General features: G+C 40.8%; 3 protein-coding genes and 1 non-coding gene across 23 annotated transcripts; 2 read left to right on the top strand and 2 right to left on the bottom strand.

The window, feature by feature from the left end:
* Positions 1-138,592: 138,592 nt before the first annotated feature.
* Positions 138,593-310,259, bottom strand: LOC125463097 (guanine nucleotide-binding protein G(i) subunit alpha-1). Of its 4 annotated transcripts, none has more exons than XM_059654601.1 (9): positions 310,185-310,259; positions 160,352-160,394; positions 160,099-160,240; positions 150,113-150,270; positions 148,653-148,781; positions 147,432-147,561; positions 142,834-142,987; positions 141,519-141,717; positions 138,593-140,634 (listed from the first exon to the last, which is right to left on the bottom strand). In XM_059654601.1, the coding sequence occupies exons 2-8, from the start codon at positions 160,354-160,356 to the stop codon at positions 141,527-141,529; spliced, it is 909 nt and encodes a 302-aa protein (XP_059510584.1). In that variant the 5' UTR covers positions 160,357-160,394; positions 310,185-310,259; the 3' UTR covers positions 138,593-140,634; positions 141,519-141,526. The 4 variants fall into 4 exon arrangements, with proteins under 4 accessions (XP_059510584.1, XP_048409778.1, XP_059510583.1 ...); XM_048553821.2 differs by lacking the exon at positions 310,185-310,259 and adding an exon at positions 262,928-262,947; XM_059654600.1 differs by lacking the exon at positions 310,185-310,259 and adding an exon at positions 206,423-206,526.
* A 144,728-nt stretch (positions 310,260-454,987) lies between these two features.
* LOC125463094 (membrane-associated guanylate kinase, WW and PDZ domain-containing protein 2) lies at positions 454,988-1,000,341 on the top strand. 16 transcript variants are annotated; one of them, XM_059654591.1, is made up of 26 exons: positions 456,077-456,190; positions 471,619-471,669; positions 666,262-666,378; positions 687,892-687,995; positions 791,770-791,889; positions 836,511-836,774; positions 854,590-854,800; positions 855,067-855,146; positions 855,431-855,469; positions 890,237-890,294; positions 890,785-890,906; positions 891,236-891,361; positions 891,770-891,952; positions 898,582-899,214; positions 912,125-912,156; positions 921,719-921,908; positions 922,514-922,555; positions 930,599-930,691; positions 937,391-937,585; positions 941,380-941,625; positions 959,824-960,006; positions 960,156-960,321; positions 966,745-966,943; positions 974,434-974,577; positions 989,970-990,108; positions 998,299-1,000,341. In XM_059654591.1, the coding sequence occupies exons 4-26, from the start codon at positions 687,902-687,904 to the stop codon at positions 999,102-999,104; spliced, it is 4,365 nt and encodes a 1,454-aa protein (XP_059510574.1). In that variant the 5' UTR covers positions 456,077-456,190; positions 471,619-471,669; positions 666,262-666,378; positions 687,892-687,901; the 3' UTR covers positions 999,105-1,000,341. The 16 variants fall into 16 exon arrangements, 15 of the variants coding, with proteins under 15 accessions (XP_059510580.1, XP_059510578.1, XP_059510577.1 ...); XM_059654590.1 differs by having other exon boundaries at positions 471,619-471,678; XM_059654597.1 differs by lacking the exons at positions 471,619-471,669; positions 687,892-687,995 and adding an exon at positions 990,794-990,904 and having other exon boundaries at positions 454,990-456,190; positions 998,299-998,414.
* Positions 512,922-513,024, top strand: LOC125463448 (U6 spliceosomal RNA). Its single transcript, XR_007249822.1, has one exon. It is a non-coding gene; the product is annotated as a U6 spliceosomal RNA (small nuclear RNA).
* Positions 1,000,342-1,028,325: 27,984 nt separating the features above from the next.
* On the bottom strand, positions 1,028,326-1,142,268 carry LOC125463267 (protein PHTF2-like). Of its 2 annotated transcripts, none has more exons than XM_048554325.2 (18): positions 1,142,072-1,142,268; positions 1,107,199-1,107,277; positions 1,095,917-1,095,973; positions 1,090,445-1,090,514; positions 1,075,742-1,075,900; positions 1,073,927-1,074,092; positions 1,072,999-1,073,157; positions 1,066,674-1,066,863; positions 1,058,589-1,058,756; positions 1,058,044-1,058,256; positions 1,055,520-1,055,648; positions 1,051,087-1,051,356; positions 1,048,311-1,048,442; positions 1,039,621-1,039,707; positions 1,035,107-1,035,262; positions 1,033,960-1,034,055; positions 1,031,445-1,031,570; positions 1,028,326-1,029,128 (listed from the first exon to the last, which is right to left on the bottom strand). In XM_048554325.2, exons 2-18 carry the CDS (start codon positions 1,107,241-1,107,243, stop codon positions 1,029,108-1,029,110), a joined length of 2,244 nt encoding a protein of 747 aa, XP_048410282.1. In that variant the 5' UTR covers positions 1,107,244-1,107,277; positions 1,142,072-1,142,268; the 3' UTR covers positions 1,028,326-1,029,107. The 2 variants fall into 2 exon arrangements, with proteins under 2 accessions (XP_048410282.1, XP_059510567.1); XM_059654584.1 differs by having other exon boundaries at positions 1,142,080-1,142,268.
* Between the last annotated feature and the right edge of the window lie 439 nt (positions 1,142,269-1,142,707).

Here is a 1,142,707-nt window from a genome sequence, read left to right as displayed (position 1 = left end):
CTAGCCTACATTGACTTGTCATTGTTTTGCTCATCCTCCTCTTCATCAAAGCAGCACAAATATAAAGGGATGTCTCTGATAAAATCCAGTGTGTTACCAAGGATGGATTAACACAAAGAGCTGGGCCACTTTTACCAGCATGACATGAACAAGAGCATTTAAAAAATACATACATAAAATGTTCACAGCAATCTCCAGGATATAATTCCTATTCTGAGGAATTTCTTTCAGTTGCTTTCTTTGATCAAGTGACTACATTCTCTAATTGATATTTTTTTCAAGATTCTAAAGAGAATTTTATTCAAATGAATTCATTCAAAATAAATCCAAGCTAAAGCTGGTTCTAAGAATTGTTAAAATTGTTCTTATTCATTATGGGTTTCGATCAAATTCCAGCGGAATGTATTAAAGTTAGAAATAACCTGCATTTATGCTGTAGCTTTTACTACTTATGATCATTCCAAATCACTTCACAACTAACAAAGTAGTTTTATAGTATAATTGCTTTTGTAATGTAGGGAAATATGCTACTGGAACCCGGAAACTAATAAGTGACTGTTGCAATATGTTAAGCAGAATCAGGGACCCTTCCTTTTAATTTTAGAATAATAACTTTTGATTATCTAGTGCATGTGCAGAAAATTGCCAAAAGAACACCCACCAGTTCGATAAGAAATATTAGAGTTAGAGCAAGAGTAATACTTCACTGAGGTTGAGTGGTCCATGATAAATATTAATGAGAGAAATGGTTGAATCTTTTTGCTGTATCTGATTTTAAATTGTTCTTTTGTGCAATAAATATATATTCTTTTGTTAAAAATATATTGGCAACCTAATGTGAATGTTAAGTGACTGACAGCCATGGCAGCTAAATTGTATAGCTACAAAATATCAAACCATGTTTCACTCTAGATTCTAACTTGTCCAGTATTACCATTAGCTGGAATCATAACAACATCATGGTTCATGCCAAAACATCAATTGTCTGTATTGTGCAAGGATTAAAAATAAAACCCTTTTGTTTTCAAATTGCAAATGTTGTTGAATCAATATTGCCCAAGTCAAGTTAAAAGTCAAAATAGATGACTCAAGTCTCAATAGACACAAGCCCAATTTACTGATGAAAACATCGATAACTCCAATGTCTTATATAATTAGATAGTTATATAAACCCATAATGATTAAGAACAATTTTAACAATTCTTAGAACCAGCTTTAGCTTGGATTTATTTTGCATGAATTTATTTGAATAAAATTCTCTTTACCACGAAAAGAAATTATGGTAAGTACTAAAATTGGTAATCTTATGCCTTGATTTTTCTATTCACGGCATGTAAGAAAGTAACTTTTAAATCATGAAAGATTAAATCTGCTAATGATTGGTACATTTTTCTTGGAAAAAAAAGACGTTAGACTGGAAATTGTGAGGGTACCAGTGGCCCTGATGAAAGACTGGAAAATCAGGACACACATTGTCTCAATAAGATCCCCATCTAGATCTTGTGCCAATCTAGGAGCTAATGATGCTGGTTCGGCTTCAATCCTTTGATGGGATGAGATGACCCTGTAGAGTTCAATTGTTTGATTGATTCGTGTTTGCTATGTTACTTGGTTCTCTAATCTTTGAAACTGTACTTGATTCTTAAGCCTGTGGGTGACATTTGTTGCGACTCACTGAGGTAGTGATCTAGAAGTCGAACCCTGCTATTCCCAGAGTCATCACAAAAGTTAAAGATTTGATAAAATAAACAAAGTTCTACAATCTACCTAAGTTTCAGACATAGATTGATAGAAAGCATGGACCAAGTTTCTGGACTGAACAAGAATGGCTATTTATTTCAAGTAATTAGACTCTAGTTGCAGATAAACAGATATAAACCATAGGTATATAATGCAACTAATTAAAATTCTAATTGCTTTATAAATTCCCTCTACGCACTTACTGACATACAAACAAATGGAGTTAAATAGGTTATGAACAGAGGAAAATGACTGGAAAGACAGTTTAATAATCTTTGTTCCAGATTCAGAGGTTGAAATGATCTTTATGACTATTCTGCTGGCTAGCACATTGCTTCAAACATCATTCTCTGGTTTCTTCCACTGTTTGGTGAGGGATACAAGATAACTAGTTCCATTATAAAAAGTCTAATTTGTTGGCATCCAGAAGGTCTGTGCCATTGGTAATGGGTCACTAACCCATTAATTAATCAATTCTTGTTGCCAGCAAAAGCTGCAAATGAGCACCTGTTGGCAACCACGCTTTCGAATACTGATTTTGAAAAGAGCTCTTTGCATTTCAATTCCCATTTTTTAAAAAGACACAGTCCTTTCACACTGGAGAGCTAAGGAAATAGAGAAGCCTCTGATGAAAGACCTGAAGCTCTGGCTGACACCATGTTTGTGGAAAATGACTTATGCAATATTTTAAAATTTATGAATAAACCTGTTGACTTCTGGATGATATGGACATCTCTATAATCCCCTCCATGATGGCAAGAGGCCAACAGGCAGTCCAGCCTGGCCCTCCCTTCTGATTTCATGACTTCCAGTGTTGCCTAGTTTGCACCTGCAGACGCCATAAAATTCAAGATTATTAATTTTCTCCAAAGATGCTACCAAACCCTGTTTGTGCATTTGCAGCATTTTCTGTTTCAGAGCATAGGCAATTTTTAAATTAAAAAATACACACTGTAACTTTTTGCTGGGCAAGAAAATATTCCATTCTACTGGCAATGTGCGGAATTATAAACAACAATAGTGGAAGAATTATTTCAATCACAAGATAATACAGTGAAAGATGCTTCTACAGCCTGGTATGGGCAGGTATTGATTTCTTCCACATGTTTCCATTTGAATGTAGACAGATGCAAATCCACATAATTGTGTATCCTTGTGACTTAATCACAGTTTAACAGAAATGACCATGTATTGCATATATTACACATACTGCTGTGCATCAAAGAGCATTGGCCAAATCAACTAACCATTCACATGAATTGAAGGTCAGCCATGAGGAGCTTTAGAAAGCAAACAATTGCCAATTGTTAAACTTACAATCCAGACAAGTTGTGGAGTCATCTTCCTATTCTACAGGAGAAATTAACTGTCATACCCATGATGATAATAATTGTGCTAATTTTCTGTTAACTTATTCATTCCCCGGTTATTCAAAAACAGGCTTGTGCCACTAATTCTGAATACTGACTTAATGTCTATGAGAAAAATATTACCTTTTAAAATAATTCCTTCTTAAGGTGGGAGTCACTGACCAAACCACATTTATTGCCCAACCCTAGTTGTCCTTAAGGATATAGTTGTGAGCCCCTTCTTGAACCACTGTTGTTGGTTTGGTGATGGTGCTTTTACAGTTCAAACAGGTAGCAAATTCCAACATCATGGTGCAGTGACAGTGAAGGCACAGGAATGTACGTCTACATAGGGTTGGTGGAAAATTTGCTGATATTTCTGTTTATCTGCTACTGTTGTTGTGGCCTGACTGAAGTATTGCTAAAGAAGCCTTGGTAACTGCTGCAGTGCATCAGGTAAATAGTATGAGCTGTAACTATAGTATACTTGTGGTGAAGGTGGCCTGGACGCTTAATGGATAAAATGCCAATTATAGCAACTGCTTTGTCCTAAATGATGCTGAACCTCTTGAGCGTTGTTAGGGCTGTGGTCATCCAAGCAGAGAACATTCCATTATCTCTGACTTGTTAGGGTTGTTTTAATTGTTTATTATTGGGTAAATTTAAAAAAAACACAGGTTACGTTTTTCATCAGTTGTTATTTACAGTTATTTAAATCTTGAGTCATTGTCTTTTTGACACTTCAGGGTTTTGACTCTGCTAATACATGACTGATTAGACCAGTTCTTGGTCCTACATAACCTGCCATGCAATACATAAATTGACTTTCCATAAGATTGAGGATTCATTTCTCTGCTCCAAATGCCATGAGGGACAAAGCTATAAGCCAAATCAAGTACTGCAGTATAAAAGCCTCAGTGTGCGTTTATCGTCTATCAAATTCCTGTTTGATAATGATGGAGAAGCAGTAGCCATGGTTTACACTTTTTAAATTAGTGTCAAGGTGTGGAAATGATTCCATTGCTGGACTAGGATCCAATGATAGTTGGTGAAAAAAGGGTGAAAAGTGGTGCCACTTGAATAAACAACAAAGGTGGGGTTGGTTCTATGTCATGAGGAACATTAAAACTGTCATTAAACATTTTGGAGCACCATTTTGAAACAGTATACAATATTTGGATGTTTTGCAACTGCAGTTTTTCAACTTTTTTTAAACTGCAGCTGTCTTTAAAATTGTTCTAGCAATGCTGGCTAAGGAATAAACGTTGGCTAGGGCACTGGTGAGAAGTCCTCTGTTATTTTCTGAAACAGTACCATGGGATCCATTACTACTGGACAGAACAGGGGGATCCTCAGGTTTGCATCTTATTCAGGATATTGCCTTGTTAGAATTAGACTTAAAAAAGGACCAACTCTGAGCGATGCTATCTAAACTTTGCCATTTATGTTAGTTTGTAATGTAAAATGATGAATCCACGCAAGTAACACATGTCGTTTGAATGCAGTTTCTCCAGTTATTTTCTCTTCTTACCCTGGTTTCACCACAGAAATGAGGTGGAAAATAGTGACCTGCTTCTCAGCCTTCACTCATGCGTGTCTGAACAGATCTCTGGAAGCTGCATGAGAGCAATCTAATGGTGATTGCCCCATTAATTTTATATGTCCTCCATGCCACAGCAGTGAATAAGTACTAAGTAAGGTGAAAAACTGTGGCTGCAAACATTTAGCCATTGCATATTGCTGTAGAATAGTGGTCCAAAATATTTTATGATGGTTTTACTTTTCTCATGACTTGTTATTTGTTATTTATCCAACTGACATCACTCTTAACCCTGTACTTAATGAACACGATTGACCAGGTAAGTATCAGGCATTGCATTCTGGATTCAATTTGATGAGTCAAACTACCAGTCTGAAAGCAAAACTCACTATGTTCATATACTAGAGTTAAAATACAACAAAAGAAAGAAGAAATTGGAATAATTTGGCTTCATTGGAAAACATGATTATTTAGCTACTAAGCAGTAACTATTCCATTATAGCAACATCCCATAAACACACCCTTGGCAAAGTCAAATTCAGCAAAATAGATTATCTTATGGACAATTCTCCAGTCCAGGAGGAAAAACATCAAGAAAAATCTTTGAGAGAATAGCATGGACTGATGTGTTACAGCTTCCACTCATCTTCAAGACCCAGTGACTGCTATAATTGTAAAACTAAAAAATTCTGGATTTGTGGAAGCTTGTCCCTCCCATTCAGGCTGCATCTATTATTCCAACTCTTTTAAAAAAAAACAAGGCTTCAGAAGATCTTACGGGCTTTGAAGCAGACTGCCTGGCATTTCTGTCTCAAGCTTTTTTCTAAAAAAGAAGCAGGACCAATACATCTCTTAAAGCCATAGTAGCATCACAGTTGAAACTAGTTTCATCATATTTAGTCATACTTCTCAAAACTGCATAAGCGTAACCACATTCATTGTCGAATGGGGTAACCATTTTGCAAGCTTCCTTCCTGGAATGTTCAATGCATTACTCATTAACTCATTGCTATTTTTTATTTTAATAATGCTTGCTTAGGGCTTGGAGGCTGGTCAATGCAGATTAACTAGGTTACATCATGGGATGAAAATCATTTTATGAATTAAGATTGAGCAATTTTGGCCTACATACAACAGTGCTTAGATGAATTATTGAAATGTATAAAATTCTGAGAGAACCCAACAAGGAGAGGATGTTTACCCAAATGGAGTGATCTAGAACTAGTGTAAATGTTTCAAAATAAAGGATCTCCCACTCAGATGGAGATGAGTGGTATTCCTTCCCTCAGGAAGTCTTTAATCTCTGGAATTTGCTCCCACAGGGAACAGTGGAAGCTGGATCATCAAATATAATCAAGGCTGAGTTAGACAGGTTTTTGCAAGGGAATCAAGGTTTTTAGGGCAGGCAACACAGTAGGGTTCAGGCAATAATCAGATCAACAATTATCTTATTGAACAGCAGAGCAAGTTCAATGGGCTGAAAGACCTGTTCCTTCTCCTGTTTCCAATATTCTTGTTTACTTCCCAATTTGGGATGAACAGTTACTTCATATGCAGCTGGATTTGTTTGAGATAATAAAGAAACAGCTCCAAATGTTGTAAATCATAAACAAAACAAGAAAGGGCTGGAAATACGCTAAAAAGGAGTGTGATTACTTATGCCTGAAATGTTGTTTCCCTCTTCCTTTTATAATTTTTTTTTGACACCCCCATATGATTTTGAAGACTTGAATCAGACTCTTCTATTCATCTTTTGTTCTTTGCTCTAATGAGACAATTAAGTGAAATCTCTTAACTACAGTTCATCTTGAAATTTTTGTATGTTTTATTCATTATAAGGATCACTACTGGACATAATTTCCCCCCTCAATGCTGAATCTAATCAAATATTCATTCTATTTGATAGGGTAATTGTTGTCAAATTGTATGGTATTTGATTAATTTGGCCAAGTAAATATGCAATATTTTGTCTTATGGTGCCATCCTCTGTGTAATCACACTTACTGTTGAGAATCATTAGCATACTGTACTGTTTATAAAGCTATTTTTCAAATGGCACAGCTTCGCAGTAACATTAGAAAGACAATAATTATTCTGTAGAAAATAATGACAATTGACATCAGTGATGATGTAGTACTTTCAATATAATTTAATTAAATATATAAAATATGATTCTGGTACATTCTTGAGCAATAAGGAGCAAAACAATGCTGGTACATCAAGATTGAATGAGTTGTGACTCAAAGTTTTAAAGGTAAAGCATCAATGAAATAATATGTACCTTTTATTTCTCATTGTCATCTTGTTATAGGACTATCACTGAGTAGTCAAGTAATTGAATAAACGTGACTTTTTATAATTTAACTACAATGCAGTAGCAATACAAGTTGAAAGGAGCAGCAGATAATAATGGGAAAGTATATAATTTATTTTCTGGCTGAAATTGAACATTTATCTCAAGGCTTCATACAGCATTCATTATCATTATCTCATAACTTTCCATCTAAGCTTTGACTACTTTGTGCAAAGTGAATGTTATTGACCAAATCGCAACACGACTTTGCATTGGGACTTGCTCCTATTTATGTTTCTACTAAGTGTGCCATAAACATTTAAGAGAGTGTCAGGGTAAACAGTTTTGGATATCTAGGAGCATCAATAGCAAAAATAATTTAACTAGTCAATTTGTATTCCATTATCAGCTTTGCCCTACAATGTTTACACAATATGATCTGACTGTTTTACACTAAATATCACATACATTCATATGCTTTTTGTACATTTGCAACAGTTTCTTTTAACTGCTGGTGAAATGAAAGGGGCTGTATATTTAAGAAGACGTTATTGCCAGAATTTTGCTCTGACAAGGTAAAAGCGTTCAAAGCTTTACAGATTTTCACTTCAGTGACACGATGACATGTTCCAACATAACTGACATTTTCTTCTCCCGGATAGTTACAAAAAATGTCTGACTGAAATAATTTCCAATACTACATTTTACACTAAATCTGTCCAAATATGACATATACCTCACACTGATTTATTTTTATTGTACAGTTTAATACTTCACAAGCAGTGCATCAGCTATTAAAATAACAATATGAAGTGGAAATTAGTTTGTTTCCTATAATTTAAAATTCATCTGACCAGCAAATGGATTATAAAGTTAAGCGCCATTATCTTAGTGATGATTATGGTTTTCCTTAATGTGCAACATAGAAACCCCTGCTCTGCTATAATTTTGTTTTCAGTCAATCCTGGAGGAAGCCTCCACACAATGTATTTTAGCTGTTCATCAAATGCTGCATATGTTGCTACCCTTCAGTGCCTGCTAAGCCACACACAGTAGCTGCAGTAGCAGAAGATCATAGCCAACAGAAAATCAAAAGCTATTGACAAACTACTGCAGCAGGACTGACAAAAGACACTTCTGGTGGTGAATTTTTACTGGTTGATGATTATTGGCTTGATTGAAGGGTAATTTTACAAATGGAGTAGAAGTGTTATTTTGGCAATCAACCTTTTTGGTGTGAATAATAGAAAGAAGCAAATAGGTAACAATTAAGCCATTGGAGAGAACTCTTATAGAATCCCTACAATGTGGAAGCAGGGCATTCAGTCCATTAGGTCCACGCTGACCCTCCAAAGAGCATCCCATCCAGACCTATCCCATTCCTGTAACCCTGCATTTCCCTTGGCTAACCCAGCTAGCCTGCACATTGAGCAGTTTAGATGGCCACCTAACCTGCACATCTCTGGATTGCAGGAAGAAACCAGAGCACACGGAGGAAACCCATGCAGACACAGAGAGAATGTGCAAACTCCACACAGTCATCCAAGGGTGGAATTGAACCCAGGTCCTTCATGCTGTGAAACGGCAGCGCCAACCACTGAGCCACTGTGCTGCTCAGTCTGGGTTGGTGGGGTGGGGGTGGGGTACTGAAGGGGTATGGTATGTGAAATTCATTAAGCTATTTTTTTGAAGCAGCTTCTTGAAACAAAATAAGTATGTACTTGTGTTTATTTCAGCATTTATTAGTATTCTAATAAATCTAAAAGCATTAATCAGTACAACATCTTCCAGTCATTATCTGTTTGCACATACTAATATTTGTATCCCCTAAATTAAGAGTTTCTTGTTTATATACCCTCCAGTTTTCTGTCATTCTGTCATGCAGCACCAATTGTTTGGGTTAATTCCATCAAAAATAATATTTTTGAATCAAGTGATTGTGAAATGAATGTTTGATACTGACAGTATTAACACTAACTAAGTAACATAAGTCTCTGTGTTATTTCTTGAAGTGTTGCACCTGGATCAACATTTCCAATGCTTTATACACAAGTGGCGAATTTTAAGACAGCCAGTACTGTGTAGGACGGGAATTATTTTGCAAGTAGATAAAACATTCATAATATGGACTTCTTAATGACCAAGCCAACAATGTGGACAGTAAGTTATTTGATGGTGTGCAATCATGGAAAACATGAGGTCAATCATGCTTGGACAGTCAGAATGCAAGTTATTCTGCAGAGAAACACGAGCTGAAGGTCTCAAATCATGCTAAAGTGCATGAAACAATCCTCAATGTCTTTATTTGTTACAGCAACGGGGAGGGCAGAAAACACAACTCGCAGCAGGGAATCAAAATCAAGAGATTAGCATAAGTTACTTTCAACATGTAACTGCTCTGGGTGTGTGCTGGATTGTTAGAGAAAAGAGGAAGCTTTTCTCAGAATGTTCCAGGATCTAATTGGGACACAGCCCAATTTGGATGTGATCCACGCAAGTTTCTGAACTTATTACACAGTTGATCTTTACAGTGAGGTTCCAACTTTGTGTTCATATGAATGACTTATACACTCCAACTGTTCCAATCCACTTATCGTTCATGTTCCCTTTTGTGTTTCTATCCTCTGGCTCTGTTGAACCACTGCTACCCCCTATCTTGTTTGAGAATGGTGGTGTTCTTGGATTGTTGCAGTGAAGCTCTGCAATGTAGCCCAGACAAAGATGTCCCTTGTTACTGTGGCAAGCTGTACCGTTTATAAGCGAAGCTGACCAAAGCAGCCATGTCCTGGAGTGGGAGAAATGGGGAATGAGAAGAATCCTCTGAGGATGAAGATGAGGCTGAGCATCAAGAGAATGTTCAGGAGGGCCATCCATGAGAGGAGAAGGGAACAATGTTTTGGAGAGACTAAGAAGCCAAAGACTACCTTATTGCTACTTGCAAGCTTCTGCAAGTCTTCTGAGGCAGGTCTTCTGCCTCATGTTAACAAGCCTCTGAGACTACAGACCTCCAGTGTATCTTCCTTTTCTATCTGCAGAAACATGCCAATGATATCCTCACGAACTTATGCTCCCGAGTCTCATCTACATGCCAAGATGAAGTTCTCTGAGGCAGTAAAGGGTTTAACTGAACGCCTTCCCAGTTCTTGCTTTGAAACTTCACAAGCTTTGTCCTCAGAGATAGAGCAGTCACTGAGAGATTTGGGACGCGGCTCCTTCCTTCTGGAAGTTCCCTGGGTGCACTGGAGTAAAAAGGGAATTAGTTGGAGAAAATGGATGAAAGCTTGTACAGAATAGGAATGTGTTAGTGCTAATGATAATCAGAGAGGAGAACAGCAGAATGGAGTTTCCCAGGCTGGTTGTCCATTATGAGTGATCATGATCTTCCCACACAAATGAATGACTTGCTCCTCGAGAGGAATGAGGAGGCTGATGTCCCCACTCCTCCCACATCAGTTTTGAGCCTCTCAACACAGTTACAAATTCATTTGTACTGAAATAAGAGAAACAGAAGGATTGAGTACAATGGAAATGGAAACAACATCAGTTAGCGACCATGCATGATCATGAGAGGTGGTGAGGCATGTCCAGAGAGTGAGGGACAGATTATACAGGTTGAGGTGAACATGGGCCTTTGATGGACGCAATACATGTGATGATGAGCATTGTAGTCGATTGGTCTTGGTGAGATGTGAGTGCAGTGGCCGTGTTAGAGTGAGTGATGACCCTGTGAGTATATGGCCACTGAAAGAAGGTCGAGCCACCAACCCATGCAGAGGTTAGGAGGTCATTGATATTTTTGCACAGCTGGCTGTCCCCTTTCAAGTTAAAGCCTATGGTGATTCCTGCTGTTTTTTCTAGCCTGGTGACCTGGCTGTCATGGTGTGGCCTCCTAATACCTAGGGATGAAGACTGTGTTTCTGTCCATTGCCCTGCCCACCGGTGCCTCAAAAGCTTTAAAACACAAAAGAACTGCAGATGCTGTAAATCAGGAGCAAAATCGGAAGTTGCTGGCCTGGCAGCGTCTGTGAAGAAAAAATCAGAGTTCATGGTTGGGGTCTAGTGACCCTTCCTCAGGCCTGATGGTAGCTGGGAAAACGTTGGTTTGTATGCAGAAAAATGGGAGGGGGATGGGATAGGGATTAAACAATAGGATAAAGGATAGAACCCAAAGAAAGAGAAGAGCAGTTGGATAGACCAAGGAGTTGATAACAATCTGGCTGGGAGGGTGAATAGTTGTTAATGGGAACTGTTAGTGACTAACAGCGTGTAGCGTGTAATGGCAGGCTATGCGATAATAAGGCCTGATGGGTGGGGTAGGGATGTAGGACATGGAAGAGTTTAAGCCCTAAAATTATTGAACGCGATATTTAGTCTGGGGGCTGCAGGGTCCCAAAACAGAAAATGAGGAGTTGTTTTTCCAGCTTGCGTTGAGCTTTGCTGGAAAACAGCTGCAAACCAGATGTTGGCCAACAGGGTGGTGTGTTAAAGTGACTGGCAAGAGAAAGCTCAGGGTCTTTTTTTGCGAGCAGAACGTAAATGTTCTGCAAAGCGATCACCCAGTCTACGCTTCATTTCCCCAGTATAGAGGAGACCACATTGTGAACAGCGAATGCAGTAGACTAGGTTCTTGGAAGTGCAGGTTAAGTGTTGCTTCACCTGGAAAGTGTGTTTGGGCCCTTGGATACTGAGGACATAAATGGACAGGTGTTACACCTTCACCGGTTACAGGGAGAAGTACCATATGGCTGCGGGGAGGTTTTGGGGGTAAAGGAAGTGTGAACCAGGATGCCCCGCAGGGAACGGTCCTGCAGAAGGTGGGCAAGCGAGGGGAGGGCAATATGAGTCAGGTGGTATTTCAACAATTCCTTGTTCCAGTCCTATTCCAGCCCCCACCCACAATTTTTTTCTCCGATACATCGATGATATCATCGCTTCTGCTTCCGTTCTTGTCCACAATTGGAAAAGTTCATATATTTCACTTCCAATTTCCACCCTGCCCTCGCTTTCACTCGGTCTATCTCTGACTCCTCCACTCCCTTCCTCAACATCTCTGTTTCCATTTCTGGAGATAGACTGGCCACTAATATCCACTAAGAGCCCACTGACTCTCACAGCTATCTGAACTGTACATCCTTACACTCTGCTTCCTGTAAAGACTCCATCCCATTCTTTCAGTTCCTCCATCTCCATTGTATATGTTTCAATAAGACCAACTTCAACAAGGGAGCTTCCGAAGTATCCACCTTCTTCCTCAACCTAGGAGTCCCCAGCTCCGTTGTCAACAGGGTCTTCAACGAGGTCCAACCCATCTGCTGCACTTCTGCCCTCACGCAACAGCGATAGGGTTCCCCTTCTCCTTAGCTACCATCCTACCAGCATCCACATCCAGGAGGTCATCAGACACCATTTTACTCCACCTCTAGCAAGATGCCACCACCAGACACATATTCCTCTCTCCTCCCTTGTCCGCCTTCCGAAGGAACCGTTCCCTCCAGGACATGCTCGTCCACACTTCCTTCAACCCCAACACCTCCCCACAGCCCTATAGCACCTTCCCCTGTAACTGGCAAAGTTGCAAGACCTGCCCATTTACCTCCTCCATCCCTAGTATCCAAGGGCCCAAACACTTCACCTGAACTTTCCAGAATCTAGTCCGCTGCATTCGCTGCTCACATTGTAGTCTCCTGTACATTGGGGAAATGAAACATAGACCGGGTGATAGCTTCACAGAACATCCACGATCTGCTTGCAAAAATGATGCTGAGCTTCCAGTTGCCTTTCCACTTTAACACACCACCCTGTTCCCCAGCCAACATCCCTGTCTCTGGCTTGCTGCTGTCTTCCAGCTAAGTTCAGCGTAAGCTGGAAGAACAACACCTCAATTTTTGTTTTGGAACCCTGCAGCTCCCCAGACTCAATATCGAGTTCAATTATTTTAGGCCCTAAATTCTATCATACACTAGCTCCTTACCCCATACACCAGGCCTTGCTATCATATAGAGACAATAATAATTGCTGATACTGGAGTCAGAGATAATACAGTGTGGAGCTGGAGGAACACAACAGGCCAGGAAGTATCAGAGGAGCAGGAAAGTTGACATTTCAGGTTGGTATCCTCCTTCTAACCTGATATGTCAACTTTCCTGCTCCTCAGATGCTGCTGGCCTGCTGTGTCCCTTCAGTTCCACACTGTGTTATCTCTTGTAATCACATACTTACCATTACACACCACACATTGTTAGCCTCTAATAGACCCCAATAACAGCTATTCACTCTCCTGGTCAGATTGTTATCAACTCCTTGGTCTATCCAACTGCGCCTCCCTCTCTTTGGGTTCTATCCTTTATCCTATCGTTTACTCCCAACCCATCCCCCTTGCTATTTTCTGCACATAAACCAACATTTTCCTAGCTATGGAGAGATAGTCGGAACTGCCGATGCTGGACAATCTGAGATAAGGTGTAGAGCTGGATGAACACAACAGGCCAAGCAGCATCAGAGGAGTAGGAAGGCTGGCATTTTGGGTCTGGACCAATATTCTTCATTTCTGAAACGTCAGCTTTCCTGCTCCTCTGATGCTACCTGGCCTGCTGTGTTCATCTAGCTCTACACTTTGTGAGGTCATTTTCCTGGCAAACATCAGATCTGAGAACGGGTTACCGGACCCAAAACGTTAACTCTGACTATTTTCTTCACAGATGCTGCCAAACCTGCTGAGCATTTCCTGCTCCTAAGATGCTGCTTGGCCTGCTGTGTTCATCCAGCTCTACACTTTGTTATCTCGAGCATTTCCAGCAATTTCTGTTTTTGGGCATCAGTAGCTTTTTCTCTTCAGTGAGAGCTAGCTCATTTTACTTCTGTGCCAACTGTTGAGATTTTATGGGAAACCAGCTCAGTGTGAGAGAGAGTTCCTGGGTTGAAGCATCCCTTAACTATGGCACCAGAACATTGGAACCTGAAAGGTCCAGGCATCAGGAAAACGTTTCATCTCACTTACCAAGTGGCTTGCACAGCATTTCACTTGCATAAATAATGAGCTGAGAAGCATATGTGATCATACAAGAAACTTGGTTTAGGCCATGGAGGATGTGATGCCATACAACTCATTCCCTGCCGTTCTTTAAATGGGAAGAACTTCACCACAGTCAGTTTACATATTTATTTATTGCAAAGTTTGCAAGGTCACTACCTTATGAGTCTGGACTCAAGACTGACTGATTAAGAAGGCAAAACCAAGAATTGTCTTACAGTTACACAAACACTGCTGGACATGGTCATCATAGATATATCAGGCTCTGATTCTCATAGTTAGGCAACTTAAAAATAATCTAGATGTGATAATGGGAACTGCAGATGCTGGAGAATCCAAGATAACAAAGTGTGAAGCTGGATGAACACAGCAGGCCAAGCAGCATCTCAGGAGCACGGGTGTTCATCCAGCTTCACACTTTGTTATCTTAAAAATAATCTATCTTCTTTGTGTGTTCATGTTCATTTTCTCTCAAGACTATCTCTCATTCTGAAGTATTCTAACTCCATCCAAACTGTGAAATTAATGCTCAGTGATATAAAACTCTGTGACATAATCACAAGATTGCTCCAGGGTTCTAAAGACCTCAAACACACATTTTTATTGGAAAAAAAGTACAATGTTGTACAATGGTGACACTTTCGGCAGCTCTCTCCACAATGCCATTGAACCACTTCTTAAACAAATGACTTGTCAGGATACAGTGCAAATGCAAAGCAGCTATTTATAGTGCAAATAGCTAACCTTCAGTGTTGCAGTCATTTTTAAAGTTCAGTTTATTTTCAAAAAGGCAACAGACATTTTGAGGGAGAACCAAGATCACCAGGGCCAAAATATCCCACCCACCTGCAATATAATAGTCTAAAAACAATCGTGTTTAGAAATGCAAGATGATAAAATGTGAGGCTGGATGAACACAGCAGGCCAAGCAGCATCTCAGGAGCACAAAAGCTGACGTTTCGGGCCTAGACCCTTCATCAGAGAGGGGGATGGGGAGAGGGAACTGGAATAAATAGGGAGAGAGGGGGAGGCGGACCGAAGATGGAGAGTAAAGAAGATAGGTGGAGAGAGTGTAGGTGGGGAGGTAGGGAGGGGATAGGTCAGTCCAGGGAAGACGGACAGGTCAAGGAGGTGCGATGAGGTTAGTAGGTATCTGGGGGTGCGGCTTGGGGTGGGAGGAAGAGATGGGTGAGAGGAAGAACCGGTTAGGGAGGCAGAGACAGGTGGGACTGGTTTTGGGATGCAGTGGGTGGGGGGGAAGAGCTGGGCTGGTTGTGTGGTGCAGTGGGGGGAGGAACTGGGCAGTTCCCATTATCTCTGATACGTGTTTAGAAATGCATCCATTCATTAAGATAAGAAAATGACAGATCTATCTGATATAAAAAAAGGAGAACGAAGTTTGGTGATAGATTGCTTCACTATTAAACCCATAAATGGACTTGCTTGATTTTCAGATTGGAATATTTCTGATCCGAAGAATGCAGGCTTGAAGGAGGGAGGGGATTTTGGTAGGTGGACAGGGTAGTTTGGTGGTACTTGCCCAACAATGATAAACAGCCTTTTACATTTGTGTATGTCCAGTGGGGACAGATTGGAGATTCTGTCAAGATCTCTGTGCTGTCAGAAAGGCATCTCAGACATCCATTTTAAGGCAAAAGGGGCACATGGTCTTGATCTTCATTTAGAACCCCTTCCACCATAGCCATTAGTATATGTGAGCTACAGCTGCAGTCTCAGGCCATCCTGTAGAGTGGTTTGGTACCTGACACTTCTATATTTTCAAAAAGGACAATACTCTTCAGAGGGTGCCTCAAGTTGCAAGTGCCCCATTGTATCTCATAGACATTTACAGGAAAGATGGAGACCATTTGGTCCTTCATGGTCATGCTGGTCAACAAAGATCCAACTACAAATATCAAATATTCCAACTCTTGGACGTAACGCTGGAGGCTGTGGCATTGCAAGTGAACATCTAAATTCTACCTAAAAGTTTCAAGAGTTTCTGACTTTACCATCTTCTCAAGCTGTGAGTTCTGTCCTCCTGCCACTCTCAGGGTGAAAATAATTCTCCCCAACTCTTAGCTTTCTATCTCTTATATCTATGTCGCCTAGTTATTGACCTCTGTACTAATGTAAAAAATGCCTTCCTAGCCACCCCATTATGTCCCTCATAATCTTATACACCTCTAGCAGGTCCCCTCTCAACCTTCATTGCTCCAAGGAAACAGTCCTAGTCTATCCAATCATTTCTAATAGCTTAACCACCCCCCCCAGCCTAGGCAGGTTCCTGGCCAATTACCTATCATGTGGACATAATAAGTTTTATACAGTTCTAATGTTATGTAGTTTTCTCGTGTATAGTGCACCTTGGCTAGTACAAGCAAGTATCCCATATGGATCTTAACTACCTCACCTACCTGCTTTGCAGCCTTCAGAGATCTATGGATGTGCACACCAACGTTACTATGAGCTTCAGTATTTTCCAGGGCCCTACTTGTCACAGTGTAATCTCTTACTCAATAAGCCCACTCAAAGTGCATTACCCTCACACTTTTCAAGGTTGAATTCTATTTGCACCAACAGTCATTCTGCCAAAACATGTATTCCATCAACGCGAATTGGCTGTAACATGATTAACTAATAGGGGAACGCTATTTCTAAAACACGAACTTGTGTTGGCTATAACACAACTGGTGCATGGAGGAGTATGTGTCAACATCGCATGATTGTTTCACGGTCTTCGTTGTGAATATGTATAACGTTAGCACCGAAAGAGTCTCCGTACCTGCATCATGCAATCATTTTGCCATGAAGGGCTTTCTCTGAGAGGTACAGTACAACCTCCTTCCTCATCAAGTCATTCTGCACTTTTTTTCAATGTAAAGTGTTAAATTTACTTTTATTTCATTATTAAATATTCAATGTATTCAAATTGTGGTGTCCTTTGTGTTAGGCTTTTGAGTGAAATTTGAGCAATTTTGAGTGATTCTTTTTGGTCGTCCGACCCTAACCCTACTTTTCCCATGGGCCCCGTTATTTCTATCACATTATAGAAGAACCGGCTGTACTCTGCCCAGCTAACAGGTCTGTTGATATCCCCATGCAGTTCATGTATATCTTCCCTACTATTTACCATCTGACCAATTTCTATGTCTTCTGTAAATGTCTTCATCATACATTTAAGTTCAATTATCAATGAAACAAACTTCCAGTCATAGAGACATCTCTCTACCATCTCTCACTGCTCCCTTCCTCTCGAGCAATTTTAAATTCAACATGTCACTTTTCCTTGAATTCCATGGCATCTCACTTTCATGACCAGTTCACCATGGGGTACCTTATCAAAAGTCTCGCTAATACCCATGTAGACGACGTCAAATGCATTACCCTCATCAACACTCCTAGTTACCTCTGCAAAAAGTTCAAACAAATTGAACAAACATGACGTCCTGTCAAAAAAATCAGTTCTGACCATCCCTGCTTAACCCATGTCTCTCCAAGTGCAGATATTTTCTGTCTTTCAGAATTTGTTCTAATAACTTCTAGATAAGATAACTTCTAGATAGAGCTAGTTAACAAGTGAATATTGCAGGAATTTGGGAAATTTTAGTCAGTATTATTTTGTTAATAAAATTAAGTTGAACCATAAGCCAAATTCTATGTCCCTTTGTCCAACTCATCCACAAGAACATTCTGATAAAGTGTTTTTGGTATATAAACTAGTCAAACTGTCCAAAGCACAGACAACAAGATGCCATGTCCTTCAAGTGGGCACTAAATGGCTTGGTTTGATGTTTGTGCTTACTTCATAGCAAATGACCTACCAGTGACTGGTCAAGTGTCATCATGGCATTAGTTGCCCACTTCAGGGCCTCAGTGGTGACAGGGTGACAAGGCTGCCCAAGAGACTTTTCAACTTAGACATAATCCGGGAAGAGGTGGGAAACCAGTGGGGTCATCAGCTAGCATTCACCTGCACAATTAAATACCCCAGCTCCAAACTCGGCTCAGGTGGTGGGCTTAATGACTACCTTCAATGTTTAGTCTCATTTCTTGTTTTAGTCAATGTCCTGTGTAATTTTGTTTTCATTTCTGAAAGTATTTTGACAAAGAGTTGGCTAGGGAATAAGTTACATTGGAGTGAAAGTTTTAGTTTGAAAATTCCAAAGCAGAAATATTTGGTATAAACCTCAAAGAATTATTTGAAGCCAAGCAAATATAAACTCAGTTTTGTGAATAACCAAGGAAGAGGCTATTGAGAATTCAGGACTGCCAACTGAAAGAAATATTGAAGATAAACACATAGATTTGATGGAGAAGGGAACTCTTTCTCTGTTGTTCGAAAGCTGTAAAGTGATGTAGTTGAAATAGGTGGAATTTTTTTCTGTTGTGTATTTCAAATTATATTATCTGTAAATAATTTGACTTGTTCTAGATTATCTAAATTTCTTTTACGTAATACACTTCTGTCCTATTGTTAGAAATGGATCTTCAGCATAGCATGCTCATGTTTCAATGAAAGATCACCATGTTAAATGAAAACACAAAATATGATCTATCGAGCCAGATTTCAGTCTGGGATCTGACCGACTGAGTAGTAAAGTTTTAGAGTAGATTTGTAACTTGGGTGTTGAGGTTGGTTGGCTCACCAAGCTGGTTTCTTGTTTTGCAGATGTTTCATTACCATGCTCGGTAACATCCTCAATGCAGCTTCTGATGAAGCGTCGGTGTGTTTTTCCACCTGGTTTTTAAAATCTGGAGTCCGTTGTGATGGATCACCTCATTTGCGGTTTTCCTTCATAGTGGAACGTATATGGGGTCGAGTTCATTGTTTATCAACAGTATGCTTCATGGAGTTCCAGGCTTCTAGGAATTCCTGTGCCTGTCTCTGCTTAGCTTGTCCCAGGATTTTGGTGTTGTCCCTGTCGAAGCGGTGGTTCTCCTTGTCCATGTGGATTGAGATGAGTGAGTATTGGTCGTGTCTTTTTGTAGCCAGTTAGTGTTCATGTCCCCTTGTTGTTTATTTCCTTCCTGTTTGTCCAAAGTAGTGTTTCTCACAGTCTCTGCAGGGGGTCTTGTAGATGACATTGGTCCTGTCCTTGGCAGGGAGTGGGTCTTTAGTTCGGGTGAGCAGTTGTGTAGAGTTGACGTGGGCTTGTGTGCCACTCTGATGCCCAGGAGTCTTGTGATGAGTTCTGATGTGTTCCTGATGTGAGGTAGTGTGATGAGTGTGTCGGGGTGTGTAGTAGCTTCCCGATGCTGTTAGTGTAGGCATCTTCTGACCCAGTTTTTTGGATATCCATTATCCTTGAAAACCTGGAAGAGGTATTCTTCTTCCCCTTGGCATAGTTCCGTGTTGCTGCAGTGTGTTGTTCCCCTTTTAAATAGTGTTTGCACGCAGCTTCGTTTGTGTGTGCTGGGATGGTTACTGTTGAAGTTCAGTAGTAGTAGTAATATCAGCGTAATAATATCCACTGACATCATAATACACCGCCAATTGTGTTTTATAGAATCCCTGCAGTGTAGGAGTAGGCCATTTGGCCCATCAAGGCCACACTGCCCCTTTGAAAATTATCCCAAAAAGGCCCCACCCCCTTACCCTGTAACCCTGCATTTCCTGTGGATAATCCACCTAACCTACACATCCCTGTAACACTATTGGCAATTTAGCATGGCCATACCACCAAACCTGCACAACTTTGGACAGTGGGAACAAACTGGAGCATCCAGAAGAAACCCACAGAGACTCAGGGAGAATCACAAACTCCACGCAGATAGTTGCCCAAGCATGAAATCAAGCCTAGATCTTTGGTACTGTGTGGCAGTAATGCTAACTACTGAGTCACTGTGCCACATGGTTTAGATCGTGAAGACTAATTCATTTAATATAAATACTTGTACCAGTACAATAGGTCATCAAGCCCATTCTTTTTGATTGTGCTCACGCCCATGTTGTTTTCATTCTTTGTTCTGAGATCTCCCTCTCTCTTCTAAAATATATCTGGTCAGTTCATGGACCTAGTTATAGCTTTTGTGGCAGTGATGACTTTTTGCTGAATCAATTAGCAAGTGGTTACTCATTTAACAAGTTTATTTTCATTTGCTAAACTAGTTCCGCCTAATTTTGCTAGATGTTGAGAAAGAGAGAAAAAACAAATTGTTCCATTGTAATACATTCCTCTGGTAACGCCAATGCACCCAGCTGGTAGTCAACATCATTATTTTAATCAGCCCTGACTCCAACTCAAGTTCCATATTTCATATATTTATCAACTGTTGAGTTAAGACTTGTTATAAATTAACTTTTATTTCCTCTTACCTGTTGCCTTATATAATCTTAATTAATTTATGTGCAGATAATATGTATATCACTTAATGTTTTATATTCATATATGACATTTTTCCTGATTCATCCTTTCTCTACACGGAAACTTCAAGCTTCTTTCCTCATGAATGGTCTGTCCCTTTCACACACACGTCTCATTAATTTTCTGTGACTACTTTCCATTATGTGTACTTTTCTTTTAAAGACCAAAAACTAAACTAGTAAGATAAACCCTTTATGATTTGATCAGTCCATTATATAATACCACAACATAATGTACTTTTATGACCAGGTGAGGAGGGGTGAGTTGGGTCACCTCTTCTTATGCAGCATTTCAATTAAAATGTAGTTTACTAGCTCACCAGCACCAAAACATAAGAAGCCAATAACAAGGTGACTTGTAAGAAAAAGCATCTCTATTGACTGCAGTTTAAAAGAGTATCTTTGAGATGTTAGGCTTTTACTTGAGGTCATGGTTTTAAATGATGTCGTCTATCTTCATCAGTACAGAATATTCCAGATATCTCTGACAGATGGAGTAAAACGAGAGAAAGTGTGAAGTTGTTCACTTTAACAGGAAAAGAATAGTATCACTTAAATGAAGAACGACTGCAGAATTCTGAGTGCAGAGGGATTTTGGTATTCTGGTGTATGGGTCATAAAAAACTAGGATGCAGGCACAGTGTATAATCAAGAAGGTTAATGGATACTATCCCATTAGGAATTAGGAATAGATTGTTATATTAAGAATTAGGGTATTATTCTTCAGTTATGTAGGGCATTGGTGACCCCACATTTCAAACACTGCGCAATTTTTGTCTCCTTATTTCGGGAAGGGTGTAAATGCACAAGATGCAGCTCAGAAGAGGTTTGCTAGAATGATACCTGGAATGAATAGTTTGTATTATGAGGGTATATTTGACAGGCTGGTCTTGTTTCCAGTAAAGTTTGGAAGAATGAAGGATATTTTAATTGAAGAACATAAAGCCTTGAATTGTCTTGATGTGGGAAGGATGTTCCTCTAGTGGGAGACTGCAGCACTAGGGGGACACAATTTTAAAATTAGATCTCACGCTTTCAGGACAGAGGGGAACTTTGTTTTGCTTTCACAGGGTTGCGCAACTTTGGAACTCTGTCTCAAGATGGTGGAGACAAGTAATTGAATACTTTTAAAACAGATGTAATTAGATCCTTGTTAGGCATGGGAATCGAGGGTTGTTAGGGCAGTTGGGGTTGTGGATTTTGAAAAACAGACGAAGCATGTTCTTATTGAGAGTAGTGGAGCAGACTCAAGGACTGAATAGCCTACTTCTGCTCCTATTTCACATGTTCAAATCTTTTAGTTCTTGGTGAATGGATGTTTCTCCACTGTTCTTTTTCAATGGGTTGTGTGCTTTAAGAGATTCAGAGAAAACATGACAGAGCAAGCCTTCTCCTTTTCCAGTTACAGATTCATCTCCCTCCTTCCACTTGAAATACAGCTCGACTATGCATTGCCATTTCTGGGTTCACTCGATTTAAAGTGGGCCAACTTATAAAAGGGTATCTGGTTTAAAAAATAGCTGGGTAACATGTGGCCAGCTGATTACCAAGGCTATTTTAAGCCAGTGAATTTTGTTTTAAAACCATTTTAGCACATGAAGATCCAAGTTATTAAAATCAGATGATGAAAATTGAAAATTGATAGTTTATGTTTTGCCACTATCATGATACTCTGTAGACAATAGGCAATTACTGGTATACTTCAACACTGTAGTACTAATACTGTGATAGCCACAAAAACTTACTATACTGTAAAGAAATAAAAATATTTATTTGTATGTAATTTTGTCAGTGCTTTAAAAGCTATAATCTTTTTGTGTGGTAGATAATTTTTTTATCATAATTTCTAATTGCTAAGTGATCATTTGTGCAATTTTGTATTATCTTTTGGCAGTCTAATTTGTAGCCACTATCATTTCTATCCCTTGCAATTACAAAATGCAAGCTGAGTCTTTCTGAAAATATGGGAATATGGTTAACATAATTTGTAAATAATGAGACGCATACTATCAATCTTTACAAATATATTTAAAGAATGCTATTGATGGGGAGCTCTTCAGTCCAGTAGATGTATTCATTTTTATATATCATTTAATATCATTATGAAATGTTTCTTAATATTGACTTTTATATCAAAGTAATACATCTAGAGACTGATTGTGAAGACAGTATTTTGAAGCTGTTTGTTGCTAAGCAACAGAAATTACAGTTGCTGATGATCAGTGTATCTGTTCACTGAGGCTGACCTAACAAACCAAGTTGCAGTGAACCAAATGCAGCTCTAACACTGGGGAGACTCCCTCATGTTTTATTGGTAGTGAAGAGGTACTTTTAGAAAAATTTGCTTTTTGAATATTTACCTCAGGCAGTTGGATTAGTCATTTATTAAATATTATATGGAGAATAGACCCTTGAAATATTCAAAGCTTGAAAGCTTATGTATTGCAGACCACTGCCTAAATTTTGTAAAATACTATCTTCTGCAATACTAGATCTTCGGGCAACTTGGCAGCCGGGATGGGTTTTTAAATGATGTCATCTATCTTCATCAGTACAGAATATTCCAGATATCTCTGACAGATGGAGTAAAACGAGAGAAAGTGTGAAGTTGTTCACTTTAACAGGAAAAGAATAGTATCTTTTAAATGTAGAATGACTGCAGAAAAGATCACCCACTTGAGTGTAAGGATCTTTTTTACCACTTCAGACAATCAACCAATCAAAAAGAAGTTACACAGAAATTAATGGAGCTGGTTATTCCTTTTATGCACTGGTCTGTACTCCTAGAATTATTACAAAGCAGAAAGAGGTTCTTCAGCCCATCATACCTGCACCAGTTCTATTTGCTACTGCCAATCTCCTGCCTTTTTCAACAACTCTGCGACCCATTTCTATTCACATAATCATCCATTGTCCTCTTAAGTGCTTCAATTGAACCTGGCCCCACTACATTTCCAGGCAGAGTACTCTGTGTAAGGAAAATACATCAAATGAGAATATGAAAAAGATAATGAAAGGTAAAAGTCATAACAAAAAATAGAATTCATTCTTCTTTTTGAAAATTAAACACTTGCATATTTATATTTCAATGACATTGACATACTTCAACATCTCTTGTCTGTTTCAATATGGCCCCGTTTATTTTCCTCATTATACAAGTACAGTCAATTTCATGTGTTTCAAGCCTAAAAGAGAATTACGCTTACTCTGTTCAAACATTCATCAGAGATCAATTGTCGGATGTTCAGCTCTGACATTTTTCTTTTACATCTCAACAACTGGCACAAAACACAAAGTTTTTTCAAATGTCAACACAGTGTGGGGCTAAAGGAACACAGCAGGTCAGGCAGCATCAGAGAAGCAGGAAAGTCAACATTTCGGCTTAGGACCCTTCTTCAGAACTCCACACTGTGTTCACTCAGACTTCAGCATTTGCAGTTCTTAGTATCTTCGAAGCTTTTTCAAATGCACTCCTTATATGTGAATATCCTGCCAGATTCCTCAGATTACATGATGGCTGAAGCAGACTGATTAGAAAGGCAAAATCAGAAATGAGAATAGGCTGATGGCTTTATTTTTAAATAAAAATCGAGAAACTACAGATGCAGTGAATCAGAAACAAAAAGAGAAATTGCTGGAAAAGTTCAACAGTTCTGGCAGCATCTGTGGGGTGTTATCACAGTTAACATTTCAGGTTGAGTGACTCTTCCTCAGGCTTTGTTTTTAACCCTTGCTCATTGGAGGAAACTAGATAGGAGTTCTGCCTGATGTAAGTTGGGTTTTGATATTATCTCAGTATAATGCAAAGTTCATTTGGTTCAAAGGAGACTTATCAATTTATGGGAAGTGCAACAAACTCAGAAAATGAGGGATTAGTTGGGAAATCCAAAGAACTGGAAAGAATATACAACAAGTTGCAAAGAAAGAACTGTGGAGCTCCTCTTGAATAATTGAATTTAGCACTACCATTGTTAATGCCTGGTCTATGCTGGCAAAGAAACAGACTGTTTGCAATGTGCACAATTTTGATAGTGCAGGATCTGGATCAACTTTTATTCCTTGCAGATCTATTTGGTGAAGTTTGCAGAGCTTCTGGCACTTTCAAGAATTATTAACTGTACGTTTGACCTAATTGCTCCCAGTTAAAAAGTGACAATCCACATGTCACTTTCTGTAATCACTGAAACAGGTGCAAAATACACACTTGCTCTAGGTGTTGTTATGTACACTGCACCTACTGTAACAAAACAAAATAAGTTACATGTATTCTCAGGTTATTCCTCGGAGCAATACCTTGACCAATCACGTGAATGTAACCAGTTTTAATTTAAATAAAGCTGGGCAGTTAGCTGTCAGTCATCTTCTAACTAGTGCATAACATATGTCGGTACATTAATCAATCAGAGTCCATTTGCCACCCAATCAATACGTTCCCTCCTTATTCTGATATTGTTGAGAATACCCTGATGACTACAAGACTAAAAAGCTTGGACAAAATGTGTCTTTTGTAAACAATACTCATTTTATTTATCACCGAATGGCTAACTATTAATTTCTAAAAACAGCCAAATGATTATCAGTTCCATATAAGCCATTCAAACATGTGAATGTACAAATTATGTGCAAATTTGGCCCCTTGCACCTGCTGTGCCACTCAATCAGATAATGACTGACGTGATTATGCCTCTACTCTAATTTTCAGTGTAACCCCCAAAACCTTTTGACACCTTTGTCAATCGAGAATCTATGTAACACCACCTTAAAAGTATTGAGACTATAAATTCATTGCTTTGTGGTGGAGAGAATTTCACAGACAAATTACACTTTGAGTGAAAACAAGTTCTCCTCACCTCTGTCTCGAGTCCTAAATTTTAAACTGCTTTCCCTAGTTCTAGTCTATTTTGGAAAAGCACTGTCCCAGCATCAAATCTGTAAAGAGATAGTAGGAGCTGCAGATGCTGGAGAATCTGAGATAACAAGGTGTAGAGCTGGATGAACACAGCAGGGCAAGCAGCATCAGAGGAGCAGGAAAGCTGACATTTCGGGTCAACTCTTCTTCAGAAATGGGGGAAGGGAAGGGGATTATGAAATAAATAAGGAGAGGGGGGCGGCGGATAGAGGATGGATAAAGGAGAAGATAGGTGGAGAGGAGACAGACAGGTCAAGGAGGCGAGGTTGGAGCCAGTCAAGGTGAGTGTCAGTGAGGAGTTAGAGAGGGGATAGGTCAGTCCGGGGAGGATGGACAAGTCAGGGAGATAAGATGAGGCTAGTAGATAGGAGATGGGGGAAGGCTTGAGATGGGAGGAGTGGATGGGTAGGAGGACAGGTTAGGGAGGCAGGTACGATCTGGGCTGGTTTTGGGATGCAGTGGGGGGAGGGGAGATTTTGAAGCTTGTGAAATCTACATCGATACCATTTCCCAAGCAAAATATGAGATACTGTTCCTGCAACCTTTGGGTGGTATCATTGTGGCAATGCAGGAGACGCAGGATGGACATGTCGTCCAAGGAGTGGGAGGGGGATTCTAAATGTCGCGACTGGGAGGTGCAGTTGCTTATTGCGAATGGAGCGTAGGTGTTCTGCAGTGCGGTCCCCAAGCCTCCACTTGGTTTCTCTGACGTAGAGGAGGCCATGACAGGTACAGTGGCAGTATCGCACATTGGCAGATGTGCAGGTGAGCATCTGCTTGATGTGGAAAGTCTTCTTGGGGCCTGGGAAGGGGGTCGTGGGGGAGGTGCAGGGGCAGGTGTAGGACTTCCTGCGGTTGCAGGGGAAGGTGCTGGGTGTGGTGGGGCTGGAGGGGAGTGTGGAGCAGACAAGGGAGTCACGGAGAGAGTAGTCCCTCCGGAAAGCAAATAAGGGTGGGGAGGGAAAAATGTCTTTGGTGGTGGGGTTGGAATGCAGATGTTGGAAGTGTTGGAGGATGATGCGTTGGTTCCAGAAGTTGGTGGGGTGAAATGTGAGGATGAGGGAAATTCTGTTTTGGTTGTTATTGCGGGGAAAGGGTGTGTGGGATGAGTTGTGGGAAATGCAAGAGACCCGGTCGAGAGCATTTTCAACCACTGAGGAGAAGTTACAGTCCTTGAAAAACGAGGACATCTGGGATGTCTGGGAGTGGAATGCCTCATCTTGGGAGCAGATGCGGTGGAGACGAAGGAATTGGGAATAGGGGATGGCCTTTATGCAGGAAGATGAGTGGGAGGTGGTGTATTCTAGGTATCTGTGGGAGTCGGTAGACTTGAAATGGATATCAGTTTCCAGGTGGTTGCCAGAGATGGAAACAGAGAGGTCCAGGAAGGAGATGATCAGAGATGATCCAGGTAAACATAATGTTGGGGTGGGAGGTTTCAGTGAATTGGATGAACTGTTCGAGCTCCTTGTGGGAGCACGAAGTGGCGCTGATACAGTCATCGATGTAACGGAGGAAGAGGTGCGGTTTAGAGCCTGTGTCGCCTCAGAGGAGGGATTAGATCAACTTTTATTCCTTTTAACTCCAACAGATTCAGACCCAGCGTGTCCTCATAAAATAATGCTTTCATCTCAGAAAAAAGTTGTGAACCTTCTCTGAACTGCTTCTAATATGATTAAATCTAATCTTGAACAATGAGACAAAAGCTGTGGACAGAAGTAGCTCTCCAGGTGCCCTGTATGATTCAAACTGAAATTCCTTATTTTTATGTTTCATTATCCTTGCAAAAAATGACAATGGCAGGATCATAGCTGTGTCTGAGCTTTCCTGCACTGTAGCCTCACTCAGGCACTTCCAGGAGTTAGGAGTATTGATGTGAAGTAAGAATTCCTAAGGCAAATTTTCTCTCATTAACCTAGGATGATTTTGGCTAATTGCTGCACTTTCAAAGCAACCATTATTGAGATAATTGCTCAGTCAAAACAGAATGGGGATGTTCCATATGTGTTTGATGGTATTCCTCACTGGAAGAAGGCTTTGAATCACAAAACGTGCCTGAAGCTATGGCTGAGTTTGGAACGAATGATATAATATGCTGTAAATTTACCTGTTCATTAATATATTGGAGTACTGCATGCTTTGTTTAGAGTTCATTTCCAGTGGTGGATGCTTCCTGCCTTCCCAGGTTGGACTCTGTTGATCCTGGCATTATTTCATTAGAAGCTGTGTCTCCTGGGCAATGCTGAAAAGTCACAACAGTGGGGAAAGGAAGAACAAATACAATATCTTTTTCATTTATATCCCATTGTCCATGATCTCAGGATGTTTCAATGTGTTTGAGAGCAAATAGAAAAAACAATTTTACGATGAAACAGCTAATGAAGTGCCATTGCCATGTCACAACATAGGAAACATGGCAGCCAATTTATGCATATACAAGCTCTCACAAGCAGCAACTGAGGACCTACCTAATCTATTTTACTGATATAGTTTCAGAAGAATTGGGCAGGGAAACAGGAGAACTTCTGTGGTCTTCCTCATCAAGTACTGTGAAATATTTAACTTTGACTCAAGAGACAAGGCAGGGCATTATTTTAACACTTTGTCCAAAATGTGGTATATCTGAGGTGCAAAATTCTGTCAGTACTTACTTGAACTGACAGCTTTGAGTGTGTGCTCAAGTCTTTAGAATGGGGAATTGAGATACGGAACTTACCCGGTTTAAAGTTGTCTGTTTGCTCACCATTCTGAAAATGGAGAGAACGTAAGGTGAGACACTTAGTTCATTGTTGTAAAAGGTGATTTGGTTTGAGCACAGTTCAGAATCAATGGAATGACAAAAAATTTATGATGAGGGCTATGGATATGTTTAATTGGAAGAAATTCCTACACATGAATTTTGAAGAAATATATTGATACACCAACAAAATAGAAAGGAGATGCTGGGGGAATGTTGTCCAAAAGTGATAATCTCATTATTCATGGTTTCCCCCCTAACTCTAGCATAATCAATAGTGTTGTCCAAGTTATTGGATTGGTGCTATTCTGATTGCCCTTGCCAATTAGATTGAACTGGATCTGCACTGCTGATCTGACAGAAGCATTATTTTTTGCTCCAAGGTCATTAGAAAATAAAGTTTTACAGCACAGGATAAGGCCCTTCAAACCATTGTGTCCACATCAGTCCACAAACTCCTATCTAATTATGTCCCATTTTCCAGCACTTGGCCCATAGCCTGTATGCTAACGTGCTTCAAATAGTTATCTAATGCTTCTCAAATGTTGTGTTCATTCCAACCCATATTATTACCCTTGCAGGCAGTGTTTACCAATACCTACCATCCACTGGGTGAAAACATTCTTCCTTAAATCCCCTCTAAACTTCCTGCCCCTTTCCATAAATTTATGCCCCCTTGTTATTGATCCCTCTGCCAAAGGGAAAATGTTCTTCTTATCTACCCTAGTCAATGCTTACAGGAGCAGGTGACCATTTGTTGAAATGACTCATGAAACACTGTTTTCAAAAGCTTCAGCATATTTTAGAATGCTGTTTTCTAGTACTGGCTCTTGAAGTTGACTGAGCATATGATGTAGGAACAGAAGTAGGCCATTCAGTCCATCAAATCTGTTTTGCCATTCAATGAGACAGTGGCTGCTGTGACCATCCTCAACTCCACTTTTTGGCCTTTTCCTCATAGCCTTGATTCCCTTGCTGATTAAAAATGTGTCTATCTCAGTTTTGAATGGCACCAAATTATGAAAATGTTCATAGATACTGAGATTCTGCAAATTATTTACTTCTGAGCAGCCTCACCAAGCATACCAAAGGTATACATTTCCAGTAAACGATCCTTTCCCCCACTTAGAAGACATTGAGGTCAATTGTAGCAGCCACCTCTGACACAGTGGTTTCTCCTCAGAAGAAAGAAGTGATTTTTTTTTCTGAGATTCTAGCAGAAATGTGTTGTTGGTACATAGTAAAATAGAGCTTGGGTGTGATCAAGGAGTATTTACTCATGAAATGGGGCTTTTGAAATGGAAAGAACTTCACTCTCAAATATTAACACCTTCATCTCCTGCTCTTGCTTCCTATATTCTTATGTTGCCTCGTGAGTAAAAGATAGAAAAATCCAGTTGAGTCCAGCCAGCATATTGAAAGGTTAAAGGGGATAAAAATGTAGGAATGAAAGACAATCTGAAATTGAGGAACTAATGCTCTCCTGATCTTAATTCTCACCAAAATCTAAAGAAATAAGAATAATCTTATTTGGTTCCTTATATCTAACTAATAAGTATCTCTAACATCCGAGCAGACTTCTCTTTCTCACCCGAACATATGCTGGAGATTAATATCTTGAATGAATTATTGTTTTCTGTATTTTCATTTCTTGATGTAGGTGCTGGTGAATCAGTGAAAAGCAAAATAGACCAACATATGGATTAAGTAGTGGAAATAGATCTAATTCCAGAACTCAATAAAAGCATGTTCTATATTGCTTTCCAATATATGTAGTTAATAGGACCTTTATAAAAGCTCTTGATCATATGAAGATTTCATTAAGGTATTATTGATCAAAAAACAATTTGCAATCTTCGATCAAAATTCCAATCACTCGTGGTATATATGGAGTGGAAACGTAAAAGAATGGCACACCACAGAGAACAAGATTTCATGAAAATTGCCATAGCATAAAGAAATACTCTAGTCAATAGACAGTGTTTTGAAGTTCTGCTAGTGTAAAAGCAACACATGCATTTCTGTAGCGTTAAAATTGGCTACAGAGGGCAAATGGGAAAAAAGTAGACATGACTCAGAGAGGGATGAAAGATGGAATATGTTTAAGGGCAAGTGGGTTGCATGGCTTTGTGCTTAAAAGGCAGTAGATTTAAGAGTGCACAGTTATATGTTCAAGGAAGTGTCAGCTGTGTCACCTGTGTTCCTGGAGTAGCATCAGTTTGAGGATGCAGTCCCCCTGCATGAATGGTGCATTCCTCTTAGTGTCCAACTGCAATCAAGGTCCGGGCTGACTGTGTCTGGTGCCATGACTGTCTTCACCTGGAATGAGGACAGCTCTTCCCCACCAGCATCTCTAGATCCCTTTCTCTAAAGTTAAGTGCCAGCGTCTCTCTTCACAACATCTCCAGGACAAAATAATGGAGCAGCAGATTATGAAGGGCAGTTCCTAGCTTAAAGTGGTGTGCATTTGGAGTTTAGATATAGTGCCAGCAATATGGCTGGTGCAAATTCCCTCACCACGAACACTTCTACCTGATCAAACAAGGAGGGCACTGTTGAGGCTGGATGCATCATTAATGTGGTGAGCAGTGGAAGATTGTGAGAGAAATGTTGTCATGGACTGTGGATCGATCAGAGTTTTACAGAACAGCATTTAGTTTGATTAGATGCACTCCACTTTCCGTGGATTTATGAAGTTGTTACCTACATACGATTCATGAAATTCCCCAAAGATAACCTTAGCCAAAAAATGGGAAAATTCAGCTGTCTGTTTCAAATTGTGCAGGTTGTAGATTTAATAATCCACACTACTATCATAACCTCTTTGATTCTGTTTTATTTAAATAAACAGAATCAAAAGTTCATGATTCATCTCACTAATTAGCTGTGAAAATTCGCTCCTTCTGTTGATTAATGGGCTCACTTTATTCACATCATGTAAATTGTCTTTCACTTCCCAAAATCATCACCTCGTCACAAAAATGTCATTGCATTGGCTGTGCAAAGTGGTTTTCTTTTTGCGTGTTTCTTCAGAGGCTCCTCAATCTCTGAAATAACCAGAATCCTACTTTAAATATTCAGAGTGCAGGATAGACTTTTGAAAACATGAAGTGAATTGTAGGATTCTCCTGAGAAGTGTCAAATTCAGAGACATGTGTACAGTCAGCTGAAGAACAGGACTCAGCTCTGGAGAATCTACTTTACATTTATTGTGTACTTTTCCAAATAAGATCACAATGTTTCCTTTTTTGGGAGATACTAATTTCCTCTTCTAGTAAGCAGTGAAATATTTTTCATTCACATTGCCGAAACAGTCAAAGTATAATGTTTTCTGCAGATGTTCTCCTTTAAGCTAAAATGAAAATACATTTTATTGGTTTCTCAAAAAATACCAAAGTTTCTTATCCAAAGGATAATTTTATTACTTTTTTTGTCACTTTATTTTGTTTTAAAATAAATAAATTGCTAAATGGTTCAAAATTGCGCTCAGAATAATTGAGAGATAGCAAGAACAACCAATGCTGGAGTCAGAGTCAATACAGTGCAGAGGTGGAGGAAAACAGCAGGTCAGGCTGCATCAGCGGAGCAGGAGATTTGATGTTTCGGGTGGGGACCCCTCATCAGGAGTAGTGATGAAGTCATGTATTGAGTGCGAGTTAGACAAACATTAGAGTCACAATCTTACTGCACTTGCTATCCAGGTTCCACTGATTTACAGAAGCTGTTACATGTGAACAAACCAGTTATGAGCCATCTTGAGGTGAATTAGCTTGCAAAATTCCCACAGATGTGTGAAAATTATTTGTGTGAAATGCAATGGTTGGCAGCCGTGTAATATTTATTTTCGCCCATATTGTTACAGGATATTGAACATTCCACACCTCGCTCTGTGGAGCAAGTGAAGCTTGAGTTTATTCCCGTTTCTATGATAATGTTCAGCAGCAATGTATTTATCACATCTGGTTTTCAAAGACTGATTCACAGAACCTGTTTAGTTTGATTGACTCCATTGATGAAGGCAGTTTGCCAACAGAACTTTTAGAAATAATTGGTCAGTTTTGGAATAATCCAAGACTTTAAGCCTGCTTTGAGAGACCCACCAGAGTATCAGTACAATGATTCTGCCTCCTAGAAAGTGGCACAGATCTTCTTCATTCAAGACACATAACATGGAAATATACCCCTACCAGCATCTTAATAAAGAATAGTTCATTAATGAGACGCTTATTTGAAATCAGAACCGTTGAACATTTGTATGAAATTAACTTATCTGTTCTCTATAAATTACCGGCTTAAAGTACTTAATGTCAAGCAAATAAATAAATATAAATGCAGAATCTGATTTTATTTTGTTTTGTAAAATAATAGAATGCCATTATATAATGAGGATATTCCTTAACCCTATAATTTTTAACAATTGCAGGGTTTAGGGAGAAATACGTCAGTTAAAAATAGACAGTATCACAATGACTGGTCCCCCTTTGTATCACACACCTGCTACCTTAAATTATTTGATGAGATCCACAACGTCTATGTTCGATCAGAACAAGATGTCCTGCGGTCAAGAGTAAAGGCAAAAGGAATAATCGAGGTTCAGTTTACATTCAAGGATTTACTGTTCAGGAATTCATCAATGTGATAAAGTGAATTACTCGGGTGATCCATTGTTAGATCGATCCGAGTTTTACAGAACAGCATTTAGTTTGATTAGATGCACTCCACTTCAGTGGATTTATGAAGTTGTTCCCTATGTACAAATCATTTCTGAGCCACCTTGAGGTGAATCAACTTGCAATATTCACTGGCATAAAGTATTCATTTTCTGCAGAAGCCACAAATGTGGTTTGCTCCTAAGATGCTGATGGGCCTACTGTGTTCGTCCAGCTCTACACTTTGTTTATTCGGATTCTCCAGCATCAGCAGTTCCCATTATCTCTGACTCAGCATGTTCCTGCTTGGAGTCTGTTACCCACAAACATTTCCTACTATACGATGTCAAACTGATTACTGCAGATGTTGAAAGTGCCTTCAATAAACAATGAGCATGGATTCTTCATTATTGATCTTCAAATAATTGTAGCTTTGCATTAACTATTACAAAAGCTAGTCAATCACATCACAGCGACTATTACTGATGTGAAACTTAGTTTTGCCTGAAATTTAGATCAGCCAAATAATGAAGTGGAGAGGTGATGGATTTCAAGTTTTTACCTAACTAGTTCCCTGGAGATTTGCCTGAGAAAAGGGGCAAAGTAAGTCAACACTTCTGAACAGAAAAACAGCACGATGCCATTAGTCACAGAAAATTCTGTAACCCATACAGCAGGGAGCCAAGTAATGTAAAGACACATGGAGGTGAGTGCCTGACATGGTGGAAGACTGAATTGTTGGGAAAGATCATTACTGCAAAACTGCATCTTGTCAACGCTTAAGAAAAATAGCTTAACTGTGACAGAATCCTTGGAAATTTCAGACTGGGGATTTTATACTTTAAAGTTGAAAAAATATTTCATGCTCAACTGTGGCATATTGGATCAGATGGCACCATAATATGGGATGGCACAATGTCTCTGTGGTTAACACTGCTGCCTCACAGCACCAGGGACCTAGGTTCAATTCCAACCTTGGGTGACTGCCGATGTGGAGTTTACACATTCTCCCTGTGTCTGTGTGGGTTTCTTCTGGGTGCTGTGATTTCCTCCCATCGTCCAAAGATGCATCAGATGGGTTGGTTGGCCCTGGGAAGTGCAGGGCTACAGGGATGGGTGGGATGCTCTTTCGAGGGTCAATGTAGCTTTGATGGACCACATGGCCTGCTTCCACACCATAGGGATTCTATGATAATTGTGTCTATGTCCTCAGTAACCCCTCTGGCATAAATCTGACAGGATCAGATTGATTGCCCCCATTAAAAGCAACAAAAAGTAAAATTGAGTGGTGATATTAAAGCAGGTACCTGATTAAGTCCTTGTTGTATAGCTTAGGTTAAACTGACCCCTGCATTCTGAGACTGAAGATTGTGAGTGAAAGTCCCCCTTAGGATCCTAGGGACATGTGGTGTGAATTTCAGTGGGGGTTCTCCTGATCAATTACGTTGTTTGTCCAGTGTATGCACAAAATGGATCTTCTGGCAGTGGTGGCAGATGATTGGCAGAATCACAAGGAAAAATCTCCATTTATTAGGCAAATGTTTCAGTGTAATATTGAGAGAAATGTCAAATGTGTTATGTTTTTGAAGAAATGTGAAACTTAGCCCTTCGCTAGTGAATAAAAATAAAATCTAATGGAGCTCTTGGAAGAAAAGCAATCACTTTTTCTGGTTTCCGGGCCCACATTTCTCCTTCAACCAACACCACAATGCAACTAGTCATTTATGTAAGATAGCAAGCTGCAGAGCTGGATGAACACTGCAGGCCAAGCAGCATCTGATGCTGCTTGGTCTGCTGTGTTCATCAAGCTCTACACCTTGTTATCTCAAATTCTCCAGCATCGGCAATTCCTACCATCTCTAGCCATTTATATAAGTTGCTTTCCTTACCTGCCTCTTTACTTGCACTTTATATAAGCTCTCAAAGATACAAAACTCTCCAACCCACATTATACCCATGTCAAGACGTCTTTTCCTGTCATTTGTGCCAACTCAACATGCATGAGTTGAAAATTCCCTGTAACACATTTCTGAATTTCTTGGTCTTATCCACAAAGTCTGCCATGATTCAGCTTCATTTGGGAACATGCAACCTTTGTTCTTCCAACTTTCCTCCAGCCATACAACAATATCAAAACTCTAGAACTGTCTGCTTAAACGTCTCTGTCTAGTGACATCACTCGTCTCCTTTCCAAATTCCTATTTGAATGTTGACAGCATCTTCAATCACCTCAGCCTAACTCATTAACCTTCGCGTCGCTGGAGCCACATTTTTTGTGGTGCACTTTTAATGATGGCTGTTTCAAACAAATTTGCCAGTGGAAGGATGGTTGGGAGTTTAATAATTTACAACAGAGAAAGGAGGTCCGAGATGCTTATCGAATGATCAAGTTGTAGAACATCAGCGTGTGACATTACCAGGAAACAACTCAGTATTTTGTTTGTCTATCTGATTAAGTGTGTAATTTATTACAGAATGATCTAAAAATAAGCTTAATGCATGGCAGGGCAGCCTGCCTGAGATAAAGGTCCAACCTGTGACATATGGGGAGTTGTGGGCACTTCACATGCCCTAAATAAACACATGTGCAAGAAGTGATACGAACTGTAAAAACCTGAGTTCTGGGTTTTGAGGATCGAGTGACGTATGGAAATATTGTGGTACATCTGTGAAGCTAAGAGTTACATGAGCAGTGAATTTAAGGAGGTGATCATACAAAGGTAAGGTGATTGCAGGCTGAGAGGGAATAGTGGCTACTGATCATTCTAAAAATACCATGCAAATAATGCACGAGTCCCCTGAGTCTATCTCACCCAGTAATTAGTTTTCTGTATCAACACTGGCAAAGGTAAATGGTCAGTGGGAGCAAGAGTGAAAGGGCAATAGTAGCAGAAGATTTGATAAAGGAACAAACAAGCATTTAGCTGTCTGTCTGGAGACATGATTCCAAGATAGTATGCTGCCTCCCTAATTCCAGGGTCAAAGATGCTATTGAGTGGCCGCAGGGTACTATGTGGGAGAGTAAACAGTCAGAGGTTTTGGCATCAACAACAAAAGCTAAATGAGGGATGGTGTGCTGAAAGCAGACTTTAGAAAGCTAGGAAAGAGATTGAAAACTAAGACTCCTAAAGAGGATTGCTCCCATAACCATGTGCTTGTGATTATAGGAAAATAAAATTTGAGCAAGTGCACACCAATAGCACCAAAACGGTACAAAATAAAATTCTGGAATGTGTACAAGATGGTTTTCTAGAACAGTGTGGAACTAACTAGGAGCAGCCTATTTTATATCCATTTTTAACTAGCAAGTACTTAGCAGATTCAGCTCATCACTTGTTCCAAACTACCTTCAGGATGGAAATCAAGCATCACCATCTCAGGGCATGGCTCCATTGGCACCAGTGACAAGTATCCCATGTACACAGACCTTGGCATCCAATATATGCCAGCCTCCAAAAACCCTCATGACACTATCAGTTCCATTTGTACTATGCTTCTGTCCTTCAGTGCTGCACCTTGGGCTGTACTGGCAGCCATTATTGTAACGCTGCACACAGGAACACAAATGCAGCTCATCGACCAGAACAAGCTACATCGCTGGGTTGTTTGTTCACTTTCATAGCTTGCACATTGCCTTGTCTTAACTCTTTGCATTTTTCCCCTAAGGCAGAGATACCAGGCTCATATTAGTGAAGTCTTGCTGTGCCATTTACCACAGAGCCAAAGCCTGTCATGGTTGTCAGCAAACCTCAATCAAATCAAACATATAGCCTTCACTCCAGGGCTCCTGGCACAGTAAGTCAAGCGCAGTCCCTAATACCATTCCAGGCCCTACTAAGGATGGTCATTGTCAGGATCGTCTCCTCATCAGGGTGATAAGTTGAATAATAAACAGTACACCAGCCTTGAGCCTTGACTGTTTTAGCCCTAGTGAGGGCTGTTTTCCATATGGAATGGAAAAGACAAAGATGTTTTGGGAGAAAAACTGGGTGGCAAAGTTATTACTGGTGGTGCATGTGGTGAGGTCCCAGATGAGTGAGTAGATAACACAGAGTGTACATACTGGCGGTGTTAGGAATGGTGTCAGTGAAGGTGAGTGGGGAAGATGTTGCAGGTAGTAGTGAGAGGGATAGTGCACATGCCTTGTAAGGAGGTTGGTACAATAGCAGAGATAGTGACAGTCTGAGCTGTCAGAGAGAAGATGATGACATTTATGCTAGCAGTGTAGAAAAGAATATTCATGGTCATTGCAGCTGACCTGGGTGGCAATCTCAGACCAGATTGCCATGGACTAGTGTCATGGTCTTCTCTGCTGGTCCTGGGAAAGAAGAAGCCCCAGCTCTGGATCCACCTGGATATCCAGGCCCATGCCTGCAAAGCAAGGTGCCAATTTTCCCTTCTCTGCCATGTCTGGGGCAAATGGCAGGAACACTGCAAGGCAGCTCTGCTTGAACGTGTTTGTCCGAGTGCACAACAACAGCCTTTTAGGGATGGTGCAGCTTGATGGACGCCGGTGAATTCTGGGATATCTGCTAAATGCTGAGCAGTTCCATACTTGACATGTTCTAAGGTGAGGTGGAATGTGAGAGATGCCGCTGGAGTGGAGTAGGTAATTAATGAGGTGCGTTTGCCAGAATATGTTGAGAAACCTGCAAAAACGTTTGATGAGAAACCTATTAAAAACTCCATGGAGCTTGGGCTTCGCCTGAAGAAAATAAGATTCAGCATCGGGTCACTGATCAAATTGTGCTCCCTAAAACTGGTAAGGGACTCTAGTCCCACATGATGGCACTGTTCAGCTCTGTAGAAAAAGCAAGTGCGCCTTAAGTACGCAAAACAAATTTCACATAACAATTACCATTTATTTATTCTTAGAATCCTGTTCCTCAAAGCATAAAATAATTTGAATATTTGATTTATGTTCATTGTTTCAGTTGTTTTCTACACCTCATAGAGCAGTTGATATGTGAGACAAAATGCAAACGAAAATCATTTCAAATTTGTTTTAGGAGAAACAAGGAAAAACCTCTGATGAAGGGTCCAGGCCCGAAACGTCAGCTTTTGTGCTCCTGAGATGCTGCTTGGCCTGCTGTGTTCATCCAGCCTCACATTTTATTATCTTGGAATCTCCAGCATCTGCAGTTCCCATTATCCCAGGAAAAACTTGTTGCTCAGCTTTAGAAGGCAAGGGTCAAGTAATTCATAGGTGTAGATGTTTCAGGCTAGAGCAGCATTTATTGCACATCTCTAATTGCCCTGGAGAAGATGATGTTTGTTGAATGTGGACCTTGCCTGAAAGGAAGTTCACCTTTGAGAATTCCTCGCGATGTTGCGACTACCTGGTAGTTACTCTGCTGCTGGCCTGCAAGCTACACATACAGTCGATTTGGTATAATATCTGCTTCATAAATTGTAATGAATTTTACTGTTTTAAGTAAACTAACCCATGGAGCTAATCAATTCCTGACCAGCAGTTGATCATTAAACTATTATTACTAACCTGACGTGATGAGCTGTCTTAAGAGCTACTGCAGTCCTTGCAGATTGTTGAGGGATTCATAATACTGTGATTCCTGAATATACTGGATTTTCAGTATTTTGTTCCAGAGACAGTGAAGGAGCATTGATATAATTCCAAGAAGGGATGGTGCGCGGTTTAGTGGTGAACTGAAATGTGTTGGCGTTTCCATGTATTTGCAGCTGTTGTTCTTCAAGTTGTTAGAGGTCCATGGGTTTCAAGATGATGCTGAAGGAAGCTTGGTGAATTGTTGAAGTACATCTTTCAGATAGGATGCACAGCTGCCATTGTGTGTTTTGCCTCTCTTTCATGCCCAACCCAATGCTGGGCAGGAGCAAAGCACTCTTGAGTCTGCAGCCTTGCTTATTGGCTGATTATGGTGATTATCATTGGAATGATGCAATATTGAAAAAGGCAATACACCCCATCATGTTGGCTATCCATCTATCTCCACTCCCCTGCATACCTCTGTAATTTTGTGCCTTTAAATTATTTAGCCAGTTCCTTTGTTAAAGGTATAGAATCTGGTTTCATCAAACTGTCAGGCAGTACTAACCTATCGTGGAAATTATTTTTTTCCTCATGTCATCTCTGACTAATTTTCTAATAACTTTAAATCTGTGTCCTCTGGTTACCAATGCTTCTGTCATTTACTATTTTTTCTTATTGTTTAGTAAATGCAAATTTCCAGAGCCAGGTGATCACCTCCTTGTCTGCTGAGTTGAAGTTGACTGGTCCTCCATTTACAGGAGATACTCAGTAATGTGCCTCATTGTTTACATCTCTCCACAAGTGCTTAAGGGATTTTATTGAGGCCTCAGTGGTGGAGGTTATGTAGGATCCTGGTTTGTCCTGAACCTATTTAGCAGGCACCACTCTGTTTGTGATAGATCCAAGCCAACAATTCAACAGAATTCAGTTTGTTAGTGACTTCCTGTATTTCCCATTCCTTGAATCAGAGGTTGTTTGCTGGGAGATTTTTCTCAGAATTGTTGCTCAGTATAGGATGTCAAGTTACATGGTGGGTTAACAGGTCATCATACAATGGTATGTAAGGTCCAGCCCAAATGGTTTCTACCAGGTGATGGGGGAGATAATGGGAATTGCAGATGTTGGAGAATCCAAGACAACAAAATGTGAGGCTGGATGAACACAGCAGGCCAAGCAGCATCTCAGGAGCTGATGAAGGGTCTAGGCCCGAAACGTCAGCTTTTGTGCTCCTGAGATGCTGCTTGGCCTGCTGTGTTCATCCAGCCTCACATTTTGTTGTCTTGGTTTCTACCAGGTCATAGGTTTTCATAAGTTGGTGCAGATATGTATGGGGGAGTGATCTTTGCAAGAACAGGAAGGCAAATGTGGGGAGCTGATGCTTCCAGTACAAATGGAATTGTTGCATTTACCAAACATCAACATGGTGTCTGTGAGTTGTGCCCTATGCCAGGCAGTATTTGGCTGCTGAGTATGATAGGGGAAATGCTGAGGTCAGCAGTGGCCTTCACAGACTCAACAAGATTGGAAAAATCCAGACTGTCTCTAATTTTGATCTTTGCTGCCAATTTTTTCTGATGCTCTCAGAAAAACAAAATCCCACTTAGAGTCATTCCCAAATACCTTGGGTCAGGGTCTGCCTTTGTCTGCATGTCTGGCCATCTGTGAAGATATGCAATTTTTTTAGCACTGGTTTGTGCAAGTGGTATACACTGAATGTGCCTTTAGAGAGATTCACCACATGAGACACCAAGGTGGCTTTTATCAGGGAACACTCCCCTGCTCAACGTCTAGTTCCTCAACTGGGGAGACTTGCCAAGGACAGCAGCCTGCCTGCAACTATCTGGCTATCCCAGCAGAAATGGACTCAGATCTTTAAATGGCCCTCAGTTAGCAGCAGGCAGGAATGCCAACCATGGAATCTCCTACCTAGGACTTAATTCAGCAGGAGGTAAGAAGGCAGCAAAGTTTATGATTGTCAAATTTTCACCTAATTAAATGCTCTTCCTGCCTTTAAATACACCTCCAGCAGAAGCAGACGGTTCTGACCAATCGGTCATTCATTGACTCCATTACTAAATGCTGCTCAGTAAAGGATGTATGTAAATTGGAATACGATAAGTACTGTTACTCCTGGAATTTGTTGCCCATCAACAGCTCCATTGCAATGCACAGTTTCAATCATTCAATTGTCTGATTAGTGCTTAAAGCTTGAACCTCTTGAGAACACAGAAGAGCAATTCTCAGCAGACATGCCTTTCCCAAACATTTACAAAAACAAACTTGCTAACTCCTTTATTATTAGTTAACAATGAGCTTGTCATCACCAACGACCGATGTCTGTATTTTGACTATAATATTCTCATCACCAAAAGTCAAAAACACATTTCCTGTACATACTTACTTTCAAATTTTGACATATGTTGACAATTTCAAATTTTGCAACAGAAATAGTAATAAGCAAAGGAACTAATGAAAGGAAGTCCCAGCTGAGTTACCAAGTGAAGCTTGAATAGCTGTTGTTTCCATGAATATGCAGAAGGTTTTAAAGAAGAAATATCTGGTGTGTAGGCCCCTACCTTTTATTCAACCAATTTACATCTGGCAACTAAATTTTCAGCCTCAGTGATTATTTTCATCAAGTCAGTATTGATTACTGGCAGTATCACTCTGAGAATAAGTTGCAGCTAGGTTAGAGGGCAATATCTTTACAATAACATCAATGAAAAATTATATTTATGTACCATCTTTAATGTAGCAAAACACACCAAAGTGCTTCCCAGAAGCATTATTGAACATAATTTGACACCGAGCCATATGTGGAGATATGGAGATACAGACCGAAAGCCTAATGAAAGAGGTGGCTTTAAGACGTGTTTGAACAGAAAATTAATCCGACAGATTTAGGAAGTAAACTTCAGAGCTTCAGAAATAATCAGCTGAAAGTATATTGTAACATGTAATTTTTTCGAACATCGCAACAATGACTACACTTTAAAGCATCAAAATCATCACTGAAACCCCTACTATCAACATCCCAGGGGTTATCATTGACTAGAAACTGAACTGGATTAGCCAGATAAATACTGTGATTACAGGAGCATGTGAGAGGGTGGGAATTCTTCAGTGAGCAAATCATTGCCTCACTCCTAAATGCCTGTCCAACACAGACAAGTATCCGCCTAGCCGAACTCGTCCTCACCCTCAACAACTTCTCTTTCAATTCGTCCCGCTTCCTACAGACTAAGGGGGTGGCCATGGGCACCCGCATGGGCCCCAGCTATGCCTGCCTCTTTGTAGGTTACGTGGAACAGTCCCTCTTCCGCACCTACACAGGCCCCAAACCCCATCTCTTCCTCCGTTACATTGATGACTGTATCGGCACCGCCTCTTGCTCCGCAGAGGAGCTCGAACAGTTCATCCACTTCACCAACACCTTCCACCCCAACCTTCAGTTCACCTGGGCCATCTCCAGCACATCCCTCACCTTCCTGGATCTCTCAGTCTCCATCTCAGGCAACCAGCTTGTAACTAATGTCCATTTCAAGCCCACCGACTCTCACAGCTACCTAGAATACACCTCCTCCCACCCACCCTCCTGCAAAAATTCCATCCCCTATTCCCAATTCCACCGCCTCCGCCGCATCTGCTCCCACGATGAGGCATTCCACTCCCGCACATCCCAGATGTCCAAGTTCTTCAAGGACCGCAACTTTCCCCCCACAGTGGTCGAGAACGCCCTTGACCGCGTCTCCCGCATTTCCCGCAACACATCCCTCACACCCCGCCCCCGCCACAACCGCCCAAAGAGGATCCTCCTCGTTCTCACACACCACCCCACCAACCTCCGGATACAACGCATCATCCTCCGACACTTCCGCCATCTACAATCCGACCCCACCACCCAAGACATTTTTCCATCCCCACCCCTGTCTGCTTTCCGGAGAGACCACACTCTCCACGACTCCCTTGTTCGCTCCACACTGCCCTCCAACCTCACCACACCCGGCACCTTCCCCTGCAACTGCAGGAAATGCTACACTTGCCCCCACACCTCCTCCCTCACCCCTATCCCAGGCCCCACGATGACTTTCTACATTAAGCAGATGTTCACCTGCACATCTGCCAATGTGGTATACTGCATCCACTGTACCCGGTGTGGCTTCCTCTACATTGGGGAAACCAAGCTGAGGCTTGGGGACCGCTTTGCAGAATACCTCCGCTCGGTTCGCAATAAACAACTGCACCTCCCAGTCGCAAACCATTTCCACTCCCCCTCCCATTCTTTAGATGACATGTCCATCATGGGCCTCCTGCAGTGCCACAATGATGCCACCCGAAGGTTGCAGGAACAGCAACTCATATTCCGCTTGGGAACCCTGCAGCCCAATGGTATCAATGTGGACTTCACCAGCTTCAAAATCTTCCCTTCCTCCACCGCATCCCGAAACCAGCCCAGTTCGTCCCCTCCCCCCACTGCACCACACAACCAGCCCAGCTCTTCCCCTCCACCCACTGCATCCCAAAACCAGTCCAACCTGTCTCTGCCTCCCTAACCTGTTCTTCCTCTCACCCATCCCTTCCTTCCACCCCAAGCCGCACCCCCATCTCCTACCTACTAACCTCATCCCAACTCCTTGACCTGTCCGTCTTCCCTGGACTGACCTATCCCCTCCCTACCTCCCCACCTATACTCTCCTCTCCTCTCCATCTTCGGTTCGCCTCCCCCTCTCTCCCTATTTATTCCAGAACCCTCACCCCATCCCCCTCTCTGATGAAGGGTCCAGGCCCGAAACGTCAGCTTTTGTGCTCCTGAGATGCTGCTGGGCCTGCTGTGTTTATCCAGCCTCACGCTTTATTGTCTTGGATTCTCCAGCATCTGCAGTTCCCATTATCACAGGCAAGTATAAGTCATTATGTGATGCAATACAGCCTAATTGCACGAATGAGTGCAGCTTCAATGATACTCAAGAAGCTCAACACCATCTACGACAAAACAAATGGTTGACTGACACCTTATGCACCACATTGAATATTCACTCACCTTACCAAAGCGGCAGCAGGGCATACCATCAACAAAATACACTGCAGCAATTCGCCAATGCTCTTGTGACAGCACCTTCCAAACCCACGACTTCTGCCACCTAGAAAGACAAAGGCAGCAGATACTTACAAATACTGCCACCTGCAAGCTCCCCTTCAGACCACCATCTGACTTGGAACTATATTGTTATTTCTTTCACTGTTGCCAGGTCAAAAGCCAGGAACTTTATTCCTAACAATTCTGTGGGCATACCAATGCCTCAAGCATTGTTGCAATTTGAGGAAGCAGTTTAATATCTGCAGGGCAATTAGGGATGGCTAATAAATACTGGCTTAGCCAGTGATGACCACATCCATGAATGGATTAAAAATAAGCTACTTAATTTACTGTAAAACTCCATAAAATGTCAAGAAATCATAGAAAGTGTTGTATTAATGCGGACTTGTTCCCTACATTATTTCTCTTTTAGCTTGAGGTAAATATGAAAGTAAAGTTTACTATTGGCAATAATAGTGGGCATCTGTTCATGTGATAGCCCTTCTATTTGTTATTTTGTTAGAGTTACGAAGTTGTTTAAACAATACCCTATCATACAAGTTGCAGAAATCCATGTACAGCCATAAATATGATTGCAAAATCTAGATAGATGGTTACTATAGCATTATGCAAACATGATGTGGAGGTGCCGGTGTTGGACTGGCTTGGACAAGGTCAGAAATCACACGAGACCAGATTATAATCCAACAGGTTTGTTTGAAAACTCAAGCTTTCGGAGCGTAGCCCCTTCGTCAGGTGAAGTGAGAAAGAAGCACACAGAACACAGAATTTATAAAATCAAAGGGTCACACAACTGATAAATAAGTATTCAACAAACGTAAGATGCTGATAAATCTTTAATCAGTTAGAAGGTTTTAAGTGATTAATATATGTACGTAGGTAACAAGGTGTTGAGCTGGATGAACACAGCAGACCAAGCAGCATCGGAGGAGCCGGAAAGCTGATGTTTTGGGCCTAGACCCTTCTTCAGAAATGGGGGAGGGAAGGGGGTTCTGAAATAAATAGGGAGAGAGGGGGAGGCAGATGGAAGATGGATAGAGGAGAAGATAGGTGGAGAGGAGACAGACAGGTCAAAGAGGCAGGGATGGAGCCAGTAAAGGTAAGTGTAGGTGGGGAGGTAGGGAGGAGATAGGTCAGTCCAGGGAGGACGGACAGATCAAGGGGGAGAGATGACGTTAGTAGATAGGAAATGGAGGTGGGGCTTGAGGTGGGGGGTGGGGATAGGAGAGAGGAAAGTCAGGTTAGGGAGGCGGGGACGGGATGGTTTTGGGATGCGGTAGGGGGGAGGGGAGATTTTGAAGCTTGTGAAGTTGAAGTGGGAGGAGGGGATAGATGGGAGGAAGGACAGGACGAGCTGGGCTGGTTTTGGGATGCAGCAGGGGGAGTGGCGTTTTGAAGCCTCATCACTTCAGGTGACCTCCCACCCACAGCCTCCAACCTCATCATTACCAAACTCCGCACCGCCCGCTTCTATCTCCTTCCCAAAATCCACAAACCTGACTGCTCTGGCCAACCCATTGGCTCCACCTGCTCCTGCCCCACCGAACACCTCTCCACCTATCAGGACTCCATCTTCTCCTCCTTGGTCCAGGAACTCCCAACCTATGTCAGTGACACCACCCACACCTTCTAACTCCTCCAGAATTTTCAATTCCCGGGTCCCCAACACCTCATCTTTACCATGGATGTCCACCTGCATTCCCCATACAGATGGCCCTCAGGCCCTCCATTTCTTCCTCTCCCACAGGCCTGACCAGTCCCCCTCCACAGATACCCTCATCCGCATAGCTGAATTCGTCCTCACCCTCCATAACTTCTCTTTCAATTCCTCTCACTTCCTATAGACAAAGGGGGCGGCCATGGGTACCCGCCTGGGCCCAAGCTATTCCTGCCTCTTTGTAGGTTACGTGGAACAATTCATCTTCCATACCTACACAGGCCCTAAACCCCACCTCTTCCTCCCTTACATTGATGACTGTATCAGTGACACCTCGTGCTCCCACGAGGAGCTCGAACACTTCATCCACTTCACCAACACCTTCCACCCAACCTTAAGTTCACCTGGACAATCTCTAACACCTTCTTCTCCTTCCTGGACCTCTCTGTCTCCATCTCTGGGAACCACCTAGAAACCAATATCCATTTCAAGCCTACCAACTCCCACAACTACCTAGAATACATCTCCTCCAACCCATCTTCCTGCAAAAAAATGCCATCCCCTATTCCCAGTTCCTTTGCCTCCGCCACATCTGCTCCCAGGATGAGGCATTCCACTCCCGTACATGTCAGATGTCCTTGTTTTTCAAGAACCGCAGCTTCCCCGCTCAGTGGTTGAGAACGCCCTGGAAAATGTCTCCCGCATTTCGCGCAACTCATCCCACACACCCCCTCCCCACAATGAAAACCAAAACAAACTTCCCCTCATCCTCACGTACCATCCGACCAACCTCCAGATCCAACGCATCATCCTCCGACACTTCCGCCATCTGCAATCTGACCCCACTACCAAAGACATTTTTCCCTCCCCACCCTTATCCACCTTCCAGAGGGACCACTCTCTTCATGACTCCACTCTCCCCTCCGCACTCCCCTTCAACCCCACCACACCCGGCACTTTCCCCTGCAACCGCAGGAAGTGCTACACCTGCCCCTACACCTCCCCCCTCACCCCCATCCCAGGCCCCAAGAAGACTTTCCACATCAAGCAGATGTTCACCTGCACATCTGCTAATGTGCTATACTGCATCCGCTGTTCCTGTTGTGGCATCGTCTACATTGGGGAAACCAAGCAGAGGCTTGGGGACCACTTTACAGAACCCCTACGCTCGGTTCGCTTGGTGTAACAAAGTGTGTGTGTGTATGTATGTGCGTGTGTGAGAGTGTATAGTGTGGTGGGGCCACCTGCAGTGCGACATGAACCCCAGATCCTCGTTGATGCCCTCCTCATGGGTACGGAACTTGGCTACCAGTCTCTGCTTGGCCTCTCCACGTTGTTGTGTATCCCAAGTCCACCTTGGAGGATGTTTATCCGAAGCTCCGAGGTGGAATCTCCTTGACCGCTGAAGTGCTACCCCAATGGGAAGGAACATCCCTGTCTGGCAGTTGTTGCGCGGCGCCCATTCATCCATTATTGTAGCATGTGCATGGTCTCACCAATACACCATGGGGCAGATTGCCTGCAGCGATGAGCATCTGCCATGCACGTGGAGCGTGGTGTTCCCACATGTGATGGTAGTGCCCATGGCGAAGATCTGACATGTCTTGCAGAGGTTGCCATGACAGGGATGTAGAATGTTGTGGTTGATGTTGTCCTGAAGGCTGGGTAGTTTGCTGCAAACAAAGGTCTGTTTATGGTTTGGTGGTTGTTTGAAGATGAGAAGTGGAGGTGTGTGGTGGATCTTGGTGAAGTGCTCGCATCATGGGTATGTTGAAGACTGCGAAGGACATGACATAGTTTTTATGCTCCCAGAATGTACTGAACGACGAAGAGTGCCTTACTGATCATATTTCATGTCTGTGTCTGAGGAGTTCATTATAGTTTTTCACTGTGGCACGTCAGAACTGGCAATCAATGAGTTGAGTATCATATCCTGTTCCTGTGAGGGCATCCTTCAACACCTGCAGGTGACCATCGCATTCCGCCTCATCCAAACTGGTCCTGTGTATGTATAGGTCTTGTCCGTAGGGGATAGCTGTCTCAACAGCCAAGAACACTACAGACACTACTTTCCGATTCAACCAAAGAGCAAACCAGTCAAGACTTTTGATCCAGTCCTTCAGAATGCCCTACACATTTTCATCCTACAAGCTTCCTGCGTAGGGGACGTCTACTGCCTTCCAAAGATACACAAAGCCAACACATCTGGACATCCCACCATATCATGCAATGGGAGCCTGTGTGAGAATCTCTTTGGCATCTTGAAACCCATTGCACAGGGAACCCCCAGCTTCTGTGGCGACACTACAGACTTCCTTCAGAAGCTCAGCACCCACCAACCAGTTGAACCAGGAACATTCCTCATCACAATGAATATTTTGGCACGCTACGCCAGCATCTTCAATAATGACGACATCATGGCAACAGCCTCAGTACTCAATACCACTAATTGCCAATTTCCAGACACCGACCTACAACTCATCTGCTTCATCCTCAACTACAACGTCTTCACCTTCGACAACCAATTCTCCAACCAGATACATGGAACAGCCATGGGGACCAGATTTTCACCTCAATATGCTAACATTTTCTTGCACAAGTTTGAATAAGACTTCTTTGCTGCACAGAATCTTCAATCAACGCTATATACTGGATACATTGACAACATTTTCTTCCTTTGGACTCATGGTGAGGAATCATTGAAACAAATACATAGTGATATCAACAAGTTTCATCCCACCAACAGACTTACATGGAATACTCTTTAGAATCAGCCTCGCTCTTGGAGACACACATCTCCATCAGGGACGGACACCTCAGTACATCACTCTACTGCAAGCTCACAGATAACCTCATGATGTTGCATTTCTCTAGCTTCCACCCTAAACATGTTAAGACAACCATCCCCTACAGACAAGCCCTATGCATACACAGGATCAGCTTGAATGAGGAGGAACACGATGGACACCTTACGGTGTTGAAGGAACACCCTCATAGGAACAGGATACGACACTCAACTCATCAATAGCCAGCTCCAATATGCCACAGTGAAAAACTGTAATGACTTCCTCAGAAGACAGACACAGGATATGACAGATAAAGTACCCTTTGTTGTCCAGTATTGCGTAGAAGCAGAAAAACTGTGCGATGTTCTTCACAACCTTCAACACATTATCGATGATGATAAGCACCTCAGCAAGATCCTCCCCATGCCTCCACTTCTCACCTTCTAACAAACGCCAACTCTTAAACAGACCATTGTTCTCAGCAAACTATCCAGCCTTCAGGGCAACATCAACCATAACATTATACAACTCTGTCCTGGTAGCCTTTGCAAAACATGTCAGATCTTTGATATGGGCACTACCATCACACATGAGAACACCACCCACCATGTGCATGGCAGATGCTCGTGTGACTCGGCTAACGTTGTCTAATTCATACGCTGCAGGCATAGATGCCCCGAGGCATGGTATGTTGGCAAAATCATGCAGACACTATGACAATGGATGAATGGACACTGTGCAACAATTGCCAAAGAGGGATGTTTCCTCCCGGTGGAGGAACACTTCAACAGTCAAGAAGATTCTGCCTCGGATCTTCCAAGGTAGAATTACCAATACACAACAAAGCAGAGTCCCTGAGGGAAGGCTGATAGCCAAGTTCGGCACCCATGAGGACAGCTTCAACCAGGATCTGGGGTTCATGTTGGTCTACAGACAACTCTACCATGCTACACACTCTCACACCCATACTTGCTCACATTCGCATTCACACACACTCTCTCTTAGTCTCTCTCTCTCTGTCTCTCTCTCTCTCCCCCCACACACCCCCCCATGCACACGCACACGCATTCTTTCTCCGCCCCGTACACACCACAAACACACACACACACACATACACACACACACGCGCATATATCTATGGTTTGAAGTTTTATTTGCAGACACATTCTATTTTGTTCAAAAAGCACATGATTTATAGACAGTCAGTCAATGTGGCATTTTATAAATTCATATTTCAGAAATAAAATCAGCCTGACTCTAAACCAAAACACAAACAGATTCTAAGCTAGGCCTCACACTTTACATGCATTGTCTGACCTAAGATGTCACCTCTTCTTTACACTGATTAAACCTTCAGCTCTCTCAGAGAAATGACTTGTAAGAAATTTGGGGATTTACATATACATATTAATCAATTAAAACCATCTAACTAGTTAAAGACTGATCAGCACCTTGGGTTTGTTTGATACATCCTTTTATGGCCCTTTTATCTTTAACTTTTAAATTGTGTGTTCTGTGTTCTTCTTTCTCACTTCACCTGATGAAGGTGCTGAGCTCTGAAATCTTCTGTTTTCAAATAAACCTGTTGGACTATAACCTTGTGTCGCATGATTTCTGACATTATACAAACAATTTACCCTATGAAAAAGAGCAAGTACACAAAGTAACCTGGCCTGCCTCCATCCCTCAGATTTACCCAATGCCAGTGCTTGGGCTGAATGTGGCAAAAGCAGTTCGTTGCAGATATGTCTGACTAAGACAATAGAAAATTTAAGGCTGATATTTCCTCTGAAGATGGGAAACAGAGCCTGAGACCATTTTTAGATTTTAGCTATCACTGACTTGTCATTTTCACTGAGGAACACACTATTTCTCACAAGATCTGTCCAATTGTAGGTGGCAAGTGTAGTCTTAAAGCTAGAAATGACAAAGAGAGCATTTCCAGCCTGAAGGGTATGTCACTGAGAGGGCACTTCAACATATATAGGTCCCAACTTACTGACTTTGTAAAACATTAATTCTAAAAAAGCCAAGCTAGAGCTGTCAGTGGTGATGGTGTTGAGGGTGTGTTTCAGGACAATGCAGGTATGTCTGCCAAAAGTTGAGCTGCTATCCAACAGGTTGTAAAACCAGAGGCCCAGTCAATTTCCGGTCAGGCCTTTAACAAGGCTCCCAATGAAGCTTATTGGCTGTATGCCACACAACTGCAGCTAGAACCTTCCCTCCTCTAAAATGGTTGCCATCAGAGACAATGTACAAAAGCCAACACACTGAGTACTTCGAGTATTTTCAGGCCAAGACCAACTCTTTTCCTGAAATCATTCAGCCTGAAAATTTTGTCCCTCATCTCTTAGTCAGAAACTGTGTGTTTGAGCCCTTACTGAAGTGACTCAGTTCTCTTTTAAGCAAAATGAGTATTGAGGGAATACTACAATGTTGGAGTACGTAATATTTTCAGTATAGCGTTAGCATTGCCATCCTGTCTGATGTTTCAGCTGAACACAAATACATTTAAGACTTGAGAGAGAGGGGAGCACAAATTTCTACTGGTGGTTTTGCCAATGTTACATCCCCAGTTAATGAAAATTAAAAATCGCATTAATTTGTTCATTTAGCCCCTGCTGTATCAGGGATATCACTGGTGCATAACAGGGCCATATTTTGCTCACACATCTATGGTCACTATAATTTTAAAAATAATTTCTACAAATGCACTTTCAAATATGTTACTGTGGAAGATTTCATATAAATTCAAACATCATTATATATTAAACCCTATGTTCTATCTTGCTGTTAGTGTCTGTCCTAAGCTTACACAGATATTGTTGAATTTATTGTAACCTATCCAAAATGATTGAGTTCTTTACAAGGTAAAGGGGAAAGACTGACGTGCAAATTATCTGTTATTACTTTCATAGGATGGTCTCATTCTCATGATTTCTTCAACTCCCTCTAATTTTACTTGCATTCTCTCGCATTATTCTCACAGCAAACACATATCCAATCTCAATGTCATCATGCAAGAGGGCTGAGGCTTTCAGATCTATCTATTAGTTAAATATATTGGAACCGTAATGCTCCCTTACATCTGTCATTAAGATGAAGCCTGAGCTCAATCATGATTGTTCCAAATGGAATTGCAAAGCAATAAACAAAAAAAATGAAATTGGAAATATATTACAAGTCAGCAGTGAGTTAAAATGTATCAAATGAATTTATTAATTCTGCTATTTCAAGTTCTGCTTTTAGTTTTAGGCGTTAAGAGCATTTTTATATCCAATAAGCCAGTGTTTTACATCAGTCTTCACAGTGGAGGATACCATAAATATCCCAAAGATAGCAGAAAAACAAGATGCTAGTGAGAGAAAAGATCTTGCCTGAGTCTCTATTGTAAGGGACAAGGTATTTGACAAATTAATGGGACTAAACATAGACAAGTCACCAGAAACTGATGGCCTGTATCCAAGGGTTTTAAAGGAATGATTTTAGAGGCGCTGGCTAAAATATTTCAAAACTCACTGGATTTGTAAGGTTACAGCAGATTGGAAAATTTTCTAATGTGATTTCCTGCTCAAGAAGGGAGACAGGCAGAAAGCAGGAAACTATAGACCTGAGATAACAAGGTGTAGAGCTGGATGAACACAGCAGATCAAGCAGCATCAGAGGAGCAGGAAAGCTGATGTTTCGGGCCCACTTCCTTCTTCAGAAAATTTTCCGGCCTGCTGTGGTCATCCAGCTCTACACCTTGTTATCTCAGATTCTTCAGCATCTGCAGTTCCTACTATCTCTGTAACTATAGACATGTTAGCTTAACATCTGTCATTGGGAAAATACAAGAGTCCACTATGAAGGTAGAAAAAGCATAACATTTTGAAAGCTTACTGCAATCAGACAAAACCAAAATGGTTTGTGAAAGGGGAATCATGCTTGACAAATTTGCTGGAGTTCTTTGAGGATATGAAAAGCAGAGTTGATAAGGGGGAATATTTAAGTACATCTGGATTTCCAGAAAGTATTCAATATGGTATCACATAAAAGGTTATTACATAATGTATGAATTCATGGTGTTGGGGCTAATATATCAGCATGAATTGAGGATTGGTTAATACACAGAAGATGGTTGGGATTAATGGATCTTTTTCAGGTTAAAAAGGCATAGCTGGTAGATAGCCACAAAGATCAATACTAGGACTTTAATTTATTACTATCTATAGTAATGACTTGAATGAGGGGGAAGAGACTAATGTATCCAAATTTGCTGATGATACAAAAATAGATGGGAGGGCATGTTGTGATAAGAGCACAAGGAATCTGCAAGGGGATAATATATGCATAAACACACACATATATATAGATTGAATGAGTGAATGAATAAAGATTTGGCAGATGAAGTTTAAAGTAAGAATGCGATAGGAAGAATCAAAAGGCAGACTATTATTTAAAAGGTGAAGGACTCCTAAAGGTGCAGAGCAGAGACACCTGAGCATTCTTGTCCATGAAACACAAAACGTTAGACTGCAGATTCAGGAATGAAGAAGGAAAATGGAATTTTGGCCATTGTTGCTAAGGGGTTACAGTTTAAAAACAAGAAAGTCTTGTTACAACTGTACAGAATGCTGGTGAGGTCATACCTGGAGTACAGTTTTGGTATTTAAAAAAGGATATGCTAACATTGGAGGTTCAAAAGAGCTCAAATATGGTGCAACGGAAGGCTGATTCCTATATGGGAGGGATTGACCTATCAAAAAGTGGTTAATCCAATTAAGCCTTTATTCATTAGAATTTGAAGAATAAGGGAAATCTTATTGACATATACAAGATTCTGAGAGAAAGTTTGACAGGGTGGATGTTGAGAAGGTATTTCTATGACAGAGGGAATCTTTACTAGGGGATACGGTTACAGGATAAAACAACACGAATTTAAAACTGAAATGCAATGGAATTCCTTCTCCCAGAGGGTAGTGAATGTCTGGAATTCTCTACCCCAGAGAGTGGTGCAGGTTGGATCACTGAAAGTATTTAAAGAGGAGGTAAGACGACTTTGGAAATATTAGAGAATTGATGGCTATTTTGAGATGGTGTGAGATAGGAGTTAGGCCTGATGCAGATCAGTCAGGATGTTTTTAAATGTGGAGCAGGTTTGAGGGGCTGATTGGCCTGCTCTTGCTCTTAGTTCTTCAGTTCCCACAACTATTCATGATTTGCATTCTGGAACTATTGATATTACCTGAGGCAATTGTCTTATTTCCTTAATACAATGTTTTTTATTTCCATTTTCTCTGAATAATCGATGTTGAAGGACAGAGGTCAGACAGAAAGAAATAGATTCACTGTTTCAAAGGGGTCACGTGTGTTCTACTTTCTGCTGCTTTGAGTGGATTCAACTTAGTATTAGTTGACAGTAAAAAATGTTGTGAACGCGAGCTCAACATTGTTTAGACATTGTATCTTAATTGTTTCCCTTGGGCACCTTCCCATTTCTAAGGACATACAGGATGTATGTGCCATTGTCCTGCAATATGATCACAATGCTTAAAGGGTACTAGAATAATGGTCAGATGTTCTGCTAAATACTTTATCCTTCTTAAGTCATATAAAATGCAGTTATGTGTGCCTTCATTCATGATGCAAGCTACAATGGAGAGAAACACAGAGTTGTACTCATGTTTACTCTTACATTCAATTGGTAAAAGATGTAACATGACTAAAAAACAGAATATTCAATATTATTTATCATACATTTATGTATCTAGCAGTAACAGCAACCAAGTGGCTCACACAGGGAAAGGGTGTGAATATATGATAGAGCTAAAGGCATTACATTTGGAATAAAAACCGATAGAACTACGGATGTTGTAAACGATAGAAACAAAAACAGACATTGCTGGAAAAGCTCAGCAAATCTGGCAGCATTGATGAAGAGAAATCGGAGTTAATGTTTCAGGTCCAGTGGCCCTTCCTCAGAACTGACAGTAGCGAGGAAAATGTCACTTTTTTATGCAGAAGATAGGGTGGGAGGAGGAGTAAAGGAATAAACGATAGGTGGGAATAAAGCTCATTAGAGAGAAGAACAGTTGGATCAACAAAGGAGTTGACAACAATCTGGCAAGGAGGGTGAATAGCTGTTAATGGAAACTGTGGGTAACAATAAGTAGTGTGTGATGGCAGACCAGGTGATAACAAGGCATAAGATAACAAAGTGTGAAGCTGGATGAACACAGCAGGACAAGCAGCATCTCAGGAGCACAAAAGCTGACGTTTCGGGCCTAGACCCTTCATCAGAGAGGGGGATGGGGTGAGGGTTCTGGAATAAATAGGGAGAGAGGGGGAGGCGGACCGAAGATGGAGAGAAAAGAAGATAGGTGGAGAGGAGAGTATAGGTGGGGAGGTAGGGAGGGGATAGGTCAGTCCAGGGAAGACGGACAGGTCAAGGAGGTGGGATGAGGTGGTAGGGAGGAAATGGAGGTGCGGCTTGGGGTGGGAGGAAGGGATGAGTGAGAGGAAGAACAGGTTAGGGAAGCAGAGACAGGCTGGGTTGGTTTTGGGATGCAGTGGGGGGAGGGGAAGAACTGGGCTGGTTTTGGGATGTAGTAGGGGGAAGGGGAGATTTTGAAGCTTGTGAAGTTCACATTGATACCATTGGGCTGCAGGGTTCCCAAGCGGAATATGAGTTGCTGTTCCTGCAACCTTCGGGTGGCATCATTGTGGCACTGCAGGAGGCCCATAATGGACATGTCATCTGAGGAACGGGAGGGGGAGTTAAAATGGTTCGGGACTGGGAGGTGCAGTTGTTTGTTGCGAACTGAGCGGAGGTGTTCTGCAAAGCAGTCCCCAAGCCTCCACTTGGTTTCCCCAATGTAGAGGAAGCCACACCAGGTGCAATGGATACAACGTACCACATTGGCAGAAGTGCAGGTGAACATCTGTTTGAAATAGAAGGTCATCCTGCGGCCTGGGATGGCAGTGAGGGAGGAGGTGTGGGGGCAAGTGTAGCACTTCCTGCGGTTGCAAGGGAAGGTGCCGGGTGTGGTGGGGTTGGAGGGGAGTGTGGACCAGACAAGGGAGTCACGGAGAGAGTGGTCTCTCCGGAAGGCAGACAAGGGTGGGGATGGAAAAATGGCTTGGGCAGTGGGGTCGGATTGTACATGGCGGTGTATTCTAGGTAGCTGTGGGAGTCAGTGGGCTTGAAATAGACATCAGTTTCTAGCTGGTTACCTGAGATGGAGGAGCCATCTGACTCCCACTGACTCCCACAGTTACCTAGAATACACCTCTTCCCACCCACCCTCCTGCAAAAATTCAACTCCCCTATTCCCAATTCCTCTGCCTCCACCACATCTGCTCCAAGATGAGGCATTCCACTCCCGCACATCCCAGATGTCCACATTCTTCCAGGACCGCAACTTTTCCCCCGCAGTGGTCAAGAACGCCCTTGACCGCGTCTCCCGCATTTCGCGCAACACATTCCTCACACTCCGCCCCCACCACAACCTCCCCAGAGGATGCCCCTCGTCCTCACATGCCACCCCACCAACCACCGGATACAATGTACCATCCTCCGGTACTTCCGCCTGGTGCTGTGGGGCTGTGTGGGAGTGATGAGAGTGAAGGAAGAATGGAGTAGAGTGCCCCAGAGGGATAGTCCCTGCGGAAGGTGAACAAGGGAGGGGAGAGGAATACATGTTTAATTGGAGGTGGCGGAATTAATGTCTGATGATCTTCTGGATGTAGAAGTTGGTGGGATGGTAGGTAAGGACAAGGGGAACCCTATTGCTGTTGTAGGTGGGGAGTGATGGGGCAGAAGTGCAAGCGATCTGTCGGACCCGGTTGAGGGCCTGTCGACAACGGTACTGGGGAGTCCTCATTTGAGGAAGAAGGTGGACATTTCAGAGGCTGCCCTGTTGAAGTTGACTTCATAAGAACATATGCAGCAGAGATGGCGGAACTGGCAGAATGGAATGGAGTCTTTACAGGAAGCAGGGTGCAATTATGTATTTTCTAGGTAACTGTGGGAGTCAGTGGGTTTAAAGTAGATATTATTGGCCAGTTTATCCTCAGAAATAGAAACAGACATTTTAAGGAAGTGAGGGAAGGAGTCAGAGACTGACCAGGTGAAAGTGAGGGTTGGGTGGAATTGGAAGTGAAACTGATGAACCTTTCCAATTCTGGATGAGAGAAGGAAGCAGCACCGATGGTATCATCGATTTATCAGGAAAGAATTGCGGGCGGAGGTTGGAATAGAATGACAACAAGGAGTGCTGCACGTATCCCACAAAGAGACGGGCATAACTGGGGCCCATGCACGTGCCCATGGCCACCCCTCTTAACTGAAGAAAATGAGAGGAGTTGAAAGATAAGTTGCTGAGGGTGAGGACAAGCTCAGCCAAGCAGTGGAAGGTTGTGGTAGGCGGGGACGGTTTAGGCCTGTGTTCCAGGAAGAAGCAAAGAGCCCCAAGAACATCACGGTGGGAGATGGATATGTAAAGTGATTGTATGTCATTGGTAAAGAGGAAGCAGTCGGACCCTGCAAACTGGATATTCCAAAACTGTGTAAAGCATCAGGGGAGTCATGGATAGAAGTAGGCAGGGGCTGGACCAGGGGAGAAAAGACCAAGTTGAGGTAGGAAGAGGTGAGTTCTGTGGGACAAGAGCAAGTTGAAACAATGGATCTTACTGGGCAATCCTCTGTGGATTTTCAGAAGGAGGTGGAAGCGAGCTGTGTGGGCCCAGACATCAGCTTGGAGGCAGTGGGGCGAGATCACCAGATGAAATGAGGTCAGTGACTGTAGTTGATACAATAGCCTGATATGCCATGGTGGGGTCAAGGCCTGGGGGAAGGTAGGAGGAGAAATCTGAGAGCTGGCACTCAGCTTCTGCAATATAGAGTTGAGTATGCCAGACTACAACTGCACCACCTTTATCAGCAGGCTAAATAACAAAGTCAGGGTTGGATTTAAGCGCACAGAGTGCAATCAGATCAGAGGGAGATAGGTTAGATTGGATGAGGGGGAGCAGAGACACTGAGGCGACCAATGTCATGTCTACAATTCCCAATGAACAGATTGAGTGCACGTAAAAGGCCAGAGGGAGAGGTCCAGGTGGAGGAAGAGTATTGGAGCTGGGAGAAGAGGTTTTTTGAAAGGGGAGGGGACTCTTCCCTACTGCTGAGTGAAGCTTACATGAATTTAAATTACAAAAGTATGTGCTTGGTTTACAACTGATGACAGAAGCACTTTCTAAAATATATACTGTTCTGTTTCTGCTGTACTCACTGTGCTATGTGTTTTAAAACTCCCTTCTTACGTTTTGCCAAAATAGGAAAAATAGTACAAACAAGGATCAAATCAAACATTGAAAATGTACATTGGAAGCAAAAAATGGTTATAAAAGCCAAGAGGAAATCAGTGAGGGATAGTGAAGTAACAGAAACTAGAGTTACAGACAGAGGCACCATATTATCTCAGATTCTCCAGCATCGGCAGTTCCTACTATCTCTGTAACAGTTGAGAAAGTAAATTCATTCATGGATGAAAAGAGCCATTTCTTCTATTAGAAAATGAAGGAATGACAGAGACATAAGATACTTTGCCTTGACTTTCACAGAAGAGTGTGTAGAGAGACGTTGGAGGAAATGATAAAGTTAAGAGAACTGAACTAAGAAGTAAATTGGAAAATTTGTGAAATTTAAAGTGGAAAAGAAAATTGCTTGCAAGCATCCTGAAATGCTGAAAAATCATCATGGAGGAACTAACATAGCTTCCATGTGGTTTTTATTTTTGTGTCTTTAAAAATTGTGGGCTGCAAGGAAGATGAACTGTTTTGAAAAGCAGGATTTTATCAAGATGGCTACATCATTTCACAGCAAGAAATTTGATGCCTATTGTGGGCGTGCATTCCTGCAATGTAGGTATCAAGGAGTTGTTTAGAAGTGAAGCTGTTTATTTTATAGCTAACTGAGCAAATGGGAACTGGAAACAAGTTGCAAAAACACAGAGGCAGAGACAGAGAGAAAGACACAGAAGCGGTGTTGTTCTGCTCCTTGGCAGAAGCTCCCTATTTTCTGTAGTAGAAAATTTAATTTAAACTTGAAGACAATCAGTTACCTTTTAAGCAATAACTGCTGTGACCTGAGAGATTTGATTTGATAAATTGGAGACATTTTCTAAGTGAATCAATGCCCTATTATTACAAGCCGGTGGAAGCTTCCAGAGAAAGACAGCTGGCCACCAAGCTCTAGACTATCCAATTTGGATCATCTCAACATCAGAATTCAGAGCAAAGGCCACTGAACTGAACTTCCAGTTCCTTCTTTATTTCTGTGTGTGTAAAAAGGGAGTTTAAAAGCTAATGAGAGTTTTATTAGTAATGTTATGTGTCAATGGTTTATATCAATATTACATTTGTTTGACACAAATAAAGAGTTCATGATATGATATATTGAATGACAAAGAATACTGTACGTATAGAATTTCAAAAGGTGTTTCGATAAGAAGCTAGCTATAACTTTAGAAGAACTAAGGTCGGTGGTAACAAAATAGGACAGAAAGCACAGCAGTGGTTAATGAAAAAAGTTTAGACTTAAAATTGGTATCCATAGAGTTTGACCTTCTCACCTTTTAATAGGTGTGTAAGTAATCTATAGGGCACATGATATAAATCAAAAATATTGTTGCTGACAAAAATTAGATACATGAGATAAACATCAGGGTTGCCCTAAGGAACATCAGATTGAATAGATTTGTGTAATATTGAGTAGAATTGAACAAATTAAATTTGAAATGGAGTTTGAATGAGGTAATATATACAAAATAAAAAAAGAAGAAAACCAGAGATGTAAAGGCATTGATACACAAATCTTTAAAAATGGGAAGGCAAGATGATAAAACTATTTTTAAACAGTAGAACATGGGATCCTTGCTTTTTTGTAATAAACAGGAATAAACTATAGAAAAGCCAGTGAGTAATGTTAAATCTATGCAAAAAAAATCTAGTTTGGTGTATTTGTCTTCAGTTTTGGATACCCTACTTTAGGAAATGTGATATGGCTATGAAGAAGGTAAAGAGGTAGTGGTATCACATGCAACAGGATTTAGTAAAAATCAAAGACTAGAAATCCTGGAACTTTCCAAAAATGAGGTTAATGGAAAATCTGGTAAATTTAGGAGGATTGATCAGAAATGAAAAGTGTAAACTGTTTGGTTTGTAAGGATGTAAAGGACAAATGATATTGTCCATAAAAGAATCTGTCCTCATTAGTTCTTGTTCCATTGTTGTGGAAATGAGCTTGAATGTTCTCTGGAACAGTTTCAGCTCTGGTTCATTGTCCTGCAGTGCCCTGAGAAAGATGGATTTTTCTTCTTCTTGCAAGCTTGATTGCCACAATTTCACTTTTATCTTTGTAGAACTGAATGCATGAAAGTCCAAAACTTTTCAATAGTATCCACAACCACAATTTTTTTTATGTGCTGTATCTCCATAATATAACTCCTTGAAGAAAAGGTGAAAAAGGTTCACTTCAGAACTTGCTTCACGGACTACAATGGTAAGGATTTGTACGCCGCTGACCTTGCACACTGAAATTAATTAGAATGGGTCTTAGCATTTTTTGCAACAATTATAATTTACAGTTTTAAATCTTACAATATAATCCATCTCTGGAAAACAACTTTCATGATATACTTACATAATATTTTCCATATGATCATCATTTTAACTTGAGTTTGGAAGCTATGTAAATCATGGCCAGGTGGCCAAAAAAAAAATGGGAGACTCCAGTTTAGGAATGGCTAACATTCAAATGCTTGTACTTACAAATGGGATCCCATACAGGGTTCTAATTTTAAAGATCCAACATACAAATGTTTTCTGTACTTACAAATTATATTGACCTGCATTGTGTTCTGACTTGTGAAATCAATCTATGAATAAGGATGGGATCCATTCACAGCGTGGGTACTGCCTATATTTAACTTTGAACTCTGCTGTATATCTAGGATATTATTTAATTATTTAAATCAACTGGACAATGGATGAAGTAGAGTTCTACAGCAGCATTAACATCACCAACTGCTCCTATAGCAAAATTTGAAATGTCATAAGAAAGGCTACATGGAAGCAAGTCATTCCTTTCTCTTTGTTGCTGAGAAAAAGCAGGAGACAAAATTTTAAGCTCATGTGGTGATCATCAGAGGTTCTTCTTTCCTGCTTCTTTCTGACTTGATGCAATCACTCGCAGTGCCAGTTCAGAGTGAGCCCGCACCTGTCCAGCTGTTGCAGTGAGTCAACAGGGTGGCTTCAACTGCACAGAGAATTGTAATATCTGTGTTATCATTTATCTTTAGCAACATGGAAGGAGTTCAGTTGGATATGCGGAAAAATTCTTAAAATACCGTCATAACTCATTTATGACTGAAATTCACAGGGTAGAATTATTCCCAGTCCCGTCCTTTGCCAACAAATTGAATTTTAAATGGTCCTAAACTCATAAACTACTTGGGTATCAATTATATATTCCTTCTTCTTTTCCCAGAATTCACTATCTTTCTTCCTAGTAAACAATTTGTTACTCCTAAATGACTCTCCTCTCTGCCAACATTAAGACCGCTGTCATACTCAGGCTGAATGCAGCAAAAATGCATTCAACTCAGACCGCTGCTTCTCCATTGTATCCTTTCCTGCCTTCAAGGGAGTATCACTACTCTTTTAATTATATTAACTGATGGGCCTTCTGAATTATAGATACAGTTACAGAAGATATGCCAGTGTTGAAGTTATGTTACAGAAGTAAGCAGACATTGTGACAGAGAGAAAATTGAATCAGCGGTTGAATTGAATCAGTCCAAATTGAATCAGTCCAAAAATGTGCAGGCTAGGTGGATTGGCCATGCTAAATTGCCCTTAGTGTTCAGGAGTGTGTGGGTTATAGGGGAATGGGTCTGGGTAGGATGCTGCAAGGGGCGGTGTAGACTTGTTGGGCCGAAGGGCCTGTTTCCACATTGTAGGGAATCTAATCTAATCTAATCTGGTTCATCTCAAGGATTAAAAAGACACAGTTTGCAAACATTTTGACTAAAACTGAGCCAGTGGAGAGAGTGTAAATGTTGTAATGGAGGTTGAAGCACAGCCATGAAGGCTGACTGCTGGGGAGGAGTTTAGAAAAAGGTGAGAAGAACCTGAAAGCTCAGCTGCTGAGAAGAGCACCAAGAGAAGAAGAGGCCAATGAATTGGGTACCTTCTCGCCTCAATATCTCCCTCTACAGGAAGTATGGGGTACTCTTGAGACACACCAGGCAATGTTTAACACAGGGCTGAGCATGTCAGCACAAACCCATCATCTTCAGAGATTGAATACTGTCTTATGCAATGGTCTTGGATGGTGGACATCAGGATTGGGATATATCACTCAAAGATTTCCTAAGCCTTACGATGATGGCTGATCTGCTCAAAACATGGTTAAAACACATCATTGTTTCCATTCGGGTAACCTTATTAACAGCAGTCACAGATTGAGATTCTTTGTGGAGTAATTTTTTTTGCAATAACTAAGAGCTTTTGCTTGGGTTTCCATTCTCCATCTCAACCATAGTCTAACATATTGATTATCAAAGTAATTTGAAGACCCTTTGAATGGGTATAAGGAAAAATTGTCATATGTTACTGTGGTAGCCTTTTAACTTCCTACCTGTGCTTAAAATGAAAATTATACATTATTGGGAATAAAAATCATGTCCTTTCTCAGAAGGGCAGCTGATAAACTGCCAAGTTGGTTTTATGCTAAGGCTGCTGGTTGAAAATTTACTCTAATTTGTCAAGAAAATAATTGAAAATGATAAAGTAGACTGTGAGCAGGGAAGACCCTGTTTGAAATCCGAATGTAGTTATAAATATGCAGAATGAGGTAACTTCAGTTGCATAAACGAGATGAAGGCACAATCCTAGCTGGAAGAAAAGGTGATGAATGAATCAGAAATGACAAAAACCATTCTTTACCGGAAGCCCTGTACAGCCTTGTGTAGTCTATCAATTGTATGCGTACAGCTCCTTGTGCTACTATTTTTGGACTAACACAATCTGAAAGTAAAACAAAGCCAGGGGTGTGTGATATACATGTAATCGCGAACTCTTTTTATTTATCTCCACAAATTAGGTAGCTTGCCATTAGAACATGAACCATCTAAGAATATCTACAAAATGTACCTTGTCCCTCACTGGAAGGAAGTTGCAAGACTAATTGAGAATCATTGAAAGCTTGCCTGTAAAGCTATTACTTCAATGTCACTTGTATTGGCTGCAGCTGCAGTGGGCAGGATGTGTGTGTCAGGCAAATAACTTCTCAAAGTCTGTGAATAACAGGAAAAAGGACATTAGGAGGTCTTAGACAATGTTTCAAGAATAACTTGAAGCAAACTCGTAAAGCACGAAATTCATTCAGAAAACTGGATTACTTATTCAGAGGTAATGCACTATGTCATGAAGAATGACGTCATACATTTCAAAGCAAACAATATTAAGAGCAGTTGAAAGACATCATCACAGAACCTGAAGTCAGCAACTGTTGACAAGTGTTACATTTGGGTTACCAATATGCTTCTGATATTGGTTTCCAGATCTTCTGAAACAAGTACTGCTGATTATAATGCTTTCCAAACTTTGTACACTGTTGTAATTTTCATTTAAAGTGAGTTCCAGACAGTAATATTAGCAACTTACCCTTAATTTTTATTTTCGCTTCTGTATAAGTCTATCTTGTTTCAAAGTAATGGTAACGTAATGGTCGTATTACAGCACTAGCAATTGAAAGGCCTGTTCCAATTGTCCAAAGGCAGCTGGATAATTCAAATTCAATTAATCAAAATTAATCTTTTAATCAAGATTACCCACATGGAAGCAGATCATCCATCATTGTAAATCTTCAGAAATTGAACTGGACCAGTGACAAAGGTATTGTGGCTACAAGAGCACGTCACATGTTAGGAAGTCAGTAGTGAGTAATTCACCACTTGCCCCCCCAGTGCCTGTGTACCAACTGTGAGGCATAGATCAGGAGTGTGATGGATTACTCTGCTCTGGCCTGGATGAGTGCAGCTGTAATAATACTCAAGAAAACCAACAACCAGCTATGACGAAGCAGATCATTTGATTGGCACCCAATACACCAACTTCAACATTCACTTGCTTCGCACAGTGTCACCGGTATAAACCATCTATAAGGTGCATTACATAACACACCAAGGGGAACTTGCTGAACGTGGTGTTCCTACCCATCTGTAACTTCTGTCCTTCTGACAGTACAGGGTCTGGATTTGAATGGTGTTGTTAGAGATAGTGCACAAGATTTGGGAAGAGAGAAAGTGAGTTACTCACTGCAGGATTTGGATTGGGTGTTGGAGCCACAGTATTTATATAGTTAATCCAGTTTCATTTCTACCTGTGGATGTGTAGCCAATGCTGGCATTTAATTCACTGTATACTGAAGAAGTCCATCGCAAAATTTATGTCAATCGTCAACCCTCAGGCTAATTACACAACACAAGACTTAGACCCACTATAAGAGTGGCAAGCTTTGATCTGTATCTAATTTAGGACACTGCTAAGTTTGAACTTAGTGGGCAAGAGAAGGCGATATAAACCAAGAGGTAGTGGTGACTTTCTAAGAAAAAAAATTGCATTATTGGGAATTCAAGAAAGAAGGCTAAATAGCATAAAGACAATTACTGAGTTTGTCTACCAAACAGGTTTGCAAATACTGCAGAACCTGCAAAGGATATGTTTTAAAACAAAGTAAATTAGGGAATGCATTGCCCAAAGTTTGAAAGGTTAGAATATTGAGAAACTATTTCCAATGTTTGAGCCATCTGGAATAAAGATAAACTGATAAAAGTTAAATGTAATTGATACAGAGAGTATGAGAAATATCAAGTAATTTCAAAAGATTAGATGATTTTCAAAAAGCTCAATAAAAAACTAAATGATTATTGGTGAGCTTAAGAAATCCTACAGAGTGTGAAGATAGATAAGTCCCCTGGGCCAGATGGGATTTATCCTAGGATCCTCTGGGAAGCCAGGGAGGAGATTGCCGAGCCTTTGGCATTGATCTTTAGCTCATCACTGTCTACAGGAATAGTGCCAGATGACTGGGGGATAGTAAATGTGGTTCCCCTGTTCAAGAAGGGGAGTAGAGACAACCCTGGTAATTATAGACCAGTGAGCCTTACCTCAGTTGTTGGTAAAGTGTTGGAAAAGGTTATAAGGGATAGGATTTATAATCATCTAGAAAAGAATAAATTGATTAGGGATAGTCAGCATGGTTTTGTGAAGGGTAGGTCGTGCCTCACAAACCTTATTGAGTTCTTTGAGAAGGTGACCAAACAGGTAGATGAGAGTAAACTGGTTGATGTGGTGTATATGGATTTCAGCAAGGTGTTCGATAAGGTTCCCCACAGCAGGCTATTGCACAAATTGCGGAGGAATGGGATTGTGGGAGATATAGCAGTTTGGATCAGAAATTGGCTTTCTGAAAGAAGACAGAGGGTGGTAGTTGATGGGAAATGTTCATCCTGGAGACCAGTTACTAGTGGTGTAGCGCAAGGGTCAGTGTTGGGTCCACTGCTGTTTGTCATTTTTATAAATGACCTGGATGAGGGCGTAGAGGATGGGTTAGTAAATTTGCAGACGACACTAAGGTCGATGGAGTTGTGGGTAGTGATGAAGGACGCTGTAGGTTGCAGAGAGACATAGATAAGCTGCAGAGCTGGGCTGAGAGGTGGCAAGTGGAGTTTAATGCAGACAAATGTGAGGTGATGCACTTTGGTAGGAGTAACCGGAATGCAAAGTACTGGGCTAATGGTAAGATTCTCAGTAGTGTAGATGAGCAGAGAGATCTCGGTGTCCATGTACACAGATCCTTGAAAGTTGCCACTCAGGTTGACAGGGCTGTTAAGAAGGCATACAGTGTTTTAGCTTTTATTAATAGAGGGATCCGAGTTCCGGAACCAAGAGGTTATGCTGCAGCTGTACAAAACTCTGCTGTGGCTGCACTTGGAGTATTGTGTACAGTTCTGGTCACCGCATTATAAGAAGGATGTGGAAGCTTTGGAAAGGGTGCAGAGGAGATTTACTGGGATGTTGCCTGGTATGGAGGGAAGGTCTTACGAGGAAAGGCTGAGGGACTTGAGGCTGTTTTTGTTAGAGAGAAGGTGGCTGAGAGGTGACTTAATTGAGACATATAAAATAATCAGAGGGTTAGATAGGGTGGATAGGGAGAGCCTTTTTCCTAAGATGGTGACGGCGAGCATGAGGGGGCATAGCTTTAAATTGAGGAGTGAAAGATATAGGACAGATGTCAGAGGTAGTTTCTTTACTCAGAGAGTAGTAAGGGAATGGAACGCTTTGCCTGCAACGGTAGTAGATTTAAGTCATCATTGGACAAGCATATGGACGTACATGGAATAGTGTAGGTTAGACGGGCTTCAGATCGGTATGACCGGTCGGCACAACATCGAGGGCCGAAGGGCCTGTACTGTGCTGTAATGTTCTATGTTCTATGTTCTATGTTAATATAAGACAGTTGAATTGAGGGTGATTTTACAGAAATTACAGAAATCACCCTGAGAGTAGTAATTTCATTTCATTGTGTACCAACAGCATGCAGTCAATTTCCACACTTGCTGAATTTACCATGAAGAACTCTTCTTCTCAATCTCTCCCCTCGCCTAAGGCATGACAACCCTCAGCTTAAAGCAGCCCCAGTTGTTTCTCTGTAATGAAAGAGCAACCCTATTGGTTGGTAGCCCTATGGTGAGTTTACCTTGGCAAGTTTATACTGATGAAAAGCACAGTTACAAAGAGAGCTGTAAGTTTGACAGATGGCTGCAGATGCTGGAATCCAAGGTAGACAAAAGGAGGCTGGAAGAATACGGTAGGTCAGGCAACAGCTGGATCAAAACAGCAGTCAATGCTTCAGGTATTATCCTTCTTCAGGAATACCTGAAACATTGTTCAGAGATAGTAGGAACTGCAGAAGCTGAAGAATCTGAGATAACAAGGCTTGGGGACCACTTTGCAGAACATCTACGCTCGGTTCGCACTAAATAACTGCACCTCCCATTCATGAACCATTTCAACTCTCCCTCCCATTCCTTAGATGCATTGTCCATCCTGGACCTCCTGCAGTGCCACAATGATGCTACCCATAGGTTGCAGAAACAGCAACTCATATTCCGCTTGGGAACCCTGCAGCCCAATGGTATCAATGTAGATTTCACAAGCTTCAAAATCTCCCCTCCCTCCCCCACTGCATCCCAAAACCAGCCCAGCTCATCCCCGCCTCCCTAGCCTGTACTTCCTCCCACCTATCCCCTCCCCCCACCCCCATCTCCTAACTACTAACCTCATCCCACCCCCTTGACCTGTCTATCCTCCCTGGACTGACCTATCTACTGTCACCTCCCCACTTACACTCACCTTTACTGGCTCCATCCCCACCTCTTTGGCCTGTCAGCCCCCTCTCCACCTATCTTCTCCTCTATCCATCTTCTATCCGCCTCCCCCTCTCTCCCTATATATTTCAGATCCCCTTTCCCCTCCCCCATTTCTGAAGCAGGGTCTAGGCCCAAAACATCAGCCTTCCTGCTCCTCTGATGCTGATTGGCCTGCTGTATTCATCCAGCTCTACACCTTGTTGTACCTGAAACATTCATTGCTCATTTTCTCCAGCTGCCACCTGGCCTCCTGTTGTCGTTCTTAAAGTTTAGTTCCTCTGTTGAAATGAAAGCATGTTATAATGATGTAACAATGATGAATACGGTATGGCTCAGCTGCACTTTGACCTTCAGAAGTAGCATGGAACAAATGTATAAGGGACCTGTCGGCCTCTAAATGTATTTGGAGTGCCCTCCTAGCCCTGGTGTTTATGGGAAATCACGAATCAGCATTTCTGATGATAGAAAACTCTATGAATAATAGGAACTATTGCCCCTCTTTTTTTGTCCCATATTTTGAAAAGATTGTCTTTATCTATATAAAGGCTGTACCTTTTTATTTTACTTTAATTTTGATTATGGTCTGAATTGGGATAAGTGGCAGTTTTACAACAAAAGACTTAGAATTGTTGAGCTTTTAAAAAACAAGTTATTGAAACTCATTATGTGTGGTGTTTAAACTTCTGCGTTATTCAAGCAACGAGGGAAGATGTTTGTAGATGGCCAAGTTCCATGTACTAAGTGAGATTCGGCTAGCTGTTTGACCACTTGTCATGACCAGTTGCCAAAGGCCATCAGGCTGCTAACAACCATCTCATTGGCCACACAGGAACCAATCAGCTTGTGAGTGTGAAAAATACTGGCAGAAGACTTTGGACTGCTGAAAGTGTAGATGGTGTGTCTCCTTCTCCAGTAAAATACCAAAAACCTAAAGAAAGGTTGTTTATTTTGTCCCAATAAGTCAAAGATTTTAAAATTGAAGAAGCAGTAGCACTGTGCCTCCTTTGAAGCAGAAAGAGAAGAGAGAGATCAGATAATTTGAAGGGCTCAGGAAATGAACACCCTATAAAATTTTGGAAGTGGCGGTACTGAACTGTTTCCCAGTATTTTTTCCTTCCACCCATAACATCTTTTTCTTTAGCTGTCTGCATGTGTGGGATTTGGACGGGGCTAATAGTTTAGAAGAGGATAGATCATGTTAACTGTTCATGGTTATTTACCTGTGGTTGGAATCTATTTGCCATTTTTTAAAAATCATAGAATGTGGGCACCATTGTTTGGGCCAGCGTTTATTGCCCACCCCTAATTGCCATTGAGAAAGTAGCGGTCAGCTGTCTTCTTAAACAGCTGATATCCATTTAAAATATGTTCACCCACAATGCCATTAGGGAGGAAATTCCAGGATTTTGACCCAGTCATACCGAACAAACAGTGATATACTTCAAAGTCTGAACGGTGAGTGTTTTGGAGGGGAACTTGCAGGGGTGATGTTTCCAGCTATTTGTTCCCTTTGTCCTTCTCAATAGTGCGGTCACGTGTTTGGAAGGTGCTACCTGAGGAGTGTTGGTGAATTTCTGCATTGCATGTTTTAAATGGTGTACATCACTGCTATTGATCATTGGTGGTGGAAGAAGCGGGTGTTTGTGGATGTGGTGGCAATCAAGCGTGTCGTTCTGTTCTAGGTGGTGCCAAGCTTTTTGAATGTGGTTGGAGCTGCACCAGAGTATTCCATTCAGTTCCTTACTTGTAGTTAATAGACTGACTTTGGGGAGTCAGGTGGTGAGTTACTCACAGCAGGATTCCTAGCCTCTGACCTGCTGTTATAGGCACAGTATTCGTATGACAGTTCAGTTTTTGTTTAATGCTAACTTCAGAATGTTGGTACTTGCAAATTTGATTATGATAATACCATGGAATGTCAATGGCCAATGACTGGGTTCTCATTTCATTGGAAATGGCCAGTGCTTGCCACTTGCATGAACATCACCAGCCACTTATCAGCCCAATCCGAATATTGTCTCAGTCTGTCTGCATTTGGAAATGGATTGCTTAGTATCCGACTCAATTTGTTTGCAGCTGTTCCCATTGTCTGTCTACCAATATATATCTTTCCAAGTGATGTAACTAGTTTATTTGTTACATCTTTGCATTTCGTTTTGAATAGTGCTGCAGCTTGGAATCTGAACACTATTCGGTTTTGATAGCCGTTAAAAACAATTCTAACTGTAGTCATAGCTTTCCAACATTTCTGCTGAAACAAACTTTTACTTCTGATGTTGCTAATCTCAGAAGATTTTTGATTTTTGTTTAAATTCTGCCATAATTTACACTGCGCAGCAAAATTTTCCACTGACTTGTCAATAACTTGAAAGCTTTATCTTTCCCCAGTCTTTGAACAGTACTGGAAATTTAATTCTGAATTTATTATTTTGTTCTTGTCATTGATTTTGTCTACTTTATAAATTAATTTCCTAGCTGTATATGTCACTTTGCATAATAAGACTCATTCTTAGTTCTGGATGATATATTGCATCTCAAAGATCTGCCTGCTTTTGTATTTCAGAAGTTGACTCCCTTTTTGATCTTCAATGGGATCGCTTCTGTAGCATGGAGTCGAATTAATGAAGCTTGCAATGTTACTTGATTGAGCTATTCTACTTCATCAGGAAGTTAAAGACTCAGTACTGTTTTCAAAGCTTGACTTATCTCACCAACTGTACTGTTTTATTCAACATCAATTCTTGAGTAGACTGGAGGTAGTCTGAAAGACTTTCCTCTAAAATTCTGATACAACTGTATCCCTGATTGAGACCAAAAGATGTGGGAGCGGAAGTAAACTGCTCAGCCTATTGAATCTGCTCCATCATTCAATGAAATCATGGCTGATCTGATAATCCTCAGCTCCATTTTCCTGCTTTATCCCCGTAATGCTTGATACCATCATCAATCTAAAATTAAGTCATCCTTTAGTAAACTGCATGTGCAATTTTCTGCCTAAGGGCGAAGAAGCCAATGCCTTCACCAGTTTTCTGCTTCTTTCAGTTAAATTTGGCTAACTTAAATTATTTCACTTCCTAACTGCACTGCAGGTGTTATTCCATCACAGGAACTCCAGCAATTCAAAAGGGCAGCCCCTTATCACCTTCTCCAGGGCAATTAGGGATTGGCAATTCATACTGTGAACAAATAAAAGAAACAAATGACTAACGCCTCTTCTGATGACAATGCAACAAAATGAGTTGAAATATGATGAGAAGCAGAAAGATGTTTACAGAAGATTTTAGATTACACGAGGAACATTTGAGAAATCTGCAAATAATGTCGCTGAGTTCTGCTGTGTGAGTTTGCAGAAATCCTATGAACCAGGAATAATGTTTAACACAAAGATTTCCTTTCAATCACCCTATTTAGAATTTCTGAAAACTCACCACCAACCATTTGCAATTTCCACAAAGGGAGATTGTAATCCTAGCTCCAATGGCTTAGATAAATCAGTCACTGACAATTTATTACTTTTCTCCACATTTTAGGTTAGCAGGAATGATCACAAGGTCATTAGTTTGGAGAGAAGTTTTCAAAAAGTCATAAACTACAAGAGTAACTCTTAGTGTATAACCTTTTCTTCCTTTGGACTCACAGTGAGGAATCACTGAAGCAAATACATAGTGATATCAACAAGTTTCACCTCACCAACAGACTTATCATGGGCTTCACTTTAGAATCAGTCTCATTCTTGGACACACGCATCTCCATCAAGGGCAGACACCTCAGTACCTCACTCTACCCCAAGCTCACAGATAACCTCATAATGCTGTACTTCTCTAGTTTCCACCCTAAACATATTAAAACAGCCATCCCCTACGGAGAAGCACTGCACATACAAAGGATTTGTTTGGATGAGGAGGACAATGACGGACGCCTGAAGGTATTGAAGGACGCCTCATAGGAACAGGATATGATGTTCAACTCATCGATCACCAGTTCCGGCATGCCACAGCGAAAAACTGCGATGACCCCCTCAGAAGGCAGACATGGGATACGACTGATAGGGTGCCCTTCGTCACCCAGTATTTCCCGGGAGCAGAGGAATTACGCCATGCTCTTAGCAGCCTTCAACACATTATTAATGACAATGACCACCTCACCAAGATCTTCCTAGTGCCTTCACTTCGCACCTTCAAACAGACCATTGTTCACAGCTAACTACCCAGCCTTCAGGACAACATGAGCCACAACACCACACAACCCTGTCCTGGTAACCTTTGCAAGACATGTCAGATCTTCAACATGGATACGACCATCACACATAGGAACACCACCCACCATGTGCACAGCAGAGACTCATGTGACTCGGCCAATGTTGTCTAATTCATACGCTGCGGGCAAGGATGCCCCGAGGCATGGTATATTGATGAGATGATGCTGACCCTATGACAAAGAATGAACGGACACTGCAAAACAATCACCAGACAGGAATGTTCCCTCCTAGTGGGGGTTCACTTCAGCGGTCAAGAACATTTGCCTCAGCTCTTTGGATAAATATTATCCAAGCTGGACTGCGTGATACAGAACAACACAGAGTCGCTGAGCAGAGATTGATAGCCAAGTTCCGTACCCATGAGAACAGCCTCAATCAGGATCTGGGGTTCATGTTGCACTATAGATGACCCCACCACACTATACAGCCTCACACGCACAGGCACACAAACTCAAACTCACACTCTCGGGCGCAGACTCACACACTCACACGTACACATAAATGTAGGGAGTGAATTTGTGTTTGCAGATTTGCAATTGCAGGGACATTCTATTTTTTTCAAAAAGCACACAATTTGTATAGAGTCAAACAGTGTGGCATTTCATAAATTCTTACTTTGGTAATAAAACCAGTCTGACTCCACACCTAAAATGCATTGTCTGACCTGAGAATGTCACCTCTGGTACATATATAAAACATTTAGTTATCTCAGGGCAGTGACTTGAAAGAAATTCTAGGATCTGCACGTTAATCAATCAAAAACTGCATCTCCTTTCTAACTGATTAAAGATTTAACAGCCTTCTTAGGTTTGTTCAATACATTTGCATCATTTCTATGACCATTTGATCGCTTACTTATAAATTCTGTGTCTGATGCCACTTCTCTCACTAACGCCTGAAGGAGGAGCATGGCTCAGGAAGCATGTGTTTTCAAATTAACCTGTTGGACTATAACCTGGTGTTGTGTGATTTTTGACCTTGTTCACCCCAGCCCAATGCCATCACCTCCATGAATTAGTCTTTGGCTGTTATCTGAACCTTCATATCCATTCACTGCTCTAAATTCACTCCACAGTTACTGTTTGTCATTTGTCAGTTCTGTGTACAACATCAACAATTTCATGAACTATATTGGGGAGATCATTGTCTTTGTATGAGCATGTTGTTTTTAGTGTTTTAACTATACTTTCTGCTTTCTGTTTATTTTAAATTATGCAATTTTGAACCAGGAATCCAAGATACTGCCCTGTGATCATTGCGAGTAATATAAAATGCAGAGTAAAATAAGAGATGACTATCCTCGAGTAAGTTGGCAAAAAGAGATAGCAAATGGGGGCAAGTATATTTTACTATTTGTGCGAGACTCCTTCCTTAACTCCTAGAAAAAAATCTCACTATTTTGCATTGGTGAGTGGGTTAGTTAATTAGAGAGGCACATTTAGGCCAGATTCCATGTCAAGTCAGGCCCGGGATGGTTGGGCAGTGGGGCACAGTCAGGCCTAGTTGGGGAGATAGTCAGATCTGGTTGGCGGTTGTCAGGACATGGGAGTTAGTCAAGTCTGATCAGGAAGGAGGTTGAGTGGTGGTTTAGATAGATTTGCATAGGAGAGCTGTTGTGTTATCAGAGTTTAATATAATCTGGGAGTAGTCAAGTCAGAGGCATTGACTGGATGTCAGGTAGGTATTTGGGGGGAGTCTTTGTGTCAGTTTGGCAGTCTGTTCATGGCATCAGCATGATGAGGTGGTAACTAGGACATCAGGAGGGTGTCATAGGAGGTTAGCCTGGATGGGAGGAGAGATTGGGATAGGTCAAATCAAGGTCTTGGTTGGGGGCAGGGTTGAAGGAGGCATTTGAGCAGATCAGGGGGTATACTTGGTGAATCAAGAAGGTGCGGTCGACGGAAGTGACAGTAATTAACCTTGAGTTATAGAACATAGAACATAGAACATTACAGCACAGTACAGGCCCTTCGGCCCTCGATGTTGTGCCGACCTGTCATACCAATCTGAAGTCCATCTAACCTACACTATTCCATGTACGTCCATATGCTCATCCAATGACGACTTAAATATACCTAAAGTTGGCAAATCTACTACCGTTGCAGGCAAAGCGTTCCATTCCCTTACTACTCTCTGAGTAAAGAAACTACCTCTGACATCTGTCCTATATCTTTCACCCCTCAATTTAAAGCTATGCCCCCTCGTGCTCGCCGTCACCATCCTAGGAAAAAGGCTCTCCCTATCCACTCTATCTAACCCTCTGATTATTTTGTATGTCTCAATTAAGTCATCTCTCAACCTTCTCCTCTCTAACGAAAACAGCCTCAAGTCCCTCAGCCTTTCCTCATAAGACCTTCCCTCCATACCAGGTAACATCCTAGTAAATCTCCTCTGCACCCTTTCCAAAACTTCCACATCCTTCTTATAATGCGGTGACCAGAACTGTACACAATACTCCAAGTGCGGCCGCACCAGAGTTTTGTACAGCTTCACCATAACCTCTTGGTTCCGGAACTCGATCCCTCTATTAATAAAAGCTAAAACACTGTACGCCTTCTTAACAGCCCTGTCAACCTGGGTGGCAACTTTCAAGGATCTGTGTATATGGACACCGAGATCTGTCTGCTCATCTACACTACCAAGAATCTTACTATTAGCCCAGTACTTTGCATTCCGGTTACTCCTACCAAAGTGCATCACCTCAGACTTATCCGCATTAAATTCCATGACATTCTCATCGTCACCTTTGCCAAGACTAGTTTTTGAATTCCAGATTCCACAGTGTGCTCCTGGCCTTTGAACTATTAGCCCAGTGTCACTATAGTTGTATAGACTTGCACAGTTAAAATGTTTAGTTCATAATCTTTACATCTTTGCTTGTTTTGCTTTGTTTTCAATAAAATGGTTCTTTGTTTGTTACTTAAGGAATGTGGTTGAGTTGCTTCTAATATTGATTCTGTATACAGTCTGACACATGCCTAGCAGTATCATCTCACTTTGTAAATTCAATCATTTGTGATAGCCAGTGGGGTAAGAGAGACAAGGAAAGGAATTGGTTCATGTCTCCTAACTCGGATGTACCGCCTAGCCGAACTCGTCCTCACCCGCAACAACTTCTCTTTCGATTCCTCTCACTTCCTACAGACTAAGGGGGTGGCCATGGGCACCCGCATGGGCCCCAGCTATGCCTGCCTCTTTCTAGGTTACGTGGAATAGTCCCTCTTTCGCACCTACACAGGCCCCAAACCCCACCTCTTCCTCCGTTACATTGATGACTGTATCGGCGCCGCCTCTTGCTCCCCAGAGGAGCTCAAACAGTATTAAATTTTAAATTGTCTAAACTGTAAGACAGTTATCCTGGTGAGTACCAGAGAACTATTGGATATCTTCAACTGTAGCTCAGACTAACAGACTGTAGCAGAACGTCCCAGGGAATGGGAAATTGTCCACTGGCAGTTCAAATTGACCAGGAAATGCCAATGGAAGTCAATACATCAGGGTCATCTATCTCATGTCTCTGACAATGTAGAGGTCAGAATTACTGGGCCATAATAATACTGGTATTATTCTGATCTCTGCGGGGTTCTTTTTCACAAGAGTACATTCGAGATACAAGCCTGCAGCAAGCTTTAATCTGAGACATATGCCAAATTGTGTTGGAATAAATGAATTTTTTTATCACTGCGCTGTATGACAGTAAGGCTCCTTTGTGTCTCCATTTTTTTCACCAGACTCCAACACATTTGAAGATGTTGTGAGTTTGTCTGAGACTCAATTTCAGTGTTTCAACCTGCATCAAGATATGGTGGAGATTTATTCGCATATGACTTGCACTACAAATACGCTGAATATTGAGTATGCATTTGATTTAATGAACAAAGAAATCAGAAAGACAGTAGTTTAGCCTAATTGCTTTTATTTCTGCTTTCCATTATGCCTCTCCTAATTAAAATTAATAATCATAAAATGCATAAATTGCAAGTATTTATTACTGTGCAATCACAACTTTACAGTGGACTGTTGAAAGTTTGCATATATTGTACATTATACTATATGCTTTTAAAACAAATTCTAAACAATTTTAGATCCACACAGGCCAGGCAGTTTAAAAACCTTTTTTTTTCATGATTCACTGTCACTTTGTAGATAAGATTGATCTGCACTTACAAGTTTTCACTGGCCACGAGGGACACTCAGGTCACGTCCTGTATTTTGATTACATCCTCTTCCACCTGTAGTGGTTTGAACAATGTCAGTCAGACTAGAACAGTGTCAGAATATGAGCTCCCTGATTGGGTGTTAACCTGGTCCAATCAGAGAGTCCTGGCTGATAAGTATAAACAGGAGTGTGAGGGGTTCTGCTCACTCTTTGAGCTGGCTCTGACATAGGTGGACTACTGTTATGTACTATGCACATGTGAATAAAGGGTGACTTGGTGACAGACTACCAGCCTACATGGAGTTATTTCACCCCAGGTCTTGTTTGGATGCATTTGCTCTGAGTGGAACTGATCTGTTTTCTACTATTAACATCTACTATTAACATCCATTCTCCAGCTCATTCACTTCTCTACTTTCACAAGCAGTTCCATTTTAGTTTGCTCTGAACATCTTCACCATCTGTTCCACTTGCTCCTCCTACCCGTTTGTTGATAGCATAAAAACTAGCACTTTTCCAGCCCTCTTCCATTCCAAAGGAGTCATATTGGACTTGAAATGTTAACTCTTTCTCTCGCCACAGATTCTGTCAGAACTGCTGGGTTTCTCCAGCATTTTCTGTTTAGATTTATTCCGATCTTTATTTATTTCATTCTTTCTCAGTTTGACAGTTGGAAGTGATATCTTTCATCTGTGATGTGTGAAAGTTATCATACAGGTTTAAATCAAAATGGAACCCAATGGTTTCTTTACACTTGACTAGGTCGACTGATTTTTAAAAATGTTAAATTTGGCTCAGGCTATCTCAGTTTATCAGGTTGGTTTCACTGGCCAAACTGTGGTTAGTGATTGCATTTTAAGTCATTGTTTCCTTTTTGAAATCCTTTCAATCCATCAGACTCCCACGTATGAAAATCATATGGTGAAATTTGAAAATCAATTTTACCGACTTACTGCCAATGTAAAACACGGAGCTGCATGACTGAATCCATAATTGACATCTATTCATATAAAGGGTACAACTACGAGGTTAAAAAGAAAATGTTTCCATGAAAATCGAGATAAACTACATCTAGAGACTTCAAAACTGAATTGTTGACAGAAAGTGTCAATCTTTAATCAACTGGCAAGACTCAAACCAGAAATTTCAGGTTTAAAACTCCTCTTATTATTTTCAATTGAATACACTTACACCGTTTGCTTGGTCATTTTCTGAGTGGTAGCCACTGAACAATAGGGTACCACAGGGATTAGTGCTTGGACATCTGCAATTCATAATTCATATTAATGCTTTAGCATGGTGCACACTTGGAGGGATGGTGAGCTGTGAGGAGAATGCAGAGATGCAGAGTTGAGTGAGTGACAAATGTACAGCAGATGGATGCGAGTGTGGATAACTATGAGGTTATCCACTTTGGTAACAAAAACGGTAAGATGGATTATTATCTGAATGATGATAGTTTGGGAAAAGAGGATGTACAACAAAGTACAGGGTAGGCCATTCAGGATTGAGATGACAAGTAATTTCTTCATCCAAAAAGTGGTGGACCTGTGAAACTTCCTTTCACAGAGAGCAGTCAAGGCTAAAACAGTGAATATTGTCAAGAAGTAGTAGATATTCTAAACAGGCCAAAGGGTATGTGGCTAGAGCAGGAACAGGGACAGAATAGAATGACTAGCCATGATCATATTGAACGGCAGAGCAGGCTTGAAGGATTGAATAGCTTAGTCCCATTTCTATTTTCTACGTTTCTGTGTAGATATTCACTAGTAGCAACAAAGGTACACATTTCCAAAACCAAACCACATAAAGGTATTTTAAACATAAATGTTTTATTTTAGGCTCTATTTGTAAACAGTTACCAAATTCACAGATGAAGTTATTTTGTTTGCAGTAGATAGTAAATCACTAGTCAAATAAATTGTTGTTAGACCTGTTTAAAATTGTGACATTCTACTGAATTTTCTTTGCAAAACCCTACCTTTAGCTTATGCCAATGTTATTGATCCCTTAAGTGTCACCTTAGCTTTATAAGTCATTTTCAACAAAAAAGAAATTAACATTGAAACTTGTTATTAACCAGCTGGTGACAATAAAAAGTCTTGTAGCAAACACTTCTTTTTTTTAACCTAAATATCAGTTGAATAAAATGTTTTAAAACATAAGTGTAAATAATTTTGAAATCTGCATTCACTTTTTCCTGGCAAAGTTTCAGTAGTTAAAGGAAGGTGCACTATTGGGAGGCATGTGCTTTCTTCACACATCTAATCTACTACCTTCCATGATGAAGATCAGATAGGCTATATAACAGATGGCTGATCCAATAATGCACAGTTTACACCCTCTTAGAGTAATCGGACTGAGGTTACGATTGCTGCAGAGGATTGAAAAAAAAATTATTTTTCATTTCTGACACTCCAACATCATGCACAAACCCACAGTAATGCTTTTGTGAGGTAGTGACAAGTTATGACATAAATTGTATTGTCAGGTTAACGACATACCTGTCAATAAAGAAAGTATCTCTTTAATCAGAAAATGAGTTCAACTTTTCTAAAGCCATTTACATTGTGAAGCATCATGGAAAAGAAACTGTGTAAAATCCAATTTATACCTAGCCAATTTCATCTTGTCACAATCAGAAGAAAATGCAGTTTTTCCCCTTTCTTAAGGGAACTGATTTAATATGATCTCCAATGTAAGTCTATTTTCCCTCAGCGAGTAGGACTCGTGTTACTGCTGTGATACTATTGCAGTATCACCCATTTCACAAGGCCTGTGGGTTTTATGTTTCAGCACTTGATTAAATTACTATGGTGAATGTTGAGATTATGATAACAGAGATGAAATACATTCTATTCATAGATTTTTTTTAGCATTTGGAAGCATTACTGGCCATTCTAAACTCTGGTGGAATAAACACAGTGCACAGTATAATCATAGAAATTACAGCTCAGACAAAGGGCACTTTACCCAAAGTACTGGTAGCTCTTCTACTGCACAGTTAAACATACTCCCAACCCTTTCAACATCTATTTCTTTGTTTTCAAACCATTCACCCAATCTCATTTATATATTAAACAGAATACACAGCACCAAAAGAGGCCATTCAGCCCACCATTTCCATACTGGTGGTTATGCGCCATTCAAACTTATTTCTAGAACATCAATGTATATATAAATAATGTCATTCGGACCAAATAATATGCTATAGGATCTGGTTTAAAAGCTAACAGTGATAAAGCATTGCATGTTTCGAAAAGTTGCTACATGAAAAATTCTTGTAGCTTTCATCCATTTTCCTCTAATGCATTTATACCGTTTGTTGCTGATTGGGACATGGGTCATGGTAAATTTTGCTATTTAACTTCTAAAAACACTTGTCTAACTTAAAACCTACATTAAACTCCACGTTCATTTTCTCCAAGCAGTTGAAAAATACCTTAATTTTAGCTTTTCTTCATGTTATAAGCTATAATTTCTGGCATAATTCTAGGGAATCATGGCTATAGCTCTTGCTCTCTTTATATAATAAGGTGCCTGGAATAGGCTATTTCAACTGCAGTCTAACCAATGCTTTGCACTGACTTAATGTCACTTCTCACTTTTTTATATTCAGTTTAAATGGAGCATTCAAAAGAGAAAATAAATGAAAATGTTTTGCAATTTATCTTCTTTTGAACGATGGTACAGATATTTTTCATAAATCAAAGTTCAGGAGGATAGGTTGTGATTGGAGCTGGAGAAAATGGAAGGCAATGGATTGCTTCTGTCAACCAGCAAGAACACTCTTCCAGTTTCAGCTAAAGGTGAAATCATAAGCCTTCCATGTGAATGCAGGTCCCAGGCAGGCAGCAGTCTAGAATAGTAAACATCTGGTTGGACTTTTCCCATTTGGAGTCAAAGTGTTTTACTGAGTAAGTTCCCAGCACCTAGCCCACCAAGGCTCACAGTGACGTTTCACACTGACGGTCTACTGTTGCCACTAAAAACATGTATAGAAAAGGAAGCTGACAACCTACTTAGCTGACAGAGGCCTGGAGGTCTACATGGACAAAATGGGTCAAATGACCCCCATCTATCATTTCTATGGATCTAGATGCCTGTGGGGAGGAGGGAATTGCTTTATTCTGCCAACATCCAAAAGAACCCATGACAGCGGACCCAGCCAACTTGGGCTGAGACCGTGGCCCACATCAGTGCTGTGCCTTGGGTAAAACACAGTGCACAACAGTGCAGGATTGTTAGTGATTTTCTGCGCTCCCCTGGATTGAGTGCCACCATCTATTCTCCACTACCTCACACTCACAGGCCACTCCTGACTCTAACTCTGCCAGTGCACATATCTTCCACCAAGCGTCATGGGACTATACACTCACCATTGCATGCAGCATGTTCACTGAATGGTTCTCACCTACTTCATCCTCCTAAACTACCATTAAACTATCCTTTTCCTCCTGTTCCCACTTTGTCTCCACACTCTTTGATCCCTTTCACCCTAAAACTCATATGTAATTTATTCCTGAAAACATTCAATGTTTTGACTTCAACCACTTCCTGTGTCAGAGAAATCCGCAGGTTCATCATTTTCTTGGTGATGAAATTTCTCCTGATCTCAATCCTAAATCGTCTATTCAATATCCTTAAATCATAACTCCAGATTCTGGACTCTCTGGCCATCAGGAACATCTTGATTCATTCTTGTTATTTTATTCTCAAATTTCACACTATTGTTCACACCACTCAATGGAGGGGAAACTTCTGCCCAATACGGCTACAGGGATACGTCACGAATCTTTTAATAGTTGGATGTTAACCTTCCAGGATGGCTCTGCTATAATGAAGAACTAAACATTAACCCAGAGCAAAGAGAAAGAAAAGTATGTTGGAAGCATTAAAAAAGGCAGAATAGAATCAATTTTTCACTGAGTATCTTTATTTATTAATGATAAAACATCACAGATGAGGAAATAAGCAAGTTGTGGATAGTTGGAGGTAGGAGACCATTTGATCAAGCCTCAAATATATCCATTCAAAATTTTTTGACCATTCCAATTTCAAATTAAACCCATAAAGAACAAGTGTTGGTATTTTAACACTCAGTATCAATGGAAAGAATGGGTAAATGTTTAAAACATCTTCTTTCTTTTTGTTAGTTTAATGGTGAGCAGTAGCAGAGATCATCAAAGTCCATAATTTCCCATCAATAATTTGAGGCCAATTTTAATTGTAAGGAGCCATTTCTGTTTAAATGCTACATTTGTGTCAGGTAGATGATAAATTTTATTTCTGAGTCACAAAACCCAAAGTCTTGACCAGCTGAAAGATCAAAAAGTCACACTTTATTGTTCAGCCAAAAATAGATTTGATAAATATGCTCTCTTGCTCTGCAAGCTTAAAATATACAAGAGATGCTTTCAGCTATATTTAGCACCAAACCAGCGCAAGTATGTAAACTCTACGAATGAAAGTTCTTCCTGAGACTTCTCATCAATCCACTCCTGCTAGTTTTAACAATATGCAGAATGATTATCTCTTTATGAAAAGTACATTTTGTATTAAGACAATATCTAAATTTATGTAATTTCTGGCATTGCCACTAATATTACTCAGCCATTCAATTGATAATAAATGTTACACAGAAATAACTTTTACTGGATTATATGTTTGTTGTATAATTGTTTCTTGAACAATGAGATAACATTAACCAAGGACAATATAATTCCGATTAATGTGCGATCGTGTGGATTTGATTACTAGCTATCCCAGCCTCTCAAGTCCATTTCCCAGCATTCCACGAATACACTTCACTAATCTATTTTTGGCTGAACAATAAAATGCGACTTTTTTGATCTTTCAGCTGGCCAAGATTTTGGGTTTGTGACTCAGAAGTGAGCCTCTCAATCTCCATTCAAAAGAATAAAATGGAAGATTTATTGGCAGGCTGAAATTAAAAGAGAGGGTGCAAAATATAGAAAGAAAGCAAAGAAGGGTAAAAAGAGTACAGTGGGATCAGAAGATGGAAGGCATAAGAAATTTGCAGAAACACAGCATGTGTGAGACAGTTCAGTGCAGAAAAAAAGGTTAAAAGCCCTTTAGAGAGGGAAATATAAAGGTAGATAGATTGCCAAAACCAATGGATAATCAGAACAATTAGAGGGAAGATTTAGACTTTTGGGAATAAAATAGAGAAATAGGAGACGGGCTTAAATTTACTTTTTTTAACATGAGCACTCCTCTGATACATTAATGAGTTTTTGAAAGAAAGAAAGAATCATGATGTGACAATGACGTGATCACTATAGTGGCCTCTTGCTTGTGGCAATGGACTATTTCATCTTAAAGATGTTTGTTATTCATTTTTTGCTGACATTCTGTTTCTGGGGTTTTTTTTTACAGTATTCATAGTAGAGCTTATGTCAAGCAAGTATCTCATTAATGTAACCTACTCCTGGGCTTTGGGGATATAATACTGCCAAACAAGTGCCCCAGGAGATCTCTGACAGCAACCTGTTTATTAATCCTTATGATCTTAGCAAGCATTTTGTCACTGCTGAGGAAGTACAGATTACCAAATGTCATAGCTCTAGGAAACTGTGTATTCAAACAACAGCTCCTTAATATAACATTCATTGTTAAGGATCTGAAGATCAGCCATGCACCAAGCACACACTGCAGCAGTCTATTTATTTTCAGAGAATTAACTCTATGAGTATCAAGTGATATTAAAACAGTAGTCTGTAATTCTATCACATTGTTATCTGTACTAGACAGAGAAGAGGTCACTTGACCCTCTAAGCCTGCTCCACCATTCAAATGATCATGACCATTGCCACCAAATTATTTTTAAAATGGAGTCAATTTTTACTTTCACCACTGACTCAGTAAAATCCTCAGCCATTGTCCTGTCTGTTCATCATCACGTTGATAATAATGGAATGGAAGTAAAAGATGAAAAGTTTAAAAACAATCAAATTAACACCAGAGCTACAAGGAAGAATGTTACCCCCAACAATTCTACAAATTGTCTTTTATAAGGTGGTGGCACAGCACAAGCAATTTTGACAACTACGGAGGAAGGAGCTAGGATTTTAAAAGACAATTGCTGCAGGAGAATAACACAATAGGATGTAGAACTACTATTAGCAGATTTTATTGCATAATTAAAGAATGTGTACCATTCCTACAAAGGATAATGATTGCATCAATTTCATCTGAAACCGGAATGATTTGTCCTTTTATACAAAATCAAGGATATTGTGCTTTCAACAACAAAAGTTCAGATGAAATGTGAATATTACTCCATGCATGTTTCCAGAGCTAGTCTAGTTTATTCATTGTGAAGGAGCTCTTGGTACATAAATTGTCATTATTGAGAGCTCACTGTTGTTTATATCCTATTTCAGAATTTATAGCCTTAAATAGCTGAATTGAGCAGACATCCTAATTTTATTTTTAACCTAGGAAATCATCAAGCTACTATAAAAGAGTTTTACCCAGTACTTATCATGACCAACTTTGAATCCAAGGTACTAAAAATGTAGGACATTTACAACTTTCTCCAACTTAAGCTGTCCCAAAATATTTTCAAACCTTACCACAAATACCCTCAAGGCAATGAAATAGCCTTTAATCTCCAGAAGTATTACTTCTCCCAGTCTATGCTGCATCCAAACCAACAGAAATGTTTTGTCAAAAAAGAAAAGATTAAAGTAATGCTCTACTGCTTTACAGGATGAGGTGTTGGAAGCAAACAATACACCCAATAGCTGTAAGCAGTCACCAGGTTTTTGTATTTGTCTCTTGTATGCTTCATAAACAACTCAGCAAGATCTCAGAAGTATGCCGAATACAGAATTACTGACAGAGCTTTCTAAAATGTACAAGCTGAAATAATCTAGAACAAACAAGGCAAAAAAACCAAAAACGTAACACTCATCATACAGACATTTGAGTATATTTGCCACTGACTATTTTTACTGACATTGCTCAACAAAATATCCAATAACAGTAATGACAAAACACTAACTACCCCAACATGGATGGAGGAGCCCTCCAAATCTGAAGAACCAGTGAGAATAGGATGTCAGAGAGCATTAAACAGGCGGTTTACACCCAGATTAGAATTCATTAACAATTTTTCCTGCTTCTCCTTCTATCTTATTCTGTAATTCACCACCCACCTCCCCCCCTCCCCCATCAATAAACTCATTTATCTTGTTACAATTGGAACATACTCACGGGATGAAGAGAGAAGCTGAAACATTCTGGAAAAGTTTTATTTAAACAAAAGAAAATTTTAAAATTGTAGAAAACCTACAAATTGATAAAATTGAGACACTAAACAAGACTTGTCAAATATATTATCTATGCAGCCGCTATATGTATTGTAATTATACATTGCCGCTACAAACTCCTGCTTGATGCAACATTGTTTGTTTTTTATTTGAGGGCAAGCAGTCGATTTACAGCAAGGCGGGGGTAACAGAAAAAGTAATGCTCTACAGAATTCGATGATTGATGGGTGTGTAGAGGGCTATAGGAGCACAAGCACTCAGTGGCAAACAAGTTCAGAATTTTTGTATTAATCTATGCATTAAGCTTGGAATTCTGAATTTACAAACAATTTAAAATCCACTTATGTCAGCTTTATAAAATGACAGCTTATCCATAACCCTTCAAAATAGAGAATTCCACAGGCTAACAACTATTTGAGTGAAGAAATCTTTTCTCATCTTGATCTCAATTATCAATTGTTTATCTTGAGTTATATGTCCCATATATTGGATTCACCAGCCATTATCTACTCTGTCAAGAGAGATGGCAAGACTGCAGATGCTGGAGTCAGAGATAACACAGTATGGATCTGGAGTAACACAGCATCAGAGGAGCGAGAAAGTTGACAACTCAGGTTGGGCACCTTCTTCAGAAATGGAGAGGGGGGAAGGAGCTGGGAAATAAATAGAGAGAGGAGAGGTGGGACTGTGATAGGTGAGTGCCAGCAGGTAATGATGGGGAATGGTCAGTGGAATGGGAGTGGTGGGGGTGGTGCTGGAAAATGGGTGGAAGAGAAGATGGACAAGTTGTGTCAGTTTCAGGACACGAGTCTGAGCGGGAGGCTTGGGCATGGGATGAGGCTGGGGATGGGGAGATTTTAAAACCGGTGAATTCCATGTTTAGACCATTGGGCTGTTGGCTGCTGAGGTGGATTATGAGGTGTAGCTCCTCCAGTTTTCAGGTAGTGTCATTGTGATACCGGAGGAGGCCCAGGATGTACATGTCGCCCTGAAAGTGGGAGGGGGAGTTGTATGACTGTACTCGTGTCACCTCATGCTCCCATGAGGAGCTTGAACAGTCCTCAACATTATTAACAACATTCACCCCAATCTCAAATTCACCTGGACCACCTCTGATATCTCCGTCTCCTTCTTGGACCTCTCCGGCTCCATCTCTGGTGACCACCTCAAAACTGACATCTAGTTCAAGCTCACCAATGCCCACAGCTACCTAGACTACACCTCCTCTCACCTTCCCGCAAGAATGTGATCCCCTACTCCCAATTCCTCCGGCCTCTGCCGCATCTGCTTCTAAGATGTGGTGTTCCACTCCCAAACATCCCACATGTTCTCCTATTTCAAGGACCGTAGCCTCCAGTGATCAAAAATGCCCTCAACCACATCTCTTGCATTCCCTGCACTTCTGCCCTCACACCCCCTCCCACCAACAAAAGTAAAGACAGGATCCCCCTTGTCCTCACTTTTTACCCCATCAACCTCCGTATCCAACATTTCATTCTCCACCACTTCCGCTGCCTACAATCCAACCCCAGGACAAAACAGATATTTCCTTCCACCTCCCCCACCATCTACCTTCTGTAGGGATCACTCTCTCCGCCACTCCCTTATCTGCTCCACACTCCCCACTGACCCCACCAACCCCGGCACCTTTCCCAGTGCTACACCTGCCCCTACACCTCTCCCCTCACCTCCATTCAAGGCACAAAACAAACCTCCTCCATTAGGCAGGGGTTCACCTGCACATCCATCAATGTCACCTACTGCATCCGCTGCTCCCGATGTGGCCTCCTCCACATCGGAGAGAGGAGGCGTAGACTCAGAGACCATTTTGTAGAGCATCTGCGCTCTATACATGACTAACAACAACATGTTCTGGTCGCCAACCATTTCAACTCCCCCTTCCACTCCCTGGGTGACATGACCATCCTGGGCCTCCTCTAGTGTCACAATGACACCACCCACAAACTGGAGGAGCAGAACATCATATTCTGCCTCAGCAGTCTGCAGCCCAGTGGCCTAAACATGGAATTCACCAATTTTAGAATTTCTCTACCCTCGGCCTTATCCCACGTCCAAGCATCCCTCTCATCCATGCCTCCTTGACCTGACTTAACCTCTTTTATTCCACCTATGCACTCCACCCATCCCAATGACCAATCCCTGCCACTCCCCACCTGCACTCACCCATCACAGTCCTACCTACCTTGCCCAGTTCCGCCCCTCCTCTCTCTATTTGTTTCCCAGTTCCCTTACCCCTCCCTTGAATAAGTGAAGAAAGGTCCTGACCCGAAACATCAACTTTCCTGCTCCTTTGATGCTGCCTGGCTTGCTGTGTTCCTCCAGCTCCACACTGTGTTGTTGCCTACTCTGTCAAATCCCTCTAAAATTTTGACTGTTTAAATGGAATCACCTCTCATTCTATCAGAGAGAATAGGAACTGCAGATGCTGGAGAATCCGAGATAACAAGGTTAGAGCTGGATGAACACAGCAGGCCAAGCAGTATCTTAGGAGCAGGAAAGCTGACGTTTTGGGATGAAGGGCCTCGGCTTTTCTGATAAGTTCCAGAGAATATAGACCAAATTTACTCAGTTCCTCATCATGGACCAACTCTTTCATTACAGGAACTAATGTAGTGATCCTTTGCTGTGTTGCCTTCAATGTAAGAATGTCTTATCTGGAGATGAAATCTGCACCTACTACTTCATGTATGGTCTCACCAAAATCTTGTAGAAGAATATATGAACCTTTAAGTACACAGATTAAAAATAAACATAGACCATTTGGTCCCTTAAGCCTGATACACCATTTGATAAAATACTGAATGTGGCCTCAAATTCACTTTCCTGTTTTCCCTCCAATAACACTTAACTTATTTGCAAATCAAGTATCTATTTAACTCCACTCTGAATATAGTCAATGATCCAGCCTTCACTGCTCTCTGAGGAAGCTCACAGGCTGGCAACCCTGGAACATTTTTTCTTTTTAACTTGTATCACTAGTCTCACCCATAGTGGAAACATCCTCACAACATCCACCCTGCTAAGTCCCATGAGGACCTTACATGTTTAAATAGGTCACTTCTCATTCCTGTAAATTTCAACAAGTATTGGCACAACATTTTCCAACTTTCCTCATAAGAGGACTCCTTCATTTAAAGATAGTTGAGTGGACCTTCCTGTTGCAATCTTACTCTTTTCTTTCAGTAAAGAAACCAACAGTGTACAGGGTACTCAAGATATGGTCTCATTAAGGCCCTGTACAACTGTAGCAAAATTTCCCTGCTTTTAAATTACATTGCCCATTTATTAAACACCAACATTAATCACTTACAGTATTTCTATGCCTTCTACAACATTTTTTGATTCATGTTTCAGGATCCCCAAATGCTTCTGTAGCACAAAGTTTTGCAATTATTAGTTATTTAAATAGTGTACTACTCTTCTATTCTCCCCAGTGAAGTGGATAAGTTCATATTTTCCCAAATTATTCACCATCTGCCAAATTGTGTCCACTCACTTAACCTACCAGTATCCATCTGTAAGCTCTTTATGTCTTCTTGACAATTTACTTTCCTAGCTCTCTCTGAACGATCTGCAAATTTAACCATGAAAGATTTGGTCACTTCATTCAAATCACCGACATGGATTGCGAATATTCAGGCCACGGCACTGAAACCTGTGGCACTCCACCAGTCACATCCTGCCAACCTAAACATAAACCATCTATACCCTCTTCTCTGCTGCCTGTTAGCTCACAAATCTTATATCCATGCTAATATGTTTCCCCCAATGCCATGAACTCTCAGTTTGTGAATTAATCTTTGAAGCGGCACTCTATCTGTCTTTTGGAAATACAAGTACATTAGATGTGCAGATTCCCTCTTTCCGCATTGCTTGTTAATTTCCCAAAGTGCTCTAATAAATCAAACATGAATTTCTTTTCACAAAACCATATTGACTCTCTTGGATCACATTGCGATATTCTAAATGCCCTGCTGCAACCTCCTTACATGCCAACTCTTTTAATTTTGCGAGATGCTTCTGTTTCAACTTGGACTTTTTAGGTGTTTGGCAACTTGAGGAAACCCTGACATCAGCATATCCACAGAATTAAATTGGAGGGATGCTGCACCTCTCAGCACCCATAAGACCATAAGACCATACAACATAGGAGCATAAATTAGGCCATTCAGCCCATTAAGTCTGCTCCACCATTCAATCTTGGCTGATAAGTTCCTTAACCCCATTCTCTTGTTTTCTCCCTGTAACCCTTGATCCCCAATATAATCAAGAACCGATTATTCTCAGTCTTAAACGTACTCAATGACCTGGCCTCCACAGCCATCTGTGGCAGAGAATGTCGCATATCCACTACTCTCTGGCTGAAGAAGTTTCTCCTTATCTCCATTCTAAATGGTCTTCTCTTTACTCTAAGGCTGTGCCCTCGGGTCCTAAACTCTTCTACCAGTGGAAGCATCTTCCCAACATCCACTCAGTCCAGGCCATTCAGTATTCTATAAGTTTCAATTTGATCCCCTCTCATCCGTCTAAACTCCAATGAGTATAGTCCCAGAGTCCTCAAACGTTCCTCATATGTTAAGCATTCCATTCCTGGGGTCATTCTCGTAAACGTCCTCTGAACCTGCTCCAGGGCCAGTACATCCTTCCTGAGATATGGGGCCTAAAACTGCACACAGTACTCCAAATGTGGCCTGACCGGAGCCTTATAAAGCCTCAGTAGTACATCCCTGCTTGTATATTCAAGTCCTCTCAAAATAAATTCCAACATTGTATTTGCCTTCCTGACTACTGACCCAACCTGTAAGTTTACCTTGAGAGAATCCTGGACTAGAACTCCCAAGTCTCTTTGCACTTCAGACTTCTGAATTTTCTCCCCATTTAGAAAATAGTCCAAACTTATATTCTTCTTACAAAGTGCATGGCCTCACACTTTCCATGTTATACTCCATCTACCATTTCTTTGCCCACTCTGCTAACCTGTTCAAATCCTTCTGCAGGCTCACCACCTGCTCAATACTATCTGCCCCTCCACCTATCTTTGTATTGTCTGCAAACTTAGCCAGAATGACTATAGTTCCTTCATCTAGATCAGTAATGAATATTGTGGCCCCACCATTGATCCTTGCAGAACACCATTTGTCACCGGCTGCCATCCTGAGAAAGACCCCCCCTTTTCCCCGCTCTCTGCTTTCATGACAATATGGAAATAAATGGGTGACATTGTCAGGTTCACAGTAATAACAAATAACCCAGAGCGACTGAGAACATGAAATGGGACACCTGCAGAGCATGAACTCTTATTTGTTGAAAAGTATAAGAGATGTAAGAGCTAAGATGGTCAGTGGCAAGTGAACTGTGAAAGATTGTAATGGAATGTGAGAATTAAAACTATAAATTGTTCCTCTGATTGTGTTGGGACAAGACATTGGTGTATTTTTACAAATGGATGTCTAGCAAATGCTTGTAAGTTAAGTCTATAATAGCCATAGTGGTTCTTACATTACCACAACAAACCCTCCAGTCCCCGATAGAGCTCCTGAACTATGGGCAGTGTTCACACCCACCCCCTTTGCAAGCAGTGTTCACCACCCACCATCAAACAGCCCCATATTCCAGGTTTACTTTGAGAACTGCCACGAGTGGATCCTTCCAGTACATTCCAAAACTGATGTACATTTCATTAGTTTGATCATGGACAGCATGGCAATTAAATTATGCATCAATTAGTGCAACTGGAGACAATTCTTATCTTGCAAATAGGGAAGAATTAGCACTCATTCCAACAGAGTGATACTATTCCACGGGAAGAGGACATGAGAGTGAAACCAATTTGTTTCCAGAATTGGTGATATATGTGTGACTTTAGCTTAGGTGAATTCTCTCTCTCTCTCTCTCTCTCTCTCTCTCTCTCTCTCTCTCTCTCTAGCTATCTTAGGTACACCAGTTAATATTGAGAACCTGACATTTGTGCAAAATAATTGAGGTAGGTGTCAAGCAGTCAATTTCAGGATGTACGAAGCAAAATGTCCACTGTCTGGTGATTCAAATTGGAGTCTGTTTCAGAGCTTCCCAAATGTCTTCCTACTGCAACCTCTATATTGAAGGTTGAAAATTGTTGCAATCTGTATGTGAGAACTGTGAGAAGGGTGGCAGACGAGTGAGAGCAAGGGGGTTTCTGCATAAGTTGGAAATTCTCAGTTCGTGCAGCATGCCCTTGTTAAAATTCAAAGCAGAGATCTACAGCGGCCATTATTACCATGGAACTTACATCAAAATTTCACCTTGTACCACCACTTGGGGTCCTGCCCTATTTTAGGAAACCCTTGTCTAATTTGTACAGATGTTGCAGTCTTATCGAGTAGACAACTAATGCTCTTGGCTAACCTATAGATGGTCAGGGAAAGAACAGGCGCAATATGACCCACAATCTGTCTATCTGTCAGTATACAGAAAAAATGAACAGATGTGGAAAACTAATTTTGTTTTTCATTTTGGAAGCCTGGGTTTCTCAGCTTTATTGAAATCTGGCAATTCAGATAAATCATTCCTGTGGATATGGTTTGGATGCGGAGCCTGAAAGTGATAAAGGAAACATGTCTTTATCCATTTTTTCTGATTATAAGAAGCTGGATTGCTAGGAACTAATTACAAGCAGCCTAAAAATAGGTTATCATTTTCCTATAATTTTCTTGTGACAGTCCCAGTTAGGTCATATGCAGCTGTGTTCTGAAAAGATATTTGTATTTATGCACAAAATCAACATAAAAAGCAATGATCCAATACCTAATTTATTCCGACACACTCCAATGAATAAATATTCCCATATTATTTGGAGTTTTCTAATTTTTCAGCATGACTTACAAATTCAATACTCATTAATCACAATTTTAGTCTCATTAATGTGAATGGTTGAATAGTAGGTAGTGCATGCCAAATATATGACTTGCCTTCCTTTCCTTTGCAGAGTGGCCCAGCACAACAACTTTAAAATTCTAGTCCTGTTTTGAAATCCTCTCCTTATCTTACACAACCGAAATATTGAATCGCCTTCAATCCCACAATCCACCCTCCCACATTCTTTCTCTAGGCATCTTGCATTCTCCAGTTTCCATGTCCTATTACTGGTTTCCAGAGCTACACCTGCCTTGGTTGTAGATGTGGAATTCCCTTCCTCAAATGTTCTGTCTGTCCACCTCCCTTTTCATCTTAAAGTTCCTCCTTTAAAGTCGACCAACCTAATCAAGCTTATCATCACCCATTCTACAGCTCATCCCTGGCTCTGCATCAATTTCTTTCCTTAATCTTCAGTGAAGTCCTATGAGACATTTTATAATGCTAAATGTGCCATAGAAATACAAGTTACTGATGTTAATGGTTTTGCTGTAAAGATAAAGATGCTGCCATAATTTCTTAGAATTTTAGTTGAAAGGCCATGTATAAAACAGGGTGAAAGATAGAAATGTGCAGATTACCCAGGAGCATGACGGATATTTTAAATGCTTTACAATCAATCTGCTCAGTGATGTTATTAAACCTCTCTGGAGCAGGTGGAATTTGAACCGGGTCACCTGACTCAGAAGTGGGGACACTCCACTGTGCCATAAGAATCCTCTCAATCACATGAATGTCTGAGATATTGATTAATTCGACAGCTTGTTTCTAACAAGGCGTGGGGTCCAACTTAGTTTTGTGTCGCAGGTAGTGTTCAATGCAGGTTGGCTCTCTCCAATAGTTTTGAATGTGACAAGGACTTGTTTGAAGGAAATCAGTGCAACTGTTGCTCAAGTTAAAATTTAGTTAAATTACAAGACTTGTAACTTCACAGTTGTCATGAGAGGAAATGGGCTAGATCCTCTGATCCACGGCGATGATGCACTTATCCTTTCTGACAGAACAGACCTTTATGGCTTACCTTTTTTTTTGCATTTCCACGTTGGACCTTGAGTTTTGACTGGAATAAGAAAGTTTTGGTGCAGCCATCCAGGGAAAATACTGGCAAAGTGAAGCACAGAGAAGTTACACCCTACCGAGCACATCCCTTTACGACATCAACTACCATATTCAAGTAAGATTTCAAAGATCCCATGCCTTCCACTGAGTGAGTTACTGAGTGCCATAGTCTGAGTGAGTGGATAGGTGAATGAGTAAGTGATATGCTGGGTGAAATGAGTAAGTGGATGGATGAGCCAGTAAGTGTTGTAAATGGTTGGGATAGGTCGCTGATTGAGTGGGTGAAGGAGTGGGCAATGGGATGGAAGTAGTTATGTCAGCAAGGTGGCCTCTTTTGATCAAGAGCTGAGGGGTTGAGGTGAGGTAACATTGCAGTCAAGTTAGGGAGTTGGGAAATCAGGTCTAGTGCTTGTTAAATGGTTCAAGTTAGGTTGGAGGTTTGGGTAATCAGATAGGGTAGGGGGGAGATAGTAGGAACTGCAGATGCTGGAGAATCTGAAGAAGGGCCTAGGCCTTCCTGCTCCTCTGTTGCTGCTTGGCCTGGTGTGTTCATCCAGCTCTACACCTTGTTATCTAGGGTAGTGAGGAGTCGTATTGAAGGCTATCACCAAGTTTACATATTATGAATCTGCTCGAAGGGAAGGTTGGTTGGTTCAGGAGGGTTTTAAGGGTTTGTAGCTAAGTGTGGGGGTGATGGTGATGTGTTAGGCTATAGTATCAATCTTTGAGTTACATCAGTGATTAAGTGATATAAAATGTTGCATTTACCAGGCCAGTGTCTCCAACATTGAGATCAGTTTAAGAGACAATCACAAAGTGCACCACATCCATAAACAATCATGTCCTCCATCACTGACGCACAGTAGCAGCAGTGTACACCATCCAGAGGACAGAGTCATAGGCTCATGCAGCATGGAAGTGCTCCCTTCAGTCCCAATAATCTACGCCAACCAAGTTCCCAAACTAAACTAGTCCCACCTGCCTGCATCTGGCCCATGTCCCTCCAAACCTTTCCTGTTCATGTACTTATCCAAATGTCTTTTAAATGCTGTAACTGTACCTATATCCACCATTTCCTCTGGAAGTTCTTTATGTTCGAGAACCACTCTCTGTGTAAAAAAAGTTACCCCTCATGCCCTTTAAAAAATTTTCCCCTCACACCTTAAAAATATGCCCCCTAGTTTTGAAATCCTGCACACTTGGGAAAAGATTCTTACTATTCACCTCATCCATATCCCTCATGAATTTATAAACCTATATAAAGGTACCTTTCAACCTCCTCGGCTCCAGTAAAAAAAAGGTCCCACCATATCCAGCCTATTTTATTAATTCCAATTTAATAACACTCTTCCTATAGCAGGGTGACGAGTTATGTTCCAAACTACAGGCATTTTTTGGGCTTTTCCCTTTGAAGAATACACAATGACAGGGGTTAAAATGCTAATTTCAATGAAACTGGAGTAAGCTAGCGGGTCTGTTCTCTGAATTGACTGAACATTTTTGTGCATATCAGCCTTCAAGCATTTATATGTGAAAGTCATGGTCAAAGAACTATTCCCTAGTCACCTCTGTATCACATCTACAGACCCGCTACTATTCTGAATGCTACAAGATAGTTAGCTAGTAACCAGACATTGGAACTACTAAATCGGCCAATCTGCAAAGCAAGGATCATGAAATCGTCTGCTAATTACCAACAGTGACATCACTGGTAACCTCCATTGGGCACAACATTCAGCCACTTCATGAACAATTCAAAAACAAGAGGTTGTTAAAAAAAACTTTTCAACTTTTGGACTGGCCTCTTATTTCCAATCCTGTGTATGTCTGTTGCGTTATTAGTTCTTCACATGATTAGTAATGAATAAACACTTTTTCTTTAAGTCAAGAAAGCCTGGTTAAATTAGTTCCCTTTTAAACATACGTTCATTTGGCTCTTGGAGAAAGGTGTCCACAGGGAAAGCTTATATTTTCAATTAACCTTGTTGCAGCCAGCTAACAAGGTAGATGAATAAAGAAAAGGAGCCTGGGAGCACTGTAGTGTGGAATTGTAACAAATTAGGAAAACTTGTCTGCGGTCTTGACAATATGTTGAAACTCCATATCTTTGAGCCTTATTTCTATAACTGCAAGGGCACCACACTCTTCACTGAACATGTGAAATAAATCACTAAAAAGTGAATTCAAAAGTTGAGCTATGATGGTTTCAGTCACTGTTTTGACTGCAATGCGATGATACAGCAAGGACTTTCAAATTAACCTAAAACCTGTGTCTTTCCTAAGCACCCATCATTCTGTAGTTACATCCTGCTTTTACTTTCAAATATCTCTGATTTACATAACTTATGCAGCTGTGGAAATGGGAACGTTTATTTTCCATCCTACTTTATAAACAGAAATAACACAGTTGATGCTTTCAAATGGCATACTTCAATAATTTGTCACAAAACTAATTTAAATTTCAATCTGCGTGAAAAATTGGAAGGATATAAATAAATATTTGATCTATGAAGTCAGGGATATTTTTGCATTCAGTGTTAATCCTTTGTGGTATTTAAATAAATTTTCATTTCACAATAGTAATAGTGGGACTGTTGTACTGCACACTGGAAACTATCGTATGTCACAAGTTGAAGTCTTTTTTCCTTCAGATGTGGGAGCTGCTGAGCAGAGAATCACTCATGCAGTTCATACGGTCAGGGCCCAGGAATTTGGGGGAGCGCATACGGTGAAAATCATGTATTTCAGAGATCTGGCAACAGAGAATCCAATGACTTTCATGTCTGCAGTATTTAATCTGTTGCTACAAAAAAAGTGAAACACAAAGAAAATAGTAGGATATAAATGCCACCAGACCCCACCCCACACTGGGGTAAATTAAAATATATGATTTTGCTACCAAAAATGCACTACTGTTTAAGTGTAATGTATGGTGTGGAACATTGGCATAGAGACCAGAAACACCCCATGTGTTCAATGGTTCAATTTTCTAGGTTATTAAAGTTATCAAATGATATAAGGATACAGCAGAAAAGTAAATTTGAAGTAAAAAAATTAGCCATGGTTTTACTACATGGCAGACTCGAGGGGGGCTAAAGCTTATTTATGTTTCCTTTCTCACATGGCTGCATATTATACTCTTGGTTGTCCTCATAGAATATGAATTTATTAGGGATCAGAGTAAAGGCCATACAATCAGTTTCCACATCCCTGGATCAGGCTAAGATAGATCATTCATAATCCTTGGTTTTGATCATCAACTGTTGATTCTGGCTAGCAACTATGCAGGCTTTGAGTATAGACAGGAATCAGCTTTGTTACAATGGCAGACCCCATTCCCAGAATCACACACAAAGAATTATAAATTGGTGAGGTAACACGTGGGAACTGGTACATGTGCTACCATAATGAACATTTTGAAAAAAGGAGAAGAAAAATTGGAGGAGAGAAGCACTCATAGCAATTTATTTCCACTTGTATTTTTTACAAAAAAAACAAGTGTTTAAGTCACCTTACTTCAGCACTATTTTAATAACAAATTGTATATATTAAACAAAGAAAAAAATAAGACAAAGTCCATCTTAGTTCAATTCATAGTGGAGCATAAAATTCTTTGAGGGTAAAACATCCTAAATAAAGTAAAGAAACATAATAAATCAGTCTTCATACTCACAGCCCTACTGAATTAAAAGTAAAACTAAGTCAAATCTTCCCCAAGCAACACGTCCTTATTGCTGTGTTGATGGCATTGGAAAATTATTATGCACGTGCCTTTTGGGCTAAGTTTTGTTTTTAAGCAGTTTTTCACTAAGTTTGTGCAGTAAATCTATAATTTGAGGAAAACAAGCACACAATCTAAAAGAACCCACCAGCATTTGAAGACCTGATTTGGTTTGTACTGCCACCCAATAGCAATAGAAAGATAAAAGGACTTGCATTTATGTAATATCTTTTCATGAACATCAGACGCGCCTGAAACATTTTACAGCCATTGTGATAGTTTTCAAACTGCAGTCATTGTTCCATTGTCAGAAATAAGGTAATCAGTTTGCTCACAGCAAGCTCCCACAGATAGGGCTGTGATAATGGCAAGGTATTCTGATTTTTGAGAGTTTAGAGGATACACAGTGGCTAGCACTGCTGCTTCATAGCACCAGGGACTTGGGTTCAATTCCAGCCTTGGTAGACTGTCTGCTATGGAATTTCCACATACATCCTCTGTCTGTGTGGATTTCCTCCTACAGTCCAAAGCTGTGCAGGTTGGGTGGATTGGTCAGGCTAAAAGTAAGTTCTATAGTGTCCACTAATGTGTGGATTAGCCATGTGTGGTTATGGGGTGAGATGTTCTTTGGAGGGTCAGTACAGACTCAATGGGCCAAATGGCCTAATTCTGGACTGTAGGGATTCTGTGACTTTAATATTGGTAAGGGCACCATAGATAACTCCCCTGCTCAGCTTTAAAGTAGTTCCATGGAATCGTTTGCATCCATTTAATAAGCAGAAAAGGCCTTGGTTTAACACTTCATCCAAAACCCAGCATCTTCTGTACTTCATGTGATTATCAGCTTTGATGCTGCATTCAGGTTTGTAAAATGCTACTTGACCCCACAGTCTTCTGAATCATGTAAGAATGCTAACAGCTGACATCATGAAGAAATAGTGAGGCAACAAGATGGAATGATTTCCCAAAGAACTGGAATTAGTTCAGGAAGACCTGGATGGATTACAAAGGGCTTAATTATGTCTTCCTCTGAAGATAATTCACCTCAGCAAATAAACTAGTAGTACAATATCATGGCATTGATGGCATTGCCATGTCCGATGTTACAATTTAAGTTATAATACCCTCATTTAAGCACTCCTCTGCAGTCTTCTGCATCTACCTGTTTTTGTCAAACATGCTTCAGGGAAAGGGGTCCACTTCTCGGGCAACCTTTCATTTTACTAGGTTAAGAGTACTTGGGCTGATCAGCAACTGGTTAAACTTGGCTATATTGTTATACAGCACCTTATTGATATTAGAGATAAACAAAAGTGTAGTTTCTATATAGACAGCTTACCAATGGCAGCACTAGCTAGCTACAGAGTACATTTGCTATTAACTATTCTGAGCACAAATGTAGCCACACCTTGGCTGATGTGACATTCAAGGTTTTCCAAATAGCTGCAAAAAAAACCTGTTAAATGGCTCTACCCCAACAAGCTGCTCGGTGGTGATTTTGTCACTGTTGGATACCTAGCTTCTCTCTTTCATTTGCTGCTGTCAGGCGTCACCTTAGGCTTTATTTAGATTTCTGCAAACACATTACAACATGCAGCAGTTAATGCTTTATCACAGAGCTCCTAGGATTTCCATAAGCAACAAAATAACTTAATTCCCCAATCGCCCTGCAATATAAATCTGAAAGATGGAAGAGTAAAAGAATCTCCCATTGCTATCTAAATGTGAGTACCATGCTGTAATGAAACTCAAATTTAAAATTATTCGCCATTGTTCATAAATGACCGTAAGCATCTCTCTCCAGTTGATTCAATATCTTAAGAGGTTCAATGCACCTCAAGCGTTAAACAGTTTAGGATTGTTGCAGTTAAATCTATTCTAAAATGTAACTTGTTTTAAATCAAATGTACTCGACAATTTAAGTTATTTCTCATCTGAAATTTATCTTCCTGATTTTAAACCAAAAGGAAATGGAATTTGAGCTCAGAGGTTTTATTACTCAGATGCTTAATGCCTTTAATGTTCTAATTCATCATTTTGCACAGCTATCGATCACAGTTCGGAAATGAACAACTACAGTAATCCACCATGGTTGGGTCACAAGTGAAATAAATTACTATTATTATACCTAACCCAAGGGGCTGTGTTTGCCTCAATTATATTAGTTCCAATCAGGTTAACACTAACAAATTGGGATCAAGAGAAAGCAATGTAAATTCATTACAGGAAACACAGTTAGCACTACAGCTAACTACAAAGTTATCAAAGTCAAGCTCACATAACGTGTTAAAATAATTGCCGAATCTTTACTAAAAGAGCATATTGAATAATCTTCTCAATAAGAGAAATTAGAGAGCTAGTCCTTACAATTTTAGATCTGTTTAAATGGTTAATTTTAGTAAATTAACTACATACATAGAATTTACAGAATAAAAACTAGCCATTTGGCCCAGCTGGTTCCGCAGCAGCCAATGAATACTCATAAAGTGTTAATATTTTACCTCCTGTCGTTTCCACAAATGCATGGTCAGATGGAGATCACATCCAGACAACAGCATAAACAGTCTCTTGGGCCAGAGAATGAGCTTTTGCCAACATTATGACTAATACAGATCAACATTTACTTCTGCTGTCCACATCAATTACAGTCAACTTCTCTCTCTCTTTTGTGCAATACCTAAGTCCCACACTATTAAACAATGCTAACAAGATAGCCGCTGCAGAGTAGGAAGTGTTTGGGTGCCTGGCCGATCTGCTTCTACTACCAGACCTGCAGCATGCGTTCATATCTTTTTGTTTCCAGTATTAAGTTTACCTTACCTTCTTTTGGTGGCTTCAGGTAATGAAGCAGTCTCTGAAGGGCTGCTGCAGCAGATGATGCAGTGTGGGTCTGGCTGTGTCCTGGTGGGCCTGGAATTCCAATGACTGGCCTGGGACTCCTTTTCAGTGGCTTTAGAAGTGATTTTCATCAGTTGTTCTGAGTGTCCTTGTGGTGGCTACAGCATCAGTCTTGAACTCCTTCGACATTTCTTCAGCATTGTGGGATCTAACCCAGGATTCCAGCAGTGGGGGTGGGGTTCAGATCCTCCAGCCCTGAGTATTGAAATGGGCTAATTTCTCATTTTTTAATTTTACTATCGTGGAAAACGTGCCATTCTAAACTTTTAATTGTTCATTTTTCTAAATTATCGCTGTGATTTTGTACTGTTGAAGGTTTGTAATGCTGGAATTTTTATTTCTCTATTTTTCTAGTTTTTTTTGCTATCAATTTGTTTTCAAGAACCTGTATCTAGGTACCTTTTTACCTAAAATGGCTCAGCAAATGATGACTGTAAACTTTTCACTGTATTCATATGAGTACATGTGGCAATAAAGCTTCAATTCAATGATTAAATATAGTAATTAAATTAGTAAATTAATTAAATTAAATTTGTAGTGCCTTTGCTTAAATGTGTAAATGTGTACTTTTCTTTATAAAGTACAATGAAGATTGAGGATAATTTTGAAAGTTTCTACAGATTATCAAAGGACTAGTTAAAGTGGGGGGGGGGGGTGCTGTTGTGTAGCAGTGATAATGTCCCTACCATTGAGTCAGGAGGACTTGGTTAAAATCACACCTGTTCCAAAGGTGTGTAGTAACATTGCTGAGCAGGTTGATTAGAAAATAGGTTTCAAAGAGTTAGTTAATAAAACCTTCAATGTTCTTCTTCAAAACGTCAAATCTAGTGCATATCTATTACGTATATTTCTGACGTTTTTCTATCAAAATCTTGTACTGTGGTGAGATACATACAATTTGTGTTGCTTTAGTACTGTACTTAACTGAGATTGTGAGGTCAAAGTGGAATCTCCATAGTCCCAGAGGACCACAGGAGCAAGATGATTGGTGTTGTAAACTTGAGGTTCACCACGTCTTAGGCATCACCGCAAAGATGGGATCTTCATGTGACCTCTCAGCCAATTGGAGAATTGAACCTGTGCTGTTGATGCCATCATGCATTGCAAATACAGACTCATCAAATCCAAGAACCATCTGGAAACTAATTTACTTTCTTACCCATGGCCTGTGCATTATTTTCTAAATGATTGAGTTCTCTGTCTGTTTAGAAAATCCCTTCTAAAACTTGTAAACACCACAAAGGATAATTAGTTGATTGTCAATAATTCCAATCCTAACCAACATCTTCTGTATACAATACGTCTTATAAGCCAACTAATAGAGTCCCCAAAAAATTTCACATCTGAGATACCAATAAAATAGTAAATAACATTATCAAACAAATGCTGAATAAATTTGTATCAAATGTTGTTTTTATATTAATATAACAGAGTAACACCTCTAACAACATCATCAAATGAGCTTTAGTTCTACAGTACCGTTAACATTGTAAGATGTTTGACAGAAGCATTATGTCATAATGATAATAAAATATGGCCAGTTACGTTTTCAAATTCCATGGTTTGAATTAAATGGTTTGAAATAAAACATTGACTGAAACAGCCATAGCATTCATCTGACCACAGTTTGGCCAAGTCATGAAACAAGCATGAGATAAGCAAAGACAGTCTGTACAAAAATTAATATTTTTTAAAGGCTCTGAAACAAATCCAGCCAGCCAAGCATGAAGAAACTCTCAGCTCTTATTTTGATTTACAACTTTATACAAATTTTCACATATTGGAGGTGGGAACTCATGAACAGTTAACAAACTAAAGAAACATCATAAAAACTGAAAGAAATGTGGGCGCGGTAAATCAGAAATAAAAACAGAAGTTGCTAGAAGAACTCAGCCATTCTGAGGAAGGGCCATCGGACCTGAAACGTTAACTTTGATTTCTTTCCACAGATGCTGTCAGACCTACTGAACCTTACCAGAAACTTCTGTTTTTGTGCTAATGAAACATAACTTCTGCTGACATAATATGCAAAGCAGACTAGTAATTCAGGCGAGTGTTTTGTCAGAGCAGAGGAATTGGATTTTTGACTGCAGAACTGCAAAGCTCTCTCTCTATTTTGGTATCTCAAGGACGAAATGTGCCTGGTCACAGAATTTGATTAAAGCTATATATCAGATCAAACAAAAATTCGAAGGCCAGTTGAAATATTTGCTGCTCCTGAGGATAGAAAGCAAAACTTATATAGCTAACCTTACAGCTCCTAAGGACATACTAAAGATGTTAAATTCTCTGCTCTTTTCACCTTCCTTTTGAGCTAGACAAAGTCCATTTTCAATTTAAACCTGTGTCCATATGCATGACATGGTTCTTTTATCACTGGCAGATCACAAGCTGTTCTTTCACTGAGGAAAACCTCGTGATTGGCTCTTGTTAATGCAATAAACATTGGGTAATTACATTTTAATAGAGGGAGGTATAGCCTCATACTAAAAGTAACTTCAACCTTTGTGATCAGAGATAATGGGAACTGAAGATGCTGGAGAATCCAAGATGATACAATGTGAGGCTGGATGAACACAGCAGGCCAAGCAGCATCTCAGGAGCACAAAAACTGATGTTTCGGGCCTAGACCCTTCATCAGAGAGGGTGATGAAGGGTCTCTGATGAAGGGTCTCGGCCCGAAACATCAGCTTTTGTGCTCCTGAGATGCTGCTTGGCCTGCTGTGTTCATCCAGCCTCACATTGTACCATCTAACTTCAACCTTTGTTGTGGCCAATGAAGGGGGATGAGAAGAGGGAAATGAATTCATCACTCTTTGATTGCTTTAACAGTTACAAAAAAAATACACTAAACCATATAAGGAGAAATGGGGATAGGTGACAAAAATTATGGTCCAAGTGGTAGAAGGCTAGGAGTAGAGAAAGAGGTAAGTACAGAGGTTCATCAAGGTAGGGAAAAATAGGAAGAGACTTATATGAATGTATAAAACTTTGTATTATAACACCATTCACTACAGCACTAACAATGTCCTGTATATTATTTCATCTACCACAGAGGCTGATAATTGGCTCAGTGGCTACCTTATTCTGCATTATCAGAATAAAGCTTTCTGGACAAATTTGAAACAAGACACTTTCTAATGTAATATTCAGCATGTTTCATATTACAGGTTACACCCTGGTGCTTCCCCCTAAGTACATATATGTTATTTTTTAAAAATGCATTTATTTCTGGCTAAGCCAGAGTTTATTGCCTATCCCTAATTGCCCTTGAGAAGGTGTTGGTGAGCTGCCCTCTTGAATTTGCTGGAGCCCTTGGATTGTAAGGTGACACATTATGCTGTTATCAAGGAAGTTTCAGGACTTTTACTCAACAGCAGCAAAGAAATGATGATTCAGTTTCAAATCAAGATGGTAAGTGGTTTTGAGATGAACTTGCAGGTGGTTGCAGTCATGGGCTTGCAAGGTACACACTGTTGATCTGCATCAATGATGGTGGGAGTGAGTGTGGAAAGTGATTGATAGGGTACCAATCAAGCGAGCTACTTTGTCCTGGATGGTACCAGATTTTGTAAGTGTTGTTAGATTTGTACTCTCTAGTCAAACGGAGACTATTCTGTCATGCACATGGCTTATGCCCCATTGTTGGTGGACAGGCATTGGGGAAACAGGGGGTGAATTATTAATTGCAGGATTCCTAATGTCTGACCTCCTTTTGTAGCCATTGTATTTATATAGTTGTTCTGGCTCAGTTTCTGGTACATGGTGACAACCAGGAAATTGATTTTATGGAAATGTGATTCTTCTGTCACGTGAGCTGCCTCTGGAGGTAAGGCAAATACTAATATTTATCTCACAGTGTACTGAAGAGGCCCATGAATTACTGAACTGGCCCAGTTCAATTTCTGGTGAAGCAGGATGTTGATAATGGGGGAATGCAGTGATGGACATACGATTGAAAATCAAGGACTGATGGTTAGATTCATTCTTGTTGGAGATAGTCATTGCCAACTTTATGCAATGAATGTTAGCTGTTATCAACCCAAGCCAGGATATTGTTCAGGTTTTGTTGCAGATGAATGTCAGCTACTTTAGTATCTGAGGTATCACGAACAGTAATGAACATCAGCAAAATCCACATTTTTGACCAAATGACACAGTTTTCAGTACCATTTGAAGCACCTCAGAGTCTGAAGCAGTCCATATAGCCCAAAAGGACTTGAAAATCCTAGTTCAAGACTCTCCTAAGGTTAACATGCAGGTTCAGTTGGCAATAAGAAAGACAAATATAATGTTAGCATTCATTTCAAGCACGCTCAAATACGAGAGCAGAAATGTACTGTTGAGGATGTATATGGCTCTGGTCAGACTGCATTTAGAATATTGTGACCAGTTTTACACATGTTTCTAAGGAAGGATGTGCTCACATTGGAGGGAGTCCAGAGGAGATTTACAGGAATGTTTCCTGGGGATGAAGGGTTTGTCATATGAGGAGTAATTGAGTGCTCTGAGTCTGTACTCAATGGAATTTAGAAGGATGAAGGGGATCTCTCTGAAACTCACATAATACTCAGAGGCCTGGATAGTGTGGACATGGGGAAGATATTTCCTCCAGGGGAGACCAGGACCAGAGGGCACAGCTTCAGAATAAAGGGACAACCTTTTAGAATTTAAGTGAGGAGGAATTTCTTCAGCCAGAGAGTGGTTAATCTGTGGAACTCATTGCAGCAGGAGGCTGTGGAATCATTGAGTATATTTGCAACAGAGGTTCTTGGTTGCTAAGAAAATCAAAGGTTACAGGTAGAGGGCAAGCGAATGGGATTGAGAAATATATCAGCCAAGATTGAATGACAGAGCAGACTTGATGGGCTTCATTCTGCTCTTCTGCCTCTGGGCTTACAATCTTGTGGTTCATATGCAGCAAGACCTGGAAAGTATCTAACTTTGGGCTGACAAGTGGCAAGTAGCATCTGTGCCACACAAGTGCCAGGCAATCTGCAGAAAATCTAATCATCGCCCTTGACACTCAATGTCATAACCAGCACAGAATCCCCCACTATCATCATTCTGAGGCTTACAATTGAGCAAAACTTAAACTGGACTAGCCATATGAATACAGTGGCTGCAAGAGCAGGTCAGAGACTGGGAATTCTGAAGTGAGGAACTCACTTTCCATGTCCCCAAAGCCTGTCCACCAAAGGCACAAGTCAGGAGTGATGGATGACCTACCACTTGTCTTGTTGGGTGTAGCCACTCAAGAAGCTTGACACTGTTCAGGAAAAGATGGCCTGCTTGATTGGCATCACATCCACAAGCATCCAATCCCTCCACTATCAATGCTCAGTAGCAGCAACGTGTAACTTTTTAACAATGCACTGCTGAAATTCATCAGGGCTCCTTAGACAGCAGTTTCCAAACCACAATCGCTCCCATCAAACAGGAGAAAAGCAACAAATGCATGGAAACACCATCACCTGCAAGTCCCCTCCAAGACCCTTACCATCTTGACTTGGAAATATATCATGCTCATTCAATGTCATTGGATAATAATCTTAGAAGTCCTTTCTTAATGGCATTGTGGGTTGATCTACATCAAATGGATTACATCAGTTTAAGAAGGCAGCTCATCACCACCTTCTGAAGGATAACAAGGGATAGAAATAAATGTTGGACCAGCCAGTGATGCCCTCACACCCTCTAGTAAATAAAAAAAAAAGCATGGATCTAGGACTGTACATTGAAGAATCCTGCAGCAATGTCTTGGAAATGAGAAAATTGACCTCCGAAAAACACAGTCATCCTCCTTTGTAGTAGGTGTGATTTCAAACAATGAAGAGTTTTCCCTCAATTCCTGGTGTTTCCATTTTTTTAAAATTTCATTCATAGGGTGCAGGTGCCTCTGGCTAGGCTGGCATTTGTTTCCCATCCCATTTTCCCAGAGGGCAGTTCAGAGTCAACCACATTGGGGTAGGTCTGGAGTTATATGGAGGCTAGACCAGGAAAAGAGTGGCATAATTCCTTCCCTAAAGGACATTCATGAACCAGATGGGTGTTTCTGAAAATTGACAATGATTTAATGGTCATCATTAGATCCTAAATTCCAGATGCTTTATTGAATTCAAATTTTTCCATCTGCCATGGCAGGATTTGAACTCATATCCCTGAACATTCACTGAGTTCCTGGACTAATGGTCTACTGATAAAACTACTAGGCCATTGTCTCCCTTATATGCTGCTTGCTAGGGCTCCTTGATACCATATTGGTGAAATGCCACCTTGATGTGAAGAGTAGTCACTCTTCCCTTGCTTGTGGAATTCAACTCTTTTGTCCATGTTCAAATAAATTTTGAAATGAATTTGAGGAGCTGAGTGGCCCAGGTAGAATCCAAAGCATGCATTAGTGAGCAGGTAGCTGCTGAGTAAGTGTTGCTTCTAAGGTGTTGGAGTAGGTCTGTAGGTTGTAGGTGTTGAGGTTAGTTGGTTTGCCGAGCTGCTTTGTTGTTCTGCAGACATTTCAGCACTGTTGATAATGACTCCTTCCATCATTTTGTTAATGATCAACAGTAGGCTGATGGGTAGTAAGTGGGTTGGATTTGTCCTGATGTTTGTAGACAAAACATACATAAGCAATTTCCCACATTGTTGAGTCAATGTCAGTGTTGTAATTTTACTGGAACAGCTTGGCTTGGGCACAGCTAGTTCTGGGACACGGGTCTTCAATATTATTGCCAAAATATTGAACCATAGCCTTGTCAGTATCCAGTAGCTCCAGCTATGTTTTGATAACACATTAACTCATTGAAGACTGATATCTGTCATGTTGGGATCCCAAGTGGAGGTGAAGGTGAATCGTCCACTCAGCAGTTCTGACTGAAGATGGCTGCAAATGCATCAGTATTGATTTCTGTACTGATGTGCTACGGTCCCCACCATTGGGCCCAGGAACATTTCTGGAACATGCTCCTTCTCCTAGTTGTTTACTTGTCCAGCACCATTCATAGCTGGGTGTGAAGGACTACCGAGCTTAGATCTGATCCATTAGTTGAAGGATTGCTTAGGGCTGTATATTGCATGTTGCTGCCTCTGTTTGGAACTCCAATAGTTCAGCTGCATAACTTCACCAGTTTGACATCTCACTTTCCACTCTATTTTTGGACACCTTCCGGGTGGTTTCCCCAAAGGTAACAGAAAATGCAGAGGCTGCCTTCTGAATCTTGCCGGGAACTGAGGTGTCCTTGTACTTCTTGCACTGGTGTTAATGTATCATACCTGGTACTGCAGCTTCTAGCCAATACAAACTACTTTCTAGTATGACTTTTGATGTTTGCGTTATTTTAGGCGTGAGAGGTCTTTTAGTTCATTTATGGCATCATATGTGCCTGATCTAGCTATCGTCCTTATCAACAACACATCACTCTATCTATTGATCTGCATGGAAACACCCTCTGAACAGTCTGATTTGCGAAGCCGTACACACTTGTTCTCTGTGGTTTTGAAATAGTAAAATTAAATATTGTGAGCGCAATGTATTGGGAAAGTAATGGCTGCAACACCATCAGTGAGCAGAGCGTTTGAAAACACCACTTCCCAGAAACCAATACCAAAGCTCCCTGCTATCAATACAAGTCTGTCAAGCCTAATCATAGTTAATGGTGTTAGTAATGCTGAAAGGATTATTAAAATTAGTTCACTTTTAGTATGTCTCGCCATTTGATAATGATTCATAAGATGAATTGCAAAAATTTTTCACTGCTGAAGAGCAGAAAAAAAGCTTGAAAATTTTCTGAGGATTACAAAGTAAACAACTCCTTGCTTTGCCAGAGAGAAATGTTTAGAACATAGAACATAGAACATTACAGCACAGTACAGGCCCTTCGTCCTTCGATGTTGTGCCGACCTGTCATACCAATCTGAAGCCCATCTAACCTACACTATTCCATGTACATCCATGTAAATTTTTGAGGACTTTGTTGCTGACAAACGTTAATTACATCAATCCAAGGTTTAACTTTAATAAGGAATGCTCTCCACATGGAGTTATATCTGCTCTATCCAAGTGCAAATGAACAATCTGTTACTTTTTTTCTTCCAGTGAAATTTCACTGCTTTTAGTCACTATAGAGTAGAAAATTTACTGTAATGTCTGCAAGATATGTAAATATCTTGATGGACTGCAGATGCCAGTTACATAATCGTGTACATGTAAACTAGTGGAGGATTGAGTGGCCTGCTTGAATTAACATTTTCAAGCTGTATGCCTCAGCAGTTTACATATCCTAACATTAAAGTAAAAGAAATCGGCTGATGCTGTACAGGCATAATGCAAAAACCCAGGTAATGCTCTGGGGACGCAGGTTTGAATCACACCACAGCAGATGGTGATACTTATAAATTTTAAAAATCTGGAATTAGAAGTCTAATGATGACTATGAAGCATTTGTTGTTTGTTTAAAAAAAAGTCTAGTTCACTGTTGTCCTTTAGGGAAGCGAATCTGCCATCCTTACCTGATCTGACCTACATGTGACTCCAGACCCACAGCAATGTGGCAGCCTCTTAAATGGCCTCTGAAATGAACAAACAAGCCCCTCAGTTATATCTAACCCTTGAGATGTCTCAACAAACTGCCTGTTACCACTACTCAGTAGTTCAGCCACTGGAAATAACAAAGGCAATCTCCATACAGTGTGGAGCTGGAGCAACACAGCAGACCAGGCAGCATCATAGGAACAGGAATGCTGACCTTTCAGGTCAGGACCCTTCTTCAGAAATGGGGAGGGGAAGGGACTGGGTCTGTTTACGTAGGACCTGTAAATTCCTCCTTACTAACATCAGGGGGTGATGGCAAAATTAGGAGAACACTTTCACATACAAAGCAAACATCAAACTTCATAAATGGAGGCATGTGGTACAAGAGTGTTAATGACTGTTGTTAGGCCCCATCCAGCCTCTCTCGATCATCTGCCAAACTCTATGGACCAGCCCAATGTCTTGGCTTATGACACCACATTTGTACTTTAAATACAATGTAAGTCAGCAGTAAACTGCCTAGGTAACAAAGTGTGAAGCTGGATGAACACAGCAGGCCAAGCGGCATCTCAGGAGCACAAAAGCTGACGTTTCGGGCCTAGACCCTTCATCAGAGAGGGGGATGGGGAGAGGGAACTGGAATAAATAGGGAGAGAGGGGGAGGCGGACCGAAGATGGAGAGTAAAGAAGATAGGTGGAGAGGAGAGTATAGGTGGGGAGGTAGGGAGGGGATAGGTCAGTCCAGGGAAGACAGACAGGTCAAGGAGGTGGGATGAGGTTAGTAGGTAGGAAATGGAGGTGCAGCTTGAGGTGGGAGGAAGGGATGGGTGAGAGGAAGAACAGGTTAGGGAGGCAGAGACAGGCTGGGCTGCTTTTGGGATGCAGTGGGGGGAGGGGACGAACTGGGCTGGTTTTGGGATGCAGTGGGGGAAGGGGAGATTTTGAAGCTTGTGAAGTCCACATTGATACCATTGGGCTGCAGGATTCCCAAGCAGAATATGAATTACTGTTCTTGCAACCTTCAGGTGGCATCATTGTGGCACTACAGGAGGCCCATGATGGACATGTCGTCTGAGGAATGAGAGGGGGAGTTAAAATGGTTCGCAACTGGGAGGTGCAGTTAAACTGCCTAGGGATGCTTTAGAAGAGCCTACAAATCATTATTTTCATGTAAAATGAGACCCAAGGCTGATTAACAGGGCATATCTATTTACAGACCGTTGTGCTGTGCATGTATATGTGGACACAATACTAGACACTATGTCATGGAAAATTACATCACGGTTCTGCAACATCACGTAAATAGACTCTTTCCTGATTCAGGTACGTGCCGAGGCAATTTTGCCAAAACCGTCAGCAAAAGGTTTTTGGCAAAAGATTTCAAGGTTTTTTTCAATAGAATCGCCACGGCATAGAAACAAACCATTCAATCCATCAAGCCCACACTATCCCTCTGAACAGCATCCTTCCCAAACCCAATCCCCTACTCTGTAACCCTACATTTACCATGGTTAACCCAACGAGCCTGCACATCATGGGCAATTTAGTGTAGCTGATCCACCCAACCTGTGTGTGTTTATAACTGTGGGAGGAAACCAGAGCAAACCCATGTAAACAAGGGGAGACTGCACAAACTCCACATAAATAGACAGCAATAGGGTGGAATCAAACCCGGGTCACTGGCACTGTGAGGCAGCAGTGCCGATTACTGAGCCACTATTTCACCCACAAGTAGGAATAGGCAATAAGAAAGAAAAAAGACTACCAATTACATAGCGCCATTCAGATGGATGTGGTGAGAAGTTAGTGAGCTGACAGGTGGGTAGAGTCGTAGTCAAGTGTTCAGAACTAGAGATGGTTAGTTGGGATTGGTCAGGAGCATAGTTGAAAGACCAATGTGAGTTATTGGGGTCAGTTCTGTACATATCCAAGAGTTAGACCATTCTCTGTCTGAAGTTTCAGACTCTAGTTCAGAGTCAAAGACTTTTATGGAGGGTCGCAAAAAATTGGCCTTTGGAAGTTAAAATTTAGCAAGAAAATCCCACAGCCTATTGGGCCTTTTGTGGGGTTCCTGTCTAATAAAATCTTGACACTCATAGATTGGGGTCTAAATATAATGCTATTAGCAGCACTAAAAACAAAAGTTCTTCATATTTTGACATTCTGTGAAATCAGTTCTGTGAATATATTCTGTAAAATATGTATAACACAGCCTTTAAAATACTTCACTGGGAGATGGAAGTATAAAGAGTCTTATTGCTGTGTACTCTACATACACAGAGTAGAGGACTTCTACTTTTCTGCTAAAAATAATCAACATAAAAGAAACATTTGACCCTTGTGAGAACACAGTGGTATCTCCCTCCAGGCTGCTCCACTGATGATTTGCTTCAATCTGACACTTGTATCTGCTCTGGTCTCAAGGCTATTGGTTGAGTTATAATGTTTCATTTGTTAGTCAAGGTCAGCCAGCCGACTGTTATGTCTGAGACAAGTGTAAACATTTCTACCTCATTTTTCCATAGACTATTTCTGACATGCTTTCTTAGTTGCCTCTTTTCTTCCTATTTGTTTATCTCTTTTTTTTCTCTACTTATTTACCCATACTGTACTTGAATGGTATATATTTGTATTATGTTCCTTGGTAAGGATAGACACAAAAACTCACTTTAACATTTTCCAACAAACTTTGCTATTTGTTAATATTTTTCTGAATGGTAACTTTTCAAAATTGTTTGCAGCTATTTCACATAATGTGGCACAGGAAAATAATTATTGAAGGTGTGTTTGGCGAACTTTATGGTTTTTAAAATATAATTGTGAATGTATGCATTTTGAACAAGATGGCAGTGGATTAGCAGGCCTCTGTGCGGACTCCTGAGCCTTGGGCTTCTCTCCTCTCATCTGCTGTCTTTTTATTCTTATAACTTCTGCTGTTTGACCAAACCACAGGGAAGGAACAGCAATATATTTCCAAGTCAAGATAGTGAGTGGTTGGTGGGGACTTGCAGGTGGTGGTGCTCCCATGTATCTGCTGCCCTTGTCCTTCTAGATGGAAGTGGTCATGGGTTTGGATGTGGAGTTTAATGATCGGTGAATTTCTACAGTGCTTCTTGTAGATAGTACACACTGCTACTACAGTGGTGGAGGAAGTGGATGTTTGTGGATGTGACTCCAATCAGACATGCTGTTTTGTGCTGGATGGTGTCAAACTTCTTGAGTGTTGCTGGAGTTGCACCCATCCAAGTGAGAGGGGAGTGCTACATCACACTCTTGATTTGTGCCTTGTAGATAGTGGGCAGACTCTGGGGAGTCAGGAGGTGAGTTACTCGCTGCAATATTCCTACCTTCTGATGCTCATGTAGCCACTGCTTTTATGTGGTGAGTCCAGTTGACTTTCTGGTCAACGGTAACAGCCAGGATGTTGATAAGGGGAGTTTCAGTAATAGTAACACCATTGAATGTCAAGGGGCAGTGGTTAGATTGTTTCTTGTTGGAGATGGTCATGGTCTAGTATTTGTTTACTGCAAATGTTACAACACTTGCCAGTCCAATCCTGGATATTGTCCAGATCTTATTGCACTTAAACATGGACTGCTTCAGTATCTGAGGAGTCTTAAATGATGCTGAACATTGTGCAATGATTGGTGAGCATCCTCATTTATGACTTTATCATGGAAGGAAGGTCATTGATGAAGCACCTAAAAGTGTTTGGGCCTAGTTTGCTACCCTGAACTCCTGCAGAGATGTCCTGGAGTTGAGATGACAAACCAGGACCATCTTCCATGTGCCAGGTATGACTCCAAAACCCATTGATTCCAGTTTTGCTAGGGCTCCTTGATGCCATGCTCAGTCGAATTCTGCCTTGATGTCAAAGGCTATCACTCTCACCTCATCTCTGAAATTCAGCTCTTTTGTCCATATTTGAACTAAGGCTGTAATGAGGTCAGGAGCTGAGTGGCCATGGTGGACCCCAAAACTGGGCATCACTGAGCAGGTTATTTCTGAGTAGGTGCTGCTTGATAGCACTGTTGATATCACCTTCTCCATCACTTTATTGATGATCAAGAGTAGGCTAATGGGGTAGTAACTGGTCAGTTTAGATTTAACTTTAAGTTTAGATCTAATTTTTATTACAGGATGTATCTGGGTAAATTTCCATTCTGTTGGGTAGATGCCAGCGTTAAAACTGTACTGGAATAGCTTGGCTAGGGGAACAACAAGTTTTGGAGCACAAGTCTTCAATACTGTTGCTGGAATGTTGTCAGAGCCCAAGTGGATCAGATCAGTAGTTTCATCAGATTGACACTTCATTTTTGGGCTTGCCTGGAACTTCTCCTGACAATCCCTCCTACATCCCCCATTGAACTAGGATTGATCTCTTGGTTTGATCATAATGGTTGAGCGGAGGATTTACTGGATCGTGAGGTAGAAGATTGTGCTGGAGTACAGTTCTGTTGCTATTGATAGCACGGTGCTTTATGGGTGCCCAGTCTTGAGTTGCTGATCTGTTCAAAGCCTGTCCCATTTAGCACATGGTGATATTGCAACACAGCACGATGGAAATTATTCTCAACGCGAAGGTGGGTCTTCATCTCCACAAAACCCATGTGGTGGTCACTCTTACTGATACTGTCATAGGCAGATGCATCCCTAGCCGTGATTGGTGAGAATGAGGTCAAGTACATTCTTCCCTCTTGTTGGTACCCTCACCACCTGCTGTGAGCAAATCCCATACACATACAAACAGACACACAAAGAAACAAGACAAGACATAAATATTATGGATGGGGAAGGAACAAATAATCAGTGAAGCATAGTGTTGGCACTACCTGGATTACAGGCATTGATGAGGTGTTTTCCTTCAGTTATCTTTGACTGTGAGGGGGACACAAAGTTATGGACAGACCAATCCTGAAACTTTCATTCCCAATTAAGGATTCACCCTTTCATTGTCTCAAAAGGTAGATATCACTATATCATTTCAAGAAGGGATTTTGCAGAGAGAGAGTAGGGAGCCGCTGGCTGTTTGAAATGTTCTGTTACTTCTCCACTCAAAGAAGGAAGAGAACAAGAGAGATGTTTTAACCCTTCACAGGCTGGCTGTTCCTGCTGTACTGTCTAATTACAAAACTGTAGCCATTCATCCAGGAACCAATCCACAAGTTGTCACTATGCTTTGTACTCCTGAACACACTTACAACTGGTCCTGGCTGAAAAAAAAATGGATAGTCTGTCACAGGGCAGAATTGCCCTAAATGCAGAGTGAGGGAGCTGAGTGTCCAACATTCTCCCATATTGTCTGTATAAGACTTGAAAATACTATACGCAATGAGTTCTGGCACTCAGGTTTTTTCAATTGTAAATATTTTTCACAGTCCCTTGGTTTAAGGCAATATCTTTGTTCATTTTAACATCCACAGCCCACAAAGAACATGGTTTTCAAAAAGTGAGTAGGTTTATTAGATGTTGCATCCTTGTCATGATGCATGAACTTAAACATTCAAGAACTGAATGGCTGCTATGTGCCTGGAACTCGCTGGATATGCCAGAATGTTAATCTTTATGTGTGTAATTGCTGCTGAGACAGAAATACCTCAACATCTTCAATACGAGATAGATAAACCCTCAGGTCCTGGTTGGGTCTATCTCAGAATATTGAGGGAGGCAAGAGAACAAGTTGCTGGAGCATTGACAGACATCTTTGTATCCTCTTTGGTTGAGGATGATGTCCCATTCTTTAAAAATGATAACAGGGATAATTACAGGTCTGTGACCCTCATTTCCGTGGTTACTGGGAAAGATTCTCAGGGGCAAGATATGTAAGTGTTTAGAAGCAAATAAACTGCATGGATTTGTGTAGTTGAGGCCATGCCTCACTAACTTGATTGAGCTTTTTAAGGAGGTCATGAAGATGCTTGATGAGGGAGAAGCTGTTGATGTTGTCCTACATGGACATCAGTAAAGCCTTTGACAAGGTCCCTGAAAGCAGACTGATACAAAATGTGAAGTCTCATGGTATCAGGATGAGCTGGAAAAGTGGATAGAAAACTGGCTTAGTCATGGGAGACTGAGGATAGTGGTGGAAGGATGCTTTTCAGAATGGAAGGCCATGACTAATGGTGTTCCACAGGGGCCAGTGCTGGGACCTCTGCTATTCGTGATCAAAATAAATGTTTTGGAGGAAAACATAGCTGGTGTAATTAGTAAGATTGCAGATGATACAAAGATTGATGGAGTTGTGGACGATGAGAAGGATTGTCAGAGGATACAGCAGAATATAGATCAGTTGGAGGCATGGGCAGAAAATGTCACATGAAGTTTAATCCAGACAAATGTGACATGATGCATTTTGGAAGGACATGTAAGGTAGCAGAATGGCAGAACCCTTAGGAGTACTGATATGCAGAGAGACCTGGGTGCGCAGATCCACAAGTTACTGAAGGTGGCAGCAGAAAAGGCCTATGGCATGCTTGCCTTCATTGAAAGGAGCATAGAGTATAAGGATAGGCAAGTTCTGCTGCAGCTTTATTGAAGTTTAGTTAAGCCATGCTTGGAATATTGTGAATAGTTCTGGTCAACACACTACCAGAAGGGGCGTGGATGCTTTGGAGAGGGTACAGAAAAGGTTTACCAGGATGTTGCCTTCATTTAGTTATGAAGAAAGGTTGGAAAGACTGAGATAACACATTGTGGAGCTGGAGGAACACGGTAGGCCAGGCAGCATCAGAGGAACAGAAAAGCTGTCATTTCGGGTCGGAACCCTTGTTATGACTGGAATGCAAGAGGTTGACATGTGAACTCATAGAACTTATTAAGATTGTGAAATGGATAGAATGGTAAATATGATGCTTCTTCCTAGGGTGGAGGGGTCATTTACTAGGGTAATAGCACAGCAGGACTGACAACATCCGAGGTGGAAGAATATCAATGTTTTGGGCTGAAACCCTCCATCAGGGTCCTGACAAAGGGTTTCAGCCTGAAACTTTGACTTTCCTGCTCCTTGGATGCTGTCTGACCTCTTCTGCTTTTCCAGCTCCACATTTGTTTGAAACTGGCTTCCAATCTCGGCAGTCCTTATTGTCTTCAATTACTAAGGGACACAGGTTGGAGAGAGGAGTTTAAAAGGGATGTGCGAGGCAAGTTTTATACACAAAGGCTGATGAATGCCTGGAACATGCTGCCAGAGGAGGTGGTGGAAGCAGACATAATAGCAGCGTTCAAGAAGAACATGGATGAAGACATGAATAAGAAGGGAATATAGGGATACAGACCCTGTAAGTGGAGACAGTTTAAATATGGAAGGGCAAAATGTGTTGGAGCAGACATGGAGGGCCAAAGGGCATGTTCCTGTGCTGTATTGTTGTTTGTTCTTTGTACAGTAAACTGAGAAAAGACAGCGCATCTGAGACCAAGTTCTTCATCTTCATGAATGACAGCTTAATGTGGCCCCTTCTCTTCCATTGTGCAATCTTAATGTTAACACATATTCAATAAAATTAAAGATCCTATTATAAAACTTGATGGTCACCATCTCCATTGCTGTGTGGGTCGTCTTGGAGGAGGGTTGTTACACTAATTTATCAAAGAGAAGTGGCTTGAGTCTAAGGTATTTTCAAAGTAACTGCTTAACAATATTCCACCAACTATATTCTCTTAAAGCAATGTTTAGACTATTGTTAGATAATAAAATGTGAGGCTGGATGAACACAGCAGGCCAAGCAGCATCTCAGGAGCACAAAAGCTGACGTTTCGGGCCTAGACCCTTCATCAGAGAGGGGGATGGGGTGAGGGTTCTGGAATAAATAGGGAGAGAGGGGGAGGCGGACCGAAGATGGAGAGTAAAGAAGATAGGTGGAGAGAGTATAGGTGGGGAGGTAGGGAGGGGATAGGTCAGTCCAGGGAAGACGGACAGGTCAAGGAGGTGGGATGAGGTTAGTAGGTAGATGGGGGTGCAGCTTGAGGTGGGAGGAAGGGATGGGTGAGAGGAAGAACCGATTAGGGAGGCAGAGACAGGTTGGACTGGTTTTGGGATGCAGTGGGTGGGGGGGAAGAGCTGGGCTGGTTGTGTAGTGCAGTGGGGGGAGGGGACGAACTGGGCTGGCTTAGGTATGCAGTTGGGGAAGGGGAGATTTTGAAACTGGTGAAGTCCACATTGATACCATATGGCTGCAGGGTTCCCAGGCGGAATATGAGTTGCAGTTCCTGCAACCTTCGGGTGGCATCATTGTGGCACTGCAGGAGGCCCATGATGGACATGTCATCTAAAGAATGGGAGGGGGAGTGGAAATGGTTTGTGACTGGGAGGTGCAGTTGTTTGTTGCGAACTGAGCGTAGGTGTTCTGCAAAGCGGTCTCCAAGCCTCCGCTTGGTTTCCCCAAGGTACAGGAAGCCACACCGGGTACAGTGGATGCAGTATACCACATTGGCAGATGTGCAGGTGAACCTCTGCTTAATGTGGAATGTCATCTTGGGGCCTGGGATAGGGGTGAGGGAGGAGGTGTGGGGGCAAGTGTAGCATTTCCTGCGGTTGCAGGGGAAGGTGCCGGGTGTGGTGGGCTTGTTGGGCAGTGTGGAGCGAACAAGGGAGTCATGGAGAGAGTGGTCTCTCCGGAAAGCAGACAGGGGTGGGGATGGAAAAATGTCTTGGGTGGTGAGGTCGGATTGTAAATGGCGGAAGTGTCGGAGGATGATGCGTTGTATCCGGAGGTTGGAAGGGTGGTGTGTGAGAACGAGGGGGATCCTCTTTGGGCGGTTGTGGTGGGGGCGGGGTGTGAGGGATTTGTTGCGGGAAATACGGGAGACGCGATCAAGGGCGTTCTCGATCACTGTGGGGGGAAAGTTGCGGTCCTTGAAGAACTTGGACATCTGGGATGTGCGGGAGTGGAATGTCTTATCGTGGGAGCAGATGTGGCGGAGGCGGAGGAATTGGGAGTGGGGGATGGAATTTTTGCAGGAGGGTGGGTGGGAGGAGGTGTATTCTAGGTATCTGTGGGAATCCACATTAAGCAGAGGTTCACCTGCACATCTGCCAATGTGGTATACTGCATCCACTGTACCCGGTGTGGCTTCCTGTACCTTGGGGAAACCAAGCGGAGGCTTGGAGACCGCTTTGCAGAACACCTCCGCTCAGTTCACAACAAACAACTGCACCTCCCAGTCGCAAACCATTTCCACTCCCCCTCCCATTCTCTTGATGACATGTCCATCATGGGCCTCCTGCACTGCCACAATGATGCCACCCGAAGGTTGCAGGAACAGCAACTCATATTCCGCCTGGGAACCCTGCAGCCTAATGGTATCAATGTGGACTTCACCAGTATCAAAATCTCCCCTTCCCCAACTGCATCCCTAAACCAGCCCAGTTCGTCCCCTCCCCCCACTGCACCACACAACCAGCCCAGCTCTTCCCCTCCACCCACTGCATCCCAAAACCAGTCCAACCTGTCTCTGCCTCCCTAACCGGTTCTTCCTCTCGCCCATCCCTTCCTCCCACCCCAAGCCGCACCCCCATCTACCTACTAACCTCATCCCACCTCCTTGACCTGTCCGTCTTCCCTGGACTGACCTATCCCCTCCCTACCTCCCCACCTATACTCTCTCCACCTATCTTCTTTACTCTCCATCTTCAGTGCGCCTCCCCCTCTCTCCCTATTTATTCCAGTTCCCTCTCCCCATCCCCCTCTCTGATGAAGGGTCTAAGCCCGAAACGTCAGCTTTTGTGCTCCTGAGATGCTGCTTGGCCTGCTGTGTTCATCCAGCCTCACATTTTATTATCTTGGAATTCTCCAGCATCTGCAGTTCCCATTATCTTTAGACTATTGTTTCCCTCTTTAGAGACCGTGCATTATTATGTAATCTATTACAACATAATTGGTATTGCTTTCTTTTTGCATAGTCCAGTGTTAACAATTTACTATACATTTTCTCCAAGTGATTGTCTTTATACAGTATTTATATTTTTCTATATCACCCCTGAAGTCTCTGTTTCACAGGGATGACCAGTGTGACACATCTCCCATTCAAAGTTTCCTTCAAGGTTATTGAGGATCTGTTCTCTTCAAGTTTGCATTTACTGTCACAGTCATTGCTTACATAATTGAAGAATGTAAATTGTTTGCTCTTGTTTTCTTCCTGTGTGTCTGATAGTTAGTCCTTCCTACTAAATAATTTTTTCTTATTATACCAATGCACTCCTCTTTTGTCAATTAGTCCCGTTACCAGTTTCAAAGAGCTCTGGCTTCAGATGTTGCATCCTTTCAATAAATGTGTCTTCCTGATGCCATCTCAGATCTGCACTGTTTCTCCAGCTTCCAGCAGGTGAAGCTTCAAAATCTCCCCTCCCCCCACTGCATCTCAAAACCAGGCCAGGTCGTCCCCACCTCCCTAACATGTTCTTCCTCTCATCTATCCCCTCCTCCCACCTCAAACTACAGCCCCATTTCTTACCTACTAACCCCATCCCGCCCCCTTGACCTGTCCATCCTCCCTGGACTGACCTATCTCCTCCCTATTCCCCGCCTGTACTCACCTTTACCAGCTCCATCCCCGTCTCTTTGACTTGTCTGTCTCCTCTCCACCTATCTTCTCCTCTATCCATCTTATATCCACCTCCCCCCTCTCCCTATTTATTTCAGAACCCTCTTCTCCTCCCCCATTTCTGATGAAGTGTCTAGGCCCGAAACGTCAGCCTTCCTGCTCCTATGATGCTGCTTGGCCTGCTGTATTCATCCAGCTCTACATCTTGTTATCTTGGATTCTCCATCATCTGCAATTCCTATTATCTCTGATGCAAAGAAGTGTTTCCCCCTGTTCTTGTCAGCACACAAAGCAGGTGATACAATTGGAGACTGCACTTTTTTCAAAAATCTTGAAAATCCGAGCTACCGTACCAAATGCTGTGTTCCAGCCCCAACACTTGGATCTTTTGAACGATGTCAAAAAAAGGGCTCTGGAAATCATTTACTTCTAGTTGCAAACTAATAGGTCACCAATGATACTAAGGTGCCTGCATTGCTTGAAATACTGCTTTTGGAGGGGGTTGTTTGGGATGTGTAGAGGCTATCCTCCAAGGCCATATTCCTACATCCTCATTCATCCATCATTATTTTTCTGTGCTTGACTAAATTTCTGTAGCTTTCTTACAGTTGCAGTCATGTGTATGATAGTCAAGAATGTGAAAATTTCTACTTCATCAAAGAAGTTCCTGTCTTCCTGCTGTCGTTGATTAACTGGTATACTTGTCAATATTTGGGTTGTGGTTTTCTACTTTCTCTATCTTAGCATCATATTTATTTAACCTTAACTTGAAGCTTTGTACAAAAACTGAAAGAACTGTAGATGCTGTAAATCAAGAACACAAACAAAGTTGCTGAAAAAGCTCAGCAGGTCTGGCAGCATCCGTGAAGGAGAAAACAAGAGTTAACGCTTCGGGTCCAGTGAACCAGTTCTCAGGAAGGGTCACCGGACCCACAATGTTAACTCTTGTTTTTCCCTTCACAGATGCTGCGAGACCTACTAGGGTTTTCCAGAAACTTTGTTTTTGTTCTTGAAGATTTGTATTCTTTTGTGGCAATTTCTTTGGTTCAACAATGTTATTAATGGCTTATGATTCGTTTCTGTTTTAATTGCAATCCTAGGTCGTACTCAGATTTTTTTGCATCCTGAAGTAGATGAGAGTACTTCTTTCTTGATCACAATGCTGTTTGCATAATAAATTGGTTTTCTTTTCCCATTTTTTGGATTAAAATAGTTTTCTTGACTTGTCTAGTCAGTGATGTATCAGTTGCCAGTACAATTAATGTTTCAGAATCATTTTGAGCCCAATTTTTGACAAAATCAGCATTTCTTTAATTTTCAAAGGACTATGCTGATTTTCATTCTAATACCATATCTTTCCCTACCTCAATGGTTCAATGATTTGTGCAAGATATGGTATACATTATCATTTAATTAAGTAGTGCCATTAATCTCTGAAGTTTGATGATATTTTTGGTTGATGGAAGCTTCTTAACAGCCCTTCTCTTCTGTGGGGCTGCTATGCTGCTATTATACCTATTGCTTAAACGATTTGGTTTAAGAACTTGATATTAGACTTTGAGAAATCACACTTTTTATTTCCTGTTAGTTTTCTGACTATAAAGATTTTGGTACTCCTTCTGCCCTTTCGTCATGCTAAGTTATTGTTGAACTATGAATTCAAATGTTATCCATGTGACAAATAATCCTTTCTTTATTTTTCATGTTTATCAGAGTCCTCTGGAATAGTTCAGGTGTAAAAATGATGCCAAAGAGTCAAAAACTGGACAACATGATCACATTGCCCAAGTTGCCTTGCCCTGCTTGTTCTATCACATAGTGTGGTAACCTTGGGCTGTCTACTCACTGGCCCAGATTCTCTACTGGCCAGGCAGAGTTGGTAGGTGCTATCCATGACAACCCTGCAGAACCTCCTTCCAGGCAGACTCGAGAGAAACTGCCTGGGAAATTGAAGATTCTGCTGTATAATTCCTCTGTGGCTGGTCTCCTCTGAAAGTCTCCATTTAAATTAAAATATTTGGTGGTTCCAAAGAAATTAAGTAAATGATTACTTGGGAAAAGTTAAAGAATTAAATTTGTAGTCTAACTTTAGAGTATTGTTAACTGAGCCTATACTTACTTCACATAGCGCTGGCTCCACATCCTCCAAACCCTACTCTAATGCACATTTTTCCTTACCTGGAGCTCAACATCTCCATACCTGAAGCCCCACTCCACTCCGAACATAACACCCACTCTTCACTTGTTCCAGACCCAATGATCCACTACAGCCATTCTAGGCCCAAAGCCCGCTCCTTCCCTCAGGAGCCAACCGCTGTTCTCCTGCCACTAAACCCAAACCTCCTAACACCACACTGGAGACAACTGCCCCTTCACCCGCCTTTACCGACTCCAGACAAGTCCCCTCCAACTACTCCAGGCCTGCCCTCGCCCACTCCAGACAAGGCCCCTCCACCTACTCAAGGCCTGCCCTCACCCACTCCAAACAAGGCCCTTCCACCTATTCCAGGAGTGTCTTTACCCACTCCAGTCAAGACCCCTCCACCTACTCAAGGCCTGCCCTCACCCACTCCAAACAAGGCCCTTCCACCTATTCCAGGAGTGTCTTTACCCACTCCAGTCAAGACCCCTCCACCTACTCCAGGCCTGCCCTCATGCACTCCAGGCAAGCCCCCTACGCCTACTCCAGGCCTGCCTTTACCCACTCCAGACAAGGCCCCTCCACGTACTCCAGGCCTATCTTTACCCACTCCAGACAAGCCCCCTCCACCTACTCCAGGCCTGCCCTCACCCACTCCAGATTCTAGACACTTAAATTTCAGAATACAACAGCTGACTACTATAAAAAGGGGGCACTGTTTGCCTTCACCCAACTGAACTTCAAGGGAATATTATCATTATTAATTATTATTAACATCTGATTATCATAGAATCCCCTACAATGTGGAAGCAAGCCATTCGGCCCATTCAGTCCACTCCACCCCACCAAAGGGCATCCCACCCAGATTCACTATATCCCTGTAACTTTGCAATTCCCATGAATATTTCACCTAGCCTACAAATCCCTGGACACTATAGGCAATTTGACATGGCCAACCCTGCACATTTTTGTACTGTGGGAGGAATCGGAGCACCCAGCGAAAATCCACCCAGACACGGGGAGAACATGCGAACGTCACAAAGACAAGTCACCTGAGGGTGGAACCAAGATAGGCCCCTGGCACCGTGAGGCAGCAGCGCTCACCACTGAGGCACCATGACCCCTGTTTTGACTTGTTAGGATGTGAGAACGAATCTGTATTTCTGAAGGTTTCCTGATCAGAATCTCCTTGCTGAAGTATGGAGCTCTATCCTGTTGTAAGAAAGAAGGGACACAATAGCAACCTACACTGAGTTGTAGACTCAGAAAATCTGATCCATCGTATCAATTTCTCCGTGCAGTCAGCACACTTCGTGGTACAATGGTTGCAAACATCACTAGGGAGTCAATCTTCTAACTTGCTAGCACTGTTCAAAATCAGTGCCGCTGCTTAAAGTCAGCCTGTATGGTCTGCTTATACTACATAAAATCAGTCTCTAATGCTTAAATTCAGCCTGTACTGCTTAAAATCAACTGGTATTGTCCAATTGTACCACACTAAAATCAACCTGTACTGCTGAAAGCCAGTGTATTGCTTGAAGTCAGCCTGGCACTGCTTAAGATCAGACTCTAAAGTTAAAAGGCAGCCTGCACTATTAGCCTTTGCCTGCTTAGAGTAGCAGTCTACATTGCTTATGTACTGCTTACAGTCAGCCTGTACTGCCACGTGTATTGCTTAAAGTCAGCAGTAATTCTTAAAGCCAGGCTGTGCCTCTCAGACAGGAGATGCATTGTATTTGGCACAGGCTTTTGGAGTTCATTCTGATTTGCATCTGATCTCAAAATGAGGGGAAATGTCTCAAAAATGGGAAAGAGGTAACAAGGTTTCCTGCAGCAGAGGATTTGATGGAGAAGATGTAAAGTCACGGAGATTTCTGTGGTTTGAGACTGATGGCTTGAAATGTTTACCTTGGAAACTTTGCAATCATTCCACCCACTGACCACATAGCTATTGTGTTCAGGAGGAGTTAGTCAGTCATGAATCAATTCTACAGTCCACGGGCATGTAGTATAGATCTAGCTGCTATTTCTTAGAAGATAACACTGTCTTTTACCTTGTGTTAATGTAGTTACCTTGCCTCAAACTAATGTAACATGTTATCTTACAATGTGACAAGAAATTATTTGATTCAAGTATGTATCTCTTCTACAGAAGACTTATTACCAATCACTCCTTCATTCTTTTGTACTAGGAAGCCAGGTAGTTGAATATTATAACAAGGGTTGTCAGCAGTAAACCTACTCAGAGATGATCCTAGCAGAATTGAGAGCTAGCCATTGGCAACTTTTAAAGGGGACAGGAGACTTGCTAAGCAGCTGGTGAAAAGGCAATGGGAACTGACAGTCACAGAGGTAAATCTCAGGACTGCAGGAGAGCACCCTCGGAAACCTCGATACAAACCTACCTGTTTAATGATCTCTGAGGTTGGCCAACATAGTACATATATCTTAAGATGACAAATGCTACATTCTGCACTGTTTGGCCATTCATTGCTCAAATCAATGCACTCCCAAAACTCCCATTATCAGCAGTCCCTAACAATCAAGATATGTATCTTGCATATAAATCATAGCTCCTTTAGCGTTGCTCACTAGCTATTCTTAGATTCAAGGTATAATGAACAATTTACTCTAAAATATTATGGAAGAGTAAAAGGCAATAGTTACTTCTGCCACAAGGCATATTCTGCTTAAAAACTACTACAGAAGCATGTATTGTTAGTTTGATTCAAAGATCAAAATTATTCTACTTAAGAATACCAGGTAAAACTAATTTTAATCTTTGCATGACAAAGTCTGGCCCCTCAGGCTTGTGATTGTAAGGTCAGAGATCTACCCTTATCTGCAACTTTACAAGGTATATTTGTAAAAGATGTTTGAGAAAAGGTAAAGGACCAAAATGCATGGATCAGAGGTAATTATTCATTGGGGTAGAATTATCAAAGGTGCAATCTTGAAGTGGCACCTTGCCACTGACCATTGTAAATTCTGTGTCTGCCTCCTTTGATTTTGTGATACACGCCAATAACAAGTGAAGTTTGTGGCTATGACTACTAGTTTGGAAAAGCTAACCCATTATCCCTTATTATGATCCTTAACATAATTGGTATGTGATAAATAAAGCACTGCATGATCAGCTATTACTGTTTGATGCCTAAATGAGTTAAAATGGACATTTATGTATTTATGTTTCAACACCTTTCTTTTGAAAGATCACTAAATAATTGACATACCAATCTTCTAAATTTATTAAGTAGAACAACTACACTAGGGAATGAAGACAGACATTATGCATTCAATTCAAAACCTTCTCCCATCCTTCAATAGAAAGAAGATCCTCACTGATGATTGAGTGTATTTCATTGATCTCAATATCAATACAGTTCATAATTTAACTGCAACTAGACCAATGTGTGCAGTGACTTTAATTTATAACCAATCGAAAAAGTTCTGAGTTCTGTCATCAATGTTAATCAGTAATATAAGACATTATCGAGAAAAGAAGCATTCACATGAAAGGTGAAATGGTTTTTAGGGAGCAGTGACATAAAACGAAATGGATAATAGAGCATAGAATGTAGGTATACAAAATGTTTAATTTCCTTCTCATACATAAAGTTCTTCACACAATTTCCCGCCTTATCCTATCATCTCCATTGATGTCACCATGACATCTCTTACCAACTAGTTGGAAAAGTGAAAAAAAACTGAAAATACTAAATGTTCTGTACAGCCCATCCAGTTTATAGGAACAGCTAACGCAAATAGGCTGTAATCTGACTTTCGATCATGGCTTCTGTGTTCAGTGTCATCAGTCACTAGACATTTGATCTGAACAACTCACCCTACACCCATGAAGAAAGTGATCATCTAATCCTGGAAACTTGTCAACCTTTAGGTCTATAAATTTCTCTACATCTTTGCCCTGGTGATTCTGATTGTTGGAAGTTCTTCACTCCTGTTCACTTCCTGATTTTCAAGTATCTTTGGGAGGTTTTCTAAATCCTTTGATGAAGGCAGATACAATATATTGGTTAACAGCTCCACCAATTCCTTGTTTTTCATTATAAATTCCAAGCAAACAAATTAAATTGAAGGATAACTTGTCTAAGTAAACTGTCAGTTCAATATAAATTTCTTTATGGTGAAAATGCTCAATTTTAAATAGTTTAAGTGATTTTCTTTCTTGTGTTGCGTTGACATTGCAGGATGAACTCAAATTAAGTTTGCATACTGGAATCATTGAACTTATTGCTCAGTTACACATGACAGGCCTTCAACATCCACCAAACATCACAAAGCTTTTGATCATTGATGAGACTACTTTTAAAGTTAGTCACTGTTATGAGACAGAAAATCTGTCAGCCAATTTGCAGCCACAAGATTCTACAAAAAGCAATATGATAATAAAGAGATCATCTACTCCACTGATGTTGATTAGGGGATAAATATTGGTCAAAATCCTGAATACTTTCTTTACTCCTCTTTGAAGTTTTGCATAGGATCTTTCAGATCCATCTGTGAGAGGAGGTAGAGCCTTGGTTTATCACTCCATCTGAAAGACAACACCACATCGGAGTGTCAGCTTTGATCTCAGTACTCAAGTCACTGAAGTGAGACAAAGTCAAACTCTTTAACTTAGGAAGGTGTCAAATGTCCACAACTCGTGGTTTGGGAATGTGCTGCCACAGTCAGTGCAATGAAATTCTTACTGCTGGCATTGCAAAGTGGGTTACTGAGTGCGGCAAAACACTGAAATGATTTCAAGCTGGTGGAGGCATCAATAGCACCTTTTTTATATCACAGAATTATCACTAATGGTACCAGTGTCAAAGCTGTTAATGGAAAGGAGCTAATCTATTCTGTTTGCTCAGAGCAACATGAGATTTTCCAAAAACAAGTAGTAAAAAATAAATCCATTTAGAAGTTATTTCATGAAACATCTATATTTTAATATAAATGCAGCTCCATTTGGATGGTGCACTCTTGGACAAAGAAAATTGTTTCATTTGAGTGGAAATGAATCAATCCCTCTGGCAATATTTAGAAAGAACCCTGTTCAGTACATTCACTGGAAGCTATTCGTTTTAATGTAGCCACTTTTTGAATCCCAATCAGGAGTGATATTTAATGCAATTTCTGCTGAATTATGACTGTATGCACCAAAAGCTCAGAAACTCAGATAAGGAGATGGACAATGTACAAATGCCAGACTCTGTTTATTCCTGGTGAATATCAACCTCACTTCAACTTTATAAAAATGTTCTGAACTGCAGATAGGAACACTTCAAGCTAAGGATTTCAAGAAGAAAAACTAATCTCTTTGAATAAAAACAAAGGTGCTGGAAAAGCTCAGCAGGTCTGGCAGCATCTGTGGAGGAGAAAACAGAGTTAGCGTTTCGGGTCCAGTGACAGAAGTTTTGAGGAAGGGGCACCGGATCCGAAATGTTAACTCTGTTTTCTCCTCCACAGATGCTGCCAGACCCACTGAGCTTTTCCAGCAACTTTGTTTTTGTTCCTGATTTACAGCATCTGGAGTTCTTTTGTTTTTTAATCTCTTCGAAGGTCAGTGAGAGCAGCAGCAACAACAACAGAGCGAAGGAGAGCGAACCTGGGGTTGAGCATCAGTAGCAGAGTAAATACATAAGGAGTAGGGCCTGGACTGAGTCAGTTCAAATGAGATAAAGTGCTTATTTTTCATATTGTAGTCTGCTGGGAAGTGGGAGGGAGAGACCTGAGATTGGGGATGACTGAGTAGAATTGTGTGATCAGTTCCTGGATTATTGTATGTAGCTGATAAGGGGAATTGTCCTCCTGCAATATGTAGGAAATCAGGGATATTTTCAGTGTCCATGGTGATCATGCAGGAAGTATGTTCAGCTGCAGTTCCTAATTTTCCACATGGACCTGTGGATGGACTCCTGCTGGAGTATCCCTGAGGCTGACAATGTCATGGATAGTATGCTTATCTGGTCACACCACCAGTAAGGGCTACACAAACAGGGTGACCAACAGGACGATGAGTATATGTGGACAGGCAGTGCAGTAGTCCTCTGTGGCCATTCCCCTCTCAACAAGTATATTGTATTAGATGTAGACAACCAGGAGGCAGGGAGAACGCAGCAAGCCAGGCAGCATCTGCAGGAAAGGAGAAGTCAATGTTTCAGGTCGTACCTTTCTTCAGGACTGGATGTGGGGGTAGGAGGAGCTACAGATGAAGTTGGGGGGGGGGGTAGCGGAATGGTGGTGATAGGTAGACACTGGTAGTAGGTACGACCCAGTTGGTTGCTGGGAGGGATGAATCTGGTTGTTAGCTGGAATGGAAGGGGGGAACTTGGCAGATGGAATGGAAGGGAGGAGGCGTGGCTGGAAAGGGAGCCAGGGAATGGGTAGGAAAGTTATTTGAAATTAGAGAACTCAATGTTAAGTCCTCCGGGCTGTAGGGTGCCCAGGCAAAAGTTTGAAATTAGAGAACTCAATGTTAAATCCTCTGGGCTTTACTGTATTGGATATTGTTGTGGAGGCATGGCTTCTCAGCAGGGTTATTGTGGTAGGTGATTTTAACTTCCCATGTATTGACTGGGAGCTGCTTAGTGCCAGGGCATGGATGTGGAGTTTATTAAGGGTGTCCTGGATTTCTTTTAAAGCAATATGTAAATAGTCCAACTAGGTAAAGGGCTATACTAGACCTGGTACAGTGGAATGAGCCCTCTCAGGTCATTGAAGTTTCAATGGGGGATCATTTCAGGAACAGTGACCATAATTCAGTAAGTTTTAAATTACGTATGGATAGGGATTAAACGTAGACCTTCGGCGAAAGTACTTAATTGGGGTAAAGCTAGCTACAACAGTATTAAGCCGGAACTGGGGAATGAAGATTGGGGACAGCTGTTTGATGGTAAATCCATATCTGGCAAGTGGGAATCTTTTAAAGGCCAGTTGATTAGAGTTCAGGACTAACATCTTTGTAGGAAAATAAAGAATAAGAATGGCAATATTCAGGAACCTTGCATGACAAGAGAAATTATTAGCTTAGTGAAAAAAAGAAAGGAGCTATATGTAAGGTTTAGGAAACTGAATATAGACAGAGTCCGCAAGGAAAGAAAGAACTCAAACAAGGAATTAAGAGGGTTAAGAGGGACCATGAAATGTCTTTGGCAAACAGGAACAAGGAAAATCTCAAGGCATTATGGAATCCAAGGTGAGCTAGTAAGATGGATGCAGAATTGGCCGAGAGCAGAAGTGGAAGGGTGTTTTTCTGACTGGAGATCTGTAACCAGTAGTGTTTTCAAGGATCAGTGCTGGGATCCTGCTGGTTGTAAAATATATAAGTGATTTTGAGAAAAATATGTATGGCCTGATTAGTAAGTGTGCAGATGACACAAGAATTATACTTATATCAGGAAGCAAGATGGGACGTTAACATATAAAAAAAAAGAAGTTATTGGTGTTTTAAAAGGCATTAAGGTTGACAGGTGCCCAGGACCCAGAGGGATGCAAGTGAGGAAATTGCTGGGGCCTTGTACAAAATCTTTATCAGTTTTACTCATGGGAGAGTTCCCAAAGGACTGGAAAGTAGCCAATGTAGTTATTTTGTTTAAGAGGGGCACCTGCGATAATCCAGGAAATTACAAACTGGTGAGCCTTACATCAGAGGTAGGAAAACTATTGGAGAAGATTCTTAGGGATAGGGTTTACTCACATTTGGAAAACTATGGACTTATTAATAATAGGCAATATAGCTCTGTGTGGGAAAGGACATGTTTCACAAACCTGCTCAAGTCTTTTGAGGAAGCAACAAAGATGACCAATGAGGTCAGGCAGTAGATTATGTCTATATGGGCTTTAGCAAGTCTCTCATGGCAGGCTGATACAAAAGGTGAAGTCACATGGGATCCATGGTAAGCTAGTAAGGTGGGTACAGAATTCGCTTAGGTGTAGAAGACAGAGAATAGCAGTGGAAGGGTGCTTTCCTGACTGGAGATCTGTGACCAGTAATGTTTGCAGAGATCAGTATTAGGACACTACTGGTTGTAAAATATGTAAGTGTTTCTGAAGAGAATGTAGATGGCCTGATTAGTAAGTGTGCAGATGAACAAAGATTGTGAGATAGTGAGGAGGATTGCCCCAGGATACAGTAGGATATAGGTAGGCTGGAGACTTAGGAGGAGAAATGGCAGATGGAGTTTAGTCTGCACAACTGCTAGATGATGCATTTTGGAAAATTGAATGCAGCTGGGAAGGAAACAGTAAATGGCAGAACCCTTAGTAATGTCAACATAAGGAGAGATATAGGCACACAGGTCCACAGTTCTCTGAAAGCGACAACAGAGGTGGATAAAGTGGTCAGGACGGAATATGACACGCTTGCCTTCATTGATCTGGGTAAAGAGTACAAACATTGGCAAGTCATGTTGCAGCTTTACAAGTCTTCATATCAGTCACGTTTGGAATATTGTGTACAGTTCTGGTCGCCTCACTACCAGAAAGATGTGGAAGCTTTGGAGAGGGTACAGAAGTGATTTTTCAAGATATTGCTTGGTTTGGAGGATATTAACAATGAAGAGAGATTGGACTGACTTGGTTTGTTTTCCCTTGAATGTCAATGGCTGAGGGTTTGACCAGATAGAAGTTTACAAAATCATGAGAGGCATGGATAGAATGGATAGATGGAGTCTTTCTCTGGGATAGATATGTCAATTACTAGGAGGCCTAGGTTTAAAGTAAAAGGGGGGTATATTTAAAGGAGATGAGAGGGACACTTTTTTGTACATAGATGGCAGTTAAATGCCTGGAATGTGCTGCCAGAGGAGATGGTGGAGCTGTTGCAAGAGCAATGTTCAAGAGACATTTTGACAGATACATGAATAGGCAGTAGAAAGATACAGACAGCATAGAGGCAAAAGGATTTTAGTTTGGAAAGGTATCGTGATGATGCATTCTTGGTGGACTAAAGGACCTGTTCCTGTGCTGCCCTGTTCTTTGTTCTTAAAAAAATGATACTGAAGTATAGAATTGCAGAACTCCATTAAAGATGCTTACACCTTGTAAGAATCATTTAACGATAAAGCTGTCAGAAAGTTAAGGTGGGGAGGTCCTGCTCTTGAGAAAGTAAAAAGGAAGTTAGAGTATAAAAATAACACAAAAGGTTTTGTCGACAAAAAAAGTCATCTGGAACAAAATCATAAAATGCTAGGAAAAACATTAAAGTTATGTCGAATGCTATCTATTCTACAAAATCTTTAGGGTACTACTGTTTTACAACAATATATACAATCATGGATTGTTTGCATTCTGTTCACATACAGATAAATGAAACATAGGTATTACCACCATAACAACAGGTCTCTGAGACTTATTTTGCCAGCCGTGAAAACTTACTAACTCCTTCACCCTAGAGTGAGTTAATGGGATATTGCTACATTGCTGTTTACTACTTCATAACTTTAATGAAAAAATATCATCACAAATAGCTTAAAATGAATTAATTCAGTAACACACAGTTGACATAGTGATATATTGGTGTTGTACTGAATTTGCAGTACCAATGTGGTATGTTTCAATTTATATTTGAAACATAATTATAGTAAAGTTGAATAAGGTCATCTAATCTATTATTAATAATCCTCATTAATTCTTATAGAGCTTCTAACCATTTTGTAGCGAAACATTGTCAGAACTGGGGGACCATTATTCCTGGAGCTGCACTGTTCCCTAAGGTATAAAAACATTCCTTAAAGAATTTGCTGTCAGTGTCGATTTAACATTAAAAGAAAGGTCAAGACCCAACAATAATGAACCAAAAATGTGAAATCTATGCTTGAGACACATGAATTATTGGAGGTGGTGTAGTTTGATTGGAATTTTAAATCTCTGGTCTGCATTGATCTCCAGACAATTCCAATGTTTACATTCAACATACTGCGATGAAAGTTCACAAGGTATTATTATTATGAAACTTTAGTTCTAAAGTGGAAAGACGATGCACAGCATTAAGTTTGACTTGCATTTCTAATTTGCATGTGCTAAGAAGGGGACTCATGGTTTTAGCCTCATTTTAGATTAGTACCGTGAATAATTCTGCTGTATCTGAATTTTATTGATACATTCATTTTTCATGAGGGTTTACAGCCCCAAAATAGAGCTTGAGGTGAACAGTTCAGTGCATTAGGGAAAAAAGGAATAGAAAAATCTACTGTTGCTTAGCAACAGGAGTCAAATTTCACAGCGATAGAAATATTCAAGAGGTCAGGCAGTTCACACAGGTTCAATCAGGAAACAGTTGATTTTTGTTGTAGAAACTGTTGAATTGGCAGAGCTGGGGAAAATATCCTGTGTTGCATAAAATAAAAAGCTGCAGAATGCCAGTGAGTCTGTGCCCCATTTTGGGATGGAGATGAACAAGAAGCCAATGCTGAATTAGTGACCCTATTTGCATTTTGAACAAAATAGATTTTATCTCAAAAGTTTATCCTTTCAGCTAAAAAGGACAACACAAAAGAGTTATCATGATGATGGTTAAAATAGTATTAGAGATAATGGGAACTGCAGATGCTGGAGATTCCAAGATAATAAAATGTGAGGCTGGATGAACACAGCAGGCCAAGCAGCATCTCAGGAGCGCAAAAGCTGACGTTTCGGGCCTAGACCCTTCGTCAGCTTTTGTGCTCCTGAGATGCTGCTTGGCCTGCTGTGTTCATCCAGCCTCACATTTTATTATCATGATGATGGTGCTGGCTCTATGGTGTTTGGATAAGAAACTGAAACTACACTGCACACTACATATGAAAGCATATTACCCTGGGGATCCAAGGTCAGATAGCACATGTAGGATGAGCAAGAATTAACTTCCATTAAAGCTTAATTTAATTTTTTGCTAAAGTTAAATATGTGATTTCAAAGTTTTAGTTTTTCAATCCGAGATGTAACATTCCAAAGTGATCAACAAGAGTGATATTTGTTTTTGGGCATCACAGTGCACCTTCATACTGTGTCACAACCTGCTTCCTGAACAATCATTGGGTTCATGCCAGCTCAGTTCAGTTCTGGCTAAAGTTATCTATTGAATTGCCTCCATCCTTATTTGACATTTATTTGCATAATTCCACTGGAAAACACATATATGAAAATATTATCGGAAAGCATCTCTTACCCTGAGAATAACCTGGAGTGAGAAATGCTGGAATGATGTCATTGTTCTTTATAACATTTTGAATGATTAATTTTATAACTTGTTGTCTGTTAAAGTGAAATAAAACACATACATTATGGAAAAATTAATCCAGAGACTTTGTTAATGTTCAATAACCGCAAGTATATTTTTTTAACTGTCATCTTTTCACTGGGGATTTTAATACAATGATCAAATTCAAGTATTGAGCGTTTGGAAAAAATGATAGAAACAATGAACTATGGCAAATCAACACATAAGAAATGAGAAATTAGGAATTAGCAGGGAGGTTAAGACAAGGGAACTTTTCCCTCTAATGCTAATGGAGTCATGGACTAAGTTTTGTTTCTAGGAAGAGATAAGGATGCAGGTAAAGCAAGGCTAATAAATCAAAAAAAAAATTGCTGTTTCCACAGTATAAGTTTTTCTTCGAAGCTGATGATAAATAACATCTGGCTAGAAGAGGCACAAGTATCCTTTTTAAAAAATTGTTGGTAAGGCTTTCTGCAGCCCAGATGGAACAGGTCTCATTTATCTTGTGTTTTCCCTAAATATCTCTTGTCCTGACACCAACCTTCCTCGCCCCAACTTGCTGTTTCTGTTTCTACAGATATTTTTTCACAAGTTTCTAGTAAAATTGGTTCCAGCCCGAAATACTAGTCTTGCCTACTGACGTTGACATAATTGATCATTCCCATTGGTTTCCAGCCGAAGAAAATTCAGCACCATTGTAATTCACCACCTGCCTTCCCCTCCATAATTTGGAGCTTTAACAGAATTCTGAATTTATGGCAAAGCATCTGAGTTTAGCAATATTATCTAGCTTCTACAATATTGTTTTACTTGCTCTATTAAAGCACTTCGCAAAAACAATAACATTTCTGCAAGCTCAGCTGCAATTCCAGGAGTTTTCACGTTTCTCCAGATGTCAAATTAAAACTTTTCCACCAGTATCAGGTGATGCTGCAAATGATTTAGGACTTTTACCTTGCAATGAATTAGGGGAGCAATGGGGATGCTCTGTACTTGGGATTTGACCATTTCTGCACTGTTTCAGATTATCCTTTGTGTAATGATCTTGCAGCAGCATGCAATCTGTGAGAAGGTCCATGCCAGAGCCAAAATGATGTAGCATTAGGAACATAGAACCAGCATGAATGGATTTCAGCACAATGCTCAGCCTCAACTTTGTAAGGCAGAATCTTATAGGGTCTGAGCGACATGGGCTATGGAAAGTATGTGCAGAATAAGATGTAAAATCCAGCAATGCACTTCTTAACATCATGATCATTTCACCCCATTTTTAACAAAAATTGTTTCACAAACAATATGGTGAACTTCTCACAGGGCAGTGGTGAGTTCCCAACTGACAGTGAAATGTTTTTTAGGGCCCTTGGTGACAGCCCAAGCCATTCCATTAATTTTCTGGCTGCAGTCTCACCAAATATGCCTAACAAATTAGCCGTCAGGAAAAACAGAGGTGGCAGAGTGGGGGTCATTGGCCTGCAGTGCTGGGACCATGGTCTGGTGTTGTGGTCTCTACTACTGGACCTGGGAGGGGTGTGGACGTCCTCCTGCACACCGCCCCAACCAGGAGCTCAAGGACACAGAAAGCCAAGTAGCATCTGGAGGAAAGGTAATAGCTGCAACATAAACTGTTCCTTTCCTCCAGATGCTGCCTGGCTTGCTGCATTCTTCTAGTTCCTCCTGTTTGTTTACCTTTGATTCCAGCATGTCCAGTTTTTTTTGTCTCAGGTCAAGGATCCTACCCACAAAGCAGGATGTCAGTTTCTCCCTACCTGCCATGCCTGGAACAAATGTCAGGAACTTTTCTTGCCAGCTCTGATTCTGGACTGGCTGTAAAAGATTGCTGTTTTTGTTTTCTTTATTTATTCACAAATAAAGGTGTCACTGGCTAGGCAGCATTTATTGCCCATCCCTAATTGTCCAGAGGGCAGTTCAGAGTCAAGCACATTGCTGTGGGTCTGGAGTCACATGTAGGCCAGAGCAGTTAAGGGTGGCAGTTTCCTTCCTTAAAGAACATCAGTCAACCAGCTGGGTTTTTTTTACCCCTGACAACGGACAATGTGTTTATGCTCCTCATTAGATTCTTAATTCCAGATATTTTATCGAATTCAGATTCTACCATCTGCCATGGCGGGATGTGAACCCAGGTCTTTGGATTAACAGTCCAGAGGTAATACCTCTAGGCCATTGCCTCCCCTGTTGTGCACCTGGACAATTAAAGATGATTCCTGTATCGGTGATGCTGGTCATCTCTAGGATTTCCAGTGAGTGGGGAGTTGTTATAAAAAGACTGCATGGTAAGACAGGGTGGAAATTTGGATGTTATATCTGGCATTTAATATGAGTTTGGTAAGATTTGGCAAGAAAATTATTCACTGGGTGCTTCTGCTCAGATCAACATTTATTGAACACCTTATTTGCCCCTTGAAGTCAGTAGCTTACCAGTTAACAGTCAACAACATTGATGTGGGTCTGCAGTTTATAGGTAGGCCAGGCCAGGTGAAACACAACTGATTTCCTTCCATAAAGGGCATTAATAAACCAGATTTTTTTTACAATAATGGGCAATGGTTACATTGGATGCCATTAGGTTTGTTTTTAAATCCAGATTTTTACTGAATTCAAATTTCACCATCTAGCATGTGTGATTCAAACCCATGTTCCCAGAACATTAGCCCAGGTCTCTCGATTACTAGTTCAGCTACAATACCAGTACACAGCACTTAAGTTACAAAGGGTAATTCAGCGAGATTGTTATTCTCAACCCCAATTTGCCAGAAGTGAATTTCTAATGTTCAGCTCATAAACTAGCCAATTATAAATAATGTACCAAGTCAAAGCTGTTCTTAACAACTCACTCAGGTCTGGGCAGCAAGGTATCTCAGTGGTTAGCACAGCTGCCTCACAGTGCCAGGGACCCAGATTCAATTCTAACCTTGGGCAACTGTGTGGAGTTTGTACATTCTCCCTGTGTCTGCGTGGGTTTCCTCTGGGTGCTCGTTTCCTCCACAGTCCAAAAATATGAAAGGTAGGTGGATTAGCCATGCTAAATTGCCCATAGTGTCCAGGGATGTTTAGATTTGGTGGGTTAAGACCATAAGACCATAAGACATAGGAGTGGAAGTAAGGCCATTCGGCCCATCGAGTCCACTCCACCATGTAATCATGGCTGATGGGCATTTCAACTCCACTTCCCGGCACTCTCCCCATAGCCCTTAATTCCTTGTGAGATCATAAGACCATAAGTGAGGTATGTCAGGAGACAACCTTTTACCCAGGAGGTGATGACAATGGGGAATTCACTGCCTGTAAATGTGGTTGATGCAGACCACCCTCATAACATTTAAGACATATTTAGATGTAAGCTTGCAACGGCAAAGCATACTAGACAATGGACCAAGTGTTGAAAAATGGGTTTAGAATACATAGTTGGTTATATATATTGGCACAAAGTCAAAGCGCCATTTTCTGTGCTATAGACCTCTATGATCTAGAATCATCGAATTTCCAGAGTGTGGAAGCAGGTCATTCAGCCCATTGAGTCCATACCAACCCTCCAAAGAGCATCCCATTCTTTCCCTGTAATCCTGCATTTCCCATGGTTAATCCACTTAGCCTGCACAATGAGGTCACTATGGGCAATTTAGCATGGCCAATCCACCTAACTTGAGCATCTTTGGGCTGTGGAAGGAAACCAGAACACCCAAAGGAAACCCACACAGACACAGGGAGAACATGTAAACTCCAAACAGTTGCCAGAGGGTGGAATTGAACTTGGGTCCCTAGCGTTGTGGGGAGAAATGCAACCACTGAGCTACTGTGCCACCCTTAGAAGGACAGGGGCAACAGGCACATGTGAAACACTGCCACTTGCAAGTCGCCCTCCAGTCACACTTCATCCTAACTTGGACTATATCCCCGTCTCTTCACTGTTGTTGAGTCAAAATCCCAGAACATCCTTCCTATCAGTACTGCACGTCAGATGCGCGACGGCAGTTCAGGAAGGTGGCTCACTATCACCTGAAGGACACTTAAGGATGAGCAACAAATGCTGGCCTTGCTGTGGCATACGTGTTCCATGAAAAATTCATTAAAAAATAATTTGCCTTAAATAAAGATAACAAACAAGATAAATTCTAGTTAATTATAGCTTAGTTAAGTGGTGGAATATATCATTTTGTGTGGACAGTAAGAAAAAAATGTTAAAAACCCTTATACTCTAGTCTATCCTATGGTTAAGCCTATGTACTGGATCTACTCAAATTTATTTGGCATGTTGTTTGGTGAATGGCGTAAGTTTATTTCTATTTATTTGAGCGCTACATCCAGGTTTAAGTTATTTGATAGCTTATGTGTTAACACTTTTCAATATTGAAGCAATAAAGCTACTCTCACCTGACTTATACAGTGCCAAAATATTCAGAAATAATACTTTTTCAATATACTATGATTCTTTAATCCCAATTAAAAGTAAAAATTAATCTCACATCATTTTTTGTACCTATTCAACTAATATAAAAGAGTGACAATATTCTTGTAATGGGATCAAGCTCAACTGTACAGTAAAGTTTACCATAAAGATGTGAACAAAAAAACAAAAGATTAATGGTACCCTGTCCATGCCCTAACTTCCAAGAGAGATTACAATGGCATCTCGGTAGCAAGCAAATACAATATGCATTGATCAGTTACCTATTGATTTTCAACGTCCTGTAGGCTAAAATAGCATTACCAAGTCAAAGATCTGAATCTATTACTACCAGATCTGCCATAGCATAATTCAGTGAACCAATATGCTTAACTGGTTTGGGCAAATCGCTGAGGGGATCAAATTGTTCAGTTGAGCCTATTAACAGTAGGGATATGGTTAAGAGGAGAGCTAGGGCATTCAAGGAATGGCGTATCTGGGGTGGGATTTTAGAGACGAGATTGTCATGTTTCTCCCTACGTTATTGAATGGGCGAGGTTAACATCAGATATCTTGTAAGCATGGACAAGTTGGATCGAAGTGTCTGTTTCTATACTGTACGTGTCTATGACTTTATGAACAATAATAATTTTAAGTGTACATGTGAAAGGAAACCTGTCTACAAATCTACCCATCAGGACAGCTTAATCATAGAGTCAAAGTAGAATGGGTAGGGAATCTACTCATGAAAGAACAGAGAACTAAAGTAATCAAATTATAAATTACTTTTACAAAAAGATCTTTCAGCTCTGTTTCCCACAGCTAGCCCAAAACAGCCAGATAATCAATGCTGAAAGTGCAATTCAATAATGTATTGATGTTTACCAATAAAATGTTTTTGTTCTTTTTACCCTTCAGTAAAAGTTTCTAAATATTGTAAACATGTTTTGCATTTAAAGTCTGGGCTAGTGAATTGTCTCAGCCCTATATTTTATCCATGATCAAGGTTCGCCAATGGCACTTGGACAGATTCAAAGGAGATGCCACACATCCTAGCTTTAAAGGCACGAACAAAAATGTGTTTTTCAAATGAAAAGAAAGGAGAATAACAATTTTATACATAAAGCAGAATAAATTTGGTTGCACATACTGCAGAGAGAACCAGAAGTCTTGTGAAGACCCCTACAAGCAATTTTAGATGGGATTTGCTTGGTCCAGATGTATATCAGGTTTGGATTTTTTTTATGATAAATAGGCTGCCAGTCTTAAACAACCGATGAGACAAGAAGTCTGGAAACAGTATCTGAAAAGATTGCTAAAATGGCATTTCATGAATTTCAAAATTTTGCTTCGGGCGGGTGCTGTGTCATTAAAATAATTTGCCCTTGAATCTGACCTCCATTCAATTTACATTTTTAAAAAACGTTAACAGGAATGCACATCATTGCCTTGCAATATCAGCAAATATTCCATGCTGTATATGATGCTATTTGTTGTTAATGACCCTGGTCCCAGAAAATTTCAGACCTTAAATGTGGTCATACAAAATAAAGTGTCAGCAGTTAAATGGTACAATTATTGTTGGCACAGTTACAATTGCTCTGCATGTCACTAGTATTTGAGAGCTTTGTTGCTTTACTGAATTTAGGGCCTCTCCCCAAAATCATGTGGGTTTCTCTCTACAGCATCTAAGTTGTGTCACAGATATTTTATGCTGTTTCTATATTGTTGACTAATGTCAGCAACATCAACACAATAGTCAACCTGGTGCTGTGCTGCAAGAGATGGCTTTGACACAGAAGAATTAACTTTGAGAATGAATCTTTTACATGAAAATCAGGAATTCTTTGTATCATTTTCCTTGGCCAAAGTGATATTCAGGGACCAGATGCAAGCATTCTACAGTAAAATACTAACATTTTCAAGACCTGACATTTGGTGAATTTTTTGTAGAAATTTATCATATATTTGAATTAGATTCTTTCTTCTGAAGAATTTAACTGAATTTTGTGTGTGGTTTCTTCCCACTTTGTAGGTTTCTCCTTTTAAACAGTTGATATCTAGCACAACTGGCTGACTGTCTGCTAATTTTTGAAAAATGTCAGTTACTCCAGCCATACACAATTAAAATGAATCTTATCTTTTGTTCTCATTGACATTTTCTTTGGATTTTTTGGAGTCCATTTTCCTTCGCCAGATTTTGCTGACTCCAAGGGCTGAGTGATATGAATTAAGAGGTTGGGTCAGAGCAATATTATTAGAGAGTGAAAAGTAAATTGTCTAGAAGAGAACAGAATGAAACCAAGAATCCAATTTGCTCAAAAGAAGGGAGTTGTTCATTTAAATATTGAAATTAGGCTGTATGTTGTCAATTTCATTGGCACACTATTTTTAAACAACAGGTGGCTAGGTTTCTGAAAGTTGAGGAAAGCTATTAGGACAAAATGGTGAAATGCTGAATTCAAAAGGCAAGTACATCATAGAGTGGTTTCTGGGCGAGGGAAATGCTTTCTTCAGAACCTATCATCTAAACAATAAACACTGCTGAATTAGGATGCTTTTCCCAATACGACTATTGAATCTCACCCACTACTGATTTTTCTTTCTCTTCACCAACTAAATTCACCCATCTTCTTTCATAGATTTCCCAAATGAAAAGCAGCCAGCCTGCCAGGCTGCTTAAGGAAGAATGCCAAAAAACAAAATTTAATAGGGGCCACAGTTAAGTTATTCAGCACATTCAAACAGATTCATCTAATTTGGCAAAAGCTGCATCACCACCAGCAGCACCTCATTCCCCACTCTTTCGCTTAAATTCACCGTGCACAAAATAGTCTTCCAGACCAAGATGGAAGTACATATTTCAAAGACAAAAAGGAAGAGTATTAGTGACCTGCAAGAGCTACTGACAGTGTACCAAGGAGCTACTTCACTATGTCAGCTAAGACCAAGGTGGAAGGTTAGAAAGGAAGATAAAGCTCGACAAACCAGAAAGTTCTTTTAAGGGTTACCAGACATGGTGGAAAGGAGAATGGATAGATGCTAGATGTGTAGATTCAAGTATTGTGACAAATATCTAGGGATAATGCACATGATAGGAAAAAGCTAAGAAATATGAAAATGGAGACAGGTAGGAAATTGGATTAAAACAAATTCAAAAGACAACAGGATGATAAAGACAAGTTTTTAGTCGTCATGAACTGGTAACATAATAGAGGGTTCCTGAACCCTTTTAAAGATAAAGTATACACATGTAATACACTACTGTAGTGTCAGCCCAAGTCTACTGCCATAATAGTCAAATTCCAATCAAAGCAAGTGTGATTTAATCTTGTGAATGGAAGAAGTTTGAACAATGCACAAAAGCAAAGGAATGGAGCAACATTTAAAAAAGGAACATGACAAATAGATGAAATTGTCTGAGGAAAAAAGTGTTTGTTTTGTGCTAGAAGTTTTAGAAGATAAGATATAATGCTGAATCTATGTATGTTGACATTTGGGATCCTGAGAGAATTTTAGGCTGTACGCTACAAAATAGAAGCTGAGGAAATATAAAGATTGCAAAATAAAATTCAACTCATTTTCATTGAGAGATTTCATAACATTATTTGTTAGAAGCGTTTAGTGCTTTCAGTAGATTAGTTTCCAGTGTTTGAGGAGTCCAAAAGAAGCAACAGAGGTACAAATGATTGTTAGGTTAGAGTACAGGAGAAAGATTCTGTTTCGGTGTTGAGTCTGTACATGTACTGCGTGAATTACAGAAATGGAGACCAGACCAACATTCGAAAGAATTTACTTAGGGTTTAGAGGAGAGGTTGCAATGGATAACAGATGTGGGAAAATGATTGTCACGTGTGCGCATAGGGTGGTGAGGTGTGGTAGAGTGTATGGTGTGTGGGTGAATGTGTACATGGCATACACAGAGATGTGGCAGCGTGCAGGTGGGAAGGGAAATAAAAAAAGCAGACGGAGCAAGTACCTGATGATCTGTTTAAGACAAGTCAACTTGGGGCACATATTTGAAAATTGAGAATGTCAAGATGCCCAGCAGAACCAGCTGAAAATATTGAGACAATCTCTGGGGATTTAGAAAAAACAGTTTCTTGTACTTCATACGTTTAATTCCCACTTTGTAAACTCTTTCCACCATCTAATCCCATTCTCCCATTTAACATTCAATAACTCACTGGGAAAAACTGAGTTTTTTGTTCCCTTGTACTTCTCACAAACAAGATTAGACCATGGACACAAGCCCATTGCGATGGAAACAAACCAAGTTTCAACTGAGAAATGCACACTGAATCTCAAATGTATCACAAAAAATTTTAGACATCTTAAAATTTAAGAATTCAGTTTTATTAAGCTCACTTACTGACATCTATAATGGTATAGATCACATTCAAAAAGCAGTAGTGATGATCACCAAAATTTGAGTCAGTAGTTTTGTTTTTGACTTAAACTCCTTACATTTTCAGAAATAACAGAAGATGGTCTCACATTTCAATTCCACGAATTACTTTTGTATCAAATGTGACCATAGCTTGTGGATTAGCTGCTTCTATCAGAAAACGTTTCATGAAATAAGATCTGGTTGACAAGAGTTGCTCACCAGCAAGGCACAAGTATTTGGACTAATTGTAAGTAACCCTTTATCAACTATTGGTCATCCAAGTCCCAATTGCCTCTTTCAGGAAGTGCAAAGAGGAGAATTTATTTTAGAACGCTAACTAGAATAATCTAAAAAGCAATATACATACATTTGTTGGCCCAACATACAAATAAATGTCTTGGTTGCTTTATGAATGCCTTTTTTGTTACATTGTTAAATCAGAGTAAAGGTTGTAATGGTTTTTCATTCTCCTATCTGTAGGTCAAATAACCAAAAATAAACTCTACATAAATTCATCTGTACAGTTCGTACATATAACCAATAATCTTGACCCACATCACTCAAATGCCCAAAGAAATTTGTTCTTTTGGTCTCTATTCTTAGTCTGCAATATTCTTTAGGACCACCATAACAGTTTTAACAGTATAAAATCATATTGATAGTGATTGTGGTCCTGTTTCACAGAGTGCATGTATTTCTGGCCTATTTTCAATATCAATTAACTGCCAAAGTTGATTGAATGCATGCACATCTACAATAAACTAGATTATACTGAAAACTTTTTCTAGAACCAGAGCCAAAAATGTAAAGTTACTACAATTCACCAGGTGCTACCTCCCATAGTTCTCATGGATACTTTTTACTAACACAATATGGGACTACCTAAAGAGCAGGTTCAAACCAAAAACTTCCAAAAATGCAACATTTCAAATTTGCATGTAAATGAGCAAAAAAAAAATTGAATTCTAATACTACACCGAATCAAAATACAATTGTCAGAAATAGTCCATGAGGTGGTATCCTATACAGCAGAAAACATTGGAAATGGATTTGAATAAACTGTGACCTAACCTGTATACAGTCTGAACATAGCTTTAAAAAAAGCAAACCTTTTGTATCAATGTAAATTCTGGTATTAATTTCTGATATTAACAACAACGGTCCATTCTTTATTGTAATTTTCAATATTACAGAAAGGTTTTTCTTTCCCTAAGTAGAGTAGACTTTTGTGGATGTTCAAATACTCAGAAGATTTTCAACAATGCCTGAGCTACTATAGTCCTATTCAGTGATATGTCTGGTCACATTACTCTTTCCACACCAAGCACCCACAGATACTTTAAAAGTATACATCTACAAACATTAACTACTATTTACAAACAAAAGCTTATTTTATTTCAATTTAAATGTATAAAACTTTGGCACTACCTTTCAGGCAATGCACAAAGAAGACCGACAGTACTCTTTCCGCTTTACTAAGCAATCAGCTAATTGATTTAAAAAATCCCTTTTGAAATGGAGCAGTGTATAGCAATGTGGTCCCATTCATTGTAAGAGAACAAATGAGGTGATCCCAATAAAGCAGTTAGCTTAAAGTATTCATTCTACATTCTGCTAAGCAAAGCATCTCATACAATTAGAAAGGCATGCAGAATTAACAAAGGTGGAAACAGAGATGTGTTGTGTAATCAGCCATTCCTTAGGTAAGGTGGAGACCCATTTTTCTCCTTCCAAAAGGAATAGTGAAGGCCATAAAAAAAATTTGAACATGTTTTACAATAAACATAGCTAGAGTTACACGCATACAAATTAAACACTAAAAATGTTCAATGTAGACTATCCTAATTATGTAAAAAATTTACAAGACAAACATAAATACAGCTGTTACAAGTGGCAAATTGTACAGTACTGGTCCATTCAGTATATCTTCCTTTATTTATATCCAGAAGCAGAAAAATTCAAGTCTACTGAATAGATATCTTCACTCTGCAAAACAAAAGAAAGATTGCATTTTAGATCCTGTATTTAGAACAATTCAAAATCCTGCAGTCCTCTCTATAACCAAGTCATAAATATATTAAAATCCATTATCCTAACACTGACATCAATACGCTTGGTCTTGACAGAAATGTCTTCAAGAGTAACCTCAAACTAGGAACTAGTTCTCCTTGTCCGGATACAGTTTGGCTCGAGGACCTGAACTGTCGAGGGAAAGATGTGTGGGTACAACAACAGAAATGAGACTAATTGGCATCAGCTGTACCAATGGTTAAAGATGGGACTACTTTTGAACTTGAACTTGAGGTTGATAAATTTGAACGCCCCCAGCATTACATGTCGTTGCGGCATTGAGAATTCAGCATAGTTCCGGCAAGCAACTTTTCAGGTTATGTCTGGGGGAAGAATACTGCAGCCAAGTCATTGAGAGAACGAAGGTACTCATCTCTTGACATGCAACTACTTAGTTAACTCCAGGAGAATCAATCTTGCATAAGGATTTTTCTGGAGGAGGGCAGGCGGTGGTGAAAATGAATGCAAAAACGTGCCTGACGGTTATCGTGCAGGTAAACTTTAAAAGGCTAAAATAGAACAAGTGCAGCAAATCATCAGATAAAGCCAAGAATGTGACTGAATCAAGGATACCTTGAAATTAAAATGCAAGTACAGATGGTTTGTTCAAAAGTGTTAGAAAACCTTTGATTGAAAAGTTTTCCTGTAAGTAACTGAATCATGACAAAAAAACTGCAGTCATTATTTGACAAATAAAAAGATTTTTAACAATGAGTGTGATGAAAATTCAACTTGATTTTTTTGGTAAAATCAAAGCTGCTTGTCTTAGTAAATTTTGAAGAGAAACTGAGGCAACTTACCAATCCTTTTAAAAAAGGCCACAATCTTTCAAGTTATTCTTTATAATGACATCAGTAACTGCATCAAACACAAACTGCACATTTTTGGTGTCTGTGGCACAGGTGAAATGAGTGTAGATTTCCTTAGTATCTTTTCGTTTGTTTAGATCTTCAAATTGACATTGTATGTATGCTGCAGCTTCTTCATATGTATTTGATCCTGTATGAAATAAAAGCAAAGTTCTAAACACAAATTAAAGACACAGCTCACTCTCTGACACAGAACTTCCATTTATTTCAAATGTACACCATCTTTTCTTTGAAATTGCAAAGTAGTTGAGACAATATTACTTTAAAATACAGCAATAGGAAGAGCCACAGTGTAAGCATGCAACAAGTTGGATTACCAGCCTTTCAGAAAATCTTATCCCTGTAGAATAATTTACAGACACAAATGAACAGACACCACAACAGTTCACTGGAGAGTTCTGCAGCCTAACATGCAGCATTCCCATACACTGATAAGGCAATGCTTACACAGGGTGGTGACCATCCTGAGGGAGCCATGAGTTAGGATGGAGCAGCTAGACCTACAGCCTCAATTCTCCACTATGTGTTTCAAGGATGATATTAAAAATGTGGACTCCTACTTGTTAGATCAATATGTTGGAACAACACTTCTTCAGAAACCTAAATGGGCTACATTCACTTGGAAATTTCAATTCCTACAGTAAACAACAAATTTGTCAAGATTTAGAGCATTTTGCAAAGGCTCCAATTTTTCAGTTCAGTAATCTTTAATTCCAATGTTCTTTTGGCATTACAAACAGCTTACTATACAAACGACAGAGTTGGAATTTCAGGAAAAATTAGCTTCAACTGCAGGCAAGGTAGTGTGGACATCTCTCAAACTATATTGATAAAACCAGGGAATCTCCAGGTCAAACCACTCACCTCATGCCAACTGTCTTGGTTTTCAACTAAACCACCCAAATTTCTAATCAATTCAGTTCCATTATTGTATTAACTAAAAGTTTGATTAAAGTATGTTAATTTCACATAACAGTTACATTCAACATGAAGTTGCTTTTTCCTCCCATGGCGCTTTCCCTACTTTGTCCTATTTGAAGGTTAAAAGCCTTAACACGCCCACTTGCCCATGTATTCACTGATCCATTTTGTAAGCGGAGAACATTAGGCATTGAGGAAAGACTGGCACGTAGACAATGAGCAAAGACTCATGTCCATAATCATTGCTGTCAAGTTACAAGGCCAGCGGTTTTCATAAGTCATCCAAGATTTTGATCTTAAAACATTAAGAGTTCTATACTTTTACCTGCGTATTCAGGGTAGCAGATTGTAAGGGGACTTCTTTTAATCTTTTCTTCGAAGAGATCCTTCTTATTCAAGAATAGAATGATAGATGTGTCTGTAAACCACTTGTTGTTACAGATGCTGTCAAACAGTTTCATGCTCTCGTGCATTCTGTTCTGTTGAATTATACAATTATTCCATTAAGTACAATTAAATTCAAACAGTCCATTCAACTGGATTTATGGAAATAACCTAGACTACTTCACTACCACACAGAAGGAGCACTGCATTTTCACAAACGCTGTCTTCTGGTTGAGATGTTCAACTAAACTTCTGCTGTACAAGTGCTTGTACAAAATAATGTACCACTTTTTGAACAGCATAATTTTCCCATTGATCTCACTGGCATTCCCTTCTCAACCATCACCAGCTAAATTACGCCATCTGGCTACCCACCTCAATTGCTTCGGTGGGATTTTGTCCAATTTCATGTGGTACTTATCTAATAACATGGACGACATGTGAAAAGGAAATTTTTAGAAGGATTCAATTTGTAAAATTGCACAAAAAATGAAACTAATTTCTTTCCTGTCAAGCAATGAGTTAGTAATTGAAAATTAACTGAAAACGGGAAAAATTGCTAACATTTTTTTGTTAAGAAAGCATATGGTGTTTTGGCTTTCATTAGCAGGGGGATTGAGTTTAAGAGTCGTGAGATCTTGTTGCAGCTCCATAAAACTTTGGTTAGACCGCACTTGGAATACTGCTTCCAGTTGTGGTCGCCCTATTATAGGAAAGATGTGGATGCTTTGGAGGGTTCAGAGGTGGTTTACCAGGATGCTGCCTGGACTGGAGGGCTTATCTAATGAAGAGAGGTTGACTGAGCTCGGTCTCTTTTCATTGGAGAAAAGGAGGAGGAGAGGGGACCTAATTGAGGTATACAAGATAATGAGAGGCATAGATAGAGTTGATAGCCAGAGACTATTTCCCAGGGCAGAAATGGCTAACATGAGGGGTCATAGTTTTAAGCTGGTTGGAGGAAAGTATAAAGGGGAGGTCAGAGGCGGGTTCTTTACACAGAGAGTTGAGAGAGCATGGAATGCGTTGCCAGCAGCAGTTGTGGAAGCAAGGTCATTGGGGTCATTTAAGAGATTGCTGGACATGCATATGGTCACAGAAATTTGAGGGTGCATACATGAGGATGAATGGTCAGCACAACATCGTGGGCTGAAGGGCCTGTTCTGTGCTGTACTGTTCTATGTTCTATTTTAAATCTGTAACAGTGCTCAATAAGCTGGGGTCAGCTGGAGTACTCCAACACTGTGTCCCAAGCTTATCAGCAAATGAGAAGTGGATTGTTGAGTTTCCAATTTAACAAGGCTAAATAGATGTAGAAAAAGCCAGAAATAGCCAGCAGGTCTAAGAACAATTATGGAGCGCGAGAGAGCAAAAGAGAGACAGCGAGAGCGAGAGAGAGAGACACACACAGGGAGGGAGCGCGAGAGGGAGGGAGCGCGAGAGGGAGGGAGCGCGAGAGGGAGGGAGCGCGAGAGGGAGGGAGCGCGAGAGGGAGGGAGCGCGAGAGGGAGCGAGCGCGAGAGGGAGCGAGCGCGAGAGGGAGCGAGCGCGAGAGGGAGCGAGCGCGAGAGGGAGCGAGCGCGAGAGGGAGCGAGCGCGAGAGGGAGCGAGCGCGAGAGGGAGCGAGCGCGAGAGGGAGGGAGCGCGAGAGGGAGCGAGCGCGAGAGGGAGGGAGCGCGAGAGGGAGGGAGCGCGAGAGGGAGGGAGCGCGAGAGGGAGCGAGCGCGAGAGGGAGCGAGCGCGAGAGGGAGCGAGCGCGAGAGGGAGCGAGCGCGAGAGGGAGCGAGCGCGAGAGGGAGCGAGCGCGAGAGGGAGCGAGCGCGAGAGGGAGCGAGCGCGAGAGGGAGCGAGCGCGAGAGGGAGCGACATATAGTTACCATTTCAGGTCTGTGGCCTGTTATTTGCAAGCCTCAAACATTAATTCAATCCACCATGGCAGGTGCCAGAACTGAGATATTTTAAACATCGGGCCTTTACTTCCGAACAAGGTCAATCACATTCAGTTGCATGGAAGGCGGTTGGCTAAATACCCTGAAATATGCACTACAGGATCACTTGAAAGTCTTGATGCAGGAACTATCCAGAAATCGCCCAAACTGAAATTCAATTACGCCCAGTTCTGGCACCCTCTGAAAACGTGTACAAATCTGAAGTTACTGTTGCAGGTAGACAGTTCTTATTTACAGGTTTAGTTACCCAGAAGCAGCTTAAGGAAGTAAAACTTGCTGCAACTCCTGGATAACTATAAAACTGAGCCCTCTCCCCAGTGACCCACCCAGCAGTGTATTCCCCAACCTGATATGACATTAACAGCACCTCTGCCCCCTTCACTCACTAACCTCTCTTTGCAGCTTGTGAAACAGCCTTTGGGATATTTAAACCCTAAAACCGGCAGTTACTGCTAACCATTGATGGGGTGTGGTTTGGTCTCTAATGCTGACCCCATACCATGCCAGAAGGCTTCTAGATCAGATACGTTCTGATGTTTCGCACGAGACCAGAATCAGAAGCTCAGGTAAGAAATATGGAATTTCTGGCGGGGCAAATTTAAAAAAATTTGAGTGTCAATCGCCACTCTATGGAATATTTGTACTTATGCAATACAGGAACTTTAGGTTCTTACCAGATAAGATCTACTGATATAGAATTAATGATAGCTGATAGCTACTAAAATATGCAGCTTACAAAACAGATAATTATGACTTCTCACAGGGACAAGACAGAAAAAGGTGAAGACAGGCAAAGCGCCGTGAAAGTAATAAATAACAGGATATACAAATCTGTCACTTAATCATTTATACATGTCATCACATTAGGATATGCAAAAAACCAATATAAAACAAAGACGGCAGATGCTGGGAATATGAAAATAAAACAAAAAGTGCTGGTGAAATTCAGCTGGTATGGCAACATCTGTTGAAAGAAAACTGAGTGAAGACTTAAAGAGACCAGTGATCCTTTGTCAGAACTTTAGCTCTAACTCTTCAGGTACTGTCAGACCTGCTGAGTTCTCCAGTACTGTTTTTGGACTCCAAAAACAATGACTGTTTTTCAGGCCTATGTTCCAATGTCCTGTGCCTCCCTTCCATTCACTTGAGCAGGCAGACAGCACGTTGGTTTAAAAGCCCATCAAAACAGATGGCACACGATAACGTACTGCTCCCCACGTGCAACATTTAAGTGGTAGGCTTCAACATAACAATACTGGAAAAACATTACTGTGCTACAAGTTGATCTTACAACCTTCTGACTATGATTAAGCACAGTACTATTGGAACCAAATGACACTAGGAAGAGGAGAAGAAAGAAAATCAAGAGGTAAAAATCTTTGGAAAACAACTACTTTAAAAAAAGGAAAATGAAGGGAAAAACTCCATAAAAAACTACCTTTGCAAATAAAAATAATTTAGTTAAAGCCATCTAGCTTCCCTTGTGAACAGACTAAAGGTGGCAATGCAAGTCACATTGCCACAGCAAGTTTTATCACTGACATTGCCAAGAGAAATATTCAGCCATGACATGAATGAATGCCTGCCCACAAAATATTACAATCTAATACGGTTGGATACAAAACCAGCTGCATAATTTAAAGATCAGCACACATCTTCTTTGGCTTCTCAAATTTATCACGCACTCAAAATCATTCAGCAAATTGCAAAGTTTCTGTACAGTAATGCAACTACTGACAATGTTATGAGTTGACAATTTTCTCTTTAAAACTAATTTTAGATACTGGATATACCACTTCAAAAGGCAAACTATACTAAAACAGAAAAGTTACAAAACAAAAAAAATCTAAAGTGTTAACAGACATCCAATTGCTCCCTAGTTATCTGGCCCTTACAAATGATGCAGTATTCTTGTCTTATGCCTTCCTTTAACGCTGTTTTGAGCTGAATGCTAGAGGAGCATAGCAGCATCTACGCTGGCCTGTAATCTTTCCCGCACTCATCTTCTCTTGCTACCTCAGCACCGGAGAAGAACTCTCGATTATGGGGATGGAGGAGTTATCAGAGGATGTGATTCGTTAATAGTTCTATCCAGCTTTAGGGAAAAATCAATTTCCTTTAACAATGAACGAGGCACAGAAAGTCACTTGTGAATTAATGAATATTTAAGCAGTTATGGAAAGAAAAACATTTCGATATACACTACATTGTTTTTATGAATGTCTTAAATATTTATCCCCAAGTGTTAGAAATGTAAGTCCTTTTAAAGGTAAACCAGAACAACTTCAAAAGTGTTAATTGAGAGCAGGTGATGCCTGCTCAATTTTGTAATCTTGTGGTGCAGTGGCTCAGCCAGAGGCCTGGCTTCAATTTTGACCTGTTCCAAACATGTGCAAAACAGGTTGATTAGAAAATATAATTCAAAAGCTGTTTTTTGTTTCCTGTACAGTGAGGAAAATCAGGTTCTGGATAGGTAGAGGATTCAAAAGAAAAAGGGTAAAAACTGATACTTATGCTGAACACTAGTTTAGCAATAAAACAATACACACATCTGTCTATTAACAATCCTAAAGAATACAATCAATCCACTTACCATTTCCTCGTCTTCTGCAAGAACAAGATCGTAATCACTAAGTGCCACACAAAATATAATGGCAGTCACTCCTTCAAAGCAATGGATCCATTTTTTGCGCTCAGACCTCTGACCACCAACATCAAACATTCTAAGAGAAAGTTGTAATAATGAGTTTTTCCATTTGAGAGCTTTATGCCACTTAATTGCCACTGTCTTTCAAAATACAAAAGTACACATATTTGGAAAGCCTTCTTGTGTTTTTACAAGTAAATTAAACACACTAGCAGTACTTTCACCTAACAAATGGAATTGCATCACCTGAAAGAAATACAAACAAGTCCAATATCAAACCATGTTAAGAACTGTTTAAGAGACTATTTAGGGAAGGTTTTCTTCACAGTTTTGAACTTCTGTAGACTAAGGCAGTGCCGAGACTTAGGGCTATCAAAATAATACATAAAAATGAAACCTAAAGACAGATCAATAGCACATGACAACAGAAGTTAATTTAAGCAGAATGAATTCTGCTCTTCTGTTTCAAATGTATTTTCACGTTTTCTGCGCTTTAAAAAAATATTCTAATGCTCCAGGGTGGGTAGGACATTTTATTACTGCATTTCAAATCAGTCAAAATGACGGATAGAAAATGCAATATTTCAAATAATTCCTGCCTTTCATATCTTGCAACGACTTGAACATTAGGAAGATGGTGTTTTAATCACAGGATATAATTCATTACTCAAATCCCATTCCCAATCTCTCCATGCTTTTCTTTTACTATGTTACATAACTGCATTTTACAGAATCTTCATCCTATTTAAATGAAGTCCTCTATTGACAATTTTATTCTATAAGTTAAAAAAGACATTTTCTACTCTACCTGTCATTATCAAACATTATTCTCAAAGTGTTGACCGAATTTTGACTCATTTGTCTAACCACATAAGTGGTTCTTGAAACATGGAATATCGCAAATAAAAAGCATAAATTTCATAAAATATACTGCTCCTTGAATTAGAACAATACAAGAAAACACAAAATACTTACACAAATTACACTCAATTCAGTAATTTAAATTAGATTAATCTTCTTGTAAGTACATATTTTTAAAAATATTATTTGAATTATTTATCTACTTTCTGCTTACTCAATTTGAAGTTTCAGAATATCACTCAATTCAATGGTGAGAGTAGATAAATAAAACAAAATCAAAACAGTTTAAAACATTTTTGTACTTACTTAAAATGCAGGTCCTTAAAAGTGAAATGGGTCTCCACGATACCTGTTGTTTTAACTCTGGTCCTTAGAACATCTTGTTGAGTTGGAATGTAACTTGCTTGTGCTACTCTGTCCAAGTCATTCAAATAACTAAAACAAAAACAAAATGACACACCAAATACCACAATGATTTTGTTAAATCAAGTGCCTTCAATTCAAACTTCCAGTCCTTTGGAACAGCTTTGCGTTTGGTTGAAATAGAAAACTCTTACGCTCCAAAACATTTTCCCTGCTCACTTTCCAAAATGTCTGACTGCTAATGACTGCTCTTCCAACTTACTCCGATTTGATGCCCAGGTATGCATGATTTATATGTCCACTTTGACAGTAAATGCTGGTGTACTATTAATCACGCAGAGTTTTTACAGAACAGCAACGTTACAGTGTGGAAACAAGCCATTCAGCCCAACAAGACCACACCAACCCTCCGAAGATCAACCTACCCAGACCCCTCCCCCGCATCCTATCCCTGCAGCCCTGCTTTTACCATGGCCAAAACGCACCTAACCTACACATCCCTGAACACACATCCAAAGCACCTAACATGCACATTCTTGGACTGAGGAGGGAAACTGGAGCACCCAGCAGAAACCCATGCAGACACAGTCAGAAAAAATGCAAACTCCACACAGACAGTTGCCAGAGGCTGAAATTGAGCCCAGATCTCTGGCGCTGTGAAGCAGTGGTGCTAACTAATGAGCCACCATGCTGCCCCAATCAGGTCATTATTCAGAAAAACTACCCAAAGTGCTTTCTGGGTTTCACATCTGAGTAATAAACCAGTCAGATTTCCCATTATCCGGAGGCTGTGGCTATTTTTCAAAACCTCTTCCACTCTCATTAGATTTTCCAATGGCAACTCTCACCTTTCTGTTTTACATTTAAATACTTGGTTGGCAGTTGCCAAAGAAAATGCCATAGCCAACGAAAACTCAAATGTAAACTTGCTGGGTTTATGATGAAAAATGCCTATTATAAGCAAATGTGAGACACTTATATTAGGGTTACAAAAAATAGAAAATAAATATATTTCTAAAAGACGATATATCAATCAGGAGTTCTTGCATAAATATGGATATCGAGAAACAACCTGCATTTATATTGTCTCATTAATATAGTAAAACATTCCATTTCACAGAGGCACAAACGAGAATGTATGTCAAACCAAAAGGAGAAGCTACTAATGTGGGATGACTGAACGTTCAATCAAGGCTCCATGTAAAACTAAGGCCAAATAATTACACAAAGCGAAGCTAGTACAAGAACTGACTACCTACAAACAAGAGATAAAGCATCTGCAGCTTTCAGTTGTTATCAGAGGTTAGAATTCATTTCTGCCATTAAAAATGTTTTAGACATCTGTGGCAATGTCCATTATTATATTCTCTGTAATGTTAAGCACTGCAGTATACAATACTTACTATGCAGAAGAATCATTAAGTTGATACTCTCTGGACCGATTAAAACAAGCCTGAACGCCACTATCCTTCCATAGTCTCTTGATTACTCCAGCGAGCTCCACAGTCATAAACCCTTCTTCAGCTGCACCAGCCAATACGAACAACTGGCGAGCATCATCCTGAAGAAAATATTGGTATTGCATGTATTAAATCAGAATTCAAACATTTGGCAGATAGCGTAATGAACGTCCAAAGAGATTGATAAACACATTAAGGGCAAAAGAGTAACAAGGGAAAGAATAGAGCACCTTAAAGATTAACACGGTCAAGGCCATCTGTCTGTGGGACTACAGGAGATGGGTGGCATACTAAATGAATACTCTGCATCAGTATTTACAGTGGAAAAAGACATGGAAGCTCCGGAAGTTGGGAAATAAACAGGGATGTCTTGAAAAGAGATCATATTACATAAGAGGTGGTACCGGAGATCTGAAAACACAAAGGTAGATTAATCCCCAAGACTTGGGTGTTTCCCAAAGCTATGAGGGAAGCTGGGGAAGAGACTGCAAGATCCCAAGCTGAGATATTTGCATTACTGAAAGCCACGAGTGAGGTGCTGGAAGACTATAGGTTGGCTAACGTGGATACCACCATTTAAGAAAAGGTTTAGGGAAAGGCCACGGAACTATAGACTGGTGAGCCTTACATCAGTGGTGGGTAAATTGTCGGAGGCGATTCTGAGGGGCAGGATTGACATACATTTGGAAAGGCAAGAACTGATTAGGGATAGTCAACATAGCTTTGCGTGAGAAAAATCATATCCTACTAACTCAAGTGAGTTTTTTGAAGAAGTGACAACAATGATTGAAGAAGGCAAAGCAGTACATGTTGTCTATATGGACTTCAGCAAAGCATTCAACAAGGTTCCGCATGGTAAACTGGTTAGAAAGATTTGATCACATGAGATCCAGCGAGAGGTAACCAACTGGATATAAAATTAGCTTGAAGGTTGGAGACTGGGGATGGTGGCAGAGAGTTGCTTTTCAGACTGGAGGCCGGTGACCAGTGGGGAGTTGCTAGGATTGGTGCTGGGTTCACTGCTTTTTGTCATTTATATAACTGATGTGGACAAGAATATAGAAGGTATGGTAGTAAGTTTGCAGGTGACAACAAAATAGGTGTAGTGGACAGTGACAGTGACAGTGACAGTGACAAAGATTACCTCAGAGTACAATGGGACCTTGATCAGATAGGCCAATGGACCTAGGGATGGCAGATGTTGTTTAATTTAGATAAATGTTAGGGGCTGTACTTTGGCAAAATCACATCAGGGCAGGATTTATACAATTAATGGTGGTGCCTGAGGGAGTGCTGCTGAACAAAGAGACCTTGGGGTGCAGGGTGAAAGTGGAGTCACTAGTAGACAGGGTGATGAAGGCGGCATTTACTACATTTGCCTTCATTGGTCAGACATTGAGTATAGCAGTTGGGATGTCTTGTTGCAGTTGTACAGGACATTGAGGCCACTTTTAGAATACCGTGTACAATTCTGGTCACCCTACTATAGGAAGGATGTTGTTAAAAAGTTAGAGGGATCAGAAAAGATTCACAAGGATGCTGCTGGGGCTGGAGGGTTTGAGTTTTTGGTAGGGGCTGAAATAGGCTGGGGCTTTTTTCTTAGAGTATTGGAGACTGAGGGATGATCTTACAGAGGTTTATAAAATCATGAGGCATGGATACAGTGAATAGCCAAAAGGTGGTGGAGTCCAAAACTAGAGGACATAGGTTTAATGTGAATGGGGAAAGGTTTAATGAAGACCTAAGGGGTAACTATTTCAGGCAGAGGGTGGCGTGTGCATGGAAGGAGCTGCTAGAGGAAGTACATATTAATCACACTTAGATCACTGAAAAAGTGGCGGAAACGGTTACAATTACAACATTTAAAAGACATCTGGATGGGTATATGAATAGGGAAGGTTTAGAGGGATATTTGTCAAATTCTGGCAAATGGAACTAGGTCAGATTAGGATGTCCAGTCAGCATAGATGGGTTGAAACAAAGAGTCTTGTTTTGGTGCTGTACTCTTAGGATTCTTTGCTCCTTAATGAGTTAACTAGATCCTCTTTTCCAAAATTCCCATTTAATTATTTCTTTCCATTCCTTCCCTCCACAACCTGAGCAGTTCATGCGATAAAATTACTTTTGTTACCAGCCATTATCCTTTATACAAAAAAAAATGAACATTTTCCACAGTTGCCTTAAGAAACTGAAATTACAGATCAAAAGGGTTCTTTAGAAATTGAGTCAACGTGATATGGAGTTTCAAACAATTTCATCTGGTAAACCACAGGGAACTGTTCTAAATGCAACTTGCAAAAATTGTTATGTAAATATGCATGTATAAATCCAGAGAGGCAATTACTGGATCTATTGTTCACCCAGGACATGTCAAAATTGTTTGACAGGCTACATCATGCTATGTATTACACAGTAACATGTCAACAGTTTGTGAACAAATGATGATAAAGCAAAGCAATTTCTTTTCTCAACACGCAATTAAATTTAGTTGTACCAAAATGTACCTTAGCCATAAACAGCAGGCACGTTTTATGAAGAATTAGTTACACCTCAATTCTGACAATAACTTAATGGAGTCTTTCACGACAGTTTAAAGTTAAAGTTAAAGAGGATAGCAGGAAGAAAAATTAAGGAAATAAGCATAAATAAAGCTAACAATTATCTTTAGGAATTCAAGAAAGTTTGGAGGATAAGCTCAGTTACATTAAATAACGTGCTTATATATTACCGCAGCTGGTGCCTGATAAATGCTTAGTGCAGCCACTGAAAACACCAAGTAAGCTTAAATTCATTAAGGTTGGTGACTGAAAGACAGCCATTAAGAGAAGGTATTCCTGGCTGCCTTCCTTAAAAGAAATGGCAAGTTTATTCAATTTCAGCTGCTCAAGACTAGACCAGAAGCTGGTGACATTCCAACCAACGTATTTTCAAACTGATATATGAAGTTCATGGTTTCATCCAACATACCACTGTGTCACAAGAATACTGCATCATGTGATAGAATAAACAAATAAGGTCAGTTTGAAAGGGATGCAAGTTTTTAGGCATGTATTCTGATGTAGAAGCAGGAAAGAATAGTAAGAATTAGCAACAGGGGATTTAAAAAAAAAGTAGCAATTAGACTATCAACCGCATTAATTGAAAAACTTCAAGACGAAAGACAGAACACGTGAAATTTATTGAAGACAAACCAGGTAAAGTATAATAATAAAACGTACCAATGTACTAAATACAAGTAAGAGTGTATTAAGTTTCTTCAACTTATTTCATATCACTGGTGTACAGGATTGAGATTGTCCTCTGTCATCCAGTTGACCTAACCTTACAAAATATCTGACCCAAATGAACAAGCCAAAACAGAACAGTCTCAACATAGCCCAAAAAAGTCTGTTTAAAACCCTGGGTACAGTTTCAATGTCATGTCACCTGTCGAGCTCAAGGCCTCCAGATATTCTCTCTTGCATTAATGTATGCCATGATCTTTTACGCTGGTTTACGATCCAGTGTGACTAGAATGTGTTCTGCCAGCAAGAGTAGCAATTCCCACACAAGTTGAGATCAAAAATGCCTGCTGACAAAGAGTTATCCAGTTGTGGTCCTTTTGAAATGTTTTTGATCAAAACAAATATTGAATTTACGAATAATTTTAACTAGTGTACACCAACTAGTAAATGGTTCAGCACTGAAGTGAATTAAATCAAGTTACCCATAAGTAGTGGATTGGAAGTTTATTAAGAATATTCATTTCTGGCAATAAAAGCATTTCTAATTGTGCTTATAAAACTACACATTATCACAAGGAATAATGCTTTAAAACAGAAAGAAAAAAATGTATTTTTTGTTATGCTACCTAATTATAGGACCATGGGAGATTTTACATGCTATTATCCAAAAATGTTTGAATTAGACTTGAACCATTATCTAACCAGTCCAATTTCAAGTGCATTTAGGGCACTTTCCTGCAGATTGCATCCAAAATTGGCAACAAATGCCCCTTACACTATAGTCGACAAAATTATCTGCAACAATTTATAAATTAATTACAACTAACGTAACTGTTCAACTCACGTCCAAGCATTCTGTGCCAGTAATGCAATATGCTCATTTGCATTATGATTCAAGCAATCCCATTGAGCAACTAATTAAGATCTTATGTTTCGGTATTGTCATAGCAATAAGAGGTATAAAGTGTCTCTGCTTCCTCTGGGGGATTGAAGCACTTAGCTAAGCTGGCACCTTTAGTAATGCAGCTATCTATTTCTCTTCCATAACTGGAGTAATCAGGTCACAGAACAGGAAAAGAGCAAACAGAGAAGCAAAAGGGACTCAATGACAAAAACAGAAACAGCTGGAAACACTCAGCAGGTCTGGCAGCATCTGTAAAGAGAAAGCAGAGTTACCGTTTCGGGACTTCACAAGTGAAGATGGGTCCCTGGACCCTGGAGAGAAAGCAGTTAACATTTTGGGTCCATGGACCCTTCTTCACTTGTGAAGTCCGGAAACATTAACGCTGCTTTCTCTTTACAGATGCTGCCAGACCTACCAAGTTTTTCCAGCAAATTTCTGTTTATGTTTCCAATTTCTAGCATCTGCAGTTCTTTGTTTTCTTTGTTAAAAGGGCTCAAAATGTTGTCAATTTTAAAGACTGTTCACAAGCAGTTTTAGTTTATGCCGTCTATTATTAGTTCATCACAACCTTGTTTCAAGAAAATTTGCACAATATGAAACCTAATTTTAGTTAAGTGAAAGCTCAAGGTCAAGATATTGTTACCATACACACAAAAGTTTGAATCAATATATCAAATGTTCTCAATGGGTAAGGTATCATAGCCAAGCCATCGCCTGAAATGACTGACATTAATTCTTGTTTCAAAAAATGTGATGAATTTAGTGCCAAATTGAACTACTCAACTGATGTGTATTTTGAAAACACCGCTCATTCAAACAAGTTCAAACATAAAGCACATGCTGGAAGTTAACTTTTTTTTTGTAATACAGACTTAGTAAGACAAGTAAATGCATATATGGTAAATTAGTATCAGTAACAGATCAAATTTTGAATGTCAAGCAACTCTGAAATACAAGTTAAAGGAACAGGTTCTGTGACTTCAATGGGGTAACAATACAAATATTGTGATTTGAATAACAAGTACAATATATTATAGGTTAGAAGTCTCTGCAAGACAGTAATACTGATCTGTTGAGCCAGATTTTTCAAAAGTGGTAATCACATACAGATCGCCACTCTGGTCTTGTTTCTTTTCCGGCAAACAGGAAAGGGAGCTCTGCATTTGAGAGAGAAAATTCCAATCCCAATTGGGTTCTTTCAGAAATGCACAATGGTAGCACCATTCTCCCAGTGCTTTAACAAAGAATTAAAAGGGGAAAGCAAACCACACCCTCTTCACACCAATCTGCTGCTGTATTCTAATATGTAAACTTTGAAGGTGCTGTCAAACAGCAATGACATAAAGCAAGTATAATGATTGGGTGCTGGAACTGTAGGGTAACGAAAGTGTACCGTGCCAGATGGGTGGGATTTAAGGTGTCAGATGAATAGACAATACGGTGCCAGGTTGGTAGGATGCTGGTTTAGGATGCCAAATGAGTAAGGAAGGGTGCCAGGTAAGTATGGTTCCAGGGTGCAAAGTGGCAAGGCAAGTGATGCAACGTTTAAGGTAGTTAGGAGCGGAAGAGGCTAACTGTTGAGTCTGAGGTGTTTGGATGCAAAGTTTTCGGTTGGGCAGTGCAGTGGGAACAAAAGTCAGGATGGGTCTGATCTCAGAGAATCAGGTCTGGGTGCCAGGGTCTGAACGATCTGCATGAGGCATAGTTGGTTACATCAGTGCACAAGGCCAGTATGTGGCCAACTGAGTAGTGACTCACGAGTTAGGCATTGTGTGTAATAATAATACGACATTTTCTAAGCAATTATTTTGTTTTCTTTCATCTGAACCCCCTGACATCTCCAATTCAAATAGAGACTTTTGAAGGGTTACAAATGTGGAAGCAACTCTTGGAGGAAGCATAGACAGTAGCAAGGGCTCAAAATTAATGCTGGGTGGGGATTTCAATATCAACCACCAATACTGGTTCGGCGGCAGCAGCAATACTGATCAAGCTAGTCAGGTCCTGAAGGACATAGCTACTAGACTGGGTCTGCTGCAAGTGATGAGGCAATCAAGAGGGAAAAACATTTTTGAATTTATCCTTACCAATCTACTGGCTGCAGGTGCATCTCTCCATAACAATAAGAGAGACCACTGCACAATCTCTGGGGAGACAAGGTCCCACCTTCACATTGAGAATACCTTCCAAAATGTTCTGTGACACTATCATCATGGTAAATGGGGCAGATTTTGAACCTAACTAGCAACTCTATGTGCATCCATAAACAATGCAAGTCATCAACAGCTGCAAAATTGTACTCCTGCACAATCTGCAATCTCACGGTCCAGCATTTTCCCCACTCAACTATTAACATCAAGCCAGGGATTCAACCATGGTTGAATGGAGACTGCAGAAGGGCATGCCAGGAGCAGTACCAGGGATACCCAAGAATGAGGCATCAACTTGGTGAAGCTACCAAAAGGACTACTTACATGCCGAACAGCATAAGCAGTAAGTGATAGACAGAGTCAGGCAACCCCATAACCAATGGGTCAGATCCAAGCTCTACAGTTCTGCCACATCCAGTGGTAAGTGGTAGTGGGCAATTAAACAATTCACTGGAGGAGGCAGATCCACAAATATCCTTATCCTCAAGGATGGAGGAGCTCAATGCTTCAGTACAAAAGAAAAGGCTGAAGGATTTGCAGCAATCTTCAGCAAGAAGTGCCAAATGGATGATCCGTCCCAGACTCCTCCAGTGGTGCCCAGTATCACAGGCAGCATGATCAGTCAATTTTATTTACTCCATGTGATATCAAAAACACAAAGGCTATTGGCATAACAACATTGTGGCAAAGTACTGTAGTCTTCTGCTCCAGAACCTGCTGCTCCCAGGGCCAAGATCTACCAGTAGAGTTACAATACTGGTATCTATCTGACAATGTGGAAAATTGCCCAGGTATATCCCGATCAAAAACGTCAAGCTTTCCTGCACCTCTGATGCTGCTTGGTCTGCTGTGTTGATCCAGCTTCACACCATGTTGATCCAGCTTCACACCATGTTATCACCTATTTAGTTATCCCCAGTTTGGGTTCTGCCAGGACCACTCAGCTCTTTACCTCATTACAATCGGTTTGAACATGGATGAAAACAGCTGAATTTCAGAGATGAGTTGAGCTGAGGCGCAACTTTCTTCAGCTGGGACATCAATGGCCTTTCCTCCATCATTAGGTATGTTTGCCAATGGCTGCACAACATTTGCACCGTTCATGACTCCTCAGATACTGACATAGTCTGTGTTCAACTGCAACTAGATCTGCACACTATCCAAGCTTGGAGTGACAAGTGGCAAATAATACTTGCACCACACAAATGATAGGCAATGACCATTTTCAGTAAGAGACAGACAGTCTAACCATTGCCCCTTGACAGTCAATGCTGTTATCATAACTGAATCTCCCACTATCAACACTTTGAGGGTTACCATTGACCAGAAATTCAACTGGGCTTGCCACATAAACAGAGTCTCTAAAAGCAGAACAGAGATTAGGAATACTCAGCAAGTAGCTCATCTCCTGACTCCCCAGATGCTGCCCAACATCTATAAGGCACAAGTCAAGATTGCGATGGATATTGCCCACTTGCCAAGGTGTTTGAAGCTTGATGTTTGATGTCTGATACAATCCTGGAAAAAACAGTTTGCTTCACGTAGAGATACCACCACTGCATCATAAGCACCCTCCTCAAAATTTCATTGTGCAGATTATAATTCTAACTTCTTGCAAGTTAAGGTGCTCACTTCTGGTAACAGATTAGCAAAACCTCTGATGGAGTCTGACTCTAGAGTCACACAGCACAAAAGCAGACCCTTTGGCCCAAAACATCCATGGCGACCAGGTTTCCTAAACTGAACCCGTTCTACTTGCCTGCATTTGGCCTACAACCCCCTAAATCTTTCCTATCCTGCCCGAATGTCTTTTAAACAATGTAATTATACTCACCTCTATCATTTTCTCTGGCAGCTCATTCCATACGTGCACCACCTTCTCAGAAAAAGCTGCCCCTCAGGTCCCTTCTAAATCTTTCCCCACTCACCTTAAAATATGCTCTCTCCTACCCTGAAGAAAAGACTCTCGCTATTCTGCCTGTTCACCTTATCTATGAATCTTGTGATGTATAAAGATCACCCTTCAGCCTCCTATGCTCCAGAAGAAGACCCAATCTATCCAGCATCTCTCTATAACTCAAAAGAAATCTAGTACCTAGATCTGTCCAAACATACCAGCCTTGACCAAAACAGATGAATTTATACAGTTCTAGCACAATTACTTTGTTTTTATATTTTATTCCTCTATTAATAAAGTAAAGATCTAAAGCTATTAATATTTCCTATTCAACCTTCAGAACAGTGCTGTTTAAAGAAAAACAAAAAGCACAGTTTGCCTTTAATAAGTAAGCACAGTTTGCAGAGTTTACTTTAACTAAAGATGCCACTGTACAGCCCACATTTTGTTACGTTAGTTATGTAACTTACAACTAGGATTTCAACCTGTCACATTTTCACATTCGTGCATTTTAGCCAGCAAGTAAGTTTAATTCTTTGAAAAGTTTAAGCGATGGACCAGACTTTCAAATTGTTGTCAAGAACACAACACCCAGACGAATTCTCAATCCCACCTCTGCACCCCAACTGTGTCGCTCACATGGTGCCATTTTGAAATGCAAGTAGAGTAAGTGGGAAGAAGACAAATTCAGTTCCCAAATAGCAGCACCAAATGACTCCAAGAGGAGGAGATACCATACAAGAACAAGTGATTGGCAACTCCAGTAGGGGCATCTCAGTGCAATGTCAAAAAGACAAGGTGCACCAGAAGAAAGCCAGCAACACACATTCAGATATGGGAAATATAACCAAATCAGAGGTAACGTGCATCATCTAGCACAAGTCCCCCAAGGGCCTGACAATTTGCAATTCCCTAATAAAACTTCCTATTCCTCTACTTTGAAGACAACAGCTATGCGCTAGTATGCACTGCACAGTTCAGGTTCACTAATTCACTTTTAGCAATTGTAGACCCAACCTCTCCTGCCCATTATCAAGCTCCTCAAGGAACTTAATATACCATTGATTAGGTGTGAGCAGGTTCACTATTAGTTTCCTGGACATCTGCCATCCCAATCTCACTTTGAAAATTAAAATGCATCTCACATGTATCACAATACAGATGCGCACTACAGGGACCTAATTTTAAATCTTACCTATACCATTTCCAACCCCACTAGCAACTGAACATCCAGCCGTGGCTTAGGCAGAATAACTGCTTGGAAAAGTGAAAATAGATGTTCATTAATAACTTGTAGTATTTCAATTTCTCCAAAACAAATTAAAAAGTTTCATACAAATTGGTTTTATTTTTGAAATAAAAAACAGCAAGCACAAATTCAACACAAAGAATGCTGGAGAAGTGTATTTTTGAAGAAGTCATACTGAACTCGAAAAGTTAATGTTATTTCTGTCTATCAAGATCTGCTGAATTTCTACAGCATTGTGTTTGTTTCAGATTTCTAACGTACACAATATTTTTGCTTTTAAACAGAGAACATTTTAAATGCAAACTGAAATGATCAGTGAATGCGCATTTTTTTCATTTCTGCTGTAACATTAGGTTGATTAAGCTATTAATTTTGAACACTTCACAGGTTTGGCCCAAAATTAATTTGCACATTTTGCTTTTCTGTATCAAACAGGAAGCATTATTCTATTCAAGATTAATATTAAGATAGATATCACAAAAGGTAATTTCTTTTTGCTACTTACTGCTCTTGCCGGATCACCAAAGTCTATCTTCAATCTTCCCATTGCGCGAATAATCGCAATAATAGACTGAATGGTGTTGCTGTACACAACAGCTTTATATTGTTTGCATTCTTCTTCTGAATAACCAGCCTCATGTATAATCCTATTGACAAAAACATAATGTAAAATTTACAAGGGGAAACAAAGAATATGAACAGAATAAAAATTGGACATCTTTTCACCTACTTGTCCAGCAGATAAGCTGCATACTTACTTCATCTGTTTAACAATGGTACTTTTGCCAGACTCTCCTGCACCTGTAAAAGGCAGAAATACCTTCAGTTGTACATGAGCTTAATGTAATTAATTTGTTTTCTTCCCCCGTTTGCACAAGTTTTGAACTGTAATAGAGTAAAGTGAATAAACACAAGCCAAGTTGATCAAGTTGGTCACATCATCTTGGAAAATTTATAAAAAGCAAATTCACATCCAGAAGTGAATGAACAAGTATCAAACTGGAAAAAAAGATCAAAATTTTACAAGGTACTTTGTGTAAAGGAATGCAGAACTTTTGCCACATATGATTTACAAAGAGTAACACCAACGTCAAATAAAAAGCAAATGGTAAAGAGTCAATGATTATAAAAAAGATGAACATTTGCATGTTTAATCTAAAATAAACATTACTGCTGATAGGCTTTTAGATAATTCACATGGAATTTTTGCAGTTAGCACTGTCACCCAAGACAGGAGATTGTGTATTCAAGTTCCACTTTAAAACACTGCAGCACAAGGCCTTGACTAACACACAAGTGCAATACTGAAGGACTACTGCACTATCTTTAGCTGGGGTGTTCTCAAGAGCATCCCTCAACAACAATCAATTAAGATCAAGTCACATCTCCTGCTGTTCGTGGGGTTGTGTGTGCACTTATTGGCTGTCATGTTTCATGTTCTAGCACAATGACAACATTTTTTTTTAAAAAGTCCTTCCTTAGCTGTTAAGTATTTGAGATACTGCAAAGTCATAAAGGCACCGTATAAATGTAATACACTTTCTCTTGAGTTAGGGACAGGAGCAAGTACGTGATCATTAGAGATTAGTTAAAGAACTCTGGCGCTTTCCTGCGCATTTGTCCCCGTGACAGAGACAAAAGCAGGGAGCATTCGCAATAAGCACGTATTAAAAAAAATTAATGTTCTCTACCACAATTATGTTTCAATAAAGAAAATGTAATAAAAAACTAAAATCCACGCATAATACTGCAATGAGTAATGTTTTCAGCAACACGCACACCAAGTTCATGAGGAAGCATTAGATGCAATTACCATTATTCGATTGTCTCTGCAAAACTGAAAATTCAAATATTCAGGGTACTATATTTCAATACTCTCTAACCCAATTTAAGAGAAACATAGAAACTGAAGCATTCCATGCCCAATTGCAGCAAGGCTTGGACAAATTCCAGGTATGGGCTGACAAATGACAAGTAACATGCATATCACATTGTGACATGCAATGACAATCTCCAGCGAGAGAGAATTTAACCATTACTCATTGATGACCAATGGTATTGTCACTGAATCCCCAACTATCAACATCATGAGGGTTACCAGAAATTGAACTGGACTCGTGATTTGGGAATTTGAATACAAGAGCAGCAGCAATAAACTCACTTTCTGGCTCTACAAAACCTATCCACTGTCTACAAGGCACAAGTCAGGTATGTGATGGAATACATTCCAGTTGCCCAGACGAGTGCAGCACCAACTACACCAGAAACTTTGACACCATCCAAGCCAAAGCAATCTGACTGTTTGTGGATGTGGTGCCATTCCACACCTCCATCATCAAAACTCAGTGCCAACAGCGTGCACCATCTACAAAAAAATTCCCTTCAGAAATTCACTGTTCCTTAGATAGCACGTTCTAAACCCACGACCACTACCTTCAAAAAGAGAAAAGGGCAACAGATTCAAAGGAACTCCATCACTTGCAAGATTCCCCAACCCACCCAAAAAACATTCACCATTCCGAATTAGAAGCATATTGCTGTTTCTTCACTCTAAATCCTGGAGCTCCTTTCTTAACAGTATTGAGTGTGTTTAGGTACCACACGGACTGCAGCAGCTAAAAGTGGCAACTTACCATCATCTACTCAAGGGCAACTAGGGATGGAGCAATAAGTGCAGGCCCAACCAGCATTGTTTAAATCCAGTGATAAATCAAAAACAAAGCAAGGAGCAAAAATACAGCTTCTATCTGGATAGTCACAAAAACAAGCACACTGAATTGCTTACTCTATCAAACACATCAACAGTCTTCCCCTGATTCCATATTTTACATCCCACTGCTGATCTGAACAGTTGTTTCTACATTCATCCCAGGTCTGTACTATATACTTAAGTCTGCTTATAAACCGTTTAAAATTTAGAAATAAACTTAACTTTGCATTCGCTCAATTATCACCGAGATGAGTGTGCTATCTTCTCACTGCAAAGTCTATCTTGGTACAATGCCACCAAATACATCATCCCCTACACTTTCAGCATTCCAAAAGGGATTGTTCCTTCCGTATCTTTGTGTAGCATTCAAAACCTTTACCCGGAGCTTTCCATTCGAATACAGTAAGTGTAACACCTGCCTTTTTACTTCCTCCAAGGTCCAACACTACTTCCAGCTGTAAAACTTTCAATTTATTGTACTATATTCACTGCTCACATTTCTCAACTTTAAGACCAAACACAGACTGGATGACTGCACTGCAGAATACTTATGCTCAGTCTACAAGTATGACTCCAAGCTCCCAGAGACCTGTCATTTTAATTCTCCAACTTGCTCTCACACTGAGATCTCTGTTGTTGGCCTGCTTTGCTGTTCTAGTGAAGCTCAATACAGCTTGAGGAGCAGCACTTCATCATTCATTTGGGCACTTTACAACCTTCTGGATGCAAGTTCAATTTCCAGCCCATTTTATTCCAGTTTTTCTTTTTTTTTCTTTCAGAAAGCCACATACCTGCTCATTACATATCTTTGTTTCTTTACTTGCTCATTATCATTCCCTTTGACCCTGCAAGAAAAATTGTCACTCAATCGCTCCTATGTTGCACCCTATCAAATAGCTTTCATTATCATCACTTGTCACCTCTTGTTTAAAACCCACACATTGCTACTTGTTCCCAATTCTGACTAAAAAATGATATGGAGGCGCCTGTGTTAGACAAGGACAAAAGATCACACAACACCAGGTTATATAGTCCAAAAGGTTTATTTGGAAACACTACCTTTCACAGTGTTGTTCTTTCCTCAGGTGTAGTGAGAGAGGTATCAAGACACAGAATTTATAAGTAAAAGATCAAAGGATCATTCAACTGATGTAAATGTATTCAATAACCCTAAAATGGCTGGCTGACTCCCACCTGTTAATTCTTTAATCAGTTAGACAGGAGATGCAGGTTTCAATTGATCAAAAAAACAAAACAGGCTGGTTTTATTTGCAAAGCTGGAATTTATAAAATGCCCCATTGACTGACTATACCTACAAATTGTGTGCTGTTTGAACATGAAGAATGTTGATATTTCACAGGTCCTTTGTCAAAGATGGATTCATCAGAACATATGCGATTAATTCAGGGGAACTGGGAGCATGAAATGGAATCTTTACAGGAAACAGGGTGCAGGGATGTACAGTCCAGGTAACTGTGGGAGTCTGTAGACTTGTAGTGGATATTACTGGCCAGTCAATCCCCAGAAATGGAAACAGAGACACCAAGCAAGTGAAGAGAGGAGTCAGAAATAGACCAGGTGGAAGTGGCGGTAGGGTGAGAAACCAATGAACTTTTCCACTTTGCTAACAATGGTCCCTATCAGCAGCTATTCATACTCAGAGGATGACCCTTACCCACTACTTTTTCTACCCAACTGTTTTTCTCCTTCTCTGCATCTCCATCTATCGTTTGCTCCTTCCCCTCTCCCACCCTTCTCTAGTATGTATATCAATCTTTCCTCAGCGTACCGGTTCTGAACAAGGGTCACTAGACCTGAAACATTAACTCTGTTTTCTCTCCATAGATGGTGCCAGACCTGCTACATTTTTCCAGAGATGTCTGACTGTGTTTCAGATTTTTATGTATTTCAGAGAACAGTACATAAAATCTGGTCACAAAAATCCACAAATAAAACCACCCGTGCCTGCCAGAAAACAGATAAAATGCTTTGTCAGGGAGGCAGTCACAACTGCAACGGGAAAAAAAAACTGAATTCAATTATTAAAGGCAAGACAGCCAGCGAAAAATCTGCAATATGTGTAAATCTCATTTTATCTTTGAGACCACAAATTAGTTCTACACAAAGGCCCATGGAATTAATGTGGCTTTCTACCAGTTTCTTAAAAAGGTATAATTTTGTGTGAAGAGTTATTTATAGAATTCACCAAGTTTTATTTTGATTCAAGTTTTTTTTAACACAAGTGCTTCAATTATACTGCATTTAATGAATAAATATCCAGAGTGTCCTGTTCCTTAATGAAACACCTACTGAATTGTTACCACATATGTCTCTTCTTTCTAAAGCAAAGATTTTGCAACCATTATATCGCACTGCACAATTACAACATTAGCACTTTCCTTACATCTTCAATTCCTTCTTTTAACATAATTTGGGCACATCAAACAGAATGTGGTGCATAAGCACAACTGCCTGAACGTGTTTATCTGTTTGTTAATTATTTCCTTGCAGCTATGATTAACAATGGGATCAAAAAGCTATTTTTCTTGCGCAACCAAGCGCAAATTTACGTCAGGTCGACCTGCTGGAACAGAATATCAGCACAATTTTACTTTTCTGCAAGTGACATTGAAAAAAAAACACAAAATCAGATGCCCAGCCATTAGAAAAAAAAAGACACATTTAATATTACTCAGCGAAGATAAAATTTGAAAGATTGTAGAAAAAGTAATTTACTTTAAGGTTTCAGAGCGCCTCACATGGTTTCTTTATAGAACAACAGAACAATACCATGCAGAACAGGCCCTTCGGCCCTCGATGTTGCGCTAACCTGTGAACTAATCTGAGCCCTTCCCCCTACACTATCCCATCATTATCCATATGCTTATCCAAGGTCTGTTTAAGTGCCCCTAATGTGGCCGAGTTAACTCCATTGGCAGGCAGGGCGTTCCACGCCCTTACTACTCTCGGAGTAAAGAAACTGCCTCTGACATTTGTCTTAAATCTATCACCCCTCAATTTGTAGCTATTGCCCTTGTACAAGATGAAGTCATCATCCTCAGAAAAAGACTCTCACTGTCCACCCTATCTAATCCTCTGATCATCTTGTATGTCTCTATTAAATCCCCTCTTAGCCACCTTCTGTCCAATGAGAACAGACCCAAGTCCCTCAGCCTTTCTTCATACGGCCTGCGCTCCAGACCAGGCAACATCCTGGTAAATCTCCTCTGCACCTTTTCCAATGCTTCCACATCCTTCCTGTAGTGGGGCGACCAGAACTGCACGCAATATTCCAAATGAGGCCGCAATAGCATTTTGTACAGTTGCAGCGTGACATCACGGCTCCGGAACTCAATCCGTCTACCAATAAAACCTAACACACCGTAAGTCTTCTGAACAGCACTATCACCCTGGGTGGCAACTTTCAGGAATCTATGTACATGGGCATCAAGATCCCTTTGCACATCCACAAAACCAAGAATCTTTCCATTGACCCGGTATTCTGCCTTCCTATTATCCCTCCCAAAGTGAATCACCTCACATTTATCCGTATTGAACTCCATTGCCACCTTTCGGTCCAATTCTGCAGTTTATCCAAGTCTCCCTGCAACCTGCAACATTCTTCTACACTGTCCACCACTCCACTGACTTTAGTGTCATCTTCAAACTTACTAACCCAAACACCTATGCCTGTGTCCAAGTCATTTATAAAAATGGCAAACAGCAGTGGTCCCAAAACAGATCCTTGAAGCAAATCACTAGTGACCTGACTCCAGGCTGAATATTTTCCATCAACCACCACTTGTTGCCTTCTTACAGAAAGCCAGTTTCTAATCCAAACTGCTAAATTTCCCTCAATCCCATGCCTCTGTATTTTCTCCAATAGCCTACCATGTGGAACCTTATCAAAGGCTTTACTGACATCCATGTACACCACGTCAACTGCCCTCCCTCATCCACATGCTTGGTCACCTTCTCAAAAAACTCAATGAGGTTTGAAAGACATGACCTGCCCTTGATGAATCCACACTGACTATCTCCAATCAATTTGTTACTTGCTAGATGATTATAAATCCTATCTCTTATAATCCTTTCCAAAACTTTTCCTACAACAGACGTAAGGCTCACAGGTCAATAATTACCTGGGTCATCCCTACTGCCCTTCTTGAATAAGGGCACAACATTTGCAGTCCTCCAGTCCTCTGGTACTAAACCTGTAGACAATGAGGACTCAAAGATCAAGGCCAAAGGATTCGCCACCTCCTCCCTAGCTTCCCAGACAATCCTCGGAAAAATCCCATCTGGCCCAGGGGATTTATCTACGTTCACACCTTCTAGAATTGATAACACTTCCTCCTTACTAACCTTAACCCTTTCAATTCTATTAGCCCGCAACTCAGTCATCTCCTCTACAATATTCTCCTGTTCTTCAGTGAAAACAGATGAGAAATAATCATTTAGCACCTCTCCAATCTCCACAGGGTCCACACACAATTTCCCAATTCTGTCTTTGACTGGCCCTATTCCTACCCTAGTCATCCTCTTATTCCTCACATACCTATAGAAAGGTTTAGGGTTCTCCTTTATTCTACCTGCTAATGTCCGCTCATGACACCTCCTTGCTCTTCTTAACTCTCTCTTTAAATCCTTCCTGGCCAATCTGTAACTCTCCATCGCATCATCTGAACCATCTTGTCTCATCGTCACATAAGCCTCCCTCTTCTGCTTAACAAGAGATACAATTTCTTTCTGAAACCACGGTTCCCTTACCTTATCGCTTCCTGCCTGCCTGACAGGGACATACCTATCAAGGACACACAATATCTGTTCCTTAAACCAGCTCCACATTTCGACTGTCCCCATCCCCTGTATTTTGCTAACCCATTCTATGCCTCCTAAGTCTTGCCTAAATCGCATTATAATTGCCCTTCCCCCATCTATAACTCTTGCCCTGTGGCATGTTCCTATCCCTTTCCATTGCTAAAGTAAACATGACCGAATTATGGTCACTTTCTCCAAAGTGCTCTCCTTCCACTAAATCAAACACCTGGCCTGGTTCATTACCAAGTACCAGATCCAGTGTGGCCTCCCCTCTTGTCGGCCCTTCAACATACTGAGTCAGGAAACCCTCCTGCACACCCTGGACAAAAACTGATCCTTCCGACATATTAGAGTTATAGCAATTCCAGTCAATGTTAGAGAAGTTAAAGTCTCCCATAATGACCACCCTGTTCCTTTCACTACTGCCCAGAATAGTTTTGCCCATCCTCTCCTCCACATCCCTGGAACTTTGCGGAGGCCTATAAAAAACTCCCAGCAGTGTTACCTCTCCTCTCCTGTTTCTGACCTCAGCCCATACCACTTCACTAGAGGAGTCCTCATTAAAAGTTCTTTCAGCCACCGTTACACTGTCCTTGGCTAACAAAGCCACACCTCCCCCTCTTTTACCACCTTCCCTGACCTTAATGAAAGATCTAAACCCTGGAACCTGCAACATCCATTCTTGACCCTGCTCTAGCCATGTCTCCGAAATGGCCACAACATCGAAGTCCCTGGTACTCACCTACCTTATTCCGGATACTCCTGGCATTAAAGTAGGCACACTTCAATGCAGCTTGCTGTCTGCCAGCACACTCCTGTGACAGTGCAGTCCTGTAAACGTCCTCCCTATGCCCATCCTCCTGTGTACTAGAACTACGCCTCAGTTTCCCAGATAACAAAGTATGGAGCTGGATGAACACAGCAGGCCAAGCAGCATCTCAGGATAACCACTCTGTTCTCGCTCTCAGCTTCCACCCTAGTTCCCTGAAATCCTGTCTGACATCCCTATCCCTCTTTCTACGTATGTCGTTGGTGCCTATGTGGACCACGACTTGGGGCTGGTCACACTCTCCCTTCAGGACCCCAAAAGGCCTCCCTGAAAATTCAGTGTGGACATTATAGGTTTTTAAAAAAAACTTCACAGAAATCACATGACTGGTTACACTAGATTACTCTGCTGTATACCATGCCAGGGCTGTTTCAACAGTGACCAGTTTGGAAAGGTTCTTGTTTTATCTGATTCAGTTAGGTGCAAGTCTGCTAAGAACCAACTGAGTTGAATAACAGTTTGCTATGAACAAGCTGTTTGGCTGATCTCTCCCATTTCTGAAACCAAATAAAAACTCCCTATATTATTTCATAGCGAAATCTATTGATTCTTTTGAAAAAGTAAATGGAAGGACATTTCAAGATTGTATTTCTGGAGCAAGTTGTAATTGTAAGATTTCAGACACGACTGTGCATTATTAGCAAAGGTCACGTCAGAACATCAGATCAAAAGATTCTGAAAAATCCTATGCTTTATCATTTGTTTGAGAAAAAAACTAATGGCTCAAGTGTTTCTTTACTCAGAAAGCTGTTCTCTGCAAAAACTCTTTTGCCAAAAATTGCACAAGAGCCTGTCTATGTATTTTGGGGATATTTATGGGAATAAAAATTTGTGCTTCCATATTACTGGCTGCCTATTTTAACCAATTATTGAGTTTTTATTCAATAACTTTTGTTTTGATAATAAAACTATTCACATTAACAAAACTATTTGGGAAACCTAGTTGGGGGGGGGGTGGTTGTTTAAAATGTGGTATAGATAAGGTAGTAGTTCATTGTGGCAACTGGGAAGAGAGTGTTTTTATGATGTGATCTGTGAAATAATGGGACTAGAATGACGTTGCAATTGTCCTGCCTTAGGATAGCACAGCAGAAGTGCTTAGCTTATTGCACTTCCCTACAAAGATCACATATTTGATTATACCAATGTTTAAAGAGGTTGTTAATATTAAACAGTAAATTTTAATTTTCAGTGACCAACTTGAAAGTCCACCATGCAATTTAAATTTCCAACCTTTCACAGAAACAAAAAGCAAGATCACCCAAACATGACTGAGCAACTAATACTCTAAAATTACAAAAAAGATAAAACTTCATAAATGTCTTTATGTGTTCAATAACCCATATTATACATGCAGTTATGAGAAACATGCAACTTTGAATTTGGACTCCAAACTAGTGGCAAATTAGTGGTCCTCTGTGAAGAGGCTTACAAAAGTAATTAGGTCAGTCTTTCCAGAACCATGTCTTTAAACCACTATGGGTCAGAAAGGAGGGGAGTGCAATGTCTCTTAAAATGTTAATAAAGTTTCTTTATACTGCTGGGAATTATAACAAGAAAAAAAATTTAGGCATTTGCTGCAGCAGAATAAATTTTAAAAGTTTATTTTAGAAGCTTGAGCTCAGTTTAAAGGGAGACCTCAATGAAGTCAAGTAGTCGCTCCTAAAAAGATTGTTAACAGCAATTGCGGGAATATGATATTTCAGTGCAAAAGTGTAGCTTGTGAAACTTCCAGTTAGAAGCAGTTGGTTAGAACGCTGCAGATTATTAAAAGACTGAAAAAAATCTATGCTCTCAGGCTTGAGTCTGCCATGCAAAAGACTTCACACCTAAAAAAGGACAGGAACAGAGAAAAAGCAGTCAAATCTACAAATTGGAGAACAAAGGAAATTTTCTTCGGATTTTGATTAACTGTAGAAACGAATGTGTTGGGGACTTGTTTTGCCATATGTTTTGAAGTCTTTCAAACTTTCGTATCTTCAGATAACTCTTACTTTTAATCACAGGTATTTCCTCTATAACACGTGTTTGTTAACACAAATTAGCTGTAACACAATGGATGAATACTGAACACTGTTTGGATAATGCAAACTTTCCACTGTATAGTATAGTGATTTCCCTATTGTGTGAGGTTCTATAGCGTGATTTACTACAAAACAAGGTCACACAAGAAAGTAATTATTGTGTTACAGGAGAACTACCTACACTTTGTGTAATTAACTGTTATTGCCAAAACCAAAAGTTGCAACATTGCATATTTATATTCTAGTGAGAAAACATCACTTCATTTTGCTTCTGTTTATTTTAACTTATAAAGCCCGATTTCATTCTGGGATCTTACTAGCCCAGTGGCAACACTCACGAGGAACAGTATAATAAAAACAATTCTCCACAAGGCAACGGAGATAGCAAAAAACTACAGATGCTGGAGTTAAACACTGTGAAGCTGGAGGAACATAAGTCAGGCAGCAGGGGAGCTCCACAGGACTCCAGTCTTTGCAGGAAACAGTCCACAGTTATCCCCAGATTCTAATGGACTCTCATCTTCCAGTTTCATTACTTGCCAGACATTGGAGACTGGAGTGGACTTTTAAGTCCTAAAGTATCGACATTCAACAAAAAGACTCACTTTGATGATTTCTTTCCCTAGGCCTTACTAGGTCACATCCTGCACAGTCTTTAGGACAATAGGAACAGGCAAACGGGAGTAGGTCATTCAGCCTTTTGCGCCTGCACCACTATTCAATTTGATCATGGCTGACGTGTGGCCTTACTCCAAATAACTGCCTTTGGCTCATTTTCCTTAGTACCTTGCTGAACAAAAATTTATCTTAAATTTGTATCTGGTCCTGCATCCACTGCCATTTGTGGTAGGGATTCCAAACATCTACTATCCTTTGTGTGTAGAAGTGCTTCCAAACAGCTCTCCTGAATGGTCTGACCCTAATTCTCAGACTATACTCCCGAGCTCTGGAGTTCTCAACCAATGGAAACATATAATTATCTGTCCTGTTTCTTCTTGTTAATATCTTTAAAGCTTTGGTCAAACGTTCCTTAACCTAAATGCCACGGAAAAACTGGCTTAAAAATTTGTGTACTCTCTCGTCATATGACTTAACTTCTGAATCTCTCAGGTATCATTCATGTATATGGTACATCTACACGGGCTCTCTCCAAGGCCAACATATCCCTTTCTCAGGGATGGTACCCAGTACTCCAAGTGGGGTCGAAAGAGGATTCTGTATAACTGCAGTGTAATTTCTGCATCCTTGTACTCCAATCCTGTAGATATAAAGGCCAGCATTCTATTAGCTTTCTTGATTATTTGCTGCACCTGTTTGTGATATTTTAAAGATCTAAGCACCTGAACCCCCATGTCTTTTTGGGCACCCACTGTATTTAACTTCATACCATCTATAAAGTACCCTGATCCAACCTTTGATGGCCTAAGATGGATAACCTCACATTGCTTACATCTGCCATAGTTTTGCAAATGCACTTCGTGTATCAATACTCCATTTTAATTTTATGATGTTATCTACACCATCTACAATGCTGTAAAGCTTTGACATCAAATTTGGATATATGACTTTTGGTGGCCATTATCCAATTTGTTACTAAATAATAGGAATAACTGAGGCCCTAATACAAACCATCGTGGGACACCACTGATCACATCCTGCTAATTTGAGTACCTACCTGTTATCACTATTTTCTGCCACTTGCCACTCAACCACTTTTCCAACCACCTCAGGAATTTGCCATCAATACCATGGAATTCAACCTTTGTTAAGAATCTCTTTAAATGCCTCCTGGAAGTCCCCATAAATAACATCCATAAACATTGTTCTGTCTACTACCTTAGTCATCTCTTCAAAAATTCAATGAGGATTGTCAGGCATAACCTGTCACGAATCCACGTTGGTTCTTTCAGACTAACTGGGAATTTTCAAGATGTTCAGTTATCCCATCCTTGATGACAGACTCCAAAACCTTCCCTGTGACACACGTTAGGCTAACTGGTCTGTGACTCCCTGGGTTTTCCTCTTTCACCCATCTCAAAAAGCAGAGCGGTACCTGCAACTTTCTAATCCAGATGATAACTGTTTTAGCTTGGGAGTTCTGAAAGATTACATAGCTGGGGAGTCGACAGGTTGCTCTCCAACTTGCTTTAACACCCTCGATGGAAACTGTCAGGTCTCAGATTTGTCACTTGTCATAAATGTCATTTATTTCCTCATTACCTGTGCTTTAGATCACAGAATCCCTACAGTGTAGAAACAAGCCCTTCGCCCAACAAATCCACACTGACTCCGACAGCATCCCACCCAGACCCATCCCCAGTAACCCACATAATCTACACATCTCTGAACACTAAGGACAATTTAGCATGACCAATCCAGCTAGCCTGGACTGTGGAAGGAAACCAGAGGAAACGCACGCAGACATGGGGAGAATGTGCAAACTCCACACAGACAGTCACCCGAAGGTGGAATCGAATGCGGGTCCCTGGCACTGTAAAGCAGCAGTGCTAACCACTGAGCCACAATCTCTATTCCCAATCCATTAGTCATTGCCTCTCAACTTCAACCTAATCTACTCTAGATGTAATTATTCAATATGTCCGCCATTCCATCATAGTCTTTGATAATATTCTTACTTTCAGTCTTTAGAAGACCAACATTGCTCCTGCCATCTGCTCTCCTTTCATGTAATTATAACATTTCTATTGATTTTGATGTCCCTTTCAGATTTCCTTTCATAATCCCTGTTAGTAGCTCTTATAAGCTGCTATGTGGTCCTTTGCTGGTTTTTGTATCTTTCCAATTGAGTAGGATCTGGGTTTTTGTTTGGAAATTGTATAAACTCTTTTTGCTGTCCTTGGCTGTTGTGTCTGTGAAGTCGATCTTTTCCCCTTTCAGGGGTATAGGTAGCAAAGGCAATATAAAATTCACAAGCTCAGCAACCTTTTCCTTTTTGCTCATACCAGTTATAACCTGTTTCTCTTTTAGACCTCTTTTGCACACTTGGTGCTCAAAATCACAGCCAGAAAATTTGTCCGTTGAGCCCAGTTGTTCCTGTCTTGGTTTCCAAAGGTGAATATTTAGCATCTTGCTCTTGGTAGCTCTGAGTCTGGGTTCCTAAACTTTGCTGCAACCAAACCACACAGGCTTGCTGTCAGGCAGAATACATAGCAGACTAAATAACCCCTTTCCTAGTCCATTTAATTTGACTTGAGAACAGCATAGAACAAAACCACCTTGTAAAAAGTCACATTGATAACAAGGTACACCTGAAGAAAGTTTGAAAAAAGGCGGCACAAGTAGTCTCAGAGTGGACATGATACTCAGCACCCAGTATAACAGGCAGGTGCATGTTGCAACAGCCCATTTCAGTTAAGCTTTTTCCAGATATGCAAAACAATAAAATGCATTTACAGCATGAAAAAGGTCCAGTCAGTATTATATCAAGTTCATGGTCAGTTCATTTAATTATAGAATGACAGCAATATACAGGGTCACTCTCATGATTTGAAAGGAAAAAGCATGGAGAACAACTGGAATGTAACCTCAAATAATAAGTGCTGGTACTGGTAAGCTACTTAGCAAAATGGTAAAGAAATACAACTGCTCCTTCTAGAGGTCTGAGAAGCAGAAAACGCCACAAATATTGAGGTCAGATTATTCATCTATTCGCTCAACAGAAGTGAACCTTTCACATATCTCTCCATTAGACAGCAGTTGAGAAATGGTCCATGTTGGTAGTTTAGTCCACAAATACTATCTGACCTGCCAAATATTTTAGAAACTACAGTTTAGGAACACCATGACATCGGCATTACTGACACTGAAAGGCATGGTGATGATATTGTGGCAACTTGTGGCAGACTTATTTAAAATAAACGTATTAACAAAAAAATTCCTCCTTTTCATAGACCAGTAGCATTGCTTTGGAGGAAAAATTAACTGAATTTTGAAAATGTGCACCCTTCCGACACACAGAAAAGTAATTGCTTTCGAAAAAATCTACAAGGCAATATTTAAACATTACCAAACTGGAACAAAACTTTGATATCAGACATTGTTCTGGTCCGATTCTAATTCTCGACCTTGGACTGAAGTTACAAAATTCCGTGACAGTGACTGGCCTTCAGACAATGGATGATTTCCAAAATATATCTTATTCAAACTTTCTGGGCACTCACTATGCCAGTTTACAACAACCAATTTACTTGCCTAAATGTACAATACAATAGCATTTCTAACATCTCAAGAGTGTGCAACAATTCACATTTAGAAATGATTCATACAACTCAGTAGCCATTTTTCAATTTTAAACAAATAAATCCTGCAATCCCAGGAATATCCTGGAGAAATTTTCAAAATAGCTATTTTTCATTTATTACGTTTTCAGCATTCTTGGCCAGAAATAAACTTTATCAAAACGGCAGAGCAGATTTAATGGGCCATCCTACTCCTGCTCCTTTTTTTATATAATCTCACATTAGATACACAGAAATGTAATAAAAAAAAACTTTCTTTACAGCTATGTGGAGAGCTAAAGATGTTAGGCTTGTTCTGAAGGTTTGAGAAATTGCCATAGTCATAATTATGAAAGGTTTTCATAGCTTCCACTGGAGAGGGGTGGCTGGTAACTAGAAAAACACAGCTTGAAGCTACTTGAAAAGTGATTCACCAAAAAAGAGAATGGTTTGTTTTTATGATAGTGAGCTTTGACAGCCTAGAATGTACTGACTGAAAATACAATGGGGAACCTTCAGAAGAACAAAGGACTTGGGAGGGGCAAATAGATACTTGAAAGAGGAGATGGGACTAATTGGATAAAACTTTCACAATTCCAGCAGTCACCAATGAGTAAAACAACCTCTTTATAACAAAATGTTTTATTATTCACAATTCTAGTTCATTCAGTCTACAATTTTATTTTTGACAGTTGATATTAGATAAGCATTAAGTATCTTAGAACATGGGTGATTACCGATGCAGTTCATTTTGTTTACAGTTCAAATTAATATAAAAATATAAAAATTAAATTTCCACTTAACCAGTGCGACTTCAAAGACCAATGCATTAAACAAAGTGCTTCTGTATATTATCATATAGTTTCATTCCTTTAAATAAATTATGTACAGCAGTGACTAAAATATGATTGTTCTGCAAATGATAAACTCAGCTATGTTCCAGCTGCAACAGCAACTCCATTAACTGAAATAGTACCGCCTAAAATATACAAATGTCTTCCATTTTAAAATATAGGTTTCAAAAACTGACATTTGTGCACTCAGGATAAAAGGCACTTCCATCAAAATGATGAGATTTCAGGATGTACTCACAATCACCATGTTACGAAGCTCAACAATATTTTTAAGAATGATCAAGCTGACACTGAACGCTTGCCCATTAGAATGATATATTGGGAAGAAAGTCATACCTTAGCTTCTCCTCACATCCCCCACACCATGACCCCACAACCCCTTCCCCCCACTCATCAAAAAGGGGGAAACGAGACAAGTCAAAACAGATTGAACTGTGATCTCTTGCGGCTACAAAGGTAATGAGGGGCTATTGGCACCCTTGCTCAACAGCAAACTGTCCGCTGTAAATTATTTCTGTACAGCAGACATTCTTTTTCCAAAAATGCACAATATCAGCTGTACATCAGGTGCACGTCTCTGGATTTTGGTCAGTGGAGAGTGGGGAAGAAGGTTTCTCTGTTTGCGTTTGGACTTCCACCCATCTTGCCCTGTCAGGATTGATTCTTGCTCCATTGCAGGGAAAAGAACTGGCAAATAAGCTGCAGCAGTTCTGCTATAATGAGTGAACTTGCCAGTGTGACATCTCAGGTAGTGGGGGTGGGTATTTCTCTTTTATGCTTTTTCTGACTTCCCTACTGTCCTTTACTATTTTTAAATATTCTATCATAATTCATAATTATTTTTATTACATTTACAGTTTTCATAGTTTTTTTAGCTTTCGGCATATAGGATCTACACAATTAAGAGACCGCATGCCAAAACCAGCCCAGCTCTTCCCCTCCCCCCACTGCATCTCAAAACCAGCCCAGCCTGTCTCTGCCTCCCTAACCTGTTCTTCCTCTCACCCATCCCTTCCTCCCACCCCAAGCCGCACCTCCACTTCCTACCTACTAACCTCATCCCACCTCCTTGACCTGTCAGTCTTCCCTGGACTGACCTATCCCCTCCCTACCTCCCCACCCATACTCTCCTCTCCACCTATCTTCTTTTCTCTCCATCTTCGGTCCGCCTCTGCCTCTCTCCCTATTTATTCCAGAACCCTCACCCCATCCCCCTCTCTGATGAAGGGTCTAGGCTCGAAACGTCAGCTTTTGTGCTCCGGAGATGCTGCTTGGCCTGCTGCGTTCATCCAGCTTCACGCTTTATTATCTAAGAGTTCAGTCTTTTTTTTTTCCTTTCCAGTAGTCTAAAATGTATGGTTTTTAAATTTAACTGAACAAGTTAGGGGAGCCCAAGCCAGTGCATTGTACAATCTGCAGCATGTGGGGATACCAAGATGCTTCTACCAATCTGGATGACTACATTTGCAGGAAGTGCTGCCAGTTCAAACAGCTTGATCACAAAGCCTTGGAGATGTGTTGGTTGGAGTCACAGCCTCCCAACTTTTGGATGCACTTCTCTGTGGATAGCATGTTTTCTCAGATGGTCACCCCACAGACTATGGAATGTCAGGCAGAGAAGGTATGGGTGACTACCAGGCAGAGAAAAAGGCAAGACAGATAAACAGGAAAACCTTAGAGAATATCCCACTTGATAAGTGCTTTTCGGAATCGGAAAACAAGTGAAGGTTCCACGAAGAAGCACAGCATAAAAAGGGTGGCCCAACTGGACAAGGAGAGAAGAGTAAGAGTCCAAGGGAAATAGTGTTAAATGACTCAATTTACCATGAGGGGCACAGACAGGTGTTTCTGCAGCCTTGGATATGACTCCAGGATGACGCGTTGCCTTCCCTGGGGCCAGAGGTAGGGATGTAGCGGAATAGTTATAGGGCATCCTGAAGTGGAAGCGTGGCAAGTCAGCTGTTGTAGTACAACACATTGATATCAATAATACAGAAAGAACGAGGGATTGGGTCTTGCATAAAAATTCTGGGAGCTAAGTAGTAGGTTAAAAAGCAGAATCTTTAAGGTTATAACCTTTGGATTACTCCCAGTACCAAATGCTCAAGTATACAGCTAGGAATGTAGGGAATATTAATGCTCATGAGTTGTTGCAGGAGGGAGTGTTTTTGATTCCTGGATCACTGGAAGCATTTCTGTGGAAAATAGGACTAAGTGGTGTGGTCTGTACCTGAAGCAGAATGGCCCCAACCTCCTCATGGGCACATGCACAGTTGAGAAGTGTTTAAATTATTTCGGGGGGGGGGGGGGGAGGAGGAGGGTAGCGGGGTGGCACAGAGCATTAGTAGAATACAGATACAGCATACTGTAATAAGCGAACAAGAATTGAGAGCATTCAGCCATGTTGCAATTCAGGGGAACAAGGTAAGGCTGCATGGCTTCTAATTCTACAGGACTTAAAGACAAGATGTGGAATTGTGATATTGATGCCACAGAGACTTAGTTGAGGGAGGGGTAGGATTAGAAACTCAACATTCGAGAATGTAGGATCTTCGGGGGGAGGGGGGAAAAGGGGTGTAAAAGATGAATGGAGTCACGTCATGAATTAAAGAGTCAGTTGCTGCAGTTGGAGGGACAATATCTTGGAAGGGTCTTCAAACAAGGCTTTGTGAATAGAGCTTAGGAATAAATAGGGGGCATTGTTCGGGGGGGCCTAATCCAGTCAAAGCAGCCAGCAGGGAATAGTGAAGCACATATGTAGATAATTCACTAAAGGATGTAATAACAATAGTGTCAATGTATTAGGGGATTTCAATTTATCTCTGGGTTTGCAGAGGACACAAATCTGGGAAATACATTAGCTAAACTCTAATCCATAGGAACCATTCTAGAGTCTTGAAAGATGACCATGAATACATCCACTATTTCTAAGGCCACTTCCTCAAGAAGTATAGGATGTAGATTATTGGGCCCTGGGGATTAGTCAGCTTTTAACCCCATCAATTTCCTCAACACTGTTTCCCAACTAATACCAATTTCCTGTAGCTGTTCCTTCTCACTAGATCCTGCATTCCTCAACATTTTTGGCATGTTATTTGCACTATCCTTTATGAAGTCAGAACAAAAATATATTTTTAATTGGTCTGCCATCTCTTTGCTTCCCATTATAACTTCCTGTTTCAGACTTAAACTAATTGCTAGTAATTATTAACTATGCTTACTACTTCTTTTCACATTTAGTAATTCATAAGCTCATTTTTGTTAATTCAAGAGAGCCTGGCTAAACTGACAGCTTTTAAGTATATATTCATTTCGGTCAGACAGAAAGGAATCCATGTTTAAATTAACCAAGTAAGGATGAAACAAGGTGGCTGGTGAATAAAGACAGGATACCAGTTCAACCATCTCACCTAAGAGCTTAACAATTTGAGGTAACCCATTTGGAACCATAAATTGACGAATCTTACCCAGGGTCAGGTATAACAATATATAAAAATGCTTACATCCTCCTAAATTTAGATCATCTTTCAAGAGTATTTTAAACAGGGTACAACATTGTCAAGTTCACATATTCAACCATTTGAATATATAACAACCTGTTCCTGAATGACATGGAATTAAATGACTCAGACTGGTGTAGGAAGAAGGAGTTTTGATTTGTGGGACACAACACCAAAGAGAGAACTGTTTAGTCAGGTTGGGCTTCACTTAAACTGGGGCTGGGATTAGCACACTGCAACATGGAACACAAGGCCAATATCCAAGACACTAAATGTGGTAGGGGTTGGAGTGCAATTAGAAACTGACACAATATGAATGATTGCAAGAGAGACAGCATGCAGATAACAGCAGCATAAAAGATTACTTTCTCATTTATTCATTCACGGAATGTGAGTATTTCTAGCAAAGCCTGCGTTCACTGGCTATCCCTAGCTAGACCTGATGTGACGGTGAGCTCACTGTTTCAACTACAGCAGACTACATGGTGTCGGGACACTCGGTGCTGTAAGGAAGCACATTCTAGAATTCTGACGCAGCAACAGGGAAGGAATAGCAATATAGTTTGAAACCAGGATGGATGGTGGGGATTTGGAAGGGAACTTACGGGTAGTGTTCTCATGCATTTGTTGCTCATGTCTTTCTAGATGGTCTAGGTCAAAGATTTGCAAGAGGTTACTAAAGGAACCTTTGAGAGTTATTTTACTGCATCTTATAGATGATACACAATTCTGTCATTATGCAACAATGGTGGAGGGACTGAATGTTGAAGGCTGCAGATGGGGTTCCCGTCATGCAAGATGTTTTGTCTTAAAGAGAGTGTTGAGCTTTGACTGCTGTTGGAGCTGCATCCAACCTGGCAAGAATTCCCTCCCTATGGGCATCGTGGAACAACTTCCAACACGTAGACTGCTGCAGCTCAAGAAAGAAGCTCAGCACCACCTTCTCAAGGGCAATAAACAAAATGTCCACATTCCAAGAGAATAAACAAAACATGTAAAATATTCCATCACACTCTTGACCTGTACCTTGTAGATGGTGGACAGTTATTGGTTAGTCAGGAGGGGAGTTACTTGCTTTTACTCTTTAACCTTTGCCTTACTATGTAAAGTATCCATAGCAAGATAGATAAACTAATCAAGTAGCACAAAGAGTCAGAGAGATAAATGGTTTAGATCCGATCACCAGAACAAAGACATGGCCATAAGCTTGAAAAATAAATATTCCAGATTACATGACATTGAAAAGATAGCACAATGAGAAGAATTCTGATGCTAACAGAACACAAGAACATTGCGAGTAAAGATCTTGGATCAAAAAATTAGGTCGTATATTCAGTATAGGTGGAGATTAGGAACAGAAAGCAACGGAAAGCACCACTACAAGTAATTTATAGAGTTCCTGCATACTTAGTCGTAGTTGACTTTATTCTTATCACAAACTGAAACAGCCAAATGAGCAAAAGTTGGCTGAAATTCTCAGTTTGCAAAATGCTTTTCTGGCAGTTTCCTGAAGCAACACATTGAGGAATGAACCAAGGATAAAGCTGTTTTAGACCTAGATTCTATTACAAGGCATGGTTAATTAGTAACCTCATAGAAAAAGATCCACTGGGAAATAGCGATCATAATACAAATGAATCCCTCATTGTCTTTGACTGTGACACCCTCCACAATCACAAACATGAAACAAGTTTCAAGAAATTTAAATACAAAAATCTGAGGGATGAACTGGCTAAGGTTGATTGTACAAATAGATATTAAAACGCAGGGGAGAAAGAAAGTGAGAATCATTTAATGAAATAATGCCAAATGATCAACAAAAATACATTCTATTAAAAGAAAAATCCAACTGTGGTTCAGCAAGAAGGTTAAGGTTAGCATTGGTTAAAAGAATAGCGTTATAAATGTTGCGAAGAATATTAGTAAGTATGAAGATTGAGAGTGTTTTAGAAACATGGCCATGATACGGCCATGAAAACTTCAAGTATACTTGCCAGCAATATAAACAGAGATGTCAAAATATATTATAAGTGTATAAATTAAAGAAGGGTAAAAAAGTAAGGTCTGGTCCCTCAGACTCAGAGACAAGAGAAGGTATAATGAGGAAATTACAGACACAAATGTTATGTCTCTAAAATAGAAGACACAAGTAACATACCAAAAATGTTAGCTAATCTGGGGGCTAAAGAGAAAAACTAAATTAAAATCGGGGAAAGGTACTGGAGAAATCCATGGGACAAAAATCCAACAAATCCCCCAAACTTGGTGGGTCATTTCCTAAGGTTCTGAAAAGGGAGAGCTGCAGATAAAGTGGATGCACTGATAATGTTCTCCCTCCCACCCCCCCAAAATTCCCTAGACTCTAACAGTCTCAGCAAATTGGAAGTTAGCAAATATAGCTCCACCATTCAGGAAACTACTGGAATTTATTGAGGTGTTCTCGTCAATGCACTCAAAAAAAACAACATATTTGGCCAAAGTCAACATGGTTTTACAAAAGTGTTCAACAAGTTTGACAAATGTATTGGTTCTTTTTTGAGAATGCAACAGATTAAGAGGAATTCAACTGACAGGACAGGTAGCTCTTCTATAACACAATAGTTGCAATCTTGTGAGAACTCCCACTTTAGAAAATTGCGTTACAGGGAAATTGCTATAGGAGAATCACTGTATCTGTACAGCAAAAAGTTTGCGTTATCAACAATCTCATTACGGCCTATTTGTTAACAAAACTTGCATTTTGGCAGAACTTACTGCATATTTCAATTTTCAAAAGGTATCAAATAAAAAGTGCCACATGGAAAGTTAACACACAAGAGAGGGGGAGCAACATATAAAGATGGGCAGAACAGCGAAAAGCAAGGAAAGATGGCAGTTGGGGCTAGTGGAGAGTCATAAGGATCAGTTTTGGGACATCAGCTACTTAGAAACTACATCCTTGATTTAGATGCATTTCTCTTTGTCTAACTTGGCTGATGATACAAAGCTAGGTGGGATAACAAGTTGTTTCAAGGACACAACGCAGCTGCAAAAAAATTTGAACAGGTTACATGAGTGGACAATGTGACAGATGGAGTATACTGAGAGAAGTGTGACATTATCCACTTTGGTCTTAAGAATCCTTAGAACTCTCCAGCTGAGACAGTTGTGGACGCTCCGTCATTGTGTATATTTAAAGCTAAAACAGATAGCATTTTAATTTTGCATGTAATCATGGAGTATAGGAAATAGGTGAGAAATTGAAGGTTTATCCTAACGTTCAGCTATGATCATAGCAAATGGCAAATCAGGCTTCATAGGCCACATCATCTCTTGCTCCATTCCCAAGTTTACTACACTCAACCAAAAATCATCCACACTCTTTGGCTTCTATATCTTTACCAAAAAATGCACAAACTGGTGACAACTGAAGATACTCCATGACAATAAGAGCACTGAGATCACATGCTCAACGGTGTTTATATTGCTAATTTTAATAATTTGCTCATTTGACAAGGTAGCTAACATATTGGACAACACTGTTCTAGTCTAATGCTATTACATTATCTATTCCAATTATCAGTTACAATCTCAATTGCTATAACAAATACAGTACGTGTTAACAGATCTGTCTAAACTATTCCAAGACATGTTCTCTCATTACAGGAGAAATGAATAAATAAAAGACATAGCAAAGCACACATCTCAAAGCTGTCTCATTAGGTAATTCATTATGAACCTTGAAATTAGCTAGCAATGTACAGAACTACATTTCGATTGTCAGAGTCTCCCAATTTTCAACAGGCAACTCCCTTTGGAAAACTGGCTTTGAAACACAACAAATACACAGTCATAGTTTACACTAAAAATAACCTCACCAGAATCCCTGTATTATCATCCTAATTATAATATGTAATAAAAGACAAGCGATAGCACCATCAGGATGCAATATTAAAACCACAAAATTGAAAGGCATTAGTTTTAATCCATGGTATTAACAATAAGTGCATAAAGAAAGACGTTTAGATTTGCTTAGATATTCACTATTCATTGTTTTGCCAGGATAATGAATTGCGATTAAGGTCATTTCTTTTTAAATTGTGATCTGTAGAAACAAATGTTTACGAATTTATGCATAACGTATTTTCCCACTATTTACATCATGAATGCTGCAATGCTGCTTCCTGAAAACGAGAAATAATTGTTCAAGTAATAAACACACCCAAAATCTGTGATGTTTAATAGTAAATCAAACTATCATAAGAACTCAGTAAACCGAGATACTCCACGTGAAGACGACTTGCAAATAGGTTTTCCATAACGCTCTTACTCGAGATCAAACAGAGAATTAAGCTTCACTAAACGCGGAAACCTCATGAATAAATGCTTCATGTCATTGTCTGCTTACCTCCATTGTGTATTCTAAAAGTCTAAACCTTGAAGAAGATGCGCGCAAGATTTGAATTTTTAATGAAACTAAGACGTATGAGATTTCAGTTTCGGCAACCGATTTTATTATATGCCAGCAGCATGTTAGCGCAAGTTAAAAACACATCGCGCAATTGGTTAATGGTTTATAAGAAACTTTCTTAATTAACCAAAGCAGACCGAAAAAAGTAGCGATATCTTATTGTTTCATTTCCTGTACATTTTAAAATCCAAATTCTGTTTTAGCCGGCAATAAAATAAGCGGCAGCTGGTGTTATTGGGCATTCAGGACAGAAGATAAATTGCGCGCTGCTGATGCTTTTGGGCAAAACGACAATTCTGAGGAGACACAAAGAGTTAACATTTCGATCCAATATGACTCAAGTGTGATATTAAACTCGAAACATCAACTCTTCCCCTCTCCCACTGCCAGACTGCCGGATTTTTCCAGCGTTTCCCGTGTTTGTTTCATATTTCCAGCATCCTTTTCTTTTAATTAAAACGGTTTTTGTTTCGGTACTAAACAGGGGGAGGAATGAGAGAAAAAGACTGGATGGTAAGCCGTGATAGCAAGCTCTAAACCTGTAAAATACTCGAAAAAAAAACTGTGGTTATGCGGCAGGTAGCGGGGGGGGGGGGGGGGTGTGGGGAAGAGAGTGAACCCAGCATTTAAAAAAAAGTTGCTGCGATGACAGCGTGAGTTAGATGTTGCGGTCTAAGAACGGATGCGGGCAGCAGGGATAGTGAAGAGCCATTTTCGCTCCCCCCCCCATCGAGTCGGTGAGATCCAGCCTCTCCCTCCAGACCCCGACTCGCACTCACCCAGCAGCAGCAGCTTGACTTCTCTCGCCGCTTTCTCCCCGTCCTCCCGCAGGTTTCTGTCGATCATCTTGGACCTCTCGACCGCCGCTTTGTCCTCGGTACTCAGCGTGCACCCCATTTTGCTGGCTGAGCTTTCTCTCCGTGCGTTTCCAAGTGAGCAGCAGTTTCCTCTCAGAGCCCCCCGACACAAGTGGCTTCCGTTTCCCCAGAAACCAGGCAACACTTTCAAAATTAGGTGGGGAGAGAAAAAGAAGACAGAAAAAGTCGCCCGGGGATATCGGGACAAGCCTCAGGCAGCTCCTCCCTGCAGTTCGATACCCCTTACCACCCCCCGAAGCTCTAACTCATAAATTAATCAAGTGACTGATTCATTTATTTATTCTTCGCCAAACAACAACTGCCCGATCGCCATCCGCTTGCGGCGCATGCGCGGTACTACACCGTGTTGGCGCTGGGACCCGGATGTCAGACCCGCGTCGCCTGCATCGCCTCAACGGAAGCGGCTGGTAACCCATGGCAACAGCCACAAAGGCCGATTTCCGACCTGTGTAAATATGTTTTTGCTGTTGGCTGTTGGATGTTCCGTGTCACACACCCCTTCCATTCTGGCGTCTAACTCTTCACCCCATCTTTTCATCTTATTCTGTCTGTCTGTGCTAACATTCTCAGTTATCCGGCCCTGTCCCCACTTCAAGTCTTTTAATACAGATGGGCCGTACTGACTGGAGAAAAATCAACGTAGAAACACTTGCATTTCTATCACGCTTTTCACAACCACGTGACAAACTTAATTTACGCCGAAGTAGTACTTTTCGAAATGTACTGACCAATGTAGGAAACTTATGAGCAGAGCAAACTCCCACAAACAGCAATGTGATTGTTCACAGCGAAAAAAAGGCGATGTTTATAATCAGCCAGGGTAGGGGAGATAAGCATGTTTTTTAAAATAGTTCCAAAATATAGGTCATGTGACTATTAAGACGTAAGAACAGAAACAGTTTATTCATCTAACTGAATCATCTCTACCAAATAACCCTAACCCAAACAATGTAAAGTTCTTTTACATTGACCAAACAGATGGGGACTCAGTTTAACTTGGTCTGATCCAAAAGGTGACACTTCTGACAAATATAGGACTCCAGTTTGTCACTATGGTGTCTGTCTTGATTTTTGTGCTAAAAATGTGGAGTGGAACTTGAACCCAGAATCTTGCGACTATTGGTACAAGTGCTACCAAGTGAACCATAGCTCACATTATCTTTTGCATATCACAAATTAAACTCAGCAAATTAAGTAGGTTCTAACTCCAACTCCAATCCAATAACTCTCTCAGGCTAAACCAGAGAAATTGTCATAAGAGCTTTTCAGGACATCACTTGAATTATGTATTGTGCTATCTCCTCCATAAAGAATGCTTTCCTCAACAACGTAACATTATTTTCCTTCTAACCCTATTCAGCCCTTTTTTTCATCCTCTAGGCTTGACCATTCATATACTCGCTTGCTAGTCTATCATGCACTACTCTCCATAAATGTGTCCTATCCACTTACTCAGCTTCCTTCGCATTCGTTGAATGTTTCCATATTTCCCCAAAATATTAAACTTAAAGCCTTTATCATCATTTTTAACTCCTGCTATGACATATTTACTTTACCTTTGTAATAACCTCCAGCTATTTTTGCTTCCTCTGATTTCAGAAGTTCTTAAACCTCCCTTCCTTTAGCCCACCATTGTTGACACACCATTTTCCTGCCTCAATCCTACTCACACTGTACGCATGCCTGAAGAGAATATGGTAATAATGTAAAGAACTGCTGACCAGGAAAATCAATGAATAGTCGATACTCTTAAGGAACAAAATAATGTTCTTTCATAATGTTGATTGGTTCCTTGGAGAGAGTATTAAACTTACATTTTCATTTGGGGTAGCACAGTGGCTTAGTGATTAGCATTGCAGCCTCACAGTGCCAGGGACCCAGGTTCAATTCCAGCCTTGGGCAACTGTCTGTGTGGAGTTTGCACATTCTCCCAGTGTCTGCGTGGGTTTCGTCCAGGTGCTCCGGTTTCCTTCCACAGTCCAAAGATGTGCAGGCTAGATGGATTGGCCATGCTAAATTGCCCAGTGTTCAGGAGTGTGTGGGTTATAGGGGGATGGGCCTGGGTGGGATGTTCCAAGGGGGTGCTGTGGCCTTGTTGAGCCAAAGGGCTGTTTCCAAACTGTAGGGAATCTAATCTTAAAAAAAAAGTGCTGTGTTATTTTTCACACAGTAGTAAGTCCGAGTTACTTTTAAATTTTTGTTCTTGAATTTTAAATGCCATAAGAAATTAGGAAATTAACAAATCCACATAATATCTAATATTTGTTGTGTTTGAACAGAGAGAACTACTAAGGCAGAACACTGATGTGAGCAAAATAATGAATCTCATCCGAATAGAAATATACACAAAAATAAATTGTGTTTTACTAAAGACGTGGTTCAATCTGATAGGAGTCATTAGCAGTAATGATTAATATATAGCAATATATGTGAACTTAAAGTTGCTCAAATGTTTTAGGATTATATACAGCAAGAGTTCGATTACAATTTAAGTGGTAAGTATTAGAAAATATTAGGTCAAATAGTAAAAAGTAATTCATGACTTTTGAGCATGAAACTGAAAAATTCTAGGGAGCTAAAATTTGGTGTCTTCTTTACCGCTGTTGAGAAAACAAGTAACTGCTAACTACCAAATAAATCTGTAAAGTAAAATCTTAAGGCTGACAAGTCCTTAGGAGCAGAAGGCCTGCATCCTATTGTTTAAAAAGAAGTGGCAGCCCAGGTGGAAGATGTATTGGCTATTATCTGCCAAAATTCCTTAGATTCTTAAAGGGTTTAGGCAAATGAAAGCGTAGTAAATGTAACATTCAAGTAAGAACAAAAGCATAAAGGAAACTATAGGGCATTTAGATTAGCTTCTGTCATAGGAAATTTGCTTGAATCCATTAATAATGAGATTTTAGCAAGGATACTTTGAAAGTCACTCAACATTTGAGTAGAATTGCTTTCTAAAAAGGAACGTCATACGTAACTGAACTATGAGATTTTTTTTGATGAGGTAACACCCACATTGGATAGAAGGGAGCCAGTGTATGTGATATATTTAGATTTCTAAAAGGCATTTGATAATGTGCCACATCAGGTTGCTGTTCAAGATAAGATCAAATGGTGTCAAGGAAACATACTAGCATGGATAAAAGATTCATTACCAAACAGAAAATAGTGTGTGTGTGTGTTGGCAAGCCGCTACTATTAGAGTCTCACAGGGATCAGTGTTAGGGTTTCAAAAGCTTACATTAGGAAGAATTTTCCCAGCTCCTCAATGAGTCTCCTGGTCTTGGATTACCCAGAATCCTCCTCTTCTAAATGATTCAAATATGTCTTTCCCATAAGCTATTAGCATATGGTGTAAGTGCCAGACTGATGTAGCATAGTGCCATACAGCAACATGTCCACTCCCTTGATTGATTATTGCTGGCATGACAGGTTATCTTGCTTTGTGTCTGTGTGAAAAGGCAAACTATGATGGAAATAGTTTGAGTATACAAGTTCTCATTAAGTGGCAATGTGCAAAAAGGCAATGCAGGGATGCTGCAAGCATTGAAGTAGTTGCAAAGCAAATGAACTATAAGAAAGCAAACTAAGAGTCCCGAGATGTATCTTGTTCCAATGCATGAGATAGCTGCCTGTCGCATCATGGTGTTGAAGTGCTGAATGTCAAATAAATGAGTCTAAGATATGCCATTGTGATGTGGTGATGCTGTTCTTTTACCAATGCCAACCTCTTTGGATAGAGGATGCATGTTTTCACCACCCATGCAGCATACCTGAAGATGCTGGGAATGACGGTCAAACTAGAGTCACGAAAATGACATCGGCAAGTTGCAGCCACCAAGTAACTGCACTGACTTTCATACTGAGAATTGCTGCTATACTATTTTTTACTCCTGGCTGGGAAAATTGCAATGTGCATATAAATGAAGAAGGATTAAGTAATAATGAGATGTTAATATATGCAAATAAGACCCTCACCACTGGCTAATCAGATTCTCATCTAGTCATTAAATCCTCATGTGGAAAATTGACCTCTTTTTCCTCAAAATCAAGAATCTCAATTTTTCATGGTCATTTTTTTTTAAAAACAGTTATCTTGTCATTGCTCATGTCGGAACGTGGTGAATCTGGAATTATGTATGACAGAACATAAGGAGACCAAGGTGCTGAATATATTTTAGAAATAAATAGATAGATTTCAAGAGAGCAAAGGTGTAAAAGGGGTATGGGGAGACTGTGGAGTAAGGTGTTGAGATAGGTGTTAAGATCAGTTATGATCTCATTGAATGGTGGAGCAGGCTGAATGGGTCAAATGGCCTACTCCTGCTCCAATTTTCAATGTTTCTATGTATATTGAGATGACAGAACATGGGAGAGCACAGAGTTCTGTGGGAGTGTTGGGGTGAGCAGGTTACTCTCAGGGTTGGGAGGACAGCAGATTCATCAAAGGCAGTGACTAACTGTGTTGAATTCAAGTCCAGGCCACAAGATAATGATCCAGCTCTTTGATCATTACAGATTGACTCCACTAATTGTTGTGAAGCAGAAATAATGCCAGTTGAGCTTAAAATTTCACCTGCATTCCATAATTCAGAAACATATTCAAAGGTCATATAAGGCTGTTGTAGGAGGGTGGTATCCCTACCTCCCCTCGGGACTAGAAATCCCAGGTTCAAGTCCCACCTTCTGTAGAGATGTGCAAGAACAAATTAATTTTGGGTCAGTTGATAAAGAACTGTTTTCAAAGGTCATCTAGGCTGCATAAAATTCTGGAGCTGCTTTCCTCACACCTTGGACAGTAAATTTTTTGCATTGTTATCTCACACACAATGCTGCCTTTCTTGGTAAATGTTAGAGATGAGGGTGGAGGGAGAGGTCTCATTGCTCATGTCGGAAGGTGGTGAATCTGTGGAATTATGTATGACAGAAGATATGGAGACTACTGTTGCTAATGCTCCTATAATCCCTTGTAATTCACATAAGGCTTATGCAGTGTACATCTGTATAAGGTCAAATGTGTCTAAGGTTTATATCGACAGCTCAGATGCATCCTCCTTAAATTTTGGACAATGATTAAATGCTGTTTGTCTGTTGCAACTGCTGACTGACCACAATACTGAGGAGCTGCTTTATTTCTAATATTGCCGACATAGGTTCGTTGGAACCATTGCCAATGGATCCAGGCACAGCAACTATTGTTGTCTCTTTAGCGGCTGTATTACAAGGGGCCACAGAAACTGATGGAAGATCATGTGTGTCTCAAAACCCAGAACTAGCAGCAACCACCTGCAGAAGTGGAGCAGCCTCCTAATACAAAGTTTCCAGCAAAAGCTCTCTTATGCATAGAAAATGCAGAAAACTGCAGTCCTTCGTTTTAAGTGGAATCTCTTCTTTTTGCTGGAAACTTTGAGATTTCCATGTTTGGATAGGTCTGTGACTGTGTAGAGTACAAACAGAATAGGCCACATAAGCCTTTCATGCTGTTGTCTAGACAACTGGTGGCAGCAACGCGTGGATCTGATAAAGGAGGTGAATCTGAGTCACAACATTGTACTAATTAAGAAAATAAGGAAATCGGAAGGAATATCACCATCATCCTACTGCACAGCAGCACAACTGCAACAACCCAGACAGGAAACCACTTTTAATGGAACTGAGTGATGACATCAATCATTGAGTGTACTCATGTAAAAGGCAAGCCATTTGTGAAAAGCCATTTATCCCAATATTGCAAATGTAGCTATCGGTTTGTTCTTTCTTTGCTGTTACAGATGTTTAACAAAAGAAGGTTGTAAACCGATGGAAACATTTATAATATCTGTTGCTCACTCATTCAATCTTGAAAACATTTTACTCATGCACTAGTATGAGGGAGGCCTTTAGACAAGATTATAAACGTCACATGGCATTAAAGTTGGGTAACTTCTTCACCTTTATTGTTGTAGCTATATAGTTAAAGTGACAGTCAGTCACAAGGGTGATGATGTAAAGCGAGTGTATAGTTACAAATGTGAAATTATACCTGCTATGAAATGTCACCGGTGCCACCAACATCTTAAAAGGTTTTTTTTTTCTTTCCCTCCCACTAGATCTGGGACTGGCCATCATCAGATCCTATTGGTCTTGTAGTTTGAGGTGGACCACCTTGGGGGCTTTTGAGGCTACAGGGCCCAGTTATGCGGAGAGTTTTCTAGCCAGATACAGGCTCCCTAGTTTCAGCTTGAACTGTCTTAAGGCAGATGGCTGCATGCAGAACGGAAGTGAAAGGCCCAGAAACTTTTGAGTGTCCTGAGAGGACATTTCTGTGTGCAGGCCTATTGTCATCATCCTATCTCCTAGACAGAAAGACACATTTGGAGTCAGATCAACATTCCTTATTTCCCCTGCTGCTATGGACTAATTTTTAAAGTAACGGAGTGCAGGCCTGTGTGTATTGCTGGCAGATCTTGGGCATGACAGCCATCAGCCTTCCCATGGAGGTAGCCAGATGGATGAATGCCAGAGTCAGCATAGTACAGATAGTATTGCTGGTCTCTTCCAACCTTTAATCCAAATTCCTGCTGCTTATCTATCAGTTTGTGTATAATCAAGGTGGTATTAAGGGCTGACATCGTAGGCTTTCTCCTGCCTTGGACTGAGCAGGTGCATGGTCTCCAGCAGTCCTTTGAGTGCCAGTAACCTTAGCACTTCTTCCTCATCCAGCTAGAGGAACATGCCAATAGTGTGCTCACAACAATTTCATCCCACCATACTCTAGTTAATGCCCTAAGGTGTTATTATCTGACCTGATGGAGGGTGCCGAAGAAAGCCTTGCTAGTGTTTTCTTTGAAGAGTCTGTGTCTTCTTCCTCAAAGTTGGAGGATATGGTTTGTCGATGGGAGTTGGTTCCTTCGTAGTGGAGACTGTGCAGAAACCATAGAGTCGTAATTCATACTGCACAAAAACAATCCTTCGGTCCAACTTGTCCATACTGGACAAACTTTCTTATATCCCATATCCATTTAAACCTTGACAATAAAATGTGAGGCTGGATGAACACAGCAGGCCAAGCAGCATCTCAGGAGCACAAAAGCTGACGTTTCGGGCCTAGACCCTTCATCAGAGAGGGGGATGGGGAGAGGGAACTGGAATAAATAGGGAGAGAGGGGGAGGCGGACCGAAGATGGAGAGTAAAGAAGATAGGTGGACAGAGTGTAGGTGGGGAGGTAGGGAGGGGATAGGTCAGTCCAGGGAAGACGGACAGGTCAAGGAGGTGGGATGAGGTTAGTAGGTAGCTGGGGGTGCGGCTTGGGGTGGGAGGAAGGGATGGGTGAGAGGAAGAACCGGTTAGGGAGGCAGAGACAGGGTGGACTGGTTTTGGGATGCAGTGGGTGGGGGGGGGGGGGAAGAGCTGGGCTGGTTGTGTGGTGCAGTGGGGGGAGGGGACGAACTGGGCTGGTTTAGGGATGCAGTAGGGGAAGGGGAGATTTTGAAACTGGTGAAGTCCACATTGATACCATATGGCTGCAGGGTTCCCAGGCGGAATATGAGTTGCTGTTCCTGCAACCTTCGGGTGGCATCATTGTGGCAGTGCAGGAGGCCCATGATGGACATGTCATCAAGAGAATGGGAGGGGGAGTGGAAATGGTTTGTGATTGGGAGGTGCAGTTGTTTGTTGCGAACTGAGCGGAGGTGTTCTGCAAAGCGGTCTCCAAGCCTCCGCTTGGTTTCCCCAATGTAGAGGAAGCCACACCGGGTACAGTGGATGCAGTATACCACATTGGCAGATGTGCAGGTGAACCTCTGCTTAATGTGGAATGTCATCTTGGGGCCTGGGATAGGGGTGAGGGAGGAGGTGTGGGGGCAAGTGTAGCATTTCCTGCGGTTGCAGGGGAAGGTGCTGGGTGTGGTGGGCTTGGAGGGCAGTGTGGAGCGAACAAGGGAGTCACGGAGAGAGTGGTCTCTCCGGAAAGCAGACAGGGGTGGGGATGGAAAAATGTCTTGGGTGGTGAGGTCGGATTGTAAATGGCGGAAGTGTCGGAGGATGATGCGTTGTATCCGGAGGTTGGTAGGGTGGTGTGTGAGAACGAGGGGGATCCTCTTTGGGCGGTTGTGGTGGGGGCGGGGTGTGAGGGATTTGTTGCGGGAAATACGGGAGACGCGATCAAGGGCGTTCTCGATCACTGTGGGGGGAAAGTTGCGGTCCTTGAAGAACTTGGACATCTGGGATGTGCGGGAGTGGAATGTCTTATCGTGGGAGCAGATGTGGCGGAGGCGGAGGAATTGGGAATAGGGGATGGAATTTTTGCAGGAGGGTGGGTGGAAGGTTAGGAGGTGTATTCTAGGTAGCTGTGGGAATCCACATTAAGCAGAGGTTCACCTGCACATCTGCCAATGTGGTATACTGCATCCACTGTACCCGGTGTGGCTTCCTCTACATTGGGGAAACCAAGCGGAGGCTTGGGGACCGCTTTGCAGAACACCTCCGCTCAGTTCACAACAAACAACTGCACCTCCCAGTCGCAAACCATTTCCACTCCCCCTCCCATTCTTTAGATGACATGTCCATCATGGGCCTCCTGCACTGCCACAATGATGCCACCCGAAGGTTGCAGGAACAGCAACTCATATTCCGCCTGGGAACCCTGCAGCCATATGGTATCAATGTGGACTTCACCAGTTTCAAAATCTCCCCTTCCCCTACTGCATCCCTAAACCAGCCCAGTTCGTCCCCTCCCCCCACTGCACCACACAACCAGCCCAGCTCTTCCGCCCCCCCCCCCACCCACTGCATCCCAAAACCAGTCCAACCTGTCTCTGCCTCCCTAACCTGTTCTTCCTCTCACCCATCCCTTCCTCCCACCCCAAGCCGCACCCCCAGCTACCTACTAACCTCATCCCACCTCCTTGACCTGTCCGTCTTCCCTGGACTGACCTATCCCCTCCCTACCTCCCCACTTACACCCTCTCCACCTATCTTCTTTACTCTCCATCTTCAGTCCGCCTCCCCCTCTCTCCCTATTTATTCCAGTTCCCTCCCCCCATCCCCCTCTCTGATGAAGGGTCTAGGCCCGAAACGTCAGCTTTTGTGCTCCTGAGATGCTGCTTGGCCTGCTGTGTTCATCCAGCCTCACATTTTATTGTCTTGGAATTCTCCAGCATCTGCAGTTCCCATTACCTCTCCATTTAAACCTTTCCTATTTATGCACCTCTCCAAATGTCTTTTAAATGTTATAACCGTTTCTGCATCCACCATTTCCACTGGGAGTTCATTCCACATACGAACTATCTTTAGTATGAAAATGTTGCCCCTTGGGCCTTTTTTAAATCTTTTTTCGCTCATCTTAAAAATATACCATCTAGATTTGAACTCCCTACCCTAGGGAAAAGACCTTTGCTATTCAGCTTGTTTATGCCCGTCATGATTTTATAAACCTCTGTATGGCTACCCCTCAACCTCCTATGCTCCAGTGAACAGAAGTCCCAGCCTATCCTTATAACTCAAACCCTCCAGTGCCACTCTTGCCTGCAGATGATGAGAGGGAGTCAGCTCCAAAATACAAGTAGAAGCTTGGACATGTTAAGAATACATCACATTGCTGGTGATTGGAAGCACAAAGCAATACTTGGCAATGAATTTTAGTTGGTTACTGAACCATGCGGGTTTTGGCACCACCACTGAAAAATAATGGTCTCCTCCCAATAAGACATGGATTCTTTTCTCTAAGGTGAGCAGTTGTTACGTCAGACATAGCACCGCCCATCTTTGGCCACTCCGTTCTACTGTAGTCTGTTACATGGAATGAAACAAAGGCAAAGACTGAGTGAAATAAAAAGTGGCTGAAACAGCTGTTGGTAGTGGTGCAGCTGGAGGAAAGGTGGTGAAGAAGTAAGAAGTGCAGACAGCATGCAAGCTTAGTAATCGGATAGGCAGAATGGTATGGGTGAGAGTTATTGAGGGAACACGCTGCAAGCAATTGTGAGGATGGTAGACCATGAGCCTTGGTGGGAAGTGGGTGCAGTAACAAGGGATAGACAGAGTGTGAGGTAGCAGAGAGAAAATCGTAGCACTTACCCTTGTGGAGCACAGAAGGTTATTAACGTTCTTTCTGTATTACTGGATGCTCTTTGCACCATTGTCACCTTACTGACCAAGTCGGACTTCAGACGAGACTGGTAGGGTGTTGTCATCTCCTCTGGTAGTGCTGAGGAAATACTGTCCAACATATTTGTCCAGTTCTCGTCACCCAGTTATAGGAAGGATATAATTAAACTGGACAGGATTCAGAAGAGATTTACCAGAATGTTGTCACGTATGGAAGGTTTGAGTTATAAAGAAAGGCTGGATAGGATGGGACTTTTTTTTCTGCTAGAATGTCCACCACTCCCTCTACAAGGACCTCCAGTTCCCATTCAAAGTAAGGTGCCACTTGTCTCAGCTAGCCATCCCTGCAACAGTTAGTCATGCACTGTGACCTTAAACTCTAATTCTTGGCTTGCAGCATTTAAATTCATGCACAGCTGGGCTTTAAATATGGTGCCAGAAGATCCTGCCAGTGGCAAGCACTTTCACCGCTGGCCAGTACAAGATAGCATGGTAGAAGCACAATGGAGACGTAAGGCATACTTAATTGGGTGAACACCATAAAATTGTGCAAGAAAACTCCTGGAGCTCATAGAGGGAACCCCTCCATGAAATTCCCCAACATTGACAGCCAAATTTTGGGAAAGTTAATGCCAGTGATTTGGATGATAGGACTAAACGTATCATAGCTAAACATGCCGATGACACCTTGAAAGTAAGGTTTTGAAAGGGTGGAGATTCTGCAAAGGGACACAAACAGGATAAGCAAGTCAAAAAGAAATTGGCAGATGGAGTATAACAGTGGCCAGTACGAACTTGTCTACTTCAGCAGAAACAATGAGAAAGCGGTGTATTATTTAAATAGAAAGAGGTTTGCAGAACTATTTGGTACAAGACATCGCAAAATTAATATGCAGATGAACAAATGATTAGGTGCTTAACAAATGGATTATTGTTGTTTATTGAAATGGGGATGGTTACTAACATTAGGAATATTTTGCTATGGTTCTACAGCTTTGATGAGAATTGTATATACTTTTGGTTGCATTTGAAGAAAGGTATTGTGGCTTTAGGAGCAGTTTAGAGAAAAGTCACTTGACTCAACACTGGGATGAAAGGCTAATATTCACCCATTGGAGTTTAGAACAATGAGATAATCTCATCGAAACATGTAGAGCCTTGGGCAGTGTTGTAGAACAGAGGGACCTATAGGTTCAGGTACATAATTCTTTGAAGTTTGTGTCACGTAGAGGCAGGGAGGTTAAAAAAAGTGATTAGCATTCTTGCCTTCATTGCTCAGTCCTTTGAACATAGGAGTTAGGCAGTTTTTGAGGTTTTACAGCACATTGGTGAGGCCTGTTCTGGAGTACTGTGTCCAGTTCTCATCACCCAGTTATAGGAAGGATATTATTAAGCTGGACAGGATTCAGAAGAGATTTACCAGGATGTTGTCAGGTATGGAAGGTCTGAGTTATAAAGAAAGGCTGGATAGGCTGGGACATTTTTCCACCAGAGTGTAGGAGGTTGAGAGGCGACTTGATAGATGTTTATGAAATCATGGGGGGATTAGATAGGGTTAATGGTAGGTGTTTTTCCCCTAAGATGGGGGATTTCAAGATGAGGTTTTTAGCACATTTTAAGGTGAGAGGAGAGAGTTTTTAAAAATACATGAGGGGCAATTTTTTTTTTTTTACACAGAGGGTGGTTCGCACGTGGACCGAACTTCCAGAGGAAGTGGTAGATGTGGGCACAATTACAACATTTAAAAGACCTTTGGATAAATACATGAGGAGAAAAGGTTTGGAGGGATGCAGTCAGGAGCAGATGGGGGGGGGGATGGAGGTTGGGGAGAACAACTAATTTAGTTTTGGATTATGTTTGGAATGGATGGGTTGAACCAAAGGGTTTGTTTACATGCTTTATGACTCAATGACTCTGTATAAAGAACTTGAGGGAATAGATGGACAGGAACCTGGAATACACTTCTGTTGGGAGACTAAAACTAGGTGACATAATTTTAAAAAGATCTCACCTTTACAGCAGAGATAAGCAGAAATTATTTCCCTCGGAAGGTGGTTAAACTATGGAATTCTCTTCTTTAGAATGTACTGGTAGGTCTTTAAATTTATTCAAGGATGAGATAGGTAGACTGTTGATCGACAAGGTAGTCAAAGGTTATAGGGTGCAGACAGGAGTTGAAAATATGACAACAGATCAGCCATGATCTAATTGAATGGTGGAGTAGACTTGAAAGGCCACATGGCGTACTCCTATGAAGTGTTATGTTTCTTTGTAAGTCAGTGTTAGACTGTCATTTCTGTTTCCTTACATTACTGACTGGTTTGATGAGCACTTTTTTAAAAAATAGCTGGGATACTCCAACATTGAAAAAAAACAAAGAATTCATGAGGAATACGAGGGAGGAAACAATTTAAATATCTAATTTACTTATACAATTGAATAGAATAACTTTCATGAAGAAAAGACTAACTGTTCATGGTAAATATTCGTAACCAATTTTCTATTTATGCAGAAGCAGCAGCATAATGTTATCCACTAATCTGTGGAAAATAATGTTTCCAACTATCTCTTAAACTGTCAATTTGTTGTTTGTTTTTCCATTATTTAGAATCCTAAAAGAGAGAAATCTTTTAAAAGAGTTTGAAAAGACAAAGTAGTTGAAATTAATGTGCAGACAGTAAAAATATCTTCTAATGATCTGACCAGTTAAAGGGTGACAGATTTATCTTTTTACTGTTAATATTATCTATTTCATTAACAAACTGTAGTGCATGATGGATTTGAAATATGGACGCCCTGAAATTAAATGCAATCAATATGTGGTATTTCAATCAACAAGTACTATTTAAATTTCAATAAAATACATTGGATATTATTGTCAAACAATTACAATTTTGTCTCATAACCTTTGTCACAAATTTATTAGTTTAAACAAATAGCATTTTTTTAAAGTAAGGACAAGATGAGAAAGGTGGTTGTTCTAAACAATGAAATTAAATAATAACTGACAGATTTCTGCACAACAGAAATGACTTACTCAGTTTTAGTCAACATATAAACACAGTATAGTTGAAACATGATTATCTCAAAGAAAACAAGATTGTTGCATTGTTTTGATTACTAATGTATGTTGGAATGAATGAAAAATTGTCCAGAAAATAAACATTCAGCTGTATGTCATTTTAACATTTAGAAATGCTGACTGACTACAAGGATATCGTATTGCTTTGGAATGGAAATAACGTTTGTTACTGACTTTTTATAAACCTAAATAATAACAAACCTTGACATTTCTTTGTTCTGGAATGCCATTCCAAGGAAAAAATAAAAAACCCAGGCCTGTCCTTTTCTTGCGTACCCAAGAAAATAAATAACAACAAATCTGCCAAGAATCTGGAAATTATTGGATGCAAAGCAGATTAGCCATGAAAGATACAGGGTTACAGGAATAGGGTAGGAGGTTGGTCTGGATGGGATGCTCTTTGGAAAGTCTTTGTGGACTTGACGGCCAAATGGCATGCTTCCACATTGTAGGGATTCTATGATCTGCCACAATGGGATTCAAACTATATCTCCAGAACATCAGCTTGAGATTCGGAAGTACTATGCTGCCACCTTCCTATTGCCATTTTGCGTGTCCCAATGGTTCTATAGTATATAAAAGGCAATGTCATGTTTATGGCATTCTACTAGATCAATATTTTACCAATTAATACAAGCATTTACCAAGTCATGCAAAATAGCAACAGGTTTCAAATATAATTATCATCATAAAATGTATGCTGCATCACTGCTGAGTCTCAACAGAGAAGAAAAAAATGATTGCAGCTACAATGTCTTGATTGGAATGATTTGTGTACCTGAATGTTAAGCTTGAGGCTCATGAAATATCGACCCTTGAGCCTCATTATAATCAAGATAGTGAGCTGCAGACACCTAATGAGCTTTCTCAGGCAGCTCGCTAGAGAAGAGTACTCAAAGATATAACCACAGTGACACCAGGAACTAGCTACAAAGACTGCTGGAGAGAAAACGAGTGATCGAGAGTTCTGCCATTACCTGGCCCCACAATCAGAAATGATTATTTTTATCATTAATCTTGTTGCTTGTGGTCTGCAGCAGTTCCCGTAAGTGGGTCGCTTGTAGACTTGATTTCCTAGAAAAGGTACCAAATGCATGAAAACGACCTAATTTTGAAGAAAGGCATTTTAAAGATTTAGACCATGTAATTTAATATTCAGTGTGCAAACACTATTTCCTGCATTGATCCTGGCCCCTGATTTCATATCGCATTGATATGACAAGTATATTTCTGTACCATAATGCAGTACACCTCTGCCTATCATATTGAAGCCCTAACTGTCAGTTAGTAGCTGAAAAATAGACATTGTGCTACACAATTTATTGCTGACAGTTTTAAGTTACAAATCTCATCAAAATACCATGAGTTAATAATAGCTACTGAGCTTAAACTCAATGTTCATCAGTACCATTCATAGAAATTGAGTATTTTGGCAACCTACATCAGCAATGAGTCAGTATGCTCAGAAAAAGGAGGAAAGGGAGGAAATATTGTTGGCAGAAAGAAGCTGAAGTTTATGATTACCAATTGGTTCAGTTTTAAGTCATGTTTAAGGGATTGTACTTTCTAAAAAGACTGGATCTGATTTACCCAATTTCAAGTAAACTTTACATGAAAATCTGTGTATTAGGACAATAATATCCATCCCTTTATCAGGCAAATGCTCATGTTTGACACAGATCACTCACAAATTTGAGAGTTGTTCTATTTTAACATCTGAAACATCATCTAAATTCGCCCCTGCTTCCACCTGTTTTCATCTATCCATTTTCATCTTTTTTCTCTGGACTTAATTATTCCAATGCATTTTTTGACAGCATCCTGTGCTTTAACTTTTGCAAAATAGTGGGCTAAACTCTGCTGCTTAGGTTAAAGCTCATAGTCAATGTTATTCATCCCAGTCCCTGTGCTTGCTGACCTGTACAATTCCAAGTTAAGCCACACGTTAATTTTAAAGTTCTCATCCTAGTATTCAAACCCTTCCATGATCAATCACATCTCCCTTTCTCAGTGATCTTCTTTTGCCTTACAGACCCCACAGAATTCCTAGTGCTCTACCAATTGTGGCCTCTTTAGCATACCCAAATTTAGTTGCTCTGCTATTTATGATCAGACTGTCAGCTGATAAGACCTTAAGCCCCCAAATTTCCTCTGTAAATGGTTCTACCCCTCCACCTCTCCTTCCTCCTCTTAAGATCTTCATTGATACCTACCTGAACATTGCTGAATTTGTTAAAACTTTGCACTCATCAAGATAATTTTTTAGAAATGTCAAAGTGAAAGGAAAAGAATATTTATACTGAAAGAGAAGAAAGTGTTGATTTATTGGCAGGTGGACTCAGATTAGTAAATGTCTTGCCATAGATATTGCCCTAGATAATGATGACTCACAGTTAACTGACAAAAAAGGTGAAGTTAGCTTTTTTGCCTTGTTTCAATGCAATAGCACCACTAACAAGATGCTGCTTTCAAAAAGAAGTTCTACCTATCACACAGATGAGTAGTGATATCTATTTTAGTGATAGTGTAATGCTTGAGAGGGAGAAACCCAGAAGATGAAAAGGAGAGAGTATAACAGTAAAAGGAGAAACAGAGCATGAGAAACACAGCAGGAGAAGCAGAGTGGGCAATACACAGAGGGAGAAACAGAGACCAGAGAGGGTGAAAGAAAAAGGGTTTACAGAAAGAGATAAACAGAGAAGGCAAAACAGGAAGAGAGAAAAAGAGTGAAAAAGGGTGAAAAAGAGTGGGCGAAAATGAGAGGATGAGGCAGAGATGGAGAAACAGGGGGATCACAGATAGGGGATACAAAGAGATTTTAATTGGGAGTGAGCAACAAAAAGGACCAGACAGGAGAATCAGAGAGGGACAAGTTGTGAGGTAGAACCAGCAGGAGAAACAGACAGGGCAATACAGAATAATGAAACAATAGGGAAAACCAGGGAGGGAGAAAGTGTAAGGGAAAGAGAGGGGGAAACCGGAAGGAGAAACAGACATGAAGTAAAAGGGAGGGAGATAGGCAGAGCAAGAAAGAGAGTGGGTGAAAAAGAGAGGGCAGTACACAGAAGGACAAACAGACAGGGTGAAACAGAGGAGAAAACACGATGAAACTGTGAGGGAGAAATAAAGAGGCTGAAACAAGGATCTTAAATCAGAGACGATGAAACAGAAGGAAACAAAGATGGGGGAAGCAGACAGGGAGAAACAGATGCCCAAACAGAGAGGGAGAAAGGGAGAAAGAAAAAGCAAGAAACAAGGAGCAAGAGAAAGAGAGGGCGAGGAGGGAGAAAGAAAGAAAGAAGGAAAATAGTGAGTGAGAAAACCAGAGAGGGAGGTATAGACATGATGTAAAAAGGAGGAAGAAAAACAGAGAGAGAAAGTGAGAGAAAGAGAAACAGAATCAGAGATTAAAGCAAAGGTAGAGAAACAAAAGGCAGGCACACAATGGGATAAACAGAAAGAAAGAGGCTTTAGATAGACAGAGAAACTGTGAGTATTAGAGCAAAGGCAAAACAGTAATGGAGACAGAAGCAGGGCCAAATAAAAAGAAAGAAAAAGAGAGAAAGAGAGATGGGGCATCAGGGTGGAAGAAACAGGGAGGGAGAAACAAGAAAGAGAGGGAGAAATAGAGATGGATAAACATGGACAGAAGAACAGTGCAGGAGATAGAGTGAGGGAGAAAGGAAGGAGGGGAAAAAAGTGAGAACGAAACAGAGAAATAGACTATTATTTGCTTTACCCGATGTATATGCTGTTTCTAATGGCTGACTCCAAGATGTAACTTTCACACACAGACCAGGAGTTGCAGATGGCTTTAAAACTGTTTTTTCATGTATACTTTGAAGGGGTCAACACAAAAATGTCCACTGTCTGGAATATAACCCACTGAAGGTATTTTATTACAAAGTTAATTAGTTAGGTTGCTTTTCACATCTATCCCTTGAATACTCTCTTTGAAGGTTCCTAGCATCCTCCATAGTGCAACATTACAGTGGTTCATACAGGAAATCTTTCAGCAATTAGTGGGTTCCATTCTTACATATTACATTGCTTCACAATAGAAAATCTGGTATTCTCATTATTCTTCATGCTGCATGTCTGCCCCGTATATCACTCCTGCACCATGGTGACCTCACAAATAATCTTACATTTTTGGAGATTAAATGGACCAGGTTTGTCAGGAAACAATACATAAACTTTTGGCAGTGGTGGGGGGGGGTCGTGTTGCTGGCTTATCTAATATCACCCTCGCTCTGATGGCCGCCTTTGCGCATAATACATCAAGTTATGTCTCAGCCCTTGATACGCAAATACCAAATGCAACCACAACACTGAATCTTTTTATGTCTCTGGTGACATAAAGAATGGAACTGATCTCATTGCAGTAGAACACTCCATTCAGCTGAACTTTGATATACCTTGACCTTTGTGGAGAAATTGTTTTTAAAAGGTTCAAAAAAAAGGCTTTCACCACAAGTTCTTCAGGCTGTTCTCAAAGTACTGTGAGGACAAAAATGATGATGAGTCTCATTGATTGTTTTTCCAAGCGATGGCAGATTGCCTCATTGCCAGTACTTTCCGTAGACTATGCCACATTCATAGAAAGAGATCTTCTGGTGAATTGTCGTGTTTCTAACTCTCAATTCATGGCCTGCCTCAGGACTAAATGGCCAGGGAAATTTGGCAGATGGAGAGAGTCTTCCCATTAGATCCTTTCTACATGCTAAGAGCATGACCCTCTAAAAACGTTGCCCTCGCGGTGGTTGGAATGTGCCTTTACAAAGAAATTTTAAAAAGGAGATAACCATAAGATATGGGAGCAGAGTTAGATCATGCGGCCCATCAACTCTGCTTTGCCATTTAATCATGGCTGACATGTTTCTCAACCCCATTCTCCTGCCTTATCCCCATAACCCTTGATCCCATTACCAAACAAGAACCTATCTCAGTCTTAAATACACTCAATAAACTTGGCCTCCACAGCCCTCTATGGCAATGAGTTCCACAGATTAACTACCCTCTGGTTGAAGAAATTCCTCTTCATCTCAGTTCTAAAGCGTCACCCCTTCGCTCAGAGATTGTGCCCTCCAGCCCTAGTCTCTCCGACTAGAGATAACATCTTTCCCACATCCACTCTACCTAGGCCCCTTTGTATTCTGTAAGTTTCATTCAGATCCCCCTCATCCTATTAAACTCCATTCAGCACAGACCCAGAGTCCTCAACCTTTTCTCATATGAAGCCCTTCATCCCCAGGATCATTCTTATAAACCTTCTCTGGACTCCCTCCAACAAGAAAATCCTTCTTTAAATATCAGTTCAAAACTGCTCACAATATTCCAAATACGGTCTGACCAGAGCCTTATACAGCCTCAGTGGTCCACCTCTGTTCTTGTACTCTAGCCTTCTTGAAATGATTCCTAACCACTAACTGAACCTGCATGTTAACCTTAAGATAGCCCTGAGCTGGACCTCCAAGTGCCTTTGTCCTTAGATTTCTGAAGCCCTTCCCCATTTAGAAAATAGTCTACTTCTCTATTCTTCCCACCAAAGTACTTATCTGTATTCTATCTGCCACTTCTTTGCCCACTCATGCCCAAGTCCTTCTGCAGCCTTCCCACTTCCTCAAACACCATCTTTCCTCCTCCCATCTTTGTATCAACTGCAAACTTAGCTACAATGCCCTCACTTCCCACTAAACTTCACCAAATTTTTTGCTTTATCGTTCATTCATGATTTTGTTCCTGACATCCCTGTCAGCCACTGTTGTCTTATTCTCTCTTGAGTATGTTTCATCTTCCTTGGGATGAATTTCTGCTGTGCCTCGTGAATTATCCTCAGAAACTCCTGTCATTGCTGCTCCATTTTCCTGCTAGGGTCCCCTTCCAATGAACTCTGGCCAGCTCCTCCCTCATGTCTTTGTAGTTACCTTTTCTCAGTTGTAATACTGTTACGTCTGATTCCAGTTCCTCCTTCTCAAACTGCAGATTAAAAGCTAGCATATCAGAGATAGTAAGAACTGCTGATGCTGGAGTCAGAAATAACACACAGTGTGGAGCTGGAGGAACACAGCAGGCCAGGCAAGAGGAGCAGAAATGTCAACGTTTTGGGTCAGGACCCTTCTTCAGAAACAGAGGAGCAGGAAAGTTGACTTTTTGGATCAAGACACTTCTTCAGAAATGCTTTTTCTGAAGAAGGGTCCTGACCCAAAACATCAACTTTCCTGCTCCTCTACTGCCTGGCCTGCTGTGCTTCTCCAGCTCCACACTATGTTATCTCAAAATCTATCAAATCAAGGTCACTGCCCCCTAGAATTTCCTTTACCTTCAGCTCCCTAATCTTGTAGGCATTCCATAAAGTCCTTTTCTTGTAATCTGCTACCAACCTGATTTTCGCATTCCACCTGCATATTGAAGTCCTCCTGACTCTGTAATACTGCCTTCCTATCTTACCTGCCGTTTCCAAGTGCCAATTTATTTTCTTTTCCATATCCTGGCTATTGCTAGAGGCCTGTAAACAGTTCCCATCAGAGTCTTTTTGCCTTTGTGGTTTCTCAACTCTTCACAAACAGATTCTACACCCTCCAACTATCACTTCTTGCAATTGATTTAATTTAATTTCTTATTAACAAAGCAACTCATCCCATTCTACCCATCTGCCTATCCTTTTGATTGCATGTGTCTCCTTGGATATTTAAGTTCTCAGCCTGATCTCCTTGGAGCTATTTCTCTGTGAAACCCACAATATTGTGCCAATTCCAATCAGTGTTACAAGCTCATTTACCCTGTTTCAAATACTGCATTCATTTAAGTATAACACTTCAGCCCTGTGTTGATTGCCCTTCTTCTCAAAAATTGTCCCCATGTCTGCTGTGCCGGAAGTTAGATTGCTGACCTAACCGTACTCTCTGTCCTAGAAACTTTAACCTCTTCTGGGTCTTATCTCCCTTTAACCAGTACATAATCTTCCGTGCAACTGAACTCAGCACCCCACAATTCAGTTGAAAGCCCTAACCAAAGATATCTGTTTCTCCCAAACCAATCTTTGAGTCACATGTTTACCTTTTTAATCTTGTTGACCCTGTGCCAATTTGCTTGTGACTGAGGTAGTAATCTAGAAATTACTACCCTTTTGGTTATGATTTTTAATTTAGCCCCTAGCTGCTCATATTCCCTCAGCAGAACCTCTGCCCTCTTTCTATTAGAACATAGAACATAGAACATTACAGCACAGTACAGTCCAGTCCAGTCCCTTCGGTCCTCGATGTTGTGCTGACCTGTCGTACCGATCTCAAGCCCATCTAACCTACACTATTCCATGTACGTCCATATGCTTGTCCAATGACGACTTAAATGTACCTAAAGTTGGCAAATCTACTACCGTTGCAGGCAAAGCGTTCATACCCTTAATACTCTGAGTAAAGAAACTACCTCTGATATCTGTCCCTGATATCTGATTCACCCCTCAATTTAAAACTGTGCCCCCTCGTGCTCGCCGTCACCATCCTAGGAAAAGGCTCTCCCTATCCACCCTATCTAACCCTCTGATTATTTTATATGTTTCAATTAAGTCACTTCTCAACCTTCTTCTCTCCAATGAAAACAACCTCAAGTCCCTCAGCTTTTCCTCGTAAGACCTTTTCTCCATACCAGGCAACATCCTAGTAAATCTCCTCTGCACCCTTTCCAAAGCTTCCACATCCTTCTTATAATGCGGATTTATATTGTTTATACTTATATGGACCACAAGAACTGGATCTTTCCCCTCTTGCTCCAAGTTCTGCTGCAGGCCAGATGAAATATCCAGAACCTGGGAGCCAGGTAGGCGACACCCTTTGGGACCTTCAATCCTAATCGCAGAGAACAGTATCTATTCCCCTGACTACATTATGCCTGATTACAATGACATTTCTCATTTCACCCTCTTCTTGAGTGGTGCCCTGTACCATTGTGCTATTGTCAGTTTGTTCATCATCCCTGATGCCCACATTCTCATTCACAGAGGGGGGGGGGGGGGGGGAAGAATCTCAAACCTGTTAGATACGCTCAAGGGCTAAGGTTCCTTCAGCACTACCTACCTGTCTCACTGGTAGTCACACCCTCCTGTTCCCCACCACTGACTGAATTCAAGGTAGTTAATTTAATGGGTGTGATGCCTCCTAAAACACCGCATCCAAGTAATTCTCATCCTCCCTAAGGTGGCACAGATTTCACAGCTCATACTCCAGCTCATCAACTCTGATTTCCTCGAGCAACCAACACTTGCTAAAGTTGTGGTCCAAAATGGAGTCCACCAACTCCCACATACAACCCATTTCCTGGCCTGGAATTTCTATTTTAGTTACTTGATTCTTAGTTTGATTTTTAAAATTTTCATACTGATCCTTAGTTTGTAGCCTGTAAATATTTCTCATTATTATCTTCAATATGAAAGTAACACACAATAGGCAGTGAAATTAATAGCTATCACCAACAAATGAACATAGGGTTTTTCTACGATCTCACTGTTTTGTGCCAGGCCCGTGATCCTGTGCTTCAATTTATCCTGTTAAGAAAAACCTTTAAAACTATGAGCAAATAATAAAACAAGCAAGGAGCACCTCTTCCCCCTCTGCTTAAACTGCCTCTAAATTCCCTGAACTGTATACTCACTCAGGCAATGCCCCACATTGGTCATGATCGCTCCCTCCTGACTGTATGAAGCTTACTCAGATCAGAGATTTTTGTCACCCAATAGCTCCAGTTGGCAGGATTCCATGCCCTTATGGGCTCTTCCTACAGATGCACCCTGACGTAAATCAAAAGCGCAGCTGGAGGACCATCAACTCAGTAAAAATGCTTTTTGGCCTTCCTGAAACTTGCTGATCTTGAAATGCTAAGATTTGATGATGATGATCAAGTGTTACATAATGGCAACAGTAAGGGATGCACTAGAGGGTGGGCATTTGCTGCAAAAAAAAAATCAGTGGGGACACTGTCTAAGGATCTATCTGCCACAGCTTCCCACAAGATTGAAAACCTTACCTTCAGGCAGTATCCTTGACATGAAATATACAGTGTAAATATCATGGGTAATTGCAATTATATTGAGATGCTTCAGCAGAAAAATGCAAGAAGTCCTTCCATCTTTACCCACTAACTGGAGAATCATTACACAAGGAAAAATGTAAGTAATTGCTTTTTTCGTCTCCTCTCCAAATCAATTAAACCTCCATCCTCAGCTGAGATAAAATGGAAATATGCCCCTGCACAAGGGGTGAATATTTTTAACTCAAAAGAAATGTGGCAGTTGAGAGAAAGTAAGTTCTGCTGTCCATCTCCCATACCTCCTCAGCTAAAGTACATTCTTAGATTTTTCACATCCTACCTTGAAAAAATGGGTACAACACTATCAGAATCCAATATGAAAATGTCTTCCTTGTTCCAGGGAGCATGAAATTAAATGGTGCAACTTTGCCATCTGCAGGCATAGTAACACAATACACAAAAGGATCACATGATGATAACCTTTCCACTGATAGGTTCAGAGTAAGTCATCTGACATTGCTGAGAATAAAAGAGGTTAAAATAGTATCAGAGATAATGGGAACTGCAGATGCTGGAGATTCCAAGATAATAAAATGTGAGGCTGGATGAACACAGCAGGCCAAGCAGCATCTCAGGAGCACAAAAGCTGACGTTTCGGGCCTAGACCCTTCATCAGAGAGGGGGATGGGGGGAGGGAACTGGAATAAATAGGGAGAGAGGGGGAGGCGGACCGAAGATGGAGAGCAAAGAAGATAGGTGGAGAGGGTGTAGGTGGGGAGGTAGGGAGGGGATAGGTCAGTCCAGGGAAGACGGACAGGTCAAGGAGGTGGGATGAGGTTAGTAGGTAGCTGGGGGTGCGGCTGGGGGTGGGAGGAAGGGATGGGTGAGAGGAAGAACCGGTTAGGGAGGCAGAGACAGGTTGGACTGGTTTTGGGATGCAGTGGGTGGGGGGGAGGAGCTGGGCTGGTTGTGTGGTGCAGTGGGGGGAGGGGATGAACTGGGCTGGTTTAGGGATGCAGTGGGGGAAGGGGAGATTTTGAAACTGGTGAAGTCCACATTGATACCATATGGCTGCAGGGTTCCCAGGCGGAATATGAGTTGCTGTTCCTGCAACCTTCGGGTGGCATCATTGTGGCAGTGCAGGAGGCCCATGATGGACATGTCATCAAGAGAATGGGAGGGGGAGTGGAAATGGTTTGCGACTGGGAGGTGCAGTTGTTTGTTGCGAACTGAGCGGAGGTGTTCTGCAAAGCGGTCCCCAAGCCTCCGCTTGGTTTCCCCAATGTAGAGAAAGCCGCACCGGGTACAGTGGATGCAGTATACCACATTGGCAGATGTGCAGGTGAACCTCTGCTTAATGTGGAATGTCATCTTGGGGCCTGGGATGGGGGTGAGGGAGGAGGTGTGGGGACAAGTGTAGCATTTCCTGCGGTTGCAGGGGAAGGTGCCGGGTGTGGTGGGGTTGGAGGGCAGTGTGGAGCGAACAAGGGAGTCACGGAGAGAGTGGTCTCTCCGGAAAGCAGACAGGGGTGGGGATGGAAAAATGTCTTGGGTGGTGGGGTCGGATTGTAAATGGCGGAAGTGTCGGAGGATAATGCGTTGTATCCGGAGGTTGGTAGGGTGGTGTGTGAGAACGAGGGGGATCCTCTTGGGGCGGTTGTGGCGGGGGCGGGGTGTGAGGGATGTGTCGCGGGAAATGCGGGAGACGCGGTCAAGGGCGTTCTCAATCACCGTGGGGGGGAAGTTGCGGTCCTTAAAGAACTTGGACATCTGGGATGTGCGGGAGTGGAATGTCTTATCGTGGGAGCAGATGCGGCGGAGGCGGAGGAATTGGGAATAGGGGATGGAGTTTTTGCAGGAGGGTGGGTGGGAGGAGGTGTATTCTAGGTAGCTGTGGGAGTCGGTGGGCTTGAAATGGACATCAGTTACAAGCTGGTTGCCTGAGATGGAGACTGAGAGGTCCAGGAAGGTGAGGGATGTGCTGGAGATGGCCCAGGTGAACTGAAGGTTGGGGTGGAAGGTGTTGGTGAAGTGGATGAACTGTTCGAGCTCCTCTGGGGAGCAAGAGGCGGCGCCGATACAGTCATCAATGTACCGGAGGAAGAGGTGGGGTTTGGGGCCTGTGTAGGTGCGGAAGATGGACTGTTCCACGTAACCTACAAAGAGGCAGGCATAGCTGGGGCCCATGCGGGTGCCCATGGCCACCCCCTTAGTCTGTAGGAAGTGGGAGGAGTCAAAAGAGAAGTTGTTGAGTGTGAGGACGAGTTCCGCTAGGCGGATGAGAGTGTCGGTGGAGGGGGCCTGGTCGGGCCTGCGGGACAGGAAGAAGCGGAGGGCCTTGAGGCCATCTCCATGCGGAATGCAGGTGTACAGGGACTGGACGTCCATGGTGAATATGAGGTGTTGGGGGCCAGGGAATTGGAAGTCCTGGAGGAGGTGGAGGGCGTGGGTGGTGTCACGGACATAGGTGGGGAGTTCCTGGACCAAAGGGGAGAAAATGGAGTCCAGATAGGTGGAGATGAGTTCGGTGGGGCAGGAGCAGGCTGAGACGATGGGTCGACCAGGGCAGGCAGGTTTGTGGATTTTCGGAAGGAGATAGAAACGGGCCGTGCGGGGTTGGGGAACAATGAATCCACAAACATGCCTGCCCTGGTCGACCCATCGTCTCAGCCTGCTCCTGCCCCACCGAACTCATCTCCACCTATCTGGACTCCATTTTCTCCCCTTTGGTCCAGGAACTCCCCACCTATGTCCGTGACACCACCCACGCCCTCCACCTCCTCCAGGACTTCCAATTCCCTGGCCCCCAACACCTCATATTCACCATGGACGTCCAGTCCCTGTACACCTGCATTCCGCATGGAGATGGCCTCAAGGCCCTCCGCTTCTTCCTGTCCCGCAGGCCCGACCAGGCCCCCTCCACCGACACTCTCATCCGCCTAGCGGAACTCGTCCTCACACTCAACAACTTCTCTTTTGACTCCTCCCACTTCCTACAGACTAAGGGGGTGGCCATGGGCACCCGCATGGGCCCCAGCTATGCCTGCCTCTTTGTAGGTTACGTGGAACAGTCCATCTTCCGCACCTACACAGGCCCCAAACCCCACCTCTTCCTCCGGTACATTGATGACTGTATCGGCGCCGCCTCTTGCTCCCCAGAGGAGCTCGAACAGTTCATCCACTTCACCAACACCTTCCACCCCAACCTTCAGTTCACCTGGGCCATCTCCAGCACATCCCTCACCTTCCTGGACCTCTCAGTCTCCATCTCAGGCAACCAGCTTGTAACTGATGTCCATTTCAAGCCCACCGACTCCCACAGCTACCTAGAATACACCTCCTCCCACCCACCCTCCTGCAAAAACTCCATCCCCTATTCCCAATTCCTCCGCCTCCGCCGCATCTGCTCCCACGATAAGACATTCCACTCCCGCACATCCCAGATGTCCAAGTTCTTTAAGGACCGCAACTTCCCCCCCACGGTGATTGAGAACGCCCTTGACCGCGTCTCCCGCATTTCCCGCGACACATCCCTCACACCCCGCCCCCGCCACAACCGCCCCAAGAGGATCCCCCTCGTTCTCACACACCACCCTACCAACCTCCGGATACAACGCATTATCCTCCGACACTTCCGCCATTTACAATCCGACCCCACCACCCAAGACATTTTTCCATCCCCACCCCTGTCTGCTTTCCGGAGAGACCACTCTCTCCGTGACTCCCTTGTTCGCTCCACACTGCCCTCCAACCCCACCACACCCGGCACCTTCCCCTGCAACCGCAGGAAATGCTACACTTGTCCCCACACCTCCTCCCTCACCCCCATCCCAGGCCCCAAGATGACATTCCACATTAAGCAGAGGTTCACCTGCACATCTGCCAATGTGGTATACTGCATCCACTGTACCCGGTGCGGCTTTCTCTACATTGGGGAAACCAAGCGGAGGCTTGGGGACCGCTTTGCAGAACACCTCCGCTCAGTTCGCAACAAACAACTGCACCTCCCAGTCGCAAACCATTTCCACTCCCCCTCCCATTCTCTTGATGACATGTCCATCATGGGCCTCCTGCACTGCCACAATGATGCCACCCGAAGGTTGCAGGAACAGCAACTCATATTCCGCCTGGGAACCCTGCAGCCATATGGTATCAATGTGGACTTCACCAGTTTCAAAATCTCCCCTTCCCCCACTGCATCCCTAAACCAGCCCAGTTCATCCCCTCCCCCCACTGCACCACACAACCAGCCCAGCTCCTCCCCCCCACCCACTGCATCCCAAAACCAGTCCAACCTGTCTCTGCCTCCCTAACCGGTTCTTCCTCTCACCCATCCCTTCCTCCCACCCCCAGCCGCACCCCCAGCTACCTACTAACCTCATCCCACCTCCTTGACCTGTCCGTCTTCCCTGGACTGACCTATCCCCTCCCTACCTCCCCACCTACACCCTCTCCACCTATCTTCTTTGCTCTCCATCTTCGGTCCGCCTCCCCCTCTCTCCCTATTTATTCCAGTTCCCTCCCCCCATCCCCCTCTCTGATGAAGGGTCTAGGCCCGAAACGTCAGCTTTTGTGCTCCTGAGATGCTGCTTGGCCTGCTGTGTTCATCCAGCCTCACATTTTATTATCTTGCTGAGAATAAATGCTGTTTTAGTAGTTCTTCGATATGCCACATTGAGAATTGGCCTGGATAGTTTGTCAATTCTGGCTGATATTCTAACTGTTAATAAGCAGATATATGATTTAATAGATATTCTTGAGCCATGCATGTGGGTAATATCAGCACCTCTATCAGTTAGATCACCTGATTATCCCAGACTGCCACATATATTGGATAAATGACACTAATCACTTCCCATTATCATCAGTATCAATGACAAACATGCTATTTTAACCAGGTCAACTATTATTCGCCATTGTATTAGGGTCTTGGGACCAAACTCCAGTCATTGTCTTCCACGGCTATTTCTTGCCATTCTCTTCTCTGCATCTGTGTGATGGACCTCCTATGCCTTCTACAATTAGATTAGTTCTCTTCTTATTTAATTCCATCGTTAAGGAAGCAAAATCCCTTCACAGTAAGGTGCGCACGAGGATACAAATGCAGCAGGGAACTGGAGCAGAATCTTCTTGTTTCTCTTGTTTCCAGATCCCTTATCTGACTTGCACTTACCCCACCCTCAAAATCTGTGTCAAATGCACTTCAAATAGTGGTGAGGTAAAGTGGGTGGCTTATTTTTCCGCACAGAACTTTGCACCATTTGCACTTCATCTTTTTTTCAAGCATAAGTTGGGTAATGAAAGCAGAGCTGGCTAAAGTGAACTGGCAAACAAGGATAAAAGATAGATCAAAATAGATGCTGTGGCAGATATTTAATGAGATATTTCAAAATACTGAAAAATTGCAACAAGTAAGAAGAATTCCAGGGAACATGTATAGCTAGTGAAGTTTAAGGTAATGTCAAATGTAAAGGAAAAGTATAAATTGTGCAAAGATTGATGGCTTGTCAGAAGATTGGATACAATATAAAAACAACAAAGAATGATGAAAATTTGATAAAAAAGGAAAAATTAGAATATGTGAAAAAGCTAGGTAGAAGTACAAAAATAGATAACAAAAACTCCATAAATGTTTAAAAAAAAATTAACAAATTGACCAATAGTTTGATAGAAAGTGAATCTGGAGAATGGATAGCAGAAAATAAAGAGAAGGCAGATGAATTGAACAGGTATCAGTCTTTACTATAGACAATACAACTAACACCCCAGAAACAGTGATAAGTCAGGGAATAGTAGGGACAGAGGAACTCAGGAAAATTACAATCACCACAGAAGTGGTACTGAGTAAGATGTTGGAGCTGCAGGTTAGGCCCTGATGTGTCAAGTTCGTTTTCGGAGACCCTCATGGACTTGCTGCAATAACAAGACACTGACCTGTTTAGAATAACACAAATCCTTTTATTACAAAGCAAGTACAAGCTGTGGAGAATCACTGTACTTAACTCGGCACAGAGTGCATAGTCTCGCAAGTAATTCTCCCCCAGCAGCGGACAGTCTCTGCTTTTTATACTTTACAAAAGACATGATACATAAAACAATTTCACATTTTACAATGACATGATACATGAAACAATTATTACAACAGACAAGGACAGGATACCAAACAATTATTATGTCAAGAACATAAAAGACCAGGATATAGTATCGACTGCTAGTGAAGAGGCTGATAATGGCAGGAGGTGATTTCAAGTTGTTATCAGGACAGATTGTGATTTCAAGTTGCCGGTGTGTCCGGCTAGAACAACGTCAGTGACCTGGCCCCTTTGTCAGCGACAGAAGTTAAATGCTTTAGAAGTCTCACACCTTTACAAATGTTCCCCACCTAACCCTATTTGAAACAGTTCAATTCTAATTTTATTCAGTCAGGAAGCTTAAGACAGCATACCGATGTGTGGGAAGATGAGTTACAAAAGTTTTACACTGAATTCATAGCTGGGCAGGAAGCTTCAGGGCAGTGCCTGCATACCTATGTGTAGGCAGATAAAAGACTTTAATTTATAGAAATACAGAAATCAAAGGCAGATAAAAGACTTTAATCCATAGAATTATAGAAATCAATGGGATGTTATCCCATTAACATCTCAGGTGGACTTCATCCTTGGATGTTAGAAGAACTGACTACTGAGGTATTTGATGCATTGATTTTAATTTTTCAAAACTCCTTTGATTTAGGGAATGATCCCCAAAAGATAGCAATATAATTCCTTTAATTCAAAAGGTGAAGTAAACAGAAAGAAACTCCACATTACTTAGTTTAAAATTGGTCATAGGAATTATGTTAGAAACCAGTATCAAAGAAGTTATAGTAGGACACTTGTGGAAGTTCTTATCAAGATGTTCTTGTCAGGTGAAAAAGATATTTTGCACAGATGAGTAATTGGTTTCAGTGCCAATGTGATGCCAGCTATGTTACATTTTAATTCTCTCAGTGGACATGTGACGCTGGCTGGACATCATTTATTACTTTTCCAAGTTGACCTTGAGAAGTTTGTGCTGAACTACTTTCTTGAACCTGTGCAGTCCATGTGCTGTCAGTTGACCCCAAAATTCCCCAGGGAAGGAATTCTAGGATTTTGAACTAGTGACAATGAAGGAACTGCAATATATTTCCAAGTCAGGATGGTGAGTGTCTTCGAGGGGAAATTCCCTCGAACCTCCTGCCCCTCCCCCATTTCTGAAGAAGGGTCTAGGCGCGAAACATCAAGCTTTCCTGCTCCTGTGATGCTGCTTGGCCTGCAGTGTTCATCCAGCTCTACACCTTGTTATCTCTTGAATTTCTATTGCTTCTTTCATGACTTAAGGACATTTGAAAACTCTTTCGAGCCAATGAAGTACTTTTCAATGCTATCACTGTCACCATGTAAAAGCCAGCAGTTATGTGAACACAGTAAGATTTCACAAACAGCAATTAGATACTTACCAGGTCATTTTTCTGCAAGTCATTTTATTTGAGTAAGAAACACTGTCTTACTGGGATAACTTTCCAGCTCTTTATTGCAATAGTGCTTTGGAATCGTTTACATCTGAGAGGGTGTATGAATTACAAAAAACAGAGATGCTTAAAGTACTCCATAATGTCCAAAAACATTTGTGCAGAAAGTAACAGAATTGATGTTTCAGTTCAAGGACTTTTCTACAGATAAGTTGTTGGTTAAATATCTCATCTGAAAGATAGCATCTTCCTCTCTCTCAGCACAGCATTGAAGTGTGAGCTTGAATTTTGAGCTCAGTTCCGTGGAATGGGAATTGAAATCACAACCTTTTGACACAGAGATTCTTTACGAGGTTTCCTTGCACGTTCACATAAATAGTCTTCAGTACTATTGTTATACATGTAGGCTGTACATCCTAATGATTGGCAGAATGTATCAAACCTCAGATCCTGTTGACTGTTCAGGGAGTAGCATGTTGATTGTGCTCACCCAGGCTGTATTTGCAGCCTCAGAATGCTGAGTGCACTATTAGATGTAATGCTGCTATTGCATATCATTTATTATATATTCTGCTAAAAATTGTACTGAAAATCAATTTACTATTTTGGATCGAGGCCCGATACGTCAGCTTTTGTGCTCCTAAGATGCTGCTTGGCCTGCTATGTTCATCCAGCTCCACACTTTGTTATCTCTCTTACTATTTTTAATAATTGGATTTGCTACATTTGATGTACTATATCAACACACAGGACCCTATTTCATAAAAGGAGTTGATACATTAAAGAAATTAAAAGAATTAAAGGTCATGGAGAGTGCCAATATCTGCATTCTGATAGTTAAACCCTGACCAATTAGAGTCTACTTGTGTGGTTTGAGAAATAAGATCATTCGTACTGCACTCCCTTGCTAACTATGGCCAAACCCATCAGCACTCTTTTCTCATGTTGTATAACTTGGTACAAAAACAAAGTTACTGGAAAAGTTCAGCAGATCAGGAGAAAGCAGGGTTAACGTGTTGGGTCCAGTGACCCTTCCTCTTGGTGTTCATTTTTACAAGCTTGATTCTTGTGTGCCAGTCTTGATTACAGCAAGACAAAAGGCTTTGATTTCTTATCTCCTTTTAATAGTATTCAAGAATATTATCTTTTATTCTCAGGAAAGCTGAAGACAAATGTAGGGAGGTTGTACAGGACACAAGTGAAATCTCATCTGAAGACTTTTTGCACTGTTGCTCACCTTATTTTGGAAAGGTTTTAAATGCAATAGCAGCAGTTTTTTGAAGGTTTACTGGATTAATATTGGAATAGGCAGGTTGTCCTGTCAGGAAAAGTTGGACAGCTAAGGCTTCGACTGACTGATATTTAAAAGAGTAAGATGCAACCTTGTTGAACATACAAAATTTTTAGGTGTCCTGAAAGAATACATGTAGAAAGGATGTATCCTCTTTCAGATATATCTAGTGTTAAGTGTCACTGTTTAAAAATAAATAGAAATGTGGCAAGAGTTTTTCTCACAGGCATTTATGAGTCATTGAAACTCTCTTTCTGAAAGGCAAAGAAACCAGAGACTTTGAATATTTTTAAGGCAAAGGTGGCTGGATTTTGTTATGCAAGAAGGCAGGATTGCAAACTTGAAATCAGCCACGATCATTAATTAACGGGGCAGGCTTGAAAATCTAAATGGCCTACACTTGCTCCTTGTTTGTATGTCCTCTGAAAAAGCCCTGACTGTGTCCAATAGTCGGGCATTTAATGTGATCACACAAATTGTGAAATGCTGCATTTCACTTTTTAATACGCATGCTGAGATGACAAGTCACTTTTACATTCAACATCCTCTCTACGTTTGCTTCACATGCTTCCAACTTGTTAACTATCACTGGTGGATGACACAGAGACTAATTCAGCCTCTGTATCTTCCCTCAGACTCTAACCTCCCTCAGTGCAAAGAAGGCAAGATGGGGGAAATTTAGGATTATATCAGTGATAAAATCTAAAAACCCCATAGACCCAGAAGGCTACTCTCTTATGAGAGAGGGATGACTGGTGGTGTTTTAATCTTATGGTCACCAAGTCACAGGCTGGTGATGCAGCCTGTGGGACCACAGTCGCCAGAAGAGGGAAGGCTGAAGTCCCCTCCACTCCAACACAATGTTGGCCATACTTCTACCGCTATGCTTTTCTAATTAAAACCAATTTAAGAAGTGTTCTATGAGAAAATTATGCTTGGATTGTATTTTTCACCATTAACTTTAACTGAATGTAATAGACCTTATGAACAATTTCTACTTTGGTTTTTGAATTACTACTTTGATTTCTCTAATGGGTCACTCCAATGTTGACACTGAGAAATTTTATGTATCAGATTTAATATTAACCTCAGTCAAGACACCCCAAAGTCCAAATCATTGGACTTTGTATGACTATTTTCTCCAGTTCAGATTTCAGGTTCTGCAACAACTTTAAGTGTAGTGGTCATATCATTCTCTTTAAAAAGCCCTAGAAGGAAATTTTCTTTGGCGAGCGAAGTATCTAAGTGGGTTATGTGATAGTAGGATAGTAGGAAAAGTATTGTGATAGTAATGATTGTGTTTTTTTTGAGAAGGGTCTAGGCCCGAAACATCAGCTTTCCTGCTCCTGTGATGCTTCTTATCCTGCTGTGTTCATCCATCTCTACACCTTGTTATCTAAGTGGATTATGTGACTGTCAGGATTCAAAGGGAATGAGGCTGCACCATGAAGGTTTCTTTAACCCATGTCATTCTGATGGAGGTCATCAGAATAAGACACAGGAGTCAGGGATTCTTAGTATTGGATTTCTTAAATAGAGGCTGCAAGTAATTCAAAGCTTTTTAATTGTGCTAAATATCCAAGCAGTATTGTTTCTTATGCTTGTTATTGGCCATACTAAATTGCCCCATTGTGTTCAGGGTTGTGCAGGCTAGATGGGTTAGCTATGGTAAATGTGGGAATAGGGTGGGATGTGGAATCTCTTTGGAGGGTTGGTGCAGACTTGATGGGCTGAATAGCCTCTATCTGCCCTGTAAGGGTTCTATGACATCACCGTTAAGGACATCATGGTCTGTGTATTCACAATGCTGCAATTCTGCCTGCTAGTTCATCTGATATGAGTTTGCAAGCTGTACACAAATTAATTAGTTGTTTTGCTGCAATATCTGCTTTTTAACTTTTAATGTGTTCTACTGAGTTAAATAAACTAACTCAAGAAGTTCATCAATCCCAGATGAGCAACTGATTATTCAGCCATTATCATTAATATGGTATGCTGAACATTAGAAATCATTGAGCTGATAAAATCTACTATGCTTAAACAATCAGGAAGCAGGCTAACTTACAAACGAAACATGTGGGCCGTCAACAGCAGCAGAATTGTACTCCAGCACAATCTGTAACCTCATGGCCCAGAATAACCTGTATTCAAACATTACCATCAAGCCTGGGGGGAGGATCAATCCTGGTTCAATGGAGAGTGCAGGAGGGCATGCTAGGAGCAGCACCAAATATACCTAAAAATGAGATGTCAACCTAATGAAATTATCAAACAGGACCACTTGTATGCCAAACAGCATAAGCAGAGAGTGATAGACAGACATAAGTGACACCACAACTAACGGATCAGATCTAAGCTCTACAGTCCTGCCACATCCAGTTGTGAATGGTGGTGGACAATTAAACACCTAACTGGAGGAGGAGGCTCCACAAATATCCTCATCCTCAATGATCAAAGAACCAGCACATTAGTACAAAAGATGAGGCTGAAACATTTGCAGCAATTTTCAGCCAGAAGTGCCAAGTGGACAATCCATCTCAGCCTCCTCCAATGGACCCCAGCATTTCAACTACCAGTCTTCAGCTAATTTGATTCACTTCATGTGACATCAAGAAACAATTAGAGACACTGATACTACAAAGGCTACAGGTTCTGACAACATTCAGGCAATTGTACTGAAGCCTTGTGCCCCAGAACTTGCTGGTCCCCCAGCCAAGCTGTTCCAGTAAAGTTATAACACTGGCAACTACCTGACAATGTGAAAAATTACCCAGGTACATACTGTACATAAAAGCATGGCAAATCCAACCTAACCGATTACTGCCCACCAGTCTACTCTCAATCATCAGTAAAGTGATGAAAGGTGTCATCAAGAGCGCTATCAAGCAACATTTGCTCAGCAATAAGGTGCTCAGTAATCCCTAGTTTAGGTTCTGCCAGGGCCACTCAGCTCCTGACTTCATTACAGCCTTAGTTCAAACCTTGACAAAATAGCTGAATTCCAGAGGTGAGGTGACAGCCCTCGACATTAAAGCAGCATTTGACCAAGTGTGGCATCAAGGAGCCCTAGCAAACCTGAAATCAATGGATATCAGGGGGCAAACTCTCTGGTGGTTGGAGTCATACCTGACACATAGGAAGGTGATTGTGGTTGCTGGAGGTCAGTCATCTCAACTCCAGGTCTTCTCGACAGGAGTTCCTCAGGGTAGTGTCCAAAGTTCAATAATCTTTAGCTGCTTCATCAATGATCTTCATGCCGTCATAAGGCCAGAAGTGTGGATATTTGCAGATAATTGCAAAACGTTCAGCATCATTTGTGACTCCTCAGATACTGAAGCAGTCCACGTTCAAATGCATCAACATCTGGATAATATCCAGGCATGGGCGAAGTGGGAAGTAATGTTCACATCATACAAATCAGGCAGTGACCACTGCAATAAGAGACAATCCAGTCATTGCTCCGTGACATTCAATGGCATCACCATCACTGAATCTCCCACTATCAACATCCTGGGGGTTACTTTTGATCAGAAACTCAACTGGACTCACCACATAAATGTGCTGGCAACAAGAGCAGGTCAGAGGTTAGGAATACTAGCCGAGTAACTCACTTCCCAATTCCCCAAAGCCTGTCCATCATCTACAAAGCACAAGTCAGGAGTATGATGGAATACCCCTCATTTGCCTGGATGGATGCAGCTCCAACAACACTCAAGAAGCTTGACACCATCTCAGACAAAATAGCCCACTTGATTGGCACAGCACCCACAAGCTTCCATTCACTCGGTAGCAGCAGTGTGTACTGTCTACAAGATGCACTGCAGAAATTCACCAACGGTCCTCAGACAGCACCTTCCAAACCCACGACCACTTCCATCTGGAAGGACAAGGGCAGCAGATATATGGGAACACCACTGCCTCGAAGTTTGCCTCCATGCCACTCACCATGCTGACTTGGAAGCATATTGTCATTCCTTCACTGTACTGGGTCAAAATCCTGGAATTTTCTCCCTTATAGAATTGTGTGTCATCCCACAGCAGGTGGACTGCAGCAGTTCAAGAAGCTAACTCACCTCAAAGGCAACTAGGGATGAGCAATAAATACTGGCCAGCCGGTAACACCCACATCCCACAAATGAATTTTAAAAATTAGTAAAGACTAATGTAAGTCCCTTACAATCAGAAACAGAGTAAAGTTACAATGTGGAACTAAGAATTAACAATCCAATTAAATACATTTTTATTTGTTTTGGTTTCACAAAATGGATACAAACAAACAATGTCCCTAAATCATTGAGATTGACAGGGTGCAGTAAGAGTGAGAAACTGGAGGAAATCATTGTTAATAGAGAAATGGTGCTGGGGAAATTGATGGGATTGAAGGCCAATAAATGTTCAGAGCTCGATAATCTACTTTCCAGAGTACTTAAGTAAGGAGCCCCAGAAATAGTGGATGCATTGGTGCCATTTTTCAAGACGCAATAGATTCTGGAACAATCTTATGAATGGGAGGACAGCTAATGTAACACCCTATTTTTAAAAAAAGGAGGTGAACGGAAAACAGGAAACACTTTGCTTCTCCAGTTGAACTCTGTGATTGGACTGGGTCACTTCTTGTCTTGGTGCTCGTGGACATGCCTACTCTAGTTGTAGAGGTTACAGCAGAATTAGGGTAAGGGATATTGAAAAGATTTTGCTAGAGTCAGCCAAAGCTATGTACTCCCCCTGACTGGAGGTTGAAAGGCAAAGTCAACAGGTACACATTTGGTTCATACAGTAAACTTCTGAGGCATAAGTATCCCAATTGGACAGAGATTAATGGGGAAGAGATAGTGACCTCCCCATCTAAGGAAGACAAACTTAATTGTGAAAATTTATCTCAATGACAAGAATCTGATTAGCTCATCACACTTGCCATTTTTTGCGCCACTTCAGGGACGAGAAAATCTCTGCGCCAGCCAAGATGTTAGGAGTTGGAAAGGAACAGATATAAGAAGACTTCACACTGCACCAGTACAATCTAATTTGTGACACTCAAAAAATATCTTTATGGTAGTTCTTATTGCTACAGCAAGAACCCTTCCAGATTCCCATAACAGAGAAAGGCCAGAATAATTCAATGAATTGTTGGCAATTCAGTTCAGTGGTCTGACTGTTATGGAAGAAGTTGAAGTAATAATATGAGGGCTTAGTTTAACACTGTTCAGTTTCATTCCTGTTATAGTAATTATACCTCAACCAGTCAGTTTTCAAGGCCATAAGATCAAAGCAATTGACAAATGTCATGGAGGAAAATTTAAAGCCTTTTTCAAAAGATTTGGTTCTGGTTCACTGAAGAGTTGTTTAGCTAATCAGATCTGCTACAAATCCCTCTGGAATTTAATATCGAGGCAGGCCATGCTTCTGGTGCCCAAGGTTATGCATCAACCAGAAAGCAATCTATTCTCACATTAAAAGAACTCTCAGTGCTTTCACAGTTTATGCCACCAGATAGAATTGTACATTTTCTCTATATAATGGCTCTTTAGAGGAAAAAGGCAAAATAAATTACAACAGAGACTGCAGCAAGATTTTGCCTTCTAAAATTACAATGGCTGGAATTGTCCACATCTCTGCAAAAGACAGCACAACTTTAAAACAAGTTAAAGTAAGTATAAAGGATTGAGTGGTCTAAGGCACTGGATTAAGGGTCCTATCTCATATAATTAAATAGAACAATAGTTCATTGTGACTTGTATTTTTTCTGTAAAAATACAACGAGAAGCATTTGTGTTACCATACTCACATGCCATTGCAATAATAGAAGTTATATATGAAAACAATTCAAGAAAAAGTCCGTCCTGCTTAATTCACTGCTCTATTGTTGCTGAGGTCAAGGAAATGCAACACTGAAGCCACCACAAGGAATTGAGGCTGGGCCAGGCCCACCACAACACCAAAGAAGCTGCCGCAAGGAATTCCATGCCTTTGGAATCCTAGACCCTAATCCACCTCTTCGCTGAAGCTGCCTGCAAAGCAGCTCACCACTTTATAGGACCCACCAGGACCACAAGGAATGCAATGACCATCATGGAACAGCCAGATTCACACCACATTGTCCACTGCAGCAGCCTCTCAACACCTACTTCCTCCCCTGAAGCAGTCAAAAGAAAGTAAGATTAATTTTGATGTTAGGAAATAATAATGATTTAAAAAAAGGATGCAGCAGGCCTGGTGATCAGAAGCAAATGGGCCAGGAGAGCATTTCATACGCTGCCACCGCCATCTGCCACCTTTTTGGAGGTACATGTTCAAATCCCACTGCTACCAAATTCCTTGGTGTGGCTCAGTGGCTAGTACCATTGCTTCACAGTGCCAGGCAGCTGGGTTTGATTCCAGCTTTGGATGACTGTCTGTGTAGAGTTGCGCATTCCCCCTGTGTCTGTGCGGACTTCCATTGGGTGCCCTGGTTTCTTTACACACTCTAAAGATGTGCAGGTTAGGTGGATTGGCCATGATTACTGCACTGTAGCATCCACGGCTGTGCAGGCTAGGTGTGTTAATGTAGGATTCCAGGGATACTGTCGGTGTTTGGGATGTTCTTCAGAGGGTCAGTACAGACATAAAGAACCAAATGGCATCTACCTGCACTGTAGGAATTCTATGAACGTGAGATTTGGAAATCATTTTTAAAGTTGGTTAAAGAGAGGTATGGTGGCTCAGTGGTTAGCATTGCGCCTCACAGCACCAGGGTCCTAGGTTCAATTCCACCCTCAGGCAACTGTCTGTGTGGAGTTTGCACATTCTCCTCGTGCCTGTATGGATTTCCTCCAGGTGCTCTGGTTTCCTCATGGTCCAAAGATATGCAGTGTAGGTGGATTGGCCATGCTAAATTACTGATAGTGTCCAAGAATGTTTAGGTTCGGTGGCAATGCAGTGGTAGGGGAATGGGTCTGGGTGGGATGCTCTTCAGCAGGCCAGTATGGGCTTGTTGGGCTGAATAGCCTGTTTCCACACTGCAGGGAATCTATGAATTTTTAAAACATCATAGCATAAGATCTTCTTGATCATTGCATCAACGCGGGATCTCAGTGCATTCTGAGAGCTGCGATCACTGTAAGAAGGCCTGCCTCAGCTCTCCAATGCAACAACCCAGCTTTCAGCTTCACTGAAAGGCCCCTCAACCTTCATTGCCACCAACCACCATGCCACCATAATCTATCACACATTTCCTGATGCCACCCATACCTCCTCAGATTCTTTCTGCCACCACATGTCACTTTTTATTCCCCTGTGCCAGCATCATGCAAACTTATATTCTCCATACTACCTCAAAAATGGACACATATCAGTTCAAAATGATCAGGTTGGCCAATTTCTACTGATTGCACTATTTGTGGCTATTCACAGAGGCTGTTCAAATTACTTTTTAAGTGGCATATGTATTAGGCATGTTTGAAAAGCCTTGATGTATTGAAAATACTTTATAGACATATACAGTGTATAGCAATCCAAAAAATTATGCCCAATATGGACTTTTAAAAAATATATTCAATTATTTAAAATCACAGTGCTTATAGGTAGAAGACTGGGCACTCTGGATGAAGTGGTTATTTTTTGCCATAGCTGCAACAGGTTATCACTCTTAAACACATCACTTAATTGTTTTTAGTGCAAACAATAAAAACTGTGTATGTTTCTTTGCACTGACTGATTTTGTACGATTTTACATTTGTCATAAAGCATAGTTTTGGTAGAAACTAAATCCATAATGTTACTGAGAACAACAACACCTTGGTTGCCAATTGCACCCAATATAGAAACATTGCATTTTAATGCACCACTGTTACACTTTCATATTGCTTCAAAGTGTAGCTGAATTGAAGGATGAAGAATTGACAATGCCTGACTTAATGCTGACAAAAAATTCAAACATACATTTAAAATTATTGCAAAAATGTGTTGTTTTCCTTGGAACATTTCCTGAAAGTTAAGTTCTTAATGTTAAGAATTAGCAAATTTCTCTGGTTAAATAAATGAAGTGAGGGCATGGTGCTGCAACAAAATTGTACAGGTTATGTTTACTTTGTAAACAGTTGGAATGTTAACAGTAAGCCTGCCATAAAAAATATGAAGTGCTCGACAAAGAACTTCTTGGGTTTCCTAGGAAACCAATCTTGCATGGAGGAAATGGTTTTCTATAAAGCAAATAATTCTGCTTCAGGTAATATTTCTATTTATAAAACTGATAGCACAAAGCGACTGAAAATCATTCAGGCTCCGCATTGCTCAATGTAGTATTTTACCTGGAAGATTTTTTAGTGGGCTAAAGTATTTATCATAGGAGAAAATAATTTCATGTGAACAGATTAAAGGTTCTCACCCATTTAATTCAAAAGCCTGTTGGATTTCTAAATACAAAATTTTAGGATATCTTATTACAGAAAGGGATTGTATAATATTGTTTGCTCATCCAACCAGAAATGAAATGGAATGGAACCATAGAATCCTACTAATGACAACCTTCCATAAGAAAGGAAGTGCATTACTGTAATAAGCACATGAAGTCATTGCTGGATTCAGTCTGGATTCTGAAAAAACCTGCCCTGTGCACTTTTACTGTTTGCAGAATTGTCACTCAAAACATATGCGACTTTACGGGGTTTATTTGTGTCTTCACACAAGGGTTGATTTGATTGGATTTGATTTTTCATTTATAATTGCCACATGTACCTATGTACGGTGAAGACTTTTGTTCTGCATGCGGTACAGGCAGATCATAACATACAAAGATCACAGAGTGATTTAACAGAGTGAGGAATACCAAAGTTATGGCCGCAAAGAAGTTGCGCAAAAAACACGATCAATATTAGATTTGAAATTTGAGAGGTCCACTCAGCAGCCTGTAACAGCAGGGAAGAAGCTGTTCTTGAACCTGTTGGTATGTGTGTTTAAGATTTTGTATCTCCTGCCTGATAGAAGAGGTTTGATGAGATTATAACTGGAATGGGAGGGTCTTTGTTGATGTTGGCTGCCTTGCCGCAAAAATGAGAAGTGTAGATGGAGTCAATGGATAGAAGGTTGGCTTGAGTGATGGGCTGGACTGTGGTCACAATGTTCTAAAGTTTCTTACAGTCCTGCGCAGCATCAAGCCGTGATGTATCCATATAGGATGCTTTCTATGGTGCATGTGTAAAAGTTGGTGAGAGTCCTTATGGACATATTGAATTCCCATAGCCATCTGAGAAAGATGAGGCATTGTTGTACCTTCTTGGCCGTTTCATCAACATGGGATTTCAATGCATTTTGAGAGCTGTGGTAGCTGTAAAAAGGCCAGCCCCAGCTCTCCAACGCAACAACCCAGCTTTCAGCTTCACTGAAAGGCCCCTCAACCTCATTGCCACCAACCACCATGCCACCATAAGCTATTACACATTTCCTGATGCCACCCGTATCTCCTCAGATTCTTTCTGCCACCACACGTGACTTTAAATTCCCCCATGCCAGCAAAATGCAATCTTACATTCCTCCCATACTAACTCTAGGCCCTACAATTTAGCCCAAATATCCACTTAGCCAAAATAAATTAGGTACACCTCTCAAAAGCCATACAATAGCATGGGGAATTATCCCAAAATCATTGGCAAAACATGAAATCTTTGACAATCTAAGAATGCATTAAATTCAAACTTAGTATCATTGATACTTGACTAAAAATCCCCAAGAGAAAAAACCGTTGTAATCCTTTAAGGCCCTATTAAGTTTGTAAACGAGTCAAAACATCAAAGACATAATTTATTACTAATAGGCTCATAGAAGTTTCAGTACTGCTTTGATCAAGACAGGCTTGAGGTTCATAAGGAGGAGCCTTATGAAAGTGTGAAAATAGAGAAGTCCCCTGGGCCAGATGGGATGTATCCCAGGATTCTCTGGGAGACTAGGGATGAGATTGCAGAGCCTTTGGCTTTGATCTTTATGTCATCATTGTCTTTAGGAGTAGTGCCAGAAGACTGGAGGATAGCAAATGTTGTCCCCTTGTTCAAGAAGGGGAGTAGAGACAACCCTGGTAATTATAGACCAGTGAGCCTTACTTCGGTTGTGGGTAAAGTGTTGGAAAGGATGATAAGAGATAGGATTTATAATCATCTAGAAAGGAATAATTTGAGTAGGGACAGTCAACATGGTTTTTAGATGGAAGGCCTCACAAACTTTATTGAGTGCTTTGAGAAGGTGACCAGACAGGTGGATGAGGGTAAAGCGGTTGATGTGGTGTATATGGATATCAGTAAAGCGTTTAATAAGGTTCCCCATGGTAGGCTACTGCAGAAAATACAGAGACATGGGATTAAGGTGATTTAGCGGTTTGGATCAGAAATTGGCTAGCTATAAGACGACAGAGGGTGGTAGTTGATGGGAAATGTTCATCCTGGAGTTCAGTTACTAGTGGGGTACCACAAGGATCTGTTTTGGGGCCACTGCTGTTTGTCATTTTTATAAATGACCTGGATGAGGGCATACAAGGATGGGTTAGTAAATTTGCGGATGACGTTAAAGTCGGTAGAGTTGTGGCTATTGCAGAAGGATGTTGCAGGTTACAGAGGGACATAGATAAGCTGCAGAGATGGGCTGAAAGGTAGCGAATGGTGTTTAATGCAGAAAAGTGTGAGGTGATTCACTTTGGAAGGAGTAACAGGAGTAATGGGCCAATGGTAAGATTTTTGGTGGTGTGGATGAGCAGAGAGATCTTGGCGTCCATGTGCATAGATTGCTGAAAGTTGCCACCCAAGTTGATAGGGTTGTTAGGAAGGTGTACAGTGTGTTAAGTTTTATTGGTAGAGGGATAGAGTTTTGGAGTCATGTTGAGGCCATGTTGCAGCTGTACAAAACTCTGGTGCAGCCGCACTTGGAGTATTGTGTACAGTTCTGGTTGCCGCATTATTGGAAGGATGTGGAAGCATTGGAAAGGGTACAGAGGAGATTTACCAGGATGTTGCCTGGTATGGAGGGAAGGTCTTACAAGGAAAGGCTGAGGAACTTGAGGCTGTTTCGTCAGAGAGAAGAAGGTTAAGAGGCGACTTAATAGAGACATACAAGATGATCAAAGGATTAGATAGGGTGGACAATGAGAGCCTTTTTCCTCAGATGGTGATGGCTAGCACAAGGGGACATAGCTTTAAATTGAAGGGTAAGAGATATAGGACTGATGTCAGAGGTAGGTTCTTTCCTCAGAGAGTAATAAGGGTGTGAAATGCCCTGCCTGCAACAGTAGTAGACTCGCCAACTTTAAGGGCATTTAAATGGTCATTGGATGAACATATGGATAATAATGGAATAGTGTAGGTTAGATGGGCTTCAGGTTGCTTTCACAGGTCAGCGCAGCATCAAGGGCCGAAGGGCCTACACTGAGCTGTAATGTTCTATGTTCTATGTTTCATGTTCTATCTGCTGAGCTGAAGTCTTTGTAACCTAGCTAAGCATTCATAATGGAACAGCTGTCAGAAGGAAAACTTCCAGCTTCACTGACAAAACAGATATCCATTTCTACTTCAGAAAAAAATGACTATCAATCTATGGAGGGGGTGCAGGTTCACATTTTTTTTTCAACCTTCATAAGTAGGACTTCTAAAATAAAAACAGATCTATCATTCCAACTAACTCAGAGCATAAAACATGATTACAGAGGATGCTTCATTTTTTAAATTTTTATAGATGCTGTGGTCTTTTTACCATTGGAAAAACACAGTAATGAATGTGAAAAATTACATGAGGCTGGTTGATATGAGGGTCAAATTACAGTTCAGGACTGATCTGTGATGAACTCATGCATTAACTAACACATCTATATTGCAAGACAACATCTAATCATGATATTTGAAGGTGTCAAAATATTATACATATACCTTTTAAGGCTGTTCCTGATTCCTCACAGGATTTCCATATTTTTGCACAAATTTTAAAAATCTGACGTACTTTTAGAGGACCTCTAAAACCTTACCACCAGTGGTAAGTGGTATTTGGGTGGAAATCCAATTTTTGTCTCCCAGTGAGTACGTGGAATTTGACCTTAATGGGGGTGAATGTGTTTGTCACATTTCCAACAAATAAATAAATGAGAGAAAAATGGCATAGGGTTAGGAATAAAGAAGAAAATTTCCTTAGTTTCCTTAATTGCCTCAGGTTTTCCCTGAAATATCCAAATGTGTCCATTCATGCACCACAACACACATCTACACTGTTATGCCTCACTGGGCAGGGTCCACTTTTTCCAGTGACATCACAGAAGTTAAAGGTTTTATCAAAGTACACAACAACTCCCTATCAATCTGTCTTTTAGACCCAGGTTGATAGAAAGCACAGGCCAGGTATCTCTACTTAATAAGAATTGCTATTGATTATAAATAATTATGAAATGTTGACATATAATTCTACTAGTTAAAACTCCAGCTCCCTTATAAAACTCCCACTACACACACCTGTGGACAACACACAAAAATAAATAGGTGGCATGGGCTGAGGCAAAGACAGGGAAGGCAGTTCAATGGTCCATGGCCACAGACTTTGCTGCGAAGAACATTTGGTTTGTCAGGACCTGCTGCTGCGCAACCTTCTTTCTCTGAGTAATTTAAAGTGCGTGCAGGAGAAACGGAATGAATGGTTGACACTTATAAATTCTCTGACATTGGTTAAAAACCACAGCTTAAAATGCCGGAAAATAAACTGGCTTTCTTCAAGTTTGTGGTTTTCTTTTATTACAGAGAAATAAACATCAATAACTGGTCACCACGCCACAGACTAATCATTAGTTCAGTCACAAGTACTCATTGCCAGCCAAGTAGCATTTTTGTACACAACCCTTAGCTCCAGCTAGTCTGTAATAACTCTCCCACGACTTGAACAAATAGCAGTGCAAACAATACTTACAGTGAGTGTCAGGTAACTTGCTTTTTAAAAAAATACAATAATATTTTCCAGAATCCTTGGATTTTGAACAGCCCTTTTCTTATTTAAGCCCAGATTCAAATATACAGAAACATAAAAAGATATGCTGTGACATTGCCCAAATGAACATTTCAACCATAGAGTCAGAGTTATTGAATCATTACAGCATAGCAAGAGGTCATATGAGCCAACTCCCAATACAGCAATCGAGGAAATCTCATCTACCAGCTTTATCTGCAAGTTGTTCAAGTTTCTGCCCAAATCCATTTGCGATTGTGCAAATATAAAATGTTCTCTGAACCAGTGCAGGCAGTCAGCATAATAGACAATTATCCTTTATTTTAAAATATTAATTGATGTTTTTAAGCGTGGAAATCTGGTGCAGTTTTAATAAAACAGCAAAAAATGTTTGATCACAAAAAGAAGCATTTTTAATAGGAATGTGTAGTCCTTCATCTGATTTTCAGTAACTGTAGATGGCTTTAAAAGTGGTGCTTCATTGACTTAAACTAGACAGTTTAAGTAAATTTGATATTTTTGCATAAGTAAAAGCTTTCAAAATGTGCCTTTGCACCAAAAAGAAGGCTGAATTTGAAGATCCTCCTCAAATACCTGCAAACCATACAAATAGCGAGAATTTGTTATCCTCGTTGGCTAATGCAGGACTTTGGCCTACTTCTCCAGCAGTTCTTGTTTTATTTCAGATTTCCAACATATGAATTTTTTTTTATTCCAATATGCTCTTCAGCTGTTTGGTTAAGAAATTCAGGTAGTGTAGGTGGAGCTATATACACTATGTCTAGCTTGAAAAATACCAAATCTTAGATGCACCGAGTTAGAAAAGTGAAAAAAAATTACTTCATTAGATGGGCATTCCCTAACTTAGAAATAACATGCTAAAATATATGAAGAAGGTCACAGCCATGTCCCCAGAAAAAGCTGTCTGTTCCATTTGTACTAAATTGGGTTTCTTCTTCTGATTGTTAAGAGGGTAAGGATTAGAGCTGATGTACAATTCACAGCCACATTTTAGGAATGATTCAATTTGAAAAGACAACAATTTTATTCCTTCGCAGTTTTAAAGAGATGGACTTTGCTGTAAAGCTAGCAAAATGTTCACATGTCAATAAAAAAAAACATTTTTAAATAACTGTTATAGTTAGCTTGTGATGCCCTATTGTGTTTGGAAGTCAAAAGAATTGTCGGAGGAACTATCTTGACTTAATTTTAAGATATTGCATTTGTTCCAAGTAATCATTTTATTTTCAATTTGTCAGCTATTGAAGCTAGCGAGGACCTGTAATTGCTAGCTGTAACCCAAGGGCAATGAGAAAATGGAGAATAAATCAGCTTTGGTTCCCACTACTATATCTATCTAACAATTCCCACTGTGATTTTACATGTGAATGTTGAATGAGATGAAGGCAGATCAGGTTTTGTGACTATTCAGAGTGCAAATTATTGAATTCAGAGAAGGAACAATGGAAAAGATAAAGAGTCAATCAGTGGGCCAAGCGTCCTGGAGATAGATCTTGGGTTAGTAAATTGACACACTGTTTATACCAGTTCCATTCAAAGGTCCTTGCTGTTGTTTTGACTGTTCTTTTGCCCTATACTCTCCCATCATTGCATCTGTCCTATGCCAAAATTCAGTAAGAAGGATATTTACATCACTCTCAGAGATTTGCTGCCTTTCTTTCATTTGATCCTGTTGGGAAAATTTCTTCAATTTACCATGTGCTAGGTCTGCTTTAAATGTAATCCATTTTTAAATCCTCAATCTGTTAATCCTTACAAAAGAGATATTTTCATTTTCAACACCATACCTCTCAGCACTTTCAAAAGAATTGCAGTCATTTTTTTGGCTTTGCAAACGAAACACTTTCTGACATTAATTCATTCATTTTAATTTTTCATATCATTTACCACTGCCTTCTACAATGTTACATGGTTTACAATGCTTGGGATCGTGGTGGAAAATTGTGCCATGCTAATGACACATTCCATTATTAATGTGCAAATCTGTCCATGAATTTAGGGGGTTGCAAAAGACACTTGGAGTATTCAACTGCCTTGCTGCCTGAGTTATGTGTTCTGCCCTTCACACAAATAGTGGTTCTGATTTTCATTTCAAGGTCAGAAAGGTAATTTTTGATTTTTTTTAAAATTCCCAATGAACTTATACACTTTTAATGCAAAAGCATGCTTATCACAATCCTAAAGGGTGCCCTTACATCCACCAAAGGTGTCCTGGGATCAGTTCAAAAGGGTACCTTACTTCTCCAGGAGAAACTCAATCTTTAAAACTTTCCAGCACAATTTGGAATTTTGATCCTGAGAGCAGGTTAGTTTGAGAGTTGGATCAGATGAACCATGAAGAGCCAAAGTAATTTCTCAATTCCAAATGCTTTTTTGCCAAAAAGACTACCTAGCAATTCTGACTGTGTTCAAAGTTTAAAAAAAGGATTAAAACAGATAACATTTCTCTTGCTCTCAACTCCCTACTTTCCTCTATCATTATGCTCCATCCACGACATCTTAGGTCTCTGAAATTACCCCCATAGTCTTTCATACCTTCATGACCTGTGCCTCTGCCCACAACTTCCTATACACCTCGTGCCACAATGCCCATCTACTCAACCCTCATGCCCCTGCACCAACTTGATCCTATCTACCTGTCCTTGATGGTCCCCGATTTCCATTATGCCACCCTATACCCATTTCCCACAGCTCGTTATACACTATAATGTACAATCATCCTCAGAGCTCTTTACAGCCCCTGTACTAACTCAATGCCAACTTATATCACTAATCCAGCTTCATTTACCCTTCACTCTCCATGACAACTCATCTAATAATAATAATCAGGGGATAGAAAATAAAGGTACCACCTATTGAATATCATTATTGAAAATGATGCATTCACATTGCAAAACAAATATCCAATACAGTGGAACTACTTCAATAAACTCCTTATGAAAACATACATCAAACATTTCATGGAGGTGTTCAATGATTAATATAAACAATATAAGGTTAGGTTTAAAAAAAAGTGAAGTCACCATTGTCTTATCAATAGGACTGCTCTCTCATTAGGACCACCACAGCTCAGGAAAGGGAAATGGTTGAGCAGGAGTATCCTTCGTGGTAACCACAGCAAATGAAGGAATTCAAACCATGGTTTTGGTATCACACTGCATTGCAAACTAGACATCCAACCAACAGAACCATAGATCCCAAGATAAAATTATACGAAGATTGCATCCAAAGAGTGAAGCAGGTGACGCTATCCATCCAAAGGCATCACACTGTGAAAATTACAGTCTGGTCAATCAGTTGTGCAATATCAATCCTATATTGGTTTTAAATGACCAGACACTCTCGAATGCATTGTACTTCTCTTTTAACTCCACACTTTAAACAGTTTTTTTGACCTTTTTTTAAAATTTCCAATGAGCTATGCACTTTTAATGCAAAAGCATGTCTTTTCACAATCCTAAGGGATGCCTTACATCCACCAAAGGTGTCTGGGATAAGATGAAAAAGGTACCTTATATCTCCAACAGGGAAAAATGTAACACATTTTTCTATCACTCACTCCACATGAACATCCCTGCAGCCTGATGCCCTCTGCCTATTCCCCGTGGTCCTTATGCTGATTTGTGCTTCCACCCACAATTATTTCTCCCTTTAACTAACATCCCAACTTTTTAAGTATCCTGGATGAGTGCAGCTCTACATTCAGAAAGCTCAACAACATCCAGGACAAAACAGCCCACTTAATTGTCACCCATCTAATACCTTCAACATTCATTCCTTCCAATACCTTTGCATAGAGGCAGCAGTGTGTATTATCGACAAGATGCACTGCAGCAATTCAGTCTCCTTAATCAGCACCTTACAAATTCACTACATTTCAGAAAGAGAAGGCCAGATACATAAGAATGCTACCACCTGCATGTTCCCATCCAAATCACATACAATCCTAACTTGGAACTATATCACCATTCCTTAACTGAGTCAAATCCTGGAACTCCCTCCCTAACAGCCACTGACGGACCCTACTTCATGAAGGCAGCTCACCACAACATTCTCCAAGGTAATTACAGATGGCTAGTAGTTGAATGAAAAAAAACTCAAGTATCCATGTATATAGAAGAAAAGACTTAATTCAATTTCTGATATTTTTAGATTGCAAACCACATTCTATTTCCAAAAGTACTTCCATAAATTCACATTTTGAGGCTACTTAATACCCTTGACAGACTAACATTATTGACAGGTCTTGACAAGTTGGACAGTTCCCAGGTGTTTATGCACAATTTCTCCACTGTTAACACCTCTGACAAAAGGCATCTTAAACAGTACATCTTCCTGCTGGGATCCCTGATTCTTGCTGTAATGGTATCAGACAGCGTGTGTACACATGTGCACACACAAAGCCTGATCCTACCCCCCACATCCCCAGGGTATCTGGGGACCATATCTGCAGATGTTCCTTGGCTTTCAAGGGGTATCCTGGCTATCCAAAAGAAATGCATTGAGATGCAAACTGGTCTGATATCTATACTCTGGTTTCCACATTTCAGGCACTCAAATCTCCCATTTCTGGGGATTCAGCTGCTTAATTAAATGTCCACATTCTTTCTGAAACATGCATGCCTGAACTACAACCCACTCCTAATCCCATCTCTGAAAGATAACTGATTTAAAAGTTTACAAGAAAAATTTCCCATTTGCAGAAATAGGACTGAATATCTTAAGTTGTTCCATTTCTAAACTCAAGAGATTGATTTGTATTGTATTAACAATAATCATGTGATTGCTAATTACCAGATTTTATTTTCTACAGCAAGTTTAATTAGCAACTGATGTGCAAATCCAGCTAGTTTTTTTTAAATGGCATTGAAGGGTAAGATGCCATTTGTGATAATCAAATGGTGAAAGAATTTAAATTACACAAGAAGTTTTTCAGATTTGTAATTTATGGCCTCTCAATCTCCTGAGCTTGCTGACCAATTCATACATTAAAATCAATGTTGGTGATCAGTCTCATGCCTGTTGATTTCTTCTGTTAACAGTTAAACTCCCAAACTCATTTTTCATTACCTTAAGAGACAGCAGGAACTGCAGATGCTGGAGAATCTGAGATAACAAGGTGCAGAGCGAGATGAACACAGCAGGCTAAACAGCATCAAAGGAGCAGGAAGGCTGACGTTTCGGGCATAGACCATTCTTCAGAAAAAAATTACCTTACCCTTATTTTTTAAATTTCCTGTAAATTTGGGTGTCAGAACCCACAATGAATCATCAAATTCCACAGATTAATCAGCTAACTGAAGAGCAAATGCTCCAACCCCAATCATGCTCCAGGTTTAGTTCCTTTTAAATGCAGTTTGCCTTACATGGCGGCTCAGTGGTTGGCACCAGGAACCCAGGTTTGATTCCGCCTTGGCTGACTGTCAGTGTCTGTGTAGATTTGAGATAATGGGAACTACAGATGCTGGAGAATCCAAGATAACAAAGTGTGCAGCTGGATGAACACAGCAGGCCAAGCAGCATCTTAGGAGCACAAAAGCTGACGTTTCGGGCCTAGATCCTTCACCAGAAAAGGGGGATGGGGAGAGGATTCTGAAATAAATAGGGAGAGAGGGGGAGGCAGACTGAAGATGGAGGGGAAGATAGGTGGAGAGGAGAGTATGGGTGGGGAGGTAGGGAGGGGATAGGTCAGTCCGGGGAGGACAGACAGGTCAAGGGGGCAGGATGAGGTATGTAGGTAGGAAATGGAGGTGCAGCTTGAGGTGGGAGGGGGGATAGGTGAGAGGAAGAACAGGTTAGGCAGGCTGGGATGAGCTGGGGTGATTTTGGGATACAGTGGGGGGAGGGGAGATTTTGAAGCTGGTGAAATCCACATTGATGACATTGGGCTGCAGGGTTCCCAAGCGGAATATGAGTTGCTGTTCTGGCAACCTACGGTTGGCATCATTATGGCACTGCAGGAGGCCCAGGATGGACATGTCGTCTAAGGAATGGGAGGGGGAGTGGAAATGGTTCGCAACTGGGACATGCAGTTGTTTACTGCGAACCAAGCATAGGTGTTCTGCAAAGCGGTCCCCACCCTCTGCTTGGTTTCCCCAATGTAGAGGAAGCCACACCGATTACAGCAGATGCAGTATACCACATTGGCGGATGTGCAGGTGAACATCTGCTTGATATGGAAAGCCATCTTGGGGACTGGGATGGGGGTGAGGGAGGAGGTGTGGGGGCAAGTGTAGCACTTCCTGCGGTTGCAGGGGAAGATGCCGGGTGTGGTGGAGTTGGAGGGGAGTGTGGAGCGAACAAGGGAGTCACGGAGAGAGTGGTCTCTCCGGAAAGCAGACAAGGGTGCGATGGGAAAAATGTCTTTGGTGGTGGTGTCGGATTGTAGATGGCGCAAGTGTCGGAGGATGATGCATTGTATCCGGAGGTTGGTTGGTTTGTGAGGACTAGGGGGATTCTCTTGGGGCGGTTGTTGCGAGGGCGGGGTGTGAGGGATGAGGTGCAGTAAACGCGGGAGACATGGTCGATGGCATTACATTGATGACTGTTTCGGTGCTGCCTCATGCTCCCAAGAGGAGTTCAAACAGTTCATCCACTTCACCAACACCTTTCACCCCAACCTCCAGTTCACCTGGACCATCTCCAACACATCCCTTACCTTCCTGAACCTTTCTGTCTCCATCTCAGGCAACCACCTACAAACTGATGTCGATTTCATGCCCACCGACTCCCACAGCTACCTGGAATACACCTCCTCCCACCCACCTTCCTGCAAAAATTCCATCCCCTATTCCCAATTCATTCGCCTCCACCGCATCTGCTCCCAGTATGAGGCATTCCAATCCCGTACATCCCAGATGTCCTCGTTCTTCAAAGGCCTCAACGTCACCCCCGCAGTGGTCAAGAACGCCCTCGACCATGTCTCCCACATTTCCTGCAGCTCATCCCTCACACCTCGCCCTCACAACAACCGCCCCAAGAGAATCCCCCAGCCCTCACATACCACTCCACCAACCTCCGGATACAACGCATCATCCTCCGACACTTCCACCATCTACAATCCGACACCACCACCAAAGACATTTTTCCCACCGCACCCTTGTCTGCCTTCCAGAGAGACCACTCTCTCTGCGACTCCCTTGTCTGCTCCACACTCCCTTCTAAACCCACCACACCCGGCACCTTCCCCTGCAACCGCAGGAAGTGCTACCCCTGCCCCCACACCTCCTCCCTCACCCCCATCCCAGGCCCCAAGATGACTTTCCATATCAAGCAGATGTTCACCTGCACATCTGCCAATGTGGTATACTGTATCCACTGTACGCAGTGTGTCTTCCTCTGCATTGGGGAAACCAAGCGGAGGAATGGCAATGGTATCAATGTGAATTTCACCGGCTTCAAAATCTCCCCTCCCCTTACTGCATCCCAAAACCACCCTAGCTTGTCCCAGCCTGCCTAACTTGTTCTTCCTCTCACCTATCCCCTCCTCCCACCTCAAGCCGCACCCCCATTTCCTACCTACTAACCTCATCCTGCCCCCTTGACCTGTCCGTCCTCCCCGGACTGACCTATCCCCTCCCTACCACCCCAACCGTACTCTCCCCTCCACCTATCTCCTCCTCTATCCATCTTCATTCCGCCTCCCCCTCTCTCCCTATTTATTTCATAATCCTCTCCCCGTCCCCCTTTCCTGATGAAGGGTCTAGGCCCGAAACGTCAGCTTTTGTGCTCCTGAGATGCTGCTTGGCCTGCTGTGTTCATCCAGCCTCACATTTTATTATCTTGGAATTCTCCAGCATCTGCAGTTCCCATTATCTCAAATCATAGATCTTACCAGCTCAATCATGCTTAACAATCATCAGACAGGCTAATCTACAAATGAAACATACATCAACAGCCTTAAATTATGTTAGAGTGCATTAGACACTCCTCAATGTTTTAGTTATTAGAAGAGTGTGAGAGAATGCAACTTTCAGATAAGAAGACAAATGCTAATCAAAAAAATCAGTTTAACTCACTTAAGAAAGGCAAGTGGTCAGGTATGTTCCACATCAAATAGCAAACAGGCATATTTTCAGAATGTCTACAAAATTTAACACTTGCTGATTCCCTTACCACCTGCCATAGATCCAGTCTAGCAGTTATGTTCATAGATCGTAGAATCATAAAATTCCTACAGTATGGAAACAGGCCCTTCGGCCACACAAGTCCACACCAACCCTCAGAGCATCCCAACCAGCACCATCCCCCTGTAACCCATTTACTCTACACATCCCTGAGCACTGCGGGCAATTTAGCATGGCCAATCCACCTAACCTGCACATCTTTGGACTATGGGAGGAAACCGGAGCACCCGGAGGAAACCCACGCAGACACGGGGAGAATGTGCAAACTCCACACAGACAGCTGCCTGAAGGTGGAATCAAACCCAGGTTCCTGGCACTGTGATGCAGCAGAACTAACCACTGAGCCACCGTGACACCCCAAATATTTGCTTGGTCCCCTGGATTACTAGTCCAATGACATTACCATGACACCATCTGTCTCTTGTTCTTTAGGGCTTGACCAGCTCAGGCAGTAATGGTGCTACTAAACCATGTTTGGGGTGGACATTAAAGATCCCTATTCAGTGTTCATTCTGCACTCATTGCCACCCCTGGGTTTTTCCAAATGGTGTTCAGCATGGAGTAGCCCTGCTTCATCACATGATGCGAGGGAAGATGGATATCCACAGTAATCATGTTTGACCTGATGCCTTGAGATTTCATGAGGTCTTGAGTAAACATTGAGCATTCTGAGGGCAACTCACTTCCTCCTGACTGCATACCACTGTGCCACCAACTTTGCTGGGTCTTTGTGCCAGTAGGACAGGACACATTCAGGGAAAGTGATGAAATTGTCTGGGACATTGTGTGGTGGGTATGAGTATGATTATGTCAGGCTGTTGTTTGACGAGACTGTCAGACAGATTTCCCAATTTTGGCACTAGCTCCCAGATGTTGGTAAGGAGAGCTTTGTAGGTCAACAGGGCTGAGCGTGCCACCATTTTTTCAGTCGCTCAGTCAATGCCACATGATTGGTCCCGTTTCATTGCTTTTCTAACATAACTGAATGGCTTGCTGGGCCATCTCAGATGGCAGTTAAGGATCAATTGCATTGCTACGAGTTTCGAGTTACATGCAGGGCAGTCAAGATAAGGAAAGCAGTCAGTTTCCTTCCCTAAAGGGCATTTGTGAACCAGGTGGCTTCTTATGACAATTGAAAATGATTTTAGGTCATCATTAGACTGTTACTTCCAGATTTATGTGTGCTGTGGTGAATTTTGAATCCTGGTCCCAGAACTTTCCCTGGATCACTAATTCAGCAACAACATTGCTATATCATCACCACCAGACCTCATGATAGTGATAGATGCTACAGCCCTTTCTGTGAAGATGTATTATTTCCTTGGCCAGTAGAATATCCTGTACCAATTATTTCAGATGCTCACTGTCACACCTTTCCAGCTTGAGGCCAGCTACTGGTTAGATCTTTGCACTAAAGTTGAAAAAGAATGGGGGCTAAAATAACAAAAGTGTGGAGCTGGATGAACACAGCAGGCTAAGCAGCATCTCAGGAGCACAAAAGCCCGAAAGGTCTAGGCCTGAAACGTCAGCTTTTGTGCTCCTAAGATGCTGCTTGGCCTGCTGTGTTCATCCAGCTCCACACTTTGTTAATCCTAAGACCCATCTTGTTTCTAATGTGGACTCCGAGCCTAAAGCATTGATGCATTTCACCTAATGTAAGAAAAACTTCCAATAATCATTATCCATGCCAGCAAAATGTTAGCAGACAACTGATTATTTTTCAAAGTGTCAATACAATACCAAACGTTGTGATCAAAATAGCAAGAGACAGTTGAGGGGATGGTGTTGGTGAGGGAGGCGCTGATGCTAAAGTGCATTTTGAGGCTGCATAACTTGATTTAAAAACACAACTTGGATAAGGACTAAGCACTAAAATTGATACAATTTTGAGGTGCTTCAATAAGATGTTGGACATTTATTGGAGTGAAGCCACACTGACCTCTTGAAATCCTTCCACATTGATCACTGTATGGACATTTAAATCACTCTTACATAAATCCTTTGTTCATTGTTTAATTAAATAATCAATTTGACTTTAAAATAGCAGAGAAATGAGTTGCATATGAACACTTGTAAAGGCTAATCTTTCCACAGTATTGTTTCAAGTGTGCAGCCGGTCACAGAGAGTTCATAAGAATGAGATGAGTTATGACAGCATTTCAACATCCTCCAGTATTCAGCACTGTCAGAAGGCTGCACAGCATTTCCACACAGGTCTTTTCTTAGAGAACAGAGACTCATTCCTATTTCATTACATTGCTTCACTATCATTGTCAGTGTAATAGGATGTGAAGTTTTACTTCTCCCAGGCAGATATTTTGCTATCGGTTATAAGCGATTTGCTGGCAATTGCTGCTGAAACTGTTTTCTGAAAACTGATGTTAAAATCAACAATAGATTTAAAGGCATCAGTTTTAACCCAATTTCGACCAAGTGGATGTAGCTAAAATTGCTCAGGTTAATTAACCATCTGACTGGCAGCTGATTGAAATTTAAGTTTTAATATGATCAACTCAGAAGGTGACAAGGACACTTACTTAAAACTAGTGAGCTCCTTTTGTTTCTAATATATGTGTACTGGGTGCAATCAAGATTTGACAGTAATTTTAACAGATTGGCCTGACCAGGAAACAGCAGTCACTTTCCCACTAGGTTAATCCAATTGGGAAGTGGGAAACAGGTTGAAGCTGAAGAGAGTGGAAAAAGCTCATTGCATTTTATTTTTCTGTTACTTTCCTCATAGGATGGACAGCAAGAAAGCCACCCACATTGCAAACTTACTCTGTCCTCACTGCTCCTGGTGTGAGACCCCTGCTTGTTGAACCAAGCAATCACTCCAATGACTTATCAGGTCACAACTGGGGGCTCCAAGCCTGTGCAATTTTCCAATATTTGCTGCTACATTCTTTCCCAGCAACATTTAAATGAAATCCAAGATTCTACTAGACCTCAATTCCTATGCAGTGAATGAGTGTTTTTTTTTATTTTAAATTGCTGCACAATCACTGAATACTGGTCTGAGTTAAAATCAAACTGCTTCTTTGAGCCTGGAACAGGGAATATTTCCGATATATTGTATGTTAATCTAAAGGCATACTGATCAGCACATAATATTTAATAATCAAGTGCAATCAATTTATTGGTATCTCACCAAAAATGTAGCTTCTGCCCGAGTGGTCACCCAGTTTTACAGAACACCTGCATTCTGTCTGCAAAAAAAACCTGAGCTTCCAGTTTCCTGCCACTTCATCACACCACCTTGTTCCCCGGTCACAGTCTGTGTCCCAGGCTTGCTGCAGTGCTCCAGCAAGGCTCAGTGCAGTCCAGAAAAACAGCACCTCATTTCATTCTTGGGAACTCGACAGCCTCTGGGCTCAATATCGTGTTCAACAATTTTATAGCTTGAGGCGCCTTCTCCCATGTCATTTGCCTACCACCACACACCAGACTTTGTTATCATGTGGTCTACTACTACATGCAATCCTTTGTTAGCCACTAATAATCTCCATAAGCAGCTATTCATTCTCCTAAACTGTCTGTTATACACTTCCTTTGTCTGTCCAACTCTTCTTCTCTCTTTGGGCTCTATCACCACTTATTGTTTACTCCTTACCCTCACCCTACCTTCTGCATACAAAACCAACTTTTCCCTCTCTGATGAAGGGTCTCGGCCCGAAACGTCAGCTTTTGTGCCCCCGAGATGCTGCTTGGCCTGCTGTGTTCATCCAGCTTCACCCTGTGATATCTTTTTCCCTAGCTGCTATCAGTTCTAAAGAATGGTCACTGCACCCAAAATATGAACTCCAATTTCTCTCCACAGATGCTGCTAAACCTGTTGAGGTTTTCCAGCAATTTTTGTTCTTGTTTCTGATTTCCAGCACCTGCAGTTCTTTCGGTTTTCATGGTCTTATCAAATTTTGACATGATTGCATTTCAAAAACTGCTGATGAAAAATGTACGTCCTAAAATCAATGGGTGACACAGTCATTATTAGAAACTTATTAAAATGACATGCAAAGATTTAAGCAGTATTTCTGAAAATCAGACGATAGAAAACTCAGCCTCCCAATTATGCACCAGTTATTTGATTTATTTTGAAAACAAAACGCTGCCTGCTTGCTTCCTGGGAAGATGAGAACCACTTTGACTTGTAATCGCAAAGAAGGAGCCAGACACTCATTTCCATCTCTCTGAACTGTAGAAAGACAGAAAGAGCAGCATTTTTTGCTGTTAATCGCTTGCCTAAATTTCTGTATTTCATTGACTTTAATTTTAAGAGTAGTTCTGATACAGGGAAGGTGATGGGACTATTTATTATCACTAGACTATTAATCCAGAGACCCAGGTAATATCCCAGGGACACAGATTTGAATCCAATTAAAAATCTGGAATTAAGAGTCTGAGGACGACCATGAAGCCATTGTTAAGAAAATCCCATCTCATTCACTACTGTCCTTTAGGAAAGGAATCACTTGGTCTGGCCCATATGTGACTTTAGCCCCACAGAAATGTGGTTGACTCTTAACTGCCCTCTGGGCAATTAGGAATGGGCAATAACTGCTGGCCAGGCTTGTGACACCTCCATGTTAAAAAAATATTAAGAAAAGACAAGATACATGGCAGCAATTTGGAATGGTGAAATCTCCATGTTTTTGAAGAGGGAAACAAAACCAATTGGCTTCATTACACTTTGAAGAGTATCAAGTGTTTCACAATGTTATTAAATATGGCTTGCTGGTTTTTCAGTTCCTTTATCCAATTTAAAGGCTGAGACTTTCATGAGCTGACATGACTTTAAATTGCACCAAAACCACTAACTTAAAATTACCACAGGCATCCCCAGGCCAACAATGGGGGCCAAGGTGCATGAAACCAAAGTAGAATAAACATCCCAGATGTCCTCTTTTTTCAAAAACTACCACGCCCCCTCCACAGTGATCAAAAATGCCCTCGACTGTGCCTCCTGCATTTCCCGTAACTGATCCCTTACACCCCCTATTCACAATAATAACCAAAACAGAATCCCCCTCGTCCTCATGTACCACCCCACCAACTTCCAAGTCCAACGCATCATCCTCCAACACTTGCACCATCTGCTATCCAACCCTACTAACAAAGACATTTTTCCCTCCCCACCCTTATGTGCTTCCCGGAGGGATCACTCTCTCCTTGACTCCCTTGTCCACTCCACACTTCCCTCCAGCCCCACCACCCCCGGCACTTTTCCCTGCAACCAAAGCAAGTGTTACACCTGCTCCTATCCCTCCTCCCTCACCCCCATCCCAGGCCGAGGAAGACTTTTCACATCAAACAGATGTTCACTATCACATCTGTTAATGTGGTATACTGTATCCGCTGTTCCTGTTGTGGCCTCCTCTACATTTTGGAAACCAAACAAAGGATTGAGGACCGCTTTGCAGAACACCTACGCTCTGTTCACAACAAACAACTGCGCCTCCCAGTCGCGAACCATTTCAATTCCCCTCCCCCGACTCCTCGGACGATATGTCCATCCTGGGCCTCCTGCAGTGCCACAACGACGCCACCTGAAAGATGCAGGAACAGCATCTCATATTTTGCTTGGGAACCCTGTAGCCCAAGGGTATCAATGTGGATTTCACAAGCTTCAGAATTCCTCCTCCCCTGATCACATCCCAAAACCAGCCCAGCTAGCCCCCACCTCCCTAACCATTCCTCCCATCTCAAGCCCCAAACCATCCCCTACCCACTGACCTCATCCCGCCCCTCCTGACCTCTCCGTCCTCCCTGGACTGACCTATCCCCCGCCAACTCCCCAGCTACATTCACCTTCACTGGCTCTAACCCCGCCTCTTTGATTTGTCTGCTTCCTCTCACCCTACTTTCTCCTTTATCCATCTTCTATCTGCCTCCCCCATCTCCCTTTTTACTTCACAATCCCCTTCCCCTCCCCCTTTTCTGAAGAAGGGTCCTGACCCGAAACGTAAAGCTTCCCTGCTCCTCTGATGCTGCTTGGCCTGCTGTGTTCATCCAGCCTCACATCGTGTTATCTTAGAATAAACAAAGGCTAGTCTGAGCTGCAAATAACATTTTACCCAAGGGCAAGGTACCAACAAGCACCACAACCCACACCTGCCGCGGAAGTGTGAAAAGAAAGAAAGCTAATCTTATCATTCACCTTTCCACTTTTTGACTGACACCATTATAGGAATCCCCACATGTTACTGATGGAAACATTGCCTACAATTACCTACAAGCCTGGACAAAGCAAACTCAGCAGATGAAATGCAAACAAGCTCCTACTTCCAGAAGCTTTTGGCAGAGCAGCTTAAGAGGTTGCCTTATGCAGAAAGGTTGGACAGGATATTTTAGTATCTGCTGAAGCTTAGAAGAGCAAGGAGTGACTTGATTGAACATATCAGACACTAAAGAGTCCTGGCAGGTCAGATCTAGAAAGGATTAGATTAGATTCCCTACAGTGTAGGAACAGGCTCTTCAGCCCAACAAGTCCACACCACCCCTTGAAACATCCCACCCAGACCCATCCCCCTATAACCCACACACCCCTGAACACTACAGGTAATTTAGCATGGCCGATGCACCTAGCCTGCACATCTTTGGACGGTGGGAGGAAACTGGAGCCCCCAGAGGAAACCCATGCAGACACAGGGAGAATGTGCAAACTCCACACAGACAGTCACTCGAGGCTGGGATTGAACCTGAGTCCCCGGCGCCATGAGGCTACAGTGCTAACCACTGAGCCACCGTGCTGCACCAAGGAGATTAGGAAATGTTAACAGACTAGACTGAAATGTATTTACAATCAGTTCGGCCAAGATCTTATTGAATGGCTGAATAGTGGAATGGGCTCCAGAGGCCATATCTTATATTCATATGTTCAATTACTGAAACCTTCTCATATTCAAATCTTGCTGCTACATTAAAAATTAATTAATTTTAATTGGCGAGAAGTATAGCAACATACTAAAAACAATTCAAACATTTATTGTGACTAACCATGATGTTTAGAAAGAGGGAAGCTGGTCCATCCATTCTTACCTGGTCATTACAAGTGTCAGGTATGATTTATTTTACCCCAAGAAAACTATGACCATTTATATGGAAATCAATTTTGTATCCAGTAAGGATGCCGACATAACAGTAAATTTCAACCAGGAGTTCTCAGAACTGCTTTCTGATTTCTCAAGAATTTAGGTTATTGGAAAGGTCCTTGAAGCAGAGATATTGACCTTTTAAGTGAGGAAGATAAGATCCTTACTGTGAAAGACAATTAGTCAAGATACCACAGCTGCACATTTATAGTTCTGTAATGAGTATTCATTGACATAGCAAATACGCAGCTGCAATTCTAAAACTTCTCCTATTCAAGCAAAAAAAACTTTGTCTATACAGTCAGTGTCTGAATTGGCCCCTTCTGGAATATTTCTTTTCTTTGAGCAGACCAGAACCTGAGGAGGTTACAGGTACTTTCAACCCTTGGGACCATTTCAAAAAGTCATCTGAAACATCACAACCAAGCATCAAAACTGCAGGATAAACTGAAGACAGTGGACTTCGCCAAATTCAGCAGTGCCTGGAAAACAGATAGATTCCATCAATTAACCTTTGTAATTTACTGCAATCTGACAGCCCTGCCATGCTGCTGATGTTGTCAAGAATAAAGATGAAAGTGTTGGATTAATAAACCATCAGTCACTGACCTTGACAGATGTGAGACTAACAAATGCATTGTCACTACTGATATTCAGATTGGATTGGTGCTACAGATGGAAATGGAGGACTGCATTCACCTTGACAGACACTGGTGCTGTTTTAGGAACATATGAAGTAGGAACAGAGATAGACCATTTGGTCCCTTGAACTTGCTCCACCATTCAATAAAATCATGGCTGATCTGTTTGTGTTCCAAATTCCATGTTGTTATCTAACCCAAAAATTTATCATTCCCCTGCCTAACAAGACTCTATTTACTTCTGCTTTAAAGATATTTACTGGCACCACCTTCTAAGGCAGAGAGCACCAAAGTTGTGCAGTCACCTGACAGGAAAAGAAATTCTCCTTATATTTGTCCTAGAAGGGTGACCCTAATTTTGAGTCTGCAATTCCTTGTTGTGGACTGACCCACAAGAGGAAATGTCCTTCCTATATCCACATCATCAAGACCATTTAGGAGCTTATACTCTTCAATTAAGTCACCCAGCAGAAACAAACTCAGACTACCCACCCTATCTTCACGAGACAAACCAATCATTCCAGGTAGCAATAAGTAAACCTCCTTTGTGACACTTCCGATGCATTTACATCCTTCCTGCAAACAAAGAAATATACAAATTTGGAGTGAAGTTAAGCCAATGGCCCTTCAGTCCTGTTCTGCCATTCACTAAGATCATGGTTGATTTGCTAGTTTTCCTAATTCCACATTCCCAACTATCCCTGCTAACCTTTGATTTCTTTGTCTGACCAGAATCTATCTCTGCATTAAAAATGTTCAGGAAACCACGTCCACCACCTTCCGAGTGTAAGAGTTCCAAAGTCACTCAACACTCTGAGAGAAAGTAATTGCCCACATCCCTGTCTTAAAAAAAAACTCCTAAGTTTAAAACAGCAGCTCCTAGCACTGCTCACATCCTTTCCATGTCCTCCTTGCTAATAAGAAAACCAATACTGCACACAGTGACCGCAATGTAATCTCACCAATGCTCTGTATAGCTGTAGCATATCATCCTTACTTTTATGCTCAACTCCTCTCCTAATAAAGGAGAGGATCCCATTAGCCTTCTTGATTACCTGCTGCACCGACATATTATCCTTTATTGTGGCTCATGCACAAGAACACCTGCGTTACTCTGTACCTTGGAATTCCAAAATAATTCTCCTTTTAGGTAGTTTTTTTTTAATTCTTCCTGCCAAAGTGACCAATTGTATATTTTCCTATATTATATTCCAGTTTTGCCCTCTCACTCATCCCACTTATCCATCTGAAACCACTTTCCAACCTATCTTAGTGTCATCTGCAAATTTAGCCATCATGTTTTTGCTCCCTTCATCTAAGTAATTAATCTAAATTGCAAAAAGGGAAGGCCTCAGCACTGACCCTTGTGGCACACAACTCATTATATCCTGCCGATCTAATAAAGACCCATTTACACTCTGTCTTCTGCCAGCCAGCCAATCTTCTATCCATGCTAATGTATTACCCTATTATACCATCAGCATTTGTTTCCTACAACACCCTTTAAGTGGCACCTTATGAAATGAACCTGGCCCTCCAAGTATACTAATGTCCACAAGCTCCCTTGTATCCATAGTGTTCTTCTTCAAATAATTCCAACAAGTTGGTAAAACATGATTTCCCTTTGACAAAATAATGTTGACTCTTCCTAATTACCCTCAGTTTTTTAAAGTGTGTAGGTATAATTTTTAATGATCAATTCTAACACGTTGTCCATGTCAGACATCAGTTTAACTGGCCTAGAGTTTTTTGTTTTCTGGTTCCACCCTATCTTAGAATAAAGGGATTATATTTATTACTTTGCAGTCTGTTGGAACCTTTCCTGAATCAAGCAAATTTTGGAAAATTACAAAATGCAACTATCAGCTCATTAGTCCTTGTTTTAAGGCCCTAAGATGAAATCCACAGGTCCTAGAGGCTTAGCTTAGAATCGCTTCTCTGGTGATTGTAATGTCACTAAGTTTCTCTTAAGTTGAGTAGTAAGGGCGTGGAACGCCCTGCCTGCCAATGTAATTAACTCAGCCACATTAAGGACATTTAAACAGTCCTTGGATAAGCATATGGATAATGATGGGATAGTGTAGGGGGAGAGGCTTAGATTAGTTCACAGGTCGGTGCAACATCGAGGGCGGAACGGCTGTATTGTTCTATGTTCTACATTCTATGTTCTCTCCCTTCAACTACCTGACTTTTAGCTATTACTGGAATATTATTTGTATCTTCTACAATGAAGATAGAACCAAACTATTTGTTCATTTCAGCTTTCCATTTCCTTATTATCTACTATTAACTGCCTGCTGTCACCCTCTAGAGGACCGACACTTACTTTGCTTACTGTTTTCCTTTTTAAATACCTGTGGAATCTCTAACTATCTGTTTTCACATTCCTAGCTCACTTCCTCTCTTACTCAAAATTCTTTTTCCTGATTACCCTTTTAATTGTTCTTAGTCTGATCTGCCACTCATTTTTGCTGTTTTACGCCATTTCCTTGAGTTTGATGTTTTCTCAAACTTCTTTACTTAACCAAAGATGATGAAGATTCCCTTCAATTTTTTTCTTTATAGTAGGAATATACTTATTCTGAGTATTCTGATTTGTTCTCTTAATTATTTGCCACTGTTTCTGCATTTTTCTTCCCAATGTCAGGTTAGTCAGTTCATTTCAACTACCTGAGCTTTCATACCCACATAATTTACTTTATTTAAGTATAGAATATTAATCTTAGACCTAATCCTCTCCCTTTCAAACTGGATGTAAAATTCAATCACATTGTGGCTGCTGCTAGCTAGGAGTGCATTTATTGTGAGTTTATTAATTAATCTGGTTACATTATAAAATCCCAAATCTGACAAACTTACTCCTTACAAAAAAAGCTAAAGAACTGCAGATGCTAGAAATCAGAGAGAAAAATAGCAGAAATTGCTGCAGGTCTGGCAGCATCTGTGGAGAGAAGGCAGAGTTGATTGGTTTGGTGATAACAAAGTGCGGAGCTGGATGAACACAGCAGGCCAAGCAGCATCTTAGGGGCACAAAAGCTGACGTTTCGGGCCTAGACCCTTCAACCAGCATCTGCTGTTCCCATTATCTCTGATCACAATTTTAACCTCACTTTCAGGATGCCTAACCTGAAGAAGTTACCCTCCTCCCTCCGGACAAACCTCAAGGGATCTCTCTCCCAGTGCAACTCTCCTGTAATCTCTTCGGCCTTGAAACTGCTCGACCATGTCCTGAAGCAAACTAGGTCCTCTCCACCTATTTTCTCCTCTATCCATCTTCAGTCCACCTCACCCCTCTCCCTATTTATTTCAGAATCCCCTACCCATCCCCCTTTTCTGATGAAGGGTCTATGCCCGAAACGTCAGCTTTTGTGCTCCTGAGATGCTGCTTGGCCTGCTGTGTTCATCCAGCTTCACACTTTGTTATCTTGGAATCTCCAGCATCTGCAGTTCCCATTATCTCTGACTGATTTGGTGACCCTTCTTCAGAACAGATCCTTTTTCTAAAAGTACTCTGTGGTTGAAAGTGCTGCTCTAAGAGACTATGCCAAAAGCATTCTATGAACTCCTCATTCAGGCTATTCCTGTTAATCTGACTTTTCCATTTTACATGCACAACAAAATCACCCATGATTATTGCCGTCTCTTTATCAAAAGCACCAAATATTACCTTTTGTGTATTTTTTCCTACATTGTGGTTACTGTTGGGGAGGGGGGATGTGGATCACTCCCACCAGTGACTTCTTTCCTGTGTGGTTTCTCATTTGCACCCAAACTAATTGCACATCTTGGTCACCTGAGCCATGGTCATCTTTAACAAATGCACCAAGGACTTCTTTGCTTACCAGTGCTTCCCCTCCACTCTGTCATAGCTTCCTATTCTTCTTGTACCCTACTTTTCCCGGTGTTGGCTTGTTGTCCACAACCTGGAACCTACTTCCCGAACACCAGTCTCTAAATTACGTATCCAACTTGCAGAGGACTTAGGTAATAATCCAGACGTTACAAAGTTTGAACAAAAACAGAGAGAATTGTGGATCCTGTAAAGCAGGAACAAAAACAGAAGTTGATGGAAACGCTCAGCAGGTATAGCAGCACCTTTGAAGAAAAAAAAGAGTAAAGGTTTCTGGTCCGGTGACCCTTCCTGTTCCAAAGAAGGGTCACGGGGACTGAAACATTAATTCTGATTTTTCTTCACAGATGCTGCCAGACCTGCAGAGCTTTTCCAGCAACTTCTGTTACAAAGTTTGAAGTTTTGTTCTTAATTTAGTGCCAAGCACCTCATACTCTCTATACAGAGCCTCTTTCCTGATTCCACGTGTATCATTCATACTGACTGGACCATGCTGAATACCTCCCACCTCCATTGAACATTCCTTTCTACCCATGAGCAAATGCCCTGAACTCTGGCAACGCAGCCTTCTGGGCTCTCCCTTTTTGCTGCAAAGAATGGTGTTAATCCCCTCACTATATTGTTCCCTAATACAAATAGTTGTTGCTCTCTCCACTTGAATGGCTTCCTGTATCATGGTGCCTGGTTGATTTGCTCATTCAACCTGCAGCTCCTATTTTCATGCAAACAGGCTGAGAACGCCAAACCAAATGGACAATTGTAGAATTTGACACTCCTGCACTTCTGTTGTCTGGGTCTCCTTGTTTGTTTTTGTGATTAGTCACACATCTCCATTTGAAGCCATTTTCTGAACAAGGGTCCAGACCTGAAACGTCAGCTTTCCTGCTCCTCTGATGCTGCTTGGCTGTTGTGTTCATCTAGCTCTACACCTTGTTATCACCATTTGAAGGCAGATGGCACATTTCTGTAACTGCCATCCTACTAAACCTGAGCTTCTAGTGGTAGTGTTCCCCAGTCACTTCTCAAGAGTATATATGGCCATGTCGATATTACAATATTGGCAATGTAGACAATAGTTCATTGATGTCATCACTCATCATTATTGTTATGTTTATTCTCTTTCACTAAGTCAATTGAGAGGGAATTATTTAGAGCATTCCCCATGACAAAGCACAATGTCTCTCAGAAAGTCATTGACACTGTTATAGTTTAGCTTCTCATGCCTGATGTATAAAAGAAATTTTTTACCTTTGGGTTTCCGAAAAGTAAAACAGACGTCAAAGCAGTGATTGCTTGCTAAGCCAGTTCTGAAAAATAAGTTTCTAAATCTAAACATGGGACTTAAAAGACAAATAACTGTTGACCTATTCTGTGTTGATTTTGGTGTAAAAGGTAAAATGTTGTCTAGAAGTACTTCATATTTGAGAAATATATCACACAATTTTTCTTTGGAAAATGACTAATTTGGTTGAGCAAAAGGATCGATTGATAACTTCCCTGTTCTTAAGTATGCTGTGTTATTTCCAGCCACTGATGAATGAATCAATAGCAGTAGGATTACAATGTTATAAAATAAGTCCTATCTAAAAGGACTCTGTTAATGTGCATGCCAAGGATTAGATCGTGGTGATGCAATTCAGAATTTAGTATTTAGAATGTATTACATAAGTTTCCCATGAAAATGGACTTCAATGAAAAACACCAGAATTATTTTGAAAATATATTTTACCTTTGCCTTGCCTCTGGCTATTGGTGACTGATGTGTTTCACATGTAGCCAATATCCTAGCTCCTACTTCCTGCCAACAGTTTTGACAGAAAATCCATTGCCTCAGCTTGTAAAGTTATCCATATACAACTATGTTTGTTTGACATTTATCAGCAAAATCATTCAGCAGATATTGTTCAATTGCCTGGGAAAGTACATCAAGGGAGTACAGTAAGGCCTGAAATATCTCTACATGAATAAGTTGATCCAGACTGCCTACCATCAGCCTGCAATGATGTCACACTATCCAAATAACTTATGCTTTGTAATCTACAGACCAAGCTTTCAGATTCAGATCCATCCGCGGTCAGGACCAAAGCCTTGCGAGTGGTGGTAAAGCCTGGCGCGCCCATCGGAGGTCGGCAACAGCGGTCAGCAGCGAAGGTGGCTGGGAAAGCAGGCGGGTCTTAGCCCATCATGGGAAGAAATCCCAGCTTAGAGTGTCTGCTGGCCCACTACTATAGACAGAACTGTACTGTTTGACATTTTAACTTGATTTCTTTATTTTTCCAATCTTATACTAAGAAACTGTAGTGCTGAACTTTCTAATTCATATCTTTATTTTTCTACTTCTGTAACTAAGATTTTGTATTTAGGTACTTTGTACCCAAGATGGTGCTGTATCGTGACATTGTACACTTTTCACTGTAGTTTTGTATCCCTGTATTTGAGTACATGTGACAATAAAACCTAAAACTAAATCTAAATCTAAATCTAGGTTTAGTCCTGAATTGTTCAAAACAGGAACTAAACTCAGCCGAAGTGAAAGCTGACATATATACTCATTTTGGTTATCTTACTATCATTTTCAGGCACAGGTCTCAGATGCCAATTTAGATATGTGCAGGGATCACACAAGTTGGAGCAGAAATCTGCAATGTATGTAAATTTTAAAGGAATGGAGACAAATTAAAGAAATTACAAAATGCGAGAAAAATGTTGTTAAAACCTTTGACAAAACTTGGAAGACATTTTAAACCATTGACAGTCTTTTCCAACTGATGGAAGTTAGGGGAGGTCCAAGGAGTGACAGGGACAAATAATGTAAAAGAAAACAAAAAAGTATAGCTATGACTCTACAACAAGAAACAGTGCAACCCAGTACCCAGCCCTTGTTTGATAGCTGCAACAAATGCCTGTGAGAGGGATATATCTCTTTGTTGCTTCAGGACATCTTTCCAAAAAGTAAGGAATTCAGCATTTCTGGGAGGAGGTTTTTTTTTGGTGGAAGGCATCATGTAACTAGGGTTGCTATTGGGATTCTGCCAATCATGGTGGTCTCTTTGCAGAAGATACCATAATCTGTATCGTTCTGTGAAGATATTTCAAACTATCATTGTCAGAAATGTGAGATGATGACACCAAATATGGGGATATCTTTTCAGTTGTGGTAAGTCAGACCATCTTAGTTGTTTTTCACCATAACATACCAATTTTCTGGACAATGAAAGCATGACAAATGCAAGGTGTCCAATTTACACATACTTTTAACATCATTTATTCAAAATTTGAATTTTGGAATTTTGAACTTGAGATATGTGAGTTTTTGTGTGTCTAATTAGTTAATGAAAAACTTGTGGGTAGCTTTGTAGCCATAGTAATTAGTTTTAAAACAGATTGAGTGAATAGCATTGAGACTAAATGGATTTTTATTTACGTTTGGAAGTTTTGCATCTAATCAAGGTAAACAACTGAGCATGAAAATTTCTGTTAGATTATTTTGTAGTTTTTTTAAGCTTTGGAATTCAAAAAATTTTGGGAAAAATGTGTAATTTGTTTTTGTTTTTGGTGTGGGCAGTTCTTCACATGTCCTTTGATAAACAACGATATATGAAGCAGTGCTCTTGAGAAGGGGAGAGAATAGTAAAACTGGATTACCTTACAGTAGGGAGTTTAGTAATGGTGTCAAACCAAACGTATTTGGATAAAACCCTGAAGAGGCTATTTGAAGATGAGCGCATTTAAATTCAGGTGTATGAAAGCTCCAGGAAAAGCTATCAGATTTTCCAGTCTGAAAATTAACTTAAGGCTATCAAGGTATTAGAAGAAAATTTTTCTTTTGTCTCTGGTATGAATGCTATGCAAGGGGTGCTTTTGTGTACTCAAAAGGGTGTGTATTTTTTTGGGATCAATAGGATTGTATTTCTACCATGTATTTCAAAATCTTTACATGCATGTTATAGGAAAATAATTTGGTCTAGTTTACCTTATCTTCAGTTGTTTTGCTTAATAAACTTTAGCTTTGTAGTTAAAATCTGCAACATTGTGTGTTTCAGTGAGAGACCACCTTGTTAAAGCCAAACAAACAAAAATATGATCCATCACATGTGGTGGAATTTGAACTCCAAACAACACCTAGAACATCAGCCTGAGTCTATAGATTGATATTTGTTTCAGTAACTATATTTCTTACCAACACATCCAAACCTCTGTCAGTAAATATATGGGTTGTGGTTGGGCATAGGTCATCTTTAAATAACATTATCGGGTAACTTCCCTAAAATGAGGATCTCCACTGGGAAGCTCATGTGATGAGTAAAAATGATGAGCACAAAAATTATTGCACAGAACAACTGATTTCTTTCTTAAAGCTATCAAAAGAAAAGGAAAAATAGTCAAGATATGTATGAAACACATGTGTTAATATTATTATACCATAAAATAAAGTTCCATATATACGTAGTATTCCATAATTTCATATGGGCATAATTATAATTTGATGTATTTTTATTGGAAAATTTACAAGTACCAATCACAACACTTTGTTCACACTGGAGTCCTGCTTATGATATCCAAACTGGACAAAAGTTTTTAATGTCCTGGCATAGCAGCTAAGAGCCACAAGCAGATGTGAAGGGCAGGAGGAGATCATCAATGTGAAATACGGGAAGGGAGAGGGAATAGTGTTTTCTGAAACTGGGCAAACTGCCAAGATGGATGCCAATTTGAAATGGAGGTTTTTTTCTGGGGTTGGTGATGGTGGTTGTTGGGGGTGGGGAGGAAGATGTCGAGCGTCAGATTCCCTGCCAGAAATGAAGAGTGAAGATTGCTGCCTGTGATACCTGAATGAACATCCTGAAAACAACTTCTCGTTTTTTTCAACAGCAGCATCAATAAATGTGCAAGAAATAAAGGAAACACTTAACATTACAACTTTTTACTGTAAAAATGATGGAATGATGTATATTCCAGCTGTTTCATTTATGAAATGACTGTGCTCCATTGCACTTAAATATCTCCAGTATACATTAAAAGCTGGTTCCGTGTTCTCAGCTTTGTAAGTTTTTATTGGATTTCCAGGTTGACAGACAAGATAAGTTTAGTTCCAGGACTAATGAACGAAAGTCTGTTCAAAGAACTCAGCTTAAACTTTGTCAATACTAGAGATTATTTTGATGCTTGCAAGAACAGGTTTAAATGGTACTGGGCGGCACGGTGGCTCAGTGGTTAGCACTGCAGCCTCACAGCACCAGGGACCCGGGTTTGATTCCAACCTCGGGTGACTGTCTGTGTGGAGTTTGCACATTCTCCCCGTGTCAGCGTGGGGCTCCTCCGGGTGCTCCGGTTTCCTCCCATAGTCCAAAGATGTGCGGGCTAGGTGGATTGGCCATGCTAAATTGCCCATAGTGTTCAGGGGTGTGTGGGTATTAGGGGGATGAGTCTGGGTGGGATGCTTCAAGTGGCGGTGTAGACTTGTTGGGCCGAAGGGCCTGTTTCCACACTGTAGGGAATCTAATCTAATAATCTAAATTTTGCAAGATTTTCTTGGAATCTTTTATTTTTATTTTATTTTCTGGATAAGATTGGATGATGCCACTATTGACAAAATTAATTATGTTATTGTGACATTAGCAGTTTTCTTGTTGAACACACTTTTGAAATAAGAATAATGTTTCTTTATTAGATAGGTGACTCTGCAGTCATTATTCTGTACCTTGTTTTCAATACTAAGAAAAAATGTTTAGTTGTGGTAAACTTTGTTTTTTATTCCCATTTAGATTTCTGAAATATTGTTAATGCTGAGAAATTTCTGGAGTAGTCAGATAAATCAAATTAACTGCACCCTAAAACTGATTAAATAAATGTTTTCAGTCCACTAGATGTCAGTGTTTCAATTTATTTTATAAATATACCAGGTTGAATTAAATTACAAAGTGCTCCAAAATATCCGGAGGCTTTTGGCTCAAGTGTATTACTTTTAAAGGTATTTTAGATGGATCTCCAAACTGAGGTTTTTTTCATTCAAAAGAATTCTTATTGTTTTGTGAACATTTTTTCACACCAACGTATTTTGTGTCGACATGAATTAGACAATTGACCACCAATTGCTCTGTTTAAAATGAAATTCTTTGCACGTTGTTCTTTAACCCACTAACAATGAAGGAGAGTATGAATTTGTGACCCACATACATGCCAGTTACTGGCTTTTGAAATTGACAGATACTGTTTCATGCCATTTGCACCTTGTCAGCCATTCAATGAAAAACAGTTATTTTCCACTGGCATTGGAGGTTACCAAATCATTTGATGAGTTGGCAGTCAGTCCGAGATAATCAGGTCAGATCATTTAAGTAACCGGAAGGCAAAGTACTGGGCTAATGGTAAGATTCTTGGTAGTGTAGATGAGCAGAGAGATCTCGGTGTCCAGAAACACAGATCCTTGAAGGTTGCCACCCAGGTTGACAGGGCTGTTAAGAAGGCATACAGTGTTTTAGCTTTTATTAATAGAGGGATCGAGTTCCGGAACCATGAGGTTATGCTGCAGCTGTACAAAACTCTGGTGCGGCTGCACTTGGAGTATTGTATACAGTTCTGGTCACCGCATTATAAGAAGGATGTGGAAGCTTTGGAAAGGGTGCAGAGGAGATTTACTAGGATGTTGCCTGGTATGGAGGGAAGGTCTTACGAGGAAAGGCTGAGGGACTTGAGGCTGTTTTCATTAGAGAGAAGAAGGTTGAGAGGTGACTTAATTGAAACATATAAAATAATCAGAGGGTTAAATAGGGTGGATAGAGAGAGCCTTTTTCCTAGAATGGTGACGGCGAGCACGAGGGGGCACAGCTTTAAATTGAGGGGTGAAAGATATAGGACAGATGTCAGAGGTAGTTTCTTTACTCAGAGAGTAGTAAGGGAATGGAACGCTTTGCCTGCAATGGTAGTGGATTCGCCAATTTTAGGTACATTTAAGTCATCATTGGATAAGCATATGGACGTACATGGAATAGTGTAGGTTAGATGGGCTTGAGATCGGTATGACAGGTCGGCACAACATCGAGGGCCGAAGGGCCTATACTGTGCTGTAATGTTCTATGTTCTATGTTCTATGAGTTAATACCATCATTAAAATACTGGAGAGAGGAATACTACACCACAGTGTAAATCATTTGCTATCATGACTGAAATAATTCATAGTTTGGTGTAGAGCTTTGATGGACTTTCAAAGCCATCATTTTCTGTTGCAGCTCATTGAATTGACTCTGCTGCTGATTACGCTTGTCTCTGCATAGTTAGCTTTCTCAATTCTTTGTGCTGCTAAATGCTGAAAGCATGAGCTGACAATGTCACAATAATGGAAACTGGGAATCTGGGTCTTGAGTGAACAAAGCAGGAAATTGGCCATCTCCTTAACCAATTAAAATGAAGGACTGTGAAATTAGCAGTATGAGGTCTGAGAAGAAGCCTAAAATAAAACGGATGAATTCACTGTCAAACCAAGTACAGAAAGACATACAGGGGAGTGGAGGGAAAAGAAAGACTGGGTTAAGAGGGAGAGTTTTCTTTTAAAAAAGTGATTTATTCATTTTTAATTTTGTTATTTTACAAAAACCAACAACAGTTGAAAAGTAAGTTTGAAAAGGAGATATCATACACATAATAGTTATTTTTAAGTGCCAAAGGGGTACTGAGATGCAGTACCAAATAGTCAATAATTAACACATCATGTGGTTAAAAAGGTACTTGAAATGGAATGAATTAACAGAAACTTGTCACCATCCAATGCAGTTGAATAACAAGACAAATGAAGCGATGCTAGATAATAAAATGTGGGGCTGGATGAACACAGAAGGCCCAGCAGCATCCCAGGAGCACAAAAGCTGACGTTTCGGGCCTAGACCCTTCATCAGAGAGGGGGATGGGGTGAGGGTTCTGGAATAAATAGGGAGAGAGGGGGAGGCGGACCGAAGATGGAGAGAAAAGAAGATAGGTGGCTGAAGAGATTACAAGAGAGTTGCAATGGGAGAGAGATTCCCTGAGGTTGGTCCGGAGGGAGGAGGGTAGCTTCTTCAGGTTAGGCATCCCCGGAAGAGGCTTCGCAGTGAGGTTAAAATTGTATCAGTGATAATGGGAACTGCAGAAGCTGGAGAATCCAAGATAATAAAATGTGAGGCTGGATGAACACAGCAGGCCCAGCAGCATCCCAGGAGCACAAAAGCTGACGTTTCGGGCCAGTTCCCATTATCACTGATACAATTTTAACCTCACTGCGAAGCCTCTTCCAGGGATGCCTAACCTGAAGAAGTTACTCTCCTCCCTCCGGACCAACCTCAGGGAATCTCTCTCCCACTGCAACTCTCTTGTAATCTCTTCAGCCACCTATCTTCTTTTCTCTCCATCTTCGGTCCGCCTCCCCCTCTCTCCCTATTTATTCCAGAACCCTCACCCCATCCCCCTCTCTCATGAAGAGATGCTGATTTGACAAAGCTGATGGTGGAGCTGTGCAACTCGCAACAAATTTTTTAATTTTTGAATTTAATCACAAATCTGCTGCATGGCTAAAGCTGCTGTTTCATTGCTGTGTAAATAATAATGTGTCATCAGACTTATCTCAACAGCAAAATCTAGCCAAGAGAGGTTAACATTTGTCAGAGACTCTGAGTTGTAAGGTTTTGTTCCAATTATATTTACTCTCTCCCTGCTTTAAGATGAAGTGTCTATGTTTAAAATAGACAACCTAACACATCTACAACCTGCCATCCACCACCTGCTCTGAGCTATATGGGGTTTCAGGACAGAGATAGATGTGATATTGAGTCAATTTTATTTTGTGTACCTAAAAATTCAATATTAGTTAATATCTCAACTGAAGTTGCTCAAATTGCTTACACTTTCTGAAATCTGCACAGCAAATTGATTTTGTTTTAATTTACTCACACTTGCTTCTTTCTACTAATAACAAAAGAAGTAACATTTTTTAGTCATAAAGATGCATAAAAAATTGTGAATTACAAATTTCAGGGTTGTTTTGTTCAAAGGCCAAGTCACCATTACTGTCAGATAATCAAAGGAAAAATAGTACAAGTACAATCTTTAGACCTTTCTCGGTAAAACAAGTTGGAAAAAACGTGAATGAACAAGAACACACCAAGAACTGGATCAAATAGCTGTAATGCGTATTCAGCACATCATTACGCAAAATCTCTTCTCCAAAGGACGATTTCATATTGCTAACTCATAAGGCTCAGTCTTATGCTTCATTTGGCTAAATGCAAATTATGTTGAGTTTGAAGGAGTTATTCTCACCATGAGGCTGAGTGGGTTTCCTCACCAAATCATAAGAAACTTGCCACACTAATTGCTGTTCCCACCCTTGAGGCATACGTCATATTTAATTTCCAAGCCATCTGACCACATGCAATTCCAGGAAGAACTCACCACTCAGTGGATATCTGCCCCAAGACCAGCATCCCATGTGTCCACACCACCTTTGGATGCCTGTTGCTCACCTGGAGGAGCACTGGCAGCTATCCTGCTTGCTCATGTAAACAGTGAGCATGAGCACCATGTTTTTCAGAAAGAGACCTGGCAAATTTTGTTGGACAGGATGGTGCAGCAAAAAGGTGTTCTCTTCCCAGAGGACCGTCAGCGAAAGCCTCTCCACCAGACAATACAAGTTTAGTAGGAGGTTGCCACCTGAATATAGGTGGCTGGGCTGTAGAGCTGAAAGCAAGTCAATAACCTTCATTGCTCTGCCAGGGTAAGTGCCATACTCAGCTCTGTGTCACATCATGCTCATTACATTGCTGCCACTGCACCCACCTCTTATCAAGGTCCATGCCCTGACAGTTCCTCATTGCATGCAATACCTACCCTCACTCGCTTGCATGACCCTTACCCTCCCTATCACTAATGTGCACGCCACTGTGCATTAACTCTTTGAACACTTAGAACACCTCAATACAATATGCCCACATGCAGCAGCACTAACAGCCATGCTATCCATTAAAATCTTACTCTCACATCTGGTTTATATCTTTTTCAGAAGATATCCCATAACTGAGAAAGTGATGATAGATGGATAGGGAGGTTCCAGACATTGTGTTCTCATCTCCAACAAGGAGAGAATTCTTGCCTTGCAGGAGAGGACTGAGACCACTCTTTCGAGTCTGCTGAATCAGGTCCTAAAAGCTAAATAAGTGAGACTACTCATTCCATTGCAACAGTGACATTACCCAAGATGTCAGTGCCCTGCAGGGAATATCACTGGCCATAGTGCCTTCTATCTTTTCTTTACCAACACAGCACAGCACATTGGGCAGAGACTAGACTGTAACAGCAGTCCTTATTTTCCAGAGAAAGTATTTGTAACTCATCCTCTGGCAGCAGCCACCAATTCAACAGTGAAAGCACGACAGAATCCTCACCAGTGCTCACTGTGGGCTTGGATTGTGAACATCACAGACAGTGTCCCAAAGTTGGGTGAAAGACAAATGCCCTGGGTCACTGGCACCAGGAAGATGCAAATGGACCAAAGGACCAAGGTCAGGCACATGAAATTTGATTTAGACATACATGAGGTGCTGCATTCTGGTAGGTCAAACCAGGGCAGGACTCTGGAGAGTGCTGCTAAACAAAGAGACCTCTGGGAGCAGGTGCATAGTTCCTTGAAGGTGGAGTTGCAAGTAGAGAGGGTGGTGAAGGAGGCATTTGGCTTGTCTTTATTGGTCAGTGCATTGAGCATAGGAGTTGGGATGGCATGTTGCAGTTGTACAGGCCATGTTAAAGCCACTTTTAGAATATTGCATTTAGTTCTGATCTCTCTGCTTATAGGTAAGCTGTAGTTAAACTTGAGAGGATTCAGAAAAGAATTACAAGGATGTTGCCCGGATTGGAGAGTTTGAGCTATAGGGAAAAGCTGGAGAGGCTGGACTTTTATTTCCCCTGGAGCATCAGAGGCTGAGGGGTGACCTTACAGAGTTTGTAAAACCATGAGGTGGCATGGATAAAATGAACAGCCAAGATCATTTTCCTAGGGCAGGAAAGCTAGAGAGCATAAGTTTAAGGTAAAAGGGGCAAGATTTAAAAGGGACCTGAAGGACAATTTTTTCATGCAGATGTTGGTGAGGTGTGTATAGAATGAGCTGCCAGAAAAAGTGGTGGAGGCAGGTAAAATTATAACATTTAAAAGGCATGTGGATGGGTGTATGAATAGGAAGGATTTAGAAATATCCTGGCAAATGGGGACGAGGTCAGTTGAGTTGCACTGAAGGGTCTGCTTCTGCGTCGTATAACTCTATGACTCTATGACTGTCAGAGACCAGGCACCGGCTCAGCCCCGAATATCAGCTAACCCTGTAATTTCAGTGATGACAGACTTCATAGAAATGCACAGGGAGGAGCAGAAGCAGCAGACAGGTACACAGAATGCACTGGCCTTCATAGTTGAAATTTTGGAGCTTTGCAGCCAGTTCTAAAAATTGTAAGTATGGCTGCTGAGTGTGATCAGAAAAACATGAAAATGTACTACTGAGATGATGGAATTGGTATCTTATGTATACACGATAGCATGAGGAATGTCTTACAAGATACTTCATGGACATGTAGATATATTGAAGATTCTTTACAATACAGGATTGGAGATCACTTTTGAAATGATTAAAGATTTTAATTTCCCACACCTCATGAAAATCTGTGTTCAAATGGGGTCACACTTGTTCACATTTTTGCATACTTGGATTTGATTATGTGATTATTGGATCAACCAACCATTCTAAGAATTGACCCCTCTCTTAGGGTTACATTAACCTTTGCTAATAAGATAAAACAGATGGCTATTGAATCAAACAACCATTATGGAACCTTCTAACTACCCTTTCCATTAACTTCAATGGAAAGCAAATTGAGATAGTGAATGACAGAGACCAAATTCTCTTTATCTCTTTTAAAATGTTTCGCAGACGTTAACATTATCCCTTTTGTATGATGAGGAATTTACTAATATTAATTGTACTTTACAAATTTAAAAGATATCCATTGTTGTACTCCCATAATACAATTTATTGCAATACTCCACCAATATCTTTTGCATTCCTTTCAGTGTCTTTTACACTTCAATGAGAGAGCCTCTCAAGTGCCTCCATTCCAAGCTAAAATCATCAAATATCTAAACTTTCCCAAGAATGTGGATATATTAGGTTAAGCCGCGCAGTTCTTCTCTATATTCTACGTTCTCACAATGTGCAAATGGTTCAAGTATTATTCCGTAGATCTGAGAAAGGTATTATCCCATTTAAACAGCTAGAGGGCACCAGAACACGTAATGCTTGAGAATAAGAGGTTGTCATCTTACTCCCCATTTATTAGCAAGCAGAAAGCTAATCTAATCTAATTGGTCAGCACTGCAACTACGTATGTACTGTAATAATAATCCAACAAGCATATAACCCAGACTGTACATGGAAGCCTGAGATGTCATGTCAGTCTACATAGTTGTGAATAAACCTCTGGATATTAGCCTCAATATGAACCTGACTCTTTGTGCTATGTGTTAGAGGGACTAACATGCCCCACAAAGCACATCATGATGATTCTAAGTCGCCACATTATTCTGGCAGCATGTGATTACACTGTGGTGGCAGTAGCAGAAGTAAATGGGGAATAGAAGACAATGGCAGCAAGCAGGCACTAGAAGCTGGCTGCAGCATATTGGAACCACAAAAGCAGTCTAAAAAGTTGTTTGAGTTCAAAATTGAAATAAACAATCACAACAAAGTTCTACAGCCATGGCTGAAGGCTATAGTTTGACTGAAGCAAGAGACACTTGTTTAATTTATAACAACTGAGTCAAAGCTGGTTTAAGGAGTTTTAAATAATGCTGAAAACTCCAACTTTTTAAAAGCTTCCTTGAATAAAAGACAGGAAAATACAGTCTTAATACATTCTTAATATTAAAAAAGACCTAATCTATATCCATAGATCAGTTGATTCCACCATCTTGCTTCCTGAAATTAATATGAAAATATAAAATGGCAGGCATGCCATTAATCATTTTTTTGTGTAATTGCAACTTATACACACAAGACTGCAAATATTGCAATATTCCACCAATATCTTTTGCATTCCTTTCAGTGTCTTTTACACTTTGATGAGAGAGCCTCTCAAGTGCCTCCATTCTAAGCTGACATCATCAAATATATAAACTTTCCCAAGAATGTGGATGTTATATGTTAAGCCATGCAGTTCTTTATATTCTATATTCTCACAATGTGCAATAGTTCAAGTATTATTCCATAGTTCTTTGAAAGATATTAAAACAGCTAGAGGGCACTAAAACATGTAATGCAGAACCAGGAAAAAAAATTTTAAAACTAATTTTAAAGCTACAACAGGAGAAAATAAAAACATAAAGTGAAGTCAACATAGAGTAGAAAGAAGCAATATACTGCAATATAGAATTTACTCTACAAGTTTTTCCCCAAGAGCACAAAATATCAAATAAGGATGGAAAACAAAAATCTCACCATGGACTGGCATTCCTATGATATTCTAGCTTAATTTCAACTATGCAAGGCAAAGAAATAACCTTCACTTGTAATCCAATAGATCACGTACAAACTCCTTTTCACTTTTAATCACAAAGAATTCAAAAGAAATAAATTATCTAGCACTTTAAATTACAACTGCAAAAATCCAGTGAAAGCCTTCCAAGATCAGCTTAAGGTCAAAGTCAATGTAAGCTTGAGATCATGTCATACCCAACACCAATTTGACCAATTTCACCAAAATATTGACCAATGTGAAATTGATGCTGGTGCAAAGGCGCACAATAGAATTTCATTGAAGCCAATCTGGCTGAAAGATTCAGAAAACCAAACACCATATCTCCACCTACCAACAATCTTGCTGAAAGGTACTTCTGAACGAACCTACAGATTACACTATTGATGCCCTGCTAACAGAAGGGTACACATCTTATGTAATCATAGCAAGACAGCAACATCCATAGGTGTTTAATTCTGGAATTAATATTGTAGCCATCAATAAGATCAGCAAAATATCCAAGTCAAGATGTGCATTGTCTCATCCTCAAAAATAGTATTCAGCATTTCACACACGTGCAAACTATATTCCCAGAAAGATCCTTGGACTACAATGTATAAGAAATTGAAATGCTCAGAGAAACACAAAGTCCAACACAAATCTTCACAATAACATGTAAAGAAGAGCCAAACTCCCAACCAAGGCTTGCAAGCATGCCAATAAAGTCCCAAGAGCTAAGTGCAATGTTACAGTTTGTAGTGTTCAGACAGTACATGTGGTCAGTTTGATACACCACATGGGTTCCAGCAGCAAAGATGAAGACTTAATTCCATCCAAATGATTTACCCTACAAGAATGGACTGCATACATTATATGACAAAATAGATACTAATGTAAGTGCAAATATCATGGATTTTCACATGTTGCATGAGATGTACTCAGAAAATTAGCTGAATATCAAATAGACTACACATAATAAGCTAACTGCTTACCATGGGTCTGACATCCCATGCATTGGCATTATTTAGCTTAAATGCAAATGTATTGGGATGGATACTGAAATCTTTTACATTGCTAACACAGAAGAACTCTCTACCACTTTCTACATATATGCACAGATTTACAGATCATCATGATTCATTAGTTAACCAATACATCAATTCAGACATTAAAAATTCTAAACACAACATTGCTTCTATGCACGATCTGACTAATCTCTTCCCAAACTGATTTAATTCTGTTGGTAACTTTGAAGGTAGTTCATTATTGTGCCCGAAAAATGATTCACAACCCAGCACTACCTCCTTCCAAGTGCCATATTCACATTCAGGATAAGCTGAAAGTGAGAGTGGGTCCCATGGTATAAAATACCATCATTCATAAAGTTGAGCATCACATCAATGTAGTTTGAAGAAAGATGACACTTTGTTGCAAGCCTTGATTGGAAGTTTGGCTCTTCTTTACATACTATTATGATAATTTGTATTGGACTTTGTGTTTCTTTGAGCACTTCAATTTCTTATACATTTTAGCCCATTTCTGAAGAAGGGTCCCAACCCGAAACATCAACGTTCCTGCTCCTCTGACGCTACTTGGCTTGCTATGTTCCTCCAGCTCCACACTCTGTTATCTCTGATTCCAGCATCAGCAGTTCTTACTATCTCTGGCACTTTATGTGTATGTTTTTATCCAAGTTGGCTGAACAATGCACAAAAGAAATGTCCACACAAGATTCCTAACTTGGAATAGCTTAATCCCAAATTTTTAGGAACAAGTTTTTTTTAAGTTTGATGCCAAAATAAAATATTGCCCCATGCACCTTTTGCCTGAATCACTGGAACTGACAACTTTTAGAATACCATGCAGTACGTACTGTTTTCTCAGATTGTCATTTAGATTGTCTATCAGCCAGTAAACGTTCCGACAATATCCTTTTTATATCATGGAGAAGCTATCAGGTTTTCTCTGCATCACAGGCGATATTGTAGTTCTTAGAAAATCTAAACACAAGCATGACACAAATCTTCATCAGTTCATGGAAGCGGCAAGGAAATGAGACTTAGTTTCAACAGTAAAAAATATCAAAATACCCCAAGGCAAGTTAATGTCTTCAGATTAACATGTTCTTCATGTGCTATTAGACCTCATCCTATCAAAATAGAAGATATATAAAAAATTCCAACACCACGAAACAAAGGTGACTTCCAAAGATTTCTCCGTTTCTTCAACTTTATTAGCCTCATATATTCTGAATTTTGTGACCGATGCATCTCTTCTTCAGGTGTTGCTGCATGCTGACACAAAATATATGTAACAGGAATGTCATCAACGTAATTTTAAATCTCTTAAAAGATTTTTTTTTCAGGAGGTGCATTCATCAATACTATGATCTCTCTAAGCTTATCACATTGGAAGCAGATGTATTCCTGAAAGGCCTAAGAAGATGTTAATTACAAAATGTAAACCCATTGTGTTTTGTTCTAAAGTTTGGAAGACAGATCCACACAGTTCTTCCATCTAAACACTCAACCAAATATATGTGATGCATTATTGGAAAGAGGAAGAAAATGGAACAAGGGCATGATTAACTACCATGCAGATAGTTATCCCAACTTAAATGAGAGCAAAAAATCAGCATTTGAAATTTTCACACAAATAAATGGGTTTGTGAAGAGCTACCATTTTGTGTCCAGTCTAGATCATACAACATTGTCAAAAATTACAGTCAAATCGATCAAACAGCCAACACATCTCACTTGTGCCGATCAGCTGTCCATCATACAAGACAATGACTTTTGTACCAAAAATATCATGCCAGACAGTAATCAAACATGATACACATCCATACACAATGACAAACACAATGCAGAATGAAGCTACTTGGTGAGTTATGATGATCGAGTTGTATTATACATCCACCAAAGCATTTTCTTTATGTTTAAAGATAGTGTTGAGATGTGCATCTATATATATATTTATCAAAGCAGGTTTCCTATTCTTTAAGGGGAAATGGGGAGATATTGTATTTTTGCACAGATCTAAGGAAGGGATTATACCTTTAAGACAGTTAGATGGAATCACAATATGACATTCTAATGAAAGAGGCCTCCATCCTACTCTTCATTCAATTAGTCAACAGTAACTCTAATAGCAACTGACAGCTAGTTAGTCAATAGTCAATAGTCAGTTAATATGTACATAGTGTATAACTGAGTCTCTGAATAATGCATAATATATAATGCTGTAATGTCATATTAGTGTACATAGTTGGCAATAAACCCAACTCTGTGGTTTATAGATCATGGACTGACATATACAACGCTACACAAAGCTGATCACTTCCCTTGTGTCTCACATAGAGAAAGTAGATATGAAGGGGCTGGATAAAGCACTTTGAAATATGTTTTGCTTCTTCTGGCTTATCTTCCACTGTTTGGCTGTAAAATTCAGTGGCTTTAATTATTGTTACTCTAGACTGGTTAGATGTGTTTACTATTGAATCTTCTAATATTCCACAGTTTCCTTCAATTTCATGCACAGAATAAGACATTGACTATACCTGTTGCCTATTTTTCCTTCTGATACAGAATTTTACATTTTGCTACATCAAATTTCATCTTCCATTGTTCTGTGCACTTACATAATTTTCCCAACTCTATCAAGAATCACTGTGGTGTCTCTTCCAATTTCACTCACCCTCCTAGCATGGGATCACAGTTTAAAATTCAAAATTGTATATTTATTCAGTTCAAAAGTAGACCATTCAGCCTACTGAATTCTGAGGAACGGTCACCAGACCCGAAACGTTAACTCTGTTTTCTCCTTCACAGATGCTGCCAGACCTGCTGAGCTTTTCCAGCAACTTTATATTCCTTCCATTCACCCTATACTGTCTCTACATTCATCAAATATGTAAATTAACTATGCAATGTGAGCATTTGAATGCTTTGACTTTCTTATAAAGTTTTTTCATGTTAAAACTCGTGTCAAGCCGCTGAAAATAACTGAGCTAATTAGATTATAACCTTTCGGTCCCATACAGGTCAATGGATAGCAAGACTCTGTACCTGATCCACTACCATCACTATGATCCAGCATAGGTGGTGCTCTGATCTTGAAGGTCCTCCTGTAAATGCATATTGCCAGGTCCTTTTTGGCACCTTCTTTTATGACTTGGTGGTAATCGTTCTGCTGCCTCTTTGGCAGGGCATGGGTCTGGCAAGGGAGATACTTGCCCTGCCTGTCTCAGTCATCTTTCTGCTATGAAGTCTAGCAGATTCCTCTGACTAGTCCATTTTAGTACTTCTTGGTTACTGATATAGTCGCTTTGCCCATGTGATGTACAGGATATTAACTAGACAGCACATGTGAAATACTATAACCTATACGACACACTTGCTGTCCTTTATCCACATCTTGCTGGCATAGAATTGCAGTTGGTCCTACAATGGACATGTGGAATCACAGCTTCATGGCCGTGTTGGATGCCCAGACCAATGTTGCACTGCCAATACATATTGTTGTTGATCTCTACATCACCATCTCTGGAGATAAAGTTTTCTACGTAGGTATTAACCCACCAAAGTAACTCAGTCAACATTTCCAAGGGTAAAACAGGCAAAGGCCAGTTGCCAAAAATTTGCTTGCAGAAAATCCATTTGCACACATAAGAAGAGCATGCTCACCACAGTTCTGCTGAAACAGTAAAAAAGTAACAGCTCCAAGGAAATAGCCAGCCAAAGTGATTTCACAAAAAGAATCCATACTCTAACCTCAAGCAGACCTGGTTGTATGCTGCAATGACATACAACCATTTTTGAAATTGCTGCCAATGATTTTTATTTTAAAAAGATATTTTTGTTTCCATTTGACAGTCATTGCTTGTCCTACCATTTAGAATAAATCTAGGCCTGGATTATAACTACACTGGGACATATCTGAGCTAAATCATCACATTGATTGATTATTAGATGGCTTTCAGAAGAACATAGAACAGTAGCACATAGTGCAGGCCCTTTGGCCCACAATGTTGGGCTGACCTAATATCCTACTCTAAGATAAAACTACCCAATATTCCCTAAACTTTACTGTTATCCATGTGCCTATCCAAGAGTCACTTAAATGTGCCTCATGTATCTGACTCCACCATCACCACCAGCAGCGAATTCCATGCATCCACCACTCTCTGTGTAAAGAACCTACCTCTAACGTCTCCCCTATGCGTTCCTCCAATCACCTTAAAATTATTCCCCCTCGCAATTGTCACTTCCGCCCTGGGAAAAGGTCGCTGGCTACCCATTTCATCTATGCCTCTCATAATCTTTTGTTTGAAACTTACGCTGCACGTTAATTAAAAATAGATAGGTGGCTTTGATGTAATCCAGATCTCACTTAAGATATGTGACTGAATTCAAACACATTCCGTTAGAAACTAAAAGGAACAACTGAAAATCTAGAAATATGTAACAATTTTCATTTTCATAAGCCTAGCGTAAGGTATGTTTAAAAAATTGTGAAGATAGTTTTGATATAATTGAAAAACAAATGTGATGTATATTGAGACAGATTCTCACTGGTGCTTTCTTAGTATTCTGGAACAGATATGAGCTGCATTTGGCCCAGGTAGGTGCTAGTTATGAAAGCTACAATGACAGATAAAGGGAAAACTGGCTGGTTTCCATGGGAAAGCTGAACTTCATCCAGATTACTTAACAAAGCATAAATGAGACACTGTAGCTTCTAAATCTTGAAAAAGCATATTGAACACATCTGAGCCAAGAATAATTTTCTCAACATTTTTTTATATTACACTCAACAGAATAGCAAGGGGGAAATAATTTTTAAAAAAATCATGTTCCAACTTCCTCAAGCATTAAATGAATATGTGGACACAGCTGTGGACTGTACAACCATAAAGAATGGTGCTCAAAGCTAGGCCCCTTATAGTTAATGAGTCCAATTAAGACAAGATTTCAACAGTCATTCTGTATCCCCAACTGAATTTGGTCCTCATAAAATTGTCTCAGTGAGCCTGACTCTCAGAATGAAACAGCAGAAGGGCTGTACTCTTGTTGGACCTGTATACATTTTCATAGATTAGCAGCAAGAACATGGTGCTAGCCATCCATTTTACTTGCACTTTTGTGCTGGGATTTGTAGTTACTCAAGAGCCAAAATAATGCAGTTCTTTCTGGGAAACCGGATCTGTGTAAACAGAGCAAGCAATGGTGCGTCTTCCTTCTGAGCTACACAGGGTCTAAACTTGAGACTTATTAGATTGAATAATGAATTAAATTCAAAATCATGCACAGAAATTCCACATTTTTAAAAGTATATTTCCTTTGCAAGAGAGATTGTTAGGCAGCAATTAAAAGTTACCATGCGCTTTAAAGATCACTTATGTTTGAATGAGCAGGATGGCCAACCGTTTTCTAATGTGTTGTCAACTATCACATTATTACCACAAATTGTTGACCTTCTACATGAATGCCTTTTCAAGATATATTGATGAAGTGAAGTTTGTGAAGAGCAAGACATCTTGGATGTTATCCTCCTGTTCTCCAAATTTAACAATGCATGTGTATATTTTGATACTAACTGTTTGATTTACTCCTTAATAGCAGAGCACTGCTTGTGCGACTCGGGCAAAGTGAAAAATATAATGATGTGACCAAATAGGAACAGTTTAAAACATCATTATTTCCATCGTAAACTACTATTTCTATTTCCCTTATACACATTCCAGCTAGATTTTATTTGGGCAAGAGATACTGCCAATGCTGGAGAATCTGAGATAACAAGGTGTAGAGCTGGATGGACACAGCAGGTCAGGCCGCATCAGAGGAGCAGGAAAGCTGACGTTTCAGGTCGAGACCTTACTTCAAAAAAATTTCTGAAGAGGGATCTTGACCTGAAACGTTAGCTTTCCTGCTCCTCTGATGCGGTTTGGCCTGCTGTGTCCATCCAGCTCTACACCATGTTATTTTTTATTTGGGCAATATTTGTTACATCTGATTCATTTTTATTGTAGCAATTATTTCTGCAAAAAGGACATTGCTGATGATCTTAAAATTAAAACAACTGGCCTTCTCAAATGTGTGAGTTACCAATTTTTTTTAGATTTGATGCAATTTGATTTATCTCAAATACAAAAAATGTTCGTTGAAGAAATACTAAACCTGAGCAAATAGGCAGGAATCATGTTGTTGGAGATGTCAAATATTGGCAGACACACCACATATGCAAGCAGCTATGCCTCAAAGTCTTAAGGGTGTGCTCCTTGCCAAAGTCCTTGAAGGCTCCTCTCAGTCAGGGGGTCTTGACATAGCAAGCTAAGGGCAGCCTTTGATACCAGGCCAGGGGATTGGCCATGGTCAGTTGTGTGGTCAGGGTGTTAGGGTGTTCTTGGTTAGGATGTCTCCGTCTCTATAATCCAGGGTGTGGATTACAGTCAGACCTGTGGCTTCGCAGTGGCTAGTCCGAGAGTCCAAGAAATGTAGAGGCATCAGTCAGGAGTCTGGTACTCTCATGTTGGATGGCCAGTTGGGTTGTTCAAGTGATGGGCCACAGACATTCCATTTGGTCAGTCCAGAGAAGGTAGGGGACAGATGGTGATAACAGCTATCACTGTGAGGAGACTTTGGAACCTGTTTGGGGACTGTAACCTGGGCAAATGGGGTATGACAATTGTGAAGGAAGGCAACTGTATTTGTAAGGAGGTATGCAGTAAAGTGTGAATGGGAACAGGGCATTCCAGGAAAGGGAATTGTACATGGTCAGCAGCACCCTAGCTTCAAGGCAGACTGGGGGAAGAGCACATGACCTATGAGGGACCATACACCTAGAATCAATGATCTGACGACCTTAAGAGAGCAAGAACATTTGGCTCAGACCCTGCACTGTCCAGGATACAGACCTAATCCCTGGTGATCATAATGAAATGGCTAGCTGTCTGCTGTGTACCTCCCTGTCCCAGGCATTGAGGACCACATCATTCAACACCAACAGTTCCACACACAGAGGCTGGGAAACAGTAGAGATATTGTACCAAGATGGGCAACAGAACATAGTGTTCTATGGATGCCTTATGGATTTCGCTTGCACATGTTGAGCAGATTTTCAGCACAGATAACAATCCATGCTACATGCTAAATGGACAAATGTTAGGTATTTTGGTGGCACAGTGACGTTCAGAGCTAGACAGACAGATATATTGAAAAACCATTAACATTCATGGACATGTGAGTCTTATATACAGTGAGCCATCACCCATGTTACTAATAAGCTCTCAAAAGGTTTTTTTCTCATTCTTTTCCTCACACTATATCTTAGTGCTGGTTCAGGTTCCATAGCCAGATGCAAGTGCACTTTCCTCGGTTTTAACTTCCAAGAGTTGGGCAGGGACAAGCTGGGTAGAAATGGAGGGCCTGGCCACCTCTGGGATGCCCTGAGAGGCGATGTCTGATGGATGCCTCCTGGCTTTACACCGTCTGCTTTTGAGGAAGGGCACCTGGAGGGTCTCCATGCCCCTGTCACTATGTCTTTGATCATGAAACATAGTGGCTGGGGTGAAGGAATGCAGATCTGTGAGTCTATCCTGTAGAATCTGAGAGTGCTGGAGCTAGATTTACATGGCAGCCACCAAATTGTCTACGGAAGTAATCAGATGACTGCATGCTTGAGGCAGTTGTTATTCCCAGGGCAAAGCTTTACTGCTGCAGCCCCTGGGCACTGAAGGCCAATGCCTCCCATATGTCTGCTGCTCCTGTTCCTCCCTGTGGATGGTGTTATTGATTGCCAACAATGCAGGGCGCTCTCCTACCTGGGGCTGAGCAGATGCCTAGTCTCTGGCAGTCCTTCGAGTGCCAGCGGCCTGTTGCATTTCTTCCCCTGTGGTAAAGGAGACTGCTCTTCCCATCATTCATTGCTATTCATTCTGTCTTATTTCCAGTTTACAACACTTTATAGTCAACTTTACAAAACAAAAATAATTTTTAAGCTCGCCAAGGTAAAATAACAATTCTGGAATCTTCTACATTTCACCACATTGATTGGATGAAAATCTTAAGGAAACATTTAATTACAATGACCAACTTTAGTTGAGGACATTGAACTACGTATATTATGTACTTTTTGTTAGGCTAAGTTCATACCTGACATTTACTTTGTGAAGAAACTATTCTTTTTACTGTACAGAACATTCATAGCATCATGCTTTCATTAGCTAATTAGTCTGGAAATTATACATGTGATTTGAATTCTGTGATGCTCCAATGAAAGTAAGCTCAGCAAACAATTTCAAAATAAAAAAAGCTGATGTAGCCATGTCAGGAAGTCTCCTATTACTGTTTGAAACTTGACTTTTAAAAAAAATTTACACAGTGAATATTTCTTCACTATTCTTGACATTATTTGTACAACCTTTGACTCTGGGCCATGTTTGTCTTTTTAAACAAAACTGTAGGAGTGAATCATGGTTTCAGATTTCCTTGCACCTGCTAAAAGAAATTGTGGAATTATCCAAGTTTCTTTGTATTTTGTTCAGGGTCGTTTTCTTTCTGCAGAATCCAGGCAATCCAAGCACATTTGTAATTAAGCTTATTTCAACACATACAGCACAACCGACAAGCTGCCTGATGTCAGACACAACAAGATTTCAGTCCCAGCTGAGCTCTCATGAGGAATTTAATAGTGTGACTTTCAATTTTTCTGACTTTTAGTCCAAACACATCTCTCTTCCAGGGATTTTTGGAAATTTGGATTTTTTTTTTCATGTCAGAGATTGGGTCACTATTAAAGAAAGAAGGAGCAAATTGGAAATCAACATCAGAGTGAAGAATGGTGACGGTGCCAGTGAAGATGTTTGAAATACATGGGGAAATGGAGTCTGCAAAATCTGCTAGCTGAGTTAAGAGCAAGATGCAGACTGGCAGGTCTGCACTTACATCTTCATCTCAGATGCAGTAAAAATATCAAATAACTATTTTTATGCTCCTTTCAAAGCAATACTGAAATTGTTCACAGTTGATCCTTCAAAGAAAACTAATTTTTGACATGAAGTCCAATGTGGAATCTCTGATTTTTCTGCATGAGGCAAACCTGCAATGTGTACATAGAAATTAAAAGTAACTTTCACAAAGTTCTGTACAAAAGCCTGTCACTTAATTTTTAACACTGTATCAAATTAAACATACTTTAAAAGATCAAATAGGTGATTGAATCTTACTATATTTTGGTAAAGTGTTATTTCTGTCGAGTTTCATGGAAGGTTCCTCTCCAAAAGGCCATGTCAGTTTTCTCTCACTATTATCATAAACCTGTCTCGATAACTACCTGCTGCCTCTCTACAGCATCCCTCTACTCTGATTCTCATGCCTCGTCCCACTCATAGGAACCAAAAGAACTCACCATTTGCTGGATATCCTACAATAGGCCAACCTTCCTGGAGCCAATGTCATATTCAAATGCCTGTCATGCACCTGGACCTGGACATCTGATTGCATTCTGTGGCTGTCCTACACACAATTTGGTGGATGTGGTGGCAGACAAGGGGAAATTGGTGCCTTCTTTGCAGAAAGGGACCTTGACATCCTTGTGTTTAAAGTGGTGAAGAGGTGGTATGTTCCCCTTCACCAGGACTGCCAAGCGAGACCGCAACTTGCCAGCCTGGTCTGAGGTTGCCACACAGGTCATTGCAGTCTCCATGGTTTGGATAATGCCCAGCAAGGTGGAAAGAAGGTTAATGACCATCTCTGCTCTGCCAACATAAGTGCCACCATATTCTCCCTGCCACCTCACATTCACTCTATCTTTGCTCCTGTACCCACCTCCCACGCCCTATCACTCTCACACTCACTTGCAACATCTCCCCTCACTTGCTCTAACCCTAGCCAACACCCTCAGACTACTGATCCTGCTTGGCCTTTGCAATGTCCACTCACTTACTCAGGACACAACACCACTTTTCCCCACCTGCACAAACACTAACAAATGTGCCATTCAATGTCATTTCTCTCAATCCTTCCCTTTCTCTTATCACAGCATGAAAAGAGCCTATTAAGGAACTGAAAGGACCAGGATAGTTGCCTATCATTTGCACCCCCCCCCCTCCCACCCTTTATGAAGAGAGTTCTTGGTCCTCGCTCACTGACAAGGATTAGGATAGAGGTCCTGCAGAGGTGCATGTCTCAGAAACCAATTAAAAAGTCATTCTTCATTGTCATGCACTCTCAGATTTACCCCTCAATCAATGTACTTTCCACCTGCCACAACTTATAAACATCTGTCATGACACTTAGTATCTTTTGAATCTTGTAGCATGACAACTGTGATTGTGATCAAGAGTGTCACCTATAAGGTATCTCCTTCATCACCTCTGAAGAAGAACACACAATGCCTCAGAGAAAGGAATAGCAAGGCTGCTGCCACCAGCTCAGACACAAAAACATTGATAGGTATTTTATCACGATCTGCTGGGAAGCATTTCAATGCCACAGCTGGTCAAGGAAGACAGCTGACTGGCACTTAGAGGGCAGCTGAATGCGGGCACCTGCACTGTTGGCATCAGGGACTTTATGCAAATGCATAGGTAGACTCAGGAGCAACAGTCAGGGATATGGGAAGGCAGTGGACATGAGTTGGTGTCTGCCACAGAACACCAGGTCTCGGTCCACTGGATATGTGAACAGACCTGGCCTCATTGCTCTAACTATTTGCCCCAGTACTAACAGGAAGGCAACAAGGGCAAGAGATTTTGACCTCACTCTAGCTACCTCTTGTTCACAAATAGAAAGGGTGTTGCCAGAGGTCAGCCAGCAAAAACAGGACCACATTCAGACCACTCCCAGAAGTCTCCTCTGAGGTCACTCTAGAGATCGCCAGACCTTTCACCTCTATCCTGCCTGCTAGCTGCTGCTCTGTGGGAGGCCAAGCCAAGGAGGGTGCTCTTGCCTCTGGCACAGACATGCTCAATGTGCCTAGGCCCTCTAACCACAAATAACCCCAGTGTCAGCTGATCAAAGCTCCAAGGCCAAAGGGCTTCACCATGGAGCAGGCTACCTTCACCCGAGCTGTGGACAGGTACAGCACTGAGACTTAGTGTGAGGAAGAGAATGGAGAAGACCTTCTGAGGGTACATTGATGGCACAAGTGACATTTAATTGTAAATATATTCTCACATTTATAAATATGTACGTATAATTCTGATTATCATCTGTTTATGTGAGTCTCTATGTAGCTGCAAGTATAATCTTGACGGTACTGAGGTCACCCATCCTTATCCCGAGACAATATTCAATGGACCAAGGATTGAAGTCAGCAGCTGCTGCAATGTGAGCATGTAGTGGGTAAATCACTAGTGCCTGCAACTTTGGTAACATGGTCCATCTTTCCAGGGGCATTGTCATTGCATTAGTGGCTTTCGGCCATTAGTCTACATTAAATGATGAGGAAGGCTTGGCTCAAGGAGTTAGAGCACACAATTGGCTAATCATTAGAGGTTACAAGGAATGCTGACCTCACTCCTGTTTTCCCTGGATTGCCTGCATTGGAATAAGACTGACTATGACTTACTCCCCATACTGTTAGAGCTCCAACTGGATGCCAGGCCGTGCTCCTCAACTGTACAGGAGACATATTGTTCTGGAACCTTGTGGCTAATGAGTGTCTCCCTGAACAATAAGATGCTTGGGACATTGGGTGCTGGAAAATAGTGCAGGAGTCAGAGTGACATAAGAAAACACCATACAGGAATATGTCCATCCTCTTGACTGCTTTCTACCACAACCATTACAAGCTGCCTGACTTTGTGTCAGTGCTAAACAGCAAGGTAATACTGTTCTAAAGGAAAGTCATCCTGTACTGAAAATGTTAACTCTCTCCACAGATGCTGGCAGGCCTGCTGAGTTTCTCCAGCATTCTGTGTGTTTGTTTCAGATTTTCCAACACTCTGACTAATCACTGTTGACAACTATAACAAGCTGCTTGGCTTTTTGCCTGTGCTAAAAAGTTGAGATAAGACAGAAATATTATCAGCCTGTAAGGTCTGAATCAGGCAGCAAAACACAAAAAGCAAAGCAAAACAAAAATTCATAGAGCGTTCAAGTAGGTACAAAGTGAGAAACAAGTGAAGAGCCTCAGATGCGTCTTGCTCAGATGCATGGCATGGTCTCTGTGTGTATTAAAGCAGCAGGATGACAATGAAGGATATCAGTGGCTCCAAAGCGCATCATTCAGGTGGGTGACTGGGCGATGAAGTGAGGCTGGTGCATTTCCAATGTCGACCTTCACGGGCAGAGGATGCAAGCAGTCACAGCCCATGGAGCATAAACTGAGATGGTGAGGACTGCTGACCAGGATGAAGGGCAGGAGAAGCCATCAGCAAGCTGTAACTACCAGATACCTGCTCTGACTTATTTGTCAGCAATTTCACCTTCTAGTTTCTCTCCAGCCTGTGGGAGTATGGGAAATGGCATATAAATAAGGCAAATAAACAAGGATTATAACTAGATTAAAAATACATGCAAATAGGCTTCTCACCACTCACTCTCAAGATTCTCACTTCACCATTCAAAGCTGAAGTGGAAAGTCTACTTGTTTTTTTCTTGATATCAAGAAGCTCATTTTTCTGATTGTGCCGTATTTTTCCAAATGTCTCACCACTGCCATGTCGTTCAAGGGCTGGGAAAATTCAGCTCAACATTCTATTTTGATGGCTATTCATCAGAACTAGGAGCAGTTTGAAATGTATTTGCTTTCAGCAAGTGTAAGAGAGAGAGTGCAGAAAGACCATATGGCAGGCAAGAAATAGGGTGGAAGAAAGGAGAGATTAAATGACAAAACAGTAAGTGATGCAGTACAAATGAAGTGGTAACAGGATAGAGAAAAAGGCAAAAGGTGACCCTAGAGTTAGCAGTAGTGACGGAATGATGAAATACTGTCATAAAGTCAAAAAGAAGAGAAAAATGAGAGTAACACCATAACCCGCAAAGATAAAGGAAGCAAAATGGGATGACAGAGGTTAAGTTTATTGAACTCAGTGTTGAATCCAGAAGGTTATAAGGTGCCTAATTGAAAGATGAGGAGCTCTCTTTCAGGATCAAAACAGTGTGAAGCCGGAGAAACACAGCAGCTCATGCAGCATCAGAGGAGCAGGACAGATGATGTTTCAGGCTTAGACCCTTCATCAGAGTTGGGGAGGGGGAAGGGGAAGGGAGCTGGTTAATGAATAGAGGTGAAGAGGTATAGGGCTGGGGGAAGGTAGATGGGATGGCAATAGGTGGAGTCAGGTAAGGGTAGTGGGGATTGGTCAGTGGGATGAGTGGGGAAGGAGATGTACAGGTAGTGTCAGGTCAAGGAGGCTGGGATGAGAGGGAGGGTTTTGTTTTTCTTCATTCATTGATGAGATGAGGTCATCACTGGCTAGGCAGCATTCATTACCCATCCCAAATTGCCCAGAGGGTAGTTAAGAGTCAACCACATTGCTGTGGGTCTGAAGTCACACGTAGGCCAGACTAGGTAAGGATAGCAGATTTCCTTCCCTAAAGGACATTAGTAAATCAGATTTTTTTTCCAACGATCAACAATGGATTCATGGTCATCATTAGATTCTTTATTTCAGATATTTTATTGAATTCAAATTCCACCATCTGCCGTTGTAGATTCGGACCCAGGTCCCCAGAACATTATCTGGGTCCCTGGATTAACACCACAAGGCCATTTCTTCCCTTGGTTGGACATGGGACGTGGCTGGGGATGGGCCGATTTTGAAACTGGTGAATTCCATGTTTAGGCCATCAGGTTGCAGGCTCCCAAGATGGAATATAAGGTGCTACTCCTCCCATTTGTGGGTGGCGTCGTTGTGACACTGGAGAAGGCCCAGGATGTCAAGTAGGGAGTGGGAGGGGCAGTTAAAATGGTTGGCGAATGGAAGGTGTTGTTGATTATAGTGTATGGAGCGCAGGTGCTTCGCAAATCTGTCACCGAGTCTGTGCTTGGTCTCACTGATATAGCAGCCCCCACATTGGGAGCAGCAGATACGGTAGACCAGTTTGGAGGATGTACAGTTGAACCCCTGTTGGACATGGGAAGTTTGTCTTGGGCCTCAGATGGAGGTGAGGGTGGAGGTGTAGGATCCAGGTGTAGCACTTCCTGTGGTTGTATGGAAAGGTGCTGGGTGTGATGGGGTTGGTAGGGAGTGTGGAGTGGACAAGGGAGTCACAGAGAGAGTGGTCTCTACAAAAGGCAAATATGGGTGGGGAAGGAAATGTCTCTTTGGTGTTGGGGTCAGATTGCAGGTAATGGAAATGGCGGAGGATGATGCGCTGGATGTGGAGATTGGTGGGGTGGTATGTCCTTCAGGCTTCCATTGAGCGTTGATCCCCTCAGCAAACCAAGGACAAAATCTCAGCAAGATAATAAGCTGGAAAATTGAAATGAAAAGCAACTGAAACTTATTAAGACTGAAAGGAAGCGTTCCTCAAAGCAGTCACTTATTCTGCAATTGTGCTCCCCAGTGACAACCCCAGCCAACCAGTGCCAAACCTAAATACAAAGAAAGTTCACAACCAAATTATCATATTTAAAATTCCCTCCACTTACCTTCTTGGAATGGATGAATTATGCCCCTACCTTCCAACCAAAGTTAACACCTGAAAATAGTGTGTTGGATGTGTGTTTGGATAAGGAACCTAGATGAAGAAAGTAAGGACTGCAGAGGCATACAGACTTTAAACCTTCATTTAACACATCCGTTTATGTTAGGTTTTTCCAATTTGCTTTTTACTAGATTGGACCTCAGTTCTCCTTGATCGTCCTCTACAATTTTACTCAAAGTAATAGACTGATTTAGCTTCACTTATTTCCCTAATTGCCTTCATTGACTTGTATGGTTCTATGCCATAACATCATATTCATAGCACAAAAACATTATGATCAGTTCAAACGGCCTATGCTGATGTTTACACTCCTCACAAATCTTACACCATACATTATCTCAGCATGACAATGTTCATTTCTCCCTCATTTATTTATTGAACATCCTCTTAAATATATCTATGCTTTTACCTCAACTATTCTGTGTGATATTGAGTTTCATAAGTAACTACTATATGATTATCTCTCAAACACATTCTTTCTAGGATGAAAGTTTTGTTAAACCTACTTCATATTAAATCTCTTCACATTAGGAATCAAATCTTTGGCTGAATGCTGCAGTAATTCTGGTCCTTAAATTTTCTTTCTTTATTGTTTTTGAAAAGGATTTGGACATCATTGGCAAGGCCAGGTTTTGGTGTCCATCTCTAAGTGTTCTTGAATTGAATGGCTTCCTTGGCCATTTCAGAGCGCAGTTAAGGGTTAGCCACATAGCTGTCTTGTTTGTGAATGTCTCCTTTGTTTCTTGGTGAAAAGAACTGGACACAGTGTCACAGCACTGGGAACTCACAGGCAACAGTCTGTGTGGAGTTTGCAAGTTCTCCCCAGATCCGCATGGGTTTCCTCCAGGTGTTCCAGTTTCCTCCCACAGTCCAAAAATGTTCAAGTTAGGTGATTGGCTATGCTAAATAACCTGCAGTGTCCAGGGACATGCAGGTCAAGTGGGTGAACCATAATAAATGTTGGGTTACGGTGGATAGGGTAGATCTGTGAGGGATGCTCTTCAGAGGGTCAGTGCAGATGTAATGGGCCAAATGACCTCTATCTGCACTATCAGTATCCAGGTGAAGCAGACCACTGCATTGTTCATTTGACGACTGGAACAGGGTCAGGATAATCGGACTTATCCTATTGTTTAGGCTATATACTTCAACATTGTATTGATTTTGATGATAATTGCATTGCATTGATTGCATACGTGGGTCATCAAATCTATTGGGACTCTTAGGTCACTTTCAATTTTATTCTTAGTGGCTTCATTGCCATTCATGAAAGACGTCTGATTTGCATTTTTTCTTTTCATGTGCAGTACTTTATATGCACCTGCATTGAATTTTATCTACATCTTTCCTGTCTACATGCATCATTTATGAGCACATTCTTTGATTTCTAAGGTGATTCCTTCAATTACACTAGCACATCAAGTGTTCTATCAGACGCAAAATTTTTCAATTTGCATTCAGTTTCTGAATTTGCATCATTGATGTAAATTTGAAATAATAATGGGCCCAACACTGGGCCGTGAAGAATTGTATGCAATACCTCCTCACTCCCCCCTCACATTCTGATAAACCTCTTTTAACAAGAGCCCCCATTATCTGCTTTAATATTTTATCCATTATTCTGGTTTAATCCTGAATTCCCACAGATCTGAACTCGAATAAGTCATTCCAACATGACTTTGTCAAAGGCCTATTACAAGTGTAGCAATGTCACATTGGAGAGTTTGCTAATTTGGTCATCTGCTTCTTGAAGGAATCAAAGAGGTTAATTCAGCACTTTCCTACTAACTCTCTGTTGATTTGTTTACCAGATTTTTGCATAACACATACTCACAGCAGTTGATTCCATTTCCTTCTTGCAACTGGAATAAAATTAATGGGTCAATCAGAACCCATGCCTGAGTTCATGACATTTTAAACATTTTCTCATTGAACAGATTTTGGAAAGAATTGCACTTAAATGGTAGGTTTTAAAACAAAATAAAAACCGAAAGAACAGTGCATGCTGGAAATCAGAAATGATAAAAGAAATTGCTGGAAAGGCTCATCAGGTCTGGCATCTGTGGTTTTAAAGTGGAAGAAATACGACGGGACAACAAAGTTTGAAATGCCAGGTGTTTGGCATTTTTATGTCTGCAGAATTATTTGCATGGAATACATTTCCCTAACCTGTCTCATTTATATTGAAGTGGTTAAGATTCACTGGGATAGCACACTGGAAATCAAATCCCATGATCCCCAGAGTGGTCACAAAAGTTAAAAACTTTATAAGGTACAGCCAATATAAGTTATCCAATTGACTTGACTTTCAGAACCAGATTAATACAAAGCACAGATCAGGTTTCTGTACTGAACAAGAATTATTATTTATCTTAAGTAATTGGACAGTAGCTACAGCTAAACAGTTATAAACCATCAGCATTTGCTACTACTAATTAAAACACTAGCCCCTTTATGCACACACAAACAGACAGGGTAAAGTAACTTATGGCCAGAGAAGAAAAACTAGAAAAGTTTTCCTGCAATTCTTTCCAAAATCTGTTCAATGAGAAAATGTTTAAAACGTCATGAACTCAGGCATGGGTTCTGATTGACCCATTAATTTTATTCCAATTGCAAGAAGGAAATGGAATCAACTGCTGTGAGTTCAGTAATCTTTGTTCTCAGGTTCTGTTGTGATCTTTATGACGCCTGCTGTCCAGCACATTGCTTCAGTTATCTTTCTTCAGTTTCACCCACTGGTGATGAGAAACGCAAGTTAGCTGGTTTGTTTATAAAAGGTCTCTGATTTATCAGTTAAAAGTCATAGCATACAACAGGTGTTGCAGGAAAAAAAAATGAACTATTTTTCTTCCGGTCAACAGAAAGTTTTCCATGTAGGCGGCTGGGAGATCATTCCTGAGCTGGGGAACAACAAAACACTCCTCTCTCTTAGATAACAAAGTGTGGAACTGGATGAACACAGCAGGCCAAGCAGCATCTTAGGAGCACAAAAGCTGTCGTTTCAGGCCTAGACTCTTCATCAGAAAAGGGGGAGGGGAGAGGGTTCTGAAATAACTAGGGAGAGAGGGGAGGTGGATTGAAGATGGATAGAGGAGAAGAGAGGTGGAGAGGAGACAGACAAGTTAAAGTGGATTACAAGAGAACTGCACTGGGAGGGAGATCCCTGAGGTTTGTCTGGAGGGAGGAGGGTAACTTCCTCTCTCTTGTTCTCATTGTAACTAGTTCCCAGCTCTAAGTGATTCAGTTGCTTAAGAAACAATCACACGCTTGATAGCAAGCAGAAGGTCTCTGTCATTGATAACTAGTCACTAGTCCATACATCAATCAACTTCTTGTTGCCAGCAAATGCATGTTCCTTGGCTCCAAATTGTCTGCTGTGTGAATCACAATTACTGGTTGTTCAAACAGTTAATTACAAGGTTCTTGCAATGGGTCGGGGTATTTACTGCAGTCACGCTCTCAAACATTGTTTTTTACAACAACTCTCTCTCATTTCAAACCCCAGTTAAAGGCACCAGTATTACATAGATTATCTCAGTTTAGTGAGGGTACTTTGTTCATGTCTTCTCTGGCACATGCAAGCACTTAGACAAATTCTATTCTGATTTACGTGAGGAATTTGTTTTAAGTGTCTGTCAATGCTATTAATAATTTGTGATTTGTTGAAATAACAAAATTCATGCACATTATGCAGAGCGTGATTGTAATTTATGTTATAAACATAGCAAGATGTCTGATGTGGGCAAAAATATCCATATGAAAGGAATTGTCTGCCAGGTTTGATTTGTTGCAATCAATTAGTGAACAACATTTATCTTTTCAATTTTTGTTAAATTGAAGAATGTTTCAGTGATGGAAATTCACTGTATTAAATTGTGTTTACATAGCTGTTCCTCATTATTTTTACATGCAACTTTACATCAAAATTGTGATTCTGATTTTACATGATAACTTTTGGACTGTGCCAAATGTATGCATTCAGCTGCAGTGGAATTGGTGACACTAGAGAAATATCCATAAACTTTTATTTAGCCATATGATTTATGCTGAAATTCTAGATGGACAGCCAGAATAGATTAATTATTGATCATTTGGAATTTTCAACATTTTACAAAGGAAAAATCCCTTTTCTGAGCTTTGTGTTTCACAAACTATTACTGTCACTTTGCCTATCACACAGTAACACTGTGCATTTCTAATCAACAAGAACCTAGCAACAGAATAATCCACACGGCTCATTGCATCAATTCAGTCACGATCTGAGTGAATGGTTCAAAGTTCAGTTATGTACCTCAGTTTCATATCCTTTAATATCTTTACCCAACAAACATCTATCAATCTCAGTTTTAGAAATTTCAATTTATCTAACCTTAGCAGCTTTTTTGTGAAGGAAGTTCCAGATTTCCATTGTCCTTTGATGAACAATTGCTTCCTGCCTTCATCCCTGGCTCTAATTTTAAGGTTGCTCTTCCTGAGTTTAGGTCACACACACACACACACACAATCACACACACACACCCCCCCCCCCCCCAGGAACAAACAGTTTCTCATCATTTAATATTAAATATCCCTTAGTTTTCTACTCTCAATGCACACTGCACTTGTCTCTCTAACAATTGTAAAAGAAAGTTCTGTTTTCAAACTGTATGGCTTAAGTTTTTTTTCTGATTAAGTACCAGATGTAGCAACAATGATATCAATGTTACCACCCAGAAATTCATTATTCTACTCATTTTTAAATTTTGGTGGCTGAATTATACTTCTATCTACGTGACATTAAGACTGTACCCTACTTAGCCATACATGCATATATGTACAGTATATGCAAAATGATCCTGAAGAAGTCGTTTATTATTCACTTCTGTCTTAACTTGGTAGAATTAAATTAAATTAAGTTCTTCATTACTCGTTGAGAATACAATAATGAATGCTGAATCAGTGAATGCAGAAGAAGGGTTAAATATTTTTTGGGTCATTTCTTTCAATATGAGAAAGTAATGGATCAGTAGCCACATTGGGAACCATGTGGCCAGTCTTAAAATTTAAAGTATAATGCATCATAGTCTATCTCCTAACTCAATTTACACTCTACTGATATTGAATCATAGGACCGTAAACAATCAGAAACCATCAGAGGACAACATAATAGATGGTGGGATCAAATGAAGATTGGACAATGATTCCATATAGCACACCTCTCACTCATTGAAATTTGGATGAATTCTTACACCTTCTACTTCATTGATGTGTTTGTAGGAACGTACTAGGCAGAATCTTCCCAGCTGCTGAACAACATGGGTATTAGTGAGAAAGTCCCACAAACTGATTTGTGAAAATAGCCAGAAAATCTGTTTTTTGTGAGGTTGAGTGCAGGATAAATTTTGACAAGAGTAACTCCCCTGTTTTCCCTCATTGTCATATAATGGGATCTTTTACACCCAGCTGACAGAGTGAATGCAACTCTGATTTAATTCACATGTGAAAGACAGAACTTCCAATGCTGCAACATTCCAGAGATATCTGGTGCAGAACTGGGGGAGTGAGAATTGAACTCACAATCTTCTCATTCAGAGGTACAAGTCATTGTGCCTCCACTAACACAGTGATACTAAGAGTTGAATTTTTCCCGACATGGCTCCCCAATAAATTGCCACCTCCGGGGACCTTTTGCCGGGGTGAGACATAAGGCAGGTACACTACATTCTGACATTACAATTTTGTTAATGCTGGTGCCTTTGCACTGACTCATCTGTAAATAGGAGCAATCTTGCAACTTCTCCAATGTGTTGCTGGCAGTGATGCAACTTACTGCCATTAGGTCACCAGCTAAATGGGCTTCCCTGTAGCAGGACAGGAGGCAGTTGGAGGTAGCAGCTCGATACCATGAGGAGGAGCTCGGTGTAACGAAAGATAATGATCACTACTCAGGCCAATCTAACAGTGTGGTTTTCTTTCCATTCGTATAGAGTTAATACATCCTCCTGACTGGAACACTGATAATACAAACTGGCTTGGGTGCCTCACTTTGAGATGCCTTTGTGGTCCCCAGTCTGCATCTGCAGCAACCAGCTCACGTAGTACAGAAACAAGGCTCCTGAGCCAATAGCCCTATGATGGGGCTGAAGTTTTAGCTGACGTTTTTTGGTCCTTGGGGCAGGCTTCTGAAACTTAGGGCAAAATCCAACCACTGGTGTTCTTGTTTTAACACAGCCAAGAGTAATTTATAAACCAATATCCATTTAAGTCTGCCTCTCTTCTGTGTGTCATTAATCATGGATATATTGAATACTAGTGCAGCAAAGAACTGTCCATTTATAAATAGATTAAAGATGCTATTGAGCCACACTACCGATTCATCTATTTCTCACTGTATATTATCACATCAGTACAAGGAGCCGATTGAATGCCAATTGTTTTCGCTAGTGCTGCCTCTTCCCGCATAAAATACCTCAGGGGCCAAATTTTCCTCAGGTTTTGATACAGCATTGTCAGTGCAGTAAGAAGACCTTTTATGTGTACCAACATTCTAAAGGTGGACTCTTTAATTTATCATTTTGTTATTATCAAGGCATTTTTCTTGTTCAGTTTCCTATATTTTTAGTAGACAGCAAATTTCCATTTGTTCAAAATTAACCAGAAACTAAATGGATGTATTATGAGGATAATAAGCTGCTTGCTTAAAGGTAGTTGAAAATGCATGAAGACAGCAAAGAAAATTGTGCCTGACTTCTGTTTTTTTTATGCAATAAAGAATGACATGCAGTTAAAATGAAAGGAATAGCTTCTCTCTGCAATGGCACAATCCTTGAACACAACAAAAAATACACATCTATTCCCCAACTTTTCACAGTAGTTTACAAATTTCTTGTTATTAAGCAGACTATCATATTTGGGAGAGGGAGGTCACATTTTCCCACATGTCCCATTGTTTTATTTCGTGTAGGTCTCATCTGTGAGGAATGCTGTGATGCTGGCTGTGATTTATTAAATTCAATGAACTTTGCAGAGTTCAAATCCCAATGTGTTTATCTTTAATCTCTACCTCACAATCTTAGAGGGTTTACATTGCCTTGTATGCCTGTCTTGACGTACTTCGTTTTATTAAAATGGCTTCAGAGTCTTTTAAATGAAATGACAACAATCTGTACAAAACAAAACAGTCAGCAGCATTCCTGAAGTGAAATAAACTTGGTTAGCAAGGTTTGATTGTGAACAGGTTGGGGGGGGGGGGGGGGGGGGGGGGGCGCTGCGGTGGGGGTAGAAGTCATACAAAGATTTGATGGCAATTGATGCTTGGTTGAATGAAAGGTAATTTTTCAACAGTTTGTAATCATTAATTATCAATAATGGTACAATATTTTCTAGGTAGATTCAAACTTCTTAAACGTTAGTAGAAAAAGGAAACATTGAAATAAAAGAAAAAAGAGCTCATCACAAAATTAAATTCATCACCACATGCATTATTCAGAAGAATTAGGCTAGAACCGAGGCTTTCAATCTAATCAAAGCACTTTGTTCTCGACTCATGTTTAATTAACTCTATATCCTAATTTACCTAAAGGGTCTTTTGAATTATTTTCTCTGACCTTATTAACCCCAGAAACAAAATGACTATAAACAAAGATCATGTTGATTGCATTGTATGGTATAAGCATGGGTTCAATGATTGTTATCATCCTGAAAATATGATACTAGGTTTTTACAACGTGCAGCTAACATTTTGAATAAACAGCAACATATGGTTGAATATCATGATCAGAGGACTACTTTACACTGGCACAAAATGTACTGTAGTTTGGAGATTTGAACTAAGGCTTTTAGGTATTTCCTGACTATTGAAACAACCAAGGCATTTCATGGGTGATGACTTATTCCCCCATGGCTACATAGTAATGGCATTGGTAACAGAAATCCCACTCATTATTCCCACTTGAACAGACAGCATGTTAAATTATTGTAATTTAACATTTAACTTATCAATGAGCTTGGCTCACCCAGCCAAAAGTCATTAGAAGTCATTATTGAGGTTCTCATGTGTAAAGCATCAAAAAAGCTGCTGATTTTTTGAATATTTCGATGTAGTTATGTACTAAACTTCTTTTCAGATAAAGAGAGGTATATAGATTATTTCAGAGATAGTAGGAACTGCAGGTGCTGGTCTGAGATAAGAAGGTGTAGAGCTGGATGAACACAGCAGGCCAAGCAGCATCAGAGGAGCAGGAAGGCTAACGTTTCGGGCCTAGATCCTTCTTCAGAAATGGGGGAGGGGAAGGGGGTTCTGAAATAAATAGGGAGAGAGGGGGAGGCAGATAGAAGATGGACAGAGGAGAAGATAAATGGAGAGGAGACGGACAGGTCAAAGAGGCGGGGATAGAGCCAGTAATGGTGAGTGTAGTGGGGAGGTAGGGAGGAGATAGGTCAGTCCAGGAAGGAGGGACAGGTCAAGGGGGTGGGATGAGGTTAGTAGGTAGGAAATGGAGATGGGGCTTGAGGTGGGAGGAGGGGATAGGTGCGAGAAAGGACAGGTTAGGGAGGCGGGGACGAGCTGGGCTGGTTTTGGAGTGTAGTAGGGGGAGGGGAGATTTTGAAGCTTGTGAAGTCCGCATTGATACCATTGGGCTGCAGGATTCCCAAGCCGAATGTAAGGTAATTTTCCTGCAAACTTCGGGTGGCATCATTGTGGCACTGCAGGAGGCCCAGGATGGGCATGTCATCTGCAGAATGGGAGGCGTTGAAATGGTTCGCAACTGGGAGGTGCAGTTGTTTATGGCGAACCAAGCGGAGGTGTTCTGCTAGGTGGTTCCCAAGCCTCCATTTGGTTTCCTCAATGTAGAGGAGGCCACAACGGGAACAGCGGCTGCAATATACCACAGTGTGCAGGTGAACATCTGCTTGATGTGGAAAGTTTTCTTGGAGCCTGGGATGAGAGTGAGGGGGAAGGTGTGGGGGCATGTGTAGCACTTCCTGCAGTTTCAGGGGAATGTGCTGGGTGAGGTGTTTATGGATATCGGTTTCTAGGTGATTGCCAGAGATGGAGACAGGGAGGTCCAGGAAGGAGAGAGAGGCATTAGAGATGGTCCAGCTGGTCAAGCCCACCGACTCCCACAGATACCCAGAATACACCTCCTCCCACCCACCTTTGTGCAAAAATGCTAGCCCCAATACCAATTCCTTCACCTCCGCCACATCTGCTCCCAGGATGAGGCATTCCACTCTCGCATATTCTCCTCATTTTTCAAGGTCCGCAACATCCCCCCCGCAGTGGTCGAGAACGCCCTCGACTGTGTCTCCTGCATTTCCTGCAACTCATCCCTCACACCCCCTTCCTGCAATAACAACCAAAACACAATCCCACTTATCCTCAAGTACCACCCTACCAACATCCGGGTCCAACGCATCATCCTCCGACACTTCCACCATCTGCAATCCGACCCCACCACCAAAGACATTTTTCCCTCCCTACCCTCATCTGCTTTCCGGAGGGAGCACTCACTCTCTCTGTGACTCCCTTGAGGTTGTGGATGGTTTGGGAGATGAAGTTTTGGTGGTGGGAGGTGGACCTCTCTGTTTCCATCTCTGGCAACCGCCTGGAAGCTGAGATCCATTTCAAGCCCACTGATTCCCATAGCTACCTAGAATACACCTCCACCCACCCATCTTCCTGCAAAAATGCCATCCCATATTCCCAATTCCTTCGCCTTCACCGCATCTGCTCCCAAGTTGAGCCAATCCACTCCTGGACATCCCAGATGACTTCATTTTTCAAGGACCGCAACTACCCTCAACAGAAGTTGATAATGCCCTCAACCGTGTCTCTCACATTTCCCGCAACTAATCCCTCACACCCTCTCCCCACAATAACAACCAAAACAGAATCCCTCTCATCCTCACGTACAACCCCACCAACCTCCGGATCCAACGCATCATCCTCTGACATTTCTGCCATCTGCAATCTGACCCTCTACCAAGACATTTTTCCTCTCCAGCCTTATCTGCTTTCCGGAGGGATCACTCTCTCCGTGACTCCCTTGTCCATTCCACACTCCCCACCAGCCCCACCTTCCCCAGCACTTATCCCTGCAACTTCAGGAATTTCTACAACTCCCCCCTCACCCCCATCCCAGGCTCTAAGATGGCCTTCCACATCAAACAGATGTTCACCTGCGCATCTGCTAACGTGCTTTACTGCATCCACCTTTCCCGATGTGGCCTCCTCTACATCGGGGAAACCAAGCAGAGGCTTGGGGACTGCTTTGTGGAACACCTACGCTCGGGTGGCAATAAACAACTGCATCTCCCAGTCATGACCCATTTCAACACCCCCCCTTTCACGACATGTCCATCCTGGGCCTCCTGTAGTGCCACAACAATACCACCCGAATGCTACAGGAACAGAATCTCACATTTTGCTTGGGAACCCTGCAACCCAATGGTAACAATGTGTACTTCACAAGCTTCAAAATCTCCCCTCCCCTCCCACTCCTTATTTATTTCAGAATCCCCTTCCCCTCCCCCATTTCTGAAGAAAGGTCTAGACCTGAAACATCAGCTTTCCTGCTCCTCTGATGCTGCTTGGTCTGTTATGTTCGTCCAGCTCTATACCTTGGTATCTCAGATTCTCCAGCATCAGCAGTTCCTACTATCTCTGAGTGGAGTTTTATAAAGCTGCACCATAACTTGTCTATCCTTATACTCAATGTCCCTTCCAATGAAGGCAAGCATGCCATAAGCCGTTTTTTACTACCTTATGTATTTGCATTGCCACCTTCAGTGAGCTCCAGGCTTGTGCACCCAGATCTTTCTACATAATCAATATTCCAAAGGGTTCTGCCCTTCACTGTATAATTTCCACCCATACTTGGTTTTCCAAAATGCAGCACCTCACATTTATCCAGATTTAACTCCATCTGCCATTTTTCTGCCCATGACTCCAACTGATCTATATCCTGCTGTATCCTCTGACAAGATAACAAAGTGTGAAGCTGGATAAACACAGCAGGCCAAGCAGCATCTCAGGAGCAGTGGTCCTGAGATGCTGCTTGGCTTGCTGTGTTCATCCAGCTTCATACTTTATTATCTTGGATTCTCCGGCATCTGCAGTTCCCATTATCTCTGTATCCTCTGACAACCCTCCTCAATATCCGTAACTCTTCTAATCCTTGTATAGCCCACAAATTTACTAATTTGACTAGCTAGAATTAAACATTTTTGAATCTCGACATCAGCAAAACATGTTGCAATTTTCCCATATGTCTGACAGGCTGTTTTAAAAATCTCAGCATTGAACAGCAATTACCTCATTTCCATTCATTTGCATTTGAATGAAGTCCCAATGCTCCTTATTTCTATGCCACTTCTAATTCTTTTCTCATTCCCTGGGAACTCAGACAGCTCACTTTCTTGACATGTAAATGGGAGAGGATACCTAGCACCAAATATTTGCTGCAGCCATCATACAAATCCTTGTTTACAATAACATTCCTGTATATTCCATGGCCACCATCCCCCTCAACTGCTGATCCAGGGACGTCTGCATCAGTGAGCAATCAGTGAACCAGCTCTGCATGTAGGGGCACATACAAATCTCATGCATCTTATGACTTTTAGCTTGCTTTCTTAATGCTCATTCACTTTGCTGTTACTTGGTGACAGCCAGCATCCACCTTCTTTGAATTACCTGATTTCACCACTGACTTACGCATTGCCACTCTTTGTGTGGGTCAGATTGCTTTTTAAGTTCTGGGGGACTTTATGCTTAGCTACATGCTGCCATCATCCGTGGCTTGTATTGCTTTTAGCTTGGAGCAACAGGGAGGCAGCTTGTGACTGAGGCAGTACTAAACAGTCAAGGGGGGGGTGAATATTTTGCTGTCGGGCATTGTGCTACATCAATATCACATCAGCAGCATGCGCCAACAGTTTATGTGGCAAAGATACTGCCATTGTGAAAGTCAAAGGTGAACAGTCCTTAGTGGGTGAAAAAGGAAATATAATTAGTCTTAGGGAGTCACAGTCAGTCAAGGTGCTCATTCAATTACAGTGTAGGGATTGGTTGCGGTGGGCAGTATTTTCTGCAATGAGACAACGGGAGGGATTCAGTATGATGGAACTGATTGAAAAGAAGTGAGTGATGATACATGAACAGAAGAGGTGGCAAGGGATCCCCAGTGAGCAATAATTGTAGAGGACAGGATGCATTATGTAGTTTGGGAGGATGGGGTGGGTAAGAGCTGTTGTATATACATGATGCATAGCCTAGCGAGAGTTACAGCCCATTTGCCATGGTGAGATGAGTGTGCAGTGGCAGAGTTACAGTAAGTGGTGACTCTGTGAGTGTGAATAGCAGAGAGAATTGAGTGGAAACTTACTTTTGCAGAGTGAACAAGATCACTGACCATCCTCCTGAGCCACTGGGCGTCCTGCTTCATCTGGGATTGGGACTGACCACAGTTATGATTTAGGTTCTGGTTGGCTCGGCCCACGGTGATGATTGGCTTGAAACAACCCCTTCACCCAACATATCCAAGTCCTTGTCCCTGAGGAGGGGAGTTAGCTTTTCTTTCCTATGGGTCATGTCCTCAGTGATAACAGTCAAGCACCACCATGTGAGGGCCAGGTCCTAGCTTGCAGCTTCTGAGGTTGTGTGCAGCTAGGTTTTAAACATGATACCGGTGGTGTGAAGATCAGGAAGTTTTGGCAGTGGAGAGCATTTCTTGGTCTGCGGCTGTACAATTCCACAGAAAGGGAACCAGGAGCCCAGCTACACGATGAAAAAGGTGAAGAGCGGAAGATTACATGAGAAACGTTGCTCAGAGCCCTGGTAGACAGGGCATCATGAATCTCATTCCACAAACCACTCTAAATGAAAATGGGAAAATTCCACCGAACGTGCTATTTCCCAGCACTGACGTTATCAGTATTTGGGGGCCTGCTGGGTAAATATTGGTTGTCTTGGATAGGAGTCAGCCTCAGCTCAGTTGTGATGCTCTCATTTCTGAGTCAGAAATTACAGGTTGAAACCACTCTCCAGGATTTGAGATCACTAGGCTGACGCTCCCGTACAGAACTGATAGAATACTGCTGTCTTCTGGTTCAGACTTTGAAGCAAAACCATACCTGCTAGTTCAGGTAGGCGTAAAAGATCCAATGGCAGACTTTAAATAGACAACCAGACAGTTCTGGTCTCCCAGTTAACTGATGTCTCTCAGGCAATACCAGCTTAACAGATTGATTAACTTCACATTCATTTTTGATGGTGCAGAATTCTATTGTATTGTTTACTGCAGGATTAATGAAAGATAAGCATTCCTGTACCAGCTAATCAAATGAGCAAACACCCGTCAACTCTTTAAACATTTCTGCTTTTTCTGTGGCTGTTTAATTTATCACGACATTGTCTTTTCCCTGGCAGGCAAACTGGCCTTGAACCCTCCAATTTCCAGACCTTGTCATTTTGCAAAAGTGTCCCTGCCTTTGGAAGAACATAGAATTTTGAAGGCAAAGTATCACTGACATTTAGCAGCCTTTATCTGAAAGTGATAATTTTCATATTGTGAATTATTATTCTGACAACAAAACGTAAGCTTGAATCATTCAATAGCAAAAGGTTGAGTTGGCAGCATGCCCTATGCAGGATATAAAAATTACATGGAAGAGAAATTCTAGAAGACATGCACTGCCTTTTCTGCATCACTTACAGATAGATTTCTATTGAAGTCTTCATGCTTATACTTTCAGTTCCAGCCAGCCTGCTTCAAGGAGATGACAGCCTGGCTGCTTGCCAGGCTGGGTAAGAACTTAATTGTTTTGAAATGTTATATTTTTTCAACACCCATATGGTTCAAATATGTGTCAAAAGATGTGTCCAGTGTCCTGTTTCTAAGCATTCACTTGTTTTTTGTTGTCATTCACTGTCAGAGTTCTTTTGTCCTCTAAGGGCCGAATTGTCCCATTTCAAACATACATATGCAAAAATATAGATATGGTTCAGCCAATGTGAATATTTTATTTTATGATGTATCACTTTACCAAACACTTAACTCTTAGCAAAACATTTCTCAGAGATGTTGTCTTGGAGTATATTCAATAGTTAATATTTTAATTAGCTCCGTAAGGATATTATTGCTTAATTGATGAATTTTCTTTTTAGGAATTGAATATAATAACTTTCATTGCAATTTTATCATGAAAAAAACACTTCTGAAACAAAGATGCTCATTTACACACATATACATAAATATTTACATTAACTCAAACGCATATATATAAAACCCTAAAAATACATACTTTCAAATTGGCTAGTTTAGAGTTCAATTGATACCTGGATTCTAAGCTAAAGTTTCAACCTTCTTTCTAATAAAGTAAAATGTTTTGTTTCATATAAAATTCCCATTGATTTTATACAGCATCTTACACCTAGATTCATGGGGATGATATTTGAGAAGGGGGTAAACAGTGGGTAAACAGATACAGTGGGTATATAGATACAGTGGGTATATAGATACAGTGGGTATATAGATACAGTGGGTAAACAGATACAGTGGGTAAACAGATACAGTGGGTAAATAGATACAGTGGGTAAACAGATACAGTGGGTAAACAGATACAGTGGGTAAACAGATACAGTGGGTATATAGATACAGTGGGTAAACAGATACAGTGGGTAAACAGATACAGTGGGTAAACAGATACAGTGGGTATAGATACAGTTGGTAAATAGATACAGTGGGTATATAGATACAGTGGGTATATAGATACAGTGGGTAAACAGATACAGTGAGTAAATAGATACAGTGAGTAAATAGATACAGTGGGTAAATAGATACAGTGGGTAAATAGATACAGTGGGTAAATAGATACAGTGGGTATATAGATACAGTGGGTATATAGATACAGTGGGGAAACAGATACAGTGGGGAAACAGATACAGTGGGGAAACAGATACAGTTGGTAAATAGATACAGTGGGTAAACAGATACAGTGGGTAAACAGATACAGTGGGTAAACAGATACAGTGGGTATATAGATACAGTGGGTAAACAGATACAGTGGGTAAACAGATACAGTGAGTAAACAGATACAGTGAGTAAACAGATACAGTGGGTAAATAGATACAGTGGGTATATAGATACAGTTGGTAAATAGATACAGTGGGTATATAGATACAGTGGGTAAACAGATACAGTGAGTAAATAGATACAGTTGGTAAATAGATACAGTGGGTAAACAGATACAGTGGGTAAACAGATACAGTGGGTAAACAGATACAGTGGGTAAACAGATACAGTGGGTATAGATACAGTTGGTAAATAGATACAGTGGGTAAATAGATACAGTGGGTATATAGATACAGTGGGTATATAGATACAGTGGGTAAACAGATACAGTGAGTAAATAGATACAGTGAGTAAATAGATACAGTGGGTAAATAGATACAGTGGGTAAATAGATACAGTTGGTAAATAGATACAGTGGGTATATAGATACAGTGGGTATATAGATACAGTGGGGAAACAGATACAGTGGGGAAACAGATACAGTGGGGAAACAGATACAGTTGGTAAATAGATACAGTGGGTAAACAGATACAGTGGGTAAACAGATACAGTGGGTAAACAGATACAGTGGGTATATAGATACAGTGGGTATACAGATACAGTGGGTAAACAGATACAGTGAGTAAACAGATACAGTGGCTAAATAGATACAGTGGGTATATAGATACAGTTGGTAAATAGATACAGTGGGTATATAGATACAGTGGGTAAACAGATACAGTGGGTAAACAGATACAGTGAGTAAATAGATACAGTTGGTAAATAGATACAGTGGGTAAACAGATACAGTGGGTAAACAGATACAGTGGGTAAACAGATACAGTGGGTATATAGATACAGTTGGTAAATAGATACAGTTGGTAAATAGATACAGTGGGTAAATAGATACAGTGAGTAAACAGATACAGTGAGTAAACAGATACAGTGAGTAAACAGATACAGTGGGTAAACAGATACAGTGGGTAAATAGATACAGTGGGTAAACAGATACAGTGGGTAAACAGATACAGTGGGTAAACAGATACAGTGGGTATATAGATACAGTGGGTAAATAGATACAGTGGGTATATAGATACAGTGGGTAAACAGATACAGTGGGTAAACAGATACAGTGGGTATATAGATACAGTGGGTAAACAGATACAGTGGGTAAACAGATACAGTGGGTAAACAGATACAGTGGGTATATAGATACAGTGGGTAAACAGATACAGTGGGTAAACAGATACAGTGGGTAAACAGATACAGTGGGTAAACAGATACAGTGGGTATATAGATACAGTTGGTAAATAGATACAGTTGGTAAATAGATACAGTTGGTAAATAGATACAGTGGGTAAATAGATACAGTGAGTAAACAGATACAGTGAGTAAACAGATACAGTGAGTAAACAGATACAGTGGGTAAATAGATACAGTGGGTAAACAGATACAGTGGGTAAACAGATACAGTGGGTATATAGATACAGTGGGTAAATAGATACAGTGGGTATATAGATACAGTGGGTAAACAGATACAGTGGGTAAACAGATACAGTGGGTATATAGATACAGTGGGTAAACAGATACAGTGGGTAAACAGATACAGTGGGTAAACAGATACAGTGGGTATATAGATACAGTTGGTAAACAGATACAGTGGGTAAACAGATACAGTGGGTAAATAGATACAGTGGGTAAACAGATACAGTGGGTAAACAGATACAGTGGGTAAACAGATACAGTGGGTTTATAGATACAGTGGGTTTATAGATACAGTGGGTTTATAGATACAGTGGGTTTATAGATACAGTGGGTATATAGATACAGTGGGTATATAGATACAGTGGGGAAACAGATACAGTGGGGAAACAGATACAGTGGGGAAACAGATACAGTGAGTAAATAGATACAGTGAGTAAATAGATACAGTGGGTATATAGATACAGTGGGTATATAGATACAGTGGGTATATAGATACAGTGGGTAAACAGATACAGTGAGTAAATAGATACAGTGGGTATATAGATACAGTGAGTAAACAGATACAGTGGGTAAACAGATACAGTGAGTAAACAGATACAGTGGGTATATAGATACAGTTGGTAAATAGATACAGTGGGTATATAGATACAGTGGGTATATAGATACAGTGGGTATATAGATACAGTGGGTAAACAGATACAGTGGGTAAACAGATACAGTGGGTATATAGATACAGTGGGTATATAGATACAGTGGGTATATAGATACAGTGGGTATATAGATACAGTGGGTAAACAGATACAGTGGGTAAACAGATACAGTGGGTAAACAGATACAGTGGGTATATAGATACAGTGGGTAAACAGATACAGTGGGTAAATAGATACAGTGGGTAAATAGATACAGTGGGTATATAGATACAGTGGGTGCTGTTATTTATGCTAATAGGGAAGAGAGAGAGAGAAAAATATTACCTGCTGACCCGGAGCCCTATTCCACTTCCCTTCCTGAGGGGTGCCCGACACTGTTAGCCCCGAGCCCCACCTTCCTGTATCTAAGACTAGCCAAGCTGGGCTAGAGAGACTCTCCATGAACATAGGGTCACCCCAGTGTGACAGCACGGTTTTGACTGGATCTTGCTGTAGCTGGGAGTGTGCGAAGGGCCACAAGTACCAGTTACACTCAGTCTACTGGCTTCCGCTGATGTGGTTAGACACGTGGGACTGGCCTGGTGAGCACCTCGGGGTTTCTTTCTTATCTGGTGGTCCGTGCAAGCGGGTTGTTGTTTCGGACGGTGCTGGCGTTGCCCCGGTCGGTGTTTCGTGTCTCTGGATGCCTTTGGTTGTCTCTGGATGTCGAGTAGAGGCTCATGGTTAATTGTTGGTGTTCAGTGGTTGCAAGGGCTGCTTCCCTTCATAAGCGGGGCCTGCTCTTGCTCGGACTCTCAAACTCTCCTCGCAGACCCCACCTCAGAGCACACACCATGTTGGAATCAGGGCACATTGCTGGTATCACTCTCTTTCTCCTTCCTTCTCTACCTTCTCTTCTTCTTTCTTGCCATGCTGGGCTCGGGGTCTCCAGTTGTACCCAACTGCAGGATCCCCTTATCTCCCACGAAATCTGGCTGAGCTATTGATCTTCCTCTCAGGGCTGAATGAATTCCTGATCAGTGGAGTATGTGCAAATGAATGGTTTTTCAATTAAGGTGAGTGGTTTCAGAATGTCCAGTATTTCCCTTGGATGGGTATTTGTTCAGATTGAATAGGACTGTGAATGTCTATAGAGGATAAAATGTAGCACAATGGTGTGGAATGTTCAGTATTTCTGTGCCTGAGCACTGGTTGGAAATTGTATCAGAGACAATAGGAACTGCAGATACTGGAGAATCTAAGATAACAAGGTGTAGAGCTGGATGAACACAGCAGGCCATGTAGCATTTTAAGAGCAGGAAAGCTGACGTTTTGGGCCTAGACCCTTCATCTGAAATGGGGGTGGGGAAGAGGGTTCTGAAATGAATAGGGAGAGGGGGGAGGTGGATTGAAGATGGATAGAGGAGAAGATAGGTGAAGAGGAAACAGACAAAGTCAAAGAGGCAGGGATGGAACCAGAAAAGGTGAGTGTAGGTGGGGAGGTAGGGAGGGGATAGATCAGTCCAGGGAGGACGGACAGGTCAAGGGGGCGGGATGAGGTTGGCAGGTATTAAATGGGGGTGTGGCTTGAAGTGGGAAGAGTGGATAAGTAAGAGGAAGAACAGGTTAGGGAGGCAGGGATGAGCTGGGCTGATCTTGGGATTGGTGGGGGAAGGGGAGACTTTGAAGCTTGTGAAAACGACATGCATACCATTGGGTTGCAGGATTCCAAAGCAGAATATGAGTTGCTGTTCCTGCAACCTTCAGGTGGCATCGTTGAGGCACTGAAGGATGCCCAGGATGGACATGTCGTCTGAGAAATGGGAGGGGGAGTTGAAATGGTTTGCGACAGGGAGGTGCAATTTTTTATTGCGAACTAAGTGTAGGTGGTCTACAAAGCAATCCCCAAGCCTCCGCTTGGTTTCCCCGATGTAGATGAAGCCACAATGGGAACAGCGGATGCAGTATACCACATTGGCAGATGTGCAGGTGAACATCTGCTTGATGCAGAAAGTCTTCTTTCTGGGCCTCCTGCAGTGCCACAATGATGTCACCTGAAGGTGGCAGGAACAGCAACTCATATTTCGCTTGGGAACCCTGAAACTCAATGGTATCAATGTGGATTTCACAAGCTTCAAAATCTTCCCTCCCCCCTACTATATCCCAAAACCAGACCAGCTTGTCCCCGCCTCCCTAACCTGTTCTTCCTCTCACCTGTCCCCTCCTCCCACTTCAAGCTGCACCTCCATTTCCTACCTACTAACTTCATCCCACCCCCTTGATCTGTCTGTCCTACCTGGACTGACCTGCCTCATCCCGAACTCCCCACCTACACTCACCTTTACTGGCTCCATTCCTGCCTCTTTGATTGGCCTGTCTCCTCTCCATCTATCTTCTCCTCTATCCATCTTCGATCCGCATCTCCCCCCCCTCCCTATTTATTTCAGAACCTTCTCCCCCTCCCCCCTTTTTTGATGAAGGGTCTCGGCCCGAAACATCAGCTTTCCTGCTCTTAAGATGTTGTTTGGTCTTCTGTGTTCACCCAGCTCTACAACTGGTTGGAAATTGAATGGTTTTGTACCTCTGTAGACTCCAGAAGGCCCGAAGTTGCTTGCTTTCCGCAGTCTAGCTTCCATTGTTTAAGCTGTGGCACGAATGTGGGTCTTCGTTTTGTTTCTGCTAGTTAACCCCTGTTCCAGATATCTGCCCCTGAGCTTGTATATTTCCCAGTCTGCCCAGCCAGCCTTTTCCTGGCTTAGTTGCAGCTCATGGTTTCTGGAATCCCAAAAGTTCAGTGAATTTAATTCGATATAATTTTCACAATTTCTGCCTTCAGAGGGTTTTACGTCCACGTATGTCCATAAACTGATAGGGAATTTTGCCCCACCTTACATTTCATAAAAAAAAAGAGGACAACAAGCCCCCATCTGCATCAATGGACCAGAAGTTGAGAGGGTGGAGACCTTCTATTTCCTCAGGGTGATGATAACCCAAACTGTCCTGGACCTCCCACATTGATGCAACAGTCAAGAAGGCACAACAATACCTTTTCTTTCTTTTTTTTCTGAAGAAAGGTCTAGACTCGAAATGTCAGCTTTCCTGCTCCTCTGATGCTGCTTGGCCTGCTGTGTTCATCCAGCTCTACGCCTTGTTATCTCACAACAACACCTCTTCTTCCTCAAGCAGCTCAGGAAATTTGGCATATTCGTAAGGACCCTCACCAACTTCTACAGATGCACCACTGAAAACACACTGTCCAAGTGTATAATGCTCTGCCCAGGACCGTAAGAAACTACAGAAGGTGGTGTGCACAGTCCAGACCATCATGGAAGTCAACCTTCCATCCATGGACTTCATTTACACACCCCGCTGTCACTGAAAAGCTGCCAACATCATCAAAGTCCCATTCCACCCTGGTAATGATCGCCTGCACCCTCTTCTGTCAACCAGAAGATGAAGCAGCCTGAACGCAAACATGAGGTGGTTCAGGAACAGCTTCCTCCCAGTTGTCATTAGGCTGAGGAATGGACTCCCTAACCTCAAATGACACTGATCTTGCTAAGATTGGCCTCACATAGCGCAGACCCTGTGCAATGATTTTTTAATCTCTACATCCTTGTTTACTATGATCTTCCTGTACTGCTCGTAAACAAAGCTTTACATTGATTGTCATGCTAACTGAAGTACAATCAATCAACTTCCCTTTTGTATTGAATTCAATAAGGAGGAGTTACTGCCGGGTTCGTAATGGACAGATGATTGACTGTTACCTGGGTTGAATTTTGCACCTCCATCCCAACCACCAGATGACACACCATCTGCTAGGCAGAACAGCAGAGAATTACATTCACTGTTGCAGATATACATTTACTCAGGTTTCAAAATAATTCTCATCAGTCACACTTGTGGGCAGACTTGTGGCAAGTTAAGATTTTCACAAACAGAAAAGCAAATTATTGCATTTTGATTAGTAACAACTGGATCAGTCACAAATACTGTGGCTAAAAGAGCAGGCCAAATGCTGTGGAGACCATAATATTTCCTTATCTTTCTTTCTGGTCGACCTTTTCTGTAATCTTTTCAATATAACATTTCTGCACACAAAATTCTGTGGGAAGCGACCCATCTCCTAACTCCCTGAGTCTAACCACCATGTATACAGCCCAATTCTGAAGTGTGAAGAATACCACCCACCTGCTTGAATGAGCGATGCTCCACAAAACTCATGTACCTCAACACAATCCAAGACAAAGCAAACTGTGTAATTGTCACCCCAATCATCAACTTAAACATTCACCACCTCCCCCATTCTTGCACAGCAGTTCAATATGAGTCATTTACAGCAAAAAGCAAAGCGACCTGCTAATGTTCCTTCTGCAATAATCTCTATCACCTCAAAATCATGTATCATCTGGACTTGGGGAAAAACATTGCTGACTCTTCAGTGCTACTGAGTCAGAATATTAGAATTCTCTACCTTACAGCAGTATGTAATAGCTTTTACCACGCAGAATGCAGTATTTTAAAGAAAAAACTCACTGCCACCTTCTCAAAGGCAAATAGAAAACTCTATCCAAATCCTATAGATGAATTAAAACATATTGGACACAAGTGCACAACGATGGAGAGGTCTGTATGAAATAGTGGGCATATCACTGAATGTCTGGACAGTGCAACAAATCATTCTTTGAAAAATGATTACCACTAAACTGGAATACATGGTCAGAACGGTGCAGTATAAGTATGTACAGAGGTTATTTTACAATTCATTTGTTCAGAACAAACCTTTGGAGCGCAGTTATGATGTAAAACCAGTGAAATACAATTGCTTGGTTTGCACAGAGGCAAATTGGGATGTTTAAGCATGATAATCCTTTTAAGTTTTAGAATATTGCATTGCATTTTGTCTGCAGAAATGTTATGTTTATACTGAAAAGATCACAGAAAAGATTGACCAGAAAGAAGGATAAGGAAATATTGCGGTCTCCACAATATTATATTCAAATGATATAAATCTAACTTAATATTTAAAATGTGTACAAAGAAATTAAGACCAGATGTTATAAATGCAGTTTATCGAGAAAATACAACTGGCAAAGATATCAGAAACAACTTCAGTTCTTTGTATCCAAAGAGTCTTCTTCAACTTCAAAACTATTTTGGTTTTGAAGAAAAGATGTACAAGAGTCAAAACATGCTTGAAGCAGAAATTCCATCTGTCTTCCTGCAGTCATGTGATAGCAAGAATCACTACTAATTACATTTAAGTAGTTTCTGGCTAAACAATAATGAATGGTCAACATATACACTTATCACTTAGAATTCTAACTCTCTTATAAGACTCCCCCTATACATACACACAGACAGACACAACAAATGAATGTTATGGTCAGAGGAAAAGATGAGGAAGGCAGGTCAATGGTCCTTAACCATAGTCCTGGTCATCTTGTTATAGGAAGAATATTATTAAGCTGGAAAGGGTTCAGAAGAGATTTACCAGGATGTTGTCAAGAATGGAAAGTTTGAGTTATAAAGAATGGCTGGATAGACTGGGACTTTTTTCACTGGAGCATAGGGGGCTGAGTGGTGACATTATAGATGTTTATAAAATCATGGAGGGTATAGATAGGGCTAATGGAAGTTGTCTTTTCCTTGAGGATTTCAAGACGGGGGGATATTTTAAGGTGAGACAAAAGAGATTTAAAAAGGCATGAGGATCTAATTTTTTTTAGAAAGAGGATGGTTCCCATGGGGAATGAACTTCCCGAGGAGTTGGTGGATGTGCGCACAGTTACAACATTTAAGAGTCATTTGGACAAGTACATGAATAGGAAATGTTTGGAACTGAAGCAATCAGATGGGACTAGTTTAGATTGGGATTATGTTCAGCATGGACTAGTTGAACCAAAGGATCTGCTTCTGTGCTGTATAACTCTATGAATCATAGAAGCATGTACAAGCATTCACTCCCTCCACCACCGACGCTCAGTAGCAGCAGCATGTGTACTATCTACAAGATGCACTGCAGAGATTAACCAAAGATTCTCAGACAGCACATTCCAAACCCACAACCATTTCCTTCTAGAAGGACAAGGACGGCAGATGTATGGAAACACCACCACTCCAATCTCCCCTCCAAGCCACTCACCATCCTGACTTGGAAATATATCACTGTTCCTTCACTGTCACTGGGTCAAAATCCTGGAATTTCCTCCCTAATAGCATTGTGGATCAATCCACAGAAGGAAGACTGCAGCAGCCGAGAAGGCAGCTCACTATCACCTTCTCAAGTGCAGCTAGGAATGAGTAATAAATGCTGGCCAGCCAGCAATAGCCAGCAAATGAATGGAAAAAATAATTCTGTGATCCTTTTGGCTTGCCATAACTTAGTGCTCCTTGAACTTGCTTTGCCAGGAAGCACAGAGCCAATGGTTCACATTTACAAATTCTCTGACTTATTAGTTAAAAGCCACTGCTAATGGCAATTGATGAGGAGAAATTAAACTGGCTTTCTTCAGGTTTGAGGTGCTTTTAACTACAGAGGGAAGAACCTGTTTAGCATCTGGGAGCCAATCACGTAGATGTTGACAGGCAGAAGGCCGTTGTCATCAACAACTAATTACCACTTCACAGACCAATCAGCTCCATGTTGGCAGCCAATTCTCCCATTGTATACACATCCCCTATAGAATCCCTACAGTGTGGAAATAGGCCCTTTAGCCCAACAACTCCACACCAAACCTCAGAGCATCTCACCCAGACCCACCCCCCTATAACCCACTTAATCTACACACCCCTGAACACAATGGGCAATTTAGCATGGCCAATCCACCTACCCTGCTCATCTTTAGACTGTGGGAGGAAACTGGAGCACCTGGAGGAAACCCACACGGACACGGGGAGAGTCTGCAAACTCCACACAGACAGTCGCCCGAGGCTAGAATCGAATCTGGGTCTCTGGCGCTGTGAGGCAGCAGTGTTAACCACTGTGCCGCCCCCAGCTCCAGTTCATCTGTAGTAACCTCCCCCACTGCTTACACTGCTATTGTTCAAGCAGTAATAAACAAAAATTGCCCTCAGTTCACAAACTGAAGGGCCACATCAGCCAGTATGGTGCTTTTAATGAGTTCCAAATTAAGGAAGGGCAACTAATGACTCAAGAAATCCCAGATCACAAATGAAGTTGCAAGTAGCTTTCTTTACTCTAACAGGTGATGATTATTTTGTTATTGTGGACTACTTTTCTGACCACTGGAAGGTGAACTGGTTGACTTTAATGACTCCCACTGAGAGTGTCAAATGCCTAAAAGTAAACTTTGTCTCCTTTTACATTCACAACATTGTGATGAGCAATAATGGCCCATGGTCAACAAATAAAGAATTCAGCCACTTCATCAGTGATTGGTCATTGCTGATATAAAATAAATGCCACCATAGTCACAGAAGATGATAGGTCACTCTCTCGTTTTGAGAAACAATGAGTCATATATTTTACCTGAAGGTCACCAAGCACCAGGCAATGAGCAAGGTTGAGAAGTCAGTGACATCGTGATAACCTCAGCCTGTGCAGAAATTGAGCCCATGCCGTATCGCTCTGTGTTGCAAACCAGCAAAAGGATTACAGACTTAGGCCACCTATCTGGAATTTATATTAAAAGGGATACTTGAATTAAAAGGCCACAGAAAGGAAATAAAAGCAAGGAAAGACTGTTATTTTCTGAGTGTACATGACTAAAACAGTGAACCTCAGACACACATGACCTTTCATAACAGTGAAATAGCATTTTGCTGTCTCGAGTTAGTTTCACAATCCATATGTAGGCTTTAGTATAAAATAATGAGTCTGACGGGGTTGATGTTCATGCTACGCTAAACTCATCCATTCTGTTAGAGATAATGGGAACTGCAGATGCTGGAGATTCCAAGATAATAAAATGTGAGGCTGGATGAACACAGCAGGCCAAGCAGCATCTCAGGAGCACAAAAGCTGACGTTTCAGGCCTAGACCCTTCATCAGAGAGGGGGATGGGGGGAGGGAACTGGAATAAATAGGGAGAGAGGGGGAGGCGGACCGAAGATGGAGAGTAAAGAAGATAGGTGGAGAGGGTGTAGGTGGGGAGGTAGGGAGGGGATAGGTCAGTCCAGGGAAGACGGACAGGTCAAGGAGGTGGGATGAGGTTAGTAGGTAGCTGGGGGTGCGGCTTGGGGTGGGAGGAAGGGATGGGTGAGAGGAAGAACCGGTTAGGGAGGCAGAGACAGGTTGGACTGGTTTTGGGATGCAGTGGGTGGGGGGGAAGAGCTGGGCTGGTTGTGTGGTGCAGTGGGGGGAGGGGATGAACTGGGCTGGTTTAGGGATGCAGTGGGGGAAGGGGAGATTTTGAAACTGGTGAAGTCCACATTGATACCATATGGCTGCAGGGTTCCCAGGCGGAATATGAGTTGCTGTTCCTGCAACTTTCGGGTGGCATCATTGTGGCAGTGCAGGAGGCCCATGATGGACATGTCATCAAGAGAATGGGAGGGGGAGTGGAAATGGTTTGCGACTGGGAGGTGCAGTTGTTTGTTGCGAACTGAGCGGAGGTGTTCTGCAAAGCGGTCCCCAAGCCTCCGCTTGGTTTCCCCAATGTAGAGGAAGCCGCACCGGGTACAGTGGATGCAGTATACCACATTGGCAGATGTGCAGGTGAACCTCTGCTTAATGTGGAATGTCATCTTGGGGCCTGGGATGGGGGTGAGGGAGGAGGTGTGGGGACAAGTGTGGCATTTCCTGCGGTTGCAGGGGAAGGTGCCGGGTGTGGTGGGGTTGGAGGGCAGTGTGGAGCGAACAAGGGAGTCACGGAGAGAGTGGTCTCTCCGGAAAGCAGACAGGGGAGGGGATGGAAAAATGTCTTGGGTGGTGGGGTCGGATTGTAAATGGCGGAAGTGTCGGAGGATAATGCATTGTATCCGGAGGTTGGTAGGGTGGTGTGTGAGAACGAGGGGGATGCCACACTTGTCCCCACACCTCCTCCCTCACCCCCATCCCAGGCCCCAAGATGACATTCCACATTAAGCAGAGGTTCACCTGCACATCTGCCAATGTGGTATACTGCATCCACTGTACCCGGTGCGGCTTCCTCTACATTGGGGAAACCAAGCGGAAGCTTGGGGACCGCTTTGCAGTACACCTCCGCTCAGTTCGCAACAAACAACTGCACCTCCCAGTCGCAAACCATTTCCACTCCCCCTCCCATTCTCTTGATGACATGTCCATCATGGGCCTCCTGCACTGCCACAATGATGCCACCCGAAGGTTGCAGGAACAGCAACTCATATTCCGCCTGGGAACCCTGCAGCCATATGGTATCAATGTGGACTTCACCAGTTTCAAAATCTCCCCTTCCCCCACTGCATCCCTAAACCAGCCCAGTTCATCCCCTCCCCCCACTGCACCACACAACCAGCCCAGCTCTTCCCCCCCACCCACTGCATCCCAAAACCAGTCCAACCTGTCTCTGCCTCCCTAACCGGTTCTTCCTCTCACCCATCCCTTCCTCCCACCCCAAGCCGCACCCCCAGCTACCTACTAACCTCATCCCACCTCCTTGACCTGTCCGTCTTCCCTGGACTGACCTATCCCCTCCCTACCTCCCCACCTACACCCTCTCCACGTATCTTCTTTACTCTCCATCTTCGGTCCGCCTCCCCCTCTCTCCCTATTTATTCCAGTTCCCTCCCCCCATCCCCCTCTCTGATGAAGGGTCTAGGCCCGAAATGTCAGCTTTTGTGCTCCTGAGATGCTGCTTGGCCTGCTGTGTTCATCCAGCCTCACATTTTATTATCATCCATTCTGTTGATGTTACTGACCATCTTTGGGTGGAGTCATCAGCCTTCATAGGGAGCTGATGTATCCTGTAGAGCTCCCAAGAGTCCTAGTAATTATGTCAGAATGGTAAGTAGCTGTACATATTGCTATCATGCGGTAACCCACCATGTTAATTAAGAACAGAGCCACTTCCGTAAAGACTTGAGAGTGGTTATTCCGATAACTATCAGGCCCTAGATAAAGTACAGTCAAAGGAGGATCAGTCTCAATAAACTACCTCAAACAGCCCTTCCTTTGAACCACATACTGACAAAGGTGGCAAATACCACCAAGTCATAGTAGTTACAATCAGGATATTACCACATTGGCTAGGCGTAAAGACCACTTCTTGGCAGAATCTTGTACCATGATATGATGCATGAAACAAGAGCAGCTGAAGGTATGGAAAAACCTGAATAATGGACTCTGATTGTGTCCCTGGGTCTTCAAATTGTCCTGCACTTAAACACGATCAGTTCTATTTCTCCAGTCATTGGCTCACACCAGGATCCTGGCACCATTTATTTGGAAGCCTCTTTGCAATGGGCCTAAGGACATCAAAATGGTACAAAAAACTGGGAAAGTTGTATCAAACCAGATAACCACAGAAAATCCTGGAGCATTGCACTGAAACTGAAACAATTTCCTCCCTGCACCAGGAAAATTCATATTGTGAACTGTTCATGAAAAAAAATTGAATAACTCAAAAATAGGACAAGTCTAAAAGCCAGAACTAAGTTTGAATTTAGATTGAAAAGCAATGGCCACTTTTAAAACATTTTGGGTTTACTCAGGTGAATTATATTAACTTTGCCTTGGAACTCAATTCAATAGAACAAATCAATTTACCAATGTCCTTTATGTTAAAATATGTCTGCAAGTTAACTGATTAAGGACTCAGCAGAGCAATTAAAGCTGAGACAAGGCACGTGTAATTAAATACTTCAATACATTGTTCTCTATATTACAAATAAATTCTAACGAGCATCAACTAAATATTTCTAATATAATGATGAATAATTTCTGCCCCCCTCCAATTACATTAAATAATTTTTAAATGATTTCAGATAATTGCAAATTAGACATTTATTTCTCAAATAAGAGAACAAAGCGAATTTAATTTAGTACATAGGTACAAAGTTCAGAGAGGTTTTGTACAATTCCCTTGTGCTGGAAATTTTAATTGAGCCTGAAACTCTGTTTAATCTAAGATGATTACAGTCTTGACACCAAAGAAAAGCCTAGAATCATTTCCTCTTGTTTTTAAGTTAACAAATATTTTAATGAAAATGACACACTACTATGAAAAGATACAAAGCATTTTTTTTCCTGTCTCTGGATCAGAGCATATGGATCACATAAATTTGTTTTTATTATTATTCTTCCACGAGATATGAGCACTTTTTGTTCAACCCTGTTTGAAAGTCATTCAGATTTTCTGTCCAGTTGATTCCTTATGGACGGATCGATGCTATTCTATGCCAGATTTGTCTTCCAACACTGAATCAAAGAGAAGGAAAGCATATCTGCATTAGGAAAGTAGGACATAGGATCAGGTGTTGGCCTTTCAGCCTATGGAGCCTGTTGTAGTATAGTATAGATTCCAGACCAGACAAACCTGTACCTTTAAAAACATTTACGTGGCATCCTGACATATGACATTCTGGTCTAAAGGTACCAACCTACTTTCAGACACTATCAGACATCAGACTTCAGTCAGTCAGCCACATGCATATAAAGCATGGTAAGATTAGGAAGCACTTCGAACATATGAACATCGGATACAAATCCTAAGGTGAGAGGCATTAAGATAACTCTCAAGATCTTTGATCCTTTGAATACTGCTACAATGCTGGACTTTACAGGGCAGTTACTTTTTAAAATGTCCCTTTCAATTTCAATAAAAATTTGACAATCCAAAAATAGACCAGCTCAGACATGTGCCCCTGTGTCTTGGTTGCCATGGGAAAGAATCTTATACAGAAACCTACTTGAACAGAAGTCACGTGATCGTTTCACACCGACACACAATGACACATAGAAACACCGACACACAATGACACATAGAAAAGGGAAAGATGCTTCTGCAGACCAAGAAAGAATCAATGAACACTCTGCTGCACAAAGGAACAAGACAGCTATTATGTGGAAAATTCGGATGCTTGCTAGAGTTTGTGTTCTATTCGCAAGAAGGAGTAACTCTGGGCTTGTTTTTGTAAAGCTTCGCATCTTCCAAAAATGTGGTGTACTGTAAAATAACTTGTAAGATATATCTCAATTGCATGAGTGTGAAAGTACCTTTTACTTTGTTTGATGCATAAGCTTTCTGTTATGAATGTTTGATCTATGTTGATTTTAATTTGTTTTTACAGCAATAGTTGTAGAACCGGAGGTATTGAATTTTGGTTCACTTGTTTGGTCATTTGGGGAAATTTATCACTTTTTAAAATGCTGTTGGTTTCTATGGGATTGGAACAATCACAAAAATACTCATGTGTGGGAGTCTGATACTATTTCTGAAAATGAGAAAAATCATGGAAAAATTGTTTCATGAGAAAAATAGGCATTAATGTTCAGTTTACATATCATTTCAGATACTTGTCAATTATATTATAATTTATCAGCAATATTCTAGGCTCTTGTGTAATTCCATGGGATATCAGCACACAAGTGTTATATGGATCTGAAATTTGTCTCTTTGTCATTTTAGCGGATGCTTGAATTCAGTTAAAATATCCCACAATGTAATTTCTTGGCCACCGGAGATAAGCCTTAGATCACAGCAGTTGTGATCTCAAATGACTTATAACTCCATGTTTATGCAGCTCACACATTGGTACTGGGAAAGTATTAATATTTTAAAAGAATGATATATTGAGGTGCAGAATAAAAAGATTTGAAATTAAATATTATTCAGTGCTACAGGCTTTATTAATAATAGTTGATATGGAAAGTGAAGCATTTTTTAATCTCTTGAAACTTGAACTATCCTCATGAATGAATTTATATTGTTAAAACCTAACAAGGCTTTTCTATGACATTCATCTTGTGAAGTGAAGCCTGATAACAATAGAAACTGGATGAAATACAAGTGACTGTAAATGCAAAGAAATTAACTACTACATTTCAGAGAGAAAATAAGCAGAATTATTACATTTATTTATTTTACTGTGGAGTTATTCTGAATTAGATTCAGATTCCAAGAAATAAATGAGATTATAGTCCTGATAGATCTAGTTCTCAATATTTGGTGTCACAGATTTTTTAAAAATATGAAATGTACATTTGGTTGATGTTTCACTTGGAGAGTAGAGCCCCTGTACTTTGTTTCACATGAGTCCTGTATCACATCTTGCATTTATGTCAGCCACCAAATCTGTAACTTTAATAATTGATTCAAGAATTCCCAAGTGTTGTGGCTGGTGATCTAACAGACCCTGTCATCTGATGACAGGCTCCTGAAAATGACTGATCAGGAGACGAAAAAAAATGTCTTGCAATGTTTCTGGTGACATCTAGGGAACTGCTCAGGAAGGAAGACAAAATCTCTTGAAATGAACAATGAACATATATAGGTGTATTAAACAAGAAAAGAGGCACAGGGTGCTCCTCAAAAATGCAATTAAAAGAGATAGTAGGAGGAACAATCAAAACCTTGTTCAAAGTTGTGAGAAGGATATTAAAGTTGGTGAGTGAAGTAGGAAGGTAAAGTTAGGAAGAGGTTTTCAGAATGTAGGGCCTGGTAGCTGAAGAAATAGCTCTTAATTGTAAGGTGAAGAGAAGGGAGGGTGCACATGAGTCCAGAAACAAGGCCTGATTTTAAAAAAAAACTTTGCTAAGCGCCAATTTCACTGAGTTTCGTGGAGGGTTTCTCTCAATGAGCATTATCAAGTTTTCTTGTGCAGTTTTAAAATTCTCACCTCATTGGCTATGCGCCTTGCCAGCATCGCTCTCATGCAAGCTTACACTAGCAGAGTTGAGGAGAAACTTCTTCACCCAGAGAGTGGTGGATATATGGAATGCTCTGCCCCAGAAGGCAGTGGAGGCCAACTCTCTGGATGCTTTCAAAAAAGAGATAGACAGAGCTCTTAAAGATAGTGGAATCAAGGGTTATAGGGATAAGGCAGGAACAGGATACTGATTGTGGATGATCAGCCATGATCATAATAAATGGTGGTGCTGGCTCGAAGGGCCGAATGGCCTACTCCAGCACCTATTGTCTCTATTGTCTATTGGCAGAGGTGTTCTGGTGCTGGGACCTTAATGGCATTGATAATGTGAGTGCCACATTGAAACCTCAGCTGCACACCATTTGAAATACTGCCAGCCTGCTCTGAAGTAAACACCGAGATCAACGTGGTGCCCGCATTACAGCCAACATGCAGTCATGCCACAAGAAAATAAATTTCCTTCAGCTCTCTGGCAGTCTAAGTACCACCACCTTCTCTCTGCTACCCCACATTCACTCTAACTCTGCCATTGCACTCAACTCCCACCAAGCCTCTATTCAACTGCTCTCAATATTGCTTGCAGCCTCTTCCCTCAATGGCTCTCACCTATTCTATACCCCTCAGACTTCTAAATTTTCCTGCTTCTTGCTTTCTCTTTAATAACTCTGGGCACCTCACCATTTTTTTTGACTGAGGATATGATTGCCTCTTTCTGACTGTAGTCCTCCTTAATTAGACTAAGGACTGTTTGTCTTGGACTCTCAGGTATGGTTATTTGGTTGAAACACAGTTAGTGCTTGCCATGTAAATTGCTGACAAATACTGTTGGTGTGACATCAACACAGCATAATGCCACACAACCAGCATGTCCACCCCCTTGACTGGTCATAACTGGCAAACATGACATGCTACATGGCTTTCTGTTTGCACTAAAAGGCAAAGCCAAGCAGAGATACTGTAAGAAGCCAAGTACAATCAAGTGAATGAACAAGATGAAGTCAAACTAAGAGCTGTGAGATGCCACCCTGTTCCAATATGCAACATACGTCTCTCTTCCTGGGCACAGAGTTTCTGGGAAGTACAAAGTGCAGTATTGAAATGCTGAACTGCATTATAAGTGAGTCTGAGATATATCGCGGTAACCTGTGCCAACATCAACTTCTGTGGACAGAGTGTGCACGTGGTCATTACCCTTATAGCATGCCTTGAGATGTTGAAGAATACTGGCCAAGGTGGATGCCCAGAGAAGATGCCAGTGAGGCTGCTGGCCTATCTTTCAAGATTAGAATGTATGTCATCACTTTCTCTCCACTTTCTGGGAAAATACAACCTGCATATAAATGAGGTGACATTATATAACAATGAGATACTAAGTAATGAAAATTGGCCACTAATGAGATTTGCATCTAGGTGTTAAAATCTTATGCAAAAAATTGGACCTTTTCTCTCAATGCTAAAAATCTTAATTTTCTATTCCCACACATCTTCCCAACTGTCTCACAATATCTGTAAGGATAATAGGGTTGCAATGATAGGGATTTAAATTTCCAAACCTCGACCGGGACTGCCATAACATTTTGGGCTTGGATGGAGAGGAATTTGTTAAATGTGCATAAGAAAACTTTCTTATTCATTATGTGAATGTAGCTACTAGAGGAGGAGCAATATTTCACCTTTTGTTGGGAAATTAGGCAGGACAAGTGACTAAAGTGTCAGTGGGAGAGCATTTTGGAGCCAGTGATAATAATCCTATCAGTTTTGTTATGGCAAAGGAGGGCAGGACTTATATAATTAATGGCAGGGCCCTGGAGAGTGTTGCTGAACAAAGGAATGCAGGGATGCAGGTGCATAGTTCGTTGAAAGTGGAGTTGCAGCAGACAGGGTGGTGAAGGAGGTATTTAGCACACTTCCTTTCATTGGTCAGTGCGTTGAGTGTAGGAGTTGGGATATCATGTTGTGACTTCAGGTCACTTTTAGAATATTGTATTCAATTCTGGTCTCCCTGCTAAAGGAAAGACGTTGTGACACTTGAAAGTGTTCAGAAAATATTTACAAGGATGTTGCCAGGGTTGGAGGGTTTGAGCTACAGGGAGAGACTGAATAGGCTGGAGTTTTTTTTCCCTGGAGCATCAGACACCAACAGTGACTTAGAAAGGTTTATCAAATCAGGAGGGGCATGGATAGGGTGAATAGCCAAGGTCTTTTTTCCCAAGGTAGGGGAATCTAAAACTAGGGGCCATAGGTTTAAGGTGAGAGGGGAAAGATTTAAAAAGGACCTGAGGAGCAACAATTTCATTCAGAGAGTGGTGCATGTATAGAACAAGCTGCCAGATACGGTTGTGGAGGCTGTCCCAGTCACAACTTTTTAAAGGCATCGGGATGGGTACATAAATAGGAAGGGTTTAGATTCTTTGAATTCAATAAAAATCTTGAATTAAGAATCTAATGTTGACCATGAATCCATTGTCAATTGTCAGAAAAACCCATCTGGTTCACTAATGTCCATTAGGGAAGGAAACTGCCATCCTTACCTGGTTTGGCCTACAAGTGACTCCAGACCCATAGCAATGCGGTTGACTCTTAACTACCCTCTGGGCAATTAGAGATGGGCAATTAATGCTGCCGAGCCAGTGACACCCTCATCCTGTGAATGAATAAAGAAAAAAAAGGATATGGGCAAGTGCTGGCAAATGGAACTAGATCAGTTTAGGATATCTGGTTGGTGTTGATGTATTGGACCAAAAGGTATGTTTCGGTGCTGTATAACTCTATAACTCTATGATTACCCACATTGTTCACAGGCTGGGAAAATTCTGCCCCAAGAAATTAAAGGAAATGCGTATTAAGAAAGAAAGCAGAGAAAGGCCATGCATGAATGGAAATTTGACCATTTATAAAACAGACACAAAAGCAAAACATTACAGATGCCATAAATCTGAAATAAAATCAGAAAATACAGCAGATGCTGAAAGTTTGGTGCAGCTGTGTAAAAGCTAGTAAGAGTTAATATTTAGGTCAATGACCTTAGGTTCTGATGAAAGATACAATAACTTCTGGGTGCATCTGCTACATGGTCAGTGAACTGTAGATTAATATAACTGAAATAGCCTCCTTCTTAAATCATAATAATTAGAGTTAAAGTAAACCAGCCATTTAGCTTTAATTGAAACGGATTAAAGATTAATTTATTACAAGATATTACTGCAAATTTCCAAGGGAGGAAAAGAAGGTTCCTCATTCTTCATTACAGAGTCAAATAAACCACTTTGGTGGTTTCAGCACATCCTCCCTGATTTTCCTTCAACAGAACAGTATTTGGTTTTCTGTCATCATTCCATTTTGTCCTCCCCTTGATCAAAATTACCGTTTGAGGTGTTTTCCTCAAAGGCGGTTTCTTGGAGTTCTGTACCCTAAGTTTGTTCAATTTTATATAGCTTCAATTTGGAAAAGTGTCAGTTTCACACTAACGAGACAAACTGAGTGTTGATTTGCTAGAGTTTGGGATTAAGGTCAAGTATTGTCTTTCAAGTAAGGTCATCAGCTTTTCAAATGCCATAGTTACATGTCCAAAGGGCTCCCATGTTCATGTTTGTTGAGGCAGGAAACAATGTTTTGCACCTTACAAAGGCTCACTGTGTTGTTCAGGGCTAGGCCTATTCTACATTATGCTCCAGAGCTTGCCATGCTGTTAGCAAGGCTGTTATATGACTTCCAGCTATCCAACAATGAAGAAAATTGTCCAGGTATGTATTGTGCGTAAACAGCAGAAAAAATACAATCCCTCCAATTACTGCCCCATCAGTCTCTTTTTGATTGTAAATAAATTGATAGAAGGGATCATCAATAACACTATCAAGCTTAGTAACAACCTGCTCATGGACACCAGAGCAACTCACCTCCTGACCTCTTTACAACCTTCAAATATGAATAAAAGAGTTGAATTCCAGAGGTGAGGTGACAATAACAACCCTTGATATCAAGGCCACATTTATCTGAGTGTAGTATCAAAGACCCATAGCAAAAGTAGAGTCAGTGGGAATGAGAGGAAATGCCTCCCCTGGCTGGAGATGTACTGGCACAAAAGAAGACGATTGTGATTGTTGGAGATCAATCTGCTCCCAGACTTCTCTATAGGAATTCCTCAAGCTAATGTCCTATGCCCAATCATCTTCAGTTTCTTCATCAATGATGTTCCCTCCGCCTTATGAAGTTGGGATGTTCACTGATGACTGCACAATGCTCATGACTATTTGTGAAACCTCAGTCACTGACCTAGTCCGTATCCTGATGTAACAAGAATTGGTTAACTTCCAGGCTTGAGCTGGAATGTTCACTCTACACAAGTGCTAAGTAATAACCATTGCAAACTAGAGAGAATCTAACCATCAACACTTGACTTTCAATGGAATTACCATTGCTGAATTCCCTACTGTCTACATCCTAGTTACCAGTGATCTGGACCAGCCAGTTAAATACTGTGACAAGAGCAGATCAGAGGCTAGAAATTCTGCAGCGAGTAATTCATCTGTCACCGCAACATCTGCCCACAATCTATAAGGCTCAGCTCAGTAGTGTGCTCCATTTGCCTGGATGAGTGCATCTCTAACAACACATAAAATGCTTAACATCCTCCAGTACAAAGCAGCTCACTTAATTGGATACCCAATCACTACCTTCAACATTCACCCCCTTCATCACTTAAGCAGGGTGGCAGCAGTGTGTACCATCAACAAGATTCATTCCACAAACTCATCAAGACTTTCCCAACAGCGCCTTCCAAACCCATGACATCGAAAACCTAGAAGGATATAAGGCAGTACATTCATGAGAACAATACCACTTGCAAGCTTCCATCTAAGCCACACATTGTTCTCATTTGGAACTATATTGCCAGTCCATCATTGTTGCTGGGTCAAAGTCCTGGAACTCTTTTCCTTTCAATACTGTGGGTGATGCCAAACCCCAAAGACTGTAACAGTTCACAAAGGAAGCTCACCAGCACCTTGTTCAGAGCAATTAGGGATGGGCAATAAGTGCTGGCCTAGCCAGCAGTGCTCTCACAAAGATACATAATAATGAAGCATCGCAATTATAGTAACAAAAATCTTAATGTGCATTTTATGTCAACTAAATGAACAGATAATTGTATAGATCATTAAACATGAAATAAAATGCAACATTCTACACATTTAAATTTGTCGAAATTATATGAACCTCTATTCCAAGGCTGACAACTTCTTCTCTCTGTAGAGGCATAAATGGACAAAAGCAATGTTAACACTTGAAATTTTAAAAAATCCAATTTGGATCAACAAAAATATTGTATGTGGTACATTCTGTGATTTATCTGCTGTTCAACAGAAAACTGTATGGGCTTCTTTACCTATTCATATAACAACATTTAGAGCATAAGCTAAATCCTGTTGTGACCAAATTTATCTCAGTACTTGAAAGCTCATACCTAAAAGCTTTTAAAACAGATGTAGTCCTGGACAATTTCAAGCAGTCGCAAAATCAATCCTTTTCAGATCTGCTGATCTTTTTCTCATCTTGCTCTTTAATATTTGTTCCTTTCCACAGCTACTGATTACTGATAGTGGCTTGTTTGAGCACTTCTGCAGCATTAAGTGAACCAGAGAATGGCATCAACTTAACACAATATACACTTCAATAATCACAAGCAAAACAGTGGCATTTCTCAATGTCCCTATCTGCTCAGTAACCTTATTGAAATGCTGTAAGGTCTCTCACGAATGATATCATTTATCTTCAAAATTTTGTAAAGATAATACCTAAGCTTTTGTGTGACCTGGTGTATTTATGCTTCCAGTCATAAACAGTCTCGTTTTCTATAGTGGTATCATTTGCTTGAAAAAGGAAAATGCACAGCTGAGAATTGTTTGCTGCTATTATGCAATCTTTCTTGTTGAAGAACAGAACAAAGTGTTGAGGAGACGTGAAACAGACTTGTCAGCCAATGCTTTTAGTATGTGGTTTGATATATTAAAAGCGTTGCATAGAGCAGGCACTTGAGCATGATTTTCCACCACATAAGTGACATAAACCCAGAAGATATGTAACTGGGCAGATAAAACTTGGAGTGATTCATCATCCAAGACTGTAACCATTGCAGTATTAACCCACAGGGCTTTGCAGTAGATGAAGTGCCCACCTAAAGGTAGCAGAGCCTTATAATTTCTGTAAATAAGAATCTTTCTAACTTCTCCCCCCTTGATGTCCTCCATAAAATGCTACATACCTGGAAATCGTCAGGGACTAAAATCCAATCTATCTCTTTCCAAAAGCAAAAGTTGGTCGATTTTTTTTTACTGCCCATAATGAGCATTATATTGAGAAAATTACACTACCTTATTTAGTAATTTTGAGTAACTGGACTGTTGGCATTTCAATGAAGACCGAGTTACTTTCACCAGATAATCAATCAATTTGTCAGAGTGGAATTTTGCCAGAGTTAAAATCTATTCCTTTTCCGAAGGGAATAAAAACAGAATCTTTTGGAAGTGCTCAATAGGTCTACCAGCATCTATAGAGAGAAAAACGGGGCTAACGTTTCAAGTCAAATATGATTCTCCTACCAGTTCTGAATAAGTCATTTTTAACTGTAAACATTAACCATTTCTCTCTTCAACTTCCCACAGATTGAAGGTTAGCATTGCTTTACTGAAGCAAGTTGTATATAAAAGAAAATGTGGCTAAAAGTTTATGTAGTAGTAAGTCTGGCAGCGTCTGAGGAGCAGCAAATGGCTCATGTTTCGAGGTGAATATGACTTCCTCAAAACTGGAAGAAGCGTCATATTTAACTTGAAACATTGGCTCTTTTTCTTTCTCTACAGATGGAAAGTATTTAGTAAAGCTGTATGTTTTGAGATAGGTGATTGATTGAAAATGATGTAAGAGAAGTCAATGGATCTTTATGTAAATAGTGTGATAGAGAAATGGTGCAATATATTTCCTTAAAGGGTCTAATTCTGCTGGGGACTTTGTAGTCATTCAAAATTACCTAACTAGGTACTATTATTTTCTAAATGTTTAATAGACACTGGTTTTGAATAATTACATGATTTTTGGAAGTTTGTAAACTTTTGTAAATAACTGAGGTAAATAAAAATACGCAATACCAAAAGATGAAAATAAGAAATGCAATTTTTTCAACTAAACTAGGTCCTGTACAGAAGGGTGAGCTTTACTGTCTTTGCAATCAACCAACTTTCAGTCAGCACTTTCTATGTAATTTCAAATAAAAGTGATCAGTGATTGTTTCTCAGCATCACGACTGGTGGTTGCATTTAATCCGCAGCAATTATCTAGATAATTAAATCTTCATTACCAAATATACTTTCTCAATAAGCAGCATTATTATAAATGTACGTTTTATTGCATTAGGCCACAGGACAGTTTGTGAAAATGGATTTTTAGTGGATGCAAGACATTAAGGCATTGTTTCTAGGAGAACATTTTGCATATCTGAAAGAACTCTCAACTAGATTGTTACTTTAATGACTCTAAAGGGTGTTCATTAGAGCAAAGCTTTCCACAACTCCAGAATGAAACTTCTCTCTTTTGTACTTAGCTTCAGGACTAAGCACTTAAAGGAGTTGATCCAGCAACATATTAACAATATTAAGCAAGTACTTTAATCATTCTACAGGCAGCTATTCTTGACCTCAAGCTTGAATAGATTTTTTTTAAGATTTCCACTCATTCAGCCAAAAACCCTCACTACAAGGACTCTTAAAGGTTGTTAGTATCTTATATGTTTGGATCAGATTAAAACTGCCAGCATCTCATGTTGCCCAAGGGAAGATAATGTGTTCAAATTGTTGTTCTGGAGCATTTATCGTTCTTGCATTTATACAACACCAATCACATCTTTAGAATGTTACAAATCAAGCTGCAACTAATGGACTACTTTTTTTTTGCAATTCAGTCTCCACTGACAAAACAGAAGTCTCCAAAAGAACATATAGTAATAAACAAGCTGTATTTGTGATGTTGATTGAGAAGGAAGGCTATCCAAGACAAGTCATCTCTGCCTGCTTTTCTTCCAATAGTACCATGGCATCCCTTATACACATGTGTGCAGGCAAATATGAGGCACCTTTTATAGCACAGCATTTCTCTAATACTGCTCTTGAGATTTTATGTTTATGTCTGCAAACATTTGAGTTCACAGCAAGGCTGGTGCCAAATGAACCAAACTAAATTAATTACAGTGTGAAACCTACGGTGAACGGGTTCACTAGGGCAGTATCTCCCTGAAAATTAGAGATGTATGTGTTCCTTTTTGGGTTTTAGTTATAACCTGTGAGATATGAATACCTTCTTTTCTTGTATATGCATGGTTTTCTTCTACTAACAGTGCCATGCCTGTGGAAGGACATGACTGGAGTTCATCTTGAAACAGCAACATGCAATTTATCTACAGAAGCATAGTCTTCCAAGACATTGTTTCTCAGTCAACGTGAAGCGCAATTGCCTCTCAGGATATATATAATTTGGATTAATCATTGGACTTAATGCATTAACTCTGTTCCTCTTTGCATAGATACTGCCAAACCTGCTATGTTCCTCCAGCACATTCTGTTTTTCGATACTTTGCTCTTATGGAATTTGGAAATTACTTTATGATACATTAAATATACCAATAGTGTTTTTTGATTTCCTCAGTGTTCTTTTTCCTTCAGGAAGCATATATATACACCCACGTATTATATATATATATAGCATGATTCTCATTAGAAACCTTATGCTAGCTTTTAAAATATTAATGAAAATAAATACATAAGTCTCTACTACAAAGGGAAAACAAAACACAGACTGGGTGATCACTTAAAAAAAAGCTTCCAGTTGCCTGTCACTTCAACACATCATGTTCCCAAGCCAACAGTTCTACCGTGGGTCTGTTGCAGTGCTCTAGCAAGGCTCAGCACAATTTACAGAAACAGCATCCACTTGGGACCCTGCAGCCTTTATGACTCAATACTGAGTTCAATGATTTTAAGAGCTTGAACACCTCCATTTACACCACAAGTCCTGTCATAACATAGAACATAGAACATAGAACATAGAACAGTACAGCACAGAACAGGCCCTTCAGCCCACAATGTTGTGCCGACCATTGATCCTCATGGATGCACCCTCAAATTTCTGTGACCATATGCATGTCCAGCAGTCTCTTAAATGACCCCAATGACCTTGCTTCCACAACTGCTGCTGGCAACGCATTCCATGTTCTCACAACTCCATGTTCTCATAACACTAGGTGCTTTCAGCACCGCTAACCCATTTTCGCTCACTTCTCATCCCAATTATCACTTATCTAGCCTTTTGTCTTCCCTGATTTACTATCAACAACCCCATTGTCCTTCTCTGTCTCTGGGCTCTGACTCCACCTAATAGTTCACTCCTTTCCCCTAAACCCTTTGTCATCAATATAAATACAACCATTTCCCAAATGCTGACGGTTCTTAAGAATAGTCACTGGACCCAGAATATTAACTCTGATTTTTCTCCACAGATGCTGCCAGATCTGTTAAGTTTCTTTAGAAATTCCTGTTTTTATTTCAGTTCTTTATGGTGCTCAATATAATGTTAACATTAGATTTCAGCAGTTTTCAATAATACTGCTCATACAGACTTCATACCCATCACCAATGATCACCCAAGTTACTTCAACAAAGTTTGAAGATGACTATTTGGAAAAGGCTCATAAAAATTTCAGTTCTAGTTTGCTGCAGCTCTGCTATTCTTGTGAAAAAATGCAGAGGATTAATAGAGATTTATATGAAATGTAGCTGAAATTAAATTTACGAGACTTAGCACCGATAGCTGCTGATATTATCTCAGGTGCAAACTGTTAGTGATCACAGCATTCCTAACTGTGGCAGATGTAGCACAGTGTCAGTTAACTGAATGTCTGAATCCAAGGCAGCTTGCCAGTTGGTTTGGCCAACAAACCTCATTGCTACACAGTCAAATAAGGTTGCTGGGAACATGAGGACACAATTCATTCAGGTTCACAATTGAAAACAGTACACTCAAACTCTGAACGAAAGCGAATTTAATACTCGCTGCAAAGATACTGGAATAGCAATTAACTGTATTCATTTGCTAAATAAAGATACATGGTTTGAATTACACACTGTCTCTGTTATTAATTCAATGTGTTCAAGTGGAACTCCTTCTTCCAATCTTTAGTGCATCAAACTCAGGCAGTAATTAGGAACAGATCAATTAGTAAGTCCAGCAGCACTCTGAAAGCCATACCTAAATTCAATGTAAAGTTTTATGGTGCCCAGCCACAAAGCTATCTAGAAGTTCAGTGCAATAAGACCCTTTTACTCAAAAGATTCTCTTAGGTAAATCTCCTTAGCTTCAATAGCTCCTACTCCATGAAGAGAATACACAAACAGTGTAACAGAAAACATAACAAACATTCAAAGGAAGTGAAATAAAATAACACTATTTTTTCTCCTCTTTCAAACAACAACAAAATTGTCATGAAATAATTTTGATCTGCTGAGATAGAACAATGGTTATTGACTAAAGCAATTCAGTGGCAAATCATTTGTATTCACCACTGTATCAATGTTACATTCTCTTTGTAGACTAACACATTCTACATGCTGAAATATTTGCTAATAATCAAACTGTTGTTGATTTTTACTGTTTAAAAGTCGGAAATGGACTTCTTGACAACCCATTTGTTTTTAATATCCATCAGTAAATTGGAGCTTCATAATGAAACACATTTCAAATAGTAAGAAGTTACCTTGAATCAAGGCTGGAACGATTAGCTCAGAGTTAGTAGGAACTGCAAATGCTGGAGAATCTGAGATAACAAGGTGTAGAGCTGGATGAACACAGCAGGCCAAGCAGCATCAGAGGAGCAGGAAGGCTGACATCTCAGGCCTAGACCCTTCTTCATCTAGGCCCAAAATGTCAGCCTTCCTGCTCCTCTGATGCTGCTTGGCCTGCTGTGTTCATTCAGCTCTACACCTTGTTATCTTGAATTCTCTAGCATCTGCAGTTCCTCCTATCTCAGAGGGAAAAACATACTTGATCTCATTTTCACTAGTCTGCTAGCCGCAAATGCATCTGTCCATGACAGTTTTGGTAGAAGTAACCACCACATAGTCCTTGTGGAAGCAATGTCCTGTCTTCTCATTAAGGATACCATGCATCATGGTGTGTGGCACTATCACTACACTAAAATAGGTTAGATTTTGAACAGATCTATCAACTCAAGGCAAAGCATCCATGAAGCACACATCAAATTTCCTGAGCTACCTAAGGAAGAAGAGGTGTTTTGCCTTCTTGACATTTGCATCTACGTGGGAGGTCCAGGACAAGTTGTCAGTTATGATCACTCCAAGGTACTTGATGCTCTCCACCTTCTCAATCATGTGGAAGGGGGCATGTACACCTCCTTTGTTTCTGAAGTTCTGTAGTTTTGCTGACTTTGAGAGGGAGGTTGTTGTCATTTCTCCACATCATTCTCCCTTCTGTATTGTGACTCGTCATTGTGAGTTATCCATGCTACAATGGTGGTGTCTTCAGCAAACTTGTAGATGGTGTTCATTTGGAATTTGGCAACACAGTCATGGGCGTACAGGGAATACAGTAGGGGCTGAGGATGCATCCTTGGGGAGTTCCAGTGTTGAGTGTTACTGTGGAGGAGGTGCAGTCACCTATCCTCACCTATCAGAAAGCTGAGAATCCAGTTGCTTCAGCAGTGATCTTCCCTCCAACATAAGGTCAGAAGTGGGAATGTTCACCGATGATTGCACAATGGTCAGCATCTTTCGCGACTCTTCAAATACTGAATCTGTCCATGTTCAAACGCAGCAAGATCTGGAACATATCTAGACTTGGGTTGACAAGTGGTAGGTAATGTTAAAACACACAAATGCCCCCAGGCCGTGACCATCTTCAACAAGTGGGGATCTAACTATTACTTCTTGGCATTATCATTGCTGAATCCTCCATCCTGAATCAACAGTTTGGATGTGACCATTGCCCAAAAACTGAACTGGACTAGCCATATAAATACTGTGACTACAAAAGTAAGTCAGATGTTAAGAATCCTGTAGTGAGTAACTTAGCTCCTATTTCACAAAGTTTGTGCACCATCTAGAAAGCACAAATCAAGAGCACAATGGAATATTCCCCTCTTGCCTTGGTGTGCGCAGTTCCAACAACTCTCAAACAGCTTGACACCGTCCAAGACAAAGTAAGCTACTTGATCTGCATCACATCCCAAATAATCAATCCCTCCACATAAACACACATTAACAGCCATGTGTATCATTTTCAAGATGCACTGCAGAAATTCATCAAGGCTTCTTTGACATCACCTTCTATGTCAACAACCACTGCCATCTAAAAGGACAGAGGCAGCAGATATATAGGAACACCACCAGCTGCAAGTTCCCCTCCAAGTCACTCATCACCCTGATTTGGAAATATATTGTCATTCCTTCAAGTGTTGCTGGACCAAAATTCTGGAACTTACTCCCTCGCAGCTCTGTGGGTCTAGCTACACTAAATGGACTGTAGTGATTCAAGAAAGCAGCTCACTATCATATTTTCAAGGGCAACTAGGATGGGCAATGGATGCTAGGTTAATCAGCAAAGCCACATCCCCAGAATGAATAAAAAAAATTGCTCAATGCACTCAGTCAACAGATTAATTATGAAACTATTCATGATGGCACAGCATGGTGGCTCAGTGGTTAGCACTGCTGCATCATAGCACCAGGGACCCGGGTTCAATTGCAGCCTCAAGCAACTTTGTGGAGGTTGCATATTCCCCCTCTGTCTGCGTGGGTTTCCTCCGTGTGCTTCAGTTACCTCCTACAGTCCAAAAATATGCATTGGTGGATTGGCTATGCTAAATTGTACATAGTGTCCAGGGATGTATAGGCTAGGTGGATTAGCCATGGAAAATGTAGCACTACAGGGATAGGACAACGGTGTTGGTCTGGGTCGGATGCTCTTCAGAGGATCAGTGTGGTCTCGAGTGGCTGAATGGCCTGCTTCTACACTGAATGGATTCTATGATTCTATGATACACTACAGCTAGCATACAGAAATTGTTCCCTATTGAAATCTTCCATGCACACCCTGGCTAATGCAAACTTGTTCTACATTTAACCTAAACTGCGACTGAGTCAATGTGGGAAAAATGCCTAATTCCACAAGCATATTTAAAAATGTTTTGATCGGCATTATTGTATTAAGCGTGAAATGTCAGACAAAGCCACTGAATCTTTTCCCACAACTTATGTATGTTTGCAGGATTTTATAATTGATGCTTAGTGATAATCAATGATTTCTGGCAAAAATAAAAGGAAATATTGTTACAGAATAGTTATTAATGCTTCATGCAGCTTCAAAGAGACATGAGATTGTACTAAATGAAAATTTGTTCAGCCCAATTAGAAGTAATTTTACTCTAAATTACTATAATTCCAAAACTATAGGATAGTGCATCCAATTTTGCAGACAGGTTAAGAATTCATTTTCAAATCCTGGAGGGAGACAGGAATAAACAATATTCTCAGTCTGAGATAACAAAGTATGGAGCTGGATGAACACAGCAGACTAAGCAGCATCTTAGGAGCACAAAAGCTGACATTTCAGGCCTAGACCTTTCATCAGAAAAATTTTTCTGTGGAGAGAAATCAGAATTAATGTTTTGGGTCCAGTGACCCTTTTTCTGAACTGGGTTCTGAAGAATTTCTGAAGAAGGGTCACCTGACATGAAACGTTATCTCTGATTTCTCTCCACAAACGTTGTCAAACCTGTTGAGCTATTCCGGTGATTTCTGGATTTATTTTCTCTCTGTGGGAATGGGAAATGAAGGGTAGAGTTTTTCCTAGTCCCAAACCGGCTTCCAATAGTCATACATTGGGATTTTGCAAGGTAGTGCTCCCTTAATTGAACTGGAAATAACTTTACCATCTGGTTAAGAACAGTAGGTGGGCTTTCATACCTGGAGACCTAATCAGAACTGATTAGTCTTAAGGCTTTACAGCTTTATGAGGAACAGGAAGCTGCAATGGAAGACAAGTAATGCTTAGGGCAGATCAGGTCCATGCAGGACTACAGGCGTTCTCTACTTTTCTGGAAGCAGGAGCAACCATAGGTCATGCTTAGAGGTGTTCCCCAAACACCCACCTACTCAAATTGGCAGCCAAAAGCCACTGTTCATATTAGATTTAGTTTTTTTTTAAATTGGAGAGATAGAACTTCCATCTTAAAGTGTCTTACCTCAACTGGACCTTTACCTCCTGGAGGGCAATAGGGGTTTTCTAGTTGACCTCTTTAAAGAGTCTGATAGTCCATAAAAGCAAACTACCACAGCTGCTGGGGACCTGAATTAAAATCAGAAAGTGTTAGAGAAACTTGGCAGGTCTGGCAGCGTCTTGTCTCTCTGCAAAGAGTTCTCCAACCCTTTCTGTTTTTATTGGAGTCTCATGGGATACCAACAGCCCAAGGCACTGATACCAAAGTCAGTTTGAACTGGGAAGCCAGCAGACAAGTCTTGGTTAACAAGGTGTAGAGCAGGCTAAGCAGCATCAGAGGAGCAGGAAGGCTGGTGTTTCGGGTCTAGACCCTCCCGAAACATCAGCCTTCCTGCTCCTCTGATGCTGCATGGCCTGCTGTGTTCATCCAGCTCTACATCTAGTTATCTCAGATTCTCCATCATGTGCAGTTCTTACTATCTCTGAGACAAGTCTTGGTGGCAAGTTGTACCTTCTGTCAATTTTTGATCCTGGTTCCAAAGGGGCCTAAAATCTCTTCTTCCCGTTGGTGGCACAGAATTGCTGAAGCTTGCTCATTTGTTTCTTGAGTTGACAAAGGTGAAAAGCCGGCCTACAAAACCCCACTGCCACGGGAAAGTGACAGCGACAATGAACGGCTGTTTGTAGGATCTATTCCCAATTCCGGCAAGAACTCCATGTGCAGCACTGATTTTTATTTGTATATATTTTATCAGGCTCACAATAGCATGACAATCAGGGTTGGTCAAATTGAATTGTGAAAAGCAGCATCCCTGTTTAAATTGTATCAATGATAATGGGAACTGCAGATGCTGGAGAATCCAAGATAACAAAGTGTGGAGCTGGATGAACACAGCAGGCCAAGCAGCATCTCAGGAGCACAAAAGCTTACGTTTCGGGCCTAGACCCTTCATCAGAGAGGGGGATGGGGAGAGGGAACTGGAATAAATAGGGAGAGAGGGGGAGGCGGACTGAAGATGGAGAGAAAACAAGACAGGTAGAGAGGAGAGTATAGGCGAGGAGGTAGGGAGGGGATAGGTCAGTCCAGGGAAGACGGACAGATCAAGGAGGCGGGATGAGGTGGTAGGTAGGAAATGGAGGTGCAGCTTGAGGTGGGAGGAAGGGATGGGTGAGAGGAAGAACAGGTTAGGGAAGCGGAGACAGGCTGTGCTGGTTTTGGGATGCAGTGGGGGGAGGGGACGAGCTGGGCTGGTTTTGTGATGCAGTGGGGGCAGGGGAAGAACTGGACTGGTGCTGACTTGTTTCATCTCTTCAAACTGAGCTGTAACATGACCTGTGCAGCTAAACTATTCATCCAGGAAACTGAAATAACCACTGCACTGATATACAAGTCTCAGGAATATTTCACTGCTCAAAATGTCACTGAAAAAGCACCTGTCATTCTTTAAGGAGTTGAATGTTGGAGATTAACTTTATGCCAAATACAACAGAGCACATGTGTGAAGGATTTTTTTCTTTAGAGAATTATTCTAGTGCAGTTTTGTGGTGACAGATTTTAGGTGGATCAAGGGCATGCAAGTCATATTGTACAATTAATCTGTGTACATTCAGTTGTATGCTGTCAACTAATTATAATGATTGGGGTGTGCAGCCCGCTCTCAATGAACTGAGTGTGACTGTGTCCCAGCAGGGGCCTTGAAGATGTCACCGTTTATAAAGTCAGCCTACATTTGCTTAAAGCAGGGGGCATTCTGACTGAAGCAGATGGAGAGAGGTTCTCTTTCCCCTGGGGTTTGGGAGACCCCTGAGACACATGCTGAGAAAGCAGTGGGAGTTGGTAGCTATTACAAGCAAGTCAGCAATCTATCACCAAAGAATTGGATGCTGTGCCAAAAGTTGTTTAATTACCTAACACAGGCAAAGTTCAGCAATTCTCAGATCCTGTGCCTTATCAACTGCATACCAGCCACACACACTGCACTATTCCCATCACCTTCGTTAGTCATCCACTAACAATGTCAATTACCATTGCTCATTTTTCACCTTCATCAAGAGTAGGGTATTTGTCTCTCAGTAACTACCCTCTGATTTGAGATGGTGGTTGACAGATTTCTGTGAGAATGACTGGTAGTGAATATACCGATCATGGCTGCTGTCAGGATAACTGGCATTTTCCAGCATGTTGTACTACACCTAAATGCTGAGTAAGCAGTAATCTTTGCAGTTTCAGTATATCTTGCCATTGAGATGCAATGCGCACAAAGCCATGAATATACAATTGATGGCACCCTGCACCATAAGGAAGTGCAGCAACTGGCAAAGTCAAATTGTTTCTGTTTCTTTCAGTTCAAGTCCCCTCCTGGCATATAGAACATCCTACAGCTCTTTGCAGTAATGGCTGGCTACCTATGAGACATTAGCTGTGTCACTTAGTGCATTCTCTGAAATTGAGAACCATGGTCAACTTCACAGCCACTGACAGTGCCATCGTCACCCTAACCTGAGGCTGCAGAGTAAGCACCTAAGAGGTGGAAGAGTTCCTGAGTAGAAATGACAAATATCCTGTTCCTTGCATTGGAAGAGGTCAGAAAATTGTTTCTGGGAGATCAGCACTGGACAAGGCTGTCTACTCTGCATCTTCATCTCCCGCAGATGATGGCAATCTGCTGTTACAGCCTCTGTGACTTGGGGAGTAAGTGGCATGGTGAGCGCCTTCACAGTCACAAGCAACAACCTCTCCCTATGCAGCATCATGCCCTGTAGACTTTACAACTGCTATCAATCCATGCAACCATACAGCCCTTTCACAAACTCAAACTCAGTCAGTAGAAAGTAATCAGCAACTTGTTTATCATCCCATAAAAACAAAGTGTGGAGCTGGATGAACACAGCAGGCCAAGCAGCATCTCAGGAGCACAAAAGATGACGTTTCGTGCCTCGACCCTTCATCGGAGAGGGTTCTGGAATAAATAGGGAGAGAGGGGGAGTCGGATTAAAGATGGATAGAGGTGAAGATAGGTGGAGAGAAGAGTATGGGTGGTGAGGTAGGGAGGGGATAGGTCAGTCTGGGGAGGGCTGGCTGGTTTTGGGATGCAGTGGTATGCCACCAACGGGAGGGGTAGGGCATTGAGGGAGGACCGATAGTGAATGGGGAGCCCGGTGGGTTGGATACATTCACCTGAATACATAGTTTCAGCTGGAGCCCAGCTCATCCCAGCCTGCCTAACCTGTTCTTCCTCTCACCCATCCCCTCCTCCCACCTCAAGCCGCACCTCCATTTCCTACCTACTAACCTCATCCCACCTCCTTGACCTGTCCGTCTTCCCTGGACTGACCTATCCCCTCCCTACCTCCCCACCCAAACTCTCCTCTCCACCTCTATCCATCTTCAGTCCGCCTCCCCCTCTCTCCCTATTTATTTCAGAATCCTCTCCCCGTCCCCCTTTTCTGATGAAAGGTCTAGGCCCGAAACGTCAACTTTTGTGCTCCTGAGATGCTGCTGGGCCTGCTGTGTTCATCCAGCTCCACGCTTTGTTATCTTGGATTCTCCAGCATCTGCAGTTCCCATTATCTCTGTTTATCATCACATCATAGGGCTGGTGCAAGGTCCTTTGTGCTGCAAAGGTCAATCTGTGAATGGATAACTGCAGAAACAACATTCAAAATGGCAGGTTTAGCATCAAATCAATATTAAACAAATATTGATTACATTGTCTGCCTGTTCTGTATCCTTTTGGTACACATGCAAAATGATCATGTTATTGCTATAGTCAAGATGGTGTTCAGCACAAGCAATACTGGATGTACATGAAAGCAGTATAGATGCTATTTTACGGCTAAACCAGCATCTGTGGCACTGAACCACAGGTGTTATGATGCCAAATTTTGCATCCATAGCCTGTAAGAACCTATTTGCATCCCAGGACAGTCAAAATAAAAAATAACTCAGGAGAATTAAGAGCACAGTTTTATTTTAAAAGCAGTGAAATTTAATAAGTAGAGTCTGGTTGGATTTACAATTCACATGCTCGCTCAAGAATCAAAGCGTATGGTCACAAATGTTTCAACTTCATTTCATAACAATTTCTCAGTCAAATCGCTTTCAGCTTCAGAGCTGAGTTGGGGAAACTGAGTTTGACGGTCTTGTACTTTATTTCATGCTGAAGAAATTTGACTTGACAAATTAATTTAAAATCAATAATCCCACTTAGATTTTCTTTTAAAAATATCTGTAGGCGGATGCGCATCCTGCACAGTAATGATTTACCCAGTAATGCATCTTCCTCGTGAGCCTTGATTAACTTTACTGCTAGATTTGCCAAAGTCAGCTGTTTGTTGGCATATGTGTGCCATGTTTATCTGGAAAAGAATTTGTGTCAATCTGTCTTAATTTGCTCTATACAGATGAATGCATATTTAAATAAACTCTTGTTTTAGCAGACTGAAATTATAACCATTGGGACATGGCACAATCAAAATACTCTAGCAAGAATATGAGCTAATTAACCATGGAAGCTAATTGCTGCGGTACTGTACATCTTCCATCACTGCATTTTTAAAGTGCCCCAATCCTTCTGCCTCTGCTACTTCACAAAGAAATATCAAGCCAAGTCTCCATCAACAGTGCCTTCCATGCCTGCAGCACATACAACCTAGGAGGACAATTGAAGCAAAGCAGCTACAAATTCTCCTCCAATCCACACACCATCCTGACTTCAATCTTCAAGCTGTTCCTTTACTGCTATTATGCCAAAAACCCAGCATCCTCTCTTTAACACCATTATGTCTGTATCTACATTAGACCCACAACAGCACTTCAAATTATTGGTTTAAAACTTCCTCCTCAAGGGCAGGTATGAATAGGCACAAATGCAGGTCTTTCCAGTGACTGTCCCATCTTATGACAGCATAAAATAGAAAGAAAACCTTTAATGAGGCTTTACCCATTTTTATAACCCATTCTGAGGTGTGTAATTTCAATTCCATTTCAAACTTATTCAAATTTATTGCTACTTCTTATTTCCATACACTCTCCTGTATTTTATAATGGTTAGTAGAGTTGAACAAGTTTACATTCATTTTGATACATGGATATTAGTATGAGATTATTTTATATATGTTGGTTTCAGCCAGAACAGTCTGGGATGTCTCGGACAGTTTCACTGCCACCAGTCCTTTTTTTATCGGTATCAGTCTACATTTTTGATGCTTAGTGATGATGAGTATCCAGAAGATATCTTCAACAGAAGGTGGTTTTACCTTGAAAAACAGCAAACAAGCTTATCATATTTCACTTCATAGCTACTTATATTTTATCTGAATGCATGCTAGTCTCTTGTATCAGGCTCAGCTTAGAATAAGCCGCCATTACTATGACTGAAACATTCTCACACAGCTTTGGGAACTGCCACAGATCTGGACAGAACCAGGTGGATCCTCTTAGGGAGAGTTCTTTATAGATATTTTCTAATCAACCCTCTTAGAGATGTTATTATATGCCTCTGAAGTAGGTAAGTCTTGAACGCCAACCTTTTGTTTCAAAAGTAGGGACACGCAAAAGCATTCTTTATATCCTGATGAGCACGGCCTATCTCATGATGTCATTTTACTCTTTCAGGACCTAGCTTTCTTACATGACAGCTTAAGGAGTGAAGATTAGGGATTGAAGCAACTCCTGATGGAAGTTACTGAATATCTCTGCTCTTCTGACCATATTCCAAACAGGACTATTCCCTTTTCTTTTTGGTAATGAACATTTGGTCCAGTTGTCTCTTCCATTTTACAATTATCTTGCTTTGAAAAATGAGACTTTTGTGTGGCTCATGATTAGAAACTTCAAAAATTCGAGATAAATTATGTAAGAAGACCTCCCACTTAATCTGTAACATTTATAAAGACCTCAAAATAGTTTGTTAGATTATTTATCCCTGTTCCATCTCCATGCTATCAGGTTTTTCCAAATAAGAAAGCTTTATAAATAAATAAGATTTATAAAGAACGTTCAAGAATTTGGCAAGTCAGCTAAGCAGTTCAAAGAGAAACAGTTAAGGATTTCTAGTTTGAATTAATGTTTACTGATCTTCAGATCAAAAGTCAATAACTTGAACAGACACTTGCCGGTGTGGACAGACACGTTGATGTGAATAAACAACGTAAGATGCTCAAAGAAAGAAGAAAGAAAGAACTTGCATTTGAATAGGACCTTTCATTACCTTGGGATGTTCCAAACCACATTATGATCAATAAATGGCTTTTAAAATGTAGTCTCTGCTTGAATGTAAAAAATCAAAAAAAAGAAAAAAAAGAGGTTCACATGGAAACAAAGTCAGCAACAGCTGATACATGTTAACAATTTCTATAGATAACAAGGTGTAGAGCTGGATGAACACAGCAGGCCAAGCAGCATCAGAGGACAGGAGGGCTGACGTTTCGGGCCTAGACCCTTCTTCATCTATGCCTGAAACGTCAGCTTTCCTGCTCCTCTGATGCTGCTTGGCCTGCTGTGATCATCCAACTCTACACCTTGTTATCTCAGATTCTCCAGCATCTGCAGTTCCGACTATCTCTGAAACATTTTCTATAGTCAGCTTCAAGGGGTCCCCAGCATGACAAAGGTTAGTCTCCAGACAATCGATTCGCTCCATGCGATATCAACTAATATCTGATGGCACTGAATAACACAAAGTCTTGATAACATTCCAGCAATACTACTCAAGACTTGTGCCCCAGAATTCACTACTCTTCAAACCATGTTGTTTCAATACAACTATAATATTGGCAGCTAGCCAAGAATGTGGCAAATTGCCCAAATATGTGCTGTACAGAGAAGAAGATAAAAATCCAATCTGGCCAAATACTGTCCTGTTGATCTACTTACAATCAAAGATTTGTACTGACAAGTGTCAGATAACATTCACACCACATGGATGTCAAGCAATCACCACAGATGAGTCCAACCATTGTCCTTTGGCATCCATGGATTCTTTTGTTGCAACCTCAACTATCAACATCATGTGGGTTACCACTGACCTGAAACTGACTGGACTAGCCAGGTAAATCCTTCAGCGTGTAACTCACCATTTTGTGTGATTCCATAAAACCTGTCCACCATCTACATGGCACAAAGCAAGAGCACAATGGAATATTCTCCACATACCTGGATGAATGCTGCTACAAAAGCTCTCAAGAAGCTAGACACCATCTAGGATAAAGCAGCCTGCTTGATAAGCACCATATCCACAAACATTCACTCTTTCCACCACTAATATGCTTAGTAACAGTATTTGTAGCATCTATATTTACATCTTAGGGAGCACCTTCCAAACTTAGAAGCAAAACAATCTGACAGACAAGGGGCAGCAGATACATAGGAACATCACCACCAGCAAGCTACCATGTAAACTGTTCACCATCCTGGTTGGGAAATATATCACAAGCCCTTCACAATCACTTGGTTAACATTGTAGAGCTCTTTCCCTAATAGCATTGTGTGGACTTCAGCAATTCCTGAAGGTAGCTCATCACCACCTTCTTAATAGCAGTCAGGATTGGGCAATCAATGCTGGCTTACCCATTTTCCTGAATTTATTTTAATAAAGTTTGAATTCTGCTAAGAGATGAGCCCCTAGGCAGGGTCTATTCTTAAGCTATGAGAGTTATTGGCCCTAATATTTCTGTAGGTTTAGCGACAACATGTTTCCATCACAGCTATATCCAAAACTACAGTAGTAACACTACTACAGATAAAACATACTCATACACAGAGAATGAACACTATTAATGTGTTTAAAACAGCCTATTGCGAAGAATCTTGAAGGGAACAATTGTAATTTCAAACAGGTTCAATATGGATTAGCATGGTGCACAATATTACCTTAATATGCCTCACTTACAGATTTTCAATGACATTAGTCTCTCTGTTAAACGGCATAAATTCATTCTAAATCATTTTCTACACTCTGACAGCACTGTTTCATACAGAATTGCATGAAGAAATCCATTGGTTTAACTTGTCTTTTTTTTAATCAGTTTTTATTTTAAAGCATTTAATTAACTTATGATCTGAATCAACACATTGGCCATTAACAATATACTCTTATGCTGTTGACTATAACTCACCTGTGGCTTTGTGACTCAGAATATATACAACATAATTTATGCTCCTTGTATAAGTATTCTCAATGGAGTCAACAAAGAAAAATAAAACATCATGTTACATATTCATGTCCAGCTTATGCTTACAAAAGCTCTGTCACCAGTTTCCGACAGATCTATAATTGCATTTAATTTCAAATGCTTATGCGAAGTTAGTAAAACTACTGTGTGCCTCAAGCAAAAGCCAATCTAGTTCAGTGACTAATCTACTTTATTTTGTTGACATTATTTAAATATGATCAGCCACTTTCTGCATGTCAAATATAATGCATAATTTAAGGACTTGTTTTCAAAAATCCTTGAACGTTAATGGCTCCACAGTCAATAGATTCCATTACCCAATGAATTCAATGCTAATTTTCTTTTTAAAAAAGAAATACCTTACTGAATTTTTACAAAGTCAAGAATCATTTTACATTATATCTTTGTATGTTATGATGGGGCTCTGGTGAGTCCTGTAGTGGTTTAACAATGAAGGGACAATTTTCCAAACATGCATTAGAGATATACTTGTTGCTTTAAAACAATATTTTGTAACATCATTATCAAAAGGCTTTTTTCAGCATTAGTAATGAAGAGGATGACTCAATTGCAGAGTTTTTCAATGGATTGGTTGAGTGGGTGGAAAAGTGGCAAATGGTTTTTTAAGCTGGAAAAGTGCATGGTTATGCATTTAGGGAAGGTAAACAAAGCAAGGGAAGATTTTGTGAATACAGGAAATTACAAAGACCCTGGGCAGTATGTCAATAGGTCCCTAAAAGGCAGCAGAACAAGTAGATAAGGTGGTACAGAAAGCATATGGGATAATTGAATATAATTAGAAGAAAGTAATGCTGGAACTATATAAACATTGGTTAGACGGCAGTTGGATGTTCTGTGTACAGTTCTCGTCACCAACTTGCTGAAGGGCAAAATTACTGCAGATCGAGTACAGAGAAGATTTGCAAAAATGCTGCCTGGGTTCGAAGATTGCAGCTATGAGGAAAGATTGGATAAGCTAGGGTTATTTTCCTTAGAATTGAGAGGCTGAGGGGTAGCTTAATTGAGGGTAATTTAGTGGAAGTGTACAAAGTAGTAAAGGGAAGAACGGAGGGTCCATTTGAGCTGTTTTCGTTAGAGAGAAGAAGGTTAAGAGGTGACTTAATAGAGACATACAAGATGATCAGAGGATTAGATAGGGTGGACAGTGAGAGTCTTTTTCCTCGGGTGGTGATGGCTAGCACGAGGGGACATAGCTTTAAATTGAGGGGTGATAGATATAGGACAGATGTCAGAGGTGGGTTCTTTACTCAAAGAATAGTAAGGGCTTGGAATGCCCTGCCTGCAACAGTAGTAGGCTCACCAACTTTAAGGGCATTTAAATGGTCATTAGATAAACATCTAGATGATAATGGAATAGTGTAGGTTAGATGGGCTTCAGATTGGTTTCACAGGTCGGCGCAACATAGAGGGCCGACAGGCTTGCACTGTGCTGTAATGTTCTATGTTCTATTTCCCTTAGATTTAACATGGTCACATTTTAAAATAATTGGAATATTAGAGGGGACATGACAAAAAGCCTTTTCACATAGAGGATAGTAAGTGTCTTGAATTCCTTGCTTGGTTCAGTAGTTGAAGTAGAAACCCTCAACCAATTTAAAAGGAATGTGGACCCCCACTGCATATGCTGTACTTACATGGCTACAAACCTGGTTTTCCAGGCTGAAAAATGGGATTTGAATGGAATTAGAATGAGCCAGCTTTTGCTGCTGGTGCAGATATGATAGAACCTGATGGTTCTTCAGAGGATTTGAGCACATACAGCAGATGAGCAGAGATAATGGGAACTGCAGATGCTGGAGAATCCAAGATAATAAAGTGTGGAGCTGGATGAACACAGCAGGCCAAGCAGCATCTCAGGAGCACAAAAGCTGACATTTCGGGTGTAGATCTTTCATCTCTAGGTCTAGGCCCGAAAGGTCAGCTTTTGTGCTCCTGAGATGCTGCTTGGCCTGTTGTGTTCATCTAGCTTCACACTTTATTATCAGCAGATGAACATTCTGCTTTAACATGTGAATTACATCTCAGCAAAGGCATTTAATCCAATGAAATTACTGAACTATAATTTGCTTATTGATTTCTGGTGGGGTATTGATACCAGAAGAGTTTTAGAATTTTTCTGTTCATGTAATGAATTTTTTTTTGAAGATAGAAACTGTTCTGAAAATATTAATTTGTTTTGGGTGTATGAAACAGCAGAATTCTAGGAAGATACTTCTAGGTTTATAAAATGTTACATTTAAGCCTTTGTTGGATGTGCAATGAGTAAAAATGAAATATTTTATTCCTTTTGCGCTAATCTGAAATCCAAAATAAAATTAAATAGGCATATTATAATAATTAAAAAACATTTTTGAACAACCTTTGGGGTCTGGTGCCTCAGGTTCATTGCACTTTTCACTAATATTCCAGTTCAAATCTAAAACAGGTTCATTGTCATGTGTTTATCATGCAGTTTAGTCACTATTTATACCTATACACATTTTCCTGCTCATGTCATGTTGGAACTGGTCCACCTCAAATAAATTTTAGTTAGTTGCTAAAAGTCAACACAATTAGTGAGGGATAAAATCATTTCACAACTGTTAATATAAGCAGCTCCTTGCTTCAACTATTTTGATGAATTTCTTGCCTTCATGTTTTTTTATATTGCTTGAAAATATACTGACTGGGTACTTAAATTAGGCATAGAATTTAATTCCTTAATGAACCCAGTGTGAAATTTGATTAACCGATTGAAGACCTATTGGTGAATTGCATTTTGCTTTTGTTTCCTGGCCAAAATGCATCTGTCAAGATGCCAGAGGCAACTGTCTATGTTTGGTACTACCTGCCTAAACGTGACAGCCATCTAAACATTTCAAATCTTCCCTGTTTGCTTTAAAGAATGAAGAAAATTTGGCCAAAATTTATTTTTCTTTCCCAGTGTGGCTCTTTGTAAAGAGAAATCTGACGTTTTCCCTTCACCTTATTTGTTAATGTTTGTTTTGAGTTTAGAGGGATAACATATTTTAACAAAATTTTTATAAGAAGAGTTTATCACAAAATGTGTTCATCGAATAAGCTTTGCTTTACAACAAATAAATAATGTGTTTATTAAAGAAACCATGTTGATGAATCTTTTCCCTGTCTGAAATAGAGAAAGCATAAAAGTGGCCACTTTAGGGATCAAGAAAAATACTCTAATGTCATGACATGACCTTTATAGTTTTGAGACTGGAGAAAGACAGTACACACTTCCCATCTCAGTGATAACCTAAAAGTGGGGGATCATGGGATAGCCAACACTGACAATTTTTAATTGGAAGTAAGGAAATAACAACAGCAATAATAAAAATTGCCTTTTATTAATTCCAATAAAACAGAAGTTGGAGAGTTCTGTGAAGCGTGTGCAATGACCCCCTCAAGAATATTTCATCGTTCCATCCAAGCATAATACCTTGAAAGGGAAACATCTACTTCACTGGGGAGATGCTGTCAATCAATTACAGTTTGGAAAGTAAATTAAAATTATTAAATCAAACCACCATTGGTTATATAACCAGGTGGTGTGATTGACCTATGTGCTGCCTGCACACTGTAGCAAAGTTGAGTAGAGTACTTGTGGATTGGGAGGCAAGAAGTTAATATTTGCTGTTCATAACATGCTAGGTGGTGGTGTAAAGAATTGTGTGGTCCCTTTAAAAGATGATGTGCTTTTTCAGTGCTTAGAGATTTAAGTACAGGTCTGTGAGCAGCAGTTTTAAAGTTTGCAAGTATACAGAGAGCAGCCAAATTGAAACATCTACATCAAAAGGCCATACAATTAGCAGGCCAAGCAGCAGTTTTTACCAAGACAACGGGGTTTTGAATTTAGCCAATCAATTTAAACTAGGTACTTAGATACCAAAACTCAATTAAATTTAAATCAGATGGTTTTGCAAACACAGGACCAATCCTGTTGGAAGAGATTGATATGTCTTCAAGAGTATGAAAGATTGGAGCAAACGAACAAAGACAGGAGAGCCAACTGCCATCGGCCAGAATAAACAGCCCTCAGCTCTCAAGAGAGAAGTGTTGGCTCTCACAGACTCCTCTAAGTCTTAGAGAAATCTCTATCTAAATAACAAAGATACCCACACACAGCTAGTGACTATTCCTGACTGAAGAATCAAAGAAGACACAGAACATTACAGAAGACTCATAATCTGGCTGCAATTTTGAGAGACTAAAGTCAATTTCTATTTTATATAAGTGGGACATATATTTATTGGAACAGTATACCATTAGAATCTTGTTTCATTTGGGAATAGTTAGTAGTTAGAAGTGATTTATTTGGTTTGTTAATAGTTTAGTAAATTTGTTTACTCTTATAGTTAGATAAATAAATTGTTATTTGTTGATTGTAAAGCGAATGTAAGGGATTTATTTTGTTTAACCTCTAGAAGTTGTTGAAGGGTAGGTTACACCACTTTTCATACTCCTTACGCAGAATATAGGGCGATTTGCTCCTCTTTTGGTGTGTCAGTTTTAATCCTTGGGGGTGGGGTCAAGCTCTGCTTTATAACAAAATATTTAAAATAATTTTCTTCTACTTTTAAACTCCATGGTCAAAATCAAGGACATAAGGTAGCTGTGAAGTAATTTGAGCAGAAGTTAAAATTCTTTCTAACCTACTACAGTATCTACATTAATTTCAATCATCTTCCTCCTATATTCAAGGTCACAAGTTAAAAGCAGCAGATTGAGCTCAATGATGATATTGGAATCCAATCTGTACATGTAAAGAGGAACCTGTCTGCATGGGTGTGTCTCCTTGCTTCTTGTAAATTAAAAATACAATTGGCAAGATGATTAGTGTTTATTTCTTTAACAAATCATTGAAATTTTTTTATAATGTAACTTCCCAAAAAAGATTTTTAAAAAGCGTGGTTCGAAGTGAGCTGCCTTACATTCCTCAAACACAGAAATAGGTAGGCTAGCAGATAATATTCAGCCTGAATTATCCTTCAGATTGTGTGACTGAACCCAGCTCATAAATACAACTGAGTGACTTGTTCGGCTATTTCAGAGGGTAGTTAAGAGCCAGTCACATTGCTCTGGATTCGGAGTCATTTATAGATCAATCAATGAGGATGGCAGAGTTTCCTTCTGAGATATCATCAGAGAATTAGACAGATTTTTACAAAAATCTAGTAATTTTGTCATCTCCATTAATATGTAACTGGAGACTTGATATTTTATATAAATAACTGAATTTAAATTCCTCAGCTGTTATGTGAACTCAGATCTCTGGATCTTTCATCCAAGCTTCCAGATTACTGGTCCACTGACATAACCATTGTCCAGTAGAGGGTTGCAGCAGCTCGATTAAGTATTTGCTTTAAATCAAAAACAACCTTCTTTTAAAAACTTATGACATGATTTGACAGTTTATTTTTCTGAAATAATTTAATTAATGATTTCACAACACTAACGTTTATTAAGAGCACAACCACTGGTGAGGCGCTAGAAATGGACATTCCCATGGACTTCAAGACCCCAGATTAAATGAAGTCTCGAGCTAGCACTTGTCAACAGAAGGGCCAGCTCAGTAAACACCCAGGATATAGTCTCCTAATTGGCTGCCTCCACTCTCACTGGCATTTAAGTTCATTGCGAGAGTTCCCACTTTCCACCAATTTTAGCAGAATAAATGAGTGTCACTGGGGTGTTCATAATTGGATGTGCCTTCAGAGGCAGACTGTAAAAAAAACACTATCAGGAACAAAGCCAATAGCCTCCTCAGAAAGGAGGGGAAAGCCTTTCAGCAGAGTCATTTGGGCCACAGGTGTAGCTTTGAAGTTCCCCTTGACCCGCTGCAGTCCCATGGAGCTGACAGTCTTCACATATGTTAAAGATATTGGGCCAGAATGACTGCTATGTCTATCCTAATTGAGCTCTTAACAATGCACATTGGCAGACCGCCTTGATGGAGAGTAGATTCGCTTCTTAGCCCACCCCTTGGAAATGACCCTATGGTGGGAACCCATCTGTGAGCCATCTCAAAATGCTTTCTCCTCTTTTCTTGCTATACCACTCCAACATCTCCACGTCCAAGCCATGGAATCATAGGGCTATGTAAATTTACCTCCCAGCTCTTGCTATTGACTGAGGTTGACAGTCTATTATCTTGACATAAATACTGCTTCTTTTATTTTATTCAGTTTTGCAGGCTTCTGCCAAATTTACTAGCTCCATTACAAACCCTAAAAATCAAGCTGGTTTAGTATATCATGTTATTACAACAATAAAGTGGAGTAACATCTGTAGCGCCTAATGAAATGAAGACAGATAATAACTGCATGATACAGACAGAAAACTAGGTCTCTTAATTCCCATTTAGCTCCAAAAAGAGTAGTCTGATTAATAATAGAAGCCTGAGCTGCTACGGTATCACTGTTGCAAAATTGACCTTAGCTCAGCAATAATGTACAAGCATTTTTCTGTGTTACACAGACGTACATGTCAGAGAAAAAGCAGGTTGTAATCACTTACTTAAAAAGGGGCATGATCCTCTGCTCCTGGTTTGAAGCAGGTAGCACAAACAATTTGATTTTGTTCAGGGCTATAATAGACTAACATTTCTTGCAGCTCTAATTTTTTGACCCTTACCAGCCCTTTGACGCTTCTTTTATTTTCGTAGGTCATAGTGTCTATTTTCTCATTACACAAACATTGCAGAATAAATACAAAATAGCCAAGAGAAGCTTTTCAGTGTCATCAGCTTGAGCCATCAAACAGATCCTGTTTATACATTCAGTAATGATCAATGTCAAATTGCCCCTTCAGTCCCTTATAAATGTAAGTAAAAAAAATTTTGGTTTCAATTTTCTCATTCGCAGTTAAAGCAAATGAGAAAATAAGGAAACAAAGAGCTGAATGAGTTCCTGGTATCTGCTCCATCATGATTCAGGGAAAATTCACCATATTAACTTTCATTTGTCACCTCAATAATTATGAAAGTGTGACGTGGAATCACACCTCAAGGAATCCCATTGCTACAGGGACCTTCTTTGTTTAAACACCTCGTGCACCATTGTTATTGCCCAGCTGCTCATTGCTCCAAATGCTACGAACCAGGAACAACTGTACACACTGTGCTGCTCAAACCTAAGCACCAAAGAGGTGGCCCAAAAGACAGGCAAGCTCACTTCTTGCTTCTATAGATCACAGAGACATATAGCACAGGAACTCATTCGCACTGACCAGACATCCTAAACTGAGGCTGTCCCATTTGCCAGCATTTAAATCATAGCCTTCTGAACACTTCCTATTCATTAACGCTTCCAGATGCTTTTAAAATGTTGTAAATGTACTCACCTCCTCTGGCAGCTCGTCCCACAGACACATCACCATCTGTGTGAAACAGTTGGCCCTTAAGACCCTTTTAAATCTTTTTTCTCTCACTTCAAACCTATGCAACTAGTTTTGGGCTCCCCTGCCCCTCCATGCCCCTCATAATTTAATAAATCTTGATAAGGTCGCCCCCTCAGCTTCCACATGTAAACTGGGCCTTGGAAATGGTCACATAGCCAAGCCATAGCTTTCAAAGAAGTGAGGAAACAACTATCATCTCCTAAAGTGTTGGCACACTACAATACCAACGAGATCTCGTATTGACATGCTATATCTCCCTATACAGCATTGGGGCAGTATTAGCTCACGGGTGACCCATGAGAAAAGAACATCCACTAATGTATGCAACCAAAACTTTGGCTAACGTACAGCATAAATACGCCCAGATAGAGAAGGAAGGTTTGGCGGTCATATTTGGAGTCTGGAAGTTCCATAAGTACCTTTACGGACATAAATTTGTAATAAAAACAGAACACAAAACCCTGCTCGGTCTACTTAAATAGGGCAAGGCAGTGCTGCCTATAGCCTCAGATCGAACTCAGTAGTAGGCTCTAATACTAAGCACATATAATTACAAGTTGTAACACTGTCTGGGAGGCCAATTAGCAAATGCCGAAGCATTGAGCCACCTCCTACTGGCAGATACACAGACTGGGGGCGGGGTGAACACCAAAGCCAGACACAAGACTGCACTAAGCAAGAGAGACAGTTTACTCTGGGGGATGAAGTTTGGTATAGGAACCACAGGAACCACTAAGCTCAGGTAAGATGCAACAGCCCTGAACAAGCACATGGGCTATATGTAAGTTGCTAACTTACAAACATGCAGGAGCAAAGCATGGCCTTGTTGACAGCCTGTCCAAGTGTTCCCAGACCTACAGGTTTTCCCTCTCCATCACGTGTTGAAGATACCTCGGAATCTCTCCTTGGGCTTAGAGGGGGACAGATATAGTGATAATAATGACGTCAGCCAGGTAGACCTCACAGAACAGGAGTTCCCTGATTGGACCAGATTAACAGTCCCAAACAGGGAGCCCTGGCCAACAAATAAGAACACAAGATGAGATACTGTCTTCTGTAGAGTTACTTCAAAGAAAGCAGTCCTTTTCCCCACAGATGGTCACAAGAGGGCAAGCCACTAGACTCAGCCCACTTGGATGGAGGTAGCAGCAGATATTAGTGCTGTCTCCCATGTGATGAGTGACACTCAGCAGTGCAGCAAAATAGTTAGTGATCTTCTGCACTCAGAAAGGGTAAGTACCAATGTCTTCTATAAGTGCGTAAATATCTTTCCACGCATATCTCCCTTAAACTTTTCCCCTCTCACTATGAAATCGTGACCCTGAGTAATTGAGTCCCCCACTCTGGGAAAAAGCTTCCTGCTATTCACCCTCTCTATGTCTCTCATGATTTTGTAGACCTCAATCAGGTCCCCATTCAACCTCCGTCTTTCTAATGTAAATAATCCTAATCTACTCAACCTCTCTTCATAGCTCGTGCCCTCCATACCAAGCAGCACTCTGGTGAACCTCCTCTGCACCCTCTCCAATGCATCCACATCCTTCTGGTAACATGGCCATTCCCCTCACAATAAGTATACCGTTTTGGATACTGTTGGGGGGGACGGCTTACCAGGGGAAAGCAGTGTGGCACAGGTCTTTGGCACAGAGTCTGTCCCTGCTGCTCAGAAGGAAGGGAGAAGAGGAGCAGAGCAGTAGTCATTGGGGACTCCATTGTTAGGGGGACAGATAGGAGGTTCTGTGGGGACGACAGAGACTCACGGTTGGTGTGTTGCCTCCCAGGTGCCAGGGTGCATGATGTCTCTGATCGTGTTTTTGGGATCCTTAAGGGGGAGGGGGAGGGGGAGCAGCCCCAAGTCGTGGTCCACATAGGCACCAACGACATAGGTAGGAAGAGAGATGGGGATTTAAGGCAGAAATTCAGGGAGCGAGGATGGAAGCTTAGAGCTAGGACGAACAGAGTTGTTGTCCATGGTTTGTTGCCCGTGCCACGTGCTAGTGAGGCGAGGAACAGGGAGAGAGAGGAGTTGAACACGTGGCTACAGGGATGGTGCAGGAGGGAGGGTTTTGGATTCTTGGATAATTGGGGCTCTTTCTGGGTAGGTGGGACCTCTACAAGTAGGATAGTTTACACCTGAACCAGAGGGGTACCGATATCCTGGGGGGGGGGGGGGGGGTGAAATTTGCTAAGGCTATTCGGGTGGGTTTAAACTAATTCAGCAGGGGGATGGGAACCAAAATTGTAGTTTAAGTATAGAACAGGTTGAGATTTGGGAGGTCCGAAATGAAGTTTCAGGGATGCAAAATGGCACCGGCAAGCAAGAAGTTGGTTTGAAGTGTGTCTACTTCAAAGCCAGGAGCGTCCGGAATAAGGTGGGTAAACTTGCAGCATGGGTTAGTACCTGGGACTTCGATGTTATGGCCATTTCGGAGACATGGATAGAGCAGGGACAGGAATAGTTGTTGCAGGTTCCGGGATTTAGATGTTAAAGTAAGAACAGAGAAGATGGTAAAAGGGGGGGAGGTGTGGCATTGTTGGTCAAGGACAGTATTACAGTTGCAGAAAGGATATTTGGGGACTCGTCAACTGAGGTAGTATGGGCTGAGGTTAGAAACAGGAAGGGAGAGGTCACCCTGTTGGGAGTTTTCTATAGGCCTCCGAATAGTTCCAGATATGTAGAGGAAAGGATAGCAAAGATGATTCTCGATAGGAGTGAGAGAGACAGGGTAGTTGTCATGGGGGACTTCAACTTTCTAAATATTGACAGGGAACATTATAGTTCGAGTACTATAGATGGGTCAGATTTTGTCCAGTGTGTGCAGGAGGGCTTCCTGACACAGTATGTAGATAGGCCAGCAAGGGGCGAAGCCACATTAGATTTGGTACTGGGTAATGAGCACGGCCAGGTGTTAGATTTGGATGTAGGTGAGCACTTTGGTGATAGCGATCACAATTCTGTTATGTTTACTTGAGTGATGGAAAGGGATAGGTGTATACCACTGGGCAAGAGTTATAGCTGGGGGAAAGGCAATTACGATGAGATTAGGCAAGATTTAGGGTACATAGAATGGGGAAGGAAACTGCAGGGGATGGGCATATTAGAAATGTGGAGCTTATTCAAGGAAAAGCTCCTGTGTGTCCTAGAAAAGTACATACCTGTCAGACAGGGAGGAAGCTGTAGAGCGTGGGAGCCATGGTTTATGAAGGAAGTGGAATCTCTGGTCAAGAGGAAGAAGAAGGCTTATGTTAGGATGAGATGTGAAGGCTCAGTTCGGGCGCTTGAGGGTTACAAGGCAGCCAGGAAAGACCTAAAGAGAGAACTCAGAAAAGCCAGGAGGAGACATGAGAAGTTGTTGGCGGATAGGATCAGGGTAAACCCTAAGGCTTTCTATAGGTATTTAAGGAATAAAAAATGACCAAAGTAAGATTAGGGCCAATCAAGGATAGTAGTGGGAAGTTGTGTGTGGAGTCAGAGGAGATAGGGGAAGCACTAAATGAATATTTTTCAACAGTATTCACTCTAGAAAATGACAATGTTGTCAAGGAGAATACTGAGATACAGGCTACTAGACTAGGTGGGATTGAGGTTCACAAGGAAGAGGTATTAGAAATCCTACAGAGTGTGAAAATAGATAAGTCCCCTGGGCCGGATGGGATTTATCCTAGGATCCTCTGGGAAGCCAGGAAGGATATTGCCGAGCCTTTGATCTTTAACTCGTCATTATCTACAGGAATAGTGCCAGAAGACTGGAGGATAGTGAATGTGGTTTCCTCCGTTTAAGAAGGGGAGTACCGACAACCCTGGTAATTATAGACCAGTGAGCCTTACTTCAGTTATTGGTAAAGTGTTGGAAAAGGTTATAAGAGATAGGATTTATAATCATCTAGAAAAGAGTAATTTGATTAGGGATAGTCAGCACGGTTTTGTGAAGAGTAGGTCGTGCCTCACAAACCTTATTGAGTTCTTTGAGGAGGTGACCATACAGGTAGATGAGAGTAAACCGGTTGATGTGGTATATATGGGTTTCAGCAAGGCGTTCGATAAGGTTCCCCACAGTAGGCTATTGTACAAAATGTGGAGGAATGGGATTGTGGGAGATATAGCAGTTTGGATTGGAAATTGGCTTTCTGAAAGAAGACAGAGGTGGTGGTTGATGGGAAATGTTCATCCTGGAGTCCAGTTACTAGTGGTGTGCCGCAAGGGTCAGTGTTGGGTCCACTGCTGTTTGTCATTTTTATAAATGACCTGGATGAGGGCGTAGAAGGATGGGTTAGTAAATTTGCAGACGACTCTAAGGTCAGTGGAGTTGTGGATCGTGACGAAGGATGTTGTAGGTTACAGAGAGACATAGATAAGCTGCAGAGCTGGGCTGAGAGGTGGCAAATGGAGTTTAATGCAGACAAGTGTGAGGTGATGCACTTTGGTAGGAGTAACCGGAATGCAAAGTACTGGGCTAATGGTAAGATTCTTCGTAGTGTAGATGTAGAGGTTATGCTGCACCTGTACAAAACTCTGGTTCAGCCGCACTTGGAGTATTGCGTACAGTTCTGGCCACTGCATTATAAGAAGGATGTGAAAGCTTTGGAAAGGGTGCAGAGGAGATTTACTAGAATGTTGCCGGGTCTGGAGGGAAGGTCTTACGAGGAAAGGCTGAGGGACTTGAGGATGTTTTTGTTAGAGAGAAGAAGGTTGAGAGGTGACTTAATTGAGACATATAAGATAATCAGAGGGTTAGACAGGGTGGATAAGTAGAGCTTTTTTCCTAGGATGGTGACGGCGAGCACGAGGGGGCATAGCTTTAAATTGAGGGGTGAAAGATATAGGACAGATGTCAGAGGTAGTTTCTTTACTCAGAGAGTAGTAAGGGAATGGAACGCTTTGCCTGCAACGGTAGTAGATTCACCAACTTTAAGTACATTTAAGTTGTCATTGGACAAGCATATGGACGTACATGGAATAGTGTAGGTTAGATGGGCTTGAGATCGGTATGACAGGTCGGCGCAACATCGAGGGCCGAAGGGCCTGTACGGTGCTGTAATGTTCTATGTTCTATGTTCTATGTTCTATGCCACCTCACTCCCCAGTAGCCAGCACTAACTCTGCCACTGCTCACATAACTCATAGATTATAAGCCTCTGTATTGCATCATCATGTTCATTCAGGAGCTCTTACTCACCTCTCTCTTCTGCCCTCTGTGCTTCCTATTCACCTACTTGGGCACTTCTCCTGGCTTTGTATCACTACAAACTGTCCTTCCCTCCATTTACATCTCACCCAAGCTCTCCATTTGTCTAACTGCAGGAGAATCTGCCCCACATGCTGTAAGGTCCATACTGGTGTGAGTTGGGATTGATGGACATCAGGCTCCTCACTGTCAATGGGCAATCAATCCAGTGAGTTTCATTGGGCTGTGCTGTTGTCACATTATCACCTGCATTAACTCATTTTAAACCTGCACAAGTTTCTATGCAGCTTCCCCAATTAATTCCTGTTCTTCTCTTATGCAATCACAAAAAGTACCCAGTAAACCCCCACAAAGTGAGGGGAAGTGATGGTTTAGTGATTATCACTGGACTGTTTATCCTAGATAATGTTCTGGGGACCCAGGTTCAAATCCTGCCATGGCAGATAGTGACTTCGAATTCACAAAAAACCTGGAATTAAGAGTCTAATTACAACCATGTGTCCATTGCCAGTTGTCCGAAAAAACCCATCTGGTACACTTGTGTCCTTGAGGGAAGGAAACCGCCATCTTTACCTGGTCAGGCCTACATGTTACCCCAAATCTGCAAGAATGTGGTTGGCTCTTAACTGTCTCTAGGCACTTAGGGATGGATGATAAATGCTGGCCTTGCCAGTGATGTTCTTAAATCTGAGAATAAATTTAAAAAAGACACGAGTGCCAGAGACCCTCTGCTCCAGGTCCACCTCCACCTAACAGGAGGAATCCAGTGAACCCTCAAAGGCCTCTCATGCAAAGTTTTCACTTGCATCCTCCACCAGCTCAGAGTTTCAACTTGGTGGGTGCTCCAATTAGGTTCAAATCAGAGGCACAATCTGATCAGCATGCCACTGACGCATCTCTGCAACCTACTGGAGAAGAAATACCTACAGTCGCAAGCACTCAAAGGACCTCAGGCAGAGAGGTACTATTCTCAGTTATAACTGACTTGGTCAACCTACGGAGACAGGAACAGTGGGCTGATTTGCCAAAGTCTGACAGTAAGCTCAAATGTAAAACAGGATCCCATCAGAGTTCTCACTAATGCATACTGGAGCTAGCACATGTACTTGCTGTCTCCATAAACAGGTTGGCAACAGCCATTGACAGCAAGGTCTAGCACACTCAAGTAGCTGCTGGATATGAGCACAAATCTGTACTCCATTACAGTAGCCGTTGGTGCTCAGGCTGACTGCAAAACACCATGATGTTGTGATACCAAGACCTCACTCCAAGTGCCTTTCCACCATGAGGAGATAACAGACACCCACAAAGAGGAATGGCAATAAACACAGACAGCCGAAACCTTTTTTCAAGGCACTCCAGATGTGTCTGGCCTCTTGGGCTTTGTGATGCATTGTTTTATTTGATTTTTTTTGCCTCATTTTCATATTTGAAGATTGTTGTCATCCCTATTTTGTCTGCATCCAGGATATCACCCACTTTGTTTGGCTCCAACTGTGAGGAGCACAATGATGCAGCACACCCCTTCTGGGCTGTGCTTAATGGCCTCACCACTGTAGTCTAGCAACTTCAGGTTCTGCTCCATCACTACGGCCCTGGTCTAAGTGTGAGTAGCACTGTATCTGAGGGGCTCTTAAAGATACATTGCATGTGTATGAATGAGATGCTCCTTGACTCCCAGCAGCCATCCCTTTATGCACTGAGGACATTAGAAGGATGCAGGCAGCTGTGAGTTCTCCAGCATGCGAGAGACATGGCTACTCCCAGGATATCTAGCATAACTTTGATGGTCATGTATAATTTGAACATTAAGGATCTGAAAGCCTTTTCTGTTCATAAATATCATAGGCTGGTAATTGTTCTCAAAGCAACATAAGTGCACTGATATCACTGCTCTTACAGGACGTCAGCGATGGTGGAAAAACCCACTGGGGATTACTGGGTCTGATGGTGGTGAGGGACAGGGTGATGTCAAGTTGGGGGCAGGTTGGTTCCTGACAAACCGCGTCTTTTTGATCAAAGGTTTGTTTGGCCTAGTCATGCGGGAGGAATGTCAGGTAGAGCCAGAGTCCAATGAAATTGTAGTGAGGTTAGGATAGTACAATGACTGGGCTCTATGACGCTCCTCATCATGTGGAAAGGAGATGAAGTGGTGTGCCCTGGCAAAAATAGTATTGTTAACATCCCAGATGCATTCATTGTCAGAGGATTGGGAGACGCCCTACAGCCACCATTTGCTTTTTGAAATAACCCACATGCATAAAAAAGCCAGGCAGGTGTGACTGCTACCGCGATGGGATTACCACCCATTTTTTGAGAGCAAATTCTCCTCTAGCTCAGGGCACAGTTGAACGATGAAATGGGACATCCTCAATTTGTGTCTACACCATCTTTCAGAAAATTGTGAACCATGTAGATCTGCAGTCTCATCATTCTCCTCCCCTTCCTTGGGGGTTCTTGTCCTTCTGTTTTTTTTTCTCCCTGGAGACTATGTGGCAGTTATTGGAGGTTAGCTATTCTTGCTGATAGATACCAACTCTGTTTACCTGCTAGGCTTTTGTGCCATCTACTTTCTTACTAAAGGAAGGGGGATTTGGAAGTGTGATGTGTCTCAGAGTCCTCTTTAAAAAAAGCCCCTTAATGTTGAAAACCTTGGCGGTCCAACCCTGTTAAGCTTAAACATTAGGGGATAAAGAAACGTTTCCTGCCAGACATATGAACATAAGAACTAGGAGCAGGAGTAGGCCATCTGGCCCCTTGAGCCTGCCTCACCATTTAATAAGATCATGGCTGATCTTTGAGACTCAGCTCCACTTACCCACCCACTCACCATAACCTTTAATTCCTTTACTGTTCAAAAATTTATCTAGCCTTGCATTAAAAACATTCAGCGTTGTCGCTTCAAACACTTCACTGGGCAGGGAATTCCACAGATTCACAACCCTTTGGGTGAAGAAGTTCCTCCTGACCTCAGTCCTACATCTGCTTCCCTTTATTTTGAGGCAACACCGCATAGTCCTAGTTTCGCCTGCTAGCGGAAACAACCTCCCTGCCTCCACCTTATCTATTCCCTTCACAATCTTATATGTTTCTATAAGAATCCCCTCATTTTTCTGAATTCCAATGAGTACAATCCCAGTCTACTCAGTCTCTCCGCATAATCCAACCCCCTCAACTCTGAAATCAACGAAGTGAATCTCCTCTGTACCCCCTCCAGTGCTAGTATATCTCTTCTCAAGTAAGGAGACCAAAACTGCACACAGTACTCCAGGTGTGGCCGCACCAGGACTCCATACAGCTGCAGCATAGCCTCCCTGTTTTAAAACTTCATCCCTCGAGCAATGGCAGACAAAATTCCATTTGCCTTTTTAATCACCTGCGGCACCTGCAATCCCACCTTCAGTGATTCATGCACAAGCACAGCAGCATGCTGCAATTTTTTTAACCATTTAAAACGTAGTCCATTTTGCTGTTATTCTTACCAAGATGGATGACCTCACACTTAGCAACATCTGCCAGACCTATGCCCACTCATTTAGAATATCTATATCCCTCTGCAGACTTTCAGTGTCTTCTGCACACTTTGCACTACCACTCACCTTAGTGTCATCTGCAAATTTTGACACATCACGCTTAGTCCCCAACTCCAAATCATCTATGTTAATTGTAAACAATTATGGTCCCAACACTGATCCCTGAGGCACACCACTAGCCACTGACCACCAACCAGAAAAACACCCATTTACCCCTACCCTTTGCTTTCTACTGGTCAACCAATCCTCTATCCATGCCAATACATTACCTGTAATACTGTGCAAGGTTATATTCTGTAGCAGCCTTTTGTGTGGCACCTTGTCAAAAGCCTTCTGGAAATTCCACCACATCCACATGACACCCATTCTCAAACTAAAACATTGCATGCCTCCTCCCACCATATAACCACTGGCCCCAGACCCGAAAACCCCTCCCACCTGCGCAATCCCACACCCACCGTATTTCCACTGGGCACTGGCCTCACCTGACATTCTTCCCCCACCACTAGGCCCAACAAACCCTTGACTAAAATGGTACTCCTCAGGAACCCAGTTGCCCCCAACTTGATATCGTCCCCATCAGCGCATCCCAGAACACCACAGGACCTGATACTTCCCTTTCCCTGAACTAGTCTATGCACTCCTTCATTTACTTGGGATTCTGACATCCTCCTCATGTAGCACCCTATCTGCATTACTCACCTGGCAACCCAAATCACCTCATCCATCTGGCACCTTAAATGCTCACACACTCATCCAGCCTCCTAAACTCTCAAATACCTGCCATCCTAACCCCACACGTAGCCTACATACTCTTCACAGGAGCTGTCCAAGTGGCCGCCTGTGCTGCTGAACATGTAAATCACTAAATATTGCACAATTTACATGTTCAGCAGCACAGGTGGCCTCCTGAAAAATGGACCACAGTTTCTAGGAAGATCTGCGCAGACTGACTTATGGATTTTTGGATAGGTTCAGAACAGGAGGTCCCTGCTCAAGAACGTCCACAAAGCCAAGTGGATCATTTTTAATTGGAAATAGAGTTTCAGGCCTTGATCAAACTATCTGAATCAACAGCTTTATTAGTCATGTCACAATGATACCCACAACTTCAGAAGCATTTAACTTGTTATAAAGTGCTTCAAAACATCCTGAGTAGTAAAAACTGTGATATAAATGTTACTTTTTTTCAAGTTTTGTCATAATATTATTATCAAAGCTGCCATCTTATAAATATGGATGTTGAACACAAGTTAGCTGCCCTAAAGCTTCTATCTTTTTGCTACATTTGCAGCATTTCTCTCAAAAGAACTTGCTTTCAGACGTACATTTTCCAGAAGAAGAACAAAAACAGAGACAGTGAGCAGAGCCTAGTTGAGGCGCTGGGGGCATGTCTAATCTGGAGAGCTGGTAAGAAGTGCATGCTGCTTCTTTACAGGAAAGCCCATCAAACTATCATCCCAACAGTGTTAGACCTTCACCTGGAAACAACAGCCTGAAGGTGGAAGTGGTACCTACTGAGAGCTTGCTGCCAGAAAACAGTAAAACCAGCGAGCGACATGAACCCACAGGGTTCAACACGTACAGCTCAAAATGTAGGTCCAGCATGACCATTTCCAAGAATTACTGGCTTTAACTGTTTTCTTCCCCTCTGGAGCGAAACTGTTATTTTGCCACAGGATAGGCTGTAGCTATTTCCAAAAGGACAACTGCTTTAGATCTATGTGCATAAGGGACACACAACTCATGAGTAGTGGTGTTTTACAAGATGGAGGTCATGGGGAGAGAGGGATAGCAACAGCAGAGTTTAGCTTTCAGTGGGCTCCCCCTTCCCAATGTCGGGCCCCTCCCTTTAATAAGGCATAGCCCCCAATCCCCTAGCTGTCAAAAGTGACAATGGGGCCACTCAATGACAGCCGCACTTGCAAGCAAACTAATCCCAGCAGTGGCAGGATGAGGCCCTTAAATGGTCATTAATTAGCCCATTAATAAGCCATGAGTATAAAGACAGGACAGCAGTGGGGTTCAGATATACCACCATTCCATGTAATCACATGCCCATCCCATCTCCAGGTTCACTACTAGTGACGTAAGATTGTAGGCTTTTGTCTGAATTATGCTTGTATCTGATGCTGTGTGGATTGTTTTGTCCCCATCTGACATCCTGGAAATACTATCCAACCTACGAGTTCCAAATAGCATTGACGTGGTTCTGAATGTTCCTGGCTGCTTCACAAGGTTGAGAGCTGACCAAGTCAGGCAAAATGGCTGGGGCAGGTGTTGGGATGTCGTCTTGCCTGATATCTGGTGATGGGCCAGCATCCTTAATTAGACATTTCCCCCAGTAGCAGTCCTCAATTAGTCACTAAGGGTAATATAATACTTTGGGTCCCATCACTGTCTGAAGTGGCATCAGCTCCCCATCTCAACTTTGGCAGTTGGATGTTGCCATTACTCATAAAATTTAGATCCCTACCTATATTAAGGGTTATGGGGAGAGTGCGGGTAAGTGGAGTTGAAATGCCCACCAGCCATGATTAAATGGCGGAGTGGACTTGATGGCCTGAATGGCTTTACTTCCACTCCTATGTCTTACGGTCTTATGGTCTCACATCCCCTTAAACTCATACGTAATTTTCACCGTCATGCTCACTTCAGCCCCTTACCCTTTCAGCTCTTCTATATCTCCATCATATTCTCCAAAAATTCACCATTCAACCTTTCATATGATTTTGGGGGTTTGTGCCCTATCAATTGGCAGCTCTTTCACAATGATTGACACATTGGTGTCAGAGAAGCAGTGCTGTTTGAAAAGTTTTTATCAGCCATGACTCTGAAGACTTTTATCAAGAAATGTTTGTTCATTAAAGTGGCTAAGAGGTATGTTTCCAGTTTGATAAAAAAAACTGAGCTTTGTAAATGCAAGCCTTACAAGAGTAATTTCTCATCAAGTCCCTAATGGCCAACATCTAGACTATTAAAGTATCATAATTTCATACCATTTTACATCCAATGGCATATGAAAATATAAGAATATTAGTTTTGACATAAAATTGTTTAATTTCATGATATTGCATGATATGGGAACATAAAGCTTCCAAGTGTCATGATTCTATCACTACAATTAACACGAGGAAGTTACATTTTCTTTTGTTAAGCTTTAGCAGCTAGGAAATCACAAAAAGTGAAGATACAATTGACTAATTTGCAGATCTTAGAACAGCATTCCAGAATTCCTCTTGCCCCCTTCACACTTGTCATTGTAAAGCAATAGCAATAGAAATTGCTGTAATGTTACATTCCACTGAATTCAAGATTTATCCTTGAAGTTATTGTCATAATCTGATTATTCGGCTTCTAAATAATTTGTGAGGTACATCTTCTGACAAAATGTAACTCTCAGTCTTAAATGCTTTTAAGTTTCAGTGATCCAGACTTTGCTCATTAGTTGCTCCTGATTGCAATCAGATAACTTGAAAAAGATCTCAGTACAAGATTGCTCACCAAATTATCTAGCAAATGTAAATAAGGTTTGTGGCATAAACTCTGCTGCCTTCACATGCAAATGACGTTGATTCTCAAGCTGTTGGGACTTTGATAACTTGGGCCAGATTTTATCGTCAAAGTGTCTAAAACAAGCCAGGCCATTTTTTGTTACATGGTTCCATCACCCCCCTGCAGAGCCCACCCAGACTATTTGGAGCTCCATGTCGAGAAACTTGAAATAATACACTTTGGGAGGACGACTACAGATACAAGTCGTTCTGCTATAACACCTGTTTCATTAACCCAAATTGGCTATAATGCAATTGAATAGTGGACGCTGTGTGAAGCTGGATGAACACAGCAGGCGAAGCAGCATCTCAGGAGTACAAAAGCTGACGTTTCAGGCCTAGACCCTTCATCAGAGGCACAAAACATCAGCTTTTGTGCCCCTGAGATGCTGCTTGGCCTGCTGTATTCATCCAGCTTCACACTTTGTTATCTTGGATTCTCCAGCATCTGCAGTTCCCATTATCTCGAATAGTGGATGCTATTTGGATAACATGAAACTTTCTTTTGTACGGGTAGAGCGATTTCTCTATAGGGTGATTTTCTACAGCACAAGGTCACACAACTCAACTATCACGTTATAGGAGAACTATTTCTAGTCAGAACACTAGGTATGGGAACATATTGAAAAATGTAGATGAGCAGAGTGTTCTTGTTGCTTCAGTCAACACAGTATGGAGATGGAGGAACACTGCAGGTCAGACAGCATCAGAGGAGCAGGAGAGTTGATGTTTTGGGTTGGAACCCTTCATCAGGAGTCCACACTGTATTGACTCTGCAGTTCTTGCTATCTTTGAGTGATCTTGTTGCCTGCATGGACAGATCCTTAAGTGTATCATGGCAGGTTGAAAAAGGGTTTAAAAGAATGAATGACTTGTCAAGAAATAATACTTGACATTCTAATTATGCAATTTTCCACAATTTCATATTCTGATTTTCTTTTATACTGTTTAGCTTAACAATGACAAGTGTGAAGGGGGCAAGAGGAATTCTGGAATGCTCTTTTAAGATCTGCAAATTAAACAATTGTATCTTCACTTTTTGTGATTTCCTAACTGTTAAAGCTTAACAAAAGAAAATGTAACTTGCTCGTATTAATGGTAGTAATAGAATCATGACATTTGGAAGCTTTATGTTTATGCTGCCCCTAGCCTGAGGATGCAGCCCTGTCCCTCGAAGACAATTGAGCACAGTGGCCTTCTCCCAACCCAATCACAGTGAGTTGTTAGAACCTGAGGCCCTAGTTCTTGGGCACTGTACTTCCCTGTCCTGGGCCCTGAATACAGTGACAGAGTTTCAGGCATTGCTATTGGCAATGTTTCAGCCTTGGGAAGATTACTGTGTATCAAACTGGTCCTCAAGATGACCTTTTCCAGATCTATGGATTGCTGGTGGCTGGATCCTGGGCGTGCCACCTACTACTGTAAAACGGGTGGGGATGGAGTGAGTAAAAAGGGGATGCCCCAAGGGTGTGGGAGGCAGGAAAGGAGAGGATTACAAGGCTGGAGTGGAACAACAACAAAGAGGCTGCAAATCCAGGGAGGAAGAGAAGAAGAAGGCAGTAAGGGAGACAGAACAATTTTAAGCCTGTCAACAAGAGAATACTCAACTAACCAGTAGGTAGGATATAGCTGAATTCACTGAGATAATAAATTCCTTGTAAATAAATGTGGAATCTAGCTTAATACTACTTAAGGAGCTACTAAATGGGGGAAAATGTAATGGATTCTGTTGTAATAAAAACAATCAAATGTTAAACTTAAATCAGCGAGGGAGATTTCAGATGTATTAACTATGTAGTAACATTTGGTGATAATTTTCCAGCTTTATGCTTGTGATGGAAAAGCATTAGTTATGGGGGATTTCACCAGTCCGTGGAAGATATGTTTAGGATATAGGAACTTTTTGCATAATTGCTTGGAGTTTTTTTTGTTAGCTTATGCTTGTTGTCTTATGCTACTTTTAAATACTATGGTATCCAGGAAATTAATGATGTTCTTGTATGTTGTGGCTTAAAATTTGGCAGAGGTTTCATAGTTGGGGATGCTGATGAATTTTTCTAATTTTCTCTTCTGTATAAGCTTATAAATACTTAAGTCAACTTAAATGCAGACAGTAGTGTTACTATGTAACTACATTACCTAATAAATGTTAGTGCTGATGAAAGAAGTCCTAGAAACCAAAACATAGCCTCTAAAAAATCAATATCTGCTCTGAAACAAATTTTCTGAAGACCCTCGAGGAAATTATTTTAAAAAGAAGTGGAGCTACTTTTACAATTTGAACAACCAAGTTGTGAACTATTGCCTGATAAAGCTGTGATTGTAAATTGTTTCAAACTGAAACTCGAGCTTCTGATAGAGACATTCATAAATAGAGGCAGAGAGATTTAAAGTGAGGGGGTTTTGTTGAACCTTTATAACAAAAGTTAAACATATTGTGACTATGGTTTTCAATCTGGATATCAGAAGGATATGAAGGTTTTGTAGAGTAAGCCAAGAGATTAACTGGAATGGCTCGAGGGATGAGGAATGTAGAGAAACTGGGATAGTTCTCCTTGATCCAAAACAGCATGAAGTGATTTTATAGAGCGATATAAAATGATGAAGGACTTCAACAAAATTAATAGAAACCATTTCCAATGACTGAAGGATCAATAATTAAATGTCCCAGATTTAATTTCATTTAATCTTCATTTGACTGGCAAAGTGTTGGGATTTGGAATGTTCTCCCTTCCTGATATTGTGGTGAATACAGGTTCAAATTTTTATTCACAATAAATATTTGAATAAAAAGCAAGAGCTGTAAGGGTGGTTGGAAGTTGAAGGTAGTAGGATTGACTGGATTTCTCATTAGAACATATTTGATAGACTGAACGACAATGCATGCTGCAGTCTTCTGTTTTAAAGCAAACAAAGCACATTGCCAAGGCAGTGAACAGAAACCATCAAGAGTTAAGAGTGGGAGTAGGGAGTGGGGACAGCATGTTTAATAAAAAGCCCAATAGGACAAGGGCCCATGGTTACTCTCTCTGGCCTTACCTGGTACACAGAGGCTGTCAATTTCTGCCATCTGGAAGGAACATGACTTTGGCAAGTATGACCTTCAACTTGATGTGTGAGTTAGAAGAGCCATTCAGCATTGTGCAGGCCCCTTACATCTCGGCTTTGGAGTTGATATTTAGATTTTCTGCTCCTTTGTTTGGCAATCAATGGAAGTCATTCTAAGATAATAAAACGTGAGGCTGGATGAACATAGCAGGCCCAGCAGCATCTCAGGAGCACAAAAGCTGACATTTCGGGCCTAGGCCCTCAATGGAAGTCATTCTGTTGGCTTTGCCCCAAGGGCCTTCTGCTGAGCTTTTGGGCCATAAATCAATTTGGTACTCTGCTGGAATACATGGTCATTGCACATATGTTCCTAAAACATCAGTCAGCAAGGGCAATTCATCCTTCAGAGGATCACTAGCAAGACTGGCTCCTGCACCCTCCATAGGATCAAATACTGTCACTTCGCTGGGTATGTTAGCTCAGTTAGAGTCAGAACACATTCCAGCTGGCACATCATTGCCCCATTTCTGCAGCTGCCTAAGGAAGAAATACCCCAGGTTGCTGGCTCTCTGTGGACTGTCAGAAACCAGGAACCTCAATAACCACAGGCAGGCAAGAACCCCCTAACATTGTCAAAATGCACAAGCTGACACAAAAACAGCAGACAGGTTTGTCAGAAGCACTCAGGTAACTGACTTAAATGTTGAAGGGCTCCACCATAGGGACATACTGTAGATAGGGAGAAACATTTACCTATAGTGGAGGGGTCAGTATCCAGGTGGTACAGATTTAGGGTAAAGAGCAAGTAATTTAGAGGAGATTTGCAGAAAATTGATTTCATCCAGAGGGTTGTGGATATCTTGCTCATTGCTTGAAAGGATGGCAGAGGGGTAGAAGCTAAATTCTAGCTCAAGAACTATTTAGATGAGCACTTGAAACACCATAGCATACAAGGCTACAGGTCAAGTGTGAAAAGTGGGATTAGAATAAATAGATATTTAGTCGTTATGGTCACCTGAATTTGATTTGATTTATTGTTGTCACATGCACCTGAGTACAGTGAAAAGTTTTGTTTTGCATGTAGTACAGGCAGATCATAACAAACAAGGACAGACATATCATAGGGTGTTTAGACAGAGCAAGGCATATAAGGTTACGGCTGCAGAAGAGATGCTCAAAAGCAAGATGTACATTAGATTTGAAATTAGTGAGGTCCATTTTGCAGTCTAATAACAGCAGGGAAAAAGCTGCTCTTGAACATTTTGGTATGTGTATTTAAGCTTCGGTATCTTCTGCCTGATGGAACAGGTTGGGAGAATGTATTGCTGGGCTAGGAGGGTTCTTTGATGCCAGCAGCCTTTCTACAGCAACAAGAGTGTAGATGGAGTCTATGATTGGGAGATTGGCTTGTGTGGTGGTCCAGGCTGTGTACACAACTTTCTGTAGCTTCTCATGGTCCTGGGCAAAGCAGCGCCATACCAAGCTGTTATGCATCAGATAGAATGCTTTCTATTATGCATCTGTAAAGGGTTGACAAGGCACATACCTCTATTCAGTCACCCCAACCTTAATTTGACTCCAAGTGCCCCTTCCTCACCTGGAGACTGGGTGGTATCTGAAGGCACCCAGTAGGTAAAAGAAACACATACAAGCAGTCCGCTCCCACCAAGGAGTCTGTTTCAGGGCAGTCAGAGATGCACATCCATCTCCCTTCAATACCCAACCTTGTGGGTGCTCAAGCTGAGGAGGATGCACCTACATTGAGCAGGATGCTCCCAACATGCGCCTTCCATAGTCACTCATCCAAAATTCCAAGGCCAATAAACTTCATTATAAGATAGGATTCCCCCACTCCAGCTGTGAACCCTGGTACTACTAGATAATGTTAAAAAGAAAAGGGAAGAAACCTCCTAGAATCACATGCGTGGACATTCATTGTAGTTACATTATCCAATTTGTAAATATGTTCCTTTTTCTTCATTAGCTGTGTGAGCAATTGTCATTTTAACTGCAATGAGAAGAATAAAGCTGCAGAAACTAGTCATCCTTATCACACAACATTCTAACACAGTCTGAACGATAGTTATCCTTTCAATACATTGCAAACTAATGTGAAATTTTGCCATGATTAAGTAAGGGAACATCAGATGGTTTCAAGGCTTCCATCAGTCTACCACCTTAACTGTAATTAAACAACAGGAAAAGCATAGAAAGATTAAAGTGTTAAGCTGCACTTGATGTTGGATTTAAGCAGTGGATGCTGGCCTCAGGAGCATCAAAATATTTACAGTCAGTGAATGCAACTCGGTTCCATTGAACGAGATTCACAAAGACACCCTGTGTGCATTGCTTTGGCTGGTGCAGCTGTGCTGTAAGATGCTTGAAGGAATTGTTCTTTCTGAAGAATGTCCTCATTGTCTTTTTTGGTACAATGCTGCAGTTCTCATGGAACCTTCACTACCCTCATCATTATATATATAGGTGCCATTTCTAAAATTCCAATTAAACTTGACAGACAGAATCTCCCTTTAATAAATTTGTGCTGACTATTCCTGAGTAATTACTACCTTACCAAATGTTGATTATTCCTGGCCCTCAAAATTTTTTCCAATAATTTCCATATCATTGATATCAGACTAACCGGTCTGTAATTAGCTATCCCCGCCTTCTTCTTGAACAAAGGAAACATATCAGCTATTTTCTAGACATCTGACAGTTCTGTGGCCAGCAAAATATTAATATCCTCCACCAGGGCCCACCAATCTCCTCTTTTTCCTTGCACAGCAGCCTAGGATACATTTTATCAGGCCCTGGGGATTTATGCACCTTATGTCTGCCTAAACATCTATACATCCTCCTTAATAGTCTTAAGCATCCTATTAATTCAGACACTCACCATCCCAACTGAAATCCCTTGCTACAATGTCTTCCTCTTGTGTGAGTACAGGTGAGAAATAGTCATTTAAGATGTCACCTACATCCTCAGGCTCCATGCACAGATTGACCCTTTTTTCTCTAATAGATCCCACTCTTTCCCTGGTAATCCTCTTACTCTTAATATACTTATTAAAAGCCTTGGGGTTTCCTTGATCCTACTTGTTAAAGATATTACATGGTCCCTCTGTCCTCTTAAATTCTTTCTTAAGCAACCTTAGATGGCCTCATTTGAAGACGCTTCTAGAATATCCTCCATTATTACTGCAGTGATGCCTTCCTTTATCAAAAATGCAATACCCTCACCTCTCTTACACCCCCCCATTATCGTGCCTGAAGTTTCTATTCCTAGAATGTTGACCTGCTAATCCAGCCCTTCTTTCAACCCTGTCTCAATGATTATAACAATACCATATTCCCACGTGCTAATCAATGCTGGAAGTTCATCCACCTCATAAGTTACTTGCATTAATATGGATACACTTTAGCTTTCTAGACCCTGCATGCATCTTATCCCGCCCCACTTTCTCCACCTACTGAGCTGTCCTTGCATTCTTTCTGTATCTGATAGGACCTTGCTCCTGACTTTACATCCACTCTATGCCCCATCCCCCAGTCAAATTAATTTAAAAGCTTCCCAAAAGCAAAAGCAAATCTCTCAGCAAGGATATTGGACCCATTCTGTTTCAGGTGCAAACTGTCAGGCTTGTGCAGTTCCCACTTACCCCAGAAACTGTCCAAATGATCCTCCTATCCACTCAGTAGCCTCTTTGACCTGTTCTTCTGTGATATCATAGCTTTTAAATTCCATTAGGGTTCCACATTCACAAACCATGTCATCACAAACAATTACACACAAAATACTCCTATACTTCTTTGTTTAGACTGGATGACATTTCCCAGTACATGTTTATGAACCAGACCAGAACTCCTCAAACTGTGTTGACAGGGTAGCTCAAACTCTAATGATTTTCCTTATTTTAAAGGTAGATGGGAAGGATCGTGTTCCATATGTGATGCGACTGGCCAAACTACTCTATGTTAAGCAAAACACAATTTATTTAACAATGGTGTTCAAAATACAAACAAAAGAAAGAGAAGTTTAGAATAACTTAATTTTTGAAAAACTTAACTAAATAATAGATTCAGTATCTTTTCCTAACTCACTGTTCCAACATGGTACCATCCAATAAACACATCTCCTGGCTCAGGCACAGATTTTTACACGAAGTTTTCCTTTACAGAAAGAAACAACATCAAGAGACCTTTCAGAGAGAGTAGCAGCTAGGAATCATTTATTGAAGCTTCCAACTCTTCAGAGACATCAAACTACCTCTGATGCTAAAGCAAAAAAAAAATTGAAAGCCTGATCTGAGAAAGCTGGCCACTCCCATTCAAGCTGCTTTCATGGTTCCAACTTTCTTAAAAAACCAAAGACTTCACACATTGTTTACTTAAGCTGTCCTTAGTAGCCAGTTCAGCATTTCTACCTCACAACCTTTCTTTAAAAAAAGGACAAAATAATCTTTTAAAGTGACAGCATCGTCGCAACATGTCCACCAATCCACTTGCTGGTGAACCAACTCAGACATTCTGTGCAGCTATTGGATATTGATGCGTATTTACAGATATCAATAACCTGATGCATACAATTACAAATTAATAGGATTGGAAGAACTACACAAAGCAAGTTACTTTGCAAAACATGCTAAATATGGCTGTGTTGCACAAATAAGGTTGTTGTGACTTCTAAGGCTCCCTTGTTGACAGAAATATTCATTAACTGAAGCTTCATTCATGTGACTATGGGGATGCTTAATTCACAAATTTGACTAGCAAGATTTGGCACATGGCTCAGCATAAAGCTGTCCCAATTATAGGCCAATTAAAATTCCATCTGAAATGCCAGACCACAGTACATTTAGGTGTAATGACGCTTACATCATTATGCGCATAGGATAACATTTACGCTATTTGACCAGTAATCAGAACTTAAATCACACCACAACAGTTTGAATTAAGCTCAAAAATCTGGAATAAAATGTGAGTTGTTGCAAAAAATCATAAGCTGTGTGAAAGGAAACAATCCTTACCCATGCTGGCCTATATAAGCCTCCCAAAAGGTAGTGGTCTGATTGATTACCTAGAAAGCCAGTGACTCATAATGAAAGAACAAAAACAAACCAAATGGACCTGACAAATTCATCTCCAGCTTAGTTGACCTTCAACATCCTCTTTTCTAACATTGAAAATTTGAAGGGAATATCCTGCAAGCAAGTCACATCTTAACGTAGATATACACACATTAGATAAAGTACTGGACTCTATTATTCTGCTTTTTCTAAATAGCAGAAATATGTTGAGAGAGGTGCACAGGCAGAAGAGTCACTCTGAGAGTTCTCAGTCTGACTCTGAAAACAAGTCATATGGCATCAATTGATATATATCTCCTGATGATTTTCACCTATCACCTTCTCTCGGCTTTTAAAACACTTTGGATTCTATTTGGAAGAAGGAAGAAGCATTCTAGGTAATGAGTCACATTGCTAAACTTTCAGCATTGTAGGGGTCACACTTGGGGACTATATTTGGGAAAGTGGAAAGCCTGAGACCGTGGGGATTCTATTAATCGTCCCCTGAGATAGCAGGCCTCAAGCAAATTTCTCAGAGAAAGGTGAGTTAGAGATGAATAACAAATGCTCATGTTGCCAATGACACCCATATCCCAGGAAAGAAAAGTGTGAAATCTTCCCAAGCCTTGATGAAGGTGTGTTTTGGTGACGAATTCAGGAGAACTGCATGAAATGTTAAGCGAGGCCTTTCTCAAAATCAAGACCAGCAAACTGCACTTTCCAACCAAGTGTCAGAAATGGAGACAAGAGTCACTTGTAAATGGTGAGAGACTTATTTTCAGGGGTTATCATGCTCATTCGTTCCTAATTTCATTTCATTAACTACCAAGCTCCCCTTCCCCAACTTACTGAATAGAAACTAAATGCTGAGAATTCCCAAAACGAAAGTCAAACCTGGCACCTCCAGCTTGTTACTTGTTCCTCCATCTTGGGCACCTGGCACCAATGTCTCAGGCCAAGCTCTGGGTAGAAAGCCCAGTCGCTCCTGGAGTACCCTGAGAATTCTGGAGAGCACAAGTGGTTCCTCATCGGGCTTGGTGCTTACTGACCTGTCTCCTTGTGAAACTCAAAGTGCCTCATCTCCCTGTTACCTGCTCAGCACCCATGTCTGAAGTGATGGAATTGTGGTGTGTGTGTGTGTGTATATCTGGCAGATTCTGCTGGACCTGGAACTCACTAATCTAATCACAAAGGTAGCCAAATGCTCAGATGCATTGGGAAGTAGGGTCCCAGCTGTGGTTAACAGTCCAGCAACAATTGTTTCAAGTTACCCATTACCCCCCAAAAATTTCCATTGACAAGAGTGATCGAAGGCATTCCAATCCAAAACCAATACAATTCAATATTCCTAAAGAAAGCTGTCCTTTCAATGCCAGTTTCATGTACTACAGGCTTTACCATTGGTTTGTCACCGCAGCATAAATATGAAGCCCCTAATTATCAACACCATGGGGTCTTCCCCCAACTGGAGCATTTCTTCCTGAGATAGGTGTTCAAATGTGGCAGTGATGTGCTCACATGCAGCAGCTCCCATCTCTAATTAGGCTAAAACACCTTGCAAGGTGCCAGTACCTGAGCTGGTAGGGAGCTACAGATGGCAGCTTTGTTGGAGCTTCCCCTGCAGCATCCATACTTCAGAGTGGAAGGAGCACATGATTTGGTGAGGCAGATCTCAAGCCTGGCCACCATGAACATCCTGCTGGTGCCTGCAGGAAGCAGAAGAGAGAATGCATTGTGACCCGGCGTTAGAGGTTATGGCATGCTGTTGCAGGTGGAAGAAAAGGTGGTGAGGTGTCCCAATTGAGTGAGGAAGAAGCACAGAGGGCATGCAGGGTTAGTAGTGGTGGGGGCTGTTGGAGTGGGTGAGAGCTAGTGAGGGAAGGTGCTACATGAAATGGACAGAGTGCTAAAGCATGAGCCTCGGTGGGAAGTGGGTGTAGTAGCAGAGATTGAGTGTGACATCACCCTTATGGGGTAAAGAAGGCATTGACCTTCTACCTGCATTGCTGGACACTTCACCGGTCCATGTACAGTGACCTGGGTACCAACCTTGGAACAAGCTGACAAAATCTTGTGTTGTGGCCTGCTCTGCCGGTCCTGAAAGAACAAGATATCCCTTCCTCTCCACCACATCATCCAATAGGATCTCTAGATCCCTGTACACTAACCTGCTGCTTATTTCCTCTCATCTGCTAAGTCTGGGGTGATTGTCTGCAACTGTGCAGGCCAGGTCGGAACTGACAGCGCTCGACTGGGCACACAAAGGCTTTTCAAATACCATGCCAGCCCAAGGGATGCCAGTAAATGCTGCGATATCCCAGTCGTGGTGAGTACTTCTGGCACTGGATAACCTGACATAGCTGGGACCCTGCTGTCCCAGGCATCCAAGCATTTGGGAGGGTTGGGGCATTATATGGGAGTAGTTGGCAGTTAATGAAGCAAGTTTGGAATGATCGGGCCAGAAAATTTGCTGGGCATCGCAGAGAGAAACCATCATGAAACACAATCAAATGACACAGCCAAGTATGGGAAGATTCAGCCTTCAAAATGCAGAGGATCAGGAACGTAATTTACTATTTCTTCATTAGGCTGTGATGGATAGGCAATAAACACTTGTTTTGACAATGACACCCACCTCCTCTTACTGCCTGGATTAAAAAAAGCTGTATTTTTTATGATTCTGAGGACTGAGATGAGCTGAGTGTGTTTCAGGATCATGAATTTGTAGCGTCCATTAACGTGCGCAGCAGTCCAAGGAAGCAGAAGTCTTTATGTGGCTCATTATATCTTAGTCGAGGTTGCTGAATCAAGCTTGGTTTGCTGTATTGGCAACATTGCTTCTGGCATGGAATATGGACTGATCAGCAGTGTGGCTAACTCTGCGCAAGATGCTCCTCTTATGTCTCAATAAATTAGTTTCGGGTTTATGAATTCAAATTAGATTTTTACTGTCACGTGTACTCAAGTGTAGGAATACAGGCGTAAAGTGAAAAGTTACAAAGTCGCCATTTTAGTTACACAGTTACAAACTGGAATTATAAACAGCAGAAATAAAGGAACAAAGCCAAAAGAATGATAAATGTCTAGACATTAAAATCTTCTTTGAGACTTATCTACACTCAGGCACATGGGCCAAGCCACAGCCTGGAATCCTAAGCTGAGCACTTGCTGCAGTCCATTTGAACTTTGCAATATACAGAGGCTCAGAACATGGCATGTAGTTAAAAACAAGTTGAGGGTCAAGTGCCAGGTTCTCACCACATTTTATCTGAATAGTTGTAATCTATCATTTATAAAGAGATACACCATTTATTCAATATACCTGACTAAAACTATGAAGATAAAGCTGAAAGAACTGCAGGTGTTGTATATCTGAAACAAAAATAGAAATTGCTGGAAATGATCAGCAAGTCTGGCAGCATCGGTGAAGAGAAACCAGAGTTGGTGTTTTCCCATCATTCTCAGGAAAGGTCATCAGACCCAAAATGTTAACTCTGATTTCTCTTCACAGATGCTGCCAGACTTGCTGAGTTTATCCACCAATTGCTATTGTTGTTTCTGAAACTGTGACAAGTTGCTCTAACACCAACCATCGGTATTTCTGATATAATGCATGTTTAATGGATGTGACTTGGCGTTGAATAGAGGACACTGCTGGATAACACAAGTTTGCTGCTGTATAGTGATTTTCTTTCACGATTTCCTTGAAGCACAATTTTCTATAATGCAAGGTCACACAACTATCATGTTATAGGAGAAATACAATTATAACTATATTTCTAACTACAATGCTCTAACATCAAATCTGGTTGTCTTGTCCCAAGGTTCAAAGCAGGAGTCTTTCATAAAGAATGGTTTCTACCTCAGTGTGAATTATAGCTCCAATAACAAGCGGAACTTATAGATGGAAAATTAAAGTATTGTTTTCTGCTGTTCAAATCTACGTACCACCCACCCATTGTTCTCTATAACTTTCCTTGTAGAACAAGTTTAATTCCCATATTCTTTGCAAACTGTGTAATCAGAAACCAATCATCTGGAATCACAATTCCAGCACTGGAAAAACCAAAATGGTATGACAATTTTCAATTAAAAACAATCTCTTCAATTTTTAACAGCATTAGGATTAAAAGACCCGATAATAGCAGTAAACTTTGAGAAGAATACATCTTAAAATGGTACATGTTAAAATTAAGGAAAAAGGAATTTTGTTTGCCATTACAGGCTTGCTAAGAAACGTCCACAGTATTTCTCAATTGTTCAAAATGTTCCATTTTCTTCATACTAGTTGAAAAAGGAATGCTGAACAGGATCCCACAGAAACAGTCACATTCTGTTCGAATAAACATCAATATAGAGTCAGAAATCCAAGCAACTAAATTGAAAACAAATAGTTACTATTTGCTCCAGCGAACAGTGAGTAATACAAAATGCTCACTCTGTACCAAACAAAAACAAAAACAATTGGCTCTTGTCAAAACAATACTGACAGCTGGGACAGCTGAGAGATCCTTGTTTTGTAACAATGATCATTGCACATAATTGAATGAATATGTTTTCATTAACAAGGATCTTTGCATAACTGGGAAGACAGAATAACTGATTTTCGAATCACAGAATCTTAATAGCACAGAAGAAGGATTTTCAGCCAATGGTATCCATGCTGGCTATCCCAAGAAGCAATCAATCGTGCAGTCTATTAATAATTGTTTTGATTATATGTTGGACTGGATTCTCTCAGTAAAGCTACATGTTTTGGGTTATTCTAATAATTCATGGGAGACAATACAGTGAAATAGAAACATTGTTCAACTTTGTGAGGAAGCTGAATAGTTGAAAGATTAAAGCCGCATTTTAGAATGCCCTCAATCATGCTCTTCAGCTCCAGGAAACAAAATACCTCGGTGTAGAAATATCTACCCAGATGTCATATAGTTTAGCCCTGAAAATTGCAGCCAGATGATTGCAATACACGTCGGGAATCTTTTTTTTAAAAACTCTCAGAACCAGTTTTCAGATCTGGATGTTTTCAGTTTTTGGTTCAAGTCCATTTGGACACTTTGAAAAAATACTTTGCTTCACACATATGGTCCCGAGAGGACCCAAAAGTGAAAATTATTTTTCCAAAGGGTCCAAACGGACCTGTAGGCATGTGGAGTACAGCCCTTAGAATTAAAAAAAATTTTGCTTTTCGACCCATTTGGGCTCTCTCCTACCAAGCAAATTTTTTTCTCCCTCAAAAGGGTCCAAATTGTGGGTCTACAGGCCCATTCATGCCTGCATTTAAAAAGACCTTCATTTTTAGATCTTTTTTCAGTTTTTGAAGGTACAGATAATGTATATTTGACCTGTATCCTACAGTAAATACTGGTTTCAGTACTGCATCCCAAAACCAGCCCAGCTTGTCCCCTCCCCCCACTGCTTCCCAAAACCAGCCCAGCTTGTCCCCTCCCCCCACTGCTTCCCAAAACCAGCCCAGCTTGTCCCCTCCCCCCACTACTTCCCAAAACCAGCCCAGCTTGTCCCCTCCCCCCACTGCATCCCAAAACCAGCCCAGCTTGTCCCCTCCCCCCACTGCTTCCCAAAACCAGCCCAGCTCGTCCCCGCTTCCCTAACCTGTTCTTCCTCTCACCTATCCCCTCCTCCCACCTCAAGCCGTACCTCCATTTCCCACCTACTAACCTCATCCCGCCTCCTTGACCTGTCCGTCCTCCCCGGACTGACCTATCCCCTCCCCACCTCCACACCCATGCTCTCCTCTCCACCTATCTTCTCCTCTAACCATCTTCGGTCCGCCTCCCCCTCTCTCCCTATTTATTTCAGAACCCTCTTCTCATCCCCCTCTCTGATGAAGGGTCTAGGCCCGAAATGTCAGGTTTTGTGCTCCTGAGATGCTGCTTGGCCTGCTGTGTTCATCCAGCTTCACACTTTGTTACCTGGTTTCAGTAAGTTCTTTTTATCAGGACTTCCATAAATTGTAAGCCAGATGTTCAGAACAGCATTGCTACTTTCAGATTATTGGCCTAACAACTTTGAAAATTATTATTGTTTGATATTAATTCAACATTAATCATTCACAACTGTGAGTAAGAACATGTATCACAGACATCTTTTGTGACTTGGAAGGAAACCAAGTGTACTGTCTCATCCAATAAGTGCTTAAAAAAATTTCTTTTTTTTCCCCTAAAGCATGCAGAGTAGTCCCAATGCAGAATGTTATGGTCATGGACCAAAGACTGCCAAAGTTACATTATAATCTCGATATAGATAATTTTGTTTAAAAAGTTGACAAAGTGTGACACCCAGGTGGTAACTGAGAGAATAAACCCACATTTCAAGGTTTTGAACAAACAACATTAAACTTTACTATACAAAATTAAAAGAGTAACACAATTTATAACATATATCCAACTTGTACTTTAACTTTCAACTGGAATTAGCCCTATGAAAGTAAGGGTAACAGATACTCTGTAGTCAAACACCCACAGGGCACATCAAATAATAATCAACATGGATCTCACAGTTTTCTCAGCAAACCTGTCTCAGGTCAAACCAAATCTCATTAAACCGTCAATAGGAATTCCAATTCTTTCCAGCTTTAAAACTTCTTCAGAAAACATCCATATACAGACAGCCTCAAGAATGGATGATATTTCGGCAGTTAATTCTTTCATTCATGACTACACTCACCTGGATTTTGAGATCTAAACTGAGCATCTTCTCAGAGGGATAGTTTCAGCTTTTCACAGAAAGCTAGTTTCACCAAACTCATCACATTGAGTGAGCACCATATCTTGCTCAACTGCACAAAGCATATCCTATTTATGGCTCTCTTTACCCTCACTCCCTACACTGAACTGTGAGGAAACATGAGCCCTCATATCTCCCAGGGCTTTTCCAATACTTAGCTGCACCTCTTGTCTCTCCAGACTACCCCCCGAATTCCAACACATGATAGTCTGTTACAGCCACATTTCTTTTCAGGATGTAGCCTCTTCTCCCTGATCCTAATTATCTAATAGCCTCTCTTCTACTGCTTCCATCCAACTGACCAAATGAACAGTTCAGTTACCTTTGAGCTGTTCTGAATGACCTATTAATAACCTCACAATAAGCTGCCCTTGTACCTAGCTGGTTTTGAATGAGAGTACTATTTTGGAACAGTGGTATTTAGTAACTCTTTTTAACTCCCTGGTCCCTAAATGATACAATATTCACAGATTTACAGTGTGGAAGAATGTTGCAGGTTGCAGGGAGACTTGGATAACCTGCAGAATTGGGCCGAAAGGTGGCAAATGGAGTTCAATACGGATAAATGTGAGGTGATTCACTTTGGGAGGAATAATAGGAAGGCAGAATACCGGGTCAATGGAAAGATTCTTGGTAGTGTATGTGCAGAGGGATCTTGGTGTCCATGTACATAGATCCCTGAAAGTTGCCACCCAGGTTGATAGTGCTGTTAAGAAGACTTACGGTGTGTTAGGTTTTATTGGTAGAGGGATTGAGTTCCGGAGCCATGATGTCATGCTGCAACTGTACAAAATGCTAGTGCGGCCTCATTTGGAATATTGCGTACAGTTCTGGTCGCCCCATTACAGGAAGGATGTGGAAGCATTGGAAAAGGTGCAGAGGAGATTTACCAGGATGTTGCCTGGTCTGGAGTGCAGGCCCTATGAAGAAAGGCTGCGGGACTTGGGTCTGTTCTCATTGGAGAGAAGGAGGCTAAGAGGGGATTTAATAGAGACATACAAGATGATCAGAGGATTAGATAGGGTGGACAGTGAGAGTCTTTTTCCAAGGATGATGACTTCAGCTTGTACAAGGGGGCATAGCTACAAATTGAGGGGTGATAGATTTAAGACAGATGTCAGAGGCAGGCTCTTTACTCAGAGAGTGGTAAGGGCGTGGAACGCCCTGCCTGCCAATGTAGTTAACTCAGCCACATTAGGAGCATTTAAACAGTTCTTGGATAAGCATATGGATAATGATGGGATAGTGTAGGGGGAGGGGCTTAGATTATTTCACAGGTCGGCGCAACATCGAGGGCCGAAGGGCCTGTTCTGCGCTGTATTGTTCTATGTTTTATTTCTCACTTGCAATGTACAAAAAATATAAAAGGTGAGGATTTCATCATTAGAAAATAAATGTCACTTCAGTTTTGGCTAAGTACTGGCCTGCCCATTTTACAGCCTAATGAATTATGATTAGCTTTCTATGATGTCAGTAGAAGATTTGTCAACCTAAACTGTTCATAACATAGGTTCACAATATCACTGCAGATTTTGATGGGCCTCTCCTGTAATATATGATTCTAAGAAGAGATTTCAGAGCTGACCAAAAAGGCAATTAAACCTCAGCACTATGTATATCACTAAACCTTTGGGTGGACTGAAGTTAATAACAATCTTGGACGTGAAAACCTGCTAGTGCCTTAACACCATATGGAAGCTTTAGAATCTGGAGGCACACTGTTTTAAGGATTTTAATAAATATTTTTCACCAAACTGAAAATGGGAACCTTCATGAGAAGTTACAGAAATGTATTTCTTCTGTTTATAACTTGTAATATTGTAAGCACAAATAACAAGCATGTGCTTCCAATTTCAATTCACAAATCAATCATGGAAAATCATCCCCCAATATTATACTTATGAATGTCGCCTGCTTTGCAGTCAACATTCCAGTTTAATTGTGCAAACTAATGGAGATCATCATTTGAAAACACAGCATTGCTTACACGGTTACAACACGATTAATATATCTCCACATAGCAACGTTATAATAAATATAATGAGTAACTGATAAGTTAGAAAGACAGAATTGTCTGAATATGCACAAAAGTAGAAACTTTAGACGCCGTATAATTTTTCTGTACGATATTCAATATCTGTGCAGAAGCAAAATTCAACTGGTATCCAAGAGGAGGATAAACTAAATGATATCAGCTGATAACACAGTGTGCCCTCAACTAATATCCTACCAAATCTCCAGGAATAGAGAGTAAGTTGTTTGATTTAATTTCAACGTATGCCTAATAAATTATGACAGCAGTCAGGCCCTATGATGGAGAAAACAATTTTCCAAAATGCATTACAGTAGAATTAGTATGACATTTGTTTACAGCTGCACTTCCACTCAACATTGACAGAAAGAACACAGCATTTTCTTCAAACTCTACTTATAAGAAATTGCAAATTATTATCCAAAAATGCTTATAATTATTCCATAAGAGATTTAAGATTAGCAAAGTCTCTGTGGGTTTAAGTAGTTGGCTCCAAAGGTTGTATTCCTAGATTCTCCCAAAAGATGCATAAAGTAGTAACAATTTTTCCACCCTTCTGCCAGAAACCAGTTGGCACAGCAAGGCCCCATCTGTTCAGTAATGTGAAGGGAGGGAGAGCTCTTTGTGATATCCAGACTTTCCATTCTACAAAGAAAAACAAGTAACATTATAAATTATAAAATGTTAGAAAAAAAGCTGTCTGTGATAGCTCTGCTGGGGCTTGTTTTGCCTTCAGTATGAAGTCCCTACTGGAGATGTTTATTTTATTTTCTTAAATAATTGTATTCGATGATGATATGATACAAATCTGGAGCAGCTGAGTCTTGAACCCCGGTATCGTCAGAGGTAGAGTTGCTATCACTGTACCACAAGTGTCCCAAAGAATTTAGTGACCAAATCATGTAACACTCAGGGCCTGATCAAGGGTAAACATTTTTAATTAGTCTATTTGGGCATGATATACCTCTGCAGCAGGAGCATATTTGAACCTAGGTTTTCTAGGCCACAGGTAAGGACACTATACCACCACTGCACCTCAATAGCTCTGCTGAATTATTTTTAAATAACCTGTACTGACTGCTCACAGTGTTAGGGCTTCCTGAATTATAGATGAGGAAAGCTGTGATTACATTGTGACCTCAATAAGCATATGTCAGTGTTCTGCTAGGGAGGTTGTACTAAAGTTAAGTTCAAGATTAAAAATGGCAGGAGATCTCAGACCCGTGTTATGCTCCTCTTGCTCAATGTGGGAGCTCAGGCACACAGCTGATGTCGCTGACCCCTTCATGTGCAGGAAGTGTGTCTAGCTGCAGCTCTTGTTAGACCGCATGATGGCTCTGGAGCTGTGGATGGACTCACTTTGGAGCATAGGCGATGCTGAGGGTGTCGTGGATAGCACGTTTAGTGAATTGGTCACACCACAGATTAGGATTGCTGAGGGAAAAATGGAATGAGTGACCAAAAGGCAGAGAAAGAGCAGGAAGGCAGTGCAGGAGTCCCCTGCTGTCATCTCCCTCCAAAATAGGTATACTGTTTTGGATACTATTGGGGGAGATGGCTCACCAGGGGAAGGCAACAGTAGCTAGGTTCATGGCACCATGGCTGGCTACTGCTGTACAGAAGGGCGGGATAAAGAATGGAAGGGCTATAGTCATTGGGGATTCAATTGTAAGGGGAGTAGATAGGTAGATCTGTGGTCGAAAACTCCCGAATGGTATGTTGCCTCCCAGGAGCACGGGTCAGGACATTCTGAAGGGGAGGGTGAACAGCCAGCAGTCGTGGTGCATATAGGCACCAACGATATAGGTAAAAAACAAGATGAGGTCCTACAAGCAGAATTTAGGGAGTTAGGAGCAAGTTAAAAAGTAGGACGTCAAAGGTAGTAATCTCAGGATTTCTACCAGTGCCACAAGCTAGTCAGAGCAGAAATGAAAAAATAGCCAGGATGAGTGCATGGCCTGAGAGATGGTGCAAGAGAGAGGGGTTCAGATTTTTGGGACATTGGGACCAGTTCTGTGGAAGGTGGGGCTATTACAAATTGGATGGTCTACACCTGGGTCGGACTGGAACCAGTGTCCTTGGGTGTGCTTTTGCTCACGCTGTTGGGAAGGGTTTAAACTAATGTGGCAGGGGGATGGGAAACAAATATTGGACAGGTTATCGGACAGAACGGAGGTAGTAACTAAAGCCTGCAGGGAACTAGACAATGAAGTCAGTGTGACTAAAGGGAAGAGTAGGCAGACAGCAGATGATGAACACAAAGGGACAGGTGGTCTGAGGTGCATTTGTTTTAATGTGAGAAGTGTAGGAGGTACAGCAGATGAATGTAAGGCTTGGATCAGTACCTGGGAGTATGGTGTTATTGCTATTACTGAGACTTGGTTGAGAGAAGGACATGATTGGCAACTAAATGTCCCAGGATATCAATGCTTCAGAGGGGATAGAGAGGGAGGTAAAAGGGGTGGAGGAGTTGCATTACTGGTCAAAGACGTTAGCACAGTTGTACGAAGGAGGGCACTATGGAGGACTCGAGCAGTGAGGCAATATGGGCAGAACTCAGAAATAGGAAGGGTGCAGTAACAATGCTGGGGCTGTACTACAGGCCTCCCAACAGCGAGTGCGAGATAGAGGTACAAATATATAAACAGATTATGGAAAGATGTAAGAGCAACAGGGTGGTGGTGATGGGAAATTTTAATTTTCCCCACATTGTGTTATGGGTCAAGATGGAGCAGAAATTGTAAGGAACATCCAGGAGCATTTTCTGGAGCAGTATGTATGTAGTCCAACTTGGGAAGGGGCCATTCTGGACCTGGTGTTGGGGAATGAGCACGGCAAGGTGGTTGAAATTATAGTAGGGGACTACTTTGAAAATAGTGACCACAATTCTGTGAGTTTTTTGGACAAAGATGAGAGTGGTCCTGAAGGAAAAGTTCTAAACTGGGGGAAGGCCAACTATACCAAAATTCAGCAGGATCTGGGGAATGTAGATTGGGAGAAACTGTTAGAAGGTAAATCCATGTTTGATATGTGGGAGGCTTTTAAAGAGAGTTTGATTAGCGTGCAGGAGATACATTTTCCTGTGAAAATGAGGGATAGAAATGGCAAGATTAGGGAACCATGGATGACAGGTAAAATTGTGAGACTAGCTAAGAGGAAAAAGGAAGCATACATAAGCTCTAGGCAACTGAAGACAGATGAAGCTTTGGAAGAACATCGGGAATGTAGGGCAAATCTGAAATGAGGAATTAAGAGGGCTAAAAGGGGACATGAGATATCTTTAGCAAACTTGGTTAAGGAAAATCCCAAACCCTTTTATTCATATATAATGAGCAAGCGGGTAACTAGAGAAAGGATTGGCCCTCTTAAGGACAACAAAGGAAAGTTATGCGTTGAGTCAGAGAAAATGGGTGACATTCATAACGAGTACTTTGCATTGGTATTTACCGAGGAAAGGGACATGATGGATATTGAGGTTAGGGATAGATGTTTGATTACTTTAGGTCAAGTTGGCATAAGGAGGGAGAAAGTGTTGGGTATCTTAAAAGGCATTAAGGTGGACAAGTCCTCAGGTCCAGATGGGATCTATCCCAGGTTAATTAGGGCAGCAAGAGAGGAAATAGCCGGGGCCTTAACAGATATCTTTGTGGCATCTTTAAACACTGGTGAGATCTCAGAGGGCTGGAAAATTGCTAATGTTATCCCCTTGTTTAAGAAGGGTAGCTGGGATAATCCAGGTAATTATTGACCGGTGAGCCTGACAACAATGGTAGGGAAGCTGCTGGAGCAGATACTGACTGATAGGATCTATTCCCATTTGGAAGAAAATGGGCTTATCAGTGATAGACAACATGGTTTTGTGCAAGGAAGGTCAAGTCTTACCAACTTAATAGAATTCTTTGAGGACGTGACAAAGTTGATTGATGAGGGAAAAGCTGCAGATGTCATATACCTGGACTTCAGTAACGTGTTTGATAAGGTTCCCCATGGCAGGCTGATGGAGAAAGTGAAGTCGCATGGGGTCCAGGGTGAGCTCGCTAGATGGATAAAAAAACTGGCTAGGAAACAGGAGACAGAGAGTAGTAGTGGAAGGGCGCTTCTCAAATTGGAGACCCTTGACCAGTAGTGTTCCACAGGGATCTATGCTGGGACCTCTGTTGATTGTGATATACGTAAATGATATGGAGGAAGGTATAGGTGGTCTGATTCGGAAGTTTGCAGATGACACGAAGATTGGTGGAGTAGCAGATAGTGACAATAGACAATAGGTACAGGAGTAGGCCATTTGGCTGTCAGAGATTACAGCAGAATATAGATAGATTGGAGAGCTGGGCAGATAAATGGCAGATGGAGTCCAATCCGGGCAAATGCAAGGTGATGCATTTTAGAAGATCTAATTCAAGAGCAAACTATACAGTAAATGGAAAAGCCCTGGGGAAAATTGATGTACAGAGAGATTTAGGTGTTCAGGTCCATTGTTCCCTGAAGGTGGCAACCCAGGTCAATAGAGTGGTCAAGAAGATGTACGGCATGCTTTCCTTCATCGGACGGGGTATTGAGTACAAGAGTTGGCAGGTCATGTTACAGTTGCATCAGACTTTGTTTCGGCCACATTTGGAATACTGCGTACAGTTCTGGTCACCACATTACCAAAAGGATGTGGATGCTTTGGAGAGGGTGCAGAAGAGGTTCACCAGGATGTTGCCTGGTACGGAGGGTGCTAGCTATGACAGCAGGTTGAGTAGATTAGGATTATTTTCATTAGAAAGATGGAGATTGAGAGGGGATCTGATTGAGGTCTACAAAATCTTGAGGGTATAGACAAGGTGGATAGCAAGAAGCATTTTCCCAGAGTGGGGGACTCAATTACTAGGGGTCATGAGTTCAAAATGAGAGGAGGAAAGTCAATGGGAGATATGCGTGGAAAGTTCTTTACAAAGAGAGTGGTGGGTGCCTGGAACTTGTTGCCAGCGGAGGTGGTAGGCACAGACATGATAGTGTCTTTTAAGATGTATCTGGACAGGTACACGGACGGGCAGGGAGCAAAGGGATACAGACCCTATGAAAATAGATGCCCGGTATAGACAGAGGATCTCAATCGGCGCAGGCTTGGAGGGCCGAAGGGCCTGTTCCTGTGCTGTAATTTTCTTTGTTCTTTGTTCTTAGTTCTTAAACGTTATGCGACCAAACAAGTAGTCTTTGACTAGTTTGATCATGTACTGATTTCAGAATATAAAAAATTTACCAGCAGCTTTCAGAATACTGCTAGACAGATTCATACTAGTGTTTTGAATTCAACAGATATTAGCTTCTTTAAATAACTCTTTCAAAATAATATGATTTTGTAAGTACCCCTGTTACTACATGCCTAACAAAGAATTTCCTAGACTTTACAACAGTTTCAATGGATTGGAAGTAAAGAAATGTAATCCCACAAAGCAAGAAAGCAGGGAGCTATTAATACTCCCAAGAGGGACACAATCCTATGAGGATTAGGAAAACTGCACTGTGGCAGGTATTAACTGGTTATAAAAACCAAATGGACAGGAAAACATTATAGATCTTTCTAATCAATCTTCGATCATATACATCTGGAGCAGATGGGACATGAACCCAAGTCGAAGAATAGGGCCACATATGCCACAGGGAAACATTATAAGATTAGGATCAAAGAGTACCTACAAAGTTTCTATCAGTAGATGCTGAAAGTGAGCTTACTGAAACCTCAAGTTTACAGGTTCCCCCCAGCCCTTTTTTTGGGCCACTTAGGAGAAAAAAAGGGTGCATCATTTTGGGACATAGGAAATGAAACCAGACAAAGAAATAGTCCAGTTACAGTAGAAGGACATATAAGACCATAACACCATTAGACATAGGAGTGGAAGTAAGGCCATTCGGCCCATCAAGTCCACTCCGCCATTTAAATCATGGCTGATGGGCATTTCAACTCCACTTCCCTGCACTCTCCCTGTACCCCTTGATTCCTTGTGAAATCAAGAATTTATCGATCTCTGCCTTGAAGGCATCTAATGTCCCGGCCTCCACTGCACTCCGCGGCAATGAATTCCACAAGCCCACCACTCACTGGTTGAAGAAATGTCTCCTCATTTCCGTTTTAAACTTACCCCCTCTAATCCTAAGGTTGTGCCCACGGGTCCTAGTCTCCCTGCCTAACGGAAACAACTTCCCAGTGTCCACCCTTTCTAAGCCATACATTATCTTGTAAGTTTCTATTAGATCTCCCCTCAACCTTCTAAACTCCAATGAATACAATCCCAGGATCCTTAGCGGCTCATCATACGTTAAACCTACCATTCCAGGGATCATCTGTGTGAATCTCCGCTGGTCATGTTCCAGGGCCAGTATGTCCTTCCTGAGGTGTCGGGCCCAAAATTGGACACAATATTCTAAATGGGGCCTAACTAGAGCTTTATAAAGTCTCAGAAGCACAATACTGCTTCTTATATTCCAACCCTCTTGAGATAAACGACAACATTACATTCGCTTTCTTAATCACGGATTCTACCTGCAAGTTAACTTTTAGAGAACCCTGGACCAACACTCCCAGATCCCTTTGTACTTCTGCTTTATGGATTTTCTCACTGTTTAGGAAATAGTCCATGCCTATATTTTTTTTTCCAAAGTGCAAAACTTTGCATTTGCTCACGTTGAATTTCATCAGCCATTTCCTGGACCACTCTCCTAAACTGTCTAAATCTTTCTGCAGCCTCACCACCTCCTCAGTACTACCTGCCTGTCCACCTATCTTCGTATCATCGGCAAATTTGGCCAGAATGCCCCCAGTCCCTTCATCTCACCAGCATAACCATTTAGTTACAATACAATATCACCAATGTGTTGATTATTAGTTACAATGTACTGGAAATGAGGATAAAATATGATTATGTCCTTCTGACTCCCGTTCTTTTCTTGATACTATTTTCAGCAGATGCTGAAAGTGAGCTTACTGAACCCTCAAGTTTACAAGTTCCCCCTTAGTCCTTTTTTTGGGCCATTTAGGAGAAAAGAAGGGTGCGTCATTTTGGAACATAGGGAATGGTGCCAGACAAAGAAATAGTCCAGTTACAGTAGGAGGACATATCTCACCAGCATAACCATTTAGTTACAATACAATATCACCAATGTGTTGATTATTAGTTACAATGTACTGGAAATGAGGATGAAATATGATTACATCCTTCTGACTCCCGTTCTTTTCTTGATACTATTTTCCTCTCTCAGTCTGGCATGAAGGCAAGCAATAAACGCCTCATATGCTCCATATTTGTTGATTTCCTACACCTACTATTCCTCCTGTGAAAAAGATTTACTAACGTATGGATTATGTGCCACATGATGGTGTAGTGATTGTAACCAGGTCAGTCAGATGGGCATCATAGAATACGATTTCCCTGACTGGGGCTGTTAACTTTATCCAATGAGGGGAGCCCTGGCTAGCAAATAAGAACAGGAGTATCAGACTACCTGTTCATTCTGACAGCTGGCTCCGAGGCAGCTGGATCAGTGTCAAGGACTCTCAACATGTAAATAAATGGGGACTTGGTGATGGGACGCCAGCCACTGTGGAGATATTTCAGATGGTTAATGCAAAACTACATGCTTCCTTTGTAAGGAAGAGAAGGGCTACAGTAAATAGCAGAAAAGAGCTAAAGATGGGGAGAGTAACAGCCTAGAGTTTCTCAACTAATTAGGCAGAATCCCTCCAACTCATGAGAAGACACAATAGATAAAAGGTAGGAGACAGGAAATTCGGGTCAGAGTGATGGATCATATACATCCATTCATATACATTGGGATGCTAGTGACGGATTTCTCTTAAAATTAATTTTATTCACTCACCTTCAAATCCTCTAGATTACAAGTGATTGTCATCAAAATCTAGAATCAAAAACCCCTGAGAATGCTTAAAGCCATTCCTTCTCCTGAAAGTGGCACTCTAACCGAACAGTCCTGGAAAATTAGGTACTTGCACATACTCAAACTGTACATTTTGAATTCAACTCTAAAGCATCGGTCTGATAAAATTTAAATTTCAGGGCTTTCTTTTTGGCAAGATATAATAGTCTTCAAGCAACAGGATTCTTTATTTGTTTGTTAATGGGAGAGGACATCACTGGTTAGGCAGCATTTATTGTCCGTCCTAATTGCCCAGTGGGCTGTTTAAGAGTCAACCACGTTGCTGTGGGTCTGGAGTCACATGTAGGCCAGACCAGGTAAGAATGGCAGTTTCCTTCTCTAAAGGACATTAGTGAACCAGATGGGTTTTTCCTAACAATTGGCAATGGATTCATGGTTATCATTAGATTCTTAATTCCAGGTAATTTTATTGAATTCAAATTCCACCATCTGCTATGGCAGGATTCAAACCCAGGTACCCAGAATGTTATCCAGGTCTCTGCATTGCCAGTCCAGTGATAATGCAACTGGGCCATCACCTCCCCTACAGCTATTCCTAAATGACTCAACACAGAAAAGAAAATTCAGCAGATAAATTTAAGCAGTTATGAAATATAAAATATCAATTTAAAAAACGTTCAGATAATCACTTTAGGCATCACAGGTAAAGTTAATTTGTTCTTACTATTCATTTTTGGGGTGTTTAAGGCATTAAACCATTATGGCTAATGACCCTAATACACTCTCATAAAAGTTTCACCAAAATTCTCCCCATCAGGGCAAATTATGTGATCAACACTCTGTACAACATTTGGCAAAGCTTCCACCTCAAATGCAACCTTGGCAGTGGCACCACCATACCCAGTAATATAAACAGCACAACAGGATCTCTGAAACAGACACATCAAAGAAAAATCAAAGGTTTTCATACTGCAGCTTGCAGATACCCTGCTTGGAAATGTTGTTTATTTATTATCTTTGGGACTTGAAATACTACGGTGAGTAAATGTATTCTAGTGACCTAAAGGTGACCATAATTTGCAACAGTGCAGTATTAGTATTCTAAGGTTTTCAAATCCTAAGCATTTTATACTTGTGTGATTTATCCCATATACATAATTTTATTTCTGAAGAAGTGTTCCATGAACACTGTTACATTTTTGAGATTTGGAGAGCTAACAGGTAACCTTCATGAAAGAATAATCATTCACATATACAGACACAGAATTAGCGCAGAAAAATAATTATCTACTGAATTGTGTTAAGCATAGGTAAATTAGTTATATTAATCCTTGTTCTCAGGTTAGAATTTGGGTAGAGCTCATGGTCAACCTCAAACAAGTGTGGAGCATGTACTAGAGCTCTATATCAGCTAGAGTCCAGACTCTGTTAAGTTAATAACAATCGATTTGGCAAACGAAGCAAAGGGTGAATATCCATCTATTCAAAATTGCCGAAGAGCACAGAATCCTATCATACATGTTGTAAAGAACCTTGATATTGTCGTCAGCAAAATCGCTGGACACAATTGTTGTTGAAAAGCTCTTGTACAAATGTTCATTCTATCCAAAATAATATTAGGCTGTGTCTTCGTTAGCAAACCAATTCTTATCTCAAGTTGGTAGAAACAAAAAACTTTTGACAATACATTACTAAATATTAATTTAATAATATATTTATAAGTTAGCTATATACAACCTTGCTTATCAGCTAAGAAAATTACATGGATGTGAAATCACAAATGATAAGATTCAAAGAGTAATTTGAAAAAAAAGTTATGTGATTTGATGGATCACCATGGTTTTGAAGCAATGTTTAGTTGTTTGAATTAAACTAAAATGTTGATTACTCTTTTCAATGAAAGGATGAAGAATGTAAGTGATATATTAATTCATCACTGTGTCCTGATTGAAGTAGATATTGATTAACATACTTTTCAGATGTGTACATTTGGCACTGTTTAATATGTTGCTGTCATAAGGTTTTATTTTCAGCTTCACAGATGCTGTCAAATGCAACTTACTATGAGCAAGAGAAGTTACCCTTTGGGGATAGTTAAAGTGATAATATCATAAATAGGTTGCAGTTATACCATTGCTTATTACACTTTAATTCTTCAAATTCTATTGCAGCATAATCTCCAGACGTGAGGCCCAGATTAACAAGTCTTAACTGAGATGGATCATGAGGGAGATCACGGTAGTTATTATAAATGATAACAGGTAATTTCTTACAAAAGCCAGCATATAGTAAAAATAACTGCCTGAGGAACTAAGGGTAATAGAACTGCACAGTAAATGAACTGTTTTCCATCACCCTTTGTTCATATAAAAGATCTCGCCATGATGTGCTAAGGTTTTTACAGGTTTTACTGAAAGTTTATATTTAACTACTCATTAATTGGACAATATTCCTTTGCAGATAAAGTTCAGAAACTTCTCATCAACAAGTTTAATTTGATGCATTTGAGAAATGTTAAAACACAAGTTGTACAAACGTATTCTAACAGACGACATGGAATGGAGATTTCTGGCAAAATTTTGATCAGATTTGGTGACCTTTTGCTGCATGACAAGTAAATTTTTAATTAAAAAGGCCAAAACTATATCATAAATAGCATATAAATATTTTTAACTTAATATCAACTATGTCAGCATGTGTGCATGGGTACAATGTCTCATCTCATTTTTACATGGTCAACTTCCAATTTAATCCATTTGCACAGAACTGAATCTTGTAACTCCACCAACAAACCTGTTTCATTTTATTTAAACACTTATGAATTTGAATGAACTGAATCATGTTCCACTTGGTTTTCAATCTTCCTAAATGCAGTCAATAAATTCTCACAAACATTGTAAATTGCTTCCAATAAACTTGAGGATTTTATACACTAAGACAACCTCGGCATGGTAGTGATCTGTTCCGTCTAGGGAAATAACAAAGCAACCATATTTAATCAATGTAACTTTTGTAAAGTCAATAGTAGTGCTATTTGATTTTAAAATGAACACTTTACAACATTAGTTCACAAAATAAAGAAAAAAACTCAGTGAGTGCTTAAACACCTCAGCAGGTCTGGCAGCATCTGCGGAGAGGAAAATAATGTTAATATTTAATATGGCGTGACTCTTCTTCAGTACCAAAAGGTGTTGGAAATTGTATTTTTATATATACTTTTGACTGAGGCAGAAGCCCAGCATCAAAAACAAAGGGGTTGTTAATTGTGGAGAAGTAAGAAAAGAGATATAAAATAAATGTAAATGAATATGTGAAAGGGAGAGAAATGGTCCTCTCTGCCAAGTACAATGTTATCCCAGACAGACACATGTCAAGGCTGTGGAGTGAAAAGGAGGACATAATGTAAGAATAATGGAGAACAGACTTAATGTGGTCTGTTTGAGGTTTCGGGTCAAAACATTTATTCCGCTTTCTCTGCACAGATGATGCTAGATCTGCTGAGTTTTTCCAGCAATTTCTGTTTGTGATTATGTTCTAAGTCCTGTTATCATTATTTATTTATTTTGAGAGGACTTGAATATAAAAGCAGGGACGTACTACTGAGGGTCTATAAGACTCTGGTCAGGCCACATTTGAAGTATTGTGTGCAGTTTTGGGCCCCATATCTCAGGAAGGATTTACTGGCCCTGGAACGAGTTCAGAGGAGGTTCACGAGAATGGTCGCAGGAATGAAAAGCTTAACATAAGAGGAACGTTTGAGGACTGTGGGACTAAACTCATTGGAGTTTAGAAGGATGAGGAGAGATCTAATTGAAGCTTTCAGAATACTGAATGGCCTGGACAAAATAGATGTTGGGAAGATGCTTCCATTGATAGGAGAGCCTTGGGCCCGAGCGCACAGCCTTAGAGTAAAGGGAAGACCTTTTAGAATGTAGATAAGGAGAAACTTCTTCAGCCAGGGACTGGTGGATCCATGGAGTTCACTGCCACAGAAGACTGTGGAGGCCATGTCATTGAGTACATTTAAGGCTGAGATTAATAGGTTCTTGATTATCAAGGGGATCAAAGGCTATGAGGAGAAAGCAGGAGAATGGGGTTGAGGAACTTATCAGCCATGATTGAATGGTGGAGCAGAGTCGATGGGCCTAATGGCCTAATTTTTGCTCCTATGTCTTATGGTCTTATCATATCCCTTATTATAGATTCCTGTATTTTTGTTTTTACTGATTTAGGCTGACAGGTCTGTAGTTTGCTTTTACTCGCTTTCTCAAATAGTGCGGTTACATTTGCCACAATCTCCACGAACCATTTTAGATCTTACAAAATTTTGTCAGATTACCACCTAGTGCTACCTCATTCACCATGTGGGATGTAGATCATCACAACCAGGGAGTTTATCTACTTTTATGCCCCAGCAATGTATCTCCCAATTCAATGAAAAAATATGAAGGAATTATGGAAGTATTGCTCAAGTATTTTATATTGAAATCCAATAACTATTTGAAGAAGCTTTATAAAAATTATTGAAGTATGACACAATGTAAGCTACTCAAAAGCATTACACTTAGAATTGTAGGCCTCAAATTTATGACAAGACATATTCCTAATGTTAGTCACATCATAAGGGAATTTACTAAATAGATTAACAGAGTTAGTCTGTATCAGGGTTATAAAATTGAAATTAGAGCATTCCAGGCAATGGTAAATAAATAAATATGATATATTTACAAGGATTTGTCAATGTGTGGCAATGAGAACAGAGTGTTTAGATAGTTAATACATCTCCTTGATTATATAAAACACAATTTCTTTTTGAATTTCCAAAACAAATTACCTGTAAACAATAACTGGCTACATAATGGGTAAAAGTGGAAACATGTGTTTTTTTCCTGAGTTTAAAATTCGCCACAGTGACAAAACAGAATTAAGCAGTGAAGTAGCAACATATTTATCCTTTTGAATTCCCTTCTGAAAATTAATAATATTCCAATACTAACTGAACTTTAATACATTTAATCACTGAAAGCTTCAGCCAAAATTAAATGCTTCCACTTGGAAATAATTGAAGAACACTTCACCATTCTGCTGGCAGTCCTGTCTATACATTTTAGTTGATGCTTAAACTAACTTAAAATTGAGAGATTAACAAGCTGCCTACATGCACTCATTCGTCAGTCTTCTCCATGCCAGCTGTTTTTAAGCCATATCAAACCCATAGGTGGTTAGTGGGTGACATGGGCTACCCACTAATAACATGGCACATGACTTTGAGCATTTTTTTTATTGGGGATCCAGTCGGTTTCACACCCTACGTTCCTGAATGCATTGCTTTTGTAGAGGGATTGCCCCTCTGATTGGCTATGAGGCACAAGAACCTTTTCCATTTTCCTGAATAATGTCTCAAAATAAAGGGACCCTCTCTTTTCTCTTCAAGCTTCGATAGCGGACTTCTTTGCAGGTTGAACTTCCAAAAACTGCAAGACTGCTGACTGTTCTTCATCTGATAGGCTAGAAACTGCAAGATGCAAGCTATTATCCTTAATTGGTTGGTGTTCCTAGCAGTATCTCTTAGTTGACCATAGCCAGAAATGAAGTGGAGGTGCTGGTGTTGAACTGGGATGGACAAAGTCAGAAGTCACATGACACCAGGTTATAGTCCAACAGGTTTCCTTCAAATCATAACGTCTGGTGAAGTGCCAGAAAGATTGCCATTACAGTCCACCTGCACTTCCAAACATCTCAAGCCCACTATGGGTCTCCACATCAGGACTTTTAGCAACAAAATCTTCAAATCAGTTAATTCCTTCTCCACACTTGTTGCCGGCATAAATATTTGCAGTATTCCTCAGCAATCTCTGTAATGTATTGGAAAACAGAATGTTGGCCAGCCCTGGCAAGCTCTTCAGCACTGGGAGCCAGAACCATGATGGCAGCGGTATGACTTTCCACTGCAACACTCAGGCACGCAGTGGCTAATGGAGTGATTTGCCTGCCAGTTTCTCCTTGGCACAACATTGGATACTAATATAAAAATTGTCAGTCGAAAATCTCAACCACAATGGCTGGACATAATTTAAATGATTTTTTGCCTGCTGTGTTGTTTCAAAAATTAGAAAGCACCTTTAATTCCAGCTTGTGTTACATTTGATATGAGTTTCATTACCTGGCCCGAGGAACATCAAACAAGAAGTGAGAGTGAAATTAAACGAGTTTGCCTTAGGAATAAATTTTAAAAAACTTCAAGCTGAATGTTCATAATTATAGGATGCATACTGGGTTTAAGAAATGGAGTAACTAGACAACGTGCAACAAATAATTTGCCTTACATAATAACTGATTAAAAATGAGAATATTTAATATTTTACAAAACTTATTAAACATATCCATTGATATTCAGATCCTAGAAGTTCAGAACAATCTCCTGACAAACAATTATTTGATAGTACAGATCTTGAGTAACGCTGAAAAAAAGACATATTTTGATGAAGCTTTTTAACTTGCACTTATTGGGACAACTTTTGAAAAGCCAAAGTAAAAGATTGTATTAAATGTCGGAACTGATTGGTTGGCAAGTGGACTTTGATTGATAGAGACATTGCCATGGAGAATACACCAGTTAGTGATGACTGATAGTTAACTGTCAAGATCTGTTTAAGTTGTAAATGATGCAGATTGCTATTGATTGCTCAAGTTGTTGCCCTGAGTAATAAACTAAAGAGTGGCTGTAATCTATTTGACTGTGATGGAACAGACACAATGCGTATGTATGTCCTTTACGTCTGCAAAGAGCCGGGTGCTGTGTATTAGTAATGCAGCTTCCAGTGTTTACCAGCATTAATCCTTTGTACACTTACGAATGTGTCACCATTGTTACAGAATCACATTTAATGTGGGACACTGTGATGTGCATTTTGCTAACGTAGGCTTATTGTGAACAGTCAAAGGAACATGCTTTTTGATATGTACACAGCTTTTGAGATGTACAATCTACATACGGCATAACACCATCACTCATTAACACATTATCGCACTTTCTTTTGGATGTTCACAAGCAATGGACTGACTGTACTCAGCTAGCCAATGATATCAGAAGGGACAAAAGTGTCAATCATTAGATGTAGTATCAGAGATAATGGGAACTGCAGATGCTGGAGAATTCCAAGATAATAAAATGTGAGGCTGGATGAACACAGCAGGCCAAGCAGCATCTCAGGAGTGTGCTCCTGAGATGCTGCTTGGCCTGCTGTGTTCATCCAGCCTCACATTTTATAATCATTAGATGTAATTCTGTAATTGGGTAACATTTGTGACATAATCCTGACAGTACATAGAATTATTCTGATAACTCATTTCAGTCTGTCAGTCAAGCTCACAGGATGATATATTTGAGCTACATATATTAATATACAATACTCTATTCTTTGCAGACAGAAGGAACTTGCAAACATATTGCATCTGTTTCAATGCAACAAAGTAGGTGACAGCCATTCTCTGGTTCGTTATAGAAAGTGATGCCTTGACCAACCAGATTAAACTGCCTAATTTATGTTTAAACAAATATTGGCACATAATTGTCAGTCAGCATTAACTGGTATATTCTCTATGGCAACATCTCTATCAATCAGAGTTCTCTTTCCAATCAATCATCACTCTCCTGTCAGGCAGCATAAATGTTGTTTTCTCCTTATTTCGGTACATTTTGCAACCTGTCCCAATGAATCCAAGACAAAAAGTTTCAACAAAACCGATATTTCCCAGCAAAAATCTCCTGACATGTTTGAACTGTTAGGCATTTATTTATTTAATGGCAAACTCACTGCATAAGCCTCATGTTTTATATATGATGCTACGATCAGTTTGGATTTAAAAAACTCCTTTTTGATAGTCAAACACTTTTGAAAATCTTATAAGTAACATGTCAATCATCATTTGTTTCTTTAATTGGCATTACATTATTCTTAAACTTCAGATAGCTGATAGGTGAGCTGGTGCCATAGTATAATGAAAAGAAGAAACTCATTAAATATTGCAGGCAAGGTTTGAATTTTGAGTCTGAGTTGAAACTTAATATCATATGGTGAACTATCAGTATTCATGGAATCGTAGAATCCCTACAGTGTGGAAGCAGGCCCTTTGGTCAACAAGTGCACACCGACCCACAGAGCATCCCACTGAGACCCATTCCCCCAAACCCACCTAATCTACACGTCCCTGACCACTATGGGCAATTTAGCATGGCCAATCCACCTGGCCTGCACAGCCTTAGACTGTGGGAGGAAACCAGAGCACCAGGAGGTAACCCACACAGACATAGGGAGAATATGCAAACGCCACACAGACAGTCGCCCAAAGGTGGAATCGAACCCAGGTCCCTGGCGCTATGAGGCAGCAGTGCTGCCCCTCAAGTGAGTGGTGGCAGCAGAGAATGATGGTGATCAGCCTGTGGTGTTTGTGTATTAACTAGATTACTTTACACACCACTGAGCATAAAGTCAAAATGAAAAAAAAATTACAGCAAAGTACAATTTGATCAATACTATTTTTCAAACTGGAATAAAAAAAGGTGTGGAATCTTATTTGGGGAGAGGGAGGCAATGCGCTAGTGGTATTATCATGGGGCTGTTAATCTAGAGACCCACGATAATGTTCTGGGGATCTGGGTCCAAATCCCACCATTGCAGATGGTGGAAATTGAATTCAAAAAAATAATCTGGAATTAAGAAGCTAATTATGACCATGAATCCATTGTTGACTGTTGGAAAACCCATCTGGTTAACTAATGTCCTTTAGGGAACAAAACTGCCATCCTTACCTGGTCTGGCCTGCATGTGGTTCCAGACCCACAGCAATGTGGTTGACTCTTAACTGCTCTCTGGACAATTATGGATGGGCAATAAATGCTGGCCTAGTGAGCAACGCCATCATCCCGTGAATGAATGAAGAAATCTTATAAGACCCTGAATAATGTGGGCTATGGTGGGAAATGGGACAGAATCGTGCAATAAATCCAGTGAGGCCTGTCTCACTGTTGGGAGCAACTCATTGTATCTTTTATGCAACTGCCAATCATCCAAGTGAGATTGTCACAAGGCAGTGGAAAGTTGCCTTATATGAGACATTATCCCTTGTTAACAACATTCTTAATGACAAATCTCACCTCATTAATATGCAGCTTCCAATCTTACCCATCCTGCCGAGCAAACTAGTAGCCAGTAATTCTCAACATTGAGTCACAGCAAGTACCTCATGACCTCAGCTTGCCACTTGATCTAAAAGATCTCCATATTGGACACAAGGCACCAACAATTGGAGATACACTCCATTGCACAGGCCACAAGCACCTCATTTTCACAACATTAGTATTTGATATGCATCAACTCCTAAGAGCCCACACGCACATCTCTGAACCATTGATAAAATGCTTCCACACTTCAATGCTGCACCTCAGGGTACAATAGTAACTACCATTATAATGTTGCAGAAAGGACACCGTGCGCTTGGGAATACACATCCAGCTCATAAACTGCACTAGGCTACATCTTTGAGTTTTTCATTTGTTCTCTTAGCCCTCCCTCATTTTGATCCTACACCAATGCTCAAACCATCTTTCTATATCACTTAGTGACCCAGGAAAACATTTTGTACTCCTTGTGTGTGGCACTGCTAACATATAGTACACCTAAGGAGAAGTAGTGTTGATGTAGGATACATCTGATTTGTGGTGCCTAAGGTAGAGATATGAGTGAGGGAAGGCTAGCAATTCTCAGTGACAATGGTTCACCATGTAGTGGGCTTCAACTTCACTCAGCTCCCACCTACACAAATGTGATTCCAAGTAATTGCTAGGATGTGACAGCGGTCAGATCCAGCAAATCACATAAACTGGAGAAGCTAACAGGTTGAAAGTAACTGTTGAATCTCTTAACTTTGATAACTTATGGATTGGTCTGTCCAAGCATGTGAAAATTGTTCTCACCCACTCAATTCATTGGAACCAATTTTAAAACTGAATGGCGCAGGCAGCATGTCAGCACTATAATATGGAAAACGTAGAGCTTAGTAAGTCCCAGACAATATCCTAGCTACCCACGGCATCTGGATCTATCCTGAGCCATCGCCCTTGTCCTAGTGAGATGTTATTGGGATAACATCCCATTGATTTCTATACTTCTATAAATTAATGTCTTTGTCTGCCTACACATAGGTATGCAGGCACTGCCCTGAAGCTTCCTGCCCAGCTAAGAATTCAGTGTAAAACTTTTGTAACTCCTTATCTTTCCATGCATCAGTATGCAGACACTGTCTTAAGCTTCCTGCCTGAATAAAATTAGAATTAAACCGTTTCAAATAAGGTTAAGTGAGGAACATTTGTAAAGATGTGAGACTTCTAAAGCATGTAACTTCTGTCGCTGACAAAGGGGCCAGGGCACTGACGTTGTTCTAGCCGGACACATCGGCAACTTGAAATCACAATCTGTCCTGATAACAACTTGAAATCACCTCCTGCCATTATCAGCCACTTCACTAGCAATCGATACCATATCCTGGTCTTTTATGTTCTTGATGTAATAATTGTTTGGTATCCTGTCTTTGTCTGTTGTAATAATTGTTTCATGTATCATTTCATTGTAAAATGTGAAATTGTTTTATGTATCATGTCTTTTGTAAAGTATAAAAAGCGAAGACTGTCCGCTGCTTGGGGAGAATTACTTGCGAGACTCTGTACTCTGTGCCGGGTTAAGTACAGTGATTCTCCACAGCTTGTACTTGCTTCGTAATAAAAGGATTTGTGTTTTTCTAAACAGGTCAGTGTCTTGTTATTGCAGCAAGTCGGTGAGGGTCGCTGAAAATGAACCTGACACTAGTACTAGATGAAGGCAGGTCAGGATCATAAGACCATAAGATGTAGGAGCAGAAATAAACCAGCCAGGCCACAGAGTCTGCTCCACATTCTATGAGGTCATAGCAGGGCTGATAGTCCTCAAATTCATTTTCCAGTGTTTTCTCTATACCCCTTGACACCTTACTGTCTAAAAATCTGTCTGTCTCTGCCTTGAATATACTTACTGACCAAATGTCTTTGTAGAATTTGGGCTTTTTCTACAAATGTTGCTTCTCTGTTGAGATTGAGGTTTAGTGATCAGCTACTGGTATAAAATCCTGAGACAGATTTCAGAACATCTGAGATTTGTTTCCAATCTTCTTGTCTGCATATGACTGAAGCTGATCTGGTTTTGATACAGCCAGGTCTTTTGTGTCTCTCTGAGCTTGGATTTGACAGTCCTGCAGACGTTTTGGAGGTATTGTGCCCGGATCGTGCTGACTTGTCATTAAAGTAAACCTACAGAGTCAATATTTCCTTTCCAATTGTTTCAAGCCTATTTGTCTGGTTTATTTTATTTAAAAGAAACTTGATGATTTTGACATATAGGACCAAGATTTTCTAGATGAGTTGAGTATACTGTACCCGTGAAGTGCCCCTATTACCCACAATACACCGAGGTTTTTTTTCTGTACAAAGGTGACTCAAGTTTCTTTGAGAGAGATTTCTTCATAACTGTCTGTTTGAGCCTCGAGATATTGAGATGCTTCTCAAGATTCATGGTCTAGTAAGGTCAAATAAGATCAATCTTCAGCATCACTTTTTTTTGTTGCATACTATAGTGATTAGAACCAGCTAGATCTTGTTAATGAAAAGGTCCTTGATTGGGGTTGTTAATCCAGGCCAATCAGGAAAGCCCCGGCTGACCAATAAAAACAGGTGACAGCCTCTCCTCAGGCCAGGGAAATGACTGAGCTGGTTAGCCACAGTTGGTGTACTCTGCTCAAGTAAATAAAGGGTGACTTGATGACAGGATACTGGCCTCTGTGCAGTTATTTCATGCATTCACCTTGTCACTCTGCCTATTAATTATATGGTTAATTTAATGCTATTTACAAAGAACTGGAGTGCCTCCAAGACATCTTGTTGCAATTTTGGATGCATCAATCCATGTTCGTGGTTAAGAGCTCATGTTTGGCACACCTATTCTGCAAGAGGAGGTCAATGCTGTTAAATTTGCCAACTCCAGTTGTTCCAATAACCTCCTTCTAAATTCTGACGACCTGCCACAACTATTATATTGAAGTTGCCAATAATAAACTTCTCTGATTTTGGTGAAGTACTAACCAAGTTCAGCGAGAAGTAGCAAAGGCAATTAGAATGCAGATTTTTGCCTTTCATTTAACAAGCAGAGAGCAATCAATAGGCTGCCAACATTACCTAATATACACATATGAGACTGTGCACCTATGTTGTACCAGAAGCACAGCCACCTTCCCTTGAGCTGCCTTCAGAAGTTCTGAAGGCTCTAACAATGCTCATTTGTGTTTACATGTGAAGCACCATATTCAGACAATCACAACTTAGTAAGGCTGATCATGTAGCCAGGATGCCTGACAGTTGACTACCAAAGTAAATTTTCAATGACGAGTTTGAGTCTGATGTGTACATCAATGCTAGTCAAAGAAAATACTATAAGGGTACTCTGAAATCAGGAGGTAGAAGGTAGAGAGAGCTTAGTGTAACTATAATCAAGGAAAACAATACTAGGCAAATTGATGGTGTTGTATACTCACAAGTTTCCAGTCCAGATAGACTTCAACCTATATTTCTAAAAAGTTTATTAATTAACTAGTAGCTGTGTTGATGTTAATTTTACAAACTTCCATCTATTCAGGGAAGCAGCCTATTCGCAAAGGGAAGGAGACAGAAAACGAAAAAAAAGTGGGTCATTAATAATTGATAATAGGTAGCAACCTAAAAGAGATTGTAACTACAAATTTAGAAAAATGCAGGATTCTTGGGAAGATTCAGCATGATTTCGTCAAAGGGACATCATATTTAGCCAATTTATTGGCGTTCTTTGAAGGAATAATTTGCTAGACAAAGGGGAGCCTGTAGACAAGATAATAAAATGTGAGGCTGGATGAACACAGCAGGCCCAGCAGCATCTCAGGAGCACAAAAGCCTGTAAACATACCATATTCTATACAGCATTGAGATAAAATGGCACAGCAAAGCTAATGGCAGAAAATAAAAGTTCAAGGGTGTTGGGGAAGGGGCAGAAAATGATTGGCTGACTGGTAGAAAATAGACAGAACACATCAGGTTTTTGCCTGATTGGCATGATTGGCGGGATGTGACAAATGGAGTTTGAGTGAGTTTACATAAATCTAACAGAGTATAACATTGGAAAATGTCAAATTGGTCACTTTGGCAAGAAGATTGACAAAACGGAGTATTACATATGTGAAGAATGACTGCAGAATTATGAGGGATTTAGATGTCCTTGTGCAGGAGTCATTAAAATTAATATGCAGGTACAGCAAATAATCAAGACGTAAGATAAAGTAACTCGAGTGTCAGAGATCTGTTCTCTCATTAAATACAGATAACTGGTGGTGATTTAACCTGAGGGTCACCATGCCTCAGGTGAGGATGAAGTTGAGATGGTTGCATCTTCAAGGTAACCTGAGCCGGTGACAAAAATTAAACCCACACTGTTGGCATCTCTCTGTATTGAAAAACAACTGCAGCAAACCGGGCTAACCGGCTCTCTCAATCAAGATAGCTACCAGGATGCTTACATATAAGAAAGAATGTTATGTTTTAGTAATACAGCCCATTGGCGAGACCCACCTCAAATACTGTGTACAATTTTGCCCACTTATTTAAGTAAGGGTGTAAACACATTGGAGGCACTTCAGAGGAGGTTCATGAGTTTGATACGGGGACGGAGTGGATAGTCTTATCATGGTAGGTTAGACAGGTTGGGGTTGTTTCCACCGGAGTTTCAGAAGAATGAAGATTGACTTGATTGAAGTGAAAAAGATCCAGGACAGTCTTAACAAGTTTCAATGGCAAAGATGTTTCTTCTTGTGGATCAATTCAGAACTAAGGGTCAATGTTTTAAAATTAGGGGTCACCTTTTTAATACAAAGATGAAGAGAATCTTTTTCTCTCGCAGGGTTACGTGACTTAGGAACTCTTTGCCTCAGAAGGCAGTAAAGATGGGGTCATTAAGTAGAGGCAAAGTTAGTTTTGTTAGGCAAGAAAATCAATGGTCGTCAAGTGTAGATTAGAATATGGAATTTGAACTGCAGACTAGATCAGCCATGATTTTTCTGAATGGTGGCGTAGAATCAAAAGGCCAAATGATCTACTTCTGCTCCTGCATAAGTTAAAGGGCACAGATTACCCTTAGCAGTCATTTACATATCCACCAGAACCCTATCAAAGGTTATAGATGATAGTCATGCATATGTTCCCCTAAAAAGATAAAAAAGATCCAATGTAATCGTTGCTCAAGTTAAAGCTTATTCCTCTGACTGTAGATTTCTATCACAGTTCCAATAATACATGGCTATGATATTTCTTAAAAAAGAAGTTAACTAGTTGGTTACAAATGTGTCAGATATATATTAATACCTCTATGATCATGTTTGTTGTCTACAGTTAACACAGCCTAATACAAACTGGTTAGATTTTTTCTTTCACTCCTTGTGAGTGTTCAATCAGTAATAGATTTTTCAAGGCTCATAAATAATAGTATATTGCAACACATTACAATATCATTTCACATAGGACAGCTGCACAGAATCCCTGAAGGTCAGATCCACTCTCTCAATTCCTGTCTTACTAATCTTCATAATTTCAAATATTTATACACTCCTTTTAAAGCCTCTTACAGAGTTTGTTCTTGCCATTGGTTCTGGGGAGGCATTTCACTTTCTGAGCTCAAACTCTATTAAAAGAAATTCTTCCAATCTCTTCCCCCGCTTCTTTTCACAACGATCTCAATGCTGTGTCCTCAATTCTCCTTTGAAAGGCTTGATCAAGCACGTAAAAACTTTTCGTCCATCTAGTACATAATGAATAAAGTGTCAGTGAAGAGATGGAATTACCTAAGGTTTAGCTCCTTCATCTGTAACTTCTGAAATCCAAAATTCCACGTGGGGTACATTTATATTTGGCCAATCTGTTTCCTAGCAATATTCAGCATCTATCCTGGCACCATAAATGAAAAGTATGAGTGTTCATTTTTTTTGGAAACAATTGCAAAATTGCCCTATTGTTCCTTCATATTAAAAAAAAGTTCCTGAAATAATTTCTCCACACAATCTGATAATGGAGCCAGGAAATACTCTAGTTAGCTGCTCTCCTCAGTGCTGTCTTACATTAAGTCATCAATTCATTCTGAACTTACTTCTGAGATTCTGGGCGGTCTATTCAGCTAGTAACAGATTTCTCTCTAGATAGTTACATCTTCAGTTATCCTCCTGACACTATTTCATTCTTTCCTACAGTCTGCACATGTTCCCTTTGCTGATCCTCTTTCGTTCAGCTCTTTGTCACCTTTGTAACATCATTTTCACACCCTCTTTCACACAATTTCACATTTTTATGCAGTCATATTCTGTTTGCCTTTTAATCCAAAACAATGCCAAAATTACAGGATATTTGAAGATTTTGTATGCCAGCAAGGAAGCAGCTGCATCAGCTAGGGCAAAGTGAATTGACTCCATGCAGCAAACCGTTTTTTCCTGTGTTGAAGCATTTTTTGGAAAAGGAAGTTAACTTATTTGTCAAATGAATTCAAGTTCCTGAACTTCTCCAGTCCCTTCCCTATTTGTCAAATTTCTGCTGAACTTCTTGCAGATTTTTATTCTGCTTTTACATTCAGCAACAATTTACATTTCAGGCAAATTAAGAGAATACATGATTCCCATAGTTAAAAATGTTAGTTACAAGTAGGCAAGGAGGGGTGAATCAAGTCCCCGCTTATCAACCTTTTTCATTTGTCACAACAAAGATGTTATGTTATTTTTAGCACAAGGCTGCATCTATTACCAATAAAAGTGCAGTTACGAATATATATTTTATCAGCAAACCATTACAAGGTTTCCTTAAGTGTGTGACAATTCTATGGCTTTAGGAGATGTATTTTGTCCTTTTTTTTTGAATGAAGAAAGATTGAGACAGAAGTACTGAGTTGTCTGCTCCAAGCTCCATGCTTATGAGATCTTGGGTTTTTTTAAATAGGTGGAACAATAGCAGCAGCCTGAATAGGTGGGGCCAAGCTCCCACTGAACCTCCAGTTTTTACCTCCAGGAGCAGTTGCTGTGGTCTTGAAGCTGGTTGTGGAAACTCCTATTCCACTCCCTGTTAGAGCTAAAAGCAGGGGTTCTTTTCCTGTCGGTAGAGTTGCACGTGAGACAATCTATTTTACTGAATTTGCCTTTACCGAGTATATGTTTATGGGATGTTATGATATTGGATAGTTAATTAGAATTAGTTAATATATGTCAAGCATTTTGAGACAGTTACAGCTAAGCCAATTCTTTTATTATTTTTTCTGCATTTGTTGTACAGCAGGGAGGGTCAGAGTGTAATAGAGCAGTAGTGATAAGGGACTCTATAGTCAGGAGCAAAGGTAGGCATTACTGTGGCTGCAAAAGACACTCCAGGATGCTGCATTGCCTCACTGGTTCTAGGGTCAGGAATGTCTCTGAGTGGGTGCAGAATGTTTTCAAAATACAGGGCGAGGAGGCAGAGGTCGTGGTATACATTAGCGTGAATGACATTAGCAGCAAGAGTGATGACGTCCTGCAAAGGGAGTTCAGAGAGTTAGGTAGAAATTTGAAAAGCATGACTTCTAGGGTAGTCACCTTAGGATTACTCCCTGTGCCACATGCCAGTGAGCTAAGAACAGCAAGATAGGACAATTAAATATGTAGCTAAAGAGTTGGCGTAGGAGGAGGGGCTTCAGATAGTGGATCATTGGGATGACTTCCCTGGCAGGTGAGACCATTACAAGAAGAACAGGCTGCACATATGGGTCAGGAAGCTGAGGATCCAGTTGCAGATGGTGGAGCCGAGACCTGGGTTTAGGAGTTTTGAAACTAGTTTGGTTGGGACTATAGCCTATATATCATAAAAGGCGATTAAAGTTGAGTCTTTAAGTATATTCAAGACTGAGATAGACAGATTTTCAGTCAAAGGCAGGAGAATGGGGTTGAGGACAGTCAGATCAGCCACGGTCTCATTGAATGGCAGAGCAAACTTAATAGACTGAATGTCCTACTTTTGCTCCTCTATCTTATTGTGTTATGTTCTTATTGTCTTACACTCGCTAGCTCTGAGTGCTGTGAACCAGTCACCAACATAAAGGATCAGAACAAAAGAATTTCAACTAATCTGCAAAGCCAAGAACATAAAAATTGACTGTTCAAATGCCAATATCACCACTACTGATATCACCCAACGTAATGGCCATAATACTGCAATACATACTCTTCATGAATAACCCAGACACTGATCAGTACATCATTGAACATTTATCCTTTTTTTGGACTATGTTCTTGTTTTTAATTTGTGTGTATGGTCCTTGTGTTTTTAATTTCTTCCCTTGTTTAGTGACAAATAAACATTCTTTTGTTAACTCTAGAAGCCCCAGTTAAAGTGGTTCCTTTTAAAACAATTTTATTTGACTTGGAAGAAAGGCACCTAAAAAGGAAAGGTGTTACAGAGATAGTAGGAACTGCAGATGCTGGAGAATCTTATATAACAAGGTGTAGACCTGGATGAACACAACAGGACAAGCAGCATCAGAGGAGCAGGAAAGCTGCGTTTCATGCCTGGACCCTTCCATTTCTGAAGGAGGGCCTAGACCTGAAACGTCCACTTTCCTGTTCCTCTGATGCTACTTGGCCTGCTGTGTTCATCCAGCTCTAAACCTTGTTATATAAAAAGGAAAGGTAGTATTTTTAAATTAACCTTGTTGTGACCAACCAAGGGGATGGGTAAATAAAGAATTGCAGCCAGTTCTTCCCTCCACAATTAGGAGATTGACAATTTAGGAATCCTGTCTACAGCGGCAATAAATTGGGGGGCGTCGCCCTGGGACTACTTATAACATTGTACATAACCCTACCTTGTTGATGAGCCTGTTAGTGGCTATCATTAATAAAACAAGAAAAAATGAGTTTGAATCCCAATCCTAGACTTTAATTCATAGTTTAGATTAATATCACAGGGAAGCATATAAGAACTGCTGCTTCATTGCAGATGTCACCTTTTGGATGAGATGCTATGTATGCACTATCTACCTGTACAGATGATATTAAAAAACCCATTTTCTCATGAAAGTTTCCCATTCAACCAAACAGAATAGGTGATCATTCATCATGTTGCTGTTTGCTGGGACTTTTATGTAAAATGTGTTTGTCTTGTTTCACAGTATTCTCAACAGTAAACAGACTCTAAATTAATCCATCTCTTTGAAACACCGCAGGATGTCTCCAAGATGAAATGGAACATCTTTAAATTGTGGGAACGTGTTTCTGATTTAATGAGACTTTGGAAAATCCATAATAAGACTGGGGTTTCCACTGTTTAATAATGACTGTCTATAGATTTCTCTCCCACACAAGAGCTGTCATTTGTGTAGAAGATCAATTTCAGCCAGAATTATCAACACGTTGTATATGTTAATGGCTGGGAGTAATAATGAACATGAAATGAATAAAAGGACACATCTTCAGAAAGTACTTCAGTTAAAAAGCAGTTTTCCTGCCCCAAGTCAAAAACAGATCTGAAAACTCATGACATAAAAAATGTGTACCAATGTATTAACTGCTCCCTCTGATGAAGTTCAATGTTATGATTGTCTCTGCAGGAAACTGTTTGACAGACAGCAGTCTTAGGTTGTTAGGGAACAGCTCCGTATGAAATCTCTTGAAGTGTAATTGGAAAGCATCTAATCTAGAAGCTTTTACGGACAAGCCAAGGACACCACTGAGCTTGCATAAGAATGAATGTTAGACACACAGAAGTTAAAATGTTGGATCACCATGTCATGTGTTTTTTTTTTCTTTATAAATGAATAATAACACTTCTAGCAAGTAGAGATGTTTTAGAGGCCAACAACACTCAATTCTCACTGTCTGCCTTGTCCATCAATGCCACAAATATTACCATTCTTTCCACCTACCTATCAACTATTAAGGTTCAATGAGCAGAAGCTCCCTGCAAAGTTTTGCCTTCAACTCTCAAACAGTTAAGTGCTAATGCAGCTTCACCACCACCATTTCATTTTAAGAACAATGGTTCAACACCTTGAAATATTGCTTCCTGACTTCAGGTTCAGCTTTGTTTGCCACATTTAAAGCGTCATCAGCTTACTTTCTTTCACCAATTAAGCATTTACCACTTCAATATCTGTGAGTTCTGTTGTCAAATTTCAAATCATTACAGCCAAATCTTTCTAATTGGGAAGATAGTCACGTAGAAGTAATTCAACTGAATTAGAAATCTAGAGGCTTAGGCTAATTGTCTAGGAACATGGGTTCAAACCCTACTACAGCATCTGTGGACTTGGAATTAAGTTAGCAAGTTTGGAATTGAAAACTAGGCTCAATCATGGTGATCATAAAACCATTGTTGATTTCTATAAAATCCCCTATGGTTCACCAATGTCTTAATGCATTGGCCACTGTCCTTAGTGCCATGGATGAAGAATCTGCTATTGCTCCCGTGGTCATGGCAACATAGGATACAGCTTCTGGTTTGAAAAATGCCCTAGGCCTTATTGATCACCTATTACAAATTCTGTTTACAAACATTAGCATAGGCAAATTGACTGTTGCTTTTAACTTTGAAATAAAAGTGCAGACTTCAAAAATAAAACAATGACATTGAGGTGGTTTGGCATACATTTAGGACATTAAGAACACAGTGAAAATCAAGACCTTCATTCCATTTCTTTGTTCTTTTCTTTGATCCCATATTTGTTCTACTATTCTGAATAATTTTACACTGTGATTAACCAAAAGCAACCAGAAAGAATCAGACCTCAAAGACATATAATCTGTAACGCTGGTATTTGGATAATATAGAAACAATTTATTAAGAAACAGATCATAGCTTGGTATTTAATATTGAAAATCACACATCATGTTCAGCTCTTAATGAACTTGATCACTCATGGAAATTGTTGGAAATCTTCAGCATGTTTGGCAGCATGTATAGACAGAGAATCTCAATTAACATGAAATTTTCACAATTGTGGGTTGAACTTAGCATTACAACCATATGCAGCACCTGAGCCTTTGCTCACTAGCAGTGTGCTTAGCAGCACCAAATTTATGTGAGACAACCAATTAAGAGACCATCTCTACTTTCATCATCTGACTAAGGATGGCAGGAAAGGTTCTTGTGGCAGTAGGGCTAAACAGAGAGTCAGAGCACAGTGTATCTTGGAGGTAACTGCAGATATAGAGTCAGAGTCAATAGAGTGTGGAGCTGGAGGAACTCAGCAGGCCAGGAGCATCAAAAGAGCAGGAAAGTCAACGTTTTTGGGTTCACGCCCTACTTCCAGTTCCACACCGTATTGACTCTGACTTCTTAAACACCACAGTATTTAAATTGGTGCAAGACAACAGACAAAATTAGCAACAAAAATTTACTTTAAAATACATGATGCACACTTCTGAGCAAAAAAAATCCATCACCAGAATTCCACCTTTTACGAACTGGTAAGGTCATAGCTAATGACACTCTCATCTGTTCACAAAACTGGAAGAGTTTAACAAGGCAGTTATTATCCTTTTTACTGTCTCTCAAATCCTACCCACAAATTTAAACTTAACAATTGACAGTTCATTAAAATAGCATCCACTACACTGTTTCTTTATATAGTAGACCTTGAACATATTCAGCTTTAAGGAAGAACTTCCACATTTATTTATGTGAAACTCGTTATCTCAGTGACTCCATTATCTCCTGCCTCCTGTGCAGGTGAGTATTCATTTGCTTTAAAGCTGTTCTTGGATCTTTCCAGCCTTCCTCTCCCCCCACCCCTTGCAAACTCCCCTCACCATCAATTCTCTTGAGACTCATTCTCCCCACTACCTCCCTTGCAGCTTTCCCTTCTTCCCCTCCCAGCCTCCCCCCTCTCTCCCCATCTCCTTGGAATTTCTTATTTACATTCACCAATGCCTCAGTACCTGCTGCAAATTGCAGCCTCCTTCCTTCCATTGGCAGACTTAAAAGTACCACCACTGTTGTTATGTGAAGAAAGTTAGACCACTGGATTTTTGTTTGTACTTCTTGTTTGGGTTCAAAGAAAATAGATATCAACTCGTAGCCTGCATTGTGGAATATCCTTCACATACATAAATATGTGTTTCCTGATGAAACATTAAAAATGAGATGGAAAACTGTCTGCTAAGTAGCAAAAAGTGTAGCCCAACATGTTTATAATTTGCATTCTATTGTACCTCTAATCTTTATACAATCAGGAGAAGTGCAACACTGGACTGGATCAGACAAGGCTGAATAATATAAACATTCAAATTATCTTTGTAGTTTAAGTAATTACATGCAAGAGTCAGAAAATATGTTGCAGCTGTTAATGTACTTGAAATAAGCTTTTCCTGTCTCAAGAGATTAGTTCATTTGGTTCAGAATTGTAGAAGAAATAACACTATGGTGCACACTATTATTAATGTATAAATCAGCCAAAAGTTTCTGGTAAGGGAAATGTTTGATTGGGCACAACATGAATTGTCACTAGCTGTTAATGACCTGCATCACATTGCCATTAGCTTTATGAAAATGTCATCATGCACTAGCTTGTAGAGTCATAAAGTTCTGCAGCAAAGAAAAAGGCTCTTCAGTCCTTCAGGTCTGCACTGATAAAAATACAACCACCTAAAAACTGTAATCCCATTTTCTAGCACTTGGCCAAAGAATTTGAATACAAATTGCCCATTAAATTCATCACAGAAACTTAATTCCAGTCATTAATGGAATAAAAGACTTTTCAAACGACAATTGCTGTCAAATGTCAGTCAACTTGTGATCTAAACGTGAACAGATAAAAAACAAGAAGTTTCATATCTCGAGGTAACATATTTTTGTCATTTCCTCTTTTGTCTCTTGATGCAGCTTTTCATTTCTTTGTTTCTCCTTCCACACGTGATTTCAAATTGCATTTGCATTTATACACCTTCTTTTTCACCCATTCCTCTATTTGTTTGTCAGTCTATTAATCTAACTGATAAAGAAGATAAACTGTTGGTCCTATCATTCCCCCATGTCCCAGATTCTTGTTACTCTTACTGAACTGTTATCAGCTCACACTCGCAGCAATTTATACGGCAAAGAAAATATGAACTGAAGGGTACATGGAAAAGTTTAATTGGGCACAATGTGAAGTGACCTGCTCCAGCAAATTCACAGATATTATAATGCTTCAAATTGTACGTTTTCTGAATAATCTGCATTTAATTGGTCAAGATGGCTTTTCTCCATTAAATTTTATTTTTGAGTTCCTGGAATAGGTTAACAAAAGTTAGCATTTAAAGGAATGAAATTCAATATATAAAACACCCTCTTTTCCCTTCTACAATAGTAATAGATTCCCCCTTGTCTTCACCTACCATCGCACCAGCCTCTACATCCACAATATCATTAGCTGCCATTTCCGCCACCTCCAACAAGATGCTTCCACCAGACAGATATTCCCCTGCCTTGCCAGCCTTCCACAGGAACCACTCCCTCCGGGATACCCTGGTCCACTCCTCCTTCACTCCCAACACTCCCCCACAGCCTCACGGCACTTTCCCCTGCAACCTCAGAAGGTGTAACCCCGCTCCGTTTACTTCTTCCCTCCTCAGTATCCAAGGGTCCAATCACACTTTCCAGGTGAAGGAGCACTTTAACTACGCTTCACACAATCTACTCAATGGCATTCACTGTTCACAATGTGGTCTCCTCCCGATTAGGGAAGCAAAGCATGGACTGGGAAACTGCTTCCTGGAACACCTACATTTTGTTCGCTACAAAGACCGTGAGCTTCTGGTTATCTGCCATATTAACACACCATCCTATTCCCTGGCCAACATCTCTGTCTCAGTCTTGATGTAGTGCTCCAGTGAAGCTCACCGCAAGCTGGAAGAACGGCACCTCATTTTCTACTTGGGAACTCTGCAGTCTTTTGGACTCTCAAGTACAATAACTTCAGGGCTTGAGCTCTCCCATTCCTTATCACAACAACCACACATCAGGCCTTGTTATCATGTAGTCTGCCATTACAAACAAGCCATTGTTAGTCACTAACAATCCCCATTAATAGCTATTCGCCCTCCTAGCCAGATGGTCACCCACTCCTTTGACTGTCCAACTGTTCGGTCTCTTTGGGTTCTATCCCCACCTGTTGTTTACTCCTTATCCCTCCGCCTACCCTATCTTCAGCATATAAACTGACATTTTCCTAGCCACTTACAGTTCTGAGGAAGGGTCACTCAACCCAAAACACTAACTCTGATTTCTCTCCACAGATGCTGCTAGACCTGCTGAGCTTTTCCAGCAATTTCTGTTTTTGTTTCTGATTTACAGCATCCACAGTTCTTTTGGATTTTATAAAAATTGTGGGTTAGTTCTTATTTTTCACCATTTTCTACTCCTTTCCACCGTGTAAGGCAAACACCGGTTGTTTGTCTTACAATTTAAAATTTTTTCATCAACTGCATGACTACAATATTGAAACATTTCCCTGTCTCACAAGTAAATTTTTAAAAGTACAATTTTATGAACAGTCCTTAACTGAACGAGCTTGTTAAAACCTCAAGTTACGTACTGATGAGGGGTTAATTATTTTGATGTCAACATGTGAACGTCCAAATTAATTTTCCGATTCATTCCCTCATTCTTTGAAGTTTGCATCACAGATAGACAGCATGGTTAAAAAGGTGTTTGGCACGTTTGCCTTCATTGCTGAGTCCTTTGATTATAGGAGTTGGGAAGTCAAAATGAGGTTGTACAGGACAGAGATGAGGCCTCTTCTGGAAATATTGTGTCCAGTTCTGGTCACCCAGTTATAGAAAGGATACTATTAAGCTGGAGAGAGTTTAGAAGAGATTTACCAGGATGTTGCTGGATATGGAATGTTTGAGTTAAAAGCAAAGACTTGATAGGCTGGGACATTTTTCAATGGAGTGTAGGAGGTTGAGAGGTGACCTAATAGAAGTTAATAAAATAATGAGAGGTATAGGTAGAGTTGATGGTCATTGTCTTTTGCCTAGGATTGGGGATTTAAAGACTGGGGGCATGTTTTTAAGGTGAGAGTAGAGAGATTTAAATAAGGACGTAACTGATGATTTTTTCTTACACAGAGGGTGGTTCGCATGTGGAATGAACTTCTTGGTGGATGAAGGTCCAATTACAACTTTTAAAAGACATTTGGATAGGTACATGAATAGGAAAGGTTGGAAGGGACATGGGCCAGGAGCAGGCAGGCAGGGCTAATTTAACTTGGGATTGTACTTGGCCTGGACTGGTTGGACTGAAAGATCCGTTTCCATGGTATATGACTCCATGACATTTTTGGCAGAAATTATTTGAAAATCCTGCATCAACAGCAGAATAGCAGTAAACAGCTACCTTCCAGCCAAAATCTAAAAATAGTTCTATTGACCATGCAACAAAACCAAATAATTTTTGCTGTTGTTGATCACCATCAATTAGGGAAACAGGTCCTCTCTACAAAATAAATAGGAAACACATGCTTTATAAATTACAATTTTGTAGATCATGACAGACTGTGCTAACAAAGTATGTGTCATAAAGCTAATACAGACTGGTACACTGTGTTCCAGCTATACAACATTACGTGCTAAAAATATTTTAAATACTGGCACAGTAAAAGACTATAAGTAGCAGCTCCATAACCTTTGCATATAAACTGAGTTCTTGATATTTTTCTTGTGATGTTTGAAATTCATAACGCAACTCATGTAAAGCTTATAGATGACAATTGGAAGATGTGCAGCCACTGTGGTGATGTACGTCTTCAAGGACAGATGCTGCTGGATTGCCAGCTAATATATCATGAAAAAATGTTAGTAGGGGTGCTGTTCTGTGTGTTTCCACAAGGGCAATACCATAACTAAAGAATGTATTAACTGAACTGAAAAAAACAAAGACACACAAGATTTGCATACCACATTGTTAGCTTCACTGTTGTTTCATTGCGCTTATGTTTTACATACACATAATGCCCTTGAGGAAAAAAATAAAACATTTTCTCTACTTTATCCTGTCAAACATGCCCCTTCAACCCCATCACTTATAAAGCATTAGGATAAGCTGCTCTCAAAATGCACCAGCATTCAACATCCTGTCTTCAAGGGCAACAAAGCAAAACAAGGCAGAATGCTTCAGAATATCAGACAGAAAATATTTTCAAAGCTATCGTTTGGAAAATGCAGTAGTTATGTGAAAATCATATTTTCATTCTTCACTATACATTTAAAAATGTTTGGAGATTGAGCAAAACTGTGTGTTGGACATCTGGACATTTAGTCACAGCTTCATTTGTACAGAGCTGGACAAAACTAATTCCCACTTACCATCATGTATAGTGTCTACGTTTTTTCTTTTGATCACATAATAGGATTAGTACAAGCTGTTAGCGTAAAAAAACAGATCAAACCACTGCTTAAGATGAAGCTGTTGACTAAAATGAAAACATGATAATACTGTTTCTTTTTCACTATGCACATACTTGGAATTAGCTTGACAGAATATGGAGTTCTGCCTGTAATGTGCTTGATATTTATTTTTGTACATTATTACTCCAACTTCTAATTGGAGCATACTTCAAGAATTCAGTGACTATTATGTCAGATACATTGTTTCACCACCTGTAGTGTTTCCTTCCACATCTGGAATTGTGAAGTAAAAATTAAACTTGCTGATAAGTAGTCAGAATTTAGCTCAAAAATTGTTTTCATAGGTCATCAGCATACTGAGCCACTACCGATATCATTTAACATTCCAGATGGCATGAATCTTTCAACCCAAATACATTTAATTTGTGCAAACAAATGGTGCAGTACATGCTTTCTCATCCATATTGTGCCTTGTAAAATTGGAAACACTTCCGAAAAAATTTGACAAGGTACGGACAACATGGGTGCAAATGTAAAAGGTATTTCAGAGGTACTGCTCTGCAGCAGCATGTACTAAACCCGTTATGTGATCAAAAGAAAAAGCGTAGACACGATAGATGATGGTAAGTGGGAATTAGTTTTGTTCAGCTCTGCACAAATGAGGCTGTGACTAAATCCAGATGTCCAACACATAGTTTTGCTCAATCTCCAAAAGATTTAACTTTTTGATTCATTACATTTAATCAGTTAAAAATATCTTTGGGAGTATTTCCTGTCTCTATCTGTGTCATTGAAAAATATTTGATGAGCTTGCTCTCGGCTTCAGGATGTCTGCTGCCACTTAAGGAACACAACAGATAGAGAAGGGAATGCTGAGTAGAAGGAAGGAATTATGGTTGTGGAAATTACGAAAAGGAATTCCAGGAAACAGACAGATGCTGATTGGATTTGTAACGGTGAATGAAATGATCAAGAAACTAGTCAGATGTGTAAACAGTGTGGTCAGAGACAAGTAACTGAAGGAGAATTCTCAGTCAAGTACAGTGAGGTCATACAGCAATTTGAAGATGAGAATCTTCAAGTCAGGTTACTGGAACTGAGGAATCAAAGACAATATAGTGGCCACGTGGTGGACTTAGGTACAAAAAGGAAGTTGTCAATGTTTTGAATCACTGAAATTTGTTATGACTAGAGATGGGGAGACATGGGATTTGATCATTGTAACAAATTCTCAAGGCAAAGAAAATAAGGATTAGGCTTCAGCAATGATGAAAAAGAGGTATAAAACAACAATCAGACAATAACATAATCAATAAGCAGATAATGTTGTAAAGTTGGAAGAATACAGTGTTGGGTATGGAGTAAATAAAAATACTTGATTCAACAGACTTGTAGATTACACAAAGCTGGGCTTCAGAGTAATTTAGGTAGTACTGAAATTCAGGATAGGCAGTCAGAAACTATAGTAATAACTTTGGAGTTAATGGTAGTGACAGTGAAAAGGAATTTTGTCTTCTCTGCAATGTTATGACAGACAATTCAATTTTTATTGGCAATATTATTTCTAAGTAGCATGAAATGCTGAATAGGAAGTTATGAAGGATAGAGTTCTATAGAGCATAATAGAGGTCAAAGCATGACTGTGGGAAGATAAACTGTTTGAGAAGAAATAATGATTACCATGAGAGAAGCATGAGTGTAACTTTGAAAGTGTGATGTAACGGGAACCTATCATGGAGGCCAATATAGTGGTTAACAACAGATTACAAAGAGGTTGGAGAGAAAAGGGAAGGGAATAGTCTGATGAAGCGTAGGAGGTGAGTGCTTGGTTGGAGGAAAATTTTGGACAGTAAGTTGTAGCTGCATAGGTGACAACCTTTAGATAAAAAGTACATAAACTACTTATAGATAACAAAGTGTGTAGCTGGATGAACATAGCAGGCCAAGCAGCATCTCAGGAGCACACTCCTGAGATGCTGCTTGGCCTGCTGTGTTCATCCAGCTACACACTTTGCTATCTTGGATTCTCCAGCATCTGCAGTTCCCATTATCTCTGATCATAAACTACTTATAATTACGATGGGAGTATGGATGACAGTTGCAAGATGATGAGATTGAAGGAGCAGTTTTTGGACAATCTGGGTAGAAAATCAAACTCACTAGCACCCTTTGTCATGGTGTTACTGGCATCATTCATAGACTAACATGGTGTAAGATGCCCATGTGCATGCTTCCAAACAATGCCAACTGCTAGATTAATCAATGCGGCAGAGTGAACATTTGTCAGAGGTATGCAGAGCAAGCAGAATGTGACATCAATTAATATTCAACATTGATTGAAGCCAGTCAGGCCATTTTTCAGCCAAGTGCATCAGTTAACATCAAAAGCATTAAGCAGTAGGAAAAATGACCCCTTCCCTAAACGCAATATTCAACTGTAATGTCATCTAAAGTGATCATCAATGATTTACATCAAGTCCCCCAACATATTGCTGTAACCCTACATTTACAATGACTGATTCATGTAGCCTGTACATCCATTGACACTATGGAGTAATTTAGTATGGCCAGTCTGTCTAATCTGCACACCTTTGGACTGTGGGAGGAAACCGCAGCACCTAGAGGGAACACAAGCAGACACAGGAAGAATGTGCAAACTCCACTTAGACAAAGAGGAAAGGACTGTATTGCCATAAGCTGTGAAGGTAACCTTAATGACACGTTTTATACATATTATTCCATCCAGGGTAGAGCTGGAGATATTTGCAACACCTCACAGTTTTCCATTCACTGTTCAATGTAGGATGCAATTGAGATTGCTTTTATCTACTTCAGCTGTTTCTGAAGAGCTAACTTGAATGCAGTGCCAAAAACTGCAACCCAATTCTGTATTCACCAGCAGTCACACCATATATTGTCTTTTATTAACAATTTCAATGTTTATATCACCACAATACAATATAAAAAGCCGCCACAAAAAAAGGTTCCTGTATTTGGAAATCAGCAGATCACCTCTGTGATCTTGACTCATAGCAGTCAGACTTTCCACTGCAGTACTGTGTTGCAATGGAAGTTACATCAGGTGCTACAATGTGGTTCTGTCCAAAACATGTTGGCCACTATTTCCACACTGAAAGGGTTTCATACTGAATGCAAAGTTCTATGCAAAATTAGTGTGAGACTGTCTCAAGCTTCTTAACATTAACCACAAGCTTTATGGCTGGCTTTCCAGTAGAGTTTGTAGAGCATAGTGTTATGGACCAGACAAAACTGTCTTAAAGCATGTCAAAGTGGTTGCCTAGACCCCAGCCTTTTCTTGATTTAAAGGCAAGTGCCAGGCATTGCATTCCAAATGCAATTTGTACTGGTCAATATCCCCTCCCTACCTCCCCACCTACACCCTCTCCACCTATCTTCTTTGCTCTCCATCTTCGGTCCGCCTCCCCCTCTCTCCCTATTTATTCCAGTTCCCTCCCCCCATCCCCCTCTCTGATGAAGGGTCTAGGCCCGAAACGTCAGCTTTTGTGCTCCTGAGATGCTGCTTGGCCTGCTGTGTTCATCCAGCCTCACATTTTATTATCAACTGGTCAAACTGCCAGGCTTGAAGTAAACTGTACTTTATTCACACACTACAGTTACACAAACAAAAGAAAGAATAATTGTAACAAATTAACTCTTAACTTAAAACTTAACAGAATAATAGACTATTTTTACTACGAAATAGTAATTTTTCCCATATTGTAGCATTCCATAAATACACCCTTGTAAAAGGCAAATTCAGGAAAATAGATTGTCTCACATGCAATTCTCCTGTGCAGGGGGAAATAACCCCAAGGAAAACTCTTAGTGAGAGAGAATCAAGTGTTTTGTTGGAGCAGGGGAGAGATGGATTGCAGCTTCCAAAATCCAACAGCTACTAAAAGTTAAACTAAAATCCTGGTTCTGTTGGAGCTTGACCCCAACCTTTCAGGCTGCTTCCCTTGTTCCAACTTATAAAAAATATCTCAAGCCCTCACATGCTGTTTACTTTATTGGCTTGAAACTGACCACGCTTCATTTCTATCTTGACCTCTCTTCATAAAACAAAAGGACAATATATACCTCTTAAAGCCGTAGTATCATCACAATAGTCATCATTGCTTCTCTGTAGGCTGCCTCCATCTAAGTATTTAATTGGTTCATCCAGTCCATTCTGTTCTACGTTAGTAATTACATTCAATGCACAATGTAGGACCCCAAGTAAGAGGGCTATCAACTGAGACAGGCAAGTGTCTTAACCTTCCAACAAGTGTCTATAAAAATGGGAGCTACCAGCATGAGAGGAATAAGTTTACCAACCCTGCTTTGAAACCATCACCGTCCCATTAGATTAACAACAATCTATAATCAATTACCATGCCTCCAGCCATCAAGTCCTATTCTACTTTGCTCTATTCCTATACTGTTTTGTTTCATGCCTTTGTATTCTCTCTGACATTAATAAAAGCTTTTGGTTGTTCATCCTGATTTCCCCTTCTTTTGCTAGTGTTTAGTTTCTCATGTTACAAATCTGAAATACATCATCAATGTAATTTCTTTTAACATTAAATAAAAACTATATCCCTGCCTATATAAGATGATAAAATGTGAGGCTGGATGAACACAGCAGGCCAAGCAGCATCTCAGGAGCACAAAAGCTGACGTTTCGGGCCTAGACCCTTCATCAGAGAGGGGGATGGGGGGAGGGAACTGGAATAAATAGGGAGAGAGGGGGAGGCGGACCGAAGATGGAGAGCAAAGAAGATAGGTGGAGAGGGTGTAGGTGGGGAGGTAGGGAGGGGATAGGTCAGTCCAGGGAAGACGGACAGGTCAAGGAGGTGGGATGAGGTTAGTAGGTAGCTGGGGGTGCGGCTGGGGGTGGGAGGAAGGGATGGGTGAGAGGAAGAACCGGTTAGGGAGGCAGAGACAGGTTGGACTGGTTTTGGGATGCAGTGGGTGGGGGGGAAGAGCTGGGCTGGTTGTGTGGTGCAGTGGGGGGAGGGGATGAACTGGGCTGGTTTAGGGATGCAGTGGGGGAAGGGGAGATTTTGAAACTGGTGAAGTCCACATTGATACCATATGGCTGCAGGGTTCCCAGGCGGAATATGAGTTGCTGTTCCTGCAACATTCTGAATAAATTAATACCTTTTACTTCAAGTTGAACACAAGTAAATCAGCTTTGTTTCAGTTTACAATAATGTGATTCTATTGTAACTGATACGGATATCATGGAATCAGAGAATGACGCAGCAAAACAGGCAGACATTTGGCTTATTCTGTCTGTGCTGCTACTGTGGCAGAGCTACACCTCCAATTTTTCAATAGCCCTGTCAAATTCCAGAAAGCCAGTGTCAAAAGGACAATACTGGAGCCAATTGTATAATATTTACAGAGTGAAACATTACAAACTTTCACTTCCTAACTCAGTTACACCTCAATTTCAATCACTATCTATATTTATCATTTTAAAATCAACCTGCCCAGACATCGTATAACATACCGGTGAGATTGGACCTTCTTGCTCAGAATTTGGATCAGTACCACTGCATTGCAAGGCCAATCAGTGTCTGTTTCTATGTACTCAAATTAAAGTTTGATTAGTACCTTTCACCTTCATATAATTAAAAATAATTGATATACTATTAACAGCACTTTAATTTTTTTCCTTTCAAGTATTTATTCAATTCCTATTTGAATGTCATTTAGTACAATGATATTAAAAGGACAGTTTATTAAGGAGTCCAAAAGGAGAAGCTTATTTACCATCTCCAGGGCACAACCTACCCAATACAATACTATAATATTGTAGTTATGCTCCAATGCAACATCGTGTCATAGCAAATTGTGCTATTTAAGTAATGGGGCCAATGGGAAAAGTGGGGTTAGGGGCATAAAGGACACATAACAATTATATTTTCCAAAATTATTCCTCATCTGTGTAGATTCATTCTTAGAGCTGCAGTTATAATAACAGTTTATCAGACAGCTGATGCTGCAAAGAGGCAATATATTTATGAATCTGACCTTGTATTTGCAATGAAGTGACAGTTGGGCTTTAAATAGAGTTAGAGATAAAAAATAAAACTGCAGATGCTGGAATCCACATAGACAAACAGGAGGCTAGAAGAACACAGCAAGCCAGGTATCATCTGGAGGAAAGGAGTAGTCAACATTTCAGGTATTACCCTCAATTCGAAAAGCGTTCAGACACTGGAAATCCCAGCAATGGTCAGTATGCACAATAGTGTGAGCATGATCCAAGAGAGGTGAGCAGTGCAAAATTGTGTGAGATAGGCCTCACAGCCAGCAACTCTCCATGAAACTTCCCGGAAATTGACATGTTGGCAACTTTTAGCAAATTCCCTCCTCCATTTCAATGCTGCTCTGACATGACATTCCATCAGCACAGACTTCTGGATAGATTTTCAGATAAGTGAGGCAGAGGAATCTGACCTTTCTTTCCTATGTAGCCTATTGGCATTGACGTTAATTATAGGATTACAATGCATTGTGAACCTGAGTAACATTGTATTCAAAACAGTGCTGGAAAAGAGCAGGTTGTAATACAGACAACTTATGTTATAAATGATTTACATGAAGAAATTCAAAAATACTTACATTTTAAATATGTAACAAAATCTAGGTAAAAATACTACACACAAACGTGCATGTTTTAACAACACTCACTATTTTAAATGATACTTCATTTCTTAATTATACCATCAACTTAGCATTGGAGTCCAATTTTCTATTTAAATGAGGCTGCATTTTTAAATAATGCTGAATCGTGTAATAGCCAACACAAGTTCACGTTTTAGAAATAGCATCCCCCTATTCATCAATTGTGTTATAGCTAATTCACATTGCTGAAACACGCGTTATAGGAGAACCCTCTTGTACTGAAGGAGGAATATATTATTGTTAAGTAATTCCAATAGTATGATGATACACCATTTTGTAGGACTAAATGCATTTTTTATAAGACACTTGAACCTTTCTGCAGAGGTACAGTACAACCAATGTCAGGAAGACAAATTCTATTATTTATATTAGCCAGTCTAATTGTATTCAATTACAGAAAGACCTTCAATCTGCTCTGAATTTTTCTGAACCATTAATTGTCCTGTGAGTTTTTATATATTGGAGCAGATGCAGAGAACAGTCTGTGACTAAAAATACAATTCAAATGCAGCAGAATCAGAAGCACAACGAATTGTGTGCTCGCTGTGTTTGTGTCTGTGAGACTGAACTGACTTCATCCAATAAGTTATTCAAGGAATTCTGTAGAGCACACAGTGACTAACACATATTGCACTTGGAGTAGAATAGGAATCAGGGGCAGGGTGTTGAGAGCATGCAATTTTACAAAGACTGTTGTCGGCCTTTAAGGAGCTACCCTCTTACTGTTAAAAAAAATCATTGGAGTACGCAAATACTTTTATAGAATTATCCTGATTCAGATCAATTAACTCAGTACAGATCAGGGCTTGACAGGAAAATTCTTCTGTTAACTTGTTTGGTTCTGCTCTAAGCTCCATTGATTCGGAAAGGAAAGATCACAAACAAGTGGAATTAGTTTTTAGTTGCTAAAGCACATAGCAGGCACAAACATAAAGCCGTGAATGGCCTTCTTCTTTGCTATAACTGATACAGTTTCCTTAGGGTAAACATCACAATCTGATATGGCCTGAGTGCTTCCCTATCTGTTAGCCAATGTAACGTGCACCAAAAAGACTAGGATTCCTGATGAAGCAGATATCTTGAAGTTTATTAACAACATTAACTGTGTACATATACATAGTTTGGATTTTGACTACAATTATTTCGGCATATCAGTAGTTCAGAACTTTCAGGGCAAGACATCACACATCCACTTTTTTGTATCAGTCAGTTCCCTTATTCTGAAACTTAAAGATTCAGAAGCACAGATAAACACTATGACAGCTACAATCAAATGGTAAGTATATAAGTTAGGTGTGAGATGAGGAAAACAGCCTACAATAGGGCAGAAAGAGTCAAGACGGTAGGCTGCCCAACATTCAGTTCCCCATCTCTTACGAGGAAAGTATCCTAATACTGACAACCCCAGGTTGCTAACTGTGTCCATGCCCCTTGACTAGAATCAGAGGCTGCCCTTTATTTACTGTGCTGAGACTCTTTGACCTACGGTTACCGCCCTTGATGTGGCAGAGGGCTGCTGACAACCATGACAAACTTCCTGTCTTTATATTTGCACTAAACAGCAAGGTAATGCAGCAGTACTTTGAGCATGGTATCTCTGGGTGAGGGCAAGGCACAAAAAGGTGAGACAAGGCAGGAATGCTGTGTGCACCTAGGCAGGCTCAAAGAGTGTGGGCACTGAAAGAGCAAGTGAATAGATTGGAGATGCAACCTGGACCAGTCCATCAGTGCAAAGAGTCCTTGTTATAGCATTACAATGATAATTGCTGTAGTATCCCAAGGTGCAAACTGAAATGTAGAAATGTGTGGTCAGTGGACTGGAGATGCACTATGGTAGCTTTTGTAGGTTGATGCATGTCAGATGCCAATATCCATGAATGCTGGGTGCCTATGACCAGTGAGCATGGAGTGTGCACTGAAAGGTTTATGCCCAGTGTCCAACATGGAAATCTTTTGGAGTAAGTAGCAAGTTGCAGTCACAAGATACATGCTCTGATTTCCATGTTGAGGATTTTTGGCATCTTGTTTGCTTGCAGGGAATAATAGGATAGGCAACTGCATATTTTTGAGGCAAGATGTGCAGTTAATAAATTCGTATAAAGCAGTAATCCCCGTCAATAAGGCAACATACCATTGCTTAAAGAGAATATCACCTCTAGGCCTCGAACCTAGTTGAAAGATTTAGTACATTGCTCCTGATATCAAGACAGACTTCCTGGCACAATACTGCAACATTTCTAAGTGTAATCCGTGTCAATTCAGACGACTATCAGATTCTGCACATTATTTTTACACATTATGATAATAGTTTAGCAGATATACAGTACAATCGGATTTAGTCCATATGCCGTGATTGTAATTCAGCTTTGTAACTTCAATCTACAAGGTGCTATCAGTCATTGTGGAAAGATGCATCATCGAAGTATGATTGTTGTCTACTATGAAACTTGCAGCATCTGAAGCACCATCCTGGATGGTGGACCATTGATCATATTCAATTTGAATGTGTTGCCTGTGTCATTGTAAGAGCTGATCATTGCTTGTAACAAGATCATATGACTTGGACTGGACATAATGCCCTTGCAATGAACTCATCTTTTTACGAAGATCAATGTGGAAGAACAGTCTGCATGTTCAACGATCATGCTCTTCTACCATTTTCTCCCTCCTTTCTGACAATGCATCATTACTGTGCTTGGGTGGCAAAAGTATGTGCAGAAAGAACAGTCTGGATCAGTGAGCAATTTCTCGGCAGTCCTAGTTCTTCTTTGAATAATCAGAAAGAACATGGTTGCTCAGGGACATGTTGACCGTGTTCAGGATACCCACTGATAATGATCTTCGCAAACTCTCACAGCTGGACATCATCAGATGTAACTTGCTGCATCTATATTTTACTTCCTATTTAATAGTATCAGCTTGTTGGTCTAAAAGGAATACCTTTATTCTTAGCAGAAATGGGCTAAATGCATCTGGAATAATTATCTGTCACTTTGGTTTGCACTGTACTTTGAAGCTGTATCATTCAATTTCACAGATCGTTGTTGTTGTGGAGGTGAAAGGTTTTCAATGGATCATTTTCATGGTCTGTGGTCAATGTAAGCAATGAAATGCTTTCTGAATCAATGCATGTAGAACTTCTGTATACCAACAGCTAGAATGAACGTTTTCCTTTCTATGTTGCAGTACTTTGCCTGAGCTGAAAAAAGGACCTTAGTACCGAACACAATACTTTTGTCATCTTTTGACAGACACGTTCAGAGACCTTTTTGAGATACATCTACTTCTAATGTGGTTAGCGTAAAGGGATCATAACATTGAAAAACAAAGTTGTTGAATGAAAATACATTTTGGAGGGGTTGCACACATGCTGCTGATCTTTCTGCCTCATGAATGGTGTGTCTTTATGGATATTATCTCTAGTAGGAGAGGCTTTGGCTTTAAAATCTAGGATAGCTGAATAAATAAAGTTGAAGAAGCCATGGGACCTTTGTGTTGGAGTGTTGGCATTTATCATATATCTTCCATTTTGGTAGGATCAGGTCTAATACCATTTGAAGAACGCATTGATCTGAACAAATTGATTTGACTCATGTTGATTTCATACTTTTTGCTGTTGAAAAGGAGATCGTGGTTTTTTCGCTACTACCATGAGTCAATGGAGGTTTATGTCATGCTTTTGTTCAGTTTTCACAGAACTACAATGTCACCTGCAATACAGAGCTAAACCGATAGATTTCTACAACATGATCCATTTGCTGTTGAAATATATCACAGCTAACAGACAATTTAAATGATAGTCTGAGAAAGCAGTACAAAGCAAAGAGTGTTGAGAAGTTCTCAATTCCTGTGACTCTGGGGAAAGATGTATGGATAAAAGGGAAAAGGAAAGGAAAGGAAGGCTCTAGCAGAAGAAAGTGTGAGAGTTTTTGAACTTTGGAGGTTGGAAAAGAAAACTTGGAGGGAGGGAGTGGAGGGCTGCATGTTCTGCGGGGCAGAGGTTGAAGTGGGTGAGAAGGGTGGAGAGGTTGAAGTGATTGCGTACCACCCCACCAACCTCTGGATCCAACGCATCATCCTCCAACACTTCCAACATCTGCAATCTGACCCCACCACCAAAGACATTTTTCCCTCCCCACCCTAATCTGCTTTCCGGAGAGACCACTCTCCCCATGACTCCCTTGTCCGCTCCACACTCCCCTCCAACCCCACCACACCCAGCACTTTTCCCTGCAACAGCAGGAAGTGCTACACCTGCCCCACACCTCCACCCTGACCCCCATCCCAGGCCCCAAGAAGACTTTCCACATCAAGCAGATGTTCACCTGCACATCTGCTAATGTGGTATACTGCATCTGTTGTACCCATCGTGGCCTCCTCTACATTGGGGAAACCAAGCAGAGGCTTGGAGACCGCTTTGCAAAACACCTACGTTCGGTTCACAATAAACAATTGCAACTCCCAGTCGCGAACCATTTCAACGCCCCCTCCCATTCCTCAGACGACATGTCCATCATGGGCCTCCTGCAGTGCCACAACAACGTCACCCGAAGGTTGCAGGAACAGCAACTCATATTCCGCTTGGGAACCCTGCAGCCCAATGGTATCAATGTGGATTTCACGAACTTCAAAATCTCCCCTCCCCCAACCGCATCCCAAAACCAGCCCAGCTCATCCCCGCCTCCCTAACCTGTTCTTCCTCTCACCTATCCCCTCTTCCCACCTCAAGCCGCACCCCCATTTCCTACCTACTAACCTCATCCCACCCCCTTGACCTGTCCGTCCTCGCTGAGCTGACCTATCTCCTCCCTACCTCCCCACCTACATTCACCTTTACAGGCTCTATCCCCGCCTCTTTGACTTGTCTGTCTCCTCTCCACCTATGTTCTCCTCTATGCATCTCTTATCTGCCTCCCCCTCTCTCCCTATTTATTTCAGAACCCCCTTCCCCTCCCCCATTTCTGAAGAAAGGTCTAGGCCTGAAACGTTAGCCTTCCTGCTCCTATGATGCTGCTTGGCCTGCTGTGTTCATCCAGCTCTATACCTTGTTATCTCGGATTCGCCAACATCTGCAGTTCCTATTATCTCTGGTGAATCAATGAATTGAAGATACAATGACAAAGATACCTCTTGCATGATGTAAGTTTTTCTTAGGTTTTTTCCAAACCAAATGTTGTCACCCATCTCTGAAGCAGGACCAACTTAAATGTGGGCATTCTTAGGGTGATATTTGATTTGATATAAACTACAAAGCAAATAACAGCCCAGCGCAACTTGTGTACATTTGAGGTAGGGTTCCTACTGCTGCATCATAAGGGCACTTAAAAAATCCCTATTTTAGATTTTTTCTAATCAACTTGTAGGGATTGTGATTCTACACCTCTGGAGCAAATGTGATTTTAACCCAAGCCTCCTAGCATAGAGGTCAGGACATTGCCACTACATCACAATAGTCCAAAGTTTTTTTTTCTAATGCTCAGGGGCCAAAACTTTCCACTTGCTGTTAATTGTCCTGCTATTTCCCTTCAACATACTTCACTAATGTTCAATTTTTCTAGTCATTCCTTTCCTCCCTCTTTAAGCACGTGTATTTGCAGAGTCTTTTTACGTAACACAATGTATAAGTATAAAACATACGAGGACTATTTGGGATGCTGTTCTAGCAGCATCCTATATTGGGCCTTGTGCCCTCTATAAGCACATGAACATTCTTTTCAGCATGCTGACAGTTAACATTAAATTAGCTATGAGCACCTTTGCAATGCTTTCCTGTTTCTTCAACAGTCCAGTGCTAAACAGGGCTTGTCAAAAAATATCCCTCTGGGATCTTAACTTCAATAGTGAAAGAAACCGGCTGAAGGGTTATTACTAGACTCCTGCCAATGAATGAATGGCTGTATCCTGCAACATTGTATTAATTTTAAGGAATTTGCCCATTGTCAGCCTGCAACATTGTATTAATTTTAAGGAATTTGCCCATTGTCACACATACCAATTAAACTGTAGTCAGGGACTCACATCACTTGATATTGTCAAAATGGTTATGGTTCACATTTGCAGCATATAAAAGTATGATTATGCAGTCAATTACATCAACAATTTTAGGGAATTCTTAAAATTGTAATAAGAATAAGCCGGCACACTGGCATGTTTGGACTGTCAAAGGCACATTCTGAAGTACCCTAGCCTGACAAACTTGCTCAATTCACCAGTATGCAATAATGAAACATGGTGAAAGTGACAAGTCGTTTCATAAAACGGTTAAGTGATAAAATAATTAAGAGCCATTATCGCCTCCTGTACAATAAGCACCATTTCATTTTTGATGTGGTCCTTGAGTCATTCTGAAGGATGAACCACTCCTGAAATTCAATTGTAAAGAAATTTTGAGAGGACCCGCGTGGCCTTTAATACCGATGGTAGAGAATCTCTTAAGTTGAGCTATCTTTTGATGTTACTCAATCTTATTTGCTTCCATGGCTGCTGCTGATTCATCTTCTTCTTTTGATTGAAGCAGTGGGATGCCCATTGAGAAACCAGCTATAGTTTGCATAGATTAATTCAAGGGCACAAATGACATTGTGCCTTCCTGCTTAGTTAATCATAAATGTGAATATTGCATTCTAATACACTTTAAAAGAGGACAAAAAATCATTCCATGTGTATTTAAAAATAAGTCCCCTGATTAAGGGAGTTTCTAATTGGAATCACTGTTTCATACTCCAACATCCTGTGACACTGGGGTCTGAACAGTAGGCAATTCCACTGTTTCTTAATATTACTGGATACTATTCCAGAAATGATATTCATTTAATCATCTGTCACTGGATGAGAGCACAGCAATATTAAGTCTAAGTGAATGGCAATTTGTGACATTATTCAGCATAAAAAAGATTTGCTGAATTGTGTTCTGTCACTGTAGATATTTGCTAAGCTTGTAGCTGACCATGAACTGAAATATGAAATTTTCTCAAGAGTTTAAGGCTTTGGTTTGAATGAGGATTTCCTTTATAACAAACAAGAGTACATAAGAGAGACATAAAATGTTTTGGGGAAAGGTTGAAAACAGGGTGCAGCAAGTGTTATGCTAATAAGATATGGTTGTCTAAAGTTCTAAATTCTGGACAACAATTTTGGGGCAAGTTGCTGATTGTCATGATTTAAACATGTCTAGATGTGTTAACTGGGACGCTTAGCCACTGAATAAGAATGGCTTCCCTTGTAGCAGTATGCGTTGTCTCTATGGACAACACAAATGGACTGATACTCAGGACTGTACTCGTGCCCTGACCGACTTCAAGCAGCCCCTAGACATGACTGAGTAAATCCCTGACTGCAGCTCCTGATTGATGATACATAATTGCCCTGATTGCTGGTGCTGGCCTACATGGCTGAACACTTAACATTCTCCAGATTGTACTGGGTCAGATCCCTGCCCCAAGTGAACAGCCTGCATTCTGTGCTGATTGTCTGCATGACTGATGGCACTAGGACCTCGACCAACAGTGACACAACCCTTGGCTGGACTAAGGACTAGACCCCTACCAGTTTCTGACATGGCCAATTAGGTGAATGAACATACAGTGTGTTTCCCATGCAAACAGGTTAGTTAAGTGTTAGATTGATGTTAGATTGATGCCTCTGTGTGCTATTCACCAAAATGTCTCCCCACCTGAGGCGGATCCATACTGGCAAGCCTGATAAGCTGTCATACTTTTGTGTTGGTGCAAACGTGTACCTCAAAATGGCATGGTAACACTTTGGCTATAGCAAAACCTCAACATGCTAACAGGCACAGCTTGAGAAGACATTAATGTTAACTGAGTGAGCACTAACAGAGCAAACAAGCAGTCCCGAGGTACAATCTGTGAGCTGGGTCCCGGTCCGCACTCACAGTGTTCCTGCTGCAACCTCTCAATACAAGTTGCTGATGTGTCCTGCAATAGAACTGCTCTTCATAAGCAGTTTGGCATTCATGTCCTCCCATCTGATTTTAATTTGTCTTCATACCAATTTTCAGTTTTGTTTTCTTACTATTTATCTCCTTCCTTTCTTACTTACACACTCCTTTTGCTTCTTTGATACTCCCAGAACAGGAAAACATTTTTTTAACTTGCTGACTCCTACACAATATTCCAAAGCACTTCATAGCAAGTTAATTAGTTTTAGTGCTGTAGTTTCAAGGGATGTCAACCAGTACACTCGGAGGATTCTTTGCTCTTTTATGATGAAACATGATCTTTTACACCTACCAGAACAGGTAGAATTGAACTGAATGATGCAGCTTCCACCAGTACAGTACTCTCAGATTTGCATAGAAGTATCAGCCTAGACTAAATGATCAAGTCTTCAGTCAGTCCCGAGCACACAAGTTTCTAATTCATAGATATCAGTCAGTCAAAGCCTTACTTGAAGCCAATAAGTCTTCCGACTACTGTTTGGAAAAGAAACTAAGATGCATTTTAGATGTGATAAGACCAATTGTAAACCAATATGCAATTTGCTTAACATCAAATACAAAAATGAACAATATCTCCCCGTATAGCATAATGCAGTCTAGACGAATAAACAGTGACCTCATTGAAACAAATAGGATTCTTAGGGGGCTTGACAGAATAAATGTTGAGAGAATTTTCACCTCATGGGAGAGCCTAGGACCAGACGGCATAGTCTCAAAACAAAAGGACACTAATTTAAGACTGAAATGTGAAGAAATTTCTTCTCTCATATAACTGAGAGTTTTTGATATCTTTTCCACAATGAGCTGTAAGGGAAAATGTCAGGAAGATGGATGTGAGGAATGTTGGATTCGTTAAGATCCTAGTGAATGGCAGAGCAGGCATGAGAGACTGACCAGCCTATTCATATTCTTATTCTTTACAAGCTGTTGAATATTATTTGTTCCAATGCTGAAAAAGTAAAACATACCATTTTACCTTTTGAACATGTTTGATACATTTTCTTCTGCACTTTTTCTAGTGTGATAATGTCCTTCCTGAAATGTGGTGACTAGGAGAGTGTATGAAACTCCCAGTCTAACTAGTGTCTTACAGAGCACAAACATTCTTGTTTTTGCAGTCAATATCTCATCCAATGAAGGAGCATATCTCAGTTGTCTTCTAGACCAACATATCTATCTGTCTTGTTACCTCAAAGAACAATAGACCTGCTCTCCAATGTCTCTCACTTTCCCTACCATTCTCATTACCTTTCCACTTATTGTAAATTCCTTTGCTTTGTTTATCCTCTCGTATGTATAACCTCACATTGGACTGAATTCCATTTGCTACGTTTTTGTCCATTCAATCAAATCTTCCTGCAGTTGACAGTGATCCTGTTCACGATCCAACACCTGCTCAATTATTCTGTCATCTGCAAATTTTCCAAACATGCCTCTCACATTTAAGTCTAAATCGTTGAAATAAAGTGCAAACAGCAAGGGACCCTAAACTGAGCCTTGTGGCACATCATTGGAAACCTTTTTACATTTACAAAAACATCCAATAACCATTATGCTTTATTTTTTGTTAGTGAGTTAATTTTTGATCTAACTGATTAAATTCTATTGTATCACCTTGGCTTTAATTTACCTTAACAATCTACCATGTGAGACCTGGTCAAATGCCATAATAAAACCCATGTCAACAACATCCACTGCATGACTCTCATCAATCCTACTTGTTACTTCAAATGTGACACCACTGTTTGAAAGTGGAGGGAGACAAAATGTTTATAACTATAGGCCTGTAAGCCTAGCAATGGAGAAAATGCTTGAATCTATAATCAAGGAAGAAATAGCGAGACATCTGGATAGAAATTGTCTCATTGGGCAGATGCATCATGTGTTCATGAAAGGCAGGTCATGTTTAACTAATTTACTGGAATTCTTTGAGGACATTATGAGCGCAGCAGGCAATGGAGAATCAGTGAATGTGATGTAACTGGATTTCCAGAAGGCATTTGACAAGGTTACACACAAAAGGTTACTGCATCTGATAAAGATGCATAGCATTACGAGTGATGCATTAGCATGGATAGAAGATTAGTTAACTAACAGAAAGCAAAGAGTGGGGATAAAGGGGTGTTTTTCTGATTGACGATCAATGGCTAGTGGTGTGCCTCAGGGAACAGTGATCGGACCACAATTGTTTACAATTTACAAAAAAGATTTAGAGCTGGGAACCAAGTATAGTATGTCGAAGTTTGCAGGTGACACTAAGATGAGTGATACAGCAAAGTGTGCAGAGGACACTGAGAGTCTGCAGGGGGATAAAGATCGGTTAATTGAGTAGGCAAGACTGACAGATGGAGTACAATGTTGGTAAATGCAAGGCCATCCATATTGGTAAGAATAACAGCAAAATGGGCTAACATTTAACAATGAAAAATTGTAGTATGCTGCTATGCAGAGGGGCGTGTGTGGCCTTGTGCATGAATCACAAAACATAGGTTTACAGGTGCAGCAGGCAATTTGAGAAGGCAAATGGAATATTGTCCTTCATTGCTACGAGGTTGGAGTTTAAAAATACAGAGGTTATGCTGCAGCTACGTAGGGTACTCGTGAGGCCATATCTGGAGCAGTGCATACAGTTTGGTCTCCTTACTTGAAAAAGGATGTAATTGGCATTGGAAGTGGGTGCAGACAAGGTTCACTAGGTTGATTCTGAGGACAGATCAAGTAGACTAGGACTATATTCATTGGAATTTAGTACAATGAGTGAAGGTCTTATAGAAACATATATAAATATGAAGGAAATAGATTAGAAGCAAAGAGGTTGTTTCTACTGGCAGGTGAAACTAGAACAAGGGGGCATAACCTCAAAATAAGGGGGAGCAGGATTAGTAACAGTTTATTTAAATAAAGAATTCAACCGATGCAGCTGATGGGAGAGAGTCAGAATTTCGTATGGACCTATTTCAACATCTATATTGTTAAAAGATTGGAAGACAGTTGCTGCTCATTTTCAGAACTAGGAAATTACCTTATTTATGAAAAAAATATATTTTTTCAATTCCACCTTTGCATATGTTAACTTTTCAATTAGGGTTAGCAACTTTAATCCTATTTATATGCTTATTCATCATATGCTTTGTCTGCAGTAAAAGATTATAAAAAAAAGCAGACTGTTACAAACCAACAATAAATTATGATATGAAAACGTGCAAGACAATCATTACAAATCTCACCACACATGGAGATCTGAGAGAACTAAAAACTAAGATCCCTAAGCTTTGTCAGGAGCAAAGTTGCAATGCATTGCTCTCTGCAAAGTGAACAGGCAACTTGCAACCCAACAATTCCCACAGGCCAAGCACTAGTTAGTCCATTTCAGTTATGGCACAGACACACACAAACCAAATTAATGATCTGAACCACTTTAATGAGTAGATCATTCATAATAGGAAAAAAAAGTTTGCTGGTCAATAGGGTGTACCACTTGACTAGGTGTAAGACATCTGCAAAACGTGACTGTATGTGAAAGGCTTTATCCATCTATTCAGAGTCTCATCGTCCAATAGAAATGTGTGAGAAACATTCATGTGTTACTCCAAGAAGTCCTATCTACTTTCTCTTCTTCAAGTCAAGTGAGGCCACACTGAGTGAAGGAAAGGATTCTATTATTGATATTCCAAATATCCCACGAAGATAGAGGAAGCAATGGTGATCAATCAACTTCCAATAAGACTGAAGTTTTCTATTTTGGAGAGGAATATTTTCAGAAAATTTTTTTTTAAGTTAATTTGGGTCTTTGGCTCCTCCAGACAGAGCAGTAGGCTGATGCTCCAATTTCCAGCATTAATTATGTATGCCCTTTTATGGGTGAAAGATACATCCTCTGCTCTTAGTGGTTGAGAGTTCGATACTGACTGTGCCGTTGTCTCCATCAAATTGAAAAAGAGTATACTGAAAGGACTTTCTGGAATAATTCAGGATAATCTCTAAGCACATTCCCAATGGTGTCAAATGATCTTGGGACAATGGAAGGAATAACCTCCTTCCTCACAATCCATTTATCCATTTGACCCATGGGCCAAAGAATGCTACAGGGGTTTTAGAATCTAAATATATGTTCAAACAAAGATTTTTAAAATATATAACAGCATTACCCTACTTCTGATAGTCATAGAAGCTTCTGAATTATAATATCCTTTAATGGTTCCTGATGCTGATTATTGAGGCCCTTAATTATTTAAGCTCTCATCTTCTTAGGAAATGTCAAAGTGTTGTTAGGATACAATAGAGGAAATCAAAGAAACTGCAGCCAGTCAGAAGGAATAAAACAATAGCTGGAATATTTTTACCAAATTTGAATTACATTTCACCTCTTCCTATTCATTCCTTTATGTTCCTTTTATGGAGCAATTCTCTGTGAAGCTCTGTCATGGTTACCAGTATATCTTGACAAGTAACTGCTGGGAGTACAGAATGCAAACAGTTGCTATCAAAAGAGGTGTCAATGCCTCCTTCAGAGAAAAACACAGATGATGTGCAGGCTGTCCTGGCAATATTATTTTACGCATGAGGAATGCTGATAAGAGATAGTTTTAAGGTTAGCTTTAATCAAAATATTATCGCAACATAGTCAGTAAACAGAAAGTGAATTATTCTCTTTAAAATATTATTGTCAAGTGATTTCATTGAAAATAGACAAAAACTTTTAGCAGATTGTTAGCATTACTGCTGAGTGGTAGCAAGCAGCACTCCTCAGCTGTACTCGAATACATTTACAATAGTTATATTCACTGTCTTCTGCTTGTCTTTCTGACAAAAATAATGATTACATTCTTAATCATTGATAGCTTGAAGACAAATCAAAAAAGCACTTTATTAATTTCAAAATTTAATCTTTTTCTTTCAAGTTGAAAAAGGCAATAATATTCTGATTTTACAATTTAGCAGCAGTCCAGTTTGAACTTCATGTTAGGCTATTTTATTTTATAAATAAGTTATATTAAGAAACAGTACACTACAAATACGGGAGAGAATGGATGTGACTGATGGAAGTGTAGGGGACACGGAGAATACATTTAAAATCTATAAGTCAGTTGATAGACAAAGAACTTCAAGAAAGTGCTGAGTTTTATCTTAACTGTCTGCTGAACAAAAATTGAAGTAGATGATGAGGGTGTTAGAATTGAAGCGGCACCTGAAATAAACTATTTAACAGATACAAAGATCTGAAGAACTGATAAAGAAATTCAAATATATCACTGTCAATTGTAGAAAAGGAAGTAAACCAAGGCAAATGAGTGAATTTCTCCAATTCCTAAGTGAACATGCAAGTAGTATCTTAACCTGGACAAAATGCTCTGCATAAAATATGCAATACTTTATTTCAATATTGTAAAGAATGGACATTTTTCCTGGGCACTTAGTGTGCCCATATGAAACCATTTTCTGGAATGTTTTGGGTTGGCTGAAAGTCAGTGCGTGGAAGGAAAAATAGCTTTTTGTTTGAAATATATACATAGGTGCAATTTAACCTTTCATTCTACATATTCTTTTTATATCTTTCTTTGAATACAAAAATATGTTGATATGGGAATCATGACAGATATTCCTGTGCTAATTGGAGAAGGATGAGGATGGAGGGAAAAACAGCGAGCTAGACTTGATGCAGCAGAAGCAGACTGCCCACAGCTCTCATACCCATGCACCAAGATGCATAAAGCCAAGAACGACGAAACACGTGTATAAGAAGGTTCACTTCCTCAAGACTATAGAAGAGATGTTTCTAATATCTGATCTGGTGACAATATCACACAGGGTCAGTGTTATCAGGAGTAATTATTACCATTCCAAGCTGCCAATGGAGACAACACAAAAATTCAACCAATTAACTAACCAATACTTTAACTGCCAGGACATGTAACTTCTATTATTTTGAGCACAGATCCAACTGAAAAACAACAAGTACCATTTTGGCAAATACGTTACCATTCCAAGCTACAAATGGAGACAACACAAAAATTCAACCAATTAATTCATTGGTTACATTGATATTTTAAAGGCCAATAATGATTAACGTTAAAACTGAAAGCACTGCGGATACTGTAAATCAGCCAAGCTTTTCCAGCAACTTCTGTTTTTGTTAGTGATTAAAGTTTTCTGGTTTTTGTAGGCTGATGACTTTGGTGGACCCAGGTTGTGCTTTAGTCCTTCTGGTGTGAACACCAAGGCTGGTTAAAGATGTAGGTGTACAATTTCTCTGATTCTTTGGCAACTATGTCGCCTGAAAATTGGGAAAGCAATTAAGGGCCCTATAATTCCCATGAGTGATTTTAATCTGCATAACAACTGGACATATCAAATGGGAAAGTGTGACATGGAAGACAAATTTCTGGAATGCATCAGGGATTGTTTCCGACAGCTGTATGCTGCAGAATGTACTTAGGAACAAGCCATTTTACACTAAGTACGATGTAATGGAGTAGGATGATTAAGACAGCTTGGAGTTAAGGATCCTCCAAGGGCAGTAATCACAACAAACTGGAATTTCAAATTCATTTTGAGGGACTACAAATCAAGCCTCAAAACACTATCCTTGACTTAAGTAAATACAATTACAGAGATATGAAGAAAGTGTCATCTAAAGTGGGCTGGGAAAATAGATTAATGGAAAGTCAATGGAGGAGCAGTGGCAGACATTTAGGATATTTCATAAAGTGCTGTAAAAATGTATTCTGGTCAAAAAGAAGAGGTCAGTGAGAAGGCTGAACCATCTCTGGTTAACAAAGGCAATCAAGGAGAGTATCTCACCAAAACCTAAGGCAAAAAAAATGATGAAACTAGTAACAAGACAGAGGATTTGAAAACTTTTCAGAACCAACAGTGAATAATTAAAAAGCTAATAAAGTAGGAGAAAATTGATTATGACAGTGTTTTTGCATTGCTTGTCAATTTAATCAGCAAGATCTTCTACAGGAGTATAAAAAAGAGTAGCTAAAGTGATCTTTTGATTATGCCTCTGGGAAATTGATAACTGGGAATAAGAAAATGGCAGGTAATTTAAACTTATATTTTGCATCATCTTCATGGTGGAGGACACTATAAACATTGCAAAAATTACAGGTGCTAATGTAAGGAAAAGTCTTTTAGGTCCCCATCACTAGCAACAAAGAATTTGACTAATAAACAGGATTAAAGACATACAAGTCACCAGAACCTGATGATCACATCCAAAGATTTTAAAGGACCTAACTTCAGATATAGTGGAGGCAGTGACTGAAAATATTCCTGAATTCACTGGATTCTGAGAATGGTTCATGCAGATTGCAAAACTGCTAATGAGATACACCTTTCAGGAAGGGAGGGAAACAATAGGTCAATGAGCCTAACATCTGTTGGGAAAATGCTAGAATCCATTATTAAGGAAGAAATAGCATGACATTTAGAAAAAGCTTAATGCAATCAAACAGAGTGAGCATGATTTTGTGAAAGGGAACCAACATTTAACAAATATGTTTGAATTCTTTATGCATATAACAAGCAGGGAACTGCTGGATGTAAATTCTTTGGGTTTTCAGAAGGCATTCAAGAAGGAACCACATAAAAGGTCATTACACAAGTTGGAAGGTCACAGTATTGGGTATCATCAATTAGCATAGATTGAGGATTGCTGAATATAAAAAAGAGAGTTGTAATTAATGAGTCTTTTGCAGGTTGGAACGACATGACTAGTTGAATGCCACAAGAATTAATCATATGGCCTTGATTAATTACTATCTCTTTTAATGACTTGGAGGAGGGGGCAGAATGTAATGTAATGTAAATTTGCTTTTGATAGAAAAATAAGTGAAGAGTATGATGTGATGGGGACATAGGGGATGTACAAGAGTTGAGTGAGTGGGATTGAGTTAGGTTGAGTGAGTGGGCAACAACTTGGCACATGGTTTTAATGTCAGAAATTATGAGGAAGAATCAAATGGGGAGCCCATTATTTAAATGGAGAGAGACTCCAAAAGGTTCAGTGCAGAGGGATCTGGGTGGTCTTGTGCATGAAACACAAAATGTTAGAATTCAAATGCAGCAAGTACTTAAGAAGGCAAATTGAATTTTGGTCTTTATTAGTAGGGGGTTGAAGTTTTCAAAAAAGAAAATTTTGCTATAGCTGTTCAAGATGCAATCTAGAGAACTATATACCCTACATTTAAAAAAGGATACAGTGGCATTGAGGCTGTTCAAAAGAGATTCACCAGGCTGATACTCGGGATGAAAATGTTGATTATCAAGATTATTGTTGATTATCTGTATAGGCTAATAAAATGTGAGGCTGGATGAACACTTCAGGCCCAGCAGCATCTCAGGAGCACAAAAGCTGACGTTTCGGGCCTAGACCCTTCATCAGAGAGGGGGATGGGGTGAGGGTTCTGTAATAAATAGGGAGAGAGGGGGAGGCGGACCGAAGATGGAGAGAAAAGAAGATAGGTGGAGAGGGTGTTGTTCATTGGAGTTTAGAAGAATGAGGGATGATCTTCTTGAAATGTGCAATGTTTAGGGGCATTTACAAGATAGATGTTGAAAAGTTATTTCCACAAGTGGGGGTAGTTTCAAACTAAGGGAAATAGTTACAGAATAAGGGGACAAATTTAAAACAGAGATATGAAGGAATCACTTTCTCTGGGGAGAGAGGGTGGGGACAGTATGTTTCTGGAATTATCTACCCCAGAGGATTGCGCTGGGTAGAACACTGAAAGTATTTAAGAGAGGTAGATTGATTTTGAAGTATCAGGGAGTTGTTTGCTGAGCTTGCATGAAATAGTTGAGGCTGGGGCAGATCAGCCATGATCTTGTTAAAGGGTGGAACAGCTTTGAAGGGCCAAATGACTTACACTTGCTCGTATTTCTTATGTTCTTTTGATAAAAGCTAACGGGACAGAGCTTAAGCTTGCAGGATGGGTAGAGAGAGAGAGAGAGACAGACAGACAGACAGAATAAGACCCACAAGGTGCCTTGCTATGTCAGCATTTTTTCTGATTCTGCCCATGCTTTTGAGAAACAGCTTTTTAAACATAGAGTTAGCTGACTTGTCACACTATATTTTATTCTCAAAATGGGTTAATAACCCAAATATGGGCATGATTCCTGGATTCCAGCTGTAAATTGATCAGATTTGGGCTAGATTAATTATTTTCTCAGAGCTCTTTGTCTGAAGTGATTACATCTAATACCACCCAGTTTGGTCTGGATGCCCTATAAATGGATTGTGGCTCATTTATGCCCAGTTAGGGTAATTATTTTTGATTGGTCATTGCAACAAGTTGGCTTCACTTAATTGCTTTGGAAATTTGTTAGGTGCACTGTTGCAAACGTTCAGATATCATTGAACGCTGCTGGTTTAAGTTGCTTGGATATTCCCTTTAAAATTCACTGGTTCCCAGCCAGTAAATTTATAAAAATATTCTTGTTAAGAAGCATGACTTCATGATACTGTTAATCAATTAAGGCTCACATTTGTTTAGCCCAAATTGATATGTTTTCAGTATGTAGTGATCCCATGAGCTCAATAGCATTCATTCAAACATTTTCTTTTTGTCTACTGTTGAAGTGTTGTTGGACTTTGCTAACTTTTCCAATCTATGGATGTGAGTTTGCTCGCTGAGCTGGAAGGTTAGTTTTCAGACGTTTCGACACCTTTTTTTATATTTGAAAAAATATACTTTATTCATAAGATGTACAAAAAAAAATTTATACACCAACCCAGTCATGCAAGCCGCTCCCGGTTAACCAGGGGGTACATACACCAACTAAAGGAAAAAAACAAGACAAAGAAGAAAATAAAAGAAAATACCCCGGCAGTCGTCACCCCGCACAGTCCCCGTTCGCCCCCTGACCAATTGGGGAAGGCGCCAGCTGGGACCAGTTACCAGATTCTGGACGAGGGGCTTCATACGGTGGTCTTTCCCCACTGCGCCTTGGCGGCGGCTGCCCCAAGCTTTAGCGTGTCCCTCAGCACGAAGTCCTGAACCTTGGAGTGCACCAGTCTGCAACACTCGGTCGGGGTCAGTTCTTTCAGCTGGCAGACCAGCAAGCTGCGGGCAGACCAAAGAGCGTCTTTCACCGCATTGATGGTCCTCCAGGCGCAGTTGATGTTGGTCTCGGTGTGCGTCCCAGGAAACAGCCCGTAGAGCACGGAGTCCGGGGTCACGGAGCTGATCGGGACGAACCTCGACAAATACCACTGCATCCCCCTCCAGACCTCCTGCGCATAGGCACACTCCAGAAGGAGGTGATCGACAGTCTCGTCCCCCCCTCAGCCGCCTCGGGGGCAGCATGCGGTGGCGCAGAGATACCGGGCATGCATAAAGGATCTCACTGGCAGAGCCCCTCTCACCGCCAGCCAAGCAATGTCCTTGTGCTTGTTTGAAAGTTCTGGCGATGAGGCATTCTGCCAAATGACTTTGGCAGTCTGCGTGGGGAACCACACGACGGGATCCACCCTCTCCTTTTCCCGAAGGGTCTCGAGGATACTACGTGCTGACCACTGCCTGACGGCCTTGTGGTCAAAGGTGTTTCCCTTCAAAAATTTCTCCACAAAGGACAGGTGGTACGGGATGGTCCAACTACTCAGAGCATTCCGCGGCAACGAGGCCAGGCCCATCCTTCGCAATACCGGGGACAGGTAGAACCTCAGTAAGTAGTGACACTTGGTGTTTGTGTACAGAGGGTCTACACACAGCTTGATGCAGCCTCAGACAAAGGTAGCCATCAGGGCGAGGGTGGCGTTCGGTACGCCCTTTCCCCCATTTTCCAGGTCTTTGTACATGGTGTCCCTGCAGACCCAGTCCATCCTCGACCCCCAAATGAAGTGGAAGATGGCCCGGGTGACCGCAGCGGCACAGGTCCAGGGGATCGGCCAGGCCTGCACCACATACAACAGTACCGAAAGCCCCTCGCACCTGACAACCAGGTTCTTACCCGCGATGGAGAGGGACCAGAGCGTCCACCTGCCCAGATTCTGCTTCAGTTTGGTGATACACTCCTCCCAAGTCTGAGTGCATGCCCCAGCTCCACCGAACCAAACACCCAGCACCTTCAGGTAGTCTGTCCTGACGGTGAAGGGGATGAAGGAGCGGGCGTCCCAGTTCCCGAAGAACATGGCCTCGCTCTTACCCCTATTGACTGTAGCACCCGAGGCCAGTTCAGACTGGCCGCAGATGTCCAACAGCCTACTCACCGACCGACGATCGGTGCAGAAGACGGCAACATCGTCCATGTACAGGGAGGTCTTGACCTGAAGGACTCCGCTGCCTGAGATAGTCACGCACTTGAGGCTCACGTCCTTCCTGATGGGTGCGGTGAAGGGCTCCACACAGCACACGAACAAGGCAGGAGAGAGTGGGCAGCCCTCCCTGACTCCAGATCTGACGGGAAAACTGTCCGATTCCCACCCGTTGATCAAGACTGCGCTAACGACGATTGTGTAGAGCAGCCGGATCCAATTGCGGATGCCCTCCCCGAACCCCCATTTGGAGAGGATGTCCCTCATGTAAGCATGAGAGACCCTGTCGAAGGCCTTCTCCTAGTCCAGGCTGACGAGGCAGGTGTCCACCCTCCTGTCCTGCACGTAGGCGATCATATCCCTGATGAGCGCAAGGCTCTCAGCGATCTTTCTGCCCGGCACAGCACAGGTTTGGTCAGGGTGAATCATCGACTCCAGGACAGACCTGACCCGGTTGGCTATGACCTTGGCCGGGATTTTGTAGTCCACATTCAATAGTGAAATGGGACGCCAATTCTTAATTTCTTCCCTCTCCCCCTTCCTCTTGTAGATGAGGGTGATGATGCCCTTCCTCATGGACTCGCACATTTCCCCTGCCCGAAGCGCACTATTGTTCACCTCCAGCAGATCCTGGCCGACCAGGTCCCACACAGCAGAATACAGCTTGACGGGTATGCTGTTGCTCCCAGGAGTCTTATTCCTCTCCAACGACTTGAGGGCTCTGGTCAGCTCGTCCAGGGATATCGGCCGGTCCAGCCACTCCCTCGTGCCATGCCATCGTCTAAGACCTCCGTGATAGACAACAGGAACGACTCGGAGGCCGTGCTGTCCGTGGGCTTTGCGTCGTACAATCCAGCATACAAGGATCTGCTGATCCTCAAAATGTCGGGCCGAGACGACATCACCGAGCTGTCGTCCTCCTTCAGCCGGCTAAGCACAGAGCTCTCTTTGTGCACCTTCTGAAAGAAGAAACGCGAGCGCGTCTCGTCCTGCTCCAAGGAGCAAACCCTGGACCGGAAGATTATCCTGGAGGCCTCCGTGGTGAAGAGCGAGTCTTGCTGGCCCCTCACCTCGCGAGGTCTTCCGTGACATCGACCCCCATCGACTGCAGAAGGAGCAGGTTCTGCACCCTTTTCTGGAGTCGCGACAGATTTCCCCGCCTCTCTCTCGCCTTCCGAACACCCTTGAGGACAAAGAACCTCTTGATGTTCTCCTTCACCATCTCCCACCAGTCGCCCAGAGACTCAAAGGGGGGTTTCACAGTTCTCCAACCAGCATACTCCCTCTTAAGCTCCTCGACGTTCTCTGGGGTCAACAGAGTCGTGTTGAGCTTCCATGTCCCCTTGCCGGCCTGCTGGTCGTCCTGTAAGTGACAGTCGGCCAGCAGGAGGCAGTGGTCAGAGAAGAACACCGGCTCGACGCCGGTGGACCTGACTGAGAACACCCGTGACACAAACAGGAAGTCTATCCTTGAGCGGATAGACCCGTCTGGCCGCGACCAGGTGTATCTCTGCTGCGCTCCACCTGCAGGGGTGCTGAAGACGTCGAGCAGCTTGGCGTCCTTCACCGTGCCCATCAGGAATCTGGACGTGACGTCCAGTTGACTCCCCCCACCCGCTGTCCCCACGCCGGATCTTCCATCTGCATCGATGATACAGTTGAAGTCTCCGCCTCGGATGACCGGCCTGGATGTAGCCAGCAGGGGTGGAAGCCGCTGCAGGACGGCCAACCGCTCACTCCGTACCGCTGGGGCATACACGTTGGTCAGCCTCAGGGGAGCGTTCCTGTAGGTGACATCAGCCACTAGGAGGCGCCCCCCCCACCACCTCCTGAACTTGAGAGATGGTGAAGTTGCGCCCCCGCAGCAGGATAGCCAGGTCCGAGGAGCGACAGTCATTACCTCCCGACCAGAGCGAAGGCCCACAGGTCCAGGCGCCCGACCATTTCCTGTACCTGCTGAGGTGCGGTATCCCGCACTCCTGCAGAAACAGGAGGTCTGCCTCGATGGTGGTCAGGTAGGCCAGCATGGACACACATCTTGCGGTGGACTTGTCGCTGCGCACATTAATGCTCGCAACTCGTGCCCCCATTTTGGGCAGTGACTGCAGTACCCTCCCCGAGTCCAAGGGCAGCCCCTCCATCTGTCCCTTCATGCCCATTGCCCCGGCGAACTGCTGGACGCTCTCTGGGCTCAGGAAACCGTCCGTGCTGCCTTCCAAGCAGCATCCGCCCAAGGAGAGTCTGGCTCTGGGTCAGGCTGGGGACATGCTGCTTCCTGCTTCCCATCTGAAGGTTCCGGGGGGGGCCTCCAGGGCCCCAGCGGCGCGTGGCTGGGTGTCGGAGGGAGCCTCAGGACGCCTCCCGTCACCTGGAATCGGGGTGCTGCTTTCCTTCTCCCTTGAGATCTTTAGCTTCTGCTTTGAGCGGGCCTCCTCCTAATCCCCCTTGTCAGAGGAGCTCTTACAGCCCCCCTGTAGCTGTCACTTCCCGTCTGATGGTTGCAGTGCCCCGGCCCGCCGGCGCGCCTTCCTCCTCGCTTTCCGAACTGTTGTCCACTCCCCTGGGTCACCTGTCGCCTCCTCCATCGACTCCGGGTTGTTGGGTGGGGAGCGGAGCCTGCAGGGGTGCTTTGCTGGCCTCAGGTCTGTCCAGAGGGGCTGGGCCCTCCTGCACGACCTGGCCATCCTGCACATTAGCGGGGTCCTTGCAGGGCCCTGCTGCCTTCCACTCCTCCGGGGGGGCTTGCCCCGCATTGCTCCTGCCGGCGACCTGGGCGTAGGTGGTCCCCCGCGGGCATGCCCTATAGAGGTGGCCCGCTTCCCCGCAAAGGTTGCAGCTTTTTTCTTTTGGGCAATCCTTTGCAAGGTGTCCCTCCTCCCTGCAGTTCCTGCAGTTGGTGGCTTTGCAGTCGGCCGCCACGTGACCTGACCTACCACAGGAATGGCAGACTTTAGGTTGCCCTGCATAGATTAGGTAGCCCTTGCTCCCGCTGATCGCGAAGCTGGATGGTGGGTGTACGATGTTCCCATCCGAGCCCATCCTCAGCATCACCCTGACCTGCCTCTTACTGGTCCAGATCCCCAAGGGGTCCATGATGTTGGTTAGGTCCCCTTCCACCTTCACGTACCTCCCGAGGAAGGTCAGGACATCAACTGCTGGCACATGCGGGTTGTACATGTGTACAGTCACCATACGGCTCCTCTGCGCTGGCATCACGAACAGCGGGACAGCGGTCAGTACAGAGAAGGGGCCCTCACCTCCTTTCTCTTTGAAAACCTCCAGGAATCACTCGCAAAGCTTGGCACTCCTGAAGGTTATATCATAAAAACCTCCTCCAGGGAAATCCTGCAGGCAGTAAATGTCCACAGCAGTGAACCCACAACAGTCCAACAGGACCCTCTACACGAAGAAGGTGTGGTCCACAGGTGCACCTTCATCCACCTTCTTTACAGAAACGCGGATGGTGTTCCGGGCCCCCTGACCCGGGGCACGAGCACTTGCCGCAGCCATCGTTGCAGGTTGGCTGCTCTCCTGAACCAGCTTTAGGCCGAAGCCAGCATTAAGATCCATCGGTTGCAAGGGTGCACAGGCAACTCGACGTCTTCCTTCCACCTCCAACACAGTCACGGTCTCCTCTTCTTGGTCCACAAAAGAGTGGGTCTTTATTTTGTTCCGGACGTAAGCTGGTTCACTGAGCTGGAAGGTTCGTTTTCAGACGTTTCGTCACCATTCTAGGTACATCATGAGTGAGCCTCCGAGGAAGCGCTGGTGTTATGTCCCGCTTTCTATTTATCTGTTTATGATGAACATCAACTCACCACAAAACGACATGACCCACTATCACTGGATAACCGGTAGCAGCTTGCACGACTGGGTAGGTGTATAAATGTTTTATTTTTTGTACATTCTATGAATAAAGTATATTTTTTAAAAAAAAAGGTGACGAAACGTCTGAAAACTAAACTTTCAGCTCAGCGAGCAAACAAACATCCAGAAACTCAACCTGAACTACAAATCTTCTCAAAACTCGCTTTCCAATCTATCTGTTTGTATTTACAACAAATCGTCTGCTACTTGCCAAATCCTTTCAGTTGGGAGTCATTGAAGCACCTGAACTGAAACAATTAATGTTATAGAACATAGAACATAGAACATAGAACAGTACAGCACATAACAGGCCCTTCAGCCCACAATGTTGTGCCGACCATTGATTGACTCCTCTTCGGAAGATGATTAGCTAGAATAGGAAGTTCCAAATGAAAACCTGACAACTAAAAATGAATCAAATGCTATTATAACCTATGAATTGTCTGCCAAAATTAGATATATCCAACTCACAGAACTTGTTAAATTTGATTGATCTGATGTCACTTTTCCTTTAGGCTGACTAAGTCCCATTTTCAGGCATGTCCATATTTGGAATCAAGCATTCATCTTGGAACAAATTCCCTTAAATTCAAATCTGATAGGACTTCATAATTTATGGTACAAGTAATATTTTATATAAGTTTTTAAAATAATTGATATGGACCCCTTATTTATTCTCAAACATGGTCTACAGATTTATTTATTAACAAGCATGGTCTATAGACTTTTCTAGCCCCTTTATAAAACTGAACCTGTAAGTTTTAAACAAATGCATTAAATACTTCAGGTTTTTCAAAACAGATACTTTTCAATTCAAGTTACAGTGAATGGCAGAATTGGGCTAGCATCAGAGGATAGCCACAGGAGCATGGTATGTAATTAATAAAGTAAGTTTGGGATGTTAGCATGAGAGAATCTGCTCAGCCTCACAGAGTTTCCTCCATGAAACTCGGTGAAAATTATACTTTGCCAAAACGTGGTAAGTTTCAGCCCAGAACGATTAATTTTATTTATACAGTGAATTAATTGTCCATTCAGCTTCACATAGAATCATTTCCAAAAAGGAATTGTTACCTTCAAGTTTTGTCAAAGCAGATGAAGTTGCATTTAGCCCCTTTCCACTCATGTTTTACATGCAATTGCAAAATGTTTTTTTTTAACTGCTTGTTTTTGACAAAGTGCATATCATTTCTTCTTATTGTTATAAATAAAGCCTTGTAGCTTATTAGTTCATGCATGATATATACTATCCTTGTTTCTCATGTTGTTTTGGTAAAGTGACAATTACCATTGCCAATAGGGAGATGATAAGTAACATTTTTAATAACTTTTAGTGTTGAGAAAATAAAGATTTGAGAAAATAAGGTTACTACAGTTGCAATAAATGAAGCATCTTGCTTTTTTAATTTTTGATTTATATTTAGTGGCACCATATCTTTCACACAAGGAGCACATGTAAAAACATTTCACAATCAATGAGTTATTTCTGAAATGTCACTTATATCCACAAATTTCATTGCAGCATTTTTACCTCAACGTTTGAGGTAAATATCCAGCATAATCTATTATATCCTATTCAAATAGTGCCTTCTCTGTACCCTTGAAAGGGCAGGCATGTCCTATGTTTAATATCACATCTTAGGCAATGTAATCTCCAAGGGCATAGCATTTGCTGAGTGTTGCACCAAATGCAAGCCTGAAAAGTGGGCTCAATTCTGAAGTGGAAATGAACATACAACTTTAGAACTCAAAAGTGGAGTGTTTATTACAAATAACCAAATCCTTTCTAACAAAAGAGATAGTAGGCTTTCCTTCTCCTCTGATGCTGCTTGGCCTGCTGTGTTCATCCAGCTCTACACCTTGTTACCAAGTTCTAACAAAATCTAGTTTCTGCCATTCTTTTGCCTTAAGATTTGAGGTATTAAGAGTACCTCTGTCACTTGGATGGTAACCTATTAAAGTTATTGTTCCCTCATTATACATCCAACTTGATAATTTATCTCAGGGAATGGAATGGAATGAAAATTAAGTAGGTTCTGCCATGGGCAGGTGATCTCCTCAACCAAGATATGAGCCAGGTAACAAAGTTGAATATACCCTTGCTAATTTAAAACACATATCATGATTGATTTTCAATTGTCAAACTCCTCATCATGCTTAAACGGGGAATCATAGTTAGTGAATTTCCCTATTTCTGTTTCTTCATTGATTGCGATTTTCTTTTACTTCAAGGGCAAATTTGTGAAACATTAATGAATATATAGAATTAATTTCCTTGCAAGTTTCATGCTGAGTATAATCTGTAGTCATTAAGTACAGGCATTGGCTAGTTCTGTTAAATTTGCCCTTGAAGTAAAAGAATATCGTAATCAATGAAGAAACAGAAATATCCTCCGAGACTTCCACCATCTGCAATCCGACTCCACCACCAAAGACAATTTTCCCTCCCCACCCTCATCTGCTTTCTGGAGGGACCACTCTCTCCGTGACTCCCTGGTCTGCTCCACACTCCCCTCCAGCCAAACATATTTCTCTGCAACCGCAGGAAGTGCTACACCTGCCCACACACCTCCTCCCTCACCCACATCCCAGGCCCCAAGATGACTTTCCACATCAAGCAGATGTTCACCTGCACATCTGCTAATGTGGTATACTGCATCCGCTGTACCCGTTGTGGTCTCCCCTACATCGGGGAAACCAAGAGGAGGCTTGGGACCACTTTGCAGAACACCTACGCTTGGTTCACACTAAACAAGTGCAACTCCCAGTCACGAATCATTTCAACGCCCCCTCCCATTCCACAGACGACATGTCCATCCTGGGCCTCCTGCAGTGCCACAACGATGTCACCCGAAGGTTGCAGGAACAGCAACCCATATTCCGCTTGGGAACCCTGCAGCCCAATGGTATCAATGTGGACTTCACAAGCTTCAAAATCTCCCTTCACCCAACCCCATCCCAAAACCCAGCTCGTCCCCGCCTCCCTAACCTGTTCTTCCTCTCACCTATCCCCTCCTCCCACCTCAAGCCACACCCCCATTTCCTACCTACTAACCTCATCCTGCCCCCTCGACCTGTCCGTCCTCCCTGGACTGACTTACCTCCTCCCAACCTTCCCACCTACACTCACCTTTACTGGCTCCATCCCCCTCTCTTTCACTGTCTGTGTCCTCTCCACCTATCTTCTTCTCTATCCATCTTCGTTCCACCTTACCCTCTCTCCCTATTTATTTCAGAACCCCCTTCCCCTCCCCGATTTCTGAAGAAGGGTCTAGGCCCGAAATGTCAGCCTTCCTGCTTCTCTGATGCTGCTTGGCCTGCCGTGCTCATCCAGCTCTACACCTTGCTATCTCAGTTTCTAATTGCTGATTTTTTGGGGTCAGCTAATCTCTTGCCTCAATGAACACTGCAAACAAATAATTAATCAGCTGCTCTAAACAAACAGCTACATTAGTCAGGATTTATTATCGTTGATCTCAAGCCATTAGATGATGAAGTAGAATCAATAATGTTTTGTTCAGTAATCTTTTTGCAGAAACCTTTTCATCTACCCCAAATTTTCACTTTGATTATCTGCTTCATAAATTCGTGCCACCTCTAATAAATTCATTTATGCTATTAAAATGATTAACTGCTTACATGCCCTGCCAAATTTGAAAATATGAAAAGTAATAAACCAATTATAAGCAATAGTTCCCAACTCTAGCTTATTTTCCTTGACACTACTAGCCTTAGCGTGACAGGTGGCTTATCAGAAATTCCAAACAGCTGCAACGCAGTGTATCCAGGTACTAGGCACATTCCATTGTATGCTCAAGAGAACTGGTTGGAATTTTAAGAGAGCAAGTTTAATTATTAGCACACTTTCTATTGATGTCACGGGATAGAAGCTTATAGGGGTCTGAACAAGGTGCACTATAGAGACATACCCATTTCTTTCTTGAATCTGTTGATTGATACTTCTTCCACTGCACTCTGGGACAGCAAGTTCCACAGATTCACAACCTTCTGACAGAAGTTGATTTTCCTCATCTCAGTTTTGAACCTACCTCCTCTTACTCTATATCTATGACCTGTTGCTCAAGACAATCAGATTCACCCTCATTCTTCTGAACTCCAGTGAGTACAAGCCCAAGTTTGTTCCTTGTATGATAGCCCTTTCATCCTTGGAATCAATCTGGTGAACCTCCTCGGAACTGCCTCCAGTGTTACCACATCTTTCTTCAAGGAGATCAAAACTGAACACAATGCTTCAGATATATTTCACTAAAGCCTTACATAATTGTAACAACACTTCGCTACTTTTATAATCCATCCTTTTGCAATAAATGCCAAGATTCAATTTGCCTTTCTTATTGCATGTTGCATCTGCAAATTCCATTTTCTGTGATTCATACACAGACACACAGATCCCTCTGGACTAAGGCACTTTGAATCTGCTACTACTTTAAATAATAATTTGCCCTTTTATTTTTCTGGCCAAAATGGAAAACCTCACACTTATCCACATTAAACTTCATCTGCTATGATTGTGGCCCATTCTCCAAGCCTATCAATATCTACCTGTAAACTTTATTGCCTTATCACTGCCTGCTTTCCCACCTATTTCAGTATCATCTGTGAAGTTTGTTATGTTACACTCTGTGCCTGCTTGCCGATCATTTATATACATTGTAAATAGTTGAGGTCCAAGAGCAGAACCATGTGGCACCCTACTAGCTACATTTTGTCATCCAAAGAAGGAGCCATTTATCCTAACTCTCCGCTTTCTTTCAGACAGCCAATACTCTACCTTTAATCCCCTGGGATGGAACCCCCTCAATCAGTATTTTATGTGACAGCTAGTTAAATGCCTTCTGTGGCACAGTGGCTCAGTGATCAGCATTGCCGCCTTAGCGCCAGGGACCCAGGTTCGATTCAAGCCTCAGGCGACTGTCTGTGTGGAGTTTGCATATGTTCCCGGTGTCGGCGTGGGTTTCCTCTATTTGCTCTGGTTTCCTCTCATAGTGCAAAGGTGTGCTTGTTAGGTGAATTGGCCATGCTAAATTGCTCCCAGTGTCCAGGGTTGTGCAGGCTAGGTAGATTAGCCATGGGAAATGCAGGGTCACAGGGATAGGATAGAGGAGTGGGTCTGGATGGGACGCTCTTTAGAGGGGTGGTGTAGATTTAATGGGCTGAATGGCCTGCATCCACACAATAGGGATTCTATGATTCTGGAAGTCTAGATCACCATTATCCACCTTGCTGGTTACATCCTTAAAGAACAACAGCAAGTTTGTCAAGCATCCACTATGTCTGCTGCCACCTCCTCCACACAAAGCTCTTGTATGCAACTCTGTCTTCACTCTTTCAATCTGCATTTGGAACTCTAGCATATTATAATCACTCCTTCCACTCTTTAAATATATGATCATTAATCAATCCTTCCTCGATACATTATACCGAATCTAAAGTAGCCAGTTCTCTATGACAAGTTGCCCTAAGAAACAATTCCTCGCTCTATAGACCTTTCCTCGGGTTTACCCTTGACAAGTTGGTTAACCCAGTCAAAATGCATTTTAAATCAGCCATAATTACCATTGTGCCATTCTCATAAGCCATCATTATTTCCTGGTTTATATTACATCCTATTACATAAATACTCTGGGCAGGGTAGATGCAGGGAGGATATTCCTGATGGTGGGTGTGTCCAGAACCACAGGTCACAGTATGAGGATTTGGGGTTAGTACAGAGATGAGGAGGCATTTTTTCGCCCAAAGAGTGATGAACCCGTGGAATTCATTACACATGAAGTAGCTAATGCAAAAACATTGAATGTATTCAAGTGGCGACTAGATATAGCGCTTGGGGTGAATGGGAGCAATCGTTTGGGGGGGAGAAAGCAGGATTAGGCTATTGAATTGGAAGATCAGCCACAATCGTAAAGAATGGCAGAGCAGGTTCGAAGGGCTGAATGGTATCCTTCTTCTCCTATCTTCCATGTTTCTCTGTATTACAGGCCTCCCAACATCCAGCAGGTGATAGAGAAAGAGATATGTGGATAGATTACAGAAAAACGTAACAAAACTTACCCCATATTGACTGACATGCGCTTAGTGCCAGGGATTTGGAAAAAAGGAGTTTGTTAGGTGTATCCAGGTGTGTTTCTTGAAGCAATTTGTAAATAGTCCAAGTAGGGAAAGAGCCATACTAGACGTTGTACTGTGGATTAAGCCCAGTGGGAGATCAAAGTTTCAGTAGGCGAGCATTTCGGGAACAATGACCACAATAATGTTTTAAGTTACATGTGGATAAGGACAATAACAGACCTTGGGCTAACTGGGAGAAGGCTAAGTACAACAAGAATATTAGGCAGGAACAAGGGAATGTGATTGGGGGTGGCTGTTTGAGAGTAATTCCATATCTGTCATGCAGTAATCTTTCAAAGTCCGGTTGATGAGAGTTTAGGACCAGCAGGTCCTTGTCAAAATGAAGGATAAGGATGGCAAGATTCCAGAATCTTGAATGACAAGAGAAACTGTGCACTTTGTCAAAAAGAAAGAGGCAGCATACATAAGGTTTATGAAACTGAAGAAGAGACAGAGCACTTAAAGAATATGGATAAAAAGCAAGGAAGAACTTAAACAAGGTGTTAGGAGGGCCTAAAGGGGCAATGAGATGTACTTGTCAAACAGGATTAAGGAAAATCCCAAGCTGTTTCATACATATATAAAGGAGCAAGAGCGTAACTAAGGAAAAAATAGATCCACTCAAGGACAAAGGAGGGAATTTCTGTGTGCAGGAAGTGGGTGAGGTCCTTAATGAATACTTTGCACCAATACTCACTAATGACAAGTACTTGGTGGTGGTGAGTCTGGAGAGGGGTATGTTTATATTCTAGGGCATTTCAATATATAAAAAAAAGGCATTGGGTGATTTGAAAAGCATTAACGTAGACAAGTTCCAAGGACCTGATGGGATCTATCCTAGAACACTGAGGAAGATGAGGGAGAAAACTGTTGAGGCCTTGTACAAAACCTTTGTGTCCTAGGAGAGGTCCCAGAGGACTGGAGAATAGCCAATGCTGTTCTTTTTTTAAAGAAGGGCAACAAGGATAATTTGGGTAATGAGAGTCCTGTGAGCCTTACGTCAGTGGTAGGAAAATTATTTAAGATTGTTAGAGACAGAATGTAATCGAGTGGAAAAATGTGGACTTATTAGAGATAGATAGTATGGCTTTGTGCAGGGGCAGGGTGTCTCACAAACCTGATTGAGTTTTTTGAGGAAGTGACAAAGATGCTTGATGAGGGCAGGGCATGGAAAGTTTGCATGGACTTTAGCAAGGCCTTTGACAAAGGGCCTCATGTGGCAGACTGATTCAGAAAGTGAAGTCACATAGGATTCGTGGTGAGCCCATAAGGTGGATACGGAACTGGCTTAGTAATTAAGACAGAGTAGTAGTGGAAGGGTGCTTTTATGACTGGAGGTCTGTGACCAGTGGTGTTTGTAGGTATTGCAGAAAGAAAAGGAGTTGTTTGAGAGAAAAGGCGTATTTGGGTGAGTGAGAGGGAGGGAAAATGCTGTATACCTGTCAGGGCAGTGAAGATGAACAATCTTCTGTGATACTGTTGCATGTTTCTCTGATCCAGGTGGCAATCGTTGGTCCAGGCTGGCAAGGTATGCTGTCATGGTCTTTTCTGGTGGTCCTGTGGGAAGAGGACATCTCTTACCTGCAACACTCATTCACCAGGATCTCAAGGTCGCTGAACACAAAGGGCATCAATTATGGAGGTTTTCAATGATTTTTCATAGTTCTACCATATCTTTAGTAAGTTATTTCCATTTGTGGATCTCTAATTCATACTGGTTCTTAGTTGCTTTAAAGTAATTTTTTGATCTTACTGTCTCACGTGAGATCACTTCCCAGTTGTCAATGTGCTGGATGAGACCTTTGAGAGTAATTCATCTGGCACTTGTACCAAACAGTCAGCTCAGCTTAGTTGTGCTTTTATGATTAGAGCAGTTATGCTGGCATGGTTGCTTTAAGAACTTCAGCATCAGGAATTTTGCAATTAAACTTCATTAGTCATGTCAGCAAGCTTAGATTGAAGTAATTTATTTTATTTTATTTTTTAAAAAAGAATTGGCACACAAACACTATCCTCGGCAAAAATCAGATTGTTAGAATGACAGCACTGTAAATTTTCAGCTTGGCCTCCCTGTTAATATCTCTCCTGTCCTTACGGCGCTCACAAAGGTTTCTAAAAGTTAAACTGCCTTTGTATGCTATTCAGATAGGCATTGCTTTCCACAGTCTAAAGCTTTTGGTTCTCAATACTAATGTTAGCCTGCGGTTGGTTGAAAGACTACCACTATCCATTTAAAGATGATAACCACACCAAATTGCAGACAAGCTGATGCAAAATTACTCATGTTTGTTTGCATTTCATCATGTGTTGGGGTCATGAGAGCACAGTCTGTAAACAAGGGTTTACAAAGAAGCTCCTCCAGCACCTCTGATTTGTGTAAGGTGGAGGAGCACCCACAGGTTCTGAATCTGACCAGGGAAAGTGAATGGAACTTGCTAAATTGCAGATAGCCAGCACAGACATACGTTGAATGATTTCCATTTGTGCTGTAACCATTCTATATTCTGTGATGTTGACTCTGATTGAGATTATTGCAATCTGCATAAAGAAGATTGACAAATAAATATAGAGTGATAGTGCAGGGATGTATTCTTGCTTAACAGCGTTAGTATGCACAGACACTATGCCATGCCTCTTTCTGATGGTCAGCCTTCAAAACCTGGCACTTCTTTCAGATGTGGTCATCCAGACTGCCAGGAGCATCCAAGGCTTAACATATGCTGCAAGACACAGGACAAAGCTCCCCTGCTATACCATTCGTTAAAATACTCTTGCCGTAAATTTAAACAAAGCATAAAGTTGTTTATTTTTATAATGAAAACAGAAGCAAAAAGAAAAAACAACTTACCTTTTACCCACTGCAGCTTTAAAGTGGAGAAAAACAACATAGTCACTACTTATCAATTAGCTCCCTGCTTTGCGCTGAGCCATTTGCATCAGTCTTTTCAAATACTGGCAGGGTTCCTGTTGAGCTTAGCTGCTACTCCAATTGGCTTGATCTCTCTCCCTTGCTCTTATTCCACTGGTGTTAAGATTGTGAACTCCACTCTTTATGCCTTCTCATAGGGTCCTCAGCTTGCCCACTTCTATCTACAATATTTTGAAGTAACTCTGTTCTAAAAGTTCTGAATGATATCCTAAAGATGTATCAAGTCATACAGCCGCACCTTTGCCAACTTTAAAATAAATTCTGCAGTTCTTGCCTTGGCTAACAGAACCCACCTGAATCTGAGTTCCTCTCAGAAAGAACACTCACTGACAATCTAACTATTTGAACTGTAAAAATCACCTGAATTATCATCTGTATTTCTGTTTTTTAAAAAAAGTTATTCTTAATTGTAAACTCTTACTTTCTCTTTGTGATATGCTTGCATGTATAATTATGTTGGGACAAAGATCCTGGGATTTAAGCCTAAAGGGAGTTTGTTGCTGGACATTTATAAATTGGCCTTCACACAGAGAAAAACAAAATTAAAATACCTCTGCTTATGGATTGAAGGATATTGAATAAAATAAACCAGTTCAATTTATCTCTCTCCCCATTCTATAATACCCACCAATGATCTGTTACGTGGCTGGTTCAGTTAGATTTCTGGTCAATGATAAAATCAACTTCCTTTCTCCTAAGACACGGCTGGTCATGAATGCTGTTGAATATCAAGGAGAGTGGATTGACTCTCTCCAGTTACCAATGGTTATCGCCTGATAGACCTGGTATAAAAGTTAGATGCCACTTACCACATAAAAACTTAATGTACTTTAGGCCTCAATTCATGTGGACAAGAATTGATTGACTATCTGAAGAGTTACTTTTAGAACTGAACACTGCATTAATCAATAGTAAATTCCAAATTTCTGTCCTTATGTTGGAGGGAAGGTTATTGACAACACTACCAGAGATGGCTGGTTTAGTGCCAAATGACCTGAGGCTGAAATGGTTAGTCTCCAACAACCATATGGCCCTTCCTTTGCAATATGGATGATTTGAGCTTATAAAGGGGTTCCTCCTTGATACCCATGAATTTATAGTGGCTTCATTTGTTATGGAAAACTTTGGGTTGTCTTGGGGTTATGAAAGGCACTATATAAATGCATAGCTTTTATTTTGTTTTTCAAAAAATCTATCACGGATATGGGAAGGCCAGAAATTACTGCTCAAGTCTAGTTGCCCACGACAAGATGGGAGTGAGTTGCTTTCTTGAACTGCTACAGTTCATGTAGTGTAGATATACCCAGAGTGTGAATTCAGTAACCTGTCAGAATTTATGAAACAAGATAACAACTGATGAACTGTAAAATTATTTTAATACCTTTTATATTGGTGGGCAAAGAAAATTCAATAACAGCCTTAATTATACAACATTTCACTACAGAAACTAGTTGGTTTATACAGCCTATTTCCAAGATATAAACTCAATGTAGTAAGCCAACGGCAGTTAAAAAAAACGTGATTTCATGTAAAACTGTGATTCCATTTCAGCTAAGTTACAATTTGGCAAGAAATGCTACTTGCAACATGACAGTTTCGTTGGTTTATTTTGATCCATTTTACTTAATATGTCTGAAAATTAATTTCCATAATTGAGTTTCATTAATTTTAGCAGTGCCTAAAAGGTCTAAAATATTAAGCTTCATGAGCTCCTTTGGTATGCAAAGTATATATTTCCTATCGTAATCAGTATCTCAATCAGAAGTATATAAGAAAATATGTGAGAGCTAATTGTCTAAGACATTTTATAGGCTATTGAAAAACAAAAACAAGCAATTGTCATAATTTTCTATTACTTGCATAATCCTGTGTCAATCCTTCCCCACAGAATTCAACTACAATGGGATAGATTTCCACTGAGTGACTTCATTCCGTTAAGAGATTTATTTAATGATACTTTCCGATATGAAATATATCCAAATTTCTAAAATTCAAGATAATTTAGATTAAATTCAAACCATACAATCACTCTCTATATGATGAATAAGATTATTGTAATTTGCAATGATTCATGTTTTTATAAGCCTATTTGTTTCGCAAAACACAAACATTTAGACAGTGCTTTGAACTGAATTCATGTGAAATGGTGACTGCTCCACCTACACTATAGTGTTAGTAGTGAATAGTGTTATAGTAAGAGACTTATCACAGAATGATGCTGCTACTTCTCAAAGATTTTCAAATCTCATTTTCAAGTATGTCCTTTCTTCAGAATTTAATGTCATACCTTAAACCTCATCCATCAAACAGACGTTATAATCTAAAATACCAAGATTTTTACCACCTTAGGAAATCAACTAATTTAATGATATTGATAGCCTCACATATTAGATTGTTCTTTCAACTAGAAAACATTTTAGTTCAGATAACAGCTTGTAGAATAACGGCTTACATGAATATAAAAATGAATAGAGGAAAATAGCTTTTGTCTTACGCACTGGGCCCCTTGCTGTGCAAGAAAATACAAACACCTAAACATATATGACATAGGCGTAGAAATAGATGCTTCAGCCCCTTGAGCCTGCTCTGCCAATCAATAGTATCAAGACTGATATCTTCAGTTCTGAAGAAGTCATGCCGGACTTGAAATGTTAACTCTGATTCTCTGTTCTGAGATGCTGATAGACTTAATGAATTTTCCAGCATTCTCTGTTTGTTTTAATCTAGTGGTTGATCTGTTTGCCTTTTGGTTTCCACATTTTTATCTATCTGTGATAACATTTAATTAATCTGCCCAACTGAAGTCTACCTACCTCTGTCTTTAAAATATTCAAAGACCCCATTCCCACTGCTTTCTGAAACAGAGATTTCCAAAGTTGAACAACCCTCTGAAAGAAAACTATCCTCCTCATCTTTGTCCTAAATGGGCAAACCTTAATCTTATAACAACGTCCCCCTCATTCTGCACCCAGAAAAAGAACCATCTTTTCCACATTCACCTTGTTAAGACCATGCAGGATTTTGTTTCTCTTTGGGGCAGCATGGTGGCTCAGTGGTTGGCAATGCTGCCTCACAGCACTAGGGACCCAGGTTCAATCCTACTCTTGGGTGGCTGACTGTGTAGAGTTTGCACATTCTCCCCCTATCTGCGTGGGTTTCCTACAGGTGCTCTGGTTTCCTCCCACTGTCCAAAGATGTGCAGGCAAGGTGGATTGGCCATGCTAAATTGCCTGTAGTGTTCAGGGATGTGTAGATTAGGTGGGTTATAGGGGTTGGTCTGGGTGGGATGTCTGAATTCTGGTGTGGACTTGTTGGACCAAAGGGCCTGTTTCCACACTGCAGGGATTCTATATCTGGAAGTGATATCAAGCGCAACCAAACAGCTTTTCTCACCATCAAGTCAACATTTCTCTATCCTATTGCAAACTCCTTGCATCCTCTTCACAACATACTTTCCAATCTATCTTTGTCATGTTTGCAAAATGAGCTACCATGCCTTTTCCTCCCTCATTTAAATCATTGATGTCAACTGGTAAAGATTGAGGGCCTAGTCAGATGCCTATGGGGCTCTAGTCATCGTATTCTGAGATTCATTTGCATTATCTGTTTTCTGCCAAGCAGCCAGACATCTACCTGTGTTAATGCATCACACCCTAGACCATGAAATTTCATTTTCTGCAACAACCTTTGATGTCACAACTTATCAAAAGCCTCTGAAATCAAAGTGTAATATGTCTTCCAGATCCTTTTTTGCCACAGCATTTACTTCTTCAAAATCATCTAATAATTGGTTAAACATGAGCACCTTTGCACCTCTGAGCACCAGGGGCCTGGGGCTTTTCTTCCTTGGTCAACTACTGAACTATTGAAGTGAGGTGCTTGCCATCTTGGACTCCCAAATGTTGACAAAATCAGTATCAATGTCAGCAGCTGAGCAAATAGGGAAAGTGCAGGGAGCAGCTTTGCCAATGTTTCCTCTGAGACCTTTACTCTGTCTTTCTCAGAGATTGAGCATGTAGATTCTGCCAGGCCAGGCCACTTCTCCATTAGGATCATGGAAACCCACTGAAATCTGACCAGGGAGATTGTTGCTACCAACGGTTAGTCTAGTGTATAAAAAAGCACACAAACCGGGGTGAAGCAATTTAGATATGAAGAGAGGCTGGACAAACTCAGGTTGTTTCCTTTAGGGCTGGGAAGGCTGAGAAGATACCTGATTAAGGTGTATAAGAATATGAGGGGCATGGATATGGTTGATAGAAAGCAGCTGTTCCCCTTCGTTGATGAATCACTAACAAGGGGGCATAATTAGTGCAGAAGGTCTAAAGGTGGTGAGGTGTCCCAGGCGCGAGTAGGCAGTGCAGAGGACACACAGGCTTAATGGTGTGGAGGGGTTGGGGACAAACAAGAGTGATTGAGGAATGATATTGCATGTAGCAGTCAGATTGGTGGAGGATGAACCTTGGTTGGAGGTGAGTGCAGTAGCAGAGATAGAATGAGTGTGGAGTAGTAGAGAGTGTAATATTTACCATGGTGGAGCAGAGAAGGTAGCTGACCACCTTGTGGCGCTGCTGACTGTTGCTCCAGACCACAGAGATTGCACTGACCCACGTGACAACTTCAGACCGGGCTGAGAAGGTTTAGTGATGTGGCCTTCTCTGCCCTCTACACTAGTCATCCACCTGAACCTCCAGATCCATGTTGGAGAATCATAGTGCCATTTTCACATTCTCTGACATTTTCTGGATGAATATTTGTCACTGAGGCAAGGCAGCTTTGGAATTCAAGTGGTTGTCTGTGTGCACAGCAGCTGTTTAAATACTACCCAGGTGCCAAAGATACCAGTTTTTCAGCAGTTATCTAATGAGTGATGAGTTCTTTCAGGAATGGTGTGCAACTAGATGGGCTAGAATTGGGTGAAAGGGATACCATAGGAGCAGCGTAGGTAATTAATGAAGTGAGTTTGGTAAGATATCATGATAAACCTTACGGTAAGAAACCCTCCAAAACACTCATGAACCAGAAAATGTCTCATCCAGAATAGTGATAACAAAGTGTGCAGCTGGATGAACACAGCAGGCCAAGCAACATCTTAGGAGCACAAAAGCTGCAATTTCGGGCCTAGGCCTTTCATCAGAAAAGCTTTTCTGATGAAGAGTCTAGGCCCGAAACATGAGCTTTTGTGCTCCTAAGATGCTGCTTGGCCTGCTGTGTTCATCCAGCTCCATACTTGGTTATCTCGGATTCTCCAGCATCTGCAGTTCCCATTATCTCTCATCCAGACCAGTAATCGGGTCACATATTGATCTGTCTAATTTCATAGATCATATACCAATTTGCATGTTGTTCAGGTAATACTCCAGGGATTACATCTTTGAGCTTCTACTTTATAAGTTAGAGCATTTCTCCTCGTACCCACTATGCAGAACCTGTTTCCTGATTCTACCAACATTGTTGATAAAAGTTTTCATGACAGCAGTGAGTTCCACTTCCTTTCGCCCTTTGCACTTGTCCCAAACTCCAGCACCAGGACAGCAACACAGTCATCTCGGTTCATGGTCTGTGCTGCAGATGGTGTCATTCTCCCTCATTATTCTAAGTGCTACCACCTGATACAAAGAATCCAGGTAGTTTTCATCCTCTGTGACGCATTACATTGTCTGTAGTTCAGTCTTCAACTTGTACCCAAAAACTGCCTGAACTTTAAACACTTACTGCAAACATGTTTGCCATGAATTACAGTGGCATCCAGAAATTCCCACATATTGCAGCCTTGCCACATCACCTCTCAGGTCATCCTGAGTGAGTTTCTTTCATTATTTATTTGTATTATTTACTCATTTAAATTGCTTTTTTATACATTTTATTCAATCTACCATCAATGTACTATGTTAATTTTTAAGAATAAGACTTCAACTATTTAACGGATACTCAATGAACAGCTAGCTCTTTTCCTTTTTGCAGATTGAAAGCCTATTTCAAGAGGGCTAGAAAGGTATAAAAGCAAGGACATTTGCCATCTTTACGTCATAATGATCTTGTGGCTCTAGACCCATAGCAATGAGATTGACTCTTAACTACTTGCTAAAATTGCTGTGGCAATTGATTTGAGGGCAGTTAAGGATGGGCAACAAATGCTGGCCTTGCCAATGATGCCCACAACCCATGAGACAGAAAAGAAAAAAAAACTTCCTTCCTCATTCTTCAGTGAACTCTCCATTCACTAGACTGAAGATGTGCACTTAACTGTCTTAACTGCACTTAGTTGCAACTCAGAGACTTAATACAATAATAAGTCAGAGTGCATAAAATCAGCATGAAGCATCTCATTAATCTGTACATGATAGGTTTATATTATAGTACTCCTGTAGGCTATTTAATGCAATGATAATGCTACAGTACTGCTAGATACAAACAATCCATGGAAATTATTAGAATAAAAATACAGCAGAAAGTGTCATCCGGCCAGGACACATGTTGGAAGATACTGTTATGGCTACGGCTGCTCTCCACAATTTCCCCCACTCCCAGCTTACTCTCCAGAAAATCTGACCTAGCAACAAACTGGAGATTTCCATATGTCAGCAGTTTTTATTTTTCTAGAGGTTGCAGGTTTGTGGACTGTTCTTGAAGAAGCCTTTGTAAGTTGCTATACTGCATCTTTTGCAAACTGCAATCAAGTTGGGCCATGATTGAGAATGGATTTTAAAGGTAGTGTGTTGCCTGCCAATGGAAGTGCCATAATGTGAGTCAAGTTCTTTCAGTGTAGTTACAACACTGGTGTTATGGACCAGACCAGATCCCATCAAAATATTTACGAAGGTAGCCTCGACCTTAAAATTTTCTTATTTTAAAGGTAGATGTGAAGTGTGTGTTCCAGATGTGATGTGACTGGTCAAACTACTCAACATTAAGCAACCAATAGAGGAATTTAGAATAAGCTAACTATTGGAAAACTTGACACATGACCTCTCTGGTCATCCTGAATGAGCTTCTTTCATTACTTATTGATATTATTCACTTATTTAAGTTGCTTTTTATACATTTTATTCAATCTATCACCAATCTATGTATTACGTTAGATTTAAAAATAAGACGAGCTGTTTCACAGATACTCAACAAACAGCTAGCTCTTTCCCTTTTTGCAGATTGAAAGCCTACGTCGAGAGGTCTAGAAAGGTAGAAAACTTTACTGAATAATAGATACAGTACCTATGACTAAGTAACTGTTTCAACATAGTAACATCATATATAAACATCCCTTGACAGAAAAGGGAAGACACATACTCATAACATGCAGTTCTCCAATACAGGAGGGAATAAACATCAAGAGAAATCCCAGAGAAAGTAGTGCTAGGAATTATTCACTGAAGCTTCCGACTCTTTTAAGACCCCAAACAGCTTCTGACTGCTGAAACCTAAAAAAAACTAGAAAGCCTGGTCTGTGCGCGCTGGTCACACCCACTCAGGCTGTTTAAAAAAACACCCAAGGCCTCCTAAACTGTTTACTTAAACCATGGAACAAATCCAACCCAGCTAATTACCACTCATCAGTCTACTTTCGATCAACAATAAAGTGACAGAAGAGGTTAGCTTCTGAGCAACAACCTGTCCATTGATACCCAGTTTGGGTTCCACCAATGCCATTTAGCTCCTGACTTAAACATGGACAAAACAGCTGAATTCTGAAGGTGAGGTAAGAGTGACAGCCTTGATTTCAAGGCTGCATTCGACCAAGAGTAGCGTTGAGGAGCCCTGGCAAAACAGGGCGGGGGAAACTCTCTGCTGGTTGAAGTCATACCTGACACACAGGAAGGCGCTTGTGGTTATTGGAGATTGGTCATCTCAGCTCCAGGGCATCTCTGCAGGAGTTCCTTGGGGTAGTGTCCTAGGCCCAACCATCTTCAGTTGCTTCAGCAATGGCCTTCCTTCCATCATCAGATACTGAAGCAGGCCATGTTTAAATGCAAAAAGGTCTGGGAAACATCCAGGCTTGGGTTGACATGTTGCAAGTAACATTCACACTACACAAATGCCAGGCAATGACCACTTCCATAAGAGACAATCAATGGTGTCACCATCCCTAAATCCTCCACTATCAACATCCTTGGGGCTACCATTGATCAGACATACCATATAAAGAAAGTAAGGAGAAGAGAAAGTCACAGGTTCTATGCATTATATTTTGTAGGCAGCATGGTGGCTCAGTGGTTAGCACTGCTGCCTCACAGTGCCAGAGACTTGGGTTCGATTTCAGCCTCAGATGACTGTGTGGAGTTTACATATTCTCCCTGTATGGGTTTCATCCCACAGTCCAAAGATGTGCAGAGTAGATGGATTGGCCATGCGACTATAGGGATTCTATGAATACTGCAGCAAGTAACTTACTTCTTGACACACCAAAGCGTGTCCACCATCTACACACTCAGCAGTGTCATGAAACCCTCCCCACTTGCCAGAAAGATGCAGCTCCAACAACACTCAACAAGCCTGACACCATCCACAACAAAACAACCAGTTTATGTGGCACCACCACATCCACAAACATCCATCCCCTCCACCAATGGTGCTCAGAAGTAGCAGTGCATACCAAATACAAGATACACTGTAGAAATTCACCAAAGATCACTTTCTAAACCCACGACCACTTCTATCTTGACCAACAAGGTGGGAAAATTGCCACCTGAGAGTTCCCCTCCAAACCACTCACCATTTTCACTTGGAAATATGTCACCATTCCTTCACTGTCAAAGGGTCAAAATTCTAGAATTCTCTACATAAGGATATTGTGGATCAACCTGCAGCAAATAGACTGCAGCAGTTGAAGAATACAGCTCACCCCCACCTTCTCAAGGCCAACTAGGAATGGGCAAATAAATGTTGGCAAGTGAGACATCCACTGCCCACGAATGAATAAAAAAGGGTTTATATGGCGATTGATGATGTTACATTGTGACCATTATTCAAGCATTTAAAAAAAAACACGTTTTATTGAATTTAAACGTCACCATCTGCCACTGTGAAATTCAAATCAAGGTCCCTACAACATTAGCCATGGGGTTTGGTCACTGGTCCAATGACATTATCAATATTCTACCAACACCAATAAATGGTGGTAGCAATCCGTATGATCTCAAGGTCCACTGCAGCAGTGCATCCATGCTCCTTAGGAAGCATCTTCCAATCTATCGCCTTTACCATGGAAAAGATGAGGATAGATGGATGGGAAAACCACTGCCTGTAAGTTTCCCTCAATTCACACAGCATTCTAACTTGGAACTAAATCACCACTCCTTTATGGTCGCTGTATCAATATTCTGGAATTCACTTCTTAACAGCACTGCAAATGTCCCCATGCCTCGATAACTGCAGTAGTTCTAGAAGCCAATTCATCACCACCATCTCCAGGGCAATGAGAGATGAGCAAAAAAGGCTGGCTTGGCCAGCGATGCCCACATCCCATGGACTCAAAACATGTATTCCAACAATTGGTATCCTGGAAATGCTTCCAGTATGTAGAACTAGAAAGTTCTATCTATTTTTGTTTACCTGGATCAAATGGAAATTACGTAATCTGGAACCAACTAAGCATCAGGTTATTTTAGACCTGGTAACAAGTAATGAGGCAGGATTCATTACTGATCTCTTAATACAGGACACCATAGGTAAAAGTGATTGAAACATGATAGAATTTCACATTCAGTTTGAGGGTGAGAAATCTAGATCTGAAATTATTCAAACTTAAATGATGATAAAGACAAGGTACAAAGACAGAATTGGAAAAAGTGAAAAGAGAAAGAATGATAGAGAAACAGTAGCATACAGGTGGCGATATTTCATAACTCTCAAAGTGACATCAAATTGAAAGGTTGCCAATACTGCAAAAAATTGTGTTAGCTCAAAAGATTGAGATAATCTTAGAAACTGGCAAAGGATGTTTCCAAAACTTAGAATGAACCAAGAGATAGTAAGAACTGCCGATGCAAGAGTTTGAGATAACACAGTATGGAGCTGGAGGAACACAACAGGCCAGGCAGCATGCGAGGAGCAGGAGAGGGCCTGGCCCAAAACGTCAGCTTTCCTGCTCCTCTGATGCTGCCTTAGAATGAACCAAGATGTGCAGTTTAAAAACTACGAAGACAATTTTGAAAAACACTAACAGAAATAAATGTCTTATGAGCAGTAAGACAATGCTAATTTTAGAACAGACACAGTTCAATGGACAAAATTTGCCCATTCTACAGCACAGCCAAAATCTAAACATAAGAAAACATTGTTTTGAGATCACCAGTCTGGTTCATCATCTATAGAATGTGACATCAAGTTACATAAACATTTTTTCATGTCAGGCAAAATAAAACTTAAAGCTGATGATTCTCATGAACTTTACATGCAATCATATTAATGATGGGAGCCTTTCTTGTTAAAACTGTACTTACCTTAATGTTCCCCAAAAATTCACTAGTTCCCTGCAGATTTACAAAATGTACTAATCTTAGCCCTTCTCAAATCGAGAACAGCAACAAATTGTAAATTTCTTGATGGGAGCATTCACTGTTGAACTGTCAAAATAGCCCTACTTTACTCATAGATACCTGTATTGTTTATTCATTGGCTCTTTTTGTATTAACAGTCTCCCGTCATTTACAAAAGTTTTACTGACATTAGTAGCCATGACTGCCAAAGAGAGCCCTGTCATTAGCATTTTAACACTCTTTGGCCAAATATTTGTAGCTCTCCACAAACTTTAACCTGCAGCAAACACAAACTGAATTGATTGGTTGTGGGACAGAATTTAAATTGAGGGCAATTTATGTATGTCTTCAAGTGACAAACACGGGAACATAAGTAAGTGTGGACAAATATAACGTTATACAAAATGAAAAATCTTCAATTTTTGATAGTGGAAGCATGCAACATTCTTAACACACTGCTTCTTCATGTTCTAGCGGTTTCTCGAACACTAGGGGACCTTCATTTGACATCCTTAACTTAATTGATTAAAATTGAAAATGCACAAGGGAATCCATCTAGAATTCTTCCTGAAAAGGTCAACAGTTCAAACTTTTAATTAACTATTTATCCCCCTCTTCACTTCTGCTGGCTCAGTTGTTTATGATTTTGCTATTTTAATTGAAGTATTTAGGTCATTCTCACATAGATTGCATTTGTACATAACAGCGATGTCAAGGATAATAAAATCCCATTCTTATCTTGGTTACATCAACTTTTATCAGTGAAATTTAATTCGAATATTTAGCTTGTCAGCATGCCAAGAACATACAACGAAATAAAAATGTTGCATACTTTCAGCTTTTATTTAAAAAACACGCAAAATTATTATGGCTTATTTTGGTTTACCTCTCATTTACAGGAAACAAATTAATTAATAACTGAGAATTGCAGCAAAAACAAATCAAAACAAAAAAGTACATTGAATAATTCCTAATTTTTTTCAGTATTCTCTGTATTTGAATATGTAAACAGAAGAAGCATCCAACCAATATTCATAATGCGTGGTTTAATCCAACTGGAGCTTAGATGAGAGATTTAAGAATGCCTACTTTACACATAGATACCTGTATTGTTTATTCATTGGCTCTTTTTGTATTGACAGTTTCCCTTCATTTACAAAAGTCTTACTGAAATTAGTAGCCATGACTGCCAAAGAGAGCCCTAATCATCAATCAACTTTCCTGATACACTGTTCTAAATCATGACAGTTAGTACAATAGGTGGTCACGTGATGAAATAGTCCACAAAAGATTCCTAAACATCGGACATTCATTCCAGAATAAGGTAGTATGTGTTAAATGCCAGCTGAATATTAAAAAAATATTTTTGCTACTCACAAAATAGGAACTTTGAGTACCACAATAAACAGGGCTAAGTCATCCCACAAAACAAACAGATCACACCAAAGCTCATTACAGCTTTGACCCAAACATAGACAAGAGTTGAGCTTGACAGGCAGCACTTGTTCAACATTATTCCCTGCATGTTCCCCTCCAAACCATTCACCATGCTGACTTGGAAGTATATTGCCATTCATTTATTGTCAAAAATCCTGGCACTCCCTTCTGGATTTTGGGGAGGAGTCCTCAATTTCAAGGAAAGCAGCATTTTAAGAATGCAGCTCACCACCTTCTCTAGGGCAATTATGGATGGGCAATAAAGGCTGACGTAGCCAGTGACACCCACATCTCATGAATGAATAAAAAGAAAGCATTTATTCCATTAACTGGTACCTTTCCAACGTGTACAACTGGAAAGCTCTGATTTTTTTTTCTGGGTCCATCGGAAAGGATGAAAATTATGTAGCCCTCTAAGATACAGGGCCATTTTTTTTCCTGCAGAAATAGCAATAATTTAAGTTATTCCATAAAGTTTACAGTTAACATAGGTATAGCCACCAGTAAGAATCTTCAAAACAAAGCACTTTAATGGTTTTCCTAGATTTTACACTGTTTGATGATTCTAAACAACTGGGTGAAGATTGTTCAACTTTGAAGAAACACCTGGGCATAAAAAACTCACATGAAAAGAGGAAATGAATGACAGGTACACAAACTGTCTTGGATTCTTTATTTTGTTCTTCCTTTTTTTTCCTCCCAAGTCATTTACATTTCTTCAATTCTTGTCATTTTATTCTTGTAACTGTGACCACATTTCAAAGTACTTTACTATCTATACAGTGCTTGGGTTATTTTGGTCATTAAAAAAAAACTGTACAAGTACAAGCATTTCTAGGGACACTTTCTAGTATATCTGGAATATGTTTCCTTGTGTTATTTTCGAATTAATTACTTTACATGTGCCATGACTGTCTAAGTAGAAGATCAGGTATTCTCCTAACAAGGTTACTCTGCCTGTAAAAACAAAGCCAGAATCCTGCAAAGTGGCTCCCAGAAATTATATGAATATCCTTGTAAATTCATTATAGACAAATAAAGTGTTAGACTGGTATGTTTTCTTGATATTGCTCACAAAAGGGGACATTTAGAAACGGATTAACCCAGAGAGGTTTACATTGTGCTCATGGGCTTCAGTAAGGCCTCCGACAAGGTATAGTAGACTGGTTAGTAAGTTTCAGTCACAAGGGATCTAGGGAGAGATAGCCAACTGGATACAAAATTGGCTTGATAGTAAAAGACGGAGGATGGTGGTAGAGGGTTGGTACTGCATGTTCTGTGACCTGGAAGAAATGGTGTTTAATATTTATGTTCAGTGTGTTCGTTTGCAGCCCCTTTTCAGTTTTTGAACAGGCTTCTGTTGAAATTTTCATTACACCTCAGTCCTCTGCTCCTGATTTATGGCACTTGCTACAGGGAATGGCAGACAAGTCTAGGAGCTTTCTTGCGGCTTTGCTCCTGGGCCTAAGCAAGATGGCCATTAACAGGTCCAGGCAGCAAGCTGAGAAGGGGCTCATCGGTTCTGACTGCCTGCCCCTCTTCTGTAGTTATGTCCTCACTTGGGTGTCCTTGGAGAGGAAGCACACGGTGCTCACAGGTACGGTGCAGGCATTTTGTGATCAAACAGTACTATGAGAACTGAAAGGCATCATCAGTTTGAGTAATGATCTGACTTTTAAAGTTGCGTTTGCTCTCAGATTTGTGCCCAGAAAAGGGCTTGTTTTATCTTTCTTTTGTATTGATTTTGGACCCCTCTGAAGAGCCGAGGGGCTTTTATTTAAACTCTGCACCATAACTGTCCCAGGTGTACCTTGGGAAGGCCGATGTGAGGGGAGTTTTAGTTAAAATGAGTAGATTCTCTGGATTATAAAACTCTTATTATCCCTATTCCAGGAGCATTCAATAGGAACAGAGCAGAGATATTTGTTTATTTTTTTTTAAAAAAGTTTCCTTTGCTTTTGAACAAGACGAGGAAAGTTTATTTTACAATTGGACCCCTGGATTTCCCTACCCCAAGAGTGGCTGGTGCAATCAAGGGGGCCCTTTCTATTTTAACTTATTTCTATGTTCTTGTCTTTAAAGAATTGAAGGTATTTTCTTTTTGTTTTCAGAGTTGAGGAAATTTTCCCTTCTGGTTATACAGGGTAGAGGAAAGTTAACTCTGTATTTTACCGGTGCTGTCCTCATCCCAGGAGTGTCTGAGGGAGTTGGTTATGAGGGGGTCTTCGCTTTTTATTCGTTTCTACCCTTTGTTTAAAAGAGTAGAGGGTTGTTTTTAGGACTGGTGGCCTGTGACCAGCAGTATGCCTCATGCATACTGGTTCTGGGCCCACTGTTGTTTGTCATTTATGTCAATGATTTGAATAAGAATACAGGAGGTATGTTTAGTAAGTTTTCAGAGGACACTAAAATTGGGGGTATAGTGGACAGTGAAGGTGGTTATCTAGGACTACAAAGAGATCTTGATCAAAACGACCCATGGGCCTGGAAGACACAGATGGAATTTAAACAAATGCAAGGTGTTGCATTTGGCAAGGCAAACCAGTACAAGACTTATGAAGTAGTGGCAGGGCACTGGAGAGTGTTGTTGAACAGTGGGATCCAGGGTGCAGGTTCACAGACTCTTGAAAGCAGTGCTGCACATGAACATGTTGGTAAAGAACTATGATCGGCTTTACAAATATCTTTTCGTATCCTTCTGTACTGGTTGCAAACAGAATGAGCATAGGAAGCCGGGATATGATCCATTTGCAAAAATGTTTATTCTGCAGGGTAGCAGCACTACTTTATTTCTAATTAGATTTTCATAGAATCATAGAATTCCTTTGGTGTTGAAGAAAGCCACTCAGCCCATCAATTCCACACAATTCTGAACATCATCCCACCCAGACCAACCCACCGCCTCCCAGTGTCCCCATCTTATAACCCTGGATTTCCCATGGGCAATCCACCTCACCTTTGGACAGTGAGAAGAAACCAAAGCACCTGGACAGAATCCAAACAGAAGCAGGGACAATGTGCAAAGTGCACACTGACTGGCACCCGAGACTGGAATTAAACCCAGATCCCCGGCACTGGAAGGCAGCAGTGCTAAACACTGAACCACCGTGCTGGGACTATTTTGTAAAAAAATTATTTCTGAATAACATGTATATCTAAAAGAGAATCATCATTTGGCTGTACTCTCGGTGGCAATCAAAATGACTATCACTCAAATCTACAATGAAAACCAGGCCATTTAATTTTTTTTGACATATTTCTCTCTCAAACAGATAATCAGAGCATGATATGCATAACATGCAGGAGGTAGTAAGCCAATGTAGAATATAAAATCCAATTAGATAAAACATTGCAAAAAAAATTCAGCAGGGACCCACCAACATTGGAAATACTTGATATGTTGATCAAACGCATGGGCCATGCATGGCAAGGATGAATAAACAAGGTTTCTACCGGTAAGGATTCTTCAGTACATCAATAACATTATTCAAATTAGTTTGTAGACTCCAAATAATTACACATTCATTTTAGTAATTTGCAAGCCTATTAAGTCAAAAATTGTAGATCACTTCCAATATGTTAGTGTTATTTCTATATTTAGTCAGTCCTAATATGCCAAAGCTTTGATAGTATATTTTGCAGTTTCATAGAATCATACAAACAGTAGGTTACATGTTTGGGGCAACTTTTTGAAACACCTATTCAATTACATCCTCTCCCATTCCCTCGAACTCCCTTTTTTTATTAAAAAAAGTTTCAAGTAAAAATCCAACTTGGTACTGAAACTGGTTTCCGCGACTCTACAGATTCCAAACTATAATTAGGCTGCACTAAATGAAATCACCTCAACGTTTTGCCAATCGTCCTAAACGTGTTTAAATCTCTGGTCAGAAATTCTTCTATCGGTTTAAAGAGTTTCTTACTATCTATTTAATAAAGACTTTTCATAAAGTTGAACAATTTTATTTTAAGTAGCTTCTCAATCTCGACCTCTCTGGAAAAACATTCGCAGCATTTCCAGGTAACTGAAGGTCACATTCCTTTCTAAGTCATTTAGACTGAGGTAATAGTACAATGGCACAAAAGTTCCAGAAAAACACAGCGCGTACAGAATACTAAGTCAGCGGTTTCCCCTTTCGCACCAATCGAGCGGTCTGGAGCGGAGATTCGGCAGGAAATTCTGCATGTGGTTATATTACGTGACTAACAGCAATAATAAAGGGGGGGAGGCCGCAGATAAAATCAAATCGTGTAATTCCAATAAAATATCACTGACTCTTCATGCGTTAGAGACAGGCGGAAGCATCTAAACAGCTGATTTGACCCAAAGAAGTAAAACAATCGAATCGGCAGACCTAATATTACTATTAACGCTACAGCATCCGAAATCGCGCGAGGCCACACCGACCTTTCCAGTACCTTCGGCCGCAGCCGTTTAACGGTCTCGACGGAAAGCTGCGCGTGCGCTTCTGGGTTGTCGGCGGCGATTGGAGTGAGGCTGCAGCGTGAGCGTGAATGAAGTTGGTGCAACTTGGGAGCAGATTCAGTTTTGTGTGGATGGGATTGAATGTCTGTGAAGACTGTTAAATCCGGGGATAAACAACTACATACATATACACACAGACAGGGCTTCCCTGGGCTGGCCTTGCACCGACATTTGTTCTTTTTTTCCCTCTTCCATCTGGAAATTTTGTAAGAGATGAGGGAGGATCCCCGCCGTCATTCCCAGCCGGTGTCAGCTGTTTACCCCGTGAAGAGATTGAAATGCGTGTTTGCAGAGAACGACGGCGCAGGGGGTAAATACATTATCGTCCTGTGTATTTGTGACGAGTGGGTATTTTGAAAGAAACTTGCTAATTGTTGAGGCCTCCTTTTCATTCTTCGCTTCTGCCATCATCATCATTTAACCGGGCTCCATGGAAATGTCAAGGAAAGTTGCGTATTCCGCCGTCACCTCCAAGGCTCCGGGCTGTTCTGACAACTCTGCCGGGCTTGGGATCTAGTTTTGCATCAGCCCGCGTTGTCACACGATTTCCTCTTTGAAACGTTGATCTGCAAGCTGCTTACCGGAACGATGTCCAAGGTATTAAAAAAGAAAAGTCACTGGACAAGTAAAGTCCATGAAACTGTGATATGTAGAGATAAGGATGGGGAACTGAATGTGGAGATCAAAGGTGGCGCAGAGAATGGTTTGTTTTCGTATCTGGGAGAAATGAAACACAACAAAATTAACTACGAGGATGGAAAACTGCATACTGATGAGTTGTTATTGGAAGTCAATGACACAGCAGTGTCAGGGCTCACTATTAGAGATGTATTGGCTGTGATCAAGCATTGTAAGGACCCAATTCGTTTGAAGTGTGTCAAACAAGGTACAGTAATCTTCCAATAATGTTAACTACCAGTTTCGTATTAAAGCTGCATGTATTTTTCACTTGTAATGCGTAAATAACCGTTTTTGAAAGTTATGTCTGACATGGAAATTGCGTTCCCTCGAGTCTGATAAAGGGCAATAGGTGAAATAATCAAAAATGTACAAATATAAAGTTAGAAGCTGTGGTCCGAACAGGTACTGTTAAATATCCTATTTTGGAAGATCTGTCTTTGTACCGTTTTATGCCTAAAGAAATTTTATTAGAGTGTTGAGAAGTTAGGAGAAAATATTTTCTTCTATCTTCCAAACTAACAGGTCTGTTAACTATTTTAAAATTGCCACAACTTTGCAGTACATAAACGATATATGACAACATTGCAGACAAGAATTCTTAGATGATGTCAGTATTGTAGGAGTGAGTGATGAGAACACCTTTGAAGTAAATAAAACTATGTATTGAACCAAAATCCTTGTGAGGTTGCAAAACTAAAGTCTTGATTTATTTTCTGCACAAATGTCATGTGATGAATATTTGTTCTAATGACCAGCAATTGTTTTCACAATATCCTTGAAACATAATTTATTTTAGCCTGGGTGCAAAGCCATTGTTTTCTTTCTAATATGTTGCAGAATGAAAATAATGTTAATTTCTATGGAATAATTGTAATCAATGGACACTGGATAAAGTCACATATTCATTAACGGGTTGACCAGGAGTTCTAAGAATGGATAATGGTGAATTAACATCAAGACATGTATTCATGACATTATCCTGTACATTGAATAGACTGTCTATCATGTATGAAATTATGTGGATGGCAATGCTATAGAAGAGTGACAATAAATCTAAGATTATTAATTCCAAATATGACATTTTCTATTTACTGAATTCCCTAGTCCAAATGTTCAGCTTGATCCACTCATTTATATAAATAACAAAGTACTTTTCATAATTCTAAGCTTTAAATGTTTGTTCTAAAAGTTGTTTTTCAGAACAATGACCTGTTCAGTACTATAACATATATGTTCAGGCAACCTTTGCAAAAATAAATCATATTAATAAAAGTTACTTAAACTTAATTTTGAGAAATTACAGGAATGTGATTATCTGTATTGAGGATGCAAATAATGTTCTTGTGGGGTGGCCATAGGTGATTGTCAATTTTTTTTTTCAATGTATATCGGCAACATAGGAAATATTGGAGAAGTAAGAAAGCTAAGAGGAAAAAAAGGAATGAATCAGGACCACTTGGATAGTTCACCAATGTAGTTTTATAGATTTTTAAATAGCAGGTTGTATTTGACTAGTGTTCAATAATACTTTGCATAAAAATTAAAGGAAATACTGTGTATATGATTTATATGGATTTTAAGATTTTCAACAAAATACAATACGATTTGTAACAATATGACATTGAGGGGAATTAAACCACACACATGAAAAAAGTGTGTTAGACTGCCGAAGACAGTACAGGTAAAGTTAAGTTTCTCAGGCACACCATTTGGTGAATGATATTCCACAGGGCTCTGTATTGAAAGTATTGCAATGTATGTAAGCAAGCAGCACTTAGGACATGAAGCAATCACAGTGCAAATTTATTGATGACATGATACAGAAGAATGTTGAAAATTGTGATGAGGATTTTGAAAGACTGCCGGAAAACTTAGGCAGGGAATTTTGGAGATAAACTCCATGTGCCACTGAGGTAGGGAAATTCAAAGCCCCATGCGTCATTGTAAATGGGGAGAGAGAATGGGAGCATATCACAGAATAATTTGAATTTAAATGAAGCACAGCACTTAGGTTATTGAAAATGAAGCTCCAAGTTGAGAAGGACATTATAAAGCCAGATAGCATCCTTGATCTTAAATAGAAAGTGAGCTACTGACTCTGATTAGAATAAGTGATTCGAAGAAGAAAATGATTATGTTCAAAACTGAATGACCTGCTTATATTGCATAGCATTCGTAACCTGGGATTCTCTTGCTGGAAAATGTAATGAATTCTATTAGTTGTCAATTTACTGGAATTCTAAAATAATAGTTTTGCTGTCAATTACAAATGCATATTGAGTAAACACATGAAGGAGTCAGTTGTGAAAACTTCTCCTGCCTGTTAAGGAAGTGAGCAGTTTTCACTCTAAAGTCAGCACCATGTTTGTTTACACTTATTCACTACTAGCCTCAGTTTTATCAGTAATTATGGAAATGTTTCTGTGGTCTTGGAATGTTGATCATTACTCTTTTTATTTTTATGTTGTGTGTCACCTGATGCAAAAATCCATTTGGCTTTTGATAATATTTTTTTAGTAAACCTAGCCTATAGTTCTTTCTTCAGAGAATTCTTTACCTCCATTCTTCTTTCCATAAGAAGCTTCTCTTGTTCTCTACTACCTCAACCTCGGATGGTTATACAATTCCAGTATTCATCTCCATTTGAAGCCTAAGACTGTGTGGGTAACAGAAATCTTCAGCCCTCCCATGGTGAGTGAGGTACTGGGGGTTATTTAATCAGGGAGGAGGTTGGTGGGTGAGTATCTTATGAGCTTATGAGGACACGATATGAGAGATAATGGGAACTGCAGATGCTGGAGAATCCAAGATAATAAAATGTGAGGCTGGATGAACACAGCAGGCCAAGCAGCATCTCAGGAGCACAAAAGCTGACGTTTCGGGCCTAGACCCTTCATCAGAGAGGGGGATGGGGGGAGGGAACTGGAATAAATAGGGAGAGAGGGGGAGGCGGACCGAAGATGGAGAGTAAAGAAGATAGGTGGAGAGGGTGTAGGTGGGGAGGTAGGGAGGGGATAGGTCAGTCCAGGGAAGACGGACAGGTCAAGGAGGTGGGATGAGGTTAGTAGGTAGCTGGGGGTGCGGCTTGGGGTGGGAGGAAGGGATGGGTGAGAGGAAGAACCGGTTAGGGAGGCAGAGACAGGTTGGACTGGTTTTGGGATGCAGTGGGTGGGGGGGAAGAGCTGGGCTGGTTGTGTGGTGCAGTGGGGGGAGGGGATGAACTGGGCTGGTTTAGGGATGCAGTGGGGGAAGGGGAGATTTTGAAACTGGTGAAGTCCACATTGATACCATATGGCTGCAGGGTTCCCAGGCGGAATATGAGTTGCTGTTCCTGCAACCTTCGGGTGGCATCATTGTGGCAGTGCAGGAGGCCCATGATGGACATGTCATCAAGAGAATGGGAGGGGGAGTGGAAATGGTTTGCGACTGGGAGGTGCAGTTGTTTGTTGCGAACTGAGCGGAGGTGTTCTGCAAAGCGGTCCCCAAGCCTCCGCTTGGTTTCCCCAATGTAGAGGAAGCCGCACCGGGTACAGTGGATGCAGTATACCACATTGGCAGATGTGCAGGTGAACCTCTGCTTAATGTGGAATGTCATCTTGGGGCCTGGGATGGGGGTGAGGGAGGAGGTGTGGGGACAAGTGTAGCATTTCCTGCGGTTGCAGGGGAAGGTGCCGGGTGTGGTGGGGTTGGAGGGCAGTGTGGAGCGAACAAGGGAGTCACGGAGAGAGTGGTCTCTCCGGAAAGCAGACAGGGGAGGGGATGGAAAAATGTCTTGGGTGGTGGGGTCGGATTGTAAATGGCGGAAGTGTCGGAGGATAATGCGTTGTATCCGGAGGTTGGTAGGGTGGTGTGTGAGAACGAGGGGGATCCTCTTGGGGCGGTTGTGGCAGGGGCGGGGTGTGAGGGATGTGTCGCGGGAAATGCGGGAGACGCGGTCAAGGGCGTTCTCGATCACCGTGGGGGGAAAGTTGCGGTCCTTAAAGAACTTGGACATCTGGGATGTGCGGGAGTGGAATGTCTTATCGTGGGAGCAGATGCGGCGGAGGCGGAGGAATTGGGAATAGGGGATGGAATTTTTGCAGGAGGGTGGGTGGGAGGAGGTGTATTCTAGATAGCTGTGGGAGTCGGTGGGCTTGAAATGGACATCAGTTACAAGCTGGTTGCCTGAGATGGAGACTGAGAGGTCCAGGAAGGTGAGGGATGTGCTGGAGATGGCCCAGGTGAACTGAAGGTTGGGGTGGAAGGTGTTGGTGAAGTGGATGAACTGTTCGAGCTCCTCTGGGGAGCAAGAGGCGGCGCCGATACAGTCATCAATGTACTGGAGGAAGAGGTGGGGTTTGGGGCCTGTGTAGGTGCGGAAGAGGGACTGTTCCACGTAACCTACAAAGAGGCAGGCATAGCTGGGGCCCAAGCGGGTGCCCATGGCCACCCCCTTAGTCTGTAGGAAGTGATGACATGTCCATCATGGGCCTCCTGCACTGCCACAATGATGCCACCCGAAGGTTGCAGGAACAGCAACTCATATTCCGCCTGGGAACCCTGCAGCCATATGGTATCAATGTGGACTTCACCAGTTCCAAAATCTCCCCTTCCCCTACTGCATCCCTAAACCAGCCCCAGTTCATCCCCTCCCCCCACTGCACCACACAACCAGCCCAGCTCTTCCCCCCCCACCCACTGCATCCCAAAACCAGTCCAACCTGTCTCTGCCTCCCTAACCGGTTCTTCCTCTCACCCATCCCTTCCTCCCACCCCAAGCCGCACCCCCAGCTACCTACTAACCTCATCCCACCTCCTTGACCTTTCCGTCTTCCCTGGACTGACCTATCCCCTCCCTACCTCCCCACCTACACCCTCTCCACCTATCTTCTTTACTCTCCATCTTCGGTCCGCCTCCCCCTCTCTCCCTATTTATTCCAGTTCCCTCCCCCCATCCCCCTCTCTGATGAAGGGTCTAGGCCCGAAACGTCAGCTTTTGTGCTCCTGAGATGCTGCTTGGCCTGCTGTGTTCATCCAGCCTCACATTTTATTATCGAGGACACGATATGACTGGTTAATGATAGTCTAAGGGCCTTATCCGACCATTGTTGCCCATTGATGCAGCGACGGGCCTTTGCGGGGAGCGTGACAAGGAAACTTCAAGTTTGCAAGCAAACAAAGTTGTTTGTGACTTCCTAGGAAGGAACTGGGGGAATTGGGTGTCCCTTGATCAAAGGCATTCAGCGCCTGATTAAGGGACCTGGTATCAGGAAAGGGTGGAGCCACTGCAAGCCACTCCTTGTCCTTGTTGTTGAGCTCCCTTAGTTTCCTCCGTTTCGCAAGTCACTAACCCCAGTCATGCTAGCATTCACCTATAAGTTAGGGTCCAATGATAATTCTAAGCCTTGGGTGGTGACCTACTAGCTGTTTCCACCATCTTCCTGGTGGTACTATCAGTTAATAGAGCTGACCACTGGCCTTCCTGGAAAGAGGTTGCATAAAGCTCAGAAATTGGTGGCAAGGTTCTAGCTTGTGTCTTTGGCTTTCACTCTACTATATTCTCCTTTGCATGTTCACAGTTCATAGAGAAAGACCTTGGGATACAATACTATTAAGTGTATGACAGTAATATTCCAGGTTTATTTAGGAATATATGTTTGTAACTAAAAGTCTTGTCTTGCTTTGGAAGTTTTCTGGAAGGCATTTCCTTCTCTGTTACTGTCATATTTGGTAAAAAATGCCCGTGTATGCATTCCTACAGCAGTGTTATTTGTCATTTTCAGTCGCACTATACAAGAGCCAATGAGTAGAACGTATACAGAGAAAATGCAGCAGAAATTAGACCCGAAGAGAGTAATTGGTAAAAAGTCAAGGCCCTTTATCTGAATGCATATTACATTTGTAGCAAGGTGGATGAGTTGATGGCACAAATAGCTATCAAATCATAACCATTTATTTCTATTACGGAGATATGGTTACATTGTCAATGATACTGGGAAATCAACATTCAAGGGCATCCGATGTACTAGAAGAATATGTTTATTTAAAGAAAAGGTGTTGGGGTGCAATGGTGAGACGTGATATAGGTGGAACACATCATGATGTGGAATTAGTTTCTGTGGCATTAGTAATCAAAAGGGGAAGAGGTCATGAGTGGGAATCGTCTACAAACCCTAAAGAATTGCCTCGCTGTAGGACAAAGTATAAATCTGCAAATAACTGAGCTGAGTAAGAAAGGTACTACAAGCATTCCAATTACCATAGGAGATTTTAATCTGCATGTTAACTGGAGAAGCCATTTGGGCAAAGCTCATGTGGAGGACAAATTTCCAGAGTGCATCAAGGATTGTATCTTTGAGCGGTATATTGCAGAAACTATGTGCAAACTAACTATTTTACATCTAGTAATGTGTAACGAGATAGGAATAATAAGTGATTTCATAGTGAATGACCCTTTAGGGAGCAGCGATCATAACACAGTTTGAGGGAGAGAAACTCGGGTCTCAAACTGGTATCCTCAACTTAAATAAGGACATTTGCAGGGTGTGATGAAAGAGTTCTCTAAAGTGGGCTAGGGAAAAAAAACTGAGGGGAATGTCAGTACAGGCATTTAAGCAGATATTACATAATACTCAATGAAAGTTTATTCTAGTCAAAAAGAAAGACTCATCAAGAAGGATGAACGACTGGTGGTTAACAAAGGCACTCTCGGAGAGTATCTAATCAAAACATAATGCATACAAAGGAGCAAAAACTAATGGTAGACCAGAGAATTGGAATTTTTTTTTTGGAAACCAGCAGAGGATGACTAAAAACAAACTAATAAAGCAGGAGAAAATTGATTATGGAAGAACAGTGCCAAGAACAGCAAGAACTTCTATAGTAGCTAGTGCGAGTGTTGGGCTCTTGGAGGATGCAACTGGGGAACTGATAACAGGGAATTGCAGATAATTTAAACCAATATTTTGCATTGGACTTCATGCTTTGAGGACACTGGAAATACCGTAAAGATAACAGAAAGGCAGTGTGCTAATGGGAGGACAGATTTTGTAACAGTCTGCAACAAAGTGAATGACTGATAACGGGGCTAAAGGCAGACGAGTTGTCAGACCCCGATGGCCTACATCCAAGAGCTTTGAAGGAAATGGCTGCAGCCATAATGAAGGCTTTGGTTGAAATATTCCAGAAATCACTGAATTCCATGGTAGCTTTCCAATTCATTGGAATTCTCAATGTGACATCCCTGTTCAAGAAGGATGAAGATTCTCCCTTCCAAAAATGAGGTTCTAATATAGACCAAGATAATAAAATGTGAGGCTGGATGAACACAGCAGGCCCAGCAGCATCTCAGGAGCACAAAAGCTGACGTTTCGGGCCTAGACCCTTCATCAGAGAGGGGGATGGGGTGAGGGTTCTGGAATAAATAGGGAGAGAGGGGCAGGTGGACCGAAGATGGAGAGGAGAGGACAGTGTAGGTGGGGAGGTAGGGAGGGGATAGGTCAGTCCAGGGAAGACGGACAGGTCAAGGAGGTGGGATGTGATTAGTAGGTAGGAGATGGAGGTGTGGCTTGAGGTGGGAGGAACGGCTGGGTGAGAGGAAGAACAGGTTAGGGAGGCAGAGACAGGTTGGACTGGTTTTGGGATGCAGTGGGGGGAGGGGAAGAGCTGGGCTGGGAAGAACTGTCCAGGGTGTTGATAAGGTTGCACCTGGCGTACAGTATATAATTTTGGTCCCCTATTTTGTAAAGGACATACTGGCATTTGAGGCTGTTCAAAAGAGATTCACAAGGTTGTCCCCTGTGATAAAAGGATTGACTTATCAAGAATGGCTAAACAGGCTAGGCCTTGATTCATTAGAATTTAGAAGAATGAGGAATGATCTTATTGAAATATTCAAAAATCTGTGGGGAGCGGACTTGATGTTGTGGAGGTTGAGTGGGGCAGTCTTGAACTAAGTGACATCGTTGCAGAATAACTGAGATGTGAAAGAATTTATTTTCCCAAAAGGTAGTGAATGGCTAGAATTCTGCATCCCAGAGAGTTGTGGCAGCTACATCACTGAAAGTATTTAAAGAGTGGGCAGGTAGATTTTTGAAATGTCAGGGAGTTGTTTGCTACGCTGCACTGTACAAAGTTGTTAAGGCCTAGGACAGATCAGCCATAATCACCTTCAAGTTACCATTTAAGTCACTCACCATGCTGATTTGGAATTATATCGCTGCTCCTTCACTGTCACTGGGTCAAAATTCTTGAGTTCACAACCCATGAGCACTGAGGGTGGACTCATCCCAGGTCAGCCCATTATAACTATGGATCCTAACCCCGGATTATTTAAGGAAATTTTGAGTTTTTAATTATACCTGTTTTGAAAGGTGACATGTAATCAAAAGATGACTGTATTTCAATTTATTGGTTGGAAAGACATGTCTGGCCAAAATGCAGTAAGAGCAGTTACTTGGAGGAAAATCTGCAGAGCAGTAGTACTTCTTCAAAAAGGAAATGGTGAGAGTACAGGTACAGCATGAAGATGAAGGATGGGACCAACAAGTTCAGACAATCCTGTATGTGGAGATTTGTTTAAAGAAAAGAATCTAATGATAGATATTAAATGCTCAAAACACGAGAAGCACCAGAGTATTTAGAAAGTGCTGCCAGGTATAGAATCATAGAATCATAATCATACAGCATGGAAACCAGTCCATTTCGACCATAGTCCAAAACTAAACTAGTTCCACCTGCCTGCACTTGGCCCAAAACACTCCAAACATTTCTCATTCATCTACTTATCTAAATGTCTTTTAAACATTGTAACTGTACCCACACCCATCAGTTTGTCTGGAAGTTCATTCCACACACAAACCACTCTCTCTGTGTAAAAAGAATTGCCTTTCATGTCTTTTTTTTAAATCTTTCTCCTTTCACCTTAAAAATATGCCCCCAGTCTTGAAATCCCTCGTCTAAGGGAAAAGATACTGCCATTCACCTTATCTATACTGCTCATGATTTTATAAACCTCAATAAGGTCACCACTCAACCTCCTACATTCCTATGAAAAAAGTCCCAGACTATTTAGCCTCTCCTTATAACCCAAGCCCATCATTTCTGGCAATATCCTGGTAAATCTCTTCTGGACCCTCTTCAGCATAATAGCAGCCTTCGTATAAAAGGGTGATGAGAGCAGGACACAGAACTTCGGAAGAGACCTCACCAGTGCCCTGTACGTCGTCAACATAATGTCTTCGTTCCTATACTCAGAGGTATGAACAATGATGGCAAGTGTGGTAAATGCCTTCTTAGCCACCCTATCCATGTGTGATGCAAACTTCAAAGAATTATATACCTGAACCCCTCGATCTTTGTTCTACAACATGACCCAAGGCCGACCTTTTAATTGTACAAACACAATACCTCACATCTATTGTTGCTTAAAAAATAAAATAAAAAAGCACGAGTGAGTGGAGGAGAAGAAACACTCGCGCATAAAATACAGGAAAATCCAAAGACATTTTCTAGGTATATTAGGATTAGCTAACCAGAGGATAATGAGGAAAAGAGTAGGGCCTATTAGTGTCCAAAGTGGCAAACTGTGTGGGGAGCTGGAAGATCTAAGGTGAGATTTTCCCCACGTCTCCACTTCTCACCTTCAAACAACCGCCAAACCTGAAACAGACCGTTGTTTGCAACAAACTACCCATCCTTCAAGACAACATCGACCACAACACAATACAACCGTGTCACGCCAACCTCTACAAGACATATCAGATCTTGGACATGGGCACGACCATCACACATGGGAACACGACACACCACATGCACGGCAGATACTCACATGACTCGGCCAACGGTGTCTATCTTGTACCTGGCAGGCAAGGATGCCCTGAGGCACAGTATCTTGGCGAAACCAAGCAGACGCTATGATAACGGATGAATAGAAACCGCGCAACAATCGCCAAACAGGCATACTCCCCCCAAGTGGGGGAACACTTCACCCGTCAAATACATTTGGCCTTGGACCTTTGGGTAAACGTCCTCCAAGGTGGACTTCAGTATATACAACAAAGCAGTGTCCTTGAGCAGAGGCTGATAGCTAAGTTTGGTGCCCAGAAGGACAGCCTCAACCAGGATCTTGGGTTCATGTTGCACTACAGGTGACTCCACCCCACTATATATGCTCTCTCGCTCTCTCTCATGCACACGCTCCCTCTCCCATGCATATGCACACACAAATACATGTGCAAAATATTCACTCCCCTCCCCCCACGCAGTCGCTCTCCACTCGCACATGGGCTCGCTCTCCGCTCCCTCCCAGCGCGTGCGCCCGCTCTCCGCTCTCCCCCCCCCGACTCGGCACGCGTGCCTGCTGTCCGCTCTCACAGCTCTCCGCTCCCACCCAAGCCTGCGCGCTCGCTCTCTGCTCCCCCCCCTCTCCACTCCCCCCCCACCAACATGCGCTTCCTCTACCATGCAATCGCTCTCCACTCCCCCTCCCCGACCATGCGCTTGCTCTACCACACGCTCGCTCCTCACTCCCCCCGCCACACGCTCACTCTCCATTCCCCCCCTACCCACGCGCTCGCTCTCCACTCGCGCCGCCACCATGCGCTTTCTCTACCACACACTCATTCTCCACTTGCCCCCACCAACGCGCTCGCTCTCCACTCACCCCCCTCCCACCATGCGCTCGCTCTCCGCTCCCCCCCTCCACCACGTGCTCGCTCTCCACTGCCCCCCCACCACGCGCTTGCTCTCCACTCCCCCCCCACCACGTGCTCGCGCTCCACTCCCCCGACTACCACACGCTCGCTCTCCACACCCCCCCAGCACGCGCTCGCTCTCCACAGCCCCACACCGCGCGCTCGCTATCCACTCCCGCCCTCCGCTCCCCCCCTCCGCCACGCGCTCGCCCTCCGCTCCCCCCCTCCGCCACGCGCTCGCCCTCCGCTCCCCCCCTCCGCCACGCGCTCGCCCTCCGCTCCCCCCCTCCGCCACGCGCTCGCCCTCCGCTCCCCCCCTCCGCCACGCGCTCGCCCTCCGCTCCCCCCCTCTGCCACGCGCTCGCCCTCCGCTCCCCCCCTCCGCCACGCGCTCGCCCTCCGCTCCCCCCTCCGCCACGCGCCCGCCCGCCGCTCCCCCCCTCCGCCACGCGCCCGCCCTCCGCTCCCCCCCTCCGCCACGCGCCCGCCCTCCGCTCCCCCCCCCTCCGCCACGCGCCCGCCCTCCGCTCCCCCCCCTCCGCCACGCGCCCGCCCTCCGCTCCCCCCCCTCCGCCACGTGCCCGCCCTCCGCTCTCTTTCTTTCTCTCTCTATTGCATATACATCGATGGTGTGAATTTTTATTTGCAGATATGTTCTGTTCTGTTCAAAAAGCACACCATGTGTTGACAATCGGTCGTTGTGGCATTTTATAAATTCCTACTTTGTAAGTAGAACTGGTCCAACACAAACGTAATTCTAAACAAGGCCTCACACTTTACATAAGATAGTCAGAACTGCAGATGTTGAAGAATCAGAGATAACAAAGTGTGGAGCTGGATGAACATAGCAGGCCAAGCAGCATCTTAGTTCTGCAGCATCTGATGAAGAGTCAAGGCCCGAAACGTCAGCTTTTGTGCTCCTAAGATGCTGCTTGGCCTGCTGTGTTCATCCAGCTCCACACTGTTGTCTAGGATTCTTTTTCATTAAGATTGGTGTGACCAACCAAGTGAATGGCAGTGACTACAAGCATTAGTATCATGAGCGTTAATTAGGAGGGTTAATTAGGATTTTAAATCGAGCCTAGAGTTCATAATGCAGCAAGTAAAGGTATGCTGTGTATTTTCTCCAGGAAACATGTCATCTCATGGACATTACCTGCCTTCCCAAGCCAAGATGGGAAAACCAAAGATTTGTGTTTACAGCTTTGGTAAAAATTTTGGCTGATGACCTTCGTGACGTGCAATATGTGTCATTTGGGGAAATGGGGATGCAGACTTTGTTTTACTTCAAAACTTGTACACATCCAATCAATCCAATTTTATTATTGTGACAATGATGTTCATTCATTATTTATTTTCATCTGTAGTATCTGAGGTGTGTTTTTTTCCAACGTTTTCACAGATGAATCCTTTTTAAGTCTGTGGAAATGGGTATAAACAGGCATAAATGCAGGAACATTGAGATTGCATTGTTTCTCCCCCATACACATTAAAATCAATTAAAAGTTGCTATAAATTGATTGTGAAAATAGTAATGGCAGAGTGGCACAAAACTCCTTGGAAAATATTGAGTGGCTTTATTTGTGGAATAAACCATTTAACCTGTAATTTTTCTCTTTTTCGGATGTGCAGAACTGTCTGCTCTGTATATGTTCTAATACAATGGTGCACATTTACAGGAAAATTTAGGCCAATTTAAATAGTACTAATACTAAATAATAATAAATAATAATTTACATTTTAAAGTTACCAACAAGAAAAAATTAGGATAGTATATTCAATACCTTTACCCCAGGGAACAAACAAAATGACTTTTAATATATTTGTCATATGTGAAACATTTTCCTTCACTGAAAACCGTATCTCTTTATTGTTTTGTATTTTGGATTGTGAACCGAAATGGAAAAACAACTGTATTAAAAACCAAAGAATGTGGAAGAGATTGCTGCACTTCTTAAAAGCAAGTGTCGTCACTCGTTTGAAGTGTTGTTTACACTGTTGTTTGTGCAGCTAGTGGGGAGATTTAGATGATCTAGAGCCAAGGAGTGTGTGCAAAATGAGTTTCAGTCTGCAACAAGCAGCTGATTGGTCTGGTCTGTGGAATGATGACCAGTTGCCAATGACAAAGGCCTTCTGTTTACCAACATCTATTTGATTGGTTCCTAGGTGGATAAACAGCCTACGAATAAGATGGACAAAACCGTTAAACCTCTAGAAAGAAAGTTGGTGTCCTTTTCTCACCCTAAAGCCTGAAGAAAGCTGTTTATTTTCCCTCACCAGTTGCTGTCAGCTGTTGGTCTTAACAAATAAGTCAGAAACCTTTTAATTTGTGAACCAGTTGCTCCAAGCTTCCTTTAAGAGGGTGGCAAACGCTTGGGGGGAGATTGCGAGAGTGAGAGAGAAAACAATTGACAAACAGCCAGTTGTGGCAGTTTAAAAGTATCATTTCGGCAAATCATGTGGACAGAGATTATTGACTTGCCTTCCTAGTTTTGCTCTCCACACATAACACAGGTGTTTTATCTGTCTGTCTATATGTATATAGGGGAAGTTTTACAACAGGGTTGGAGTTTAACTGGTAGAGTTATATGTTCATGGTCCATAACTGTATGTCTGTGGCTAGATTGTACTTATTTGCAATAAGTAGTCATTTCTGTTAAGTACAGAAACTGGTCCATGCTCTCTCTCAACCTGAGTCTAAAAGACAGATAAATTGGAAAATTCTGCATGCTTTTACAGCATCTTTAATTTTTATGACGAAGCTGGGAAAAATAGGTCTTGATTTCCAGTGTGCTACCCCAGTGAGTAAGGTTTCATTGAAGGCACCCATTTGGGAGAGGTAATTATCCTTTGGCATAATGAAAAGACATGCTTGTACATAAATAGTGCATTAACACATTGGGACTGGAAAAGTTGGCAATCCAAATTCATTTTAAAAATGCTTGTTACTTTGACAGTGCCTGTTCTCTCAAAACTGTTATAGGATTTGTGCTGTGTGGCTGATTTACTCAACTATCATTTTCACAACGGGGTGTCTGCCAAGTGAACAATTTGATGGACCAGTTGGAAGATGAGGAATTAATGTCCAGGCCCTCTATTTCAATCCCAGGTTGGATATACATGGGCAGGTGAAATCATAGTTCCAGGAACCACACATTTAAAAAAATGGCATCTGCACTTTGGATTTTCAGTCCAGGGATGGAGTATTGTGTTGAATGATAATGTTTGCTGACATAAGTAAGCTCATGAGAATTAAGTACTTAAGGAAATGTTTATTTTCACAATGGATTAGTTGAAGAAATTTAAACATGTAGACTTTTTCTGTTACCAATGAATATTTCTTCCATTTGTGATATAATCAGTAGATACTGTCAGCGTGCCGCTTCTGAGGCTTGCCCATGGTAAGTTGGCATGAATTGACTTACAGACTGTAAAGATCCAGGATGATGATTGAGGGTATTGAGTGGCATGGGCTATAAAGGGCTATAGTGAATGGGCATTAGGTGGCACTGTCAACATAGGTCCTTTAGGTATACGTATATCGGCTTAAGGGAGTACTGAGGTTTGAGGATCTTTAGGAGTTAGCTGGATTGGCAAACAACAGCTGAGGGGCTGGAAAAGGATAGCATCATGGACTGGCAGTGAGTAGGAGGAATATTTTATATTTTAATCTTTATAAAATTTGACTGCAATACTGAAGCTGCAATGTGGCATTTCTGTCAATCTGATTTGAGAAATGGACTCCTATCGGATCATCCAACCCATCCACAATCTACTCCATCCCTGGACTGAAAATCCAAAGTGCAGATGCCATTTTTTTAAATGTGTGGTTCCTGGAACTATGATTTCACCTGCCCATGTATATCCAACCTGGGATTGAAATAGAGGGCCTGGACATTAATTCCTCATCTTCCAACTGGTGATAGTTTATTGGCAGCATTTCTGAATCCTTTGCAGGGAATCTGTCCAACAACTTTCTTCAAATCATTACAAAGATGTCTTCTACAACCCAGAAATTTCCTCTGACCCAAATTCATGCTTACAGTGAATAAGATCATTTGCATGTAATTACACTTGTATGTGTACTATTCTTCCTTGATTTTGATCATTATACTTGGATTTTTTTTCCCAATTCTGTCATTCATTTCTTTTCAATGTCTTTTGATTCTATCCATTGTTGGCACTATTGGCAGGGAACTTGAAACATAATGGGCAGTAGCCATCAAAGGTTCCAGTATTGCACCTGAACTCTGGATGTATGAGCACAACCTGGAGAGATGGGGGATATCAGTGTAAAATACAAAATATAATATTTAGACTACTGCAAGAAAGCTTTTACTCCCAGAGTTGATGTACTTGGATTACTTAAAAATTAAAATGATTACTTTCTGAGAGTTGAGAACAATATACTTTGTAGAAGGTAGGTGGAGGTTCCCTGAGAACAACTTAATTGTTTTTGAAGGTTAGACAAGAGTTCCAAAACTGGTCTTAAATTGACCATAGATGTTTCTAACATGTTTATCCTTGCTTTCCCAAGAAGTTGTATGACTGGCAGGAAGAACATATGCTACCTCTAAGGTGAACAACTTATGAACGGGACAGACTAGGTAGAATCTTAGTTTTTTTCATGTCCTTCATCTTGAACTTGTCTCTTACCTTGGATGTCACTGCTTCTTCTGGTGCTTTATCTCCTACAGGTTGTTTCTCACTTCATTTTGTGTTGACTAATATTGTCAATATTTTTTATCTATTTATGCAACTTGGTTTCATTGCATTATATTGTGAAAATTTTTATTCTGATTGTATAGTTTGTAGCAGATGCTTTTCCTTGTCTGCTTGTTAATTCAAAATGATCAATTTTAATTTGATTTCCCAATTCAAATCAATGGATATCCTTTGTTTTCAATTTTTTTCAAACATAAAACACCATATCTTTCTTATTTTTTCTATTTTTCCTCAGGTTTAGAAACAGGGACTGACATGAATTAAAGGTGGAAACAGCTTCAGAAAAGTACTTCAGGTTGTTTTCTACATTAAAGTTGTTTCATATAAATGTAAGATTTTGTTATATCTGGATGGATATATATTAAATAATCTGTGATGGAAAAACAGGAGATAATCGATACATGCACGTGGATAGGAAAGGTTTAGAGGGATATGGGTCAAATGCAGGCAAATGCAACTAGTTCAGTTTATGAAACCCGGTCGGCATGGATGAGTTCAGCCAAAGTGTCTGTTTTGTGCGGTATGACTTTATGACTCTATTCCATGTATACCTTAGAAGCAGACCATTGGGCTTAACTAATCCATGCTGGTATTAATTTTTCACTTGAACTTCTTTACTTATTTACATCTATCATTGTTATCACCCATTCCCTTCACCTTCAAGTATTCACAAAGCATCCACTTCGACCTGTATATGCTTTTCTCTTCAAACACACCCTGTGGTAGACCAAACAGTGTTCATTTATATATTGATGTTCATCAGTGCTATATGAACAAAGAGCAGGAATAGGTTACTGACCCCTTGAACCTGCTGTACCACTAAAATCATGGCTAATCTGTAGTCTCAAATTCATATTTTCCCCTACCCTTGATATACTTGCTCCCAATTGTTACCAAGAATCTGTCCACTCTGCCTGAAAACACATATAGACGGCTTCAACTGCCTTTTCAGGAAGATAGTTGCAAAGACTCATGACTCTCAGAGAAAGCGAAGTTATTTCATTTGTTTTAAATGGTTGACCCATTATTTTAAACAGTGACCTTTGCTTCAAAATTCTCCCTCAGAAGGAAACATCCTTTTTAAGTGTGCCCTGTCAGACCCCTCATTCTTAAGTATCAATTAAATTAACTCTTACTCTTCTAAATGCCAGTAGATATGTCATGGTCTGTGGCTGATGTTTCTTGATGCTTTTAAAGTTATTGAGGGCATTTTGCGAAAGAGTCCCTGTTGCCTATGATGGCAGACTGCAGCTTTTCATATAGAATCATCATAGAATCCCTACATTGTGGAAACAGGCCCTTCGGCCCAACAAGTCCATACCGACCACCCAGATCTATCCCCCTGTAACCCACCTAATTTAGGCATCCCTGAACACTATGGGTAATTTAGCACGGCCAATCCACCTAGCCTGCACATCTTTGGACCGCGGGAGGAAACCGAAGCACCTGGTGGAAACTCTCACAGACACGAGGAGAATGTGCAAACTCCACACCGACAGTCACCTGAGGGTAGAATTGAACCCGGGGCACGGGCACTGAGAGGCTAACCACTGAGCCACCGTGCCACCCCACATTGGACAGCCTCCTATGGTCCTTAAGAACCGAACAACATTCTCTGGCCACTAAGTGGCTAATTCAGGGTAAGTCACACAGCATGACTGCTTCTGAGAGTGCATGCTTGAAACCGTCTTTTCAATTTGACTTTGCGGTTCACACCCAAAATGCAAAATCCTGCTGTAGTTCTTTGTGTCACATGCAAACTACAAGGATTAGAAAGAATTCAGGATGACCAAACAGACGGAAATAATGAGTTTTGAGAAGATTTGCAGCTCAGGCTGAGGTTCTGGATGTGAGTTTGCTCACTGAGCTGGAAGGTTAGTTTTCAGACGATTCGTCACCATTCTAGGTAACATCATCAGTGAGCCTCCGACGAAGCGCTGGTGTTATGTCCCGCTTTCTATTTATCTGGTTAGGTTTCCGGGGATTGGTGATGTCATTTCCTGTTCTTTTTCTCAGGGGATGGTAGATTGGCTCCAAATCAATGTGTTTGTTGATGGAGTTCCGGTTGGAATGCCATGCTTCTGGGTCTTTCTTGTCCGCATCCCGGAAGTTGTAATTTAATCCTCTTGCTAAGACGGCTTTTTCAGTGACTGTTAATGGTCAGTCAGATAAGTTTTTTTATCCATGCTTCTGTGCTGTCTGTGTTGTTATTTTGTGTGAGTTTGTCTATTTTTTTCTGCAGGTCTAGTTTTTTCGTTTTGTGTTTGCCGTTGTCTGATGTCTATGACTTGTTGTTCTTTATCTGTCCATTCATGGTCTGTCGCGTGAGTGAGTGAAGTTTTTTGGCGCGAAATTTACCTAGAAGCATGGCATTCCAACCGGAACTCCATCAACAAACACATTGATTTGGAGCCAATCTACCATCCCCTGAGAAAAAGAACAGGGAATGACATCACCAACACAGGAAATGGCATCACCAACCCAAGGAAACCTAACCAGATAAATAGAAAGCGGGACATAACACCAGTCCTTCGTCGGAGGCTTACTGATGATGTTATCTAGAATGGTGACGAAACGTCTGAAAACTAACCTTCCAGCTCAGCGAGCAAACTCCCATCCAGACGGAAATAATTTGATCCAAATTTCATTCTTTTTGAAATATACATGTAATGAATGTACATTACGCAAACCTTGAGCAGCAAATTTCCAGGTTTATTATGTACAAATTTCAAGTGTTTCAGAATAAGAATCTGAGTATGTCATTTTATCTTGAGACTAATTAAAATTACAAGTTATTGTGTTTCCAAAAGTTCCTGAAAATTCAGCATTGTTTTACTTGTGGCTGTATGGAAGCAAGATTTTGTTTTAGCTTGTTCTTTGAGTTATGACTGATATCAATGATACGGTAGTTATTATTAAGCCATCTGTCCTGACGACAGTAAGAGCTGGATTTAAAGGGAGAAATGCCTATGATCAAAGGATAATAGGGCAACTGGTTACATGGTTTGTGTCTGGCATTTTTATAGGAAAATTTAACAGGTTAAAAGTCAATTAGACACGTTGTTTCAGAATGTTTATTTTTGTCTTTTCCCTGTTGTAAATAATGTTTCTTTGTAATTGATTTTGATTTACATTGACTTTACCAGTTGATTTTGGGTGTTAGCTAAGAAAAAACAATGCTGAGAAATACTGTCTATATTTGTGTGAAAATACAATTTTTGAAACCAATACTGGCCAGTCAAAAGTTGTAGGATGGACTTTTACACAGGTAATGTTTTTAAGAGGTTAACGTGTGTGCTTGGAATGGGACTTGGTGAAATCCAGAAAATGACTAATGCTGTTAGCAAAGTAAAATCCAGCAACACTAAGTCGTTCTTATTAACTATATGTAATTTTTGTGTTATAGCATTGTTTTATCAATATTAATTATCTAATATGTATTCAGTTTAAAACATTATGAACTTTATAGGTTTTCTCACATATGTGCCTGAAATGAATGTAATCACTATTTTAATTCACTGAATCATTCATCCCGATAGTTTGATTGTGTAATATTAACAACTTCCTTGTAATCATCTTGTTACCCTCAACACATTCAGTTTTCGACATTTTATGTCTGACTTTGTGATGCTTTTTGTTGCTAGTGATGGTGCCCCATGTTTCCACTCTTAGTGAATGTTTATTCACTTTCCAACATTTATTGTGACAGAGATAATAGGAATTGCAGATGCTGGAGAATCCAAGATAATAAAGTGTGAAGCTGGATGAACACAGCAGGCCAAGCAGCATTTCAGGAGCACAAAAGCTGAGTTTCGGGCCTAGACCCTTCATCAGAGAGGGGGATGGGTTGAGGGTTCTGGAATAAATAGGAAGAGAGGGGGAGGCGGACCGAAGATGGAGAGAAAAGAAGATAGGTGGAGAGGAGAGTATAGGTGGGGAGGTAGGGAGGGGATAGGTCAGTCCAGGGAAGACGGACAGGTCAAGGAGGTGGGATGAGGTTAGTAGGTGGGAAATTGAGGTGTGGCTTGGGGTGAGAGGAAGAACAGGTTAGGGAGACAGAGACAGGCTAGGCTGGTTGAGTGATGCAGTGGGGGGAGGGGACGAACTGGACTGGTTTTGGGATGCGGTGGGGGAAGGGGAGATTTTGAAGCTGGTGAAGCCCACATTGATACCATTGGGCTGCAGGGTTCCCAAGCGGAATATGAATTGCTGTTCCTGCAACCTTCAGGTGGCATCATTGTGGCACTGCAGGAGGCCCATGATGGACATGTCATCTAAAGAATGGGAGGGGAAGTTGAAATGGTTCGTGACTGGGAGGTGCAGTTGTTTATTCCCCTACCGCATCCCAAAACCAGTCCAGTTCGTCCCCTCCCACCACTGCATCACACAACCAGCCCAGCTCTTCCCCTCCCCCCACTGCATCCCAAAACCAGCCCTGCCTGTCTCTGCCTCCCTAACCTGTTCTTCCTCTCACCCATCCTCTCCTCCCACCCCAAGCCGCACCTCCATTTCCTACCTACCAACCTCATCCCACCTCCTTGACCTGTCCGTCTTCCCTGGACTGACCTATCCCCTCCCTACCTCCCCACCTATACTCTCCTCTCCACCTATCATCTTTTCTCTCCATCTTCGGTCCACCTCCCCCTCTCTCCCTATTTATTCCAGAACCCTCTCCCCACCCCCATCTCTGATGAAGGGTCCAGGCCCGAAACGTCAGTTTTTGTGCTCCTGAGATGCTGCTGGGCCTGCTGTGTTCATCCAGCTTCACACTTTATTATCTCCAATTGTGACACATCTTTTAACTGCAGTCTTGGAGAGATTTGTTTAAACACACATCAAGGGTCTGAACAGCACTTGTGAAGCAGCTGAAAATCACTGCTTTATTGGAATTGTTCAATCTGATATCACTGATTACATGATCACTGAAATGGGTTTTTTTACATGTGCCAGATATGCAAAAGTTTTTCTTTACATTGCCACCCCCGCCAAATCTCAAATTCCAGACCACTTTGTCCATTCCCTGCAACTCTCTTCATCCAGCAGGCCATTCTTGTGAAGATGACAACTGTATCTTGAATTTTTTCCTTGCAAAGAGGCTTTCATTTGATTGTCATCAGTGGCTTTAATTTTACACCATCTACCAAACAAAATAGAGCTATTATGAATGAATGCCTTTTGTGACGGAAATGTCTCTTGGTTAGTCATACTTGATGTAGTGCGTTACACTTTGAGCTATAGACTCTGACAACAGGCCAGTCACCTGTTCCAGGAGAAACTAGTTATGGAAACAGACGTAAGCCTTTGCCTTTGCTTTGTGTGCCTCGTATGTTACTAGACATGGGAAACTTCAAATTTCCAAGAGAAGTTGGGGAGGGAATGGAGTTATTGAATCCTACACTGCACACCAAGCTGTGGTAATCATTGAAATTTATTGAAAACGTTTGAATCATTAATCAGACTTTGTCGATTCTGCAAATGTACATACAACAATGCATGATTGAAATTATTTCTGTAACTTGATCTTGGGTCCTAGCATACATGCCTACTTGCATGGTATTAACATGCAGTTTGACAGTTATACGTAAAAGCAAACAATTTGACATGTTATTGTTTCCATGTTCTGACCAAAAATCATTGACTTGAAATGCTAACTCTGTTTTTCTCTCCACAGAATGCTAAGTGTTCAGAAATCCTTGTTTTCAACACTTTCATTTCGTATTGTACTGAAATTTTCTTGCCATATCCTATCGGTCAAAGTAGGCTATTATGTTTGTAAACATTGTAACATTTGCTTCATGTGGGATTCACACCCTCTCTTTGCCTTGCTGATCTCCTTCTTAAGAATGCCCTGCACTGTTTATACTGTTCGAGATTCATTTGAACCCAATTGACTATATCTAATGTATAGACAGCTATGTGAAATAACATAGAAAAGGCTGCTGTTACCACATGGAGATAGCCGACCGAACCTCTATCTCTATTCACAATACAAAGACCCTCAAATTAACCCCAGTGGTTCCTAATCAGACTTTTTTTGAATAACCAATCCAGACTGTAAACAAATAATCAATTCTCAACATCAACATTGTAGCTTTAACAAAAAACTTCATAATTTATTAGCATGACAGCACCTTTTAAAAAAAACTCAAGATGTTGAAGTTCTAGTTAAGAATAAAACAGAACCATGACTTAGATGTAGACAACTGGGTTCCAATGAATCTCTTGAACAGTATAAAGAATGTAGGGCATTCTTAAGAGGGAGATCAGGAAGACAAAAAGAGAGGATGTGAGATTGCCTGAGCAAATGAGGTTAAGGATAATCCAAAGAGATAACTTACACTAGGTCTGTTCTGGAGTACTGCATCCAGTTCTGGTCACTCAGTTATAGGAAAGGATATTATTAAGCTGGAGAGGGTTCTGAAGAAATTTACCAGAATGTTGCTGGGAATTGAGGGTTTGAGTTACAAGGAGAGGCTGGATAGGCTGGGATTTTTTCTTAACTGGAGCATAGGAGTTTGAGGGGTTTACTTATAGAGATTTATAAAATCATAAAGGATATAGATAAAGTGAATAGCAGATGTCTTTTCCCGAGGATGAGGGATTTCAAGAGGAGGGGAGATACTTTTAAGGCAAGAAGAGAAAGATTTAAAAAACACAAGAGGCATATTTTTTGTAGGGAGTGATTTGTGTGTGGAATGAACTTGCAGAGGAAGTGGTGGATGTGGGTACAATTACAAAGTTTAAAAGATATTTTGATAAGTACATGAATGAGAAATGTTTGGTGAGTTTTGGGCCCAGCACAGGTAGGAGGACTAGTTTAGTTTGGGATTATGTTTGGCATGGACTGGTTGGACCGAAGTGTCTGTTTCCGTGCTCTACGACTATGACTCTTTGGCAGAGCAAAATTAAACAACAAAGTAATCTAATTGGTCTTTGCTATTATTTTCAGCTCATTCGTGAAAACGGTCAGAGAAACAAACACAGTTATGTCCTAAATAAAAGAAAATAACAAAACTGGCCAGATTATTTAAACAATAGTGGGGACTGCTGAGGCTGGAGAATCTGAGATAACAAGGTGTAGAGCTGGATGAACACAGCAGGCCAAGCAGCATCAGAGGAGCAGGAAAGCTGATATTTTGGGTCTACACCCTTCAGAAAATTTCTTTTAACACTAATTGCTACTTACAGTCTAACTATCACTTTCAGTTCTCAGTTCACAGCTCTATAACTAAAACTGATACAAGAATGAAATAAGAAATAATGAAAAATCTCTAAGGGTTCTAACGCTGGCTTGAAGAAGGTGAGGGCACACTGAGTGGTGTAAAACGTGGAGAAACATTGATGCAGTGAAACTTAGCGTGTAGAATACAATTGCTGATGGTTTCTTTTTGCATTTTACATTGCAATAAATCACTTATTCTAATATCTTCCCTACTTATCAGACAATGAGTTTAAGTAATCGAATCTCATTTAATAGGGAGGTAGGGTGAGGTCAATACCTCACTTTTGCACACTTGAGGTGACATTTAGTCTGAATGATAGTGCTATTCCAAAGTGAGTTAAAGCTGCAGACATGCCATTCATAGAGTTTTACGTATAAGAAAGTCATTTATTTCATCACACTTGTATGACTCTGAAAGACCTCTCTGCCTAATTCCATTACTTTAGTTGTTCCTTTAATAAACGTATTTGTCCACTTCTCTCCTCAAAAGCTGTAATGGATCCTGTTTTTTGAAGTGTTTGTGACTTTCCCAATTATGGTATTCTTTGAAAGTTAAATAGAAACTTCCCAGACCCATCGCCTTCCTTTTGGCAACAAATTTAAGGGTTCTAGTTACCAACTAACTAACTAATAATAATAGGTTTTCCTGATTTTACCAAAATAAATATCAAAATTTCAAATTACCTCTACTTGATGTCTCGTGTATGCTTTGCAGACTAGTTAGTAAGGTTAGATCATATGGGAAAGAGGGAAAGATAGCCAATTGGATATAAAATTGGCTTGATGGCAGAAGAGAGAAGGTGGTGGTGGAGGGTTTCTTTTTGTACTGGAGACCTGTGACCACAGTAGACTGCAAGGATCAGTCTGGGTCCACTATTGCCTGTGATTTACATCAAGGATTTGAATAAGAATATAGGAGTTATGGTTAGTAAGTTTGCAGATGACATCCAAATTCATAGGATAATGGGCAGTGAAAAAGATTATCTAACAGTACAAAAAGATCTTGATCACATAGGCCAATAGGCTGAGAAGTGGCAGAAGGAGTTTAATTTAGATAAACGTGAGACGTTTTATTTCAGAAAGGCAAACCTGGGCAGGACATGCACAGCTACGGGTGGTGCCCTGGTGAGTGTTGTTAAACAGAGGGACATAGGGGTGCAGGTTCATAGTTCTTCGAAAGCGGTGTTGCATGTAGACACTGCTTTCATTTGGCACGTTTGCCTTTGTTGGTCAGGGAATTGATTATAGGAGTTGGAACATCATGTTGCGGCTTTACAATGCATTGGTGAGACCACTTCTGGAATACTGTAGACAGTGCTGGATGCCCTGCTATAGGAAGGATGTTGTTGAGTTTGAAAGGGTGCAGAAAAATATTTACAAGGTTTTTGCTGGGACTGGAGGTTTGAGTTATAAGGAGAGGCTGGATAGGCTGGGACTCTTTTCCCTTGGAGCATGAGGAGTAGAGATAATGTGAAAAGTCTTAAAGTAAATAACCTTTTCCAAGGTTAGAGGAGCCCAAAACTAAAGGGCATAGGTTTAAGATGGAAGGGGAAATACTTAAAAGTGATTGGAAGGGCAATTTTTACACACAGAGGGTAGTGCAAGGGGCAGCATTTTCCTGCAGATAGTGGAATGAACTGCTGGAGGAAGTAGTGGAGGCTGGAACAATTACAACGTTTAGAAGGCATCTGGATCGGTACATGAGTAGGAAGGGTAGAGGAACATGGGCCAAATGCTGGCAAATGTGACTGGATTAATTTAAGATATCTGGTTGGCATTGACGAGTTGGACCAAAGGGTCTATTTCCATGGTGTACACCTTCATGTCTCTATGACTCTACGTATATAATATGACCTGCCAGAGGAAGTGGCAAAGGCAGGTTCAATTACAACATTTAAATTACATGTGGAAAGCTATATGAATAGGAAAGGCTTAGAGGGATATGAACCAAAAGCAGGCAAATGAGACTTGTTAACTTTGGGATACCTGGTCAGCATGGACAAATTAGGCTAAAGGGTCTGTTTCCTTGCTGTTTTACTCTTTGACACTATGATTCCTTAATCCTTTCTGTTGTAATTAAAATAACCCTGTTTGTCTAGTCTGTTCTGTTAGTAAAAACTTCTAATCATTACAGTCATCAAGTCAGGGTCGCTAGTTTCTGTGGTGGATCTTTAGGTGACTCAGCTGGCTGATTCTCAACCTGTGCACCAGGCTGAGCACCATAACAGTGAATAACTTTTATAACCTGTGTTTGTCACTGTAAATTTCTCCTGTAGCATCTCTGATCATTAGTACCTTTCTGAAAGTAAAACAATCGATATTCTAACTGCTGTCCAAGTAGTGATCTTTATTGGTTTAGTTTATCAATAGGTTAAGGTTTTGTTGTCATGTGTACCCAAGTACAGGGGTACAAGAATACAGAGCAATGTGTACAATGTCTCTACACACAGCACTATCTTAAGTATAAAACAAAGTACTGAAACTTAGTTGCAGGAGTCAAAAAATAAAGAAATAAAGTTTAAAAAGTCAAACCATACAGTCATTTTTAAGCCATGAACTTGCTGACACACTAAGGTGGGCTTTCCCCAAGAGCGCTTGCTCTTCACTGTGCTGGGCATACTTTCACCTGCAGTAGGCTAAGACTCAATAATCTCACCAGTCACATTCACCACGGACTGCCACTGCTGATTTCCATCAAGCACACCAGGCTTCGCCACTGCTCACAAGGCTTCGGTCCTGACCACCACTTCGCCACTACTGCCAATTGCTGACCACCACCACTGCTGCTGCCGCCATACAGGCTTTTGTTGGTTCCCAGCCACTGTCGTGTTAGCACCTCACTGCAGAGTCCAGCTCTGGTACTGCTTTACACATTGATGAAGTTGCAGTTCTGCTGACCGTGACCTGCTGCCTTGTGGCTGACAGTCAAAGACCCCAGCCACTGCCATTGCAACCTCCACAACCAAGCTCTAAAGACTAAAGAACTAAAAGAAAGACAAAAAGATGAGAAAAGATGAAGAAAGAAAAGCAGTTGGAGCAGACGAGCCCTGGTGAGGATCCCTATTCTGCTGCCATATTGCTCGAAAGTGGTTAGTTGTAGCCGAATGTCACCACATTATAAAATAGCAATTATATTGTTCTCCTGTATTAAAAAACATCTTTTGATATCATATACTAATTTTTATGCAGCTTTAGTGATGTCTAATTTTGGAATTGTGGATTTGAACCCCAGAATTACTTTCCTCCTCTTTTCCTTACAGCCTTTCACTGTATCGCCAGTTTTATATAGTCAATTTTGGTAGTGTTTTTATAATGAACTGTAAATCTGTAATCTGTAAAATAATCCAAAAATCAACTTCAGGGGTAATATTATTCACATGTTTTCTTTAATCATGAGACTATTTCTTGCCTTTTTAGTCAATTTCCTATCCACATGGAATTTGTCCTAAGATGGCGGTGGAGTAGAATGCTCCGGCCAGAGCTCCTCCGCTCTGCCCGTCTATTTCTCGTTTCCTTCTATTTTTTCTCCCTTTTTGGTATTCTTCACCTCCCCTGTGGCAGGTCTCACCTTAGTGTTGCAGTGACTCTCGGTGGCTCTTGGCGGGTCTAGCCTGGTCTCACGGCAGCTTGTGAACATGTCTCATTCTGGTCTCTCAGCGGCTGTTGGCCCAGTGTCTCGGCAGCTCTTGGCTAGTCGAGGGTCTCAGCTTGGTGTGCAAGTGGGTCCTGTTTCCAAGGTACCGGGGAAGATTGAAGAGGTGTCAGCGTCAGCAACAGTGATGATAACTGTGGCGGCAGCATCAAGCACAGGCATCCCATGTCTCCTGGAGAGCAAGATAAGCAGAGGACTCATTGAAGACTGTTGAAATTTTAACTTATTCCTTTATTTTTCTTGTTTACACTAAAACTTTAATGTTAACTAGCACATAATTTCTTTATTTTTCTACTTATTCTATGAAGTCATGCTTAATTTTTTAACTCTGTTTCTCTTACTACTTGGTACAAAAAAAACTTAAGTACATAGTTACCTAAGATGGCATCTTGTGTGGCAACATTATACACTTTTCACTGTACTCCTGTACTTCTGTACTTGTGACAATAAAATCTCAATCTGAATCCCTTTTAATATTGTGGGTCTTCATTTTATCGCCAACTTATCAATCACCTTCAAAAGATCTGTCAATGGGTTATTGAGGGAATAACACAAATATAGCGAAAGGAAGTGCCAGCAAAGAGTTTTCCTGAATTTGTCAGGAATAATTGGCCTTTTATAAATTTATTGACTATCTCTAATCAGCAGTGTTTTTCATAAGAACGCAGGCTGAATGGCCAATTACTATTCATCAAACCTACCCACCATAGGGCTGAATGGTCAATTAATATTCCTAAAGTCCATCACTCAGAAAGCACAAGTCACAAGTCATCCAGGATAAAGTAGCTTCTCGATTGGCAGCACATCCACAACCTTAAGGATTCATTCCCTCCATCACAAGTCTGGTGTTTGTACCATCTACAAGATACACTGCAGCAATATGCCGAGGCTGTTTCAGCTGTGCCTTACAAACCCAAGGCCTCCACGAGAGAGCTCTGATACAATTTCACCAAATCTCAGCTGAACTCCTTCTCAAGCCGATATATCCTTTCTAAGGTACGCTACTCAGAATTATACACTGGTACACCATTTATGGTCCAGCCAGAGTTTAGTATAGCCATTGGAAAACTTCTTCTCCATGATATTCTGTTCCTTTGGTTTTAAATACCAGTAGTCCAATAGCAATTTTTTTGTACCTTCTAGCTTTTCAGGATTTGTGTTCAAGAACCCCTAAATCTCTTTTGATTGACACTGTTAGCCTTTCACCAAATTAATTCATTTTTGATCCAAAACAAATGACATTATGCATACCTTCATTAAATCAATTGTCCACATGTCGTCTGCTCACTTATCTCATCAACAGCTTTGTGATTTTACTGTCTTGTTATTAATTACTGGACTGCTCTTTGTGCCAGTAGAAATGCTTGGATATAACTTTTGATTATGTCGCCATTAATAAATAAAGCAAATCATTGAGGCTTCTGCAGGGACATTTCTCGATTATTGCTAGTAACATTCTTTCAGTTCCAATCTATTAACTCTGCTCTTAAATCTTTTGTCACCTATGCAACCATTCAACCGGATCAGTAATTTGTCTTCAGTCTTGTGAGCTTTTAATTTAAGTAGCAATCTTTTAATATGTAACTTCCTTCAATGCCATTGTATAATCTAAATAAGTTACAATTGCTGATGTACCCCTGTGTAATGCATTAGTTAGCTTTTCAAAAAAAACCTGAAAGCACATGCATGTTTACTTGAAACACTGATTTATTTCTTATTGTGACAGCTGCAAATTTTATAGATAACATCGAACAGTGACATATAATGGAGCATTTGTGTAATTTTCACCAAAAGCTCTCACGTATGTGCACCAAAGAGGAGCAACTAATAGTGTAATAGTATACGCAGTCTCGTAGAAGAGAAAATATGGTTAAGTATAAGCACAAAGAAAGTGTGGACATGAAATTTGGTATTTTCTCTTACTGCATGCATCCTTAAAATAATTAGTAACAAAATATTAATTTTTCTTTTTATAAATTTATTTTTGGGATGTGATTTCACAGAGAAAGTCTTTGGTCTTCAGAAGGCGATGAGCTGCCTTTTTTATAATTTGTTGCATCCATCCATCCATTGTGCAAGAAAGAGGGGTGGATCAGTGAGATAGTTGAGATGGTATGTGACACAGAGGGGAACTTGCAATTAGTGATATTCCAATGCTTCTGTTGTCCTTATTCTTGGTAGTATAGGTATGTAAAGGGGAAGAGAACAGCAAAAGTTAATGTGCATCCTTTAGAGGATGAGGCTGGGGAATTAATAGAGCAAAGCATAGAAATAGCAAGACATTATATATCAACACTTTGGAGCGAACGCTAATGCCGTCCTAATAGTAACAGATAATGCAAAGGCTACAGAAAGAGAGGAACTTAGAACAATCATCATCATTGAGGGAAAAAGTACTGAGCAAACTGTTGGGACTGAAAGCAGACAATCTCCAGGGACTGATGGCCTACATCCTAGGATCTTAAAGAAAGTGGAGGCAGAGATGCATTGGAGACAGTTCAAAGGCGTTTTACTAGATTTATTCCAGAGATGATGGATTTCTCTTATGAAGAGAGTGAGCAGTTTAGGCCCATTCTGTCTAGAGTTTAGAAGAATGAGAGGAGATCTTATTGAAGTCTAAAGGGATTTAACAAAGTAGACTTAGGTTGTTTCTTCCTGGGATAATCTAGAACGAGTGGTCATAGTATAACGGTAGCAGATTTAACACAGATGGGAAGAAATTACTTCCCTCAAAGGGCCATGAATCTGTGGGATTCACACCCCAATGTGCGATAAATGTTGGGACTTTGAGTAAATTTAAGAGGGAGACTGCCAGATTTTTAATTAGTAATAGTCTGAAAGGTTATGGAGAGCAGGCAGGAAAGTGGAGTTGAGGCTGAGTTGACATCAGCCATGATTGTATTGAATAGTGGAGCAGGCTTAAGCTGACTTCTCCTCCTCCTTATGCTGACATCTTCTCCTCCTTATGCAGCAGAGATGGTAGGTTTTGAAGATGCTGTCAAAAGAGCGTTGTTGAGCTATTGTATTGCTTTTCATAGACACTGTAGCCACTGTATGCCACTGGTGGAGGGAGTGAATGTTCATGGTAATTGATAGGGCTCTGATCAAGTGGGTTCTTTTATCATGAATCATGTTGTGCTTTGCATGTGTTGTTGGAGAAGTATTCATCTAGAAAAGTAGAGAGTTCTTTTATAGCATTCATGACTTGTGTCATATAAGTTTTGGATGGCTTTAGGAAAGCAGGAGGTAAGTTACTTGCCTCAGGATTCCCAGCGTGTGACCTGCTGTTATAGCCACAGTATTTATATGGATACTGTAATTACATTTCTGGTTAATATATGACTGAAAAGAGTGGGAATACTGTGACTGTAATTGATACTAATTGTGAGATATGTAAGGTTTTTAAATTTTTGGGACTTTTTTCTAAGCTAAATGGAAGGGAGTCTTAAAACTTGTTCTGAAGTCTACTGACAACAGATGTAGGTGAAGGGACTTTTTAGCATGAAAGCAAGGCCCAGGTTGTTTCCTTGGAAAACAGCTATAGGGCATTGATACTTAGAGACAATGTTAGCAGCACCTACATTTTTGTACTGTACTTTCCAAAGTCCCAGGAATGAATCCAGATTGTTGGATTATAAGCAGTTATGCTTTATACTGGCCAAATACTTAAAGACAGGGAGTCTGTCAATGATCCTGCCTAGATATCAGGCCTTTGTGACATCACATGTTGGGGTTTAAGAGGTCAAGAATTTCTCTGAAAACTCTAAAATGTCTGTCAAGGATCAAATTGGAGAATAGCGAAAAAAGTGTGTATAGTTCACTAAGCAGGAATATTGGAGGGAGCTTATGTTAGGATTGGAAAGACAAAACCTGAGAGGATTAACGCAGAGCTGGAAATTGTGCCTTCCGGGTTCTAGAAAAATTACCTTTGGGGAAAATAGCTTACTATGAAAAACAGTTCAGAGATGAAATGTTACCAGGCAAGAAAGGAAAAGAATAAAAGTAAACACTTGGAAGCCAAGCATAATTTTGATCCCATTCCAGAAGATTTGAATATGTACTTAAAGGACAGTAGTAAGTATATCAATGGTGTATCTTTTTTCAGTTATTTTAGAAGTTAGAAAGGGGGACGTTTATTCTATGGCTTAAAGTAGAAGATGTTTACAAAGATATTTATAAGGTTTTTGTGTTTTGGGATTTTTCCTTTAACTAAGGCTAGTAGGAAGGGAGTCCTAAGTCTTGTTCTGAAGTCAGTAGTACAGCTCTTTACTGGAATTTTTAAATGTTCTAAAATAATTGTTACTTTCTGTAAGGATTGTCATGTAATGCCACTAACTGACATAGGGAAATAGATAGATTCTCACTTGTTGGAAATGGTCAATACAAAAGCACATGTATAGTGTGATTGTAGTTTGCCAATTATCAGCCAAAGATTGAATGTGGGCATGGACTATTTTAGTATTTGATAAGTTGTAAATAAATCAGAATACTATGCAGTTATCATCCATTGTCCCAACTCCTGACTTCATGTTGGAGAGAAAATTATTGATAAAGAAATTGAAAATCATTCGACCTAGGATTCTTTGCCAAGCATTCTTCTTGCTCCTCGGGTGGGGACCTTTGTCAAACACTCTGTGCCAAAATGAGAGACCTGGCATCAGGAAGTGGGTGTGTGAACTGCTAAAACCCTTTTCTCTAATTCCTCTGACCTCCCTGTCTTGTGATTTTTGTCTCTTCCTGGATCTCTTCCCTTTCTTACACCAATGTGCCCCTCATTACACCTACACATACCTGAGTCCAGGGATGCAACAGATATCCTTGCTGATATTCCTGAAGCACTTGTGAGAGCAGCCACTGCTTTCAATTGTGCTGCCAGCAGTTCAGACATGCCTGCTTCAACAGGCAGGTGTTCCCCCAACAGGACGCGCTCTCCCTGGAAAGATCCAACAATGTTAGTTGAGTATCTTACATAAGGGAGATAGAGGGCTTGGTGACACGGTGCAATGAGAACAACCTCCCTCTCAAAGTTGGAAAAACTAAAGAACTAATCATTGACTCATAAATGAAGGAGGAGAACACACTCCCTTCTGCATCAACAGAACAAGTTGAGAGGGTGGAGAGCGTCAGGTTCCTTGAAGTGATAATAACCGACAACCTGTCCTGGACCTCCCACATAGCTGCACTGGTCAAGAAGGCACAACAACACCTATTCTTCCTCAGCCAGCTCAAGAAATTTGGCATGTCCATAAAAACCCTCACCAACTTCTATAGATGCACAATTTAAAGCATACTGTCCAGGTCCATAATGACCTGGTATTGCAACTGCTCTGCCCAGGACCATAAGAAATTGCTGAAGGTGGTGTGCACAGCCCAAACTATGTTGGAGCCAACCTTCCACCCATAGACTCCATTTACGTGGCTTGTTGCCGACATCATCAAAGATCCATGGCACCCTAGTAATGATCTCCTACAACCCCTTCAATTGGGCAGAAAATGCAGAAGCATGGACCAGGAGGTGCAGGAACAGCTTCCATAAGACAACTGTGTTCACACCATTGTGTTTACCTTTAAGTTTAAAACTCCAGTTTCAAAGCCAAGCTTCTCACACTCAAATTAAATTTAACATTCTGTAATGCAATTGTCACTCTTGCTGGTGAGATCCTGTTCTTTGAGACCTTTCATTAGTTCTGACTCCACATTACCAGACCTAAAATAAACTGCTGCCTAATTGATTCCAGCGTGTATTTCTCTAACAGACTGCCTTAACTACACTCAATCCTCAAGGTTACGTTTACCAATTTGCTTGATCCAATCTGTCTGAAGACTAAAATCATCCACAACTATGACGTATCTTTTTTAGAAGCCCCAATGCTTTTTTGAATTGTAATGTATCCTACAGTGCAGTTAGGAGGCTTATAATCTACTTCTACTCCTGACATTTTCCTTCTGCTATTTCAAATTTCCAGCAAAATGGATTCTACATCTTGATCTTACAAGTCAAAACAATGAGTGTGCTAATTTCACCCTTTTATTAACAGAACTACCCTCCCTCCTTTTCCTTTCTTTCTATTTTACTAGAAACCTAAATAGTCCTAAATATTCAATTCCTAGTCTTGATCATGCTGCAACTATACTTTGCAATGGCTGCCGGCTTATACGCATTTATTTATATTTCAAACATCAATTAACCTTGTTATGAGTGTCACCCACATTCATATAAAATGCTTTGAATGTTGCTTTCTTACTAGGTTTCCTTACTCTGATTCTATTTGCTGGCACTCTTACATTTGTACATTCTATTGCAGAGTACATTGCCTGAAACTTTAAAGCCCTCCAGTTCTTCTAAGTAGGATTTTAAGGTGACAACTACTGTTTACAGAGCAAATTTTATATTGAAAATCATCAAACAACTTGTCAAAAATAATTTATTTAACAGTGTAGGGATCAAGCGAGCCTCGGGCAACTGTTTGTGTAGAGTTTGCACATTCTCCCCGTGTCTGCGTGGGTTTCCTCCGGTGCTCCAGTTTCCTCCCACAGTCCAGAGATGTGCAGGCTAGGTGAATTGGCCATGCTAAACTGGCTGTAGTGTTCAGGGGTGTGTGGCTTATAGGGGGATGAGCCTCGGTGGGGTGCTCCAAGGGTTGGTGTGGACTTGTTGGGCTGAAGAGCCTGTTTCCACACTGTAGGGATTCTAATATTCTATGATTCAGAGAAAGAAAGTCAAATTGACAATCCAATTAAGTAAAAAAAGGTAAATAAATCGAGTGTTAGTTTGAGTAAAAGAATCAAGAGAAAATGGAGATTGTCTTAAGATGAACATAAAAGGTAAATGCTTAGATTGTAGTGCCTAAGTTTGCAGGAAATAAACTAGAGAATTTAGAAATAGTTAGGTGACAGTAGGATATGGGTTTGATATAGCTAAGAAGATAGCAGGAGGTAGAATCATTTTAATTGCATGGAACGCCAAAATTCAGATTCCCAAAATCAGGCTAAGTTCTCAAAATCATTTGGGGATAGGGCTTTCCCAACAGGTAATAGACAGGAACCTCTTCCTGCATGCCAAATAATGCAAATTATGCATCAGCCCCCAGCCCATTAGTATTACATTGATGGACGCAAAGACCTACTTGACAAAAATAAGAAAAGCATGTATTCACTAACCCAACAAGATAGGATTTCTTTATGAAAGCTGTAATAAATGTACACCTCTTCAGTGGTAGGAGTGCTTTATAATCAAGGCATTTCTTTGTTTAAATTTTTTCAATGTAAGGGATGCAGACTTCCCAGCTCATGAGAATTCTCATCGTAACTGCTCTTGGTAAGACACTAGTATAGTCTACTGCTAACAGTGTATGGGATGCAGATTATTTGGTCCACCCAGTATATGCACAGCTTAAATGACGGCTGGTTTTACAAGGTTTTAGCTTTGACTACTGCCAACGTGTAAGGGACGTAGACTGTGTAGCGCACTCAGCCTGCCCAAGTAAGGCAACCACACTGAGTGACACCAACAAATCTGACTGACACAGGCGTAAGGGGCTCAAAATGAGAATAGCTTAATGGAAAAGTCACAAATAAAGATGGAAATTTAGAGCAATAAATTAAACATAAAGGGCATGGCTGTTAAGGGTGCCAAAAGGATTTTGGGAAATTGAGGTAAACAATTTCTTTTGGGCCATGTCCTGAAAAGTGACAAAGGTAAGAGTGGAAGCTGTTGAGTGTGGAAAACTAAATGGGGCAATGAGTCATCAGAGATAATGGGAACTGCAGATGCTGGAGAATCCAAGATAATAAAATGTGAGGCTGGATGAACACAGCAGGCCAACCAGCATCTCAGGAGCACAAAAGCTGACGTTTCGGGCCTAGACCCTTCATCAGAGAGGGGGATGGGGTGAGGGTTCTGGAATAAATAGGGAGAGAGGGGGAGGCGGACCGAAGATGGAGAGAAAAGAAGATAGGTGGAGGGAGTATAGGTGGGGAGGTAGGGAGGGGATAGGTCAGTCCAGGGAAGACGGACAGGTCAAGGAGGTGGGATGAGGTTAGTAGGTAGATGGGGGTGCGGCTTGGGGTGGGAGGGAGGGATGGGTGAGAGGAAGAACAGGTTAGGGAGGCAGAGACAGGTTGGACTGGTTTTGGGATGCAGTGGGTGGAGGGGAAGAGCTGGGCTGGTTGTGTGATGCAGTGGGGGGAGGGGACGAACTGGGCTGGTTTAGGGATGCAGTTGGTGAAGGGGAGATTTTGAAACTGGTGAAGTCCACATTGATACCATATGGCTGCAGGGTTCCCAGGTGGAATATGAGTCGCTGTTCCTGCAACCTACGGATGGCATCATTGTGGCACTGCAGGAGGCCCATGATGGACATGTCATCTAAAGAATGGGAGGGGGAGTGGAAATGGTTTGCGACTGGGAGGTGCAGTTGTTTGTTGCGAACTGAGCGGAGGTGTTCTGCAAAGCGGTCTCCAAGCCTCCGCTTGGAGACCTCCTTGACCTGTCCGTCTTCCCTGGACTGACCTATCCCCTCCCTACCTCCCCACCTATACTCTCTCCACCTATCTTCTTTTCTCTCCATCTTCGGTCCGCCTCCCCCTCTCTCCCTATTTATTCCAGAACCCTCACCCCATCCCCCTCTCTGATGAAGGGTCTAGGCCCGAAACGTCAGCTTTTGTGCTCCTGACATGCTACTTGGCCTGCTGTGTTCATCCAGCCTCACATTTTATTATCTGGGGCAATGAGGTACACTGATAAGAGTGGAGGAGCACATGAATTGCTTTAAGTGTTGGGAAAGTCTAGGAGCGACTGGAGAAATGGATGGTTGCAATCATCAGGGAAAGCTGAGAAAGGCCCAGGGAAATCAAAATTGGGGCTACAATTACAGGCAAGATAGAAGAACACCATCCATAATGATAGGGAGAATTGAGGGTGAGCAAATCAAAAGAAACATTTCCACAAACAACTCTCCTTTCGTTGGGTCAACATAGAGTCCCTCTCTGAAAATACACAGTAGAAGTAGGTGGGATCGGAGATCTGTTTGCACGAGTTTCTGCACAAATCAAACACCAAAACGGATGTGTGAAGTGAATCAGAAACCAAAACAAAATACTGCATGAGCACACAGTGAAGGACTGTACATTGAGATGAAGACTTAATACAGCACAATCTTCCCATCCCAATGTTTGTGATAATGATGGACAATTGATCCCAGTGAAGTCATGCAGGAGTCTTCATTGGCTTGAGCATCTGAAACTCATGGACATTGGAAAGAACCCATTATGCATGCTGCTCATTCTAAGGTTAGGGGCCTATGACACTGGGAATAATAAAGTTTCTGAGTGAGCTTATGCTGCACAGATTGAAAGCATTTTTAATGCTCAAGGCTTCAAATTCCTTGTACATGACAAGGAAGACAAGCAGCCATGCAAGATAGACCTCACCACATTATAGCTGCAAGGCAGGCTTTTGCTTAAGATGAGACAGCCTGATAAGATCCCAAAGGTTGCATTGACTATGGCAAGTTCTTCAAAAGAAATTCCTGCTATTTTTGTTCACAGATCCATACTGCAGTATAAAATATTTGACTAGTAAAGTGCAGCAGATTTACTGATTTTGGTGGGTCAACGAAAGAGAAGAAGGAACAATGCCCAGCACCAACAGCAGCAGAGAATGGAAACTCGGAGGGCTCCAAAGAGCAAATGAGGAGGGGAAACTGAGTTTATAGTATTGTCAAGCTTTGTATTGTGAAATGGCCTACACAAAGCATGTAGCTGCCTGAAAATAAGTGAATGCCGATTCTGGAGACATCTTTGCAAGATTAGGGAATCTGTCACATACATCTGTTACCTTTTGCAGGAAGATCTGCTAGATTGTGCTTAGAAGGAAATACTGTCCTGTGGTGCTGAAACTTTCAGTAAAATTGAACATCCACGCCAATTTCTATTTACTGCAACTGGAAACTTGTGTTTTCTGCAAATTAGACACCGCAAGTGTCAACTTTAGGTACATTTAAGTCGTCATTGGATAAGCATATGGACGTACATGGAATAGTGTAGGTTAGATGGGCTTGAGATTGGTATGACATGTCGGCACGACACCGAGGGCCAAAGGGCCTGTACTGTGCTGTAATATTCTATGTCTAAGTAGACTCATGAGTTCACAGCTGCCCTCCTGAGGAAAGCACATCTTTTTGCAATTCACCATAGACCCAGAGAGCAAAGCCCAATGATCAGTCAGATTTACCTTCATTACTAGGTTCCCTCCTGGGTGATCAATTGCATAAATAGATTGCCCTGGCATTTTTTCAGCCAGATCCTGACAGGAAGGCATTTCACTCACCCAGTGTCCAACTTGTTCATGATTACAGGCAACAATTTGGGAGAAGTCTGCTGGATATCCAGGCAACTGTCACAACACTGATGTTCTTACACAGCTCCCAGGTGTCATGAACATTTGATCACCTGCATCAGTTCCACAGCTCACTTGATAAAGGGATACTGCCAGTTTGCATAGCTAATAACGTCAGTGCCCAACTCCTGAATTGTTGAACGGCAGTAACCTGCTCATAAATCCACCAAGGCCATCATTGAACATCACTGAAATGTGCTTCTATTGTCCGAACTGTTCAAGAGGAGCACTCCAGCACTCACTAGACCATGTCTCCAGGACATGTGCAGCTGAGCTCTATGATGGAGTGACAACCTTGCAGAAAGGATGTTGATTGATTGGCATTGTGCCTCCCTAAATAGAAGAGAAACATGGATGAATGGAGAGGTTGAGGGAGTGAAATTAATGTGTCGCTGTTGTTGAACAAGCCAGGGTAGTCATGGGAGGTGGTAGACAGCCCCAAGTAAAGGTGCTAACTTTATCAATTTGGAAGAGGACCGTTTAAAAACCAAGGGCTCTGGAAGGGATTACTGAATTGTTTTAAAAGCAGCTATGGGCACTTATTGTAAGTGCTGTTAGTTGTTTATACTAATGTTTGTTCAAAGTTTGTTCAAACAGTGAGTGAAGTTTGATGGCAGATGATCTGGCACCAGGGGATCTGTACAAAATAAGATTCTGCTGGTGATGGGTAGCTGATTCGTGTGTGGAATTGTGATCAGTTCTCAAATGACAACTTTTGCTTGCCAACAACTATGTGTTTGGCTGCCAGGTAGCCTTTCCTTAGCAGTATAAAATGTCAAAAGCCTGTAAGCTGCTGCTTTTAAATAATAGGTGAGAAACTTTATAAGTTATGGACCAATTGCTCAATGCCTCCTGAAGGGAAGTGCAAGTATCTGGATAAATGAGATCATGGTGCAGCAAGTCATGGTAAGCCAAAAGCATCATCTCAGCCAACCCTGTGGACAGAGACCAGTGAATATTCTTCCAGTTATCTTTCCATCCATAACACGGATGTGTTTTTGTCTGTGCCTGTATGGCTGAATAGGTGGAGCTTATAAGTAGTTTAGAAATTTAACTGTTAGAGTTGTGCATTTGCAGTTCATAACTGTTTATTTGTATCAAATAGCAGTTCCATTAAGTACAGAAACCTGTTGAACCTGGTCCATGTTTTCTGTTAATCTGAATTTAAAAGACTGGTGAATTGTGGAATTTTGCAAATTTTGATGAAACCTTTAACCTTGTGACATCTCCTGGAATAGCGAAACTTGATTTTCAACCTGCTACCCGAATGAGAGCTTGACACCCGAGAGAATTAAATGTTGACTAAATTTGAGACCAAATGAACTTATACTAATATGGACACACTGAGCTCGAAACCAACAGTAATTGAGAGGAATTCCTGCACATAGAATTTATGCTTTGTTATTTGGCATTCAGCGAAAGTTATTTTGTTAGCTTTGCTAGGGCCACCTGCTCAGTTTCTGGGCAGAGTATGAGTAGGGAGTTACGCTGGAATGCATCGGGGTTGTGCACACATTCAGCAAACGTCAGTCAGCAAGGGCATTCACCTATTAAGGCTCAGGATACAGATCCAGAGTTAATAAAGTTAGCCTAGACAGCGAACACTGAAAACGAGGCTGAAGAGGTACCAGAGTGTTATCGTGTTAGAAACAAAATTTTGTTGAGAAATTGGAGGCATCCTTACAGACCTGCAGATGAAGGATGGTTGGTTTTTCACCAAACAGTGATACCACACAGATAGATCTCCAGTAAGGAGAATGTTGTTAGTACTACATAAAGTTCTAATGACAAGGTTTAAAGGAATACGGAAAATGCAGCATCGATAACAGGTTTTACACAAATTTATGAACAAGGCCCTTGGAGTTTGCTTCACCATTCAATAACATCATTGCTGATCTGCTTTTAAATTCAATTCAATATTCCTATATATTCCTGGAAAATCTTTCATCCCTTTGGTAATCAAGAATCTATCAAACTCTACCTTAAAAATATCTAAAGATTCTGCACCTGTTGCCTTTTCAGGAAGAGAATTGCATGGGACTGATGTAAATTTTATTGTCAAGTGTGCTAAAGTTCAGGAATATGGAATGACAGTGAAAAGTGTACAAAGTCACCATTCTCTACTTTCATCTTAGTATACAAAAGACAGGATTAAAAATAGAACCAGGAATAAAAGAAACCACCAACAGCAAAGTAAACATTGAAATCACTCCCCTTCCTATGCCATGAGGCCTTGCCACCAGAAAAAACAAAGTCACAAAGTCCATCCTTCAGTATACAGACACTCAGGTGCCTCAAATCCCCGCATGCTGCTGCAACTGGAAAGCCACCGCCTCCGCTGTCAGGTAGCTAGGCCCAGCCATGTCCTGGAGCCATGGAGCTAATGTCTTGATTTTAAAATTCTTCCATGGCTTCACTTCTGTCTATCTTTAATAACCACCAACCCTAAAATCCTGAGATATCTGCACTTCCCTAATCCTAACCACTTACGTTTCCTCCATTTTAATCCTACCTCTATTTGGACCACTGCTTTAGTTGTTTCAGATCCTGACCCGTGGAATTCCCTCCCTAAATCTTTATCCTCCTTTAAAACATACCTACACTACATTCAATTGTGGTTTCTCTGCTGTAGGAAAGGAATTGCTAAACTTGAAAGGGTTTAGAGAAGATTTACAAGGATGTTGTCATGTTTGAAGGGTTTGAGCTATGGGGAGAGGCTGAATAGGTTGGGGCTTCTTTTCCCTGGAGCATTGGAGGCTGAGGGGTGACCTCATAGAGGTTTATAAATTCATGAGGGGCATGGATAGGGTGAGTAGCCAAGGTCTTTTTCTCATGGTAGGGGAGTGCAAAACTAGACAACATAGGTTTAAGATGAAAGGGAAAATATTTAAAAGGGACCTGACGGGCAGCTTTTTCATATAGAGGGTGGAGTGTGTATGGAGTGAGCTGCCGGAGGAGATGGTGGGAGTGGGTACAATTAGAACATTTAAAAGGCATCAGGGTCCAATAGCAGAAAATGAGGTGTTTCTTCAGCTTGAGTTGAGCTTCGCTGGAACACTGCAGCAAGCCAGAGACGCAGATGTTGGCCAAGGAACAGTGTGGTGTGTTAAAGTGGCAAGGCAACAGGTAGCCCAGGGACTTTTCTGTGAGCAGAAGGTGGATGTTCTGTGGAGCAGCCACCCAGTCTATGCTTTGTTTCCCCAATGTAGAGGAGACCACATTGTGAACTGTGAATGCAGTAGACTAGATTCTGGAAAGTGCAGGTGAAGTGCTGCTTCATCTGAAAGGTATGTTTGGGCCCTTGCATAGTGGGGAGGGAGGAGGTAAATGGGCAGGTGTTACATTTTTTCGGGTTACAGGGGAAGGTGCCGTGGGCTGTGGGGCGGTGTTGGGGGTGAAGGAAGTGTGGACCAGGATGTCCCGGAGGGAACGGTCCCTGCAGAAGGTGGACAAGGGAATATGTGTCTGGTGGTGGCATCTTGCGGGAGGTTGCAGAAATGGCATCTGATGATCTTCTGGTTGCAGATGTCGGTGGAACGATAGGTGAGGATAAGGGGAACCCTATCGCTGTTGCAGGAGGGAAGAGAAGGTGTGAGGGTGGAAGTGTGGCAGATGGGTCACCCTCGGTTGAGGGCCCTGTCGACAATGTGCTGGAGAATCCTTGGTTGAAGAAGAAGGTGAACCTTTCAGAAGCTCCCTTGTTGAAGTTGGTCCTGATTGAACATACACGACGGAGATGGAGGAACTGACCGAAGTGGATGGAGTCTTTACAGGAAGCAGAGTGTAAGGATGTACAGTCCAGGTAGCCGTGGGAGTCAGTGGGCTTGTAGTAGATATTAGTGGCCAGTTTATCCCCAGAAATGGAAACAGAAATGTTGAGAAAGGGAGGAGTCAGAGATAGACCAGGTGAAAGTGAGGACAGGGCAGACTTTGGAAGTAAAATTAATGAACTTTTCCAATTCTGCACGAGAGAGGGAAGCAGCACTGATGATATCATCAGTATATCGGAGAACGAACTGTGGGTGGGGGCCAGAATAGGACTGGAACAAGGAATGTTCCATGCACCCAGTGAAGAGACGGGCATAACTGGGGCCCATACGGGTACCCATGGCCACCCCTCTTAACTGAAGAAAATAGTTGAAAGAGAAGTTGTTGAGGGTGAGGACGAGCTCAGCCAAGCAAAGGAGGATAGTGGTGGGTGGGAATGGTTCAGTTCTGTGGTCGAGGAAGAAGCCGAATGCCCTAAAACCTTCCTAGTAAGGAATGGATGTGTAAAGGGATTGCATGTCCATGGTAAAGAGGAAGTGTCTGGAACCTGCAAACTGGATGGCTGGAAACTGCAAGTGGATGGACTTTAGTCTGGTATTGTCTCTTGGCAGCCCTGATTACGTTGTGAAGATTGTACCTATAGCTCTGTCTTGGTCAGGGTCACCCAACTTTAACGCCTCGGATCTCAACATCAGTAGGGAGTGGATCTCCCGGTTCATCCATGGTTTGCAGTTGGGGAACACTAGAATTAACTTCTTTGGCGTGCAGTCCTCTACACACTTGCTGGTGAAGTCTATGACAGTAATGGCATACTCACTTAGGTTGGCTGCTGACTTCATGAATACAGACCAGTTCACCAAATCCAAGCAGTCATGTAGGAGCCCATCCGTTACCTCAGACCAGCACTGTATGACTTTCTATACTGGATCCTCATGTCTCAGTTTCAGTTTGTAAGCTGGGAGAACGAGCACAGCCTTATGGTCTGATTACCAAAATGCTGGCAGGGGTTGGAGAATTGGGTGTATTTGATAGTTATGCAGCAATGGTTCAGGGAGTTTGGGCCTCTGGTGGGTCAGGAGCCATGTTGACAGTATCTTGGTAGCTTCTCAGGTTGGCCTGTTGAAGGCGTCAGCTATGATGAACAGGGTCTCAGGATATTCTGACTCAAGGCTATTTGTGGCAGTGTATATTTCGTCAAGTGCGCTGTTCACTTCCACATGGGCTAGGATGTAAACTACTGTCGAAGTAAACTCCTGTGGCAGGTAGTAGGGACAGCAGCTTGTTAGGTATTTGGGTCCGGGAAACAGTAACTCACCAGGGTTGTTACATCTGAGACCAAGAGGTGTTAATTAGGAGGCAGACCCCTCCACCCTTTACCTTGCCCGAGAATGCCATGCAGTGCGTCCAGGGAATTGAGAAACCCTCAGGTTGTAAGGCACAGTCAGGCGAAGCAGGAGTGAGCCATGTGTCTGTAAAACAGAGAACACAGAAGTGACTCAATTCTCTTTGGTAGATGAGTCTAGCCTTAAGTTCATCTAGCTTGGACATTTGCGAGGGGTATGCTGGGGAGGAGGGTGTTGAAACCATACTGTTTCAATCCCACCTGCAGGCTAACACTTTTCCTGAGTAAGTGGCTGCTTCTGTTTGGGTCGAGGAGTTGGTGTGGATAGTCTGCCATTCTGGAAGGTAAGTGGGTGCACTCAGTGAGGCCCTGGACACAACGTGGCCTCTGCCACTCCAAAGGGTCTTTTTCTTGATCTGGTCAGATCTGCACGAGGTCAGGTAGTGCACTGGGTCCACACCAAACAGCTGATCAACATCTGGGTTGGGCCTTAAGAAGCAGGTAAGTGGTCAGTCACTTCATTGTTATGGTCATAGTTCTAATGTCGGCAGTCAGGTCATGTCAATTCATGCATTCAGGCATTACATCGGATCAGATCCAGTCAGTCTAGTTGTTTCCAGAGGTCGAAAGATTTCCAGACCTGCAAGTAAATATAAGGAAATATTGTTACTAATTCTGACAAATGAGATTTAAAAGCTTAGAACAATGCAAAGAACAGAAGAATTCTGCAGATCCAAGGTAGAAGTATGGTCTATGTTGCAAAGAGGTAATATAAGGTGGTCATCGCAGGTTTGAGTTGAGCTGCTGAACTAACTAGGTATTGCACAAGTCAAAACCAAAAATCCCTGTGCAAAAGAGGAAACCTTAAACAGTGCAATAAATCAGGCTGAAAAGAAATCATTAAAAGTTGCATCACTGCAGTGCACAAATACCACAATGTAGGGCTGGAAACAAAAATAAAAGGACCACGAGTGAAAACTCATACATTCCAGGTGCAGAGCACCAGGAAATAACTTACCAGTGCTTTTAAAGGTGATGATCATTGGACAAAAAGAACAGAATGGGACTCATAGTGAGGCTCCAAAGCACAGAAAAGCCTCCATTACGGCTATAAAGCATTGGAAAAACCTCCAGTACATCTGCTAAGTGTGGGAGAACTTCCATCACTGTAGATTAAAAATCTTTAAAGAAGATCAAATGCTCAATCAAATTTGAAAGCTATGGCATCAGAAACAGCTTTGCCAGGAAGAGTTAATTTCAGAGATAGGCCTCATAGACACAAAATTGGATACTCTGGAGAAGACAACTCTTGAGGTGTGGAATAGCTTCTGAAGTAGATGTTAAGATAGAAGCTGAACAAATGAATACATTGCTGTACACAATTGAGAGTATAGCATGAGATGTTATTGCCTTCCAACGGACTAACAAAGCGTCAAATTCAGAGAAGAACTGAGAAAAGGGAATACTTCAACAAAGCAGAAAAAGAGTCTAAATACTTCCATTAGTCAGTGGTACACTGTATACTGAAGGAAAGGAAATGCAAGCCAAGAGGTATTGCTATTACTGTAGCAATGTAAGAATGAGACCAGAGATGGGAATCGTGGAAGATCCAGTGATACCAGACAGATTTGAGTTTGCATGCTAAAGTGCTGAAGTATCAGTTTACTATGTTCCAGTGAGCTGTTAGGCCGATAACCAACAACATCCTTGTAAGATGGGGTAGAAGAAACTACTAGCAATTTTGAATGCATTCTCAAGTAACTTGATATTTATTTGAGCCCAAAATGGAATCTCATGATTGATCTGAAGAAACTTAATCAAAGTTCCGGAGGCAAAGGAAATCATTAGACTAATTCCTTACCAAGGAATGCAGGGTGTCATGGCTACAGAACATTAAAATAAGAGCTCATAAAGGATTGAGCCATTGTAAGCATCAGTGATGAGAAACTATCAGATTTTGCTGCATTTGAAGAATGAGTTGACTTCCGAGTATATGTTTCAGGATTCGACACAGGCCAAGATCAGGACTCAGAATTAGACCATTATCTCAGGAGAGCCCGAGGCTTCCTCTGAATTGTTCAGTTGGTTAGGGCCCAAATGATGATGTTGCCCTCCCAAAAACATACTAAGATGACAAAAAAGCAGGAAGGAGGTAAAACCCCATGTTAAAACATTCATTTTGCAGAGCAAGGCAATATAATAAACGAGTTCCCGGTAGAGGGATCCAAGTACCTCACATAGAAGTGCTGGACACTGAAAGCATTACTGAAAGTTTTGGAATATAGCGTAACTACAGAACATGCTTTAAGGAGAGAATTTGGACAAGACAAAGTCCAGGAAATTGAAGATGAGGATCAGCATGGCAAACCAACATTTTTAGCTTAAGTCAGAGAATGGCTGTAGAAGTCCTGGACAGTCACACTGCAAAGTTAAAGCCTTCAACACAGAAACTAAATTAATTACCAGTGTGGCAGATTACCATGATTTATATCATTTAGATGTTCATTCGCTAAGCATCAGACTGCAAGGTCCAAGACCTTGATTTTCAAGAACAAGATCGTTCACTGTCGCACTTAGCCACAAGTTGTAAGCAGTCAAAGATATTTTACTATGTCTTGAGAACCAAGCCAGATTTATTTTAAGCTTGAATGGTTAGAAGCACGCCAAATATTGCAAAAAGAAAATGGTTAGGAATGTTGTCAAGAATTCATAAAACCTTTTATTGGCTTAGGAAAGCAGAAGCAGGAGTATCGCACTGCATCACAAAATGCCAAGTCACAATGTTTGTAGATATTTCCTAATGACATTTTCTAGCCAATATGTTTGGGATATTTGTACTTCATGAAAGCTTCAGTCATAAGATAAGAACCAACAGTGTTGGAGGTAGAATACTGGCATAGATAAAGAATTGTCTAATGGGCAGGTAACAGTGAGTGGGACAAGGGGTTATTTCACAGGTTAGAAATCCATGATCAGTGGGGCTCCAGAGGGATCAGTGCTGATACTGCAACTTCTTACAATATATATTAATAACTTGGAGGAAGGAAACAAATGTACTATAAACAAATTTGCAGATGACATAAAAATAGATGGAAAAGGAGGTTGTGTGAGGGATACTAACAGCTTACAGAGACATGTTGATAATTTAAGTAAGCAGGCAAGAAGTTAGAAACTGGAATAAAATGTGAAGTTGCCCATTTTAGAAAGGAGAACAAAAAATAACTGTTATTTAATTGGAGGAAAATCTGCAGAAAGATGCAACACAAAGGACTTGTGGGCATTTGTGTATGAAACACAGCAGCTAGCACAGAGGTGCAGCAGGTGATCAGAAGTCTATTAGAGTGTTGGTGTCTATTTCAGGGGTGTTGGAAAACCTACTATAATTGTACAAGGTACTGGAGTACCTCAATTGCAGTGCTGAGAGTTTTGGTCCCCACACTAAGGAAAGATAGCACTTATTTGGATGCAGTATTTTTTAGGGCAGAAAACAGAGCTTTAAAAAAAGACAAAGGGCAAATTTTTCACACAGAAGATGGCTTGCATATGGAATGAACCTCCTGAGGAAGTAGTGGATGCAGGCACAGTTACAACATTTAAAAGACACTTAGATAAGTACATGAATAAGAAATGTTTGGAGGGATATTGGCAAGGAGCAGGCAGATGGGACTAGTTTAGTTTGGGATTATGTTTGGTATGGACTGGTCGTATCAAAGGGCCTGTTTCTGTGCTGTGTGACTGTAAGGTTCATGAGAATAATCACTGGTATGGAGGGATTGTCTTTCTCACATGTAATTGAACAAGGTGGTCCAGAGAGAAGTCCATCCAAGTTTTTTAGCAGACAACAGTCTGGGAAAACAAGCCAGTGTGCATTCAATTTGAAGATAGTTACAAACAACCAATGAATGCGCCCAAACTGTAGTCAAGGTTGATTGTCACTTTTATCACATCATATTGACCTATTTTGTTGTAATCATCTGACTTTTGTAATTTTGTCAGTACCAGCATTTCCAGTATTCAATGCCTCAAATCCTTGAAGGCAAGTAAGTTATAATGTATTGTATAGATAACACACTGATATGTAATATAATCAAAAAGAAGCATGATTGAGGTGCCTGGGAAGTTATGGAAGTATCAAAGTGCAGGCCTTATACTCAATGAGAAGTATCAATTTGCCAAGTTTGGTATTTATGTACTTGGGTCACATCTTGCAGGGGATGAGGGGAGGTGATGGTCTAGTGGTATTATTGCTCAACTGTTAATCCAGAGGCCGAGATAACATTCTGGAGACCCAGGTTCTAATCCTGCCAATGACAGATGATGGAACTTGAATTCAAAAAAGTATCTGGAATTAAGAATCTAATGATGACCATGAATCCATTGCCAATTGTTGAAAAAACCTATCTGGTTCAGTAATGTCCTTTAGGGAAGGAAACTGCCATCCTTACTTGGCCTGGCCTACATGCAACTTTAGACCCAAAGCAATGTATTTGATTCTGAACTGCCCGATGGGCAATAAATACCTCATCCCATTAATGAATAAAACAAACCGTACCGGAAAAGTTGAGCATTTGATTGAGGTTGAAGATGCTTGAAACTGCACTAGGTATCAATGGATGTCAATTGATGTGATTTGAATGGGTCCTCCTCACAAATGATCACATTCAAGCAACCACATGTTCAAAAGTGATCAGAGCTTGGTGGGGGTGACTTTAGGAAAATAGGCAAGCTATGTAAATGTGGCAACATTAAATAATAAGTAATAAATGTGCAGTAGAATTAAATTTAGAAGTTTTTCATCAACTCAAAGGCTGCTTTGTCATTACCTTTCAAACCTGTGACTTCTACCAATCATGGGATCATCATCACCTGCAAGTTCCTCCCTAAGTCGCATACCATCCTGACTTGAAACAGCATCGCTGTTCCTTTGCTTTTCCTCAGTCAGAAGTCTAGAACTACCTTCCTAACAGCTTTCCTGTACTAAGCTGCTGTTTTAGAGGGGGTAGCCACTGAAGTCCTAGAGCTGGGAGAGCACTGCAACCCATCATCTACTGTCTGCCACCCATTACAATTAGGAATTCAATAGGGTGGCAGCAATTACCATAGCCTAGAGAGTGGGCCTTATTTTTTGCTACTGCCCAAGAAAGCCATACACTTTGCCATGGTGTACACTTGAAGGGGCAAAATGAGAAAGAGGTAAAAGATGTATTTTGAATAGAAAAACGTTTGAATAAAAACTCTATCACCTGTCATGTAATGAATGTGATAAAAATCCATACATGAACCAGTGGCATGTGAATTTAGTCTGGGTGTATGAGAGAGTTTGATGATTAACTTGTTAGTATTATTGGAACCATGATTTTCTTTAAAATACGTTTGAGAGACAGAGCTGCATGGGTGAAAATGGGGATTTTTTGCATTGGGAGAGTTTTATAAGTGTACAGAATAATGGCTAATGAGAATTAACTTGCTTTCTTTAGCAAAGAATCAGAATTTATTTTTGCTGAGACAAAAAACCCCACTTCATATGTTTTTGTTTTTCATTTTCAGAGTTCGACTTGGAAGCTAGATGTGAGAGACAGTTTCTTGTGATGATGTAAGATAGTTTAGATTGAAAACAACAAATGCTAGAGATCACAGTGGGTCAAACAGCATTTACGGAGAGAGAGCAAGTTAACATTTCGAATCTAGATCTCCAGCATTTGTCTTCTGTACAGATTCCAACATCTGCAGTAATTTGTTCCTAAGATAGTTTAGAACTGTTATCCTCAATATCAGGATTTTATTTTGAATATTCCAGAAATGTTTGGCAAGAACCCTAGGGGAATTATTTGAAGCTGAGAAAGTCAAAGCGCAGTTATGCGACTAATCAAAAAAGAGACTACCAAACTCTCAAGTCAGGAATTAAAAGCAAGAGTTAAATTAAACCTGTAGATAGAGAAAGAAATGCTTTCTGATGTTTGAGTGCTCGAAAGTAATGAAGTTTAAATAGATCAGATTTTATCTCTACTGTGTTTTGAAATCTTTCAAATTGTGTTACGTGTAAATAACTTGGTTTATTCTATTTTGCCATCTGTTTAGCATATTAAACTTCCTTCTTTTCATGAAAACCAAATTTTCAGGATTGTTACCTGATGTTTCAGTTAAAGACTTAAGTGCTAAATAAGAAAACAATATGATCTACCAAGCCTGATCTGATTTGTCCATTAACAACACTGGCTATGTTATGATCCTGGCCAGTGAATTTCTGAGAAACAGAATCTCGTGTTTCCTTTGAATTCTCCAAACCCAACTTCATTAATGCTGGACTAAGGCGCATGGTCAGTGTGAAGAAAACTTCAGCTGAGTGAGACAAAGGCTGAAACATGAATTGATTGAAGGAGACAGAGGTGCTTCAACTAAGGTTTACTGCAAGAAAGAAATGCTCCAGAACAGGAGTTCAGAGAGAGAGAGAGGATAAAAGTATGTATCAGGAAGCACACCTGCAGTGAAACCATTGACAAAGTGACGTCACGAAATATACTGTGACACAATTGAAAGAAAAGAAGGTGATTGATGATTAATAAAATGTGAGGCTGGATGAACACAGCAGGCCAAGCAGCATCTCAGGAGCACAAAAGCTGACGTTTCGGGCCTAGACCCTTCATCAGAGAGGGGGATGGGGGGAGGGAACTGGAATAAATAGGGAGAGAGGGGGAGGCGGACCGAAGATGGAGAGTAAAGAAGATGGGTGGAGAGGGTGTAGGTGGGGAGGTAGGGAGGGGATAGGTCAGTCCAGGGAAGACGGACAGGTCAAGGAGGTGGGATGAGGTTAGTAGGTAGCTGGGGGTGCGGCTTGGGGTGGGAGGAAGGGATGGGTGAGAGGAAGAACCGGTTAGGGAGGCAGAGACAGTTTGGACTGGTTTTGGGATGCAGTGGGTGGGGGGGAAGAGCTGGGCTGGTTGTGTGGTGCAGTGGGGGGAGGGGATGAACTGGGCTGGTTTAGGGATGCAGTGGGGGAAGGGGAGATTTTGAAACTGGTGAAGTCCACATTGATACCATATGGCTGCAGGGTTCCCAGGCGGAATATGATTTGCTGTTCCTGCAACCTTCGGGTGGCATCATTGTGGCAGTGCAGGAGGCCCATGATGGACATGTCATCAAGAGAATGGGAGGGGGAGTGGAAATGGTTTGCGACTGGGAGGTGCAGTTGTTTGTTGCGAACTGAGCGGAGGTGTTCTGCAAAGCGGTCCCCAAGCCTCCGCTTGGTTTCCCCAATGTAGAGGAAGCCGCACCGGGTACAGTGGATGCAGTATACCACATTGGCAGATGTGCAGGTGAACCTCTGCTTAATGTGGAATGTCATCTTGGGGCCTGGGATGGGGGTGAGGGAGGAGGTGTGGGGACAAGTGTAGACCTTTGTCCCCCTACAACCACAAGACGAACGGTCAGTCCTTAGTAAGGGGCTCACCTTTGTCCCCCTACAACCACACATCAACGAATACCAGTCACGGTCGGACATAGAGCAGTTTTTCCGCCGTCTTCGCCTGCATGCCTACTTCTTCAACCGGGAACCCAACCCTCCTTCCACTGACCCCTTCACCCGCTTCCAACACAAGTCCTCCTCCTGGACACCACCCCCAGGCCTCCTACCCTCCCTCGACCTCTTCATCTCCAACTGCCGTCGAGACATCAACCGCCTCAACCTCTCCACCCCTCTCACCCACTCCAACCTCTCCCCCGCAGAACGGGCAGCCCTCCGCTCCAACCCCAACCTCACCATCAAACCCGCAGACAAGGGTGGCGCAGTGGTAGTATGGCGTACTGACCTCTACATCGCCGAGGCCAGACGCCAACTTTCCGACACCACCTCCTACCGCCTCCTCGATCATGACCCCACACCCGAGCACCAAACCATCATCTCCAACACCATTCATGACCTCATCACCTCAGGGGACCTCCCACCCACAGCCTCCAACCTCATTGTTCCCCAACCCCGCACGGCCCGTTTCTATCTCCTTCCCAAAATCCACAAACCTGCCTGCCCCGGTCGACCCATCGTCTCAGCCTGCTCCTGCCCCACCGAACTCATCTCCACCTATCTGGACTCCATTTTCTCCCCTTTGGTCCAGGAACTCCCCACCTATGTCCGTGACACCACCCACGCCCTCCACCTCCTCCAGGACTTCCAATTCCCTGGCCCCCAACACCTCATATTCACCATGGACGTCCAGTCCCTGTACACCTGCATTCCGCATGGAGATGGCCTCAAGGCCCTCCGCTTCTTCCTGTCCCGCAGGCCCGACCAGGCCCCCTCCACCGACACTCTCATCCGCCGAGCGGAACTCGTCCTCACACTCAACAACTTCTCTTTTGACTCCTCCCACTTCCTACAGACTAAGGGGGTGGCCATGGGCACCCGCATGGGCCCCAGCTATGCCTGCCTCTTTGTAGGTTACGTGGAACAGTCCATCTTCCGCACCTACACAGGCCCCAAACCCCACCTCTTCCTCCGGTACATCGATGACTGTATCGGCGCCGCCTCTTGCTCCCCAGAGGAGCTCGAACAGTTCATCCACTTCACCAACACCTTCCACCCCAACCTTCAGTTCACCTGGGCCATCTCCAGCACATCCCTCACCTTCCTGGACCTCTCAGTCTCCATCTCAGGCAACCAGCTTGTAACTGATGTCCATTTCAAGCCCACCGACTCCCACAGCTACCTAGAATACACCTCCTCCCACCCACCCTCCTGCAAAAACTCCATCCCCTATTCCCAATTCCTCCGCCTCCGCCGCATCTGCTCCCACGATAAGACATTCCACTCCCGCACATCCCAGATGTCCAAGTTCTTTAAGGACCGCAACTTTCCCCCCACGGTGATTGAGAACGCCCTTGACCGCGTCTCCCGCATCTCCCGCGACACATCCCTCACACCCCGCCCCCGCCACAACCGCCCCAAGAGGATCCCCCTCGTTCTCACACACCACCCTACCAACCTCCAGATACAACGCATTATCCTCCGACACTTCCGCCATTTACAATCCGACCCCACCACCCAAGACATTTTTCCATCCCCTCCCCTGTCTGCTTTCCGGAGAGACCACTCTCTCCGTGACTCCCTTGTTCGCTCCACACTGCCCTCCAACCCCACCATACCCGGCACCTTCCCCTGCAACCGCAGGAAATGCTACACTTGTCCCCACACCTCCTCCCTCACCCCCATCCCAGGCCCCAAGATGACATTCCACATTAAGCAGAGGTTCACCTGCACATCTGCCAATGTGGTATACTGCATCCACTGTACCCGGTGCGGCTTTCTCTACATTGGGGAAACCAAGCGGAGGCTTGGGGACCGCTTTGCAGAACACCTCCGCTCAGTTCGTAACAAACAACTGCACCTCCCAGTCGCAAACCATTTCCACTCCCCCTCCCATTCTCTTGATGACATGTCCATCATGGGCCTCCTGCACTGCCACAATGATGCCACCCGAAGGTTGCAGGAACAGCAACTCATATTCCGCCTGGGAACCCTGCAGCCATATGGTATCAATGTGGACTTCACCAGTTTCAAAATCTCCCCTTCCCCCACTGCATCCCTAAACCAGCCCAGTTCATCCCCTCCCCCCACTGCACCACACAACCAGCCCAGCTCTTCCCCCCCACCCACTGCATCCCAAAACCAGTCCAACCTGTCTCTGCCTCCCTAACCGGTTCTTCCTCTCACCCATCCCTTCCTCCCACCCCAAGCCGCACCCCCAGCTACCTACTAACCTCATCCCACCTCCTTGACCTGTCCGTCTTCCCTGGACTGACCTATCCCCTCCCTACCTCCCCACCTACACCCTCTCCACCCATCTTCTTTACTCTCCATCTTCGGTCCGCTTCCCCCTCTCTCCCTATTTATTCCAGTTCCCTCCCCCCATCCCCCTCTCTGATGAAGGGTCTAGGCCCGAAACGTCAGCTTTTGTGCTCCTGAGATGCTGCTTGGCCTGCTGTGTTCATCCAGCCTCACATTTTATTATCTTGGAATCTCCAGCATCTGCAGTTCCCATTATCTCTGATTGATGATTAAGATTGGTGAATATTTCTAGTTTTTAAAAGTAAGGCCTTTAGATCTCCATTGTTTCTCTTCTTAAGAATAGCTGATTAATGCTGGTAATTTTCTTTTCTGAAAAGCATTCATTATTGTGAAGTATAAAGAGCAAGGAATCTACAGTCATTAATTCACAAAATAAATCAAGATGATAGTGGTAGCAGAACAAGTGTGTGTTAGTGCTGCAGTATGTGGAAGCTGCTGGGCATGAAGGTGATCCAGAACAAACATGTGTAGCAAATGTCTACAGCTTCAGGAATGGTGAATCTGAGTTGAGGAGCTGAGGTCCGAGCTGCAGGCTTCATCAAGGAAGGGGAATGGGACCTGGAGACTTTACACTAGGGTGTGGTCACACCTCAAAAAAACTAGGTAATGCAAATTCACCTGTGATCAGAGACATCGTGTAGATCCCAGGAAAATGAAAGCAAGAAGTGAGTTCCTAGAGCCATTGGGTGTCAATGTCGTTTAATATTTTTTAGGAATGATCAACCAGCTAGGGATGTTCATTCGAAATCTAGCAACTATCACATAGCTTCTTAAGAGAGCTTTTAATTAAAGGTCGACAGTGGCTTTGGAATTTGGAGCACAATATTTCAGAAGATGATGAAAAAGTTACTCTCTTCAGATGTATTAGCTCACTGCAGCCCCCAATTGCCCACAGTAGTGTCCACAAATTACTCATTCAAGTTCAGGTTGATACAAGTGGAAAACATGCCCATTTTGCATTCAAAGTGCTGACTGTAATATTGCAGCACTCTGCCCTTACTGAGAAAAAGGCTTTAGGGATTGTGAACTTTCTCAGATTACTGATCAGAGTGAAATTTCAGGTGCAAATGTCATAAACTACTACTTGTTATAGAATACTAAACAAAATGCTACTAACAATCCAGATGCGCAGACTCAGATTATTGAGGTATGACTATTTGATAGTCTATGTCCAAGGGAAAGTACAAATTGCAGGTGATATACTTTCTGGACCGACAGTACGTCAGGCTGAAGCAGGAAACTTACTGCCCAGTGAAGATGTAGAATCATTTTCTATAGTAATCACTGATGTTATTACTGGCTTTAAAGAAGTTGTTATAGGAAATTTGTGAAGACATAAACGCAGGCATAGAACGCACTAAAATCATATAATTCTTTCCAGATTTGAAGAAGAATTCATGGAGTGCACTTGGAAATTACTAAGTGTAGAGTAAGAACACAACAGTCTGTATGGTGGCCAGATATTTCAAGAGAAATAAAATATTTCGTGTCATCTTGACAAACATTACCATCAATAGTCAGGTACTCAGAGTCCCCTAGTTAGGCCTTAGCAAAGATTAGAATTAAACCCATTTGACTTCCAAGGAAATACACTCTTGATTCTATTAGATTACTTTGCCAGCCGATTAGAAGTTTCTAGACCGTACAACCATGGCTGAACCAGTGATTAAAGCATTGAATAAGATATTTTATACATAAGATTTCCTAGATGAGAGCGCTTCAGACATCTGTCCGCAATCCATATCTGAAGAGTTCAAGAGGTTCATGTCAGAGACATGTACCAGACAGCTCACAAGTCCTCCACTTTATCCACAGGCAAATGAAACAACAAAGTGCTTAAAAATAGTTATTAATGGCTAAAAAGACATATTGAGAGTTAGCCTTGTTAAGTTACAGATCAACACATCTGAGTCATGTATATTCACTGGCAGAGTTCGTCATGGGCAGAAGACTTGAACGAATTTTGGCCTAATGAGGAAACAAAAGAAATAGGATAATTTCAGACATTGAGCAATGACTGGTACCAGGTGGAAAGCTTGGATTATGGATAGAAGATCAAAAGGTACAGTCCTCAGAAAGGCAGAACAACCAGTCCTAGATGGTTTGAACATTCAGGAGGAAGGAACACTTTGGAAAAAGAGAAAGGCATTCATTCTACCTGAAGCAACAGGAGTAAGCAAGTATGATTAGCAAATATAGGACAAGGAGAACAGAACTACATCAACTATCTCACAAAATTGTAAGAGAGAATCCAGCTATGATCCCATGACATTTAATGACATTGTCATTGCTTAATCTTTCACTGTCAACATTTTGGGTATCACCACTGACCAGAAACTGAATGGCCTAGCAATTTAAATACTGTGGAGGCAAGAACAGATCAGAGGTGAAGAATTCTGCAATGTGTAACACACCTGTCTCTCCCCAGTGTGTATCCACTGTCTACAAGGCACAAATCAGGAGAATGATGGAATACTCACCACTTGCCTGGATTGGTGCAGCTCAAACAACAGTTAGTTAGCTTGACACTATCAAGAACATAACAAGCCAGTTGATTGACACCCCATCTTCAGCATTGACTCCCTTCATCATCAGTGGACAATGACAGTGGTGTGTACCATTTGCACTGCAGTACCTTATTAAGGCCTCTTCGACAGCACTTTCCATACCCATGACTTATACCAATTAGAAAGAGAAAGGCAGCAAATGCGTGGGAATATCATCAGCAAATTCCTCTGCAAATCGCATATTATCTTGATGTAGACTTATGTTGCCATTCCTTCACTGTTGCTGGGTCAAAATCTGAAACTCCCTTCTTAATAGTACTGTAGGTATACCTGCACCCCAAGAATGGCAACAGTCTAATAAGGCAGCTCACCAAGACCTCCTTGTGGTCAATTATGGATGGGTAATAAATGCCACCCTAACCAGTGAGGCCGACAACCATGAATGAATAACAACATTGAACTAATACAGTGTCAATACATTAGTGGCAAATGTTATTTAGTGTCCAAGAACAAATCACTTGTCAATAAAATATAACAAAAAATGCAGCTTTCATTGACCACCTACACATTGTATAAACCAGATTTTTAACATTTTAAGCATACATTTATCAGAATAATCAAAGTTAATATTTAGTTTCAAGATATAATTAACAGTATGCACAGTTCATTTACACTGCACCTTAAATACTGCTAATAGCATTTCGCTCAGTAATATATTCATTTAAATATTATTAACCATGCTCATTTCAGGAGATGACTACTATTTTACACTTAACCAATTTTTGTTTTACTTGGTAAAATTCTGTTTACGTATCTTGAGAGTTTCAAAATCAACAAAGGACTCTCTGATCACTAAAAGAGTTCCATCATGTTGATGTTGATGCTTTACAGTAATGGAACCATTCCACTAATGGAGTCTTTCTCAAATCTTTTGGGCTTAATATGAACAGTACTGTTAGTCACCTTGCTTTATACTTTTATGAAATTCTAATGTTTCTTGTGAACGTTTACAATAAGGAGCCAAGATATTATTACTTAACTAAGATCTGTAGATCATCGCAGAAAATGTTACTTACATACATAGGTGGAGCCAAATCAAACAGGGACTTTCTGTGCCACCTTGAAGATTTTTGGGAAATTACAGCATTGTTGAAAATGATGGCACATAAAATTGAAGGTGCAGATGAATTCACATTACCATACAAATGGGCTCATTATACATTACCATCAGGCAGAGCCATGGTTTGATCTTTGAAGCCTAGAATTACTGTTTCAAAGTAATTCTCAATGAGATCATCATTACATACACTTTAATGCTCCGTGAACCCCTGGTGAACATTGTGTTCCTGCCCTTGGGCCATTGTCCTCCGCAAACTGTACTATGTCAGCAGAATTTAGAGAGTTTCCATCAAACATTGGATGGCTGGATGAAGCTTTAAAGCAAAAGGGAGCAGAAGACATTGGTTTTATTTGTCCACCTCCAAACAGTAGTGTGACGGTTGGGGAATACATTAAACATGAAATTAGAGATGCATGTAACATGGATAATTTTACTCTGCATATAGATTGGGCAAATCTCTACAGCAATAGTACAGTGATGATGAATTCCTAGAATGTGTGCAAGAAGACTTTTTGACCAGTACATTGAGGAACTAACTAGGAAATAGGCTATCGTAGAATTGGTATTGTGCAATAAGGAGGAGTTAATTAATAATCTTGTCGTCCAAAGCCCTTAAGAGTGATTGTGACATGATAAAATTCTTCATTTGGATAGTAATTACAGTAGTCAAATCCATAACCAAGGTCCTAAATCTAAAAGCAAAACATAGAAAATATGAGGGCTGAGTTGCACTACACTGCCTGAATACATGAAAAGTTCTGAGGAAGGGTCACCAGACCCAAAATGTTAACTGTTTTTTTCCTTCGTAGATGTTGCCAGGCCTGCTGAGCTTTTCCAGCAACTTTGTTTTTGTTCCTGATGCATCCATGGTTCTTTTGGTTTTTAAATGAAAAGGCTTATTGGTAACTATGAACTGGCTGAGTTTTAAGAAACAAAATGTCTAACAGAAATAGTAGCCCAACCCTGGCTAACAGGAGAAATTAAGCACTGTATTCAATTCAAAAAGAAGTTATCTGAAGTTGTTAGAAAAAAATGGTATCCCTGATGATTGGGAGCGGTCTAGAATTCAGGAAAAGGACCAAACATTGATTGATTAAGTAGGGGAAAATAGAAAAGCTTCTAGAGGTATTTAACAAGAAAAAGAATTTTCAAGATAAATGAAAGCCCTTTACAAACGGAAAAGGGAGAATTGATTGAGAAGAACAGGGAAATGGCAAAGCAATTAAAAGTCACTTCACCTCTGTCTTCGTGGGAAAAGGAAATCAACTTCCAAGAAATGAAAGGGAAACAAGAGTCTCTTCAAAAGAATGAAATTTAGGAAATTTATATTAGTAACAGGAAAATGTTGGTGAAATTAATGAAACTGAAAGCTAACAAATCCCAGCATATTAAAGGATGTAGCATTGGAAGTAGCAAGGTATTCATTGTATTCCTCCTAAATTATGTAGATTCTAGAACATTATTGACAGATTTGAGAGTGGTAAATGTAACTTCTTTATAAAAGGAGCAAGGGAGAAAACAGGGAATTACAGGCCAGTTACCATGACATCAGTACAAGGTAAAATGGTGGAATCTAATATAAAGAACATGAGGACAGAACACTAAGAAAATGTTGATGGGATTAGACAAAGCCAATATGGATTTATGAAAGAGAAAACAAGTTTGATAAACCTTCTGGATAAACCTCAGCTTGCTTCGGCAGCACATATACTAAAATTGGAATGATAGAGAGAAGATTAGCATGGCCCGTAGGCAAGGATGACACCCAAATTCATGAAGCGGTCCATAAATTTTGGGGCAGCATGGTGGCACAGTGATCAGCACTGCTGCCTCACAGCACCAGGCACCTGGGTTCGATTCCACCCTCAGGCGACTGTCTGTGTGGTGTTTGCACATTCTCCCCGCGCCTGCGCGGGCTTCTGCCAGGTGCTCTGGTTTCCTCCCACAGTCCAAAGATTTGCAGGCTGGGGGAATTGGCCATGCTAAATTGCCCATAGTATTCAGGGATGTGCAGTTTAGGTGGGTTGCAAGGAAAGGGTAGGGGAATAGGTCTGGATGGGACGCTCTGAGGGTCAGTGTGGACTTATTGGGCCAAAGGGTCTGTTTCCACACTATAGGGATTCTGTTCATATTCTGAGGTAAGGTGGAACCAGTGAATGCAGTTTATGTGAATTTTCAAGCTTTTAATGAAATCCCATATGAGGAGTTGGTGTACAGTATTAATGCATAGAGGATTCAACTAATATACTGCCATGGATTGAGAACTGGTGATTAGAGAAGAAATGGAGTAGGAATAAAATTAATGCTAGGATTCTGGGGAGTGTTGCTGCAAAAAGAGACCTAGGGGTGCAGATGCATATTTCCTTGAAAGTGGTGTTGCAGGTAGACAAGGTGGTGGAGAAGGTGTTTGGCAAGCTTGCATTCATTGGTCAGAGCACTGAGTATAGGAGTTAGGATGTGATGTTATAGCTGTACAGGACATTAATGAAGACGCTTTTAGAGTACTGCTACAGTTCTGGTTGCCCTGCTGTAGAAAGGATATTGTTAAACTTGAGAGAGTGCAGAAAAAGATTTACAAAGATGTTGCTGGGACCAGAGGGTTCGATTAATAAGGAAAGGATGAATAATAGGCTGGGGCTTTTTTCCCTGAACATTGGATACTGAGGAGTGACCTTATAAAGGTTTATAAAATTATGAAGGGCATGGATAACCAATGTCTTTTTCCTGGGGTGGAGGCAGTCCAAATCTAGAGGGCATAGTTTTAAAGTGAGAGGGGAAAAATTATAAAGGTTCTCAGGGATAACCTTTTCGTGCAGAGGGTGGTGCATATATGGAATGACCTGTCGGAGGAAGTGGTGAAGGCAAGTACAGTTACAACATCTGATGGGTATATGAATAGAAAGGGTTTAGCAGGATATGGGCCAAATGCTGGTAAATCTAGGTCGGATTGGGTTGTCTGGTTGGTGTGGATGAGTTGGACCAAAGGGTCTGTTTCAGTGCTGTATGACTCTAAATGGGCCTTCCTTGGAATGGAAGGTTGTGACCTGTGGGGAATCATAGAAATCAATGCTTCAAACATAGCTATTCACAATGTATGTCAATGTTTTGGATGAGGGAATCACATTTAGTAATTTCAAGTTTGCTGATGGTACAAAACCGGAATTATGAGGTAGTGAAAAGGAAGTAAAAATGCTTCGATGCAATTTAGACGTCTGAAGGCCAGATGCAGTATAATATGGTTAAATGTGAAGTTATGCACTTCTGTAGGAAATCATGATAGTAGGGTATTGTTTAATTGTGGCAGATTGCGAAATATTCATGTATAAAAGATCCTAGCTGTACAACCGGACAGTAAAAGCAGGTGCAGCAAGCAGTTTAGAAGGCAACTGATATGCCAGCTTTCATTGCAAGAGATTTGGAATAAGGTGCAAGCATTTCTTCCTGTAGCTGCCGAAGGCACTTATGAGACCACACCTGGAGAATTACTTGTAATTTATGGTGCTATGACAGAAAATATACAATTTGCCAAAGAAGGTGCACAGCAAAGGTTCACCAGGTTGATTTCTAGGATTGCAGGCTTGTCATATGAGGAGAGATTGCAGTGACTGCACCTGTATTCACTAAAGTTTAGAAGGATAAGAGAGGATCTCATTGACATGTATAAAATTTTAACAGGACTGAACAGACTGGATACATGAATGATGCTTCCCTGGCTGGGGGATTTCGTGAACAAGGGGTTGCCATCTCAGATTATGGATTTGACTGTTTAGGACTGAGATGATCAACGTGTGCGAAAGGCAGTGGAACTAAGTCAGTGAATATATTTAAGAAATAAATAGATTTATAGATGCTCAAGGTATCAAGGATACAGGGAGAGAGCAGGATTATGGCTTTGTGATAGAGGATCAACCATGATTATATTGAATGGTGAAACAGGTTTGGTGGGCAATATGACATGCTATTGCCCCTATTTTCTATGCATCTGTGAAGTTATCACTGATGAATGGCAAAGCATAAACACATTCATGCTGTATTTGATTATGTTTAATCATGTATACAGTACACCAAAAAACTGAAAATAATTCTCTGTATTTGCCATAACCTAATCATCTACCTGAAACTTTAATAAAGAAACTAAATGCAAAACTTAATGTTTCTAATAATCTAAGTTATTCAGCATAACTTAGATATGCTTTGACAATTCTATGTTTGTGATCCATTTTTGAGTGTTCTGAAGTGCTGAATACCAATTGAATTGTTGGATTGTAGAACTTCCATCTCCCAGTGAAAGAAACCCTGTTCTCTGGAACAGTTTTAGCACAAGGACACCAGAACATATTATTGGGCACAGCTAGGCCTGCAAATAGGCCTGTGAAGGAGACCTGAAGGATTTTGGAGAAAGTTAAGTTGGGGATCTTTGGGCAGGGTTTTCTTTCATACCGTAGGGAAGAGGGAGTGTGTATGGGTGTGAATAAAATATGTGCAGGTAGGAAGGAATTAGTACTGTCTTGGTGAAATACCCCTGACGAGAAAAGGGCATCTCCCCAGAAATAGCACCTTCTTCGCTTGTGCTGTCTTAAGCACTTTAAAACAAAAATCCTACTCCCACCTATCCGCCCATGTCATTTGGGGTATGGTACATAGACTGTAATTTTAGAAACATAGAAAACAGATGCAGGCACTGGCCATTCGGCCCTTCGAGATTACACTACCAATAATATGATCATGGTTGATCATGCAATTTCAGTATCCCACTCCCGCTTTCTCTCCATATCCCGAAATCACTTTAGCTGCAGGGGCTATGTCCAGTTTCTCCTTGATTTCTAATGAACTGGCCCCAACAACTTTTTGTGGTAGAAACGTCTACAGATTCACAACTCTGAGTGAAGAAATGCTTCCTCATCTCAGCCTGAATGCCTTCCCCCTTATTCTTCAAATGTGACCCCTAGTTCCAGACTTGCCCAACATCAGGAACATTCTTCCTCTATCTAGCCTGTTAGCATTTTATGTTTCTCTGAGATCTCCTCTCATTCTTCTAAACTCCATTGAATACAAGCTCTGTCGATCCAGCCTTTCCTCATGTATTAGTCCTGCCATCCCGAGTATCAGTCTGGTGAAGTTTCACTGGATTGCCTCAGTAGCAAGAATGTCCTTCCTCAGACTAGGGGACCAAAACTGCATACAGTACTCCATGTGTGGCCTCTCCATGGCCCTGTGTAACTGCAGCGAGACATAACTACTCCTATACTCAAATCTTCTCACTATGAAGGTCGGCATGCCATTAGCTTTCCTCACGACCTGCTGCACCTGCAGGCCAACCTTCAGCAACCGTTTCATAACACCCAGATTGCAACTCACTTTTTTTTAAACTGCCACCATTCAGATAATAATCTGCCTTTCACTGTTTGTGACCAAAGTGGATAATCTCTCATTATTCACATTATATTGCATTTGCCAAGTATTTGTGCACTCTGTTAGCTTGTCCAATCACCCTACAGCCTCTTAGCATCCTCCTCACAGTACACACAGCCTCCAGCTTAGTGTTGTCTGCAAAATTGGAGTTAATGCATCCAATTTTGTCCAAATTATTAATGTGTATTATGAATGACTGGGGTCCTCGCACTGAACCCTGCAGTACCCCACTCATCATTGCCTGCCACTCTGAAAAGGACCGTTTATTCCACTCTCTGCTTCCTGTCTGCCAACCAGTTCTCTGTCCACATCAATACGTTACCTCCAATACCATGAGCTTTAATTTTGCTAACTAATCTCTTGTGTGGGATCTTGTCATAAGCCTTTTGAAAGTCCAGATATGTGACATCCATTAATTCACCCTTGTCCACGCTACTGGTCACATCTCGAAAAAATTCCAGAAGATTTGTCAAATGTGATTTCCCTTTAATGAATTCATGCTGACTTAGACCGATCCTTTCACTGCTTTCGAAATGTTTGGTTATTACATTCTTAATAATTCACTCCAAATCTTCCCCACTACCAACGTAAGTCTAACCAACCCAAAATTCCCCATTTCCCCCTCCCTTTTTTAAAAGTTGGGCTACATGAGCTACCCTCCAATCCATTGGAACTCTTTCAGAATCTATGGAATGGTGGAAAATGATCATCATTGCATCCACTATTTCTAGGTCCACTTTCTTAAGTATTCTGGATGTAGAGCATCAGGCCTTGGGAACATTTTAGGTTTACCCATGAAATTCCCAAATACCATTTCCTGACTAATAAGGATTTCTTTCAGTTCCTCTTTCATGCTTGACTCACTGCCCCTTTCCGAAAGGTTATTTATGTCCTTCTTAGAGAAACAGATCCAAAGTATTTGTTCAACTGATCTGCCATCTCTTAGTTTTCCATTATGAATTCATGATTCGAACTGTAAGGGACCTACATTTAACTTCACTGGTCTTTTTCTCTTCACAGACCTGTAGAAGCTTTTGTAGTCAGTTTTTATGTTTTCCGTAAGCTTACTCTTGTATCCTACTTTCACCCTTCCGAATTAAACCCTTTGTCCTCCTCTGCTGAATTTTAAATTTCTCCCAGTCCTGAGGTTACTGCTTTTTTTCTGGACAATTTGTACGCTTCCTCTTGGCTTTAACAATATCTCTGATTTCCCTTGTTAGCCATGGTTGAGTCACCTTCCCTGTTTTACTCTTACGTCAGACAGAGATGCACAGTTGTTGAAGATTATCCATGTGCTCTTAAATGTCTGCCATTGCCTATCCACTGTCAATCCCCTAAGTATCCTTGGCAAGTTTATCTTAGCCAATGCGTGTCTCACACCATCATAGTTAGCATTCTTTCAGTTAAGGACCCTAGTCTCAGATTTAAGTGTGTCGCTCTCCATCTTAATAAAGAAATTGACCATATTATAGTCATTCTTCCCCAAAGGAACTCATACCACAAGCTTGCTAATTAGTCCTCTCTAATGAAACAATTACTAGTCTAGGATGGTTTGCTCTGTAGTCGTGTCCTCAACATATTGATTGAGGAAACCATTCCTCATACATTCCAGGAAATCCCCCTCCATCGCACTACTACCAGTTTGTTTACTTCAATCAATATGTAGATTGAAGTCACTCATAATAAATGTTGTATCGTTACTGCATGTACCTCTAATTTCCTGTTTGATGTCATCCCCAACCTAACAACTACTTTTTAGTGGTCTGTACACAACTTCCAGTAATGTTTTCTTTCCCTTCAGTGTTCTGCAGCCCCACCCACACAGATTTCACATCATCTAAGCTAATGTCCTTCCTTTCTATTGTGTTAATATCCTCCTTAACCAGCAACATTACCCTCCCCCTCTCTTTTGTTTCCATCGATCTTTTCTGAAAATTGAATACACCTGGATGTTGAGTTCCCATCCTTGGTCATACTGGAGCCAGGTCTCCGTGATCCCAATTACATCATATCCATTAAAAACTGTGTAATTAGTTCATCCACCTTATTATCCTTGCATTGAGACACAGAAGCATTAGAGTTGTTTTTCTGACATTTAGTGTCCTTTCAGAATTGCGATGTTATGTGGCCCTTTTTGATTTTTCTTTTTGGTTTATCTGCCTTCCACATTCTCTTTACCTCTTACTTTTTTGTTTCTGTCTCCATTTAATTCCTTCTGACTTCATGCATTAATTCCCATCCCCCTGCCATATTAGTTTAAACTTTCCCCGACAGCACAAGCAAACACTCTCTCCTCGATGTTGATTCCAGTACTGCCAATGTGGTTTGGACTGGCCCCACCTGCCCAATACCTCAGGAGTTTGAATCCTTCCTTCCTGCACTATCCCCCCAAGCAGCGTATTCATCTTAACTATCCTGTCTCTCCTACTCTGACTAGGATGTGGCACTGTTAGAAATCCTGAAATTAATACCTCTGAGATCCTACTTTTTAGTTTAACTCCTAACTCCCAAAATTCAGCTTGTAGGACCTCATCCAATGTTTTTTTACCAATATCATGGGTGTCTATATGCACCACGACAGCTGGCAGCTCACCCTTCCCCTCCAGAATGCCTTGCAACTGCTCTGAGACATGCTTGACCCTTGCATCAGGAAGGCAACATACAATCCTGCACTCTAGTTTGCAGCCACAGAAATGCCTATCTAGTCCCCTTTATAATTGAATCCCCTGTCAGTATAGCTCTGCCACTCTTTTTCCTGTCCTCCTGAGCAGCACAACCAGCCACTGCTACCTTTCCCTGATGAGCCATCTCCCCCATCAGTATCCAGAATGGTGTATCTGTTTTGGAGGGAAATGACTGCAGAGGACTCCTCCACTGGCTTCCTACTGTACCTATGTCTGGTGGTCATCCATTCCTTATTTGCCTCAGTAATTTATATTTGTGGTGCGAGTAACTCACTGAACATGCTAACCGTGATTTCCTCAGCCTCATGGACACTCCAAAGTGAATCCGGCTGCATCTCCAGACCATCAAGCGGTCAGACAGGAGCTGGACACAATTCCTGCATGTGAAGGAATCGGGGACATTGGAAGAGTCCCTGAATTCCCACGTCACACAGGAGGAGCATGAAATGGGTCTGGAACCTCCTACCATGACTTAACCCTTAAGTTACCTGAACAACTACTGCAGCAGAGCCAAGACAAAATAATAGAAAAGAAAAACTACTTACCAGTCACCAGCCACTCCCTCACCTGCTGGCTGTGATGTCGCAGTTTAGTTTCCTTCTTCTTCTCCTTTGCTCCCGTGCCTTCAGCAGCTGCAGTAGTTTGCTTATCGATCCCATTCACAGATATGCTGAGTGAGCTGACTTCTCCCAGAATCCAGTGCCATCACTCCTCACTAGCACTCACTATTTAGGGTTGATTAATTGAACTTTAAATAAACTTGAACACAATCACTAAATGCAGTTTTGTGGTTTAAAAATAGTGTGCAGTGGAACATAGTTTCTTGAAAGTAGAGTCGCAGGTAGAAAGGATAGTGAATAAGGCATTTGGTATGCTTGCCGTTAGTGGTCAATGCATTGAATATAGGAGTTGGGAGGTCATATTGTGGCTGTACGGGACATTGGTTAGGCCACCTTTGGAATGCTGCATGCAGTTCTGATCTCCCTGCTATAGGAAGGATGTTGTGAAACTTGAAAGAGTTCAGAATAGATTTCCAAGGATGTTGCCAGGGTTGGAGGGTTTGAGCTATGGGGAGATGCTGAATACACTGGGGCTATTTTCTCTGGAGCATTGGAGACTAAGGGGTAACCTTGTAAAGTTTTATAAAATCATGAGGGTCCTGTCACCTCCTTTAATAGCATTGGTAGGATTATATTGGGGTTATTATTGTTAACGAGCTCAGATGAACCCTTCATTTGCGTATAATAGCTGTCGCTGTTTTTGATATCTGTTCATCATCTGTATTATGAGGGTTAACTTGTAGATGGTAAGGTGATGTTTTAGGTGCCAAAAACAGACCTAGCAGTAATATATAAAATTCAGGTCATACTGTGGAATGTAGCTTTGGATTTCAAAGGCTACCATTGTTACAGATCTTATCCAACATAATAAATGAATCCAAGATTGTGGAACATTTCAGGAGTTCAAATTAAATCAGGAATAAAATGTTTCTAAAAATACAATTTGTTATCTAAGTGCAACTCCTCTGCAGATTGTTAATAGCATCTTCTTAATAGAATCTTGAAAAATTGTTTGCAGGATCTGTGATTAGTTGCAAACATACAAGTTATGCTTCTTTGAAATTGGAAAGTGGTTAATTTTTCCTATCAATATGAAACTGGGCTAATATTCTTCTAAATCTTGCTTAAGCATTTGATTCAATTGTTACAATATATAGTAAATAAGCTAACGTGTGCTTACAGTTTTGTTTTAACAATGAGTACCTCGTTCAATTAGTGACATAGTCATTTTGTGTTTCCAACAATTACAAAGTTATGAGAAGTTAACACATGTACGTTAAAACAAGTAGTTGTTCTTGGAATTTTTAGAATTAAGAATGAGCATGGTTTGTGATTGGGTTTGGGTGCAATATGAATGAAGACTCTGAATGTGGAAGGACATGGCCGTAGTTTTCAGTCTGGCGAAAGGTCAAAAACCTGAAACATTAACAATTTATTCCTCAAGAGATGCTGTCAGGATTGTTGATTTTTTTTCCTATATTTCTGCCTTTATTTGAGATTGCCAGTGTTTTGCTTTTGTGCCATAGCTTCCAGTAAGATACTAAAACACTTTATTTTCTGATCATGAGCATGATCAAATTATCAGTCAAACACTGCATTTTAGTGGAGATGTCACAAAAGCTTTTCATTCTCAATAAAAACCACATCTATGACATTGGATTTGATTATTATTATGGGCAATGATTTGATTTTTGTTACTATGTTATGATCCCATCATGACAATACTGGATAAATCAAGCATCATTTAAGAACTGACTTGATAGACTAAAATTGTATACACATTAAACATAGGGAAACAAGTAGATTCAGTGAGAACAGAGCAAAACCAAAGTCCAGAAAGATATTAGACCGTGTGACCATAATTTTGGGAAAAAATAATTTTGAAGAATTTATCGAGAGATTTTACGTGTTGGTTGTGAGGATTGCAGTGTATATGCATTGAAGAACAAAGTGAATTCAAATATTTCTATAGAATTACAATCAGGTACCTTTTTATAAGAATTTTCACTGGACCCGAAATGTTGATTCTGCTTTTTCTCTACAGGTACTGCCAGACCTGCTGAGTTTTTCCAGCAATTTCTGTTTGTGTTTCCTATTAGATTTGTCAGTAACTGACTTGTATTTATGCCTGCTAGCTCTCGTCTCCCATCAGTAGAAACATCTAAATCTGTACCATTAAGCACTTCCATCATTATAAAAACACCAGTCAGGGCTCTCTCCCCCCCGCAGTGGTCGAGAATGCCCTCGACAGTGTTTCCCGCAACTCATCCCTCACACCCCGTCCCTGCAATAACAACTGAAAAAGAATCCCCCTCATCCTCACGTACTACCCCACCAACATCTGGATCCAACGCATCATCCTCCAACACTTTCGCCATCTGCAATCTGACCGCACTACCAAAGACATTTTTCTCTCCCCACCCTAATCTGCTTTCCGGAGGGACCACTCTCTCCATGACTCCTTTGTCTGCTCCACATTCCCCTCCAGCCCCACCACACCTGGCACTTTTCCCTGCAACCGCAGGAAGTGCTACACCTGTCTCCACACCACCTCGCTCACCCACATCCCAGGCCCCTAGAAGACATTCCACATCAAGCAGATGTTCACCTGCACATCTGCTAATGTGGTATACTGCATCCGCTGTACCCGTTGTGGCGTCCTCTACATCGGGGAAACCAAGCAGAGGCTTGGGGATCGCTTTGCAGAACACCTACGCTCGGTTCACACTAAACAACTGCACCTCCCAGATGCGAACCATTTCAACTCTCCTTCCCATTCCTCAGATGACATGTCCATCTTGGGCCTCCTGCAGTGCCACAACAATGCCAAACCCTGCAGCCCAATGGTATCAATGTGGATTGCACCAGCTTCAAAATCTATGCCCCCCCCCCTCCACAAACTGCATCCCAAAACCAGCCCAGCTCGTCCCCACCTCCCTAACTTGTTCTTCCTCTCACCTATGCCCTCTTCCCTCCTGAAGCAACGTCCCCATTTCCTGCCTACGAACCTCATCTTGCCCCCTAGACCAGTCTGTCCTCCCTGGACTGACCTATCTCCTCCCTACCTCCCCACCTACACTCGCCTTTACTGGTTCCATGCCCGCCTCTTTGACTTGTCTGTCTCCTCTCCATCTATCTTCTCCCCTATCCATCTTCAATCTGCCTCCCCCTCTCTCCCTATTTATTTCAGAACCCTCTTACCCTCCCCCATTTCTGATGAAGGGTCTACGCCCGAAACGTCAGCTTTCCTGCTCATAAGATGCTGCTTGGCCTGCTGTGTTCGTCCAGCTCTACACCTTGTTATCAGGGCACTCACTCTGATAGCTCTTCTCTGCAGTAAAGAACTCTAGCTTGTTCACCCTATTTCCACCAGGTGAGAAGTGGTGAACCTGCTTTCATCTTTTCAATTTTCTCAGTTGGTTGCAATAAAGATTTAAGTTTGTTTCAACACAAGGCTATGTCATCATTAAAACATTTATAGTAAAGATAGTGAACAATGAGTCAACAACACAATGTTCTTGTTGCAAGAAAGCATTTTATTACCAAAAGAAAATAATAAAGTCACAATGTCAAGCATATGACATTTACGCAGCCATTGGGACATGTATACACGCATACAAAATTAAGAGGTTAGCATCCGATACAAATGAAGGTAAAACAATTTATAGTTTAGAATCTTTTTGGCGTCTTTGAGGCATAAGTTTTTAAACTGAGACTAAAGTTGATTATTTTGTTTCGTAGGGGTCATCAGATACTGCAGTTATCTTTTAGGTTCTTGTTCCCTTGCTGTTTCTTTGTAGACTGCGATGTCATGCCAGTATTGTAAAGTGAAAGGTGGATATTTGCATCCTGATTAACCTTAACCAATTTGCCGTAGTCCCCTTTAACTCGAGCATGTTACAAAGTCAGATAGATAAAGGGGATGCAAGTCAGGAGAAGGTCCAACACGACTTTATTAAAGAAAAGCAATATTTATCAGACTCTACTATTGTACTTTAGTTAACCTCTATCAAACTCTATCAATCACTTCACAAGACTCTTCTGTAGACAGCCTTAAATCTCTAAGTAAATAGTTTCAAATCTACACTAGCTAACTAGCTATCTAGTTCTGAGACAGGCTTCTGAGGATTCACCACACCTTATTCTTTAACCTGTACAGCTATATTTGAACTGCCTGCCTGAAAAGACCCTTTCGGTAAACATGAGACAGGCATTTCCTTGGCCTTTGAAGGTTTGCTGATGTTTCACGTTCTGCAGTCATCAATTTGCACTTCCCCTCCATCTAGGGCTTGTTCTGGTCTTCAGATCATCTCTTCAAAGTGGTCTTCTGGGTCTGAACAGTCTGATGCTTGCTGTGAGATACAAGGACCTGGAGCTTCAATGCAGCTTGACTGCCAGTTGAATGTGCCCTCTAGAAACACCATTGAAGAAGGTGCAAAAGTAGAGCTGGAGCTTCAGATAGCTCCTATTATACCCCTGTTCACACTTTTTTCAAAGATTCTGTGGCCTGTGTCCAGTACTAGTATCAGGTGGAGTCAAGAAGATCCAATGAGTCAAGTACTTTCCATACTTAAAAGTTGCAGAACGTGATTTTGAATGTCCAAATGTCAAGTGCTGTCATTGTCATGCTATGTCTCTGGCTATATTACTGAGCTGGGTGCCAAAAGGTCTGTGTAGCATTCTTCTAGCGAAGCAGATTCACTAGAGGTGTCATGGTTGATTTTGAAACAATGTGGCTTTTAGCACCTGGCCAGGCAATTCCAGGCCATTCTGGTTTTGACAGGAAATTGTTCGCCCAAAATAGGTTGCACGAATGCTCTCTGTTTCAGCTCTGCAGTTTGCAAATTGCAGAGTCCAGCTAAAATTAAACTTGACTTCCAGATCTTAAGTTTTTATCTATGCCCATGAAAAGATGTTGATATTTCTGTAACAATCCTGTGTCTGCTGACTACACAGTTTTTTTGAGAGAGAGAGTTTTCCCAGCTTATGTTGAGTTTACATTTTTGATTCCATCTCTTCCTATTTATCAAAAAGTTCCTTGAAATGTTAAACCAGTCTTACGTTCTGTGTTTGCAAAGGTCACTGTGTCCTGGACCAATAATTGCAGCTAATGTTTAATTCCTAATATAAAGGTTCTCATAATAGAACTTAGAACAATACGGCTCAGAACAGGCCCTTCAGCCCTTGATGTTGTGCTGACCTGTGAACTAATCTAAGCCTCTCCCCCTACTCTATCCCATCATTATCCATATGCTTATCCAAGGACTGTTTAAATGCCCCTAATGTGGCTGAGTTAACTACATTGGCAGGCAGGGCGTTCCACACCCTTCTCACTCTCCGAGTAAAGAACCTGCCTCTGACACATGTCTTAAATCTATCACCCCTCAATTTGTAGCTATGCCCCCTTGTACAAGCTGAAGTCGTCATGCTCGGAAAAATAGTGTAAATCAAATGAGAGATGAGGACCTTACTATGCCTACCATGAGGCCCAATTGACTGATTTCGTTGCCCTTCAAATCAGATTGTCTTTAATCTAATCCATATTGGTTTCGTGAAACTTGATCAAAATATATGAGTCAGATTATCCCTGTGGTTATTTAAGTCAGTGTTTTGGTGTCTTTTTAAATTTTTTCCATCCACAGAAGTCCCCCAGTTTTTAAATCAACCAATAGAATTCAAAGATCAATAGTCTGTATTTTATATCGTGGCAACAAACATTTCCTGAGAGACACAATTCCTCCATCTGGTAGCACTCTAGTAAATCTTTTTAAAATTAGCATTAGATTTTATTGTCACATGTACTCAAGTACAGAGATACAGGAGTACAATGAAAAGCGTGCAATGTCACCATTCCTGGTGCCACCTTAGATACAAACTGGAAAAAGAAAGAAATAAAGTTCAACATTGCAGTTCTTCTTAAGTGCTTAAGCCTGCTAGGCTCATACTCTGCACAAGGGTTAGATCTCCACCACATTGGGCTCGATCTCCCTGCATCCGATGCTGCCGCAGATGCTGGGAAACTTCAGTATACTTGTTTAGAAGAGCAGTTCCACCATTTGTGACCAATTGGCCAAAATGTTGCATAAAACTGGATTATGCTATTTGACATGAGGGGTAATAATAAATTAAAATGAGATCCAAATTGACAGCAGAACACTTATTAGGAATGACATTCGGAAGGAGAGTGGGGTTAGTCGAGCTGAAAGCTAACCATTCTGCTACTCTTTGGTCACCCTCCTGTGAACTCCATCTCCCAATTCTCCTGCACCCGCCACCAATTTCTCACCTGTGCTGGGGTCTCTCCATGATCCAAAGCCTTGGGTGGTTGTAGTACCAGCAACAATTGCTGCCTTCTAAGTGGAACAAAAACAGAAAGTGCCGGAGAAACATGGTAGCATCTGTGGAAAAAAAATCCAGTGACCCTTCGCCAGAACACTGGACTCAAAATGTTAACTTCCTGTTTTTCTGTCTACAGATGCTGCCAGACCCCTAAGTTTCTGCATAACATTTTACTTTTGTTTCAGAATTCTAGCAGTTGTAGTTCTTTATTTTATTCTAGTGACTTAGGTGCTGTTCTGAGTACAAAAGAGTTGTCCTGGTCTCAGATTTACCGACATATCTCAGCAGGCAGGACTTCCATCCCCATGGATCCTTAAGTAAGACCACCAGGCTTTAAATGCTTGAGTGCCAGAAGGTACAGTGGCCTTCTCAAAAAGAGACAACATGAGGATCTCACAGCTCTCCAGCCAGTGGCTGCGGCTCCCATTGCTGTCAGATGATTCTCCCATTAACTTTGTTCTCCTTCTATAGATGCTACCAACCTGCTGAGCATTTCCAGCATTTTGTATGTTGTTTGTAACTCAGTTTCCCACTCTCAAGTACTGATCACTGTTTAGTAGTTTTAAGCTATACCTGAACATTTTTATGTCAGATCCAGATAACATTCTGGGAACCTGCGGTCGAATTCCGCTGCAGCAGATGGTGGAATTTAAATTCACTAAAATATCTGGATGACCGCGAATTTATTGTCGATTGTTGGAAAAATCCATCTGGTTCACTACTGTCCTTTAGAGAAGGAAACTGCCATCCTTACCTGGTCTGGCCTACATGAGACTCCAGACAGTTATGTGGTTAACTCTGAACTGCCCTCTGGGCAATTAGGGATGGGCAATAAATGCTGCTTGGTCAGCCCCAACTCATCCCGTGAATGAATAAAGAAAAGAATAAACTAGCAGTTGTAAGAAGTTGTTGGACAGGCTTAAAGTGGAGTTCATTTTAAAAGATGCCCATATATGATAGAATTCAGCTGTTGAATTGAATGCTTGTCAGCAGGCTGAGTAGCAGGCTAAATGAAACCAGAAGATCTAACTAACATGCCTTTTCTGCAAATAAGACAAATGCCATGCAAACTGTAAACATAATTAAGTTAGAAAGCTTTTAAGTTAATTATGTCATGTGAGGGAATCTTAAAGGTGTGAAGTTGAAAAGTATGATGGATTCTGCTGACCTGGATTCATGTTAGGGTTTATTTACAAAGGACAAAATGGAGCCCTTTTGGTGACCAATAACAGAAAAGAAGCTTACATGAGATTTCAGAATGATCAAGGAAACAAAACGTGTTTATTGTAACAAACACATTCTCTTACATATGTGAAATGTATTATCAGTTACTAGTAAGTAGATTTAAACTGTATCTCCTTTACATCCAAACATGCACAAATATGGTGGACAGGACAGATGAGATGAACAGCTTTCCGGGAATATCGCAGATGGAAAATATACAGGCAAAGGAAACAAAGCCTGTGCATCACAAAGTGAAAAAATGGTGAATTACTTTAATTCTTTCCCAGTTTTTGACAGTGAAATCATGTTGTCAGCCTGATAATTATTAATTTGGTTGCTAGTCAGTTGGATCAAGCTCTTGACTTGAGCTCAAAGTTTCTCTTTTTTGAAAACTTTTCAAAGTGTTGCTTATTTTCCTGAAATAGTTGGCTACATTAAGGATGAGCTATGAGGGAGAAACCATTGGCTTAGTAGTCCAATCAGGGGTGGGTGATTCATATATGGGTATGGGAACTTGCCCAGCAGTTGAACCAGGGAGCTAAGCTTGTAAGGACTGTGTAAATTATTCTGTAAATAAGTATGATTAATTATTTAAAAAAAGGTCATGTTTTATAAATTAATCAGCAGAGCCAATCTTTGAAGTTATTACATTGGCCATGAAGCCAAGGTTAAAGTTTTTGACGCTAGCAAATCAAATTGCAAATAAGAAAACCCAGGTAAATCCAACCTGCAAAGAAGATAGTAATCAAATGCCCTTTTGGTGCCCCTTTCATTTGATGCAAGCCCAATTCACTCACACACCCTGCATGGAAGTACTCAGCACTTCTGGGATATCCTGAGATTCCTGGTGTCAGTGCCAAGGGCTGTTGTGCCCCCAGTCAAGTGCTGAGACTCCAGAACTGCCCTGCACAATTTAAGACATTTACCCCAGACATGACAGTAAAGGGGAAATACGCAATCCACTTTGTAGATAGAGACCTGGAGGTCCATGTGGACAGGGTAGTGCAAAAGAAAGTAACCACATGGTATGTCAGCAATTTGTCACTTCATTGACGTGGTCAAGCAGACACAGGAGCAACAGGAAGGTTTATCAGGAGCAAAACTGAATTGCTGGAGAAACTCAGCAGGTTTGGCAGCATCAGTGCAGAGAAAACAGAGTAAATATTTTGAATCCAGTGACCCAATATCAGAACTGAATGCATAGTTCTTGGTTTCTTTTAGATTTGACACTGGGCAACCTGATACAAATGCTGCAGGACTGCAGCAAAGCGATTGGGATCCTGCTGTCTCCAGCATATGAGTATCTGGCTACCTCCATAGACAGATTTGTGACTGCCATGGAAAGCCAGGCCCAGCACTCTAAGTCTGCTGGATATGCACACATACCTGCACTTCAGTGTTCTAGTTATTGGTACTCAGCACTAATGTCAGATGACAGGGGGACGGGGGACAGGGGACATTGAGCCCATGTATAGGTGGCCCTCCCTATCCAGGTGACAGAGTGATACCAGTAGGTGCGAAACAAAAAAAATCAAAGAATTGCAGATGCTAGAAACCAGAAACAAAATCAGAAATTGCTGCAAAGACTCAGGTCAGGCAGCATCTGTGGACAAAAAGAAGAGTTGGCATTTTGAGTTGAGTGTCCCTTCTTCAGAGCTGACAGAGTTCTTCAGAGAATTTCTTCTAAACTGAAACAGTACTGAATGAGGGGTCACTGGACCTGCAATGTTAACTCTGCTTTCTGTCCACAGATGCTGTCTGACCTGCTGAGTTTTTCCAGTAATTTCTGATTTTGGTACCAATAGGCACTCAACTGTCAGAGGATCCATAATCTCCCCCAGAAGATTTCTGTCGAGACATTCCAGAGTTGCCTGTGCCTTTCAGCTCCACTGTATCTGTCTCCATAGGTCTGTGGGAATTTAAACAGAGGATGGTGCATATTTTGTCCTGGACTGTCTAACCACAAGTGGCTCTGGGGTCACCCAAACAAAATTCCAAGGCCATAGAACTCCATTGAAGGAAAGACCACCTGCATTTTAGCTGCAGAACCTAGGATTGCGCTGAGATGTAGTGGGAGGGAAACAAAGATGTGCCCCAGCCTGATATGCCCCATTCCCTTGATCAATTTAGCTGATAATCTATACAGTTTCCTGACTGTCTCCCTCCAGCTCTCCAGACTGATTGCAATGGATTCATAGGAGAGACCATATAGAGGTACAGAACCCCAGATGTGGACTGCCTGGAGTGGCCAACTGACCATGCTGAAGCACTTGGACTGATATCAGAGGCTGATCTTAACTTACTGTGTAAGTAACCCCTCTGACTGAAAGATGTTTTCCTGGACTTGACTGATGACTGCACCCCTTAGATTTTAAGACATGGATGTTTGCATGAAGCACGTGCAGTGTATTTGACATGTTCATGGCTGTCACATGGTACTGTTGTAACACTGTGCTTTACAGAAATGTGTCCATCCACTTGACGAATGACTGCTGACAACATCTGGAGAACTGCCTGTGTCTGTGCGAAAAGGAAAGTCAGAATAACAGTACTATGCAACTGTGGGGACAGAGCAGCAAAAGGCAAGGAAGGGATGCTATGAGCATTGACCTAGACACAGAGTGAGTGAGTGCCAGGAGAACAAGGAAGGAATCCTGAGATGTACCTTATTCGAAATCATGAGCTGGGTGCATGTCCTTGTCCATTTGGTGTCTGGCAGTAGCATTTCAATGAGAGGTGTCAGTGTGCTCCATTGATTGAAGTGCAGAACAAATAAAGTAATTGGATTAACATAGTGCCATGATGATGCGGTGAGGCTGGTATATGCTGGATGCCAGTTATTATGGATGTTGGCTTCATGCAGTCACTGTCCAGAAGTTGTTGGAGCCAGGTGTTCAAGATCAGGACCAAGCGATATTGCTTGGTAGAGAGGTGAGATTAGTTAGTAATGAAGGTGGCAATGAGTAAAAATCCAAATAGACTTGTTGCCACTCATAAGCGAGTATCTCATTTCAATATCCAAAACTTGTTTGAAAAATGAGACTTTATGATTTTCAACATAAGGAAGGTCTTTGTTGGACACCTCACCTGATTTTACCAACTTTCTCACCATGGCCCATATTGCTCAGGGGCTGGCAAAATTCTGCTCTGTATCTTTGAGAGTGGTATGTTTTCCTCAGTGATTGTCTCAATTGTAGCAAATTTTTGTCGAATCCAAAAATAAAGTTGATTTATTATTATACTTACCGTGGAAGTGTAAAACAAGGCATTTGGGCATGCACACAGCCATATGCACACCATAAGGTTACAATCAGGAATTATTTCATGCTCCTTTAAAGCAAAGCTGCACTTCTTTTAGAAAGTTTGATGCTTTAGCTGGAGTGGAAGTCCAGAAGATTCTCAGTAGTCTGTGAGACTCCTTGTAGTTGATTGAAGGTCAGGTGAATTTGAAGCTGCTACAGATTACAGTCAGTCTTCTTCCCATGTTCAAAGTAGAGATGTTTATTGGCTACGTTGTTCTCTTGCCACTGGCTTGATGTCTTTCAGACGGTATTTCATAATGACATTTGTCCCAGAACAATTTCTGCTATTTTTAAAAGCAGCTAACAAACATGGAAACCATAGCAAAAAAAACCTTTGTGACTTTTCAAAATAAAGTGGCGTGTTAGATCAGTGTCTTTTCACACTGAGAGACTGAGAGAGCCAAGGTCTTTGTGTTTGGAGTAAGAAGACTTCACAATACAATGAATGGTCAATAAAATCAATTTCATATTTGTTTAATGACACTTTACTTTCAACATTTCTTTTGTCAATGGTGAAGCAGAAAAATGAATCAGCAGGTATTTTGTAGTCTAGTTTGCTGAGGTTTATACTTCCAAAGGGTAAGTGTAAATTTTATAAGTGTCTGTGAGAGCCACCTGCCATCTAGGAGGAGGGGTACATAGGCCAGGGCCTGGCAACCAGAGAGAAGACCAGTTCCACTCTATCCAGATATAGAATAAAAGGAGCTCGGAAATAAGTTAAAATGCAAGACCTCAAAGGTAGAAATTGTGGGATTCCTCATGAGTGAAATCAGATAAAAAGAGACTAGACTATCTTGGAGAGATTGAGATTCTTGAGGCATTGGGAAATGATTGTGAGGAAGATTGGATCTGTAAAAGCTAGAGAGTAGACTTCAGTAAGACTGGAATGAATATCATTGCAGGAGCATTCTGTACTACTATGGGAGAGGATTAAACTAGAGTGGCAGGGGAACAGGAACTCAAGCAGGAAAACAAAGGAGGGAGGGAAACAAAGATGCAAATGAAAGATTGAAAAGTAAAGAACAAAGATGAAAGGTGGAAAATGTAAGGGCTACCGGAAAGGGTCATAATACTGAACAAAGTGTAAAAATGTCACAAAAGGCATACAATATCTGAATGCATGGAGCATTGCAGTAATGTAGATGAATTAACAGTGCACATACTTGTAATTGGATACAAAATGATTGTGAGCAAAGAAACATGGCTGCAGAATGACCAAGACTAAGAAGCGAATATCCAAGGATGTTCAATCTTCAGGGAGGACATGCAGAAATGAAAACTACATGGTGTGGTTAATTAAAAGCGAAATCAGTGTAATACTGAGAAGACAATGCACAGGTAATATAGATGCAGGATCAGTCTGGAAGTGAGGCTAAGAATGAAGCTAAGCAATTGTTAATAGACTTGCAAATAATAAAGACAAGGTTTGAAAAGGTATTAAACAGAAATTTGGAGATACATGCAACAAGAGTGCCACAGTCATCATAGGTTTTTTTCTTCATTCACAGGATGAGGCTGTAACTTGCAAAGCCAGCATTTATTGCTCACCTAATTGCTCAGAGGGCAGTTAGGAGTCAACCACCTTGCTTTGGATCTGCACTCACTTGGTAGCCAGACCAGGGAATGATGGCAGTTTCCTTCACAAAATGACATGTGAACTAGATGTTTTTGTCCCCTGACAATTGACTTGTGGTCATCATTCGACTGTTAATCCCATATTTTTAATGAATTCAAGTTCTACCATCTGCCATGGCAGGATTTGAGCATGGATCCCCAGAATGTTAACTGGGCCTCTGGATTAATAGTCCAGCAATACTACCACTAAGTTGTCTCCTTGTCTTAGGTGGCTTTAATCGATCTGTAGACTGGCAAAAACATATTAATAATGATTCTATGGCTGATGAATTCCTAGGGTGCGTACAAGATATTTGTTTAGTGGAATCAACTAGGGAATATGCAATCTTGGATTTATATTTGTGCATTGAGAAAGGGGTTATTGAATAATCTTGTTTTGAGATGTGCTCTAGTAAAAAGGCGATCGTCATAAATTGGAATTCTTCATTCTGGGGGAAAATTAAGTAGTTCTGTCTGAAATTAGAGTCCTAAATCTAAACAAGGAAAACTATAAAAGTATGAGGAGTGGGTTGGTTGCGGTAGAATGGGTAACTCTATTAACAGGTCTGATGCTGGATAGGCATGGCTAATATTTAAGAAACAAAGATATGCGTTACAAAGTTATGTTCTTTTTGTGCAGGAAAACACGACAGGAAGAGTGGCACAACTATGATTAATGAAGGATTATGGATAGTATTAGAACCAAAGAGAAATAATGTAAACTTGTGAGAAAAAGAACAAGCCTGAAGACTGGAAACAGTTTAGTATACAGCAACGGTAGACTAAAAGGTTGAATAAGAAGTTTAAAATAGAGTATGAGAGTAAATGTAAATGGAGTCCATCTTTACGTACCTTGTAAAAACTTACATTCAATTGTGAAAATAAAAGCTGAAATAAGATAACTAATACTGGAGAACAGGGAGATGGTACAGAAATTGAATAAATACTGTAGTATTAAATGAAGAAGGCACAAATAACTTGGCAGAAATGCTAGGGTCTATTCAGAAGGAATTGTAGAAGATTAATATTAAGTAAAAGAAAATTAAGGAGAAAATAATGCGAAACTAAAGAGAAATATTGTTAAATGAATCTACTGAAGTTGTTTGAGGATGTAACTGATATGATACAACCAGTTGACATAGAATAGAATCCTTACCGTGCGTAAAGAGGCTATTTGGCCTACCAGGTATGCACTGACTCTCAAAACAACATCTTGCCCAGACCCACCCTATCCCTGCTAACCCACATGGAGTTTTTACTATGGCTAACCAATTTGTCCTGCACTCCCCTGGACACAATGGGAATTTTTAGTATAGCCAATCCACCTAACCTGCAAATCTTTGGACTGTGGGACGAAACCGGAGCAGCACCCTGAGGAAATCCATACACAAGGTCACCCAAGGCTGGAGTCAAACTAGTTCAGTGAGGCAGCAGTGCTAATCTCTGTGCCACTGTGTTGCTGAGAGGATGGATTTGGATTTTTAAAAATCTTTTATTAAAGTCCAACCTAAGTGGTTCATGTTCAAAAGTCAAAACACATGGAATTGGTGCTACTAAACTGGCATGGATTGATTATTAATTAGCAGACAGGAGACAGAGTATGAGAATAAATCAGTTTTTTTCAGAAGAGAAGGTGGTGACAAGTGAAGTATCGTAGAGATTTATGCTTGTGCCCAAGCTATTTGAAATATATCAAAGACTTGGATAAAGGAAATCAAATGTAATCCTCCAATTTTGCTAACAGTACAAGATTAGGCGGGATTGTAAGTAGTGAGGAGGATGTATAAAGACTTTAAGATAACTTAGATAAGTTCAGTAAGCAGACGAGTACATGACGGATGCAGTGTGGATAAGCGCAAAGTTGTTCACTTCCGTAGAAAAACTAAAATGGTAGAGCGTTATTTAAATAATGATTGATTTGGAAATGTTAACTTTCACCTATATCAGTCATTGAAAGCAGGTTTGGGAGTCAAATAGTATGTTGGCCTTCATTGCAAGTGGGTTTGAATACAGAAGCAGCAAATTCTTAATGCAGCAATATAGGTCCTTGGGTGAGACCACACCTGGAGTAGTGTGTACAATTTTGGTCTCCCTATCCAAGAAAATAAATATTTGCAACAGAGGGAGTGCAGCATGGGCTGTTCAGATTGATTCCTGACATGGCAAGGTGTCAGATGAGGAGAAATTAGGTTAACTGAGCCTGTATTCACTGCAGTTAGAAGAATGAAAGGGTTTTCATTGGAACATAATATAATTCTTAATAAGGCTATAAAAACTGGATGAGGGATGATGTTTTTTCTGGCTGGAACATCCAGTAAAAAAAGATTCACAGCCTCAGGATATTTGGGACACCATTTCGGAGATGAGAAATTTCTTCACTGAAAGGATGGCAAACCTGTGGAATTCTCAGCCACAAAACAGTTGTGGAGGCCAAATCGCTGAATATATGTACAAAAGAAATAGATTTCTTGAAACTCTTTAGGACATAGGTTACAGGGAGAGAATGCGAAAGTAGATTCAGCCTGTGGCTCAGAGTGACTGTGATACCTCTCAAAAACAAAATGCAATTGCTATGACATGGCCAGTATGAAGAAAGCATTCATTCTGGAGTTTGATGAGAAAAGGCTCCCTGATGTAGTCCTCAAGTAGCATTGCTTTAGGCTGCATTCTTGGATTTTTGGATTTGAGCAAAGCCATAAATCAAAATGTCAAGCACAGTGAGGGATAGCACTTTGGAAAAGTGGGTACATGGAGCAACCTTAAAGCAGGGACTGGAGATATCGCACCAAAATGGCACAAGTCAGGTCTGATAAACTATGTTAAATCAGTCTTATGAAATATAATTAAAGTAACTAAAGGTAAAGTGAAGTAACATTAAACGGGGGACTTTAAATCAGGACTTGTTGTATTTTACTACATTAATAGAAATGTTTGTTTTATGGCTTTGTTTTGCTTTATTATGGATCTCAATTTGGAACGTTATCAACAATATAATTTGGCGAGTTTTGAGAAGATTTGTAGTTCAGGTTGAGGTTCTGGATGTGAGTTTGCTCGCTGAGCTGGAAGGTTAGTTTTCAGACGTTTCGTCACCATTCTAGTAATATCATCAGTGAGCCTCCGGTGAAGCGCTGGTGTTATGTCCCGCTTTCTATTTATCTGTTTAGGTTTCCTTGGGTTGGTGATGTCATTTCCTGTTCTTTTTCTCAGAGGATGGTAGATGGGCTCCAACATCAACAAACACATTGATTTGGAGCTCATCTACCATCCTCTGAGAAAAAGAACAGGAAATGACATCACCAACACAGGAAATGACATCACCAACCCAAGGAAACCTAAACAGATAAATAGAAAGTGGGACATAACACCAGCACTTCGCCGGAGGCTCACTGATGATGTTACCTAGAATGGTGACGAAACGTCTGAAAACTAACCTTCCAGCTCATTGAGCAAACTCACATCCAGATTATAATTTGGGCCTATATGGATGATTTACTGCTTTAACATAAAATGTTTGTTGCAAATAAATGAAAATTAATGGAAGAAAATACAAAACCCATGCAGCTGTGCCAAATTTGTTTCAGTTCATCCCATGAACAACTCATTTGATGAATTAAAATAACATTGGACTGAACATTTCTCAGAATGCTGATATGTAGATGGACCACCAGTGAAGACCAGTTCAAGTAGACACTGTAATTATGGATGTCAATGTGCTGTTTCTTTAAAGTACATTTAGGTTTGATGGCACATCATTGTGTTAGAATCTACTACTGTATTCCATTATAATCTAGCAAAATTTCTACATTGATTCAGGCACAGATCACAGCATCTTTGCTGATTTGAGAATACTCAGAACATTTTAGACTAGCTGTAGCACTGATGCCAATTTACATGACAACAGATCAAAGAAACAATTTTAAAACTGGTGCCAGAAGTACTGTGCATAGGCAGTTCCAGTGACAGGACCATTAATCTCACAGCATTCTTGCTTTTATTATACATTTGGGAGTTATAAAGTTGTTTGCAGATCACTGATGCTCTGCCTTTCATTAAGATGATCAAGATTATGTAGACAGTTGAATAAAGAACAGAGTATTTTAGGTGGAGGACATGTTATATTAACCTACTATTATATGCTTACATAAATAGCTCCCACAACTTGCAACATTTGTGTTCATTGGTTTTTCCAAAAAGTCAGCTCATAACAGTTGATTACTATATTAAGAAAAAAATTCCCCATTTGGACTTCCAGTTGTTATAGTAATCATAAATTTAAAATATTTGCGCAGATTTCCTGGTGACCAGATAGTCATTTATGCAACATAGGTGGGGGTTGAACATCGGGACCCTGTATAATCCCTGACATAGCAGACTCTGAGTGAATTGCCACGAAATTGAAGATTCCGATGGGCATTACCCTGCTCTGGAACCTTCCAAAGCAACATTTAAATGGGAAAATCTAGAGCATTCCACTGCAGTTAATTGTTATACAGGAAAATTTAGACAATTGAAAACCTAGTCTAATTGCTGGGTAACTATTAAACTGACCCCCCTCAACTCCACACTAATTCACCACCCATATTCTCCACCCCCACCCCCAACTATGCCTCACCTAGACCCTATCACCCATCAAAACCTGACCCGAGAACCTACACATTGCCTCTGGAACCTCATACCCCACCTTTCCCTTCAGGACTGAACACCTCATACTTCTTTCCCCCAGAACCTGACACATAGAACAAATGCCACACATCCCATTCCGCCAAAACCCCAAAATCTCCTTCAGCCTCAAGGAAACAACACAGTTTTCTACATTTGGTATCCGCAACCTTTTCCTCTGCCACCAGACCTCTCATGCTCCTCCTCTCTCAGGGCCTGATATCTCAGGTCTCTCCCTGTGACCCAACAGTGCTGCCTGTCTTGATGCCAAAAACTGCTGTTTTCTCCTGAGATTGGATAACCCCAATCATTTGACCAGGCTTAATGCCAGCAACGTTCTCACCTTGCATCCTGGCATCTTAACCTCACTTATCTTCCAAACATATCCTTTCACTGAATCTGCCAAAGTGATTGGCTGTACTGAAGAACATCTCAGTCATAGACTATAGTAATTACTGCTGTGAGAATGGGGATGTATTTCACCTTCCTTGGCTATCTTGCACTGTGAGGACTCTGTTACATTTCAGGCTTTCACATTTCTACAGCATCTGTGATCAGAATTTCCTGCCAGAAATGCAGAGCTTTCTTAACATGAAAAGAATACAAGTGGCAATCTAACTGATTAACATGCCTAGAAAAATCTGTTCCATTAATTCTTCCAACATGACATTTCATTTACTGTCAATATGATGTTGTTTTCTGCAATGTATAAGAAGATTGCACATCTCAAGTTTATTTTTAAGAAAGAGACATGATGCCAGCAGCTATATAATAAATCCAGATATTTTTTCCAATAGGTTTGCCTACATTGTGACTATGTAAATAGAAGCTGGATTGTATTCACATCTTAAAATCTAAATTGGTTATCATTTTCCACCTCCTAATTCATTTATCCAAATGTGACCTGAGATGTTGTGCTCAGAACTGAATGTAGTATTCCTGACCCACAATTGAGCACAGCTGAAGCGTCTTTACCATGTGTCCCAAACTCTCTAACAGACGTTTTTGTAAATGCATTTTATAATTGTGCACTAGCTTTTACTGACTTGTCTATGATACTCTAAATCTCTGAGCTTCTCAATACCTCTTAGACAGTTGACATCAGCTTTATATTACTTCTTAAAAGAAGTGACAAGCAACACAGATAAAGGGGAACTACTGTGAATGTACTATCCTTGGATTTCCAAATGGTATTTGACAAAGTGCCATGTTAAAGAGCTCTTGGAGTAAAGGAGTAATGTATTTAGCACAGTTAGCAGTGGAGTATATACATCAATAGATCAGTTTTGTTATAGAAGTTGATGCTTCTGAAGGAATTATGTTCGTGTTGCATTGAGTTCCACCCAATATGACAAAGTCACACAGTCTTTGGGTGGAGAGAGTAGAGTTCTACACAAGTACCTAATTCTTTATAGCATCTGAGAATCCTCGGTAATTATGCCTGATTAGTACGGTGGCTCAGTGGTTAGCACTACTGCCTCACAGTGCCAATGACCTGGGTTCAATTTCACGCTCAGGCAACTGTCTGTGTGAAGTTTGTGCATTCTCCCCGTGTCTGCGTGGGTATCCTTTTGGGTGCTCCGGCTCCCCTCCACAGTCCAAAGATATGCACGGTAGGTGGATTGTTCATCTCAAATTGCCCATAATGCCCAGGGATGTTTAGGTTAGGTGAGTTAGACATGAGAAATCATGGGTAGGATAATGGTTCTGGGTGGGATGCTCTTCGGAAGGGCGGTGTGGACTTGTTGGGTCGAGTGACCTGTTTGCATACTGTAGGGATTCTGATTGATTCTATGCTGCACCTACTGCTACTCCTCTGCTTAGTTTTAACAGTGTTCAGTCCACTACTACTGATAGTTAGGCATTTCCTAGACTCATCATTGTGAAAGAGGGATTGATGGCAGCAAACTGTCCAACCAAAATACGATGTAGAGTCAGTGGCAGCATCTAAAAATATGAGATTTCCAGCAAACAGGATATGACAAGTGGTGTGCCACAGGGATCAGTGCTGGAGCCTTAAATATTTACAAGGTATGTAAATAACAGTCGAATGGACTATTGGGCAGAATGACTAAATGAATCACTTGACATCCAGGTCCACTTCATTGTCAGAGTTTCACTGTTTCAATGGGGAGAAAGCTTCTGACAGTCAAGGGACTTTTCCATTGAACAAAGAAAATGATAGTTTTTGTTCATTTGCTGTAATGGAATTTTAGAGTCATACAGCATAGAAGCAGGCCCTTTGGCCCAACTCATCCATGCCGACCAGGTTTCTTAAACTGAATTAGTCCCATTTGCCTATGTTTGGCCCATATCCGTCTAAACCTTTCCTATCCATGTACCTGCGCAAATGCTGTTTGGATGTTGTAACTGTACCTGTCTCTACCACTTCTTTTGACAATTCATTACATATATACACACCTTGTCTGTGAAAATATTGCCCTCAGGTCCCTTTTAAATCTTTCTCGTCCCACCTCAAACTTGTGCTGTCTAGTTTTGGACTCTTCTACCCTAGGCAAAATGCTTTGGCTATCACCTTATGATTTCATATACCCTCATGATTTTATAAACCTCCAAAACATCACTTTTCATGACTTGATGGGCTGAATGGCCCAATTCTGTTCCTATATCTTTTGGTCTTATGGAGGATGGAACCTGTCCAAGCTGGATGGGTTGTATCTAAACAGACCAATTTTCTTGAGGTGTGATTTGCTAGTGCTGTTGGAGAGAGATTAACCTATTTTTGCAGTGTTGGAAACATAAAGGTAACATTAGCGGGGACATGAAGTTGCACGTTACTGAGAGAACCAGATACCACTAATCAGAAACAGTAAGTTGTTATATGGAACAAACAGAAGATGCTGAAGAACTCATCAGGTCTGGTAGTGTCAATAGAGAGAGAAACTGAGTTAATGTTTTGAGTCCAGCATGACAGTTCTTCAAAATACTGCTAGACCTGCTGAGTTTTTCCAAATGTGAGGTGAGAGTGATTGCCCTTGACATCAAGATAGCATTTGATGGAACTGCTTGGAGCCGTACCTAGGACAAAAGATGATGGTTGTGGTCATGAGGAGTCAACCATCTCATCCCACGATATCACTGCCGGAGTTCATCAGCATACATATTTTCTGACTAATCTGCTCAGAGATGTCACTACAAACCTCTGAAACAGGTGTGACTAAATTCTAGGCCTCTTGACCCAGAGGTGAGTTTTTCAGGATAGGGTACTAGGCTCAAGTATGTTTCATTACCTTCCTTCCAACATATGGTCAGGAGTAGATCACTGACGTTTGCATGCTATTTCGTACCATTTGTAACTTGCCAGTTCATATCCACATGCAGCAAAACCCAGACAACAATCAAGCTTGGGCTGAAAAATGGCAAGTTACATTTGTCCCGTATAAGCATGACTATTTTGACCAGGACAGAATAAACCAAAACCCCTTGACATTCAATGGCATTACCATTGATGACAATTATCAATTACCAATATCCTGGGGATACCTTTGATCAGAAATTGAACTGGACCAGTTGTATGAATACTATAGCTACACAAGCAGGTCAAAGATGGAAATTCTACAGCAGATACTCACCATTACAGATTGTGTACCATCTACAAGATGCTGCAACAACTCACCAAGGTTTCTTCATCAGCACCCTTTACCAGCCCCCATCCTTTGCTATCTAGAAGATCAAGAACAACAGATGCGTGGGAACACCACCAGTTACTATTTCCCCTTCCAATCACACTTTTCTTTCTTTGCTGCTGGATCAAAATCCCAAACTCCCTTCGTAACAGCATTGTCGGTGTACCTATACATACTACATGGACTGCAGCAATTTAAGAAGTCGGCTAGCCACCTCTTTCTGATGGACAATAAATGCTGTCCTAACCAGTGAAAACTTTATTTCATGAAAGAAACAAAATTTGAATGTGCAAATTATGGTAATAGGATCGATGATTTATGGGCAAACCACCCACTAGGAAATCCGATGCTGTAGCTGTACCAGAGACCTAACTCAAAGGACAGAAATGAATATTAAATATTTCTGGATGTAAGTGTTCAGAAACAAAAAAAAAGGGAAAGGGTGGCAGTCCTGATTAAGGAATAAAATTGTAGTGCTGCAAAGTGGAGGATATCTCCTGAAGTGAGGTAGAATCTATTTGGGTACAGCTAAAGAATGAAAAGTTCCAATTTCATTGTTTATAGGCCACCCAACTGTGGGAGAACTCCTGAGGAACAAACTTCCAATGAATTTGGAGAGAGCTGCAAGACTTCTAAATGCTTACATCGAGGACTTTTCAAAATATAGACTGGGATAATGGTATTGTAAAAGACAAGGAGGTTTAAAATTTTCTAGAGTGTGTTTGTGGAAATTTTCTACAACAGTTTGCTGCCTAATGAGAACCGAGGCAATGCTAGACCTGGTTGTAGAGAACCAAATGGGCAAATTAGATAAACAGTCAACAGTGAATCATATAGGTTCCAATGATAATTGTAGGATACTGTTGAGGTTGGCTATGAAAAAGGACAAGGAACAGTCCAGTGAAAGAATAATTAACTGAGTGAAAGTGAACTCCAATAATGGATTTTATCTAAAAAAGTTGGAATCAAACTTTAATAGGCAAAACAGTAAGTATTCACGGGATGCCTTTAAAAAAGAGACAGTTTGGGCACAATTAGGGGAAGAGAAAGATAGGGTAAACTCGATGGAAAAATATATAGCGATTAAGATGAAGGAGAAAATGTGTGCTTCTGACAGATGGCAGGTGGATATTTTAGTCAGGAATCAGGCCGAGTGAAGATGATTCAAGGGGGTAAATAAAAAGAAACCAAAGAGTATGAAGAGATTGCCAGTTCACATTAGAGCTTTACAAAAGAAAAGATCTATTAGTATATGAATAGTAAAGGAGTTCCTCAGAGAAAGATGAGCTGACTGTAGACGAGAAAAGAACTTAATGCATGAATGCAGGGAAGATGGCTGAGGAATTAAATTAATACTTGCACCTGCCTTTACCAGGGAAGAAGCTCCTATGTAGGTTCTGATGAAACAGGAGATAATTTTGACCCTTGTAATGTTTAAAACTGATAGGCTTTATTTGAAGTTGATAAAGCACCAAGATGAACAAGATGCATCTAAGGATACTGAGGGAAGTAAGAATGTAATTTCAGGTGACATGGTGATAATTTACAAGTCTTTCTTAGATTTTGTCATGCCAGGCGACTGGAGTATTGCTAATGTTTACATGATTGTTCAATAAAAAAGGATATAAAGATAAGCTCAACAGTTGTAAGCGGTTTAACTTGCATGTGGGAAAGTTCGAGTTGCAATAATTCAGGACCTAGTGACTAATCATTTCAGCAGTTGTGAGTTCATTAAGGAAAAGCAGCATAGAACTGTTGAGGGCAATACTGCTTAACCAACTTGGTGGAGTTTTTTGATAAGATAATAGTTATGATCCCAGCTGCTGCTATTACTGGAAAGTCAGCTCCCAGACTGAAACCTGGCTTGCTAGATCACGTTTGGATTTATTTGATGTGTTAGTGAAGTGGTTTGTCACTTAAACATAGGTGTACAATGCTGCATGTTTTGCTTTAACAATAAAACAGAAATTTTTGAACAAAAATTAGATAAAATGAAATTACCAAACTAATTTTTAAACATGTTGTAAAAGTATAATCCTATTAATGTCAAACACTCCTTTATAAATTGAAAAGAAAAACAACTTGAGTAGCATCCAAAAATGCCACTGAGACAGTACTGGCATCTCAGTAGATTTTAGTTGCTTGTAACCTTTAGACAAGAACTGCAGGTAGCTTCTTCCTGGAACTAAGTTACACATGGGTTTAAATTGTGTTTAGCTTTAAGCAAATGCTTCAGGGTTTTATCCCAACACTTCTGACCTAGGTCTAACGAACTCTTGACTGTAAGATAATCTAGTTTCACTGTATCCTTTCCCCCTCCAAGAACACTCGCTTATATAGCTTTCTTCATCAAGGTCTTCACAGAACTGCTCAAAATTCAAAGTAAAACCGCAAGGTCATTTTTCAACATAAAATCATTTCCTTCCATGTCAACTTGTTTCACTAATCTAACTACAATTTCTTCATTTTCTACATCATTCATTAGTCCAATTATGGATGTTGGGACTGGCTTGTAATATCCATATACGACACCAATGAATATTTGCTCCTCCATTAACTTATTTGGAAGAAAAAAACAATCATCAGCTAGGATGAGTGGCAGATTTGCTCCACTGTCTCTCAATTTTTTTTTGGTTTACTTCATAAATTTGACATTATATCTCTCCCTTTGAGAAAAGAAAATCTCAACTTCCATTGGTCTGATTAGTTTTGTCAATACGTGAAGAATTTTCATGTCCTGAGTTAACTCCCTCTTAGTGTAAGGAATCATGTTTTTAGATTGCTGGTAGAGTTTTAATTTAATTTCTTTGCATGTGATCCATTTCTGAGGATTCTATAGACCTTCTTACTACTGCAGTTGATGTTCCATGTAAGTTCTAGCAGTTGGCTTTGGAATGTCCTGTCTTATTACCATGGAAGCATGTTATTTTCTTTATATCACTTGTTTGATTCATTATTCCTTCAATTTCCTTGAGTTCCCATATAACTATCTCCCCAATCTATAACTGTGTGAGATCATAATAGGTATCTGCTGGGAGAGCTGTTTCTCCAGTTTTTGATACTTGATGCTCATATAACTGTTTTCAGCCTTACAGGAATGGCATTTCTGAATTTATCCATAATTATAATTTCCCTCAGGTTCTCAATTTTTTTCTAACTTTTTTGATCAAACTTGCTGATCCCAAAGTTTTTCTTATTCCCTTGCAAATTCTATAAATATCTGATTATGTTTACTTTTCGTAGTTCTAAATTTTAATTGATATGATTTTAATTTTAAAAATTCAGAGCATAGCTCATAAGCATTGAGCATTGCCTTTTTAAGTTTCATAAACTATAGACCTGTTCTGACAAACTTGCAAATAGAATTATATTTGTACCTGTTAAAACACATTATAACATAATGTCCAAACATTTTTCGACCATTTTGCCTGCTCAACTACTTTCTCAAATATGTTGAAGTATTTTCGACTTCAACTTCAGTGAATTTATGAACTATGCCTAAATTCTTTGTTAAATAAAATTCTTCATTGGAATCAGAATCACCTTCTGAGTTACTATGTCATCTTGCCTTCTCTAAGCTTTGTTATGGCTACCTCATATAGTCTATTTTTCCTGCCTCCTTGGAGTTCAAGCTTTATAAATTCCATCTTTTCCATTAGTTTCTGTTTTATCTCTCATCACTTTTTAAATATTTACCTGCTTTTATTTGTTCCCTCTTTTTTCTAACTGAAGTATTAGAAAATAATTATCTTCCTCTGCCTAAGTCAAGTTTTTTTTTATTTCTGACTACCTTGGTGAATTTTTGATGTAGCATTTCAACTTCAGGTTTTCCTTTTAATTATAAAGATTGCATCATCAGTTTCAGCAACCGTTCCTTCTAATATCTTCTTTTTATTTTTACCTTCAATTTATGGCTTCAAAAAATCTGCTGTAATACCTTCTACTTCCAGAAAACATGAAGCAACATTGTTGGGTTTCTGAAGACGGCTTTCAATAAACTTCACCACAATCCTTTTTAAAAGGGACAGAGATCCCTCTTAAATTCTATTAAAATCAGATACAGGCAGCTGCCATCACTTCTTATTATCCGAGCTAATGTTTACCACTGGACAAGTTCAGATCTTAGAATGAAATCTGACTTGATAGGGAATTTTTTTTTGTTTATTTTTCTATTTGTTTTTGTTTTAATGTGGTGATCACTGAAATATAAACAACCAAGGCTGCAGATTTGGTTTTAAATCAATGAAACAGAAGATTTTTACACAAAGGCAATTAAAATAAAACAAAATAAACCTATCTACATATAACACAATCTGAAAGATTTCTAATTACATGATGAAATATAATCTCACCTACTCCCCAACACCATCACTTTGCACTTAATTAAAATTCAGAGTTTCCTTCCCCCTGCAACTTTGCCTGAACTACACAATCTCAGTTTCTGTCCTGTAAGATATGAAGCCTTTGTTTTGAATACAGCAGAATTGAAACCTTTAACTTTCTCAGCTTTGAGCAGCCAATTCAGTTCCTAACCAGTCATGATCTAGAAGTTTCACAAACACATTCTTTTACTTAGGTAAATTTGTTTGTTAGGACTGTGCTTACTGCTGATCACAGTCAAGTCTCCTTCAAAGTGGACCCAAGAGCTTTTGAACTTTTTTTATATTGTTCAGTGTAGACTCTGCTAAAGCTAATGGCTTCATGTTTTCTCTGTCCTGCACAAAACTCTGTTGTAAATAAACATTCATTGACACACCAGGGGTTCCTACAATTAACTGCTGTCTGATAAATACTGATGTAAAATTATAAGACCATAAGACGTAGGAGTGGAAGTAAGGCCATTCGTCCCATCAAGTCCACTCTGCCATTTAAATCATGGCTGATGGGCATTTCAACTCCACTTCCCTGCACTCTCCCCGTACCCCTTGATTCCTTCTGAGATCGAGAATTTGTCGATCTCTGCCTTGAGGGCATCCAACGTCCCGGCCTCCACTGCACTCAGTGGCAATGAATTCCACAAGCCCACCACTCTCTGGCTGAAGATATGTCGTCTCATTTCAGTTTTAAATTTACCCCCTCTAATTTTAAGGCTGTGCCCACGGGTCCTAGTCTCTCCGCCCAACGGAAACAACTTCCTAGCGTCCACCCCTTCTAAACCATACATTATCTTGTAAGTTTCTATTAGGTCTGCCCTCAACCTTCTAAACTCTAATGAATACAATCCCAGGATCCTTAGCCGTTCATCATACGGTAAACCTACCATTCCAGGGATCATCCGTGTGAATCTCTGCTGGGCACGCTCCAGGGCTAGTATGTCCTTCCTGAGGTGTGGGGCCCAAAATTGGACACAATATTCTAAATGGGGCCTAACTAGAGCTTTATAAAGCCTCAGAAGCACATCGCTGCTCTTATATTCCAACCCTCTTGAGATAAACAACAACATTACGTTCGCTTTCTTAATTACGGACTCTACCTGCAAGTTAACCTTTAGAGAATCCTGGACCAACACTCCCAGATTCTTTTGTCCTTCTGCTTTATGAATTTTCTCACCATTTAGAAAATAGTCCATGCCTGTATTCTTTTTTCCAAAGTGCAAAACCTCACATTTACTCACATTGAGTTTCATAGCCATTTCCTGGACCACTCTCCTAAACTGTCTAAATCTTTCTGCAGCTTCCCCACCTCTTCAGTACTACCTGCCTGTCCACCTATCTTTGTATCATTGGCAAACTTTGCCAGAATGCCCCCAGTCCCTTCATCCAGATCATTAATGTATAATGGTTTCAGTAAGTTAGTTAATTCTTAAACACCTTCACAAAAATAAACCTACATTAACATGACATCAATTTAAATTCAAGCTCTTGAAATAATGTATAAATCACACAGTTCTGGTCTTTGCTATTCATCCTGCTCTTGTATACCCTCTTTTTAACTTCTCCAGTTCTATGTGCCTAATTGTCCATGCTTAAAGTTAAATGTGTTGTCCATCAGATTTGGTAGTTTCTAGAAAAATGTATAGTTCTAGTATATATCTGGTTTTCCAAAATTACTTTCAAAGGCGCTAAATGTACACATATAGCCAAATTCTTTGTTTCTTTCAATTCTTCTCCATTACTTAATACCTTCTGTATCATCCCTTTCAACTGCCTTTCATTCATGTAGCACTCCTCATTAGTTCCTTTGTCTCCTACCTTGATTGCCACAATTGCTATACCTTCTGCACTCCTTCAGCCACCATGTTATGCGCTGTCACCATGTATAACAATGCAGCCACTTTAGATTTCAACCCAAAATTTACAGCACTTGATTCACCTCCCCAGACAGTTCTCAAACTCTTCTTTAGTCAACTGCTGTTCCTTTCCCTTTATCCTATCTCAATCTTTCAACCTCAAATTTTTAAGCATAACCTAATTTCTCTCTTGTTGCGTTCCGCTGTCTTGCCCTTCTCCTCCTTAAATCCAATTTCTGACTTTACCTTTCTCATATTTCTTATCGTATACACTGTTCCCATTTGGCTCTTTATGTCACAATCATCCTTTTACGGAGTATCACATTGATTTTTGATGTGTTCAAAGCCTTGAGTTCAGCATGCAAATTTCTTCATTCTTACTTCATGCTACAATTCTATCAGGTCTCTGATCACTTTTTATCATAACTTTCAATCCTGCCAGCATTAACTGGTGACATTTGCTGATACTGCTTTGTGTCCAAGCTGCATCCCATAGGTCTCTTTCACTAGGTGGTGCTACAGACAGATTTTATTTACTAAGAGCCACTGTGTCTCTGCTGCTGGTAAATGCCATTTTGAATATGTAATCTTGATATTAAAGTACTTAATCTTTTCAATTAATTAAGCCTGCTGCTTATGTTGACTTATGTTATCCTGCCGAACTCAGGCTTTTCCTGTCAGTTACCAGTTGCAGGGTTTAAATTATTAACTTCTTACTGCAATCTCTGTATTATTGCCTTGTTGTGGCACTTTTACATTTCAAACTGCAGATTATGCTGTAGCTTAGTAGTACTAGGCAGTAAGATAAAAAAAATTGGGGGATTGGTATGAAAGGATATAGGAGGTGATGAAAGTGACAGGTAGTAAATTGAAGAGGATTAAATGGTGTGTTGGGCGACTTTAATTCTTCATTATTATTTGGGAACTTGGGGAAATTAGAACTGAAAGTGGTGGAAAAATGAATTTTAGCTTTCAATTCTATGAGGGTGACCTGTTTCAAAGGGATCAGAAAGTTTTTTTTGAATAATAAGACGAGCAATGAGAAAATAAAAGTCAATGCTTGCAACTTTATCAGTTAAGAAAAAAATGACAATGATACTTCACAGGGGTTGTGTATGGGTAAAAGATGTCACTAGGAACAAGGTTTGTTTTTATTTTCGTTTTTCTTTGCTTGTTTGTCTCCTTTAAAAAATTTGGGTTCTTTTGTTAAAAGCACATCAGTGGTTTCATGTGTATAAATTCAGTGATGCACCAATTTGCAAAATAAAACTTTTGGCCTAACAAGCCAGATTTCATTGTGAGGCTAGTCTTGTCCAGTATTAAGACTCAACTGGGAGCATAACAATAGCGTAAAGGGAAGTTGAAGGTACTGGAGGGTGGAGAGGTGACTAGTGAGTAATAGTATTTTTCCATCAGTAGGTTGATTACTTTGTTTTAAAGTTTAGAAAATTTAAAAAAAATGATTTTCTGAAGTAAGCTGATCTATCAGTACCTCCAGGAGAAAACATTAGGATTGCCAATATGCATGTACTTTTAAGAATGAAAGATTTTCAGCAGTGTTTGCTAAGATTTGCCTGATTAGTGCTGTCAAGGATCCTTCCTACAGAATCATTAACTATTTTTGATTTGTTGTTATCCGCAACTTCAGAATATAGGTGATAAGGAGGACTGTTGCAGCAGATGAGCATCATGGCTGCTGCCAAGAAGTTAGGCAAGACTTTTAAGCACTGCCTGTGGGTGCAATGAAACTGAGTGTTGAGGGAGCGATGGGCCCCACTGCTTCAGGTGGATGATGGAAAGTAACTAAGGTGATTTGAGTGCAGTCCTTACGCCCTGCAGAAACTAGCAATGCAACCCAACTTTTTTTAACCACATAATTGTTTGACTTCTTGCATAGGGAGGAAAATTAAGCAATTTTCCTGGGTAAAGAGTCTCAATCACCTTCTTGATGCTGCACTACACAGCAAAATGCCATTGCTGTCAGCTTGAACAACTCAGATGCATCAAATTAAGGGATCTTGTGACAGGAAGGATTGTCCAGGGCATAGAGTTCTGTCACAGCCTTTTTGCTAAAGCACAGACTCCTCAGAAAATGCTGGTAAAACAAGTCCAGTTGTGAAAGCTGATTTCTGAAGCTCCACCGTAGGGCTTTCTGTGAACATTTTTTCTCACACAATTGTCTTTATTAATGTTCTCGCTTTCACCCTCAAAACAGATCTACAAGTCCACGTGTGAATGTGCCACAGGGACCCTAATATATGCTCTTAAACTTCTGTATTGCTGATATTTTCTCTGGTCAACATGTTCAAATAATGATATTACACACTTCTGGGACAGGTGGGACTTGAACCTGTCTCTCCTGGTTCAGAGGCAGGGGAGGCTACAACTGTGCCACAAGAGCCCTAATATATGCTATCAGTCCTTAATCAAACAATGTCCATCTCCCTCCTTTCTTTAAAACAAAATATTTATTACATTTTTAATAATTATAATGCATTCAAAGGAACAAAATTGTTTTCGACATATTTTACAGCTCATTATAGCACAAGACATTCCTCGTTTAGGACCTCCAATAATTTCTTGGAGAAAACATTCCTCTTTGTAAAACAGTCTGGTAGTTAGGGACTTGTGTCTGGCTATTTTATTTTAGTGATTCATTTTCTGTCTAACATTTCCTTTGCACTGGCTATGTCAATCCTCAACTTTATCTCGATGATACATTTTGTTACATGAACATTATAGCAAAGAGAACTGTTGTCCACACATTATTGAATGAGTAAGTTTTTCTTAGAATGCACTTTGTCTAGAATTTCCTTCAGAATGTTGGATGCATATGATCCCATATCTTTAAGTTCCATATTTGCCAACGTTTCTGCAGCTGGGATACCTATAATCATCTTGGTTATGTTCTTGGCTTCCCAGGCCAAGAGACATTTTCCATTTTTACTCATAAAGAATATGATAAACCCAGCTGTATTTGGTAGCAATCCTGAAGATTGGAATGAGAAACATCATGATAACAAACTAATTTAATACATTTTTGCTCATCTAATGCCAGAAAGTTGATGCACATTTCTTCAAATTTAATTTTTTTTATTATTTTGTTTGCCATCAGAACTTTCTCAGTTGTAGCCTATTTCGTTATAGTTCCAATACATCATAGCTTGCGAACATAAATAAAGTTGCTAGAAAAGCTCAGCAGGACAGGCAGTGAAGGAAAAAACAGAATTAACGTTTTGAGTCCGGTGACCCTTTCTCAGTTCTGTTTTTTCTTCACAGATGCTGCCAGACCTGCTGAGCTTTTCCAGCAACTTTGTTTTTGTTCATGATTTACAGCATCCGCAGTTCTTTCGGTTTTTACATCATAACTTGTATTGTGTTTTGAGTATCTAGTTTGGCTGTCCAGCCAAGCATTTTAACTGTTCTGTTGATCTTTGATTACAAGATCATCAACTTGCCAGAACCTGGGCTAGTTTATCAGCATCTGTTTACCTAGAAATGATTATGCTTATTGATTCAAGATTATCCTGGACCTATTTTGTTTAGTGTTTAACCTTTTACATTTACAGGCCCCAAAGCTTGACTTTCAATGTCAAAACCCATTTACATTTTACCAATAAAAACATACTCACATTACGCAGAACTTACTCATAGAAAATCATCAGTATGCATCATAAAGCTGCTTGAAAATTTATTTGTGATTCCACTCAAATATTACTGGGTCTGCTTTCAGCTGTGTCCAAACTAACTTCAACAAAACACATTAAACTGTGTTATGACCAAGTGAAGAAGAATGAATTGGCAACTCTCTTTTAAACCTCTCCAGCAGATTGTAGATACTTTCTCATTAACCTGATCAGAGACATTAGTATATATCTTTGAAGCAGATGGCACTTGAACCTTGGCCTTTGGATCCAGAGGTAGAGACACTGCCACTGCACCTACTTTGTCTGCAAATGTGTGTCAATGTGTGTGACACACTTAGCCTTTTTGCTGGTATGTAGGATATCATTGCAGCATATCATTTTGTACCACAAATTCATTGAGATTTTTCTTGGAACAGGTATGAAAACTGACTCATTTACTTGTTTCTTTGGTGCATGATGTTCTTATATCTGTGATTCTAGTCATTATACCTATGTATGGCCTTTGACATTGTGAGCCATTCATCTACTTCAATCACCGCAGTTTGGAATTGTTTCTGATGTTGCATTGTTAGCTGTTCCAATATTGTTAATGTTATTTTGCAGTGGCTTCTCCTTCTGATGTATAGCATCACCTTTGGTATGCCCTGAAGTACAACCCTTGCTCTGGTTTTTTTCAGCTATATAACTTCCCTCAATTATATTATCTATAAGTGTGGAGCTAACTTTGCCTCCATTTTAGATTCACTAGCTGTTGCCATATTTTCTGATGCCTTCTTGTCATCAGATGGTGATCGAACAAGAACATTTTAGCACTCGTTGCCAACAAGATTAGAGTCTTCCTAAATGATTCAGAGCATTAATTCTGCACCCTAACTGAATCATGCTCCTCTCCCTAGAATAGTGAGATAGGACACGATTCTCATATCCCACTTGACCCCAGGCTTCGTTTGTAAAACCATGCCAATACAGTTCATCACCAAGATAACTGTTACTAACTCAGAAGTATGCTGATATTCTACCTCACTCTTACTCTATGGGGTCTTCAGACTCAAGTTTTCCATTGAATCTTGATTAGCTTGCTTAGCCTTTGCATGTGTAAACTCCACAGAACTTTGCCATTTGCACAATGCCCCAGACGCAGCCCCATCTGACTTTTAACCTAACTTCTGTAGACTGAAGATTACATGTCTCCCAGGGCATTGACTTCAAATTCTTCATTCCTATTACTTGACACGTGTTTCTGATGAAAGTTCATTGACTTATGACATTAACTCTATTTCTTTGCCCATGGATGCTACCCAACCTGCTTAATGATTCCAACATTTTTCTGGTTTTGTTCGTAGTTTATAAAATCGGTGCTTGTAATTTAAAAACTATCATTCTGGTAAATCTGTGCTTGCTCCGAAGCAGCTACTGTATATTCCTTCCTAGGGTGATGTTCTGGAGCTGTTCACAGTACTTCAGATGTGGTATATACTGGGGTTTATTTAGTTGAAGTATTACTTTTAACCCCTTGTACTTAGTCATCTAGATATAAAGATTAGCATTCCTTTGCCCTTTCTTTTAAATTATTTTCCACATCTGATTTTAACATTTTAATCTTTATAGTTGACCTCCTAAAGCTTCTAGCTTCTCATCATTTAAAATATTCTGCATTTTATCTCTGCTCACAACGTGGTCTCTTCTACATTGTCAAAACAAAGCGTAAACTGGGTGACGGCTTCGCAGAGCACCTATTTTCTGTCCTCAAAAATACCTGAGCTTCCAGTTGTCAACCACTTCAATGCATTACTTTGTTCCCTGGCCAACATCTCTGTCTCAGGCTTGCTTCAGTGCTCTAACAAAGCTCAGCACAAGCTGGAAGAGCAGAACCTAATTTTCTACTTCGAAGTCTACAACCTTCTGAGCTCAATATGAGTTTGCGTTTTGTTAGAACAGGATTGTTTTGTGTCCACAGTCAGATGTTTTCAGCAGTAACCAGAAGGGTGTCCAGGAAGTTTAAAACCAGAATGAACTCTTCCATGGTTCTGGCAACAAACTTTGTGCCCTGAATGAAATTATCCCTCTTGCTTAGTGGAGGCCTGTGGCTGGCATTGGTGTTCCTGTGGCCATTTCACCATCCTCCCCCATTCCCAAGTCTGGGAGTATCAGGTTTAACCGAGTTTGCAGTCTTCTCCCTATCAGCAACTCTGCTGGAGCTGTCCCACTCTCATTGCCACTGAAATAACTACACAGAGGCTTGTATTCTGTCACCAATTCACCCTTTATTTACTTGTGCACAGTACACTGGTTATGTCCAGCCAACTCAAAGTCAGTCCTCTGATTGAGGAGAGTCTAAGTCTCCTGTTTATATTGGTCATCCAGGGCTTTCCTGATAGGCCAAGGTTAACAACTCCAATCAAGAATCTCATAGCCAATGAGTCCACCTGGTTCTAATTGCTACAAGTGGCAAGTAATGTTCACACTAGAAAAATGCCAGACAATGATCCATCACTAATAAGAAACAATCTAATCACCACCCCTTGACCTTCAATTGTGTTACCATCACTGAATCTCTCGCTATCAAGATCCTTAGGGTTACCGTTGACTGGAAACTCAACTAAACTTGTCACGTAAATATAGTGGCTACAAGAGGCTAGGAATACTGTGATGAGGATCTCAACTCCTGACCCTGAAAACCTTCTACAAGGCAAAAGTAAGCAGTGTGATAGAATACTCCTCATTTGCCTGGATGGGTGCATCTCCAACAACACTTAAGAAACTTGACACCACCAATGACAAAGTAGTCCACTTGATTGGCACCACATCCACAAGCATCCACTCCCTTCACCACTGACGCTCTGTAGCATCAGTGTATACGATCTACAAGATACACTGCAGAAATTCACCAAAACTGCTCAGACAACACTTTCCAAAACCATGACCACTTCACCAAAAAGACAAGTGCAGCCAATAATGGGAACATCACCACCTATAATTTCCCCTCCAAGCCACTCACCATACTAATTTGGAAATATTTTCCTGTTCCTTCACTGTCAATAGGTCAATATCCTGGATTTCCCTCCCTAAGGAAATTGTGGGTCAACCCACAGCAGGCGGGGTGCAGCAGTTCAAAAAGACAGTTCAGCATGACCTTCTCAAGGCCAACTAGGAACTGGCAATAAATGCTGGCCAGTTAGCGATGCCCACATCCCACAAATGAATTAGAAAAATCTAAATGCTAATAATAATTAAAATAAAAGAGATGAAATATAAATAAATAAGAGCACTCTATTAACCAGTACAGAAACAGAACTGCAGATGGGATCTGAATACTCAAAGATATAAGGCACTTGGAGAAGGACCAGAAACCTGGAAAAGTTGGAAGGCTGACTCTGTTAATGAAGAGTGGTATTAGCAAAATAGAGAGGGGCAACCTACATTCAGGAAACCAGGATGTAGAAGTAGTTTGGGTAGAGATGAAAATTGATAAAATTAAGAAGTCATTTGTGGAAATGGTGTGCAGACTGCTTAAAAATTACTATATTGATAGGACAAAGCATAAAGTAAAGCTATGGGAGCATTTCAGAAAGTAACAGCAATGATCAGAAGGATTTTAGACTACGTATAGACTGAACATGATCGGTTTGGTAAAGGTAGTCCATATAAGGAGTTCTTAGAATAAACAGTAAATCTGAGGAAAACAACTGGCTGAGACAGAGACCCTGGACATGTGCTCATATTCTGTGCAGACCAGCTAGCATAAGTATTTGCTGACATTTCTAACCTCTCCTTACTACAATCTGAAGTCCCCATCTGCTTCAAGAAGGAGGGACCTTATGAAAATGCTAAATTTCCTAAGCCGCCTGAGGAAGAAGGGGCATTGTTGTACCTTCTTGACCATCTATCTACATGGGAGGTCCAGGACAGATTGTTGGTTATTGTTACTCTATGAACTTGATGCTCTCAACCCTCACCACTTCAGCTCTGTGAATCACCCCAGTACGAAAGATAACATGTAATGTGCCTCAATGACTGCCGCCAAGTAGGCTCTGACCTCCGTAATCATGAAATGCTTTGAGACCTTAGTCGTGGCCCACATCAACTCTTGCCCCCCATTCTACCTTGATTCCCAGCAATTTGCCTACCAGCAAAACAGGCCCACAGCGGATGCCATTTCCCAGCCCTGCATTCATCCTTGGTACATCAGGATAATATAGATACTCTTAGGCTCCAACTTTTGACTACAACTCTGCTTTCAACACTTTAATCTCCCAACCAAACTAATCTGACAACTCCAAGATCTAGGTCTCGGCTGTGCCCTCTGCAACTGGATCCTCAGCTTGCTAACCCACAGACCGCAATCAGTGAAGATAGATAACAGCATTTCCTCCACAATAGTCGTCAACAACAGCACTACACAAGGATGTGTAGTCAGACCCCTTCTGTACTCCCTGTAAACTCACGACTGCGTGTCCAAATTTCATATGAACACAATCTACAAGTTTGCTGGTAACACCACAGTTGTGGGCCAGATATTAAACAATGATGAGTCAGTTAAAGGAAGGAGATAGAGTGCTTGGTGTTATCATGCAATGATAACAATCTCTGACTCAATGTCAGCAAAACAAAAGAACTGATCATTGACTTCAGGAGGGAAGGAAAAGAAGGGTACAAGTTTCTAGTTGCATTAACGGAGCTGAAGTGGTGAGCGTTGAGAGCATCAAGTTTGTATGAGTAACAATAACCAACAATCTGCCCTGGACCTCCCATGTAGATAGATGGTCAAGAAGGCCCAACAATGCCCCTTCTTCCTCAGGCGGGCTTAGGAAATTTAGCATTTTCATAAGGTCCCTCACTAACTTTTACAGATGCACCATAGAAAATTTTCTATCTGGGTACGCAACAGCTTGGTGCAGCAACTGCCCTGCCTAGGACTGTAAGGAACTACAGAATGTTGTGTGCACAGCCCAGACCATCACAGAGGCCAACCTCCCAACCATTGACCCAATCTATACTTTTCGTTGCTACAGGAAGGCTGCCAACATCATCGATGACTCCTCCCACCTGGCAATACCCTTCTCCAACCACTTCCATCAGGCAGGAGATACAGAAGCTTGAACATATGCACTAACATGTTCAAGAACAGCTTCTTCCCTGCTGTTATTAGACAGCTGAATGGATCTCTCTAATTTCAGTTTAATGGTGACCTTGCTTTTGTGCGCATCCTGTCCAGTTGTAACATTGTATACCTTGCTCCGTCTAAACACCCTCTGATCTGTATGTCCTTGTTTGTTATGATCTGACTGTATTGCTTGCAAAAGAAAGCTTTTCACTATACTTCAGTCCATGTGCCAGCAGTAAATAAGATCAAACTGTAGAATGTTTTCAGTTTGGCTCCAGAACTATCAGAGAACAGATGATGCTCAAGCAGTTGTTGTGCAGCAAGATAGGATTGATTATTCATCTTATACTGCGAGCATTCCAAGACGCAAGAAATCATATGATGGAATTTTACATTTCATTTGAGGAAGGGAATTGAGGGTCCAAGGTTATTGTGTCTTAAACCTCAATAAGTGCTATTATGAGAGAATGAAAGCAGAGCTAGTCACAATGAGCTGGTAAACATGTTTCTGGGATACATCAATGGAAATATAGTGACAGAATCTTAAGAGATAATTCAGAATTCATAGATTGCACAATTATAATCCAGAAAGAAAAGAAATTTCCAAGGGAAGACTCACCATTCATTATTAACCAAAAATGGTTAAACGTGATTTCGAATTTAAAAAGAAAGCATATAGTTATGTACAATATTCTGACCTGTCAGAAGATTGGACAGAACATTTAAAAAATCAGAACATAATAACAAAAAGACTAATAGAAGAGAAAATTAGTGAATTTGAGAATGCTCGAAATTTAAAAACTGATAGATATTTAAAAACAAAGAAATAACAAAGTGACTGTTGGTTCAATACAGAAGCAGTTTTGGGAATTGTTAATGGAAAACAAGGAAAACAAAGGAAACAAAGATTAATTTTGCATTAGCCCTCAAAGGAGGAGACAGTAAAATTTCTGAAAATGTTGTAAATCAAGATCTGGAAAGGAGGGAGGAAGAAAATTACAATCACCAAGGAAGTGGTACTGAGCAAAATGTTGGAACTGTGGGCTGACTTTTCCTAGATCTGATGGCGTTCATTCTAGGGTCTTAAAAACAGTGGTTAGTGAGATAGTTGATGCATTAGTTTCAATTCTCCAAAACTCCCCATCTACAAGGAAGGTTGTATTACAGTGGAAGATAGCAAATGTAAATCCTTCATTCAAAAAGAAGGGGGATGAATAGGAAAATGTAGGCCTGGTAGCTTAATATCTGTTTAAAGGTAGATGTTAGAAGCTATTTTTAAAGAAGTTATAAGTACCTTGAACATTTTTAATGTTCCTGTGAAATCACGCAATATCTTTGTGGTTTTGTGGAATGGAAATCATGTTTAATTAATCTGTTGGTGTTCTTTATACAAGCAATACAGGTTGTAGATAAAGCGGAGCTGGTAAATATACTACTCATATTTCCAGAAAGCATTTGATAAAGTCATATCTAAGATTGTTGCTTACGATGTAGCAGCTAACGTATTGATATGGATTTAAGATTCGCTGGCTCAGTAGAAACAGTAGTTTCTGGTTGGCAAGGTGTCATTGTAGTGTGCCACATGGAGCAGCAGTGGGGCCTCACCTTCTTAGAATTCAAGTAAAGAACTTGGTTGAAGCGTCCATAGGTGAAGTTGTTAAATTTGTTGTTGGCTGAATGGTAGATAAGAGAGTAAGTTGTGAAGAGAACATAGTGAAGCTACAATGAGATGTGGATCAGTTAAATGAGTAGGCAAAGATCTGGAAAATGGAAAACAATATGGGAAAACCTGAAATTGCCCATTTTGACATGAAGAATAAAAAAAAAACTCTAAATGATGAGGGATTCCAGAGCTCTGACAGGCAGAGGGATTTGTTCTGCCATGATGAGGGATCAGAGTTTCGTATGCATGAATTGCAAAAGGTTAGTATGCAGGTACAGCAAATCGTTAGTCAAGCTCATAAAATGTTATTGACAGGGGCATTACAAAAGTAAGGAGGTGGTTCCTCAGTTGTACAATGCCTTGATGAAATCACATGTGGAATATTATGTGTAACATTGATCTCCTTATTTAAGGAACAAAGTAAATGCATTGAGACCATATCGTCATCTACCTATGGCTGAGCAAATGCCTGATATCTATCACTCTTCTGAATGCAAGAGGTTTTGGTGATTCTTCTTCGACTGCTGTGGAGGTATGTCAACATTGTGCTCACCAGATTGTGCTCCTGAGTTTAGAGTACCCAGTAAAGTGAAAGTCTCTGAGCTGGTAGAGGGCTCAGGTGAAAGACTTACCAGTGTGTCCTCTGCGGGTTCAGTGAATCTCCTCAGAGGTGAAGGAGGAGATGAGGATGTCTGCAGGCCTCTTCTGGGCAGAGTTTTGCTGTATGCTACCAGTGCAGAAGGGAAGAGAGAGAATTATTTGTGGCCAAGGAGATGAAAGCTTTTGCTAGTTAAGAAAGAGTTACTTTTCATGAAAATTGGAAAGCAGTGCAGCACAGCATAATGAAGCTTACTGGGTCGATTGCCCTTTGAAGTCTTCTAAATCCCGCATGAGTGGTGACACTCTTCTTTGCCCAGCTGAAATATTTTCGCCTTGAAAAAAGTGAAGAGCCTGATGTCTTGCCCCTCTTCCTTCCTTTCTAGGCCCAATCAGTGCAGTTGTGAGCCAATTTCTGCTGCATAGGGGCAGTTAGAGGGATTAAGAGTGATGGAAATGTATGGAGAAAATTAATGGTGATGCAGGAGCTTGAAATGTATTGAGGTGTTCTCAGTATGTAAGTGGGAAGTGCAGAGTCCAGAAGGATTAGTAACTTCGAAGGATGAGTGCCCATGATATGTGCAATAGTGAGGCCACAGTCCATGAACCTTCCTGGAGGAGCAAAATCATTTATCTTCTTTGTGCACCGATGTGCATTCTATTTTACCTTGCAGACAGCAGACCCAGATCGCTAGTTGAGCCTGGTGAAGTGGCCTTCTTTTTGCTCGTATGCTGGATAAAGCACTACCTTCATCTCTAAAATTCCATCCACCAGATGTCTAGATCCCTGTCTGCAAATCGAGGAGCTTACTTGCCCTGCAGGGTCATTTCCTCTGTGTTAATGATGCAGCATCCCAGTGTGAAGGGCAGTTTCTGGCTAGCAGCAGTAGGAGTGGGTTGCAGCTTGGGCTTCAAATATGACACCAGCCATATGACCACCAGAAGATCCCAGCAGCAGTGTGCACTTCCTCCTCTCCTGTCACGTGATTCGATGAGAGGGATGATGTAAAGCCGATGCATAATTAAGGAGGTGAAGAGTGGAACATTGTGTGACAAAAGTTGTCATGGGCCACAGTGACTGGGTACAATGAACCATCCTTAAAATAAAACATACTAACTTGAAATGGAAAATTTCGCCCTTAAGTCTTTCAACCAATAAAATCAACTTTGAGTATTATGGAACCTTGCTCTCTCTGTCAGTCTACCTTATTAAATGTCTTGTATATTGCATGCATTTTCTGTAATTGTCATATATCCTGTAATGTTTTTTTCTGTCACACCAGTCAGTTATATGTTTTATATAAGTTTCCTAAAACTATATACTTAACCTAATAACAAATTAAATAATATCAGTAGGAAAAATAATATCTTAGAAGTTTGTAGGATGAAAAGAAAAGCATTCACTGGGATCATAGTAGAAAATACAGAATATTATTAAATCAAAATCAGAGGAGTATTGAATACCTGAGCTGAAAATATTGGCACTGTGGCAAAACCATAAAAATATTGTTTCAGAATGATAGCAATAAAAGGATGCTAATGAGAGTAGTTAAAGAGTAATTTGTTTAAGTCAAACAAGTTGGCTCACTAACTTATGAATGTTTTTGGATTATTATACAAAGGCACATTGGGCCATGAATAAATAAAAAATATTAAAATATGTAAAAATGACAACTATCCAGCTTAGCTCACAGAGTAACATAAATATTTTTTAGCCGCCTGTTCAAAGATATTATTTTGCAAATTTGGAACAGGTAGGATTAAATCTGACTGTCTGGTCCAGAAGTAGAGACTGTAATACTGTACACAAGAACCCTCATGGAGGATAGTCCTGACAGAACATAACACTAAAACATAAGAACTAGGTGCAGGAGTAGACAGTTCAGCCCTGCGTGCCTGCCCTGCTATTTGATATGATCATGGTTGGTCCAATCTCAGCCTCAACTCCATTTTCCTGCCCATGCTCCATAACCCTTCAACCCATTACTAATTAAGGATCTTCTATTTCTTCCTTAAATTTAGCCAATATACCAGCATCCACCTCACTCTTGGGTAATGAATTCCATAGATTCATGAACGTCTGAGAGAAGTAATTTCTCCTCACCCCTGTTTTAAATTGGCTATGTCTCATCCTTAAACTATGACCTCTCATTCTAGATTGCTCATGAAGAAACATCCTTTCTACGCCTACTTTGTCAATCCCCTTTAACATCTTGCATACCTCAATTAGATCTCCTCTCATCCTTCTCAGCTGCAGACAGTATAGACCTAAGCTGCTGAATCTCCTTTCATAAAACAAATCCTGTTGGATTATTTATAATTATTGGTAAATTTTATTAATTTTAAGTATTGGGTAACATGTCAGACTCTACAGTTTGAAATCTTCAGAATACATACAAGAATGATTATCACTGTTATAGCCAACAAAAAGTATCTAAGGGAAGACTTGGATTTTTGATGAGAGATGTTCAATGACCAGCTGATAAACAATATCTGAAGTTGACACTGAGAAACTATTCTTAATTTGGGGAAAATGCATCTAGCAAAGGAAGAAGCATGAGTCAATTATGATCCCAGCTAATGTTATTACTGGAAAAGTCAGATTGTAGAGTGAAAATTGGCTTGGTAGATCATAGATAACATAGTGTTGAGCTGGAAACACAGCATGCCAGGCAAAATCAGAGGAGCAGGAAAGTTGACGTTTCAGTTGGGACCCTTCTTCAGAAATGGGGAGGGGGAAGGCAGCTCATAAATAAATGGAAATAAAAAAAAGAAAAATAAAAATGTTCATCTTGAGTCTCCTTCAGTGTCACAGTGACACCACTGGAGGAGCAGCACCTCATATTCTGCCTCAGGAGCCAACAGTCCAATGGCGTAAATGTGGATTTTGCCAGTTTCAAAATCACCCCAACCCCAGCCTCATACCATGACCAACCCTCTGTTTCATCCTGCCTCCTTGACCTGACACAACCTGTCCATCTTCTGTCCGACCTATCCATCCCTCCCACCTCCCTAACCAATCCCCACTGTTCCCTATCTGCACTCACCTATCACCATCCCATCTACCTTCCCCAACCTTACCCTTCCTTTCTCTATTTCTGAGCTCTCTTCCCCCTCTCTGTTTCTGAAAAAGGATCCTGACCCGAAGTATCAACTTTCCTGCTTCCCTGATGCTGCCTGCCCTGCTGTGTTCCTCCAGCTCCACACTGTGTTATCTCTGACTCCAACATCTGCACTTCTTACTATCTTCTTGGTAGATCATAGGTTTTATTTTTGCAATTTGATTACCTTGGAGGTCAGTAACTGCACATATACACACAAGGCTGTCAATAATTTTTAACAAAAGAATAAAAGTTAATTGCACAAAATGAAAAAATATTTTTGTCAATTTATAAAGATTTTAACATAAACACCAAAACGATTCTACCCTTTTCCCAGCATTATCCTTTACTCAATCCTATTGAAGTATCACTCCTACTAGAGGATAGATTTCTTACTATATTGACTCTTTCCAGCTCTGATGGCCTGAATTTCCTTTTAATTTGAATGACCTTAATTTCTTTTCAATTTTGACAGCCAGGAGGTTTCTATAAGCTCTCTCACTTTGCAGATTCATACAAACTGCAAAGGAAATCAGCTAAGATGACTTCTTTTTTCTGAACTCAACTTACTAGTAGCCCCTGGCTGATATTTTTCTGTATTATAGTAGTTTAGCCTTGTGAGCACTCAACTTCACAGAACTAAAACCAAAATCAATTTTCCTCTACTTTAAAATCCAGATTCCTAGATAATAAATATGTACCTTATTAATATTTATCACAACTGTCTGCCTTCCACTCAAGTTTATTCATAATCTGTCCTGCAGCATAACTGCAGAATAGTTTTCACTTCAGATCTTAATCTTAACTACTGCATGCACCTAATAAAACTGAATTGACACATGATTTTGAACTTTAACATTTTTTGATAGATTAGAAATCTGCTGATGTATCATTGTCAACAAGTGTGAAAAAGATGGTTTAGGCAATCAAAAATTACAAAAGGATTTACAAAAGGAATTTTACAGGGCCCCACGTGAAAAGATACTAATCATGTAAGAGGCTTTGAGAATTCAGGAGGACTGTTACACCATCAGTTTTACAATAGAATATTAGACTGAGATTTTTTCTATTCTCTCTGATGGGCATCAATGATCCTTATTCAAAGATCAGGGAATTCAAATGAACAATCTCTTCATGTATCTCGTCGATGTTTATGAAACATTTCTGTGTTCAAATTGACATCTATATTTCCCTACATCATTCCAATTAACCTATCATTAACTGGTTTCACAGTGTCATTCCTCCAGAATTGCTAAAGCTTGTAGAGAAAGTAGGGTAAGGATGGAGCAATGACAAAATTTTGCTTTTTAAAAAGATGGAGAAGGGCATTTTTAAGGTATTAGTAAAATTACTATTTTACTACTACTTTAAGTTTTAAAAAATCTTTCAAAATTGTGCACAGATTGTTTTTTTGAACAGCATTGTAGGTGATTTGTAGTAATTGAGCATGTTCTGTAAATTATTTTCATTTTGATGATTTTCACATCCCTGCAGTTAACTCAGTTTCAAGCACTTTGACTCAAAAGTAATGGCACTTGAGGCCAGGCAGCAGTGTGATATTAACTTTATAATATACTTCCTAAATCAGACTAACCCTGCTAAATTAGTTTAAAATTAATTTTTAAACAATTTGAATTTGGAATGAAGTGGCTTCCTTTTAAGAGTACAAATAACAGCAACCTCAGGATCAAAGGAAGACCCAACAAACGATATTTCAGAAAACACATAATGCTTAAGCAACAATGTTTTTCTTCTTCTGGGTAAAAATCAATTATCATGAAACTCCAGAGTCAATGTCACTAACTTATACTTTATCAAACACTTTGGAGTTCAAAATTAAAATTAGCTTCAAAGAACACACGAACTTTAAAGACCCTTTTCTATAAGCTAATTTTACTAAATTGAGATTTTTATCTACATTACAGTTCATATGAAACTGAAAACTCAAATAGAATTAATTTTGTATTGAAAAGTAAAAGAAAGGTAGCATGACCAAGCCTCAGTGTTTGGATTTTTGTCTGAAATAAAATAAAGAATCATTTAATAGAAATCAAATCTCAAGTACAATGACCATCTCCCATCTTATGATATAGAAATATAGAAAATATGAGCAGCATTCTAGCCTTTGAACCTGCCCTACCGTTCAGCATGATCATGGTTGATCATCCGTCTCGATACCCTGTTCCTACTTTTGCCCTTGCTCTTTGTTTTTTTAGATTTACAAATGTATCCATTTATTTCTTGAAAATATTCAATGTTTTCACTCAACCATTTTCTGTGGCAGTGAAATCCACATGTTCTCCACTCTGAGTGAAGAAATTTCTCCTCATCTCAATCCTAAATGGCCTATCCTATATCCTTCGAATGTGACCCCTAGCTCTGGCCTCCACATTTTTGTTCTGGTCATTGAGAATATCCTTCCAGTGTATACTCCATCCAGTTCTGTCAGAATTTTGTAGATTTATATGAGATGTCGCCTCCTTCTTCTAAATTCCATTTAATACTGTGTTAACCAAACAGTCTCACCTCTTACGTCAGCTCGGCCACTCTAGGAATCAGTCTAGTTATGCTTTGTTTAGGTGTGAACTCACCAAGACCTTGTACAATTACAGCAATACATCCCTGTACAGGAACAGTACTCAAATCTTCTTGTTGTAAACACCAATGTACCATTTGCCTTCTTTTCTGCCTGCTGCACCTGCATACTTACTTTCAGCAACTGGCATATAAAGACACTCAGCTGACATTGAACCTATCCTTTTACTAATCTATCATCATTCACATAATAATCTACCTTCCTGTCTTTGTTACCAAAGTAGATCGATAACCTCACATTTATCCATATTATATTTTGTCAGCTATGCATTCACCCATTCACTCAACTTGTTCAAATCTCACTGAAGCATCTCTGCCTTCTTCTCTCAATTCGCCTTCCCACCCAAAGGATGAAGATTTTTGCAGTGGTGGTCCTTTGTGTTAAAAATCACCTTGCGTGGCTCATGAGGGCGATTCTTAAATGGCATTCCATGCTGTAACTACTGCAGAAGATGACAATGGGCTTAGAAGGTGCATAAATTGCTGGCCTCTATTTTCTCTGGGTCCTCTTCCCAGCCTGAACTTCTCATTTCTGCTTGCCTGTTAATATCCAAATATAATTATTCATTAGTATTTCATCTAGTTCAGGTTCTTTTTTGAATTGGGGATTTTATGTTCAATTATAATGTGGGGGAAAGTCTTGGATGAAGGTAGAATGAAAGTTGTGTTCACTAGGGACAATATTACAAACTTTGGTGTGTCAGCAATTAATTTATAGATATAAACTTTGTGGGAGATTTCATGTCTTAATATTTTTGAGAGATCATTACCCCTTTGAGTTCTTACAAGGGTTTTATATCTAAAGGTTCACTTATTGAAAACTTTTTCCACACAGGCCTGTAGAATGAGACAAGCTCTTGTGGAACAGTAATAATGTCCATTCTTCTAGGCCAGAAGGCTTGGTTCAAATCCCACCTGCTCCAAAGGTGTCATAAGATGTTTGAACTGGTTGATTAAAAATATTGATAATTAAGCATGTATGTTTAGATACATTTTCACTTTTGGATGTTTACTCTATCAACAAATGCTGTTATGCTTGTAAATTTTATGTTACAAATCAAAATTTTCAACAAAATTTGTATGACAATTGTATCTTTGGGCTGAACTTTCCCATTTTTTTGGCAACGTGTTTTTTTTCCAGTGAAATTCATGTTGAGTGACCTGCCATGGCCCATGCCAATTTTTGTCATACAATTATCTGCTCCTCAGCTCATTAATTATACACATGGCCACTGCAGCAACTGGCTCACAAATAGTGCTGCAGAAGAGCCAGAAGTGCTTGCTGCTGCCAGCACTTTATGATATTTATACTGCTGGTGCCATACCTAAATCCCTGCATCATTGGCACTGCAGATGCTACAAACCACAAACTGACCTACACAGCATAATGTTCAATTGTTATCACTGTGGACCATGGTTCTGAAAGGCAAATTAGCCCCTCATTTTACCAAGAAGAACCTGGAGAGTTTAGTAGATGAATGTTCAAAAGGATTACTTCCAATCTGCTGCCCATCCTGAGAGACTTCATTGCACAACACTCCGATATCGTAGACTGACTAAAGCCTTAAAAGCCACTTAACCTCAGTGCTATATAATGTTACTGCCCTGTCTCCTCGATTGCTGCTTTCTCCCCGATGGAAAATAAGACTTGTAATGTGCAGATACTTAAAGGTGGGACAGCTCAAAGATACTGCATTCAGAAGGATAAGTACACATTTATTCAGCAACAGAAGAGTTCAAGGTTTGTAGAAATCACCAAATCCAAACATACTGTGGTCTGACCAGGAACTGCTTGCCGTACAACAAACAGAAAGTCACACAATGTAAAAACAATTTTGAACGCCTGCTCATTTATCCTGAAAGCAGGTTCCCATTTGGTTGTCTTTGGTCTCTTAGGTTCAATAGTACAAAGCTCTGTCATGCTGGGTGTCTCCACAGCATTGCAAAACCCCTGGTTTGGTCGCACTGGACTTGCAGGGCTGACTGTGGCCCGACCCCCAGACTGTACAGATGCTGATACCTTAGTCATTAGAAGGATGAGACATCTGACTGACTGTAGTCAACTCCCTAGATTGGTCTGAGATCAGATGAGCTCCTTGACTGAGTGTGGCAGTATTTCCTTACTGACCCTAGTTACCCTCACTTGACTTTGAGACATAGTCATTTGATTGAAGCCCATGCAGACTGTTTGCCATGTAAGTTTGGACTGTTCAGTTTAGGAGATCTGATCAGCATGGCTGAGTTAGGCTGATGGGCTTGTTTCCATGCTGTATGACTCTGTGGCTCTATAAGTTGCCGGCACATGCTATCAGTGTAATATTGATGTAGTACTGTCCATTGTTGCTGTTCAGTGACATGTCCACCCCCTTGATCAGTCAGTGCTCTGAATGTGTCAAGCCTGTGTCTCTCTCTCCATGCTAAAATGCAATGCATGCCATGAAGGCTGCTAGCTTCCAAGTCAGCACAAAGGTAATAAGCACTAAGTGAGTAAGCCATCAGATGCATTGTATTTAGCTGCATGAGATATATCTTTGTCCGTGCACACGCTACAAAGATGCATAGAGGAAGCATGGTAGACAGATGTGGCTTGATTTCCAAAGTCAAGTTCTAAAGGGCTCAAGTGGTGTGAGAGATAGCCTGAAAGCAGCCATAATAATGTGGTGAAACTAATTGTTTACTCATGTCCATTTGTCTCGATGAAGATTGAAAAAGAATTGTGAGCATGTAGGTAGCAGTGACTATGGAGCTTTTGCCACCCAAGTGACGCTCTGACTTTGACTTTGATTTCTAGAATTTTCTGAAGAATGAGAATCACATGCACATTGCCACAGCAATCCAATTATTTTCAAAAGAAGGGACCTCCACATTTCTGAGAGAAGATTCCACTCAGGGCTCCCTCAGAAATGTGAAGCAATACTTCTATACTGACAGTTTCTTTTTGCAGTGCAGAACTGTCAGAGGAAGGCAAATCATCCTTTTTATCACGGCAGCTGGACGCTGTGTTCGAATATTTAAAAGATAGGCATTTTGACAGCTGCTGTCAAACCAGAAGTACACAACATAAATCTGATGTTGGGGTGTTGTGAAGGTAGAGTGACAGGTAGGTATGGTATCAGATGAGGAGAGGATAAGCTGTTAGGGGTAGGATGCCAAATAGGTAGTGTGCCAGGTTATGGTGCCAGCTGATTAACGTGCCAGGGTAGCAGACAAGTGGGATGGATACCAGCTGGGGAGGAGTTAGAGTGCTTGGTAGGTAGGGGAGAAGGGTGCCAGCTGGGGAGGGGAGGGGTAGAGAACCAGGGTGAGATTTCAGATGAGTAGGGGAAATATCAGGTGAGTAGGGGATAAGATTTTCAGTGGAGGACAGTGTTGGGATGGGTCTGGTTCAGTGACAGAGACATTGGGTTGGGGTCAACCCAGCCAGGTCTGCTCCAGAAGGGGTCAGATAAAGTCTGTTGGGGATGGTGGTCTGATCTGGTCTGGTCTGGTCCAGGAGATGAGGTCAGGTTGGTTCCAACGCAGGGTGAGATGATGTTGGGTCCAGTCCTGATGGGTTGGGTCCTGGAAGAGTAGGGGTGAAGAATTGTATCAGGGTTTGGAGATGTAAGTAGTCCAAGGGAGATATAGTTGAGTGTAGATGCAGTAAGTTTGGAGTTAGTTCAATAGCAGCTACGAGGTGTACGGTGCATTTAATAGTCCACGTTTTCCTGAGTAACTATTTTACTTAATATTATTGGAATCTTCCAAATCTTTGATTTAAATCCAATTTCCTGGCAATTCCTTTACATACAATCTGAATTCAGTGCAATTTAATCTGAACGCAATGCAATTTATGAGCTTGCTTTTATGTATTTTGTCCCTTTCATTGATAAATTACTTCAAATTGAGTAAATTAGTTCCTTAAATTACATTTCAGCTGGTCATGTAAGCTATTAGCATAGTTGAATATTGTGTTTAAAATAAACCATAATAGGAGATTACCTCAGGGGTAACTATCGGTTATTCTGATTAGCAAAAATTTGATTGCAATAATAGCACTCAACTGAAAATTGTACCAGAGTATATTTCTCTTCAGAACACACAGTGATTGTTGAAAAATGTTTTTGCATTGTTACAATATAGTATTTTATATTTTTCATGTTGATTCTCAGACCTCAATTTGACGAGTCTTGTTGACTGCTTTTTCTGCGGTGTGAGCTTTGGAAGTCTATTAGGTGCATATTTGGAAGTCTGTTAGGTGCATATTTTTCAAAATAAACATTTTTTGAAATGTGAATATCGTTCAGAGGAAGTTGGAACCAAATTGCTCAGTTACAGCTATATAATAACATTGAGTTTTCTTCAAGCTTCTGGATATATAATAGGGAATCACTGTTTTAATATGCTATTAAGCCATACAAATGAAAGTTCTGTTCTTGAAAGTCCATTTACAACGGAGTATAATAGTCTTCATCTAGATTAGGGGAAAATCAACCAACATTACTGCTCTTCACTCTTATTGCTGAATTCTACTGAAAAACAAGCACTGGAATGCATTCATGATGACTCCTGTAGTCAATTAACTTGTTGGTGACACCCCCTCTCCAGATATCCTCATTTGGACATGGCACTGTAGGGCTGACTGGCATCTGTGAAGAAATATACTAGTTAGAATTAAGACCTTCAAGAAATGTGAAAACCTTGTGTAAGGTTGATAGAAATTAGCTATGTTGTTCCAATATTAATTTGTGATTGCCATATGTATGAACATATGTATCATAGACAGGACATACATATATAGAACATAGAAAGGTACAGCACAGTACAGGCCCTTTGGCCCACGATGTTGTGCCATGGATTAATCCTAATCCAAAAATAAAATAACCTAACCTACATTCCCCTCAATTCACTGCTGTCCATGTGCATGTCCAGCAGTCGCTTAAATGTCACTAATGACTCTGCTTCCATGGCTACCACTGGCAAAGTATTCCATGCGCTCACAACTCTCTGGGTGAAGAACCGCCCTCTGACATCTCCTCTATACCTTCCTCCTAACACCTTAACACTATGGCCCCTCGGGGCAGTCAATCCTGTCCTGAGGAAAAGTCTCTGGCTATCGACTCTATCCATGCCTTGTACACTTCGATCAGGTCACCTCTCTACCTCCTTCTCTCCAGAGAGAAAAGTCTGAGCTCAGACAACCTCTCCTCGTAAGACAAGCCCTTCAGTCCAGGCAGTACTCTGGTAAATCTCCTTTACACCCTCTCCAAAGCCTCCACATCTTTCCTATAATAGGGCGACGAGAACTGGACACAATATTCCAAGTGTGGTCTCACCAGGGTTTTGTAGAGCTGCAGCAAAACCTCGCGGCTCTTAAACTCGATCCCCCCGTTATTGAAATCCAAAACACCATATGCTTTCTTAACAACCTTATCCACTTGGGTGGCAACTTTGAGGGAGCTATGCACTTGAACACCAAGACCCGCTGTTCCTCCACACTGACGAGAATCCGGCCTTTATTCCTATATTCAGCATTTAAGTATGACCTTCCAAAATGCATCATGCATTGTATGAATTAAAATTATCTATGATTATTGCAGTACTTTTCTCACCAATTCCCAACATTTATTGACTTATATTCTGTCCTACAGTGTAGCAATGTTAGGACGCTATCAACAGTGACCTCTCTACTATTTCTTATCTTAAACCAAATTGTTCCCAGGCACTGATCTTCTGAACCAAGACCATTTTTCACTATTACACTGAACAATCTTGATTACCACCTCCTTTTCTTCCATTCTGCCTTTCAGAAATGTTGAATACCCTTGAATATTCAGGTCAGAGTCTTGCTCACTTGTAACCATTTCTGTTATTATTATTTATGCTATCAATTAATTTATTTTGTAACAGATACTATTCATTCAAATAAAGAGCCTTAAATTTTGTTTTTTTTAACCGATTTATTTACTCCAATCTTTGATACTACTGTAAGGTCAGAAATGCAGCAGCTAATCTGCGTTCACCATGCAAGCTTCTGAGATACTTCATGAATTGGTACATTATAAACAGCAGTACTCTACTCTGAACTGAACTTGAAGGAACTTCAAATCTACGAAATAATGTCACTATGATAATATGAGGTTGTTTTATAGAACCACTATATTGTAGCTTATTGGCATTTTTATCTGATCATTTTATTAGTCTTTATTACTGATTATGCTCCCTTTCAATTCACCTTATCCCATTTTTAGATTCATAGTTAGATAGGCAGAGGAAACAAACTTCAATGTTGCTGAATCAATATAATGTAAAATCAACATCCATCTTGGATATTATTTTTAATTTCATTTTAGCGTCAGTTTCAATGCTGTACATTTATTAGAAGCAACCAATGCTCTTGCTCACATTATGCAATGTAGAGCTGTCCTTATTCTGTGCAAATATTGATAGGTGATTCTTATTTCAGAAAAGGGCAAAAGTTGTAATTTAGTTCTTAGATTTTCTACGTTAAAAGAGTAGTGCCACAAAAATAACGTTTTCAATTGCAGAACAATAATGTGCAACACAATGATTTTGTTACTTTCCACTGCCCTTAGAAATAATATACTGTGTCTCATTTTGCTGATGTGCTCAGTCATTCAGCAAGGCACACTAACCCCCTATTTTCCTGGCTTCTATTCTTCCCAATTTGTGTTTTCCATAATTTTCTCACACTTGGTTCTTAGATGTACCTGATTTTTGATCATAAATGGAGAATTCTTAAAAGTCCTGTCATTCTTTGTGGTTCAACTTGACAAATGAGTAGCTCAGCGGCTAGCACCACTGTTTCACAGTGCCACGGACCTGGGTTCAATTCCAGTCTTGGGTGACTCTCTATGTGGAGTTTGCACATTCACCCTATGTCTGCATGGATTTCATCTGTTGCTCCAGTTTCCTCCCACAGTCCAAAGACGTGCAGGTTAGTTGAATTGATCATGCTAAATTGTCCATTGTGTGTAGGTTAGATGGATTAACCATAGGAAATACAGGGATAGGGTGGGGGTGAGTCTGGGTGGGATGCTCTGTGGAGAGTCAGTGTGGACTTGTTGGGCTAAATGGCCAGTTTCCACACTGGAAGAATTCTATGATTCAAATCACAAGAGACTCGGGTACTGCTTGTGATTATTTATGTGTACACAGGGAGTGTTCGTCTCAAATATTCAAAGGCAGAACTCTGACAAAACCACAAATTTTCAACTATTAAACACCTTTAGATCGTGCATTCAACTTCTAATCTGATCAGTTTATAACCTTATATGAACCTATTTTCTGTGGTATCCGGCATTGTTCGTATCTACCCAAGGCCTCCCATTAGCTTAATAATTACGAAATCTAATCTATGTCATGTTTTCATCACTCACGCCCTGGCCTGGCTCATTGACATTTACCTAAATATATTTTACACAAACACTACTAACTAAATATGCATTTAACCCTTTCAGCTTTGACCCTTTCACCATCTACGTCAACTCTATTTAAAATTTAGTCGCTTGATTTCCTTCTGAGTTATAACTTCTAATATCTACAGTGTGATACTTGAATAATTTGTAAAGAAAGTAATTTATATTTCTTTATTGTTGAATGTGAACTGAAATGAGAAACAAACTGTTGTAAAACTCTTGGATTGTTGAAGGATCGCTGCACTTCTTAAAAACAAGCATTTGGCACTCAGTTTACAGTCATAGAGTCAAACAATGCAGAAACAGGCCCTTCAGTTCAACTTGGAGGAATAAGAGAATGGTCAAAGAAAGAGTAGGGCCGATCAGGGATAGCATAGGGAACTTGTGTGTGGAGTCTGAGGAGGTAGGGGAAGCCCTTAATGAGTTTTTTGCTTCTGTCTTTACGAAAGAAACGAACTTTGTAGTGAATGAAACCTTTGAAGAGCAGGTGTGCATGCTGGAATGGATAGAGATAGAGGAAGCTGATGTGCTGAAAATTTTGTCAAACATTAAGATTGACAAGTCGCCAGGCCCGGACCAGATTTGTCCTCGGCTGCTTTGGGAAGCGAGAAATGAAATTGCTTCGCCACTTGTGAAGATCTTTGCATCCTCGCTCTCTACTGGAGTCGTACCTGAGGACTGGAGAGAGGCAAATGTAATTCCTCTCTTCAAGAAAGGAAATAGGGAAATCCCCAGCAATTACAGACCAGTAAGTCTCACGTCTGTCGTCTGCAAGGTGTTAGAAAGGATTCTGAGGGATAGGATTTATGACCATCTGGAGGAGCATGGCTTGATCAAATACAGTCAACACGGCTTTGTGAGGGGTAGGTCATGCCTCACAAACCTTATCGAGTTTTTTGAGGATGTGACTAGAAAAGTTGATGAGGGTCGAGCTGTGGATGTGGTGTATATGGACCTCAGTAAGGCATTTGATAAGGTTCCCCATGGTAGGTTCATTCAGAAGGTCAGGAGGAATGGGATACAGGGGAACTTAGCTGCTTGGATACAGAATTGGCTGGCCAACAGAAGACAGCGAGTGGTAGTAGAAGGAAAATATTCTGCCTGGAAGTCAGTGGTGAGTGGGGTTCCACAGGGCTCTGTCCTTGGGCCTCTACTGTTTGTAATTTTTATTAATGACTTGGATGAGGGGATTGAAGGATGGGTCAGCAAGTTTGCAGACGACACAAAGGTCGGAGGTGTCGTTGACAGTGTAGAGGGCTGTTGTAGGCTGCAGCGGGACATTGACAGGATGCAGAGATAGGCTGAGAGGTGGCAGATGGAGTTCAACCTGGATAAATGCGAGGTGATGCATTTTGGAAGGTCGAATTTGAAAGCTGAGTACAGGATTAAGGATAGGATTCTTGGCAGTGTGGAGGAACAGAGGGATCTTGGTGTGCAGATACATAGATCCCTTAAAATGGCCACCCAAGTGGACAGGGTTGTCAAGAAAGCATATGGTGTTTTGGCTTTCATTAACAGGGGGATTGAGTTTAGGAGTCCGTGAGATCTTGTTGCAGCTCTATAAAGCTTTGGTTAGACCGCACTTGGAATACTGCGTCCAGTTCTGGTCGCCCTATTATAGGAAAGATGTGGATGCTTTGGAGACGGTTCAGAGGAGGTTTACCAGGATGCTGCCTGGACTGAAGGGCTTATCTTATGAAGAGAGGTTGACTGAGCTTGGTCTCTTTTCATTGGAGAAAAGGAGGAGGAGAGGGGACCTAATTGAGGTATACAAGATAATGAGAGGCATAGATAGAGTTGATAGCCAGAGACTATTTCCCAGGGCAGAAATGGCTAGCACAAGGGGTCGTAGTTTTAAGCTGGTTGGTGGAAAGTATAGAGGGGATGTCAGAGGCGGGTTCTTCACACAGAGAGTTGTGAGAGCATGGAATGCGTTGCCAGCAGCAGTTGTGGAAGCAAGGTCATTGGGGTCATTTAAGAGACTGCTGGACATGCATATGGTCACAGAAATTTGAGGGTGCACGCATGAGGATCAATGATCGGCACAACATTGTGGGATGAAGGGCCTGTTCTGTGCTGTACTGTTCTATGTTCTATGTTCTATGTTCATCTGTGCTGACCATTCATTCCAATCTGACCTAGTTCCATTTGTCAGCATTTGGCCTGTATCTCTCTAGACTCTTCCTATTCATGTACCCTTGAGATCCCTTTTAAATGTTGAAATTGTACCCTCCTCCACCACTTTCTCCGGCAGCTCACTGTATACATGCACAACCCTCTGCGTGAAAAAGTTACCCCTCAAGCCCTTTTTAAAGCTTTCCCCGCTCCCCTTAAACCTATGCCACCCAGTTTTGGACTCCCTCACTCTATGAAAAAGACCTTGGCTATTCACCCTACTTTCATGATTTTATAAACCTCTATAAAGTCACACCTCAGCCTCCTAGGCTCCAGGGGATAAAGCCTTGGCCTATTCAGTGTCTCCCGATAATCAAAATCCCAGTCCACGCAACATTCTTGTAAACCTTTTCTGCCCCCTCTCGAGTTTAACAACATCCTTCCTATAGGAAGACAACCAGAATTTTACATAGTATTCTAAAAGTGGCCTCACCAATGTCTGGCACAGCTACAACATGACAGCCCAACTCCTATACTCAATAAACTGACCAATGAAGACTAGCATTCCAACGCCGCCTTCAATACCCTGTCTACCTGCAACTCAATTTTTAAGGAATTATACACCTGCACACCTAGGTCTTTTTGTTGAGCAACACTCCCCAGGGCCCTACCATTAACTGTGTAAGCCCTGTCCTGGTTTACCTTACCAAAATGCCAACACCTCATATTTATCTAAGTTAAACTATCTGCCAGACCTTGGCTCATTGGCCCATCTGATCAAGGTCTTGTTGTATTCTGAGATGATAGTCTTCACGGCCCACTGTATCAGTTATTTTGGTGTCATCTGCAAACTTAAATTTCATCAGATCTTTTGCATCTAACTGAAAGGAAGACAAGACCCTCAGTTAATGTCTCATTTGAGTATGGCACTTTCTTCAAATTCATACCGAATTGTAGACCTGCGCTCAAATCTCTGGAATGGGAGCAGCACTTGAATGCACAACCTTCAGAGTCAGTACAAAAGTGTTGTAACCACAGCAAAGCAGGGGGCTCTTTAATTGAAGTTTAATTCTGCAAGAAAATATTGTCTAAGTCCAGAGAGTGCTTAATGTATGCAGAATTGGGGTCAGATTTTAGCTAGCGAATGAATTTAGCATTGTCTAATTAGGAACATCACATCTAGAAAATTAGACTTTAAGGGGTTATTGAGAACCGACTGGTAAAACTTTAATTGGGTGAATTTTTTATCCCTTCCACATCACAAAAGTGGTGCAAACTGATTTGTTAATTATCTGCAATGGCTATGAAGTACTGTGGGTAGTCTATCCCAGACACCAGATAATTAAAGCGTATTGACTTTCAATTTGCAATCACCCAGAATTTTTTTTTGATTTAGCTCAACAGTTATCTCTACTCCATGCCCAGAAGGAAGTCATTAAATGGCAATAGTCTTGAAACAGGCACTACAACTAGCTTTATCGTTTGAAAATGCAGTAAAAGGAGCATATGAGTTGCAGGGTATTCCAGTGGAAGTGGACACCCTGAGCAGTCCAGCTGACCTTGGGCAGCACCACTTGAGTGAAGACAATTGCACAGCCTCACTCAGGACATATCCTGAACAGAGGGACTCTGGGTCAGCCCACAACAAAACCCCAAAACAAAGCCAAGCCTCAGCCAAACAGTTAACCTTTTCTTCAAGATCCAGGCCAGCAAGCCATCATAGTTGCTGCCGTTATGTGGACTCGACATAACAAATGGAGTCCCACTAGATGTAAGAGAATTCATGGCCAGTATCCAGGAGAGTGCACACCCTGGAAAGTCCACCTGTATCTGATTTGGAACAGGTAAATTGCTTAGTAACATCCAAATCAAAACCAATCAAAATAAACTTCTGGTTAAATGGGTCACCCAGTTCTAATGGAGGTTGAAATTGTATCAGAGATAATAGGAACCGCAGATGCTGGAGAATCTGACATAACAAGGTGTAGAGCTGGATGAACAGAGCAGGCCACACAGTCTCATAGGGCTGCTCCTATGATGCTGTTTGGCCTGCTGTCTTCATCCAGCTCTACACCTTGTTATCTCAAATGGAGGTTGATACTGACACAGCTGTTTCAGTGATCGCAGATACCGTCTTTAACTAAATGCACTGTGGACTCCAGCCCTTAAGTTTACTTAAGACCTTTGCTAGACTGAGAAAGTATACTGGGGAACCTTTACAAATTAAGGGTACAACTTTTGTTTCGGTCCCTTATGAAAAGCAGTTGATTCAGTTACTACTGATTGTAGTACAAGGCTCAGACCCAAGCTTGAAGGGACAAAATTTGTTGCATTTCACCTAGATTAGCTAAACATTGTTTGAATAGAAAATGGCTGCCTGAGTGAAGGCCTAATACTCAAATTTTCAGGAAAATCTGTGCACTATCAAAGGAGCCAAGACCGCATTGCTTGTAGTCCAGGAGATGCTGGCCTTCATAATGCCTGGACATGAGCCATGCAGATTTACAATTGTGGTTAGATGATGATTCCTGGAGTATGAAACAATTAATACCCATAAGGGTTTGTACCAAGATATAACACTGCCTTTTGGGGTATCATGAGCCTATGACTTTTCCAGTGGTCGTTGGAGAACAGGCAGCAAGGTCTATCCCAGATCGCCATTTATTTGGATGACACACTAATAACTGGAAAGATCAATAAAGATCATTTAGAGAACTTGGACATAGTGCTTAAATGTGGGTGTGTGCCTCATGAGGGAAAAATGTGTGTTCCAGGCATCCCAAGTGACCTACTTGGGCTATAGAGTCAACAACACTGCGTTACACACAGTGGAATGTAAAGTGAGAGTGATCAAAGGTGCCCTAGCCTCCACGTCCGTAGCAGAGTTTAGATCTTTCCTTGGCTTGATAAATTAATTTGGAACATTCATACATAACCTGGTCTCTATCCTGGCACCCTTATATCTGCTATTGAGAAAGGGCCATCCTTGGAAATGATCTTGTAGTCAAGATGTTGCCTTTAGGGAAGTGAAGAAACAGCTATTGTGCTTCAGATGTTGGCACACTACGATCCAAAGCGAAATATGGTGTTGACATGTGGTGCCTTCTTGTACGGTATCGGGGCAGTGTTGACTCACCGGTGACACCACCAGAGAGGAATGCCTAATAGTGTATGCTTCCAGAACTTTGGCTGATGCTGAACAAACATACCCAGATAGAAGAAGGTTTGGCATTCATCTTTGGTGTGAGAAATGTTCACCAAAACTTTTACGGACATAAATTTGTAATAGTAATGGACCACAAACCTCTACAAGGGCTACTTAAAGAGGACTGGGCTATGCTATCCATAGCTTTATGTGAAATTCAACAGTGGGTTCATATTCTTCGTGTGTACAAGTACAATTTGGAACACCGTCTGGGACACCAAGTGGCAAATACGGATGTTGCCAGCAACCATCCACTGGTAGATGCACCACTGGTGGTGCCACCATGAGAAGAGTCTGTTCTGGTTTTAAACTTCGTAGACACCCTTCCAGTCACCACTGACAATATCAGACTGTAGGCACAAAACGATCCGTACCAGCACAGCTAAAATAGCTGGTTGTGATGGGGGAAGCCAAACGGGCATCACAACCAGAAATGAAATGTTTCTGGACCTGACAAGAGCAGATCACCATAGAAGATGACATAATATTATGGGAATAAGAGTGATAGCCTCAAGCAAAAGTCACTGCCAGATACTGGCTGACCTCCACCAGGGTCATCCAGGTTTTCCAAAATAAAGATGTTGGCAAGACAGTACATCTGGTAGCCAGGTTTGTATGGTGATACGGCTGCATTACGGGGGCTGTGCCCAGAGTGCCAACAAGGACAAAAATTACCCCCACATTCATGGAAATGAAACGGGTAAAGCCTCGAGTTCATTACACGATTATACCAGTCCCTTCATGTTTTATACCAGTCCCTTCTATGTTTTTAATCATTATGGACACCCATTCAAAGTGCTTGGATGTGTATAGAATTCATTCATCAATCATGGAGATGACGATTGACAAGTTGCAAGCATCTTTTGCAGTACATGATCTCTCAGAGGTGTTGGTTACAAATAACAGGCCATCACTTACCAGCACAGAATTCGAATATTTCCTAAAGTTCAATGGCATTCAGTATGTAAGAACAGCTCTATACCATCCGTTGTCGAATGGTTATTAGTAAAAGAGCAGTTCAAACTTTGAAGGCACGTTTAAAGAAACAGCCTATGGTTTTGCTCAATACCAAACTGTCCCAGTTCCTGTTTGGATATAGGACTGCCCCTCACACAACTACAGGGACAGTTCCAGCTAATGGGAAGAAGATTCCGCGCCATGTTAAATCCTATCTTCCAAGACCTGGGGATAGGGAGGGAGGGTGAAACGGCATCTGTGACGCAGTGCTGGACACAAGACTGTCCTAAGTGAGAGAGACTGTTTACCTCAAGGGGCAAAATTTAGTGTCAAAATCACAGGAATGGCCCTGCATTGTTAAGAGCCATGATTAATGCAAAGTCAGGTCCCTTGATGTACAAAGTTTGGGTAGGAGAGGCAGACCTGAATGAACACATGAGCCACATGAAAGCTGCACTGTCCCAGATGCAGCAGGAGCAAAATATAGCTGGCCTTTCAGAACACCTGACAAGGCTATCACAACCTGTGAGTTCTCGCCCTTCGCCGAATGCTGAAGAAACCTCTAAGGACAAGATGGATATGGCAAATATCAGATGGATATGGCAAATGTCGCAGCCTCAATGCTATTACTGCCTGAAAAATACGATGAATTTTGGCTGAGATACTCCAGGTGCAAAGGCGGACTGAGTCTGGTACACGCCACCAGCATCTGGGACAGAGTCGCAGGAACCGGACCCGGTGCGAAAATGGCCCAAGAGAAGCTGCAGAGAAAAGAATGAACTTATATCCCAGGATTTAGAGGGGGAGGTATGTAGTGATTGGAACAAGGTCATCAAAGTGGACGTCATAGAATATGAGTTTCCTGATTCGGGCTGTTAACCTGGTCCAATCGGGGAGTCCTGGCTGACAGATATAAACAGGAGAGGAGGGAAATTATGCATGGAGTCTGAGGAAGTCAGTGAGGTTCTTGAATGCGTACTTCATATCCATATTCACTAAGGAGAAGGATATGAATGATTAAGGAAGGTGATGTTAATGTTCTGGGACATGGCGATATTAAAAAGGAGATGTTGGGTATCTTGAAAAACATTGGTAGATGAGTCCCCGTGCCTGATGGGATCTATCCAAGCATGCTGAAAGAGATAAGGGAAGAGATTGTGGAGGCCTTGACAAAAATCTTTGAGCCCTCTTTAGCCACAGGCGACATTCCAGAAGACTGGAGAATAGCTAATGTTGTTCCTTTATTTAAGGAGGGCAGTAGGAATAATCCAGGAAATTATAGACAAGTGAGCCTTACATCATTGGTACAGAAAGTATTGGAGAAGATTCTTACAAACATAATTTACTCACATTTGGAAAAGAATTGATTTATTAGGAATAGTCAGTGTTGCTTTATATGAGGGAGGCTTTGTCTCACAAACTTGAAGAAGTTTTTCAGGTCAGCAAGAAAATGATTGATGAGTATAGGGCAGTGGATGTTGTCTACATGGACATTACTGAAGCATCTGGCAAGGTTCTTTGTGGTGGGCTTCTCCAGTAGATTAAGTCACATGGGATCAAAGGTAAATTGGCAAATTGGATACAAAATTAGCTTGGTAATAGGAGACAAGGATAGTTGTAGAGGGATGTTTTTCTGACGAAAGGTCTGTGACCAGTGGTATTCTGCAAGGATCAATGCTGGGACCTCTGTTGTTTGTAATATATATAAATGACTTACATGAAAATGTAAATGGTCTGCTAGCAAGTTTGCAGATGATACGAGAATTGATCGAGTTATGGATAGTGAGGAAGGTTATCAAAGGATACAGCAGGATATAGGTCAGTAGGAAAGTTGGCTGAGAAATGGCAGTTGGAGTTTAATCCACACGTGTGTGGTGATACATTTTGGGAGGTCAAATGCAAAAGCAATGTATATTCTTAATGGCAGGAGCACTGATATTCAGAGAGACCTTGGAGTCCAAGCCCATAGTTCCCTGAAAGTGGCAACACAAGTGAATAAGTTTATAAAGAAAATGTATGTCATGCATGCCTTCATTGTTCAAGTCATTGAGTATACAAGTTGGAGAGTTGTGTTGCAGCTGTATAAGACTTCAGTTAGGCCATATTTAAAATATTGTGTGCGGTTCTGGTTCCCACACTACAGGAAGGATGTGGAGGCTTTGGAGAGAGTGCAGAAGAGGCTTTCCAGATTGTTGCCTGGATTGGAGTGTATTAGCTAAAGGGAAGGTTAGATAAACTTGAATTGATTTCGCTTGAGCATCAGGTTCTGAGGGAGAACCTGTAGAAGTAAATAGTTATGAGATGTATGAACAGGGTGGATAGTCTGAGTCATTTTCCCAGAGTGGAAATGTCAAACATTCTGGGGCAAAGGTTTAAGGTTAGAGGAGAAAAGTTTAAAACAGATGTACGTGGCTAGAGATAATGGGAACTGCAGATGCTGGAGATTCCAAGATAATAAAATGTGAGGCTGGACGAACACAGCAGGCCAAGCAGCATCTAAGGAGCACAAAAGCTGACGTTTCGGGCCTAGACCCTTCATCAGAGAGGGGGATGGGGGGAGGGAACTGGAATAAATAGGGAGAGAGGGGGAGGCGGACCGAAGATGGAGAGTAAAGAAGATAGGTGGAGAGAGTGTAGGTGGGGAGGTAGGGAGGGGATAGGTCAGTCCAGGGAAGACGGACAGGTCAAGGAGGTGGGATGAGGTTAGTAGGTAGCGGGGGGTGCGGCTTGGGGTGGGAGGAAGGGATGGGTGAGAGGAAGAACCGGTTAGGGAGGCAGAGACAGGTTATTTGTTTTTTTTAAATACAGAGGGTGGTAGGTGCCAGGGATACACTGACAGGGGAGGTGATAGAAACAGAGACACTAGCAAAGTTTAAGAGGCATTTAAACAGGCACATGAACAGGCACGGAATAGAAGAATATGGAGCATGTGCAGACACATGGGATTAATTTAGAATGGCATCATGATCAGCACAGGAATAGTGGGCTAAAGTGCCTATTCCTGTGCCGTACTATTCTATGTTTATGTTTGATGGTGAGGGATTGGAAAGTATTTGTCTGAAGATGTTCTTAGTCATAAGTCACTCAAACTTAGCATACAGATGCCGCAAGCAATTAGGAAGTTAAATTGTATGGCAGTCTTTTAACGCAAGAGTATTCGAGTGCCAAAGCAAGGAAGCCTTGCTTCCATTGTATACAACATTGTGAGACCATACCTGGGGTATAATGTGAAGTCTTGGCTCCCTTACTGAAGGAAGCATGGATAGTTTTAATCAACCTATTCAGATGTGTTATCACATGCCTCTGGAGTAAGTGGGTTTTGAACCCAGGCCCTCAGACCCAAAAGTAGTGACACCACTACTGCAGCACAAAAGCCTTTAACAGGAGTAATTATTTATCTGCAAGAACAGGAATGCTTTGGAGGTTCATTTTATTGATTATAGGGATGGTGGGAGTGTCCTGTGAGGACAGATCAAGTATTCTCTGTAGTTTAGAGAAATAAGCAGCAATCTCATAGAAATGGAGTAAATACAGAAAGGATGTTTCCTCCTGTTGTGGGGTCTATAACCCAAGGACATTGTCTCAGAATAAAAGGCACACTATTCAGGACAGAGATAAGGAGGAACTTCATAAGTCAGACGGCGTTGAATCTTTGGAATTCATTACTGCAGAAGACAATAGATGCAGAGTCATTAACTTCAAAGCAGAGATTGATAGATTTCAGGTTACTAATGACATCAAGGAATATGTGGTCGCACAGGAATATAACTTGGAGGTATATGATAATCCATGATCTAGAATGGCGCAGCAGCGTTGTCAGTCTGAATGGTCCAATCCTGTTCCTGTGTTCCAATGATCTTAGCCTTTCACATGCATTTTTAATGTCTGTTTAATTATGTCAAATAATCCCATCAAAAGGAAGGCCATTATCAAAAATTCTTTGAAATACTGTAACTTTGAAGTGTGGAAGAGTTTTTTCCCCAAAATATCTGTTGAGGGAAAAAATGAGCAATTTGTGTAAAATTAATAGTTCTTGAAAAATATGAAGTGGAAATCTATTGATGAAAAGGATATTTTTAAAGCTTTGGCATGAGGTGTAAGTGGTTTCAGTGGTTTTGTTGTGCATCTTCTCTGTAAATATTTTCAGTTCCACAGTATCCTGCCCAGTGTTCATTTGGGCATAAGCCTAAGGTGAACAAAGATTGACTTCAAGCAATTTGGCATTCTGCAGTTTGAATCTCTCATCTTCATTCCCTTGAGTTTATCACTAAATGATACTTAACTGATGCCAGTTTACAGCTCTTTAAGGAAATGAGTTGTGGTGTGTTGCTTCAACAGATGCTTGAATTGGGACAAGTGTGACACTTCAGAAATACTTCTAAAACTTTGTTCTCAATAGGCTTAAATGATTGGAATTATAATTCATGGCATTACATATTTTATGCTCATTTTCTGTGCAGTGCAGTAATGCTCATTATTACTTGAATAACATGAAAGGCATAGCTCCACACCCATGAACCACTGCCATCCAGATGGGGTAGGTTCACCCACAATGATGTTAGCGAGTGAGTTCCAGGATTTTGCCCCTGCAACAGTGAAGGAAAGGCAATAAAGTCAGGATGGTGTTTGGTTTGAAGGAGAGCTTGAAAGCTGTGGTGTTCTTAAATATCTACTGCCCTTGTCCCAAAGGTGGCAGAGGTTGCAGGTTTGTGACCTGCTTTTGAAGGAATCATGGTCAGTTGCTGCATGTCAACTTGTAAATGATGCACATTGCTCCTACTGTATGTTTGTGGTGGGCCAAGTGAATGCTGAAGGTGGTGGATGGGGTAGTACTTTGTTCTGAGTGGAATCCTGTGCTGTTAGAGCTGTACTGAACCAGGCAAGTAGAGAGAATTCCATCCTACACCTGATATGCAATACAGATAATGGGATAGACTCTGATGAATCACACCATGAGTTACCTGCTATAGGATTCTCAGCTTCTGTCCTGTTCTTATAGTCACAGTACTTATATATTTGGCTCAGCTCAGTTTCCAGTAAATGCTAAGCCCAGATTATAGATAGTTGGGGATTCAACATAGTAGTGCAGTTGAAGGAGAGATGATTAGATTCTGTTTTGCTGAAGATAGTTATTTCCTGGCACTTGTCAGGTGTGAATATTACTTACCACCTATCAGCCCAAGCTTGATTGTTGTCCAGACTGTGTGGCATATGGACATTCACTGACCAACAGACATTTGAGTTTAATGTCAGATTGGTTATCGCAATCTGTGAAAATCCATGCATAATTTATTAACCATTGGCTGAGCACATTACCAAAATCAATGTGCATCATTGTCAAATGTCACCTTTTTGGGAGAGGTAGCTTCCATCATTTGGAAATTAAGGAGCATTTCCAATACCTTACCAGGAAACTTAGTTAAATCTAATTGGATATGGTACACTTGGCATGGATTTGTAGAAGACTGTAATTTTTATGGAGCTCCGGATATAACCCATGCTTCCATATGTTTCAATTAATATGTCCACTTTTTTTATAGTTCTTCATAGTGAGGACTAACTTATGGGGATAGTTATAAGGGTACTGTGGTTGTATGCAAAAAGTGGTTATCGACTTGGGTTTGGCCTTCAGAATTTTGAGATTCCACACTTGAGGGTTGCCACAAGAAAGTTTGGGAATAGCGTGGATCTGAGTTAGAGCCACTGCATAGACACATAATTTGCATTTTTCTGTGTTTGTAAATTTAGCTAGACATCTATCTTGTTGTAGCACCTTTCAAATGTCAAATTAATTAACCAAGTCAGAGACATTTTGTTATTTTGAAAAAATCCATGCACATAGTACTGTTCTGCTCCCTGCAGAATTGTTGCGCCATGTGGATTGTCTTGGTTGTCCCACTGATAGATTGGAAACCATACTGAGCTTCTGGAAGGACCTCCTCTGCTAATGGCAAGAAGATTAAGAAATAGCTTGACGAGGACTTTGTCAACAGTTGAGAACAATATTAAGGCTTTTGCAGTTGTCCATTTTCTGGAAGAGTGGATTCATTATAGCATCTCAAAGGTAACTTGGAATTTCTCCATTCTGATTAGTTTTCCAAATAGTGCATGTATCTGAGAGATCAGTATGTCTCCTCTGCATTTCAGGACCTTCAAACTCAATGTTTTCCAGTGGTGTTTGGGCAAAGGATGTGGTTATCCCCAGTCTGGCATCAATGCCACTGAGAAGAATTATCTTTGACTGTGACAGTGCAGATGTTATTGTTACGTCCAAGGAATAGAAGATTTCTTTCATTTCATTCTTGGAGTATAACATTGGTGTATTGTTGTTGTCTAGCTCACATTGTATTGTTGTCTAGCTCACTCAATGCTTCCATCATAGAATAGAATCCCTACAGAGTGGAAACAGGCCCTTCAGCCCAAGTCCACACTGAACCTCAGAGCATCCCACCCAGACTCATCCTCTTATAACCCACCTAATCTACACATCTCTATGGGCAATTTAGCATGGCCAATTCACCTAACCTACACATCTTTGGACTGTGGGAGGAAAGCGGAGCACCCGGAGGAAACCCACGCAGTCGCCCGAGGCTGGAATTGAACCCGGGTCCCTGGTGCTGTGAGGCAGCAGTGCTAACCGCTGAGCCAACGTGCCTATCTATGTTGTGGAAGGTTCTCTAACAGCTGCATGTGTGCTATGAAATACCGATTGAGTAGTTCTACGAAGTACTCTTTCCAGTGGATAACATTTGAATCTTTGAAGAGAATGTTGCCATCTTTGGATTTTATTAGTATTGTTTTATCTATTCAGGGTCCATGGCATAGCATGTCAGTCAGAGTTGAATCCCCTTAGCTTTCCCTGTCAATCGTTTGTTCTTCAAGTCATTGATTTTCCTTTGAACTTCAGCATTGGTTATCTGGTGGCAGAGCTTCTTTTCAGTGGTGTTGGATCCTGTTGCCTGTTTAGGAAATATGCCCATTTAAAATTGATATGCCTGCATTTTTTTGCTCTCCTTAAACCATTCTTGGGATCAGTTATTGGTTTGTCTTATAATTTCTTGGCAGATATGAGTAATGATGGAATTCAATGTTTGCCACATTTAATGGTGTGACTGAGCATTCTTGAAGTGTCTGATTGATTTGTTCTTGAAATTCCTTGGTAATGTTTGACAGGCCAGAGATGTCAAACTTTCTCCATATCCATTAGGCCTGTTGGCTTTTTCCCATTTCATTAATGAATGTGCGAATTGTTTGACTAGTATACATTATTTGTACCAGTACCACATGTAACATGCACTTTTTTTCAATCCTTGATCATGACAGTTGTCTAGTTGTTAAAGTGCTAGCGCTTGCTGTTGTCAGATTGACTTTATATTGTTCTTTTGGTGGTATAGGGTGTTAGTAACTGCAAGATTGTGTTCAGTACACAAGATAAAAGGTGTACACACTTAGAATTGATCTTCCCAACTCTACTTTCCAGTGGTGTTTACCTGAAGGGTATGTTTGTGCTCCTGTCTGTACTGAAATCACCAAATCATATGATCATTGACTGTGATAGTACAGCTGCTGTGGTTGCATCTAGGTTACAACAGAACATTTATTTCTCTTAGTCCTAGGAGTCCAAGTTAAGTGTGTGTAGAAATGCTGATGTGGGTAGCAAATCAATTGCCTTTGAGTTTAAGATTGAGTTTCTAAAAACGCTGGTGAGTTCACTTTTGATGACAAAGCTAAATCTGTGAATTCTGCATTGTCTCCCAATTTCCCTTCCCAGAGTACAGAATAGCCACCTCCCAAGATCTTTGATTGGACCATAATTTTTTTTATTGACCTCACTAAGGCCTACCAAATCAATGTTTAGACTTTGGAACATAGGGCCAACTATTCCAGTTCATTGAGCTTGGTTGGCTCGCCGAGCTGGTTTGTTGGCAAGCAAACCAACCTCAACACCCACAGCTCAAGCTACAGATCTACTCCAAAACCTTCAGTTGCAGTTCATTTCTTGGTTTTTTTGAGTCATCCATTAATGACCAGATCTTATCTTATTTTTGACTGGCAATAACTAATAGGTTTAAGAATGAGGTGAGGGCAACTATTTGATCCCCTTTCTTTGGTAGAGTGAGCAGGGCTAACCCAGAAGAGGGCTGCTCAGACAGAACTACTAACACCAAACCAACCCACTATGTTGGTTTAAAATATTTTATCATGAACCTGTTCAGAGATGTTGTTACATATTTCTAGAAAAGGTGGGGTTTGAACCAAGGCCTCCTGACTGACAAGTAGAGAATACTACCACTGCATAACAAGTCTTCTGCTTTGGTTTAATTTTTTTCATTTAACCTATTTTCCTAATCAACCTGTTCAAAGAGATAATTACACACCTCTGGAGCAAGTGGGAATTGAACTCGGGCAGGGGTAGGAATGCTACCACTGTACCACAAAAGGGCCCCCAAAAGCCTGATGCGCCTGATATTCCCAGGCAATCTCTCATCCAAGTATTAACTAAGCCTGAGTCTGCTTACCTTCCAAGATTATCTGTGATTACAAAGAGATCTTGAACAGTTATGGCAATGGGCTGAGGAGTGGCAGATGGAGTTTAATTTGGATAAATGTAAGGTATTGCATTTTGGTAATGCAAACAAATTCAGGATTTACACAAGTAATGATAGGGCCTTTGGTAGTGTTGTAGAACAGAGAGACCTAGGGGTTCAGGTACAAATAGTGCTCCTATAATACAATAGTGCATTCTTGCGTGAAGTTGTGCTAAAGAAATCGCGCTCTAGAAGATCACCATTGAAAATCGCTATAGAAAATTGCTATATCTATACAGCAGAAAGTTCACGTTATCCAAATGGCATCCACTAGTCATCCACCACGTTGCACCCAATTCGTGTTAACAAAACACATGTTATAACTGAACTACTTGTAAGTAATTCTTTTAAATTTGTGTCACAGGTAGATTGGATAGTTAAGAAAGCATTTAGCACGCTTGTCTTTATTTCTGAGGCCATTGAGTAAAGGAGTTGCGATGTCATGTTAAGATTGTACAGGATGTAGGTGAAGCCAGTTATGGAGTACTGTGTGCAGTTCTGGTCGTCTTGTTATTGGAAGTATATTATTGGCATGAAGAGCATTCAGAAAAGACTTAGCAGGATGTCGTTGGGAATGGAGGTTTTGAGATATAAAAATCAACTGGAAAGACTGGGACTTTTTTCACTGGAGTATAATTGCTGAGGGGTGACCTTTTTGAGGGTTTTTCCTGAGGATGGGGAAGCTCAAAACTCGGGGCATATTTTTAATATGAGAGGAGGAAGATTTAAAAAGGACATGAGGGAACTTTTTATGCAGAGAATAGTTCATGTATGGAATAAACTTCCAGAGAAAGTGGTAGATGCAAGTACAGTTAAAATGTTTAAAAGACATTTGGATCCATGCATGAATAGTATAGGTTTGCAGGGATATGGGCTAAGTGTGGACAGATGGGACTTGTTTAATTTGGCAACGTGGTCATCATGGACTGGTTGACTGTTTCTATCCTGTATGACTATATGACTGTATCAGACGTGATCAGGCATTTTCAGGTGTAGCTTTAGCCAGAACTCTTAGATCTCAAGGAAAACCTGCTTTGATTTAAATTTTATTTTTCTAATCAACCTGTTCAGAGATGTTATTATAGACCTCTGGAGCAGGTGACTCAATAGATGTGAAGCTGGAAAAGCAGAGCAGGTCTGACAGCACCAAGGAGCAGGAAAGTCCACATTTCAGGCCGAAACCCTTTGTCAGGACTAAGGAGGGGGAGGACAGCCCAGAAGTAAGGAGAGGGAGGGCAATGTGTCTTGGGAAGGGTAGATGGACTAGTGATAGGTGGATGCAGGTAGGGGACTATTGTGGGAAGGTTGGAGAGGACAGGTGAGTGGGAAGATGGACAGGTTAAGTCAGGTCAGACAGGTGAAGAGGAGGGGAAGGGCTGGACATGGGATAAGGCGGGGAAGATGATGGAACTTTGAAGCTGATGAAGTCTATATTGAGGCTGTTGGGCTGCACTCTGCCAAGGGGAAGCATCAGGTGTTGTTCTTCCCGTTTACGTTTGGCCTCACTCTGACACTGGAGGAGGCCAAGGATGGACATGTTGCCAGGGGAGCGGGAGGGGGAATTGAAATGGATGGCCACCAGAAGGTCGGATTGATTGATGCATAGTTTCCAAGTGTTGTTGGGGGGAGAGGATTTGAGGGCAGTATTGGGTGAAATTGAGGAGATGCATTTGAGATCACCCTTAATTACAGAGGAGGGTGGGGTGGAGTTACTGTCCCTAAAGTAGGAGGATATCTGGGATGTCCTGGAGTAGAATTCCTGATCCTTGGAGCAGATGCTGCAGAGGCAGAGGACTGAGAGTATGGGATAGCATTTTTGCAGGAGGGTAAGTGAGAGGAGGTGTAGTTGAGGTAGTTGTGGGAGTCAGTGAGTTTGAAATGAATGTCAGTGGTAAACTGGTTTCCGGAGATGGAGACAGAGAGGCCCACGAAGGGGAGGGAAGAGCTAGAAAGGGACCAGGTGAATTTGAGGGCAGGGTGGCAGGTGTTGGCGAAGTTGATGAACTGCTTGAGCTCCCCGCAGGAGCACGAAGCAGCACCAATGCAGTCATCATTATAGCAGAGAAAGAAGTGAGGGATGGTCCCAGTATAGTTGTGGAAGAGGGACTGTTCCAGGAATCCTACAAAGAAGCAGGCATAGATCAGGCCCATGTGGGTGCCCATGGCCACCCCTTTGGTTTGTACAAAGTGGGAGGAATCACAGGAAAAATTGTTGCAGATGAAGAACAGTTCTGCCAAACAAAAGATTGTGTTAGCAGAGTAGGACTGGTTGGGCCTACGAGACAGGAAGAAGCAGAGGGCTTTTAGGCCCTCCATGTGGGGGATACAGGTGTAAAAGAGCTGTATGTCCAGGATGAAATTGAGGTGTTGGGTGGGGGGGTGGAATTGAAATGTTTGGGAAAGGTAGAGGGCATGGGTTGTATCACAAATTTAGGTAGGGAGTTCCTGGACCAAGGGGAAAGAATGGAGTCGAGGTAGAAGGAGATGAGCTCGATTGTGCAAGAGTAGACACAGACAATGAGTTGACCGGGAATGTTGGGTTTATGGATTTTTGGGTAGGAAGTAGAAACAGGCGGTGCAGGGTTTGGAAACTATCAGATTGGTGGCTGTGGATGGCAGATCTCCCAAAGTGGTGAGTTTGCTAACGGTCTGGGAGATGATAGCTTGATAATCAGAGGTGGGATCATGATCGAGGGCACGGTAGGAGGAGGTGACAGAGAGCTGGCATCTGGCCTCAGCTAGTTAGAGAAAAGTGCCCCCGCTTATCGCATGTTTAATAGTGAGGTTGGGGTCTACACTCAGTCCCAGCCCAAGTCTTGCCAGGTATTCACCATTCCCCTAGACCTCCCCCTCACTGAGGCTGAACGGTCAGTCCTCAACAAAGGGCACACCTTCATTCCCCTGTGCCCACATGTAAATGAATTCCACGCACATCATTATGTCAAGCTCTTTTTCCTCCACCTCTGTGCCTATTTCTTTGAATGGGAATCCAACCTCTAATGATCCCTTCCACTTCCAGCAAATTTCATCCTCCTGGACACCCCCTCCCACCCTCACAGGTGAGACTTGAACCCAGGCCTCCTGGTCAAAGAATATGGACTTTATCACTGTGCCACAGGAGCCCTTTGCTTTGATTTAAGCTTTTAAATTCTTTTCTTTTTCGGCTAATCAACCCTAATTATCGGAGATGTTCTGACATACTTCTGGAGCAAGTGGGACTTTTACCCTGTCTCCGGGTCCGGGGTAGAGGTACTACCAGTGCACCATAAGAGGGGTCTCAATAAGCCTACTGCACTTGGTATTCCCAGGCAGTCTCCTATCCAAATACAAATCAGGCTTGAGTCTGCTTAGCTTCCACACTCAGACAAGATTGGGTATGTTCTGACTAGTATGGCCTTAGGCAGATGTAAAGCTTTGAACGATTGGTTGGAAGCAGCAAGTTAGTATAGGGATTGAACTAATGACCTTGCATTATTAGCACCACGTTCTAACCGTCTAAGCTAACTGATAAGTGGGATGCTTTGATTTAAGAGTGGGGTGGTTCATTGGTAACTGATGCTTTTGTATCAGATTGTGATTAGAAGCTCCCAGATATAAATATTGTGCCATTGTCACCATGAGCTGATGGATGAGTGAGTTACTTGAGGAAACTTGTTGCCAAAGAAAGGCCTGTGCATGGTGCCTTTCAAAATGGGAGGCAGTTTCAGTACGAATATTTGCTTGATTTCAAAGATTAAAGCAAAGTTGTATAATTGGGAACAACATCCTCCAAGAACCTTTTGTGCTCCTTCATGGCCATCTATTGATACACAATTGAGGGTTTTGTTTTGGTAGGATGTGTTAATTGTGGTTGATGCTTATTTTGGCAGGCTACTGTGAAGTAGGTTTATGGATATTTTCGGTGAAACCACGTTTTCTGACCCAACTCTAAATATCCTCCCACTGCAGTCCATGATTACTTATTTGCCAGGAATAACTGGGCTCCATACATGGAGGTTGTTCCTGCATTCAACACCTGCCAAAATAACAGAGACATGGGTTTCTCATGGCCAGGAATGGTTGCTGGATGTTCCAGGGTTTAGAACATTTAAAAAGAATAGGGAGGGGGGAAAAAGAGGAGGGGGTGTAGCACTACTAATCAGAGAGGGTATCACAGCTACAGAAGCTTCCTTTGTCGAGGAAGATCTGCCTACTGAGTCAGTATGGGTGGAAATTAGGAACAGCAAGGGAGTAGCCACCTCGTTAGGGGTTTACTACAGGCCCCCCAATAGCAGCAGGGAGATTGAAGAAAGCATAGGTCGACAGATTTTGGAAAAGTGTGCACGCAGTAGGGTTGTTGTAATGGGTGACTTTAACTTTCCTAATATTGATTGGAACCTCCTTCGAGCAGAAGATTTGAATGGAGCTGTTTTTGTAAGGTGTGTTCAGGAGGGTTTCCTAACGCAGTACGTTGACAGGCCGACGAGGGGAGAGGCCATTCTAGACTTGGTGCTCGGAAACGAGCCGGGGCAGGTATCAGATCTTGTGGTGGGAGAGCATTTTGGTGATAGTGACCATAACTGCCTCACATTCTACATAGCTATGGAGAAGGAGAGGATTAGGCAGAATGGGAGGATATTTAATTGGGGAAGAGGAAACTATGATGCGATTAGACATGAGTTAGGAAGCATGGACTGGGAGCAGTTGTTCCATGGTAAGGGAACTATAGACATGTAGAGACGGTTTAAGGAACAGTTGTTGGGAGTGATGAGTAAATATGTCCCTCTGAGACAGGCAAGAAGGGGTAAGATTAAGGAACCTTGGATGACGAGAGCGGTGGAGCTTCTAGTGAAAAGGAAGAATGTAGCTTACATAAGGTGGAGGAAGCTAGGGTCAAGTTCAGCTAGAGAGGATTACATGCAGGCAAGGAAGGAGCTCAAAAATGGTCTGAGGAGAGCCAGGAGGGGGCACGAGAAAGGCTTGGCAGAAGGAATCCGGGAAAACACAAAGGCATTTTACACTTACGTGAGGAATAAGAGAATGGTCAAAGAAAGAGTAGGGCCGATCAGGGATAGCATAGGGAACTTGTGTGTGGAGCCTGGGGAGGTAGGGGAAGCCCTAAATGAGTTTTTTGCTTCTGTCTTTACGAAAGAAACGAATTTTGTAGTGAATGAAACCTTTGAAGAGCAGGTGTGCATGCTGGAATGGATAGAGATAGACGAAGCTGATGTGCTGAAAATTTTGTCAAACATTAAAATTGACAAGTCGCCAGGCCCGGATCAGATTTGTCCTCGGCTGCTTTGGGAAGCGAGAAATGCAATTGCTTCACCACTTGCGAAGATCTTTGCATCCTCGCTCTCCACTGGAGTCGTACCTGAGGACTGGAGAGAGGCAAATGTAATTCCTCTCTTCAAGAAAGGAAATAGGGAAATCCCCGGCAAGTATAGACCGGTAAGTCTCACGTCTGTCGTCTGCAAGGTGTTAGAAAGGATTCTGAGGGATAAGATTTATGACCATCTGGAAGAGCATGGCTTGATCAAATACAGTCAACACGGCTTTGTGAGGGGTAGGTCATGCCTTACAAACCTTATCGAGTTTTTTGAGGATGTGACTAGAAAGGTTGATGAGGGTCGAGCTGTGGATGTGGTGTATATGGACTTCAGTAAGGCATTTGATAAGGTTCCCCATGGTAGGCTCATTCAGAAGGTCAGGAGGAATGGGATACAGGGGAACTTAGCTGCTTGGATACAGAATTGGTTGGCCAACAGAAGACAGCGAGTGGTAGTAGAAGGAAAATATTCTGCCTGGAAGTCAGTGGTGAGTGGAGTTCCACAGGGCTCTGTCCTTGGGCCTCTACTGTTTGTAATTTTTATTAATGACTTGGACGAGGGAATTGAAGGATGGGTCAGCAAGTTTGCAGACGACACAAAGGTCGGAGGTGTCGTTGACAGTGTAGAGGGCTGTTGTAGGCTGCAGCGGGACATTGACAGGATGCAGAGATGGGCTGAGAGGTGGCAGATGGAGTTCAACCTGGATAAATGCGAGGTGATGCATTTTGGAAGGTCGAATTTGAAAGCTGAGTACAGGATTAAGGATAGGATTCTTGGCAGCGTGGAGGAACAGAGGGATCTTGGTGTGCAGATACATAGATCCCTTAAAATGGCCACCCAAGTGGACAGGGTTGTTAAGAAAGCATATGGTGTTTTGGCTTTCATTAACAGGGGGATTGAGTTTAAGAGTCGTGAGATCTTGTTGCAGCTCTATAAAACTTTGGTTAGACCGCACTTGGAATACTGCGTCCAGTTCTGGGCGCCCTATTATAGGAAAGATGTGGATGCTTTGGAGAGGGTTCAGAGGAGGTTTACCAGGATGCTGCCTGGACTGGAGGGCTTATCTTATGAAGAGAGGTTGACTGAGCTCGGTCTCTTTTCATTGGAGAAAAGGAGGAGGAGAGGGGACCTAATTGAGGTATACAAGATAATGAGAGGCATAGATAGAGTTGATAGCCAGAGACTATTTCCCAGGGCAGAAATGGCTAGCACGAGGGGTCATAGTTTTAAGCTGGTTGGTGGAAAGTATCGAGGGGATGTCAGAGGCAGGTTCTTTACGCAGAGAGTTGTGAGAGCATGGAATGCGTTGCCAGCAGCAGTTGTGGAAGCAAGGTCATTGGGGTCATTTAAGAGACTGCTGGACATGTATATGGTCACAGAAATTTGAGGGTGCATACATGAGGATCAATGGTCGGCACAACATTGTGGGCTGAAGGGCCTGTTCTGTGCTGTACTGATAAAAAAAATAAAAAAATAGTTGATGTTTGTAGCTCACCCCAATATGGATAGCAGAGACAGTAGGAGGTCATTGATAGACTGGTGAAATGGGCAAACTCATAAAAAATGGAATTTAATGTGGATAAACGTGATGTAACACACTTCAGAGAAAAAACAGCTTGGAGAAGCTCAATGAGATAAATGTTACTACCTTGAGGTGGAATCGCTTAAGGGAAGATGACGGGGCAATTTGACAGGATGGTCAGTCTTGTAAATAAATCAGTCAGGGTGCTATGGGATATCACTCTATAGGTAACACAGTCAGGGTGCTATGCGATATCATCTGTAGGTAACTTGGTCATCGTGCTATTCAGATAACAGTCTAGAGGTAACTGAGTCCTAGTGTTGTTGAGATATCCTTTATGGATACTAAAAAATAATTTAGGATCTCTTACTAAGCACTTAAAAGTTTCCAGTTTGACTTCAGGTGGAGGATTGTTTATCATTCTGAGATACATATTATGCTAATGGTTCAAGTCCCAACTGCTCCAAAGATGTGTAATATCATCTTTGAACAGGTTGTTTAGACGTATAGATTAAATAAAAAAAAGGGCAGGTTGTCAAATACTTGGAGGTTGTAAAGGATGTTTAGCAGATTTTACCAAGTAAAACAAATTTAAATTACTTAGAGATTCGAGAATTTGAGCTTGTTCTTCCTAGCGCAGACAAGATTATAGGAATACCTAAGAAAGCAGTCCATTTCAGAGATCAGTTTCTAATACTGTAACATTTATCCTCTAACTGATACATGCTATTGTTGAGTGTGACTCCCCATTACAAGTATTTGATGAGTGAATTTAACCACTTCCATGGTCTTCTCAATCCTGATTCACATCAAGATTTTCATTGACCTCTGTAGACTGCGTGGCACTTAGAAAGTAAGAGAATATCTGATTTAATGCATAAAGCACTGCAATAGTATGAAACAGGCCAGGTGGACTATACTTTTCCTGACTAACTTCTTTGTATATTAGAACGGCTGTTGGACGTCCACTTTTTGCTGTGATATTGAATAGTGCATAATATTCCTGAGTTATACTTCAGTTATCCGGAGGGAACTGGGTATATGATGGAAGTATGCAATATACATGCTAGCCTTTATACACAGTGTTCTGTGAGTGCAGTGCTGTTAATCAGACTAAATCAATTCCTCCTCCTCTTGCTCTTTGTTCTCCCTTTTCTTCATTCTTCCCTTTTTCATTTGTTAATCTGTTCTCTTACTTGCACCTCTTCTTTCTTTTCTCTCCTTTCTCCCTTTCTTTTCCCTCTTCCACCTTTCCACCCATCTCCACTTACTCCCCATTTCCTCTTGCTAATCTATCCTCCTCCTGCCTCAAATTTCATTCAAAAAGAATACTTCCAAGTTTCATCTGGAAAAAAATTAGTTGAATTTCATTCTACAGCTTTTCTTCAAGGCTTTTGGAAAAGTGAAAACAGAGTTTGCAGAGTCAGAATTTCATTGATACATTTAGTACATGCTCATAGGAACAGGAGTAGACCATTTGTCACTTGTTAAGCAATTCAGTATGACCATGGATGATCTGTGACCTAACTCTGAAATCCATATTTCGTTTGATTAACATACATCTATGAATTACAGAATTAAATTAACAATCAATCAACTGTCATTTGCAAATCAAAATTGAAAAGTCCAGCACTTTTACTTGATGAAGTTTTTCCTAACTTTATTTTCGAAAGCCCTGTTTTAACCTTTATTGTATGTGATCCTTATCATAGACTGTCTATGTGGAGATAGTGTTTTACTCCATGCTGTATTAGACGTGAGTGCCTTCGTGCACCTCTTGCTGAAGATAGGTAGCCAGGTGCAATGGATGATGAGGAAAGCAAAAGACATGTTGGCCTTCGTAGTGAGAGGATTAGAGTACAGAAGCAGGCATGACTACAATTGTACTAGGTCATGATGAGGCCATACCCGGAGTAAGTGTACGCTTTTGTTCTCCTTATCTGAAGAAGCATATTATGGTTATTGAGGGAGTGCAAATAAAGGTTTATCAGACCCACCCCTGGGTTAGAAAGACTGATGTTTGAAGAGAGACTGGATCAATGAAGACTATACTTGCTAGAGCTTAGAAGAATGGGGAGTTTCTCTCAGAAACCTAAAATTGTAACAGAACTAGATAAGATAAATGCAGAAGGATTTTCCCGATGACAGAGAGGCCAGAATAAGCGGTCACAGTCTAAAAATATGGGGCATGCCATTTAGAATTGGGATGAGGAGAAATTTCTTCATTCAGAGAGTAATGAGCCTGTGGAAAATCTCGGCCAAAGTAAGTGATTGAGGCCAAAACATTGAATGTTTTCAAGAGGGAGTTAGATACAGTTCTAAGTGCTAAAGAGGTCAAAGAGTATGGGAAGAAAGCAGGAACATTGTGCTGTGTTGGATGATCAGCCATGATCATATTGAATGGCAGAGTCAGCTTGAAGGGCAGAATCCTCATTCTGAGACTGTGTGCCCTGTTTCAAGAACTCCTTGTTTTGCATCTACTTTCTAGCCCACTGAGCAATTTTGTAAGTTTCAGTGAGATTACCTCTGATTCTTCCAAAATGTAGAGTATACAGACCATGTCCTCTGTCCCAATAATTGAACCTAGTGAACTTCTGTTGTGCCGTCTCCATGGAAATTATATATTTCCCTGGGTAAGGGGATCAAAACTGCATATGATACTCCAGGTGCAGTCTCACCCAAGTTCCGTACAATTGAAGCATAATATCTTTACAAATACCCTCAAATCCTCTTGCATTGGAGACCATAATACTATTTATTTTCCTAATTTCTTGTACACTGCATGCCAGGTTTCAGTGACTTATGAAAAAGGACACCCAGGTCCATTTGAACTTAAATGATGGGATATTGTGAAGTATTAAAGAATGCTGTGCGCTTCCTTGTACCATTAGAATCATAGAATCATCGAATCGCCATAGAATACCTACAATGTGGAAGCAGGCCATTCGATCTATCAAGTTCACACCAACCCTCCAAAGAATATCCCACCCAGACCCACACAAGCCTCGCCTCCCCGAAATCTTTCTCTATAACCCTACATTTCCCATGCAAACCCACTTAGCCTGCACATTCCTGGACACTACAGGGAATTTAGCGTGGCCAATCTACTTAACCTGCACATCTTTAGACTGTGGGGGGAACCTGGAGGAAATCCACGCGGACCAAATTATTTTCTATTTGCCATGTCTTGGCCACTGACGTAGTCCATCCAAGTACTCTTGAAACCTCTTGGTATTAAACGTTCAACACATACCCACATAATTTTTTGTCATCTGCAAACTTGGAAATATTCCACTCTATCCAGGTATCTCACTATCCTGTAAGTTTCAGTTGCATTTCTCCCTCCTCCTCCTCAATTCTGAGTACAGAACCAGAGGTAACCACTCCTCTTATGACAAGCCCTTCATTCAGGGCTCATTCTTGTGAACCTCCTCTGGGTCTTTTCCCACACCAGCACATCTTTCATGAGATACGGGGCCCAAAACTGCTCACGATATTCGAAATGCGGTCTGACCAGAACCTGATTCAGCCTTGTATTCTAGCCCCCTTGAAATGAATGCCATTATTGCATTTGCCTTCCTAACCACCAACCAAACCTTAATGCTAACAATAAGACACTTCTGAGCTAGGACTCCCAAGTCGCATTCAGCTTTATATTTCCAAAGTCTTTTCTCATTTCGAAAATAATCCATGTCTATTCTTCCTACCAAAAATGTATAACTTCATACATTGCTGCATTGTATTCCATTTGCTGTTTCTTTGCCCACTTTTGTTTTGCTGCCTCCCCACTTCCTTATCCCTCCACCTATCTTTGTGTCACCTACAAATCTTAGCAAGAATGCCCTCAGTTCCTTCAGATCATTGATGTGTTACATGAATCAATTTGGTCACGACACTGTCCCCTTTGTTCATCTGCCGAGGAGCCAATCAGAGAGTTTTTGTCAGGCAGATGATCTTTAGCATCCATGACTGGTCACAGTTTCGCAAGCCAATCAGCTACTTGTTGTGTTCAAACATCACCCTGTCTTTCTGCAACCCCATATCATGCCATCCACAGAAGCTTCCCCACTACAGTAGTGTTAACACAACACACAATGAGTTCCAGTAATTTGTTTTTAGACCTGTGGCAATTCCTTCCATAGTCCTTTAGGTTTAAAATAGCCCTTTTACCATTTTGTTCTCAATCCAAGATACGGAAATTAAAATAATTTGGCCTTTACAATTTAGAAAGTACTCTACTGTAATCTATCCTTTATGAGCCTTTTTAGAAATCCAAAACTTTTCTTCGAAGAGATTCAGCTGTTGGATAGTTTGTGCGGCTCCAGTATTAACTTTACAAGCAAGGTCTCAGTATCAATCTCTCCAGGAAGTTCAAGAGATGCTGATTTGTGTCAGTATAGCAAATAAAACCTCCCACATAAGAACATAAGAAATGGAGCAGAAGTAGGTCATCTAGCCCCTCGAGCCTGCCTTGCCATTTAATAAGATCATGGCTGATCTTTTTGAGACTCAGCTCCACTTACCCGCCCACTCATCATAACCCTTGATTCTTTTACTGTTCAAAAATTTATCTAGCCTTGCCTTTAAAACATTCAGTGCGGTAGCTTCAAATGCTTCATTGGGCAGGGAATTCCACAGATTCACAACCCTTTGGGTGAAGAAGTTCCTCTTGACCTCAGTCCTACATCTGCTTCCCTTTATTTTGAAGCGATACCCTCTGGTCCTAGTTTCACCTGCTAGTGCAAACAACCTCCCTGCCTCCACTTTATCTATTCCCTTCACAATCTTTAATGTTTCTATAAGATCTCACCTCATTCTTCTGAATTCCAATGAGTATAATCCCAGTCTATTCAGTCTGTCCTCATAATCAAACCCTCTCAACTCTGGAATCATCCAAGTGAATCTCCTCTGCACCCCCTCCAGAGCTAGTATATCTCTTTTCAAGTAAGGAAACCAAAACTGCACACAGTACTCTAGGTGTGGCCTCACCAGGACCCTATATAGCTCCAGCATAGCCTCCCTGTTTTAAAACTTCATCCCTCTCGCAACGGCAGACAAAATTCCATTTGCCCTTTTAATTACCTGCTGCATCTGCAATCGTACTTTTAGCGATTCATGTACAAGGACACCCAAGTCCCTCTGCACAGCAGCGTGCTGCAATTTTTTGCCATTTAAAACATAGTCCATTTTGCTGTTATTCCCACCAAAATGGATGAGCTCATACTTATCAACATTGTACTCCCTCTGCCAGACCTTTATCCACTCACTTAGGCTATCTGTATTCCTCTGCAGACTTCCAGTGTCTTCTGCACACTTTGCTCTACCACTCACCTTAGTGTCATCTGCAAATTTTCTCACACCACACTTAATCCCCAACTCCAAATCATCTATGTAAATTGTAAACAATTACAGTCTCAACACTGATCCCTGAGGCACACCACTAGCCACTGTCCACCAACCAGAAAAATACCCATTTATCTCTATTCTTTGCTTTCTACTGGTCAACCAATCCTCTATCTATGCCAATACATTACCATGCAACTTTATCTTATGTGGCAGACTTTGGTATGGCACCTTGTGAAATGCCTTCTGGAAATCCAGATACCCCACATCCACAGGTTCCTCATTGTCCACCATGCAAGTCATGTCCTCAAAGAATTCCACCAAATTAGTTAAACATGACCTACCCTTTATGAACCCCTGCTGGGTGTTCCCAGTGGGACAATTTATATCTAGATGTCTTGCTATTTCTTTCTTAATGATATAGATTCAAGAATTTTCCCCACTACCTAAGTTAAGCTAACTGGCCTATAGTTACTGCTTTTTGTCGACTATTTTTTTAAATCAGTGGCGATACATTGGCTGTTTTCCAATCTGTGGGGACCACCTCAGAGTCCAGTGAATTTTGGTAAATAATTACTAGTGCATTTATTATTTCCCCCATCACCTCTTTTAGTACCCTGGGATGCATTTCATCAGAGCCAGGAGACTTGTCTACCTTTAGTCCCATTAGCTAGCCCAGCACTGCCTCCTTAGTGATAATGTTAGTTTCCAGGTCCTCACCTGCTATAACCTTCTTACCATTAGTTTTCAGCATTAAGTTACAGCTGACAGTTGTCATGAAAGGAACCTATTAATGATGTGATTTATGTGCTTGCAATGTCACTTAACCTTAGAGTCGCAGTAAGGAAGTAGTTGAAATGTTGGTGTCTCATTGTTGCTGGTGATAATTGCTTTTGAGGGTTTAAAACTTCACAATTTTTAAAATGATTTTTGAAATAACTGCACAGAGCTCCATGTCTCATCACCAAGTCACCCCTTATTTACTAGTTCACAATACACTGGCTGTGGCCAGCCAGCTCGGAAGTCCATAAGACCATAAGACATAGGAGTGGAAGTAAGGCCATTCGGCCCATCAAGTCCACTCCGCCATTTAAACCATGGCTGATGGGCATTTCAACTCCACTTCCTGCACTCCCCATAGCCCTTGATTCCTTCTGAGATCAAGAATTTGTCGATCTCTGCCTTGAAGGCATCTAAGGTCCTGGCCTCCACTGCACTCCGTGGCAATGAATTCCATAAGTTCACCACTCTCTGGCTGAAGAAATGTCATCTCATTTCCATTTTAAATTTACCCCCTCTAATTCTAAGGCTGTGCCCACGGGTCCTAGTCTCTCCGCCTAACGGAAACAACTTCCCAGCGTCCACCCTTTCTAAGCCGTACATTATCTTGTAAGTTTCTATTAGATCTCCCCTCAACCTTCTAAACTCTAATGAATACAATCCCAGGATCCTTAGCCATTCATCGTACGTTAAACCTACCATTCCAGAGATCATCCGTGCAAATCTCTGCTGGACACGCTCCAGGGCCATTATATCCTTCCTAAGGTGTGGGGCCCAAATTGGTCACAGTATTCTAAATTGGGCCTAACTAGAGCTTTATAACGTCTCAGAAGCACATCACTGCTTTTATATTCCAACCCTCTTGAGATAAACGACAACAATACATACACTATCTTAATCATAGACTCTACCTGCAAGTTAACTTTTAGAGAATCCTGGACCAACACTCCCAGATTCCTTTGTACTTCTGCTTTATGAATTTTCTCACCAGTTAGAAAATAGACCATGCCTGTATTCTTTTTTCCAAAGTGCAAAACCTCACATTTACTCATATTAAATTTCATCAGCCATTTCCTGGACCACTCTCCTAAACTGTCTAAATCTTTCTGCAGCTTCCCCACCTCCTCAGTACTACCTGCCTGTCCACCTATCTTTGTATCATCGGCAAACTTCGCCAGAATGCCCGCAGGCCTTTCATTCCAGACCATTAATATATAAGGTGGACGCTGTGAAGTTGTTTCCGTGAGGCAGGGAGACTAGGGCCCGTGAGCACAGCCTTAAAATTCGAGGGAGTGAGTTTAAAACAGAAATGAGACGACATTTCTTCAGTCAGAGAGTGGTGGGCTTGTGGAATTCATTGTCACAGAGTGCAGTGGAGGCCGGGACGTTAGATGCCTTCGAGGCAGAGATCGACAAATTCTTGATCTCACAAGGTATCAAGGGCTATGGGGAGAATGCAGGGAAGTGGAGTTGAAATGGCGGAGTGACTTGATGGGCTGAATGGCCTTACTTCCACTCCTACGTCTTATGGTCTTATGTATTTTAGATTACATTAACTGTTCTATTTTTTCAAAATTTATAATCATAGAACCTAATGTAAGAAACATATTAGAAATCATCAGTTTCTAAAAATAATGCTGTTTTGGATAGAACAATGCCTGGATGTATTTTTCATCAACTTTCATTTTTCTAAGTATTGAGAAACTTCACACTCCATGCTGTCTTCAAGCCAGGGAGAATATCTTCGTTTTAATAGTGTCAAAATTATTTTAACTGTGCCTGCAAGGTACAGGGTACGTATACATCATTCGATGATGAGCCTTAAAATAGCTTGTCACCATGAATTGGGAATCAAATAAAAAGTTGCCTTTCTGTAATTGCATTTTAACCTCGGTCTTAATTGAAGAACAAACTATTAAACAGAAAGTGTTTCAGCATGTGTCAAAATGTTCTTTGAAGTTTCACTGGCATGTTCGTCACAGTTACAAGTAATTTACTAGTAACATGCAATTATTTATTGTTGTTCATAGTGCTGGACAGCAAAAATCAAACCAAATATGATGCATAGGGATATTGAAGTCAATGTATTTAAAATTTGTTCATACCATTGTGGTACTATTTATAATTTTTTTGAAGTAATTTGTGTGTTTATGGGCTGCATACTCTTGATTCTTAATCATGGAACATTGCCACATTGTATCTTTTTGTAATACTATTTAAATATTACAAATGCTGCAGTGATTACTTGCACTCTTAACCAGGTGAAATAAATAAAAGCTGTATTTATGTGTGCTTCCACAGTCACTCTCTGATACTTGAAACAACTGTCACTTTGGCAGAGAAACACACGATGGTCACAGTGTGAAACTGTCGTGTGTCTTTAAGGGAAAAATTTCATTGAAATGTGACTGGTAATGTGAGATTGTCACTATTAAAATAGTTAATATTGTTTTATTATAACAATGCTTTCTCTGATAAGTTTAGAAGAGATTCAGCAGTGGGAGTGAAAGCAAAAATAAGCAAGTTTTGGTAGCATAATGTGCAAGAAAACTAGGACTTCTTATGAAGCATGACGTATTCTGATGATTTTAAAGCTTTGAATATAATTGCCAAAATAGGCTTAAATGATTTGTGATTAAAAATCTTGTGAATAATTTCAGGTTATTTTAAATTGGATTTTTTTTGTGCTTAGTTTACAGCAATAGTTGATGCTCAATCTTTAATATTATATTTTTCTCCAGTGTTTTACCTGCTGCTGTGAACAGGATACTGGTAGAAGAGCTTTGTATTTGCTGACGTTTATGAAGACAGGATTGGAGGGCAGCCAGTGATCACTTAATTAGCCTGGGTAGTGATAGAAATGAGGATTATTAGTGGCAAATGGACTGAGTAGGCAATATTATAAAGTTAGATGGTGGGAATTTATGTAATAGGGAGGAGATAGGCTCAGAAAATTAGCTTTGAGTGAAGTTAAAATACTGAGGCTGGAAACCATCTTTAACCCAAAGCTACTATGAAACAAACTCACAAAATCAAAGAAGTATAGAATGGTTATAGCTCAAAATGGGATCATTTTGTCCAACAACCCTGCCACTCCATGCAAGAGCAACTCGACTTCAGTCCATTCCTCTTTTGTCATCTAGTCATGTGTGGCAGGGAGTTTCAAGACCAAATTTCACCCCAGGGAACAAGTGACAGTTAAATGTTTACTAAGTGATAATTAGGTGAGAACTCAGTACATATGGCGAAATAAGTAATCCATGTGTTGGAGTTTTGAAATCTGAGCAGGAATAAAACTCTGACTGGTAAAGTATATAACTGGGCTCTCTTGAACTGACGTTTAACCTCTTAGTATCTGCAATCTTCGATGTTTTCCTCAAAGCTCTATACAGCTTTCCCCTTCAGATAATTATCACATTCCTTGTTGAAGGCCCTGATTGAATCATTCTGCTTCACACCCTCTGGTTATGCATACAAAATACTAAGCACTTCTAAAGGAAAACATCATTGCTCATACCACACTTGGCAACAGAAGGAATCAGTGTAAGTCAATGTCCTCTCTTTCTTGAGGCTTCTGCCAATAGGTATAATTTCTCCCAAACTTCTTTGACCTGACACCAACCCATGAGGAAATTCACCACATATCTCCTTCCAGTCTGAAAAATAATCATTCAGCATTACTCTTTGTTTCCTATAACTTGGCTAATTTTGTATCCATACTGTCGTAGTCCATTGTATTTCATGGCTTTCAACTTTTTCAATAGGCCTATTTGGGATTTTTACAGATAGATTTTGAAAGTCAAGAACCTTTTATTCAAACTGTTGACAAATCTATATCTACTTGAGTTTAGGTTTGCTTTGTACGCAGCACGCACACTGGAGACACTTCACTCAACCTACATCCAAACATTGTATATGTATTTGAAAAAAAGAAGATTTGGTCTAAAATTAATATTTTAAACATAAGTAATGGCACATATGTGAAATCAAAACTGAGCCAGCTGAAGTGAACTGGCATATTAAGCCAGGGTATAGATTAAAGTGAGACAGTAGGAAGCATTTAAGGGGACATTTCAGAATGATCGGAAGTAAAATCCTTCCTGGTTAACTAAATAAGTTATGGAAAGTATCAGATTTGAGGAAAAAGCATATAAGTAAGCAAAGAAGAATGGCAGGTCAGATGATTGGTTAGAATATAAAGAATGGCAGAGAATAACTGAAATGTTAACTAGGTGTTAAGAAATTAAAATTTAACAGAAAAGTGGCTACAAAGTATCAAAATGGATAGCAGGATAATAAAATGTGAGGTTGGATGAACACAGCAGGCCCAGCAGCATCTCAGGAGCACAAAAGCTGACGTTTCAGGCCTAGACCCTTCATCAGAGAGGGGGATGTGGTGAGGGTTCTGGAATAAATAGGGAGAGAGGGGGAGGCGGACCGAAGATGGAGAGAAAAGAAGATAGGTGGAGGGAGTGTAGGTGGGGAGGTAGGGAGGGGATAGGTCAGTCCAGGGAAGACAGACAGGTCAAGGAGGTGGGATGAGGTTAGTAGGCAGGAGATGGAGGTGCGGCTTGGGGTGGGAGGAAGGGATGGGTGAGAGGAAAAACAGGTTAGGGAGGCAGAAACAGGTTGGACTGGTTTTGGGATGCAGTGGGTGGAGGGGAAGAGCTGGGCTGGTTGTGTGGTGCAGTGGGGGGAGGGGATGAACTGGGCTGGTTTAAGGATGCGGTGGGGGAAGGGGAGATTTTGAAGCTGGTGAAGTCCACATTGATACCATTAGGCTTGCAGGGTTCCCAAGCGGAATATGAGTTGCTGTTCCTGCAACCTTCAGGTGGCATCATTGTGGCACTGCAGGAGGCCCATGATGGACATGTCATCTAAAGAATGGGAGGGGGAGTGGAAATGGTTTGCGACTGGGAGGTGCAGTTGTTTGTTGCGAACCGAGCGGAGGTGTTCTGCAAAGCGGTCCCCAAGCCTCCGTTTGGTTTCCCCAATGTAGAGGAAGCCACACCGGGTACAGTGGATGCAGTATGCCACATTGGCAGATGTGCAGGTGAACCTCTGCTTAATGTGGAATGTCATCTTGGGGCCTGGGGTAGGGGTGAAGGAGGAGGTGTGGGGGCAAGTGTAGCATTTCCTGCGGTTGCAGGGGAAAGTGCTGGGTGTGGTGGGGTTGGAGGGCAGTGTGGAGCGAACAAAGGAGTCACGGAGAGAGTGGTCTCTCCGGAAAGCAGACAGGGGTGGGGATGGAAAAATGTCTTGGGTGGTGGGGTCGGATTGTAGATGGTGGAAGTGGATAATGGATAGCATATGTTTTATGGATCAATTAGAGAACCTGGGACTCCTCTCACTGGAGGATAGAAGATTAAGACAAGATTTGATAGATGTGTTCAAAATTATGAGGTCTTTTCAAAGACATTTGGGAGAAATTATATCTATTGGCAGAAGAATTAAGAAGGAGAGGACATTGACTTACGCTGATTCCTTCTGTTGTCAATTGTGATATGAACAATGATATTTTCCCTTACAAGCACTTAGTATGTGGTATGCATAGGTTTCCACAGGTTCCTTAAAAAGGAAAAGTAAGTAACGTGAGTTTTGGTCCTTTAGAAAGCCAGATGGGGAGATAACAAGTAGATAATATGAACAAATATTTTGCTTCTGTTTTCAGTATGCAGATTTTCAAAATTCCAGGAATAGCTGTAAATCAGGAGGTAGAAGGGAGTTAACTTAGTAAAAGCACAAACACCAGGGAATTGACACCTTACAAACTGATAGAACTGCAGGTTGAGAAGTTTCCAGGTAGAGATAGACATCATCCTAGGGCATTAAAAGATGTGGCTAATGAGATGGTGGGCTCATTGTATTAATTTTCCAAAATTCCCTACATTCATAAAAAGTACTATCTGCCCAGAAAGTAGCAAATATTCTCTATCCTAGAAGAGAAGGAGGCAGAAAGTAGGAGCATAGCTTGACATCTGTCCTGGGAATGTGTTACAGTTGATCATTTAAAGGGTTTATAGTTGTTTTGGATAAATTATGTAGAGCATCTTCAGTTGCACCATCAAAGCACCCAGGAACTGATAAATCTGACTGAGATCCATACAAAAGAGGTCTTCCACTCCATCAACATCCAACTCCTCTGCAATCACAGTAAGAACTTCTGTCATGTGTGCATTCACTTTCCTGGCAGCTGCCATGATTCCTTCGATCTTTGCTAATCCAACTGTCCCAGATCTTCACTCCAACTTTGAAAGCGCAAAAATGGATCCTGGGAACAAATATATCCTCTGTGACATAGTTAGTTACCCCTCTACTGGAGCACCAGACAAAGGCACAAAGAGGATACAAGTAATGCTACCGACTCGGAAGGAGAATTCTAGAGCTTCTGAAATGCTGATTCAGGTTCCTGGATCAGTGAGGTGATGCAATCCAATTTCTTCCTTCAAGGGTTTATTAAATGTGCGGGTCTGTTGCCCGCTCCCCCCCCCCCTCCCACATGGTCCTTCAGAGAGGTGTGAATGTTCAGCATAGTGCAAGAAGATACATGTTGGGAAGTCTAATAAGAGAAGGATACACACAATGAATGGGTGTACTGAGGGACAAAGGAGCGTTGGTGTACAAGTTCAAAGATCCCTGAAGATGTCAGCACAGATATTAGTAAAGAAAGTATATGGGATGCTAGCCTTCAATAGCCAACGCGCAGAATGTAGGAGCGAGGAAGTTTCGTTAGAGCTTTATAAAACATTGGCCATAGATAGAATATTGTGTGCAGTTCTGCTCACCGCACTATTGGAAGGATGTGATTGCACTGGAGAGGATGCAGAGGAGATTCGCCATGATGTTGATTGGGATGAAAACTCTCAGTTATGAGGAGAGACTGGATAGGCTGAGTTTGATTTCCGTGGAGCAGTAGAAGCGGAGGGGGATCTGACTGAGCTAGACAAAATTATGAGAGGCATAGACAGAATAGATTGTGAGAATCTCTTCCCTGAAGCAAATGTGTCCAAGACCAGAGGGCATATGTTTAAGGTGAAGACCAAGTGGTTTGGAGGAGATCTGAGAATCTATTTTTCACCTAGAGTGTGGTAGATATATGTGCTTCCTAAGAGGTTGGTGGAGGCAGGTACTCTTGCAAGATTTAAGAAGCATCTAGATGAGAACTTCAAACGCCAGGCCATTGTAGGCTATAGACCAATACAGGTAAACGGGATCAGTGCAGTTTGGTGTTTGTTGGTCAACATAGACATGGTGGGCCAAAGCGCCTCTTTCTATGTGGTATGACTCTATGAAAGAGGCAGTCCATCATGGGGGTAGGAAGGGAGGGGGAGAGGGAGCAGATGGTGAGAGGATGCAGTGAGCAACAATGCTGACCAGGGAGACTCCCTGCTACGTGACAGACTGACAGGAGAAATTCGCTCTTCTCCTGCACAGCTTTCAGCATTAGAGAGAGCCATGGAGTCATACAATTGTACAGTGTGGAAACAGACCATTTGGCCCATATCCTTCTAAACCTTTCCTATTCATATACTTATCTAGATGCCTATAAATGTTGTAATTGTACCAACCTTCACCACATCCTCTGGCAGCTCAGTCCATGCAAGCACCACCCTCTGCATGAAAAAGTTGCCACCTCCTCTATGAGGTCATCCCTCAACCTCTGACACTCCATGGAAAATAGCCCCAGTCTATTCAGCCTCTCCCTATAGCTCATATCCCTCTAAGCCTGGTCACATCCTTGTAAATCTTTATTGCAATCTTTCAAGTTTAAGAATATCCTTCCTTTAGCAGGGACACCAGAACTGAATGCGGTATTTAAAAAGTGGCCGAACCAATGTCATGCACAGCTGCAACAGTGACACCCAACTCTTATACTTAATTGTTACGAAGTTGTGTAGAGTGTCCATGAATTGGAAGGCAGGAAGTTAGAATTTGTTGGTAAAAATAATAGTGGGGAAAAGGAGTGCATCATCCCTTTAAAAGATGGTGTTTTTTCGGTGCTTAGGGTTCATAAAACTGCATATTTGTGAACAGCAGCTGATGGGTGCTAGTACAGAAAGTACAAAAATTTGAAACATTTATATTGAAAGGCCAAGCTACATTTTTTTTTATCAAGACATCAGTTTTGAATTTTAGCCAATCAATTTGAACCAGGCCCTGAGCTAGCAAAAACCAATTGAATTTAAAATCGATGGTTTTGGCAACCCAAAACCAGTCATATTATAAGAAATTGATGGGTCGTCGGGGGATATATAAAGACGAGGGCATTTGGAAAACTGGAGAGAGCCAACTGTTATCTGAGAGGAGAGCAAGCCTACCATTTGAGAAATAAGACTCGAGCTCTCTCAAGAAATCGCTAAGTGCCTAAGAAAGCACCATCTGATCAATTAAAGGTACCATGGCATTTTTAGCTAAGAGTCTTCACAGAGAAAACATCCCTGACAATAAAATCGGTAGAAGAAAGGCATTTATGGCGTGAGATCAACAGAAGGCAGAGAGTTCCAGAAGACACAGTCTGTGCGAACTTGGAGACATTAAGTTTTAATTTATTGTTGTCTTATTTATTGGGTTTATATAAGTGGGACTAGTGTTTACTTGAACAGCATTCCAGTAGAATTTAGTTTAGGAAGTAGTTAATAGTCTAAGAGGGAATTGTTCATTTTGTTAGTAATTCTGTTAATTTGTTCATTGTTAGGGTTAAATAAAGGAATTGTTTCTTGTTGTTTATAAAGTGGATGAGGGACTTACTTTCTTTTAACCATTCTTTCAACACAGTATGCGGGGAAAGGTGAACTTCTGTGGGTATTTTGGGGTAATTATAAGAGTGGAACCTCTACTCCCACTATAGATTCTGGCTTGTGTTTTGGTTTAATTGTCAGAAGAGTTTGGCCATTCCATCTCCATAACACAATGCACTGACTAATAAAGGCAAGTGTACCAAATGCCTTCTTTGCTACTCTGTCTACCTGGGACTCCACCTTCAGGAATCTATGAACCTACACCCCAAGGTCGTCTTGTTCAGCAACACTCCCAGGACCCTACCATTAAGTGTATAAGTCCTGCCCTGATTCGGCTTACCAAAATGCAGCACCTCACAATTATCTAAATTAAACTCCATCTGCCACTCCTCAGGCCAAATGGATGAAATTGGTTCTGAAATACTCTAAGTGGTGGGTCTCCAGATCACCTCTGATGTCTCTCTTCTCTGTTGCAATGGATGGCCTTGACATAAACCATCGATCCCTCCCTTGGGACTAGGAGCAGCCTGTCATGATTGTCATGGGAATCTAAATCAGACCCAAATTCCATCTGACCATGTTGATTTCCAGCTACACTGGCTGTACATGGATAGGAAACCTGACTCTATAACCAATTAAGTTCTTCTCCATGTGCAAGTCTAAACTTTAATCATTTCCTCCAAAGAGTGGCTTATGACCCCAAACTCACCTTTTTTTAAATCGCGTCTTTCTCTGGCAAAGAGAAAATCCTTCTAGGAATTATAACTTGCTATTTTGTGACTTTTAAATAATTTTAGTAAGATTTTCTTCATGATTCTTGGCACAGGCCATGTGAGCCTTATTCCTGATGCTTTGACTTTATTTGCTGTAGTCATTTGCCACGTTATCGTGAACATTGATGGTCAATGCATTATCAATTGATAACATATGAAAAAAAACTTGACTCCATTGGGATATTATTGTTTCTCGAACAATGTGAGAAGGAACTTAGAGAAGATTATATTTGAATGTTACAATAGGGATGGAAGTCAGTTGAAACCACAAAGGTGTAATTATGTAAACAAAACTTTTGATTTAGCTGCAAAATAGAAGTCTAACATTTGCTCATCCATTCATTTAAGTTGGAGTCCAGCAGAGTCACTGCAACAGTTTCCAATAAGTAACTTATGAAATAAAGGCTGAATTGAAAACCAACAGTAACAGTGCAAATATTGATATTCTGATGGTTTTAAGTTTTTGGTTAATATGTATTCACTTGGTCATTGTGCATTTCTTAATTTTAATACATATATTTCCTGGAGTTTAGAAAGTTGAGGAATGATCTAATTGATATGGTTAAAAAGATAAACAGAAATGTAACAGTGAAACCATTTCTTCTGGTGGGGAAATCTTTACAGTAAGGGCATAATCTCAAGATTGGAGCTTGATCAGTTATGAGTGAATCAGCAGGCAATTTTGTATGCACAGGAACATAGGGAGGGATTTTGTAATTCAGTTTTTTTGTGAGGGTCAGGTCAGTTGAAGTTTTCAGCACCATGTTTGTTATTTTTTCTTTTGGTAATGGATTGAAAGGATATCCACAAAGACTGGTAAATGGATTTGATGTACACATGTCCTATCATCTAATAACGTGTCAGAAAATTCTCGAGGACCTGAATAGCCTACTCTTGCAGCAATGACGCGCTGTTCATAGCTCCAAGGGTGCATCATCTTGCTCCCATCATGATATAAATGCAAGCTGAAGTCTTTGATGCTTCACTGGATTGGACGACATCTTATAATGCCCCCTTACCTGTAAATATATTAAACTTTGTGGGAATATCAGAGATTTCAGAGACCTTCATATTAAGATCAAAAAATAACAGACTGTTTTCTGATTGTTGAGGATTTTATAGACTTCTCATATTGTTAGGCCTCATACTATTATATTGATTAATATTCAAATATCATCTATATGCCATCAAATATTTTCTAGGACATAAAGGTTTCCTTTCAACTTTATTGAATGAATCCCAGTATTTAATATGAGATATGAAGACTGGGGCAGAAGAAAGTGCATTATTTTGTCGCTGATCAAGAAACATCACAAAAAAATGCTAATTAAGACTGAACATTTTTTAACCTAGTTGCTTGATCAGACAAAGTGTTATCTCCAAGCAGTTAATGAAGAATATTCATACCTTTAAAGAAAGTATGTTCTTAAGATAGGTTGCTTAATCATTTACAATTTTGCCTTCACACTACATTCAATATAAAGTAATGAAGTTTAACTGGGTAAGTATGTTTATTACTTTAAAAAGATAACTTCTTATATTTGAATAAAATTTGCAACTGTCACACTAATTTTGCTCCAATGTTTGCTTTCAGCTGTTTAGACTTTTTCAACAATTATGTGAATCTGAGATGGCAGGATTAGTTGGCTCATGCAGAAGTTAACCTCAAGGTTAATGACTTTTATAATTCTACATTCTATGAAGTTAATTCTACAATATATGAAGTATTCAAATACCAGAAAATTCTAGACAGGAAAACATTCAATTTTGATAATTCATGCATTTCATCACTGAAGAAATGCATACATGGTAACTAAATTACTGAATATGATAAATACTGATAGATGTTGCATGGTATTGCTTGTGCATTGAAGTTGAAAGTAAATCTGTATTTACAAATTGAAAGCATGGTATCCATAACTTTGCAGCATTAGCAAGGAATTGGAAACAGCAGGGAGAAACAAAACAACCCATCAACATTTGTGTTCTAGATTGGCGTCAAAACTGTGCTGCTTTGACTTATTGTTTTTCTTTCCTCACCAATAATACCTGTATCTCTATTATTATATATGTGTGCCTGTTTGAATATGCACTAGAATTTTAAAAAGGGTTGAGTTTACTATACATTTATAAGTTGGCAATTAATTTTTCTTTTTTGAAGAAGATCTAATGAAGAGTCGCCAGATTCAAAACATTAACTCTGCTATTTAGCACAGATGGTGCTGGATTTGCTGAGTTTCTCCAGCATTTTCTGTTTTTGTTTCAGATTTCCAGCATCAGCAATTCTTTGTTTTATTTCTTTCCTTCCTGCTGTTGGCTATAAACAGTTTGATTACGATAAATAGCTTCGTTCTTGTTAATGATTTAAAGCAAAACCTGGTGTGCATATTCTTTCTATCTGAATTAGACCAGTAAATTGAAACAATTCGGTGTTTAGTCACATTTTCACGTTTGTGACTGCTCAAGGAACAGATTTCACTGCACTACTCCAGTGAGTCATGACAGTTGTCCAATCCTCTGTGGAATACAACATAGATGATAAAATATACAACTTCAGCATCCTTTTCCTAAGATACAAATTCTTTTTGATGTTAGTATAGCCTTCATTCTACCAAACCTGGTCCTGGCTGTCTCATTTCTCTTTTAGATATGATAATCACGTGTGACATTGTCTGTGATGAACTGCCCAAGGTATATTAACCTTTTTGTTCGTCCCAGCACATGTAAATTCACTTCAGTTTTCATTCCAGGTGTTAGTTTTCTCTTAGTAACTATTGTCTTGGTGGTTTTCACATTAATTTTCAATACACTTTTCACACTCCTTGCTTTCGTTTTGTTTACAATTTCTTGTAGCGCCTCTTCTGACTGTAATCAATGTAGTGTCATCTGTGTATCTCATTGGAAACATTCAATTTACTGATGTTGCAATCTGCTAAATCTGCCAAGTCTGTAAAGATAGATTCAATGTACAGGTTGAATCGTTTTGGGGACATAACATAATGTGCTGTCTTTTGTTTGAAAAGCTATCTGACAAAATGCAATCCAGTTTAATCACTACTGATTGATTCCATTGTGGATTCTGAACTATCTGTTCATTATTTCTGTCAATTTCTGGCACTTTATAGCGCATCATTATTTTGTGATGTTACACTCACTTAAATGACTTTTCATTAATTATAAAGAATACATTTTTTTTGCATTTCCAGGCATCCTTCAAATGGCTACTCACACTTAAAAAGAGCCCACTCTTATTAATTGGTTTAGTCTGATTCCAGGCTGTCTATCATCTATCTCTGCTTCAATAGACTGGTCACTTAATCCCAAAATGACTCTTAAAATCATTTTCTACACCTGATGCTTGTGGCTTCTTCACATGTTCTTTGGACATTTTGGAACTTTTCCTTAAGATGCTTAATCAACACTAACTGCGAAAGATCCTGAAAAAAATCCTGTTGCAGAGTTCTGTCATTATCCCAGTATTAACACCATTTAGAACTTTAAGGCATTCTTTTGGTATCTCAGTAATTCCGAGTGTTTTCACCTTTCATTTTTTTGATCATGGCACTGAGTTCAGTTTCTATCCCTGGTTCTTCTCTTCCTTCTAATGGTGCCAAATTGTTTCTATCTTCAAATGTATTCCAGCAGTTGCTTCTGTACGCTTTCTTGTTCATGGCAGAAGGAGTTTAAACCTGAAAAGTGTGAAGTACTGTATTTTAGGAAACTAACAAGACTAAGGAGTGCATGATGAATAGCAAGACCTTGGGTAGCGCTGAGGATCAGCAGGATCTTAGTGTACCTGTGCACAGATTCTTGAACACAACAAGACAGGTGGATAGGGTGGTTAAAAAGACACCTGGGATACTTGCCTTTACTAGTCAGGGAATTAAATATAAGACCTGGAAAACAGTGATGGTGCTGTATACAATCACAGCTGGAGTATTGTGTGTAGTTGTGGTCTTTACACTATAAAAAAGGATATGTTTGCACTGGAGTGGGTGCAGAGTAGATTCACCAGAAAGGACAGCAGGTTTATAGAGGATTGATGGAAAATTTTTATCATCTAGTGGTGATGGGATCTGGAGTTCACTGTTTTCAGTTGTTTAATAAGTATGCAGATGATGTTACAACACAGAGACAGACAGCTGAATCAAATTAGCCTTTCTCCCTCTGTCTTCACAACACAATAATATTAAAACCTTCAAAATTGATCCGTGTGACTGACTTTTGAATAGCAAATTTCAGTCTATGCAAATAATGAATTTCAGTAACTGGTTTGAATCTTAATTTGCTATGTCTTTTTGTTTATTAACAATACAGTAAATTTAGCAGAGTAAAATTAAACCAAGAAATCTAATTGTTCTATGCTACAAACCCAGAAACCTTTGTTTTCAGTCCCATTCAAACACAATTAAAGGATAAATGAGAGAAAATAACAAAACTAGCCAAATTATTTAAGCAGTTTTTGCAATGCATTGTTCACAAGCAAAGATGAGGATTTCTTGTTGATTTTCTGAAGATATTAATCAGGGTCACCCTTTCTGTTCACTCAAATAAAGACAGTAATATTTACAATTTAGTTTTCTATTCTCTGAGTCTTTCTAAGAGCTTTCATGAGAGGTTAGGCAGGGAGCCTTCAAATCTCCATGCCATTAGCATCAGTAGTCCGATTCTCTTTTTTCACAGAAAACACAATTCAAATATCCAACTCAAACTCTCACCACTGCGTGACTGACTAACTGACTCCTCCATAAGATCCTAGTTCCCATTCAACATCTGCTTGACCATGAGATCTTTTTCAGACTTGCTGGAACCAATTCCCACTTATTGACCTAGTTAACAACCAATTTCATGCCAACTGTTTAAACATAATTGGGCGGTACAGTGGTTCCCTGGTTAGCGCTGCATCCTCACCGTACCAGAGACCCACGTTCAATTCCAGCCTCAGGTAACTATTTGGAATTTGAACATTCTCCCCATGTCTGTGTGGGTTTTTGCTGGGTGCTCCAGTTTCCTCCCACAGTACGAAGATGTGCTGGTTAGGTGGCAAAGTGTGGGGTTACAGGATAGAGTGGGGAGCTGGGTCTGGGCAGGAGAGCCAATGCAGACTTGATCGGCCGAATGATCCCTTTTCATACTATAGGGACTCTATAATAATGCTATTTTTAGATGAAGGATCTGCAGAACCTCTTACTGAAGAACCAGCCTACAATTAATTTCCAGGCCAGACATCACAAATAAACAAAAGCTTATTGGGTCTGCTTTTTGCTGTCGATCACAGTTTAAATATCATCTTTAGTTCACAGTTCCTAGTTCCCAGCTCCAAGCTGAATTTGATTAAAGAAAAATTAAAACAATGAAACATTAGCTAGAGGTCTAACAATGAATGCTTGATTGCTATAAAATACATGGCTACAGGTCAAATTCTAGAAAGGTTTGGAAGAGTGTTTGATGACTGCCGTGGTTGAAGTGGGCTGAAGGGCCTCTTTCTGTGCTGTAATTCTCTATGACACTAAGAGAGGTACACCCTCCCTGCTCCCAATTCTTTTCCTATCTGCAATTGCTTTAACTTTTTATGCAACTTCATATAACATTGAGCTTTCTGTCCATTTCCTTTATCTTTTTGCAGCTGCCTTCATGCAGTTAAGTGCCATTAAATGAATCTCAATGCTCAACAAAGCCTCATAACTTACTGAAAGAGTATTAAATGGTGCACTTACTGTTTCATAACTCCTCGTATGTAATATTCTGCGCAGTTTTCCTATCTGTTTTTCTGTTTATTTCTTTATTGTTTTTAATGTGTGTCCTTTTCTCTGTCATATCTAGTGTTTCATTAATCATCCACTTTTGATGTTTCCTCCTCTGTTTCAAACTAGTACAAACCCTTAAAAGGCAGAGGCTTCATTTGTTTTCTTAATCATCCATGAGTGATCAACAAATGAGAAAAGAAATAGTATCAAGCTCAAGGGAAATGTTTATATAAATGGAAGAAAAAGTAAGAAATAGGTTTGGAAATGAGAAAGGAGTTGGGGTGTTCCTTTCAGGAGCAAAAATAAAGTAATCAATTACAACAGCAAAAGGGGGAATATGTAAAGACTTGCAAGAATGTGGAAGTATTGACTTTTTAAAAATTGCTATTAAGAGGTAGTTAAAGTGCTTATTAAATTGAACTCCAAGTGAAACTGTAATAAAATATAATAGTTGGACGCACTAACAAACTCATGAGGCAATGATTACAGATCTGTCTCCTTGAGGATCTCAAGTTAAACTCCTCAAATACAAAGTATTAATCTTCAGTATTATTACTTTCAGAACCCTTACCCCTATATAAGACAGTCTGTTCATTTGTTTTTGAAGATGTATTTTCATATGACATTGTTAGCATAGAACAGCTCTCTGATGAGGGCTTGGTGCAGCTTTGTCATGGATGTGAGGCAGGCATGACTAAATAATTTTCTGTCAGTTCTGGTATGTAACTGTTGTTACAGAGGGGGAATAGCCGAACCCCTCATAGTGAAACCAAAACACACACCCCAATCTGTTATGATGGAAGTAGGAGTTCCACCTCTCATAATTACCTTCAAAACATCCAGAGAAGCTTGCCTTTCCCCTTGTAAGCTGTTAAAAGAGTGCTTAAAAGGAAGAAAATTTCTGATCTCTAGTTTACAAGTAACAAGTAACAATTCATTTGTTTAGCCTTGACAATGAGCAAATTAATAGAAATACGCTAACAAACCAAACAATTCCCTCTCAGACTGCTAACTATTCCCTAACTGAAGTAAATTCTACTGGAATGCTGTTCAAATAAACAGAAGTCCCACTTATATTAGCCCAATTAATAAGACAACAATAAATTAATTTCTGCCACTGATTCTGTTGTCAGGGTTTTTTTTTAAATTGCTTCCATGAGGACTTCTAGCAAGGAATGCTGTGGTGCCATTTTAATTAGACTCTCTCCTGATTTTCAAAAACACCTGTCTTATAAATCCTCTATGACACATCAAATTCTCGTAATATAATTAGTTACATGTTGTCAAGACCATCAGATTTAAATTTGTTCGGATTTTACAATTTAAGGACTAGGTTTAAATTGATTGGCTAAATTTGAAAAGACCTGTATTGGTAAAAATGCTGCTTGGCTGTTCGATACAAAATATTTCCATTCGGGCACTCTCTGTGAGCACATGCACTTCAACCTGTTGGTCAGACATCCATTTTAACGCTGAGCACTGATAAAGCAATACCATCTTTTAAAGGGATGATGCACTGCTTTTCCCCACTATCATTTTACCAACAAATTCTAACTTCCTTTCTTCCAATTCATGAATACTCTACTCAACGTCGTAACAATGTCTGTAGATAAACTAAAGGCATGAGGTATACTCTGCAATGGTAATGCCACTGGACTAGTAATCGAAAGGCCCAACAATGGATTCAAATCTCACCATGGGCAGCTGGTAGAATTTAAATTCAATTAATAAATATGGAATATGACATTCCCTAATGGTGATTATGGCAAGTAACATTAATTAATGTAACGTCCGCCTAATTCACTAATGTTCTTTAGAAAAAGAAATCTACCTCCTTACCTAGCCTGGCCCACGTGGGATTGCAGGTTACCTTCTACAATGGCCGAACAAATAACTCAGTTTGAAGGCATGTAGGGAGAGTAAACATCAAAGAATTTTGGGAAATGACAACTAGGATGGGCCATTACTGGCTAGGCCATCAATTCTCATCCATACATAATTACCCTTGAGAATGTGATGGTGGGATGGCTTCTTGAGCTTTTGTAGTATGAGCTGTGAGGAAGAGAGTAGGATTTTTATCCAAATGACAATATAGTTCCAAGTCTGGATAGTATGAAGCTTGGAGGAGAACTTGCAAGTGGGGGTGTTACCTTTAATCTTGCTCATTTAAGTGGTCAAATTCACTATTGAAAGGTGCTGTCAAAGGAGCCATGGTGAATTTCTGCAGTACATCTTGTTGTGGAAGGAGTGAATGCTTTAATGACAATGGATAAGGAGCCGATCCATCGGGCTGCTTTGTCCTAGATTGAAGAATGTCTGTGACGGAACAGAATCCACTTTGGCGTCACTCTGGATCTTAAAGGGTTCTGATGTTGCCCTATCATGACTGATCTTACTCCTCATATTGTCTGGAAAGAGGGGATCATACCAAGCAACTTTAGAAGGGAAACAAATTTTGTTTAGCAGTTTAAATAGACGGCCTCTGGTCACGTATGAATGTCGAGGTGAAATTAATTGAGGCAATATATAGTGATCCCCTTTGCTAACGGCATCTCTCTAAAGCTGCCAGATTCAGTAGATCTTAAAAATTTGTGGATCTTCCAGTTCTGAAACCACAACAGGTTGCATGATTGATGCATTATTCCAAGGTATGCAACCTGTCAAGATTAACATGGGTAAACACATTCAGGAGGGAGATGCTTTGATTGTTGCTGGGAACATTCAGGGATCAACTTCCCCATATTTTAGGGGATTGTCTCAGGCCATGTTTTATATCTCCTCGTGATGCCATTTCTCTTATATTTCTATCGCATTTCTTGTACAATGATTTGTCAGACTGCTGGAAGTTTCCTCTTGATACTTCATGTGATTTGTACAATCAATGTGCAAACCCAGCATTGATGCATGGATCAAAAACCTCTCGCCACACACAGCCTTGGGGCATTCTGCCCTCCTTGGAATTCTTCCTTGCACCACCCCCCTTTTTAATTTCTCCAACCCACAACTCCCGCAGATTTCCTCTCTCCCCCGATCCCTCTTTACAGAGCCTAATTGACATTCCTGTTACAAGGAGATAAGCTTTCTGCGTTATATAATGACAGAATTGTTCAGGTGTAAAAGGAGGGCATTCAGCCCATCATGCCTGCTCTGGTTTTTCAAATGAACATCATTATCTAGAATCTATTGACTGCCTATTCTCCACTGCTTCTATCCAAATCATCATCCAGTGCCTTCTTCAATCCCTCCATTGAACCTGCCTCCAGGTTCCTTTCCCCATCTTAATTAATTGCAAAAGTTTCTGTGCTGCCCGAAGACTAGTGTGTGGCCTCTCCCTCCCTTAAGTGGGGCAAGCTGACACGTTTCCTCACAAGATGGATTTGAACAATTCTGCTTGTTAAGGGACTCCGTTCCCTTTACCTATCTCATTTGACTAAAGGGTAATTGAATCCCTCGTGAATATGATTCGTATTTGTTACTCAATTTCCTAATATGTTTGCGTATTTCATCCTTCTGTTTGTTGGTCTGTAGTTAATCTTGTTAGAGTAGTTAATCCTCTGTTATCTCTTATCTCGATCCACGTGGATGCTGTACGTCTTGCTGACAGCTGTGCATTTTTTTTCTACCAGTGTTATATTAACTGATTATTACAGCTAATCAACCTTCCACTTTCCACCGTCTATCTCTTTTAAACCTGTTGTTATGATTTATTCCCAGTCCCAGATGATTTTTTGGTTACAATATCTCACTTAAACTATTTCCCATTCCTAACAATTCCTTCAGTTCTCATTTTCTTACAAGCACAGTGCATTACAATATGGTATAACTAATTTTTAAGGAGAATTCCTCTCACTTTATTCTTAATAATTTTCTTACACGCCTGTTCTATAACCCGAGCTATTTTTGCCCTCCCTTGGTTTATTCTGTTTTGTGCTTTGTTTACTTGCTTGGTTTATATTTAAACTTATTTCATCTCTTATAGATGTTTAGCCACCATATTAGTTTAAGAGGTTAGTAATCTCCTTAATTATCTCTTCTTCTAAAATACTATATGTTTTCAGTTCTGGTGAAATCTGTCACATAAATGAAGAATGCAGGAGGGGAATGCCAGGAGCAACACCAGAAGTACTTAAAATCACTGACTCACAATTACTGTGGTGCAGAAGGAGGCCATTTGGCCCATCATGTCTGCACTGGCTCTGTAACCTAGCACCAATCTTCTACTTTTTTCCCTGTATCCCTGCACAACATTACTACCCAAATAACCATCCAATTCCCTTTTGAATACTTCAGTTGAACCTGCCTCCACCACATTTCCAGGCAGTGCATTCCATACCCTAACAACTTGCTTTGTACATCACTCTTGCTTCATTTGTACATTAATTTTAATCTGTGCCCTCTAGTTCTTATTTCTTTTACAACCGGAAACAGCGTCACCCTGTCTGCTCTAATCAGCCCGCTCATGATTTCGAAATCCTCTTAAAGATCTCTTCTCAACCTTCTTCTCTACAGGGAGAACAGTCACACTTTTTCAGTCTGTCCTAATTGCTGGAGTTCCTGATACCTAGAACATCTCTCTTAAATTGCTTCTGCACTTTCTCCAGTGCATTTGCATCTTTCCTAAAATGTGGCACCTACAAATGTATTTAATTTTACAGCTGAGGCCTAACAATATACAATTTCAACATTACCCCCTTGTAGCCCTACTCTATGCCCCTATTAGTGAAGCTGAGAACACTTTACTGCTCTCCCCAAAGGTGCTCCCACCTTTAGTGATCTGTACACACATACTATAAGAATGTAAGAAATAGAAACAGGAACAGAGCAGGTTTGGTCGCTTGAATATGCTCCGCTATTAAAGAGGATCATGGCCAATCCACCATTCATCACATCCACTTTCTTGCCCTTTCCCCATAACCCTTGGTTCCCCACTTATCAAGAATCTATCTATCTGAGGACTCTGCCGTCACAGCTCTTGGTGACAAGGAATTCCAAAAGCTCACCTGCATCTCAGTCTTAAATTAGCACCCCATCATTCTGAGAGTATGCCCTGTGTTCTGCACTGTCCCATGAGAAGAAGCATCCTCTCAGTATTTATCCTGTCAAAACCCTTAAGAATCCTATTAGTTTCAATGAGATCACCTCTAATTCTTCCTGAGCTTCAACGAGCAGAATATCAACCTGTTTAGCTTGAGCTCATAAGACGATCCTCCATACCAGGGATCATCCTAGTGAACCTTCTCTGAACTGCCTCCAATGAAATGATATCTTTGCCAAATAAGGGACAAAAACTGCCATCAGTACTCCAAGTGTGGTCTCACTCCCATCCTATACAGTTGCAGTATTACTCCTCTCCTCTTAATACTCTAGTTCCCTTGAAATAAGGGCCAACATTCCATTAGTCGTCCTAAATACCCACTGCACCTGTGTTAGCTTTTTGTGTTTTGTGCACAAATACCCTGAGTCCCTTTCTGTTGCAGCTTTTGACCATTGGAAATCATAATCTGTTATTTTGTTCTCCCTTCCAAAGTGAACAACTTTGCATTTTCTGACTTTGCTGACGTTTGCTGACTTATTGCTTACTTACTTAAGCTATCAATATCTCTCTAAACTGTTTGTATCTCTCTTACAACCTGCCTTTCTACTATTTCAGTGTCATCTGCAAATTTGACAACAGTACATTCCTCCAAGTCATTAATGTATATTGTTAACAGTTACAATCCCAGTCCTGATCCCTGTGGAACTCCACTGGTCACAGGCCACCAACCTGAAAAAGAACCCTTTACCCCAACTTGCTGTTTCCTGTCCATGAGCCAATTATCTATCCATGCTAAAATATGACTTCCAAAACCATGGGCTCTTACCTTCTGACTTAACCTTTTGTGAGGTACTTTGTCGAAAACCTTCCGGAAGTCCAAATACAATGCATCTACTGGTTCCTTTTGATCTACTCTGGTTGAGACATCCTCGAAAAGCTTTAGTGAATTAGTCAGACATGATTTCTTTATAGTGAAGACATGTTGATTCTGCTTGATTAGATAATGATTTTTCAAATGGTCTGTGATACTTCCTTAATCATTGATTTTGATACTTGTCCAACAATGGTAATGCTAATTGGCCTATAGTTAGCTGTGTTTTTCCTCCCTCCCTTTTTGAGTAGTGGTGTCACATTAACAGTTTTTCAATCCTCTAGTACTTCTCCAGACTCTAGTGATTTTTAGAAAATTACAACCTATGCATCTTTATCTGCCCAGGGGCCTCAGCTTCTGCACCCTCTTTGGAAGTATACCATTATTTTATATTGTCTTTCAGTGTTCTTCCGGTCAAAGAGCATTACCTCAAACTTCTCTGTATTGAACCTCATCTGCCATATTTCCACCCATTCCATCAATTTGTCGATGTCTTCTTGGAGTTACACAGCATCTTTCTCATAATTTGCAATTCTTCTGAATTCACTGTCATCTGCAAATTTGGAAATTGCCCCTACACAGCAACATCCAGATCATTAATATTTGTCAGGAAAAGCAAGAGCCCCAATACTGACCCCTGGGGAACGCCGTTACAAAATTTCCTCCAGCTTGAAAAATGTCCACTGATCATTAAATTGTGTTTTCTATCAGTCAGCTAATTTTGTATCCACATTACCAGCCCTTTTTCAACCAAGGCCTACAACTTTCCTCATGAGTTTGGTGTGGGGCGTTGTATCAAATACTTCCAGTAAATCCACGCATACCCCTTAAAAAAATTACCTTCGTGAACACTTCAAAATATTCCAACAAGTTAGTCAAACACAATTTCCCCTTTAGAAATCAATGCTGCTTCTTCCTAATCAATTAACCCTTTTTCCATGTGATTACCAATTGTACCCCAAATGATGAACAACTTAATGATCCACTAAAATAAAGAAATTGTCCTTGCAATTATTAGTGTGATTTAGAGAAAAAAATGACAAAATACATATGAAAGGCTGCAGTCTCACCATGGTATAATAATTTATATTAAAATTACAAACACCTTGTGTTTTCAACATTATGGAAATTCTTAAGCCACCACATTTTTATGAAACATTTTAAACATTGATCATCTCTACTCTTTGTTGTGTGCTTCTACTATTGAACTGAAATATTTTTGATTTTTCTTAATTTTGTATGTAGAAGGGCTTTATTCCAAATGCATCAGAAATAGTAATGTAAATGTCAATGGCTACAAATATGCAATGACAATAAGCTCTTTCACACTTCAACCATAATAACAGAAACACGGACCCCAATATTTCAAGGGGGTGTGGAGGTTGGTGTGCTTGCATCTGGCAAGGCTGAAGATACAGAATGACAATGTTTACCATAATGTTTACCATAGTTACAAACTGATGACGTGATTTGCATGTACATAAGACTTTTAGTTATTATTCAAAGGAAAAAGAAAACCATGACCAATGTGGTCCTGGTGCATAGAATGATTATAGCACAGAAGAAGGCCATTTGGCCTGTCAAGCCAATGCCACCCTCTGCAAGAACAATATAGTTAAACTTACTCCCTGACTCTATTCCTTCAGGTGCTTATATAATTCCCTCTTGAAAGCCACAGTTGAATCAGTCGAGTTCAAATTCTGTAGCTAGTGCATTCCAGCTAATAACAACTTACTGCAAGAAAATAGAACTTTCCTCATGTTTGATTCGTTTGCCAGTCACTTTAAATCTTGTTCTTTCATTCTCGTCCCTTCCATAATGGGACTGATTTTTCTCCTTCGATTCGAAAGCCCCTCGTGATTTTGAACACCTCAGTCAAATCTCCTCTCAGCTTTCTCTTTTCCTAGTAGATCCTCTTTAATTTTTCCTCAAAACTGAAGTCTCTTCTCGACTGAAGTACATCCCTGGATCCATTGATGTAAATCCTTTCAGTACACTCTCAAAACCTTATAGACGTACATTGCCCTGGTGAGCACTAACTTCTATGTTTTTCTACACTTTGGCCAAGTGTTAACCTGCTCAAAATATATTCACTTAGACAATTAAAATTGGGCACTTTACCTCCATTTATATAGTCCAGGTTGTGGGTCAATCATCACGAGTTTCCTTTAATTTGGCTACTTATTAAGAAATCTCTCAGACAATCAAGTAGTGAAACAATGATTTAAAATTTATTGTATGTAACAACCAAATCAAAATCCCCCCAAATAAGCAAGTTAAGCCTCACAACTCAACTTGGCTATTACACAATTAACGGTGGAATTTAACAATAATTCCCACCAGTACTGTCTGACTCTAGAAGTGTCATGTGTTCAATCCTTGTGTAGTGTTATTCTCTGAAGTTCTATGAATGAAGAATTCTGGTGTTGGATTCATGTAAATTTATATTCATACTTTGCCCTTCAGGGCTATGATGTGATATTGTTGATGATTCTTTTGATTCTTTCATTCAGATTATTGAGTACTCCTGAAGCCATCAAGTTTGCAGCTTGCCTTCTTATCAGAAGTAGCCTCTGTGTTCTTTATTACCTATGGAAGACACAGCTTTCCTGTGCTTAACTCCTTAAATTCTTCCGTCAATCTGTTGCCCCTCTGGCAATAAAGTAGCCACGTAGCAAGCAGATGTTAAAACAGTTTTGTTCATGCAGTTTTGACTCTTTTCCCAGACATGGCTCATTGTTTTCACTCCCTGTTTGGCCTTGTCTGTTAATGGTTTATTCCAGACAGAATTATTGCTGCTTGTTTCGTGTGTAGCAGTTTAACTTTGCTGATTCCTTCAGCATGAACAGGTATTAAAGTTCTGAAGCATCAAACTTAAGATCCCATATGCCTGATTTGCAAGTAGTAATTTTGTAAGATAATCTGTGAGAAAATGAACCATTAAATGCTAAAATCAAAAATTTCTCCAGAGTAGAACGCATACCATATGTGCTGTCCTCACTGATTGAAAATACAGCTTGTATTTTCAGTCCTTTGTCTTATTTAAAATGAATAAAATTTGGGTATATCCATCTTCTACTTTTAAAAACCTGTGTTCTGTTGCCCTTTCATTTCAGTTATTTGTTTCCATATATTTTCGACTTTTATTCAGGACACATGGCCAAGCTGAGAAATTGGGATAGTTACACAAGAAGTCTAGTGAAGCCAGGAGCAACTAGCAGCATTTCTAACTGAGTTGCAGGAGATAAGTTGAAATTCACCCTCGGCAGCAGCAAGATGCTGTTAATGGAGATTATTGCTTGTTATCAGCTTCATTAGCACCTAAATCTCACTGCATTAAAATGCAACTTTTTATCCTACCATGCACCATGAGAAAACTGTGCATCAACAATTACTGACATAAAAGTCAGAGTGGATACTTGGTGACTTGGACGTGTTGATCAGTCCTCTCGGCTGCCATCTTGAGCACTTAGCAGCAATGTTGAGGGTACCAGCCACATGTTCCTGTATCCACAGTCACTGGCATCTGACATCGCCAGCATCTCAGAAACCTCTCCGATCCACTTACAAGACTCTTCTGAACTTCAGTGCTATACCTTGGGGCTCGCTCCAAACAAGCATTGAAATGTTCCTGCAAAGATACATTGTGCTGAGACATGCACACAGCCAGCTCACAGACTGAACGCCCTGTTTGCTTGCTGTCATTCACTTAGAACATAATTGCATGCTCACAGCATCCCAGCACTGCCTTGCCTTACCTTACCTTGTCTTACCTCTTAGTGTATTCACAGAGACAGGCAGGTTGTCTTGCTGGTCAGCAGTCCTCAGTTTAGGGGGTATCTTAATTATGGTGTCTCAGTGAATTTTTGCAATGCATCTTGTAACTGATTCACACTGTGGCTGCCAAATGTTGATGGTGGAGTGAGATAATGTTTGTTGATCTGGTACCAAGCAAGTGTACTGCTTTGTCCTGGAAGGCATTAAGCTTCTTCAGTTGTTGGAGCTGCAATTATGTAGGCAAGTGAGGAGTATTCCAATATAAGTAGTTTGGGCCTTGTAGATTTTGGACAGGTTTTGGAGAGTCAGCAGGTGAGCTTTTTGCTGTAGGTTTCCTTGTCTCTGACCTGCTCCTGTATCCATTGTATTTATATTGCCAGTCCAGTTCTGTTTCTAGTCAAAGATAACCCCCAGGATGATAGGGAGGGATTCAATGCGGGTCATGTCATAGAGTAATTGAGCTTTACAGTGTGAAAATAGACCCTTGGTCCAACTCGTTCATGCTGACCAGATATCCTAAATTAGTCTAGTCTCATTTGCCAGCATTTGGCTCATATCTCTCTTAACCCTACCTGTTCATATACCCAACCAGATGCCTTTTAATTATTATAATTGTACCAGCCATTCCCACTTCCTCTGGCAGCTCATTTCATACTCGCACCACCCTCTGTGTGCAAAATTTGCCTCTTTCTTTCCATTTAACTCTTTCCCCTCTCACCCTAAACCTACGCCCTCTAGTTCTGGATTACCCCACCCTGGGAAAAAGACCTTGGCTATTTACCCATCCAGATCTCTCATGATATTGTAAACCTCTATCAGGTCACCCTCAGCCTCCAACACACCAGGGAAATTAGCCCCAGCCTATTCAGCCTCTCCCTATAGCTCAAGTCTCCAACCCTGGAAACATCCTCATAAATCGTTTCTGAACCCTTCAAAGCTTTACAATATCCTTCCTACAGCAGAGGAATGAGAATTGAATGTAGTATTCCAAATAGGCCTAACCAATGTCCCCTGTGCATGTGCAACCTGATCTCCCAACTCCTACACTGACCAATAAAGACAAGCGTACCAAATGTCGTCTTCACAACCTGCCTTCCACTTTCAAGGAACTATGAACCTGCACTCTAAGGTCTCTTCATTCACCAACGCTCCCAGGACCTTACCATTACGTGTATAGATCCCATCCTGATTTGCCTTCCCAAAATGCAGCATCGCACTTTATCTAAATTGAACTCCATCTGCCACTCCTTGGCCCATTGGCCCATCTGATCAAGGTCCCATTGAACTCTGAGGTAACCTGCACTGTTCTCTATACCACCAATTTTAAAGTCATCTGCAAACTTATTAAATATACCTCCTAGGTCACATCAAATTCATTTATATAAATGACGAAATGTTAGTGCACCCAGCACCAATCCTTGTGGTACACGAGTGGTCACAGGCCTCTAGCCTGAAAAGCAACCCTCCATTACCACCCTCTGTTTCCTACCTTCGAGCAATATTTGTATCCAAATATTCTAGTTCTCCCTGTATTCCATGTGATCTAACCTTGCCAACCAGTCGATCATGCGGAACCCTGTTAAATGCCTTCCTGAAGTTCTTATAGATCACGTCCACCACTTTGCCTTCATCAACCCTCTTCATTACTTCTTCAAAAAACTCAGTCAAGTTAGTGAGTCACAATTTCCCATGCACAAAGCCACCTATCTGTAATTAGTCCTTGCCTTTCCAAATATATGTAATTCTCTCTCAGGAACCCTCCAAAAACTTGCCCACCACTGATGTCAGGTTCACCAGTCTATAGTTCCCTGGCTTTTCCTTACCATCTTTCTTAGTGACACCACAAAAGCTAACCTCCAGTCTTCCTGCACCTCATCTGTGGCTATCAATGATGTCTCAAAGGCCCAGTAATCACTTCTCTAGTTTCCCACAGAGTTCTATGGTACACTTGATCAGTAAACACTGATGCAAAACCCATCTCCTGTGGTCCCACATGTAGGCAGTTTTGCTGATCGATCTTTAAGGGGCCCTATTCTCTGCCTAGCTACTCTTCTGATCTTTGTGTGTATGTAGAATCCTTTTGGATTCTCTATAACTCTATTTGCCAAAGTTATCTCGTGTCCCATTTCTTGCTTACCTGATTTCCCTCTTGAGTACATCATTGAATGTCAAGGAATGATGATTAGATTCTCTCTTGTCAGAGATGATCATTGCTTGGCATTTGAATGGCATGAACGTTACTTGCCACTTTTTCACCCAAGCTTTGATATCATCCAGGTCTTGTTGTATTTGGACATGACTGCTTCAGTATCTGAGGAGTACCAAATAGTGCTGAACATTTTGCAATCATGGGTAAGCATTCCCATTCCTGATCTTATGATAGAGGGAAGGTCATTGATGAAGCAGCTGACAATAGTTGAGCCTAGGAACTTGTGCAGAGATGTTCTTGAGCTGAGATGACTGACCTTGAGCAGCCTCATCTTCCTTTGTGGCAGTTATGAATTCAGACAGTGGAGACTTTTGCCTCCATTTCACATTGACTCCATTTTTGTGAGGGCTACTTGATGCCACGTCTTGTTAAATGTAGCCTTGATGTCAAGAGTAATTACTCTGACCTCGCCTCTGAAATTAAGCTACTTTGTCCATACTTGAGCCAAGGCTGTAACGAGGTCAGGAGCTGAGTGGCCCTTGCAGAACTCAAACTGGGCATCTGTTAGTACATTATACCTTGATAGCATTGTTGATGACACTTCCATCACTTTACTGATGAGCAATCATAGAATCCCTACGGTGTGGAAACAGGCCTTTTGGCACAACAAGTCCACACCCACCCTGGGGGCATCCTACCTAAACCCAATCTCCTATAGCCCACCTAAGTTACATCCCTGAACACTACGGGCAATTTAGCATGACCAACCCACCTAACCTGTACATCTTTGGATTGTGGGAGGAAACCAGAGTACCCGGAGGAAACTCACGGAGACACTGGGAGAATGTGTAAACTCCACGGAGACATTCGCCTGAGGGCGGAATTGAACCCGGGTCTCTGGCACTGTGAGGCAGCAGTGCCAGCCTCAGTGCCTCCCTTAAAGAGTAGACTGTAGTGACAGTAATCGGCAGGGTTGGATTTGTCCTGTTTTTTTTATGTGCATAGCGTACCTGAACAATTTTCCACATTGTTGGGTAGATGCCAGAATGTTATAGCTATACGGGAACAGCTTTGATAAGGATGTGGCAAAATTTGGAGCAGCAGAGTTCAGTGCTATTACTGAAATGTTGTCAGGGTCCATAGGCTTTGCAGCATCCAGTGCTTCCAATCATTTCTTGATGTCATGTGGAATAAATCAGATTGCTCAATATTGGTGATAACAAGGTGCAGAGCTGGATGAACACAGGCCAGGCAGCAGCAGAGAAGCAGGAAAGCTGACGTTTCGGGCCTAGATCCTTCTTCAGAAAATGTTGTTATCTTGTTATCTCCGATTCTCCAACGTCTGCAGTTTCTACTATCTCTGCTTAACATTGGTGTCTGTAATGCTGGGAACCTCTGAGGGAAATGAAATGGCAAAAAAAATGGCCATAACTATATGTGGAATGAGTGAGCCAAGTGACACGGGAGGACAGGACTGTGCAAGTAAAGTGAGGCTTTTCAAAGGACACCATCATACATAAATGTGTGCTCTACTGAAAAAACAAAGCAATGGGCTTGCAATTCCTGGTGACCCTTAACCCTTAGCTCATCTGCACGCCCAAACATTGCTGACCATTTCATGCAAGACCAACACCTTGGCCACAAATGCCAGTGAAGTCACAGTAGCATCTATCCACCTGGAGAAATAGTGTCTAAGTTAATGGATAACTGTGATGGTCACTTTGTTGACACATGGTGAAGCAACTTCTCAAGTCAGGCCTAGCTCCATCATATGTCATATTTGAAACGGAGTATCAGGCCTTCTGCCACAGTTGTATTAGATGCTAGATGCAAGTAGGCAAAAAAAACAAACAGGCGTGACTCCAGACAGTGGAGAGTTTTGCCCCCACTTCACATTGAGTCCAGTTTTGTGAGGGCTCCTCATTGCCACTGTCTTGTCAAGTATATTAAGACGTCAGGGTTTATATATTCTCATCCGTGCCACCAATGTGCACTTAAAAGTTTTCTTTCTTCCTTTCCCTCACACTACATCTTAGCGTAGACCAGGTTCCACAGCTGGGATGGAGAGAGTGTTCCTTACATTGGAGCCTGTTGAACTTGGATCTTCGGTCGGGTGACCCAGATAGATCTTTAGCCTAGAGGGCCCAAACGTTGTGGGTCTGAACATGCCAGAAGCCAGAGCAAGCTAGGTATGATATGTGTGAGGGTGGCTGGCAGGTCGGAGGTGAAAGGTCTGACCACCTCTGGAGTGTTCACTTCACTTATTAAGTTCAAATCTTAGAGCATAGCAGTCTTTGTATTTATTTGAAATGGGTTATACTTTAAATTAAAGTTTAAAGTAAACTTAAATGGGTTAGATTGTTTAATTTCAATACTTACACCCAGGGAGTCAAAATGGATGTGTCTCTTTTATTCTACATTGAGATGGTGATGGAGTTGGAAGGAGAGAGATTTTAATTCAGTTGGACTCTGACCACTGTCATTTTCCAAGATGAAAAAACCTTTAAATAAAAGTAGCAGTTGTGCATTGCAAAAGCTTAGAACAATCTGCTGTAGCTGTAGGAAGATGATTACTGTTAGATGATATCCTGAGCAATATGAAATGCAGTTCAGCATACTGGTGATGAGCTGAAATCACTGAGACCTTCTGGTATCTTTCAAACAAATTGAACTCATATCTATTTTGTGAAAATAATCTATTTTTGAAACAATTTTTCTTTACTACGATTAATTGAAACTTGTTCAAGTAGAAAGATTCTTATATGATAACTAACGATGTCTCTGGAATTTATATTTTGAAATCAAGTTTAAGCTTTAAAATAATTTAACCTAATGATTCCAGATTATATGAGGAAACACATAATTACTTCTGTATTATTAGCTAGAAAACGGTTAAATTTACAAGTAGTTGACAATGTAAATATATCTTTCTTGAGGTCAGGACAAAAATTAGTCAATTGATCACTTGTGATAATTGGGAGCCCGATAAAAGTAAAATACCGCTTCATTTACCTATTTTGACTTGTTTGAAGTAGCCATTGCCACTACACTGCGAGAGAATTCTACATTTTGTGTTATTTTCTAAATTTTGCCTTTTTTTGCAAGGTGTGTACATTATTTAGTGTTTTCAGACTATAAACTATTGGATAAACATATGCAAGTTACTGCCTGCATTTTCTATCTAATAAGTTACTGACATTTTTTAAAACTTGGGTGACGACATAGTGTCTTCATTAAGAAGTAGGGTCACACAAGGTTTCCTTTGCAAACCATCTAGCTAAATATGCTACATCAATATTATCAAATAATGCATCAAGGTTTTGGAAATAAACGTATTAAAAATTTGTACATGTGTTGTGGATGGCGGTGGCTAAGCCAGCATTTACACTCTATCCTAAATTGCCTAAATGTAAGATATTGATAGCTACCTTCTTGAACAACTGCACATGAAGGGTCTAGGCCCAAAACGTCAGCTTTTGTGCTCCTAAGATGCTGCTTGGCCTGCTGTGTTCATCCAGCCCCGCACTTTATTATCTTGCAGTCTATGAGGTGGTAGGTGCACACAAATACTGCTTTAAGGAAATGAGTTCCAAGATTTTAACTCAGTGACAGTGAAATAGCAGTGATATGGTTCTAAATTAAGATGGTATGTTGCTTAGAAAGTAACTTGCAGAGCAAGTTTTGCTAAGAATTTGAGACAAAAAGATGTAGAGCTGAATGAAGACAGCAGGCCAAGCAGCTTCTTAGGAGCAGGAAAGCTGACATTTTGGGCCTTAGGGTCTAGGCCCGAAACATCAGCTTTTCTGCTCCTAAGACGCTGCTTGGCCTCCTGTGTTCATCCAGCTCTACACCTTGTTGTCTCGGATTCTCCAGCATCTGCAGTTCCTAATATCTTTGCTAAGAATTTGTTGCCTTTATCTCCATACAGATAGTAGAGGTTCAAGGTTTGAAGGTGGTGTCAAGAGTGTCTGAGTGAACAGCTACAGTGCATTTTCTGGATGGTACACACTGTTCTTGCTGTGCATTGGTGGTAGATGGAGTGAATATTGAAAGTAGTGGATGAAGTGCCAGTCAAGGGGCTGCTTTGTCCAGGATGGTGTCAAATGTCTTAATGTTATTGTAGCTCAACTCATTCAAGCAGATGGTAGGTATATCATCGTACAATTGACTTGTATATTTTAAATAGTGGGGAGGCAAAAGATGGGCTACTTGTCTCAGCATTCCAGGAGCCTCTGACCTCCTCTTGTGGCTGCAGTATTTATACGACATAACCAGCTCAGCACCTGATAATTTGATAATAATGATCATTCTGTCAATGATAACCTCCAGATTGTCAACGGTAAGGGTTTCAAGCTATGGTAAGAACATATAAAAGCAGGAGAAGGCCATTCAGCCTCTCAGGCCAGCCTCACCATTCACTAAGATCACTGCTGATATGCCCCAGGCCTCAACTCCTCTTCCATAATAGCTCCTCATAGCTCGCAATTCTCTGATATTTCAAAACGCCTTCTTTAAATACTTCCAGTGGCCTAGCCTCCACAGCTCTGTGGGGTAAAGAATTCCGGACATCCACTGCCCTCTGAGAGAAGCAAAACCTTTTCATATCAATTTTAAGCAAATGACCTCTTATTCTGTAATTATGTCTCTTAGCTTGAGATCCTTCCAAAAGTGGAAACATTGTTACATCTGTCCTGTCAAACCCCCTCAGAATTTTATGTTTCAACGAAATTTACCCCTCATTCGCCTGAACTCTAATCAATCAAGAAAATGCCCAGTGAATCCATTTTGAACTGCCTCCAATGCTGGTATATCTTCTGTTAAATATAAGGACCAAATCTATTCATAGTACTCCAGGTGTGGACTCACCAATATCCTGTTTAATTGTATCAAGAGTTCCAGTTTTTAAGCTCCAATCCCCTTGCAATAAAGTTCTAAATTTGCCATCTTAATTACTTATGCACCCATATTGCACTAGGCTCTACTTTCTTTATGTAGAATCACTCTCCATTTAAATAATAGTATTCCTTCCGATTCTTCCTATGAAAGTGCATGATCTCTCACTTTCCTACATTAAATTCCGTCTACCTAATCAATCAATCTATCTATAACCCCTTGCAGGCGTCTTATGTCCTCATCACAACATACCCTCCCATCTATTTTTGTATCATCAGCAAATTTAGATACATTACACTGCTTCCTCCTCCAGGTCATTAATATAGATAGTAAATAATTGAGGCCCTAGAACTGATCTTTCCAACCTGAAAAGGGCAATTAAAACCCGAATCTCTTTTCTGTGAGTCAATCAATATTCATTTCATGTTAATACATTACCCATATACTATGAGGTCTTGTGTCGTGCAATAAAGTTTTTCATGGTATCTTATCAAATGCCATTTGGAAGTTCAAGTACCCTACATCTACCCAGTTTTGTTTGTCAACTTTGCTTGTTGTATCCTCAAAGAACTCCCGCAAGTTTATCTTTCATGATTTCCCTTTGGAAAATCATTTTGATTGTTGGATTGTCTCAACTTTTCTAAATACCTTACTATCTCTTCCCTAATAATGAACTTAAACATTTTTCCAGTGACAAATGTTAGGGTTACTGGTCTATAGTTTCCTGATTTCTGTCTGTCTCCTTTCCTGAACAGGGACATTACACCAGCAGTTTTCCAATCCAGTGGAATGTTGGCAGAATCTTGTGAGATGTGGACTATTTCGACCAGTGCCTTCATTATCTCTGCAACTACTTGTTTTAAAACCCTCAGCAGCATACCTTAACATGAAGACACTGGTTTGACACCTAAGTTGCTCTCCCTCAAACTGAATTTGAAATTCCACTGTGTTGTGATTGTTACCCTGTACAGGGTCCTTAACTACAAACTTACCTCGGTACACATTACTAGATCAATAATAGGCTGTTCCTGGGTAAGTTCTGCAACATGTTGCTGTAAGAAACAATCCGTGACCCACTGTAAAAAAAAAAATTGTCTTTCATGAGGTTGCTGACTTTCCCACTGAGCTGGCTAGTTTTCATTCAGACGTTTCGTCCCCTTGCTAGGTAACATCACGGATTCATGAGAGAAGAAGAAAACAACAATCAGCTTCCGTTTCTGGACATCAGAGTTGAGCATATAACCAACGGGGAGTTCCAAATCTCAGTATACAGGAAAGCAACCTACACTGACCAAATTCTCAACTTCCACAGCGACTACCCCAAAGTCCGCAAACAAAGCTCTATTAGGACACTATTCAAATGGGCCACCACTCACTGCAACATGTGAGAACTACGCAGGAGAGAGGAAGAGCACCTATAAAAAATCTGCGCTATGAATGGATATTCCCACTACTTCATCTGCAGCTGCCTACTAAATAGACAACAAGAAGACACAGTATGCCCCAACACACTGTCCACACAGCTCTACATCAAGAACATATCAGAACTGACAACAAGACTCCTCAGACCACTTTGAATCATGGTAGCACACAAGCTCACAGCCACTCTCCAACAAACATGCATAATTAATAAAGCCCCCATTCCCATAACATGCAGAACCAACATAGTTTACAAAATACCATGCAACAACTGCCACAAACATTACACCGGACAGACAAGAAGGAAACTAGCCATCAGAACACACGAATATCAGCTAGCAGCAAAACAACATGACAACTTTTCCTTAATATCGGTGCACACGGATAATGCAGCCCATTAGTTTAGCTGGGACAATGCATCTATAGTAGCCCAAGCCAAACATAGACACCCACAGGAGTTCCTACAGGCATGGCTGTCAACCCATATGCAATCAACAAACATATAGAATTGGACCCCATATACAAACGCATACAGAACAAAACCGAAAAACTACTCACCGTAACGTGCTGAACAGTGTAAATTCAGAGCAGAGTAGAACAACATTGCTTCATCAGAGGCCTCACTGATGATGTTACCTAGCGTGGTGACGAAATGCCTGAATGAAAACAAGCCAGCTCACCGAGTAAGTCAACAATCTCACCCATAACCTGAGCTGCGAATCTTTGCTAAAACATTCATGTTACTCTTGTCCATGTTAATTGTCCAGTCAATTGCAGGTTAAAATCAGCGACAACTGTAGTCCCCTTCTTACATACCTTCATTAGTTCTCATTTATACTTTGTCCTACAGTGAGAATACTCTTTGGGATCCCATAGATAACTCTCACCTGTGAATTATTTGCCTTGTTATTCCTTATTTCCGCCTAAACAGATCCACACCATGATCTCTTGTACCTTTATCACTGACACATCCTTTATTATCAAAGCTACCGCATCTCCTTTCCCTTTTCACCTATTCTTCCAGAACATTACATACCCTTGATTATTGAGTTCCCAGCTTTGGTCACCCTGCAATCATGTTACTAAACAGTTACCAAGTCAGAACCATTCATTTCTATTTGTGCCATCAGTTCACCTGTTTTGTCACAAATGCTGTGTGCGGTTTGCTTATCTCCTTGCAGTCTGTAGCCTCATCCATACCAGGAGCAAGAATTGCATACCTATTGGACAATGAAACTTGCTGAGGCTCTTTGAAAACAAAATTCTGGATCTCCATACCTGCCTCACTGATGGTCACGCAGATCACCTGACTATCCACCTCCATTATACTTAATTAGTTAATCAGGATATTACACATTTCAAGTGTGAATTTCCTAACTGCGCTCTTCGACTGCAGTAATGCCTCCTGATATAAACCTGATGTAATCAAAAAAGATACAAAAGAAATATTCACCAATTACCTGTCTGTTTTTTCAGTGATGTTGCACTTTGGCTGTGATGGGAAGAAACAGATGAAGGGTCTTTTTGCTGCTGCTATTTTTCTTGCCATCACTGCCCTTCTTTCGCAGGTCGGCAATTTTCTTTATGAAGGTGGTTTCCCATGCGATCGCATACTGTTTATGAAGCCGCTGTCTGTGCTCTTGAACTGTGTTCTTGAACACCATTGAATACCAAGGGGGATTGATGGAGTCTCTCTTCTTGAAGATGGTCATTGCCACAGACTTGTGTGGCATGGATGTTATTTGTCACTTGCCAGCCTAGGCTTGTATGTTGACCAGGATGTGCTGCATGTGGACACAGGCTGCTTCCGTATCTGAGGAGTTGCAAATGGTGCTGAATGTTGTGCATTTAGCAGTAAACATGCCCAGTTTTGACCTAGTGCTGGATGGGGTCGTCAATAATTGCACCACATGCATCTAATGGCATTGTGTCATAATGCACAGGGCATTGGCAATCCAGTGCTTGAATTAACATCACAAACAGGTACACATAGTTGAGATGTAGTTGCAATTACAGACACTTCACTATGGGCCGACCAAAAATGGGAACTGAACGTTCAGAAGTATTCATAGAACATAGAACAATACAGCACAGAACAGGCCTTTCGGCCTCGATGTTGTGCCGACCTGTGAAATAATCTAAGCCCCTCCCCCTACACTATCCCATCATTATCCATATGCTTATCCAAGGACTGTTTAAATGCCCCTAATGTGGCTGAGTTAACTACATTGGCAGGCAGGGCGTTCCACGCCCTTACCACTCTGAGTAGAGAACCTGCCTCTGACATCTGTCTTAAATCTATCACCACTCAATTTGTAGCTATGCCCCCTTGTACAAGCTGAAGTCATCATCCTTGGAAAAAGACTCTCACTATCCACCCTATCTAATCCTCTGATCATCTTGTACGTCTCTATTAAATACCCCCTTAGCCGCCTCCTCTCCAATGAGAACAGACCCAAGTCCCGCAGCCTTTCTTCATAGGGCCTGCACTCCAGACCAGGCAACATCCTGGTAAATCTCTTCTGCACCTTTTCCAATGCTTCCACATCCTTCTTGTAATGGGGCGACCAGAACTGTACACAATATTCCAAGTGAAGCCACACTAGTGTTTTGTACAGTTGCAGCATGACATCACGGTTCCGGAACTCAATCCCTCTACCAATAAAACCTAAAACACAGTAAGCCTTCTTAACAGCACTATCAACGTGGGTGGCAACTTTCAGGGATCTATGTACATGGACACCAAGATCCCTCTACACGTCCACACAACCAAGAATCTTTCCATTGACCCGGTATTCTGCCTTCCTATTATCCCTCCCAAAGTGAATCACCTCACATTTATCTGTATTGAACTTCATTTGCACCTTTCAGCCCAATTCTGCAGTTTATCCAAGTCTCCCTGCAACCTGCAACATTCTTCCACACTGTCCACCACTCCACCGACTTTAGTGTCATCTGCAAACTTACTAACCCATCCACCTATGTCTGCGTCCAAGTCATTTATAAAAATGACAAACAGCAGTGGTCCCAAAACAGATCCTTGAGGCACATCACTAGCGATCTGACTCCAGGCTGAATATTTTCCATCAACCACCACTTGTTGCCTTCTTACAGAAAGCCAGTTTCTAATCCAACCTGCTAAATCTCCCTCAATCCCGTGCCTCTGTATTTTCTCCAATAGCCTACCGTGTGGAACCTTATCAAAGGCTTTACTAAAGTCCATGTACACCACGTCAACTGCCCTTCCCTCATCCACATGCTTGGTCACCTTCTCAAAAAACTCAGTGAGGTTTGTGAGACACGACCTGCCCTTGACTAATCCATGCTGACTATCTCCAATCAAATTGTTGCTTGCTAGATGATTATAAATCCTATCTCTTATAATCCTTTCCAAAATCTTTCCTACAACGGACATAAGGCTAACAGGCCTGTAATTACCTGGGCCATCCCTAATGCCCTTCTTGAATAAGGGCACAACATTTGCAATCCTCCAGTCTTCTGGTGCTAAACTTGTAGACAATGAGGACTCAAAGATCAAGGCCAAAGGCTCCAAACCTCCTCCCTAGCTTCCCAGACAATCCTCGGAAAAATCCCATCCAGCCCAGGGGATTTATCTACCTTCACACCTTCTAGAATTGACAACACCTCCTCCTTACTTACCTTAATCCTTTCAATTCTAGTAGCCTGTAACTCAGTCTTCTCGTCTACAATATTCTCCTGTTCCTCAGTGCAAAATTCAATTTTGGAAAGACAGATAAACGGATAAAGGAGGCAGCAATTGTAAGGAAAGGATGGAAGCCAATGCAATAGTGAGAAAGACTGAGAATGTCATGACATGGAATATGTATAGGTGGAGATATGAAACTAAAGTGCAAAAAACATTGATGGAAATTGTGTATGGGCCTCAAAACAGTAACAGAAGTAGCAGAAAAGAATATTAAAGAGTTTTGCAAGACAGCTGCTATCACAGATAGCATTAATTTACATATAGATTGGATAAATAAAATTGGCAATAATATTCTGAAAGAGAAATTCCTGGAATAAATAAATATAAGGTGGTTGTTTAGACTAATTCATTGAGGAGTCAAACACCGAATAAGCTATCCTAGTCTGAGTTTTGTGTAATGAGAAAGGATTAAATGACAGTCTTGTTGTCGGGGTTCAATTTGGGAAGAGCAACTATAAAATTATGCAATTCTTCATTATGATGAAGGTGAAGAAGCTGAATCTGAAACTGGGATACTGAATCTAAATAAAGGGAACTGAGAGGATGAGGTACTAAGTTGGCAATGATAGATTGGGAACCCTTACTGAAAAGGTTGACAGTGGATAGACAATGGCTAATATTTAAGGAATGTGTACATGAATTGTAACAATTATTCATTCCTATCTGACACAAAAACAAAACAGGAGAGGTAGCTTAACTATGGCTTACAAGATAAATTGGGGATAGTAGGAGGAGACATGTTGGAAGATGATATCAAGTATGAGGACTGGCAGCATGACAGCCCCTTTGATGGACTCCAAACTGAACCTCCCATGCTTTGTCCTCACCCCGGACCAGGGCAATCCCCCCATGAAGGAACAGGGTGGCTACCTCAGTGCTGAGATTTCCCAACAGTTCACCCACATCTTGGGGATGTAGGAAAGCTCTGAGTGCTAAGATCAGGGGTGAACAAACATTGGGTCTATGGGTAATTTGATAAAATCTCAAAATGGGTTTTGAAATCACCAGTATTAACGAGTGTGGCATTAACTCAACTAAGTGATATGTTTCTGCTTTGGCTTACCTAGTCAATGTCAAAATGGACATTGATATTTCTGCAGAAAGGCAGGATACTGCACTTCAGCAGCTACAGAAAATGGTCAAACGTGGGGGCCCAGATGCCTTTAGTTTGGTCAGGAGTAAATGATTGCCATTCCTCCGGCCTGGGTATTCTGCTGCGAGGAGGCAACTTTACCATTTCCAAGATTAAAGAGGTGGTAGGCAGGCACATCCTTGTAGCAGGCATTATGTACAGAAATGCTCCTCTGAGACTAATTAAGGCCTGTAGGCCAAAGCCTCCCTGAACATGGATGATGTCACCATTTTCTGCTCAGATCCACTGTCAGTGTACAGACTCATGGGCATCTGCAACCCGTTTGAACTGGCTTTGGGATGCAAGGTAAATTGAGGCAAGAGAGAGGCCATATTCATTTGAGAACTGGACCAACTGATCTTCTATTCCCTTCACTGTCAGGATAGATAGTCTGAAGATGCTGGGAATAAGATTCGGAGGGTCTGGGGTATGCACAAAATATTGGGAGGACCGTGTCGCCAAAGTGAGGAAGAAACTGGCTTTTGGGAGCACCATGCCTGCTTGATTGTAAGTAAAAATCTGGTCATCAGGTGTGAGGCACTTTCTCTATTGCTGTATGTGATGCAAGTCTTCCCATTGCCAGAACATGCACTATTGCAATCACCTGAGCCATCTTCCCCATCATCTGGAGGTGTAAGATGAACCGTGTCTGCAGGGACACTATGTATAAAGCTCTGGATAAGGCAGGAAGGATGTATCCAATGATGCCCACATCTCGATGGCCGTCTTTGCATGTGGTTGTGTCAGGCTGTGCATAGACCCTTAGTACACGAACAGCAAATGTCACTACATACTGACTTCTCCTTTTCCCCAGTATTGGGAAGGATGAGACTGACCTTGTTGCCGTGGAATACTTCAAGTGGTTGGACCATTCTGTACGACCAATCCTTTCTGGAGAAATTCGCACAGAGAAACGCCTTCAATCACAAATCCATCAGGAAGTGGTCAGCACATTATTGTCCTCAAGAACCTGCGGGAAAAGGGGAGAGTGGATCCTGTCGGCGTATTCCGTGAGTAGACTGTCAAAGTCATCTATTAGAATGCCTCATCACCAGACATTTCCAACAAGCACTAAGACAACACTTGCCTGGTGGTCAGAAAAGCACTGCCTGTGAGATCCTATATTTCTGCCTGGACTCTCTGCACCACTGCATACTAGCCTTGAAGCAGCTGCTGGGCAGTAAAGACTGTCACACATTTCCTGCTAGAATATGTCTTTGCAAAGGAGGTCTGGAGAGAGACGCTGTGTTTTTTATCAAGGTTCATTCAGAACTGTACCATGCAGTCCGTGCTGTAGGACTCTGTGCTCTACAGGTTGTTTCCCGGGACACATACCAACAAAATCACAAGTGCCTGGAGGACCATCAGCTCACTGAAAGACACTCTTTTGTCTGTCTAAAACATGTTGGTCGTCCAGAGTTGACCTTGACTGTTGCAGACTGGTACATTTCAAGGTCCAGATCTACTGGAGGATGCAGTAAAACTTGAGGCAGCTACCATCAAGGCACAGTCGGGAAAGTTCACCATTTAAGGTCTTTCTGCCAAAGCACAATGGGGGTCTGTTAAGTTATCGGGCCCCCCCAGTGCCTTAAGTGCATATGATCTTGTATATGTGAGAAATGTCATTTTTTTTTCGGTTGGATAGATGTTTGATTGTTTCTCCATATGATCCTGTATCGGATTGAATTGCCTTAATGACTATGTATTTACATTAAAATATTTTTTATGAATAAAGTCTGTTTTTGAAATAAAAAAAATCTGGATGTCCTTTTACACCATTTAATGAAAGTAAACAGGCAGGTACAATAAACAATTCAGCAGGCACATGGTATGTTGCCCTTCATTGCAAGAGCATTTGAGTTCAGATGTCTCATTGCATTTATTCAGGGCTTTGTTGAGATGGGCCTGGAGTACTGTGTGCACTTTCGGTGTCCCTACCTACAAAAACGATGTACTTGCCATGAAGGGAGTTCAGCAACAAGTCATTGTGCTGATAGCAGAGATGTCATGACTGTGTATGAGGAGAGCTTCTACAGATATAAAAAGGAAGAGAGTTTCTAAGGTGAATGTTGGTCCCTTAGAAGATGAAACTGGAGTGTTAATGGTGGGGAAGACTGAAATGGCAAAGATGCTCAGTTTTCACGGTAGAGGATAGTCATACCAATCCTATTGGAACAGGCAAATCAGAGGCAATAGAAGGGGTAGAGCTTGGAGCAATCAACATTGATAGGGAAAATGTACTCAGCGAACTATTAGTGTTGAGGGCATCAAGTCCCGCAGGCCTCATGGCCTACATCCTAGGCCATTAAACAAAGTGGCGGTGGAGATAGTGGTTCCATTGGTTACAATATTCCAAAATTCCTTGTACAAGGGATAGGTTCCAATGGATTGGAGAAATGCTAATATAATGCCCTTATTCAAAAAGGGAGGGAGGCAATATGTGGGAAATTACAGACCGGTTAGTTTAATATCTGTTGTTGGCAAAGTGTTAGAATCAATTACCAAAAAAGTAATATCAGGACATTTGGAAAGTCAAAATACTATCCATCAGAATCAGCTTGGTTTTATGAAGGGCAAATCATGTTTGACTAATTTGCTAGAGTTCATCAAAGTTGTAACAAGCAAAGTGCATAATGGGAATCCTGCAGTTTGATAAGGTGCCGCACAAAAGGTTAATGCACAAGGTTTGATCATATGGGATTGGTATAATTTATTAGCTTGGATTTGTGACTGGCTGATAGAAGACAGAGTCGGGATAAATGGAGATCTTTCAGGATGTCAAAAAGTAACTAGTGCATGCCTTAGGCTTCGGTCCTTGGACCCCAGCTATTTGCAATCTACATTTAACGACTTGGATTCAGGGATAGAAGGCTGTATAGCCAAATCTGCGGACAACACAAAAATAGGCAGGACGATAAATTGTAATGAATAAGAACCTTACAAATGGATAGACAGATTGGGAGAGTGGACCAAAATGTGGTAGATGGATTTTAATGTGGATAAATGTGAGGGCATGCATTTTGGTCAGAAACATGGGAAGGCGACCTATTATCTAAACGGGGAGAGACTTTGGGGTGCTCCAGTGCAGAGGGATCTGGGTGCCCTCGTTTATGCGTCACAGAAAACTAGCACGCAGGTACAGCAGATAATAAAGAAAGTGAATGGAATGTTGACTTTTATGGCTAAAGGAATAGAATATAAAGGTAAGGAAGTATTGTTGCAACTATACAAGGCATTGATGAGATCAAACCTGGAGAATTGTACACAGTTTTTGGTCCCCTTATTTGAGGAAAGATGTAGTGGCATTGGAGGCAGTTCAGAGGAGGTTCACTAGATTGATCCCAGAGATAAGGGGTTTGTCATAAGAAGAGTGTGCAGTTTGTACACTATCCCCGTGTCTGTGTGGGTTTTCTCCGGGTGCTCCGGTTTCCTCCCACACTCCAAAAATGTGCAGGCTGGGTGGATTAGCCATGCTAAATTGCCCTTAGTGTTCAGGGATGTGTAGATTAGGAGGATGGGGCTGGGCGGGATACTCCAAGGGTCAGTATGGACTTGTTGGGCCAAAGGGCCTGTTTCCACACTGTATGATCTATGAAAAAGTTTAGGCCTATACTCTCTGGAATTTAGAAGATTGAGGGGAAGAATTGAGGTATTCGAGATGATAAAAGGTACAGATAAAATAGACATGGAGTGGATCCTTCCCCTTTTGAGGCATTCTAGGATGAGGAGTAATAGTCTTAGGATAAGGGATAGCAAATTTAAAACAGAATTGAGGAGGAACTACTTCTTCCAAAGGGTTGTGAATCTGTGGAATTCAATACCCCAAAGTGCAGTGGATTCTGAATACATTTAAGGAGGAGTTACACAGATTTTTAATTGGTAATGGGTGGAAGGGTTATGGGGAGAAGGCAGGAAAATGGGGCATATCAGCCATGATCGAATGGCAGAGCAGACTTTGATGGGCCAAATGGCCTAATTCTGCCCCTATATCATATCAACTTATGATTGGTTCAACTGGGCCTGAATTCACTAGGGATTAGAAGAATAAGAAAGGATCTGATTGAAACACACAAAATTCTCTTAAGATTAGACAGACATCAGAAAGATGTTTCTCTGGTTGGGGAGTACAAAACAAAGGGCTACCGTCTCAGGATACAGGGTAGGCCATTTTTTTCACAGCAGTCTCCTGTGAATTTGCTACCTCTGAAGGTTGTGGAGGCTAGATCACTGAACATATTCAAGGAAGAGATTCATAGGGTTTTAAATTTAGTGACTCCAAGAAAAGTTGGGCTTGGTTGCTGGTGCACTATCCCAGTCTGAGTTGGAGCAAAGTGTTGTCAGGTCCATAGCCTTTGAAATATTCTATGCTTTTAGTCATTCCTTGATATCAGATGGAGAGAATGTAATTGGCTGAAGACTGGCATCTGCATTGTTGGGTACCTAAGGAGGAGGACTCTAGAAGGACTTGCCCAGTTCAGTTAGTCATGAGATAACACGGTATAAAGCTGGATGAACACAGTAGGCCAAGCAGCATCAGAGCAGCAGGAAAGCTGATGTTTCGGGCCGAGACCCTCCTTCAGATTCTCCAGCATCGGCAGTTCCTGCTATCTCTGCAGTAAGTCATGAGGCTGCCAAACCACTGTTAATGATGGACATTGAAGTTCCCCACCCAGAGTACATACTGTGCCCTTTCTTTCATCAATGCTCCTTCCAATTGGCATTTAACAGGAAGAGTACTGATTCATCAGCAGAGGTTGGGGACAGTAGGTGATAATTATTAGGAGATTTCTTTTCCCATGTTTGATCTGGTGCCAGGATACATAATGGGATCTAGAGTCAAAGTTGGGGACATCAAGTGCAACTACCTATTGATTGTATGACCTTTTGTCATTACCTCTGTTGGGTCTATCCATTAACAAAGACAGAACATATGCAGGGATTGTGTTGCTGATGTTTGGGACATTGTCTGTAAGAAGTGATCCTGACAATATGACTTTACCAGGATAGTCTGTGAGACAGCTCTCCCAGTTATCGCACAAGGCGCTAGATGTTAGTGAAGTCAATTTTGCAGATTCAGTGAGGCTGCTTGTTGTTGTTTCCAGCGCCTAGGCCAATGGCAGTTTCTTGAGACTTCCCAGCATTTTGATACAACTATGTGGCAAGCTGGGCTATTTCATAGGGCAGTTAAGAGTCAACTACATTGCTGTTGGCCTGGGGCAACAGACCAGGTAAGGATATCAGATTTCCTTCCCTAAAGGACATTAGTGAACCAGACTTCTACAGCGGTTTTGTGGTCATCATTAGAATAGAATAACTCATGTTGCCAAAGCATTAGCTTCGAACTTTGGATTGCTTGTCCAGTGTCAAAAACTTTTCATTCAGTACAGCTGTCTGGAAGGGAGGTGGACTCTAGAAGGACTTGCCCAGTTCAGTTAGTCATGAGATAACACGGTATAAAGCTGGATGAACACAGTAGGCCAAGCAGCATCAGAGCAGCAGGAAAGCTGATGTTTCGGGCCGAGACCCTCCTTCAGATTCTCCAGCATCGGCAGTTCCTGCTATCTCCCTTCCAGACAGCTGTACTGAATGAAAAGTGCAAGGAAAGCCAAGAAAAAAAAATCCTTTGTTTTTATTCTTTTTCCATCCATTTTCTTCACAACAGTAACTAATTTTTATTGATAAATTCATCATTCAAACACTGAGGCATGGACTTTCCAATAAAAATTACAGGGAGACATTCTCAGTTTGCAAGTGTAAAGCAACCAGAAACTTTGAACAAATCCACATTTAACTGTGCATGTATGTATTGGAAATTTACTGTCAGAGTAAGCATAATACCCCAGTGGTTGCTATATAATAGTAGCTCACTGAGCAGCATGGCATTGAACCACATGGAATGCTTTGAAGTGGCTATGCCCAATAAGCAGAAAGCTATGCTATCCACTAGTAAAAGTTAGGCTTTTTCTATTACAATGTAACTAAATTCTTATCCATATGTTGAGGCTTCACCAATAACAAATAACCTCTGTAGCACTGAAATGTAGTGTTTTACAAGTATCAAGTCTCATTCCTTACAATTTTAGTCATTGCTGGAGATTTTTTAAAATTTAGAGGAATATTGTAAATCTTTCTATTTCAAATTTCTATCTCTTTGCTTTCTACGCTAAATCTCATACAGAATGTGAAACATACTGAATTAGTTAATTCTAACTTGCAATTTCTTGTTCGGATTCTCAGCGGAGATTGTATTTTTGATTGACTAAAGAGAGGGAAATTATGTCCTGTGGAGGGAATCGCACTGGAGGTAAAGTACAAACTCGTGTTCATTGTTGCTGTTGTTCATTGCTGCTGCATGTAAAACATCGGATTAAAAATACTAGATTTGCATATCCTGCCACCTTTGCTATTTAACATTGTTAAGTTCATATTTACCAAAACAAACTGCTTGTTTAAACTTGTTGTAATTTAATTACATTCTTCTGTAGCAGAAGCCATGTAGAGCACCATTGGAGTAAGCATATAATTACACCATGACAAGTTTACATAGGAAGTTTCAATTGCAAATATGAATAAAAGAATTCATTAGTGAAAATTTAAGAACAGAATGTACGATCCTTAAATGAGGATTTGATGATCCATGTACCCTGGGCCTTGTGAAGCCACTTTGCCTTTATCAATTACTGAATAATTATTTTTGTTTGACTATACTTAGTTTATAATTTCAGAACACACTTCATTTCATTGCACAGTCTTTTTAGATTTTCCAAATGCAACATCCGATAAGGGCAATGACACCTGAGGTAACAATTTTTTTAAAATTATGGATACATTAAAAAGAACCAAAATTAATCATGATAAATAAGAGCAAGGGAGAACTATTTGACCCACAGAGCCAGCACTCAATAAGTTCATAACTGATCCCTTAACCCTTTTTCAAGATGGAAAGTGATGTAGTTGATTCTGGGACTGGGGCCCTGAGTTTAAGTAGAGGAAGCAATGATGGTCTGAGGCACGGAGTGGCTATGAGAGATTGGGATGCCTTACTTAAAGGGATGATGGTGGAAAGGCAATGGAAAACATTTAAACAGCACATGGGTGAACTGAAATAATTGTTTATCCCTGTCAGGCCCAAAAGTAAAACAGGAAAGGAGGTCAAAATATGGCTTTCAAGGGAAATTAGAGATAGTATCAGCTCCAAGAAAGAGGCATGCAGATTGGCTAGAAAAAAACAACAGACCTGGAAAGGAGGAATAGTTTAGAATTCAGAAAAGGAAGACTTAGGGATTGGTTCAGAAAGGGAAAATATAGTACATGGGTAAGCTTGCAAGAAAGATAAAAATTGACCATTAATGTTTCTATCGGTATTATAGCGATTATAACAATGTCAGGCAGGTGGACATAATAGAATATGAGACTATTAATTTCGTCCAGTCAGGGAGCTCAGGCTGACAGATTAGTATGAGAGTTTCAGACGTCCTGTTCATTCTGAGAGCTGAATCTAAAAGGAGCTAGATGAGTATCAGGCACTCTTCATGTGGAAATAAAGGGTGTCTTGGTTATGGGATAGTGGCCTCTGTGAAGTTATTTCAGTGTTGATGAGGGAAAAACGTGCCCCTGAAGAAATTTGCTCACAACAGTTGTCTTTGAATTGGGGTAAGCATTTCTGTCATCATGGTGTTATTGACTTGTTCGATCCTGGTGTGGAAGACTGTCCAAGTATATGGAAAGAATGTGTTTTTTTTCAGGAAAATAACATCGGGGAAAATGAAAAGCAACAAGTAATTCTGCTTCAGTGGATCCGCAGCTTTTTTGGCTATTCGGAACCTAACTTTCCCTGAGGCACCAGACAATAAAACCTTTAAAGAGTCAACTGATTTAATTAAGGAATTTTTATTGATAAATTCATCATTCAAACACTGAGGCATGGACTTTCCAATAAAAATTACAGGGAGACATTCACGGTTTGCAAGTGTAAATCAGCCAGAAACTTTGAACCAATCCACGTTTAACTGTGCATGTATGTATTGGAAATTTACCATCAGAGTAAGCGTAATACCCCAGTGGTTGCTGTATAATAGTAGCTCACTGAGCAGCATGGCATTGAACCACATGGAATGCTTTGAAGTGGCTATACCCAATAAGCAGAAAGCTATCCTATCCACTAGTAAAAGTTAGGGTTTTTCCATTATAATGTAATTAAGTTCTTATCCATATGTTGAGGCTTCACTAATAACAAATAACCTCTGTAGCCTTCTCTAAATCTGAGACACTATCAGTTTTATTGAGCAAGTTGAGAATTAGGGGAACTTGTACTGGGATTTTTGATTAGTTTAAGATGAATGGCAGAGGCATGTGACTTGAGCTTAACCCTTAATGAAATACTGACAGACCGTTTGGTATACAGGATTAATAATATATCCATGCAAAAGCACCTATTAGCTGAAGTTCAACTGAACTTCAAAGAGGTGCTACAACTGGCTTTATCATTGAAAATGTGACAAGTTGTGCATATGAGTTGCAGGGTATTCTGATGGATTTGGACACTCTCACCAGTCCGACTGTTCTTGGGGAACACCACTTGAGTGAAAGTAATTGCATAGCCTCACTCAGGACATATCCTGAGCAAAGGGTCTCTGGGTCAGCCCACAGCAAAACCCCAAAACAAAGCCAAGCCTCAGCCATCAGTTAACATTTTCTTCAGGATCCGAGCCAAGCCTCACCCAAACAGTTAACATTTTCTTCAGCATCCGGAACAACAAGTCATTGCAGTTGTTGCCGCTATGCAGACTCATGACAGCAAGAGTCCCACCAGACTTAAATTGATTAAGTGAACTCATAGGCTAGTAACCAGGAGAGTGCACATCCTGGAAAGTCCATCTACATCTGGTTTGGAACAGTAGAACTGCTTAGTAACATCCACATCAGAGCCAAGCAAAATAAACATCTGGTTAAGCGGTCACCCAGTTCTAACTGAGAACAATACCAGCACCGTAGCTCACTGAGCACCATGGCATTGAACCACATGGAATGCTTTGAAGTGGCTATACCCAATAAGCAGAAAGCTACCCTATCCACTAGTAAAAGTTAGGGATTTTCCATTACAATGTAATTAAATTCTTCATTGATCACAGAACTAATCTTTAACAAGTTTCGCTCTGGACTCCAACCTACATAACTCCAGACCTCTGTCTTGCACAACGTGTTGGCTACTCTGAGAACCAATACCAGGGAACCTTTACAGTGAAGGGTACAATTTCAGTTCTGGTGTCTTATGAGAAGCAGCTGATTCAGTTACCAGTGATTGTTTCAAAAGGTTTGGGGCCCCAGCTTGATGGGGCAAAATGAAAGATTCATTGAGATTGGCACAACGTTTTTCAATTAGAAAATGGCTGCTTGAGTGAAGTCTTAATTAAATACCTGGACATGTTTCAGACAGGTCTAGGGATTATCGAAGGAGCCAAGGCCACCTTGCATGTTAATCGGGAAGCAATTCCACGATTCTGCAAGGCCCGCCCAGTGCCATTTGCATTATGGGCAAAAGTAGACACAGAAATCAGACAGCTGGAAAATGAAGGAATGATCAAACCAGTCCAATTTCTGGAATGGATAGCATTGGTTGTACTAATTGTGAAGCTCGATGAGTTGTTTTGCCTTTGTGAATATTTCAAACAAATGGTGAGCCACCTTTAGCAGCTGGGAAAATATCCAATCTCCTGCATTGAGGATTTATATGCAAAGCTGGAAGGGGAATATCCTTCACAAAACTGGACATGAGCCATGCGGTACTTGCAATTGTGATTTGATGAAGATTACCAGAAGTATGCTACAATTAATATCCATAAGGGTTTGTACCAGTATATGTGACTGCCATTTGGGATATTGTCAGCCTGTGCAATTTTTCAGTGGACAATGGAGAACATTTTACAAGGTCTATCCCAGGTCACCATTTATCTAGATGACAAGCCAATAACAGGGAAGACCATCAAGGTACACTTACAGAACTTGGATATAGTCCTTCGATGTTTCTTTTGGGCAGGTGTATGCCTTAGAAGAGAAAAATGTGTGTTCCAGGCACACGAAGTGACCTACAAGACCCCGTTACATCCATCGGAAGATAAAGTGAGGGCAATTCCATGTCTGTACTGGAGCTTAGGTCTTTCCTGGAGCTGGTGAATTATTATGGAACGTTCATACATAACCCGGCCTCCATCCTGGCACCTTGGCATGAACTGTTAAAAAAGGGTCAGCTTCAGAAATGGTCATGTAGTAAGCCATAGCTTTCAGGAAGTGAAAAAAACAGTTATCATGCTGTAAGGTGTTGGCACACTTTGATCCCAAGCCAGCTCTGGTATTCATGTGCGATGCCTCCCTCTATGGCATCAGGTAGTGTTACCTCATAGGTGGCACTATGGAGAGGAATGCCCAATGGCATATGCATCCAGGACTAATGCAGACTCTAAATATGCCTCAATAGAAAAGGAAGATTTGGCAGTCATATTTGAAGTCAAGAAGTTTCACTAATACCTTTATGGATGTAAATTTGTAATATCAATGACCACAAATCCCTGATAAGTCTACTTAAAGAGGATAAGGGAACACCTCCCATAGCTTCAGGCCAAATTCAGCAGTGAGCTCCAATACTTAGTGTGTATAATTACAAGTTGGAATACCATCTAGGAGGCCAAGTAGTAAATGTGGATGCATTGAGTTGCCTTTTGCTGGCAGATACACTACTGGTGATACCGTAACTAGAAGAGGCTGCAATCATATTAAATTTTCTGGACAAACTTCTATTCACAGCTGACAGTATTAGACTTTGGACACAGAATGATCTGGTCCTGGCATAACTGAAACAGCTGGTGGTGACTGGGGAAACCAAAGGGCCGTCATAACCAGAATTGAAACCTTTTGGACCGGAGAGACCAGATCACAGTGGAGGATGGCATATCATTTACAGGGAGCAAAACTGATTGTCCCAAGCAAAGGTTGCTGCCAGATACAGGCTGAACTTCCCAAGGGTCATCCAGGGGTTTCTAAAATGGAGATGCTGGCTACAGGTCATGTCTGGTGGCCAGATTAGGTGCAGACAGCTATGTTGGTGGGGCAGTATTCAGAGTGTCAACGTAGAAAAAAATTACTCGTGGGAATGGCCGGGTGAACTCTGGACTCAATTAGATGTCGACTCTGAAGGTTCTTGCATGGACTCCATGTATTTTACTCATTGTGGACGCCAACTCAAAGTGCACAGATAGAATAGTTGCCCAGATCTTTCGTAATACACAGACTCCTGGAAGTAATAGTCTCAGATAACAGGCCATTGTTTACCAGCTGGGAATTCGAGTATTTTGTAAAGACGAATAGTAGTCGACAAATAAGGACAGCTCCATTCTATCCATCATTCAATGGTCTGACAGAAACAGCAGTCCAGACTTTAAAGAAACAGCCTGCAGCTTCAATAGATACCAAACTATCCTGGTTCTTAATGGATTAAGGGACCACGCCTCAGGCAACTAAAGAGATAGCTCCAGCAACATTGCTAACGGGAGAGGACTCTGCACCGGCTTAAATCTAATCTTACCAAATCGGGGTTGTGGGGGGGGGGTGGATGCAAAGGCATCTGGGAACACCAATGCTGGACACAAGACTCCACCAAGAGAGAGAAACTGTTTACTTCAGGAGTTGAAGTTTGGTGTAGGAACCATGTGAATGGCCCTGCAAGGATAAGAGGCATGGTCAATATGAGGTCAGATCTGGTGACATGTAAAGTTCAGGTAGGTGCGACAGTCCTAATCGAGCACATGGACCATATGAAAGCTGTAAACTTGCAAACAGTGTGAGAGCAAAGCATGCCTGGCTGCTCTTTTCTTACTGCTGTAGAATCTGTGGGTTCTCCCTATCCATCAAGTGTTGAAGATACCACAGAATCTGAGATGTACATATTGAATGTTGCTACCTCGATGCCTTTGCCTCTTCAAGAAAAGGTGAAATTTCTTCTGAAATGCACCAAGCACAAGAGGTGGGCCACTGTGCATTACACGCCACTCATATTAGCGACAGAACTGGATGAACCTGACCCAGTGCTAAACGCCCCAGGAGGAGCTACAAAAATAATCATCCTATGCCCTTGGACCCAGGGCAAGGGATGTAGTGATTGTAAAGATGTCAGCCAGTTGGACCCGATTGAATATGAGTTCCCTGATTGGGACTGTTAATCTGATCCAGTCATGGAGCCTTGGCTGACAGATAAGAACAAGCATGTCAGACATCCGGCGCACTCTGACAGAGCTGAATTGTTGTCAAGGACTCTCCACGTGTAAATAAGGGGACTTGGTGACGGAATACTAGCCCCTGTTGAGTTATTTCAGGTGTATGAAGTGAAAAAGATAGGTCCCTTTTAGTCAGAAACATGGAAATTTATAATGAGAAACAAAGAAATGACTGGCCAGCTAAACATGTACTTTAGTTTAGTGTTCACAAAGGAAGACACAAATAACATATCAGAAATCTTGGAGAACGCAGTTTAGTGACTGGGAGGAACTGAATGAAATCAGTATTTGTGGGAAATGGTGTTGGGGAAATTGATGGAATGAAGACACATAAATTCCTAGGGCCCAGTAACCTCCATCCCAGCGTATTAAAGAAGTTGCGGTATTAATAATGGGTGTATTGGTGGTCACCTTCCAAGATTCTATATATTCTGGAACAGTTCTTACAGATTGAGGCATGGATAGTACAATCCAAGTATTTGAAAAGGGAGGGAGAGAAAATTTTAAAAAAACAGGAATTATAGACCAGTTATCTTGCCATTGGCATTAGAAAGTGCTAGCATCTGTAGTAAAAGATTCAGTAACTGAGCAGTTGAAAAGAGTGACAGGATTGGATAGAGTCCACATGGATTTATGAAAGGGAAATCATGCGTGACAAATCGACTGGAATTCTTTGAGAATATAACTTGTAGAGTTGTTGAGGAGAAGCCAGTGGATATTGGACTTTCCAAAAGCCTTTGACAAAGACCCACATAAAAGATTAGTGTGTTAAAGGAAGGGCTTAGAATTGGGATAGTGTATGGAAAGGATAGAAAACCAAGAAACAAAGAGTTGGAATAAATGGGTCTTTTTCCAAATGACAAGCAGTGAGTAGTGAGTTGCCCAGCCATCAGTGTTTGGACCCAAGGTATTCACAACATGTATTAATGATGTGGATGAGGGAACTAAACGTAAACTCTCCAGATTTGCAGATGACTCAAAGCTGGACGGAAGGGTGAGCTGTGAGGAGGATGAAAGGTGCTTCAATGTGATTTAGACAAGCTGAGTGTGGGGCCAATACTTTTCATGTGCAGTATAATGTGGTTTATGTGAGGTTATCCACTTTGGGAGCAAAAACAGGAAGGTGGATTATTATCTAAATAGATACTAATTGAGGGAGGGAAATATGCAATAAGACCTTGGTGTCCTCATGCACTAATTACTGATTTTTTTCTTACACCAACGTCTTCAAGAGGCCAGAGATGGAAGGGTAGGAAGTGCAAGGCTCCTGAGCCTGTCGATTGCCTCTTGCATAACCGACAGCATCCTTTTTCCTTTTTTGTACTTTATTTAACTTTTGAATTGAATTCATATTTTCTTCCTTGTGCAGTTGTGAAGAACTGTTGAATGGCAGATCCAGTTCATTGCTCGTGGCTGTGGAGGTCACCGCTTGAGCAATGGGCTCCAGTGTCAATGAATAAGGTCTTGTCTGCAACAGTGACAGAGTCAATGATCCCTCAGTTCTCAAGACTTAATTTAGCTGGTCCTCAGAAGTTGAGATGGACACCGGTCCTCGAGATTTGGGATAGCCTCCTGGCTATTGCGGCAGCTGGAGTATTGGTGGCAATGAGGCAGAACTCTGGGTCCAGTCCACGGCAGTGAGGGCTGCTTCAGCGTGCTTCCTCCTTGCTTTTGCAGCCTCAGGGATGGCTTTGGCAGCAGCAGCGTTAAACAGCATCCTGTAACCATTTAAGAAATTAAGACGCTGTGGATGAAACAAAAATAAGTGAAATTTGTCTTAATTTTGCATGAATTATTTCTTTTTCTAAAGAATGTAATTAAATGTCACTAGATTATGGCAACTTATACACATTTTACTGAATTTTAAGAAATACAAGTAACAACAAATTACTATGCTATTCTATGCTATAAAGATTAGCATGCTGATGTAGCAGGCCGTCAGGAAGGCGAACGGTGTGTTGGCCTTAAAAGCAAGAAAATTTGAGTACAGGAGCAGAATATCTTGTTGCAATTATACAGAGCCCTGATGAGACCACATCTGGAATATTGTGTGCCATTTTGGCCTCTTTATCTGAGGAAGTATGTTCTTACTATAGAAGGAGTGTGGCAAAGATCTACCAGACTCGTTCCTGGGATGGCAGGACTGATGTACGAGGAGAGGTTGTATTGTTTCGGATTATATCCTCTGAATTTCAGAATAATTGGGGATATGAGGCGGAGTGGGGAGCTGTCATAGAAACTTAAGAATTCTAATAGGACTAGACAGGGTAGATGTAGGAAGTATGTTCCTAATAATGAGGGAAATTGAGAAACAGGGTTCACATTTAGCTGTAGGATAAAGAGAAATTTCTTCAGTGGTGAACATGTTGAATTTGCTACCACAGAAAGCTGTCGAAGGCAAAACATTGTATAATAATTTCATGAAGGAGTTGGGGCTAAATGAATCAATTATTATGGAAAAAGCACTAAGGAGTTGAATGAACAGCCATGATCATAATGAATGGTAGAGCACGCTGAAATGGGCTACTCTTGCTCCTTTTCTTTTCCCCTATGACACATGTACAATTTATTCCTAGATCCTTCTGTCCTGCAGCATCTTTCCATATAAATAATATTACACCTTTCTTTTCTTTATGGCAAATTGGGTAAACTCAGATTTTCCCACATTATACTCCATTTGTCAGCCACTTCCTTCATGAGCCTAGAATGCAGGCAATCAAGCCAAACAGTTGTTGGCCATTTTTTAAAAAATAATTTTTCTCTCCTGATTGTTTATTCCTTTCCTTAGTTTTCATGTTGCCGTTAAGTTCTGTCAGGATTGAACAAGTGAGCATCAAGTATTGGGACAATTTCCATCAGTATGTAACCTTAACTTGTAATAAGTAACAGAAAAAAATTCAATGAAAGAAAAAGAAAGTTAAACTATATTTGCATTTGGGATTAAACATGGGATGCTGCTGTCTGAGTATTAAACATTTTTGTTACTGAAAGATGATTGCATGCAACTCAGTTCCATTGAAAGCATTTTCCAAACAAGTACTGTGTGAGTTGCTGCAGCTGACGATGCCGAACTACGAGATGGTAAAGCTAATGTTCCTACTGATGAAGATCCTCATTTTCCTATTCTGTACAGTGCTGTGGGTCTCACAGATCTTACTTATCCATCACATACTGTTGTTGTATCCTCCAGCTGCCTGGATCAAAGTCGCCAAGGATTCAGCTAAACACTCTGTCTGTACAGACCTGATTAACATGGGAAATCCATACTGAGGGAACATCTTCTGGTGTTCTTTAGCTGCACTGGAAGGAGGCACATGATTCATGTGATTCGCATCATGTGATGCCTGCTCCTTTAGATTAAAAAAAAGAAACATGCTTACACCATCCTTTCCAGGTGTCCTCGCAGGCATTTTTCATCTTATTTGTGCACTTGTGATTCAGATAATGATGAGAGGCACATGGTCAGATGAAATGTAGATAATCTGTTTCCTCCTCTAAACCTCATATTCCTTTCTGTCTTGCCCTCCCTGTCCACCTGAAAGGTTTGATGCTGCCATGTTCCCACCCAACTTTTTTTTATTTAAACACTTCATTTCCCAACTTAACTGAATCCAAGACATCCAACTTAAATTTGCCAAACATTGATGCATACCACCCTACCATCAAGGCCAGGGTGTTAGAGAATATTGATGGCCCCATCTCTGTGCAATATCCTGTGCCTCCTTCCAAGCTGTACCATTGGCCACCATGTTGAGTTATCGCCTCACAACTACTGTCCTCTCTGCATCCCAGCATGTTTCCTCCAATCCCACTACTGACTTTCACAAGCAGTGGCTTCTGATAAACCACCTTAACTTTCAGTGGATAGACTCCCAGGACTGATCATGGCCAGACACGCCTGAGCAACTGTATCGACATGACTGAGATCTAACAAGACTCCTGACAAATATCTGTGCAGATCCCTGACTGACTTACTGTTGATCACTGGACTGGTTACTGTGGACCTGCAGGACTGACTGTGGTCCACTTGCTGGATAAGATGAAGAATAAGAAGCAGCAGAAGAAGCCCCAGACCCTGGATGCTTCCATTAAGCTACAGATCATATCAAGGCCTCTGGACTAATATCTGACAATGCTTGCAATTCTCTGTGCCAGCAATCTATGACTGGTGACAGTCCACTTAGACTTAGCTTACACTTTGTGATATGCCCAAGTGTTCTAAGTATATTTGCTGTAGATGCTGAGTAAGCTGCTGGCACATACTGCAGGTATAACATTAATGTAACATGGCACTATCCATTAGCGTGTCTTCTCCATGGACTGAATATTGCTGGCAAACATAAACTGCATGGAAAACTGCCTGGCAGCATTATCACAGTGAAAGATTTTCTTGAACTCCAAGGTGCAATATTCAAATGGAAAACTGTGCACTTGTGATTCAGATAATGATGAAAGGCACATGGTCAGATGAAATGTAGATAATCTCTTTCCTCCTCTAAACCTTATATTCCTTTCTGTCTTGCCCTTCCTGTCAACCTGAAAGGTTTGATACTGTAATTCAGTCAGAGATGTGGTGAGTCTGATGCTTGTCCAACACTGGATTCCATGGATGAAGGTGGTCGCTGTTCGTGAAGTCTTGGGGAATGCTGGCCAAGGTAGGTATCCCCAGTCGTGGCCAGCTGCCACCTGCCAACTCAAACATTCATATTGGGAACTGTCGCAATTTAGCTTCTTTCCACTGCCTCAGAAAATTGCAAACTGCATGTAATGGAGGTGAAGTTTTGTAATAATGAGGTGTTAATGCATCAAATAGGCACCACATCACTCACTAACAAGGTTGTCACTTAGCAGTGGAAACCTCCTATGCAAAATCAGACTTTATTTTTCTAGTGTCAGGAATCTAAGTTTTCATTCCTTACCATATTTTCCCAACTGATTTGCCATTGTTCACAGCATTCAGAACCTGGGAAAATACTTCTCGAATTTTGATCATCTGAACCAAGATAATTTGTCACTACTTACTTATCTCATCCATTATTAATAGAATCACTCATTCTCGCCTTCCTTTCTTCCTGTTCTGACAAGATGTCATAGATGCTTGAATATTCTGATTCCAGATGTGGTCAATTTGTAACCATGTTTCTGTAATGGCCATCATACATCCATTTAAATTATATTATCAATTCATTTGTTACAAATGCAGTATGCATTAACATAAACAGCCTCAGAACATAGAACAGAACAGCATTGGAATGGGCCCTTCAGCCTTCGATATTATGCCGAACATGATGTCAAATTAAACAAATCCCTTCTGCCTGTGTTTGAACCATATGTCTCCAATCCTTGCATAACCATGTGCTTATCTAAAGCCTCTTAAATGTCCTGAACGTATCTGCCTCCACCACCACCCTGGCAGCATGTTCCAGACTCCTACCACTCCATTTGAAAAACTTGCCCCCACATCATTTTGAAAGAAATCAGCTCAATCACCATGACTGAACAGCACATCTTGGAAGAAACCCACAGTGATAAACAGGAGGAAGAGCACCCAATAGAATGCAGCAGAGAGACTTCACTGAGCAGCCTTTAATTCTGTGTAGAGCTAGATGAACACATCAGGCCAAGCAGGATCTTAGGAACAGGAAAGCTGACGTTTCGGGCCTAGATCCTTCATCAAAAAAGGGGAACGGGAAGAGGGTTCTGAAATAAACAGGGAGAAAAGGGGAGGTGAATCAAAGATGGATAGAGGAGAAGATAGGTGGACAGGAGACCAGTCAAAGAGGCGGGGATGGAGTCAGTAAAGGTGAGTGTAGGTGGGGAGGTAGGGTGGTGATAGGTCAGTCCAGGGAGGACAGACAGGTCAAGGGTTTGGGATGAGGTTAGTAGGTAGGACACAGGAGTGCGGCTTGAGGTGGGAGGAGGGGGTAGGTGAGAGGAAGAACAGGTTAGGGAGGTGGGGACGAGCTGGGCTGGCTTTGGGATCAGTATGGGGAGGGGAGATTTTGAAGCTTATGAAATCCACGTTGATACCATTGGTCTGCAAGGCTCCCAAGCAGAATATGAGTTACTGTTCCTGCAACGTTCGGGTGGCATCATTGTGGCACTGCAACAGGCCCAGGATGGACATGTCATCTGCGGAATGGGAGGGGGAGTTGAAACGGTTCACAATTGGGAGGTGCAGTTGTTCACTGTGAACCGAGCGTAGGTGTTCTGCAAAGCGGTCCCCAAGCCTCCGCTTGGTTTTCCCAATGTAGTGGAAGCCACAACGGGTACAGCGGATGCAGTCTACCACATTAGCAGATGTGCAGGTGAACATCTGCTTCATGTGGAAAGTCTTCTTGGAGCCTGGGATGGAGGTGAGGGAGGAGGTGTGGGAGCAGGTGTAGCACGTCCTGTGGTTGCAGTGAAAAATGCCGGGTGTGGTGGGGCTGGAGGGGAATGTGGAGCGGACAAGGAAGTCATGGAGAGAGTGATCCCTCTAGAAGGCAGATAAGGGTGGGGAGGGAAAAATATCTTTTGTGGTGGCATCAAATTGCAGATGGAGGAAGTGTCGGAGGATGATGCGTTGGATCCAGAGGTTGGTGGGGTGTGAGGGTGAGGGGAATGCTTTTTTGGTTATTATTGCAGGGAGGGGGGCGTGAGGGATGAGTTGCGGGAAATGCGGGAGACACAGTCAAGGGCGTTCTCAAGCACTGCGGGGGGGATGTTGCAGTCCTTGAAAAACGAGGACATCTGAGATGTAGTGGAGTGAAATGCCTCATCCTGGGAGCAGATGTGGCAGAGATGAAGCAATTGAGAATAGGGGATGACATTTTTGCAGGAAGGTGGGTGGGAAGAGGTGTATTCTAGGTAGCTGTGGGAGTTGGTGGGCTTGAAATGGATATCGGTTTCTAGGTAGTTGCCTGAGATGGAGACAGAGAGGTCCAGGAAGGTGAGGGAGGTGTTAGAGATAATCCAGGTGAATTTAAGATTGGCGTGGAAGGTGTTGGTGAAGTGGATGAACTGTTCGAGTTCCTCGTGGGAGCACGAGGCGGCACCCATACAGTCATCAATGTAACTGAGGAAGAGGTGGGTTTTAGGGCCAGTGTAGAACATAGAACATTACAGCACAGTACAGGCCCTTCGGCCCTTGATGTTGCGCGGACCGGTGAAACCAAACTGAAGCCCATCTAACCCTACACTATTCCACAATTATCAATGTTTATCCAATGACCATTTAAATGCCCTTAAACTTGGCGAGTTTACGACTGTTGCAGGCAGGGCATTCCACACCCTTGCTACTCTCTGAGTAAAGAACCTACCTCTGACATCTGTCCTATATCTATCACCCCTTAATTTAAAGCTATGTCCCCTCGTGCTAGTCATCTCCACCCGATCTAATCGTCTGATCATCTTGTATGTCTCTATTAGGTCACCTCTTAACCTTCTTCTCTCTAAGGAAAACAGCCTCAAGTCCCTCAGCCTTTCCTCATAAGACCTTCCCTCCATACCAGACAACATCATGGTAAATCTCCTGTGCACCCGTTCCAATCCTTCCACATACTTCCTATAATGCCGCGACCAGAACTGTACGCAATACTCCAAATGTGGCCGTACCAGAGTTTTGTACAGCTGCAACATGACCTCATGGCTCCGAAACTCAATCCCTCTACCAATAAAACCTAACACACCATACGCCTTCTTAACAACCCTATCAACCTGGGTGGAAATCTTCAGGGATCTATGTACATGGACACCGAGATCTCTCTGTTCATCCACACTACCAAGAATCTTGGCATTAGCCCAGGATTCTGTATTCCTGTTACTCCTTCCAAAGTGAATCATCTCACACTTTTCTGTATTACACTCCATTTGGCACCTCTCAGCCCATCTCTGCAGCTTATCTATGTCCCTGTGTAACCTGCAACATCCTTCCACACTATCCACAACTCCACCGACTTTAGTGTCATCTGCAAATTTATTAACCCATCCTTCTACACCCTCGTCCCGGTCATTTATAAAAATGACAAACAGCAGTGGCCACAAAACAGATCCTTGCAGTACACCACTAGTAGCTGAACTCCTGGATGAACATTTCCCATCAACCACCACCCTCTGTTTTCTTCCAACTAGCCAATTTTTTGATCCAAACCGCTAAATCACCCTCAGTCCCTTGACTCCGTATTTTATGCAATAGCCTACCATGGGGAACTAAAATCTGTATACACCACGTCAACCGCTTTACCCTGATCCACCTGTTTGGAACGGAAGAGGGATTGTTCCACATAACCTACAAAGAGGCAGGCATAGCTTGGGCCCATGCAGGTACCCATGGCCACCCCCTTTGTCTGTAGGAAGTTGGAGGAATTGAAGGAGATGTTGTTGAGGGCCCCCTTGACCTGTCCGTCTCCCTGGACTGACCTATCTCCTCCCTACCTCCCCACCTGTACTCACCTTTACTGGCTCCATCCCCGCCTCTTTGACTTATCTGTCTCCTCTCCACCTATTTTCTCCTCTATCCATCTCTAATCCACCTCCCCCTCTCTCCCTATTTATTTCAGAACCCTCCTCCCCTCCCCCATCTCTGATGAAGGGTTTAGGCCCGAAATGTCAGCTTTCCTGCTCCTAAGATGCTGCTTGGCCTGCTCTGTTCATCCAGCTCTACACCATGTTATCTCGGATTCTCCAGCATCTGTAGTTCCTATTATCTCCGATACAATTTAGCCCTTAATTCCACCTCTTTTTAATAGAAGATTTTTCCTTCTTCTGAACTTATTCTCTGCTACACATTTTTTTATGCTTGTATACTTTGGTATTGTGTGCAACATTACCCTGCATAATTGCCTTGTCCTCTTCTTTGAAATTTTCCAAATCTCCCTTCATATGAACCATCTCCCCACATTTTAAGTTAAAATCACTCTCTGCAGCCCTCATTATATAATTCATTAGGACACTGGTTCCAGCATGGTTCAGTTCAAGGCATCCAACAATACAACTCTACCCTTTTCCCCTTTATAAAGAGCCCCATAAATTGAAACCCATTTCTCCCATGCCATTATTTCAGCCAAGTACTTTCATTCTGATCATTTTTAACCTATGCCAATTTGCTTTTAGCTCAGGTAAGAATCAAGATAATTACAAGTTTTTAAATTTAGTCCCTAATTCTTAAATTCCCTTAGCAGAATATTGTCTTAGTCTTATCTATGTAATTGGTGAATCATGACACTGGATCTTTCCACTCCCACTCCAGTTCGCAACTGCAGTGAACAATGTCTTTCTCTAACTATTCTGACCCTTACTGTAATTGTTTGCTATGAAGCACAGACATTTTGTCAGTATACCTTTAAGAGACATGGTCATGATATCATCACTGTATCATAGTATGTGGCCTGAGGTATAAAGGTATCAGAACATCCATCTTAGCCCAAAATCACTTGAAACTGGAATTAGGCTGCTGTGTTTAAATTACTAGCATAATACTGACCCAGACACTATGTGCCTCAGGGCTATGATATTTTACCATAATTGTTAGCTATAATAAATGTCCACTCCAATATCTATACCATATAAAAACCAAAAGAACTGCAGATGCTGTAAATCAGGAACAAAAACCAAGTTGCTGGAAAAGCTGGCAGCATCTTTGAAGGCAAAAATAGAGTTAATCTTTCGGGGTCCTAAAACATTAACTCTGTTTTTGCCTTCAAAGATGCTGCCAGACCTGCTGAGCTTTTCCGGCAACTTGGTTTCTATACCATACAAGTTTCTTATGTGACAAAGAATAATATAAGCATTGCAGCATCAGGTAAATTAAAATCTTGCTGGAGGCAAAAATCACGTTCTATAATTCCTTTTTGCTTCCCACATGTGAATGGCTCCCTGAACTGCAATGCTGTGTTTCATTTGCACATTGTCTTTGCAGTCCTTGCTGTCATCCACACAAACTACAAGAACATCAAATCTGTTAAGACAATTGCATAGGCCGAGACTGTTTCAATGCTACTTTTTGTATTCCTATAACAGCCACTCTTACAATCCTCTCCTGATTCTGACCATGCACAAAATCTGAAATACTTAGCTTAACAATGCCACCTTCTGGAATTAAGTGTTGAGGTATTTTAGCCCTCCTTGAGGTAGCAGTCTCCAAAACTCAGATCTCTGCTCATCAACTCTGAGCTGAAATTCTTTGAGCTGCACACACTTCATTTAGTTTCTGTGCATCAATGAAGTGTCCATCAGTTCCTACAATCAACATCAGAAACTCAGCACCTGCATTACAATCTTTCTTTAAATTTTGTTCAAATTTTAAATATCGTTCAACGATTGTCAGTGGTTATGTGATAGAGATTAAGTAATTATGGCATAAAATTAATTTAATACTTGCATCTTCCCAGTACTATATTAAATAATACCCCAGTTCAAAGGAGATAAAAACCTTAAAACTCACCAGTCACCTACTACATAGTCAGACAAGGACAGCAGATACAAAAACAAAGGAAAAGCTGAGCTGGAAATGCTTAGTAGGTCTGGCAGCATGTGTGAAGGGGAAAAAAAACGGAGTTAACATTTTGGGTCTGGTGACCCTTCGTCAGGACTGATGGTGGTTGGGAAAATGTCAGTTTATTAGATTCCCTACAGTGTGGAAACAGGCCCTTCAACCCAACAAGTCCACACCGCCCCTTTGCAGCATCCCCCTATAACCCATACACCCCTGAACACTATGGGCAATTTAGCATGGCCAATCCCCCTAGCCTGCACATCTTTGGACTGTGGGAGGAAACTGGAGCACCCAGAGGAAACCCACACAGACACAGGGAGAATGTGCAAATTCCAAACAGACAGTCACCTGAGGCTGGAATTGAACCCGGGTCCCTGGCACTGTGAGGCTGCAGTGCTAACCACTGAGCCACCGTGCTGCCCATGCAGAATAAAGGGGTAGAGAGTAAATGAGAGAGAGAGAGAATAAAGACAATAAAAAAAAGAGAGAAGAGCAGCTGGATAGACAAAGAGTTGATAACGATCAGGCTGGGAGGGTGAATAGTTGTTAATGGGGACTATAGTGACTAACAACAGGTGGTGTGTAATGGCAGGCCATGTGGTAATAACATGGGGGGCATAATTGCTGTTCTCCCTAATTGAAGGGACAGTAACAAGGTACATAATTTTAAAGTGAAAAATAGGAGATATAGAGGGCATTTGACGAAACACTTTTTCACCCAGACGGTTGTACGAGTCTGGAATGTACTACCTGGGGCTTGTTGAGGCAGGCAACCTCATAACCTTTAAAAAGAATTTGGATGAACACTTGAAGTTTCATAACACCTTAATGTTAGTAGTCACACCTGAAAATCCAGTTTCTAGGCGTATTGTATGCTCCAAAAAACATCTCCCCAACTCTGAACACCCATCTACATTTTCTGAAGAAGGGTCTAGACCCGAAACGCCAGCTTTCCTGCTCCTCTGATGCTGCTTGACCTGCTGTGTTCATCCAGCTGTACACCTTGTTATCTTACATTAGTTATGATATTTGATTGGTATGGACAAGTTGGACCAAAGGGTCTGTTTCTGTGCTGTCTCTATGATTCTATCTACCTCTTTGTGTGGAACATGCAACTATTATGATACAAAGAATGTATTTTTGCTTATTGTTAGAATTCAATTTCTGATGTCTGCTTTCAACTAAGAAATGCATGAAACATTGGTTGCAAATATAACATTGTATTCACAATGCTTTCAGTTATTAATTATTTCTTTAAATTCTACAATTTGTGACAGGAAATTCTATGCCACAAAATGCAAATTGCAAGAAATTACGGTGATTACACTGCTGTGCTCATTCGCATCACAAAATAGAATTTTACTGTTGGTCTCCCAATGAATGTCAAGAAATATGTTATTGTAAATATGAATAACACCGCAGAAAGATACGGCTGCTATTTTATTGCATAAGGAACTTTTATTGTGATATTTATGTTCCTGCAATACCTCTTAACCTTTAAAAGGGAAGTGTTAAAAGTTTGGTCTCTCTCTGGGCAGTAAATTGTTTCTAGAGGAATTTAAACTTTTTTTTACCCTTTTTCACTTTTTCTTTCTTCCCTCTATTTTTTTCTAGATTTTCTAATTTGAGTCACTTTAGCCAATTGCACCCTCTTTGTTTATTCTTATGCTTTCTCTGCCATTAAATTGTACTGATTAAAGTTTTGTTTCATCATTCACCCAGATCACAGATGTCCTGTTGATTCCATTATCATTTCTCAATTCCAGTTTAAGCCATAAAATTAATCAAAGCTGAAGGGTGAGGAAGAACATGCAGTTCAGGGTGCAGTATGTGCCATGCTTTGCTCCCGCAAGTTGTAGACTAGGGTTTTCTGAAATTTCTTCCTGCCATGACTGCAACTACTATTGAAGACTTTCATAACATATGTCTTTATTCCTATGCACTTCGATATGTACACAAAATTGCAAATGTTAAATCAGGATTGAAGTAAGCCAATGGGCTGAAAAAGTGAAGACAAAATTTCCTTTCACTTCCCATCGATGTATAATGCATATTGAGAAAAAGGATTGTTTACTAGACACATAATAAATCTATTGCTTGAAAACAATGTTCAGTAATTGTGCCCTATTCTATTTGAAGGTCTCATCACCTATATGTAAAAAAGCAACTGTATGAACAAAGATCAGCATTCTTCCATCTCGGGGAGCTCACCACTGCCCTCTGCAGGGCAATTAGAGATGGGCAATAAGAGCAAGCTTAGACACCAATGTCCTCATACCCATGAATGAGTATATAAAAAACCTGACTGGATTGAAATTCTAAGTTTTGTCAGGGAATTGTGATTACCCCACCCCACAATGATTACAAGGTTTTGTAAAGTTGAATTTCATAGAGCCCATCGCCTCCTGCACCTTCTCAAGAAATAGATGCTGACCTTGTCACCAATTCTGGTAAATGACTGTCAATATTTGCTAACATTAGATTCAGTATGTCTATTCCAAATTACATAGCTTCATCAATATCAATAAGGAATCCTATGTGAGAAGACTATGTTTCTTTGATACTTCATCAAGTGATTGTGGCAACTATTAACTAACCACTTCCAGGTATGACTTAGATGTCTTCTGATCAACCCATTCAGAGATGTTACACACCTGTTAAGCAGGTGGCACTTGAACCTGGGCCTCTTGGTATAAAGTTTGAACATGACCTCTGCACTATATAGAACTCCAAAAACACCAGTTATATTGAAGACACTTTCTAATAAATTTGTTCATAAATGTAAATGCACATCTCTGGAGTAGTTAGGATTTGTACCTTGGTCTCCTGGCCTAGAACTAAGGACAGTGTGACTGCAATTCTAGATATGATGTTAACATTAAGTGAGAATTGATAAATTAATTGTTCATGGCTAATTGAGGCCTGTCTGAGATGTTGATGACTAAACTAATTGCAATGTTGAAATGTTGCTGAGGGGGTCACGGCGTTTTATGAAAGCTTTGAAATTCCTAGTATAACCATTGTGATAATTCAGCTTTCAGCACAATATTTTGTGCCATTTATTAACAGATGATGTTGCAGACTAATCATTTGCAGACAATATCTTTCTTTTCAATCTGCAGTTTTTATTCTATGCACATAATGCCATTTCTTAAGGGAATTATATCCATGAAAAGTAACTCACCATATGATGGCACTTCTTAAGTATTAAACTTTGAATGTTGCATACATCTTGGCTATTGCCAGTTGAAATCATACTGAGGATCCTGTTCTCCAATGTTCTTTCCTTTGGCCATCAGTATTCAAAAGATTGCAGCCTCTGTATTTTTCAATGTATAAATTAAAAAAAAGTCTAAGGTGAGCAACTAATTCACTCTGCACAAGATCAGAATAAGACAATAATTTGGATTGCAAGAGACATGCTTTGTAATTGAGTATATGAATAAAATGTTGGGAAAGGTCTAAATCTTTCTCAAAAGATTTTTTTTTAAATATGGAAATGTATTCCCACTTATATAGTATTGGTTCACAGGCTCTAGTTGGTTCAGGTTAATGACCTGCTGCATTTGGTATTAGGAAATTGGTATGGCACTATATGGTACCTTTTCACATGTTTACCATGCAGACCTTCTTTTGTGGGCACACAAATCAAGTTTATTTTCCTTCATAACATTTTATTTTGTTGTTTCTCAAGTTTGAAAATATAGATATTGTAAATCATCTTTTTTTTCTCATGGCGGGTCAATTTTTTGTGTTTGTGTGTGCATAAATAAAATCAGAAGAAAAAGGGAAATTATATTTTGGTGTAATTCCTTTGTTCAGGAGAAGTTCTCCTGAAATTGAACTCAGTCTCAGACCCCCTCCTGGCAAGATGTATACAATTCAAAAAGAATTGCCCAAGTGCCTGACTAAGCATGTGTGTAGTTATTTGGTACAAATACATCTCATCATACTAGCAAAAAGACAATTGAGATTTCACAAATATGTTAAATATTGATTAAGTGTACTATCTCTGTAAGATAATTGTGATAAATATCATTTTTCAATTTAGTGTAGATTATAAAAAGCTATTTAATCAAAGAAACAGAAATTTCTGGAAAGAAACAGAAGCTCAAACAGTATTTGTGTAAACAGAAATTGAGTTAGGAATATTGGAATGTAGGAACAAGTGGCCATTTGTAGTCCCTTGTGTTTGTTTCACCTTTCAAAATGATCATGGATTAAATGTGATTTTACTCATCCCTATGAATTATCCCTGAATATCTTTGGTTAAAAAATCTTAACGTCAGAATTACATTTACAGTTAATCAAATGCCAATTGTTTGCAGGAGAGTTTTAAACTTCTACCACCATTTCTGTTTAGAGGAGCCCTAATAAAGAGATATGTGATTCAATGTGTAACTTAGCATTATAACACTCTGGTGAAGCACCATGGGACATTTCATAATATTAAACGTACAATATTAATAGGAGTTGTTGAAGGTTCTGACTCTAATTTTTAGACATTTTCCCATGTCCTGGACACCCCTACCAGAAACGTTTTTTTTTGTCTTTAGCTACCTCATGCACTCCCTTCAATATCTTCAAAATTTGATTAAATAACCCATAATCTTATGAATCCTAGGGAATAGAGTTTCTGTATTCCCCTTTGCAATTATATTCTTGCATTCCCATCAAAGCCTATAGTGCAAAATTATGACAATGGGAGCTTAATATAACTGAAGCCCAATTTGTACCTGCTTGTGTATCTATTAAATAAAAGGACTAGCATCCATTCGCCTTTTTGACTATTCCATGACAATGGAGAAGAGTCCACCGGAATGGACCCAGGTGTGTTGGTTGCTGAGGCGTATGGTGTTTACGCCACAAATCGTGAGCTGGCGTTCGTTTGTCGCAAAGTGCTTTGCCTCTCAGGACGTCAAAGGGACCCAATGTAAAAATACGAATTATGTACTCGTTTGAACTGAACTTTTCTCGATTGTTTCCACAGTTATGTAAGAGATTTGTTTTGTAAGAAAATAACAATATTTGCAGCCAGATGAAGTTTGTATTTCTAATTTTCATTACAGAGAAGTTTATATACAAACATGTGGAGTACAAAGTTATTGTGATGCCAGATATAAGATGTGGCACTTTAAGCAATGCATATTGGTTGATAAAAATGCTGACGTTTGTTTTGTTGTTAACCAAATACATTGTATTTTTACAAGCAGTATACGAAACAAAATAGCTAACCATGGCAGCACGTTTGCTTGTTATCACATTTTTCATATTTGAAAACAAATAAAAGTGAAAAATTTCAACCACCGATTTTAACTTAAGTAAAGTCAATGGAGCGTTAAATCAGAAGTCCCACCGAACTTGTCCCGATCTCGGAGGGTGTGTTAGCTTAAAGCGTCATGTTTACCAATTCATTTGGTGGATTTTTTTTGATGCCACGGCCTGGTTTGGTGCCACACTAAGTCACTGTAATGAATCGTCTCTACACAATTACATCATGGTTTGCTCGTGCCCGTGTTTCATTGCATTCTCAATAATATGAGTGATTCAAGCTTATGTCAGTCGTCAGAGTACATCTGTTGTTGTACGGATGGTATTTTCACAGGCTGCCAGAAAGCATCTGCATCAGTCGGCGGGCTTCATGTCTTGATGGAATCCTTTTTCGGCTTCACAGCCAATAGGAATGAGCGAATTGCTGTGAGCTGTTCCCTCGGGATTTTGCTGCTGTGTGTCTTTGGTGCCTGTAAGGACACGGTGTAACATTAGCGACAGACAGGGCAAAGAGGAGGCTAGCGCTCAACCCGTGAACAGGAACAGGGCTTCCAGGCAAAAAAAAATGCAGCCAGAATGAGTGCTGTGGTGAGACGGTGACAGTAGTCGAGTTTCTACGCTTTTCTTGTGTGCGCCGAGCCTGCAACGACCGAAGCTTCTTGTCGATGGGTTAGATCCTGCACTGTGGGAGTGGAGTGACCGACTGCTAGCAGTACATTCGAATCGGTTAGTCGCGTGAGCATAAAAAACCTCTAGGAATTTCTAAAACTAGTCCCAGAATTTGGTTAAATCACAATAGGCGTGAAATACAACAAAGAGCGAAACGAATTCATCTCCATTTCAGACCATGGAGATGGGTTGGACACTCGACTGAGGGCGCATATCATTGTTGTTTCTGGTGTATTCTACTCAACCTAACAACCCACATCGAGATTTATTGGCTTTCAAATCTTGTATATTTTGCATGAATAATTTATTTGCGGATGAGCTGACGATGAGGACTATACTGGTACAGACCTGGGTGGGATTTTGTTAAACCTCGGCTCCTATCGCCGAGAATTCAGCCAATACTACACACTCTTTACTGTCTCTCGGCTGTGCTATTTCCAGGAGTACGAGATGTGACCCTTCTTCTGTTTTGCAGGCGGCACTGTTGACAAGGACCTTCGTCACTACCTCAATTTACGGTTCCAGAAAGGTTCGGTTGACCACGAGCTTCAGCAGATTATCCGCGATAACCTCTATCTGCGGACAGTACCCTGTAAGTACCGGTCTTCTTGAATGAGTTTAGATGAAACGAAATGGTTAAACAGTAGTATATCTGTCTTATAATTGAGAATTAGTTTTTAATAAAATAGCCTACGTAAATAATTTGAGATGATATGAATCTTTCAAAATAGGAGTGAGTACTCATCAGGTCCTTACGTTCATTGCTGTCAAGACCTTTCTTCATATTCTACATTTTTTACTGTAAAGTCTTGTGGAATAGTATAATTAATAACAAAGGGTGGAGGGAATGGTCTTTTCGAAATAATTAATTTCCCAAATATATAATATTGAGGCGTCTGTTTATTTACATGGAGGAAGTTGTGTTCAGGATAATGTGCTTTTAGAAAATGAATTGATACCATGTGGAAGATTCTAGATGATATATAAGAAAAAAAGAACAACATGGATAATAATTAAATGAAAATAATGTCTCAGTTTAACTAATGACTTTGAAATTAGTTCAAAATTGAGTAACAAACCATGAATTTCCAAACAAACAAGTGTGGTGCATTGAAAACTCGAACAAGTCATTGAGAATGTCATATTTTGAGAGCCTGCGTGCAGATACTGTTATGCTGTTAAAATAAATTATACCAATATTGACATCATATCTTCAGTCATTCTACTTTCAATATGGTAGCTAGGCTTTCATAAAAATTAAGTCGATTAGACATGAGTTAGGAAGCATGGACTGGGAGCAGTTGTTCCATGGTAAGGGAACTATAGACATGTGGAGACGGTTTAAGGAACAGTTGTTGGGAGTGATGAGTAAATATGTCCCTCTGAGACAGGCAAGAAGGGGTAAGATTAAGGAACCTTGGATGACGAGAGCGGTGGAGCTTCTAGTGAAAAGGAAGAAGGTAGCTTACATAAGGTGGAGGAAGCTAGGGTCAAGTTCAGCTAGAGAGGATTACATGCAGGCAAGGAAGGAGCTCAAAAATGGTCTGAGGAGAGCCAGGAGGGGGCACGAGAAAGGCTTGGCAGATGGAATCCGGGAAAACACAAAGGCATTTTACACTTACGTGAGGAATAAGAGAATGGTCAAAGAAAGAGTAGGGCCGATCAGGGATAGCATAGGGAACTTGTGTGTGGAGCCTGAGGAGGTAGGGGAAGCCCTAAATGAGTTTTTTGCTTCTGTCTTTACGAAAGAAACGAACTTTGTAGTGAATGAAACCTTTGAAGAGCAGGTGTGCATGCTGGAATGGATAGAGATAGACGAAGCTGATGTGCTGAAAATTTTGTCAAACATTAAGATTGACAAGTCGCCAGGCCCGGATCAGATTTGTCCTCGGCTGCTTTGGGAAGCGAGAAATGCAATTGCTTCGCCACTTGCGAAGATCTTTGCATCCTCGCTCTCCACTGGAGTCGTACCTGAGGACTGGAGAGAGGCAAATGTAATTCCTCTCTTCAAGAAAAGAAATAGGGAAATCCCCGGCAATTATAGACCGGTAAGTCTCACGTCTGTCGTCTGCAAGGTGTTAGAAAGGATTCTGAGGGATAAGATTTATGACCATCTGGAAGAGCATGGCTTGATCAAATACAGTCAACACGGCTTTGTGAGGGGTAGGTCATGCCTTACAAACCTTATCGAGTTTTTTGAGGATGTGACTAGAAAGGTTGATGAGGGTCGAGCTGTGGATGTGGTGTATATGGACTTCAGTAAGGCATTTGATAAGGTTCCCCATGGTAGGCTCATTCAGAAGGTCAGGAGGAATGGGATACAGGGGAACTTAGCTGCTTGGATACAGAATTGGCTGGCCAACAGAAGACAGCGAGTGGTAGTAGAAGGAAAATATTCTGCCTGGAAGTCAGTGGTGAGTGGAGTTCCACAGGGCTCTGTCCTTGGGCCTCTACTGTTTGTAATTTTTATTAATGACTTGGACGAGGGAATTGAAGGATGGGTCAGCAAGTTTGCAGACGACACAAAGGTCGGAGGTGTCGTTGACAGTGTAGAGGGCTGTTGTAGGCTGCAGCGGGACATTGACAGGATGCAGAGATGGGCTGAGAGGTGGCAGATGGAGTTCAACCTGGATAAATGCGAGGTGATGCATTTTGGAAGGTCGAATTTGAAAGCTGAGTACAGGATTAAGGATAGGATTCTTGGCAGCGTGGAGGAACAGAGGGATCTTGGTGTGCAGATACATAGATCCCTTAAAATGGCCACCCAAGTGGACAGGGTTGTTAAGAAAGCATATGGTGTTTTGGCTTTCATTAACAGGGGGATTGAGTTTAAGAGTCGTGAGATCTTGTTGCAGCTCTATAAAACTTTGGTTAGACCGCACTTGGAATACTGCGTCCAGTTCTGGGCGCCCTATTATAGGAAAGATGTGGATGCTTTGGAGAGGGTTCAGAGGAGGTTTACCAGGATGCTGCCTGGACTGGAGGGCTTATCTTATGAAGAGAGGTTGACTGAGCTCGGTCTCTTTTCATTGGAGAAAAGGAGGAGGAGAGGGGACCTAATTGAGGTATACAAGATAATGAGAGGCATAGATAGAGTTGATAGCCAGAGACTATTTCCCAGGGCAGAAATGGCTAGCACGAGGGGTCATAGTTTTAAGCTGGTTGGTGGAAAGTATCGAGGGGATGTCAGAGGCAGGTTCTTTACGCAGAGAGTTGTGAGAGCATGGAATGCGTTGCCAGCAGCAGTTGTGGAAGCAAGGTCATTGGGGTCATTTAAGAGACTGCTGGACATGTATATGGCCACAGAAATTTGAGGGTGCATACATGAGGATCAATGGTCGGCATAACATTGTGGGCTGAAGGGCCTGTTCTGTGCTGTACTGTTCTATGTTCTATGTTCTATGTTCTATTTAATGTATATAGAATGTTGTAATTGCATACAGTTCCACTTCATCTTTAAAGGTTTGAGTCAGCAGCACTGTAGTACAAAACAGCAGTAAACTATTTTATCCAACTTAATTAATTTGATTTCTTGAGTTCTGGACAGGATTTTGGGTGAACAAAATTTTGGAAATCATTTACTAAAGATGCTCTGTTATAACTAAAATCATTCTTTAAATTTATTTTACTTCCACTGAAGAATGAATTCTTGTACACAATTCTATACTTCATGAATTTCCATTCTCTGTTTTTGGTACACTGGGAAGAAGTTTCGGGAATGTGGGGGGCGGGGGCGGGGGGGAGCTGCATCCTCAAAGATGACTGGAAGTCAAAATAGGAAGCGAGTTAGCCCATGCCACATTAATTGCTTCCCTGGCCGCGTAACTGTCCTTGAGTCAGGATTGATGCGTTTATGTTGAACTTGATGCGGCAAAATTATATTAACAATAAATTTTAGTTACAAACCAAAACAGTGTTTGAGAAACTCAGCAGGTCTAGCAGCATCTGTAGATATGGAAACATTGACTCTGTCAGAACTGAAAGCAGCTGGGAAAGCATGGTTTTAATGCTGATGATGGAGAGTAGAGTCCAGAGGATGGAAATTGTGCCCAGAGAGAAAGAAAAAAGGACAGACAAACAAAAGGATTGCTGATGATAAGCCCAGATGGAGATAAATGCTGGGTAGGATACAAATGAGAAGTATGCATGGCAGAAAATGGGTTGGCCATGCTGGTAACATGTGTGCTCTGTCTATAAAAATTACCCCAAGCTTCCTGTTGTCTGACATTTTCAACATACCACCATGTTGCCATGCCAGCATTTCTGCCTCAGGCCTGTTGCAGTGCTTCAGCAAAGCTCGATGTAAGTCAGAGGAATATCATTGGCCTAAGTAGCGTACAGCCTTCAGGACTCAACATTGATTTCAACAATTTTGTGCACAAATGTCTTCCTCTGCATTCTCAATTAGCCATAATGTCTCTGGTTCCTGACCTAAGTGGGTTACTTCCAGCACAGCCAACCCATTTCCCACCAGTCACACTTCTCATTGGCACTTCACACAGCATTTATCACCCCCACTCTTTTAAGCAGGAACTTTAAATGCACAACTCTGACTTTTGACATCATGATACTGTCTGGGCAAAGCTGCTCCTAAATTGTCTTTAATCATTACTAATTATGCAAAATTGAGTGGCTTCCCTGGCTGTTTACCTCTGCTGGCCACAGTTCTCTAAATCTGAATTTTATGATGTGTTGAAAAATGAATTATAGAACATAGAACATAGAACAGTACAGCACAGAACAGGCCCTTCAGCCCACAATGTTGTGCCGACCATTGATCCTCATGTATGCACCCTCAAATTTCTGTGACCATATACATGTCCAGCAGTCTCTTAAATGACCCCAATGACCTTGCTTCCACAACTGCTGCTGGCAACGCCTTCCATGCTCTCACAACTCTCTGCGTAAAGAACCTGCCTCTGACATCCCCTCTATACTTTCCACCAACCAGCTTAAAACTATGACCCCTCGTGCTAGCCATTTCTGCCCTGGGAAATAGTCTCTGGCTATCAACTCTATCTATGCCTCTCATTATCTTGTATACCTCAATTAGGTCCCCTCCCCTCCTCCTTTTCTCCAATGAAAAGAGACCGAGCTCAGTCAACCTCTCTTCATAAGATAAGCCCTCCAGTCCAGGCAGCATCCTGGTAAACCTCCTCTGAACCCTCTCCAAAGCATCCAAATCTTTCCTATAATAGGGCGCCCAGAACTGGACGCAGTATTCCAAGTGCGGTCTAACCAAAGCTTTATAGAGCTGCAACAAGATCTCACGACTCTTAAACTCAATCCCCCTGTTAATGAAAGCCAAAACACCATATGCTTTCTTAACAACCCTGTCCACTTGGGTGGCCATTTTAAGGGATCTATGTATCTGCACACCAAGATCCCTCTGTTCCTCCACGCTGCCAAGAATCCTATCCTTAATCCTGTACTCAGCTTTCAAATTCGACCTTCCAAAATGCATCACCTCGCATTTATCCAGGTTGAACTCCATCTGCCACCTCTCAGCCCATCTCTGCATCCTGTCAATGTCCCGCTGCAGCCTACAACAGCCCTCTACACTGTCAACAACACCTCCGACCTTTGTGTCGTCTGCAAACTTGCTGACCCATCCTTCAATCCCCTCATCCAAGTCATTAATAAAAATTACAAACAGTAGAGGCCCAAGGACAGAGCCCTGTGGAACCCCACTCACCACTGACTTCCAGGCAGAATATTTTCCTTCTACAACCACTCGCTGTCTTCTGTTGGCCAGCCAATTCTGTATCCAAGCAGCTAAGTTCCCCTGTATTCCATTCCTCCTGACCTTCTGAATGAGCCTACCATGGGGAACCTTATCAAATGCCTTACTGAAGTCCATATACACCACATCCACAGCTCGACCCTCATCAACTTTTCTAGTCACATCCTCAAAAAACTTGATAAGGTTTGTAAGGCATGACCTACCCCTCACAAAGCCGTGTTGACTGTATTTGATCAAGCCATACTCTTCCAAATGGTCATAAATCTTATCCCTCAGAATCCTTTCTAACACCTTGCAGACGACAGACGTGAGACTTACCGGTCTATACTTGCCGGGGATTTCCCTATTTCCTTTCTTGAAGGGAGGAATTACATTTGCCTCTCTCCAGTCCTCAGGTATGACTCCAGTGGAGAGCGAGGATGCAAAGATCTTCGCAAGTGGCGAAGCAATTGCATTTCTCGCTTCCCAAAGCAGCCGAGGACAAATCTGGTCCGGGCCTGGCGACTTGTCAATCTTAATGTTTGACAAAATTTTCAGCACATCAGCTTCCTCTATCTCTATCCATTCCAGCATGCACACCTGCTTTTCAAAGGTTTCATTCTCTACAAAGTTCGTTTCTTTCGTAAAGACAGAAGCAAAAAACTCATTTAGGGCTTCCCCTACCTCCTCAGGCTCCACACACAAGTTCCCTATGCTATTGGCTGTGGGAACATAGATTATGTCTTATAGAAGAGAAGACAAGGTATGGCATTGGCATTAATGAAGAAAAACTTAGGAACAAGTATTTTTTGAGCCAATACGCCTGAGTGGGACATTCATGAAGTTTTTGAATTTTTGTTAAGCTTTATGGATGAAATTTACAAGCAAAAGTAGCCATTTGATGTCTACAAGGCACGGTCAGATTATCACAGTTTTCGAAAGATGCAGGGTCATTCCAGAGGAACATGAATGGGATGGACTTTAAGAAATTTTAAAAAACGAATTGCAGAAATTCAATCTGAAAATTTCTAAATCTATGCTTGCATTAAAAGTACTGCGTTATACTAATATGGCATGCATGGAGACCCTTTTTATCTCAACTTGAATTTGTTTCTTAGCAAAAGGCATTCTTTTGGATCAAAAGCTACTGCTTTAAAACAAATTATTGGGGATGCAGTTGTTTTCAACAACCTTGATGGCACAATTGGGACATGAGACAGTATCACAAAAGATGGAAGATTTAGTGATTACACCATTATGAGAGCATTCAGATGCAGGATGCTGGCATCAGTCAAATGAAAGAACGTCAGACAGAAGAAATTATTGATGAGCAATTATAGTACACCTTGCAGGACTGGAGTAGGAATAATAGATAAATGGATGTCTGAATAAGAGTTAACTGGTCCTTCAAATGTAATCTAAACATTATTACTCAATGAACTGCCCAGAGTAGAGGAAGAGTTTTTGAAGTGATGTTCAATTCAGAAATTGAAGAAAATCAATGTGAAGGTTAATTGTACTAATCCTAAGAAGCCTTGCATTCCTTACTAGACTGTTTGTTACAGATTCATTTAATTGCGCCATGTTTGATAGTGGTTGCGTTTAGACCAGATGTGGAGTAGATTGCTTAAAATGTTATTTAGAATCATCATCAAAATAAATGCAGAGTATGAAATTTCTACCTCTTTCATGTTCATGGATGGCAATACATTGAGATCATTAGAAAAGATTAGTGATTCCAAATGGCATGGAAGGATTAATCTCTTTAAGTATAGACGTATTTTTGAATGACAAACCCTTTGTTGCTGTACAACCGTTCCATAAAAAGGACTTCAATGAGATTCAACATGGAATGTGATATAGCAATAGTTTTTCAAAAGTTAATGGATCAGCAAATTTTAAAAAGTAACATTTTTGCATCCCCTTAACAAAATCTAATGTTACTAATCAGAATATTGAAATGGTGTTAATTCAAGTGATAAAAACTTCATTGTACAAAGTAGATTGTTTTAAAGTTACACAGTCCTGCTGAAGGCCATTGGTGTAGTTGATGATGAAATTACAAAGCTGAACGATGAATGATTAATGAAAATGTGACATTGTAAAAAGGATTGGAAGATGCTACCTTTTAGTCTCCGTGGTTGGAGATTTTAACATTTTGTAGACTTGGCAACCAGGATCTGCTAGTGCTAATAGCCCATGGTGCCTCATGGATGCCCAGTCTTGAACTGCCAGATCTATTCGAAGTCTGTGCCACTTAGCATGGTGATTGTGCCACATAACATGATGGAAGGAATTTTCAGCACGGAAGTAGGACTTGGTCTAAATAAGTTCTGTACGTGTTAACTCTCGCCAATCCATCATTTCTACAGTGCCTGTTCTGCTTATCAAAAATGGTTCAGTATTAAATGCAATATAATGTGCAATACGTAAACAACATATCTTTAAAATAAGAGAAAACCGTAATGTTGAAAAGAGGAATTATCATGATTCATCTACGTCTAGACCTCAAAGAAGCTAAATGTTTCTCTGTTCAAGAGAAATATTAGATATCAGCATGTAGATTATTGTACAAGATTGTACGGAGAAGTTGTATGCAGCAGCTACCAAAATATCATGGTAATATGATTGTGTTCTGTACGGCTGACACTTGATACAGTTGCAAGATGTTGAAATGCTTCCAGATTATGGGCAACTATAATTTTGACCCAGTCTTCCTGACAAGAAACTGACAGGCTCAAGTCAGGCCCCTGTTGTTTCAAATCATGTGATGTTGCTTTAGACTTAATGGAAAGTAAAATCTGGCAGAGAGTAAAATGGGCAGTGCTTATGATCCATCAGTTTCCTGCTGAGTAGCTTAAATTAAAATGAGTCCAGTACATTGTTAACCAGAGATATGCATCTACATTTCAAATATCTGAATAGAAAACCATATGAGAATAATGGTAGATGGTCACCTGCCATAATAAATAACAGGCATATCGCAACTGGCTCACCTGCCCCTGGCACACTTACAGTTGCAACTGCTGTATTTTACAGTGTTACATAGTATGACTGCCTAATAAACCCGTGTAATCTAGTGGCATTCTGAAAGATCCCCTCTATTTGAATGCCCTGGATTCTACATCACAATCTTCACCTGTAACCCCTGGATCTTATTTGCAGTACAGTATGTATTTTGATATACACTCCAACACATTGTGATTAAGAAACTGATTGAGTGCTAATTTGACTACACTTTTTGTGGGCAGGAAATACCTGGGCAACGTTCCACTTCGTCACATAGATTTCAGTGTTCTAACTATACAGGAACAACATGACTCGGGGTGCAGATAGTTCAAAGAACAAGTGTTCAGCACCACACAACTCCTTGGAAAGCACCTTCCAAACCTATGATCACTACAATCTAGAAGGACATGGGCAACAGATACATGTGAAGACCACCATAGGCAAGTTCCCACCTAGTCACTCACTGTCCCAACTTGCAAATAAATACCCTCTTCACAAATGAGGTCCCAACCAAAAACATCAACTTTCCTGCTCCTCTGATGCTGCCTGGCTTGCTGTGTTCCTCCAGCTCCACGCTGTGTTTTCTCATTTTTAATTAGGCCTAGTTCTACAGTTGGTATGCTCTCCAGCACTTTTCTTTGATCCAGAGTTGATCCCTAGGCTTGATGGTAATGCTAGAGTGAGGGGTTTTCTGAACCATGAGGTTACAGATTGTGGTTGAATATGATTGTGCTGCTGCTGATGACCCACAGTGCATCATGGTGCCTTGTTATGAGTTGCTAGATCTGTTCTGCATCTATTCTACTTAGCACAGTTGTTGTGGCTCACAACATAACGATGGGTATCTTTGGTATAATGAAGGGGCTTCATTTCCACAAGACCTGGAAAAGGTCATTTCTGGTCATATTGTCATGGAGATCTGCTGCATCAGCGATAAATAGATGGTGAGCATAGGGTCTAGTACACCTTTCCTCATGTTAGCTGAAAAAACAACACAGTCAAAAGGCCATTATGGTAAATATCTCTGTCAGAATTTGACTAGTTCAGTCAGCTCTGGCACCATCAAATTCCTTTTGGTGATAGACATTGATGTTCTCCACCCAATGTAAGTTTTATGCCTTTGCTGCCTTCATTACCTTTTCAAATGGTATTCAATATGGAGGGGTACCAATTTATCAGTTCAGGGAGGGTGATTGATGGCTACAACATGAAATTTTTTTGTCTCTGTTTGACTTAATATACGTGTGACTTCAGGGTATTGAGAATCAATATTGCAGATTCCCTGGGCTCTTCTCAGTGTACTACTGTGCCACGACCTCTAGTGACCCAGCAATTATCTAGGAATGACAATGGAAGAGCATGCCTGGATGTTGCCTGATTTAATTGTAGGACAATTATCTCAATTTCAACACATTTTCCCAGACAGAAGAGTGTGGGGTTTCTGGAGAAATGGTTTATGCAAGTGGCAGGAGATATTGAAAGAGCAGTTAGCACAATTTATTGCATTTGATCTTCAAAAATAGAGCTATTGAGGACAAAAGTGGGAACTGAACTTGTTGGAAAGCTCAGTTTAGACCATGATAACAAAGTGTGAAGCTGGATGAACACAGCAGGCCAAGCAGCACCTCAGGAGCACAAAAGCTGACGTTTCGGGCCTAGACCCTTCATCAGAGAGGGGGATGGGGAGAGGGTTCTGGAATAAATAGGGAGAGAGGGGGAGGCGGACCGAAGATGGAGAGAAAAGAAGATAGGTGGAGAGGAGAGTATAAGTGGGGAGGTAGGGAGGGGATAGGTCAGTCTTGGATTCTCCAGCATCTGCAGTTCGCATTATCTCTGATCTCAGTTTAGCCCATGACTAGATTAGTTATGATTGCCACACTTTATGAAGAGTCTGAAGGTTTTAGAAAGAGTGCACAGGAGATTTACTAGAATGGTTTTGAGGAAGAGGGATTTTAGCTATCAAGTTAAGTTGAAAAAGCTGGAGTTGTTCTCCTTGGAGCAATTACACTTAAGGAGAGATTTGATGGAAGTGTACAGGATTTTGACAAGATTAGAGAAAACAGTCAAAGTAAAGCTATTTGCATTAATGGTTGGTATAAGAAACAGGGAAACACTGATTTGAAGTTCTGGACAAGAGATACAAGAAGGATGCGAGAGAGAACCTTTCTCAGCATTGATAATGACCTGGGAGACTCTGCCTAAGAAAGTGATAGAAGTGGAAATGCTGAATGATTTCATTAGCAAATTGGATAAGCTTGAGGAAGAGGAAGTTGCATGGCTACATGGATGGAGATGGGGAATGGAACTTATTGAGTTGTTCCACAGAGAGCAGGCATGCAAAGATTGGACCGAGAGGCTTCCTTCTCAGGCAAATTATCTCTTGAGTCTCTGGAGTGGGGCTTATACATTGACAGGATTGTGTATGCCTTTGTATCTGGTGTATGGTTGTACTTTTATTATATCCAGTACGTAGGTTAATGCCATTTGTTTATAATGTTCTTAATTGGCCTTTCCATAGCAGTTTAAAACAACTGCATAGTTTTCTAAGGAAAAACTGAAAGAACTGCAGATGCTGTAAATCAGGAACAAAAACAGAAGTTGCTGAAAGCTCAGCAGGTCTGGCAGCATCTGAGAAGAATAAAATCAGAGCTGACGTTTCGGGTTCCGTGGAAGGGTCACTGGACCCAAAAGGTTAGCTCTGATTTCTTTTTCTTCTCAGATGCTGCCAGACCTGCTGAGTTTCCAGCAACTTCTGTTTTTGTGCATAGTTTCTTAGATTATTTCAGAGGGCATTTAAGAGTCAACCACACCAACCGTGGATCAGGAGATGCCAGATTAATGGACTGTTAGAGAATCATGTAGGTTTTTATCATAATCTCATCATGTCATTGTCAATGTTACTGACAGCTTTTAATCTAGTCTTTTACCTAACTAACAAAACTGAAATTTCTTAGCTGGCTGTACTGGAATTTGAATTTGTAACCATGCAGCATTACATCAGCTCTCTCAAGTACTAGACCAGAAACATAACCCACTATGTTACCGTTCCCAATAAATGATCTCCTTAATGTTCCTTCAAAAGTTAAATTAATAACTTGACGATTCTACAACAAAAAGAGGATGCATTGAAAATAACCAAAACCAATTCAAAGTGTAAAGCCCTTGGCCTGGATGATTGCATCCATGTATTTTAAAATAACTTGGAGAAGAGATAAAAAATAATTCTCTGTAAAAAAAGTTGTGCCAGACAACTAATGGATACCTAAAGTAATTCCATTATTTAAGAATGGGACCAGAACATGTTTATGAAAATAATTGCATTATTGTCAAAGACAGAAGAAAACCATCTAGAAATGCAGAGCTATAATTATGAACAAGTCAATGTAGATTTCAAAAAGGAAGAACTTCATGAAGCCTCCTTTATTTTTCTGCACTGCAGACATAAAAATGGAAAAGATACTGCTTTACAAGCCATGGAAGAAAATGTTGCTGATATTAAGAAAAAGGTTAGCAGAACTCATTGCATGTTTAATCTATACATTTCTGCCTTCAGACAGTGGTAAAGGATGCTAGACAGCTTGAGTCTCTTGTAGTCTTGCACAGTGACACTTCTGGTTTATCGACCTGTTATGTGTGTTCAGGAGTACTGCATAGAAACAGCCTCTCAGTTGAGTATGACGTCGTTTCTGGACAATGTAGCTGAAACACCTAGCCAGTGCAGATGTAATCTATCTCTCTCTCGCTCTCTAGAATCATAGAATCCCTACAGAGTGGAAGCAGGCCATTTGGCCAATCAAGTCCACATCAGCTCTCCAAAGGACACTCCATCCAGATTATCTCATAACTCTGCATTTCCCATGGCCAGTTCCCCTAACCTGCACATCCCCAGACACTAAGGGTAATTTAACATGACTAATCCACCTAATCTGCACATCCTTGGACTGTGGGACAAAATTGGACCACCCAGAGCCAACCCACACAGACACAGGGAGAATGTGCAAACTCCATGCAGACAGTCACCTGAGGGTGGAATAGAACCCTGGTGCCGTGAGGCAGCAGTGCGAACCACCAAGCTACCGTGCCACCCTGTCTCTCACAAGTGGGGGATAAATACCTTCAGAGACACAACTGGCGAATCTTTAGTCTGTGAATGCAAGGCTGACTGTGTTCAAGTCTTGTATCCTCCTCAAAGATCTGAAAGGAGCTGTTCAGAAATATCACATTGCATGTAATCGACTGGTGTCAGAACTCTGCTTTTAATGACCTTACTAGTTCCTTCCTCACCCATATTATTTATCTCTTATTTTTGTCTTTGTCTGTCTGTTTCTTTGAGAATGTATTTTTTTTAAATAAAGGAGGAGTTTAAGTTGTAGAGAGTTTAATAATTCATGTTTCTTTTCTGCCATGACTTGGTGAGTCAATTGACTGATTAACTAATCAGTTTGCAAGAAATAGCTGTTTTCTTGTTAAGTACTGAAATCTAATAAATGTTTACTTTTAACCTGCGCTTGTCATTCAGATAAATTGATGATTTTTGTAAAGACTGTATCTTTTTTATTTCTTGTATTTTTGTCCATGGGCTGAAGTGAGAAAAAAGATGGCTTTTAAAACAAATGATTGTGGATGGGATTGCGGCAGTTCTTGTAAGCAAGGAGTTAGCACTTACCATAAGTGCTGTATGCATTTTTGTTTGTTCAACTCGTGAGGGAAGTTTAATTGCAGATGAACTGGAGCCAGGAGTATGTACAAAGGAGGATTCGTCTGGCAACCAGTAGGTGATTAATTTGTGGAGCAGTGACCAGTTGTCAATAACAACGGCCTTTTGCTGGCCAGTAATCATTTGGCTTCTACATAGCTGAATAACTTGTGGATGTTAACAAGAAGCCTCTGGACCTTTGGAAAGGAGGGTGTTGTTTTTATCCCTGGAATTAAAAAACACTTAAAGCCTGAAGAAAGCCAATTTATATTCCATCTATGAAAGCTAGCTGGGGGTAAATTTAAAACTGAAATGAGACGACATTTCTTCAGCCAGAGAGTGGTGTGCTTGTGGAATTCATTGCCACGGAGTGCAGTGGAGGCCGGGACGTTGGATGCCTTCAAGGTATCCATCGACAAATTCTTGATCTCAGAAGGAATCAAGGGCTACGGGGAGAGTGCGGGGAAGTGGAGTTGAAATGCCCATCAGCCATGATTTAAATGACGGAGTGACTTGTTGGGCCGAATGGCCTTACTTCCACTCCTATGTCTTATGGTCTTTAACAAATAAGTCAGGGACTTTATAAATCACTGCCCTGGCAAGTAAGTAAAAGTACCTGGAGAAGAGACACTTTGCTGAAAAGCATGTCCAGACAAGCCAGTCGTCTCAGAGAATACGTGGACAGAGCCATGGAGCTACTTCCTCACTTTTCCTTCCACGCATAGCATTTGTGTATTTGGCTGCAACTGTATAGGGGTGCGTTATAAGGTGATTGGAGTTTTAAATATAGAATCAGTGGTTAGCACTGTTGCCTCACAGTGCCAGGGACCCAGGTTCGATTCCAGCCTCGGCGACTGTCTGTGAGGAGTTTGCACATTCTCTTCGTGTCTGTGTGGGTTTTCTCCGGGTGCTCCAGTTTCCTGCTATGGTTCAAAGATGTGCAGGTTAGGTGGATTGGCCATGCTAAATTGCCGATAGTGTTCAGGGAGGTGTAGATTAGGTGAGTTCTCGGGGGATGGGTCTTGGTGGGATGCTCTGAGGTTCGGTGTGGACTTATTGGGCTGAAGGGCCTGTTTTCACACTGTAGGGATTCGATGATCTTCTATGATCTATGAATTACATGCCACTTGTTTATAACTGTTTTCCTGCCTCCAGAATCTATTTACTTGTAATAAATAGTAATTCCCGATAAGTAGAGAAACTTGATCCCTGCTTTCAGTCAACCTCATACTTAAAGTCAGGTAGATTTGGAAATTTTGCACACTTCTATAAAATCTTTAACTTTCATGCCAATTCAAGTTTGAATCGTGACATCTCATCTCAACTGATCAATCAGTTCTCCTCTGAGTTGACCACCTCTTGAACATACTAGGTTTGACAAGAACATACAATATATGCTGCGTGGTCACTTCAGTATCCATTGCCAAGAGTCACTTAGTAGCAGACTGCTGACTAAGCTGCCATATTACTACTGGAAATTGCAGTTAATTAGGCGTGCAGTAGGTGGTCAGGGAACCAACTTGAGGGAAAACTTTTCTTCACACTATCCTCAGCAGTACGTATATGACAGATGAATTTGTCCATGACACAGTTGGCCAGACTGACTACCCCACATATACTGTGGTGACCCGCAGTCTTGAAGTTGTTGACTTGCTTGCCGAGCTGGCTTGTTTTCATTCAGACATTTTGTCACTATGCTAGGTAACACCATCAGTCCTCTAGGTTCAGTGTACAATCAATCAAGGGATTAGCGGTAACTTGATTGGGGAACTGCAGAGAAATTATTCAGGAGCCAGGCCACTCATTCTAGGACTATGGCACTAAGTGGGTGAGGGATGGATTGAAGCCATTGGCAGTTTTGGTGTTCTATATACTGAAAGTCAAGGGGTTTATCAAGACTACTGTTATGGTTGGCGAGTTGGGCGACTCTATATAATTAGGACATTCAAAGAGTGTCTGGATGGTTACATGAATAGGAAGGGTTTAGAGGCATATGGTCCAACTGCTGGCAAATGGGACTGGGTTAATTTGGGATATCTGGTTGGCATGGGCAAGTTGGACTGAAGGGTCTGTTTCCATGCTGTACAGCTCTATGACTATGACTCCAATTGCATGGATTGGAGGCAGTATACTGGGATTCAGAGGGTTGATCATTTTTGATTCGACAACTTAACACATTAAGGTAGGGATGATACTGGACTGGAGGATACAGATTGTTGCAGGAGGGATGGGTCATCAATTTGAATATCACACCCTGGCTTTGACAGTGGGGACAGTGCATCACGGTGGCTGGCATAACTAAACTGTATGGTGAGGTATCAGGAAGTAATGAAATATGATAAGTACTTATTTGGAAAAGTTGAATGAAAACATGTGAAAGCCCGGAACTGATGGGACAATAGGGAGTGCATTGAAGAAAGCGCCAGGAAGGTTTGGGAGGTCACCTGGATTACAAAATCAGTTTATTATTCACTTTATGAAACACAACTAGTGTTGTCAACTATCCTGTTTCAAATTGAACATACATAGGGAAATGAAAAATAGCTGCTACCATGCCTGGAGTACGCAGAGTGAACATTCTTTTTCTGAGGATACAGGTTCTCATCACGTGTGATGCAACGGGCACCTACATTAATTGCCCACTTACAGAACAGTTTTAAATTATCTATAATCATAGAATTCACCAACTATGTGAACTACAAATTCCAGCCACCACCAGCCTCAACTGTGCCATTGTTCATCACAAATTAATCACAGTAATCTCAATCCACAAAACAGTGCAAGATTTCATAGACTGCACAAGGTCACAAATGATTTCCTTTCATTTTAAGTATTTGATAACATGTTTTTATGCACAATTCTGTCTTTCTCAGCTGATTTTGGGGATATGGTTGGGACTAACAAGATTTCAGTAACCCTACCACACTTACAATCTACTATGGTAATTATGTGACATGGCTTGTGCTATATACATTGGAATATCGTCTACTATGCCTAAGGGCCATGTACAGACAGTTTATAACCCTCCTTGTCAAATCTTCCACATCCCACAGTATTGAGCATTATGTTAAACATTCATTGTGTGTGAGACAAGGGTTGACTGCTCACATTACCAAGGACCTGTTCTGCTTCTGATATTACCCCCACAGGTTCACTGAAAACATAAGCCATAGTCTAACCCAGCAATGATTATCATACATTATTGTCATGCTGTAATGACATAGCATATAATTTGAGGAGAAACAAATGTGCCCACAAGCCAAATCCAGCAGCAGCTGCCAAACTGTAGGAAAAATTTCTCCCATCTACTTTGTCTAGGCCACTCAGGATTTTGATCACTGTTAGCAAATCTCCTCTCAACCTTCCCTTGAAGGCCTCAATCTCTCCATTTATCCTCACAATAAAATCTCTTACACCATTCACACCATTTTTTTTCTGCGTCCTCCCTAATATCTAGCTGAGGTTGAACCAGTCTTTCATAAATATTCACTATAACTTCCTTTTCTTTTCCATGTACTTTTACATCTGAGTTTGTAAAGCCATAGGATCACATTTGCCTTATTAATCATTTTCTCAAACTAAGTTGCCATTTTCAATGATTTGTGCATATGTATATAAATAGGCTCTTCTGTTCCTATGCACCCTTTATAGAGTTTTACTCTTTAGTTTATATTACCTTATCTAATTCTTCTGACTACTTTTCACTTCCCTATATTAATTTCATTTGCTTATAAGACAGACAGACTGGTAGAATGGCAATGTTCTTTTGAAGCCTGTCTTTCTTCTCACAGTTAATTCTTTCATGTTTTGAGTCCACTGCAAATTTTTTAGTTATATCCTACACACCAAAGTCAAGGTCATTAATATAAAGTCAAGTAAAACAATAGCAACAACTGGGGAATTCCATTAAATACTGTCCTCCAGTCTTATAAACTGTTCACCACTACACTCTCCAGGTCAGTCAGCCAATTTTATATATTGTTACCATTACCTCTTTCATGTTATGGACTTCAGATTGCTGGCAAGATTGTCAAAGGCACTTTATTAAATGCCTTTTGAAAATCTCTACAGCATCAATACTTTCTGGTTTGGTGAAGATAGGCACAATGTATCATTCAATACTTCAGCTATGTCTTCTGCCTCCATGTATAACTTCCCATTTCAGCCCTTAATCGAGCTTTCTCTTCTTCTAACCATCCTTTTACAGTTTACATGCCTACAGAAGAGTTATCAATTTCCTTTTACCCACAGTCATATACTCAGAGTCTTATCATGTAGTGTCATCCAGCAAATCCATCCAGTGTGGAGATCGTTCATAGTGAGTTTTGAGAAAATTTGTAGCTCAGGTTGAGTTTCTGGATGTGAGTTTGCTCGCTGAGCTGGAAGGTTAGTTTTCAGACGTTTTGTCACCATTCTAGGTAACATCATCAGTGAGCCTCCAGTGAAGTGCTGGTGTTATGCCCCACTTTCTATTTATCTGTTTAGGTTTCCTTGGTTGGTGATGTCATTTCCTGTGTTGGTGATGTCATTTCCTGTTCTTTTTCTCAGAGAATGGTAGATGAGCTCCAAATCAATGTGTTTGTTGAAGGCATTCCGGTTGGAATGCCATGCTTCTAGGAATTCTCGTGCGTGGCTCTGTTTGGCTTGTCCTAGGATGGATGTGTTGTCCCAATCAAAGTGGTGTCCTTCCTCATCTGTATGTAAGGATGCTAGTAATAGTGGGTCATGTCATAGCGGGACATAACACCAGCGCTTCACTAGAGGCTCACTGATGATGTCACCTAGAATGGTGACGAAACGTCTGAAAACTAACCTACCAGCTCAGCGAGCAAACTCACATCCAGAGATTCTTCATAGTCCAAGTAAAAGTCTCCTTTCAGTAATGTTCCAGCTGCAAATAAAGTGAACTAACCATAAAGTTAATTCTGGATCTAATTCTTACCCCCAGATTAACTGCAAATCTCATGTAAATCGAATTGCATTCTTAAATCTAAGCCTAATCTAATCAGAATTCACAGTACTGAAGCTTGATTATCAAATTATCAATGAAGTGAGGGGGGAAAGATCACTCAAAGAAGTGCATTTCTGCAAAGAGGACTGACAGTAATTAACTCCTGGTCCACCCGCCAGAGCTGAGATTCTTGGCCTTAACACCAGTATCACAAAGCTCATGTGGCTCTTTGAGCTGACGCTTACCTCAGCTTCAGAATTGGTGATCAACCTGTGATATAATGAGGTTCACAAAAATCATGATGTAACTGAAAACATGACTGTGACGTCAGTAAAAGAGAAGACACCACTCTAGAACGAGCAAGTGAAGAGAGAGATCTTAGACATTATACAGAAGAGTTGTAATACCCTATACATGACACACGTAAAGAAGTGATAGAGTACATAAGGAGTTGCAAAGCTTTCCTTAGAGATAAGGAGCAAACAGCCCTGGGGACAATATATATATAGGCATGTACGGCTCAGAGATTTCAGAGTGGAACCTCGATGCACAGGTAGCAGTATTAGCTTAAAGCAAAACATATAACTTCACCAATCGCTGACTTGCAAAAAAAAGGGAACTGAACTTGCCTACTCAATCCTAAATAAGGAAAATTTGAAATGCAGCTATGTTTCTAAGTCACAATGGCGTGTGGCTTGGAAATGAAATTGCTATCAATGGGGTTACACCTATTTACTGCCCATGTCCTTTTAAAACCTAGGTCACACATTTGAAAGGGCCTGTCTATGGAGCCTTGGTAAATTTCTGCAGTGCATAATGAATATGGAGATATTTGTGGAGCTGCTTCTTCCTTTTAGTTGTGTATTTGTCCAGTATTTTTTACAGCTAAGTTTGACAGTACTTCAGAGCTCAAATCTAATCTGTTGATTGCTCAGCTGTGCCCATTTAATGCTGCTTGGCACACAAGTAGTCCTGTTTTGTAACTTTACCAATTTAACTCCTCATTTTAAGGGTTGCTTCCCTGACTTGTTGGTAATGGTAGCATGGGGATATGCTTGATCATGAGGTCAAATACATTTCTACTGCTGCTGATGGCCCACACTTCCTCATGGGTGCCCAGTTTTCACTTGCCAGATCTGTTTGAAATCTACACTATTCAGTACAGTAGTAATGCGGCACAACATGCTGAAGGGTAACCAAAATGTGAAAGCAAGACTATGGGCCTTTAAAGCTTTAGAAAAGATCTGTAGCTTAGGTTGTGGGTTAGGTTGTTGACTTGCTCGCCGAGCTGGCTTGTTTTTGTTCAGATGTTTTGTCACCATGATAGGTAACATCTTCAGTAAGGCCTCCAATGAAGCAATGTTGTTCTACTCCGCTTGGAATTTATATTGTCCAGTCTGTTATGGTGAGTAGTGTCATTTCCAGTTTTGTTCTGCATGGGCTTGTATATGGGATCCAATTCTATATGTTTGTTGATTGCCTTATGGATTGAGAACCGTGCCTTAGAACTGACAGTGAGAATCTTAAGATCACTTTGAATTGTGGTAGCACACAAGCTCGCAGCACAAACACTCTCAGATTAAAGATCCCATTCCCACAACATGCAGAATCAATGTAGTTTACAAAATACCATGCAACAACTACCACAAACATTACATGGACAGATAGGAAGGAATCTAGCCATCACACGACAAACTTTCCTTGATATCAGAGATAATGGGAACTGCAGATGCTGAAGAATCCAAGATAATAAAGTGTGAAGCTGGATGAACACAGCAGACCAAGCAGCATCTCAGGAGCACAAAAGCTGACGTTTCGGGCCTAGGCCCTTCATCAGAGAGGGGGATGGGGTGAGGGTTCTGGAATAAATAGGTAGAGAGGGGGAGGCGGACCGAAGATGGAGAGAAAAGAAGATAGGTGGAGAGGAGAGTATAGGTGGGGAGGTAGGGAGGGGATAGGTCAGTCCAGGGAAGACGGATAGGTCAAGGAGGTGGGATGAGGTTAGTAGGTAGGAAATGGAGGTGCGGCTTGGGGTGGGAGGAAGGGGTGGGTGAGCGGAAGAACAGGTTAGGGAGGCAGAGACAGGCTGGGCTGGTTTTGGGATGCAGTGGGGGGAGGGGAAGAGCTGGGCTGGTTGTGTGATGCAGTGGGGGGAGGGGACGAACTGGGCTGGTTTTGGGATGCAGTGGGGGAAGGGGAGATTTTGAAGCTGGTGAAGTGCACATTGATACCATTGGGCTGCAGGGTTCCCAAGCGGAATATGAGTTGCTGTTCCTGCAACCTTCGAGTGGCACCATTGTGGCACTGCAGGAGGCCCATGATGGACATGTCATCTAAAGAATGGGAGGGGGAGGTGAAGTGGTTCGCGACTGGGAGGTGCAGTTGTTTATTGTGAACTGAGCGGAGGTGTTCTGCAAAGCCGTCCCCAAGCCTCCGCTTGGTTTCCCCAATGTAGACGAAGCCACACCGGGTACAATGGATACAGTATACCACATTGGCAGATGTGCTTAATATGGAAAGTCATCTTGGGGCCTGGGATAGGGGTGAGGGAGGAGGTGTGGGGGCAAGTGTAGCACTTCCTGCGGTTGCAGGGGAAGGTGCTGGGTGTGGTGGGGTTGGAGGGCAGTGTGGAGCGAACAAGGAAGTCACAGAGAGAGTGGTCTCTCCAGAAAGCAGACAAGGGTGGGGATGGAAAAATGTCTTGGGTGATGGGGTCGGATTGTAGATGGCGGAAGTGTCAGAGGATGATGCGTTGTATCCGGAGGTTGGTGGGGTGGTGTGTGAGAACGAGGGGAATCCTCTTTGGGCGGTTGTGGCGAGGGTGGGGTGTGAGGGATGTGTTGCAGGAAATGCGGGAGACGCGGTCAAGGGTGTTCTCGACCACTGTGGGGGGGGATGTTGCGGGCCTTGAAGAACTTGAACATCTGGGATGTGCGAGAGTGGAATGCCTCATCCTGGGAGCAGATGCGGCGGAGGCAGAGGAATTGGGAATAGAATCAATGAAGGCCGTCAGTTTAATTGGACAACGTAATTACAGTAGCCCAAGCCAAACATAGACACACATGGGAATTCCTAGAGACATGGTTCTCGACCCAAGGGAATTCCTCGAGGCAGTGTACGGCAGCCTTGATGCTGACCAGCACAGGTGGCCACCTCATCATGTCCAGGCCCCTGGAGTGAAATCAAATATTGCCCTTGACTGACTGGCAACAGTCCATCTTAGAGTCAGAGTGAGACTGCACAGAAACAGACCCTTCAGTCTAACCAGTTCATGCCGAACATAATCCCAAACTAAACCAGTCGCACCTGCCTGCTCCTGGCCCATAATCTTCCAATCCTTTCCTATTTATGTACATAGCTTAATGTCTTTTAAACGTAACTGTGCCCACATCCACCACTTCCTCAGGAAGTTCATTACACATGAGGATCACCTGTGTTTAAAAAAAAAATCACCCCTCAAATGTGTTTTTTAAATCTCTCTCCTTTCAACTCAAAAATGTGCCCCCTCGTCTTGAAATCCCTCATCCTTGGGCAAAGGTATCTACCATTAACCCTATCTGTATAGTTCATGATTTAGTAAACTTCAATGAGGTCATCTGTCAGCCTCCTAAGCCCTAGTGAAAAAAAGTCCCAGCCTTTCCAGTCTATTTTTATATCTCAAATCCTCAATTCCCACAACGTCCTGGTGAATGTTTTCTGAACCTTCTCCAATTTAATCCTATAACAGGACAACCAGAATGCATATGGCCCTCCAGAAGAGGCCTCACCAACATCGTGTACAATCTCAACATGACGTCCCAACTCCTATACTCAATGGTCTGAGCAATGAAGGCAAGTACGCTAAATGCCTTCTTAATCACCTTGTCTACCTGCGATGCAAATGTCAAAGAATTGTATACCTGAATCCTTAGGATGCTGTGTTTTACAATTCTACCCAAGGTTCTCCCATTAATTATATAAGTCCTACACCTGTTTGTTGTACCAAAATGCATTTATACAGATTGAACTCCATCTATCTGTCATTTTTAGCCCATTGACTCATTTGATCAAGATCCCTTCATAATCTTGACCTCACTGAGGACTGGTTCTCCTTGTCATTTAGTTGAAGCACAAAGTTTGTGTCTCATTCAGTGTGTTTACCATTTAAGTTACTGATACATGATGTGTTTGTGATATTGATATAACATGGTGCTGCACAGCAACATGTCAAGCCCTTGACTGACAACCATGAAAAGCTGCTGGCTTCATTTCTGTGGTAAAAAGGCCAGGCTGGACTGAAGTACTGTGCTGGCTATCAGTTGTGAATGAAGCAGCAAAGTCAAAAAGGCAAGCCAAGGCAACAATATTATGAGCATCCAAGTAAGTGCAAAGTGAGTTAGGGTTACAAGAGCAAGGTGAGATGCTGAGATCCACCCTGTTCCAAAGCATGAGATGTATTACTGTCCCTGTGCAGAAAGTTTATGCCGGAGGGTTTTACTACATCGAGGACTATGAAGGAAGTTGAGGAAGGAAAACTCAGGTGATATTATTAATGGGGATGTTAGAATTCAAAAAGAAGTTATGAAACCTAGCATAAAGTTTCCTTACCAAATGCTCGTAGCGCTCAAAACAAGGTAGAAGAGTTAATCGCACAAATTATCACAAATGAATATGATTTTGCAGCTATTACGGAGACCTGGTTGCAGGATGGTCATGACTGGGAATTAAATATCCAGGGGTATCAGACTATTCGGAAGGCCAGACAGCCAGGAAGGTAAGGGAGGTGGTGTTGCTCTGATATTTAAGGATGACATCAAGGCGGTACTGAGAGATGATGTAGTTTCAATAGAGAATAAGGTTGAATCTGTTTGGGTGGAAATTAGAAATTCTAAGAAGAAAAAGCCACTGATTGGCATAGCCTGTAGGCCTCAAATAATAACATCACATTGGGATAAGCAATAAACAAAGAAATTACTAATGCATGTTTAAAAAAAAACAATTTTCATGGGGGTCTTTAACCTATATGACGATTGGTCGAACCAGGTTGGTCAAGGCAGCCTTGAGGATGAACTCATTGAATGTATCCACGATAGCTTTCTTGAACAGTATGTAATGGAATAGACCAGGGAGGAAACTATCATAGATCTGGTCCTGTGTAATGAGACAGGCATAATTAATGATAAGATAAAATCCAATACTAGGGTCCTGTGCTTAAACAAAGGAGACTACAATAGGATGAGAGAGAAGTTGGCTCACGTCGACTGGAAGCAAAGACTTTATGGTGGGACAATTGAGGAAAAGTGGAGGACTTTCAGAGCAATTTTTCAAAATGCTCAGCAAAAATAAATGCTAGTGAAAAGAAATGATTATAAGAAAAGGGGCAATCAGCCATGCATGTCTGAGGAAATAAGAGAGACTATCAAGTTGAAAGATAAGGCATACTAAGTGGCAAAGATCAATGGGAATCTATAAGACTGGGAAAACTTTAAAGATCAACAGAAAGCTATAAAAAAAGGCTACAAAGGAAAGTAATATAGATTATGAGATTAAACAAGCTCAGAATATAAAGACAGCAAAAATTTCTATAGGTATATAAAAAAGAGCGTCTTATTGGTCCCTTAGTGGATGAGAAGGGGGATTTAATAACGGGAAATGGGGAAATAGCTGAAGCATTGAACAGGTATTTTGTGTCAGTCTTCACAACAGAGGACACAAATAACTTGCCAGCAATTGATGACAAAGAGACTAAGATAGGTGAGAACCTAGACAACATCATTATAACAAAAGAGGAAGTGTTGGACAAGCTAATGGAGCTAAAAGTAGACAAGTCTTCTGGCCCTGATGGAATGCATTTCAGGGAGCTAAAAGAGATGGCGGGAGTAATAGCAAATTAACTCATAATTAAAATTCACTGGACTCTGAGGGAGTTCCAGAAGTTTGGAAAACAACCTTTGTGATGTTACTGTTCAGAAAAGGAGGTAGACAAAAGGTAGGTTAACTTCTGTAGTGGGGAAATGCTTGAATTCAAGGAAGAAATAGCAAGACATCTGGATAGAAATTGTCCCATTGGATGGACGCAGCATAGGCTCATGAAAGGCAGGTCATGCTTAACTAATTTGCTAGAATTCTGTAAAGACAGTACAATCACAGTGGACACTGAGGACCTGATAGTCCTGATAATGTGGTATATCTGGATGTCTAAAAGGCATTCAACAAGGTGCCGCATAAAAGGCTGCTGCATTAAGATAAAGGTGCATGGCATTACAGGCAATATATTATCATGGATTGGGGATTGGTTAACTAACACGAAGCACAGAGTGGGGATAAATGAGTGTCTTACTGGTTGGCTAACGTAACCTGTATTGTGCCTCAGGGATCAGTGTTGAGCCCACAATTGTTTACAATTTACACAGATGATTTGGAGTTTGGGACTATGTGTAGTATGTCAAAGTTCACAGATGACACTAAGATGAGTGGTGGAGCAAAGTACGCAGAGGATTTTGAAAGTTTGCAGAGGGATAGAGATAGTTGAAGTTAGTGGGCAAAGGCTGGCAGATGGAATGCAATGTTAATAAATATGAAGTCATTCACTTTGGTATGAATAAGTAAAAGGAACTATTACATGAACAGTTAAAAAAAAAAATTGCAGCATGCTGCTGTGCAGAGGGACCTGGGTGTCCTTATGCGTGAATCGCAGGAGGTTGATTTGCAGGTACAACGGACAATTAAGAAGGCAAGCAGAATATTGTCCCTCATTGCTAGAGAAATTGAGTTTAAAAGTAGGGAGGTCATGTTGCAGCTTTATAGGGTGCTGGTGAGGCCACACCTGGAATACTGCCCGCGGTTTTGGTCACCTTACTTGAGAAAAGATGTACAGGCACAGGAAGAGGTACAGAGATGATTTGCAAGGTTGATTCTACAGGTGAGAGAGTTGACTTATGAGGAGAGGCTGAAGTTACTAGGACTACATTTGTTAGAATTGAGAAGAATGAGGGAGGATCTTATAGAAACATAGAAAATTATAAAGGGAATAGACAAGATAGAAGCATGGAGGTTGTTTCCATTGGCGGGTGAAAGTAGAACCAGAGGGCAAAGCCTCAAAATAAGCGGAACTGAATTGAGGAGGAATTCTTCACCCAAAGGATTGTGAATTGGTAGAATTCCTGCCCGGTGAAGTTGTTGAGGCTTCCTCATAGAATGTTTTTAAAGCTAACACAGACAATTTTTTGAATAGTAAAGGAATTAAGGGCTATGGTGAGAGGGGATGGGTAAGTGGAACTGAGGCCATGAAAAGATCAGCCACGATCTTAATGAATGGCAGAGCAGATGAAAGGACCAAATGGTCTGCTCCTGGTTCTTATGTTCTTATAAAAAAGGAGCAAAAATATTGAGATGTTGATGCAGGCAAATGGATCTCTCACCGCTCACAAACGAGATTCTCATTTCATTATTAAAACTTCTGTTGAAAAATCAGAATTTTTTCTCAATGTTGAGAATCTAATTTTTCTGATCTTGTCATATTTTACCAACTGATTCATCATCATCATTCAGTGGATAGGAAAATTCTGTTATCATTATTCAAAGCTATGATCTGAATCCCTTTTGTCAAATATGTCCAAAATCATCTTGGCTATTATAGTCCCTTTGGATATTTTTGAATCATTGTAAATGTTATCACAGGAGGAGGCCACCTTGCTCGTCATCTTTGTACTGTTAACTTGTACATTCACTTTAATCCCATTTCACTGCTCTTTCTCTATCTACTTTAATTTTTTTACTTATATCAAATTTCCTCTTGAAGATTATATCTAACTTTAGTTCAATGGCTAATGATAGGAATGACTTACAAAATTTAATAACTACCCATGTGTAAAAATTAATCCTTTTTTGTTCTAAGATTTTACTGCTAATGCTAAAATATGTGTGTAGAATCTTTTTTCTGCAGTCTGAACTCTTCAAACCAAAAGGAGTCATCGTGCATTGTGTGTCTTCACTGATCTTCCTAAAGTAAAAGTGTTTTTTTTTGTCTAGGTACTTGTCTCCAAACTTTATTTCCTCTGTACCTAAATGTGGTGACTAATTACTTTGCATCAGTCTCCAGAGTAGAGCGAGGATAGTATACTTGGCAAAATTGTCAAAAACTGGAACTTAGTAAATTAACTGAAAACATTATTAGAAAGATTCACTAACAGAACACCTAGATCTGTTTCATTGTTCAAGACAATTTTTGAAAAAAAGTAGCTAAGAAAATTGCAGATATGTAAGCATGATTTTCCAAAGGACTTTCACTTCAGGAGCTGTTTCTTTAGATTGGAATGTAGCAGGTTTGCAGGACGTCGTCACTTAAAATGCAGTTGTATTCCTGAAAATCTCAACTTTAAGTGAAATGATTTTAATTAAAGCATTGTTTCACACATAGGAATCAATGGTAAAGCCAAAGTTAAGAAACCACAGACATTCCTTACTGAGGAAACAAAAACAAGTATAGGTCAAAATACTGACAACAGTGTAGAGCTGGAGGAACACAGCAAGCCAGGCAGCATCCAAGGAGCAGGAAAGTTGATGTTTCAGGTCAGGACCCTTCTTTCTGAAACATCAACTTTCTTGCTCCTCTGGTGCCTGGCCTGCTGTGACCCTCCAGCTTCACACTGCGTTGTCTCTGATTCCAGCATCTGCACTTCTTCCTATCACAGGTCAAAATACTGTATTATGCATGTGGGGTCATGTGTATTCCAACGAAGGTATCTTAAAAATAAAATAAATTACTAAATAAAAAAGGAATACGATATATAATGCAGTACACTTGTTTTTGAAACAGTTATTCATCCACAGCACTCTAATACTTACAGATCGTAGAGGCCGCATTTAATGGTAGACATTCAGTCGATGTTGGTTGGTGCATGTATCTCTGCCACTAGATGGAGCCCAGGACTTCGTTACTTAGCAGGAGGTTGCACCTATGAGTGGAAAAGACCGAAGAAAGCCCCAGGTCAGAGCAGAGGGTGAAGGCAGGCGATGGAATACAGGCTGAGAACCTTCCCTCAATCAAGTGGAAGGTGTGACCTGTATTACAACACAAAGACAGACAGCCAAATCAAATCAACTTCCCTATCGGTCTATTCACAACAAAATTGACCAGATGCTTTTTGAATAATCAGTATCAGACTTTGAGAAAAACCAATATCAGATGCTGCATTTATAGCTTAAACAAAACATTTAACAATTTAAGAACACAGTAGCTTTAGCAGAGCAAAATTAAACACAAGGTAATCTAATTAATGTCTATAACTTAAAGCCAATTTTCTTTGATTCTAGCCCCCCACCCCTCTATACCCACAAACACAAACAAACAGACACAGTTTAGTGATAAACCAAATGAGGGAAATAAAAAAGGAAGTAACTGTCCAGCTGTTTCCATTATTCATAAGGTTTCATTATTCATAATCTCATAAGCACCTGTGGGTCACCTCCACCTTTCAGCTCACAGTTCACAACTCCCAACAAGAAATGGTAAAAATAAAAAGTAGAATAATGAAGGTCTCAACATGACAGCATGTAACAAAGACAGTACTGTAATCATGGGTGACTTAAATTTTCATGTAAATTCGGAAAATCAAATTGGAAGAGGTGGCCATGAAGAAGTATTCATAGAGTGTATTCAGGAATGTTTCCTGGACCAACATTTTGTGAATCCAACAGAGACCCAGTTATTTCGGATCTGGCAATGGGTAATGAAGCAGGTCTAATATGTTTAATATCTGTGTGAAAGCCCCTCTAGGAAACAGTAACCATGACATTGTAGAAGTTAGCATTTTGTTTAAGAGGGAGGAACCTGGATCAGAAACACCTGTGTTAAGCTTAAATAAGGTCAATTACCAAGGACAGAACAGGAGTGGAGTTCCACAGCAAAGGCAGTTGAGGACAAATGGCAGATGTTAAATATGTATAAAGCAAAGAATATCCCAAAGAGGCCAAAGGATTCCAGGAATAAGTCAACTGGGAAAATTGAGGATAACATCAAATTGAAAGAAGAAAAAAATGTTTTGAAAGGTTAGCGAGTAAGCCAAAGGATTGGGAAATTTTTGAAAGGAAACAAAAGACAGCCCCAAAAAAGGAGGGGGAGATACACTTTGAATGCAAACTCTTAAGTTATATCAAGATGAACAGCAAGAGTTCCTTTCAATATATAAAAAGGAAGAATGAAGCCAAAGTCAATATAGACCCTTGAGAAAATGAAGCTGGGGAAGTAATAATGGGGAATCAGGAAGTGGCAGAGAAGTTCAATAAATAATTTGCATCAGCTTTCATATTAGGAAACACTAATAGTATTCCAAATGATTAAATTATCAAGGAGCAAAAGGAGGAGAGGAAACAAATAAAATAACTGGCACTAAGAAAATGTGCTAGGAAAACTAATGAGGCTAAAAACCAGTAAGTCCCCTGGATGAAGTGGGATGCATCCTAGGATATTCAGGAAGGTAGTTACAAGAAGGAACTATATATCATACTTGGGGATAAAGGGTTAGAATGGTATGGAAAGAAAGGGAGAACAAGGTGTGTAGTCTGTTCAGCTATGATCACATTGAATGGTGGAGATACCTCAAAGGGCCAAGTGGCCTACTACTCCTATTTTCTATGTTTATGTTAACTAATGATCTTTATGCCTTAAAGAAACTTTTTTTCTAATATTCCTCTAGTCTTCAAAGACATTTTGCCCACCGCATCTAACATTAGGCCAGAAGGCTGAAAGTCTGTCTTTCAACAAAGTAGGTTTATTACAAAGTAGTGCTGCTCACTACTGTGATAACAAAGTGTGGAGCTGGATGAACACAGCAGGTCAAGCAGTAACTGCTGTGTTCATCCAGCTCCACACTTTGTTATTTCGGATTCTCCAGCATCTGCAGTTCCCATTATCTCTGCTCACTACTGTGTTGAGCTTAAACCAGTCGGATATCCATTGACACAGATGAGTTCTGCCATGTCATGTCTGGTTCAGCTGGGCTACAGATTTCTTCCAAGAATAGTTGAAATGTTTCTCCTAAAGGAATTATGCCATCATCTAAGGTTAAATTTTCTGATGGACATATATTTTCAGTCTTTTTTTTAACCAGTGCTTGGTGTAATGTATTGACTTATTTGCAGATGTAAACAAGATTGTTTCTTTTGAAAATGTCCCACCTTTTCTGCAAAAGTTACATCCTTGTGATTGAGCTGGCTTTCTTATGTTTGTGTTTTATTTTGTTCTGTATCTTGGACATTGGTATCCAAAAATTTCAACACCCTATGTTGTTTTGTTCTGTAATTATTTGGAGTATTTCCACCTTAGGAAGTGATCAGTTTTGAAGATCTTATAGAATAATTTTGTCCTTTTTCTGCCTATATTTGTAGTTTTTCCAAATTTCAGCTTCTGACAAGGGTCAAGGCCTGAAATGTCAGCTTTCCTGCTCCTATGATGCTGCTTGGCCTGCTGTGTTCATTCAGCTTCACACCTTGTTATCCAGGACATAAGTTTGCTTTATTGTTTGTGGCTGTGATGCAGTGACTCCACCACTGATGCTCCATAGCAGGAGTCTATACTATCAACAAGATGCACTGCACTAAAACGCCAAATATTCTAAGGTAGCACATTCCAAACCAACAACCACTTTCACCAATAAGGACAAGGGAACAACACCACCTGCAGGTTCTCCTTCAAGGAACTCACCATTCTGACATGGAAGTATATTGCATGATTACCTTGTTAAACAAGTTTCACTGCCTCTGATTTTTCTGCAGCTATCTGCTCCCAGTCCACTTTGGCCAGACTCTGTCTTATGTCTAAATCAGCTTTTCCCCATTCAGAGCCTTTATTCTGGTCAAACTTTCCCTGATCCATAATTCCATAAGTCTTACTACGTTAGTCAGCACCATCACTGAAATGCTTCACCACTACAACTTGCCCAGCTTTGTTCCTAAAATTAGGTCCAGCCCTTCTTTTGTAGGAAGTTCTCGTGCTGGCTTAAAAAGCTCTCCTGGACATAATTTAAGAATTTACTCCCTCTAAGCCAGTCAGATGTTGCCTATTACAGTTAATATTGGTGGAAATGAAATCCCCTACCATTTTTACCTTGTTCTTTTTATACGTCTGATTTGTCTACGTTGCTGTCTGTCTGTCCCTGATTGCTTGAAGGTCTACAGTACAACCCCAACAAAGTGATTTGATTTTGCATTTTTTTGTGTTTACTTTCTATGCAAATAAACTTGTTTGAAGAATCTTGTAAGATATCATCCTTCCTTGATCAATATTGTAATACGCCTCCACTTTTACATCCCTCCTATCTTTCCCGAAGATTCTATATGCCAAGATATTGAGCTACCAGTCTTGTGTCCCTCTCAGCCTTATCTTTGTGATAGCAATGCTATCACGTTGTGTGTTAACATCCTCAACTCATCAATCTTATGTGAAAGACTCCTTCTTTTAAATTAAATGATATCCAGAAGGAGCATTTTCAGAAAAGGTATAGGTAAAGAAGATGGGAGATTTAAATACTAGCTTTCTTTGTTTAGTTTGGTTCATTTTAACAGTGAAAATGCAACAGCTTATTAAAACTGAGTGGGTGTTTGATGGCAAGCTGTGTCATTTGTTTGCAATTTGGAGCAACTCATATCATCAAGCAATTTGTTACTAAAAAGTAAAAAAAAAGGAAACACAGTTAACAGTTCAACACCACAGTCCATAAGGGCCTGGCCATCCTGGGCTCGCTCTTGTCATAAGGGCTCGATGTCCCCTGCTTCAGGCTGTACCTTGCTGCCACCCCAGGCTACCTGCTGTCACCCCTTTCAGCCAGTTCCTGCTAGTGTCACTGCCATTCATGCATGTGCCATTGGTCTCCTTCAATTCTTGAGTTCCAGCAGCCTTTTTGAGGGGCTCAGTGTGGTTCTTCCTTGCTCAGCTGCAGAACTGTTACAGTGAGGTGCTCACCAGATTGCTAATGTCCACCAATGTGGCAGTATCCAAGTTGGCGGGTGTGCAGGAAGTAGCCTTACTGATGTTTCAAGGCCTTGCTACCCTTGTCTACAGAAATTAAGGAGATGGCTTCTGGCCATTTCTCCATGGTGGTACTACACATTTTAGCAGTACCTACAACACAAAAAAGAACAAAGGCGTTGCTGACAACAGTTAGAAGTGGTGTTCAATGAATGATACTGACAATGGGGTTAATGTGAGAATTGCAATGGAATGAAGTGATACTTTTTAGTGGGACATGGATGTCTTGGCATCTCCATAAGAACTGTCCCAGTCTTCTCCTGTGAAGGGTAAGACTGGTTGCATGTAGGGCTGAGGAATTGAATTTTGGGCATCCTGTTCACCCATCCAGGCCTTTTGGCCCTATTGTGGGATATCTTCTCCTGGAATGAAATAAAGGGAGAAATTGAGTGCGATGAAAATGGGTGGCATGGCACTTAGCGCCGGTGCAGGTAGTTAAAAGGTGGTGAGGTAACCCAGGCAATGAATGAGTAGGCAGTGTAGGGTTATCCCTCTGGGGTTCAGATGGTAAGAGCAAGAGAGGGAAGATGTTACGTGCAATAGTGAGAGTGGCAGAGAACACACCTTGGTGGGAGATAGGTGCAGTAGCAGTTTTGGAGTGAGTGTGGGGTAGCAGAGAGGAGTGTGGCACTTATACTGACATAATGGAGAATGCTATTGACCTTCTTTACAACACCGCTGGGCATTAGTCCTCACCATCGAGATAGCACAGACCAATCTGGTGACTTTGAATCAGGCTGTCATAGTCTGGTGGCATAAGCTCCTTTGCCAGTCTTTCAGGAAATAGATTCTTCTACTTTGTTCTATTCCTTCAAACAGAATCTCCAGGTGCCTGTCAGAGATTTGTGGTACCTTCTTCCCCTTTTCCAATATGTTCAAACTCCATCCTTGATCATCTAAATGCATAGTATCCTTTTAAATATGGCATGGGCACTATCCAGCAGACAACCAATAAGTAATTGTTATTCTTGGGTTCAGTAAGACGGTGCTAAAATTGGGCATGAGGGATGCCATAGGAACAGGGTAGGTAATTAATGAGGAATATTTGGTAAGATACGGCAAGAAGGCTTGCTGGGCCTTGCAGCATAATTCCCTTCAGGAAGACTGGACGCAACTCTCGCTTATCCAAAAACATAAGAGTTAGCCCTTTGTTCATGATTCCTGATGAACATAAAAGATCTCATAATCTGATTAAAGAAGAGCAGAGGAGTTCTCCTATCCAATATTTATTCTTCATCTATGCCACTGTAATAAATTATCAGATTGTTTATTCATTACTCATGGAGTCATAGAGAAATACAGAGTGGAAAAAAGCTATTCAGCCCAAACTGGCTCATGCTGACCATGGTGCCCGCTCAGCCGGTTCCAATTGCCCACTTTTGGTCCATGTCACCATAAAGCCTTCCTAACTATGTACCTATCCAAATGTTTTTGTGGGATTTCATTTTATGCAAACTAGCTGCAATGTTTCTTGACATTGCAACAATGACTGCAACTCTGAGGTCTGTGGATTATATAACCATTGGGTTGGGGAAGTTATAAAAATTATGTGGCTGAGGCATGTTATAAAATTATTGGGGAGGTTATAAAAGCACTAGACTGAGGGTGTTGCACAAGATCTCACGAATTAGCTGGGAAGAAAGACACATCAACACCAGCATCCTTAGCCAGGCCAATATCCCCAGCATCAAAGCCAATCATGGATGGTGGTTAGTGCTTCAATGGGCTGGGCACATTGTCTGCATGACGGACATGAGACTCCCCAAGCAGGTGCTGTGCTCCCAGCTTCAAAACAGAAGGCGATCTTCAGCTGGACAGAAGAAGTGCTTCATTGATACCCTCAAGGCCTCACTTGAGAAATGTGACATTCCCACAGACATCACTGGCACAAGACTGCCCAAAGTGGAGGAGGAGCATCTGGGAAGGCATTGCACGTCAAGACTTGCCATCAGGACAAAGTGGAAGTCAGGCGAAAACAGAAAAAGGAGCATGCTGCCATACCCACGCCCCATCCACCCCTTCCTATGACCACCACCTGCCCCAAGTGTAACGGCTTGAGGGAGCTGTATCAGACTGTACAGCCACCTACGGATTCACCCTGAGAGTGGAAGAGAGTTAACTTTGTCTACAGGGGACCGCCAAAGGTGACATCTCAGAAAAGGCTTAATTTAGATTACAAAAAGTGCTATAGACCTCTTCCTTTCTGCGTGTAATCTTAAAATGTATGACCTACTATATCTTACCAGTACTTTTTTGATTGAACACTATTGATTTGAAATACACTTGTTTTCTGATTGGTTTCTGGGAACTTTAACACATTTTTTGTGGCATTTTATTTATATAATGAAAGGTAGAGATAGGTCTCCTTAGTTTTGTTACAGTGTTATTGGAGCTTCAAATATGACAATTGTTTTTAAACATGAGTTGTTAATTTGGAAGTTTATTTCCAAATTTAAACTATGAATCAATTAATTATCATTCAATTAATTATTATTCACAGATACTAAACCTGTACATTGTGGTTTATAGAAAAATGAAAAAAAGGCAGTGTGGAAACAGGTCCTTTGGCCCAACAAATAGACACTGACCCTTAGAGCATTCAACTCAGACCCACCAACATATAATCCACTTAATCTACACATCCCTGAACACTATGGGCAATTAGAATGGCTAATCCACCTAGCCTGCACATCTTTGGATTGTTTCATTAAATCTCTTCAATAAAGAGAAAATCAGAAATGGTTTTTTTTGTGTATGTTTGTTAATATGATCAGTTGGTGACTCTGCAGGTATTATAACAGTAATGCAGCCTTGTGGTGCTGCATTGAACCTGTCAAACAGTTGACAATTAAGTTCTGGGAAGTTAATAAAATCACATAAAACTACCAGCATGCATTCAACTCTGAATGTGTTGATCAAAATTCTTCAGTCTGTTGCAAATTATTTGCTGCTTTCAGCCAGCGGTCAAGTTGGTAAAAATTGGAATGTTTGTTTGGAGTTGTATGGTACACCAGACCTTCCCATACCTGGGTACTTAAATAAGAAATGTGCTATCCTGTATTTTGTGTACACAATGTTTGTTGTAAAATGCATGACTAGTACTAATAAGGTCTTTGCAAATGCTTTTATGAAGCAATCATATGAACTAAACTGAAAAGTGATTTCTATTTTTGTGTTTATCTCTGTCTTTTTAAAGTACTGGTATCTCTCAACAGTTTGCACTGAATTTGGTAAATGACAACATGATCTTTGTAGAGTCATAGAGGTTTACAACACGGAAAAAACCCTTTGGCTCATGAATGTGCACCTGTCAGAAACCACCAACTAATGATTCAAATCTCATTTTCCAGTACTTGGCCCACAGCCTTGAATGTGCTTGTAATGCTTGCCAAGACTTATCTAAATATTGCTCAAATGTTATGAGAGTTTCTGCCTCTAACACCCTTCCAGATGAGTTCTACATTACCATCATCCTCTGGTGGAAATATTTTTTGTCACATCCCCTCTAAACCTTCTCTTCCCTTAAATCTGTGCCCGCAGTCATTGGTCCTTCCACGAAGTGGAAAAGTTCAATGCCCCAAATAATTTTATATAGCTCAACCATGTCTCCCCTCAGTCTCTTCTGCTCAGAGGAAAATAACCCTAGTCTTTACAAACTGTCTTCACAAGTAAAATTCTCCAGCTCAGGCAACATCCAAAAATATTCCTCTGCACCCTCTCTAGTGCAATTATATCCCTCTAATAATGTGGATTCCAGAACTGCACACGCTACTTTGTAGCCTGACCAATGCTTAATACAGTTCCAGCGTAACTTCCTTGCTCTTAATTTGTATGCCTTGGCTAATAAAGGCAAGTATCCCATTTGCCACCTTAACGACTTTAACTACCTGTCCCTCTACTTTGAGACTATACACACCAAGGTCCCTCTGAAACTCAATAACAACCAAAAGAACTGTGGATGCTGTAAATCAGGGACAAAAACAGAAGTTACTGGAAATGCTCAGCAGGCCTGGCAGCATCTGTGAAGAACTGAGTTCTGAGGAAGGGTCATCAGACCCAAAATGATGCCAGACCCACGAAGGATTTCCAACAACTTCTGTTTTTGTTCCGTCTGATACTTATTGCTTCACAGGATCCTGCATTCATCAGCCCTTGCTTTGTTTGTCCTGCTCAACTGCAGCACCACACTTATCCAGATTGAACTCATTTGCTACTGATCAGCCCATCTCTATCCTCTGTTAAACTAAGCTTGTCCTCATCACTATTTACTACCTCATCAATTTTCATATCGTACACAAACTTTGTGATCAACATTACTACTATTAAGTCTAAACCATTTATATATACCACAAACAGCATGGGGCTCCAACAGTGCAGAGTCACCCTGGACTCAGGCTTCCTTGCGCAAAAACATCCCACAAAAAGCAGCATCTTTTGTTTTCTGGCACTTAGCCAGTTCTGAAAGCATTAGCCAAATTTCCTTGGATCTTATGGGTTCTTACCTTTATTATCAGTCTCCCATGTGGGTCTTTATCAAAAGTCCTCACAATAATGCTCAATCTAAAACTGAGTGCTCCCAATTTAAATTGCATGTTAAGAGTTTAAACATTCAGGATAGTATTTATTATTCAACCTACTGATGCTTATCCACAGACTTCATGTAGCTTTATTTGCAACAAGGTTTGTGATACTTGGAGAGCCGATTCATTGCAGTACTGCCTCTGGGAAGTCTACACTGTCTGTGAGCAAGATAAGCAAAAGCATGACTATTTAACCAATCCAGTTGAAAAATCTGCACTGACAGTAGAGTGTACATTATAAATTACGCAAAGGGTTTGTGGCAAAGTGGTGACATTATTTGAGTAATTATCCAGAGGCCCAGACTCTGAAGACATGAGCCAGAGTTATTCAGCGCAGAAACAGATCTTTCAGTCCAATTCATCCATGCCAACCAGGTTTCCCAAACTAAACTAGTCTATGTGCTTGTATTTGTCCCTTATTGGCTAAACATTTGCTATTCATGTACCTGTCCAAATGTCTTTTGAATGTGGCAACTGTACCTGGGTTTATTACTTCCTGTAACAATTCATTCCATATATGCGCCACCTCTGCGTGAAAAGTCACCTCTCGGGTCCTTTTAAATCTTCTCCGATCACCGTAAATCTATGTCCCTCTAGTTTTGAATTCCCCTGCCTTCGGGAAAAGACCTTTGCTATTCACCTATCCGTGCCTCTGGGATTTAAAAAACCTCTAAGGTCTCCCTTCAACTTCATGTGCTCCAGGGAAGAAAAAATTCCCAGCCCATCCACCCTCTCCTTATAATTCAAATCCTCCAAATCCAAAAAATCCTTGTAAATCTTTTCTGTACCTTTTCCAATTTAATAATGTCCTTCCAATTGTAGGACGACCAGAATTGTACACAGTGCTCTAAAAGTGGTCTCACCAATGTCCTGTACTTTATGCTGTGACCAGTGAAGGCAAGCTGGCCAAATGCTTCCTTCACTGTGCTGTCTACCTGCGATGCCACTTTCAAGGAACTATGTACCGGAATCCCTAGGTCTCTCTGTTCGAACACACTCCCCACGCCCTACCATAAAATGTATAAGTCCTGCTGTGGTTTATCTTAATAAAATATAATACTTTTCATTTATCTAGTTTAAACTCCATCTGTCACTCATTAGCCTATCGGCCTAGCTGATCATGATCCATTATACTCTGAAAGAACCTTCACTGTCCACTGTACCACCAATTTTGGTGTCATCTGAAAAGTCACTAATCATGCTTCCTATATTCTCATCCACATTGTTTACATAAATGACGAACAACAATGGACACAGCACCGATCGCTACAGAACACAGCTGGTCACAAGCGTCCAGTCCGAAAAATAACCCTCTACCACCATCCTCTGTCCCTTACCATCAGGTCAATTTTGTATCTAATTGGATAGCTGTCCCTCGATCGCATGTGATCTAACTTTACTAACAGTCTACCATGTGGAACTTTGTCAAAGAGCTTGTTAATGTCCATGTTCTTAGTTAAGTCCTCAGAAAACTTAATCAGGAATTCAAATTTCACTATGACAGCTCAGGGAATTAATTTAATTAATAATTCTAGATTAGACTGCAAGCCTCAGTAATAATGATAGTGAAGCCACCAGATAGTCAACAAAACCTCATTTTGTTCACTGATGTGCTTTAAGGAAAAAAGAAATTCACTGTCTTTACACATCTGCATTACATGTAACTCCAGATCCACAGCAATGTATCTGATTCTTGACTGCCTTCTGAAACACCCTTGCAAGGTCAATTGATCTTATCAAATAAATAAGATGCGTTCTTACACAAAATGAACTGCAATGGTTAAGAAAAGACTGTCACCAGCACCACCTCCAGTAATTGGGGACAGGCAATAAATACAGGAACCAAAGCAGAAGTAGCTGGAAAAGCTCAGCATCTGTTGACATTTTGGGTCCGGTGACCCTTCCTCGAAGTGATGGTCACTAGGAAAATGTTGGTTTATATGCAGAAGATAGGATGGGGGGAGAGGGTAAACAGTAAATGATAGGTGGGGATAGAGCCCAAAGAGAGAGAAGAATAGTTGGACAGACAAAGGAATTGATAACAATCTGGCTAGGAGGGTGAATAGCTGCTAATGGAGACTGTTAGTGGTTTACAATATGGAGTGTGTAATGGCAGGCTATGGGATAACAAGGCCTGGTGTGTGGGGTTAGGGGTCTAGGACGTGGGAGAGTTTAGGCCCTAAAATTATCAGAACTCAGTATTGAGTCTGAGGGGCTACAGGGTCCCTAAGTGGAAAATGAGGTGTTGTACAATATACAAAGAATACAGTTAGGTTCTGAGCACACATCCTTGTGGGGCACCAGTGTTGAGGATGATCATGGAGGAGTTGTTGTAGTGGCTTTTCGCTGTGGTCTCGGCTAGGAATCTGCGGATCCAGGGCAGAGGGCAGAGCTGAGATCTAGGTCTTGGAGTTTTAAGATTAATTTAGTTGGGATTATAGTGTTGAAGGTGAAGTGTCCAAGATTTAATCCCTTTGCAGTGTTATTCTTTGTGGTTCTGCCACTGAATTGTTCTGGCATTAGATACTTGTATAATTTCTTCTCTTTCAGGTTTGTTGTGTGACATTATTGATGATTCAGTAGTTTAAATTAATTAATAGATTCTTTCATCCCAACATTGTTGTTTTGGTCTCCTCAAGTCTGTAGCTTGCCAGTTTTATCAGAAGTAGCTCCTCTGTTTCATGTTACATTTGGCGTTAGCTGTCTGTTGAAAACAAGGCTTTTCCTGCACTTAACTCCTTTTACTTCAGGACATTACTTCTGCTATTAAACTTAATTGCCCATTTGCCATGAGGCAACAGCTAATCCAGCAGTGTTATCTCTTTTCGCCCAGGAAACAATGGCTTGTTTGATTTCCTTCTTCCCAGTGATGGTGAATTCACATGTTTTTAGTTCTTTTACAACCGTTTCTCCTTGCCCCTTTATTTCAAGAAACAGGTTCATCTGGAAAGAGTTATTGTTGATTATTTCAGTATGTGACAGTTTCTTTGATTCTTTCAATCCATGAACTGTTGTTAAAGTTGTGAAGTTTACATTATCTCAACAGGAAGTACATAATGCTCTGCAGAGAGTGCAGAGAAGATTTACAGGAATATTCCCTGGACTGGAGAATTGTAGCCTCAAGCAAAGATTGGAGAAGTTGGAGTTGTTTTCCTTGGAATAGAGAAGGCTGAGGGGTGACATGATCGAGAGATAGAAAATTGAGGGGAGAGAGAGTAGACAGGAGGAAGCTGTTTCCCTTGGCAAAGAATTCAACAACCAGCGGTTATAGATTTATACTAAGTGGCAGAAAGATTAAAGGGGCCATGATGAAGAACTTTTAATGCAAAGGGTGGTAGGTGCCTGGAATTGGCTGCCTGAGTTGGTAGTGGAGGCAGAGACTCTTTCAAATGCACCCGGATTTGCACCTTAAGTGCTATAAACTGGAGGACTATGAGGCTGTTTGCACAAAGATGGGATTAGAAGGGGGATCTGAGTGCCTTTGGGTCAGCACAGACAAGATGGGCTGATGGCCAGCTCTGTGCTATATCATTTCTATGGTTTGTAATGATTGCCTTCTTAGTTGGCACTTGGCCTCCAAGTAGTCATTGCAGATGTGCTTCTTCAGTTTTGCACTGGAGATCTAACAGCACAAGAACACTACATTTTACATTAATTTTGATGAGGAATATTTTTCCTTGAGTCCAATATTGTAAATGTCCTATGTCTTCATAATATAATCATTGTTGTGTTACGTCTCATGGTCAGTAAACCTGTAAGGAACATGGTATGTTATCATTATCTTAGAAATACTCATGACATGATCACTGCATCATAGCATGCGACCTAAATGTATAAAGATCTCCTACTCCTCTTAATTCAGATCACCTGAAGCATGAAACACCAACAGAAGCATGTTCCCAAGTTCAAATTTGAATTTAATATTGTACTTGGATACTGATCTGCTTGAAGAATACAATGTTTTCTAATAGCTAGCTGTAATAAATGTCTGGTGAATTCTTAAATATATGTTCAATTTTTTTGATTCTTACGGTATCTCTCACAACCATAGAATCTCTACAGTGCAAAAAGGGGCCAATCGGCCCATGGATTCTGCACTGACCCTCCAAAGAGCATTTCACCCAGCCCCAGATTCCCATCCTGTTCCCACATTTAACAAGGCTAAACTATCTAACTTGCGTGTTCCCAGAGAAATTTAAGATGGTCAATCCACCTAATCCGTATAGGTGCTGCCTGTAAATAACCTGCAGTTATATATAGTCTGCATATATTTGGATTGTGGAAGGAAACCCAATGTGCAAACTCCACACAACCAACCAAACCTGGATTCGAACCTGGGTCCCTGGTGCTATCAGGCAACAGTGTTAACCACTGAGCCACCATGCCGCCCCAAGCATTGCTAGAACAAGCAGAAGACCCTTTTGGAAGCAATACTTAACATCGAATAGCAGTAGTAGCCATCTGCGAGAAACACTACAATATTTTCAACTGTTTGAAGAATAACTCAACAGCTGCTCTGACAGCAAACAATCGGGACCATCAACAACTGTCACTGAGTACAGATATTTATGGATAAGTCATTGACCAATAAGACAACAAAGCTAATTTATTTTAATTAGAATATAAACTTTTATTAAGATTAACAACAGAAATTTCCAAGATTGTCTCAATTAAACATAGAAGCTGTAGTCCAGTCTTGAACTGAGACACAGCTGGAATCCAAGTATGCTTTTAGCTTCTGATATAAAGTTTAAAAAAAACTGTCTGCAAGCAATTGAGGCAGGGCTTCCTGTTTATAAGGAAGGGGAATTTTTAGCTAATATGGACATAAAATCAATGACATATGGCTTTAAAGTAAGGTCCAATATTTTTGACACTGAATTACAGATAGCTAAAACCTCATTATGCATATGAGAGCGTATGTGTCATTCTACATGGGAGTGTCTACATGTTCATCAACTGCTAATGGCATTTGCCTGCATCCTGTACATCTGCACATCTGTCTGCACGTGGGACTGTGCATGGGTGGATCAGTATGCACATGTCCATCTACACCCACCTCCAGATGTGAATACATGCCCATCTATACAAGTGTGCATGTGCATCTATCTGTATGCCTGTCTGTGCCTGCCTATCCATATGTGTAACTCTGCCTGTCCAGGCATACACACATGGATAACCTTATACATATATGCATGAGTGTGCCTATCTGCATATATGTGTGTGCATCTGTCTGCTGGACAGATGTACTTGTGTGCAAATGAGTTTGCACTTTCAGTGTGTTTGCCTGTACGTGCATCTGTTCTCACGGCATTTAAACTGGAAAAGAGTGATAAAAGGAGGAGTGCAATAACTGACCAAAAATAGTTTATACAAGTATGCAAGAGGATGCTGCACTGGTCGTTGTCAAAAAAGGTAATTCAGACAACTGAAGGTTTTAACATTGATAGCGGAGGCTGTGTCTGTACTGCTGAGGCACAAATGGACATTTATTGACTGTAACTGTTCAATCTTCTTTACTATTGCCATTTGACTGGAGAATTGCTATAGTTACATCCTTGTTCAAAATAAAACTACTGGCCAAATATTACCTCAATGCTGTGAACTTTTCTAGAAACAATAAATTTAGCTAAATTTATCAGTCATTTTGTTGAATATGTTAATCAGTTAAAAGATCAGTACATGATTTTGTTAAGAGTAAATGCAGCAAGATTATATCAATGCTGGTTATTTGTTGAACATAGCCTGCCAAAAGTGCACCCCAACAGACTAGTGAGCAAACTTTTGGAATAAAAAGTTAGACACAGCTTGGAGTGACAGCAAATAGCAATGGTTAATGGATATTAGAACACTACTTCTATACATTAATGTATATTAATGACCTGGTTCTTAGTGTACGTGGCACATTTTCAAAATTTCCAACACAAAACTGGAAAACATGGTGAACTTTTAAGGGAGGATAATGTAGAACTTCAAAGGTGATGGAATAGGCTGCCACGTGGCTTATAAACTTTAATGCAGATGGATAAAATGAACCATTTTCATTGCAAGAATGCAGAGACACAATACAAAATATAGAGTAAAATTCTAAAGAGGCTACTGTTGCTGGGGTATATCTGTATACAAGCACATAACTCATGAAAGGTGGATGGACGTATTGAGGAAAACAGTTAAAGTACTATCAGAATGTGGGCGGCCCGGTGATTCACTGGTTAGCACAGCTGCCTCACAGCGCCAGGGACCCGGGTTCGATTCCACCCTTGGGTGACTGTCTGTGTGGGTTTCCTCTGGGTGCTTTGGTTTCCTCCCACAGTCCAGTGGATTGGCCATACTAAGTTGCCCATTGTGTCCAGGGCTATGTAGATTAGGTGGGTTACAGGGGAATGAATCTGAGTGGGATGCTTTGAGGGTCGGTGTGGATTTGTTGGGTCAAAGGGCCTGATTCCACATTTAGAGATTCTATGAAAATGAAAGAGGTATAGGCTACAGGGAAAAGATCAGGATTTGGAAGCTATTTACAAAGATACAATGAATAGAATGGCCTCCTACTGTGTTATAGTGTTTCAGTGATTTTTTTGCATGATGACTAAATGAGATTGTATATTCCTTTTGCTGTTCAAAGCAACTGATCTTTGTTATCTCTTGGAATACACAGTTTATCCTAGATTTCTAAGTCAATATGTCTAGCGGTCACAATCCATTTAGCATTATCAATCTGTGCTTCCATTTCTTTAGAGGCATTTTTAGTTGAAACAGTATTTCTTGCTGAGGATAATGGAAAGTCAAGAACTTTTATGCATCACTTAATTTTTCTTGCACATTTTCAGTTCTGACAACCTTAGGCTTCCCAGACATCACTGGAGACAGCTGTACTTCATCTCTGGCTAGGGCATTTCCCAATAGTTATTTAGTGTCTTTAATAGATGACTTAGGCACAATCCCAGACAAATAAAATATTGGAAATTAAACCACATTTTAATTTAACCCTGTACAATGGAAAAAAACATCATTAATATCTGTATCAATATGTCGTTAGTGGTCAATCAGTAATTGACCGATTCCATATCTCAAAAGAATGTTGATTTTCTTGATTTCATCAAACAAAATTATTGTTACTTCATTCTTGAACATGGTTTACAGAACAAGCATATTATTATAGCTAATAGTCATAATAATCATAAGATTCTGCTTCTCCCTATAATTTGCTTTTTTTTTAAACTCAGTGCTGAATGGTGGGGATAATCTGGATTTGGACCCTTTTCTCAAACTTGACTTCAAATTCCTGGACTTCACTTGACACCACAAACACGTTTCTATGTGCTGTACTTGTACCATAAGATCTGATGGCTGTCTAGCTAGATGAGGCTATTTCAATTCATTCCATTCCATTCTAGCTAATAATCAGAATATCATCTGCAATGGCTTCTCTTCCTGATTCAGAAGTGTTAACTCTGATAATCTAAAATCGGTGTCTCCTAATTTTTGTCGTCATGCTGACCTCTGTGACAAATTGTGTAAGCACAATGTTAGTTCAAAGTTTTGGCAAAGATCTATAGCTCGGGTTGTGGATGAAGTAGTTGACTTGCTCGCCGAACTGGCTTGTTCTCGTTAAACGCACAGGAATTCCTAGAGGCATGGGTCTCCACCCATAATGCAATCAACAAACAAATAGAATTGGACCCTATATACAAACCCATACAGATCAAAACTGGAAATGACACTACTTACCATAACAGACCAGACAGTGTAAATTCCAAGCGGAGTAGCGTAACATTGCTTCATTTGGAGGCTCCACTGATGATGCCACCTAGCATGTTGACAAAACGTCTGAACAAGAACAAGTCATCTCGGTGAGCAAGTCAACAATGTTAGTTTTCAAAGTGACAACACACAACTCTGCATGTCTTGACTCCTGTCATGTTTGTAAATTATTAACCAACCTGTCGAATATTCAGTGCTAGATGATCAGAAACTCCCTGTCATTAAATATTGGGAAGACTGAAGCCATTGTTTTTGGTTAATTCTCCAAGCTGTATTCCTTAGCTTCTGACTCCATCCATCTCCCTGTTAACAGCCTGAGATTAAACTGGTCTGTTTACAACCTGCCATTAAATTTGACCTTAATGTGCTTCCAACCAGCAATTCACACAATTATTAAAACCACCAACTTCCACCTGTGTAGTATCAACTGACATCACTCCTATTTTAGTTCATCTACTGAAACTTTCGGTCATGCTATTTTTATTTCTAGGCTTCATTGATTTCAAGTACTTCTCGCTGGTCTCCCCCATTACACCCTTAGTAAACTTAAGGTAATCCAAACCCTGTCCTTGTCATTAAGTTGGAACAATTCTTGTTCATCAATCACTGTTGTACTGTCTGAACTACATTAGGTCCCAGTCAATCATTGCCTTAATTTTATACATCTCTTCCTTATTTTCAAATCTTTGCATGGCCTTACCCCTTTATTGTCTTTGCAATGTCCTTCAAATCCATAAGCCTTAGAGATATGTGCTTCTGTAACGCAGGCTGTTATGCATTATTAATTGTAATTGTTCCGCCATTGGCTGTCATACTTTCAATCGTCTAGGCTTTGAGCTGTGAAATTCCTTCCCCTTATTTCTCCACCTCATTTCCCTCCTCTGCGAATTTGCTAAAACTGGTCATTTTCAAATCAAACTTTTCGTCATCTGTCCTTAAGTCTTCTTATGTGGTTTGGTATCATTTCATAAAGGAACTGATACATCTTGAGACATCAAACTATTGTTCAGGCTATATAAATATGGATAATGAAGTCTTTGTGCTTTAAATGTCACTTTTGTTTGCCTTCAGTGATCATTTGGAAAATGTGATGATATTTCAGATTTCTTCATTCAAACCAAACTTAGGAATCTATCTTCAGACTGAAACTTAACATCTGCACAACTTGGAGGAGAATGGAATTCAATGCCAGTCTGGAAAAGCTGCCAGTCCACTCAATGGAATCAGCCTCCTCAGTAGTGCCACCATAACTGGTAGTCACTGCTACAACTTATGTGTTAGTACTGTGGATGTGCCACTAATTAATTTAAGTAAATGCTGAGGGTAATGCAGCTCAGACAGGTCATAGCTGCGTCCAAAGAGAAGTTTGAAAATATTGTATGATTGTTTTGATGCAATACATAACTGTTCCATTTGAATGTCATAAACTAACTATATACAAGTCATGTCCCAGTCGCAAACCATTTCAACTCCCCCTCGCATTCCTTAGACCACATGTCCATCCTGGGTCTCCTGCAGACCCATGATGATGCCACCCGAAGGTTGCATAAAGAGGAACTCATATTCCGCTTGGGAACCCTGCAGCCCAATGGTATCATTGTGGATTTCACAAGCTTCAAAATCTTCCCTCCCCCCACTGCATCCCAAAACCAGCCCAGCTCGTCCCCGCCTTCCTAAGCAGTTCTTCCTCTCACCTATCCCCTCCACCCACCTCAAGCCGCACCCCTATTTCCTACCTCCTAACCTCATCCTGCCCCCATGACCTGTCCATCCTCCCCAGACTGACCTATCCCCTCCCTACCTCCCCACCTATACTCACCTCCACAGGCTCCATCCCCGCCCCTTTAACTTGTCTGTCTTCTCTCCACCTATCTTCTCCTCTATCCACCTTCAATCTGCCTCCCCCTCTCTCCCTATTTATTTCACAACTGTCTACCCATCCCCCTTTTCTGATGAAGGATGTAGGCCCGAAACGTCAAGAGCTTTTGTGCTCCTAAGATGCTGCTTGGCCTGCTGTGTTCTTCCAACTCCACACTTTGTTATCTCAGATTCTCCAGCATCTGCAGTTCCCATTACCTCACCTCTGCCACCAGGTTGCTAGAAAGAACTAACTGTGAGGAGTCAAATGAGTGTAATTCACTTACTAATGATGTGAGCTATTCTATGTACATTCTGGCATAACCTTTGTAGTACAATTTCCCCTAAACCTCTGATACTGCCCATCATTGTGCATGTTAATATTTACATCCTCTTGACCAACATCCTCCCTGAATCATTGATTTCCTCTCTAATTCACAGGGATAAGTGCTTTGGGGGTTTCACCGATCTACTTGACTATGTTCTCTGCTGATGTGGAGCAAATCGAGATTTCAAACTCTCCATGCATTGTGATGAGCTTTGGGGAAAATGAGAATAATAACATAACAGTGATCTTGATCATAGCTATAATATCCCTCCTGCCTGATGTCCGTGCCCTCAACTCATCTGCCTTGTTGCTTGGCCTCCTTGTATTTAGAATGTATTCCATTTAGCCTTGCTTATTACTCAGCTCAGTGTGGTCTGTGTTTCTCCTGCCTCCCAGACACTCTCTCTCATATCATAACTCCTAATTCCTTCTCTGCCTGTTTCCCCTCTGAAGGATAGTCAGAATCCCATCCACTGCCAATCTAGTTTAATCTATCCAACAGCGTTGGTACATATCCTTGAGAGAGTATTGGTCCCATTGCTGTTCAGATGTAGCTCATTAAAGTTGTCCAGGTCCGACCTCCTCCAGAAATGATCCCAATGCCTCAGGAACAATACTCCCTCTCATCATCTATTTGGTGCTTGGCTCTCTGAAATCTGTATGCATTAGCAACTTCTCCACCCAGTGGTCAATGTGTTAGCACATGTAGCACTATGTACAGAGACTCAGTGGCTGTGCACCCATGTGGCTGTGCGGCTTAGAGGAAACATTGCTTCGGAACTAAAGCCCTTCTTCTTGCGCCATCTCTCTCGTTGTGCATTCATCTGTTGTATTGTTCTATTCCTTTATCTGTTACTGTATGGCATGAAGAGTAATTTAGGGATTACTGCATTTGAAGTACATCTTTTCAATTTCCTATATAACTCTCAGGTCAACTTGCATCACTTTATTTTCTTTCTTCCTATGCCATTAGTCTCAACATGTACCATGACCTCTGACTGTTCATCCTCCCCCCTCAGAATTCATAGTGAGCAAATAAGCTGAATAAATATTTTAAGTCTGAACCCTGCCTCTCTTTTAGCTTAATAAAATGTGAGGCTGGATGAACACAGCAGGCCAAGCAGCATCTCAGGAGCACAAAAGCTGATGTTTCGGGCCTAGACCCTTCATCATTGATGAAGGGTCTAGGCCCGAAACGTCAGCTTTTGTGCTCCTGAGATGCTGCTTGGCCTGCTGTGTTTATCCAGCCTCACATTTTATTATCTTGGAATTCTCTAGCATCTGCAGTTCCCATTATCTCTCTTTTAGCTTCTTCATGAGCAAGTTAAATTTTATGAATTGACCAAGTATGTATTACTTCTGTTCATGCAATGTATTACAACTTTCATTCATCTTATACTCCATTAGCTGCCTCTTCACTCCAAACTAGCCTTCTTGCTTTTCATCAAGCACAAATTTGACCAAATGATGTTGCATTTTTGAACCCAGCTACATTTATTTAAATTTGGACAAGTAATAATATATTAAACAGTGCCAAGCTACAGGGAAATAATTCATCTCTGGACCTACTTACTTCTGCCAAATAAACTCTGTGGCTTTGCAAATGGTTTCGGTTTTGTAGTAGAATAATGCTTATAAGCAACTAGAACTCCAGATTTTTTTTTCTCCTTGATGTGATAATTTTATGCTTGAGTTAAAAATATATAATTTGGAATTGGGAATGAACTTTTTTGTAACTATATACATTAGAACAGTAGTGATAATGGGAACTGCAGTTGCTGGAGAATCCAAGATAATAAAATGTGAGGCTGGATGAACACAGCAGGCCCAGCAGCAGCTCAGGAGCACAAAAGCTGACTGGGATGAAGGGTCTAGGCCCGAAACGTCAGCTTTTGTGCTCCTGAGATGCTGCTGGGCCTGCTGTGTTCATCCAGCCTCACATTTTATTACATTAGAACATTAAATAGTTTTCAGTACCCTGTATCTTTAAAACAAACGCCAAAACATCATCTACACTTCCTGCAGTATTATTTTGTCAATTTATGCATGATCCAAATCTTTAGGAGTGCAGGAGAATGGATGTTATTGTTAAGGTTGTACAAGATGTTGGTGAGGGATCTTCTGGAGTACTGTGTCCAGTTCTAGTCACCCTGTTATAGGAAGGATATTCTTAAGCTGGAGAGGGTTCGGAAAAGATTTACCAGCATGTTGCCATGACTGGGGGTTTGAGTTATAAGGAGTGGCTGGATAGGCTGGGACTTCTTTCACTCAAGGAGAGGAGGTTGACCTCAAAGTTGTTTAAAATCATGAGGGGTATGGATGAGGCGAGTGGCAGATGTCTTTTCCCTAAGATGGAGGATTTCAAGTCTAGGAGTCATATTTTTAAGGTGAGAGGAGAAAGATTTTAGAGACATGAGATGCATTTTTTGTTAGTGCTTTGTGTGTGGAATGATCTTTCAGAGGAAGTGGTGGATGCGGGTACAGTTACAACATTTAAAAGTCATTTAGATAAGTACTTGAATAAGAAATGTTTGGAGCATTATGGGCCAGGCGCAGGCAGGGGGAATTAGTTTAGTTTGGGATTTTGATCAACATGCATTGATTTGACTGAAGGGTCTGTTTTCATGCTGTATGACTCTATGGTTGATCCATCAGTAAGACCAGAATGCCTCATGAGACTAAATTGTTAGAGTAAAATTAGCCAGTCATATGACAATGATTTTTGTGCTGCTGAGATTATGGAAGTATTATTTACATAATACAGCTGGTGGTGCAAAATCTTTTTGTTAAATTTCAAATGAGTTTAACAATGATAAATTTCACAATATTCGATCAAAAGTTATTTATCTGTTGAAGAAAGTGAAACTTAAATTTGTTATTGAAAATGAAAACTCATTTGTAAAATAAAACAAGTTGGGTGTATTACATTCTAACTAAAAACTATGACCTTTGGAATTATTCATTGTTATATTTTTTGCTACTATTTTCCATGCTGCAGATGTTTTGCCATGATTTATTTAACTGCTGATTTTTATTTACTTAACATCATATCTATTTATTATAAACTACAAGATATCTTAATATATTCTAAATTATGCAAATTATTCCACTTGTATCACTAAATATATTATTATACTTTTTCTGTAATTAAAGACCTTTTAGTATAATTTTTAACAAATTCTCACCTGCTAATACTGAATATTTTTGGTGTTTTGACAAATTCTGATGAGTAGATTTGTAGCTCGCATTGTGGATGTTATGGTTGGTTGACTCGCCAAGCTGGTTCATTGTTCCACAGACATTTCATTACCCTACTGGGTAACATCATCAGTACAGGTTCCGATGAAGTGTTGTTGTGTTTTCCTGCCTGTTTCTTAAACTTCGGTGTCCATTGAGCTGGATTACCTCACTTCCAGTTTTCCTTCGCAATGGAGTGTATATGGGGTCTAGCTCTGTGTTTATTGATGGCTTCTCTAAAAACCTAGGGAGGGAATTCCACTTCGTAATGCACATTTCATTGAATGGTTGAAGTCATGGAAGGATTTGAAAGCAAGGAGGAGCAATTTATAATTGAAGTATTTGCAGTAACTGCAAAGGATTTTTACTTTTGGAAATACAGTTAAAGACCATAAGTCATGCTATGATCATTAAATAAGCTTAAGTTTATCTTGCTAGTTTCTTATATGTTTTCTTGATGTTTAGCAGGATGCAGAATAAAAAGCTCTTTTTACTCGTTTCCTCTACATTTACTTGATCTTTAGTTCTTTTTCCCTTTGATCTCTTAGCTTCTATTGATAAGGTAGATGTAACATCACAGATTATAAACAAGAGTTTTTGAATTACTAATGGAAATCAACATGATTGCTGATTTTCATGGTGATTATAAAAGATGTTAGTCACAGGTCATAATTATATGGAAGGATGTTTGATCAGTGGAAGACTATTAGCAGTGAATGTGGCTTGCAGCTGAGGCCTACTGTTGTTCTAACCTATGATATCCCTTCATGGTGACGCAAAGTAGTTTGTCAGGGTGAACAGGGATACCCAGCTGATTCTTAACTGAAATAAGTGCTCTATTAGAAAAGATACAAAATAGTACTGCAAAGCTGTTTTTTATTTTGGCTCTAACCAAGGCCCTTGAAAGTTTACTGCTTACTTTTTTAAAATAAAAATCAAACTGTTTAGTTGCGTTATGTCACCTCTGTGGCTATCACGTGCCAAGGTGGGAATTGAACGTAGGTCTTTTGGCCCGGAGGTATACTACCATTGTGTCATAATACTCCTACATTGCTGCTTGTAAATTGTCTGCCATTGTAGATGCTAATTGTGTTCATGTGATGAGTATTTATTGGGACTGACTTAGCGAATTAGAATTAGCTTTATTGTCACGTTCAAATGAAAATTGTGGAAAGTTTACAAGCCGTCCCTTGCGGTGCCGTCATGGGCACAAGAGTGCACAGGTACGGACTACTAAGTACAAATTCTTAGGGAGAAAATATGAGAAAACTAAAGAAATAAAAAATTCAGAATAACAGTCCTTCCAACCTAGCCGACAGTGGCATTTAGCCTCTAGTCCATGCTAGGTCTTGACTCCAAACCTTGCAGGGTTTCACCTCAAGGCTGTTGAGCCTGGGAGACCACACTCAAATCATCTGGAGGCTGGATGTCCATACTAGACTGCTGAGAAACTGCCATGCTTGGGCCAAGAATCCAAGTCTATGCCGAGGCCAGGAGTTCAGAACATTAAGAAGAAAGAAGAAAAAGAAACATGAAAGGGAAAAGGAAAGAAAAGAAACAAGGTCCAGCTGAGAAGTCTTACACCACCATCTTGGATCTGATTTTGATTTATTTTGGACCATGATGGAAGAAGGTGCTCTTTTGTTGGAGGTAGACAATTTGCCATTTATGTCTCCAAAAAAGAAACACTTGTAAAAGGATAAACACCACGCTCCAGGACACTATCTTTGACCCTGCCTGCCTCATAAGAATTAAGGAGCAGGAGTGGCCCATTTGGCTTCTCAAGCATGTTCAGCCATTTAATAAGATCATAGCTGATGTGATTGTGGCTTTAACTGTACTTTATTATCTATCCCAAATACCACTCTGCCCTATTGTCAATCAAGAAATTATCTAAATCAGCATTAAATATATTCATTGACCTTGCCTTCCCTGCTTATGGGCAATAGAATTTCACAATTGTTTCTTTGGCTACAACGTCAAAAAACAGTCTCAGAATTACAAACATTTAGGATTGGGATAAGGAGGAATGTCTTCACTCAAATAACAGGGCTGTGGAATCTCAGATTGGTAGATTTCAGATTGCTGATGACACATATATGGGGGTTTTTGGGGGGGGGGGGCTGTGGAATAGCTATACGAGTCATTCGACATCTTGGTCCACTTCCAGCATCAAAGAGTTTTGTTATTTTATACCAGTGGGAAGAAAACTTCTGGCAGTCCAGGGACTTCTCCATTGTACAAAGGGAAACATACATTGGCTCATTGCTGCCAAAGGCAGGCTTAAAGCAATTCTTATCAACGTTGTGATTACATACACTGCCAGTCACTATAATCGTGCGACTTTGATCAGTTGATTGTCAGTTTAGGGTCTTCCCATGATCTCATGATCATGACCAGGCACTATTATCACTTATCCTGGGGCCTTCTCAATACATAATCATGTATTATTTAGTCGCATTTAGTGACTAAATTATTTAGTCACATTTCAGGCTTCAACGCCTCTGCCAGTTATTCCAAACTCCCCTGCCAAAAGCAGAGTGGACTCTATCTGCCTCAGACTGAATATCAATGGGAATGCAGTTAAATCCCTTAAAGCCTTAAAACCCAGTTTCCTCTTGTATATATCACCTGTGGCTATAGTTACTTGGGGGTCTTAACTGATGTAGGCCAGACCCTTTCTTTCTATTCCATGACCAGTACCTGAAGCCTCCATACTCAATTGGTCTAAAGGCCGTCAGCATATCTTGAGGATGTGCATCATCAAACTGTCTGTTTATGAGCAACAGGTGCATTTGTTTCAATGTAGCAGAGCCCATTGTGTACATTTCGCGGGATCCTTAGTATGTTAGCCTTATCTAGTCACCTTGGATTTTTTCCCTCTATGAAGGCATCTCTAATTGCTCTAGCTTATGATTTGATGTGAAACAGCAGACTGTGCAAGCTAAAAATCTTGAGTCATTTTATGTCAACTGAACTATTTTCAGCCATTTTGTATTACTTCTGCCATGGGCACCCATAACAGTGATAGCACAAAATTATGTTATTGAGGCCAATGATCAGCCACGATCTCAAATGGGTGAGCAACCTCGAGGAGCTGAATTGCCAACTCCTGATCCTATAGTCCTAATTACTTAAAGTGTGTTAAATTGAATGTGGAGCAATTGGGAAAATAGGATTTGGTTGAAGAGGAAGCCAAAAAGTATAACTTAAGGAAGAGGATAAGAAGAGATGTAAGAAATTAACTCCAGTTGTGGGGCTAAATTGCGCACAAGACAAGATTAAATGACATTCTTTTCTCAAACTTCCAGTTCCTAGGTTATCCACTTACTTGAGCATGATTTCAGAATGAAAATAATATAAGATGTGAAGCAGTAATGACAAAAATACCAACTCCTTTCTCTGTCTTCGGGCAATAGATATCATACTGGGAGGATCAGATGGGTTTTGACTGACATTCTTGCTGTTCCCATGGCAGCCATTACCTTCTCAATCCATATCAAAGCCAATTGATAAGACTGAAACCAAAACACCTTTCTTTGTGATAATAAAATGTGAGGCTGGATGAACACAGCAGGCCAAGCAGCATCTCAGGAGCACAAAAGCTGACGTTTCGGGCCTAGACCCCTCTGATGAAGGGTCTAGGCCCGAAACGTCAGCTTTTGTGCTCCTGAGATGCTGCTTGGCCTGCTGTGTTCATCCAGCCTCACATTTTATTATCTTGGAATCTCCAGCATCTGCAGTTCCCATTATCTCTGACACCTTTCTTTGTGGATAGGTTTTCTTCACTACAGTTGTAAAACTTCTTCCCTATACATATTTGTTCTGTCTTTCCCTGTTTTTGAAAAAAAATGTGCTCGCGTGTCCACAGCTTCAGACTATCATACGGCTTAAACTTCTGGCTCAGAGGCAGGAATGCTGTTTCTAATGAGATTTCTTTTATTTAAATCATTATTGCCTCTGGAGTACTCATCATCCAGTGGCATTACCACTATGCCATCATTTCTCCCCAAGCTGTTTCCCCCTTTATATCTATCTAGTGAATTACTCAGTCAATTAATCCCAATTAAATGCTTAACCTACTTATATGATCAGATTCTCCTTTTTAAATAAAATCTCAAAGTAAATTATCTTACAACAAAACTAGTGAAAATTTAACTATGTTTGTTTATTCACATTCTGTACCTTCCTTTATACTACAATAGACCAGTAACAAAATTATTTTAAATTCTGTATCATATCAACTTTCCATATTCTCACTTTACACAAAAATATGTTTAATAGTGCAGCGACACTATCAAAAATTGATTATCGTTTCATGTTTATACAACTCATTCTACCAGGCATCTATCTTTGAGGATTTCCAAACTGATTAGAGTGAGGACCTTTTTTTTTGTAATCTGGAAACTGGTGATTTGCGTTGACTCACATTACTTCAGACATTTCCTTTTTATGCTGGATAACAAAGTGTAAAGCTGGATGAACACAACAGGCCAAGCAGCATCTTAGGAGCACAAAAGCTGACGGGCCCGAAAAGTCAGCTTTTGTGCTCCTAAGATGCTGCTTGGCCTGCTGTGTTCATCCAGCTTCACACTTTGTTATCTTGGATTCTCCAGCATCTGCAGTTCCCATTATCTCCTTTTTATGCTATCAAGGTCAATCCTTGATCTTTTCTCAGCAACAACCTTCATCAAATGTACATTGTCCAAAAGAGCACAGTTTCCCTGTAACATTCAATGAGAGACTTTTCTCAGACTGGCAAAGTATTCAAAAGGAATTCCAAAATAATGACAATGTTTCACCGAATGTAGTTTTAATTATCCTTTTTCCCCGCCTTAGCTTCTCAGGCCAACAGCCAACATTTATTCTTTCACATCAACACAACAAGAATGATAAACACTGTCATTCTCAAATAGCCGTTCAAAAGCTTGGCATGTTAAGCATTGCTAAAAAGGACTGGTTCTATATCTTCTGGGTCATTGAAGACTGGCCACTTGAGTGTGATTTTTAAAAATTTTTTATTCCATTAGTGATTTATTTGCTGCCAAGACTTCCTCAACAGTAGTATGTATCATTTATAGAACTCAAATCCAGTACATCATGACTGGCAGCAGGTCTACTTTAGGTGAAAAATAGTTTACTTGCCAATCAGATTTGCAAACTGGACTATTTCTAACCTGGATACAAAATGGTATTTGTGTGAGAACCTGGCAAATTTATCTGGTTGTAATTAACACTTAAGTAAGCCTTAAGTCATTGTCACTCCTAACCTTTTTCTGGTTAGTGTCTAAGCTTATATTTTTAACAGCCTCTGAAGCCTGATTTCCAATCTTAATTCTTCTTTACATTTCACACTGGTCAAGTTCTGTAGAACCTCTCCACAGAAAATCATAGTGCAAAGTAAAAAAGTCTGTCAGTTTTTCTTTACAATAATACATTGTTGGATCTGATTTAAATTGAATGCCACTGACTTTCTTCAAGATGGACCTAACTGGGAAATACCATATTCTCATTGCAGCATTTAATCCTTAGATACGTTTGCTTAATTTCCACAGCCACCTTTAGTTAGTTTTAAAAGTACTTCTCTTTGAATTTTTGCAAGGTGAAAAACTTCAGCTTTTATATCCATTTAATTACGTTCCCAGGAATTTGTTGCTTAAAGGGCTCGGGCAGTCTTCACACTTATTTTTCTTGTGTGTTGGGAAATATGCTCTAACATCTCAATCTCTAAGTTTATGCCCAAAACCCTGAGCCACTAATTTGGTCGTAGCTTGTGCACTTTCAGAGATCACTTATCCTCTCTGCGTATCTAACTGCACAATAAGACTGGCTACCCTTTATCTGGTTCTTCAATGTATATGCTGATTTCTTCCCCGTTCTCCAATTCTTTAAATTGGGCACCATTTATTAACCTAGCTTCTAAACTTGTTTGTAACCACTATAACAGCTCATACTCTTTGATCGTACTCATAAATTCTGAAGTTATTCCCAGTATGTTAATAGGCCTTATCCTAGTTAAAGTATGACCTTTATTGGCTATCTCATTCCAGACTATCACTATAATTTCATACCCCTTCTATGGTCTAAATTCCTTTTACATGTTTGCGCCCTTTTCCAAGAGTCATGTTTCTTCACTTCGAGGTCCACTTTTAGAATTCGTACTGTATTTTTATCGAGTTCCAAATCGCTCTACTTCATTTCACCAATCCATAAATCATACTTCCGGTCTAACTTTCAATTTACATGTTTATCCCATGTTTGCATTTTCTAATCTCTTTACCTATAATGATGACATTGTTTCATTTACTATCTCTTTTGGTACATATGTCGCTTTGGTCATTGTTCTTTGGAACAAATGACCTTCTCCTGCATCTCTGTCTCACTTTTTCCACTGTCAGCCAGCTCTTCATGATGCTTCAGATTGCTCAGATTCTGTAAGTATGTAATCAGTGCTAGTTACCCTCAAGAAATGCACTCTAGGTATTCACTTTCCATGCTGTAAAATTGTTTTCCCACCACTACCTATAATCTTACCTGCACCTTTACACTCCCCCTCCCTCTCACGCTCTCTCCCCCCCTCTCTCTCTCCCTCTGCCCTTTTGTAATATGTTGTCTCCTCAATTGAACTTTAAACTTTCTACATGGCCATCTTTGAAACGTCAGCCTGAACAGATACCCTTCTCCGTACATGTAGGAAATTGAAGTCTTTAGAAAAGTTTTAAGCTAATTGAACTCCCTTCCCACACTGGACCTGATCATTCATTACCAAAGGAATCTTTGGATGCTTCACAAAAACAAATTCATATGGACTTTAGCCCCCAACTATTTGCAGTGAGTCCCCGCATGAACCGCCTATGCCAGAGCAGGTATTAATTTACAACTCGGTTAGTATGCTAGAATGTTATGAGGCATCTTATTAACTACCACTTGATGTCCTTCTCACGCCCTACTACTAAAGGGAATTTTCACTGCCATGTTCATTACCACACATTACCACAATGCCTGTATTGTTGTGCAGGCTTCATATTTAATCATTTCTGTGGATTTGAGTTTCACGTTTTGTGGTTATACTGTTCTTTTTTCAGAGGTTAATGAAGGAACAGGTTAAATTCTTTTAAACAAGCTATTTTTTAGTAGTCACAAGTTGTGATAACTGCTTGTTTACTGGAGATCATGTACTTGGGTTTTACGAACGTCTTTGCCTATTTTTTGCTTTGGTTGTTATTTGGAGTAGCGGGGTAGAACATTCTGAAAGAAAGAAGTTTCCTGCTTCAGCTCACTTGTTTCTGTAAAGAATCCTTGATGTGGGCCCTTTGTGGTACATGAAGTCCTGGTTCAGCTGCTTCACATAAGAAGCCTCTTCAAGAGTTTTCCAATGTTTCCTGAACTACTGCATCAGCAAACAATCCCTAGACATAATTGTGTGTGTTCGGTAATACTCATATCGCTGTGTCAGAAGGTCAGAATGACAGCTGTCAGAACATCACAAACCTTATCCAGTTTCCCTTCAAGAACTAAGACATATTGGCCAAAATGTTTTTTTTTGAAATGAAAACTGAGCAGAGAGATGAGAGATAATGGGAACTGCAGATGCTGGAGAATCCAAGATAACAAAGTGTGGAACTGGATGAACACAGCAGGCCAAACAGCATCTCAGGAGCACAAAAGCTGATGTTTCGGGCCTAGACCCTTCGTCAGAGAGCAGAGAGATGTTGTTTTTCATTTTCTTATCTGGTGTCATGTGTTTTGGGTTATTTAGAGGGGTAAACATGTATACTTTCATATTACAAACTGTGTTAACCAGTTTTGTATTTTTGTGGAGTACTTTTTTTAATTATAAGTAAATCATTTTGTACTTATTAAAGAAACCACTTCTTTTACATCCATCTGGAGAAGGTATTCAATTGGCCATCTAGGAAGCAGATGGAACAATTAAATTTGTTGTGATCCATAGAATAGCGGGATTAAAGAAAGTCAGTCTCATTTTTAGTTGTCGCAATATTTAGGCATGTAGCCCACAATTCGTTATTGGCAAATTCTGTTCCCCCACAGCCCCTCATTGTCAGTTAAGATTTTAGCAGGTTCCGCCAGTCTTATGCCTGTCCATTTCTCCATTACCTTGCCCACTATTGCTCAGTTGTTAGATCAACAATTTGTATCATACGATCCAACGGTTTGTGATATAGGGTAACGGCAATAGCTTGGATTCAATTTCCACATTTGCTGAGGTTACCCTGAAGGACTGTCTTTCTCCACCTCTCCCTTGCCTGAGTGGAGGTGACCCTTGGATTAAAACATCAACTGTCATCTCTCACTGTAATAAGGGAGCAGCCCTGTGGTCTGGTAAGACCGTGGTGAGTTTGTTTTATTCTTTAATATAGATTATTGTATGCTGTCTAAATCTAGCTTTTCTACCCTTATCCTATATCTTCAAGTCTATTGCAACAGCTTTGTTAAGGTCTCTTGCTAATGCGAGACTCATGGACAGTAACAGCACCTACTTTTACATATCTATTGCTGATTCCATGCCCAATTTTAGTGTAATTGTCTTTTACTTTGGGAACATTTTAAGATTTTTAACCTAGCTAAAATAAAAAGGCACACAGCCAATGCAATTAAAATAATTGGCCTTTAAATTCTTGATGCTAACAACACCTGCTTAGTACTTTCCTTAGAAAAGTTAAACCTTGTTAAAAGAATATAATAGCATCTGGATTGTATGAACTTAAAATCTACTGATTTCACAAATTGACCTATTATGTTTCATGTCCGGTTATTCTCCTTTCAGATTGATGCTTTCAGCCTGTATCTGATCAGCCTCAAGCTGCCACTACCATTGAATCTTCCATTCTGTGAGACTGCTGAATGTGTCCTTTTAAGGCATGAAGGTTGCTGGGGATGAGCATTTTCCCAGTTCTGTTTCAAAACACGCTTTCGACATCTGTACTAAAATACGCTTTTGTTTTCTAGAACGCCAGTTAAACTAGGAGTCTGTGCATGTTCACTAGCCTGATACTGTCCAACAGTTTAAAGGCAATTACTTTATTAAGAATCTACAAGCAGATTTTTTACGATCTTGCATATATGCTCTTGACTTACATTATGTAGTCTTCTATGGAATAGCCATCTTGCTTTCTAAATGTTTCAAAGTCTAACCATTATCTCATCTATTTTTTTTGTCCAGAAGTTTTGAATAGAATTTCCAAGCCTCCTTCAGTGTCCAGTTGTTGAGCCTGTAACTCTAAGAATACTTTGCACCAGATCTCGCTTCTGTTAGGAAACAACATTGGCAAGGCTGTACGTGTACTGATTGTAACGAGGTTAGCCAGCTGGACATCATAGAATGTGAGTTCCCTGTTTGGACCATATTGGACTTGTTAATCAGAGAACCCCAGCTGACAGATAAAAAGGAAATTGTCAGAAATTGTGGCAAACTAGTACCTAACCCTGAAGAGGCAGTATTAAAGTCAAGGACTATTCGTGCATAAGTAAGGCGTGACTTTGTGACAGGATACTGCCCTGTGAGGACTTACCTCATTGCTGACAAGAGTAAAGCACGTTCCTGAAGAAAGTGGCTCACAACTGCTGTTGAGGACTGAGCCCAGTATGTTGAAAGAATGTTTTTTTCTCCAGGCTAATGACATTGTGGCAGATGAAAAGCAGTGAGTAATTCTCTTGATGTGTGGGGTATAGATAAGATGAATGGCACATGTCTTTTCCCTAGGGTAGGAGATTTTGAGAGTAGGGGGCATGTTTTTAAGGTGAGAGGTGAAAGATTTAAAGACATAAGGGCAACTTTTTTTTAACAGCCATTTGTGTGTGGAATGAGCTTCCAGAGAAAATGGTGGATGTGAGTACAGTTACAACATTTAAAAGACATTTACATTAGTACATGAATAAGAAATGTTTGGAGGGATATGGGCAAGTGCAAGCAGGTGGGGCTAGTTTAGTTTGGGCTTGTGGTTAGCATGGACAGGTCAGACTGTTTCTGTGCTGTATGACTGTATCTCTCTCTGGAGAGATACAACTCTATTTAACTCTGGACGCAGAAGTCAGAAGTCTGGAAAGTCAAGGAATCGTCTACTTTGTAGAATGGACAGCACCGGTTGTACCGATTGTAAAGCCCAGTGGGTCAGTTTGCCTTTGTGGTGATTTTAAATAAACAGTAAATCGCTTTTTGCAGTTGGATCCGTACCCACTCCCTCGGGTGGAGGATTTGAACGCAAAACTGGCAGGAAGTGCTGTCCTTCACGAAACTGGACATAAGCCACGCTTACTTGCAATTGCATTTAGATGAGGATTCCCAGAAGCATGCTCCATTTAACATGCTCCATGTGCCAGTATACAAGAGTCCCATTAGGGGTATTGTTAGACTATGCAATTTTTAATGGCTGATGGAGAAACATTTTGCTATGTAGATGGTGCTCTGATAAAGGGGTAAATCAATGAGGAGCACTTACAGAAGATAGACACTGTCCGAAGGTGTTTTCCAAGGTGGACATATGCCTAAGAAGAGAAAAGTATGTTCTGGGCACCCCAAGTGACCTACCTGGGTTACAGAGTGGACAGGACTGAGTTACACCCTTTTAGCAATCAAATGTGCCCTAGCTCCCATGTCTGTACCAGAGCTTGGGTCTTCCCTTCAGCTGGTAAGTTATTATAGAAAGTTCATAAATAACCTTGCCTTCGTCCTAGCACCTTTGTATCAATTTTTAAAGTGTCAGCATTGGAAATGTATAAATAAGCCCGAGCTTTCAGTGAAGTGAAGACACAGCTGTCATCCTCTAATGTGTTGGGACACTGATCCCAAGAGAGATCTGATATTGACATATGATGCCTCCCAACATGGTATTGGGATGTAGTAGCTCATAAGTGGCCAATGAAGAGAAACACCCAATAGTATATACATTCAGGACTTCTAAGATTTGAGCTATCAGGAAACACTGAGTAGGCAGAGACTGGTCTTCCTGGAGTATCAGAGGCTGAGGGGTGACATTAAGGGGTTTGTAAAACCATAGGGGCATAGATAAGGTGAATAACCAAGATCTATTCCCCACAGTAGGGGAGTCCAAAACTAGAGGGCATAAGTTTAAGGTGAGATCAGAAAGATTTATTAAGGACCTGAGGGGTAACCTTTTCATGCAGAGGGCGCTGCATGTAAGGAATGAGCTGCCAAAGGAAGTGAAGGAGGCAGGTACAGTTAAAATATTTAAAAGGCATCTGGATGAGTGTTTGAATCGGAAAGGTTTAAGAGAGAAATGGTCCTCATGCCATCAACTGGGACTAGATTAATTTAGCATTTCTATTTGGCACAGATGAGTCAGACCAAAGGGTCTGTTTCTGTACTGTATGACTATGATTTGACAAATGCAGAGCATAAATACGTTCAGATAGAGAAAGAAGGATTAGCGGTCATATTTGGAGTCAAGAAGTTCCATCAGCCGTTATGGTCAAAATTTTGTGATAATCGTGGACCACAAGCCACTACTTTGTCTGCTTAAGGAGGATAAGGCAGTGCTGTGTACAGCTTCAGGCCATATTCTGTGGTAGACTCTAATACTAAGTGCTTATAATTACAAGCTAGAACTCTGTCCGGGAGGCCGGGTAGTGAATGTGGATGCATTCAGCCGCATCTCATGAGCAGATATGCCATCAGTGGTGTACCACCAGTGGAACAGGCTGTTGTGATATTAAGTTTTTTTGACTTGCTCCCAGTCACAGCTCTGATGATACTTTGGCTTTAAGGGGTGCAACTTGTCCTTTTTTCTTCTTTTTTACAATGTTTTAAGACTGGGCAGTCTACTCAGAGCTATGAGAGTAAACAGTTTGTGAGGTCTTGGGGTTTTTCTTTTTTAAGTAGGAACAATAAAATAAATCTTCGGGGGAAAATCCAAATGCAGGATTTTTAGTTTTGGTTTACAGTTGCTGGATTTTGAAACTGGGTTGAATTTGCAGTACATCTGTCCCAGCTGCTCTCTCTATGTTGTCTTGATGTTTTTCCTCCTAATTGGAGAATTGCCTGTGAGACAATCTATTTTTCTGAACTTGCCTTTTGCCAAGCTTATGTTTTAAGAATGCTATTGTATTGGAACAGTTACTGTTTAGTAGTTAATAATCCCTTGTGGTAAGCTTTTTTCCAGTGGCTAATTTCTTCTTTCTGTTGCTGTTTTTTAACTCATGTATGAATAAACTGCGTTTACTTAACTTCGAGTAGTTTGACCAATCTAGAATGCAACACCTTACACTTGCCTTTAAAATAAGAAAATGTTAGGGTCTAGATTACCTTCTAGATATATTTTTGAGGGTGTTTTGTCTGGTCCATAACATAGTTGAGAATATTAGACTTTGGATGCAGAAAGATCCAGTCCCATGAAAATGGGGAAGACCAAAGGGCTATTGTAACCAGAATTGAAACCTTTTTGGACCCAAAGAGACCAACGCACAAGGGATGCCTATTGTTATTGGGAGCAAGAGTGATTGTCCCGCACAAAAGCCACCGTCACCAAGTACTGGCTGAACTCCAGGGGTCTCCAAACTATAGATGTTGGCAATAAGTTATGTCAGGTGGCCAGGCGTGGATGTAGGCACAGCTGCATTGATGGGCCAGGGCCCAGTGTGCCAACAAGGACAAAAATTACCTCCAGTGGGAATGGTCAGGTAAATCTTGAACTCAGTTGCACATCAACTAAGCAGATCAATGTTTTTCGTCTTTGTAGACACCAATTTACTGCCATTGGATATGCAAACACTGGGACAACAATAGAAAAGCTGCATATGTCTTTTTCAGTACACCAACTCCCGGAAGCGTTCATCAGAGATAACAGCAAGCCATTGTTTATTAGAAGGAAATTTGGGTAGACATTGGGTCTAGCAGTGTCCTGTTCCTTTACTTTCTCAGGTTTGAGTTGATGCCTAAGCATATAGATCTTTCTCTTATAAAAGCATTGTTCACAGTGTATCACTCAAACTTGCAAATGAACCAATGACTGCTAGTTTCGGGTTGGGAAAGTTTTAGTCTATGTCAGATTGCCTTGGGAAGGCCAACTATTTCAAAAGTCTGGACGACTAATTAGGTAAACAGTTTCACACTGCTGCTCTGTAGTGGCTCCCTGAGTAATATTTTCTATTGAGGTTACTGCAGTTAGTTTACAGAACACAAAGGCTGTACATCTGTGTGATTAGCTTATTAAAATCTAGCAGCACCGTTCTTCAGCTGTTTAATTCAGCTGTGCTTGCAAAATCCAAAACACAACATTCTCAGTTAAATATAAATCAGAGATTAAGTAGCATTTGATGGACAATGCTGAGTGTGCTAATAATTACACCAACAACCCATTTAAGATGATTAGTTAAATTTATAATGTGACTCACTTGTGCTTTCGAGAAATAATGTACCTGATAAAGCAGGGACCTCCTCTGCAACCATAAGTTTTATATATTCAAGTCTGCACCATTTCTGAATTACCTGTCTGTTTATCCAAGGCAATATCCTAGCCAATCAGTTAGCACCCTTTTTCTCTTTAGGTATAATTGTTTGGAAAGGGGAGGCAATGGCCTAGCGGTATTATTGCTGGACTGTTAATCCAGAGACAGACAGACATTCTGGGGGCCCAGGTTCAAATCTTACCACAACGGATAGTGGAATTTGAATTTAATAAATATCTAGAATTAAGAATCTAATGATGACCATGACTTCGCTGTCAATTGTTGGAAAAACCCATCTGGTTTACTAATGTCCTTTAGGGAAGAAAACTGCTATCCTTACCTGGTCTGTATCGGACTCCAGACCCACAGCAATGTGGTTGACTCTTAACTACCCTTTGGGCAATTAGGGATGGTCAATAAATGCTGGCCTAGCTAGCGATGCCCTCATCCCATAACTGAATAAAGAAAAAAAAATCCAAATGCGGTATTCGTGCTCTTCACCCGATAAGTACAAAAATGGCAAGCTTCAGCAGTGTGCTCATCTTCCCAACAATATTCAAATTCTGTGTTACCACGTGACTACAGTGGAATTCCTTACTTTTAAAAGTATTTGCAAATATGTAGAATTGTAATTCTGCTGAAACAATATATACTTCATGTTTGGATATCTTCATTAAATGAAGGTAGCAAAAATTTTCTGATCATAAACTCGATAATTATAAGTCTTGTTCCATGTTAGGTTATATTTCGATTGTACTCAATTATGTGGTAATGTTGTTCAGAGATGTCATGGCTAATGTGGGAAATGGAAACAAGCAAACTGGTGTGGAAGGCCACCAGGGCTTAAAGCATTGAAAAGAGAAAGCTTGATGGAGATTTGGAACAACACAAAAAAAAGCTAATTATTCTAGTTTTCCATTGAGTGAGTACATTTGATAGAATTTTTAAGTTGGATGTCTACTGGTAAAGTTGTTGGGACTTGCTTATTCTAATAATCATTTTTGTGCCTCAAGTGGCTTAACAGCCACTTAACAGATTAAGTTACAACCAAGGATATTAATCCAGTTCCAGAGAGAGCAACTATAGGAATTAAGCACAGCCTTAAATTTTTACATCTCCTCTTCAGAGAAATACTGTAGTTGTATATAGAAAGACCGATTTATAGATTTACAGCATTGGAATCGAAGGATACACTTGTATACAATTACTGAGTTTGAAATTGAAAACAAAGGATAATTAATTTCTGAGTTTTAAAAGCTCTACATTACTTAACTGTCATTTATAGTACAAATTATACTAATTCATTTGATCTTTACATTAGAATTTCTTTGGTCTTCTAAAATATTGAGATCCATTTAGAAGGAAGTCCCTCACTTCCATTCAAGGCCCAATTTGTTAAGAAGTGGCACGGCTTACTGGTTAGCAATGCTGCCTCAATGCCAGGGATGCAGTTTCAATCCCACCCTAAAGTGACTGTTCTTGTGGAGTTTGCACATTCTCCCTGGATCTGCGTGGATTTTGTCTGGATGCTGCAAAGTTACAGGAATTGGGTGGATATGGGTGGAATGCTTTTCAGAGGGTCGATGCGAACTTGGTACACTAAATAGCCTGCTTCTACACCGTAGCTATTCTGTGGTCTATAATGAATCCCATTGCTGTGGTGAGTATTTCATCTTTGGTACACTGTAAGGTACTAGGTAACCCTTTGTCACCAGTGGTAACCTGAAATATTATGTAATAACTACAACAGAACCAATATTGAATAGATATTCTGCCTGAGATTTAACTATTATCATTGAGTTAATGCAGTAAGTGAGCTAATTTCTAATTTATTCTTGCACATTAATGCTGTGTTTTATTTCTGAAAGGTTGGTTACATGATTTTTTGGGTATAAAAGACAGTCTTCAAACAAATTTCTTAACAAACGATCATTCTTTTCTGGATCATAGAAAGGTAGTGCCCACAAAAGGAAAACATCATCTGGTAATTCATTTTAGACCATAAGACCATAAGATACAGGAGTGGAAGTGAGGCCATTTGGCCCATCGAGTCCACTCCACCATTTAAACCATGGCTGATGGGCATTTCAACTCCACTTCCCGCACTCTCCCCATAGCCCTTGATTCCTTGTGAGATCCAGAATTTGTCGATCTCTGCCTTGAAGGCATCCAACGTCCCGGCCTCCACTGCACTCCATGGCAATGAATTCCACAAGCCCACCACTCTCTGGCTGAAGAAATGTCATCTCATTTCAGTTTTAAATTTACCCCCTCTAATTTTAAGGCTGTGCCCACGGGTCCAAGTCTCCCCACCTAACAGAAACAACTTCCTAGCGTCCACCCCTTCTAAGCCATCAGATTTTATTTTTATTTCTGTATTTCATCCATTTTAAACTTTGGTTATGATCAGCACCATTAAACAACATGTAGTGCACGAATTTTGAGAAATGAACTTTAAAGCAATAGACAAATGAAGTTCAATGGAATGTAATTTCTTTATTTTGTTGCACAATGGCCTAATCCATAAATTCTGTTCTAGATCATTCGCATCCTTCACCTTGGGATGTAGATTATTGGGCCCTAAGGGTTAGTTGGCCCTTTAATCCTATTAATTTTCCCAACACCACTTCCCTCCGAATCCTGATTTTCTTCAGTTCCTCTCTCACTAAATATGTTCCCTAGTTTTGGAACTTTGTTCCCTCCTTTGTGAAGACAGAACCAGAATATGTCTTTGATTGGTCTGCCATTTTTTAATTTGCTGAAGAGTTGCCATGAAGGGGAAGAATGAAAACCTATGTACTCCTCAAGCTTTTGGCTACTTTTTGAATTTGATAATTAAAGAAAACTGGTCTTCAAATTGGAGAGTAGGAGAATAGGAAAGTGTTCAGATGGGGTGGAAAAGAAAGGCAATATGTAGCGTTCATTTGTAATTACCTGTTGACGGCTGGACATTAGGCTGCAATTTTCTGAGGTCTAACGTAAAGCATTATTTGAGATTAAGAATTAAATCTTTGTTATTCACTGGCTTCCTGAGGAAGTGATGGATGTGGGTACAAATGCAACATTTAAAAGACATTTGGATACATGCGTAAATACAAAAGGTTTGGAGGATATGGTCCAGGAGCAGGGTCGTGTTTAGTTTGGCATAATGTTTGGCATGGACTGGTTTAACTAAAGGGTCGGTTTCTGTGCTGTATGACTCTGTGACCCTATGAAAATGTTCCTTGTGATGCAAATAATTTGTTGACAAATTTGTTTTAAATGCGCAAGCTGCTGAGACTTTGAATTGCGTAGTCTGTTTGTATATATGTACGTAGTGGTCATGTAATAAGTATCTTGTAATTCACTGATATGGAAATCTTGAGGTAATAGACTGGGGTGGATAAGGAGTCATTGTGCTGGCAGATCTAAATGACACTGATGAAATAATAGCTGACTTGAAATAATGGCTAGTTTCCTCAGTTTGGTTGGGAGAAACAAAGAGCTCAGATGCAGTTTCTCCATTATGTAGATGGTGTGAAAATTTCTGGATGTGTATGTTGAAAATCCACAACACAGCTGTCGCCAGTACTATCAGGATAATTTTGTTTTACTCATCCAATATGGACTTCAACTTTGCAGTGATCTATATCTAACTGAAAAGCAGACCAATTAAACATATTAAACAGATAGGAAAGTTTCTTTTGTACAGTGAAGACTCTAACCTTTATCAGAAATTGTACATATCAATAAGTCACTTTCAAACATTAAATCTAAAAGTTGGCTAGGATGATAACTAGATGAGATCGCCTGCAGTGTCAGTACTCTTGGCAGCATGCTTTATAATTTTGTGGATGGAAGCAAATGTGAAATGGCTTGATACAACCATGATTTCTTTGTTATTACTGTTGAACACGGTGTTAACAGTAGAATCTCATGATATTCCTCTGGTGTAACTAGTTTATATTTGTGCACTGAAATATTTATTGCATAGGTGAAACCCATTCCCATTGTTGCCTTGGAATCTTTTTGGTGCCTAAATAATTAAGCACAGATGAATGGATTTATGAAAATGGTAGAGAACAGTTTTTAAACCACTTTAAAGAAAAAATAGGCTGCATCCGTCACCACCTACAGTCCGACCCCACAAGCAAAGACATATTTCCCTCCCTACCCCTATTCACCTTTCGTAGGGACCGGTCACTCCGTGACTCCCTTGTCTGCCCCACTAGCCCTACCATACCCGGCACCTTTCCCTGCGAGCGCAGGAAGTGCCACAAATGCCCCGACATCTCTTTCCCCATCTTCCCCCTGAACTTCCATTCAAGGCATAAAACAAACCGTTCATATCAGACAGAGGTTCACCTGCACATCCATCAACTTGGTCTTCTGTATCCACTGCGCCTAATGTGACCTCCTCAGCATGGGTGAGACCAAGTGTAGACTTGGAGACCATTTCTTTAGAGCATCTGCGCTCGGTACGCAACAAATGACAACACCTTCCAGTCACCAACCATTTTATGCAACTCACTCCTCCAGCATCACAAATACACCGCCCGCAAACTGGAGGAGCAACACCTCCTATTCCACCTCGGGAGCCGACAACCCAATGGCCTAAACATGGAATTCACCAGTTTTAAAATCTCCCCACCCTGGGTCAACCCCCACCCCCCCATCCCTTCCTCCTTGACCTGACACTGCCTATCAATCTTCTCATGCACCTGTCCGTCCCACCCATCCCACTGACGATCCCCATCACTCCCTACCTGTGTCCACCAAACTTTCCCCAGCCCCACTCCTCCTCTCTCTGTTTATTTCCCGGATCCCTACCCCCTCCCCATTTCTGAAGAAGGGTCCTGACCTGAAATGTCAACTTTCCTGTTCCTCTGCTGCCTGGCTTGCTGTGCTCGTCCAGCTCCATACGATTATCTCTCTTATAATCAATGGCTTGTTTGCTGTTTAATATCCTCATCAAATACTTACAGAACAACTGACTTTGATTATGATGCATGTGATGAGCGTATTAGTTGTGTAGATATATCATGAACTATATATAATATACATTAAGACATTGTGATAGTAAAAATTCATTGAGTCAATTTAACAAAGATATTAGTAATAAGAAAAATGTGTTGCATGAACACCACAGATGATGGTTAGTTTGTGAGGTAAACTGTGTTCCAGAAAGTATAAGAGCCATGTTAACATGTCAACACAAGTTTAATAACTGATTTAAAGTATTGATGTCTTTCTGATATGAGCAAAGCAATCTACAAAATAATAGAAGATAACAAGGTGCAGAGCTGGATGAACACAGCAGGCCAAGCAGCATCAGAGGAGCAGCAAAGCTGACATTTCGGACCCAGACCCTTCATCAGCTTTCCTGCTCCTAAGATGCTGCTTGGCCTGCTGTGTTCATCCAGCTCTACACCTTGTTATCTCAGATTCTCCAGCATCTGCAGTTCCTATTATCTCTGACACAAAATAATGTAAGAACTTTTGATTAAAAATCTCTTTAGGATTGATGGTACCTATGATTGAAATACTTTCACAGGTAATTTTGTCTGGGGTTGAATAAGCATGATAATACACGTGTTAATAATAATAACTTACTGTCAATGTTCTTGTTCTTCAAAAAAAGAACAATTTGAGAGAACTAATTGGAAAGCAAAGCTTATATTCTAAGACTAAGGTTTTTTTTAGTAAAGATTTGAAGTCATTCTGCACTAAAGTTAGTTCAATAAGTATTACCATACTGTGATAACAGCATGCCCTATTGGAAGTGCTGATGTTGTTTCAGAAGGTCAGCCCATTAGGATCAGAACAATTGTGTAAGGATCTTTTTATTTTAGTGCATTTTTCATTGTGGACAAACACAGGTAAAGGACTATTTTGAAAACCAAGAATTGTGGAAAAGACTGTACTTTTTAAGAAAAAAGCTGCCAGCACTTACTGGAAGTGTAGACGTTGCTGCATGCTAAACCAAGTAGGCAACTTTATTTGCAGAAAACATGGCACAAAGGCATTGTGTACAATGTTCATTCAGCTGCAACAAGCAATTGATTGGCCTGTTGAGTAGTGACCATTTGTCAATGTAGGCAAAAAGCCTTTGTCAACCAAATATGTTATATCGCCCAGGAAACTGAACAACTTATGGGTGTGAATGAGTTCATCAGAAGTCTTTGGACCTCTGAAAAGTGATGGAGTCTCCTTTGTCTCTGTAGTAAAATACACCTAAAGCTATTTTGTTTCCCTGCATAGGTTTCTGTAAACTGTGGTGTTTAACTAGTATGTCAGAGACTTGTTTTGAAATTGTGAACAAAGTGCTCTGTGTCTCCTGCCAGCATGTGAAAATACCTGAAGTAGACTGGGACCATTGAACTGTATTCCCAGTTTTGCCGTCCAGCCATTACAATTTTCTTGTCTGTGCCTGTCTACATTTGTGTATGAGGTGAGTTTTTGTAAGGGAATTAGATGTTCATAGTTGTTTACTTATAGCTAGAATTTACTTACTTGTGATAATTAATAATTTTTGTTCAGTACAGAAGCATGGTCCATACTTTCCTAACTTGGGTTTCAAGGTAAACTGGGGAATTTGGAAGACCCTTTTATAAAATCTTTAACTTCTATGACAAGACTGGGAATAGTGGGGCTTGATTTCCAGCATGCTAACTTGTGAGGCATGACTATTGAAATGAAAGTAAACACTACAAATTTTGAAAATCTGAAATGAAAATGCAGAAGTTGGTAAATCACAAAAAGTCAGCCAACAGTAGACTAAAAGCTTAACATTTTAATATAATTCCTGATCAGTTTCCAGTTCTCCCATCCTTCCATCTTCCTTCTGGCAAACTGGTATTCCACTGTCTTGGTTTATCTAAAATTTAATACCTCTCCCAATTCATCCCGTAAACTCCAGGTCAAAGTGATGATGAACATTGCAAAACTAAATGACAGTTTCAAACTATTACAGGAGTATTTGACTTAGTCATTTGGAGTTTGTCCAGACAACCTCCAACTAGTTAAAATTGAAATTACGGCATAATCCATTAGAAAAGGCAGACTGAAATTTATAATTAGTTATACCTGATGCATCATGAGCAGGTAGAGTTGAGAGCGAAGAACTGACAGGATGATGGCAGGATTAGTTGCTCCACTTGGAACTCCACTCTGCTCACCAGTTCCCTTTCCTTCTCTTTCCTTTTTCTCCTCTGCAACAATTCTATGCCCCCCACCCCCTGCCCTTTTAACACCCTGCCTAAGGAGTTGGGTTGTGACCAGGAACCATGTTGTGAGGACTGAATGCACAGGCCATGTCCTGCAGCGACTGCAGATTGAGCATGGGCCGGAGTGACAGCGGCAGATCAAGTGTGGCTGGGTTCGACAGCAAGAACGAGTCGATAAGGTGGCAGCAGTCAGCAGCAAGAGTGGCCTCCTGGGTGTCCTAGCAATTGGAGTGGGATTTGTGCCAGTGTGGAGATAGAACAAAGGACTCTGAGATCTCGACTTCTTTTTTCCTTCTTGCTTACCTTATTGGCTCTGTTAAAATCTTTTAACTCTGGTTTTTGTAACCAAGTGGGCACCAGTGAATGGCAACTTTGCACTTTTCCTTATACTTTTGTATTCCTTTACTTCGTACATGTGACAAATAAGTACATCTGTTTTATACTACAATTGAACAATAATTGAAAACAGTATAAAAGAGTCTTCAGGCTGAGATTTTAACAGAAGGAACAAAGTTGGAAGAGAAAATTACAGAAAATTAATATTAATGATGAGACGGAAAAGGCACAAACAGAAAATTAAAGCAGAGAGCCCTGTAGATTGATGAGAATGAACTGATCTACACTGAAGCCTGAGGATTGTTTTCAGTGCAGAAAGAGACATATAGTATTATATGCTGCTAAAGCTTTAAACTCTCTCTTTCAGTTCTCACTGTTTTTAGATAGTACCTTGTCTGGTATTATCAAGTATGTTTAATAAATTGATGTTTTGACGATGGAAGATAACAATGATGTGGAAATCTTTAAAGATGAAAGGATTTTTATCTGTTTAATGAGGGAGCTTGTTCTCATTTTCCCTTCTTTGTAAATTTAGCCAGTTTTAAGTAACATACATCAAACTTTATTCACTTTCCCCTTTGAGTACGTTTCCATTTCTGAATTATTTCAAACGCACACAACTGCAAACACAATGTAAGGTGACGCAATGATCTAACATTATGAATTTTCAATAAATGCTTTTAAAAGCTGTGCACAAACACTATTAAAGTGGTTGTATGGATCATGTGACTTTTGCATTTTGAGCTGCAGGCAGTCCTAATTCAACACTCTCAGCTATAACGGAAATTCATGTAACTCTTTTAAGTTTGGATAAACAAAAGAATTCCTGTTCTGTTTCAGCTAGGGAAAAAGGGAACACCAAACCCAATGTCAGGTGGATGTGAATGGATGCTATCAAACTACTAATGTACTACAGTGTGTGATGAAACTCTGGCTTTAAGAGGTGATACTCTGTCTCAACTTTTCTTCACATAAGAAAAGGACTGAGTTGCTGAGTAGTTTGCTCAAAGCCATGAAAGGAAAGAGCTTGTGAGGCCTTGGTTTTTTTTAAAAGTTGGAACAAAAGAAGCAACCTGAATAGATGGGGTCAAACTCCCACAGAACCAAGATTTTTTGTTCATGCAGTTGTTGGGGTTTTGAAGCTGTACGTGGAACCTCTTTTTCTTCCCTCTGCTCCAGCTAAAAGCTGGGATTCTCTTTCTCCTGCTAAAATTGCATGTATGATAATTTACTGAATTTGCCCTTGCCAATGGTGTGTTAATGGAATATAACTATATTGGAACAGTTAATTAGTAGCTGTTAATATATATAGTATTTTGTCAAGCATTTTGATAGAGTTACAGTTAGGGCAGTTCTTTTCTTTTTAGTTTGTCTGTATTTTAACTGTCATCTAAAGTGCTTTGTACTTAATGCTGAATAGTTTAACTGATCAAATTACATCTGGAATGCAATGCCTTATACTTACCTTTCAAAGTGAGAAGAAGTTAGGGTCTAGATTATCTTCTTAATATATTTTTAGAGGTTTGGTCTGGTCCATAACATGTGGCTTCCCTCAACAAAACTAAAGTTGCTGTTTCAAACTATTGAGTTGCTAAACAAAATCACAGGGTGATTGGAATAAACATAAACAACACCCTTTGTATGTAAAAAGAACTTTACACTTGTGGATAAAGAGGCCACTTTGTTGTCTTGTTTGTAAATTAGTTAGAATCCAGTCTGCAAACAGACACTTCCACCAAAAGCTATCATACCAACTGTAAATAATTTAATCAGCCGAGATAGTAAACTGCAGCACCTTAAAAGTGAGGGAATACTAATGTCAAGATCTGTCCCTTATCCATCCACAGGCTGTTCCAACTTCACATTCACAGAATAAAACTCTCTGGAAATTTGACCACAAGAAACCTCACAGATAATTGATCATTCTTAAGTTCACAAGAATTTTCTTGCCAGCTTTCAAGCATCAACTTCATCCAAGAACCTACAGGCCTACCATGAAAGAGCCTAAGATGATAGGCTGTAACTGTATATTATAAACATTATTTTCAGCTGCATCCATTCTTTGTGCATTTGAGAGTGGATCAGACCAGTGAGTGGGACACAGTTTTAAAATCGGGTGTGAATTAAAAATGTGTGTGATTTAAAATAAGAGGTTTTTACAACCTATTTTCGAGTTAGCTTGCTCAGCTATAGATCAGATGGGACTTGAACCCTGGCCTCCTTGTACAGGGGTAGGGACACTGCCACTGTTCATTTTTATTTTTCTTGGTAATCTGTTTTTTGCTAAAAAGCTTGTTCAGATATATTAGTACACACCTCTGGACCAGGTCAGTCTTGAACCTGGGTCTCTTGGTCCACAGGTAGAGACACTATCACTGCACCACAAGGGGGGTCCTAATAAGGAATGTCATTTGTAAAGCACTGAAAATCTTCCAGATGTATTTATTGAATTTGGGCACTCAGTCTGAACATAAGCAAATGAACACCTCTTAAGTTGCAAACATACTGATCAAGGAATATATACAGCCTACCAATGGCAAAGGTGATATTCTTCAATCTTTCAATTCCCTGGAGAGGGGTACATGGGCCATAGTGATCTTAAGTTCTAAGAGTACATTATTTATGGATTATATCAATCGTGTTCTCAATGTAAAAATCCCAAGAACTGAACTGCAAGAACATGAGATTAGACTTTTGCTCAATACCTCCCCCACCCTCAGTATGAAGCAATGTTCAAAATGGGTCTTTGAAGAGTGGAAAGATAAAAAGACTTCCTCTGCTCGTTAGTACGAGGCTTTTTGTTATGATAAAGACTTTGTTTTGTATGACAGTGTCTGCAGTTTATTTGAAAGAAGTTAATGACTTAACTGTTGTTGTCTATACAGTCAGAAAACAAATATTTCAAATTGGTGTAATAAAATTGCAAGTGCAATTGATTTCCAACATTCTTCCACCTTTTTCTTTTGTTTGGAGAATCTGGAGAATCAAATATCCTTCGGGGTAAAGTTATCACAATACCAGCTAAATTTGCATCACTAGAGAGGCCCCCCAAACAATTTTACAACCATTGCTTAGTATGTAGAAAGAAGTAATGAAGTGTGAAGCAGAGTTAACAATTGTTGAAGGATTAGTGGAGGTGGAGCTAAAGAATTAGCAGGTATGTGGAAAGATGAAACTAAAACAGAAATTGCTAGAAAAGTTCAACAGGTCTGACAGCATCTGTGGACAGAAAGCACAATTAATGTTTCGGGTCCAGTGATCCTTCCTGAAATGTTAACTAAGATATCTCTCCAAGGTGTTGCCAGACCTGCCAAGTTTTTACAGCAATTTCTGTTGTTGTTTCTTATTTACAGAACCCACAGTTCTTACGTATGTGGATACATGATATGGCTTGCTAAATGGCCCACCTAAGTTGTTAAGTATACATTAATAAGACTGTTTTCCCAACAGTGTTCCAATTCATGAGCTGTGTTGAACAAATAGCGGACAGCAATATAGCAACAGCAGTAACTTAATACACAGAAAAACCATTTACTGTTTCTCATTTAAATACCACTATGTTATTTGGACTGATTTTGGATTCAGGACACCAAACTAAGTCAGCTTCAGGTTGTATTGGCAAGATGACAGTCAAGCTTGCATGTTTATAAGAAATGGCCTGTAGCACTAGTATTTATGAGAAACAGGAGCAATCAGTTGACAGTGATGTTGATGATTCTCATAATAGTGCATTGGGGTCTCTTGTGTCACAAGAGGTTGTATTCCTGCCCTAGCCCTAATGCCTGGGGTGATGTCCTGCCATGATGAGAAGTGTAACATAATATAAAAAGCTGCAAATCGTCAGAGTTGAGGAAGGGTCACTGGAACCAAAACGTTAACTTTGATTATTTTCCTCACAGATGCTGCCAGACCTGCTGAGCTCTCCCAGCAACTTGTATGTATAACATAATATGTCTGCACAGGTCCATATATATAACATCCATCGCCTGTTCTGCAACTTGGGGCTGTCTGAACCATTACTGATGATTTTAAAAAAAAGGAGGAAGGAAGATTTTGGCAGCGCAGTACCCCAACTACAAGTCACCAGTGATTTGGTACTACAGCATAAGGCAGGCTCCACTGGTAAATAGCCTTCTGGTACCACACCCAAGTGTTTTTTTTCCACTATCTACCCATGAATACTATTCTGTAGGAGTTAGTTAATAGCAATCAGAAACAGACATAATAGCTCATAGTGACCTGATTTGCTTGGTCAGTTCAAAACATTGGCCATGTGATGGCCCAATTGAGATTAGCCGGCTCTGAAACATTCAGATTCTGTATAGCTTGTTCACATATTTTCTTGAGTATCTGCTATTGAGGAAGAGATCTTTTCCCCCTTGATCAGACCACGTTTATGTTGCCATACTAATTTTTCTGACTCATTATTGACTCAGTATTAAAGCAATTAGATAGGAGATGGGATAGATTTACAATTTGATTTGAAAAATTGAAATTCAAATTTTGTTGCTAAGATTTTGAATCCGTATTAAATCCGCTTAAAACTAGTCTAAATAACATCACATGCAATCTTGAGACTGTTTGTGACATGACATAGGATTGATAAAAATGAAAAATGGTAGAAGATCCAGTTGCAACTGTATGTATTGAAGTAGGAGCTAGAGATGGAACTGTGAATGTGAATCAGCTCATCATGAAATTGTTGTATGAGATATGGCTTTGATGCACCAGTGATCTGAATCTATAAGATTGCTTCCAAGCTTTTCAAGCTTTGCTGATTGGTTTCAAAAGCACAACATAAAGCTTATAATAAATGACGTTAGTTTCCATCTAACGGTATGTGGGAGCTGAAATTTCTATTGTATGGTCCAAAAATACAGAATTCCCAGAGCTTCCAAGAATTATATTTGAATTGTAGTCACTGGCTGCAGAGAAATCATTGGTCTCTGCTTAGTTTTTATTAGCTGCAGTGTGTATCTGTAAATTCATTGGTACAATGAAATGAACAAGTAAAGATCAATGTGGGCAAATGAACAAGAATGATTCTGAAGAGAGATTGTTTCTGCACTATTATTTAGGATATTTCATTGGATTAATTTGTGTTAATAAATATATCACTGAATAGTTAATGAGCCATTTAACTAGTTTTACAGGAGTGTTTGTTCCTGACCATAATTTTGCCCCACATAATTTGAAAATAGGTTTAATCAAGGCCAGCAGTTTCCCGTTTATTTGGCATCTGTCTAAATGTAGCTTCTTTGTTATATTGTGATTTAATAGGTCCTCTTGTGGCTTATTGGTAGTGTCCCTAACTCTGAGACAAGAGGTCCAGCTTCAGTGTTATGCATTCAGACATTTAAAAGTTCGACAAATGTTGCAAGTGATACACAATTAAATTGTCTGATAAATCTTGTTAAAAAGTTTTATAGGCATTAAATATTTTGCCAAGGTGATGTAAAATGTAGGCTACTCTACTGATTTTCAAATTCGGTTGTCAGATTTAATCCCTTTCATAGAATGAAATGAACTTTTAAAAGAAACAAGATTCTGACTTAAAATAGCTATGGCAATCATCTGACAATACAGGTTGGCCAATGAAACAATTGGGAGCAACCATAAATAGTATGAAGTGAAATTATTTTATCCAAAGACAAGTAAACCAGTCAAAGATGTTTCTTTCCTATTTATTTATATCCCTGTGTAAATGGTCTCAAGTTGGAGATGAAAATATCATTTGCATTAATCCAGCTTGAAGACAATGAACTCTGATGTGGATACATGTAAACAAGTTTGTATTTCAAAAAGTTTGTTTTTGATGGAAGCAGTGGAGATTATTCCAATGATGTAGCGCTGAACAGGATAGAAACATTATCGGTCTCTCAAGGAAATAAAAAGCACCTGGCGACAATGTGGCACATTAGATGAGAATGTAGACTTCAAAACAGACAATTCAGCCATGATGTTATTGAATGGCAGAGCAAATTCAAACAGCCTACTTCTACACCTAATTTATATTTTCATATGTTAAACATCAAAACACAAAACTCAAAGGATAACTTAAATATTCTGTATTGCTACAGTTACAAGGCAAACATCTGTGATCTCAGGTTAAAACTTAAAACTTAAGAATACTCCAAAAGACTGTTAAACTATACGTTATTCCATCTTCCTTTTTAACGTGTTTGTGTTTTTTGATTAAATAACACTTTATTGTTTCTCATCAGAATAAGACGTCTTTCAAACACAAAGGCAGAGGGTTGCAGTGGGAGAGATATCTCCTGAGGTTTGTCCGGAGAGAGGAGGGTAACTTCTTCAAGCTAGGCATCCCTGGAAGAGGCTTCGCAGTGAGGTTAAAATTATATCAGAGATAATGGGGACTGCAGCGTCTGCAGTTCCCATTATCTCTGACACAAAGGCAGAGGTTTTTTTTTAAACCAGAAGCTGTATCCTATGTTGCAGTTGCTTGATTCTGACCTTGGCAGGAATAGCAAACATCTCACCACTTTCACCCAGGAGAGACAGGTACACATGCAGAATGTTAATCAGTTGATAGCCAGATCTTTTGATGTTGGGTAGATCCAGTTTTGTTTGGAAGGGCAGATGTCCTCATATTTCACATTTTTTGCCAGTGAGCAGATCAGTGCTGCCCAAGAGAACTTTGGCAAGGTAATGTTTGCCTGACGGCTGAATGCTTGAAGTCAGGTCTTTATTATTTCTCTTGTTGTTCTCAGATAATAAGCTCTTTTACTCAAGAAAGTCTTGTGATTGATTCCTTACTACTGTAATTGAAATTAATCGCATTTTAATTCAAGGTATAATCTTCCACTAAAAAGAACAAAAATCTTTGTCTCTGCCAACTGAAGTTAGGGAATAAAAAGGGAGCTGGTTCACCTCTCCTCAGCTGGTTTCAACAGTTTAAAGGGTCTGATAATTCTTTCCAAAAAAATTATTAGATTAATATCCTGTTAGTCCCTGTTTTCACTTTTGCAGTATGGAAACACTGGCTCTAAAATGTTGCATGAGGAAACATTCGTTATGGACAAATCAACTCAACTTTTACTGACAATAGGAAAAACTCTGGAAAAGTGCAAAATTGGCTACTGCAGTTTGTGGATAAATGAGCTGCTGATGTTGCAGAGTCCCTTACAAGTGGCATGACAATGAACACCAATACCTTTGCTATTGCAAGACTGGCAAAAATGAGAAAGGAGATGCACCCTGTTAATGACTTAATAGCATTTAATTTTGAGTGAGGTATCATTGCTTATATTCGTTGTGCAGGAATGGAATGCTCTGGATTTTTTTTCCTAGTTTCCTTAACTGCCCTGTTCTGAAAGCCAGTAACTTGTCTCAGACATGAGGGAGTACTGTGTATCTCTGGTGGTTTTCACAAAGCAAGACGTTGATGAGCTGCTTCGCTATGGGAAAAATATAGTGAAGCTAACCCAATATCTACATATAAACTTATAATAAAACTTACTCACTAACCAAACCCTGGCTCTATTGGTTAACCTTCATGAAAAGCTACTGAGTTGAATCTTCCTGGCTCTTGTTTTGTCTGAAATTGACTCAACCCAGATGAGTCATTAAACCACAAATTTTGTTGACATAGGTTAGTGCAACATAAAATTACATGTTTTGTATTCTGAAAGAATAAATGTAGTATTCAGGTTAAGAAAAAAGAAGAATGGGAAAGTCATATTGATGTTTTCAAGATTCTAAGTTGGACAAAGTTGGGAGAGATGGCTTGGTGGTGTTATTGCTGGACCTAGAGACCAATCTTTTAGTGACCCAAGTTCAAATCTCACCATGGCAGATGGTGAAATTTGAATTCAATAACACAAAAAAGTCTGTGATTAAGAGTATAATATTGACCATGAAATCGTTGCCATTTGTCAGGAAACACCCATTTGGTTCACTAATGTCCTTTAGAGAAGGAAATCTGCTATTCTTACCTGGTCTGGTTGAATTTTCGCTGCCCTCTGAGCACTTAGGGATGGCCATTAAACACTGGTCTGGGCAGTAATGCCCACATTCCATGAATGAATAAAACAAAACTTTGAAACTTATTAAAATAATTAATTGAGGGATATAGTGGGTAAGATATTGAGATATCTTTGAACAAACTTACATTCACCACAATGGTATTTTTATGATCCTGTGTGATGGTGTTGATTGTGCAACCTGAATCTATTTAGTGATTTATTTAATTAAGTACTCATTGCTTTGATTGCTTTATACCCCCTTCTATCAAAACATTCATATCACAATTTAATTTAAACTACCTGGTGCAAATGTGCTATTTGACCAAGGAATTCATGCCAATATGGTCATCGCTTCTAAGAGTAATGTGTTTAAATATATATCAAACAGCAGAAATGAGACATTAACTATTGCTGGATTCAAAGATCTGCATTAGTCTGTAGGCTTCCATTGAACAGTTAAGATCGTTAAGAGAACAGGTGACATTATGGCTCAGTGGTTAGCGCTGCGGCCTCATAACGTCAGGAACTTGGATTCGATTCCAGCCTTGGATGACTCTGTGTGGAATTTGCATGTTCTCCCTTTGTCTGTGTGTGTTTCCACTGGGTGCTCCGCTTTCCCTTTAAAGATATGCAGGTTAGGTGGATTGTCCATGTTAAATTGCCCGGTAGTGTCCAGGGATGCGCGAGCTAGGTGGATTGGCCTCAGTACATACTGGATTATGGGAATAGTATGAGGAGCTAGGTCTGGACAGGACACTGTTCAGAGGGTCGGAGCAGACTCTTCCACACTGTCAGGATTTTGTGATTCTAAGAGACAAGATACACAGTACAGTATTTGACTTTTTTAATAATAGAATTAAGCATTGATTGTTTATTTTTGAGAGAGCAACATATTTTTCAAAATGCTTCCACAACAGTGATTGATGTGTGGGGAGGAAGGCATATCTATGTTCTAGAACTTCAATATTTCACTTTCTTTCTTTCATGTTACATTATCAATAGCATCAACTTAATCTGAGATGCTGTGATTGCAATTTTATGTTTGTTGAATTTCTTCATTGGTGCTCCATGGGCATTAGCCCTGGCAATTTAACATTCTTGTCATCAGGTTCAAACAATCTTTGCCACCTCCAATACAAGTATGGAGAGTGAACAGGACAGTGGGCTTTGTGGTTGGCTCATTTGAAATGAGATTCGATGTATGCATCAGCCTTTTTCTGGACTAACATTTTATACTTTTTGAAGTTAGTCGCATATCCTAGGGGAGATTTTCCTGGGTCTCTTCTCAGGTACAATTCACCAGAGTGTAGTAAATGTCAGAAAATCAGGCAGGTGCTGTCAGCTTCAGTGTACCAATTGACTGAGACCAGTAAAAATAAAACACAGCAGAAGTGTAACATAACAAAGTGTAGAGCTGGACGAATACAGCAGGCCAGGCAGCATCAGAGGGGCAGGAAAGCTGAAGGTTCTGGTCTGGACCCTTCTTCGGAAATGGGGGAGGGGAAGGAGTCTCTGAAATAAATAGAGAGAGGAGGATGATGATAGACGATGGATAGAGGAGCAGAAAGGTGGAGAGAAGATGGACAGGAGGTGGGGGTGAAGCCAGTAAAGTAGATAGGGAGATGGGAAGGGAGTTGGTCAGTGAGGATGGAGGGGTGGGTTGGTGAGAGGGAAAACGGACAGGTCAAGGAAGTGGGGACGAGATGGGCTGGTCTTGGGATGATGTTACGGGTGGGGAGATTTTGAAGCTTGTGAAGCCCACATTGAGCCCATTGGGCTGCAGGGTGCCCAAGCAGAATATGAGGTGCTGTTCCTCCAGCCTTCAGATGGCATCGTTGTGGTACTGGAAGAGGCCCAGGATGGACATGTTGTCCAAAGAGTGGGAGGGGAAGTAAGGCCATTCGGCCCATCATGTCCACTCCACCATTTAACTCATGGCTGATGGGCATTTCAACTCCACTTCCCTGCACTCTCCCTGTAGCCCTTGATTCCTTCTGAGATCGAGAATTTGTCGATCTCTGCCTTGAGGGCATCCAATGTCCCGGCCTCCACTGCACTCCGTGGCAATGAATTCCACAAGCCCAGCACTCTCTGGCTGAAGAAATGTCGTCTCATTTCAGTTTTAAATTTACCCCCTCTAATTTTAAGGCTGTGCCCACGGATCCTAGTCTCCCCGCCTAACGGAAACAACTTTCTAGCGTCCACCCCTTCTAAACCATACATTATCTTGTAAGTTTCTATTTGATCTCATCTCAACCTTCTAAACTCTAATGAGTACAATCCCAGGATCCTTAGCCGTTCATCATACGTTAAACCTAGTGTTTAAGTGGTTCATGACTGGGAGGTGTTGTCATTTGTCACAAACCGAGCGTAGGTGCTCCACAAAGCAGACACCAAGCCTCCACTTGGTTTCCTCGATGTAAAGAAGGCCACATCGGAAACAGTGTATACAATACACCACATTAGCAGATGTGCAGGTGAACATCTGTTTAATATGGAAGATTTTCTTGGGGCTTGGGATAGAGGTGAGGGGGGGAGGTGTAGGGGAAGTTGCAGTTGCAGGGAAAAGTGCCAAAGGTGGTGGAGCTAGTGGGGACTGTGGAGCAGACAAGGGAGTCATGGAGAGAGCAGTCCCTCCACAAGGCAAATAGGGTGGGGAGGGAAATATATCCTTGGTAATGGAGTCAGATTGCAGGTGGCGAAGAATGATGCAGTGCATCTGGAGGTTGTTGGGGTGATATGTGAGGACAAGGGGAATTCTGCCTTTGTTGTTATTGCGGGGAGTGGGTATGAGGGCTGAGATGTGGGAAATGCGAGAGTTGTGGTCGAGAGCATTTCGACCACTGTCGAGGAGAAATTGCGCTCCATGAAAAACAAGTACGAGTATAACATACCTTTTAATTTAAATAGAAAGAAAATCATGCCTATTTTGGGCATTAAGTTCAATCTGCCTGGTTTACCAGTATCAAATGCAACCTAGTAATGCAGACACTTGGGTATAAACTTAGTAAAACCTCTGCTTGAATTTCTTAATCTTAGCTTTAATTGAAGATCTTCTCCCAGTATGGTATTCGATTTTATACATGAGCTATCTTTGTTATCATTTAATGAAACAACCAAAAATTGAATGATGATAGTGCTGATTTTGAAGAAGTTCCCACTTTTGGTATTGCGCTGTTTAGGAGTTTTTTAATCTGTGTGTATATTTCATTTAAACCCAAGAACGTATTGATATTTTTCATACTATATTTTTAATCTGAATTTGCACCTCTGGACTGTTTGTCTATTTTTCCCCATGCAATTTACAAATGCAATATTTCTTTGTTTAAGGCACAGATCTGGTGCATTGAACAAACAAACTCTCAAACATGTGTGCATGTTTATAATTTACATCTGAATACTGTCTTACCATCTCATTAGTTTGTGGTGCTATATTTTTTCAAAACTTGACAAAAGTATCATCTCAAATTGAAATGCTGGCAGGTACCAGACTTGTTATAAACATCTTTTTCAGCTAATTTTGTACTATGTAAAACTATTGCATTTTCCAGTATGACATAATTGACTCATAGGCCTGGATTTTTCAAAGGCCAGACTGTTCATTTTCCAGCTGAGATAGGAGTTGCACGTACTGCGGAATCCCCATTGTAGCTGGTCCTGAAGGAATAGCCCACGAAGTTGAAGATTCTGCTGGGCAATTCAACAACACTTGGAAACCTCTGAATCTGTGCATCCAAATCAGAGAATTTAATTAACACAGATCATTATTGAAAATTTTAGAAATCAGAATAGGAGACTATTCAGATGTAGTTTTGTGTTGTAACCATTTGATTTATAAGTTATTTATATCACTGGAAGTGCTTATATTATAAGAGCAGGGAGGTCACATTGAAGCTGTACACAACTTTGGTTAGGCCACAGATGAAATACTGTATGCAGTTCTGGTCACAACACTATAGGTAGGGTAAGATTACACTGGAGGGGGTGGAATGGAGATTCACCAGGATATTGCCTGGGATGGAGCATTTCAGCTATGAAGAGGAGCTGGATAAACTCAGATTGTTCAATAAAAACCAAAAGAACTATGGATGCTGTAGTACAGGAACAAAAACAAGCAGGTCTGGCAGCATCTGTGAAGGAAAAAACAGAGTTAAATGTTTTGTGGCCAGTGACCCATCCTCAGAACTGTTCCCAGCAACCTTGTTTTTGTTGTTGTTGTTGTAAATTTAGATTGTTTTTGTTTTTTTTTGGAGCAGGGAAGGTTGAGGGAGGACCTGATAGAGGTGTACAGGATTATGAGTGGCTTGGACAGAGTGAGTAGAAAGTAGCTGTTGCCCTTAGTTGAAGGATCATTAATAAGAGAGCACAATTTTAAAGTGAAAGACAGGACGTCCAGAGGGGATTTGAGGAGAAACCTTTTCACCCAGTGGGTATTTGTGATATGGACTCACTGTCTGGCAGCATAGTTGAGTTGGGCAACTTCACTACCTTAAAGTACGTGGTTAAACACACCCCAACTCTACCTCTACCCATGTCCTGTCACTCCCATCCTGCTCTGGACCCACTGCCTTTGCCTGTTCACAACCCCTCCCAAAACCCAAGCATGATCTAATCTGTCTCCATCCATCCCTAATACCCAATGCCCTTTCCCCTACACCGTATCTGATCTGCCTTATGATCAACTAACCCCCAGCCCCCAAAACTGCAGACCTTAACTCTCACATTCTCTTGCTCCAAACGTGATGCCAACCTTTCTCCCTCCATTTCCTCAAGATCCATTTCCTCAACTTTCCCACCACCACCCCACCAATCCCTTGTATTTTGTACTTTTTCTGGAATTGAAGGGAGCAACCAACTTGTTGTAAATTACAGAAAAATATAAGTTGTCAGAGTCTACAGTTGTTTTTAGACTTCTCTAAAATGATCACTTTAAGGACTTTTCCTACTATTCAAATTTTGGGGCAGCACAGTGGCACATTGGTTAGCGCTGCTGCCTCTCCACCAGGAACCCAGTTTCAAATCCACCCTCGGGCAGCTGTCTGTGTGGAGTTTGCAAATTCTGCCCGTGCCTGCATGGGCTTCCTCCGAGTTGCTCTGGTTTTCTCACATAGCCCAAAGATGTGCAAGCTAGGTGGATCGGCCATGCTAAATTGCTCATATTGTTCAGGGATGTGTAGATTAGGTGGGTTATATGGGGTTGGGTTTGGGTGGGTGCTCTGAGGGTTAGTGTGGACTTGTTGGGCCGAAAGGCCTGTTTCCAGACTGCAGGGATTCTATGATTGTATGAAAACTTGGTGTAAGTAGATGGACTTGTATGGTGCAAGTGGGATACATTTGTACTTGAATTTTACACTGGAGTCTTGCAACTATATTAAAACTTTCAACTCGCACAAGATTGCATCCAGGTGCTCCTTTCACATGGGCAATTGGTTTGCTCATTGGTGTGTCTGTTAGAATATGTCAGCAAATAGCTTTGGATGTCAGTGGGCTGACTGAAGTGTCTATCCAGATTTCAAAGCCTGGTCATTCATTTTTTCAGCTATGTGTTAAATTCTTCAACAACTTTTGATAACAAATAGTTGACAAGATTTCCAAAATCTACACAACTTTGATATGAGGAGGTCATGAGTGAATCAGTCGCTTTAATGTCTGGGGAGATGGTACTAATTCTCCTGAGACATGAGTGATTTCTAGAGGAATAATCAATTCCTTTTGTATACTCTTCCATTGAGTAAATTTTCCTTTTGTGCATTTATCAATAGTGACTGCCTTGAATTTCATCAGCTTTTACCTTAGAGATAAACCTCTGTGACACACTTATACTTACCTGTATGTGTCTAGTTAAGTTGTAATTCATTTAATCTTTTTATCCATTGCACTTCCCCATTTTACAAAATAACAAAATGTGAGGCTGGATGAACACAGCAGGCCAAGCAGCATCTCAGGAGCACAAAAGCTGACGTTTCGGGCCTAGACCCTTCATCAGAGAGCCTCTCTGATGAAGGGTCTAGGCCTGAAACATCAGCTTTTGTGGCTCTCTGATGAAGGGTCTAGGCCTGAAACGTCAGCTTTTGTGCTCCTGAGATGCTGCTTGGCCTGCTGTGTTCATCCAGCCTCACATTTTGTTATCTTGGAATTCTCCAGCGTCTGCAGTTCCCATTATCTCTCTCCCATTTTACAAAACCGTTATTCTACATAAACTAAATACTGAATTGGTACACCTTCTTGAAAGAAGAAATGAAATGGGAAGACTTGGTATCGTAAACACCATTTTGTATTGTATACCCTTAGCTTTCCAAGTAAAATCCCTCAATTCTGTTGCAAAAGATAAAATACTACAGATGCTGAAAATCTGAAATATAAAATGCTGGAAATATTTAATAGGTCAGGATATCTCCATTGATTGTGCTATCAAATGATACCTAATCACCAATGACATTCTCACTGATTATCAGTTTTGGGTCCCGTCAACACAGTTTGGCTCCAAACTTCATTATAGCCTTGGTCTAAAATAGACATGAGTTGAATTCAAGAGGCATGGGAGAGTGGCTGCTCTTGGCATCAGGCATATTTGACGACGTGTGGCAGCAAAGAAGCAGGTAAAATTGAAGTCTGGGAATAGTTCTTCTGGTTGGAGCTATAACCATATAACTTAGAGATAATAATGGTTGTTCAAGGCCAGGCAAGCGAGGATATCTGAGCATGAGTTCTTGAGAACAGTGTCCTTACCAATAGTGAATCCCTTGCATGACATGTTGGGGAATTCCATTAACCAGAAACTTAACTGAACCAACCACATACATTCTTTCACTATAAGGGCAGACAAGAGACTGGGAATTTTGTAGTAAATAAGGCATCTATTCCCTTAAGCATCTCAGCCATCCACAAGATACAAGCTAAAAGTGTGATAGAATACTGTGTACCTGACTTGATAAGTGCAATTACATCAACACCTGAGAAACTCAGCTCCATCCTTGACAAAGGAGCCCATTTGATTTGGATACAATCCATACCACTCTATATCAAGTGCAGTGTGCTAGTGGTGAGTATCATCAATAACTGCAGCAACTCATGAAGAGTCTCTTGATGGTACCTTTGAAACCCACAAACTCTAGCCTATATAAGAACCAGGACCGTAGACCTTTCAGAATATCAATAGCTGCAAATGCCTCTCCAAGTAACATGCACATCTGACATGAAATTTATGATCATTCCTTCATGTTAAATAAAACTATGGAACTCCCCTAATAACACACTGGTATACCAATACTACTCAGAAAACAACAATTCTAGCAGGTAGCTGACCTCAACCACCTCAAGGAAAATTTCTGGATAAGGACTAAATCCTGGCCTTGCTAGGAGGAAAACGCACAATATAGTCTAGGGAAAGATTGTGTTTAAGACATCACGATGGAAATTTGCTTGAATTCCAAGTGGCAGAATAAATATTGAAGCACTAAAAAAAATGAAATTATTTTTTGGTTGAAGTTAATAATTGAGAGAAGTTACTAAGACTCTGCCACCAGAGGGTGTAGTGATAATGTTACTGGACTAATCATCCAGTGATTCAGGCTAACACCTTCGAGACAAGGGTTCAAATCACACTCTTGCAGCTGATAAAATTTGAATTCAATAAAATCTAGAATTGAAACCATTATTGATTTATTGCAAAAATCCACCCAGTTCCTTAAAGTGCTTTGGAAAAGGAAATCTACCATCTTTACCCTGTCTGTCCTGTATGTAAGCCCAGAGATATAGCTGCATGGTTGACTCTTAGCTGCCTAGCAAGGCAACTCTGTTCAAGGGCAATTAGAGATGGTTGGTAATGCTCACATCCTGTAAAATAACAGTGTAAAAATATTATTGTGGAATTAAAAGTGTATTTATTGAAAATGTCTTGCATGTATTCTACAATAAGCTTTCAAAGGTAACCAGAAGCTGAAAAGTGTTTAAGAAATGTTTTTCATAACATGGCTTTGAATGATTTGTTTCAGAATGGATGTTCCCATCCACTAAGAGAAATCATATGGAATTCAGGATCTGAAATGCTTATTCTCTGTCTTCAAATCTGGACTTTTATTATTATTACTGGGGTAATATTGCCTCAATTCCATCTCATGGCAGTTATTAAACAACAAAACTTTAAAACTTAGCTTAGCGAGAATACATTAATTTAATTGAGGTGAGAGGCTCCTCGTAAAGTAATTCTCTCATCGAATAGTCAGATGAAATAAATGTTATTAGTCCAAGTCAAGTGTAGAATTCTGTCATGCAGCACAGAGACTGATATTAAACACATGCATATTTTGTTAAATTATGATAAAAGCCATGATATTAGCAGTTCTGACAACATTTCAGACATGATTATTGTACTTTAGGGATTATATTGTGCAAATTGAGTAGTTTTTGAATCTTTTCAAGTGATCAGAACATTTTCTGCTTCAAATGTATAATTTTTTTCAGACCCCTGTAGAAAATAATTACTTAGTGCTTGAACTTCCAATAGCCAACTCTCAGGAACACACATCATTCCAAGTATTGAGACTTCTGCTGTAAAAAAAAACACTACTTTGCCTTAAATACTATTTAGCATCAATCTTGTGATCTCAAACATCAGATCCTAAGAGTTAATGTCAGTTTTGTGGAATATAAAGGCCTTACAAGCTTATATTTCTTTTCCCAAAAAGCCTACTGCTATAAATTTGTAAATGTGAAGATCGTCCAGCATTAGAAAAGATATCCAATGACTTCCTTGGGAGAATTGGTGATCCACATGGCTCAACAGAATCTGTTCCTATCAATGGACATACATTAATTTCGAGCTTGAAATGAGTGTGCCTCTTATCAGACCAAATACCATGGTTAAGGAAACTGAAGTTACAACCTAAGAGAAGAAACTACAAGTCGAGGTGGCATTACTCGCAAGATTAAGGATATGCTATAATTAACACTGCAACACAGAACAAGAGATTTGAGTATATGCATGATTTACAATCAACAAATCACCTTTGAGCTTGTCTTGATCTCGCCATCCTTCACATTATAGAAGATGTTTAACTGGTTCTGTTAGGTAACGAGCAAGTGATGCAAAACCATGTTTTGCCTGCTCTATTCAGAGAAGTCAGACAAAGAATAATAGTTCCATGAACAAACTTTTAACATCCAACTGGTCAGGGGGAACTAATGTAAGATTTAATTGGGTTCACTAGACTCACAGTGGAACGTAAAAAGAAAGATTCTATGTGGTACAAAAGAATTCATTCATACTGTCAACAGGAAGGAAATGTATTACTAAACCAGACTGTTTCCATTCCTGTCGTCACAGAAAAATCTTGACAGAAATCAGCAGACTTTGTGAACAGAAGCAAATACTGCTGACAAGAATGGGTAATATAACCTACTTGAGCTCATTGAGGAATCTTTAAAGTCATTCAGACTTTACAATCCTCTGCAGAATAAATTGTTTTGGCAGATTTTAATTTGGGTTAGATGATGAGTGACACAAGTTCGGGAAGAACATTTTAATTTTTCATCTTACAACATGCATCTGTCAAAGGTATGAGAGTCAAGATTTGCTCGCCCAAAATGAAGATGAGCCACATAGAACTCCATGGAATTCAGACTACCATCCACAGATTCAAGACTCCAGACAAAAAGAAGAAATTGACAAAAACTGATAGATGTGCAGATGCTGGAAATCAGAAGCAAAAACAAAATTGCTGGATCATCTCAGCAGGTTTGGAAGCATCTGTGGAGAGAAATCGGAGTTTCTGGCCCAATGACCCTTCTTCAGAATATTTTGAAAGGGAAGGAATTACCTGGTTCATAAATCCAAGCGACGAACAAGAAGCAAGTGCTTGTTTCAAAGCAGCTGTACTCCATGAATGAAATTCATGAGGTTAATGGCCTGTGAAAATGTTTTTCTGGGACAACTATCCACTTCACCAGGAAAGAATTCACCTGCAAACGTCGTTTGGGAAATTAAAGATCCTGCAACTGAGGTAACTGTCCAACCATCTGAGCTGAAGGAATAACATGCCGCACACAGGACATCCGAGAGATCCCACAGAGAGACAGTTTACAAACCACGCACCACCAATTCTGTCCTCAGGCCAAAGTTTTAGCTCAGTCTTCAAAGTGCTAAGGGAATATGTTCTGGAAGAAGTGTAAAAACTCCAGATTGATTTCATCAATTCAGGCAAACATTTTGACCCCTCCTGCACTACCCACCCCCCCCCTCTCTCCTGCACGCGCGCACGCACACACACACACACACACACACACACACACACACACACACGATAGTAGTAAAGGTAAATACATTCATGAATGTGCAGAAGTTAATTATGAGAAAAGGCTTAGGGGAAATGGTATCTAAGATAATACTTCCGAAAGCATTAATGTTGGAAATCACAATAAGGTTCATATGAAACATGGTAGTTGAATTTTCACCATAGCCTGGTTTCTCCAATTAGGTCCAAAAACTTCTATTCCTATTTTTGAGGCAGGGTCCACTTCCTGGTTACGATTCAGGAAGTTACCTGCCCTCATGTCTGAAACATTGTCAGTCTTTTTCTTTGCTTAAGAAAAACTATGAAATGTTTATTGTTGTATTCTTCGAAGGTATTATGATCAATAGAGAAAACTGATTTGATTAAATAACCAAGACATAAATTTACCATGCTGATCTGTTCAAATGTACGAATGGTTAAATGTCAATAATGAAAAGTTCATTTTATTATCTTTCACACAAAGGGAAAGCCACCAATTAATATTAAACTACATATGATCCCAATCATTTCTGCTTTCAAGATGGCTATTCTTCCCCTTTCCAGGGTTTAAACATGCTTACAAATCATCTTGGGATTTTTTACTTTGTTTGAGGCATTGTTAAAGTGGAAGTTGTGTTACAGGTAGCCAATGAGTACCGTCAAAGAAGATTTACCAGTATATTGTAGTTTGTGTAGCCAAATGCCCTCATTCTGAACAAATGAGTGATTCATTTTATGAACACATTCCTCAATCCCCATGGTCCCTTCTGCCACCTTTCTAGCTCTGTAATCATTTACTGTTTACTATACCACAGTAAAGCATTGTGCAGTAAAGCACAAAAGATCATGTTAACAGTCTGGAACATGGCTGTAAATATATAGTCCTGAGACATGACTAGCAAGTAGGATTCACTATATTAAACTATTGGCAGTTGGAGAATGATTTTGCCCCAGGTGGCCTTTATTGAGCACTTGGTTTTCAAATATATTCTGCCATTCAAACTGTGTGCATTCTGTTTACATTGGTTTTGTTGCAGTAAATAAGGTGTTCAAACTCATTTGTTAGCTCGCAGGTAAGGTTAGACACACTGATGGAGAAATGGGGAGCTGGCTGAGCATGAGTCACTGCTGTGCAAATAGCAAAATTACTATTTGCTGAAATATGAGTTTCTGTTCAAATAGGCTTATGCAGGTCACATGTGAAACCATGTTTAAGATTTTTTTCAAGTGAAATAACAAAGAAACTCTCCAGCTAAAATCATGTACGTAAGGTAATGAGACGTGCAAAGTCAATGTGCCCCATCAATCTCAAACCTCTTCAAACCTTATTTCTCCCCATGTTTTCTAAAAGTTTTCAATTTTCTTGACTGCAGCTCCATAATACAATGCCTAAGTGGCTATTAATGACTGTCAGTAACTGTTGCAGAGGCACTGACTTTAGAAAACATTGCACCATACCTGGTATAACTTCAGCTGAGGCTCAGCTTTGGAATTTTTAAAGGATAAGGCTGGTTGCCTTACTTGCGAAGCAACACTGATTCCAATTGTTGCATTCCCATCAGCTGTCCAATTAATGTCAACCAAGGAAGAAACGTAGGAGTTTCTTGTCTTTAAGATTTAGTGTTACAATGGTTGGAGTCTTTTAGCTTTTCAGGCATACCTGGAGTTAAAATCGCGCTGTTATTGGATAATGTGGGACTTCATAAAGAGAAGATTTCCTGAAGTAATACAGCATTGTTAAATTTGTTTCGACTGATTTCAGTTGGAAATAAAATTTCCAGTTTTACATGAATATCATGTCATTGTTTTTAATAGATTCTTATCATTTGAATAGAATAATAGCAAGAGATACAATGGGCTGGTTTATGTGCCTCAGCATAAATTCCATGGTAATCTGGCAAAGCAAGGCTAGCTTGGCCTACGTTAATATTTCAGACAAAAGCCCCTTGAATTAAATAAGGCATGACTTCTGAGGAGGATATCCCATCTCAAAGATCCGCAGATCAATGAGGTGAGCAGCTCTGTGCCACAACAGGATTCGTGACCACTGCTAGCATGCAGGAAGCTAGGGAAGAGCACAACTAACAATGGGTATGCATAAAGCCATGCCAGTCCAGGAACCTGGAAAGGAGGCATCTCTCCAGTCACCATCCCTCTTCACTGACGAACAGTCCACAATGTTATATCTGTTGGACAACGGTCTCCTCCTGCCTGTTAAATTGGAGCAATGCTGGGCCTCAGGCTGCTGGCCAACCTGACACTTCAGCCAATGTCTGTAAAACCATGGTAGGCTGGACTGAACAGAAGCAAGTGCACTGTCAAAGATGAGCAGCCTCATTTGCAGACCCACACTGCTTTCATGCCCATGCATAATCTGTAAGATTCAGCCTGATGACCTTTCTACTGTTGATCCCAATTATTTACACAACTTAGTATTGAAAAGATCAAAAGTCAGACAACACCAGGTTCTCATCCAACAGGTTTATTTGAAATCATGAGCTTTTGGAGCATTGCCCTTGCATCCGGTGAAGCAAGGAGAGGCACACAGGCACAGAATTTATCGGCAAAAAGATCAAAAGATCATACAAATGGTGTGAGTGGAGCGTCGACAGGCCAAATAATAAGTCTCTGTAGGTGATCAAGAGTGTCAGACAGTGTGAGGAAAGTATCAGCAGCTGAATAGCAAGTGAAAGGATGATCTATAATCTGATTAATTGAGGCAGAGACTTAATTACAAAATGTTAAAACTAAGGTGGTGCTGGAGACAAACCGGATGACTAGAATAACATAGTGGGTATAAGAGTCGCGGGGCAAGGGTCTGACCAAAGTAACAAGTGATCCAAAACAAATTAAGGTGAAAAGATCATGACAATTTATCAAGATGATGGTTTTCAAACAGGTCACTTGGGAAGATTTTAAAGCTACAGAAGTGTAGTGGAGTCACATGTAGCATGACATGAACCCAAGATGACTTTTGAGGCCACCTTCATGGGTACAGAACTTGGCTATCAGTTTCTGCTCGGTGATTCTGCATTGTTGTGTGTCTCAACAGCCACCTTGGAGGATGCTTACCCAAAGATCAGAGGCTAAACATCCTTGACAACTAAGTGTTCCCCGACTGGGAGGGAACATTCCTGTCTGGCAATTGTTGCACCGTCCCCATTTGTTTATTGTCGCAGTGCCTGCACAGCCTCCACCAATATACCAATACCTCAGGGCGTCCTTGCCTGCATTCTCAGTCACCTGTAGAGACCGATTATTTGGCCTGTTGACACTCCACTCACACCATTTGTATGATCTTTTCATCTCTCTCTGCCCATTGATTTCTCTGCCTGTTAATTCTGTGCCTGTGTGCTGCTCACCTACTTTACCTGATGAAGGGGCAATGCTCCAAAAGCTTGTGATTTCAAATAAACCTGTTGGACTATAAACTGGTGTCATCTGACTTCTGACCTTGTTCACGCCAGTCCAGCACCAGCACCTCCACATCAACATTGAAAAAATAACTACGGGGAATAGGCATGGACAGTCAGTTCAGAAGAAGGGTCACTAGGCCTGAGGTGCTGTCATGCCTGCTGCATTTTCCCGAGTTCTGTTTTTGTTTCTGATTTCCAGAATCCACAGTTATTTCAGTTTTTTTTGTTTGACACAGATAATCTATTTTGTACATGGACATCTATCTGAGCGATAAATCAGATTCTTCTTATTAATAATTTTGAACAGTTCAGACTTTACAGTTTTAAAATAAGTTATTGATTGTTTGCATCCCAGCCAACAGGGCTTTGCGCTTAGTTCAGATTTGCCATCTCATTAAACGAGCACCATTACCTCGTGCTGATCTCCCGATTTATCACCATATCCTTGCAGTTTTTTTTCAATTCAAGTAATCATCCAATGTCCTTTTCAGTGCCTCAATTGAACCTGCCTTCTCCATACTTCCAGGCAGTGCATTTCACATCCCAAATTCTTGGTGAGTGAAAAATGTTTTTCCTCACTTCATCCTTCTTTTGGAGCTCATTTTAAATTTGTGACCTACTGTTCCTTTTGTGAACATATCCCTATCTACTCTATCCAGCCCTTGCATGATTTTGTAAACTTCTGACAGTTCTCCTTTTGCTCTAAGGAGAAAAATCTCAACTTCTTCAGTTCTATTCCCGTAACTGAAATTCCTCATCTCTGGAGCCATTCTTGTAAACTGTTTCTGCACCCTCTCCAATGCTTTCTCATTCTTCCTATAATATATAATAAACCCAGAAGTCTACACAATACAGCTGAGAGCTAACATGTGCCTTAAAGAAGTTCAACGTCCCTATGTTGCTCTTGTACTCCATACTACTATTAATAAATCTAAGGAGACTGTATAAATAAAACAAATTAACTGCAGAAGCTGGAAATCAGAAATAAAAATAGAAATTGATGGAAAAAATCAGCTGGTCTGGCAGTATCTGAGGAGAGAAAGTAAAGGTAACGTTTCCAGTCCTTCTTCAAAACACATAGAGGAGACTGCATGTTTTATGTACTGCTCTTCGTACCTGTCCTGCCATTCTAAATGATTTGTAAATATAGAATCATAGAGCTGTACAGCATGGAAATGGACCATTTGGTCTACTTGTCCATGCCCACCAGATATCCTAAATTAATGTAATCCCATTTGTCAGCATTTCGCCCATATCCCTCTAAACCCTGAACAAAAACAAAATTGCTGAAAAAGCCCAGAAGGTCCGGCAGCATCTGTGAAGGTAAAATCAAAGTTAACTTTTCGGGTCCAGCAATTTTGTTTTTGTTCCTGATTTACAGGAATCTGCAGTTCTTTTGGTTCCCTCTAGACCCTTCCTATTTCTATACCCATCCAAGTGCCTATTAAGTGTTGAAATTGTACCAGCCTCCACCACTTCCTTTGGAAGCTCATTCCATTCATGCACCACCCTCTGCATGAAAAGTCTTAAATCCTTTCCCTCTCACCATAAACCTAGTTTTTGACTCCCCCACCCCCAGGGTAAAGTCCTTGTCTATTCATCCTGGCCCTCATGATTTTGTAAACTTCTGTAACGTTACCCCTCAGCCTCCAATGCTCCAGGAAAAGTAGTCCAGCCTGTTCAGCCACTCCACATAGCTCAAACCACCTGACCCTGGCAACATCCTTAGTAAATCTTTTCTGAACCCTTTCACGTTTCACAAATATCCTTCCTATAGCAGGGAGATCAGAATTGAATGCAGTATTCCAAAAGTGGCTTAACTAATGTCCTGTATAGCTGCACCATGATCTCCCAATTGCTATGCTCAATACACTGACCAATAAAGGCAAGCATACCAAATGCCTTCTGCACAATCTGTCTACCTGAGACTCCACTTTCAAGGAACGATGAACTTGCGCTACAAGGTCTCTTTCTTTTTCAGCAACACTCCCAGGACTTAGCATTAAGCATATAAATCCTGTCTTGATTTGCCTTTTCAAAATGCAGCAACTCTCATTTATCCAAATTAAATTCCACTGTCATTCCTTGGCCTATTGATCTATCTGATCAAGATCTCATTATACACTGAGGTAACCTTCTTCTCTGTCCACCACATCTCCAATTTTGGTGTAATCGGCAAACTTACTAACCTCCTCCTACATTCACAACCAAATCATTTTATATAATCTCCACACAGATCCTTTTGCTCCTGCATCCCTTGGAATTACAAGATGAGGACTATTTCAGACAGCCACACCCTTTTTTTTAAGTTAAAGCATTGGTACTATCAAGTGCTTTTCCTGTCCTAAAAATAAGCTTGATTTGGAAACTAACTCTTGCTCTTAAACAGGAACACCTAAAAGTGACCTCAGATATGTCTTGTACAGCCACCACATGACATCGCATCACTTATACTCATTGCACTGACCAATAAAGGCAAGGGTACCAAATGCCACCTTCTGTACCCTGTCTACCTGCGATTCCAATTTCAAGGAACTATGAACCCGTTTCCAATTTATTCTCATAGTTTCAGTCCTATCCCCCTGAACCACTAGTTCCAGATCTTTGATATAATAAGGTGTAGAGCTGGATGAACACAGCAGGCCAAGCAGCATCAGAAGAGCAGGAAAGCTAATGTTTCGGATCTAGACGCTTCAGAAAATGGGAGAGGGGAAGGGAATTCTGAAATAAATAGAGAGAGAGGGGGAGGCGGATAGAAGATGGATAAAGGAGAAGATAAGTGGAGAGGAGACAGACAGGTCAAAGAGCCAGTCAAGGTGAGTGTATTTTTGGTGGGGAGTTGGGGAGCTGAGGGGCAGTGTAGCACTTCCTGCGTTTGCAGGAAATTGTTGTCTTTAGTATGTTTGCGTTCCTGTGAAAACGTGATGCCCAAAATGGACAGAATTCACCAGTTGAAACCAAATTGGACTTACTGAAATATTCATATATTGCTTATATAATCTACTCCTTAATTTTTTAAGAATGGGATCCTGTACGCTTTATCAACCATTTTTTCATTCTATCGGCAAGTTATGCACATATATTCTTAACATCCCTCAGTTTTCTGTGAATCCTTTTAGAATTGCACCCTTTATTGTATTTTGCTTTTTCTTGATCTTCCTGCCATTTTACAACATTTTATATTGCCCTGCAATAAATTTTATCTGCCACATGTCTGCACATTCCAGCAGCCTGTTGATGACCTTTTGAAGTCTCTCTCCTCCCAGTTCATGCTTCCAAGTTTTTGTGTCATCTACATGTTTTTGTATTTGTTCTGCACACCCAAATCTAAATGATTGCTATAGATCCAACATCAACAATTGGCAGTAGTTGCAATGTCAACCTCTGGAATCCCATTATAGACAGCACTCTGTCCATAAAAAAACAAATGTTCATGACTGTTACACATCCACCTTCATACCCATGTTTCTACTATCACTTTTATTCCAGAGGTTTTAATTTTGCTGTCAAACTTGTTATTTGGCACTTAGTCATAGTCATAGAGTCATACAGCATGGAAACAGGCTCTTTTGCCCAATTAGTCCAGGCTGAACATAATTCCAAGCTAAACTAGTTCCACCTGCCTGCTCTTGGCCCGTATCCCTCCAAATCTTTCTTTCGATCAACTGCTCGCTCTCAGTTCTGCAACAAACTACAACTTAATCCAAAAACTCTTCTTAGGCAACGTTTCAAGTCAGAGGCGCTAGTTACCAGCTTGTCTCACAGAAGTATCAAATCCAGTTTCTCTAAAAGATCCAGGAACATGCATAACCAACCTATGAACGCACCCAGAGATAATGGGAACTGCAGATGCTGGAGATTCCAAGATAATAAAATGTGAGGCTGGATGAACACAGCGGGCCAAGCAGCATCTCAGGAGCACAAAAGCTGACGTTTCGGGCCTAGACCCTTCATCAGAGAGGGGGATGGGGAGAGGGAACTGGAATAAATAGGGAGAGAGGGGGAGGCGGACCGAAGATGGAGACAACGCATTATCCTCCGACATTTCCGCCATTTACAATCCGACCCCACCACCCAAGACATTTTTCCATCCCCACCCCTGTCTGCTTTCCGGAGAGACCACTCTCTCCGTGACTCCCTTGTTCGCTCCACCCTGCCCTCCAACCCCACCACACCCGGCACCTTCCCCTGCAACCGCAGGAAATGCTACACTTGTCCCCACACCTCCTCCCTCACCCCCATCCCAGGCCCCAAGATGACATTCCACATTAAGCAGAGGTTCACCTGCACATCTGCCAATGTGGTATACTGCATCCACTGTACCCGGTGCGGCTTTCTCTACATTGGGGAAACCAAGCGGAGGCTTGGGGACCGCTTTGCAGAACACCTCCGCTCAGTTCGCAACAAACAACTGCACCTCCCAGTCGCAAACCATTTCCACTCCCCCTCCCATTCTCTTGATGACATGTCCATCATGGGCCTCCTGCACTGCCACAATGATGCCACCCGAAGGTTGCAGGAACAGCAACTCATATTCCGCCTGGGAACCCTGCAGCCATATGGTATCAATGTGGACTTCACCAGTTTCAAAATCTCCCCTTCCCCCACTGCATCCCTAAACCAGCCCAGTTCATCCCCTCCCCCCACTGCACCACACAACCAGCCCAGCTCTTCCCCCCCACCCACTGCATCCCTAAACCAGTCCAACCTGTCTCTGCCTCCCTAACCGGTTCTTCCTCTCACCCATCCCTTCCTCCCACCCCAAGCCGCACCCCCAGCTACCTACTAACCTCATCCCACCTCCTTGACCTGTCCGTCTTCCCTGGACTGACCTATCCCCTCCCTACCTCCCCACCCACACCTTCTCCACCTATCTTCTTTACTCTCCATCTTCGGTCCGCCTCCCCCTCTCTCCCTATTTATTCCAGTTCCCTCCCCCCATCCCCCTCTCTGATGAAGGGTCTAGGCCCGAAACGTCAGCTTTTGTGCTCCTGAGATGCTGCTTGGCCAGCTGTGTTCATCCAGCCTCACATTTTATTATCTATGAACGCAACCAGTTCCACTTTTGATCTCAAGTTTGAAAAATAACACACAGCTGGCATATTCTCTATAATACAACAGTGCCCAAGCTTCCACTGTTCCTACTTTGTATTCCAGAAAATATATGTAATATTAATAACACTGAATTAAATCCAAATGTTCCAGTCAAATCTGGTGAGATGATGCCATGGTAAGAATAAGAGGACACATAATGATGTGATCATGCTCTTTCCAGTATTCTTCCAAAGGCAGCTAGTAGAAATTAAGTTAAAAAAAAATCTGGAATTAAGGTGCTGGTATCAATAATCATGACCGTGAAACTATTGTTATATATAATAAAAACTGGTCAACAAGTGTTCTTGAGGAAATGAAATCTGCTGGTTAGCTTGAGACTGGAGAGGAACATGCATTGGGAAGGGTCGACTCCAGGTGCAATCCACTTCAGTACAATCAATAATTGGAATAGGATCAGAACTCTGCTTAGGGATGAGCAGCTAGGGACTAAGTTTAAAAAGCTGACTCATGAGCAATTGATATTGGGTAAATAAAAGAGATGAATGAGCAAAGATTGATGTGGGATATTTGTTTTGATTCATGGGGTTTCTAGCAGTAGTACTCGGTTAAATGGGAGCTGTACAATAAGTCTTTTGAACTATGCTGGGACTAATATTCTCATGACTAGAGAGGACTGTAAATAATAGTGGGGGCAAGGGATCATGTGAAGGGTGATAAACTAAGCTTGAGGAAAATGATAAGTTCATAGAGCAACTTTGTGGTTTTGGTAATGATGACCAGTGTGGCAAAGAAGACAGAATGCACACACCTAAGAAAAAAGCCTGTAAGGCTGGAGATATCAAAAAAAAACTTGGTTAAGTGCTCTATTTTCAAATGCATGCTGCATTTGTTAAAACTAGGTGCATAGTTAGCATTGATGCAAATAAACATGAATGATCTGATACCCATTACAGACACAAACGTAGAAAAAGCTGGAGAAATCCAGCAGATCTGGCAGCATTTGTAGAAAGAAAAGCAAGCTCATGTTTTGAATCCGCTATGACTCTCCTTCAGAATCAGAGAACTGGATCCAGGGTGACCAAGGCTGGGATCTGAATATTATAGGCTATTTGACATGTTGAAATGTCTAAGAAAAGGCAGTGATATAAAGCCTGTTAATTAAGGATATTATTAGTACAATAATGATGACTTGAGCTTGAACAGGCAAAGCAATCACTTTGGGTATATAAATGGGAAGGATGAGGTCACTTGGGAGAATTCTTCATAAGCCCCATAACAGTATTTATACCATATATAAAGCACACAGGATAAAATAAGTGGAACACATAAGAAAGATGTAATCATAGTTGACTTTAATCTACACAGAGATTAGGTCATTCACATTGGCAAAGATCACCTAGAAAATTACTTCATAGACAGTTTCTCAACGGTGGATTCTAGCACCAAGTACAGAGCCAGTCCAGACTTTATAACATGTAGTAAGACAAGATTAATCAATAGCCTCATGGGAAAGGAGACTACAGGTGATGGCAATCCCATAAAATGATAGAATTTCACATACAGTTTGATGTTGAGAAGAATGAGCCTAACACTGATGACTTAAATAAGATGAATGAAAGCTACCAGTAAAGATTAATCCAGTGAGAAAGAGATTTTAAGAATAGGATGCATTCTCCAAGGCTAAAGACCTGAGAGTAAGGATAGCATCAAATTGAAGGAAACACTCTCAAAAATTATGAAGATTAGGACTAGGTTATAAAATTGATCAGATTTTAAGAACCAGTAAAGAATATGGAGAAAACAATAAAGAGCACAATCAACATGACAGAAAGCTACCTAGAATTCTAAAACTGAGACATTGAGTTTCTACGAGTATTGAAGCAGGAAAAGAATAAATAAAGTGAATGTTTGACATCCAGAGAATGCATTTGGGGAATTAAAACTGAAAACAAGGAAATTGCAGAAGCATTGAACAGATTTGTATGTGTGTGCGTGTGTGTGTTCATGTGTTCGTACACTGTCGGAAAATTAGAAAACTTCCAAATCTGATTGAAAATCAAACATTGAAAGGGAGTGAGAAACATAAAACAGTAACCATTACCAGGGAGGAGTATTTAAAGGCTAACCAGATGGCCTTAAACTGCCACCTTAAAATAAGTGTCCACAGGGATAGTTAGCTGCATTGATTATAACTTACCAAACCTCCATACATTCTAGAGAAGTTTGACAAATTGAAAATAATAAATGTAACACCTTCATGCAAAAAAAGAAGGGAGGCAGCAGGAAATTATAGCTGGCTCCCTAACGTTCACCATGATAAACTGCTAGATCCAAATTATCATATTTATAGTATGAACTCAGAACATCGTAATGGGATTCGGGACAATCAACATGCTTTTTGGAAAGAGAAGTTGTCTTCAACTAAATTATTAAAGTTCTTAAGGTAACAAGCAAGACAATAAAGGAGAACCTGTCAATGAGATGGCTGGATTTCAAGAAAGGGATTTGATGAGGTGCCACATAAAGGCTTACTACACAACCTACAAGCTCATAGTGTGGGGTTAAAATGTAAGCATGAATAGAAGATGCATTTGTGAATACAATAGTAAGCCCAAAATGAATCATTTTCAGTCTGGCTGGCTGTAACAAGTGAAGGTGCACGTAATCAGTGCTTGGGTTTCAGCTATTTAAAATCAATAATCAATGATACGGATGAAAAAGCTAAATTTGTGATTGTCTCTGAGATAGGTACGTCAATCAATTGCCAAGTGAAGGTAAAGAACCTACAAAAGGCTGCACATTGGTTAGGCCAATGGACAACCATTTGACAGATTGAGTATGGTGAAACAGTGACATTGGAAGGAACAAAAGAAAGATAGGATATTAAGTAATCACAAAGAAATTGTGGATTACAGTGGTGTAGAGTATCTGGATGCCTTGGTGGATGAATCACAAAATGTTAGTACACTGATGCACCAAGTGATGAGGAAGACAAATGGAATATTGGTGACTGTTTTAAGAGTAATGAAAAAAGTAGGGCATTCTGTTGCACATCGATAGAACATAAGGAAACCACATGTAGACTTCACTATTTGGTTTTAGTCTCCTTGTTTACAGTCAGTGATATCATTGCAGTGGAAGCAGAGAGAGAAAGTTAACTGGACTGATTTCAGGGATGAAGGGCTTACAAAGAAAGCTTGAACAGATTGGGCCTATATTCACTGAGGTTTAGAAGAATGACAGATGATTGTAGTGAAAAACAGAGGTTAAGGGGACTTGATAGTTTATTACTAGGTGGAGGTTTCATGTTGGCGAGGCAAGTACACAGTGATAAAGTTTTAAAATCTTTTAGGACAGAGATAAGGTTGTCAATTTAGAAACTCTCCCCAAAATTGCACTAGTTTTTCTCCAGAACTGATAATATTATCATTTTATCTTTAGCCAGTGATTTTCATGGATAGTCAAGTCATTTTTTAAAAATTTTCGTGAAAGCTTTAACGAGCGTGACTTACTTCCGCTTATGGAAGAAGCAGTAGTACGCTGGATATCATTCCAATCACACTATTTATTGTGTGACTATTGCTATGATTGGAACAATGTGGAATTTCAGTCACTGAAGAGAGTTGTGCAATCTAACGATTAGTTACCTTTATATTATGTTGTTTAGTGAAGCAACAGCTGGCCAATTTTGACTATCTTATATAATTGTAAACCTTTATCTCATTTCATTCCTACCAGGTTTTGACTAGAGAGCTATATTTATTGTGCGGAAACTTTATTACACTTCAGTTCAAAAATAACAAGTTACTTCAGCTCAGATTTTCACGCTATATATCTCTGCTTTGCAATATTTTAAAAGATGCAGCTAGGTGTATTTGTCTGGATAGTATTGTAATATCAGATAATTATCCTGGGAACATGGGTTCAAATACCATCATGGCAGAATTTGAATTTAATAAATGCTGGAGTTTAATCAATTATTGCAAAAATCCATCTGGTTATCAAATGTCCTTCAGGTGAGAAAGTCTGGCCCACATTCAACTCCAGAGTCCAACAGTGGGGTTGATTCTTAACTGCCGTCTGAAATGACTTAGCAATTAGGAATAGGCAACAAATCCTGGGCTAGGTTAGACTGGGGGGCATGAATTTTCTAGGCAGGGGCACTTTAGTCCATTATCTCCAGGTTGGATTTTTTTGTTTATTCCCTCTGATTTCTTTGTCTCAGATTCAGGTTGGTTTGACCCCAGGTTGTTCATTGCCTAGCTCAAGCTCTGTCCTCATGGACAGATTTGTGAGGCTGAATTTGATGTTGTCTCTTTTGACATTGACATTGTTACTGGGTGGTCCTCTGGTTTCATTCCTTTTTGAGACTTTTGTCACAAATTGATAGAACTGACTGGTTTGCTGGGTCATTTCAGATGGCAGTTAAGAATCAACTACATTGTTGTGGGTCTGGAGTCACATGTAGGTCAGGTGAGGAAAACAGATTTTCTTTCCATGTGACATAGTGAGCATATAAGTTTTTATAACGATGGAAAGTTATTTCATGATCATCATCACACTATTAATTCCTCATATTTTAAAATTCAGATTCCACTATCTGCAGTGGTGGGATTTGAACTCCTTCTGCCAAGCACTACCTTTGATTGTGGATTATTAATCCAGTGACAATATACACTCCACCATCATCAATCTAAGGGAAATAAAGCCCAATGGACCACACATTAACCTAGAAAGTGGCAAAGGCAAACAGCCCTACTGATCCTACAAAATCCTCATTATGCATGTTTGGTAGTTCCTGTCAAAATTAGGAGAGCTGTTTCTCCAACTAGTCAAGCAAGAGCCTGACACATCATGTTTACTGGAATGATGCCATACAGTCAAAAGACCAGTTCCCCAGAAAAGTCCTGTTCCACTAGATATGACAACTGATTCGGACATAGGCAGGAGGGAGTTTACTCTCGACCCTGTAAAGTCTGACAGCATCAAATCATACATGGACAAGGAAATCTGGAGATTATTATCTGTTCCACCCCAACGCCACCACCCCTCAGCTGATAAATCAGTACTCCTGTATTTGGGAGAAACACTGAGGGGGAGAACAGCATATTTTTCTCCAGACAGGAACTATACAATCTATCACCAAGAATGGCTTGGTAGCACCACGAGTGACTGAGCTGTCTGAACCATAAAGAATATTGCTGCTAGACTGGTTCTACATCACGTGGTGATGGAAACGTCAAGAGGAATAAATCTGCTTGACTCATCCTCAACAATCTACCTGTCATAGATGCATCAGTTAAAGACAGTTTTTTAAATGGGAATGACCACCACATAGTTCTTATGAAGATAAGGTCCTATCTTCTCATTAAGGATGCCCCCTAATCTTGTTTTGAGGCACCGCCACTAGGTTAAATGAGAGATTTCAGACAGATCTAATAACTCAAATCTGAGCCATTAATGAGGCACTGGAGACCGTCAGCAGCAGCAGAATTGTATCCAGCCATTTTCTGTAGCCCCATGGCCTTGCTTATCCCCCAGTCTATCAGTAATATCAAGCCCTGAAAACAAATTTGGTTCAATAAAGTTTGCAGGGGGACATGCTAGGAGCAGCACCAGGTATTCCTAAAAATGAAGTGTCAACCTAGTGAAGCTATGACACAGAACTGTTTCAATGTCAAACAGTAGAAGCAGTATGTAATACATAGAGCTAAGGAATCAAATATCTAACAGATCAGATCTAAGTCCTGCCACTTGGAGCCATGAATGGTAATGGAGCATTAAATTACCAATAACAGAAGAAAGCTCCAAAAATATACCTATCATGAATTGTGGAGGAGCCGATCACATCACTGCAAAAGATAAGGCTGAAGCATTTGCAACCATTTCAAGCTGCTGAATGGATTTTTTTAATCGCCACTATCTGCAGTTGCCTTTGATGCGAAACTGAATTGGACCATCCATGCAAATATTGAGGCTACAAGAAGGAATCAGAGACCAGGAATTCTGCAACAAGTAACTCAACTTCTGACTTCCCAGACACTGTCCACCATCTGCAAGGTACAGGTCAGGACTGTGATTCCACTTGCCAGAATGAATGCAGTACCAACAACACTCAAAGTGGACATCATCCAAGACAAAAAAAGGTCCACTCACTTTTAACCCTTTCCACTACCTTCAGAATGCACTCTCTCCATTGCTGCCTTTGAGCATTGATAATCTACCAGCTGCAAGATGCACTGTGGCAACTCACCAAAGTGCTTCTTTAGCAGCACCTCCCAAACCAATAACTTCTACCACAGAGAAAGACAAGGACAAAGTGCATAAAAACACACCAGCTGCACATTCCCGTCTAAGCTACAAATCTTCCTGCCTGAAATTATATCATCATTCTTCAAGTGTCACTGGGTCAAAATCCTCAGGCTCTCTTTCTAACAGCTGATTAAGTATACATGCACCATATGGACTGTAGCATTTGAAGAAGGTGGCTCACCACCAACTTCTCAGGCAATTAGGGATGAACAATAAATGTTGACCCTGCCAAGGATGCCTATGTCCATTGAAATTAATAGCAAAAATTCTGCTCAAACGTTCATAGTTTTGGCATTGTGATAATCTTTGAGATTACATATAGTCATGCTTTTCTCACATTCCCTCTAAGCTGTTCTTTCTCTTTTAAATGTCTCTACTGAAGGTCTTGTTTCCCGCTGTGTGGTGGTACTGGTGTTGGACTGGGTTGGACAAAGTCAGAGTCACTTCACCTGATGAAAGAGCAGGGCTCTGAAAACGTGTAATTTCAAATTAATCTGTTCGACTATAACTTGGTGTTGTGTGACTTCTGATTTTGTTTTCCACTGTTCATGATGTGTCATACATAACATTTTGTTAAAAAGTGAACACTGCAAATAGAACATAGAACAGTACAGCACAGAACAGGCCCTTCAGCCGACGATGTTGTGCCGACCATTGATCCTCATGTATGCACCCTCAAATTTCTGTGACCATATGCATGCCCAGCAGTCTCTTGAATGTCCCCAGTGACCTTGCTTCCACAACTGCTGCTGGCAACGCATTCCATGCTCTCACAACTCTCTGTGTAAAGAACCCGCCTCTGACCTCCCCTCTGTACTTTCCTCTAACCAGCTTAAAACTATGACCCCTCGTGTTAGCCTTTTCTGCCCTGGGAAATAGTCTCTGGCTATCAACTCTATCTATGCCTCTCATTATCTTGTATACCTCAATTAGGTCCCCTGTCCTCCTCCTTTTCTCCAATGAAAAGAGTCCAAGCTCAGTCAACCTCTCTTCATAAGATAAGCCCTCCAGTCCAGGCAGCATCCTGGTAAACCTCCTCTGAACCCTCTCCAAAGCATCCACATCTTTCCTATAATAGGGCGACCAGAACTGGACGCGGTATTCCAAGTGCGGCCTAACCAAAGTTTTATAGAGCTGCAACAAGATCTCACGACTCTTAAACTCAATCCCCCTGTTAATGAAAGCCAAAACACCATATGCTTTCTTGACAACCCTGTCCACTTGGGTGGCCATTTTAAGGGATCTATGTATCTGCACGCCAAGATCCCTCTGTTCCTCCACACTGCCAAGAATCCTATCCTTATCCTGTACTCAGCTTTCAAATTCGACCTTCCAAAATGCATCACCTCACATTTATCCAGGTTGAACTCCATCTGCCACCTCTCAGCCCATCTCTGCATCCTGTCAATGTCCCGCTGCAGCCTACAACAGCCCTCTATACTGTCAACGACACCTCCACCCTTCGTGTCATCTGCAAACTCGCTGACCCATCCTTCAATCCCCTCATCCAATGTGTTTTATTTTATTCACAGTCCTTTACCACTAGTGCTCTTTTTGTCACTTTCAGTCTTAAACCTCAGAATGCATATAACAGTACACAACAAGCAGTCCTCCCATTTTTGATTTACAGCACAATTGGGTAGGAGGAATGAAGTTTAGCTGAATGGTACTTGAAAGGTTGTGTATGGCATGAAGAATTATTTTGGACACTGTGCTAAACCTTTGCAGTTCTGCGGTAGTGATCCTGGAATTTGGCAACATGGTTGGTGATCTTTTGTTTGCCGTCACAACTGAGGGCATACCTGAAATATGAAAAAGCTTTTTAAGGTTTCTGCGTAATTCAGCTGGTACATGTGAACAGTGATGACAAAATGTCGCCTATGTATGCAATGTTTTCCCCATTATAAACCCAGGCACAGTATTCACACTGTAACCAGTTTGTGGATAAGAATTTTTGTATACGCTTGAATTTAATAAGACATATAGACTTTAACTTCAGTTCTATCTAATTTAAACAATATAGATCAATAGTTTTCTTCTTTTGAAAGTACTACTAACGTGCAGGGTTCTCTATCAATGTGCCTCTCACTGTTTCGTTGAATTTGGCAATATATTTGATCTTTTCTAAATTGCCATCAAATAATATAAAGGGATGGAAATTCCTCAAAAAGTGGTGCAAATATGTTAATTCAAAAATATGAATTTTTTTGCTGTTTAAAAAAGGACTTCATGCTACTTTAAAATGGCAGCAGAAATGATATTGTTGATTCTGATAACAAGTTTCAAAATGCATTAACTGATATAAAATGATGGCAGAAAATCCATTCAAACTCAATCAGTTTGTTCAAACTAGCACGCTAAGGAAATATTGTCTAAATACAATAAACACTGAAAATCTATAGACAATATCAGTTGCAGGATGCTGATTTCTTTTGAGATGGTGTGCCTTAGATGATATTTGTTCACCGGGCATGGTTTAAACAAAAATTGTTTGCAGTTAATAATGTCAAGAATAATAGTGATAATAAGCACCAAGTAGCAAGATAACATGTTCTTTTCATTTGTGGGATGTGGACATCGCTGGCTAGCCACCATTTATTGCCAGTCCCTAGTTGCCCTTGAGAAGGTGGTGGTGAGTTGACATCTTGAACTGCTGCAGTCCACCTACTATGGATTAACCTATTGTGCCATTCGGGAGGGAATTTGACCCAGCAACAGTGAAGGAACAACGAAATATTTGCAAGTCAGAATGGTAAATGGCTTGGAGGAGAACTTGCAGGTGGTGGTGTTCCCATGTATCTGCTGCCCTTGTCCTGTCTAGTTGGAAGTGGTATGGGTTTGGAAGGTGCTGTCTGAGGATCTTTGGTGAATTTCTGCAGTGCATCTTGTAGATTGTACACACTGCTGCTACTGAGCATGGATGGTGGAGGTAGTGGATGCTTGTGGATGTGGTGCCAATCAAGCAGGCTGACTCGTTCTGGATAGTGTAAGCTTCTTGAGTGTTTTTGGAAGTCCATTCATCCAGGTAAGTGGGGAGTATTCCATCACACTCCTGACTTGTACCTGATAGATTATGGACAAGCTTTGGAGAGTCAGAAAGTGAGTTACTTGTTGCAGTATTTCTAACCTGTGACCTGCTTTTATAACCGTTGCATTTATGTGGCATTTCAGTGCCTGGTTAGTGATAACCCCGGGATGTTGATAGTGGGAATTTCAGTGATGATAACACTATTGAATGTCAAAGGGTGGTGTTTAGATTGTGTCTTATTGGTGCTGGTAATAGCCTGGCATTGCAGTAGCTCAAGTGTCAGTTGCCACTTATCAGCCCAAGCCTGGATATTGTCCAGATCTCATTGCATTCAAACATGGATTGCTTCAATATCTGAGGAGTCGCAAATGGTACTGAACATTTTGTAATCATCTGCAAACATCCCGACTTCTGACCCCACTTATGATGGATGGGAAGGTCACTGATGAAGTGGCTGAAGATAGTTGGGCCTATATACTACCCCAAGGAACTTATGCCGTGATGTCTTGGAGCTGAGATGACTGACCTCCAATAACAACGTCCATCTTCCTATGTGCCAGGTACGACTGCAACCACTGGAGAGTTTGCCCCCGATATCCATTGATGCCAGTTTCGCGAGGACTCCTTGATGTTACATCTAGGTCAGCTGAAGCCTTGATATCAAGGGCTGTCATTCTCACCTCACCTCACCTCTGGAATTCAGCTCTTCTGTCTATGTTTGAACCAAGGCTGTAATGAGATCTGAAGCCAAGAGGACCTGGCAGAACCCAAACTGCACGTTGCTGAGCAGGTTTTGCTTGATAGAACAGTTAATGACTTCTTCCAACAGTTTACTGATGATTAAGAGTATACTAGTGATATGCTGGGTTGGATTTGTCTTGCTTTTTATGTACAAGACATGCCTGGGCAATTTTCCACATTGTTAAGTAACTGCCAATGTTGTAACTGTTTTGGAAGAGCTTGACTAGGGGAGCAGCAAGTTCTGGAGCATAGCCTTTAGTACAGGCTATGAAAGCCGGAAGATTGTCAGGGCCTGTAGCCAGTGTTTTCAGCATTTCTTGATATCACGTGGAGTGAACTAAATTGGCTGAAGACTGGCATCTGTAATGTTGGGGACCACTGGAGGAGGCTGAGATGGATCATCCACTTGGCACTTCTGGCTGAAGATTGGTGTGAAAACTTTAGTTTTATCTTTTGATCTGATGTGCTGGGTTCTTCGATTATTGAAGATGGGGATATTTATGGAGCTTCTTCCTCCAGTAAGTTGTTTAATTGTGCACCACCATTTACATTTGGATATGGCAAAACTTCAGAGCTTAGATCTGATCTTTAGTTGTTTGATTGCTTAGCTCTATGTATCATTTGCTGCTTATGTGGTTTGGCATGCAAGTAATCTTATTCGGTAGCATTACCAAATCGTCATTTTACGTATGCCTGATGCTGCTCCTGACATTCCCTCCTGCACTCTCTATTGAACCAATGTTGATCCCCTGGCTTGATGGTAATGGTTGAGTGGGGTTATGTCAAGCTGTGAGATTGTGGAGACAGTAAGGGCTGTAAATACTGGAAGTCAGAGTCCAATAGATGTGAGGCTGGAAAAGTACAGCAGAGCAGAGAGCACCCAAGGAGCAGGAAAGTCAACATTTTGGCATTTGAAACCCTTCTTCGGGACTGGGGAGGGAAGACCAGAATTAAATTGAGGGGGGTGGGGCAATGGGGAAGGGTACATAGGATGGTGATAGGTGGATACAGGTAGAGGGTTATTGTGATTGGTTAGCGGGAAGGGTGGAGCAGATAGGTAAGTGGGAAGATGGACAGATTAGAACAGGTCAGTGAGCTGTTCTCAGGGGACGACAGTGTGTGGTAATCATCAGGAGCTTTCCTGTCCATGTTTAAACTGAAGCTATGTGTATTCATAAGGATCAGTGGCAATGTTGAGGACTCCCAGTGCAACTCTCCCCTGATTGTATACCACTGTGCTGTTGTCTCTGCTGGGTCTGTCCTACCAGTGAGAAATTCCACTTTCACTTTTGTTGAAAGTGGAATTATTAATCTAAATTGAAAGAAGGACACTATTTATATAGTGTCTTTCACATACACTGTATATCTCGAAGCACTTTATAGATAATTAAGTACTTCATAAGTGTAATCACTGTTGTAATAAAGGAAACATGAAAACTGATTTCCTGTTTGTGTGAATATGCTAAAGGCAATGTGGCACTGAATGGGTAATCTGTTTTTGTGATGTTGATTGCAAGATAAATGTTGGCAAGAACGTGGGTGAGTGGAGAATACCTCCCCTGATCATCTTTGACTGGTGCCATGAGATCATTTATGTCTGCCTAAAATGGCAAATCGGACCTTGGTATTATATTTCATTTAAAGGACTAGATGTCCAAAATTGCAGCATTCCCCCAGTATAACACAGTTTTAATTCTAGGCTGTAATAAGGTTGTCACATATATCAGTGTTTAGTTGGTGAATGCCACCAACTGTCATTTTCTGTGTAATGCTATGCTGTCCAATGTCTGTTTAATTTGAACTATTTTGGGATTTCACATCACTGTTCTCAGATGGTTCAAAGACACTGTATGCTGGTTTGAGCAACTAACTGACTCTAACATCAAGGTAAAAGATGTCAATGTTGCGCAATTAATATATCTAATCAGTTTTATCATTGTATCTGCACTTTACATTATAGATTTATATTTCAAGTTGCAGTATATGTTTTCTTTTTCTCATTTTCCCACATTGTTACTTAGCTCCAATCTACAAAAGATCCTTTTTCCATTTTTTAAATATATTTCATGCATTTTCATCTGTACCTTTTCTTTAATTGAGATTACCACTTCTGTGCTGCAGGTGCAAATCTACTGAAGACATACTGTAGTCACAGAGAGATCAGAAGTTTTTGTTAAAGTTCCTCCCTTTTAAAGATTTAATTTTCAGATATCTATCCATTTTGCTTTTACAAGTATTTGGGGATTCCATATCTTCATAATCCGTTGTATAAAAACAAATCTTGAACATTTCCTTCGTTATTTTGATCTTAAATGATACCCTATAGCCAGTGCTTCCCTAATTTACTTGGTGTGACCCCATTTTAATGCTTCGGACTTTGTGTGACAGAGTAAAAAATTGCATTCATGAGAATTATTGTGGTAGAGTGGCCTAGATTTGCTGAAACCAGGCCCAAAGAAGGTGGTCTTTAGCTGCTGAGTGAGGGGAATGTGTGGCCTGCAGCTGCTGTGCATAATTGGGTGAGTAGGACACCTTCAGCTGCTAAATGATATTGGAGGTGAGGATGGCTAGTTTGGTGACAAGTGCAGGGTTTGTTTTAGACACAAAACACCAACTTTTCAGCCTTTTTATATTGTAGCAGGAATCAGGCCTCAAAGATCTGCCCGAAAAGCTGACGTTTCGGGCCTACACCCTTCATCAGAAATGGGGGAGCGTTGAGGATTCTGAAATAAATAGGGAGAGAGGGGGAGGCGGATTGAAGATGGATAGAGGAAAAGATAGGTGGAGAGGACCAGAGAAGTAAAAGAGGCGGGGATGGAGCCAGTAGAGGTGAGTGTAGGTGGGGAGGTAGGGAGGGGATAGGTCAGTCCGGGGAGGACAGACAGTTCAAGGGGGTGGGATGAGGTTAGTAGGTAGGAAATGGGGGTGCGGCTTGAGGTGGGAGGAAGGGATAGGTGAGAGGAAGAACAGGTTAGGGAGGTGGGGATGAGCTGGGCTGGTTTTGGGATGTGGTGGGGGAGGAGAGATTTTGAAGCTTGTGAAGTCCTCATTGATGCTATTGGGCTGCAGGGTTCCCAAGCGGAATATGAGTTGCTGTTCCTGCAACCTTCGGATGGCATCATTGTGGCTCTGCAGGAGGCCCAGGATGGACATGTCGTCTAAGGAATTGGAGGGGGAGTTGAAATAGTTCGTGAATGGGAGGTGCAGTTGTTTATTGCGAACCGAGCATTGGTGTTCTGCAAAGCGGTCCCCAAGCCTCCGCTTGGTTAACCCGATGTAGAGGAGGCCTCAACGGGTACAGTAGATGCAGTCTACCACATTGGCAGATATGCAGGTGAACATCTATTTGATGTGGAAAGTCTTCATGGGGCCTGAGATGGGGGTGAGGGAGGCTCAGTCAACTCCCCCTCCCATTCCTCAGATGACATGTCCATTCTGGGCCTCCTGCAGTGCCACAACGATGCCACCCAAAGGTTTCTGGAACAGCAACTCAAATTCCGCTTGGGAACCCTGTAGCCCAATGACATCAATATGGATTTCACAAGCTTCAAAATCTCCCCTCCCCCACCACATCCCAAAACCAGCCCAGTTTGTCCCCACCTCCCTAACCTGTTCTTCCTCTCACCTATCCCCTCCTCCCACCTCTAGTCGCACCCCCATTTCCTACCTATTAACCTCATCCCACCCTCTTGACCTGTCTGTCCTCCCCGGACTGACCTATCCCCTCCCTACCTCCCTACCTACACTCACCACGACTGGCTCCATCCCCGCCTCTTTAACTTGTCTGCCTCCTCTCCACCTATCTTCCCCTCTATCCATCATTGATCCGCCTCCCCCTCTCTGCCTATTTATTTCAGAACCCTCTCCCCATCCCCCTTTTCTGATGAAGGACCTAGGCCCAAAACATCAGCTTTTCTGCTCCTAAGATGCTGCTTGACCTGCTGTGTTCATCCAGCTCTACACTTTGTCATCTCAGATTCTTCCGCATCTGCAGTTCCTAATATCAAAGATCTGCCCATTAGGTCACATCCACCAGAGATAAGGAGTACAAGGTTTTAAAGAGATTGCACAGTTGTTAACACTCAATCCAAATGTGCCTTAGATCTCATGATGCCAAAATCTCATCTCATGACTATCTGGGTACCACAACCTACAGTTTGGGAAGGCTTGCTCTCGATATTGACTCATTTGACCAATAGAAATAAATTTTCCTTGCATGCTTCCTCAAATCCTACAATTCGTATGCTTATATCTGAGTTCTTCTTAACTACCTGTTCTAATAGGAAATAAAGTCCCAGTTCGACAGCATTTCTTCACAATCAGAATCTGTCACCGTTTGCATCCTTTTAATGTATACCTTAGTGACACATTGCCTTGCGTTCCTCCTTAAAGTAATGGGTCCAAAATTGCACCCAGATTTGTAATGATATAGGTTTTAGTCTTGGCTTTTATACTAAATATTCATGTTAATGAAGCCTAAAACAAAATCAAAAAGTGCTGGAGAAACCCAGCAGGTCTGGAAGCATCAAAGCAAGAGTAACAGAATTAACATTTCAAGCCGAATAACCCTTCATCAGAACTGGGACCTCCCATGCAAGCACAGAAGATGCAAAGCTTACCTGTTTACCTCTTCTCCCTCTTCATTATCCAAGCCATAAGGACATTTTCCAGGAGAAGCAGCAATTCACCTGTATTTCATTTAATCTAGTTTATGCTATTTGTTGCTCACAATCTGGTCTCTGCTCTATGACCCTGAGTTTCCAGTAACCTTCCATGTCAACACACCCCTGTGTTTCCATGCCAACATTTCTGTTTCAGACCTGCTATAATGCAGTTCTGTTGAAGGGTGATTGGTCTCTAAAAATGGACTGTTTATGTCTTTACAGACTTGCTGAGTTTCTGCAGCATGCTCTGTTTTTGCTTCAGTTTTCCAGTATTCACAGTTCTTTGTTTTATTTCAGGAATAAAATCTAAGATTGCTTTTCTTTACAATTTTAACAACTGGTCTTCAATTTTTTGAAAGAAGCTTTCTAAACTATAATTCTCTTTCTCAATTCCCTTTGAATTTTTTACCATTTAATTAATGTAACTTCCACTTATTCCTCCTCTAAAAATGTATTACAAAACATTTGTCTGTGTTCAGTTTTACCTAGCATCTTTCTGTCCAGGATTAAGGAAGCAAGGGATTCAGGGAATTTTGGCTGTCTGGATACAAAACTGGCTGGCCAATAGAAGACAGAGGGTGGTATAGATGGAAAGTAATCAGCCTGAAGCTGGTGTCTAGCGGTGTTCCACAGGCATCTGCCTGGGGCCACTGCTCTTTGTGATCTTTGTAAATGACTCGGATAAGGATGTGGAAGGGTGGGTTAGTAAGTTTTCCGATGACACAGAGGTTTGGTGGAGTTGTCAACAGTGTGGACAGCTGTTGTAGGTTGCAACTGGACATTGACAGGATGCAGAGCAGAGCAAAGAATTGGCAGATGGAATTCAACCCAGAGAAGTGTGAATTGCTTCATTTTGGAAGGTAGAACTTGAATGCAGAATATAGGGTTAATGGTAGGATTCTCGGCAGTGTAGAGGAACAGAGAGATCTTGGGGCCCACGTCCATAGATCCTGCAAAGTTGCTAACCAAATTGATAGGATTGTAAAGAAGGCATATGGTGTTTTGGCTTCCATTGGCAGGGGAACTGAGTTTAAAAGCCATGAGGTTATGCTGCAGCTCTATAAAACTCTGGTTAGACCACACTTGGAATATTGTGTTCAGCTCTGGTCATCTCATTATACGAAAGATGTAGAAGCTTTAGAGAGGGTGCAAAGGAGATTTACCAGGACGCTGTCTGGACTGGAGGGCAGGTGTTACAAGGAAAGGTTGAGGCAGCTTGGGCTTTTTTCATTGGAGCGAAGAAGGATGAGAGGTGACTTGATAGAAATGTACAACATGATGAGAGGCATAGATAGATGAGTTCGTCAGAGACATTTTCCCAGGGCGGAAATGAGTATTAGGAGGGGGCATAATTTTAAGGTGATTGGAGGAAAGTATAGAGGAGTTGTCAAAGGTAGGTTCTTCGCGCAGAGAGTGGTGGATGTGTGGAATGCCAGCAGTGGTAGTGGCGTGAGATACTTCAGAGACTTTTAAGAGACTCTTGGATAGGCTCATAGAGAATAGTAAAATGTAGGGTATTCAGGGTAGATTAATCTTAGGATAATAGCTCGGCACAACATTGTGGACCAAAGGGCCTATACTGTGCTGCACTGTTCTATGTTCTATTACTACATTGTCTACATCTCCTGACGTCACTTGTATCCTCTTCACAAATAGCATTTTCTAATCGATAAGTTGATGTTATAGAGAATAAATTATCCCAATATACAAAATGCCACCGTTAACTTCTTTTCAATCCTGGTAGGTTTGTTAAACGTATAAATGATTAAGCCATAATTTTAAAAATTACATCTAGTTCTGATTCTGTGCCTGTCATTGCTTTAAATTAGTGTTTTGTTTGAGTAGTGGGAATTTATACATGATTGAGTCCAGCCCTGTCTGTTTGAGAATGCCCACTTGAGACACTAAAGTCTGATGGAGTTGCAGCTAATCACTGTTTTGACAAATGAATGTTAATTGAGAATTTGGTGCCATGGTTTATGGCCAGTCATCACTGAAGCAAAGCAGCACATCAAACAGCAATAGGAACTTTCATAAAATATCCGTCAAGGACTCTGTCTTTACTAGATTCTCGAGTATGGAAGTATCTTGATTCAGGGCTTTAAAATGCAGTACGTTTCAATGTAGTTCTTTAATTGTACGCATTTGTTTGCTTTCATAAACTGCAACAATTAAATGTAAGTACTTTATAAAAGTAATGACCCAATCAGTGTCATTTTGCTACCATATATGCCATTCTCTAACCCACCTGTTTGCATCAAACCTTCAAACTGCAAAGTTTTCCACTCCCAGATTTGCCCTGTCAGTGGTCCTTTATCATGCTGAATCTCCTCGTCCCTATCTCAGCTGCATCCTTTTCCAGAACCCTCACTGTGAATAAGGGAGCAGTTGCGCAAGGAGTCCACAGTTTATGAGTTTTAAAGATTTTGAGGTATAAATCAATTTTGTATAAAATCTCTCAATTCCAAATTTTAATTTATAACACTGGTTCCTCTGGTGAGCTTGACCCAACAAGATAGAATGACCAGAATATATGAATCAAGTAGAATTTTTTAAGCAAGCTGTTTGTGATAAAAAGTTTCTGATATTTTCATATTTGTATATGTATTAGTATCATTTTTAGAGTTTGGATTTTATAATAGTGCCATATGGTGTAGCTTACTTTTTTGAAGGGTTTACAAAAATATATACCAGACAGTTTTTTTCTCAACAATAACAATACAGTTCATGTCAGAAAGTAAAAACCCCTGAAGTGCTAATGGAAGGTTGCTTGTAATGTGCAGGGCCATTAGCTTCTTTTTGATTTAGAAGTATAAATGTTGCTAGAAATGGAGGGTTTAGGTATAAAAATAAGCTCAATTGGCTGGGACTTTTGTCGCTGGAATGTAGGAGATTGAGGGATGAGTTTATAGAAGTTTATAAAATCATGAGGGGCTTAGATAAGGTGAATAGCAAAGGCCTTTTCCCTAGGGTGGGGATGTTCAAAACTAGCAGGCATATTTTTAAGGTGAGAAGAGAAAGATTTAAAAAGGATGAGGGGCAACTTTTTTTAATAGGGAGTGGTTAGCATGTGGAATGAAATACCAGAGGAAGTGGGTGATGCAGGTACAGTTAGAATGTTTAAAAGACATTTGCATAAGTACATAAATAGGAAAGGTTTGGAGGATATGTGCCAAACACAAGCAGGTAGAACTGGTTTAGTTTGGGAACATAATAAAAACTGAAAGAACTGCAGATGTTGTAAATCAGGAACAAAAACCAAAGTTGCTGGAAAAGCTCAGCAGGTCTGGCAGCATCTGTGAAGAAAAAGTCAGAGTTAACATTTCAGGTCTGGTGACCCTTCCTCAGAACTGCGATTGTTTTAGTTTGGGAACGCGGTCAGAGTGGACTAGTTGGACCAAAGGCTCTGTTTCCATGCTGTATGACTCTGTGAATCTAAGATAAAAATGAACTGCAATCTCATGATCAGTTAATCAGAATTTCTGTCTGGCAGGACACATTTTGCAATGGAAAGGATTTTGAGAAGGGAAAGTCTGCTATGACATCACTGAAAACTCTGAGGCACAAAAAGTAGTGGCATACCAGCAGTGCCACTGGGTTGATACTCCACTGGCTCACGCGAACTGTCTGGAGCTATGTATTCAAATCCTACCATAGCAACTGGTGAAATTTGAATTTATTTAATATATCTGTAGTTTATCTCAGTGCTGCCAACCCGGAAAACGATCATGGATTACTGTAAAAAACCAACTGATTCCCATTTGCTGTTAGGAAAGCACGTCTGCTTTTCTTACCTAAACTGGCCTCCTTATGCCGGCAGAGCTAGAGCAATGTCGTTGACTCTTAACTGCCCTCTGAATTGACCTTTGTAAGCCATTCATTTCAAGGGCGGTTAGAGAGACAATAAATGCTGGCCTATCCAGAGGTGTCCACAACTCATGAAAGAACAAAGTGAAGACTCTGATCAAGTGTCTGGGCCCGAAACGTCAGCTTTTGTGCTCCTGAGATGCTGCTTGGCCTGCTGTGTTCATGCAGCTCCACACTTTGTTATGTTAAAGTGAAGACCTCTCCCTGAATCCGGAGAGAGGGAGCAGATACAGGCCAAAAGTCATTATAGTGGAATGTCTGTAGGTGCTTGCACTTGGAATGAAAAGACCGAATATCTGACAATTTATTTATTTGATTTGATTTATTATTGTCATGTGTACGAAGGTACAGTGAAAAGTGTTGTCTTGTGTGCTTTACAGGCACGCAATTTGAAACAAAGATGAATGGTCCACCTAATATGTACCTGCAGAAGAATCACCAGAAAAAGTTTTCAGTGAAGTTCTGGTGTTAAACGTTACCAGTTGGGAAAGGAAAAGAAAGCAAAGGAATGGAAATAAACCCTCCAGAACTGAGAAGCCCTTTGGAATAGGTCCAAGAGAATCAAATGATTAGTTCAGGGACAGTGTAAAATAGACCTGTAAAGTGGATTTTTTCAGTTATCATGCTCAGGAAAGTTCTGTTCTGTAAGTCAAACATAAGTTGCCTACAAAAGCAATGTTTAATTGATAATGATTTTACTGTTTGTAAAAAAAATCCTAAAATGCGAAACCTTTTTTATGTCATCATTTCAGCTAAATATACAGAATTGGCAGTGAAGCTGAATAACTACTTGTATATTGTCATAGAGTTATACAGCATGGAAATAAACCCTTCAGTTCAACTCATCTGGGTCAGCCAGATGTTGCAATCTGACCTAGTCCAATTTGCCAGCGTTTGGCCCATTTCTGACTTCCCGTTCAGATGCCTTCTAAATGTTGTACTTGTACCCGCCTCCACCACCTCCTCAGATAGCTCGTTCTACACACACACCACCCTCAGCATGAAAAGATTGCCTTTCAGGTTCCTTTTAAATCTTTGTCATCTCACTTTTAACCTATGCCTTCTCATTTTGAATTTCTTTTATCAAAGTTAGCTGTCCCAAAGGGATTCATAACAGTATTTTTACCTCTGTTTGTTTATCCTTTTTTCTTTGGTTGTCATTGAACAAGTACAGTTGAGATTGTGAGTGATATGACCTTCTAACAAGGTCTGTGCTCATTTGTAGCTCTTGAACTGACTGCTAATTGGTGCACAAGGGCAGCCAGGGACATTTATTTTACTGTTCTTCCTATTGTTACAGCCCCCACGGAGGAACTATAGATCAAAATAATAAAATTTATGAAGTGGCCTACAAATGAAAATATTGTCAACAAGTTTTCTCTTTTTATAATTTACTTTACATTAATCAGAGTGGGCAACAACTTAAAAATGAATTAAATTATACTGTCAATAGAAATGTAAGTTTCACTCTGAATATTAAAGATTTGTCTTACACAAATGTATAACATTTCCCACAGACATGACAACATGTGGAGTTGCAAACTTCTCTAGCTCAGCCTCTGGCATTGTAGGATATCTCACTTTCCCACTCAGTCAATTCAGCAATCAAGTCACATTCATCAGCAGCCTCGGTTTATCCGCTGTCCCCAAAGACAGTGAACCAAATAATGTGGGCCTACAGAATTTCCTTAGCAAAATTCGTGACAGGCATGATGGCACCGATGCTCCAGATATTCATTTGTAATGGCCCAACATCAAATCCCCATGACTGACTGATCAGTTCTAGTAAAACTGAAACAACAGTAACAAAATTATCCAATTCACAATTCCTGTTCTAATACCTGACATTTAAGAAAAATGATCCAAAAGGAAAAGGAGGATGGGATGACAAATAGGATTGGTATGGTGAGAAGGGACCATTGATTGGAAAAACATGATCTCCAATCTGTTTGGGCGTAGCTTATTGGAGAAATTCACAAAATTGGAAGTTGACAACTCCCCAGGAACAGAGATAAAAGAGAAACTGTAGAAGTAGTAAATGCACTGCTTATCATCTTCCAAAATTCTAGAGTCTTGATTGTGCTTACAGATTTATAAGTTGCAGGTGTAACTCCACTGTCTAAGAAAGGAAGGAGAGAGGAAGCAGGGATCTTCAGACAAAAAACAGAAACTGAACAGGTCTGGCAGCATTTGTGGGGAGAAAGTAGAGTCAGTGTTCCATGTCAAGTCACCAGAGCATCCATGGTTGTTTGTTTTATTTTCAGAATCTGCAGACTTTGTCAGCCTGCCATCAGTGGTAGAGAAAATACTAGAATCTATAATGAAGGATGTGATGACTGGATGCATAGAAAATAGTGAATTGATTAGGCAGAATCAATATGGATTTATGATCATAAAATAATGTTTTAAAAATCTTTTCCAGTTTTGTAAGCATCTTGCTAGCAGAGTATGTAAGTGGGAGCTACTGGATATGTTGTATTGGGTTTTCAGAAGGCTTTCACAGAAGTCCCACAAGTTGATTAGGAAAGTTTGACATAATTGGATAGATGTAATATACCAGCACAGATGATATTTGGATAATGGAAAGAAAACAGATTAAGAATGAAGAGACATTCTTAGATTTGCAGGCTAGGACTAGAGTGATATTATATGGTTCAGCGCAGTTTTTTTATTCATGCACAGGATATGGGCATCACTGGCTCGGCAGCATTTATTACCTACCCAGAGGGCAGTTAAGAGTCAACCACATTGCTGTGAGTCTGGAGTCACACGTAGGCCAGACCAGGTAAGGATGGCAGCTTCCTTAAAGGACATTAGTGAACCAGATGGGTTTTTCCTGACAATCAGCAATGGATTCATGGCAATCGTTAGACGAATTAATTCCAGATTTCTTTTTTTGAATTCAAATTACTCTATCTGCTGTGGTGGGTTTCGAACCTGGGTCCCCAGAACGTTACCCGGATCTTTGGATTAATAGTCCAGCGATAATACCACTAGGCCAGTGCCTCCTCTGCTGTTCACAACCTGTAAAAATTATTTGGATATAGGGACCAAATGTCTGATTTCCAATTAAGCAGAAGACACAAAACTAAATAGTTATCGGTATCATCAAGATAATGCAAAGTGATTTCAGAGATTTTGGAGAGGCTGCATGAATGCCAAGATTATAGCAGATGTAATATATTGTTTGAGTGTACAGTTATCCATTTTAATAGAGGGACAGAGTTGCAGGGTATTTTTTAAATAATGAAAGATTGGAAAGTGTTGATGTCTGAAGGGACCTGTGTCCTTGATCACATCACTGAATGCTGATATGCAGGTACAGCAAGCAACCAGGAAGGGAAATAGCATTAGGGCCTAAATCACAAAAGGACTTGAATGGAGGAGAGAAAATGTGTTGTTTCCAATGTACAGACATTTGACATTGCACCTGGAGGGTTTTGAGCAATTTCCATCCTCTTGCCTAAAGAAGGGTATAATTTCCACAGAGGAAGTGCAGCAGAGGCTTACCAGGGTAATTCCTCGGTTTTGTGGTTTTGTCCTATAAAGAAAAATTAGAGAGACTGGACCTGTTTTCTCTGGATTTTGATAAAGTTCGAACTCCTCTCACTAAAACATATGCAATTTCTAAAGGACTTATCAGGATGGGGGTAGAAAAAATTGTTTGCTCAGGATGAGAGCTCTGAAATCAGAGGACACTATCTCAGGATAAGGGGCAAATTATTTATTACTGAAATAAGCAATTTCTTCACTCAGGGGGTAGTGAACTTTTGGAATTCTCTACCCCAGAGGGTTGTGGAATTCCTTCATTAGTATATTCAGGATCGTGATAGTTGGAATTTTAAATACCAATAAATCAGGAGAATGGGGATAACGTGGAAAAACAGCACCAACGTAGATTATCAGCCGTGATATAGATCAAATAGAAGTGACAGAAAGATCTATCCCTACTCCTATCTTACAGTGCTCCTAACCATATCTTCAGTTTTTAACCTTCTGTCCTATTTAACTATTATATACCCATACTTGCTTCTAAACGTAACTTCTCTGTGCTCCCTTCTTCTGTAACTCTCCTTTGTCTGCATATTACCTTTGCGTCTGCTCATACAGTTTCCATTTTGTCTTCATTCCTTTTGGCACTGCTTCCAGGTCAAGGGGCACTAGGTCACATGGTGTAGTATTTTTTCTTATTCAAGAAAATTACAATTGATGTAAACTTTTGAAAATCCTTTCAAGTAGTTTTAAAAACAATTACCGATTCTAAAGATAATTTAAAGAAATTACAAATTTTGCTCACAGTATTGCTCACAATCAGAGGTGGTTATCACACTGGCTTTGTCCATGATAGGCACATGTTGATTTGGGAGTCACAAATGTAAAACAACATAGAACCTGTAACGTAAAAGCTTCATTTCTATAGTTTTGAAATTATTTTTCAAGAGCAGAGATATCCAATTCTTTTGTATTAGATATGAATACTCAGCTCAAAATATGAATTTTTATACATCCTATTATATGACCCCGTTGACAAAAGGAATTGTACACAAAATGTAATTTCACACCAGAAACAAAGTATGCAACACCATTATGTATCTCATTTTCCCTCACCCATCTTCATTCTTCGCTTTCTCTGCACTAATGCTTTAGGCTACCTACATTACCCCTCTTGTCCTCTGTCTCTTATTCTTCTCGGATTACTTTGTTCCCTCCCCGTTTCCACCCAGTTCACCATTATTTCTACATACCTACTGTTCCCCTTCCACTATTCCCATCAGCTTCTGTCCTCACCATTGCCACTGTTTTCTTGTTCTAAAATGCCTTTTCCCATTCCCTTTCCCTCTTACATACATCAGTCTTTATCAACTCCTTCACAGAATTATGTAAAAACCTGTTAGCATTACTGGATATGATCAGTAATGTTTTTTCCAGTTCTTTTTGCGCTTTCCTTTTCTTGCTTGTGCCATTGGGGTATGTATTTATTACTTGAATTTATTGGAACCCAGAAACTTTGAGCTACATTTTCACAGTGTGCAGCTCTCCTGTAAGAACACTCATCCGAATAGCCCAGTTCCATTTGTAGCATGCAGTGGTGCCATAGTACCTGATAATCTATTGATATCTAAAACACAGACAGGATTAAATGGCAATTTACATTTTAGTGTACTGTAAGCTGTTTGAATAAAGCATTGCTTTACGAACATTTTTGGAAGTAATTGTGACCTAACCTGCCAGGGGCTGACCACCAATAAAACAATTTTTATTGAGCTGATTGCCTTATATCTTTTCTAAGCAGTGAAATTATACGAAGTATTGAGCTACTAATACAGAACTTTGAGGGGGAGAAAAACAGTTGAAACTTGAAAACATAGTTTCAATTGTAATATATAAGTACATGGTAGAAGAATGCTCTCAGTTTAACATTTTTTTAATCCTATGATTCAGAGGTGAAGCAGCAACATTTTTCAAAAATTCTGTAATCACCATGCTTATAGAACTTAGGCAGCTGCAGCTGAACGATTTGACAGTAATTGTTGTCTTTTCGAAATTGCATATTATTTAAAGGGACTTTGTTGCCATGGTGAAATGCCTGAAAGACATGTTATCAAGCCTACGTGCAATGCAGCAGTATTCAGATGTACTCTTACTTCATTACTGATCGTGTCATGTGTTTTAAAACAAATTTTTATGTATTTGCTATCAAGTGTGTTCATTTGGTTTCTTTTCTCCTTGGTCTCCCTATTTCTTACAAATTATTCTAGAAAAAAGAATGACTGGTCTGTTTAGCTTATTTTATCTGTAGCCAAATGACCTAGTGATAACACTCCTTTAGTTGTCTCTCCCAGTCTAATGAACTGTTTGGACTATCTTGAATATCTACCTATAGCAGCACTGTAGAGAAAGAATTTCAGAAAGTAAAAACTAAATTAACATTCTATCAGTAAATGAAACAATGTTTATTCTCTAATTCACTTTACCATTCTAGTGCTTCTATTCCCAACTTAGAATTAATCAGAAAATGTCACCAGCATGAAGTAACAGGCAACTTGAAGAGCTGACCTATTTCCAGAACATGTTGTTGAAATATTGAGTTCATCAGAAAATATTCCATATGCAATGGCTATCATTTTAATGGATCTGCCTGTACATTTGCCCCCATGCTATTTTAATCCTAACTTGTGATATGTGATATATGTATATACAAAAGATTGTCATGAGGGAAAATCCGTTGTTGCATACTGAAATAAGTTTTCTTAAATTATGTATCATCTTCGGACTATCTTTATTTCATTACCTTCTAGGAACAGCTATAAGAGCAGTGAAGTATGTTTTTTTTATTCATCTCCAGATGTCTGTCTTTCAATGAAAACCGGACTGAAAGCAGTAAAATGATTTCTTTCTAATTAAGGAGGTGACATGCATTTCTATTTATGTTCAATACCTGACATTTTCAATTATTTAATATGTCCTGAGTACGTTGTTGGGAAGAAAATCCTATAACACAATGATTCATTTTGGAATATGCTTCAGATTATAAAATTATGTTTACAGTAGCAGAGGGAATTTATTGTTTGCAAATATTTCAGAAATGAATATACTAAATGTCCAAATAACAAAAAGGAGACAAAAATTTAAAATGCCGTTATTTTTCAAGCAGGAGGCAGTGGTAACTAATACATACAACAATACTGGGGGGATGCTAAGTGTTTCAAACAGTGGCTCAGTTCATTCTCTACACTACATTTTGTATACTAATTAAATCATCACAGGCTTCTTTGACACTTATAGTAAGAGAACTAGCCTCAGGATTCAAATTAGTTTTGCTTCAAGTTTTACATTCAACTGATACTTAGAATTGTATTTTTCTTTTTGTTATGCAAGTGTAATTGCACCATAATTCCACTTGCGATTGTTGAAAAAAATAAACAAATGTGAGACACTGAAAGATTTTCTTTGTGATGTCTAATGCACAGTAAAATTCTGGACTGAACAACTAGGATCAAAAATTCTGTTCATCTGTGTTCTATCCACTGCCCTTGTGCCTGATCTCTCTGTTTCAAAACAGAGAGTGTGTTGCCAATTCAGAAACCAATCTCTAGAAAAGTCATGATTTTAAGAAAATTGAAAGAGATATACAATACTGTTATGATCAGGATCTGGGAAGCAATTGGCTTTATGCATTTAAATGTAGTCCATTATGCTTCAAGTCTTCACGTTAGAGGTGGAATACTCAATCCAATATTGGAAACAGGACAAATCTTTGACGAAAGCAAAAATCCTAATAATCTAAAATGCATCCATTTACTTATTTGTATTTCTTTCTATTTAGTTATTTCTAATTCTTTCTGTTTACTTCTAATAGAGGTGATAGCTATTTAACTGGTGATTTTTAAGATGTCAAAAAAATTCGTTCTTTGAAGCCTTATTTGGCACTCAGTTGACGGGACAGCTGGTTTGCAATGCAGAGGAACACCAACAGTGTACGGTTCTATTTTACTTACTCGGCATCTTAACCAATTATTGCAGCTTTGTTAAATCCATTTTGCTTTAATAAGAAACCCATAATTGTGTATATGAAGAAACCTACTTGATTAGATCTTCATGTTGAAAGCCAATAAGGGATTTAGCTAGCCACCTTGATAACTGGAAGAATTATTTTTATTTTATGATCTGGAGAATATTGGGTGCATTCTTCCAGCCTTGACATCTCACCAGGTTGTCTGAAATTTGTTGTTGTATGCATTTTAAATAAGAGTTTACAGCATTTGAGTAGTACTTGAGGTGAACAGCTTAGTACATTTGGAAATGGTTGTCATCCTACCAGATCATCGGGCTGCTGCCTCGTTAGAGGGGTGACTCGTGGTGCTTTAACTCGAGGGTCACTATGCCTCAAGCGAGGGGAGAAGTTGAGAAGAATTGTCCTTCGTGGTAACCTCAATGTGGAGGTACTGCAGAAATTAACACCTGATCTGTTGCTTGTGAGATAACTTGTCTCTCAATATGCAGCTTGGACATTGTATGGGATGAAACCTTGCTGTGTTCTCCTGGATGAGCTTGAATTTATGCAAGGAAGAGTTGAGCCTGCCAACAAGTAAGTATACTTGTTGTATACATAGCTTCTCAGCTGTTGTTTAAAGAACCAGAATTACTTCTGTTGGCCTAAATTTAGGGCTCTTTTTCCTTCTGTTGTGAGCTTCACTCCAATACCACTGTTGATTATCACTTTAAGAAGCTATTTATGATATTTGCATACAGGGATTCGGTTGGTCCTGTGACATTCCTTGGTTCGCATGCTTACTATGGAGATAACCTATTTGTTTCAAATGGGTTGATGATTATTTTTGACGTATAGCTGACAAGATAACAATGCATATTGAGAGGTGGTGAAATATTATTGCTGAATAATTTCTAGGTAAATTAAAATACTTCTGAAGAATTGTTTTCCCACTTTTATACCTTTAATATTCCTTTTCCAATGCCGTTAAAGAATGGTAAATATGACTCCAGTTCATTTTAAATGGAGCTGGTGATCCTGAATCAGCTACATTTCCTTAACTGCATTCCGTGCCCATTATCCTTTGTGGTCCATCACAGTTTTTACAAGGACAGTAGCTTTTGAACCTATGTAGCCTTAAAGATTTGCATTCATTTACAAGGAAAATCTCAGTGATTTTATGTTTTCCTTGTTCCCAGTTGACTGAGTATTGCTTTGAATAGATGTTTAAAACCATCCTGTCTCCTTTTGTAGTGTCCTGCTTCTGCATACCCCTCATAGCCTTCTCCTGTTCCCCTCCCCATCCCAGCCATTGACCCAACAGGCAACTTCCAGATCTACTATAAGCCTGTCCTGGCACAAGCACTGTTCTCGGACCCCTTTCCAACTTCACTAAAAGGAGTCTCCTGGTTCCCTCCTAGCTAATCAACTTCATATGCAACCCATAGCTTTGATGTCATTGGCAATTCCCTCATTGCCAGCATTAACTTTCCTAATGACATGCTGTTACTCTAATGGCAGACTAATTTTCTGCTGTATTTGGTGGCTTTATTAGTGAGTCTATCAACAGTACACACTGGGCAAAAGCAACCTGCCATCTAAGCAACAGCACTTCACCATTTTACTTAAAGGAATGACTTTAATATGATCGGTCACTTCCATGATTCAATTTTCCAAAGCACTTGGAGACTCTCGAAGTCAAATTTGTTTGCTGTCTCTGTGTATTTTGAGCACTACAGGGCAGGTAGAAAAGTTAGTCAATAAGGTATATAGAGTATTATACTCAGCAAGAACAAGGAGAATATGCTACAACTGTATAAAATGCAATTAGACAACGGCTCTGGTCACCGCATCAAAGAAGGACGTGATTACACCAGAAAGGATACATAAGAAATGTTGCAAAGAATGGATAATTTTAGCCGTGAGAAAAAATTTGGTAAGCTAGAATTATTTTCTTTGGAAGAGAAGGAATTGAGGAGAGATTTAATGAACATGGAAATAATTAGGAGGAGCCTAAATTAAAAAAAAGCAGTCAACTGTTTTTATTATCAGGCAGACCAGTAACTAGGTGATCAAGATTGATAGTTATTGGTAGAAGGATTATGAGAGAGTTTATCTGCCCTGAGGATAGTGGGATTCTGGAAGTGACTGCCTGGAATAATGACAGAGTTGCTGTGTAAAAGAAAACACTGGATGTGCCTTGTGGTGATGTAATCCATAGGACTATAGATTAAGAACTGGTTTTGACTGGACAGTTAACTTTTGGTTGAGATAGAACAAGAACCAGGATTGCCTCCTCCTGAACCAGATTATGTTTCCGCATACTGGTCTGGTGGGTTGTAGTTTATTAATAGTGATAACATTAATTTTCTCTTCGCAATTTCTGTTCAAAATTGCATATCTCTTGCAAGATGGTCAACTTCATTCTGTCCCAATTGTTTCTATTGTGTATGGCTCTCTTTTCTCTTTTGTCAAGTCTAAATAGCCTATATCTCAAATCAAATAGATTTCCAATTTAAGGATTTGGTAACGTTTCCAAAGTACTCAACAGCCCTTTAGAAGTGCATTCATATGTTCAGTGCAATTGCTGTTAGTTTTTTCGCACCTTGTTGTGGAATTCCTTGAAATTATAAGCCTGTGGTTCCATAATGTACAGACCAAGGGAATGATAAGACATAGTTTAAAACAATAATTACATAGCATCTGAAACTTAGATGGTATGAATGACTGAAATTCAGGTTGAAAGAGCATTGTGGTGTAATTTTGACAGTAGAAAATAGTCCATAATGTATACCAACCTGCTAAGAATGTGTAGGTGAAAAAGAACATAATATGTTGCATTATTGAAAGTCAGAGCTTTAAGAAGAATTAATAAACTACCTTAAATTACCTATTAATAAACTTCTTTATTAATAGTTAATTTGTTTCTTCCCTCTCTATTATAACACAATACACAATTTGTTTACTCATTTAGAAATTTGAATCAATAAAACTATGGTCTGTGTCACTAAAAACTCAATGACTGTTATTGCTCTTTAGGTACTACAAGGCCACCTAAAGAAGGAGAAGTCCCTGGTGTTGACTACAATTTTGTGACCGTGGAAGAATTTATGGAACTTGAGAAAAGTGGTTCACTGTTAGAAAGTGGAACTTATGAAGGTAATTACATTTTTAATGGATGGTCCTGACACCAGTGCTGCATTTGCAATTTGACTTCACAGGTACAGACAATGTATCTTACTAATTCTGACTATAATGAGGTCAGAGCTGGGTGGCCCCGGGAGAATCCAAGCTGGGTGTCAGTGAGCAGGATATTGTTCTTGGCTACTTACATCACTTTACTGATGATCGAGAGTTGACTGATGGGTTAGATTGTATATGTCCTGCTTTTTACGTATTAGACATACATGTACAATTTTCCACAATGTAAAGTAGATGCTAGTCTTGCCGCTTTATTGAAACATATTGGCCAAGGGAGCGGCAAGTTCTGGAGCAGAAGCTTTTGGTATTATTGCTGTAATGTTGTCAATGCCTATAGTCTTTACAGGAAATAGTGCTTCTGTATGTTTTTCGATATCATGTAAAGTGAATCAAAGTGGTTGAAGACTGGCATCTGTGATGCTGGGGATCTCTTGAGGAAACAAAGATGGCACATCCACTTGGGTCTTTTGGCTGAAGGTTGTTGAAAATGCTTCAGCTTTACCTTTTGCACTGATGTGCCTGGTTGCCCCACAATTGAGAATGGGAATATTTGTGGAGCTGTCTGCTATAATGAATTGTTCAATAGTCAATTACCATTCACAATTGGATGTGGTAGGACTGCAGAGCTTAGATCTGATTTGTTGGTTGTTTGTATCAGTTAGCTCTGTCTTTTACTTGCTGCTTATTCTGTGTGGCATTCAAGTTACCCTGTTTTGTAGCTTCACCAGGTTGACACCTCATTTTTATGTATACCTGGTGCTGCTCCTGACAAACCTCTTGCACCCTTCATTGAACCAGGGTTTGTCCTGTCGCCTCATGGTAATGGTAAAGTGGAGAATATGAAGCTCCATGAGGTTGCAAATGTGTTGGAGTATGATTCTGCTCCAGGCTGTTCACTAAACCTCATGGATGTTGATTCTTGAGTTTCTCAATCTTTTTGGTCTAGCACAGTAGTAGTGCCAGACAGCACACTGTAAGACAATATCAGCGCACAGGTCATCTTCACAAGAACTGTGTGGTAATCGCTCTTAGCAATAATATCATGGACAGATACATCCGAGGCAGGCTGATTGGTGACAATGAGGTCAATTTTCGTTTCCATTTTGTTGTTTTCCTGACCATCACCTGCAGACGCATTCCAACATTTAAGAAATGTCTAGCTCAATCTGTAATACTGCCACCAAGTCACTTTTGGTAGTGGACGTTGAAATCCCAACCCAGAGTACATTCTGAAACCTTGTCATCCTCAGTGCATCCTCCAAGTGTTGATCAAAATGGAGATTAGCACCAGTGATTCTGAGATTAGTCTTGGATATGTCATGAGCTAGAATAGAAGTATCCTAGCCTTCAGGTATATTTTGCTGGACATTTGTGAATATAGAGAAAACAATAATGGCCCAAAACGTGTCACTATTAAATTGCAAGTTACCAACAGGTTTGAGAGATTTTTTTAAAATGGTATGACTGTGGATACCCAGCGCCTCCTAGAGGATTTGCATTTTAATCCCTTCTTTCACAGGAACAATATTGCCTTCCCATTATTTTTAAGAGCTTGTTGGATTTGTGCATTAAGTGTCCATTAGAATGTCTCAGCAAATTAAATATGGTAATTAGCAGCTGAAATTTTGTATCTATGAAGCAAACACACAGAAGCAATGGGGAAAGGATGTAAAATTTCATGGAATAATACTGAGTCAGACTGTTGAAGTTATGATGTCAGTCCTACATTTTGCAAGTGAGACACAGCAGGTTTTGTGGAAAAGCTATTCATGTTCTCAAAATTGACAGTTGAAAAGCATCTAGCTTGTTAATTAGGCAATGATTGGTCCTTTAGATTTTATGATAAGCCCATAGGGGAACGGATGGGGTACGGCACCTTAGCAGCTTTTCAAAGTGTGCAACAGGCAGCAGTTGTTCTCGTTACTACTTTTGCAGCTGTTGAATTATGTTTTTTCCTTTCATAGCTAGAAAGGAGTTGGGAAGTTATTTGTTTGGTGTCAGGATCTCCTTGATGAAAGTGAGCGTCTAGCAATGGGATTATTGGAGGGGGCCCTAAGAGTAATGTAGGCTCAAGTATGAAAATTTACTAACAAGGTGTCCCAGTCAGATGGACAGTGCCTTAGACGACCTACGTTCCTAAGGAGGCCCCTCCTGCAAAGAAACAGGTCAGGGCTGAGACAGAGGATGGTGGTGAGAGATGTATAGGTTTGGATCAGTAGATCAAGGTAACAGCAATCTCCTGGCTCCTTCCAGGGATAACCTTGCTATGACCACCTCTGCTCCCTTTGCTCAGACCTGCTTGGTTAGATGAGGAGGTGCGACCTTCAATCTCCAAAGAGGATGATCTCACTGCTTATTCAAACAGCCATAGAAGCTATCACTGTACCTTGAGGCTACTCAGGATCCTGCTTCAGCCATGCTGTAAAGCACTTTTGTTTTGTGGGTTTCCAAGAATATCAGAAGGATCACTGGTAGCTGAAATCTGGCAAACCTGAGTCTTCAAGTTTTTGGGATGATTGCTAAAGTAAAATGTTTTCACATCAAAGTTTGGGTGCTGATAACTCATCAAATGGTACCAAGCACTTATTTCTGCACCAGGTCACAATCCATGCAGCACCTCAAAGCCACTAGCTGCTGAGTAATTGCTTACTCAGCTTACTGTTTGCATTAGATTTCTGAGGGAAGCGGGACTCTGAGAACCTTCCCTACCCACTTCCGATTCTGCTGTCCTTTTCCCTGCTGAGTTCTGTGAATTCGTGAACACCATCTTGCGCACCTTTCAGTGATATGAATAATATTAATGCATTGCTGCCCAACTTCCCCAATCCAATGTAGAGTCTCATTCCTTGAAGTGGTGCATTGTTTAGATACTTAAAAAATTTTAAATAATACTTTTAAAAATCTTTTCAGCCAATTATTCTTTCTCTATTAATTCAGTATTTCCATCCTTATTTCTCCTTTTCTATCTGATTTAACTCAAATTCACCCACCTTATCAGTTCTCCCTTGATAAATTTTAGATGATTATGGAAATGTACTGTTAGTTCTGCCATCCACTGAGGTCCCGGGTTCTGTGTTGATGTCAACACATTGTTACATAGGCTCAAATATGCTGCAAGTTTCAGTGCTGAAAATGTTTGAACTGAAAATTACAGGATTACAGTAATTATTGGTGTAATATTTAAAATAATTTTTATTTGTAAAATATTTAAAAGGGGAAAATAGACAAAATGGATCATAAGACCATAAGATGTCGGAGTGGAAGTAAGGCTATTCAGCCCATCGAGTCCACTCCGCCATTTAATCATGGCTGATGGGCATTTCAACTCCACTTACCCTCACTCTCCCCATAGCCCTTAATTCCTTGTGAGATCAAGAAATTATCACTCTCTGTCTTGAAGACATTTAACATTCCGGCCTCCACTGCGCTCCATAGCAATGAATTCCACAGGCCCACCACTCTCTGGCTGAAGACCACAGACCCACTACTCTCTGGCTGGGCAAGTTGTAGTCATAAGCAGATAAATGAACCTTTCAGTCCAGTTCGTTAACGCTGACCAGACATCCCAATCTGATCTAGTTCCATTGGCCCACATCCCTCTATACCCTTCCTATTCATTTACCCATCCAAGTGCCTTTTAACTGTTGTAATTGTACGAGTCTCTACCACTTTATCTGGCAGTTCATTCCATACACACCCCACCTTCTGCATGAAAATGTTGCCCCTCGGGTCCTTTTTCAGCCTTTCTCCTCTCAATTTTAATCTATGCCCACTAGTTTTGGAGTTGCCCCACTCTTGGGGGAAAAAGCCTTGAATATTCATCCGATCCAGGCTTCTCATGACTTTTTAACCTTTGACGAAGTCACCCATCAGCCTCCAACACTCCAGGGAAAAATGCTCCAGCCTATTAGTGTCTCTAACTCAAATGCTCCAGTCATTTCAATATTCTTATAAATCATTTTTGCATCGCTGTCAAGTTTCACAACATCCTTCCAAGAGAAGGGCAACCAGAATTATTTGCAGTGTTCTAAGGTGATCTCAACAATGTCCTGTACAGCCACAACATGATGTCCCAACTCCTATACTCAATCTTCTGACCAATAAAGACAAGCATGCCTTATTCGCCAACTGGTCTACCATTTTTAAGGAACTATGCACCCACAACCCACAATGTCTTTGTTTGGCAACACTCTCCTGAGTCCTACCATTAAATCCTGTCCCTGGTACCACATTAGCAAGCCGCCAGTCTCTAGCACCTCATCTGTGGCTGTGAGTGATATAGATATCTCAGTAAGGGGCCCAGCAATCTCTTCCCTAACCTCTCAGAAAATCCTGGGATAGACCTGTCCAGGTCCTGGGGATTTATCTATCTTTATGCGTTTTGAGACCTCCAGCAAAATCATTGTTGTATTTTTTTTAAAAACAAAGTCAGCTGCTCAATAATTGACTTCCAAAATCTGAATTAGCCATTGTGTCCAGGGATGTGTAGCTTAGCTGGATTAGCCATGGCAAATGCAGGGTAGCAGGGGTGGACTGGGGTGGGGGGAGGTGGGTTGGTCTGGGTCTGGGTGAAATACTCTTCGCAGGTGTGAACCTGTTGGGCTGAATGGCCTGTTTTCACACTGTAGGGATTCTATGAATTAGGTTTCAGCTCTGAGTTTCCTATGTTTACATGGCCATGTTAGAAAGTCAGTTTTCAGAAATTTGTCACTTGGCAAATCTGCTATTCAAACTGTTATTTCCTATCCTTTTGTTGCACCCTGTTTGCCTCAGTAGCTTAAAAGATGAGGATTTGGTTATGAGGTTTGCTGGGGTCATGAAAATGTAATTTTTATATTTTATATGATCAATGCATTCAGTGTATATATAATATGTAAGAATGTCAGTGAAGCAATTTTTCTGCTGTTTACAAATATCTTAAAGCAGCCTAAACTGCTTGCATTCACTTTTAACATTAATAAGCAGAGGATGTAACCATGGAATTTCTACATTGCCCAGAGTATTAACATCAATACTCCTCGTGAGTATGTCTCTGCAGACTAAGAATTTGAGAGCCAGACAGTGGAATTATTCAGATGGAAGCGTCATCATTTCTCTATGCCCTTGGCCTGTATCTGCCCCTCCTGCTGCTGTAACTGTCCATCAGTTGTATTCTGACGCCATTCATCCTCTGTGTTTGAGCCTGGTCTTACTTAAGTTTGAAATACTAGTCTTGGACCCAATCTTCATTAAACTGAATTTAAAATTCAACTATATTATGATCTTTGAGAGCACAGTGTGGAACTGGAGGAACACAGCAAGTCAGGCGGCATCAGAGCAGTAGGAAAGTTGATGTTTCAGGTTGGAACCCTTCTTCATTTTCTGACTGTTTGACTCCAGCATCTGCAGTTCTTGCTATCTCCATATTATGATCATTGCTACCTAGAGACACCTCACTAACAGAGGTTATTTATTAACCCTTCCTTGTTGCACAAGACCAGGACAATTATAGCCTGTTCTAGGCTCCAGAACATCTCGTTCTCAGAAACTATCCCAGAAGCATTCTGCGAGTCCCTTATCACAGCTACGTGTGCTGATTTGATTTTTTTAAGTCCATATGTAGATCAAAATCCCTTTTCATATTGTCTTATCTTTCTGACTAGCTCCTATTATTTCTTCCTTTATACTCGGCCCTATCATATGCTTATTGTTAGAAGCCTGTACACTGCTTCTTGCTTTCTTGCTTTATCATTTCTTATCCCTATCCAAAACACTTCTGCCTCCTGAATGACTCTGGTCATCCCTCTTGATTAGGTTAATATTATCTTTTGTTAGTAAAGCAGCCTCCACTTTTTCCAAGCTTCCAGTTCTTCAAAATGTCATCTACTCTTTAATATACATTCACGCCCTGTGTTATCCTGCAACCATACTTCTGTAGCGTCTGAGATTATACTTATTTCTATTTGCCTATCGGTTCATCTGTTTTGTTTGAAATGTTACATGCGTTCAAATGCAGATATTTTTACCCTTTTATTATTTTTGTAATCTCTAGCCTTATCTGTTGCTTTATACTATCTGTCCTTCCTGTCACCTCTGCTGCTTCTCAAAATATTGATTGTCTCTTGAAAAGCATCAAGAGCACGAGGAGCAGACCTGTGGTTGAAGAATCTGGAGCAGTGAATATAGGAGATACAGAGTCTGACTGGAGAGGAACTCTTCAGAGCTTCAGTATCTTCCACATCTGGCATTGACTTTTCTCTCATTTGTCAGTCTCGTAATTGGACTTACAATGACAAATTTGTTCTCATGTTTTAAATGCTGTGTGAAGCTAATCTGTAAAAATATAATGATAAAAAATATCCACATTGTGAAAGCAGGTAATCAATTAATTTGGTGACACTTGATCACTATTTGTATTTCCATGGATTGATATCTTACAGAAACTACAATATGATTCTGTGAAGATTTACCGTAGATCGTTTTGCCATTTGATATTGTGAGAAATTAACTTTGTGACCAAGAAGTTGAATTTGATTTTTAAATATGCAACATTCTGAGCTACAAAGCCCATGTGTAGAAGTAAAGATGCTGCTTCTTCAGGTTTCACTCCTTTATAAGTTATTTTTGGCTATATAGAGCACATTAAAGTTCAAAAAATTACATAGTAGTTGTGAATTCATTCTCTGACAGCAGATGTTTTCAATGTTTGTGTATTTGTAAAATATAGCAATTGAATCAAAACATCTATAAAATTGCAGACATAATTTGCAGAACTATGATTTCTGATGTAACGTGAACACTTTGTATGTTTGCATGTTAATGATATTCATTACGTAAACTGTTAAACCAAATTCCTGTCATTTTAATAGCAGTCTTTTGGAATACTGTTGTCAGATTATGACTTAAGGGTTTGCAAACTGCAGGCATGCTATGCACACATTACTTGTGGTTCAGTAGAATTGTCTATTTATAGTTGTTGAATATTGGTAACCTTGTCTATTTTGGAGAATGTTGCTTATTGTATTTGGTTTTTGAATTTTACTGTTGGAGTATAACATTTAATAGGGATCACATCCCTTTCAAAATATTTGAGTCACTGTTTTGGAGGGATAACTTCATAGATATTACTTTCCTGAGATATTTGACAAGTATGTTGTGTGTAATTATGCCTTGGGGATATGTCCCTCTCCTAAACTGAATGTAAGTCAACCTGATTAACCTTTCCTCATAAGCAGATCCCTTATCCATGGAATTAGCCAAATGAACCTTCCCTGAAGTTCTTTCAATGCAATATGTCCCCCTTTAAATAAATTGACCAAAACTATATACAGTACCAACATTCTGCACAACTGGAGGAAGATTACCCTACTTTTAAACTCCCCACCTCACTTGAAGGCTAACATTTAATTTGCCTTCCAAGTAACTTTGTTATGGTCACGGTTGTGGAAGTATTGAGCAACCAGATTTGTTACAATTAGCTTGATAGACCACAATGATTTAAAGAATATAATGCATGAAAAAAGTGAAGATACAAAAATAGCAACAGAAATTCAGGATTAAGTTGAAAGACCAAACTTATCTTCCCAACGCAAACTTAAAACAAACAGAAGTAATATGACTAAACAGGTAGATTGATCAAGATTGTTTCTCAATAATATAAGCCTCTATCTTAAAACCCATTAAACAGACTTAATCCAACTTCTTGTATTGTTATTTTCACTGCTAATATATGTCAGTTAAACATATTCGTACTCTGGAAACCAGTTCTTTTTCACTCTGGGTCTGTCCAAGCTGTTCAAAGCTCAGGTCTACAGTATAACACTGTCAACACACCTCCTGGCCCAAATACAATCATCATGCACCACAAACCACCAGACACACACAGATGCCACTCACACTCACTCACTCCCGCATTCTCCATCCACGTACTCCACTGCCATCAGTGACTTTGGGACCTTTAAATGCTTTACATACTGGAGCATGACAGATATAGCTGTGAAATGCAGACATTTCTTGACCTTCCAATGCCTGATCCTGCATTGAGTAGATTGCTAATTGGTGTCCTACAAAGGAGGCATCCAGGACAGGCCAGACTTTGAGAATTGCCCATTAAAATCACTGACGGATAAGTGGAAAATCCTCAATCTAATTACCTCTTCTATCAATAGTCTAAAGACCTGAGCCATACTTATTTCTGTGATTTTTTTTGTTCAAATGCATATAAGATTTGCTGCAACATGGTCAATTTAAATGGCATTAGCGGAGTCGTTAGTTTCTTTCTTTAGCTTGGGAACCGCTTTGCAGAACACCTACGTTCAGTGCGCAACAAACAACTGCACCTCTCAGTCGCGAACCATTTCAACGCCCCCTCGCATTCCTTAGACCAGATGTTCATCCTGGGTCTCCTGCAGTGCCACAATGATGCCACCGGAAGGTTGCAGGAACAGCAACTCATATTCCGCTTACGAACCCTGAAGCTCAATGGCATCAATGTGGATTTCACAAGTTTCAAAATCGCTCTCCCCCTACCGCATCCCAAAACCAGCCCATCTCATCCCCGCCTCCCTAACCTGTTCTTGCTCTCACCTATCCCCTCCTCCCACCTCAAGCCGCACATCCACTCCCTACCTCCTAACCTCATCCCGCCCCCTTGAACTGTCCGTCCTCCCTGGACTGATCTATCCCCTCCTTACCTCCCCACCTATACTCACCTCTACAGGCTCCATCCCCATGCCTTTAACTTGTCTGTCTCCTCTCCACCTATCTTCTCCTCTCCACCCATCTTCTCCTCTATCCACCTTCGATCTGCCTCCCCCTCTCTCCCTATTTATTTCAGAACCCTCTCCCCATCCCCCTTTTCTGATTAAGGGTCTAGGCCTGAAACATCAGCTTTTGTGCTCCTAAGTTGCTGCTTGGCCTGCTGTGTTCATCCAGCTCCACACTTAGTTATCTCTTTATTATAACTAATTGGTTCTTTATGCCAAACCCAAGTATAAGTTGCTTATTTACTCATTTAGAATGTAGTATCTGTCTTAGAAATTTTACTGATTCAAAAGTAAAATATGGAATAACTTTATTAATATTGAAACCAATACTACTTCCACTAATCGTTTACATTCTGCCAACAGAACTATACTGATCTATGTGAAGAGAAATTTAGAAAGTTGATATGTTAATCCCATTATTCTCTTCTGGTCTTCGATGGATATTTATATTTCTTTATTGCTGCTTGATGATAATATTCAATAACTCCCAACATAGTCTTCAGCAAAAGCAGACTGTTCATAACCTCTCCACCTTTGATTTCCATACCCGTTCCGTTACCACTGTTTGGAGAAATGTAATTGTAAGGACACTGTGCACTCTGAATTGTCATAGTTATTTGACTTCTGCTGTTGATTTCAACATAAAGAAGCCATTAAAGCCTGCGCATTAAACACGGCACTGAATGTGAGCAGCTGAAATTATGGGGATTTTTAGAGGTGTACTGAGCCAACTGCTATTAAAAAAAAACAGAATAATTATCCCTGCAATCTGCAGCTCTTTTTTCCAATGAGTGAATCAGGATGGCTTTGAATTTTCCAGTTCTGCTTCTGTGAAGATGAAGGCAACAAGAAATATAATTAGAATTTCTTCCAATCTCAATGATAGAATTGTCAGATAGCGACAGATTTAAAAAATAGTGTAATGGGTTCATGTTTTCTGCTCATCAGTGACGAGGAGACAGCTGTACAAATTGTGTTGCACCCTAGACCTCCCAGACGAGCAGAAGAGTCAGACTGGTGAAGTCTCGTAGGCCTTGAAGACCATTTGGAACTGATTGAACTTGAAATGGCATGTATTTAACATCAGAGCTTGAAGTGTTTTGCTGAAGCAATGCAAACCTATAAAGACGGATGCTTGGATGATATTGGATAATGATTCTGATGAAGCGTTGTACATCCAAGTTAAATGTGGTAAATAGTTTGTGTCTGTTAAAAAATGATTACGTGAGAAGCATATCAAGTGAATGTGAGGTATCAGATTGAATGCTGCATCAGTGTCCGTTATCATTTTCACAGACCTGTGCAAGGTGGCTGAAGAAGATAACCAAACAAAAAAGCTGTCAAAGGAAAAGTTGAGGTGTAATAGATCAATACCTATCCCAAGAGGACAAATTAAGCTGAGAAGCCAATGCAGTGTCAAGAATGAAGATTTGCGGTTCACGATTATAATCGTAAGCAAAGATTACTTATCTCAGTTGGTGCAAGTTTAAAGCTTGAACTGGTAGTGCCACAAGTACCTAATTATATTTGCAGTGTTGCATAGAATACCAAGCTATGGACTGCTGAGCAGATCCTACAATTTTACAAAGATATTTTCACAGATCTTTGGTTCAGCCCCTCCTTGTGAACATCATCTCAAAGTACATGAGAGTGTAAGACCAGTTGAATCTACCAAACAGAGTTCCAGCTGCCCTCAAGTCTAGCCTGAGAGACATGACAGTGGAGCTAAAAAAGAAGCGAGTATTCAAGAGTGTCAACTCCTACAGAACAGACTGTACCACCTTGTGGCAAATAGCAACAATATCTGGAAAGCTGAGCAAATGTACAGATCCAGAAGATCTCAGCAAAACTTTGAAGATATCCCACTAACCCAGGCTAACTACGAGAAAAACTATGATTGATACTGGCAAGTGAAGTTAGAGAGAAGTAGCAGCTTCCTGACTACATTGGGCATAGAAGAACAGAAGACACATACACCAGACACCACCAACCTCATCATCAAGCTAGTGACCTATGCCTCACCACCCACTTCACTTTCAATAACAAATCCTACAGGCAAACCAACTGTACACCCATGGGATCTCCGATATCAGGTTTCTTAGCAGAGGCAGTAATGCAGGGACTCGAACAAACAGCTCTGCCAATCATCCAACCCAAACTTTGGGTCCGCTATGTGGATGACACCTTTGTCATCACTAAACAAAACAAATTAGACGAAACCTTCAAGACCATCAATAATACCCTTACTGGCATAACATTCACAAAAGAGGAGGAAAACAATAACAAACTGCCATTCCTATGTCACAGTAGAACGAACAGTCAATGGGGAACTTCAAACCAGCGTCTACAGGAAAACAACACATACGGACCAAACACTGAACTACAGGAGCAACCATCCCAACACCCACAAACAAAGCTGCATTAGAACATTATTCCAATGAGCCACCACACACTGCAGCACAGAGGAACCACGCAGAGCAGAAGAAAATCACCTATACAGCGTATTCAAAAAGAATGGGTACCCTATGAACACAGTCCGCCGATTCCTCAGCAATAAACCCAAACAAACAGACAAAACAGGCTCAGAAACCATAACCACTCTCCCCTACATCAAAGACATTTCCGAAATGACTGCCAGACTACTCGCATCTCTTGGCATCAGGGTAGCCCACAAACCCACCAACACACTAAAACAGCAGCTCATGAACTTAAAAGACCCTATACAGACAACAAACAAAACAAACGTCATCTCCAAAATACCTTGCAAGAACTGTGACAAACACTACATTGGACAAACTGGCAGAAAGCTAGCCACCAGGATACATGAACATCAACTAGCCACAAAACAACATGACCCACTATCACTCGTATCCTTACATACGGATGAGGAAGGACACCACTTTGATTGGGACAACACATCCATCCTAGGACAAGCCAAACAGAGACACACACGAGAATACCTAGAAGCATGGCACTCCAACCGGAACTCCATCAACAAACACACTGGCTCCAAATCAATCTACCATCCCCTGAGAAAAAAAACAGGAAATGACATCACCAACACAGGAAATGACATCACCAACCCAAGGAAACCTAACCAGATAAATAGAAAGCGGGACATAACACCAGCGCTTCGTCGGAGGCTCACTGATGATGTTACCTAGAATGGTGATGAAACGTCTGAAAACTAACCTTCCAGCTCAGCGAGCAAACTCACATTCAGAACCTCAACGCGAGCTACAAATCTTCTCAAAACTCGCCACATTGGGCATGCCATTTAGGAAGTACAGATGGTTGCACATGCTGTTTGGCATTTTACTTGCTCCAGAAGAAGATCAATGTAGCGAGGATGAAGTAGTGATCTTGGATGATCTGCCAGTCCATGTATGCATGGTTAGGTTAAAAGCTGACAAAGCAGAACACGTTCAAAATCTAGTGTGACCATTGTAAAGAGCTCGCCACGTGAACTTGAAACGAAACAGGAAAACGTTCAAATGATTTTGAGTGAATTCAAGTAGAATTAGAATTAGATTTTATTATCATATGTACTCAAGTACAGGGATACAGGAGTACAGTTGAGGTTGGTTGCCTCGCCGAGCTGGTTTGTTGTTTTGCAGACGTTTCATCACCATGCTTGGTAACGTCCTCAGTGCAGCCTCTGATGAAGTGTCAGTGTGTTTTCCCACCTGGTTTTTAAACTCTAGGGTCCATTGTGATGGATTGCCTCACTTCCGGGTTTACTACGTAGTGGAATGTATATAGGGTTGAGTTCGATGTATTTATTAATAGCCTGCTTCATGGAGTGCCATGCTTCCAGGAATTCTGGTGCTTGTCTCTGCCTAGCCTGTTCCACGATCTTGTCCCAGTGAAAGCCATGGTTCTCCTTGTCCATGTGAATTGAGATGAGTGAGTATTAGTCGTGTCTTTTTATGGCCAGTTGGTGTTCATGTAGTCTTGTCGTTAGTTTCCTTCCTGTTTGTCCAATGTAGTGTTTCTCACAGTCTCTGCAGGGGATCTTGTAGATGACATTGGTCCTGTCCATGGCAGGGACTGGGTCTTTAGTTTGGGTGAGCACTTGTTGGGTGACATGGGTTCGTGTGCCACTCTGATGCCCAGCGGTCGTAGAAGTCTTGTGGTGAGTTCTGACACGTTCCTGATGTAGGGTAGTGTGATGAGTGTGTCAGGACACGTAGAATTTTTCTGATGCTGTTCCTGACCCAGTTCTTTGGATACCCATTATCCTCGAACACTTGGAAGAGGTATTCCTTCTCCTCTTGGCGCAGTTCAATTTTGCTGCAGTCTGTTGTTGCCCATTTAAATAGTTTTCACACGCAGCATCGTTGGTGTGTGCTGGGATAGTTACTATTGAAGTTCAATACCTGGTCTGTGTGGGTGGTTTTTAGGTGTACTTTTGTTTGCAGTTCCCCATTTGTCTTGCGTTCTACCATGATGTCAGGAATGGGAGTTGTTTGTTCTTCACCTCCTCTCTGGTGAATTTTATTCTGGTGAGGGTGTTGTTTGTGAGTTTGTGTGTCTCTTCTAATTTAGTTCGTTTAGTGATGACTAAGGTGTCGTCTAAGTACTTCTACTACGAGTCCGGAGATAGGCGATCCCATGGGCGTCCTGTTGATTTGCTTGTACGTTTGGCCGTTGAAGCTGAGGAAGCTGGCAGGCATAGGTCCAGTTGTTTAAGCATGTTGTCCCTGAAGATGGTTTCACTGGGGTCATGTTCTTGTTCAAGTAGTGTTGTAACTGTTTCCCTTGCTAGTGGTATGTCTATTGCCGTGAATAGGGCAGTGACATCAACCAATATCATGGTCTCTTCGTCCCCTATCTTTGTCTTTGATGGAGTTGAGGAATTCTTGGGCTGAGTGGATGGAGTGGGGTGATTTGTTGTCCAGGTGCCTGAGTATTTTTTGTTGTTCTCTGGCTAATCTGTGCGATGGTGTGCCTGGTAGGGAGACTATGGGTCTGAAGGGGACTCCTGGCTTGTGCACTTTAGGGAGGCCGTAGAATTGAGGTGTGTTGTTTCCTTCGGGTTTCATTCTTAAGAAGTCTGCTTTGTTGATCTGTCCTGTTTGTTTAAGTCTTTGTAGCATGTATAGGATTTTGTTGCCTAATTGTGGTGTCAGACCAGTTTCTACTGGTAGGTATGTGGTGAAACGACCCTGGTGAAACCATCTCCAGGGACAACATGCTTAAATACTGGACCTATGCCTGGCCAGCCACTTCACCTTCAATGGCCAAACATATGAGCAAATCAACGGGACGCCCATGGGATCACCTATCTCTGGACTCATAGTAGGAACAGTGATGCAAAGACTGGAAAGGACTGCCCTTCTGCAAATCCAACCTAAACTATGGATACGCTACGAAGACGACACCTTGGTCATCACTAAACGGACCAAATTAGAAGAGACACACAAACTCACAAACAACACCCTCACCAGAATAAAATTCACCAGCGAAGAGGTGAAAAACAAACAACTCCCATTCCTGACATCTTGGAAGAATGCAAGACAAATGGGGAACTGCAAACAAAAGTACACCTAAAAACCACCCACACAGACCAGGTATTGAACTTCAATAGTAACTATCCCAGCACACACCAACGAAGCTGCGTGCAAAAGCTATTTAAATGGGACTGCGCCGAGAGGAGGAGGAATACCTCTTCCAAGTGTTCAAGGATAATGGGTATCCAAAGATATCCTTTTCCTGGCACCATCTGGAAAGGGAAAGACCATGCTACAAAGTTCCTTATTTCTTTGTGGGTAAAAGCAAAGAACAATACAGGAATAAGCCCTTTGATCCACCGAGCCTGCGCTGACAAACGACACCTTTCTAAGCCAAAACCTTTTGCCTCTTTGTGGTCCTGATTTCTCTATTGCCTATCTATTCATGTATTTGTCAAGATGCCTCTTAAGCATTGCTATTGTATCTGCTTCTACCACCACCTCTAATAGACCATAACAAACACATCTACATTAAAAAAAACTTGCTTCTGACATCTCTTTAAACTCTCCCCATTTTACCTTGAAAGGTAGCTTTCCTCAAGGATAAAATGGAATGGAAATTCATGAATTATTAATTGTTGCAATGTTATTCTTTGACATAAAACAATTTGTACACAGTCAAATACATACATTGAGTAATTCTCCACTGATGCTGCAAAGAAGTGTTAGGTTTTCAATTGTCTGCATTTGTTTCTCCCCATTTTGTTTGTAGCAGAAATAACTTCTTTCAATAGTATTGTTTTGCTTTGATGTTTCTGAAATGAGAAACTATTTTTCAACACATTAAAATATTGAGAACATTTCTAACTGTAAAAATGTGTTGATAAGTCTGTGCATCAGTTAATGTCTCAGAACAATGTACTTTCATTATCATATATTTAATCACTGGATAATTTGGATTTGCTTCAAAATAATAGAACACTTTACCTAGACAAGCCTTATTTCTTTGGCTCATTTCATTAAGAATCAGCTAACTTCTGTAACTTCACCAAGTGATGCTCTGTTATTAGTAATCCTTCATGAAAGCTTCAAAACTAACAAAGAATCTTCTGTGAATAATTTAGAAACTGGTTCTAGAGGTGATGAGACAAACTTTTTAAAAGTGGATGAGGTAGGCAGATTACAATACTCTGTAAAAACCTGTGTTTAAACTATTTTAACATCGAAATCCCATTCATAATGCACTATTAATGAAAGACATTACTATTTTAAGACTTTTGAAAAACAGAAGGATGGTGTGGCACTGCAATTCTGAAATGTTATTTAATATTGTTTTTTTTCTATTCTTATACTGCATATATAACTTAAACAGTTGTAAATGTGAAGGGTAGTGCCTTACATCTGTCACTATCAGAAATAACCATGTCATACATTCCTGGTCAGTTGAAGTAATGACTTAGGCAAAATAGTAACTGTACCAACTGTACAATTTGAATCAATCGTGTTGGTCAGTTTATTGTTCCAAAGTCGTTCCAGTTTATGTCTTGATTTGTAAGGCAGTGGAATCTGTAAGCAGGAAACAACATTCGAAACACAGAAAAAAAATTAAAAGATACACAAAGAAATCATAACAGCAATGATTTCACGTTGAGGCACAGAAAGAACTTACGCTAATGCGAGGCCTGCCTCTATTACTGAGACACGTGACTTAAAAGCTGCTTCATACTTGGAAGAATATTATTCACCCTAATTTTGAATGTTAGGGTGTCCAGCTTTTGTAAACAAATTCTGTATGTGTCAGCACAAGCAAAGGATGCATATATGTGATACTTCTGTGAGGGTACAGTATGTACATTGTTAAAATTTCAGATATAGATATTCTGGTTTATAATGGAACAAAAATTGAAGTTACTGAAAAAACTTAACAGTCCTGGCAGCATCTGTGAAGAAAAAAATCAGAGTTAACATTTTGGGCTCAGTGACCCTTCCTCAGAACTTATCTTTTCTTTCGCAGATGCTGCCAGATTTGCTGAGCTTTTCCACCAACTTCTGTTTATTCCTGATTTACAGCATCCGGACTTCTTTCAGTTTTTATTCTGTTTTATAATACCTCTGTAAAATGCCTTGGCCACAAGTTTTGCCATTAATGGCATTGTATAAAATACAAGCTTTTATTGTTCAGATAATTCATAAAGACACTGCTAAGCGTGTACTTGCTCAAAATGAATATTGGAAGGTTCACAGTTCTAAGCAGTTTTAATCGCATGATCTTGTCAGTAACCACAATTTGCTGAAGGTTGATTGTTGCAACTATGACACTGTTTATTCCATGGTCAGCATTGGATAACGTTGTATTTCTGTAGCTTTATTTAAATCAATTAGGTCAATGTATGCTCTTATTCATTTATTGATTGATTGCCTGGATTACTGTTAACATACTGATGGCACACTAGGTTGGTGATTTGACTGTTTTAATTTTATCAAATTCCTTTATTCAATCTAGCTTATCTTGAATTTTGCTTTAAAATTTGATTGTATTATCTCTGGCTCTATCTCTCAATCCACCTCACTCTACTCCCTTCCATTTCTGTGGATAGACTGGCTACCAAAATCCGCTATAAACCAACCAACTCCCACAGTTACTTTCACTATGCATCCTCACACTCTTCATCCTGCACTATTGCATTGTCCCAGTTCCTACATATCCATCGCAACTGTCCTCATGACGCTGACTTCAATAACAAGGCCTCTGAAATATCCACCTTCTTCCTCAACCCAGGAATCTCCAGCACTATAGTCAATAGGGCCCTCAGGTGGGTCCTACCTGTCTCCTGCACTTCAGCCCTTACTCCACTCATTTCCCTCCCACAAGAGTGATAGGGTCCCCCCCTTGCCCTCACCTACCATCCCACCAACATTAACATCAGAGAATTGTTAGCCGCCAATCCTGCCACCTCCAGACACATACCCCTCCCCTCCCTTGTCAGCCTTCCACAAAGACTGATCCGTCCAGAACACCCTGGGCTACTCCTGCTCCACTCATAGTGCTCCCCTACAACCCCACGACACCTTCCCAAGTAACCGCAGAAGAGGTAATACCTGCCTATTTACTTCCTCCCTCCTCAGTATCCAAGGGCCCAAGCATACCTTCCAAGTGAAGCGATACTTTACCTGCACTTGATTCAATCTGTTCTACTGTATTTGCTCTTCATAATGTGGTTTCCTCTATAGTAGGGAAATGAAATGTAGATTAGGTGACCGCTTTGCAGAACACCTACATTCTATCCACAAAAAAAACTCTGAGCTTCCAGTTGCCTGCTATTTCAATGTAACACCTTGTTCCCTGGCCAACATCTCTGTCTCAGGCTTGCTGCCATGCTCCAGCAAAACTCGGTGCAAGCTGGAAGCACAGCACCTCTTTTTCCACTTGGGAACTGTACAGTCTTCTGGATTCAATATCAAGTTCAACAGTTTTAGGGTTTGAGACAACTCCTTCCATGTCCTTAAGCCCAACCCCCATACACCAGGCCTTATCACATGATCAACCAATACACACAACCCATTGTTAGCACCCAGTTGGCCCAGTTAGTACCTGTTCTCCTAGGATGATTTTCATTCACACCTTTGTCTGTCCAACTATTGTTCTCTCTTTGGGCTGTATCTCCACCTATCATTTGCTCCTTAGACCCTCCCCACACCCTGCCTTCTGCACTTCTGGCTACCATTAGTCCTGAGGAAGGGTCACTGGACCCAAAACATTAACTCTGATTTCTCTCTACAGATGCTGACAGACCTGCTAAGCTTTTCCAGCAATTTCTGTTTTTGTCTGATTTCCAGCATCTATGGTCCTTTTGTGTTTTTTTTCATGACTAATATTATCTCTGACGTACGAGGTTGAGTGCCTGGCTTTATTTGTGTAGTCAGCTTTCCTGGTATTTGTCCAGCCTGTTAAATACGGCATTATATTCCACTCTTACTTTCAGATGATTTTTGATGATTTCCTGTCTGCTGTGCATCCATAGAAAGATTAAAGAGGTCATTCTAAGACTGCACTTTGCAAACTGATATATTTTATTTAGATGTGATGAGAATGATTTTGCTTTGAAGTCACATATTAGACAGTTCTTTAATTTTTTCGTATGTATTTGACCATAAACCAGATTTCTTTTTCTCTTGTGGAATTCATTGTAGTAATTCTAATCAGTAACAAGTTTATCATTCCAATGTGGTTCTACTTGGTAGTTTAACTTATGATTCTGTTATATATAAACAGGCAAACAGGCAATAACCCTTGGAACACAAAAATGGGTTACAATCATTAAAGCATCTCATAAGTTCAGTTGTTTGGTATTGAGAAGTTGGATTTTCGATGCAGCGTCAAAATTGACAACACCGTACTCCATATTTTACACTGTTAGCATTGCACAGGTGTTGTAGCTAGATGAAATGTGAGGGTAAGCTAGCTGGTATTATGAAAGAAGACTGCAAGAATATTTTTAGATGTATCAAAGGTAAAAGAGAGGCAAGAGTGGATATTGGACCACTGGAAAATGAGGCTGGAAAAGTAGTGATGGCGAAGAAAGAAATGGCAGAGGAACTGAACACATACCTTGAATCAGTCTTCACAGTGGAAGACACCAGCAGCACACTAGCACTTTGAGAGTCAAAGGCAGAGGTGATTGTTGTGGCTGTCACTAAAGAGAAGATGTTGGAGAACTTGACAAGTCTAAGGTGGATTAATTATCCAGACTAGTTGGACTACACCATAGGGTTCTGAAGGTGCTGGCTGAGGAGATTGTAGAAGCATTGGTAGTGATATTTCTGGAATTACTGGAATCAGCAAGGCTCCTAAAGGATTGGAAACTAGCTAATGGAGCACTCCTGTTTAAGGAGGAAGAGAGGCAGATGACAGGAAAATGGTAGGCCATTTAACCTGACCTTGGTTGTTGGTAAGATTTTAAGAGTCCATTATTAAGGATGAGATTGCAGAATACTTGGAAGTGTACGGTAAAATATGGCTGAGTCAGCACAGTTTCGTCACAAGGAGGCTGTGCCTGAAAATCTGTTAAAATTCTTTGAGGAGGTGATGAGCAAGTTAGACAAAAGAGAAGAAAAACCAAAAGGACTGCAGCTGCTGTAAATCAGGAACAAAAACACAGTTGCTGGAAAAGCTCAGCAGGTCTGGCAGCATCTGTGAAGGGAAAAAACAGTTAATGTTTCTGCTCTGGTGCCCCTTCCTCAGAACTGATGTCCTATGACGACAGTTCTGAGGAAGGGTCACCGGACCCAAAACATTAACTCTGTTTCTTTCCTTCACAGAGGCTGCCAGACCTGCTGAGCTTTTGCAGAAACTCTGTTAGACAAAAGAGAGCCAGTGGATACGATCTATTTGGGTACCCAGAAGGTCTTTGACAAGGTCTTGCGCAGGAGGCTGTTAAATACGACTAGAGTACATGGTGTTCAGGACAAGGTAATGGCATAGATAGAAGATTGACTGACTGGAAGAAGGCAGAGAATAGAAATAAAGGTGTTTTTTCAGGATGGCAGCCAATGAATAATGGAATTCTGCATTGTTGGGACCACGACTGTTCACTTATACGTTAACGATCTGGATGAAGAAGCTGAGGGTATTGCTGCGAAGTGTGCAGAAAACACAAGGATACATGGCAGGACAGGTATTTTTGAGGAAGCAGGAAGGCTGCAGACAGAATCGGAGAGGTTAAGAGAGTGGGCTAAGCAGTGGGAATACAATGTGGGAAAGTGTGGTTATACACATTCGTAGGAAGCATAGAGCATGGACTATTTTCTAAATGGGGAAAGCTTTCAGAAATCTGAAGCACAAAGGTGCTTCAGAATCCTCATTCACAATTTTGTTAAGGTTCATTTGGCAGATAGGAAAACAATGCAATATTAACATTCATTTCGATAAGACTAGAATACAAGAGCAGAGACATACTGTATAAGGTTCTGGTCATACTGCTTTTTTAATCATTCGCGGGACGAGGGCATCACTGGCTAGGCAGCATTTATTGCCCGCCCCTAATTGCCCAGAGGGCAGTTAAGAGTCAACCACATTGCTGTGAAATCTTGAGTCACATGTAGGCCAGACCAGTTAAGGATGGCAGTTTCCTGCCCTAAAGGACATTGGTGAACCAGGTGGGTTTTTTTAACCAACAATCGACAATGTATTCACGGTTATCATTAATTCCACTAATTATCACTAATTCCACATATTTACTGAATTCAAGTTCCACCGTCTGTCATGATGGGATGAGAACCCTAGGTCCCCAGAACATTATGTGGGTCTCTGGAATAACAGTCCAGCAATAATACCACGAGGCCATCAGCTCCCCATCATTTGGAATATTGTGAATGGTTTTGGGGCCTATATCTAAAAAGTAGAATGTCTGGCCTTGGAGGGGTTACAGAGGAGATTCACAAAAATGATTGCCGGGTATGAAGGGCTTGTCATATGAGGGGCAGTGGGTCAATACGCGATAGAATTTAGAAATTTGAGAGGAGGTCTCATTGATACTTACAGACGACTGAGAGGCCTGTATAGTGTAAATGTGGAGAAGGTGGTATCTGTGGTCGGAGAGACTAGGACCCACAGGCACAGCCTCAGAGTGAAGAGATAGTCCATTAGAACTGATGTGAGAAGGAATTTTTTCAACCAAAAGGTGGTGAATCTGTGAAATCTGTTGCTGCACAGGGCTGTGAAGACTAGGTCATGAAGTATTTTTAAGGCAAGCATAGATTCTTGATTAGTGAGTGGATCAAGGATTATGGGGCCGGAGAATGGGGTTGAGAAACTTATCAACAATGATTGAATGGCAGAACCGACTCGATGAACTGAATGGCTGAATTCTGGTCTCATGATTTTATGGTCCTAGCTCGTTGACTCATGCTGTTTTCCAAATGTAAACAGCTTTCTTTAGATATACCAATCTAGCTCTGACTTAAGCAGTAAACACAGTATAAATGTTTACGAGGAATTTATATGTACAAAACAAAACCTTAAGTGCAGTTGTGGTATGACGCACTGACCTCTACATCACCGAGGCCAGGCGCCAACTCTCCAACACCACCTCCTACCATCCCCTTGATCATGACTCCACCCCCAACCACTAAACCATCATTTCCTAAACCATCCAAAACCTCATCTCCTCAGGTGACCTCTCACCCCAGCCTCCAACCTTATCATTCCCCAAACCCGCACCGTCCGTTTCTATCCCCTTCCCAAAATCCACAAACCTGACTGCCCTGGTTGACCCATTGTCTCCGACTCCTGCTGCCCCACCGAACGTACCTCCACCTATCTCGACTCCATTTTCTCTCCCTTGGTCAAGGAACTCCCTACCTACATCCGTGACACCACCCATGACCTCCATGTCCTCCAGAATTTCCAATTCCCCAGTCCCCAACACCTCATCTTTACCATGGACGTCCATGGGCACCCGCATGGGCCCAAGCCATGCCTGCCTCTTTGTAGGTTACATGAAACAATCCCTCTTCCTTACCTACACTCACCCTCAACCCCACCTCTTCCTTCGTTACATTGACAACTGTATCGGCGCGGCCTCGTGCTCCCATGAGGAGCTCGAACAGTTCACCCACTTCACCAACAGCTTCCACCCCAACCTTAAGTTCACCTGGACCATCTCTAATATCTCTCTTTCCTTCCTGGACCTCTCTATCTTCATCTCTGGCAACCACCTAGAAACCAATATCCATTTCAAGCCCACCGACTCCCACAGCTACCTAGAATACACCTCCTCCCACCCACCTTCCTGCAAAAATGCCATCCCCGATTCTCAATTCCTTCCCCTCCACCGCATCTGGTCCCAGGATGAGTTATTCCAAATCCACACATCTCAGATGTCCTCGTTTTTCAAGGGCCGCAACTTCCCCCCCTCAGTGGTTGACAACGCCCTCAACCATGTCTCCCGCATTTCCCGCAACTCATCCCTCACACCCTCTCCCTGCAACAACAACCAAAACAGAACCCCCTCATCCTCACTTACCACCCCACCAACCTCCGGATACAACTCATCATCCTCCAACACTTCCGCCATCTGCAATCCGACCCCACCACCAAAGACATTTTTCCATCCCCACCCTTATCTGCTTTCCGGAGAGACCACTGTCTTCGTGACTCCCTTTTCCACTCTACATTCCCCTCCAACCCTACCACACGCGGCATTTTTCCCTGCAACCACAGGAAGTGCTACACCTGCCCCTACACCTCCCCCCTCATCTCTGTCCCAGGCCCCAAGAGACTTTCCACATCAAGCAGATGTTCACCTGCACATCTGCTAATGTGGTATACTGCATCCGCTGTTCCCATTGTGGCCTCCTCTACAACGGGGAAACCAAGAGGAGGCTTGGAGACCACTTTGCAGAACACCTATGCTCAGTTTGTACTAAACAACTGCACCTCCCAGTCGCGAACCATTTCATCTCCCCCTCCCATTCTTCAGACCACATGTCCATCCTGGGCCTCCTGCAGTGCCACAACGATGCGACCCGAAGGTTACAGGAACAGCACCTCATATTCCACTTGGGAACCCTGCAGCCCAATGGTATCAATGTTCACATCACAAGTTTCAAAATCTCCCCTCCCCCAACGGCATCCCAAAACCAGCCCAGCTCGTTCCCACCTCCCTAACCTACCCTTCCTCCCACCTCAAGCCCCACTCCCATTTCCTACCTTCTAACCTTATCCAGTCCCCTTGACCTGTCCCTCCTCCCTGGATTGACCTATTTCCTCCCACCTCCCTAACTACACTCCCCTTTACTGGCTCCATCCCCGCCTCTTTGACCTGTCTGTGTCCTCTCCATCTATCTTCTCCTCTATCCATCTTCGATCCGCCTTCCCCTCTCTCCTTATTTATTTCAGAACCCCCTTCTCCTCCCCCATTTCTGAAGAAGCACCTAGGCCCGAAACATCAGCCTTCCTGCTCTTCTGATGCTGCTTGGCCTGCTGTGTTCATCCAGCTCTACACCTTGTTATCTCCTTTTTCACAGGTGTCTTGGATGTTAATTAATACTTTGTTATTGAGCTAATTCTGGTATTAAACATGACTTTTCATTGTAATGTTCTTCTGAGGCATCTTTAGTTGCACTTTTCTGTGACCTAATATTCAAATTTCTTTTGCACCAAAATTTTCAAGAAGTGCGATGTAATAAAGCTATTCTAAGGGCAGCAGACATTTAGGACCTTAATGAATAACAGGGCCAAAAATGCATCTCCTAAACCAATCTTTTTTAAAAAGTATTCATTCATAGGAGGTGGGCGCTGCAGGCTAGGTCAGCATTTATTTGAGTCAGCCACTTTGCTGTGAGTCTGGAGTCACATGTAAGCCAGACCAGGTAAAAATGGCATTTACCAGAAGACATTAGTGGGCTTTCCAGGCAAAAGTCATTATTGGACTCTTAATTTCAGAATTTTATTTTTATTGAATTTCACCATCTGACATAACAGAATTCGAACTTGGGTCCCCACAACATTACCTGGTTCCCTCAATTAATAGTCTACAGATAATATCACTACACCAAATGCAAATGCTTTGCCCTGATTATTCACCTTGGGATAACTGTTTGTTGATCATGCTTTTGCTATCTTTGCTCCCTTCTTTCCAAAAATGTTTTCTGCACATGTGGTTGGTTGGTGAGGATGTGTGAGGCAAAATTTTCGTGGCACCTCTATCAAGCATGGTGGAGAGAAATAGATATTTCTAAATCAACCTGTTCACAGACCGATTACGACACCCACCTGGGCAGGTGGGGCTGAACACAGCCTTTCTACTCCAAAGATATGGGCATTACCACTGCTATATGAGCCCCATCAAGTCTCTGGAACAGACTGAATATGTCAGTCAGTAACCCAACACACTCTCCCTATTTATTCCAGTTCCCTCCCCCCATCCCCCTCTCTGATGAAGGGTCTAGGCCCGAAACGTTCCTGTAATCTCACCATTACGTTAGTGGTACGTTTGAACTGTCATACAAAAGAGTGATTAATGAAAGTCTCAGTCACCAGAATGTGACCTTGAGTTTAGAAAATATCAGTTGCAACTTCGCGTCATGTCTTGGAAGGAATCTCGTCAAAGGAGAAGTTATCATAATTATTGAGGCTGATGGAGTTGACATGTTTCACATGACTTAATTGATGTATGATTAGATCAGTGATGTACTTATTAATGCCTAGGCAATACATTGATCCTTAAGCCAGTCTCTGGGTTTTTCTTTCTATGCTCCATGTGACCAATATATTTATGGTCTCGCATGTCGTGATGTAGAGTTTGCAGAATTATGACTTTCTTGCCTTTGACAACTATATTATTAGAGAGCGATATTAAGAACTGCCTATGCTGGAGTCTGAGATAACACAGTGTAGAGCTGGAGAAATACAGCAGGCCAGGCAGCATCAGAGGAGCAGGAAAGCTGATGTTTTGGGTTGGGACCCTTCTTCAGAAATGGGGGCGGGGAAGGGGGCTCTGAAATATATAGAAAGTGGGGGTGCGGTGATAGGAGGTAGGTAGTTGCGTGGGTAGGTGGGAGAGAAGACGAACAGGTGAAGGAGACAGGAATGGGGATGGGGGCCGTTGTTGGGATGAGGTCGGTGGTGGGGGGATTTTGAAGTTAGTCAAGTCTACACTGAGACCATTGGGTTGTAGGCTTCCAAGGAGAATATGAGGTGCTGTTCCTCCAGTTTCCGGCTGGCATCATTGTGACACTGGAGGAGGCCCAGGATGGACATGTCCAGGGAGTGGGAGGGGGAGATGAAGTAGTTTGCAACTGGAAGGTGTTGTCGTTTGTCACAAGCTAAGTGTAGGCACTCTACAAAGTGGTCTCCGAGCTTCTGCTTGGTCTCACCAATGTAGAGGAGGCCACATCAGGAACACTGGATACAATATACCACATCAGCGGATGTGAAGGTGAACATCTGTTTGATGTGGAAGGCTTTTTTGGGACCTGGGGTGGAGGTGAAGGGGGAGGTATAGGGGTAGGTGTAGCACCTACTGCCATTGCATGGAGAAGCGCCAGGGGTGGTGGGGCTAGTGGGGAGTGGAGCGGACGAGGGAGATGTGGAGAGAGCGGTCCCTCTGGAAAGCAGATAAGGGTGGAGAGGGAAATATATTCTTCTTAGTGGGATCAGATTGCAAGTGGCGGAGAATGATGCGTTGAATCCAGAGGTTAATGGGATGATACGTGAGGGCAAGGGGAATTCTATCTTTGTTTTTATAGTGCAGCTACCCTGGCACTATCCCCCACCTCTTCCTCCACTACCTCGATGAGTGTATCGGCGCCACCTCTTGCTCCCACGAGGAGCTCGAACAGTTCATCCACTTTACTGATACCTTCCACCCCAACCTCTAGTTCACCTGAACCATCTCCAATACCTTGGTCTCCTTCCTGGACCTGTCTGTCTCCATCTCTGGTGACCGCCTCGAAACTGATATCTATTTCAAGCCTGCTAACTCCCACAGCTACCTAGACTACACCTCCTCTCACCCACCTTCCTGCAAGAATGCGATCCCCTACTCCCAGTTCCTCCGTGTCCGCTATATCTGCTCCCAAGATGAGGTGTTCCACTCCCGACCATCCCAGATGTCCTCATATTTCAAGGACTGCAACAATCCCCCTCCCCAGCTCAGTGGTCGAAAATGCCCTCGACCACATCACCTGCGTTTCCCGCGCCTCAGCCATCACACCCCCTCCCCACAATAAAAACAAGGACAGAATTCCCCTTGTCCTCAAGTGTCACCTCATCAATGCCCAGATTCAACACATCATTCTCCGCCACTTCTGCCACCTGCAATCTGACCCCACTACCAAGGATATATTTTCCTCCTCACCCTTATCTACCTTCCAGAGGGACCACTCTCTCCATGACTCCCTTGTCCGCTCCACTCCCCACTAGCCCCACCACCCCGGCACCTTCCCCTGCAGTGGCAGGAGGTGCTACACCTGTCCCTACACCTCCCCCCTCACCTCCATACCAGGCCCCAATGAAACCTTCCACATTAAACAGATGTTCACCTGCACATCTGCTAATGTGTTACTTTGTATCCACTGTTCCCGATATGGCTTCCTCTACATCGGGGAAACCAAGTAAGAGGCTTGGAGACCGCTTTGTGGAACACCTACTCTCAGTGTGCCACAAATGACAACACCTCCCAGTCGTGAACCACTTCACCTCCCCCTCCCACTCTCTGGATGACATGCTCATCCTGGGCATGCCCCAGTGTCTCAACTATGCCACCTGGAAACTGGAGGAACAGCACCTCATACTCTGCCTTGGAAGTCTACAACCCAATGGCCTCAATGTGGACTTCACAAGCTTCAAAACCTCCCCACCCCTGACTGCATCCCAAGACCAGCAACCCCCTCCACCCCCACATCATTGACCTGTCCACCTTCTCTCCCACCTATCTGCTCCACGATCTACCTGCTATCACCGCCCACCCCTCTCTCTTTATTTCAGAGCCTCCTTCCCCTCCCCCATTTTGAAGAAGGGTCCCAACCCAAAATATCAGCTTTACTGCTCCACTGATGCTGCCTGGCCAGCTGTGTTCCTCTAGCTCCGCACTGCGTTATCTACATTTTTAGAGAGGCCCAGTTCATCTCTAAATGACTAAAATGACCTTACCAGCTCAGCAGCCTAGGGGTTATATTCAGGCCATTTGTTGATCATGACATTTTTAAGCTGATGTGGCTGATCGTCATCTGAATTGGTTTGCTGGATCTCCAATGCTTGGCCAAAATGTATGAAACTGGTGTAGCAGTGTGGAATCTTTGATGTTGCAGATCAGGGACGTATCATTTTCTGGATCTAATAATATGTAAATATATGCCTGCTGGCAATTTGATAGTAGCTGATACATTTTGTTTCCATGATATAAAAACATTCAGTTGTCCATCCCAAGGTCCTGTGTTCATATTTACGATGGATAATGCCAATGCATGCAACATTGGAGGCATAGCAAACAGCTTATCTTATGTGGGCTGCACCACATTGTGCCAGTTTCTCAAGTGCATTTCATCTAAGATGCATAAAGAGATGATATTTGCAAAGGCACCAGTGTCAATTCTGGACATAGCATATGTTGACCATTTGTGTTATGGTAAGGTAACAGTCAAGTTGCCAAACGAGACAACAGGCTACTCTCTCAATATAAAGAGATGACTTGTAATCTTTTAATCTGAAGGCCTCCAGACCTTAAGTGAGGAGAGACCTTAAGAAAGAGAGCCTTTGTGGTAGTCTCAGCCAGTGTAGGAATTATACCCATACTGTTGGCATCACTCTGCATCACAAACCAGCCATCCAGCTAATTGAGATAAACTGTCACTTGGATGGCGTCAAAGACTTCTGCCTTTTAATGGTGTCCATATGGTGTGTCAAATTGACAATGTGCACTGTCTGTCTGGGGGTCTGCCAACTGGAATGTCATGGCTACCTCCTTGACTTTGTTGATATGATTGCATAAAATGGACAAAACTTTAGAATTTGCTTGGGAATTGATTTTTTTGGCTGACTGTTGCTGTTGAAGATCATTTGTTTTCGACTTTGTGTTACTCTGGCCAATTAAACTCATAGCACAATTTAGCGTAATGTTCACTAGTGGCACATAACTTGCATAAGTCACAAAATGATGTATAGTGGCTTGGTCGGCGAGACATATCACACCTCATAAGAAATTAGAATACTTCACAAAGCTCAATGGCTGCAATAGTTGATCCAGAGTCAAGATACCTGTTAGATATTGCTGGTTCTTCACAACTGAGTTGAAACTGCACCTTTCCTCCAGTAGATTGTCGGTGGCAAACACCCTGAACCCTTTCACGTGTGCACCCCTGAAATATCTAATGAGTCCAGAGTCAGTGACCAGCAGCTGAAGGTCCTCACCAAGCTACCCTCAGCAAAATCACGTTCTGCACCCGTGCACTGACACCGGCCAGTGACTGTGTAATGATTCCACATTGCTGCTGCCAGCATGACACAAATCCAAGCCCGTAAATCCAAAAATTGTCTCAAGCTGCAATTTAGTCCCCTAAAATCTGAAAGATTATGATCATCATTGGGAATAATAGACTATTTCATTCTTGTTAACCCTCATTGCCTCAGGCAAGAAGAGGCTTGACTGTCTGTTGTTCTTTATCAGTTATCTGCTGATTCATGAAATAAATATGGATTATTTCTTTGAACAGCTGATGATCTGATAGAAAGGTCAGCATGGGAACAAAGAAGAGATCTAAAATGATAAACAGTCAGAAGTTAAGGATCATGTTTAGAGATTGGACAGACATATTCAGCAAACTGATACCCAATTCGCCTTTCCTGTGCTTAGTGTAGAATAGATGGTATCTTGAGCAGGTCATACAATAAACTAAATTAAAGGAATTATAAGTAAATTGTGGTTTCAATTGGAACAAGTGTTGAGGACCTTGGACAATGTATAGGAAGATGGTGAAAGAACAGGTGTTACATCTCCTGCATTTCCAGGAAAGGTGATTCGGGAAGGGAAAGGGTAACTAGGATGATTGAAAAATGGATTAAGATATCACAGATGTAACATTCCCTTTGGAATGCTGTATCAGAAAGGCAATGGAAGATATATTTGATGGTTAGAGGTGCAGCACAAAAGGTTAATACACAGGGTAAGATCACACTGGGTAAGAGGTAATTTATTAGATTGAATAAAGGATTGGCTAATCAACAGAAAGCAGACAATTGGGGTAAATTGGATATTTTCTATTTGGCAAGATGTAACTCGTGGGGAGACACAGGGTACAGTTCTCAGGCCCCAACTATTTACAGCCTAGATTAATGACTTCGATGTGGTGATACAAAGTACATTAGCCAGATTTGCAGATGACACTAAAATAGGTGGCAAAGTAAGTTACAATGAAGAAACAAAATATTTATGAATAGATATGGGTAGGTTAGATGAATGGGCCAAAGGTTGGCAGATAAAATTTAACTGGATAAGTGTGAGGTTATCCATTTTGGTTCAAAGAATAGAAAGGAAACTTATTGTCTAAATGAGCGGAATCTTCAGACTGCTTTATTGCAGAGGAACCTAAAAGAACCAGTGTGCAGGTAAAGCAGGTAATAAGGAAGACAAATTAAACTTTGGAATTTATCGCTAAAGGAATAAAGTATAAAATTAGAGAAATGTTGCTGCCGCTGTAGAGGGCATTAACAAGACAGCACCCAATGTATTGTATACAATTATGGTCCCCTTATTTGAGGAGGGATGTAGTTGCATTCGAGGTAGTTAAAAGAAGACTCACTCAATTGATTCCAGAGATGAAGTATTTGTTTAAGAGAGATTTAGCAGTTTAGGACTATACTTTCTAGAATTTAGAGGAAATCTAATTGAGCAAAATGATAGAGTAGACATAGAAAGGATGTTTCCTCATGTGGGGCAATCTAGAATGAGAGATCCTAGTTTTAGGGTAAGGGGTAGTAGATTTAAAATAAAGTATGAAGCAAAATTACTTGTCTCAAAGGTTCATGTATCTGTGGAATTCACTACCCGAAAGTGTGGCGAATGCCAGGACATTTGAGTAAATTTAAGAAGGGCATAATTAGTAATGGATTGAAGGATAATGATCTTATTAAGTGGCAGCACAGGTTTGAGGGGCTGAATTACCTATTCCTGCACTTAGTTCTTAGGTACCAATGATTGTGGAGTGAGGTTATGCTCAGATCACCAAGCATTTCTGGTTGAGCAGCAGCGTGAGCAGGAGCCTGTTGGGAAGTCGGTGAGTCACTGTTTTTGAATCTATAAAGAGCTTACATCGTGAATAGGCGGAGGTACACTGAGCAGGAGCGGACACAGGACTGGTGAGTGAGCGAGGTAATATATTTGTGTGGTTGCGTTATCCGAAACACTACCCAGGTAGTGACTCCCACCCATCCTCCTCCTCTAACCAAAAAAAAGGTTCTGTGTGCCTGGTAAGGTAACAAGTTTATTTTTTATTCTTTATTTTTTAACAGTCTTGGGAATTTAGAATAATGGGAACGAAGGTCAGGGCAGTTGAATGTTCCTCCTGCAGAATGTGGGAGATAAGGGTCACCACTAGTGTCCCTGCTGACTACATCTGCAGGAAGTGCACCCAACTCCAGCTCCTTGAAAACCGCATTATGGAACTGGAACTGGAGCTGGATGAACTTCAGATCATTTGGGAGGCAGAGGGGGTTATTGAGAGGAGTTACAGGGAGGTAGTCACACCTCAGGTTCAAGAAAAAGGCAGATGGGTTACGGTCAGGGGACAGAAAGGGAGCCAGCAGGTAGTGCAGGGATCCTCTGTGGCCATTCCCCTCAACAATAAGTATACCGTTTTGGATACTGTTTGGGGGGACGACTTACCAGGGGAAGGCAGTGGGGCACAGGCCTCTGGCACAGAGTCTGTCCCTGCTGCACATAAGGGAAGGGGAAAGAGGAGCAGAGCAGTAGTCATTGGGGACTCCATAATTAGGGGGACAGATAGGAGGTTCTGTGGGGATGAGAGAGACTCACGGCTGATGTGTTGCCTCCCAGGTGCCAGGGTACGTGATGTTTCTGATCGTGTTTTTGGGATCCTTAAGGGGGAGGGGGAGCAGCCCCAAGTCCTGGTCCACATTGGCACCAACGACATAGGTAGGAAGAGAGATGGGGATTTAAGGCAGAAATTCAGGGAGCTAGGATGGAAAGCTGAGAGCTAGGACGAACAGAGTTGTTGTCTCTGGTTTCTTGCCCGTTCCACGTGCTAGTGAAGCGAGGAACAGGGAGAGAGAGGAGTTGAAAACGTGGCTACAGGGATGGTGCAGGAGGGAGGGTTTTGGATTCTTGGATAATTGGGGCTGTTTCTGGTGTAGGTGGGACCTCTACAAGCAAGATGGTCTTCACCTGAACCAGAGGGCTACCGATATCCTGGGGGGGAAATTTGCTAAGGCTATTCGGGTGGGTTTAAACTAATTCAGCAGGGGGGTGGGAACCAAAATTGTAGTTTGAGTATAGAAAAGGTTGAGATTTGGGAGGTCCGAAATGAAGTTTCAGGGGCGCAAGATGGCACCGGCAAGCAAGAAGTTGGTTTGAAGTGTGACTACTTCAATGCCAGGAGCATCCAGAATAAGGTGGGTAAACTTGCAGCATGGGTTGGTACCTGAGATTTCGATGTTGTGGCCATTTCGGAGACATGGATAGAGCAGGGACAGGAATAGTTGTTGCAGGTTCCGGGATCTAGATGTTTCAGTAAGAACAGAGAAGATGGGAAAAGGGGGGGAGGTGTGGCCTTGTTGGTCAAGGACAGTATTACAGTTGCAGAAAGGATGTTTGGGGACTCATCAACTGAGGTAGTATGCACTGAGGTTAGAAACAGGAAAGGAAATGTCACCCTGTTGGGAGTTTTCTATAGGCCTCCCAATAGTTCCAGAGATGTAGAGGAAAGGATAGCAAAGATGATTCTCGATAGGAGTGAGAGAGACAGGGTAGTTGTCATGGGGGACTTCAACTTTCCAAATATTGACTGGGAGCACTATAGTTCGAGTACTATGGATTGGTCAGTTTTTGTCCAGTGTGTGCAGGAGGGCTTCCTGACACAGTATGTAGATAGGCCAACAAGGGGCGAAGCCATGTTAGATTTGGTACTGGGTAATGAGCCCGGCCAGGTGTTAGATTTGGAAGTAGGTGAGCACTTTGGTGATAGCGATCACAATTCTGTTATGTTTACTTTAGTGATGGAAAGGGATGGATGTATACCACTGGGCAAGAGTTAAAGCTGGGGGAAAGGCAATTACGATGAGATTAGGCAAGATTTAGGGAGCATAGGATGGGGAAGGAAACTGCAGGGGATGGGCACATTAGAAATGTGGAGCTTACTCAAGGAAAAGCTCCTGAGTGTCCTAGATAAGTATGTACGAAGGAAGTGGAATCTCTGGTCAAGAGGAAGAAGAAGGCTTATGTTAGGATGCTACGTGAAGGCTCAGTTAGGGTGCTTGAGGGCTACGAGGTAGCCAGGAAAGACCTAAAGAGAGAGCTCAGAAGAGCCAGGAGGAGACATGAGAAGTTGTTGGCGGATAGGATCAGGGTAAACCCTAAGGCTTTCTTATAGGTATTTAAGGAATAAAAGAATGACCAAAGTAAGATTAGGACCAATCAAGGATAGTAGTGGCAAGTTGTGTGTGGAGTCAGAGGAGATAGGGGAAGCGCTAAATGAATATTTTTCAACAGTATTCGCTCTAGAAAACGACAATGTTGTCAAGGAGAATACTGAGATACAGGCTACTAGATTAGGTGGGATTGAGGTTCACAAGGAAGAGGTATTAGGAATCCTACAGAGGGTGAAGATAGATGAGTCCCCTGGGCCGGATGGGATTTATCCTGGGATCCTTTGGGAAGGCAGGGAGGAGATTGCCAAGCCTTTGGCATTGATCTTTAACTCGTCATTGTCTACAGGAATAGTGCCAGATGACTAGAGGATAGCAAATGTGGTTGCCCTGTTCAAGAAGGGGAGTAGAGACAACCCTGGTAATTATAGACCAGTGAGCCTTACTTCAGTTGTTGGTAAAGTCTTGGAAAAGGTTATAAGAGATAGGATTTACAATCATTTAGAAAAGAATAAATTGATTAGGGATAGTCAGCACGGTTTTGTGAAGGGATGGTCGTGCCTCACAAACCTTATTGAGAAGGTGACCAAACAGGTAGATGAGAGTAAACCGGTTGATGTGATGTATATGGATTTCAGCAAGGCGTTCAATAAGGTTCCCCACAGTAGGCAATTGTACAAAATGCGGAGGAATGGAATTGTGGGAGATATAGCAGTTTGGATCGGAAATTGGCTTGCTGAAAGAAGACAGAGGGTGGTAGTTGATGGGAAATGTTCATCCTGGAGACCAGTTACTAGTGATGTACCGCAAGGATCGGTGTTGGGTCCACTGCTGTTTGTCATTTTCATAAATGACCTGGATGAGGGCGTAGAAGGATGGGTTAGTAAATTTGCAGACGACACTAAGGTTGGTGGAGTTGTGGATAGTGACGAAGGAAGCTGTAGGTTGCAGAGAGACATAGATAAGCTGCAGAGCTGGGCTGAGAGGTGGCAAATGGAATTTAATGCAGACAAGTGTGAGGTGATGCACTTTGGTAGGAGTAACCGGAAGACAAAGCCCTGGGCTAGTGGTAAGATTCTTAGTAGTGTAGATGAGCAGAGAGATCTCGGTGTCCATGTACACAGATCCTTGAAAGTTGCCACCCAGGTTGACAGGGCTGTTTAGAAGGCTTACAGCGTTTTAGCTTTTATTAATAGAGGGATCGAGTTCCAGAACCAAGAGGTTATGGTGAAGCTGTACAAAACTCTGGTGCGGCCGCTCTTGGAGTATTGCATATAGTTCTGGTCACCGCATTATAAGAAGGATGTGGAAGCTTTGGAAAGGGTGCAGAGGAGATTTACTAGGATGTTGCCTGGTATGGAGGGAAGGTCTTATGAGGAAAGGCTGAGGGACTTGAGGCTGTTTTCATTAGAGAGAAGAAGGTTGAGAGGTGACTTAACTGAAACATATAAAATAATCAGAGGGTTAGATAGGGTGGATAGGGAGAGTCTTTTTCCTAGGATGGTGATGGCGAGCACGAGGTGGCATAGCTTTAAATTGAGGGGTGAAAGATATAGGACAGATGTCAGAGGTAGTTTCTTTACTCAGAGAGTAGTAAGGGAATGGAACGCTTTGCCTGCAACGGTAGTAGATTCGCCAACTTTAGGTACATTTAAGTCGTCATTGGATAAGCATATGGACGTACATGGAATAGTGTAGGTTAGATGGGCTTGAGTTCGGTATGACAGGTCGGCACAACATCGAGGGCCAAAGGGCCTGTACTGTGCTGTAATGTTCTATGTTCTATGTTTTATTAGATATTGAAGCAGAGTTACTAGGCTGAATGGCTAATTTGTCTGTATGTTTTCATGATGGTGTTGTAATGGGACTGACAGAATAGTTGAAGATGTTCTATTGAACGTGGAGGTGAGGACATGCCCTATCTGAACACACACACACACACACACACACACACACACACACACACACACACACACACACACACACACACACACACACACACACACACACACACACACACACACACACACACACACACGCGCGCGTCTGAGGACGGGCCACCGGACCTGAAACATCAATTCTGTTTTTCCCTTCACAGATACTGCCAGATCTGCTGAGCTTTTCCAGCAACTTCATTTTTGTTCCTAATTTACATCATCCGCAGTTCTTCTGTGTTTTTATTGTCAAATATTCCAGTTTGGAACAATTGAAGACCCTTGTATGTAAAGAAAAAGGTAGCTAACTTAGGCAACAAATAAGCTCTCGTTGGCATCAAAGCTCTCAAATATATCCAAAAACTTACAATTAAGATATGGAAAGCTCTAAAAAACACCCTAGCAAAACAAAGCTCTCAAGAATTCAGTAGAAGAAATTATTAAACCTCTTAAAGGCATCAACTAAGATTGAATACAATTTGCAAAGCAGACATTGAAGAAGGCAGAAAGAAAAGGCATAGCAAAAGAATGGCAGGTAAGATCTGAATATATTAATCTTTTCAGTTCAGTTGTAAAAATATCCAAATGGCACAAAAGCTACAAAACCATAGCCTGCAAGCAATAGGTATACAAAATATAAATTCAACAGAATCAATAGAGTTGATAGCCAGAGACTATTTCCCAGGGCAGAAATGGCTAGCACGAGGGGTCATAGTTTTAAGCTGGTTGGTGGAAAGTATCGAGGGGATGTCAGAGGCAGGTTCTTTACGCAGAGAGTTGTGAGAGCATGGAATGCGTTGCCAGCAGCAGTTGTGGAAGCAAGGTCATTGGGGTCATTTAAGAGACTGCTGGACATGTATATGGTCACAGAAATTTGAGGGTGCATACATGAGGATCAATGGTCGGCAGAACATTGTGGGCTGAAGGGCCTGTTCTGTGCTGTACTGTTCTATGTTCTATGTTCTATGTTCTAACATACTGGAAAAATAATGATAACCCCAAAAAATGGTGCAGATTAGAAATCAGTGAGAATGTTAAAAGTTATTTGAGCATGTATTTCCATCAGTTCAGAAATAGCTGCATGCCCTCCAGTTACGTGACCAAAATTGATGTGCTGCACGGTGGGTGGCCTTCTTGGATTTGTGCAGCAGCTGTTGATACTGCTGTTGAGCTTTGATTCATTTATCAGGCATGCATCGTTTTTTTCTTTGTGGTGCTATGTAAAAATCCTATAAAGGTTGCACATGTTATTACTTGGTCAATTGATGAGAGGTTATAGTTCATCTTTGTATATAAGAAAATCGAAATGTTTTTGAAGGATTTTGGCTGCATTCTATGTTGACTAAGACAATTATGGAAAAGTAGGTAGAATGCAGAGACTAGGTATCTATAAAACGCAAGTTTTCATTTGATGGGCACCTTATTGTAATTTTGTATAGGTTATTTCCATAGGCTGTTGAAAGTGTGTCAGTTGCCTTGCCCTACATTTGGTGCGTTTTAGCTTTCCTGACTCTGAGATGCAAAACTGAGTTTGTCCTAGCTATAGGTCTTCCTCCGGAATATTCTCCATACAATATACATGCATGTTTTTGTATGGCTACCTACTGATAAATGCACTCGTAGTTACCAATTTGAAAAGCTCCATGGGTAAAGGCTGCTTTCAGCCACTGCAGTAGCCATGACTTGCCCAGGTGGTCCCTATGGAAGAGTGTGTGTAGCCGGTGTCTCAGCACAAGTTGTGGTTTCTGCACATCACCAAGGCTTGCCAGCTGGTCTAGTGCTACAAAATTTCTAGCAGATATTTAGCATTTTTATGCTTATGGTTCTATATGGTAAGAATTACACTTGAGTATGTGACAGTGCTGACGGCTGGAGATGCATGTGACCGCATTAAGGTAATTCTAACGTTGTGTCAACAAGAATATAGTATCGATTACTTATTCCGTGAATTATGCTGATATCAATATCCTTTCCCACTCCAACTCATTGCTCTCATCTTGTGTTGGTGGCCTTTGTGTGTGTGTTTTCTATTACACGTGAGGGATGTCACCCAGTACACACCAATGATGGCTGTTTTCTTCAGAATAATTGTCCTGATGGGCAGTTTATGGCCTGCCTTCAGTGCAAACATTGTCTTACAGAACAGCAGCAATTTTGTATAGAAGTCATGTATTTGCTGAGTAATAACTACTGCGAAAGCAGACAACAGAAATATTATTCTTTGACAGCCTTGAGGAAACCCAAGGCTGTAGAAACCAGTCAACTGCCACATATCACCATTTAAAACTTGCACTTCACACCACATGGCAAGCTGATATTGAAGTGGCATTGGAAAAGGTGCAAAAGGCAGCAACATAATCATCAACCTGGATGCCTTTGCAATTCCTCCAGCCACTGCTGGATCAAGAATTCTCCATACTGTCTCCAGCAAGAAGCTTAGGAGTAACAGGCATGCCTTCATCCACAGTTGTTGCTTCCTGTTGGTGTGACCGTGTCCTTTGAGAGGAGAATGCTGTCAGTGATTGCTTGACAAGATGTTTGAATCATGTCTGCCATGACTGAGAAGTCGCAACAATGTACATCTGCAAGATGTGGGTGTGAGACTTGCAGTTTTACTAAGTACAGGTGAAATGGAGAAGGGTGTTTTTTAAAGCACAGATCCTGATTGCTCAAGTTTCCTGTTGAATGCCTGATAAGCAGTGTGTGAAATTAGTAGTGCATTGCATAAAATGTGGCATTTGAAGATGTATTCAGTGACCTTAACTACACATGCGAGGTCATTGAACTTGCGCCATAAAAATTCAAAAGCTTAAATTGTTGGTTACTGATGGCATGGCCACAAATAGTGGAGAGGTTAAAATTAGGATTGCTTGAGAAAGTAGAATTAGAGAATTGCAGATACGTTGTACAGTTGTAGAACTGCAAAAGATTGCAGAAGCTAGAGAGACAAAACATGGAGAACTTTATAACAAGGATGTCAAGTTTAAAATCAAGGCAATATTTAACTGGTAGACAGTATAGGTCAAGGAACATGGGGGTCATGAACAAACTGGATGTGCTCTGAATTAGGACACAGCCAACAGAGCTTTAGAACTATTAAATTTATGGAGGATATAAAGTGTGAAGCTTTACGTGAATGCATTATAATAGTCAGATCTAGAAGGAACAAAGGCATTCGTTCTGGAGAAAGATCACTGGACTCTGAACTGTTAATTCTGTTTGCTGTTCAAAGTTGCTGCCGAACTTGCTGAGTTTCTCCAGCAGTTTTCGTTTTAGGAACAAAGGCATGTATGAGCTGATGTCTGGGCAGAGTATGAAATGTGGTGAAATCCTCTAATTATTTTTTGTTCTGGGCAAGCAAATTTTCAGAGCACCTTCAATGGAAGACGTTACTAGGTCATGACTGTCAATTCTGTTCGTTAATAGAAAGGGGCTTATAGGTCACTGATATGGAATTCAAAGGCGAAAGATTGATGCCAAAGATCAGTTTGTATGTGAAGGAGATAGGGACATTCTGAGGTGATTTTTAGCCAAACTGCAGTGAAAGCAACTGAGCCAAGTGAGTTCTATGTAGATAGAGAATTTAATTAAGAAAGTTAAGTTGGGTAGCTCTGTTTTGTTGGTACTCTGGGAAGATCTAGGAGAAACAGAAGCAAACTCCACGCAGAAAGTAGCTGTTGAACTATCTACTGAGAAGATAACAGAACCTAACTGATTCACTTTGGTTGGAAATGAGTGAGAAGTTGTCGGATACCTCTGAGCTGTTAGAAGCCATGTTGAGTTCTAGGAGTTATCAGGCATCTAAATGTTGTAGACAAGGCGCAGGGAAAATCTTGGAGGTTGTGTTGGCTCACAAGGAGTTGAGTGACACTAACAGGTCAGTACAGCTGAAAGTCGGGTTGAAAACTCGGTAAGCACTATTTGCCTTTGTTTAAAATAAAATTTATTTGTTCATGGGATATTGATGATATGGGTTAGGATAGCATTTATTGCCCATCTCTAATTGCCCAAAGGGCAGTTAATTATCAGTGACGTTGCTATAGGTCAAGAAGAGTTCAGGCCGGGTGAAGACAGTAGATTTTATTCCCTGAAAGACAGTGAACCAGTTAGGTTTTTCACAACCATTGGCAGTGATTATGTGGATGCCATTAGACCAGCTTCTTATTCCAACATTTTTTAAAAAAGAATGAAAATTAAAATTTGAAGTTAATTTCCAAATTGAAATCAAACCACCCTGGATTAGGCCTAACTTGGTGGCGCTAATTGTTAGCAAAAGTTGCAGTTGTTCCAGTGACGAAGTATGGAGTGTAGTTTCTCCAAGTCGAGGGGAACATTAGACTCAGGAAAGGAGCGTGTTCGACTGGAATGGAAACAGTGTTGGGGAGGGTTGGGAGTTGTTAAGGCTAAATTTGCAAAACATAAAGATTCTAATCCCTTCTGAAATTTAATTACATTTTCTTGACTCACTGTATTGTTGGTATCTGAGGGAGTTGCTGAGAAATCTGAGATTTGTCTTGATTGAATTTGCTACTTTTATGTACATTGTCAGATGTTTAATGTCAATATAGTACTCCTATTTACCATGTTAATTTTAGATGTTGGAAATAAGTTGTACATGCACCACTGTTCTAACTTGTATAATAAGATATTGTTAATTGTTCAAAACCAGGGAATCTTGTGACTCTCATCATGGAAATTAAGTCTCATCTATTGTATACTTTAAAAACAAAGGTTACTGATTCCAAGGTGGAGGTGGTGTTGTATTGTTAACACCACTGAAACAGTAATCCAGAATTCTTAAGATAAAGTATAAATTCAACATGGCAGATGAGTTCAATAAAAATCTGGAATGTGATAAAAAGCTAGCCTAATAATGATCATTTATCGCGAGTCAATAGTTCTACAACCCCACCGGGTTATCTGATGTTCTTGAGGGAAGGAAATCTGCCCTCTTTATCTGGTCTGGCCTTCACATTGATTCCAAACCCACAACAATGTTGACTCTTAATTGCCCTTGGGCAAATAGAAATGGGCAATAATTGCTGACCCTAACCAGCAATGCTCTCATACTGCAAATGAATTTAAAAAGCTGATTTTAACTTTGACATTATTGCATTACGATATCAAAAAACTATTTTAAAATGTCAGATCCAATTAACATGTCGATGAAACAAAACCACCTGAGTAACAGTAGACAGTAGAATGCAATAGCATTCTTGATTCTGGTTATTGCTGAGATAACCTCTTTCCTTTATTGACACATCATTTGAGTACATTTGAGATACAATCTTAAGATCAGACAGATGGAAACAAATGAAGACTTGTTTGGTTATGATGATCAGTGCCGAAAACTATAGTTTCTTAGCGTGTAATAATTCAGGAAGCCTCAGTTATTTAAGGTTTTAGAATAGATTTGGAGCTCAGGTTGTGGATGGTGTGGTTGGTTCATTGTTTTTCCGCAGACATTTCATTACCCTGCTGTGTAACATCATCAGTGCAGCCTCAGATGAAGCGCCAGAGATAATGGGAACTGCAGATGCTGGAGATTCCAAGATAATAAAATGTGAGGCTGGATGAACACAGCAGGCCAAGCAGCATCTCAGGAGCACAAAAGCTGACGTTTCGGGCCTAGACCCTTCATCAGAGAGGGGGATGGGGGGAGGGAACTGGAATAAATAGGGAGAGAGGGGGAGGCGGACCGAAGATGGAGAGTAAAGAAGATAGGTGGAGAGGGTGTAGGTGGGGAGGTAGGGAGGGGATAGGTCAGTCCAGGGAAGACGGACAGGTCAAGGAGGTGGGATGAGGTTAGTAGGTAGCTGGGGGTGCGGCTTGGGGTGGGAGGAAGGGATGGGTGAGAGGAAGAACCGGTTAGGGAGGCAGAGACAGGTTGGACTGGTTTTGGGATGCAGTGGGTGGGGGGGAAGAGCTGGGCTGGTTGTGTGGTGCAGTGGGGGGAGGGGATGAACTGGGCTGGTTTAGGGATGCAGTGGGGGAAGGGGAGATTTTGAAACTGGTGAAGTCCACATTGATACCATATGGCTGCAGGGTTCCCAGGCGGAATATGAGTTGCTGTTCCTGCAACCTTCGGGTGGCATCATTGTGGCAGTGCAGGAGGCCCATGATGGACATGTCATCAAGACAATGGGAGGGGGAGTGGAAATGGTTTGCGACTGGGAGGTGCAGTTGTTTGTTGCGAACTGAGCGGAGGTGTTCTGCAAAGCGGTCCCCAAGCCTCCGCTTGGCTCATCCCACCTCCTTGACCTGTCCGTCTTCCCTGGACTGACCTATCCCCTCCCTACCTCCCCACCTACACCCTCTCCACCTATCTTCTTTACTCTCCATCTTCGGTCCGCCTCCCCCTCTCTCCCTATTTATTCCAGTTCCCTCCCCCCATCCCCCTCTCTGATGAAGGGTCTAGGCCCGAAACGTCAGCTTTTGTGCTCCTGAGATGCTGCTTGGCCTGCTGTGTTCATCCAGCCTCACATTTTATTATCTCAGATGAAGCGCCGTTGTGTTTTCCCACGTGTTACCTAAACTCTAGAGTCCATTGAGCTGGATTATCTAATTTCTGGTTTTCCTTCACAGTGGAGTGTACATGGGGTCAAGCCCCCCAAATGCAATCTGGCCAGGATTTCAACCAGTAGTGATCTGTCTCTAGAAGTTTCCAGGTTTTAGTCTTTCTGAAGTGTTGTTCTTCGAAGCTCTGATGAAGTGGATTTCTGGTGTTCAATTCCTAGACAAATTTTCATCCTTTGGTCTATATGTGCGATTATTGATGATTTTTTAAAAATCCTTTCATCCGAGTCTGCAGCTGGCTTCCTTATCAAAAGTTAATTTCCTTGCTTCTTCTTATATATGACATTGTTTGAAGACACAGCTGTCCTGTGATTAACTCCTTAAATTCTTCAGCAAGGCAATCTGTTATCCTCGTGGCATTAAGCATCCAGTTTATCAAGCAGGTGTCAAAACAGTTTTGTCTGTGTAGCCTCCACACCCAGACATGGTTAATTGCTTTCAATTCCTGTATAAGTCTGTCCTTGTCTTTTAATAGTTTATTTCAGGCAGAGTTATTACTGATTCTTTCCATGCATAACAATTTGTCTTTGTTGATTCATTCAATCCACGAACAGTTATTAAAGTTTTGAAGTCTGTAATATCATAGTCCCACCTCTCTGTTCAACAGCTACTACTCATGGCATACAAAGGCTAGACCCAGCCCAGAACAGGCATTTCTGCCAACCTATCCTGGGTCTGCTTTATTTTATTTTCTAATCAGCCTGTTCAGAGACATTATTAAACATCTCTGGAGCAGGTGGGATTGAACCTAGGTTTCCTGGACCACAGGTGGGGACACTGCATGACAAGAACAGCCCCGTACTTTTCTGTTTATGGAACATGCCCTTTTTCTAGTGATCAATGGTGCCATCCCTGGATCTGTTTCCTTTTCTTTTTCAATATGCATAAAAGTTACCACATACAACTGAACAACTTTCTCACTGCCAAATCATTTTTAACAATTAACCACTATCAGTAATCATCCAGGCAACCTATTATATGCCAATGCGCCGGGTCTGCTTTTTTTTTGAATGTTCATACCCAGACATGCTATCTCACAAAACTAAGTAACATTTCCCAACCCAACATCACCATGAATGTTGTTGCTTTATTTTTTTTAACTACTGACCACCACCAGTAATTGCCTGTACAATCAATTACACACTTACAAGCAAAACCCTTTGTAAGTAATGCAAACCATCTAAGTTAAAGGGAGGTAGGCAGGGAGGGAAGGGGTTAAATCAAGATGGAGCTGGAGAAAGAAATAAAGCACTGTATCCCAGCGGTGTCCACCTCTCTCTAGAGGCATCAAGAGTATTGATGGATTAAATTAGATTAGTTTCCCTACAGTGTGGAAACAGGCCCTTCGGCCCAACAAGTATACACTGCCCTTTGGACCATCCCATCCAGACCTATCCCCCTATAGCCCATACACCCCGGAACGCTACGGGCAATTTAACATGGCCAATCCACCTAGCCTGCACATCTTTGGACTGTGGGAGGAAACCGGACCACCCGGAGACAACCCATGCAGACATGGGGAGAATGTGCAAACTCTGCACACTGGCGCTGTGCAGCTGCAATGCTAACCACTGAGCCACCATGCCGTGGAGTCCGTGTGCTCCCACTCCAAGGAGGCCAGGGCATGCTGAGCCTGTTTTTTTTCTCTCTCTCACAGTTGAGCGACTTTTCCACCAGCAAATCACGGTGACTTTCTTCTTCTGAGTTTTATTTTAAAGTACTAACTACCTATGGGAAAAATACTCATGTAGCCAATTCAATATTTATGTGCAAATCCCAAAAATGTCAATGCAAGCTGTCGGAAGTGAAGGGGACGTAGGGAAAGAGAAAAGGGATTAAATAAAAATGGAGTTGGGGAGGAGATAAAGTGCTTTATTTCCTGCGGTGCTGGGTGTCTGATTTGTTACTTTTATATACAGAAGTGACTTTTTTTGTTTTAATTATTCACCACCACCAGGAAGGGGGGAGCAAGAGCAGAAATTGCTGGAAAACCTCAGGAGGTCTTCCAACATCTGTGAAGAGAAAGTACAATTAATGCTTTGGATCTAGTGACCCTTGTTCAGAACTGGTTGTATTTAGAAAAAGGTTGATATATATGCTAAAGAATGGGTGAGGGGAGAAGGAGGGAGCAAATGATAGGTGGAGATGGAGTCCAGAGAGAGAGAGAGGGAGAGAGAAAGAAACAGTCGGGCAGACAAAGGAATGGGTAAATGTTACCCTGGGAGAAGGAACAGCTGCTTATTGGGACCGTTAGTGACTGACAAGGAGTTGATATTTCCACAAGAGGGTCCATTAGAGGTCTACATTTTTGTAACATTTTTATTTAGCATATTTTTCTAAACAACCTATCCAGAGATGTTATCACACACCTCTGGAGCACGTGGGACTTGAGCCCGATTCTCCTGGCCCAGTGGTAAGGACACTACCACTATATCAATAAAGCCCAAATAGGGATCTGCTTTATTCTGTTTTCTTTTGTATCCAGAAGTGTTAGCATGCATAATTGTAGTAACAAGTGGTGGGGTGACTTTAATTTCTTAAATTGCAAGCTTCTGATTTAAAATATGCTACCATCATGTGTCCCCAAAGTATTGAATGAAAGTATCAGAAGGAAAATAAGGATTTTTTAAAATGGAATAATAATTCCACACAGTACAATTAAAGTGAAGGGTATCAGAAATGCTATCTTTACTTGTAGATGGGGAGTTAAGACAGGTTCTCATCTACTAATCAGGATAAAAGATCCTGAAGTACCAATCCTGTTTCTTATTTCTCAGATACTTATTCTACAACTAACGACAGTAAATAGATTTTCAGGTCATTTATCTGTGCCACTTGGTGAAGTTTGTCTACATAACAGCAGTGATAAGGATTGAAATGTAATTAATTATGTGCCAACCCTTGCACCATTTTGTGGACTTGAAAAGTGGTGCCTAAAAGCAAATCCTTCCTTTCTAACCAAAACCGGGAGAAGTGAAAATTGTAGCATATATTGAATCAGGTTTGTGGATCATTGGACCTTGCACGAAATAGTGCTCTAAAGTATTCCATTTGTCAATATAAATTTCTGTAAGAGCAAGGAAGCGAAAGCTTATTATGTAAATGAAAATTGATGAAAAAACTCAGCAGGTCTGGCAGCAGAAGATCTGTGTAGAGTAACCAGAGTTAACTGAAAGAAATGAGCAGAAAGTTTTTCTCCATAGATGCTGTCAGACCTGCTGAGTTTTTCCTGCAATTTGTTTTGTTTTTGCTTTCAAGCATCAGCAATTCTTTTGGTTTTATGTTTTAATGGAACTGTCATACATTATGTAAGTAGAATGAAGCCTGGAGTTTAATGTAAGTGCCAAGCTAAATAAGATCCCAGTGACCATTAAATGTGTGCAAGGCAAGTTGGTCAATTGCCGACAGACCCTCTCCAACTTTTACACTAAGCATAACATTCAACCTTCTGCTAACATACTAAAATCACTGAGGAGTTAGGCAATATTGTTAATCTCAAAATTTGAATAACAGTAGATCTGTGATTTTGTTATGAGTAATTTATTCTTAACAGGACCGATATGGAAAAATAACAAACCTTTTCATGTGAGAAATGTGCAGTGTTTAATTAATTTTCATTAGTCTAATGCAAGTGTCACTATGAAACAAGATTATTGTTGTAATCTCGCTCCCCTAATATTTCTAATTTTTGACGGTCTTATGTAACAGGTATATGACATTTCTACATACATCTTTTAAATTAACTAGCAAGGAACTTACTGTTGTCTTGCAGACAATTACTATGGCACTCCAAAACCTCCAGCAGAACCAACACCACTTCTGCAAAATGTAACGGATCAAATTCTGCCTGGTGCTAGACCCAGTGCTGAGGGAAAAAGGAAAAGAAATAAATCAGTAAGTAACATGGAAAAAGCTGGAACTTCACCACCAGAAGAGGAGGAGGAGGAGGAAGAAGAAGAAGAGGAGGAGGAGGAGGAGGAGGAGGAGGAGGAGGAGAGACCTGTTATCAATGGAAATGGAGTCCCAGTACAACCAGGTCAGTGTAAAAATGGAAGGACACGTTTGTTATCCACCACTTTTAAATGGGGTGAGTGTTAAGACTTCTGGGGACTCCAAGATAATGGGAGATTGTTTCCTTTGAATACTGTTCATGAAACTTGCATTTGTCATAGGCTTTCCAATGGTGTTCTACAACACACTGTTGTCAGCAGAGCGACGAAATGGTGTGGTGTCTTCCGAAGGAGTCTGGAACCTATGTAAATAGAGCTAATACTTGTGTGCCCTCTTAACCAATCAAATTGCAGATAGACTCAGTTTTCAATTTAATAACGACAAAGTCTGAATCAAGAAGTGAAATTTTGAATCGTGAATTCATCCCAAATTAACAACAGAAAGGGGAGTAAAAAGAGGAAAAAGGAGTGACTTGAGAGGGAGAGATAAAATAGAAAAAAGTAATAGAAATTTATTTTTCAGACTTTTAATCTCCATAAATAGCAGGAAGGATTATAAAACAGTTTGAAGGATTGAGACTCTATTATTTGCAGTTTCAATGAGTTAGTTTATGACTTAGCATGACATTAAAAGTGTGCATAGATATGAGTGGCTTGGCTTAACATTTTGAAACCTGCTTAATCCAGGAGTCCATTATCATTGCAGGAATTTACGATCATTGAATGCATTTGAAATAGGACCCCGATGGTGAGATACCATTACAGCTTCTAGTATAACCGCATGTCTAAGACAACACTTCTGGCTTTTCACCTTTGGTTATGAAAATAGATTCACTAGAAACTGTTAACTGATATGCACATTAAAGATGTGCAATTAGTCTCAACTTTATTTTCACAACAAAACATGACCTATGAGATGAAGACCCACGTGTTAAAAACAGTTTAATTAATTTTAATCAAGTTGACTTTATGTTACCGAATACAAGGTTCATTTCAGAGTTAGAAATGGTAAAACTACGTTTGCCTTGATTCTCAACAGGAAGAAATTTATCTCAAAAATCTGAACACTTCCATAGCTTTTAGTAGTTTCCAGTTCTGTTTTCACTATTATGTCAGATTGATTTCTGAGAACAAGTAATGTTTGAGACTGAGGAACAAGCCTGGATTTGCTGTTAACAGGATACTTAACCTAACTTTTTGACACTTTTTTATTTCATGATTTTAAAGCTAGAACACTATAAATGCACAGACAGTAATTTCTATGGATTATAACCGTTGTCCTGAAGGCAGCAGAATTTTAGACATTATGGAAGAGTATCAGTTTTACGAGGTACTTCTTCACGAATTGGTAAAAACTCAAGGGGAATAGACATTTTTGACAGATAACGCATTCAATAATTTCTTGGTGTATCAGTCCTCAAGCCAACGTCATTTGTGTGTAGAAAAATTCACAGTATAATCAGAATTGCTAACATTTTCCTCCACAGTTTACCTGCAGACATGTTTGTTGACAAATTTCCCATTAAAAAGTTCCCAAGTGGGAAATACTTCTTAAATTACTTGACTGAGATAATGTTTTTCAACCTGATACTCCACTTACTTATTCTACCTGGAATCATAATTTACTTCATGGCTTACTCTTTCAATATATGTAATGAAGGATCCTGAAAGATGGTTGGAACAAATTTCTTCTGAATCCACCTAGATGTATTTAGTAAAGAAATATCAGAAACTTTCGGGAAGAGAGCCTCGTCCTTCCAATTTTCTGTCCTTTTTTCAATCCTCCATTGTAAAACTGAATTGATGCAATGGCTGAAACAGTCTTCAGTAAGTACTTCCTCAACAGGGTCATTGAAGTGATAATGGTGCATCAGCAGCTACTTCTCAATTGTTTTGCTCAAAATGAAATGTCCAGCATTGTTAGTCGCAAGACAAGTTGTTTTTTTGTTGTTGTGCGGTTGCTACTGTAAGAACATGATGTAATTTGGCAGTCTAATCATGCCATAGCTTAGTGAAATAATGCGTAAAGTTTTGTATATGATATCAAACCCCAAATTCCCAACAATTTGAGCTGTCATAGACAACAACACTGAACAGAGAACAATGGATATGAAAATCTTGAGGGGAGGATGCCCAATCTGGCACTTGTTTTAATATAACTTCAAATCAATCACTCAAAGCTATGTAGGATCTGGGGAGTGGGTTATTATTTGAATGCTCAAACAAAATATTCATTTAAGAATGGATAGCAATGAATAATTGTAGCATTGTTCTCAAATGGTCTGCAATAATATTTCACTGTGTTTACTCCAATTTCTTCTCATAATGCCTTCATTACATTATAAGTATAGCAAAAAGAAATGGCTCATTGTAATTTGATCAGTTTAAGATCAGATGATCCACAGGATGCTATCTCAGTAAAAGCAAAGAATATTGCTAGCCAGGACCAGCCCAGTTTATGAGGCTTACAAACTTCCAGTTTACTTTCAGGAGGGTTATACAGTTTGAATCTGTTACATCCAACAAAGCTTCTAATGAGTGCAAGCTGTGGATTGGTAGTTTGAACCCTTGTCAGTTAGCAGCACATAATAGGCTTCTGAAACGTTTCATTGATGAAATAGCCAAGTTATAGAGGCCCATACAGTGTGGAAGCAGGTCATTCAGCCCATCAAACTAGACCAAATCTCCAAAGAGCATCCCACCCGGACCCACCTCCTACCCTATCCCTGTAATCCTGCATTTCCCATGGTTCAACTACCTAGCCTGCACATCTTTGGACCATGGGAGGAAATTGGAGCACTTGGAGGAAACCCACGCAGACATGGGGAGAATATACAAACTGAAACAGTTGCCCAAATGGAATTACGCCTGGGTCCCTGGCTCTGTGAGGCATCAGTGCTAACCACTGAGCCACCATGCTGCCCCAAAAAATTCAAGTAAAAATTTAAAGGAGGTCTAAAACAAAAACAGTGAAGATTAGTAACTAAATAGGGGAAAATTAAGTATGTAAAAATTTGATTATGTCATTCAGTTCCTTAAGCCTGTTCTGCTGTTCAGTTAGATCATGGTTGACGTTGTTTAACTCCATTTATCCAATTTTAACCTGAATCCCAGGACACTCTTTACACAACAAAATGTTATTGTCAGCATTCACAACTTTTTTGGGAAGAAAATTTCACATTGTTTACTTGGTGCTTAGTGAAGCCACTGACAAGGTTCCACATAGTAGATTAATTAGTAAAGTTAGATCACATGGGATTCAGGTTGAGCTTGCCAATTGGATGCAAAGTTGGCTAAAAGACAGGAGACAGCGTGATGGTGGAGGAGATAATGGGAACTGCAGATGCTGGAGATTCCAAGATAATAAAATGTGAGGCTGGATGAACACAGCAGGCCAAGCAGCATCTCAGGAGCACAAAAGCTGACGTTTCGGGCCTAGACACTTCATCATAGAGGGGGATGGGGGGAGGGAACTGGAATAAATAGGGAGAGAGGGGGAGGCGGACCGAAGATGGAGAGTAAAGAAGATAGGTGGAGAGGGTGTAGGTGGGGAGGTAGGGAGGGGATAGGTCAGTCCAGGGAAGACGGACAGGTCAAGGAGGTGGGATGAGGTTAGTAGGTAGCTGGGGGTGCGGCTTGGGGTGGGAGGAAGGGATGGGTGAGAGGAAGAACCGGTTAGGGAGGCAGAGACAGGTTGGACTGGTTTTGGGATGCAGTGGGTGGGGGGGAAGAGCTGGGCTGGTTGTGTGGTGCAGTGGGGGGAGGGGATGCACTGGGCTGGTTTAGGGATGCAGTAGGGGAAGGGAAGATTTTGAAACTGGTGAAGTCCACATTGATACCATATGGCTGCAGGGTTCCCAGGCGGAATATGAGTTGCTGTTCCTGCAACCTTCGGGTGGCATCATTGTGGCAGTGCAGGAGGCCCATGATGGACATGTCATCAAGAGAATGGGAGGGGGAGTGGAAATGGTTTGCGACTGGGAGGTGCAGTTGTTTGCTGCGAACTGAGCGGAGGTGTTCTGCAAAGCGGTCCCCAAGCCTCCGCTTGGTTTCCCCAATGTAGAGGAAGCCGCACCGGGTACAGTGGATGCAGTATACCACATTGGCAGATGTGCAGGTGAACCTCTGCTTAATGTGGAATGTCATCTTGGGGCCTGGGATGGGGGTGAGGGAGGAGGTGTGGGGACAAGTGTAGCATTTCCTGCGGTTGCAGGGGAAGGTGCCGGGTGTGGTGGGTTGGAGGGCAGTGTGGAGCGAACAAGGGAGTCACGGAGAGAGTGGTCTCTCCGGAAAGCAGACAGGGGAGGGCATGGAAAAATGTCTTGGGTGGTGGGGTCGGATTGTAAATGGCGGAAGTGTCGGAGGATAATGCGTTGTATCCGGAGGTTGGTAGGGTGGTGTGTGAGAACGAGGGGGATCCTCTTGGGGCAGTTGTGGCGGGGGCGGGGTGTGAGGGATGTGTCGCGGGAAATGCGGGAGACGCGGTCAAGGGCGTTCTCAATCACCGTGGGGGGAAAGTTGCGGTCCTTAAAGAACTTGGACATCTGGGATGTGCGGGAGTGGAATGTCTTATCGTGGGAGCAGATGCGGCGGAGGCGGAGGAATTGGGAATAGGCGATGGAATTTTTGCAGGAGGGTGGGTGGGAGGAGGTGTATTCTAGGTAGCTGTGGGAGTCGGTGGGCTTGAAATGGACATCAGTTACAAGCTGGGTGCCTGAGATGGAGACTGAGAGGTCCAGGAAGGTGAGGGATGTGCTGGAGATGGCCCAGGTGAACTGAAGGTTGGGGTGGAAGGTGTTGGTGAAGTGGATGAACTGTTCGAGCTCCTCTGGGGAGCAAGAGGCGGCGCCGATACAGTCATCAATGTACCGGAGGAAGAGGTGGGGTTTGGGGCCTGTGTAGGTGCGGAAGAGGGACTGTTCCACGTAACCTACAAAGAGGCAGGCATAGCTGGGGCCCATGCGGGTGCCCATGGCCACCCCCTTAGTCTGTAGGAAGTGGGAGGAGTCAAAAGAGAAGTTGTTGAGTGTGCGGACGAGTTCAGCTAGGCGGATGAGAGTGTCGGTGGAGGGGGCCTGGTCAGGCCTGCGGGACAGGAAGAAGCGGAGGGCCTTGAGGCCATCTCCATGCGGAATGCAGGTGTACAGGGACTGGACGTCCATGGTGAATATGAGGTGTTGGGGGCCAGGGAATTGGAAGTCCTGGAGGAGGTGGAGGGCGTGGGTGGTGTCACGGACATAGGTGGGGAGTGGAGGGTGGGTTTTCAGACTGGAGGCCTGTGACCAGCAGTGTTCTGTGCTGGAATCCGGGCTGGGTCCACTCTTGTTTGTCATTTATATAAATGATTTACATAGGAACATAGAAAGCAAGGTCATTAGGTTTGAGGATCATGCCAAGATTGGTGGTATTATGGGCAATGAGGATGGTTATGTAAGGTTACAAAGAGATCTTAATTAGGTCAATGGCAAATGGAGTCTACTTTGAATAAATGCGAGACATTGCATTTTGGTAAAACAAGAAAAGGCTAATATAATTAAAAGTAGGGCCTTGGGCAGTGTTGTAGAACAGAGAGACCTCGAGGTTCAGGTATATAATTCTGAGGAAGGGTCATTGGACCCAAAACGTTTACTCTGTTTTCTCCTTCACAGTTGCTGCCAGACCTGCTGAGCTTTTCCAGCAACTTTGTTTTGTACGTAATTCTTTGATGTTTGCATCATATACAGATCATGTAGTTAAGAAAGTGTTTAGCTTGCTTGCCTTCATTGCTTAGAACTTTGAGTATGTGAGTTGGGACATTATGTGGAGATTGTGCATTATATTGGTGAGGCTTCTTCTGGAGGGCTGTGTTCAGTTCTGGCCTCCCTGTTATGGGAAGGATATTATTAAGCTGGTGTGGGTTCAGAAGAGATTTACCAGGATGTTGCTGTGAGTGGAAGGTTGAAATCATAAGGAGAGGCTGGATAATCAGGGACTTTTTGCACTGGAGCGTGGGAGGTTGAAAGGTGACCTTAAAGAGGTTTATAAAATAATGAGGCATAAAAATAAGGTGAATAACAAGTGTCTTTTTGCTGGGGTGGGGGAATTTCAAGGGTAGGGGGCATATTTTTAAGGTGAGAGGAGAATGATTTTAAAAAGACAAAAGGGGCAACTTTTTCAGTGGGTTGTGTATGGAATGAACTTCCAGAGGAATTAGTGGATGTGGGTACAGTTATAACATTTAAAAGATATTTAGATAAGTATGTAATAAATGGTTGATGGGATATGAGCCAAGTGCAGGCAGGTTAGACTAATTTAGTTTGAATTTATGGTCAGCGTTGACAGGATGGACCAAAGGGTCTGTTTCAGTGCTGTATGACTATGTGACTCCATATGTTCGCTACCCTTGTCTGTGTAAGAATATTCCCTACTTTTATTCCTGAATGACCTGACTCTAATTTAAGGATATTTCCCCACTTGCTGGAGTCCACCTTCAGAGAGAATGTCTTCTGTGTACCTCTGCTGTTGAATTCTAATATCATTTAAAACATCTTGATTAGGTCTAACATCAACCTTCAAGGGAATACAAGCCAAGTTTAAATTTTAGTATCCGAATAGTTTAAATTTATCCTTCTAATATGTGAGCAATTTTAGTAAATATTTCCACATTATTGCAGTCGCTGAACCAAGAAGGCTAAACAGCTTGGTATTTTTAACACTTTGTTAATAGTAAACTAAATAATTCAGAGAATGCAAGATCTTCGTGACATATTACAATAATTTCTTTATATGATTTTACTGTCAATGCAATGTATTTAATGACCCAAGATTTCTAGTAAAGAATGAGCCAGCTGTCAAATAATGCAGGCCCCTCTATTTAGGGAAAACAAATCTACTTGGCTTTCTAGATTTTGCAGCAAATGAGGTGACATTTGCGATGGATGCCGTATCTCGTGAAACAAACGTCAAATACTTTGTGCAGATGTGCAAGGCTGATGTTTTTTGCTAACTAAAGACAGATATTTATGTGACTAGGACAAAGATTCACTGACAATGTCATTCCATGTTAAAATAATTGTACAGGAAGTAGCAGAAACTGCTAAGCTAATGGATATTAACTTCTAATGTGTAGAAATAACGGCATGCTCCAGTAACATGCAACCCAGTGCCTTAGCTGTCCTTGTAATTTTTTACTTCTGTAAAGTCATCAATGTAACGGAGGAATTTTTTACTTCTTTACAGTCATCAATGTAACGGAGGAAGAGGTGGGGTTTGGGGCCTGTGTAGGTGCGGAAGAGGGACTGTTCCACGTAACCTACAAAGAGGCAGGCATAGCTGGGGCCCATGCGGGTGCCCATGGCCACCCCCTTTGTCTGTAGGAAGTGAGAGGAATCGAAAGAGAAGTTGTTGAGGGTGAGGACGAGTTCAGCTAGGCGGATGAGGGTGTCGGTGGAGGGGGACTGGTCGGGCCTGCGGGACAGGAAGAATCGGAGGGCCTTGAGGCCATCTGCATGCGGAATGCAGGTGTATAGGGACTGGACGTCCATGGGTGAAAATGAGGTGTTGGGGGCCAGGGAATCGGAAGTCCTGGAGGAGGTGTAAGGGCGTGGGTGGTGTCACGGACGTAGGTAGGGAGTTCCTGGACCAAAGGGGAGAAAATGGAGTCCAGATAGGTGGAGATGAGTTTGGTGGGGCAGGAACAGGCTGAGACAATGGGTCGACCAGGGCAGGCAGGTTTGTGGATTTTGGGAAGGAGATAGAAACGGGCCGTGCGGGGTTGGGGAACAATGAGGTTGGAGGCTGTGGGTGGGAGGTCCCCTGAGGTGATGAGGTCATGAATGGTGTTGGAGATGATGGTTTGGTGCTCGGGTGTGGGGTCATGATCGAGGGGGCAGTAGGAGGTGGTGTCGGAGAGTTGGCGTCTGGCCTCGGCGATGTAGAGGTCAGTGCGCCATACTACCACTGCGCCACCCTTGTCTGCGGGTTTGATGGTGAGGTTGGGGTTGGAGCGGAGGGCTGCCCGTTCTGCGGGGGAGAGGTTGGAGTGGGTGAGAGGGGTGGAGAGGTTGAGGCGATTAATGTCTCGACGGCAGTTGGAGATGAAGAGATCGAGGGAAGGTAGGAGGCCAGGGGGTGGTGTCCAGGAGGAGGACTTGTGTTGGAAGCAGGAGAAGGGGTCAGTGGAGGGAGGGTCAGGCTCCCGGTTGAAGAAGTAGGCGTGGAGGCGAAGGCGGCGGAAAAACTGTTCTGTGTCCAACCGTGACTGGTATTCATTGATGTGTGGTTGTAGGGGGACAAAGGCGAGCCCCTTACCTTCCATATTAAGATGGACAGCGATGTGCATCATAAGCTGATTAATTAAAGTTGAAAAAAAAACTGAATAGTCTTATTTCCAGCCATTCTTCTGTTCAGAAATAAGGTCTCTGGACCTGAAACTTTAACTCTGCTTTCTCTCCACAGATGCTGCCAGACCTGCTGCATTTTTCCAGCAATTTCTGTTTTTGAATTTTACTCTCCCTCTTCACAGCTTTTGCTTTCACATCTTTGTAACCTCGTAATTTATTTCTGTTCAGATAACTAATGGATGCTATTAGCTCTCATTTTGGTGGTGAAAATGTCACCCTGATATTTCTGGCATCCTTGTGTAAAATTCTAATAAAAATTAAGCTGCAGCCATTGATCATTCTAATTATATGTTATACATGATTTTAATGAACCAACATAGTGGTGTACACTGTCCAATTACATCAATTTTGCTTTGACTTGTTTTGTCTTTTATATCCTCCTCTAAACGAATCAACTGATTTCTTTAAAAATATCATATAACCTCAGAGATAAGCCACAGTATCGTAGCTGCTTAGATGTTTTACTACAAACCTAGCAAGTTAGAATTGATGCTACTTCACATCCATAAAAGACAATACATTATTTAAATATTTAAGTGCTATAAGTGATCATTCAGCTTTTTCCTTTAGGGTAATTGTTGATTCCCGTCAAAACATCCGTATTGTAAATCGAAGTTGAAAAAACACGTTAGCGTAGGAGTTGAGCAACACCTGCATTTTTAAAAATAAAACTTCTGATGGAGTAACTTGCAATACTTTTATGAGAAAATTTGTCAAAAAGCTGCTGGTTACACCAGTGGCAGGAAAGCATCATTGGTGCAAAATTGTAAATTGTATTCTAATAGACAAGAAAGTAAATAGTTCTTTTAATAAAACTCCATAAAGCTAAATTACTACATGATGTGAGTCCTCAGGATGGCACAGGGAGGAATTGAACATTTTGGAACATTAAACAAATACGTGATTGTTTTCGTCTTCCTTTGACTATCTGTAAGTACCAGGAGAAAGAAGAAACAAGATTGAAAATCATAGGAAAAAACTGACAAGTTAGAACATATTTTTATATTGTTTTCTCCTTTTAGTTTTGAATGTTTTGAAAATATTATTTTGTACAGTTTTGGTCATTACCCTGTCTTAAAAAATGATATACTGATTTGATAACATTCTGTGTAATCTGGTGTATGTAACCCTGATGTAGTTGTTTCCAATCAGCTTGCAATTAAATGATTAATAGTTTACTAAAAACTTGAATGAAGATATAGCTTAACTTTATTATGGAGATATATATTGCAAATGAGTATCATACAGGAAATTTTCATGTGTTCAGTTACATATGCAGCTATCCATATTTCAGTATCTTGTTTGCAAGCAATGCATTTGACTGTTTTCCTTCCATATTCCGTCTGAGTATAGTGTTCATTTCTCTCCCACCTAAATGATGTAAAGGCTTCTTTTACTGACAGCAGTAAATGACAAAATTTAAAATGTTTTGACAACCTACCTAATTCCCAAAGGGTGTGAATAGAATTCTGTTGTCTTGTTTAGTGGCAACATTACCAGGTTTTGAAAAGCAGCTACTGTTTATTAGGCTTGCCTGCAAAATATAAAACATGAGTCAAATGACCAAACCCGGAAGATGTGAAGATTTTAGTGTATGATGTTTGAAAGTGTCTTTGCTTAAGTGATTTTGTGCAGGTACTTCTATGAACTTGGAAGCTGTTACAGGCTCAACTATAATAGTTACAATGAATTAAAGTGATGGAAGTCAAAATCTATTACACGTATTTAATTAATGGCTGAAAATTTAATGACAGTTCCAACATTACACTGAAAGTACTTGTTAGGCGAAAATGTAAGAAAAAAGTACCTCAGTTTCTATCTGCATTATTGTGCCTATAATGGAACAACCAAAATTGTTTGATCTCATCTGCACCAAGCCTCCTTAAAATACAAAAGGGCCTAAACAAATATGCCTGTCTCCAGAGGAAAACATAAAAGGCAAAACAATTCCATATGTGTGGAGTAATTACATGTATTATCTATTAATTCCCTCTATTGTCCCTGGTTGATGTTTATTGTTTTATTTTAAAAGAAAAATGCTTGTCCTTATTCATCCCCATCAAATACACTACCTGAGTAATTTTGAGCCAGTTTGTTTTCATATTTCTCCATCTTTAACCCGCTGATTGGTTTATACAACTGTCCATAATTAAATGTTTTATTCCTCTCAATATCATGCAAAATATTTGAACTTATCTCTCTAAATTAAAAAATTACAATGTATCAATCTTCCCTTTTAATTATTTTGATAACTCATAAAAAGCAGATTAGAATACCAAACTGAATATGTTGTCAGAACATTATCAGCAATCCATATCCAGTTTTGAATCCTTGAGAAGCATCTAGAGTTGAAAATGGGCAACTAAATTACACAGTGAACTCTACGTCAAAACTTAAAAGTTGAATAATGTAAGGTTCCTTGCTTTTCAAGTGGTCAGTACACTTTACTTTGAAATAAAGTATTTTGAGAGGGTTTTATGGCTGCTTGTCATCCTGACATGCTTAATTCACTTAAACGAGCTGTGTTCATCCAGCTCCACAGCTTGTTATCTCAGATTCTCCAGCATCTGCAGTTCCTTCTATCTCTAGCACTGAATGCACCACTGGTGGCCATGCAAGACAATGTCAAAATTGTTGAAGGAAGAATTTTGTAAAACTAGGATAAACAAGAATCTACTGCCTGGGTCCATAAAAGATCTGTAATTTACTAACAGAGCTAGCTGTATTCTGAGATTGTGCCCCACCACCATCCCCTACTGTTCACGTTTACCAAAATAACATTCATGTAGCTGCCAAGTTGACTGAGTGTTAGAAGCATTTACGTGCAGCTGACACCAAATGATTCAGGCATCCCGGCTGCCCTACTTGTGTTGTGCTTTAACTTTCGAAGAAAGTTAAATTTCCCTTCCACAAGGAAGGGTGTATGCACTTGTTTGTACTGAAATAAGCTACATGTAACAAAAAAGCTGCTTAATACAGCTGTGAAAGCTGTGTACCATGGAAAAACTAACTTGTAGACACCGGGTACTTGTCTTGCAGGAAAGTTTATCATTCTCAAAGGGGGTCTTGTGAACGTTTTTGCAATAATATGAATGCCTTTGAGGATAGATATAATGGGAATGTTTTTGGAGCATGTGTTATCTTTAAAATTACACTGCAATTCACATTGTGAATTTTACAACTCTACTGTGAATAGTTGGCCTGTTTAAGATCGAATTATAGCATCTGGTGTGTTCGGTGTTTCACAATCTATTTTCAGTTTGTTTGCTTGCTTACTTACACTGAGGTAGCTTTGACCTCATTCAAACAATCAAAATCCATTGAGAAATGTGAGGTCTCACACATTCCCAGGACCTGAGGGCTTACATTCTCATATTCTGAAAAGAGGAGCTTCAGAGATAGTTCATGTATGGCTATGATTTTGCAAAATTCTCTAAATTCTGAAATGTTCCTAGAAGAATGGAAGTAAAAGCAGCACCACTATTCAAGAAATAAAGGAGGGAAAGTAAGGAACTAAAGGTCAGTTGGATGTGCAACCAAAGAAGTCTTAATTTCTTCTAATATCATTTGGGAAAGCAAAATATTATTGTTTAGTTTCAATCAGCATGGTTTTACGAAAGTGAAGTCTTATTTGACAAATTTATTAGAGTTTTTTTGAAAATGTACATAGCAGAGTAAACAGAAGGGAACTAGTAGATGTAGACTACTTGTATATCCAAAAGGTGTTTGATAACATACAACACGAAAGGTTTGTGCATGAGTAAAGAACTCATAGAGTTTGGAGGAGGAAGTTGAAGGATATGGTAGTGTGAATAGAGGATTGGTTAACAGATAGGAAGCAGAAAGCAGGAATAGCTGAGATGTTTTCAGTTTGGTGGGCTGTTACTAGTAGCACAAGCATCTGCAGATGCTTCATCTATTCACATTCTATATTAATGTTTTAGACAAAGAGACAGGAGGTGATATACATATGTTTACTGATGATAGAAAACTAGGAGGGAATTTAGACTATGAGGTGGTCGCAAAGATGCTCCAAAGTGATATAGACATGTTAAGTAATTGGAAAACGAGCTGGTGAATTGATTGCAATATTGGAAAGTGTGATGTTATTCACTATGGTCTTCCTTTTAGATTTCTTAGAGCCCTTACAGTGTGAAACACGCCATTCGGCCCAACAAGTCCACATCAACTCTCTGAAGGGCATCCCACCCAAACCCATCCCTCTACTCTATCCCTGTTTCCCTGTAGGCTAACCAGCCCAATCTACACATCCCTGGGTAATTTAGCATGGCCAATCCACCTAGCTTGCACATCTTTGAACTGTGGGAGGAAACCAGAGCAATCGGCGGAAACCCATGCTGACACAGGGCGAACGTGCAAACTCTGCACAGACAGTTGCCCAGGGTGAATAGAAAAGTGGAATATTTTTTAAAAAGAATGAAACTTGTAAACAAAAAAAATCCTCATGATCCCAACTGGTAGTTATTGATTCTCCAGACTGACCTTTATCCACTCCTTGCGCGAGCTGATTCAGGAACAGCATTTTCCTGGCCATTATCAGACTGATGAATGGACTCTTCAGTCTCAAATAAAGCTGATCTTGCTAACCTTGATCTTGCCTAGTATCCACCCCGTGCAGTGTAACCTATATGCTTCTGTCTAAGTCTTTTTGATCTGTATATCCTTTGCTTACTATGATCTGCCTGTACTGTTCATAAACAAAGCTTTTCACTGAATTTTGGTACATGTGACAATAAATTAATCAATCAATAATTCAATCAATCAATCAATGTTCACCTACATTTACACCTCCCCTCTCCTCACACCCCACCTCCAGGTCACAGGTCATTGAAATGGAAAATGAGCCACGGTCATAATGAATGGCAGAGCAGGCTCAAATGGCCAAATGGCCTACTCTTATACTTAGAGATAGTAGGAACTGCCGATGCTGGAGTCTGAGATAACAGGGTGTGGAGCTGGAGGGACACAACAGGCCGCATCAGGGAAGCAGAAAAGCTGATGTTTTGGGTCTGGACCCTTCTTCAGAAATGGGGAAGGGGAAGGGGGCTCAAAGAAGTAGAGAGAGGGGAGGCGATGATTGAAGTTGAGTAGAGGAGCAGATAGGTGGAGAGAAGACGGACAAGTCAAGGAGGTGGGAATGAAGCCAGTAAAGGTGAGTATAGGTAGGGAGTTGGGAAGGGGGTTGGTCAGTGAAGATAGAGGGGCGGGTAGGTGGGAGGGAAGATGGACAGGTCAAGGAGCTGGGGATGAGTTGAGGAGGGACAAAGTGGGGGTGGGGATTGGTCAGTGAAGTGGGAGGTGCAGATAGGTGGGAGAAAAGACAGACAGGTCAAGGAGCTGGGGACAAGAGGGACTGGTCTTGGGATGGGGTTGGGTGTGGGGAGATTTTGAAGCTTGTAAAATCCATATTGTGACCATAGGGCTGCAGGGTTCCCAAGCGGAACATGAGTTACTGTTCCTCCAGCCTTCGTTTGGCATCATTGTGGCACTGGAGGAGGCCCAGGATGGACATGTTGTCCAAGGAGTGGGAGGGGGAGTTGAAGTGGTTCCCAACTGGGAGGTGTTGCCATTTGTCACAAACCAAGTGTAGGTCCTCCATAAAGTGATGTCCAAGCCTCCACTTAGTTTCCCCAATGTAGAGGAGCCATATCGGGAACAGCGGATACAATATACCACATTAGCAGATGTGCAGGTGAACATCTGTTTAATGTGGAATGGTGGGGCTAGTGGGGAACGTGGAGCGGCCGAGGGAGTCATGGCAAGAGCAGTCCCTCCGGAAGGCAGTTAAAGGTGGGGAGGGAAATATATCCTTCATAGTGGGATCAGATTGCAGGTGGCAGAAGTAGTGGAGAATGATGCGTTGAATCCGGAGATTGATGATGTGATATGTGAGGATGAGGGTAATCCTGTCTTCCTTATTATTGCGGGGAGCGGGTGTGAGGGCTGAGGTGCAGGAAATGCGAGAGATGTGGTTTAGAGCGTGGAGGGGAATTTGTGGCCCTCGATAAACGTGGACATCTGAGATGTCTGTCAGTGGAACGCCTCATCTTGGGGGCAGAGGAATGTGGAGTAGGGGATTGCATTCTTGTAGGAAGGTGGGTGAGAGGAGGTATCTGTGGGAGTCGTGGGCTTGAAATAGATATCAGTTTCCAAATGGTTATCAGAGACTGAGACAGAGAGGTCCAGGAAGGAGAGAGAGGTATCAGAGATGGTCCAGGTGAACTTAAGGTTGGGATGGAAGATGACAGTAAAGTGGATGAACTGTTCAAGCTCCTCATGGAAGCACGAGGCAGCGCCGATACAGTGATAGATGTAACAGAGTAAGAGGTGGAGAATGGTGCCAGTGTAGATCCAGAAGAGGGACTATTCCGTGGATCCTACAAAGAGGCAGGCATAGCTTGGGCCCATGTTGGTACCTATGGCTGCACCTTTCGTCTGTAGGAAGTGGGAGGAGTTGAAAGAGAAGTTGTTAAGGATAAGAATGAGTTCAGTTATGCGGCCAAGGGTGTCAGTAGAGGAGGACTGGCCGGGCCTGTGGGAGAGGAAGAAATGGAAGGCTTTTAGGCCATCTGCATGGGGAATGCAAGTATGTATGGTGAAAATGAGGTGTTGAGGGCCAGGGAATCAGATGTTTTGGAGGAGGTGGAGGCCATGGGTAGGTGTCATGGATGTAGGCGGGGAGTTCCTGGACCGGGGAGAGAAAATGGAGCCAAAATAAGTGGAGATAAATTCGGTGGGGTGGGAGCAGGCAGAGACAGTGCGTCGACCAGGAGAGTCAGGTTTATGGATTTTAGGAAGGAGATAGAAATGGATGGTGCAAAGTTGGGGAACGATGTGGTTGGAGGCTATGGGTGGGAGGTCACCTGAGGTATGAGGTTGTGGATGGTCTGGGAGCCCTCACACCCCCTCCCCGCAATAACAGGGAAGACAGAATTACCCTCATCCGCACATATCACCCCATCAATCTCCGGAGCAAATGAGCAGACCAAAGGTGTAGCCATGTTCAATCCATGAGCTGGATGCCTGTTCCTGCACACTAGGTGTCCTTGCAGCAGACTTTCAGGTCTAGGTGCTGGTGTGCCTTGTAATGCATGTCTGTGTTTCATGAATGGCACAGAGAAATGCATAGTTGGAAGATGTCAAATGCCAATCTCCATGGACGAGTGGTGCATGTAGCTGGTGTCCATGGATCGTGCCCTGAGGTCCTGAGCAACATGGATGCTGCTTGCACCCAGAGGCGAACTGATGTGGTTAGGTGTTTGCTTTGACTTCCATGTAAAAAATTCATGACTTCTAGCTTGTTTGGCTATTTTGGTAAGATAGGAAATTGAATATTAATTAACTGAATAGTGGAGGTAATGATGCATTTAACAAGCTATAATCTCCCTTAATTGGCAACGTCTTGGCGAAATCACCTCACTGCTGTAACCCTCTGATAGAACATAAAAATTAATAACATTAATTTGAAATTGTTTGATCGTAATGCTCTCAATGTGGGTAACCTATCACATACTTCAGGTGAGCCATTACATGTTCTTGGTACAAGTCCGATGGAATAGTGAATTAGTTTTGTATTGTGAATATGCAATGAACTTCAGGTTGGAAATATTGCCAATGTATGTTGTCAAAAGTTTCAGTTTAAAAATTGAGGTTAGATTTTCAGCAAAAACCCCAAATTCCATAATGTTACGCGGATGTCCCTACAACTGCATTCAATTATGTTCATTTCTGAAGTAGAGTAGCCTTTCCAGTAGAATATTTTTGACTTGGCTATTAGAATTTCATAACATGCCAGAATGTCATTACATGTTCCAATGGGCAAAAATGTGTTGTGGACTTGCTGAACGGCCTCTTTGCACATTTTGGGGATTCTATGATTAAGAGCCTGAATTTTGTAATCAACGGTGAAACTAAACTTCTGTGGCCTAGAATTCTTCTTTCCAGTAATTAATTTTATTATTGTGTCAACTTAAGGAGATCTTCAACATTCAGCAAAGGGCTATGTCATCAAATAGGGTATGCAGCCAAAGTATTTTCACGTGAACAAACCAGGAAATAAATACACTGACTATTTTTTTACTTTTCTTCGTTTAATTAAGCTCTAAAGACATGTGAAATATGTGATTGGAACATACACATGGGGTTAGGGTAGAAGATTGTTATACATAAGATTTTTAAAAATTCAAAATATGTCATATTGTTAATGGAGAAATTTGATATTCCACTGATAAAAGGTTAGTTTTTCAGAGAAAAAGCTTTTTCAGCAGTAGTTATTAATTTAGTATTCTGTCAAAATCAAGGTTACACCTCATTTAACAAGAAGTAACTTCATAATGATGTTTGCAGTAAGAGTAATAGTGTAAAAGAGCAAGTTCTCATGAGAGCATTGATTTCTACTTGAGTGAGAATTTAAAAGCACACCAATGAAGAAGTATGGCATCACTGATCAACTACAGCAACACCTGTAGTTGAGGATATAATTAAACATATGCAGACACCAGAAGTGATTGTTAATTACATAGGAGTAGCGATGGAAAACACTGCTGGTTTCACTGTCATTATAACTGCAAAATCCAAGCCAAGGAATCTTTCCCTTTTTCATTGGCTCTGTTTTCTATGTTGCCCCTACCTTTGCATCCAGGTTGGGGTGAATATGTCACATCAACTTGGAGGCTTGTTATTTATGCCTTTCTTTTATTTTTGTTTGGAATGTGTACGCTGATTTGGAAGAAAGCCAGCATCCCTAATTAGCACCAAATTCATAAGAAACATATGTTGCAGGAAGTTAAGGCATCTGGTCAAGCAAGTAAACACAAAACCTTTTGAACCGATGGAATAAGAAACTGGTGCAGCAAGCTCACACAGAAAGGGAAAATGAATAGTTAAATGGAATTGTGTCACTTTTAGAGTTTGTTTTACTTAATTTTTAAAATGAAGCATCTGGGTAAATAGAACTATAGAATCCTAATAATGAGTCATGTCCGAATAAAGCAAAAGAAGGTCCATGTATCTTTTGGAGCATATTCCCAAAGAGTTAAAGATGAGAAGCTTAGCGTAAATTTTGAATAACTTTGGAATTGGATGTTTTAGAGCAGTTGAATGTTAATTTAGTTTGTTTCAGAATAGTTTTTTTCTTAACATCTACTGTCAAATCTACAAGTTATTTTACCAGCATATATTTGACATTAAAAATGCTGCCTGGTTTCCTTTACATATTTTGATTAAATATGTATTTTTAATTATGTTCATTTAGATTTTATTAGTCTACTTATTTATTGTTACTGATGATTTATTTAGTGGGCTGTAATTTGGACACAGCAGTGTTCTAAGTTACGATTATATAAAGAAACGTTTGTTTTGTTCAGTTTTAAATTGAGATTACATGAGTACTCTGAATGTGCCAAATTTGTGGTTCTGTCTGATGAATAACCTTCAACAAAGCTAGATGATTACTTTGTGGGTATTTCTTCTTGGGCTGATTATCTGTATCCTCCAACAGAATCTGGTGAACACAAAGACAAAAGCACTGATGCCTCAGATGAGATTTTTTCACATTCTTGTGCTGCACCAGTCTATGGCCTTACAAAGGGAATAAAAGAAGATTCTGTTTCAGAAAAGCAGACCAGAGGCGAAGATAGTGATGAGTTGGGCCCATTGCCCGAGAACTGGGAGATGGCATACACAGAAAAAGGCGAAGTCTACTTTATCGAGTAATGCATTTCAGTCAAATTCTTATGAATCTTCTAGATAGGCACTTTTAGTGAACTTGATTTGAAGCGTATGTCTCAGTTTAACTTAAAATTATATAGCTAGTTGAAAGAGCTGAACTCGCCAAAACAAGAACTCTCTTAATCAATTTCTGCTGCTCTTCTTCTGTAGCTAGTTGGATTGTGTAGGCAAATCTGTTGATTGCAATTTGACTTGAATAACTAAATAATTTTTTTGAAATGCATGAGCTGTTTTTTTTTATTCTTAGCCATAACACCAAAACAACGTCTTGGCTTGATCCACGATTAGGTAAAAAGGCAAAACTTCCAGAAGAATGTAAAGATGATGGTACGTAAAAGTGCATTTCTTTGCTTAAAGTGTGTATTTATTATTTTGTAAATTTAGTTTTTTTTCTTCAATGTGGTAGCTTGAGAATGCATCTTACTGCTGAATAATGGTTAATGAGAGCACCTAAGACTTGCACGCAAGTGACCTTTGCTGCTTGCTGCAAATGTTTTTACTTCTCCTGCCCCGAGATGTCAGTTACAGCAGTGTAGAAACAGAGGTTGTCTTTTTCTGTACCTTAGAGACGGTTTCTATGTTAATTTTGTATTTCTGATTTAAAATTGAAGGAGACAAGCTGCAATCTGGAAACACAGGAGAGAAGTTAGGTACTGTAACTTTAAGTAATTTTCTTGTTTTATTTTCAAGATAATGCATCTTTCCATATAGCCATCTTATTTAATTTTAGTGTAGAATGTTACCATCCTATTCCTACATTTTTCTCTGGCAAATTTATTTTGATTTCATGACAATGATCACAAAAATTATTTTTAAGTTACTATTAGGAAAGGAATGTCAGTGTTACTAATACTGTACAACATTGTGAAGCTGTTCTTTTGGGGTTGAAAAGCAAATTGTCTAAAATATATAAGGTGTATCTGAAACAAATACAATTTTTTTTTACTAAATCCAAGCTGATCAGCATTTGGGTTTATCATAGAAAAAATATTAAAGATGAATGATGTCTTCAGTGAAAAAATAATTATTGTGACAAGGCTTTCATTTTATCTGAGGTCTGTATTTACCAAATACAGTCGTTGTCAAAGAATTTTTTTCATTTGCTCTTAGAACAGATTGCTCTTAATTATTGGAACTTGCAGAGGAATTAGTATAATTCATCCCAACCTATTATGTGAATTACGTATTTTATATATATAAAACAGAAATTGCTAGTGAAACTCAGCAGATCTGTCAGCATCAGTAGAGAGAGAGCAGGGTCAACATTTGAGGTCCAGTAGCCCTTCTTCAGAACTGAGAACACAGATGCTGTCAGACCTGCTGAACCTCCACCAATTTCTTCTTTGTTTCAGATTTCAAGCATCTGCAATTCTTCGTTGTTTAATGTAGAAACTAATAACTCCTAAATAGGTTATCACTGTGAAATTAACCTGCTGTATCCCTAGGAAGGCAGTGCTTGTAGCAAACAATAATTTGCTTTCACTATCAGAAAATTTTAAGTAGTCTTAGAGTAAAGGTTTGTTTTCAGCTATGCAGTCAGTCATTTTTTAAGAATTCATTTTAGCACTTCTGTATTGATATTTCGGTGTTTGGAACTGCAACACCTGCAAACTTTAAAAAAAAATTATTGCTGTTGCTAAAATCTACACAGTAGACACAGCAAATGTTTGAAATCCAGTGATTGTCTCTTTTAACTGCCCACTGAAACAAATGTTCTCTTAGCAACCACAGTGCCACCAATGAGCAGGAGTCCCAAAGTAATCAATTAAAATTATCTCTCAATTATATTCAGTGACAACAGAAATGGTGATTTGCTTTTATTGCTCTAATATGTCTTTGCAACTGAATGCATCACATTTAACTTTATTTCTCTTGAACAATTTGTTCATTTTTTAACATTGCCCTTCTGAAGAGAGATTCTACATTGAGTACTCATTACATAAAATATTTTATTCAACAACTTTGTCCATCATAATTATTTAATAATCTGTTGGTTGGATGGTTATGCTATTCAGACTCCCTGGTGTATATCTTTTGTACCTACCATAAAAGGATAAGATTTTTGTTTCCAGGGACATGTGATAATCCTTACAATGACGATGGGGAATCATTAATTAATCTGCTGGTAGACTTTGTTGAGTTTGAAGTCCCTTGGTAACAGTCAGTAGTCTGCCCAGCTGGAACTCTTCACTTGAACCCTTTGTGGTCAAGTGACAGTGTCCCTACCTCTGATCCAGAAGGCTTGGGTTCAAGTTCCACCTGCTCTAGACCTGTGTCATAACATGTCTGAACAGGTCAATTAAAAATAAAGTGGAACCCAAAAGGCTGTGGTGTAGTGGTAGTGACCCTATCTTTGAGCCAGGAGACTTCAGTTCAAATTTCACCTGCTACAGAGGTGTGTACCAACACCCTTGCATAGGTTGATCAGAAAACAGACTCAGAAACAGCTAGCAGGCTGGTTAGCTCAGATGGTCAGAATACAAAGCTGATGATGCCAAGGTCATAGGTTCAATCTCCAGACTTTGCTAATCCTGCTTGCAGGCTCTTGGGGCATAGTGAGATCAAGTCCCACCAGTTCCAGCACTGTGTAATAGCATTTCTGAACAGGTTGGTTGGAATAAAAAGCAGACCCAGTATATCCCCTCTAGCTTCATTTTGATTTAACCCCACCCCATTTGCCATACCTCCCGTTCTCCTTTTGATGGTTTGCCAGTAAAGGACATTGATGGAAATATTCAGTTGGCCACATGAGTGATTAACTGGTGATGGTTAGTAGTTAAAAATGAAGAAAAAAATTAATGCGGATGGTTCAGGAAAATATCTCCAACATGGAATTGATTGGTAAGCATTCATCTCATTTAGGTTAAAAATACATTGATGGAAGGTATTGATTGGCAAAAAAAAATGTATAAAGCAGACCCAGGGATGCAATCCAGAAATGCTCTAGGGGGATGGGTTCAAGTCCTGAAATGGTAGCTGGTGGAGTTTGAAGTAATTCTGTGGATTTGGAATACAAAGCTAGCCTCAAAAATAAAGTCATAGAGTCATAGAGCTGTACAGCATGGAAACAGACCCTTTGGTCCAACTTGCCCATGTCACCCAGATATCCCAAATTAACCAAGTCCCATTTGCCAGCATTTGCCCATATCCCTCTTAAAACACCTTCGTATTCCTGTACCCATCCAGATGCCTTTTAAATGTTGTAATTGTACCAATTCCGGTGGCAGTTCATTCCATACACGCACCACCCTCAGCGTTAAAGCATTGCCCCTGAGATCCCTTTCAAAACTTTCCCCTCTCACCTTAAACCAATGCCCTCTAGTTTTGGACTCCACTACTCCGGGAAAAAGACCTTGGCTATTCACCCTATCTATGTCCCCATGATTTTATAAACTTCTATAAGATCACCCTTCAGTCTCCAACACTCTAGGGAAAATAGTCCCAGTCTATTCAGCCTCTCCCTATAACTCAAACCCTCTAACCCTGGCAAGTACCTTGTAAATCTTTTCTGAACCCTATCAAGTTACACAACATCCTTCCTATAGCAGGGAGACCAGAATTGAACACAGTATTCAAAAAGTGGCCAAACCAATGTCCTGTACAGCCGCAACGTGACTTCTGAACTCCTATACTCAATGCGCTGACCATTAAAGCAAGCATACCAAATGCTTCCTTCACTATCCTGTCTGCCTTTGACTCTAATTTTAAGGAACTGTGAACCTGCACTCCAAAGCTTCTTTGTTCAGCAACACTCCCCAAGACCTTACCATTAAGTGTGTGAGTCGTGCCCTGATTTGCCTTTCCAAAATGCAGCACCTCAAACTTAACTAAGTTAAACTCCATCTGATCAACATCCCATTATACTTTGAGCTAACCTTCTTGGCTGTCTACTACACCACCAATTTTGGTGTCATCTGCATACTTAGTAACCTTCCGTCCTATGTTAACATCCAAATCATTTATGTAAATGACAAAAAGCAGTGCACCCTGCACCGATCCTTGTGGCACACTGCTGGTCACAAGCCTCCAATCTGAAAAGCAACCCTCTACTACTATCCTGTGTCTCTTACCTTTGAGTGATCACCATAGTTATCATTTTAAAAAAAGCAGACCCAATGTGTGGGATGTGGGCAATGTATCCCCTTTAAAGTTACTTGAAAATTTTTTTGTTGTGGTTTTGGTTGAACTTCAGCCCTATAATGTGCTATGCAGCCCTGGAGATGATCAAAACTCAAAACAAAGGGAGACAGAGGGCTGGAAGCTATAGGCCAGTTAAGCCAACATCTGTGTGAGGGTAAACACTAGAATTCACAATAAGGAAACATTGGCTTAGAACACTCTGACACTTACAAAACAGAATGTAGATGACAGAGTCAACATGATTTGTCAAAAGCAATTCATATTTGACAAATATATAAGAGTTTTGAGAATGTCAGAAGCAGGATGGATTTTTTTGATTTATTCAAGGAAAGTGGGCTTCACTGACTGGACCAGCATTTATTGACCATCCCCAGTTGTTCTTAAGAAGTTAATTACCTTGTTGAACGGATGCAGTCCATTTGGTGTAGGTGTTCTTACTGTATGTTTAGGGAAGGGGTTTCAGGATTTTGACCCAGCGACAGTGAGGAAACAGCAACATATTTCCAATTGAGGATGGAGTGCAGCTTGGATGATAATTGGCAGGTGGTGTTATTTTCACCTGTCTGCTGCCTTTATTCTTCTAGATGGTAGTTGTTATGGTTTGAAGTTACTGTCATTAAGAGCCTTAGTGAATTCATGCAGTGGATCTTACAAGTGGTCCTGCTACTGAGTATCAGTGATGGAGAAAGAGAATATTTGAGGATGTGGTGCCAATCAAGTGGGCTGCATTGTCCTGAATAGTGTCAAACTTGAATGTTGCTGTTGGACTTGAACTCATTGGGGAAAGTGGGGAATATAGACTATCACATTCTTGATTATTGTCTTGTAGATGGTGAATAGCTATTAAGGAGTCAAGAGGTGATTTACTCATTGTAGGATTTCCTGTCTTGCATTTTCTCTTGTAACCACTGTTTCAATGGCTGGTCCGGTTCAGCTTCAGGTTAATAGTAATACCCAGTATGGTGAGAGCAATGTAGCAATATAATGCCGTTGAATAGGAAGGCGCAGTAGTTAGATTCTCTCTTGTTGGAGAAGATCATTGTGTGGCACGTGTGGCATAAATGTTACTTGCTAGTTATGAACCCAAGCCTGCATTTATTTCTGATCTTGCTCCATTTAGGCATGAACTACATCATTACATGAGGAGTCATGAATGATACTGAACGTACAATTATCCTCTTCTGACCTTGTGACGGAGGAGAGGACATTCATGAAGCAGCTGAAGATGATTGGGGTTGGGGCAATTTCATAAGGAATCTCTACTATGGTGTCACTTTCACCTCCTGTCTTATGTTCAGAACCTTGATCCACATTTGAACAAAGGCCCTTTCATCACTTTACTGATGATCAAGTGTAGAATGATCGGAAAATAATTAGTCAGTTTAGATTTGTCCTGCTTTTTGTGTGCAAGACACACCTATGTCTGGTTAGATGTGGGCGTTGTAGCTGGGCTAAAGGGGAATGAATGGATGTCACATATTTGGATTCCCAAACGGCTGTTTATCAGAACAAGGAGATAAGAGAGATGAACAACTTCCCAAACAAGAGCCTAAGGAAAAGGGAGAGCAGGAGAAGAACAAAATTAAAACTTCTGAGATTATGTTCAGGAAATAAGTAATTCAATGACAAAGTAGTTATGGAGTAAGGAGCTATAAGAAGATAAACAAATACAGAAATCAAAGATTTCACAAGGCAGAGTGGGAGTGAAGGAGAATTTACCTGTGGTCCAAGAAGTGACAGCATAACCACACATAGACCATAAGGTTTAGCTGAGATTAGACAATTAGAGAAACAAACCTAAAAGCTTTGAGGCCTGTGAGTGTGAGAGCATGCGAGCAGGACCCAGTGAACACCACCTAAAATGAGTTGAACAGGGGAGGATCCTGTGTTTCTGAAACAGCATGGAAAGCACAGGGACAAGCTTCATCAAGAGTAGGGAAAAGAGCAGCATTTGCAGCCCCTCAAACAACATGAGAGAGCACAGGGACAGCAGGTTCATTAAGAGAAGAATGGACTTGCTTGAGAAGGTCAGCAGTGGATTGAGATGAAAACCAGTTCAGAGACTCCTTTCAATATGTTTCTACCTGTCAGAGCCAAAATTTGATGCTATGGGAAAACAGGCAGGGGAGAGGTGGATATTACTTCTGTGGCTCATTTGATTGGCCAAGCAGTTCAAGTCAGGAGATATTATTGTAGATAAAGAGTACAATTAAGAAATTCACTTTTATAATGAACTAGAATAGAGATAACTGGGCAGGCAACATTTTGCAGCCGTAGTATATGGGAGCTGCTAGAAATCAGTGTGATCCACGCTGACCGCATCTGTGACAAGTGTTGGCTTCTCAAGGAACATTGACTTAGAGTTGACGAACTAAAGTCGAAGCTGAGAATACAGTGACACATGGGCGAGGGGGATGTGTACCTGGACACTCTCAGGGTGCAGTCACACTCTTAAGTTAATTGCATCAAATTTGCTCCATGGTCAGGGACAAGAAGCTGTGAGGTAGTTATAGGGATCCAGAACTTAGAGCCTCAGCCAGTGGATAAAGGCACAAACTGAAGAGAGGATGAGCAAACTGACTGCATCATGGTGATCCCGAGTGCCGATTAATTGGACAAAGAAAAGATTCCTAGCAATAGGAGAGAGTATAGTTAGAGAAATACATGCTGTTTTCTGCACTGAAGGCATAGAGCCCCAAGGGTGTATCACCTATCTGTGCCTAGGTTAAGGACATTGCTTCTGGGCAGGAGAGGAATTTGGAGTGGGAGGGGAAGGATCCAGTTGTTGTGGTCCACATAGGTAGCAACAGCACAGATAGTTCTAAGAAACAGATTCCACAGAGGATTTATGAGCAACTCTGTGCTTAATTAAAGTGCAAAACCACAAAGATGTAATCTCCTAATGTTTAACTGAGCCATGTGCAAAATGGCACGGGCTAAATAAGATCAGAGAGGTAAATGCATGACTCAAAGTTTGGTGTGGGGGATTTGGGTTCCAGTTCAGGGGTGCCGGCATCAATACCGGGGAAAGAGAGAGCAAATCTCTTGGCTCTCGGGTTCATTGAAACGATTTTGGGACCAGTGTCCTGGAAAATTATATAATTTGCGTTGTAGGTAGGTCTTTAAACTAATTAATGATGAGGACGAAAGGGTTCATTGAAGGGAAGTTCAAAAAAATCAAGGGAGTGAAGAGTGTGACATGAGGTGTAGAAAACATGTGCAAACAAGTGGAGCAGAAATCAAATTCACAGTAATAATGGTTAAAAAGTCAAAAATTAAATCTCATTATCTGAACGCATGCAACACTTGTAACCAGAGAGACAGGTTGATGTCACAAATAGAAAAAAAAATGAATATGACTTTATATCTCTTGAAAACATGTGCAAACAAGTGGAGCAGAAATCATATTCACAGTAACAATGGTTAAAAAGTCAAAAATTAAATCTCATTATCTGATCGCATGCAACACTTGTAACCAGAGAGACAGGTTGATATCACAAATAGAAAAAAAAAATGAATATGACTTTACATCTCTTGTAGATAAATGGTGACAAGGTGACTAAGAATGGGGACTCCATATTCAATGGTATTTGACATTCTGGAAGAATAGACAGAAAGTATAAAGGGTAATATATCTTTGTTAATAAAGGAAAGTATCATTGTGGTGGTGAGTAGTGATAAAGATGCGATAGGTCATAATTGGAATAAGTTTGGTTGAAAATGAGGAATAGCAAGGGAAAGGGGTAGATGTCCTCTGAGTCCAATGATGGCTCGGAAAAAGTTGATATTTATGCAGAAGATGGGATGAGGGGGCGGGAGGAAGAATAAATGATGGGTGGAGATGGCTCTAGCTACAATCTGATCTGAAGAAGAGTCATTTGACCTGAGACGTTAGTTCTGATTTCTCTGCACAGATGCTGCCAGATCTGCTGAGTTTTTCCAGCAATTTCTGCTTTTGGTGAAAACTAGTGGTAGGGCAGAGAATTGAAAATCTATTAGTAAAATAGCATGGATGACTAAAAAACTAATGAAGCAGACAAGTGGATAATGAAAATAAATTGGCAAGAAAAATGAATCTGTGGATATGTAAAAAGAAAGAGAGCAACTAAAGTAAGCGTGAGACTTTTAGAGAATGCAACTTGGGCATTAATAATGGAGAACCGGAGAATGACCAAAAATATTATTTGCATTGTATTGATGGTGGGGAGCAGTATAACCATCCCAACAGCGTGCTTACTGGAGGAAAGATATTGTAATACTCTCTGTAATGAAGAAAAAGTATTTGACAAACTAATGGGACTTAAAGGCAGGCAATTCACCAGGACATAACGACCTGCACAAAAGGATTTTGGGGACAAGGCAGGAAAGGAGAGCTGAGAATTTTCAGATCAGCTACAATCCTAATGAATGGTGGAGCAGTCTCAGTGGGCTGAGAGGCCACCTCCTGCTCCTGTATTTTATGGTCTTGTGGTTTAGACATTGGCTGCTCACTGGATTCTGGATTGGAAAACTACGAATGTAACTATGCTGCTTGAAAAATTAATCTAAGATGCAGCAAGATGATCTTAATTTCAAGATGGGCCTCACTGCAATTGTTGCCGGATTTTACCACAATTGTACCATTGCCCATTGAATTCAGAGCCTGATATGATTCTGTCCAACTATTTACATACTTATATGACTTGTGTCTCTGGATGATTACTATTGCAATTACATTGTGGTGAGATTTTTCTGATACTCTACTTTATTGTTATTACAACTGATCTTAGGCCTCCATTCATCTCACGTCAGTATTGAACTGGTCTTCGCTTCTCTGACTGTCATGTAAACTCCTTGCTTGTCCATGACCCCCCATTCTTTTCACTCAATCAGGTCAATAATTTCATGAAACCATCAGAGAAACATTTATGTTTTAATGTTGCTATCAAATCATTGAGACCAATAACTTTAATGGAATTTTAGAAATGATAAAGACAACGTTTTATATATGTGTTTATAAGTGACATTTATCTCTTGAGACAATAAACTGTCAAAACTACCATACATGTAATGTATTCAATATAAAATAAGCAACACTTGCTTAAATTGGAACTTCCAAAGTTGATATAATTTGCTGTGATGCCATTGGAAAAGGTTGAATCTGTTTTTTTTTTAGGTTTGCCAATCATACACTGAAAATGTACACAGAATTGCTGTCAGTTGTCTCTGAAATATTTACCACTGCATTCAATGTTCTTCAAATTATTTTGTGCTTCTTAACAAAATAATTCGGCTGGCAGTCTGCATAATTAATTGGAAATGGTTCTGAACATAACGAGTAGCATTGATTGTTATTTTTAAATGAAATATTAGCAAACTCAGTTTTCCATAGCTCATTGGAAGAATAAAACATAGAACATAGAACAATACAGCACAGAACAGGCCCTTCGGCCCTCGATGTTGCGCCGACCTGTGAACTAATCTAAGCCCCTCCCCCTACACTATCCCATCATTACCCACATGCTTATCCAAGGACTGTTTAAATGCCCCTAATGTGGCTGAGTTAACTACCCTGGCAGGCAGGGCGTTCCACGCCCTTACCACTCTCTGAGTAAAGAACCTGCCTCTGACATCAGTCTTAAATCTGTCACCCCTCAATCTGTAGCTATGCCCCCTTGTACAAGCTGAAGTCGTCATCCTCAGAAAAAGACTGTCACTGTACACCCTATCTAATCCTCTGATCATCTTGTACGTCTCTGTTAAATCCCCTCTTAGCCTCCTTCTCTCCAATGAGAACAGACCCAAGTGACTCGGCCTTTCTTCATAGGGACTGCGCTGCAGACCAGGCAACATCCTGGTAAATCTCCTCTGCACCTTTTCCAATGCTTCCACATCCTTCCTGTAGTGGGACGACCAGAACCCTACGCAATATTCCAAGTGAGGTCGCACCAGTGTTTTGTACAGTTGCAGCATGACATCACGGCTCTGGAACTCAATCCCTCTCCCAATAAAACCTAAAACACGGTAAGCCTTCTTAACAGCCTATCAACCTGGGTGGCAACTTTCAGGAATCTATGTACATGGACACCAAGATCCCTCTGCACATTCACACTACCAAGAATCTTTCCATTGACCTGGTATTCTGCCATCCTATTATTCCTCCCAAAGTGAATCACCTCACATTTATCCGTATTAAACGCCATTTGCCACCTTTCAGTCCAATTCTGCAGTTTATCCAAGTCTCCCAGCAACATTCTTCCACACTGTCCACCACTCCACCGACTTTAGTGTCATCTGCAAACTTACTAACCCAAACACCTATGCCTGCATCCAAGTCATTTATAAAAATGGCAAACAGCAGTGGTCCCAAAACAGATCCTTGAGGCACACCACTAGTAACCGGACTCCAGGCTGAATATTTTCCATCAACCACCACTCGTTGCCTTCTTACAGAAAGCCAGTTTCTAATCCAAACTGCTAAATCTCCCTCAATCCCGTGCCTCTGCATTTTGTCCAATAGCCTACCATGTGGAACCTTATCAAAGGCTTTACTGAAGTCCATGTACACCACGTCAACTGCCCTACCCTCATCCACATTCTTGGTCACCTTCTCAAAAAACTCAGTGAGGCCTGCCCTTGACGAATCCATGCTGACTATCTCCAATCAAATTGTTGCTTGCTAGAAGATTATAAATCCTATCTCTTATAATCCTTTCCAAAACTTTTCCTACAACAGACGTAAGGCTCACAGGTCTATAATTACCTGGGTCATCTCTACTGCCCTTCTTGAACAAGGACACAACGTTTGCAATCCTCCAGTCCTCTGGTACTAAACCTGTATATTGACAGGTGTATATATATATATATATATATATATTAGAATAGTGTGTTCTACTAAACAGTGAATTTTTGTTTCTAACATAACAAAGTGTGCAGCTGGATGAACACAGCAAGCCAAGCAGCATCTTAGGAGCACAAAAGCTGATGTTTCGGGCCTAGACCCTTCATCAGAAAAGGGGGATGGGGAGAGGATTCTGAAATAAATAGGGAGGGAGGGGGAGGCGGACTGAAGATAGAGGAGAAGATAGGTGGAGAGGAGAGTATTAGTGGGGAGGTAGGGAGGGGATAGGTCAGTCCAGGGACGACGGACAGGTCAAGGGGGCAGGATGAGGTTAGTAGGTAGGAAGTGGAGGTGCGGCTTGAGGTGGGAGGAGGGGATAGGTGAGAGGAAAAATAGGTTAGGCAGGCAGGGACGACCTGGGCTGGTTTTGGGATGCAGTGGGGGAAGGGGAGATTTTGAAGCTGGTGAAATCCACATTGATGCCATTGGGCTGCAGGGTTCCCAAGCAGAATATGAGTTACTGTTCCTGCAGCCTACGGGTGGCATCATTATGGCACTGCAGGTGGCCCAGGATGGACATGTCGTCTAAGGAATGGGAGGGGGAGTTGAAATGGTTCGCGACTGGGAGGTGCAGTTGTTTACTGTGAACCAAGCGTAGGTGTTTTTTTATTTTTATTTCTATTTAACTTATAATTTAAGTATTTTTAATGGATTTTATCCATTTAATGATGACATGTTGAGATGCTTGACCACGTTTAAGCTCACAGCTAGTTAACTGCATGTATGAAAATGTGTATCATTTATACAATTAATGAATGCACCATAATGTTGGTTGAATACATACAAAAGCTGTCAGAAAGTAATTGTCTGGCCCAACCTAAATAGTGTTTTTCAATAATGAAATTTAGCATTGAACAACACTAGAACACCCCTTGAATTGATTCTTTCGACCAGAATGTGTCACTGAAACACAAAAGTTTTAGCAAGTTAAATAATAAAGAAAATAAAATAGAAAAATGTGAACCCCATTAACTTCTAATACAGCTCGTGTCACTTAAAACAGGTTCAGTGCTGTCATTTTCAGGCTGTTCAGCTCACCAAGCCTGCTCATGACTTATTGCCACTTTCTGGAACTATTTCCATACGCCTTTATGCCATTATTTTCCAGAAATCTTCTGATTTCTCTCTCAAATCTGCCAAACGATTGAACTTTCACAGCTGTCTTGGATGGACAATTCCAAAAATTCAACATCAGCCTAATCTTCATATTATTGATCTGTTAACGGATGAATTTGTTTGAAAATTATAACAGTATCCTTTTCACTACTTGTTCCATACTGCAGAGTTTATACTGATATAGATCTTTTTGGCTTGGCATTAACATAAACAGTGCAGTGTAATTTAGGATTCTGTAGAATTTGGAAACTAGTACAACAATGCTTTGATTTCAGCCAATTTTAAAAGGCTTACTGGTGCAATTATTTGATCAAGAATCTATATGATATGATGTTCTTAGTGATTAAATTCAAGATAAATTAAATGTGAGCTTTAACAGAACAGATCAAATGGAACATCAGTGCTGCCAAGTGATCAAATATATAATTAATGAAGGGAAGTGGTAGTCAAATTATTCTTCTGAAATGTGTTACTTATATACATTATTAATTTATGCAAATTCATTGATGAGATGCCAGTGCTACTGGCTAGATCAGCATTTATTGCCCATTCCTGGTTACCCTTGAGAAGGTTGTAGTCAGCTGCCTTTTAAACCACTGCAGTCCTTTTGGTATAGGTATATTCATAATGTTGTTAGGAAGGACCTTCCAGAATTTTGATTGAGCAATATTGAAGAAATGGCAATAATATATTCCCAAAATAGGATGGTGAGTGATTTCAAGGGAAAGTTGCAGATGGTGATGTTCCGATGTATTTGCTGCTCTTGTACTTCTAGATTGTAGTGGTGAGGGTTTGGAGGTACTGTTTAAGGTGCCTTGGTGAACTTCTGCAAAGTGTTGTGTGCGTAGTACACACTGCTGTTACTGAGTATAAGAGGTAGATGGAGTGAATGCTTCTGGACATGTTCCACTCAAGTGGGTTGCTTTGTCCTGGATGGTACCAAGCCTCTTGAGTGTTGTTGGAGCTGCACTCATCCAAGTAAGTGGGGAGAATTCCATCACACTCCTAACTTGTGCCTTGCAGATGTAGACAGGCTTTGGTGTGTTCCTAACCACTGATCTGTTCTTGTAAACACAGTATTTATATGTGAGTCCAGCTCAATATCTAGTCAATGGTAACCTTCAGGATATTGATAGTGGGGCATCTAGTGATAGCAATACAGCAGAATGCCAAGGGACAAAAGTTAGATGCTCCCTTGGTAGAGATGGCAATTGCTTGGCACTTGTATAGGGCAATTATCACTTGCCACTTACAAATATGAAAAAAAATCATGGGAAAGGAGAACTCAAGAGACATTATTAAAGTCTTCAACACAAATGCAACAGAGTGTTTGGAAAGGATTAGGAATCAAACTTTAAGCATGCTGGATAAACGAGCAGCAGTGAGAAGTGGGACCGTTAATACAGGACTAAAGGTGCTATACCTGAATGCAGGCAGTACAAGAAACACGATTAATGAGCTTGTGGCACAGATCAAAATTGACAGATATGACATGGTGAGCATCACAGCGACATGGCTGCAAGGGGATCAGGATTGGGAACTGAATATCCAAGGATATACATCTTAACAAAAAATTAGGCAGGTAGGCAAAAGTGGTGAGGCTGCCTTATTAGAAAGAAATGTAATTCAATCAATAGTAAGAAATGAAGTAGGGTCAGATGGTGTAGAATCTGTGTGGGTAGAGTTGAGGAACCGCAGAGGTAATAACAACATAGTTGGAATTGTGTACAGGCCTCCAAACAGTAGTTAGGGCGCAAGATACACCAGGAGACGAAAAACATGTGTAAGAAAAGCAAAGTTACGGTGATCATGGGGTATTTCAATGTGCAGTTGAACTGGGAAAATCAGATTGGTAGTGGATTGCAAGAAAAAGAATTTGTGGAATGACCACAAAATGACTTTTTGGGAAGCTTGTGGTTGAGCCCACTAGGGAACAGACAACACTGAATTTAGTGTTGTGCAATGAGGCAGACTTGATAAGGGAGCTTAGGGTGAAGGACCCTTCGGAGAAAATGATCGTAATATGATTGAATTTGCTGTGCAATTTGAGAAGAAGATAGAATCAGAAGTAATGGTACTACAGCTGAATAAAGGCAACTACAGAGGCATGAGGGAGGAGCTGGGCAGAATTGACTGGGAGAGGAGCTGAGCAGGAAAGACAGTGGAGCAGCATTGGCAAGGAATAATTCAGGAGCTACAGCAAAAATTTGTCCCTCGGCAAAAAGAAGCATGGCATTAGGACAATGAGGCAACCATGGCTAACTACAGAAGCCAGGAATAGCATAAAAGCAAAAGAGAGAGCACATAATGTGGCAAAGGGCAGTGGAAAACCAGAGGATTGGGAAGCTTACAAAGACCAACAGAGGGCAACAATAAAAGAAATAAGGAGGGAGAAGGTTAAATGTGAAAGTAAGCTAGCCAATAATATAAAGGAGGACTGTAAGAGTTTCTTTAGATGCATAAAGGGAAAAGAGAGAGACAAAAGTGGACATTTGGCTGTTAGAAAATGACGGTGGAGAGATAGTAGTGGTGAATAAGGAAATGGCTGTGGAACTGAATAATTACTTTGAGTCAGTCTTCACGATGGAAGATATGAGTATTATCCCAAAAATTCAAGAGAGTCAGTAGGCACAGCTGAGTATGGTGGCCATCAAAAGGTACTAGAGAAACTGAATGGCCTGAAGGTGGATAAATTGCCAGAACCAGATGAACTAACCCCAGAGTTCTTAAGGAGATAGCTGAAGAGATAGTGGAGGTGTTGGTGATGATCTTTCAGGAATCACTAAAGTCAGAGATGGTCCTAGAGGACTGGAAATTGCGAACGTGACACACCTGTTTTAAAAAGGGAGTAAAGCAAAAGACTGAAAATTACAGGCTGATTAGCCTAATCTCAGTCATGTCTAAGATTTTAGAGTTGATTATGAAGGATGAGGGTTCTGAATACTTGGACATGCATAGTAAAGAAGAATAGAAGTATGGAATATTTTCTAAATGGGGAGAAAATTCAGAAGTCTGAAGTGGAAAAAGACTTGGGAGTTCTAGTCCAGGATTCTCTCAATGTAAACTTGCAGGCTAAGTCAGTAGTCAGGAAGGCAAATACAATGTTGGCATTTATTTTGAGAGGACTTGAATATAAAAGCAGAGCGGTACTACTGAGGCAGTATAAGGCTCTGGTCAGGCCACATTTGGAGTATTGTGCACAGTTTTGGGCCCCATATCTTAAGAAAGATGTACTGGCTCTGGAGCGGGTTCAGAGGAGGTTCATGAGATTGGTCCCAGGAACGAAAATCTTAACAAATGAGGAAGGTTTGAGGACTCTGGGACTATACTCGATGGAGTCTACAAGGATATGGGGAATCTAATTGAAACTCACTGGATACTGAATGGCCTGGACAGTGTGGATGTTGGGTAGATATTTCCTTTGGTAGAAGAGACTAGGACCCGGGGGCACAGCCTCAGAATAACAGGAAGACCTTTCAGAACAGACAAGGAGAAACTTCTTCAACCAGAGATTGGTGAATCTATGGAATTCACTGCCACAGAAAACTGTGGAGGTCAGGTCATTGAGCATATGTAAGATGGAGATAGATAGGTTCTTAATTGTAAAGGGGATCAAGGGTTACAGGGAGAAAGCGGAGAATGGGGTTAAGAAACATATCAGCCATGATTGAATGGTGGCGGAGACGCAACAGAATGAATGGCCTAATTTCTGCTCCTATGTCTAATGGTCTTATGGAACCCTAGCCTAGATATCATCCAAATCATGCTGCATTTGAACATGGACCACCTCAGCACATGAGGACTCATGAGCAGTGTTGAAATTGTACAATCATCAGCAAAAATCCCAATTTCTAATCTTAAAATGGAGGAAGCTCGATGAAGCTGCTAGATCTAGGACTCTACTCAAAGGAACCCCGTAGAGATGTGCTAGAGCTGAGATGACTATTTATTTTCATCTGTGTCATGTATGATTCTAAACAATGTAGAGTTTCCCCCAAGAGTCCCAACCACTCCAGATTTATTAGGCCTCCTTAATACGACACTCAGTCAAATGTGGCCTTGAAGTCAAGGACAGTCACTCTCATCCATCTCTGAGGTCCAGCTGTTTTGTCCATGTTTGAACAAAGGCTGTAATGAGGTCAGGAGATTAACGGGCCAGGTAGAACTCAAGCAGGTTACTGCTAGGGAAGTGTTGCTTGATCGTGCTGTTGCTGAAACCTTCAGTCATTTTTCTGATTATCGAGAATACACAGATGGGGTGATAACTGGCCAGGTTGGATTTGTTCTTTTGTGTACAGGACATAAATTTTCCACATTTTCGAGTAGATGCCAGTGTTGCAGTCAAACTGAGACAACTTGGCTAATGGTGTGGCAAATTTTGGAGCACAAGCCTTCAGTACTATTGGCAGAATGTTGTCAGGGCCCACAGCCTTTGCAGTATCCACTGCCTCCAACTGTTTCTTGATGTCACTTGGGGTGAATTAAGTTAGTTGAAGACAGCATCTGTTTTGCTTCAAACCTCAGGAGGAGGTTTAACATGTATAATTCACTCGGTACTTCTACCTGAAGATTTTTGCAAACATCAACCTTATTATGTTTGCACTGTTGAGCTGGCCTGTCCCATTATTGATGATGGGATAGTTTGTGGTGCTGCCTCGTCTGGTGAAGTTAATTGATTGTGCAGAACCATTCACATCTGGTTGTGGCAGAGCTACAGAGCTTAGATCTGATATGTTCATTGTGGAATAGTTTACCTATGTCTCTCACTTGCTGCTTATGCTGTTTGGCACATAAGTAATCCTCTTTTGTAGCTTTACTGGGTTGACAACTCATTTTTAGGTATGCCTGGTACTGTTCCTGGCAGGCCCTGCTGCACTCTCCATTGAACCTATGTCATGCCATAAGGCTACAGATTTGTTGGAGTACAATTCTGCTGCTATTGGCCTCATAAATGTCCAGTTCAAGGTGGCTAGATCTATTCAAAGTCTATTCCATTTAGCACAGTGATGATTTCACACAATACAATCGAGGATATTCTCAACGTAAGTATGTCCTCAAGGACTGTGCAGTGTTTACTCTTAACAGTTGCATCTGAGGCAAGCAGACTGATGAAGATGAGTTCACGTACATTTTTCGCTCTTTTTTGTTTCCTCACCACCTGATATGCACCCACCCTGACAGCTGATATCCTTTATGACTTGACCAGCTTGGTCAGTAGTGTGATGCTGAGTGATTCTTGGTGGTGGATATTGAAGCTCTCTTCCTTCAGCTCTTCCTCCAAATGATGTTCAACATGATTCATCAGTTGAGTGGGGTATGATATGTGGTAATCAGCAGAAAGTTTTGTTGCCCATGTTTAATCTAGTTCCACATGACTTCATGGTGTCTGGAATCAATATTGAACACTTCCAAGGCAACTTCCTCTTGACTTATACAACTGTGCCCTGCTGAAGACAATGGTATTTTCTGGGACATTGTAAGGTTTGATTCCGTGACTGTGAAGAAATCAGGCTTGATAGCTCTCCCAATTTGGGCACCAAAAGGTCCCCAAATGTTAGTAAGGAATACTTTGCTGGATTGACAGGGCTGAATTTGCCATCGTCATTTCCAGTGTATTAGCCGATGCTGGGTGGTCCATCCCATTTCACTCCTTTTTTCCTTTCAAGCAGTTGATACAACTGAATGGCTTGCTAGGCCATTTCAGAAAACAGTTGAAAGTCAACCACATTGCTGTAGGTCTAGAACCATGGAACTCTCTACAGGTAAGGACAACAGTTTCCTTCCTTTCAGGAAAATCTGATCTAAGAACAAGTTCGAAAAGACTTCAGTGGACCAGATGAGTTTTTGTGACAATTTCATGGCCATCATCAGATATTAAATTCTAGATTTTTTTTAAAATTGCAAATTCCATTTTTTCCTCGGTGGGTTTTGAACCTGAATCCTACAGAACATTACGTGTGTCTCGGGATTGGTAATCTAGCAACAATACCATGATGCCATCTCCTACTGTCATGATGTTACTTGGTATGTTGCTGTGAGCAATAGAAAAAAGGATAAGCAACTAATTCTAGCTAAGGGAGCCGAGCAACGGTTGCCACAGAGTCCCTTAATCTCTTTGTTCTTTTAATTAACCCATTTATGGATAAATTAACTTAGTATTCAGTCTAAGAAGAATCAGCTGCACAATGAACATCCTCCAGGTTGTATATTCTGAGAGATTTTTTAAATTTATATTAAATACAAAAATTGGAGAAACACAGGTGTGCCTCTCCACCTGAAATCAACAATTTTTCAGGAGGTGAAAACAGAAACTTGTATTTGAATCGAAGCCAGTTAAAAATGTAGGAGCTGAAACTGAACTTTGCTGATATTTACTCACTAAAACACGTTTGGAGTTTAGGAGTCAATGATATGGAAAATCAATCAAATTACAGTGGGGCATTGTTACCACCCATTTTGACATGTTCAATTTCATTCCGATAATACTGATCCTTCGGGTAATAAGAACTTGTGAAACAAAAAATGAAATTTGACTTCAGAACAGGAAGTTTTAAAAATAGACAGTAAAACTGGCAGAGTATGAAAATGAAAAAGACGTTAACATTTAAATTTAGACCAATTTTCAGAACTGATGGGGTGTAGGATTTTTCATGCATTAGTGAGGCCAAGGCTGGGGAGCTCCCTGCGTGCACATGGATATGATTGGAGTTTAATCCATCTTAAATTATGATTAGTTTCAAAATCAATTATACAAGGAAAGGTTGAATTATAATCTTCCAATCATTCTACAAAAAGTGGACAATTTTGAGAATAGTAAATTTAGATTGTACACATTAGCTATATCCAATGGAAACAGAATAGATGCATTAAAGTATTGTCAAAAAAGGATGCGATTGAATAAAAGCTTTAGACTAGAGAATGTTTAGGCATGTTCTAGGACAAGGGATAGCTTTGCTGATAAACTAGATGGCACTTAACTGCGTAACATTGCCTTTAAATGGCAAACAAGATGGCAAAGGAGGGTTAAATTTATGAGGCAAAAGGAAGGATTAACGGGCCAAACATATAAAGAGTGGCAGTAAATGTACAGAAGCGAAATGCTTTCATACATAGCAAAAATAGAAAATAATTATCCAGCTGTAAACATTGATAGAGTAATTAAGTTTGTGCATTATAATTGCACAATTAAATGCAGGATACAATCATGCAAGGAAACAATCACAAAATAAAACAGAAAACCGTCTAGTGTTAAGATGAACTGAAGAACCTCTGGGAATACAATAGGATACTTGATGCAGATGGGGACAATATGCAACGTATCCAGTGATGACTGAAATAACATTGAGGGATACGATTGTCAACTCAGCTAGGGAAAATCACGTCTTTAAGTCACTTAAAGGAATATTAAATTTGTTGAAGGCAATATTTGTTGGAAAATTTAAGGGAAAATTAATAAGATGTTCAATTGGGAAGTGGACAATTGATGTACTCAACACTGTTGTGTAATCCTTTGATGACCCTGTTAGTTAATCACTCAAAAGCTGCCGCTGTTTTTCAGTCCTAACAGCATAACCTTACATTAATGAAGTGTATCTGATATAATAAAAGCTTAGATTTGATTAGATTAGATTCCCTACAGTGTGGGAACAGACCCTGCAGCCCAACAAGTCCACACCACCGCTCGAAGCATCCCACCCAGACCCATCCCCCCAAAAACCACACACCCCTGAACACTACAGGCAATTTAGCATGGCCGATCCACCTGGCCTGCACATCTTTGGACTGTGGGAGGAAACCGGAGCACCCAGAGGAAACCCATGCAGACATGGGGAGAAAGGTGCAAACTCCACACAGACAGTTGCCCGAGGTGGAATCGAACCTGGGTCCCTGGTGCTGTGAGGCTGCAGTGCTGACCACTGAACCACCGTGCCACCCTAAATAAACTTTATTTCTAGTTTGAGATTAGATTAGATTACCTACAATGTGGAAACAGACCCTTTGGCCCAACAAGTCCACACCGCCCCTTGAAGCATCCCACCCAGACCCATTCCCCTATAAGCCACACACCCCTGAACACTATGGGCAATTTAGCATGGCCGATCCACCTAGCCTGCACATCTTTGGATTGTGGGAAGAAACCGGAGCACCCAGAGGAACCCCACGCAGACACGGGGAGAATATGCCAACTCCACACAGACAGTCACCTGAGGCTGGAATTGAACCCCGGCGCTGTGAGACTGCAGTGACTGCCCCCCTTCTCAAAGTTGTCCTGTTATGTGCTGTGCCTGAAGTTAGATTCCTGATACCTTCCATACTGGCCTATAACTTGTTCTGAAAATTTCAGTAAACTCTGCTGAGCCCTCTCCCCTCCACCTTGAATTCTTTTTCCATTGTTCTCCATGTAACTGAACACACCTCCCTCGTCCCCGCTATGTAGTTTAAAGCCCTGTCCACAGCACCAGTTATGCAATTCAGCAGAACTCTGGTCCCCCATGATTCAGATGGCATCCATCCATTCTCCATACTGGTATCAATGTCCCATGAATTTGAACATTTGTCCAATACTAATCTTACAACCACACATTTATCTGTTTGATCTCGTTAACCCTGTGCTAATTAGCTTGTGGCTCAGGTAGTAATTGAGAGATCATGACCTTTTTGGTTCTGCTTTTTTCTAATTTAGCCACTAGTTTATAATATTTCTTCAGCAGAATCTCCTTCATTTTTCTACCTATATCATTGTTACCTACATGGACCATGACACTGGATCTTTTCCCTTTCACTTCAAGTTTCGATACAGCCTAGATAAACTATCCTGAACCCGGGCATCACAGCCTTCAGGATTCTCGATCCTGGCCAAAGCAAACAGTGTTTCTCTCCCTGTCTATACTGTATTGCTTACAACTACATTTTTCTCCCCACTCTTGAATAGCTCCCTCTACCACAGTGCTATGTCAATTTTCTCCTCCTCCCCACAGCTCCCACTCTCATGAACACAGGGTGGAAGAATCTCAAACCTGTTAGACAAGCTCAAAACCTGAGGATCCTTCAGCACTACCTCCTGGATCTCTCTAACTGCCTGGCTTGTTGTCACACCCTCCTCTGACTGCCCAGTGACTGAATTTGTGGTAGTTAATCTGAGGGTGTGACGACCTCCTGAAACAGAACATCCAGATAACACTCACCCTCCCTGATGTGTCACAATGTTCAAAACTCAGACTCCAGCTCATCAACTGGTTATCCCTCAAGCAACCAACACTTGCTGCAGATGTGGTGACTACGGTCCAGTGTGGTCCACTAGTTCCCACATCATGCAGGTACAACACATCATCCCACTCTGCATTTTTATTTTATTTACTTAGTTATTCAATTGATTTTTTAAAATTTCCTACTGGTGCTTTAGTTTATAAGCTGTAAACATTGCTTCTATTTACCTTCAATCCGAAAATGATCCATATAATAGATGGTCAATTAATAGCTGTTACCAACCAATGAACTTGAGAGTTTCTTGTGATGTCACTCTTCCTTATGTGCTGGGGCCCCAATCCTGGGTTTCAATTTATCCTTAAAACTACCTTTCAAATTGTGAAGCAAAAACATGGAGCAAAAACTACCTCTTTCCCTCCATTCCCACTCAATTCCCATTCTGCCTCCAAATCCCTCAAACTATTTACTCCAGATGTGATCCCTCCTTCCTGACTGTGTCAGCTTACTGTCCGTTCATTAAGCTACTCTTCAATCCAACTGTGTATAATGAGACTGACTTGTCACCCCAAATATGCCTCCACATAATAATTTTTGCTTCATTAATCCCATGAATAACAAATTGTATCATCCATCCGAGTCAGTGACTGACTTGCTCCGGTCTCCCTCAATATCTTTATTACCTTGTTGCCAATATCTTAGCTGCTTGATTAGAACATTAAAGGAAATACTTTTTTCTTTGAAATTAAGCAGTCAGAACCTTCAGTGGTATTCATAGGCTCAATAAATGTTTACGGCACAGAAGAAGGCCATTTAAACCAATGTAACTATATCTAACTGCATTAATTCCGTTATCCAGCTCTTGACTTATAACCCTGGAGGCTATAGGAATGCATGTTAATATTTAAAAATGCAGAAGTGTTGCGAGAGTTTCTGACTCGGCCATCCTCTCAGCAGTGAGTTCCAGACTTCCACCCCCACCAAGTGAAAAAGAATCTGTTAACATGAAATGGCACAAGCTTGTGCCATGCTGCTCAGAGGTTTCCTTTGACATTTCAGGACTTACAAGATCTAGGATAGCCAGATTATACTTCCTTCATGGAGTGCTGCATACTGCAGCATTTTCCAGATGACCACCTTGGTACCTTGTACTATTTGTCACCCCTGCCAGTTATGTTGTTCTGAAAAAGGTTTGTTCAAGATGGTTCATTGCCACCAACCATCCTTCGCCTTTGCTTTATGTTGGGCCTATCTAGGGGTTAGTGTTGGAAACTGCCATAGAACATATGCAGAAGCTGTACAGTTCTTGGATAATAAGAGATTTGTTGCATAATAGTAATAAACACAGTTACATTTGTTCAGGAATTATTACTAGGATCTTGGAGAGCTGGCACAGAGGCATTCGTACCTTCCAAATGCAAAAGTAGGTCTCTGTCTGTACACACACACTGCGTGTGACATCAGTAGAACGGGTAGAGCCAATGTAATATGAACATTAACCCTATCATGAGTATTATCTAATACAGCACATACCTTTCAATATTAATAATTCAAAGCGTGTTAATAGTTGAAGATTTGAAGGTCGAAACATTTCGAGCTGCTATCGAAGTATATGTTGCGAATGAATTGCCCTTCAATTAATAAGGTTAAGAAATGCTTATTTCAGCAAAGTTTGTTTTTTCTTCAGTTTTTAACTTTATCTTAAACAACAAAGCTGGATTTGGTCCTTTCCTCCCCACCCTGCGCCATCCCCAGCAAAAACATCAGTGGGGAGCCTATCCACGAGTAGATTGACAATCTTGCTTTGACCATTAATAAGCTGGAGGTTGGTTTTTGGGCTGCAAGGACCAAAAGTCCCACAATAGACCAGTCTGTTGGCCAATCAGTAAACTGGCTGTTCTGTAGCTCCAGCAACACCAGACAGACACATAGAGATTGTTGTTGAAATCTTGGACACTACTGTAAGTAGAGGGAATTTTGTCAGGGTCAGGCTGGCAGGGCAGCAAGGGCTGGGGGGAATGGGTTTGAGAGGACAGAGTAGGGGAGTAAAAGGGGGAAGGTGTGATCTTGGAGGTGTGGAGTGTGCCTCAATGGGCCCAAAGCAAGGAAACCTGAACTCTTCCACCTCGCATAAGGTTTCATCCAGGTAATTGGCAGGTGAGTAAGTGGCAAGAGGACTATGCTATGGCTTATACAAGCCTGCCTCCAACTTCCCACCTTTAAATCCACCAGCAGGGAATTAAATTTCCATTAATATTATAAGTACCAGATTAAGCATATTTCCCATTTATTGAGATATATACTGTGGAGTGACAGAACATCGGTTCACGCCTGTGGTTCAATGCTTGATGAGTTTCCCATCTTGCATGGATCAGCTCGAATCCTTGTGGTGCAGTGGTAGTGTCCCTACCTCTGAGCCAGTGTACATGAGTTCAAGTCCCACCTGCTTCAGAGATGTGCCATAATATCTCAGAACAGATTGAGTAGAAAAAAAAAGATGGTGAATTGAGCAAGAAGCCATGCTAAGGATAAGGGTGCACATTGAAGGTAAATTGAAATTGAACGTTAACAGTTAAGACAGGGTATACTGTCAGTTGTGATGGACATTGCAAAGTCAAAATGGATGCCAAGGAACATAGTTTCGGGAGAAATTTATTTTTCGTCTGCTATCAGTTTGTACATCAATTTTAAAGTTTTAGAGCTGATTCTCTTGCATATTTACGTTAACAAAGAAGACAGTAACTGGCCTCACACTGCAACCTTTACAAGGATTTTTGTAGCCTTGCTTGAATCCCGCTATATTCGGTTGGCTAAACATTCTCAAATGCAAATGATAATTTATATAAAATGATCTTTACATTCAAGTAGGGCAGCGAATACCAGTTCCTTATTACCTTAATACCATTCCTAATTAATACCTAATTAATGTCCAAAATAACATCAGAAAAAGTATTTTGTCCATTACTTTAAAACTTTGAATTAACCAATGCCTGCAAAGATTCTTTTTTTCTATCACCAAAACCAATAGAGTACCACATGTCATCTCCTGCAAGAGTTTGACTATATGATTGTGCTTAAGACTACATAAACAATGAATAAATAACAATACTGTAATATCATTTTTACAATGCAAGATATATTAACAGCAACTGTTAAGAGCTGCACCCTGCATTGCTACTATAAAACTGGTCAGACAGACTTCTGGTAGGTTCCAAGCTGATTTTTTTGTTTCAAACCCTTCAAATTAAATACAGTAATTACATCTGAAATATTTGTCCAGAACGTTCCAACTCAAGTAGTTGTTGGTCAAGTAAATCACGGAACCAATCACTTTTTTGTGTGTGGTCTAATTCTTTCATTCATCTGGAAGTCAGAAGTAACCAGAAAAATATTGCAACATTAGTATTGATTTAAACTGCAGCCATTGCATTTACCACAACTGAATATGAAATTGTTTGTGCTGTAACTGGATTAGAAAATACAGGCATTGAGTAAAAAATGCATTTTTTTGGCAAAAGTACTTCAGTAATTTCTAAACTTGGATATCTTGATATTTAAAACTGTATTCAATTATATTACTAATCAAGTTGTGAGGGAAAACAAATTGAAAGTTAAATGAATATTACTTTTTAAAATCAAAAAACATCAACCAGATTTTCCCTAATGTGATGCCCCAGTTACTAGGTCCAGCAAAGAGGTGAAGGGGGAAGATTTCTAATCACTCATGTCTCCATATCCATTTTGTTTGCAGATCATACAAACCATGGCAAAATAGTTAATGGTGATGAAAAAAGCAAAGTGGTCATGCAGAGATTTTAGAAATCACTTCTTAAGCCTCAGCCAGAGCATGGTGGGAAATTGTGGGATCCACATACCAGGAAAGAAGAAAATAACTTAAGATATGGAGAGGGGTGTTACCAGGGTTCAGAGTCTTCAGTTATAAGGAGAGATTGCAAAAGTTTTGACTGTTCTGCTTGTCCTCCAGGTATGACCTTAAAGTGGTTTTCCAAATGATATGGTTTTAAAATAATTTTTAAGAAATCTAGAGTGTCAATAAGAAAGCTTCATGTTGAGTGTATTGTCAAGGTCTGGAGCTCTCTCCCTGAAACAGTGGTGAAAGCCAATTCCATAATTTTAATAGAGTTCAACTGATACTTGAAGATGAGGACCTTGGTTCCAGACTAAAGTAGGGATGTGGGATTAAACATGTCTGCCACTTCAAAGACTTGCACGCCGAACTAAAGGATTTCTTCCCTGTAAGCTTCCGTGACTCTGTAATGTCACTGTCCCTCTGCCTACAATACTTTAAAGTTCAGAACATTTTCGCAGCTGAGGCCTATAGTCCTTAGTGCACAAGATTACGGGCACACAGAATTACTTCTTCATTCAGGAAATTTATATTTAGTTGTACATCCTTGTGGCAGGATACTGTGCAAACTGGAGATTTTGCAAAGGTCCAGCAACAGGACAATGATTGCTGGATCCATTTGGAAGGGTTTTAGATTTAGACTCCCATCAGTGCATAGAGCCACTTGAATCAGGGCAGGAGTGCACCTGGATGGGTGCTGCATCTCTTCCATAAATGCACAGCATGTTTGTGTGGAAAGTGGTACTGAATTGTTCATAGACAGTCTGATTCTTGCTCAGGGTTTCGTAAGTAGCAGAGCAGCTACCTTGCTGCAATCTATTAAAAGTCATCCCTTGAGCCAAACTTTTGTTGGTACCAAGTACACGTAGAAAGAGAGAGAGAGAACCATTCGGCCGTAAGTATTTATGTTTACACATCTCTTCAAACCCTTCATCCAAATGCTAACTCAAGATTCTACGAGTGGATCTGTCAGTGCGAGGAGTATAAATAGCCACAACTAGAAAACTCAACCATGACCAGGGAAGGAAGGTCAGCCATAGACAAAAGCAAAAAAGTTGCAACAATATGTTTAAGTAAAGCAATTATTTAACTCTGCACTTATGTTTTAAAGAAGATGGTAAAATTCTCGCAAGTGTTTACTGTTTGTAATGTGAATTATCCCTTTTTTCTTGCAGAATACAATAAAATTAACTCTAGAAAGGGTTGCAAAAAATATTTTTTCCTTGTATTTCCATTGTTTACTCGTGGTTCATCTCGTGGTCAGTTGGCTATTATTTTGGATATTTATAATCATGTGTTTGTTTTATTCATGTCTGTCATATCATTATCTAACAGTTAGCATTCTTTCTCAAACATCATTTATGCCACCTAAGTTTCTTAAACAGCCATGTGTATTATATATTATTTTACAGTACTTTGCTTGCATCAGAAGTTTTTATGTGAAGAATTTCACATCAATTATTAAAAATTATGACTTGAACAAAATTGGAGCATTCTTCATGATCTAGCTGCTGAGCATGGTTTCATGCTCAGCAGTTGTAGAAATATTTTACAAAAGTTTAAAACTTTTCTTCGCACTTACTTATTTACTCCTGGTGATGTCAAGTGGTGCTTCCAGATTGCCAAACAATGTGTTCACGTCTGGTTAAAACAGCTTTTACCTAGGAAAAGGAATGTTTGTTAAATAGAAAAACAGCTAACAGCTAGCACCTTTCACTGTATATAATACTATTCAAAATAATGGGAATACAATTCAGATATGACTACCACAACTCTGGTTGAGGGACAGAGAAATCAAAAGTTACTGGTAAGTTTAGAGCTTGCTGTACAAAACAAAATGCTTATTAGGTGATTTTATTTTTTCCAATTAATCATCTATCTTTGTATATTAATTATTAAAAATTTAATGTCAGTGTACCAAATAATTTATTACTTAATCATGTATTCATGGTGAATTCTGCACTGTACATTGAAATATGAAAGGCTCGATTTTTAAGTTCTTCCTCTTCTGTAATAATGCTCCTGCAAAGCATCTTGGGATGTTTCTTACCATAAAGATGCCATAAAAATATAAACTGTTCTAATTAAAGCATGGTTGACATCATAATTGAGACATTTTGAAGCTTTGAGTCCATTGACAATCTGCTTTACAGGGTTGGTCTGTGAAATTGATATAGGACCAAAATGTGCTTGGGCATCCAAATGGATTATTATGATGCAGAAGCTGGCTATTAATTGCTTGAAATTTCTTCATGCTACCTGTTGATTTCCATGTTACTAATGCTAAACCTGCAGACAAGTAGCTGCAGTGTACAGCAGATGCTCAAAGTTGTGCGATTTAAAGGTAACCTACAGTATTTAAAGTTACCTGCGCCTCAGAAATGGGATATGCATTTAAGAATACAGGACTTCAGGAATTGGAAGTTAGTGAACTGTCCAGAAATTGGGTACAGTGAGTAATCTAGATGATCAGAGAATTGACGTTTCTGGGTATTGGGAGAGCTCAGGGAATGATTGCTTTGATGAAATTAACACTACTATTTCTGCAGCCTTCACCAATCATAATTGTGTTAAGAGCAGCTTTATTCAAACATATCCAAACTTCAGGGCACCTGCACCCAACCTCCTAATCTCCCTCAGCACAACATGAAGTCTGGAATAACTATTCATCATTTTCCTTTCCTTTCTCTTCTTCAGTTTTCTGCCTTTCTTTGTTTATGTCAATAGTCAATAGTTTTCTGAGACACATAATGTAAGGGGCTGAGACTACCATTTCCCCCATATGGTTATGTTCATTTACAGTAAGTCCAGCACAAGTGTGTTCTACACACAAAATTCACAAGGCCCATTTCACCCCCAAAGCATCCAGCCACATTGTGTTTCCATCTATTTTAGGTCCTGCTTTTGTCATGAGTTTCTTTTTGAGTGAATCAAGTCTACAGGCTCATTTGAGACCCTGCTTCCCTTTCTTTGAAGCCTCCTGCTTCCTTTAATTTGTTATCTAAATAGTCCCTGGGTAAATATGTCATTCAGCTACAAGCTGTGAGTTTATTATTTTGTAATTTCAATGCTGGAGACCCGCCTCTTTTGAAAATTCTATTCCCTCACCTACCACTAATAGAAACAAAATGGTGGCTCTCAACATCCAGAAGCATAGGATAGGAATGGGGAAAAGTATTGGAACAGAATGGTAAGAAATCAAACATTAATTACAAAATAAAGCTTTATTATTGGATACAAGCTGGCAATTGTGTTAAAAATGAATCAAATTAGTTTTAAAGTATTTGTTAATTAATTACTGGCTTTTAGGAAGTAGCCAGATGGGTCACATAACCAGTATGGTGCTGTCTGCGATGACTGCTGATCAACAGTGGGGTATGTGTTAAGCCAATTTCGGGACATATTAATGGTGTTGAAAAAACCATGGATTGGGGCCACCTTTAAACATTCTATTGAAACCCTGACGTTACAGTACAGCTTAGAGCAGGATTCAGTAAGTGACCAGATGTAGTTAGTCTACAGCCAAGATTCAAATCCCTCAGATTCTGCTGTAAAAGATTTCGATAGGGTCGCTGACAGGAAAAAAATGTTTATGGGTATCCACAACAAAATGCTTGGTGAACAGACAGATCTGTCAAATAAAACTATATTCATTGTCAAGGAAGTAGGAAAATCTTGGCACCAATTTTTTTATTTGACTAGTGGGATGTGGGCATCACTGACTGGCCAGCATTTATTGCCGTTGAGAAGGTGGTAGTAAGCTGTTTTCTTGAATATGCTGCAGTTTTCCTGCTGTAGATTGACCCTAAGTGCCTCAGGGAGGGAATTCCAGAATTTTGACCTGGTGACAGAGAAGGAATGGCAATGTATTTCCAAGTCAGGATGGTGAGTGAATTGGAGGGCAACTTGCAGGTGGTGGTATTCCCATATATCTGCTGCCCTTGTCCGTCGATTTGGAAGTGGTTTTAGTTTTGGATGATGCTATCCAAAATCTTTGGTGAATTTCTACAGTGCATCTTGTAGATAGTACACACTGCTGCTACTGACCATCAGTTGTGAAGGGGATGGATGTTTGTGGATGTAATACCAATCAAGTTAGCTGCTTTATCCTAGACAGCGTCAAGCATCTTGAGTGTTGTTGAAGCTGTACCCACCTAGGCAGTGGCCAGTATTCCATCACACTCCTGACTTGTGTTTTGCAGTTGGTAGACAGGCTTTGGGGAGTCAGGAGGTGAGTTACTCATTGCATTATTCATAGTCTCTGACCTGCTGTTATAGCCAATGTGTTTATGAGACGAGTTTTACTAGGATCCTTGAATGTGACCTTGATGTCAAGGACTGTCACTTACACCTCACCTCTGGAATTCAGCTCCTTGGCCCTGTTTGGACCAAGGTTGTATTGAGATTCGGAGCTGGGAGTCACTGAGCAGATCTTGCTTGATAGCACTGTTGATTTCATTTTCCATCATTTCACTGATGACCAAGAGTAGACTGATGGAATAGTAATTGGCCAGGTTGTCATAGTGGAGCATGAAATTGCTGTCCTGTCTCAAACTGGCCACAATCACCTTCTTACAACTGCCACTCCACGAGTGCCCCTACATCAGCGATAATGCCAGAGGGCTGCCATTCAAGCTGATATATTGCACTTTACAACCAGACCCACGAGTGTTATTGCTACTCAATGTCAACCTGCAAGACTATCTTCTCATCAATCATGCTGCATCCACTAACAATACGTAAAGCAGGCAAAAACAGATGAAAAGTAGACAGTAAATGAATGTCCAGGCATGACTAGTGGATGTTAGTATGCAATATTTCGTGGTTTGATTTATAAATTTTCTTGGGCTATTTATTTTATGGTGAGCATTGTTTGGCATTATGGCAAAACAGATTCTGTGATCATCTGTGACAGAAGAAGGGCAAGTTTAGAATTTTGGCAAGCGTAGACTAAGGAATGTTTCCACTGAATTTGCCACTAAATTAGTTGCTTACAAACAGGGTAGCCAGTAAATAACCGTATTTGTTGTCTTCTCCTTTCCTATTTCTGTTCCTCCTCTCTTTTCACTACATAGCAGACAACAAGGCTGTTCTCCCATGAAAGTGTGATTGTGTGTTAATTAAAAGCATCAACCTTGATCGGTTTCCAGGGATTGTCACTCATGTTTGAAGCATTCATTACAGTTTAAACAAGTTGATAATCCAGTTACTAATCCTTCCAATACTTTTCAACTATTCCCAACAGGGAAGAAAAACATGTGTGTGAAATATGAAACAAGCAAGAAAAAGAGATCATTGCGGATCTTGGAATTCATATCACGGACCTCCTTTGAAATGGTCCATGCGGTGGAAGCATAGTTTAAGCACCCCAATTATGTGCTCGTTCACATTTCATGTGGCAGCATGGCTTTTGTGCCCAAGTTGCAGGATGGTATAATGTAAATGCTGTCAAATGATGATCTTTGTCACCCAGTTTCCATCTGTTTTGTTGTGGCTCAGATGCAGATGACGTTGTAGGATATCTCAAAATGAAAGCATTACAATACTGCAATGAAAGCAGGCATTGACCTGCAAATTCAGTGTATGTGATCACATACTAGCCGAGTATTGAGGGAATGGAATTGCTTTCCGTTGTGGAAGCGACATACTGTGTCCACAAAGCAGTGTGCATGCAGAAGTCAGACTACTTGGGTAGTTTCAACATATTTGTCATGCAATCACACTACAGGCGTGTAGGAAATTTCAACTGAATTCACAATTTCAGTCCAGCTCATGGAGAAATTGCTTTTGCATTTTATCATATACTCCATGAAGCTGCAATCCCATCAACTCTAGGAGATAGAAGGATACAAGTCAATTAATCTTTTATGCATTTAATTGAATAATAAAATTTTGGGGAGAAACTAGAAAAAAGACCAATTTACATTTTTCTTTAACTTGGGGAGACCCAGGAGTTGAAGAGAAAGACTCAGTTTCCTACAGTACAAGCAGAGTAGAATAAACACAAGTTTTGAAATGTTACTAAGGAGACACATGTAGGCAAGCTGACTAGAACATTTACAACATATTGTTCTCATATGATATTTCACCTGTTACAATGAGTCTTTCCAAGATAGCGTAACTTAAATTGTTTTATTTTGCTATAGTGAATGGTTAAGCTTATTTAGCCTCAGTAAGAAAAAAAATCTTTTTTCTGAACTTCTGTTTTGTGAATAAAATTGGTTTAAATAAACTTCATTGTGACACTCACATTATAAGAGCCCACAATTTTCTTCTTTTTTGAGACAATAAGCTAGTTTGGGAATAATCAAGTGCTGTGCATTTCAGCAATTCAGGACAATGTTGCATTTTGAATCAGGGAGGTGAATACTTGTACACTGAGTAGCAGAGAGTCCTTGAGTTAAAGAAATTCTGTCTGACAGCAGCGCTCTGGTTGAGTTGCAGTTTGTTTAAAAAGCTGAAAGCAGTACGGCAACAGAGACATCCAGAGCCCACAAACTGAAAACCTCCATCTTTTCCTCTGTATGGGGAAAGTAATTAAAAAAAATCAAAGTCTAAAAGAAGATCAAGAACTTTCAAAACAAGAAACTACCTACGCCTGTTGGATCAACTGTTAAAATGAAGAATGACCATCACATTATAGTCAGCAGCATGATATTAGTGCTAAAAATCAAGATTAACCGTATGAGACGCTTTCACCCATCCTTGGAATCTGGATTTATGTTCTTTTGAATTCTGCATACCTATCAATATTCTTTTTAAACAAAATATCTGCACCAAACCGTCTGTCTCTTTTCTGTCTTAATCATGAATGAGTGGGTAGATCTGTGGTTTTAAAGGGGTATAATTTAAGTCCCATAGACATAGATTAGAAATCCTTTCTTTTCTGTGCCACTTATTAAAATTAAGTGTATTATTTTTGTTAATGACACAACCTGGTGTGAATTTTTTGTCCTGACTAACAGTCAGCCAGAAAGATTGGTCATTTGGTGGTCTAGTTGGTATTTTAGCCATTTTGTGATGGCTTGTGGAACAGTGGGGCACAATTATTGGTGTCCTCTTCCCAGTTAAGTCATAATATTTAATAAACTTGAGCAATATGTCACAATATAATGGAATAATAAGTCAGAATTTCCCATATATTTGTACTCTACAATTTACAATAAAGCATAAAGAAAATACCCAACATAAAAAATGAAGCTACCTGTTTACAACGCAAGTCTATTGCACACAAAATTATAATACGCTCAAAATTCATCACCTTCTTAATGCCATTCTGTGGATCCCTATGCCAGAATGCATCTCACGATATTATTATGGATCAGCCCCTTGCATTCGTACAAGTGAATGTTCTGCAAAAATGCTGAGTCAAAATGGTTGCAAAAAGAAGCATAGCTTTGTGCACAGCAGGGACTAGAATAATTTTCTGGTGTTTTGTCATGAATTTTTGATCAACTTATTAAAATTTACTTAAAATACTTATTATTATATCCTTACTGAAACCTACACTGTCCTTTTTATCCAATTATATGGCATTGGTAGAATTCACATAGGAGCGTTCAATTTTGGAGAATTCTTTAAAATTCTGTGTTTAATCTGCATGAATGCTAGTTGAGAACTGTAATAATTAATGCAAAAGAATTTATGGCATGAGTGCACCATTTTCCCTCAGTCCTCAATTGTTTGTGCTGAACTCTGCTTGTTGTACTCATTCTAGTGTGCATTAATGTGCATGGCTGATAATTAAATAGACAGTGTAATTTTGATGAACTTCAGTGTGCTGAAATAAATCTGTAGCCATACTGGTGATGTGATTTTCCCTTTACAAGCTTGCTTTCAAACTAGGATCACTTTAGTGCTGCTGAACATGTGTGTGTACATGTATATTTGCATGTATGAGCATATTCTGATCATTCATTGCTGATCATAGCAAGGTGGTGTTATCTTTACTCTCTTATCTTAGCTGCTAAGGCAATGTGCACATTATCCCAATTCCAGGTAAGTTTTATAGCAGCAGGATCCAGACAGGCATCTTTTTAGTGACAGTCTATTAAAGACAGCAGTGCTCCCCACAAGCTGCTGGCCCAATCAGGGAGATGACAGGTCAGCAGCTGTCACTACACTAAAGCAAGCACACCACAGTTCTGAGGCTGGAACTCCAGGATGAAGCACGTTAATGACCAATCATAGATTCAACATAGAATCCCTGTAATGTGGAAACAAGCCCTTCAGCCCAACAAGTCCACACCGACCCTGAATTGAGCACTTAAGTCAATCATCTGGGCTCCCAGAAGGCAGCACATCTGCAAGCTTTCCCTCTGTTGACAAAGCATGAAAGAAATCAAACTCACTGCCCAGCTCCACAGACCATTTTGCCAACTTTCCCATGTCCCTGCCTGCCACTAAGGGGCTTGTAAAATTCCAGTCAAGATCCATGTACTGCATGATGTTTTGAACTTCAAAGATTTTGGATTGATTCCAAAAACTGTGTTACAATTCACCATCTTTTTATATTTACTTTACTGAGCTACCAATCACTCATTTAATGTCTTCATAATTATACAGTGGTGCAGTAATAGTATCCTTACCATTGAGTTAGGAAATCTGGGTTTGTGTCCCACTTGTTTCAGAGGTGTGTAATTACACCTCTGAACAGGTTGATTAGGAAACAGATTTTTACAGCCCTGAACCACATATATGGCCAATAGATAAAATTATATTATTGATTAACATATGTGAAATGTTTTCATTCTGTGATGTTATTTCTACACTTTACTAACAACATGATTTTCGCAGTTGAGATAATTTAATTCAGCCTCTCAAAAAAAATCACTTGTTTCTTCTTAAAGCCCAGCCTTTAAATTTTAGCAAGGAAAGTAAAAGCTTGACATTTTGTATTCAGTTTTCTTTTTATGGTGGTTTCCATGGCTTTTCTTGAGGGTGCTGGCTTTTATCAGGAAGTGATTCATCAAGAAGCCTTCTGATCCCACTCTCAAGTGTAATTTGGAGCAAATCGCAGCTGACTCCAGTCCTTCCTTTTTCTAACCAACAGGCATTGGCATTTTTCAAAATAAACACCAAAATATCAATTCAGAGTGGGAACTTTACTTTTTGTTTTGATATAGTATCTAGTATAAGGGCATTGAGGCCATTATGATACTTCAGCTGCATCCCCAGTTGAAATCAACCCACTGAGTACAGATCAGAAATCAAGCTTGAGACTTTATAGTCTCTAAGTTTCAGTAACCCATTGCACAGTATGTCAACAAACTGAACTGTTGACAGAACTGTATTTTTAAGTTGAAGATTTAATACTAAAGTTTGTGGAAATGTTATCAACATTTTCAATTCGCAGTGTCTGTGGGATGTAGTTACCCTTCCCTTGAGCAATTTAATTTAAATTCTAATTATCGATGTTATCACAATTAGAAGTACAACATCTGTACAAAATGATTAAGTATAAAAAAGCTGTCAGTTGTTTCCACCCTTTCCTAGACATCCCTATTGTATGATCCTTGTCACAGGTAATAACTATATCATCATGAAACAGCCAAAGGGAGACTCAAGTTGTCTTCATTGCCAATGACTCTTTTCCACTTGAGAATTCACAAGTTTCTTAAATGGGCAAAATCGTGAACTACATAATGCAGCTGTCCTATCTGGGTTCTTCCTTGCATTTTCCTCACAACAGTGGGCAATATACAAGGAAGAAGCATGTAATTTGATTGGGAATCACTTCCAGAACCTAAACTTTATCCTATTCCATTTACAATGTTTTTGAGTTTCCATATATCAGTGTAAAAATTTTAATTTTGCTAGAACTTTTATCTGAACTACAAACATACTATAGTACCTACATGCTGTTGCTTCATCATATACCCCCAAAATATTTGAAACCCAGACGTCATCTTTACTTATGCTACCTTTTTAAAATTGTGGAACAACTTAATTATTTTGCAATCTTTCAGCTCTTTAAACCCAGGCTATACGTCTTTATTTTTGTTCATGCTTTTCTTTATGCCCTCTTTATTTTTCTCAAATCTTATTTTCTCAGTCTGTTTAATGGGCCTTAACACTTCACCTAGGTTCTCAATTTCTGTTTAATTCAATTAGTAGGGATTTTCAGACATAAGGGAGAGAAATAATTTGTATATAAATCACTGCTATCAGTGCATATGTATATCTGTGATTACCTTTCTGTCATTGCAGAACTTCCATATGGTTGGGAGAAAATAAATGATCCAGTCTATGGCACCTATTATGTTGAGTAAGTGTGCTGAAGAGTATCTTATTTTTAACGATTCAGAAAAAAAAGTGGATTACAGATCCACAGTAGAAATTTTCAATGTATGTCCAAAGTGATGTGTCACAATTATTACTTCATTCTACAATTTCAGTGAATGTTCAGCTTTTCATCATGCTTTCATTCTTTGCACTAAGGTGAATTCTGGCATCAGCCGTTTCATAGGTGTTGTAGTAACTGTTAATTGTGATTACAAAGTGATGAGCATCACAGGAAAACTTATTGTCTCTTTGAACTAAAATTTTCAGACATGCATACACACGTACATATATATTGATATCCTTAATACTTGAACAATATAATAAATATATCTTTGTTTTTTGTCACCTTTCACTGTCTCCTGGATTTTTTCTCCCTTGCATATTTCCTACTCTTGATTACTCCTATTTCAATGCTTTTTTTGTGCCATTCTTCTGCTCTTGCTATTTTTCTGTTTTTCCATATGACGCTTTAGTCACATTAATCGAAAAACCCAGTTTGAAAATCCTGTTCTTGAAGCAAAGAAGAAGTTGCAGCAGCAACGTCCATTGCAGCAGGATCTAGTGCCCTACCCTATGCCAGCACCTGGTTTTAGAGGTAATACCGTTATAATACTGTATATGAATGACATCATGCTGGACTGCTTTGTTATTTGTGATGTCTTTCTTGCGTGCTGAAGTTTAAAGTGTATATTTAAGAGGCTTTTCACTGTTTCAGGATTAATGCATAAAAGCAAATATAATGTAATTGAAGCATCAATCATAGCAGAAATGATGCTGTAACTGCAACCTAGGACATAGTGGAATTGGTGGAGATTAATGTTCTTTTGAATTAAATAGCATGGACTATCAATATTCTATAGAGTATAGTCATTATTCGTAAGATCAAGGCCTAAGAATGAGGGTTTTTCTCCTTTATAACTGTAGAAGGCTCATCATCAACATTACCTAGACCCAAACATACCTGCCCAGGCTCTCTGCCTCAGCGGTCGCGCAGTACGAATGACCTGTCTCAATATCGGAGTGACAGTGCTGGAATGTACAGGCTGTATGGTATGTCAAAGTGCAACTTAACAGTCAAGCTGCACTGTTGTAAAGCAGACATTTGTAGTGGGGAATTATTCATCACAGCTTATTATTCATTGTCAAAGGCACTGGAAGTGAAATGTGGTCCTCTGTTACCTTCTTTAGCATGCTTATAATATTTGTTTTTAACCCTTTCATTTTCACATAGGGAATTTCTACTTATTAAATTTTCCACGAAATTATGAACTATGAAATTGGTAACAATTTTTGTATGAATCATTTTAAAATTGATAAACTGGTTATTTCAAAATTTCCATCCAAAAGGGTTAAAAATAAAAATAAAAGCCACACACTCTCAGTGCCTTTAGCACTGTGATGGCACAAATCTGTCAAACTTGTTTTTAATTACTTTTTATCTTTGCATTATCAACTTAGAAAAACCACTCTTCACCCGAGATGTTTCACAGCTGAAGGGAACATTTCTTACAACATCACTGAAGAAGAGCAACATGGGATTTGGATTCACCATTATTGGTGGCGATGAGCCGGATGAATTTCTGCAAGTGAAGAGTGTGATATCAGAAGGACCAGCAGCAGTAGATGGCAAAATGGAAATGGGTGAGCAAATCAAAAAAGACAAATGGTCTCTGTTGTCTATTCTGTAATTCAGTGTCCAAAAGCGCTTCAAAAGAGTATCATCTACCTAAATAGGACACTAAATGCATAGTGATACAAGGACAAGTAATCAAAAGCTTGTTCAAAGTAGTAGGTTTTAAAGAATATAATAAACAAAGAGAAACAGAGAGGTTAAGAAAGGAGATTCCAGATCACTAGGCAAAGCAGTTGAAGCAACTGATGAAGAAACCAAATTTGGGAATGGAGGTCCAAATTAGGCAAGAAAAGATGTCCCTGAAGGTAGTGGGGCTAGGAAAGATTACAAAGATACAGAGTGGTGTGAATGATGTGATCTGTCATGTCCATGCTGGCTTTCTGCAAGAGTAATTTAACTAATTCCACTTACCCACCTTTCCCTGTAACTCTGCAGTATTTTCCTTGTCAAATAATTATCCAGTTCCATTTTGAAATCCACATTTGAAAGCTGCAATCAAAAATTCCTTCAGATAGTACGTTCCAGATGCCAACCGTACACGAAGCAAAAAATAAAAAATTCCTTATCTTAGGTTTAGTTGTTTTGCTATTCATCTTAAATCAGTGCCTTGGTTCTTGACCCTTGTAACAATAGGAATAGTATATGCCTATTTCCTCTGTCTAGAGTCCTCATCACTTTGAACACATGTAACAACTCTCTTCTCAGTCTCAGCTACAAATAACAACCCCACATTCTCCAATCTATCCAAATAAGCTTAAAACCATAATATCTGGAGCCATTCTAGTAAATATTGTGTACAGTCCCTCTAATATACCTTGCATCCTTTATAAATTGTCAGTAGACACAATACTGTCAAGACGAACCGGTGCTTTATAAAAATGCACCAGAGCTTCTGTGTTCTTGTATGCCACGCATCTAGTTATAAAGCCTGTGATAATATATTTTATTAACCAATTTCACATCCTGCTCTGCCACCTTCAATTATTTGCTCCTGCACCCTGTTTAGAATCATTAATCCTTCATATTGCCTCTCCTTGCTGCTTCTTCATGTTAAATTTCATGTGCCATATGTCCACCCATTGCATCAGCCTTTTTGTGTCCTCTTCAAGTTGTCACTATCCTCCTCACAGTTGACGGTACTCCCAAGTATTGTGTCACAGCAAATTTTAATATTTGTGTCCTGTGCACCCAAGACCAGGTCAAAAAAAAGGGATGATCTGAATACTGACCATGGGGTGCCTTCCTCCAATTACCAAGCTCCCTAACCACGAATACCAAACATTCCTCACCCAAGTCCAATCTAACCATAAAATGCCAAGAAATAAGCAATAAATTTTCAACTAGGAAGCACTTGATGCAGTGTCAGGCCAATTCATTAAGCAGCAAAAGTCATACTTGTCAAATCAAGGTTATTGGTTTCTCGTTCACCACAGTCTTGCTCCCAATGACACTCATGGCTACACACAGCTTGTGACATTGTGCTTCTCCAGTAATCAGCACTCCTTTCAGAATCACCATTACAGAGATTTTTTGTCAAAGCAAAATAAGTACAGCATGGGAATAGGCTCTTTAGCGCATCAGGCTTGCATCAACACATGACACCTTTTCAACTAAAAATCTTTTGCCTGTATACAGTTCATATCCCTCTATTCCCTGCCTATTTATATATCTGTCAAGATGCCTCTTAAACATTGTATCTGCTTCTACCACCTCCTCTGGCAGGGTGTTCCAGGCCACTTACCATCCTCTGTGATTAAAAAACATTGTTCTCACATCCCCTACATCCCCTTTAAACTTTTCCCCTTGCACCTTAAAGCTACGTTGCCACATAATTGACATTTCTACCCTGGGAAAAAGACTTTGACTATCTTTCAATTCAATCCGTACCTCTCAGATTTTTGTAAACATCTATGAGGTTGCCCCTCAGCCTCTGACGTTCAAGTGAAAACAAAGCATGTTTATCCAATCTCTCCTCATAGCTAATACCCTCCAAAGTGGACAACATGCTAGTAACCTTTTTCTGTGCTCCTGCCAAAGCCTCCATATACTCGTTGTAGTGTGGCAAGCAGAGTTATATGCAATATTCTATTATTAATTTTCATTACAGCAAAATTCTTCATAGGATTAATGAAGTGCCAGAAATTGAGTATTATAGGGAAGTGTCATGATCCAAAACAAGAAGGTTTAACCTCTGAACATTATATCGGGACTACTACACCAGAAAGATTGAGATTGTGAAGTAGGACAAGCATAGGGTCTCCGAGGTAAAGCATAGATGGAATGTACCTTGTTTTGTTGAGAAAGATCTATGAAAGGTAATAGCATTAAGAAGAAAAGAAAGTCAACACTTCTAAATTAATAGACGGAATGTATAACTTCCTGAAAAAGAACTAAACATTTTTTACATCTTTTGAATGTGCCATGGACCGCCTGCATTGTACAGCTTTCACATCACTGCAGTCTTACACAAGGAAGTAACAGAGTATCATGACGCCAGTTGTATCTTCACGGATATCTGAAACGGGTCCTCAAAAAATAATTTGGAGAACAGACAGCAACATTCTCGCTCATTTCACAGGAACGAGGTGCATTTTCATAGCAGAATCTAAAGCAAAGTAACAAAATTCTATCAGTGATAATGGGAACTGCAGATGCTGGAGAATCCAAGATAACAAAGTGTGGAGCTGCATGAACACAGCAGGCCAAGCAGCATCTCAGGAGCACAAAAGCTGACGTTTCGGGCCTAGACCCTTCATCAAGAAGGGTCTAGGCCTGAAACGTCAGCTTTTGTGCTCCTGAGATGCTGCTTGGCCTGCTGTGTTCATCCAGCTCCACACTTTGTTATCTTATAATAAAATTCTGTGTTGTTATTTCAAAAATACTGAGGGGCTCATGTGGCCCCATTCCACCCTTTTATTTTGCATGTTTAACTGAGATAACCAGGCATATAAAGTTTTGGGCCTAATTCTGCACACCACCAAAAGAACCCCTAAGAGCACACACTCCCCTTTGAATACACATATTGGATAAGTCCTTGCATCTTATGCAGATTTCCCACAAAAACCAACCAAATTCACTTTGACATTATTGTTAAGGAGGGCAAGCCTGCTATAATCAATCATTTCAGTACTCCCAAATATGACTCTATTTCTAGTTTCTGTGATATTAACAGTCAAAAGTGTGAGATGATTTTCCTCTGTGGTTCAGTAGGCCTCTTCCTGTGTGTGAAGAAATCTGTGTGTTAATTAGACTTAACAATCAGTACTATACCCAGTCCGGAGTTATTGACAACACAGAAAAATGTTAATCTCCACAGCTACCTTCAAATTGTTTACCCTAAACTGGACTTATTCAGCTTTCCTATGAAAGATAAATTTCATTCAAAGAGGAGTGGGTCAAGAGTTGTCTGGAAGTGAACCAGTGACCAGATTTTGCAATTTGTTGTGAAAACAATTTGTCTGCATATTTATGTCATGATGCCTCAGTGTGCATGTGTGAGGCTGCTGTCATGTAATTAGTTTCTCAGCGTTGAACGTAGCTTGGCCCTTCATGTCTTTAAACGCTGACTATTTGTTTCACTAAAGATAGCTATTTTTTGAAAACAGTTTGAAAGCAGGTCAAGAGCTACATTAAATGTTAAAAAAAGGAATCTCTGTCACTGCTAATTATCATTATTTTTGTGAAACACTGAAGGGCTCATGAAGGTTTCGAGGAGAAATCGCCTTCAAAACATCTATGCAAATGTGAAAGCAAACTCAGCATTAATACTGAAAATATTTAATTTTTAATGACAGCCATTAAATGTTGAGCAGTAGATTTTTAGTACTGCCCGCTACATAAATTTAGATGTGATGCAAAGCAAGAAGTGGACTTCATTAAGGAGAGGGAAATTCCACTGTGAATGTTGTCAGCCATCCTGAAGCACATGTTAAATATGTTGGGACAGTTTTCCACACTGGCACCCATGAACAGGATAGGAAAATTGCCTATCTCAACTTCAAAGAAGTTCTGCACCCATGATTTAAGACAGCTTGAGTAAAGAATATTCCCATCTCTGCTCCAGCCCTGAAGGAAAAGGGAGTTATCCTGGCAAAGAGATTGGGCAAAAGGAATTCATCTGTAAAGTAAATGCCTGGATCAATGTGAAACAAAGCATGGCATTATCTTCCATGTAATAAGTGGTGAAAATAGAGCAGTTACGTTAGTGATGACAGCTGATTGGCTGCAAACTGGTCTGTCCAACATTTCTGAACGAGTATGCACCAAAAGACATTTTTAACATGAACGAAAACAAACTCGTTTATTATCTTTTATCGAATTGCTTCTTTAATATTTAAAGATGAATGTGCTGTGGTGAAAAGCAAAGCAATTAATGTGTCACTATAATGGTCTGCATCAATACATAAAGCACTGAAAAGTTTTTACTTCTCGTGATAAAGTCCATGAAGCCATGCTGCTTTTCAAATGTCAAGACACTACCACACAGTATAGGACTAATAAAACAGCCTGCATGATCTGCTGCATTCCTGAGGAGTGAATTAGGAAAATAGACAAATTGATCAATTTAAGAAGATAAAGATTATTATCATTACAAACACTACTCCATGCACCCTGACATCCTTTGCCTCAAGAGCTTCAAGCTGCCAATCTTGCCTCCTAATGCCATGCCAAGCTTTGGCCCTAACATCAGTGGATGATTAGAAACCTAAAGCCAACTACTGATGGTATCTGCGAATACAAGGTGTGGAGCTGGATGAACACAGCAGGCCAGGCAGCGTCAGAGGAGCAGGAAAGCTGATGTTTTGGGTCTGGAGCTTGCCTGCTCCTCTGATGCTGCCCGGCCTGCTGTGTTCATCCAGCTCTACACCATGTTATCTCAGACTCCAGCATCAGCAGTTCTTACTATCTCTACTGATGGCATCTGATCTTGTATTCTGTCGTGGCCGTTGATAAGAAGCTGGAGCACATTTAACGGTTTTGAGGCCATGTTCTTTGTGAAGAAGGTTTGAAAGAAGATGCTGACAGTCACAACTGCTGACTGCTTCCACTATGTTGTGTTCAAATAGGATGCAACTGCTCATGATGCAGAGAACAAGGAGGAGCCAGTGAAGGCCAGTCAGCCCACTGATTAAGTTCTTTTTGCTCACACGGGAGCCCGGCATGGAAATTCCATCAGAGACAAACATAGAAGCTTACACGGAAACAGGCAATAACACTGTTCACTGCACAACAGAATTGATAGATGAAGCAGTTGTAGATGCAATGCATTCTTCAACCAAGGAACCATATTATAGTGAACGGTCTGAATTCTGCTGTGTTACCCAACTGCATCCATAGTTGAAGCCACAGCCTGGGCTTTCGTATTGCGACACACAAAAACAGAAGACCTGTTTGACTGTACTGTACTTGTCTGAACTACAGTGCACAAGGCAGAAGAAGATATTTTCCAAAGCTAACTCCCAATATTTTTGAATAGTTTTACTCAACTTTTTCACTATTGACATCTAGATTTGTAAAATAGACAACTTTCACATATTTGCTGCTTCACTGTTCCCATTTAATTTATGTAGAATATGCTTGTAAGCGAAGTGGATTACATAGGACTCACTTTAGCTCTCTTGTAAATTTGCTTAATACTGCTGAAATACAACTTATCATGTTTTGATTGATGTCATGCAAAATTGTGCATGAAATTAAAATAATCATTGTCAGTCAGTATTTGTACTTCTCAAGAACTTTATTGAATAAAGTAAATCCCGGAGAAGCTTTAATCTGTTACCGGAAGTAAGATGTACTTCGTGTAGCTTTATAATTTATTTTTGGAATCCGTACAGTGTCAAAACAGGCCATTTCGCCCAACAAATCCATGCAGTGTCTCTGGAAAGCATCCCACCCAGGCCCATCCTCTACCCTATCTCTGTAACCCTGCATTTTCCATGGCTAACACACCTAATCTGTACATCCTTGGGCACTACTGGGCAATTTAGCATGGCCAATCCACCTAATCAGCACATCTTTGGACTGTGGGAGGGAACCAGAGCACACGGAGGAAACCCATGCAGACACAGGGAGAATGTGCAAACTCCACACAAGAGAGTCGCCCAAGGGTGGAATCAAATCCAGGTCCCTGTTGCAGTGAGGCAGCAGCGCTAACCGCTGAGCGACCATGCTGCTCCTGCTAACCAGGTTTTTATCAACTAAATGTGATTGTGAAATATAAATTAATTTTTCACATGTCTGTTATAAAATATTCTTTGTTCTAATAACTAGAGATACAGTAGTCGATTTTTGTGAAATACATATCGTGAAGTAAGCAGGAAATGTTAAGTAATTTTATTGGTTGGTTTGCTTTGTTTAAAAACAGATGTGAGACCTAAATGATCACCTGTTGTATTTGATTGCCAAATCTGGAATCTTCTCCGCCTTAGTTTCTCCATTCAGAAGAATCCGAAGGACCCCACATTTTAGAGCGCAATTGATTCTTGCATTACTCAACTTTGTATAATATTCATTAAGTCTTTGATAACCCAGATTGATTTCACTAATTTTGAAGAAGGAAAACACAAACAAATGCAATTTTCTTAATATATTTTATTAAAATGTTATCTTATTGTTCCATTTCATTCTCTCTCCCTAGGTGATGTGATTGTCTATATAAATGAGATCTGTGTCCTAGGATATACTCATGCTGAAGTAGTTAAAATTTTCCAGTCTGTCCCAATTGGTCAATGTGTCAATCTTGTATTGTGCCGTGGGTACCTTCTACCCTTTGATCCTGATGACCCAAACAACAGCATGGTGCCTCCTTTAACGTCAGTTGACCGACAGCCAATTCAAATAAATGGGAGAAGTAATTATGATACTTACGTGGAGTTTGGTTCCCAGACCTCTCGCTCAGCACCAGATATCTCTGACCGACATTTACATTCGTTTAATCCAATACTCACTGATGGCCAGGTGGATGGAACGTTATCAACAGTTCAGGAGGATAGTGTCTCTATGGCCTCTTCAGGAGCCACTCAGTTTGAACTCAAGAAAATTGCTATTGTGAAAGGAGCACAAGGCTTTGGCTTTACCATAGCAGATAGTCCCAAAGGGCAGCGAGTGAAACAAATTTTAGATATTCAAGGCTGTGGTGGCCTTAATGAAGGTGACCTAATTATGGAGATTAATCAGCAAAATGTGCAGGCACTCAGTCATACCCAAGTAGTGGAAATTTTAAAGGAATGCTCCGTTGGAACCGAGATCAATTTGGTCATCCAGAGGAGTGGTAAGTCAGAGTTTTCAAATTTCTGTAAAGCTTAAGGATGGTAATTTAAAAATTGGCTTAAAAATCTCCAGAAACATTTTTAGATAACCCATAATTTAACAGATATTGTTATTGAGAGTCATATATAAACTGTGCCCTATATAGCAAAATCAATTATCTTGAGGCATTATTATCGAGTTCATATTGAATAATGATGATTTAAATAAATGATTGTAATTATCATGGCTGCATAATACTATCTAAAATAATCATATTGACCCAGATTTTCCATTGAGAGTAACAGTGAACCTCACAACACACTGTTACTTTGGAACAAATTGGATAGCAACTTTGTGACTAAACACATGCAGGTAAAATGAAGATCTGGAAGATGTGGTCTGAGTTGCCCATTTCCTTCAAAAGCAGTGCCGTAGCATCAAAATCAATTTAAAGTCAGGAATTTGGTGTCTTTACCTACTGAACAAAACAGAAAATGTTAGGGCTGCTATATTCGAGAACAGATGAAATTTTAATGGCATGTTCCATTGTAGTTGCTGCTAAACAATTGCTCTGTTCCTGAAAATATATTTTTTACAAGTATGAAGTTGCATTCATTCCAAACTTAATTAGTGATGGAGTTATTGTTTATATTTCCACTCTCTTATCTATCTTAATCCAATGTTCCAGTGCTTCACCTTGCTTTCTATGCATGAGCTAAGTCTGATTTATAATTCCTGGTGTGTACTTCCTGACTTATATCCTGCATGTCTCAATGAAGGTTCTTCAGTCTGATCGGGTGAAGAACCTTGCTTTTACTTGTTACGCTCACACAAGCTGCAGATCCATTGTAGAGTGCTCTGTCCTGGGGGCAAGTGTCCAGTGACAGTGAGTTTATGCTGAAAACCTTGCAAAATCTCTGGGAAATAGTGAGATTTATTGCTGAACCACTCGTGGCAAAATCTCTCATCTGTATCTGTTGGAAGTTAATTATTGTACAGTTTGCCAGTGATGTGTGAATTAATTGCCCTATATAGCACTGATTATTCTGATACCTAGTGTGACATGGGATGTGGCTGCTGCTGGCTAGGCCAGTACATATAACATTTTGTAACCACCCTTTAGAAGATAGTGCAGTCTATGTCATGTAGTTATATCCACAGTGTTGTTAGGAAGGAACATCCAGGATTTTGACCTATTAGCAGCAATGGAAAGGCAAAATATTTCCAAGTCAGAATACTATTTAACTTTGAGGGGGCCTTGCAGCTGTTTGGGGCTACCATGCATCTGATGCCCTTATCCTACTAGACGATAAGAGGTAGCAATTTTGGAAGATAGTGCTTAAGGAGCCTTTCTGCAGTGCATCTTTATAGATGCTATGCGCTATTATCATTGTATGTCAGTGGTGAAGGAAGTGGATGGTTAAGGTGGTGGATGCAGTGCCAGTACTATTTTTTGCCTTGAATGATGTCACACCTGTTGAGTGGTATTTGAACTTTATTCATTCGGGCAAGTGGAGGATATTCCATCACTTTGCTGATTTATGCCTTGTAGATAGTGAATAGATTGTGGGGAGTCAAGAAGTGAGTTACTTGTCACAGAATTCCCAAATTCTGACCAGATCTTGTAGTCACAATTTTAGTAAGTTATACTAATGTTCTGGCTATTTTATGTTATCAAGCTCAGCAGGATCCATACTATCTATCAGTTAACATGTATGAAATATGATTTAATTCTGTGAATGCAGCATACCTGTTTAAACACACATAGTAAATACTTGAATCCACTGTTCTGGCACCCTAAAAGAAGAATGAACTATGTACACTACTTATAAAGTGAATATTTACATATTTTGTATCTGTCTGATTATGTATTTGCTGCCATTTATTGTTGTCTTGTTACATACTAGTTACATTGTTGACGGATGAATATATTAAATAGTTGTAAAAGGTTGGATGTAGAGTACTACACTGTCAGGTAAGCTATAAAACTTGTCAAACAGCTCAATTAAATCATCCACTAACTTCTGACATTTTGGGAAAACAAACCAAGTTTAAGCAACTCACCCCCATGACTTAACTCTGGAGCAATGCTATAATTCCAATATCACTCACTGCTGAATGATCTACAATTCAACATTGCATCCTCCCTAAGGACGATGTATTCTTCCTGCAGTGCAACACAAAAAACAGAACACACAGCTTCTGGACATTGAAGATGACTCTATTCAACATTGAGAGGTATCTTCAGGGCCCTCACTATTTAGAAAGGTGGGAGGGGTAACCTAGTTGTCCAGGAGGCCAAAATTCAAAAAGCTGGCATTGAGTTAAAGATTTGATATTAAGTTCTCAAAACCTTTCAGGCAATTTCACCCCTCTTCTCCCACTCAAAAAAAATACAACCATGATGGTGGACAACCTCTTTTTGCATCCATTAGCCCCCATGAGTTCTCATTAATATCCTAGCTCACTGGAATTACATTCATCAGTGCACAAGCAAGCAATTAAAAACATTTGATCACAAATCCAGTCATATAAATGAGGTGCGTGTTTAGTCAAAGTTAGAAATTGCTAAAGAAGCTCGGGAGGTCTGGCAGCATCTGTGGAAAGAGAAACAGACTTAACCTTTTTGAGTCAAGTGATATGTCCTATTAAATTCACAGCACATTCTATGTTAAAGCAAGCAAAGTTGATTTGAAAATTATTTGCTCCATAAAGTTTATTTAAACAATACGCTACAGCAAACATTCAACAGGGTCGGTTTTGAAACAGTATTTGTGAACTGCAGCAAATAAATCTCATGAAAGAAACTATAGAACACATCTTCCGATAAAAGCAGAATGGTTTCATTCAGCAAAATGCAGTGAGAAATATTTATCCACAAATAAAATCAATCCCTGTTATTTACAGCACTACAGTTTCTAGTTATGATTATTGGGCATGTGGGGAATCTTCTTCATTCTAGCCAGGAATAGCAATGTCACTGTGTGCAACTGTTACTTCCTGTTTCAATTTTTATACTGTTGATTTTTGATACTTTAGAGACCTGGTATCTGTGATCCACACACTAAGCAGTAATTACAGTGGAAGATTGACCTGTCAGTACATATGCCAAGTACAAGATGTTTAAATATATATTGGCATATGCCATTCATTGCATTGATAAAGTACAAGTCTAATAAGTGTGGTATATTTATTTGTGGTCTATAGTTATGGATCAACCATTTGGAGCAGTTTCAAATGTATTAGTTCACCTGATTAGAAACATAAGCAAAGCAATTTTGAATTGTGATGTACAATTGATAAACAAGGTTTTGGAAACATAAAAGAAGAGCAACACTTGCATTCATGTGGGTTCTTTTAATGTACTAAAATTTACCAAGATGTTGTGAATGCAAGTGACAAAAAAAAGTGCACTTGCTAAACAAGGAGCAAAAATTATCCTCAAAATAGTGCATAAAGAAGTGAAAGATGTAAAAGCAATGAAGCTATGACAGGTATGACAGGTCGGCACGGTATGACAGGTCAGCACAACATCGAGGGCCGAAGGGCCTGTACTGTGCTGTAATGTTCTATGTTCTATAAGCTAGAGGTATAACAGCCAACAGCATGAATGCCAAAATTCAACAAAGGTAGTTGAAACTGTACAAGACGCCAGAGTTAAAGGAATATCAAGATCTTGGAAAATTGTAGGGCCGGAGGAGATTACAGGTTGGAGAGGACTGAGGCCAGGAAGGTTTGACCACAAGGATAAGAACTTGAAAATTAAGGCTGTTGTTGAACTAAGAATTGGAGTAGCTCAATGAGCACAGGTGTGAGGGTGAACGGGACAGCATGAGTTAGGATGCATACAGTTCAAATCTATGAATGTTCAAAAAGGAGATCTATTAATGCACACTTGAACTGTCATCCCACAACATTGTTAAAGGAAAGGGCAGCATTCTGCCATAACACTTAGATTTATTGTAAACCAGCATGTTTGCAGGAGGCTTCAAAATTATCCTAAATTTGCCTCGGTTGGCTACTTAATATAACTTATTCCATCAAATTATTATCAGTCATTTTTCTCAGATGACAGCAGTGAGGTTAACAGTTTGTTGATTTCTTTAAATTACTAGTGTGACGAGATTTCCATAACCATTGCAGATTTTGCATGAAAATAGATCAACTTTAAGTATGTGTTTACATATGCATTATCTATACAGAATTTTAAATAATTTGGCCTTTGGAGAATTTAAGGTTGCTTTCATTAACGCGGCTGTTAAAAACTAATAAGACTTGACAACCAATAAGCTTTGTAAGGATAATTGCACACCGTTCCCCATAATTACATCTCCTCATTGGTTCAACAGAATGTCTTTTTTCTTATTCAGCATTTATATTCAGTTAGCTTCCAAAGCCATTCTAATACTGCAACATTAAAAATGTTCACTTTTTTTGCAGCTGTTGGTGTGTCAACTTCAAAGGAAAATACTGTAACTTTAGTTTTGAAGCATACAGAACACAGAGTTTCTTTTAGTTATGGCTTTTAGATTTGACAAAATTTATGATGAGAGCTCTTCCATTTCCATTCTTGTTCTCCTTGCTAATCCCATCAATTCGCGTTTTTCCACATTATTGATATCTACTTGTCTGTTCAATTAGTATCCATGAAGCTAACAGCTTGGTATCTCCAGAATCCTAGACACCTTCTTTATCATCTTCACTTCAAAATAATTTCTGCATGTCGTCAAGATTAACAATATTCCATTATTTGTTGATTTCAATTTTCACATAGATCCCATCTTTCCCACAAGAATCTTTGCTTTGACAAATTGAGACAATTTTTTAAAACATTTCACAAACTACTTCTTCCTTAATTCAGAGACTCCCAATTTTGTGATAACAAAGTGTGGGGCTGGATGAACACAGCAAGCCAAGCAGCATCTTAGGTGCACAAAAGCTGACGTTTCGGGCCTAGACCTTTCATCAGAAAAGGGCGATGGGGAGAGGATTCTGAAATAAATAGGGAGAGGGGGGAGACAGACTGAAGATAGATAGAGGAGAAGATGGGTGCAGAGGTGAGTATGGGTGGGGAGGTAGGGAGGGAATAGATCAGTCCGGGGAGGACGGACAGGTCAAGGGGGCGGGATGAGGTTAGTAGGTAGGAAATGGAGGTGCGGCTTGAGGTGGGAGGATGGGATAGGTGAGAGGAAGAACAGGTTAGGGAGGCGGGGACAAGCTGGGCTGGTTTTGGGATGCAATGGGGCTAGGGGAGATTTTGAAGCTGGTGAAATCCACATTGATACCATTGGGCTGCAGGGTTCCCAAGCGGAATATGAGTTGCTGTTCCTGCAACCTACGGGTGGCATCATTATGGCACTGCAGGAGTCCCAGGATGGACATGCCATCTAAGGAATCGGAGGGGGAGTTGAATTGGTTCGCGACTGGGAGGTGCAGTTGTATACTGCGAACCGAGCGTAGGTATTCTGCAAAGCGGTCCCCAAGCCTCTGCTTGGTTTCCCCAATGTAGAGGAAGCCACACCACGTACAGCTGATGCAGTATACCACATTGGCAGATGTGCAGGTGAACATCTGCTTGATGTGGAAAGTCATCTTGGGGCCTGGGTTGGGGGTGAGGGAGGTGGTGTGGGGGCAGGTGTAGCACTTTCTGCAGCTGCAGGGGAAAGTGCCGGGTGTGGTGGGGTTGGAGGGGAGTGTGGAGCGGACAAGGGAGTCGCAGAGAGAGTGGTCTCTCCGGAAGGCAGACAAGGGTGGGGTGGGAGAAATGTCTTTGGTGGTGGGGTCGGATTGTAGATGGCAGAAGTGTCAGAGGATGATGCGTAGTTTCCGGAGGTTGGTGGGGTGGCATGTGAGGACTAGGGGGATTCTCTTTGGGCGGTTAATGCGAGGGTGGGGTGTGAGGGATGTGTTGTGGGAAATGCAGGAGACACGGTTGAGGGCATTCTCGACCATTGCGGGGGGTACGTTGTGGTTCTTGAAGAGCGAGGACATATAGGATGTGATGGAGTGAAATGCCTCATCCTGGGAGCAGATGCAGCGGAGGCGAAGGAATAGGGAATGGTCCCAAAACCAGCCCAGCTTGTCCCCACCTCTCTAACCTGTTCTTCCTCTCACCTTACCCCTCCTCCCACCTCAAGCCGCACCTCCATTTCCTACCTACTAATCTCATCCCTCCCCCTTGACCTGTCTGTCCTCCCTGGACTGACGTATTCCCTCCCTCCTATACTCTCCTCTGCACCCATCTTCTCCTCTATCTATCTTCAGTCTGTCTCCCCCTCTCTCCCAATTTATTTCAGAATCCTCTCCCCATCCCCCTTTTCTGATGTAGGGTCCAGGCCCGAAACATCAGCTTTTGTGCTCCTAAGATGCTGCTTGGCCTGCTGTGTTCATCCAGCTTCACACTTTGTTTTCTTGGATTCTCCAGCATCTGCAGTTCCCATCATCTCTGATCACGGCTCCCAATTTTGTGGTTTGACCTTTTATGTGGCATTGCATCAAAGACTTTGTCAAAACCTAAATTTTATACAATTATTGGAAATGCATAATATATCCGTCAGCATAATAAAGAGCAATGGCTCAATCAAGTTAGTTAAACATGATTTGCCCTTTATCCACCTGTGGCGGCTGTCTCACATTAATCAATTAATTCGTGGAGTAACTTCATTTGATCGTAATGACTTAACTTTATCCTAGATCATTGTTTCTGAAGTTAAACTAAATTGCTTGTAATTTAAAATCCAAAGAATTGCAGATTCTGGAAATCCAGAAACAGAAATAGAAGTTGCGTCTATGGAGAGAAAGCGGAGTTACTGTTTTGACTCCAGTGACCCTTCTTCAGAATTGATTGTAGTAAGGAAAAGGTTGGTATTTATGTTAAAGAAGTGTGTGGGTATGGGGAGGAATAAACAATAGGTGGGGATAGACCCCATACAGAAGGAAAAACAGTTAGGCAGACAAAAGAAAGGGTAGAGGTTGGCAGGGGACAATGAATAGTTGCTAATGGGAACCATTAGTAGTGAACAATAGGTTGTTTGTGGTAGCAGCTCATATGATGACAAGGCCTTGTATGTGGGGGTTGAGAGAAAAACATTGGAGAAGATGCTCAGGCCCTAAGATTATTTAACTCAGTATTGAGTCCTGAAGGCTGCAGAACTCCTAAGAGGAAAATGAGCTGCTATTCTTCCAGCTTGTGCTAAGCTTCATTGGAGACTGCAGAAAGCCTCAGAGACATTGATCAGGGAAGACAGAAGTATGTTGAAAAGGCAAGCAGCTGGAAGCTCAGCATAATTTTTGCAGTAAACATTCTGCAAAGCATTCGCCCAGTCTGCACTTTATCTCCCCAGCACAGAGGAGATCACTCTCGGACATGACATGCCCAATACTACCACCAGCCAACATCATAACGGCAGGAGAGTTTGAAACATGCTTTTTATGCCGCTGCTAGGGAAGATTGCAGTAATCAGCTGCCATGTCTGCCTTTCTTAAAGCCTTGCTTTTAAGAAAAATGAACAGGAGACAAGAGTTTCAACAAGACTACCAAACTCCAGCAGCTGCCACACAGCCTCCAGGGGGAGAAGCAGCACAACAAGATCCACTAGGGAGGCACAGATGAATGTTGAGATCCAGGTTTGTAGGCTTCACTGCAGTTTTCTGCAAATTTTGGGATGGTAGTGAAGCAGAAGATTAAGGATGTCTCCATCTGTATCTGAGATCTATTCTAGCTGCTGGTTGAGGACTTGCGCTCATAACAGCTGGATGGCAATCCCATCCTAATGGCTGCCAAAGCAACAGCTGTCCTTAATTTTTGCATTAGTGGCTGTTTAAGGGAGCAAGTGCAAATTCGCCACTCCTCAGTGTATCCTGGATGTTACTGATACATTTTCACCAGAATTCACCTCTTCATCACTTTGAATCTTGTTGATGAAAATCAAGCAGCCTAGGGTGTGATGATTTTCAACTATTTCTGGCTTTTCTCTGGGGCAGGGTGCTAGCAATTGTACCCACATTGCTTATAGAGTTCCCTACCACGGGATTCCATTTCCTGAATGTTCACCAGTTGGTGACTATTAATGACATATTTTGGAGGTCTGCATGATGCCTTTTGGAGCACTTTCAGCTGCCCTGCTTCTTTCCAAAGTCTTTAGCCCATTCACGATGGCAGCTGCGAAATCAGGGAAATTCCCTTCAAACCTGGATCATGATACCTGTAGAAAATGCTCGGATGGATACAGATCTAAGATATACACCTGTTCACCATTCCACAAGGGACATAATGGAACAAACCATAGCCTTCCTGAAGGAGAGATTTCGATGCCCAGAACACTCCTCCTGAACTTTGTAATACAGCCCAGACAGTATGACCTATGTCATTGTGGTATGCCCTTCACAATTTTAACCAGTAAGTGGGGCAAGTCCTGTGTGAAGCCAAAATGGGTGAGAGCAATCCTCTGACAACGAAGATGAAGCTAAGGATCAGGTGATTAACCAGGATGACCATCCACAAAAGGACAATAGAGCAATGTTTCCGAGAGACTAAGAGGCCAGAAGCAACCCTGTTGTCACAAACAAAAACAGAAATTGCTGGAAAAGTTAAGCACGTCTGGAAAGAAATCAGTTAATGCTTTGGGTTCAGTGACCCGTCCTCGGAACTGATGGCAACTTGGAAAATGTTGGTTTTTGTGCAGAGGAAAGCGTCGGGTGAGGGTGTTTTTATTGTGGGTGGGAATTTATATCAACAGGCAGAACAGACTGAACAGGCAGAAAGGGCATGGGTGACCACCAGGCAGAGTAAAGGAAGACACATAGTGCAGGAGTCCCATATGGCCAATGCCTTTTCTAACAGATATTCCAATTTGGATACCATTGGGAGAGATGACAGTGCAGGGGAAAGCAATAGAAGTTAACTTCATGCCCTGCTGCCCAAGAAGGGAAGGAAGGAGGAAGGCAGGGCTGTAATGGTAGGAAATTCAATTGTGAGGGGAACAGACAGGTATTATTTTTGCTGCAAAAGAGATTCCACAATGGCATGTTGCCTCCTGGTGGCAGGGTAGAGATGTCACTGAACAGCTGCAGAAAGAACATCAGAAGAGAGATGGGAAACAGACAGGGTTTGTGGTACATATTGATGCCAACAACATGCATAGAAAAAGGAATGAGGTCTTGCAAGTAGAATTTAGGCAGCTAGGAAAGTAGATTAAAGAACAGGACCCAAAAGTTAGCATGTGCTGTTAAGTGAAGAAACAGGAGAATAGTTAAGATAAATGCATGGCTGGAGAGATGGTGCGGAAGGGAGGGCCATTGAGACTATTTTTCTAGAGACAGAAGAATCTGGATGGGGTGTACCTGAACCAGAGTGAGACCAACATCCTTGCAGGTAGGTTTGCTGGTGTTGTTAGGGAGGGTTTTGCTTAACTTGATACAGAGGTGGCATCCAGAGAGAAAATTCAGTGGGGGCGATGAACAGCCTAAATCAGAAGAGGCAGCAAAGGAGTCAAGAAGGTGTAGAAATTATCAGCCACTTAAAGTACAAGGGAGTTTTGGAAGGTTCGATAGTATTTGTTTTGATGCAAAGAGTCTGCCAAACCTGGCAGATAGGTAGGGTACAAATTATAACATGGAGGAATGATGTCATCATTATCACTGAGACATGGTTGAAAGAGGGGCAGCTCAATCTCCCAGGATATACAGTCTTTAGGCAACTTTGGGAAAGAGATAAAAGAGGAGGGGGAGTGTCATAATATTGATCAGAGAATTGATTACAGCAATATGAAATGATGACATCCTCAAATATAGGTAAAGCTTAAACACAAAGAGGAGCAATTACATTGCTGGGAGTGTGCTATAGGCCCCTAATAGTCTCAGAGAAATAGATGAGTAGATATATAGGCAGAATTCAGAGAACTGTGGAAGTAATAGGGCAGTGATTGGGAGGGATCTCAACTTCACCAATATTAATTGGAGTAGTCATAATTTGAAAGGTTAGGAGGGAACAGAATTCTTAAAATGCATCTGTGGAGCTTTTTTAACCCAGCATGCAGAAAGCCCTAGAAGAGAGGTGGTGGTCCTGAACTTAATTTTAGTTAATGAAGCCAGGCAAATGGTTTGAGCATCAGTGGGGGAATATTTTGCAGACACCGATCATAACTCCATCAGACTTAAGATTGTTATAGATAAGGGCAAAAATGGGCCTGAAGTCAACATTCTAAACTAGGGAAGGGGTATTTTTAATATAATTTGGTCAGAGCAGTCTGGGAGCCAGAACCTTTAGGTAAATTTGTGTCAGAGCTGTGAAACATATTCAAGACGGAAATATTAGACAATACATAGTTGATCTCTCCTCCCTTCATCAAATACATCCTGGATATAACTTGTTATCTGATTAACTATCAGGGAATATTGTTTCAGGACCGCTATTGCCTTGCATTGTAGCTCTGACTCCTACAAGCCCTGTTTTTTTCTCATTTCCTAGTTCTGTGGCTATTTGTTCAATATTAGAGGTTCATTGGCTAACATTCTTGCTTATCACTTCTATGTCCGAGATAATGGGAACTGCAGATGCTGGAGAATCCAAGATAATAAAATGTGAGGCTGGATGAACACAGCAGGCCCAGCAGCATCTCAGGAGCACAAAAGCTGACGTTTCGGGCCTAGACCCTTCATCAGAGAGGGGGATGGGGTGAGGGTTCTGGAATAAATAGGGAGAGAGGGGGAGGCGGACCGAAGATGGAGAGAAAAGAAGATAGGTGGAGAGAGTATAGGTGGGGAGGTAGGGAGGGGATAGGTCAGTCCAGGGAAGACGGACAGGTCTTCTATGTCCAGACTATTTATTGTCGCTGTCTTGGTCTCTTGTACAGTTGCTGTGTCAGTCAAGACATCATTTTTATGTATTCTACCTCAACCCCCATTCAAGTGCATGCTCACCATTTGGAGGTTTGCATGCAGCCTTGAAACTCATGAGAACATCCCGTAGTAGTATTATATAGGAAGAATTCAAAAGCAAGGGCTTCTTCTGATGGGAAACATTCATGTAGGGGACCTGTTGGATGATCGATACACTCGTCACCCAACTTCATTAGCTGAGTACATGAGGGCTCTGGAATTGGTTGTGAGGATGAGGTAGTTCATGTTGCTTAGATATTAGGATCATGAGTTCTTCTATCAATATCACAGGTGGCATAGGAGAGGTCCTCAGTTTGGATTGTGTTGGCACTTACATGCACCTATGCAGCACTCCTGTACCATGATTGCAGCAGTGTGTGCCATTTATGAGATGCACTGCAGTAATTCACTAATGCTTCTTCAAAAGCACCTTTCAAAGCCATAGCCTCTACCACCATGAAGAACAAGGGAACACCACCATTTGCAAATTCCCCCCCCCAAGCCACGCACCATCCTGATTTGGAAATTTTCACCTTTCCCATTCCTTCACTGACACTCAGCTCAAATCCTGCAAGTCCTTTTGTAACAGAACTGTGGATGTCCCTACACCCAAGGACTGCAGTGTTTCAAGAAAATAGTTTCTCACTACTTTGTCCAGACCAGTAAAGGATAGACAAAAATTCTGGTCCAGTCAGCAGTCACCACTTCCCATGAACAGTAAAACAAAGATTAATAACTGATTTAACAGAAACCAATTTAAGACTTAACTGCAGACCACCAGTTACAGATCAGCTGCTTCCCTTATGCTGACAGAATTTTGCAATTTCTGTAAATGATTTGGATGAAGGGACCAAATTGTGCTGATGACGCAAAAATAGATAGGAAAGTGAGTTGTGGAGAGTACAAGGAGGATATGAAGGGAAGTAGAGTTATTGTAGACAAAGATCTGGTAAGTGTTGGAATTAATTCAGAAAAGCTTTACTGGTATGTGGAATGCGTTTTCTAATGATGGAAGATTGGATAGGTTAGGCTTGTATCCTCTGAAGCTGAGAAGAGTGATTGGCTGAAACATGTAAGGCCTTGAGGGATTTTGACTGTATGGATTTCCTCTTATGGGCAAATCTAGAGTTACAGGTCACTGTTTTTAAAAAAAGGGGTCCTCCATTTAAGATGAATAAGAAATTTCTCATGCAGAAGTTCTTGGAACTCTTCCTAAACAACATTGGAAGCAGAGTCTTTGAAGATTTTTAAGACCGAGGTGGACAGATTGTAGGTATAGAGAGGGTGAAAGAAAATCAGGTGTAGGCAGATAGGCAGGAATGTGGAGTAATCTGATTAGCCATCATTTTATTGAATTGAGAATCAGGCTTCGCAGGCCAAATGGCCTGCACCTACTTCTAACTTTCATGTATACGCTTATTTTGTGAGGAGTTAACTAAAATATTTCTCAACTCTTCATATCATGTACTAATAATGTGAAAATGTCATTAAATTGTAATTCATCAGGGATTTTTGAAGATTATGAATCGAATGGGGACATGTGCTTTGAAATTAATTTTAAGTTGGTGAATATTCTGAAGCAACAGCCACATCATGTGCATAAGTGACTGAGCAGAAGTAAAAGTGACATTTGAGTTACTTTCATCTTCATTACTCTAGTTTAGCAAATCACCTGTTTGCTTCTTTCGTTAATCAACCGATTATCGTGGACCTGGTTTACTTGATGGGGCTAAATCTCAGAATAACAATTCTGCATGATTTCCTCAAGGGTGTTGATGGAGAAACCCATAAATGTTAAGAAGTTCTGCCGCTATATGAATAATTCAATCCTGCCATCGTCTTCTGGGACCTTTGCAGTGCAAAACAAAGTAGTGCGCAATTTAATTAAATTCTGAGCTTATCATGTGCATTCTTATTCATCACTGTATTTGTAGCACTCCACTCTGTCAAGCACCACAAATGTTATCACCTGATACCCTAAACTAATTGGAGTCCATTGTGTTCAGTCACTTCAATCTCAGAATTTTTCTTTTATCTTTTTTGATCTTTTGCAGGTTTTTTCTCACCCTGGAAGAGTTCAAAACAAGTAAGTGCTGCCTGTGGTTTCAGCATCATTACTGTTGCAACTTTGAACTCAAGCAAGTTTTTATGTTGGAATAAAACAGCTTGGCTAGAAATATTGCTGTGATTATTGGATAAACAATTGTATCTTGCTGGAAAAGTGATAAAATTTTGTCCCTAAACTGACTGTATCTAGCAGTTTGATATTATGAAAACACAATATAATAAGAAATAACAGTAAAACACCCTTTTGCATACAAGCTATTTTTGTGACAATTTAGGTTACATGAGGTTGTGCAAGATAATCTCAGAGTACAACGGACCTTGATCAGATGAGGCAAGTGGCTGAGGAGTGACAAAGTTTAATTTAGATCAATATGAGGTATTGCATTATGGAAAGGCAAATCAGGGCAGGACTTATACACTTATTGGCCAGGTCCTCGGAGTGTTGCCAAACAAAGAGACCTTTAGGTACAGATTCATGGTTCCTTGAAAGTGGAGTGGCAGTAGGTAGAATAGTGAAGAAGGCATCTGGTTCGCTTGCCTTTATTGGCCAATGCATTGAATTGGGAGATCATGTTGCAGCTGTACAGGACACCGTTTTGGCCACTTGTGGCATACTGCATTAAACTCTGGTCTGAGATAATGGGAACAGCAGATGCTGGAGAATCCGAGATAACAAAGTGTGGAGCTGGATGAACACAGCTGACCAAGCAGCATCTTAGGAGCACAAAAGGAGACGTTTCGGGCCTGGACCCTTCTTCAGAAATCTAGGCCCAAAACGTCAGCTTTTGTGCTCCTAAGATGCTACTTGGCCTGCTGTGTTCATCCAGCTCCACACTTTGTTATCTTAAATTCTGGTCTCCCTGTTATAGGAAAGATGTTGTGAAACTTGAAAGCATTTACAAAAGATTTACAAGGATGTTGCCGGGTTTGGAGGATTTGAACCAAACGAAGGGGCTAAATAGGCTGGGGCAATTTTCCCTGGGCCATTGGGGGCTGAGGGGTGACCTCATAGAGGCTTAAAAAATCATCAGGGATAGGAATAGGGTGAATAGTCAAGTCTTTTCCCCTGGTAGGAAAGTCCAAAACTATAGGGCATAGGTTTAAGGTGAGAGATGATAGATTTGAAAGGGACCTCAGGCAACATTTAAATACAGAGGATGGTCGGTCTCTGGAATAGCTGCCAGTTCAGGTGGTGGAGGCTAATACAATTACAACATTTAAAAGGCATCTGGATGGGCGCATGAATAGTAAGTGTTTAGAGGGATATGGACCAAATGCTGGAAAATGGGACTAGATTAATTTAGGACAACTGGCCGGCATGGACAATTTGGACCAAAGGGTCAGTTTCTATTCAGTATAGCTCTATGAATCTAATATATTCCATGGTCCCTGCTGATGTCACTCTGAACTGAGCCTATAAAGCATTACACCAGTAACAATAATTCTATTAGTTTTAAAATAGTTATGGAAATGGATAGCTCTATTCCACAAGTTAAATTTCTAAACTGGGGAAGGCCAATTTTGATGATATTAGACAGGAACTTTAAAAGGTTGATTGGAGGAAGCTGTTCACAGTTTACGGGACTTCTAGCAAGTGGGAGACCTTCAAAGCAAGATAACAAGAGTTCAAGGCCAGCATGTTCCTGTTAGTGTGAAGGGCAAGGCTGGCAGGAACAGGAAACACTGAATCACTAGAGATATTGAGGCTCTAGTAAAGAAAAAGAAGGAGGCATATACAGTGTAGGCAGATGGGCTCAAGTGAATCCCATGAGGATTACACTTAAGAGAGAAGTCAGGAGAGCAAAAAGGGGACATGAGATATTTTTGGCAGATAGCATAAAGGAGAATCCAGACAGATTCTACAAGTGTATTGCAGGCAAGAGAGTAACAAGGGAGAGAATAGGGCCTCTTAAAAATCAACAAGGTCTTCTATGTGTGGAACCACGGCTAATGGGTGAGATCCTAAATGAATATTAATCATAAGTATTTACCGTGGAGAGAGACATCGAAGGTAGCGAACTTGGGAAAGTAAATGGTGATGCCTTAAAAGAATCCACAGTGATAGTAGAAGATAGAGAATAGTGGTAGAGGGTTTTTTTTTCAGACGAGAGGCCTGTGACCAGCATTGTGCCTCTGAATTGGCGTTGTGACCACCTTTGTTCATCATTTATATAAACAATTTGTTTGAGAATACAGGAAGCATGGTTAGTAAGTTTGCTGATGTCATCAAAATTGGTAGTGTCGTGGACAGTGAAGAAGTATTACCCATGAATACAATGAGATCTTGATCAAGTGGGCCATAGACCAAAGAATGGCAGATGGAGTTTAATTTGGTGAAATGCAAGCTGTTGCATTTTGATAAGATAAACCATGGCAGGACTTAAACAGTTAGTGGAAGATTCCTAGGGAGCACTGTCAAACAGAAACCTTGGTAGGTACATAGTTTCTTGAAAGTGGTATCACAGGCAGATGGGTTGGTGAAGAAGGCGTTTGGCATGCTCGCCTTCATTGGTCAGAGCATTGAGTACAGGAATTGGAATGACATGTTTCAGCTATACAACACATTGATAAAGTCAGTTTTGGAGTACTATGTACAATTCTGGTCACCCTGCTATAGGAAAGATGTTATTAAATTGGAAAGGATGCACAAAATGTTTACAAGGATATTACTGAGACTGGAAGGTTTGAATTATAAGGAGAGGCTAGATAGGCTGGGAGTTTCTTCCCTGGAGTGTAGGAGGTTGATGGTGACCTTACAGAGGTTTATAAAATCATGAGAGGCATAGATCAGGTGAATAACCAATGTCTATTCCCAGGCAAGGGAAGCCCAAACCTAGAGGATATAGTTTCAAGGTGAGAGGGAAAAGATTTAAAAGGAACCTGAGATGTAACTTTTTCAAACTGAGGGTGGTGCAGATATGAAACAAGCCACCAGAGGAAGTGATAGATGCAAGTACAATTTAAATGCAATTTGAAAGTCATTTGGACAGGTACGTGGATAGGAAAGGCTTAGAGGGATATGGACCAAATGCAGGCAAATGGGACTGCTTCAGTTTGGGAAATTTTGTCAGCGTGGATAATTTGGGTTGGACGGCCTGTTTCTATGCTGTATGACTCTTTGACATTTGAGAATGATAGGCAATGACTGCTCTCTTGATTCTCAAAAGCAAAATACTGCAAATGCAGAGAATCTGAAATATAGCAGAAAATACTCAGCAAGCCAAGCAGCGTCTGTAAAAAAAAGGCACAAAGTTAACATTTCATATTAATGACTTTTGATCAAAACTGGTAAAAGCTAGAGATATAGTAAGGTTTAAGCAAGTACTGAGGAAAAGAGCAGAAGAGAAGAAAGACAAAAAGGGAAGCCTGATGGGGTGAAAGGCAAAGTGAGCAAATGATGAACGCGATGATGCTTAAAACAAAAGCAGCTGGAAATGGGACAAGTAAATCAACCAAAAAAGGGTCTATTGCAGAAATTCACCAACAAATAATGCAAGTTCAAGCACATATTTGCGCAGTGAAATCCTGAAGTCAAGTAACACACCTACGTGGAGAGTAGTCGAGTATGCAAAGATTAATATCACACCACTCCCTATTCTTCCGGTAGTTTAAAAAATGCTACTGAAGCAAGAAGTAGCTATAGGTGTGAGTGACAAATTCAGGGTGAATTGGCAGAAAGGTAAATTTCAATTTGACGATCTGCCGAACCTTTGCCAGTGTTTTAGAAAGCTAGTCACAATACAAATTCCCATACTGTCCCCAAGAGTCAGCTCAAGCAGCACACTGGAACCTGTGAGGTGCCGTCATCACCTCAGTCAAGTGGAAGTGAATGATATGCAATCACAAGAAAGAAATACATTCCTAGAAGCTAGAGCTGTCAAGGGGTATAGGAAGAGAGCAGGTGTGAATTGAGGTAGAGATCATGCTGAATGGTGGAATGGGTCAGTGGGCCAACTGACCTATTCCTGTCTTCTGTTTCTAAGACTGTTATCTGGTAAGCACAGAATACCCAATTACATCAACAATCAGAAGAATGCTTCCAGTTGCTTCAGAGATAACTGGAACTGCAGATGCTGGGGAACCTGAGATAGCAAGGTGTAGAGCTGGATGAAGACAGCAGGCCAAGCAGCATAGGAGGAGCAGGAAAGCTGACCTTTCGGGCCTGAAGAAGGGTCTAGGCCCAAAACGTCAGCCTTTCTGCTCCTCTGATGCAGCTTGGCCTGCTGTGTTAATCCAGCTCTACACCTTGTTATCTCTAATGCTTCCAATTGTTTACTTATTTCAAAGGCACAGTGCTGTTTGTCTTAAAGCTTTAAACTAAAACAATGCAGCAGTTTTGGATCACCCACAGCATCTGAATGTCACATGGAAATGCCCTGCAAAAGTTAGACAGGTTACAACAAGGAGGGGCAAAAGATGAAGAATGAGGTCTAGTAGTATTTTAAGCCTGGCTGCTCTAACTGACTAACATTGATACAGACCCATAAAATTGCTTTCTCAAGCACTTTAGAACTATAATAACAAAATTTGCAGATGAGAGGAATTGGGATATAAATTATATTTAATGTGAAGGGACACTAACAAAATAGAAATGTTAATAAACTGATAGAATGGACATGTAAATGGCAAATGAACCTCAATTTAATGTGTAGTGTTGCATTTTGTACAAAGAATAATAAGGCAACCTATTCCTTGTAAAATAAGAATCTAAATGGGAAAAGCGATATAAAGGAATTCACCAGAGTAGATTCATAATACATTTAAGGTCATGTCTGGGCCACCAAATAGTAATGGTTGTGTAGGGTAAAGAGTTTAACAAAAGGTTGCAGCATGGGCAACAATTATCATGAGTGACTTCCAACTGCATAGAGACCGGGTAAACCAATTGAGCACTATAGCTGTGGAGGATAAGTTGCTGGAGTGTATTAGGGATCATTTTTCAGATTAGAATGTTGAAGAGCTAACTGGAGGACAGTTATTTTAGAGCTGGTATCAAATAATGTAGAAGGGCTAGTTAACAATCTTGTAAGAGGGATAGGGATTAGTGACCACAAAACGATAGAACTGAAAGTAAGATGGTTCATTCTAAATTGTGTTAAATTTGAAAAAAAATTTGAGCTATAACCCAATTAGTTAAGGCAGAATGGATCATAGATCATCCCTTCACTTGCTATTCAGCTGTTAACTCTTTATTCACACCATTTGACACTTCTTTCATCTGCAAAGACACTCTACTCATACCATTTGTACTATCTTTTGACACTCTTGATTAGCTGAATTATCTCATAATTGTCTTTCCACCTACAAATTCTGTGCCTGTGCACATCCTTCCACTTCACCTGATTAAGGAGCAGAAAGGATGTACTGGCACCGGAGGGGATGCAGAGGAGGTTCACTAGGTTGATTCCAGAGTTGAGGGGGTTGGCTTATGAGGAGAAACTGAGTAGATTGGGATTATATTCATTGGAATTCAGAAGATGGAGGGGGCTTCTTATAGAAACATATAAAATTGTGAAGGGAATAAATAAGATAGAAGTAGAGAGGATGTTTCCACTGGCAGGTGAAGCTAGGACAAGAGGGCACAGCCTCAAGATTAGAAGGAGCAGATTTAGGATTGAATTGAGAAGGAACTTATTCACTCAGAGGGTTGTTAATTTATGGAATTCCTTGCCCAGTGAAGTAGTTGACACTACTTCAGTAAACATTTTTAAAGCTAAGGTAGACATTTTTTTGAACATAAAGGAATTAAGGGATACGGTGAGAGCGCGGGTCAGTGGATCTGAGTCCACAAAAAGATCAGCCATGATCTTTTTGAATGATGGAGCAGGCTCGAAGGGCTGGACGGCCTACTCCTGCTCCTAGTTCTTATGCTCTTTGAAAGCTTATGATTTCAAATAAACCTGTTGGACTATGACCTGGTGTCGTATGACTTCTGATTTAAGATTACATTAGATTTTTTTTAAAAACGGCCTATAGCGTAGTCAAAACTAGCCAGAAATTCTGAGGATTGGGAAGTTTATAGAATACAGCAAAGGAAGACTTAGAAATTGATTTAAAAATATGCAAGAACAGAATATGAATGCAGTCAACCAAACAGTATGAAAACATACTGTAAAAGCTTCTATAGATATGTAAAAAGGAAATGTTTGGCAAAACGAGTGTCAGTCCATTAAAGCCTAAGTCAGGAGAATTTATTATGGTGAATAGACAAATTGCAGGGAAGCTAAATGGTTACTTGTGAGGGTGAAAGAAATCTTCCAGAAGTAGAAACCTGAGTCACTACATAGAATGATATGTTGAGGAAAATGAGTATTAATAAGAAGATCTTACTGAAGAAATTAACAGGGCTGACGGTTAACAGATCATAAGGATCTGATGGTTTCCATCCCAGTGCCATTGGTAAGATTTTAAAGTGCACTATTAAGGATGAGTTTGCAGAGTACTTAGGGATTGTAAAACAGGGCTGAGTCAACACGACTTCATCAAGGGGAGATCATGCCTGACAAATCAGTTTGAATTCTTTGAGGCGGTAATGAGCAAGTTAGACAACTGAAATTTAGATTCCCAGAAGGCCTTTGATAAATGCTGCACTGAAGCCTGCTAGACCAGACAAGTTTGTGGTGTTAGAGGCAATATACTGCATGGCTAGAGGGTTGGCTGACTGCCAGAAAGCAGAAAGGGGTCTTTTTCAGGATTGCAACCAGTGACTAGTGGAATTCTACAGGGGTCAGTGTTCACAAGTATTCATGTATACGTTAATGATTTTGATGAAGGAACAAGGCAATGCTGGTGAGTTTGCAGATGACGCAAAGATAGGCAGAGGAGCAGGTAGTGTTGAGGAATTAGAGAGTAAGCAAGAGGATTTGGACAGTCTAGGAAGTGGGCAAAGAAGTAGCAGATGTAATACTACGTGGAAAACTATGAAGCTGTGAACTTTGGTAGAAAGAATAGATGCCTAGACTACTTTCTAAACAAGCAGAGGCTTTGGAAATTTGAACCACAAAGGTACTTGGGTGTCCTAGTTCAAAATTCTCTTAAGGTTATCAGATAGGCTCAGTTGTCAGTTCACAAGTCAAATGTAATGTTAACATTCATTTCAAGAGGTCTAGAATACAAAAGCAGAGATGTACTGAGGCTGCATAATGCAGTGGTCAGACCACATTTGAAATATCGTGAGCAGTTTTGAGCCTGTGTCTAATGAAGGATATGTTGGCATTGGAAGGGGTCAAGAGGAAGTTTACAAGAATTATCCAGTGATGAAGAGTTAAAAATCATAGAATAGAATCCTACAGGCCATTCAGCCCATCAAGTGCACACCGACCCTCTGAAGAGAGTCCAACGCAGATCCACCCTCTTCCAGTAACTCTGCATTTCCCATGGCTAACCCACCTAGCTGACACCTGTACACTATGGGCAATTTAGCATGACCTTTCAATTTAATCTGCACATCTTTAGACTGTGGGAGGAAACCAGAGCACCCAGAGAAAATCCACACAGTCATGGGAAGAATGTGCAAACTACACACGGACCGTTGCCTGAGGGTGGAATCGAACCTGGGTTCCTGGTGCTGTGAGGCAGCAGTGCTAACCGCTGAGCCACATCTCGCCCCTTTATTATATGAGGAGCAATTGAAGACTCTGGTGCTGTATTCAATGGCATTTAGAAGGATGAGGGGGTATCTGATTGAAACTTACAGAATACTGAGAGGCCCGGAACGAGTGACTGTGGAAAAGATGTTTGCTCTAGCAGGAGAGTTTATGACCCAAAGGCACAGCTTCAGATTGAAGGGGTAACCCTTTAAAACTGAGGTGAGGAGGAATTTCCTCAACCAGAGGGTGGTTAATCTGTGGAACACATTCCCACAGAGGTGTCTTGCAGGTAAGAACCAAAGGTAATATTTCCAAATTTGCAGGTGATATAAAGCTGTGTGGGAATGTTTGTTGTGAGGAAGACTTCAGGAAGATTTGGAGAGGCTTAATGGATAGCCAAAGACATGACAGATGGAATATAATGTGGAAAAATGTGAGGTATCAACTTTGATAAGAGAACATGTATAGAGAATTTATTAAGTGGTAAGAGTTTGGAAAGCATAGAAATACAAACCTCATTTGAAGTACTATATGCAGTTTTGGTCGCCTTATCTCTGGAAAGATGATAGTCCAGAAGAAAAGCACAATGAAGGTTTACTAGACTTTTCCTGGGATGTTGAGACTGTCCTTTTGGCTAAACTGGGCCCGTATTCTCTAGCATTTTGCAGAATGAGGGATCTAATTGAAACCTCCAAATTACTTAAAAGGATGGACAAAGTTGATGTAAGAAAAATATTTCTCCTTCTTGAAGGACTCTAAAACCAGGACACCCTATCTGAAAATAAAGAGTATGCTATCTTAGGTCCATGATGAAGAGAAATTATTTCACTTAGAGGGATGTGAACCCAGGTGATTCTCTACTATAGACTGCTATCGAGACTCGGACTTTGATTATGTTAAAGATTTCTGATGAGCAATGGTATACAGGGTTATGGGGGTGACATGTAAAAATCAATCAAGTTTTTGATTAGCCTTGATTATTTTCAATGGTCAGGCAGGTGCAGTTAGGGTGAATGGCCTACTCTTGTTCCTATTACAAGTAGTATCACAGATACTGGTAGTATCATAGTACAGTAGTATCACAGTAATAAAACCTGTAAAAGTGAAAAGCACTAATAGTATTTTTGAAAAATAGAATTCGTAAACAAACAGTATCTGTTAAACTTATGTAAAACTATGAGTTAGAGATACTTGGAGTACTATGTTCTGTTCTGACCTCCATTATGTAAAAAAAAACCAAAGTATTACAAGAAGATTTACAAGGATGCTATCAGAATGAAGAGGATACAGCATCACGTAAGTCTGAATAAACGTAGAACTCTGCTCGTTTGAAAAGACAGAAATAAGAGATGACCTAATAGAGCTCTTTAAAATTATAAAAACCAAAAGAACTGAGGATGCTGTAAATCAAGAATAAAAACAAAGTTGCTGGAAACTCCACAGTTCTGGGGAAGGGTCACCGGACCCAAAACGTTGACTGTGTTTTCTCCACCACAGATGGTGCCAGACCTGCTGAGCTTTTCCAGCAACTTTGTTTTTGTCTTTAAAATTATGATGGGGTGTATTGTATAAAATAGAGGTGTTTCCACTTGGATTCCAGGGTGTCAAAAGTAAAGGCCATATATACAAGATGGCCATTGCGAAATCTATTAAAGGACTCAGGAGAAAATTCTTTACTCAACATGGTGGGACTTCAAATCTTGATACCATGTTGAGTAATTGAGGTAAATAGCATAAATTCATTTAAGGGAATACAATAAGGGATAAAGCAATAGAAGGATATATGATTAGGTGAGATAAAGAATGGTGGGAGGAGTTTTATGTGGACAATAAACACTGGCAACAACCTGTTCCTATATTGTGAAATTCTATGTAAATAACATGACAAAGTATTGAAGACGCCTGATGTCATTGAACCATATACTACCAAGAATCCAAATCTCGTATTGTAAACTTATTCTGCAGTTCTAAAACTATTTCTATTCATTTCAGGTGTTAGATAAATGGGAAAATCAGGACAGTCCTCGAGCAAACTTCTCAGCCCAGCATCTGCCTCATAGTCTTCCCTTCCCACCTCATATCCATGGGGCTTCTCTTCCTGACTCTTCGGATGGATTTGATCAAAGGAAGCCTGATCCGTATGAAGTTTATGAAAAATCAAGAGCTATCTATGAGAGTAGACGTAAGTAAATCTGTTTTGTTCACCCACTGGAAAAATAACTGTTAATGACCAACTCCCACCTATTTGACAACTTCCTAGTAACATTTTCTGTTGTCATATCTACATGAATGAAGTAGGCATACAACATATTTGAGAGCCCAGTTGATTTGTATTCTGATTTGCAATAACATGTTAATGCAGCACAGCAATTTGGTTAATTTTGTTTGTTTTAAAATTCCATTTTTTTAAATGCCTTGATTTATTTAAATATCCAAATGTTTTATTTATAACCAACAAATTCTCTGTGCCCTTTGAAAGTAGTACTGTAAAAGTAAGGAATTTTATTTTAATATATAACATCAAGTTTATTTCAAATGATGGAACTATCAGAATCTGTTTATTAATCATCCGTATAGATGGATTGAATTATATAAAATAAATAGAGAATGGAATAACGTTACTACAAGCGTACAATTGTTACATTTAAGTACCTCTTCCTGAACAATTTCTGTACAGAACGTCAGTCATTAAAATTAATGCAGAGGAGCACTTGAGTAACTGTTGGCAACATGAAGAGTCTCTACATGAATACATAGTTTTGTTTAATTCCACATTTTCCTGTACAGAGCAAATGCCACCAAGGACTGCATATCGGGCTGATTCTTCTGGCAAGTACTTTGACATTTTTCATCCTGTAGCTTAAATGTAGTTTCCATTCATCTGGATATTGTGATTGTCTAATCTGTCTGGTTGCAGCCAACATTTTCTGCATGACTATTTAGTTTCTCCTTTTGCTCTTTATTCTAACACTGACAAGTCTAAAGCATTGTAAATAACACCAATTATAAACAGTGAGGTTTTAACTAATCATTTACTCATTGACACAAATTTCAAATGTGTTTGATGAAAAACTTCAATTTCCCTCAATGACTTAAAGAGGCAAGAATAAAATAGCATGCTGTACATGTAATTTATTCGTCACAAATCTGATGTCTGGCAAAGACCAAGTTTAAACTGTCATGAAGTATGTGGGAGTTTTGCCTTTTCTCAGCTGATAATTTGTTCAGACAACTAAATGCCTTCCTCTAGGTTAAAGGTCTGGTATAGCAAGTACATTTTTTAAAATTTGCTGGAAACCATGTATAACTTCGGTTTGAGTGCCTGAATTTGTTTTGATGTGATTATCATGGACCTGTAAAGTTTGTGTAAGTGGTAACTGAGGATCCAAAATGTCACTGTTGCTGCATTTTTGTGTATAAACTCAGGTATTATGCATGGATTATTAATCTGCTGGTAAATTTAGTGTTGGATTCATAAAGTAATGGAAATTGACAGATATATACTTCAAGACTCACTCAAATAAATAACTTGACTTTGAATATTAGTACATTATTCAACTCTGCAACATTTCAGAGACCTGTGCACGTTTTGTAAGATTGTGATGCCTGTAAATCATTTATATTTAGCATCAGACACCTAATCATTGTTTCTCCTCTCATTTTCTGAACCAGTTTGTTTATTTCAATGACCAAACACAAATCACTGAATTGGACCTCAGCTACCATGTGCTTCAAAAATTCTTTCTATCATTCTGGATATGAAGTCTTGCCTTACACATTTGTACCTACACAGTACAATGGCAGTAGCTTAGATAATATCACTGTTACTAACTTAGGTTAGTGTGGAACTGTCTGTATAAAGAAAAGAAAAGTTTATAATTATGTAGGACTTCTCAAGCCCATAGGATCTCCATAAGTGTTAATGAAATACATCTGAAGTACAGTAACTATTGTAATACAGGATATTTAACATCCTATATGCACAGAAAGCTCTTACAAGCAACAATGTGACACTGACAGCTACTTCTTTTTATGATGTTGATTGAGGGCTAAATATTGGCAAGGAATAATTTTCTTAGTTTTCTTTACAAAAGAACTCCATGTGATCTTTGCATTCACCTCAGAGGACAGATAGTCTTCAGTATAACATAGTGTCATAGACATATACAGCATGGAAACAGACCCTTTGGTCGAAGTCATCCATGCTGACCAGATATCCCAAATTAAGGTAGTCGCATTTGCGGGAATTGCCCCATTTTTCTCTAAACCCTACCTATTCATATATCCATCCAGATGCCCTTTAAATATTGTAATTGTACCAGTCTCCACCACTTCCTCTGGCAGCTTGTTCCATAGGTGCACCACCCTCAGCTTGAGAAGTTTGCTCCTTAAGTTCCTTTTGAAACTTATCCCCTCTCTCCTTAAATCTATGCCCTCTAGTTTTGGACTCCCCTACCCAGGGAAAAGACCTTGGCTGTTCACCCCCTCTATGCCCCTCATGATTTTATAAACTTCTATAAGGTCACCCCCTAGCCTCCTATGTTCCAGGGAAAATAGCCCCAGCGCATTCAGACTCTCCCTATAGCTCAAACACTCCAAATCTAGCAACATCCTTGTAAATCTTTTCTGAGCCTTTTCAAGTTTCACGACATCATTCCTATAGTAGGGAAATAAGAATTGAATGCAGTATTCCAAAAGTAGCCTCACCAATGTCCTGTACAGCCACAACGTGACGTCTCAGCTCCCAACATCATCTGAAAGGTGGCATCCCTGACAGTGGAACACTGTGCTGGAGATGTCAGCATTGGTCTTTGAGCTCATTTCCTGAAATAGGACTTGAATTCAGAACCTTCTGACTGACAGATATAAGTGCTACCGACTCAGTCTCCATCTCCCGTGATTTCATGGTAACCACTGACTAGCTTTTAATTCTAAATGTACTCAGTGAATTCAAAGTTCACCATGCTGACATGTGAGAGGTAGCTTTGTGAGATGTACTGACAATGCACAAATGGCATGTGCTCTGATGCATGTGGCAGTTGGGACAGAAAAATGAAAGCCCATAGGATCTAGGGAAAAGTAGTAAATTTGATCCAAATTTATGACAATGACAGGAAGCAAAGGGAATTGTTCATGTGAGTTTTTGTGACTGTTAGGCTGCTTCTCGTGGGCTTCTGCACAGCTCCAGTTTTAGCTCCCTTTTGTAGAAAATAGCAGTGATTTAGACTTAAATGTGAGGGGCAGGATTAAGTAACTTGAAGATGATACAGATATTATGTTTAATAACGAGGAAGAAAGATGTACACTACAAGGAGATAACAATAGACTGGTCAGTTGGGGAGGAAAGTAGGAAAATGAATTTCCATCTGGACAAGACAAACACGGTAAGAGAATACACAATAAATTACGGAATACAGAGAATTATTAAGGAATAGAAGGGCCTGGCAGTGCATATCCACAAATTCCTGAAGCTAGCAAGTAAGTGTTTTAGAAGGTGTATGACATACTTCCGTTTGTAATCTGAGGCATGGAATATGAGTTAAATCATAACTGTATAAACCACATTCGTAATTCTTCATCCAGCTCTAATTATCATATCACAAAGAGAATATAATTGCACTAGAGGTGTTGCGGAAAAACTGCAGTTTTGGGAAACATTAGCTTTGAAAAAAAATGTTCAAAATATAAACAGAGTTTGATAATGAGGGGACAAAGATTTAAAGTAATTGGTAGAAAGATTATAGGAAAATTAAAAATTTCTTTTCCTCCTAGATGTTGGAGAGAATCTGGAGCTCACTGCCTGAACAGGCGGTTTGAAGCAGAAATTATCATCCCATTTTAAAAGTCCTTGAATACGTACAATACCGTGGATCAAGAGCAAAGTGCAATTAGATTAGATCAGATTAGATTCCCTACAGTGTGGAAACAGGCCTTTCGGCCCAACAAGCCCACACCGCCCTTTGGACCATCCCACCCAGACCCATCCTCCTATAACATTCACACCCCTGCACACTACGTGCAATTTAGCATGGCCAATCCACTTAGCCTGCACATCTTGGGACTGTGTGAAGGAAACCAGAGCACCCAGAGGAAACCCCCACAGACATGGGGAGAACGTGCAAACTCCGCACAGACAGTTACCCAAGGCTGGAATCAAACCCGGGTTCCTGGCACTGTGAGGCTGCAGTGCTAACCACTGAGCCACCGTACCACCCCAAGATTGAATAGCTCTTTTACATTACAGCTAATATAGACTAAATAAGCCAAATGGCAACCAACTATGCAGTAAATTTCCATGATTCTACTGTGGAAGCATACTTAGTCATGTTTACGAAAGTTTTCAATCATAATCCATGGTCATTAAAAAACTTGCATAAGCAGTTTATTTCCAGTACATGAGCAACTTCTGTTGCCTCATTATTTATTATACATCTAAAATTTAGATTTAAACCTGCCTATAAACCAACTAAAGGACTGTCATGTCAGTCCTTGAGATTGTGAAGTTACTGAGTTAATACCTAAAGGAAAGAAAGAATAATCACTTTTTAAACATGTGGAGGAAATAAGAACTTGAACAGGCCATTCAGCCCCTTCATTCTAATCTGTCATGCAGGTAGATCATGGTTGATTTTCTATCTCTGCCATTTTTCTGAACTGTCTGCTATCTCTTGATGTCTTAATTTCTAGAAATCTTATTAATCACCATCTGGAACATATTCATTGACCAAGCCTTCCTAGCTCTCTTGAGTGAGGAATTCCAAAAATTTATAACCTTTTTAGCAAGAAAATTCCTCCTAAATTCAGTTAAGTACTCTATTCCTTACTTTGAAACCGTGTCTCCTGGTTCTAGACACCATATCAAAGCCAAAGGAAAATATCCATCTTGCAGACCCTGTTGAGTTCTATAAGAATTTTGTACATTTCACTAAGATCGACTCTGTTTCTTCTAAGATCAAAAAAATACAAATCCAGTTTCCTCAAACTCTGTTCATAGGACAGTTCTGCTATATTAGAAATCAGGCTGGCAAACCTTCACTGAATGCTCTTTAGGCAAGCATATCCTTCCTTCAGTAAAGGGACCAAAACAATATACAGTTCACTAAGGTTACATTTAATTTGCAGTAAGACAGAATTGTTTCTGCACTCAAATCTTCTTGCAATAAAGGCTAGCATACTATTTGCCTTCCTAATTGCTGTACCTGCATGTTAACTTTTAATGACGCATGAACAAAGAAACCTAGGCCCCTTGGCCATCAGCGCTTCCCAATTTCTCACCATATAAGAAATACTCTGCATTTCTGTTTTACCAACAAAAGTGGACAATTTAATAACTTTTCCTACCTACATAGTTTGTCTTAATCCTCTCGAAGCCTCTTTCCATCCTCCTCACAACTCATATTCCTACCAAGTTTGATGCCATGAGCAAAGGGGAGGTGGTGGTGTAGTGGTAATATCACTGGACTAGTCATCCAGAATTCCAGTCTAATGGGTTTGACTCCCACCATGGTGAACGGTGTTGGTGAAATTTGAATTCAGTGAAAATCTTGCATAAAAAGTGAGTCTAACAGACCACTGTCAATTGTTAGAAAATCTCTACAGTGCAGAAAGAGACCATTTAGCCAATCAAGTTTCCTCTGAGTACTCCGGTTTCCTCCCACAGTCCAAACATGTGAAGGATGGGTGGATTGGCCATGCTGAATTGCCTACAGTATCCAGGGATGTTTAAGTTAGATTGATTAGACATGGAAAATGCAAGAGTATGGGAATGAGTCTGGGTGGGATGCTCTTCAGAGGGGCAGTGTGGACTTGTAAGGCTGAATGGCCTGTTTCCACACTGTTGGGATTCTATGAAGTCTGCACCGAATCTCAGAACAGTATCCCACCTACCCGCACCCATACCCATAATATTGTGTGAGGTTTTTACCATGACTACCTACCCACCCTGCATAGTACAGGTCCAATTCACTTAACCTGCATATGTTTGGACTATGAGAGGAAACTATGAGAGGAAGCACCCAGAGGAAACCTTTGCAACTTGGGGAGAATATGCAACTCCACACATGCAGTTGCCCAAGTCTGGAATCAAACTCGGATCCCTGGCACTGTGAGGCAGGAGCGCTAATCACTGTGCCCCCTGTATTGGCCAATTCCTATCATGCTAATATACTATTCCCAATGCCATGAGTTTTTATCTTAAGTATTATATCTGGTATTTTGTTGAACACCTTTGGAAATCTAAATATATTGTGTCTCCTGGTTCCCTGTATCTCTCCTGCTTGCCAGTGCCACAAAAATTAAAATAAATTTATTCGGCATGCTTTCATTTCATGAAGTCATGCTGACTCAATAAAAACTGAAAGAATGGTGGATGGTGTAAATCAGAAACAAAAATAGAGATTACTGGTAAAGCTCAGCCGGTCAGAGAAATCAGAGTTAACCTTTTGCGTCAAGCGATCCTTCCTCAGAACTCAATTGGATTACATTATGGTTTCAGAGATAGTAGGAACTGCAGATGCTGGAGAATCTGAGATAACAAGATGTAGAGCTGGATGACCACAGCAGGCCAAGCAGCATCAGAGGAGCAGGAAACATCAGCCTTCCTGCTCCTCTGATGCTGCTTGGCCTGCTGTGTTCATCCAGCTCTACACCTTGTTATCTTGGATTATATTATGTATTTCTCTGCAAGTACATCCTTTATAATAGAATCGAACAGTCACCTGGCCAGGTGACTGCAGTGGTTAACTGCAGTTAGGAATGGGCAACAAATGCTCACATCCATGTCTAAAAGTGGCACAGAAGGAATACTTTGTGTAATAGAGATAATGGGAACTGCAGATGCTGGAGAATCCAAGATAATAAAGTGTGAAGCTGGATGAACACAACAGGCCAAGCAGCATCTCAGGAGCACAAAAGCTGACGTTTCAGGCCTAGAAGGGTCTAGGCCCGAAATGTCAGCTTTTGTGCTCCTGAGATGCTACTTGGCCTGCTGTGTTCATCAAGCTTCACACTTTATTACTTTGTGTAATAACCTATTTTCAGTCATTTGTGTCTAGCGATCATTATTGGTTAATCATACAAATTAACCACTGCCCAAATAATATCCTGCTTGCTGACTATTCTTCCCAAAAAGAAAAGCAACACCATAGGGAGACCCTGAAAAATATGCTATAGTTTATTTTTAGGAGGCTAATTGACTAGAAAAATCCTGTTAAGTGCAGTTTATAAAAATCAATCTTTACATTCAATCAAACTGTAAGGAGGTGCATGGACATATGTGGACTACCATCCCTTGTAACACCTTCAGGTCATAAACTAGTCCTTTTTATTCATGCTGCTAGAATGATACATTTCTGTACGCATATTTAAAATGACAACTGACGTGAGCTCAAACTTGTAAGCTGCCTTTTTGTGATCAATAAATAGAAGCGAGTGAATATTAAATTCTTGAATCAGGATATGGAGTCTACCCCGAGAGGTTGCCAATTAAATTTAGATAATTTGGAAGGTGATTAAGATGAACTGATAATTATTGTGGAAGGCATGATAAGGTTCCATGTATACTTAAACACTGAGGGCCACAGGCAAACTGGGAGGCTTAGGGGAGGGCGTGACCGAGAAAATGAGAAGGGAAGATGGAAGGATAAGTGTCCGCTGTCTTCCCACAATCTCTCTCACTCATTTTTCTAAGAGCATGAATGATGGAGGCAACCTAGCTGCCTGTATGCCAAGGGCAGGCCTCTTCCTGCTACCGCTGATGTTTTAGCAGCATTTAGTGGGTCCTCCACCATGTAATGAGACCTTCATGAACTTTGACAGCCTCTTGGGGCTCAGTGGGGCCAACATGTTTTAACTTAATGGTCCTTGGAGGGAATGCCAGAGGCAGAGGCCACCCTATAACTACCTGCAAACTACCTTTAAGAAACACATTCCCAGCAGTGGCCACAACGTCTCATGACGCTGCTGAACTACCAGCCCTCTGACTGGCAGCATCTTGAGTTCAGAGGTCATCCATTACAAGATGAGCAGCTCAACGGTAGTTAATTCATTACTCACCTCCCAAAATTGCAGCCATGATTCCACATGAACTGAGGTGGTGTTGCTCTCAGCATTCCAGCCTATCATTGTGACCACTACCACAACATTAAAGTTCAGCCATAAGTGATGCCAGCTGCTATGAATTCAGAAAGATCAGAACCATCAAAGACCAAGCTCCATTTATTTTCTTTCATGGGATGTTGAAGTTAATGCCAAGGCCTTAATTGTCTTTGAATTGAGTGACTCACAAGGCCATTTCAGAGAAGGACAGTTAAAAGTCAGCCATATTCCTGTGAGTCTGGAGTCACATGTAGGCCAAACCAGGAAAAGATGGAAGATTTCTTTCCCCATAGGATGTTAGTGAACCAAATAGACTTTGACTCTAATTAACAATGATTTTATGGTCACCGTTTAGCTTTTATTTCCAAATGTATTAACTAAATTCAGAGTTTGCCATCTACCATGATGGAATTCAAAGTCTTGTCAATGGAGGTTTAGCTTGGCTCACTGGTTTAGTAACCTAGTGACAGTACCCCTCTGCTGCCATCTCTTAATAACCCAGATTTTTTTTTTTAAGTATTTCAATCTACCTTAAACTAAAACCTGTAACAAACAGAATCCTTGTTTGGCCCTTAAAGTTTTTCTAACCCGACAATCTTACGCCTATGGACTGACACTTAGTTTTCCTGTATACACCTTTGTTGGTGTAATGCATTATGTATAGTAGTTGCTTGAATAAAACACACGTTGTTCTATCATTTTGTATCAGCTCAAGAGGACTAACAAGTCAAAACTTCTCCTTTGTTCATTCTGATTGTGTCCTATCTTTTGATTTAGGTCCAGACTACCGAGAGATAGATGTTTATTTACGCAGACAAGAGTCTGGGTTCGGCTTTAGAATCCTGGGTGGAGATGAACCTGGTCACCCAGTGAGTAAGATATAATACTGCTTTGACATAAAGCAGTTATACACTAATTTAAAGATGAAGTGTAAACTAAAGAACAAACTTTATTTTCCTTACAATTAAGAGAAAAAGTCCTTGAAATACTTAATAGGTTATTCAGTAATTTTTCCATTGTTGATTAATTTCTGTGGATCTCCATTTTGGTTTCAAATTTCAAGCCTTTAAAATTATTTAATTTTGACATTGTTAAATGATTTTTGAATGGATTTTGATTGTAATGAAACTACTTCTATTTACACAAATGAGAAATGATATTCTTAAATCATTTTATGAACTTATACTCATTAAACATTGCATGTGATGTTTCAACCATAACAATATAATGCTGTAATAAAATAAGTGGTGGAGAAACTCAAGAATTCTGCAGCATCTGTGGAGAGAGAAACACAGGCAGCATTTAGAGTATGATATAACGTCTTCAGAAATGAGAGGAGCTGAGAAATGGTTGTCTTAATACTGTAAACAGTGGGAGAGAAGGAGTGAGTGGAACAGAATGTGTGGCTGCCCAGAGCAAAAGGTAACAGGAATGTTAACGGCAATAAAGAAGGCACAGAGAAGTAAAATGGGTGTAAATGAAAATGGAGCAACAAGACACAACTGGAGTGAGGGCAGTAAGAAAGATGGAGGTTAGAGATCATGCTCCATAGCTGTGATACTCAATATTGACTTCTACAGGCTGTAAAATGAAATGTTCCAACTCAGGCCTGTGTGGAACGCTGTTGCAGGCCCAAGACGGAATTGTTTACATGGGAGCAAAATGGCTTATTGAAATGGTACAATACTATCCTTTGTAGTATTCTGCATTACTAAACAAAACGTTTATCAAACCTATGGGCCAAATTTTTTTTGTTACTATCATATATAATTTGCACAGTTAATGTTAAATTTACATTGGGCATGTATGTTAAGTATTTCCAAAATGTGGTGTTGTAAAGAAATTGATGACAGTAGCTTTCATTTGTAATAGAAAAATATTTCAAGGTATTTTGCAGAAGAGTGAAGGAGTAGGAGCTGTGTCCTTATGAGGAGTTGAAGAAGAACATCAAAAAATATTATTGCATTTTGAAATATGTAGGTGGAGTTTAGAAAAGCAGAGGATTTGGGAAGCAAGTCCCAAAAAGGGCAAAAATGAATTGGTGAGAAGACTATTCTTCTTAAAATAGCACAAATTAGTTGTAGTATTGGACTTTCTCTTAGCCAGATGGCATAGATGGGAGTTGTGCATCAGGACTCTGCCAAATCCAAAATGTAGAAGAAGCCAAGGCAATTACACAGGACATTGAAGATTTGAATGGGAAATTCCCTTGCACCTGAATCTTCCTAAAATATCCATTTAAATCAGATATTTTAGGAGGGTTCTGCTTCAGTTATTGGTTACCAGGAAAAGTTACACAATTAAAAACTCCCCTCCACACATCAACTATCTTATCTCACACACCCCATCTGCACCTCTCCCTGACCCTTACAACACCCCTGGACCCTGACCAATATCCTCCCCTAGTACCAGACCTAATACACACCCTGTACCCCAGGACATAGCAAGGTCTGCCACTGGAATGCGACACCCCCAGGACATATGGCCACCTCCCCTCTGGGACCCAATAATGCCATCTTCTTCCAGGACCAGAAACCCTGCTGTCTCACAGGATATGACAATCCCACCTCCTCAGGCACCAGACGCAACACCTCCCCTTCTCTCCAGCACAAAAAACCCCTCACTTCACCGGTAATCCCTGCCACCGAACCAAACACCCACCCCTCCGCTGTATCTGACTGTCCCCTCCTCCTGCTTTCTGAAATGACATCCCCACCTGCTGTCAGAGCCAATACTATCAACCATTAAATGTTAAATACTTAGTTTTATTTCAATCAATTATACACCATAAGACTGAGACACCTCTGGCTTGACTTTCCTTAATGTATGTTAGAACACACTTTTGGTAGAACAAGTAACAAATTATACCAAATTAAGCTAGCATAAACAAAAAAAAATCTATTCAGCTCTTCAGGACAGTACATTTGATAAACCTTTTTGCAAAGATGAAACAAAATTCAACTAGATTTTTGAAAAAAAAAGGTCATGGAATTTCGGCATTGCTGGCTGGGCCAGCCTTTATTGCTCTTCCTTTGAGAAGTGATGATGAACTATCTTCTTAAGCTGCTGCAGTCCATGGAGGAGAACCCCAGGGGAGATGATGTCCTTGTAACATTATTGATATACCATTAATCCGACACAGAAGAAATGTTCTAGGGACCCAGATTTGAATGCCACCACAGCAGATGGTAGAATTTGAGCCTAATAAAGATCTGGAATTAAGAATCCACGAGACCACTGTTGATTGTTGAAAAATCCCATCTGGTTCACTAGTGTCTCTAATTAAGAGAAATATGCTATTTGTAACTGGTCTGGCCTGCAAGTGACTTTAGACCCACAGCAAAATAGTTGACTCTTAATTATCCGTTGTTAAGGCCTAGCAACCCACTTCGTTATAAGAATCATTAGAACGTCTCAGATTAAAAGAGCCAAATTAAACAGCTCATTATAAATGATCGACAGAGGTTACGTGGCTGCCATTAGGTTTAGATTTTAATTCCAGACTGTTGTTGAGTTCAAATTTAACCATTCGCCAGCGTGGAATTCAAACCTTTGTTCCCAGAATGTTAGCCTGGAGTTCTGGATTAATAGACCAATGACATTGCCACTACATTGTTCTTCCTGTGATTTTTAAACATTTTCTAATCAACCTGCTCAGATATTATTCACATGTCTGGAGTTGGTGGGACTTGAACCTGGCCCTCTTGCTGAGCAATACAAACACTACAAATACACCACAACAGCTGCAAATATATATTGATTGACTGATTTATTGTACTGAGACAAGTACTGAGATACAGAGAAAAGTGTTGTTTTGCATGCTATACAGATAGATCATACCATACAAAATGTATCAGGATAGCAGAACAGTGTGCGGAATACAGTGTTACAACTGCAGAGAAAGTGCAGAGAGAGATCAGAATTAATGCTTGAGAGGTCTGTTGAAACGTCTGATAACAGCGGGAAAGAAGTTATTCTTGAATCTGTTTGAACATTTATTCAAACTTTTATACCTTATGCCCAATAGAAAAGGATGGAAGAGTGTATAACTGGGGTGGGAGGCGTCCTTGATTATGTTGGTTTCTTTCTCAAGGCAGCAGGAAATATAGATGGAGTCAATGGATGGAAAGTTGGTTGGCGAGATGGATTTGGCTGTGTTAAAAACACTGTGGTATGTTTGAATGGATATTTCTCACCAACCTGCTTGGATATGTTATTACAAATTTGTGGAGCATACTTGACCTCAGGCCTCCTGGCTCAGAGGAAAGGATAGTACCACTGTGCCACAAGAGCCCCACACATGTATGAATGCCATCTGTGGGGAGTAGTGCAGTAGTGGTGCTCAAGAGTCAGCCATTTTCCCAAGTGGGTCATGACAAGAGTGTCAGTGAGAATGTCTATGGGTGATTTTAGGTACCATTCACAGTTTCTAAACAAGCTGTTCAGAGATGTAATTACACATCTCTGGAACAGCTGGACTTGAACCTAGGCCTCAAAGCTAGTGACATCATCACTGCACCACAAGAGCCTTGCTCACTATGTATGAATAGAATTAATGCATTAATTCACAATACCTGTTTTTCTGTTTCCCCTTGAACCTTTAGGTTTTTCACAGCCTATTAACAGTTAGCTTTGAACAATATTCCCCATTGCCCAACCTGACCTACCTTAAATCCTTCTTTACTTATTTTGCACCTTAGCTGCATGACACCCTGTTATTCTATCCACATGACACTTTCATCTCACACTTGCCTTGCATTCCTAACTTTTCACAGACACTGTCAAAGTGGCTATTTATACTTCTGGACATGTAAGTCACAGAATATGGCAACTACTGTTGTGAGATAGGGTGTGTGATTTGCCTCACCTAGACAATTCTGGACTACACAGGACCTGTTAGATTTATGGTACAATCCATATGCCTGCAAACAATGTAATCAGAATCTTCTGTCAGAAATACGGGGCTCTTTCTTAATAGAAAAAATAGGAGTGGATTGGCAATTTGACACTCATCTGAAAAATGCAGCCCATATTTGTGAATAATTCACAGGCATGTTGCTAACATGACAAAATGATATAAAATTACTAAAATTTTTATTAGTTTCCTACATTAATACAACAAAGACTTCTATGTATTTGTTAAGGGGTGATATCAATAAAATTGTTAAGTGGTTTGAAAAAATTGTTGGAATAATATGCAAACCTCAGTCACCACTGAATTGTTTAAGAGATATCTTGACAATGTTGTGTAATGGAGTTGCAAATACCATAAGCAAGAAATTGTAGTGAAGTAACCTTTTCTTTCTCTATACTGAATTATGTTTGCAAAATAAAACCTTTATTCTGACCAGTAGTTTTTCTGGTGTCAGTACAGAAGTATTGGCATTTCTTTCTCCAGTGCCATACAACAATGGAGCTTGGGAGTGTGCAGAAGAACTCCAACTAAGATTTGAATTTTTATCCAGTAGTGCATAATTACAAGTCATGTCATAAAAATCTGTTCTTCTGGCACAGTGATAAAATCTAATGGCATGGAAACAAAATTACAACTTCAATCTTTAATAATTTACCAGCTTGAGTGCAAGTAAATTTGTCTTGTTTGAACATGCTTTCGCCTTTTTCCCTTTAAGATTTCTACAGATTGAAAAGATAGATTGCAGACCTGCTTGCTGACTACTGCCAGTGCCACTTTTATTCTGGCCATTAAAGTTATACTGGATCATTTAGGGATGCCTGTCCTTCCAGTTGTTTGTTTCTCTTGGACATGACTGGTATTTAGTCAGAACCTCCTAAAACTGCCATGGCTGGGAACAATGAAGAAGAGTTTAACCTCTGGGTAATTGCAGCTGCCCAGTTATTTCCCTTTTATGGACACAGTCTATTAATATTCAGGTGCACTGCTTTGCTACAAACATTTTATTTCTTTTGACTAATCACATTGTCTGAGACAAATACAATGTTAAATAAAGCCTGCCCTCACTGATTATCAAAGGGAAAAGTAGCCCTGTGATTACTGAATACTGCATCACCAGTGTAGTTTTCCAAAGCTTAGAAACCCTCCTTGTTAAATACTTTTTTAGCTTCAAGATATGGTAATCGTAGAATATTTGATTATTGTGTGTACACAGGATTTCTTGGCTACCTCTTTCAGCCAGATCAAAAAGGACACAAATGAAAGCAATGGGTAATGTTAATGTGACTTGACAGATTCAAATTATTCAACTGCCTTAATGAGAAACACTGCCTTAACAGTCTCAGTTTATGTTGCTATTTTCAACAGTTATCTTTCAAAGAGAAATAATATAAACAGCTCACACAGCTTTTACTGGAAAATATTCATTGCTAAGCAACAGCTTCAGTGGTAAACTGATTTCAGGGTTAAATAGCATATTCATGAGTTCATCACGTCTGATCCATGACAGACAAAGGCTATCTTCAGCATGTGATCTGTCTCTGAAAAAAACGATGCATGATTCAGTTTTAACATAGCAGAGGAACTGCAAGTTATTTAATTCCTTTCAGCTGCATGCTTGTTTAAAGCAACCATCTTGCAGTATATTTTTCTGAAAATTTCAAGTTCAATTTCATACCAACTATGTCCTTTTCAAAAACATTTTGTCACGATAACTATGATTATGCAAAATTTGAGATGTTCATTAAAACAGTCATGGGTTTATGAAGTAGCATGATTTGAGTAAAGAAACATATAATCAGTGAAATTTGAAATTTGTCCTGACCACTAGCTTTTACATTTGAAAGATTGATGGTTCATTTTTACATTCTCACTTTATTTTTAATGCTATTACTCTCTTGAGAATCACACTGCAGGACTGGCTAAAGAAAATAATAGTATATACTAATAAGTCAGCATTCCCACAGTTCCATTCAGTCATTCTTGAAATTCAGTGTCCTCATAATTTACTATGAAGCAAAAATGGCAACAGAAAGAAGCAAACAGAAGAGATATTATAGGAATAATCTAGAAATATAAGGATATATTATTAATGGAGTAAAAGACAATGTACTGTGATGCCCCTTATGATAAATATTGCATTGAGGTTCACACACACAGAACATGAGTATGTGTTAATGTCTTTAACTCTCATATTTGTATTGTCTCTCTATTGGTGATTATCTAAAAATAACTGCCAGGAAACTATTGTCGCTAATTCATCCAGGCAAAAAGAGTCAAAATGGGTACAGGCTTGCAGTGAAATGCAGAAGATGATTTTTGTTTATTTTGTTTTGTAATAATGCAGTTGAAGTCTTCTTTTGTGCATTATCAGTTACTTGTTTCAGTTTGTGTCCTATAATGAATATTGCATGTAAAACCCGTTTAAAATAAATGTGTTACAAAAGGCATGCACATTGATAATGATGCAGATATTTTTATTATCTCCCTAATATTTGTATACTCAATAAATCGCTAAGGTGTTAAATGTACATTGACAAAAAGTGAAAAAGCGAAAGTGAAACATTTTAATCCACATTTATAACTTGAATAAATGCAATACCGTGCTGATGAATTTATTTCTCTTACTAATTGCTGTTTTTTATTTCGTTTATTGGAGATCCTAATTGGAGCGATCATTACAATGGGTGCTGCAGATGCAGATGGTCGTCTTCGCCCAGGGGATGAATTAGTTTATGTGGATGGAATATTAGTTACTGGAAAAACACACCGTTATGTGATAGATCTTATGCATAATGCAGCACGAAATGGCCATGTCAGTCTTACTGTACGGAGGAAGATTTTGTACCTAGGTATGTATTGGGTAAAAGTTTTAAAATCTGATATCCCGTGGATAATACATGAGATTTCCACATCATGCCCGTGGAATATATGGCAACTTTGAACAATGTTCAAATTTGTACACCATCATCAACATATTTTTACCATTTTATTGAATCTTACAACACAGAGGCTATTTGATCCATTGCATCCGTGCTAGCTCTTTGTGAGTGTTTACACCATTTCCCTTTTCTTTACCCATAGGCTTGCATTTCTTTTCTTTATCAACATAAATTCATTTCCTTTTTTAAAGTTACTGTTGAATCTACTTTGATTATTCTTTTGGTCAGCATTTTCAGGATGAGTGTATGTTAATGAATAAGAAAATCATCATGTATTCTTGGTGCTTTTGCCTGAATTCTGATGCAAGTTGCTACATTGAGCAGTGTAGCAACGTGAATAGGATATCTTTATATTGTGGTGTGGCAATGATTAACATGAACTGTTGATATTCAACTTGTATCATTTGGTTTTAATACCTGAGATCTTCGTAGATAAAAGTGGTTTTACAAAGGACCATAAGACCATAAGACATAGGAGTGGAAGTAAGGCCATTCAGCCCATCAATTCCACTCCGCCATTTAAATCATGGCTGATGGGCATTTCACCACTACTTCCCTGCACTCTCCCTGTGGCCCTTGATTCCTTCTGAGATCAAGAATTTGTCGATCTCTGCCTTGGAGGCATCCAATGTCCCGGCCTCCACTGCACTCGGTGGCAATGAATTCCACAAGCCCAGCACTCTCTGGCTGAAGAAATGTCGTCTCATTTCAGTTTTAAATTTACCCCCTCTAATTTTAAGGCTGTGCCCACGGGCCCTAGTCTCCCCGCCTAACAGAAACAACTTCCTAGCGTCCACCCCTTCTAAAACATACATTATCTTGTAAGTTTCTATTAGATCTCCCCTCAACCTTCTAAACTCTAATGAGTACAATCCCAGGATCCTTAGCCATTCATCATACAGTAAACCTACCATTCCAGGGATCATCCGTGTGAATCTCCGCTGGACACGCTCCAAGGCTAGTAAGTCCTTCCTGAGGTGTGGGACAGATACTGACCTAAAATAAGGTCACTTGACCAAGTAGTGCAAAGTTCACAATAACTATGTTTGAGCTGAAATTAGCATCATTAGAAAAGGGGACTGAAACACATGTTTGTATCTCCCATTTTAATCAAACCTTTTGGAAATTGCATATTGAGATTAAGGGTTGTCTGCAGAGTATGTAGCTTAGACAAATAATGAACAGATAAGCAAATGGATGCTTATCAACTGCAGTGTCTGGGCAGGAGACCAGAGATAAGAAAAAAATAGATCTGTAAGCAAAAAGTCAAAGACGCTGCCTCTGCCTGTCTTTCTTTCAACCATGTAAATCAGTGCCCAGCGAGAAAGCAACTTGGAAAAACCACTATCCGCTGAAAATTAAGTTGTCTGCAAACATCATTACTTCTGAACAAATGGGAATAGAGAACTAAATTTTCCGGATACAGATTTCAAGCAGGCAACTGAAGAACTGCAAAGTATTTTAAATTGCAACTATCTTTACTCTCCTGCCTCTACAATCACCCTTCTCCCTCGTAAGCTTATGTACCAGTGGTGTGTGTATGTATGGATTACATTTCACGCCTTTTTCTCATATTTAAAACGCTGCTGTCTCTGATTCAAGAAAACTTTGGAGTTAGCCCAATTTCATTATTGATCTGGTCAATTTCTTGATACTCCTTTGCTGAATTCTAAAATTCTCCCAGTCCTCAGGCTTACAACATTTTTTTGGTAACTTGTTAAGCCGCCTCTTTTGATCCAGTATAATCTTTAACTTGTTTATTACCCATGGTTTGCTTGCTTTTCCTTTTGGATAGTTTTTGATTTAAAGGAACCTCATCTAGAAATCCAAGTATTAATTCTTTAAATTGTAGCCTACGTGCCATCAAACCTTTAATGTATTTTTCCAATTCACACACCCACTTTCCTCCTTTTAAGATTTTAGACCCTTGCTTCAAATTGAACAACAATGTTTTCAAACTCAGTGGAAAATTCTATCATGCTATGGTCAATATTCCTTGAAGGTTCTTTTACAAGTTTACGAATCAACCTTTTCTTATTATATAATACTGCAAATAGCCTGTAGCCTAATTAGTTCCTCAATATATTGCTCCATGAGTACTTCGGATTTGATCTCAAAAAAACCTGTGAAGCAGAGTGTTGTTTCTGTCACGAATCCAATTGTATATAGAAATTATTTTTAAAAATCTGTTTCTATTTACACTTTCCCTGGACCGATGTTCTCTCTGAACAGCACAGGTGCTCAAGTGTGCAGTAATCAGGAATGTTCAATGCAGAGTCTACTCCTGCTCCTATGTCTTACCTTCTTGTCGATAATGCTAAACTGGGAGAAAGGACAAACAGCCGAGAACAGCTAAACAAATTACACACAAGCAGCATTTCCCTTTCAGATGTGTGACAACATGCTAATCTTAAAGGACTATAAAAAGTACTGGGACTTCTGCACAGCAAGTACAAGTTGAGGAATATTTCCCAGGACTCATTTTTCGTTTCCACGCTTGTCCTAGTACTGCCACCTTTACTTCGTGCCATCAACCTTTTTATCATTTTGTTACTCCTGCCCTTCACCCTCTCTCCTATTTCTTCTTTATGTTCTTTCCTTGCCCTTCACCCCTTTTTACTTGGCTTTGTAGTTGCATAAAAGCTGTTCCTTCTCAGGATCTTTTGTTTCCTATAAAGTTCATTGGCAATATTAGTTCTGTCTTTATCTACAGATGTTGCCCAGCTTGATAAGTATGGCCATATTTCTCTGAAATAAAAAGAGGTGAGTGAGGGGAGAGAGGTGACAGAGAATGTAACAAGCAAAGCTAAAACAAAGAGAAGGCGTGAGTTCAGAATTTGAAGGTGTTGAACTCAATATCGAGCCAGAATGTTGTAAACTGCCTTGTTTGAAGATGAGATGTTTCTCCTGCAGTTTGGGCTGTGATTCACTAGAGCATTGCAGCATGCGGAGGACAGACAAGTGGGCATGTGAGCAGGATACTATGTTAAAATGTTCGACTGTGGGAAAGTCGGGGCCACTCTTGTGCACAGACCAAAATGTTCTGCAAAATGGTCACTCAGTCTCCAATATAGGCTAGACAACGTTGGGTGCAGCAAGACAATACACAAGACTGGAGAAGTTACAAGTGAAATGCAGCTTCACCAGGAAAAATTGTTTTGGCCCTTGGATGGTGAGTAGGAAGGAAGTAAGAGACAGCTGTTCCACCTTCTGAGGTTACGTGGGATGGTGCCGTGGGAAGGGTGTGTAGTATTGGTGGTCAAAGAATGGACCACGGTGTCCTGGAGGAAACAATCCCTGTGAAATGAAGACAGTGGGCGTGATGTGAAGGGGAAGATGTGTTTGCTGGTGGCATTCTGCTGAAGCTGTGTGAAAGGCAGAGAATGATCTTTTGTTGCGCGGACTGGTGGGACAAAAAGGGAGAACAAGGGGAATCCAATCACGCTGTTGTGAGTGATGGGAAGGGGAAAGGCAGAAGCACGGGTGATAGGTCAGATGTGGTTGAGGGCCCTGACAACCACAGTGGATGGGAAACCACGGTTATGGAAGACACACCCTAGCTAAGTCCAATGAAGGGACAAAGCATTTTTCTTCTCATTCTTCTCCTGGAATCATAATGGAAATGACCGTATTTTTCAATCTATTTATAGTTTGCTCAGTTACTTCTGTGAAGACGAATGTACAGTATATATTTTGTTTTACAGGTGGGCCATCTTCTGAAAATGGACGAAGTCCAGGATCTGTATCCACACAACATAGTTCTCCTAGAAGTGATTTTGCTGTTTGCCCAAATAGCACTCAAGGACCTCCCAGTGGTTCCTCTCCTGCAGAGAGTTTGGTCAGTCATGGTGTACAGGCAAATGACATTATTGTACATCGTAAAGAAAGTGAAGGCTTTGGCTTTGTGATCATTAGTTCATTAAATAGACCAGAAACCTGTGCATCAATGGGTAAGTAAGAGCAAGGAGAATCTGAAGTCAGTCTTTTGCAAACTTAATGCTGTAAGACAAATCTGCTGTTTCATCCTCACATTCAACCTTATGTTTCTTCCTCTTGCACCCAGACAACAAGAGAAGAAGCTTCAGATTACAAACCTAAGGCTTTTCTCACCAATAGAATCTTGTGGTACAGGAATTCTAGCAATAAATTAACCTTCACTTAACAACAATTTGTGTTTACAGGGCCTTTAATGTAAGAAATCATCCCAAGGCAATCATCACAAGAGTGTTATAAAGCAAAGTTTGGCACCAGGCTGCATAAGAAAATCTTAGGGGTAGCTATTGAGAAGCTTGGTGAAAGATGTATGTTTTAAGGAAAGTCTCAAAGGAAAAAAACAGAGCGACTAAGACGTTTGTAGAGGTAGTTGCAGACCTTGGGGCTTATGTCGTTGAAGGCATGGCTACAAATGGTACAGCAATCAAAATCAGAGCTGTTTAACAAGCTAAAACTAGAGGATTGTGGGGCTGGCAAAGATTACAGAAATATAGTGGATTAAGGTGATGATCAAGTTTGAAAACAAGGATGAAAATTTTAAAATAAAAAAAAAATTGGTTGTTTGGTATAATTTAGCGAGCATGAAAGCAATAGGTAAACAGGACTTAAAGCAATTAAGGACAGAGGTAGCAGAGTTTTAGATGACAGAGATAATGGGAACTGCAGATGCTGGAGAACCCGAGATAACAAAGTGTGGAGCTGGATGAACACAGCAGGCCAAGCAGCATCTTAGGAGCACAAAAGCTGATGTTTTGGGCCTAGACCCTTCATCAGAAAAAGGTTCTTTCATCAGAGTTTCAGATGACCTGAAGTTTACAGAAGGTCGTGTTATACTTTAATCAGCAATGATATTCCAGGGATAATTTGTCCTCTAATTTTCCTTCAAAAGGAACTGTACAGCTCCCCTAGCTCACTCCTAGCAGTCTACCCCTGCCTTACTGGCTTCAACACATTGTATCTTTGTGGCTTAGAATGAAGAGGCAGCTCATTATTTTGTCCCAGGATACAATTTACTGACAGAAGTCCAGCTTTATTTGATATATTGGGAAATCCTTGACCTTTTTTGCTTGTAATTAGGAAAGGATATGAAATTGATTTGAGGACAACCCAGAATTAAAATGTCTGCTGCTAACCAGTAAACCATCCTGATCAAGAGAATACTTCAGTGTCTGAACAAAGACTGGCAGTGGTTGCTCGTTGATTTTTCTATCTCTGGAAGGAATTCAGCATCAGAGCTCACCACCATTTTCCTAATGTTGACAGATTGCAATATTTTCTTATTCCCTGTAGTGAATAAGTGAACCATTCCTACCAGAAGATCTACTGGCATGCTATGTCACATTAGCCTGTCTTTTACTATCCTTAAGCATTCACTGTGGCTTGTATGCAACTACTGTGATTTTCATCATTTTAATTATATCTAGGTCAGCCTTCCCTTCTGCTGTATTCCACTTTTCACTCCTAGAAGAGACTTTGTGGTTTTCCATCTCTGATCTACTGGCTGAAATAATGACATTTTCCTTTCTGCAAGTTACCTTTTGAGTTCATTTGCTCTTGGAATTTCGGAAATCTCATTGTCTGTATGATGGCTTATATATGGAACTTTAAGTGCATTCTGCTAAATCTGCGTTTCAAAGGCCTTTATTTTATCCAAAGATCTTTACTTATTGCCTAAGCTTATGAGGCATATAGGAAAGTGGACAGAATGTAGCATCTTATGAGTTTTCTCCTTATAAGAGGTTTAAGTTTTTTTGTCGTTAACACATTATTTATTTTCATGAAATCACTTGTGGCTATCTCGATCCTTCTTCTGACTTCAGCATCACAACTCCCATCTTTTTTCATTTCATTCAACTTCCTTTTAAGATTGTCCTCAGTTGACAAACATATCTACTTGTTCCAGAGTGACATCATTCATTTTAATCTTGATTATAGTTTCTTCTAGTGTATTCTTTCTGATTGACGTTGTTTTTGTCTTGTCAGTATCAATAAACCATATTCCAAGCTTCCAGTGTTTAACTCCAAGTTTGTCATTTTCATATATCCAATTTCAACCCCTTGAAAGTATGTCTGACTCTCTGAATATTTGTTTTTTGTACAGATTGAATAATTTTAGCACAAATACGTAACCTTATGGTAATCTTTTCTTCACTCAAAATATAACCAACTGCTCATCTCCTAGCCCATCATGCACTCTTATGATCGGTAATGGTGTATGGCAAACATAGGCCCTGAATATATTTTGTATCTTTGCTGTCAATGTCATGTTTCAGCAGCACATCTATTAGTTTCTGGAGATAAATACAATCACATGCTTTTCTATAATCTGTGAAGCATGTATAAATGTTCTTGTAGGCATTTGTTTTTGATTGTTCTGAAGTTAAGTATTTGCTCCATTGTTCCTTCCTTCTCCAAGTTTAAATCCATACTCTTTTTCAACAACCTCTAATTCAAATCAGTTATTATTTACTAATGCAGTGATTTCTAAGATTACTCAAATTAGTTGACTCATTAAGGTTATAGTTAAAATTGATTTTACTTGTTTGTTTTAGGTTTATTAGTCAACTTAACAATGTCTCAAGTCACTTAGAATGTAGTTTACAAGCTTATTTTGTAATTAACATGTCAGTCAATTGATTATATTCCTTTTGTGGTGCTGAGAAGTCAGAGTCTTTATTCTCTTACTTGGGAAAATTCATTTGGAAATACCGCTTAAAGAATATGCAGAAAAGTAAGTGACAAGTTTGAATAAGCAATGCAAACCTACTGTCGTATACCTATAGTTGAGAAGCCTGACAAACTGAAGAGTGCTCCAATAGCAATAAAATAAAAATTGAAAATTCTTGAAGTATCCAGCAGGTCTGACAGCGTCTGTGAAAGTGGAAAAGGTTAGAGGGCACCTGCTTGGATGTGCAACTTGTTGGCCCAGTTCAGCAACCCCTGGCTCTGGGCCGGTTGAGGGCCTTCTTGCCAGTGGTGAGGCAATGCAGGTGTTTGTGCAACTCTAGCAGCCCCTGAGGATGCCAGGCCTGGCTGTCCTTAGTGGCTGCCTGGCTGCCCATGGAGGCAGGCAACAGTTACAGGACTCACTGCAATGCTTCAGCTTCTAGGCAGCGAGGGCCACTGCTTCCCATTTGCCTCACTGCCAGTGCTGCTCCATCTTCTGCATTTGAATGAAGTTTCTGATTGCCAACACCACAAGGTTGTCTTCTGTTCAAGATTAAGCAGGTCACTGACGTCCGGCAATGCAGCTGCAAGGCCTGTTTCTCCCACAGCCACTGCACAGTTGTTGCTGTAAAATGCTCATGAGATTATGTATCTACACCTTTCATGCCTATGATACCAATTGAAATATCAGTATCCAGACTCTTGAGGGCTGCAGGAGGCTACCTTTCCAGTGTTTGTATCCTCTAAGACCTCTGTACCCTCATCCTCAGAATCATGGATAGAGATTAGGGACAGGATGGCAGAACCAGCAAGACAACAGAAGACATTGCATCCACCAATTCAGGACAACAGAGGAGTTCATGGGAGTGTTGCAGTAGAACAAAGAAAAGTATTTACTTGTTTGGCAGGACAAGGCTGTTTCAACATTCCAACAGCATGCTGTTCTTTTCCTGCCAAGATTCTTTCTTCAAGGGGAGTGAGGAAATGAATATCAAGTTGCCTTCCCCTTCCTGCCCTGTTATGTGCTGATTTCTTCTAATGAGCAAAAGGAGTTAATGAGTGAGATTGCAGTGAGTGGCACGACTGTTATTGTTTGTGCATGTAGGAGAATCATTGTTAAATTAACACGTCATTAAATAGATGCACTCTCTATTAATTGATCATTGTTGGAAATGCATATTTATATTTACAGACCATGTGAAAATGTGAAAAATATGGAACTGTTTGGGTGCTTACTAGATTGAAAACAGTTTTTACCGTGTGTTTCTTGGAAATGAAGTTCGCAGTTTAATCTGTGCTGCGGTTTCAGAAAGTCAACTGACTTTGGAGAGAAGAGAAGTAAATCTTTTGGGGAGGTAGGAGATGGGGATTATGGTCCTTAATTGATAGGAAACCTGTTTGTGTAAAGACTATTTTGCGCTGATGATTGCTTAGCAACTCTTTTTTAAATCAGTTTTTACTGTTTTCACAGTCCTTTGGTACATCTCACCACCTTTCCCCTACATGCACAAACAATAACAGTCGTGCCACTCACTGCAATCTCACTCATTTTAACTCCTTTTGCTCATTGTTCTCACCTATGGATATTGGGAATTTCCTGTGGTGAATGCTTAACTGCCTTCTAGAATCACCTGACAGATCCAGGGTAATTAGGGATTAGCAACAAATGTTGACCCAAACCATGGTGCCCATATTCCTCGAAGAATTGAACCCTGAACCCCCGGTCCAGAGGCACCATTAGACTCTCGATGTAAGTGGCAGAGGATGCTTTTGATTTATCCCTTCTGGGTTCTGTACTTCTGTAAGTTCAACAGGGAGCTATAATTGGGTTAATTTATTTTTATTCAACAGGTTTGGACGTGTTATGGCACATGTCCATGGCAAGTGGGACTTGAACCCTGACTTTCTTGTCTGGAGCTAGAAACACTACCATTGTGTCACAAGAACCTTTTATGGTTTAAGAATTGATCAAAAATCTCATTTAGATATTAATGACTTTTCACTTATACTGCACAAGACATCTTCCAAGTCTAAGTCCACCAGGGTGGGATCTTTGCCCCAACTAAACTTAATCAAGTTGCCCACTCCCCACCTCCAAATTCCCTATTATCCTTTCACTAGGGTCTCTCAGTCAGCCATGCTGGACATATTCAAAGTCTAGAAGACATCTTCACTTTTTTATGGGCACCAGTAATAATACCAGTGGCCGTGATTGTCTTCTGGTGCTACTGGAACTGCAGAGTTACCAGCCATTCAGATTTGCCAACGGCTGTCTAGTACTGTTAGTTAAAGCAATCCTCAGTGTATCATCATTGTGGGGCTAACGGATTCCACATTAGTGAAGTCCCATAAAATTGACCCCTTGACATTGGAAAGAGTCAGTAACTGTTTAAACTGAGTTTGGAATGCTGAAAGGTGTGAAGCAAATTAGCTTGAAATGAGAATTGGGAGAAATGTGATGCAAACTAGAGATAAATACATCAATTTGGGGAATGCCAACTTGAATTGTGTGGAAGGAGCAAGAAATTCGTCAGCAGAAACCCAAAGGATTGAGAGGGAGAGAATATGATATTTTCCTTTAATTTCTGTTAATTTTCAAGCAATTTTGCAGTGCTAAAAAAGGGGCAATGAAGCCTTCTTCATTTTCCACTAAACCACTGAAAACAATCTTCCTCTGAAAAACACTATTCTCCATTAACATTAGCCAGGAGTACGCCAATATACACTTAAATGGGGTTGGGCAATATTTCTCTATTTATTCCATCGCCTGTCTCAAACTGACCTGACATAAAACTGTCAAAATGTTAAAGTGAAGATGTAAGAAATATAATGGCATCCCTGAGGCAGAAACTGCAGATCAGAAAGAAAAGTGGCTAATAAGAAAAACAGAATGACCTAGATTTTTCAGTCAGTTTTGAAGCTGAGCGCATTGATACTACATGCAAATATTTTTGCAATCCAGCACTTTTACAACTTGCCAGTCGTATCTTCCAATCCTGCCTGAAGTTTCAAGGTCAGCACAGACAAATGCCAGGAAAATAGTGGGGCACAAGACAAGATAGAAGAAGAGAATATCGCCCCCTACCTTTTCACCACAGTAGCTGTCATAATCAGCTACGTTTTTAAAGGTCTAATCTTTTAGCAAGAGAATAGTGAGTTGGTGAGTCAGTGAGATGGATTGATTGGTGGGTGACATGGTTGAGTAGTTAGTCCTATGGCCAAGAGGCTAATCAGGTGAGGGCTAATCCTGTGGTTACAGATAGTCAGTTATTGGGTGTGTTGTTGGAGAACTGGGATGATGATTTTGTTGGATGGTTGGGGATAGTCTGGTCAACTCTGATGAGTGAATTGTCTGGAGAAGGGGTGTGGTTAATTGTGACGCTCAGTTGAGTTATATTGGCTAATAATGGATGTAGAATGAGATAAACTGTGTAATGGTTTCAGGCTAGTACCATTTATCTGGCCCAAGTCTTCACCCTGAGCTCAAAGTCTGAGAGTTGCAGCCTGCAACAATCAGCACATTGAAAATCTAAGCTTACTGAGCAAATGCAGTTCATGTCTACATATCAGGAGCTCCATACATTGTGAAATGCTTATATCCTATTTCAGATGACCTGGAGATTAAAGGATTTAGGCCATTGTTTGCTAGGGCTGAAGATTTGTAATTACTCTGTTTGCATGGCTATTCTAACTTTCTGATGTTCCAAAGTTTACGTCAACGTTTCAACTGACCAATTTATTCAATTGTGCAGAAAAGTGTCATTTTGGACTTAGTTCACATTTTTTCCAAAGAAGTTCCTATACTCCTTTGTTTTGAAGAAGAGCACGATATGATTAAAGCTCCATTGGAGTTAATAAAAGCGAAGTACTACAGAGACTGTTTCTTCCCTAGACACAGTTTTTATAATTGCTTAGGTTTCTCTGCAAGTAACAAGCGAAGAAAGACTCCGCTTTGGCTGAAGAGGTATGTCCCCTGGAGGCTGAAGAGTTTCACCCCATTTCCGCCACGACAGCGGTATTGAAGCATTCAAAGTAACTAGTCACTTGGATTTCTTAGTGACTGGATTTTTTCTTGTTAATAAAGAAGTTGTCTGACTCAGGCACGCATTTCATACAGTTTTTAACAAATAGATGAAACAAGGAACTGACTGGATTTCCAGAAGTACTGGGAATAATTAACAGAAGGCGTGCAGCATTCAAAATCCCATACAAAATTTTATGAACAGGTAATGCTTTCATGCCAAAATCAGGCAACTACAGCAAACTTTGTTTTAACCGACGCCTTTTGAACCGACACTCTCAATAAGCTGCAAAAAGTTATATACCTCAAATACCACAAAGCTTAACTATATGATTCTGTACAATTATTATAGTTTTTAAATTGTTTACCTCAATGTAAGGAGCCTTGTTTGCCAGTTGAATGGCCACATTAAATCTCAAAAGTTGATTTGATTTCGAGTCAATTTTTCCTCAAATACCATGATCTACCACAATGCCCAAGTAATCATTTAAAGGTACTCACTGCAGACTTTGTGTCATCCTCATGATTTCTCTTGCCACCTACTTTTATGGCTTCTGTAATCTTGGCTATTGTACATTCAGTTTTGTCATCTAAGTCATTAATATATATTGTAAATAATTGTATTCCCAGCACTAATCCCCAGACACATGATTAGTGACAGGTTTCCACCATGAAAATGACCCCATACCCCAACAGTCTGTCTTCAATTAGCTAGCCAACCCTCTGTCCATGCTATGTACTACATCCAATACAATAGGCTGTCATTAAATAGCCTAACGTGTGGTACCTTGTCAAATGCATTCTGAAAATCCAAATACGTTACATCCATTGCTTCCCCTTTATTTAATCCTGCTTATTATTTCCTCAAACACTTCTAATAAATTTGTCAAGCATGATTTCGCCTTCAGGAAGCCATGCTGACTCTGCTTGATCATATTATTTATTTCTAAATGCTATGCTATTGCGTCCTTTATTATAGACTCTAACATTTTCCCAATAACAGACTTTAAGCTAACTGACCTGTATGTTGTCTCCCATTTTTAAATAAAGATGTTAAATTGGCAGTATTCAATCCTGGGACTTTTGTCGAATCCAAGGATCACGGGAAGCCTGCTCCTGGTGCACCCATTATCGCTGCAGCTACTTCTTTTTAATATCTTAAGATGCATCCCATCAGGTCCAGGAGACTTTAGACCCATTAGTTTCCTTAGCACATTTTCTCTGATAGACATTGTATTTATTTCCTATCCTCCTTTTGCCTTTACTACTTAGGGGATGCTATTAGTGGCTACCGCTGTGAAGGTTGGTGCAACATATTTATTCAAAGCTTCAGCCAATTCAAAGTTCCTCATTACTATTTCCCCAGCCTCATTTTCTAAGGGGCCCATGTTCACTTTGGCTTCTGTCTTGCCTATTATAAATTTAAAGAACTTCTTGCTGTCTGTCTTGATATTACTTTTCAAGTTCACTCTCAAGCGCTCCTAAATAACACTGTTGATGACCCCTTTTTTCGCTTTACTAATGATTGAGACTAGACTGATGGGCCGGTAGTTGCCAGGCTAGGTTTGTCCTCTTAGACCATAACACATAGGAGAGGAAGTAAGGCCATTCGGCCCATCAAGTCCACTCCGCCATTTAAATCATGGCTGATGGGCATTTCAACTCCACTTCCCTGCACTCTCCCCGTAGCACTTGATTCCTTCTGAGATCAAGAATTTGTCGATCTCTGCCTTGAAGGCATCCAACGTCTTTGTATACAGGAAACACTCGGACAGTTTTCCACATTGTAGGGAAGGTGCCAGCGAAGTAACTTGGCTGGGGGTGCAGCAAGTTCTGGAGCACAAGTCTTAAGTAACAAAAACAAAGTTGCTGGAAAAGCTCAGCAGGTCTGGCAGCATCTGTGAAGGTGAAAATAGAATTAACATTTCCAGTCCAGCGCAGTTCTTTCGGTTTTTATTTTTCTTAAGTAACAGTGTTGGAATGTTGTCAGGATCCATTGCCTTTGCAATATCCACTGCCTTCAGCCATTTCTTGATGTTGTGTAGAGTGACTCGAATTGGCTGAAGACTGGCACCTGTGACATTGGGGACCTTTGGAGGAGGCTGAGATGCATCATTAATTAGAACATCTGGCTGAAGATTATTGCAAGTGCCTTGGCCTTACGTTTTGCCCTAATATTCTGGGCTTCACCATCATTGAGGATGGGAGTATTTGTGGAGCTTAATTGTCTCATTCGTGATTGACAGGACGGCAGAGCTTATATCTGATCAATTGGTTGTGAAATTGCTTATCCCTGTTTATCATATGCTGCGTATGCTGATTGAAATGTTAAGTATCCCCGACTGATGCATCTATGGCAGGCAGATTGGTGAAGATGAGGTCAAGTATGTTTTTCCCTCTCGTTGGTTGTCTCACCAATTGCTGCAGACCCATCTAGCAGCGATGCTGTTTAGGATTTGACCAACTTGATTGGTACTGGTGCTGCCACGTCACTTTTGTTGGTAGACATCAAAGTCCCCCATATAGAGAACATCTGTGCCATTGCCACTCTCAGTGCATCCTCCAAGTGGTGCTCAACATGGAAGAGTATTGATTAATCATTTGGGGCAGGTACGTTGTAATCAACAAAAGGTTTTCTTGAACATGTTTCACTTGATGCCATGAGACATCACAGTTCTGCATGACAGACTAATTAATAAAATTAGATCATATGGGCATGATGTGGAGGTGCTGGTGTTGGACTGGAGTGGAATTCTTCACCTGACGAAGGTGCAGCAGACTATAACCTGGTGTCAGTGACTTCTGACTTCGATCACATGGGATTCAGGTGAACTTGCCAATTGGATATAGAATGATTTTGGAAAGAGACAGGGTGGTGGAGGACGGTTGTTGGTCAGACTAGAGGCCCGTGACCAGCAGTGCCTGAAAGGGTTCAGTACTGGTTTCATTTTTGCTTATCGTTTATATAAATGATTTGGGTGACAGTCTAAGAGGCATGGTTGGTATTTTGCAGCTGGCACCAAAATAGGTGGATTGTGGACAGTGAAAAAGATTATCTAAGATTACAAGGAGATCTTGATGAATTGAGTTATTGGGCAGAGGAGTGACAGTTGAAGTTTAATTTGGATAAATGAGAGGTATTACATTTTGCTAAAACAAAGGACTGTATCGGACTTTGGTTTGACCACATTTAGAATACTGCGTACAGTTCTGGTCACCGCATTGCCAAAAGGATGTGGATGCTTTGGAGAGGGTGCAGAGGAGGTTCACTAGGATGTTGCCTGGTATGCAGAGCGCTAGCTATAAAGAGTGGTTGAGTAGATTAGGGTTATTTACACTAGAAAGACGGAGGTTGAAGAGTTACCTGATAGAAGTCAACAAAATCATGAGAGGTATAGATGGGATGGATGGCAAGAAGTTTTTTGCCCAGAGTTGGGGACTCAATTACTAGGGGTCACAATTTCAAGGTAAGAGGGGAAAAGTTTAAGGGAAATATGCATCGCAAAATTTTGTCAAACATTAAGATTGACAAGTCGCCAGGCCCGGATCAGATTTGTCCTCGGCTGCTTTGGGAAGCGAGAAATGCAATTGCTTCGCCACTTGCGAAGATCTTTGCATCCTCGCTCTCCACTGGAGTCGTACCTGAGGACTGGAGAGAGGCAAATGTAATTCCTCTCTTCAAGAAAGGAAATAGGGAAATCCCCGGCAATTATAGACCGGTAAGTCTCACGTCTGTCGTCTGCAAGGTGTTAGAAAGGATTCTGAGGGATAAGATTTATGACCATCTGGAAGAGCATGGCTTGATCAAATACAGTCAACACGGCTTTGTGAGGGGTAGGTCATGCCTTACAAACCTTATCGAGTTTTTTGAGGATGTGACTAGTAAGGTTGATGAGGGTCAAGCTGTGGATGTGGTGTATATGGACTTCAGTAAGGCATTTGATAAGGTTCCCCATGGAAGGCTCATTCAGAAGGTCAGGAGGAATGGGATACAGGGGAACTTAGCTGCTTGGATACAGAATTGGCTGGCCAACAGAAGACAGCGAGTGGTAGTAGAAGGAAAATATTCTGCCTGGAAGTCAGTGGTGAGTGGGGTTCCACAGGGCTCTGTCCTTGGGCCTCTACTGTTTGTAATTTTTATTAATGACTTGGACGAGGGAATTGAAGGATGGGTCAGCAAGTTTGCAGACGACACAAAGGTCGGAGGTGTCGTTGACAGTGTAGAGGGCTGTTGTAGGCTGCAGCGGGACATTGACAGGATGCAGAGATGGGCTGAGAGGTGGCAGATGGAGTTCAACCTGGATAAATGCGAGGTGATGCATTTTGGAAGGTCGAATTTGAAAGCTGAGTACAGGATTAAGGATAGGATTCTTGGCAGCGTGGAGGAACAGAGGGATCTTGGTGTGCAGATACATAGATCCCTTAAAATGGCCACCCAAGTGGACAGGGTTGTTAAGAAAGCATATGGTGTTTTGGCTTTCATTAACAGGGGGATTGAGTTTAAGAGTCGTGAGATCTTGTTGCAGCTCTATAAAACTTTGGTTAGACCGCACTTGGAATACTGCGTCCAGTTCTGGGCGCCCTATTATAGGAAAGATGTGGATGCTTTGGAGAGGGTTCAGAGGAGGTTTACCAGGATGCTGCCTGGACTGGAGGGCTTATCTTATGAAGAGAGGTTGACTGAGCTCGGTCTCTTTTCATTGGAGAAAAGGAGGAGGAGAGGGGACCTAATTGAGGTATACAAGATAATGAGAGGCATAGATAGAGTCGATAGCCAGAGACTATTTCCCAGGGCAGAAATGGCTAGCACGAGGGGTCATAGTTTTAAGCTGGTTGGTGGAAAGTATAGAGGGGATGTCAGAGGCAGGTTCTTTACGCAGAGAGTTGTGAGAGCATGGAATGCGTTGCCAGCAGCAGTTGTGGAAGCAAGGTCATTGGGGTCATTTAAGAGACTGCTGGACATGCATATGGTCACAGAAATTTGAGGGTGCATCCATGAGGATCAATGGTCGGCACAACATTGTGGGCTGAAGGGCCTGTTCTGTGCTGTACTGTTCTATGTTCTATGTTCTAAGTTCTTTTTGCAGAGGGTGGTGGGTGCCTGGAATGCATTGCCAGCGGAGATGGGAGAGGCGGGCATGATAGCAACATTTAAGATGTATCTAGACAGATATGTGAATGGCCAGGGAGCAGAGGGATCAGAGATTGAAAAATAGGCGACCGGTTTAGATTGAGGATGTGGATCAGCGCAGGCTTGGAGAGCCAAAGGGTCTGTTCCTGAGCTGTAATTTTCTTTGTTCTTTGTACAAACAAGGGCTGGATACATACAGTCAATGGTAGGATCCTGGGTTGTGTGGTTGAACCAAGAGACCTGGAAGTTCAGGTATATAGTTCTTTGAAAGTCATATCACAAGTACACAGGATGATTAAGAAAGTGTTTAGCATGCTTGCCATCATTGCTGAGACCTTTAAGTATAGGAGTTGAGACATCACGTCAAAGTTGCACATCATGTTAGTAAGGCCTCTTCCGGAGTACTGTGTGCAGTTCGGTTGCCCTGCTATAGGAAGGCTATTATTAAATAGGAGAGGATTCAGGAAAGTTTTAGCAGGATGTTGCTGGGAATGGAAGGTTTGAGTTATTAAAGTAGTTTAAATAGGTTAGGACTTTTTTCACATCAGCAGAGGAGGTTGAAGGGGTCACCTTATAAAGGTTTATAAAATCATGAGGAGCATAGGTAAGATGAATAGCAAAGGCCTCTTCCCTACAGTGGGAGAGTTCAAAACTAGAGGCCATATTTTTAAGGCGTGGGGAGAAAGTTTTATAGAAGACATGAGAGGCAATTTTTTTGCACAGACTGGTTCATTTGTAGAACGAACTGCCAGAGGAAGTGGTGGATGCAGGTACAGTTTATAACATTTAGAGGGATATGTGCTAATTGCAGGAAGGTGGGACTAGTTTAGCTTGTGAACATGGTCGACGTGGAGGAGTTGGACTAAAGGGTCTGTTTCCATGCTGTATGACTCTATGACTCCCCAAGCAACTCCCTCCCAACTGTATACCACAGTGCCACCACCTCTGCTTAATCTATCCTGGGACAGGACATAACCTGGGATGGTGATTGGGTTGTCTGGGACATTGCTTGTGAGATGTGATTCCCTGACTGTGACTTTGTCAGCAGTTGCTTGACTAATCTGTGAGCCAACTTTCCAATTTGGACACTACCTCCTAGATGGTAATAAGGAGGGCTTTGCAGGCAACAACATAGAACATAGAACAATACAGCACAGAACAGGCCCTTCAGCCCACAATGTTGTGCCGACCATTGATCCTCATGTATGCACCCTCAAATTTCTGTGACTATATGCATGTCCAGCAGTCTCTTAAATGACCCCAATGACCTTGTTTCCACAACTGCTGCTGGCAATGCATTCTATGCTCTCACAACTCTCTGTGTGAAGAACCCGCCTCTGACATCCCCTCTATACTTTCCTCCAACCAGCTTAAAACTATGACCCCTCGTGTTAGCCATTTCTGCCCTGGGAAATAGTCTCTGGCTATCATCTCTATCTATGCCTCTCATTATCTTGTATACCTCAATTAGGTCCCCTGTCCTCCTCCTTTTCTCCAATGAAAAAAGTCTGAGCTCAGTCAACCTCTCTTCATAAGATAAGCCCTCCAGTCCAGGCAGCATCCTGGTAAACCTCCTCTGAACCCTCTCCAAAGCATCCACATCTTTCCTATAATAGGGCGAGCAGAACTGGACACAGTATTCCAAGTGCGGTCTAACCAAAATTTTATAGAGCTGCAACAAGATCTCAAGACTCTTAAACTCAATCCCCCTGTTAATGAAAGCCAAAACACCATATGCTTTCTTAACAACCCTGTCCACTTGGGTGGCCATTTTAAGGGATCTATGTATCTGCACACCAAGATCCCTCTGTTCCTCCACACTGCCAAGAATCCTATCCTTAATCCTGTACTCAGCTTTCAAATTCGACCTTCCAAAATGCATCACCTCGCATTTATCCAGGGTGAACTCCATCTGCCGCCTCTCAGCCCATCTCTGCATCCTGTCAATGTCCCGCTGCAGCCTACAACAGCCCTCTATACTTTCAACGACACCTCCAACCTTTGTGTCGTCTGCAAACTTGCTGACCCATCCTTCAATCCCCTCATCCAAGTCATTAATAAAAATTACAAACAGTAGAGGCCCAAGGACAGAGCCCTGTGGAACACCACTCACCACTGACATCCAGGCAGAATATTTTCCTTCTACTACCACTCGCTGCCTTCTGTTGGCCAGCCAATTCTGTATCCAGACAGCTAAGTTCCCCTGTATCCCATTCCTCCTGACCTTCTGAATGAGCCTACCATGGGGAACTTTATCAAATGCCTTACTGAAGTCCATATACACCACATCCACAGCTCGACCCTCATCAACTTTTCTAGTCACATCCTCAAAGAACTCGATAAGATTTGTGAGGCATGACCTGCCCCTCACAAAGCCGTGTTGACTGCATTTGATCAAGCCGTGCTCTTCCAAATGGTCATAAATCCTATCCCTCAGAATCGTTTCTAACACCTTGTGAGACGTGAGACTTACTGGTCTGTAATTGCCGGGGATTTCCCTATTTCCTTTCTTGAAGAGAGGAATTACATTTGCCTCTCTCCAGTCCTCAGGTACGACTCCAGTGGAGAGCGAGGATGCAAAGATCCTCACAAGTGGCGAAGCAATGCATTTCTCGCTTCCCAAAGCAGCCGAGGACAAATCTGATCCGGGCCTGGCGACTTGTCAATCTTAATGTTTGACAAAATTTTCAGCACATCAGCTTCCTCTCTCTCTATCCATTCCAGCATGCACACCTGCTCTTCAAAGGTTTCATTCACTACAAAGTTCGTTTCTTTCGTAAAGACAGAAGCAAAAAACTCATTAAGGGCTTCCTCTGCCTCCTCAGACTCCACACACAAGTTCCCTATGCTATCCCTGATCGGCCCTACTCTTTCTTTGACCATTATGTCATGTTTGCCATTGTGATTTCCAGTGCCTTATTCGATGCCAGTTGATCTCTTTGGTTTTATTGCCTTTCTTGTTCTCGTAGTTGATACAGGTTTGCTAAGACATTTTGGACAGTTAAGAGTCAACTACATTGGTGTGTGTGTGTATGTGTGTTGCGGGGGGAGGGATGCGGGGCGTGGTGGGTAGGGGTTGGGTCACATCCCTCCCGTAAGGAGATAATAATCCAGGTAGGTCTTTAATAACAAGCAATAGTGGTTGCATGGGCAGCATTTGAATCCAGGTTTTGTTTCAGAGCTCGGATTCCACCATCTGCTGTGGTGGTATTTGAATCCACGAATGTTATCTGTGTCCCTGGATTACTAGTCCAACAACACTACAATGAGATCATTGCTTTCCCCGATTGTGAAAGAAAATTCTCACTCTTCAGGTTGCTAATGTAGTTAGATATCGCAATCCCAGCATGTTCAGTGAGAAATGACATATAGTTGAAGTAAAAATGATAGTGTTTGGAAACATTTTAGGTCACTGCTTTTACTTTTCCATGTACATGTGTGTTCCCATTTCATTCTAATTGAAATATTATTGAGGTTCCAGCAGAGTCCTCATTACATACAGAATTTACAGTGCTGTGAATTATTATCTTTACTCATCAAGCAAGTCATTTGGATGGCTTTCAGTCCTCCCCTATTAGTTTTCAAAAGTAAGTTAATATTCCTCTGTTACAGAGATAGCAGGAATTGCCAATGCTGGAGAATCTGAGATAACACGGTGTGAAGCTGGATGAACACAGCAGGCCAAGCAACATCAGAGGAGCAGGAAAGTTTGACGTTTCTGGTCTCGACCCAAAACGTCAAACTTCCCTGCTCCTCTATGTTGCTTGGCCTGCTGTGTTCATTCAGTTTCACACTGTGTTATCTTAATATTCCTCTGTCAAGATTTCTTCTATTCCTCATTCTGTGGCACAAGGTTTTATTGCATGCATTTTGAGCTGATATATACTTGACGTGGTATGCGTGTAAACAATTAGTGACTAATATACATATGGGTATTCAACTCTAGCTGTTTCTGCTCATGAAGAGTCTAGAAATAGGAGGTATTTATAGGAGTCTAGAAACTGGGTTCAGCCTAGAACAAGGGAAGTAGGGATATAAGGATCTAGCTGAAAAGTGGAACTTACGTAGAAGAGTACATTTACTCACCTTGCTATTTCATGTGTTCTTTATAGCTTCCAGTATTAACATTTGAAATAAGTAAATTAAATTTCTGTAGAATCAGTAATGCCAATCATCTACATTGACATTATCAGCTATTTGGAGGCCTAGTCAGTGTATCAGCAAATCTGTCACTCTCCTTTATGCTGCTGCCAGATCAAATCAAGGTTTGCTAAAATTCCAAATTGAAGAAGGGATGCTTCCCAAGAAAGGAGTTCCTGCTGAGAGTTTGCAAACACCACAGTGCTTGCCATCAGTGTGAGGACTACAGCACACAGTTCCATGTATTTTCTGCTGCAGTCAAGAAGCAGAATTGGATAGTTGGGTAGCGAGGTGGCCAGAAGGGAATAGGTGCTACCGAAAGGGTAAAATAGACAGCAGTCAAATAGCACCATGGATAATTGGATTTCAAGGAGTGGGTGGATGGCGAGGAAAAGGATGGCAATGAAAGGAAAGAAATAGAGTGCAATTGAAATGGGAATAGATGGTCATGTTGGGGATAGAGTTTGAAGGAGTAAATGGCAATGAATGAGATGAATGACTGTCAACAAAAGAAAAGGAAATAAATGAGAATGCAGGGATTGGAGTTTGAAGCGATGCAAGAGTGTATAGGAAGAAAAGTAGCAACAATACCTGAGATTGAGAAACAAGAATGCCTTCATGAAGATTTTCAGGTTCAGATCTACAATGGGAGAAGAACTTGAACTTTGAGTGTAAGGCAGTGCCAGTTGAAGTAGATTGGAAAAGGTGGAGTGCCAGGTGAAATTCAGTTGCACTATTAGCTGACTCAAGGCAAGACAGTTGAAGCTTGTAAGTGAGAAAATGATCATTGAATACTGTCCTGATAAAAATAATTGTTGTATGCTGCCAGTTTTTTTAACGTTGGCACAGATGGCGTGCACATTTACTACGAAGTGCACCTTCATTACCTTGCAGCTTGCTACACAATCAGACGCCCATGGAACTTAGCAGCAAAACATTGCTGAATGACCTGTGGAAGTGATGGACTGGTTGGCCTGTTGAAAATCATATCCCTTCCTTTCCATTTTTAAGAGTAATGTATGAAGTAAAAGTGCATAAATTTAACCAGAATTGATTGTTTTAATGCCAACAATCAAAGGGTCCTTCAGCAGGTGCTGTCAAACACACTCGTTTGAATTGTACTTATAATTTTATTATTTCACTAGATCTTCCCTTCAAAGATTTATATGTCCAATTGCTTTGGTACCAGTATAAGGAAAATTTTTTTTAGTGTACCAACAGCTTAAGTAACAAAGCTTTTGTAGCTATTTATTAGCACAGAGAGGGGTGTTCCTAACTTGTCAAATTTCTGTATCAGCAATTTTGAAGTTGTTGCTGTAGTTTTCTGATGGCATGTATGGTGTGATAGAACTAGTTAAAGTACTTGAACAGTATTCAGAATTTCTGAACTGCAATGATAAATGCTGTTAAATAATGAAGGATTGTGATTCCAAATGAATTCGGAGATTGCTAACCCTACATTAATACAAATAATTACCTGCTGAATGCTGTAATACTATACCAAACATATATTATGCAGTTAAATATAATGAGAATTCTATACTTTGAAACCCACTTGTATATCTTTGATGAGCGCTTAGGCTACAACAGCTACAGATTTCTGAGTCAAGTGGCCCAACACATTCCCCAGTGAATAAATACCAATTCAGTCAGGGAATCTGAAACAAATATTCAATCTTTCACTTGCATACGCCTATTTTTTATTAACCCCTAAAATTTGTCCTTTTTATACAAAACTGGCGCAAGGTTTAAAAACAGAAGTTGCTGGAATAGCTCAGCAGGTCTGGCAGAATCTGTGAAGAAGAATCAGAGTTAACATTTTGGGTCCAATGACCCTTCCTGAGACCTGGTCGAGAGTGTCCATGTGACACTGCATGGCACTGAGTGTGGATCTCAGGATGCGGCAAGAGCAGCTGTCAGGGGAACATTGAACGTCACACGTACAACAAGGCTCAGTTTGGACCAATTGTACATCCATCTGACAAAATAAATTACTAATGCCAAAATCAGTACTATCATGTGTGGCAGTATTCTTTGAATATGAATTCAGTTATTCTTGTTTTTTTGCATAATCTGTACATTGAACAGGCTGTTGGCATCACTCTAATGTTTGTTCTTCACTTCTCTCACTCTTCATGGTGAATCTGTCCAATATTTCTGTCAATTCTTTTTTTGGAAATTACAAATTAATGACAGTGCCTCACAAAATTGGACGGATTATTGAGGGTAGCCCAGCAGATCGTTGTGGAAAACTCAAGGTTGGCGACCGCATCCTAGCAGTGAATGGACAGTCCATCATTAACATGCCTCATGCAGAAATTGTGAAGCTAATCAAGGATGCAGGACTTTGTGTGACTCTGCGCATTGTTCCTCAAGAGGGTAAGGCACTACCATGCAAGTCTGTTTATATCAAGGGCATGTTATAAGAAAGAACAGTTTTAAATTAAAACGTGTTGGCAGAAAATAGAAATCAATAAAATCTATTGTGGAACGATTATTTTTAAAAATTATTTCTACATCTTTCACAGATGTGAGCAGTCCTGCTTCAGCACCAGGCTCAGATAAGCAAAGTCCTCTGGCACAGCAGCACAGTCCAATGGCACAAAAGAGTCCTTCAGCACAGCAAAGTCCTATAGCACAACATAGCCCTGCAGCACAACCACCTCCTCTTCAGTCACATGGACATAATGGCAGGTAAGGAGAGCTGTCCCACTTCTTTCAATGTGATTAGACATTTTCTGTTTCCCCTGCTCATGACTAAGCTCATTTTCAAGCAGCAGATTGTCAAATTAAAATTGATGTGAACAATAGGAGTGGTTTTTATTAAATGTATGTAAATATTTAAAGTGCTATAAAATATGTAAGACTAGTAATGAGATGTCTGAAAAATTCCAATTTATTATAAATTGTTTGAACCCTTTAGCACAGAATGAACTTTCAACCTTTAATTAAGTACCTATTCCCTTTAAAATGATTTTGCTGGAATAATTAGGAGATAACTCTTCATCGATGCATAATTAAAATAAGAGTAAAGAGTTTGTTGTGATTCTAGCTGATTGTACTACAGGACAAGTCAGATCCCAGAGTAAAATCTGGTTTGATAGATCATTTGGTTTTATTTGTTTAATTAGTTACTGTGACATTTAGCCACTGAAACTTATTCATATGTGGCAACAGATTTACAACAGAATATAAGTTTATTATTCAAAGAAAACAAGCTATCTAAATGTAGGAGACAGTTAGAAAGATCTTGAAACACATAGCAAAACAATGTTTCACCTGTTTCGTAATGCTATCCGTTACAGGAATTCAAGCCAGAGAAATTACACTCCTCTTTCAATTCCTTATGTTTCTAATTCACTTACTCATTCCAGTTTCCTTTGCCATTGACATTGGAGATAGTCGATGAATCCTTTCTGTGTCTGGTGTCATGAACCTTTCACAAATCTGACAGCTTAAATTTTCTCAGTTGCAATAACCTTCAAATTTTGAACAAAACTCTTCTGGTTTGAAGATAATAAAATGTGAGGCTGGATGAACACAGCAGGCCCAGCAGCATCTCAGGAGCACAAAAGCTGACGTTTCGGGCCTAGACCCTTCATCAGAGAGGGGGATGGGGTGAGGGTTCTGGAATAAATAGGGAGAGAGGGGGAGGCGGACCGAAGATGGAGAGAAAAGAAGATAGGTGGAGAGGAGAGTATAGGTGGGGAGGTAGGGAGGGGATAGGTCAGTCCAGGGAAGACGGACAGGTCAAGGAGGTGGGATGAGGTTGGTAGGTAGCTGGGGGTGCGGCTTGGGGTGGGAGGAAGGGATGGGTGAGAGGAAGAGCAGGTTAGGGAGGCAGAGACAGGTTGGACTGGTTTTGGGATGCAGTGGGTGGAGGGGAAGAGCTGGGCTGGTTGTGTGGTGCAGTGGGGGGAGGGGATGAACTGGGCTGGTTTTGGGATGCAGTGGGTGGAGGGGAAGAGCTGGGCTGGTTGTGTGGTGCAGTGGGGGGAGGGGATGAACTGGGCTGGTTTTGGGATGCGGTGGGGGAAGGGGAGATTTTGAAGCTGGTGAAGTCCACATTGATACCATTAGGCTGCAGGGTTCCCAAGCGAACTATGAGTTGCTGTTCCTGCAGCCTTCGGGTGGCATCATTGTCGCACTGCAGGAGGCCCATGATGGACATGTCATCTAAAGAATGGGAGGGGGAGTGGAAATGGTTTGCGACTGGGAGGTGCAGTTGTTTATTGCGAACCAAGCAGAGGTGTTCTGCAAAGCGGTCCCCAAGCCTCCGTTTGGTTTCCCCAATGTAGAGGAAGCCACACCGGGTACAGTGGATGTAGTATACTACATTGGCTGATGTTCAGGTGAACCTCTGCTTAATGTGGAATGTCATCTTTGGGCCTGGGATAGGGGTGAGGGAGGAGGTGTAGGGGCAAGTGTAGCATTTCCTGCGCTTGCAGGGGAAGGTGCCGTGTGTGGTGGGGTTGGAGGGGAGTGTGGAGCGAACAAGGGAGTCTCGGAGAGAGTGGTCTGTCCGGAAAGCAGACAGGGGTGGGGATAGAAAAATGTCTTGGGTGATGGGGTCGGATTGTAGATGGCGGAGGTGTCGGAGGATGATGCGTTGTATCCGGAGGTTGGTGGGGTGGTGTGTGAGAACGAGGGGGATCCTCTTTGGGTGGTTGTGGCGGGGTTCGAGTTCGTAATAAACAACTGCACCTCCCAGTCGCAAACCATTTCCACTCCCCCTCCCATTCTTTAGATGACATGTCCATCATGGGCCTCCTGCAGTGCGACAATGATGCCACCCGAAGGCTGCAGGAACAGCAACTCATATTCCGCTTGGGAACCCTTGCAGCCCAATGGTATCAATGTGGACTTCACCAGTTTCAAAATCTCCCCTTCCCCCACCACATCCCTAAACCAGCCCAGTTCGCCCTCTCCCCCCACTGCACCACACAACCAGCCCAGCTCTTCCCCTCCACCCACTGCATCCCAAAACCAGTCCAACCTGTCTCTGCCTCCCTAACCTATTCTTCCTCTCACCCATCCCTTCCTCCCACCCCAAGCCGCACCTCCATCTCCTACCTACTAACCTCATCCCACCTCCTTGACCTGTCCATCTTCCCTGGACTGACCTATCCCCTCCCTACCTCCCCACCTATACTCTCTCCACCTATCTTCTTTTCTCTCCATCTTCGGTCCGCCTCCCCCTCTCTCCCTATTTATTCCAGAACCCTCACCCCATCCCCCTCTCTGATGAAGGGTCTAGGCCCGAAACGTCAGCTTTTGTGCTCCTGAGATACTGCTGGGCCTGCTGTGTTCATCCAGCCTCACATTTTATTATCTTGGATTCTCCAGCATCTGCAGTTCCCATTATCACTGATATCTTCTGGTTTGAAGGTTTTATAACCTATACCATTTGCTGAGGTAACCAGTTTCCTGAATTGCTCTGAACTTTTCCTAAAAGAGAAACTAAACTAACTTCTAAACTGGTCCCTGATGTCGTCTAAACTGAATTTTAAAATAAAAAATTGTGCATCCTAGATTCCTGTAACAACTTAGCTAGTGGCTTTATATTGTTGCCTACCTGTTATAAACCTGCAATGCAAACATATTTCCATTGACACCACGGGCATCTGCAGTCACCTGCCTTATGAGAAATGTTGGACTTGATTGCTGTAATGGGAGGACACGCTGACCATGTTTGTTTCGATAGAAAAATCTTCATAGAAGTAACCAACAGCTATTATTACAAGCTCTATTACAAAATCTAAATTCTGAAAATTATATTTGTAGATGTAAATAAATTGTAGGTCATTGATCACAGATTAGATATTGAAGGAGTGATGTATACATATTTATACTTCTCCCTATCCATTGGGATGCTAGCTGAGCAATAATAAAGGGAATTGTCAACAGTGGGTTGCTGTTGTATCCTTCTTGTAGTGAACTGAAAAGTAGCATCAAAGACTGATCAAGTCACCTTTTAAAAAGAATTGAATGAAGTTCCTTCCAAGCGCAGGACACATACCTGAATGATTGAGGACAATTCTGCAGAGGAATACCATGAGTTAGCCGTGACTTTCTAAGCTCAAAGTCAATCCTTCCTCCACCAGTGGATCCAAAGGACACACTACAGCAATTCACCAAGTTTACTTTCGGAGTTCTGCCACCAAAGTTAACAAGATTTCCAGATTTCTTCAAAGGTGCTTGCCACCCTGATTTGGACATGTACCACTGTTTGTTCACCATTGCTTAGTGAAAATCTCTCTGCTTTCTACCAAATCAATATTACCACCAGAAGGATTATAGCAGCTCACAGAGAAGATCCAACACCACACCTTTTAAGATAATTTGTAATCATGCCCGCATTCTGAGTAAATCAAAAGCATTTCAAATATATCCCTGTTAATGACACCTTCGGTCACTATGTATATTATTGAGTGTGGTAGTTGACAAATTGCATTTGTCCTGCTTTGGATAAATAGAATATACCTGGAAAATTTTCCACTTCATTGGGTAAATTCCACTATTGTAATTAAGCCGGAACAGTTTGGTGAGATTTGTGAAAATTCAAGAGCACAAGTCTGCAACATTTCTGCAGAATGTTGTTAGACACTCTTTGTTGGATTGAGAATGCACAACAGTCTCTTAATATCACATGGAGTGAATCCAATTGGCTGTATTGGCTGTGATACTAGGGGCCACAGAAGAAGGTCTAAATAGATAAACTCAGTGCTTTGAGATAAAGGTAGTTGCTTCAGACTTGTCTTTTGCATTTGTGCTGGATTCTGCCATCACTGAAAACAGGATGTTCTTGGAACTTCCTCCTCTCATGAATGCTTTTACATGCCAAGGATTATGTGAATGGGTAGTTGATTACATAGCTTGAGAGAACTGTTAACTTTGCTTGATTAACATCTTTATTTGATGATAATAAGTTAATTTTCTGCAACCGTATTCATCAATGCCTCAGTGTTGAATTGCACAAGATTAAGAGGTGTGAAATATTTAAAGTTTTTGTTATTGATACTTTAATGTTCTGTTTGATTGACACATTGAAATGCTTGTAGAAATACTAATTTTAAACTATGAATAATTGTGAACGTTTTTTTCTAAGCAGTTCCACACATGCCATTGTTATGAAATGGTTCTGCAGTTCTGTACACAATTTATGTTCAACAAATTGACATGGAAAGCTCTTCGATTGCCATGAGGGCAATAAAGGGTCATGTAGGTGGATAAGAGGCATGAGCTGTTGACTTGGCATGGAGGGTAATGGGGAATATGAAGACATGTGAATTTACCTTTCAGATAGATTTCAATCCACACCTTTCTGGGATCTGTGAACCACAAGCCATAGAGAAGCTGAATGCACTCCCATGAGATTTTAAGAGTGATAAAAAATTCAGTTGAGCCTCCCAGGCCACATGCGCAACACGTGGGCACCTGGAATGGGAGAATGGAACACTGGAATCAGGCTGTATCCACCATTTTTAAATAGTTCCAGCATCCTTCCAACCAAATCTTTCCTCAGGATTTACTGTCAGTATATTCAGAGACAGCTGCCATTTACACTAAAGATAGTAGGAACTGGTGATGCTGGGATCTGAGATAACAAGGTGTAGAGCTAGTTGAACACAGCAGGCCAGGCAGTATCAGAGGACCAAGAAAGCTGACACGCAAAACGTCAGCTTTCCTGCTCCTCTGATGCTCCCTGGCCTGCTGTGTTCATCCAGCTTTACACCTTATTATGCCATTATCTCTAAGGGTAAATATCATGTACCTTAGAGCAATCTAAGCCTTCCTTTGATCCCTAAACATCAAACCAGCAAGCTCACAGTCAGGCAATCAAATTTAAATGTACAGTCCCCTAAAAAAGGGTCTTGTGGCACAGTGCTAGTGCCCGTACCTCTGGGCCAGATGGCCTGAATTCAAGTCCCAGCTATTTTAGAGATGTGTCAATACACCTCTGAACAGGGTGATGAAAAAATAACTTGCAGTTCCTAAATATGATAATGTTATAAATCTCATAAATGTAACAGCAACGAACATGTGAACGAAAAACAGAAGTTGGGTGGCTGCCATTGAAGGTGTAGAAAGTAGGACAATATGGACATATTCTATATAGACCTTAAATATGACTGCTTAATCTATTTTATTAGTTGGGGAATAAATATTGGCCATGATACAGGAAGAATTCACCTGCTTCATTTCACATTGCACCAAGGAACCCCTCATATGCATCTGGAGAAACAGATGGACATCAGATTAAAGGCATTTGTGCAAATAACAAACAAGAAATCTTATCTATTTCAAGGGCTGGAGACAACAGCGCTTGAAATTTAACAAAAAGTGTGGTTTAGGTACTGTCTGCAATGGCTAGTACAAATGTTTGATGAAGAAGACTGCCATCTAGCAGGAAGACAGGAAATGCTCTCCAAGGAGAAGGTGCACAGCAGAAAAATTAATACAAGAACCGAGTTTATACTGTTGTAATTTTAGTGTTCGGAAAAGTTGATTCATTTTGTCTTAATTGTTATACACAGCATTTATGTAAATAAGTGCATTCAAATAACAATTTATGTCTGAATAAAGAATATATTTTACAATATTACACGTGATATTCCTTTTAAAATAGAATTGGTTAACTCGGTGGGGTGCTTCATTAGTTCAAAATAATGCCAACACCAAGGGTTTGATTCCCATTCTGGCCGAGGCAGACTTGGGATTTGTCTTTTTATCCTGATTGAAAGGCATTGGAAAGAACCATTTGCCAAAACTGCCAAAAAGCTAACTCAGGATGAAGTATTAACAGATGTTGAGCCAATCTGTTTCAGACAGAACACACGTGGAATGGAAGGGAATGAAATGGAAAATAATTCCTTTTAATCTTAGAAGTACGTATTTCAATAATGTCGAACAAATTCCCTTAACTGTTCCCAAATCAAGGAGTCAAATAGATGACTTGCTTGCAAATCCCTGCTAATGATGCCCTGCAATTCACTATGAGATTTTGGTTTTGTTTTCGGGTTTCATTATTAATGTGGTTAATGAAACCTAATTCTCCTTGAAACATTTTGCAGGATAAATCATATTAATGATTTTAATCAAAGGTTTTTGATCTAGTTACAGGTCAGAAGTGAAAGCAAGACAGGATGTCAAACCAGACATTAGACAACCACCATTTTCAGAGTACAGACAAGCTCCAACATCAGATTATCGACAACCACCATCAGTAGACTACAGACAGCAGCCTCTAATAGATTACAGGCAGCCACCTCCTGACAATAGACAGTATGGAGTGTCTGATTACAGACAACCACAGGTATGAAACCTTAAACATTCTGACTCATTGACCTTTTCCACCATTGACACCTCAGTAGTCTCCATGAGCACACGAGGAATCTGAGCACCACGATACAGCATAATTTGTAATATATAATAATACACACTTAATTTTATAGGAGATGATGTAATAGCCTGAACTGGAGTATAGAAGCATCATTTAAAGGTTATAGAAACTTGTGACATTAAATTAGTGTGAAAAATAAAAACAGACTTCAGGAAAGCATTAATGAATTGGGTAAATTGCATGTTGTATTATGTCACACAATTAATATCAATGAAACTTTAAGCAACATATTCATGGTACCATCACTGAAAAAAACATATGACCTGAAGTTATAAAGGTCTCATGTTTCATCTGAACTGAAGTTAATTAAAGAATGACACTTGTTAAAACATGCTATTGTTTGTAACTAATAGATATAATTTTAGCTGACATTAGTCTGTGCATGTAATATTTGTATTAGTGAACTATAATAGGCTTTTTTGGATCTTTCAATACATGTTACCTATATCTAGTTCTTATTTTACAAGAGTTGACATAAATATGTTGCATCAGATAAAATATACAACTGGACACCACTAAGAAGTACAATTTTAAAAGTTGTGTAACTGCAGGAATAATTAGGGCTTCATATACTGAAAACTTTGAACATGGCTGGTTGAATTGATAGGTTCAAAAGGCAAATTAGATCCTTGGCTTCATCTTACAGGAGTGGAGCATAACATGAAAGTAGTTAAGCTAAACGTTTAAATATCCGTGGTCAACTCAAGCGTTGTGCACAGTTCCCTGATTTCCTGATGCATACCACAGCAAATGAGCAAATGTAAATGTAATATTAGGCTAATGAGTAATTGTAGCTTTCGCAGCAGCATGCAATGGATGAAATAGAATGGACTGCCAATTATACATCCAGCCCAATTTTCAACATTTTTAATTCACTTTAATGGAAAGGGAAATTAGAATGGTTGGCTGATTTGATGTGTTTATTTTACACTACCCCTAAAGTTTTAGAAAAACCTCTCTTGTATTTTCAAAAAGCTAGTAAACAGAGCTTAGTTAAAATAGAAACAGAAATGTCGTAAACCCACAAGAGGTGAAAAGGTAGGATAACTTGTAGGTTTAATATTGAGCATCTACAATTAAAATGTCATCCCAGTTTAGCTAATTTCATATGCCAACAATTCATGTGTATCTTTCTGGTAACTTTTATTTTAATTCCAAGTTTTCAGCAGTTGTAATTTTGAATTGAACTTTCCCAGTCCCTGAACAACGTGAGCAGTAGCAAGTCAATTAACAAAATACGGCAAGAAAAGAAATGACATTCTCGATGTCAAGAAAAAATTGTCAGATTTTGCAACCAAGTTATACATGGCAAGACACGCGTTGCTAGTGAATGGCAAGAGGTCTTTTGTGTGCGTTAGCATGTCATTGGTACTTAATCTCACTTCATTTATGTGCAATTTTCAATCCTCCCAAAGAAAAACTGGATTGTGACAATTCCTGTCATGACATTTTTCTATTCTGCTGACATGAAAGCGCTTGGCTTCTCTAAGCTCCCATCATTTCAAGATTTTTCGATGAGCAGCAACCATCTGCATCCCCACCTATGGTGGTTGGTATCGGGCACTCACCAGCTTTATCACATCCTCATGACACACCTCTAACTTACATAAACTTCTCTCAGTTCTGCAGTTTAGAGTGTATCAGCATCTTTCCTTATAATGCTGCTGCCAAGTCCTCTTGTATACAGGCTCAGACATCCATCTCATGCATTGTACCTGGGTACATCTCACGAACCCTCATTTGCTCTTTTAGCACTCACACACTTTATGTCTATTTAAACACTCACAGCTTCTCTGCCATATCTTGCCCTGCCTTGACTCGATTTTTTAAAAAATCGTCTTTGTCACCTCATTCAGACGCTACTGGATCACACTGTTTCTGTGTTGCCTTGCCATTGAATGCAAATACAAAGCCAGACAGTGTACCCTCTTTGTCAGCAATGATCAAAGGGATGAATATGTTGTACAGCACAGTGCCACGTCAGTGTCAGCAGCCTATATGGAAAACACTGAAAGTGCTTAATGGCTATGTCTCTAAATCTCAGGGAAGTAGACTTTGGTCAAGTCAAAGAGGTCTGGTGACAAGTTAGGTGGCCCCTGCAGTCAAGTGCAACATCTGATCTCAGTCCAGATTAATTGTGGTTAGTCGACCACTTAGGGTGTTCAGGACCAGAGGTTCCATTTCACCAGGAAGCGAGCTATGGTAACTCCTAATGGTTCAGTTAAACCAGTCCAGGAATTCCCAGCAAGCCAGTAGAGCTGTAGAGAGAGCAATCAGGACCTTGGTGACTCATCATTTAGTGCTGTCCATCTCAGTCAGAAAATGGGCCATAGTCATTCCTGGGTATCTGCTCAATAAATGTCAAGAGAGATATCAGGGGCTGCTGCTGTGATAAGGATGATGCAGAGTCATTTGTGGGGATTGGAGGAAACATGCAGGAATGCAGATGTGCCAGTTGCTGGAGCAATGCTTACACCCTGAAGGAGTGGGTGTCCATTCTATCCTGGCTATCACCTGCACTAAATTTTTATGTAACTGAATACTTCTAAAGATTCACTTGGTACCTGTGAAACATCGCTCAATCCTCAACCCACAAATTTTTTTCAAGATTGTTACTGAAACAATTTGTGCCAGATCACACCACTTTGTCTCGATTCACCATGATGAAGTCAGGGCTGTAGCCCATGCAGAAGGCTTTGCCAATGTGCCTGGCTTCCCCCAGGTAAAGAGTGTTATAGATTGTGCACACGTGGCATTGAGAGCACAATTTCATAAGACGGCTTACTTCTTCAACAGAAATACTTTCCATTCCTTCAATGTACAAGTTGTCTGTTATTATTGGTACCTCATCTTAAAGTCTGCACCAGGTATCCTGGAACCTGCCACGATGCCTGTCTCCTTGATTTTTCATCTTCCTGCTTTATTTCAAGGCCTGGATGTCTTACAAGGCTGGTCACTGGGCGACAAGAGTTACCCTCTGTAACCATGGCTGAACACTCAGTTGCACAACCCCCTAATTGAGGCCAAATGTAGCTGCAATGAGGTCTATTTTTTGAGCTGGGTAATCTGGACCAGATAATGAGCGTGAGGTCATGAAGTGTTGAGGTGCCTTGCAGTATAATCCAAACAGAGTTTGCCGCATAATCCTAGCATGTTCTGCTCTGCACACATGGAACAGGCAAAGGGGAGATGTAATGGATATTGGAGAGCTGAGAGAGCAGCAGCGGTCTTCGGCGGAGGAAGGTGAGGGCATTATGTTAGACTAACATCGTGCTCAACATGGCAGAGCAGTATTACGTTGGGCACAGGAAGCCATTTCAGACTTAATTGACAGCGTAATCAAGTAGCTGACTGTGAGCTAGATGTAGTGATCATTCAATGATTTTAAATTTGTTGTTAGTAAAAATGCAAGAGTTCCCAGTTTATTCCCAGAAAAAACATAGCCACTTTGTTAGCTTTTTCTTCACTTTAGCTGTTATTCAATGTAAGTTAATGTTTTCAACTGTTTGAAGGCTTTCCAGCATGTAAAGCTCCCAGTTTCATCTTTTTTAACTCTTTCACAGGATGATGGCGTCACTGGTGAGGCAGCATTATTGCTCATCCCTAAATGTCCAGAGTGTGGTTAGGAATCAACCACTTTGCTGCAGATTTGGAAACATTAGTGAACCAGATGGGTTTTTCCCCCACTAATCGGCAATGGATTCATGATCATCATTGGACTCTTAATTCAAATTGAATTCAAATCCACCATCTGCTGTGGTAGGATTCAAATCTGGGTCTCTGGATTTTAACAGTCCAGTGATAATACCATGAGGCCCATTCCCTCCCATTCAACAGTGAGAAGATGTCACACAATGCTGAGTGTTCGGAAAAGAGCAGCACTCTTTAGACAGGGTTCAAACGTTGCAGTGTTAAGGATATATAGCATGCGTAGCCTGATTCTTGTAGCTGCAGTTATGAAGACTGTCACCTGTCTGATCAACAATGTAAAATAGCAATATATTTACAAATGTGAGCTTGTATTTGGAATTAAGTATCACCCATGCCACCTATCTGTTGTCAAAAATGTTTGTTTTTCATTCCCCATCCCATCCCACGTGAAGGATGGTTCCTGGCTGGCAGCAACTGACCTGGTGCATAGCTGCCCTTTAAATATGGTGCCAAAGTCAAGCATCTCATGTTGCCGCAGCAGTGGTGAGCACTTCACCATTGGTGAGCACATGATAGTGTGAGTAAGATGCCCGAGAGCTGTGGTGCAAACAAAAGGAGGTAAACAATTGATAACTGTGAGAGATATCTCGCTAGAGCTTGCTATAAGAAACCATCCATGAAGGTCTCAGAAGTTAGCAATAAGCCAGTTTTTAGAAAAGTTCAGTCCCTTTACGGTTTCAGTTGAACTTATCAATCTGTCACTTTGTTAGCAACGTGGTCATTTTCAGAAAACAAATGCCCAATATACTGCATTATTTAAAAAGAAGATAAAAATTTGGAAAATCGTTTTTATTCTTCAAACTCCACTATGTTGGAAAGCCCATAAAATGACATCACTATCTGGGCATGCAGATTTGTCTAAGTTTACAGTATAGCTTAGAAAACAAGTTGCAACATGACCTTTTTAGAGACAAGCTGATTAGCTAACTTGCAACCCTTTATCTTTGTAAATACTGAAAATAGATGCTCATTGCAGACCATGTGCGAGAGTAATAGCTTTGAAGTGGCAATTCTTTCTGCTAGCTCCGGTCACTGTTTCCTAACTCACTGACAGAGACCCACAATGACATCCCAGGCAAGTTTTAGTTATTTATTTATTTATTAGTTAGAACATAGAACAGTACAGCACAGAACAGGCCCTTCAGCCCACAATGTTGTGCCGACCATTGATCCTCATGTATGCACCCTCAAATTTCTGTGACCATATACATGTCCAGCAGTCTCTTAAATGACCCCAATGACCTTGCTTCCACAACTGCTGCTGGCAACGCATTCCATGCTCTCACATGTTGTATCTGCTTTCCTGAACTTCATATACAAGACATTTAACAGAGTGGCCTCTGTGAAGAAAATGAGTTTCAGGTATAAGTAGATCCACTTCATTTGTTCTTTTTGCCCCAGTTACTTGATTTTGATCTGCAATCCCTTTTTGGTGTCTTCCCATAGAAGATACCTTTCGGCTTATGTGGAAGGCTACAGTTTTTGTATCTAAGCATTCATAACGCTGCTGTAAAGTTGCTCATGAGAGTAGCTCAAGTGCCTGGCCTTCAGATTTTCTCTTCCTTCCAAATGGGGGTCCCTCATAGAATATTCCAGTAGTTCAAAAAATTGTTTGCTGAATCAATGATCAAAATGTTATATTTACTACAGTATTTTCTCTATAAACTGGGAGAATATTTTGAATAAAATTTATCTCCTCTCTATGTGTATCACAGTGTTAGTTTCATCTCCATGGATCAATTCATGGAAGTTGCTGTGTGAGGACTTAACTCGTGGCAGGCTGGCATGAGCCCTGCCAAGTGCTTGCTAATTGTTAAAGACTGCCAATAGGTTGCTGCTCATTTCTTTGTTGGAAATGAGTGGAAAGGTAATTGCACATAGGATGAAACAGTTAAAGGTTGTGCCAAAAAACAACAAAGATGATTTATTTGAAAGATAAAGAAAGCTAGTGATTACTGTTATATCTATATATATTTGCCTATTCTTTTTCATTCTCAGTGCACGAGAAATAATAATCATTCTTTTGTTTTCCATTTATTTAATTTTTAAAACTTTTAATTTTTTAATTGAGGAAAACCATTTTCCTGGAAATGAGATAACAGAATTAAGTAACCACATTTAAATAAATATCTTAAAGTACGATACCATTATGTGAAGGCAACTCGTCATCTACTTTTAAAGGGCAACTCGGGAAAAGCAATGAATGCTGGCCCTTCCTAAATCCCAAGAATAAGTTTTTGAAAAAGTGACACTGGAGTATTTGGTACCATCACTGCATAGCTAACTGTTCAGAAAAGTTGAGTATTAATAATTCTAGAAAATGATGATTAAATACTTTAAAGCTGATTATTATAAGTTTGTGAGACAAATTTAGAGACATTGAACAGAACTAGTTGATAAGATGATTCATCAGATGATCCATCAGATGATCAGAACATTGCATAAGTGAACAAATGCATGTAAAACAATATTTTAAAAATGGAAATAATGGCTGCAAAATTGGGTTTTTATGTAGTAGCATTGTATACAGTTATGGGGAAATACCATATTTGAAGTCTGAGTGAATAATACCTACTTTAAAGAGGTGATGATATCTGGTAATCTAAAATTATTGCTGATAGAATAGACTGAATGGTAAGCCTTTCCCACCATCTGTCCCAAAAGAAGCACTAAACATTGCTTCATCTTCTCCCTTCTTGATTTCCCTGAATCACTCACAAAGTATACTACTATACTGGTTCATTGTTTATATTCCTAGATCTTGTTGAAATTCAAATTTATTTATCACATAAAACAGGTGAGGAAATACTAGATGTCACCGGATTTTATTTCTGGTTCTATGATTTTGAGGCAAAAATAGTTGCAGCTAAGGTAAAATTAACCAGAAAGCTTTACATGTAAATATTAAATCTATTACTTTGGAAATTTTTGCTTTTATGGAAGGCTGCCAAAGTGATCAAGCAAATATTTTAACATTAATGAAGCATTTGGTTTGTCATATTTCCTTTAGAAATTCCACTGAACTTCTTACATTGTACTTCTTGCATGTTTAATCAATGGAAAATATTAAAAGTGAAGGATTGTTCAACATTCACACTTCGTAAAATCGAGTAGGAAGTATGTGCTAGAATATTTTAAATAGCATTTATGATTTGTTACAGACTCTTAATTGTATCTGCTGTGCACATGCTTTATAATTTATCACTCCTGACATGCAATCTACTATGTGCACTAAAAGTTGTAAATAAATCCACAGGGCACTTATATGCTTGATATTCTGCTTTAACACTTCAGCTGAATTATGACACGGGTGCTTCACCACGTAACCTTAATATCCTGGCAGTTTTTGAGGAAAGGAGGTATAATTTTTGTTTAGCATTATTGTATCCTTGCAAGGAATGGGAACTTACTGACCATGCAAATTTATTATCAGAAATTATAGACTTGATTAAGGGTGTGTACAGAATAAGATAACAAGCAATATTCTTACTAAGTTGATCTAATGTTAACCTAACCATTATCCTTGCACTGATGCATTTCTAAATGTCAGGAACTAAATCTCTTGATTTTAGAGCTTATTGATTCAGTACAGGCTGAATATTCGTAACTGTTTCATTAAATAAACTGTTCAAACAGCATAGTGAGCATCGGGATTTGAATATAATTTATTCTTACCTTATGTTTATATATAGGATTTTGATTACTTTACGGTTGATCTGGAGAAAGGTGCCAAAGGATTTGGATTTAGTATTCGTGGAGGGCGAGAGTACAAAATGGATCTCTATGTGCTGCGTTTAGCAGAAGATGGCCCAGCAGTCAGAAATGGGAGAATGAGAGTAAGTCAGCAATTTCTTTTTGATTCTGTCACTTTTTTTGTTGTGGCAATCAAACATCTTGGTTTCACTGCAGTGTCAATTTTACGCAAGAGGCATTCCAAAGATATAAAATCAATTAAGACTCTGTCATTGCTTCAAGGCATGATATTTCACTGTCACTGCTATCATGAAATCTGCTAAATGGACTGAATGGTGTAAATAAACAGCACAACAATTCTTATATTACTGTACAAACGCTGCTACTTTAAACACATCACCAGTGATGCAATAGTTTATGTGATTTCACGATACATGTTAGCAGTAGTTAGTAAGTAACCAGATTTTTCTCATCCCTTCTCCTTGAGGAATATCAGAACCTGTTATGTTGCTCCATTAAGACTGTGGATCAGTCCCAGGAACTTATAGCTATAGTCAGTATCACCCATAGTGGTGCATTTACTAAATGGATCATCAAGATTAAGGAGTATTTTATATTTAAGTACAGTGTCAATCATCATTTATAAACCTTAATGGAGATTGTATGCAGCAAACACTATTATACTTGTGGTGGAACTGCAAAGGACGTAACTTATAGACAGTAGTATTTTGAACATTTTCTCTTTTATAATTTAAATCAGTCCCCACACTGTATATCTGTGAAGTGGCTATGAGCTTGCAGCAGGAATTTTGCAAAATAACTATTCAAACAGAATTAAAACACTAAAAACATCTGAATACAAAATAGATGTATAGATCACAACATTCAGCTCAGTAGCCACTGCTATTGCCGATGCTGCAGAGCTTGAAATGTTTGAAAGTTTGATCAAAGTACTTCTCCCTAACAGTGGGGCAGCTGCACTAGAAGCAGATGATGTCTTTTCACCTCTCTTAGCTCACAGCACAGGCTGCAGTGAATTTAAAAACAACTTCAACTTTCAGTTGAGGTGCTTTTGACTTACTTCTATGACAGCAGACCAAATGGAACGTTAACAGAAGTTTCTGGGTTCACAATGGATTGGTATTGGACTCTGTCAACGGGCCTGTCAGGCATTTACCTGCTTTCCTTGGGATGGTTGTGGTTCTTCACGGATTGCAGAATGATTTGGAGATGATGCACAGAAGGCAGAGAAGAAAAGCTATGTGCAGATGCAGAAGAAGATAAATTGCTAAGCCCAGTTAGGTTTGGAATAGTCAGGTCTCAAGGTAAACTTGTATGATAAATACTGTTCCATGCCACTGAGATAGCTCATTGGAAATCAAGCCTCACGAACCCCAGCATCATCACAAAAGTTAATGGTTTTGACAAGTTCCAGAATTCCCCGATTTATCCATTCCTCTGAAGTAGTTTAACAGAAAACACAGACCAGGATTTGAGATAATGGGAACTGCAGATGCTGGAGAATTCCAAGATAATAAAATGTGAGGCTGGATGAACACAGCAGGCCAAGCAGCATCTCAGGAGCACAAAAGCTGACGTTTCGGGCCTAGACCCTTCATCAGCTGATGAAGGGTCTAGGCCCGAAACGTCAGCTTTTGTGCTCCTGAGATGCTGCTTGGCCTGCTGTGTTCATCCAGCCTCACATTTTATTATCACAGACCAGGATTTCATAGGTTTCTGTACTTAACTAGAACGTGGCTATTTATTACAAATAAATAGATTCTAACTTTAATTAAGCAATTATGAGCCAATGGTCTAAAGTACTGTTTGTTAAAATTCTAACCCCCTTATACACTCCCCTGGACACCCACATACAGACCTGTACAGACAGGGTGACTGGTTCCCACCGATAACAGTCTGTCACTTATCAATTATACATCACAGTTTACTGCAACTGGAAAGGGGAAATAAAGTGGTTATCTTCAGGCTTGAGATGCTTTTTACTACAAACAACATGTTGACAACAGGAAAGATTGAAAAGACAGTCACTTGATCCTGTCCAAGCTTTGCTGAGATGATTCTTATGCTGATCAGAACACTGTTTCTTGGTTTACCCTCTCCAGATACTTTGACCAGCACAGGGTGACTGGTTCCCACTGATTACAGTCTGTCACTTATCAATTATAAGTCACAGTTTACTGCAACTGGAAAGGGGAAGTAAAGTGGTTATCTTCAGACTTGAGATGCTTTTTACTACAAAGCAAAACAGTTCCTTCCCCTCTAGAGGTCCAATGGCTTCTTCCAAAATAATCACAAACTCAAGCTGTTCACCCACCTGGGAGCCAATTGCAAAGCTGTTGTCAAGAGCATAATTCTAATTGATAGCTGTTCATTTATCTACAGACCCATCAGCTACTTGGAGCCAGCCAAAGTTTCATTTGCATACATCCTTTGGCTGCAGCTTGATTGCAAACAAGGCATCCACCATTGTTTGAACAGCCTTATTTACAATGAGTGTCAGGTTATTTGCCTTTTAAAAGGTGCCCCAATCTTTCAAGAATCCTTCATTTATAAAATAATTTTGTTCTCATTTTAGTCATCAACTAAAAATACAGGAAAAAAACAGTATTTACAATATCCATCAAACATGGCAGAGAACGTTAGTGTTTGTCTCTTCTAGTATAAGTACATTTTATAAATGCAACAGGTCTTAATTACTACCAAATTAACTTTTACAAGATGGTATTTTCATTATTTCAGATTTTAATTATCTCTTCCTCAATTGCATCATTCCCACACTTCATTTTATGTACAAGTAGTCTCTCACTTCCTGGTTCAAGAAATACTCAGCTGTTTGTGTTGCTCACATAGGGCTAAATTCCTTGTTAACAGTGTTGCATTGTTATGAACTTCATTCATCACAAGTTGCAGTGAAAAATGCCATTGAAAGTCTGTGTAAAAGGGTGTAATGAATGATCAGTGCCCTTTGCTCCTCTGTGATCATTGAATTAGGCACTGTGTTGAAAATTCAGATCTTTAAATTACACCCTTGTTTATTTTACTAATCTTCAATGGCCTTGTTCAAAATGAGTCATTTCATACACTGCTTTAGAATGCAACATTTGTCTTATTTTTCTTAACTGATGCTAAATTACAAACTGTTGTTATTAAATAGTGTTCGAAATTAAGCTGCCAAATTATATGATCAGTTGAAAATGTAAAAACAAGTTTCTTGCAGTTTACTTTTCCAGGATTCTTCCTGGAAATCATTTAAAGAGAGGTCAAGACTAGTGACAGGTTTTAGCTGAGTTGAGAGCTGCTTGTTGTTGGTGTAGACCTTAAAAATAATCTCAGAAGAAATTCAGAGCTTTATTCTTAAAACTGTTCAAAAACCAAAAGTTTCAGCGATGTGACAGAGTTCCACTCAACATAACAAGGTGGTTTTGACGCCTCTCATCAGGAGGTAACTGTGGCGCTGCTACATAACCCTAGCCATAATGCATTTCAGACTTGTTCTTTGTTTAGAACTGGGTCTGTTGCTCCTTCATCTAGGTATGACTAAATTTTTTTTACAAGTAGGAGATGGGAAATTCCTGGGAGATGATGAGTTAACTTTTGTGCAGTTCTAGGAATTGTGGGAAGCAGCCAACTGGACAAGTCTGTGTTTGATAACAGCCATTTTAAATCGAGCAAGAGTCCATTTTAAAAGTTAAAGGAGAGTAAATGCTCAAAATATAAAAAAAACTAGGATCCCTCTTCATTTCTTAGTGGGCATGATACCAGAGAGTGCCCCGGTTGCAGAAGCTTTGTTCTAAATGTCTTTGGTCAAATCTCACTAAGCAAAATTTGCATTAGCTTTTGAAAATATTTTGGATTTTGTAAACATGGAATTATTGAATATAGACTATGCTGAGTCAGCACTATTTTCTCCTGTAGTATGAATTGGTGTGATCACTTGAATTTAGTATTCCTGCATTTGTCCAGATGGTGTGGTATGAGGAGCTTTGGCAATACCAATATTCAACAATACCTTTAGGCAAGGAAAAAGGGGGAAATGGCAAAGCAGAAGAAGCCATTATTCTACTGTCTGATTCATGCAGGCTCCCTTGCAGATATGAGCTAATACAGGTATAATTTGGCAAACATTTAAACTAAATTAGAAATTCCATCCAGGGGACGTAAGAATTGTTGATATGAAAAAATAAAATTCATTAACAGCAATTGACTTGAAACTGGGATTGTAAATAAAGATAGCATTTGTACAAGACCCGAGCATGTTTAATGATACACTGATTAATTTTATTCATTTGTCTACTTTGATCACACCAAGTTTTCATCTTCCAGCTTGTAATTTCTTATGTTAGGATGTCAATGTGTTCCCTCCTTCTGTTTCAAACAGTTTTTATTTTATAAATGGGAAGTGTTTTGAAAAAATTGAAATTTGTCTTGGAGACTGTTTGTTTTTATAACTTTACAAGCACCCCATTTAGAATAGTGCAATATGCTAGAAGGATGTGCAGGCTGATATGAATGATTCTTCCATGACCATTACCATCATATAGGGAGGTTGGCCAAGCATAGTATCAGGACTGTCTCAACTTATGATGACTGACGTCCATGCCCATACCTACAATGTTCAAAGATTTCTCTGATTGTCTCACTTAATCCATTCTCAATTCAAGGTGGGATTTAAACTCTGCCCATTCTAACTCAGAAACAGAAATTCCATTATAATTGTGTTCATAGATTCATTCCTACAAGAGATATACAAAGGCAACAGGTTTAATTCTGCTATTTACACCACTTTGATTTTCAGCTGCTTAATGCAAGATCAATTAGAAGAGGTTTGGGGTTGCCAGGCATACTAAATAATACCTCCAATTAGCAGAGACCCCATGGAATTGTACGTGTTAATCTGTCAAATTCAGTCAGCCACATGAAAATTTCAAAGAAAAAGGTAAAAGTATGTTGTTACATTCATTTATGTGTACTTAATAGCCCTCGTATAACATATCAACTCCCTGTCTGTCTTTTAATTATTTATTCAATCTGCAATGCAGGGGCCATTTTATGTAATTTCGATGGTTGAAAACAATGTAGGAAGTTCTTACAATTGATCAATATAAAGAATATTATTCTGTATGTTCAATATATTCTTTTGTACAAAATTGGATTTTAGATTATGGGCTATATTGTTTATAACTGTTATAACTGTTTATACTTGAAGTAGTTATAACACAACAATCTATCTAATTAAAAATTGTAATAGAGCCCTGCGTGCCCCACACGCAATTCTTTTTGGTCAGACCCTGACCTTATTCTCCAAGTCTGGATGAGGTACAAGATACAAATGTTTGATTACTTACAGAAAGCAACTTTTCCGTACAGCCAGTATGTATCATGCTGGAATCATATTATCCGTATATATAAATTAGCTTTAGTTCAGCATGTTTAATTCCAGACACTGTTCCTCAGCAAGTCAAAATGAATCATGCAGGTTGTTCCTGGTGATATCTGAAATATTCTGACAGTTATTACTGTTAGTTGCAAACTTGTCACTTAAATTATCCCGATAATGTATCTTTTAATACCTATTACAGTTTACAGGGTGAAAGTTGATGAAAACAGATTTCCACTATAAGCGCTGTTTTACTTGACAGAATACCCTACATATTATCGCTGCATAATCACAGGTGAGAAAGGTGACTTTGGCCATATTAGTTCTGTGGAGATAGATTAGTTAATAGCTTTCTCACATCTGAGACAGAAGATTGTGGATCCAAATTCCACTCGAGAGACCAAAACATAAAATGTAGGTTGTAACATCAGGCATGCTAATGGAATGCTGCACGATCAGAGGTGCTTTCTTTTTGGGTAAAATATTAAACTGAGGCCAGATCTGCTGCTTTAAGTGGATAGGACAGATACCATGGGACTATTTCAAAAAAGAGCTTAGGAGACCATCCTGGTGTTCTGAGCAACATTTATCCCTTTATGAACACCAACAAAACATATGAGCTTGTTGGTATTATATTACCGTTCTGGCCCATCATATTACTTTAATCACCAGAGTAAGTCTAACACATGTTAACCATACAGAGTCAGATCAACAATGAACCACTACATTTCATAATACAGTTTGTGCGTTCAAATAAGTAAAACTTCACAATTCCAGTTCTGAATACAGCTCTCAATTCTTATACTAATTCTGCCTTTAATTTCGGAGAGATGGATAGAGCAGGGACAGGAATGGTTGTTGCAGGTTCCGGGATTTAGATGTTTCAGTAAGGACAGAGAAGATGGTAAAAGGGGGGGGAGGTGTGGCATTGTTGGTTAAGGACAGTATTACAGTTGCAGAAAGGATGTTTGGGGACTCGTCAACTGAGGTAGTATGGGCTGAGGTTAGAAACAGGAAAGAAGAGGTCACCCTGTTGGGAGTTTTCTATAGGCCTCCGAATAGTTCCAGATATGTAGAAGAAAGGATAGCAAAGATGATTCTCGATAGGAGTGAGAGAGACAGGGTAGTTGTCATGGGGGACTTCAACTTTCCAAATATTGACTGGGAACATTATAGTTCGAGTACTATAGATGGGTCAGTTTTTGTCCAGTGTGTGCAGGAGGGCTTCCAGGCACAGTATGTAGACAGGCCAATAAGGGGCGAAGCCACATTAGATTTGGTACTGGGTATGAGCCCAGCTAGGTGTTAGATTTGGAAGTAGGTGAGCACTTCGATGATAGCGATCACAATTCTGTTATGTTTACTTTAGTGATGGAAAGGGATAGGTGTATACCACTGGGCAAGAGTTATAGCTGGGGGAAAGGCAATTACGATGAGATTAGGCAAGATTTAGGGTACATAGGATGGGGAAGGAAACTGCAGGGGATGGGCACATTAGAAATGTGGAGCTTATTCAAGGAAAAGCTCCTGAGTGTCCTAGATAAGTATGTACCTGTCAGGCAAGGAGGAAGCTGTAGAGCGTGGGAGCCATGGTTTACGAAGGAAGTGGAATCTCTGGTCAAGAGGAAGAAGAAGACTTATGTTAGGATGAGATGTGAAGGCTCAGGGCACTTGAGGGTTACAAGGTAGCCAGGAAAGACCTAAAGAGCGAGCTCAGAAGACCCAGGAGGAGACATGAGAAGTTGTTGGTGGATAGGATCAGGGTAAACCCTAAGGCTTTCTATAGGTATTTAAGGAATAAAAGAATGACGAGAGTAAGATTAGGGCCAATCAAGGATAGTAGTGGTAGATTGTGTGTGGCGTCAGAGGAGATAGGGGAAGCACTAAATGAATATTTTTTGACAGTATTCACTCTAAAAAACGACAATGTTGTCAAGGAGAATACTGAGATACAGGCTACTAGATTAGGTGGGATTGAGGTTCACAAGGAAGAGGTATTAGAAATCCTACAGAGTGTGAAAATAGATAAGTCCACTGGGCCGGATGGGATTTATCCTAGGATCCTCTGGGAAGCCAGGGAGGATATTGCCGAGCCTTTGGCATTGATCTTTAACTCGTCATTGTCTACAGGAATAGTGCCAGGTGACTGGAGGATAGCAAATGTGGTTCCCCTGTTCAAGAAGGGGAGTAGAGACAACCCTGGTAATTGTAGACCAGTGAGCCTTACTTCAGTTGTTGGTAAAGTGTTGGAAAAAGTTATAAGAGGTAGGATTTATAATCATCTAGAAAAGAATAAATTGATTAGGGATAGTCAGCACGGTTTTGTGAAGGGCAGATCATGCCTCACAAACCTTATTGAGTTCTATGAGAAGGTGACCAAACAGGTAGATGAGAGTAAACCGGTTGATGTGGTGTATATGGATTTCAGCAAGGCGTTCGATAAGGTTCCCCACAGTAGGCTATTGTACAAAATGTGGAGGAATGGGATTGTGGGAGATATAGCAGTTTGGATCGGAAATTGGCTTGCTGAAAGAAGACAGAGGGTGGTAGTTGATGGGAAATGTTCATCCTGGAGTCCAGTTACTAGTGGTGTACTGCAAGGGTCGGTGTTGGGTCCACTGCTGTTTGTCATTTTCATAAACAACCTGGATAAGGGCGTAGAAGGGTGGGTTAGTAAATTTGCAGACGACTCGAAGGTCGGTGGAGTTGTGGATAGTGACGAAGGATGCTGTAGGTTACAGAGAGACATAGATAAGCTGCAAAGCTGGACTGAGAGGTGGCAAGTGAAGTTTAATGTGGACAAGTGTGAGGTGATGCACTTTGGTAGGAGTAACCAGAATGCAAAGTACTGGGCTAATAGTAAGATTCTTGGTAGTGTAGATGAGCAGAGAGATCTCGGTGTCCATGTACACAGATCCTTGAAAGTTGCCACCCAGGTTGACAGGGCTGTTAAGAAGGCATACAGTGTTTTAGCTTTTATCAATAGAGGGATCGAGTTCCGGAACCATGAGATTATGCTGCAGCTGTACAAAACTCTGGTGCAGCTGCACTTGGAGTATTGCGTACAGTTCTGATCACCGCATTATAAGAAGGATGTGGAAGCTTTGGAAAGGGTGCAGAGGAGATTTATTATGTATGGAGGGAAGGTCTTACGAGGAAAGGCTGAGGGACTTGAGGCTGTTTTCGTTAGAGAGAAGAAGGTTGAGAGATGACTTAATTGAGACATATAAGATAATCAGAGGGTTAGATAGGGTGGATAGGGAGAGCCTTTTTCCTAGGATGGTGACGACGAGCACGAGGGGGCATAGCTTTAAATTGAGGGGTGAAAGATATAGGACAGATGTCAGAGGTAGTTTCTTTACTCAGAGAGTAGTAAGGGAATGGAACGCTTTGCCTGCAACGGTAGTAGATTCGCCAACTTTAGGTACATTTAAGTCGTCATTGGATAAGCATATGGACGTACATGGAATAGTGTAGGTTAGATGGGCTTCAGATTGGTATGACAGGTCGGCACAACATCAAGGCTGAAGGGCCTGTACTGTGCTGTAATGTTGTATGTTCTACATTCACTGCTAAATTATAGTACTACATGGAGCTGGCAAAATGCAGAGTTCTTCTTATTTTTTTCCTAATACTCTTAAGTCAGTAATAATGTAATCTTAAACACTCAGGCAAAGTTGTAAACACAAATTCACAAACACAAATGACCAACTGTCCTGATGATAAGCTCACTTTAGTCCATATATGATCGGCAGGAAGTTGTTTAACTCATCATCTGGTGATCCCACATGCAGACTTGGGCATCGAAGTATGTGAGCCCTCATTCCCACAAGTATCACATTACTGTGGGCCCTTGCGTGTTTCCTCCAGGACAAACCATAAGACACAGGCACATTCAGCCCATCAACTCTGATCTGCCATTCAGTCATGGCTGATAAATTTCTCAACCCCATTCTCCTGCTTTCTCTTCTTTAACCCTTGATCCCTTGACAGTCATAGAACATAGAACAATATAGCGCAGAGTAGGCCCTTTGGCCCTCACCTCACATTTAACCATATTAAATTCCATTTGCCACCTTTCAGCCCAATTCTGCAGTTTATCCAAGTCTCCCTGCAACCTGCAACATTCTTCCACACTGTCCACCACTCCACTGACTTTAGTGTCATCTGCAAACTTACTAACCCATCCATCAATGCCTGCGTCCAAGTCATTTATAAAAATGGCGAACAGCAGTGGTCCCAAAACAGATCCTTGAGGCTCACCACTAGTGACCGGACTCCAGGCTGAATATTTTCCATCAGCCACCACTCGTTGCCTTCTTACAGAAAGCCAGTTTCTAATCCAAACTGCTAAATCTCCCTCAATCCCGTACCTCTGTATTTTCTCCAATAGCCTACCATGTGGAACCTTATCAAAGGCTTTACTGAAGTCCATGTACACCACGTCAACTGCCCTACCCTCATCCGCATGCTTGGACACCTTCTCAAAAAACTCAATGAGGTTTGTGAGACACGACCTGCCCTTGACGAATCCATGCTGACTATCTCCAATCAAGTTGTTGCTTGCTAGATGATTAGAAATCCTATCTCTTATAATCCTTTCCAAGATCTTTCCTACAACAGACGTAAGGCTCACAGGTCAATAATTACCTGGGTCATCCATACTGCCCTTCTTGAACAAGGCCACAACATTTGCAATCCTCCAGTCCTCTGGTACTAAACCTGTAGACAACAAGGCCTCAAAGATCAACGCCAAAGGCTCTGCCACCTCCTGCCTATCTCCCCAGACAATCCTTGGAAAAATTCCATCTGGCCCACGGGATTTATCTACCTTCACACCTTCTAGAATTGATAACACCTCCTCCTTACTAACCTTAATCTTTTCAATTCTAGTAGCCCGTAACTCAGTCATCTCCTCTACAATATTCTCCTGTTCCTCAGTGAAAACAGATGAGAAATAATCATTTAGCACCTCTCCAATCTCCACACACAACTTCCCACTTCTGTCTTTGACTGACCCTATTCCTACCCTAGTCATCCTCTTATTCCTCACATCCCTATAGAAAGCTTTAGGGTTCTCCTTTATTCTACCTGCCAGTGTCTGCTCATGTCCCCTCCTTGCTCTTCCTACCTCTCCTTCCTAGCTAATCTGTAACACTCCATCACCTCGTCTGAACCATCTCGTCTCATCGTCACATAAGCCTCCCTCTTCTGCTTAACAAGAGATACAATTTCTTTCTGAAACCACGGTTCCCTTACCTTATCGCTTCCTGCCTGCCTGACAGGGACATACCTATCAAGGACACACAATATCTGTTCCTTAAACCAGCTCCACATTTCTGTTGTCCCCATCCCCTGCATTTTGCTAACCCATTCTATGCCTCCTAAGTCTTGCCTAATCGCATTATAATTGTCCTTCCCCCACCTGTAGGTCTTGCCCTGGGACATGTTCCTATCCCTTTCCATTGCTACAGTAAACATGACCAAATTATGGTCACTTTCTCCAAAGTGCTCACCTTCCACCAAATCAAAAACCTGGCCTGGTTCATTACCAAGTACCAGATCCAGTGTGGCCTCCACTCTTGATGGCCCTTCAACATACTGAGTCAGGAAACCCTCCTAAACACATTGGACAAAAACTGATCCTTCCGACGTACTAGAATTATAGCAATTCTACTCAATATTAGGAAAGTTAAAGTCTCCCATAAAGTCTCCCTATTCCTTTCATTCCTGCCCAGAATAGTTTTGCCGATCCTCTCCTCCACATCCCTGGAACTTTGCGGGGGCCTATAAAAAACTCCCAGCAGTGTTACCTCTCCCCTCCTGTTTCTGACCTCAGCCCATACCACCTCAGTGGACGAGTCCTCATCAAAAGTTCTTTCAGCCACCATTATACTGTCCTTGACTAACAAAGCCACACCTCCCCCTCTTTTACCACCTTCCCTGACCTTAATGAAAGATCTAAACCCTGGAACCTGCAACATCCATTCCTGACCCTGCTCTATCCATGTCTCCGAAATGGCCACCACATCAAAGTCCCAAGTACCTATCCAAGCTACAAGCTCACCTGCCTTATTCCGGATACTCTTGGCATTAAAGTAGACACACTTCAACCCAGCTTGCTGTCTGCCAGCACACTCCTGTGACAGTGAGGTCCTGTCCATGTCCTCCCTATGCTCATCCTCCTGTGTACTAGGACTACACCTCAGTTTCCCGTCCCCCTTCTGAGCTAGTTTAAATCTACCCGAATAGCACTAGCGAATTTCCCACCCAGGATATTAGTGCCCCTCTGGTTCAAGTGGAGACCGTCCTGTTTGTAGAGGTCCCACCTTCCCCAGAATGAGCCCCAATTGTCCATATACCTGAAGCCCACCCTCCTGCACCATCCCTGCAGCCACGTGTTCAGCTGAAATCTCTCCCTGTTCTTTGCCTCGCTATCACGTGGCACAGGTAACAAACCAGAGATAACCACTCTGTTTGTTCTAGCTCTCAGCTTCCACCCTAGCTCCCTGAAAACCTGCCTGACATCCCTATCCCTCTTTCTACCTATGTCGTTGGTGTCTATGTGGACCACGACTTGGGGCTGATCTCCCTCTCCCTTCAGGACCTCAAAGACACGATTCGAGACATCACGGACCCTGGCACCTGGGAGGCAATACACCAACCGTGAGTCTCTTTCATTCCCGGCAAACCTTCTATCAGTCCCTCTAACTCTAGAGTCCCCAATGACTATCACTCTTCCTATCCGCCCTTCCCTTCTGTGCAAGAGGAACAGAATCTGTGCCAGAGACCTGCACCCTACTGCATGCCCCGGTAAGTCGTCCCCCCCAACAGTATCCAAAACAGTATACTTGTTTTTCAGGGGAACGACCACAGGGGATCCCTGCACTGACTGCTTTTTCCCCCTTCTAACAGTTACCCAGCTTTCTTCACTCTTAGGAGTAACAACTTCCCTGTAACTCTTGTCTATAACTGACTCTGCCTCCCGAATGATCCGAAGTTCATCCACCTCCCGCTCCAGTTCCCTAACGCGGTCTTAGAGGAGCAAGAGTTGGGTGCACTTCCTGCAGACATATTTGGATGGGACACTAATGGTGTCCCTCACCTCATACATCATGCAGGAGGAACATTCCTCTACCTGCACTGCCATCCCTGCTAATCCCCTAAACAGAAAGTTAAAAAAAGAGAAGCTTACCTTGATTTGTCCCTGGTGTATAAGGTTAGAGGAGATGGATGGCTGGGAGGCCCTACAAGGATAAGGTCTCAGGTTTAGACCCGAGAACCTATGAACCTACCTGTCTCCATCTTAAATATATTCAATGACCTGGCCTCTACAGCCTTCTATGGCAGTGAATTCAATAGATTCACCATTCTCTGGCTAAAGAGGTTTCTCCTTATCTCTGTTTTAAAAGGTCTTCCCCTTACTCTAAGGCTGTGCTCTTGGGTCCTAGTCTGTCCTACCAATGGAAACATCTTGCCAACATCCACTCTGTCCAGGCCATTCAGTATTCTGTAATTTTCAATTAGATCCAAACCCCCCTCTCGCACCCCAGTCATCCTTCTAAAATCCATTGAATATAGATCCAGAGTCCTCAAACATTCCTGGTATGTTAAGCTTTCATTCCTGGCACCAATCTCGTGAACCTCCTCTGAACCCGCTCAAGGGCCAGTACTTCTTTCTGAGATGTGGGGCCCAAAACTACACACAGTACTCCAAATTTGGCCTGACCAAGGCCTTGTAGAGCCTCAGAAGTTCATTCCTGCTTTTATATTCAAGTCCTCTCAAAATAAATACCAAAGTTGCATTTGCCTTCCTAACTACTGACTCAACCTGCAAGTTTACCTTGAGGGAATCCTGGACTAGAACTCCCAAGTCTGGTTGCATTTCAGCCTTCTAAATTTTCTCCCCATTTAGAAAATAGCCCATGCCTTTATTTTTCTTATCAAAGTGCATGACCTCTCACATTCTCATGTTGTACTCCATCTGCCACTTCTTTGCCCACTCTCCTAACCTGTCCAAATCCTTCTGCAGCCTCCCTGCATCCTCAATACTACCTGTCCCTCTACCTATCTTTGTATCATCTGCAAAGTGATCACACTTCAAAAATATTTTGTCTATAAAGCACATGTTAATGAACTGAAATTTCAAAACATACTTTTGATGTAGTGGGCAGTCAAATTAATCAGCCAGCAAAGCCTACCAGTGCTTCATTATATTCTCTGAGGGAAAAGTGTGAAGATATGGAAACAACAATAACTTCATGTTAAGCACAATCCTTGAGGTGCTTGAAATTTGAAATAAAAACTGGAAATGTTCAGAAAGTCTGGCAGCATCTAAGAGGAAAGAAATAGCTAATGATCAAATTCTACCAGTCCCTAAATGATGTGGGCAAGGCCAAGTGATTTGGTTTAAAAAAAAGGTGAGCTGAGAAAAATGTGAATCTTGACACAGGAGAACAAAGTCTGATTTTCCACCCAGGGTTTTAATGATGAGCAGTGAGAGGCCATTTGCATGTGTTGACTTTTCATTTCCACCTAAACTCACCTCATTTGTATGTAGTTTGCTATTTTACCAGGCAGGGGAGAGAAACTAGATGGCGATAGGTTCTGACATGGAAGTCCATTCAAGCACCTGGCAGCTCAAGCTCAATCCTGTCTTGGCCAGAATTCCTCAATATCTTGGGGCACTCTCCATAGGCAGCGACCATCTTGATAGGTATTCTTTAGATTAGATTTCCTACAGCGTGGAAACAGGTCCACACTGTCCCTTGGAGCATCCCACCCAGACCCATCCCCCTTATATATCCCCCCACACACCCCTGAGCACTACGGCAATTTAGCATGGCCAATCCACCCAACTAGCCTGCACATCTTTGGACTGTGGGAGGAGATCAGAGCACCCAGAGAAAACCCACGCAGACATGGGGAGAATGTGCAAACTCCACACAGACAGTTGCCTGAGGCTGGAATCAAACCTGGGTCCATGGCACTGTGAGACTGCTCACTGAGCCACCGTGCCACCCACTTAGTTCTTCATTGTTAAGGTTACAAGACATCTGGTTTTGTCTGGACATTTCCAGTTTTTCACGAAACATTCCAGTAACCTGACGTATTTCTCTAGATTGTTCAAATATCTGTGTTTTCAACTCCATTAACCCCATCTCCTTTAACCTGACCTTCATGGTCCGTTTCATTTCCAGTGGTCGTTTATCTTGAAAAGGTCAGGCTGATATCCAGAAATTGACCAATCAATGAGCCTGCGCCAAAAGCCTTCGATAGGCAGTTCATCTGAGGGGCTCAGTCCAATCAGAGGAAATGTTAGGCCCATGGAAAGTCAAAAAAGGGCCATGATCAAAGAAGAGTAGAAAAGCGAAAGATGGCCCTTTCATTTATATCATATATGGCCCTGTCTGAGTTTGAATTAATCTATCACTGGATGTTTTGGGCTACCCCAGAAAACTACATCAATGGTGCGTGAGCGAGTGAAAACTGACCAAGGAGCTGGAGCTATGTCAATTAGAAACAATGCACAGAGATTTGAGCTGTGATAAAGGTGCTCTGTGGTTACTCGGAATTTTATTTGATCCCCAATTTGGTGAGCTATTCAGTAGGATGTTCTGTGCTGTGTATTTCCTCTGCATGTATGCATCTGCTGATGTAAACTGCTGCGATGATCAACAGGGACATTGCTGGCTCTTAGTAAGAGGTAAAGACTTGACAGGTGGAATTTCTGCAGAGGCTACCTATTGAAACCTGTCTTTTCAGGCAAGAGTCTTGGCTTTTCATTAAGTTGAAATTTTTTGCCTAAAGCTGTTGGATCTTTAGTTAGTTTCAAATAATATTTGAAAGACTCCCTATTTTATTTATCAAGCACATTGCATATTGTTTCTTTTAGATGTCTTCAGTAATTGAGTATCTTAATAGTTACCAACTCTGGCTGGCAATATTGCAGCAGACGTCATTACATAACATCCTAACTTCAACTGTCCCCTTCCCCTGACTGCTCTCATTTGTCACCACCATATCAATCATCATAAGCTCCACCTTTCAAGGGCTTTTCCATACATCCCAGTTTTGTTTTTGAAAATCACCTTATCCATTGTATTTTCACCTGATTTTTATTTTTATTCTTAATAGGTTGGGGATCATATCATTGAAATTAATGGAGAGAACACCAGAGAAATGACTCATGCCAGAGCAATAGATCTGATCAAATCTGGAGGGAAAAGAGTCCGTCTGCTCCTTAAACGTGGGACAGGTCAAGTGCCCGAATATGGTGGGTTTCATATTCTAGATCAGTTCATTTTCTATGCAGCAAATAAAGAATAAAGCCAAATTACAACAACCTTTTCAGGTTCTAGACCAATGTGTTAAAATTGGCAACTAGCTACTAATTTATGACAAATCTTTAACTTTAAGAGGCTGCTGACTAACACTTAAACAATGTTGTGTAACTGATTGAATTTTGGCACAGCAACTTGATTGCAAGCTCCATCAATTTCTGTTCACTTAGCACAATTGACCACAAATGTATTGCCCTCTTTTTTTTTGTTCAACAGAAGGTTTGTTAATCAAACTAGCTTTTCTCCCTTTCTCTAGTAAGACTTGGATCATCAAGCTTCAAAACATTGGTACAGGAAACAGTCAAAATAAAAGTTATTTGAAATGTCATTATAATATTAAATGTTAAATTCTATTGATAGCTGGTTGCCAATTGATGTTAGCATTTCAGTTACAAGCATACATAGCTTTAAAAAAGTTACAGCTAGTTACTAGGACTCAATGTACTTTTTAATGTCTTTCTAATCACTTAACTTCTTGCATGATGTTTCTTTTAACTTAATTTTGGCCTGTTTTAAGTTTTTGAATTTACTATGCTAAACAGCTAACTAAATAACATTGTGCTAACCATTGTGTTAATATCTGCCACTGGTTCTGTTAATTCTAATGATTGGTCCTAGGCTGTTCCTCCCCTTCCTTTAGGAATGGTACCTTCCAGTCTCTCCATGTGCATGAAAAGTGACAAGCATGGGTCCCCATATTTCTTCCTATTGGGCCACCCTAAAGACACGGTTTGTAATTCTGCATGCGTATTCTTGAAATTTCAGATAGAATAATTTCACTTAATTATAAATTAATGCATTCTATAGATAAGCTGCATATGGTCTTTGTCTGTGAAACAGTATACTAACATGAGTACTTGACATCAAGCATTAACAGCGACTGTAATTTAAAGGTCTATAACTAGAATTAAATAGTATCTGCTAATTTGCTTACTGTATTTAATAAACTTAATGGCTTAAATTTCTTAGAGTTGTTAACTGTTCAAAGCATTATCAAATGTCTGTCTTTCCGTGATGTACAAAAAAAATCTCCACTTTGAATTCCTCGACAATAATTTGAAATTAAAATTTTATTCTGTGTATTGATGCTGCAAAGTATGCTTTGAAACAAGGTTCAAAACTACAGTAAAAATAAGTCACATTCCATTAATATCAACCTGACAATGTCTTTCCATTTTTCAGTGTTACCAGGTTTTTAAAATAAACTTATATTCCAAAAATCAAACAGCTGCTAACGCTAGCTACCTAGACTGACTGGTCATTCTGCAAGATTTTGGAGATGGCCATTGAATACCTGACAAAAAACTTTGGAAGCATGTTTGCTTTTCAGCAATATTAAATTCTGTGTTACCAACTGTAAATTAATGTTCTTGCTGCATCCATATCTCTGTTTATGAAAGAAGAATTCTATATGATTTGCCAACTATTCTCTAAAAATAATTTGCCACATCATAGATCTATGCATATTGACCTCAAGACTCTCTGTCCCTGCACACACTTAAGAACTGTGTGATTAAGTCTGTATATCCAGTTCTTTTTTCTGCAAAATGTATTACCTCACACTCAACCATCGTAATTCCATTTGCCACTTGCTTACCTGTTTTACTAGCCTACCTATGTCCTGTAGCAGTCGATTGGTTTTACCTTCACCATTTGTAAGCGTGGAAGGGTTTTGAGAATTCATTCTGAATTGCAATATCCAAGTCATTTATATAAGCGAAAAAAAAGGCCACTGGCATGCACCATACCTACTGTCTTCCAGTCTGAAAAAATCAATTTTTTATCATGAATTGCGATTTTCTGTTCTGAGGCAATTTTTAAATCCAAGTTGGTGCTGACACTTCGTTTTCATAAGCCTCAGTTTTATTCACCAGCATTTTAATGGCACTTTGTCAAGTGCTTTCTTAAAATCCATATTGACAGTATCTATTGCGATCCCTTCATCCACACTTCTTTCTATAAATACATAAGTAGCAAAAACAAAGAAAGGTATGGGTTGAATAGGAACCAAAAAAAAACATCATCCTTTGGAGGCATAGGGCATGGCTCAGTTCATAAGTATTTTAATCTAACTTTTTTAAAATAACAGGTGCTGGCAACGTCAAGGTAACTGGGATGGTAGAGAAATTCAATTGGACTAAAACAGAAAGAGGAGTTATTTGAACATTCACAGTCCCCAAAAGTAGAAAGGTTACCTTGTCTAGGTGGAATGTATTTAGGTTGCTGAGGAAAGTGAGAGTAGAAATTACAAGACTATGGCCACAATTGTCAATTGCTCCTTCGATATGGTACTGGTGCGAGAGGACAGTATTCCAGCCCTTTTACAAAAATGGGAAACGAACAAACTCCGAGATTAATGGCCCGTTTGTTTGACGGCAGTGATGGAGTAACTATTAGGTATAATAACCAAAGTCCAAATGTTCAATTAGAAAATATAGATTAGTAATTGAAATCCTGCATAGATTTGTTTGATTGACGAAAGTCATGTTTGACTAATTTGGTTTATTTCTTTGATAAATTATTAGGGAGTGTTAATGAGGCTTGTACAATTGTGGATGTGAACTGAAAAAAAAATTTAAAATGCCATTTCCATAAACATGTTAACAAACAAGATCAAAGGGACCGTGACAAAATCAGAATTTACTGGAGAAACTCAGTAAGCCTGTCTGCATCTGTAGAGAGAAAGCAGAGTTAACTTTCAAGTAGTCTCCCTTCTTCAGGGGATTTGAATTTGGCCTTGCAACATAAAGCAGTAAATAGTTGTGAATGCTTGTTTTTAAAACTGGAGGGAGGTATTAAGTGATGTTTCCTCAAGGGTGGATATGTGCTACATACAAACATATGAATTAGGAGCAGAATTAGGACATTCAGCCCCTTGAGCCTGCTTTGCCATTCTATAAGCTGATCTGTTAGTGTTTTGAACTTCACTTCCCATCTATCCTTAATAACCTTTGATTCCCTTGCCTAACAAAAATCTAATCAATTCCTCCTTAACAATATTTGATGACCTGGCTTCCATTGCCTTCTAAAACATTGAATTCTAAAGTCACATGACCCACAGCCAGTGCCCTCTAGTTCTTGATTAACCTACAAGAGGAAGTATAATTTCCATGGTACCTTTATCATAACCATTTAGGATCTTACATACTTGAATCAAGTCATTCCTCACTCTGCTAAACTTCAGTCCAAATAAATCCACTCTCTCCAACCTTTCCTCAAAACATTAATTCCAGGTATCAATGTCCTAAATAACTTGTGGATATCTGTGGAAAATCTTGCTGCCTGTTCTAACATTTCTAGCTATTTCTTCACCTGATTAAGCTTCTAGTCATTCTCTGCCATTTTTTTATGTTCTGACCAATCATCTGATCTGCCACTCATCCTTGCACAATGATATGTATTTTTCCTTAAATTTGATGTCTTTCCTTGCATTCTTAATTAAACCAGGGATGGTGGTCTGGTCTCTTGGATGTTTTACTTATTTATATTTATTCTCAGTAATATAAAATGTCCCTGTGTGCCAGTGCTTCTCTATTCCTGTATTTCCCAGCTCAATATCCTAGTTCATTTCACCCTTCATGACTCATCATATTTTGTTTATGTTTAAGTGCTAGTCTTGGACTCACTCTTTTCTCTTTCAAACTGGGTATAAAATTCTGTCACATTGTAGTCACTGCTGCTTAGGAATTCTTTATTTTGCAGTCATTAATCCTGACTCATAATGCAATGCCAAGTCTAATAAAACTTACTAGATGGTGTTAACCTCTTTAAAGCATCCATTCCCATCTTGCTGTCAATGAGTCACTGTCCTTTGTGTTCTTTCTGCCCAACATCTGTTCTTTAGATTCTGAGTTTTCTTGTTGGAAATCAGCCTCCACTTATCTTTATACTTGTGTTCTTTCCTTTGAGTGTTAGCGGTTCCAGTTCAGGAACACCACAGATTTGCAACTTAATATCTCTTGGATCTCCTGAACATTCTCATAACCCAGTTCTTTCTGGCACATTAACCAACATCTCCTTTCAGGTGCTGTATATGATAGATTCAAGGACAGACCAGGCACCACTACTGGTCACTGAGTATCATCAAATTAAATTTGAGGTGCTTACTGTGTAGGTCTTTCTTTGCAGAATCATTGAGTCCATTGACACTGAAATCCTGACATCATTGCAAATACTACTACTGTTGTTGATTCATGCTGATGAAAATACTAGACTGGGTTAGGCAATAGTAGTCCAGCCGTCATCAGCTCCTGTGTTGCATAATTTAGATATCCTTGTGGCCCCATCAAGCAGGTGCCAATGTCTATAATCAGGGTGCTGTTGTGGGCTTATCTGTCTGGCAAAATAAGGCATTTCTTATGACTAGACAATGTTCTAAGCCCTTCATTGGGAGGAGGACTTAATTGACATTTAACAAGCCTACCATTATGACTGACAGGAGGAATGTATTGATAATCAAGCCTTACTACTCCACTAGTTGCACCATTAGCGTAAGAAAAATAGAAATTGAGTGAACGTATCAAGTCCAATATGACTTTGCAACTGAAGGAGGGCCATATCGGACTTGGAATGTTAACTTTGTCTTTTTTCTTCTCAGATGCTGCCAGAACTGCTGAGTTTCTCCAGCACTTTGTTTTTATTTCCCATGTCATCTGTTTTTGAAAGATATGTTTCCTTGCTTTTCCAAAGTCACTCCACCCAAAAGACTGCAAGTGGCTTAAGCGAACATTAACCTTCAGTAATTAGCAGGTGCCCTACAGCTCACATACTGCGGAGTGCACTTCCAAGAAATCAAATAATCTTGTTCAATCAATAAAATTTCCAAATAATTTCATCTTTTCTAGTTTCCTTAAGTACAGAATATGTATTCCTAACACCATAATTTCCTTGTCATGACTTTTCAGAAGTCTGTCCCTTCCAACTGTAGCATTGAAATCAGTAAAGAAGAATCAACTTGTCTCTCTTTTAGACATGGGATAATAATTAATCAACTAAATATAAATTGAGCAAAATTAAATTTTGCAGTGTTCTTTATGGAATGGCTTATTTAGGAAACAAAATTTTGTCTGGGAGGCCTGACTGAAAGTTGGAGTATGTTCCTGAAAATTGCAACTTTATGTGAAGCACAGTTTCCCATAGGAATTAATATTAAAGTCAAAGTTGGGTACCTGAGGGCAATTTTTTGCCTAGAAAAAGCATGTAAAAGTTGAAATAATGTACTGTACATGGGCAAAACTGTCCTTTCCTAGCTGAAGAACACGCAAAACAGAACGAATCACTTTTAATATGGCAAATACACTTTAAATTCAAATTTGGCAACACTCATCATTTTCTCTTTAGCAGCCCTTCTGGGATTACTTGCTTTTACTCCATTTGATGGGATCAAAGATGATTGATAAGTTCGATGTACAATCAATAGACTGTCACGTTTGGACAGGTGTTGCTTGCAATGTCAGTGTCGTCCTGCGTTAGTGCCTTTCTAAATGGACCTTCTGTCATTTTGGTTGGTCACAATGAGTTGTTGGAAGTATTTGGCATTTTCAGAAATGTTTGAGGATATCTATTGATTCTCCTGTTCCGTATGGCATTGTGCTATCTGTTCAAGACATTCGCCATGAAGATTTTCATCACCTTTTCCATGATTTGGATAACACTGGCCAAAAGGCCATGAGGTAAATAAGCAGAAGCAGACCATTTAGCCCATCGAGTCTACTTTGCTGTCAATAAGATCATGGCTGTGTGGTCACTGCGCTCTTGGGGATCTTTCACTCTGAGATCATTTATTAAAACTACCTCATTATACATACTAAATCAAGAACAGCCTGATCCCTAGTTGCATCCACAACATATTATTCCAGGTAACTATCCCAAATACACTATCTGAATTCTTTCTTATGGCAGCATCTACCAATTTGATATTCCAAATCTACATGAAGAATAAAGTCACTGAAGATTAATGTTCAGGCATTTTTACATGTCCTCATTATCTCCTGATTTATTATCTGTTGTACAGTATAGTTTCCTTAGTTATTTCTTGCCTCCACACATGTACTAGATTTGGCATCATCTAATCCAAGATTGTTCCTCACTATTGTACTTGATCTGTCATGTGGCAACAAAAGTAGCCACAATCTTTTCCTATCTGCCCATCCTTTTGAAAAGTCATATACCCCTAAATAGTTGGTTCCCAACTTTGATCTCCTTGTAACTACAAGACCATAATGGCTATATGATCATCTCCGTTAATCTTCCTTTACACCGTTAATTCGTTTATTGTGATCTGAATGCTACGTACATTTTTCCTTTAACTGTTTTTACCCCTTTGACCTTATTTGCTACCATTTTTATTTGTAAGCTCTGTCCATTCCTACTGCATCCCAGTTATTATTAGGCCAGTAGTTGCACCGCAGTTCTGTCAGATCCTTTTACTTTGTAAGTCTACATATCCCCTGTCCATTATGTCATCATTGTAAGTGGTGCACTCAGTAAAGTATTAATCATTTTGGACCTATATACAATATGTCACTGGGCAGGACATGTAGTGGAAAATATAGTCTGTTAGGATAACTTGATTTAAGGGATGGTGTCATTATCTGTCAGCCAAGTTTGCAACAAGACCATGCCATCAGTACAAAAAAATATATTGTGGACATCAGCTGCAATAAACTTAGGTGACAAAGGTCTGTTTCACAAGTCAAAGAAAATCTTGAGGGAAGTGCAGAAACAGATGATAATAGCTGAGTTGATGGCAGAGTCCACAAGATCAGGACCGGCAGGGGTGAGTTGGACAGGAAAAAGATTCAAAAGATGAACTCCCAGTGGCACACTTGGTGGGAAATCAGAGAGAAATTCATGGGACTGCAACTCATAAAGTTGCAGCAACAAGTGCTTGATGGGCCCCTAGGCAGATGGATTGGAACCATATGGTAAGGAAACTACTTCAAGAATTAAGGTTCAAGAAGTCAACAGTAAAAGTAAGGAGAAATCAAAAGCGATAGCAATAGACAATGTCAGCAAAATTTAAGCATTTATTTTTTTAAAAATGAGTTACTACATTTGGTTAATGTTACAATAGCAAACTGCAGGTGATAATTTGTTATCTTTGTTGTATTAATAGCAAATGTTTAGCATTAATATGTATGGACTGAAGGAGGACACAAACTGGTGACCAGAGAGACTGTTTTCTAGTTTAAGTGCAAGGCTATGGACTAAAATAGTTTTTTAAACTCATGTGGCGTGCACTCCTTGCTGGCCCAGGTTTTGAATTCACTAGTATTAACCTTGAAATTTTGATCCTTTAAATAGTTTTAAAATTCAACAAGGCTGTTGCCATTGCATTGAGTAAATAATGAGTAGTGATTACACACATTTTCAGTACATAAGATCACTAAGCTAACTGAAGGAATGCATCTTTAGAAACAAAAACTGAAAAGAATGAAATAAATTAGATGTTGTAGATTGGGAACTGATGCATTTTTAACATTGTTTCTAATTTTGCAGCTGATAAAAGATGCTGCGTTGTTTTGTTTTAAATTATACAAAGTAGAAACAAAGACAACAATCTTTAGAACATATAATACAGTGCAACATATAGGAAATTAAAGCTTTTAAATTGCAGTGCGTTTTCACCTATTATTCCTGTCATTAAGCATTTCATAGAAAGTTGGCAATTCGTGAAACTCTTCTCAGTCCTACATAAGCATTCTTAAATGCCCTTACTATTGTAGTATAAGAACTACCCCAACTTCAGGACATTCTATTCTAAATATTAAAATAACAATTGAAGTTGATAATAACTATATATTTATTTTAAAACTTTTATTTAATTACCCCTTTTTAATATCTTCTTTGATTATTGGAAAACTTGAGGCAATTTAAACTTGTAGGATTACAAATTAAAAATATTAACATAAACGCACAATTCAGAAGAAAGAAACAAAAGTAATCATCAGTAATTTGATATTTGGCCAGAATTAGCTCCATTACAAGGTCATTTATTGGGAAGTTTTCTTTTTCTTATCATTACTCATGGGAGTGAACTTGCTGGCAACCCCAGAATTTATTTTCCATCCCTAACTATCTTCTATAAATCCTGTACTGACTCTCTTAAGTTATTGTTTTAGCAGACAACCACAGCCGGAATGCTTCCTGTGCAGGCTCCCCAAGCCTCTCGGAAATAACCATAATTGCTGATGATCTGATACCACCATCATCATTATCGCATTCTGCCCCAACCTGTGATTCCATTCACCAGCTAGCCCCAGGGACATTATGGGACATCAAGAAAGATCATGATATCAAGGCAAGGGAGCACTCTGCAAATCACCATGGGAGGAGCAGAAGAGACAGATCAGAGAGCCCAGGAAAAGCGGAAAAATTGAAGCAACATCGAAATTCTAAGAAGATTCTTCCAAAGCTCTCTAAGGAAAATAGTAAAAAGACATATGGTGGCAGGACCACCTCTGAAAACAGGACAACTGGGAGGAAATATTTTACAGACACTAAAACAGGGGAGGGCAAGTTTTATGAGACAAGCAGTGAGAAACACAAACGTGGTAGATCCATGTCCCCAGCTTCCCGGAGGGGAAGGTCTCCTGGAATAAAAATGGATCATAAAGTTGCCGATATCACTGAGAGAAAATTGCTAAAAACACATAAACACAGGATGAAATCTGCAGATTTTGGCTTACAAATTAATACTGGTGATGTTGATAACGTCCACGAAAATGCCTTAGAACAGGTCATCAAGGACCTTAAACGAGATCTTAAAAAGATCTCCAGTGAGGAGCATACACATTCAAATCTTGCTATTCAAAGTAATAACACTATAACCCGAAAATCAACTATCTCACCTGGGCCATGGAAAATTCCTGGTTCTGATAAGTATCCCAGTATAATGAAATCTGGTGCTGCCACCATGGGCAAATGAAGTATTAATATTGTTATTCTCCCAATTTTTGGACAGATGCAGGACATTCAACATTTCTTCTTATCGTGTTATTTATCTAACTTAATTTGAAAAGCTATTCAGCCTTATAAACTGGAAGCATTTACATTAACAATATAATGGGAATAATACTCAATGGGGCGATGATATGTTTGGTCATGAAAGACTTTCAAGAGAGCAACCAACTGTATTTTGAACCTTCTGTAAACTGACATTTTACCGCTATATTATGGGGACAGTGACAGCATCCAATGAGCCAAACCAATAGACTGTAAGGAGCAGTGCAGTGCATTTATGTTGGTAAACGTAACTTCAGAGATCAAGAATAACATTGGTGCTTTAGTTGAAAACAATGTTTAAAGTATGAAGGATTCGCTTCATCTGTATGCTGCAGTCATATATGTTGTATCAGTAATCTTTGTACCTGTGGGAACATCAGTTGTTAGAGTCTGGCCTTAAGTAAAACTGCACTGAAGAATGAGGCACTGAAGAATTGAAGTCTACGTAAAGCTGAACTTTTGTAAATATTCAATTTATAGAATGAAGATCTAGCCCAGGGGTTAAAGTTGTTTGAAGTAATACCAGGGTCTCATCTCTAGGAGTAACACAAGTGAAAATATTTAATTTAAATTGAATCTTGTATCAAAGCAACCCAATCGTTAGGGCCACATCAGTGAACCAAGCACAAGAATAGTGTCATAGTAATAAAATAACGCAATTGATTTTCATATGAAAGTTTACTTATTGTGAACGTGACACGGTTCACCTGCTTTATCCTCTGGCCTAGCCATAATCTGATTTCTGCCATTAATGGTATAGTAAAATCAGGTTTTGGGCGATGCTTCTGTATTGTCGTGCACGTACATGTATTACCCCCGGATTTTAGAAGACTGGGATTATGATTGCAGAAGCAAACTATATTTTGTACAGTTCACAGCTTTTACAAGTGCAGTAATTGCTGTATGCGATCTGTAATCAAATTATCTATGAACATGATACGTCACTTACCCTTTGGATAAATATTGCTGTGTAGTGTTAGCTATGAATTTACCTTGTACAGTATCTCTATAAATATGATTCCATGTATTATTAGTCACAAAGACTGTAAGTGAGCAACTATTTTTATGAAATGCACCACTATGGATAAATTAACTTTTACAGAAATCTTGTTTATGATATTCTATCTAAAACACTGTCAAATAAAGTACATACTCCGAAATGAGTGTTGTCCAAAGTACTTGTTCATTTTCCAACTAAGGCTAATAAAAAGGACCTTAAACACACGTGCATAAAGTTATCAAAAGATAATTATATGCATTTTTTTTGTTATGCAAGTCAACATTTTTAGCGTGTCTGTGAAATTAACTTTTCTGTATTCTATCAATACCTTTTATTCAAAAGTCTCAATTGTTGGTATGTTACTTTTGGCTTCAGGTACCAGAATGTTGCTACTGTCAAAAATCTTTCTAATTTCTTTGACCAGAATCGTTAAGATTGTTTTACAAAAGTGTTCAACTCCTTCCATTGGTTTTGTCAGGACAAAGCCAAAGAATGCACTGCAAAAGATTATTTGAAAATGTCATTTCAGCTGATACTGTAGAATTTCTCTTATTATCCTGCAGATTTGCAAGGGTGGTTGGTCCTTCCCTGATGTTGAGACAGACAATATATTTGTGTATTGCTGAAAAGTATTCTCAAAAAATAATGCGTTAAGTGGCAGGAGTAGTGTGACTTTAAAAAAGGCAATCACAGTTTTTTTTAAATTTAGAAGATTACATTATAACTCGACATTAGTTTCAGTCTTCAGCTTTGTGATTTTAGTCCATAAATTGGGAGTGATGTATTAAAGAAATTTACAAATAATCGTTAGAGAAAGATCAACCTTAAACCAATCATTGTTCCCTGTTCTTTTGATCTCATTCTCTGTGAACCTTAGAAGAAATACCACAAACCAAATTCAGTCACTCTAAAGCACAGTCAAACTACTTAAATAATCAGCTCAATTTAGTTCTTAATCACAGACTTGTAGTAGGAAGTACCAGTGGAAGCCAGGTATCTCATTTTATGGAAAGGGAAGTGTAGTATGTGAGTCATACCTAGGTCATCACATCACATGGCATATTATCAATAGTGATATTGCTAAATACCTAGGAATACTTACACACCCGTCACTCAGCTACTAGACTGTCACTACCTAAAGGGAGAAAAATTATTTTAAAATAATAATGTAAATAAAACAGATCGAAAGATAAAGTAAGATTGCTAGAAGAAATTGGAAGTTACTTTTAATAGTTGCAGATAGAATAGTTGGTAGAAACCTTGCATCTGAGTCATCAGGTTCCAAATTCAAATCCCAATAGAGGGCATGATATCAACACTGACAGCCCATTGAAATGTTGAAGGAATGCTGCATTATTGACATCTGAGACATAAAGCAGAGCCTGTCAGCCTGTTCAGGCAGATGTAAAAGATCCTGGCTAATATTCCTTAATCATATCATAACACAAAAATGACTTGGTCATTTTGACACTGCTGTTTCTGAGAGTTTACTATGCTCAAATCAGCTGCCACATTTTTTAAAATGGTGACTGTTCTTCAAAAAAATATTTATTGGTTGTACATGCTTGAATCATCCAGGGGTTGTGAAAAGCGCTAATAAATGCAAGTCTTTTTCAGTGAAGAATAAAGGACCACACACAACATCATTGTATAAAATAGGTTGAGACATTATTGTTAGATAATTGACATAATTTCATTAGCACAAAAGAAATCATAACCGTCAGAAAACTTAGTAATTTTTTTAAAGTCAGTTTTCAGACTAGTGTGGAGCCTCTCAAGATCTGCAACTGGTTGCTGAGCCAAATGGTCCCAATATATTGGGGGAAGGGAAAAATAGGAAAGCAATACTCGATCTTCATATCCTCAGAACAATCCAAAATTGTCTGCATCAATAAAAAGAGATGATTTTTTAATATACTGTGTTTCAGAAGTTGTATTTTCTACAAATGTTTGACCATATTTAGATGCAACTGCCCACTCAACATATTGAAATAATAAAAAGTACCAACGGAGAATAAATCTTGCATGAAAACATATCACCAAGATATTTTCAAACAACCTGTGAAATTGAAATTGTCCAGCCACGGAAAATTTTCTATGCCAAAAAAAATACAAAAGCAAACTAATGTTGGTTCAGTGCTCCAACAAGTGTTATTACACATAGAAGGCAAAAAAGCATAAAAGCTATTTTGCATTGAAACTTGGCTTCATGTCAAAAATATCGAAGAGGTAATTATCTTTGTAAATTGTGATAAGTGTATCTTTTTATTAGGTGTGAGGGGTTTTCGGTACTGTTGTATGTGGCCAGGCCTGCGCCACATACAACAGTACCGAAAGCCCCTCGCACCTGACAATCAGGTTCTTACCCGTGATGGAGAGGGACCGAAGCGTCCACCTGCCCAGCTTCTGCTTCAGTTTGGTGATACGCTCCTCCTAAGTCTTAGTGCACGCCCCAACTCCACCGAACCAAACACCCAGCACCTTCAGGTAGTCTGTCCTGACGGTGAGGGGGATGAAGGAGCGGTCATCCCAGTTCCCGACGAACATGGCCTCGCTCTTACCCCTATTGACTTTGGCACCCGAGGCCAGTTCAAACTGGCCGCAGATGTCCAACAGCCTACTCACCGACTGACGATCGGTGCTGAAGACCGCGACGTCGTCCATGTACAGGGAGGTCTTGACCTGAAGGCCTCTGCTGCCTGGGATAGTCACGCCCTTCAGGCTCACGTCCTTCCTGATGGATGCAGCGAAGGGCTCCACACAGCACACGAACAAGGCAGGAGAGAGCGGCAGCCCTGCCTGACCCGTTGATCAAGACTGCGCTAACAATGTTGGTGTAGAGCAGCCGGATCCAATTGTGGATGCCCTCCCCGAACACCAATTTGGAGGGGACATCCCTCACGTAAGCATGAGAGACCCTGTCGAAGGCCTTCTCCTGGTCCAGGCTGACGAGGCAGGTGTCCACCCTATTGTCCTGCACGTAGGCGATCGTATCCCTGATGAGCGCGAGGCTCTCAGCGATCTTCCTGCCCGGCACAGCACAGGTTTGGTCAGGGTGAATCACCGACTCCAGGACAGACCTGACCCGGTTGGCTATGACCTTGGCCAGGATTTTGTAGTCCACGTTCAATAATGAAACGAGACGCCAATTCTTAATTTCTTCCCTCTCCCCCTTCCTCTTGTAAATGAGGGTGATGATGCCCTTCCTCATGGACTTGCACATTTCCCCTGCCCAAAGCGCGCTATCGTACACCTCCAGCAGGTCCTGGCCAACCAGGTCCCACAGAGTGGAATACAGCTCGACCGGTAAGCCGTTGCTCCCGGGAGTCTTATTCCTCTCAAAGGACTTGAGGGCTCTGGTCAGCTTGTCCAGGGATATCGGCCGGTTCAGCCACTCCCTCGTGCCGTCGTCTAAGACCTCCGTGATAGACGACAGGAACGACTCGGAGGCCATGCTGTCCATGGGCTTCGTGTCGTACAGTCCGGCATAGAAGGATCTGCTGATCCTCAAAATGTCGGGCCAAGATGATGTCACCGAGCCGTCGTCCTCCTTCAGCCGGCTAAGCACAGAGCTCTCTTTGTGCACGCTCTGAAAGAAGAAACGCGAGCGCGGCTCGTCCTGCTCCAAGGAGCAAACCCTGGACCGGAAGATTATCCTGGAGGCCTCCGCGGCGAAGAGCGAGGCTTGCTGGCCCCTCACCTCGTGGAGGTCTTCTGTGGCATTGACCCCCATCAACTGCAGAAGGAGCAGGTTCTGCACCCTTTTCTGGAGTCACGACAGCTTTCCCCGCCTCTCTCTTGCCTTCCGAACACCCTTGAGGACAAAGAACCTCTTGATGTTCTCCTTCACCGTCTCCCACCAGTCGCCTGGAGACTCAAAGAGGGGTTTCACGGTTCTCCAACTGGTGTACTCCCTCTTAAGCTCCTCGACATTCTCTGGGGTCAACAGAGTCGTGTTGAGCTTCCACGTCCCCTTGCCGGCCGGCTGGTCGTCCTGTAAGTGACAGTCAGCCAGCAGGAGGCAGTGGTCAGAGAAGAACACCAGCTCGACGCCAGTGGACCTGTCCGAGAACGCCCGTGACACAAACAGGAAGTCTATCCTTGAGCGAATAGGCCCGTCTGGCCGCGACCAGGTATACCTCTGCTGCGCTCCGTCTGCAGCGGTGCTGAAGACGTCAAGCAGCTTGGCGTCCTTCACCGTGCCCATCGGAATCTGGACGTGACGTCCAGTTGACTCCCCCCACTCGCTGTCCCCACGCCGGATCTTCCATCTGCATCGATGATACAGTTGAAGTCTCCGCCTAAGATGACCGGCCTGGATGTAGCCAGCAGGGGTGGAAGCCGCTGCAGGACGGCCAACCGCTCACTCCGTACCGCTGGGGTGTACACGTTGATCAGCCTCAGGGGAGCGTTCCTGTAGGTGACATCAGCCACTAGGAGGCGCCTCCCACCATCTCCTGAACTTGAGAGATGGTGAAGTTGCACCCCCGCAGCAGAATAGCCAGGCCCGAGGAGCGACAGTCATTACCCCCCGACCAGATCGAAGTCCCACAGGTCCAGACGCCGGACCATTTCCCGTACCTGCCGAGGTGCGGTATCCCGCACTCCTGCAGAAACAGGAGGTCCGCCTTGATGGTGGTCAACGTGGACACACATCTTGCGGTGGACTTGACGCTGCGCACGTTAATGCTCACAATTCGTACCCCCATTGTGGGCAGTGACCGCAGTACCCTCCCCAAGTCCAAGGTCCAGCCCCTCCATCTGTCCCTTCATGCCCGTTGCCCGGGCTAACTGCCGGACGCTCTCCGGGCTCAGGAAACCATCCATGCTGCCTTCCGGGTGGCATCCCCCCGTCGGGGGTACGGAGGCAGGAGAGTCCGGCTCTGGGTCAGGCTGGGGACGCGCTGTTTCCTCCTTCCCGCCTAGAAGTCCTGGGGGTCCCGCCAGGGTCCACCGGCACGTGACTGGGTGTCGGAGGGAGCCTCAGGACGCCTCCCGTCACCTGGAAGCGGGGTGCTGCTTTCCTTCTCCCTTGAGATCTTTAGCTTCTGCTTCGGGCGGGCCCCCTCCAAATCTCCCTCATCAGAGGAGCTCTTATAGCCCCCTCTGTAGCTGCCTCTTCCCGCCTGATGGTTGCGGTTCCTGGATCTGCCGACACGCCTTCCTCCTCGCTTTCTGGACCGTCGTCCACTCCCCTGGGTTGCCTGTCGCCACCTCCATCGACTCCGGGTTGTCGGGGGGGGGGGAGCGGAGCCTGCAGGGGCGCTTTGCTGGCCTCGGGCCCATCCTGCGGGGCTGGGCCCTCCTGCACGACCTGGCCCTCCTGCACATTAGTGGGGTCCTTGCAGGGCCCTGGTGCCTTCCTCTCCTCCGGGGGGGCTGGCCCCGCATTTCCCCTGCCGGTGACCTGGGCGTAGGTGGTCCCCCGCTGCGGGCATGCCCTATAGAAGTGGCCCGCTTCCCCGCAAAGGTTGCAGCTTCTCTCTCGTGGGCAATCCTTTGCAAGGTGTCCCTCCTCCCTGCAGTTCCTGCAGATGGTGCTTTGCAGTCGGCCGCCGCATGACTTGACCTACCACAGGAATGGCAGACTTTAGGTTGCCCTGCATAGGTCAGGTAGCCCTTGCTCCCGCCGATCGCGAAGCTGGATGGTGGGTGTACAATGTTCCCATCCGAGCCCATCCTCAGCGTCACCTTGACCTGCCTCTTACTGGTCCAGATCCCCAAGGGGTCCATGATGTCGGTTAGGTCCCCTTCCACCTTCACGTACCTCCCGAGGAAGGTCAGGACATCAACTGCTGGCACATGCGGGTTGTACATGTGTACAGTCACCATACGGCTCCTCTGCGCTGGCATCACAAACAGCGGGACAGCGGTCAGTACAGAGAGGGGGCCCTCACCTCCTTTCTCCTTCAAAACCTCCAGGAAGCGCTCGCAAAGCTTGGCACTCCTGAAGGTCACATCGTAAAAACCCCCTCCGGGGAAATCCTGCAGGCAGTAAATGTCCGCAGCAGCAAACCCACAACAGACCAACAGGACCCTCTTCACGAAGAAGGTGCGGTCCACGGGTGCACCTTCATCCATCTTGTTTATGGAAACACGGATGGTGTTCCGGACCCCCTGATCTGGGGCACGAGCACTTGCCGCAGCCATCGTTGCAGGTTGGCTGCTCCCCTGAACCAGCGTTAGGCCAAAGCCAGCATTTGGATCCACCAGTTGCAAGGGTGCACAGCCAACCCGACGTCTTCCTTCCACCTCCAACACAGTGCTCTCCTCCTCTCGGTCCACAGAAGAGTGGGTCTTTATTTTGTTCCAGATGTAAGCTGGTTCACTGAGCTGGAAGGTTTGTTCCCAGACGTTTTGTCACCATTCTAGGTAACATCAACAGTGAGCCTCCGATGAAGCACTGGTGTTATGCCCCGCTTTCTATTTATCTGGTTAGGTTTCCTTGGGTTGGTGATGTCATTTCCTGTTCTTTTTCTCAGAGGATGGTAGATTGGCTCCAAATCGATGTGTTTGTTGATGGAGTTCCGGTTGGAATGCCATGCTTCTAGGAATTCTCGTGTATGTCTCTGTTTGGCTTGTCCTAGGATGGATGTGTTGTCCCAATTAAAGTGGTGTCCTTCCTCATGTGTATGTAAGGATACGAGTGATAGTGGACCGGAACTCCATTGACAAACACATTGATTTGGAGCCAATCTACCATCCCCTGAGAAAAAGAACAGGAAATGACATCACCAACCCAAGGAAACCTAAACAGATAAATAGAAAGCGGGACATAACACCAGCGCTTTGTTGGAGGCTCACTGATGATGTTACCTAGAATGGTGACGAAACGTCTGAACACTAACCTTCCAGCTCAGCGAGCAAACTCACATCCAGAACCTCAACCTGAGCTACAAATCTTCTCAAAACTCGCTACACCACGTTCTTTGCAGCCTTCAGCATGTCACTGATAATGATGAACATCTCACGAAGATCATCTCAACATCTCCACTTCTCACATTCAAACAAGCGCCAAACTTTAAACAGACCATCATTCACAGCAAACTGCCCAGCCTTCAGGACATCGACCACAACACCACACAACCCTGCCGCATATCAGATCATCAACATGGATACCACCATCATACATGGAAACACCAGCCACCATGTACACAACAGATACTCATGACTTGGCCAATGTAGTCCATCTCAAACGCTACAGGCAGGAATGCTCTGAGGCAAAGTATGTTGGTGAGAGGTTACAAGCGCTACGACAACAGATGAATGGACACCGCACAACAATCGCCAGACAGGAATGTTCCCTCCCAGTCAGGGAACACTTCAGTGGTCAAGAACATTCAGCCTGCAAGCTTCAGTTAAGTGTTCCCCAAAGTAGCCTTCGAAGTACACACAACATAGAATTGCTGAGCAGAAACTGATAGCCAAGTTCCATACCCATGAAAACAGCCTCAACCTTGATCTTGGGTTTGTGTCGCACTACATGTAACCCCACCACACCGTTCTGTATCTGTAAAATCCTCCTTTCTGTCCCATTTTAACACTATCACGTTGATAACTTGTTATGATCTCCCTACCTTAATTAGTTTGTACAGATTTGGATCACTTGTTACTTTAGTTAGACCCTCGGCATTGTGACTCTTATACCAACTATTTTATTCCAGTCACAAGGTTTGTCTCCAGCACCACTTTATTTTTCATTTTTTGTAATTATCTCTCTGCCTCATTTAATCAGATTATAGGCCATCCGTTCACTTGATATTCAGCTGTTGACACTTCCGTCACACAGTCTGACACTCTTGATCACCTGCAGAGACTTATTACTTGGCCTGTCAACACTCCAACCACACCATTTGTATGATCTTTTGATCTTCCTGATTATAAATTCTGTGCCTGTGTGCTTCTCCTCACTTCACCTGATAAAGGCACAGTGCTCGAAAAGCTTGCCATTTCAAATAAACCTGTTGGACTATAACCTGGTGTTGTGTGACTTCTGACATAAAGTTGTAGAATCACACAGCATGGAAACAGACTCTTTAGTCCAATGCATTGATGCCAACCATGTTTCCCAAACTAAAACTAGTCGCATTTTCCTACATTTGGCCCATATCCCTCTAAATCTTTCCCATTTTTGTACCTGTCTTTCAAATGTTTTAGCTGTACCTGCATCTACGATTGCTTCTGGCAGTTCATTAACCATCCTCAAGTCCCTTTTAAGTCTTACTCCTCTCACCTTAAAAATATGCTCCCTAATTTTGAACTCCTCCACCCTAAGGAAAAGGCCTTTACTATTCACCTTATCTAAGGCCCTCATGATTTTATAAACCTCTATAAGGCCACTCTCAACCACCTATGCTCCTGTGAAAGAAAGCCCCAAGCACTCCTTATAACTCAAACCCCTCAATCCCAGCAACATTCTGGTAAATCTTCTCTGAACTCTCTCCTTGTCTGCCTTACAATTTGTTTTGGTCTTAATTGTATAGGTGGGTTTCTTTTTACTGTGGTGCTGTTTAAAATTTAAAAAAAAAAGAAAAAATGAATTTTCACAATTATGACGTTCAAATAATACCAACTCATAAAGGCAATTGTCAATAGGTGCAGAAACACACAAAGCCATTCGGCCACCATGCTTGTGCAGCCTCTGAAAAGTTTGGTTGGAACCTCATACAGTCCTCACTTTTGACTACCTATCCAACATCTTTATAAATTTGGTCAGGTGGGCTATTCCAGATTCTGACGAAACTGAGTGAAAAAATTTGATCTTTGCCCACATGATCTCTACTTTTTGACCCACTTATCAGAGGTAATGTAGTTTTTCTTTAAATGTCTCATCATATTGAAAGTATCTAATAAGTCACCTCTTAAACTCTCTGTTCCAAGGAGTACATTCCCAAATTCTTCACTGTCTCCTCTTAACTGAAAACGCTCATTCCTGGAAACTCTGCTTCAGACCATTTCTGTGATCTTTACATCTTTCTTGAAATGAGATGATAAAATTGCACAATTCTCCAGCTGAGGCCTAAAAGATGATTTTCAAAGTTCTAACATGATCTTATTTCTATATAAGCTGAAGTAACCCTTACACTTTGTGTTTTTGTGTATATGTATATCTAGTGGTCTACAGCCTCCAAATTGTGCTATTTATAGCATCCTGTATTTATATTTTATTCTTCATATTTCCCTTCAGAATGATGTCCATTTGCCATGCTTCTGCCCATTTAACAATCTTGACTGTGTCATCCTGAAATCAATAAATTCTCTCATCATTTTACAAGTTTCATATCACCTTCAAAGTGTACAGTGTTGTTCACTACACCTGAGACTGGGAAATTTGCAAAATTCATGAAGAATGGTGAGGCTAAACCGACAAGCCTCCGAGTCTGAGAAACTTAAATTTGCAATATATTGTGATATCTTACTTAAGAAACACCAGAGAATAATTACTGTTGAGTTTATTAATTTGTGAACCGCAATTTTCTGTGGCAGTTATCACTGCACTTTAATTCTTTTTTTACAAACTTTGTACTCGAAAAGACAGTTTTTTTGTTTTCTGTCTATCTACTAGTTAGCCTAACAGCATTATTGGGAAAATGCTAAAATCCACTGTTAGGTCAATTGATGAAGGATGTTTAGATAAACATAGTATAATCAGGAAGGATCAGCATGGTTTTGTGAAAGGGAAATTTTGCTCAAGTTTTTTGAAGATGTCACATGCAGTATGGATATATGAAAACCAGCATTTAGTCTATTTAAATTTCCAAAAGGAATTCTAAAGGGTACCATGTAAAAGGTCACATATAGTATAAATAGAATATTACATTATTAGCTGGAAATACAGAATCTGAATAATTATGTAATATTTAGTATGGCAATGTGACAGTGGATTGCCAAGGGGATCAGTGCTGGGGCCTCAACAATTTATGTTGCATATTAATGAAGAGATCAAGTACTTGAAACCAAATTTGCTAAATGTACAAAAACGATTGGGAAAACATGTTGCAAGAGAGACAAAAGAGTATGCAAATGATATAGAGATAATAGGAACTGCCGATGCTGGAGTGTGAGATAACAAGGTGTGGACCTGAATGAATACAGCAGGCCAGGCAGCATCAGAGGAGCATGAAAGCTGATGTTTTGGGTCTAGACCCTTCTTCAGAAATAGGGGAGGGGAAGGGAACTCGAAATAAATAGACAGAGGGGAGGCGATGATGGAAGGTGGATAAAGGAGCAGATAGGTGGAGAGAAGACGGACAGGTCAAGGAGGTGGGGATGGAGCCAGTAAAGGTGAGTATAGGTAGGGAGTTGGGAAGGGGGTTGGTCAGTTGAGGGAAGACAGACAGGTTAAGGAGGCAGGGATGAGGCTAGAAGGTAGGAGGTGGGGATGGGGGTTGGTCAGTGAGGTGGGAGGAACGGAAAGGTGGGAGAAAAGACAGACAGATCAAAGAGGTGGGGACAAGCTGGGCTGGTCTTGGGATAGAACATAGAACATAGAACAGTACAGCACAGAACAGGCCCTTCAGCCCACAATGTTGTGCCGACCATTGATCCTCATGTATGCACCCTCAAATTTCTGTGACCATATGCATGTCCAGCAGTCTCTTAAATGACCCCAATGACCTTGCTTCCACAACTGCTGCTGGCAACGCATTCCATGCTCTCACAACTCTCTGCGTAAAGAACCCGCCTCTGACATCCCTTCTATACTTTCCTCCAACCATCTTAAAACTATGACCTAAAACTATGTTAGCCTTTTCTGCCCTGGGAAATAGTCTCTGGCTATCAACTCTATCTACGCCTCTCATTATCTTGTATACCTCAATTAGGTCCCCTGTCCTCCTCCTTTTCTCCAATGAAAAGAGACCAAGCTCAGTCAACCTCTCTTCATAAGATAAGCCCTCCAGTCCAGGCAACATCCTGGTAAACCTCCTCTGAACCCTCTCCAAAGCATCCACATCTTTTCTATAACAGGGCAACCAGAACTGGACGCAGTATTCCAAGTGCGGTCTAACCAAAGTTTTATAGAGCTGCAACAAGATCTCACGACTCTTAAACTCAATCCCCCTGTTAATGAAAGCCAAAACACCATATGCTTTCTTAACAACCCTGTCCACTTGGGTGGCCATTTTAAGGGATCTATGTATCTGCACACCAAAATCCCTCTGTTCCTCCACACTGCCAAGAATCCTATGCTTAAACCTGTACTCAGCTTTCAAATTCGACCTTCCAAAATGCATCACCTCGCATTTATCCAGGTTGAAATCCATCTGCCACCTCTCAGCCCATCTCTGCATCCTGTCAATGTCCCGCTGCAGCCTACAACAGCCCTCTATACTGTCAACGACACCTCCAACCTTCGTGTTGTCTGCAAACTTGCTGACCCATCCTTCAATCCCCTCATCCAAGTCATTAATAAAAATTACAAACAGTAGAGGCCCAAGGACAGAGCCCTGTGGAACACCACTCACCACTGACTTCCAGGCAGAATATTTTCCTTTTGCTACCACTCACTGTCTTCTGTTGGCCAGCCAATTCCTTTTGTTTCAATTCAAGATACTTTTCCCTGCAACCACAGGAAGTGCTACACCTGTCCCTACACCACTCACCTCACCCCCACCTCAGGCCCCAAGAGAACCTTCCACAATAAACAGATGTTTGCCTGCACATCTGCTAACGTGGTATATTGTATCCTCTGTTCCCAATGTGACCTCCTGTACATCAGGGAAAACAGAGGCTTGGAAACCGCAATGTGGAACACCTACACTCAGTTTGTGACAAATGACTGCACCTCCCAGTCGTGAACCATTTCAACTCCCCCTCCCACTCCTTGGATGACGTGTCCATCCTGGGCCTCCTCCAATGCCACAACAATGCTACCTGAAGGCTGCAGGAACAGCACCTTATATTTCATTTGGGAACCCTGCAGCCCAATGGTATCAATGTGGACTTCACAACCTTCAAAATCTCCCCTTCACCAACCTCATCCCAAGACCAGCCCAGCTCATCCCTGCCTCCTTGACCTGTTTGTCTTCTCTCCACCTACCTGCTCCCGTATCCATGTTGCATCATTGCCTGCCCCCTCTCTGTTTATTTCAGAGTCCCCTTCCCCTCCCCCATTTCTGAAGAAGGGTCCAGACTCAAAACATCAGCTTTCCTGCTCCTCTGATGCTGACTGGCCTGCTGTGTTCATCCAACTCCACACCTTGTTCTCTCTTTATTGCAAATGATATAGATCAGCTAAGTGAGTAGCCAGACTTTTGGCAGAAGGAGAATATTGTCAGAAAATCTATGATTGTCTATTTTAGTAGGAAGACAAGCAGATTATAATTTAAATGGAGAAAGATTACACGTGCTGCAATTAGAGGCAAATCTGGTTCTCTTTGTACATGAATGACAAAGAATTAGCATGCAGATACCTCAAGTTATTTGAAAAACAAATGGAATGTTTCCATTTACAGCAAGGAGAATGGAGAGTAAACATAGAGGTGTCTAACCACAACAGTACAAGGCATAGTGAGAATGCACCTAGACTGTGTACAGTTATAATCTCCCAATTTAAGGAAATATACACTTACATTGGAAGAAGTTCAGAGAAGTTCATTGAATTGATTCCTGGACCTTAGGGGTTGACATATGAGGAAGGCCTGAACTGGTCGGGTCTACGCTCATTGTGGTTTAGAGAATTGAAAGGGCTCAACTGGATAGATGCTGAGAGTATTTTTACCTCATGGGGCAGACTAGAAATTTACTAAAAGTAAGAAGTTGCCTATTCAAGAAGCAGAATATTGTTAAACTTCAGAATTCTCATTGTGGAAGCCGAATTATTGAATATATTCAAGGTTGATTTAGACAGGTTTTTGATATATAAAGGAGTCGAGATTACGAGGATCTGGGTAGAAAAGTTAACTTAAGGCCTCAATTGATGATCTTATTGAACAGTGGAGTAAGTTGAAGGGGCCAATTGGCTTTTATTCGTACCATGATATGAGCTGAATATTTAATTTGTCCCATTGACTTGATGCATAGTTCAGTACTAATTTACTATTAGGAATATATTATTTTTAATGCACAATTCATAACTACTTGTCCTTTTGTTTTCAATTATTAAAGTCAAACATACATTTTGGACAATAATAAAGCCAAGTTCATGGACAGTGCCATCGCAGTGTAATTCGTGGTTATGTATGTCATGTGTTATGGTAATTGACAATACTTTTTTCAGTTTCATTTTGACTACTGATGGAATGCTGAAAGCCATAAATGTCACACATACAATATTTGTAACATTATCCCCTACCAATTTACAAAAGTAAGCAACTTTTTCATTATTCTCCCTCCAAAACCTCTTATTTTAATAAATGAAATATTTTTTCTCACCTTCTTAAGCTCAAACACAATCAAGGGAGAAAAGAATAGAGAAATCTGTGGATGAAGAGGAGTGAGAGCAAGTCCAGATGAAGCATAAACTCCAAAAAAGGTCGGGGCATGCTGAATGGCCTGCTGTGTATACTCTAGCATAGCTGTGAGTATGTGTCTCAGTATATATAAATAATTTGCCACAAAGCAGTAGGCTTGATTCCAACCCCCACTCCCACCAAGTGAACTTTAAGTATCGTATGCAAAATGGGAATGTCACTGTAAGGTAGCATATAAGATTATTTATGACAGCATTTATTTTCTTACAATATTAATTATGACACCTATGTAAATTACAGATAAAAACTGCTGAGATAGCAGGAATAACTTCTGTATTTAATGTAAAGCAATATTACATGCAGAAATATCTCAAACCACCTTCAGATATTAATAGAAATTACAGTGTTTGTTTCATTTTCCAGTGCCATGTATTTGTAAGTAATTTTGTATTTTTTAAAAATGTATCAAAATTGAAAGTTAATTGGATTTAGTAATTTTTGTTTGCAGACTATAAAACATAGACTTATTCAAACATAAAGGCAGACTTAAACATATGAAGATAAAATATTGCTGTAGAACTTCAAGATATTCCTCCTAGCACAATTGAGCAGTACAGATACAACTGATAACTGAAGTATAACTCCTTATCTCTACCTACAGACTGTGTGAGACGTCAATAGAATGGATGGAGCCAATTTAACATGAACATTAACACATTCAGAGCCATTATCTAATATGGCATCTGCCCTCCAGCTTTTTTTCTGCATAATTAACTCATTATACAGTCATGTGCACAACTATATCACATTTACCTTTGTTCACCTCTCCCAAATCTCTGACTTCAAAATACAGGTCATCTGAATTTTTCATGCATTTCTCAGAATTTTCAGAGTTGGGAGAATTGTAGGTCTCTTGTTTGAGGATTACTGACCCTGGTTTTGATCTGTGGATAATTTCTCCATCTGAGTATTTTCTTATCTCTTGCATATCCTCCAAGAGGATTTCATTTTCTGTGGATGTTGTCATTAGTTCATTGCATTATCTGAAAGACCCGTAATCTTCTGAGTAATCTTTCTGGAAGACAACTGTTCTGTTGAAGTAAATATTTTCTTCTTGGCAGTTTCCTGGATTTCTGGATCAGGCAATAATTTTTTTATTGAAAGCGGTGTAGTGCATTTTTTAAAGTATCCTGGATCATTCAATCAGGCAGTTTCTCCTTCTTGATGATGTCCTGAATCTGTGGGCATTGGTCTAGCTCCCATGGGTCATAAGTAGTTCATCTCTTTCTTCTTGTTAATCAAGCTGACACTTAGTTAGCTATTACAGTTGTTTGACCGGTGAAGTAAACATTTTTAGATTGAGTCATGTTATTGAATGCTGCTCAGTTGTCACAAAGACACAGAATTTCTACCAGTTCTGTGAAGCCTGTGACTTCCCGTATGTTGACAATGTTAAACAGTCCTCTTATGCCAACATCATTTATCCCAGTTTATTTTTTCTGTAAAGCCCACTGACCTCTTTTATTGATTGTCTCTTAGCTGATTATCCAAAAGCAGTTTGTTCATGGACCATTATTTGGTCACTTCTAGACCCATTGTTCTTTGGGAAGTTGTTGATCTCCTCCAACTCTTTGATGAAGTTGAGGTCCAGACATGTACAAAGGCTCAAAAGTAAAGTCAGTTCATTGCAAGTAACATATACATTGCCAACTCTCCTATCGACATTGCACTGTAGTGTAACTTGTTGTATCCCTACTCACCTGATTGTTATTGCACCCGTGTAATGATAATGATAACCAATGTGATCTTATCTGATCATACCTCTCTGAGGAAGGGTCTCGGCCCGAAACGTCAGCTTTTGTGCTCCTGAGATGCTGCTTGGCCTGCTGTGTTCATCCAGCCTCACATTTTATTATCTTGGAATCTCCAGCATCTGCAGTTCCCATTATCACTGATCTTATCTCTGTAGGGTGTAACTTCTTCTTTAGCCATGATCTCAAATGATGTAACATTTGCACCAATGTCGAGCACAAAATCAACAGGATGTTCTTTGACATAGAAAGGTTCTCTCCCTTTTGCTGTATTTGTATTAGTTAGCTTTCCTATGAATAGGAACAAATTACCTTGGTTATTTTTTCCAAGTCTCCACTTGTCAAATGCAGGCGCCTTTTCTAATGGTGATGTGTGTCCTACTGTGTAGATTTCTTTGCATGTATGACCATTGGTGCTTCTGCTGTTCTGTAACTGTGTCTTAAGCACAGCATCCAGAAGTGACCTATAATTTTGCAAATGTAGCCTTCTTTAGTGGTACTAGACAATATCTGCAGCATGGCTGCAATGTCCTGCAACAATAACATTGATTCATGTGTTTGGCTTATATTCTGCATAGTCTTATCATGCACCTCTTTGAAATGTTAGACTCTGTTGCTCTCTGGAGGTAATGTTGGTCTTCTGCTCTTAGATTCCTAGACAGATTCTATCTAGGATGTGTCATGGTGGACCAGAACACCTCCTTCCTTATTGTACAACACTATGACTCTAAAACATGTGGAATATTCTTCCATACAAATTCTTAAATAATGTTCTCTGGCTGAGAACCTTGTGACCCATCCTTTCCAACTTGTGGCATAATTACTGAGTTCCAGTCCTTTTAACTCTTTAGTGTTTTTTTTCCCCTGACTTTTATTCTTTCACTACGTTGTTTCATTACTGTTTAAGCTGAAGGTGAGTTTTTAAGAAAAAATTCTGAAACCATCCGATGCTGTAGTCCCAGTCAGAATTTACTTTTCACCCTATCATCTTTCAATGGCAGAGATGCTCCTTGAAAGAAGTGAGAATTCTTTCATGGTCCCCTCTCACCCCTTCTGGTGCTTGCACTGTTTCCCAAAGTTATTTGCTTTTCCCTTAAAGATCTGTAACTTCAAGTCCTGGAGCCTTCAGGTGTTTCTTGCAGAGCCCTCTTCACTAAGGCCTCTGTATGGTTTCATTGCTGACATTTCTATTTTCTGATTGCTATTTTCTCTCTTTTCCGCTTTTGCCCTGTACTTCTTATCAGTTTTTCAATGGAATTGCTGTGCTGAACTTGCCTTCTGCTTTTACCCCAATCACTGCTCTCTCTGACAGACATCACATTTCAGCTGTTGGCCAACTATCGTGGTGACGCGCTTACAATGATGAACACATTTGCTTGAAATGTGTTCTTTCTGAATTTCCTTACCAATTTCCTTTCCTTTCCTTTTCCCAAACGATAACCACTGTTAATTTTGAGGTTTTTCTTTCCTCTACTAGTACAAGATACCATATAAGGTTGTTAGAAGCAGCTCGATTTTCCACCAATCCTCCTTTCTTCTGGGTCTATCTAGTAATTAGTGGTAGAATGTACACCAAAGAATATCTACACGAGAGGCACTATTCTTGAGTCAAGAAAGTTTATTGCATGATAGCAATAAGTACAACTATAGCACATAATTACTAGAAACTTAGCAATACAGATACATCTACTTCTTCCAAAAGTTACAGTAGACCTCTTTGGTTCCACCCATGCTATTGATGTCACACACTATCTGTAGGCATCACTGTCTATTCAAAGCCATTATCTCATGCAACTATAGATTGTAGAATTTGTGGAGAGACAGCAAGAATTTATTAGGCACTCACTGAAGTTTTATGGTTGTGGCAATCAGTAAACTTAATAAAATGAAAGAGCTGAAGCAGAAAATTGAAAATATTATTAGAATTGTTTTATCTCAAACTAGTGACATTTTATTCCCCCATTACAGAAGAGAGCACAACACCAGAGAAAGGATGGGGCCCAAATATGATCCTCCCCTGTTCACTTGACAGCAAGATGAGGAAGTGATGGAGATTCGCAACATTTATGTATCCCTGACCATTGAGGATGGAGTGACTGGAATCTTTCAGCTTTTGATAGCAGAGGTAATCAGTTATCTGCAGGTAATACAGTATCACATATTGGCTTGATTCAGTAACAAGAAAAATATGATAAGATAGCATTCTTGGCTTGCTAGTATTAGTACTGCATTTTCTCTGCACAATTGCAGGATTTTGGGGTTCACTTTAATTGTAAGATCTAAATCAATTCAAAAATAGGTTGAATTGCAAGAGCAATTGGGTTGAATTGCAATAAGCTTTCACTATTGTGAATTGGTTGCAAGACCATTTCAGATACAAGTATATGTTTTCAAAAGTTTTATGGAATTGATTAAGTTGATTATAAAAGGTATAGATAAAGACAATAAAAGAGGTTGTTTTCAATGAATGCACATTGGGTTGCCTGATGACAACACTCATTGATCAAAGTTTGTTTTTCTGTCTTCTGTTGTGCGTTAAATCAATTAAGAATCATAATTTTTTAACTCTTGTTATTCACTCTGTATGATATTCTAAAATCTAATTGGCTGACAAACAGTTACTTGGGAGTTTAGAATCATAAAGTTATAGTCATACAGCATTGCAACAGACCCTTTGGCTCAACCATGTTCCCAAACTAAACTAGTCCCACCTGCCTGTGTTTGGCCCATACCCCTCCAAACCTTTCTGATTCATGTACCTGTCTAAATATCTTTTAGATGTTTTAACTGTACCTGCATTACCACTTCCTATAGCAGCTCATTCCACATATGAACGGCATTTGTGAAAACATTTCCCCTCAGCAATTTTTTAAATCTTCCTCCTCTCAACTTAAAAAAATGACCCTAGTTTTAAACTCTGCCACCATATGGAAAAGACCCTTGCTTTCACCTGGGACATGAACATTATGATTTTATAAACCTCTATAAGGTCACCCCTCAATCTTTTACATTCCAGTGTAAAATATTCCCAGCCTATCCTTGTAACACAAACCGTCCAGTCATGGCAACATCCTGGTAAATCTTTTCTGAACCCTCTCCAGTTTAATTATATCCTTAATGTACACCATATTCAAAAAGTAGCCTCACCAACGTGATGTGCAACCTCAACATGACATTCCAACGCGTATACTCATTAGTTTGAACAATGAAGGCAAAGCGTGCTAAGTGCCTTATTAACCATTCTGACTACATGTGACTCAACTTTCAAAGAACTGTGTACCTGAACTCCTAAGTCTTTCTTTTCAACAACACTACCCAGGGCCCTGCCATTAACTGTACAAGTGCTGCCACGCTCATTACTGCTGGAGATCTTGACCCCCCTCCCTCCCCCACCCCCTCCTCCTGTCTCCAACTTTATCATCACCCAATCCTGGACAGTCCGCTTCTACTTCCTTCCCAAAATCCACAAATCAGACTGCCTGTTAGGCCCATCATATCAACCTTTTCCTGCCCCACTGAGCTCATTTCCTCCGACCTTGACTCCATCCTCTCTCCACTTATCCAGACTCTGCAATTCCTCTGATCCCTTCTGCCATATTAACAAGTTCCAGTTCCCTGGCCCTAATTGCTTCCTGTTCACCATGGATATTCAATCCTTCTATACCTCCATTCCCCACCAGGACGATCTGAGATCTCTCAGTTTCTTCCTCAATGAGAGGCCTGAATACTCCTCATCCACCACCACTTTCCTCTGCTTGGCTGTACTTGTTCTCTCACTGAAAGTTTTTTCCTTTAATTCATCTCACCTCTGCCAAGTCAAAGCAGTGGTTATAGGCACCAGCATGGGTTCCAGTTAAGCCTCCCTTTTTATGGGGTATGTGGGACAATCAATGTTCCAGCCCTACACTGGCCTACAACCCTTTCTCAGTACATCAAATGTTTTGTTGCTGCTTCATGCTCCTGCCTGGACTTTGAAAAATTTGTTCAATTTTTCTACCCAATTTCAATCCATCTATAACTTCCACATCATCCATTTCCAACATTTCCTTGACCTCTCCGTCTCCATTTTGGGGAATAAACTGTCCACTGCCATCTGTTATGAAGCAGCTGACTCCGATAACTACCTTCACTACAGGTCTTCACACCCCACCTCCTGCAAGGAGTCGATCCCATTCTCCAAGTTCCTTCGCCTACATTGTGTCTGTTTGGATGATACCACATTCCAAAACAGCACTGCTGATGTGGCTTCCTTCTTCCATAACTGTACTTTCCCACCCGCTGCACTTGATAGGTCCCTCATGAATATCTGACCCATCACCTGTGCTTCCACTCTTGCCCCTTCCCATTACTCACAACAGCATGATTGGGGGCCCCTTTGTCCTCACTTTCCATCCCACCAGATTCCGCATTCAAAAGGTTCATTCTCCATCATTTCAGACAACTCAAGCAGCGTGTCACCACCAAATACATTTTTCCTCACTCCCCTGTCTACATTTGCAGGAACTATTCCCCAATCACCAACACCAACACATCTTTCCACGGAGCCTTACCACAGAATGTGCTATACCTGCCCCTTCTTCTCCTCCCTGCTCACCATGCAAAGGGCCTAAACAGTCTTTCCAGGTGAAGCAGCATTTCATCTGGACCTCTTTCAATCATGTGTATTGTGTTCTCTGCACCCAATTAATTTACTTAATTAATTAAATTATTTGGATGAATTGGAGAAACTAAACGCAGACTGGATGACCACTTCGCAGGATACTTCCAGTCTGTGCACAAGCATGATACCAACCTTGTGCACTCATTTTTCTGCCCTTCGCATGCTGCAAAGCTCCAGCGAATCACAGTGGCAAACTGGAAGAGCAACATCTCATTTCAAAGAAGGCACTTCACAGTCTTCTGGGCTCAATATTGAGTTCAACACCTTCGGATTGTGAACCCACTCCCATTCCTTGCCTTTCTTTTAGCTTTATTTGTTACATTCGCTGTCACCATGTCCTCTGAGCCCTCTCTCCACTCCAGTGGGACTGTCTGTTCTTTCCAGTCTGACAGTTGAACACACCATTGTATTGCCATTCTCACTTTCCGTCAGTTAATCTGCACTATCAACATCTTTTCTCCCCCTGCATGCCAAACCCCCTCCACCCCCACTATAGCATAAATGCTGCACCCTCCACACTTCATGTCAGCTCCGATGAAGTCATCTAGACTCAAAATGTTGGTTTGCTTTCTCTCCGTGGATGCTGCCTGATCTGCTGTGATTTTCAGCATTTTTTTTGTTTTCACTAAGTCCTGCCCTTGTTTGTTTTAGCAAAATGCAATGCCTCATGTTTATCCAAAATTAAACTCAGACTGCCACTCCTCAGCTCATTAGCACAATTGATCAAGACAGCCTTCTTCACTGTCAACCATACCTTCAAGTTTACTGTCATCTGCAAACTTGCAAAGCATGCCTCCTAAATTCTCATCCAAATCATTGAAATAATTGAAAAATGACAGTGGGTGCAGCACCAAACCCTGTGAAACATCGCTGGTCACTGACCGCCACTCAATCAAGTTTGTGAGACACGATTTTCCATGCACAAAGCCGTGCTGACTATCCCTAATCCAATCTCTCAGAATCTCCTCCAACAACTTACCCACTATTAATTTCAAACTAACCAGCTTACAGTTGCCAAGCTTCTCCTTACAGTTTTTCTCAAATAAAGGCACAACATTGGCCACCCTTCAGTCCTCCTGTACCTCACCCATGATCATAGATAGCTATATTTCTCTGCTAAGGGCCTCACAACTTCTTGCCTAATTTCGCACAATGTCCTGGGACACATTTGATCAGGTCCCACAGACTTATCCACCTTTCTTCTTCTCAAGACCTCCAGTATCTCCTCTTCCGTAATGTGAACTGTTTTCCAGACATCCATATTTATTTCCCTGGGTTCCCTAGTCTCCATGTCTTTGTTATCAGTTTTTACTGAGGAGAAATATTCATTCAATATCCCTCCCATCTCTTGATGTTCCACACATAGATGACCTCGTCGATCATTAAGCAGCTCTATTTTTCCCCTAGTTGCTGTTTGGCTGTTAATGGACTTGTAGAATCTCTTCAGATTATCCTTGAGTTTCCCTTTTAAAATGACCCTACACCCTTTATACTCATCAAGAGTATCACTTGATCTCAGTTGTCTATGCCTAGCATATGCCTTCTGCTTAGAACTAGAGTATTGTTGTAAAAGATGTATTTCATCAAAGCATTCTGTCTTGCACTTAATACAATTCACAAAAACACCAATTTACAGGGAAAACTAACTTAATAACAGTCAATCATCATTAGCTGGTGGATTAGTTGAATGGTAGACCATAGGAAGTAGAGAGGATCAGAGGGATCTTTGTGTCCATGCTCATAGATCCTTGAATGCAGTAGGATAGGTAGATAATGTGGTTAAGGCAGCATATGGGATACTTGCATTTTTTAATGCAAGAGCAGGGGCATTATGATAGAGCTGTACAAAATATTGGTTAGTGCATGGTTGGAGTACTGTGTGCTGTTCTGATCACCAATCTGCAAGAAGGGTGTGATTGCACAAGACAGAACAGAAGTGATTCAGTAGAATATTGCCTGGGCTAAACCAATTCAGCTATGAAGAGACACTCAAAAGGCTAGAGTTGTTTTCTTTAGAACAGAGAAAGTTGAGGTGTGATCTCATTGAGATGGATAAAGTTCTGAGGGTCATAGACAGAGTAGATTGGGATAAATCATTCCCGAGTCAATAACCAGGTTTTAAGGTAAGGTGCAAGAAGGTTAAGAGGCGATTTAAGGAAAAATCTTTTCGCCCAGAGTGTTGTGGGAATCTGCTAAAGGGTGGTAGAGAAGGGATCCCACAAGACATTTAAGAACTATTTTGATAAGCACCCAAAAATGACATAGTATTCAAGGCTATGTGCCAAGTGCTAGAAAATGGGATTAGAATAGATAGACATTTGGTGACCAGTGGAGACAAAGTGGGCCAAAGGGTTTCTTTTTGTGCCAGGAAAACTCTAACATGTCTTTGATTCAATATGTTTACAAATCAAAGTTTGTTTGACAACTAATCAGTACTCGCCTGTCATTTCTTTTTATTGCTCTATCCCTAACTGCCGTGAGGAAGTCATGGTGATCTGTTGTGTTGAACTATTGGAGTCCATTTGATGTAGGTGTACCCACAGTGCTTTTAGGGAGTTCTAGGATTTTGATCCAGTGGCACTGTACAGACAGTGAAATATTTTCTCGTCAGGGTAGTGAATGACTTGGAGAGGAACTTGCAGGTGGTGATGTTTTCATCATCTCATGCCTTTCCTGATGGTAGTGGTTATGGCTTATGTCTGAGGAGCCGTGGTGAATTTCTGTAGTGCACCTTGTAGGAAGTATGCACTGCTGCTACTCTGTGTTGATGGTGAAGGATATGAATGCAGTGCCATTCAAGTGTTTTGACCCTGCGTGGTGGCAAGATTCTTGAGTATTGTTGCAGTTGCACTCATACTCCTGCTAGTGCCTTGACGATGGTGGACAGGCTTCGGGAAGTTGGGAGGTGAGGTACTCGCTGCAGGATTCCTAGCTTCTGACTTGCTCTTGTAGCCATGGTATTTATATAGTAAGGCCATAAAATATAAGTAGAATTAAGCTGTTTTTCATCTCCATCTACCTGCCTTCTTGAATTGAATACATATGGCAATAAATAATTCAATGTAAAAAGTCCCGTTCTGGGCTTTCCAGCCCTCACCATGCTTCTGCCAGAATCTTACTAATCAAGAACCTATTTATTTGTCTTAAAATACACTCAGTGACTTGGCCTCCACAGTTGTATCAAAGCATCTCAGTATTCTGTTAGTATCAATGAAAACAGCAACCCCCCCACCCCCGACCCAACCAAATCCTTCTCATACAATAACAAGACCATCGTCCTCAGGGTCATTCTTGAACCACACCCAACTTCAGTACATTCTTCCACAGATACGGGGCCTAGAACGACTCTCAATATTCCAAATACAGTCTGACCAGAGCCTTGTAGTCTCAGCAGTACATGTCCCTCATGTATTCTAGTCCTCTCAAAATGAATGCAAACATTGCATTTCTTCCTAACTGAACCTGCATGTTAATCCTGAACTAGGACTCCTAAATTCCTTTGTGCTTCAGATTTCAGAAGCCCTTCCCCATTTAGAAAATAGTCTATTCTTCCTACCATACTGTATAATCTCATACTTTCCCACTTGTATTCTATCTACCACTTCTCTGTCCAGTGTCCTAGCCTGTCCAAGTTCTTCTGCAGTCTCCCTGCTTACTCAACACTACTCTTTCAACCTATCTTTGTATTACCTGCAAACTTAGCAATAATGCCCCCAGTTCCTTCATCCAGATTGTTAATGTACAACATAAATAGTTGCGAGCCTAACACTGACCTCTCTGGAATTTCACTGGTCACCAGCTGCCAACCTAAAAAAGACACCTTTTATCCCCACTCTCTGCCTCCTGCCAATCCTCTATCCATGCCAGTATCTTGCCCCTAGCACCATAGCCTCATTTTATTTAACAACCTCATATGCAGTATCTTGTCAAAGGCCATCTGGAAATCCAAGTAGATCATGTCCATTGGTTCTCCTTTGTCTAATTTGCTCATTACCTCCTCAAAGAGTTCTAACAGATTTGTCAGCATTACAAACCGTGCCACTCAGCCCAACTTACCATGCACTTCCGAGCATTACACCTAGCCCTTACCCGAATCTCGGAAGTTGATAAAATATTTATCTCATACAGTCCAAATGTTATTTGTGTTCTACTAAGTGTAAGGAAAATATCTTTGACAATGTGTACGTTTTCAGTAACACTCAATTGGCTTATTAATGGATGTGCAGTGCATGAATATTTCATGGTAAATCTTTGATTGACTAAGTAATGTCAGAACAATTCCTGATTGGTTTATGTACAAGTTGTGTGGTATTCTTACCGTCATCACATCCTGCTGTCTTCTATCATTCTGGGACATGCCAATTACATTGTAACATCAGCCCTTTTCTGACAGCAAGTCCCTCTTAGCTTTCCAAGATAAGGTGGCACCAATGGCAGTTTATGCATCTGCTTTGGGGTATGTAGTGCCATATCCCAACTGACACATCTTAGTCTCTTGGAAAATCACCACTATCCTTTAACTTGTGACTCCACAATATTTTCCAAAGAACAGTTATAGGTTTCTTTTGGTCTCCAAAAGACTTGTTATTTACATAACCTACATAATTATACTAATTTCAACACGGCTGTGACTTTTAGCAAATGTGAAAGAGTTAAAATGCTTTTGCTTGTCTAAAATGGCTGGAGTCATAAAAGCCATTGGCCCTATTTTTGATCTGAGGTATATGTCTGTCTTCCTTAGAGAAATTATTACAACTAACCCCAATTGTAAAAAAAAATTAAATCCTCACTTGCTTAATCAAATCAAAATAGTAAATTACTGAAAAACAACTCAATCCCACACAAGGGCTTTCACAAGTAAAGCGATAGACAATGGACTCCTATGGCACTCAGAAGAGTTGATACTTTGTGGAGTTGTTACTGTCACAAGGGTCAAGCTCACATGTGCAGTTCATAATATTAAAGCACAATTTGTAGGCGAGCATGAGCAACAATGGTGCCAAATAGTTGTGCAACGTCCATTGTGTAAGTCACAGTTTTCTAAGCCCTACTCAGTTGCATACACCTTGAACCTTAGAAGCCAATGAAAATTATAACTGTTAAGGAGTTGGTACAAATCTACCAAAATATGGGTAGACTTTCCACGCCCCAATTACAAAGAAAATGGGGGAGTCCACCTCATGTGCAAATTAGTTAATATTACAAGGAACAATGCAAGGATGTCTTCTGTCATAGACAGATCGGCTACAGCTGTGCAGCCTCTGAATACCATGTCTCACACTTAGAATGATAGCAAGATTACCACAATTTTACTGCATATCACATCTCTACAAGCTTCTATCTTACACAGGGGTAAAAGTGAAATGTGGCTGGCCAAAGAATTAAAGTGAAAGTAGGTATGAAAATGAGAATCCTACTCAACACGTCACTTCTGATGAAGTCCACCCCATCTTAAGTACTGACAAGACACACTGTGATGGGGTCCCTCAGAGCTCCATTACTTAAGTCAAAGGCTAAAAGCATTAGTGAAAGAAGGGATCAATGTAATAGCTCTGTAGAATCCGCAAATAAACATTGAGAATACTGAGCTTACTGCCACCAATCCCTGCCATAATTCTTGCCTTTATTCTGTCCCCTGCTACTGCCTGTCATCCACAATCTTGGCATACTCTACACTCAAAGCTTATTGCACCTCTGTTCCAAGGAACTTCCCTGTGTCTCTCCCCATGATGTCTTCAAATCCAGACTAAAGAAGTTTAACTGCTCTGCTGACTACCTCTCTGCCTCCAACATGCATTCTCCAACCTGCTGTACTACTGATTTATGCTCATCCAAAGCTCTGGTCATAGCTTATCCCAACACAAGGAAGTTCCATTTACACATCACTTTTGTTCATGCTGCTATTGATCCCCATATATCAAACATTTAAACAATCTTTGTGGCTTTGCTGTGCCCACTTCTTTACCTTGCTCCTGTAGTTTTTTTTGTACCTGAAGCACTCCACAGCCATCTCAGCTCTTTATGACTTTCCCACCTCTATCACCTAACCAATGGCAGGCATTGCTTTGAATTCCTTACTGTGGAATACCTTCTATAAACTTCTTACAAGTTATCCATTTAGCCAAGTCATTGGTTACCCCTTGCGGTTTGGCTCACTATCTGATTACTGATTATATCTTTGTGAAGTTGATTAGAATGCTTCTGGAGGTGAGAATGTACAGGAGAAGGTGATAAGTAAATTTGTAGATGACACAAAAATTGTCTGGGTCGGTAAGTGATGAAGATATAGATCGGTTAATGAAATGAATTGATCAATCGCAAATTGGATTTAACCTTGAAAATTGTAATGTGATGCACTTTGAAAGAAGGAGCAAGACAAGGGAGTACTCACTGAATGGCAGGACACAAAGAAGCTCACAGGAATCTTGGGTGCTTGTCCACAAAACCCTGAAGGTAGCAGAACAGATTAAGAACACATATGGCCCTTTATTGGTCATGGCATAAGTGCAGGGAGATCTTGTGAGGCTGTACTAAACTTTGATTAGGCCCTGGCTGATGTACTGTGTGCAGTTCTGGTTGCCTTACTGTAGGAAGGATGTGACTACAGTGGAGGGGTTTGCAGAGGAGATTTCACCAGGATGTTGTCAGGGATGGAGTATTTTAGCTCTGAAGAGTGGCTGTATAGTATCAGGTTATTTTCTTTGGAGCAGAGAGGACTGAGGAGTAGAAGATTGAGGGCAATGGACAGGGTGGGGAGGAAGCAGCTATTCTCCTTAATGAAGGATTAAAATGAGGGGGCATAATTTTAAGGTGAAGGGTAGTAAGTTTAGAGGGCGCTTGAGGGTACATTTTTCCACCCAGAGTGTGGTGGGAATCTAGAACGCACTGATTGGGAAGACAGCAGATGTGGGAAATTTCATAATCTTTAAAAAGTGGATGAATCCTAGAAATGTCACAGCAGTTTTTGTCGTGTAGGTACACCTATAGATCTGCTACTGGGGGGGAGACTTGTATGTTGTGTTTTCAATGTGTCTGCTGCAATTATCCTTTTAAGTAGTGGGAAGTTAAATATTTGAAAGGTGCTAACAGGTGAGTTGCTACAATGCATCATGTAAATCAGGCTCATTCAGACTTTTTTCATGGGGGTGGTATATCTCAATATTTCTGTCATTTTGGAGCGGTAGTGAACAATTTAAGAAAGCTAAAATTTGGTACACAGTGAGCTTGGAAAGTTAAAGCAATAAACTGATAATTTAAATAGGTTAGTAATTAATAATGTGACCATCAAAAATCGCCAGGCAGCAAAGTCAGCTAATAAAATTCTTAGATAACAAAGTGTAGAGCTGGATGAACACAGCAGGCCAAACAGCATTAGAGGAGCAGGAAAGCTGACATTTTGGGCCTAGACCCTTCTTCAGAAATGTTGTTGGGGAAGGGGATTCTGAAGTAAATAGGGAGAGGCAGATAGAAGATGGATAAAGGAGAAGATGGGTGGAGAGAAAACAAACAGCAAAGAGGCGGGAGTAGAGCCAGTAACGGTGAGTGTAGGTGGGAAGTTAGGGAGGGGATAGGTCGGTCCAGGGAGGACGGATAGGTCAAGAGGGTGGGATGAGGCCAAAAAGGTAGGAGTTGGGGGTGCGGGGGGTGGCTTGAGATGGGAGGAAGGACAGGTTAGGGAGACCAGGACAAGCTGGCTGGTTTTGGGATGCGGTAGGGGGAGGGGAGATTTTGAGCTTGTGAATGTGGGAACCCTGCAGCACAATGGGATCAAAGCAAAATATGAGGTGTTGTTCCTGCTACCTTTAGGTGGCATCATTGTGGCACTGCAGGAGGCCCAGGATGGACATGTTATCTAAGGAGTGGAAGGATTCTTGCTTTCTCAGTTAAGAAGCAGAGTTAGCAAGAAACAGTTCCAGGTTGTTACTAGAACAGGAAGTGGATGGTCCAAGCAAAGGTGTTTGATTTTATTAACATGGGCCTTGCTTAGGGAAAACTGAATTAGTGTGTTTATTTTGTAAGTATGAAATATGTAGAAAGGGTCAGTACATCTGCCTTTAAGAAATGTATACAACAGTCAGTTTTGAATGAAAGGGTAGTGCATATTTGTGTTCAGATCCAAGACAAAACATTGACTTGCATCAACTATGAGTGTTGCTAATATGAGTCTATGACCAGTTCCTATTAAAAGTTGCATGAAAGAAACAAATATTCAAATAGAAAAGAATACATTTTACAAAATTCCAAATAATTTTGCATCTTAGTCAGTTATAGTATGTTTATTCCTTCAAAATTAATGCCAGTTATACTACTTGTTGGTAGGAAACTGATGTCAGTTGTAATCAGAGTAGATAATGATTATCAGACAAAATATTCATTTAAATGACTGTAATTATTTTGTCTACCCAGTACAACTTGTCCACATCTATGCTGTACTGAAAACAAAGTTTTAACGTTTTCACAGTCATACAAGGAACAAAGTTGTGTCTTAGATAAGATCAATTATGTAAAATTGTAATAAGTCTTATTACGTTCATAAAAACGCACTTCAATCATTATTAAACATAACACCATCTAAATACAAAAAAGGTGTATAATGATCTCAAGGGCTAGGTTTCACTTTCATACTAAAAAAAAGTCACAATAAAAAGTGCAGATGCAGAGTCAGGACCTGTGTTGCCAGTCCATTGTTTAAATAAATATATTTCTTGCTAGTTAAAGTTGTTTCTATCAAAACACCTTCCACAATGGCAGGCATAAAGCTTTATTGCTGTAAATAGAATATATCAAAAGGCTTTGTTCTTTTTTCTTTGACCTGCTACATACAGTTCCTTAAAAACTGACCACAGAGTAATACTTGTAAATCAAAAAGATTGATAACTAAAAGAAGTGCAAAAAAGTGAAACACATAACAGATAAAATATAAATTGCACAAATGGTGTAGATGTAAGCACTTCGATATGTCAGAAGTGGCGTAATAAACTGTAGAGCCATATGCCTGCATTAAGAAAATGTCCAAGGGGGATATGATTCACAATCCAACATATCAGGACTTGATCTTCCAGAGCTAAAATTTAAAAGAAAAAAAGGTTTTACATTTATGGTGCATCTTCTTGTACATCTCAGGTTTCCTTAGTATTACTAACAATAATCTCCCTAATATGTTGTTTTGTCATATTTGTAACAGTACCTCTAAGCCCATTTATGCCTCTGTGCAATTCTTTGAGTATGAAATCCATTGTGCAGTATAAGAAAGTGTCAGTAACAACTCCAAAACAATGAATAAATCCACCTACAAGGTGAAATTCTGTAGTGGTTTTCACTACAGAAAACATTGTAATTTTTCCGTATCTTTGGGAACTTAAAGCAATTACCAGAGAAAACACGCTGAAAAAAAATCTACTAGGCCTGAAAGTTGAAATGTCTGGAGGACTAGATGGCTTACACCTTCAGATCTGTGGCAGCACGGATAGGATTGTTTATGGTCTTACAAAGAATCTAAAAGGCCCCTAACATTGGAAAATAACAAATGTCACAGATTTTTGGGGAAAAAAACAGAGGAAGCGATTTAATATGGATGCAGGAAATCTGAAACAAACACAATAAATGCTAAAGGAACAGAATTAACTTTGAGTTAACTTTTATATCTTCAAAAGTGTGTGTGTATCTGTCACAGGAAATAGTTAGAATCCATTATTAAGAAAAGTTACAGTAAGATCATGCAGTCAAACGTGGCTTTGTATTTAAGACATTAGAATTATTTGAGGAACTAACAAACAAGGTTGATGAAGGGGAACTTGTTAATACACCATTCTTAAATCTGCAGAGGGCATTTGATAATGAGCATATCAAAAAGTTGCTGCATGAGAGCTTATGCTGTGGGGAATAACAACTTATGCCTCCTGTTATCTGTACTGTTGCGTTTTTGTTAACTAGATAAATTATAATGACTGGAATGCCAAAGGATCAATGCTGGGCCTCAACTATTTAGGATCTGTATCAATGAATTGCATGAAGATGTGGGACAGACAGGAAGATGAAGTTGAAATCACAACCCGATCAGCTACCGAATGATGAAGCAGGCTGAGATTTTTATTTAAATAAATTAATAGCATGGAAATGAATCTATTACTGCAACTGACATCATTATTGCAGTATAGCCTGTAAAATTCACACTGCGAATAATAACTGGCAAATGCAGTTTCTTTTTCTTGAAGAGATTTTATAACTCATTTGTAAATATTCACTTTAACAGGTTAGACTTACCTATTTCAATCTTATGAAGCAATAAAACGACATTGATCTCAAAAGGAATCAAGGGCTACGGGGAGAGTGCAGGGAAGTGGTGTTGAAATGCCCATCAGCCATGATTTAAACGGCGGAGTGGACTTGATGAGCCGAATGGCCTTACTTCCACTCCTATGTCTTATGGTCTTATTCCAGCTAAAGTGAATTTGGATTTTATCAGTCACAAATAAATTGCTTCTTTAGATTCCAGTACTGATTCAAAAGAAGCAGTTGTTTTTTACACCATGTTAACGTACCAGATGCTATACAGTAATTGCAATACCTGTAGTTTAAATTAGTTCAATGACTTGGGGCCGAGTAGATCAAAAAAACGGAAGTTGGCAGTCAGTGAAATTGAGCTAATGGTCTTTATACAAATTAAAATTGTTTACGGTTCTCAACCTATTATGGATGAAATTAATCTCTATAAATAGGTAATATAGCATTAACTTGAACACTTTTGAAGGATATAAAATCTATGCATAGATAGGAAGTGTCTTTTACTGTTGATAATTCCCATTAACTTATTGTTGTATTTCAGGCTAGCTGGTATCTCATGACCTGGACAGAAACCAACTCTAAAGGGAATACGTGTAGATTATTTTGACAAAAATTTGTAAGTGACTAATGGCATTACAGAAATTTATTTGATAAGCTATCTGGAAATTTTGCGTTTTAAAAGCAATGGCAAAAAATAGAACTTCTGCCCACTCTGACCAAATTTTTTTTAAGCATTATGCACCACCGCTTGACTTATAGATGGAAGAAGAAACATCCTTGCTAATCTGTCAATGAAGATCAATGTGTTGCAGTAGCCATGTGGTTCAGTTTGGCTTTGAATTCTTTCAGATTTTAATTCACCTAACTTCTTCAGAGGAAGTGCCATATTTCTAACAATGGTGCAGCAGGAGAAAGTCAGGGCTCATATATTTATAGGCATATTATGCAATAGTCATATTTAAAACTATATCAGATGTACAGAAAAAGTAATGTACTACTTGTACATTTAAAAGTAGGTCTTATGCTAATGAATTATATTATTCGGAGAAGATAAGACAGTTGTAATACTTCTCTCTCTTGGTTTGAGGAAACTGACCTTTAGATTAAAACCCAGCAAGTCACTAATGACACCAGACACAGCCGAAAGAATCACAACCTGGGTAATGTTGTATAGCAGCGGATTCATTGTCAATCCATATAATCTAAAAGGCGTATCCAATTCCTAAACAGAAGATACGTTTTTCAATATCACAAAACACACTAACAATTTCATAAAATACTTGAGCATTGACGGAGTAATTCATGGTACCTCAACAGGCAGAGCATAAAGATTATCCTTCTAACATGTGTATTATAATTATTTATTTTACGATAACTTCCTGACTACAAATCCTTATTACTGTAGCCCTGTTTTGGTCACATTTTACTGCCAACTTTTCAATTTATAAATTTAATATTTAGGATGGAAACTACCAATTAAAACTTGCAATGCTGTGATAAAAATCTAGGTATTTTAGTCCACATTGCAGAGGAACTCCTAATTGGTCTACTTCTCAGATTACTTGATGTTCAGTTACAGTATTTAAGTACAGTTCACAAAATAAATCTAAAATACTATATAAAAAATAAACAGATTTCAAAACAGAATTACAAAATTAGAAATGCAAGCCAGGACTGACTAATCTCGCTTTCACGAGAAGGTTACACTTAATCTAAAACCTCCCTTTCAGGGCAGCACAGGGGTTAGCACTGCTGCCTTACAGCGCCAGGGAACTTGGTTCATTCTCACTGTCTGGGCTGTGGAAGAAACTCACGCAAAGCTGTGCAGGTTAGGTGGATTAGCCATTGTAAATGTGGGGGTTACAAGTATAGGGTCGGAGGCTGTTTGGAGGGTCACTGCAGACTTGATCAGCCAAATAGCCTCTTCCCGCACTGTAGGGATTCTATGATAATATTATCCAAAATAAAATTTCAAACACCATAGCCTAGAATGGCACTGATTAATTGAGAGATCTTAACCTTTTTTGTGTGCTGGCATAAATTTGCTAAATTTATAGATTTCTCTAGCATATGGTAGGAGTTTCAATGTGAGGAATGTGCTATTTTGGGTAGCAAAGTCTTGTAAATCATTGCAGAGGACTAACAGGCTTTGGAGACTTCTAGCCTGGAGACGTGGAGGAAAATCCTTGGCATTTCATGGAATCAAACTCAAGATCACGTTCTCACAAAGTTTCTGGAAATAAATCTGTTCGGTTCAATTTGATTTGAAACTGGTTTAAAATTTACTCCTAATAGGCAAGGTGAAAACAAACAAAAAAGTTTTAAAAATCGTAAAAATACACAGTAACATTCAAGTTACATGAAAAAAAACAAAACCTCATTAAACACAATTCATTTTTAGGATGTAGATTTTGCTTGTTACTCGTCCTTGCATGCCCAAGTGGGTGATGATGGGCCTGATACTGGAACACTTCAGTTCACGTAATGAATGTGCTCCACAATGTTATTAGGTTGAGCAATCCAGGCTGTATCAATCTTACTCACATTTAATTGCCAGAAGTCACACGACACCAGGTTATAGTCCAACAGGTTTATTTGAAATCGCAAGCTATGGATTTCACTGCAAGATAATTCCAAGTAATTAAGAGTGTCAAAAGACAGTACAAATGGTGACAGTGGAGTGTCGAAAGGCTGAATAATGATTATTTGCAGGTGATCAAAGGTGTCAAATAGTTGTGAGTAAAGTGTCAACAGCTTAACAGTAAATGAAGGAATGACACATAATCTGATAAATTAAGGCAGAGAAATAATTACAAAAGAATCAGAAATAAGATGGTGCTAGAGACAAACTAAATGGCTGAATTAACACGATAGGTGTAAGAGCTGCGTGACAAGTGTCGAACCAAAGTAACAAGTTATCAAAGGTGATGGTGACAAAATAGAACAGTGAGGAAGATTTGACACCATCACTCTTGTTATCAAGTTATTACCTCTCTACCTTAATTAGTTTGTATGGTTTTGGATTACTTGTTACTTTGGGTAGACCCTTGTCACGCGACTCATACCTATCATGCTATTCCAGCCATTAAGTTTGTCTCCAACACCATCTTTTTTCTGATTTTTCAAAATTATTTTTCTGTCTTAACAAAGTGGATGAAAGGTCATCTGTTCACTTACTATTCAGCTGTTGACGCCTTTGATCATCTGCAAAGACTTGATATTCAACCTGTTGACACTCTTAATTACCTGGAATTATCTTGCAATTATCTCTCCTCTCATAAAGTCTGTGCTTCCTTCCACATTACCCAACAAACGAGCAGTGCCATGAAAGAGATAACAAGGTGTGGAGCTGGAGGAACACAGCAGGCCAAGCAGCATCAAATGAGCAGGAAAACTGACATTTCGGGCCAAGACCCTTCTTCAGAAAATGAAAGTGCTATGAAAGCTTGTGATTTCAAATAAACCTGGTGTCTTGAGACTTGTGACTTTGTCTACCCCAGTCCAGCACTAGCACTTCCACGTCACATTTAATTGCAGACATTCAGTTCACAACGTTAAAATTAATATGCTTTCACAAGACAGGGAAGCCTTGTAACCTCATGATTGTCTACCTTCAGCAACTTGGTTGCAAGCTTCAAAACGTTGTTCACTAAGTTCAGTTCTTCTTTCTTGTTAGGTTTTTTTTCCATCTTCAAGTATAAATTAATCTAGTAAAGGAGGCATACACAGATAGCATCAGAGATAATGGGAACTGCAGATGCTGGAGAATTGCAAGATAATAAAATGTGAGGCTGGATGAACACAGCAGGCCAAGTAGCATCTCAGGAGCACAAAAGCTGACGTTTCGGGCTTAGACCCTTCCGAAACGTCAGCTTTTGTGCTCCTGAGATGCTGCTTGGCCTGCTGTGTTCATCCAGCCTCACACTTTATTATCTATACACAGATAGCAAATGGCCATTCTAGACAATATAGGAAACCAACTTCTTCCAAAGTTATCAATGTATATTCTTGAAACAGAAGACTAAAGTACATAGCAAGTACACAGTGGGAATGAAAGGTTATGGAGAAAGTACAGGAAAGTAAACATGAGAAATTCTGGATTGGCTAGTCTGTTGGACAGTCTACTCCCATTCCTATTTCAAAGTGATTTGCCTGGGGGAAGCCAGCACAGGGTATTACTGGGCCTTTGCTACTGGTAATACAGAAAATGTAGATTAATGCTGAATTAGTATTTGTTACTGCATTAACCGAGTTTACAATAGAATCTAGTGAAACCATTCAATTTGGTTGTGACATTCCAAAACCTGATTACTCAAGGTTAATCAAATTTGGTTTCTATTTCAACGCAGAATCAAACAATAAACTGCCTAGAAGAATGTCATAAAAAAGGACCTTTCAAAAAAGTGTAACAAACATTAAAGACACTAAAACGTAGTGGGATAACAAGGTTCAAAGGTCCAAATGACGTTTCTTCACTTCTGGCCTGTTTTCATTAGCATTTTTGCATAATACTTCTCAGCACAAAAGTTTCTCAATGCTTATTAAATTTCAGATTCTTTCACTAATATAGGTCGATTGCTCTTTACATGCAAACCGGGCTATTATCCAGGCTAATCAATATGCCACTAAAAACACAAAGCTAAATTTGATTACCCAACATGTTGCTTGTGTATAGATTGTAGAAATATTTAACAAAGAGCTAAGAAAGAGATTCAACTTTTCTCATTTTTAAAGCAACAGAAGATCATAGTTTATTACCTGCTCTGTCAGTAAGATTGAGGTATTGCTGTACTTGTTATTTGTTTCAGAACCCAGCATAACGAATCTCAGGAGATACAATGTCAATGAGATGCACCAGATGACTAGCTCCCAATTATAATGAAAATCAAGGAACGTTTCATGGATATGAAGCAGCTGTATAAAAAAAAATTCAAGCTTGATTTAAAACTTCCACGTAATTCTCTGGATCCTTCAGGCATTTGACTGAATCTTTCTCATATTACGCTGTCCTTCTTTAAAAAAAATGATAGCTAAGTCAGCGTATTTTTGAGAATATATGTACCATGCATACTCTATTACTGTTGGTCAACCAGATGGGATTTGCAGTTTACAATACAGTCTTATCAACTGCATTTCTCAGAGTTCAGGCATTATGTGATTTCAAGATTACAGGATAGGATGTTCTCATTCATAGAATTACCATTGCACTAGAATGTACTTCTACTTGTTAATATTTTCCAGTTAATAACTAGCACTTTTTGTTAAAAACATACTCATAGCAGATCCCCAGTATTACTCACCATCGCCAGGAAACCTGCCTTAGTACAACAGGGAATTCAGCTGTTTTTCAAAGGTCTACAACATGTAAAGCAGCAGGTTTAGAGCAAGCCCCACACTATACTCTTCAGGGTGAGGCATTACCATCTTAGTTGAAAGGTGGATCCAGCTTTTTGACACGGTATAGGCATAAAGCTATGATCCATTTCTCAGTGCCATCTCCAGCAACTCCGTTTGGCTACTGAAGACAAGCAATTCAATTGGTATCTCCAGGGCTAATAGACATCTTGCAATAATGCACTTTAACATGTTTATCAGTAGTAGATAACATGCTCTAGTTGCATTTACATCATAACAAACCTACCATCACTTTGTGTAGAAAGCACCACAGTAGTCTTCATATGCCTTTCTACATTGTTTCTTTACTTGCAGCTGAACATGTAGGAAAGCAGTGAAGACGAGTATGATAAATAGCACATGCTCTCATTAAGAACTAGTCTTAATTATAGTACTTCAGTGGTTTACAATGATGGATGCATTGCTGGATGTGCTTCTGAGTAATGAAGCTAAATGTAAGCAAGCACCTTGGAAAACATTACTGAATATGGTGTAAAGATTGCCAGGAGCAGACAAAATCAGTTCAAAATACAGAACACCAGGCTGGCCTAGGACAGAATTCAGAATAATGAGGAGTGATCCAGCTGAGTTGCTGTGAAATGGAAGGAGCTGTTGGCGCACAGCATCATACAGTTTGATGTTAGCAAGGGTACTGGATAGTACAAAAGTATACTCCATTAAAAATAATCTGGTACTGGGCTAAGGATACAATGAATAAATAAAAAGGATAGAGACCAATTAAAGTTGCAAAGATATGGCCTAAAAGAACTCTATAAACAAACAAAAACGAAGCAGAATATTAGAAAAGAAGAAAAATCGAAAACCAGCATTAGGCAAGTTCAGGGAATATGAGGATAAAACTAAAAGAACAATATGTTTTACACATATATAAAGTAAACATTTGAGAAGCAAAATGGCACATCCAAAAGTATTGTCAATTTATTGATGATAATCTGTTTAAAGGATGTCAAAAAGATGAATCCTGAAATATTTTGGACCAAGATAAACAAATATTTTGATGCATGAAAGGGACATATAGGGAATTATTATTGTATTGAGTTAAATGACGATAAAGTGCCAGGAAAAAATAAGACATCCCAAACTCCTAGGGGATGTAATGGATAAAACTGTCGAAGTCTAAAAATTCTATTCCACAGTTCTGTTAAGTATGGTTGTGCACTAGGCAACAAGTGTAGAATTCATTTTTAAAACACTGATAAAGCTAATTCAGGTAATTACAGGCTAGCTGTATCTGTAGAAAGAAAGATTTAATGTTTGTAATTAAGGTTGAAATGAGTGGTCCAGGAAATGGCTGATGAAATTCAATGTGAATAAATGTGAGGTTTTGCACTTTGGAAAAAAGAATACAGGCATGGGCTATTTTCTAAATGGTGAGAAAATTCACAAAGCAGAAGTACAAAGGGATCTGGGAGTGTTGGTCCAGGATTCTCTTAAGGTTAACTTGCAGGTAGAGTCCATGATTAAGATAGTGTATGTAATGTTGTCGTTTATCTCAAGAGGGTTGGAATATAAAAGCAGCGATGTGCTTCTGAGACGTTATAAAGCTCTAGTTAGGCCCCATTTAGAATACTGTGACCAATTTTGGGCCCCACACCTCAGGAAGGACATACTAGCCCTGGAGCGTGTCCAGCGGAGATTCACATGGATGATCCCTGGAACGGTAGGTTTAACGTATGATGAACGGCTAAGGATCCTGGGATTGTACTCATTAGAGTTTAGAAGGTTGAGAGGTGATCTAATAGAAACTTACAAGGTAATGTATGGTTTAGAAGGGGTGGACGCTGCGAAGTTGTTTCTGTTAGGCGGGGAGACTAGGACCCGTGGGCACAGCCTTAAAATTAGAGGGGCTAAATTTAAAACAGAAATGAGACGACATTTCTTCAGCCAGAGAGTGGTGGGCTTGTGGAATTCATTGCCACTGAGTGCAGCGGAGGCTGGGACGTTGGATGCCTTCAAGGCAGAGATCAACAAATTCTTGATCTCAGAAGGAATCAAGGGCTACGGGGAGAGTGCATGGAAGTGGTGTTGAAATGTCCATCAGCCATGATTTAAATGGCAGAGTGGGCTTGATGGGCCAAATGGCCTTACTTCCACTCCTATGTCTTATGGTCTTATGATCATATACTTTCATAAAGAAAATTTTGTTAGAAATTTCAATTTTTTTAATGAAAGACTGGATTATTGAGGGTAATGCGGTTAATTGTTTTTACAAGGACATCCAAAAGATGTTTGATGAAGTATCACAACGTAGCTGGTCAGCAAAGTTGAGGTACATAGAATAAGAGGGACTATGACAACATCAAAATAACACTGACAAAGACTAGTGCTAAATGGTTTTCTCTGGACTGAAAGAAGGTATGCATCAGGGATCCTCAGGAGTCACTTGCAGATATGTTTGATAAGGTACTAATCAAATATATTCATAATTTGAATTCATGTGTGTAGTACACACTTTCAAATTTTGCAGTCAGCACAAACATGAAAGTTTTATGGTCGGTCAGGATAGTGATGGACTTCAAGAGGACACAGGCTGCAGGAATGGGGAAGCATGGAAATTTAATGAAAGAAAATGTTGTGAGGATATATTTAGTGTAAATATTGGAAGAGAGGCAATATAAATTAAAGGGTATAATTCTAAAAGGGTTGCAGAAATAGACAAATCTAGGGCTACATGTGCACCAGTCATTGAATGAGACAGGGCAGATCGAAAAAATGGTTAAAAAGGCATACTGGATCCTGTGTTTTATTAATTGAACAATAGAAAACAAAACTAAGCTTATGATGATTCAGCTTTATAAAACTGTCGATTTGGACTCAATTGGAATATTATACCCAATTCTGGCATTACACTTCAGAAAAGATAAAGGCTTTAGGGATGGTGCAGAAAGGTTTTACGAGAATAGTCCAAAGGATGAAGGATTTTAGCTATGAGGATAGTTTGAAAATCTCACGCTGTACGCGTCAGAGAAGAACTGCGAGAAGAAATTAGATAAGAATTCAAAATCACCAGAATACACAAAATAAATAGAAAGAAACTGCCCGCTTAGGCAGAGATTTAAAATGATTGACAAGATAACCAAAGACTAACGAGAAAACTACTTTAATGCAATAAGTGGTTAGGATCTGGAATGCACAGGATAGCAGAGGCAGATTCAATTGTGGCTTTGAAAAACAATTTAAGTATGTACCTGAAGATAATAATTTGCAGGGGAATGGGTCAAAGCTGATGAGAGTGGGTCTAGCCTAACTGTTCTTGCAGATAGCCCACATAGTCTCCCTTGTGCCAAATAGCCTCTCTGCACTATAACTATTCATTAATTGAGTGACCAGCAGAGATTTAAAAACAGAGAACTGTGTTTGATAAGTGGGTATGTCATCTGAAAATTCTTCATGGATAGAGGAAAATTTAGATGAACTTTTAGTCAAGTAACTCCCAGCCCCATTTTGCTGTATTCTCTTGTACCAAATACCCCTTTTCTCCTGTGAATGTCAGCACAGGCACTGAACAGGCTGGCTGTTCAATTAGCTGAACAGAGGAAACAATCTTCCTCTAGAAACACAAATTCCTCTTTAGCTTATTCTCTGCTATGTTCTGAGTCGATAACAGAAATGATCTTTTCACATTTTCTGATCTTCCCTTTGTATTGAGATCATCGAGAGGTTCAGAGGTTTACATGACCTAAATTAAAACAGTCTCACTCTTGGACAGCTGTATAGCTAACAGTCTGTGTTATTCGGAAGCCAGAGAACAATGGATGAAACAAAGGGTAAAAATTGAACAAATAAAATGTTTTAGCTAATTCAATGTCATACAAATTCTTAAAATAAAAGTACTAAGTAGTCAGACATGCTCTTACCTGTGCGCAACAAATAAATACTACAGATAGAGTCAACAGGAATGCAGATGAAACAATTACATCTACTGATCGCTGTGGACCTCGTCTCTGTCAGGAAAGATCAATAACTGAAGTGGAACTTGAAATATACAAAACAATTTTTTAATGTTTAACAGTTTACAGGCATGGAAGAAAATTTATGGATATTAAAAATACATGCAATAAATAATGATTTGCAGAAACTGGAAGACATTCTAAAATGATCAATTAGCTGAAAATATGGATCTATCATCATTATTGTCACAAAATTTTCTGTTAAAGACTGCTGTGATTTCTTTAGGATTTAGAAATGATATGAGGGGCCCAGTCTTTTAGAGAAAAGTGGCATAGTAACAAGATAACAGCAGACACTAAAATTATTTAAATAAAAAGTTGGCCACATAGCTGCATGATTAAGAATGAAAAGGTAAATTAGTAAGGCCGGAAAACTACAATATGTTCAGAACTTACAAAAACTACTAACACAATTATAACTACAGAACATGCTCAAATATTGTGATTGTAAAAATTTTCACATTTTACAAGTTGTCATTTTTAAGCAATAGTTTATCCAAAGTTCCTAACAGAAGAAAATCCAATACATCACAGTGAAACTAAAAATACACTATTTGCAAGCCATGGCAGACACATTTGAGAGAGATCATCTTGTCTGACAACAGACAATGCTGAATTCATATCCATTAGAACCAAACATGAAACATGCCTTAGCCTTAAAACATTCATTCCCTCCACTACTGACATAAGTGGCAACAGTATGGACACTTACAAGATACACTGTCATAATGTACCAAAGCTCCTTGAGCAAAACCTTCCAAGCTTGCAAGATGAACTGGCAAAATCAGCTGATGCCCACAGACATACTTCATTTAAAAAAAAATTCTAAGTACAGTCTTAAAGGAACCACACATTTTAGCTTCCTGCCTTCCACTTCACAATTACTACCTGGCTTGTTGTGCTCTTCCAGCCTCCCGTTTTTTTTGGAAACAATATGCTTTCTCTGTATTAGACTGATAACTTCATGATTATTAAAGAAACCTGGTCGATATAGCTTTCCATTAAATTTATTGCAAAACAAAACCCATTCAATGAAATAGAATTGGTTAAAACAATAAAAATAAGTATGATTTCCCCTCTAATTAATCAAAAACAATTACACACTCACAAATACCCTTTCATTTTTCTCATTCATGGAATGTAGGCATCACTAGCTGCCAGCATTTATTGTCCATCCCTAGTTGCCCTTGGGAATGTGGTCCTGAGCTGCCTTCTTGAACTGCTGTGGTGCACCTATTGTAGTGGAGCCACAATTCCCTAAGGAAGGGAATTCCAAGATTTTGATGCAGTGACAGCAAAGGAATAGCAATATGTTTCCAAGTCAGGATGGTGAGTGGCTTGGAGGGGAACCTGTGGGTGGTGGTGTTCACATGGATCCGCGGCACTGCCCTTGTCCTTCTAGATGGAAATAGTCATGGATTTGGAAGGTGCTATCGAAGGATCTTCGGTGCATTTCTGCAGTGCTGTTTCACAGTACAGACTGCCGCTACCGAGCGAGAATGGTGGAGGGAGTGGATGCTTGTGGAGCAGTACCAACAAGCAGGCTGCTTTGTCCTAAATGGCGTCAAGCATATAGTCATAGAGATATACAGCGCAGAAACAGACCCTTTGGTCCAACTTGTCCATGCCAACTACATATCCTATATAAATTGAGTCCCATTTGCTAGCATTTGGTCCATATCTCTCTAAACCCTTCCTATTCATATACCCATTCAGATGCTTTTTAAACATTGTAATCGTACCAGCCTCCACTACTTCCTCTGGCAGCTCATTCCATATGCGCACCACGCTCTGTGTGAAAAAGTTGCCCCTTAGGTCCCTTTTATAACTTTCCCCTCTCACCTTAAACCTATGCCTTCTAGTTTTGGACTCACCCCCTACCCCAGGGAAAAGGCCTTATCTATTTACCCTATCCATGTCCCTTATGATTTTATAAACGTCTATAAGGTTACCCCTCAGCCTCTGACGCTGCAGGGAAATAGACTGGGCCTATTCAGTCTCTCCCTGTAGCTCAAAACTTCCAACCCTGGCAACATCCTCATAAATCTCTTCTGAACCGTTTCAAGTTTCCTTCCTGTAGGAGGGAAACCAGGATTAAGTGCAGTATTCCAAAAGTGGTTTAACCAATGTCCTGTACAGCTGCAACATAACGCCCCAACTGCTATACACAATGCATTGACCAATAAAGGTAAGCATACCAAAGGCCACCTTCACTATCCTGTCTACCTGCGACTCCATTTCCAAGGAACTATGAACCTGCCCTCCAAGGTCTCGTTGTTCAGTAACATTCCACAGTACCTTAGCATTAATTGTATTAGTCCTGCCCTGATTTGACTTTCCAAAATGCAACATCTTGCATTTTTATAAATTAAACTCCAAGGTCCTGTTATATTCTGAGGTAACTTTCTTCACTGTCCACTATATCTCCAATTTTAGTGTCATCTGCAGACTTACAAACCATATCTCCTACATTCAAATCCAAATCATTTGTATAAATGACAAAAAAAGCAGAGGACCCCAGCACCAATCTTTGTGGCACACCACTGAGTACAGGCCTCCAGTCTGTAAAGCAATCCTCCCACCACCCCCTCTGTCTTCTACCTTTGAGTCAGTTCTGTATCCCAATAGCTAGTTCTCCCTGTATTCATATGATCTAACCTTGCTAACCAGTCTATCATGGGGAACTTTGTCAAATGCCTCATTTAAGTCCATGTGGATCACATCCATCACTCCTCCTTCATCAATCCTCTTCATTATTTCTTTAAAAAACTCAATTAAGTTAGTGAGGCACGAGATTTGTTCGTTCTAGTTCAGGAGCTTTTAAACTAATTGGGTGGTGGGGGTCCTAAGTTGTAGTAATAATAAAAAAAAATGAGAGGATGGTTCTGAATCGGAAAACAGCAAGTTAATTAGAAAGGCAAACAAGAGCTAGTCAGAGAATGGGGTAACTGAAGAATTAAACTGCATTTATTTCAATGTAAGGGGTCGTACAGGTAAGGCTGATGAACTCAAGGGCACATGTGGGAACATGGCTCTGGATCATCACAACTATTAGAAAAACTTGGCTGAGGGAAGGACAGGACTGGCAGCTCAATGTTCCAGGTTTTAGTGCTATAGAAGAGAAGGAAAGAGAGGAGTAAGAGATGGCATTTTTGATTAAGGAAGACATTACTACTGTAAAATTAGAGAGGATATTTCTGAGGGATCATCCAGTGAAACCATATGGATAATTATAAATAAGAAAGGGATGATGATCACCTTGATAGGACGGTACTATAGGCCCCTCCCAACAGTCAGCTGGAAATTGACCAGCAAGTATATAGAGACCTCACAGAACATAACAGCACAGTACAGGCCCTTCGGCCCTCGATGTTGTGCCGACCTGTCATACCGATCTCAAGCCCATCTAACCTACGCTATTCCATGTACGTCCTCAGATGTATAGAAAATGATGCTGGAGAGATAGTAGTGGGGAATAAGTAAATGTCTGAGGAACTGAATAATTACTTTGCGTCAATCTCCACAGTGGAATACATGAGTAATATCACAAAAAAATCAAGGGATTTGGGGGCAGAGATGAGTAAGGTGGCTATCACCAAGGAGAAGGTGCTAGAAAAACTGAATGCCTGGAAGGCGGATAAATACCCAGGACCAGATGGACTACAATCCTGAGTCTTAAGGAGATAGCTGAAGAGATAGTGGAGGCATTAATGGTGATCTTTCAGAATTCGCTATAGTCGGGGAGGGTCTCAGAGGACTGGGAAATCACTAAAGTGACATACCCGTTTAAAAATGGATTAAGGCAGAAGACTGAAAATCGTAGTGATTAGCCTAACCTTGGTCATGGATAAAATTTTGCAGTCAATTATGAAGGATGGGATTTCTGAATACTTGGAAGTGCATGGTAAAATAGGGCAAAGTCAGCATGGTTTCATCAAGTGGAGGTCATGCCAGACAAGTCTGTTAGAATCCTTTGAGGAAGAAACAAACAGATTAGATCAAGGACAGCCAATGGATATTATATATCTGGACTTCAAGACGGCCTTTGACAAGGTGTCGCGTAGGAGGCTGCGGAGTAAGATAAGGGCCCATGATGTGAGAGGTAAGGTGCTAGCATGGATAGAAGATTGGCTCTCTGGCAGAAAACAGACAGTGGGATTAAAAGGGTCTTTCTCAGGATGGCAACTAGTGATAAGTGGTGTTCCACAAGGGTCAGTATTGGGACCACAACTTTTCACTTTGTACATTAATGGTCTAGATGAAGGAACTAAGCGCATTCTGGCTAAGTTTGCAAATGATACAAAGATAGGTAGAAGGACAGGTAGCATGGAGGATACGGGGAGGCTGCAGAAGGATTTGGGGGGGTTAGGACAGTGGGCAAAGCAGTGGCAGATTGAGTACAATGCGGGAAAGTGTGAAGTCATGCACTTCGGTAAGAAGAATAGAAGCATGGGAGAAAATTCAGAAGGCTGAAGTGCAAAGAGACTTGGGAGTTCTAGTTCAGGATTCTCTTAATGTAAACTTGCAGTTTGAGTCAGTAGTCAGGAAGGCAAATGCAACTTTGGCATTTATTCTGAGAAGATTTGAATATAATAGCAGGATGTACTTCTGGTCAGACCACATTTGGAGTACTGAGCACAGTTTTGGACTCCATATCTCAGGGAAGGCATACTGACCCTGGAGCGAGTTCAGAGGAGGTTCATGAGAATGGTTCCAGGAATGAAAAGCTTAACATGTGAGGAACGTTTGAGGACTCTGAGTCTGTTCTCGATAGAATTTAGAAGGATGACAGAATATCTAATTGAAACTTACAGAATACTGAATGGCCTGGACAGAGTGGATGTTGGGAAGGTACTTCCACTGGTAGGAGAGACTAGGACCCAAGCGCACTTTCAAAAGCTGATTGGAGTAGACTGTTTACAGGTAAAAGGATGGCTGACAAGTGGAAGGCTTTTAAAAGTATGATAATGAGAATTTAGAGGAATTATGTTCCTGCTGGTGTGAAGGGTAAGGCTTGTAAGAGTAGGAAACAGTGGATGAATAATTGAGGTTCGAGTCAAGAATAAGACAGCATTGTGTATTGGATATAGATGACTGGGATCAAAATAATCTCTTGAAGAGTATGAAAAGTAGGATTCAGGGTGAGCTTGCCAATTGTCACAAAATTGTCAGGAAGAGGGTGGTCATGACTGTAGGCCTGTGACCAGCGATGTTCCAAAGGGATCAGCACTGGGTCCCCTTTTGCTTGTCATTTAAAGAAATGATTTGGATTAGAATATACGAGGTATGGTTAGTAAATCTGCAGTTAACACCAACATTAGTGATATAGTGGACAATGAAGAAGGTTATCTAAGATTACAAAGAGATTCTGATCAATTGGGTTATCAGGCTGAGAAGCAGCAGATGGAGTTTACTCTGGATAAATGCAAAGTACTGCATTTTGGTAAAACAAACAAGGGCAGGACTTAATTAATAGTAGGGCCCAAGTAGTGTTGTAGAAGAGAGGAAGTGGTGGATGCAGATACTATTATAAATTTAAAAGACATTTAGATAAGTATTTGAAGAAGATAGGGCAGGTGCCATTACATTTTAATACATTTTAATGTATTACCTGAAAGACAACACCTCCAATAATGCAGCAATCCTACAGTACTGATTTGACTTGTGCATTCAAGACTTGAAGCAACTTAATCCCACAGCTTTCTGAATCAGAGGGAAGACTGCTATCAACTGAGCCACAGCTAATGCATACAGGCTCAGCTTAATTTGTTTTTCATTGTAGCTCACACAACTTTTAGAAACTGCTATGTTGCAGTTCGTCAATGCATACGCCACCGCATTATTAAATAGAAACACAACAACCCTCACCCCAGGTAGCTCTTCTGTCTCTTCCGCAGCATCCTTCAACATTTATCAGCATTTTGTATCTAGTACATTGTAGTCCTAGCAGCAGCCACTGTTCCAAGTCACAGTATGGACACTACGGAGCTAACCACTTGGCAGCAATCCAAGATAGGACTTGTATTTGAGTGAGAGGTGGAAGTCCTGCCTCCATTACCACATTGCGTTAATGGATCTGGGGCTGATGGGCTGACATTCTCCACCGACCCTTCCAGTAGTCTGGCAGGAACCTCCACATGCAGGAAAAAATTCTGCCTCCAATTTTGTGAAAATACCCATGGGAAACTCATGTTTGCCTCTCACTTTGATGGATGGCTATTAAATATCAACTGTAGGATAATCATTGAAAATGTTATTCTTATGTTACTTTTCCTTGATCAGTTCCAGTGTTGTATGAAATATAATCTACCAAAAATATCAACTGCTTTTCACAGAAATCAGAAAGAATTCACAACATGGAAAGAGACCATTTGGGCCAACACGTCGCTAATGACCAACAAAGGAGACAGAACATTATTAAATCTTTCAACAATGGAATATTCAATTAACTGAAGGTGAGGAAACTTGAATTCACTGAGGTAATTAATTCCTTAAAAATGAATGCATAACCTCTATCTTGATCCGATATTGAGCAAGTGTGACCTGTATGAATTAGACAGATTACACCTTAACAACACTAGGATTAACATCCTGACAGGGAGATACTGTTAGAGACAGTTTCATCTAGATTGGCAAAGGGATGGAAACCTGAGGGGGAGCTCAGTTTGGAGGGAAGGAAAACTGGTAACACCAAGAAAAAGGCAAAATTAGAAGACAAAGCAAAGTCAAGCATCAACTGGAATATGAATGTAGAATAATATTAAAAAGGAAAAATTAAAGGCACGTATCTGAATGCACACAGCAATCACAACAAGGTTGACATTTTGAACAGGCGAAGGGATATGATTTAATTGCTATTATCAAGACAGGGCTACAGGGTGAGCAAGATTGGGCACCGAACATCCAAGGGTATCTTACATTTAAGAAAGTTAAAGAAAAAAAGGAAAAGATACGATAGGATTCTTAATAGGCTCAAGATCAGTAAGTTAGTGAGACAGGGATCTTAGACGAAAGGGTCAAGATGTAAAATCAGTTTGGGCATTGCTGAGGAGCAGCAAGAGACAGCAATCAATGGTGGAAGCTGTTTATCAACATTGAACAGTAGTAGTGATGTTGGGCACAGTTTAAATCAGGAAATTAGGGATACTTTTAATATGGTTAATACAGAAATAATGAGTGACGTTAATTTACATACATACTGAGTAAATCTAATCTGCACTAACGTTGTGGAGGATGAACTCCTGGAGTTTGTATATGGTGGGGACCTCGTTGCTAAAGACTGGTTATCTGGTCGTGCTTTATTAACACAAAATTACACCTATCATTAATTCAGTATTTTGCTACACTAATGGAGACCGTTTTGAATTCTTGCAATCCAAGATCACTAGTTAGTGTCAACTGCTCTTTATTTTGTTGCAGCCAATTTAAAAGCAGGCATCACCATTAAATTCATTCAAATTGGACTTAGATTATAAATGAACTATTTCCCAAATGTTCAGCAGGCAAGGCCAATATTGAATAGCTCATATTTAGCTAGAAATACAGTAATCTTTAAACCGGTAGTGTGCCCTTGACAGGACTGAGTGCACCAAAGGACTAAGTAAAACAGAAGCTGATGGAGAAACTCAGCAGGCTTGGCATCATCTGTGGGAGAAAGCAGAGCTAACATTTTGAACCAGATTCTAAACATTAACTTTGCCTTCTCCCCACAGATGTTGCCAGACATACTGAATTTCTCCAGAAATTTCTGTTTTTGTTTCAGATCTTCAGCACTGACAGTTCTTTGTTTTATTTAAGAGACTGAGCAGATATAGGAACAGCATGGGGGAACGTCATGAGGACTGTTTTCTCATAGAAATACATTTTTATACTTCATGGCTTAATGTTTCTGGATAAATTACTAGGCTATGCAAGGATTCACTTTTAGTAAAATAATCTTTTATAAATTGAGATCAGTGTTTATGTTCCTTCAAAATATTGTGACAAATTTTCTCTTTGATTTGGCACTGAAACAGCTGAATCTGGCCTCCTGTACATACAGTGAAGTTTGCCCCATGCCATCTTGATATCTGGCTGCCTGGGTCACTTCTAAACAATGTGCTCCTTACAAATGTACTCACTAATAAAGGGACCAAGAACAGGATTTCACTTTGAAAAAGGTCACCATCTTTGGCAGTAACAGTATCTCACCTGGTTTGAATCTCTTGGCATAGCAGATTTCCAGCTATCATTTCACACCATATCAACCTCAATGTAACAGGTGAAGTTAGGTCACAGATCAGCAATGATGTCATTAAAATGGTGGATGAAAGCTCAAGGGGCTAAATAGCCTACTCCTGTTCTAATACTCAGCCCTTACGTGCCAGAGAAGTAGGAACACCCAACACAGAAGTCTCTCAAAACTGACCTGGGACCTCCAACCTGGTTGGCCCTAAAAGAGCAGGCAAAGCCATTTAAAAGGCCAACCGAGATTTCAACCTGGCATACCTAAGTTTTGCCTTTCCTCAAGCATTCCACAGGGTTCCTGTTACAGGGCAAATCTAGGAGAATGATCACATGTATTTGACCTCATAATTACATTAATAAATTGGATTTACCTTGAGATACGAACGTAATGAGAGCCATATTTTAATATTTTGCACCTTCTTGAGACGAAAGTGAGGAACTTCAGACTTTCTGGCTCGTCTTGCTGAAGTTAAATGGCCAAACAGTTTGGCAAATAGTAATCTCTATGAAAGAAAAATATGTTGTTTGATTATTCCTTAATACTATTTTTCATCAAAATTAAAAAAAAGGAAAATGATATCAAATTTCACTTGTCTGAAACATTAGCAATCAAGACAAGTTCAGCTGGATTTAACTGCATCTGACTGATAATGATAATACTCTAAGGGTAAATTACAATCGTCTGAGATTTTCTGAAACAGTGCATTATACAAATTACACTAAAATTTCCTAGGAATCTCAGCATATACCAAAACATGAAATCTCACAGGAAGAGAGTGAAAATTAGCATTAAGAGCAAATGATGTCTCAGCTTACATAAACAGGGTCATAAGAGACAGCTAAACCTGTACAAACCACTGGCCAGAAAAACACTTCCAATTTTGAACATCCAACTTTCACTAGGATAAAGGACACAGAGTGAATATAACTGAACTAGTATATCAAGGGTTGACACTGAAATTATGAGGACAATCTAAATAAACAAGGACTATTTATAGAACAGGAAAAATAAAGGGGAGATTATTTTAGGTCTTTTGATTATATGGAACTTTCATGAGGTAAATAAGGAAAAAATTCCATTTGACCAATTATAAAGTCACAAGTTGAACTTTTTAAGCTCCAGCAGAAGGACTGAAAGCACACAGGACAGGAATTTCCAGCTTACATGCCCGCTGCCTGCAAATAGTCAAGGAGCCATTTAAACTAATGTAAGAGATCTATCAGAGACTCTCCTTCACCAAGAAGGATTTTTCAATCGGCAGGTTGGTCTCCTGTCTGGTCAAGACGTGAATCGAGAAAGGAGGCAGCCTCCCAAAAGGCCAATATTCTATTTCACTATTTATACAATTCCCTGCACTACCCACACATGCCTGCCCAGTGGCTGATATCCCTCTCCATGGAAGGGTCTCATGGTTGTGATGATTTTTGAGATAGGAGTTCAAAAATGCTGACAGGATATTTCCATAGTGGGGCATTCCCTCTCTTACTTACCTGCAGCAGTGTCTTGCACTTCTTCCAGGATTATTCTGTTCTGCCCAGTTAGTGATGAAAATTTACACAGCCAGAAGATTAACTATTCTTTTCCTCTCCAGGGGAGGCAATTGCCGAGTGGCATTATCACTGGACTGTTAATCCAGAGACCTGGTAATATTCTGAGGACCCAGGTTTGAAAACTGCTACAGCACATGGTGGAATTTGAATATTACCAAATATCTAGAATTAGGACTATAATGCTGGCCATGAAATTGCTGCCAATTGTCAAAAAAACTCATCTGGTTCACTAATGTCCTTTCGAGAAGGAAACTGCCATCCTTAGCTCATCTGGCCTAGATGTGACTCCTGACCCTGACCAGTGACACATACATTCTGAGTGAATAAAAGAAACTCCACACGTGCTGCTTTAACTACTGACCAGCTATAGCAATTTCAGACCACACTTGACTGTTTTCTGTACTTAAGCCAATTTGTTTTTAATCCAGCTTGACACTGATCCTTGCATTTCCATGAACAACAGTTTTATTAACCAGCCTTATAATGTGTTACTTTCCTAAAACCTATACAGTCAACTTCTGATGTATTCTCTTCAATGTTCTGTTAATCCTTCAAATAATTAAATTAGATTAAACAAACATAAATCTATGCTGCTTCTTGATTACCATGTACTTGGAGATGTTTAGTTTTTTTCCTCTGATTTTTGTTCCTAAACACTTATCCACTACCGATATTAAACCGACCAGCATGCAGTTACTGGGAACGTTCTTACATTCTTTCTTGGAGTAGAGGTGTCACAACTATTACTTTATAATTCTCCAATAAATTCCCTGTATCTAGAAAAGATTGGAAGATTATGGTATGCCTTTTTCCTATCTCTACCCCCATTTCCCAGTGCAACCTGGGCTATAAGCCATCCACGCAAGTCAACATCACCAATCAGCTGCAGTGGACTTACCAATACATCTTGCTTATCAATTTTCACCCCATTTACTACCTTTCCAGTTCTACCAATATTTACCAGGTTCCTCCTTCTTAATAAGTAAGGATACAATGTACCATTAAGTACGCAAGCCTTGCCCTGCACTTGTAAACATATTACTTTCTTTGTTCCTGATACATCTAATCCCACCTCCTACTTCTCCTACTTCCTTTAGTGCTTAAGTGCTATTAACAGTTGCTATCTAGAAAGCATAAATTTAAAAACATTATATAAAAAAACAAGTTAATGGTTTCTACCACAGGATTGGTTTACCTAACAGAAACATTAGTGAAAACAGAATCTGTAAAATCTTTTAAATATTAAGTAAATAAATATTTAAGAAAGACAATTTTGCACAGTATGACAAATAGAAATACAATGTCAGCTGCTTAATAGGGCACAACTTGCCAAATAACTGCCTTATGTTCTATAAATTCTATGGTTTTCCTTTCATAACAGTATTGTAATACTTTACATTTCTTGACATCATTTTGTACCAAATTCATTTTCCTCTTCTTCCTTCTCCATTTCACTGCTTCAGTAAAACTTGATAAAAATGATTTCCACAAAATTGATCCTCTATTAAGTTTGGCAAGCTCAGAAATTTAATTTGATTCAGCAAGATTAGTAATACAAATCGAGGTAATTTGCAAAATGAAAATATCTCAGCTTACCTGTTTATACGTTCGCTCGGCCACACACAGCATGAAGAAAAATATCCACATGAGGCACACACGCACCACAAAGCTTAGTGCAACCATAATAACTGTTTGATTTACATTTGAACCAAATGCAATGAAAAACAGCTCTGCAGCAGACAGTGACACTAGTTCTTCCAAATCCTTTTGCTGAAAGAGTCTGAATAAAACTGGAGTGATGCCAAGTATCAGAGAAACCAAGTTTCCAAACAGCTGGTAACCAATACCTTGCTTGTAGCTGTTAACCTGCAGGTGTTCAAAAAAGTTGGAATTCTAAATTTGCAAAATATTATCTATAAATGCACAAGATATTTTTTATTGGTGTAATAATTAGTAGAAAATTATTTAAAACAGAGGACCCCTCCCTCAAAACTGGAAAACAAACATTTGCTTTGCTAAGAGAATCTTACATACAGTTTATTTGGAGATAGTATATTTTAAAATTTATAATCGGAGAGATGTGGAGAAAGAAACATTTGTTAATGAATGTCAAGATGTCAAATAACATTTACCAAATTATTTTTCATTTCAGAGACATTTACAACCTTCTAAACTCTAAATTGTCCCCATATTTAATCAGGAAAGTAGCATGTTGGGGGAACAAAAGATAACGTAATGTAGTAAATGCCAGTGGAAGGATACTGAATTAAAAATGGCCAAAATGGTTGACTGCCCACATGGTGACCTAAGCTCCAGGAACTGAATGTGGAATAAACAAAATCATGCGAAATGAAAATAAACCTTTTATCAAAAGCAGCAGAAACGAGTCATGTGTGGAAAAGCTCCTATTTTTAATTTACAGGTATATGATGGGTTTCACATTTCAAAGATGAAAAAATTAGCTACAATAAGCCAGTTTGTAAGTAACAACACCAGATATGAGAACACATGCATGAAATATATTCAATACAACTGTTTTGACAGAGCATGGGAGATAGATTTTCAATTACAGATGGTTGAAGACCTCTCTCACTATATACACTTGTTTAGGAAGGACAAAGCACCCAATGACATCCAAACACTGACATTCGTAGCTGCTGTTGATCCAGGATACTACTAATCAACTGTGCCCTCTGGTTAAAACCTTACACCTGCAGGACACCCTAAGAATTTTAAACTGCATATTCTTTTATGTTCCCTTGCAAATCAGATACTAGCCCCTTTTTAACTTTATCTGTGTATGTGTGAAGGGAGGAAGAGGAATGAGAATAGAAGTGAAAGCGATTTTTTTTAGGGAAGTCCACATTTTGACTTCGTAAAAGATTCATAGAAATATCCAGGACTAAACATTTCAAATAGCTCACAATTAACTCTCAGTGATTGTAAGTAATTAGCAGTTAGTTTTCGTTCCAATAGAGAGCTACGCTGAGATTTTATGATACAGCAGAAATCTGTCTTACTGTCACAGACCCTTCGGGCAGAGTATTTCTGGAGACAATACATGGTATTAGGACAGTTTAATGTATTTATTGCAAACAGGATAGGTGCCTATCCCTAGGTCTGTAGGGACAACTGGCTTAGTCCTAAAATCCTAAAACAGATGTCCAACATCTATTATGAGATTTAGAAATGCACCACGTCATCTTGATAATTTTGTTCAATTGTGTGTAGTATCTATTAAGTACACTTGATTTTTTTGAGACCATAGTGTCTGCAACTGTACAAGGAATCTTTGCTTAGAAGAAATTACTGTTCTATTATGAAATGATGAGTTAATGAAAGCTCCATAGACTGGACTTAATCCTAAATACAATTTTAAGTCCAGGTCCGCATTCTATAATATTGTCAGCGCTCCCTTCTCTGTTACAAGTTAAATGTTGCAATCTGGTGAAATCTGAAAATTTGATTTTTGTTACCAATTAGCTTTTATTTTCAATTAAGAGGATTAATCAATTAGAGATTGAGTTGATAGTAATTGCTGAAAAACTGTTCATCTCTAACATTTTGTTCTACAGATAGGTCATTCACGCAGAAGGTTAACTTTTTCTTTTTCCAGTGATTTTGTTTGACCTGCTGAATATTTCTTGAACTTTCTATATTTCTGACAAAGTTACTCTTTTGTGAGATTACAATCAGGATGGCACCATAAGATTTGCCACTTCTATTTACTATGGATTCAATAAGTGTATTACGTCCTTTTTTTAAATAAAGAAAGGTTGAAACAGATGTGCCAAGCAGTATGTTCAAAGCCAATAAAGTAAACAGCTTGTGAGGCCTTGGAGTGTTTTTTTTAAGTTGAAACAACAGATGCAGCCAGAATAGCAGGGTTAAGCTCCTGCAGAACTAGGATTTTTAGTTTTAGCTTTCAGCGGTTGCTGGGGCCTTGAAGTTGGATGTGGAAGCTCTTATTCCACTCACTGTTACAGCTAAAAGTTGGAGTTCTCTTCCTGCTGTTAGAATTGCATGAGACAATCCATTTTATTGAATTTGGCTCGGGCAAGGGTGCATTTGTGGGATGTTACTATATTGGAACAGTTAATTAGTAGTCGTGATATATGTACACATACACATATATAGATAACAAAGTGTGAAGCTGGATGAACACAGCAGGCCAAGCAGCATCTTAGGAGAACAAAAGCTGACGTTTCGGGCCTAAATCGCTCGAAACGTCAGCTTTTGTGCTCCTGAGATGCTGCTTGGCCTGCTGTGTTCATCCAGCTCCACACTTTGTTATCTTGGATTCTCCAGCATCTGCAGTTCCCATTATCACTACACATATATAGAATTTTGTTAAGCATTTCAACAGAGTTACATTTAAACTAAATCTTTTATTTTTATTTGCTCAGTATTTTAACTGTAGTGTAAAATAAAGTATCCTTTGCCAAAAGGCGAGAATCTGGAACGCCTTACACTTACCTTTATATTAAGAAAAAGTTAGGTTTTAGGCTGTGTTTTTAATATATTTTGAGGGGTTTTGTCTGATCTGTAATATCAGAATACAAACTGAAATAATGAAGTAACAAGGGTCTTCATAATATTAGATAATGTGCAGAAAACGGTCAGACTTCAGAACATAAAGGGAATGTTGTTTTAACATAGAACAGGACAGTATAGTACAGGCGCTTCAGCCCACGATTCTGTACAGACCTATTATCCTCCTAAGATCCTATCCTACCCTACATTCCTTATATTTTACTATCATCTGTGTGCATATACAAGAGTCCTTAAAAGTCCCTAAAGTGTCTGACTCCATACCACTGCTGGCAGCGCATTCCACATGCCCACCACTCTCTGTATGACGAACCCACCTGTGACATCTCCCCTGTACCTTCTTCCAATCATCTTAAAATTATGCCCCCTCGTAATTGTCATTTCCGCCCTGGGAAAAAAGTCTCTGACTATCCATTCTATGTATGCCTCTCATCATCTGTAAACCTCTATCAAGTCACCTCTCATCCTTCTTCGCTCCAATGAAAAAAGGCTTAGCTCCCTCAACCTTTCCTCATAAAACCTGTCCTCCAGTCCAGGCAGCATCCTGATAAATCTCCTCTGCACCCTCTCTAAAGCTTCCACATCTTTCCTGTAATGAGGTGACCAGAACTGAACACCATATTCCAAGTGTGGTCGAACCAGAGTTTTATAGAGTTGCAGCATAACTTCATGGCTCTTAAAACCAATTCCCCTGCCAATGAAAGGTAACACACCATATGCCCTCTTTATAACCGTATTAACTTGGGTTGCATCAGCAAACTTACTAACCCACCCTTCCACTTTCTCATCCAAGTCATTTATAAAGATCACAACGAGCAGAGATCCCAGAACAGATCGCTGTGGAGCATCACTATTCACTGGTTTTGTACTCTAGTAGACAACAGTTATAATATATCAGAGAATAAAGTTAGCCTATAATCAATGCCACATAATTTTAAAGAATGCTTTGCGCAAATTGTTGCTGTTTTTCAATCTTTATGTTCACAGCCATTACTTAAAGGAAGCCATGCTATTCCATTAACATTGTCAGTAAACTATTGCGTTTTTCATAATGATCTAGCCTTTATGAAGATCTGAATGGATAGAACAACTTGAAAAAGAAGGAAAATAGAATGAACTGCAAAATTAACAGAAGACTGCAGGAATACATAAACAAAATACAAAAATGTTTTGTGGCATAATTGCTAGAAACATATAACTATTAAAGAATTATCACTGATATGGACATTTGCTATTTTTCTCATAAGTGCTCAACAAAGTTATTGTAATTTTAATAAGTGCATGTTTGTAAAGGTTACATTGTCAAGTAAGGAAAGACAAAGAGCAATTGCCAAAACTGAAGTGGATGAAGTGGGAGATCAATGAATTTCACTGCAGTTCCGAAGAAGAGTCACACTAGCCTCAAAACATTAACTCTGTTACTCTCTCCACAGATACTGTTAAATTAATTTTCTGCCCTTTTAAAGTGCTATACTCACTCTTTTCATAATCATTCCACTGATTTCCATCACAGACATATCAGCTTTCTTACACTCATTGCATTCCCAGACGATTGCACTTACTCTTTCCAAACTGATACTGGAGCTGTGAAGCCATGGTGAATGACTCTGGAAAAAGGATAAGTGTTCATAAAGCAACACAAATCATTTTTTTAAAACACTTTAATTTGGGAGTCAAAGGATCCTCATTACATATTCCTTCCTGTTAACCAGCAAACACTACTTCACTTCCTCCTTTAATGCTATGCAAATTCAAGGTTTTTTCCCTCTTAATTTAGTTACATTTATAATAACAAAAGTATTCTTAGCAGAACACATGGATAATATCTCATTGTAACTACCTAAGGCACTGGTTGTACTTGGAAAAATAACACTACTGCTACTGGCGCTTTTCTCACCACAAGATTAGAACAGTTCAACTAGGAGGCGCACCAGCACCAAATTAGAATAACTGGAAATGTGCCATAAATGCAACTATGCCAGTGTTTCTCACACCTAAACAGAAAGAGATTGAAGCTTTATAAAAAATTGGCATTAATGCAGAAAAACGTCGCTTCTTCGTCAGTCAATAATAGACACAGAGCTGGAGATGTGTATGCGAATACTGACCCAAATGTCTAATCATATGAAAAACCAAAACAACTGAAAATGCTAACAAAAAAGAACAAAAACAGAAGTTTCTAGAAAAGCGCAGCAGGTATGGTGGCATCTGTGAAGAAATAAATCAAGAGTTAACATTTCAGGTCCGATGATCCTTTTGGACCCAAAACATGAATTCTGATTTTTTTTCTTCACGGCTGCTGCCAGACCTGCTGAGCTTCTCTAACAACTTAGGTGTCTGATCATAAGTTTGGGCTTTAAACAACTTAAAAGAGAAAAGGGAAGTAAAAGAGGCCAGGAGATATAGGGAGGAAAGTAATTTGTAAGAGAAGTAAATGTGATGGAAGAAAAAAAAGTTCATGTAACAAGTAGATAGAATATTCAATGCATTACCTGGTGGAGGCAGGTTCAATTGAGACATTCAGGAGGGTGTTGGGATGATAATTTGATTAGATATAATGTGCAAGGGTAATAGGCAAAGGTAGGAGATTGGCAGATGGTAATTGATGCAATGGATTTGAGGTGCAGTGCAGACAAAATGGACCAAATGAACTTTTTTTCTCCTCCGATAACAACCCAACATTCCAGGGATTCAGCATGGTGACTCAATGGTTAGCACTGCTGCCTCATAGCACCTGGGACCTGGGTTCAATTCCTGTCTCAGGTGACTGTCTGTGTGGAGTTTGCACATTTTCCTCATGTCTGTGTGGACTTCCTCCCACAATCCAAAAATGTGCAAGTTAGGTGGATTGGCCATGCTAAATTGTACATATGTCCAGGTTTGTATAGGTTAGGTGTATTATCCATAGGAAATACAGGATTACAGTGATAAAGGGGTGGATCTGGGTAGGATGCTTTTTAGAGAGAGTTGATGTTGACTAGTTGGGGCCGAATGACATATTTCTACGCTGTCGGGATTCTGTGGATTAATGTGGTGTACCTCTGTTGAAATCTCTCAAAAGCAAGTTTATTATACCTTACATAAGGAGACCAAAACTGTAGACAATATTCCAAATGTGCTTTCACCAAAGCTCTACATAGATAGTCTTTTTTTCATCTGTACTCCCCTAAAAATGAAAGCCAATATACTGTTTGCTTGCCTAACTGTTTACAGCACCTGCATGCTAGCTATTAGCGACTCATGGACAAGGACAACCATTTGCCCTTGGACACCTGCACATCCTGACCGTTTCTGCATTTCTTCTCAATTTTAGAAATATTCTATCTCGTTTATTTCTAACCAAGTGAATAACTTCACTTTTATTCACATTATTGTCTATCTGCCGTGTTCTAGCCCATTCACTCAGCCTGTCTAAGTCCTCTTGAAGTTTTCTTGCATCCTCCTCAACACATATTCCTACCTATTTTGGTGTAATCAGCAAATTTGGAAATGATAATAATTACAATTGTTCCCTAGATCCAAATCATTCATATAAACTAAACAGGCGTGGAACTAATTCTGGTCCTTTCAATACCCCATAAGTAATAGTTCGCCAAATTGAGATGCAGCTTATTATTGTGCCTTCTTTTAATAGCACATTGATTAAGTCTATTTGGTAGCAAGTCTTTGAAGCACTTCACATTACTAATACTAACAGTTCAGACGCTTTTATATATATTATGAATATAACTCAATGTATTGTAAAGAATTATTGTCTGGATTACTTCGGGATTGGCTTCAGTCCATATGATGTCCAAAATAGCTTTTCTTTTGCTGAACATGAAAATACAAATCACAACTGATGTCACCAATCTGAAACTATTGACAAAATGTTAATTGTGCAACTTAAATAAATTTAAATATTGACTTTTCAGTTAAAGAATTCGCTCATCGCAAAATATACAATAAGTTAATTATAATTGAAGAAATAACATTTAACAAAGTTCACTATTCGAAACAAACCAGGTGAAATGGATCATCTCGGTATTCCTTCCTCCCTGAGGAATTCAAGTGTGAATTTTCTCCCTCGGTTTCACTAGTGCAGGACGTACGGCATTCAGCACAGTGCAGAAGATCCTCCCATAATACATCTTCAGTTTCCGATTCATGGCGCGTGCTTTCCGAATCTTGTCTAGAACTGCGTGAACTACAACTAGTAGCAGATTTAGCAGTCTCCTGCAAAATAATTTGACATGAAATGCACTTTAAATGTACAAGTTATCAGCAGGAACTAAAAACATGTACTACCCCTACTGAGACAGCTACCAACTATGATTGAAACTTAATTTACAAATTTAAAAGACCAACTGCCTCACATTCATTTCAGCGCCTCCATTTTAGTAGTCTTTTCATTACAGAAGTAATTCTTATAAATTTAAGGCTTAACTAAGTTTTGTTATCAATATTACTGCCCATTGCGCTTGTACATTAATAATAAACAATGCATCATATAAAATAATGCTCTTTATAAAGAAGAAAGAACTACAGAATAATCAAAAGTCTATAACCTCAGGAGTGTAGTGTCTTTTATACTGGTTAGATTTTCTATTCCGTAATACATTATCATTGGAAATTCGTTCTCCAGTCCGACGTTGCGTGAATGTTTGCGATCCAGCTTCACCATCTTCATCACTTGAAACATCATCTGATATATTTATGACTTGTCTAGGTCCTTCCTATTTAGAAATATAAACATGAGAAAAACCAAATGATTAAAGTACAATAATTTACCTAAATTCCACTTCTTTATAACAGGCATCCTGTATGTTGTCTGTAGAATTTGAGTTTTGAATATTCCCTCATTTGCAAGTCAGCAATTCTCGAATGAGGAGCATGAAGATTCACCGTTCAAATTGCTGAGTAAAGGCTGGTGATGCAGGTGTTTGTGTATAACTGAGTCACCTATCATACGATATGAAAAAACAATACTAACTGTATTATCCATTACAATTGAGCTCCAGACCTCTGAAAATGCTTCCTTTCCTTTCTTCCAATAAGTGATCTTGCTTTGCCAAACCACCTCCAACATTATCTTGCCCTTGATCCACCATTCCTAGACACTGACCAGTTTTTCTACAACTACTTTCTCTGCCAAAATAGTCATTCATGTAACTTTCATATTTGAAGGTCACGCGCAAATGATTTATATCAGTGTTCATCTCTGCAACAATATAATCTCTTCAGCTCTAATTCCACAATACTACTTTCATACTAGTCTACAGTTATGAGCAGTAGGAAGAACATCAAATATTGTTCCTCTGCAGGGTGCCACTTTTTTAAAAAATTCATGGGAAATGGCATTGCTAGCTGTGTCAGCATTTAGTGTCCACCCCAACTGCCCTAAAGAAGGTGGTGGTGAGCTGCCTTCCTGAACAACTGCAGCATAAGGGATGTACTGACAACCCTGTAGGAAGGAATTTTCAGGATTTGGACTCAGCAACAAAGGAAATGTGGCACTGTCAAGATGATGTGTGACTTGGAAGAGAACCTGAAGTAGTGATGGCGCCAGGATTCTATTGACCTTGTCCTTCTAGATGTGAGAGGTTGCATGTATGGAAGGTGCTGTTGAAGGAACCTTGGTCAGTCATTGCACTGGATACTGTAAAGCAAAAACCCCACAGAAAGGTTTAAACAGACATCAAGACCGTTAGTAGGTATATCTCTGCGACTAATTGGAAGTGACACTCTTGGTCCTTACTGATTCTTTCTGGAGCCTATTGCCACCTTCCACACGATTGGCCTGAAAAGTGGTGGTAACTAGAGAGAAAAGAAATACCTTCACGGGTCCAGACAAACATCTACTTACAACAAGCAGGGAAGTATCAGCCAATGGTCAAATGAGGTGATGGTTAAAGTGAGATGGTACCAGGAGCATTTTCTGAATTTTCCAGCATTCATCAGCAATGTCCAGCGCCATTTTTGCAAGATAGCAAAAGGGGAATTTTCCAATTAGTGTATCCGATTAGAATATTATAGTGCAGATCAGAGAATGTGATGTAAGGGATTGGTGACTGTTATTAGGTGGCACTTGCAAAGCTCTAAGCTGCTCACTGATACTCAGATTGAATTCCACTGAGGTCACTCAGCCTCTGACCTCATTACAACTTTGGTCCAACATGGACAAAAGAGCTGAATCCATTGGTGAGATGAGAGTGACTGCTCGTGACATCAAAGCAGCATTTACGGAGTATGACACCAGGGGATGCTCATTAAACTACAGGCAAAGGCAACTGGGGAAAACTTCACTAGTCGGAGCCATTCCTAGCACAAGGGAGATGGTGGTGGTTGTTGGAGGTCAATTATCTCAGTCTAAGGACATCACTGCAGGAGTTCTTCAGGATAATGTCCTAGGCTCAACCATCGCAAAGACAGGTGGAGGTACAGGTAGCGCTGGGGAAGCTGGAAGGCTGCAAAAGGACTTGGACAGGCTAGGAGAGTGAGCAATAAAGTAGCAGACAGAATACAATGTGGGAAAATATGAGGCAGTGCACTTTGGTTTTAAGAATAGAGACATAGGCTACTTTCCAAACATAGAAAGACTTCGGAAATCTGAAGCACAAAGGGGTTTGGGAGTCCTAGTTCAGGATTCTCTTTAGGTTAACAGGCAGGTTCAGTAGGCAGTTAGGAAGGCAAATACAGTCTTAGCATTCATTTCAAAAGATCTAGAATAAAAGAGCTGAGGCTGTATAAGTTTCTGGTCAGACATTTGAATATTGTGAGCAGTTTTGGGTCCTGGATGTGACCTTGGAGGGGGTCCCCAGCAGGTTTACAAGAATGATCTTGGGGATGAAGGGCTTGCCATATGAGCAGTGGAGGACTCTGAGTCTGTGCCCAATGGAGTTTAGGATGAGGGAGTAACCTGATTCAACCTTACAGAATACTAAGAACCTAGATAGAGTGGATATGGAGATGTTTCCACTAGGAGGCGAGTCTGGGACACAAGGGCACAGCCTCAGAGTGAAAGGATGACCCTTTAGACTGAGATGAGGAGGAACTTTTCAGCCAGTGGATGGTGATTCTGTGCAGGCTAAGTCACTGAATGTATTTATGATAAGAGATGATATATTCTTAATTAGCAAGGGACCAAGTGTTATGGGGAGAAGGCAAGATAATTTTTTCAAAAATTCATTTGTGGGATGTGGGTGTCACTGGCTGGCCAGCGTTCCTTCCCCATCCCTCGTTGCCCTTGAGAAGGTCATGGTGAGCTGCCTTTTTGAACCGCTGCAGTACTCCTGCTGTGGGTTGACCCACAATGCTATTGGGGAGGGAATTCCAGGATTTTGACCCAGCAACAGCGAAGAAACAGTGATATATTTCCAAGTCAGGACAGTGGGTGACTTGGAGGGGGAATTGGAGGTGGTGGTGTTCCTATATATCTGCTGCCCTTGTCCTTCGAGATGGAAGTGGTCATGGGTTTGAAAGGTGCTGTCCGAGGATCTGTGGTGAATTTCTGCAGTGCATCTTGTAAATAGTACACAAACTGCTGCTACTGAGCATTGGTGGTGGAGGGAGTGAATGTTTGTAGATGTAATGCCAATCAAGCAGGCTGTTTTGTACTGGATGGTGTCAAGCTTCTTGAGTGTTGTTGGGGCTGCACTCATTCAGGCAAGTGGGGAGTATTCCATCACACTCCTGACTTGTGCCTTGGAGATAGTGGACAGGCTTTGAGGAGTCAGGAGCTAAGTTACTTGCCAGAATATTCCTAGCTTCTGGGCTGCTCTTGTAGCCACTGTGTTTATGTGGTGAGTCCAGTTGAGTTTCTGGTCAACGGTAACCCCTACAATGTTGATAGTGGGGGATTCACTGGTGGTAACACCATTGAATGTCAAGGGGTGGTGATTAGATTGTCTCCTATTGGTGATGGTTGTAGCCTGGCATTCGTGTGTCGCGAATGTCACTTGCCACTTGTCAGCCCAAACCTGGATATTGTCCAAATCTTGTAGCATGTGACCATGGACTGCTTTAGTATCTGAGGAGTCATTGGTGCTGAACATTGTGCAGTCATTGGCAAACATCCCCAGTTGTGACCTTATGTTGGAGGGAAGGTCATTGATGAAGCAGCTGAAGATGGTTGGGCCTAGGACAATACCCCAAGGAACTCCGGCAGAGACGTCCTAGAGCGGAGATGATTGGCCTCCCACAACCACGACCATCTTCCTATGTGTCAGATATGACTCCAACCACCAGAGTGTTTGTCCCAATACCCACTGATTTCAGTTTTGCCAGGGCTCCTTGATGCTACACTCGGTCAAATGCAGCCTTGATATCAAGGGCTGTCATTCTCACCTCACTGCTGCAATTCAGCTCTTTTGTCCATGTTTGAGCCAAGGCTGTAATGAGATCAGGCACTGAGTGCTCCTGGCAGAACCCAAACTGGGTGTCACTGAGCAGGTGCTGCTTGATAGCACTGTTGGTGACACCTTCTGATGATCGAGAGGAGACTGATGGGGCTGTAATTGGCCGGGTTGGATTTGTCCTGCTTTTTGTGTACAGAACATGGTTGGGCAATTTTCCACATTGTCGAGTATATACCAGTGTTATAACTGTACTGGAACAGCTTGGCTACTGGAGGGGCAAGTTCTGGAGCACAAGTCTTCAGTTCTATTGCCAGAATGTTATCAGGGCTGGTAGCCTTTGCAGTATCCAGTGTCTCCAATTGTTTCTAGATATCACATGGAGTGAATCTAATCGGTTGAAGACTGGTATCTGTAATGCTGGGGACGACTGGAGGAAGCCGAGGTGGATCATCCACTCAGCCCTTATGGCTGAAGATTGTTATGAATGCTTCAGCCTTTTCTTTTGCACTGATGCGCTGGACTCTTGGAGGATGGGGATATTTTTGGAGCCTCCTACTCCGGTGAGTTGTTTAATTGTCCACCACCATTCACGACTGGATGTAGCAGGACTACAGAGCTTTATTCTGATCCGTTGGTTGTGGGATCGTTTAGCTCTGTCTATCAATTGCTGCTTTCGCCGTTTGACATACAAGTAGTCCTGTTTGGTAGCTTCACCAGGATGATTCCTCATCTTCAGGTATGCCTGGTGCTGCTCTGGCATGCCCTCCTGCACCCCTCGTTGAACCAGGGTTGATCCCCTGGCTTGATGGTAATGGTTGAATGGGCAATATACTGGGCCATGAGGTTACAGAATGTGCTGGAGTACAATTCTGCTGCTGTTGATGGCCCACAGCACCTCATGAATGCCAGTCTGGAGTTGCTAGATCTGTGCAAAGTCTGTCCCATTTAGCACAGTGATAGGGCCACACAAGACGATGGAGGCTGCTCTCAATGTGAAGGGGGTACTTCATCTTCGCAAAGACTGTGTGATGGTCAGTCTTACCGATACTGTCATGGACAGATGCAACTGCAGCTGGCAGATTAGTAAGGATGGGGTCATGTATGTTTTTCCCTCTTGTTGGTTCCCTCACCACCTGCTGCAGACCCAGTCTCACAGCTATGTCCTGTAGGACCCAACCAGCTCAATCAATAGTACTGCTGCCAAGCCAGAGTACATTTTGTGTCCTTGCCATCCTCAGTGCTTCCTTTAAGTGTTGTTCAAAATTGAGGAGTACTCATTCATCAGCTGAGGGAGGATGGTATGTGGTAATCAGCAGGAGGTTTCCTTGCCTATGTTTAACTTGAAGCCATAAGACTTTATGGGGTCTGGAGTCAATGTTGAAGGCTCCTAGAGCAACACCCTCCTGACCCTATACCACTGTGCCGCCCCCTCTGCTGGGTCTGTCCTGCTGGAGAGACAGGGCATATCCAGAGATAGTGATGGTGGTGTCTGGAACATTGTTTGTAAGGTATGATTCCGTGAGTATGACTATGTTAGGCTGTTGCTTGACTAATCCGTGAGACAGCTCTCCCAAGTTTGGCACTAACCACCAGATGTTAGTGAGGAGGACTTTGCATGGTCGACAGGGCTGTTTCTGCCATTGTCTTTTCCAGTGTCTAGGTCGATGCCAGGTGATCCATCCAGTTGCATTTCTTTCAGTCTTTGTAGCGATTGGTACATCTGAGTGGCTTGTTAGGCCATTTCAGAGAGCGGTTGAAGTCAACCACATTGCTGTGGGTCTAGAGTCACATGAGGGCCAGACCAGGTGAGGGTGGCAGGTCTCCTCCCATGAAGGGGATCAGTGAACCAGATGGGTTTTCCAACAATTGACAATGATTTCATGGTGATCAGTAGATTCTTAATTCCAGACTTTGTTTTTGCATTCCAATTCCATCATCTGCCGTGGTGGGATTTGTACCTGAATACCCAGAACATCAGCTGGGTTTCTGGATCAATAGTCTCGCAATAATACCACCAGGCCATCACCCACCCTGGTTGAGAAATATATCAGCCACGATGGGTCAAATGGCATAATTCTGCTCTTATGGCTTTATGATCTAATTCACCCAAGCACCATCAAGTATGATGCTAATTGCTTCGAAAAGTACCATATGACCCCACTTCATTCCACACAAGCTCCAAATCTTCCAAATCTATTAAGTTCTCCCTTTTTGCAATATGTCCTTTCAAAATCTTGGAATGCATTATTTATTTTCAAATAAACTACCATTTTTCACATTCAAAGCCCTCAAATCCCACCCCATTCCAACAGATTGTACTCTCAGTATAGAGAGTTGTTTTTGTCAATAATGAAAAATATTATGCAACTTCTATCATGCTCCTCTTTATTTTCAGGGTTTAATATGTTCTACCACACTATCTCACATAACTTTTTAAATGTGGTATGGCCCATTGCTGCCTCTTGCATGACAGACAGCACATTACTTCCACAGGGTTCTCATTCCAAGTCCATATGACTACCTCAGATTTATCTCAAGAGGTCTGTAACCTTGACCTATTCTTTTAGTAATTTAAACACTGTTGCTCCACAGATGAACAAAAAAATTGTTAATAAATTATATCAAGAATTCCATTGCTTCTATTACATTAAACCCACTTGAATGGCTGCTTTCATCACCAAACACCACGATCTGCCTCTACAGTTAACTCCAATCCCCACCTTCATTAAGAAATCGGATTTCTTAATTATGAATATTTAGAGTATAGTTGTCATTTTATCTGGATATTGGTTTCTTGAGATAAAATCAAAGTACTAAGTTGCAAATAAATTTTTGTACTTTAAGAAAGGAAGACATGGTTAGAGCTTAATGACAGTTTTGGCTGTGGCGCAAAAATCTGGAAGCTTTTGTTTATTTGCATGCATTTTAATAAGGTCTTACTCTTTGGAGTAGAGTAGAGGGCAAACAATTCAGCGCATATTTTAAAAAAAAGACAAAAATTTCTGTTGCCTAGCAATAAATTCCAGTAAGACAGGCAAACAGAACAATTCAGAAAGACAGTCAGCCTATCAGAGAGTGAAGGACTGCTGAACACTGCATTTAAGGATCTCATATAGTTGTTTTGAAATTAAAGTAATAGTGAGCAAAATTAATGGGGCGGCACGGAGGCACAGTGATTAGCACTACTTGCTCACAGTGCCAGGGACCCGGGTTTGATTCCACCCTCAGGCGACTGTCCGTGTGGAGTTTGCACATTCTCCCTGTGTCTGTGTGGGTTTCCTCTGGGTGTTCCGGTTTCCTCCCACAGTCCAAAAGAAGAACAGGCTAGGTGGATTGGCCATGCTAAGTTGCCTGTAGTATTCAAGGATGCGTAGATTAGGTGGGTAATAGGAGGATGGGTCTGGATGGGATACTCTGAGGGTCAGTGTAGACTTATTGGGCTGAAGCACCTATTCCCACACCGAAGGGATTCTATGATTTTAATATCTAAGAGAGCATTATCGGATGAAGGGAAAAACATTTGGTGGCTGCACAGAAATTCACCAAAAGAAAACCAGGTGTAACTGTACCAGCCTGACCCTGAAAAAGCAGTCTCAGTGTGAACAGTGGCAATACTTCACTGAGCTTTACATGTTTGTAAGAATATTTGGATAGCAGAGGTAGCGAGAACTTGGATTGATTCTGGAATGAAGTTGTTCCAACTTTTGTCTACAGTAATCCAGTTCAAGATTTTCTTGTTGAATAAATATCGTACTCTGCGTATTAAAAGTACACTGGCACTCCACTGTGAATGTGTTCACAATGACCTCCATCATTAAAAAAGAAATAAAGTTCACATTGAACAAGCCTAGTTTCATGAAGATCATAATAGTACTGAGATGAATCTGTGATTTAGGTTTCCAAGTTACAAAGTGTGTTCTATGGAATTAAACTTGCTTTCAATTAAAGAAATATTATTCAGAACATACAAGCAAAAATATAAGTTTTGACCAGATTATGCAGTCCATCTAACAGGTCTCCAAATTAGTATTCTTTGCAAAACTCTCCCAGATCGCTCTCAAATTGTCCATTCAATGCTTTCACACAATCTCCAATGATTTCCTGGGAAGTTATCCCATATATTTATAAGATTTTGTAAAAGCAGAATGTGTATGTCTTCTGCTCTAAGTTTTCATCCACTCATTCAAGCATGTGACACTCTTAAGCACTTTGGGGTTCATTTCACAGTAGTCCAAGCATGGCAATATGGTATTTTGTGTGGACTTGCCAAAAAAATTCTAATTCTACTGCACTTACTTTATGATTTACAGGACTGTGTGTACTCCTTCCTGTTCCTCTAGCTGAGGTGTAATCTTCAGGTCCCATCACTTCAGTATGAAATACCTTTACATCTTCGTGGCTTTTGCTACTCACTCTTCCATCCAAAGAAACATAGCCATTATCTGTTTCTGTTGATTTGTCTATTGATAGTTTGGTTTTCTTCGACCTTAAAAATAAAAGTAAAACTCTGTCTTTCACAAACAAAATAATTTTGTTTACTTGCTAGATTCAGCATTGCAAGTTAAGTCAAAATAAGACTGTAGAAATTGCAGAACTTTACTATTAGATTTCTTTAGTCAGCTGGGTGTCAAGATAGGCAGAGAAACCTACCACCATTCTGGAGCGAAATTCTGAAAAATTCACAGGTAGAGTTTTAGTTTGGCGAAATAGAGTGCACACTATCCTTTTACCCAAAGTCAAGAGCTTAGGTACAATGTGCCACATAGTGAAACAACTATTTTTAATATAAAATCCATTATATCTTTTTCCCATAGAAACTAATCACTTTCTGATACCTTTGAACACTTCAGCTTTCATTAGCTGCATTTGGTGGAAGTGGATCCCATAACTCAATATTCTGAAATTATTTCTGAAATCAAGCTTTTAAGGGTGTCTCAGTTTATAATTATCTACCATTTTCTTCTCATGTTTTCCTGCAAAGTACATTTTAATATCCATAAAATTAAATTTTGAATGTTTTTTCCCGTTAATTTCTCTAGTGTCTCTTCATAATTTCAGCCTAGTACTTTCTCTGGATTCTTTCCACCTGTTTTATATAATTGTATAGGTCATTTAGTCCATCATTCTATTTGAAAGGACTACCCAATTCCCCTGTTCCCCTGTTGTTTCTGGAAAGCACAATAACTTTGTTTTCCAAGTATGTATCCTATTGAAAATTATTGAATCTACATTTGTCAGCCTTTCACACACTGCATTCGGGACCATAAGTGCTCATTATATATCAATATTTTTCACGTAACTTTGATATCTTTGTCAAATTCCTTAAATCTGCATTGCTGCTTTTCAAGCCTCCTGTCAGTGGTAATAGGTTCTCCTGATTTGTTCTATCCAAATGCTTCATGACACTCCTGTTAAATTTCCCCTCAACGATTCCTGTCCCAAACAGAACAATCTCAGCTTCTCTAGTTTCTTCACATAACTGAAGTCAGTCATCCTTGGTAGAATTATGGAAAATTTACTCTGCACCCTTTTCAAGGCTTCCTAGAACTCCCTTCCTAAAAGTTTGAGCTCAGAATTATACAGAATATTCAACTTCAAACCAAACTAGTATAAAAGGCTGAGACAACAAGATGTTAGAGCTGGATGTACACAGCAGCAGGAAAGCTGACGTTTCAGGCCTAGACCCTGTGTGAAGAAGTGTTGAAACAGAAACCTGTTGTCTTCCAGTGCTCAGGCAAATTTCCTAGAATTGTCAGACATGGTACTAGAAATATGCTGGACTGTACAGAGTAGGCAAATTAAGCTGTTAAAGAGCCAGACAGCAACCTTCAGGTGCATTTTAAATTAGTGCATGTTCTCCATTGATGTTAATTGAAGGGTGTCTCCCAGGTCCAATGCAGCAAATGCCCTAAACATCTCTCTATACTGCTAAATGCTAGAGTGAACAAAAACAAAAATTGCTGGAAAAGCTCAGGAAGTCTGGCAACATCTGTGGAGAGAAATCACAGTTAATGTTTCACGTTGAGTGACCCTTCCTTAGAGTGCTGCTTTCAAACAAAGAGTTTTAGTTTAGAACAAGCTGGTTGCAGGTGGTATCTTTTTCCAAGGAGAATTCAGTTGAAATTATCTGTGCTGGTTAAAAGGATTTAAAATTCTTGTGGGTGGAACTTTCCTTTTCAAGGGTGAGCATTTGATACCTTAACCAGTCACCTTTCCTGCCTGCAAGAAAGACATGTGATCAGGGAAGTAATGAGTTGATAAACCCATTAACTGACCACTTAAGGGCCTTAATTGGCAGCGGTTTGAGAAAGCTGTCCACGGACCTTGTTGCCACCACACTAATGCATTTAGTACAAATAGAGGGTGAGTTTTTTTCCAGGGCCAACTTGTCCCATTATTTCCTTTTTTACACCTCCAGTGAGGACAGAATTGGGACCGTGACAACTGAAAGGGTCTACTAATAATCATGTGGGCTTCTGAGATAGCTGAGCAGAGGAGAATATGGAGACAGCAAGCGAAAATACAACAGAGTGTGCAAAACAGGTTGAACATTGGGATGCTTTAAGGAGATTTGAAGAGAACAAACTAATTCGAACTAGGCAGAAGACCCAAGAAATCTGAACCTTTGAGATGGTGTTCAGACCAAGTCGTTAACCTTCCAATTTCTGATGAGTACCTGAGATTTTAGGTTGTAAATCAAATGGGTATGGAAGGAATTAGAAGTTTGGTTTAGGCTATGAGTAACTGTGTTCATTCTATTTTTAAGTAATTTTAACGTCATCAACTTGTAACAATAGTGTACTTATTAATATTTATGTTCCTTTACATATGTTTAAAGTTCTTTTGGTCTAACTGTGTCCCTTCATTCTTTTAACCAAATACATAGGTGTTTGAATTTCTGAAACAAAAACATTATTAGTGTCTACTAAGATCATATCACTCCATACACACTTCAAATCTATTTAATCATTTTCTTCATAGTCATGATTTTACATTTTAAAAACTAACAGATCTTTATATTTACATGGATCAATCTCTCAATTCCATTTTTTTAAAATAAATGAATTTTTGAGGCAGGTTCTGGATGCAGGAGCACTTTGACATTGAACAGAATCAGTGTGTTAAACTGTAAAATAGGGACAGTACTACCCTATTGAGGTAACTAAGATAATTGAGCTTAGAAATGTTCAGAACCGGGATAGTATCACATTCAGTTCTTGGTCTGTGCCGGATTAACTATCCGGGAAGCTTTTCAGAAGTGCATTTCCCAAACCTGGTCAAAAGTAACCCAACACCAAGTTTAGTCCAACAGGTACATTTAAAATCACAAGCTTTTGGAATGCTGCTCCTTTGTTAGGTGTAGTAAAGAGGAATGCACAGGCGCCGAGCTTTTAATCAGAAAGATCAAAAAATCTTAGAAATGGTGTGAGACGAGTCTCAACAGGCTGACAAATAAGACTCAGCAGGTGATCAAGACTGTCAGATGGTGTGAGTAAAGTGTCAACAGATGAATAGCAAATGAAGGAATAACCTATAATCTTATTAATTGAGGCAGACAGATAATTACAAAATAGGGTGGTGCTGGAGACAAACCAAATGACTAGAGTAACATGATAGAGTTGAACCGGAACAGTCGATAGACAAATCCACAGTGCAGCAACCAAAGAAGAAAGAGTCGAATTGGACTGCTCCAGAAGGCCAATGCCCTAGGCTTGACATGTACATTCAAGACATCATAAGACATGTTAAAGCCAGATTCATCAGCCGTGCTCAAAAGATAGTGCGAAACATCACCCACATACAACACATTGCCATCCACACTCTCAAGACCAATCAACATAGTCATCAAACCAACAGACAAAGGAGGAGCCATCGTCATACAGAACAGAATGGGTTACTGCAAAGCAGCATACCGGCAATTGAACAACCAGAAACCCTACAGGCAACTACCTGCCGATCCAATCAAAGAACACAACCATCAACTCAAAAGACTGATCAAGACCTTTGATCCAGACCTTCAGAGAATCCTACGCACTCTCATCCGACATACTTCTCACACAGGAGACGTCCACTGCCGTCCGAAGATACACAAAGTTAATACGCCTGGATGTCCCGCTGAATCAGGCAACTGTGTGAGAACCTTTCTGGCTGAGTCAAGGGCATCTTGAAACCGATTATTCAAGATACCCCCACCTTCTGTTGCAACATTACAGACATCTCACAGAAACTCAGCTCCCACGGACTATTCGAACCAGGAACATTCCTAGTCACAATGGACGTTTCAGTATCTCCCACAATGTCAGTATTACTGCAATAGCCTCAGTACACAACACCAACAACTGCCAATTTCTAGACATCATCCTACAACTCATCCACTTCATTCTCGATCACAATGTCTTCACCTTCGACAACCAGCTCTTCATCTAGACACACAAAACAGCCATAGGGACCAAACTTGCAAACCACTACACCAACATTTTTATGCACGAGTTCAAACGAGACTTCTTTGTTGCTCAGGTCCTCCAACCAATGTTGTACACTGGATATATCAAATGACATTTTCTTCCTTTGAACTCATGGCAAAGACTCACTGAAACAACTACACAACAGTATCAAAAAGTTTCACTCACCATCAGACTTACCATGGACTACTCTTCAGTATGAATTTCATTTTTGGACATACGACGGACGCCTCAGAACCTCAATCTACCACAAGCCCACAGGTAACTTCACAATGGTGCAATTCTTGAGTTTCCACCCTAAACATGTTAAAGGAGCCATCCCCTACAGATACACAGGATCTGCTCAGGCACGGAGGAACATAACCGACATCTAAAGATGCTGAAAGGCAGCCTCACAAGAACGGGATACAATGTTCAACTCATCGATCGCTGGTTTTGATGAGCCACAGCAATAAGCTGCAATAACCTCCTCTAAGTACAGACACAGGACACAACTCAAAGAGTATCCTTTGTCGTCCGGTACTTCCCTGGAGAGGAGAAACTGCATCATGTTCTTTGCAGCCTTCAAAATGTCACCAATAATGATGAACACCTCACCAAGATCATCCCTATGCCTCTAGTTCTCACCTTCAAACAACTGCCAAACCTTAAACAGAGCATATATGCAGCAAACTACTCAGGCTTCAGGTCAACATCGACCACAACACCATGCAACCCTGCCATCGCAACCTCTGCAAGGCATGTTAGATTATCGAAATGGATACTACCGTCACATGTGGGAACACCACCCACCACGTACTCAACAGATACTTGTGTGACTTGGCCAATGTTGACTACCTCAAGGATGCCCTGAGGCACAGTAAATTGGCGAGACCATGCAGACACTACGACAATGGATGAATGAACAACACACAATAATTGCTAGACAAGAGTGTTTGCTCCCAGTCGAGGTCATTCAGCTTCTAAGACACATAACAACACTGAATCATCAAGCAGAAACTGATAACCAAGTTCCGTACCCATGAAGGTAGCCTTAACTGTAATCTTGGGTTCGTGTTGCACTACATGTATCCCCACCACACTGTTCTGTATGTGTAAAATCCTCCTTACTGTTTTGATACCATCTCCTTGATAACTTGTTATGATCCCTCTATCTTAATTAGTTTGTACAGTTTTGGATCACTTGTTATTTTGGTTAGACTGTCGGTATCCGACTCTTATACCAACAATGTTATTCCAGTCATTTAGTTTGGCTCCAGCGCCAACTTACTTAACATTTTTTGTAATTAACTCTCTGCCTCAATTAATCAGATTACAGGTCATCTCTTTGCTTGCTATTCAGCTGTCGACACTTTCCTCACACGTTTCCTCACACTTTCCTCACACTCTTGATCACCTGCAGAGACTTATTATTTAGCCTGTTGAGACTCCACTCACGTCATCTGGATGATATTTTGATCTCTGATTATAAATTCTGTGCCTGTGTGCCTCTCTTCACTTCACCTGGCGAAGGCACAGTGCTCCAAAAGCTTGTCATTTCAAATAAACCTGCTGGACTATAACCTGGTGTTGTGTGACTTCTGGCATTCATTTGTGGTATGAGGATGTTGCTGGCGAGGCCAGCATTATTGCTCATCCCTCTTGGCCAGAACATAGGTATGAGACAACCACATTGCCGTACGTCTGGAATCACATGTAGGCCAAACCAGGTAAGGATGACTGTTTCCTTCCCTGAAGGAGATTAGTGAAACCAGATGGGTTTATTATTATTATTATTATTCCAACAATCGGCAGTGGCCATCATTAGATTCTTAATTCTGCATGTTTATTGAATTCAAATTCTACCATCTGCTATGGTAGGATTTGAACCCAGGCACCCAGAACATTACCTGGGTTTCCGGATTAATAGTCTAGCGATAATATCACTAGGCCAAGGTCTCCCCCGTCCACCACAGTCGAACAATGGCACCTCCACATCATGTTTCCCAAACCCAATTGTGAACAGGTCAATAACGAAAATCTAGATTTTGAGTGGTGCTGCTGGAGGTAGTTAGTGGTTTAATGAGGATTTTTGTCAATGCTTCAGACCACTCAACATTTAAGCGAACATGTGCATGGCGAAAGGAACGTATTCTGACTGGTAAAATTATATTACATACCCTGGAAAGTAAAAAGCATTCCAGATCTCTCTCAAGATTGCACTAACACTGTAGTTGGTGCCTGTCCCAGATTGGTGGTATATCTCCTGAGTATTGTCTGTCGTACTAGAGCCATCTCCTTCCCTATGTACTTCCAGATGAGCTGCTTTCCGTAGTTTCCTTTGTAAAGAAGATTAACAGATGAAGTTACGTTGTTCGATCAGTTTAAGCATGCAACTGCTGTTGTGCTTGTAGATCTTGTCAAAGTAAGTGCAATGAATTTTCTAAAGCAGTATTTTGATTTTCACCACACAATAGATTTTTTTGTCATTAATGAGATTGCTAGCCTTTCACTTCAGGTAATGTAACACATGGAATTGAGATAGGCTACGACAAAGCTAATAACATGTACCTTTACAAAATAAGATAGCCCAAGCCGCACCCCCAGCTACCTACTAACCTCATCCCACCTCCTTGACCTGTCCGTCTTCCCTGGACTGACCTATCCCCTCCCTACCTCCCCACCTACACTCTCTCCACCTATCTTCTTTACTCTCCATCTTCGGTCCGCCTCCCCCTCTCTCCCTATTTATTCCAGTTCCCTCCCCCCATCCCCCTCTCTGATGAAGGGTCTAGGCCCGAAACGTCAGCTTTTGTGCTCCTGCGATGCTGCTTGGCCTGCTGTGTTCATCCAGCCTCACATTTTATTATCTTGGAATCTCCAGCATCTGCAGTTCCCATTATCTCTGATAGGTTAAGTAGGTTCTGGTTTCAATGTAAGCCAAAAACTCTCTCTGTTCTACCAACAGTTGTGTGCACTTGGTCCATAAGCCAAATCAACTACTAACAATACACCAATCCCTGTATGGTATTAGTACTGACACACTAAATGTAAAACATACATAAATTCAAAGTAATTAAAGCAAATAACATTTTCAAAAATAAATACCTTCTTCTTTTGCCTCCACTACTTGGTGCAGGTTTGGGAGTGTGTGTTGATACAATCTGGCAATGAACTGTCCCAAGCAGTAACATCAACCAGATAGGTCCAAATACTTCAGTGTATGGTACACTGTGTGTAACTTCAGCTGTGCAGAACAACACTATTGTTATAACTGCGAACAAAACAATCAAAGAGAATATTTATTTGGAGAATTTTAATTCAGCTGTACAATCTCTAACATCCACTCACTTCATTCTAACAAATACTTTGCAATAGACTTGCAGAGTTAACATTTCAAATTCATGACCTCATTAGACACTTCCCTAATGAAAGTAAGACACACAGTATAATAAGGGAACGTAGTACTCTGGATAGGAAATCAGCTGAACTACAAAAGGGATGAAACTAGAATATTTCACTACCATCAGAGACCTGACAGAAGTTTCCATCTGGTTAAAAAAAATTGACCTGAAACATTTACTCGGTTTCTCTCTCCATGGATGCTGACAGACAACTGCATATGTCCAATATTCTGTTTTTATTTCAGATTTCAGCAACCACAATCAGAAAGGAAATGGACAAACTGTTTAGTCATAAAATTTTAACTTATTGTTTGAATGGTATCAGAGTCATGGCAAACAGTTAAAGAAACTGGGCTGCTTCTTTTCTGAAGAAGGCTCTCCTGCTCCTCTGATGCTGCTTGGCCTGCTGTGTACATCCAGCTCTACACCTTGTAATGGAAGAAACTGGACTGTTTTTCTTATAATTCACATCTGTTTGCATAAATTTCAGCACCACCCTCAACATCATACAAGAACAAAAGTAGACTATTCAGTTTGTGTAGTCTGTTCCCACAATTCAATTAGAATGTGGTTGAGGTGTATCTTGATCCCATTTAGACAAATTTGTGAGTTTATTGATAAAGGAGACACACTGAATGCTACATTTTTTAAAAAGTATTTAATTACGTTTTAAATAGTATTTGCTTAACAGTTTTACTAAGAAAACTATAACAGAAACATTCAGAATAGTAAGATTTTGAATCGGATGCACTGTAAAGAACTATTTCATCAGTCAGTGAGTCAATAACTGGACACGAGCATGGCAGACCAAATGTCCTTCTTTTGAATGGTGTCATTCTATTCAATAAATTTAAGGTCATTGTCACAATTTTAAAGGAAGAGGCTTTGAGAATGTTTGGTGTGTTGTATGGGCTGTTTGGATATGGAACGCATTATTAGAGGACATACATGCAAAACATTTCAATAAACAGAATAATTAAAAATAAATGGGAATGCTGCATTGAATGGCTATGCTCCAGTGAGAAAACAACACAAGTGGGGCTTCTTCTATTGAAAGCTGATTTTAGTACAGACAGGAGAAAACTGAAAGGGCTGCATTTGTGGCTGTAACAAGGGAATTGTTTCTGAAATACAAGGAATCTAATGCTGCTACTAAGCAAAGAAAACAGGTCAAATATAATGGTAGCAATCTCGTCTGTCTTAAGCAAGTTCTTGGTCAGAGCTTGTAGGATTTATACTATTGCAGAACAGCAAGTCTTCACAAGAAAATTCTATTTGTTATATATGCACAAATATCCCAAATTTAATCAACTTACTTTTAAATGTGCAAATAGTCACCAGAAAGTTCAACATTTACTTTATATGGATCTGAAATGCTGCTAATAGGAGACCAAATACATGTTTCAACTCAAGTTTGAATACAAAGCTTTGTCTTTAGACTGGACGTACTAAAAGCTCTTTAAACCTACCAAAACATTCCCTCATATTGACTGGTCATAAAGTGAAAGTTAATTCTCACCTTGAAGGAGGTATAAAATAAGGAGCCACGAAAAAATGCATTTTGAGGTCACTTGTATCCACCATCTGAAGAAGAATGGAAAAAACACAACTCTCACAATTCCTTTTCTAGTTAATGAAGTCCATGGACTTTCAGGCTTTGCTTTAGCAAAAGCAGATCCTATGGGTTCAAAAGAGGAATGGAAATCTTTATAAACTATTAAGCAAAAAAAACCACACATTTGTATAATTACCTCAATATTTTTCATTTAAATTTGTGACATTATCTCAGAAGCCTAGGAAGTCTCTTCCATCCAGCGATGATTTGCTTCTCTTGATGATCCTTCATGCTGCAGTGGGAGCTTTCCACCTCCAGGATCTCAATAACAGTGAGTGCTTGCAAGAAATGCAGCACATAACCATAACCGCCCATTAAAACAAACTGCAGTACATTCCCAGATGAAGGTGCATTTCAGATTCATGCATTAAGCTGTCAGTGATGTTGCACTATTATTCTTGTGCATTAATCAATCATATTTTACAAAGTGCTTAAATTGTGTTCTTGAGAAACATACAGATGTTACATGAGCCACAGTTGCAGAGAACAGAATAGGTTTCCAGAAGTAATTTCAAAACTCATGTTTCTGAATCAAACTGTCACGACTACGGATTACCTTGAAATGTTGGTGCTGGAGCAATTCCTAGGCAAAAGGGTATTCATGTGTAGAATGGGATGCTGTTTGTCTTGAGTAAGTTACTTGCAGAGTAAGAATTTTGCTCTTGAAGTAGACAGTGGCATTGATGCAACCTATCAATCCTTTGAGAATCCTGATCTCAAAAATTACAATGTGTGGTCTTACTACTGCTAATTATCATGGGAAATAAGATTCAACTCCTTATTCAGTATAACAATGTATCTGTTATACAATTACTAATTGGTGAAGAGCTGACTGAAAAACGCTTATAGTGTAGGTCCGCTTCCAGCTTATGATATAATTCAGTGATAGCTTCCTTTGTCAAACAAACTTATTGTCAGTTTATACGTAGAAAATAGGGAGGTGGGTGGGGTAGGGAGTAAACAATAGGATAGAGCCCAAAGAGACAGAAAGACAGTTGGACAAATGAGTTGCTAAACATCAGGCTGGGAGGGTGAATAGTTGTTAATGGGGACTGTTAGTGACTAACAACGGGGATGTGTAGTGGCAGGCTATGTGGTAACAAGGCCTGGTGTGTGGGGTGGGGGGCTGGGGCATGGGGGAGGTTAGGCCCTAAAATTATTGAACTCAATACTGAGTCTGGAGGGCTGTAGGTACCCCAAGCGGAAGTGAGATGTTGTTCCTCCAGTTTGCGCTGGTCTTCACTGGAACACTGTAGCAAGCCAGAGACAGAGATATTGGCCAGGGAGCAAGATGGCGCAATGAAGTGGCAGGCAGAACGTAGATGTTCTGCGAATTGGTTGCCAAGTCTATGCTTCGTTTCCCTAGTGTAGAGAGGACCACATTGTGAGCAGTGAATGTAGTAAACTAGATACTTGGAAGTGCAGTTGAAGTGTTGCTTCACCTGGAAGGTATTTTTGGGCCCTTGGATACTGGGGAGGAGGTAAATGGGCAGGTGTTGCACCTTTGCCTGTTACAGAGGAAGGTGCCGTAGGGCTGTGGAGAGGTGTTGGAGGTGAAGGAGGTATGGGCCAGGGTCTCCTGGAGGGAACAGTCTCTGGAAGGCAGACAAGGGAGGGGAGGGGAATATGTGTCTGGTGGCATCTTGCTGGAGGTGGCGGAAATGCCCTCTGACGGTCTTCTGGATGCGGATGCTGGTGGGATGGTAGGTGAGTTAAAGGGGGACACTATCACTGTTGCGGGAGGGAAGAGAAGGGGTGAGAGCAGAAGTGCATGAGATGGTTCGGACCCAATTGACGGCCCTATCAACAAAGGTGTTGGGGAATTTTCGGTTGAGGAAGAATGTGGACATTTCGGAAGCTCCCTTGTTGAAGTTGGCCTCATCGGAGTCTTTACAGGAAATGGTGTGTGAGGATGTATAGTCCAGGTAGTTGTGGGAGTTGGTGGGTTTGTAATGGATATTAGTGGCCAGTCTATTCCCAGAAATGGAAACAGAAATGTTGAGGAAGGGAAAGGATGAGTCAGAGACAGACCAGGTGAAAATGAGCGCAGCGTGGAAATTGGAGGCGAAACTGAAGTTTTCCAATTCTTGACGAGAAAGGGAAGCAGCACCGATGATATCATCGATGTATCAGAGCAAGAGTGGTGGGTGGGGGCCAGAATAGGACTGGAACAAGCAATGTTCCATGTACCCCACAAAGAGATAGGCATAACACAGGCCCATGCAGATACCCGTGGCAACCCCTCTTGCCTGAAGAAAATGAGAGGAGTTGAAAGAAAAGACCCTGAATTACCTGTTGCCTGCCACTTCAATGCACCACCTTGCTCCCTGGCCAATATCTGTGTCTCCGGATTGCTCCGGCGTGTTCCAGTGAAGCCCAGAGCAAACTGGAGGAACAACACCTCATTTTCCACTTGGGGACCAGACAGCCCTTCAGACTCAATATTGAGTTCAATAATTTTAGGTCCTAAACTCTCCCATGTCCCAGCCCCCCACCCCACACACCAGGCCTTGTTACCACATAGCCTGCCACTGCACACCCCCCGTTGTTAGTCACTATCAGTCCCCATTAACAACTACTCACCCTCCCAGCCTGATCGTTAGCAGCTCCTTTGTCTGTCCAACTGTCTCTCTCTCTTTGGGCTCTAACCTATTGTTTACTCCCTACCCCGTCCACCTCCCTATTTTCTGCATATAAACTGATGTTTTCCCAGAGACCATTAGTTCTGAGGAAGGATCACTGTACCCAAAACATTAACTCTGTTTTCTCCTCCACAGATGCTGCCAGACTTGCCGAGCTATTCCTTTGTTTTTGTTCCTGATTTACAGCATCCACAGTTCTTTTGGTTTTTATTTTATACAGAGATACAAAACTTCTCAGAGGCGCATGCTGAGCAGGAGAGGACACGGGACGGCCTTGTAAGTGAGGTAATACATTTGTGCGGTTGCTTTACCCAAAACACTACTTAGAGGAGGAGGATGGGTGGGAGACTAAGTGAAAATGAAAGGTTCTGAGCGCCAATTTGGTCAGGTTACCAGTTTTGTTTTCCAATAGTCTGTTCGGGAATTCAGAACAGTGGGAATGGATGTTGGGGCAGTTGCAGGCTCCTCCTGTAGAATGTGGGAGGTAAGGGTCACCAATAGAATCCCCTCTGACTTCACCTGTGGGAAGTGCACCCAACTCCAGCTTCTTGGAAACCACATTAGGGAACTGGAGCTGGAGCTTGATGAACTTCAGATTGTTTGGGAGGCTGAGGGGGTACTTGAGAGGAGTTACAGGGAGATAGTCACACCTCAGGTACAATTCCCTGTGGCCGTTCCCCTCAATAACAAGTATACCGTTTTGGATACTGTTGGTGGGGCATCTTCCAGGGATAAGCCATGGGGTACAGGTCTCTGGCACAGAGTCTGTCCCTGTTGCTCGGAACGGAAAAAAGGAGAGGAGGAGAGCATTCGTCATTGGGGACACCATAGTTAGGGGGACAGATAGGAGATTCTATGGGAACAAGAGAGGCTTGCTATTGGTGTGTTGCCTCCCAGGTGCCAGGGTCCGTGATGTCTCGGATCATGTTTTCGGGATCCTTAAGGGAGAGGGGGAGCAGCCCCAAGTTGTGGTCCACATAGGCACCAACGATATAGGTAGGAAAAGGGATGGGGATGTAAGGCAGAAATTCAAGGAGCTAGGGTGGAAGCTTAGAGCTATAACAAACAGAGCTGTTATCTCTGGTTTGTTACCTGTGCCACGTGCTAGCGAGGCAAGGAACAGGGAGAGAGAGCAGTTGAACACGTGGTTCCAGGGACGGTGCAGGAGGGGGGGATTCAGATACCTGGATAATTGGGGCTCATTCTGGAGTAGGTGGGACCTCTACAAACAGGATGGTCTACACCTGAAACCAGAGGAGTACCAATATCCTTGGCGGGGGGGGGGGGGGGGTCAATTTGCTAATGCTCTTTGAGAGAGTTTAAACTAATTCAGCAGGGGGATGGGAACCTGAATTGTCTCCAGTGTACAAGAGGTTGAGAGTAGTGAGGTCATGAATAAGGTTTCAAGGTTGCAGGAGTATACTGGCAGGCAGGAAGGTGGTTTGAAGTGTGTCTATTTCAACGTCAGGAGCATCCGGAATAAAGTGAGTGAACTTGCAACATCAGTTGGTACCTGAGACTTCGATGTTGTGGCCATTTCAGAGACACGGATAGAAATGGTCGTTGCAGGTTCCGGGGTTTAGATGTTTCAATAAGATCAGGGAAGGTGGTAAAAGAGGGGGAGGAGTGGCATTGTTAGTCAAAGATAGTATTTCGGTGGCAGAAAGGACGTTTGAGGACTTGTCTACTGAGGTAGTATGGGCTGACGTTAGAAACAGGAAAGGAGAGGTCACCCTGTTGAGAGTTTTCTACAGGCCTCCAAAAAGTTCCAGAGATGTAGAGGAATGGATTACAAAGATGATTTTGGATAGGAGTGAGAGTAACAGGGTAGTTGTCATGGGGGACTTCAACTTTCCAAATATTGACCGGAAGTGTCACAGTTCGAGTACTTTAGATGGGTCAGTTTTTGACCAATGTGCACAGGAGGGTTCCCTGACACAGTATCTAGATAGGCCAACAAGAGGCAAGGCCACATTGAATTTGGTACTCGGTAATGAACCAGGCCAAGTGTTAGATTTGGAGGTAGGTGAACACTTTGGTGACAGTTTACTTTACGTTTACTTTAGCGATGGAAAGAGATAAGTATATACTGCAGGGCAGGAGTTATAGCTGGGGGAAAGGCAATTAGGCAGGATTTAGGATGCATAGGATGGGGAAGGAAACTGCAGGGGCTGGGCACAATTGAAATGTGGAGCTTGTTCAAGGAACAGCTACTGCGTATCCTTGATAAGTATGTACCTGTCAGGCAGGGAGGAAGTGGTCGAGTGAGGGAACCGTGGTTTACTAAAGAAATTGAATCTCTTATCAAAAGGAAGAAGGCAGCTTATGTAAAGATGAGGCGTGAAGGCTCAGTTAGGGTGCTAGAGAGTTATAAGTTAGCCAGGAAGGATATAAAGATAGAGCTGAGAAGTGCCAGGAGAGGACATGAGAATTCTTTGGTAGGTAGGATCAAGGAAAACCCTAAGGTTTTCTATAGGTGTGTCAGGAATAAAAGAATGACTAGAGTAAGATTAGGGGCAGTCAAGGACAGTAGTGGGAAGTTGTGCGTGGAGTCCAAAGAGATAGGAGAGGCGCTACAGAAATATTTTTCGTCAGGATTCACAAAGGAAAAAGACAATGTTGTCAAGGAGAATGCTGAGAGACAGGCTATTAGACTAGATGGGATTGAGGTTCAGAAGGAGGTGGTGTTAGCAATTCTGGAAAGTGTGAAAATAGATAAGTCCCCTAGACCAGATGGGATTTATCCTAGGATTCTCTGGGAAGCTAGGAAGAGATTGCAGAGCCTTTGGTTTTGATCTTTATGTCATCATTGTCTACAGGAATAGTGCCAGAAGAGTGGAGGATAGCAAATGTTGTCCCCTTGTTCAAGAAGGGGAGCAGAGAAAACCCTGGTAATTACAGACCAGTGAGCCTTACTTCGGTTATGGATAAAGTGTTGGAAAGGATTATAAGAGATAGGATTAATAATCATCTAGAAAGGAATAATTTAATCAGGGATAGTCAACACAGTTTTGCAAAGGGTAGATTGTGCCTCACAAACCTTATTGAGTTCTTTGAGAAGGTGACCAGACAGGTGGATGAGGGTAAAGCGGTTGATGTGGTGTAGATGGATTTCAGTAAAGCGTTTGATAAGGTTGCCCATGGTAGCCTACTGCAGAAAATACAGAGGCAAAGGATTGAGGGTGATTTCGTGGTTTGGATCAGAAATTGGCTAGCTGTAAGAAGACAGAGGGTGGTAGTTGATGGGAAATGTTCATCCTAGAGTTCAGTTACTAGTGGTGTGCCACAAGGATCTGTTTTGGGGCCACTGCTGTTTGTCATTTTTATAAATGACCTGGATGAGGGCATAGAAGGATGGGTTAGTAAATTTGCGGATGACACTAAAGTCGGGGGAGTTGTTGTTAGAGCGGAAGGAGGTTGCAGGTTACAGAGGGACATAGATAAGCTGCAGAGCTGGGCTGAGAGGTGGCAAATGGAGTTTACTGCAGAAAAGTGTGAGGTGATTCACTTTGGAAGGAGTAACAGGAATACAGAGTACTGGGCTAATTCTTGGTAGTGTGTACGAGCAGAGAGATCTCGGTGTCCATGTGCATAGATCACAGAAAGTTGTCACCCAGGTTGATTGGGTTGTTAAGAAGGCATAATGGTATGTTAGATTTTATTGGTAGAGGGATTGAATTTCAGAGCCATGAGGTCATGTTGTAGCTGTGCAAAACTCTAGTGTGGCCTCACACTTGGAGTATTGCGTACAGTTCTGGTTGACGCATTATAGGAAGGATATGGAAGCATTGGAAAGGGTGCAGAGGAGATTTAACAGGATGTTGCCTGGTATGGAGGGAAGGTCTTATGAGGAAAGGCTGAGGGACTTGAGGCTGTTTTCGTTAGAGAGAACAAAGTTAAGAGGCGACTTAATACAGACATACAAGATGATCAGAGGATTAGATAAGGTGGACAGTGAAAGCCTTTTTCCTCAGATGGTGATGGCTAGCATAAGGGGATATACCTTTAAATTGAGGGGTGATAGATATAGGACAGATGTCAGAGGTAGGTTCTTAACTCGGAGAGTAGTAAGGGTGTGGAATGCCCTGCCTGAAACAGACTGGCCAACTTTAAGGGCATTTATAATGATCATTGGATAAACATATGGATGACAATGGAATAGTAAAGGTTAGATGGGCTTCAGGTTGGTTTCACATGTTGGCGCGACATCGAGGGCTGAAGGGCCTGCACTGTGCTGTAATGTTCTATGTTCTATGTTCTAAACCCACTGTTCCACGAAATGAGACAAAACTGACAGTTCCACAGCACAGGGAAACACCAAATCAATTGACAGCAGCAAGAAAAAAAAGCCTAAAATTTAATAGAATTAAATTTTAAATTGATGGCTATCCAGTGATCCTGCAGGTTGATCGAGAAAGTTAAGTTTTGAAGTTACTCCTAGAAAAAGTCTAATCCTTTCTCTGTAGATATGGCTCATATAACGCCAGCATTTTTTTTTTGTTTAAAATTCTCTTCTGTGTTTTACGAACATAGAAACAAAGAAGACAGGAGCAGGAGGAGGCCATTTGGCCCTTCAAGCCTGCTCCACCATTCTTCACAATCACAGCTGATCATCCAACTCAATAGCCTAATCCTAATTTCACTCCATAACCTTGGATCCCATTTGCCCCAAGTGCTATATGTAATAAAGTGTGAAGCCGGATGAACACAGCAGGCCAAGCAGCATCTCAAGAGCACAAAAGCTGACGTTTCGGGCCTAGACCCTTCATCAGATGATGAAGGGTCTAGGCCCGAAACGTCAGCTTTTGTGCTCCTGAGATGCTGCTTGGCCTGCTGTGTTCATCCAGCTTCACACTTTATTATCTTGGATTCTCCAGCATCTGCAGTTCCCATTATCACTGCTATATGTAATCAACTCTTGAATACATTCAATGTTTTGGCATCAACTACTTCATGTGGTAATGAATTCCACAGACTCACCCCTCTTTGGGTGAAGGAATGTCTCCTTATCTCCATCCTAAATAGTCTACCCTGAATCCTCATACTATGACCCTTGGTCATGTCACCATTGGGAACATCCTCCCTCCATTTACCCTATCTAGTCCTTTTAGAATTTTATAAACTCTCTGTGAGACACCCCTCTCATTCATCTTAACTACAGAGAAAACAATCCCAACCTAGTCAATCTGTCCTCATACATCAGACCCACCATTCCCAGAATCAGCCTGGTAAACTCTTTTGCTGCACTCTCTTGAGAGCAAGGGCATCCTTCCTTAGAAAAGGAGACCAAAACTGCATACAATATTACCTTGGTGAGACCACGCCTGGAGTGTACAACTGCAACAACACATCCCTGCTCCCGTGCTTGAAACCTCTTGCAATGAATGCTAACATACCATTTGCCTTCTTTACCAGCTGCTGCACCTGCATGTTACCTTCAGCGACTGGTGCACAAGAACACCCAAGTCCAGCTGCGCACTCCCCTCTCCCAATTTAGAGCCATTCAGGTCGTAATCTGCTTTTTTGCTTTTGCTTCCAAGTGAATAACCTCACACTTATCCAAATTATACTGCATCTGCCATTGATTTGCCCACTCACCCAACCTGTTGAGGTCATGCTGAAGGGTCCTTGCATCATCATCACAGTTCACCCTCCCAACCAACTTGGTATCATCTGCAAACTTGGAGATGTTACATTTTGTTCCCTCATCTAAATCATTACTATGTATTGTGAATAGCTGGGGTCCCAGCACTAATCCCTGTGGCAGCACACTAGTTACTGCCTGCCAATTTGAAAAGGACCCATTAATTCCTACTCTTTGTTTCTGCTCTGCTAACCAATTTCCTATCCATTTCAATACACTTCCCCCATTCCCACACGCTTTAATCTTGCATAATCTTATGTGGGACTTTCTCAAATACTTTCTGAAAGTCCAAATACATCAACCAGCTCCCCCTTATCAACTCTACTAATTACGTCTTCATAGAATTTCAACAGATTTTTCAAGCACGATTTCCCCATCATAAATCCATGCGGACTCTGTCTGATCCTGACGCCGCGCTCTAAATGCTCTGCTGTAAAATCCTTGACATTCAAGAATTTTCCCCACTACTAATGTTAGACTTACTGATCTATAAATCCCTGTTTTCTCTCCACCTCTCTTTTTGAATATTAGAGTGACATGAGCCACCCTCCAATCAGCAGAGACTGTTCCAAAGTCCACAGCATCCTGGAAGATGATCAATGTATCCACTATTTCTAGAGCCATTTCCTGAAGTACTCTGGGATGTAGATTATCAGGCCTTGGGGGTTTATTGGTCTTCAATCCCAAAAATTTTCACAGCATCATTTGTCTAATAATACTGATGTCCCTCAGCTCTTCCCTCTCGTTAAGCCTTGCCTCCTCCAACAATTCTGGTATCTGATTTGTGTCCTCTTTTGCGAAGACACAGCCAAAGTACATATGCAGTTCCTCAGACATTATTTTGTCCCCTATTACACATTCCCCAGTTTCTGTCTGTAGTGGACCTACGTTTGTCTTTACCAATCTCCTTCTCCTCAGTTTTCCTCAGGCTAAAAGAGGAACCAGCAAAACTGAAGGAAAAAATATCACAGGGCATACGACATCACAAAGCCACTTTTCATTGGAAAATGGGCAGCTGTGTTAATCAAAACAATGGCTGAAAGTGGGATGTTGAAGATAGGGTGGAGATTCAAGGGAAAAGTAAATTTTCATTAATCTGCATATCAAGTCCAACCAACTAAGGCTGGTAAACAGGGCACAACTCATCAAAAAGACAAAGTTAGATTGCTTAAATATAGAAAGAGTAATTTAACTCTTCAATTTCATTCATGGGATGTGGACATTTTTGCCTGGGACAGCACTCATCACCCATCCCTTGCTGCCCTTGAATTGAATGGCTTGCTTGGCCATTTCAAGAGGTAGTTAAGAGTCTTACTGTGGTCAGGAATCATATTTAGGCCAGACCAGGAAAGGATCATGGATTTACATCCCAAAGGACATTAATGAATGAACAGTTTTTATGACAATCATTCATGGTTACATTGTTGCCATTAAACAAGCTTTTAATTCTAGGCTTTTACTGAATTCAAATTTCACCATCTGCCACCTGGATTACTAATCCAGTGACATTACCATCACAGCACTACATGTGAAACATTTAATTTCTGTAATGCATACCTTAAAGTTAAGAGACACTTTATGCACTGATTAAATTTTCACTGCTAATTATTCATTCATATACATTTAAAGGAAACTATGTATATCTCTTGCCTTTTATAATTACATAAGTGTTGATTGAAGGCAGGAATGAGTGTAGCTGAAAATAAACCAAGAAAGGTCTGAAAGTACTGGCTGAAAACAATAGGTCTGATAAAGAGTCACAAAATGACAGGAGTTTTTAAATGACTTGTAGTGAATGCAAACACTTCCAAGCCACGTGTGTGGAATTATTGGAATTCAAGCAGGTATAAATCCTCTCTGCTGAAGGGTCTAGGCCCAAAACGTCAGCTTTTGTGCTCCTGAGATGCTGCTTGGCCTGCTGTGTTCATCCAGCTCCACACTTTGTTACCTTGGATTCTCCAGCATCTGCAGTTCCCATTATCTCTGATAAACGTTAGTTTTCCCTTGTTTACTTTCTATTACCATCAAGACTAGGGACCAAAACATTTGTGTCAAATCACCAAACCTGAACTCAGTATTTCAGCATTCAGTGCATGCAGTAGAGGATAATGTCCATACTGAAAGAGACCATGACCTTGCTAGATTACACACATGCAAAGTAAATCAAAGATCTATAAAAGTGCTTTGTAAACTATTTTCTAATGTGACCTCAATTTAACTCACCAAAACTTTCTCAAGGGCAGTGAGGTTTTGCCAACACTGCCCACATCCCATGAAAGATTACATTAAAAAAAACTCTTGAAATTAACCATGCATCCAATCACCAGCAACAAAAAAAAATCAATGAAATAACGTACTGTCATTCAGCGTATTAAAAGTTGCATGCAGGTCAACATATAATCCCAGTCTTTGAACTCTATTCATTCACTCAACAGCCTCTGCTCCCAAACACACTCCTGCACACACCAGCTCACTTCACCATCTTCTCCACAAACAGTCACCCTGTAATCACTCAGAAAACCCTCCTCTATCTCTTTGCTCATTGGTCTACCAAACCCCACAAAGAACTGGCTCGGCTGCTCACTCCCCCTCCCCCCACAGGCAGATCGCATGATCAATAGCAATACATACGCTCCTGCCACCCCTTAAGCCTGCTCTTGAGCCTTGTTAATAAAATGTGAGGCTGGATGAACACAGCAGGCCAAGCAGCATCTCAGGAGCACAAAAGCTGACGTTTCGGGCCTAGACCCTTCATCAGAGAGGGGGATGGGGTGAGGGTTCTGGAATAAATAGGGAGAGAGGGGGAGGCGGACCGAAGATGGAGAGAAAAGAAGATAGGTGGAGAGAGTATTGGTGGGGAGGTAGGGAGGGGATAGGTTAGTCCAGGGAAGGCGAACAGGTCAAGGAGGTGGGATGAGGTTAGTAGGTAGATGGGGGAGCGGCTTGGGGTGGGACGAAGGGATGGGTGAGAGGAAGAACAGGTTAGGGAGGCAGAGACAGGTTGGACTAGTTTTGGGATGCAGTGGGTGGAGGGGAAGAGCTGGGCTGGTTGTGTGGTGCAGTGGGGGGAGGGGACGAACTGGGCTGGTTTAGGGATGCGGTGGGGGAAGGGGAGATTTTGAAACTGGTGAAGTCCACATTGATACCATTAGGCTGCAGGGTTCCCAGGCGGAATATGAGTTGCTGTTCCTGCAACCTGGCCAATTCCCTGGCCCCAACACCTCATCTTCACCATGGACGTCCAGTCCCTATACACCTGCATTCAGCATGCAGATAGCCTCAAGGCCCTCCGCTTCTTCCTGTCCCGCAGGCCCGACCAGTCCCCCTCCACCGACACCCTCATCCGCCTAGCCGAACTCGTCCTCACCCTCAACAACTTCTCTTTTGACTCCTCCCACTTCCTACAGACTAAGGGGGTGGCCATGGGCACCCGCATGGGCCCCAGCTATGCCTGCCTCTTTGTAGGTTACGTGGAACAGTCCATCTTCCGCACCTGCACAGGCCCCAAACCCCACCTCTTCCTCCGTTACATTGATGACTGTATCGGCTCCGCCTCTTGCTCCCCAGAGGAGCTCGACCAGTTCATCCACTTCACCAACACCTTCCACCCCAACCTTCAGTTCACCTGGGCCATCTCCAGCACATCCCTCACCTTCCTGGACCTCTCAGTCTCCATCTCAGGCAACCAGCTTGTAACTGATGTCCATTTCAAGCCCACTGACTCCCACAGCTACCTAGAATACACCTCCTCCCACCCACCCTCCTGCAAAAATTCCATCCCCTATTCCCAATTCTTCCGCCTCCGCTGCTACCGCTCCCAGGAAAGACATTCCACTCCCGCACATCCCAGATGCCCAAGTTCTTCAAGGACCGCAACTTCCCCCCCCCAGTGATTGAGAACGCCCTTGACCACGTCTCCCGTATTTCCCGCAACACATCCCTCACACCCCACCCCCGCCACAACCGCCAAAAGAGGATCCCCCTCGTTCTCACACACCACCCCACCAACCTCCGGATACAACGCATCATCCTCTGACACTTCCGCCATCTACAATCCAACCCCACCACCCAAGACATTTTTCCATCCCCAGCCCTGTCTGCTTTCCGGAGAGACCACTCTCTCTGTGACTCCCTTGTTCGCTCCACACTGCCCTCCAACCCCACCACACCCGGCACCTTCCCCTGCAACCGCAGGAAATGCTACACTTGCCCCCACACCTCCTCCCTCACCCCTATCCCAGGCCCCAAGATGACATTCCACATTAAGCAGAGGTTCATCCACTGTACCTGGTGTGGCTTCCTCTACATTGGGGAAACCAAGTGGAGGCTTGGGGACCACTTTGCAGAACACCTCCACTCAGTTCGCAACAAACAACTGCACCTCCCAGTCACAAACCATTTCCACTCCCCCTCTCATTCTTTAGATGACATGTCCATCATGGGTCTCCTGCAGTGCCACAATGATGCCACCCGAAGGTTGCAGGAACAGCAACTCATATTCCGCTTGGGAACCCTGCAGCCTAATGGTATCAATGTGGACTTCACCAGTTTCAAAATCTCCCCTTCCCCCACCGCATCCCTAAACCAGCCCAGTTCGTCCCCTCCCTCCACTGGACCACACAACCAGCCCAGCTCTTCCCCTCCACCCACTGCATCCCAAAACTAGTCCAACCTGTCTGCCTCCCTAACCTGTTCTTCCTCTCACCCATCCCTTCCTCCCACCCCAAGCCACACCCCCATCTACCTACTAACCTCATCCCACCTCCTTGACCTGTCCGTCTTCCCTGGACTGACCTATCCCCTCCCTACCTCCCCACCAATACTCTCTCCACCTATCTTCTTTTCTCTCCATCTTCGGTCCGCCTCCCCCTCTCTCCCTATTTATTCCAGAACCCTCACCCCATCCCCCTCTCTGATGAAGGGTCTAGGCCCGAAACGTCAGCTTTTGTGCTCCTGAGATGCTGCTTGGCCTGCTGTGTTCATCCAGCCTCACATTTTATTATCTTGGATTCTCCAGCATCTGCAGTTCCCATTATCTCAAGCCTTGTTAGTGGCAGAGATTTGAAGGTATGTGGGACACATGCAGGCAGGTGGGACTAGTTTAGTTTGGGAACATTGTTGGTGAGGACTGGTTGGACCAAAGGGTATATTTCTATGCTGTATGACGTTATGGACCTAAAAATGAGAATTCTGCAAAATAGCAGGAATTTCTCCTCCTGAAAATTCCTAAATAACTGGTATGTTTATGCATAATTTATTAATGCTGAACTGACAGAAGCTTGTGCCAAAAGCTTCACCGGGAAACTCATGTGCCAGTCAATCATTAGTATTTTTTTTCCCACTTTAGTCCACAGTTTTAGCAGCTAGGCCAGCAACAAGTCACTCATTTCTGAAGTAAAGGAATAGGTCAGCAATCATGGTTACTTAGCGTTCAAGAAAACCATTTTAAGATATTATCAGGGCATGGAGTCACCTTCTCATATGCACCCAGGTTCAAATGTATTCTGTATACACAAGCCAATGGCATGGTTTGAGAGATAGCAAAGTTAAAGATGCATCCAAGTTATCCTTGTAATTAGAAAATATCCAAAGCTTCTCAATCTTTCTATCCAAAATAATTACTGTCTACTAAATTGGTCACAACCATGACTCTTAAAGGCAAATTTTCTTCATTTGCACATGTTTGGGGATCTCTCCAATTTACCTCCAGGTTTTCAGGTACCAAATCAATTCCTCATATTTCAAGTGCAATTTTTGGTATTTTTGAAGATTGACCTCACTAAAATATGCCCTGTATTTTGTGTATGTTTGTAATAAATGTTATTCACATCAAAAATGGAAGATTCTCACAAGAACATGAGAAATCAAAATAGAAGTGGCTACACAATATTCCAAGCATGATCTCACCAAAGTCCCATTACAATGTAGAAAGTCTTATGTATTCTTACGTATTACAATAAAAGCCAACACATCATTTGCTTGTTGATTTCTTGTGTTCTTTGTACAAGTACACCAATTTTTCAACTTGCTCCTCCTGATGCACAGGAATGAGTTGAAATTTAAATGTCAAGACTCAATTAATAAAGATACTATTAAGTCTGGTGTTGCCTTGGGCCCTGCCTTTTTTGTTATGATTTATGCCTACAGCTATCTAATTTAAGTATGGACATGTGGTAAAGAATTTGGCAGGATACAAGTGTGCAACTTGATGTCTGTAAACGAAGACAACAGCGGATACATTTTCAGGTCCAACTTCTAGATTGTGCCGACAAGTATATTTTATGAACTGTCAAATTTCCTAAAATCAAAACAGATATTTACCCCTTACAAGATCAACATCTATGAGGTCTGGCTTTACATGACCAGTTTTCTTTGGTTTGTTCTTCATGCCCTATGGTAAAGAAACAATACAATTCTTGTAAACAAATAGTCCCAGCTTTAACTTTCAATCTAAACATATCATAATGTTAACAAGTGCAATCAGAAACAAGAACACAGTCAGTGCAGAACTTGTTCTCATCCCAACTGTCCAAATTTCATGCATGTAAAATTCATTCTCAAATGTGTTAAATATTACTGAATTAACAGTGTTTACATTACTTTTGCAACATATTACATGCACTGCACATGACAATTGCCAGGTTCATACTTACTTGGAGCGGGCTATATTGTGGTGGGAAAAGATTAATTGTTGAGTTGCAGAATTATGAAAATAACTTTGTCAGACTTAAAATTCTTGGTAAAAACTGAAAAAACTGCAGATGCTGTAAATCAGGAACAAAAACAGAAGTTTCTGGGAAAGTTCGGCAGGTCTGGCAACATCTGTGAAGAAAAAAATTCAGTTAACATTTTGGGTCTGGTGACCGTTCTTCAGAATTGATGGTAGCTCTTACTCTTTTCCCCATCCGCTCCCTATTTTCTACAAATAAACCGACATTTTCCCAACTACCATCAGTTCTGAGGAAGCGCCACCAGACCCAAAATGTTAATTAATTTTTTTCTTCACAGATGTTGCCAGTCTTGCTGAGCTTTTCCAGCAACTTCTGTTTTTGTTTAAAATTCTCTGTCTAGAGTGTGGCTACTGTTTACCTTGATGAATAGCAATCTACTCATTTAAGCGTCTGGTTATCTGTTTTAATTTTACTTCAATCCCATTTAAAATAAATTTAAAAATCACTTGTAAAATTGACTTTCATCTGCAACAGCGATTCAACATCAATCCTGCCTAACCAAGTTCGTTGACTCTTGAGGGGTGGCAATATATTTGCAATCTGATTGATATTTTAATGTGGATGTTAAAAGTGTCCAGAAATGCTCTGACAAAGCTCCACATGATCTTAAAGCTTTGGGAACTAGAATAAACTTACCGTGCCGAAGGGGTAGAATGGGGTTAGAGAACAAAGTTGGGATCCCAGGTGTTAGCGCTGGGATACAAATATGAATAGGTGGGTCAAAGTAATGATACCTGAAATAGCCCACCTGCTACCTATTTATTCCTACATTTTGCTGCCTGTCTGCCAAACAGCTCTCTATCCATGTTAGTACACTACCTCAAATCCAATACACTTTAATTTTACATATTCACCTTTCATGTAGGACTTTATTGATAGCTTTTTGAGAGTTCAAGTTAGTTATTTCCACAGACTCCCCCTTAACAACTCTACTAGATACATCCTCAAAAATTCTAATCTGATTCATAAGTATATGCTATCTTCTTTTAAACAGTGGAATTTTGTCACCTACCTGTATTTCACAAAAACTGCCCTAGAGTCTACAGAATCAAGATGAACACCAATTTTTCACTATTTCCAGGGCTGCTTTCTTAAGTATTTTGGGAAGTAGATTACCATCTGGGGATTTACCAGTTTTTAATTCCATAAATTTCCTTAACACATTTCACTAGTAGTACTGATTTCCTTCAGTTCCTCCCATCTACTAGATCCCATGTTCTCCAACATTTTTGGGACGGTATTTGTGTCTTTCTTCATGAAGACAGACGCAAAGTATGTATTCAAGCAGTCTGCCATCTCTTTGTTCCCCATTATAACTTCCTCTGTTTCTGGCTATGGCAGGAGTGCTTTGGTCTTCACTAGTTTTTTTCTTCACATGCCTTCAAATGCTTTTACAATCAGTTTGTATGTTCCCTACAAGCTTATTATCATATTCTACTTCTCTTCTTAGTCAATCCCTTTGTCCTCCTTTGCTGAAATCTAAACTGCTCCCAATCTTCAGGTTCGTTGCTTTTTTTGGTCAATTCATATGCCCCTTCTTTGGTTCTAATATTATCTCTAATTTCCCTTGTTAATCATAGTCAGGCTACCTCTCCTGTTTTTATGTTTGTGCCAGATAGGAATTAACAACTTCTGCAGTTCATCCATGCACTCCTGTACACCATTGCCTTATCGCTGTCATCCCCTTAAGTAACATTCCCAATTCACCATAGCCAGTTTGCTCACGCCATCAGTTTGCCTTGTGTAGATTCAAGAACCTGACCTCAGAATCAACTTCATCACTCTCCATTTTAAACAACATTATGTGGTCACTCTTCCCCAAGAGTCCTCTCACAGCTAGACTGCCAATTATTTCTTTCTCATCTACATAATACTGGCATAGGATGGCTTGTTCTCCATTTGGTTCCTCAACGCATTGATCCAAAAACAACAACCCATACACATTCCAAGAATTCTTTCTTTACAGTATTGTTACTAATTTAATTTATTCAATCTATATGCAGATTAAAGAAAGATAAAAGGGAGATTTTGGAGAAGTACCGACACAGTTATTAGAAGTATACAGAATACTTGCAGTCTGGCTTTGCCAAAAAACTCTGAACTTTATGAAACATATGTCATAAACCAATAGCCTGCAGTTTTAGCTTGGAGGATGTGGTGACATTGGAGCTAACACCACAGAAGCTGCAAACATTCTGCACCACTCAGCATCTCATCAGTGTAAATGAATGTGGTATCTTCAAAGATATTTATTAATAACACACAGTCATTAGTTCTGTAGATGAGGTGAGGTGCACACTGAAAGTGTAACAATATTCTGCAGTATAATTCATATCCATGCTTTTAGTGGTTATGTACTTTGGGCAGCAAACAGTAAAAATATTCATAAATGAATTCAAAATTTTCGTACCAGTGTTGCACAGAAGAGTATGTTTGAATTAGACAGTATATATTCAAAAATTTAAAAAACCAGTCTAAAATCGATTAGCATAAGCAGCCATAGCAGTATACAAGCACAAAACGATTTCCTCTGAAACTTACCAATTTAATAAACTGCAAAGAGTATAAATAACATTAGAAAGGAGGACAAATAAATCAATGTCTAAGATGATTACCTAGTCACGAAACATAGAAATTAAACAAAGCTGTGGAATATAGGGCTAAGTAAAAAGAGGAATGAAATGGTCACACAAGTAAAATACAAATACCTAGCAAAGCAATAAAGCTGTAGATAATGGAAACATCCTTACTTACACCTAAATTTTGATCAACTACATTAGCCAATCCTCTCAGTTTTTTCATACAGCACTGGGTCCCTAAATATTCGATCAATACAGATATCCCTACATCACACATTTAAATCAACTGAAGAAAGAATCAGTAGGACAGCTTCCAAGGCAGAGAAAATAATTACTGAACAGTTGATTGCATAGTGCTTATGAATGCTGCTGGGCATTAAAGTCTCAATTACAAATCAAGGAAAAATGTACCAGAACAAAATAAAAGGAATAGTTCATATACTTAAGAGTGCAAAGGGAAAAATTCAATGCTTAAAATAGTTTGTAAAACAGAATTAGTTGTCTACATTACTGAACTGGAAAATATGGAAATATTTTTCACCCTGCACTTGTGACTATGGTAATTAGCAATATTAAGATATTCCTACTATCATCAATGACATGCCAAATACCCAAAATTTATGAAGCACAATGAAGCTAAATTAACACACAGTTCTGCAGTCCAACAACTATTTGAGACACTAAGGCCTAGTTTTTAACCACAATGGAAAGCATCTCTGTCATGGCAAAAAGTAATGGTAAGCCAGAAACTGAAAAGCTTATCTGGTTCACAGTACTTCCATTTCTCAGAGTACAGAATGGGAATAATTCACCATTTAAATCACCTGCAGTCTCCACTCCAGTCAGATTCTGGTAGTTCTGGTATGTGAAATCTGAAGCATACAGAGCTGACAAAATGACAGCAGGTCTGAACTTTGTACGTTTTGTTTTATAGCCAGGGTTTGGAAGCTGAAGGCATCCATCTGGTCCTGGGACACATTAGGGGAAGTCAGGTATCCTTGGAATAGTCCTGGCATAAATTCATAAACTGTCAGCAGACCTGTCAAGTCTATCAAAACTGTCTAAATCAACTGACAAGTGAACCTGTTAAGAATGTCCAGATGACATGTCAAAGCCATCTGTGAAATGGAACTGTAAGGCTGTCAAGGCATTTAATAGGCCTGCCCTTTAACTATTTGGACAGGAAATATTCCAACATTAAAAAGAAGATACAAACAAAACAAACAAACAAAACAAACAAACAAACAAACAAACAAACAAACAAACAAACAAACAAACAAACAAACAAACAAACAAACAATCTGTTGACATAAACTTGAGGATTCTCCTTCTTAGATTACATCTAAATGACCGATTTCACAATCATCCACTATCAGAGTAGAGACCCCAGCATTTCAAAGTTTGACTGACAAATGCAAGTGTTTATAGATTCTGTGAAGAGGAACCATGAATTCCAATGCTTGTAATTACAAACAATGATGCACTTGAATAAAACACAGGTTGTTACATAGATTTTACAAAGCTGAATGGGTGTAAATATAGCAAATGGGATTTTATGAATGAGGCGTATCTATTTTAATATAGTGAACTCTGCAATGCACATTTCCAACTTTATTTTATGGAATATTATTTTATCATTTCTTTCTAAGGATTCTACTGTATGTTCATGAAACATGAAAAAGAGTTGGCATAAGTGCAAGATGACTTGTGGGGAGTTTGGCATAAATTGGCACCCAGGCTACTAACAGCCATGGATGGTAAACAGTTATACATTGATACAGAAGGATGTGATTTGTTATGGGGGTGGATACAGGTGGCAAGGATGGTGAATGGGGAGCACGTGGGGTTGGATCAGGAAATGAGGATTGGAAGGGCATTTTACATTTCAACATAAAATATCTTTTTATCCACAATAAATAGCAGCACTCAAGGCCAGGCATCCGCCCAACTCACTCCTCACACCTTCCCGGGTCTCTCTCTATAGTTTCTAATACAGCTTCCCCCACCACACTGAGTAAATGTTTTGTATCCTGCCAGCATTTAATATTGGCTGACATCTACCACAGTGACCTTGGTCCAAGAACTGAACCAATTGAAAGTTCAGATCAAACAGGAGCACAAAACCACCTCAACCAAATCATATATTCATAAAATATTAGGCAAGCTGACCAACCCTGTTGTTTGCAACTTACACTCCCTACTTTTCTTACTTACCCATAACCAAATAATTTTAATTCCATTGGAGTCAAATACCACCTTGCTTGAGAGATAGGGACAGTTGTGAACAGGACCATTTTTCTGCCTTTCATGAAATCATTAAAGGATTCACGAATTCTTAAACAGAAATTTCACCAAATGTGGCATAATTTTCAAGTACTGGATGTCTCATGTGTTATTTACTCAGCTTTACTTAGAGTTCTAATATCTCACTACTGACTAGTTGGCTCTGTACAAATTTCATTCAGAAATCAAAAATACTGTACCTTGATCTCTCTTTGTTCTACAGATCTCTCCCATATCTGTTGATCATATGCCCCAATCTATAACAAAATAAAATAAAGAGTTAAATATCAATGAATGTCTGATATCTGGAGAAAACAGGCTTAAAAAGTAGTGATAACAGAGTGTGGAACTGGAGGAGCATAGCAGGCCAGACAGCATCAGACAAGCGGGCAAGTTGACATTTTGGGTCAGGACCCTTCTTTATAAAAGTTCTCTCTGACTCCGGCATCAGCAGTTCTTACTAACTCCAGGTCTAAAAAGTAGACTTCATTCCAATAAGTATTTTTGCTTCATAAGTACAAGACCACAGAAAATTCTACACTCATATCACATGGATAATACGCACAGCATTTTATACTAACTGAATATTTAATTGCATTCTACAAGTGGAAATCCTCAAAACATTTGTGATGAAATTAGTATCTTTATTGCAATAGTGTATCATCTGAATCACACAACATTCATCCCTTTCATCCCTACATTGAGGTCTTCTCTACATTGGGGAAATGATGCATACAGACTGATGACCGCTTTGCAGGACATCTACATTCTGCTCACAAAAAAGACCGAGCTACCATTTGTCAGCCACTTTAATACACCATGCTGGTCCCTGGTCGACATCTCTGTCTCTGGCTTGCTGCAGTGTTCCAAAGAAGCTCTCAAGCTGGAAAAACAACACGCCATTTTCTGCATGGGGACCCTGCAGCCCTCCAGACTCAATACTGAGTTTGATAATTATAGGGCCTAAACTGTCCCGTGTCCCATGCCCCTACCTCATAAACCAAGCCTTGTTATCACATAGCCTGCCATTACCTATTGCCTACTGCCTATTGTCTGTCCCCATTAACAACTATTCACTCTTTCAGCCAGATTGTGAGCAACTCCTTTGTCCATCCAACTGCTGTTAGCTCTGTCCTATTTTTTACTTCCTATCAAATTCCTCCTTGCTACTTTCTGCATATAAACCCATGTTTTCCCAGCTACTATTGATTCTGAGGAAGGGTAGTAAGGGAATGGAACGCTTTGCCTGCAACGGTAGTAGATTCGCCAACTTTAGGTACATTTAAGTCGTCATTGGATAAGCATATGGACGTACATGGAATAGTGTAGGTTAGATGGGCTTGAGATCGGTATGACAGGTTGGCACAACATCGAGGGCCGAAGGGCCTGTACTGTGCTGTAATGTTCTATGTAAGGCTCACTGGACCCGAAACGTCATTCTTATTTTTTCTTCACAGATGCTGTCAGACCTGCTTAGCTTTTCCAACTACTTCTGGTTTTGTTCTGGATTTACAGCGTCCGCAGTTCTTTCAATTTTTATTAATTTCTTTCTGTTCATTCCTCCCACATTATCTCTGAACCTCTTCCTATCATAGCTATAAATTTAGGTCAATGGCTAGGAAATTCTGTCAAATAGTGTTTTCAATGGATGCTTGGACCAGGGATTTAAGGAGGAAACATGGCGCCAGCATTTACTGCATAGCCAAGGAGTGAGTGAGACATGTCAACTTTGCGCTAGATGTTCAGTGAAAAATGATTTCATTGGAAAGGTGAATGAAGAACAAACATAGTAACCTAACTTTTATCTCAGAGTACCATAGGCTGTTCTCTCATGACAGCGAGAGAGGGCTGCTGTTGAGACAGGTGGGGAGGGAGGAGAAAGCAAGTGAGTGGGAGAGACATGAGACAGAGATAGAGCGAGCGGGGGCCAGAGAGACAGCGCGCGAGGGCGGGGGCGAGAGCGGGGGGGCGCCGAAGGAGCAAGAGCGGGCGGAGAGAGCGTGAGCGAGGCGGGGGTTGGAGACAGCCAGAATGAAGTGGGGGGCAGCAGAGAGCAAGGGGGGGGGCGTGGAGAGAGCGAGAGCAGGGGCGGAGAGAGCGAGAGCAGGGGCGGAGAGAGCGAGAGCGGGGGTGGGGGCTGAGAGTGCGAGCACGCACGCAATGGGGTGGGGGGGGAGGCCAGTGAATGTGAGCACACAGTGGAGCGGAGGAAGGACAGCGAGCATAAGAGTGAGTGTGTTGGAGGAAAGAAGGAAAGCAAGGACACAGGAAAGAAAGCAAGGACAGAAGAAAGAAAGCGAGAAATAGACAGAGCGCGGTAGGGTGGGAGTACTGGTTAGTTCACCATCCCATAGATGACAGGCAAGGTTCAGAAGTCACTGACTAATAGGGTGAGCAGGAATTTTTTTGATGTAGGACTAGACTGTGTGATGCTTTCCCAAAAATGAGTTTTAGAGTAATTACTACAACCGTTTAAAAAGGCGGACTATATAACAGATCAGTCAGGGAGTAATAGATGAGGACGCAAAGTACTAACACTGGGATTGGGAAGGGAAAGGGGGTGGGGGTGGGAGTGGGAGTGCAATGGCCTAGTGGTATTAATCGCTGGACTGTTAATCCAAAGACCCAGATAATGTTCCGGGGGCCTGGTTTTGAATCCCGCCATGGCAGATGATGGAATTTGAATTCAATAAATATCCAGAATTAATAATCTAATGATGGCCTTGAATCCATTGTCAATCGTTGGAAAAGCCTACCTGGTTCACTAATGTCCTTTAGGGAAAGAAACTTCCTTACCTGGTCTGGCCTACATGTGACTCCAGACCCACAGAATGTGGTTGACACTTAACTGCTCTCTGGGCAATTAGGAACGGGCAATAAATGCTGCCTAGCCAGCGACACCCTCCCTCCTTCTATGGTGTAGCAACCATCATTCCATGAAAGCTTGCTTTTATGGAACTGAAACTCATGGACAGGATAGAAGGATCGTAAAACAGATTTGAGATATCACAATCCTCTGTATGACAAGTATGTCACTGGAAAAAGTTTCAAATATAAAACTGTCTCTTTCAAGCCAAGAAAGAACATCTTGAAGGTCACCATTAGTTTGGCTGGGGAAGGCAGTGGTACTTGAAACAATTAATGAGGTAAAAGGGCTTTTTACAGCCAAAATGGACTTTACCATGATGATCCAGTTACTTTCGCGAATGACAGCCATAATTGTTTAGCTGAAGGAAGTAGCTCCTTTATAACAGCTGCTAACTATCAAAGCAATTAATGGACGATGTGGCTCTGGAACAAGAATATTGGCCTTTGAATCAGCTGGCCCAGCTTCGATATAAATTCTACCTTGAATTTGAACTCAGCCACCCTCTTTGGATAATAACAGGTTTATAGTATGTATGTAATGCTTTGAGGCACATCGAAAACAAACATGGAGCAGTAATAAATTATTTAAGAAACTAAGTCAGCAACAAACAACTTCTGTTAGAATAGGCCAGTAACTGGATTGAACATGAAAATTTGATGAAACAGCAAGTTATATTCTCAGCTTGCTAAGAATTCTTGAACATAAAGCATGAGAGCGGTGTATGAAGCATTATAATCTGCTCCAGATGAGATGTGTGGACTCATGTTTTAGCTGATTATAGCCAATGATTAGAGAAAAAAAACAAATCAGCAATTGAAAAAGCTCAAGGCAGCTTTTTGGTTAGGTTGTTCTCATAAGATAGAGCTTCTACATGGTGTTGGAACAGAAATACAAATGGAAAGTCTGGAACCTGTCTGCCAATTAGGGATTAGAAGAAAAGTTCACAACAAAATCGCAACAGATGTGGAAACAAAGCAGCAAGTTTAGGCCACTAATTTTTCATATGCAATAGGTATGTATAATAAGTTTTTATATATATATATATATATATATATATAGAAAAAAATTGAAACCCAAAGATGCACAAAGAATCTCAGACGAATACAACAGACAAAAGTCAGGAATTCAATGATAAAGTTTAAACTTGAGGAAGTATCGATCATCATGTCATGTGAGGAAAAGTTCAAGTCTTATTAATACAGATCCTTTGCAATTCTCACTGGGGACAATACTGAAAGTTAAGTTTTAAATATTCTCCTTCACCTTCTCCTGAGGTTCATACTATTGTAGATAACAGCATTAAGCCAGTTTCAGTTGACTCTAGCAAGCTTCAAAAATAATTAAACCTTTGGACTCAGCAAAGGCTGTGGGCCCTCCCAACATGTGAGTTCTAGCAAAGAACCAAGTACTTCAACTCCTGTAAAATTGATGACAATTATATCTACCAAACTATGTGAAATATTGCCTAAATCTAATCTGGTCAATTAGGCTCTTGTCATCTAATCATCAATAAAGTGAAAGATAAAATCCTGGATACTGACACTTATTTACCACTAACCACTTTCCTAAAAATCAGCTCATGTTCTCCCTGAAACATTGAACTTTTGAACTCATAACAATCTTGATCCAGATATAAATAAAAGATTACTACTGAACAGATTATAGTACATACACTCAAAATCTAGACAGCATTTAGCTGTTGACACCAACGAGTCCTAAGGAGGTTGTGGTCGATGAAAGTAGAAGGGAAATACCTCCAGTGACCAGGCACATAACTCAGATAAAGGAAGATATCATCTGCCAGTCAGATGCCACGAGAGCCCAAGGCTATTGCTGCTCAAAGTGTCCTTGGTCCAACCATCTTCTACTACTTAATCATTGAGCTTTTTGCAATCCCAGATCAAGAGTGTGGAATGCTTGCACAGCATTCAGTATCATTCAAAAACAGAATTTCCTTCCATAGTACCACCAAGTCCCCCAGTATTAATATCCTGGGAGTCACCTTTAACAACTTCTCCTTCAATGCCTCCCACTTCCTACAGACAAAGCGGGTGACCATGGGTACATGCATGGGCCAAGCTCTGCCTGCCTCTTTGTAGGATACATGGAACAATCCCTCTTCCAAAGCTACACTAGCGCCATTCCCCACTTCTTCCTCCGTTACATGAATGACTGTATCAGCGCCACCTCGTGCTCCCACGAGGAGCTCGAACAGTTCATCCACTTCACTAAAACCTTCCAACCTTAAGTTCAGCTGGATCATCTCCCCTTCCCGGACCCCTCTATTTCCATCTCTGGCAACCAAATGGAAACCAATATCTATTTCAAGCCTACCCACTCCCACAGATACCTAGGGTACTCCACCTCTCACCCACCTTGCTGCAAAAATGTGATCCCCTATTCCCAATTCCTTCACCTCCGCCACATCTGCTCCCAAGATGAGACATTCCACACCCAGACATCCTTGTTTTTCAAGCACCATAGCTTCCTCTCCACAGTGGTCGAAAATACCCTCGACCATGTCTCTCTCATTTCCCGCAACTCATCCCTCACATCCCCTCCCCGCAATAACAACCAAAACAGAATCCCCCTGGGTCCTCACATACCACACCACCAACCTCCGGAACGAACGCATCATCCTCTGACACTTCCACCATCTGCAATCCGACCTACCACCAAAGACATTTTTCCCTTTTCGCCCTTATGTGCTTTCCGGAGGGACCACTGTCTCAGGTGACTCCCTTGTCCACTCCACACTCCCCGCCAGCCCCACCACCCTGGCACTTTTCCCTGCAACCGCAGAAAGTGCTACTCCTACTTCTACACATCCCACCTCACCGCCATCCCAGGCCCTAAGAAGACTTTCCACATCAAAAAGATGCTCACCTACACATCTGCTAATGTGGTACACTGTATCCGATGTTCCCATTGTGACCTCCTCTACATCAGGGAAACCAAACAGAGGCTTGGGGACCGCTTTGTGGAACGCCTACGCTCAGTTCGCACCAAACAATTGCACCTCTGAGTCACAAACCATTTCAACTACCCCTCCCACTCCTTGGATGACATGTCCATCCTGAGCCTCCTGCAGTGCCACAACAATGCCATCCGAAGGGTGCAGGAACAGCACCTTATATTTCCCTTGGGAACCCTGCAGTCCAACGTGGACTTCACAAGCTCCAAAATCTCTCCTCCCGCTACCGCATCCCAAAACCAGCCCAGCTCGTCCCGGCCTCCCTAACCTGTCCTCCCACCTATCCACTCCTGCCACCTCAAGGCCCAACCCCATCTCCTACCTACTAACCTCATCCTGCCCCCTAGACCTGTCCATCCTCCCTGGACCGACCTATCCCCTCCCTAACTCCCCACCTACACTCACCTTTACTGGCTCCAACCTTGCCTCATTGACCTATCTGTCTCCTCTCCACCTATCTTCTCCTTTATCCATCTTCTGTCCATTTCCCCCTTTCTCCCTATTTATTTCAGAATCCCCTTCCCCTCCCCCATTTCTGAAGAAGGGTCTAGACCTGAAACATCAGCTTTCCTGCTCTTCTGATGCTGCCTGGCCCACTATGTTCATCCAGTTCTACACCTTTTTGTCTCAGATTCTCCAGTATCGGCAGTTCCTACCATCTCTGCAGATGATACCAGTCTTGGCATTAGTAAAGACACCAATAGGTAGCAGCATGCATAACATGATTGAACTTTACACCCAGCTTGAAAACATGACAAATGGGTCGAAAACTACTATTTAAAATTTTAAACAATGGTAACTATACGGGCATGAAAACGGAACTAACTGGATTGAATAGGAAGGTAGGCTAGGAAGATAGATCAGTTGAGAAGCAGTGGCAGACATTTAAGGGGATAATTAAGGATACTCAGAAAAAGTATACCCCTACTATCAACCCACACTGTAGGTAATCTAATCTAATCTAATATACTTTTCATTATTTCTAGAAGGCATTTGACAAAAGTTCCACATAAAAGATTTCTTGCACAACTAGAAGATCATGGTGTAAGAGGCTAAATACTATCTTGGATAGGAGACTGGCCTGCTGGATGAGTACAGAACATGCATAAATGGGTCATGTTCTGACTGGAAGGGCGTAACAAGTGAAGTATCATAAAATCCTAGTATCATAAAAACAAGTCATTTGGCCCACCAAGTCCACTGTGGCCTTATGAAGAACCTCACATCCAAGCACACCTCCCCGCCCTACACCTGTAACCTTGCATTTCCCTTGATTAATCCACTTACCAGCCACGCACACTAGGAGCAATTCAGCATGCCCAATCCACCTAGCCTGCACATAAGAACGTAAGAACATAAGAAATAGGAGCAGAAGTAGGCCATCTGGCCCATTGAGCCTGTTCTGCCATTCAGTAAGATAATGGCTGATTTTTTTTGTGAACTCACCTCCACTTACCCACCCATTCACCATAACCCTTAATTCCCTTACAGTTCAAAACGCTAGCTTTGCCTTATAAAAAAATCAACCAGATAGCTTCAACTGCTTCACTGGCCAGGGACTTCCATAGATTCACAACCCTTTGGGGTGAAGAAGTTCCTCAACTCAATCCTAAATCTGGTCCCCCTTATTTTGAGGTTATGCCCCCAGTTCTAGTTTCACCCGCTAATAGAAACAACTTCTCTGCTTCTATTGTATCTATTTCCTTCATAAATTTTATGTTTCTATAAGATCACCCCCCATTCACGTAAATTCTAATAATCTCTCAATCGCTCCTCATAAGCATCTGCCAACTCCGGAATCAACCTAGTGAACACCGCTCCAGTACATCATTCTCAAGTAAGGAGACCAGAACTGTACAGAGTACTCCAGGGTGTGGCCTCACCAGCACTATTTACAGCTAAGTGTAACTTCCCTATTTTTAAAATCCATCCTTCCAGCAATGAAGGATAATATTCCATTTGCACATCTTTCGACTGTGGGAGAAAACTGGAGTACCCCGAAGGAACCAGAGTACCCGGAGGAGACCCACTGCCTGAAGGTGGATTCAAACCCTTTCCCTGGCACTGTGAGATGGCAGTGCTAACCACTGAGCCAGCATACTGCTACAAGAGAATCTGGGATCTCAGTTTTTTTACAATTTAGAATTATGACAGATGAGGGGAGCAAAGTGATAGCAGCTAAATTTGCAAAATGCCAAAAATAAATTGGAAAGTACATTGTGTAGAATACACCAAGGAAGATATCAATTATGGATATAAACAGATCAATTAAATGTGCAAAAATCTAGCTCAGTTGGTATGTGGGAAACTGTGAAATTGGTCACTGCAAAAAGAATAAGAGGAGTAGAATATTGCTTAACTAGAGAACGACTGCAGAATTTGAAACGGCAGAGAGATCACAAGAAGTGTGCAAGTACCGTACAACTAATTAAGATGGCTAATGAATGCCATCCGTTATTATGAGAGGAACTGAACATTAAAGATGCCATGTTTCATTTATGTAGGACATCTAGAATACTGAGTACAGTTTTGCACCTCCTTATTTAAGGCAGAATGCAAATGCACTGGAGGCAGTTTACTAGACTGATAGCTGGAATGAGTTGATTGTCTTATGAGAATGGTTGGAAAGACTGGACTGTCCAACTGGAGTTTAAGAGAGCAAGAGATGACTGGATTGAAGTTTATAAGATCCTGAATGGTCTTGACAAGACACACATGGAAAGGATATTTCCTCTTTTGGGTCAATCTAGAACTCAGGGGCATGATGAAAAATTCAGGATCGCTCTTTTAGGAAAGTAATGAGGAGAATTTTTTTCACAGAGACTGTGACTTTTGAACTCGTTGCCTCAGAAGTTACTGGCAGTGGAGTATTCAAATATTTTTTAACGCAGAAGTAGATTGATTCCTTTGCCTAACAAGAATCTAAGGTTATCAGGTGTGGTTAGAATGTAGGATTCGAAACAAACAAATAGGCCATGATTTTATTGAAGGGCCTACTTCTGCCCTTAATTCCGAAGTTTGGTGTGAAAGTTAAATTTGGTGTGGGTAACATCTTTGCAGACAGACACATCTTAAGATTCATCAAAAAATGGATACAGACTACCTCCTTAATCCAAGTTGCTACAGTAACACTTTATATTTATATAGCACCTTTAACGAAATAAAATGTTCCAAAGTGATGTTCACGAGGCAAATTTAAAAATATTCTTTCAAAGATGACCTAATGGTTGAAAATAGTATATATTGATCACTAAACTACCTCTTCATACTGTCAATGTAATGCCACTAATTCCCATTTCTCTACTGTAAATACTAGAGAGTAATAAAAAGGTGTTTCATCCTTTCTTTAAATTGCTTTACCTGACAAACTTCAGAGCCTCAATTTATACTTCTACATAACATTAAAAATTTGTCATAGATGGTTTCAGTTTAACGCAGGTCTAATCTAAGTCTTGAGAGATACTACAGGGAAGGCACCTATACTTTCCAATATAAAAGCTTTTCTGAAAAAAATCATCTTCATCCTAGTACAGTACTGAGGTAGAGATAGGGACAGGGCCAAGTTCACCATTCTCTGGTTAAGAGGCCAATAGGATACTAGGCGCTTATTTTGTGAGGAAGTATTTGCGTGTACTAGTAGCAAACAAAAAAGGGGTGTGTTCTCTCAAAGCCATAATAAGTTTAAAACATGCACTGGTTGGCAAGTTACTGCAAGTCAATTACCTCACTGATATAATGCGTCACATATTCCTCATTCATACAGATTAATTAAATTTGGCAAGTAAATTTAAGCAACCCTGATGAAAGATGTACATTGCAGACTCATAGTAGGTCGTAAATATTATAAATTATTTTCTAACATTACCAATAAATCAGTGCATCATAGCCTCATAAAATGCTTTCTCTTTATTCAGACCACACTTTAGAATTAAAGTACTAGACAAAACATTAATTAAAATACACGAGACAATTAAGTAAATTGTGAGATTAGATGTGTTGGAAGTAATAAATGTTCTTCTGGAGATAACATGATGGTATCAGATCATGCACAGTAAGCTTCAGGAACTGTAAGCACAAGTCAGCAACACTGATTAAGATATGACTATGTTAAAACTTAATTACAGAAAACCAAAGTGTTCACAGGTTCTATTCCCCAGCTAATGCCAATTTAGCTAAAACAACAGTGGTCGATTCTGCTTCTATGGGTGTGAGCCAAGAAAAATCTGATTGTTATCTGGTATATACAATTGAGTAAGGACTAGATTGGGCTTCACTTTAATGGACTGTGCAGCTGGATAAACTGCTGACATATACAGTAGAATAACAAATCAAAAAATAAATTGTGTAGATAAAGCTGTACACAGCGACTTGTGATTCAGGAATTATACATTATCAACATAATTCTATGCATTACTTTGTTTCAGTAACTAATTCATACACGTCAGGTGTTTTGAGAGAAGATAAACAGTGTTCTTTTTGGCACAGTCCTGCAACAGGGTAACATGCTTCTGAAGTAATTATTATAAGTACTACCAGGATTGCCTGATTGCACAAATGGTTTTATTTAATTATAAAAAATGTCTAAAATAATCACTCTGAAAACAGGTTGCCTCCAAACATGTTAAATTGCTTAGTTACAGTGATAGGATGTTTAATTATTTATTTTTACCAGATGGATGCCAAATATTTGAGTGCAACAAAGAAATGTCAAGTTGACAAAAATTACTCGGCCTAAACTGAAAAATGCCTCTCCAATATATGCATTCAAGTAATTCAACATTACTAAGTAAACCTGCTCTATGTAGATGTAGATCCTAATCACTGTGTTTAAACCTGTACTGCTTGCATGAAAAAAATGGCATTTAGTTTCAGGAAATAGTGAGAATTTCAGTTCATAATCTTAATTCAAGCTATACCACTGCTACTATCACTGAAGACTGTCACAACAGAAACACTGTTCAGTTTAATACTTAATACTCCAGTTCATTGCTTGATTATTGCTTTAACCAGACAACACAAGGCTCAGTTTATCAAAAGTTTTGCAGGTTATCCATCAGGAGACAAAATTGATTGGAAAAAAAATGAGCAGCTGAAAAATAAATCTGAAAGGCAAAAGGTTATATCTGAACACCCCAGATCTATAATACCAGTTTTACTTCCATACATCCTTAATGAAATCAAAATGAGGTACAGATTGGCCAAGATCCAATTCATGAAAGAATAATCACAAAAGGCTGAATGGCCTATTATAATTGAAAAGCTAATTTCAGTTAAAATCAGAGATACTGTATGACAAATACTTGAAAATTGTAGAAAAGAGTTGAAGATAACAAAGTGAGGAGCTGAAGGAACACAGCAAGTCAGGCAGAATCAGAAGAACAGGAAAGCTGACATTTCGGATTGGGACCCTTCTTCAGAATTGGGTCCCCAACCGAAACGTCAACTTTTCTGTTCTTCTGACGCTGCCTGGCCTGATGTGTTCCTCCAGCTCCACATTATTATCTCAGACTCCAGCATCTGCAGTTCTTACTATGTCCTAGAAAAGAGTTGAACCTTTGTATCATCTCCTCTCAGATGTCCGTATAAATAATGCTATCAATGAAGATTAGGAATTTCAAGTCAAAAATTGAAAGACCTACCTTTTTTTGATACCACACTATAGCATCTGTCACTTTGGACGCCATTTATTCCTCTCAATCATACAATGGGCATGTTAGGCTAAAAGGAGAGAGAAGAAGAGATCAGTGCTGCTTGCAAGTTACTTCAGTAATGATAAAAGGAAGTCTGTTGGTTCTATGCTTACGTTACACCCAACCTCATTACTAATTTAGTAAAACATCTTGTAGTGACTTGTTACCATAACAACTGAAAGTTGCTATGCTAGAACTATACTGTCTACATATTTCTATACAATATAGACATTCCACCCATCTGTTGCCTTTTTGAATTGATTCAGAAATCTCATTATTACACAATCTTGGGTAGAATAGCACTTTGGTTGACAATTCGTGACATTCCCTTCACGCTATGTAGGGCATGCCCTTGACTCAAGTTAGTGTGTTTCAAATTTACCATCAGGGAAATCATAGAAAGTAATACATATTTAAAAAAGGGTGCTGACAAAATTGTTATCTATGCAATGTTTGTAAGCATACAGTAATTTGCCAAGTCAATAAATATAAAACAAATTAGAAAAAAGTACAGCTACCAAGATTGGTATGTCCACATTACACTTGGAGAATCCTAGCAATCCCTTCCAACCATCAATTTTAAAGTAAGGTAATCATTCAATTTGCTAAAAATTAAGAACGTTGCAGCTTTTGTGAACTTTCAAATCTAAAAATATTTTTCAAAACTGTAATCGACATCAAATTAGTAAACTATACTCCCTAAGGGTTTGCTCATCTTTTCAACAATTATCTCCACAAACTAATCAAATAAAGATACTGCACCCCAGCTAACAAAATCAATTAGATTTATTAATATCTTGCAGATATACAATGAATGTTCATATAGCACACCTCATAGCATTTCTGCCCTGCCTAGGTGTTAAATTTAAGTGAGGAAAGTTTCAGAAGTACCATTTATTTACATAGCACCTTTAATGCAATAAAACATTCCAGGTAAGTAATAGGCATTTAAGGAAAAGATAATGATGGCTCAGAGAGAGATAGAGAGAAAAGACAGGATCAGCAAATCCAGAGCCATGGGTGTAAAGCAGCTTAAAGAATAAAGAAAGGGCAGCTGGCGACAAATACCGTTGATTCAATAATGAAGAAAATTTTGATGAATTTGGAAATCTAAAGATAAAATTAAAGAGGAAATTAGGAAAGCAAAGAGACAAAATGATAGACATTTGCAATTAAGTTCAAGGAAAAAGATCAAAGCCTTTGTGCGTATATATAAACAAAAAGGTTAACTGGAACAGGACCAATGAAGAACCATAAGGCTAAGCTAGGGAAAGAGGATTCTCATGTGTTTCTGAATGAATACTTCGCACAAAAGAGAACAGAGAACTTTAACCAGGGAGACGTGTGAAATATTAAATGAAATTAGCATAGCAAAGATGACAATATTAAGGAGTTTCACATATTGAAAGTGGTTACGTCGCCAGGCGCAGATGAAACTGCATCTTAAAAACAGACTAAGGGTAAGAGAAAAAAAATTGAGATTCTCACCATTAAAAAGATCAGTTCTTCTATTTGAAACAGCAGAAATACATTATTTCTGGAGGACCAAAGTGGCCATGACTGACATACCATTTCTACCAAGAAAGTCTTTGATGGCATTATGTGTTTTAATTGAGACCTGTCTCTTGATTAAACTTTAAAAATATAGAAACACAGTTACTAAGTTAGCCTGGACAAGCTTTTTTTGACCAGTAAAACTGTGCTATTTTCTAGGTCCATAGATTGTTAAGATGCAAAGATAGCCTTTAGTATGGTGACGTGTTCTCCCTGTTGGATGTGGGAGATTAGGGAGAATTTCCACATCACTGATGATTATGTCAGCAGAAAGTATGCCTGTTGTGAATCCCATTGGATTGCATGGATCGGTTGATGCAGCAAATAGAGGCATTGAAGAATTCACAGGGACAACAGGGAGTAATGGATGGCAACTGCGAAGGGAGACAAACTAATGATACAGTCAGGTTGATGAGTTTCACACACGAAAGGTAGGAGAGGGAGGCAGACAGTGCAGGAGTCTCCTGTGGCTATCCCCATCTCAAACAAGTATGCTGTTTCGGAAAATGTAAGGGGTGATGGACTCTCAGAGTAATGACGTACTGACAGGCAAGTTTCTGATACCAAGACTAGGTCTAATGTAGTGAGGGGTACATCCGATTCAAAAAGCGGTCGATTACGATTGGGTGTCTCTAGACAGAGGCACAGACAGGCATTTCTGCAGCTGACAGAGACACATCAGAATGGTTGCTGCCTCCCGGGTGCGAGGATCAAAGATATCTCAGACAGGGTGCAGATTATTCCCAAAGGGGAGAGGGGCCAGCAGGAGGTCATTGACAACATTGGAGCTAACACTGTAGGAAAAGGACGAGCTTCTGAGGAGAGAATGCAGGAAGTTAGGCAGGAATTTAAAAAGGTGGTCCTCAAGGGTAGTGATATATGGAATACTCCTGGTGCCACGAGCTAGTGAGGGTAGGAATAGGGAGTTAGAGCAAATGAATGCATGGCTGAGAAGCTGTTGCAGGGGAGACGGATTCACAGTTTGGGATCATTGGAATCTCTTGCGGGGTAAAAGTGATCTGTATACAAAGGACGGATTTCACCTGAAGTGGAAGGAGACTTATGTACTGGTGAGGAGGTGTGCTAAAGCTGCTCAGGAGGATTTGTAAGCATGCACATACGTGTGCATGTGATCAGGCTGAGACTGCTACAGTTGGGAAAAGGAGCAAGTTAAACTGTCCAGACAGGCAGGAACAAAGCAGAGAACAAGGTAGGACTGATCAGTTAAACTGCATTTATTTCAATGCAAGAGGCCTAACAGGTAAGACAGATGGACTTAGGACATGGTTGGGAACGAGATATCATAGCAATTACAGAGATGTGGCACTTTATTGGGACTGTACTGTAGACCCCACCCCCAAGCAGTGGGTCGGGGGGAATGAGAAACAAACTTGTGAGGAGATCTCCGTTATTTATACAAATTATAAAGCAGTTATGGTAGGGGATTTTAATTTACCAAACATAAACACTACAGCAGTCCCAATCCAAGGGCTTGGATGGAGAGGAATTTGTTAAGAGTATACAAGAAAATTTTCTGATTCAATGTGTGGATGGAATATGGAAACTTGACCTACCCTTGGGAAATAAGGCAGGGCAGGTGACTGAGGTGTCAGTAGGGGAGCACTTTGGGACCAGTGACTATAATTCTATTAGCTTTAAAATTGTGACGAAAAGGATTGACCAGATCTAAAAGTTAAGGTTCAAATTTGGAGAAGGTAAACTTTGGCAAGAACTTTCAAAAGTTGTTGGGGGCTGATGTTAGGAGATAAAGGCAGGCTGGAAAATGGGAAGCCTTCAAAAGTGAAATAATGATAATCCAGAGACAGTCTGTTCCTGTTAGGGTGAAGGCCAAGGCTGGCAGGTGTACGGAATGCTGGGTGACTACAGAAACTGAGGTTTTGGTCAATAAGATGGAAGCATTATCTCAGGCATTGACAGCAGAGATCAAATGAATTCCTTTAAGAGTATAGAGGTGGTAGGAGTGTGCTTAAGAGGGAAATTAGGAGGGCAAAAGGGGGTCATGAGATAGCTTTGGCAAATAGGGTTAAGGAGAAAACAAAGGGCTTCTACAAATACATTAAGGACAAAAGGGTAACTAAGGAGAGAATATGGCCCCTTAAAGATCAGCAAAGCTGATGTGTGGAACTGCAGAAGATGGGGGCGTTACTAAATGAGAATTTGGCATCAGTATTTACTGTGCAGAATGACATGGAAGATAGAGAACATGGAGAAATAAATAGCAACATCTTGAAAAATGTCCATATTACAGAGGTGGTGATGCTGGATGTCTTAAAACGCATGAAAATTGATAAATCCCTGGGTCCCGATCAGGTGTACCTTAGAACTCTGTGGGAAGCTAGGAAAATGACTGCTGGGCCCCTTGCTGAAATATTTGTATCATCAATTGCTGCAGGGGAGGTGTCAGAAGACTGAAAGTTGGCTAACGTGGTGCCACTATTTAAAAAAGGTGATAGGGAAAAGCCAGAGAAACGTAGACCTGTGAGCCTGGCATCGGTCGTGGGTGAGCTGTTGGAGGGAAACTTGAGGGACAAGATTCACATGTATTTGGAAAAGCAAGGACTAATTAAGGGTAATCAACATGACTTTGTGCATGGGAACTCGCGTCTCACTGATTTGATTGTGTTTTTTTGAAGTAACAAAGACATCTGATGTGGGCAGAGCAGTGGACGTGATCTGTATGGACAAAGTTCCTCATGGTAGACTGGATAGCAGGTTTAGATCACATAGAATTTTTTGTTTCCTATTCATTTGTGGGATGTGGGCGTCGCTGGCTGGCTATCATTTCTTGCCTACCCCTAGTTGCCCTTGAAAAGGTGAGCTGCCTTCTTGAATTGCTGCAGCCCACCTGCTGTGGGTTCACCCACAATGCCATTAGGGAGGGAATATAGGGCGAACAAGCCATTTGGATACAGGATTGGCTTGAAGGTAGAAGACAAAGGGTGGTGGTAGCGGATTGTTTATCAGACTGGAGGTCTGTCACCAACAGTGTGCCACAGATTCAAGCTGGGTCCACTGCTTTTCGTCATTTATATATACGATTTGGACTTGAACTTGAACATATAGGTATGGTAAGTAAGTTTGCAAATAACACCAAAATTGGAGATATAGTGGACAGTGAAGGTTACCACAGAGTACAATGGCATCTTAATCAGATGGGCCAATGGGCTGAGGTATGGCAGATGGAGTTTAATTTAGATAAATATGAGGTGCTGCATTTTGGGAAAGCAAATCAGGGCCGGGCTTATGCTAAGGTCTTGGGGAGTGTTGCCAAACAAAGACCTCGGAGTCGCAGGTTCATAGTTCTTTGAAAGTGAAGTCCTGGGCAGACAGGATAGTGAAGGTGGCATTTGGTATGCTTACCTTTATTGGTCAATGCACTGAGTATAGGAGTTGGGAGGTCATGCTGTGGCTGTACAGGACATTGGTTAGGCCACTTTTGGAATACTGCAATACTGCATACTTGAATACTGGTGTCCCTACTATAGGAAGGATATTGTGAAACTTGAAAAGGGTTCAGAAAATATTTACAAGGATGTTGCCAGAGTGGGAGGGTTTGAGCCGAAGGAGAGGCTGAATAGACTTGGGCTATTTTCCCTGGAGTGTCAGAAGCTGTGGGACGACCTTATACAGAGGTTTCTAAAATCACGAGCAGCATGGATAGGGTAAATAGATAAGGTCTTTTTCCCCAGGATGGGGGAGTTGAAAACTAGAGGGCATAGTTTTAAAGATGAGAGAGGAAAGTTTTAAAAGGTACCCAACAGGCAACTTTTTCACACTGAGGATGGTAAGTGTATGGAACAAGCTGCCAGATGAAGTGGTGGAAGCTAGTGCAATTATAACATTTAAAAGCCGTCTGGATTGGTATATAAATAGTTCAGGTTTAGAGGGATGTGGGCCAAATGCTGGAAAATGGGACTAGATTTATACAGGATATCTGGTCAGCATGGATGACATGGACCAAAGGGTCTGTTTCTGTGCTATATATTGCTATGACCCTATGATAAAAGCAAAGATGAGACTGAACAATGTGATGTGATTGGTATATGTTTAAATATTATTCAATTTTTAAATTTGCATTTGGAATTAGTGACTCGGCATGGTGACTCAATGGTTAGCACTGCTGCCTCACAGTGCCAGGGACACGGATGCAATTCTAGCCTCAGGCGACTGTCTGTGTAGTGTTTGCACATTCTCCCAGTATCCGCGTAGGTTTCCTCCGGGTGCTCCAGTTTCCTCCCACTGACTAAAGATGTTCAGGGTGAGGTAGACTGGCCACGCTAAATTGCCCATAGCATCAAAGAATGTGCAGGCTAGGTGTGTTAGCCATGGGAAATGCAGGTTTACAGGGCTAGGAAAGGGGCAGGATGCTCTTCGGAGGTTGGTGTGGACTTGATGGGCTGAATGGCCTGTTTCCACATTGTAGGGATTGTAATCATTTTTCTCCCCCGTGTGTGAAGCCATGGTGATTTAATTTAAAACAACTTGATAGAGAACTATCTTTCAGAGCTAAGGAGTTTTTGTGTATGTCTGGAGAGATTATAGGGGATCCAGGCAAATAGTTGTGTACCAGAGTTCTGAATAAAATTTCTGGAGTTGGAATTTCTTTTCAACTTGGAATATACTCATAGCTTGGAAATAAAAGTTTTCTAAGTTGCCATTTCTATAGAGCCCTTGAATAAAGATGGATATATAAAGCAGTGCTCCTGAGAAAGAGACGAGATAGAAGTAAAAGAGATTACCTTAGAGTAAGGAGTTTAGTAACAGTACCAAACTAGACGTTTTTAAACAAAACCCTGAAGGGAATTTTGAAGTTGAGAATGTTTAAATTCAGTTGTATGAAAGCTCCAGGAAAAAAGTCATCAGATTTTCCAGCCTGCGAGTTGAAGCCCAGTTGAACTAAACCTAATTGAGGTGCAACAGAAAAGGATTCTTTTTCTCTCTGCTATATGTATTGTACTAAGGGTTGCTTAGGTTACTGCACAAGAGTGTACTTGGGATCCGTAAAAGAGTTTTTTTGCTATTAAAATCAGAATATTAATCCACGTGTTTAAACAGAAGTCTTTGTACGTGAATAGTTTGGTTTACTCATCATTTATTTAGCTTAATAATCCTGTTAGTGTTAAAATCAAATCTATAACTTTGCATGCTTATGTTTTTAAGAAACCACTTAGTTAAAACTCAACCAAATATCAAGCAAAATTTCAATGTGCAATCTGACCTAGCAGTAATAATATATAAGCTCATAACAACAAGGAGAGTGACAAAGCATGCATCTTTAGTAACGCCATAAATCTACAATTCACTGAAACAAGATGTTATTATATTCTACGATGGAAACCAAGTGTTTCTTGCTGAGAAGTTCAAGTGTTATCAATTATTATTAATGACATTCAGAACAAGGGCCTCGCTTTCAAGAAGAGAATCATCTGGAATTTGAAAAGAAAATTTGCCCACTGTTTATTACAAAATTAAACTGCTGAGATTCTAGAGCTTTGAATTAGGAACCTGAACCCTTTGTTGAATAAATCACCTCTGGACCAGAGACATGCATGCAATAATCAGAAAACACAACCTCGCCAATTGCAAGTGTCCCATTAACCTGGGACTTGGTGTTTCCACTTCGAAGGGATTCTAATCATTCTTCTCCCCCCCCCCCCCCCCCCCCCCCGTGTCTCTGAAGTATTTGATGATTAACTTCTTAAGTATTTTTCTAGCCACAGTGATTTAATTTAAAACAACTTGACAATGAACCTGAAAGTAAGGGACAAGGAGTGAAACGTTTACTTGATACATTTTGTAGATATGGCTACAAGGTTCAGCTTATCTATGGTAACAAATAACAAGAACATACAGATAACTGTGAATTATAGAGTCATACAGCATTGAAATAGACCCTTCAGCCCACTCATCCACGCCAACCAAGTTTACAAAACAATACTAGTCCCATTAGCCTGCATTTGGCCCATATCCCCCTAAACTTTTCCTATTCATGAAACTATCCAAATGTCACTTAAATGTTGTAACTGTACGTGCACCTACCATTTCCACACACAAACCATCCTCTGTGAAAATGTTGCTTCTCAGGTCCCTTTTAAATCTTTCTCCTCTCCCTTTAAAAATAAGCCCCCTAGCTTTTGAACGCACCCACCCGAGGAAGAAGACTTTTGTTACTCACCTATCTATGACTCAATAAACTTCTAGGATCAGCCCTCAGTTTCCTACGGTCCAGTAAAAAAATGTCCACCCTATCTTTATTACTCAAACCCTCCAGTCCAGGCAACATTCTGGTAAATCTTTTCTGAACCCTCTCAAATTTAATAATATCCTGAATTAGGTAAAGGAAAGAAATTTGTTGGCATAGATCTTGGAGTGCCAACAAAATTTCTAACAGGTAAGAGGGAAAGAATTCGCAGGGACATGTGTAGGAGCACTAACATAGAAGCATGAACACTGCTGCAGGAAGTTCATTCAGCAATGGTTTATATGAAAGAAATCCTGCAGTAGTTGATGAAATATTAACAAAGATAATGGCGGATCAGCCAAATTGAAAGCTGTACGTTGGGGGTGCAAATGAAGAGTGCTGGTGAGTGGTATGGTCTACACCGAATTACATATAGGCTTGATCCAAAATTGCCTTCCAGGCTATGTGATGAGGATTGTTCAATCTTAGAGGGAAGCAATACATCGATGATGAATTAATCTAAGCCTGACTTGTTACCCCAGAAAACAGCAGAATGAATATCTTTTGAACACCCTCCAATACTGGAATATGCTTTTTTAAAAACAAGAACCAAAACTGTAAACCATACTTCAAATGTAGCCTGACCAATACCCTGTACAGTTGTAACAAGGATTCCCTGTTTTTAAACTCCAACCCACTAATAATAAAGGTCAAAATGTCAATTACGTTCTTAATTATTTGCTGTGCCTACATGCTACCCTTTGAGTTTCACGCACAAGAACAAACACAGCATTCCGCGCTACACTTTTTTGTTGTCTCCCTCTAAATAATGGTCTGCCTGTTGATTCTTCCTACCAAAATGCATGACCTCACCCTTTCTTAAACTCCATCCACCAAGTTTTTGCTCACTCGCTCAATGCATCTGCAGCCGCTTGCAATTTCTTGTGCCCTCATTACAAAATGTCCCCCCATCTAATTTTATAATATCTGCAAATTTGGATAAATTGTACTCTTCGCCCTCCTACGAGTTGTTAATATAAAAGTAATTGAGGGCCAAGGACTGATCCTTGTGGTACATGATTAGTTACATCTTTCAAACCTAAAAAAATTATTCCAAACTCTCTCTTATCTTGTATAATAATCTTTTATGTGGCACATCATCAAATGCCTTCTGAAAACCCAAAAAAAAACTCATTCCCCTTTTTCACCTCTGCAAGTTTATATCCATGAGTACATTTAAAAAGTTTATAAGTCACCACTTATGGCGCCATCTTGAGTACGAAGGTGCCTAGGTACAGAATCTTGGTACAAAGTAAAAAAAGAAAACAAAGTTTAAAAACTTGAATATTACAGTCTTTCTACTTAAAAGCAGAAAAACAGAGACACGGTTAACAGTCCAACACCACAGTCCATAAACACCTAGCCGTGCTGGCTTCACACTCCTCACAAGGGCTCGACCTCGCCCCTGCCGCCAACCTGGGCTGACAGCTATCATTGTTTTAAAAGCTGGCTGCCTCTGACTGCATGTTCCTGCTCTCGCCATCACTCAGGATGACTGCCATCAACCTCTCTCGCCACATAGTATTACAAAACATCTGTTTAAATGACTGTCCCTGCTCACCCACTGACCTTTCCCACAGTCAATTTTCCCAGCCTGCTTTACACAATTCTTTGTTTCATACTTCTGCAACTACCCGTATTTAAGTTGAGGACACTGGTTTGAGACGAGTGTGTAAAAGCATAAAAAGGATCAAAAGCAAAATATGATGAAAAGGCAAATATAATGGCTGTACAGGACATTGGTTAGGCCACTTTTGGAGTACAACATTCGATTCTGGTCTCCCTGCTATAGAAAGGATATTGTGAAACTTGAAAAGGTTCAGAAAAGAGTTACACTGATGTTGCCAGGGTTGGAGGGTTTGAGCTGTAGCGAGAGGCTGAATAGACTAGGGCTATTTTCGCTGGGGTGTCAGGAGCTACAGGATGGCCTTATAGGTGTGCAGGTTGGCTAGATTGGCCATGAGAAATGCAGGGTTACAGAAATAAGTCGTGTGGCATGCTCTTCAGAGGGTTGGTGCCAAAGTGGACTCAATGGGCTGAATGGCCTTTTTCTGCACTGCAAGGGTTTTATGATTCTGTGAGATAATGATGGCATGTAAAAATTGCAATACATTAAGCATGGTTCACAGTAATCTTCATGGAGATTGGGAAAATCAAATTAAAAGAATTCGTAGTGGTTGGTATATTTTTCTAGAACAGTTTGGATTCAACCAGGGATCAAGTTATTTTAATCTGGCAAATGCATAATGAGAAGATTTAATCAACGGCCCAACAGTAAAAAATTTCCAAGGAAACATGGAATATAACGTGGCAAAATTTTGCATTCAGTCTGAGTGAGAGAGAAAGTTGGGTCAGACACAACTGTACTGAACTTAAATGAAGGTAATTACACACAGATGAAGGCAGAATTGGCTTAAATGGGCTGGTAAAACAGTTTAGCAGAAAAGACAGAGATAACAAAGTGTGGAGCTGAATGAACAGAGCAGGCCAAGCAGCATCTTAGGAGCACAAAAGCTGACATTTTGGGCCTACAACACTTCATCACAAAAGGGGGACAGAAGAGGGTTCTGAAATAAATAGGGAGAGAGGGGGAGGCGGATCAAAGATGGGTGGAGGAGAAGGTAGGCGGAGAGGAGACAGACAAGTTAAAGTGGGGGGGAATGGAGCCTGTAGAGGCATGTGCAGGTGGGGAGGTAGGGAGGTAGGTCAGTCTGGGAAGGATGGACAGGTCAAGGGGGGGCAGGGAGATGAGGTTAGAAGGTGGGAAATGGAGGTGCAGCTTGAAGTGGGAGGAGGGGATAGGTAAGAGGATGAACAGATAAGGGAAGCGGGGGTGAGCTGGGCTGGTTTTGGGATGCAGTGGGGGGAGGGGAGATTTGGAAGCTTGTGAAATCAACATTGATACGATTGGGCATCAGGGGTCCCAAGCAGAACATGAGTTGCTGTTTCTGTAACCTTCGGGTGGCATCGTTGTGGCACTGCAGGAAGCTCAGGATGGACATGTCATCCAAGGAATGGGAGGAGGAGTTGAAATGATTTGCAACTGGGAGCTGCAGTTGTTTATTGTGAACCGAGCGAAGGTGTTCGCAAAGCAGTCCCCAAGCCTCTGCCTGGTTTCCCCAATGTAGAGGGGGCCACAACAGGTACAGTGAGAAAGCTTCAAAATCTCCCCTCCCCCCACTGCATCCCAAAACCAGCCCAGCTCGTCCCCGCCTCCCTAACCTGTTCTTCCTCTCACCTATCCCCTCCTCCCACCTCAAGCCGCACCTCCATGTCCTACCTTCTAACCTCATCCCACCCCCTTGACCTGTCTGTCCTCCCCGGACTGACCTATCCCCTCCCTACCTCCCCACCTATACTCTCCTCTCCTCTACCCATCTTCAGTCCGCCTCCCCCCTCTCCCTATTTATTTCAGAACCCTTTTCCCCTCCCCCTTTTCTGATGAAGGGTCTAGGCCCAAAACGTCAGCTTTTGTGCTCCTGAGATGCTGCTTGGCCTGCTGTGTTCATCCAGCTTCACACTTTGTTATCTCGAATTCTCCAGCATCTGCAGTTCCCATTATCTCTCTCTAGCAGAAAAGACAGTTGCGGTACAATGGCAGGCATTTAACAATTAATTACTTGCAATAAAGGTACAGTCTAGTGAGCAAGCAGTATTCTAGGAAGAGATAATTCTAGTTAACTGACCACAGTTAACCAAGCAAGTTAAGGGTAGCATCAAATTGAAAGGAAAGGTTCCTCAAGTACATGCACTTGGAACAAGACGGGTCAATGTGAGATAATAATGGGGAAATCAGCAAAGAGCAGAGAAGCTGAAAAAAAAATTTACATCAGTCTTCACTGTAGAAAACACTAATACAACTTTAAAAAGATACTAAATAATCAAGAGTCAAAGGGAAGAAAGAAGTAAACATCAATGGAGGCAAAGTACTAGACAAACTACTGAGATTAAAAGCTAATACAAAGTGTGGAGCTGGATGAACACAGCAGGCCAAGCAGCATCTCAGGAACACTAAAGCTGGCGTTTCAGGCCTAGACCCTTCATCAGAGAGGGGGATGGGGAGAGGGAACTGGAATAAATGGGGAGAGAAGGGGAGGCGGACCGAAGATGGATTGAGGCAGTGGGAGAGAGATTCCCTGAGGTTAGTCCGGAGGGAGGAGGGTAACTTCTTCAGGTTGGGCATCCCTGGAAGAGGCCTCCCCCTCTCTCCCTATTTATTTCAGAACCCTGTCCCCATCTCCCTCTCCGATGAATGGTCTAGGCCTGAAACGTCAGCTTTTGTGTTCCTGAGATGCTGCTTGGCCTGCTGTGTTCATCCAGCTCCACACTTTGTTATCTTGGATTCTCCAGCATCTGCAGTCCCCATCATTTCTGAAGGTAATACGTTTCCTGGATCTGATGGTCCCATTCCTAAGATATGAAAAGGAAGTAGTCACAGAGAAAATGAACCCAAGTAATAATCTTCTGAGATCCATAGCTGGAAGATTGTAAAAATGCCAATATCATCATTCAGAAAAGTTAGGAGTCAAAAATAGGCCAGTTTCCTGAACTTTCCTAATGACAGATGTTAGATTCTACTTAAGACAAGAACCAATGATGCTGGAAATGAAATTTCAGCAAGGGGAGTTTGGCTAAGTAATAGATGACAGAGAATTTGAATAACGGGGGCATTTTTAGGACGGCAACCTGTTACTATGAGAGAACCACAGGGGTCAATGCTGGGATCACAATCACTTACAACATACGTTAATGACTTGGACAAGGAAAGTGTATGTACTACAGTCAAGTTTGATTGTAAAATAAGTGTGAAGGCAAGAAGCTGGGAATGACATAAACGTCTACTGGGGGATATAAACAGGTTAAGTGAGTGAGCAAAAATTTGCCAGATGGAATATAATGTGAACAATGGAAGGTTATGCACTTTCATAGATTAGTTCTTTTCCTGCTCACATGAAGCCTCTCTCTTCTGAATAGCTTTCTCCTTTTCCCAAAAGTGATTCCAATGTCCCAAAAATCTAAATCTCCTCCTCTACGCCATCCTGCAAGCCATGCATTTATGTCCCTGAATTCACTGCCTGAGTTGATTGCGTGGTACCCAGATTTGCACCTTAGCTGCTGGAAGGGCAATATCTTGATCATCCTTCTGAGATCAAGAACTTTTGCACTTTGGACAAAAGAATACAGGCATAGACCATTTTCTAAATGGTGAGAAATTCACAAAGCAGAAGTACAAAGGGATCTGGGAGTGTTGGTCCAGGATTCTCTAAAGGTTTACTTGCAGGTAGAGTCCGTAATAAAGAAAGCGAATGTAATGTTGTCGTTTATCTCAAGAGGGTTGGAATATAAAAGCAGTGGTGTGCTTCTGAGGCTTTATAAAGCTCTAGTTAGGCCCCTCCAATTTTGGGCCCCGCACCTCAGGAAGGACATACTAGCCCTGGAGCACATCCAGCAGAGATTCACACGGATGATCCCTGGAATGTCAGGTTTAACGTATGATGAACAGCTAAGGATCCTGGGATTGTACTCATTACAGTTTAGAAGGTTGAGGGGAGATCTAATAGAAACTTACAAGATAACGTATGGTTTAGAAGGGGTGGACGCTAGGAAGTCGTTTCCGTTAGGCGGGGAGACTAGGACCCATGGGCACAGCCTTAAAATTAGAGGTGGTAAATTTAAAACTGAAATGAGATGACATTTCTTCAGCCAGAGAGTGGTGGGCTTATGGAATTCATTTCCACTGAGTGCAGTGGAGGCCGGGACGTTGGATGCCTTCAAGGGAAAGATCGACAAATTCTTGATCTCAGAAGGAATCAAGGGCTACAGGGAGAGTGCAGGGAAGTGGAGTTGAAATGCCCAGCCGTGATTTAAATGGCGAAGTGGACTTGATGGGCCGAATGGCCTTACTTCCACTCCTATGTCTTATGGTCTTGATGCGTGTAGGAAAGTTCTGGTTACGAGGTACTCTACCAAATGACTTTGACAGTCTATTCAGGGAACAACCCAACAGGAACCATCCACTCCTTTTCCCGTAGGTTTTTAAGGATGCTACTTGCTGATCACTTCTTGACGCACTTAGGGTTGAAGGTGTTTTTCTTTGCAAATTTCTCAACAAAGGACAGATGGCACCAAATAGTTCAACTGCTTTCAGCGTTCCACAACAATAAGGCCAGTCACATCCTTCACAATACTGGGAACAGGTAGAACCTCATTATGTAGTGACACTTGTTATTTGCGTACTGAGGAAGGGCTGCTGCAGAACAGGCAGCTGCTCATTCTTTACTGCCAGGGTGTACATAACGTCTGCAATGAGGAGGCACCTACCCACCCAACACTACCTTAACTTTAGGGATGGTGAAGTTGCCTCAATCGCTGCAGAAGCCCAGGCCAGAAGAACAGCAATCATTTGCCCGTGACCAAATTGGAAGGTTATTGGCCCCTAAGTTCAACCATCTCCTGTAGCTGCTGAGGTACAGAATCCCATACTCCTGCAGATTCAGATTTAATGCTATGCACATTAATACTGGCAATTTTAAAAACAAATTTGAGATTTATAGAATTAACTGTACACCTAATGCCCATTTACCCATGGTCTTATTACAGGTGGGGGGGGGGGGGGTGTGGTGGTTTGGGGGGGGGGGGGGGTGGTGTGGGGAGAAATGCCCTGTTCTGGAGAAAGGATAAAGCCAGGAAGGTCCAGTTCGGAGTCTGACAGGTGGACAGTCATGCTCTGCTCCTGATTCAGAGCATCACTGTTCCCACTTGCCCAGAGCCTCAGTGTGGTGGTTATGCCCTGGTGCCTGACAGCTGAGCTTCACCAGGCCCCTTGCAATATCCAGTGTTTCTAGGGCAGAGGATGCTCCTCTCCTCCTTTCCCGTGCTGTGGCTCTTTTCTTTTTGTTGGTGGCCATCCCTCTGCATGTCTTCACTGTCAGAAGAGCTGTTGGTGTGTCCGTCTGCCTCTTTCCAAGTGGGACTGTTTTTGTTTTCCCGTTGTTTCTCATTGCTATCCACTCACCCACCTCCTTCATTGACTGTCTATTCAGGAAGAGGTTGGGTCAGATGTTGTACCTCCGTGCTGGTACTTATTCCTCTTCTCCAGCTTTATCCTTCTACCTTGTCCCTTGTTTCACTTTTCTTGCTGGGGGATGGTACCTTACTTTGGGGGTCCATTGCTCGCATTGCCACTTCCTGCCATATAAGCATAAATGGCAACAATCCATCCCACGCCACCGCCCTGTCTTGGGCAGACCAAGTACAGGTGACCCTCCTATTTGCAGTTATGGCAGAGGGTCACTTTTGAGTCCATTGTAATGTGCCCTGACCTCCCACCGGTTCAGCATACTCTAGGCTGTCCCACAAATTTCAGGTAGCTTTGGCTCCCTCTGATTGCAAAGCTGGAGGTTGGGTGGAGGATGTCCCCACTAGCACCCACCATTAGGGTCACCGTGACCTGCCATTTGCTGGTCCAGATTCCAAAAGGGGTCTACTATATCAGCGTTGCCTCCTTCAAGTTGTACGTAACTTCCTGTCAGAACATCTGCTGCCAGGACATGGGGTTGTACAGAATGAGGATGGAGAGGGAACCGTCAACTTCTTTCTCCTCAAATACCTTCAGAAAATACTCGCATTGTTTCATGGTCCTGAAGGTCATGAAGTAGCCCCACAGGGGCAATCCTGCAGGCAGAAAATATCTGCTAGTTGGAATGATCAAGGTGGATTCTCCTCAGAGAGAAGATCTGGTCTACTGACAATCCTTCCTCCACCTTCTTCACAGTCACCTTGATTTATATGGACCTGCTGGTCTAGGTCTTTGGCACTAATAAGGAAGCCATCGCTCTGATTGGATGGTCACTGAATTGATGTTAGGCCGAAAGCAGCATAAAGATCCACGAACTGCAGCTCAGTTCAACCAATCATCTTCCAGATTCTGATCACAATCATGATCCAGTGATAGTCTCAAGATCTTCTGATAATGAAGGCTGTCAGCTCAGACCCGTCCTAGGAGAGCCACTTTCTATATCATGGTATCTCTCCTGCCCTGATTCGTAATGCTGTGTGTATAACTGTAGGAGGACAACAACTGAGTCATTTACTATTACTACTTTTTAGCCTGCCTATCAATCTCCCACTCTTCTCTCAATTATTTGACAGTCTCACAATCCTCTTCAGTCACTTCTCACTATTAGCCTCTGTTGCATGTTTTACCTCCTGTTGAGCATGCTCCCCTTCTCAGTTGTGCTGACTGGGTCAAATTCTCCCAAAATCCTCCGCATTCTGAAATGTGTACAATAATGTGGGATATAGAAAGGAAAAAACAGGAAAGTTCTATTTCTCATTCTTGAAATCATAGTTTTAGGGAAAGAGGTGCAAGGTTTATAAGGGAATCTAGACAGCAATATTTTCATCTCGAGTATGACAGGGATTTGAAACTCTCTAATAAGAGGGTGGTAGAGAATATAATCAGTCATAACATTCATACACTAAGAGCATACCCACTTGAAGCGCTATAATCTACAAGACTATGGATCAAGAGTTGAGACTAGACTTAAGCTGGACGATTACTTGTCAGACAGCACATACACAACGGGTCAAATGCGTACCCTGTAAAGTTCCACAATTATGTATGTTGCATCTTTCACTTTTATAAACAACTGGACTTAGTTTTAATAAAACAGTTAAAGGTCCAGCAATCAACCTCTTTTCAATTAAAAGCAGTGCATCAACATTACTATCATTCACTGAGCCACACAGAAAGTTCACTCAAACATTATCTGTTGATACAGAATTATTTTGCCTGTTATTTGCTGTGCAGCCAATAAGCCGGCTATATACTTAGAACGGGCACACAAAGCAAATTGCTTTCATCTTTCCACATAGTAAACAGCTGATTCACACAGAGTTGGCAATTTAAACATGGACTATCACGTAAACAAAGCTTTTCTAATTGACTTTGAAATGAGGGGCTGAATTTTCATGGCCCCCGAAAAGGAAAGAACAGAAGCAAGAGCAGGAGGCTGAAAATAATCAGCATCAGGCAGAATTACGTGGCACTGACCCTGGTGGCAATAATAATTACTAGGACAGATGGAGGACAAAACAGGGAATCCACTCCCCAGTTGAGTTCTATTAAACTAACTTAAAAAAAGGCACCAACAGCTTGTTGAAAGGAAAGTTGTAATACTGAAAGGGGACCAGAGATTTCAAGGTTATCAGATCATAAAACATAGGAGCAGAAGGATGCTATTCAACCCATTGAGACTTCTTCACCATTCAACTGAGATCGAAGCTGATCTGATAATCCTCAACTCCACTTTCCTGCCTTTTCCCTATAATCCTCAATTCCCATACAGATTTAAAAGGTACATCTGCCTCAGCTTTGAATATACTTAATGACCCAGCCTCAACACCACTGTAATGAAAAATTCCACAGATTCACTACTCTAAGAAGAAATTACTCCTATCAGGCTAAAATGTGTGTCCCCTTATTCTGAGATTATGCCCTCCACAAGGGAAAACAAACTTTCTGCATCTATCCTGCCAAGTCCCTTAAGGTGTGGAGGTGCTGGTGTTAGACTTGGGTGGACAAGGTCAGAAGTCACATGACACCAAGTTATAGTCCAACAGACTTATTTGAAATCACAAGCTTTCAAAGCACTGCCCCTTTGTCAGGTGAAATGCAGAGAGGCACATAGAATTGATAGCAGAGAGATCAAAGGATCATAAATGGTGAGAGTGGAGCGTGGACAGGTGGAATAAGAAGTCTCAGCAGGTGATCAAGTGTCAGACAGTGTCAGTAAAGTATCAACAGCTGAATAGCAAGCAAAAGGATGGCCTATAAATCCAATTGAGGCAGAAAGATAATTACAAAAAAATTAAAATAAGGCGGAGGTAGAAACAAACCAAATGGCTGGAATAATATGATAGATAATGAGTCGCATGCTGCGGGTCTAACCAAAGTAACAAATAATCCAAAACTGTAGAAACAAATTAAGGTAGAGAGATCATAACAAGTTATCAAGATGATGGTGTTAAAAACGGACTGTAAGGAATATTTTACAGATACAGAACAGTGTGGTGAAGTTACATTTAGCATGGCATGAACCCAAGATCACGGATGAGGCCGTCTTCATCAGTATGGAACTTGGCAATCAGTGATTCTGCATTGTTAGCGATCTTGCAGGCCAACCCGGAGAATGCTAAGGCAAAGATCAGTGGCTGAATGTCATTGACCACTGAAGTGTTCCCCAACTGGAAGGGAACATTCCTGTCTGGCAATTTTTGCATGGAGTCCTTTCATCCATTGTCATAGCAGTTGCACGGTCCCGCCATTGTACCATGTCTCACGGCATCCTTCCCTTCAGCATTTGAGGTAGACAACATTGGCCAAGTGACATGAGTATCTGCCGTCTAAGTGGTGGGTGGTGTTCCTGTGTGTGATGGTAGTATCCTTGTCAATTATCTGGCATGTCTTGCAGAGGCTATGTGATGTTGTGGTCAATGTTGTCTTTAAGGCTGAGGAGGTTGCTGCGAACAATGGTCTGTTTAAGGTCTGGCAGTTATTTGAAGGCAAGAAATGGAGGCATAGCAATAATATGTTGAAGGCTGCAGCGAACATGGCGTAGTACCTTTGCTCTGATGAAGTACCCGTCAATGATGGGTACTCCATCAGTCATGCCGTGTGTGTCTTCTGCAGGAGGCTGTTGTGGATTTTTGGGACATGTCCCTTAGGTGTGTTGCACACCTCAATAATGCCACTTTTGTTCTTCTATATTCAAACGTATACAGGGTCAATCTACTCATCCTCTCTACGTAAGAGGGTTCCTCCATACCTGGCATCAGCTAGTGAATCTTCTCTGAACTGACTCCAATGCTAGAATGTCTTCCTTTTAACGAGGGGCACAAAACTGTTCACAGTATTCCAGTTGTGTTCTCACTACTGCCTTATACAGTTTTGGCAAAACTCTAATCTGACGCTCCATTCCCTTTGAAATAAAGGCTAACATTTCATTTGCCTTCCATATTATCTGCTAAGCTCGGCTATACTATGTTCACTTTCCTCAAAGTTTTTAGTTTCTGAACTGTTTGGGTGGTAATACACGGTGGAGACAAAAATTAAGGGCGCCCAAAGACATCAACCCAAGTCCACAATGAGATCAGTGGTGCAAAGGGTACTTGGCATTCATTAAGGGAGGTACTTCCAGAAGGCATTTGATAAGGTGTCAAGCACTGCCATGGGTAATAAAAATTCATGTTTTTGAGGGTAAAATATAATGTGGATGGAAGTTTGGTTGGCTAGTAAGAAGTTGACAGTTGGGATAGCTGGATGTTCTTCAGGTTGACAGGGCTCTTTTATAATTTTTATAAATAATTTGGACCAAAATATGGTAGTTAATTCATTGATGACACAAAGATAGATAGGAAGGCGAGCTGTGATGATATAAGGGAATCTACAACAGGTTAAACGAGTGGGCAAATATCTGGCAAATTGAGTATAATGGCGAAGTGTAAAACTGTCTATTTTGGCAGCAAAAATAAAAAAGCAGCACATTACCTAAGTGGTTGCAGATCCCAGACACACAGAGGTTGCAAAGATCTGGGTGTCCTATAGCATGCATTGCAGAAGCTTAGCTTGCAGGCTTAGCAAGTAATCAAAAAAGGGGTGTGTATGGAATGAGATGCCACAGGAAATGGTGGAGGTGGGTAAAATTACAACATTTAAAAGGCATCTGGATGGCTACCTTAATAGAAAGGGTTTACAGGGATATGGGTCAAATGCTGGCAAATGGGCAGGGTAAGAATGCGATGTCTGGTCAAGCGCATACAGGTTGGACTGAAGGGTCTGTTTCTTTGATGTATGACTATGACATGTTTCATTGCGAGGGAAATGCAAGCAAAGCTGGGAGGTTAAACTTCAGTTATTATTGGGCATTGGTGAGGCCATCTCTGGCGTACAACGTAGAGTGCTGGTCAACATACTTATGGTAGGATGTTAATGCATTGGAAGCAGTTTAAAGAAAGTATTTTACCAGAGTAATGCCTTTTGAGAAGCTGGTCAGACTAGCATGTTTCTGTAACCTCTGGATTTTAGAAGAGTGAGTCAGAGATGACTTAATTGAAACATAAAAATTCTTGAGGGGTCTTAATTGGATGGATACGGAAAGGATGTTTCTTCTTATGGGCAAATCTAAAATGAAGAGTCACAGCATTAAAAATGAGAAGTCACCCATTTAAGGCAGAGAGAGAAAAAAGGTTGAGGGCCTTTGTAATTCTCTTCCTCAAAAGATGCAGAATCTTTAAATACTTTTAAAGCATAGGTATATAGATTCCTGATCACAAAGGGGAGGAAAAATTATTGAGGGTATGCAGAAATGTGGAGTTGAGATTAGAATCATATAAGCCATGGTCTTAATGAACAGGAGGGCAAATGTGAAGGGCGCCATGGCCTACTGTTGTTCCTCGCCTGTATGTTCATATGCAAGTTCTCTTAACACAGAGTAGGTGGCAGGCACAGTGTACATTCAGCAATTGGGCATCAAAGAGTTGTTGCACACCTGCATCAAAAAGACAATAGAGCAGGGGTACAGGGCTACCAATCACAACAGGACAGCACCCCCAGTCCAAATGGAAAGCTGCAGCTGGCATTGAGATCATAACGGTTAGATTTCATGCCCAGGGCAAAGAAGTCAAACCCTCTATTAGGGTGAGTATAACCTTGTGTGTCAGAGGGAAGAGAAGTAAGACGGGAACCGATGACATGCCCAAAACACAGTATGTACTTCCAAATACAATGGTATCTGAAGTGAATCAAGATCAGTGCTGCAGGTGGCTGCAACTTTCCAGGCATCTGCCCTAATGACTGAAGAGCACGTACTATGTAGCTCTGGTCTCTATGTCCTACCAGTAATTGTCCACACTCTGGCCTTAAAATTCTTTATTTTTGGCTCTTTCCAGAGATCAGTTATGGATTTTAGGAGTATTTCACAAATGATACATGCTACTACATCTCACCAGACATTAATGTTCTCTTTGCCAGAATTGGACAACATATTCATTTGATGACAGGAAGCCTTAAATGGGACAGAGGTTATTGGGTTCCACATCCAGTGTTCAACCTTGAGGGTGAGGCCATCACAATACCCAGTAAATGACACAGAAACATAGATGATAGGAGCAGGTGGTGGTCATTCGGCCTTTCCAGCCTGTTCCAACATTCTTCACAGTCATGGCTGATCATCCAACTCAACAGCCTAATCCTGCTTTCTCCCCATAACCTTTGATTCTATTTGTGCCAAGTGCTATATCTGGTTATGTCTTGAAAGCATTCAGTGTTTTGACATCAACTACTTCCTGTAGTAATGAATTCCACAGGCTCACCACTCTTTGGGTGAAGAAATGGCTCATCTCCGTCCTAAATCATCTACCCCGAATCCTCATATTATCACCCCTGGTTCTGGGCACACCACCATCAGGAGCATCCTCCTTGCATCTACCCTATCCAGTCCTGTACGTTCAGTTTCCTCACCTCCACCAGCCTAGGTAACTCATTTCTTCACACCAACTCAAAAAAGTGCATGGGAAGATCTCAAGGAACATAGACATGGTCACTCATCACTAATTCTGCCCCAGAAAGAGGCAGAGGCATTGCAACCAATGTCACCCACTCAACAGGACAACAGCAGGCTACTTGGCTTTTGAAAATGTGATTTCAGTGTCTGGACTGATCAACCAGACAACCAATGAAATATTCAGTGTGGATGAGAGAAGGACATATTTAAAAGGACCTCAGTAGCAGAGAGAATGAGACTAGAGGAAATTGTAAGTCTTATTCTGAAGCTAAAAATAAGTGTTCTTTGTCAAAGTCATGGAGTCAGAAACTTCATTTGGGATCAAGCAGCGTGGCTTCTTCAAGCTTAAATACTATACATAACAGAGGCAAAGGTGATCAAGAGTACTGGTAGAGAGTCGAAGATGAGTTCCATCAATATGAATACAGAATTGTTGAGCCACACAGTGAGAGTTTTCAGTGCTATCTAATACGTCAGGTATTAGCCAACTGCAGCAAAAAGTAAATTTGATTAGTAAAATGTAAAACATGGGGTAATGCAGACTTTCCTTTTCTATGTGATCACAACATTGATATTTGCAGTAAATGATTGCTCTCTTTCGCCCTCATATAGGCAAGGAAGAAAAAAGTAGGCTAAAAAAAATGAGAAAGTGGAAAAAAAAGGGTTGGCATGCAACTTCCAGATACAGAAAAACAAACAAGAATAAGGGCAATTGTGACAGAACCAGAATGGAGAGGAGAGGCAAGATAAAGACTGCACTACAGTACACGGAAAGCACAAGAATGAGACAATGTACTAGCAAGCATGCAAAAGATGGGAGTGATTGATTCGAGATAGGAAACTAAACAGAGTACGAGATGCAGAAAGACAGAAGAAGGGATTATTACACACACAAAAATAAGGAAAGGAAATTCCATTAACAGTGGCAGGGAGGGAGTGCATGTGAGAGACAGCTCGTGCGAGCGAGCATGCAAGAGAGGAGAGGAGAGATAGAGGGTGCTCGCAGGGTTTGGGGGGAGGTGCAGGGAGAAAGCTAGGTTGGAAGGACAGCGCGCAAGGGAGAGGAGTGGAGACCTGAAAACAGGACAAATGAGAAATGGAAAGGAGGAGCCAAGTAAATTTACATAGACTAATGAATTTTAGTGTTATACAACTTGAAAGGGAGCGGTTAAGGTAACTGTAAGGTTAATTGTAAAATGTCTTTCTGTGCATCTGCGACCTTTCCTGGCAAGGGTTAATGTTTCTCCATCTATAACCTTCGGTGTCAAACATTTTGAAATTTTAACAAAGGGTCTCTGTGGATAATCGTTTCTTATGCTCAATTGAAAGATTCTTTTAAAAAGCAGAACTATACCAATGATAAATAGGTGTGGTGGTGGCAGTAGTGACAGTGGAAATTTGGGGGGGGGGCGCGGGGGGGAAGCAGAATTCTCTCTCTAAACACATCCATGCAATGAAAGAGAATTAAGTTTTCCCATCATTCCCAGCTGGGATGGAGAAAAGTGGTTGAACAAGCACTGAAAAATTTCCTGTGGAAAAAATGCATTGACATGAAATGTTGGCAAAGAATGAACATTATTTTCAGAAGAATTCTATTTTCCATATTTGCCCTGACTCACCCTCTCTTCAAAACAAAGCGAAATCCTTAAAGGTCAACAGAACTTCCCACTAAACAAAACACTTCAAAAATAATCACGACAGGAGAAGGAAACTGATCTGAAATACATCGAGTTTATAAATGCCTTGGAAATCAAGCTATTTGTTTTTTTATGTTTTTTATGCTTGTGCTTACAAAACTAAAGACAACTTAGATGTATAATGCCACAAATATTAGCAAAGTTGTAGGAACTTCATATCTGTGGAGAGTAAACACCCTGAATTACATTATTCAACATTCACAATCAATTTAGAAAAACCGAGTGACTGCTAGACTCCACAAAGCGGAGTCCGGGCCACATTATGCATTCCAGTCTACAAACAACATTTTGCTGGGGTGCTGCTGATTGCAGGGAACTACTGGAAAAATCTTTAGTTTACATTGAACAGATTCTCAGGCTTAGGGTTAACACAAGCAGACCTCAATAATGAATGAAAGCAGGTTATTTGTTTAAAAGCTAAATTGGTGGTTTTGCTAGGTTTTCTAACATTCACTCTTCTAGAGCAGAAATATTTCAACTCTTTTTCACCTACCACAGACAAAATGAGGATAACAATCAATGCTGCTGAAACAGTAAAAGGACAGTAACAAGTTTAAAACTAAAATATATTAAAATTATGTATTTTAAAAGAGTTTCATGGTCATCTTAGTTCCTTGGAAATTCTTATAAAGCAAATATATGTGAACCAATAATCCAAGCAGGATTGAGTGTAAACATTCCTGCTCAAGAATTAACTAGAATTTGAAAGATATCGTGAGCTTTGTTTCAAGAACTCCCATGTGGCTGCTGATTCATTTACAACATGCTTGTTATTCCTTTTTCAAGTTATAACTACAAGTTACATTTTTGTAAAATCAGACATTAACAGTGCAGAAGGGAGGCCATTTAGCCCATCCTGTCCAAGCTAATAACATCACAAGATGTCTCAAGGCACTTCCGAGGAATATTATCAAACAAATTTGACACTAAGCCATGAGGAGGAAATTAAAAATTTGTTAAAGAGGCAAATATTAGGAAGCATTGAAAACAGGAAGCAGCAAGGCAGAAAGATTTACGGAAAGCTTAAGGCAAGCAAATTAAAACACAGTCAAGGGGCAACAGATTAGCTCCACAAGAAGATACTTTAGATGGTTGTAAGGGTGAAGGAGATCACAAACATAGTGAAGGGCAAAACCACACAAAGAATTAGAAACAATAAAGAGCATTTTACAATTGAGATGTTATTTAACCCTAAGTCAACATAGGCTAAATAAACTCGATGAGAGGCAGGAAACTGGCAAAGGTTTGGAAAATGTCAAACTTTCAGGCAGGACAACGTGGAAGGCCAGTCTGGAATACTTCGAAAGACTGAAATTGAGGGGTAACAAATAAGGGTTTCAACTAATGATCTGAGGGCAAGAGGTGGAGTCGGGCAACATTACAATGATGAAATCCGCAATAATAATCCCACGGGGAAATAAAGCTAGCATCGGGACCAGACAACAATTCAAGAAAACAAATTATTAAACAGAAAACATTCAAATCTCCTTCAAGTAGAAACAGCCCACACATTTGCCCTTGAGGTAACACTCAAAACCACATCTGTAGGAACTAATTTTTTTAACAAAACCTAGGTCTATATTTGTGGGAAAAAAATGATCCACAATGTTGCTTCAAAAAACAGAAGTACTGTATTAACATTTTGCACACCAATTTCTAAGTCCTAATCAACACTTAATATTTTGGCAAAAGCAAAATATTACAGATGCTGGAAATCTGAAATAAAAATGGGAAATGCTGAAATCATTCAGCCGGTCTGGCACCATCTGTAAATGGAGAAAGTGTATTAACATCTCAGGTCAGTTGTCATTCATAAAGAACAAAACATTTTATTTATAGTTCGGATTAAGGTGACTGAAATAATTACTTGTGGGTGTATCAAGAGCCCGATATCATTATCATGAGGAAAATCTTTGCAACAAAAACATACAGTTAGTACAATCCTCTTGGGGCACAACACTTCAAGCTATGTAAGTGGGTTTTAACAAACAAGCTGACATAAACAGAATTCTCACGTAAAAGGCTCAGATTTTGAGGACAAGTAAAAGTTGCGTCTTCCACGCTATTTTTAATACATTCCCAAAAGGTTTTTAAAATATTTCAGTAATTATATTTTAGACATTTTTAATTCAGAGGACCTTTTAGTTTGAAAACAAAAAAAAAGCACAATCAGCCTTAGTTCAGTGGTAGCACTCTCATTGGAGTCAGAAGAATTGTGGGTTCATGTTTCATCAGCAATCTTTGTTGACAGGGTAATACTGAATCTTATTGATAGGCTTCCTAGACATTTTTAAGGACAGAAAGAAATTATGGATATTGTAATTTTCTATTTAATACCTTAAACTGAAAAGTTGATAGTAGATGCAACAGTTTGACTATGAGGCCACTTCAGCCTTACTGCAGTGCTTCAATATTTTTTAAAGATTCAAACAGCTTCATTCTGCATCCAATCAGTTATTCCAAACATTTAAAATAAAACACATAAATGAATAAATGAAACACATCAGAATACTTCTGAAGACTGTATCAGTGGAAATAAGAGGAGGCTGAAGAAATTTGGATTTCATGGAGGCATATCATATTCACTACATTGTTAAATCTGCAACTTCAAGACATTAAAAAGTATCCATTTCATATATGTTTAACAAGCTGTAAAAATGCATTAAACAGCATACTGATCAATATCATCAGTATCAAGACTAAAGGTCAAATGCAGTGCTAAATACCATGTTACAGACCATCCAATGAAAACAACAAAATTTAGTCGAAACATCAACCTCCTTCCAAACATCAGAAAGCTATGCAATAAATCCACTGCAGAGCATGCTGCAGCTATATTAATGGAGTGCTCAGGAAATTGTGGTGTCATTTGCGTCCGATCTGTACTTACACTGACAATTCAAGTCATAACCATAAATACAACCCTGATGTATTTCTGCGGCAAGTCAATGTGGCCTAGGATCTTTCAGACAGCTGCAAATGGACAAAGTATGAGGCCTCCATCAGATCGAAGTCAGATTCAGAGCTTGATACTGCTCGTAATATTTCTCTTTCATTTGCCAAATGGATTGGATAAGTGCTTCACAATATGCTAGGCCCACAATGGGTTTTCTGCAGAACAGCAATTAGAGAAAGGCCATCCAGTACTGACAGTACTTTCGTAATCCAGTAACCGCAGGATTAGGTTTTTGCCAGGCCAAGGAACTTGTCAAACTCCAAAAGGTCATGCATTAAAGTCAAAACAACAGTAAATCAAATGCAAGTCACTCACTTTAGTGCCATGGTCAGTGACTACAGTCCTGTTGAAAATTTTTAAGCTATGAAAAATATCAAAAATCATATTCACGCACACACAATTTATTCCAAAACTACAGTATTTAGCATCCATAATGGACAAAGTGTAACAAAAAGAATATGAATAAAGATTTACACAGCGTTACTAGATGCCACACAAGGAAATCCAGAAGTACAAGTGGATGCCAGACCAGAGCAAAACAACCTGTAGTGCTCCTGCAGGGATATCAGAGTGAGAGGCTTCTCTGGAAGAAATAGCTGCCACCATTATATACAATTGACTGGAGTTTAGCATCTTTCCTGAAGCAGCAGGCAACTGGAAGCTCCGGGTCATTTTTGTGGACAGAACTTCAACACACTACTGTATTTCCTGGCCAACATTTCTGTCTTGGGCCCAGTGCAGTGTTCCAGTGAGGATCAGCGCAAGCTGGAAGAACAGCATCTTATTCTCCACATGGGGACTGTGCAGCCTTCAGGACTCAATATTGAGTTCAATAATTTTAGGTCCTGAGCACCTTCTTCCATGTCCATTAACCACCTCTCAACCTCAGGCCCTGTCATCGCGTGGGCCACCTTCAGCAAGTTTTCACCTACTTATGGTCCCCATTAGCAGCACTTCTTTCTCCCAGAGTCACTATCATCCATCCCTTTGTCTACCGAGCTACCTTTCTCTGCTTGTTCTCCACCCATCACTTACTCCTTTAAAGCGCCCTGCCATCAGCATATAGTCCGCCTTTTCCTAGCTATCATCAGTTCTGAAGATTGGGTCACTGGACCCAAAACATTAACTTTGGCTTCTCTCCAAAGATGCTTCCAGACTTACTGAGTTTCTCCAGCAATTTCTGTTTTTGTTCCAGATTTCCAGCATCCAGTTGTTGGCTTTAAATTTAAATTCTAGGCAAGTTAACACAATTTTTTTTAATACATCGAAAATAGAACTCTATAATGCACAAATTTGAGTTCCTTCCCCTCAAGCAGGAATTGACCAGGCTAGTGTCTTGGGCCCAAACATCTTCAGCTGCTTTATCAATGACTTTCCCTCCATGGGGTCCAAAGTGGAGACATTCACTGAAAACTACAAACCTTTCAGCAACCTTTATGACTCAGAAACTGATACAGTTGTGTCCATATACAGCAGGATGTGGACTATATCATTGTTTGGGCTGTTAAGTGGCAAGATACATTTGCCAGGCAATAATCATCTTCAACAAGAGAGAATCTAACCATCCTCACCCTAACATTCAATGGAATTTTCATCTGAGAAAATGCTGAATTCAACAACCTGGAAGGTTATTATTGGCCAGAATCTGAACTACACCAGACATGTAACCATGCACATATAAGAATAGGTCAGAGGTTGGAAATTCTGTAGTGGGTAACCAATCTCTAAGCTCCCCAGTGCCTGTCCACAATCTATTAGGCACAAGTCAAGAGTGTGAGATGTTACTCCCTACTTACTTAGAGAAATGCAGCTCCAAAAACATAGGAAATAAGGGTAGGCCATTCAGTCCTCTGAGACTACTCCATCATTCAGTATGATCATGGCTGACCTTCCAACTCAGTATCCTGGTCCAACTTTCTCCCCTTCCTGTTAATTCCTTTAGTCCCAAGAACTAAATATAATTCCTTCTTGAAAGAATTCAATGTTCTATTCTCAAGTTTTTTCTGTGCGGGAGAATACCACAGGTTCATTACCCTCTGGGTAAACACATTTCTCCTCATCTATGTCTTAAATGGCTTACCCCACAGCTTTGAACTATGATCTTCCTGTATTTATGCTGTCTAACGTTGCTAGAATTTTAAAGGCTTCTATGAGATCCCAACTAATTCTTCTCAACTTCTGTAAACATTGTCTTAACCAATCGAATCGCTAATATCTCAGAGATAGCAGATCTTTCCTGAAGGGTCTCAACCCGTAACGTCAACATTCCTGCTCCTCTGATGCTGCCTGGCTGCTGTGTTCCTCCAGCTCCACTGTGTTGTCCCAGTCTCTCCGTATATGATGCTGGGCTGGCAATGTGGTAAACCTTCGTTTCATTCCCTCCATACCCAGGACATTCTTCTTCAGGTAAGAGTTCAAAATTTCACACAATTCTCCAGATGTGGTCTCACAAAAGCACTGTACAACTGCAGCAGGTTTTTCTTACTCCTGTATTTGAATCCTCTCACTTTGAAGGCCAACATACCATTAACCTTCACTGCCTGTTGCACCTGCACGTTTACCTCCAGCAACTGATGTAACAAGAACATCAATGTCTCGTTGCACCACTCCCCTTTCCCAATCTATTACTATTCAGATAGTTATCTGTCTTCCTGTTTTTGCTACTGAAGCAGATAATCTCACATTTAATCACATTATACCCACGCATTTGCCCACACATTCAACTTGCCAAAATCTAAAAGAAGCCTCTCCTCACAGTTCACCCACCCACTTTTTTTGTGTTTCTGCAAACTTGGAGACATTACGTTTTATTCCCTTCATCTAAAATCATTAATATATATTCTGAATAGCCGGGATCCTGGCACAGATCCCCACAATATCCCACTAGTTGCCGCCTACCACTCAGAAAAAGATCCACGTGTTACTACTCGTTTCCCGTCAGTCAGCCAGTTCTCAATCCCTGTCAGTCACAATGCTCAACTCCACGTACTTTAATTTTGCTCATTAATCTTTTACATGGGACCTTTACAAAAGCCTTCTGAAAGTACAGTACAAGAACTAAACGGTGTTTGATCGGCAGCCCATTGAACACCTTTAACAATCGTTCCCAACACCACCAGCACCACCTACCTACATGAATCACTGCAACAAGTCAGTAAGGATCTTTAGGAGGCACCTTCCAAACCTGTGAACACTACCATCAAGGATAAAGGATACAGGTACATTGGAACACCATCACCACATAAATGGCAGTCTAGCCAAGGCATCCATATCCCATAATGGAATCAGGAAAAGGGTTCAGATATCTAACAGTAACTACGTGTCATTTTGCTTTCTTAGGATCATGTAATGTTGATACTGAGTGGCTCAGAATGTGGTCCTGACCAAGTCATTCTTCCTAGCCCAGTAGATCATTTGGAACATGTCTGGATGCGATGATTATTCACATTGATAACAGCCTAACATGACCCTTGAATCCCACATCTGGGCAGCAGGGACACCCCTGTGCAGCAAACCTTTAAGGGTTCCGCATCAATCCCCTCCATCCATTCACTTCTTCCAATAAGATGTGTCCTTCTAGGGCCTCATTATCCCCAAAGTGCACATCTCTCTGGAGAGTCAAATTATGGACAGCAGAGCTGGCTATCTCAGTGAGTGAGTGCTTTGCAGAAAGACATTGCACAGCACTACTTAACCAGTTCAGGCATCAAATGCCAGTTCTTCAAAAAGCCCAAAGATGGTTGCCTGAGACAGCAAATGGTTTCAGTTCCATGCCTCTGTCTCAAGTTCTCACAGACAGACAAGTAACGAGCTCTCAAGGGGACATCCCAGGGCCCTAGAATTCATCACGTAACCCTGCAGTAACCAATGGAAATAAAGAGCTGCATAGGATGAAGAGTCATGGCACTTGCCAGGAAAGCAAAGCATACATGGAAGATTTTGTGGTCGTCACAGACCAATTGAACCTTAAGAGAATGGAAGCATTTCCTGTTGATGAATCTCACTGGACAGTCAGTCAGTATGTTGATAGTGTACAGGTACAATCGATGATGCCACTTATCGGGAAGAATCCAAAAATGGACACAAAACTGCACTGTCTCATAGAAACTCCAACTTGTGAGCCAAGTCTGAACCCTGGTGTGTCACTTACTTCTTCACAGGACTTACCTAATTCTGTGGTACAGCGATTACTGACTTCCCACTATGTGTCCACATTTACTCAGCTGATCTGCCTTAGTCAACGCATACAACCCATACAACGCAATCAAAATCAGAACACGTCCCTTACTGAGCTCTCATTGTGTCCTTTAACAATATTAATTGACCTCAATGGATCAGGCAAGATTATGACACTGTATTCCCTTCACCACAGCACCATGAAACTGGCACATTGTTATTTGTGACCCCATTCATCCAGGCCTCAACTCCAAATGTGGTCCAAAACTACAACTCTGAGGGTGCAACAGCAAGTCCCTTTTGTCCTCTAACCTATTGGAGAAACATGTGAAAGCATGCGGGAACAAGAAGTTATTCTATTTTACCATCACAAGTGAACTTAGTGTATGTAATATAATTAGATCTCATCTTAACTTAACCAATAGAACCTTCCTCCAGAAAAAGGAAAGGTTCTCATTATCCTGGTCTCAGAGTATGCTTCAATTATTTCCTGTTCAGCTTCATGTGCTAACGAGCTGAGAGTATGACAGGGCAATTCCCTTCCTAAGTCTAAGCAGGCGGTCAGCCCACTTTGGAAGGTACGGCCCTTTTTAATCGAACAATCCAAAAACTGGCTTCGCTAACTCTCTTACTCGTCTTAAACAACTGCTGCCTTTACAAAAGGAAATGCAAATTCTCTTTTAAAACACAAAACTTAAACAATGTTTACTCTAAATTCCATTCTGTAAAAATGAACATGCAATCAAAAATCCTAAAACATTATATATGTTAGATCTAAAATTAGATTATATGTTAGATCTAAAAATGCCTCAGTTGAGGATTGAAAATGTCTTTAAATGTCTTTTCACTTTATAAATTTTTGATTAAGTATATCGTCAGTACAAAACATCATTAATCTGGTAATTAGGTCACGCACCAGAGTATTCTAACAACAGCTTTTCTGCCAGATTTCAGTCCGGTAGATTGAATTTGGGAGTTTACTTCCAAGCTCACTGCACGTCTGGTTTACTGTATACCCACAAAATCCCTACAGTATGGAACCAGGCCCTTCGGCCCACCAATTCCACACCTAACCTCAAAGCATCCAACCCAGATCCATCCCACATAATCCACCTAAATCTACACATCCCTGAACACTACGGGCAATTTACCATGGCCAATCCACCTATCCTGCAAACCTTTGGGCTGCGGGAGGAAACCGGAGCACTCGGAGGAAATCCACATCAACACAGGGAGAATGAAATTCATAGAAGTAGTTATCCAGATTCAAGAAAGAACATTAAATGCAAATGTTCAAACACCACTGCAACACTGTCAAATAATACAATGATATTACATGACTCTATAAGGTATATAGAACCCAGAAAACTCAAGCTAATTTACAGCTATGGTACAACTGTTTCACACTAAGCTGAAAAAGGAAATGAAACAGGTTTCCTTCATTAAGTTAGCATGCTTCTGACAGGATACATAGCGATCATATCAAAAATAGAAAGCAGAATAATGTCTCTGTTGTGCTGCCCTCCATATTGAAGAGTTCATGAATATCTATTATCCACGCTCACACGTACATTGGCCCTTAGAATTGCTTGAGAGTTGAGCATGTGAATCTCAGAAAACCAGTGGCAGAAAATCTAATGCCAAGAAGAAAATGCAATGTTTTCACATGTTTACTTAATTTGCATACACATGGTATAGGTGAAAAATAGGAATCTAAACTTTATGAGGGATTGAATACCACACTTTACACTTCAATTGCACAGAACAAGACAGCAAGTAGGGTACCATTATAAATAATTTGAATATGACTGGTGATAAAAAGCTATTATATTAAGACCATGTCGAGAAAGGGAGCATCCTGATGCTAATCTGAACTAATAACTTTAAATCCAAATTTTGCAAGTACCAATATGGCAGATAGATTTATTCAGAGGTAGGTTATCAAAATAAATAAGCTGACATAGCAGTAAAATGAAACAACATGATAACAAAATTCTATTATCTAGGGAGATTTAAAATGTTAGATTATGTCACTTCCCATCAGGTTAGATAGTGCTAACTGTTTTCTTCATTATTAGAATGAAAAATATTTATCTTTTGACATTAAATCAAAAGATATCACAATTTGATCCACAAAACTATTTTCACCAACTATGTTCTGTTGTGCCTAGACTTCACCAGTATTTTCACTCCTTTTGACATTGACAACATACAAAGCCCTCTTACCTGAAGTCACACTCACCGATTGTTTAGTTATACGATTCCCCTTAACAATACCTTTCACAAGATCTGCCTCCACTCACGTCATGCATGTGGATTTCTGCCAAAAGCAGAATCACTCTCTTTTCAATGCTGCTTACTCAGATGGAATCTGTAGATGCGCAATCTCAGAGTCCTCCAGTATGCTAACACTGCTTAACTTAACCTGGAGCACATCCTCCATATGTGTCTCAACTGTGTTCCTACAAACTACTGATCAACACTGATAATGGGAACTGCAGATGCTGGAGAATCCAAGATAACAAAGTGTGAAACTGGATGAACACAGCAGGCCAAGCAGTATCTCAGGAGCACAAAAGCTGACATTTCGGGCCTAGACCCTTCATCAGAGGGGGGGGATGGGGAGAGGGTTCTGAAATAAATAGGGAGAGGGGGAAGCCTCTTCCAAGGATGCCCAACCTGAAGAAGTTACCCTCCTCCCTCCGGACCAACCTCAGGGAATGTCTCTCCCACTGCCTCTATCCATCTTCGGTCCGCTTCCCCCTTCACATGGCTTTTGCCTCTGATCTTTTTTGCATAAATTACATCCTCCACTTATTAGCCAATCCCTAGCTATTCATTTGATGATAGTTGATGAACTAGTATTTTCACAACATCGAGTCCTGAGAATTATTCATAGAAAAATTTCATAGAATCCTTGCAGAGTGAAAACAAGCCATCGGCCAACAAGTCCACACTGCCTCACCGAAGAGCATCCCACCCAGACCCATTCCCCTACATCTGCATTTCCCATGTCCAATCCAAACATCCCTTTATCCCCCAATTGTGTGCAAACTAATTTCATGCCCTACAATGGAGTAAAGAAAATGTTGTTTCTTTCAGATCTTTAAAGTCCCAATTATTTGTCGTAAGTCAACCAACATCCAGATCTTTCATTGTTGCTATGGAGTGATTCTTTGAGTGTCGGTAGAGACTTGTTGGGCCAAAGGGCCTATTTCCACACTGTAGGGATTCTACAAAATCATTTGCTACTGTCGTTTTTGGTCTTACTATCTTTCTGCTCTCAAACAAAAATCTTACACTGTCCTCCTCTGCTAAAGCATTTGCTTTCTCTCACGAGGCCCAAGTCTATCCAAGGTGTAAACACTTCACTTTTTAACATGAGCCTTCTCACAGTCGCTCCATGCTTTGACACCTATAAAAGTACGCTTTACCCTTTCAAAAGTAGTCATGCGAATGGAGTGGAATGAAGGTCAGGAAACAATTCATGCAGTCTACTTATACTGTTTCACAAACTCAAGATGCATTTAGCAAAAATTAACCTTTTTTTCCCAGTTTTGACAACTTCTACCCAATGATTACTCCTGATCTCATGTGCAGGGCTGATATTGTTCAAAACTGAGAAAAATTATGCTTACTGTGCTTGGAAAGAGGCCACATGAGCTTATCACCTGTGGCTCTTGCTGATTGGCTCACCTTTTAATTAAATTGTACTTACAGATGGGAGTATTCAATTCTGTTATCCACTAGAAGTATCTGTCCCTTACAGGACCAATACTACAACATACATTTGGAATCCGTCAAAATAACTGATAAAATAAAAAGCAAAACAAACAAAAAGAGTGAATACAGAGTTGATTGCATACAGTTTGCCACACAGTACCAGCAAAAGCCTTCTAGAATGCTTGTGGATGCTGATAACCCAAGGTCACCCATGTGAAAATCAAAATCTTAGCAAACATAGCAGAAGTCTTTCAACAACCAGTCATGCAGAGCATCATCTCATCAGGAAGAGATTAATTATTTGTACGAATAGGGGGTCAGGGGAACAAAATGTTTTATTTCTGAATCATTTACAAAAATACAAAAGGAGACCAAAAAAAATCCAGTGTCAGGTTCAACCAGAATTCAAGACAAAACGCTGAGTGAATCTTTCTGGTCTTCGCCCAAAAGTGGCGACCACATTTCCAATTCCTTAGGATTTCAGTTGTGCGCAGAAAAATGTGAAGAAGCAATATACAGTTGACTTTTCCTGTTTAAAAGGAGGCAATCACTTTTAAACCGCTCGGTAAAATCTCAGAATCATCCCAGGATTTAAAAAAATCGATAAACTAGCTCCATGCAACAAAAAATATCTCCTACTAGGGACTTAATCGATAGGGCCTAACAAGACCGAAGTGAGATTCACATCAGAAATCAGCGCAGCTTTTCCAATAATAAAATACACAGAAATAAGGTTGCCTAAAGATTTCAAGGGTGTATCCTTCCAGCAAACCCCAGTGCCTTCATCCATTTCTATTCCATATCATAATCTCTCAGCTATAATAGTATCCAAAGCCAATTCGTTTTTATTTAAATTATTCTTTCAATTGCTCACAACGTTATCACTCACCAACATACATTTCCCCCCTCATTTCCATTTCTGCTCAGGCTGCCGTCACTCAGCTCCTTCTCTGGAGGGGTGATATACTGCCAATCCCTCAGCCTTCTTACTCCTTTTGATTTTGAATCACGTCTGTTTCTAACTGAGGAGGCTGCAGTCAGGCTCGCGCAGAGTAACAGCCTTTTCCGTCCGTACTCCACACGAGCGCCAACCTACCGTAATATCCCGGATTGCAACCCCACTACCGTAATACACAATGAACCCATCTACCGCACAATACCGCAATACATCAAATATACCACATCCGCTGGGGATTTCAGGCAAATGGCTGTAATATGAGTGATAATGGGAACTGCAGATGCTGGAGAATCCAAGACAATAAAATGTGAGGCTGGATGAACACAGCAGGCCCAGCAGCATAAAAGCTGACGTTTAGGGCCTAGACCCTTCATCAGAGAGGGGGATGGGGTGAGGGTTCTGGAATAAATAGGGAGAGAGGGGGAGGCGGACCGAAGGTGGAGAGAAAAGAAGATAGGTGGAGAGGAGAGTATAGGTGGGGAGGTAGGGAGGGGATAGGTCAGTCCAGGGAAGACGGACAGGCCAAAGAGGTGGGATGAGGTTAGTAGGTAGGAGATGGAGGTGCGG

This window comes from Stegostoma tigrinum, chromosome 25 (assembly GCF_030684315.1).
Source record: "Stegostoma tigrinum isolate sSteTig4 chromosome 25, sSteTig4.hap1, whole genome shotgun sequence".
NCBI lineage: Eukaryota > Metazoa > Chordata > Chondrichthyes > Orectolobiformes > Stegostomatidae > Stegostoma > Stegostoma tigrinum.
Note: the sequence above shows the minus strand (reverse complement) of the source record. Positions and strands in the feature narration are given on the sequence as shown.

Bases quoted from the DNA above. Each gene is read 5' to 3' on its own strand.
- LOC125463097 (XM_048553820.2), bottom strand. From the start codon at position 183,917: ATGGGGTGCACGCTGAGTACCGAGGACAAAGCGGCGGTCGAGAGGTCC. The intron at 148,782-150,112 runs GTAAGTATTGTA...TTTTTGTTTTAG, and splicing joins CTTAATGATTCTTCTGCATA to TTATTTGAATGACTTGGACA. The intron at 141,718-142,833 runs GTAAAAGTATAG...TATTTCATACAG, and splicing joins CTGCTACCCTGAATACGCAG to GATCAAATACATATGAAGAA.
- LOC125463094 (XM_059654585.1), top strand. From the start codon at position 455,893: ATGTCCAAGGTATTAAAAAAGAAAAGTCACTGGACAAGTAAAGTCCAT. The intron at 899,215-912,124 runs GTAAGTCAGAGT...GATCTTTTGCAG, and splicing joins TTTGGTCATCCAGAGGAGTG to GTTTTTTCTCACCCTGGAAG. The intron at 912,157-921,718 runs GTAAGTGCTGCC...TATTCATTTCAG, and splicing joins CCTGGAAGAGTTCAAAACAA to GTGTTAGATAAATGGGAAAA.
- LOC125463267 (XM_048554325.2), bottom strand. From the start codon at position 1,107,243: ATGGCGTCCAAAGTGACAGATGCTATAGTGTGGTATCAAAAAAAG. The intron at 1,074,093-1,075,741 runs GTGAGAATTAAC...TTTTGTTCGCAG, and splicing joins TATTTTATACCTCCTTCAAG to TTATAACAATAGTGTTGTTC. The intron at 1,029,129-1,031,444 runs GTCAGTTTCCTC...TTTAAATTTTAG, and splicing joins TGCTGGGTTTTAATCTAAAG to CTCTGGAAGATCAAGTCCTG.